The sequence below is a fragment of the Homo sapiens genome, chromosome X (genome assembly GCF_000001405.40).
Source record: "Homo sapiens chromosome X, GRCh38.p14 Primary Assembly".
NCBI lineage: Eukaryota > Metazoa > Chordata > Mammalia > Primates > Hominidae > Homo > Homo sapiens.
The window spans coordinates 7,782,239-8,935,671 of record NC_000023.11 but is presented as its reverse complement, the minus strand read 5'-3'; the positions used below and the strand labels follow the sequence as shown (position 1 = coordinate 8,935,671).

The window sequence follows — 1,153,433 nt, the reverse complement described above, 5'->3', positions numbered from 1 at the left end:
CAAACCTAACAGACATCTACAGAACTCTCCACCCCAAATCAACAGAATATGCATTCTTCTCAGCACCACATCGCACTTATTCTAAAACTGACCACATAATTGGAAGTAAAACACCTCAGCAAATGCAAAAGAACCGAAATCATAACAGTTTCTCAAACCACAGGACGATCAAATTAGAACTCAGGATTAAGAAACTCACTCAAAACCACACGGCTACATGGAAACTGAACAATATGCTCCTGAACGACTACTGGGTAAATAATGAAATTAAGGCAAAATTAAATAAGTTCTTTGAAACCAATGAGAACAAAGACACAATGTACCAGAATCTCTGGGACACAGCTAATGCAGTGTTGAGAGGGAAATTTATAGCACTAAATGCCCACAGGAGAAAGCGGAAAAGATCTAAAATTGACACCCTAACATCACAATTAAGAACTGGAGAAGCAAGAACAAACAAATTCAAAACCTAGCAGAAGACAAGAAATAACTAAGATCAGAGTAGAACTGAAGGGTATAGAGACACGAGAAACCCTTCAAAAAATAAATGAATCTGGGAGCTGGTTTTTTGAAAAGATAAACAAAATAGATAGACTGCTAGCCAGAATAATAAAGGAGAAAAGAGAGAAGAATAAAACAGACACAATAAAAAATGATAAAGGGGCTATCACCACTGATCCCACAGAAATACAAACTACCATAAGAGAATACTATAAACTCCTCTATGCAAATAAACTAGAAAATCTAGAAGAAACGGATAAATTCCTGGACACATACACCCTGCCAAGTCTCAGCCAGGAAGAATTTGAATCCCTGAATAAGCCAATAACAAGTTCTGAAATTGAGGCAGTAATTAATAGCCTACCAACCAAAAAAAGCCCAGGACCAGATGGATTCACAGCCGAATTCTACCAGAGGTATAAAGAGGAGCTGGTACCATTCCTTCTGAAACTATTTCAAACAATAGAAAAAGAGGGACCCCTCCCTAATTCATTTTATGAGGCCAGCATCATCCTGATAACAAAACCTGGTAGAGACACAACAAAAAAAGAAAATTTCAGGCCAATATCCCTGATGAACATTGATGCGAAAATCCTCAATTAAATACTGGCAAACGGAATCCAGCAGCACATCAAAAAGCTTATCCACCATGATCAAGTCAGCTTCATCCCTAGGATGCAAGGCTGATTCAACATATGCAAATCAATAAATGTAATCCATCACATAAACAGAACCAATGACAAAAACCACATGATTATTTCAATAGATGCAGAAAAGGCCTTCGATAAAATTCAACACCCCTTTATGCTAAAAACTCTTAATAAACTAGGTATTGATGGAATGTATCTCAAAATAATAAGAGCTATTTATGACAAACCCACAGCCAATATCATACTGAATGGGCGAAAATGGAAGCATTCCCTTTGAAAACCAGCACAAGACAAGAATGCCCTCTCTCACCACTCCTATTAAACTTAGTATTGGAAATTCTGGCCAGGGCAATCAGGCAAAAGAAAGAAATAAAGGGTATTCAAATAGGAAGAGAGGAAGTCAAATTGTTTCTGCAGATGACATGATTGTATATTTAGAAAACACCATCGTCTCAGCCCAAAATCTCCTTAAGCTGATAAGCAAATTCAGCAAAGTCTCAGGATACAAAATCCATGTGCAAAAATCACAAGCATTCCTATACACCAATAATAGACAAACAGGGAGCCAAATCATGAGTGAAATCCTATTCACAATTCCTACAATGAGAATAAAATACCTAGGGATACAACTTAAATGGGATGTGAAGGACCTCTTCAAGGGGAACTACAAACCACTGCTCAAGGAAATAAGAGAGGACACAAACAAATGGAAAAACATTCCGTGCTCATGGATAGGAAGAATCAATATCATGAAAATGGCCATATTGCCCAAAGTAATTGATAGATTCAACACTATCCTCATCAAGCTACCATTGACTTTCTTCACAGAATTAGAAAAAACTACTTTAAATTTCATATGGAACCAAAAAAGAGCCTGTATAGCTAAGACAATCCTAAGCAAAAAGAGCAAAGCTGGAGGTATCAAGCTACCTGACTTCAAACTATACTACAAGGCTACGGCAATCAAAACAGCGTGATACTGGTACCAAAACAGATATATAGACCAATGGAACAAAACAGAGGCCTCAGAAATAATGCCAAACATCTACAGCCATCAGATCTTTGACAAACGTGACAAAAACAAGCAATGGGGAAAGGATTCCCTATTTAATAAATGGTGTTGGGAAAACTGGCTAGCCACATGCAGAAAACTGAAACTGGACCCCTTCTTCGCACCTTACACAAAAATTAACTCAAGATGTTTTAATGGCTTAAACATAAGACCTAAAACCATAAAAACCCTAGAAGAAAACCTAGGCATTACCATTCAGGACATAGGCATGGGCAAAGACTTCAATACTAAAACACCAAAAGCAATGGCAGCAAAAGCCAAAATTGATAAAATGCGATCTAATTACACTAAAGAGCTTCTGCACAGCAAAAGAAACTATCATGAGAGTGAACAGGCAACCTAGAGAATGGGAGAAAATTTTTGCAATCTACCCATCTGACAAAGGGGTAATATCCAGAATCTACAAGAAACTTAAACAAATTTACAAGAAAAAACAAACAACCCCATCAAAAATGGGCAAAGGATATGAACAGACACTATTCAAAAAAAGACATTTATGTGGCAAACAAACATATGAAAAAAAAGCTCGTCATCACCAGTCATTAGAGAAATGCAAATCAAAACCACAACGAGGTACCATCTCTAGCTAGTTAGAATGGTGATCATTAAAAAGTCAGGAAACAACAGATGCTGGAGAGGATGTGGAGAAATAGGAATGCTTTTACACTGTTGGTGGGAGTGTAAATTAGTTCAACCATTGTGGAAGACAGTCTGGTGATTCCTCAAAGTCTAGAACCAGAAATACCATTTGATCCAGCAATCCCATTACTGGATATATACCCAAAGGATTATAAATCGTTCTACTATAAGGACGCAAGCACACATATGTTTATTGCAGCACTATTTGCAACAGCAAAGACTTGGAACTAACCCAAATGCCCATCAATGATAGACTGGATAAAGAAAATGTGGCACAGATATGCCACAGAATATTATGCAGCCATAAAAAAGGATGGGTTCATATCCTTTGCAGGGACATGGATGAAGCTGGAAACAATCATTCTCAGCAAACTACACAGGAACAGAAAGCCAAACACCGCATGTTGTCACTCGTAAGTAGGAGGTGAACAGTGAGAACACATGGACACAGGGAGGGGAACATCACACACTGGGGCCTGTAGGGGGGTTGGGGGTTAGGGGAGGGATAGCATTAGGAGAAATACCTAATGTAGATGATGGGTTGGTGGGTGCAGCAAACCACCATGGCACGTGTATACCTATGTGACAAACCTGCATGTTTTGCACATGTATCCCAGAACTTAAAGTATAAGAATTAAAAAAAAAATTTTCAACACCCCCACCAAAAATATATGTATATATACAGCATTAAGAACTGCCATTACTTAGAACTAGTTATCATTTGGACAGAAAACAGAAAAACTTCTAAATAGTATGTCCATTTTCTAAAGATAATAATTCAAAAGACTTCCTTGTAGGGCTCAACAGCCCAAATAGTTTAAAAATTACATTGTAATTAAAAACCATATGAATCAGAACTAAAAAAAAGTGAATTTAGAATCACAAAGAAGATTCATTCTCTGCTCTTAAATGGAATTGGAGAAATGGAATTTCAATACAAAAAACAAATACATAGCAAAAGAGAAGTTTATAAATATCATTAGAAGGCCATGTAAAGAATCCTGGGATTCAGGGTATCAGAAAAGCTTGCATGGAGGTCGTGGCTTTAGAGATGGAATTATGGGAGGAGTAAACTCTCAACATGTAGAAATTGTTATGTTCTAGGCCACAGAACAGCACATAGACCTCTGCACAAAGACAAAGACTCGAAGTGCAAATTTGATAGTAGAGATAACAAACATTTAGGGGAGACATTAAAGAGGATGGGAGGAACCAGAGGTAGGGAGACCCCAACTTTACATGATATCATGGACAGAGCCTTGAGCAGGAGAGAAAGCATTCATACATGACTGTGTCCTACAACTTTCCCAGCCTCCTAACTGTGGCCAGACCCAGAAACTCAACTGCAAACTGCTCCATTTCCTAACAAGGCAGTAATCTCATTATGTTAAGGGATTACACAAGGGTTGTATTGTCAACAGGGGCACAGGGAATAGCACATTGACTATGAATTAGTTAACATCAGTGGCATTGGAAGAGAAAAAAGCAATTGACCATGTTCAATACTCATTGCTGTAAAACCCACTCATTGGAAATTTTTAATGCAATCTCTGGCTGGCCTGGGACTTACCTTTCTCCTGCTGATGAGGATGTATATACTCAGCAAATTAATTGTGTTAGCACAGCTCAGCCTTCTCAAGCATCTTAAGCCAGGGTGGCAGAGCTAATATTTGCAGACAAACATTAAGTGGCTTCCAAAGGATTTTGTCTATTAATGAAAATAGGTGCCATTTGGTAATGGCATCTCAACCATTTTTGCTATTATTTTTGTTGAGAGTGACCAGATAGCCAAAAAAGGAAAACTGAACAGGTGAGGCTGTAAATTCCCTGGACTGATGGCATTCACATGTGCACAGAGGATGCTTACAGCATATCCTTCCGAGTAGATAATGACATGCTAGGTTTCAGGGAGAAGCCATAGATTTCAGTCATTTTTCTGAATGCTTCACAGACCCAAGGCTGTAGAAACCTTTGGGCTGCTGTTGCTTCCTCATGGGGTTGCTGCCGAGACCTGGCACCAGTGCACCTGATGCGCTTTTGCTGGTTAACGCAGGTGACCTTTCCTCAGTGTCTCTGCAGGAAGACGGATCACTGTCTGGGCTCAGGGAAGAGGTTCCAATCCACAGTTTTAGGTCTCCAACTTATAGCCTTTTACCTCATCCCCACTTGCCCAATCATTGTCCCCAAGGTGGCTGCTCAGGGGAACCCCTGTGCTTGGCCACTGGCTTTGTCAAATCCAGCTCTTCCCTATCACTCTTTACGTCCTATAATGAGTACAGAACACCAGCCTGGATGAACCGTCCCCTCAAAGGGGCTCTTGGTGTTGTCATCTGCCAACAAGCCATCCTCATTTGATGGGAGGTTCCAAATGCGTTTCACTTAGAAAAGGACTTTTTGTGGTTACCTTTCTGATATTTGGGGCTATTAATAATTTCTGTGTAAATTGGCCAATGGCTCTGATACCAGGGGTAAGTGGAAGGGCTGGTGTTTGTCAAAGGCCTGAGTGGGGGAAGAGAGAAGTTCTGTATCTCCTTCTCCAGGGCCCTGGGTTCAGTTTGCTAAGTTAGAAGGGGTGACTCGGCCAGGCGCGGTGGCTAACGTCTGTAGTCCCAGCACTTTGGGAGGCCAAGGCAGGCAGGCAGATCTCGAGGTCAAGAGATGGAGACCATCCTGGCCAACATAGTGAAACCCTGTCTCTACTAAAAATACAAAAATTGGCAGGGTGCGGTGGCTCACGTCTGTAATCCCAGCAGTTTTGGAGGCCGAGGCGGGTGGATCATGAGGTCAGGAGTTCGAGACTAACCTGGCCAACATGGTGAAACACCGTCTCCACCAAAGATACAAAAAATTAGCTGGGTGTGGTGGTGCTCACCTGTAATCTCAGCTACTCGGGAGGCTGAGGCAGGAGAATCGCTTGAACTTGGGAGGCAGAGGTTGCAGTGAGCTGAGATTGCACCATTGCACTCCAGCCTGGGCAACAAGGCGAGACTCTGTCTCAAAAAAAAAAAAAAAAAAAAAAGAAAGGAAAGAAAAGAAAATTAGCTGAGCGTGGTGGCATGCTCCTGTAGTCCCAGCTGCTCAGGAGACTGAGTCAGGAGAATCACTTGAACCTGGGAGGCGGAGATTGCAGTGCGCCCAGATCGCACCACTGCACTCTGGCCTTGTGACAGAGTGAGACTCCTTCTAAAAAACAGAAACAAAACAAAACAAAAAAACAGAAGGGGTGACTCAAGTTGGACATGGTAGAACACAGGTTTGCAATTTCTGTGTAGGAGAAATTACAATTAGAGAAAGTGTTACTTAACATGGCATTAAAGCTTTTTAGCATTTTCTTATCAGCCAATCCCCTAATCTCCCTTCTCTGTTGATGTTACCATTGTTTCAGTTAGCCTTTTCTCTTTTACATTAAAAACATGTAATAAGATATTTGACCTGGTTCCATATTTTTGCAATTGCAAAGTGTGCTGCTATAAACATCCATGTGCAAGTATCTTTTTCTTTCTTCTTTTTTTTTTTGAGATGGAGTCTCGCTCTGTTGCCGCAAGTATCTTTTTCATATAATGACTTCTTTTCCTCTGGGTAGATAACTAGTAGTGGGATTGCTGGGCCCAAATGCCCATCAATCAACAAGTGGATAAAGAAAATGTGGTGTACATATATACCATGGAATACTACTCAGCCATAAAAAGGAATGAAATAATGACATTTGCAGCAACCTGGATGGAATGAGAGGCTATTACTCTAAGTGAAGTAACCCAGAAATGGAAAACCAAACATTGCACGTTTTCTCTCATAAGTGGGAGCTATGAGAACGCAAAGGCATAAGAGTGACACATTGGACTTTGGGGACTCGGGGTAAATGGTGGGGTGGTGGCAAGGGATTAAAGGCTACACATCGGGTACAGTGTACACTAGTGAGTGATGGGTGCACCCAAATCTCAGAAATCACCACTAAAGAACTTCTTCATGTAACCAAACATCACCTGCTCCCTAAAAACCTATTGAAATTAAAAATAAAATAAAATAAAGATATTTGAAAGCAACTTCTTTTACCTCTACTGCTTAGGGCTTAGAACATTTATACTCACTTTAACACAAATTCATAGTCTTGTGAATTATTTGATAAATTATTGAAAATTTAAGAGAGAAAAGTATCTCTTGCAATTTATTTTGAGAATTTATTGTTTTCCTTGAGATGTACAGATGTGTATATCACCACGACTTTATACTGCACACATCTGAAAAACTAAACATCAATACGTTTGAATCAGAGGAAGAAGAAATGTTTGCTTGGAGTTGATTCCCTGTTTCTTCATTTCTTATTCCACACATCTAATCAGATGCTGGTTATGTAAGCTCTGTCTTGCATGGCGTCCCTCCTCCCTAATGCTTTTTGAAGTGATGGGTGGGTTTTGAAGAGTTTTTCAGTGGTTAATTTGTGAAGACGTGAGAGAGTGGGGTATCTTTCTTCCAGGACTCCTCTCAATTTTTGTATAATGGCCTCCTCATGCGACTGACCTGAGAGCGGTGACCATGCCCCCTGGAGGTCCTGCTTCCTACAACGGCAGTTGGAGGATGCTGGTGCCTGAATGCTGTCATCGGTTCAAAACTTTCTTCAATCGCAGCAGACTACTCATTCCTCCCAGATCTACTGACTTTCTGATTTGAGCAAGTAGGAGAAAAGTTTTCAAATAGTGCTTATATTTTAAATTTGCTTTCCTATAATCGTGTTCAAATGTCTAGTGAGATGAAGTGATGTTTTTCTTAAATGCTGGTAACATTTATAATTTGTTTCAGAGCCAAGTAAGATTCAAAAAGGCTGAGACTTTTCTTTTTTTAAAGCTGGAATTCTCCCTGGATTTGTGCCACTCTCTGTAGAAAAGGAAAGGAGAAAATAAATCACTAACATTAGACCTCTGACGGCTGGCACAGAAGGCTGTGTGGAGTCTCCGCCACCAGGGAGAGCGCTGCGGGGTCTGCAGCGGGAGACAACAGTTGTTGCTCTATATACAGACTTTACATGCAGCCAAAAAAAATTTAAATAAATAAAAGAAAGAGGGAGAGAGAGAGAGGGAGACAGCAGTGGCGGGAGGAGAGAGAGAGGGAGAAAGGAAGAAAGAAAAGAAGGAGGAATGTTTCAGTCAATCAAATGTTTATTGTGAAACATACTATGGAGCTACAAAGTCTCACAGGTATAGTTTTGTATGTAGGTGATAAATGCCCAGGGAGTAGCAAGGCTATTCCGAATGAACAGAAGCCAGTAAACCATTCAACAAATATTTAGTGGGGTTTAATGATGTGCTAAGCACAGTCTGGGCATGGCCAACACTCATATATCCATAAGAGAGACAAAGTTACAGTCCTTAAAAGATTTGCGTTTCGTTATGGGAGACCCTGATCATAAACAAGAAATGATGACACAATACCCTAATGGAGCGTACCACTTGGGTAAATCCCAGGGGTTATAGGAGCAAGTAGAAGAGAAATTAACCCAGTTAAGGGTGATGGAGGGAGGAGGAGGGAGGAGTCTGAGAAAGACAAAGGAGAAGAAATGTCTAATCTGAGATCCCAAAGGGAGGCCCAACTGAAACAGGGAGAGGGGCGTTTCATAGAGAGGAGACAGTACATGGGAAGCCACCAAGTCTAAAGGAAACATGGCACCTTCTGAGAGGCTGATAGTGCTTTGACATGGCTGTAGCCTTGCTTAGAATCAATTTTCCATCTAAAATCTCTCTGTTCTCACTCTTACAACAATGAAAAGCCATTGAGCAGTATCAGCTGGGCATAGATAACATCGAGTTTGCATTTTCAAAGATCCTCCTGGTCAAAATGTGGAGTTAGGAGTGTGGATGATGTCCAAGACATTTGCAGTTTTCCAAGTGTAACAAGATGCAAGCTTGCCAGAGAAAAGGTGAGTGTGGTTGTTATAGCAACCCTAGGGAGCTAATATAGATAGACTTTGGAAATTTCTGATGTAGTTGCCATTTACTGAGAAGGAATGGTTACTGATGTCTTGGGGACACTGTTTTTTTTTCTTATTTATCAATTTATTTATGGTTCTACATCCTTCCCTATTGGGCTTAGATTATATGTTCCATCTCTTCAAATATTTTATCAATATTTTTCACATTTGTTCTTCTGTCCAACCTGCTTGGCAACAGTACTTCAGTCCTGGATGCCCCCATTTAATACAAGCCTGTGTCTTGGGGAGAGGAGCCTTCTGTAGAATGTTATAAAATCATGCATTTGGATTCCATTATAGATTATTGATTTCCACTCTCTGGAGGGCATGCAGAGTTCCATATACACCGTTCCTGTTTCCATGATCACTTTCTCCTAATCTCTATGGGCTTCTGCCTTCTTCCTGTTTCTCATATCTCTCCCCTCTCCCTACCTGGCCCACCATCCAATTTCTACCAGTTTGAAGCAGGTCATCCCACAATCTTCAAAATGGAAGGAAATGCAATCAACTTCCTGCTGCAAAACTATAGATATAAGGATCTACACCTGTTGTTTCCTTCCTATCATACCTTCTAACAGAATAAATTCTTCCACCCACCAGCTCCCTTTCACTTGCAAGACTAACCCTGACCTCGACGCACTGGACTTCATTTCCTCTTCCTTGTCTTCTGTGGATTCATGCTTAAGTGATTTCTCCAACTTCTCCTGTACTTTCTGCTTTTTCTAATCTACTTGCTCCTTTGAAACGAGGTCAAGTTTTCCCTCTCTTTAAAAACAAACCTAGCTGGGCATGGTGGCTCATGCCTGTGGTTCCAGCTACTTGGGAAGCTGAGGTGGGAGGACTGCTTGAGTCCAGGAGTTCGAGGCTGCAGTGACTTATGATTACACTACTGCACTCCAGCCTGGCTGTCAGTGAGAGGCCTTGTCTCTAAAAACTAAAAACAAACAAACAAAAAATCCCACCATCACCACCACCAAAAACCAAACCAGCAAAAATCCATTTGTTGATGCCACGTCGCCTTCCAGCTCCTACGTAATCTCTCTTCTTGCTTATGCAGCCAAAATTCCTGAAAATTTTGGAATGTTTTTGAGCACACGGGACTTCACCTTATACATGGAGATGATGGAAAGTGAAAAATTGAAGATGACACCTGGAATAGGGTCTCAGGCAATCAGGTGAATAGTAGTGCTGTTCCTTCATTCTGGGGGGACCAGGGAGGGGAGCCGGTTTGGAGGCTCTTAGAATCAAGGGTCTGTTTGTTCATTTCAAGTTTGAGCTTTGTAGGCATCCAGAGAAAATAAGAGATGTCTGATGATTAGGCGAGAACTTGAGGCTGAGGACATATCATCATACTACACAGTTGACCCTTGAACAATAAGAATTGGAACTGTGTGAGTCCACTTATACGTGGATTTTCTTCTGCCTCTGCGACTCCTGAGACAGCAAAACCAACCCTTCCTCTTCCTCTTCAGCCTACTCAACATGAAGACAAGGAGGATGAAGAGTTTTGTGATAATCCACTTCCACTTAATGAATAGTAAGTATGTCTTTTCTTCCTTATGATTTTTTCTTTATGACATTTTCTTTTCTCTAGCTTACTTTGTTATAAGAACACAACATATATAATATGTAAAACATACAAAATGTGTGTTAATTGGCTGTTTTTGTTATTGGTAAGGCTTCCACTCAACAGTAGGCTATCAGTAGTCAAGTTTTGGGGGAGTCAAGTTATATTTGGATTTTTCGACTACCCAAGGAGTCGGTGTTCCTAACCCTTGTGTTATTCAAGGGTTAACTGTTTATTGTATATAAAGTTGTGGATAATGGAGGAGGTCACTTAAGAAGTGAATATATATGAAAAAGAATATCTCCAAGGACTCTGAGGTGCCTTGCTGTTATATTTCTGTGACAATTAACATCTGCATTGCCAACTTTGCCTCCATGTATAAAGACATTTTGCTATTATTTTTTCCTCATATTTTCCTTATATTGCTTGCAAAACATTAAAAAATCTAGTGTGTGGTTTCTTGGTTATTACGTGGCTAAGTTAGACAAGGACTCTTGCATTATTGAGTGCTTTAATTTCGATTCTCACTTCCAGCAGTTGGAGTCCATCTTCAAGAAATGTTTACAAAGAGCTTCTTCTGGATGGTGTTTGAATGCACACATGCATGAGAACAAGTTTATTTTGCCACTACATTTGAATGAAACCTTGATTATAAAATTCAAGGTTTATAATATTAACATTTTTTCCCTCCAAAATTTGAATATGTTTACTCTTTATCCTTGGGAATTTACTTTTTGGTGGAAAAGTCTGTAATTAGCTTGGTATTTATTTCTTAGTACACAAACGCATGTATTTGCTTGGATGCCAGTAGATATTTTTTATTCCTATAATTCAGACATGTTGTTAGCACTCCCGCACTTCCTTAATTTTATCTCGACAATGACAGGCTTTTTGACCTCTGAATTCAAGTTGTACATTCTAGTTTGCCATTCATCAATCAGTCTCCAGTTAATGACTGCATTTGCTCCAATTATTCTTGCCCTTGACTTGACTCTGGTGAAGGAAGCGTTTGTAATTCTCATGTTGGGACTCTGTCCTCTTACTCATATTCACCCATTGAGGTTTACCCCCTGTTCTTTGCTTCACATCATGGGAGAGAACCATTTTTCTTCATGTCACCAACTTGATCTTCCACAGTGTCAATTTCTCAGGAAAATGGAACTATCTGACTTCCTCCACTGAGGGCTGGAAATTCTACCCTTGAAATTCTATCAAGCCAGAGATTTTCCTTATTTTTCTCCAGTTCTTTCTTTATATCCATGCCAGCTCTGTGTAGTTCATCACATCATCTTTTAATATCAACTCACATGGCAGATTGCTTTTGTTGAAACTATGATTTTATTATTATAAAAGTTCTTCTGTAGAAAACTTTTTAAAGAATGTTCTTTGAATACATTGGTACAACATTCAAACAAACAGAATAATTCTTTTTTAAAAGTGATTTAAAAAGAAATATAAAAATATAAAAGAGGAACTGTGAGATTTGGGGGCCAGAGTGAGACACTATCACATTACTTTAATAGGAGTTTCATAAAAGATAAGTGGCTAGAGAATGGATGGAGTTGTAAATAAACAACATTTGAAAAGATCATGGCCAATGTATTTTTTCAGAAAAATAATATTCAACATGATTCAGAATTGAAATCTTTGTATCAAAAGTACACTCTATGATTTGAAAAGATAAATATAAATCCACTCCATGGCGTATAATAGTTGGCTGCAAACCATTGAGAATGAAGATAAATTCTTAAGATACCACAGAGAAACACTGGATTACCTACCGGGGGATGACAATTCAACTAATGGTGGGCTTCTCATTTATAGCAATCCAGGTTAGAAGGAAAGCAATTGCCAACCTAACATGCAACAGATAACATAAAATAAGGACATTTTTTCAGACACAGAGTTCATATAAACAGACTATAAAACTACTACTTAAATAAATATTCAAAGGTGTTCTTCATCAAGAAGATAAGGGACAAGGAAAGAGAGAAGAGTTGAGTGGAATTCAAGAAACATTAGTGTACACAGAAGGGGATGAAATAATACCAATCAATTTATCTAAATAGTGAACGTAACAATAGCATTTTTGTATTAAAAATTTTAAATAAAAAAATTTAGGCAACAATAACAAGACAGGAATGCAGTGTTTTTATCAAGAATACAATTTCCAGATAACTTCAGATTTTATTAGGCAAATTAATATTAGTATATATAACAATTAAAGTAACCATTACAAGTATAGAAACATGATACATAGCCAAAATCCAGAGGAAATGAAAAAAATTTAAAAATTACAAATAAAGAGAGAAAAAAATAAAAGGAAGAAAAACAATGGTAATATAGACCACACAAAATAAAATGGTGAAAAAAGTCCCAATATATTAGTAACTACCATCAGTGTGAATGGATTTAGCTACTAAAAATCCACATAAAATGACACAGCTAAAAGAAAGTCAAGCAGAATACTAATAAAAAGAGAGGTTAGTAATACTAATATCCCACAATATAGAATTTAATGCACAAATTATTTTTAGTAAAACAAAGGGTATCTAATATACACAAAACGGCAAGTTTACCAAGAAAATAAAACAATATGAAATTGTACACACCTTGAACTCCAGAAAGGAAAATGAACAGAATTACTAAGAGAAATGGACACGTTCATCATCAGTTTCAAGATTTTAACATCCTTTAATCAGAAATCAGTAGATCAAGATAATAGAGTATTAGAAAGTAGACAGAAGACTTAAGCAATGATATTATGAAGAGTGATACATTATGCATACATAAATTTATACCCCTGATATAGAGAATGATCACAAGGCAATAAACTGGAAACAAACAATAAAAAAAAACTTAATAAAACCCCATGTGTCTGGGAATTTAAAAATGTACTCCTCAACAGCTCATGGGTTATAGGAGAAATAACAATGGCAATTAAAAAATGCTTAGAACCGTAACAACACTAATGGTACTCTAAATCAATTGCAGGCTACCAGTATCTGGGGAAAAAAAACCCTGAAAAATCAATGCTTTTTATTATGCACCCATCCATTCCCTAAGAAATCAAGACCATATCCATTTACACAACCCTGCTACAAAGGGTTTGTTGGAAGCATTTTTACTTGATGGCAGCTATTTGATATTATTGATTCTAATCAAAGTTCTCATTTTGTCAACAAAAGTGTGAATCACTGTTTATCCAAACTTGGAACAAAGGGAATATTTGTGCAGATCATTTTACAAAAAGTGAGTACTGAAATTATAATATCATTTGGAAGCTGTTGTAACCAGCTCCTTGGCAGGGAAAACCGCACCTTCCAGACCCCAGCAAGAGAAAAACCATGGCTTTATGACAAGGTTCATCCTTTAAGGGATATGGGGAAAATCCCCAAGATAGCCCAGCTAGGATAGGAGACTATTCCAAATACCACTTGATAATGTAGCAATGGCAAACATGGCAGTAACTTTACTATGTGTTTGTTTATTCATGGGCTATAACAGAGATACAAAAAGCTTTTTTGTAAAGGGCCAGGTAGCAAATGTTTTAGGCGTTATGAGTCAGATGGTCTCAATTCATGAACTAATGGGCATGGTTGTGTTCCAATAAAACTTTATTTACAAAACAAGTGGTGGGGCAGATTTAGCTCAAGGTTAGTAGTCCTGTGCTGACCCCTTGATCTAAAACAAAAGGCAAGAATGGAAAACCTAAATTGGGAAGCAACTGTTTTATCTTGACTCATTTTTGTGTTATCTAAAGATTGCAAAAGCTTTGCATTCTTGCATACTTATTTTCATTATAAAATATACTTTGTGAAAATACGGTCCAGTATCCATGCAGGATTGGTTCCAGGACCTCTTGTGGATACCAAAGTCTGTGGATGCTTAAGTTCCTGAAATAAAATGGTGTAGTATTCCCATATAATTTATGCACATCCTCCTGTATACTTTAAATCATCTCTAGACTACTTAGAATACCTAACACAATGCAAATGCCATGTACATAATTGTTATACTGCATTGTTTAGGGAATAATAACAAGGAAAAAAGAGGCTGTACATGTTCAGTACAGAAGCAATTTTTTCTGAATATTTTTGATCCATGGTTGATTGAATCCTTGGATGTAGAATCTGCTCATATGGAGGGCTGACTGTACATTACATTTATCTGCATAAAATCTTAAGACATTCAGGTTACTCTTGAGTTTATTATGAGATTATTTTTGTGCTGTATCATATTTGTATTTTTCCTGCTCAGCAGTGCTTATGATATAGTAGAATTCATAAAAAATTTGCATTCAGTTACTATTCTTAGATTTTGATAATGAATTGGCCATTTGATCTCGATAAGATAAAAATGATTATGTATCAAACCACCAAAATATACAATAAACAGATATGGAGGTAAATAAAAACAGTCATTTTTTAATTTTAGACATTTGAATATACACAAACCTAGTGTATTAGTCAGGGTTCTCTAGAGGGACAGAACTAATAGGAGATATATATATATATGTGTGTGTGTGTGTGTGTGTATATATATTATATATATGTATATATATATTTTATATGTATATATATATTTTATATATATATATTATATATATGAATGTATTAAGTTTAACTCACATGATCACAAGGTCCCACAATAGGCCATCTGCAAGCTGAGGAGCAAGGAGAGCCAGTCCAAGTCCCAAAACTGAAAAGCTTGGGGTCCGATGTTCCAGGACAGGAAGCATCCAGCGCAGGGTAGGCTGGGGAGGCTAGGCTAGTCTAGTCTTTTCACGTTTTTCTGCCTGCTTTATATTCTAGCCGTGCTGACAGCTGATTAGATTATGCCCACCAAATTAATGGTGGGTCTGCTTTCCCCAGCCCACTGACTCAAATGTTAATCTCCTTTGGCAACACTCTCACAGACACACCCGGGATCAATACTTTGCATCTTTCAATCCAGTCCAGTTGACATTTAGTTTCAACCAACGCACCTAGTTTTAAGAAAGTAAATTTAATCCTATTTTTATTTTTTCTGTAATGTGTTATTTGAATTGTGTATCATACATACATGTAAAAAATTGCTTTCTCATATGAAAATGTTATTAATGTTAAATCTGAACTCCAAGTATGAGTATAAGCCATATAAGTAATCTCTCAAAATAAAGTAGGAAGTGGTCCTTGAAAGCAATCTTTGAATTTCATAAGCTTTTCTCTTTTTATTCTGCCATCAAGATAATTTGATATCCTGAGCAGTTTGCTTCACTGAATCAATGATTACGTAATAGCAGTACAATAATAGGAATATCCTGTGGGAAATAGCCCGTCGCTAAAGATCATGTATATTGTCCTTGCGTCTGTGAAGAAATGCATTTATTTAAATGTCACAAAAGACATTTAAATAAATGATTAATAAATTGATTAATGTTATTAGTAGCTAAGAATAAGATTCTGTTTACCAAGATAAAAAAAAAAAGTGGAGGCCATGATGTTAAACAGTCTCCAGGAAAAAGAGCATTTAGTTTTTCTTATCATTTAGATATTTATATATGGTAAGTGTCAGAGTCAAGAGAAAAATATTTTTCTGTCCCAATGGGGGAAAATAACAACTCATAAATATATTTCATATCATTGATTGAAACTTATTTCCAAGAATTGATGATCTCATCCATTTATGAAGACTAGAAGTTATAGAAACATTCAGAATATCTTAGTTTTCATAAGGCACCCATATATATTTTTTAAGTTGATGGGATTCCTGTGAAACTGGCCAAGCAGCCTGGGCTGCTGCTTCCTGCCTTCAACAACAACCATGGACTGCAAATGATGGAAGAGGGCAAGATGCTTCATGAAGCTAGGGCCAGGCAGTTGAAGATGCAGTGAGAGAATGGGCAGAAAGAATGAATTTCTCCTCTTACCTCTCCCCTGGTTTGCTCTGGGGGAGTCATTGTCTGCCCCTCTACTATAAGGAATTGATTGCAAGAGCCCAGGACACTGTTCTTTGTGGGGGCTTATCAGATCAGGGCAGCACAGGATCCTCACTGAAGTGAGGAATTTACGAAAAGGTTGTTCCCAGGGGCTGACCTGCCCTCCTTAGACATTTCCTCCTGCCAGCACCCCTTCCAAAACTCAGCCCTGATGAACCTCAGACTCAGGGAGACAAAATGTAGACAGGAGCATTAGGGAAAACTCTGACCAGAGGGTTGCCCTGTGTTGCTGAGGGAAAGGAAGTGTTCAAGGTGGTTCTGTGCTGCTAGGGGCTTTCTCCCTTGGGACTCAGCCTCTCGTCACAGGGAGCAGCTGAGGCTGCTAGCTCAGGGTTTCTCAGCCTCAGCAGTAGTGACATTTGGGGCCAGATAATTCTTTGGTGTGTGTGTGTGTGTGTGTGTGGTGGGGACTGTCCTTTGTGTCACTAGGTGTTGAGCAGCATCCTTGGCCTCCGCACACTAGATGCCAGTAGCATCTCCCTTCACCCAGTTGTGACAACCAAAAGTAACTCCAAGATTGCCAAATGTCCCCTGCAGGGAAGCATTACCCCCAGGTGAGAACCCTGTCCTTACATAGCATACACGCACTGACTAAAATAACTAGACACCCAAAACGCAGAAGCGCTAAGAAAGCAAACTGAAAAACATATACCCATAGAAGCATAATGACAGAAAGAGATGGCCCAAAAATGTAAACATAATGAATAAGCTCAATGAGTGTGGCAATATAAACACAAAATTGTAAGTCATGCAAATGAGCCAAGTAGAAATATGTAGTTATGAATTCATAATACTTCAAATAATGCACACAAGTGTTTGGCTGAGCTGCAGAATGAATCCTGCTGAAGAACGAATGGGTGGGCTGCGAGGTAGGTGCCAAAGTAGCTTGATCCTTACACTTCTCATTTCTTTTACTTTCTTTATAGTAAGGTATAGGACTTCTTGTACTACCTATAAAATGCCACGAAAAACTAAAAAGAAAAGAATTATAATAGAAATGTCAAGGATGTGGGGAATACAAATGTAACTAGCAACAAATAGAGGAGACCCAGAAAGTCTGAGAAAAATTGGAAGGGAGACATTGTTTGAAAAAAAATAATGAAGAAAAGTCTCCATTATTTTAAAAAAAGAAAGAAAAGAAAGGGATCTTAGGTCTTAGATGGAAATGATTCAGAGCTCCCAACATGATAAATAAATAAAAACTTCACACCTAGGCATATTATAGCTGTCTTAGTGCATTTTCTGTTGCTTATAACAGAATATCTGAAACTGGGTAATTTATAAAGAAAAGAGATTTCTCTCTTATAGTTATGGAGGCTGAGAAGTCCAAGGTCAAGAGGCCACATCTGGTGAGAGCCTTCTTCCTGGTGGGGACTCTCTGCAAAGTCCTGAGCTGGCACAGGGCATTGCATGGAGATGGGGCTGAGTATGTGCACTTGCTAGCTCAGGTCTCTCTTTCTATTCTTATGGAGCCACCAGTCCCCATGATAACCCATTAATCCATCAGCCTATTAATCTGATAATCCGTGAACGGATTAACGCATTCGTGAAGGCAGAGCCCTCATGACCCAATCATCTCCTAAACGCCCCACCTCTCAATACTGCCATATTGGGAATTAAGTTTCAACATGAGCTTTGAAGGGGACATTCAAACCATAGAAAGAGTGAAAATCAAAAATGCCAAAACAAAGGGAATTTCAGAAGGTCTAGGGAGAAAGCAGCAGACTTCCAAAAAACAAGAATCAAATGGGTAACATAATTCTCAACATGAATGCTAAGCCAGGGTAATATTTTAAAATCACTTTGAACCTAAAGACTGTGTATCCAGCCAAATCGTCACTTAAATGGGAGAGTGTAATAAAAATATTTTCAGGCTTGACAGTCTTCAAAAGGTTTTCCAGACAAAAATCCACTTTCAAAATAGGCTGGGAAGAAGAGCTCAACTTCAAGAGAAGGTTGTACCAAATATAGAAGAAAGGTAGTAATCTATGTTAGGTACATTAATTATTGTCTAACAAAAACCAGGGTAAGAAAAGAAAGAAACAGGCACAGTGTATCTCAACAAATCAGAACTCAAATTCTAGGCAATACCAAACAGTGGGCAACACAGTGGGGAGATCAAAAAGATATGATAACTTACTCAAATGTGTGTCTTGATAGAAGAAAGATCTAGATTCTAAATAATTTAAGAAATCAAAGTAAATATAGATCTTAATAAAGGATGGCCATGAACAGAAGAAAAATGTATTATATTTAAATCAGCAGGAGGAGGGAAAAACCCCTTCATCTGTCTAATAGAAAGCAGGAAAGAAAAATAAAAACAAACGTAAAGTATAGCAAATGGCAAACATGAAATAAGATGGAAGAAACAAATCAATATGAAAATTTAAATATGCTATAGTCATCAATTAAAAGATGGAGGTTAAGTGACTGAATCACAAAATAAGATTCAACAATGTTTGCTGTTCTGGTAAGAAGTATGTTTATCAAAAGATAGAGAAAGCATGAAAATAGGAGAGTGTCAATTATGAACCAATGAATGCAGGAGTCACAAAATTAAACTCTGACACAATAGAATTCAAGACATAAGTATTAAAAGGCACAAAAATATGATATTATAGAAGGGAAAATACTATAAGAAGACTCAATCATTGTGAGCATATATTCAAGGAGAAATAGATTTATGAACAATAGTTGTTTGAGAAGGTAACATTCCTCTAGGAAATGGTTATATCAAACTGATAAAAAAGCAACATTGTAAAAGTTCTGAATGATATAATGATTAAGCTTGAGACATTATAGTTAGATAGACCTCTATAACCAGCTAACAATATGCGTTGCAAACTCACAGCATATGCCAAAGTAGCTTGATCTTTACACTTCTGATTTCTTTTACTTTCTTTATAGTAAGGTATAGGACTTCTTGTACTACCTAATTTCAGATGAAACAATCTTTTACCCACAAAACCCAACTAAATCAATAGGCAAAATATTATAATGAGAAAGAGTTCAACAAGGTTACTGGAAGCAATGTATGCTTACAAAAAACAGAAACAATTCTGTACACCAGGAATTTGGCTATATAGCGAAACATGGTACCATTCACAGAAGCAACAAAATCTTTCAAGTATCTTTATGTATAATGTCTATGGAGAAACACATAAAGATCTTATTAAGGACATACAAGGTAGATATTTTTTTTTTTCCTGAGGTGGGGCAATTTTAATACAGAGATGTTAATTCTTCTAATCTGTAAATTCAGTATTTCAGTTGGATTTCTTTTAGAAACTTGATGGACCTAATCTAAAATTTGTATTTAAGAATAAATTTCTATGAAAATGACAAAAATATGATTGAAATAGCAAAAAAGAGAAGACTTGCGGCCGGGCGCGGTGGCTCATGCCTGTAATCCCAGCACTTTAGGAGGCCAAGGCGGGTGGATCACGAGGTCAGGAGATCGAGACCATCCTGACTAACACGGTGAAACTCCGTACAAAAACAAAATTCGCTGGGCGTGGTGGCGGGCGCCTGTAGTCCCAGCTGCTCAGGCGGCTGAGGCAGGAGAATGGCGTGAACCCAGGAGGCGGAGGTTGCAGTGAGCGGAGATCGCACCACTGCACTCCAGCCTGGGCCGCAGAGTGAGGCTCTGTCTCAAAAAAAAAAAAAAAAAAAAAAAAAGAGAGAAGACTTGCTCCAATAGATATTAAGACACACAGAAGCCATAGTAATCAAGACAACATAGTTTTGATATAAGCACAGATATCTATGTATTTGTATTTGCATGGGACACCACAGAAAGACCCATATGAGAGCAATGCAAAAATGCATAGTGTTCAATCCAATTAAGTATAAAAATAGCCAATGACCCAAATTTTTACTCTGGGCATATAACCAAATAAATTCTTACAACAGGTCCACTAGGAGACACACATACAAGAGGATTCACCGCGGTGGTGTGTGCTCTGGCTGGGAACTGGAGACATCATTGGGAGTGGGGATGTGCAGAATGCTTGGAAACATTATCCTGCAGTCAGAAGCCACTTGCTATGTGTGTGCACTGTGTGTGCATCATGGATAGATCCAGAAAGTGTAGGGTTGACTGAAAAAGGAGTGAGAAGCAGAATGTAATCTATTACACAGAACAACTTTACCCATTATACAAGAACACATACAACAAAAATATATTATGTAGACGTGCATCTAGAGCTGAAAACCATGATATACATTTTAAATGAACATGTTCAACAAGTATACGTTAGGATGTCTGCTTTAAAGGCTAACAGGAGGCAGAATGTAAACAAAAGAGAACACACATACATGCACGCTTGGAAGCAGTATCCTGCAGTCAGCAGCCACACACTATGTATGCATCATGGATAGATCCAGAAAGCACAGTGTTGAGTGGAAAAAGAGTAAGAAGCCCAACACACACAACTGTGAGTTGCCTTATGCTGATGAGTAATGATAACGTGCCAGTATCTGTGGATTCCAAAATGAAAGAAATTCCAAAAAAGGGATTATCTCAATTGTCCAACATTTAGTTCATTTAAAAAATCTTGTGACGATAAAAACTGGAAAAAAAACTCCAAGGTACCTATTTTGACAAAGCCAGAAAGCTACAGCAAAGGTAACATTCCACCAATGTTTCCCAGGGAAGTCCTTCCTGCAAGAGCATCCGTAGATTTATATAATACAAGAAGAATGACTGGGAAGAGATTTCTAATTTCCCAGAGGAGTTGCAATTTCAGAGGATTTGAAAAGATTGGCAATTTCATTTATTTTCACCGTCTATGCCCTTCCTGGGTGGACAGAACGACTTGCACAAATCTCTGGATCTGGTAAACGCATCCTACTTGTTGAAGAAGAGAGTAGTCTACCTTTCTGTCCTGGGAAATGAGTTTACAGCTTGGACAGCTGGCTCCACTGCGCAAGCCAAAGCACCTCCTAACTTATGCAGTGGACAGCTGCAACAGAGAACCACAGAAACCGACAGCTGGGCAGCAAAAGCAATTCTGTCTGTACTGTAGGAACAAAGATGGAGAGATTAAAAAAGGCCACAGTGTGAGGCAACAGGGAAGACTTGGAGAGAGTTCAAGCTCTCTCTGGCTTCCGAGAACTCCCTCACAATCCCAGGGAGAAACCCGTATATTAGTAACATAGGGGCTTGCCAATGTCCTAAGGTTAAGCTAAAATTTCCAGGGACAATAGTTATAGGGTCAAACACACGAGAATTTAACTTGGGCTTGAAAATTATTTTTCCCTTCCTAGTTTCATAGAAAGGCCAACTCTGGCCATAGAAATTCAAAGGCAGGGAAATGTAAGCACATTTTATGAAGAAAGTTTGGAATTGGCCCGAAGGGAGTACTCAACTGAGAGAATAAAGTCCAGCTCTCTTTGGAAATAGAATCATTTCCCAATATAGGCCTGAAATGAGTCAAAGTTGCAAATAAAGCCAAGGCTAGTATGCTTGCCTGCCAGACTCAGCCTCTGTTTTGTTGCCAAATATCTTAATCCCTTCTTGGAGTTTTTGACTGCCCAGAATCCTGGTCTGTGGTTTCTCAGCATGCCCTGGATGATCTCTGGAGCCCCATTCCCCAGTGTCCAACCAAAATCCTTTTCTCAAGGCTTCTGTGGGGTCCTCCAAGTCATACAACAGAGGGACTTTGGTTTTGAATTGAAATGAACATTGGGATTCTGGATACTATTTTACATGACAAAAATACTCTGCTGTTGAAACAGTCAAGAACATAGATTACCAGAATACTTTATCAGAATACAGAAAAATCTGGTGTGGTGAACTGAGTGTGATTGACTTAAAACACTTGACCTCCAGTTCCTAGAACTCTCAAGTAAGTCGTCTAGCTGCTGTGAGACTCAATGTCTTCACTTTAAAATGCCAGCAGTGATTCCCACCATGTGCAGTGATACCCATCATGTAGCAATGATGTGGCATGCCTGGGTGGGAGCTGCCGATGTGTAGGGCTGGGCGGTAGTGGGAGTGAGCCCCCAGGGCGCAGGCACTAAAGTAGTGCCCGTAGGAGGGAAGATCATAATCAGGCTGGAGCGCCATGAGAAGGAGCTCTGGAGAACTAAACACAATGACGAAACAGACTCAAAGTCCATCTTCTTTATATTATCATCATGCACTGGCAATTCTGTACAATGGCAGTGATATAATATTCCAACTCTCAAGAGTGGACAGCTTCCATGCTATTTCCCCAACCCTCCTCCTGGTCCCTTCGTGCACAGCTGAGAGCAGCCTACCTTTCTGTCCTGGAAAATGAGTTTACAGCTTAAACAGGTGGCTCCACTGTGCACCTCCTGGCTTATACAGCAGACAAGCAGAGGGACTTTGGTTTTATCTGAAATTAACACTGGGATTTGGAATACTCGTACTGCTAAAGTTCAATGCAAAAGAGGGTTCCCCATTATCAGGGACTTTTGAAGAAAGTGGTTAACCCAGTGGAGTGATGAATAGGAGACCTGGTGGGGAGTTTCTGAGATCTCCACATTCTATGTAAGGTCAGCTCACTCCAGTCCTCAAAAGTGATGGCCAAACAGCAGTCACCGGTTGCTCTTTAAAGTACTCCAATTCTTTGTCCACACGAAGTATTTCATCCTAAACAATATGGTATGGTTGCTTACATAGCCATTAACTTTATTAAAATCAAATCATTGCTTTGTAACATGGGTTTGCACATTGATTTTTCCTTGAAAAAACTAATTACTGATGTTTATATATTTTAGCTCTTGGCCATTTTTATTAGCATTGCATCCTTAGTGAGGAAATGAAATATTTTCAATTGAGGAATGGACAACAAAGTCCTAAAAATGCATATAATTTGAAATGTAGTATTTATCAATGTAGGGAAATGTTAACCAATGAAAGACATAGTTATACATTTAAAGGTGCATTTACTTGTAGCAGGAAACAGATTGCGGTCATATTATAGGCACATTGTTTTGGGTATATTCAAATACTTTCTTTGGATGAGAGGACTGAGGAGTTTTGGGTTATAAAAACCTTGTTTATTAAGCACTGATATCCACAACCAAAGATCTTTTTAGAGGTCAATTTTGCATGTGGACATCATTGCCTATGGTAGCCAATGTCGTTGTGTGTTTTCAAAAGCTATATTCTGGCCGGGTGTGGTGGCTCACATCTGTAATCCCAGCACTTTGGGAGGAAGAGGCAGGTGAATCACCTGAGGTCAGGAGTTCGAGACCAGCCTGGGCAGCATGGTGAAACCCCGTCTCTACTAAAAAATACAAAAATTAGCCGGGCATGGTGGTGTGCGCCTGTAATCCCAGCTACTCTACTCGGGATGCTGAGGCAGGAGAATGGCTTGAAACCGGGAGGCGGAGGTTGCAGTGAGCTGAGATCGTGCCACTGCACTCCAGCGTGGGTGACAGAATGAGACTCTGTCTCAAAAAAAAAAAAAAAAAAAAATATATATATATATATGTGTGTGTGTGTGTGTGTGTGTGTGTGTGTGTATTCTGTCTTAAATATATGTCAAAAGGATCCAAAATCATTGAGACTCTGGCTATGCAGATTCTACCGTGGGTTTTGTCTAAATGTGAGCAGAGTACAACACAGTGGAAAATCCTGACAGACTCCTCTTTCTGCTCCATTGCAATGAGAAGAATTATTCTGTAGACACACCACCATCACCGCTATGACACTGGCAGTTGCTCAGCTGGGAGAGCTCACCCTGCAAGGTCCAGTGGATTTTGATAACACGCGCTATCCCAAGTTTAGGAGGAGAACAGACATGGGTTACATAATGGAGAATAATTTGGTAGAGGAAAGATACACTAAGTGCTGTAGTTGCTTTCAGAGTGACTTGAAAGGAAAGATTAAGTAGTTAAGTGTCATTATCTTTAAGTCAAATGGTAGGAGATAGAATTCAAGGATCCTAAATTGCCCCAGTCACTCATGCTGAAGTCATTTAGAACCCAAGAGCAGTGGCCTGGATACCCCGCTATCCTGATGGATGCCATCCTTTCTCTCTTTCTCTTTCTTTCTTTCTTTCTTTCTTTCTTTCTTTCTTTCTTTCTTTCTTTCTTTCTTTTCTTTTCTCCTTCCTTCCTTCCCTCCTTCCTTCCTTCTTTTCTCTCTCTCTCCCTCTTTCTTTCTTTCTTTTTTTGTGGACATGGGGTCTTACTATGTTGCCCAGGCTGGCCTTGAACTCCTAGGCTCAAGCAATCCTCCTTCCTTGGCCCCCTAAAGTGCTGGAATTACAGGCATCAGCCACTGTGCCAGGCTTGTCGTGGGCTGTTGATCAGCACTTCATCTCTAGGACTAGCTTTTCGCCTGAGAATGTTTACATTGCACTCTTTGAGAAGGGAGGGCTGATTTAAAGCACTGCTTTCAACTGACAGGGATGTCCGAGTTCCCAATTGGACAGGCCGGCTGGAAGAATGATGGGTTGGCTGTGGATAGAGATGCTTCAACCATTTCCATTTTCAAGGCAGTGGCACCCAGGATCCAGTCTCATTCCCCTGAGCTATGAGCAAAGAAGGAAAACACAAACATTCCTGGAGAGCTCATGATCTCCTCGAGTATTTGCCTGAGTTTTCTATTCACGATTTGTTCTGTTTTGACCAAGAGTATTTGTAATGTGCTGCTGTAAGCAGCAAATGCATTTCCCAATGCAATCAGGTTCTTAAATGATCTCTAGGTGCCTCATGTGTCCAGAGGTCCACCTCATAAAGCATTGAGTAGCGCCCAGCCAGGGGCAATCAGACTGCAGAAAAAGGCTTCTTAGGTAGCTTGAAAAGATAATCCTTGGAGAAGGGAAAGATGTGTGTGCTTAAATTAGCCATCCCTGGTAATTTATGGTTGTGTGATTGGGGATCCACCCAATGGCAGATGACGTTTCTCCTAGGTGGGCATTGTTCAGGGACCCTACAAGTGATCATCATTCAGGGACTCTACAGGTGATCATTGCTTAGGGACCCTAGAGGTGACCACTGAGGAGGTGCTTCTGAACAGTTCAGGGGAAGATGGCCTTAACCCACAATTGAAACAACCTCAGACAACATAGAAGAGCTTGTCAGTCCAATGAAAATCTGCCCAAATTGAGAGTTTTAGAGCCACATTTGCATATTATTGCATACATGTGCCTTTCCCCAGCAGTCTCCCATGGACACATCTAATTCTATTTCCATGTAAATCTATTCCCTGGACAATTTCTGCAAGACTGTTGTTGCTCAGCGATACTTATTACCCAGCAGTGTGCTTACCTGGCAGACGCCTCCTCACTCACACGCTGTGAAAGTGCTGTGGACATAAATAACCCTCTTGGGAGCTTTCATGCTTTCTGACTTTTGATGATTGAAGTATAAGGGACCAGCACAGCTGGGGATCAACACAAGAGAAAACACAACTCTAATGATGCCTCCCAGCTTCCTTCCCTCCTCCCATTTATTTATTTTATTCTGGTTTTTAAATTTTTTTATTAGTTATGATTTATTGGAAAAAACCTTACATGTACATACTTAAAAAAAAATAGTGGGGCTGGGCATGGTGGCTCACATCTGTAACCCAGCACTTTGGGAGGCTGAGGTGGGAGGACTGCTTGAGACCAGGAATTTGAGATCAGCCTGGGCAACATATAAAGACCTCATAGTCCCAGCTACTCAGGAGGCTGAGGCGGGACGATTGCCTGGGCCCAAGAGTTCGAAGCTGCCCCTATTATCACACCACTGCACTCCGGCCTGGTGCAGTGAGAGCCTGTCTCTAAAATAAATAAATAAACAAATAAAACTAATAGTAAAACAAGACAATCAAAAGTAATCTAGATCCACCCTCCTCAGAAATTGTTAGCAGCTTACGAGTGCTTTCTGGAAATATAAATGTATATTCAAGGAGACATATGTGTATGTGTATCATGCATTGCTCATGTAAATGGGGCATGTTATATGCACTCTTCTGGGAACAACCCCCTTGTGTGAATATTCTGGCTGTATAATGAGGTGATGTGTAGTGTCTCCTTAGTAATAACCTGAGAGAGAGAGAACTGAGTAAGTTGGGCTGAATGTTTGGGTCCCCTCAACATTCGTATGTTGAAGTTCTAACCTCCCCATGCAGATGATGTTAGGTGGAGCCTTTGGGAGGTGATGAGGTCACGAGGGTGGAGCCCCATGAATGGGATTAGTTTCCGTATAAAAGACCACAGAGAGAGAGCACCCTCGTCCCTTCCATCATGTGAAGACACAGCAGGAAGGTGCTGTCTATGAACCAGGAAGCAGGTTCTCACCAGATGCTGAATCTGCCACACCTTGATCTTGGACTCTCAGCCTCCAGAGCTGTAAGAAATAAATGTCTGTTGTTTATAAGTCACCCAGTCTATAGTATTCTGTTAGAGCAGCCTGAAAGGACTGAGACACAGGTGTTTCCTTCCCTTCCATCCTGTCCATCCCTGCACCCACCATGCACACATACACACAAATACATACACAAAGACACACTCCCCAATGAAAACAAGTCAAAAGACTACATGCTGGTACTTTTAATAAAGCCTTGTCAGTCAAAATTAAATTAAATAAGATTTTCTTAGCAACAACAAATTATTCCAATCAACCTAGCTCAAGGAGCATTAAAAACAAAACAAAAATAATTTCAACTGACAAGACCACAAGTTTCTGGACAGTGAGAATTCTATTTCAACTTTATGAAATAAAGTTTTGGAATAGTGTTTATTAAATTCCAGCAAATCATATTATCTATGATATAACTAAACCTTAAATTATTTCTGCACTGGAATATAAAAATATAACTTTAACACATAATCTTTTGTTTGGATTGCAATATTAAAAAATTCTTGAATTGCCTGCCAACCTTTAAAAATAAGAATATTTTACATTAAAAATATGAATTTTCAGCTTCTCCTGAGAAACTGGAAGAATTTGGTAATACTGGTCTTGCATATATATAGACTCCAAATCATCTTGTGGACACTGAGTGAAATACCCAGTACAGTGATCATTCACTTTATGCCTAGGTGTTTTCTTAGATTTGCTCCTGCAGGTAAGCATTTAAATCTGTCACCCTTGATTTATGCACAATAAAGATGGGTGTACCTTATGTAGCATGAATGTGCAAAGGGCACATCGGAGTCCTCATTTTTGCGATTTTGACTTTGAAATGCTCCACTTCTCCAGTTCTCCTTCCCATTATAAATACATAGTCATCATAATGCATCTCCAAATTCATCCTCTTTTTTTTAACAACACTGCAGTTAACGATAGCTCCTTTCCCTCAGTTGTTCAGACAAACCTCATAAAGTCCATCTTGATTGATCTTGTTGATATTTAAGCAAACACTTGAAGGAGGCTGCCCAGAGACCTGCAGGATGTCAGAAAGAAGGAATAGTCATTTGGGCAATGCCCTAAGGCAGGGATACGCAGCATGAGTTTGAGGAATAAAAAGGCATCCAGTGTAGCTGGATTTGAATGAGAAATAACTTCAGAGCCTAGGAGATTTGTTGGCATGGGGTGGGGATGGTGTGTGTGTGTGTGTGTGTGTGTGTGTTTGTTAATGTTCCCTCTACTTTTTTTTTTTGCCATAGATATGTGTGGATTCATGTGAATGTAAATGACTTCCTCTTATCATTCATATTTGTGGAAAAGTTCATTATTTTATGCTGCCTCTTTGGAGAAATACTATGTGGGGAAAAAAAGAGTGGCAATGGGGCAGCTCACCTTTAACGTAGGTTCCTAAGAACATCCCTCACCAGCACTCTTCCCAGAAGCATAGCTTTGTACCCAGAGAAAGCAGAAAGTATTTCCAGCTTGGGAACTCCTATGTCACAGGACAATTGCATGACCATTTCATATGCATTTGTCTTCAGCTGACCAAGGGCTACAGCTGCAGAACTGCTGGACACCCTTCTCCTCTGCCCTACCGTGGCAGCCTACTTCCTGCACATATGGGGTGCTTGCATATTTTCTTGTTCATTTTTACATTGCTTGACGCTCTTTGTTGTCAATCAATCACTCAATAAATGAACAAAAGCCATCCCATACCCCACCTCTATGCTTGGCCTTGCTGCTTTGTCCCGCCAGTTTTTGCCCATTCTTAGAGAACTCTATCCTCTGCCCAAGACTTCCAGGGTTAGAGGTCTCCTCTGGTTGTCTTCTTTGCGATTATAGTTTGGGATTGGCCTACTTCCTGGTTTCATGGGACAATTTTCTGTGAAGCCTCAAAAGAAGAGAGATGCAGCTGGTCTAGAGAACAATTTAAACTCACTGCAAGAGGCTACCTTCCAAATCACCTCTCGCCAGCCTACCTCACTCTGTGTCCTTAGAAGATGTCTGTGTGCGATAACTCTCACTGCACTCCAAATGAGTTTCTTGAGAATGAAGCCTCTTGTGTGAGGCTGAAGAAGCACTATGTGCTCCAACTACTTGGAAGGCCAGTCAGCATCTCCCATCTTGAGTATACAAGGGTCGAAACAAGAACTCTCTCTCTAGCCTTCTCCACCACCCACATAAGCTTGAATGTCATAGTTGGCATGCGCATGCCTGATCGGTTTTGCTGCTCTGGTTACACTTTTAGATGCAGCTGCATCCGGAACTGCATGTTTGGCTGGGAAAGCATAGAGGACAAGACTGGAGGAGGGAATCCAGGCAAGCCTGAAGGGCTGCGTGGAAGACTCACATGTAAAATGTGAAGACTACATATGGTCCATTGTTCTGGGGCTGTGGCTCTGAATTCAAGCATTAGACATGAAACAGAATACGTAACACGTGTGGGAATGTGGTACGTGAAATAGAGTGTGATTAGGCAATCCCTAAACAGAGTCCAAGACTGAGCTGGAGTGAGTGCTCCAATACTGAAGCTGGACAATTGCCGGGCAAGAGGTTGATTCTGAAGAGCTGGGAGGCTGAGATCTAGATGCAGGAGTGAGATGGAGCATTCTGCAGGGGCCAAAGGTGGAGTGGGGATCAGGTGTTAAATTAAAGCAGCACAAGAAGCAGGACCAGAAGAGAGAAACACAAAAGAGGAACCCATCCCTGAGCAGATTCTTCACAGTACCTGTGGAGGACATGTGAGGACTGAGCCTCGAGGTAGGGTGAATAATTATGTCTACCGGCCTTGGAAGCAGAGGGTATCGGCCACTTTGCAATGCCGCTCTACACAGTGGTTCTGGGAGATAGGACGTCCAGATGTCTGTCTAATCTTAGACTTGTGGACAACATCCTACATTTAGGAATGCTGTTTCACTCATATGGAAAGCCAGGTTCCTAAAATTGCTAAGTAAAATCTGGGCTTTGGAGTGTCACAGATCTGTTTCAGAATCCCGCACTTGCCAGCTGTGAACTTAGAGCAAGTTACTGTACTTCTCTGAGCCACGATTTTCTTGTCTTCAAATTGGGGATCAAAAAAATACTGACTTCAAGAGTGATTGTGATAATAGGAAGGCATCTAGTGCTAATTTATAACCTCTTTGTACTTCATAAATGTATAAAAATTGGGCCCTGTTTCTGAAGTCTCACAGAGTGCTCACCTTTGTAATCTTTATAAAGCATATGGAATTAGGAGTTCAAACCACCCTGAGGTTGATGTGCATTTGAAGCAGCCAACAGAATTGAGATTTCTAAACAGCCTTATTCTGTTCTTACAAGTCCTCCTCCTGCTTCAACCTAAAAAAATATTAACAGGAAAAAAAATGAAAAAACAAATGCTTGCCTGCTAAGGATAATGGACAAAATAAAAAACTACTTCTCACATTGAACATGCAATCCTCATCACAAGTTGACCTGGTTTCATGTTTCTTCTTTCTTTCATGTCTCTTCTTCATTCCTCTCTTGGGTGGATGTATCTGCCAACACCTGAGTGAAAATTCTAGAACTTCTCTGTAGGAGAGGCTTGGGTGACAAAGCTATTATGGAAGGTGAAAACAAGAGAGAACGGAGGCACTATTTGGAGGTCGACACAGCAGAAATTTTGAGACATGTACTGTTCCTTAGGACATCTGCTGTTCTAGCAGAGACTGGGATTGGAACAGTTAGAAACATGGTGATTTTTGAAATGACTCACTTTTAATATGACTCTGGTATAAAGGAGAAACATATTAGAAATTATTTCTCCTCTTATGGTTAAATGATAAGAGGGATGCACAAAGAGGGTCCACAAACCCGCAATCGCCACTGAGGTTATTGGTTAAACCTCCTCCAACTGTCGTCATTGTGGTGGCTGCTAATATATAGTAAACTTGACCCTGGGGGATCTCCTCTTTCTCCACAGCGCTGAAAAGCAGTGAGATGCAGAAAGATGGGGAAATGCAAATAGTCTGCAAAGCCCACAGATTTGTAAATAGACTTTGGATCATTGCACATTGCCTCTGTATGTGATGAGGGCTTGAAAGCTGTAAAGAAGTATCAAGATGTAAATTATTATTAGTAGCTGTATAGTTGCTGTTTAAAGTAGGTCATTCTGAAATGTATCCTTGTTTATATAGAGAGGTGACCTGTGTCAAAATGACTGGCAGTAATGTATGCCTGCAGCTCTCAATCAATTATACTTATAAGGTATCCATAGTCAGCAGACAGCTGGTTGGAATTTTCTGGAGCCACTCTGCATAGGATCCTCCTCCTTTTCCTGTCAGCTGAACCCACAGCTTCATCCCCACCTTTCACCTGGTCTATTGTTAGGATCCTTAGTTTAATCCTCACCTGTAGAGTCACTCTTTTTCCAGAAACAGAGAAGGGAAGAATAGGAAGGAAAAATAGAAGGAAAAGAGGAGGAGGTTGGAGCAATTTTCAGGCCAATGATGAGTTGATTTAAAACATTGCTTCTCCATCTTTCCCATAATGTACCCTACAGCAAAGGAAAGTAGACCTCCAAGATTGGGAGCAGAGGTGTGGGTGGCAGGGCCCACTGATGAAAACAACCTAATATCATCAGTCACGTGTTCAAACTGTCAAGATTCTTCAAGTCTGTTCCTAATCTTGAAAATTATTGCATATTTTCTCTTCTGCATCATAATATTTTAACTATGAAATGATATTTCAAGTTATTTTTCACCAGAAAATGTCTTGCCTAGCTCTTGGTTATTGTTAGAAATACTATATAATGCAGTCCATCAGTTTTGGAAAATTGGGCTGATGTGAGGAGTGGCGAGTGGTAACACTGCATATCAGCTGTTACAACAGAGCAATTTCTCCTCTTTGTCTCAGTGTTACAGCAAAAAGAAAAGTCACATAAATATCATATACAAATAAAAATATTAATTCATGCTTTACCACTTGTCAGGATACTCTCTGAGGAAAGCAGTATAAATTTTCAAAAATTCTGAAGCAGACTGTGCAACACTTTTAGGTCACATTGGAGAAGTTTTCGTTGAGGGTATTTGCTGAGAAATCAAGTCATTTGCGCCATATGCCCAAAGGGTCAACTAGTTACTCCCTTTTCTTCAGAGATATACTCTTCAAAGCCCTTTTCAATAGAGAGCAGAGGATGATTACTTCTTACTACTAACAGAATAATTTTTGAAAAATTAAATGTCAAAAGACTCAGTGAATGCTGAAAAATTCATGTCAAACTATCATATTTGTTCAAGTGGTTGAAATGGGAGAGAAACATGAGGAAGTTATTAATTTCTTCTGTATAAATCTCTTTGATTGGCTCCCATAATCCTAGGATTAGTGGTCTTCATTCGAGTTTCAAATTTTGTTGCCATTTCAGTTTCCAGATCTTTTCCTCTCGCTTGTCTAAATCCCCAGATTTGAAGGTCGCATCTTCATGTTATATTAGCAGTATCCCATCACCATTGCTTTCATTTCACAACTCTTGGGTCATTTGTGCTCATTTCTGGATGATTTTAGCTCCTGGCTTTCTGTCCTTTTCTTTAACATCACTTCTGTCTTAATCCTTGGTCATTTAATTAGCTATATCATTGAATTTTCATGTATATAATTACTTTTCCTTAAATACATCTTCAACTGCTAAGTCCTCTACTCTAAGCCACTTACTCCTCTCCTTCTTATTGTTAGTAACTATTCACTTTCAGAGTCACACTTTCATGAGTCTTACTCCCTTATCACCACCTTCCATCTTGCCAACATATGCCTTCTAGTAACACTAGCCAGTATTTATTTGACCTCAGTGGGAGTTCCATCCCATTAATCTTATCTCCTTTCTTTGGCGCTCAACTCTCTAATGACTTCTTTCCCCTCCATACCTGGTTTAAAATCCATATGAATCTTCACCTTTGCATTTATCCTCAACTTTTTTCTATGTGCTTGGCCAAATGACAGTGCTGGTTAAATTAAAGCCTCTGCCTCCTCTAGATTAACAGAGAGCTGAACATACTGCAGCCCTGTGAAATATGGCTGCCTGGAGAAATACTACAGCCTGGTCTCTGTTGAAAACCATGACCTCAAAGAATCACCCTTAATGTTGCCAAGACACCATATTATAATTACCTATGCCAGTTTATGGTTCCACTTCCTACATAGCTATTTCCCACTGTCTATCTCTTCCTTTCAAAACTCCACTTTACAGATTGACAGGAACTGAGATGCATTTACTTGGAGTATGGTCCCAAGTACGAATCAGTCCAGTAATGTCAATAATAATTATAGCTACCATAGCAGGGATCCTTAGTATGTTTTAGATCTTGATTAGTTTGTGTATGTGTGTGTTCTTGAACATTGACCCTTTGTGGTAGACTGTTACTATTTCCAAATCACAGAGGAGAATACTGAAGTCCAAAGACGTTAACCTCTGAGTTGTAAGAAGAGCATCTGGGACTGAAATCTAGGCATGTCTGACTCACAAACCTGTGTCCTCGACCAATATGTTTTTGGGCTTCTGAACATTTCTGTGGCCAGTTTGTTAACATATCAACTGAGTTTTTGGTCCTTTATAGAAGATAGTTTATTGGGTAAATTTCAGGAGTAATTAGGTACTAATAGGAGTAATTAGGTAGTATCTAGCCTCTATCAGTGGTTCCATCCATTGCCGTCCTTGAACCAATGAGAATGTTTTTACCCTAAAGGGTTACATAGTTTCATGATTAAGTAATAAAAACTATAGGGCAATAGTGTGGCCTTCATCTCTCTTATGCCCAAATTTACATTATGGAAATAATTCTAGGTAACCAAATGTGTAGCATAATAAAAAGAAATCTAAATCCACATGTCACCCCTTTTGGTTTTCCCACTACAGTCGTTTCCTAATAATCCATATTTTACCTGCTACCTTCTTTACCACTTGGTGTCAGTTTCTTGGTGAAAATATTCCCTGGTTAGCTTTTCACAAAACTGAAGAATACCATGACAAGACGAGTAAACTCTGAAGATATATGTCATATAACGATATACATATGGTTGCCTGTAAAAACATTTCTTTAGCAAAGTGGTTTCATAGAAGGAAAGAGATAATTGTTTTCCAAGTAAAGAAGAAAAATAGCTCCAATTTTCAATTGATTGTATGATGGATTATTGCTTCTCTTGTTATCTACTCAGTCAATGACTGCTCTCACGATTGTCCTTTCAATACAGAGAGTAGGAAGAATGGCTAACATTAAAAGTTAAAATGTAAATCCATTCCATGTAAATTTAGATGCTATATTTAATTAGTTTCCATGCATTCATTTTCACTCTTAGGACAAACACTTATGCCCTGAAGAACCGTTTCTGAAAGACCCACTATGATAGATAGATATTTGCAATCATTGACTTTGATGTATTATATAAGATTTTTATATTCAACTATTACTAATGATATTTAAATCCTGTGTATTGCTAGATTGCAGATTTTCCTCTCAGTGGGGCTGCCTGCAGAGTTACTGAGTGTTCTGTTCTTATCTCCTGCTGTTCTGTGGATTTCCATGCCATTGCTGAGTGTCGTCCAAAGTCTCATTTTATTTAAAAAACCAGCTTTATAAGGTTGGAGTGGGCACGTGACAGAATCAAAAGGAAGCTAGTAATCAGTAATAGGAGAGATTCCCCACCTTAGAGAATAAAGAACTGAAGCATAAATTGCTTTTAATTCTTAAAGCAACAACAGAGGGGGGAGGAACAACTTATCATGATGGAGGTGTTTGCTTCTTTCATGGAAGGATGGAGAGATGAACTTGGCTGCAGACAATTTCCTATGAGGACCGAAAGGACAGAGCTGTTTGGAAGGTGCTCCAGCTTCTGATGGACCTCAGAGACATTGAGACTTTTCCACTTAGCAGCACAAGGAAACCTCTGTGGCCAGAGCTTGCTTTATGCAATGACAAAAGGTGTGGGGAGAGGCACTGATTGAGAAACTAAATCCTTGAATAACATGAGCTTTGATTTGGAAGAGCAATAGTAAAAACAATTCTTATTCTCTGCTTTCTTGTTGGGCCACATTGCTACTGAATTATCTTTAGAATCACTCCACTATTCCACATTATTTGGCTTTCTAAAATAAATATGCTTTCTTTTCTTTTAAATTCTGAAGTCTTTAATACATCTTGCTATCTCATTTTCTTTCTTCCCCGTACTTTAGAGTAACTCTCAGTTATTTCACAAAGAGATGAAAAAAATCCTCAGAGGACAGTGTCGTGTCCACACCACCCAAAACACCTTCTTGTCTGGTCTTGTTTCTGAAAAGAAATGAGACTGATACCTCCCTATAATCAGGCATCCTAGAAAAGAGAGCCTTTTAAATTGTTCTTTACACAGAATTGTTAGCATTTTCTATCTTAGTGAGTCCATATCAAATTCTTTTTAGGTCAAATTGCCATCCTTTCTCTATTTGTCTTTTTAGCCTTCCCATCAGGTGGTTTAAGAGAGTTGTAGTTTGTCTTGACAGCTCCATTATAACAGTGACTATTGGCTTGGTGACATTTGAGAAGAGGCTGACGTTGTATCCTAGCTCTGGTGTACACAAGCCCTTTCTTCCCTAATTATAAAAACACCAAATTTGTGAGGAAACGTTGCTTACTGATCATGGTAGGCAAGTCGGAAAGAGACAGGCACGTTGCATGAGAACAGGCAGCTCCACACTTCCAATCTGCCTGGTTGGGCTTTGGATGGACTGGTGGTGCCTTTTAGTAGGTAAAGCGTTAGAGCAGGGCTGGCGAAAATTTTCTAAAGGCCCAGTACTATTTCAGGCTTTGTGGCTCAGGCAGTCTCTGTCGCATCTACTCAATGCTGACTTTTTTTGTAAATGATACTGACTTTTTTTTTGCTTTAAAAAGATAGACTTTTAGTATAAAAACAATAATGCAATATTTAAAAGTACAAATAAAAGAAAATCACAGCAAAGCCTACCACCCAGGAATCATTCTGGCCAACACCTGATGATTGTGGTAGACATCTCTCTTCAGATTGAAAGACGCTCCTTGACTTACGTTGGGGTTGTGTCCCGATAAACCTATTGTGAGTTGAAAATATTGTAAGTTGAAAGCACATTTAATACAGCTAACCTATTGAACATCATAGCGTAGCCTAGCCAAACTTAAACATTTAATACAGCTAACCTATCAAACATTTAGCCTACCATTGGGCACAGTTATCTAACACAAAGCCTATTTTAAAGCTTAAGTGCTGAGCCAGGCATAGTGGCACATGCCATAGTCCCAACTATTGTGGAGGCTGAAGTGAGAGGATTGCTTGAGCCTAGGAGTTGGAGGCTGCAGTGAGCTATGACTGTACCATTACACTCTAGCCTGGGTGAGCACAGCAAGACCCTGAAAAAAAGAAAGAAAGAAAGAAAGAGAAAAAGAAAAAAAAAGCCTAAGTGCTAAATATCTCTTGAGCACTATATTGAATACTGCACTGAAGATGGAAAACAGAATGGTTGTGTGGGTACTCAAGTACGGAAGTACGGTTTCTACTGAATGCCTATCATTTTTGCACCATCGTAACCCTGAAAATCCAAAGTCCAATCATTCGAAGTCGAGAACCATCTATAATGATGGTAGCTAAAAAAAAAAAAAATACATTAAAATAGATCAAATTTACATGTTATTTTTAATAACAAGGATCATGTTGAGCTTCACTTTGATCAAAAAAGTAAATTAAAATAAAAGTGAAGAAATTGTTAAATGTTACATGAACGCTTCTTTTTATAAGTTATATCATGTCATAAGAGTTATACACAACTCATAAGTTATGTTGAAGGAGCATAAAACATTAAAAGTTGGAGTCATGCTGTTTTTAGCTACATGTTTCAGTGTTAGCCATTATCTATTCTCTATCTGTTATAAAAATGAGGCTACTTATTACAGTATAATCCTCTTTGCACCTTTCCCAGTGACCCTCAATTATTATTTTAATATTTTTTCTTTGTTTTCAATCATAATTGCATTCCTGGATCTAAAAGGATTTGGTTCTTAACCTCAGTCTTTTTCTCTTTCTCCATTCTTTCTTCATTCCTGAGTTATTTGCTTTGATTTTTCTTTTATTTCCTGGAATCGGTCATCCAGGAATGTTTCAAAGGCATGTCCATGAGTGCAATGTTCTTTCAGTCTTCATGCTGGGGAATGTCTATCCATTCCTCTGCCATGGGTAGAGGAAGCCTAAGCAACCCCATGGAAAGGTCAACGTGTAGATGAACTGAGGCCCCAAGTCAACAGCCCCAGCTAAGCTCCCAGTCAACAGGCAGCACCCACTTGTCTGCCGGTGAGTGGATACTGCAGCCCCCTGTTGAACTTCTCCACCTAATACTACAGGGAAGGAAGATGAGGCATCCCTACCAAGCCCTGTCCCAATACAAGAGTATAATGTTTTGAGACACTTGATGTTTGGGGGTGGTTGTTGTGCAGCAACAAAATAATAGAACACTGCTCAGTAAACATCTCTTGAGTGAGTGACCTGGGAAATCAATATTGTTAAAGGTCTATAATTAGGATAGCAAGAAGGCTTTGAATTATTTGCAGCACTTGGAAAAACACTTAGACAATGAAGAAATAATGGTAAAAATCTAAAAAAAAAAAGGAAGGAAAGAATGACAAGAAAAATATATATTAATAACACTGTTAAAAGGCCAGCAGTTCTGTGATACGTATAAAAAGAGCTTTAGCAAACAGTAATGTGATATTCCTAATTTTCCATTAAGACTTTCCCTGTATCATGGTGACCCACATTAGAGAGACAAGTTCATTAGAATTGAAGTTCCACTTCTGCAGGGATGTTTTGCTACGTTGGTGGCAACTATATTCTGAGAACTTAAAACAGTGCCCAGCACATAGTAGGCATGCAATACATATTGGTTAAATGAATGAGCAAATTGCAATTGGCTGAACCTCAATCCTCGACATCACGTGTACTAATACAAATTATTTGTTTGGCACATTATGTTTAGAAAAGTTAACCTACTGGAAATAGGCCAACCCAGGAGTCCTCAGCATCAGACTCAAGATGTTTCCTATTCGCTCATTAGGAATTTTACACTTTCCAAGGAGAATGCTCCAGGCCCCGAAGCTCACATTGTAAGAAAGTGCTTGGAAATGATCTCTCGAGTACCCAGACTCCAAAACTTCTTCAGAAATATAATGGAGACACTTTCAGTTGGCTTTCTTCATCATTTGTTTCCCTTTGTCACTGTGATGCTAATAACCAACAAAAAGGTGTTGTACATAGATGGAGTGGCAAGTGCATAATTCAGACGGGATAATCAGATGGTGAATTATCAAAAGTAATAATACATGTATTAAAAGCAATAATAGCATATTGTTTTGGTTATGTAATAGGCGTTTTATTTCAATCATCCTAAAAGCAGGAACAGCTGCTGGAGTTGGAACAGAGAAAGATTAATTGGAGACCGTGGAACAGATCCCTCTGTTGATAACACTCCAACTTGTAGGTTTGGATTCAGTGACACCAGAGTCCAGATTGTTCCTTAGCAAACAATAGCAATCTGGGGGTATGACTCAGGAAGCTGACGCATGGTAGACAACCAAATCAGCAAGCACTAACTTTGAAATTGAAACTTTCATTAATATTTACTAAAACATATCTCCTCTACTTGAAAGCTTGGGAATATGCTGATATTTTGTATGTCCAGAAACAAATCAACAGCTCGGATTATAAGAACAGAAATGAATGAGACCAAGATAGACAACACAAATGTTTATAGACCACATAGCTATTAAATGTATACATATAATGTACATAGGTAGTTGCTGCCCATATACAATATAGCTATGGAAATGTGGCCTCCCTATCCTTTTTATGTTACTTGTGTTGGACTAAAATTTAAAGTGGGTTTGTGGCATATTTGATGTGAAACCTATGTCTATTGACATCTCCCATAACCATGTTATTTACTCTCCTATGTCCTGCAGATTTCAAATGTAACTTAAACATTATGTGGGGGATATTTTGTTTGTTTTTGCTTTTACTGAGAAAGAAGCCATAAAATAGAAGTTGGCAGATTTTTTTTTTTTTTTCTGTAAAGGACCAGAGAGTAAATATTTTTGGCTTTGCAGGCCACCAGACTCTGTTGTAGCTACTTAGCATGGCCAACATGGCTGGAAAGCAGCTATAGATAATATGTAAATTGGCTGCCTGACAATAAAACTTTATTTATAAAAACAGGTGCAGGCTGGTCCTGGTAGAGTTAACACATTTACTTAAATTTATTAGCATTGTGGTGTGAAAGACTACAGAGGCATTCCTGAAGGCAAGAGTTGACAAGAGAGGGAGGTAAAATATAAGTGAGGGAGGCGTCCTGAAGTTGCCAAATAAATGCAGGAAGTGGGGGTAGAAATGTTGGCTCTCTAAGAGGGTTAGCCCACTGATTTGACATTATTTACACCATCACTGAAAACCTAAGCACATTGCAGCTATTCTAAACCAATATTCCAGTAACACTAAAAGTAACCATTAGTTTGCTTTAGATTGTCTTGAATGTGTGACAGATATTTAAATATCTTAAAGAGCCATGAAAAAATATAAATAAACTTGCACTAAATGCTGTCTTATTTTTTAAATACTGATTATTTTTCTAGACTTTGAATCTGGAACTATTTGGAGCTCATTGCATATTTCATGAGGAATTTTAATTTAAGAAAAACAAGGAGACTACAGTCACACTCCTCATAATGATGTTTTCATGAGTGAATGACTCCCTATAGCAGGATGATCCCATGAGATTATAATTGGGCTATATAATGGAGTGGGCTATACCATCTAAAATTGTGTACGCACATTCTGTGATGTTTGCACAATGACAAAATTGCCTAATGATGCACTTTTCAGAACGTGTCCCCATCCTTAAGTGATGCATTACTATATTTACTTCAGTAGGTTTGAATGGGTCAAGAATTTCAGCCTGGGGCTTGAGCAATGGCTATTTGTTTACTAACACATGTACACCAGAGAATAGAATAATGCATCTTTTGTGGGTTATTCTTGGAATACTGTAATGAATAGCTTCTAATCTGTAATATGTCAAAGGAACCAGAGCAAGTTTGACAATCATATTAGTTTCTTAGGTCTGCCATAACAAAGCACCACAAACTGTGAGGTGGTGTGGCGTATACCACAGAAATTGATTGTCTCATAGCTCTGGAGGCTAAGAAGCCCAAGATCAAGGTGTTGTCAGCAGGGTTGATTTCTTCTGAGAGCTGTAAGAAGGAATCTATTCTATGCCTCTCTCTTAGGTTCTGATATCCTCAGGCATGCTTTGGTTTGTAGATGACGTTCTTTTTTATTTTATTGTTTATTTTTTTCTTTATTTCTTCTAAAAAATGGGACACATGTGCGGAAAGTGCAGGTTAGTTACATAGGTATATGTGTGTCATGGTGGTTTGCTGCACCTATTGACCCGTCCTCTAAGTTCCCTCCCCTCAACCCCACCCCCCAACAGTCCGTGGTGTGTGTTGCTCCCCTCTCTGTGTCCATGTGTTCTCAATGTTCAACTCCCACTTATGAGTGAGAACATGTGGTGTTTGGTTTTCTGTTCCTGTGTTAGTTTGCTGAGGATGATGGCTTCTTATGTCTTCACATCATTTTCCTTCTCTGGACGTCTGAGTCTTTGTTGAAATTTCCCCTTTTTATAAGGATATTAATCATATTGGATTATTCCCCACCTAATGACCTCATCTTAACTGGACTTGCTGCAAAGACCCCATTTCCAAATAAGTTCATAATCATGATACTGGGCATTAGGACTTCAACATCTTTTGGGGGGACACAATTCAATCTATAACATTTTACGGGGATGCTTCACTTCAGCTCTGAAAAAAATTCAATCTTGCAGGAATGGTTATAAAAGCAAGAGAAAATTTATGGTCAATTATGATTCTGGTGCTAAATCAGCTTCAACATTCATCTTAGCAATTAAAATTACAATTCTAAAGAAGCTGATATTTTTATATTGAATATTTTCCATTTATGTGTTGAATGTTCTTTTGCAAGTAAAAATTATATCCAACTTTCAGAAAAATGTGCATATTTTAGAGTTAGTCCCTTTCTGGATTGTCTCTGTATGGAAAACACCTTAAAACATTTTACGGATTTTTTTGAGGGGAAATAAAGTCAGTTGTTTGCCTCCTGGAGTGGATAATAAATGGTTAAAAATCTGCTAAGAGCCATCAAAGCACCTTCCCTTTATATTTTGATCCTCAAATCAGATCTTGTTGGCTGTCAAGTGATCTGAAATGCTGAATGGAATATTTGAAACTGGGACTGTCCCTGTATGTCAAGAGCGAGTGTCATCTTAATCTTAAGTCTTCAAACTCCTTCCTCAACCACATCTTCCAAATGCAGGCAGTTTTGTAAAACAGGTATTTTACTCATATCTGCAATATCTAGTGATATCAAATTCATACCACCATCATCAATTAACGTCACTGAGATACATATGGCACAGGAAAACATGTTGTCAATGAGCATATTGGGAATTTTCATCAGTTATTATTACAACCCAGTCCAAGAAGAAAATTGGACAGACATGTCACTGTCATTTTAATCGGACCTGTATTATTGACCATTTCATATCTGTAACAAGATGAGTAAAGTCTGTGTAATGGAGTTGAATTAAATTTTCTTTGGAGTCATGTTTGAGGAAATATCTAAGTTCCTGGAAGAAGCTCAGATTAGAATATGTTCTTTCAAAATCTTTGGAAATTCTTAACATATAACTGGGTCCACCAATGTCCAAGAGAGTAGGATGTGCAGTAAGTGTTATGTGTAGATTTAACAGATGTCAGAGCAAAACTTCAAGCATAATTGTAATTCTTCACTGTGTCAGGGCAATAGACACACATGTCCTGGAAGCCTCACACAGCCTGATACTTTTTACTTCAAGCTTTAAACCAAGTACAGCTGTATCAGCTAGTCATTACCACGATATTGCCACATAACAAAATGTCCAAAAGTTTATTTTAATAAATCAACAAACCCTTTTTTTCTTCTCTATCAGGCATCTGTGTATTGGTTGACTCAAGGTCACCTGGGCATGGCTGATTGGGTTTGGCCTGGCTGGAGCTGTAGGTTGGAATCAGGTCTACTTTATGTGCCTCTCATCTTCCTTAGTACAGCAAGCTATCTAGAATGGGTTCTTCTCATGGTAATGACAAAACCATAGGAGAGATGAGTGGAAACATGTGTTGTCTTTTCAGGCCTGGACTTGACTAGCAAACCATAACCTCTGCCTTTGCTTCTCTGACCAAAGCAAGTAACTTTGCTGTGTGGGCAGAATAATGGTCCCCCAGTGATAGATCTGTTTCAATTCCCAGCAGCTGTTAATTAATATGTTACCTTACATGGCAAAAGGGACTTTGCAGATGTGATTAGGTTAAGGACTTGAGATGGGAGATTATTCTGGATTACCTAAATGGGCAGGAGGATCAGAGTGAGAAGGAGATATAATCGTGGAAGCAGAGGTCAGAGTAATGCCAGTGTTGGGGCTGGGGCATGAACCAAGTAATGAGGGCAGCCACTAAAATCTGAACAGCAAGGAACTGATTCTTCCCTAGACACTCCAGGAGGAACAAAACATCCTGACTTTAGCCCTGAAAGAACCATTCGTGGACTTCTAACCTCCAGAACTATAAAATAATAAGTTAGTGTTATTTAAAATCACTAAGTTGTGATAGTTTGTTACAGCAGCAATGAGGAAACTAATACAGTTGCCAAGCCCAGCATCAATGCAGCAGGGAAATTGACTCACTGGTAATGGGAAAAGTCACATGAAAAAGGATGGGGCTGCTAGGGGGGTTGAAAGATCAAGAACAAAATGTAATCAACATGGCAGTTATTGAATTGTATTCCTCAGTTAACGCATTGTAGATCAATGTGGGAGGGTCAGAGTTTTAAAGAAATGTAGGGAGAATCTGGCTGTCTTGTTCTTTGGAGAAGACTGGTGGATAGAAAAGGATTCCAACTCAGTGTCCCATTATGGACCAGTCTGTAGGTCTCAACATGCAATTGTACCTAGAGATTCAGCTGCCCCGCAGAGAGAACTACCACCTTCTTGAGCATGTACTCATCGACTCCAAATCCTAGTGAGCTTTCAGCCTGACAGGATGGTGTTCCAGAATGTGGCTAACCACCCAACATTGCAAAAGTGATTATCATCCTAACCCCACAACTTTTAGATTTGGGTGGACATGAAGATAAAATACCATCTGGGTTCTCAGGGGCAACTGTTCAGAAGAAATGTGAAAGATGGCAAAAAAAAAATTTGAGGTCCACTGACAACTTATCTCCTTAGGCAAGCTGACTTACATAAAGCAAAATGAATGCAATTTCTTTGTTTAGCAAAGGGTTACAGATCACACCATGAGTCTATGAATAGACACTATTTGTGGGTGGTTGTTAAGCTTCTTAATCAGGAAAGAGGTATGTTTTATTTTGAGAAAACTCTCTTTTCCTTCAGACTGTAAGGTCCTTGGAGAGGAGCTGTGACTCAGTTTTTGTTGTACCCCTGGTAATTGACAAATTTGTGAAATATAAAATTTGATTGGTGGAAGAAGTTGTGAATTGGAATTACTGAAGGTTGGTCCCAGATACTGATTTTTACAAGTCTCAGAATATTAGTTTCTTAATGCTGCTGTAATAAATTTTCATAAACTTTGTGTCTTAGAACAACTCAGTATATTATCTCAGAGTTCTAGAGGTCAGGGCACAAAATGGGCCATGGTAGAGTTGAGGGGCTGCATTCCTTCTGGATGCTCCAGAGGAGAATCTGTGTTTTTGCCTTTTCCAGATTTGAAACACCACCTGCATTCCTTGGCTTGTGGCCCCTTCCTCCATATTTAAAGCTTGCAGTGTGACATTGTCAAACTTCTCTTTCTCTCTCTCTGACCCCTGTTTCCATCTTTCTATCTCCTTCTCTGACTCTGACTTTCCTGCCTCTCTCTTATAGGGACCCCTGTGATGACACTGGGCTCACCTAGATAGCCCAGAGTCATCCCCCATCTCAAGATCTTTAACTGAATCACATCTGCAAAGTCCCTTTTGCCATGTAAGGTCACAAGTTCATAGCATTAGGAAGTAGGCATGCTGTTTCTCTTGAGTTCTTTGCAGTGCTACAATTCCAGCATCACTAAACTAACAGTGGAAACCAGAGATAGGTTTTTTTCCCTTGGCAGTTGGACAGTGCTACAGACATTTTGAAAAAGTTAAGTTAATAATGAGAATAATTACAGAAATTGTCTAGAAAAGTCTTTGCTGGAGGGAAGTGAACTTGCTAATATTGAAATAATCATTGTCTCTTCTTGTACCTGTTTCACTGTTTCAGCTACTCTGACATCAGAAGGCTAAATATTTGGATTCAAATCTGCCCAATGTCACAAATAATCCCCCTACTGCCCCAAAATCTTAATGAGGACTGAGAAAGGACAAAGTTAGTAGTAACACTAATTTGCTGTTTAAGTTTCATCAGATTCCTTAGTCTTTCTGGACCTTATTTGCCTTTTGTGTAAAAATGTGATGCTGTGATAAGTGACTAAGGTTTCTTACCATGGTAAGATTTTTGTGTTAGTCATGGTTCTCCAGAGCAACAGAACCAACAGCCTGTGTATGTATATATAGAGAGATTTAGTATAAGAAATTGGCTCATGCCATTATGAAGGCTTACAAAACCCAAGATTTGCAGGGCGAGTCCGCAAGCTGGAGACCCAGGAGAGCTGATGGTTTAGTTCCACTCTGGGTCTGAAAGCCTAAGAAGAAGGAGAGTCAATGGTGTGGTTCCAGTCTGAAAGCTAGCAGGCTTGAGACCCAGGAAGAGCCAGTGCTTCAACATGAACCCTAAGACGGGGAAAAAAGCCAATGTCTCAGTTTGAAGGCACTCAAGTAGGAGGAATTTCCTCCTACTCAGGAGAGGGTCAGCCCTTTTTGTTCTATTCAGGCCTTCAACTGATTAAATGAGGCCCACCCACATTATGTAGGGAAATATGTTTTACTCAGTCTACCAATTTAAATGTTAATCTCATCCAAAACCCATCTCACAAAGAATAATCTTTGACCAAATATCTGGGCACCTCATGGCACAGTCAAGTTGACACATAAAATTAACCATTACAATTTTAAACTGAAGTTTTAGAATAGCCCTTGAACTCAATCCAGTCACGCTGGTGACCCATCCATAAGCCTACTGGCTATATCTCCATAGTAATGGGTCTTTGGTTTGCACAAGAATTTACATGGAAAATACTGACATGATGTTCAGAATTAACCATTGATGGCATGGAAATTCATACCAAGGAAGGAGAATTCTTAGGACTTAAAATTAGAGGCTCCAATCCAATTTGAATATCATACCACTTATTGCTTGAATACTGAATGCATAAAATTAGATCATTGTAGGAATTGGCAGGGGTGGTATTTTTTTCTATCCACTTCCATCCTGGCCTGTGCCTAATTTGCCCTAACTATCTATCTTTTTATGCAGCTGCTCAATCTCTCTTCATTGAAACAGGCACAGCCTTTCTCTGTGTTTGCTGCAACTGGGCTATTCCTCATGATTTAGTCAACTGCTCATGGAATCCCAATTTGCTTCTGGCCTCTTTGGCTCACTCTGTGCATGTCACACAAGTATTTCAGTAACTGTGATAAATTCAAGTCAACACATCAAAAATAGAAAGGAAAAGAGGACTTGAAAGAAAAGAATGAAGCAGGGGGAGGAAGAACTATAAAAAGACAGAGGAATAAAAATACAAGAAAAGCAGCTACCAAATTGCAGAAGATGGGGAAGAGAAAGCATCTAACATCTCAGTAGAAGGGAGAAATAAAATGCAAGCAGGCAGATAAAAGTGGAAAAGTATAAAAAAAAATTTAAAAAGGAACAGAAAGGGAAGATAAGAAGATAAGCCAAAATGAGATGGTTAAAAATAGAATGATCATTGCCTTTTAGAAGATAGTCTAGGGAGTCTAGGAAAACAACCCCTTCTTCTAACTTTCCAGCCTGACAGTGCTCTGTGCAATGTTTCTGCTGGCCTGACCACCCTTTCTACAGTTAAATATGATGAAGAGGATTTGGGGGACACAGAAGATTCTGAAACAACTCATGTGTGGATCTGTAGCTCTGAGGTTAACACATTTCCAATTATTTCAAAACAACAGAGAAAATACAGAGAGATTTCAACATTATCAGCTACATTAATGTGTATTTGATAAACATGATGACCTCAATCAAGTATGCTAAAATAATTTTGTTTTTCAGATTTATGGGTCCATATGTAAACATTTCCAAAATGATCAACCAACTAAAAAAAAAAAAAAGCCTTTCACAAGCTTTTTATTCACCTTCTGGTGTAGGTAAGGACAGTAAGAACACACATACACACAAACACACACACACAACAAGCAGACACCACCACCACCACCAACAAAAACCTAGAAATTCAATTGGAAGTGTATGATGTGACTTTTAGTCTTTGTTTCTTCTTGTCAGTCAGATTTTTTCTCAAAGTAGGAAAACCTATTTAAGAGTCTTCTTAAAGTCTATTTTCTTCCAAAGATTCATCTTACAAGTGGAGACCTGGAGATTCCTAGATCTAATTGTACTGCAGTTTGCCAATCTAACAGAAGGACAAGTACTTGGAATGCCATGCAACAATGTCTCCAGATCACTTGCAAGTGGACACCCAAAACTTCAGAAATGTCAGAGACAGGCTGAGTCACCTCAGGCAACACAGTTGCCTGTGAATGTAGAATTAAATGTGTTTTTTGTTTGTTTGTTTTTTGGGTTTTTTTTTTAGAGGTAGGAAATAGATGCATGATAAAACGTCTTAATTTTGGTCAGAACAAACAAAACTTCCCCATTTCTTCACCTTCAAAAAGTGAGTTCAGAGAAAATCCTCAAGTGAGAGAAGAGTGAATCTAGCATTTTCAAGGCTCTTGGGAGGTCAAGGGCCCTAAAGAGAAGAGGTGAATGGATCTAATATCACAGATGAGAGAACTGAGATTAGGACATTAGTATCATATCCAAGACAAAGCAGCTAGGCAAAAAAGCCAGAGTGCCACATGAGTTTGTCTAACTCCAAGAATGTTACTCCTGTGTACTATTTTCCCAGGGACATCATAGCCCAAGAAGCCTAGGTGTTTCTGGAAATGAGAAGCTGTGACTTAACCATACCAAATCCACTTATGCTTGATGATTTGAAAAAAAAATTGATTTTTAGTTTTACATTAAAATTACCATGCATATTTCATTCAAAAATAGGCCAAAAACCAAAGTTAAAACAGAAGTCTGCCTACTGATGGCCCCAATTCATGTACGAGTTAAGCTATTTCAAACCACATCCTCAGTTCTTCCCAAAAGTTTACATTCATTTTCTCATACCTATTTTTCTCCCTCTAAGCTGTATGTTACCTGAGGGCAAAAATTGAGCTTTCATCTTCACAACTCCTCAAGAATTATGCACCTGTGCACTCAGTAAATACTTGTTAAATTTACTAACAACAAAATATATCACTGAAGTATGTGAGTTTTTAGACTGTTTAATTGCATGTAATTCTTTACCTTCACTGCATACAGGAAGTTACCTCCATCTTGTCAGAAGGCTATCTCTAGGAAAGCAGAGAGCTAATTCTTTCTGTTCAGTTTTCATTCTTCTTTTCTTCATTCTGCAATGTGGCTGTCTCTACATTTCTAGTTGGTTTAGGTTTGTAGACTGCCATCCTTGAGCCATGCAGCTCCCCTAGGTTTGTACCTTACCTTACCATGAGTCGAAGTAAAATGCAGAACTGACATAGCTATGAGATGAGTCCAACTGCCACATCAATAGGATACAGACGAATTATTTTAGCTTTCTTCTTTTGCTAGCTTGTTGAAGTCTCTGCCAATTATACATTTTAACATCCCTTACAGAAAGTTCCATGCAAGGAATTCCACTAGATTTAGTCCCAAGGAAATTGAAGGACAATTTTTCTTGTATTATAAAATAAGAGAGAGCTTTGTTCTGTATTTTGTTTTGACATGGCTACTAGGAAGCCCAAAGGTAACTTCTCTGATCAATGATGGCAACAATAACATCATTGTGTAGCTTTTGTTCTTTTGGCCTAGTTTCAATGATCCAGAGTTTACAACAAATATGTCAGAATAGTAGCTACATTTATACGGAGTTCATTACTTGGTAGGCACTAAATGTTTTGCATTTATTAACCTATTTAATTTCTACAGCAACCAATTAGGAAGTGTTACGATTATTATTATTAACCCCATTATAGAGATGGGGAAACTGATAATGAGAAAGTGTAAAGTTACTTTTCCTAGGCATTTAGGACATGCCAAGGAATTAGCTGTGTAAAATCTTAGCAACCATTCTCATATGTTCAGAGTTTCTACATAGCAATTATCCTCAAACTTCCTGGAAATAGACCCACCCCCACCCAGCACATTAGTAATGGAATTAGGGAACTGAGGCACAGAGGGGCTAAGTAAGTTGACTAAGCTCACAAAGCCACAGAGAGTGGGGCTTGCATTTGGCTCCAAGGACTCTGCCTCCAATAGGCTATTGAAGTTTCCTGATCTAAAATAGGGGATGGTGTTCAGGGTTTTGACCGAGTTCAGGGTTGGTGTTTTTGAGGAAAGAAGTGGAAAAAGAAAGTTTGGTGATGACAGTGGGTTGTACTGCACTTATTAATCAGCTGGAATAAAGGCAGGAGTGTGCAAATGTCCAAAATGTCCTTAGGCAGTTTAATTCCGGAAAACTTTATCGCTGACCCTTGAATGCCAATTGATTTCTTTCTCAGCTTTTTGGACAGAGTTGCTTGTTTTGCTGCCAAAAGAAAGAGGACAAGGCTTTTTAGGGACAATGTATCCTCATTCTCTCCTTCCCCAAGAGTAACATCAGAAGACTTAAAGTGATCTGGTGCCTCTGAGCTACTGTTTCCTGATTGATATTGTGTGCTGTGGGGAACTTCTAATTGGAATTCAGAGGATATCAGAAGGCAGATAAGATAAATCTTTGCATGCTACTTTTTTTATTCCATAGGGATTGTATTTTTCAGTGTGGTGTATTTATAATGCTGCAGCTGCCCTGAAGTAGGAATATTTTTCCAGGCAGTCAGGAAAAACTCGATTGACTCTAAAAGCAATTTTTAAAAGTACCCCTTCTTCTATAAAACACAATGAATGTTGATTTTTTTTTTTTACAAAGATGATAGCTAATTGCATTTTGGTCTATTCTATGACATTTCTCATCACAGCTGGGTCTCCCTTGATTACTTTAATTACGCAGTGGATAAGTAAAGGTCATTTCATTTCAATCACATTTATTAATCACCCACATTTTCTCCTCATTAACATTTTCTCTATTTACATGAAGTGAAGCTCCTAAGTGATTCTATCAGAGCCATTAAGATGTTAATGTCAAGTCTGGCCGCAGTAAAGTACTCAATGAAGGCAATCGAAGGGTTTTTGTTCCCCCGCCTAAACTGTGTTTGTTTTCATTTGGTGAGTATTAATAATTGAGACCAGGAATAATTCTAGGTCTAATGGGCACAGATTACTGGTTACCAGTGGGAAATTCATTTATTTTTTCCTTTTGGAGAGGGTTCCACTGAGAGATGATGCCCTGGTTGGACAAAATGGGGATTTTTCTGGACAATTCTGTAGGTCTTTTGATCAGCACTCATCCTTTGAAGGGTATAAACACTGAATTTACATCTTTGAAATACTAAATATGTTTCCTTAATATGTAGCTAGACCAACAGTTATCAGTTAAAGAGAATTCACATTTTGAATGCTCTACATGCAGGCTTACTATATAGTTACCTTGGAGACACACACACACACACACACACACACACACACACACACTGTGGCAGGCCGCTTCTAAGATGTCCTCCAGGGATCCTCATCTGTTGGTATTGCAAAAAAAAAAATATTGCCCCAGACACTTGCTAGAAACAGCAAGGAAGGCCTTATATAAGACTTTTGCAATATGAGTCAAGACAATTGTAATAGGGGAGATAAACTGAACTCAACTCTGCAGAAACAGGAAGTGGACTCCTTGGCCAGGTGAGATGGCTCATTTCTGTAATCCCAGCAACACGGGAGGCTGAGGTGGGAAGATCATTTGAGGCCAGGAGTTCAAGATCAGCCTGGGCAACAGTGAGACCTTGTCTCTTTTGGTGGTGCACCTGTAGGCCCAGCTACTTGGGAGGTTGAGGCAGGATGATCCAGGAGTGTCAGGACGATCCAGGAGTGTGAGGCTGCAGTGAGCTATGATCACACCACTGCAGTCCAGTCTGGGCAACAGAGTAAGACCCTGCTTCTAAAAAAAAAAAGAAAAAAAAGTGGGAGAGACTTTAAGTGCTAGGAAAAAGTATTGGAGGATATTAGAGGGGTGGTTGCCCAATGTGATGGGACATCCGTGTTTGCTAACTGGTAGGACTCTCCCACAGAAACTGAGAGATAGTTACTCTTCCTCCTTTGATGGTTATATTTCAAAGGTGTGGCTCCTAAGTTCTTGAGAAAGACATTCCTTGGTTGTAAAATCAGCAAGGGGCTGGAACAAGATTTAAATCTCAAAGGGGTAGAGAAAGAATTTGCATTTATGATTTCCTAAAGTAAGTGTCCTGAGAAAGGAAGGGCAAGGAGTTATGATGGTCTGAATATTTGTGTCCCTGCCAAAATCCATGTTGAAGATGAATCTCCAATGCAATATTATTAAGAGGTGGGGTCTCTTGGGAGGTGATTAAGACATGAGGGCAGAGTCCTCCTGAATGGGATTAGTGCCCCTATAAAAGGGGCACAAGGGAGCATGTTTGCCCTTCCACCATGTGACATACAGAAATTGTGAGATAATGTTTGTTGCCTTGGTAACTAAGTTTCATGGTATATGTTATGTAACGGATGACTAACACAGGTACACATAATGCATGCAGACACATGAACACACATCTACATATGAAATCATACAAATACCAAATACTGTATACATTAAATACTGCATGTTAATGTATGTGTATATGTGAGAGAGACATCTAAGAAAAAAACTACATTCCCTAGTGGAAGGTGTAAACTCTTTTCGTGTTTAGCCTCTAACCGCCTCCTACCAGCAGGCTCAAATCATGCTCACCTTTCCTTGTGTCTAGACATGGTGGTTCCTTGGCTTCCTTAAACATCTCACTCTTCCTTGACTCTGCATCTCTGTCACAGCTGTTTTCTGTGTTGGCATGGATTTTTTTACTCTGAGGCCATAATTCATGCAATTCATCTTTTAAAAGATGTCTCAAATGTCAAAATGTATTCACTCATTTATTTCTATTCACTAATTTATTATTTTATTCAGTAATTCAATGTTTACTGAACTAGAGAGCAAAATAATAAGCAGGTCAATGGGAAACCTTTGGGCATTTTAAACAGATACGTGGCACAATCTGGAGTGTCTTATTACATTGCTTTGAATGCTGTATGGAGAGAGTATTTGGGTGGGGAAGAGGGAGAGGAGAAGTAGTGAAGGAATTCGTTGAAATCATCCCAAGTGAGAACGAGAGTGTCTTGGACTAGGATTACGGCAGTTATAGTTTGCAGAGAAAGTGAATATTCTTGTGATGTATTTTAGAGACTGGATGTATAAGAATTTTATATGGATTGAACATGAATATAAGGCTAAATTGAGAAGAGGGCTGAAAACTGAGTCCTCAATCAATCAGCATTTAAGTTTGGTACAGAAAAATAGTAAAAAAAAATAAAGTGAAGAAACCACCTGTGCAGCCAGAGGAGCACCGGGAGGTTGTAGGATATCAGCAGCCAAGAGAAGAAAACATTTCAAAAAAAAAAAAAAAAAGAGAGAGAGAGAGAAATAATCAGCTGTGTGAGATGCTGCAGAGAGTTTCAGCAGCATGGGCTAAGGAGAGTGACCATTTGATTGGGAATATCAATCACTGATGACATTTAAAGGCATATTTTCGGGAATCCATAGAAACAGATGCCACTTTCAAAGGGTTAAAAAATGAGTGGTACATACACAAATTAAAGCAAGATAGTGATAGTCAATAGGTGGGGAAAAGGAGATTTGATAATATTCAAGTCAGAGGTAGGGTAACACTATTTAGCAACTCGTGATAAAAAGGATTTTAAAAATCCAATAAAGACTACCTACCACAAATACTCATCAAGCATTGTAATTTATGAAAATATTTTAGAAGCGGTAATTTGAAAGTAAAAAACAATGCAAAGGCATTCATTGTCACCAATATTATTCAAACATTGTACTGGGAGCTCTAGCTAAAGCAGTAAGACAAGGAAAAAAAATGAAAAATGATGAGGAAAACTTGTCATTATTTGTAGCTGTATAATATCTTCCACAGTAGATCCAGTGGATACTCAGATCAAGTGTCTACATTATTAAGAAATTCAGCAATGTCTCTGGATAAAGATCAACACATAGAAAGCTCTAGTGGTCTGTTACATCATCATTAGACAAATTTGTAAATGTAAAAGGAAAATGGTCTCATTTACTGTAACAACAAAGTATCTCAAGTACCTAGGGATACACCTAATAAGGGAGGTTTAAATTCTGTATAGAGAAAAGCTACAAAATAATATTAAATGATGTAGAAAGACCCAATAAAAGAAATGACATAAATTGTTTGATAGGTAGACTTGCTAATAATGATATTGATTATCCAGAAAACAATGAATATATGCAAAGGGCATCCAGTAAAAGTCCTAACAAGTTTTGCTTTGTTGGTATTTGGAAAACATTTAAATTTATGAATAATAATAATTTTCCCCAAATACAAGAATAATCTTGAAAATTCTGAAAAAAGAACATAAAGGAGGGGTTCTTTCATAACTTAAAATCAGGATGTACTACAAAGTGCTATAATAAAATCATAGAATGAGGAGTCCAGAAGCTGATCCACAAATATATGCCCTTTCATATATTTGAATTCAGTAAAAAATAAATTCCTATCTCATAGCATAGACAGGGATAGATTAAGACCTAAAGACGAAAAACAGACCTTTGAAAACATTTGGATAAAAATGGCTAATATTTTATATTTTCAGGGTAAGAAGTAAATTTTAAAAGTCATATGTAAAAATGAAAGTCATAAACAAAAGATTGATAAATATGTTTGTATCAAAATCTAAAATGTCTTCATGATATGAGTCACCACACATTTAAAAGTTAAAGGTACATATCAGAACAGATGAAGATCTATCTATCTATCTATCTATCTATCTATCTATCTATCTATCTAATCTATATATCATCTGTCATAATCATCTATCTATCTATATCAGACCAATATAGTATTGTTTAAAATATAAAAATCTAATAAGCCAATTGGAAAAAAAGGCAAAGAGATCAAAAGAAAAATGAATAGAGGTTTTGGATGAAAAATTCACCAACATATGTAAATTAGTACTAACAATTATATGGAATAGCAACAACAGTTTGAATTTGGGACATGCATGTATTTGGGAAAATGCAAATTGAAATAAAAATAAGATACACTTTTGTATTCATCCTGCTTGGCAAAATTTCTGAATCTGACCATATCGTATTGGCAAGGACAGTATGTGTGAGTAGTTTGCAAATATTTGGTAAAGTGGCAAATGTACCTTCTCTATGTCCCGGCAGTTTCATGCCTAGGATATGCCCTAGAGAAACTGACGTATACAAAGATTCATCTGAGGAGGAAATATCTGAGAAGTACATTGCATTTCAAAGTAGATGGAGTCCATAATCTTTGCCCTCATCATGTCTGGCTTATGCATCCAATAAAGAATTTATCATGTTCTGCAATTATTTGCTGATAGATATAACAAGAGGGCCATTTCGAAGTTTGGGTCAAAACTCACAGAGGACGGATGTCAGACACCCAAGTCAGGGGTGAAACCCAAGGGCACATTTTCAAAGTAGATGATGAACTCATGCAAAGATTTTGAAATCCTTCTTTAATAAAAAGGTGACATATGAAAGTTTTATGGTTAGAAATGTTTTTTAAAAAATGCTTTGTTTTTGTCTTACTGTATTTAAAATAAAACCTTTAAAGTAAAAGGACTTCCTCACTCAAAGAGATGACTTTATCAGTAGCTATGGGCCTTTCTTTACTGTAGGACAACCTTCCAGTCTCCATGCTTGTGTTATTGCTGTTGTACAAATTCATGCAATTAAAAAATGTTGCCATAATTGGTGGCTAGCCAACTAATAATCTTCCAATGTGTGTCTATGGGGAAGCAAGGTATTATGTAGAAAATAATTTGAAGGTTAACTGCAAAACAGCCTGTTTTACTCACCACTGAATCTTCAGTAAAGTATTTGTGGAATAAAGTTCTCAATTGTCCTCTCTCCAAAGTTGTTTTCTAGCTACCCACCTCCATATGTAACTGATACAACTATGTAAATCAAAAGAGCAAACTTTGTGAGTATAAAGCATAGTCAGTTTCAGCTGACATGATGTGTTAACTACTTAGACCTACAACATGTTAGTTTTATACACAGAGACTGTACGTTTCTTCTTACCTGAGATAGTGCAGGTTTATGTCTAAATTTTCCCTTTTAATAATACAAAAGGCCAGGTCTGAGCAATAAATTTATGGTTATCCTTCAGAAATTAACAACAACACTCGCTAACATTTATTAACTACTTTCTTTTTGCCAAGTACTGTTGCTAAGCAATTAACTCATTTAATCTTTTATAATCCTATTATGAGAACCTTTAGAGATCAAGAATGTGAGACTTGGGCACATAACTTGTTCAAAGTCACAGTTCTATTATGTATGTATAAGGAATGCAATTTTGTAACATATGTCAAAGAATATGTACTTCACACTATTTTCCAAATAACTGTTATCTCTGTTTTAACAGTAATTATTTTAAAAGTTGGTATGGTTTTAAGGTTCCTTTTACTATTCCCGTAAATGCAATTTTGGCGCATCTGAATACAAATATTTTAAATAAATTTAACATACTATTAATTTACATATAAAATACATTTAAGATATTATTAACAAAATGATACAAATATTTAAAATAAATTTAAGATATGCCTGGAAATGAACCACAGTCTTGGATCCTTAATGAATACAAAATAGACACTATAGCTGGAATCACAAGACGTCTTGAATTACAGAGACATCTTACAAGCATGCGTCTGATTTAATTTCCCAGCATTGAATTCAGGAATGTATGTGGACCAGGCTGTGCTTGCCGAGAGAATCAGAGGATGATAAATACAGGCTTTGTGCTTGCTGGAGAAGTAGGTACTCCTATACCCTACCCTGGGATCGGGTTGTATGTCACTTAATCCCAGGACTAATGAAGTGTTGTTAGCTGGGTGAGATGCTACAAAATATGTACTCAGACTGGCCGACATGCAGAATTTCTTGAGCTTCATGTACATGGGGGGGCTCAGGGGACTCTCACTCACTCAGTACCATCATGCACAGCTATGCCCTGGGCAGACTACCCGTTCCTTGCCTATCCCTCCCTTCCCTGTGGATTTAGAAGCACATTACCTGTGCTGATCGCTCTGCTGTATTCTGGCTGCACTGACATCTCTCTGTTCTTTTAAAAGAGTAACCCCAGTTGTATTCTCTTGAATTTATTTCTGTTGAGACATTCCATTCCATCCAAGCCATCTTTAGTCAATACAGTGCTTGTGCAATAAGATTATGCCCTGTAGCCAATGCTGTCAGTGCACCGTTCATATCACTGGAACCTTAACCATTTCATTTTGCCAATAACTTCCAGAACCATGGAAAGCTTATCTGCCTGTGTGCCCTCGGGTAACTGACACCCGCCTGTGCAGTTTTCCGTGGATGAGTGCTGCAAGTTGGTATACAATACCCCAACTTCCTTGTTACTTCAGTGAGATAATTCCAGAATTTGCACCTTGCATTATTCTCTACATTTTGCCTGTGGGGTTCAGCACCAGTTGCTTCCCATGGTAGCTGGCTTAATAGGGCCCCTTCCCGGTTTCACTTCCCCTCTTCCCCACCAGGGGGCCTGCACCTCCAAATACACCACTGAGGTTCAGGATCTCTTTCTGTGAGGGCCCCACTTTAAATAGGTCCATCTCTGATCCCTTCGGGCAGTCTGTTTATTTCTCTAGTAGCACCTAGCTCAATTGTGATGGTGTAGTTATTTGTGTATTTCACATCTGTCTCCTTTGCTATGTGGTAGGTGCCCTGGATGAAGGAACTTGTGTCCTTCTAGTTCACATAAGGCTTGGCAAATATAGATGCACAATAAATATTTATTTTAAAGATTCATCAATGAATTTAGTGAAAGCTGTGTTCACTAAATCCCAGTGGGCACAACCTATAAGCTCAAAGACTAAATGAGTCCTGAGAAAGCAAATCAGAAACAGAAGGTGGCAAACCAAGGTATTAATATTTCCCATTCTTGGGGGAGGGAGAAAATCACAAAAGAAAGTCTTTAGAATGAAGGCTTCAGGAGGAAAGAATAAATGAGAACCATCAGGCTCCTTGCTTCTGAGTCGCATTATTGCATTCTTTTTCCTGACTCTCACCTGAAGATTTGCCCATGAATCTAAGGGGAATGCGCTGAAACCCAAAGTAAACCCACAGCTAGAAAAAGTGCTGCAGTGGTGGCTCACATGGCCAGCTTAAAACCCCGGTGTCATTGCTTTTAGGAGACTTAGGATCCTTCTAGGAAAACTTCAGGAAAAATCCAGAGACTGGGATCCCTTCTTATTAAAGATACCTAGCCCCTGAAAACAAAAGATAGGATTAAGTCTAAAAAATTATCTTAATAGACAAACATTTTATTCAATGTTTGAGAGATTTTAACTAGCTTCCTTTATCGGTGGCTGTTTTCTTAGCTAACTTTTATTATTGCTAATATTATTACTATTAAAACTCGAATTTATTTTCTATATACTTGCCTGTCAAGTGGATTAACCACAATTTGTTCGGTGATACCTTTATTTTCTATGTTTAGATTATTTCTAATTCTTTGCCATCATTAGTAATATTCTGAGATGAGTCTCTGTGCTTAATATTTTTTGTTTTTGGATTATTTTCTTAAGGAAAGATACTAAAAAATATTTGCTCCCTATTAACACAACTTTTACTCTAGTTCTTCTCTAAACTTCAAGACCCAGTCTGACCTTCCAAAGCCATGATCTTCTAGAGAAACCCCATTGCACTTGGGTAATACTTAGGTGAAGATTTCTTCAACTAGCATGCTCTGTGCTGTTTCCCAGCTTGCGGGGCTGGTCAAGGCCTTGGGGATCTTCACCTAGGATGTATCTATGCTTTCAAATCCATGCCTTCATTCCATTTTGCATTCAGTAAATGGACCCAGATTCCAACTCTTGTCTACATTTTGTCTTGATTTTAGCTCATGTACAAGGTTTAGGTTTTTGAACCAAGCCTTCAGCCTGACCTCCTCTGGTGTCCTTATAGTGTTCTTATTGCAGTTGCATCTCCATATTGACAGCTGAGCTCTATACCTGGATACTGGACTCAGATCCAGCACCATGACCCCTTCCTTTCCTCGAAGGCCCAAATCTGAGGTTATACATGTGTCCTCAAGAGAAGGAAGACTTGTTTGCAAAGCACCTAAGAAAATAAATTTTTGAGGGAACACTTTTACACTGCTGGTGGGAAATGTAAATTAGTACAACCACTATGGAAAACAGTATGGAGATTCCTTAGAGAACTAAAAGTAGAACTACCATTCTATCTAGCAATGCCACTACTGGGTGTCTACCCAAAGGAAAAGAAGTCGTCATATGAAAAAGACACTTGCACACGCATGTTTATAGCAGCACAATTCACAGTTGCAAAGATGTGGAACCAACCTAAGTGCCCATCAACAAATGAGTGGATAAAGAAAATGCAGTATATATATATACACATACCATGGAATACTACTCAACCATAAATAGGAATGAAATAATGTATTTTGCAGCAACTTGGATGGAACTGGAGGTCATTATTCTAAGTGAAGTAACTCAGGGATGAAAAACCAAATGCTGTGTGTTCTCACTTATAAGTGGGAGCTAAACTATGAGGATGCAAATGCCTGAGAATAATATAATGGACTTTGGAGACCCAGGGGAGAAGGTTGGGAGGGTGTGAGGGATAAAAGACTGTATATTGGGTACAGTGTACACTGCTTGGGTGACATGTGCACTAAAATCTCAGAAATCACCGCTAAGGACTTATCCATGTAACCACGAACCACCTGTATCCCAAAAGCTATTGAAATAAAAATAAAAATTCAAAACAATAATAAAAATAAATAAAAACAGAAAATAAACTTTTTGTAGGTGAATTTCAATTTTTTTAAAATCGAGTGCTGCCTTAGTCTGTTGGTGCTGCTGGAACAAAATACCTGAAACTGGATAATTTATAAAGAAGAAATGTGCATTTCCTCACAGTTCTGGAGGCTGGGAAGTCAAAGATCAAGGCACTGACAGATTCAGTTTTCTGATGAGGGCGACTCTGTGCTTCCAAGATGGTGCCTTGTCACTGCCTCCTGCAGAGGGCACAAATGCTGTGTTTTTATATGGTGGGAGGTGGAAGGGAAAAAGAAATGAATGCTAATTCCCTCCAGCCCTTTTATAAGGTTGTCTTATGAGGATCCACCCTCGTGGCTCAATCACATCCTAAAGGCCCACTTCTTAACGATATGACATTGACCGTAAATTTTATAGGGCACATTCAGGCCATAGTAGGTACCCAGTGTTTAAAACGTAAATTAAGTGTCCCATTTAATTTTATTGGAATGAATTGGGGAACATAGGTTAATAAAATAGTCAGTGTATATAGTATATATGATATCTGAGAGTCCACATGATCAATTATATTTATGTAAGCAAAATAAGCGTAGAGAAATAATTTTTACCAGGTCTTAGAAATATGAATTATTTATATTTTTTTAGAATTTAAAATTGACATTAACTTGAGTATTATTCTAAGTCTATTTACTCTTACAGTAGAAGGTATAGAGTAATCATGTAGCTGCAGATTTTATTTCCTAAAGTGGTGGTAACATTAATTATTTTATATATATATATATATATATATATATATATATATATATATACACACTCAGAAAATTCAAAATTTGCTTTTTGCTTTTGAACTGAACAGACAATGACCAAAATGGCTCATTGTGAAATCGTTTAATAAGCCAAGATCACTCTACAACTCTTTGTTGAGGTACTGTGTAAACAAAGGCATTGTGTCATGACAGCTGGTTGCCATGGCTACCTGATTTTTAATATGCCTTTAAATAACTTATAGTTCAATATTCTTGGAAAGTTAGACAAGAGACAATTTTCACCTTTAATGAACATCATGACTAATTAGAGCTGGCCAGTAGAATTGGGACCAAAACGAATTTGGGGCATATGTTGTGCTTTAAAATAAATATTTGTTTTTGTTTCATGTCTGTGGAAACAAGGCTGTTTGCTAACGAAGCGTATAGGTGTATAGACGCCAGGTAGGCCACAACACTCATCTTGTCCTTCTTCACCATTACATTATGTGGGTCAGAGGAACCCTGTAACAGTGCTCAGCATGTGTCCCAGGGTGAGCCTGCTCAGGGAGAAAAAGGAACACGGGAAACACTTGGTGTCTTTATTTCTATCTATATCTGTCTATGTCTATACCCACTTCTAGATCTATTTCTAAAACTTTATTTTTCCTTGTCTGTGACTATGACTATAACTTCAACTATACCTACATTTACTCCTGCACCTATACTGTCTTAGTTTGTCCAGGCTGTTATAACAAAATGCCATAGACTAGGTGGCTTATAAGCAACAGACATTTATTGCTTACAATTCTGGAGGCCATGAGTCCAAGATCAAGGCCCCAGCAGATTTGGTGTCTGGTGAGGCCCCACTTATTGGCTCACAGACAGCACCTTCTCCCTGTGTCCTCACATGGTGGAAGGGGTGAGGGAGCTCTCTAGGGTCCCTTTTATAAGGGCACTCATTCCATTCATGGGGCTGTACTCTCATGATCTCATCGCCCTCCAAAGGCGCCCCCTCTCCTAATACCATAGCCTTATGGGTTAGGATTTCAACATTTAAATTTTGGGGAGGTTCACAAACCTTCAGGTCGTAGCATACACCTATACCTACACTTAACATTATATTTTTAAATACATGTATGTTTACACCTACCTCTATACATGCACCTAAACCTATGGCTATGTCAATGCCCACAGCTACAATTGTAACTATTCATACATCTCCATCTACTAACCTATCTATAACTATACCTGCACCTGCACTTGCACCTATATTGTGTACATCTAAGTCTATATTTTGGTATACTCATCCATGTTCTAGATGAACTTCCCTGAGCTGTGAGGCTGGCCTAAGGGAATTACAAACAGTGTATATGTCATGTGTCATGAACCAAGGCTTCCCAAGCCCATCTACTCCACCCTTCTCCCTCCTACTCCCTGACCTGCCACCATTTTCCAGAGCCTCATCTCATGCCACCAGTAGGAATTCAGGATCCCTTTTCAGTCTTCCTTAAAGAGAGCAAAGAGTCCTCCCCTCTCCACTCTCAGCCTCTTAATAGTCTCTCTGGAGCCACACGTTGGTCCACAGCGGCTAAAATTACTCATGTCAATAAGCAAAGTTGCTCAACTCCTTGTTATTCTGCATTTCTCCGTTTGAGAATAGCATTTAGGCTTTCCCTTTACATATCCAAATGGTCCATTCAGATATTTTGTTTCCCTGATATGGAAACTCTATCCTCCAAAAATGAGGTTTGCCTCTCCTGATAGAATAAAGAAAAATGCCAACAGCTGTTTATCTACTTCTAATGATTGAGCTTCCAGGAATATTGGAGTCTGGCCCTAGAAATAAATATATAATATTTTCCATTGCTCCTAGTAAAACATCATCAAAATGTTCTCTAATTTAAATCCACTCTTGGGGTGCATCCTGGATGCTGTCAGTCAGGGCTTTCAGAAATGGAATCATGGGCTGGGTGCAGTGGCTCATGCCTGTAATTCCAGCACTTCGGGAGGCCAAGATAGGTGGATCTCTTGAGATCAGGAGTTTGAGACCAGCCTGGACAACATAGTGAAACGCTCATCTCTACAAAAATTAGCTAGATGTGGTGGTGTATGCCTGTATTCTCAGCACTTTGGGAGGCTGATGCCAGAGGATTGCTTGAGCCCAGGATTCCAAGGCTGCAGTGAGGTAGGATCACACCACTGCACTCCAGCAACAGAACAAGACCCTGCCACTTAAAAATAAAATGAAATAATGGAGCCAGGATCAATTGGAAAAGACAAAGCACCTGCTACAGCCCTACCCACAGCTCCCTCAGGCTGCATGCATAGAGTCGATGAGCTGACTCACTGGCCCTGCTGGACCCAGCGGCCTATCCTCAACCCTGGCCCTCCCAGCCCCTCCACCTACTCAAACACTGTCTTTCTGACCTGGGCTGAACCATCTGTCATCAAACTTTTGATGTCTTTTCTTGCCGCTGCTCTGTGCCAGTCTCTCATCCCTGTGTGTGTGACCTCACCTTCGGTCCTGGCCCCAATTCTGACTGCTGCCAAAAGCAATGTCTCCATCCTATCTTTTCCTGAATGAAATCTTCCAAGCCATTCCTCTTCTTCACAAGCAGATTCCAAACTCTCACGGGACCAGTTCTTGCTCCCAGTCCTCTTAGCATCTTGCACACAGCCTGTTATAAGGGATTGTTGGATGAAATTACAAGGAATTGGAGCTCAAGTGAATTAACCAGGCCTCAACTCCTCAGGGTTCCCAGACTTGGAACCTCTTTCACACACCTTGTGGCCAGCTGGCAGGTCTGTGGGCTGTTTCCTAGCCAGATTCTGCACACGGCCTGCCTTTGCTTTGCCAGGTGTGCCCTTTGCTGGAGCTGGAAGTGTCTCCTTTCTTAGAATCTCTTAAGGGTCATCTGCAACGTCATGATGCCACAATGCCCTGTCTCACTCCCCACTGTCTCACAGTCTCCAGCTGTGAGGGATTCTCCCTGTTCTCCCTGCCTGGAACTGCCTGCTTGTACCTCTCCGATAGAGCTTCCATGCATCATGTTGTGATTTTGATCGTCGGGCTTGCCTTTTGCCTCTCCCACTAGACAGCACCAATATCTCCAGGGAGCATCTTGCAAATGCAGATTGTTAGCCCCACCTCAGACCTACTGTATTAGTCCATTTTCACACTGCTGATAAAGACATGCCAGAGACTGGGTAATTCATAAAGAAAAAGAGGTTTAACGGACTCACAGTTCCACGTGGCTGGGGAGGTCTCACAATCATGGCAGAAATTGAAAGGCATGTCTTACATGGCAGCAGGCAAGATAGAATGAGAACCAAACAAAAGAGGTTTCCCCTTATAAAACCACAAGATCTCATGAGACTTACTCATTACCATGAGAACAGTATGGGGGAAACTGCCCCCATGATTTAATTATCTCCCACCAGGTTCCTCTCACAACATGTGGGAATTAGGGAAGCTTCAATTCAAGATGAGATTTGGGTGGGAACACAGCCAAGCCATATCGCCTATTGAATCACAAACTCTGGGAGTGGCGCCTGATAATCTGTCCATTTAACAAGCTCTCCCTGTGATTCTGTTGCTGAACTCAAGTTTTCAAAGTGCTGACCTCAGCTATAAGCTCCTTAAGGACAAAAACTTTAATTTACTACTGACACAGCAATAATATATGGCAGGTGGTAGTTTTGTAACAGGGACTATACTGTAAAAATATTCCATTTTTTCCTCTTTGGTTCTCTTTTTCATTTTTGAGCAGTCTTTCCTGTAGCTCTCTCAGGGGCATCCTCTGTTTGGGTAGGGATGATGGTGTGAGTGAAGGTTCATTCTCTTATAGAAGAAAGGAAAGGGGTGGTATCAGGGTAATGTTAGGTTTTAGGGGTTCGCAACTAGAAAGTAGCCTTGTGACCCAGACAATAAAAACTCTGAATTCCTTATTTACATATTTAGTATTTCAAGAACTGTGCTTGATGAGCCAGCTCATAGAGCTTTATGCCAGGAAGAAATATCTAAGGAAGAGGGAAAGGAGGAGGGGGCTCATGGTATTTTAGACAGGGGCAAAATAAGGGAGATTGAGAAAAACATCTGTCTTGGCCTCCTGCTGCTGCTATAACGAATTCTCTCACTTGGTGGCTTAAAACAAGACAAACTTATTATCTGACCGTTCTGGAGGTCAGATGTCTGGAATGGGTCTCACTGGGCTACAATCAAGGGCTATGTTCTTTCTAGACATTTAGAGGACAATCCATTCCCTTGTCTTTTCTAATTTCTAGGGGCTGCCTGCATGCCTTACTTCTTGGCTCCCTTGTTCCATTTTCAAGGCCAGTAGCATGGCGTCTTCCCATTTCTCTGTCTCTCTCTGGCCTCTGCTTTCATCCTCACATCTTCATCTCTCATTCTCGCCCTTCTGCCTCTCTTCACAAAGACCCTTGTGATGACATTGGGCTCACCCGGACAACCCAGGGTCATCTTCCCATTATAAGAGCCTTTGCTTAATCACATCTGCAAAGCCCCTTTGTTGTGTAAGGTAACATAGTCTTAGGTTTTGGGGATTAGGATATGAATATCTTGGCAGGGAGGCATTATTCAGCTTACCCAGCACCCCTGCTGCATTCAGCTGCAAGAGGTCTGGTGCAGACGTGACTGTAGAGCACAAAGTGCCTGGGCCCTCGGTCATATGTAATCCTTGAGTTAGAGTAGCATGTCCTCAGATATGCTGCTTATTTTACAGAGAAAGGACTATGCCTATCTGATAGTTTCCTGCTTTATTAAGCATGGCATAGCTGTAGTATAGCAGTCTCTGCATGTTTGTAATGCACTCCTCTCCATTGCTTCTTAATTTTTCAGTTTGTGAAGAAAGCACACCTAGAGCACAGTGTCACTCAAAACTATAATGATAATACAAAACTATGCAGCCATCATTAATCCACATTAGTTCTTCACCAATGTTTCTTAAAACACCAGCTATTGACAAAAGATATTTCTTTCTAAGTGACAGGGAAGACCAGACTGCTAAGTTACCTTTTGTTATGGAGGTGTGATGCTTGGTAAGGGATCTCATTCCAAATGCACCTGCCTGACGCCACTGGACAGCTCAGCCCACTCTGCAACTCTTGGATCTCCCACTGGTGTGTGGGAATGGAAGAGTTAAACTGTGATGCTGCAGACTGGTGGGCAGATGACTTTTAACTCATCTCCTCTAACCATATGAACATTGAAAAGTGGGAGACTGGGAACAGCTCTAGAGGAAATTGCTTTTGAGTATCTTGGGAGCGTCTTTCAGAAAACGCTAACCTCAAAGATATCTTTTCCAGCCTAGAGCCAATGGATTATATAAACTCCCTTCCACCACGGTGCCAACACAGCATTTTCAGAAGTAATTATGTAGCTGAGTTCACAGGCCAAAATAGAATATTTTAAAATATGTTTTTCAGAATTGTCAGACTTTCTTCAGTTCCTGAATCTGCTGTAATTAGGATGGAGGTGTTTGGTGTTGTGCTGGTGAAACTTGTGTATGTGAGGTAGAACTATGAGACTCTGTAAGCAGAATGAGCAACTAGGTCTTTCAAGGAGCGTAGCAGCCCCAGTGACAAAAGTCATTTAGAGCCAGATGGAATATGAGCAAATCAGAGAACCCAACAGAATCAGTAAAGGAGGTTAGGCCAAGCTGGTCATGGTTGTATTTCCATAGCCTGCCAGATGTGCCTCCACCCTTCTCCATCCTCTCTGTACCCTCAGGAAGTGACTCCAGTGGACTACATCTGTGGGCCTTGGCTAGCTGACTTCCTGTTGGCTTCTAGGAGGAGATTGGCAGGAGGCAGGAGACTGCCTTTGGGACACAGGTGCTGCATGGATCTGGTAACCACTTCTATCCATGGCCACTTCACCTCTGGACATAGGAACTGTTTACCAGAGATCCTAGCCCCAGGGAACTTCAACATCCCTCTCCAGTATCTTTGCACATAGTCAGTGCATTAGATTCTCCTTGGCATTGATTTCTTCTGGTGGGACTTTTCTACATTATTTTATTTTCTTCTCTTATCTGCTTTATAAAATCTGCAGAAACTACTCTATAGTGTGAATTCTATTCTTTTCAACTTACTATTTTTTTTAACAAACTCTTCAGATGAAAGATGACAGCTGTGTTACTGAAGCAGAGTGATCCTCCAGGTACTCATAATCAGTAGTCAGGTAAATGACTCCCAAGGATAATGGTCCTGGAGCAGGACCTAATTCCTGAGTGAGAACCGCCTGACTGCTACTCTAGATACAGTAAGGAGCGGGGGTGAAATGTCGCATTTCCTGTGGCAGAGAGAGTTGCTTTCAAAACTTTTCTGGCTTCCTTGCCTGTGCAAAGTTGAGCAATTATAAGAACAGAATTGCTTGTCTATAAAATGGAGACAAAAATTCATTCCTCATAGGGCAGTTGTGAAGATTAAAGAAGATTAGAGATGTCATGATTTTCTTCCTCTTCTCTTTCTCCCCCTCCCTTCTCCCCTCTTCTCTTCCTTTCCTGCTCCTCCTCCACATCCTCCTCCACCTCTTCTTCTTCCTCCTCTCCTCCTTATTCTCCTTTTCCTCCTCCTCATCCTCTCCTGATACTCTAATAAAGCAGTTTGCTGATTTGCTCTTCATTTGAGAAAAATAATATAACCTTATTTTGAATCTGTTTTTAGATCCACATCAAAACAATACCTTTGGAATCAGTGTAATTGCTTGCATTATATACTATAGAGTTGTTATCTTAGATCAATGCATCTCATTATTCCTTTGCTTTTTTTTTCCAGAAAACTTAACCCTCTTATCTAATACAGGAACATCTACCTTGCCAGGATGGCACCATATTTATCTTATCAGAGTCTCTGAAAAATTTTTACAGTATGCCCTTTAGAAATTATGCAAGTCATTCCATTTTTGTAGTCACTTTTGTTAAAACTTTAGACATAGCCAAATTGTTCTGCTTCTGGAGAGCATCCTGGAAAATATTTTTTTCTTCTGGGTGCCTACTAGTGACTCAAACCTGTAGTTCTGGTAGAATTTAAAAATCCTTATAGGCTGAATAACACTCCTTGTCTTGTGCTTGGTTCTTAAGCAAAAATAACTCAGGGTTCAGACTGTGTGTGCAGAGGTGTTCTCAAATGGGGGTAATGGGTTGTAATAATACAAGCAAGCCAATCTCTGTGGTGTCCATCGTTAGCAGGTTGACCAACTCCTCCTGGTTTTAAAACCTTCTCAGTCTGGTGCAAACTGGAGTTGTTGGCCATCCTACCTATTGAAAACACACTAAACACATTTCTGACTTCAAGGTTTATGATGCAACTAAAACAGGAGGCAAGAAAAGGCAAAGTAGGTGAGGTGGGGGTCCTTACTCTATTCCAAGCTTCATTATCTTCAGGGGAGGACATTATTTTTTAAGCATCCAGGGAATGGTGTATTTTTACAATGTATCAAAATAGAGCATATGTGCACATCATTAAATTTCATGAGTAGGCTATTTGCATTTCCCAAATTCTCACTTTGTATCAGGTTGACAGGTATGCAAATGGGAAAAAGACATAAAAACATATTTCAAGTTGTTGATAAGTCTTCTTAGCGTTACACTGGGGTAGACTAATGGTAATTCATGTAGAGGAAATGAGCTGTCTCCATGCCGAATGGCAGCCAGCTGAGCAGATCGCTTGCATTTCAGGTGCTACCATGTTAGGGATCCTTTGTGATTTAAAAAATTTTAAAAAGTTTCCATTTCTCTATGAAGAGTTTCCTTAGGCTACTTATATTAATAATGAGCTGCACAGTGACATCTAGTGTAGGAAGCAGAGAAAAATTAGAGACAACACATAGGTTAGTCACCATCTCATGCAATTTCCAAAAGAACATAATGAATAATACTGAGAAACAACTCTCCTTTTGCTGAACGACCATTCTCTTCCTTTCCTTAATTAGCACTAATGAACAACCTCATGGATATATGCTCAGTTAGGATATCTAACCATAGCAGGGGTTGGAGGTGGAAAATGGGGGCAGCGGGGACAATCTCCATTGATGCTATAAAGTTTAAATCTATCATATAGCTGAGACATTTTCCATCCTGGAGTTCTCTTTCAAAGAACAAATGTCTGATGGGGAACAGAAAGGGAAGATTGTTGCATGAACTCACATGTCTATGGTGTTTCTGACCACCACAGACAGTAGTGATTCACAGCTGAGTGTGTTGGATAGGAGTGGATTAATCTTTGGGGGATGCCACTATCTGTATAGGGCTGGCGGACGTGAGAAGCACAACAGGAAATGCAGGAGTATCTTGCAAGGTATGACGCACGGGGAAATGGGGAGCAGAAAGTGCAGGAGAGGCATTGTCAACACAAACTTTACTCACCTCATAATTTTGATCTAGGGTCAGCATAACTCAGCCTTGTTTAGTATGAGTCATCCCCAGTATTAGTATTATTTTGGTGAACATAACACACCAAAACCATTTAAGAAGTACCTAACTTACATGCAGCCTTGCAAATGCAACCTAATATCCTGTTTTCCAGAGTTTACAAAGTTAATGGGCAACAGTCCATTTTTTTCACAGCTCTCCTCTCTGGCCTCTGCACTCTGACCCGCCAGCCCTTATTCTGCTGCTCAGCACAGCAGTGTGTTCCCATCACAAGGCCTTTGCACTTACTGCTCCCATCACATGGGGTGCTGGCCCTGCTGGTTTCATATGGCTGCACTCAAGTCACCATTATGGTCTTTGCTCAGACTATGCTTCAGAAAAGCCTGTGTGATCAGCACTGGAGGTACAGTAGCCATCCCCTTCACAGGAGCATACATTGTTTATTTTTTAACACTTTACTGAAATACTCTACTTATGTGTCTGCTCATTAAAAATACTAATGATGTGATAGCCCCAAGTCATTGAAATACCTCCTTTCCTGCAAAGCAAAAAGATTGTTGAAAGTGTCTGTTGGTTCATTTTAACTGAGTATGATAGAAGAGTCAAGGTAGAGAAGGAACCAGATACTTTCCAAGTAGAATTTTAAAAGACAGTATAGGGGCCAGGCTTCACTTGGAAAATAAATCTGTTTTTCATCTCCAGTACTATAGTTTAGATATTTGTCCCCCAAACCATATGTTGAGATTTGATCCAATGTTGCTGTTGAAGCCTATTGGGAGTTGTTTGGGTCATAGGATAGATCCCTCATGAATAGATTAGTGCCCTCAGTGGTTGGGGGTGGATGACTTCTCATTCTATTAGTTCCCATGGGAACTGATTGTTACAAACAGCCTGGCACTTCTCTCCTCTCTCTCTCTCTCTCTCTCTCTCTCTCTCTCTCGCTTCCTCTGTTTTTGTGTGATCTCTGCACATGAGTAGAAGCATCCTGAATCCCTCACCAGATGCCCAGTGATCCAGCCAGCAGAATTGTGAGCCAAGTAAATCTCTTTTCTTTATAAATTACCCTATTTCAGGCATTCTTGTATAGCAACACAAAACAAACTAAGACATCCAGCTTCTTCGACTAGTAACAGATTTTCAAAAAAAAAAAAAAGTGGCCTGGCAATAAAAATAAAATCAAGACTGTGTTTCTAGGAAACTTTGTTAAAATCACTGAAAGATTTAATGTGCTGTAGAATAAATAGATTCTTTCAGCTAGACAAAAGAATTTCTAAGAATCTTAAGAACATTGCTATTAACAATTTTACTCTCACAAACATTTGCAATTAGTGTCTTGGTGCAGAAATACCAAAGTTCCTTTTCTGGGGTATGATACCCCATGGAGGGGCGGGAGGTGAAGTGGAATAGCTGGGATGGCTACATTGTAGAGTATACACAAACTCAATTTGCTGGGTAATATCGAATCACTTTCAAAGTCATTTTTACCCCTACCAACAGGCTATGGGAGTTTCTATGACTTCACATCCTCACCCATAGATGATGTTAATAGACTTCTTAACTTTTCATGCTCTACTGGATATAAAAAGATGGCTCATTATAAATTTAAACTGCATTTTGCATTTTGTTTTTCTGTTTACTAATGAAACTTGGCACTTTTTCTTTGGCTTATTGGCCATTTGTGTCTTCTATTTCATGAACTACCTTGTCACCTACTCCACAATTAGGATTTGTTACTTGATCTCCATGTGTATATGCAAATATTTGCCTGTATTTATTGTCATCATCATACTTTGGGCACTGGCCATGCTACCTCTGTGAGGAAAGAAGGGAAAGGAAAGGAAAAATAAGAAAAGAAGAAAACATCCATGTAAGTTTTTAATAAGTATGGCATGCATGACTCAGAAAATCTGTCAAAATTTTTATTGGAATTACATTGAATCTGTAGACCAACTGGGTGAGAATTGACAGATCTATGATATTAAGTTTTCTAATGAAGAACATGTTGTTTTGTCCCTAAATTCTGTTCTTCAGTGTTTTTCACCATCTGTCTGTAATTTTCTAGATAAAGAATATATAGGGTTTCCTCCATAAATCTGTTAATGGAGTAGATTAGAGTAACTGACATTCTAACTTTGAAGCACCTTTGATATTGATGTGTTACCTTTCATTATATATTGCTGATAAGTTTTTAAAATATTGTATTTAAGATTTTTGCACCTATGTTCATGAGCGATTTTGGATAACACTTTTAAAGCAGTTTTATTGAGATATTACCCATATACAACATTAGTCGTCCATTTAAAGTGTACAAGGTAGCCAAGCACAGTGGCTTGCATCTGTAATCCTAGTGCTTTGGGAGCCCATGGCAGGAGATTTGCTTAAGGCCAGGAGTTCAATGTCACAGTAAGTTATCATTCCATCACCACACTCCAACCTGGGGGACAGAATGAGACCCTGTCCCTAAAAAGTAATGATAAAAAATAATAACTTGTAAAAATAAAGTATACAATGCAATAGTTGTTAGTGTATTCACAGTTATTCAGGCCTTACTCTAATCAATTTTAGAGCATTTTCATCACCCCCAAAAGAAGTCTTATACCCATTAGCAGTCACTATCTTCTCAATGCCTGGCAACCATTATTTTGCTATCTCTGTGGATTTATCTATTCTTGATATTTCATATAAATGGGCTCATAGATGCTAATTTTTTCAATATTTTTGTTTGCTTTAGGTACCAAGGTTATCTTAGCCTGATGTAGTTTGTTAGTGTGTTGTCCTTATTTTTCCCTAAAAGGTATTTTATAAGATTGAAATATTTGTTCTTTAAATAGTTAGAGAAAGTCATCTATTAATTGTTGTGACTACCGTTTCTTTGTGGGAAGATTTTTAACCATTAATGGTTATGGGATAATTCTTTTATTCAAGGTAAGAATATCTATCCATTTAATTGGCTTCATTAATAGACTTATGGAGGAAACCCTATATACATCTATCAACAAATGCAGAAAAAATTAATAATGTTAATCTATGATCTTAAAAAACATCCTCTGAAAAAGCTAGGAATAGAGTAGACTATCCTTAAGTTGATAAATAGCTTTAAAAGGTTTGTAGCAAAAGTCAAACTCGAAGAATCTTCCTTTCAAATCACGAGGGGTAAAAAAGAAGCCTGCTACCATGTCTACCACACTATAGTATCTGGTATCTGTCATAGCCAGCAGAAAAATAAAGAGAAAAAAATAAAATCTAAAAGATGGAAAGAAACAAACAACTGTCACTTAATGATAGGGATATGTTCTAAGAAATACATTGCTAGGTGGTGATTTCATCATTGTGGGAACATCACAGAGTGACTGACGCAAATCTAGACAGTATACCCTACTATGCACCTATGCTGGATAGTAGAGCCTATTACTCCTAGGCTGCAAACCTGGACAGCATGTGACTATATTGAATACTGTTGGCAATTGTAACACAGTGATAAGTATTATGTATCTAAACGTGTCTAAAACATAGAGAAGGTATAGTAAATATATAATTTTTAAATCTTATGGAACCACCGCTGTATATGTGGTCCATTGTTGACTGAAACGTCATTATGTGGTGCATGACTGTATTCGTAAATGATAAATTATCTATACAGGAAAAACTAGAGAGTCCAAGAAAATATTAAAATGAATAAGACACTTCAGCAGAGTGTCAAAAAAGAAGAACAATATGTAGAAATTTCATTTCTATGCACCAGCAATAAAGGCTATTTAACCACATATACATAGCACATAATAATTATCAAAAAATGACATGCAATAATTTTCTGCACATACTTTTGTAAGGCAAGTAAAGAATTAAAAACACAGGACACTATTAATTAAAATGTTGGCTTAAGGTTTTATAGGCTTCACCAATAATGTGTCTTCAAATCTGAAAGTGTACAAATGAGAATTTAAGGTTCAGGAATTTTGGGAGACTATTTCCTGCTTTCCCTCACTCCACTAAAGCCAGGTCAGACAAACACACTTATCACCCTCCTCTGCATGTTTTCCTCCCTCAGGTTCCTGTCCTTAGAGGCTCAAGTTTTATGCAGAAGTCTCAAAACCGATTTTCCTCCCAGCTTGGTCACAGCTTTGCCATCATATTCTGGGTACTGAGAACACTGGCTTAAGGCCAGCAGGATGCAGCAGCGGTTCTCAGTGACTCTGGCTCCAGCCTGGCTTACGTTTCCCTGGTGACGCTCTCTTGTTGTTCCTGGCCTCCAGTGGCCCCCCTTAGTTTATTCTCATGCAGAATTTATTCTAATGATATTTAAAAATACATTTATCCAGAATACGTAGATGATTTTTACCAAAAGTGGTCTCTAGAAAAGGAAGTCCCTTATTTTGGTTTAAGTTATACAAATTTGCTTTCTTTATTTGACAATTGAAAATGTCTTTTTTTTTTTTTTTTTTTAAGACAGGGTCTCACTCTGTCACCAGGCTGGAATGACAGACTGATAGGCAGACTCACATAGCCTTCTTGCCTTTCCCTGAGGAGTTGACTCCAATTGTCCTACACATTCCTTCTCTATGATATAGAAGCCCTGGGTCTCAGCGGTAATGGCCTGGGATTCACCATCTCCTCTTGTGGCCACCTGAGACATGGCTTCTGTTCCTAAGCCCCTATTAAATGTTCCTTTCAGAGAAAATGGATATGTCAGCCTCTTTCTTCCGCCTCTCAGCTCCCTCAGACTTGTAGGTAGGTTTTCATGTTCTGCTCACTGCAGAACAAGGGGGACACAGACATTCAGTCTGTAACAACCAATAAAGATGTCTGGATACTTACATGACATTAGCCATGTATATATCCTGGCAACATGATATCCATAAAAGCCTGCCTGACTCCGGTTTTAATGAGGAAGCCTCGTCTAGGTCAGTAGGTATAGTGGAGACTCTTAGGATGGCCCTAGTGATCTCTGCTCCTGGTGCTCACACCCTGTGGAATCCCCTCTCCCAGGAGTGTGGATGGAACCTGTGACTTGTGTCTAACCAATAGAATATGGCAAGGTTGGTGTTTGTCATTGCCATGGTTGCATTACACTGGACTCTGACCTCCACCTTGGGAAGAGATTCTCCCACCTGCTGGCTTTGATAAAGTGAGTAGCCATGCTGGGGGGCTTGGGTGGCCAGAAGCTAGGGGCAGCCCATAGGAGTTGAGAGTGGTTTCTGGCCAACAGCTGACAAGAAAAGGAAGCCCTCAGTACTATACCCACAAGGAACTGAATTCTTCCAACCACCATGTGATCTTGGAAGCAGATCCTTCCCCAGTTGAACATTAGTTGAGACCCTAGCTCTGGCTGACTCCTTAATTGCAGCCTTCTGAGAAAGCTGGAAAAGAGGACCCAGCTAACTGTGCCCAGGCTTATCACTTACAGAAACTGGGAAGTAATGAGTGTGTGTCGTTTTAAGGTGCTAAATTTGTGCTATGTAGATAACTAATACAGGAAGTGAATGGGTTATGGAGAGTGTCCAAACAGAATCCTTTACTGCAAGTGAGGACATTTTTGGGATACAATATTTAGGTAATTGAATCTAAATTACAATACTTTTGAGTGACACCTAACACTGGCAGTTCTACATAAAGCAAAGCTCCTGACCATGGTAACAGCACAGAAACTCCCACCGCAGAAATCTTTATTAGCAGTCCACAGCATCATGGGTCCTGAAAGAGTCCCCCAAAGTTAATCTGTCTTATCTGCAGATTTGAGCCAGATTAATATCTAAACCATTACTCTTTATCACTCCCTTCATGGCTTCTCAGTAATGTCTGATAATGAGTTTCAATCTTTGCAAGGCTAGTGAGGGAAATTAATGGAGGCAATTAGAAAGGGCTGATGAGGAAGGTGAGTTAATCTGGTTAAGACTGAAGACTCGACATGAAACCAGAAAATCACTCAAGTTCCTTTCCCTTCTTCTCTCCTCTTCTCTCTCCTTCTCTCATTTGACAAATGCTTACTGAGGTCCCTCAGTGTGACAGGTATTAGGCACTAAGCTAGAATAAGACCTATGTCTTACATGTCTTATGTAATAAATGACACACAGGTCTTATTTACTGACCCGTGTCCTGAAAGATCTCATTTCCAAGACAGGGGTGGGGGCAGACACATAATCAAATAATTGTTATAATCAGGTAAGTGCTGATGAAATCATGGACAAAGCACTAGAGGTGGCCAGAATTAGGCTGAATATGTCTCCCTATTTTTCTTTCTTTCATACCAAGACTTATAGGGAAGACAGTAGATGGGAAATATCCACAAATACTCCAGTTAGAAAATTTTAATGCACGGTATGGAATTGTGTCTCCCAAAAAGCAATGTTCAGGTCCTAACCCCTGGTGCATGTGTCTTATTTAGAATGAGCCTCTTTGCAGACACCGTCATGCTAAGATGAGGTAATTAAAATGGGCTGTAATCCAATGACTGGTGTATGTAATTGATGAGGGTCATTTAGCCACAGAGACACAAAGGGAGAATGCCATGGACAGTGGAGGTAGAGTGTGAATCAAAGCAGTTTCAAGCCAAGGGATGCCAAATATTGATGGTCACTTCCAGGAGTTGAAAGAGGCAAGGAAGGAGGCTTCCTCAAGGCTTTCAGAGGCAATGTGGTCCCACTGACACCTTAATTTTGGACTCCTAGCCTCCAGAACTACAAGACAATACATTTCTGTTGTTTGAAGCCACCCAATTTGTGGCTCTTTGTTACGGCAGTCCTAAGAAGCTCATCCACATGGTCAAGTCACATTGACCTGGCTCAGGGTGAGGGATTGAGGACATCCTCTATGAAAAAGCAAAACACTTGGAACCCAGGGAATGCAGTTGTGTGCTGTTTTCATTACAAGGCAACAGAGATTGTAGAGTCTGTGGGGGCATTGCTTATGTTCAGCTGGGAGCATTTGCGAAGCACTCGCTGTATGCCATGGGACACAGTTGGAGGCATGTCCGCCAGGCAGCTTCTATCGTGAACTTGATAATTGTGTAAGCCATGGACAACGTAGTTTCTCAGAGAGAGGCACAGGCTAAGTGCCATCAGCAAACTGAACAAACCCCCAAAAAGCAGAAAATGAATGATTAGGATTTATCGTGTATCTTGTGTTTAATACACACACACACACACACACACACACACACACACACACACCCCAAAACTAAACGAAGCTCTTCCTGTATTTTTGACACCTTTGTGATTCTGGAAAGATTGCTTTACTCCACAACAATGAACACTTGGTTCTCCAGCGCTGGCTTGGTTCTGCAACTTCCAGCTCCCTTGAACACTCATCTCTGCCCTGTTGAGAATGCCAACGGCTCTGCTCACAGCGAGTGGCAGCTCCACAGCACAGTTCACACCAGAAACCTGGCGGCATCCGTGGTGAGCATCTTCCTCGTTACTCACATTCCTTCTCCAAGCCCTGCCAACTTCTGAATATTCCTCAAGTACAACCAAGTCTTTCATCTGCGCTCTGATCTCTCTGGGGCAATGTGCAGTTCCTTCCCGCCTGGACAATGAGCAGAAAGCATGAAAACGTTTGGCCCTCCAGTCCCTGTCCCCATATAGCTAGAAAGATCATTTTCAACATGCCAAGTGAGTCATGTTCTACCTCCACTTCCCCACCCTGTCCTTGATAGTCTTACTGTTGGTTCCTATTGCTCTTGGGACAGAGATTAGCTCCCTGTCATTAACTCTAAGCTCCAGCTCTGAGCACCTCTCCTGCCTGGTCTTACGTGGGGCAGGATCTGCGTTTTAGTTAATTCTTGTATCTCTAAGTCAAGAGCAGTTTTTATGGGAAAAAATGCATTCAAAATATACATTTCTTATGCAAATTTTGAACTGTTATTCAAAATAATAATTGAGTTCCCAGTTCATGGACTTTACTTTCTAGCAGGATGGAATTCTTAATTCCTTTGTGATTCTGTATTCTGTGTCTTATCTTTCTCATAGCAAGCTTTAGGATGAAATGATCTCTCCTCCTTTCTCTAGAGGTGCAATGAAATTAAGCAATAAACAATGCATCCTAAAATCTGAATCTTCAGGGTACAAGAAAAGAAAGACACTTGGAAATTCACACTACAGTAAAACCCATCAATATTCATGGCAGGGAAAGTTCAAATAAGAAAATCTTGAATTAACTTTAGATAAATATCAAGTGTGAAATTCATCAAAATAATTGGAAATCGTGAAAACCTATACCATGATGTGATCATGGCTCCCAGTTCCATGGACTGTCTTTGTCAATAAAAGCAAGACTGATTCTAATTACCTCTTATATTTTGTCGTGCTATTTCATTGTCTGTAATGATTCCATTTATTGATAACCATTAATATTTATTGAACTTTTATGATGCTTAATGCTGTATATTTGCTTAGGTGATAATATAATACTGCATGTGTAAATTGATAAAATGTAATGTACAGTGCCATAAGTGAGTAAAATAGTGTTGAAGAGGAACCTGCCTAGAAAAACAATGTGCAGGGCTGTGCTGTTCAATATGGTAACCACCCTTATGGTTATTTAAATTTAAATATAAATTAATTACCATTAAGTTAAATAAAAGATTCAGTCCCTAAGATGCATCATCCACATTTCAAGTGCTCCACAGCCACATATGGCTAGTGGCTACTTCACTGAACAGTGCAGGTAGAGAATTTTCCATTATCATGGGAAGTTCTGTTAAACAATGTGTGGCTAGGAGGTTTTGTGAACTGTAGCCTTAATAGAAAGAAACATTATGCTTCATTGTTTAAAAAAGAAAGTTAAACTGTATTAGCAGGTTGGTAGGCAGAGAACTCATGGTTTCTACTGTACAGATTAGTTAGAGCCTCCTTACTATGAAGGTTGAAGCTGAAGTGGAATAAAGACCTGATGGGCATTTGTGGAGAAGATTTCAGCCCCAGTAGAGACGGATGGTAGAATCTCCCAGGTAGACCTTTCTGGCTTCACAGCTCCACTAATGACCATGATAAAAATCCCTTTCCAAGAAGAATGTACTTCCACTTATACACCTAGCACCTTCAATGAAATAAGTCCATGAATTCCTGAACTATGCATCTCAACTCTCTAAGAATTCTTCCAATTCCCAAATTCTATGAAATAAAAATGTTTTTGATCATACAAAATCTACATCTAAAAAGAATTTGGGACAACAATACATATATAACCAATGTGCACATGGCTTGAAAACATTGTCTTCTCCTAGGGAAGTTAAAACCAAAGATAGGCTGGGCACAGTGGCTCACATCTGTAATCCCAGCACTTTGGGAGGCCGAGGCAGGTGGCTCATCTGAGGTCTGGAGCTCAAGACCAGCCTGGCCAACATGGTGAAACCCCATCTCTACTAAAAATAAAAAATATTAGCTGGGTGTGATGGTGGGTGCCTGTAATCCTAGCTACTCGGGAGGCGGAGGCAGGAGAATCGCTTGAACCAGGGAGGCGGAGGTTGCAGTGAGCCACGATAGCACCATTGCACTCCAGACTGGGCAACAAGAGCGAAACTCCATCTCAAAACAAACAAACAAAAAACAAAGATAGTGTGGACAGTGTTGTGACCTGGGAAAGCTTATTTTCATGGTAACCTCAAAGTAAAATGATTAATTCCTGGAACATAGAATAGATATGAAATAACATTCATGTTTGTAAAGGTGTTTTCTTGAATTATAACCATAATACCTGTTTAGGGTTATCCTAATGACTGACTTCATACTTTAAGTCCTTTATCTCTTTCTAACCACATTCTCAACAAGGTATTATGTTGAATAATAACTTCTTTTTCTTTCGTTGAAAACGTGGTCTGATTTCCTGTCTTTGACTTAAACTCCCATAATGTAAAAAATCCAAATCAGGTACTAAGAAAATGCACAAATGAAAAATGTTTTAATATTGTTATGGGAATTTGTTATACATCCAAATCATATTATATCATCAGAAATCATAATAATACCATTATACTGTGCAATTATGTGCTTCAGTGGCAACTTATCATGTGTTTACTATAATTATACCATTCGACTAATTACAGCAATCATGCCATTTAGTGGCTGAATTCTTAGCTCTGAATTCCATTGATTGGGTGGACTTTATAATTCTATGAGGTTTTGTGCCTTGAATTTGATGAATGTAGAACTCGAATTTTGTGTTGCTAGCTTAAAAAAAATTCCAGCAATAATTTCGAGGTTTGGGGATGAATATGTTTATGATTTATCAAAATGTCCGAAGGAGGGCAAATTGCTGTTTTTCCATCGCAAGCCTGGGCCCTAAAGCGGAGTGGGCTATTAGACTAAGTCCTTGTCTGTAGAGCAGAGACTCATGTCTGCATCACTCAGGAGCCAAAGGGTTAAAGTGAACTGACAGGTTGCTGAACTGAAAAGAGAAGTAGTTTGGTTACTTAGTAAAATTAGTCAATCAGTTTGACTTTTTTCATTCCATTGATCACTTGCTAAACTAAATGGATTAGATGGACAAATTTTATTTGTTAGCACTGTACAGCTAGGAGTCCATAGAAGGACACTCAACAATCGTCAACACATCCTGTAAATAGAGGTTCAGCTACAAAAATTTGTCCACATAACCTGTATTATCAAATGTCTATTTCATGCAATGCACTATGTTACCTTCTGAGAAAGGAACAAAGCCATTTCAGACACAAGTCCCATATTCACCCAGCATAACCTATCAAATAATCTTCTCATGTTTGTGAGGCTGGGAAAAGGTAGCCTTCCAAAGGAAAATTACATAAAGCGCATCTTAAATTTCCTAATCAACTTGAGTGTTACTCTCCATACTTACCTCTGAGAAGGAAGCTAAGAAATCATTTGGGTGGGGTTAGATCTTCTAATCCTTCTGTTGGGTAACAGCTTCAGCAGGGTAGAGTGAAGTGAATCTTGCCAGTGTTTTCGGGCCTGGATCTGCAATTTGAACTGTTAGCCTTTGGAAAACTCACTAAATGTTCAAGTCTCAATTTTCTTATCTCTAATAAGGTAATGAAAGGTAGCTACTCTGTAGGACTTTTGTGAGGTTTAAGGGAGAATACCAACACTTTTTAAAATCTATGTATCCAAATATATAGAACTTTTACCCTCTGGGTTTCAAGAGGAAATACTTTAATAAGAAATTCACGTTCGTCCCCTGAGAAAGATCTTAGATGTGATGCAACTGTTTGCAGGGACATGAATATCTACAACTTTCTAGAGCATTTCCCATTAGATTAATATATTGAAATAAGCAAAAGCTTTGACATTAACGGCTCTGCTGAGTTGTCTCTCTTTTTCAAAATCAGAATAACAGGATTAGATGATCACATAAAACTGCTTGGGGGTGAGTCCCGGATTCTGGTGGGTTCTTCCACTCAGGCTTGGTGAAGCGCTTCCGGGTCTCCACTGGCTGCAGACCCTGGTGCGAGGAGGACACTGAGGCCCAGAGAGGTTAAGTGACTCGGCCAAGGTCAAACAGCTAGTAAGTAGTGGAGCCAGGACTCAAACCCAGTCTAGGAACCATGTCCACTTTGTTTCCCTCACTCTTCCTTTGTGGGACTGAGACACTGTGGTTTAATCTGGATCGACCTTGTATGGGAGAGACAGAGCTGCAGCAGCAGGAACAGCAGCATCAGACCTGGCTCGAAAGCATCACAGAGAAAGACAACAATCTGGTTCCTATTGGCAAGCCAGCCTCAGAGCACTATGATGATGAGGAAGAGGAGGATGATGAAGACAATGAGGATAGTGAAGAGGACTTAGAGGATGATGAGGACATGCAGGACATGGACAAGATGAATGACTACAATGGGTCACCTGATGACGGAGAGGTCAATGAGGTGGACATGAAGGAAACGAACAGGATGTGGACCAGTGAATGATCTAGGTAGATAAGGCAGGGTGCCCTCAGGGAGATTCCAGGCCAGCCCAACCTACCCTGCATCCCAACCCCCAACCCTTGCCCACAGAACAAACTGAAGGCCCCAGTGCCTGAAAGTGCCCTTGGGCACCTCCTCAGCTGCTGCCAGGATCTGGTCTCCTTGGCCTCTCCCAGGCCGTCAGTCTGCACTTGAAATCCACAGAGCCTGAGCCCACTCCACCTTCCTGGCCAGTACCTCACCCCTTGGTTGCCAGGTCTGGTCTCTTTCTAAGTTTCTTTAATAAAGACAAAGGAGTGATTTCCCCCCAACTTCCACACCCCCCCGCAAAAAAAAAAAAACTACTTGGAACTTGAAAGAAGATCTTAGGAAGAATATCAAATATTTACCACTAATCAAAATTTGATAAACAACGTGAGAGCACAAAAGAATGTCATCCCATATCAACTTTAATATCTGGTATTTAGATTTCAATTTTTATTTCCAAGTTGCATTAGATCATTAATTAGTTATAAAGCAATTGAGTCTTATCATAATACCCGGGAAAGAAACAAGTGTAGGAGAATGCAGCACAGACATATCTTTTTAATTTGGTGGTGAAGTATTAATAATGAATAATAATTGACATTAATGGGTACTCATAAAATAGTTATTATTTTAGCATGTTCTGAATAAAACTTATAATGTATTCCATTCGATTATTCTGTATTACTAATTCAAGAGCAGCACAAATTATGAAACTGTGTCCTGCATATTTATTTGTTTCTTTTGGCTACTCTTGTCCTCTTAAAAGCTCATTTTTATTGGGACTAAGCTTTTACTCAGCTGTCATAAGCATCCAAAAACCCTTCAAGGGACAATTCAGAGTGGCTTTAGACAGCTATCTTTAGACTATGATCATGTTTTTCTGCCGAGTTTGTAAAATAATAATTCCCAAATGACAATAATGAATGCAATAGCCCAGCTATTCTTTAAGCCACAGAACTGTGATAAAACAAAAACAATGAAATAGTACTTCCTCCAATATGTCAAGCATGAGCTTGCTTTCACTGCCCAGGAAGTCATTTGAACCTTGTTTATGCAACAATAAAAGACGATTGAATCCTGCTTTGTGCATGTATAGCCCAAGTCAAACATCAGTTGGAGCAGTAAGTTCCTGGAATGTCTTCAGTGAAAGGTACCTGAGCCCTCACCCGCTCACGTATCCCCCACCACTGCCTGGATGGTTTTCTCCTCTTGAGGTGTGATCAACATCTGCCTGCACGCTTCCCTTGAACACTTCCCAAAGATGAGTCCAGCTGGTTGCTTTCTAAGTTTGAAGGCTTATGAAAGTCCTTAAAAATGGCTCCTAGACTGGACCTTATTCTAGATGTGGCTTGACAGGTGTAGAATATCATTGCCTTTCTTTCAACCAAACAATTCATTCTTGTTGGTGTAGCCTGAAAATGCATTCGTGGGTTTTGCTCACCATATTATTGTCTTCTAGGGTGTCTGTAATCATCCCTAAATGTAGAGGACCTTTCCTTGTTTTGCAAAACAGTGACATGTTTGTGCACCTAAATCACTCATCATTACTTTGCTTGGTACACGATGAGGGTCAATCATACTGATCTACAAAGTTGGGTCATTTTTTTTTCCTTCGGTAAAATTTTCACTGTTTGTTTCTTTCATTAGGGGTATGGAATGTCAGGTGTTAAGTTTAGTCAGCCCGGGATTTGATTTCTGGTTTATCTGTTGAGTAGCTAACTATGGGTAATTTACAGGCTTCCCATACTCTTTACATTTTTTACTTAAAAAATGGATAAATTAGTTTGTGTCTCAAAGGATTGTTGCAATCAAGAAAATTGATAATGAATGTAAAGTGCTTACTGCAATACCTAGGGCATAATAGTTACATAATAAAAGCTGTAATTGCTTCTTTTTCAATTATTCTGGTAGCTTCCAGAGAAAATCAATTTCTTTATACCCAATCTCTGTTCCTATCCTGTATTTTTCATGTGTTTTGTTCTTTTTCTCTGAATCCTTAGAGTATCTCGTTATCTATTTCATTGATTTAGCTTTTTCTCTATGCCAGTTTGGATCTTTTGCTATCCAGTGCAGGTTTTAATTCTGCTTTTGTAATTTTGGTTTCCTTGAAAGCGATATGGCCTCTATCTTTGAGTTTATGTTTTCACTTCCACTGGTATTTGCATCTCACTCTGTTATGTTTTCCATTTTCACTTGTTCTCTTCTTGGGGACTTTCTGCCTGTTTGTCCCAGGAGCCTCTTGATTCTAGTAGGAGATGTAATTCTTAAACATTTTGTTCTATTTCTATAGTAAGCACTTTTGCTACTAGAAGTTTCCTTTCTTGAGATTTTAAAAGCTCCATGTTCATTTTCTCTTTTCTTATTTCTGAAGAAGCAATCAATCTATCTTTGGAATTTGTCAACAGAATGAAAAAAGGGAGTCCCTTAGGCTTCACTGACCTGCTATGCAAAGACCTGCACCAGGGATTGGCAAACTTTATCTGTAAAGGGCCAGAGAGGAAATATTTTAGGCTTTGCTGTTGCGGTTATTCAACTCTGCTGATGTAGCATAAAAGCAATCAAAACATGTAAACGAGTGGGCATGGCTCTATCCAGATAAAACTTTATTTGCAAAAACAAGCAGCAGGCCAGACCTGCTGTCGGTTATAGTTCACTGACCCCTGGTCTTGACTGTGAACTCCTTGAAGGCAAGGAGCTTTTCTGTTTCGTTCACTTCTGTGTCTGAAGCACCCAGGACAGTTCCTAGCTCATCTTAGATCTCAGTAAATACTGATTGAGCAGCTGAATTATTATTTTATGATGAGTAGCTGGAAGAGGGAATGTGCACTTCCCCTGGCCCTATTTCCTCCATCATCTTGTGTGGATCTGCTGAAATATCTCAGGGTAGGGTCTGTCTTTCCCCTTGTGGCTGACTTTGGTTTTATTGCAATGGCCAGTTGCATGTGTCAGCTGGGCTTGACCAGCTGTTTGGCCAAACACAAGTCTAGATGTTGCTGTGAAGGTGTTTTTTAGACATGATTACATTTGAAGCATTTGAGTTTAAGTGAATCAGATTACCCTCCAATATGTAACCCTCCAACCTTATTCATTTGCTTGAAGGCCTTAAGAGCAATGACTGAGGTCTCCCAAAGAAAAAGGAATTCTGCTGCAACAGGGAAATTCTGCACAGTTTCTAATTTTCAAACTCATGACTGCAACATCCAATCTTACCTGAATCTCCAGACTGCCAACTTGCCCTGAAGATTTCCAACTTATCATCGCCTCAAACTGGATGAACCAATTCTTTAAAATCAATCAGTATATCTATATCTACCATCTATGTATCTGTCATCTATCTATCTATCATTTATCTATCTATCCATGTATCCTATCTATCTACCTATCATCTGTCCACCTACCTACCTACCTACCTACCTACCTACCTACCTATCTATCTATTATTGGTTCTGTTTCTACAGATAACTTTTATACATATATTGATGGAATACATGAAATAGCGTGTCCCCAGCCTGCACTGTGAAGGGCCTGCTTTTGTCTCTGACACCCCTCTCCTTACTTCCATCAATGAGGCCCACACCAGATGCAGGTCCATACTAGATGTGCATGATCTGTCAGGATTCTTCCTGCCCCATTCATTGCCTTCCCAAAGCTGCAGTCTCCAATGAATGTAGACATAGAGCAATGAGCAACAGATGGGGCAAGGGAGAGGAGGGGAGCCCTTCTGCAGCATGGGACCATATGTGCCAAGGGCGGGCTTGTTCTGTTTTATCTTTTCTTCGCATTCCCTTTTTCTTTCTTCATGGTTCTGTATAAGGGCCAGGCTTTCCTCTATTCCTTGTTCCTAGAAAGAGGAGCAGAAGGGCCTCCTAGAGAAGTGCCCAGAGCTGGGCTTGGAGGAGCATCCCCGTCAGCCCCAGAGCTCCCTCTTCCAGCATATCCAGCCTGCTTGACTGGGCTCTGCAGGTTAGTGGTGCTGGATGGTCCAACTCATATTCAATTCAGCAGAGAGGGCTTGGGGGTCACACTTGGGCAACCATCCTAGGCCATGTCTCCAATCTAGCTTTCACCAGAGAAGCATGAATTCAATAGATTATTAAGCACTGGCTTGGCCACCAAAAAATATATATATTTTTTATTCTCATTTGGAAACCAGTTCTTTTAAGGAATCCTAAAGAGAAGGAGGACCTTCTAACACTTGAGGAAGCCTTCTACAATGTTCTCAGACAAGGAAATTTATCTCCTATGTGAGATCTTCTAATTATCCTGTTTGCTTTTCTGTAATAGTAATGATCACAACTTTTGCACACATACCCTAACTAGAAGGCTCTGTGAGAGAGATAAATATCAAAGCATCCTCTTTTATTTACCATGATCTAATAGGTGCCTATCATAGTCCCTGTCTTTGGTAGTAATTGCTATATGAGTACTTACAGTACTTATATGCTATCTAGGTAATTTCTGAATGAATGGATGCATATTTGGCTACGTGGATGGTTCTACTAGGATCTTTCTTTCTGGTAGCATAGTAATTAAGGACATGATAGTACATTTCCATTATTTATTTAAAATGTAACCAGGAATTAGTGTGATGTAAAAAAGTGGGTAGTTTCTTGAACATAACCTTCTTCATCCCCTTTTGGAAAACTGGGGTGTTTGCCTGAGTCTACAGTTTCACCCCTATCTATCTCTCTCAGTTTTTCTTTCTTTTTTTTTCTTTTGTATTTTCTGTAGTGACAGTCTTGCCATGTTGCCCAGGCTGGTATTGAACTCTTGGGCTCAAGCAATTCTCCTGCCTCGTCCTCCCAAAGTGTTGGGATTACAAGTGTGAGCCGCCATGCCCGGCCTCCCTCTGGTTTCCTGAGGGTGTGTCTATGTTCATGTCTTCAAATCTTCCTGATAAGCTGTGATAGACTCAGTCTGAGCATAGGCGTAATTTCTTTGAAGCAATCTAATACTCCTTTACGTTCACTTCTAGTGGACTTTAGTTTCCTCTGACTCATGTTTTCCTCTATATCCACTCTGAGGATTATTCACCTACACATTCAAGATACAATAATAAAGAACTGTAAAGCTTTCTTTGTGCTTCATTTAACACTATTTCATCAGCCCCAAGCACTGAATCTATCTCTATCTCCTTTGCTCCACTTTTTCTGCTTCGAATATAGCTTTCAAAATAGTTTTGCTCACAGAATTTTTGCCAAACTTGCTAAATGTTTCCTGGGATTTACCATCTGGTATATGCTTTGGAATGAGGAGGAAAAAAAAACAGTGTGGAAATATGCAATAGGATTACGATTTAGGAGGATAAAGCAAAAGTTCCATTTGCCGTTGCGTAGAAGGTCCAGTGAGTGACAAAGACCCCCAAGGTCGTGGAAACGACAGGATTTGGAAGCCAGCATGAATAGCAGTAATCTAGAAAGCCTGGAATATCTCCTTGCTACCTGAGCTGATCTAGCATTCCAAGTGAGCAAGTAGGAATTATGGGAAGGGATTGGAAGGGAAGGTTACTTTAAAGGGAAGCATCTCTTCCAACCACCCATTCTGCTCAGACTACAACTTCTTTTCATTTTAGAAAAGCATTTCTCTTATTCTGTAGCACATGTATGGTTATAAAAAATTAATAACATAGTTTACATTAATTTTGTGCATTTGGTGGTTGCAAACTGAAGTATATGCTTTTTGCAAGATGGTGTATTATTTGCTATTGCTGCATGACAAATGACCACCAACTTAGTGGCTTACAGCAACACCAATTGCTGTCTCACAGTTTCCACGAGTCAGGCATCTGGGAATGGGTTACCTGGGCTCTCTGTTCACTTCTCACCAGGTTGAAACCAAGATGTCAGCTGGACTGTGTCCCTTTCTCGTAATCATGCTCACAGTTTCATTCTCAGCTCACAGCGTTGTTGGCAGAACGCATTTCCCTCTAGCTGTGTGTTTGAGGTTTCTCCTTTCCTGCTGGTCATCTCCCAAGGCCTTATTCAGCTAGTAGCTGCCTGACGCTTCTTGCCACATGGTCCCCATAAGCAGTTTACAACATGGCTGTTTGCTTTCTTTGTTAAGTAGAACAGCTTCTGCTGCTACTTCTTGTCACTTTTAAGGGCTCAGCTGGCTTGATCAGTCCCACCCAGATGATCTTCCTTTTGATTAATTCAGTGCGAGCTGATTAGGGATGGAATCACTGGAGTGGCATCCATCATATTTACTGGTACTGCCTATCCTCAAAGAGAGGGGATTACATAGGGTATATATGCCAGGGGCTGGGAATCTTAGGGTGCATCTTAGAATTCTGCCTGCCTCAGGTAACAAAAAGGGGGAAAATGAGATACAGGTCTGATGGGGAAAGCTGATAGGTTTCATCTTGAAAGCCTGGACATGGCTGCCTGGAGAAGGATCGTGAGACTCTACCAAGGGCTAGAAGGGAAAGTGCAGCAGGGACTGATGGGAGGTGTTGCCTGGCCCACACTTGTCTGTTTTGGTCAATGGTATCAACCTACGGACTGTGCCTCTAGAGGTGTAGCAGAGTTATTGCAAGAAGGATTTGCATGCATATAGGCATCAAAGCAGTTTTTGTAGATTGAATAAATAGTAGATTTTACACACTTGCATAATTTTCAGAGGTATCTTATGGTATATGAGTTTTCTATTGCTGCAGTAACAAATTACCACACACTTAGTGGCTCAAAACAACTCAAATTTCTCACTCTACAATTCTGGGGGTAAGAAGTCTGAAATGGGTCTCAATGAGTTGAAACCTAACTTTGGCAGGGCTGGTTCTTCCTGGAGGCTCCAGGTAAGAATCTGCTTTTCCATGTCTTTCCAACCACTAGGGACTACCCATGTTCCTTGCCCGGCAGCTCCTTCCTCCACCATCAAAGGTGTTAACCTGAAATAAACAAAGGGATCAGAATCCAAATTTAAAGAGTTTATTCAAGAGCAAAGTTCGAATTTGTCCTCTTGGGAAATACAAACTCCAAAGGAGTGGAGTCAGTGCTCAGAGGTGGAGAGGTCAGGGTTTCACACTCATTTAGATAAATACAAAGAAGTTTACCATGATTACAACACTTTCACATAAGACTGGGTTATGAGTTGCAGTAATTTTGATTTGTTACAGCTTATTCCTTTTAAGGAAAGGCATATTTAATAGTCCACATTAAGCCAGACATGGTGGCTTGTGCCTGTAGTCCCAGCTACTCGAGAGGCTGAAGTAGGATTACTTGAGCCTAGGAGTTCAAGGTTGCAGTGAGCTGTGATCACACCCCTGCACTGAGCTACAGAATGAGACTCTGTCTCTAAAAAAAATAATTTTTTAATTTAAAAAAATTCTGTCTTAAGCAATTTGATAGCCACGGGATATTTTGCACCATCTGGTCTGAGTTGTGTGCAAGAAAAGAAAGAAGGCAGTTAATCTATAATAAAAGGTTAGTAATTAAGAGTGAAGGGGTCTTCTCTCTGGTGCCATTTACTCTTTCACAACATTTTACAAAACAAGGAAAACTTAGGAAGAGGGTTAATTTATCATCGGTGAAGCAAAGGTTACAGCTGCTGGCTGCATGACTCAGATCTCACAATCACATTCCTTCAAGCCTCAAAATAATTTAACATTCCAACAGCTTCAATTTGATGAATTTATTTTCACAAAGGGCATCACTTCAATCTCCGCCCCCATCATTATGTCTTCTTTTTCTGACTCTGACCCACTTGCCTCCCTCTAATGAGGACCCCTGTGATTATACTGGTCCATGCAAATAGTCCAGGATCACCTCCCTTACTTAAAGTCAGCTGATTACAGACTTTAACCACAACTACAAAACACCTTTTGCTATACCAAAATAGCAACACCTAGATTGGTGTTTGATTGGATAACTGGGAACTGTAGCCTAACTGCATTGACTTGTAAAACTGAACATCACAGGTGGGATGAACAAAATACAAACTTATTTTTAAAGGTACTGCAGGATTTTTAAGATTATGTACCTTATCAACTGTGACTCATAACTGTGGCCACAGGGGAGTGGCCCTGAATTCTTCCGATGCTGTTCAATTGTATTCATGCTGTAACAGAATGAACAGGGACACTGATCAATGAGAGAAGGAGAGCATTTCCGGGAAAGGTGGAAGCTCCTGAGACCCTAGAATTCGCCATCAAGGCACCAAGGACTCATTCACACACCCCAGAATGGGTAGAAGAGAGGAAGGGAAACAGAGAGATGAGAGGGAGCTGAAGACAAACTTCACCCAACTTGCCATTTTGTAAAGCTTTGTTCCTCCTTCTGTTGCCTTATCCTACTTTATCCTGAATTTTATTTATTTTGGTCTTAGCTCAAAATGCAACATGAGGCTGTCATCAGAAATTTAATGCATTAGCATTCAACGTCTTCTGAAATGTACTGCCTGAAAATCACAAGGAAAATGAGGAGAACAATGATTTTGCCTCCCCTCTACTGAGCAATTAAATGTGAAGAATATGTCATACGCAATGGTGAATGTTGGAATTAATAAGCTGAAATGTCGATGCATGACTATTTGTATACTTGACATCTCATAATTACATCATTTATCATAAAAAATCTGGCAATCTTAAATAGAGAGCATTTATAATTAATTTTCTTGCCCTGGAAAATCCAATTCATTCCACAGTCAAAAAGAGTCAGTGTTAATTTCTTTTCTATCAGCTGCAGGCCACAAGTTAATGTATTAAAATCAGAACATTTACAATAACAGACTAATTAAATTATTTCCTCTACTGTAGCAGAAAAATGCATGGTTCTTATGCTGATAATCAGTCACCACAATAAATGCCATTTAATTCTCCTTGAAAGTCAAATTCTTCCTAATGGCAATTTTAAACTGTCAAGTGGGTTGAGAAATTCAGTTTGTCTGTGTAGTAAAGAATATTGACTTTTGCATATCATTATTGTTAATATTCTTTAAGAGAGACTAATAGGAAACTCATTCAAATAATGTTTGCCAATAAATGAGTTTGAGTCATCAACAAATGAATGAAGCAGACAAAAGTTATCTCAGTTCTACAGAATAATGAGTGCAGATTTTGAAATGTTTGTGCTGATACACTTTCTCTGACAAATATGATCCAGTAAACAAGGTACATATTTCAAAATAGAAACACAGGGCATGACAGCTTTCCAGCTGAGGGCAAGATCTGGGTCACCAGAAGCAAGAGAAGAAATGTGAGTATACTCGTTCTGAATGTTCAAAAATATGGCAAAAGAAAATAAGTTGTCTAGAACAGTTGTTCTGAAAACATAAGCAGGAAAAAATTATGACAAGGATGGTGTCTATGGATCAAAGATATCTAGATGTGTTCTAAAACCATAAGAAAAGAGTGAGTGCGTCAAGAGGCTGATTTTGTGCATAACATGACAAGAATGAGAATGACATAATGACACAAATCTATTTCAGGTCCCCCAAAAGGAAAGAGAATATGTATTTTGGTGGCTGTGGTTTAGGATCCAAAAGCTTTCAGGTTATCTCATCACTCTCTGGTAGAAAACAAATCTACCAGATAATTCTGAGGCTACACTGAAAACATTTTCTTCATAAAAGATGTAAAAGGCTCATCAGAGAAGATGGCTTTTTTTTTTGTTTGTTTTTTGAAACTGAGTTTCACTCTTGTTGCCCAGGCTGGAGTGCAATGGCGCAATCTCGGCTCACCACAACCTCTGCTTCCTGGGTTCAAGCGATTCTCCTTCCTCAGCCTCCCAACTAGCTGGGATTACAGGCATGCACCACCACACCTGGCTAATTTTTGTATTTTTAGTAGAGACGGGGTTTTTCCATGTTGGTCAGGCTGGTCTCGAACTCCCGACCTCAGGTGATCCGCCCATCTTCGCCTCCCAAAGTGCTGGGATTACAGGCGAAGATGGCTTTCTTGATACAGCCAGTACTTGGCAAATTGCCTGGCATATAGCAGGTGTTCCCTATACACTGGTGGCACAAGTGTAATTCCTTCCATGATTCATTATTTATTAATCAATGTCACATGGTAAGCCAGCCAGTTTTCCATATATCTCCCTTACGTTGAAACAGCTCTACAATGTTGGTTGGCATCATTGTTAAAATGTTACAGATGGAGAGGTTGACATTCAGAAATGTTCATGAGAGTCAAACAGGCTGGCACTTGGCAAAGAGGGATCTCAATCCAACCACTTTCCTCCACCTCCAGACTCAACACTTCCCAGTTGCCTGCTATGTGTGACGAATGCAGTCATGTGGGAGATCCGTCTGGCTACACTTAAGGAATTTCCAGACAGGCTGCAACGCAGCTAAGTTTCTCTTAAAGGCTATGGAAAACGTTTGCATGTATCTACAGAAAAAAAGGGGAGAAGGAGCAGGAATAGGAGGAGGCAGAGAAATTGAAGAAGAAAAATTGGAATTAGAAAAAAATTAGAATTACAAGAAGACAAAGATGATGAAGAAGAATTAGAAAAAAAGAAAGAAAAGGAGTAGAAGGAGAAAAATTGGAATGAGTAGAGAAAGAGGAAAGGGAGAAAGAAGGAGAAGGAAGAGGAAGAAGGAAGAGGAAGAGGAGGAGGAGGAGGAAGAGGATAAGTAACATTAACTTATGGCAAGAGAGAGCCAACTAAAACCAAGAAACAGTATCGTATTTCGAGCGATAATAAAAAAGAACTCCTTAAGGCAGGTATGCACTTTTTAGTTCCCTTAAAATCTTTGGTAAGACAGAAGGTATTTAATACACCTTGAAGATTTACTATATGCAGATGACTTTACTGAAGCATCTAATTTAATCCTCTTATAATCTTGTAAGGCAACTATTCTTATTTACATCTTATGGATGAAAACAATTTGCATTCATAGGAGGTAAAGTCATCCTTTTACCAATGGACAGAGCCAAGCTTTGAGGCAGGGAAGACACAGACAGCAGAACTCCAAAGGAATGGCTACGGAACCAATCAGGAGTGACTGGAGTTGAGGCATTAGCTGTGCTGCTGTGTCTCTATCCAGTGGCTGGAGTCATGGATTAGGAGCGTGCCCTAACCCGTTGCAAGGAATGACCATCAGGAACAGACTTTTTGTTTTTAAAGACGGAGTTTCGCTCTTGTTACCCAGGCTGGAGTGCAACGTCGCGATATCAGCTCACTGCAACCTTCGTCTCCTGGGTTCAAGCAATTCTCCTGCCTCAGCCTCCCGGGAGCAGTCTTTAGAGGACAATGCTAGGTCCTCTCACAGGAGCCCCGAAGATTCTCCTCTTGCCAATGTGGCTGCTAAAAACCCGATGCTTGTAGCTCAGAAACACTGCCGTGCCTTGGAACTTAGTTCCTCTCCACCCCCAGGGAGGACCCTTGACCGATGATTCACAGCTGCACGAAGTTGAGAGGGATGGATGGAATCCAGCTCTTTTGCTTTGGGTGGGGCCAACTCTGAAGCCCAACTCACACTCCAGAGTCAGCCTCTGCAGGACTGTATCTGAAACTACACCCTTGCTTGGTTTCCCTCACCTGCTTCACCCACTGCCTTACGGAGTTATCCGCATACTTCTTTGGTGTCTTTTTGTTTTTGTTTTTTGTTTTTGAGACGGGGTCTCGCTCTGTCGCCCGGGCTGGAGTGCAGGGGCGCAATCTCGGCTCACTGCAACCTCTGCCTCCTGGGTTCAAGCGATTCCTCTGTCTCAGCCTCCCGTAGCTGGGATTACATGCGTGTGCCAACACGCCCGGCTAATTTTTGTATTTTTAGTAGAGATGGGGTTTCACCATGTTGGCCAGGCTGGTCTTGGACTTCTGACCTCAAGTCATCCGCCCCCCTCGGCCTCTCAAAGTGCTGGCATTACAGGAGTGAGCCACCACGCCCAGCCAGCATACTTCTTTGTTAAGTAACTTGCACACCAGTTCTCATCTCAAGGCTAGCTTCTGGAAATCTGAACTTTGGACATACCCACATAGCTCATTCTTATTATTATTATCTTTTTTTTTTTTTTTTTGAGATAGAGTTTTGCTCTGTCACCCAGGCTGGAGTGCAGTGGGGCCATCTTGGCTCACCGCAACCTCCACCTCCCGGGTTCAAGCGATTCTCCCGCCTCAGCCTCCTGAGTAGCTGGGATTAGCAGATTAATTTTTAAGAAATAAAATCCACTTTCACAAAGATTATGTACGTCTTGATTTTAAGATTATTATTCATTTAAATTTTATAGTTCCCTTTTTGTATTTTGGAGGCAATACTTTGTTCCAGGATGTAAACATTTTTATAGGTGCTTGAAATGCTTGTGTAAACACTGGGCATCTTGCTCATCAGGCATGACAGAAAAAAACAAGCTTTCTACAAATAGTTGAAATTCTGGATGTCCAATGTGTGAACTACCACAGTCCCCCTGAAGAGTCTAATCTACCCTTTGTAACTCTCCCATTAACTCAGAGCTGGCATTATGGGTGGGCCACACAGATTGCTCTATGTTAAACAAAATCTGAAGCCATGGCAGCACTGAGCTAAGACTTTTAGAGATTTATTTCTTCAGGTATCTTAATCTTAAAGACAGAAGACAGGTTAGAGAGCACATATTGTAATGAGGCTGGTCTGTTAGAGCTAGGACAGCACAGAGTGAAAAAAAGAGAGATTCTTAAAAGGCAGTATGTCAAAAATAAACCACCTGATGTTTCTCTAGGAAGTCTAACTAGACCCATCAGCAGTGGGAGCAAAAACTTTCTGGAGTTCTACCATCTGTACTGTTCCACACTCTATTAAACAACCCAGATTCCACTATTTAATGTAAATGAGGTGGCTTCAGATCAAGCTGACTTCTGAAACCAACAGAAAAGAATATCTATTCCTCTTTTTCTCATTTATTGAAGCAAAAAAGGTCATATTGAAGCAGCATCTGAACTTACATTATTCAGCAGGGGCCCTTGAGAATGTCTTCTTGAAACCATATTGCAAAATCTTAAACCTAACTCAGTTACAATTTTGCTGGCAAGAGAAGATAAAGCCCTTCCTCCATTTTCTTCGCATTTTCCACCATGCAACTTTTGCAGATTCTTGCCAGGCATACAAGGCATACACAGTAAACACACAGATGCAAGCGTGCATGCGTGCACACGCACACACACACACACTCACACACACCGGATTAAAATCATTCATTACCAGCTTATGGTAAGAGTTGACACTTCAAACTCCAATTGTAGAAGGTTTGACTTTGAAGAAGAAGTTGTTCTGGCAACTCTTGCTAAAATGACTAGATGAATTGTCTATTTCATTTCTATGCTAGAACCACAACCAATGCATTTGTCCAATAACAGCTCTCGTGCTAGTCTGACATGGTTACAAGCTATAATTTTGAGAATTACTGCTAATCACAAGAGGGCCATTCCTTTTAATAATCTGGAAATTCTTTAGAATGTGTTAACTCTGTTTTAAGTCACCAGTGTTCTTCCTGTGTGTAAGGAATGTATTATGGAATGAAATGCACAGTAGTAAACCTTGTTGGGCTCTGAACATTTAACGCTAGTGCACACAGAGGGAAGGGAGCCAATATTAACTGTCTTCTAATTATGTCGGCATTTCAGAAAGGGGGAAATTTCGGGGAACAGAATATGAATAGATGTGAGACATATTTTTAAAAGAACTAGGAACACAGATGTTTTGATATAAACTTGGATACTCCCTATATTTGGCCACCATTGGAAACTCCCTATGTTTAGCCACCAATAAATACCATATGTCCTTAAATCAAAGATAAAGACTTTAATTTATCTTATTTTCTGTCTACATTTTATTATTTTAAAAACCAGAATGCATGTTACCTTCAATTTAAGGGAGTGGTATTTCTTCTTCCTAAAAATCTTCATTACTAGGTTTTTGCTATGATTTATGAAGAATAATGTCTCAGAATTAACGGGGTGCAGGGGATGTTGAGAGCTATGCTGAGAATCAGTGGCCTATTGCTGTTATAAATAATTACTACAAATGTAGCACTTGTACATAACACATGTATTATCTCACATATATTGTCTCACAGTTCTGTAAGAGAGGAGTTTGATGTGGATCTCAGTAAAATCAATGTATTGGCTGAGCTAAGCTCTTTTCTAAAGACTCTAGAGAAGAATTCATTTTCAGGCTTGTGCAAGTGGGTAGCAGAATTCAGTTCTTTGATGAGGTCTGAGGCCTCCGTCTCCTTATTGACTATCAGACCCGGTCATTCTCAGCTTCTAGAGGCCACACTCATTCCCTGGCTCATGGTCCCTTCCATCTTCAAAGCCAGCAACGGTAAGGTGTGTCCTTTTCATCTTTCATCTCTCTGACTCTCTTCTGCTGCATCTTTGTGACCCCAGCTAGGAAAGGTTCTCTGCTTTTTAAGGGCTCACGTGATTAATTTGGGCCCATCCAATAATCCAGGATAATCCCCCCATCTCAAGATCCTTAATTTAACCACGTCTGCAAAGTCCCTTTGGTCATGTAACCTAGTGTATTCCTAGGTTCCAGGAATTAGGACCTGGACATATTTGGAGCTATTATTCTGCTGACCACAAACCACAATGCGTCTTGTATGAACTAAAGGCCTCCAAAGCCCCAGTGTGGAGCCAGAACAGCAGGCGGTGAAAGCCACTATACACAACAGTGAAACAGCCAGTGTTTGTGCGGGTTGGCTTTGGAAAGAGGTTTTTGACCTTGTGATAGGGAGAAATACTGTCACTCTTTTAAACACACGGTAGACACACCTGTGCATATGGCCATAAAGAGGATTTCTGCATATTGAAAGAATGCATGCTAATGCTACAAATAAACAAATTTGGACTGCTCTACATCTGGCATTTTATGGGCGCCTGTTAACAGTTGATGGAATTGGCTCTAGTCTGTAGTGAAAATGCCTTACTGGCTTTCTAGTGAAGCCCCTCAGCAAGTTATTCCCTAACTTTCACTTCATTGAACAACAACAAAATACTAATTTTCTGGAGGGAGATTGGGACATATTTCCAGACAATTGAACATTCTTTTATGACCCTTTCATTAAATAATTGGCATAAAAATGTAGCTCCTTGTTGGGTCAGTGGAGTGTAATGAAGTTCTAGAATCTAATAATCTTTTGGAAATACTACCGTTATTCCCATTTTACAGAAAATACCACTGTTTTAATGAGCTGTATCATTTTTTCTTCAATATTGGTGTGGTGGATGGGGCTCCATGGGGTAGCATATTTAGTTTAAAGGCTATTTACTATGACTCCATAAGAACCAAAGAAAATGGAAGAAGAAATATCTGTTTGATAGCGGCAGGAGCTGATTCCTATGAGGAAAACTGGACTGTAAATTTCCACATACCTGGCTTTACGGGCTATGCACTAGAAACATGAAAGCATTTTTTATAACTCAAATTCGCAAATAGCATACATTATTTTACACGAGGTATATTAGTTATATGAATGAGTCAGCTATTACCTCCTTAAGTGAAATACTTTGAATAAATGACTACAACACTTATTGAAAGCCTCCATCTACTTAAACCTGCTTAAATTCACTTTTTCAATCATTTAAGCACATTACAATCGAACACCATTTCAACTGAGTATTTCAAATGGCACTGGCTATTTCAGAAGACAAGCTGTGATTTTCAGCTGAATTGAGCAAGAGGCCAAAAGTAAGAAAATCCTGCCTTTCAACAATTTCCCCAGTCTTCAGAGAGTCATTTTCATTTTCATTGAAAATCCTTCAAAAAATTTTACAGGACCAAAAATAATATTATTTACATTATGCAGCTTAAAAAATGTAACAATAGACTATCCATCCCACCTCATTATAAGAAAATTTAAGCGGGGATTATTGCATTTCTATAGGTACCATGACTTGGTCAAGTGACTAAATTGTTCACCCAACAGAGTGCAGGCATAAAAGTTCTCAGCACCTGCTATTGAGAAATGTGACTACTGAATTCTTCAGATGAAAGATAATCAATACTGACACCTATTTTTATTGCATTTGCATATGTGATGCAAATCTCTCTGATCACGTGCTGGCCAGGCTGCCATGAAATTTAAACCTCTCAGTTCTGTGTGGGTTTCCTCTCTGCTTATGGTTAGAAATGCATTTTCCTTTCAACCCCTGACTTCTCAGGCTGATTGTTTTCTCTCATTTTCCCTACAGGCAGGACTGTCCCTTATAATCATGTACATGTGCATATGTATACATATCTACATATATGAATGTATAAATTCAATATATATTTTTAAAATAGCTGGGCATGGTGGCGCATGCCTGGTCCCAGCTACTTGGGAGGCTACAGTGGCAGAATCACTTGAGACCAGGAGTTGGAGGCTGCAGTGAGCTATGATCATGTCACTGAACTACAGCCTGGGTGACAGAGCCAGACCCCCATCTCAGAAAAAAGTAATGGTACAACAAATACATATAATGTCTTATCAGAAAGAACTCATCTGAGAAATATTCATATTTAAGCAGTCTTCTTTAGGTGCTTGGGATTAAATTATTCATACTTGAATAATGTATGGATCTCATTTGAAGTTTAAAAAAGAATTTCCTCATTGAACTTCAGTCCAGCATTCAATTACTTTTATTGTAGAGAAAAATTAGGTGAACACCTAAGCATTGCCACTAAGCGTCCCTTTCCAAGCAGTGGGATGCAGCCCTGAATCTTTGCATCTCTTATAAATTGCAAGTACAAGTAGGTGTGCAAACTCTGCCTTGGCCAGACAGGTTCTATTGACTTCCCTCTCCACCTTTGGAAAAGCCAGCTTTGCTGCCATTTTGTGATTCAATTATTTTGTTCCAGGTACGTTTGTGCTGTTTTGACTTTTCTGGTGAAAGGGTTCTAACATCTGTCTGGTTCCCTCATTCATTAATGACTCAAATAAAGTCATGAACACATGTTAACTTTTATATATGTACGCAGTCATGATTTTACCCTTTCCGAAAATTATCTTTTAACAGCACTATATTTAAATGTGTATAAATATATAAGTAGGTAGGTATATTTTATGTGTGTGCCATATGTTTCTAACCTATATAAGCCATAAAAGTAAACATCCAAATTAAGCATAAACCAAATTCTAAAGTGCGTAAATTTTTTAAAATTTTATTAACGAGTTTATAATAGTGTGTTAGGCTTAAATTTAAAACAATTTTGTGTATTTAGAGGGTGCATAACCCATAAAATTAAATAAAGCTGACAACATTAATTTCAAGTGATGAAGTTGCCACAATTGGGTTGGGGAGTAAGAAGATGATTTTTCGTGATTACAGTTGTACTGCCATTGACTTGGCTTTGACTTTGAGCATCATGAACCATCATTTGAACGGTAGTCTCTGCCATGATTACATTTTCTTTCTGAACGGTGAATGAACTCAATCATCAATGTAGTATTTGAAGGCATAATCAATGTAAGAGGTCACCGTGAGATAAATTAACAAATTAAAAATCTTAATTTAAGGAAGTGTTTTTCCATGTGCTTTTGAAATGACTACACTTTCTGCCAATGAAGGCTTGCATGAGTAAGGATCAGATCCGGCAGGACTTCTGCTTGCTGCAGGGAGACAGGTGCAGGGTGCTGCCAGGTCGGCATGCCCATATCACTCCATCTGCTGAGATGACTGAAGCCTAGTCTGGCTTGTCCTATTAAAGTTGCTGCAAAGTCTTCATTTGTACATTACATAATGACATCATTAGCCTTCTGTTGGTGCATAGCCATTACTTATGTATTAAATTGGCCTCTGTTCTTTTACATTACAGTGCAAGACAACTGAAGAACTATATTATTACTCTATGGCACTGAACAAACATTTAGAATTTAGAGAATGCCTTTATTATATATATATATTTTTTGTTTTTACATGGTATACCCAGTAAGTATTATATGTAACATAAAAGATTACATAGTTTAGTTACTAGTTATACATGTTCTTCTATGATTTCAATTTCACATTATCATAAAAACTGAAGTTGTCAAATTTCTGCATTTTGCAATTTTTAATAAAATTTTTTAAATAGAAAATTAGTGTGTTTTTAAAATTTCCTTCTACAATTTGGTCTACAATCAGGTGATTTTTTGAAGCATATGTAAGCAATTATTTAAGTAAAGTATAACTGTTTAATACCATATGTTGTCTTAAATATATCTTAAAATAATGTTCCATTGAGTGGGCTGATACAGCCTTTACACTGATTCACCCCTCCTTTCTATTTTCCATAAAATCAGGCTTTGAGCTCTGCTCTGGGCTACTGTCACAGCTGCCTAATTGATTTCATGTTTCCTCCAAGCTCTCTTTCTAAGGAAAATAAATTTTAAAATATCAAAAGGTCTGCATTACGTATTCATGAAATGATCTATATTTTTAAGGCATATTTAGCATATCCTTTCCATATGTCCAGCCAGTTCTATGATCAGCAAAGAACCTTGAATTCAGATTTTTAAGGAACCTTCCTTTTAAGAATAGACATAGGCAACACCCAACAATGCATGATGGATGCCTTGGAGTATGCATGATGTTAAGAGAGCCCCATGATGGCATGGAACCCCATCTAGCTGTGATATCTGGCCTGAGGGTGAGAAGCAAGGAGAGTTACATTGTGGAAGGGGGCAGGCTGGAAAGGTGCTCCAGGCAGAAGGAACAGCACCTGCAAAAACCCAGAGGCAAGCATACACACAGAGTTTTTAGTGAATGGAAGCCACACTTTTAATTCTGGGGCTTAATGATTGTGGAGTGGATGTGGAGCAGAACATCACAAAGAGAAAGCTGGAGGGTGGATCCTGAAGGACACTGTAGGTCACGTCTAAGAACTAGGGCTTTATCCTTAAGGCAAAGGGAAGCTACCGAAAGGTTTCAGTTTCAGGCAGAAGAGAAAACATGGTTAAGATCACCATTTAAAGAGAAGGCTCGTGCTGCTCTGAGGAGAGTGGTTAAAAATGGGGGCGACAAGTGAGGAGTATTTCCAGGAATGCCAGAGGAATGGCCTGGATCAGAGCTCTGCAGAGCAGGTGGTTCAGAATGATCAGGCTTCTGTGCTTTTAGGACGGGGGACTGAGAGAAAGGGTGTTTGGGAATCAACCCTGGAGTAGGTGGGGATAGTTTCTCCTGGGTTATAACACCCAGAGGAGGGGCAAATTGGGAAGAAGATGGAAAATTCAACTGAGCATGTTTGGTTTGAAGGGTCTGTGTCATGTTCACATGAGGTTCCAATGAGCTGTTGGTTCTCCGGGTCTGAAGCACAAGAGACACACATGTAGAAGGCTATTGATGTCCAGAAGCAACTGGGAGATTCTAAACCAGGGCCAGGAAACTTTTCCTCCAAAAGGTCTGATAGAAAATCTTTTAGGGTTTGTGGGCTGTATGGTCTGTGTTGCAGCTACTACTCAGCTCTGCCGTGGTGGCCTGAAAGCAGCCACAGAAATACTTCAGTGTGTGGGGAGAGGGTGGTGGTGTTCCAATACAAGTTGCCTTACAGAAACAGGTGGTGATCTAGATCTGGCCAATGGGTTGTGGATTGCCAATGTCTTTCATAAACGATACATTGAAGACATGGGCAGATCTCTGAGGAATATGAGTCCTTGCAAATATGCTTCTGAGAGGTCAGAGTATAAGAATCTTCTGGGAACTTATTTCATATTCAGAGATTTCCAACCCCTACATCTGCTTCAGTGTAGGAGAACACACAGACCAGCTTGAATTTAGGTGACGGACAGAGAACATGAGCAGAAAGGAAAATTGGAGAGGGGCCTTCCTGGAAGCCAGGTTGAAGGGGTTCAGCTGTATCCAGCACCCTTAAGCTGCCAAGTATGATATGGATGACACCATGCCCACTGGCTATAGCAAGAAGAAAGCTTCGATTAAGCAGTGGGTGCAGAAATAGGCCTACAGTGGGTTATGGAGCACAGGGGAAATGGAGATGGAAAATAGTGACTATAAACAGCTTTTAAATAAGGGGAGAGGAAACATGGTTTTTAATTGGAATAGGAGAGCCAGGAATTTTTGTTTAACGTAGGAGAGACACTGCCATATTTAAGCGCTCATGACCAGAAGCGAGTAGAGGCTGGGTGTGGTGGTGCACACCTGTAATCCCAGTGTTTTGGGAAGCTGAGGCGGGAGGATTGCATGAGGCCAAGGATTCGAGACCAGCCTGGGAAACACACCAAGACCTTGCCTCTACAATTTTTTTTTATTAATTAGCCAGGTCTCATGTCTCACTCCTATACTCCCAGGTACAGAAGAGGCTGAAGTGGGAGGATTGCTTGAGTCCAGGAGATTGAGGCTGTGGTGAGTCATGATTGCTCTACTGCCATGCAGCCTGGGTGACAGAGTGAGACTGTTTCAAAAAATTTTTTTTAAAAAGTCAGTAGAGAGGAGACTTGAGCAATGCAGGAGAGACAGAAGGGATGCTGATAAGGTCACAGTTTGGCTTTCATGGGAAAAAGCATACTTATAAAAAGAGAATAAAAGTAAAGTGTGCAGATGCTGGTAAATTTAGAGGTAAGAAGATAAAGTCATTCCAACTGATGACTTCTATTGTTCCCATAAGCAGGGCTTCTTTTCATCTGCTGAGGGTAAGTGGGGTGGGTCCTGGGCTGGTGGCCCCAAAGAGAATGAAGAGGTTCTGCTGTAGACAGTGGGAGAATAAAGCAAGATGGAAAGAGGAGGGTTTGCGGGCAGGGCTCCACCCCCAGACTCAAGTCTAATTCCTCGGATGAGCCTTTTATTATCCTCTCCTGGGTGGTTTTCGCTTTCATTCATTCAGTATAAAAATATGCGCGGCGTGCTCATTGTGTGCCTGGCTACCACAAGTTGAGGATGCAAAGACCAACTGAATGCCACCCTTGCTCTCAGGGAGACGTGTCATGAAAGAAGAGCGTTGTCACACCTGTAGTAAAAGATAAGCCAGAGTTTTGCCCAGAGAGGCAGGCGAACATGGGGGAGGATGGAAGTCTTTGACACTTTACACGCACACCCTGCACACCCAGCCAGAAGTGGGCAGACATTCCCAGATATACCCTGTTCCTCATGCCCCTCGATGAGTTAAAAGTTGTATCCATCTCAAGAAGCCTAACCCAAACCTTTATGTGTCTTTCTTCTCCCATGAAGCACTTGGTGTGTTGAATCCCAATAAAGCATCCTCTGTACTTTCCGGCCCAACCTTTTATCATGGGGCAAATGAGATTAGAGATGGCAAGAGGATGCTGATTCTAAGGAAAACAGAAACCAATAAAGAAAGTCATCTAAGAAAACTGCTATAAGTCATCATTCCTGCATGACATTTTCTTATTGGAAATGAATGATCCTGAGTCCATTATGATGACAAAAACAGAAACAAGCAACAGAGAAACTAGAAGCTAAATCTATCCTGCATAGAATCACTTAATTCTCATATCCTCCTGTCAAATAACGTTCAACACTTCTACTCACAACAAGGATATCAAATCAATTACATGAATTGATCGTCCCTTTTCAGGACCATACGTTTCATGAATAATAGAGATGTATCTTAAATCAAAAGATCGTTTTCTATTCCCCAGACTCACAAGGTAAAACCATTATACATAATGGATCAAATTAATTGAATTATTACCTGTAACGTTACCAGAAATGGTTTTCACAGAGTGAGCTATAATCATTGTCAGTGGGATTAATTGCATTGATTCTATGTTCATTTTTTAAAGACAGCTACACAACATTAGTTTTTGGGATAATCAGTAAATGCATAGGGAATCAGAACTATCCACTTGGCTGGTTGTTCTAAACTCTGTCCTAAGCAATTATTCAAATATTCACATACAACAGCTGAAGTTTATGTCCTTCACAGGCTGAAATGTCCTAAAGTCCCATTTCACTGCACGAGCTAGCCATTCCTGGAGCCCATCACACCGGCCACAGCCAGTAGTTCAGGAATGGTGTATAAATCCAACCAAGTCCTTCACAAGTCTCTGCCTCCCATTCAAGAGAATAAGAAAAATGCCTGCATCTTCAGGTTCACGGGGCTGGAAGTATTTGATACTATTTCTCCCAGCCAGTAGGGCAGCTTCAATATTACCTCCTACAAGAGCATTCATCACACACACTAAGTAGCCTTTATTCTGCAATCTCAGCAATTATTTTTGTCTTTGTAATGTGCTTTATTTTTATAACACTTAGTAGAAATTATATTGTTATTAATTTTCTTCTTTATTGACCTGATTCTCCCTCTGCAATGTAACCCCTGCAACATCTGGAAACTTGTTCTGTTTTCTTTCTTTCTTCACTTAACCTTAGCACCTAAAACTGTGTGTGGTTCCTAAGAACTTGAGATATTTTTAAGGAAAGAAGGAATTCCTGAGACTATTCTGTGATGTTTTATTTTCCATACTTTATTATTGTAATATTAAAAATAAAATTACTTTAAGATATGGTATTATAGGTAATAGGCAATATAGATTAAGTCTACCCTCATTAATTGCTGCTTGGAATGTGCAGTGATACAATCATTTTGGAGAAGTGTTAGTGTCTAATAAAATTTCCATGTGATCCAGAAATCCTACTTATAGGTACACATTCAAAAGAAAAGAATGTTCACATCTACAAAGAAACGTATGCAAAAAGTTCACGATCACTTTATTCATAATAACTGAAACTGGAAAAGACCCAAATGTTCATTAACAAGATAATTTATAAACACATTTTGGTCTCTTCATGCAATGAAATACTAGTCAGTCATACAAAAAACAAACTGAAGAGAGATTCAACATGGCTGAATCTCAAAATCATTACGTGGAGGACAAGAAGACGGACGCAAGAGTTACGTACTGCATGATTCCATTGATGCAGAATTCAAGAATAGCCAAACGCAGCCATGTTGAGGGATGTCACAGTAGAGATCAGATCAGGGAAGGGGAGAGGAGCAGGAACTGGGGCAGCAAAATGTTTCTATTTGTGTATCTTGGTGGTGTTATGTGGCTATTTACAAATGTAAAAAGACATGATGCACTAAACAGTGAAGGTTGTACTTGAGTGCTTATAAATTCTTCTTCGATATATAAAACACAATGGGGAAAAAAATGGAAGGGCTGGCACATAGGTTCCATCTCCCCATGTGCAAAAATCAGCTTAGACCAGCTTCTTTTGCCAGCTGAGCTCATCAGAGAGAAATCCCAGCCATGGATGCTTCTTTCTGAAGCCTCCCTCACGGGGAAAACTCAGGGTAGTGATGTTAGAATTATTTCTTTGGGGTCTTCCTAGCCCAGTGGAGCCACTATGCCTTCTGAAGCCTCAGAATGTCATCTGGAAAGTAGAACATATTTTGATATCATGTGCCAAGTGGTTTAAATACAGAAACTCTCGTGTTCAGAACATCCCTGAACATTGTGTGATCAGCTCTATTTTCTCAATGGTCACACCCCAAGCAAACCGTTGTCCTGGATCACCTAGCAGAAGGAAAAGAATACCTATACCAGATAAAGTCAGAGTTCACCAGTAAGGACATACCGTTCTATGAAACAGTTTGCAGGAAAGATGCTGCCCTGACGATGCAGCCTGAGAGTGGAGTGTCTGTGATAAAGGTGAGTTACTTTACCCTATGGTCTAGAGCACACATAGTCACAAAGCTGTTTCTGTGAGGTTTTCTTTGTCCCATTTTGGTAGTAAAATATTTACATCCAAATGGGTCCAATGAAAGGAAACATCCAATAGTGGATGCATCCACAGCTCAACCATCATTATTCTTATGTGGATGGAAGTCTACTTCCATTATGACTGGTTGTAGCAACATTTTAAAAAATATTATCATAAAATCATTGCAACAGACAACATGTCATTTATTTAACCTTTTAAGTGTACAATTCAGTGACATTAATGACATTCACACTGTTGTGCAAACATCACCACTGTTTCTAAAGCTCTTTCATCATCCCAAAAGGAAAACTCTGTACCCATTAAGCAATAACTCCCATCCCCCACTTGCCCCAGCCCCTGATAGCCTCTCATCTCCTTTCTGTCTCTGCAAATAGCAACAGTCATTTTTGATGGGGTTTATAGGAGATATCAATTTCTTAGAAGTCAAGGTTCACTTCAGTGCCCTTGGTTGAAGATGCCCAAATTAAGGTCTTTTTGTTCCCCACTCTGTCACCATAGACATTTTGACAAATAACTGAATTACTTTGTCATGAAACACTAACATTTCCAGGAGAGAAAATAACATATTTTCTCATCTTAAGGGGTTGTATTTATTTTCCCAGTACATTGCTCTGTCAATTAATATATGTGTGCATGTGAGTTTGTGTGAGTGTGTGTATGTATGTGTATGTGAGTGTGTGTGAGTGTGTGTGTGTGTGTGTGTGAGGTATACATGGTAGAATGAACTATCTTCTATCAGAGTCTTTGGTATATAAAAATACATTAACAGCAAAATCACTTCTTTGCCAACATCTAACTTTAAAGATAATTATGGACAATGAGACACCCACCAAACCATCAGTACTAAGCTATATATAAGCAATGTTCTCCATTCCAGAGCAAGCCTGCAGCTGGGAGACCTAATTATCCCCATTTGGCACAGCAAGAGAGGCAGGCATCACCCTGTTACCTTCAGCTTCTCCTGTCTTAACAAACTGTATGACATCTCTCAGAGAAGCGGAGATAAGATTCTTTTTTAATATTCACTTCTTGGAAGCCCATAATCCATTTCCAGCATATAAAGGTGCAGCAGTTTAACTGTTTGTACCTGAGATGGAGTCCTGCTGTCAGATGCAAAAGCTAAAGGTAATAATCTCGTGACAAGGGAGAATGGCTTCATCAAAGCAAATCTTGCTCTGCTTTCAAGATTTCATCCTTCGGACAGTTTGTGTTGCATATTAATAATGTCATTTTGTATTTCCTGTTTTCCTCTAGTAACTGACTATATATATTTTTTTCTTTTTATTTTTTTTGAGACAGAGTCTCACTCTGTCGCCCAGGCTGGAGTGCAGTGGCACAATCTCAGCTCACTGCAACCTCCGCCTCCTGGGTCCAAGCGATTCTCCTGCCTCAGCCTCCCGAGTAGGTGGGACTACAGGCGTGTGCCACCACACCCAGCTAATTTTTTATTTTTAGTAGAGACGGAGTTTCACCATGTTGTCCAGGCTGGTCTCGAACTCCTGACCTCAGGTGATCTGCCCACCTCAGCTTCCCAAAGTGCTGGGATTACAGGCGTGAGCCACCACACTCGGCCCTGACTCCATATTTTTATTGTATATTTTGCAATGGTAAAATTGGGCTATGCTGACTTGCACCAGGGAGCAAGGATATTAATCTATAAAAAAGACAGGGAGGAAGAATTGACTCCCCCAAGTTCTCAGAAATTTTCTCCCTGTGATTTCTTCCTCTCATTGCTATCACCATCATTTTAATTTTTTTATCAACATGCCCTTTTCACAAGCATTCTTTTGGCTACAGTAGGCAAGCTGTTGACATCTTATAATCTGTTCATTTGAATAGAAAAATGTCTTTCTAATATTCAAAGGCTCTTTTCACACTCTTGTACCCTTGGCTAATTTAAAACTTTATATTATTGCAATTGAATGTGACTAGTTATTGAAACAAATCCTAATGATTAACTGAATTTAAGTGTCATTCTTTTTCCTCCCCCACGCTTTTTCCTAATAATGCTTCCGGAGGTCACCTGGAATGGGGAACTTAATTTGCTAGGTTTAGTATCTAATCAAAGCAATTGAATGTGAACTTAATTCAGGCCTCTAAAGGGAAGGGTTTATTCATCCTTTGCCAAACAACAGCCTTTCCTTTTAAGGACAAAAGACATATTCAGTACTTCTTGTCCTTTCTGATACAGCGTGCAGGGTTACTATTTGTAGAAATAAGTAGAATGTGAGTGTAGGGATATATAATCCCCAAGTGGAAAACTTTAAATTAGAGAAGTAAATATGTGGCTGTTTTATGGGTCTTGAAAATGAGTATCTTATGGGGTCTGTACTCTTTATGCTTTCAGGGTATGTGTTGATTTTTAAACATGCCTTAAAATTTTCAGGAATGCAGCTGTACCATAAAGAGAGGTGTTCTTGGGGAGGAGAGAATTAGTTTCTGTGGGCACTGGATGTTGCCTGTACAGTACTGTTCTCCAATAATGAAGCATTGTTTTGAGCACCAACTCTCAAGTGAAGATGTCTCTTATTAGCACTAACAGCTGGAATTGACCTGGTGTGGGAAAAATAGTATCCCCTGTAATGAAAATCCTATTTGCCAATTCAGCAAGGACAGCTAAAAGGGATGGTTACAGTCATTCTCAAATAGGGTTTGTGAAACAATGAAACTATGACACTTTCATGAAGGAAAGAGCTTCCCAAAGGGCACCTTCTTTGACAACCTCAGACTTCAGAGCTCAGTGATGTCATAGGCACCCACATGGATGAGACTTTTCTTTATGCTTTTCCAATGGACTGATAATGATTTTAAGGCCTGATGGGAATTAAGAAGGGGGCACTGGGCGGGACACTTCAGCTTCCTAGAGAACCCTAAAGACGGGGTTCCCTCATCCCAACTGCATATGATGTAGAAGTTTTCAATCACCATTAGAGAACCAATTAGGCTGTAATCAGTAGAACAAAGTGACTAGCCAGTTCACAAGATCAGAATCCATCTGTACTCACAAATGAAGATTGAGTTGAGATACGCTGTCTGTCATCATTTAAGCTACCCCATAAGTCATTGTGCAAACATGACATAAGTAAATGCTAATTAAACTCAATACGCATTTATTGACCACTGAGTCACTGGACTGGAAGTTCCTTAAAAGCAAGGACTGTGCTTGTTCACCTTTACATCCCAAATATCTTGCATCAGGGCACCATAACTGGTTCATTATGGGGCTGCTGTTCTTGTTATATATTGGACACTAAAACAAATGAATGGATGCTAATCTCAAGGAATTCACACTGTGAGGCATAACCAGCCTCATAAACAGCTTAGCATCATACCTGTGCTTTATAAATTATAGTTTACAAATTACAAACAGAAATAGAGAAGAGAAAGCCATGAATTCTACCTTGGGGCTTGAGGTGGTCCATGATGCCAAATTAGAACTGAGTTTGAAGGGTGGATGTAAGTTCATCAGTGAGAGAAGGGAGGAAAGGAGGCAGCTTTCCACAGAGCAAATGCATGGAAACCTGAGTGTGAATGGCTTCATCAGGTAACAATGAAGTGTCTGTCATAGCTTAAACCCAAGATTTGAAAATGGGGTGGCTCTACATTAAATGAAATGAAAGGATATGATCTGAGTTTAAATGTTCTTGAGGCTGTGCTTTTAGTTTTATGTAGTGGGAAGCCATTATATACTAAGTGAGAAGAGCCCAGATTTAGCAAGCCAAAGAGAGATTATGGACATAATTCAGGCAAGACACAACTTGTATTTATATAGAGTCTGGCAATAATTTTGGGGACAAATTGCATGGATAAACACAGTAGAAATAGAATTGAGTGGACCTTGTAACCTATGATTGATGGTGTGAAATAGAGGGAGAGGTTGAAGGTGACAGAAGTTTCTCTCTTACTCCAGAATATTGTTGCCCCTGTCTTGCCTCTGTATCTATACTATCCCCGACCTCTGAAACTCAGGTTAAGTAAGAATAGCCCAAGAGATTTTGTCACCAACAGCCAATTGTTCGTATTTCTGCTCAAAGTTTGCTGAGAAAGTACTGTTTATAATTATGCCAAAGTCTTAGCCCAATGCAATAATGTTCCATGAATGAATAGTACTTTTTTGAAGGAAGTAGAGAAGGGATCTTGCATAAAATGGGGCAATAAAGAGTTCACCTTTTGAAATTCCAGAAGCCTTAGATAATTCCTCACAGCCAGGGCATCTTTTCACCTAGAAGATAGATATACTCTTGATGCAGCTTAGAGCATACAATTTATTTAACTCTGAAAAGGAATGAGGTGTCCATTTTCCTAAAAAGCACAGGATTAAATGCACTTCTTGCTAAGAAAGCTAGAAGATGCACAGTCAGATGCAATTTGTGATACATGCTTAGCACAAGACAGGAACACAAAGGCCATGCTTATAAGATATGTGAAAACTCTTAAGAAAATGAAAAACAAAACATTTAACTGGACAAAATCTGGAAAATGATTGATTTATGACAAGATTATGAAGGTATTTCTCATCCTGGAATGGAGGATGGTTGACGTCTTCTAAGGGAGCACATCAGATTTCTTGGAAAAAGAGAGATACATACACAGACACACACACACACACACATATATATACATACACACACACACGTGATATATATATAATTTGTGAATGCACCTCCTAAATTGCAGTTTCTTTATTTGTTTTTATTTTGCAATTTTGAATGACATTAAGTGAGAGCATGCCACCTTTTTGCCTATTCCCATGAGACAGTTCCTTCATATTTCTTTTTTCTTTGCATGGTTGGGGAAATTGGTATAAACTTCTTTGGTTTAATTAGCACTACAAATTAAAATATGGCTTTGTTCTTTTGCAGCATTAATCATCCGTTTAATTAATCAATTAATTAATTAATTTTGAGATGGAGTTTCACTCTTGTCGCCCAGGCTAGAGTGCAATGGCGCAATCTTGGCTCACTGCAGCCTCCCCCTCCCGGGTTCAAGCAATTCTCCTGCCTCAGCCTCCCCAGTAGCTGGGATTACAGGCGCCCACCACCATGCCCGGCTAATTTTTGTATTTTTAGTACAGACGGGGTTTCACCATGTTGGCCAGGCTGGTCTTGAACTCCTGACTTCAGATGATCCGCCCTCCTCAGCGTCCCAAAATACTGAGATTACAGGCGTGAGCCACCGCTCCCAGCCCAGTTTCATTCTTATCAGCCTTACTGGTTACCGAAATCCAAGTGCCAGGAACTATTTTCCATGTAGCGAAATATTTGGCTGCATAGTATTAAGAATTTAGAAATTGATTTTTAAATTTTGTTAGCCTGTGTAATTTAGCTATGAACAAGCAGCCTTATTATTAGTTATCTTAGTCTAATGAAAAATATACATGTCAAAATATTTTGGAAACAGTTAATTACAATGGTATCAGTTTTATCTTGAGCAGATAAAAATCACTGTGTTGATTCAGTACAGTGTAATGTGTGGGTCTTTAAAAATAGCTTCTTAACTAATGCACTTAAAGAGATTAGGACACTTGATAGGACTTCTTTTCAGAAGAATTCTTGAATTTCAGAAAGTGTGAAGATGTGCTACCAATTTAGGGGAGAATAATCATATAACACCATAGCCAAATAAAGTGATCTTAAAATACCAATTTATAAGAACGTGTAAATTTAATTATTTAGAAAAGCAAACATTCATTTATTACCTAATAAAAACAGGAGACAAATGTCGATGAATTCTTATGAAGCATTGTCTATAAAGCCAGGCTCTTGATCTGAACTGGGGAAGAGTCTCCAGGGGGATTTTGAGCCCTTTAAAATATATGCAAATTTTAACATGCATGTTCTAGAAAAAGTTCCACACCTAGATGGATGTTAAAAACTTTATCTAATATGTGTCATCTTTCTGGGTTGCCAGTGCTGAGACCACCTCTGTCTCCCCATCACCCCACCTTGCACCTAGAACATACTAGAATTCAATGCATGTGGAGTGAATGGGTGGAATGTCAAAACTTGGAAATGATGAAAATAGAATCCAAGTTTATAAATGAAGAGAGAGAATTATCTCATTAACTGAAGAAGAAATTTAGCAGCAAGGTGGTCACTAGGGGCTGGAGAATTTGCAGGCAGCCAGGTAAAAATGAAAGCAAGAAGATGTTTAAATAATGCAAATGTAATGGTGCAATTTGATGAATTCTCACTATGGGTAATGTATGTATGCAACCACTATTGAGATAAGCCCGCAGAATATGCTCATCCACACGGGACCCCCACCCCATGCTTACTCCTTGTCACTACCTCCCTCCCTGCAGGTAACCACGAAACTGACTTCTGACACTATAAGTGACTTGAATCTCTTCCGAATTTTATGTGCATGAAATCATAGTGTGTTCTTTTCGTGCCTTCTTTCACTTGGTGGTAAATGTGGAGGTTCTTTCATGAACCTGGATGCAGAAGTAGTTCCTTGATTTTCACTGTTGTTGCAGCAGTCGGTTGTTTTCATTATACCACCATTTATTGGCCCATTCTGCTATTGTAAGATATTTGGATTATTGCCCCTTTTTTCTCTATTACAAATAGTGCTACTCTGAATATGCCTTAAAAACTTTGTTTTGGAAGTGAAATTCACTTAACATGAAAGTATTTATTGTAAAGTGTACAATTTAGTGGCATTTAGTACATTCAAAACTGTTCACCTGTCACCTTTATCCAGGTCCAAAATATTTTCGCCACCCCAAAAGGTTCTGAATATCCTTGTGCATGTTTTTGGTGGATGTATGTATGCATTTCTGTTGTGTATGTACTTGGCAATGCAATTGCTGGGTCATAATTATGGGTATATTTTTAAATAGCTATCATAAAACTGCCATGTAGCTTAGATATTTTATAGGATAACACCTTTTGGGTTTAAAAATAATATTTATTCATTTTAGCCAATTTGGAAAGCATATAAAAACATAAGGTAGAAAACCATAAAGAATAAAAATTGCCCATAATGCTCACATTCAGAGAGAGCCACTATTAAGGTTTCAGGATATTCTAGCCAATTTTTTACATACACATTTTAGTCACTGCATCTAAACCATTTTGCCTTTACTTAATAGTGAATTTTGTTTTATAGCTTTTCCTTTAGAAAATATTTTAATGGTTCAGTAATTATTCCATTATACATATCTACCATGGTTTATTTTCCTATTTTTAGACATTCAGGTCATTTCCAATTTTCTACTGTTTTAGATATCAGTGAGGCGAATTAATGTGCATCTATCTTCGTAGTATATACCTTTGATTGTTTTCTTAGAATTACTTCATAAAGGTGGAATAGCTGGGACTAAGGTTAGCATCAGTCTTGAGGTTTTTGGCATATATTTCCACATTGCTCCTAGAAGGAGATATCAGTTTATGTCTCATATTAAAAGTGTATGAAATGTAATGAATCAATATTTCACTGAAACTTGACTCATGCTGGTGGTCTAGAAAAAGTTCTCTGTCAAGTCGGGTAGCATAGGTTATACTGGGAATTACATGTATTCTAAAATACACCAGCCACATTATCTATACAGAAATACATGATTTTCTAGTGGTAGAGATGAAAAATAGAAACTTTAAACAATAGTAGAATGATTTGAAGGAAATATCATGCTGAGCTACAGGCATTGTAAATACTTATCAGCCTAGTAGTAAATAGAATGTTTTGGAATTGTCCCCGATGACCCCATTCTCATCTAAAGCACTTACCAGTAATTTACTATTGATACAAATATTGATGCTGTTCTTACACCTTTCTAGGTACTATGTTTAAAATATAACACACCATCCCTTCACTCAAAGTGTGCAATTTAGTAGGAAAATCTTACTTTAAGTCCATAAAATGGTTAAACAACATTATAGGAAATAAGCATTCATGACAAGAGTAAAAGCATTTTTACAAGGGATTTGATAACAGTAATCCCATGAGTTCCAAAGATATATGACTGTTATAACAAAGGAGATAGAATTTGAACAGATTTGAAGGGAGGGAAAGGATTGAATTGCTGAAAGTGGGAGAGGTATTCTAGGAGTTTTGAAAAGCATGAACAAAATCTCAAAGGAGAAAAACTCAAGACATTCTAGAAAAGTGCAATTAAACCAATGTTTCCTTGGATCCAAGGATTAATTTATTTTAAAATGTAAATTCTGGGACTAGCTAAGTGGATTAAGAAGAGATGGAACATATTGGAGCTATGTGGTTAAGAGCACTTAGCTCACTGTACATTAGTTTATGATACTGCTCTTCTCCTGTGGGCCGAGATCTCAGGCAAATGGGAGAAGGAGAATTTAAAGGAAAAGAGTGGTGGGATGCATCAGGAAGGAGGGCTTTTGAAGTATAATGTGTGGTTTGGTGATTGCAAGGCTAGATGATTGCGATGGACATAAATGTCACCCTCCAGGAAGTCAAGGGGCCAGGGTTGGGAAGAATAATAACAATGCTGAGACAAAAGTATGCAGGTATCTCTTACCTGTTTAATAATTTTGCCTCTTGCTTGTCATGGTCATCATGATTGCTCCTGAAATGGGTAAAGGTTACCTGGTGAGGAGAATAGAAAGATACTGTGCCAAATGCAAATTTGTCTTGCAAATTTCCATATGCACATCTGTTAAGGAAATTATGGTAGAGCATCAAATACATTTGCTTGTGTACAGCAGCCAAGGGAATGATGGAAATGCATCAAAGAACAGGCACCAGAGAGTTCAAAATGCTACTTCTCCCGCTATCTACCCGTATGCCTCCCCAAAAAACTTTGTCATCTTTGGAAGTTATTTGGGTACCAGCCATTTACTCTGAAAATGAATATTTTTTTTAAAAAAATACACATGTATCCTGACTTTTTTGTTTGGATTTTTCTCCAAGATAACCTGATGGTCAATGGTGGAAGTGTATTTGTTTTAGAAGAATCATACTAATAAGTGAAGAATGAATATTTGAAAGAGAAAATTGCACTTGGGTACTTGCCATGTTATTTTATGGTGTCATTGATATATTGATGATTACATATTATGGTGTCATGATATATTTATTTAGATCAAGGCAATGATCATCAAAATCTGCTAAAATCTTTAGGTGATAGGTTGATAAAGAACTTTGAAATAGTTCCATCAGGGTGACCCCTGCAGAACCACAGGTCTTCTTGGTAATTATTAATCTTCTTCCTGTTGGGATACAATGAGAAGTACCTAGCACTACCAGTAAGTATGAATGCCAAAACAAATTGTCCTGGTATCTAATCAAGTTTCTAGAGGTAATTGGGAATATATAGACAATTTATTCTATAAAAAAGTATGTAAAACATCACCACAAAAATATAACCTGCAAAATTTAAAATGCGGAACATTTTTATAGAAAAAGATGACTCAGATTCTTACAGAAATAAATGACACAGAAAGAAAAAGGCAGGGGGAACTGCTATCGATGAAAATAAATTTAGGTGATGTTTTCACCAAATGAATTTTTATTAAAACAAATTAACTGTAAAAACTGTATTTTTTGCTGAAAGTCAAGAAAAAATGAACACGATTGGCATTAGGTGATGTTAAGAAACAATTGTTAATTTTGTTTGATGTGATATTGGTATTGAGTTTTTTTAATCCTTTATTAATTATAGACAGTGAAAAAAATTAAAGATGAATAATGATATGGGTGGCTGCCATCCCAGAACCAAGGGATTCCTGAGATGTGGGAGTTTCAGTGCTAAGATCAGAATAGTCCTGGACAAATTGGGACAGTGGATCACTTGATTTCTGAGATTTGTTTTAAAATACTCCACTAGGCCTGGGCGCAGTGGCTCACACCTGTAGTCCCAGTACTTTGGGAGGCCGAGGCAGGCAGATCACCTGAGGTCAGGAGTTCGAGACCAGCCTGGTCCACATGGTGAAACCCTGTCTCTGCTAAAAATCCAAAAATTAGCAGGGCATGGCGCTGTGTGCCTGTAATCCCAGCTACTTGGGAGGCTGAAGTGGGAGAATCGCTTGAACCTGGGAAGCAGAGGTTGCATGAAACAGAGATTGTGCCACTGCATGCCAGCCTGGGCGACAGAGCAAGACTCTGTCACAAAAATAAATAAATAAATAAATAAATAAAATGCTCCACTAAAGGAAAACTAGATGGGTAGGACATATGAAAAATGTTGATGCTGAATGCACTGGGCAGAGTACCAGGAGGTTTGTTACCCTGTCCTTTCTATGTGGGGCTAGGTTTGAGAATTTCCGTAACAATACAGTTTCTTTAAAAAATATGTTTCCACTTTTAATAATGGCTTGCACTTGTTTCTGAATTCTAAGATCATGTTTTCTCCATTTTATCATCCTCTGGTGATGAAGGGAAGAGTGGGAATCAAATGTGAGACAAAATAAGAAGGAATCTCCAGGAATTTTTGGGAATGACGCAGACCACACAGTTTGTTATGGTGAGAACTTCTTGCAAAGATGCATGAAAGTGAAGAAACATCCTTCTAGTTGCACTGTATGTTTTCAAACTGGAGACATGATGCCAGTAATTTATTTAAAGGCTAGACAATGGCAAACTCAAGAAAGAGCTTATTTACAGAGAACATTATTTGAATCTGAGACTTGGTATAGGCTCACGTTGGAATTACATGGCCGATACGCTTATACAGCATCTTTTTCCAAGGAATACTATCAACAGCAAATTAATTCTGTGCTGCTAAACCTGAAGTAGGCAGCAAACAGACATTTTCTGAGACACTGAACTGGAACTTTCCAGTTCAAATGGCAGTTTAATGGCACAATTCGGAAGGGAAACAGAGACCCCTGTCACGTAATCTAATATTTGGCAATGTTTAGACAAATGTTTGGGCAACTTTCAGGTCAATGTTTGACAAGTGTTTAGGTGATTCATTCTAAAGGAGGCTGTCAAATGCCAGGTTGCCAGTATCATGCTAACGAAGTCAAATAAAATGGTGTCAGGAGTTACAGTCCGCCCCAAATATTTTTACTCTCTTATTGTATATACATTGACACTGTATTGATTTCGATAAATCCTTTAAGATGTACTTAAATAAAGAGAATGGGAAGCGGCCAAGGGAAAATAGCAAAGGTACCTGAAAGCTACAGAAGTCAAATAGGAAGGAGAGGGAAGTCTGGAGGAGACATCCATTGCCTGCAGCCCAGGGCCAGAGTTTCCTTGCGGTAAGTACATGATGCCTTGTCCAGAATTAGGGTCTCAGAGAGGCCATCAGTTCTCCACTCAGTCCTGCAAGCAGTTCCTGAAGTTCTCAATAGCAGAAGCAGAAAGGACTGGCTGGGCCCTCTGGTCTCTGCAGAACAATCTCATAACTCAGTCATTATAGGCTGTGTGTACTCACGAGCATGTGCTCTATATGTGCTCATCCAAAAATCCACACACTAACTAGGACACCAAAACTATCTCAGGTGCAGGAAACCACAAAACATCACCTAAGAACCAAGTAGCAGCAGAGGGGAGTGATGTGGGCTTTTTATCTGAAGCTCCTAACAGTGCCGTGGGTGAGAAAGTGCTGGGATTCTGGGTCATTGATTGGAAGCAGCCAGCTTGGCTTTATTTGACTGACTCTAGACTCCTTGAGAGTCTGATAAAAGGGATAAAATATGACCCTTTGTCTAGGATGGCATTTGGGTGAGTGCCGCTGAGATCTGCCTTGTGGGAGCTCAGCAAACAAGTCTGCATTTAAAGGAACATACCATGTGTTCCAAAGGCTGGAGGAGTCGGCTCTGCCTGCTGAAGGCCAGTTTTGGGGTTTAAATATCTGCAGCGCCATCACCAGGGCATTCTGAGACATACATGATCTTTGGAGTTAGTGTCAAGAATTGGGAAGAGACTTACATGGAGGGAACACTTAATCTGAGATCCTGATGACGATGATAATGGTGATGGTGATGATGATGATGATGGTGGTAATGATGGTAATGATGGGATGATGACAATGGTGATGGTGATGATGATGATGATGATGATGATGATGGTGATGGTGATGGTGATGATGGTGATGACAAAGACTAGAAGAAATCAGTGCCTGTAAATTCCACGCCAATACTCCATTCTGAACACCCCAAATAAATAGGGAACTCAAAGCCTAACCAACCCATCTGTCCAAATGAATTGAGAATGTGCTCCAGGGACAGTGAAAGGATGCAGGTTTGAAGCCTGAGTAGGATGGAGAAGCCCAGAAAAGGAGAGTGAATGTATTGGATTATGGTCTCATCTTTTCAGGGCCCCTGACTGCTGCAGTGGGGTGTGCCTTCTACAAAACTTCTCTGCTCAGCTGGTATTTGTGTTTCTTCTAACAAGGAAAGATTTGTCCAGGGTAGCCTGGAGCATTACCGAGTGCATGGACCAAGGGAAGAGACAGACCTTTGCTGAAACCCCCAGAATCTACACTTTGCTTGTTCTGGGACCTAAATCACAAAACTTCGTAGTCAAATCCTCTGTTTTTGGATTGTCAGATAAGCACAATGGAATAAAATGTGTATGTTTGCTTTGTACACGAAATGGGATACAACAGGCATCAATATATGTGTGCTAAAAGAATACTTTTTTCTTTTATTTAATAGTAATGTATAAAATCTAATCTTGATGAGACTAATAGTCAGTACAAAATTGGCAAAAAAATAAGGTATAATTGGCTTGATATTCCATCTGACGGAGCAGCAAAGCATAGGAAGAGGGGACTTGGGAGCTAGAAAGTTCCTAATTTCCTTAGGGTTGGGCTTCTTCTTGAATGATTCATACACCACATCCTCATTTTAAGATAATCTTAATTAACAAGCAATAATAACTAATCAATGATTTTTTAATAAGCACCTACTATGCTTCATATGTGCAAGATTAGGCAATTTCATGCTGGCTTCCTCTTTTACTACTGAGAACCAAGTGGGTGAAATTATACCTTTTCTTAGAAAAGAAGCAATTGAATGAGGCACTGAGGGTTTTTTAAAGAGCCTATAAAGTTTCTACAACTTCAAAGTAACAGACCTCACTGGCTTCACAGATACAAACTTTTTCAGATTAATTCTGAAAAGTTAACTAAGTGTATTTTTGCAACGAATTATGGAGTATATATGAAAAGAAAATTTGTTTTCCTTTCTTAAACGTGTATGTACATTTTTCATGTAATATGTATATGACTACATGTCCTTATGTATATATTAGTCATTCATGTAAGTATATTAGGCTCAGGTAAAGCTACATAGTTTTTTATTTAAATAAAGAAAGCCTTTAAATTGAGCCATAATTTGCTGATATTATATGCTAGTTTGGCAATTTCGCCAAATTTTGCTCATTTTTTCTTTTCATTGTTTGTCAATATTTATATGGGTTACCTACCTATGTGTTGCTGCTTCAGTAAATAAGAAAAATAATAATAATTGTGAACTGTTTTTTAAGTGAACTATATGGGAAAAATGAGTCACATATCTCAAGTATAAAGATAAATTTCTGATGTAAATATCTGTGTCTATTGTCAATACTGATTTTAAAGTCTCCCTGCCCGACATTGGTCACTATAGAAACACTGTTTTTTGTCTACTTGTGTATATACATATATATATACAAATATATTATATATATGTATATATATATATACACACACACACACGTGTGTGTGTGTGTGTGTGTGTGTGTGTGTGTGTGTGTGTGATCTAGAACATGGAAATACTGCCATCTGGTGTTATATCTTAAACATTATTCAACTGCCCTTGAGAAAATTTGAAATAAATCTTCAGATTTCTAGCCCTCGGGTTTTGCTAAGCAGGGAAAGCTCTTAGTCTCAGATAAATGTGTTCTTTTGTTTCTCAAAGGAAGAGGATTCTAAATACCGTATATGTTACATTCAATTAATGAATATTTGAATTAAGAATCCAACAAAGCAGTTACAAGATCATTTCTCTTCATACAAAAGGATCCTTCTTTAAGTCTGACACTGCAAAATTTTTTTTGCTTTGATCTCATTGCACGAAAATGTTATTCAGTTAGCCCAACAATTTTGAAATTATTATTTAAAAGCTTTTAATATCATGAATGACTATTTGCATTTGTAAAGTTGGTGTTCAAAATGCTTTTCAGCTACAAGAGACAGAAAAGGGCTTATGGCCTTCAAAAGGGAAGGGATTTATCACCCATGTGTCTGCAGGCCCCTATGGCTAAAGCAGGAACCTGAATTGCCTGAGAGTCCATTTTAAGGGAATTGGATCAACCCTGTACAACCATCATCAGGGCAGTCTGGCACATGCATGGTCTTTGGAGTTAGTGTCAGAAATTGAGAAGAAACTTACAGGGAGGAAACGCTTAATCTGAGATCTTGATGATGATGATGATGATGGTGATGATGATGATGATGACGATGATGGTGATGACAAGGGCTAGAAGAAATCAGTGCCTGTAAATTCCACGCCAATACTCCATTCTGAACACCCCACATAAATAGGGAACTCAAAGCCTAAGCAACCCATCTGTCCAAATGATTTGAAAATATGCTCCAGGGACAGTGAAAAGATGCATGTTTGAAGCCTGAGTAGGATGGAGAAACCCAGAAGAGGAGCGGGAGTGTATTGGATTATGGTCGCTTTTTTTCAGGGCCCCTGACTGCTGTCATGGTGTGTGCCTTCTACAAAACTTCTCTGCTCTGCTGGTGTTTGTGTTTCTTCTAACAAGGAAAGATTTGTCCAGGGTAGCCTGGAGCATTACTGAGTGCATGGACCAAGGGAAGAGACAGACCTTTGCTGAAACCCCCAGAATCTACACTTTATTTGCTCTGGGACCTAAGTCACAAAACTTCCTAGTCGAATCCTCTGTTTTTGGATTGTCAGATGAGCACAGTGGAATAAAATGTATATGTTTGCCTTGTAAACTAAATGGGATACAACAGGCATCAATATATATGTGTTAAAAGAAAACTTTCTTTTAAGTTAATAGTAATGTATTTTTCTTTTAAGTTAATAGTAATGTATAAAATCTAATCTTGATGAGAGTAATAGTGGGTACAAAATTGGCAAAAAAAAAAAAAAAACCCCACGGTGTAATTGGCTTGATATTCCACCTGACGGAGCAGCAAAGCATAGGAAGAGGGGACTTGGGAGCTAGAAAATTCCTAATTTCCTTAGGGTTGGTCTTCTTCTTGAGTGATTCATACACCACATCCTCATTTTAAAGATAATCCTAATTAACAAGCAATAATAACTAATCAATGATTATTGTTTTAATAAACACCTATTATGCTTAATATGTGCTAGATTAGGCAATTTCATGCTGGTTTCCTCTTTTAGTACTGAGAACCAGGTGGGTGAATAATTCCTTTTCTTAGAAAGGAAGCAATTGAATAAGATATTGAGGTTTTTTGTTTTTTTTTTTTAAGAGCCTATAAAGTTTATGCAACTTCAAAGTAACAGATCTCACTGGCTTCACAGATACAAACTTTTTCAGGTTAATTCTGAAAAGTTAACTAATTGTATTTTTGCAACCAACTATGGAATATACGTGAAAAGAAAAATTGTTTTCCTCTCTTTAACGTGTATGTACATTTTTCATGTAATTTGTATATGACTACATCTCCTTATCTATATATTAGTCTTTCATGTAAGTATATTAGGCTCAGGTAAAGCTACACAGTTTGTTGTTTAAAGAAAGAAAACCTTTAAATTAAGCCATAATTTGCTGATATTATATGCTAGCTTGGCAATTTCGGTAATTTTTTCCCTCATTTTTCTTTTCATTGTTTGTCAATATTTATATGGATTACCTACCTATGTGTTGCTGCCTTAGTAAATAAGAAAAAAAATAATAATTATAAACTGTTTTTAAGTGAACTATATGGGAAAAATGAGTCACATATCTCAAGTGTAAAGAGAAATTTCTGATGTAAATATCTGTGCCTATTGTCATACTGATTTTAAAGTCTGCCTGCCCGATATTGGTCACTATAGAAACACCGTTTTTTGTCTACTTGTATATAGATATATATATGTCTCTGTATGTGTGCGTGCGTGTGTGTGTGTGTGTGTGTGTGTGTGTGTGTGTGTATGTGTGTGTGTATGCCCTAGAACATGGAAATACTGCCATCTGGTGTTGTATATCTTATACATTATTCAACTGCCCTTAAGAAAATTTGAAATAAATCTTCAGATTTCTAGCCCTTGGGTTTTGTTAAGTAGGGAAAGCTCTTAGTCTCAGATAAATGACCTCTTTTCTTTCTCAAAGGAAGAGGATTATGAACTGTATATGTTAAATTCACTTAATGAATATTTAAATTAAGAATCCAACAAAGCAGTTATAGGATCATTTCTCTTCGTACAAAAGGATCCTTCTTTGAGTCTGACAATGCAAAAATCTTTTTGCTTTGATATCATTGCATGAAAATGTTATTCAGTTAACCCAATAATTTTGTAATTATTATTTAAAAGCTTTTAATATCATGATGACTATTTGGATTTGTAAAGTTGATGTTCAAAATGCTTTTAGGCTACAAGAGACAGAAAGGGGCTTATGACCTTCAAAAGGGAAGGGATTTATCACCCACTTGTCTGCAGGCCCCTATGGCTAAAGGGGGAACCTTAATTAACTTCCTGAGAGCTCGATTTTAGGGAATTGGATCAGCTCTGTACAACAGTGGTATTCAAACATTTTTACCTGAATACTCTCTAAAAGAATCTTGCCAACCTGTGCATCTCCCGGCACATTTTAGTTACATCTACAATTTGACATCATAATTTTAACTAGATGGAAAGAATGAAATTTCTGGCATATTCCAAATGTAAATATTTAAAGACAGAGCTGCAACATCACGCTTTTAAACTTTTCCGATGTAAGCTAATTATCATAACAGTTTGACACCTGTTATAGTTAATTAAAATCCCTAAAAATGCTCTTCTTTAACAGGGGAGAATTTTCAATCATTTGTTTTTTTCCTTGGGGTTTAATTTCTATTCTGCTCTCCTCAGACAATTTTATCTTAAAGTTATATTATTTGATATTTGAAAATCTTTTATTGATAACTTATTTTACTTACCTAAAACAAAACTGCATCAAATTGTAAATATTTACTTTTCAAAAATTCTTGCAACCACAAGACTCTAAGAGTTTAAAAACTTTCCTGTAGCTTGTGTTATTAATACATTTATTATTATCACATAGTTAATCAAAACAACATAAGATACAGCATTTAAAATATAAGTATATATGATTAAAACATAAACATTGATCATTTTTCAATAAAATTCATTGACATGAATCTCTTAATGGGATCAGTGGAGGTTTCCTCCATTTTTCTGTTATTATTTATTTACATATTCATATATAATGGTCTCTCACCTTTGGCACTATTGACATTGGGGGCTGGATAATTCCTGGAGGGGAGGGAGGACTGTCCTGTGTATTCATTGTAGGATGTTTTGCTGCATTCCTGGCTTCTACCACTAGATGTCAGTAGTATATTCCTAGTTGTGGTGACCAAAAGTACCTCCACACTGCCAAATCTTCCCTGAACAATCCCCCTCCTCATGAGAACCACTATTGACCATTCCTTCAATTTGGAGAACACAAAGATTTGGAAACACTGAATTTCAAAGGGATTTATTACTCATTACTATGAGTATTAATTTTACATGTTAATCTTTCCTATAGAGGGATTTTTTTATTCCAATAAACACAGGGTTGAGAACAATTGTAATATTGTTGAATTATAATAAGCCTTTCCCAAGGTGATATTTTTTAAAATAAAAATCTACTTTATGCATGTTTTTGTCAAAATCTTAGATCTATGTGCAAGGCTTTCCAATATATGGGAAATTTCAAATTAGTCCTCTTTTCAGTTAGCAAATCAGTCCTCTTTTCGAAGTACTCAGGCCAGGCATGGCTCACGCCTTTAATCTTTGTACTTTGGGAGGCCAAGGGGAGAGGAATCCTTGCTGCCAGGAGTTCGAGATCAGCCTGAGCAACACAGTGAGATTCTGTCTCCACACACACAAAAAATTTTAAATTAAGAAGTGAGCCAGACTTGGTGGTGCTGTAGTCCCAGCTTCTCAGGAGGCTGAGGTGGGAGAATTGACTGAGCCTGGGAGGTCAAGGCTGCAGTGAGCTATGATAGCACCACTGCACTCCAACCTGGATGATAGAGTGACAAAACAAAAACAAAAACAAAACAAAGTACTTAACCATATCAGACCTCCTTTTGTCAAAACAGTCAGGCTAAATAGTTCAATTCAAATAAATGAGCTACTATGCCTTTCATAAAACATGATAAGACCTACTGAGAAATAGATTACAATAGACATTTTTATAAGACTGATTAACAAAAGCAATCAACAGCTAATTAAATGAGCCTATCCACTTTTTATTATAGACTACATAAACAAGAATAAATCTGTATGTTGTTCCGCATTTTAAAATTTGCAGTATTGTAGTGTGATGTAAAAAACTACAAGTTCTTATTAAGCAGGGAATATGATAAATGGCATAATATTCTTTTGGTAAATATGGGTGTTGGTGTTAGGCTTTTGGGAATAATTAATTAAGGACCATCTATAATAATTCAGACTTAAATCTACTAATTCTGTTAGGCATTATGATCTTACTTTTCCTGTTTGTTGCATAAAAAAAATAAAGAATACAAAACTAAAAGTTAATCAGCCCAGTAGCCCATATAATTTTATGTGCTATTAATGGGAGAATATTAAACATTTTATAAGATGAAATAACATGGGATCGACTATAATTTAAGTATATATAGTATTATGTGTTTTGGTAAATTAGGTTTCCATTGGTATTGAACAACACATGAAATCTAAAAGAAATCATGTAGAATATTTTTATTCTGCATGTTTTAATCCAAAGTAACATGAAGATCTGGTAGATCCATACATCATCAGTTGCATTTGATCAAATCAGGATTATTAACCCATACTAGTTCAGGCCTTGAAGGTGCTTTGTTTTTATTATTATATGGCTAAAGGTATTCTTCTTCCCAATAAATGACACCATTGGACTGTATGTTGAGACCTGAAAAGAATTATTTACATTGCAATCCTTAAGGAAAATGACTTTTCTAGTTCAACATTTCTTCATATAGCTCTTTTTGCTTTATTACTGGACTCTGGTGAGATGATTGAGGATGACGGAAAAGCTGAGGTTGAGATTGGTGAAGCAAACTCACCATCAGGCTCACTGCTCATATTCTGTAGTGTATCTCAATTCAAAAACTCTCAGTCAGGGCCCAAATTCCTCATTTCTGACTGTACCCCTCCCCCAAAACAGGACAGAGCCTGTGTACAGAGCCCACATTTTAATTATACTTAGTTTCCAAACCAGGTAGTGCTTTTATATACACTTTCCAGTTTCCAAAATTTGCTGAAATTTCCTCTACTCCTGTCTTCCCCATTCTGTTTGTTCCTATGCATTAATACATTGATTTAACGTCATTATCGTGAACTTCGAAAAGGAGAGGAAATCATATATGTGGTTAGTCCACCACATAAGCAGACCTCTTCATCTTTTTGACCCTCACAATTTAGATGTTATTTAAAAATCTAGTTGATTTCATTCATAACTATCTGCCCTTAACTGCTCTTAGAATAGTTTGAATTTTTATAATCTCACCCACCTAAGCCTTTTCAGTTTCCTAGTTATTCTATGACAGAAGATTGACAGCATTTAATAATTCTTACAATTGTTTCTTCCTTTGAGAGAAAAAAAAAAGCTTATCAACAGAGTAAGAAGGTACCAACAAACTCCTTTTAGGTAGGGCTTGCAAACTAGAGCTTGTGGGACAATTCTGGCCCACTTCCTGTTTCTGTAAATAAAGTTTTATTGGGACACTGGCACACACATTCCACTGTGAGTGTCTGTGTCTATGCCTGCTCTCGAGCTACAGTGGCTGAGTTGGGTAGATGTGATAGGCTGTATGTCTGCACAGGTGAAAATATTTGCTATCTTTGTCTTTACAGAAAACGTTTGCTGAACAGTGCCTTAGATTATCATATAATGTATGTTACCCAACTTGCTGCTGTTGGGTTAGTCTGTGCCGACTTGCATTCATTATTTGTGGGAGATTTCAGATACTACAGTTATGGTTTTAGAGGACGTTTCTGAGTCTAATATGCCTCCCATGCTTTATTTTAGCTACGCACATTAACACATGTCTGGCATGTGAGAGTAAGTCTTTTATTTTGCAGCTGATCAAAGGTTTGCTTTGATTAAGGGAATTTTCCACCTACGTGTTTCTTGAGTGAAAATGAGTTGCATTATTGACTTGCATCCCATTTGTATTTTGTTATATTATTCACGAATGTAAACAAATATTAATGCATTCTCATCAAATGCTTGCTCTTTTATGGACATGTACAATGTTCATATATGGTTAGCACTGCCAAACTTTTAGCAAATAAAAATACAGGATGCCTATCGTTACAGCTGAATTTCAGATAAACAACAGATAAATTTTTAGTACAAGTATGTCTAATGGAAAAAAATTCAAATTTAATGGGATGTCTTGTGTTTCATCTGCCAAAACTATTTATGATTTACATTTGTAATGTGTATATTTTCTAGGGTAGCAGAGCTCTAGGGACATATGCCAAAGATGACAGGTAAACTTGAAATGAAGAACTGAAAACCCACTTTTATAAATGCAGGCCATTGTGTTTACTAATACCAACCTTCGAAGCAACAGATTTGTGCAGACAGTAGTTGACAGAGCGGGAGCATCTCCATCTTGAACAAACACCACCATTCTAAGTTCCCCTTGATTAAAAAACCACCTAAATCCAGCCCTAAAACATCAGCCTAATAGCTAATGTCAGCATAACCAGAAACATTCCAACCCTAAGATAAACCCCTCTCCAACCAGAAACATGCCAACCCCGAGACAGCCTCCCCTCCAACCAGAGACATTCCAACCCCGCAATTAAGTTTCCCTCACATAGAAACATTCTAGACCTACGATAAGCCCCTCCTTCCAAAGCCCTTAAATATCCTCAGTCTGTAAGAGAGAAGGCTCCTGACCAAAATTGGCCAGAAGACCCTCTCAAGTTTATTTCTCTAAAATAAACCTGTCCTTGATTACTAAGTCTCATTTCGTGTTTCTTTCCTCTTTCTTTAAAGTAGTTGGCTCCTTATTGGAAAAGAATTATGCTGTAACCTAGATTGATTAAATATTACACACACTGAGGCAAAACAAGGAAAGGACCCATGGTCTAAAGGCAGGAGATTAACATAGAACCTGGCATCGAGTAAGAGCTGAATAAATATTTGTTGAAGGTGTCTGAACAGCAGATACCCATGGAAGGAAAAACAATAGATATAGGTGTGTGCTGAAATTGCCACAAAGTAAAACGAAGAGCTATGTTGCAGCTACACTAGTTCATGCACACTTTTGCTGTATAACTAGCCTCATCTAGCTTTTGTTCTCCCCTTTCTAATCTTTAGTGTTCCTAACCCTGAGTGTCCAACACAGTTTCTTACCAGGCCATTCTCCAAGAAATATTAAGGGGGGGGGGAAACAGATTTTATTATCCAAGTATTTAAGAAAATAGATTTTTTACATTAAAAAATGTAAATTATACTGGGCCAACTGAGGAATGCAGTGTGGGCCAGGCACAGTGGTTCAAGCCTGTAATCCCAGCACTTTGGGAGGCCAACGCAGGTGGATCACTTGAGGTCAGGAGTTCGAGACCAGCCTGAACAACACGCTGAAATCTTGTCTCTACTAAAAATACAAAAATTAGCCGGGCGTGGTAGTGGGCGCCTGTAATCCCAGCTACTCCGGAGGCTGAGGCACGAGAATCTCTTGAAACCGGGAGGCGGAGGTTGCAGTGAGCTGAGATTGCACCACCGCACTCCAGCCTGGGTGACAAAGGGAGAATCTGTCTCAAAAAAAAAAATGCAGTGTGTTGGAGAGGTTAAGTACTTGGATTCCAGAGCTGACCACCTGGACACAAATCCCAGCCCCATTCCTTGTTAGCTGTGGGTCCTTTATCAACCTGTGCCTCCGTTTCCCTTATGTAAATTAGTTTTAATAATAGAGCTTGCAATGTGCAAGATAAATCAATGATTTTGCATACACACATAAACACACAGAAGCAGTCCTTAATTAGTAAGATTCTAATACTCCTGAATTTCAGTTACCCCAGTTTAGTCAAATAACATCAGTCTCCTTACAGCACAGTTCAAGCTTCAGTTACCATGTTATGTTAACTGTGAGGAATTGCATACAATACAAACTTTGCTGCTAGCTCTTCCATCCACACATCACTGCATTAAAAACGATGTGCATCATGATCACATATCCGTTTGTGCAAAGACAGCAAAGAGTGTGGTTGTGTTGCCTCCTTATCTCCCATGAAAAACACACACACAACATTTAACAAAGCAGGTTTTCAACAGAGGGATTTGGCTAACAAAGCAAAGAAATGAAGAGTGGTAAAGCTAGAATCAAACATAAAGGAGTCGTTGAAGAAATAGCTGACTGTGGGAGTATTGCCATCATTTGAGAGACTCTAGGTATGCAGCCACAGAAAAGTGGTGAGGCCAAACCTGTCAACAGAAATGAGGTGGCTGTGGGGAAAAGGATCGAGATGTCCCAGAGGAAGCAATGCTGGCAAAAACTCTCAAGCTAAAGAAACTCTCAAATATATCCTGATATTTCAGCACAAAGGGTAAAATTTCGAAGGCGAATCAAGCAGAAAAGAATGTGACAATCTGGTAAGGCATAGAAAAGATGCTCTCTCTGTAGCAAAAGTTATATAATAAAAAGACGTCAAGCAGAACATTTTCATCACTCCCCAAGGAAACCTTGCACCCATCAAAATACTTGATCATACTTACGCATTTATGTCCTTATGTATTTATAACTTAGAATATGAGAATTTACAATATTTTGGCAAAAATTTTAAAGGCCCACAGATAAATTATAATTTTCCCATTGATTATTAAGCTTGCTTCAGATGGCTTCAACTTGCATGCTTATTTTTGTGACCCTGCATTACTGTACCACTGTGCAAACTGAGTACCTGCATCTGCATCTGCGTGTGTGTGTGTGTGTGTGTGTGTGTGTGTGTGTGTGTGTGTGTGTGTAGCCTGGCCCACAAGAAATACTCAGCAGCAAGTATTGGCTGGTATTCTTAGCTATTATGGGTAAAGTTGCTTTGAGGTCAGTTAGCGGAGAAGGTGATTGAATTTCTGGTCACCTGGCAGGAGTAGGCAGTGTTTCCAGAGTTGTAGCAGCATTTAACACCTGAGAATTTCTGTTCACCTGAAACTCCTTCATTTGAAGGCGCTTTAGCACACAAATCAGGGACCCTCTGCCTAAGCACGTCCAGCCATCTTTAAAAAGGCTTCGGAGGTGGCTCATTGAAGGCTCTCAAAACCTATAAGTAGTGATGAGGTACTGTTCCCATACCCCTAAATGTATCCATAGGGCCCTGGTGTGATTAATTAGATTCCTGGATGCATTTCTTCCCATCTACAGTCCTTGTCAGAGGATAGATAGTTACCTTTACAATACTAAAGAATACATGTGATTAAACAAGTATGATATTTAAAAGCTTATAAGAAGAGTTGACTGAGTGAATATGTGAACATATTATAATATGTAAACTTTCTCAATATAGAGTAGAAGTGGGAGGCCAGACTCTGGAAACAGACAGCCTGGTTCCAAATCTACCCTCTGACCCAAACTAAGATCAACCCTGCTATCTCACTGTGCCTCTATAGCCCTCTCTGTAAAATGGGGATAATGGCAGTACCTACCTAGTAGACTTAAGATGAGGATTTAATAAATTCGTTCATAAAGCACTTGGAGCAGGTCTTGTCATGTGGCTAGCAATCTATACATTTTTACTCAATAAATAGAATGCAAAACTTTGGGCTCCTGTTGATTTCCTCGCTCTGGATACTTCCCCCGGGATATACCAAATTGCTATTCCAGGTGTAAACATTTCCAGAAACATCTCTGATACCTTTTCTACATTAGGAATTTCCACATCAATGGCTTTCAGAGGTCATCCACATAACCCTGGCTTTACACAAGGATATTGCAAGGATTTCACAGGAGCCAATTGTTTGAAAGAAATCAATTTCCAGAGCACCTCTTTCCTAACAAATGCAAACTGTTCTTTTCAGGGGAACTTCAGGGGAACTCTTACTGTGATTCAGTCAATAATAATCAATAATAATTATTGATTATTAATCACAATAATTATAGATTATTGATTATAATATTATTTATTATTGATAATTATTAATACCAAATTAATATCAAATCAATTATAAATTGATTAGTAATAATAATCAATAAAAATAACTTGATAATCAATGCCAGCACAGAGGAAATCCAGCTCATCACATTCTCCAGCCACTTCCAATTCACCAGTCTGGGATTGCTTGAAGCTTCAATGGAGCCTGTTGTCCTTTATAATAACATTAATAGCACCTCTTCACTCTCAAGGACAGCCTGTTAAATTTTAAGCTTAGGAGATTTTAGCAAGCACTCCCTAAGATCATACCCAGTTTTGAGAATGTTTACAGTTGTTTTTCTGGAGAGACATCTAAAACGTTCACGAGATTCTCAAGAGAGTCTATGGGCCCAAGAAGATTGAAGACCACTATTTTAGAGGAACAGTGGACCCTTCTCCACTCCAAGGCCAACTCCTTCATTCTCTCATTTAGACCCTCTCTCCTACATACTCAAACTTTGGTGTTTCCACTCAAGTCCTTCAGCCTACATCTATGCTCAAGTCTGAATCTTCATCTGTAAAATATTTTCCCTTTAGCAACCACCCTACCTTCCTTCTGTTCTTCCTGGCTCTACTTCCTCAAACTCTAAGTACTTTTCTACAAATTATGGTCTGTTTTTTGCCCCTGGCACTCCAGCAAGACCCTGATGATGCTCAGTGTCTAATGCAGTGTACACATTCTAACTCTGATATAAACTCTGTGTGTGTGTGCATGACTTGATATCATTTGGATAGCAATTTATGGCAGAAACATCCTCTGGTCTGACTCTGAGTCTTTTTACAATGGATAACTGAAACTATTACTTGAAGTTCTTCCTTCCTTTGGACTTGATGACATCATTCTTCACTTTTTCTTTTCCTAACTCAGGGTCTTCTTTCTCAACCTGTTCTGTGGCTTCTCCTCTCCACGCAGCAATTCACTTTATAAATATTATTTAAAGAATGAATGGATGGGGATTGGTTTTGGTGAGACACGGTTCCAAGCTTGGCTCTGCCTCTGACTGGCTGCCTGACTTTGAGCGCCTTCCTGGGCCTGTCTGCATTCAGTCTCCTTGCCAATATCATGGGGAGACTGAGATGATAACATATTGACTGTCCAGCACAGAGTAGATGCTCAATAAATTAGTTGATCTTTCTCCCTGCAGGCAAATATTGTTTCTCTTAATGACACCCAGTGTTTTGATGACCATTGTGATGTTGCAAACTCTTAAACACATATCTGTTTGAGGTCTCTTTACAACTGGAGACTTATTTTTCCCTTTGCTTACCAGGCATCTACATCTGAACCTCCCATGGGCACCCCAAAGGTCACAAGTGCGGGTGGCCCTGTACCTGTCCTCTGAGACTTCCTTTTACAGTCTCTCCAGCTACCCACTCTTCCAAACCAGCCACCTCGAAGTCATTCTGTAAACCTTCCATTTGGTGGCTAAACCCTTCTCACATGTAATTGGTAAAAAATTCCTTTTGATTTGACCTTCCTCTTTGCTCTCAGATCTCCACCTCCACAGACACTGCTACAGTCCAGACCTCCACTATTTCCATGTGAGAGTGAATTTTGATCTATATGGTATCCCAGCCTCTAGTCTCCCAGCCTCTAGTCTCATCCTGTTTCATCTGACGGTCCCCACTGCTGCAGAAAGTAGCAGTTGCCAATATCATGGGGGGATTGATACAACACATCGAATATCCAGCACAGAGTAGATGCTCAAGAAGTTAGTTGATCTTTCTCCCTGCAGACGAATATTGTTTGTCTTATTGCCTCCCAGCGTTGTGATGACCATCGTGATGTGGCAAACCTCCTAGAAGATGTCGCATCACCTTCCTAGAAAGTACCCCTTTACTTCTCTCCATGTGTAAAATCTTTCAGTTAATCTCCATTATCTAGAGCAAGGTTGCTCACCCTAGCACTGTCGACATTTGGGACAGAGTCTTTGCTGTAGGGACTTTGTACAGTGTAGGGTGCTTAGTGGATCCCTGGTCTCCACCTGCCAGATGCCAGTAGCCTGCCCCCCTCCCCAGTTGTAACAGCAAAAACTAGACCTGGCCAAATATCCCAGGGAGGGGGCACAAAGTTGCCCCTGATTGAGAACCACTGACGTGCAAAAATAAAACCTATATTATCTCTTGGCTTATACCCCAAGATATTGTGCCCAAATATCTTCAACTTTATCTCCTAAAACTATAACTCACACAGACTCTGGAATCTCTTATAGTTCTACAAAAGATTTACTCTTTCCAAGTATACCCCACCTTTGATGACTCCCAGACTAAAGTGCCCCATTTTTCTACTTTTTGTCCCCATTTTCTACTGGAATACCTTTTTGTCCTTATCCTTCCAAACTAATCTCAGATAATTTCTCCTGTTGTAAAATCTTCCCTGTCAACACTAAAGATAATTTGTCCTTCTTCCTTATGGATCCTACATCACTTACTATCTATTGTAGCACTTGTCACTGTAATTTCTTCTTTTCACAAATGTTTTAACCTGACCACTACTACCACCTACTTACAACTTTTTGAGTTTAGAAAAGAGATTCTATATACTTAGCATGTAGTACAATGCCCAACACATACTAGGAGTCTTGACAGCTATTAGATAGACGAATAAGGGAATGACTGAATGAGTGAATGAATGAATGACGTCACATCCTTCTCTCCCCGGCATGGAAATATGTTGCATGTTCTGCATGCAGAGTGAGTTGCCGGCTTCATGTCAAGAGGGAATCCCCCTTTAAGAAGAGAATCTGAGCTGCTGTTCCTGAAACTTCCTGAAATCCCACCTGTTCCTGAAACTTGCTCTATTGAGACTTGAGTTTCAACTTGATGCTAGAGAAAGTTGTTAAAATTTATTTTTTTAATTCATTGATGGATGCATCTCTAATGTCCCAGTCATAAAAATAATCTTATATTTAACAAATCCCAGTTATAAATATTTTGCGTGGGGCTCTGCTTAGCATCTTGATGTAAAATTTATACCTAAGTCTATTTTGGCAAACATCAAATTAAACTTGTAAGTATAAAGGAAATCAGAGTGTCCTTGACCTCCCAAGGCTTAGATGATCAGCAGTTTTTAAATGACATTCCTTGAAAGCGAACTTTGATTTTTTAAGCACTGGGCCTGAGGCTGTAATCAAAGGCACTGATGATATTTAGATGATTTAGAAGAGCACAAGCTGATCTGCCATCATTCAGCTTGCAGGATACATTTATCTTCTGTAAGCAGTATGAAACACCTTTGTTTTTGTATTGATTCTATTCCTTTAGAAAATTATAGGTTTTGTCTTGTTATGTTGCCTACAGTCAAAAGAAACGATTATGGAATTTACAATTACAGGAAGGAGGTCATTAAAGCGGGCCAGGTTGGTTTTATCGAGGCTCTGCTTTACTTCTATTGGAACAATTTTATGCACGCAACAGCACATCAAATAGAATGCACCAGAGGATGATTTTAGGAACTTAGTTAAAAGCCCTCTCAGGATTTTGCATACATTTTAAATAATACTCAGCTAAACACATAATCACATGTTTCTCATATACTTTCAAAAATCCCATATGGTTAGAAATTGCTGCCAGATTTCCCTGTGTTGATAAACAGAATGACATTTAATTAAACAGTCCTGAAAAATACTTTCTTTCTTGACTTTATACTCAGACAAGTTAATAAAGTCCCCATTTCAGATGACGAAATGACACATTGCCTGCTCCTATTCCAGTTTTCTGCCTCAAATGTCTTCCTGGAGAGACTCCATGTATGCCAGCCTTCTCAAGGATTTAAGAGTATTAAACCAAGGTTAGATGGTAGCTAGTGTTCTTTGATCTCACTGTACACATTGTTATTCATTTTTTTCTTCTTCTTTTCTTTTCTTTTTTTTTAGATATGGCGGTCTCACTATGTTGGCCAGGTTGGTCTTGAACTCCTGGCCTCAAGCAATCCTCCCACCTCAGCCTCCAAAGTGTTAGGATTACAGGTGTGAGTCACCACACCTGGCCTGGTTGGTATTGATTTTTAAAAAGTGATTTGTTACTTGTTGTCCATGAAACTTGGTGTGCTCTAAATAGGTTGTTTGTTTCACTACATGACATTCCATATACTTACCATCAATTCCAATTAATAGGAATTCCAATAGAATGGCTGAAACAAATTGAGTAGAACAATTACTAACTCCTTTAGACATTATTATGTTAGGCTGAACTATTTTCTACACTGGCTCTATCTATGGGTCATTGCATCTGGCTATTTAGATGGCAAGGAAATGTAATTGAACCAAAAATCCTAGTCATTGAGCAACGGGCTGTTTTTGTTTTGCTTTTTACCTGCCAGCTGGTTCCTCATCTTTGAGGTTTGCCCTGACAGCTCTGAAGCTTGGGTAATATACAACAATATAGACAAAGTAAGGAAATAATTAGGTTGTATGATAGTAATACATTCCCATCCTGAAAACCACAGTTTTAAAATATTCCTATTGTTTCCCCTGTCCTCTGCTCATTTGACAGTTACCAGGAGCTTTGGGCAGACGGGGAGAGAAGTGCATATGTTGTCATCTGACGCTCTGCTGCCTCCATAGCCCATGTTAGCAATTAGCATGGTGTAGATTAAGTACAACTACACAATAGTCATCAATTCCCAATGTTATCGATACATTAGAAAGGGGCTCTGATTTCCAATTAAGTACTGAATAATTGAAAGAAAAATGTGTTGTTGCAGGTTGTTGAGAAACACCTCTACCTCCATTTACCCTTTCATTAAGAAACAGGGATAAAAAATATTGCGATATCAGGATATCTAGAATTTGGAAGATGTGGAATCATCCTGATGAGTCCAAGGACAATCCAGAAAATCAGCTGTGATTCAGACTCCGGTGTGCCCCGTGGAGGCCATGGGTCATCCAGGAGCCTTGTATACCTGGAGGATGAGGAGCCACCTGGGGGGAATTCATTCTAAGGTAAAAAAATGTCATCCTGGCATAGTGACTTCGACCCAGTTCAAAAGCCCGCGTTGTTGAAGAGGAGCCGAATTCTAGGCATGGTGTGTTTACAGTGAGTGCTGTGTTTCCCAGATTTTCCATCCACAAGGATCTGAACTTTTTAGGAAGAGAGAGAGAGAGAGAGAGAGAGAGAACTCAGAATAACAGCTGAATGAGCCACTCTTTGAGAGTGCAGTAGTAGGTTAGCTCAGCAGGTCTGTGTTGTCCAAACCCTGCACTTTCCAAAGAAAGGTCTGTTCTTTGACAGCCTTCCAGGGGATAACCTCTAAACCCTTGGAATATCCTGCCTGATCATAACGTGTTTGTTTACCTGGAGCTTTGAGTCATGCTAGACAGTTAATGCTGATGATTTATAGTGGGGGCTTTGGGCCACCTGTATCAGTCTTGACCTCTGGAGGGGCTGGTGACTAATTTCGGTCATGCAGACAGTCGGCCATGCCTACATGCTCCCAAAACCACACTGGATGTCAGGCTTGGGGGAGCTCCCTGGGCAGCAATGTTCTGTGCAGGTTTCCTCACATCACTGCTGGGAGAATTAAACATCATTTGGTTCCATTTCCCAGCTGCTGAAAAACTGTAATGTTGGGAAGAAATTAATAATTCAGCTTAAATCCAAAGGAAGAATGTTGATTGTGTAGATTTTGTAGAATTTTTTTTAAAATGTTGAGGGAAGAAGGGAAGACCAACTATGTAGAAAAGGGAGCCTTTATTATGAACACACAACTCTTTAAAACAAGTGAAGTAATACCCATGTAGAATAAAAGCAAAGAAAAAAGAAACAATTCAGATAATCATCACATAAGAACACTTATATGTTTTATTTTATCTTATTTTATTTATTTTATTTTATTTTGAGACAGAGTCTCCTTGTGTCACCCAGGCTGGAGGGCCATGGTGCGATCTTGGCTCACTGCAACCTCCGCCTCCTGGGTTCAAACGATTCTCGCGCCTCAGCCACCCAAGTATCTGGGATTACAGGCGTGGTGCCACCCAGTTTTTTTTGTAATTTTGGTAGAGACGGGGTTTCACCATGTTGGCCAGGGTGGTCTCGAACTCCTGGCCTCCAGTGATCTGCCCGTCTCAGCCTCCCAAGGTGCTGAGATTACAGGCATGAGCCACTGCACCCAGCCACTTACATGAAACATCTGACTGCATTGCTGAATTCAAAATATCTGAATATGTTATACAGAAAAATGTTTTGGAAATCTAATGAAAATTAATAACGAAATACAATGTTCTACTTACAGTCATTGTTGACTTATCTTAATAATTTGTTTGTTTTGTAATGTGACAAAATAGATCTATATTGTTCATCTTGTCAAAAATATTTATGTGCAGAACTGTATTTTAAAACAAGCAAGTACAAAAGGAAATAAATTAAAGTACACGAATATTTTATTACCTCTCAAAATAGCCTGACTTGAAAAGACCATCACTCCATGGCCAATGGATCTACTTGATCCTGAAATAACCGAGAGTGGGGTGTATCTGTTACTATCAGCAGGTCAACCTTACAGCAACAAGAAGAAAGGCCTTTGACAACCTGATGGTCACTCCTGGGATTTCTATGGCTAACTTAAGTGGCAAGAACTAGCAGGAAACTAGTTGACTTTTTTTGAAGAAAGAAATGACAAAAGTTTCTCAATCAGTACCTTTTAGTCATCATTTCTTGGAAACAACTATACATCATACAGTTGATGCCTTTAAAGACACGACTTTGGGTATGGGCTCAGTGGCTCATGCCTGTAATCCCAGCACTTTGGGAGGCTGAGGCAGGTGGATCACTTTGATGTCAGGACTTCGAGACCAGCCTGGCCAACATGACGAAACCCCGTCTCTACTAAAAATACAAAAATTAGCCGAGAATGGTGGCACGCACCTGTAATCCCAGCTCCTTGGGAGGCTGAGGTGGGAGAATCGCTTGAACCCGAGAGGTGGAGGTTGCAGTGAGCCAAGATCTTGCCACTGCACTCCAGCCTGGGCGACAGAGAGAGACTCCGTCTCCAAAACAAACAAACAAGCAAGCAAAAAACATAAAAGCACAATCCATTGATAAAAAGGGTGCAGCTGGACATGGTGGAAACACACAGGGCATGGGAGGGAGCCTGGGCTCCACCTGCAAGGCGAAGGCCATTCTAGCCAAAGGGGCAGGGGTGGCTGGAAGGAGCTCGGGGGCGAGGTCCTAGGCCCCGTCCACTTGGCTTCCATCCCGAGTCCTTGCATCCCTCCCCAGGAGGAGGCGCTGAAAACTTCTGGGGACAGAGGCCCCAAAGAACCACCACCCACCCCAGTCCACAGCAAATATGGGTGGTCCCTTACGGAAAGAGGGAAGGCGTGTCAGCAGGGGTCGTGGCCCCCAAGGTCCTTCACCCGCATGCGCATGCGCACTTAGCTGACCAATCAGAGAGGAGCGTGGATAGCCAGGGCAGCTGCTCTCGCGAGAACTGAGGACCCATTTTTCTAAGAGAGCGTCGTGGTGCCAGTGCCTGCAGGTTCTGTGAGGAAGCGGCATCAGGGGTCCCTCAGGTGAAGCGCTCGCGGTGGGGAGGCAGGAAGTCGAGCATGCGGCCCTCTCGCAACCAGGGTGTGAAGCGCAGGTGAAGCGCTCGCGGTAGGGAGGCAGGAAGTCGAGCATGCTGCCCTCTCGCAACCAGGGTGTGAAGCGCTGAGCGGCCGGCTGACCTGCACACGGGCAGCCCGAGACCCCTGGCCCCTTCTTGGCTTTGGAGTCCACCATGCACGTGCTAAGAGGCCCCAGGTTTTCAAAGCAGGAAATGGCCCTGGCATCGTTGCCTGGGGCCTGGGTCAGGGCGAGGCCCTGAGGGTGGGCTGGGATGGGCCAGGGCAGGGAGGGAGCTGGAGACACCTGAGTGATCCCCAGGGCCCAGGAGTGTCCCCGGGACTTGTGCATGTGTGCAGTGGGTAGGGGTGGGGCAGGGGAGGGGGGCTTGGGGGAATGGAGGGGGTGGAGAGGGGAGCAAGGGAGGGGTGGTGGCAGAGGGTGGAGGGTCGGGGAAGTGGCAGACAGGCAGGGGCCGGGTGTGGGGCCAGGGATGGGGGCAGGGGAGGGGAGGGGTGTGGGGTTCGTGGGGTGAGGGGATGGGGGAAGGGGAGGAGGAGGGGCGGAGTGTGTGGGGAGGCGACAAGCAGGGGTGTTGTGGGGGACAGTTCGAGTGGGTCCCTCCAGCCCGGCCGCCCGTCAGGACAGGACACTTGGGGTCACGAGGGGTCACCTGGGCATCCAGGCAGGCAAGTGGCAGTGCAGCCCCTGACATTCCCCCAGAGATGGCTGGGGAGGTCCTGTGACACCCGTGGTCCTCCGGGCCACGCAGGTCTCTGGGGCACACAGGGGCAGGGCTGAACTCTGTCCCAGGGACACCGCAAGGATCCTGCAGGGGCCATTCAGGTGTGCGAGGCAGCTGTGAGTTCTGCAGCCAGCCCCAGGGACGGGCTGGACGGGCCACGAAGGATAGGAGGGGACACTGGCATCTTCTCCGACCCCTCCTGCTCCCACAGGATACACGGGGTGGGCCAGCCCCACCCTTTCTTGAATCCGAGATCCCGTTGGCTCTCCTTTCACATATCCTGTTTCCTTAGCTTACTTAGTTTGACTTTGCACTCAACCAGGTTCAGGGATCGCCTCTAACTTCCCAGGACAGCCAACCATGGAGCCCGTGGGCAGGAAGCGCAGCAGGAAGGCTGCCAAAGCTCAGTTGGAAGCTCAAGTTACGGCCGCCCAGGGGGCCACGAAAGAAGGTGCACGCCCAAGGAGATGGTCTGTTTGCTCTCTGCGCGGGGGGCACATGGGCAGCCCGAGACCCCTGGCCCCTTTGTGGCTTTGGAGTCCACCATGCACGTGCTAAGAGGCCCCAGGTTTTCAAAGCAGGAAATGGCCCTGGCATCGTTGCCTGGGGCCTGGGTCAGGGCGAGGCCCTGAGGGTGGGCTGGGATGGGCCAGGGCAGGGAGGGAGCTGGAGACACCTGAGTGATCCCCAGGGCCCGGGATTGTCCCGGGGACTTGTGGATGTGTGCAGTGGGGAGGGGTGGGGCAGGGGAGGGGGGCTTGGGGGAATGGAGGTGGTGGAGAGGGGAGCAAGGGAGGGGTGGTGGCAGAGGGGGGAGGGTCGGGGGAGTGGCAGATAGGCAGGGGCCGGGTGTGGGGCCAGGGATGGGGGCAGGGGAGGGGAGGGGTGTGGGGTTCGTGGGGTGAGGGGATGGGGGAAGGGGAGGAGGAGGGGCGGAGTGTGTGGGGAGGCGACAAGCAGGGGTGTTGTGGGGGACAGTTCGAGTGGGTCCCTCCAGCCCGGCCGCCGGTCAGGACAGGACACCTGGGGTCACGAGGGGTCACCTGGGCATCCAGGCAGGCAAGTGGCAGTGCAGCCCCTGACATTCTCCCAGAGATGGCTGGGGAGGTCCTGTGGCACCCGTGGTCCTCCGGGCCACGCAGGTCTCTGGGGCACACAGGGGCAGGGCTGAGCTCTGTCCCAGGGACACCGCAAGGATCCTGCAGGGGCCATTCAGGTGTGCGAGGCAGCTGTGAGTTCTGCAGCCAGCCCCAGGGAGGGGCTGGACGGGCCAGGAAGGATAGGAGGGGACACTGGCATCTTCTCCATCCCCTCCTGCTCCCACAGGATACACGGGGTGGGCCAGCCCCACCCTTTCTTGAATCCGAGATCCCGTTGGCTCTCCTTTCACATATCCTGTTTCCTTAGCTTACTTAGTTTGACTTTGCACTCAACCAGGTTCAGGGATCGCCTCTAACTTCCCAGGACAGCCAACCATGGAGCCCGTGGGCAGGAAGCGCAGCAGGAAGGCTGCCAAAGCTCAGTTGGAAGCTCAAGTTAGGGCCGCCCCGGCGAAGAAGCACACAGGTAAACACAGCCCAAGGGGCCAGAAAAGAAGGTGCACGCCCAAGAGGACGGTCTGTCTGCTCTTTGCGCGGGAGGCACATGGGCAGCCCGAGACCCCTGGCCCCTTCGTGGCTTTGGAGTCCATTGTGCATGTGCCAAGAGGCCCCAGGTTTTCAAAGCAGGATCGAGGGCCTTAGGCTTCCCGTGGGAGGCTCCCCCTCATAGCAGGGTTACAGATGCTCGCAGAGCAGCTCTTCTCCATGGATGCGGTCCTGACATCCAAGGGGTCTGACTTGTGAGCGTTGTTTACTAGGACTTGAACCGGAAGGGCTTCCAAAAATGCCTCGGTAAAACGGTCCGGAGCCCAGTGATTCCATGCATAGCTCTGCTTTAAAGCTTTAATTGGTAGAGAGCCAAAAAAGTCCACAAATAATAAGTTTCTCTACAAAAGATGTCCACAACAGCGTCTTCCTCTAAAAATGGTTTGTCTTTTACATTTTAATGCAGGAAAGGATCCAGTCCGTGATGAATGTGAGGAAAGAAACCCTTTTACAGAAACAAGGGAGGAAGATGTAACTGATGAGCATGGGGAAAGAGAACCTTTTGCTGAAAAAGATGAACACACGGGGTAAAGTGTTTAAGTCACTTTTGCCTGTCGGATAGGGTCTTTTAGGAAAAGTCAGCTTTGGTTCATGTCATCACTATTCTATTCTATGCGGAACATTTCACATAAGACATATCTTCCCAACAAACATGGCATTTTGTGTAGCATTATGATAAAATTTTGATGTAACTTTTTTTACAGGATTCATACCATGAAGCTAGAACATATTGCAGGTATGTTTTAGGAGCTATTCGTAGTCTTTGAAAATTATTTTCAACCATACAACTGTTATAGTAGGTTATATGAATTAGTGGACGACGAGACTGTCTTAACATGCCTTCTTCTCATATATAGCATTTAACATATGTATTTAATGTAATGCGTTTAATAAATTTTCATACTTACCTTTTGGATTGTTGATGTGGAATGTGAGAATGCTTCTAACAATGGTGAAGTGAGAGGGATGGCTTTTCTTTCATACACATGGAAATTTAATTATTTGGGGGATATTAGAGGACACTGGAGGAGAAACAGCTCTATTGGTTCCTTTTAGTGTACACAGATTAAGTATATATATCAGGTTTTTTTATCTTTTATTTTAGGTTTGAGGGTACATGTGCAGGTTTGTTATATAGATAATTGCGTGTCACAGGGGTTTGGTATACAGATTATTTATCACCCAGGTTATAAGCATAGCACCTGATGGGTGGTTTTCATCCTCACCCTCCTCCTACCCTCCAACCTCAAGTAGGCCCAGGTGTCTTTTGTTCCCCTCTTCCTGTCCGTATGTACTCAAGAGTTTTTAATATGAGTTTTTATGTTCCTAATTTAGCTATTCTATTGTCACAGCTTTCTGATTTTGTTTTCTTTAAAGTACAAGAGAAAATTGAATTATCTAAAATGATGATATTCTATTATTATTCCAGTAATAAACTGTGTACTAGAAAAGGAAAGACAAGTTTTCTACCCAGTGAGAAACATGTAATTGGATCCAAAAACTCATAAATTTTGTATTGCCATGTGAACTGTTAGTTGCACTGACTGTTATAGGACCATATTTTCAAAAAAAAATTGAGAAAATTTCTGTAGAGACGGCGGAGACAATACTCTTATTTTTAAAACGCTCAATTCAGTTTTCAGCTCTTCTCTAGCGATAATTCATACAAGCAGTATATTTGGAAAGCTTTGCTCTGCTTGGTGAGTAAGTGCTGGTTTTGTGAGCTACCTAACTGAGCATTATAGATGGAGAATGTAAAAAATATTTGTATTATGGTGCAGATCTTTTATGATTGCTGAAAACTATTTTTAGCAATTGATGGTAGATCTCTGATGTGAAACCATGTTTAGGAAAGCATTCCTTGCAGTAGGACAGTTTTCTGAAACACAGCACTGTGGATAAAAATGTCATATAAAAAGCTCCAAGAAAATATTTCAAAAGTGTTTTTGAATGTATTTCTTTACTTAAGCCTAAATTTTTATACCCATGGACGATGCTTCTTTTATTAAAATACAGTTAATAGCATCAATCACCAGATTGCTTAAAAAATGCTCTTCTTATTGTGTACTAAGTTATTTCTACCCTTTTGATGGTCTTATTAAATAAGATACTTTTCTGTATGTTTTACATAATGAATTGTGACAGTATTTCATGGAAACATGTCCTTTGAATTACAGGACATTTTATAAATGTAGAAATTAGAGTCTGTGTTTGTAACGCTTTCTGCACATTTAAAAAATCGAAAATTACTTGCTTTTTTTCATCATCCATAAATTAAGTGATTTGCAGTTATACCAATTGGAATTAGAGTACTAATATTAATACGTAAAAGGTTTTACAGAAAACAAGTGAGTAAATCTTGCTTTTTGAAATGATCTTTGTATTTTACAATGTAAATGTCCTTCCGATATTGCTGAACCATCATATCTCACGTTGATTTCAATATATGCGAAGAAACCACTTTTCAACATTAACTTTTAATGCATTTTCATTTACTATCTAGCTGACATTAAAAAGGGCCTTGCTGCAAAAAGAGAAATGATAAAAATAGATAAAGCAGCTTACAGGAAAACCAAGAACACAATTGAACGTGCTTTGAAAAAAAAACAACTAAAAAGGTATGATTGTTGGCTTTTTTGCATAATGATATTTATATCATTTCTTTGTATTTGTTGGTGCAAATAATTTCAAAAACTGTCCTGTACATATTGGCGTCTCTAGGGAGCAACATATTTTACTTGATTGTTCCCTAAGCAGGTAAGTTTCTTTTGTTTTATAACCTCAGTTTAACAGAATTGAGGCATATTATCTAGAAAGCCAATGAAGATGACCTCTTTTTGCCTTCCAGATAAAAATAGTCTTCCTGTAAAATTAATTTTTATCCATTTCTAGAAATATGGCAGCTGCATATAAGATAAATGTCTTCAACGTTTAGTCTGTAGATCCTTAACAATATTAAGTTATGTGGAAAGGGACAACCTTATGTTGTAAATATGTTATCTATTTTAGTTAAATTGTTTTCACTATTCCTTTTAGAAAATCATTGTTGTGCCAAAGTGGAGAAAGAGTTAAGTGAAGTATTTCTTTTGGGAAATCTTACAGGATGAATGGCTATGATATTCTTGAACCTACTTATGAGAACCCATATGTTATTTAGTTTGAGGAAATGAAAAGTAAACTGCTGTTAGAGAAAATTATTGTTTCTGGGAAATTTATAGTGCAGTAAACTCTCCTTTGTTTTCAGCACATAAAGAATGTAAGATAGCTGCTCTAGTAGTCAGTTAGGAAGGGATCCTTTCAGAATGACAGTAACTCATTTCACCTTTTCCCAAAAAGAAGATTTCAGCTGCTATTACTCCCTTGCTACTTTATAGTATAAATTATGTGAAGTCAGTTTTGGTTTGAATAGGATTAATTTTTCATCTCTCTATGACATATGACCGTATTACTTATTATGTGTTACAGGCAGAAACGTGATTATAGACATACTCGGAAGTTGCTGAATGTCCTTAAAGAATACATCGCAGAGAAGCAGAAAGATGATGAAGCAGAAGAAGCAGAAGCCGCAGCAGCAGCAGCAGAAGCCGCAGCAGCAGCAGAAGCCGCAGCAGCAGCAGCAGAAGTAATAGTAGTAGAAGACGAAGAGGAGGAAGAGAAGGAGGAGGAGGAGGAGAAAGAAGAGGAGGAAGAAGAAGGAGAAGAAGAAGGAGGAGGAGAAGAAGGAGAAGAAGGAGGAGGAGGAGGAGAAGGAGAAGAAACAGAAGAAGAGGAAGAGGAAGAAGAAGAAGAGGAAGAGGAAGAACAAATTGTTGGTATCAGGCTTAGCTTTATGATTAACCTATTGTATCAATGTCTCAGGTAGTAATAGTTCATGCAGAAATCCAGCAAAGAAGGAAGAGAGCATGAGCCCAGAGAGGGGGGCCCATAAGTGGACTCATGTACTAGGGGAATATAATTGCCACGCAGCATTAGGGGTCCAACTGAGGTCAGCATCATAGCGATAAAGAAGTTAAAGTGAGCCCGGTTGGCATATTTGTGCAAAAGCAGCTGTAGGGTTGGAATTTCCTGGGTTGGGGTGTAGCTGCGCACGTTGATAGAAGGAGAGTTGGGCAGGGCATAGATGCAGGGATGGGGATATGATGACTGGCTGTGGAATTTCAGCTGGGACTGAGTTACCTGAGCACATGGGGGTGGGCAATGGGCAGTGAAAAGTGTTCCATTCAGTGGGTGTCGGGTCTCAACAGACTCCTGAGCTGTAGTACTGAAGTGAGTGACCTACAGTGGCAGGAAGGTAGTGGCTGTATGTTGGGAAGATGGAGAAACAGCTGAGTGCAGTGGTCAAGGGCTGGGACACTGCAGCCCCACTGCTTGTAATTCAACTCCAGCTTGACGATTGCTAGCTCGGGAACCATGGGCAAATTATTTATCTCTGTGCCGAAATTTCCTTATCTGCAAAAGGAGACACGGTAAGAGAACTTATGTCAGAGTTATTTGGAGGATTGAAAGGTTCCTGTGTAATGGGTTTATTTAAATTTTTCAGGATGTGATCTGACCCATGATTGCTCTTTATCATTGCTATTATTAATATTATGTAGATGTTGCAGTCATTGGGAATGATAAAATCTAGGGGATGACTGTATAAGTGAGTGCCACGTAGAGGAGAGGAGAACACTGTTGTTGGAGATTAGGTCAAGGTGCAGAAAGGCAATCATTATTGGAAGGTTCATCCGTGTGCATACTGAAATGACCAAGATTTATTACCTGTTTAAAATCTTAGTAAGAAAGAATGTTTCTTAGTTAATTTCTGTATATATCTTACCCATCTGTGGTCAACAAATTATAGGAAGGGTCGTCAAATACTCTACATTCAAAATCAAGAATTAAGACATATGTGTTGATTATGTATGTAGAAGAAAGAAAATTCCTTAATCACTGATGAAAAAGGTTATTATATCATTTTAGCATATGGGTGGTGAACACAGTTGTTTAAAATTGGTCATAAACATTGTTTAAAAGAAAGTGTTAAGAAGTATAGATTTAAAGAGTATTCCTATAAAGCTAATGCAGAATTATGTTTTGTAAGTATTAAAAATTACCCAATTTTCATCACTATTTTTTTGTGCTTCTAGAAAGCATTTCAAGAAAAACAGAAGAGGTGGCAACAACCTACAGGTGTTAGGAGCTGGAGGCTGAGAGAGATGAAGCCGCTACTTGAGCAATTACTAAAGGTCTGTTCTATTTGGTAACATAATACATTATAAAATACAACACGTGCATAACAGAAGAAAGTCTGTTTGTTTCCGAATGTATGGAAAGACATTTTGGTTATGCATTTTAAATTACTTACCATTTTCACTTTGAATGTATTGTTCCAAATTTAACATAACTGGTAAATGTATTTTTAGGATTCGTGAATAGTTTTGTGGGAGTTATTTAGAACAGGAAAAGGTAAATTGGAAATTTTACCTGGAAATATACATCTTGTGTATATTGTTAACGCATTGACACATTTATGCCGGAGGCTGCACATTTTTTGTGTGTGAAGAAACAGACCTTGGCTATGTTCTTGAGCGGTAGGAGATACATGATTCCCACAAGCTTAGCGTTCCAATAATGGAACACTAGGCATAAATGGGTTTTAATGAAGATTTTATTTTCAGTTTTCAGGACATCAATGACACATCTATGGTGGAAGGCAGGAAGACCATAAATCCTTTCTGGATGTCTTTTTTACTTGTGTTGTTTCAAGAGTTTTAGTTAAATAGGAAGTAGGCAAGTGTAACTACTGAGTGTCTCTTTTATTTCCTGCTGTAATACAGGAGTGTTTTATGGCATATTCACTTTCAAAATTATCAGCGACTAGTAATGGTTTTACATGACAATTTGTAGTCATAAGAGATGGTTCAGATGTATAACAGAATGGGAAAGCCAGCAAATTATTAACACGTTGTGAATTGTGAATTATCTGCTGTCGTATAGCACATTAGCAAATTGTCATCAATGACCTCTTCTTCATGTAGATGTACATTATTTAGGTAACAATGGAATTCCCTTCTGGGAGGTAAGGTATTCTTTTTAATAACCTTGTGAAAAGACATGTTCATATGTCACTCCTCTACACTAACTGAGATGTGTTAAATAAACTGAGAAAAGAGTTTGAAAATAAAATTTTCAAGCAACTTGAGAATGATCTATACACAAAACAGTTATTTAAATAGAAGTCACAAGTAGAGAAAATGTTGCTATAATGTTCACCAGAAACCATTTATTAATTGGTATGAACATGAGACTAGAAGTTTTCCTGTCAATGTTAATGCTACATGTTACCACTTAGGGTAGGAACTTTGCTATCATCTTGGACTCTTCTAAGTCCCTTATCCTTCCCATGCAGTTATCATGAGGCAAGTTTTACCTCTGTAATGGCCCTTAAATTTCTTTTTTTAAAATTCCCACCGCAGCTGCCCTAGTTCAAGACCTCATTCTTCCTTGCTTGTACTATTAAACTCTTTTCTGAGTTCTCTCTTCTCTTCTGAGCCATCCTTCATTGATCGGCAATATTATCTTCCTAAAACCCTCCCCTTCCTAAAATGCTTCCTAGCCCTTCCCTCTTCCCAGCCTGTCAGTGATGCCCCGTCTCAGTTCTTAGATATTCAGAGACTCTCCCCTTTACATGACCCCCTCTTAGGCTTGCCGCCCTCTGTCTTTGCTCCTGCCTATCCAGGTTGACAGCTTTCCCTGAAGGAATTCACTGTTACTCTTATGCTTTTCTCATGCTCTTCCCTCACAATGCTTTAAAAAAATTTTTTTTTGACTAAGACCAATTTAAACCTTTTGCCAACTAAGTCAACATACGTCTCCATTTTTGGCTACATGTCTGAGTGAGTTGCCCTTCCATAGCAGTTATACAATTTTTGTATTAATTTTTTTTATTTGTGCATTTGCTCATGTCACAGGATTATGGAAGAGATTGTGCTTACATTTTTTACATCTTCCTTAGCATTAACATACACCATTTTCAGGAGTAGGAACTGTTGAACTATTTGTTGAGGGAATAGTATATATTTCAAACATAGTTACATTTTTCTCTAACTTGATGAGGTCATATCACCAACCATTTTATCCCTTCAATGGAAACCACTTTCCGTAGACTATTGCTGATAATACATGGGTCACTACCTGCTGAAAAAATATATTTCATGGTAAGCCTGCCTGACTTTTTCTGTCTTTGCTCCATCTTGACCTTAAGATGCTCATCAACCCATTTTATTCAAGCAAAGTACATGACAATTGGACCTGCTAAAATAATATTTCACTGAAATCTGGCATTAAAAAATTTAAGTGGGTATTTGGAGCTCCATGTATTGGTTACAGTTTTTTTCAAATTGAAATAAATAACCAGCATCCTTTGAATATTAAAAGCTGTTTCCTTTTGACATCTGATTAACCCTGTTTAAAACGTGAGATGTAAAGTGGTGGTTTGTCAGTGAACTAGACTTTTTCTTTTAGGCTGCCAAGGACACTAAAGACAATTATTGCATCATTTCTTCCAGTGAAGAAAGTGAACTTGATAACTAGCCGTGTTTTTAAAAAGAATCGTGTCAGAACTGTAAGTAGTGCATATTTAAGTTTAAAAACTCAGGATTGATGTAAGCACTGGAATATTTTATTTGCAGAAATGTGTATCACAGTTACTTAAATTTTTTTTTGAAACAGCTTTTGGAAGAGTTGGCACTTCATTGTCTCTTCAACCTCTGTTATTCTGATGACTGAAGAAAGAACTTGAACCTATGTTATATGATACGAGCACAACTTGAGCTACAGTAAACTACATGACAGTGTTTTGATAATTGTTGTATAAATCGGTATAGCTCCTCTGTCACTTGTCTGTTAAATGCCAGACCTCGTTTCTATGATCTGTTGAATGAATCCTAGACACTTCTGTGAGAAGGCAGGGATTGCACAGTTATGTACATGGTCAATTAAATTTTAACATTAAAGATAATTTAGATTTCAGTTCACCTCTGTGGATCTGTATCAGTTTCAAAAACGTAGAAAGCACGGGCATAGAAAAGTACATTTTTCTCTAATAAAAGAAGACACCAAGCCTGCCCGGTGCGGTGGCTCATGCCTGTAATTCCAGCACTTTGGGAGGCCGAGGCGGGTGGATCACTTGAGGTCAGGAGTTTGAGACCAGCCTGGCCAACATGGTGAAACCCCATCTTTACTAAAAATACAAAAATTAGCCAGGCATGGTGGCACGCACCTGTAGTCCCAGCTACTCAGGGGGCTGAGGCAGGAGAATCACTTGAACCCGGGAGTCGGAGGTTGCAGTGAGCCAAGATTGTGCCACTGCACTCCAGCCTGGGCGACAAGAGCAAGACTCTGTCTCAGAAAACAAGAAGACAATGACAAAAGCTATCCTATCTATGCATTCTTTTGTATTTACTCATTAGGATAAAGAGGCAATTCCAATGAAAGTAGGACTTCAAAAAATAGATATACTCTATGGCCATATCAAAATTATTAAAAATACCTTAACATCTGTGTTCTTGAAAAAATTAAACTACTATAAATAATTAAGGCAACTGAGCAAGATACATTAATATCAGTGCTGAGCCACTGGTTTGTGGGTATGTCATTTCCACAGACATCAAAATGACATTTAGTTTGTTTTGGTCCATCATTCAATGATACCTCCCCTTAGCATTGATTGAAAATATTTTGTTAACATTTATGTATGCTTACAATTATTTCACATCTGTGGCAAGTTAAATTATGTAGAGTGCTTTGTTTTTCCAGTTTAATATTCACGGATTATGTGGAAGTTTAAGTATACCTGCATCTAAAAACTTGAATGATGAATTCACCTACCTTTCCTTTTTTTAATGTTAATGTTTTCACATGTAACAACATATAACAACATGTAACAACATGTTTAAAAATATATTTTTGCATGTAAAAACATGTTAAAAAGATGTACACGTTTTTACATGTAAAAGGAATTTTACATGTAACAGCATGTAAAAAAATGTTCATTTGGAAACTATTTAGTAAATATGAAATTCAGAATATATTTGGAGTAAGTCAGTTAAATGTATTCTTTTGCTGAGTTTCTGAAATTCCATTCATGAATTGTTCAAAACATAATACTCCCATTGGAGGGAGAGGAGCGACTTCCTCTCATTTTTCCTTGTGCTTTTTATTTTAATTGGCCCCTATATACCACTCTTATTTTTTCTAGGTTTTCCAAGTTTAAGAAAAAAAGCAAGTTCATTCAGATAGTGTTTTTCTGCCTATAATCACTTATACAGGAATAAGTGAGTCCCTGTGGGGAGCATTTCATTCCTAAAGTTTGCATTTTCTTAAAGGATTTTCCTTTTACCCAAAGCGTGTGTTGGTACTAATAAGTACTCCTAAGTACTACTTCAAGTTTCTAAGAAGATCCTTTTTTGAGATCTCTTTCAGTAGTTACAGAGGCAAAAGAAGCACTGCGGAGGTCCATGTGCAAGTTCTGTTGTACATACTGGGCTACCTGACTATTTCTTCTATAGTGGAAGGATGAGAAAGAGGCCAAAATGTACTTAGTGGTGGAACAATTGATATTTATGTCACCCCTTACTATAAAGTGAGCAACTGTGTACTTGAAGTCACATTTTTTTTTTTTCTTTAGAGATATTGTCTCGCTCTGGCCCAGCCAGAGTGCAGTGGTGTGATCATTGCTCACCGCAATCTTGACCTTTTGGGCTCGAGCGATCCTCCCACCTCAGCCTTCAGAGTGTCTGATAACACAGGTGTGCACACCATGCCCAGCTAAAATATATATTCTTTTTAGAAATGAAGTCTCCCTGTGTTGCCCAGGCCGATCTCAAATTCCTGGCTTCAAGTGATACTTCCACCTCAGCCTCCCAAATTGTTGGGATTACAGGCATGAGCCACTGAGCCTGGCTGCATTATCTCACTTCTATATGGAATCTAGAACAGTTGAACTCACAGAAACAGAGAATAGAATGATGGTTACCAGGAGCTGGGGGAGGTGGAAGGCTGGGAAGATGTTGGCCAAAGCGTACAAATTTCAGTTAGACAGGAGAAGTTCAAGAGCTCTATTGTAAAACATGGTGACAACAGATAATGATAGTATTATATTTTTAAGGATTGCTAAGAGGGTAGATTTTAAGAGTTCTCACCACAAAGAAAATTATACTTAGATGAAGTAATGCAAATTTCAACTAGCTCGGTGTAGCTATTTCACGATGTACACATATTTCAAAGCAACCTGGTGTAGACAGTATATACCATTTAAGTTCGTCAATTAAAATAAGTTAGTGAAATTTTTGGAATTAAAAATAAAAACATACACTTATTGCCCTGCAGTTCTATAGTTTCAGTGTAAAGTCTAGAATGAGTGTCTTTGTGTTAAAAATCAAGATGGCAGTGGGGCAGTGTCCCTTCTGGGGGTTGTAGGGGAGGAGCTGTTTTCTTGTGTTTTTCAGACTCTGAAAGCTCCCACCATTCCTTGTCTCATGGCCTCTTTCTCCATCTTAAAAGCCAGCATTTTTGGGGTCGGATCCTTCTCATGTGGCTGTCTTTCTGGTTCCTTTCTCCTGCCTCTTTTACACTTAGAAAGACCCTTGGGATTCCACTGGACTCCCCCAGAGTTAACCCAAGATAATATCCATGTTTCAGGTCAGCTGATTGGTACCTGTCATTAGCACCTTCCAACTCATTTCCTCCCTTGCCTTGTCGTCTCACATGTTCACAGGTTCCAGGGATGAGTTCCTGGACATCTTTGGAGGGTACTTATTTTGCCTACCAAATACACCCTTTCTTTAAATGCACCTCATCTTAAAAATGGCATTGTTTTAGGTGGGCACAGTAGCTCATGCCTGTAATCCCAGCGCTTTGGGAGGCAGGGATGGGAGAATCACTTGAGGCCAGGAGTTTGAGACCACCCTGGCCAGCATAGCAAGATCTCATCTCTACAAAATAATTTTTTAAATGGCACCATTATAAAGAGGGAGGTAGGGTGGATTCCATCCTCTTCTCAGCCCTTGTCCAAAGGTATTGACTTGCATAAACTGAGAAGGCACAGTGACAATAAAAAGCTCATCCTTGCTACCCCCAAGGAGAAACACTGGCTCCCATAAGCAAGTGCCATGAGTGTAAGTCTTTGTGTATGTGTCCGTGTGCTGGGGAAGGGGTTCATTGAGTTAATGGAGGCTTTGAGGTCTGTACTGTCTTCCACCTGGCTGCAAATTGTATGCGATGGCTCAAGGGATCCTCTCACTTCAGGCCTCCCGAGTACCTGGGAATACAGGCGTGTGCCACCATGCTGGCTAATTTTTTTGTGTGTGTTTTGTAGAGACGTGGTCTCAGTGTGTTGCCCAGGCTGGTCTTGAGCTCCTAGCCTCAAGTGATCCTCCTGCCTCAGCCTCCCAAAGTGCTGGGATTGCAGGCATGAGCCACTGTATCCAGCTGACCTATACACTTTGTATTTTATTTTATTTTATTTTATTTTATTTTATTTTATTTTATTTTATTTTATTTTATTTATTTTATTTTATTTTATTTATTTTATTTTATTTTATTTTATTTATTTTATTTTATTTTATTTTGAGACAGGGTCTTGCTCTATCATCCAGGCTGGAGGGCAGTGGTGTAATCATAGATCACTGCAACCTCTGTCTCCTGGCCTCAAGTCATCCTCCCATCTCAGACTCCCAAGGAGCTAGGACCACAGGCACGCATCACCATGCCCAGGTAATTTTTGTATTTTTAGTAGAGAAGCGGTTTTGCCATGTTGAAATAGACTCTCTTTATATAAAACATATGACTCTCTATTCTTGAGTACAGATTAAAAACATCAGTTTTTATTATGTGAATTTGTAGGAGTTTTATGTGTAAATAGAAAAGAAGATGCTTACGATAAAATTAATTTATTGTATTTAAAATGAAAATTATCACATAATTAATATATTAATATATTTGCTTAACAAAATGTTAATATTCTCTTTAAATATCATTACTAACACATAATCCACAAAATCCTGCCTTGGATGTTACTACATAGTTTAGAAGTTTTATTGCATGTCATAATGTTCGTAGTTCCGTAAGTGAATTTTAACATCTCTAAGCACAGGAGAAGATCATATGCATCATTGCCCTTACCTTACACCTAATAAATAGTTGATCATTTCAGAAATCAGGCATTTGAAGCTGTGTGAACATGAGCCATTCATCATTACAGATGGTCCTGATCACATAGATACATGATATCCAGCAATTGCAACTTACAAAGTGTTATCAGTCCAAGATCTGATTGGTTCTGTAAACATAGATGACTCATTTTCCAGTATTTTCAAGTTGCAGCCCGATGTTTTCATACATGTCATTTCATACCTGTCATTTCTGATTTGCCATTAAGCATGATCTGGTAAATTGTTTCTCTCGACTGCTCATGCAGTGTTTGGAACTGGTGCCATAGTAGATTTATCTTCTTCCCTTCAGTATAGACAGATACATGTGCTTATTTCTAAACCTCATCAGCTACCACTAAGGACCAGGAAGCAAAATCTAAATGAGTGACAGCAGTTTCAAGTTATTCTTTGATTCGCTTTTGGAGTGAGTTTGATGCAATCTCCTCGCCTTTTTTAGCCAGGGCCATTTGGTCAAGTTATCTGTCCTCAACCATTCCCCTTTGGGCTGTAATACTGTTTTGGCAAACACAGAAACACTAATGTAGATAGCTCGCACTTACAGTTTCCAGAATTTTTTTTCATACAAAGAAGTTTTAAAATGTACAAATCTCTTTTTTCCTAAATTCACAAACAAGGTTGAATAATATACCACATATACATTTTAATACATATTTAAATATTTGCATATGAATATATGCAATATATAATTAATGTAAACCATTTTATATTTCCTTGCATTTCTTAGAATCAAAGCCAAATCAAAACATTTTAAGTACAATGATATAATTTACTGATAAAATTATTTCCCACTCTTCTATAAATTTACAGAGCCTGGGATTTTTGTCAGATAAGCTTTGGATACCTTAAAGAACTAGCATAGTCCTTTTTTAAAATATATTTTTTAAATTTAGCTATTATTCTTAGTAGAGACAGAGCCTAGGCTGGTTTCCAACTCCTGGCTCAAGTGATTCTCCCACCTCGGCCTCCCAAAGTGCTACGATTACAAGCAATGAGCCACTGTGCCTGGCCTAGCATAGTCCTTTACTAAAAGGAAAAAAAAAAAAAGCCACCATAAATATTTGCTGAGATATTGAGTGAATGGATGGATTAAAAAATGAATTAACCAATGAAGCAGTGTCTGAATTTAGGAGAAATTCTCTTTTTTTTTTTAGGAAAATTAGTTTAAAATGTACTAAACAGCTCCATGCAACTTCTCCAGAATGATGGGCATTCCCCTATGGACATATATGAAAAATGTATATATTTATAGCATATATACAGCTTCCTTGATTAGTGTATTCACTTTATGTTGTACTTTTTTTTCAACAAATGACTATAAAAGCCTGGTTATAATACAATTTCTATAGGCACTAAAACAAACAAATAGCCCCATCCCTATCTGTGTTCAGAATTTGAAAGTTGTTATTTTTGGGTCATTTTAAACCATGTTTGTGTCTCTTTTACTGAATTTGACTTCGTAATGCTTTTTTATTTTTTTAAATTTCTTTTTATTTATTTTAATTTTATTTCCATGGGTTATTGAGGAGCAGGTGGTGTTTGGTCACATGAGTAAGTTCTTTAGTGGTGATTTGTGAGATTCTGGTGCACCCATCACCTGAGCAGTATACACTGAACCAATTTGCAGTCTTTTATCCCTCACCCCCTTCTCACCCTTCCCCCCTGAGTCCCCAAAGTCCATTGCATCATTCTTATGCCTTTGCATCCTCATAGCTTAGCTCCCACTTAGGAGTGAGAACATAACGATATTTGGTTTTCAATTCCTGAGTTACTTCACTTAGAATAATAGTCTCCAGTCTCATCCAGGTCACTAGGAATGCCATTAATTCATTCCTTTTTATGACTGCATAGTTTTTTTATCATATATATATAAGAAACTGATATATATATAAGAAACATATATAAAAGAAACATATATATAAGAAACATATATATATATGTATATCAGTTTATCCACTCGTTGATTGATGGGCATTTGGGTTGGTTCCCTGTTTTTGCAATTGCGAATTGTGTTGCTGCAAACATGCTTGTGCAAGTATCTTTTTCGTATAATGACTTCTTTTCCTTTCTTTTCCTCTGGGTAGATACCCAGTAGTGGGATTGCTGGATCAAATGGTAGTTCTGACATTCTCCCGCCGCCCGCGCACCTCTCCACCCCGCAGTCCCCGCTCTGCGGCTCACCCTCTGCTGCGCTAGGCTCCCGCGGGTGCTCGGCCCGGCGCCCCTCCGCCTCCTCCCTGCCGACCCTAGTCCTAGTCCTCCTGCTGCCCCTGGAGCTGAGCCTGGCAAACGCCCTTGCACCTGGGACCCCTGCTCAGAATCTACCCGAGAATCACATCGACCTCCCAGGCCCAGCGCTGTGGTCGCCTCAGGCCAGCCACCACCGCCAGCGGGGCCCGGGCAAGAAGGAGTGGGGCTCAGGCCTGCCCAGGGAGGCCCAGGATAGGGCTGTGCTCACCGCCACCAGGCAGGCTTACAGGCTGCCAGGGCCTGAGGGGCCGCTGCCTGAGCAGAGTCCTGCAGGCCTGCTGCGGGTCAAGGACCTGCTCCTGGGGCTCGAGTTTCCCTACCCCAAGAAGGAGAATCGGTGTCCAGGGTGGTAGAGAGCCAGGAAACGCAGCAGGGAGTACAAGAGACGCAGGGACAGGCTGAGGCTGCACCGAGGCCGAGCCTTGGTCGGAGGTCCCAGCTCCCTGATGAAGGCGGAGCTCTCCGAAGCCAAGGCGCTGGATGCGACCATGGAGGATTCTTCCGCCAGTCTGGCCCCCACCATGCTCTTCCTCACCACCTTTGAGGCAGCACCTGCCACAGAAGAGTCCCTGATCCTGCTCATCGCCCCCCTGCGGCCCCAGGCACAGCGCAGGCCTGACGGGGAGGTGATACCCACACTGGACGTGGCCTTGTTCGACTGGACCGATTATGAAGACTTAAAACCTGATGGCGGGCCCTCTGCAAAGAAGAAAGAAAAACCAGGGTAAACTCTCCAGTGACAGTAACGAAACATCATCAGCAGAAGGGGAACCGTGCGACCATCACCAAGACTTCCTGGAGGGTTGCGCTGCTATGCCAAATTCCACCAGAACCTCACGTCACACAGAGGAAGGGGCGCTGCCTGGAGCCCGAGACGGCCAAAGGCGACCAGGGATCCTTCATCAACGTCTAGCCGCTCCGCGGGACTGCGGATGAGCCCGGGAGGTTTGCACAAGATTTGTTTATAACTAGCAGTGGGAGATCAAGTGAGGGACCAGATGGCCGAGGCTGCAGGCTCAGGCCCAGGACTCTCGACCCCGGAAGGGGTGCTGCTAAGTAAGCGAGCTGGGTGGGTACCCAGGTGCTGGCCGGGTACCCAGGTGCTGGCCGGCAGCACCGGCGCACTCTCAGTCCGGACCCACACAGCCTGGTGTCGCGCTCTCCGCGATGGCAATACCGAGATTGCCCTCTACTGTCCGACTGCAGCACTACAACAGCTTCAAGTTCAAAACCAAGAGGCCATTTTGAGAGTGGAAAAGAAATTTAAACTTCCCGAAAGAAGGTCCACGGGCTGGAGATAAATATGGAACACCTCCTATGGACCAGGCACTATGCTCAGCGCTGGACTACCTTACCTCATTGAATTATCACAACGACCTTTTCAAGTAGGCATTATCACCACGCGACAGATAAGGACCCTAAGGCACACTGGAGTGATTTGGCTTGCCCAGAATCCCAGGTCAATGTTCTTCAAACCTTAACATGCTAAGAATCGCCTGGCGGTCTAGTTGAAAATGCACATCTGACTCAGTGGGCTCTGCTCTAACAAACTCCCAGGGCATGCGATGCTGCTGGCCCAGGGACCCCACTGAGAGGTCCGGGAAAGTACATGGCAGAGCAAGGACCCGAACCTGGGCCAAGGCTGTCCAGCCCCAAGATCCACGTTCCTGCCTCTCCACGACCAAAAATTTCTTCTAGATTCTCCAAGGCTTTTGGCAAGAGAGGCTTGCACCCTGGCATTCCCTTTCTCTGTGGCTGGAATAACTTCACTGTTCTCTGCCTTCCCTGGACAACGGCGTATCATGTTTAAAAACAAAACAAAATGCAAAAGTAACCAAAAAAAAATGCTAGTTCTACTTTTAGTTCTTCAAGGAATCTCCACACTGTAATGCTTTTTTAAAATATGTGCTTTTTCGCTGAGCCCGAGTTAAGCCATCATATCCCCTGTGACCTGCAGGTACACATCCAGATGGCCGGTTCCTGCCTTAACTGATGACATTCCACCACAAAAGAAGTGAAAATGGCCTGTTCCTGCCTTAACTGATGACATTACTTTATGAAATTCCTTCTCCTGGCTCATCCTGGCTCAAAAGCTCCCCCACTGAGCACCTTGTGACCTCCGCCCCTGCCTGCCAGATAACAACCCCCTTTGACTGTAATTTTCCTTTACCTACCCAAATCCTATAAAACGGCCCCACCCCTATCTCCCTTCACTGACTGTCTTTTCGGACTCAGCCCGCCTGCACCCAGGTGAAATAAACAGCCTTGTTGCTCACAAAAAATAAATAAATAAATAAATAAATAAATAAATAAATAAATAAATAAAAATATGTGCTTTCTATTTCTTGCTTGTATTTTTTTGTATTTTGAAATTGATTTAGGAAGTATATATAATCCATAGAGACCTCAGCCCATTTTTAAAGATTCATGTTACAAACACTCCAATAGCTTCCTGTGGGTTTGGCATGGTAGGAAGTACAGGTGAAAGAAGACAAATAAGACAGAACTGGTATTCAGGAGCTTGAGAAAATGAAGAACCCTGGCAATCATAATGCAGTGTGAGAAGTGTTATGAGACATGCATTTGCGGGACCCCTAGGGGCACGTGTCTGTCTCCTAGTGCAGCCCAGGAGGTATTGTCATGGAAGACATCCCTCTTAAATCATCTCCCAGAGGGTGGCATCTGATGAGGTAGGACGCAAATGCACTGGGTTATTAAAGTATTGCAAATAACTCCTGCACACTTCTGGTACAAGTACAAATTGGTACAATCCCCGAGGAGAAATATTTGGTAATATCCACCAGTAATAAAATGTATTAATGATCAGATATGGGACCCAGCTCTCCCAGCTGTTCCATTTTTGAGAATGTTTCCTGCAGAGACACTTGCCCATGGATGACGTGGCGGATGCACAGTTTTGTTCACGGCAGCCCTAGCCTTCGCACAGAGTTACAAACACCCTAGATGTTCCTCAGGAGAGGAAGGATTCAATAAAACACTGTGTGTCCAAATGGTGGGAATGCCACTACAATCAAATGATAAGGAAGGCTTTCTGAGATATGATGTTAGGTGAAAAAAGTGGGTTGTAAATGGATGTGTATGATATACTATATATTATGTGAACAAGGGAAAATACATATATGCCTTTACTTGTTTCTTATAAATGTATAAAGTCATCTCAACGTGTATGTAAGAAGCTGACAAAAATATTTGTCTCAGTGTGTGGTGTTGTTATATGGGACTAGATACAGGACTCGTTGGGGTGAAGGATGAGAGGGAGATAATGGTCCAAGAAACAGCTACAGGCCTTCTCCAAGCTTCCGCAGTCATCAACTCATGGCCAATTCCATTTCATCCCAACTCCTAGACATTTCTGCCTGCCCCAGAGTAGAATATCTTGTATATATACAGATGCACACACACACACACACACATTCATGTGCTTGGCTTATGGCCCAAATAAGATCCATGCATAAAAATTAAAGGTAAAATTTTTCTTTTAAATATGTACTTTGTCAAACTTGTGCAATAATTATGAAAGCCTTAATTATGAATGGAGTAAATTAAGTTTGTTATTATTATCAAAGTCTCCTAGACACAATTTTATTTTTATTATGACTTTTAACTCACAGAGATCTTTACGTGTCTTTTTACATTTTTAAATATACAGGGCCATTGAAGGCTTTCTTTTGATATTAATTTTTAAATTTTTGTATTAGAGTCAGAAAATTTCAGATTCTTTGAAATTTGAGAAGACATACTTTATGTCAAGTGGGTAACCAAGTTTTAGAAAATTTTCTGGAATGCTTGAAAAGATTGTGTGTTCTCCAATTATTTGGCGTAGTTTTCTATATGTGTCCATTATAAGGAGCTTATTAAACTATTAAATCTTTTATATTTATATTACTTTTGGTCTCTATGCCAGTCATAGACCATTCTCACAGCTGGTGAGAATATGCTGAATTATTCCAATATAATGGTGGATTTGTTCATTTCTATTTTTGTTCTGTTAATTTTTCTTTTATGTACATTATATATATTAATGCCATTTAATTAGATGCATGTAGATTTAAATTGTTATAGCTATCTGAGAACTTAACAGATTTTCTCAAATGGATGACTGTTTTATCCATAAGGATGACTTTAGCATTAATATTTAATTCATCTGATGTTGATACAGTTAAGCCTCTTTTACTTGGGTTAACATATATTTGGTGTTTGGTTTTCCATCATCTTCTTTTCAAACCTTTTGTGTCTTTATCTTTTCATTATAGAGTTTAATCTGTTTGTATCCATTGTGTTTGTGGACTCATTTCTATCATCTTATATTGTACTTTCTGTTAGTATACTTGCTGTTCATATCACTTTTATTCTGTCTACCTTGTTTGTGTTTGTTTTATTTTAGCTTGATTATTACCATTTTATTTTGTCCTTTATTGGGTCAGAAGTCACATCCTCTAATTTCATCCTTTTATTGGATATTATAGAAATGTTATAATATATATTTTTTGAAGTGTGTACACAAATAAAGTGAATGAGTAACCTGACTCTTCTTCAGAAAAATATAAAGACCACACAAAGTGGGCACATAGCTGTGGAGGGACAAAGGTGATGCTGGGCACACAGACTGACCACACAGAGCTGGGTCTCTTCAACAATGTCGTATGTCTACGTGAAGAAGGATGCCAAGGCACACTCTAAGATAATGTGTGTGCGGGGGAGAGGAGGCGTGTGTGTGAATGTGTGCGGCACACCTGATGCATGCTCAGGAGTGTATGTATATCTGTGCACCATTGTTTTTAATTCAAAAAGTGCATAGCTTTCATTTTCACAGGAAGTTATGATGCCTCATACAGCAAGTACCTTTGGTACATTTGGATAGACTTTTTAAGGTAGCATCTCATTTTTGTCACCAATTTAGCAGCTGTCTGCATTCTAAAAAGCTGGATTCAACTTTAAAACTTCCCCAGTCTAGTATAGTATAGTGTAAACAGATCAATCACCATAGAAGAGGAATTAAACAGGCATATTTTGAGCAGGCGAATGGAACATGGAACCACTTTAAGTAGCAGAATTGGACCTGTGTGTTTAAAAGCACAAAAGGAACTGTGAAATATCTAAAATCCAATAGCTAAGAGAAATTTCACATGGAGAGACTGAGAAACTTCTGCAATAATTATGAAAGCCTTAAGTTATGAATGCAAAAAGACAGTGTTGCAGAGATTTCTGTAGTAATCTCCAAAGATGAATCTGTTGCCCACTGAAACTCAGGACAATAAGGAAGCAGAAAGTTATAGCAAGACTGGGCTAATTCTAATTCCATTGGCCATGCCCGGCTAAGCATTTCATTAATTCTTTTTTTTTTTTTTTTTTTACTCTTTTGGTTATTTTATTTTATTTACTTATTTATTTTACTTTAAGATCTGGGATACATGTGCTGAACGTGAAGGTTTGTTACATAGGTATACATGTGCCATGGTGTTTTGCTGCGCCTATCAACCCATCATCTAGGTTTTAAGCCCCGCATGTATTAGCTATTTGTCCTAATGCTCTCACTCCCTTTCCCCCCAACCCCTGACAGGCCCTGGTGTGTGATGTTCCCCTCCCTGTGTCCATGTGTTCTCATTGTTCAACTCCCACTTATAAGTGACAACATGTGGTGTTTGGTTGTCTGTTCCTGTGTTAGTTTGCTGAGGATGATCGTTTCCAGCTTCATCCACGTTCCTGCAAAGGACATAAACTCATTCCTTTTTATGGCTGCATAGTATTCCATGGTGTCTATGTGCCACATTTTCTTTATCCAATCTATCATTGATGGGCATTTGGGTTAGTTCCAAGTCTTTGCTATTGTAAATAGTGCTGCAGTAAACATACGTGTGCATGTGTCTTTATAGTAGAATGATTTGTAATCCTTTGGGTATATACCCAGTAATGGGATGGCTGGATCAAATGGTATTTCTGGTTCCTTGAGGAATCGCCACACTGTCTTCCACAATAGTTGAACTAATTTACGCTCCCACCAACAGTGTAAAAGTGTTCCTATTTCTCTGCATCCTTGCCAGTATCTATTGTTTCCAGACTTTTTAATGATTGCCATTTTAACTGGCGTGAGATGGTATCTCATTGTGGTTTTGATTTATTTGCCTTCCTCTAATGACCAGTGATTATGAGCTTTTTTTCATATGTTTATTGGCAGCATAGATGTCTTCATTTGAGAAGTGTCTGTTTATATACTTTGCCCACTTTTTTCTCCCATTCTGTAGGTTGCCTGTTCACTCTGATGATAGTTTCTTTTGCTGAGCAGAAGCTCTTTAGTTTAGGTAGATCCCATTTGTCAGTTTTGGCTTTTGTTGCCATTGTTTTTGGTGTTTTAGTCATGAAGTCTTTGCCCATGTTTATGTCCTGAATGGTATTACCTAGGTTTTCTTCTGGGTTTTTATAGTTTTAGGTTTTACGTTTCAGTCTTTAATCCATCATGAGCCAAGTTTTGTATAATGCTTAAGGAAAGGGTCCAGTTTCAGTTTTCTGGCTATGGCTAGCCAGTTTTCCCAACACCATTTATTAAACAGGGAATCCTTTCCACATTTCTTGTTTTTGTCAGGTTTGTCAGACACGAGATGGTTATAGATGTGTTGTGTTATTTCTGAGGCCTCTGTTCTGTTCCGTTGATCTATATATCTGTTTTGATACCAGTTCTACACTGTTTTGGTTACTGTAGCCTTGTAGTATAGTTTGAAGTCAGGTAGCATGATGCCTCCAGCTTTGTTCTTTTTGCTTAGGATTGTCTTGGCTATGCGGGCTCTTTTTTGGTTCCATATGAAATTTAAAGTAGTTTTTTCCATTTCTTTGAAGAAAGTCAGTGGTAGCTTGATTGGGAGAGCATTGAATCTATAAGTTACTTTGGGCAGTATGGCCATTTTCACAATATTGATTTTTCCTATCCATGAGCATGGAATATTTTTCCATTTGTTTGTGTCCTCTCTTATTTCCTTGAGCAGTTGATTGTAGTTCTCCCTGAAGAGGACCTTCACATCCCTTGTAAATTGTATTCTTAGGTATTTTATTCTCTTTGTAGCAATTGTGAATGGGAGTTCATTCATGATTTGGCTCTCTGTTATTGGTGTATAGGAATGCTTGTGATTCTTGCACATTGACTTTGTATCCTGAGACTTTGCTGAAGTTGCTTATCAGCTTAAGGAGATTTTGGGCTGAGATCATGTGGTTTTCTAAATATACAATCATGTCATCTGCAAACAGAGAGAACTTGACTTTCTCTTTTCCTAATTGAATACCCTTTATTTCTTTCTCTTGCCTGATTGCCCTGGCCAGAACTTCCAATACTATGTTGAATAGGAGTGGTAAGAGAGGGCATCCTTGCTTCGTTCCGGTTTTCAAAGGGAATGCTTCCAGTTTTTGCCCATTCAGTATGATATTGGCTGTGGGTTTGTCATAAATAGCTCTTATTATTTTGAGATATATTACATCAGTGCCTAGCTTATTGAGAGTTTTTTGCATGAAGGGCTGTTGAATTTTGTCGAAGGCCTTTTCTGCATCTATTGAGATATTCATGTGGTTTTTATCATTGGTTCTGTTTATGTGATGGATTACATTTACTGATTTGCGTATGTTGAACCAGCCTTGCATCCCAGGGATGAAGCCAACTTGATTGTGGTGGATAAGCTTTTTGATGTGCTGCTGGATTCGGTTTGCCAGTATTTTATTGAGGATTTTCACATCAATGTTCATCAGGAATATTGGCCTGAAATTTTCTTTTTTTGTTGTGTCTCTGCCAGGTTTTTGGTATCAGGATGATGCTGTCCTCATAAAATGAGTTAAGGAGAATTCTCTCTTTTTCTATTGTTTGGAATAGCTTCAGAAGGAAGGGTAGCAGCTTCTCTTTGTACCTCTGGTAGAATTCGGTTGTGAATCCGTCTGGTCCTGGACATTTTTTGGATGGTAGGCTATTAATTGCTGCCTCAATTTCAGAACTAGTTATTGGTCTATTCAGGGATTTGACTTTTTCCTGGTTTAGTCTTGGGAGGGTGTATGCGTCCAGGAATTTATCTATTTCTTCTAGATTTTCTAGTTTATTTGCATAGAGGTGTTTATAGTATTCTCTGATGGTAGCTTGCATTTCTGTGGGATCGGTGGTGATATCCCTTTATCATTTTTTATTGCATCTATTTGATTCTTCTCTCTTTTCTTCTTTATTAGTCTGGCTAGTGGTCTATCTATTTGGTTGATCTTTTCAAAAAACAGCTCCTGGATTTATTGATTTTTTGAAGGGTTTTTTTGAGTCTCTATATCCTTCGATTCTGCTCTGATCTTAGTTATTTCTTGTCTTCTGCTAGCTTTTGAATTTGTTTGCTCTTGCTTCTCTAGTTCTTTTCATTGTGATGTTAGGGTGTCAATTTTAGATCTTTCCTGCTTTCTCTTGTGGGCATTTAGTGCTATAAATTTCCCTCTACACACTGCTTTAAATGTGTCCCAGAGATTCTGGGATGTTGTGTCTTTCTTCTTATTGGTTTCAAGGACATCTTTATTTCTGCCTTCATTTCGTGATTTACCCAGTAGTCACTCAGGAGCAGGTTGTTCAGTTTCCATGTAGTTGTGCAGTTTTGAGTGAGTTTGTTAATCCTGAGTCCTAACTTGATTGCACTGTGGTCTGAGAGACTGTTTGTTATAATTTCCATTCTTTTGCATTCGCTGAGCAGTGTTTTACTTCCAATTATGTGGTCAATTTTAAAATAAGTGCGATGTGGTGCTGAGAAGAGTGTATGTTCTGTTAATTTGGGGGATGAGAGTTCTGTAGATGCCTATTAGGTCCACTTGATCCAGAGCCGAGTTCAAGTCCTGGATATCGTTGTTAATTTTCTATCTCGTTGATCTGCCTAATATTGACAGTGGGGTGTTAACGCCTCCCATTATTATTGTGTGGGAGTCTAAGTCTCTTTGTAGGTCTCTAAGAACTTGTTTTATGAATCTCGGTGCTCCTGTATTGGGTGCATTTATATTTAGGATAGTTAGCTCTTCTTGTTGGATTGATGCCTTTACCATTATGTAATGGCCTTCTTTGTCTCTTTTGATCTTTGTTGGTTTAAAGTCTGTTTTATCAGAGACTAAGATTGCAACCTCTGCTTTTTTTTTTTTGCTTTCCATTTCCTTGGTAAATCTTCCTCCATCCCTGTATTTTGAGCCTATGTGTGTCTTTGCTCGTGAGATGGGTCTCCTGAACACAGCACTCTGATGGGTCTTGACTGTCTATCCAATTTGCCAGTCTGTGTCTTTTAATTGGGGCATTTAGCCCATTTACATTTAAGGTTAATATTGTTATGTATGAATTTGATCTTGTCATTATGATGCTAGCTGGTTATTTTGTCCATTAGTTGATGCAGTTTCTTCATAGCGTCAAAGGTCTTTACAGTTTGGTATGTTTTTGCAGTGGCTGATACTGGTTGTTCCTTGCAATGTTTAGTGCTTCCTTCAGGAGCTCTTGTAGGACAAGTCTGTCTGATGGTGACAAAATCTCTCAGCATTTTCTTATCGGTAAAGGATTTTATTTCTCCTTCACTTATGAAGCTTAGTTTGGCTGGATATGAAATTCTGGGTTGAAAATTCTTTTCTTTAAAATGTTGAATATTGGCCCCCACTCTCTTCTGGCTTGTAGGGTTTCTGCCGAGAGATCTGCTGTTAGTCTGATGGGCTTCCCTTTGTGAGTAATCTGACCTTTCTCTGTGGCTGCCCTTAGCATTTTTTTCCTTCATTTCTACTTTGGTGAACCTGACAATTATGTGTCTTAGGGTTGCTCTTCTTCAGGAATATCTTTGTGGTTTTCTCTGTATTTCCTGAATTTGAATGTTGGCCTGTCTTGCTAGGTTAGGAAAGTTCTCCTAGGTAATATCCTGAAGGGTGTTTTCCAGCTTGGTTCCATTCTCCCCGTCACTTTCAGGTACACCAATCAAACATAGATTTGGTCTTTTAACATAGTCCTATATTTCTTGCAGGCTTTGTTTCTTTTCACTCTTTTTTTCTCTAATCTTATCTTCTCGCTTTATTTCGTTGAGTTGATCTTCAATCTCTGATATATTTTCTTCTGCTTGATCGATTCAGCTATTGGTACTTGTGTATGCATCACTAAGTTCTCTTGCTGTGTTTGTCAGCTCCATCAGGTCATTTATGTTCTTCTCTAAACTGGTTATTCTAGTTAGCAGTTCCCGCAACCTTTTATCAAGGTTCTTAGCTACCTTGCATTGGGTTAGAACGTGCTCCTTTAGCTCAGAGAAGTTTGTTAGTACCCACCTTCTGAAGCCTACTGCTGTCAATTCATCAAACACATCCTCCGCCCAGTTTTGTTCCCTTGTTGGCTAGGAGTTGGGATCCTTTGTAGGAGAAGAGGTGTTTTGGTTCTTGGAGTTTTCAGCTTTTTTGCACTGGTTTCTCCCCATGTTCGTGGATTTGTCTACCTTTGGTCTTTGAAGTCGGTGACCTTCGGATGGGGTCTGTGAGTGGACGTCCTTTTTGTTGATGTTGCTACTATTTCTTTCTGTTTGTTAGTTTTCCTTCTAACAGTCAGGCCCCTCTGCTGCAGATCTGCTGGACTTTGCTGGAGGTTCACTCCAGACCCTCTTTGCCTGGGTGTCACCAGCAGAGGCTGCAGAATAGCAAAGATTGCTGCCTCTTCCTTCCTCTGGAAGCTTCGTCCCAGAGGGGCACCCGCCAGATGCCAGCCAGAGCTCTCCTGTATGAGGTGTCTGTTGATCCCTACTGGGAGGTGTCTCCCAGTCAGGATACATGGGGGTCAGGGACCCATTTGAGGAGGCAGCTTGTCCCTTATCAGAGCTCGAATGCAGTGCTGGGAGATCTGCTGCTCTCTTAAGAATGGTCAGGCAGGGACACTTAGGTCTGCTGAAGCTGCGCCCATAGCCATCCCTTCCCCCAGGTGCTCTGTCCCAGGGAGATGGGGGTTTTATCTGTAAGTCCCTGACGGGGGCTGGTGCCTTTTTTTCAGACATGCCCTGCCTAGAGAGGCGGTCGGGCAGCAGTGGCCTTGCTGAGCTGTGGTGGGCTCCACCCTGTTCAAACTTCCTGGCAGCTTTGTTTACCCTGTGAGGGTAAAACCACCTACTCAAGCCTCAGCAATGCCCCTCCCCTCACCAAGCTCAGGAGTCTCAGGTCGACCTCAGACTGCTGTGCTAGCAGTGAGACTTTCAAGCCAGTGGATCTTAGCTTGCTGGGCTCCATGAAGGTGGGACCCACTGAGTCAGGCACCAGAGGGAATCTCCTGGTTTGCTGGTGGCAAAGTCCATGGGAAAAGCGCAGTATCTGGGCCAGAGTGCACTGTTCCTTCCTCCCATGCAGTCTCTCATGGCTTCCAGTGGCTAGGAACAGGAAATCCCCAGACTCCTTGCACTTCCCACGTGAGGCAACACCCACCTTGCTTTGGCTTGCCCTCTGTGGGCTGCACCCACTGTCCAACCAGTCTCAATGAGATTAACTGGGTCCCTCAGTTGGAAATGCAGAAATAGCCTGCCTTCTGCGTTGATCTTGCTGGGAGCTACAGACTGGAGCTGTTCCTATTCGGCCATCTTGCCAGCAATTGGGTGAAAAAGGTTTTATTTTGTTCTCAGTCAACTGAATTATTTTTCTCCATTTTCTTGCCACTCTTAATACACATGAGAGGCCCTAGGATAACATCTGTTAGCCTGGGACTCCTTGGGAACAGAGGAGGTGCTACAGACTCCATTTTAGAAGAAAGCCTCTATTTTCCTTATGAAATCCCAGGAGTTAAAAGTGGATAGATCTCTCTCAAAATCCAGGACTCTGTTTTGTTTTGCATTGTGTTATCTGATGATTTTGAGTTTTGGGGATATCAGAAACTACTTCACATTATGAGAGATACTTGATGTGTAATAACTAGGCAGGAAATATACTTTATGTGATGGCTAATACTGGTTATGGAGGGCTACTTAACTATTTGCACATTTGGAACAGAGAGGCATTCTCTCAGCCACCCAGAAGATATAAAAACATCCCCAATCTGACCTGAGAAATGAGACTCCCACAGATGATGGGCTGATTGCAAAAAGAACTGTTTATCTTTGGGTTGCCTTGCAATGAAATGCATGGTAGAAACACTGTGCTATCTTTTCCCATAGCATTTCCCTCCTTTGGGGGATCCAGGATCCAGTATAAAATGGCACTCTTAATTTTGGGGATCTGGCTTTGCCTTCAGATGTGTCTGATTATCAGACCCTAGGAATGCCTGCTTTCCTGTCCCTGTTCTTCCAAGGCATCCCCCGAAGCCAGTAATCCAATTAAGAAAACGGCAAATGAAAAATCTTTAAAGTGTTGAATCTTCTGTCTGTGTAGCTATACATGTGTTGTGTGTAATGTCTATAAAAAGAGCTCTAATTGTCTTAAGAAATAAGTGCTTAAATTAAATATGTTTTAAAGGAAAAATAAAATCTGTAATGCCTTTTATTTCATGTGATGTTAATCTTTAATAAATAAAAATAGTCCTAAGGATTATTGGTAAAATACAAGTGTTGTCAAAATGCAAATAGGTGGTCTAAATCATACAATTCTCATACTAGGTTTGATAAATGTTTCAAGGTTGTAAACTGCCTGCTTTACAACTTGGTGAGGCCTGGGGACATACAAAATTAACCACACCCCTAATTATACTGAAAAAAGTCAGACTTTCTCTGTGTCTAGTATATAATGAAAACAACTCACCAGGTTTCACATTAAAGTTACAAATTACTAGAAGTTATCATTATGACATGTAATTTAAACTACTAAAAATAGATTTATTTTCAAGGTGTGTAAAGACAGTAACGTATGCTTTTAGTAAATGATTATAAGAAGGCATGGAAATGTAAATTTTGCCTAGGGATAAAGGATTGTTTTAAATTAGATAAACTAAAGCTGAAGATTTAAGCAAGTTATGAAAGATTGCAAAAATTAATCTTGCAAAAAAATCCCATGTATAAACAGTAACTAAATTCAAAATGGTACTACATGGTTTTTTCATAAATTGAGCATTTAAATAAAGGCACAGCAAGATGGTCTTAAGATGCTAGTCTGCCTTTTAGCAAAACGGTTATAAAAGGTTTGCAAACATTTCACCCATGGTCAAATTGGTTAAGATTAGATGTAATTGTCTATGAGATTTCACTAAAAATTGGGATTAACTATAATAAACTAATTCAAGGGTAAAATTTGGCTTTGAACAGGATTTTCATGTAATAGTAAAGGCTAATGAAAGATTTTTGCCTTATGAGTCATCATTTTGGCAAAATAAATAATTTATGGTAATCTGGAATTCTATTTCATAACATCAAGTATTTTAAACCTCTAACTAACCTGCACAATGTGCACATGTACCGTAAAACTTAAAGTATAATAAAAAATTAAAAAAAAAAAAGTTAAACCTCTAACATACTTAAGAGGCTTCTCAAAATCACACCTCAGTTTTAAAATTGTCTTTCCTGACACCTGGCTTTTTGGAGACTTCAGAAGGGCCCTTAAAGTGTCCAGAAAAAAAAAGGTTAACAGGATTATTTAACATGGTTACGTATGTGAGATTGCCAAAATGATGTTTAATCTTCTTCAGGTTATATTTTAGTGAATAATATTAGTGTATGTTTCAAAATTGTGTGGGATTTCTAAAATTCTAATGTTTAAATATATACTATCAATTATAATTAAGGTTGAAGTTATTGTAAACAACAGAAAGAACCAAATCTCTGTCAGTCGTGTTTTTAACTGTAACTACCCTGGAAATTTTGTCTTTCACAGACAATTGCTGTCTTGCTTTGTTCCCTTTCAAAAGATGGTTTATAATCAAGCTATAGGACTTTAACAGTTGTTCTCAAATGCAGGTTTCTAATCGCTTTGAAGATTGTAACATTGGAATAGAGAAAATATACAGGATTCATGAGGAGCTGAAATGTTTCTGAATATCAAACAGTAGTTGAACTGCATGAATTACACTAATAGAAGTCTGAAGTAATCTTTTTTAACTTTTTGCTTGAAACATTGCTAATCTTTGTTTTCTTCTTCAAAGTCAAGGAAACTTTTCCTTTAAGATATCTATTGCTTTTGTCAATTAAGTAAGGTAGGCTTCTTGAACAAAATTTGAAGCATATTTGTTTTTCACTGCCTGGTTTCTCTAAAATTCGGAGACTGTGAGTATTCTTAACTTATGGCAATATGGTTTGGATCAGTGCATTAAGAATACATTTTCTTTATAAAAGCCCCTTGGGGAAAAAAAGAAATAGACTTGCCTCATACAGTCATCTATGCAGTCCCTGTACAGGGTTCCTGACCTGCAGTCAATAAAGAATGTCACTTTATAACAGGTCTAGGAGCTCTGAGTTTATCTTGGGACTTTAAGAGGAAAGGATCACCCAACTCACAGGTATTTGAGGATATAAACCCATGGCTGGACTTGGCTTTAAGAGGTCTTATCTAAGATTCCTTGTGAAACAGAGTTCCGCCAAAGTCAATTTAAAAGCCCGTGGGAAAGATAATTATTCTTGCTGCACTTTATGCACAGAATCAGGTGAAGTATAAAACTAAAGTTTATTCTACAAACAATACGGTTCTATCATAATTTGTTTTTACCAAAAATGAGGATTGGAGAGAGAAAAATTATGCTCCAAAACTTATCATACATTTGTTGTAAAATTTTAGTCTCATTGGTTGTTTCTGAGTGTTTTTGCCTACATTTTAGATGAACCCTGCTTACTCTTGTGAACCAAGTAGTGATCTCCTACAGCTTGGAAGAAACAAAAAGGGATGGGTAAAGTAAAAATCTGGACCAATATGCTAGTTCTGGGCAATTATCCTGAAAATCCTGCCAGGTAATGAAAATAAATAGGGTACCCATAACCTGGAGTTTTCTTTGGGAAAATAAAACCAAAGAACTTCATAGACCCCCAAAAAGGGAAATTCTATATCTTGACAACTTAAATTTTAGATGGAAATAATCTACTATGGCACCTTTGTGGGAATTGCTATACTCACTCTACTATTTGCATTAGAGCTATACATAGTAGCACCTTCTAACTGAAATGTTGGACAGAGAGTTTCCATTGCTGTTGCATTTCGCTTAAGTATTATCCATATAGCAGAAATAATAGCTACTGACAAGCAGTAAACATGAAGGTTTTACTATCTCTGAGTCTGCTGGGACTTTTTATCGGGTTTGGTAATATGTCACACCCTAGCTATGCAAAGTGGGTTGTAATAAAATGGAGGTTTATATAAGAAAGGATCTTGTATGGTAAATTCTTGTCCTAAAGAGAATAACTGGCTGTTAAAAAGAGGGATGTTTAGGACAAGTTAGAAAGTTAAACATGCTGTAGATGGTCTGTGGGAGTCATTAAAGGATTAATAATTGCAGCAAAGATTTAACCAAGGTTAACACTAAAGTTACACTAGCCACCCAAACCTAATGCTATTTATCCTAAAAAGAGTTTTACTTTTATATTAATGTTTCAGCAATATCTGGTGGATGCAAACCAGTATTAAAACCCACTGGAATGGCTGACAGCAATCAAATTCCAAATGGTGCTGCAGACAAAACCATGACACACCTTTCTTCTGAGGACTCTTAGATCAACCCCAGGAGCAGCCCTAGCTTCTGTTGCCCACAAAGCACCCCCTTTCAGCAGAAAGTAGCCAGAAAGAGTCATTGTCCAACACCCCCAACAGCAGTTAGGGTCCCCACTCCTTAGGGGGAAATAGTATAGGAATTAAAAAGAAATTATTTAGGCAGATAGTCAGGGTAAGGAAGTCCTCAGTAAGGTTTCCCTTTTAATAAAAAGCAGTCCCCAAATCCTTTCTTTTCTAATAAAGACCAGCCTCTAAGATCGAGCTGCAGACATAGATAAGAAAGCTGAAAGCTTGCATAATGGCAGCTGTGCCAATAGGAAAAGGCTATCTGGGGGCTAGGCATATCCAACATGGTGGCCCCATCTTTCCTTTTCCTTGCAAATCGCGTGTGCAGAAGGGAGCAGACAACATGGAGCCACCAAGTAGCAAACACATTTGCACAATAAAAAAGATTAGGGTGGGGCGGCAAGGTTCTTTGTGTGCTATGAAAACATCACACCTGGTCCAACCAATCTTTGGGCTCTATGTAAATCAGACATTGCCTCCTCAAGTTAGTCTATAGAACCCTATGCACTCCACCACAAAACTGGAAGACCCACTCAGGTGCCCCTCTCTTTCTGCAGGAGGGAGGGCTATTCTGTTTTCTCTTCCTTTTTCCTATTAAACTTCCACTCTTAAACTCACTCCTTGTGTCGGTTCATGTCCTTGATTTCCTTGGCATGAGGCAACAAACCTTGGATATTGCCTCATATGAGCCATGTCGCTTGAATATCACAGGCCATTTTATCCCTTCAATGGAAACCATGTTAAATGGACTATTTATGATTATAAATGGGTGACTACCAGATGAACAAATGTGGTATTTCATAATATCGGACTGCTAGCTTTTTTCTGCCTTTGCTCCATTTTGACCTTAAGATGTTCATCAACCCATTTTTTTCCAAGCAAAGTACTTGACCTTTGGACCTGCTATAATATTTCACTGAAATCTGGCATTAAAAAATTTAGGTGGGTATTTGGAGCTCCATGTATTGATTACAGTTTTTAAACTTGTAATAAATAACTAGCATCCTTTGAACACCAAAAATTGTTTCCTTTTGACATTTAATTTACTCTGTTTAAAATGAGAGATGTAAAGTGGTGGTTTGTCAGTGACCTAGCCATTTTGTTTTAGAGTATCAAGAACTTGGAAAAGTATGATGAAAGAACTCTTTTTGGTGAAGGAAGTCAACTTAAAAAAGAAATCACTGTTTTCCAAAGTAAAACTGTGTCAGAGACTGTAAGTAATGCATATTTAATCTTAGTAACTCAGGATTGATGTAAGCACTGGAATATTTTATTTGCAAAAATGTTATCACAATTACTTAAATTTCTTTTTTTTTTTGAAACAGCTGCAGCAAGAGTTGGCACTTATGCAGTTGTCTCTTCAATCTCTGTTATTCTGATGATTGAAGAAAAAACCTTAACCTATGTTATATGATACAAGCATAACTTCAGTTACACAAAACCACACGTTAGACCTTGTTTCTGCAATCTGTTGAATGAACCCTAGACAGTTCTAAGAGAAAGCAGCAATTGCACAGTTATATACATGGTCAATTAAATTTCAACATTAAAAATAATTTAGTTTTAGGTTTGGCCACTGTGGATCTGTATCAGTTCCAAAACTGTAGAAAGCATGGGCATGGAAAAGTACATTTGTCTCTAATAAAAGAAGACAAAACCTATTTTATCTGTGCATTCTTCTTTATTTATCAGTAGGTTTAAGAAGCAATTCCAATGAAAGTATTGTTGGGAGCAGGACCCCCAAAATCTGGCCATAAACTGGCCCCAAAACTGACCATAAACAAAATCTCTGCAGCACTGTAACATGTTCATAATGGCCCTAACACCCAAGCTGGAAGGTTGTGGGTTTACGGGAATGAGGGCAAGGAATACCTGGTCTGCCCAGGGCAGAAAACCACTTAAAGGCATTCTTAAGCCACAAACAATAGCATGAGCAATCTGTGCCTTAAGGACATGCTCCTGCTGCAGTTAACTAGCCCAACCTATTCCTTTAATTTGGCCCATCTCTTCGTTTCCCATAAGGGATACTTTTAGTTAATTTAACATCTATAGAAATGATGCTAATGACTGGTTTGCTGTTAATAAATACATGGGTAAATCTCTGTTCAGGACTCTCAAGTCTGAAGACTCTGAGACCCCTGGTTTCCCACTTCACACCTCTATATTTCTGTGTGTGTGTGTCTTTAATTCCTCTAGCGCCACTGGGTTAGGGTCTCCCCAACTGATCTGGTCTTGGCAAAGTATGACTTCAAAAAATAGGTATACTCTATGGCCTTATCAAAATTTTTACTAGCACCTTAACATCTGTGTTTTTGAAAAAGTTAAACTAATAAATGATTAAGACAACTGTGCAAGATATATTAATATCAGTGTTGAGCCACTGGCTTGTAGGTATGTTATTTCCACAAAGACATCAAATTGCCATGTAGTTTGTTTTGGTCCACCATTCAATGATATCTCCCCTTAGCACTGATTGAAAGTATTTCGTTAACATTTATATACGCTTACAATTATTTCACATCTATAGCAAGGTAAATTATGTAGAGTGCTTTGTTTTTCAAGTTTAATATTTGTGGAGTATGTGGAAGTTTAAGTATACATGCATCTAAAAACTTAAGTGATGAATTCTCCTACCTTTCCTTTTGTAATGTGCAGTTTTTATATGTAACAGCATACAAAATATTCATTTCCAAATGCTTTATTTAGTAAATATATAATTCAGAATATATTTGGAGTAAGTCAGTTAAATGTATTTTTTTGCTGAGTTTCTGAAATTCCATTCATGAATCATTCAAAACACAATACTCCCATTGGGGGAGTAGAAGAGGGACTTCCTCTCATTTTTCCTTGTGCTTTTCATTTTAATTGGTCCCTATATACCATTCTTACCTTTTCAAGATTTTCCAAGCTTAAGAAAAAAAACAAGTTCATTCAGATTCTGTTTTTCTGCCTGCAATCACTTATACAGGAATAAGTGGGTCCTTATAGGGAGCATTTAATTCCTAAAGTTGCATTTTCATAAAGGATTTTCCTTTTACCCAACACATGTGTTGGTATATAAGCCTAAGTACTGTTTCAAGTTTCTAAGAAGATTCATATTTGAGACTTCTTTCAGTAGTTACAGAGGCAAAATAAGCACTGCAGCAGTCCATGTGAGAGTTCCATTACACATACTGGCCTATCTAACTATATAGTGGAAGGACGATAATTAGGTCACAATGTACTTAGTGTGGAACAGTTGATATTTATGCCACCCCTTACTACCTCGAATAAGTAACTGTGTACTTGAAGTCCCTTTGGCAGATATTCTGAAGGGAAGAAAGTCTTTGCCCTTAAAAGTTATTAGGGGTGTGTATATATGCATGTGTGTGTATAAATGTGTGTATATATATATGTGTGTGTCTCTGTGTGTATATATGTGTATATATGCATACACATGTATGCATACTTATATATGTATATCTACATGTACATATATATGTATATCTACGTGTACATATATACATATATGTGTAGATAGATGCACAAACACATATATATGACTTTTGTTTTTAGAATTGTTTTTAGTTCACAACAAATTGATCTGAAGGTCTAGAGATTTCTCATTTACCACCTGTTCTCCTGCCATACCGTTCTCTGCTATTCATATCCCCCACCAGAGTGGTGCCTTTCTTACACTCCATGAACTTACATCAACAGATCATTATCACCCCAATTCCATAGATTATTTCAGGGTGCACTCTTGGTTACTATTTTTTTAGTGACTATTTTTCTCACATCACCTGTGCTATAGCCCCTATTTTACTTTTCATAAAGAGAACATTTAATTTATTCTTTTTTTGTGACCATTAAATTTTAGGTTCGAATACCAGAAATCAATCACACTAAAACAAGTGTAAAGATTCACTTTTCTCCTGAAAATGGTAAGACAAATAACTTTTATTTACATACATATGCTTGAAAAATTGTAGTTAGTGCTTTTAAATTCTAGATTGAAGCATATATTTTCTTTTGTTCCATAATAAACACCTGCTTCGAAGAATGGCTGATATCAAGAGCATCATGTCTCTTAATATTGTCTCACTCGACAGCTGAATGTTGAAATGTACAGTCACAAAGCACTAAATATATCCTTAGAGCAATAACGCATTGAACAAAATTTAGAGGTCTCCCAAGGAAGTTTGCCTACAAACCAGTGGCAAGTCCTTTCCTTTAGCAACTGAAACCCAGGAGAAACAGAGTCTCTTGTCTCTGCCTCTTGGAGAGGAGTTCTCCTGACACCGGAGGGAAATGGCCATCTCATCTGCCTGATGTTAGTTAAAATTTCATTTTGGATTGATAGGTTCATATCTTCGTGAAGATATCTAAATTAAGGTGATCAAGTCAAATCACAAAATACTCTACTCACTCCTTAGGAGGAACTTAACTCTTCCCTGATCTCTGTGCACACACCTGATTTATTGCACTCACAGTACATAAGCTCTGAGATATGAAATTGAACCAGAACCAGACAGTGCATTGCATTCTTATCCAGGCAAATCAAGGCTCGCTCAGCACTGCTCATCCAAAGCACACTGAAATCAATTCTTATTTATTTGTAAAACAGACAGTGATGATGGTATCTGTGTCAGAGGGTTACTGTGAGTGTCAGAGGAAACAATGATGGTGAGAAGGTTAGACACATGGTACATGTTGAATTAATGTTAGCTATTAGTTACCAATACCTTCATGATTTTCACTGATATGTATTAGTTGCAAATGTGTATGGGATAAATGTGATATTTTGATACATGAATATGGAAGGATCAAATCAGGATAGTTAGGATATTATCACCTCAAATTTTATCTTTTTTTGTGTGTGTTGAGAACATTGCAAATCTCTTCTAGGTATTTTGAAATACAGGATAACTAGAGTTACTCATCTGTGCTATTTAATACTGGAACTTATTTCTTCTCTTTAAATGTATGTTTGTGCCCACTGTCCAGCATTGCTTTTTCCGGGTCATCCCTGCTACTGTTTCCAGCCCCTGGTAGCTACCATTCTACTCATTACCTCCCTGAGATCAATTGTGTCCAGGAATAAATAGCCATTAAGTGATAAAAATTGACTAGTTGATAGTTAATAATCATGACTGGTCTATTCTTTGTCTGCTACACTTTCTTTCATCTATGTATGGCAAGTGCCTACTTAATCTTTTAAGCTTTGTGTCAAAGATCACCTTATTCTTCACCTCTTCTGGAATCTGTTTGTTCTCAAACAAAATTCTGTCCCTTTTCCTCTCTTTTAGTGGTTCTGTACCTTTCAAACCCCATATTGTGGCTGTTATTTACTTAACTCTTACCCCTGAGAGTAAAAATCTTATCATAGTCCTAGTTATATTTTTGGAGCCTGGTGTGTTCCCAGCAATACAGAAGGTGCACAATACATGTGTACTAAATAATTGAAATAATAAATGCTGGCCTGGCACGGTGGCTCACACCTGTAATCCCTGCACTTTGGGAGGCCGAGGTGGGTGCATCACGAGGTCAGGAGTTCGAGACCATCCTGGCCAATATGGTGAAACCCCATCTCTACTAAAAATACAAAAATCAGCCAGGCATGGTAGCAGGTGCCTGTAGTCCCAGCTACTCAGGAGGCTGAGGCAGGAGAATCGCTGGAAACTGGAAGGCGGAGGTTGCAGTGAGCTGAGATTGCACCATTGCACTCCAGCCTGGGCAACAAGAGTGAAACTCCATCTCAAAAAAAAAAGAAAAGAAAAAAGAAAAAGAAATAATAAATGCTGAATAGACAGCAATTCTCCAAACTCTGTGTTTATGAAAACACAAGAATTAACTTTATTTGCCTAATTCAAACAGTATCTTGAAATATATTCTAACTTCCCATTTTCCATGAATTAACCAGACATCGTTTGTTGCCAGATTTTCACTAATTAAGCAGTTAAATATCTTTTGCTATATATCATTTTAAAAGAGCACATGGAAAAAAATCAGACAGCTTAGGTAGTTCACGTCTCTTGAGCTCACTATTTTAAGGAGTGAAGTTCACCCCGCCACTTGCCTACCTGTCTCAGTACTCACACAACACTTGCATCGATGTCCTGCTAATATACGTTAAATCAAATATTCATACCTGCTTTTAAGTGTGCCCTAGTCAACAAACAGGTCACTTGGTTATCATTATCTTCCATCCAGGATCAAGATAAAATAAGTGCCAGAGAAAGATGCCTTATAGAGATTCTCACAATGTACTAGTTACCATAAACAAATTAATTACTGGAGCAGACATTCCTACCTTTCAGAAAGTGAAGACTTGTTCATAGGAGCTGAGAGTGAAGAAAATCAATTCTTGTTGAACTGATAAATGTCCCTTCTAGATAATTGACATTGCCATTAAAGCATAAATTTGACATTTTTCTTTATCTGCCAGCTACTTATTTCCTGCATGAGCTATTCTGACTTTTTAAATTCTATCTTTTGGTCATTTGCCAAGTGCTTGGCCTCTGGGTACACACGGAATAAATTATGCAGTAAAAAACATCTCAGATCCTTGCACCTACTTTTGATCAGGTACACCTGTAAATCTTAAAAAGCCTATAAAGAAATACCTAACTAGTACGTTGGACCCAAGACACAAAAAATCTCACATACTACAATAGTAACTGAAGTACTAAATGTTTACTCAACTTAGAAAATTGCAATCGTTAGGGGGAAAATCCTTTAACAAAAGCTTAAAATTCCACTAGGTGGTAACCACTGTTAACACACACATGCATTTCCCTCTTCATATTTGGGAAACTGATGGTCGTGTTTCCTTTTTAGGGTGGAAGAAGGAATTCTCCATTAAGAGAAGGGAAGGAAAATATAGGAAAAAGAACCGCTCTTTGAAGGCTTCTATTGTCCAAATCATGAGGAAGAGCTTGTAGTTCTGAGTTGCACAAACATGCTTTAGTTGTTTTTCTGTAGGATCCTGGGCAGGGTCACCTGTTTCACGATAGCTGTGTCCTCAGACCCAGTGTAGAAGAGAGGTAAAAGATGTTGATTGGATAAATGTGTTACATTGCTAGTTCATACCTCTCTGAGCCTCTCTTGAAGCCACTGCAGGGAAAATTCCTCCATCTTTTCTTCGTTCTGTCACTTGCATATTGGGAGCCTTTCCTACTGCCCTTCTTATGTTGCTTTGGTTTGTTTCACAGCATGAATTTTTTCCATTACATATGTCTGTATTTCCAGGGTCTAGCACATGACTGTGCTCAATAAATATCAAATGAATGAATGAATGAATGAGTGAACACGAGTTTCAGATGTCCTTTACAGCCTTTTCTCATTGAAGAAATGCTTGTTCTTTGCCTCTTCAAAAGAGGTGCAACTCATTGAGAATAGGGTTGCCAAATGTTGCAAAACTAAGCATAGTCTTACAAAACTAAATATAGATGTGCCATATGATCTAACAATTGCACTCTTTGGTAATTACCCAAATGATTTGAAAATTTATTTCCACACAAAAACTTGTATGCAAATGTTTAAGCAGCTTTATCTATCATTACCAAAATTTGGAAGCAACTAAGATGTCCTTCAATGGGCGAGTGCCTAAACAAATTGTGGCACATTCATACAATGGAATACCATTCAGCAATTGTAAGAAATGATCTAGCAAGCCATGAAATGATCAGAAGGAACCTGAAATTCATATTGCTAAAAGAAAAAAGCCAATCTGAAAAGGCTGCATGGTGTATGATTCCTGCTATATAGATGACATTATGGAAAAGGCAAAAGTATGGTGACAGTAAGATGATTAATGTTTACAGGGGTTGGGGACAGGAAAGGATTAATTGGTGGCATGCAGACGATTTTCAGGGCAGCCCAAATTCTGTGTGTGATACTACGATGGTGGATACTCGTCATTATACATTTGTCATTGTGAACCCTAATGTAAACTATGGACTTCAGGTTATAATGGTGTATCAGTATTGGCTCATCAATGGTAAGAAATGTACCAGTCTGATATGGAATATTGAAAGTATGCATGGGGATTTGTTGAGGAAGGGGGTACCTGAGAACCTTACGTACTTACTGCTCAACTTTGCTGTGAATCCAAACCCATACTAAAAAATAAAGTCAACCCAAAAAGTACGAGGTACTCAAATAAACGTGAATTTCAGATACACAACAAATACTTCTTTAGTATAAGCGTGTCCCATGCAGTCTCTGGGACACAATTATACAAAAAAAGTTTCACTGTTTACCTGAAATTCACATTAAACTGAGAGTTCTATATTTTATCTGGCAGCCCTACTTGAGAGAAGACATCTGATCTTATAGCTTCTTGGTGTTCACCACAATGTCAGGGGAGCTGTTGGGGACTTGGGTTTTGCTTCTTGAAGAGCTGCATCAGATGACTTCAGGAGTACTTCTTGCAGCTCAAGACACCACACTACTGAAAAAACCTGGATGAACTGGACACACTTTGAGGAGAGTGATGAGAAATATGATTCAACACCAAGTTGCAGGGTGTGTGGTTGATGACACTGAGGTTATTTAATCTGGAGAAGAGATGATCCAGGAGTAATAGGAATGTTGTTCCTAAGGAGCCTTTTTCGTAAAGATTCATAAAGTCATTTTCTCAAGCTCTAAGTTTATAACATCAGTGCCAATGAGTGAAAGCCACAGCAAAGCCTATTTCAGCTGGCCAGTGGAATTGTTTTCTAACAACGAGAGTCATTCGAAGATGGAAGGGGCTGCTTTGAAAGGTGGTGCCTTGCTCTCTCCTGGGGGTATTTGTAAAAAGTTGGACAATCCCATGGCAAGGGTGCTGATGTGAGCATTACCATATGAATGCGTAGACTGGCTGGTGACACGTTTGTGTGCACACATGCACACAAAAGAAATTTGACATAGTACTGACTTTTTAATTCATTTTTATTGAGATATTGCACGTAGTCCAAAATTCACCACTTTAAAGTATAACTATTCACTAGTTTTTAGTATATTCACAAGGGTGTACAAGTATCACCATCACCACTATCTAATTCCAGAACATCTCCATCACCTCGAAAAGAAAGCCCATTAGTAATCACCCTCCAATCTTCCCTTCTCCCAGCCCCTGGCAACCACTAATCTTTGGATTCTGTCTCTATGGATTTAGGACTGGTTAATATTAAAGTCTCCATGAACTTGGGGAATCTCTGTTTCTATAAAGTGGCCCTTGGATTCTCCCACCCGAACACAAGCAGGTCATTCCCAAAGACAAAGGAATCTCAGCACACTGGAATCAATGTTAAACTCAGGCCCTCAAGAAGTTAGAATGCACCATCGTTAAATCCCACATTCTTATGGCGGCACTGTCTGTTCAAATAATAGTTTTTTTTTTTTTCGTTCCATATAAACATGCACTGGTGAGCCTGAGACTTAAAGGAAATGCCATGAAGTCAAAATAGTGAAAACTACATTTTACTTTGTCAACCTAAATAACAGAGAGTCTCTCCAAAAGAAAAGATGTTTATTTGTGAACAGGGCATTGCAATAGAAACACACATGCCATAGTAAACTATACGCCTATTCAGGGAGGTAAAAGAAGACAAAGGTTTTTAAACAGAAAAATGATGAGAATGATATAATTGTTTTGAAATAATTATCTTTGGCTATAAAAATCAGTAACAAAGGTGACACCAGTCCGAGTTTGGTCAGGGAGTTGTTTGGCAGATGTCCTTATAGAAGTACTTTTTCTGCAAGGTTGCGATGACATTTGTGCAAGGTTGTGGTTTTTGCAGCCTTTTGTGATAGTTTTTGTTATCAGACCTACAAGCATGTGAACCGTCTCCATGGTTTTCCCTGGCTCTGTTTGCCAGGATTTTCTTAACACTAGTCACCCCCACTTCATTCTCACAACTTTCACAGATTGCAGCCTCGTTCGTGTGTACAATAAACCTTCATTTTTTTTCTTTCCAAGTATTCTGCAGTTACAGATGGGGTAAAGTTGCTCCCTAGGGTTTTAAAATTTTCATTTCTTTTTTTCCTTAGTAACTTGTGATCCTGAAGAGAGGAACTAGGAAATTACAACCTTGTTTGCAATAAACTCAACATAGCGTGATTAGAAAAACTGTCCTTTGGCAAAATAGTGATGAAGACATGAATGGGTTCTCTCTTGTTCCATCAGGACAGCTGGTAAACTCCCACACCTTTGCTTCTAGGCTTTCTTTTGGTGGGGCACAAAAAGCTCAGCTACAATAAATCATCATCTAGCCTCAGACATTTATGAACAGATATGTTTTATGAGAGGAGCATATTCAGGCTCTGAAGAAAACATCTGCTTTTTATTCTCAATGTATCACATCTGGGTTATACTTTGCAAAAGTATAGAAATGTTATCATTAAAGATGAATTTGAGTTCAATTGTGGCAAAAGCCACAGCTGAAAACATATGACAGAGTGACAGTTGGCTAAGAAAGCTAGGGCTTTTATTTATTTATTTTAAAGCTATAGCTAGGAAAGGGCTTACAGGGCCACAGGAAAATACTCTACTGAGAGATCTGAATACCTTCCTTAACCGTGTTCCTGCTTCTGGGTTTGCTCAGAGGACTTTATGGGTATTTTGAGTCAGGGGGAAGTTCACATGCTGTCAATGTGTAAGGAAGGCTCTCTTTGATGAAATACAGTGTGGTGTTGACTTGATGAGCCCACTGTTTTTTCTTAAGGAAATACCTTTGTATTGACTGCATTTGAGGACAAGTAGTGACTCATAAACCTGGAGCAATATGAGGATCTAATAAAATCAACCCCTTTACCTCATACATTCCTAGTGGATGCTCCACAAGAGTTCTGGGGCTACTCAGGGCAGGAAGCCATCCTCACAGGGTTCCCAAGAATTCCGGACAGAAAGAGAGTCATCATTCAGCAATCCTCAGGCTGCACTTGCACCCACTTCCTTGTAACCACGAGCCCCATAGCACTAGATCCTGACCATTTGCATCTCCGTTGTTCCTATCGAAAGGATCTCTGATGTTAGAATCAGAGGCTTCTGTTTAAGAATTGCTTCAGCAGATCCTGAATTCCAGTGAAACAGCTGAGGCCAACCAGTTTGAAGATCCCCACAGAGGAACCCAATCAGCGTGAGAACACAGCTTCTTCATCGCCCTGTCCCATGACTTCACCCTGCACTCTTCTACCAATCAGTGATCTCCATGCTTCGGCCCACTCCAAAATCCTTAAAGCCCCTAGCCCCAAACTCCTTGGAGAGATGGATTGAAGGTTTCCTCTCATCTCCTCATTTGGCAGCCCCATGATTAAACCTCTTTCTCTGCTGCAACCTGGTGTCTCGGGGCAGTGACTTGCCACATGCATGGGGCAATGGACTTATTACGGTTACAGGAGAACCCTGACCTACAGAAATGTGGAAAAAGTTTACAAACCATTTAGGAACAGCAAAAGGGACTTGTGGCTACATCACTGGGAGGAGGTTCTGTACAACCGTGTCCTCCCAAGTTGGCCTGGCAACAGAGCATCCTTGCAGGCACTGGGGTCAGTTAACACAGCAGGATGCAGAAGCATAGGTGAAACCAAGCCAAGTGGCCATACAACCCCTAAGCAGCAGTGTGGCAGCCCCTGCTAGCTTTGCTTGCCACTGTCTAATGGATTTGGTCAATAAGGAGGTGATGAGCCAAGATGGATTCTGAGAGTGTATGACTTACACAGACAGCAAAAGTATAGTCAGTATGGTGCCAGCTCCCCAAGGCTCAAGTCCCACCTGACAACACAAAACCAGGGGGGCCAGGTGACAGATACTGTGAGCTAGGGGTAGCCCCTCTGCTGAGGTCCTACCTCTAACCTACAGCCAGGCTGCTTTATAGAGACACACAGAAGCCTGAAGCTGTATCCTAAAGGGGCAAGATGTAGAAGGGCCTGTATTCCCCTCAAAGTAGAGAGATAGATGGAAGAGAAGTGGCCAAGAGCCTGTCTTCCCAAGGTGGGGTTGGGGAAATGTCTTTTAGCTGCTCCTTAAAAGGTTATCTCCTCTGGCTCCAGAAGAAATTGCAGGGTATCCCACCATGACATGGGCCAGAATGTGGTCAACCTTTGCCTGTGTGGCCCATTTGGTGCTGGGCATGGTGGCGCCTTTTGGCCTACAAACAGTTGATCAGTGCCGGAGGAGGGAATCTGTGCCTCAAAAACCCATGCTACACAGCATGGGTCCTCTTTGATCCAGCAGAAGCTCTTGCAATGGTAGCCCAACAAGCAACTTATGATGCCAGTCTTTGGAATGGGCAGGTTTAAGATCACATGGAGTTGTATGCTAATGAAATTATGGAGCACAGGTCATTATTGAATGTTGGCTCTCTTGGCTACTCATTCAAGCCTGTTGATTATATCCTGGGCAATAGGATAGAATCATCCAAGTTTGTCTTCTGTGTCCTCCGTCTTCTGTTCTGTAGTCCTGTGTGCAAGATGGCACAATAATCCAAGTTTGTCTCTGTTCCTGCTCTGTCGTCTTGCATCTGTTTCACTGTTTGTCCATTAAACACCAGGGCCTTTAAGAAGTAGGCCCAAAACCTCATGGGAATGACCTTCCCCACAGAGGTCTGAGTTCTGAGTGCTTCTTTGTCTCTCTTGAACATCAATCACCATTGCCTGTTCCAAGACACTGTTGAGAAGCCAATACTAAGAGATGTGGTTACAGCAGGTTTTCCTGCCCAGGTATCCTGAGAACTCCCTGGAAATTCCCCCATCTTATGATTCACAGCATGTCTGTCTGCACACCTTCATCCTTAGCATTTTTGTGTTGCAAACCAGGGATATCTTTCTTCATTCATGTGCTCATGGGTTGCCAGGATTCTTGTACTATCTTATATTGTAATGTGTAACACATAGCCATCCTGTGTATAATGTTTTAATACTTTCAGTCCATTCCTTTCATCATTAAATAAGCATTTATCGGGTAACTGTTAAATTCCAGGCATCGAACTGAATGATAAGGACACAGAGATAAATGTAATGTGCCTCTTTGTATCATTAAAAGCTTATGATAAATTACTTTGCCATATACAACTGCTATTATGCTGTACATCAGATTATAGCTCTTGTCCACACGAGGTGATTGATGATGCAGCTAGCTCTCTTCTAATAATGAAGAAAACCTATAAAATGAGAATACTTCTGCTGAACTTATTGAGCTGCAAAATTATTTGGTTTTATTATGTGGTGGGACAAGAACTTAATGCCCATTGCGTTGATTTGCTATCTCTGACCTGACTTTCCAGACAACTTAAAAACCAGAAGAAATATAAAAATCTTTCAAGATCTACCAGGAAAACTATTCTGAGTATTTAAAAGAGGAAACGCAATTCAGGAAGTGATGAAAGATCAAACTCCGGAAGCTACTAAGACCCCTAGAGGTAGGATCCTAGGTGGCAGGAAGTTACTAGCAAGCCCAAGGTGGCACCACCTGGTGGAAGCTGAAACTCAAACAGGCATATCCAGAGATGCTGGAAATACACAAAGGATACGGACACCCGGAGACACCTGCCACTGCCTCCCATTAGCCCAACCAGCTGGATGCCTGCTTGGAAGAGAGCCTGAGGCCAGAGCTTGAAGGCATAGCCCAGGGAAAGTGAGGGCAGATACAAGGAAAGTAGCATATGGACAGAGATGTGTGCTCTCACAGGGACATAATAAACAATAAGCATTAAATATTACTTATAATAATATCTTACGCTATTTTTGTATTTTACATAATGATACTTTCATTCTACATTTGTTGTTGTTGTTGTTGAGTCCCATGGCAGGAAGGAAAAGTAAAGCCAGAGCAAGAAGAGCCAGTGTGTCCAGGATGAGGGTCAGTTTCCAGGTTGAAAGATTTAGGTCGGGGGAGGCTTTAGAAGGTGTCACTGGAGCAAGTTTTCAACAGCTGTAAGGTGTTAGTTGTGCAAAATTACCCCCCGGTGTTTTTCAGGCAGAGGAAACAACAAGAACGCAGATCCTAAAGGGAAGCAGACTAGAAATGTTCCAAAATCTGCAACAAAACAGAAAGAAAAGCATGCAAACTGAGAGCAGAATCACTTAAAGTCAGAAAGGAGAGGATGCCCCGGATTCCCCACCAAGGAGAGAAGCAGGCAGCTGAAAAGTAGAATCTTCCTTCAGTCGGGCCCTAAGCGGGCAAATCACATCAAAGCAACAACAAGATGCATTTATTATAAAATAGTATTTGATCTGTAAACATGAATAATTCATTCATTATTCAGTAAAGACTTATTGAATGTTTGTTATGTGTCAATAGTGGCAAATTTGGTAGACAAAGCCCTGCCTCCATGGAGCTTATGTTCTAGTTGGAGAGATACAGAACACGCAAGTAAATAAAATAAGCAAGTGAATGTAAAAATAAATAACACAACTTGAGGGAGAGGGAAGCGTTAGGAAGAAAAATGAAGGGGAATAAGGGTTTAGTGAGTGATGCGGTAGAGGGTATATGTAGATGGAGAAATCAGAGGGTCTTCACATAAACACCTTTCTCAGCTTATGATAATCCATTTTATTTTTAAAATTATTTTCATCAATATATAATAGGTGTACATATATGTGATAATGTAATGTATCCACTTATATATTTTATTTCTATACAATGGCTATTATATAACTTTTATACGTGATCTATTTTTGGTTTTAGTTACATAGGGCTATAAATAAAAATCTACTTAAATACTGTATTTTAAGTATTGTTTAATCCCATTTGACATGCACATCGATACTCATAAAGGCTATGTCTATTTCTGTTAGATGTTGTAGAAGTGTTTTCCTCTTGGTGAAGAATGAGACGGTGATGTTTGAGCAGAGACTAGAGGACCTAGGAAGACTGGTGTGAAAATGTCTTTGGCATAGGGAAGAGCATTTGCTAATCTTCTGAAGAAAGCATAAGCTTCAGTGCAGTAAGAAATTCCACTGGGGCTGGAGTGGGCAGAGGAGTGGGTGAGACAAGACCCAAGAAGGGCAGTGCAGATGAGAAGGGGTTGAGCAGGCCAGGCAGAAGAGGTTGGTTCTCATCTCTGAAGGAAGGGAAATCACGAGGGGGTGGAGGACAAGGCAGGCCGTCGTGTGTTTTGCACTTTACAAGCTCACTCCCAGCAGAGCATGGTGGCCTGCACCTGCAGTGCCAGTATTTTGGGAGGCTGAGGCGGGAGGATGACTTGAGCCCAGGAGTTCAACTCCATCCTGGATGATGTAGCGAGATCCCATCTCTAAAAATAAAACATAAAAAATTTAAAAAGCTGCCGCTGGCCAACATGGGCAAATAGTGTAGAGGGCAAGTGTGGAAGGAAAGGGTGCCTTAAATGACGATGAAAGGACAAATGGAAAACAAATAAAGCACATAAAATATGAGCATATATTTACAAGAGATAATGCAATGTTTAGTTATTCTTAAAAAATACAACATACAGAAAAAAAAAACACACACCTGTTTGTTAAAATATCCTATCAATTTATGGCAGCAAAAATAGTGAATAGCGTTGTAAGAGCAGTTTGTTAATGTAGCAACATTGGTCATGGTCAAAAAACTAAACATGTTCTAAGCCATCACTTCATAAATACTATAAAGACAGATCTCACATTTTGCAGTTATAAGCTGCACATTATAGTAATCTTATAAAAAGCACCACGCATTTTATCTTATTCATTCCTAGTGGGTCATGTTAATGTGCGTGCTAGTCTTAGAAACCCAGCTAGTAATAATCTACCAACATCTTTATGTCACCGGTTTTATGACTTTATTAGGAACCAAAAATCTCTTTTTTACTGACATTTCATGTTTACTAGACTAGTCATTTAGCATGAAAAATAAAAATCAATACAGTTAGTCAATGTAATTTTAAAATCTGAGATGATTGCTCTAGAATTGCTTTTAATATATCTCCTAGAAATCCCGTAATACTGGAAATAAATATTGGTCACACACATTTAGAACGTAGAAAGAAAACCCAGCCTGGTTGTAATTCGGTATGGCGGGAGTCGTGATCTTGACTGGATACAGCAGAGTTGAGGAGCATTTTAGCACCTTAGTAGAAATCATAGACTCAGTTTAAGGATCTTGAAGGCATTTGACCATTTAATTCATTTTCTTAGCTTTACTCTACAGAGCTATTTGTTCCATTCTTCATCCAAAATGCGGTTTTAACATTACATGAGAAAAATGTGGGTTCTTTTCTCTAATGTTCTCTTTTGTCTTCATGGAAAGAACGAGTATAGGCAAATTAGCTGGCCCGTAGAACAAAGCAAACCACGTACCAGTTTAAAAGAGACCTACGCTGAGTGCATGTTACCATGTCCCTCGTTTATGCACACAGAATAAGGATTGGGGTGTTTCACCCTCATAACCAAGCTGTGAGATGTGAGCTAGAGCTGCCTATTTCACAAGACCTATTTTTATTTATTTATTTATTTTTTATTTATTTATTGTGAGACAGGGTCTCTGTTGCTCAGGCTGAAGTGCAGTGGTGTGATCACAGCTCACTGTAGCCTCAACCTCCTGTGCTGACATGATCTTCTCACATCAGTTTTGTGAGTATGTGAGACCACAGGCACCTGCCACCATGCCCGGCCAATCTTTCTATTTTTTTTTTTTTTTTTTGTAGAGACTTCGTTGCCCAGGCTGGTCTCAAACTCCTGGGCTCAAGTGATCCTCCCTCCTCAGCTTCTGAAAACACTGGCATTACAGGCCTGAGCCACCGTGACTGGCTGAAACACCTACCGTTTACATATATTAACATCACTGAAATTGAAGTGTATCTCACAGCATAATCAACAGTGTCTTATAGTCACTCTTGGCCAGAGAGCAAGCAGGAAGGTCATCTCTACCTGCACATGCATGTGCTGGGCCTGGCCATAGTCTCTTCAAATGAGTTTTGTGAGCTGTTGTTGCTACAAGTGGGAATTCTATATGCCCAGCAGATGCCATTGACAGCAGGAGGAATTGTCACCTCTCTGAAAATCAAAGAAATCTGTTTCAAACTATGGGAGGCTATTGTAGCTGACCCAAGCATCTCCCAGAGCTGTCGTGAAGGCCTCAGACTACAATTTGTAAGAAACGTCAGGCTGATTTCTAATACACATTTCTTAACTTCCAGGGGTAGCTGATTGAATTGACGAGGAAAACAAAAACAAAACAAAACAAAAAATACTACGTGTTTAATCACACAAGCAAGCCTCTGCAGATCACTTGAAAGCAGAAATAAAAGTGCTGAGCAGATGCACTCTCTCCCCCCACATTTCCCTCCCTCCCTCAACCTCCAGCCAACCTCAGCTGCTTTAGAGGGGAAGGCTAGGGCTAAGGTCTCTCTGCCGCCAGGCTGAATTGAGTACCATGTGGATCTCTGCAATTGTGCTGGGAACTTTGTGCGGAGAAGTGATTCAAATTATTACGGCTTTGTTGAATACAGGCTTCCAAGTCACCATCCCACGGGGTTCCATGTGGTGAGTGAACATCCAAGTTCAGCTCATTTGGGCGAATAAGGTTCCCTATGGCATGTTGAATGCCCTTGTGTGGGTGGGGCCTTTCGGAGGCAATTCAGCATACTGTTTATGTTGCTTTTACTTGTGAATAAGTATTATAAATTGATGCATTGTAGTCTGTTTCTTGTCCTGTGATTGTTTGGGGCAGGGGCAGGGACTTCCAATCATGGAGAACCATAGGTGCAAAATTGTTAGTGTTTTGAGGGACCCACAACACTAACGTCCCTTTTGAGCTATAATCTCTATGACTGACGATTTGCCAAGTGGAGCCTCTGGCAGAAGAAGGCAGCCTCCACCCAGGGGCCTCCTGGGGTCGTGGATTCATGCCTCCCCTAATGTACCTGTCAAGTACAGCCCTTTGCAAGGCAGCACTTAGCTTGCTACAGGGCTCTTGTCAAAGCTGAACACCTGAGCTGTGGAGGTCTCCTTGTTCTCCAGCCTGCTATTACTGTTTTGGGGTGCATCAATGGTGACTCAATGACTAACGAGACAGGAAAGGGCCCAATAAGCCTCAGTTGTCCAGTGGAAATAGAATTATCAAGAAGGCTGCTTACCTGGCACCAGGGCATCTCCGCTTTGCATTTTGGCAGTAATTTCTTTTTGGGAAACTTTATTTGCTCCACTCCCACTGGTTGAATGGGGCCTTTGGTTCCCCAAGTTTCCCCTAAGTGCCAGGGCCTAGTTCACCGATGGTTTGCCTAAGATGAAACCCAATGGTATCCACTGTGTTGCCATGGATGTTCAGCTTCAGCAATGTCCACGCAAAACCTGGAGTGGGGAGAACTCAAGGCTGTTTTCACAGCTCTGCACAAGACTCTGTTGATGAAACTTGTTTTATTTTATGGACTCGCAGGGGCTTCTTAGTTGGAAAATTCATACATCACAGCAGCTGACTGAGCCATGTGACATGCCACTGCAGATAGCCCCATTCAAGGGCTCTATTCTGATGAGGCAACCTGGAATAAAGCTGCATCCCTCAGATTACCCACTGCTGATGGGACCAATGATGACCTCGGACCTGAGGTCCCATTTGGGGGCTACTGGAGGTGCCCTCTCCTTGTTCAACATTCATTATTTTAGAACTTATTCAACACAGTGCCAGGAATGTTTGTCAAATCACTCAAAATGGCATGCTGGTTACATATGATCCCAGCAGAGCAAGAAGAGGACTGCAAGTTCAACATTGAAAAGCAATCTTAACATTTTTAGTCACAAACATTCATAAGTTTGTTAAAAACAAGAGCTCATGCAATAGAAAATGCAAACTGCATAGTCAGAAATAAAGTGTGGAGTGATGGAGATAACTCTGGCTGTTAATAAGTAACCTTCAAGAGGGTGGAGACTTTATGTAGCCTGCTATTATATCACCCTGTCTAGACCAGGACTTGAAACATAGAAGGAGGCTCAGAGAGTTACTGAGTGAATAAATAATGTTGAACTTGCTGCCAGAGAGGTGAAACACAAAATTACTGGGAGAGGGGAGATCAAATTAGAAACAAAGCTATTTAAGCTTACTTTTCTTCCACCATCAAGAGAAAAAGGAGAATAAGAGCAAACAAATGAAGCAAAATAAATGCTTCTCATTGTTCTTCCTGTGGACACCTTTGATACCTGATAGACGATAAACTGTCAGTAAATTGCAGTTTATTGGGAGGGAGCTCTTGCAGGTGCTATTTCCAGCCTTTCTCTAGTTAGAGAAAGGAAGATAGAAAGGTTTTCATCTCTATAAGAAGTTCCATTGAGACTATTTGAATAGGAACTGCAAGAAGGCAGGGTTTGGGTGGGGCATGGAGTAGTGGAACAGTAGAAGAAATGGAAAACATCCACATTGGTTAATTTTTCCTTCGAAACATCACCCAAAATGTTTTGAATGAAACATTCTGTGCTGTGGGTTGTTTAACATCTTTTTTAAAATATTGTGTCCTGTGTTGTGTGTGTGTATCTGTGTGCATACGTGTGTGTTACGTGTTCGTGTCTGTGTGTGTGTCTCTGTGTGTGTGTTGTTATATAATGCTGTTTTAGTTGAAGGATGTGTTTATTTATTTGGTTGGTTTTCCTAGAACTAATGGATGATTTGAAAAACATGGGATTGGTTATGTCAGTGCTTCTCAATTGGGGAGCGGGGCGATTTTGCCCCACCGGGGTCCCTTTGGCAATGTCGGAGACACAGTTGGTGTTGTAAGTGGTAAGAGGTTCTACTACCATCTAGTGGTGAAAGGCCAGGGTTGTTGCTAAAAATCCCACACAGAAGACAGTCTCCAAGACGAAGAGGGATCCTGTCTAAAACGTCAATGGGGTTGATGTTGAGAAACCATGAGTTTCCCATTATTTTAATCCAATTACCAGGACTTTTCTGAAATCTACTATTTGAATTTAGGGAAAAGTATTCTTCTTGTTGATTCTCTAACCTGGAGGCATTCAAATCACCAAGGTGCTTTAAACAATACTGACACCAAAGCCACCCCAGACCAATTAAATGTGGATGTCTCGCAGTAGGGCCTAGGCCTCTGCATTTTAAAATTCCTAATAGTTTTTAGCATTGAGCAGCACCCATTTAAATGATATAATGTAGGCCGGGCGCGGTGGCTCGCGCCTGAAATCCTAGCACTTTGGGAGGCCGAGGTGGGCAGATCACGAGGTCAGGAGATCGAGACCATCCTGGCTAACACAGTGAAACCCCGTCTCTACTAAAAATACAAAAAATTAGCCCGGCGGGCTAATTAGTGTGGCGGGCACCTATAGTCCCAGCTACTCGGGAGGCTGAGGCAGGAGAATGGCGTGAACCCGGGAGACGGAGCTTGCAGTGAGCCGAGATCGCACCACTGCACTCCAGCCTGGGCAACAGAGCAAGACTTCGTCTCAAAATAAATAAATAAATAAAATAATGCAGGAACTCAAAACCACCCACAGTTGATTTATCTTATCCACACTAAAAGTATCCACAAATAAAATGACACAATTCTCCAACTTAAACCAGAATTTAACAGCTGTCATTACTCCATAAGTTCCTATGTACTTGTTTATATTTTATAAAAGAAGATTTTCTTTCACTTAAAGAAAAATCCACATTAAAAAACAGAAAAGAAAGTTTTGGAATATAATAAAAGTATTTCCTTCTTTGTTTTGACAACTTTGTGGCAACCTTCAAGTTCTAAGTCCATTTCTTTATAGTGAATATTTCAGTGACTCATCAGAGAGGCAAGCTAATAATAATAATAATAATAATAGTTCACCTTATGTAGTATTTCATGCTGTTAGTGTGTGAGATTGCAAGTCTAAATCAAAGCCATTATAATTTATCTGTAATTAGAAACCAGCACTTGCCGAGCAAGGTGCTTGTAATCTCAGCACTTTAGGAGGCTGAGGCAGGCGAATCACTTGAGGCTGGGAGTTCAAGACCAGCCTAGCCAACATGGAAAAATCCCATCTCTACCAAAAAATACAAAAATCAGCCAGATGTGGTAGCACCTGCCTGTAATCTCAGCTGCTCAGGAGGCTGAGGCAGGAGAATCGCTTGAACCCAGGAGGCGGAGGCTGCAGTGAGCTGAGATCACGCCACTGCGCTCCAGCCTGGATGACAGAGCGAGACTGCATCTCAAAAAACAAACAAACAAAGAACAACAACAACAACAACAATAAAACTCAGCACATAAAAATGCCTGTGGATTGAGAATTTTAAAATCGCTTTTAGAATAATTAGCGGTGGGGGGAGGGGGGAGGGATAGCATTGGGAGATATACCTAATGCTAGATGACGAGTTAGTGGGTGCAGCTCACCAGCATGGCACATGTATACATATGTAACTAACCTGCACAATGTGCACATGTACCCTAAAACTTAAAGTATAATAAAAAAAAAAGAAGAATAATTAGCTGTGGTTTGAACTTAAACAGTCTGCTTTTTTACTTGGATTCTTATTCACTTCCCTTCACTTTAATTACAGTGGTGCAAGTATTATCTCTCTCTCTCTCTCCACCCCCGTCTCTTTCTCTCTTTCTCTCTCTCTCTGTCTCTCTCCGTCTCTCTCCGTCTCTCCCCACCATGTGCTCAGAACTTTCCCGGAATTAGTTACGAAGTTAGAAATAAACAGAAGTTGACTTATCATATTACTGAATAGTCTCCCAATAGCATTTAAAAAGCACATTTAACAGGAGTCTCTCCTGAAACTCACCCAAGTAATTGGAAAGTAAATGAGTCTTAACAGAGATAAAAGAATACAATTCAATAAAAGTAGCAGAAAACCTCAAATGACTGACACAGAGAGATTTCCCACATATTACTTCCCAATATTGCATTACTTAAAATTTGCCCAAATTACCCGTCTGCACATTCCAGAGCTCACCAACCTGTAGATATAAGGAAAGACATATTATTGTAGTAACTATTTTTCTAGCTTGTGGTGCCTTTTAAAATCCTCTGAAATCTCCTTATAGCTGTTTTATACCCACACTTACTCCTATGTGATCTCATTTGGCCCATTTTATTTTGAACATTATGCATATAATGCTGATCCTGAAATCCGTGTCTCCCAGGAGAGTGAAAAACTATAAAGAAAGGCATTCCCTCCCTGCAGACAGGCACAGTGAGCTCCACAGAAGGCCAGCCTCATTCTTATGCCTTTGCGTCCTCATAGCTTAGCTCCCACATATCAGTGAGAACACACAATGTTTGGTTTTCCATTCCTGAGTTACTTCACTTAGAATAATAGTCTCCAATCTCATCCAGGGCACTGCAAATGCTGTTAATTCATTGCTTTTTATGGCTGCATAGTATTCCATCATATATATATCACAGTTTCTTTATCTACTTGTTGATTGATTTGGGTTGGTTCCACAATTTTGCAATTGTGAATGGTGCTGCTATAAACATGTGTGTGCAAACATCTTTTTCGAATAATGACTTCTTTTCCTCTGGGTAGATATCCAGTAGCAGGATTGCTGGATCAAATGGTAGTTCTACTTTTAGTTTTTTAAGGAATCTCCACACTGTTTTCCATAGCGACTGTATTAGTTTACATTCCCACCAGCAGTGTAGAAGTGTTCCCTGTTCATCGCACCCATGCCAAAGATTGGAGACTTGGGGAGAAGAGCGGGAGGGGGACGAGAGACAAAAAAACTACAAATATGGTGCAGTGTACACTGCTCAGGTGATGGGTGCACCAAAATCCCACTAATCACCACTGAAGAACTTACTCATGTAACCAAATACAACCTGTACCCCAATAACTTATGGAAAAATAAAAATAATAATAAAAAAAGAAGACCAGTGTCATTGCAAGCATGGGTTGTTTAAACCACGGAGTTCTCATCTTCTCCTCATGTGTCAGTTCCCTGTCTTGGACTCTTTACCTTCTCATTTTTTCTGACAGTGACATATTGTTTCACTAGGTACTTGAGACAGCTCTACAAAAGTCTAGGGCTATTTTATCCCCAAGGCTAACACTTTTCAGTCATCTGAACACTATCTTTTGGTTCCTTATTATTCCTAAGAAAAACACTCAATTACTAAGCCTTATTCTTCTCTGACTTTCCATCCAGAAAGAATACAAAACAAACAAACAAACAAACCATTGCTTTCTGACCCATTCTTTTAACAAATGATGCATTTAATATTGCAACAGAAGCTTAGGACCCTGTGTTGCTGCTTAAGTGACCATGCAGTGTCTGGCACTGTTATTTTGACTTCATTATATTTTTAATTTTCAGGTACACTGAGTTAGATAAATTGTAACTCCTGGTCCGTGACATTTGCAACATTGTTCCAGGTATAGCCCATTTTACTTATTTAGCTAACTATTTAATTAGGTATTGTTAATAGCGTAATGGACACCAGAAAATCCCACTGCCACTAACAAAAGCTAGGCCTTATACAATCAACAAATCCTCCTGTTTTACCCACTATTATCTTATAATCTATGTCTACGATGATCGCTTCTTCCCCTTTTATATAAATTTATTGCATATACTTGTGTTTTTTTTTTTTTTTTGAGACAGAGTCTCCCTCTGTCACCCAGCCTGGGGTGCAGTGGCACGATCTCTGCTCACTGCAACCTTTGCCTCCTGGGTTTAAGCTATTCTCCTGCCTCAGCCTCCTGAGTAGTTGGTACTACAGTGCATGCCACCATGCCCGGCTAATTTTTCTATTTTTGTAGACAGGGTTTTGCCATGTTGGCCAGGCTGGTCTCGAACTCCTGACCTCAAGTGATCCACCCACCTTGGCCTCCCAAAGTGCTGGGATTACAGGCATGAGCCATGGCGCCTGCCCTATTGCATATATTTGCTACTAATAAGTATTTTTTTTATTCTAGTTACCTTTAACTTTATAAAGAGATAGTATATCTTACCATGTGTAGTCTGTTGGCATTTTTTTCACATACTGTTAAGGTTTTTGTTTAACATATGCATTTCTGTAGTTAATTTTAACAGCTGTACAATATTTCAGTATGTGAATGTGCAAGAGTTTATGCAGCTGTTGTCCTATCGATGGACACTTTATTGGTTTCAGGATTTTGATAACGTGAGCTGTGCTGCTGTAAAGTTGCTTGGTCAAGACTTTGATAATATATATGCGGTAGCTTCAGTTGGGTTGCACCAGGAGTGAAAATGAGGGATCGTCATCTATGCGGGTGGTTGGTTTTTTGGTGGTGATGTCCGACTCTTTTCCAGAGTCATTGCATTAATCGATACTCGCACCAGCAAAGTATCAAAGATGCTTTGAAGCCAGGTGCAGCGGTTCATGCCTGTAGTCCCAGCTACTCAGAAGGCTGAGACAGGAAGATCGCTTGAATCCAGGAGTTTGAGACCAGCACGGGCAATAGTAATACCCCATCTCTAATATCTTAAAAATAAAAGATGCTGTAGAGCCATACACTTTCAAAGAAGTTAGCATGGTCAGACTTCTAAATTGCAGCTGAATTAGCATGGTCAGACTTTTATTAAATTGTTGCCAAAGTAAAAAATAACAGAGAGTGTGGGCTTATTTTATATTTTTTCCAATCACCAATGATGCTAAACATGTCTTTTAGAAACACGTTTCTTCCTCTGTCCATGCCTGTTTATAAGATTTTCTCTTTTTTTTTTTTGTTCTGTTTGTGCTCTTTTCTTTTCATGTGTAGGAATTAATTCCATATTCTTTATTCCAACACTTTGTCTGGTGTGTATTGTGAAGGCATTTTCTACCACATTGTAATTAGTCTCTTTTCTTTCTTTAAGATGTCTTTGGTAAACAATATGCCTTAATTTTAACATGACCAAGTGGATTGAAATTTTCTCTCTCTCTGTTTTTTGTTTGTTTGTTTGTTTTGTTTTGTTTTGTTTTTTTGATGGAGTCTTGCTCTGTCACCAGGCTGGAGTGCAGTGGCATGATCTCGGCTCACTACAACCTCCACCTCCCTGGTTCAAGCAATTCCCCTGCCTCAGCTTCCTGGATAGCTGGGATTACAGGCACACGCCACCATGCCCGGCTAATTTTTTTTTTTTTTTTTTTTTTTTTTTTTTTTTTGTATTTTTAGTAGAGACGGGGTTTCACCATGTTCGCCAGACTGGTCTCGAACTCCTGACCTCAGGCAATCCTCCCGCCTCGGCCTCCCAAAGTGCTGAGATTACAGATGTGAGCCACTGCGCCCGGCCTCTCTATCTTTTTTTAGTTAATGCATTTTGTGCTTTACTTAAGAAGTATCTCTCTAATACTAAATTCATCTTTGATCTGACACCTGATTTGTCTCTCAGGTAATGGTTTGAGGATTTCCTTCCTTGCTTCGCTGGTCCTCTTCAGGCTTTGCTGGAGGATAATTCATTATTGCCATCTTAAGCTTTGTCTTCGAAGGTGTCTTGTCTATGAGGGAACTTCAGGCTCCAGTGTCAACTCTGACTTTGGAAGCAAGTTCTGGGGCTTTCTCCCAGGGTAGCCCTTTGGTGCCCCCTGCTGGCAAGTGTAACCAGGACAGCCAGCATTAAATCAGCCAAACTACTAATACATTCTGGGAAGCAGAGAGAATGTGGTCTGATGAATTTTGGGTTTAGGCCTCCATAATTTCAGATAACGTTTATGCTATTCGTAAATTCTTATATCATACTTCTGAACACCTAGAGTAAAAATTACATATTGAATACAACAATTAAGAAGTTGTAAGAAAAAAAGAGGCCGCAAATTGAGGAGTGTCGAGTATTTCCAGTTCCAGGCAAATAATTTGTTGAGCGCCTATCAGAAATAGCCATCAGCCATAAGAAGTGGAGATGGACATGGACATGTAAACAAAGACTTGATAAGGCGTGGCGAACATAATAAAAATGAACAGCATGAAGAAAATACTCAGGAGGTGTCATCTGAGAATGTTAGAAAAGGCTGCCCATAGGACAATACAGTTACCTAAGGTGGGGACAATAATACATTTCTCAGTGCACCAGGGTTGGCAGGCCAAGAGGAGAGACGACCATTTCAGGGGAGAGAGCAACATCCACCACTGGCATGGGCATGGAGTGACAGCGTGAAGGCGCCAGCTGTTTAGTTCTTCCGTAGCGTGGCTGACACTGATGGGTCTGGGGAAAGATGAACTTTGAGGAGGGAAGACATTATAAAGCAACTCTTACTGCATGATAAACAACTGTCACATCAGCAGGGGGGATCCAGCCATGATTTTTAAAGAGGGCAACAATAATAGCATATCCTAATTTTAGAAAGACGTGATAAGAGCTAACACTTCCGGTGGTGTTCACCGATATTAACTCAGTGAATACTTATGACACCACAAAGTTGGTATGTTTTTCCCATTTTCCATTTGAGAACACTGAGCTACAGAGAACATATATAATATCCCCAAGTCCACACTTCTAAAAGCTTCCACAGGGTCGACTGGGGTTCATACCCAGGCAGTCTTTTGCAGGCTCTATGCTTTCAGCAGCTTTTATTTAATTGACCGTCTTGGGTACTTTTGCAATAGGCCAGGCACGCTTCCTGCACTGGGCAATGGGGGCTGGGTTCCTGAGGCAGGATTGTGCGTGTGTCTCGCCCTTGGAAACGCCCAACAGGGAGTTGGTCTTACGTAGCGTAGTGAAAGCTCAGGGCAGAGGTGGTTGAGAGAGACACATGCAAATCTTACAGCTCTGCAGAGCAACTAGGGAAAGGCCCCCAAGGAGCCACTCGTAGACACCGCCTCTTTGCATAGCTGCTTGACCCAAAGCAGAGTCTTCATCTCTGGGAAGGAAACTCAGGGTCTGTGGTGGGCCCCGGTCAAAAATAAATGACCCACACCTGGGCCAGAGCCCCTCACCCAAGTGGACACCAAGTCAGGACTGGCAAACGAGATTCTGGTTTTCACAGCATAGAGAGAAGACAGAGCCCCAGTACTGACTGGGCTCTGTAAGGTAGAGCAACAGTGTCCTCAATTCCTGCCACATGGACTTCTTTCCCATGCAAAGCCTCCTTGTCCAACTTGCCCTTCGATTCTATCACATGGAACAGATTATTTCAAGAACAGTGACGAATCCAGAAGGATGTAAAAAGAGGCTCCAGGGAAAAAAACTGAGGAAGAGACATGGGAAATCTAGGGATATGTGCTGTTTAGGAACAGGAGTTTCAAAGGAAGGGGTCTTGGGAATAAGTCAGTTCCATAAGCTCAACAAGGTAAGAGCAAAGCAGATGGGGAGATTTTTGTATCCTCAGCAAGAAGTAATTCCCTTGTCTGCTGAGTGGCTTGAAGACCACTGAGTGGGAAATCTTCTGGTCCAAAATGACAGAAAAGACCCGTGTTCTACTTTGAAAAAATGAACAACGATAATGAGGACAGGATATAACTGCTAATCTAGAATTCTGTTGTAGAAAGAGTATTCTCCAAAAATAAAAATGAAACAAAGACATGGCAATGCATCCCCTCAAAAAGAAATCTGAGGCCGGGCATGGTGGCTCACGCCTGTAATCCCAGCACTTTGGGAGGCCGAGGCGGGCAAATCACCTGAAGTCGGGAGTTCAAGACCAGCCTGGCCAACATGGAGAAACCCTTTCTCTACTAAAAAACACAAAATTAGCCGGACGTGGTGGCGCATGCCTGTAATCCCAGCTACTTGGGAGGCTGAGGCAGAAGAATCACTTGAACCCAGGAGGCGGAGGTTGCGGTGAGCCGAGATCGCACCATTGCACTCCAGCCTGGGCAAAAAGAGCGAAACTCCATCTCAAAAAAAAAAAAAAAAAAAAGGAAATCTGAGAAAATCTGTTTCCAATAGAACCATACTAATATATATATACAGTTGCATATATTTAACTTCTTCCAGCAGAAGGAATGATCCCAGATGGAAACATGGAAATATAAGAAAGAAGAAGCAATGTAAAGGATAAATAAATATTAAATCATAATGAATATTGAGTGTATAAAACAAAAATAATAAGGCTTGTAAAATTTAAATTATATAATTAGAATTAAAATGTACAAACTGACAAAGAAAAATAGAGTCTACAAATAGTCCTTGTACTTATGGAAATTTTGTGTATATATACATACAAAATTGTATCTATCTAAATTATCTATCTATCTATCTATCTATCTATCTATCTATCTATCTATCTATCTATGATGTCTTATAATCCCTTAATGTCTGAGTAGGCAGTTATGATAGTCATAACTTTAAAGTTTTTGCAGACAATGATAAAAAGTCTTTTGATTTTAAATAAACAATGAACATGTGCACCTAATCTTCTGAAAACAGAAAAGGGTTTAGATCTCTTTTCATTTCTTTCTTTGTGCATAATGCCAGGAAGCAGTAATTCACTGGGCGACATCCTACTAATATAAATGAGCTGACCATTTCTCCAATCACGCCACTGGTCTTCACTGGCTTCCTCTGTATCAGTAATTCAGGAGCATTTCTGCCTGTATGAATGCTCTCAACTGAATGCTTTTCCTAGCACCGTCCTCCTCCATATATGAAAAGCATTATGAACATTGAGATGCTGGAAATAAATTCCTCAGGGATAAATACCACCTGAACTCTCATCAATTCAGAATGGTAGCTACTAATTATTTGCAGGAGAGGAAAAAGAAAAGTGTTGAATACATATGGACACCTCCCCTTCAGTTTCTTTTTGAGCACAGAAGTTGTTACCATGTTGCTAACTACCTTAGCTATCTCAGGCAATGTCCAGAAAGACCAGGAAGAAACATTCCCATTAGGAATCGCCATTTAAACATCAAGTGAATCCCATTCACCATCTTTTTTTCTTTTCTGTTTTCTTATTATTTTAGAAAACAGGGTCTCACTTTGTTACCCAGCATGGAGTGCAGTGGTGCAATCACAGCTCACTGCAGCCTCAACCTCCCAGGCTCAGGCGATCTTACTTCAGCCTCTCTGGGACTAGGGGTGTGTGCCACTTGCCCTGATTATTTTATTTTATTTATTTATTTATTTATTTGGCAGAGACAAGGTCTTGTTATGTTGCCCAGGCTCCATTTACCATGTTTGATATTCAACTGTTGTCCATCTGTGTCCCAGTGAAACACAGATTGCTAAGAAAACAAAAGGCGAAGTGAACTCCTGGCCTTGGCACTCCATGGAACTCAAAGTCGACCTTTGATGTGCTACATAGTGCCTGAGGAGGGCTGGGCATTCAGAGTCCCAGAAACAATGAGGAGAAGAGACCAGAAGGGAGTCAGCTTTGCTCTCTGACTCTGAAACACCCAAAATTCAATCTCAGAGCGGAATATTCTCCAGTTGGTTCATGCTAGCCACTACAGAAAATCCTGGAAATAAAATATGTCTCTTTGTTTTGTTTTATTTGTGGTCCTAGGGGATGCTTTTTATTAGCTCCAGTGGATACAGAAGAGGAAACAGTTAGTTCATGCCTTAGTTACATTCAGAGGCCCTGCCCGCTTGGTCTTGGAGCAATGCAGGGCTTCCCCCAGGTTTCCAAACATGTTTATGTTCATCTCTTGGCTGTTGTCTCATCTTGTGCAGAGCGGCTGGCGAGTGTTGAAAGGTAGTTTCTGGGTCTTCTTCATGTTCTCTAAGGCAGCAGATAAAGCCTGTCAACTTTTTTTGCCCTTCTTTTCCCTGGCGTCAAATTTTATTCATATGTTCTCACATTTTACAAAATCTTAAAAAGCAAGCCATGTAGGAGCTGCAAAAAAAGTGGTTCCAAACAGATGCTTCCATAGATGTAATTCACAGTCCACCTTTGTCAGTTAATTTTGTAGGGAATATTTGGAAAGTGTTTAAAAGTTAGGAAAAAATTGTTTGAAACTGCTATACTAATCTCCCTAATTTAGGTCAGTGTGACTGTAGAGATGCAGGAACGCCTTGCAATATTGAAATCCACACTGGAAGTAATTAAGTTAGTGCTAAGTGAAAATGTGGCATGATTACCCCAGTCAGATATATGCTGTAGAGTGGACAGCTTTGTCCTAAAATTAGGTTATCTCACAGAGACGGTTCTGTGCTTTCCTTCCCGTTTTATTTAAATGGCCAGCGTGTGGCGCTGTCTCCTGTTAAAAAGCTGCTTTTGTAATTTCCAGCGGCTTCTCTCCAAATCGCTTGGTATTTATGTGGCTCAATGTCAATTTCAAAAGGCTTGAAAACATCAGAGAACAAAAACCCACTTAATACTTTCAACAGAATAGAGTTTCAGTAATTCTGAAGAGCACTTGTAGATTTATTTTCATGTTTAAACATGAAATTCAGAATAAACATGATCATTTATTTGAGCTTTGTTTAAAAAAACTGCTTCAAAAAAGTCTCATTTTACAAAATTTTAAGTACAAATTTTACTGAAAAGAACATTATGCTCTTCACATGAAAAATAGGCCACTCGAAAGTGAGAAATGTCATTTTTAATTAAAGTTATATCATTTAAGACTTCACTAAATTCATGCTTCTATTAATTTGTTTATGCTTCTCCAAATATTTTAGGGGCAAGCCAGTAACATTTTTGTCATACATTTTTGAAATACAATAGTTATTGTTTATATTTTTAATAGCCTCCCACATTTGACTTTAAGTATTTCTAACTATTTGTATGTTTTTCAATATCTACGGCTTGTACGGAGAATTTGACATGAGAGCCCTAAGTATTTATGGTTGCTTATAATAGTGTTGGTAATGTTAGAAGTAGGGTAAAATTAGCTAACTGCCTTGTCACTGGGGCAAGCGTTCATTTTACGGGCGTCAAGCAGCCTGTGAAACCACTGGGTTTCAAAAACCCACCCTCCTTGCTGGGTGCAGCATCTGTTCTGCTGTGTAAGACACCAGAATCAACAGAGGCCATCACATGTGCTAGAGAGACCGATTCATGGTGGGGCTCCGGGAGGGAAAGTGCACCCACAGCCGAACATCACCATTGCACATCACCATTCCCATCGCCAGACAATTGCTCTTGACACATGAAAATACGTCCTCTGACATACTTTATTTATTTATTTTTATTTTATTTTATTTTGAGACGGAGTCTCGATCTGTCACCAGGCTGGAGTGCAGTGGCGCGATCTCGGCTCACTGCAGTCTTCGCCTCCCAGGTTCAAGTGATTCCCCTGCCTCAGCCTCCCGAGGCTGGCTAATTTTTCTTTTTTTTTTAGTAGAGACGGGGTTTCACCACGTTGCCCAGGATCGTCTCGATCTCCTGACCTCGTGATCCGCCCGCCTCGGCCTCCCGAAGTGCTGGGATTACAGGCATGAGCCACCGCACCCGGCCTATTTTTTACTAATTATTTTAACTTTAGTAACGATTGCAGCCAGGAAAAATACCTTAGCAATTTCTTAGTCCAGACTCTCAGCACAAGTGTAAACAGGCAGCAAACAAATTTAACACTGATTGATGATGACATGACAATATGAAAGGGCAAAGAGACAAATTATTGAGAAGTGGTGGTAGTTAGAAATCATAGTATTTGACAATTTTTCGTATATTTTGCAAAGGAAGTTTAAATGTCATTAAAATAGTCTTTAGTGCACAAAAGTAATAGGAAACACAATTCTGAAACTTTGTAAAATCTTAGGAAACATCAAGATGACTAATAAAAGTGATCGCTTTAAACTGTATGGACTGCAACTAAATTTTTATAATCTCGTTGAAGGTGAAAAATGTGTTATATGCTAAAGTTATCCCCAAATAGGGTATCTAGCCTTGCAAGGTGATAAAAGAAAGCAGAAGACTGTAAATGGATGCGGTGGTCTTTTGTGTAAACTAGAGTGTATATTCAAAGACCCTATGCCAAAAGCAATCATTGTTATTTGTAAAATCATTAAATTGGCCATCGGGAACAGATGGGTACAGTACCATAAAGGTACACCTCATTCCTGCCTGAAACCATATTGCGAAAGATGAAAATCTGACATTTATCCATTCAGTTATTAATTGTATCCTGTGCTGTGCAGAAGAGAAATTAAGTCTGGAGGAGAAGGAAAGCGGTTAAAGAAGAGCTTTAGCGGAACTGAGCTAGCAAAGCCTGAGAACATTGCCTGAGAGGGTGGAAGTATGGGTCATGGCCAGTGAGCTTGCAGGGCACACTCCTTCATCTTGCCACTGTTGCTTTTCCTGAAGTGAACTGCAGTTTCTAAGGGAAGATGCACACTCTTGCATCATCAAATGGAGGCAACTAGAAAGGAAACTAGACCTCATCTGTGACTTTCTTCCCCTCACTTTACTTTCCCCTGAGAACCAAAACCAGGGACGATGTCGTTTTGTTCATGACTCCTAAATGCTGTCATATTTAAGTATTTGTTCTCCAAGTTTTGAGTGAGTTCTCATTTTGCTTTTCCAAGAGAGGCATGTCAGATAAAGATTATATTTGCTACCTTCAAACTTTATCCTTATCCAGTGTAGCTGAAAGCCCTTTAAAAAGGCAAGTTGCTTTCTGAAAAAAACAATGAGTCTAAGAGAGTCTTAGCTAAATGTACTGGAAAAATATGTCCATTTGATTGTTAAGAAATAGACTAGTATGTCCAATCCATATAAACACACATCTAAAAAAAGATACTTTAAACAACAGTAAATCATAGATGCTATTTAAATAAAATTTTTTGTACCATTTTTAATGGTTATGTACTTTTTTTTATTTGTTTGTTTTGTTTTTTGTTTTGAGACAGGGTCTGGCCCTGTCACTGAGGCTGGAACTCAACGGCATGATCTGGGTGCACTGCAGCCTCGACCTCCTGGGCTCAAGCAGTCCTCCCACCTAGGTTTCCTGAGTAGCTGGGACCACAGATGTTTACCACCTACCACCATTCCTGGCTAATTTTTGTACTTTTTGTAGAGATGGGGTTTCACCGTGTTGCCCGGGCTGGTCTCAAACTCCTGAGCTCAAGTGATCCTCCTGCCTTGGCCTCCCAAAGTGCTGGGATCATAGGCATGAGCCACCGAGTCGGGCTTCAGATGTACTTTTAAAATCAATTATCCCTCAAAGTGTAGTCCCTGGTTGAATTTGTATAGAATCACTTGGGGTATTATTTAAAAGCTGACATTTCAACCCTCCACCCCGGATATACTGACTCAGAATCTCTCAATTTAGGGCCCTGGAGTCTATGTTTAGTAAAGATTTCAGGTGTTTCTCATTCTCTGCAGAAAAACAGGAAAAAAAAAAAGAAAGAAAAGAAAAACCAATAATTAAAATACAAGGAAAATAATAATTTTTGGAAACTGTGAAAGAGGGCTTTATTTTGTGTGATTTCTCCAGAACCTGACCAAGACAACCACACATTTTGGTCTATCTTTGTTCATGTAGATATAAATAAGAGATAATTAAGGTGCTTTTCTACTCTCTTTGTTAAATGTGTGTTTGTCTATTTAAGTCAAACCAAAGTCAATGTGAAGTTAAATTCTTCTCTAGACAAATTCGGATCATGGGGGTCAAGGAGATTTGGAGAAAGACATACTAAGTACCGTCTTACTAGCTGCACCCGAGGGTCCTACCCCTTTATCCATCATTTCCTCAGCATACTCTTAGGGTTCTCCTCCCCTGTGGTTGGCTTTCATGAACTTAGATTGTGGCTTACCTGGTAATGTCAAAAGTCAGAGAACTTCCATGTTTCAGTTTGCAAGGTGAGCTGCATAATAAGTTGGGCATACATGGGCAGAATGAAAACAAAACAAAACAAAAAAACACCGAAATTTGACTGTTATTCTGACTTTACTAGAATGCTTTCCTTTTAAAAGTTACTTTAAGCTGCAATTAAAGTAAATAATATGAGAAAGGCCTGCGTAATCACAGAGGATGTCTGTGATTATTCTAAAGGAAGAAAGCAATATAACTGCAAATATTATTTTAACATATTTATAATAAGGTGGCTCTATATGTTTAAAACCAAGTTTTCTGTTAAACTGACTGTTCTCCTTTGTGGTTTATTACAAAACGCATTTATTCATAGAAATGAATATGCTATGGAACCCATATAAGTAGCACACACACTGCTTTTTAAAAAAAAAAAAAAACGGCAACCCCTGTGAACATCCAAAGGCTGTTTTTAAAAGCTCAGCATGCTTGTCCTTGTGATTTCACTTTCTGGAATATGCATTTCATGATATGACATGCAAAATTATAAATCAAAGTTACCTAAGAAAATGTCGGTGTACATAATATCTTTGCCTTCACCAAGACCACATATTTGCTTAACTTTAAAATTCCAAACAGGCCAGGCACGGTGGCCCACGCCTGTAATCCCAGCACTTTGGGAGGCTGAGGCAGGCAGATCACGAGGTCAGGAGATCGAGACCATCCTGGCTAACACGGTGAAACCCCGTCTCCACTAAAAATACAAAAAATTAGTTGGGCGTGGTGGCGGGCGCCTGTAGTCCCAGCAACTCGGGAGGCTGAGGCAGGAGAATGGCGTGAACCCGGGAGGCGGAGGTTGCAGTGAGCCGAGATTGCACCACTGCACTCCAGTCTGGGTGACAGTGAGACTCCGTCTCAAAACAAAACAAAACAACTCCAAACAAACACTAGGAAAGGATCCCCTACAGCTTTTGGAAATGTTTTTAGTAATTCACAAATGAAAGTGACAACATTTAGAAGACAATCTCGGTATTCAGACATCATTATTTATTGACACTTGGCTTTATACACATGCCTGCTTGGGGTCATTATAGTTAGCTTCTTTACTCTTCGTTAATATTATGTTTAACATACTTAAAAAATATTTCCATTTGCAATTCTGAGCAATTTTAAAACAAATCATTGAAGTCGTGTAAGCTTATGCCAAAATTACTAGGTTTCCAGCCCAAGTAAAGAGTGGCCCCAACCTTTTTGGCACCAGGGACTGGTTTCATGGAAGACAATTTTTCCATGGACCTGGGGGTAGCAAGTGATGGCTTGGGGATGAAACTGCTCCATCTCAGATCGACATTAGATTCTCATAAGGAGTGCGCTACCTAGACATCTCGCATGCATAGTTCACTATAGGACTGAAGCTCCTATCAGAATCTAATGCTGCCACTGATTTCTCACCTGAGGCACAGCTCAGGCAGTAATGTTCCCTGGCCTGCCGCGGCCCAGTTCCTAACAGGCCACTGTCATTGTGAAGAGTTTCAGGATGGTGATGGCAGAACAGGCCTTCTAAGAGTGCGACTGTACCATTGTACAGCTTGCATGTCCATGAAACTGGCTTTGCCTATAGAACCTTTTGAACAAGATGACCCTGATTTTCTAATTCGCTGAGAAACACACCAAGGCCAATTAATTTGACTGGCCTTTCTGATTTAAGCTATGTGAAGAAATACACATGTAAGATGATGTATTTGAAAAGCACTCATAATAGGATAGCTGCAGATGGCTGTCATTGCAATTTGTTAACAGGCAGATCTCAAAATTGCAGAGTGGAACCTGTGTATAAGAATAGGGAAAAGGGTGGGAAATTGCAAAACAACTATATAGGCTTTGTGCAAAGAGGATTCCAGCCTTCTGATGTAGCTTTGAGTAGAGCGAGTGCATCTAGATACCCTGACTGTGCTTAGCTGGGTGCTTATAGAGATCCCGTTTTCGAAGGTGAAAGTGCAATTGGGTAGGAGAGGGTGGAGATGTCAGAGCAAAGGAACAGCAGTCAGTTGTTGTCCATTCGAATAGGAGTGTGCCTGGGTCTTTTTTCTCTGGGCTCTCCTACCTGCAAGGGGACTGTCACTTCCTGATGGGGCTCAGGGGAGTGTAGAGCTTTGTTACAAGTTGTGTCTTATCAATGCCTCCTGTCTTTCTGTGGCAGGATCCTGGCTGGGGAGGGAGAATTTGTGTGCTGAGAGAACACTAGACAAAAACGACAGGAGAGGACGGAGCAGCCATTCCAAAGCTAAAAAGCCTGAGTCAAGAGGCTCGGGCAAATCGTGGGGAAAGAAAGAGATTAAGACGCAAGTCTATTTAGAATAAATCACTCACTTTGGGGCGTGCAAGGCTTACTAGAAAAACAGACACCTGAGGAAACAAGGCGTGTGGACCTAAAGGTGGTTAGCTATGCACTGAGACTGTCTCCAGGGAAAACAGTGCGGGAGGGAGGGAGGGAGGGATGCGGGAAGGACGGAAGAAATGCAAGAGGGAGAGAAGGAGGAATTTGTCTCCGGGACACTGTAGGGCAAATGTCCACGCTCCCCTCCCCGTCTGTCTTACTGCCATTTGTTTTCTTCACTTCTTTCCACTACCTGGGCAAAGGAAATTCGAATATGTGAAAGCGTGGGAAAAGCCTGGACCCAGGGGAGGTCGGGGAGAAAGCAAGCCACTTAGGGGCGCGGGGTCAATCCCCAGGCAGGTGGGACGCCCCTGGGGGTCCTGAGGCCTCTTCCCTCCTGCTGAAGGGAGCACCCCTCCTGGCAGGCCTGGACCTGCTCACACCGACGTTTACCTGGACGGAGGGGGAAGGTGGGAGGGGCAGGAAGCGGTTGGTGCGAACGGGAGAGGCGCCTGCGTGGGAGCTGGGCCCCTCGAGACCTGCGCGGCGTGGAAAGCCGCTCGGCGTCGCCCTCCCCCGGAGCGCCCGGGCTCGCAGCTGACGAGACCGGCCCATGGGCCCTGCGCCCGGCCCCCCTGTCACTCACACGCCTTCCAGCCAATGGTGCGGCCTCCTGTCCCCCTCACCCCACCCCTCGAGGGCGAGCTGGGAGGGAGGTCGGCGAGGAGGGTCCGGCCGGAGTTGAAGGATTGAACTTTCCGGCTCAGTCGCGGCGTCTGCCTGGTCCTCAGCAGTGCAGCCCCGGCGCGGAGCAGGGAGCCTCGGCCCGCGCCCGGCGCCCTCGCCCTCGCCCTCGACCCGCAGCCATGGTGCCCGGGGTGCCCGGCGCGGTCCTGACCCTCTGCCTCTGGCTGGCGGCCTCCAGCGGCTGCCTGGCGGCCGGCCCCGGCGCGGCTGCTGCGCGGCGGCTGGACGAGTCGCTGTCTGCCGGGAGCGTCCAGCGCGCTCGCTGCGCCTCCAGGTGCCTGAGCCTGCAGATCACTCGCATCTCCGCCTTCTTCCAGCACTTCCAGGTACGGGGAGGCCCCCGCCCGGGTTCTTTCTGGGGCTGCGGCCGCGGCGTGGGCGCACCGGGGCGCGCGCCTCCCAGCCTGGGCTCGCAAAGTTCTCGGCCAGCGCCGCCGGCTGATCCTGGCTTCCCCTGGGCGTGGATCTTACAGTCGGGGTGCTGGAACTCTCCTTTCCAGCCTCTTCCCGGCTCCTGAAAAGAAAAAGAAGCCCGAGACATCTTGCCCCAACTCCCTCCTTCCCAGCAGGAAACCAAAGGCGATTTCCCTGGGGAGGGAGAGTCGTGGATGCTGGGAGTGGGTGTGTGGATGTGGCGGTTTCCCGGGAATTGGAGTGCGCGAGACTCCGGGCGGGCGGCGACTCCCGCAAAGTCCCAGGCGCTCCGGGGCACTGGGAGGGAGTCTGGGAGGCGCGTCCGGCTGCGCCTGGGGACCTCACCTCGAGCCCCAGCCCCGCAGGTGCCCGCGGGCCGACACTTTGTCTCTTTTGAAAGATGGTTTTCACTCTCTGAGGGCTCAGAGCTCGCTGCCCACCCTTGGAGCCCCAGCCAGGGTACTTGTGCCAAGTCGTGTTCCAGGGTGCGTGTATGCGCGTGTTGGGGGTGCGAGTGGCTGTGCGCGCCTCAATTCGGAACCCCAAAGATTCAAGGTCTTGCCCTGGACTAGCGTAGAGCGTCAGGGAAGAAGTGCCGGGGACAGGGGATTTGGCGGGGCCGTATTCGGATACTCCTCAACGAGTCCCGGGGGAACCGTCCCCCAAACCCCGAACGTAGGTTCTTTCAGCCTGAGGGTGGGGAGTATGTGTGTGTGCGCGCGCGCTTGTGTGGGAGGCTCCGGGAGCCGCGCGCTTGGCTCCAGCGGGTTGCCGGGACTCTGCCCTGTGGCGCGGACCCCCGCGGGACTTGCGCGAGGCTCCGGGTGCGGGTGGGCGCACGAGAGCAGGTTCCGGACTCAGCGCGAGCGAGTGCAGCTGCTGCCTGTACCAGCCCTGTCGAGCGTGCGAGCTCTGAAATCCTCCGCTTATTTTTCTCTTCTCTCATCCTTCTCTCCTTCTTCTTCTCGCCTCTATCCCTAGGTGCCCACCTGTTCCAAGTTCCCAATTTCTCGCTTCAGGGAAACTCTGGAGGGACCAAAAGGAGAAATGGGGGCTGGGGGGAGGGGTTCCCCTGGCTGGGCGGGAACTGGAAGCCAAACCCTTGGCTCTTAAACTGGGCGCCCCTCCTGCCAGAGCTGGGTCAAGGGGTGGGGGGGGGGGTCCCCCTAGAGGCCCTGGGAATTAAGCTGCCAGAGGAGGCCATATTAATAAGGGTGGAATGTGGAAGTGATTCCCCTTACCCTCGGGGATGATCTTGAACCGGCTGGTGAAGCTGGCGCGTTCGCGAGTGTGCAGTTGAGTTTGTTCTAAGTCGTAGAAGCAGCGTCTCGTGGGTGTCAGAGAAATGGGCACGCTCTGTAGTCCTTCTGCGTCTTCAGGGAATGGAAGACCCAGTGCTCACCTCCTGTGGTGAAATTACCCAGACATCCTGGACAGAGCCAGGAGAGGGCCGATCCCCAGGCACCTGGTTTCCAGCCCTCCGAGTCCTACCCTGAAAGTCACTCTCCTAAGATGCCACACTATTGTTTGAAACAACAGAAAACAAAACAAAACGGAGCAGCCTATTCCCAGGGAGAAAGAGTACCTTTTTTTTTTCTTTTTCTTGAATTGTCAGTGCTGTAATTTATTTGTTTTACAGTTTCAGTGGCTAAAGCACCAGCTTAGATGAAGCCAGTTCCCGTGAAAGGCTTTTCTTGTGGTCTCCTTGGCATGATTTCTCTTTGGAAGAAAAACTGCTGACAGAATGCACATTGCTAGACAATCCTGATTACATTTTAATTAGCTGGGGGTGAAATAAGCTGCAAATTACTCAGTTAAGACTTAATAAGTGCTGTGTTTGTAATCAATTGCAAAGCCATTCTGGGAGCCTTAACCCTAACCTGGTAATGCCTATCTGATTTATCTAAATTGCAGGGATTAAGTGTTTTTAAGATCTGAAAAGCCAGCAACACATTCTCCTTATAAAACCCCAAGCTTCCCTGTTCCCCACCGCTTGCCTTCCTTTTTTTTTTTTTTTTTTTTTTTTTTTAATAATTAGAAGGAAGATGGGCCGGGCGCAGTGGCTCATGCCTCTAATCCCTGCACTTTGGGAGGCCAAGGCGGGCAGATCATTTGAGGTCAGGAGTTTGAGACCAGCCTGGCCAACTTGAAATCCCGTCTCTACAAAAAATACAAAAATTAGCCTGGTGTAGTGGTGCATGCTGTAGTCCCAGCTACTCAGGAGGCTGAGGGAGGAGAATCCTTGAACCCGGGAGGCAGCGGTTGCAGTGAGCCGAGATCACACCACTGCACTCCAGCCTGGGTGACAGAGCAAGACTGTCTCAAAAAAAAAAAAAAAAAAAAAAAAAAAGGAAGGAAGGTGGAGCAATCAGTCTGCAGACAACTCATGACTGGGCTACGGGAAGTCTTAAGAAGATTGCTTTCCTACAGGGTCACCCCCGCCCCCAACTCCTGCAAATGAGCCCACCCATAAAGCTGTCTCTGGAGCAGGTGCCTGTTTCCATCTTCTCTTGCACGGTTTCAGGCCATGTTTAAGGATGGGAGAAGCTTGCCTGGCCTCCAGCCTGGATGCCCGCCAGGTATGTGGACTCTCAATTATGAAAGCTGTCAGGCCTTGCCTCAGGAGAGCGCAACCTATGCACTCATGGTGTAGGCAGTGACACAGATTCCCTGGGGCAGTGACCTGCTGTCGTCGGCCTGCAGAGGAAGCTGTCGTCTCATAGTCTGTGCCCCAGTTGTCCCCACTGTCCTCCACTGCCCAGCCCTTCAGCAACAAGACAGAAAAGCAGTGGGTAGATGTGCACACCTGACACCTCCAGGTCTGCAGGCTGTTTCTGCCCCACCTGCACAAAGTGGCTGTCAACCACGCCCAAAAACACAAGGGACTCAGTACTGAGGCATGGGGGTGGGAATGCAGACCAGGGATACCTGAGTAATCCAACACTGCTCTGACCTGGAAAGGAAGAAAGGAAGATGGGATGGAAACCCCATCATTTCACTACTGAATGCTGCCCTTCATTCACGAAAAGAAACAGTGCATGTTAGCACCTCCTGAAATATTAGTATCTGGCTCCAGGATGCTTTGTCCAGGTCATTTGGCATGGAGCTATTTCAGGCTCACAAGTAGAATACATATGTGCGGTTAGCAGAGTGAAGAGGAGCTGTGGGTCTGTGAGGTATGGAACAGGGAAGTGGGCTTTGGGGCTGTGCAGACCTGCTCTACACCCAGGCTCTGTAGCGTCGCGAATGGGTAGCTTGGGTGCATCACATCACCTTCCTGAATGTTAACCCTTCATATGCCCAGTGGGGGAGAGAAGCACCTGCCCTGCAAGATGCAATCAGGATGCAAAACATGTTGGGGTGATGCAGGTGATGGTAATACAGCAGCTAGCACTACCCGGAAGATTACTAAGGAGCAGCCACTCTTCTGGGTATTTTACAAGTACTACTCTTTTAATCCCCACAACACTCCTAGGAGGCAGCTACTAAATTAGGGAAGAACTCAGAGGTCTTGAAAAGTTGGCTCATCACACAGTTCATTGACGATTTAGCCGGGTTAATAGTGAGGATGGCTTCTAGCTTTTGGTTTTGTTTCTATTTTTAAGATTTTGTTGGTTAGCTGGATAATTTACTTCAGGACTGACTACCTAATTTTCAGGCCCTGGTGCAAAATAAAAACGTGGGGCCTCTTAGCAAGAAAAAAAGTGTTTGTTAAAGGAAATAAGATATAAAACGTTTTCCTTTCTTCTGCCACTTGCTTCTGTTAACTTGTCATGGTGTTTTAAATTTCCTATCCATGTTGTTCTCAGTGAAGAAAATTTTAAAGTTTAATTTTAGCATGACGCTAACTCTTCTTCTTTATATTGTGCAATGCCAGCTTTACATGTAAATATCAGAGCACTTAATTCCTGGAGGGAGCCCTGAAATGGCCAGAGGGTCCAACAGGCCAGACTCGGGAATGGTGGAAGGAGGAAGAGAAGGCTCCCCCAAGGCTTTGGGGTGTGCCCAGGGAACACTCATGTCTCACAGGCACCTAGGGCCTTGGGCTCAGACACATGTGCTCAGGCATGATGCTGGCCAGGTCCCCTCTTTTGCCTGCTGCTGCACCCGGGGATTGTACTCTTGCCTGGCACAGGTCCTCTGGAAATTGAGCCAGGTGCCTCCCCTTCATAGGCCAGCTGCTCCTGCCCCCAGCAGATGGGCAGCTCCCAGGTTTATTGCATCCTCCTCAGTGGATGTGCCATTCCAGTGTCTCAGAATCGTGCTGGCCACCCACCAAACACACCATCATGCTACTAGCATGGAATGGGGACAGACACAACCATACCATGGGACACTGTATGACATGCATATGGCCAACCCTGATCTTCCCTACACCCATGCCCGGTCCCTGCAGGGACCATAGTGGGCAGGGATCATGTGATGGGAGGTGGGGAGCAGAAGGCCAGTGGGGCCTGAGGTGCCAGGTGATGGGGGAATGGGCGGTGAGAACCTGTCCTGGAGAGGTGAGGGTGCGGTGGGAGTCAGGATTGGTTCTGAGCTGACATGTCCACTCTCCAGTGAGTACTGCAGTGTGCTATTGACTCTTACATACAAAACTCAAACTCAAAGAATTTCAGCATGGCCATTGCAGAGCATACCCCAAGCCTAGGTCCTCTTGTGAGCATATAGTGGACTGCACTGTTCATACGTCTGTGAAACTGACCTAATTTGCTTTGTTTGTATGTCAAAGATTCAGCCATCTGGGAAAGTTTAAACCTACTTTGGAGTGGCGGTTCCTCATAGGGTCACCTGTAATGTTAAAGGGTACGATGCTGACATATGCTCACTTAGGGAGAAACATCTCTCCTCTTATGTTCTCAACTTCTCTAGAAGATTAAAGAAGAAGGAAAGGAGGGAGGTGGTGCCTGAGATAAGCCCTGTCTCTTTATAGGTGACTCTTGATGCATTTGAGAGTGACTTCATGCCCTATGCTTCATCTTGGACACTCCTGCTCCTCTGACCTCCTCTGGGTCTGCCCATGATGGCACAGGTGTAGCTGAGTCTTAAGCTCTAAACATAATCAGTTCCCTAAGCATGGGCAGGCTTGGGACCTGCCATTGGCAATCTCAGCATTGGCAGGCCTGGGACCTGCTCTTTGTCTGCCTGTGTTTTCTCAATGGAGGCTCAAAACAGTAGGGTTTGAGGAAAAGTAGTAGTCCGTGGGCAAGTGAGGCGGGATGTGTGTGTATGTGTGTCTGTGTCTTTGCCAGATTTCAGAATGCCCAGGGAGAAAGTGGATGGGATCCTGCTGGAAGACTAATAGCAGGTTGCTGGCAGCTTGGCCCTAGGGTTCCAGAATTGTACTGATGTTAAGAGATTCTTCCTTAATGGGACGTTATTCGCCCTATAAAGTACCACCGATAGGCTCCCTTTGGTAGCTGATTAGAGATCAGAGGCTCTTCCTAGCAGTAATTGGAAGCTGTTTGTTTTGGCAAAAAGGAGAATGAAGCTGGTGATGAGATCATTCCACTTAGAGGGCCAGCCTCTCCTCCAAGGCAAAGTAAACAAACAATTAGCGCATCAAAACCCCAGCAGCTACAAATCAGCCCCAGGCTCACAGATTTCAGAGGAATGGATTTTGTGGTGCTCATACCCAGCCTACGATGTGTCCCTTTGCTCTGTGCTGAGTTTTCAGTTATATTGCAGGATGGCCAGGCATTTAGAGAGCCGCTGGGAGAACCACGACTCGATGCAGTTTGGTCTTGGTGTTTCCTGGTCTGAGTTATTGGCTCTCTGGCTGCGTTTCTAACACGTTCTGAATTTGACCCAAAAGAAACCTTATACTATTCATTGCAATTTTTTGTGTTTTTAATATGGTATTTCTCTTTGAACATGATTTAAAACTCTACCTTATTGTGACTGTAATAGAACATTTAAAAAACAATAGAAAATACACTTACTAACTTGTTTATTTCTTTATGCAGTATATCAAATATATATATCTGTATATATATATATCTGTATATATATATCTGTATATATATATATCTGTATATATATATCTGTATATATATATATCTGTATATATATATCTGTATATATATATATCTGTATATATATCTGTATATATATATCTGTATATATATATATCTGTATATATATATCTGTATATATATATCTGTATATATGTATATCTGTATATATATATCTGTATATATATATCTGTATATATATATATATCTGTATATAATATTATTTATCCACATGTGTGTATTTGGACACCTAAATTAAAAAGGTAATATTGTTGGTGCAAGTGTTCCCACTTTTAAAAATGTAATCATAAATTTGGAGGTTATCATATTTATTCAAAATAAATTCACCACCTTTCATGTTCTCACCTACCAGGTATGTTTCAGTGAATGAGTATAAAATGTTGGGGTTAAGGTAGAGAGACTTATGAAAGTGTTAGGGGGTACTGCTTGTATTAAGTCAGAAATGGAGAAGTTCCAATGGATTACTTGGTATTGCTGTCCAGAAACCTGACTCTCATACCATTTTGGGGGGAAGAGAGGTTTGGGACAGCAATTAATGAAGCATATCCATATTATCAAAAGGCATTTTTATTTATGAAATAGGAATAGAAATAACTGAAAATGTCTCTTTGCAGTGCCTTGTGTAAAGTATAGAATAACATAATTTCTGGGCATCATCTAAGCTCACAGAGCCTTAGGGTTCTGAAGTCAGCTACCTTTCAACTTTTCCATTTAACTTACCCTGGCCTCCATATTTTGAAAGCAGGTTGTCTATCAACATATGGCGTTTATTAAGTATGACCTAGTTTTTCCTCTTTACATTAATCAAAGATAGCCATAACTCTTTCAAGCTTTAGATTAGCATTAGGTTGCCCCCATGACCAGAGCTGATTGATAAAATGAATAGTTATGACATTTTAGTTCTCTTTGCACCATCATCTTAGGAAAATGTGTCATTTTGGGGAGTTTTCTGAAATATTTTAAAAGAGGTGATATACACCAATTCCTTCTCCAGTCGATGCAGTTGTTGACCTCTTGCCTCTTACCCCACCATCCCCCGGCTCCTGTATCAGCTGCTAATAGCTTACAGCTGCTTCCTTTTAAGGGAATAACCTTTGGCCGATGGGCACCATCTTGCTTGCAAGGTCATGCATCCTCCTCCCTTGATGTGCGCAGACCATGGCGATTGGCTCTCTGCTCAGGGGATATAGGAGGTCAGCCCCCTGCTGGAATCAGCTCTGTAATGCAATTCATGCCCAAAAGCATCGCATGGGATCAGGCTTATGCAGGGCTCTGGCTGAGAGCCCATCCCCACACAGGTCTTATCTCTGCCTTCTCCTGCTTCCTCTCTTCCCTCTTCTACTGAGAGCTTTTCTCTCCGCCCCAATATTACCTCATGTCCGAGAAACCCCATTTCAACCTCTGCTTCTAGGAAACCCAGTCTAAGACACCTCCCTTCAGAAACACGTGGTTCCATTCAACACTTTTGTTTTTTCTGATCAGACAACTCGGTTCTTATAGAAATGACCTGTTCAAGCTAGTAGGTAGAATAAGTAAAAATATAAGTTAGCTTTTACACTCTCAGCTAAGACTTCATTTACTATCCTTCAAAAAATTGAGAGGGTATACAAAGTTTAAACATCATTTTAAATAAAGAAACAGATTCAGAAGATTTTCTGTTACTTGAATTTAGTTTCTAGCTCCTGATGACTTCAGTAAAAAGATTTCAATTCTTGGACCTAGTAGGTAAGCACATCATGCTCCCTCATTGTTGAGAATTCAATGAAATGTGAAAATATGCACTGTTCAGGCAAGCTTGAAATAGCTGTAGGGTAAGTGGGCAGTAGCTGGAGTGAGAGGACATCATTAACGACAGTACTACATGGCAGGTCTAGGAAGAAGGCAAGGGAGCCCCAATAGTTCAGGTATCAGCCAACATTGGATTTACTCAGCATGCAACTAGTGGAGCTACACCCCAAAAAAGCTACATCCTCCAGGACCTGCAATCCTTTGTATATTTTAAAAATGTAATTTGTGTATGGTTTCAAAGAGGTGAGGGGAGACATTTTCCCTGATGGTAAAGAGGGTTGGATAAAAATAGTTATACTTATTAGCCAATATGTAAAAAATGCCCAGAAAGGAACAAATGTAGCATTTGTAGATTGTTTTCATGTAAATCACTGTCTGCATAGGTGCTGAATCTGTTTCTTTCTTTAAAAAGTACTGATTTATTTGCATTTCCCTGATCACTAGTGATGTTGAGCATGTTTTTCATACGTTTGTTGGCCAGTTGTATATCTTCTTTTGAGAATTGTTTATTTATGTCCTTAGCCTACTTTTTGATGGGATTGCTTGTTTTTTCTTCTTGCTGATTTGTTTGAGTTCCTTGTAGATTCTGGATATTAGTTATTTGTCAGATGTATAGGTTGTGAAGATTTTCTCCCACTTTGTGGGTTGTCTGTTTACTCTGCTGACTGTTCTTTTTGCCGCGCAAAAGCTCTTCAGTTTAATTAAGTCCCACCTATTTATCTTTGTTTTTGTTGTGTTTGGTTTTGGGTATTTGGTCATGAAATCTTTGCCTAAGCCAGTGTCTCAAAGGGTTATTCCAATGTTATCTTCTAGAATTTTTATAGTTTCAGGTCTTAGATTTAAGTCCTTGATCCATCTTGAGTTGATTTTTATATAAATGAGAGACGAGGATCCAGTTTCATTCTCCTACATGTGGCTTGCCAATTATCCCAGCACCGTTTGTTGAATAGGGTGTCCTTTCCACACTTTATGTTTTTGCTTGCTTTGTCGAACCACGATGTGGTACCACCTTACTCCCGCAAGAATGGCCATTATCAAAAAATCAAAAAATAATAGATGTTGACATGGATGCAGTGAAAAGGGAACACTTCTACACCACTGGTGGGAATGTAAACTAGTAAAACAGTGTGGAGGTTCCTTAAAGAACTAAAAGTAGAACTACCATTTGATCCAGCAATCCCACTACTGGATATCTACCCAGAGAAAAATAAGTCATTATATGAAAAAAGATACTTGCACACGCAATTGCAAAAATGTGGAACCAGCCCAAATTCCCATCAATCAATGAGTGGATAAAGAAACTGTGGTGTGTATGTGTGTGTGTGTGTGTGTGTGTGTGTGTGTACACACATAATGGAGTACCACTCAGACATAAAAAGGAATGAACTGATGGTATTCGCAGCAACCTGGATGGGATTGGAGACCATTATTGTAAGTGAAGTAACTCAGGAATGGAAAACCAAACATTGTATGTTCTCACTTGTAAGTGGGAACTAAGCTATGAGGATGCAAAGTCCTAAGAGTGATACAATGGACTTTGGGGACTCCGGGGGAAAGGGTGGGAAGGGGGTGAGTGATAAAAGACTACACACTGGGTTCAGTGTATACTGCTTGGGTGATGGGTGCACCAAAATCTCACAAGTCACCACTAAAGAACTTACTTGTGTAACCAAATACCACCTGCTCCCCAAAAACCTATAGAAATGTATTTTTTTAAAAAGTACTGATTTAATAAGTTGCATTTATTTCAGCTAATATCAGTGGATTGTTACAATTCCAAAGATGAGCTAAAACCTCTGTACATGAGGAACTTAGGGTCTATTCTAGGCTAAGACTTGTTTGTAAACAGACAAGTTCAGCCCAATAGATGGAGTTTTTTGTATGAGATCTCAGAGGAGGGAGGGTGTTTATCTTTTTAGGGAAAGTCTCATAACTGCTAGCTGAGTTATTCCAGCTTGGAACAGCATGTGTATAAATACAGAGTCTTGCAACAGTGTGGTCTGTTGTTGGGGACCATAACCTAAATGGCCATGATATAGCATCAGCCTCCCAGCTAGCAGCCAGACTTTGGGAACTTGTTAGAGAAGGAATAAATAGCCACAAAGCTCAAGTGCTTTGTTCTGCAAGGCAGGTTAAGAGCATGCCCATTGTAACATGATGCCACATTCAAGCCACAACACTTAGGGATGTGTGTCTTGCTGGTTCTTGCTAATCTGGTTGAATTTCAACTCTTAATGCTTTTCAGTTGATCTCTATGGAGATCCTTGGCCACACCTCTAAGAAAGAGCCTAAGAAAGAAGAAGGGAGGAAAAGGAGGCTATCTCTTGGCTTGCGGTTGGACACAGCTTCTGAATTAGTGGAAATTAGAAGCTCTCCGGAATTCCTGAGCCACAGGACAGAAGGCATTTAGCATTGCATTTTACAGTGTTTTGGAGCTGACACAGTTGTTTCACATAAAATATCTATTTGACCATCACAACTACTCTGTGAGGTCAGGAATGTTATTTTTCTTTACAGATAAGAAAACTGAAGGCCTGAAAATGAGATAACCAAGGATCCATAGCAGAAACTCAAGCCCTCATTGTCACATTCCTAGATATTTGTACTGAATGACTCCACTTCTTAGTATGTTAACAGCGAGAGAAGACAGAGGGGAAACAGCACCTATATTATGATCCAGAGACACTCAGTTGTAAGGGAACTAGGACGGGATTTCTCACTGGCTTCTGGAGGCAGTTTTGCACCACAGTTGCACAGATGAGGACAATTGAAAGGTTGCTGGTGTGATAGAAAATGGCTTGAAAAATATCAGTCCATCAACACCATCCCGACTGGTGGTGCACGTACCCACCCAATTCATTCTTCTAACCAATAAGAATCTGCAAAACACAACCGTCTTTCAGGTATCTTAGATTGTGAGGCCCCAGCATATGTGAGATGTGCTTCTTGCCTCCAAAACAATTACTTTCTTTACAAATTTTTTGTTTGTTGTTTACACAAGGTCTCCCTCTGTCACCTAGACTAGAGTGTAGTGCCATGATCATATCTCACTGTAGCTTTGCACTCCTAGGCTCAAGAAATCCTCCCTCAACCTCCTGAGTAACTGGGACTACAGGTGTGTTACACCCCCGTACCTGGCTACTTTTTTTTTAAGTTTTTTGTTTTTGTTTTTGTTTTTCCCCAGAGATGGGGTCTTGCTATGTTGATCAGGCTAGTTTCAAACTCCTGGCCTCCAGTGATTCTGTTGCATCAGCCTCCCAAAGTACTGAGATCACAGGTGTGAGCCACCATACCTGGCCAAGAGAATTATTTTCTACTGGAGAGAAGGACAAACATTTAATAAAATTGCTGCAAGTTGTTGACGTGAAGAAAGAAACTATTAAAACCATGAATCGTCTTTTAAATCCTTACATATAGTAATTTAACTCATGATCATGGATATTGATATTTTTCAGATGAAGAATGTCTTTTTTTGTTTTTGTCAATTGCTTTTTTTTAGGCCTATCCAATTTTCCATGCATGTAATGAAATAGCAGAGTTTTATCGAGATTCTTGGGGAAGCGTTCCAAGCAGCTGGAGTCCTCGACATCACAGGGGATGTTTGCTGCCTGCAACAAAAGTTGCGGTGTCCTCATTCTTGGCTGTGTTGCTGTTGTGTATGTTGGTGGGACATGTGTGGAGTCATTGTGCATGGTAATTGTAGCTTGCATGTATGTGACAGCCATTTCCACGAGCTCAGTGTGCCTGACATGCTTGCTTCATTGCCTTTTGTTTGGGTTTTGGTTATGTGTGTGTGTGTTTACACTTTATAATTCTTTCCGGCATCTCTGCAAAATATAAAAGTTAGGCAATGAGGAAATCTTTCAAAAAAAGAATTTTGAAAATTCTCAAGGCTGCACATGAGAACAAGATGGTAAAGATGTGAAGTTTTGGGGTTCTTTAATCCCCGAAGCTTTAAAACCTCTCCTCAGGGGAGTCTGAGAAACAATACCCATCAAAAGGCTTGAAAAGAATCCGGCAACTAATCAAGGCTCTTAATTCACATTCTGTTTACCCTTTTGTTTTGAATTATAACTTTTTTATTTTCATAAGGTTTTTTTTTTGCTTTTCAAGTTGTTAATACTTCAGAAAATATTTTCTTAGTGAGCTCAAAAATATATAATTTTGTGTTTCACATTACCCTGATTCTTATAAAGATAACGCAGATATGTTGTTACCATTTAAAAAGTCACATAATGGGCCAGGTGCGGTGGCTCTCGCTTGTAATCCCAGCATTTTGGGAGGCCAAGGTGGGCAGATCGCCTGAGTTTAGGAGTTTGAGACCAGCCTGGCCAACATGGCAAAACCCCATCTCTACTAAAAATACAAAAATTAGCCAGGCATGGTGGTGCGCACCTGTAGTCCCAGCTACTAGGGAGGCTGAGGCAGAAGAATCCCTGGAACTTGGGAGGTGGAGGTTGCAGTAAGCCGAGATTGTGCCACTGTACTCCAGCCTGGGTGACAAAGAACCTGTTGAGTTCTTTGAAGGGTTCATTCAAGGAAAGTTGATTAACTCTTGTTTAAATCTCTAATAGGGCATTATTGCAAGAGACAGTCCATCTAGACTTACACAAATATCCCAGTCCTTGTCTTTAAATGCCTACACTGTTGGAAGTAATGACACTCTTCTGAAATGTAGACTCCTTGTTATACTGTGTATACCAGAAAGAAAGTTGACCAAAACCTGTAAGCCTAAAATACGGGAGAGAGATTTTTAACAGAATACACAGCTTATATTGACATGTGTCACCCCATCAACTGGACAGGTCCAGAGTGTTGTTATAACAAATCCAGTATGCCAAGGAGGATTGCATTTCAGGGTCATTAGTTTGCTTTCCAACTGATAGGACTCCCGCAGAATGCAAATTGCAAGATCCTTTACAATCATAACGAATAGTGATAATAGAATCATCCCCACAATTGGAAGTATACGAATATTTTCTGAGAACTCTGCACCAACAATTTCTGATGCAGCGCTGAGATTTCCACTTTTTCTTCTTCATGGCCAGATACTTTTGTCTCTGCCAACTGCTGTTTTATCCCTCGCTTGATGGTCATTTCTGCCCAGTGGACAGAGTTCTGCTCACCTAGAGGCGTAATTGTGCCTAAAACAAGGAGCAGAGAACCACGTAGCTGTAAGGAGATGCTATGGCAACCAGACATCAGAGGTTACCTATTCCTGCCCAACAGTCCTGCCATATGAATGACCCACATAAAGGCAGAATTACAAACCACACCACAGCATTGGCGCCTGGCCCCTAGAGTTGAAACCAATCCTGTTGATGCCATGAATGCCAAGTTCATGCAGAAGTTACTGACTCCTTTCAGATAGAATGAGAAGAAAATGGGAGGCCAGTTGTTGTGAACATGTTTTGACAACTGTGCTTCTTTTAAATTTCATCTGTGGCAAGAAGGGACAAAGACGTCACCTAGGGTGGTGTCCACCATTAATTGTTTGAAGGTGGGCACTTTGTTCCCCATTTTCTTTTCCATGTTTTGGGCTACTAAAGCTATTTGGGGCCAGGCATGGTAGCTCACGCCTGTATTCCCAGTGCTTTGGGAGGCTGAGGTGGGAGAATCGCTTGAGTCCAGGAGTTCAAGGCTGCAATGAGCTCCAGTGGCACCACTGCACTCCAGTTGGGTGACAAGAGTGAGACTGTGTCCTCAAAACAGAAAAGTCATTTGGAACTAGAACTTTGCCTTTAAAATCTAAAATATGTGTCCCATATATCCTTGATGGATAGTGCCATCATATCTTTTGCTTAATCATTTATTTTTTAAATTTTGAATTTTTATTTATTTTATTTATTTACGTTTTGAGACAGGGTCTCACTCTGTCACCCAGGCTGGAGTGCAGTGGTGCAATCATGGCTCACTGCAGCCTCAAACTCCCTGGCTCAAGGATCCCTCCACCTCAGCCTTTCAAGTAGCTGGTATACAGGCCTGTACCACCACGCTTGGCTAATTTTTTAACAGTTTGTAGAGACAAGTTCTCACTATATTGCCTAGGCTTGAGTTTTTATTTTTTGAAAACAGAGACAGGGTCTCACTATGTTGCCCAGGCTGGTCTTGAACTTCTGGCCACAAGAGATCCTCCCATCTGGGCTTCCCAAAGTGCTGGGATTACAGGTGTGAGCCACTGTGCCAGGTCAGCCCATCATATCTTTGAGTAGAAATGCATTGTCTCTCTCTTCTCGCTCTCTCCTGATCTCTCTTTTCTTTCCCCCTCTTCCCTCTCCCTTTCTATTTTGACATTTGGCTGTACCATTTTGAAAGCAGTACAGCCAAACCTAGTGGTCATCATTCCAGAAATGGCCTACATCTGGGAAGTATTTTTTTTTTTCCCATTGGGCCAGAATTTAAAAGAAAGTAGAGAACATCTTTTGGTTGTTTTTGTTGTTTCCACATTTTTGTATCCGGAGTTATGAGCTAATGCCTTCACAGCTGCAAAGAAATTTTTTAAAAAAAATCTGGATAGAATATATTCTCTGGTTATGTATCACAATCACCAGAAAAACAAATATAGACTAGTCGACCATCTGTAATTTTCATTTTTCTATTATCCAGGAGCCATAGATTTTTGCAATGTTTTAAACCTGTTTTTAATAGGGCAAGATTTGCATACTCTAGTTCACTTTATTACTCCACAATTTTGAAAAGAAGATGGAGGTTGCTTTTTTACATAACCTCATGAAATTAGGGCTAGAATTTAATTTCCATATATTCGTCTGTGTGTATATTATGCATGCGTTTCTAGTTCAGGGTTTGTCAACTATGACACTGTGGACGTTTTGGAGCAGATTCTTCTTTGTTGAGTGGAGGGGCTGTCTGGTGCATTTTAATGGTTCCACAGCATCCCTGGCCTCTCCCTACTCAATGCCAGTACCATGCCTCCCACCTTCAGTCATGACAAAACTGATGTCTCCAAACATAGCAGTATGTGAATATTTGTATCGGGATATCCATATCTATTCCATCTGTCTCTGTCTCTGGGTCTCTATCTCTGTGTCTGTCTCTATCTGTATATGTTTTGCTTCCACTCTATGGCAAACATCCTGGCAGTCATGACATGGCTTAGCTTCTTGTTCTCAGGAAACACTAAGGGTCTGTGCTGTGTCAGGCTCTTTGCTAGGCGCTGGTGTTGCCAAGATGACCAAGGCACGTGCCTTCATTCCCAAAGGACTGTGTCAGGGAACTGGGGTGCACAGACACAAATGAGGTGTCAGGTGTCACTAGCTCAGAGATGGGAGGCCACAAGAGGAGGGGTTACAGGGTGATCCAGAGTGCACTGTGGATCCAGATCGCTGGTGCCCTACCCTGGTTCTGTCCCTTCCTATGCTTACATCTCTGCTGTAAGTAATTCTGGAATCAAAACTGATGCTGTGAACTCTCTCGCTTATGAGGAGACATGGACATCCCCATTCACAGTCAGAGGAGAAGGTTTGGGCCCTGAGATGACCACAAAAGGACAGGGTTAGCCTGACAAGTTTTCATCTTCTGAATAAATGAGACCTTGTAGCATTCTGTTAAGTTTCTCTCTCCTAAACGAAAACCTCACTTTCCTTGCGTCTTTGGCAACCCTGATTGTGAAGATGTGTCGTGGCATGTGAGCATGATCATATAAGTAGATGGATGGTTTTATCTATGAGCAGACTCATGCAAACTTAGTTATGCTGCATCTTCTTCTTTAAATTCACATTATCATTATTTCTGTTGGTGAGCTGGTCCTAAGGTCTTCTGTTTTTGGGACTTCTTTGCAAGTAAACTTCTTTTCCTTTCTGAAGACTGTTGTCTCTGCCCTCTCTCTCAGACCGTCGACTGCCCTTTGCCTCCATTTTGACGGTGGTGCTGCTTCATTGAGTTTTCTGGGATGCCATGCATTTTACTCAGAACAGAGCCTCTTACTTGGCTCTACAGACGCGCTGGCTGTCATCAGGTTGAGTTAGGCCCAGAGGGAGTGCCTGGTGCTGATGATCCTGGGATTCAAAAATAGTGTGGTGCATGCCTGTAGCCCCAGCCGCTTGAGAGACTGAGGAGGGACGATCACAGCCTAGGAGTTCTAGTCTAGCCTGGGCAACACGGTGAGACCCTATCGCTAAAATAAAATGAATAGTATGTAACCCTGGATCCCCAGTGCTCTACAGTCTGGTCTGAGAGACCCCTCCACTTCCAAAAGAGATTTAAAAACTTAATTTTTTAATTTAAGAGACTCTTTCCAGTTTGTTTTGAAGTATCTAGTTCAATCAGTAGAGCATGACATGCAGATCTCTCGTGTGTGCTTTTGTTACTTAAAGATTTCCCATTCTGGGTGGCCATGGTGGGCCTGTCATCCCAGTGCTTTGGGAGGCTGAGATGGGAGGATCACTTGAGTTCGGGAATTTGAGACCAGCCTGGGCATCAGAGTGAGACCCCATCTCTACCAAAAAAAAAAAAAAGAAAAAGAAAAAATTAGCCAGGCTTGGTGGTGCATACCTCTTGTCCTTGCTACTTGGGAGTCTGAGGCAGAAGGATTGCTTGAGCCCAGGATGTTGAGGCTACAGTGAGCTATGATTGAGCCACTGCACTCCAGCCTAGGTGACAGAGAGACCCTGTCTCTGAAAAAAGAGAAATATTTCACCTTTCCGTATGATGCATAGGATAAGATTAAGTAGATTTTTAAATTGAAATTTGAAATCCTGGATAAATATTGTGTAAGGAAAAAAAGTCATTTAATTCCAAGTCATCTATTCTACTGGGAAAACATACCTGACTTTTCAGACATCCTTCTAATTCTGCAATGAACACATTTTTCTTGGAATGAGTTTTATTTTTTTGCAAAGCAGTTTTTTCTTGGGGTTATTGCTCTTTGCGCTTGCATCACATTTAATTAATCATGTTTTCTCAAGTGATCCCTCATTAAAACACACTGTCTTTTGAAGTTTATATTAAAATAACCCAGAATCATGATGAATGGGTTAGAATATAAGTCAGGGCATAATAGACTATGAGGTACTCTATTTTAGTTTGATGAATTATTCTGCACTCTTTAATGAATAACATAAATTAGCATAATGAAAAAGCATATATCACAAGAAAACAATGTGACAAAAATCTGACACTTAGTAAAGTCAATTAGAAGGGGAAAACATGTATTTTTAGTCATTTTTTTTCCCCTTCTTGGGTGTTCCCTACTACAAATGAAGCTCAACTACTAAGTCCTGCATCTCCTAGTTTACATGTGTATAGCAAGATGGGGGTTTTGCTTTACCATTAAAACAACAACTTCTAGGACTTACCAGGCATATTCCAAAATGTGTTGCTAAAATATTCAGTAGGGAAGCACATGGAAATAATAGTTTTTATCTCTGGGGCACGGTACGTTTTTTCAATTAGATTTTTTTTTAATGGTTATAGTGATAATAGCAATAGTTCCCAGCTCATGTTATCCGGAAGCATATCCTCTCCACCTACTCTTAATGCATGTGAGTAATTAGCTTGATAACTTAACATTAATCCTTAACCTCTGCTGGTCAACATGCCAGATTCCAGGCAGTAATGTGCCTTGTGGGAATGACTTGTTATGTATAACATATTGCACCTGTCAAGCTTTGCAGCTGCCAAGCATCTATTTTGAAAAATAATAGGGTGATTTGAGAGTGCCTTTAAAGTCTGCTTTGTGCTTTTGCCACACAGTCATCCCCAGCAAGAAATTACATGTTTCTACAGTTGTTCTGTATGAAAATGGCCAGAGACTGAGATGAGGCCAAGACAGCAGAGGCCAGAGAGGTCTAGACCGCCCTGAATGTTGTTACCTTGAGTCTTGGTCTTGGAGAAAAAGAAACCAGCACATGCAAAGATCAACTTACTGCTTTACAAAGAGGGTTGTTCTTTCTCAATGACAAGAATCCAATAAGATACCTGTAAGAGCTGAATAAGGGTCTCAGTCATTTATTTGGGACACTTGGAAGGGAGAGAAGAGAGACATTTGGGCCGGACACGGTGGCTCATGCCTGTAATCCCAGCACTTTGGGAGGCCGAGGCAGGTGGATCACCTGAGGTCAGGAGTTCAAGACCAGCCTGGCCAATCTGGTGAAACCCCGTCTCTACTAAAAATACAAAAATTAGCCAGGCGTGGTGGTGGGCGCCTGTAATCCCAGCTCCTTGGGAGGCTGAGGCAGGAGAATCACTTGAACCCGGGAGGCGGAGGTTGCAGTGAGCTGAGATCGCGTCGTTGCACTCCAGCCTGGGTGACAGAGTGAGACTCCATCTCAAAAAAAAAAGAAAGAAAGAAAAAAAAAAGAAAGAAAGGAGACATTTGGAGTGTATTTCGTGAAGTCACATAAAGCAAAGGAAGAGTAAGCATCTCAGGCTTTCGTGGGGATCAGCCATATTTGGACAACTTGTAAAACAGCTGACTGCTCTCCAGCCCCAGGAGTTTTGATTCTACGAGTGTAAGGTATATCACCAGAATTTGCAAAAGCTTCCAGGTGAGGCTGATATCACTGGTTCCAGTACCACACTTTGAAAGTCACTGCTTCAGTCAGTCATGCTGTCGGGCTTCTCTCTGGTACCTTTCTTTGCTTGATAAGAGGTGCCAAGTTCTAGCTTTGGAACTGTCCATTCTCCATCCCCCAGCTTGGACATTCTTCTGGGCAGCCCTTTTTGATTCAGGTTATGTACAATTGATTAAGTGTGAGCTTACTAAGTAGAAGTCAGTGGTGGTGTCCTCAGCAGAAACATCATTATAGGCTCACTTAGAATCAGTAGACTCATTTGTCAAATGAGAGGGCTGGAGTCACTGTCTGGCTGCCATGTCTTTTGAAACATGAGTTTTGATTCCACCTTGTTGACAGATGAAGAGGCCATTGTCAATTCCTCTGAACATATGTGTTCAGGGAGAGAGAGTGGGTCTCCTGGGAGAGAATGGGTCATTAGTAATCAAGGTCCAGGTATGGAACAAAGATCAGGAACATAAAGCTGAAGGTCTCACCAGAGGGTGCAACATTTTAAAAGTAGATTGGTTACACCTGGGGAGAATTGTGTGCTTGGCCAAATCACCTCATTATGACGGTGTGGTTCTTCCATGTTTATTCAAGCAATCAATTTTCACCAAAACTGGACTACTTGATTCTAAACAGTTTACATTATGGATTACAAATGCCTTCTTATGATACACCCACTTGCTGTCAGATTGAAGTACTTTATGAAAGGAAAAACCATTGTCAGTGAGATGGACAGATGGGTTGTTACAAAACACCATGTTCTGACATTTGCTGGGAGATGGCAAGGAGGCCAAAGTGAAGAAATAAACATTGATAGTGAGTTGAAGCAAATTGAAAAAATAATACGTGAACATATTAACACATAGATTATTAACTGAGGTGCAGGTTGAAGTGTGGCTGAAACAATGTAGTATTTGTCCCATGGCTTTAATTTATTTTAGTCGCTTCCGGATTGAATAATGCACCTCTAACTCCATATGTTGATGTCCTAACCCCCAGTTCCTCAGAAAGTGACAAAGTGGCCTTATTTGGAAATAACGTCGTTAGAGATGTGATTAATTGAGATGAGTCATTCTGGAGGAGGGTAGGCCCCTAATCCAATATGACTGGTGTCCTTACTGAAAGGAGAAATTTTAACACAGACATGCAGAGATGTGAGGACACGGATGTGAAGGTTGGAATGCTGCCACAAGCCAAGGAACTACCAGAAGCTCAAAGAAAGTCATGGAGCCAATCTTCCCCTATGGCCTTTCTGAGAGAGCATGGTCTTGCGATAACTTGGTCTCACACTTCCAGCCTCCAGAACCGAGAGACAATAAATTTCTGCTCTTTCAGCCCCCTGGGTTGTGGTACTTTGTCATGGCAGCCGTAGGAAACAAAGTCATATATTTCAATGTGAATTTGAAATTATACTAAGAATAGCACTTGACAGTATTGCATTTTCATGTTCTCCCAAGTGGGGTTTTGATATGTGAATCTAATTTAGTGTGACCTTGCATTAAACAACTGTATAGATTCTATTCTTTACATGGATATTATGCCTTTGCAAAGACTTGAAACAACCATACAATGTAGAAATTAATTAGGCTGCTCTTATTTATAAGGCACTGGAAACCATTTTCTTTACTGTTGTATCAAAACTTACTGAGGGATTTTAGAATTCTGACTTCTCCATGGCTAATCGCATGATTAATTGGGATTAATCAACCTCCAGGTGGGGCCCCAGAGCTCTCTGAGACCTTCTACGTTATTGAAAGTCACTCCTTGTGTGCAAAGTGGTCATATCACTGAACTTGGCATCTTGCCAGCTAGACTACAGCCTTGACCTTGGATGGTCACAGGTGGTTTTCATAGACATCTCTGTGATTATCTTGTAAAGACATTATTCATCTCATTTGAGAAAAGAAGACATTAATTTTTCTGAGAGCTTACCACCCATGGTGGATGAGTAGTAGCCTGGCATGTGAAATAAAGCCTTTGACTTTAAGTAAGGTGTGCTTACTATTAAAATATTCTTTGTGTTTGAATCAGTAATAGTTCATACATTTTTTAGCCTTCCTGAGCCCCAATTGACTCATCTACAAAGGGAGACTGTTGAACTTGAATTGCTATTAACTTGCCATTCTCAGGATGTAGAATTTTCCTCTGACTCTTGTGTTGCCACTGTTGCCAGTGGCTTTCACATGTTATTCTGATGTGTGACAATGACTAACCTGATGATTTGGGACAGTCTTAGGCATGGTAATTTTGAGGTTTAGAGCTATCATTGGACACTTAGATTCCTCTTCAGCATGGTAATTTTGAGGTTTATTGGACACTTAGATTTCTCCTCCAACCCCATTCTTTGCTTTTCCTTTCTCCTCAGACATTAGTGGAAATTCTAAGTTCCCCACTATATGCTCATTTCCATGATGTGGTTTGTGTCATCGTCTTGGTCCTGCCCTTGAGTATTATGGAATTCAGTAATATGTGTGTGATCTTCCTTCTTCACACTCAGGCAGGATGGTCCCTGCATTGTGTTTTTCTCTTCTGGTTTTGATGTTTTCCTTTGGCATGGTAAATGTTTTGGAGAGAGTTACTAGATGAATTAGTTAATCAGAGAATAAAATATTAGCAGGCAGAAAATCTGAAAGTTGATCACTTGCAACTCCTCACCCCTTTTCCCTTGAATGGCTTTGAGAGATTTCGCTAGGAATTCAGGATGGAAAAGTCAGCATAGCGGAGTAACATGTTACAGGGACACTGTAACCTCTTTTCCTTGGAAAGTTCCCTGTATTATGAGACAATGACATGTCATTAACGAGTTACATTTGTCTTGTTTTCACCAAGAAGATGGATTGAATGGCCCTCAAAGATCTTCTCTGAGTTGTAATGATATGGTATCATCTGAGTCAGAATGCTACCATTTACAAACATTTTGAGTGGGTATTTGGAATCACTTGTTGGGTCCTTTTTCTTATCCTGGTTGTGTTTAGAGAACAGGCTTGGTCAGATTCAAATAGATCTTACACTTTGACAGAGACCGGAATGCCCATTGATGAAAATACTTTGCACAGAAGGACTGCTGGTGAGGTAGAAGTTCTCAGAGAGCTCTGGACTCCTATGTGGCTCATGTGGTTAACTATAAAATCGGAATTTCAAAAGCCCTCATAAATTTATAAGATAACACGGCCGGGCGTGGTGGCTCACGCTTGTAATCCCAGCACTTTGGGAGGCCGAGGCAGGTGGATCACGAGGTCAGGAGATCGAGACCATCCTGGCTAGCACGGTGAAACCCCGTCTCTACTAAAAATACAAAAAATTAGCCAGGCGTGGTGGCGGGCACCTGCAGTCCCAGCTACTTGGGAAGCTGAGGAAGGAGAATGGCGTGAACCCAGGAGACGGAGCTTGCAGTGAGTGGAGATTGCACTGCTGCACTCCAGCCTGGGCAACAGAGCGAGACTCCATCTCAAAAAAATAAAAAAAAATTATAAGATAACACAAATAATGGTTTTCAATCATTTGTGCATAAGAGCAGCTATTGCACACTACCTTTCCCAGGGTGGACAAGGTTGAATCCTGATGTAGCTAAGAAATGTCGCAAGTCATAGTTTTAGTCTATGCAACTTTAGTTTCTGCTAAAATTTTTCTTGATGAATTTTTAGTTATATTTATTTATAAAACATCCTATATTAAGAACACAACACCTACAACAGTTAAGGAAATACAAGACCTAAGAAGGCTTCAAAACACTTCTAGTTATTACGTATCACCTAAAGTACACTATAGCCAGATAAATATTCGCATCATGTCATACTCTTTGCAGATAACCATGGTGAAGAATGTCCCTGGAGGCGAAGGTTGCAGTGAGCTGTGATCTCACCACTGCACTCCAGCCTGGGTGACAGAGTGAGACCCTGTCTCAAGAAAGAAAAGAAAAGAAAACAATGTAATTCAAAGTCATGTAAAGTTATTTAATATTGTTTTCTCTCTGTGTTGGTCTTGCATAATTTTCTCCTTTGATGATTTTCATTATTCACAAGAACTTTGAAATGAAATTGACATTTGTTTTCTTAAAGACATTTCTTTTTTTATGGTTGAATAATACTCCACTGTGTATATGTACTGCTTTTTCTTTCTTTTTTTTTTTTTAATTACACTTTAAGTTCTGGGATACCTGTGCAGAACTTTCAGGTTTGTTACATAGGTTTACACATGCCATGGCAGTTTGCTGCACCCATCAACCCATCATCTATCTATATTAGGTATTTCTCCTAATGCTATCCCTCCCCTCACCCCCCACCCCCTGACAGGCTCTGGTGTGTAATGTTCCCTTCCCTATGTCCATGTGTTCTCATTGTTCAACTCCCACTTATGAGTGAGAACTTGCGGTGTTTGGTTTTCTGTTCCTGTGTTAGTTTGCTGAGAATGATTGTTTCCAGCTTCATCCATGTCCCTGCAGAGGACATGAACTCATCCTTTTTTATGGCTGCATAGTATTCCATGGTGTATATGTGCCACATTTTCTTTATCCAGTCTATCACTGATGGGCATTTGGGTTGGTTCCAAGTCTTTGCTATTGTGAATAGTGCCACAATAAACATATGTGTGAATGTGTCTTTATAGTAGAATGATTTATATTCCTTTGGGTATATACCCAGTAATGGGATTGCTGGGTCAAATGGTATTTCTGGTTCTAGATCCTTGAGGAATTGCCACACTGTCTTCCACAATGGTTGAACTAATTTACACTCCCACCAACAGTGTAAAAGGATTCCTATTTCTCCACATCCTCTCCAGCATCTATTGTTTCCTGACTTTTTAATGATCACCATTCTAACTGGTGTGAGATGGTATCTCACTGTGGTTTTGATTTGCATTTCTCTAATGACCAGTGATGATGAGCTTTTTTCATATGTTTGTTGGCCACATAAATGTCTTCTTTTGAGAAGTGCTGTTCATATCCTTCACCCACTTTTTGATGGGGTTGTTTGATTTTTTTCTAGTAAATTTGTTTAAGTTCCTTGTAGATTCTGGATACTAACCCTTTGTCAGATGGATAGATTGCAAAATTTTTCTCCCATTCTGTAGGTTGCCTGTTCACTCTGATGATAGTTTCTTAGGCATTTCTATTGTTCCTTTAAACTGTCTGGCACTCAGCTTCCCCCTAAAGTTTTTTGTTTTTGTTTTTGTTTTGAGGCATAGTCTCGCTCTGCCACCCAGGCTGCAATGCAGTGGTGTGATCTCAGCTCACTGCAACCTCCGCCTCCTGGATTCAAGCAATTCTCCTGCCACAGCCTCCCGAGTAGCTGGGATTACAGGCATGTGCTGGCATGCCCAGATTATTTTTGTATTTTTAGTAGAGATGGGGTCTCACCATGTTGGCCAGGCTGGTCTTGAAATACTGACCTCGTGGTCCACCCGCCTCAGCCTCCCAAAGTGCTGGGATTACAGGCGTGTGCCACCATGCCTGGCCAGTTGGTTTTAAAAGTACAGGTGGAAAATAACTGCTGGTTACATTGAAACAACAGTATGTTCTTCTTGGATGAATATACTTGAAGAACACAATTCTATTAGTTTCAGGAAAAGTATATCAAAGTTATAATGCACCCTAAGGGTTTCAGGATCTGCCTCCCCTCCCCACCCCGGCAGACACCTACATCTGAAGATGCTCAAGTTATTGAAGTAAAATGGTGTGGTATTTGTATATAACCTGCAAATATCCTCCTATATATTTAAAATCATCTGTACATTACTTATAATACCTAATACTGTGTAAGTGCTATGTAAATAGCTGTTACACTGTATTGTTTAGGGAATGATGAGAAGAAGAAAAGTCTGGCATTTGCTGTTCTATATATTTTCTTTAGGTACTGTATCTACACCCTATAAAAAGATAATTAGTATTTTTATTTATTAAATAACGTATATTTGATCCCAAATGCAAGTCTTTGTTCAGTTTTCGGTGTCATCATGCCAAATCTCTTGGACATTTACATCATAGGAAACAAAATAATGAGCCTACTTCTTAAAAGCTCCATCCAGAGAAGATGAAACATTTCATCAGCTCAGTCTATTTATATCATTCTTTCTAGCTCCTCAGGACCTAATAACTAAAGCTTAAATTCCTTTGTATGACCTCCTACTCCATTCATTTATTTCTTCAATCAGTACCATTTGTGAAGACCATTTACTCTGTGTCAGGCACGCTGCTATGTGCCAGAGAGCCAATGGCAAACATGTGCTAGGGATAGACACTACCGCCAAAGCTTTTCCAGGCTGGGGGGCATATGATCATTAAATTAAAACAACACACATAATTTGCACTTGTCCACTGTGTGATAGAGTGCCTGGGGGGAGAAGTGCAGAACGTTATAGAGCAAGCAACAGAGAGAGAGAGCTGTGGAAGTCAGGGCGTGGGGGTCAGGGAAGGCTTCCTGGTTGAAGTCGCATTTTCTTTGAAGAAAGGACAGTATGGGAAGGCTGGGTGTCTGGAGGCAGGTGTATTTCTTTCTATATGGTCAAATATTTGTTTCCTGTAGAATTCCATTAAATGTGAAATATTTGTAGAATACAGAGAGACTTTTTTCTTGGTTAATGAAAAGACTGCTGAGGATATTCCATAACATTTGAAAGAAATCTTACTTATGAACAACAAATATATAAAGAAAGCCCTCCTCCTGAACCTTTTCAATAGACTTTTTATTTTGTAGAGCAGTTTTAGGTTCACAGCAATTGAGCAGAAGGTACAGAGAATATCCACATGCTCTCTGCCCCCACCATGCACAGCCTCTCCCATTACCAACATCCCCCACCAGAGTGGGACATTTGTGACAAGGGATGAACCTACGTTGGCACATCATCATCATCAGGGTCCATAGTTTACATACGCTTCACTTTTGGTGTTGTATGGTCTATGGGTTTGGACAAATATATAATGACTTGTATCTATAGTTTCATCTATTGCTTTAAAATAACTTACACCAAGCAGGACACAAAATTGTCCATTCAGGGTCACAGCTAATTATTTGCAGTGTCAAAGCATTGATTGGTAAAGTTAAGGTCTATGGTGGGTTTCCTGACTGATTTCTATTTCAAATGTTCAGTTCCATTGTTAGACACTAGTTTGGTATGTATTTTGGAAATTGTAGACTGACTAGTTCCTTAGCTGTTCCATGCCGACACCTGGCTATGTTGAAGGAAATGAGTGAGATCTGTTCCTGTTTTCTCTTTTCATATGGTGGGATCTAGAGAACTAGTTTCCATTTATCTTTATTCTTCCCGTGTGTGTTGTCTTTGCATGAATGATGTGTTTTCTTTACTTGAAGCTTTTGAAGAGTTATCTTTCTTTAAGGAAAAATCAAAAGGCTAGAAATGAAAAGACTTGGAAAATGTCATTGAAATAACGGCTGGGTGCAGTTGATTGAACTTATATAAACTCTTTGAAAGCCAGATTGACTAGCATTCATGTTTGATCTAGTTAAACCAATAAAATACAGGATGTAATCTTTATATAATTACAAAAGTCCCACTGTCTAATCCTACCTGGAGGTTACAATGATGGTTCTAGAGGCAAATGTGTTTCTAGCCTAATGTACTTTGACTCTTTATCTTTGTTGGCTTTAAGCCAGAACAAGACTTTATTGCAAATACTGTTATTTTATCTTTGTTGTCAAATGGCTTAACTGGTGAAGGCTATTGTAATCTGACGAAGGACTTCTGCTGGGGCAGGGTATTGAAATATACTGGATTCTTGTATTTTTTTATTGCTCTTCTGCTCAAAGAGTACTATATGTAAGCAACATAGGTGGATCGTGATGGGGTAGCATCTGGCCTAAACAAAGTGGCCAGCATTAATCGGGGGTTTATTGGCATCCCTGATGCTAGTGGGCAGGGTTCTTAGAAGTTCTTAGTAGAGATAAATAGCACAGCACATGATGACTGATACAGGTAAAAGCACAGAACGGCTGCAAAACCTTGGCATGGGGGCAATTATTTTAAGAAAAACAGGAAACCCAGAATCCAAAAAGGAACTATGGATGCATTTTGAGGGCAAATATATATGTGAATGCATGGATGCGTGCATCTGTGTGTGTGCATGCATATAAAATTTCCTTGTGGAAAAACCTCACAAATAAATGCAAAAGATGAATGAGGGGCTTGAGAATTTTTGCAATAGACAAATGATCATTGAACCTAAGTGATACTAATAGTTGCTAAAATTGATTTTAAAAATGGTGAACAATCCGCAATTAGATAAGGTAAAAGAGACAGACTATCCACGGTAAAGGAAAATAAATGGCCAGTCAGGAAATTAAAGTAAAAATACCAATACCATTGCCCACTCATCCTGTTGGCAAATGTTGAAAAATTGCTTCCACCCAAGGAAAAAACAGAATGGAAAGGCATCCTTTTACTGCAAGTTTTATTTGTATTTTAGTATTGCTAAAATACTGTATCTTAGTATTTTCAATACTAAATACTTTTGAGTCTCACTATAATAAGACTGAATCAGTTAGTCTAGGGTGAGTATTATCCGTTGTGAGCTGGGAGATATTAAGTCTAGGATTACTCCCAAACTGCTAAAGACAATATAATGGCAAATGACAACAAAATCACATCAATAATAACAAAGGATTTTTTAAAAATCCTGAGCCAAACATTTTGATAAATACTTTACAAGGATTATCTTTTTAATCATCCCAAGCAGCCTATGACATGCTGTCCTCACTAATTTTAAAAAATCATTCTAATCATAATAATTGTTTATGCATGCTTGCCATTGCCCCAAATATTTCTTTGTAATGACAGAGTTTTTCATTTTGTGATTAGTAGAAAATTTTGCTTGAAATGAAAATGCCTTGCTCAACGCAATGTATTGATATTAATTCCCAATTCAAAATAGGCTCTGTGGCTATTGGCTTTCTTCTCATTTTGATGGGTGTGTATAAGCCAATGGTATGGGGAGCATTGAATTGCAGGAAAGAAGGAGAGTTGGTGTGGGGCAGGGCAGGAGGGTTTACACTTGGGAAGGGGAGGTTGGGCAGCTGAAGACAATCTCTGCTGCATCCTTTGTGCTTTTGTTGTTGAAGTTTGGCCATTCAACATACACAGTAGAAGGGAACAAAAGAAAGCTAATCAAGGTGTGTATTAGTCTGTTCTCATGCTGCTAATAACGACATACCTGAGACTGGGTAATTTACAAAGAAAAAGAGATTTAATGGACTCACAGTTCCACATGGCTGGGGAGGCCTCACAATCATGGTGGAAGACAAAGGAGGAGCAAAGCCATGTCTTAAATGGTGGCAGGCAAGAGAGCATGTGCGGGGGAACTGCCCTTTATAAACCCATCAGATCTTGTGAGACTTACTATCACGAGAATAACATGGGAAAAACCCGCCCCCATGATTCAATTACCTCTCCTAGGGTCCCTCTCACATCACATGGGAATTGTGGGAGCTACAATTCAAGATGAGATTTGGGTGGGAACACAACCAAACCATATCAAGGTGTGTCCTGCACAGGGCTTCTCAGGACTCTAATCCTTTATTTTTGTTTTAATTAACTCTCTGATATTTGCTAAATTAAAAATATTATTTCCAGAGATAAAATCTTGTGTAATGAAAATCCTGCAATCTACTTTCTATTTACCTGATCTCCCCTCCTATTCTCTGCTCCACCCCATCCATCTGAACTGCTGCTACCTCAACATATGGTATTTAGGACTGTTGGACCAATCTTCATCTCTCCTTTTAAGGTTATAAATCTGGAAATTCCTTCAAAATCGAGTGTGCATCTTGTTCCTTTCTTCACCTGTGGCTTTTCCTGTTGTGTTGTTTACCATTGAGGTTAATCACTGGCTTTGTCACTCTGCATATTTTACTTGGTTTCCCTGACTACAGGTTTCTTAACTGTAAAATGAATAAATGAAGCTTATGTCATTTTGTGGGATGATTACATGGGGTGAGTATTAAAACATCAAGGCACATTTCTGCCACATAGATTTGGCCACTATAATAATAATAATAGTCAAAGGTGTATTGCCGCGTTAGTGATATTTTTGTCAACCTGTTGACAACAGTTTCTGTGCCTACTTTTGGAACCCCAGGCAACAGTTGCCATGCCCACTTTTGGAACCCCAGTCACTCTTGCATGGCCTCAGAAATGTGCCTTCTCTGTGAGGACCAAGAGCTGCCCTCCCTTGCTAATGTCTTACAGACAGGTAAAGAGGAAACATGGAATCCTGTCCCCAGGGAAAAATCTAGTTGAGCAACCAAGACACAGACAAAATAAAGCATATCATTCAGCAGGAGAGGGTGTGATAAAACTCCAAAGAGGAATCCAGCAAGTGCAGAAATAGCTGAGGGTCCCCTGATCTCATCCAGAGATAAGGTCCTGCCCATCTGCCTAGGAAAAGAAACATCCAGAAGGGAAGGAGGTCTCACCTGTGCCCATGTCAAGGATTCTAGTCCAAGGAGCAGAACCCCACTGACCTGACTCAAGAAGACTCAAAACCTTCCAACCAAGATGGTGCTGAAAAAGACCTTCAGGAACTGGCTTTGACCTAGTCTCCAAGGTCTGAGGCTGTCCACTTCAGCCCTGAGTCTCTTTAGAAGGTGCCTCATTGCTTCCCATCACTGGTTGGGGAGGAGCTTGGAACACTCAAGTTGAATCCAGGATGTGCTCAGACAGGTGTCGTCCTTGGAAGTCCTGGCAGGAGCCAACTCTGCACAGGGGAAGCAGGGGAAGCTTTAACTATGAAACCCCTCTAGCATATAGCCCTAATATTTACTTCTTCTCAGCCTTAACTCCCAATAATTCCTTCACATACCTAGGATTTTAGCCAATCCTGTATGAATCTACACACCGTGCAACATGCTGAGGCTGGCTGTCATGTAGGAAGTTCTTCAAAGCTGCCCTGCCCCAGCCCCCAGCTTCTGCATGCTCAATGCCTGGCCCCTGCTTTTTGCAGTTGTCACACTGTTTATGACCATCCCCTAGTCAGCCTGGCCCCTCTGAACTTTTAGCTTATAACCAAGCCAATGGCTCCCTTTATAAAATTTCAGTTTTATAAAAGGGTATGTTATGCCCTCTTACATGCTTTCTCCTAACATCTCATTTTCCGGTAATTCAACCACGCCCATCATTTGTCTGGCATTGGCCTCTGCCCAATCTAATTATTTATCTGATGTAATCCCTGCCAAAAATCATAACGAACTTCACCCTAAGCTGTTCGTATGCGTCTCCAGCTTCAGACCTTACTGTCTCTATGGGGGACATAGATGTGGGGGGAGAGATGAGGGCCCAGATGTGGACGTACGGAACTCAGTAGGTGGTAGGTAGGTTCATAGGAGATTGGCTCAAATCCTAAGAATGTGTAGGAATTATTGGGAGTTAAGGCTGGCTAAAATCCTAAGAATGTGTAGGAATTATTAGGAGTTAAGGCTGAGAAGAAGTAAAAAGTAGGGCTATATGCTAGAGAGGTTTCATAGTTAAAGCATTCATATGGGACCGAGATCTTTTAAGCCAATAATCTTCACATTGAAGAAGAAGATTGCCAATCCTATACAGCTGAGATTTATTTAGTGGTTTGGGGGGGATCCTATAATTAAGCTATTACTGGGAAGGGACATATTCAGATATGTTATTGGCAGTGGATGGGCAAAATGTGGTATATCCATGTAGCTGAAACTGACAGTCAAAAAGATGAAGTACCAATATATACTACAATGTACATGAAGCAAGATTGCTGTAGCATTTAGCATCAAGAAGCCAGACACATATTGTATGATTCCATTTATATAAAATGTCCAGAATAGGCAAATAGATAAAGACAGAAGCAGATTTAGTGTTTGCCAGGGTAAGGCAAGTAGTGGGGAAGACAGAATGGGAGTGATTACAAATAGGTACAGGTTTCTTTTTGGGCTGGTGAAAATGTTCTACAATTAAATAGTGGTGTTGGTTGCATAGCTTTCTGAATATACTCAAGTTGTACAATTTAAATGAGTGAATTTTGTGAATTATATCTCAATAAACTTGTTATAAAAGTATTTTCTAAAAGATATTTTTTGGTTCAATTTTCTTTTCTCATAACTGCAAACATATATCATCTTGCTCTGTCAATACTGGTATCCTTCATATTAAAAGTTTAGACGTTCAAACATAGGAAATGGGAGATTTTGTTTCATCTCCACCTTGAACTTCAGAGAACTAGAGGTCATGACATTTTAGCTATTGGGTGATGGTTTCTGCTAGCTTTGCTACCTATTCCGGCCTAGCATAACCTGACTTAAAAGATCCCAACCAGAGAAAAAAAAAAATCACCAAAATCTTAGTTATGTGGAATACAGCAATTCTAATGTTCAGGATAATAAATCATAGTACAATTTTATTTATTTATTTATTTTTTTGAGATGGAGTTTTCCTCTTGTTGCCCAGGCTGGAGTGCAATGGTGTGATTTCAGCTCACTGCAACCTCCTCCTCCTAGGTTCAAGCAATTCTCCTGCCTTAGCCTCCCCAGTAGCTGGGATTACAGGCGTGTGCCACCACACCCAGCTAATTTTATATTTTTTAGTAGAGACAGGGTTTCACCATGTTGGCCAGGCTGGTCTCGAACTCCTGACCTCAGGCGATCCACCCGTCTTGGCCTCCCAAAGTGCTGGGATTACAGGCATGAGCCACCACGCCCGGCCCCAAATATTTGTTATATATTGAGTGTATCTATTGTTTCATTTAGTTACCCCAGTGGCCTGATGCATGAGATATTGCTGTTAGGCTTGCTTTACTGATGGATAAACTGAGGCATGGGGATGTTAAGTCTCTTGTCTGTAATCATATGTTTTGTGAAAGAGTAAGAGAAGGCTTTTCACGTGGGATCTGATGTAGTTTGGATTTGTGTGCCTGCCCAAATCTTATGTCAAATTGGAAGGACAGGCCTGGTGAGAGGTAATTGGATCATAGAGGTGGATTTCCTCCTGGCTGTTCTCATGACAGGGAGTGAGTTCTCACAAGATCTGATGGCTTAAAAGTGTGTGGCACTTCCCTTTTTGCTCTCTCTCTCTCTCTCCTGCTCTGCCATGGTAAGATGTGCTTGCTTCCCCTTTGCCTTCCGCCATGATTGTAAGTTTCCTGAGCCTCCCCAGCCATACTTCCTGTTAAGCCTGCAGAACTGTGAGTCAATGAAACCTCTTTTCTTCATAAATTACCCAGTTTCAGGTAGTTCTTTATAGAAGTGTAAGAACAGACTAATACAAGATCTTTCTCCCAATCCCAAACTCTTATTTCTGTAAATTGGTTGAGATCAAAAGCATCCACAATGCTTAAGTTGTAAATTTCTCAAAACTGCTGACTATTGGCGGAACGTCTAGTGTTCATTTACCTGCTTCACTGCTCAACACACCATCAAAGTTGCCTCAGACCCTTTTTCATTTCAGACAGCTTAGAATCTTTAGTATTTTATATGTCTTTGTTTACATCATGAAATCGACAACAAAATGAAACTTACAAACACATTTTCTATCATTGGAAGGGAAGGACAGCAGGTTTTGCAAGATTGGGTATTTGTTAAAATGCAAATATTCAAAAATTATATGCATAAATTATAATTTTAAATTAGAAATCTGTGTATGTGTAGCTTTCTAATGGATCAATATTTTTCCTTTTTCTTTTTGCAGAACAATGGTTCCCTGGTTTGGTGCCAGAATCACAAGCAATGTTCTAAGGTACGTTTCCTATACCTGTATGAATGGTGCAAAAAACTTTTAATTTTGGAATAATTATAGATTCACAGTAAGTTGCAAAGACAGCACAGAGAAATCATATATGCCCAGTTTCCACCAATGGTTACACTTTAAGTAATTGTAAACAATATCAAAAGCACAAAATTGATATGCATGCAATGTATGTATATGATTTTGTGACATTTATCATGTGTAAGATTGGATTTACGTAGCTACCACTGCCATCAAGATGCAGGTATCAATGGTTCTATATACTACTGTATTTTATTGTTGTTTGTAATTTTCTGTTAAAAAACATTAAGAAGAAAATGCCCTCTGGTTAGACCAGAGAAGATTTAATGTATTCTATTTATACTTATGTTATTTTGCATGTATTTTGGTTTCTTTGTAGGAATTGCTGGTTAAATAATTTGATTTTTTCATTAAAGAGTCTCTCTTCCATTTTTGAGTATTCTTTGCTGCACACTAAAGTACTATAAACTTTATTATGTTACTTATTTATATGTTTGATATAATACAATTCTTACCTCAATCCCAATACACCAAAATCTTTGTTTTTTAAATATATATATGATGGTACTCTAGCTCCAGTCTGAAGTAGGTTTCGTAATCAGGTTATGTAAATGAGTAAAGTTTACAAAGTTTGCTAAAAACATTGGAGCAAAACTTTGGGATCATAATAGTGTTTCATAAAATTCATTTCATGGATATTACTTTTAGTCCTAAAATAGAAGTACACCTTATTTTATAAACAACAAGTAATCTAAGGAATATATAATAATCTTGAAATAGCATATTTATGAAAAGGATTATTTTGTGAAAGGTCTTTCAAATACATACAATAAATTATTATAGAATAATATTCCTAAACCAAAAACTTTGTTCTAATGATGCATTTCCACAATCATGCTCACTGAATACACATGAGTGTTACTTTAAAATAGAACAGAGTTCCTACGTGAATGTTAAATAATTTGATGAAGATAAGCTTTGCTTATCTCTGACTGTCTAGATACTAGGCAGGAATGAAATGCCTGGTTACGGTCCACTTACTCTTTTTATGTAATGTCCTAAGCATTTGTTCTGTCCAGACATTTTCTGGTATTGATTATATTAATTGGTCTTCAACTGGAATTTTAGATAACTTTTTCATGCCATCATTCCAGATAAAGCACATAATGCTATGAGGCTGATTAAATTTCATAAGTATTCTTTTTGTGCAGTGTCGTATTAATCGTGTATTATAGGAATGATAATTTGTTACATTGGTAATACTTCTTATTTAAGCACTCATTTTTTCCATATTCCATCAAGAAATTATCTTTTGCAGACTTATAAGGAATTTGATTAGAACAGGCTTATTTGAATTACTTTAAAATTATTGCAGTGAAAGAAATTTGTACACTAGGGATCATAGATGGTTAAACCATATTTTGCAAATGATTAATCAAGGCTGCCATGAGGGACTTTGAATTTCACAAGGAAAGAAAGCAATCCTTTTTGTCAGAAAGCAAAAATCAATCAATAAGTCACAATTAAGCCCAACTGAAACTCTGGAATATATTACAAAGCTGACAGAAATTGAAGGGTTGTCTTTAACTTGGGATCCTTGGGAATCTTTGGGAATGAATCTTGCTTATTAATCAGAGTTTGACTCCTTTGGATGTTAGCATGACTGGATACCTGTGCAGATAATTACAATTTGCATTTCTTTTGGGATTCATGAAGTACTAGGTGGGCTTTTTCTCTTAATGCGTAGGTTAATAAGGTTACTGGTAATCCGTAGTCACATAGTCATCAGTTTTACAAATGGGAAAATTCAGGCATGTGCATATTGATGATGGTTCTGTAATCACTCAACAAACCAGTAGAGACATATACATCCCTGTCTTCTACACTGTGTTTCTTACAGGCCAACAACTCTAGAAACCAGTTTGTACAAATATAGGGAGAGAAAAGTCAGAAAACTCAGAAAAGTCAGAAGCAGTGTTAATGCTACAATTTTCCGATGATGTATTTTAAAAGATTAGGTTTGCATAATGTTTTCTAGAAACCACACACTTTTTAATCACTTCTGGTGACCATCTGCAAAGCCTGTCAGCTCCTCCTTCAGAGCCCCTGTGGAATAGATCTCATCTAACCACTCTTCCCACCTCCAACCTGCCATTCTCTCTGTCTGGGATGAATCCAAGAGCAACCCGATGGGTCTCCTAGCTTCCACTCTGACCCCAAACAATCACATTTCCTCATGGCTGCTGGAAAGACCCTTCAAACATATAAGTGGCATCACACTGCTGTCTACCTTAAACCTAATGATTCATTTCCGTCTCACTCAGACTAAAATCCAAAGCCCTATTCTGATTCTCACTGGCTGTCTCTTGACTGCCTGTGCTCTGTCCCCAACTTTGATGTTGTTTTTGTTGTTTGTTGGTTTTTCGAGATGGAGTCTTGTTCTGTCACCCAGGGTGGAGTTCAGTGGTGCAATCTTGGGTCACTGCAACCTCTGCCTCCCGGATTCAAGCAATTCTCCTGCCTCAGCCTCCCGAGTAGCTGGGATTACAGGCGCCTGCCACCATGCCCGGCTAATTTTTGTATTTTTTAGTAGAGATGGAGTTTCTCCATGTTGGCCAGGCTGGAAGAAAACATTTTAACTGTAGAGATTCGTCTCTGTGCTTCATCTGACTTCGGGTATGCTGGGTTCCACATAATGGAATCAGCACTATGAGCTCAAGGGTCTTTAGCCCCTGCACCACTCAACCCTAGAGAATATAGAAGAGTGCCTATTGTCCAGCACAGGTCTAGGCCAGTGGTTCTCAACCAAGGGCAATTTCCTCCCCCAGGAACAATTGCCAATGGCTGGAAATATTTTTGATTGTCACAGTTGGGAGTGAGGAGTTACTGGCATCTAGTGGGTCAAGGCCAGGGATGCTAATAAAGAACCTATACTGCACAGAAAAGCCCTCCCACAGCAAGGATTATCTGGCTCCAAATATTAGTAATGCTGAGATTGACAAACTCTGGTCTACACATTTGTGAAGTTATAAAAGAAATTAAGAGCATAGTCCTCAGCAGTTTTACTTTATTTATGAAAGAAAATAAATGTGTAGTTTACTGAGTACAAGGTATGTGCCAAGCACCTTTTTAGGGGCTCATTATGTCTAGGAATTCTGATTGTCATCATGTACTCTGTAACACTGGTGAGAGAGATTGCTCTTTGCCTGCTAATCTGGTTTCTCCTCTTCTCTGCTAATCGAAAGCTCATTCCTCACCTGAGCACATTGTCACCTTGTGTTAAACATCTATATTTCCCCAAGCTCCATTGCTTCTAAATATGGCCAGTAACTAATTTCTTGCCCAAGTGGAATCATTGTGAAGAAATTTCAAAATGCCTCTTTTAAAGGGAACTGATTTAGCTAGAAAATGCACTCATTTGTTCTCTTCCCCTTGTCTTTCCCTGCTTCTTAGAGGGCATACCAATGGCAGGGGCCCCAGCAGCTCTCTTGGGCCATGAGGTACTTTTGAGGATGGAGTCCAGGCTGAGAATAACTGACAAGAAAGATAGAAGGAACCTGGCTCTTTGATACTGTGGGGCCCCATACCAGCCTTGCACATGAAGAGGAAATACCTTTCTATCTTGCTTAAGTTACTGTTATTTCACATTTCTTTTGTTCTATGAAGATGGAATTGTGTGTGAGTGAAATTAATCTCGGCTTCATCTTGGAATGACCACCTTCATGTCATAGATGCTCAGAAAAGGTGGGTGACTTTCTTACAAAGTCACTTTACTAATAAGTACCAGTAAATCCCCTACACAGGATTTGAACTGAGTTCCGGTGGAATTAAAAGCCAGTGATTTTCTCATTGTATACCTCACACATATGAAGTCTTATAGAATAACTTTTTAAAAGTTATGAAAGATCTCCTGCTCAATTTAGTGGTTGATTGTCTTGATGCACTAGGTTTTTTTTTTTTTTTTTTTTCCACCCTTATAGCTACTGTGAATAGTGTAACTTCCTGGCAAAACTGTGACCCAATTCTAGCAAATGAGCCATATTTTCTCTTTCTTGCTTTTATGTTCCTGTTGTCTGGTGGGAAGTCAGAAAGATACAGCCTAAAGATGGCCTACTCTTCTGATTCAGCTTCATTTAGGGATACATAGTAGATTCCCGGAGAAATAGATTCCTTAGATATTCCTCCGTTAAGGTGATTTTTCTTTTCTTTTCTTTATTTTTTATGTTGAGAGAACATTTAACCCATAAGAATGTGGTATGCCCTTGGCCACTCCAGAATAAACTGTTCGCAAAACTGACATCTAAACACAGTTTCAGTCTCGGATGATTCAGGGCAAACCATTTATTTATTAATTTAGAGACGGAATCTCGCTCTGTGTGCCAAGCTGGAGTGCAGTGGCATGATCTCTGCTCACTGCAACCTCCGCCTCCTGGGGTCAAGCAGTTCTTGTGCCTCAGCCTCCCCAGTAGCTGGGATTACAGGCACCTGCCACCATGCCCAGCTAATTTTTGTATTTTTAGTAGAGATGGGGTTTTGACATGTTGGCCAGGCTGGTCTCAAACTCCTGGCCTCAAGTGATCTGCCCCCCTCAGCCTCCCAAAATGCTGGGATTACAGGCGTGAGTCACCATGCCTGGCCAAGCCTTTTAAAATATATCAAATCTATCCTAAAAAGATGCCTTTACAATCACTTATTTTTAGTAGTTCAATTTTAGTAGTAAGTAAGTAATAAGATCACCTATTTCTAATCAAGAAAGTAAATATACACCTTTGGCATAAAAAATAATGTATTTTAAAAATTCTATCTAAATATGTTTTGCAAACAATTTTTATCTTAATTTCCTTTTTTTCAGTCCAAGCCACACTAAATACTTTTTGGAATGAAATATTACTATAGTAATGTAAAACATACTGATAAAACGTGATATATTTCCATTCTAATAATATTTTTAAGTTGGTCCAATCTTAACAATGTACATTACTTTTATTTTATTTTATTTGAGATGGAATTTCGCTCTTGTTGCCCAGGCTGTAGTGCAGTGGCACAGCCTTGGCTCACTGCAACTCTGCCTTCCAGGCTCAAGTGATTCTCCAGCCTCAGCCTCCTGAGTAACTGGGATTACAGGTACCCCCCACCATGCCTGGCTAATTTTTGTATTTTTAGTAGAGACAGGGTTTCTCCATGTTGGCCAGGCTGGCATCAAACTCCTGGCCTCAAGTGATTCGCCTACCTTGGCCTCCCAAAGTGCTGGGATTACAGGCGTGAGCCACCATGCCCGACCTATTACTTTAAGAACCTATTTTCATTAACCTTTCTCTTAAATAACAAATTACTCCATGCCAAATATAATGTAAATCAGATCCTATTTTTTCCCATATATTATAATGTTGTGGCTGTTCAGCCCTTTTATTTATGTTTCTAGTTTAACATTTTCTTTAAATGCATTTCATTTGCTCGTTCCAATAGAGTCTGATTAATCCCATTTCAGTAGATACTCACTGAGCATCTACTATGCCCTAGGCCCTAGTGATAAAGTGATATGAAGGGTGAACTTGGTCTTTGCATTAATTTTTTACTTTTTTGCTCACTGAGAAAATTCCCAGATATTGTTACTTCATCCATTCTTAAAAATTCATGCAATATTCCAGCCTGGGGCGGTGGCCCACGCCTGTAATCCCAGCACTTTGGGAGGCTGAGGTGGGCAGATGACAAGGGCAGGAGATGGAGACCATCCTGGCCAACATGGTAAAACCCCATCTCTACTAAAAATACAAAAATTATCTGGGCATGGTGGTGCACACCTGTAGTCCCAGCTACTTGGGAGGCTGCGAAAGGAGAGTCGCTTGAACCCTGGAGGTGAAGTTTGCAGGGAGCTGAGATCCAGCCTGGCGACAGAGTGAGACTCTGTCTAAAAAAAAAAAAAAAAAAAAAAAATTCATGCAATATTCCTTATGAGTCCCCATTACTGTACCAATGGGGACATAACCACCTTCTCCCCCTTACTTTGCCCATTAGAGCATTTGTGTACCTTTAGAATCCATTTCTGCTTTTTCTCTTTGCTAATCTCACAATTCTAACTCTTTTCCATCATTCTGAAGTTCCTCTGTACTCACCCATTAACGGTTAATATGTGAATTACCCAGTTTCTGTTAGGCTCTGCTCATGGTCTTAAGGCTCAATTCTCATGTTCGTAACTTATTTGGTACTCTGGGATGGAAATATTTGATGAAGAAAGAGAAAACTATTTGAGTGAGCCACAGACACATGGATCCTAGGACTGACTATGTTAAGAGTTAGATGGCTCCTCTCAGTAAGGGAACATAGGTGATACAGACCACTGAGATCATTGTTTGCATGAAGGATGGAGAGAAGAATTCTAAAGCTAGAGAGAATATTTAGGAATATCCAGTGCAATTCTTTCATTGTGCGCTTCAGGAACCTGAGGCCTGAAGCAATGATATATCCAGCCAAAGACAGCCTCCAGCTCAGAGGAAATGCTTATTCTTACATTCTATTTTTCATTGTATGTAATTTCCCTAAAAGCCCACTTAGGAATGATTTGGAGCATTTGACAGGAAATTCAAATTCATGGGCAAGATGCCCTGGTGTTTAGTCATAGCACAGAGTCAAAATATTGTAATGAGCCATGTTAACATCTATGTTTCCCAGTGGCTTTTTCTGGTAGAGGAGGACAAATATCCTTCTCTCTACCCATCCTATGTTCATGACTTAGGTCCTTTTAACACAAGATAGACTAAGAAGAGAAAAACTTGCAAATTTATTTAGTAAGATTTACATGCTGTGGGAGTCTTCCTAAATAAATGAAGACTCCAGTAAATGGTTAATTCTGTGTATTTTTATAGTAGCTTTGATGAAGAGTGAATACTGATGGAGAGATATGATAGGACAAAAAGGGTGTGATCTAGTGTAGATAAACTGGGGAATTTAGCAAGGCCTGTTTGTTCAGGTTCCTCTCTGTGACCCTTCATCTTCAGAGATGAGCATGTTCCTTTCTTCCAGGGATCGGGAGGCCCTCACATGAGTGTCTTCTGACCTGCTTCTTGGGAATGTTGGAAAAGCTTTCCTAAGCTGTATGCCCTGCATCGGGGAGAAGCATATGTGTGGGTGAGGAGGGGAGGTCAGAGAGACTTTCCTGCTTCTGTTTTTTTAATATGCCAAGGTGCCGTATTTTGAGTAGTGTGTCCTGAATCCCATCATCCTTTTCAATGTAACTTTTCATTAAATGCAGTGTTCTAGGATAAGGGTTAGCAAATGACTTCTAAAAAAACACCAGATAGTAACCATCTTTGTCTTTGCAGCCCATAAAGTATCTGTTGCAACTACTCAACTCTGTTGTTGCAGCACAAAAGCAATAGTAGAAAATACATAGACCAAGAAGAGTGGCTATGTTCCAATAAAACATTTTTTGTAGATAGTAAAATTTCAATTTCCTGTAATTTTTACATTATAATATTTTACTTATTTTTTTTCCAACCATTGAAAATGAAAGAACCATTCTTAGCTTACTGGTTCTACAAAAACAGATGGCAACCTGGATTTGGCCTGCTGCTGTAGTTTGTCAACCCCTCTTCTATGACATTACATTCACACAGACAAAACTAAACCCAAACAAAACAATAAAAATGCATTCTTCTGACAATACAAAGACATATCTTAAAATATTTAAAGTCAAACAAAAATGGACAGTTTCTGACATAGCTTATAGAACATTGTTTGTCAAACTGCAGGGATTTGAAATAATGAATAGTAAACAATAGTGAAAAAAAAACTTCAAATAAATCACAGCTAATTTTTGAAAATCCAGTGTTAAAATGTGATGATCAGAGTCAAGAAAAATTGTGAAAGATTTGAAAATTGGCAAAAGTAAAGATTATTTTTCTCTGTATTGCACTTCTCCAAGTTCTGTCCAGTGTTCAGTGCTTTGAACTATTTTCCCACTCTGCAAATGGTAGAAAATTGATAATGAAAATAACTCTTGTCCATGAAAATGCAAATACATTTTGTCTAGTGGAATGCACTTGATGCTTCATCCAGGAATACAACATTTTGCATATATTTGTAAATCCATTTCAGCACCAGCATTCCTTATTGACCCTATTCATCCATCCATCCATCCGTCCATCCATCCATCCATCCATCCATCCATCTTAATCTGTCTATCATTTATCTGTCTATTGTCTATTTATCTATGGGATTTTTCCTTTGAATCAAATGTAACATATGACTATTTCTTGAGTTAAATAAAATCTTTGGTACATTTCCATCTGATATTTGCATGAGTCTTGTCTTCACTTTATAAAATATTTCTCCACTTTGGGAGTCCAAGGCAGGTGGATCACGAGGTCAAGAGTTCAAGACCAGCCTGGCCAACATGGTGAAACCCCGTCTCTACTAAAAATACAAAAATTAGCCGGGTGTGGTGGTGCACGCCTGTAATCCCAGCTACTCAGGAGGCTGAGGTAGGAGAATCACTTGAACCCAGGAGGTGGAGGTTACAGTGAGCTGAGATCGCTCCACTGCACTCCAGCCTGGGCAACAGATTGAGACTCTGTCTCAAAAAAAAAAAAAAAAGATTTCTCCTTTAACTTTCAGCTCAGAGTTATGTTTCAAAACCTTGCATCTAACAAACAATGGCATGCCACTTAGTAACAACCACCTATCTGTGGGGAGCCTGCATGCTTATCTTTCTGCCTTTGAGTGCCAGAACTCACTGGCTTGACTTTTGTTCCCCATTTGGTTTGGAGTGTATGTGTTGAAAAGTGGTAATTTAGGGCCCAGTCTTGGTGCCTTGGCTTACAGCTTTAATCTCAGTGGGAGTTCAGTTCTTATAAGGGTACAACTCCTAACTGTTAGTGATTTTCCAGCTTTATTCAGAACCACGTTTAGAGGTGAGGAAGATTGGTTTTGCTTGTGTAAAAATCTGGACAGCTTCATTTGCCATCTGTGAAATTTATCGAGTGAGGGCCAAACCTCTGAAACACATCTGAATATGACTGTGGAAATTTTTGTTTTGTATGAGATGCTTTCTGTGATTTATGTGGTAATGACTGTAAATCCATAGAGCCCAAGGAAGACATTTCTTAGGAGCAAAATGAAAACTCAGACATACATGAAAATGCACCATGCCCCAGTACCCAAGAACCAAAGGTGAACGTTTTTTATCTGATTGCAATTCTAATATGTAGTGGATCAAAATTTTAAATGTTTAGATACTTTAGACCTGTTGCAATACTTACTGATGCTTATACAATATCTCTTGACTTTATATATGATACATTTCAAGAATAATGTTGCTGTTCACCAAGCATCTGTTGTCCAACTTATTGATCTCCTTTGGAGCAAACAATGACTTCACAGCCAAATCACGTTTGACAATGATTTCAGGAGAAGTGCAGGCTTGTGTAATTCAAAGAGAGAGATTTGTGCAGAAAATGTCTCAAGTCGGGTATAATTAATTCCCCTTCATTTTGGATATTAATGTTATTATTTCCACAAGTACATGTCTTTACTTACATGAGATCATGTCTTTATTTTTCAGGAGAAAATAAATATGATGTGAGAATAAACATTAGAAGAGATAAGAGAAATATTCTATTATTTCCTTAAACCAACATTTTGGTCTTAACATTTGTGTAGAATGCATGCGAAAAGAAATTGTTAGTGTGTGTGAGGTTTCAACTAGTGTTCTTTTGAAAAAGCCATCTTATGTACAATATTATATTAGCATGATTAATATAAACCACTGGATGTAAATTTCTCCAACTGTCCTATAGCATGATGCCACAAGATAATTATAAGTAGCCTTGGCGTTTTGTGCTTAGTAAGACATGAAGTCTCTCTCTCTTTCTCTCTCTCTCTCTTTTTTTTTTTTGTTTTTTTTTTAAAGCTTTATTGCTCACACAGAACCTGTTTGGTAGTTTCTTCACACGGATGTGTGTGACAACAGGGTCTTGCTCTGTTGCCCAGGCTGAAGTGCAGTGGCACCATCTCGGCTCACTGGATCCTTGACTTCACAGGCTCAAGTAATCCTCTTGCCTTAGCCTCCTGAGTGGCTGGGACTACAGGCATGTGCCACCATGCCTGGGTAATTTATTATTATTATTATTATTATTTGTAGAGACAAGATCTCACTATGTTGTCCAGGCTGGTTTGAACTCCTGAGCTCAAGCCACTTGTACACCTCGGCCTTTCCAAAGTGCTGGGATTACAAGCATGAGCCACGGAGACCGGCCTGAAGTCTGTCTTAAGGGAGTTGATGGAATTGAAAATTAAGTTAGGGCTGGACGTGTGGCATGATTTATAAGTAATTCATCCATTGTTGCTCTAGAAGGACATTAAAGTGGCTATCATCTCTGATGCAAAGGCAGAAATGGAAAGAAAAAAGAAGAGAAAAAAATGAGAGCCTGGGAAAAAGATAAAAAAAGAACTCACAAATAGCTACATAAACAACTAGTTTCAAAACACCATTTCTTAAATGGCCAGGAAATAGTCCTGAGATTTTTGAGAAACCACTGAAGGCTTCCAGCAGGGTCCCTTCTAGTGATAATGCAGGTGGATGGATGAGTTAATGATTTAAACAATTAGAGATTTGCTGCAAACTTCCATCTGTCACTGCCCCCTGGAATGCAGACTCACAGTTCTAATTGGAGCCTCCAGCATTGAAGGCGGCATGAGTTGGTGTCACTGATTTGCTTCCCCTGACCACTGTCATTCTCATGGTAAGCGTTTTCTGCCCTCACGCTGAGAACTTTTATCAAACATATTAGTGTGCATTTGGGTGATCATTAGCCTGTGGTAGCTGAAACATTCCAGGTTATTTTAGCCTAGAAACTAGCCTGTCTGCTGAAAGAACATGCAAAGCTTCCTGCTAAGCTGGTACACAATCAATATATAAGGGAAAGAACGGGTTCCTATTTAGATTTAAATCCAATATGTGACAAGTTAATAGCTCAGTGTGTTTCTGCTTTTCCATGTCAATTTTACGGGTGTGAAAGACTCTTCCACCTGCTATAAACTTCAAAGGAAAAACATGCGGAAGGGGAAATGCACCTCCGTGTAAGTCTTTCCCTAATCTCTTACGATTAATTTCTTCTTCCATCTGATGAAAGAAAATGCAAACGAAATCTCTTATTTGGTTCACAGTTGAAGACGAGTTCCATAAAGCTGCCTTTAGAAAGGGAATCTGTTTTGAACATATGAAAACCATCTGAGTCAAGATGCATTACATGGTGATTACAGTCTGACAGATGTTTTGAAGTTGTAATGTGTTCATCAGAAAGCACGCAGAGCAGGGATGAGCACCGCTTGTTTGAAGATGTTGAGGTTTATTCTGGCAACTGGAAAAATGCACCAATGCTGATTGAAGTTTGGGGACCCTTATATTTGAGAAAGGAGACAGAATTGGATTTCAGTCTCTGGTAGATCAGCATTTGTGGGCATTGAACATGAGATTGTATCATGTTGCTTTATCTCTGCCGTGACAGTCACTGTCAAAATATTCTCTACTGGGGTAGAAAACTCTCACTTGAATTTAAGGGGGGTCCACATTTGCTTTTCTATGTTCATAATTTTGACTCCACCTTATACGTAATCGTTGGAATGAGGTTCAAGTCTACTTGTCTCCCGAATCACACATAGGAGTTCCTCTTAGAAAACCTAATTTGTGTTTGTGCGTAGTCTACTTTGGAAACTTTTCATTTCTCTGTGTTTCTGAAAGAGCAGTCATTGTAGGAAAATAAATGGAGGTTTTAATTTAAACTCGATTTTTACCAACTGGGTGAACATAGAAACTCTTGCTGTCTCACTTGCCTGAAAAAGAGAATATAGACTAATTGTTTGAAACTAAAACAATTTGCCTTTCTCAAGAGATCTTTTATCTATTCAATGGGGAAGAACCTGCCTTGCCCCATAAATAATGACATTCAACCACCTTGGCATATTTATTTTCCAACTAATTTAGGTCTAAGAATATCCTTGTAAGATTCACTACTCAAAACATGATGTTCTTTGGGTAATCAGTGTGTGTGTGTGTGTGTGTGTGTGTGTGTGTGTGTTTACTGGATTACACCTTCTGTTTTCTTCTGGGTTGGAAAATGAAATCACGTTTTCTGAGGAGGATTTTTGTCAGATACTCCCTTCTCCCTATTTGATGCATATCTATGCAGGAAGTGGGTTGCTTTTTTTTTTAATATTTATGTATTTATTTATTTATTTATTTATTTTAGACAAATGTCTGTTAGGACCTTTAATTTCACAGTGAATGTCAGAGCTAATGAAAGTTTTGCTAGCTATGAAGTGACAATGAAGTATAAGCAAAGCCACCAGGCATCTGGAACTTTCCAAGTAGTAGAATATGAAACTCATCGTATCCTGGTGGTACCAAAAGCCACTGGAGAGAGACAGTATTTATACCTGCCTGATGGATGTATCACTTCCAGGTGCTCTAGAATCTATGCCTTGATTACACGGCTAAGCTATGTCTTTGCCATTTCAAATCTTCCTTTAACAAATGGCTTTTGCTGAATGGTAAGTTGCTGCAATGCAATATGGATGATAACCTCAGAAATTGTCCTACAAACCTAGTCGTTGGGGCTGCTCTAAGAAAGTTGTTGAGGACATTGGTCTCTTATGTCATGCCATTTTGGGGAGGAAACTTGGAGAGATATTAATTAATTAATTATTTAATTTTTTTTTGAGACGAAGTCTGGCTCTGTCTCCCAGGGTGGAATGCAGTGGCGCGATGTTGGCTCACTGCAACCTCCACTTCCTGGGTTCAAGCAATTCCCCTGCCTCAGCCTTCTGAGTAGTTGGGATTACAGATGCTTGCCACCACACCCGGCTAATTTTTGTATTTTTTTAGTAGAGTGGGGGTTTCGCTATGTTGGCCAGGCTGGTCTGGAACTCCTGACCTGAGGTGATCTGCCCACCTTGGCCCCCAAAGCGTTGGGATTACAGGCCTGAGCCACCATGCCTGGCCTAGAGACATTCATTCTGATTGCATTATCAGTACTAATTGTGCCTCCTTGAGAAATGGGTAGATACTTTTGGCCTATGGATACTGTGGATTTTGCAGTTAATAGTGTTTTCCTCTTACAATTGGTCTTTAGAAAGCTAAAACTTAAATCAAACAGCCTGTCTTTAACAAGTGTGCTGAAATTGATCATATGTATTTAGGAAACTTGCTTTATCCTTGACAGTATTTATTTTCTCCCCATTTTAATTTCCCTTTATCTCATTTTTTTTTCACTCACTTAAGATGTGCTTTCCAGCTGTAATCATATGTAGCTTTGTAAATTGTCTTGAATTATTTTAAGAGTGAGAAAGGCCATAGATAAATGCACACATCCATAAAATAATAAATCGGTAGAAGGATATCATACTGTGGCTGCGCATGTTGCCAGATGAGTTGTTTAGTCTCTTGAACCCTTTTATCCAGAATTTCATGGTTAAACAAAATGAAGTGACAAGACATCTATATTCATACCAAAGTTCTTTCAGCTGAGAAGTGATGATTATGGGAAAAGATTTACTGGAAAAGAGCAATGGGAGCCTCTTGTAAATTAGGTAATGGCTGTAACTGAGCAAGAAAAATTTAAGAGAACACAACTTAAATTATGAAAACAGGGAGTGCGGTAGAAACTTGTCCTGATGGGAAATGTGGTAGTGGAACAAAGGTGGGGCGCTTTTGTTTGTGTGGGCCATGGGAGCCAGAGGGGTTTGGCCCTGCCTTCACAGATCTCAAGTCATAAATAGCAGAGGTCAAAGAATCGTCTTTAAAACTACACAATAAAGAAAGGACTTCTCTCAACTGGGTCTTTTCAGAGCATAGCTACCAATGTGGGTAAGTTCATTTTCCATTTGTGTGGGGGAAAATGACTTAAAGTGTGCACTTTGTAAATCTTGCTCGTGCACTCTTTCTTTCTCTTCTTCCCTCCTGCCTTTCTTTTTCCTTCCTTCCTTCCCTTCCTCCCTCCTTCCTTCCTTTCTTTTTCTTTCTTTCTTTCTTTCTTTCTTTCTTTCTTTCTTTCTTTCTTTCTTTCTTTCTTTCTTCCTTTCTTTCTCTTTCTTTCCTTCCTTCCTTCCTTCCTTCTTTCTTTCTTCCCCTTCTCCTCTCTTTCTCTCTCTTTCTCTTTCTTTCTCTTTCTCTTCTCTTCTCTTCTTTTCTTTTTTCTGTTCAATTGTTCCCTCCCTCCCTCTCTGTCCCTTTTTCTCTCTATTCTTATGGGTGGCAAATGTTTATGTTGGTTTCCATGAAAGACTTTCTCTCTGCCTTAAGTTATAGGAGCCCCAGCTGAAAATTTTAAGCACAGAGAGGTATAATGAATGGCTTCTGGCTTATTTAACGATAATGGAATGGCCACTCTGTCGATACTGTGTTCATTATATTAATAGCAATAGCTCAGTTGGTGTCAATGTGTATATTCCTGTGTGATGACAGGTTGAAGAAAACGCAGGGTTTAAATAGGAAAATGTTGCTGTTGGTTAGAAAATTGGGCTTATGCGAAACTGTCTAATTAAATCATACTCATTTTAACTCATTGCAAGTGACTAATTCTGTGTCAAATTCCACATAAGGAGCACTGTTTGCAGGGAGAACTGTGAGAGCCGCAGGGGCCAGGACAACCCCTGAACTGTGCAAGCAGAGATCATTTAAGAGTTGAGCTGCCTGCAGATGCACCCAGATTCAGCCTTCTGCAGACTTCTCTTGTGGGGCTGGAACGGATCCTTGTGGAGAGGAGAAGCGAGTTCCCGAGATCTTCCTTGGGGACGCAGCTCCTCTGGCTTCCGCTTGCTGAGGAAGGTGGGTCTTTTGATGGCTGCAAGTCTCCGAGTTCTCACAGCTGAATGGTTGAACTTGGTCAGTCGCAGATGAATGAACAGTGTTTCCCAAGAGAAACTTCACAATGGCTTCGGGACTATTAAGCTGTGAAGATTCATGCTTTCGTGTTTGGGAGTGTGTGTTCAGCAACTTTTCCTCGGGGAAGGCGGGGGGTGGGGGGCAGGCATTCGAGGTTGGCTTTTTACATCCAACTGTATGCACATTTTCCCTTTTTGTATGAGGAAATAATGCCTGCACTAAGGATAACCCTCCCCTCCTCCTAAATCCTTCCACAAAAAGATACTTATTAAGGCTGGCATTCTGAAGAACTAAATGCTTCTTTAACTTTACTTCATCTGCTTCAGTGAGCACAGTGTACCGACTCTGGGGAATTCACATTACGGCCGGCAAGCAGCCTTCTCTATTCTCTAGGGGCTCTTTGGGCACAGAAATAATCCCTTCCTAGAATCTTTTGAAAAAGCAACTGAACTATGCAGGCTAATCAACTGTAAATCTTAGCCCTCTTGGATGAAGCAGCACCAAAAAGTCCCCTGATGACCGGGAAGCCCTGTTGTGAAGGCCCTTCAAAGATAGCAGTTCCAAGACCCAAGGCAAATTTGCCACAAGTGCAATTGTCTGCTGTGTTTTCACGTTTCTGAATGTTGCCCTATTCCCCACATGCATCCTGTGCATCCTCTGCCTGTCTCCCTAGTTTGTTTTGAGGCAGAAAGGCAATAACCTTCCTTAGAACTTTTGTTTTCTGGTTGGTAATGGCCATGTTATAAGCAGACATGAGCTCAGATAGAATAAGTACATGGGGAGGATTTTCTATATTTCTTCTGAATCATTTTCTGCGCAGTCCTAGCATAGTATTTGTCAGGAAAAAGTAGCATAGATCAGAAGGGTGACATCTCCCAGCCTTTGCGTGCACCGTGCTGAAACCTCCAGTGTTATAACATTAGCTGTCACTCTGCTGAGAGGTTACCTCCTGATCCGGACAAAGGCAACACTAGTTTGCCTGCATTCTGTTTGGACTTGCAGGATAATGTCAGTCATGCATTCGCAGCAGCAGCATAAATCAAGCCCTAAGATGATTTAAAGAATAGAATTGAAGCCTCTCTTTCACAATCACCATAATCTAAAGGAAATGGGGGCAATGGCGTTGCTCTCTGATATTTGGGAGGCAGAGCAAGAATTCTATTTTTGGCCAAGGAAATACCTCTTCTTTACTTGCCTTGTTTCTGTAACACATGTAGACCGTTGCAGTATTCCTGTCCTTCTAGATTCAACTTTTTACTGGCTATTTCTGATTTAAGATCCTATCTAAATCCTTGACATTGATGTGTCCTGATTTAAATGGACATCTTCTGCCGTTTGAGTGAGAGGCACAATAGAGTTTGGTCTTTGGGCACCAGTGTTAAAGGCTGAAGGGATTCACTAGCTCCATCACCTGGGCCGAGTTACTTACTAGTGCTCCCCAAACCTGTATATCTCTCTGGAATTATTAATATTAATTAAAAGATTAATATATCTTAAGCACCCAAGCTAAAAAACTCAAAATCCTCCTTCATCGCTCCTCGTCCTTTACTTTTCTATCTAGCTGCCTGCAAAGTCCTTCTGATAAATCTCTCAAACTGTTTTGCTATCCCCTCTGATATCACTGAAGCATTTACTATCCCTAAAATGTGGTAATCCCATAGCCCCAATTTTTCTCTCCATTTTTGCTCTTCACAGATCCCAAGGTCTTAAAGTTTGTGCTTCTCAAACTTTAGCATGCTCAAGAATCCCGTGGCGGGCTTGCTCAAATGCAGATTCCCGGGCCCCACCTCCATAGATTCTGATGTGGTGTGTCTGGGCTGGGGCCTGAGAGTCTGCATTTCTAAGAGGATTCCAGTAGATGATGGTCCGTGGTAGCCCTAACCTACAGGATCACATCAAATTTTTGGCACATTTTTCAGCATCCTTTATATTGAGTCTCCATCTAACTTTCCAGATGACTCTGCTTTTTTTTGTGTGTGTGTATTTTCTCAGGGTTCATTTTTTTCTTTCTCATTAGACAATTTTCCCAGACTCCTCAGCATGCCACATTCTTTCATACCTCTTTGCTTTTGCTTGTAGTACTTTGGAGAGGTAATACAGCGTGGGGATGAAGAGCAAGTGGCAAGCCTGTGACTACTAAAATTCAGTTCAGGAATTAATCAGCACATTATGGCCTCTCTACTTAGGGGCTATGTGATCTTGAGCAAGTGATTTTGTTTTGTGTACCTCGATTTTGTCATCTGAAGAAAAATGGGGCAGATAATAGTAGGGGCCACTGTATAGATTCTTGTGATGATTAAACGGCTTAATGCATCCCACGGGTCTTGAACAGCCATATAGCATGTGTTAAATCTCTTTGTTGTTCTCTTTACACTTATTACATTACCTGTTGCTCCAGTCCCTTTTGTGTATGTGTGTGTGTGTGTGTGTGTGTGGTGAAATTCTCGTTTTCCGAAAAAAGCCAGATCTTACTTTTTTTTTTTTTCTTCTCTGTAGCTTTCTCTGACATTTATCTTCCTTTAGTCCCAGGACCAATTGATTAATCCTTCCTGCCTGTTAGCCATGACTTGTAGTTTTTTGCTTACATATTTTTTGCAGGTAGAGCCTGAAATTATTGAGTCTTGGAAACTCATTACCCCCATTCCTCCTTCTTAGCTCACTTTTCATTTGTTAAGTTTTAAATATATGCCATCCATGTGCCTGACCCCGTGCTTGCGAAGGGTTCGTTTGGGTGATGGAGTGCTGTGTGGGGAGTGGATTGGATATAAATTCAGTCATCTGAATCAGAAATCTTAAATTCTGTGCTCTCAGAAGTGTACCCCCAATCAGTGTGATTCTTTCACTTCCTTATCTTACATTAGGAGTAATTTGACATTTTTATTACTTCTGGATTTCTCCCCAAATATGTTGATAGTAACTTTGGCTTGATCTTTGGTCATTATCTTAATATCTTACATTTGGTTAGGATTTACAGTTTGCAAAGAATTGTCACATAAATGAATACCATTTGCTTTTAAAGCATCTTTCTGAGATGGGAATGGAAAGTATTCACTTTCCTTGATTATTATGCAAAATGCTGGACAGAGTGACCCTCTCAAAGTCCTGTGGCTAATAAGATGTGGGGACCATAGAATGGGCCTTGATGTCCTTGGAGACTTTGAAAGAGGAGTCTTAGGAAAGCCTGGAAGACAGGGGGCAGACTGCATGTTACTTGAGGAAAGTGTGGAAAGGGAGAAATTTCATTCCGGGTATGGTTCTCCTTTCTTTTGGTAGTGTGGCCATGAGGAAGAGAAAAAAGAGGGAAGTCAGGTTTTGAGAGGCTGGGCAATCTCTCAAACGAGATGTAACTATATTCTCTTGAAAGCACGTAAATATTCATCTTCACATTTTACTGGTTTGTATTGATACTAGTTTTCTTTGTCATATATAAAATATCTAGGTAAATACACTAGTATAGCAATGGAAAAGCTTTCCTTTTACCCTTGCAGGGTTCTGTTATTGGGGCCTATAAATTTAATGCACAAAAGACATTAACAGGAAAACAAGGCAAACAAAGCTTATTTGATGATAATAATTTCACATGCACAGGGACTTCACAGAAAAGAAATAAAAACTCAAAGAAGTGGTTAGACCTAGAAGTTTATATACCATTTTAATGAAGGGCAATACATTGTGGAGAGGAGAATAGACAAAGAAAAGGGGGTTTTGGGCTCCGGGCAGTAAATTGTGGGAAAGTGACCTAGAAATGTATGGTAGATAAGGCTTGTTTACTAAGGCTTGTTATGCGGATAATATGAGTTATTTTTCTCTTCCTGGTATGGAAGAAGGGAACCTTTTTACAAATGGAAACTTACATTGCCTTTACAAAGGGGAAATTTATGTCTGCTTTTAAGCAGAAATGGGGAAGGCAGAGAGTTCTTCCTGCATCTACTGCTTCTCAATTGCTCTCAGCTCAAAATAATCCTTATGCCAAAGTAGCATATTTTGGGATGGCATATTCTGATACTCTTAACTAGGGAATCTGTACCATACATAACCTGATCACATATTATGAGAGTTGATTAGTGCTCAGTGCTAGAGTGAGAGAATGACGGGAAGAAGGAGATTACTGGACATGAGCTGAGAGCAGTGTTCTCAGTGTGGAAGGTGAAATGAGCAGGTGCCTCCATGTCACTTAAGTTGTATAAAATAGGAGAAATAAGCACAGTTGATTAGATTGCCTTATGTCTTCCTGGGATATCATCTGATCGACAACTCTAAAACTTTTCCTCACCAACAAAAACACCCTGGTTCAAAATTTTTATTACAGTTGTCTGTTTGGAAATTTAATTTGAAGAAATATCATTGAAATATGTTGAAGAAAGTTAGTGTTTTATGACTATTACTTCTTTCTAATAAACAGCTTTTCTTTTATTATAAAAGTAACATTTTTATTTTTTATTGTGGTAAAAAAATCACACCATACACACACACACAAAACATAAAATTTACCACTGAGAGCTATGATCACATCATTGCAGCCCAGCCTGGGTGACAGAGTGAGACCCTGTCTCTAAGAATAAATAAATAAATAATTTAAAAATTAAAAATTTACCATGAAAGCCTTTTTTTTTTTTTTTTTTTTTTTGATGGAGTCTCATTCTGTCACCCAGGCTGGAGTGCAGTGGTGCGATCTTGGCTCACTGCAACCTCTGCCTCCTGGGTTCAAGCAATTCTTTCTCCTGCCTCAGCCTCCCGAGTAGTTGGGATTACAGGCACACACCACCATGCCAGGCTAATTTTTGTATTTTTAGTAGAGATGGGGTTTCACCACATTGGCCAGGCTGGTCTCAAACTCCTGACCTCAAGTGATCCACTCACCTGGGCCTCCCAAAGTGCTGGGATTACTGAGCTTCAGTATTCACAATTTAGTTGGTTAGACTCTTGCTACTCAAAGTGTGGTTTATGGACCCTGCAGCCTCAGATCACCTGAGACGTTGTTGGAAATGCAACTGGTGAGCCACCGCGCCCAGCGTGAGAGCTATTTTTGAGTGTATAGTTAAGTAGTGTTAAGTATATTCACATTGTTGTGCAACAGATCTCCGGAACTTTTTCATCTTACCAAACTAAAACTCCATACTCATGAAATAACAACTTCTCATTTCCCCCTCCCTCAGCCCCCGGCAACCACCAGTCTACTTTCGGTTTTTATGAATTTGACTGTAGAAATAACCTTTTTGCAGGATAAGACTTTTTTTTTTTTTTGCAAGAAATCCCTAAAGGTGGATATTATAAGCATAAATAATTTAAAAGTGTGAAACATTTGACTCTGTGTCTCTAGAGGCCTAAGGATCTCAATATGCCTACTTATAGGGACTCTTGTAAAGAAAATCAATGTAATTATTAATTGATTCCCCCCATTCCACAACCATCATTCTAATTTCCTTCTCTATGAATTCGAGTACTCTGAGAACCTCATACAAATGGAATCATAGGATATTTATCCTGTTGTGTCTGCCTTATTTCTCTTAGCATGCTTTACCTCTTAAAGCCGATTTTTAATTTTATTATTATTATTTTCACTCTGAGTTGTTGAACTGAAGGTTGGCAGGATGGTATCATCCTCAGTCTCTTGGTCTCTTGAGTTGGATAACTACATATATGAACCCATGATTTTATAACTGTTTATCCATTGGAAAGGCCCCTTGAACCTAACAGATGCCTGACAGTTTCTGTTTTGTAATTAAAGTTGTTTACTTTGCTCTCTTTGGGTGGTTGTTCACTTAGGGGAACATTTTCTCTGTAGATTATATGAGCCGTGGAGTTTGGGTGCTCTCACAGTAAGTGGTGTGTGTTTCCATGATGGACTTCTTTCATCTGCTCCAGTGTTTGGGTAACTTGTTTATGTGTCTGTCTCCCCAGATCGTTTGGCATCTCCTTGGGAAAAGAGGCTGTGGATTACAACTGTTGGGGCTCACGTGAACTCCTTAAAAGGCAGAGCAAGCTTTTATTCTTTTCTGTGCCTTTGAGCACTAAGATTGGCCATGCTCAGTAAAGGGAATTGAAGTTTAGAGAATGTGAAATGGGCGACATACACAGGTTGGTCTAGGGGCCCTTTCAAGTTCTCCCAATAACCCAAGGAAGTAGCTGTCATTTTCCTCATTGTACAATGTAGACAACTGAGGGTCAGAAGGAATAATGGACAAGGTTCCCAAAATTTGTCATTTGGGGACTACATTGCAGGACTTTTTGTTTTTAAAGCCCATGTTCTTTCTTCATACTTTAAATTTCTGTTCTTGGCATCAGAAACTGAGTAGATTCTCTCTCCAAGTATTTGGAAAGGAAATATAAAATTTAATTTTTTCATCATACTGAATATTGCTTCTTTCAGATCATCTCCCTACATGTAGAACCAGAAATGAAGACATTGGAATCTCTAGGCACTTGGGGTTCAATCTCCTTTGAAATTCTCAGGGATATTGTTTGTTTTACACAATATTCCCTTTGAACTTGGATTCACTTTGGGACTTTAAGTAACGTATAGGATTCCCTAACCTAACACAGTTGTCCCATTATGATAGGAAATTGTTTTCACTCCTCAAATGAAAGTGATAGTTACTAAACTGTTCAATGTGTAGGATGAACCCTTGCAAACACTTTTTTAAAAGTTTCTTTGCCTTGGCTCAGTGTCTAATGAGGGAAGTGAGAAACCATCAGCGCAGGTCTGTGGAGAGCTTGCGGGTCAGGTCATTCCTGCTGCTTGTGAACAATCCAGACCTTGCCTGGGTGGGGCAAGCATGGCGAGCCCAGCAGGAACAGCTTGGGGTGGTTATGGCTGTTAATTTTTTAATTTAGTTCTGGACCCTACAACCCATCGATATCTGTTCATCTCATTATTCCCTCCCTGGGTGGCAGGAATGGATATAAAACCACTGTGGTAGTTTCCCCCTCCTCCATTTTATTATTACTTTTGTACCTTTTTATGCCTTGCTAGGTTATGAGCTCTCTTACTGCTCTGAGTTAAAGGCAGCACATAAATAATTATGTGTAAATAAAATGAAAGCTTACATTGTTTAACATATGCTTAGCCCTTTCAGAGGAAAAAAATATATATATATGTATGTAATCTAAACTTTCCAACATATTTCTTAACTGTTGTATCTGTTTTCGAAAAATAATCTCAGTAAATTTTCTTTTTAAATTTTAATTTCCTTAACTTTGTGTGGGTACATAGTAGGTGTATATATTTATGGGGTACATGAGATGTTCTGATACAGTCATGCAATGTGAAATAAATACATCATGAAGAAGGGGGTATCCATCCGTCCAACATTTATCTTTTGAATCTCAGTAAATTTTAAAGCAATTCCGTTCAGTATGGTAGACATCAGCCACATTTACTATTTAAGTTTACATTTACTTAAATTGAATACAATGAAAATTCTCCATCTCTGTAGCCTAGTGGTTTTCAACCAGAGGTGATTTTGTCCTCAAGGGGATATCTGGCAATGTCGAGAGACATTTTTAGTTGTCACTACCAGGGAAGAGGTGCTACTGGTATCTAGTGGGGGCGGTCAGGGATGCAGCTCAACACGCTGCGTGGTAGTGTTACCATGCACAGAACAGCCACCATCGCAAGGAACCATCGGCCCAATATGTCAACAGTGGCGAGAGTGAGAAACTGCACTAGTCACATTTCACGTGCTGAGTGTCCTAGGTAGCTAGAAACTGCAATATTGGACAGCACCAACTTAGAGTATTCCCCACTGTCACTGCTGACATTTGGTTCTATCAGGCAGTGTGGTCTCAGGCGAGAGGGAAAAGTTAAGGAGGACTGGGAGCAGGGAAGTGATATTCTCATGAAAATACATTTCTTTGAATGAGACACCACAGATTCTAGATTTCTTTGCCATAGACAGGCTCTGTCTTAAGTTTCTGAGGTTATGATTGTCACTGAAGTCATATTATTAGCAACAGTACTCAGCTGTTTGTGGAGTACTCCATGATCGACAAATGGTTTGTCATAAATTGTCTCATTTAATTTTGTAACACTGTAAAACAGAGAAGCTCTCTGTTTATTACAGGTGAGAAAAGTGAAGTGATTTATTTGTCTGTTATAACAATGTGTAGGATGAACCCTTGCAATAAAAAATGAATATATTTAAAAAAGAAAACTGGCTAGACCATGACCGTGTTACATGGGTGGAGTCCAGGTCTTTATGTGACAGTTAGGGATCCTTACAAATTCACAAATCATATTTTTATGGGGACATCTCATTAAAGAAAAGCAGAACTTCACTCCCTTCCCCTCACACTTCAACAGGACTTATTGACAGATGATGTGCCCTTTTTTGACATGTATCAAGTCATTTTATTTTTCATATTTGGGAAGACCATTTTACTCTGATTAGCTTATACAAATAAAGATAACATAATGCATGTGTCTTAGTTTTCCTTTAGCTTCCACTTTAAAAAGAAAACTCAGGGATGTGCTTAAGTAGTTGCACATTAGTTATGTTATCTTGGCCAAATGAGGTAATTTGGAGAGAAAATCAAAGTATATAATATTAAATGAGACATATAGGAACCCAATACTAAAATTTAGTTTTTTGCTGGCCCTACAAATAAAGGTGGCTAGTTGGCCATTTGGGTTAGATAAAAGAGAAACAGTCAAAATGACATTTTGCTTACAGAAGTAAAAAATATATGATACACCGGATAAAGAAAATGTACATGTATATCATAGAATACTATGCAGCCATAAAAATGAAAAAATCATGTCCTTTGCAGGGACATGAATGGAGCTGGAAGCCATTATCCTCAGTAAACTAATGCAGGAACAGAAAACCAAACACCTCATATTCTCAGTCATAAGTGGGAGCTGAACGATGAGAACACATGGACACAGGGAAGGGAATAACACACACTGGGGCCTGTCGGGGGGTGGGGTGGGGGGAGGGAGAGCATCCAAACAAATAGCTAATGCATGCTGGGCTTAATACCTAGGTGATGGGTCGATACGTTCAGCAAATCACCATGGTACACATTTACCTATGTAACAAACCTGCACATCCTGCACATGTACCCTGGAACTTAGAATAAAAATAAAAACTAAAAAAAAAAAAGAAATATAAATTAAGGCACCCAGAGAGAGACCCCTCTTAACAATTTCTACACTGGATTGTTGAGATAGTAGCATTAAGCTTTAGAGACGCATGAAATGGTCTTCTTATATTTAAATATCTTAATGATTGCATTGTATCAGTGGTTAAGACCCACCGCTTTTTTCAGCTCCACTTGCAATAGAGGCTGCTGTTGTCATTATTTCCTGAGGCTTTATTATGCATCTGGGTGGACTGTCTTTGCACACTGCCACGGAGGGAATGATTTCTGATGAAATGGTTTCCATGCCTTTCTTAGAGTAAAGGATTTGAGGAAATCCTTTGAGATGCTGCCTTTCTCTGCTGAGCGTGGCAGGCAGCATATGATCAGTTTATGTATTACCATATGTTTTGGCCTAAAAATGATGCCTATGGAAATGTGGAATACATTATGTTACAAAATACTTTGGAGTCTCTTTTTCTCTTTCTCTTCCTAATGTTTGAAAGGAAATTTGTGCTAGTTGAGAGGTGCCAAATTCACAGCTTTGGGATTTTGCAAAGTTCATTTCTTGTATAGGATGTACAGGAGCCCAGACGAACTAGACCCTATTTCTGGATTTCCTTCACTGGCTCACATAATGCATTTTCGATCATATTTGGGAAAAATGACTCTTCCACCAAAAGTGGGCTGTGGAAATGAGGATTTGCTGTTACATTACATGAGGTTGATTGTGTGGAAAGAAGACAGGGCAGAAGGCAGGGCAGAGAAGACCTGGTTAGGAGGTAAAATATATATTTATATATTACAGTTTGCTTGAGAAAATCCATTTGGAGCTTCTCTGTGGTTCCTGGGGTCCCCCACATTTTAGGGGTGAGTCAGGAAGTTACATGTGTGAATTACGAATTTCACATGAATGGGACATGTGCATTTTCTTATGAAGTCTTCAGTTCCATGCTTATCATTTTAACCTTCTGTTTCCCTAAGATCTTAAAGCAAGCGTGTCCAACCCATGGCCCTTGGGCCGCATGAGGCCCAGGACGGCTTTGAATGCGGCCCAACACAAATTTGTAAACTTTCTTAAAACATTGTGAGTTTTTTTGCAATTTTTTTTAAGCTCATCAGCTATGATTAGTGTTAGTCTATTTTATGTGTGGCCAAAGACAATTCTTCTTCTTCCAGTGTGGCCCGGGAAAGCCAAAAGATTGGACATCCCTGCCTTAAAGAGACGATAAAGCAATCACATCACTCAACGGGTAACATTTGTTATTTTAAGGAGTGATTCTTATTCTGTTTGTGAAACTTGTTGATTTTATAAGTCTGACGTCACTGGATCACAGAATCGCTAACATAAACAGCAAAACAGACTAAGTAGGCATTTTTTTACCCATTTCTAAAAAACATGAATTTATCAAGCATAGTTTTTTGGGGAAAAGTTAGTTGAGACTTTGAGGAAGTGCTTTCTGCACTCTTTATAGCAGATTTGTATGTTGATTCTGCGTCTTATCTTTCTATCACATAAAAGTGAAAGGAGTCCCAGATTATTTCTATGTCAAAAAGAAAAAAAATAATCCAGCTAATGAGTTTCTCATTGTAAAGAAAGAAGCCAAAAGGTTGTTACACTTGGTTTATAAGGCCCTTCTTGGGAGCTGGGGAAGTTTCCTTTACTAGTGCCATTTGCAACATGATGACAGAGTGAGTGTTTGACACCTTGGGTAGAGAGAGACAGTAAAGCAAATCTGGGATAAAGAGCTTAGTGTGGGTGGTAAATTACTTCTTGCTGAAGTCGCCCTGCCTGTAAAGGTGTGAAGACAATACAGCCTCCTTCACTGTCTCTGTCCCTTCTCTGTTGTTCCTGTTCTCTAAGCATCTGTACCTATGGTGGTTCGATCCCACTCACATGTTAACTACAACTCAACCTGGAAAATGAATCAAGCATTGTCTCTGTTCTAATGAGGGGATACTTACCTAACGTGACCACTTAAAAATATGAGTTGAGTTAACGTTTCGAGGCATAACAGGATGCACAATTCATTTCTCAAAACTCTCAAAATCCAGACCAGTGAGCACAGATAGAAATCAGGAGCTGTGTGTGCTGCAGGGGAGTTCTTCAGAACTGCACTGCTGCCCATGTCATGCTAAATCTAGAAGGCTGACGTCCCACCAGGCTGTTCTGGCTCTCTTGTTCAAGCCAGGGTACATTTTTTTGAGGGCATTTGGAAAAACTCTCCAGTTCTGTCTGACTGAGTCCTTCCTTTTCCATAAAGGTTGTAGTTGGGGCGAGCAGACACTGGTAAACCTGCCAAGTTCCATAGTTCTGGATGCTTTGGAAGCAGCGTCATGTTGCATAAAATTGCTTGTAAGTCTGTGGAAAAGAACAACAAAAGCGTCATTCTAGATGACATCAGTAAGCAAAGAAAATAGCTAAATTTTAGTATGGCCTGCCAATTTAAAAGCTACATTAAATTAGTTGTTTGCCGTGCATGGAACATTCAGTGCTGTTTACCAAAATAATGCCAAAAGGTAAATTTATGGTGACACATTAACAATGTTAAAATACAGGTTTCATCTTAATATCCTGTTATATCACCTTCATATGTTTATATTTAAAAACATCTGATATAACAAATGATTTCAATGTAAAACTTAGTTGTCTTTTTTTACAGTTCTCTTTTATACTATGATGTGCGGACATAAAGTTGAAAGTACATTGATGATGCCCAATATTAGATGGCATTTATTTAGTTATATGCTCCTTGGATAAAGTTTTAATTTCCTTATTGCTTTTGTTATTTTCCTGGGTTTTATTTTCTCTGGAGAAATTAAGAAAATGCTTTCTTAATTGTTAATGCTTTCTTTCACTCTTGTTTTTTGCTCCCTGAAACAATACAAGTAACAGTTATGGTCTCCTGCCCTGTTAGATCAGACATCCTCTAATTGATGAGATTTCCTGTTACAATCAGGATATCACTAGTGTTCAGGTCGAACACCCTAGTTGATAAATTAACAGATTCGTGAGTCCCTTCATTGGTCAGTGAGGAGCAGAGTGCGGAGGGTGTCTCTTTCTCAGTACCTCATCCAGGAGACAGGAGATAAGCCTCCCTGCTCTCCTATCCCAGGGGCTCTCTCAAATGCAGTGGAGCTTGTTAGCAATGAAAGACTCATATGCTGGGAACCAGTGCACCCCTGGCCACTGACAGAGATAATAACACTGACCTCCGGTCACTTGACAAGGAAACTCTCTTGTGTGGTTCGACTTCCCACTGCTTCAAGCCAATTCAGGGGGAACTGGACAGGCAGATTAGGGATTTCTATGCACAGTTCTCTGCATTACCAGCAGGGTGTCCTCAGCATCAGACCATGGAGGCAGTTCACATGCAGGGGCCACTGAAGGCCTGATGCTCCCTGCCATAAAGGTGGGTTTGCAAGCTCCCATTGCATGCAGAGTGGGCTCCAGTGTTAACTCAATCTGACCTCAGAGGAGTGGTGTGGTGTAAACATGACTGGGGTGTGTTTGTGTCTGTGTGTGTGTGTGTGTGTGTGTGTATGTGCATGTGTGTATATGTAAAGCCAGTCATCAGTCTACTACTGTGATTTCTTCCAGGAAGAGATTTTTTAATGAAATTTAAGAAAATTGGGAAGGAGGTAGTTTGGGGACATGTTGGTCAAATGATACAAAATTTCAGTTAGGAGGAGTAAGGTCAAGAAATCTATTGTACAACATGGTGGCTATAGTTAATAATGTATTGTATTCCGGAAAATCACTGAAAGAGTAGATCTTGAGTGTTCTCACCACAAAAAAATTAATATGTGAAGTAATGCATACGTTAACTACCTTAACTATTCCACAATGTGTACATATTTTAAAGCATGTTCTGCACAATAATTATATATAGTTTTTATTTGCCAATTAAATAATAATTTTTTTGAAAGTTAAAAAAGAAAGCAAATTAATTCCTGTCGTTGGAATTTTTTCACTTATGGTCTTGTATACTTGTATACTGGTCTTATATATATACTATACTATTGTATACTATGTATATGGTACATATATATACTATACAGCATATACTATATATATAGTATATATATAATGTATACAAGACCATATATATATATATATACTCATACACATAATATGCAGCATTATCATGTAAATTATGTATAGATGTTGTTTTATTTGACAAAAGATTGCAAGGTACTACTCATACAGATATAGACCGTGCCTTCATGGAGCAGAATTAGTACACTAAACACAGAAGGTCTTAAGAAAGTAAGGAAGTCAGTGTTTGCTCAGTTAATACACATGGTATTACATGATTTTGAGAAAATAGGGTACTATGCTAAGAAAGATAGGAGATATGAATTATTGCAAAAGTTCTCTGAGGATATGAACTTCTGAAGAGTCGGGTTTTCTAGTTAAAGAGAAGAGCACGTACAATGGCACTGAGGTGGAAAATTATTTGGTACCTATAGAGAAGTTTAAGAAGCTGCTGTATCATGACAGGACACCTGGCGACAGGGCCTTAGAGGATCAAGTCTTTTATATTCTGTATAAAGTGCAGTGATGGAAGCCAGAGAGGCTGTAAGGAGGGGAATGATTTGACACAAGATATTTTGGGGAATGATGAAGAAGGCTGAGAATGGAAAGCGGGAGTCTGGTTCCAAAACAAACACACTAATTTAGACAGAAGAGGTGGGTAGCTCACTCAGGTGAGGCTGCAGTGAAGGCAGGGTGAGGCGGATGGATTTCGGGAGATGGGAGGCAAAATTGGCCAGGGTTGGATACAAGAAGCGAGGGAGATGGAAACATCCGTTCTGATGCCAGTTTCTTAGGAAAGTGGGGAGAAAGGCCAGTTACTTAGGTGAAGGCGACTGGAAGAGGAGCAGCCGGGCTTTTCCTTGTGTGAAAAAGGGAAGCCCTGTTAAAATTCATTTTGGGCATAATAAGTTTAAGCCTGTGAGATTATATCAAGGGGAGCTACTAAACAGGCAGGTGGACATCTGAAGTCTCTGGCCCAGAAACAGTCAGGACTAGAGATGTAAATTTGAGTTGTCCAGAATTTCATGGTATTTATGGCCATCTAGGAAAATTCTTGGGTAAGTTCAATATTTCTGTGTGTTGCTGGGATTCTTCCAGGGTTTGGCCCTAGGAGTATTTGTAGTTGCTTCCCTCAATGGTAATTAAACAAGCGTGGTTGGAGAGATGAGGACTGGCATTTTCTGAAATGTTGGCCTCGGTGAGAAGGCGACATGATGGATGTTAGGTGGTACAGCCAATTGGAATCAGAGGCTGAGGAATGAGCCAACGCCAATTCCAATCCCAACTCTCGGCTGCATCCATCACCATTATCTCCCTGCCCTTTTCTTCTCCAAAATAATGATTAGAAAAATAAAACTTTACCTTGCAGGTCCATGAGGCTTCAAAAACAAAAGGAAATCATGATTTCTGTAAATGTTCTGGTACATCTTAGGCACTATGCTGATAGATACTTTATAAACTCAGGGAAAGAAGGAAATGATGAGCCCAGATTCTGATGATGGGGAACCACTCCTGAATTTTTTTTTTTTTTACTCCACAGATTTACAGACAGAACGAGCATACTTTTAATAGAATTAATCACATAGTTCCAACACATTTTGTGGGGGAGGGTTAGAATTTATGAATAAAAAAGATAGTAAATGTTTTCTCTACTTTTCTCTCATCGTTTATCTATTGGGCAAGCTACCTTCATGTCAGCTGTACTTGGATGAAAGTTACTTAAGAGTATATGCAAACTGGTGTGTTTACCCTATCCAAATGATGGTAAGATAATTAAAGCAATCGGTTCTGTGTGTCTGTTTTTCAGAAAACTTCTATATAGGATTCTAAATTGTGCTTTCTTTCTGATCTACCACATCATCTCAACCCATCCACCTTCTTTGAAGGACTGTTAATCTCAACACAGCCTTTGTAATTAAGTGATAAATTCTTACAGGTATCATCGTTAGTTAAATATTATGCATGAGATTACCTATATTATGATGTACATACATAATAGTACACATTATTAATCATGTATATAAGAATATTAAGCAATCTGAGATTTAGAAAATAATAGGCTATTTTTTTTTTTAGCAGTTTTGGGCCTGATAAGGCATTCCATTTCAGACCCTGTGAGGTCTATTGGATGCTGAATATCATCAGCCATATGATGATTTGGAGTGGAAAATGAAGAGTTCCCATGCCCTCCCTTCCTCCTCCCTGGTATTTCCCCTACTGTTATCTTGCATTAGTGTGATACATTTGTTACAACTGATGGATTACTATCGATACATTACTATTAACTATAATCCATAGTTTACATTGGGGTTTACTCTTGCTGTTGTATATGCTGTGGTGTTTGACAAATGCATAAAGTCATGCATCCACCTTTACATTATCTTATACCATGATTTCCTAGTCCTAGAAATACCCTGTGCTGTGCCTGGTCATCCTTCTCCCATTCCACACCCCTGGTCTTCTTGTTGTCTTCATAAGAGACGATATTTTCCCTTTCTCTTTTGGCTATTTCCGCTTAGCCACAATGAAAGGACTTGCTGTGACGCTTTGAGGGAGGAAGGCACCACCAAGTGTCCCTTCAACTTCCCACACACAGAGCCAGACATCTCCAATTACTGAGAGACAGCTTTGCCTTCTCTGACCTCCTGGGCAAAAGGCCGTCAGGCGGCAGAGAGCAGCTGCAGATAAGCAAGGAGGAAGTTAAAAAGGAGAGTGACTCAGAACTCCTACCAGGCTCTGGAGACTTGATCGTTTTGATACTGTGACTCCCCTTTCTCATCCCAAACCTTTTGACTCAAAGTCGATCAGTCAAACGATGTGTTTGTGGCTAGAACAGTGGAAGGTTAATGGCTCCCACAGGTTGATTTGCCTCTCTTGGGTCAGTGGTATTCTGGAAGCTGGCACCCTGCACCTTTGTTGATAATCCCAATTCTGGTACTATAGACGTGGAGGTTTTCATTGCTATTGTTTTAACTTAGTAGACCTTATGTGTGCCTCAATTCACAATTGTAAAAATGTGGAATCAACCCAAATGATCATCAGTCAATGAGTGGATAAAGAAATTGTGATATATATATGGTATATATAATATAGTATTCCATCATATATATATATGGTATTCCATCATATATATATATATATATGGACTATCATATATATATGATGGAATACCATATATATATATGGACTATCATATATGTATATGATGGAATACCATATATATATATGTATGTGTGTGTATATATATATATATATATATATATATATATATATATGATGGAATACTATTCAGCCATAAAAAGGAATGAATTAATGGCATTTGCAGCAACCTGGATGAGATTAGAAACTATTATTCTAAGTGAAGTAACTCAGGAATGGAAAACTAAACATCATATATTCTCACTCCTAAGTGGGAGCTAAGCTATGAGGATGCAAAAGCATAATAATGACATAATGGACTTTGTGGATTCGGGGAAAGGGTGAGAAGGGGGTGAGGGATAAAAGGCTACAAATTGGGTTCAGTGTATACTGCTCGGGTGATGGGTGCACCAAAATCTCACAAATCACCACTAAAGAACTTACTCATGTAACCAAATACCACCTGTTCCCCAATAACCTATGGAAATAAAAAAAAAATTTAAAAATACCTTAAATACGCCTGACACTTGACACTCGTCAGCATTTTGCAGTCACTCAGACCTCATTGCACTTCTACAAAATAGTTATTCCTCTTTTCTCATTATGCATATGGGGAAGGCAAGAGTGACAAGATTCTAATCCAGTCCATCTGGCTCTACAATTCATGCTCTCAGCTCCCCCACTCTCCTAATCCTCCACAGCCATACTCTTACCCTTCTCGGCCAGGCAGGATTTGGGAGAATGTCTTCTAAAAACACACTACTCCTTTCTGGTATTGGGCCACTAAATCCCTTACCTTACTCTACCTTACCTTACTCCTTCTAAGAAGCAACCCCCATACGGCTGATGATATTTTATCTCCAGTAGACCTCACAGGGTCTGAAATGAACAAAGGGTGTGTGACCCACATTACAGTCAACACTTCGTCTCTTGCCCACTGTGCAAGCCCCGGCCCACAGTGGTTTTCATTCTCTGGAACTCTGCTTTTCTATTTAAAATGTGGAGTGATTTGATGAGATGGTTTCCTCTGTTTTTGTCTAAAATTAAGGATGAAGTTCTAAAACTTGAATGAAGCTCGCACAGTGGTGCACACCTTTAATTCCGGGTACTCTGGAGGCTGAAGCAGGAGGGTTGCTTAAGCCCAGGAGTTTGAGTCCATGCTGGCCAACATAGCAAGGCTCTGTCTCAAGAAAACAACCAACTCCCCACCCCCATCCCCCCGCAAAAAACAAACAAACAAACAAACAAAAGCTTTATGGAAATTAGAGAAGAGTTTCATTTGTCCAGTACGGGAAGGCTTGAATATCCAGTCAAACCAATGTAAACTCAATTCCTCCACTTTTTAGACTTGAATGTTGTGGTGCTAGAATTTTAAGGAGAAATTTCAGCAGCTCTGAGCACCTGATGGGACAGCCTTGGGTGAAAGCATCAGGAGGACAGAGTTTATAATTTCTAACACCTATGGAGTTCTATACTATTCAGCCCAAGCCATGGGTAATGGCTGGCCTAAAAATGAAACTTTTTCATAGTCAAATTAGCCTAGAGCAGGGTATATTTTCTCCCTGGCTATTCCTACTGCTGATACTTGGTGTATTTGTTTGGGGCAGTTTCCCCTCATGGGGTGATGTTGTCTGGGCCCCCCTCAACCTCATCCTGGGGCATACAAGGTGAAGTGAGTTGTGTGAGAGTCAAAATTTCCAGTTATGAAGAAGCCTGGAGACGAGGAGGAAATGCAAAGTTGAAGGGGACTTATCAGCGCCGATGTCAATGTCCACATTTTGGATGGACGCCACAGTTTCATTTAGTACAAAAACAGTCTGTCCATTTTTGCTTCTTGGGCATGTGGGGAATGTGGAGCATTTTTCCTCTGAAGGTCATCCCTGTGTCTGAGATACCATTTCATGACTTTGGGGATATATCAATTTAGCTTTTTCAGTGTTCATTGTAACCAACTAAGAAGATGCTTCAACACATTGAAAGTTACAACGGGAAAACTTACAATGTTGCAGATTTTATGACTCCATTGTGTGTGTATATGTATTTATTTTCTCTCAGGCTCCAGGAACCTTATTTCATTTTTTATTATGACATTTATGATATAGGGAAAATAATCTAATACTGGTTGGGGAGTTGTTGAATTGATAATAGTGAAAATGTAAACATTCTTAACCTCTTTCTATTTCCTTTATTTTCCCTATAACCGTGTTATTCTTTAGAATTTGTTAAATACAACAAAGGGGACTCTTCATACTGGTAAATATACATCAAAGATTATATAATAAGGTTAAAATTTGGGATTTTTTTCTTTTCTTTTATTAGTATCATATTTGTTTTTAGAGACAGGTTGTTGCTCTGTCACCTGGGCTAGAGTCCAGTGGCGTGATTGTAGCTCACTGCAGCCTTGAACTCCTGGCCTCAAGCGATCCTCCTGCCTCAGCCTTGGGACTACAGGTGCATACCACCATGTCCAGCTAATTAATTTTTTTTTTCTTTGAAGAGACAAGATCTTGCTATGTCTCCCAGGCTGGTCTTGAACCCCTGGGGTCAAGCAATCCTCCTGCCTCAGCCTCCCAAAGCTCAAGCATCATAGGTGTTGGCCACCAAGTCTGGTCTTTCTCTTCCCTTTCTTTTTAAAAAATGGGGCATGGAGGACTTGGAGTAAAGAAATGCCAACGTTTTAAATGTTAAAGAATATCATCCAAAGTAATTTGCTTTGCTAAAATAATCATGGTGGATATTGCCACCATTATCTCTTAAGTTATTGAAGGTCAACTTAACTGATTGTTTTATTTTCCAATACTAGTAACTTATATAAAAGGAGAATTTAAAAAATGTTTAAGTGAATTGGGTCCCCAACATCTCAGCACCTGCAATATTTACATCCATACTGAGTAGTCTTAATAATGAAATATTTTGATGTTTTAGAGTTCAACAATTGTCTTTATGAGCATGAGAAAAGCAGTACACACCCATTCAAAATACGTAAAGAATGGAAATAGTTGGAGGGAAAAAATGTTACCCATATATCTACCACCTAGCTATTAGCATTGGACAGTATTACCTTCCACTATTTTTTTCCAAGATTAGAAAAGTCTTTTGTATTAACAAGACCTTTTGACTAGTGATTGAGTTAGGGAGTGCAATATCTCACCTCTGAAGTACAACTCTGTGACAGATCAGCCTGGGCACTGCCAGGCACTTCTTTCTTTATGCAGTTAGTAATTTACTTTCTGTTTTAAGGCAGAGCTTTATCTTCTTATTTGTGTGTTGTCACTATGGACTCATGGGTTCTGAAGTATTGAAATGGGTTGGAATCCATTCCCACCATTATTTGTTTTGATATCCAGTTTGTCAAGGTTTGACTTGTGGGGAATTTTGAAGCACACTGCTGCGTCCGTTGGATGAGTGCCTGTCATTCTGGGAGCACGTCCCGCCTTTGCAGCATGACGGGATGCTTCAGGCTTGTCTTGTCGTTCTCTTGCTCATGCCTGAGATCAACTCTATCTCAGAGGGGTCCTGGGGACGCTTTGTTCATCATTTTGTGTGCCTGCTTATACAGTGTTCACAAGAGAGCCCTGGGGGAGACGATATGCATAAAAACATCTGCTTATGCGGACCTGTGAAATTGTGCCCCAAAAGCCATAATCACTGAGTTCTTCAAAAAGAGAAATGGTGCTAGAGAAAGAATGCAGAAGAGCCTGTGATGGAGGCAGAGACACCACCGTGGCTGCTCTTCTTTCTTGCCCTCTGTGCCTGTTGAGATTTTACCAGGAGGAGAAACCTATCTGCAGAGACCGTGGGGTACCCTTGTGTCAGCAGGCTCTCCTCTTAACTTACACCTTATTTGGTTTTAGCCTTGCAAATCAAGTTCATCAAGGGAGGGTGAATTTGTTTATGGAAAAGGCTCAACTGAAAGGGTAAAGGGGTGTGTGTGTATGTGTGTGTGTGCATGCACGCATACATTTATTTTGTAGTGGCTGGAATTTCTGTATTGCTGTTCCAGAGGCTACAAAGTACCATATTAAAAAAAAAAATCCCTGGCCGGGGGCGGTGGCTCACACCTGTAATCCCAGCACTTTGGGAGGCCAAGGTGGGCGGATCACGAGGTCAGGAGATTGAGACCATCCTGGCTAACATGGTGAAACCCCGTCTCTACTAAAAAAATACAAAAAAATTAGCCGGGCGTGGTGGCGCACTCCTGTAGTCCCAGCTACTCGGGAGGCTGAGGCAGGAGAATGGCGTGAACCCGGGAGGCAGAGCTTGCAGTGAGCCAAGATCGCGCCACTGCACTCCGGCCTGGGCGACAGAGTGAGACTCCATCTCAGAAAACAAACAAACAAAGTTTATTTTATGTTCTGGGATACATGTGCAGGACGTGCAGATTTGTTACGTAGGTAAACATGTGCCATGATGGTTTGTCGCACCTATCAACCCATCACCTATGCATTAGCTATTTATCCTGATGTTCTCCCTTCCCCCACCCCTTTGACAGGCCCCAGTGTGTGTTCCCCTCCCTGTGTCCATGTGTTCTCATTGTTCAGCTCTCACTTATAAGTGAGAACATGCAGGGTTTGGTTTTCTGCTCCTGTGTTAGTTTGCTGAGGCTCCCAGCTCCACCCACGTCCCTGCAAAGGACATGATCTCTTTTTATGGCTACATAGTATTCTATGGTGCATATGTACTACATTTTCTTTATCCAGTTTATCATTGATGGGCATTGGATTGATTCCATGTAATGTAATAATTTTATTAGAAAAGGTGGATCCTGGGATTAGTGGTTGATTGGTGGAAGGAAAGGGAAGGTATGGAAAGTCCTTGGGCAGGCATAGTTACCTCTTCACAGTACTTCATGGATCACATTCAGAGGGAGTTAGTAGGAAACACAAGATAGAAATTCAGGCCATGATGTCAGCAAGCTTTGTTCTGGGCAGGCTCCAGTTGGATCTATTGGTTCCAACTGATTTCAGCCAGTTTTGTTATCTTACAAGCATAGGGAGTTTCAGCATTTCAGCAGGTTGTTTCTTTTCTTATCTACCATCCTGCAAACTCAAGAATTTCTGTTAGTCATTGGTTTCTTTAACTCCTCGGGGCACAGTTTCAATAGGAGTCAGCAAACTACTGCCTGCAGCCCAAATCTGCCCTGCTACCTATTTTTGTATGGCTCATGAGCTAAGAATGGGTTTTGCATTTTTAAATGATGAAAAAAAAATCCAAAGAAACAGAATGTTTTTTGACACATGAAAATTATATGCAATTTAAATTTCCGTATCTCTTATCAGTTTGCTCAGGCTGCTGTGATAAAGTATCACAAACAGCTTTGCTTAAACAACAGAAATTTATTGTCTCACAATTTTGGAGACTGGAAGTGTGAACCAAGGTGTCAGTGGGGTTGGTTCCTTCTGAGAGGGCTATGAGGGAGGGATGAGTTCCAGGCTTCTCTCCTTGGCTTGTAGATGTTCTTCCTATGTCTCCACATCTTTATTTTATTTTATTTTATTTTATTTATTTATTTATTTTGAGACAGAGTTTCACTCTTTTTGCCCAGGCTAGCACGATCTTGGCTCATCGCAACCTCCGCCTCCCGGGTTCAAGCGATTCTCCTGCCTCACCCTCCTGAGGAGCTGAAATTACAGGTGCCTGCCACCATGCCTGGCTAATTTTTGTATTTTTTTAGTAGAGACGGGGTTTCACCATGTTGGCCAGACTGATCTCGAACTCCTGACCTCAGATGATCCGCCTGCCTCGGCCTCCCAAAGTGCTGGGATTACAGGCGTGAGCCACGGCACCTGGCCTTCTCCACATCTTTTTCCCTCTATGTGTATCTCTGTCTATGTACAAATTTTTCCTTGTTATAAGGAGACCAGTCATTGGGTGAGGGCCCACCCTAAACACCTCATCTTAAGCAATTACATTTGCAAAGACTCTATTTCTAAATAAGGTCACATTCCAGGGTACTGGGGGCCCAACATATCAATTTTGGGGGGAACACAGTCCAATCTATGACAGCATCCCACATGAAATGTTATTGGAGCACAGCCACACTTATTCATTTTCTTATGGTCTGTAGCTGATTTTGCACTACACCGGCAGAGTCAAATAATTTCAGTGGAAACTGCATGGCCCGCGAAGATGAAAACCAGGACCTGTGGTGTTATACGCAGAACCCGGTGAAAAATGAGAATGCAAGGCCCCTTTGAAAAATTAAGAATCTGAAGACAGTGATGGCAAAGCATTAAACCAAGGTTGGGCCCCTTCTAAATGTGGGGCCCTGCGTGACTGTAATTTGCTCACCCTTGAAGCCATCCCTGCCTAAAATATCCACTATCTGGTCATTTACAGAAGAAAGCAAAAATTGTGGGTCCTGCATTAAGAGCAGAGCTGGGAGTGAGATCTTGGGCTTCAGGGGCATCAGCCTGATGCAGGACTACAGATGCCTCAGGCCTGAGTGTAATCAAAAGATACCAAGAAACGAGGTTCATGTAATTTACCAAGGACTAGTGTTGGTTTAGTTCCTCTTTCTTCTTTCATCTTTGTTGAGTTTTCTGTGCTCAGCGTGTCCTTAATGGTCATTGCAGCTTGCTCCATTTCATTGGAGTGTTTTAAACCCTCTTTCTTGCAGTTTCCCCGAGAGGATGTGCTCCTGTTTGATGTCCGTCCCTTACAGTATGTTATTGTAGCACATGCACTCTGGCAGAAGGGCTAGTTGAAACGCGATGCTGTTGTTTTTAAGCTCCTAGAAGTAACAGTGCTAATTGGGATTGTGATCAACTGTGCTTGCCCAGGACCATCAGGGGGCAAGGACCACATGGGGGTCATGGGGAAGGTGGTTCTTTATTACCTTTGTTATGGCTGCAACCCTTCTAGGCTAGCTATAGTGTTTGGACTTGTAGTCAAATATAATCCTGCATTAAAATCAAACAGGCAGTAGCATTCCAAAAAGTCTACTGTTACGGGCTGTATTCTGTCTTCCCTGCAAATTCAGATGTTGAAGTCCTAACCCCCAGTTGCTCAGAATGTGACTGTATTTGGAGTTAGGGTCTTTAAAGGGGTAATTAAGGTAAAATGAGGTCATTAGGGAGGGCCCTGATCCTATAGGACCGGTTGTCCTTGTAAGAAGATGAGGACACAGACATGTACAGAGGGATGACCTGGTGAGGACACAGGGAGAAGACAACATCTACAAGCCCAGGAGAGGGGCCTCAGGAGGCACCAACCCTGCCCACACCTTGATCTTGGACTTTCAGCCTTCAGGACTGTGGGAGAGTAAATGTCTGTTGTTTATAAACTGCCCGGTCTATGGTATTCTGTGATAGCAGCCTGAAATGAATAAGACATCTCATAAGAAGAGGAGATGAGGACATAGACACACACAGAGGGTCGACCACATGAGGACACAGGGAGAAGACAGCATCTACAAGCCAAGGAGAGAGGCTTCTGGAGGAACCAGCCCTGCCCACACCTTGATTTTCAACTTCCAGCCTCCAGGGGTGTGGGAAAATAAATAGTCTGTTGTTTAGGCTGCCCAGTCTATGGGACTTTATTGTGGCATTTCTAGAAAACTGACCCATCCACCTAGATCCTCATAATTTCTCACCTGGCTGCTCTGTGTACTGCTGTAATGTGTAGTGTGTTACTTAAAAATGTCTTCTACTTTGCACTGCTGTGGTTCTCTTGTCCTCCTGTTTGCTGTTCAGCTTCTAGGCCTGCCCCGGCTTGTAGCACTCTCTGGGCCATTAAAGTTTTATTTATTATGATAAATATATATCAAAGACATGCTACTTACAGGATACTCTATACATTCTTTAGGGCATGTATGCATAGGAAGCATGAAGCAGAGTTTGTATTCTCAACAAGATTATATCATAGTTTTGGGTTAAAGTCTATATGCATTTCTCTTTTTTAAAAATTTTCTTTTTAAAATTATAGACAGGGTCTCACTATGTTGCCCAGGCTGGTCTCGAACTCCTGGGCTCAAGCAATCCTCCCACCTTGGCCTCCTAGAGGGCTGGGATGACAGATATGAGCCCCCGTCCCTGGCCATATCTCTTGGTCATAAAATGAGGTGGGTTTTAGAGCCAGTCTGGCAAGCTGGCTGACCTTGGGCATGTCATTAAAGTTCATGGTGCAAGCAAAGGTTAGTATTAATAACTCATCAGGGAGAAGTATGTGCAAGGGCCAAACTTGAGTCTGATGCCTAGTCAGGAGAAGGCAGAGGAATGGGGAGAACACAAACAAACCTAAGCCAGTCTCCCAAAGACAATGTCCACATGTCCACCTGAGACCTTTTTGTGTGTGTGGAACAAGAAACAAGTTTTTGTGTGTATGGAACAAGACAGCGTTGCCCAGAGAGCTGCCTCGGAAGTCATTATCAGGGATGGGTTTCATGTTATATGCAGGAAGGTAGCCCCTTCTCCTCTATGCTGGCTCCCCTGTGTTCAGTGGGTGTCAAGCTGATGTCTGCTCTTGTTCATGTTTTCCATGATGTTCTAGTGCATTTCTGCCTACATCTGCCTGAGAACTTGGCCAAAGTGTGAAAGTGTCCCTCCTCCAACCTGCCATCTACTCTCTTTTTTGCTTTTTGTTTTTGTTTTTCTCTAAAAACAAGCTGGGCGCAGTGGCTCATGCCTATAATCCCAGCACTTTGGGAGACTGAGGTGGGTGGATCACTTGAGGCCAGGAGTTTGAAACCAGCCTGGCCAACATGGCAAAATCCCATCTCTACTAAAAGTACAAAAATCAGCTGGGTGTGGTGACGCACACTTGTAGTCCCAGCTACTCGGGAGGCTGAGGCAGGAAAATCACTTGAGCCTGGGAGGTGGAGGTTGCAGTGAGCCAAGATTGCACCACTGTACTCCAGCCTGGGTGACAGAGTGAGACCCTGAAAAAAGAGAAAAGAAAGAAGGAAGGAAGGAAGGAAGGAAGGAAGGAAGGAAGGAAGGAAGGAAGGCAAGCAAGCAAGCAGGGAGGAAGGAAGGAAGGAAGGAAGGAAGGAAAGAGAAAGAAAGAAAGAAAAGCAAGCAAGCAGGGAGGGAGAGAAGGAAGGAAGGAAGAGAGCAAGCAAGGAAGGAGGGAGGGAGGGAGGAAAGGAAGGAAGAAAGAAAGAAAAAGAAAGAGAGAGAGAGAGAAAGAGTCTCACTCTGTCGCTCAGGCTGGAGTGCAGTGGCACAATTATAGCTCACTGTAGCTTCTACTTCCTGGTCACATTCAATCCTCCTGACTTAGCCTCCAGAGTAGCTGAGACTACAGGCACACATCACCACACCCTACTAATATATACATAGATGTGTATTTTTTTTTTTTTTATTGAGACAGAGTCTCATTCTCTTGCCCAGGCTGGAGTGCAATGGCACGATCTTGGCTCACTGCAACCTCCGCCTCCCGGGTTCACGCGATTCTCCTGCCTCATCCTCCTGAGTAGCTGGGATTACAGGCACACACCACCACACCCGGATAATTTTTTGTGTATTTTTAGTAGAGACAGTGTTTCACTATGTTGGCCAGACTGGTCTCAAACTCCTGACGTGATCCGCCCGCCTCGGCCTCCCAAAGGGCTGGGATTACAGACGTGAGCCACCGTGCCTGGCCTCCCTGCTAATTTTTTATTTCTGTAGAGACAAAGTCTTTCTATGTTGCCCAAGCTGGTCACAAACTCCTGGCCTCAAGCAATCCTCCCACTTCAGCCTCCCAAAGTGCTGGGATTACAGGTGTGAGCCACTGTGCCCAGCCTGCCATCCACTCTTGATCATGTTTCCACAGCATTCTGGTGCATGCCTCTTTACCTGCAAAGTGAGAGCAGAAGAGGTAGTCCTCTAATCTAGGTGGTGTAATCTGAGGGCTTGTGAAGATATTTTCCAGCATATCTTCATCAAGGAGGTTGTTCCATGGCTACAATTATTCCATTCGAATTTTTGTGACCCCCTCTAAGGTGAGACTGCTCCTGAGAGCAAGTATTAAATTCATTCATACATTCAGTCCCAGAATGAATTCATCCATCCAACAGATAGATATTCATTGAACAATTCGTAAGTATCTTTGGCATGGAGGTTAAAAAACAGATGAGTCCAACCTTTAAGCAGTACATAGTCTTAGGAGGGAAAACAAGCAATAAAGAGGAAATTTTAACAGCTTGAAAATGCTATAAGTGAACTGGCAGGGAAAATAGGAGAAGGACCCATAACCCTGGGACAAATTAAAGCTGACCTCTGAGGAAGAGCTAGCTAATTGGAAGCGTGGGAGGTGGAGGGGTTTGGCCGTGTCCAACAGGGAGGTTGGACAGCATGTTACAAGAAAGCAAGAGGCACCAGGGCATATCTGAGGCATTAGAAATAGCTGAGCTCATGCAGTAGGGCATTAACCATGTCCCTTCCATGGTGCTTGCCAATACATTGAGCACCCACAGCTCTTTCTGCTGCATCTGCCACTCTCTATCTGAGAACTTGCTCATAGTGTGGAAACTTCCCTATTCTGACTGAGAAGCAGGCTAGAGGTACTGGGAGTTAATGCCCTCGGGAACTGCCCTCAAGTGCCAATAGACAGGAGGTAGTAGATGAGAAATACCATGGCTTCCCTGTCACTTGAGAAGGAGAACAGACTCCCAGTGGTTCCCAGTGCAGGTGACCCCCAGGTACTCAGAGCATAAAGCATTACCTTAGTGTACCCTGGACTCCCTTCTGTCCCCTGCCTCACTCCCCTTCTTCCTTATTCTCCATCTTAGGATCATGTAAAACCAGACTGTGCCAACCTCTGAGGTTAAGAGCATAGTCCTGGCTGGGTGCGGTGGCTCATGCCTGTAATCCCAGCACTTTGGGAGGCTGAGGCAGGCGGATCACAAGGTCAGGAGATCAAGACCAGCCTGACCAACATGGTAAAACCCCATCTCTACTAAAAATACAAAAATCTGTTTGGCGTGGTGGCACGTGCCTGTAATCCCAGCTACTCAGGAGGCTGAGGCAGGAGAGTCGCTTGAACCCGGGAGGCAGAGGTTGCAGTGAGCTGGTATCGTGCCACTGCACTCCAGCCTGGGCGACAGAGCAAGACTCCGTAAAAAAAAAAAAAAAAAAAAAAGCAAGCACAGTCCTCCAAATTGCCAAGTATGTTCAAGATGTCTGCCCAACCACAAGTTCAGCATTTCTCAAAACCACCCTCAGGTTTCACAATTTGCTAAAAATACCCCCAGGATTCACTGCAGGCTATTATGCTAAGGCTCACGTCTATTACAGGGATATGATCTGAATCTGAACCAGCCAAAAGAGGAGTTCACAGGGTAGAGTCTAGGGGAATTCCCAATGCGAAGCTTCCATTGTTTTCAGGATGCATTTCCACACATGGTAGGATGCACGAAATATCACCCACGTGGGAAGTCACCTGAGCTCAAGTGTCCAGAGTTTTTACTGAGGCTTCATGCCGTAGGCATGATTGATCGAGCCATGACCCGTGTGGTTAAAATCAATCTCTGCCTGCCCCCTTCCCACTTCTCTGGAGATTGGGCTCATACCAATTGGCCTGGAGGGGCTCTACCAGGTGCCTCCTAACTAGCAAAAACTAACAGGCATGGTCCTAGGGGCACCATGAATAACAAAGACACCTACCACTCAGGACATCCCAAGTTTAGAGATTGCCTCCCAGGGGTAGGGACAACAGATCTCTCTTTGAGTGAGATCAGATTTCTTACTGCACAGACTCCCTCAGCATGTGTCTGGGGAACCTGAGGTACTGGCTCATTGGGGGAACATATGGTCATCTGAGGGTGAACGCCAAGAGCCTCACATCGGGAGTTGAGCTTTTCAAGTCATGTATGGCGTTGAGAACTGTGTTCCAAAGAGCCTGGACTTTGCAGAACAGGGATCCATGCCATGCAGAAAGGTACTGGCTTCCATGGGAAGAACCAATTTGTAGAGACTCAGGAGGCAGGGAGATGGGTAAGAAGATATTTGCAATGATTGCAATAACTTCAGTAGAAAAGCTTAGCAACTTAGACGAGGATGAATGAGTGGCTCAGGGCATAAAGGAAAATGGAAAGTCTGCCCCAAAGGATGAGGGCAGTAAAGGTTCCAAGCAGCTGGATGGACAGGGTATGGCTGACTCGTATCATGAAAGGTAGGTGCCTTAAATATTGTTGGGCAAGACTCACAGGTATGTTTTTGTCCCCATGGTATTGACAAGAAAACTGAGGCAGAGAAAGGCTACACAATTTGCCAGGCTCCTAGGACATTTCACAACAAGGCATTCTAATGCATCAGCCTGTGCTTTTAACTATCACTGCTGGATCAAAGGTAGAGAGGCAACAGGTTTAGCCCTGCTTTGATATGAGGAAGGATTTTCTCCCAATTTGACACATTTGCGGGAATGCAGAAAGATGTCTTATGAAGTGGAGATGTGCAGGTAGTGGCTGGGTCAGATATTGTAGGCATAAAAATTGGGGCCTCTTTCAATTTTCTGATTCCTTAGCTCCATTCCTGATATTTACTGGCTGCTACCCTTGGCAAGGCCTAATGCTCGTGTGTGTGATAATGGTGTTGGGTATTGATTCTAGGATTCCTGGAATCAAAGAAACAATTCCACAGTTCTGCTTACTCCACTGATGTTTTGAGGGACTTGGACTGAATGACATACCATCAGATAAAATTACCTTCTCCAGTTTTTCCTAGCTGGGGAACTTTCTATGAGAGATGAGTTTGCTTTGTAATTGCTAGAGCCTTTGCTAATTGTATTAGAAGTGCTTTATAAGATAACAAAATAATAATTTGGGGGATCTCAGATTATTTCCAGAGGTCAGAGTTTTGCTGACAATTTCAGTTCATTTTAATAAACACTGATGAACATCAGCTATGTTCTAGGTCCTTGCTGCACTGTGGGGAGGAGGAGATAAATTAGACCAGGGGCTGGAAAATTATTTCTCTAAAGGGCCAGATGACAAGTGTCTTGGGCTTCCTGGGACAGAGTTGTCTCTGTTGCAACCACTCAGTGTGACGATGTAGCATGATTGTGGTGATGTGTCTCAAGTGTCCCCAATCCTAGGGCCTCGGACCCCTAATGGTCCATGGCCTGTTAGGAACCAGGCTACACAGCAGGAGGTGAGTGCTGGGTGAGCAAGCAAAGCTTATTCTGTATTTACAGCTACTCACCATGGCTCACATCACCACCTGAGCTCCGCCTCCTGTCAGATCAGTGGCAACATTAGGTTCTCATAGGAGTGCAAACAAACCCTGTTGTGAACTGCACATGTGAGGGATCTAGGTTGCAGGCTCCTTATGAGAATCTAATGCCTGATGATCTGTCACTGTCTCCCATCACCCCCAGATGGGACCGTCTAGTTTCAGGAAAACAAGCTCAGGGCTCACACTGATTCTACATCATGGTGAGTTTTATAATTATTTCATTATATATTACAATGTAATAATAATAGAAATAAAGTGCACAGTAAATGTAATGCTCTTGAATCATCCAGAAACCATTCTCCTCCTCCTCACCCAGTCCATGGAAAAAAAAAATATATTCCACAAAACCAGATCCTGGTGCTAAAAAGGTTGGGGACTGCTAATGTAGCTGACATAGCGTGAAAGCAGCCATAGATAATCTGGCAATGAATGGGCATGGCTACATCCCATTGAAACTTCGTGTTTGGACACTGATGTTTGATTTTCATATAATTATCAGGTGTTACAAAATATTATTTTTTTTCAACCATTTGAAAATTAAATATCACCATGGGGCTGTACAAAAGCAAATGTCAGAGTGGATTCATTTCCCAATGGGCTTAGCTTGCCAAACTTTGAATGAGACACCCGGCCCCTGATTTTAAGGAGCTGATAGACTATTCTAGAGCAGTGAACAGATGAGAAATCATGTCAACACACCGTACTGAGAGCCGTAGTCATGGGACAGGGAATCACAGGGTGGGCTCTTCATGAACTTTGCTTCTTGGAGACGTTAAAGGCTCTTTATGTTAAATTCTTTAGAAAGTGTACTGCTTCTACACTTGGTGAATAAAACGGAGATGAAAGCAAGAATCGAGGTTTGTAAAATCTGTGCTTGTAAAAAGACTTTTGTTTTATTTTAGTTCCCATGGTGGTGAATTTTTAGCAGTAGGTCAAAAACATATTTGGTTACTGAGATAAATATCTGTACAGGTGAATGGAATAGAGATAGACCTTCAAGAAAACCACAGCTTTCTTTTTTTCTTTTATGGAATTCTATTCCTTTGGAGCAGAGCACAGATTGTCTTTGCTGGGGAACATTCGTACTTAATTTTATTGGTTGCTTTTTGGTTACACATGTGGTTTGTTTATACTGAAGTATTGTGCCAGAATCATCTGCCCTCCTGATACAGACCTATGGGAGACATAAGACCAAATTTGGCTTCAAGAACCAGGGGAACAGGTTTAACGAAGGCAGTGTCAGCTCTAGCCCTGGGGCTGGATGGCTTGGAGTTGAGAGTAAAGACAGAGAAGGATCTGAGGCTCAAGCTGATATTCACAGCCATGAATTTTGTGTCTTTTAGGATCAGTGCCAAGGGATTTAGCTGGCTGGAGGGCTATAGCCATTTCAGTTCTGGTCACTACTGAATCCCTCAAATGTGGCATCATGCTTGCTACTCAATACAATTTAACATGAAAACAAAGTCATTGGCTTCTTTTCTGCAACCCCATGTCATGCTGTCTCCTTCTTCACTCATGCACTGGATATTTATTGAATACCTACTGTGTGCTGAAAGCTTTTATGGACTCTGGACCATAGGGTGAAAAGACAGACACATACCATGCCCACATGAAACTCCCTTCTAGCGTGAGACAGACAAAAAACGCAGTGAGCCAATTCAAGTACTGTGGTTAGTAAGGAGAACCAGGGAGAAAAATTGAGCCAGATAAGGGGAACTAGGGTTTGAGGAGGGTGTTTATTTTCCGACAAGTAAGGTAAAAAGGTCATGTGTATTTGTACACTTGAGCAGAAATCTGGAGGAAGTAAGGCAGAGATTGTAGGTATGTGGGGAAGTACTTTCAAGGTGGAGCCTACAGGATCTGCTGAAGGATTGAAATTGGGAGGAGAGAGGTCCAGGATGACTCCAAGGATGGAGGCACCACTTCACTTACTGGAGTAGATAACAAGAATCCACTATCTGGTTACTAGGCTCTCAGTCCAGGAACATTCAATCTAGGAGAGCATCCAAGCAAAATGACAGTGGGTTCATGTAGACCTGTTCCAATAGCTACAGGTTGAGCCCTATTTCTTCTTTCACCCCGAGATGACCAAATCTAAAGCAACTGCAATGAAGAGGTGAGCAGATGATAAAAGCAAGAACAAAAGAAACAGATCTTAGTGTGAGTGAGTGTGAGTATAATAATACTGAATTATACTCAGTATTCTAAGTAAGCATGATGGCTGGGCACAGTGGCTCATGCCTATAATACCAGCATTTTGGGAGGTTGAGGCGGGTGGATCACTTGAGACCAGGAGTTTGAGACCAGCCTGTCCAACGTGGTGAAACTCTGTCTCTACTAAAAATACAAAAATTAGCCGAGTGTGGTGCTGCATGCCTGTAGTCTCAGCTACTCGGGAGGCTGAGGCAGGAGGATTGCTTGAACCCGGGAGACAGAGGTTGCAGTGAGCAGAGATCGTGCCTCTGCTCTACAACCTGGGTGACAGAGCAAGACTCTGTCTCAAAAATAAAAATAAATAAATAAATAAATTTAATTAAATAAGTAAGCACAAAGACTGGTTTGGTCCAGGTGGACAGAGGACTGGTTATGCTCATGCAATTTGTTGGACCCTGTAGAATTGATGATACTGACTTTGCTTTGGTGAGATGCTATCCTTGTGTGAGGCATGCCATGAAGAAGAGCTCTATGAAACTCCTCAACCTTGCCATGGTGAGGATGCTTGAGTACCTTCTATTGTTAGAACGTGATATTTCTTAACTTCAGAAGAAAATTATTTTTAGATTTTGTATTGGGGATAATTGTTCTTCCAGGTTCCTTTCATGCTTTTAACTTATGTGAATACTTGCATTGTAGGAATTGATCAAGTTCTTCTTTTCCTGTTGGGAATTAGGAAGCTGAAATCCAAATTTGTGGCCTACATTCAGTGGGTGTTGAGGACTCAGTAGAGTGTAGTTTGGTATCACACTCTTTACAGATTCCACTTGATGTCCTCATTCCCTCTTATTTCTTCTTGCTAACTTCCATTTTAGGTTATTTTGCTATTTCTTATGAATATGTGTATCATGTTGAATCATTCCTAAAAACAAAAATCAGAAACTAAATGTACATGGGAGGCCAGGTGCAGTGGCTCACACCTGTAATCTCAGCGCTTTGGGAGCCAGAGGTGGGAGGATCGCCTGAAGCCAGGTGTTAGTGACCAACCTGGGCAACATAGCAAGACCCTACCTCTACAAAAATCTTTCAAAAATTAGTGAGGAAAAAAAATTAGCCAGGCATGGTGGTGCATGCTTGTAGTCCCAGCTACTCGGGAGGCTGAGGTGGAGGATTGCTTGAGCCCAGGAGATGTAGGTGTCACTGAGCTGTGATTGTACCACTACACTGTAGCCTGGGTGACACCGTGAGGCTCTGTCAAAAAACAGAAACAAAACCAAACAAAAAACCAAGTAAATAAAAAATAAATGCACATCAGGCCAGTGCCAACGACTTCCTTGTTTTCTTTACCTGCTGTCTAAAATGAATGTTCCCTGGGAGTACACCCTAGGGAGACAGGACCCCAGATGTCTTTGATCACTAATTGTGGCTGAAACTTTAGGAAAGTAAATGAAATGTCAGCTAAACTACTAGGCAGACAGGAGTTTATTCCACGTGGGTAGGAAGGCGGCAATGTGCCTAGTTTTGTACGAGCAATTTCCCACTTCAAAATGTTTTATTATTGAGTGACCTTGTGGAAGCCAGTGGAGAGATCTCAACTTGGGAAATCGTTTCTTGATTTCACATAATTTTAAATTTTAAATGAGGTCTATCTCTCAGACAAACTCCTGTTATAAATCAGGTAAGACTACGAAATTGAAGACACTTGGCTACCCATTGGTGAGAACATAGCTTTGAAAAAGGATTTCTCTTTAATTTTCCCCAAGTAGTCTTTTTTTTCCCCCATCGATGAGGTAACAGTTTTGTTACTTTGCCAATATCTAGTTAATTTTATTTAACATTTTTCTCCCCAATTCTTCAAGACCTTAACGTATTCAGTTCTCCTTTCAGTGAGTATGGGAGTATTGAACAGTTCTGGGAGGCGATTTGCATTGGTGTTAAGGACGAGGGCATGGGAAGGCCATCTGCTTTTGATCAGGGTGTGTTTTGTGGTTTGGGAGGTAAAGGGCCACAGTGGAGCCATCTCTGAGGTCCTAGCATGGGCTAGGCTGGAGCCCTGCTTTCTGTGGCTTGGCCGCCCTCAGCGGCTCCAGAGTTCCCAGGGTATTAGGGGATCATACAGGGGGCTGTGTACCCACACATGCCATTGCCTCCCAGGCATCGCTCCCGTCCGGAGACACTGTGTGCTTTCTTTCAGGTGTCAGTGCAGATCAAAGCCATCCAAAGAACATTTGCATGAGAATCTGTAGAATGATTAATTAGCAATGGGCATTAGTAATTTTTCTTTCAAGGCTTTGAAATGTCTTTCATTGATAAACTAGTTCTGTTGAGCCCCGACTCCTTTTCAAAATGTTTTTCACCCAGTACTCCCTCTGTGACTACAAATTGGATTTTGTTTCCCCCTGTCTACACCTCTCCTTTGACTTTGATTCAGCAGTGTGGTCAAAAGGACAGCCTCCTGTGGGCGATAATTCATTCTCATCAGCCCCTGTATCTTTTTTTGAAATGGAGTCTCACTCACTCTGTTGCCTGGACTGGAGTGCAGTGGCGCTATCTCAGCTCACTGCCACCACCGTCTCCCGGGCTCAAAAGATTCTCCTGCCTCAGCTTCCTGAGTAGCTGGGATTACAGACGTCCGCCACCATTCCCAGCTCATTTTTGTATTTCTAGTAGAGACGACGTTTCACCATGTTGGTCAGGCTAGTCTTGAACTCCTGACTTCAAGTGATCCGCCCACCTTGGCCTAGCCTGTTTATCTTTTTCAGATGATATTTTATAGTAGGATATCTTCAACCCTCTCTTTTTTTGCTATCCTCTTGAAACGCCTACTGTTGTTCTATTTAACCCATCTTCTAGCTCTGATTTCTGACCATGCTGTTCTCATTTACAAATACATGTGATTTGACATGTTCAGATTCTCCTCCTGATTATCCAAGAAGGCTTCAGGATCTCCTCAGAAACAGAAAATGGGAAATGCACCAGCAGATGTGTTTATCAGCACATTCCAAAGCAATGGTTTAGCAAAGCTCAGGGACACTGCAGTGTTCTGCAGTTGCCTGGAAATGCCAGGAGGGACCCAGGAGAACTGGAACCTCCAGAAAAAGTTGCAAGTCTCAAGAGGATTACACTACTTATGGGTCCCCCAGGAAACTATCATAAGCAGTAGACACAAGTAACACTGGGCAAGTCATTGTCAAATATAAAGCCTGTCACTTCTACAGGATTTAGGCATGTGAGATGCAAGCTTATGTAGTTTAACAAAAAGAAAATAGGTTAATTTTGCAAATTTTATAATTTGCATGTGAACACATTTCCTGGGTCTCTTCCAGTGCCATGGAAGGGGCTCCTACAAGTGAGGGGCCACCTTGAACTTGATTGGCTTCCTGGGAAATCCACTGCAACCCCCAGATTGGGGCTCAGCAGGCTGTTGCACCCAGAAGATGTAGCTGAGAAGTGGATGGGACTTGTTGGAGCACCATTTTATGCAGGCAAAATTTGAGATGATTGTTACCATTGTTGAGAAATTTTAAATTGGGGAACTTGGACATGTTAAGACTCAGGTTGATGCAATTTTATTGTTGTATTCGTTCACTGAATACCTATTGCTTATGCAAAGTGTTCTTGGGGATACTGATATGGACAAAGACAAAAGTCTTGTCCTCATTGATATAAGAGGATAATAAGGCGTATGGCAACAAATAAAGCAGAGGAGGAGATGGGAATGGTAATGGTAGGTCCCACCTCTGTGGACCATGTTGATAAGATGGCTCATTGGTGAATCCCTGGGGATGATGGTGGGCTGGCCATGATGAGACATATCTTCAAGTTCTAGCTTTGTCACTATCAAGATATATTGCCCTAGACATAGTCACGTATGTCAACTCCCTGGGTCATAAAATCCTCAGCAGTAAAAATGGGACTCTTCTCGCTCTTACTTGGGGTTAATAAACCCTGACATTTTGTTTTCCCTCAATGCTTCCATCCATACCTGCCTCTCACCATCAGAGATGTAGACAATAGATTTGACTTTATAATTTATGAAACATCTTGGAGGTCAGGACCGGCCCTTTTGTGAATACTCTGGGCACTAAAGGAATTTGGGTATCGTTCCTGGGGGAGCTGTAGACGAGGGTAGTGAAGCGTATGTCTAGTGGATTTTCACTTCTTAACACCTTTCTGTATTGGAACCATTTTAATGGAGGCTGATAAAGGAGATGCTGCCTGGGGAGACTGTCCGTTTATTGGTCCTTTATATCAAAGAAAAGGTGTCTAAGTGGCTATTCTCTCTTGGATTCAATTTTTCTTTACTAAACACCTAGAGTGCACCTGATGCTGGTAGTGTTCTTTAACATCCCACAGGACTAATCTTTGCATTTACTGAACAAAGACATCAACGGAATTATAGAAAGATAGAAAGTATATATGTCAAAACTGGCTATTTAATAGCATATGTGGACCTTTTGGAGATTCATGAAAGCATTGTTAAAATAATATTGCTATTTGATAATAAGTGTAATTTCTATGATATTACTTTTATGAACAATAGTCCAAATATAAAGAATTAAAAATTAACACAAACAATTTTTAACTCCTCAACTTAGATACAGCAATTTTTAAATGATTGTCATTATTTTAGACTAGATTTATGGCAAATAGTTATTTGAGTGTTTATTGCATTTTTGTGGCATTTACTTCATCCAGTTAAATTTGTTTCCTCAGTTACACAATAATTTCCATGTAATTGTTCTTTTTTTTTTTTTTTTTTGACGGAATTTTGCCTTGTCCCCCAGGCTGGAGTACAGTGGCACGATTTCAGCTGACTGCAACCTCGGCCTCCCAGGTTTAAGCAATTTTCCTGCCTCAGCCTCCCAAGTAGCTGGGATTACAAGCACCCACCACCATGCCCGGCTAATTTTTGTACTTTTAGTACAGACTGGGTTTCACCATGTTGGCCAGGCTTGTCTGGAACTCCTGACTTCAGGTGATCCACCTGCCTTGGCCTCCCAAAGTGCTGGGATTACAGGCATGAGCAACTACGCCTGGCCAATTGTTCTATTTTAATATATCATATTGGTTCACTTTGGAGGCATATAAATTGTTTTCCACTACGAAGATTAGTTCATCCTGGAAGCATTATTTTAATTGTTTTGTCTATCAATTTATAATATTTGTACAGTTTATCAATTTATAACATTTATACAGTTTATAAATTTATAACATTTATCAATTTATAACACTATGCCATTTAATAAACTCACTGGATTTCAAATGCTTTGTGGAGATGGGAAGTTCTGATGATATTATTTGTCCCTAATGAGATGCCCAAGCTGCATAGAGCATGTCAGGGTGTTGAAATGAGAAATTATTAAAAGGTATAGGTTTAAGATGCTTTTTTGGCTCAAACGATTCATTTTCTCCTCTGTCACTCACCCTAATGAAGTCCCAGGTCTTTTCTTAAGGAGATTGAACATACGAAGTGCACTTGCTTACTGCTTGTAGCTAAGAGGAAAAATGTCTCTAAAATAGTTTCTAAGCTGGCAATACACTCAACTCACTCAAAAGCTAAGAGTTCACTTTTTTTTTACATAAAGATTCCAGAATTATCATAGAAATATGCTTCAAAGCAGTTTGGATTTGTGGGAATTGTTTGAAAGCTCTCAAGTTATTTTCAAGTGTTAGTGCGACTTGCTATATATTTTGCTTGCTCTTTTCTATCATCCTTTGAATTGCGGTGACAGTGAATTGCTTCTCTCCTAGCCTACGTGAGTTAGCCCTTTCTTAGAATTTCCATCTGGACTGTGTGATTGGGAAATCAATATTGTGGAGATGAGGGTTCTGAGTCATAACCAGAAAGACTTGTTCTGAATGCCTTTCCCTATGGTGGTGATGGTTTCGTGCTTATTTATTTATAAGCATGTACCCTATATCACTGGTTCTCAACCCGGGGGCAGTTCTTGTCCCTGGGGGGCATTTGGCAATGTTTTGAGACATTTCGGGCTTTCACACCTGAGGATGGAAGTGCTACTAGCATCGAAGTTGCTAATATCCTCCAATGCACAGAACTGCCCCCCACAACAAAGGCTTATGGATAAGCCCTGCATGTCAGTAGCGTGGAGGCTGAGACACCCTGCCTATACAAGATGAATAGTACATTTCTGCCTTTGATGGTAGAACAAAGCGTTCTATGCTCACGACAAATTGTACCCTAGACAAGGATCGGACCCTCCACCTCGATCTCATTGGTAGCATGCAAGTGCCCTGTGAAATCTTCTTTTTTTTTTTTTTTTTTTTGAGACAGGTTCGCACTCTGTAGCCCAGGGTGGAGTGCAGTGGTGCAATGTCGACTCACTATAACCTCCACCTCCTGGGTTCAAGTAATCCTCCTGCCTTAGCCTCCCAAGTAGCTGGGATTACAGGCGTGCACCACCACGCCAAGCTAATTTTTGTATTTTTAGTAGAGGTAGGGTTTCATGATGTTGGCCAAGCTCGTCTTGAACTCCTGACCTCAAAGCAATCCACCCGCTGCAGCCTCCCAAAGTGCTGGGGTTACAGATGTGAGCCACCACGCCGGTCCAGAAATCTTCTTTTGAAACAGGATTTTATTCTCAAGCCTTCCCCCTTTTGGCAGGGAAGGGGATTAGCCTTTACTTATAATTGTAATCTACAAAATACATGAAGCTTTCTATTGCAGCCATGAAAAGATGGAAAATGAGTGTTAGCGTTCACATTTATTTTCATGCTGAGAAATACAGTATCACTTCAATGTAGCAATTCTCAAAGGACTTTAAAGGCCTAGCTATGGTTTCCAAAATCACTAGGCCCACAAAATCCTACTTTATCTGCCTACTACAGGTGGCGGCTACTACAGGTGATGGCATGCCTATTACAGGTGATGGCACGCACCGATAGTCCCAGCTACTCAGGAAGCTGAGATGGGAGAATCGCTTGAGCCTGGCGGGTCAAGGCTGCAGTGAGCTGAGGTCGCGCCACTGAACTCCAGCCTGGGTGACAGGAGTAAAACCATGTCTCAAAAAAAGATGTCTTCCTTGACTGTCCTATGTTTATTGCCTTGTTGCTAGACTCACCATCTTTCCTTTCGCTCTTTATTATTAACCTAAAAGAATAAAATTGTCCCAGCACGGTGGCTCACGCCTGTAATCCCAGCACTTTGGGAGGCTGAGGGGGGAGGGGGTGGATCACCTGAGGTCAGGAGTTCAAGACCAGCCTGGCCAACATTGTGAAACCCCATCTCTACAAAAATACAAAAATTACCCAGACACAGCCAGGAGTGGTGGCTCACGCCTGTAATCCCAGCACTTTGGGAGGCCGAGGCGGGCGGATCACGAGGTCAGGAGATCGAGACCACGTTGAAACCCTGTCTCTACTAAAAACACAAAAAAATTAGCTGGGCGCGGTGGCAGGCGCCTTAGTTTGACAATATGAATCTATTCATATTTTCCTATAGTCCCAGTTCCTGAGAAGGCTGAGGTGGGAGAATCGCTTGAGCCTGGGAAGTTGAGGCTGCAGTGAACCAAGATTGCACCACTGAACTCCAGCATGGGCAACAGGAGTGAAACCCTGTCTCAAAACAAAACTAAACTAAACTGAAACTAAAAATAAAAATAAATGGAAACAACAGCAACAACAACAAAGCTTAAAGAGAACACATTCAGAAGAAGAGTGGAGAAATATGAAGAGGGGAAGTAATAGTAAAAACAAAAGTCCAGACAGGTAAATCTACTGCTATGTTAGGGTAGGATATTTGCTGAAATCAGGTTGACTGAAAGGTGTGTGTGTTTTGAGCCTGGGGTCTGAGGGGCCACACGAGAAGTATTTCTTCAGAAAGGTGAAGTTGAGAATCTTTGTCAATTCACATTCTGCCGACACCTGCAGAAAGCTCTTTGGTTCCTCTTTCTGCTGAGACATGGCCATTTCCCCTCCTGCTGGACAACAGGATGCCTGGACTCCCTTCGTCGATGTTGCACTCAGCTCCTAGCTTCACCTCTGCCTCAGTGCTTCTCCCTGGAGGAACTTTGAGCTGCCTATTGAGGGGCATGTGTTTGCAGCTGAGTTCTTTTACAGTGAAAGCATTGCATTTTGAAATTACACATGGGAAACCCATCTAATATAATGTTAAGGTTTGTAAACCAATAAGTATTGGAGACAGGTCTCAATCAATGTAGAGGTTTATTCTGCCAAAGTTAAGGACCGTGGCCTATGATAGGGCCTCAGAAGGTCCTGAGAACATGTGCCCAAGGTAGCTGGGTTGCAGCTTCTCAGTACATTTTAGGGAAAAAGAAGTTACAAGCAAAGATGTAAATGAATACATGGAAGATATACATTGGTTCAGCCTGAAAGGGCAGGACATTTCAAAGCAGAGGGCTTCCAGGTCATAGGTGGGTTCAAAGATTTCCTGATTGGCGATTGGTTGAAAGAGTTAAGCTCTGCCTGAAATGTTGAAGTCAGCAGAAAGAAATGCTTGAGTTAAGATAAGGACAGTGGGGTTGAAGAAGCCAAGGTTCTTGTCATGTAGGTGAAGCCTCCAGGTAGCAGGCTTCAGAGAGAATAGATGGTAAATACCTCTTATTGGACCTTAAAAGGTGTCAGATTCTCTGGAAAAGAACTAATAAGGGAAGGCGATTCTCTACAGAATGCAAATTTTCCCCACAAGAGATGGCTTTGCAAGGCTATCTCAGAATATGTCAAAGAAATATATTTTGAGGTAAAATACTTTTTTTTTTTTCAGGGCCTGCTATCTGTCATGTGATGCTATACTACGGTCAGGTTGGAGTTGGGTATCTTATTGCTACAAAGAGTCTGTTTTGTCAGTCTTAAGATCCCTATGCTAATGTGAATGCTGGTCAGTTGTGCCTAAACTCCAAAGGAAGGAGGCATGTCTGTCCCTTCTTTCCTGTCATGGCTTGAACTAATTTTTCAGGTTTATTTGGGACCCCTTGGCTAAGATGGGGTCCATTGAGTGGAGGCTTAGAACTTTATTACTTTATTTTTACTTTACAGGCTGAATGGTCCTCTGCATAACGGTATTTTCGTCAAGCTAAATCTTAAACACAAGTATGTCGACGAAAAGAGTCAAACTCTGTAGAATATTTGAAGAGATTTATTCTGAGTCAAATATGAGTGACCATGGCCCATGACGCAGCCCTCAGAAGGTCCTTAGAATATGTGTCCAAGGTGGTCGGGGCACAGCTTGGTTTTATACATTTTAGGGAGGCATGAGATATCAATCAAATACATTTAAGAAAGACATTGGTTTGGTTCAGAAAGGCGGAACAACTCAAAGTGGAGGCGGGGTTGGGGGGGTGGCACTTCTAGGTTATAGGTAAATTTAAACATTTTCTGATGGACAGTTGGCTGAGTTTTTGTCTAAAGACCTGGGATCAATGGAAAGGAAATGTTCAGGTTAAGATAAAAGATTGAGGAGACCAAAGTTCTTTTGAAGTCTCACAGTGGCTGCTGTTAGAAACAATAGATGACAAATGTTTCCTATTCAGACCCTTTAAAAGGTGGTAGACTGGAAGGAAAAGGTCTAGCTATGTTAATAGGGATTCTTTACAGATGTGCATTTTTCCTCACAAAGGATGGCTTGCAGGACCATTTCAAAATGTAACAAAAAACATATTTTGGGGGTAAAATATTTTGATTTTCTTCCTTGTCTCGTAATGTTATGCCAGAGTCACGTTGCAAAATAAGTCATGATATATAGAGTTAAATAAAGCCCATCTAATGAGAACTTATGGTTTGTAGGGCATGACTCCCTAGACCCCTTAGATAGGAATTTGGACAACATGAAAGAATCAGAGCTTAGTCCTCAAGTAGAATGGAACAACAGCATAACACAAAATGAAAGGGCCCAACTTATTAATGCAACACATGATTTATACTGAAAATTTTAGTCACCAGATCTTTAAATGATACATTATTTTGTTAAATTGACATTTAAAAAGAGTAGATGATTCTGAGTTGCAAACACTTCTATTTTATTCAATAAAGACCTTCTATATGCATTATTAGGAGTTCACTGAGTGCCAATTCTTTCATTGATATGTCTCTAAGTTTTTAATTTTTCAAGTGGTCATTTTCCTCTAGGTCATCAACACCTAGAAAAAAATGTGTTTCAATTGACTCATAAACCTTAAGTTAATGTAATTGCTGTCTAACAGTTTCTAGAATTATTGCTTTTGAATGGTTATGTTGCATGAAAAATTATTATTCAAAAACTAACACGAAAGAGGAGGCATTGAAAGTTCTTTATAAAGTTTTCCATTTTTATGTGTTGATGATCTATTCTCAGACTTCATGTAATTTGAAGTAATTGCTGCTATATGGCTCATGACTCTCAAATTCAGCCTGCATCAAGATCACCTGGGGTGCCCATGGATGCATTTTTCTGGCTGCAACTTCAAACCTACTCAATCCTAATCTTGGTGGAGTGTGGGAGAGGGGAGGACCAAACCCACACTTTAAGAGATACCGATCCATGTGCTTAGTCCATTGAATGGAATAGACATGTTTGACAATATGAATCTATTCAAAATGGGATAGTTGAAGATCACTGAATTTTTAACTTACAATCTATTTGACAGGGAAAGTCAGTACATTTTTAATTATTGTTCAATATAAATTACATATATATACTGGTGAATTTAGAAACTTTTTTTTTTTGCCTAATAACATTCTTGAAATATAATTCACATGCTGTACAATTTACTTGTTTAAATAGTTCATTGGTTTTTCATGTATTTATAGTCTTGCAATTATCAGCAGAATTATAGAATATTTTTATCACTACCCCCAAAAAAATCCCATAGCCATTGGCAGTCGCTTCCCTTTCCCTCCAATTCCTTCAGTCCTACATATCCACTAATCTATTTTCTTTCCCTACATAGATTGACTCATTCTAGACATTTCATATAAATGATGGAATCATACAGCATGTAATCTTTTTATCTGGCTTTTTATTTTACTTAGCATAATATTATAAAGGCCCATTGATGCTGTAGCATGCTTTAGTATTCCATTTCTTTTCATTGCTAAACAATATTTCCATGTATTCTTTTTTCATTTTATTTATTCATTCATTCGTCAGTAATTATATATGAAATTTGCTTCCACTTTTTGGCTATTATGAATAATGCTGTAAGGAGCATTTGTGTACAAGTCTTAATGGTATGGATAGAATTATAAATATGTTGTATTTATTTTATTCTGAGATTTTATACATAAAACTTTACTAATTTACTCTAGAATTACATTACAATATTAAAATAAACTCTGTGTCTCTTCCTTTGCCCCTATTGCAAACCCCTGACCTAATAAAATAAAATCCCAGACAACAGGGGGAAAAAAACCCGGCAGAATGGATGCCTATCTAGAACTCTAAGCATTAATCTTAAATCAGTTTTCGGGGAATTTTGATGAATACTTTTTAGAAAAGATGAGCAGACTACCTAAACACCACACAATTTTAAATCATTACCTTGGAATGACTTTACTTTCATGTGCCAAACTGACTATGGTGTGTATTTAATATTTGACATAATATTCCCATGCGCTTTAAGAAATCCATGAAGACTTCCAATAAGATAGCCTTTGTATTTGTGTGTGTATGCACACCAGTGTAATTTGCATTTCCATCTCCTGATGTGCAGGTCTTGAATTTTTGTGTGTGTGATAGTGTAATGGAGCAATGGTGACAATTGCTAAAGAAGCTGATTCTCCAGTGGATACTGTTTTTCTTTTTAAAATATTGATGGAATAATATCATCCACTTTGCTGAAGAAAAAAGGGATCACAGAAATAAATAATGGTTTAATGAGAAGATGAATGTGAGGAATGCTGTTTTATATCATGTGATACCTCCTTTTCCCTCTTTCTGCACATCTGATTATTCCCTCCTTTACCAAGGGTGAGCTAGATAGTTGGCAATTTATGCTTTAGTTTCTTTGTGCTGTGTGTATGTGCATGCATGTGTGTGTCTGTCTGCATCTGATGATTTTTACAATGATTCTTCAGATTCATGAAGTATGTTATTTTTTATTGCTTTCGAATCCCCTGTGATATTCCTTACTCTTCCGGATACTCCATACATCTGACTGACCTACTTATTTCTCATTTATCATTTCCTACTAATTTTCTCATCATTTTAAAAGGCTTATTCTTCTTGCATATAGGCTGACATGAGGAAGTAAGTATCTATTCTTAGAGAATGACACAGGGAACGAAGTATAATTCTGTTTTCTGAGAAAACATTGATATGTGGGTTTTAATTATATTAGAAAACCAACTCTACTTTTGAACTATTGACTTTGGTCATATTCAGTGGTTTGAGTTTTTAGGGAACAATCCCTACCCACTGGTTTCTTTCCAGAGTAGAAATTGTATCTATGACTTGTAGAAATAATTAATATTAATCATGTCTTGTAAAGCTTTTCTACATAAAGGCTTTCTTTAAATAGAATGAGCTCTTTATTTGCCTTGAGTAGCAATGTCTCCCAATTATAGCAACAGGGTTTCTGTATTGAGAAGAATTAATTTTAAAATTCTATGATTATATTACAAGAGAAAAAAAAAACAAGAAATGCGACCTTTCCAACAGTTTTTTTTTTTTTTTTGTACAGGTTCATTTTCTTTATAAAAAGTCTGAGCAAGAAAGGGTCTTGCTTTGTTTTTTCTCTTTAGAGCAACAAGTGAGGCCTCAGCCTATAAGAAAGGAAAAGCTCCCTGTCTCACGGCTCAATCGAATTGATTCGGTGGGGCCATCAGTGTGGTAGGCATTGGATTTACATTGGCCTCATAGTCTGTCAAGCCGCTGAAGGGAATTTGCTTGCCACTGTGAAGGTGGTTTTCTGAAACTGTCTCTCCTCTTCCCGCTTCCCTTCCTCTCCCTCCCCCTTGTTAGGAAGATCATGGCGTGAAGACAAACAGATGCCTGCTGCCAAAATGTGCTACTTAACCTGACCCTCAACTAGGCCCACAAAGGAGGGCTTTGAGATCCCCAGAGAGGCAGCCCCTGCATTTCATCATGCCGTGAAATTTGGAGTGAAAGCCCCATGCCTCTGGCTGCTTAGCCATGAGGGATATGGTGATGATGGTGCCCGGAGGGGACTGGGAAGCCAGCGAGAAAAAACACAAAGTAACAGCAGGGACAAAGACGGCCTCCCCCTACTGCCCTGCTTTGATTGTTAGGTGGTCTATAAACTCCGAGAAATAGAGGGCCTAGGGCACAAGAGCATTTTGTTGTCACTGGTTCATTTAGTCCTCTGGGTGGGGATGCGGTGGAGGCAGTGATCAGGAGTCTTTTCTGAGCTAGAGGGGTCACTGATTTTGCTCATTAACAAAGAGCAACAGCAAGTACATTTCCCAAAGAAAGAGAGAGAAGCTTATCACTTCATGGGAAGGACTTGCCTTATATCTGACAGATGTGTAACCTCCAAAAATATTTAGTATCCTCTATTTCCAACAGAAGATGCCATTCTGATATTTTTGCCTTGTATTCTCTTTGTAATATATTCTTTGCATGTTAGTCTATCACATTTCCTCTTTAAAATGAGTAAGTTGGATATGAGTTTCTTGTTTTTCTATAAACATGAATACATTTCTATTATAGTAAAGAAGCAGAAGAGAAGCATTCTGTAAATTATAAACGTACATTCAGTGACATTAGAAATAAAGCAAATCTGTTTCCTCTTGGTGAAGTGAGGGTACATTATCAGCAGCATCTTGGTGAAACAGTTTTCTGAGGATACAGGGTATTTAAGTTACTCTTATGAATTGATATATGTATAACAATCTGAATGAGTTGGAAAGAAACTAATAAAACATGGAAAATAATTACTCTTCCTTCTGTGTGTTCTTGTCCAGTTAAACTGTTACATGTAGTGGCATTAAATTACATTAAGCTGCCTATTTAAATTTGTGGGATTTGTACACTTTATTTTAAATCTCCAAAATGATTTCATGTGTGAGTGAGATTCTTTTTAAGCTCCCCCCAAGTGGAAGAAAGCAGGCATGAATGGCATCATCTATATTGTAAATATCACATGTCTGTTATAAAAATGATGTTCTTATATAAGTTATTTTCAGGTGCATTAGAATTTCACTTAGGGAATCTTATCATTTGATAAAGCAGACCTTCGAGTGCTGTCTTTTTGAAGTAATTAGATTACTCGTTTTACCAGTGGTATGCATGCTTTGGGGAAAGGAAAGCTAGGTCCTTTCTCTCTGATAAAGGAAACGTACATGTCTTCAATAAGAATCATTTTCTTTTCTTTGTTCTACTGGTCTACATAAAGCCTGCTATACTTCTAAAAACATATCCAGCAGTCGCTCTAAGCATTGCTAAGATCCAAGCTCCCACTTGTCCCAAAGCTAAAGTTGACTCTAAATAGCCTGTGAATTATAGATCATTTGTCTTCATCTCAGAACACAGCAGAAACCTCTGGAGTGCCTCTATGTTGCTAAAATTTACAGTTTTATTTTCATGCTTAAAAAGATCAAATCTATCTGGAACATACTCTTCTCTCATCCCACCTGCTTTTGCCTGGTTAATCCTACTCATTATTTTGTTTTCTGCCTAGACATATCCCTTTGCCCAGGGAATTTTGCATAGTTGTCACTTGGGTTAGGTTCTCCCCATCTGTACTTCTGTACGCCTTTGTCTCACGGCTTTGATCCCACTGTATTGTAATGGCTTAATTTTGTTCTCCATCATATTCTAAGGTCAAAGCATGCAGACTGTGTGTTTGATGCATCCACGTGCTCCTAATATCTCTTGGATTGCCCAATGCATAGATGTGAATCAATAAATACATACGCAGAGAAGGTAGAGAGGGAGGTTACAAAGTAAAGGGAGACTCTTGTAAGATTAGAAATGATATTGGTGACACAATAGATAATCAGAAAAGTTATGGCTACATTCTTTGCATTTTTGATGTCACAAGGGTTAAAAAATTTCAGTTCACATGTATCATCTTAGTTGCTTTCATCAGGTAGTGTCAGTGAAGAAAACAAACTACTCTAGGTACATAAACTAGAAGGAACTTAATACAAGGGATTAGATGCTTCTAAAATGATTAGAGGTGTTGAAGGAATGGACTCTAGGCTCAGCCTCCAGAAGTGACTCTAAAACAGAGAGCTGACTCTCCTGCTTGCTCTGAGCCCTCTCTGGAGTAACAATGTGAGAGTCAAGGGCCATCCCCTGATGAAGCCTCTACAGATACCCAGGAAGCTGGAGAATGAAGACTTGAAGACTGCAGCAGAAAACCCTCACATTTTCACAAGGGTTCTAAACCACAGAAATAGTGAACAAGGCACAAGCAAGAAAATATCTTCTGTTTTCTTTTTGCCTTCAAATGCTGCGTAAATATATTGATGAGCATAACCTAATTGAATTCAGAATTTCAGTGGCATGATCATCTGGGAAATGCAGCTTCTACTTCCTCTTCCACTGGAAGGTGGGTGTGATGGATGTTGAATGCATACTTTTGTACTTTCCTTTTAACTTTTTCAGTTTCTTCTCTCCAATATGGTAGCTACCAGCCATATAGCTTTATAGATTTAAATTTATTAAAATTGAATATTTCATCTTTCAGCCTCATTGGCCACATTTCAAGTGCTCAGTAGCCCCATGTGGCTGCTGGCTGCCATATTGGATGGTGTACATGTAGAACAATTCCATTCTTGCATTATGTTGGACACCACTGGTCTAGGTAATGTGAGCTACTCCTTTTTTCTTTTTTCTGCATTTTTTTGGTTCAGCAGAGCAGCTGATGAATGAATGGGTAAAGGGGTAATGAAGGTAAGCTTAGAGTTAATCAAAACAGTGTTCAGTTAGCTAAGTTGTAAAATGCAAAACAACAAGAGGAAGAGACATCTTTGGTTGAGTCCTTAAATGTGTATTTCAGTCAAGGGGATAACAAGGGAAAACAAGCACAAGAAACTGACATTTGCATTGCCCACAGTATGAAGGAGGCTCTTCTAAACCCTGTGCAAAATCTCTTGAAAGACTGCAGTAGTTAAACAAACCTTCATGATCCAAACTTACTGAGTTAGTGCTTGCTGCTCGTTTTGGTTGAGTTCACAAATAGCTTTCATTGTTACTGTATTATGATGGAATTCCATTGGCCACAAGAACTTCAACATCACTCTTTTTGTGGTGAAGAGAGAATAAAATTAAATATTCAAGTGAGGTTGTACAAATTTCAAGTTTGGGTTAAAGGCCAAACAGGTTCTATTATAAACGGAGTTTTCCATCCATAACTAACATACATTCTCCACCATGGTGTTTCCTTTTAAGCATCTGAAAAGTTATGAATATGATGTCTAACTCATTAATCTGGAGCAGACCTACCACATAATGCCAAATTGAATGAGTTTGCTCAGGGATGCACTAATGTCTTAGAGGAGCTTTCATGTTGACAAAGCTGGGGTGATTTGATCTGGCAAGGGAGACAGGAAACATGAAAGTCCCCATGAGATTTGGCTCCCTGGTCTTTTCAAGAGCACACCATGCCTTCCTTGAGTTTGACATATCAGACAACCAAGCCACACAGATAGATATTAAGCTGTCAGTGTTACAAGCTCCTTCTATCAGAAGAGGATTAGTGTTGACACTGTTGCTGATTGGTCTCACTGCACAGACATGCTTCATTTTAGGTTCTCTCTTAGAACCTACTATAATCACTCACCTCTCAGACAAAGAGATGCATTTATTGGAAACAATAAGCCAACAGCATATAGTTACCCATGGCATTCTTATATATTACTGATATAAACAATCTTGTTAAGCAAGAAGCAGATATTATAAATAAGACAGGCTTATAAGTAGCTCTGTGAGATTTAACACAGGGACAAAGAGCAAAATCCCATTCCTCCTGTGATGTATGCCGCATTTTGTAAGGTCATTAGCACAGGAAGAAAGGACACCAGGCCACCCAACTTGGGAATAAGATTGACATGGTTCTCCAGGACTACCAATCAAATGTTTTCTTAGGAGATGTGTGTTGTCAAGAAAATGTGTAGGAAAAAAATATATATGGAGATAAGGATCAGAGCTAGATGAGCATAAGCTTTTAAACATAGCACCAAGTGAGGGAAATCCTAATCTCCATTCAACTTGTCACAGTTTTTTTTTTAACCTTGCAGCACAGTGATGTCAGAATCATGCTGTGCAGATTCAATTCTGACCTTCACTGGGGAGACGGGCCTGGCTGTTTAAGTTCTTCGAATGCTGTGACTGGTGATTCCAGTTGAGTTACGCAAAATCTGATCTAATGAACACTTGAGATTCTGGACGCACAACATGGATCCCGTTAATTCAGCCTGTAAAACCTGGCTAATGGCTCTGCCAGGATTCTTGAGTTATTTTGATTACCTGGGGGTCAGTATTGGAGAAAGCTGAGCGATGGATTTGATAGTCTGCCGAAGGATATACAGATGTCCTATAATCAGATTATAATTTTAAAAAATTGTGTGTCTGTGTGTGTGTTACACTTTCTGGGTTGGAAATTACATGTACAGATAATAGTTTCTAGCCCTTACTGATTTTTTAGCACTTTGATTAAATATGCATTTTTATTTTCCCAGAGAAAAGGCTGTCTTGTTATGTATATCATTTTATTAAGCTGTCTGTGCGCCAGTAAACTTCCCACTGAGGGTGAGTTTTTTTGTGTCTTTAGGAAAATGTTCATGTGAGGATGTAAGCTTCCTCCTGTGAGGAAAGGACACCTACCCCTCCTTTACTGCTCTGTCTTGGCAAAACACCAACATCAGTTTTCCTTCATTGGACTTTTAATAAACACAGACTGATTCTGCTGATTTTAGAATTCATGTATGAATGTAGCCAGGGAGTGAACATACTACTGAAAACTAATACTTATCTAGGACATGCCATGCAGTAGTTTGCAACTGCAAAAGAAGTAGGTTCTATCCATCTCCTATCTTCGTTGTGAGGAACATCGTGCTTGGATGTTGTAAGAAGGACTTATCTAGTATAAAGGAGGGAGGGACACAGAGGGTCCAAGAGGCAAATTGGACCACAGTGCTGAGTGACCTCGTTTCCTGTGTTTTGTAATTAGAAGTGATGGCAGAGAGGAAGGACAATTGGGATCCTTACAGAGTCACCCTGGAGCTTACCTGGGACTTCCAAGATGACTGAGGCTATGCTGGGTCCTCTACTTTAGGGTTTCTGAGGCTGTGGTTAAACCACCAGTTTATACAGCCTATTGAAACTGACTTTACAGAGCCTAAAAGATTCTAGGTTTTGTCTCTTTCTTCTTGAACAGTTGCTTGGGAAGACATATCATCTATTTGGTATGAGGTTTCAGATCTGAAGCATTTGTCTTTAAATCTGTTTATTCCTATAAGCCCATTGATAGGAACTTAAATTTTTTAATGCTCTCTGCCCATAGATTTATATCCATAATAGCTTTTTAATAATGCCAGCTAGAGAAAACTTGTGATTTGAGATTTTAAATAATTTTAAGATTATTTTATGAATTTATTTTTTATTTTAACTTTAAAAAACACACTTAAGTTATGAGAACACTGCAAAGAACTTCCATATACTTTTCATCTAAATCAGGGTATTGCAAGCTCTCTGTCAAAGATTTATAAATATTCTTTGCTGGCTTGGTCATCTGTTGCAACTACTCAACTCTGCTGCTGTAGTGCAAAAGCAGCCACAGGCAATATGTAAATGAACAGACATGGCTCTGTTCCAATAAAACTTTATTTACAAAAACAAGAGGTGGGCCACATTTGGTCCCTGGTTTCTAGTTGCTTGACCCAATCTAGACTTACCAGTCGTTACCTTTCCTTTTTTTCCTTTTCTTTTTCTTTTTTTTGGCTATATTTGCTTCATCATATTCTCTCTCTCTGCATATACATATATGTATATATACACAAATGTATAACGTATACATATATACTATGTGTATATATACACACACATACACTTATAATCATTTTTTTCCAATCATTTGAAAAGAAGATGCAGGCATCATGATTCTTTACCTCCAAGTAATTAAGCATGCATTTCTTAAGAACAAGTGCATTCTCTTAGTAACTACTAAGAGAATCTACTAAGAGAATGGAATTATCAAATGTAAGTGATAACACTGATATAATACCAACATCATTTGATAAAATTATCAAGTGTAGGTGATTTAACATTGATGTAACGCCAACATCTAATCTACGGTTTATATTTAAACTTCACTGATTGTCCCGATAATGTTCTTTATAGCCTTATTTTGTCTGATTCAGGATCCAATTCTTCATTATGTGTGGCATTTGTTGTCATGTATCTTTAGTCTCCTTTGGTCTGGAACCATTCCTCAGTCTTTCTTTGTCTTTCAGGACATTGATATTTTTGAAGACTAGAGGCTAATTGCTTTGTAGATTGTTTGGTATTTCCTCTTGGTTAGATTCAGGTTCTCTATAATGGGCAGGAATCCTGCCTCTGTGAGATGCTGAGTCCTTGCTAGTGCATCCTTTCAGGAGACACCTGAGTTTCGTTTTGCTTTTTTCCCCCATTCTTGGAGGCAATATCTTTGATCCTTTTGTTAAGGTGCGCTCTGCTAGGTTTCTACACTGGAAAGTTAGCACTTTCTCTTCATAATTAATATCTTTTAAATTTGAGCAGTGACCATGGGAATACTATTTGAAGCTTCAATACTGTACCAAAAATGCCATATTAGAAGATTGCGGTTGAAAAATAGGAATGCAAAGAAGGTATGCTTTGTCTTCCAGGTAAGAGAATTCCATGACTTTGTCTACTTCAAGAAACTTAATTAAGTGGAAAAGAATTACACTGAGAGTATGGTTTTCTGATTGCTTTCCTCTCATTTACTTATGTAGTTTCTAAACACTTCCCCCGAAACTCCAAGGACTCCCTTTGTTGTGAAAAAGTAGTTGTGATAAAATGAGGCCCGTGTTTCCTGATAAGTTTCGCAGTGAGAGAGTCATTGCCCTTCGGACGTTTCAGAGCAAGTTGATTTGTGATGCGAACGTCTCAGGCCTGATGCTGTTGTGGTTGTGCTAGGCTGGCATGCTAATCCTCTGTGATTGAGGCTGCAATGATTGTTCAACTGCACTTCAGAGGGCTGTCTGCCAAAAGATTTCATTATTTTGGCAAGACACAGTGCACTTTTCGACACACAGGATTGTAACAATTTCTATACAGTACCAATTTAGAGCTGGAGGGAGGCCATGAATACTTCTAAAGGCAGTAGGGTGCACATATTTTAGGAAATATATTTGGGAGAAAAAAACAGCTTTCATCTAAAAAGCAGGTCCACAGCTTTTTAGAGAAACTTGCTGCCATTAATTCAGAAAACAGAAATGGTCTTTGCAAACTTTTGTAGATAGCATTGTTATATGATATGAATGTATACCCATATAAAATAAAAAGTTGGAGGTTTTTTTTTTTTAAGAACCCCAAGGCTTATTCTTTATATCCAGGCAATACTCCAGACAAAATTAAGTATAAGGCATTATTTGATTTTTTAATTATTCAACAGAAAATACTTTTGTGAAAGAAAAGGTACTGGGCTATGGTCTCAGGATATCCCTTCTCATTCCATGTTCTGGCCACACACAGAATATTACCACACCATTCAATCTTAGCTTTTGGAAATGTGGGCAAGAAATGTGGCACTTTAAAAACAATTATTAGAACATGCTTGAGAGACTGGAATTAAGAGAAATTTGAATTTCTTTTCCAATTAAAAGGGAAAATGTAGGTAGGCATTAGGGAAATATGAAAGAACTATAAAATAAAGTCTCCTTATTGGTCCCCTAGAAATGGAAGAGAACTAGATTCACTAAGTACCTACTATGTGTAGACACCTTAAAAGGTGGTCTTTATAAATTTCATTTGAAAAAAGTCCACCTGAGCAAATATTTTTTCACTGTTTTATGTATCAGAAACGTATAGTTGAGAGAGGTTAAAATAAAACTTGAATGGGAAAAAATCATTTAGCTTGAGGTAGATGAGGGATTCTCCTCTGGGTCAGTCCAAATCTAAAACTCAGTGCTCTTTTGGTTGCCTTCAGACTTGGCTAGAATCATGAGTTTCAGAGTCCCTCACCTGGGAAGTGGCCTGACTTATCTATCCATTCAAGACTACTAAAGCCCAGCCACCAGAATTGCATCCACGAAGGCACACACATCTAAACATCAGTGCCTTCCCACCATATTGGAAACCTGTGGCTTATTCACACAGGTTATCAACATGCCACATGATCATTGTCACATTTCCCTACATCCAAATGCTTACATCCTCTAAGCTGGAGTGAAACTGTACGTTCATGTCCAGTCCTAGGCAGAGCCATGGATCTAAACCCTACCACTTGGCCGTTGCCTCTGTGAAAATGTTTCAGTTTTCAAATCTGGAAGCTGTATAGGGTTGGGTTCAATGATAGGAGTGATACGTTGCCTCTCTAAAATTCATTGTTTTCATATTGTAACCCCTACAACAGTCTCTGGGACCTTGATCAATTGATAATTTCCTACTTCTTCTACATCTTCAATCATCCTGATCTTCAGTCAGACTTCCTCCGTTTGATCCTTTGTTTTCTGCCTATTAACGTGTTCCAGTCACCTCATTTTGAAGCACAAACACGTAAAGAGAGAACAAAACAGATTAAAGAAAAAAAAACTTTACTAAACCATGAAATCTCATACAGGTTGCCATTCTAGTTTTCGCATAGCCCAACTCCTAAAATTTTTGACACTCCAATTTAATTTTGTCTGTACCTCTTTATCTGTATCTTTGACGTTTGCTTGTAAATGTACATGCTATGATCTTTGTAGAGACTTAAGGTCCTTGAAGGCAGTCCCTTGTGTAGTTCATAGATTTAGCCATAGGCCCATCACTTAGCATGATACTGTGGTTATAGTTAGAACTCAGGAAATGGTTGTAAAAGGAATAAATTAATGATGAGAGAGAAAGACAAAAGAAACTTATAAATGCCATCATTAGCTTTAACCTTTATCCTAAACTGCATATCCACAATTTCAATAGCTTGTTGGACAACACTCCTTGTACGTACCCTGGACACCTCTAACTCGCTGTGTTAAGCACTCAGTTCCGTATCTTTCCCCATGCTTGTTTCTCCTTCTTCCTTCGTCTTGGTGACACCATCAGTTCCCTTGAGATCTAGATTGGAAACTTTGGTGCCTTTCCCCATTTGATTTCTCTCATCCCCACTTCTCAAAACAAATTGGTAACCATGTTGATGAGATTGCACTTCCATATTCCCTTTCATAGGTTAACATCCTTTTCCTCCTTTCACCCAATGTCCTCTGACACCCTGGTGGCATACTGACACTAGAAATGGCAGACAGAAGATTGGAAGACGTTGTAAAGACTTTTGCTCTGGTTTACTTTACTGCAATGTCTCACCTCTCTAATCCATCTTCTGTTCCAACACCCAAGTCTTCATAAACACAAGTTGGAACAAACAATTAGTTCTGAGTGTGTCAGTGGCTCCTCATTGAATCCAAGGGCTATCCTTCCAGCCTTGTTTTCTGCTATGTGTTTTCTCCTACTAGCAATCAGACACCATACTCCCCACTCCATACATTCAATATTATCCTTATCCCAAATTTACTTACAGCTGGTCAAGTTCTAGTCACAGTCACCCTTCTAAGCTGATTTATGGGTCCCTAGTTCTGTGAAGTTCTTTTCAATGATCCTCTATGAAAATACATATCCTTTTTTTCATTTCTTATGACTTTTTTTTGGTTTTGTTTGTTTATTTATTTATTTATGAGATGGAGGCTTACTCTGTCACCCAGGCTGTAGTGCAGTGGCACAATTTCAGCTCACGCAACTTCCAGCTCCCAGGTTCAAGCAATTCTCCCACCTCAGCCTCCCAAGTAGCTGGGATTACAGGCGCTTGCCACCACACCTGCCTAATTTTTGTATTTTTTGGTAGAGACAGGGTTTCATCATGTTGGTCAGGCTGGTCTCGAGCTCTTGACCTCAAGTGATCTGCCCACCTCACCCTCCCAAAGTGTTGGGATTACAGGCATGAGCCACCACGCCTGGCCGGCATGTCGTTCTTAACTCGTTTATTTTATGATTCACTGATGCGGACTTATTTATCTACATACTTTTCTCCCATAAGAGATTCCATGCTCCCTCAGGGCAGAATGAATCATGCCACATTTCCCCCTGTCTTGGTGACTAGATAAGTACTTTGCACATTAGAAATATTAATCCATATTGTTGATTTAGCTAATTTGTTGCTAATTCGAACAGATTGAAATCTATGGACCTGCTGCTTCTTTGTTTTAGCATGGGTTCTATTCATTTAGCATAATCTGATCACGAGTTCCACTTGTTGATTATTGGATAATGTAAAATTTTGAATTTCGTGTGAACCTTTTTTGCTTTAGAATTTATTGTGATGGCTGTTTTGGTAAGAACATTTCTTCTGCTGTCCTTTTATGAAAGTGTTTGGTTAAATGTAAAGTATGGAATTTGGTGCCAAACTGGCCAGGTGGTGATTCACAAAGTAGTATCCACAATTTCCTTGTTGATCAGTACTTCCACTCATGAGTTGGAGGTCTCTCTCTGTGACATGAAATAGTCTTATTGGTTGTGCTTATATGAAGGTCTTGGAATGCGTAACACCTAGGGCATTCTGGAACTGAATCCCAGAGAGATCTGGGAGCACCATAGTTTACTAATCCCATGGATTTGCAAAGTACTTTTCAGTGTACAGATATCTTTTATATACATTGTCTCATGAATCCCCTGTAGCAAGTGGCATAAAGTGCTTTATCATGGAAAATACCCTTTATTTGAGTGTGCTAAAGCATGGGTTCAATCCCAATTGCCCCAATCTCTCCCAGAGTCACTAGCTTTGTTTCCTTAACCTCTCTTAACTTCAGTGTTTCCTCTCTAAAATGTAAGAATAATTGTGCCCTTTTTAAAATTTTTTTTTCTTTTTTGAGACAGAGTCTTACTCTGTTACCCAGGCTGCAGAGTGCAGTGGTGCATTCTGCAGTCTCAAACTTCCGGGCTTAAGTGATCCTCCCACCTCAACCTCCTGAATAGCTGGGACTACAGGTGCACACTACTATGCCCAGCTAGTTTTTTAATTTTTAGTGGAGACAAAGTCTCACTATGTTGCTCAGTCTATTCTTGAACTTCTGGGCTCAAGAGATCATCTCATCTCAGCCTCCCAAAGTGCTGGGGTTACAGACATGAGCCACCATTCCCAGCCAATAGTGCATAATTTTACATACTTCTATAGATGTGTTGTGATGAGGCTCCACTAGACAAATAGTTTTAAAAGTGGTCTGTAATCTGTAAAGTTTCTATGTTAAGTAGAAACATACTTAGTATCTACCTGCCAAACGATGACATATGCGATTAGCTCTCTCAATCTACATATTTTTCTTTGAAATTTAAAGTGTTTCTTCATTGGAATTGAAGCAGTAGCCTCGGAAGAAATGATTTTAGTCTATCATCCTAAAACTTGAAAGCCTAAAACCTTTGCTAAAAATATAAACTTTGGTTACTGTTTTGGATAGTTTTAGGCAGTACATGATCATGGCGCCTATAGGAGTTTATGTAATACATTCTAAAGCAATTGTCTCCTGGTAGTAGTATTTCTCTCATAATCACTCCTCTCGTGGAAGAGAGATGTGGGGTTGTCACAAGGTAAACCCCAAAATTGGAGTTCAGTCTGGGAGGCCACATGGGTTCTTGGCTTCATGCAGGAAGGAATTCAAGAGCAAGGCTACAGAGTAAAGTGAAAGCAAGTTTATTAAGAAAGTAAAGGAATAAAAGGGTGGCTGTGCCATAGGCAGAGCAATGGCATGGGCTGCTTGATTGAGTAAACTTATCATTATTTCTAGATTATATGCTAAATAAGGGGTAGATTATTTATGAGTTTTCTGGGAAAAGGGTGGGGAGTTCTGGAACTGAGGTTTCCTCCCCCTTTTAGACCATATAGGGTAGCTTCTGGACATTGCCATGGCACTTGTAAACTGTCATGGCACTGGTGGGAGTGTCTTTTAGCATGCTAATGCCTTATAATTAGTGCATAATGAGCACATGGACAACCAGAGGTTGCTTTCATTTGCCATCTTGGTTTTGGTGGGTTTTGACTGACTTCTTTACTGCATCCTGTTTCATCACTGGGGTCTTTGTGACCTGTATCTTGTGCAACTAGTCCTGCCAACCTCTTATCTCATCCTGTGACTAAGAATGCCTAACCTCCTGATAATGCAGCCTAGCAGTTCTTGGCCTCATTTTACCCAGCCCCTGTTCAAGATAGAGTCCTTTGGGTTCTAACACCTCTGGCAGGGCTGCAGTCTTTTGACATACCTTTTTTTTTTTTTAAATTGCTTGCAGAAATAGGAAGTTTTTTGTTCTACATGAAGTATGAGAGAAAGTGTGTCATTGTCGTTTTCTCCCGCAACACTTTAGCTTTTGTTGAAATCTTTTTTTTTTTAACTGGCCAGAGTATTATAAAGAAATAGACTTTTGGCAAACTTATCCTGCAAACATTTACTCAGATGATTGTATATAGGTTGTGCTTGTCAGAGAGATTTCATGGAGGATTATTAAAAGAAAATGTTGGCTGTCATTAATAACATTTTGAAAAATGTCTTTAGATACTGCTGATTACTAGTTACTGGATCTGAAGCAGGAATGCAATTAAAATAGAGCTTTAAATGAATGACATATACTGATGCTAGACTTGGCAGAGCTTCTGGATTAATAGCAAAACAAGTGTGTTGTGTATTGCTTTGATTAGCATTCCAGAAATATGCCTGTTTTTGTAAATAGTATTTGTTTTGTATAAGGTATTTGACAATTCCACAAGCTCTCAGGACCATGGTTATGTGGGATTATGGAGATTTCAAAGGCTTGAGACTTTTTGTGCACCGATATCTATAGTTGTGAAAATGCAACTGTGTACACATGTAGCAGCATATTTTTATAATTTATATTTTTAGCAATAAGAGAAAACAAAAATCACATGCTTATTTTCAGACGTTGTTAGCCACATAGCATTTAACAGTGTCTTTATGGAATAAATGTTTGTTGGGTGTTTCTTGAGTGAAATGATAAAGACTTACCTTGCAGTGGCAAGAGTGTCATGTATTCATTTCAAATGGTCTTGAGGAAGAATTAGGTCTTAGCATACTTTTAAATAACTACTAAACATTTTTGCCTTGAAGCAAATGTCTAGAAAAAATAAGTAACAAGAGCTTTGAGGACAAAGCATTGATGTAGCCATAGGAAACAAAAAACTAGTTCTTTAAGGAAATCATAAGTAAGTTGGATAAGTTTTTTTCTTTTCTTTTTTTTTTTTTTTGAGACGGAGTATCACTCTGTCGCCCAGGCTGGAGTGCAGTGGTGTGATCTCGGCTCACTGCAAGCTCCGCCTCTCGGGTTCACGCCATTCTCCTGCCTCAGCCTCCCGAGAAGCTAGGACTACAGGCGCCCGCCACCACGCCTGGATAATTTTTTTTGTATTTTTAGTAGAGACAGGGTTTCACTGTGTTAGCCAGAATGGTCTCGATCTCCTGACCTTGTGATCCGCCTGCCTCGGCCTTCCAAAGTGCTGGGATTACAGGCGTGAGCCACCGCGCCCGGCCTTTAGATAAGTTTTTAAACAATGTTTCATTACTATTAAAATTGTTTTTCTTTTAGAATTGCTATATTGATGAAAAATTTGTTTTTGAACATTCTTGAGAGAAGTAAGCACTGTAACTTGGGGCAGGCTCATATATGTCTTAGAAAAGAATTATTAAAGAGCTCAAGTTTTTTTAAAAAAATGAAAATAATTTAAAATGTTCATATGCAACATTACTATGACATCTAAAAATTTTTTTATGAGAAATATATGTTCTTAATGGCACTTATATGAAGCAAGAAAGAGACATTACTCCAAAGAGTAATGGTCTAGGGATTGTTCACGGGCAGAGATTCAGCTACTTGCAAGGTAAGTCTTTGTCATTTCACTCAAGAAACATCCAACAAGCATTTATTCCATAAAGACACTGTTAAATGCAAACATCAAATTTGGTGGCAGTTCTTTTTTTTTTTTTTTTTTTTTTTTTTGAGACAGAGTCTTGCTCTGTCATCCAGGCTGGAGTGCAGTGGCATGATCTCAGCTCACTGCAACCTCTGCCTCCTGAGTTCAAGCAATTTTCCTGCCTTGGCTTCCCAAGTAGCTGGGACTACAGGCGCCCACCACCACACCCAGCTAATTTTTTGTATTTTTAGTAGAGACAGGTTTTCACCATGTTAGCCAGGATGGTCTCGATCTCCTGACCTCATGATCTGCCCGCCTCGGCCTCCCAAAGTGCTGGGACTACAGGTGTGAGCCACCGTGCCCGGCCAATGGCAGTTCTTTTTAAAGTTTACTAAGCATCAGAATTTTCAGTAGAACTTGTTAAAATAGATTCCTGGACCCTGGTCCCAGAGATTCAGACTGTAGGTTGAGAATGAGGCCCATGAATTTTCATTTCACACAAACTCCAAAGGATGCCCATAATATCAGTAATTGATCACACTTTGAGCATTATTGTTATAAAGAATTGACAGTTGGCACAGGGGCAGTTGATTTCATACATATAATTGATAAAAAGATGGCAACAAATATTGAAAATTAAGTTTCTTCAGAGTTTTCCAGTGTATCTTCTAACTGTATCTGTATTTTAAAACATGGAAGAGATTACTAGAAAACAGAGTGCAAAAGTAGTATTGCTTCACCATATATCCGGAATTCTACATTATACATATCTGAAATTTAACTGAGAATTTCTACTGTCATTTGAAAACTCATCAATAATGAAATAGAAATAATATAGATAAAATAACCATGAATGTATGAGAGCTAGGGCTATGCTTATATTTAGATGACTGACATCTGACTATATGACTATTAATGTTTAAAATTACAACTTGCATTAAATATAATTTTGAGGATCAAGTTTCCATGCATATGAATGTAACATTTTTTTTTTCAACCATGAGGCCTGGCTACTAACAATCAGGCACACACAGACATCCCGTATGTACACACTATATATGCTTTATTTTTATTTTTATTTTTATTTTTGAGACAGAGTTTTGCTCTGTCACCCAGGCTGGAGTGCAGTGGCCCGATCTCGGCTCACTGCAACCTCTACCTCCTGGGTTCAAGTGATTCTCCTGCCTCAGTCTTCCGAGTAGCTGGAACTACAGGTGGGCGCCACAATGCCAGGCTAATTTTTGTATTTTTTGGTAGAGACGGGGTTTCACTTTGTCGGCCAGGCTGGTCTCAAACTCTTGGCCTCAAGTGATTTGCACACCTCAGCCTCCCAAAGTGCTGGCATTACAGGCTTGAGCCACCACACCTGGCCTCAGAGTATATATATTTTATATATCATGTGTGTATATATAATATATATAGTGTATATTAGTAATAAACTATATTATATGTGCATATAATTTGTTTATCCAACAATCTTACTATTTATTATTACAAACGTTCTTGAACAATGGAGTCTGGCTAGTGTCTTTGATTTATTAGAATGTATATAGTAATAAGTTATATGCATGTATGTTTAAGCAAACCTTATTTTCTGTTATGAGACTCTCATGTCATAATCTAACAGATTTATTCAATGTATTTTAATGGAGTGATTAAACTCGATGTATCTGAGTGCTGTTGGATTCATTGAGATAAGGACACAAGTTAACAATAATACATATGTGTACATACATACAGACATAAATTTAATACAATGCATTTTCACTTGTAGAAGAGTGTACAAAAAATAGCCCTATGCTGCCAATTTAAAAGAAATGTAATATTAACTTTTATGAGGAAAAAAATCCCATGAAACAACAACCTTTAGAAAGTATTTCTTGGCTGGGCGCAGTGGCTCACGCCTGTAATCCCAACAGTTTGGGAGGCTGAGACGGGTGGATCACCTGAGGTCATGAGTTCGAGACCAGCCTGGCCAACATGGTGAAACCCCATCTCTACTAAAAATACAAAAATTAGCCCGGTGTGGTGGCAGGCGCCTGTAATCCCAGCTACTCGGGAGGCTGAGGTAGAAGAATCACTTGAACCTGGGAGGTGGAGGTTGCAGTGAGCCGAGATCGCCCCATCACACTCCAGCCTAGGGACAAGAATGAGACTTTGTCTCAAAAAAAAAAAAAAAAAAAAAAGAAAAGAAAAGAAAATATTTCTTACTGAATAGAAAATATGTCTTACCCCAATTCCTCCAGCTGATGGTGACGATCATTACTTTTCCTGTAAGTCACTGCCGGGCGCTGTAACTTTTCCTTTCCAATTGTGTTGAAATACATTTTTTGGTCCGCGTTCTGTAATGATGCTTTTGCTCAGATTCGTGTTATACCCAGTTAAAAAGAGCAGCTGATTCTTTGGTTTTCTAAACTAACTAGAATAAACAGGCATTGAAAAAGCAACAATCACAGGTGAATTCTTTTTTCCTCTCAGCTTTGTTTGTTTCCATGTTTTATTTATTTTTATTGTTCCTCTCTTCCAGTGCCTGGAGCCCTGCAAGGAATCAGGGGACCTGAGGAAACACCAGTGCCAAAGCTTTTGTGAGGTAGGAGAACGTCAGTGGTACTTAAAACACTTGACCCAAATCTGACTATGCTTACGTGGGGTCATGGGAATGAATGGGCCTTCTTATTCTTCTGCAGCTTGGGGAGATCATTAACTGCAGGTGTGTGTGGATATACGTAAATTCATGTAAAAAATATAGAGCCTTCTTAAAACCTGGCTACCCACTGCTTGCATTATTGGCTAACCAGACCAAAAAAAAAAATATGATGTGTAGATGGAAGACTACAGGCTTTCTAAAGGTATAGATTGTCACCACCCTCCCACCTTACATCATAGCTATTCTGAGTAGTTTTTACATGCTTTTGAAGTATTCATGCCATTTGGGAGAAGAGACTCATATTATTGCTAATGGTGTTTCTCAAATATTTTCATCTCTTTGTTCCCCTCGGGGTTCCTCCTCATATCCTGGGCAGAATGCTTGCCCGCTTTTAACTGTACAGGAGGCATCTTACTTCAGCTAACTATTAGTTAGATTAGTATCTATCTGTTCATCTATCCAGCCAGCCAGCCAGCAAGCCATCCATCCATCCATCCATCCATCCATCCATCCATCCATCATCCATCCATCCATCCAGCTATCCATCCATCCGGCTATCCATCTATCTATTATCTATCTATATCTATTTGTCTATCTATCCATCCATTCATCCATCCAGCCATCCACCCTTGTATCTACCCATTCATCTCTCTATCATCCTTATTGGGAGAATGTGTAATATTGTCCTAGAGGACCACTGTCTAAAATCACCAATAGTGCAAAAAAGGAGATCTGCTTTACTGGACTGTCTTCCCTATGGAATACAGGGGGCACAGGCCCTGTACCAGCCTGGATTCTGCTGAGAAGTAACCAGACACAAGGCCAAGCAGACTGCCTGGTTCCAAGGATTCCAAGGACAGTGGACTTGAGAAGTAGGAGAATCTGAAGGTTTGGGGAGAATAGTAGAGAATGAGTCAAAAGAGTCCATTTTGGCAGTCAGGAGAGCTCAGTTGAGGGTCTTGGCCAGAAGAGGTGCCCCCGACATCAGAATGAAATGATGTTATGGATTATCTTTGAACAGAACTGGGGGGTGAAAGGGAACTCTTCCAAGGATCCAGAGACATTGGTCTGGTCTTCATCCACTATAGCAAATAAATGCTAGTGTAATCCCATTGCCTATGTTTCACTCTGGATCTTATTCTGAGAAAATGAATGCAGAATTAGGACAATAATGGCTTCATCAATATGTATTGTGTGTAAAATATCTTCATAATCTTACTTGACCTTTCCCATACTCCTGTAGTTAAGCAAGGCAGATAGTAAGTCCCCAAGAGTTACGTGTGGAAGCCAGGAAGGACTGGGAAGTTGAGGCTCCTCAGACGAATGGCTTGTCAACGGTCAACCCTCCAGGTAGAAAGACTGGGTCTAAAACTCCTTGATTTTGATCCCTCTTTTGATCCCTCACTGATTATCTGAGTGTTGTTCCTGGTCAACTCCGCTTGGCCAATCACCAGGGGTCATAGTGGGTTTGGGCCCCTTGAGATGTAGAAAAAACATAGCAGAAATAAACAAAACTGGTGATTTGCTGCAAGGATAAGGAGAGTGAGGCCATCCCATGTCTTTGTTTGTGTTCTGCTTTTACCTTTTCTGTGTTCCTACTTTAACTATTTTAAAAATATCTATTCATTCATTTATTCAACATGAACTTTTTGAATACCTATAATGTGCCCTGCAGTTTGGTAGAGATGTGGCAGTAAAAAAATCACGCAAAAATTCCAGCTTTTGTGGGGCTTATTTTCTCCTGGATGAAAGATCTCAGCTGTGAATGATGGTAACTTGATTCTAATCCTAACTGCAAAACCAACTTACTCTATGAATTCAGTTAAATCAATTAACCTGTGTCTTCAACCTCATTTTTCAAATGAGGGATTTATCCTATTGATCTTACACGGTGTTTATTAAAATAGATAATGAATGTAAGTGCATGGTACAGAGCTTATCAAGCTGTACAAAAGTAACACAATGATATTTACTTTGTATTATGTGTTATAGGCTTGTGGGTCACAGCTCTGTGAGGTATCTGAATCAACTATTTATTCTGAATTTTTACCCGCATTGGTAATCCTTGTCAACACAATTAGAGCACACTGTCTAGTGGAGTGACTGTTGTGCTCTTAACTTTAATTTTCTACCCTATTCCATACACAAACTATACATCTATAGGCACAAAAATAAATATTTATAGAATCTTTTTTTTTTTTCGGTTTCCCATGCTGGAGTGCAGTGGCGTGATCTCGGCTCACTGCACCCTCCACCTCCTGGGTTCAAGTGATTCTCGTGCCTCAGCCTCCCAGATAGGTGGAATTACAGGCGTGCACCACCATGCTCAGTTGATTTTTACATTTTTAGTAGAGACAGGAGTTTTGCGTGTTAGCCAGGCAGCTCTCAAACTCTTGGCCTCAAGTGATCCGCCTGCCTTGGCCTCCCAAATTGCTGGTATTATAGGCATGAGCCACTGCTCCTGACCTGTTTATAGAATCTTGAGGAACAAGGTGTTTGTTTTATAAATTTATTATCCCTAAATATCAGTGACTCTGGGCTGATATTTTTACATCTGATCGCTGAGAAGGAAGATATAATTGAAGGTCATTTGAAACCTTTCTTCCTGTAAATTTCAAATTCAAGAGCAGGTTTCTGTAATTGCCATTCTCTGAGGTAACTGTGAGGTGTTCTGAACCAAATCCAGTTTATTAAAATGGGACTCAGGTGTTTGAATGTGATCCCTTCTGGCATGAAAGGTTAATTGAAACTTGAAAGGTGGGGAAAACAGATGCCATTTAATGTGAGGAGCTTTGATGAATTGCTTCAGCCCAACGGTTAAATAACTCAAGACTTGATGTTCCATTTTAGTGGCTTTGATTGTTTTTAGGTCCCTGTGTGTTTTTTGCATCTGTTTTATTTTGCAGTAAGTATCTGACTATTGTGTTGAAGTAGGCTGAACCTTGAAAACACTGATGGCTGTTTCAGCATTTTTAAGCCTAGTCACTTATGGAGACAGGCCTAAAACAATCCCGTTCATCCTCCCCATTCTCACATTATTTGTTAAGAATGCACAGAATTCCATATTGTCATGACTCTAAGCTTTCCCTTTGTAAAAGTTCAGACCCAGAAGGGACTCTAGATTACATTATTCTTCAACGGAAACAATTACACTGTTAGACATGTTCGGCCCGGTATGTTTACCTGCAGGGCAGTCTGAGCTTATTTGTCTTCTAAGGCATAGGTTTGCAAACCATGACTCGCAAGGCAAACTGGTCTGCCTCTTGTTTTATAAATAAAACTTTATTGAAACACAGCCACACTGGTTTGTTTACATATTGTCCATGGCTGCTTTTGTGCTACAACAACAGAATTGAGTACTTGTAACATTATATGGCCCTTATAGCTGAAAATATCTAATATCTGGCCCTTTATAGAAAAAGTTTTTTAATTCCTGCTCCAAGAAAAAGAACAGGCTGGGCACAGTGGCTAATGCCTGTAATATCAGCACTTTGGGAAGCTGAGGCAGGAGGATTGCTTGAGGCCAGGAGTTCAAGGTTGCAATGAGCTATGATCATGCCATTGCAGTCCAGACTGGGCAAAAGAGTAAGAGCCTGTGTCAAAACAAAAAACAATAAAACAAAGAACAGTCATAATTATATTACAAAACTCATCTTACCATTTAGAGTACTGTTACTTCTTAATCTGTATTATCAGCACCCATTTCTAAACATAAAACATTGTTCTTGGTAATTTTAATCACAAATAAGTTTTCCTACATGGAGGAGACTTTTGGAGGCATGTTAATAACAACATACCTAGAATTGGTTCATTTCATTCTCATATCGTGATCTCTCTCACTTCTCATTTGATTACCGATTTTGTTATAATTTGCACGGTAACTTTTGCTACTTTTAGGCTAATGTCAGAGGTAATAATGTCTTCTTCTTTTTCTTTTTTTTCTTTTTTGAGACGGAGTCTTGCTCTGTTGCCAGGCTGGAGTGCAGTGGCGCAATCTCAGCTTACTGCAACCTCTGCCTCCCAGGTTCCAGCAATTCTCCTGCCTCAGCCTCCTGAGTAGCTGGGACTACAAGCATGCATCACCACGCCCGGCTAATTTTTGTATTTTTAGTAGAGACGGGGTTTCACCATGTTGGCCAGGATGGTCTCCATCTCCTGACCTTGTGATCCGCCCGCCTTGGCCTCCCAAAGTGCTGGGATTACAGGCGTGAGCCACCTTGCCCGGCCAATAAATGTCATTTTTTAAATGAAGAAGTTAAATGTTTGTATCAAAACAGGAAAAAAATTGAGATATTTCAGCAGTCCTCTGGATTATATGAGATTTTATTTTCATGTATCAAGTTTTTGGAACATGGCACGTAATCATAGATACATAGATAGGCAAATAGATTCTGTTTTGTAGGTTCAGTTTATTAACTAACCATTATCACTGTTCTTTTCTTTTCTTTCTTTTTTTTTTTTTTTTTTTTTTTTTTTTTTTGAGAGAGGTTTGCTCTGTCGCCCAGGCTGGAGTGCAGTGTCATGATCTCGGCTCACTGCAACCTCTGCCTCCCGGGTTTGAGCGATTCTCCTGCCTCAGCCTCTTGAGTAGCTGGGATTACAGACATGCATCACCACTCCCAGCTTATTTTTTGTATTTTTAGTAGAGATGGGGTTTCCCCCTCTTGTCCAGGCTGGTCTCGAACTCCTGACCTCAGGTGATCCGCCCACCTCAGCCTTCCAAAATGCTGGGATTACAGGCGTGAGCCACCGTACCCGGCCTGTTCTCTTATTTTCAAAAATCTTAAAAACCATGACAAACTTTTTTTAACCAAATACAAAATATACATTTTCCTAGGTTGAAACATTCCTTTCTCACAATCAATGGAATCTTAAATTTTAAATGGCATTATTTATTTCTCATTCTTAATGATCTTAGTTTTGGTGAAACTTGATATATCATTGTTTATGACTTGCCTCCTTGCTGAATGAAACAGCTCCCATCTTTGATTTTGACGTTTCTGATGCATGGCATCTCAACCCTAAGTAAGAACTCAGTGGATGTCAGCATTGGATAAAACAGCTGGTAAAACAGCTGCCATCTTTGACTTTGACGTTTCTGATTCATGAAATCTCAACACTAAGTAAGAACTCAGTGGATGTCAACATTGGAAGTATGCAGTACCTGTTAACGTCATAGAAAGCTGAAACCTTATTGGCTTCAGGGATCAATCAAGGGTAAAAATACAAGTTGTTTGGGATGAATATGCATCCTGAGATAAGTAGTCTTTCTCAGCCTGGAAATGGGAAGGAAAAGGAGGTTTTCACTTTACTACATATATAATTATCAAGTAATTTCTTTGCGATTTTGCATTTTGAAATGTCTTTCAGGCTTATAGATTTGATTCCCATAACAGTCCTTAGAAGAAGTTAGATGTGAATTTCATTAGGTAAGCTTGATGGACAAGGAAACTCATACACAAGGAGAAGAGATTTATTTGTCCAAGATCACATGGTTGGTTAGTGGAGTATAAGATCTAAAATCCAGGTGGTGTAGCTTCTAGTTACATTTCTTTCCTGCTGTATTGTAGGGTTTCCCTTCTAAACCTATTCTGTGTCACAGCACACAGAGCAGAGGAGGAGGTTTTACTTCCCTCATCAGGGAATAAAAGATGAGCCTGTGTCGAATGTAAGGTTCTTGGCCCAGTCATCCCTGCTTGGACAGGCTTATCCTTAAATGAGAAGGAAGTTTTAGTGGTTTAAAATCATAGTTAATTTTTTTTTTCTTTTTGAGACAGAGTCTGACTCTGTCACCTAGGCTGGAGTGCAGTGGCTCGGTCTCAGCTCACTGCAACGTCTGTCTCCCAGGTTTAAGCGATTCTCCTGACTCAGCCTCCCAAGTAGCTGGGATTACAGGCACCTGCCACCATGCCCAGCTAATTTTTGTATTTTTAGTAGAGACGGGGTTTCACCATGTTGGCCAGGCTGGTCTTGAACTGCTAACTTCAGGTGATCCACCCATCTCGACCTCCCAAAGTGCTGGGATTACAGGCGTGAGCCACTGCGCCTGGCCAAATCATAGTTAATTAATGGCACCTCAAGGAGAGAAGGAAGACAGGGCTCCTTGCCCCTTCACGTGGCTCTGAAAGAAATATTCCAACACTACTGAAAAGAGACCTCAGAAAGTAAAAGGGTTAACATGCCTCTCCTGTGGGGATTTCTTGCACTCAAAACTTTTTATCTCTTCGCTGCTCTATAACTGGTTTTATGTCTTAAAATTTAAAGTGATAATTAAATGCATACCTGTAGGGATTGGAACAGAACCTGTACCTGTCTGGATATGTCTGTAAAATAGTTAAAGGTCTTGAAAGAAGCTGATGAGAGCTAAACGTGAAAGTGATATAATATTCCCCAAATGTGTGTTGGCTGGAAAAGGAGAAGCACATAGAATTTGTACCATTTAGCAATGTTTTGCTTTAACATATCAGAACAATAGCTTCCCCAATTAGAATATACTTGTGAAAGGGAAATAAAGATTAACTTTGTTGCTATTCTTTTTAAACAGATATATGTCCAAACTGAAAGACAGACTCAATTTTTATTACAAAGATTTTCCACTTGGAAATATTTTCCTAAGAGCATTAAAATATGGCTCCTGAGTACTTCCTTTTAAGGAAGTTGTCAATTCTTTAGAGACACTAGAATGGGACCTGCAGTAGTGTGTCTAGTGGGTGAGACACTCAGGCTTTTTCTTTTACTTGGTACAATCTAATCCACTGAGCAAATGAGAGATAGTGGTGGCTCAGTCTAGAGTGGTCATGGTGAGAGATTCAATATGAGGAACGGGAGAAAGAGTTGAGTCAGTGGTGTTGCCAGGGCTTTTGTCCTTAAAAACTAGGGTAAGAAAGCTGGAATGTACGAGATGTGGGATATGTGTCAGGCACAGATAGTTTTGGGGGTGGGGTGGGGAGAAAGAATAGACCAGAAGTTTGGTGTTGAGCATGGCATGTTTCAGATGTAAATGGAAATCCGTATGAGATGTGCTGTAGGGAAACAGGCATAGGAGTTTGGAATTTAGGTGAGAGTTCTAGGCTGAAAGAACAAATGCCATGCATGAAGGTACTGTTTAAAGTAATGAAGCTCAATGAGGTGACAGAAAGAAAACAGGTCTATGAGTTAAACTGAATCACAGCAACATAAGAGGAATAGGGAGATGAAGAAGGAGATTTAAGAGAGGCCAATAAATTGGGAGAAAACACAGGGGAGTGTGGTGTTCCGATAGCCAAACGATGAAAGCTTTTCAACAAGGAAGAGGTAATCAGTTGCGTCAAGTGCTGCAAGAGCATGGAGACTTCAAATTTATTAATCGGATTCTGCGACAGGGAGCTCACTGTGGACTTTGACAAGAGCAGTGTTATTGGGTGGCAGAAGAAAATGCCTAATTGGCATGAATTTCAGATAAATGGTTGGAGGAAACAGAGAGGGAGTATAGAAACATTTCAGTGAGCATTACTGTAAAAAAAAAAAGTGATCAGGGGCGCAAATGAGATTGTGGGAAGAGGTGTGAACAAGGTAATCAAACATTTAATTGTTTTTAGAGTAGAGAAATAATTATATTTTACAAGCAGATGAAAATTATTCAGAAGAGAGGGGTTATTTGATGTTAGAGGAGAAAGGGGGGAATTGCTGAAGCACATGACCTTAAATGGCAATGTCTACCATTGTGTGTGTATGGAGGCAGGTTTGAAATGGGAGCAAGCTTCTACGTCCTGGGACAGGAGATGCATGAGAATTCATGGATACATGAGAATCCATGGATGCATGAGATTTTAATGCACCAGATGCAGCTGCATTGGTGGGTGTGAAAATGGCGTCTATGGAACTTCTCTTTTGAATGCTTTACTTTTCTCAGTGCAACAGGAATCAGGGTGACCAGCTGAGAGTAAGGACCAGACAAAGGGATGGAGGCTGGAGTGACTGACACATAGACAATTTTCTTTTCTTTTCTTTTCTTTTTTTTTTTTTTTTTGAGACAGGGTCTTGCTCTGTCGCCCAGGCTGGAGTGCAATGGCACGATCTCGGCTCAGTGCAACCTCCGCCCCCCAGGTTCAAGCGATTCTCCTGCCTCAGCCTCCTGAGTAGCTGGGATTACAGGCACCTGCCACCACACCTGGCTAATTTTTGTATTTTTAGTAGAGACAGGGTTTCACCATCTTGGCCAGGCTGGTCTTGAACTCCTGACCTCGTGATCCACCCGCCTCAGCCTCCCAAAGTGTTGGAATTACAGGCGTGAGCCACCGCACTCAGCCACATAGACAATTTTCAAAAAGTTTTTAGTATGATAAATAATAGGCTTTTATTTTTAAAAATGATTAACATTGGTATTTTACATTTTTGTAACACATAAAAGTGTTACTTGTATTTCTAGATGGTGTTACTTGGGCACCAATGAAGAGATGCAGAATTCATCTAAGTCTTCTTTTCGACTTAGGGGACGTAGTAGTAGTAAAGTGGAAATGTTTTGAAGAATGCTTATGAATTTTTATAATTATTATGAGATATTCTTTGCCAACCACCATATGATGGGTACAGTCTGCATTGTATCAAATTTTATAGATCTGGAACATAAACTTTTTTTCCTTTTTAAGCACTGAGACTCAATTTTTATATTTTTTATAAAATATAAAAATTTTTTTATATTTTTCTTATATTACTCGGGGGAGTATCAAATTATTCTAGACTCAGTTGTAGGAGAATTGATGAGTTTTGAAAATTTATGGGACCAAGACTGGAGATTATTCAGAATGATTTAAAGACCTAAGCCTGAAAAGAAGGGCTAGGCAAATAGGCACATAAGGAGTTAGGGGAGTATCATGAAAATTGCAAAAGCACTAAATTTAAGTAAAAAAATTTTTTTTGAATGCATATAAAGCACTTAATCAGTATCTGAAGATAACACACATTACATATATATTAGCTACTTTTATTATAAAAGAGGAAGACAAGGAGACAAGGTCAACACTTTTTAATTCTATTGGAGGTCAGTGAGATGCGAACTAAAAGGGCTCACTGAGTTTTGTAGTTAGGAAGTCACTGGAAATCTGTGTGGGAGACTTTCTGTGGATCAATAGTAGGTAACAGATACAACTCTGCGTTATAGAATAAAATGTAAGGAGGAAATTCAGACCAAATACATGCAACTTTTTCTATAAGTTTAAAGTCTTTCCCTAACACTGTCTCTAGAGCATAGAGGAGAGAGAAGAGGCTGTGTTTAGGGGGAATTCACAGTTGAGAAAGTGATTTTTGTGTTTTACCTTGGAAAGACTGGAATACATTTATATGTCAGGGGAAATGAATGCTGTCAGGAGTGTGAGGTCAGAGATACATGGAGCACAAATTGGATAACTTGATCTCTGGAGTAAGGAACTAGGGGTGAAGGAAATGTAAATATGGAGAGGGAGAAACTCATGCATCTGAAGATGCCAACTCCAGTGTCCAGCATGATCCAGAACTGGCCTTCTCAGACTTGGTCACGCACATGAATCATCTAGGAATCTGCTTTAATGCAGATTCTGATTAAGTAGGTATATGGTGTTCAGTAGGCATATGGTATTCAGTAGGTATATGGTGTGGCCAGGAGAGTCTGCATTTCCAGCAAGCTCCCAAGTGATGCTAATGCTACTGAACCAAGGCCTAGCCTTTGAGTAGCAAGTGTGTGGTTGTACTTCTTGGATACTGGGGCTCCCTGTTTTAGGGATAGCCATGTTTATGCCTGTGGTGGCACATGCCTGTGGTCCCAGCTACACAGGAGGCTGGGGCAGGAGGATTGCTTGAGCCCAGGAGGTCGAGACTGCAGTGAGCCATGTTTGTGCCACTGCACTCTAGCCAGGGTGACAGAGTGAGACCCTGTTTTAAAAAACAAACAACAAAAAAGCACTCACTTGAAGTTTTCTACCAATTCTGTGAAACCTTCTGTGATTTGTGCAGTGATAGTCTATGGGGAGAAAATGTGCAATTGCTTAAAATGATTGAAAACCAGCAGATGAGGCTAGGCTCAGTGGCTCACACCTGTAATACCAGCATTTTGGGAGGCCAAGACGGGAGGATCACTTGAGCCCAGGAGTTTAAGACCAGCCTGGACAACAAAGTCAGACCCCATCTCCTCGAAAAATAAAAAATAAAAAAAATCAGCCAAACATGGTGTCACATGCTTGTGGTCACCTGTGGTCCCAGCTAGACAGGAAGCTGAGGCAGGAGGATTTCTTGAGCCCAGGAGGTTGAGGCTGTAGCGAGCCATGTTCGTGCCACTGCACTCCAGCCTGGGTGACAGAATGAGACCCTGTTTCAAAAAAAAAAAGAAGGAACAAGAAAAAGAAAAAATCAGCAGATGAAAATGGTTCTTTATAAATAAAAACAAAAAACACTATTTTATTATTCAAGATACAGAATTATAATCGTTGATTTATCTTTATTCCCCAATGCATTGTAAACATGATAGCAGGAATAAAGTTTAGCCTTCTCATCTCATGTAACTAGCAGAATGATGTACTCAGGTTAAATGAATCAATGAATGAAGAGAGTCTCCTTTTATGTGAGTTGGTAGAGCTTTCATGGAGGAATTTAGAAAGAATTCTGATATTTATCTTCTCTAAGAAGTAGAAGCTCCTGTATGAGCTTAAAGTTTATTTATTTACTTATTGAGACTTTTATATGTTATTTCCATTTTTTAGTAGACATAAGACTATTCACGTTGTCTATTTCTTCTTTAGTAGCATTTATAACCTATGTCTTTGTAGGAAGTGAACTATTTCATCCAAGTTATCACATTGATAAAAATAGCATAGGTCATATTATCGCCTAATTCACCTTTATCGTTAGCATTTTGATGTCTGTTAGGTTTGTAGTGATGAACCCTTTTTGCAATACTGACATTGGTAAGTTATGTATTCTCTACTTTTTCTTGATTCATCCCAATAGAATTTTGTCAATTTTAGTGCTTCTTTAAAAAAAAAAAAAAAAACTTCTTGTTTTATTGTTTTTCTTTATTTTTTTGTCATTTCCTATGCTATTGATTTCTGTCCTTTATTATTTCCTTACTTTTGCTTAATTTTGATTAGTTTGACTCTCTTTATATAATTTCTTATTGTAGGAGCTTAGATAATTAATTTGAGACCTTATTTTCCTTTCATATATAAGAGCTTTATGCTATAAATTTTGCCCTATGCACTATTTTAGCTAAAACCCACATTTTGTGTTATAGCATGTTTTTATTTTTACACAGGTATTTTCTGATTACTTCTGTGATTCCATTTTTGAATTTCATATGAGTGTATGGTTTATTTTGTAAATTTTTGAGAATTTTACATATATCTTCCTACTGATTTCTAGTTAAGACAAAACTTAGGATTTCTATCCTTTTAAATTTTTTGAGAATTGCTTTTTGGAACACAGTATGTTTCATCTTGAATGACTTCATGTATAATATGAAAATGTCATAACAATATACTTTCATTGTTTACTCCCTTCATTTGTATTCTTAGTGTCCTAAATCATACTTCTACATTTGTTGCAAGCTCCACATCACATTTTTATGGTTTTTGCTTTAAACTTATCTTCTTCCAGAGATATAAAAATAAGAAAAATCATCTTTTAAATATAATCATGTATTTATTATTTCTAGAATTCTTCATTCTTTGTGTAGACCCCAAGGTTCATCTGTTATCATTTTCCTTTTGCTTTTAACATTTCTTATAATGCTAGGTTGCTGGCTATGAGTTCACCTTTTGTATACCTGTGGTAGTCTTTAAGGCATCTTCACTTTTCAAAGATATTTCATGGGTATAAAATTCTAAGTTGATTTTTTTTTTAAATAGCATTTTAAAGATATTGCTTTATTTTCTTCCGACATGCATATTTTCTGAAAAACCTTTGAGATTCTTATCCTTGTTTTACTATATATAAAGTATCTTTTAATTTTTCTATCTGCTTTGAAGATTTTCCTTCAGTATCTGGCATATGAAGCAATACGGTTAAGTATACTTTGAGTTAATTATCTTTGTTTCTTCTGCTTAGGGGTAATTGAGATTCCTCTAACTTTGGACATACAATTTTAATCAAATTTTTAATTTATTGTTCAATATTATTTATTGATTTCTCCCATCTTCTCTCTTCTCTTGTTCTGAGACTCTAATTACACACATTAGACCAGCTTATTTTGTCTCATGGGTCAATGAGTCTATGATCTTTTTTTTTTCCTTTTGGTCATTTCCCACCCTCTGCTTCATTTTAATAGTTTATTTATTTATTTATTTATTTTAAATCATTGTGTCTTTGCTTTCCTTTTAAGTAATCTTATCTTCTATGGTGTCTAACATTTTAAAAATCCTATTTGACATATTTTTCATTTCTTCCTTTTTACTTCTGGAATTTCTATGCAGCTCTGTTCTGTAGCTTTCATTCCTGTCCTCCCTATGTCCATGTTTTCCTCTACATTCCTGGGCATATGGAGCATATTTATATTAGTTCTTAAATGTCCTTTGCTGTTAATGCTATCATTTCTATAATTTCTGGTCCTGCTTCTGTAGATCCCTTTTTTCCCATTTTATGTGCCGCAATTTCCTGCTTCTTTGCACACTGGATTATTTTTGATTGGATGTCAAATTTTTGTGTTTTGAATTTTGCTGTATCTTTCCAGAAAGTGTTAGACTTTGTTCTGGCATGTAGTTAAGTTCCTTTTGAGATTCATTTTCTTATTTTTAAAAGTTTCTTTTAAGCTTTCTTGGGGGCGGGTTCAGAGTAGTAGCCTTTAGACTAGGCCCAATTTATCCCATTACTAGGTGATATCCTTCTGAGGACTCTAGCCAATGCTTCATGAATTGTGCATTCTCTGCACTCTGACTGGTTGAAATGTGAGTTTTTGCTAGAATGGTTTCCTTTATTGCTGTCTGATTATTCTTTCCCCAGACTTATGCAGTTTGAAGCCATGCACATTCAAGTCAGTATTCAGCCAGAAATCAAAGGGTCCCTCTGAATCCCTGTAGGTTTCTCTCTTCATGCAGTTTCATCCTGCTTTACAGTCTGCCCACAAGATCTGGCCATCTCAGCCTCAAGCTTTAATCTCTTTATCCACAACTTGGAAAAATTGCAGAGCTATCTTGGGATTAGCCTTCCTTGCACTGTGGATTTGAAACTACGTCAAATCATTTTTTTGGCAAAATTGTAGCTCATCTCATTTGTGTCCTTATAGGTTTTCTTGTCTTGTGCTACCTATTGTCCAATGTCTGAATAACGTGGTTACATACACAAGAGGACTTCAGAAAGTTCATGGAAAAATGGAATCAAAAGCCAAAAATAAAACATATAAGCTTTGTTTCCCAACATAAGCTCCATCAAGCTTAAGACACTTTTATAAGTGATGTTATCAGCCACTTAGTCCATCCCTAAAGAATTGAGGGTCCTGGGAATTTAACCATGTCAATGTAGGTTTTGAAAAATATTATTCACTGAAGAAAAATGGGTGCTCTTTAAAGGTTGTTGTTTTTTTTTTTTTTTTTTTTTTTTTTTTTGAGATGGAGTCTTGCTCTGTCGCCCAGGCTGGAGTGCAGTGGTACAATCTGGGCTCACTGCAAGCTCCGCCTCCCGGGTTCACACCATTCTCCTGTCTCAGCCTCCCGAGTAGCTGGGACTACAGGCGCCCACCACCACGCCCAGCTAATTTTTTGTATTTTTAGTAGAGATGGGGTTTCACCGTGTTAGCCAGGATGGTCTCGATCTCCTGACCTCGTGATCCGCCTGCCTTGGCCTCCCAAAGTGCTGGGATTACAGGCATGAGCCACCATGCCCGACCTAAAGATTCTTATAAGAACAGGAAACAAGAACAAGTCAGGAGACAAATCAGGACTGTAAGGTGGATGCCTAATGATTTCCCATTGAAACTCTGGCAAAATTACTGTTATTTGATGAGAGGAATGAGCAGGGCCATTGTTATGGTGGAGAAAGGCTCTCTGATGAAGCTTTCTCAGACATTTTTCTGCTAAATCTTTGGTTAACTTTCTTAAAATACCCTCGTAATAACATAACATTCAATGTTCACTTTGGGGCAGGGTTTTAGCATTAAGATGAGGTGGAATTTGGCTCTTTACATCGAAAAGTGAACTACAGGACACAGAATTTGTGCACAGCCTCTATAATCTAGCTGAAACTGGCTTGTGGTCTGCAGTTGCTTATCAGAAAATAATCTTTATAAGGCCAGTCTTCTGTCCAATCAGAGTTGTAGAGGTCTGGGTTGTAAATCAGAGTTGATAGCTCCTATTGTTAACAAGTTTAGCTATAGGAATTTAGAAATGTGCCATGCCAACCAAGAACCTTAGCATACCCCTTAGTTGATAAAGGGGCATCCATTTTGGTCTCTCAGATCATACCCACTAGATGCCAATAGCACCTTCCAGTTGTGAGGAACAAAAATATCTCCAGATATTACCTAATGTCCCCTGGGAACCAGTCCCTTAACTTATGGAATTTGTACTTTCTCTTACTTGTTCATAACGAGGAAACTATGTTCTATGTACATTAGTGTATTGGTCTGTTTTCATACTGCTATAAAGAACTGCCAGAGACTGGGTAATTTATAAAGGAAAGAGGTTTAATTGACTCACTTTTCAGCATGGCTGGAGAGACCTCAGGAAACTTACAATCATGGTAGAAGGTGAAGGGGAAGCAAGGCATCTTCACAAGGCAGCAGGAAGGAGAAGTGCCTAGTGAAGGGGGAAGAGTCCCTTATAAAACCATCAGATCTCGTGAGAACTCACTCACTATCACAAGAACAGCATGGGGGAAACTGCCCCCATGATTCAATTACTCCCACCTGGTCTCTTCTTTGACACATGGAGATTATGGGGACTACAATTCAAGATGAGATTTGGTTGGGGACACAAAGCCTAATCATATCAGTTAGTTTCTATTTCATTTTGTGATGATCTAACCAGTCCAGAAGTGGTATAATATAGTAGTGTATAAACAAAGAAATAAGAAATTTCAAGGAAGATCTCTAAGAGGTAAAATATGAGATTTTTTTTTCTTGTATCTTGGATGGATGTGATGAGTTTGTAGAATTTGACAGTGTTTGCAAAATGAGATGAGCAAAGAAACTGAACAATATAAATCAAAGAGTAAACAACTGTATTTGACAACTTTCTAATTTGTTCCTCTTTAAAAGAAATTATTTACATGAGGATTTTAGGCCATCTATAATTAATGTATATGGATTCCTATTGTTTCTTGTAAAATTTCTAGAACTGCGTTAAAGAATTCTGATGCTAATAAAGGTGGCTAGCACTGATTGCACCTTTATTATGTGCTAGGATCCATGCTAAGTGTTTTGGAAGCTTTATTTAAGGCTTAGGGTAATATTTTATCTTCCTTTAATATTTTGAAGAAAGTGACACTTGCCAAATTAATTTTGCCCCCCAAATTGTACAGCAGTTATCTTGCTTGTGTATTTGTCAAGCTCTGAAGGGGACAGGCTGTATTTGTTTCTGTTCCCTCTCTCTTTTTCTTCTGTTTTCCACATCACTTTTACTTGCCTAAATCATCAGTATTGATGACTGGTCTTTAAAGTTTTGTCCTTGTCTAATTATTTGTTGATCTCGTCCTTATATCTGTAACTTCCTGTGTCTACCTTTATTATAATGCAAACTAAACTGTTTAATGATTTTTACCTGTTTGTTAGTAAACATGTAAACTAAGCATAGTGGGTCATCATTTTCACAATTTCACCTGTTCACCATTAAATTCCTAGTACCTAGAATGCCGGTTTGGTCTATAAATCAGTATATAAATGGTTTAGTGGGCTGAACATTGCATTGGCATTCTTGGTATTCACTACTAACAAATGCAGAAGTAGGAGAGGGAAATAAATCATAGTTTAAATGTGGTACCTGAACTATCCCTAATTCTCTAGGGATTTGTGAACTTCTCGAGCTATTTATGTGCCTCATGATCTTCCAGAAATATTGCAGCAAGATTCTGAGGTGTTGCTGACTCATACAAGGTGACACATTTGTTTTCAAAATAAATAGAAGAGCCAGGCCAGGAAGAAGGAAGCCAAGATAAACATAAGTAAAGATTACTGTAATTGAAAGAAGAGGGTATGTACTTGTAGAAAAGTGACTTCTCTAATATGCGTGTTTCTGCTTTTCTCCTAATTTTATATTTTCCATGGCCAATGTCTATAATTTGCCTGGGAATCCAATTAATTGCAATCACATCTAAGAAATTAGTATTTATAATTGGGCTTCCAAGCAAATTATAATAATACTTCCAAGCATAAATTAGTAACATTTGAACGGAGAGTTATTTTTCTTATTTCATGCCTAGTGTTTAGATGTCTTCTTTGAAAGACACACTTGGCAGTTTTGCCTCATTTTTTAAAAGTACACCCTATTTTCTTTTTTGAGTTGGAATCTCACTCACTCTGTTGCCCAGGCCGGAGTGCAATTGTGCAATCTTGGCTCACTGCAACCTCCGTCTCCTAGTTTGAAGATTCTCCTGCCTCAGTTGTCCAAGTAGCTGGGATTACAGTTGTGTGCCACCACACCTGGCTGATTTTTTGGATTTTTAGTAGAGGTGAGGCTTTGCCATGTTGGCCAGGCTGGTCTCAAACTCATGACCTCAAGTGATCTGTCTGCCTTGGCCTCCCAAAGTGCTGGGATTACAGGCGTGAGCCACCACACCCAGCCAAGTATACTATTTATTTTTAATAGAAACTATACATGCCCATTAAAAATTAATAAACCGCACAGAAAAGTAAAACCAAACCATCATTCCAGATTTACCATGTAGAAACAGCCATGGTTTACTGTGCAGAAACGTGTTAACACAGCAAGGCCAAGACTGCTCTCCCAATGCCTACTTAAATGGCTGGCCAAGAGGCCAGCACCTGGAAGCTCTGTGCACACTAGTTTCAAATAAATGCTTAAAGTTTAATATTACTTGAAGGCAAGAGAAGACAAAGACACCCCAAAATATTATAAAGAAAAGATTATAAAAGATATTATGTGGTTGGAATTGTTACTCTTTCAATTCCATATTTGTTTTATTATTTACTGATGTTCTAATATTAAGTTCAAGATAAGTCACACTCATAGGTTTTCTCCACCACTCCTCCCACCTACCAGTTTTTCTAACATATTATTATTTGAAAATTCTTAGTTTTATCACAGCAAATTCTCCCTCCTATCATTCTTATTTTATTTAATTTTAGTTTCATACTTAGGTACATAGAAAAATGATTAATTTTACTGATTCTTTTTTCCACTGTATGCTTAATTTTGTAAATTTAATTCATATCTTTGTTTTTAAACAGGGGTCTATGGATGGTGTTTTCTTTAAGTTTATGCATGATAAATTTTACCTACAGTTATATCTAAAGTACACTTGGATTGGACAACTTTTTTTTCTTCTATAAGTATTACTTTATTTTATCTGGGTACCGAATATTGTACTAGCCCATTTGTTCTTGTTTTCTGTTTATGATAGGATGGCTAGGTTTTGCCATTGCATGGCACATCATGCCCCCTGCCCCCAACACAACCCCCCCACAAGGCACATACACTCACAGAGTTTATTTTCCTTAGAATTATATAGACATTGCTTTGTTAGCTTCACATACTAAATTTAGTAGAGAGACATTTGGTAGCAATTATATTTTCTTCCTCATAATCAGCTTGCCTTTTTTACCTGAATGCCTGAAAAATTAAAGTTTTCCCTTTGGTGTTCAGAAGCAGAAGCTATATTCCAGTGTTGCTTGCTCTTTTCAGTTATTCTTGGAACATAACCTGCCCTTTGATTTATAATTTTTTTCTATTAATTCCTTGATCTATCTTTCTTTCTTTTCTTTTCTTTCTTTTCCTTTTTTTTTTTTTTTTTTGAGATGGAGTCTCCTTCTGTCGCCCAGTCTAGAGTGCAGTGGTTCAATCTCGGCTCACTGCAACCTCCGCCTCCCAGGTTCAAGGGATTCTCCCATCTGAGCCTCCCGAGTAGCTGCCACCACACCCGGCTAATTTTTGTATTTTTAGGAGAGACGGGGTTTCTCCATGTTGGCCAGGCTGGTCTCAAACTCCTGACCTCAGATGATCTTGATATTTCTAGTTTATTTCTTAACTTTATGTTTTTGTCTTATTTCACATTTTATATTTTTGTTTAACTCTTTTCTAACCCTTTTCATCTCATTTCATTGTCTCACTACCTTGTCTTCATGCTCTTGTATTGAATTCATGTTCTGTTCATCTCGCTGTGTTTTTTGGGAGTGAAGTTTTCAGAAATTTGGAATCAGACCCTTTGGCCAGGTTAGGGAGGGGGCAATGCTGAGATGGGGGCAGCAGCGGCAGAAGTCAAACTTTAATGATTTTAACATTTTCAAAGTGCCCAGGACATGTGTACAAAGACACATTTAATGGAAATTGTGTAGGTTGCTTTTTTGTTTAATCTTAACATTTAATCTTAACATTTTCTGATTTAAAAATTGTAAAATCTTGTTTAACAAAAACTTTTATGTATTAACATACTATTTTCCTTTCATTACAGAATTGTTTATAAAAGTTCCTTTGTTAAAAAATAAGGATCCTTTTTAACACCACAGCATTTGTACTGTTGCTTTTTAATATAGTGAAAATACAAAAGGAAGAGCATGTGCTATTTTTTTGATGTCACTGACTTCAGAGACACTGTGTTCAAAGAATTACCAACATACTTTAATTCAGTGATTGCTTGGTGTTTAGAATGTCAGTGCTTTAATTTTGAGCATCCTGAAATATATCTTTTGTACATACAGAGACGGATGTATCAGAATCAGATTTTCAGTAACCCCTGGATTATAGTTTGGAGTACTTTAATTTAGTTACCCTCAGTGGTCTCTAGGAGTTTATGTACACTTAGATTTTCTGTTTATAAATGCATTTAGCTTTTCTGTATCTGGGTAGATGGAGCTATTCAACTACTCAGCATAGAATTAAGATTAAAAATTTGTTTGCTAAAGAAAAGGAATAAAAAAAGAAAGAAATTTGAAATCACCCCACTATCTCTTCCCAGGAAGTGTAAGATTGCATTTTTGAATATTCAGGTTATTTCTAAACATGTAGAATCAGGAAGTCTAATAACTGAACACAAATTAGAGAGCTATTCATCCAGCAGATTTCTAGTCTTGGCCAGACATTGGGACCATCTGCGGTTCTTTCCAAAGTGCAGTTTCCAGGGTCCATGCCTGGAATGCTGAAGAAACGGGTCAGAAGTTCACCCAAGACATCAGTTTTAGAAGCTCCCTGGGAAATTCTAATAGGGAAGCAAGCTGAGAGCCACTGGGTGAGCCCAGTCCTCTTATTTTACCGTGAGATATGGTGGGGCCCTCAGAAAACACTAGCTCTCATCGTTGCCCAGACTCTTACGTGTTTTGTGATTTGGGCTATGTTATGATCTCCCTGAGCTGTTGTTTCCCCATTTTTAAAATGGAAATAATAACAGTTGTGGGGACTGGGGAAGAATAGGTGAAATGAGAAAGTAAAGCAGCTGGGGTAGAGTGAGGGATGTGATAGACATCAGCATCTCTTGGTGACCAACTGCCACTGCTAATGATGATGGTAATGATGGTGATGGTGGTGGTTATGACAGTGGTGATAATGATGGAGCACTCACTTTAGGAAATTGTATATTTGAGGTTTCATTGTATTCAGCAATCCCAGTTGTTGGCTAGGAGCAGGAAGCGAAGCCCCCCATTCCCTGACTCTTTGCAAAGGCAATTATAATCCTAGAGAATTGACGTATGGTACAAGTCTGTTGAATTGAACCAAATAGCCAAATGCAATGTTCTCCTCATAGCTGAAGCCTTGTATTTATGTGATTTTAAACACATTAAGATAATTTACTGAATTGGATGTCTTTATCATTCCATGATTGCTGAACAGATTATTTTACTGTACAATACCTTGCATTTTATACCAAACTAAACAAAGATAGTACTGTCTCTCTTTCTGAAAGCATTCAAGAAATGTTGCCTACTTTTGTTAGTATTTAATTTTATTTTTAGCTACTTGCCACAGGTGGATAAATTAATGTTTTATTCATTTTCTTCTTAGTGGAGCTTAGCATATTACCCAGGTAAGTCACTAAAAACCACATTTTAGTTTTTAGCTCTTAGGAGATGACATGTAGAAGGGATATATGAGAATTCATTAATACTGCATATTAATATATAGTATGACATATATCTATTCGTTAACATATGAAGGATTTTTTACTTAATCCAATGCACCTCAAAGATATTTTTCTTTAACACTTTGCTTTATCTCTTCTTTGGAGGCATAATGACATCCATTAGATACTATTAATCACTAATCTAGAAAAAATACATAATCTTTGCAGACTAATTCTTTCTTAGTTTTGGGGACAGTAAGGGCAAAATAAACAAAATTAATGGGCATAGTGACCATATTCTTTTCAAATTTTAAATTGGAGCCAATGACCTGGCAAAAGAATGACATTTGGCTGGGTGCGGTGGCTCACGCCTGTAATCCCAGCACTTTGGGAGGCCAAGGCAGGCAGATCACTTGAGGTCAGGAGATCAAGACCATCCTGGCCAACATGATGAAACCCCATCTCTACTAAAAATACAAAAATTAGCTGGACATGGTGGCGCATGCCTGTAATCCCAGCTACTTGGGAGGCCGAGGCAGGGGAATCGCTTGAGCCAGGGAGTTGGAGGTTGCAGTGAGCCGAGATCATGCAAGTGTACTCTAGCCTGGCGACAGAGTGAGACTCTCTCAAAATAATAATAATAATAATAATAATAATTTGAGAGTGACATTTGTGTGATTCGTGAAATTAATCATATGAATAGTTTTATAAAAATGAATTGTAGTTATAAAAACTAAATTTACAGTTAACAATTTGCCTTCATTACCTGCATATAATTTTAGAAACAGGAAATAGAACATAGAATCTATGTTGTCACACGTGTTTATTGACCATAAAATTGATGGGTATTACATGCATACTGATTTGAATAAGTCTTTTTCTATTATTTTCTCATTCCTTTTAACAAATCTCTGAGTAATTTGTATTATCACATGAAATTTTACATGCTTAATGGTCAGAAATTATTATACTTTTGTGACACTCAAATTACCTTTGTTCACAGGATTTCCTACTGGAGACCAATTTGCACATTTTGTTTATATCTAGAGTATTAATATTCACACAGCATTTTCTCTGACCTGTACACATTTTTCTCCTTATTCCATTCAATCAATAAATTCTCATTAAACTATTATTAATGACCTGGAGAGAGACCTTATGTACACATACCATATGTTCTCTAATTTATATTCAAACAAATAATATTTTTTCAACCCAATCCAAGAGAATTATGAAAGAAAATTAATAGACAGCATCAAAACCTCCCTTTGATAAATCTGCCTTTAATAGAACAGTTAAATAAAGCTCCTCTGTAAGACTGTTGCACCAAATCCACACTGCTCTAAGATGAACTTCATTTAAGTACAGGGTACAATTCCTGAGATGCAGATTTCAGTGCTTAATCTGGAAGTAGTGGGTTGGAATCTAGTGGCTGGACACACTGTAGAAGAATACAGACTTCCTTCTGTCTTTGGATCTTACAAAATTTTCATGAGCACACCAGAAGAATTTTGAAATGTTAAAGAGTAAACTTGTAGCAGTGATAAAAGAAAAAAAGACACAAATTACTTAATTCTTATTGAGTATGTATTGTGGGCCAACTATGCACAATAGTGCTTAATTCTTTGTGTGTGTTACCTCATGTAATATTCATAATGTTACCTGTATTATTTCAAGATTATAAACCAGTCTAGAAACCATGGGTGCAAAGATGAACATATGTGTTTCTATGTCCTTACCAAAAAGGAAAACATTGAATATCCATACAGAATAACTCTCATATCAACTGAAAGATCTAAATTGTTGGGCTAATTATGATCATTCCCCTTTTATAGTCATTGGGAACACATGCTTCATAACTGTTCTAGGTTACTGTCTTTGTTTATTTGTTTTTATGTCTGCCCCAATAGTTCAGTAAATAATGAAGATAAGGAGACATAGCCTCTGTTTTCCTGTCCCTCACAGTTCAAATGTGTGGCAGTTGGCATATAGATAATTAGAATAATATACGAATACAGGATCCAAACTTTATCTGATTCTTGACTCATACTCTGTTTTCATAGATGAAGAGTATGAACTGAGTTGATTTCATTATATCATGATGCAAACTAAGTCACTGTGATTTCCAAGTTACCAAGCAGGAAACACTTGCCAGATTTAATACAAGTATTTCTTTTTTTTTTTTTTTTTTTTTGAGACAAAGTCTCGCTTTGGTTGCCCAGGCTGGAGTGCAGTGGTGCGATCTCGGCTCACTGCAAGCTCCGCCTCCCAGGTTCATGCCATTCTCCTGCCTCAGCCTCCCAAGTAGCTGGGACTACAGGCACCTGCCACCATGCCCGGCTAATTTTTTGTATTTTTTTAAGTAGAGACAGGGTTTCACTGTGTTAGCCAGGATGGTCTCGATCTCCTGACCTCGTGATCCACCTGCCTCGGCCTCCCAAAGTGCTGGGATTACAGGCGTGAGCCACCACGCCCGGCCTAATACAAGTATTTCTACTTGGAAATCTCAGCCCATGAGGCACTGGCCAATGATTTTGGTAACTAAGTATTTTCTTTCAGTGTGTGTAATGTATATGAATTGTTGAAAGAAGAAAGTTGGCAAATACTACATAATTGTTACAGATCTGTTAGCATACTTCTTTGATTATTAACTTAGGTTTGAAACTAAACTTAGAGCTTCAAAACTCAATGAAGTAAAACACATCTAACAGCTAACAGAAAAATGGACTGTGAAATAGAGTAAGAGATAAAAGCCTTGAGAGTTAATAATGCTTTAAATACTTATAAAGTTTCTTTTTAATTAAATTAGCTGTAAATTTGTCATAATTCAATATTGACACCATGGCCCTTCTAAGTTTTACCTTAAAGTTCTTAAATTGAGAAATAATTTTAGTTCAGTCAACTCATGTTATTTTCACGTTTTATGTATGATTAATTACTAACAAACAATTTTATATGACATCTACAATTCTAATTCAAACCTTGAAATTATAGTTTTTCTAGCTAGTGTTTCCACTGTTTTCCTTTTGTTAATTAAGAAAAGAACAGGCATTTAATTGTATTTAACTTGTAATGAAGTACTAATGCTTTGTCATCCACTAAATTTACAATATCAGAAAGATTATTGTCACTATGAAACAATAACAATTTGGTGCTGCACACATTCTCATGGTATAAAAATTTTCTGTCTCTTTCACAGTGTTTTTTTAAAATTGTGGTAAAATGCACATAATATAACATTTGCCGTCAACTCTTACGCATATTTTAATTGAACATTGTTTGGGGAAAAGAAGCAGGTGAGACAGTGGAGAATCATTTACGTTGAAATTGTAGTTTATTCTAGGATTACTAAGATATTCCTTGCTGAAGTTATGTTTTGAGTCTTCAGTGGAATTTCCAGTCATCATCAATCTGAGAATCATAGGCTAAAATTAATGAACTAACTGCCGGAAAAGAGAGACATTCCTCCCACCAACCTTCCACCTCCCACTAGAGACTTTGATAATGGTGGTTTTGTTTGTTTGTTTGTTTGTTTTATAACATACCTCCACTATTGGTGAAATACTCTCTGGTTAATAGCCCAAACCATTCAGTCTCCTGCCTAGATAACCTCCTATCTCCAGGGTATCTAGGTGCTACCAGACACCTATCTGACTAAAGGGTCATGGTTGTTTAACAGTGAGGAGTAGCCAGCAGCATGCTGGCAGGTTTGGCAGGTGTTACCTCGTGGTAGGGAGCCATATTCAATCACTATTGAGAAGCAACAGCAACACATGAGCTGGTCTTACCAGGTGTTGCCCAGGCATTACCAGGCAATGGTAGGGATGACCCGGTGTTACCCAGGTGTCACGATGGTGCAGAGCCATATTTAGTCATCAGGGAGGAGCAGCAGGCAGCACACAGGCGAGTGTTCCCAGGTATCGTCCAGGTGTAACCCAGGTGTTTCCAGATGTTACCAGTAATGAGCCCTGGTTAGGGATCACTGTGGAGCATCAAGCAGCATGCTGGCACTGAGCTGCTTGATGTTCCTATTCTCCCCCTAGACTTCTGTTCACCAAAGCTACCACATTTATTTCTTATATTCCTAACCCTGTTGTGACATCAAATAAACAGAAAGTGTCCTCCTTGTTCATCTTCCACTTCCAACGTTGAGGAACCATGGCAGCCCTTCACTGGATGGCCTTTGCATTGGTTCAGGTACCCTGAATGGTTGTAGCAAACGGAGCTTGACATGTACAAGAGTTCAAACACGTGTGTACTTGCTTTATACCCATGAAGCAGTTCAAGGCAGCTGTTCCCGGCAGGGTGCTGTCCTTCTCCATATGGGCAGACAGCATTCTGGCGTCTCTCCTCCTGTGGCCCCACCATTCCCTCATTCCCTACAGCTGTGGTGCCACCCATATCCAGCTAATAAAGAAGAACACGGGGGCACCATCCCCCACCATCTGCAAGCCTCGGTCCACAGTGGCACAGAACTTTGCTGATTACGTTCCATTCACAACAACGTAGCCACCCCCAGGTAAAAGAGACAGTGAAATTTAACCTGGCTATGCACAGGCATTCCAGGTGAAAATGCATTTTGATAAAAGAAAATGTCACTTTGATAGGAGAAAAGAAAACAAATACATCTATTTTGTTAAACATTCAAGCAGACTTCATGTGTCTTTAATGGAATAGTAGTTATCATGGAAACCATCTCCCATAAGGATAAAAGGAGGCTTGGTATAAAAGTTAGGGTTATGGTGATCATCTTTTCAGCCATCTTCTATAAAGCAAAAAGAGGGTTAGGGATAGGGCTGGGTGGAGGGCTGGGGCTGGTGGGGCTGTCTTGGCCATTCTCTTCCATAGGAAAAAGGAGAGCAAGAGCACAGAGAGCATCCTTCCCTTTCTTTCCCTGGATGGGACAGCTTTTAGAAATCTCAGCAACTCCTCTGTTCAGTGGCAGAAAAGAGCCATTATCTTCCAATTGCAGCTCCTGTCTTAGGGATGACCGAGTGCTGTCCTGAACCATTTTTTCCTAAGGAAAAATAGGCATTTGATAAATGGCTCTTTCACATTACTCAGGCTTTTTCAATAATGCATTCCTCTAATAAGTCCAGGGCTTCCTATTCTCACTAATGGTTGATTGATTCTGGGCTCAACCAAAATGTCCTCAGCAAGATGCTGTTCAGACCCCAACTGTGTCACAGATAACATAGGTGTGGGCTGATTTTTAAAGAAGATTCACATTCTTCTACTGCAGAACTCATTGACAATTCCATATTAATAATAAAGGCTGGAAATTATTGAAATATGTTCAATTAGAACGCTTAGACAACTGTGCTATACAATACCAATAAATATGTTACCATTGTGAGAATTGTAAAGTTTTATAGAGCTCCTGCTATTTTGATGAGTATTTATGATATATGAGAAAATAGCCAGGTGCAATGGCTCATGCCTGCAATCCCAGTGCTTTGGGAGGCTTAGAGTGGGAGATTTGCTGGAGGCCAGGACTTAATACCACCCTGGACAACATAGCAAGACCTCATTTCTACAAAAAATAAAAATTAGCCAGGGATGGTGGTGTGTGTCTGTAGTTCTAGTTACTTGGGAGGCTGAGGCAGGAGGATTGCCTGAGGTTGGGAGTTCAAGGCTTCAGTGAACTGTGATTGCACCACTGCACTCCAGCCTGGGGTGACAAAGTGAGACCTTAACTGTAAAAAAAAAAAAAAAAAAAAAAAAAAAAAGGGAGAAAGAAAAAATTAAAGAGAGTGATGTGTTATAAGTGTAATGTATATAATCCAAAAAGGGCCCTCAAATTGTACTGAACAGGTTTTGTGACTATAATCAGTTTTTTTGGAAAACATCTTTGACCAAGATAGAATATATGATCTGTGAACGTGGGCGCATATACATGGTGTTTGTCTGTTGCATGCAATATAAAATCATCACTTATGGATTATGTTCCTTTGAGAAATCAGCACAAAATGTCACTTGGATAGGAGAAAAGAAAACAAATACATGCATTTTGTCAAATATTCAAACAAAGGTTTGGTGGGGAAAAATGTTGAACTTCCTTTCAGATGTCTTGGAAATCAGACTTCATGTGTCTTTAATGGAATATTTTTTAAAATTCTTCTTTGACTTAGCCTCTCTTCCCCAAGAAGAGCTACGAATGCTTGACCAGCTGTGAGTTCCTCAAATACATCCTGTTGGTGAAGCAGGGGGACTGTCCGGCTCCTGAGAAAGCCAGTGGATTTGCGGCCGCCTGTGTTGAAAGCTGCGAAGTTGACAATGAGTGCTCTGGGGTGAAGAAATGTTGTTCGAATGGGTGTGGACACACCTGTCAAGTACCCAAGACTCTGTACAAAGGTAAGGGGCAGCACTGGGGGTGTGAAGACACATGCAGTGTCACATATATCTGTGTGTGCCTAGGGAAGGGTGTCCATCATAGGTGTGAAAAGTCTAAAAAACATAAAATCTTTAGAAAATTTATTTTATACCACATACAGACATCTTAACATAATCACAGACCCATAAAGATTAGCCATATTAACTCGACATGGGGCAGAGCAAGTCATTCATATTAATTCTTTTTAATTTGACATATGTGATGGACAGCAACAATTCAGGAACATTTTTGTCTTTTTCTTCAGTCAGACTGATTCAAGTAAGCTCTACTAGGTACACTGGAATAAATCGATTTAAATCCTTAGAAAATAGGCTGGGAGATGAAGCACACTTGAAAAATGCATAACAAATATACTGGTATTGTGCTTTTTCTGCCGATATGACCCAAGAACATTAGTGTCGTTGTACAGATCTTAAATATTTTCATTAGTACCTTGAGATTCTAGACAAAGGATTTCCCTTCCTCAAAACATGGAGGTTCAGTTTATCAAACGGTTTAGCAAATGCAATAGTTTATATTCAAAAGCCGTTTCTAGAGCACTTAGCTCCTTAATATCGAGTGCTGCTGATCATTTTCTGTAAATGGGACTAAGCTCTTTTAAAGCCAAGATGAATCCATTGTATTAGGTATAGTTTGGGATACCATCAAAATACACCGTGACATATAACATTTTGTTAATTTTGGGGGTCTCATTGAAGAGTTATATAGAGCAGCAGTCCCCAACCTTTTTGGCAACAGGGACTGGTTTCATGGAAGATAATTTTTCCATGTTGGGGGAGGGGGCAGGGGATGGTTTTGGGATGATTCAAGCACATTACATTTATTGTGCACTTTATTTCTATTATTATAACATTGTAATATGTAATGAAATAATTATACAACTCACCGTCACGTAGAATCGGTAGGAACCCTGGGCTTGTTTTCCTGCAACTGGATGGTCCCATCTGGGGGTGATGGGAGACAGTGACAGATCATCAGGCATTGGATTCTCATAAAGAGCATGCAACCTAGATCCCTCACGTGTAATTCACAATAGGGTTCATGCTCCTATGAGAATCTAAAGCTGCTGATGATCTGACAGGAGGTTCAGGTGGTAATGTGAGTGATGAGGAGTGGCTGTAAATACAGTTGAAGCTTTGTCCACTCACCCACCACTTACCTCCTGCTGTGTGACCCAGTTCCTAACAGGCCACAGACTGCTACCAGTCAGTGGCCCGGGAGCTGGGGACCCCTAATATAGAGTCAGTCAGTAGGCAGTATTCATTAAAGTACAGAGAGAGTAACAGATGTCTTTCTCTCTCTATGTCTTTCACATACACATGCCAAATCCATATTATTTCTAAATACTGGTACTTAAAAAAAATGTGTATAAAGAAGTATTCACCATCAATGCCAGTTTTGATTTATGTGCTGGCTGCCTATTTTTGGAAGTCCATGTTACTCTAACACTTACAACAATTCACATCTCCCAGAAGTTAAGTATCTGTCCCATCTTCCTTTAGCTCCCACTTGGGAATACTTTCCTCTGAAATCTATGTAATTCAACCGGTTTTTTTTTCTTTATCGTTGGAAACACACCATAAGTCCTATGTCTTACATTCAAAATAATCAATGCTTTTCTCTTCTTACCAAGTGATGTTTCTTTAATAGTTTTAAAGTTTTATTGTGGTCATGCCTCTTATTTTAAATTACAGCAAGTCACTTTTGCGAAATTTAAAACCATCTAACTTTTAAAGCATCTGTTATTATGAAATCTTATCTGTCATTAAAGATAATATGCTATGTATGAGTAGCATTCACCATAAAAATAGGATGCTTTGGGAATCGTCTTTTTAAACCCTTTTGTAAAACCTATAGTGTTTTAAAGAGATAATATAAATTAAAATATGCACTTTTATAAAAGGACTGAAGAGTTAATATGAATTTCAAATATGCCTGTTTCACTTGAGAATAAGGGGAATATTGTAGAACGGGCCAGAATAAATGATTAAGTATACAAAGACACTTTCAATGTAAAACTACGTTTAACGAAACCAGGTGAACTTTTGTTAAAGTACTGAAGTCACTCTTCTACTACAAATTAGCTCTTAACTTAGATTTTTGTGGAGAGAGAGAGAATCAATGGGAATCAACTACAAATAGAATAAACAGACTCTGTTAACCTGACAGTGACTTTTGTGTAATGAAGACAGTCAAGTTAATAGATTGTTATTTTGCAAAAAAAAAATATATATATATATATGTATATATATATACACATATATATGTAGATATATATATGTGTATATATATGTGTATATATATATATATATATATATATATATATATATATATACACATATATATATATGTAGATTTTTTTTCTTGCTTTCTTCAGTAGTCCCTCCAGGAAGGCTGGTTTTCATGTCCTGGGAGCTTTGACAGTGCCTCTTAATATGTTAGTGTGTGTAAAAGGAGGGCAAATAGAGCCTACAGCAACTCCTTCATCATCTTAGCTAATGAGGCATTTGAAGTCCCTTTTGGCATTCCCAACCTGGAGTCCAGCTGCTTCTTCACTCTCAAAAGAGGAGAGGGGGACTGATGTACACAAGCCCCAGGGAAAGTGTCCGTTCTAACCCATCCCTTGGCTTTGCAAGGAGAAAACCATGTGCCCAGTCAGCGCACAAACCAACCTGCAATCTTAGGATACTCGTGATCACTGTCTTTCCTACCTCCAAGATGCCTTCTTATTGCCCCAAACTAATGTGAAATAAGATTGCCTCCCTCTCTCTGTCTCTGCTAGGTCTGTGTAGTTTTTTTCTTTAATAAGAGTGGGAGTCATGGTGGGTTGAGATTATCTAGTCCTGCTCTCTGTTCACAGCTGCTGAAACAGAGGTTGCAGGCTATGCCTAAGTGATTTGGTAGTAGGTAGCAGAAATAGATCTAACATCTGCTCCCATCTGGGCTAGCTCTCCTGTCATTTTTATTTTGAATGTATGGATCTCTAATGGAAACACTCACTGGGCATGGTTGTGTTATGATATAATAGGCTAACTAAGGTCTGACACAGTGGCTCACCCCTTTAATCCCAGCACTTTGGGAGGCTGAGGCAGGAGTTCAAGAGTAGCCTGGGCAAGATGGCAAGATATCCCTATCTCTACAAACATAATAAAATTAGCTAGGCATGGTGGCATGTGCCTGTAGTCATAGCTACTTGGGAGGCTGAGGTGGGAGGATCATTTGAGCACAGGAATTCGAGGTTACAATGAGCCATGATCATGCCACTGCACTCCAGTCTGGGCAACAGAGTGAGACCCTGTCCCAAAATGTATCTAAATCTGTTATCCACCTGTCTATCTAATAGGCCAACTAAAAGATTTGTCAATATAGAATATTTTTAATCCAACAAAATCACTACTTTATGAATCATTTTAGGCTAATGAATAACATGGGATTGTTTTACATTGTAGAGTTGAAGCGTATAAAACTAGATACAGAGTGTGCTATATGGAGAACCACATTCTATGGGATAAATATTGAAAACCTGAAGTTCCTCATTCATTCATTTTTTATGTATTAAAGTGTTGCATAGTGCTGTTTGGAAATCCGAAATAACATTTTCTTAACATTTCCCCGGTTTACCTTTACAAGGGGCTGCTGTCACTTGGATGGAGAAGTATTGACACATTTCAGTTGAATACACATTTACGGAGTGCCTACTATTTGCTGTCATCTATAATGGGCATTGGGGTGCAAGGATCCATGTGACACTAACCCCCCACATGGTCCAGTAGTTTATTACTGAGATTGTCATGCTCACAATACTCTTTAAGTGGGCAAATTGTTTTTCTAACCTTTAAATAAATGGACATTTACCAACCTCTGTATATATTTCATTTTATTACTTAATGAATTAATTTTTAAAAATATTTTTAAATTATAAAAACTCATACATACTTTCTGTTTGGTCTGCTGTGTTTGTGGAAGGGAAGATAGAAAGTACTGGTTTTATAGCTTCAAGAGCTTTTTATACTGGTCACTTGAGTTTTTAAAAGCGATGGGTGTCTTGAAAATATGATTTTGGGCTATGCTGTAAGAACTGCACTTAACTGATGCCTGGAAGTAAGTTAACCTTCATAGACTATAGTTTAAAACAAACAGCAGAGATCCTTTCTTTTACTTTTTAAATAAAATTATTAGCATCAAAATGAAGGCTTGGAAATATTAACATGATTGGAGATGCCTGCTGGTACTAGTTCTATGAAATGCAAAACTTCATATAGTTGTAGAAAGTCTACAGGTAGAATACAAATGAGTGCATTTGGGGGCACTCACTTCCTTTTTCCTTTCTATTTCTATTTCCTCTCTAAGTCTATTTTATGGCTTGGTGAGACAATCTTTCCTCCAGAGGGTGATATATTTTACTATTTTGTTGCCAAATCCCACTGCCTCTCTTGGCTTCCAACTGTAGCAAAAATGGTTTGGGCAGGGAGAAAGAAAAGTTAAAAAATTTTACAAACGTAAAGATTCAGACTAATTTGTGACCTATAGTTTCCTTTTGCCATGGATAAACCAAGAATTAATTGTACTTCAGTCTGTTTCTTTTCAAAAAGACCCGATCATAGAGTTAATTTAATATTTCCACAAATAATTAATATATCAAATAGTGAAACTTCAGACCTCTGGAAATAGATTTATACAACTTCTCACAAATAAATTTTCAACATTTTGCATCCAGTAGCCCAATGCCTTAATGTGATGTAAATACAAATTCTAGAGTTCTAATTACCTTTATGAGAGATATCAAGTAGTGATTAAATCACTAGAACAATACATCTTGCTACATTTTTATATCATTTAGATTCATGATAAAAATTAATAGTAATAAAATCTCACAATGAGTATGCAACTGTAGATTGCTTATCCTAATTGATTTTTCTATCCATATATTTTCAACATTTTTAAAAAGCATTGGGTTTCTGTTCCTTTGATTTCAGCAGAATGTTTCTTGCATTTCAAAGAAAAAAACTGGACGTCACATATTGCAGTTTGCCATACGATAACGTTTGTAAATTTTTCAACAGAATCATTTAGATTTCAGATGACTAATTTGTTCAAAAGTAATTTTAAAGAGAAAAATGCTAATCATTTACATAATAAAAAACACATTGAGAAGAGATCCAGTCTATACATCTGGTTATGCAGTTGGGATGCTGGTTCAGCCAGTGAGGACTGTGCGCCCCGGCAGTGAGGGCTGGAGGTCTTGAGGGGGGTTGAGCCCCATCTGCACACAATTACAGTAGAGCGCTGGAGTTACTTCCAATCAAAGGAGCCAACTGACTTTAATGGAAAGCAGATGGACCATTTCTTAACATGCAAATTGCAGGGTCATGCTTCATCATAATTAAAGAGATTTTTAAATGAAGAAATTTGAACTGACATCGCCCTGATGCTCATTACATTTGATTAAGGCTGTTGGTCCTTGAATGCTATTCAAGATTAAAACCTTACAGCGAGGGCACTGGGCTGCTTGGATTGGCTTCTGGTGAGTTCAGGTCACTTCGGAGGCTATTTACTGTAGCTATATTTACTCTAGAAGATTATACATTGGAAAGCCAAAGAGAAAGGTAGATTCAGAAGTCTCGGAGAATGTGCTCTATGAGTTTGAAGAATTGGTCATCATTTTTTTTTACTATGCACCAAGGAATCAAGTAAATCATGAAATGTTCTCTGCGGCTACTCTCCCTCGCCTTATCCCCTTCGGTAGAACTATTTGTCTGGCATATGCAGGCCACCCTTCAATGCAAGAATGATACTAAATGATCACCTTGTTGAGATTGGTTTTTCATCACTCTGAACAAATTTTGGTGGCTTTTTTCTTGACACAAAACATACAGAGCTGCTTCTATTAAAATCAATTAACTTTGGGTTTTCTCTCCGATCAGGAATTGGTCTTTTTTTTCTTTTTAATGGGAAAGTCCTATGGTCAGTGTAATAAAAACGTTCTATCTTGTAAACATTTTGGCATTGCTTTATTTTCTGGTATTTATCTTTTTAAAAAACAGAGTGAATGTACATGTGAGTAATAAGACCATGCTGGAAAAGAGATCTGAGTTGCTTGAAACAATATATGATAAAGATGGCAGTACAGAATACTTATGATAAATCTTCACCCTTCCCTAGGTGACTTTCAAACAGAGTAGGGATTACCATTGTTGCAGTGGTTTGCATAAATGTTGCACTAGTCTCTTATTTCCACAGACATATTCTTGAGTGAAGAATAAGAAAGTGGGTTTGGCTATTAGTTCAGCAAACATTGACTGTTCATTGAACATTTGCTATTGCAGAATGTTCTCTTCTGGGACATTGTGAGGTGCGGGAATGAAGGAGACATGGTTTTTGACCTCTGGGGGCTGTGGCTTAATGGAAAGACAGGCATCATTAAATGAATTTGCTGCAGCAAGAGGCAGTTAAATGCATGTCTTGACAGTTACAGGCTCAACATTGAAGGGGGGCAAAAGAATAAAGCCTTTATTTCCAATTGAGAAGTTTAGGGGAAGTGTCACAGAGGGGTGGCATTTGGTCCGAGCCTGGAAATATTCAAGGGCCTACAGTTAGAAAGCAGAAGGCAAGACATTTCAGAATGAAAACAAACAAACAAACAAACAAAAAAACCATAAACAGGCCATGGTATTATTAAGGACCTGGCAGTGTATTTGTAGGAAAGCTGGGTTTAAAGATAATATCTGTGACAAAAAATTAAAGATGTACCAGGAGATAGATTGACAAATAAATGGTAGCCAATTATGAAGAAGGATGCCTTGAAGGGGATGCCAAGAAGTTTCCCTTCATTCTATAGAGAATGGGATGCAATTAAAGAGTTTGGGAAACTGAAGGAGAGAACCTCGCTTCTACGTTAGAAAAATAACCCCAAAGTACCAATAAGGGGACAGTAGAAAAAGAGATTGAGATGCAGGGAAATAGGTTGGGAACAAGGAAGGGAGTAAAGTCAGGTGGCCATCATGGAGACAAAATGATTTGATAATTCTTGAAAATGTACTATGCAGTAAGACAACTAAATGTTGTTAGCTGCAAGAACATATCAAAAAGGTTCTAAGATCCCTTAGACATCCTAAAGAATAAAGTTGTCATAAAGATAGATATCCCAGGAGAAGGGGCATATCTGGGACAGAGAAATTCAGCAGGCAGGTGGAAAAGATGGTCTGCAGCTTAGCCAGGGATTAGAGATAGACTGGAAAAACATTTGCTTAGCAGCAGTATGCTAATCATCCAAGTCTAGGTACCCCCATTGCTATGGTTATGCACTGAGATGAAAAGTTTACAATACAAGCTTGAAATAAATGCATGTCATGGCAGAACAGGAGTCAAAGACTGACTTGGTGAAGTTCCAGATCCACCAGGAAAGCTGAGGATCTTAGAATAAGAATGTCCAAGGGATTTGCATATCTATCAAAACCATCTCTTTTCTCTATCTCTCTATGTGGCCTTTTCTAATATGAAATGTAGAAAGCAGCAGATAATTCAGAGAGAAACCTGAGATCAGATTGTAGTCCCAGGCAACTAATTTAATATTCCTTAGATTCAGTTATCTCCTATTCAACATGTAGATAATTAACCCTTTACCCACTTCACAAACTCACAGTGAGGATCAGATGAGACAAATTTATTGTAAACTAAAGGTCACTACTCAGCCATGACCCATCAGTAATAAAGGAGACTGCAATAGGTATGGTAAACATTTTCTCCAGAAAATAGCTTTTTTTAGATTAATGACTTTTGACCATATATAAATATGCTTTAAAAAAATTATTCAATTCCATCCATCCAAATATTTGATGACTTTAAAATTTTCGTAAACAAGACTTACCATGAATTAAGATCAAAATGAAATAGGAGTTGAAATTCAACCATGTCAACATGCATCAAACCTTATTTGCATTTGGTGTTTGCACATTTTCCAGTTTCTTCTGTGTTTAAACTTACAAAATGGAAGAAGAAATAGAGCATTCTTAACTAGCTTTTGAAATGAGTTTTCAATGCTTTCAGCAAACGACCATTGTGTACAGAAAATGCTATTAATGGTAATTGGTGTTCTTGGTGTTGATGGCATTCACCATCATGGAGCCATAGATTCTATTTCATTCAGTTAGTTTTGCATATTCTATTAGTATTACAAATTTCTTTACAAATTCCCTTTCTGAAATGCCTGCTATTTTGAACTGTGGTTCTTCAATGTATCAGTTGCCAGACAACTTGCATGTACAGAAGGCGATAAAGAAATCAGAATGATTAACTACTTTAAAATGAAACACCTGTGAGAAACTTTTGAAGCAGCACACTCACTCATGCCAAAACCAAACATTATAAATTCATTATTTTCCAATGTTAAGCCATTAAGACTATATATAGGGGAATGCTTGAGCAATTGATTGCGGAATCCAAAAGACTTGAACTTTGGAAATCACTCTTAGGAGATTTCACATGAAGAGATTTTGCTTTGCAGTGTTTTCCTTAAATGAAAAACTCCCTGAGAAAGAAGGAAGATCAAATCTGGAAACCATGTTATAATGACCTTAGGATATATCAATAGACACAGAGCATGATAAAAAATGGGAAAATGACTTGAAACTCTTTATAATGATCTCCTAGTGTGAATTCCATGTTAACCTCAAATGAAACAACCTTGTAACATGATTTATTGAAAAGAATGCACATGAAATGATTGCTCTAGAGATTACTAGGGAATAAGCCACTTGTTACAGAATCAGGAACCAATTTAGACTGTCTTATTAAAAAAAAGAAAAAAAAGACAAGTTAAAAGAAAAAGGAGCAAATAGCTGAACTGAGTGTCAGAAGACTTCAGATGTGAAACCCTGTATGGAGAGGCCACTTTTATGAAAGGAAATCTCAGTTGTCATCAGATCAGATTCATCTCTTCCATATTTGTTCTTCCTCAACTTTTACTTCAATTTGAGTCACACGCAGATTGTTTTAATTGATACGGTCCTGTTTCAGGTGTCCCCCTGAAGCCCAGAAAAGAGTTACGATTTACAGAACTGCAGTCTGGACAGCTGGAGGTTAAGTGGTCCTCGAAATTCAATATTTCTATTGAGCCTGTGATCTATGTGGTACAAAGAAGATGGAATTATGGAATCCATCCTAGCGAAGATGACGCCACTCACTGGCAGACAGTGGCCCAGGTAAGAACCTCATATAGACTTTGATTTTCATCCTGGAGGTAGTGTCTGCTACATAGCTACGCACAAAAAATTAACTTGCTATGCCTCAAAATAGCTTGACTACAGAAATAAATTACTCAGATATGAAATGAACATCATGGGGTCTTCTAAAGAGAGGATGAGGTTCATAGATACAAACGAATGTGCTCGGAAACTCGACCATTGGCTTAATTTGTTCAAATACACATGGAAGGGAGATAATTTTATAACCTGATTATTCACATGTATTTTCTCCAAGAACCACATTTTCCTCAGCTAAACTCAAAGCCAACTAGAGGAAGGGAAATGCAACATTATAAGGACTAATTTGACATTTAATAATCTAAATGCCTTCTCTTCTGTTTCTCCTGCATTTACACCTTTATTCCACCCACAGACTTTAGGAGCATGGCATAAGATTTGTATCACAAAATTACTTAGTGGGACATAGCCAGCAGCCCATAAATCTTCACTAAGTACTTTCTTCTTTGTCTTAGTCAACTTAAAAACTGATATACCACCTGCATGGCAACACTCCCAGAGAGTGCTTCCTCCTCTTCTGTCTTGTTGATGAGAAAAGCAAAATATTTTCTTTCTTTTTAAGAGCTGTTAAATCCAGTACCAGCTGCTAACCACCCCCCCACACACACACACAAACCCTACATGGATATAAAAAGTAACAGATTCTGAATGTGAAACTGTTTCATGCCTTTAGACAACTAAAATGCCTTCTCCACATCTATGTCTATAGGAAAAAAAATCTCACCTTATGTTGATTAGATCATTTTTTCCAAGGACTAGATTCCTATTTTTTTTTTTTTCAGTAAATGTAAAATAAATGTCAATATTTAGGTGTTTGGAAGAAGAATATCTTCTAAATAGCAGTATCTCAAAGGGGTTAAGCACTAAAATAAAACAATGTAAAGACCCCAAAATAAATAAGAAGTTTGATGTAAAAACACAACATTAAATTAGAAAAAAAAAAAACCTGGTCAAATAAATTTAGTAATTCTATTCTATACCTATATTTTATATAAAAAAAATTTGCTTCAGTAAAACATAAAGCTAATCAGAATACAGCCTGAAATTCCATTTGATTTACACGGCATGCTTTCATAAATCGTGGTACAGATTCATTTGTAATTTTTCCAAATTACTTAAAGAATTATGAAAGTAACCAGCAATAAGACCATCTCTTTTATCTCCAAAAGATTTTTGGAAAGTGAAAAGCTCTTTTATTATTGTTGCTGGTATTATTTTTTACTGTTAGTGCTACATGTAGTACTTCCTTCTCTGCTAAACGCTGTGGATACCATGCTGACTTTAAGCTTTTTAAATTCGCAGCTGAAACTCTAAATGATGAAGTTGAAAGTGTTTTCTCAAAGTCTGCCAAATCAGGTAGAAAGCCACATGTAAGAGTTCATATTCTTCCTTTGATCTCAGAAATGTTCAGCTTCTTTTAGATATTGATGTAAACGTGACAGTCATTTTCACATTAAGTTATTTTAAGCTGAGGTTATTATAATCTGAAGTTTGGGAGTGTTCAAATCCAATCCTGTTTCCTTAGTTTCATCCACAGATCCAAGTTGAGTTCGGCACCTGGTGTAGATGAGGGCATAGACTGTAGATGGTTATTTCTTGGAATTCAAGGCAAAGGTTTTCAGATCTACCAATGGAAACAAAACACAGAACATTGTTGAAAGCAGGTATATAGTATGAAGACTGTTAAAGTTATTTGATATCTTAAAATTGTAGCACTAGAGACAGCAAAACCTTCTGATCTTCCCCAGTGTCTATTTTTTTCCTTTTGGGCATTTTATTGAGCAAATATATGCTAACACATCTCACCCTTTTAGATCAGGACTGGTTCTTCATAGATGTTATGTGACTTACTCAAGAGATTTTTAAACAGTGGCTTGGGTTATACTTTACTTCCAGAAATTGCTAGTGGGTTGCATGTGGGTTGTTATACCTATTTTACAGTTATATTTGGCATGTGAGTTAAAAAGACATTTTCTTTCTATAATCTGAAGATGATTTCATCTTCTTGCTGTAATGTAACAATTACTATACATAAATATTCTCTATTGATTGAATATCTCAAATGCTGTAATTAGTCACCAGATTTAAAAATAGCCCAAGCTCTTGTCATAAGGTTTTGACTTCAAGAGATGTTTAATTCTTTGGGGTGAAATATCAGTGGTTCTTTGTTCCCTGACAGCTCTCTTCATAACTGGGCATGATAAGCCCCTCTTATCAGGGGGAAGACAGACTGAGTTGCATTGGCTGATGGGTTAGTGTATTTTTCTAAACAGATCCAACTAACATGTCGGAATAAAAAGTGACATGTTCCCTGTGCTCTGTGACATGTCCCCTCAGACCACAGACGAGCGAGTTCAACTGACTGACATAAGACCCAGCCGATGGTACCAGTTTCGAGTGGCTGCTGTGAATGTGCATGGAACTCGAGGCTTCACTGCCCCCAGCAAACACTTCCGTTCTTCCAAAGGTCAGTCTTCCTTTTCTTCCCAGACACAGAATACTATCCTTGCTACCAGGCACACATGGAATGCAGATTCACTGTCTCTATGTTCATATTTATAGTTAGTCAACAGGTGGCTTTGCTGTTTTAGAGAATGGGACCAGATGTGTTTGAAGGTACCATGTACATTTATGGCTAAGGACAAAATTGGAATTTTACCTGCAGTATATCATAGAAGATAACATAAGGGAGTTTTTTTAAACTTTGAAGTGGCGGGGGGGTTTTCATTATCAACATCTGTTGAGTTTTTGCTTTAAGATATTCTGTATCAAACACCATTCAATTGATTTTCAAAGAGAAAGACTGAATTTTAGCTATTCTAGACAAAATAGCCTTTCTTGAAATGATTGTTAAATTGAAAGTGAATTTGACTCCTACGTTTGCTTCATAACATCTAGAATTTAAACCCCTCCTGAGTCATTTAATCATTGCTATAATTTTGTTCAGTTCTGACTGCCTTGATATTTTAAAACCTCTGTGTAATCAGATCAACAGTGTGTTACATTTGTGGTTAATCTGTGACGGTTGAAGGACATAATTTGACCAGCTATTAATAATATCTTCAAGTTTATTTTTCTAGTTGCATCCATATGGCTGTGTACCTTCCAAATTAATTAGACATCTGCTTGACTAATTATAAGGATCTGGTTTCATAAATACAGATTAGTTACATTAGTCTCTTACTAATAACAAGTCATCTTCTTACACAGAAGCTAATTTAAATTTATTTTATTTTAAGTAAATTTATTTATTGGGACATTAACAAATACTGTAACCTTACATTTAAAAGCCTCTTTTTTTTAAAAACAAACAAACAAACAAACAAAACACTTTTTTTTTCTCCTCAGGGAGGCAAATTCATGAACTAAGCAAACTTTAAAGTGAAATTGTAAATAAAGACATCAAACCTTGTCTTAAGACTCTGTCTCCAAGTGATTTGAAAATTTAGAGAGGCAAGTGAAATAAATAATTAATTGTGGGTTAGGAGGTAGTTATCAATAAAAAGCCTCAGAATGCTTCACCTTGAGTTTCATGGTTCAAATGCGATCCAGAGATGTTCTGGTCAAAATATATTACCATCTGTTCAGTTGCCTGCAGGATTTGGGCTGGTGCTCTGTGAATAAGACTGCAAAATCAGACCTCAGACAGAAGTGGTTCTCAGCCTCTAGAGACAGATGCTGAATTAATTTCCTGTAAGAGTTGCAGTGGCACCTCCTGCCTAGTGGAGGTGACCAAGGTGGTTTTGCTCTCATGATTTGTTACAGAGCCTTACTATCACAAGATCCTCAGGATCTGGGCAGAAATCCTGTGACAGCCCCAGGGTCATGAGGGTGCTAACTGAAAGTAGGAAGGCCAAGCTGTCCTGACACTTCCTAGTATATCGGAGCAACTTATAATCTAGAATGGAAGCTGCATCTCCCAAATTTAAGTGGACTTTTATTGAATGAAAATGCAACTATTGCAGTTTTCATTAAAATGTTGTTCTGTCACTGTTACAAATATACCCAAAATTCACATTGCATATGTCTCATTGTGAGGAGCATCCCAAACTTTAGTTCTTGCAATTTTACAAACCAAAAATGTCTGTACAGAATTCATGGAAGATTCCATTATATTTTCAGTGAAGATGAGTCCTAGAATGACGGGAGTTTAACATATCAGCCAAAGGGTGGTAGACATTCCCTCTATGATATCTTTAAAGCAGATTTAATCACTAACAAGGTGGGACAACATCCTTCCACACTTTTCTCATTCTCACCAAACGTTGAAAACAGCCTCACTGGGAAAAATGTTTTAAAGAACTTTATTGAAATATAATTTCTATACCATAAAAATCACTTATTTTAAGTGTACAGTTGAGTGATTTTTAGTATTTACTGACTTGTGCAACCATCACCATCATCTAGTTTTAGAATGAGTGCATCACCCCGATAAGATCCTTCATGGCTTACCAGGAAAATTTAAAGGTAGAAATAAAGTTAATTCTGTGTCTTTTGCCTCTTTTATTACCCATGTATCTGAACTGCAGTCCTATAGCGTGGGAGTATCCTGTAGCTTGGTACTTGATCTATTCCTTAGAAAAAAGCCTATTTGGGAAAAAAAAAAAAAAAGGCCAAAAGCATAGCAGTCACAGTGATCGACAAATGATTACTCTCTTTCTGGAAATACGAGCATCCCCAAGGAAATTAAGGACTTTTCCCTTAAGCACTCTTTCTCTCAATAGCCTCCATTTGAGTAATCGGCAATGCTGCTCTTGCAGCAGTTTGTGGCAAAAGAGGCCTGCAGTCATTCTCCACTCTAAACATTTTCTGCAAGCCACCGCAAATCCTCAGATCTGCCTTGATTCACCTTTCCCTGTGTTTCCCCTAATCCGCTCAGTTCTGTCTTTAACTGGGAATTGTATTAGCTTCCTAATCACATCCCCACTTCTGCCTCCTGGCTTCTGCCTTAAGGCTTCTGGATTCCTGTTTCCTGATCCTGGCCCCTCATTCCTGCTTTCGGATCCCCACTTCCGGATCCTGGGTTTCAGACCCAGGCCTCTCATCCCTGCTTCCGGATTTCCACTTCTGGATCCCCTCCTTTTTAGTCCTCTCTCAACGCAGCCACCTGAGTGATCCTTCTAAAATCTGAGCCACTTCCCGACAGTTTTTTGCTCAAAGTGTCCCAGCAGCTTCCCCCATCTGATTCAGAGTAGAAGCCATGTTCTTTACAATGGATTTTAAGACCCAGTTGACCCCCCCTTTCTCCTTCCTCTTAGACTTCATCACTACCCTCCCTGTTTTCCTGCTCAACATGCTAGGCTCCTCTGTGTTCTCTGAATACTATAATCTTTCCCTTGCTTCAGGATATTGGCATTTACCTGGTCCTGGACCGGGGATATGCTCTTCCTTCAGATTGTTGAAAGGCTGGCTGGCTCACCTTCTTTATACAAATATCTCTATTCCAGCAAAACCATCTTTAGCCATGCTACTTATATGTGTAAGCAAACAAGCAAACAAATCCACGTTGCCCGTGTTGTATTTTTGTTCTTATTTTCTGTTATGACTGTCTACCCTGCCTTAGTATTTTGCTTGTTAATCTTGTGCACTGTTTCTCCTTGCACTCAATTAGGATGAATGTGTGTGTCTGTTTCTGTGTTTCATAAGACCAGATGTGTTTTCTTTTTTACTTCTTATTCCCACTGCCTAGAACAGTACCTGACACATAGTAGCTGCCCAACAAATCCTTGTTCAATATATGAGGAAATGAAACAAGAGTAATAAAAAGAGAAGGTAAAGACAGAAAATGTTGTGTTGTTGTTTCTACCTTTAAATTTTCTCAGTAAGGGATGAAGGATCAATCTTTTTGGGTTGATGGACTCATTCTAGAACCCAGTGATGGTGATAGTTACACAACACAGTAAATATAAGAATGTCAGTGAGCACTTAAGATGAGACAATTTTATGGTATGGAAGTTACATATTTCAAAAAAGTTGTTAAAGACATTTTTTCGCAGTGAGGCTCTTTTCTACATTTGATGAGCTTGAGAAAGGTAGGGAAAGATGTGGCAGCATCTTGTTAGTGTACTGGTTAAGTCTCCTTTAGACATATCCTGGAGGGAGTGTCTTCCACCGTTTTACTGATTTGTTAAACTCCCATAATTCTGTGATGCATCTTTACGGAAAACATAATGGAATCTACTATGAATTCAGTGCTTACATTTTTGGTTTGTAAGACTGCAAGAACTAACATCTGGGATGCACCTCAAATTGAGACATATGGAAATGTAAATTTTGGGTGTTGTATTAGTCTGTTTTCATGCTGCTGATAAAGACATACCCAAAACTGGGAACAAAAAAGGCTTAATTGGACTTAGAGTTCCACATGGCTGGGGAGGCCTCAGAATCATGGTGGGAGGCAAAAGACTCTTCTTACATGGTGGCAGCAAGAGAAAATGAGGAAGAAGCAAAAGCAGAAACCCCTGATAAACCCATCAGATCTCATGAGACTTATTCACTATCACGAGAATAGCACGAGAAAGACCTGCCCCCATGATTCAATTACCTCCCCCTGGGTCCCTCCCACAACATGTGGGAATTCTGGGAGATACAATTCAAGTTGAGATTTCGGTGGGGACACAGCCAAACCATATCAGGTGTATTTGTCAACGTGAGAGATAGAACAACATTTTCATAATAACTGCAATGACCGTGGTGTTTCAAAAAATGGTGCATTTTCATTCAATAAATGCCCATTTATCCCTGTTTGCTCCAGAATTGAAACTGTGCCAGTCTTCCAGTGGTTTAAAATTACTTTTAAAAAACAGTCACCACTTCCAAGGTAGTAGTCTGTGCAAGGAGTAAGCAATTATCTAGTGTATTTGGTTTGGGTAGAGAGACAGTGTTGATAACTTAAGGCTGGGTCAAGGAAAGCAGGAAGGGTTTTTATTTTTATTTTTTTCATCTACCATGAATATCTCAGCAAATAAAAGTAAAATTAAACAGCAAAAATAGGTAAAATGAGTTCCAGTTAGTTTAGGCTCACTGCATAGGATTCATGGACTATAAAACTGATTTTCATGGAAAAGCCAAACTTCTTGTCCTTATCTTCTTTATAGTTATTTTAAAACACAAAATTAGTCCGTGTTTGGCAAAATGGATTGACTACTATTTAATTTCTTCTTAACTCATTTATTTTCCCATAACTTAGACCTAACTCAACATTAACTATTTTTATAGAAAATTCTAAGTTATTCATAGATTAGTAAATTAGTTTCATGCTTTTCCTTTTCCTGGGGAATACCATTTCTGAGTATTTTTATTGCTAACTCTTACCCCTCCCAGAAAAAATGCATAAATATAGGATGGGCAAAATCATTAATTTTTTAAGAGTTTTGGATAATTTTTATATTTGCCTACTTAAATACTGTATTTCTTCCTGGTACTTGAGATGGGAAATTGGCTTTGAAATTAAAGATGCATAATAGTTTAATAGATTAATGCCTAGTGCTCATTTCTACTTTTTGTCTCTTTATTTAGAATGTGGGACTGCATCTTTGCACATAGTAAGTTACCTTCACAGGTCATTCCTGGGGGTCTACCTAAAGTTTTCTATCCCATTCCATTTGGAACAAACAACATGAAACCTCTGAGCACGAGATGTTGATATGTCTGCATATTGCTACATAAGTTGATATTTGCTGCTTTGAAACACAGATTTCAACAAATAGAGATTGCCCATCAAAGATCAGACACCTTCAGAACCTGATCCAAGTGAAGGCTTTGAGTGTGAGCAGTTTACTTAGGAAGTGATCCAAGAATGTGGTAGGTAGGAAGGGAAGTAGGACAGGGTGTAGAAGGAATACAGTAAAGGGTGAATTATTTACCATAGGCAACCTAAGCTTCCTCTCCACGGGGCACTCAGGGAGCTAGCGTGAAGCACACACACCTCAGAACTCCTCGCTGGAGGGGGGTTAAGGGTGTTCAAGTCAGTCTTTGTCTGCAGCTGTTCCTAGCGTATCTGGTCTGCATGCTGGCGGAGCTTGCTCTGAGCCCAGACACAGCCTTAGGTGAGGAGGTGTGGGAGGGCATTCAGAAGTTGAGCTGGTGTGCCCTGAAACAGCCTAGCACAAGAAAGTCAGGGTGGGACCCTGAAAACATCTGTTGTTTACCTCTTGTTTAACTCAACATCAGCGTGATTCCTGTTACAGAGTGGATCTAATACATTTTGAATTACGGTTTAAAATAAATATATTAATAGTTTCATGAATAAAATGTGATGAAATCATGAAAGGAATTCCCACATTACTAAATATTCCTAATCTTCTTCCTCTATGGTACAAAGTTAATAATCAGACACAGGCATCCCTTTCTAGTTTCTTTTATTTTCACCTCTCTCATTTCCCAAAATCTGACGAGCTTTACATTATTGTTCACTTCTTGGAATGAGAAGACCACTAATGTCTAACCAACAGAGAGCCCAGATTTTGGGAATGACCAATTTGGAGTCAGGGTTACAAATATAAAAACACCTTTGGGTTCCATGTTGCAGTTGCTTATCTTTTTCAGTAAGTTGGTGTTTAACCTTTCCTTGATATTGCTGATATTTATCAAATGAGTAAAAATAGTTATTTTACAAATAAACATTCGTATTTTTACAAATAAAGTAAATACAAAATTACAAAATACAAAAATACAGAATATTGCATGCTTAGGATTGGAAATATATATTGCTAAGTAGCTACTACCTATTACAAAATAGTATTTACCAGTTTGCTGAATTTGGGAAATAATGTGTTTGTTTCTGGCTACTGTGACTACATCTATGTGTCAATATGGGTAGTAAAAGAAGGAAGAGTTCTGATTTTGTGGATTGTATAAGGCAAAATCCAAATTCATTTTTTTTGATATGTTGCCAAAAGCGGGCAAGCATGTTTGTTCATTTGAAATTAGTCAATATCAATTTGACATCACAAAATAACACACTTTTAAGGGATCTTATGAAGAAACATAAAAATCCAACTTAAATTATCCTTAACCTAGCATATTATCTTTTAGTAATTATATTCATTTCCCTCTAAATTCCAAGTTCTTCATCCATCTTTTTCTCCTTATTTCTCCATGTGCATAGGATACATTACAAAGGAAAAGGAAGCAGACAGCATTGTTTTCACAGCATATAAGTATCACACTGGATGTTATTCCATGCATGCATTACAGAGTGTCAGTAAAACTAGAGCAGACATCACTGATGGTAATAAAGTTCCCTGTTGCCCCGTGGGGACCCATGACTTTTTACTCTGTTCCACAGCTGCTCGGGATGTGCCATTTCCAATGGGCAAAAGGCTTGGCTGTACATATGTCTTGAAACTATTTAATAGTTGGAAATTTGCCTGCAGTGTAGCTTCAGCAGCTTTGCTAAGTTTTTTTTTTTTTTTAAGGGAGAAGGAACACTACCCCAACTGCCAAGTCTGGAAAGAAAAAAAAAGGTTTAAATATTATTAGAAGCAAACTTCTATTTAGTTGAAAACTTTGTGACACAGTTATATTATTGTTTTTAAAATATAACTGCACTTGACCAAAGTTACATCAAGTATATACCATAAGTATACCTTATGAGGTGTTCTTATGATGCGTTTCAGTGCGAAGTTTAATCTATAGACATTATTGGTAGAAATGAAATAAGTAAAATCAACATTCATTTTCTTGAAATAGGTATTGTTCTCCATGTGCACATGTGCATGTTTCTTTATGATGATCTATAATCGTTGCTCTCTTTATGGCCTCATGGGTTTCTGTATTTAACAAATAGTGTTGTCTTAAACCTAGAGGAGCCTGCCTCAGAAAAAGTGATGGCATTTCTGCTGGGACAAGCAGAAGTGGTCTTTTCCCATGAGATTCATGTCAGTGCAATAATAGGCCTGCATTTCTCCAAGGGTGATAAGTGATTTTATTGTCACTTTACCCAACATAGGCTCAAAGTCTTTCCATTGTGTCAAACCTTCGTGCTTGTTACTTTGCCTGTTTGTGGCATGAAACACAAGAGGTTAAGTGATGAAACCTGAAATTTATCTTTCTGAAATCCAAATGTTCCATCTTTCTCTCCTGAAAGCACCACATGTGATCATCAATAAAAGGAACTATTTTTCCCCAAGGCTGAAATTGGGTATACATGCTAAATATTTAGCATATTTTACGTTGGTAATCACACTAATTGTATAGCGTAGAAGGAGCTAATACAGCCTTCCTATTTCAGTTATCTCTGAAAATGTGCTTGCTCTCTGCAGTGTGTTTCTGCAGATAATTGTGAAGATCATAAGGAGGGAGTTGGCATCAAACAGAAAGAGAAGTGAGCTGGGGGAAAATGCCCAGATTTGAGACTCAGAGGAAGGGTTAGGAGAGCACTGGTCTTGTGGTGTGCCTCCCATCCTCTCACTTGAAGAGGTAGTAAATCAAACTCTGCTCTTGAAGTAGTGAATCAAACTGTGATCCTCAATTTCCCCATCTCTAAAATAAGAACAATAATGTTAACATTTAATAGACAAAATGCAGCTGTATGTTTGTAAAATTAGGGATAAACAGTGCTCATGTCGAGTTTCCTAAACCTAATGGTTTCACACTTTTTGAAATTCTCCCAACTAGGGGAGAGCAGTCTGTGGCCCAGGGTCCAAATTTGGCCTGCAACCTGGTTTTGCAAATAAAGTTTTATTGGAACATAGCCACACTCATTTGTTTACATATTGTCTGTGGCTGCTTTTGAGCTATGAGGGCAGAGTTGAGTGATTGTAACGGAGACCATATGGTCCGCAAAGCCTAAAATCTTTACTATCTGGCCCTTTCCAGAAAAGGCCTATCAATGCCTGCACTAGCCTATTGTAACAGACACTTTTCCCATTAAAAGGCTTTGAATTTTTACATTCTGTAGGGATATTGTCCCTTATTTTGATGGTGGAATATATATGTAGAGTGTGGCATGTAGAGGTGTGTATTGTTAGACCTTCAACCCCGTTTTTCTCCTTTCCTTTTTGTTCTCACGCTCCTTGTTCTGCCATCAATGATGTGAATGACCTTGGACATATATCTTTACCTCTCTGACCCCTAAAACCCTCCCCAGTTAAAAAAAGGTGAAATAAGTTGTAAAATTCCTTAGGGCTTTATAATAACGTATAGAGTTTCCCTCTCTGACTCTCTGGCTCTCATCAGCCACTGTCTATTTATGCATATGTACATCTATATATGTGTGTGTGTGTGTGTGTGTGTGTGTATGTGTGTGTGTGTGTGTGTGTGTATATATATATATAAATTTCACATGGAAATCTCCAACTACATTTCAAAATTCTAAAACAATTAAAATATCATGCATAATGAAAGAAAACATTCTGTATAATTCAGCCGAATGAATACACCTTGCTTCATAACGTAGGGAACCAATTCTCAAGGCAGAGAATGACTTAGATATAGAAACTTGTTAGGACTGAGTAAAATGCTTCAGATTAGAGAAACTGGATTGACCCTGTCTCACCTGAACCCCATAGTGAATAAATGGATAAATGAATGGCTGGTTTACAGAGGAGAATCACGGCAACAAACAGGTGATCGCTGCCACTCTCTTTTGGTTTTGTTTTCTTTTTGTTCTTGTTTTTTTAAGAGCCAGAATCTCACTCTGTCATCCAGGCTGGAATGCAGTGGTGCAGTCGTACCTCACTGTAGCCTTGAACTCCCAGACTAAAGCAGTTCTCCTGCCTCAGCCTCCTGAGTAGCTAGGACAACAGGCACACAACACCATGCCCCAGCTAATTTAAAATTTTTTTTTCTGTAGAGACAGGGTCTTTCTCTATTGCCTAGGCTGGTCTTGAGCTCCTGGCCTCAAACAATCCTCCTGCCTCAGCTTCCCAAAGCACTAAGATTACAGACGTGGGTCACCATGTCTGACCTGGTTTTACAGTTTTATGGTGATTATTTTGGGGGAGAAAGAGATGGGAGTACCTTATCTTGGTAATGGAAGTTTGCCATTTTGGTATTGTAAATTCAAAATGGGCCTTCCTTTTGAGAAAAATGTAAAGAAAATATTATTAATTCATATCTTTTAATGCATTGTTTTCTCAAATGTTGTTTTCATAAATTGTGTTGTTTCATGTTTCATAATGTTTCATAAAATAGATGATGTTATTCTAGATTATTATGATAACATCTAAGAAAAATTTTCCAGGGCAGGAAATGATGTAATGAATAACATAAACTAAAGAAGATGATCAAATTCAGTGACCTTCTTAAATGTTAGAGTTTCTTTAGAAGAGGAGATTATTTTGAGCTTTTCCTTCTGAGCCTAGAATATCTGCAATATTCATGTGACTACTTATTTTCAGCATATAGACATTCAGGTGCATTGCCGAGAACACGAACGGCTGTTATTTTCACACATTTTAATTCTTCTCTTGCCTTGAAGTGACGATTCAGTTGTAAACTAGGTTCCCTCCCAGAAAGGTTGGTAACTACCTTTTGTAGGTTAAGGATTGATTCCTACACCAGAGGAAGAGGTGTTGCTTTAATTATTTTATTTCAAACTGGGAAGAACACTCCTTTGATTTTGCAATTCACTTTAGGATCTTGTGATCTAGCAATTCTGATTGACAGAGTTTGAACCTGAAACTGAAATATCACATTACAAATCAAAGCTAACGTTTAGAAGCCTGTCCTTCATTTATTCATTCAGCAATTGCTTACTGAGCACATACTGTGTGCTAGGTGCTCTTCTGGACTCTGGAGATACAGATGTGAAAAAACAAGCAAACATTCCTCCTCTCAGGGAGCTTTCATTATCGTGAGTAGAAGCAGACAGCAAACAAGGTACCTAATAAGTCAGTTTGTGTATTAGTCACGGTTCTCTAGAGGGACAGAACTAATAGGATAGATGTATATATAAAGGGGAGTTTACTAAGGAGTATTGACTCACACAATCCCAAGATGAGTTCCCACAATAGGCCATCTGCAAGCTAAGGAGCAAGGAAGCCAGTCCAAGTCCCCAAAACTCCAAAGTAGGGAAGCCGACAGTGCAGCCCTTCGGTCTGTGTTCAAAGGTCTGAGTCCCAAAGCTGAAGAACTTGGAGTCTGATGTTCGAGGGCAGGAAGCATCCAGCACAGGAGGAAGATGTAGGCCAGAAGACTAAACCAGTCTAAAATTTCCACATTCTTCTCCCTGCTTTTATTCTGGCTGCACTGGCAGCTGATTGGAATGGTGCCCACCCAGATTGAGGGAGGGTCTGCCTTTTCCAGTCCAGTGACTCAAATGTTAATCTCCATGGCAGCACCCTCACAGACATACCCAAGATCAACACTTTGCATCCTTCAATCCAATCAAGTTGACACTCAATATTTACCATAACAGTTAGTAATAAGGGCTTGGAGAATAATAAAGCAAGGCATAATCATGGTGACTTTTTTTTTTTTTTTTTGGTAAATGGAGCAAAGCATATGTAGCTATTTTAAATAGGGTCACCACCTGCAGCAGGAAAGGAGCCAGCCGTGGAGACATCAGGGAAAGCGTTTAGGCAAAGGGAGAGGAAAAGCCTCAGTAGCATCGCGGTTTTCCTCTCCAAGAAACAGCATGGGAACCAGTGTGGCTGGGCTGAGGGGTGGAGGTGATAAAATGAAAGGTGCTCTGGGAGGTAACTGAGGCACGGGTTGCAAGGCATTCAGGAGACTCCTGGGTTTTTACCCTAAGTAAGGAGATTCTGTGCACAGGAGTGACATGGTCTGGCAGTATAGAATCATCAGACTGCTGTATTCAGAAAAACCTCTAGGGAGGCAGTGGAGAGCCCTTGGCACTTGGCCCAGGGCATTGGAAGTGGTAAAAGGCAGTTAAATTCCTGTTACACTTTGAAGGTAGTGCTAACACAATTTGCTCAAGAGATATGAGTGGAAAATAAATGTATGACTTCAAGGGTTGGGGCCAGAGCAACTGGAAAGAGCAATTCCCATGTACTGAGATGGGGGTGTCAGTGGTGGGCTGTGTGTGGTAGGATATGTGTTGGTGGTGGGCTGTGCATAGGGATCATGATTTTTCTTTGGGACACATTAGTTTTGAAATGCCTCTGAGACCTCCAAGTGGAGCTACTGGAAGGTATTTTTTGAGTATTGATATTTGAATGATTGGATCTGCATTCAGGAGCATAGTCTATGTTAAAGATATCAATTTGAAAGTTATCAGCACAAAGATTTTTTTAAAACTGTGACACCTGATGAGATCCCTAGAGAGTGAGTGTAGATGAGAAGAGAGAGGCCCCTGAATTCAGATGCAGAACACTCTCCTGTCTAGAGATTATGAGATGTTAAGGATCATGGAGCATGGGGCTGAAAAATAGCTTCTGTTGAAACTGAATGAAAATCCAGTAGAGACCAGGCGTGGTGGCTCACATCTGTAATCCCAGCACTTTGGGAGGCCAAGGCGAGTGGATCACCTGATGTCAGGAGTTCAAGACCAGCCTGGCAAACATGGTGAAACCCCATCTCTACAAAAATACAAAAATTAGCCAGGCATGATGGCAGGTGCCTGTAATGCCAGCTACTTGGGAGGCCAAGGTGGGAGAATCTCTTAAACTAGGCAGGCGGGCAGAGGTTGCAGCGAGCCAAGATCACACCATTGCACTCCAGCCTGGGTGACAGGGTGAGACTCTGTCTCAAAAAAAAAAAAAAAAAAAAATCCAGTAGAGTAGTGTCCTGAACACCAAATGAAGCCTGCATTTCTTAGAGAAGGAAGTGATCAGCAGTGTTGTGAATATTGATGACTGGGGGAGTCCTCACATGGCTCTGCCAGACCTCCATATTGGGGTGCTTCCCATTCCAATAACGACAGGAAAAATACATTTCCTCCTTACATATGTGATGTTCAGACCTCATAGGAGCCACCTGATGCAGTACTTTTGACCTGCAGGTCATCTACCTCATATTACCTGTGTGTTTCATATAAGATATACATAATCCTGGGTCCCACCTGCACTCAGGGAATCAGCATATCCCAGTATAAGTCTTGGACATTCCAGAGATTCCTGATGTTGATTGAGAATGACTTGACTCAGAAATACCATTTGATCCAGCAATCTCATTACTGGTTATATACCCAAAGGAATATAAATCATTCTATTATAAAGATGCATGCACACTTGTGTACATTGCAGCACTATTCACAATAGCAAAGACATGGAATGAACCCAAATGCCCATCAACAGTAGACTGGATAAAGAAAATGTGGAACATATCCACCATGGAATACTATGCAGCCATGAAAAGGAACAAGATCATGTCCTTTGCAGGGACATGGATGGAGCTGGAAGCCATTATCCTCAGCAAACTAATGCAGGAACAGAAAACGAAAGACTGCATGCTCTCAGTTCTAAGTGGGAGCCGAAGGATGAGAACACATGGACACATGGAGGGGAGCAACACACACCAGGGCCTGCTTGGGGGAGGTGGGGAGGTAGAGCATCAGGAAGAACAGCTAAATGGTTGCTGGGCTTAATACCTAGGTGATGGGTTGATTTGTGCAGCAAACCACCATGGCACATATTTACCTCTGTAACAAGCCTGCACATGTACCCTGGAACTGAAAATAAAAGTTAATTTAAAAAAAAAATGACTTGACTAGCAGTATCACATAATATGCTTTCAATTAGCCTCTTACCTAAAAAATACTATGAAGCTTTCTTATTTTAGAAAATAAAGGAACTAACCTAACTAAATGTCCAGACATGATATATCATAGAGGAAAGCAAGAAATTTCAAAAAATAAGTTATGTTTCCATCATTCCAAAACCACAAATGACTGAGAATAAAAACAAGGATTTTTTTTCTCCAGTCTTCTTCATGTATATCAAGTTAGATATTACTTTTTTGAGCCTCCAACACAGATGGTGCTATAATTAGAATTATTGACAGCATCTTCCCGTGATGGCATCTTGAAATGAAACCCTCTGTAAATCACTGGTGGTGAGCAGCATCTCCACTTGCTCAATTTGTAATAGAAAATGAAGTAAAGACCCTCCAGCTTTGGTATATTTAATCTTCTTCATATATGTATTTTCAGTGGAGATTTGTGAGGTGGTAATTCCAGCACCTCATCTTTCTCTTGACAGCTGAGAAGGTTTTTGTTAATAAGACAAACCAGAAATGGTACAATCACAAAAATGAATGCTATCCATAAGTCATCCAGTGTGCAATGTGGATAAAAAATGGTGCAGGTTTTTATATTTTTTTTCTTTTCTGATTTCCCTTTATTGTTCTTAACTGATGCAAGAATTGCTAGCTACAGGGCACGAAGATGAAAACAATTGCTTTTATGAGCTGAATTTCTTTTTCTTTTCAGAGTGTTAAAAGGTGATTCTTTGTTGCTTACCTATTTAATGTCAATTCACCCACATTGAATTGTACTATATTTTACTAAAATATGTCAATTTCAGCACAGTAAAAATTTGGCTGGGTTGCCGTGGTATGGAAATGCCTAAAACGATCCTTCTGTATTACAAATTTGGACCAAACAAATTTATCTTACTGTTTAATACTCTATCTTTTAATTTGAGGCTTAACAAGGAGATCTTACTTAACTGCTTGTTTTCAGCTTTGCCTTTCTTTTACTTTTTTTTTTTTTTTTTGAGACAGTGTCTCATTCTCTTGCGCAGGCTGGTATGCAGTGGTGCTAATCGCGGCTCACTGCAGCCTTGACCTCCCGGGTTCAAGCGCTCCTTCCGCCTCAGCTTCCTGAGTAGCTGGGACCACAGGCATGCACCACCCTGCCCAGCTAATTTTTTAAATTTTGTAGAGACAGGGTTTCACTATGTTGCCCAGGCTGTCCTCAAACTCCTGAGCTCAAGATATCTGCCAGCCTCAGCCTTGCAAAGTGCTGGGATTGCAGACATGAGCCACCATGCCCCTCCACCCCCGTTTTCAGCTTTTCTATCTATAAAAAGCAATGCTTCACGTGTTGACCATGTAGTCATTACATGTCCAAAGATGTTAGTTTTGTGGAGTCATATGATGTGTCTTTGTACTGGGATTTCAGATCCATCTGCCCCACCAGCACCGGCTAACCTCCGGCTGGCCAACTCCACCGTCAACAGTGATGGGAGTGTGACCGTCACTATAGTTTGGGATCTCCCCGAGGAGCCGGACATCCCTGTGCATCATTACAAGGTCTTTTGGAGCTGGATGGTCAGCAGTAAGTCTCTTGTCCCAACAAAGAAGAAGCGGAGAAAGACTACGGATGGGGTGAGTGGGAACTGGAGGAAGGATTGTTATTCCCACAGAGGGTATTTCAACTCAAGGCAACTGGCCTGAAAAGAGGCCTCTGCTAAACTGAGAGATGCCATGGATGCAGGAAAGCTTCCCTCCCATTCATTTCTACCGAGGAAGTTCACAGAATGCAGGGGCATGCCGGCTGTTTTGCCTTTTATATTTTAGGCAGAAGCATTTGCATTTAGACCATTGACCTACTCCTATCTAAATGTCAGTCAGAACTCTGGAAATCAAAGGAACAGTTTAAATGATCCCCATCTTACCTGTCTGGCCATAGAAAATGATATTATGCAAAATGTACTTTACTTTTAAGTTTTTTTTTTTTTTTTTTGAGAGAGAGAGATCCTTGTAAATGGAAGAGTGGATGTTCATGGCTTTTCTGTTGCGAAGTGTTTCCGTCTGTAATCTAATCACTGAGCAGTAACAGCTTAGGAAGGCCACGTCTCACAATATGTTCTTCTCATTGATTAAAAGGATCTGGAGTGGTTTATCCGTCAGATGCCAAGAAATAAAATCTTCATTGAACCATTTTCTGCAATGAGATTCTTATGATAACAAGCATCTTGTATTATTTGAAATGCTTACTGCATAAAAATAGTTATTTGGATTCCTTTTAGTATACATTCCTTTATCTTGTCATAAAATTTACATAAATACCTTTTCCTATCACTTATAAAGTTGAATTCCATAAATAAATGTTTAGAAATGAAAAGATAGCAAGGCTAAAGATTTCAATATCTGTGCTCTTCAGAATTATAAAACATGCCTCAAAAAGTTGGTATCATTGATATTTAGCCATTATACTATTTTAACTTTATTTATTTATTTTTGAGAGGGAGTCTCGCTCTGTCTCTCAGACTGGAGTGCAGTGGAGCAATCTCGGCTCACTGCAAGCTCCGCCTCCCGGGTTCACGCCATTCTCCTGCCTCAGCCTCCCGAGTAGCTGGGACTACAGGCGCCCGCCACCACACCCAGCTAATTTTTTGTATTTTTAGTAGAGACAGGGTTTCACCATGTTAGCCAGGATGATCTCTATCTCCTGACCTCGTGATCCGCCCACCTTGGCCTCCCAAAGTGCTGGGATTACAGGCGTGAGCCACCACGCCCAGCCCCACTTTATTTTTATGAAATTTTATGACAGTTCCATTTTTTATATTGAAGGATTTTGCTACAAATGATAATGGTAGTGCACACTTATTGCATGAGCTGGAAGAGCTGAAATTGGGGAATCACTTAGGAATCTAGAGCAAAAAGTGACATGATGAAATGCTGACAGGTCCCACCCTCCAGCCCCCTGCCCAATACATTATGACAGAAAATAATGAAGCACCTTGAAGCATTTTGTCAAGTTAATTTTTCTTTTGTATAGCTTTTGGTGGAAATTTGCTCCTAGAAAATTTAGAACAGATATCAAAGAATTGCAATTAGTGCCAATTCATAATTTTTCCATGTATGTGGCAACATAGATCTCTGTTACTTTATTATAAACAGCTCCCTTTCCTTCGAGAGGTGGTGTCTCAGAGTGGCGAGGGCTCAGAATGATTTATTTCCATGGTATCTGAGACCAATAATTGGTTTAGAAACAGTATTTCAAAATACATTTGGCCTTTCTATGAAGTTTATTTTTATTTTTTATTTCATTATATTTTTTGAGACAGGGTCTCACTCTGTTGCCCAGGCTGGAGTGCAGTGGTGCGATCACAGCTCACTGCAGCCACAACCTCCTGGGTTCAATCTTCTCACCTCAGCCTCCTGAGTAGCTGGAACTACAAGTGCACACCACCATGCCCAATTAATTTTTTTTGTAGAGACAGTCTTGCTATGTTGCCCAGGTAGTCTCAAACTCCTGGGCTCAAGCGATCCTCCCACCTCGGGCTCCCAAAGTGCTGGGATTGCAGTCAGGAGCCACCGCACCTGGCCTGAAGTTTATTTTGATCAGTAGTAAAACTGAATTTTCAGATCCCAAAGATATAGAAAAGTTGGTAAAAGAAATCAGAAGTTGGCATGCTTCATAATGACACACGAGATTTTGCAATGAAGATGAGAGACGTGGAAGGTTTGTAACGCATTTTGGGTATATTCTCTTAATTTCTAGTTTCAAAATTCTGTGATCCTGGAGAAACTCCAGCCAGACTGTGACTATGTTGTGGAATTGCAAGCCATAACGTACTGGGGACAGACACGGCTGAAGAGTGCAAAGGTGTCCCTTCACTTCACATCGACACATGCAACCAACAACAGTAAGTGACTGTGTCATGTTTTTCAAGATGATTGTGACATGATGGGCGCCATATCACAACAAGGCACAATGGAGGGAGAGTGAGTTTTTGATTTGGAATAATTATATGGCAAATCTTCTTACCCACATGCATGTGACTAAAGTATTTAAACTACGACATACGAAACAGTTTGACTTTTGAATTCTTTCTTATGGTTTTTATCTATTGTAGGTGCAATTTTGGTGTTGTAATGGAAATTTAAGAAAACTTATTGTGTCTCATTTTAACAGATTGACTGTTTTTATGTTTACATGACGTGCACATATGCATTCTGCATACTTGTTTTTCAGGAGATTACGTACAGTTAAACTGTTATAACTTGATGTTATTTCTGCTTCCACTGTTTCTGTAATTGTTGTTGTTGTTGTTTTGTTTTGTTTTGTTTTGTTTGGTATTTTTGAGACAGAGTCTAGCTCTGTCACCCAGGCTGGAGTGCAATGGCGTGATCTCAGCTCACTGCAACCTTTGCCTCCCGGGTTCAAGCGGTTCTCCTGCCTCAGTCTCCTGAGTAGCTGGGATTACAGGCGTGCACCACCATGCCTGGCTAATTTCTGTATTTTTAGTAGAGACAGGGTTTCACCATGTTGGCCAGGCTGGCCTCGAGCTCCTGACCTCAGGTGGTCCACCTGCCTCGGCCTCCCAAAGTGCTGGGATTACAGTGTTTCTCTAGTTCTGTATACAATACACTTATTTTTGTGCAATTGTTTTACATATTTATCTCCCAAATCAAAGTTGGGCACTTTTGAAGGCAGAGACCAAAATAAATCATAGTACTGAGAATAATGTGTTTGTATGTACGCGAGTGGATAGGGGGCACAAAAAGTGGTGTGGCATGCCTGTTTTTCCTAGTACTACACAGTGGTCATAATTACTGCTTGAAAGGTTACTTAATACTCCATTGAGTGAAGTTACTAAATCATTCTCATATTGCTTTTCCTTGTTTCTTTTTTTCTTACCTAGTATGTTAGTATGTTTGCTGGGAACTGAGCAAAACAATAGAAGAGTCTTTCTTATATGACACTCATATCTTAGAGAATAAGTTACTTGATGTTTCTGGCTTTGTTCAAACGTCGATACCGGTTAGAACTGCCATGCAGGGGCTCCTAGCAAGGTTTCAGGAAACTGGGACAAATTAAATGAGAGTAGGAGGGAGGAGGCGTTTGTCGCAGGGGCTCCTCCGATGTTGATTTTTTAGGCTAGCAGGACCCCGTCATCATAGCTGCCTTTGATCAGGACAGTGGGCCTTGTTCAGAAGGAGAAGAAGAATGTGTTAAACATTTGTCTGAATTTAGGAAAGGCAATGCTGGTCCTGCAGAGTGAGACACAGGGGTTGCTCATAATTACCTTCCACCCCTGGGAAAACGTAGGATCCAAATGGGCAGGTTTGTTTGAAATAATGCTTCAAAAAATGGTCCAGAAACAGAGATTTCTATCTGTTTGAGAAATAGTCTCTTTGGAGATTAAATGGACTTGAAATGGTCAATTTTTATGTGAGTCTCGGTACAATATAAATTTTACCTAAAAGTTCTCATGGAAATATGTTTAGTAACCTCATTCATTTTTAATCCATTCATCCATCTACCCATCGCATTGAAATTGTGTGCCTATGAATTATGACATCACTGTGTCTAATGCCAGGAATACTATATTATATATACACTATATACTGTAATACACTATATACACTATATATACGTACTGTATAGCAATATGTTCCATAATTTTCTATAAATAGTATGCACATAGGTATATATGTACACATATGCATACATATACACATGTGTCTACAAATATACACAAACACGCACATAACTATACACACATACATACTCATACACACACACACACACACATATATACACACACATACATTATTCCTAGCACGATGATGTATTTTGGTTTCTGCCTTAAAAGTGCCTAATTTTGAATTTGGGAGATAAATATGTAAAATAATAACAAAGATCTGTGTGTTGCATACAGACAGAACTACAGGAAACAGTGGAAGCAGAAATGACCAACATGGAGTTGGGGAATGAGAGTCACATCATCCCTCATGAAGTCCTGAAGAGTGAGCGATCTGCAGGCCCACAAGGAATGGACATCATTCCACACAAACGCAGCAGCGTGGATGAGTGTAGAGAGTTAGAGAAGCGCATTGCATGGGCAGAGAACTCAGCGTGAGGAAAGAATGAAGGTGGATGGGCCACTGGTCTCTCCCCTGGAGGTCTCATTGAGTTGCAAGGATTTAACCACCATCTGTGTGCTAATGACTCCCTGCCCTCCCACCCTGACCACTCTTTGAACTCCAGAGTCCTGCATTCAGCCACCCACTTAGCACCTCCCCTTGGATGGCTTGCAGATATTTCAAATAAAACGTTCAAACACAAGCTCTGGATTTTCGCCCATACCTGTTCCTCTCCTGGGCTCGCCTATCTCAGTAAATGGCACCAACATTCACCCTTTTGCTCAAGCCAAACATGCAGAAGTCATTCTTCATTTTTCTCTGTTTTTTCTCTCCAGAAATTCAATTCTTCAGAAAGTCCTTTTGTCTCTAATTTTAAATTCCATATGGAATCTGTCCAGTTCTTTCGCTTGTTCACGCTATTGTCTTTTCTTTCCTATAAATTGAAATAGTCTCCTAATTAGTATTATGTTTCTGCTCTTTCTTAAATATCTATTCTTTGTAAAGAGCAGTCAAAGTTTTCTTTAGAAAATATCAGCGTAGTTACAGATCTCTCTCTTTTTGGAGTTCCACTCTCAAGACAGCTACCTAGTTATCTTCAATTCTCTCTTTCCCCAAAACTTCATCCTTCACTATATTCTTCTATATTCCTTACCAACCCCCTTCTCAGGCCAAAATCCTTTAAACTTCAGCTTCATGCAAGAGCTGTCTTTCTCTACTGGTGGTGGAGATTTCATCTATTGTATAAAATAAGCATGTCTTTTAGTCTCCTGGTTCTTCCAATAAACAACATTCTTTCCCCATTAGAAACTGGTATGGGATTGCAAATTCCCATAATTTAATATCTGTTAATTTCCAGAACCAAAAGCAAGGAGAAAAAAAGTCCGACTTCAACTTGTCCTTGTTGAGGTTACATTATCTAGAGCCTTGTCATGGTCCAGCCCACAGACAAAACTTTTATGGAACCCTGGATCTCTGTAGCATATCCACAGCTTCTTCACCCTTCCTGGGGCATCCCCACACAACCCTGTAACTCAGGGAGATATTCTTTAATTAGCTTCTTCTGCTACCCTCTCAAGTATGATTATAAACCTTTTTCTCTCCTTTGAGCCACATTGCACATGGAGTGCACAGTCCCTAAATCCCTTCCTCTCAGTAAGCCATGCGGTTCCCCATAAATATAAACATATCTATTACATGGAGTACACAGTCTAGTCTAAATCCCTTCCTCTCAGTAAGCCATGCGGTTCCCCATAAATATAAACATATCTATTCTTATGTCCATGTTTATCTTCTCCTGTCTTCTGTATTCTAAGGTGGAGGCACCCTTCCTTCTGCATGTGGTGGACTTCACCATGCAGTTTCTAGACCCATTCCTCCCCAACTCAGATACCTGCATCCACTGAAGTCAAATCTCATCTACATCAGAGACCATGGATTATCTACATATGTGGTCACAGTATCCGTCATAATCCCTGGCATATAAACACGGCAACAAAAATATTTTTGAAACCAAGTTAATTAGTTATTCCCTCATTTGCCTACAACCTCAGCCTATTCCTCTCCACTGGCTTGATCTGCTCAGCTTCCAGTTCTAAAGCAAACCTTTCATTGATGCTGGTTTCATTCTAGCTACCATCTTATCTTTCTCCTTTCCACATTTTTTCTCAAGTTTCTGCAATCTATTTTTCAATCTCACTTTTCCACCAAATCTGCCCCTGCTAATTTCTAAGTCTGATGGATGTTTTCCATTGTAATTTTATTGACCATTTCTGATGAGTTTGTCCTTGTTTAACTACACTTTCCCCATTGTTACATCTTGACCCTTGTATGTTTGACTCCCAGATGTCTTAATTTTTCTCATACCTCAGTTTCCTTGTAGGATCTCCTGCCTCCATCCGGCTCTTGGACATTGGAGCTCTCCAGGGTTCTACCTTATCTGCTCTGACAACTTAGTCACTACCTACTCATGGTCCATTCTCAATGACTCAGCTCCAGCCTTGATTTCTCCACTAATACCAGATGTCTGTAGCCTGTCATTCCCTGTATCTGAATGTCACACAGGCATCTCAACCTCAACATACTCCACATTGAACTCACTCCCTCCACTTACAAAGCTCGATGTTCTCATGTATCTCTGGTCTCCATTGAGGTTACTACTGACCAGAAACTTGGGAGACTTCCTTTTACCACTTTCTGTTCACTTCAGTTTGTTTCTAGGTCCTGCAATTATTTCAGGACCCACAGGTTTCTTGAATTTTCCAGGAACATAGTAAGAGCTCAGTAAATTGACTGCAACTCAGCTGAATGCAACTGTCTTTCCATTCAACCAGCTCTGTGCCACACTCTAACACGACAGCTTTCTTAAGCTTTCATCTGCTACGGTCATAAATACTAAAGGGGAAGAGAGAAAGAAATGGCTTTTGGTGTCATCTTGGAACAACCAAGGTTGGACATCTTTTACAAGCCATTTGCATATTTTAACTGTGTCCTCCAAGAGTTTGTGTTTTCACTTGGTTGACTATTCCAAAGGAATTATCTTTACCAGTGAGAGTTTTTAGCCAGGTGGGGAGACACTAGAATTATGGCAGTTAAATGAACAAAACAGGCAGTTAAATGAAAGAAATCTATTTGACCGGTTGATTCCCTGTGTTAAGGTCCTTTGCTAATTATCTTTTAAAACTAGGTAATACTTTAGCTGACCAATTAAAAGATAGGGTAGTTAATTAAGAGATATGGTAGTTAACCTATCAAAGACCACTTTATTCTCAGGACTGATTCCTCTTACATAGATTAGAAAAGGAATAAAAGAAAAGTAAGAAAAAAGAAGTCATAGTGCAAAGTACCTATAGTAACACACATTGTTTGGGTCTCAGGTGATTCCACAGAAGAGATTGACTTTTCAACGGATTATGTAGGATACAGTTGAATGTTTGTCAGGATTTTATATCCCAGTGTTGATATATAATCTCATAAACACTAGTCTGTGACTTTTATAAGAACATTATATATTTCATCATGAACCAACTAGAAGTAAAGAATAATTACAACGTTACAGTATAAGCAAGGGAAATTACATTTTATAGGAAGGAGAGTAGTAAATGTCACTATATAAATTACTTTTTGAATTATATTTTTCCAGGTCTGCAGGCTGCTAGGTGTTTTAATGATAAACATTTCTATTCAAGTGAAGGCTGAATGTTCATGCAGTTTTATGAAACAATCCCTTGAAGGAAGTATGATATAACATTGTCTTTAATGGAAAGGTAGCTTGCTTCTTTGAAGGCAGGAGGAATATTTTCAAGTTTGACAGGTTCCAAATGTTTTATAGTTGCCTCATGGAACTGGAATTATTTTCTGGCTCTCCAGAACAAGAATAGATGGGAGAGAAAATACTCTGAATCTCTTGATGATCTATAAAATTAATCAAAACTTGGATCTTTGAAAAATAGTGTACATATTTTATTTTCTTAATTTCTATGACTATCGAGTGTAAATCAGACATCATAACTTTTTCAGAATATTGTAGATATGATATTCCATTTTTGCTTATTACTGAAAGTGGAGGAGACATTCTTATAAAGTCAGGGTCATACTGCTAGCATTGTAGTATGCACCTTATCTGTTTTTTACCCATGGCGTGTGTCAGCAACACTAATTGTTGGTGGATTTCTCTTCTTGAATCATTTTAATAAAGCAACAATGGTTCAATCTTAAGATATATAAAAATATGTTTTTACATCTATAATTAAATACTAAAGTTTGCCTAGGGCTGGGCGCGGTAGCTCACGCCTGTAATCCCAGCACTTTGGGAGGCCAAGATGGGCAGATCACTTGAGGTCAGGAGTTCAAGACCAGCCTGGCCAACATGGTAAAACCCCATCTCTACTAAAAATACAAAAATTAGCCGGCCATGGTGATGCGTGCCTGTAGTCCCAGCTACTCAGGAGGCTGAGGCACGAGAATGGCTTGAACCCGGGAGGCGGAGGTTGCAGTGAGCCGAGATCATGCCAGTGCACTCCACTACAGCTTGGGCGACAGAGTGAGACTCTGTTTAAAAAACAAAAAAAAGAAAGAAAGAAAGAAAAAGTTTGCCTAGGATATAAAGCAAGTAGGAAGACAAGATTGACATTGAGCTTAAACCTAGTATCTAAACACAGTATCTATCTAAACTGATTATCTGTCCTAGTTATCTGCTGGTGAGTTCTCAATATTATCACAGATTATTAGAAACATAAATGGGTTTGTGAAACTCTTAGATCCTGGCTGGGCACAGTAGCTCATGCCTATAATCCCAGCAATTTGGGAGGTCAAGGTGGGAGGATTGCTTGAGGCCAGGAGTTGGAAACCAGCCTGGGCAACATAGTGAGACTGTGTCTCTTAAAAAAAATTAGCCGGCTGGGCGCGGTGGCTCACGCCTGTAATCCCAGCACTTTGGGAGGCCGAGTCGGGTGGATCACAAGGTCAGGAGATCGAGACCATCCTGGCTAACATGGTGAAACCCCATCTCTACTAAAAATACAAAAAAAAAAAAAAAAAAAAAATTAGCCGGGCATGGTGGTGAGCGCCTGTAGTCCCAGCTACTCTGGAGGCTGAGGCAGGAGAATGGCATGAACTCGGGAGGCAGAGCTTGCAGTGAGCCGAGATCGCACCACTGCACTCGAGCCTGGGTGACAAAGCGAGACTCCGTCTCAAAAAAAATTAAAATAAAATAAAATAAAATAAATGATTCTCAGTTATCCACACATTGATTTGAACTCTTTAAGCTAAAATAGCCTAAATGCGAATCTAACAAATGTGCGTTTTTATTTTCCTTTCATCTGGTCCGTTGGATAGACAATTCATTGGGCATGCCAGTGTCAGGAAAAATTGAGTTGATGTAGATTATCTTCTGGGGTCCACAGCTTTCCTTGACTGATCTTGTCTTACCGCAGGTTGGGCATGTTCTCTCCATCTCATCTTTCTGTCTTCCTCTCACCTGCCCAAGAATGCAAACCTCACTGCTTTTATTAGAAGAGTTTCGATAACACATTGTTTATAGGCATAAAATCAACACAGCTTACCCTTTTATCTCTCAGAGGGCTATTTGAAATTCAGAAAGCAGAAAAGTCTTGCATCAAAGGGCAGAATTTCTATGTATGCAACCTCTAAATTCAGTGAGTGGATGAGGGAGAAATTTGGGGCCTAAGGAAATTTTTGGTGTCTTAATTATTAAACCATATAAATGGGTGCTCTGTAAGACTCAGTACATGGTGATGGAAACAGAAGTTTGGCATGGGATGGCCCTGGGATTAAATTTCACCTTCACTCTTTGAATTATGTGAAACTGGATACAATTCTTAGTATTTTTGAGCGCTGGTTTTTTCGTCTTCAGTGTATACCAATTCCTCTTTCTCAGGGGTCTGCAAACTATGGCCCACAGGCCAAATCCAGCCCCCTCCTGGTTTTGTAAATAAGACTTTATTGGCACAGGGTCACATTTGCTTACATGTCATTTATATATCATGTCCGGCTGTTTGGGGGGTACAACAGTAATTGAGTAGTTGGGAGAGAGACCAGTCTGCAAAACCAAAATCATTTACCATATGATGCACAGAACCAAAAATATTTACTATCTGGCCATTTAAGAAAAGTTTAGTTTACTGACCCCTGCTTAATTTCATAGGATGGCTCTATGAATATAAATTAGTGTCAAAATTCACCACCCCAACCAAGCCCCCCAGGAACACACCTGGAGTCAAAAGTGAGGTTTAGTGGCATGTACCTATACTGCTAACTACTTAGGGGGCTCAGGTGGGAGGATCACTTGAGCCAGAAGTTTGAGACCAATCTGGGCAATGGTGGGAAACCCTGTTTCCAAAGAAAAACAAATATTAGGTTTATTGCCCTTTCTGCAACATGTTTGAATCTCATGTTAAAGGATTACTGTATTGACGTAAATAAAACACCCCGAATAGCCCCAGGCAAATGAGCATTTGGTAATATATTTGGTATAAACAGCCATCAATTCATAATTTTATTTATTTCATTTCATCCAATACATATTAGGCAGCTACCATGTGCGTGTTTCTGAGCTAGGCAGTTGCCATCCAAGGAAGATTAGGATGAGCTCTGTTTTGTAGAGGACTTCTGGGTTGAGTTTGAGGAACAAATTAAAGAAGAAAAAAATTACTTAAAACTGAAAAAATACAGGAACACAAAAGAGTGGTGTGTTTTGATTCACTCTGGAAAATCTTCACCAGGGAGAGCCTCTGAGAAGTTTTCATGGGCAAAGAAGGTTGACAGAAACAAGTAGTGCTGGTCCATTCTGAGCTAAAGCAATCAGAATTATAGATACAAAGAAAACCAGCAGGTTTGGGGAATTAGGAATGGCACAAGAGAGAAAGATACAGCTAAATTAAAACAAAATAATAAAAAGCAAACTAAAACTGGAGTCAGATCATGACTCTACACAACAACACAGTAAGAAATGACCTAGGCTAAGAATGAAATCTTGAACTACCTGATTCAAAGATATATTTAATGGTGTTTTGATTTATAGTAGCATATCTCTATCTTCCACTGGATATGGGATACGTAGGGCTTGGAATCCTTCTTGTTCAGTTTTGTGGTGTCCTACGTTGCAACGAATATGTGTTGAATACACTTTTAATGGACAATAGGGAAAAAAAAGTTCATGCTTTTAATAATGAACATGTGAACATACTCTCGCCTCATCTTTCATGAAGTGTCCTGGTTTCTTCACAAAATACCACGTCACATGGCACCAGTTATATTCCCATGGCTCCATTCCTCAGAAAACTTGTGGCCACTTTTTCGAAGAACAGAAACAGTGGCTGGTCAGACTGATGCTCTTCTACTGGGCAGATGCCTTTGGTCAAGCTCACTGCCGGTGCACCATCATTAGAGCAGATTTGCCTGGTGGTATTTCAGGAGTCCCTCAGGTACAAAAACTTTATCTCTGCAACTCCTAGCTCAATGCCTGGCTCTTGGGAAGTGCTCAGAATTGCTGACAGAAAGAGCTAATTACTGCCAGAAAGAGCTAATTACTGAATGGGTTCTTGTATTCCATTACCCAACCTGATGTACTGTTGCCTTTGCATTTCATTTCATTTACTGGATATTTTAAAGTTTCATTTCAATGTCTGTCAGAATTTGGATGTCTGTCACTAATCTGAATGGCACACAGATTGGTTGCTGAGTGATGAAGCTGAAGTTGGCATTGTCAACTGAGTAGGTGCAATTTGCTCCTTACTATTTATTTGACAAAGCTGAACCGTATTTCCGTTTAGAGCCCTGCACCAAGTATTGATGTATAATGCTCATACTTCCACATTACGTATAGGTTTTCCACGAAAACCTATCTACTTTTTTCACGAAATGGTATTGTAATATTATTTTATTTTCCTCATAACTATAAAAAATCTATAATGAGAAATATTATTCATACTTATTATTTACATTGGAGCATCTTTCAAGCCTGGTGAATATATGTTACTTACCAAATTAAATACTGGGGATTATATGTAATATACTTTTAGTATTCCAGTGGATTTTGAAGGGGGGGTTCATTAACTTGAACATGAAAGAACATGCGGTTACACCACCTTTTACTTAAAAAAAAAACAGACAGTTAATATGACTAAATAACAGGATGAAATGAAGTACACTGGGACTAATATCAGGTTATATAATAATGAAGTTGTGGGATACATGTGCAGAACATGCAGGTTTGTTAACATAGGTATACATGTGCCATGGTGGTGTGCTGCACCCATCAACTCGTCATCTACATTAGGTATTTCTCCTAACACTGTCCCTCCCCTTGCCCCCCACCCCCAACAGGCCCTGGTGTGTGATGTTCCCCTCCCTGTGCTCATGTGTTCTCATTGTTCAACTCCCACTTATGAGTGAGAACATTCGGTGTTTAGTTTTCTGTTCCTGCGTTAGTTTGCTGAGAATTGTGGTTTCCAGCTTCATCCATGTCCCTGCAAAAGACATGAACTCATTCCTTTATATGGCTACATAGTATTCCATGGTGTGTATGCCACATTTTCTTTATCCAGTCTATCATTGATGGGAATTTGGGTTGGCACCAAGTCTTTGCTATTGTGAATAGTGCTGCAATAAACATATGTGTGCATGTGTTTTATAGTAGAATGATTTAAAATCCTTTGGGTATACATCCAATAATGAGATTGCTGGGTCAAATGGTATTTCTAGTTCTAGATCCTTGAGGAATTGCCACACTGTCTTCCACAATGGTTGAACTAATTTACACTCCCACCAACAGTGCAAAAGCCTTCCTATTTCTCCATATCCTCTCCAGCATCTGTTGTTTCCTGACTTTTGAATGATCGCCATTCTAACTGGCATGAGATGGTATCTAATTGTGGTTTTGATTTGCATTTCTCTAATGACCAGTGATGGTGAGCTTTTTTTCATACGTTTATTGGCCGCATAAATGTCTTCTTTTGAGAAGTGTCTGTTCATATCCTTTGCCCACTTTTTGATGGAGTTGTTTGTTTTTTTCTTGTAAATTTATTTGTTTCCTGTAGATTCTGGATATTATTAGCCCTTTGACAGATGGATAGATTGCAAAAATTTTCTCCCATTCTGTAGTTGCCTGTTCACTCTGATGCTAGTTTCTTTTGCTGTGCAGAAGCTCTTTAGTTTAATTAGATCCCATTTGTCAACTTTGGCTTTTGTTGCAATTGCTTTTGGTGTTTTAGTCATGAAGTCTTTGCCCATGCCTATGTCCTGAATGGTATTGCCTAGGTTTTCTTCTAGTGTTTTTATGGTTTTAGGTCTAACATTTAAATCTTTAATCCATCTTGAGTTAAGTTTTGTATAAGGTGAAAGGAAGGGACCCAGTTTCAGTTTTCTGCATATGGCTAGTCAGTTTTCCCAGCACCGTTTATTAAATAGGGAATCCTTTCCTTATTGCTTTTGTCAGGTTTGTCAAAGATCAGATGGTTGTAGATGTGTGGTGTTATTTCTGAGGCCTCTGTTCTGTTCCATTGGTCTATATATCTGTTTTGTTACCAGTACCATGCTGTGTTGGTTACTGTAGCCTTGTAGTGTAGTTTGAAATCAGGTAGCATGATGCCTCCAGCTTTGTTCTTTTTGCTTAGGATTGTCTTGGCTATATGGACTCTTTTTTGGTTCCATATAAAATTTAAAGTAGTTTTTTCTAATTCTGTAAAGAAAGTCAATGGTAGCTTGATGGGAATAGCATTGAATCTATAAATTACTTTGGGTAGTATGTCCATTTTCACGATATTGATTCTTCCTATCCATGTGCATGGAATGTTTTTCCATTTGTTTGTGTCCTCTCTTATTTCCTTGAGCAGTGGTTTGTAGTTCTCCTTGAAGAGGTCCTTCACAGCCCTTGTAAGTTGGATTCCTAGGTATTTTATTGTCTTTGTAGCAACTGTGAATGGGAGTTCACTCATGATTTGGCTCTCTGTCTGTTATTGGTGTATAGGAATGCTTGTGATTTTTGCACATTGATTTTGTATCCTGAGACTTTGCTGAAGTTGCTTATCAGCTTAAGGAGATTTTGGGCTGAGATGATAGGGTTTTCTAAATATACAATCATGTCATCTGCAAACAGAGACAATTTGACTTCCTCTCTTCCTATTTGAATACCTTTATTTCTTTCTCTTGCCTGATTGCCCTGGCCAGAACTTCCAATACTATGTTGAATAGGAGTGGTGAGAGAGGGCATCCTTGTCTTGTGCCAGTTTTCAAAGGGAATGCTTCTGGCTTTTCCCCATTCAGTATGATATTGGCTGTGGGTTTGTCATCAATAGCTCTTATTATTTTGAGATACGTTCCATCAATACCTAGTTTATTGAGAGTTTTTAGGCATGAAGCGGTGCTGAATTTTATTGAAGGCCTTTTCTGCATCTATTGAGATAATCATGTGTTTTTTGTCATTGGTTCTGTTTATGTGATGGATTGTGTATGTTGAACCAGCCTTGCATCCCAGGGATGAAGCCAACTTGATCGTGATGGATAAACTTTCTGATGTGCTGCTGGATTCGGTTTGCCAGTATTTTATTGAGGATTTTCACATCAATGTTCATCAGGGATATCGGCCTGAAATTTTCTTTTTTTGTTGTATCTCTGCCAGGTTTTGGTATCAGCATGATGCTGACCTCATAAAATGAGTTAGGGAGGAGTCCCTCTTTTTCTATTGTTTGGAATAGTTTTAGAAGGAATGATACCAGCTCCTGTTTGTATCTCTGGTACAATTCAGCTGTGAATCTGTCTGGTCCTGGGCTTTTTTTGGTTGGTAGGCTATTATTCAGAGATTCAACTTCTTCCTGGTTTAGTCTTGGGAGGGTGTATGTGTCCAGGAGTTTATCCATTTCTTCTAGATTTTCTAGTTTATTTGCATAGAGGTGTTTGTAGTATTCTCTGATGGTAGTTTGTACTTCTGTGGGATCATTAGTGATATCCCCTTTATCATTTAATATTGTGTCTATTTGATTCTTCTCTCTTTTCTTCTTTATTAGTCTGGCTAGTAGTCTATCTGTTTTGTTAATGTTTTCAAAAAACCAGCTTCTGGATTCATTGATTTTTGGAAGGGTTTTTTGTGTCTCTATCTCCTTCAGTTCTCCTCTGATCTTAGTTATTTCTTGTCTTCTGCTGGCTTTTGAATTTGTTTGCTCTTGCTTCTCCAGTTCTTTTAATTGTGATGTTAGGGTGTCGATTTTAGATCTTCCCCGCTTTCTCCTGTGGGCATTTCGTGCTATAAATTTCCCTCTAAACGCTGCTTTAGCTGTGTCCCAGTGATTCTGGTACATTGTGTCTTTGTTCTCATTGGTTTCAAAAAACTTATTTATTTCTGCCTGAATTTCATTATTTACCCAGTAGTCATTCAGGAGCATATTGTTCAGTTTCCATGTAGTTGTATGGTTTTGAGTGGCTTTCTTAATCCTGAGTTCTAATTTGATTGCACTGTGGTCTGAGAGACTGTTTGTTATGATTTCCATTCTTTTGCATTTGCTGAGGAATATTTTACTTCCAATTACATGGTCAATTTTAGAATAAGTGCTATATGGTGCTGAGAAGAATGTATATTCTGTTGATTTGTGGTGGAGAGTTCTGTAGATGTCTATTAGGTGCACTTGGTCCAGAGCTGAGTTCAAGTCCTGAATGTTCTTGTTAATTTTCTGTCTCATTGATCTGTCTAATATTGACAATGGAGTGTTAAAACCTCCCACTATTATTGTGTGGGAGTCTAAGTGTCTTTGTAGGTCTCTAAGAACACGCTTTATGAATCGGGATGCTCCTGTATTGGTGGCATATATATTTATTTTAGCTCTTCTTGTTGCATTGAACCCTTTACCATTATATATTCCCCTTCTTTGTCTCTTTTGATCTTTGTTGGGCGACAGAGCGAGACTCCATCTAAAACAACAACAACAACAAAAAAAAAAAAAAAAAAAAAAAAAAAACTCCTGTAGCCAGCTCTGTGTCTGCCCAAATGGCCTCCCAGTTTTGCACTTGAAACTCAGGGGCCTGGCGGTGTAGGCACCCGAGGGAATCTCCTGGTCTGCCAATTGCGAAGACAGTGGGAAAAGCGTAGTTATCTGTGCTGGATAGCACTGTCCCTCACTCACGGCTTCCCTTGGCTAGGGGAGGGAGTTCTCCAACCACTTGTGCTTCCTGGGTGAGGCAACGCCCCACCCTGCTTCTGCTCGCCCTCCATGGGCTGCACCCACTGTCTAACCAGTCCTAATGAGATGAGCCGGTACCTCCGTTGGAAATAGAGAAATCACCCGCCTTCTGTGTTGTTCTCGCTGGAAGCTGCATAATGGAGCTGTTCCTATTTGGCCATCTTGCCCAGGAATCTATAATTACTTTTAACAAGTAACTTAGAATGTTGTACTTTGTTGTAGAAGAACAGCTTGTGAAAACTAGAAAAGGTGGAATTCAAACACAACTCCCTTTTCAAAGACGACGACCCACTCGCCCGCTGGAAGTCGGAGCTCCCTTCTATCAGGATGGCCAACTGCAAGTTAAAGTCTACTGGAAGAAGACAGAAGGTACATAAACATTACTTACTTATTTCTTACTTGCTTTAAACAGCACAGTAATATAGAGATAGTTTTGAAGAAGTAAATGTCAAGCCACAGTATCAATACTAAGGCAAACGGTTGTTGAACACAAGTCTGAATGAGTTGACGGTTATCTCACATCTTGAAATCTACAACAGTCAATTGCTTAAATATTTTCCTTTCAGGGATATTAGCTTGTCTTCATTTCTTTCCCAGAGGGCTGATTGGCTGATGTTATATCCAAAACACTCAAAATATTCATTATTTTGAGCTGTAATTTTTGTTATAAATTATTAATTATTATTTTTTAAAGATCCATAATACAAATAATTTAGAAAGTAGGGGGGGAAAGTCACCTATTATCTCAATATCATTTCCTGAAACAGCACTTTGGTGGGTTTCCTTTCAGAAATTTTCTATGCATCTGTCTTTCACTCAGTTAGGGTGTGTGTGTGTGAGTGTGTTTTTAAAACATACACACATATTTCTGTGTAACATTGTTTGAGCTGCTATATTGTCATGCATTTTTCATAACATTCTATAAATGCTACTTTGTATGGGTATATCTTAATATCATAATACATGTCATTATTCCAGTACAATGAAACATTTCAGTTCTTTAGAATTTCTGTTTTCTAATTAAGGCTGCAATACATTTATCCTTAGGATAGATTCATTTCATTTGTTTGAACATTTATCTTTAGCATAAATTCTTTTTGTTTATTTTTTTTTTTAGTCTTAGAATATTTGTTTTTCTGTTATCAAGGTGGTACTTTTAGAATTTATTCAACATACAGTCTTTTATCTTTATCACTCTTATGCCTCTTAAAAACATAAGCAGAATAGATTGTTTCAAGAGTTAGGTTTTTAAAATTCTCCTCACTCCTCTGAAATTCACTTTTACTCAAGGTATTGATGGGCCATGTGCCATAAGCAATATTGGTGTTGGAGTGGTTCCTATTCCAGGATTTTCTTTCAAGCTGCTGAAATCCATTCTGCAAGTAAAATAATATTATTATTAATATTAACATATTTTATTTCTATAATGTTAATTAAAGTTTATTCAACATTTATTGCATTAAGATTATATTATGTCTATATTACAGTTAATAATTTTATAAATATTAAATAAGAAAAGTATTTGATCTATTATATTGATTAATTAAAATATCAACATATTCATATTTAAAAAATAACATTTTATTAATATTAAAATTTTAAACATAATGTAATAAAATGAAAATGTAAACATCTACTATTGAAAAAGTAAATATCTCAAGCATACAAGAGTAACCACCACCATCCTGACTTTTAAAACTCAATATTTGTTTTGCCTGTATTTGAAATTTATCAGAATGGAATCACTCAATTTCTATTTGTATTTGGCTTCTTGCCATGAGCATTTTATGAGAAACCAATGCATTCTGTTGCATGAAACAATTCATTCATTTATATTGCTGCCTGGATGTCCTTAGTATACATCAATCTGTGTATCCTTTCAGCTGTGGATGGAGATTTACTTATTCAGATGTGGAGCTATTAAGAATAGTACCAGTGTGAATGCCCCACGAACACATGTTGTTTGACGCATATTCTTCCATAGAGGTGGGATTCTTAGGCCGTAGAGTATGTCAAGCTTTAGAAAACATTAATAGTTTTCCAAAATGGTTGTACCAATTTACATTCTCACCAGTAGGGCATGATTATGGTTCCAGGTGCTCCACATTCTCTCTGTCATGTGGTATTTTCCATCTTTGTAAGTTTACCCTTTCTGGTATGTTCATAGTGATACCTCATTGTTATTTGAATTCGCATTTTTCTGATGTCCAAGAAGTTGAGCACCTTTTTGTAATTTTACTGACAATTGGATTTCTCTTTTTTGAAGGACTCTTTCAACTCTTTAGCTACTCTGTCCTGCATGAGTGCTTTTAATATAGTATATACAAGTCATTTGGTGTTTGTTTGTTGAGACACAGTCTTGATCTGTCGCCCAGTCTGGGGTGCAGTGGCACGATCTCAGCTCACTGCAACCTCCGCCTCCCAGGTTCAAGCGATTCTCCCGCCTCAGCCTCCTGAATAGCTGGGATTATAGGCGTGTGCCACCATGCCCAGCTAATTTTTGTATTTTTAGTAGATATGGGGTTTCACCATGTTGGCCAGGCTGGTCTTGAACTCCTGATCTCAAGTGATCTGCCTGCCTTGGCCTCCCAAAGTGCTAGGATTATAGGCGTGAGCCACTGTATCCAGCCATCATTTGTTTTCATGTAAGTATTTTCTTCCACTCTGATCCACTCTTGCATTTTTAACTTTCTTCTTAGTGGGTTTTTTTTTTTTTGATGGAGTTTCACTCTTGTTGCCCAGGCTGGTCCGCATCCTGGGTTCAAGCGATTCTCCTATCTTAGCCTCCAGAGTAGCTGCGATTAAAGGTGGCTGCCGCCATGCCCGGCTAATTTTTTGTATTTTCAGTAGAGACAGGGTTTCACCATGTTGACCAGGCTGGTCTTGAACTCCTGACCTCAGGTGATCTCCCTGCCTCAGCCTCCCAAAATGCTGGGATTACAGGCGCACTGCTCCCAGCCCTTAGTGGTTCTTAATTTTAGAGATAAGCAATTCATCATTTTGTTTCCTTTAGGTTTAGTATTCTCTATGTCCTGGTTAGGAAATCCTTTTTCATACAAAGGTCACAAAGATATTCTCCTTTCTTGTCTTCTTGTCCACTGTTTCATCTTTTGTATTAGTCCACTTTCATACTGCTATGAATACCTGAGACTGGGTAATTTATAAGGAAAAAGAGGTTTAATGGACACACAGTTCCACATGGCTGGGGAGACCTCACAATCATTGCGGAAGGTGAAGGAGGAGCAAAGGCATACCTTACGTGGTGGTAGGCAAAAGAGCATGTCCAGGAGAACTGCAATTTATAAAACCATCAGATCTCATGAGACTTACTCACTATCATGAGAACAACATGGGAAAACCTCGTCCCCATGATTCAGTTACCTCCCACCAGGTTCCTCCCATGACATGTGGGGATTATGGGAGCTACAATTCAAGATGAGATTTGGGTGGGGACATAGCCAAATCATATCACCTTTTATTCTTAAGCTCTTTTACCCAGAATTGATTTTTGTTGTAGAGGGTCAGTGTTCTTTTTTTTTTTTCCTTCTGATCTCCTTCTCTGATACATCATGATATATTTTTTAAATGACTATTTTCCCCAAAGCTCTACAGTGCCTCATTTGCCCTAAATAATGCATATATGTGCAAGTTAATTTTTGGACTTTCTATAGAGTCTTTGACATATTTTTGCAATGTTGTGACAATACCTTACTGTCTTAACTACTATAGATTTATAAATATTTCTAATGATAGTCCTCTAGTTTTTATTTCTTTATCAAATTGTCTCAACTATTCCTGGCCTTTTGCATTTTTATATACATATTTGAATTAATTTTTCGATTTCCACAAAAACTTCCTGAGATATTTATGGAGATTGAATTCATCCACGTGTCAATGATTTTGAAGAATTCGCATCTTAAAAATACTGAGTGTTCCAATCTACAAACATGGTATGCCACTGTATTCAGGTTTAAAATTTTTGTCTCAACAATGTTTTATAATATATTGGATAGAAAGTATGATACTTTTTAATATGATTTTTCCAAGGTATTTGTGTTTATTTTTATCCTATTATAGATGGCATACTTTTTCCTCAATTATACTTTCTGATTTTTGTTGTTGGTATATTATAAATATATTTTATATTCATATATTGACTGTGAATCCAGCAATATTGTTTTAGCACTTTGTTAATTATAACATTTTCTCTGATGATTTGTTTGCATTTTTTCTACAAAAACCATCATCTAGTTTGTAAATAATGAGAATTTTATATTTTCCTTTCCATATCTTTGATGTTTTAGTTTTCCCTTGCCTTAAAACTGGCTGAGAGTTTCAGTACAATGGTGACTAAAAGTGATACTATTAGGCATGATGTTTAAGTGTAAGGTTTTTGAAGACATCCCTGGTCAGATTAATACAATCCCCTACTCTTCTTACTTGCAAAGTTTTTGTTGTTAATGGATACTGGTTTTTATCAAATATTCTTACTTCATCTAGTGAAATGATCATACATTTTTCTTCTTTGTTCTATTAACATGATGAACTAGAGGAAACATTATAGATCACCTCCTAGGTCTGTTGTGTGGAATAAATGAGATTACACATCCAGATTGGTTGGACCGGTGCCTGGCACAAAGGAGACACCTTAGGTGTTTCAGTGTGAGGATTCTTACGGCACTGCTTATAGTGCAGAGAGAGGACAGGATGTCAGGACAGACGTAAAGAGCCTCTGAGCCCAGCCTTTTAAGGCTTGGTGTTGCTTTAGGACTGACTCTCAATGTTTTCTCCTTTGTGAACAACAAAGAGCAGTGCTTTAAGACATGATTTAATTGTCCAATTTGCAATACAAGTGCTACAAAACTTAGGCATCTTATTAAATTTGGCAGAAGAAAAGAGATTCACCTTCACTGCACTGTATCAGCAAGCAGTAATATGACCAATATTCCCATACAATAATGATTTCAGTGCATGACAAATAGGAAACATGGTTGTTGGCATAGATATGTACACATATACACACATGTACACATATATACACACGTATTACTTTGAATAACTCAAAGTTAGAAATAAATGTGAAGAATATCAGTGGTTTTCTCAAATACTGAAATCTTTAAAGAAACCATAAGCAGAGAATTGTCTCAATATTTATTAATCAATATTAGAGTCCATAGTATTATCCAGTTTACGATGCATGAAATTGTGGACTTGATGATAAAGGGACAAGATCCAAAGGCAAGGAGTGACCTTGATTTGGGTTCCAAAAGTGATGCTGACTTGATTGATGTTTAGTGACTTGGACCCTGGGCCACAAAGGAGAAGCTGGGAGTGATGAGCTCATGTGACGGAGGTAAACTAGCCTCTATTTGTCAGTAATGATTTGTTTCACTAATGGAAATGCCTCGCAGTCAGTTAGTGTTCAAACTGTTTTCTTCATACCCATTTCCAGCCTCTGAAATGAGTTAACCTCCAGGAATGCTACCTACTACAGACCAACATTAAGCCATCATCTAATAAGTACATATCCATGCTGGCCAGAGAACACTCTTTGTGGCTGGCCAAAACCTTGATTCCAAAGATATAACTGATTTCAAATATATTTCTAAAAGAGAATGTTCTGTGCAGTGGCCTTCAACAGTTGACAGTGTAGCCTCCAGTCAAAACTATTGTGGTTACAGTGTTACTGCTTACTCAAGAGACAGAGATTCATTCTACATCTTTAGTGACATGTCAGGATTTGTTCTGTGGATTTTTTTGTAGACCATGCATCTGCTCCTTGCCATTTCAACTCATGCCCTCTCTATATATTCACGCTAAAACTTTCTTTGAAGTGACAGGAAGTTCTTGAAAACACTTGGTATGGATTCCCTTCAAAAGAATGGCAAAAATATGGAATTTGGCATTTTGCTTTTACCTTGTTTAGGAAGATCCTCCCAAACAGTTTGGAATCTAAAAAGAACATTGTGTAAAAATATCTAGACAGAATACTTATGACTCTACTGAGTACGCTAAGCCCTTTACCAAAATAATAGGGTGTAAAAACAAATAGAGCTTAATTTTCCTACACAAATCCTGTGTCTGACAGCTGGTGGCAGAATCTTTTCATTTTCAATTAAAGTGACAAAGGAAATATAGAAAAAAAAGAACGGGAAGAAAGGTCTGGTTGTTCTTTTAAGTTAATCCTTTAGATATATAGTAAACATTGCAAACAGTAATAAGAGTCTTTAGATGAGTATTTTAATACATCCAAAAATGGTATGTTCAACTTTCATTTGAAAATGTGAAGTTTTAAAACTTTGAATTGGCCAGGCGCGGTGGCTCACGCCTGTAATCCCAGCACTTTGGGAGGCCAAGGCGGGCGGATCATGAGGTTAGGAATTTGAGACCAGTCTGGCCAATATGGTGAAACCCCGTCTCTACTAAAAATACAAAAATTAGCCGGGCATGGGGGTGCATGCCTGTAGTCCCAGCTACTTGGGAGACCGAGGCAGGAGATTCGCTTGAACCCGGGAGGCAGAGGTTGCAGTGAGCCGAGACCGCGCCACTGACTCCAGCCTGGGTGACAGAGCGAGACACCGTCAAAAAAAAACACCTTTGAATTAACTTAGATATCAATGAATGCATTTCCATTCACTTTTTGTCTTCTTTTGCAAATGGACACAAATTACCGACTTTATGCCAGGCTGTGTGCCACGTGATGGGAATACAATAACGGATAAGAGAGATTTCCTACCTTTAAGGAACCTGCAGTTCTGAGGCTTAGGCAGTTAGGCAGTTGCCACATAATAAGACATTATTCTTCATAGCAGTCTGGATAAACAGCTGAAGTAGTTGAGAGCAGAGAGATTTTGACGTTGTGTGCAGAGGAATTTTCACAGAGGAGGTAAAGTTTAAGGTACATTTTAAAGGCTGGATTACTTTTTTTGGCCAGGGAAGATGAACACTTCTGGCCCAGGACATGAAGAGGTGCAGCTGGGAGAAAGATCGGGAATGTCAAGTATTGGTGAGATTGAGGAAGTGACTGTGTGAGGCTGGAGAGACAGATCAATGTCAAGTGATGGAGAAGCTTATATGGTATGCCAGGAAGCTTGGATTTTGTTCTACATGGAGGAGAGGGATGTGAAGTAGCAGGGGAAATTCTGAGCAGGACTTAGAGATGTTAGCAAAAGCAAGTGTGCAAGGAATATGGATTGGAAAAGTTCAGAGAGAGCACGTCGGTTAATTTCAGTAGCCAAGACAAGAAATAATCAGATCATGAATTAGAGACAGCAGTAGGAGGAGGAAGGTTGGCGAGTTATGTAAGAGTATTACACAAGTGACCACATAATTTATTGTCTGAACTGGGATTTATTTGAGAATAAAAGGAGGCATTTGTAAACATTATTCCCCACCAACAGACATAGACTGTAACTCTCCCAGGAAAGCCAGGATGTATGGCCACTTGGATATTAAGACCTGCCTGAAGAGAAAAAGAGAAATGGATCTAAATGGAGTGTTTATCTTCTAGCTTGAATGACTAACAGTACTTCGACTAACAAAGATTGTGAGCAGTAGAATTATGATATGTTTCATGGGATATGTCTCCATGATATGGAGAATTTGGTTTTGGTGTGTCGAATTTGAGATAACTACATGATTGCCAGAAAATGTCATAGGCAGTCAGAAATACATACTTGTAGCTCAGGAGGCAGCTCTGTGATAGCATCGTGGATTTGACTGGAGCTATGGTCAATCCACTGACTATACTGTCAGGGGATCTGCAAATGTTAGTTGATTTCCACTGGATCACACACACACTTACTATTAGGAGCTGAGAACAGCTCATGCTCTAATTAGAGTTTCGTATTTTCCAAAAAGTCCTTTTTCTTAAATTTTATCCATTCCCACTTCCCTTGTTATTTTAAATCTGAAAGCCAAATGAACATATAAATTGTAGCAGAGCTCATGATGTTGAACACATGATAGAAGGGAGTGGTAGAAAGCTTTGGGAAGTCCAAAGAACAATGAAGAGGAAAGTATGTGTTTCAAACTTATTCCACATTTTTCCTCCTTACAGAAACCTTTTATGTACTCACCACATGATCTACAGAATCCCAAACCAAAGTTTCCCCAGACATTCATAAAACATGCTCTTATTCATAATTATCACACATGTAGGAAAGGAGACCTTTGAAATGGACTCAGTATTACTAGCATAGGAGCACTGTACGGAATGTGAATATCAGCACAGTTTCTGTCATGGGAAAGGACACTTTGGCTGGATTTTCTGGATTTTTTTGACTTTGTAAAATGAGAAATTATCTCCTCTGTATGAAACTCAATAGACCCATCTAAAGTGGTTTCAAACTCCTTGACAAGTAGCTGAATATTTTTGAATGATAATTTATTTCCAATTGTGGACACACTGAGTTGAAAACCTAAAAAGACTTAATGCTTTTGGCAAATAAGGGAAGAAAAGAATCTTGCTCATTAATCAAAACTCAATCATAAACAGAAATGGGTTCTTATGTCACATTTCCTAAAAGTGATGGTGGGCAAAATATTGCTTTTGGACTTGGAGTTAGGGACCTAAAAGCCCAAATCTATTCATTTCACTCAAAATTTTTCAGAGACAGTTTCAGTTATTAGGATGTAGCATGTAGTTTCATAGATAAATGAATTAAACGTCAAATATTAGCTTTCTTTACTTAATACACATAGTAGTTGGGTTATAATAGTGAATGCTCTGGGAGAAAATAAATATTTTCAACATTGCATTTGTAGAACAAACATTATTTTAAAACAATTCCACTTAGCTAATTTTGTTAGTAATTTTATTACTCCATTGATATTAGTTCATTTTTACTGTGTAATAATAGAATAAACAATTGTTTTAAGCTTTCTGGCCTGCCTGCCTGCCTGCCTGCCTTCCTTCCTTCCTTCCTTCCTTCCTTCCCTTTCCTTTCCTTTCTTCCTCCCTCCCTCCCTCTCTCTTTCTTCTCCTCTCCTCTTTTCCTTTCCTTTCCCTTCCTTTCCTTTCCTTTCTCTCTCTCTCTTTCTTTCTTTCTTTTTTTTTTTTTGTCATAGAGACAGGGTCTTGCTCTGTCACCCAGGCTGGAGTGCAGTGGCATGATCATGGCTCACTGCAACTTCAAACTCCTGGCCTCAAGCAATCCTCCTGCCTCAGCCTCACAAGAAGCTGGAACTACAGACATGCACCACCATGCCCAGCTAATTTTCTTTTCTCTTCTTTTCTTTTTTTTTTTTTTTTTTTTTTGGAGTTTCTCTCTTGTTGCCCAGGCTGGAGTGCAATGTCGCAATCTCGGCTCACCACAACCTCTGCCTTCCGGGTTTGAGTGATTCTCCTGTCTCAGCCTCCCAGGTAGCTGGGATTACAGGCAGGCACCACCACGCTTGGCTAATTTTGTATTTTTAGTAGAGACGGGGTTTCTCCATGTTGGTCAGGCCGGTCTCGAACTCCCAACCTCAGGAGATCCACCCACCTCAGCCTCCCAAAGTGCTGGGATTACAGGCGTGACCCACAGTGCCTGGCCGCCCAGCTAATTTTTTAAAAAATATATTTTTTGTAGAGATGCGGTCTTGCTATGTTGCCCAGGATGGTCTCAAACTCCTGGCCTCAGGTGATCCTTCAGCCTCAGACTCCCAAAACGCTGGGGTTGAAGGCATGAGCCACTGCATCTTGATGGTTTTCTGGCTCTAGACTTTGTGTCTCTACAACGTAAATGTGAAAAGTTAGCTCAGACATAGAGGAAACATTCATGCTTCTATTTTAAGTAGAAATGCCTATGTGATACTCAAAAATTCTTATTTTAGTTGTACATCAGAAAGTTCTGTTTCACCAGATCATGTTTACAGATAGAGTATGAGGCATTGATCCATGAGAGGACTTCATTCAACTAACCTTTACTGAGCACCTACTGTATGCAATGCACCATTTCCGATGCTAAAACACTGCAAAGAGGCAGACAGAAATCCCTACCCTGATGGAATTGGCATTCTGTGACACCTCTCTAAGTGTGTGCCCCCTTCCCTAGTGCTGTGACTTACAATTCTTTTTAAAGCAATTATTATTCTGGAGAACCCAAGGATTGCCTCTTTCTCAGAGCTCTAATGTCAATAACCCTATCATTCTTTGTCATTAGACTTTTGCGAACTGAGGAATTCACATTTAATGAAAAATTTTAGAGCCCTTTGTTTATGCCAGACACTGTGAGTTACATCTATTTGAAAAGAAAATTAGACCCATCTAATTTTTGAACCATAGTTGAAGCATATTACAGGTAAATTTTTTATCACTTAAAAATACTTTTCAGGTACTTTCTTTGTAATGTCATTTATTTGTGGAAGGAATTAAGCTAAGGAACCAGATCAACTGGGTATTTAGCACAGAATTTTCAGATACAGCCTTTCAGGAAGTGTTTGGCTATTTATTTTATTTTATTATTATTTTTTTAAGACAGAGTTTTACTGTTGTTGCCCAGGCTGGAGTGCAATGGCATGATCTCAGCTCACCGCAACATCCACTTCCCGGGTTCAAGCGATTCTCCTGCCTCAGCCTCCCGAGTAGCTGGGATTACAAGCATGTGCCACCATACCTGGCTAATTTTTGTATTTTTAGTAGAGACAGGGTTTCACCATGCTGGCCAGGCTGCTCTTGAGCTCCTGACCTCAGACAATCCACCCACCTCAGCCTCCCAAAGTGCTGGGATTACAGGCATGAGCCACCACGCCCGGCCTGAACTATGCTATTTTTAATATTCTAGTTACAGATTGAGACCTGCAGTCATAACCTAAAATACAAGCTCTTAGGATTTTAGTAATTAGCAAGATAAAGCTAAGGACATGATGTTTGTATAAATGACTTCCATCAAAGCAAATATCTATGAATTGATCTGTTAAAATTGAGCTCAACTCACATAAATGAGTGTGGGCATTGTTAGTCCCCATACTGGTCATTTGGGGGTGCCATTTACAATACTTTCAGGGCATTTTTAATCTAAGTTTAATTTATATTTTACTTTCTCAGATTGCTTTTAATTACCTTATGTAATATCATGTCTTTTCACACTTTCTTCCGTGTCTTAGATTATAAGGAATTATTTTCACTGTTGCCAGAATGAGTAGAGAAATAAAAGTGAATTTGAACTGGTATACCTTTGTTCACTTATTTATTCATTAAATGTTTACTGTCTGTTTATCACCTGCCAGGCACCATGCTCATCTTTGTTTATGCAACAGTGACAGCAAATAGGCATTATCTTTATAGTTATGGAGCTCTAACCAAATGGGGTTGACAGGGATTCATGAAGTAACCACAGAATCAAACAAAACATTGGGAACGAGAGGAGTGTCTGCATGAGATGAATATGTAGAGGCAGTGGAGACCTGGAAGCCAGGCTGAGTATTAGTGTCTTTATTCAGAGGGCAGAGAAAAGCCATTCAATGACTCAAAGCCAACCTTGAGATGGGGATATTACCCTTAATTATTTGGGTGGAAACGAATACAATCACAAAAGTCCTTAAAAGTAGAATAGGGAAGCAGAGTGCAAGAATCAGAGAGATGGCATGGTGCGAAGGACTCAGCCCAGTGTTGTTGACTTTGAAGCTGGTGGAAGGGCACCACCAGCCAAAGAATTCCAGAAGCCTCTAGAAACCTGAAAAGTCATGAAAATACATTCTTCCCTGGAGCCTCCAGAAAGGAGTACAGGCCTGCCTTGATTTTAGACCAGTGACACCCATTTCAGACCTCCAGAAGAGAAGACATTTATATTGTTTTAAGCATCTACACTCAAGGTAATTTGTCACAGCAGCTGTAGAAAACCAGTACATGAACTGATTTAAAACACACCAAACCTATTGCATTGGCTGAATTAGTATCCTTATTCTCAGATACAGGGAATGAGGCTCACTGAGGCTGTTGGAGTTGCTTGCTGAAGCCCACCTTCCTCGAAGGTTATGTGTGGGGTCAAAATTCTGCATCCTACAGCCAGAAAGAAAAGTGTGAATGCAAGGAGCAGTTGAGGTGCAGAAATCAACATGGTAGCTACAGCAAAGTTGAGTTTGGAAAGCCTCCACATGGGAGAGGAAGGAGGGAGCATCAGCTCTTCAAGGGACTAGCTCAGGTGAAAGTAGACATTTGGGAGCTGTCAGCAGAAAAATTTTTCAAACCATGGGAATCAATGAAGTGATTCATGGAGGTGACACAGAGAGAAGATGAAAGTGCAGTGAACTCAGACATGGCGAGATTTAGGGCTAACAAAAGGGAGGGAACCCAAAAGGAGTGCCCCATGTGTCACTCTTGATGCTGCCTCCTATGAAAATATAATTGCATTGTAAAATATGTAAAGGATTTTTAGGATATGGAGGATCCCCAGGGCAGCCAAGCCTCCTTGTATTGCTGTAATGTAGCCACCCCAAGTCCCCTGACTGCTCTTCACCAAAGACCTTCAGTCATCCGTCATGCTCCGTTCTCATGTCAGCACTTTGGCACGTGCTGTGTATTCCCTGCTGGTAGAGCATTTAAGCTGCCCAATATTGTAACCATGGCCATCTTCAGCTGTTTAAATTTAAATTAATTAAAATGAAACAGAATAAAGAATTAAATTCCTCTGTTAAACAGAGGACATGTGAAATGCTTTATAGGCACAGGTGACTAGTGTTTACCACAGACAGAACATTTCCATCACACCCGCCAGTTCTGTTGGACAGGACTGGCTGAGAACACCCTCCCACAGGTCTCTGCAGTGCCACTACCCACTGCTACACCTTCTTCAAGTCCTGACTCAGAATTGAACACACGCCAGCCGCCTTATATAAAATCAGCACTTTTTGTCAATCCACCCTACTGCCCTTACCTTCTGGTTTTTTTTTTGTTTTATTTTTTTGTTTTTTTGTTTTTGGGGGGGGGGTGGTGGGAGACGGAGTTTTGCTCTTGTTGCCCAGGCTGGAGTGCAGTGGCGTGATCTCGGCTCACTGAAACATCCGCCTTCCGGTTTCAAGAGATTCTCTGGCCTCAGCCTCCCGAGTAGCTGGGATTACAGGCGCCTGCCACCACGCCTGGCTAATTTTTGTATTGTTAGTAGAGAGGGGGTTTCACCATGTTGGCCAGGCTGGTCTCAAACTCCTGACCTAGTGATCTGCCTGCCTCGGCCTCCCAAAGTGCTGGGATTACAGGCGTGAACCACCGTGCCCAGCCACCTTCTGTATTTATATGTGGACTTACTACGTTCTAACATAATATCTATCTTATCTATGTATTGTATTTATTCTCTGTTATTATTGGCCCCATTACTATGTAAAATTCAGGAGGGCAGCAGCCACTCCTGTGTGATTATTTCATTGCTGTTGAATGGAAGAACATGAACACACTCAGTGATTGACTTCAGCGTTGTGCATAGCCTATAATTCTTTTTTTAAAAAATAAACTCTTGATGTCTGCTATGTAAAAATTAAAACCTCTAGTACATGATTTCTCTTTTAGCTAAATGCCCGGAGTGCCCACTTTTATATCTGTTTGCTTTCTCGGATTTAAAGTTCTTCTTTTCTGGTTCCAAAGTGCTCAAAGCGAAGTTCCCACTAGATCAACCCAATTTCATCAAAGAGTTTTCTCCTCTGAAAACTCCCATCAAACACTTGGCATGATGTTGGGGGACAAGATGTTAAATCACCTGCAAAATGGTGCCATTTGGTGCCATTTCACACTCCTCGGACACACTGGGGTGATTAATAAACCCGAGACTGTCAAGGTCTGCTTTCCCACACTCATTGAGTTGCTTGCCGCTATTTTATCTTTTTTCCCCCCACTTTATTGTCCAAAGTAAAGAAATGTACAGAAAATATTCCTCTTGCCCTGGGAATAAACGTGTTCAAAGGGTCAGTCTTCTGGCCTGTGTTTGAGAACACCAAGTCATATTTCAGTAGGGATCAGCCATACAGAAATGCCACGATGCGCTTGGTTAAGGGAGAGTGGGAAGCATACGTCCCTATCCTTTGGACAAAAGAACTTCTTTATGGCAATACATAACAGGAAATAAACGTGGATAGCCAATTCTGCAAGTGTGAAGGGAATGTTTTTGTTCTTGTGTGGATTCAATAGTATCTCATCTTTATCAAAAAAAAAGGTAGGATTGAGAAACTTCTGATGATTCTCTTTTGCAACAGGAATTACGAGAGCTGTTGCTAGGTGTTGCCTTTCATTGTAGGGCTTTGCTTACTGTAAAAACCATGGCTAGGTTATTCTCAAGACATCTTTGGAATCATTTTGCTATGAATTTACTAATTTTTTTTTCTACTTAGTGCTTGCACTTCAACACAGGTTTTCCCTTGGCAGTATATTACTTTTTTCCCTTACTTTGTTCTTAATGATTAAGTATTCAGAATTACTAATTATTATAATTATTAAGTAATCAGAATCTCACCTCCTTTGGCTCACTGTGCATTTATTGGTCACCTGTAGAGTTTCATTTCCTCTCCTTTTCTCCTCTCAAGTTCAAGAACCCCAGGCTACCTGGAATGTAACATCCAGCCTATTATTTTTGTTTGCGTGTTTTGGCATTATAGATCCCACTGTCAACCGATATCATGTGCGGTGGTTTCCTGAAGCGTGTGCCCACAACAGAACAACCGGATCAGAGGCATCATCTGGCATGACCCACGTAAGGACATGATCTCTAGGCCAACTTGATCTGTGAACATAATTAGACAGGAGGATGTACAAACTAGACAGGTCAAACAGATAACTCATTCCCACAAATCAGCTATGGAGTAATGACTTGATGGAAGTGGAAAGCAGAATGGTCATTATATTCACTCATTCTTTTATCCATTCACACCATTGCACTGGGAGCTTACTCTGTTATCCACATGGAGCAAAACCTAAAGTGCAGAGACTAAAGACACAGTTCTTAAAGAACTCCCATATTTCAGGGGGAAATATGTCTGAGTATGTGTGTGCTTCATCTTAACTGGACAAAAGCTTTGAATTATTTTCTGAATTTTGACATGTCACCGTGATCTAAAGGTGTAATGGTACAAGTGGATTTCTATGTGACTCTATCATTGAGCACCATGTCCCTAACTGCCATCAGCTCAGTTAGTGAAATAATCTCCCTGTCCTGTATAGCATGCACCAATATTTTGACTTTCAACTTTAAGAGAACATTAAACTCTCTGAGGATAGCAACTCTGTCAATATTGCCCAAAATGTTATTCCAAATATTTTGGGGTTCATTCATGAATTATAGATTAGAATCAACAAACTAACACAAAATATTTAAGAGGTCATTTTATTATACAGTGTATAATACACTTTGATGGCAGTTTATATGTGATACCTCAGGACAGTTTAAAAAATCCAAAAACATGGCCCCAAACATAGAATGTTTTGGTTTGTGATATGTAACTAGAATATTTTTGTTTTGAACATTTTCTAAAGCAAGCACGATATTTTAAGAACCATACCTGCTGGCATAATTTTAAGAGAGTGAGATAAAACAAGTCACTGGATTTTCAGAAATACACAGATTCTTTTTCTTTTTTACTGGACTTAATTTGTCTCATGTTCAGCAATGTTTCTCCTTGTATTTATCCTTAAATTAGCTCCAATGTTTGTGACCTTCAGTAAAATAATTAAACAGACATTCTAAATAAGGAAGTCGATTTGAAAAGCAGAGAAAGCAATAAACAGAAGCTGGAATTATTAATATTTTTGTGGGCAGAGGGGTGAGGTTTTTGTTTTACTTATATGTGTGTGCCTCAGAACCTTACAGAACTGGGCTTATGTCAATGCAATTCCCCAATCCTAGGCTTATCATCTTTAGGAACTCTGAAAGTGGTAACAACTATTTGCTGAGCAGATGTAATGTATCTGGTAGAAATAAAAATCAAACTCCTGAAAAATTATCCTTCTAGGGGTTTAGAACTTATCTGTATTTAGTTTTAAACCTTTAGATCCAATTATTATAATTTGTTTTTATGCTACAATGGAGCATCCACTAATTCACTTACTGCTGCAGATGTCTGTCTCCTATGCAATATGAAAACAATCTTGAAATATCTGTGAAACAGGATCCTTAATAGCTAACCTTGGATTCCAGTATAGTCCCATGTAAAGAGCAGATTTATTTCCAAAGAAAAGCAATTCAGACTCCCAAAGAAACATGGTGGCCTTGGCTTGGGCTTGGGTTGGGCTTGGGTTGGTCTTGCGTTGTCCAGATTGATTTGTTTCCTATTCACTGTTTGTGCTAACTGGCTGCAGAGTTGGGTGCACCCCATCTCCTGTCACCATCTGGATGAAGGGCCAGCACACCTGGAGGTCACTCCCGGTCTCTTTTGAACATTCAGTGCTCTGTCACCTGCAGCCACTTCCACTCCTCACTTAAGTAAATCACTCAAGCCTCAGTTTTGATTTTAATTCTTGTCTCATGTTTTTCCCGTCAACGCTGCTGCTTTCTAGCAAGATCCCCTACCCATCATCCAATGAGTGCCAGAGATATTCCATCTGTACTTTTTTTCCTCTCTTAAAAAATAATTAAACACACACACACACACACACACACACACACACACACGTAAAAACCATGGAGTCTCACTATGTTGACCAAGCTGGTCACAAACTCCTGAGTTCAAGCGATCCTCCCACCTCAGCCTCTCGAGTAGCTAGGACTATGACACGAGTCACCATGCCCAGCTATCCATCTGCACTTTTATACATATACATTAAGAATTGGTAAATACAAAACAGAATGGATAAGTGCCATTTAGCCAAATATGAAAGAAACAGAGATACACACCTGTTATCACAGGAAATGTCATCTTTTGACATTATCATAAAGTTATATTCTTAGCCCGTGACTCCTTACCATTTAGCCTCTTTCTTTTATTTATATTTAATCACAACATTATGGCAGAAAACAGTAACAGCACTCCAAAAAAGGGAAAAATTATATTGCTAAAGAATATCATCATTTTTTAACAGAAAAACTTACATATAAACTAATTCTATGTCTCAGAGAAGCCTGCGTTAGTTTTTTTTAACTGAAAAAAGTTAGATTTGTATTTACAGCTTTACACCACTACCTGCACTGCTACCAACTCAAAAATGCTGATTGCGACCTTAGAAGTAGCCTGCTTTGATGAGGAATTATTATGATACTGTTTAATTCTAGAAGGCATATCCCGCAGCCATGGGAGTGTTTCACAATTGTCATTAATCAAAATGTGGACAGTATGTGCTTTGTACTTTTTATAAAAGCCATATTGCACACACTATATAGGAAAACATCCTTGTTGGATGGAATATGATTTCAATTCTTGCCAGTGTTTTTTAATCCCTAATGAGATTTATTGCTAGCATAATTCTCTTTCTCTTGCTCTAGGAAAATTACATAATTCTTCAAGATCTGTCATTTTCCTGCAAGTATAAGGTGACTGTCCAACCAATACGGCCAAAAAGTCACTCCAAGGCAGAAGCTGTTTTCTTCACTACTCCACCATGCTCTGCTCTTAAGGGGAAGAGCCACAAGCCTGTTGGCTGCCTGGGCGAAGCAGGTACGTTTTCACCTGAAGGACTTCTACATCTAGGTCTACGGTGTCAGCAGCGCTTTGCAAACCTTGTCAAACTGCGTTTCACAAGACCGTGAAAACCAAAAGTGCCTCTCTTTCTAAGTTGTGTTATGATGGCCCAATGTGGAGGGAAGAGATGTAGGAATGAATGTGTTATTTTAAAGCCTAACAGGCTTGGAAAGATGTCCTTTGATAGTAATGTTATCCCTTTGGAAATGAAGGCAAACATTTAGATACCGCTTGTGTTTTGGGAAAGTTTGATATAATTATTTCATTATTTTCCCACCCCTTTGCTGCGTGGGTTATACTCACACACTTTCCATGCCAACCTGGCAAACCTCACATCTGTACCTTCCATCCCATCTCCTTGCCAATGTCCCTGTCTTGCAGTGGGAAAAAGTCTTTTAAATGCCCTGGATTTGGCCAGGCATGGCGGCTCATGCCTGAAATCCCAGTACTTTGAGAGGCTGAGATGAGAGAATCACTTGAGCCCTGGAGTTCCAGACCAACATGGGCAACATAGCAAGATCTCACCTTTTAAAAAAAAAAAAAAAAAAAAAAAAAAAAGCTTCGGATTTAATAACTCTTCTAACAGCTTTAATATTTACCTTCTCACTGCAGTCAATGCTATTCTTTAAGAAATAGTTAAGTCTTGCCAGGGTCTAAACTGCTCTCCTGCCTCCATCTTCAAAAGAGCATTCTAAAAATGATCCCCAAAAGACTGGAAGAAGCATTTAGTACAAAGTTGGAGTGAGGAGATTCCTACTCAACCTATCCCCATATGTCAAAGGGGTGATTGTCTGAACCCATGTTTAAAGAACAAGGTCACATTGCTTCTATTAATATCATCCCATAGACTGGCCGCTGAAAATTCCTACAATGGATCCCTTGGGCACACCTTCTCCAGTCGCCTAATCCTGGTTTTCCTTCTTGCATTGCTGCAGGTCATGTTCTTTCTAAGGTGCTAGCTAAGCCTGAGAACCTTTCTGCTTCATTCATCGTCCAGGATGTGAACATCACCGGTCACTTTTCTTGGAAGATGGCCAAGGCCAATCTCTATCAGCCCATGACTGGGTTTCAAGTGACTTGGGCTGAGGTCACTACGGAAAGCAGACAGAACAGCCTACCCAACAGCATTATTTCACAGTCCCAGATCCTGCCTTCCGTAGGTCCCACCTCTTGTACTATGTCTGTGTCATTGGTATCTACTGCTCCTTTTTACTGACCTTCAGAGGTGGCTACCTCTGTCATTCTGTGTGCTGCACTATTGAGTCTTATTTTTGCATTTTCTTCTTCTGAGTGTATCTTTTGCAAGCATTAACACATCACAAATGTGACTGCATAGCTAAGAAGTAGCATAAGCTGCCATCTAGATAAAGTTTGATGGCTAGAGCCAACTCATGAAAAGACCTTACCCTATCTTGTATATAAGTGATTGAGCCATTTTCTTCTATCTTTGTTAACCTCATGTCTCTCTGGTCCAAGTGAACATGCCCTGTTTGAAGTGTTGAATTGGGGAGGGCAGGAATAGCTAAAAGAAGCTTGTTGTTTGTCCGTCTTCCCCGCAACTTCAAATTTGGCTCGAGGCTGTAATGAGTTGGCCTGTCTTCCAGGCCACTTAATTCCTTGGCTTCAAAAAAAAAAAAAAAAAATCATGTGTGGGATTTTACCCTCTCTGAAAATGCCCTTAGAATAGCCAACTACCGTTACAAAATCCAAAAAGAGGGGCAGAGAGGGAAAGAAACACAACTTAAATCTCAGAAGGAAAAATTCCATGGAATTAGAGAGTAGTTATTCTATAAATGTACTAGGTTTTATTGAGTTTTGAGAAGAATATGTTGGCATAAAAATAAACATTTTCAGTTATGGGCATTGACAGATACTGTGTTTTAAGAAAAACAGTTGGCTCATTCACTGAAATTTGGACTATCAAGAGTTCACATCACAAGATGTGCAGCTGAAGACTTTAAACCATGGGAAAGTTTTACGTTAAGGAATTAAAAAAATAAATAAAATCCCAGGAGTGAGCCCTGAGAACTGGCACCTCAGCATATTTTAACTCTGCCAAGTGTCTTAGGCTGCCAAGAATTGAGTGAGGTGCTAAGAAACCATATGGCAGAGAACCCCCACAAATGAGAAATAGTCTATAAATTAAACTATGCCTTTACAAAGCAACCAAACTTGCCTGTGTATGATATTCTCCAGTGGGGGAAAAACTGTTCTAGGCTCTCTGTGCATTGCATGTTGTCTCTGAAAGGTTGTCGGTGAGCATGCTCTTTTATGTTGTCCCCTTAGGATCATTATGTCCTAACAGTGCCCAATCTGAGACCATCTACTCTTTACCGACTGGAAGTGCAAGTGCTGACCCCAGGAGGGGAGGGGCCGGCCACCATCAAGACGTTCCGGACGCCGGAGCTCCCACCCTCTTCAGCACACAGTGAGTGGGGTGCCAGGGCATTAAGCCATCCTGTCAGGTCTTGTGGACATAGAGAAAAATCTTGCTGGAAAATGAAAACAAATAAATACACTAGTACAGGTTTCTATGAGATAGGGAAATTGTCATCATCTGAAATTCTTTCTCCCTGTTTGTACCGACTTACTAGATTCTATTCCAGGCACCTGTAGTATACATTGCATAGTTGATGCTTAATTGTTCTTTTTCTCCCTCCCTCCCTCTTCCCCGCTTTTCTCCCTTTCTTTGCTCCTTCCTTGTTTCCTTTCTCCATCCTCTCTCCCTCCCTCCTTCATTCTTCCCTCTCTTCTTTTCTCCTTTCCTCTATCCTTCCTTTGTTTTTTTTTTCCTTCCTTGCATTTTCCCCTATGTAATGCATGCTTTTTTCCTTGTCTTTTAAACCATAAATACATATGGGAAAAAAATCTGTAGTCTCATATCTGAAATATTTTTAAATCAAGATTTTCATATATCACAATATAGGAAATAATATTTTGCTAAGGAACTTATGTTCTTGTTACATAGATATTACTGTAATAAATATTATGAATTTTCTTCATGATATGACCCAAGTCCACCTACTTCATTTATTGCTAAATCAAGTAAAATTTAAAAAGAAAATTGTCACCTAGATTTTCAAAACAGCCTCTTGCTGATTTTTAAATTATGTACTTCGTTTACTTTATTTTCTAGCTTAAATTTTTTAAAAAAGTGTCTGATGACTAGTGTGTGGACAAAACATTGAGAATTAGTCATAGTTTTAACTCTGATTTTTTTAAATGATAGATTGGTATGCTTATAATTGATAACTTGGTATGCTTATAATTTGAAGAAAAACAAAAACTATCACAATGGGAGAGCTTGATAGCCTCTAAAATTTTTGTCAGATAAATGCTTTTCTGATATTCCTTCATAGAAATTCCTTTTAACAGAAGTATTTGATAATTTTTAAACTTCTTTGAGCAAATAAAAAAGGATTATGGTTTGATTGGATAAGTGTGAGCTTAAGGAAAGGAGCTTGTCTTCTTTTTCTTGTTATTTTATAGTTTGGGAAGACATCAAAGAGGAAGAGAAAAACAGGAAAAGGAGAGAAAGAGTGTGGTTGTACATTCAGATTCAGAATAGGAAAGACATGGTCATAGGAAGGAACATTTGCCAGGGTCTCGTGCTTTTTCTACAAATAAAGGTAATTCTATCATTTATTTGATACATACAAATGGATGTGACTGACATATTTTGTCACTTTTTAGGATCTCATCTTAAGCATCGTCATCCACATCATTACAAGCCTTCTCCAGAAAGATACTAAACTGTTCAAAAAGATTTTGTGAAATTGCACAGATGTGTAAGCTTGTTGAACTTCGGCCACGAGACATGCACACTTCCAGAGGCAGTGGGAACTGCTCAGAGGCCCGGACTCTCCTATGTGACTTTAGTGCAGGAAGAACTTCTGTCAATCATGGACGCATCTGGAGACAAGTGAGAAACAGTAGATTGGTGAAGACAGACACCAGTTCCCTACAAGCATGGAGAAAATGAAGAATAGGCCTGTTTAATGCTAAATTTTGTTTTCATGTATGGTGTCGCTCATTTCTATTGAATTACAACAGAACTCAGTTTTCCCTGAATTTGGAGCACCAAACTCCGCCCCAAAAAGGAGAGTAACAAATACACAATTCACACATAACACTAAGCGTAAATCTAATCAATAAAATATATTTTTGACTAAATTATTGATTCGATATGAAAAATCAACTAAGATTACACAGCTTTGTTTTTTTGAATCTTTCCTAAGATCATTTTTATCCTAGGTGATTTTTAAATGAAAATGTGTAATCTAAAATATACCAGCGAATTTAAATCTAAAAATGCTCCTACTTTAAGTACCTTGTGCTGCTCTTTATGCAAAGGTAAATCAAAGTTCCCTCTATAAATTATGATTTACAAAAGACACCCAAGCCAGAGGAACTCAATGAAATAAGCTGCTAATCAGATTTTACCTTGGAGAAATGAAAATTATTTCTTGGGGATGCCTTTTAATATTTGATCCTATTATGTGAGAGATTTTCCTGATATGTTATCTTATTTATATTTTCCCTTATTTTCCTCAATGCAGATAATAGCTTTTGGTGCACTTTTGTTTCACCATCTGAAAATTCACAAAACTTCTTGCTTCAAATGAAAAAATCCCAACTATTGAGCATGTTTAAATCTTTGCAGAGATTTGCCTTTTCTTAATCAAAGAAAGGTCTTTGTGTGCTAGAATATTATTGGTAATGTTTTAAAAATTCCTTTGATTGATAGAGAAGGACAGTTATTTGCATTTAATTCACCCATATGCTTTCAAATCTAGTATATCTTACTTTTTGGAAATGTTTTATGCTACAAATTAGTGCCTTGTAGCATGAACTTAAGTCAAAACGTGTTATCAATATAGAGTGTTGCAGTGTATATTGTAACAACCTAAAACGCAGAGAAGTTTAATTTAATACTGTTTTTTTTCTTGAAGGAATACTCACATACATGGTTTGAAATGTGCATAGATATGCATGTCTATATAATTATAAATGCATGTGTATATATATGCAAATATATGTACATATACATGTATATACACACAGACACATGCATATACATGAATATACCTTGAGCATGAATCCCTGGAGAAATCGTTTTCGTAGCTCACCAATGGTGAGTAAAGATACAGCTCTTTTAAAGGTCATAAGGATAATATATTTTCCCCATCAATGCTGATTCTGAGAAAAGAGCAATTTATCAAAATTAAACACTGTAAAAGAAAGGTGTCCATATGTCTTTACCTACCTAAGTAAAACAGGAAGAAAATCAGTAACATTATCCTTAGGTTTTGACAATGGTACTTGCTTCTTGTTGTTTTATTGTTTCCTGAATTCATGCAGATGCCTGGCCATTCCTGGGAAGAGTGGATAACTCAGAAGTCACTGTACTCCACAGAGCCTCACTGCAGTGTCTAAAGGTAGATGCAAATTAAAATGCAGGGAAAATAACTTTTCTGATGTTGATGCATGTCTTTGGGAAACACATTTATAAACATGGATACCTGATAATAGATATTGAAACCCATTTCCTGTGTGTTAAAATATTTAAAAAGTGGATATTCCAGGAATGTTTTGCAGCTTTGTACAAGTAACATAAATTGGACACCTCAGAATGAAAGTTCATGTTGGTTCTGAATGGTTCACTGCAGCTCCTGTCACAAGCTGGGATGGATTTATCACATTGAGTTATGAAATTACCTGGTTCTAAGAATTTTTGAGTGGCAAAAATAGAAAACAATCTTCATTTGAAAACATCCCTAAGCTTGAATAAATGGATACCATAGATAGCTTCTCTTTTTTATTCTGGTGTCATTACCAGCATCTGAATTTCAAGTTCTTAAAATTTCAAAAATTAAAATTTTTCATTATTAGCTATCCATTTATCTTTTACATGAACTTGTCATGAACAAATTCAAATGTTTATGCCAGCAAATTTTTGTACTGTTGCATAGTTAAAAATGCTGGGAGTCTCTGCATAGATACAAAATATTATTAAATTATTACATAAATTTAATTTTATAAAATTTAATCATGCTTCTTTTGTCTGGGTAATAGACATTGGACAGATATTTTTAGTTCAGATGGTGATTCTGAAGCTTACATCTCCCTTAAAAAAATCTAAAGCAGCTCTTATGGGCTTCTAATTTTAATATAAATAAATAATTTAAATTTTATTGGTGTTATTGGAAGAAAAATGCTATTAATGGGCTAATAAAAAACATGTGTTTCTCTTATGGATTTTAATAAGCTCCAGTATTATTCAAATGATCAAAAATATAGTTATAATTTTTTGAATTTTAAAAATGTGATTGCTCTAATAAAGAATAAAATCTATGCTTTTTAACAAACATAGTTTTGGTGCCTAATTCTGTAATATGTTTTATTGAAATTAGATTCATTTCTCTAATGTGAGAAAAATATATCCAGTAATAGTATTGACTGTTTAAAAAATTGAGCTCATCAAAAATATTGTCATCAAATACAGGTGGTTAATCTGACATACATTGCAGTTACATGCATTATTTTTATTTACAACATTTGCTCCTTAATGATGAATTTATCTGTGTTACCCTGTTTTTCTACCTGGAACTCCATAGAATGATGTTTGCAAACCAACATGTGCTCTTTTCAGTCATTCACTGTTTTAATATGACATGGTAGAGAAGATAAGGTTTATGGCAGGTAATTTTTTGTAATGTGTATTAAACGAAGTTCAAAGATTAGAAATACATCTGTGTCCTGAAAACCTTAGATACATAGCCGACTGTATACAGAGGTTCATCTCAACCTCAACACTATTGACTTTTGGGGCTGGATAGTTCTCTGTTGTGGGGGTTTGTCTTGTGCACTGTAGGTTTTTAGTAGCATCCACACTTTCTCCTCACCAGATGCCAGTTGCACCCTCCCCCAAGTTGAGACAACCAAAAATGTCTCCAGATATTGCCAGCTACCCCTTGAGGGATGGTACCTCTGGTTGAGAACCATTGCTAGAGAATGATCTTTACTGAATTTGCCCTTTATAAGAAACCCAGTGAATTTCTAGAGCAAGTCCCAAAAACTAAGGGACAGCTAAGAAGTTATTATGGTTGACTTCAAAGGCCTAAACTGTGTTTTTTATGTCCACTAAACAACTTGATTAAAAGACGGAATTTTGACTCGTGTCTGTATCATACAAGTACAAATACTAATTTTGCCCTATGTATCCGTAAATGTCATTTGTGATTTTGACTTATTTATTTAATGCCCTTTCTTATGCCGTGGGTTTTCAAGTTTACTCATTTCTATGGTTGCAAATAACTCTAAAACTTATTATATAAACTTTCATATTATAGGCAGAACACAATGGCTAAATATCTGTTGCATGTACTTTAAAGTTTATTATAAAATATAAACAGATATATAAAGATGTTGACTCTTACCTGTGATTTTGCATGGTCAGACTCGGTGTCAGGTACGGAGAGGATTCTCATGACTGTCTTACCTCTACTGAATATTCTAGTGAGTTATATGATTTACGGAGTGATTAACAGAGGTCTATATAAAGTTACTTTTCCCCTTTACTTAATTATATTGTAGTGTGCAGATAACAAAACTGCTACCTTCTCATCCAAGTGGTCTGTAGAATTCATGTCCCTTACAGTGGTCATTTAAAGTCAATATTTATTTATGTATGTAATAAAAAAAGTTGGATTTTTGTGTATGTCTGTCACATTATTTAGAGAGAAGTAATCTTGTAAAAATGTTTTGTAAAAAACAAAAAAGTATTGTAAATAGTCTTGATATTCTGTGACTCATTATTTTCATGTTAGAGTTTGTACATACTGGTTCAATAATAAAGTATCCTTAAACCAGACCAAGGAGTCGACTCATTTATTTCTTAAAGAAACATTTTTGCTGGGCACAGTGGCATGCACCTGTAGTCTCAGCTACTCGGGAGGCTGAATCTGAAGGATCACTTGAGTCCTGAATGTTTGAGACCAGCCTGGGCAACATAGCAAGGCCCTGTCTCCAAACTTAAAAAAAAGAAAAGAAACTTTATTGAATTTAAGAGGAAAAATGGACAGTTCCTGCTGCCAAGGAGATTCAAAAAGTCTCTTTCCATGTCAGTGTTAATGGAATTTGAGGTCTGGTAAATGTTAACAAGACAGCACTTCATCCTAATGAAAGTATCTTGGAGTTTGACAACCAACACTTCAGATTTCTATCATCATGTTTACAATTGTAACTCCTGATGGTTTTAGTGGTATATTAAGTCAAGGATATACAATTTTAAGCTGTTTTTCTTTTGCCACCAATATTTACTCCTAAAATTGTAGATATATGCAATGCCAATAAGCATTCACCTGTATTTCAATACTACTCAATTGTTTTTCAATACTACGTACTATACTATAAGCCTTTAAATCTCCATTATCTAAGTAGAGTTTTGAGAGGCTTGTACATCCCCACTTTGACATGCAATTGACCCATAATTGCTGATGAATTGGAAAAAATGCCTAAGAAAAAAAAGCATAAGAAATAAAGGCTTTTAGGGCATTCACCAAAATAATATATATTGTACCCATTAAGTAATTTCTCTTTACTCCCACTCTCCCACCCTCTGACCCTCCCACCTTTCCAAGTGTTTATTGTCAATTATTCTACATTCTATGTACATGTGTACACATTATTTAGTTCCCAATTATAAATGAGAATATGTGGCATTTGTCTTTTTGTGTCAGCGTCATTTCAATTAAGATAATGGCCTCCATTCCATCCATGTTGCTGCAAAAGACATGATTGCATTCTTGTTTATGGCTGAATAATACTCCATTATGTACATAGGGACCACTTATATGCTGTTGGTCATAATGTAAATTAACATGACCTCTATGTAAAACAGTATGGAGATTTCTCAAAGCACTAAAAATAGAACTACCATTTGACCTAGCAGTCCCACTACTGGGTATCTACCCAGAGAAAAAGTAATCATTATATGAAAAAGATACATGTTTATCACAGCACTATTCACAATAGTAGAGGTATGGAAACAGCCTATCAAGGCTATCAGTGGAGGATTGCTTGACGCTTTTATGCCATCTTGAAGTTACAGAAAGAATGGGGGCTCGGATCTTGGCAACACAATTTATGGGAGGGAGAGAAGAGAAGTCCTGACTAGCAAAGGTGGTCTTGTTACGCAGATGAAACCTCCCAGGTCGCAGCCTTTAGAGAGAATAGATGGTGACTGTTTCTTTCAGACCTTAAAGGTGTTAGGCTTTTAGTTAATTTTTCCTAGATCCAGACACGGGGGCAGGGAGTGGGTGTCAGAGAAAGCCTGGCTGCAGCAATGCATCAATGCAGATTTTCTCTACATCTACAGATGCCAATTTCCCCCACAAAAGACAGCTTTGTAGGGCTGTTATTTTCAGGCCCTCTGAACAGCCATCTCTAAATATGTCAAAGAAGGGTTATTTGGGGGTGAAATATTTTGATTTCTTTCAATGGCTGCTGCCGCCACCCTACAGCATGAGCACCCATGCCAGTGGCCCCAGGCTTGACCCTCCCCAGTCCCTGAGGCCTGAATTTCCTGGGAGTTTTCCTGGGAGTTCTTATCCACTCATTCTCTGAGGCTTCACCCAGCCAATCAGCTGCACAGCTTGGGCACCTCACACTGGTCTCCAACCTCCATTCTTCATCAAAGATCAGAGAGGCTGGGGCTACTGACCCAGAGATCGGGCTTGAAGGCTGCAATAAGAATCCAACTTCCTTCACATTCTTTTACTTCTTGAGCTACACCACAGGGTAAGCAGGTTCTTAGGGCCAGTGGAGTGTCTTGGCAGGGACCGAAAACCCAAGAAATATTTTTAGTATTGTTTCCATTGGGGAGGTATTTTTTTACACAAATGAGTCCTGAGAATACAGCTTTGTTGTAAATTGGAGACAACTTCTACATATACCACCCATTGATGGAGCATGGTATCAAAGGAGAAAAAGCTGTAGGGGATACAAGAAAAAAAAAATTTTTTTTTTTTTTTTTTGAGACGGAGTCTCGCTCTGTCGCCCAGGCTGGAGTGCAGTGGCGCGATCTCGGTTCACTGCAAGCTCCGCCTACCAGGTTCACGCCATTCTCCTGCCTCAGCCTCCTGAGTAGCTGGGGCTACAGGTGCCTGCCACCACGTCCGGCTAATGTTTTGTATTTTTAGTAGAGACGGGGTTTCACCGTGTTAGCCAGGATGGTCTCGATCTCCCGGCCTCCCAAAGTGCTGGGATTACAGGCGTGAGCCACCACGCCCGGCCAAGAAAAATTTTTGAAAAGAGTAAGAGGCCAGGCATGATGGCTCACACCTGCAATCCCAGCACTTTGGAAGGCTGAGGCGGGAGGATCACTTGGTCCCCGCCTGGGCAACATAAAAAGACTCCATGTCTGCAAAAAAAAAATGGAAAATTAGCTGGACATGGTAGTGCACACCTGTAGTCCCAGCGACTTGGGTGGCTGAGGCAGGAGAATCGCTTGAACTCACCAGGTATTGGCTGCAGTGAGCTATGATCACATGATTGAGCTCCAGCCTGGATGACAGAATGAGAACCTGTCTAAAAAAAAATAAAAATAAAAATTGTGCCCTCTCTTGTGCAGAAACACAGAGAGTGTGCCTGCCTATCCTTTCTCTGCCTTGGTATTCCCACCCAAAGTAAGGATTTTGCCACTCACTTCATGGTTACTGTGAAGATGGTCATGTAACAGTGCTTGGAAAAATCCACGTGTGTGTGTGTGTGTGTGTGTGTGTGTGTGTGTCTAAAAATGTCAGATTGAAGACACCAAAAGCAATCATAACAAAAGCAAAAATTGGCAAATAGGATCTAATTAAACTTAAGAGCTTCTTCATAGCAAAAGAAACTGTCAACAGAGTAAATAGACAAACTAGAGAATGGGAGAAAATATTTGCAACTTATGCATGTAACAAAGGTCTTACATCCAGCATCCAGCACCGATAAGGAACTTAAACACATATACAAGAAAAAAATATCATTAAAATTTGGGCAAAGGACATGAACAGACACTTTTCAAAAGAAGACATACATGTGGCCAACAAGCATATAAAACAAAGCCCAATATCACTGATCATTAGAGAAATGCGAATCAAAACCACAATGAAATATCATCTCACACCAGGCAGAATGGGTATTTCATTAAAAAGAAAAAAATAGCAGGTACTGGCAAGATTGCAGACAAAAGGGAATACTTATACACTGTTGGTGGGGGTGTAAATTAGTTCAACCATTGTGAACAGCAGTGTGGCAATTCCTCAAAGAGCTGAAAGCAGAAATACCATTTGACCCAGCAATCTCATTACTGGATATATACCCAAAGAAATATACATCATTCTACCAAAAAGACACATGCATGCAAATGTTCATTGCAGCACTATTCACAATCACAAAAAACATAGAATCAACCTAAATGCTCATCACTGGTAGACTGTATAAAGAAAATATGGTACATACACACCATGGAATACTATACAGCCACAAAAAAGGAAAAAGATAATCTCCTTTGCGGGAACATAGATGGAGCTGGAAGCCATCATCCTTAGGAAACCAACACAGGAACAGAAAAGCCAATACCACATGTTCTCACTTATAAGTGGGAGCTAAATGATGAGAACACATGAACACAAAGAAGGGAACAACAGATACTGGGACCTACTTGAGGGTGGAAGGTGGGAGGAGGGAGAGGATCAGGAAAAAATAACTAATGAGTACTAGGCTTAGTACCTGGGTGATGGAATAATCTGTACAACAAACCTCTATGACAAGAGTTTACCCATATAACAAACTTGCAATTGTACCCCTGAGCCTAAAATAAAAGTTAAAAGAAGAAAAAGAAAATTGAATTAATCATATAAAAAAATTAAAATGCCAAATCACTAAGGTGGGGGTGGGGGTGGAAGGTTTGTAATCCCTAAAACAATTTAGAGCAACTAATAGAAAATTGAGTTGGTTGTATTTGTACCAACACTTCTTGATATTCAATCCCTGGCAGTGACAGAATGAAATTTAGAATAAGATGAGGAAAGTGAGCAGTTTATGTAAGATCTGTGTAATAGAAGGTTCTAATCTACACAGAACACAGTAAGAAGAATTTGGAAAAGCAAAATCTAAGAATGGAAACAAAATAGAATTAAGAGGGCATTTAGAAAGTAAGGCAAAGAAAGACTAAGATAAGGGTGGGGAGAGAAGGAGAGACCGTGAAACCAAAGACATAAGTACTGAAGACTACAGTTCTTTTGCATCATGACTAAGGGCCAGAGGTCTGATTTAGGTGCCACAGCAAATTTTGAAATGGGAACACTGTAGAGTAAATGTTACTGAGTAAATTTTACATATATTCTATGTATGAAATTGAAGTAGTTGGGAGAACTAGAACTGATAAGGAACAATGTGGAGTCCAGGGCTCCCTGTGTTTTGTGAAATTTAAATTCAAATCCAAGCCCTATGTCATTTGCCAATCTTCTTTAAAGGAGTCTCTCCCTCTCTCTCTCTCTCTCTCTTTTTTTTTTTTTTACTTTGTATTTTGAGAAAATTGTAGATTCACATGCAATTGTAGGAAATAATAGAGATTATGAACTATCCTGAACCCTTCATTTAGTTTCCCACAATGGCGACATCTTTCAAAACTACAGTATAGTATCACAACCAGGAAATTGACATTGATACAAACCATATCCTTTATTCAGATCTCATAGATTTGATATACACACAGTTCTGTGTGTGTGGGTGTTTGTATGTACTTGGTTCTATTCAATTTTACACACAAATTATTTGCAATCTGTTTACACAAATGAGTCATTGTGTTTTAAGTAGATAAACATCTAAGGGACACACAATGACTTAAATAAATTAGTTTTAAGGAGGTATGGCAGATTTTTGCACATTTCCCTAGGGCTGAGTGCAATGTACTTTGTGCTGATTTTAACTTTAACATTCTAGGAATGATCGACTCAATATGCATGTGATGCCATCTTCAATTTCTGTCAGTGAATTGTTTTCATAAAGTGGCCGAGCACATAACAAGTCTGTTTAGAAAAATCCATCTTGTCCAAGGAAACAAAATGTTTGAGTACGTAAAAATCTATAGATTTGAAAAATCATTTCACTGAGAGAAATCCTGGTGCACATTTATAGTCTAGACGTGGATTTGAGAAAAGAAAAAGAAGAGTGAAATCCTTTATTGGCTAGAAAACTAAAGATTGCCCAAAGTAGGAAGAATAATCGAGTTTCAGATTAAGGTAATACTTAAAGATTGAGTTTTGCACAATTGACTCTGATTATTAGCATGATTCTGACCCTGGGTCAGAGGCTTTCAAAACTGGCTGCCTATTAGAACTCCCAGGGGAGCTTTTAAGAAGTCCAGTGTCCTCTGGCACCTAAAGATCAGGAGAGAAGTATGGACATTGCACATTAGTGCTAGTTTAAAGGGTCCCCAGGTGATTCTAATATGTGCCCAGTGCCGCAAACCACTCTTCCAGACCCTGAGAAGCTATTGAATGATAAATGTTAGAAACATTCCTGCTTGCAGAGCTGAAGAAGCAAAAAGTCATATTGAAGCATCACATTTTTATCTCAGTGCATCAGAATATACTGAAGTTTTTCTCCTCAAATTCCCTGGATTAAGTTACATATAAAGATGTAGATGCAGACATGAAAATGCATGCAAATACATACACATGTAGATAAATATAGGTAGAGCTATCACAGGCGTCTTCCTTTCGATCTTCTTTTGAGTATAATTTGGAATTTATCCTGAGAAATACTGATAAAATATAGGGCTAGGCAAATGTAATTTGGGATGCTGTCGAGTGTTATTAGTGGAAACGACTTCTCTTTTCTGAGCCTTGTGAAATAGCTTCCAAGGGGCAGCTGGTAGTGATTTAAGGGCAGTCACAGAGACAGCCAATTAGCATTGATCAGTCATTATACTTATAGCACCAGACTATCATGCAATACAAAACTGATGCCGACTTGACCTTTTCATCCCCTATATTTCCTTCCCCATCTCAAACAGCAGCCAATCATATGCAATGGGCTTCATTATGAATAATAGGAAGCATCTTACATTCCTTCGTAGGGTGGTCCACCTCGGTATGGCACAGGATGCTTCACAAGGCCCTGCCTGTAGCTTTTTGTAGTTTACTTGAGAGACCACTAATGGAATTAACCTCTACAGCTAACATTTACTGAGGAACCACTAATTGTAAGGTACACTAAGTGCATTATTGACATTCCTTCATTCATTTCTACAGCCACCCTATGGCTGGCCATATTTTAAAGCTGAGGACAGTGAGGCAAAGATCATTTAAACCAGTAGCCCAGGCTGGGCGCAGTGGCTCATGCCTGTAATCCCAGCCCTTTGGAAGGCTGAGGCAGGCGGATCACCTGAGGTCAGGAGTTCGAGACCAGCCTGGCCAACATGGTGAAACCCCCTCTCTACTAAAAATACAAAAATTAGCTGGGCATAGTGGCATGGCCTGTAATCCCAGCTACTAGGGAAACTGAGGCAGGAGAACCTCTTGAACCCAGGAGGCGGAGGTTGCAGTGAGCCAAGATTGCACCACTGCAGACTGGGTGACAGAGCGAGACTCCATAAGAAAAAAAAAAAAAAAAAAAAAAGCCCAAAGTCATATAGCTACCGAGTGGCAGAGCCTGAAAATAATCCCAGGCCATTGAGTTCCAGTGTCCTTGTAGTTAACCACTAATCTTTTCTGCCTGTCAGACTGTCCTCCAATAAGGGCAAGTTGCAAAAGATACTACATAGCTTGTTAAATCTATGGGTAAATATGCATATGTGTATGAAATACTCTGTATATATGCATAGACTATATATGTGTGAAATACGCTGTACTACTGCATGAAATACCATTTATATGCAGAGTACTATGTATTATATATATGCATGAGATACTATATATATTAGAATATTATATATCATAAAATATGTTGTATGTATGTATAAATACTGTGTATATATGTATGGTATACTATGCATATAAGTATGAAATTTGATATACATATGGAATGTATATGATAGTAAATGTATAGGATACTAAATATATTATCTATGTAGAGGTGGAGAGCAAGTTAAATGTCAATGTGACTTGATATGTTCGAGGTGTTTTTTTGTTCTGTTTTGTTTTTGTTTTTTGAGCTACACTTTACTGATTCCATCAGAATCTGAACAGCGGGATGTTCTGAAAGATTTTGAATTGATTCTAATATGCGGCTGGAGAGACAATCACTACCGTGTGTAGTTGTCCAGACTCTCTGTGCAGAACTGAAGACTTGCGATTTGGCTGTGCCTAACTTTCTTGCAAGACTCCTTAGGTTTGACCACTGATGTATATTAATGAATATAGCTAACCCCGAAGTTCTTTTACAAAAGCTATTCCTTTTTCTCTCCTCTCTTCCTTCTCTAGGTAATGGGATAATTTATAATCATTTTCATTTTACAAAGGACATTAACCCTACTTTTTAATTTCAGAGTACATTTTGAAAACATCAGGAGACACACTTTTCAGGACTTTGTCAAAGACTTGACAACAATTATTCTATATAGTCATCAGTTTTGTTTGCAGTGATTCACCACCCTGGGGTTTGCAAATATTGGCATTTTTCCCATGTGTGATAACTTCCAGGCAAATAGCCAATCGAATGATGAATTTGTAATGCTAAATGTTTTAAGAAGATAATTAAAAAGAAACCCCTTTTACAGGTTTGCTATGATGAAATATTCCAGGTTTTGATAAAATAAAAGTGGTGAGGTTAGATTTGGCTCAATCCCACGCTTTTGAGTGCAAAATGTCTGCCAAGTCAAATTAGGCTATAAATTGAAGAGGCATGTTGTGGGTATTATTCATGGGCAAATGTTTCCCAATATTCTTACCACATTTTGTATAGAAATAAGTGATTATCGAATGAACTATCTCAAATGTGAAATATATATATATATAATTACTCTCAACATAAGAAATGTTTATTGACTGAGTAGTTTGAAGACATGCTATTATTGTTTTTCCACATGAAGATAATTTTCTGTTTCCCCAAATTAATCACATGGCATGATTTAACACAATAATTATTTACTACTAAAGTATTCCCAAAGGTAGTCGGGTTAGAGGTAAGAGTTGATAAAAGGCACCCCAGTATTCCCATACCAGCCATGCAAAGCATTTTGATGCCTTCCTTATTATCAAATCCACTTACCACACTTCCTTCAACCAAAACATCTGGTTTTGCGACTCTGGTTCCAAGCTTGAGAGAAGATGCCAATGAGTTGTCATGCCCCACCCCACATTATCAAAGAGACTTTCCCCTAGCATTCTAACAGAAGTGTTACCACACCCAAGTCAAAGCCCAATTCTGTGCACATGCCAGGATTTGCAAATCCAAGCCCTACAGCTGTCTCCAAAGTGCAGGTGTGGGTGCTTCACCACTGTACAGATAGCGACGTCTTTGTACCTTCATCTCTGTTCCTTTACAGGTGCTGTATTGTCATTTGGACAGATGTCAGCTTTCTCTAGCAAGGCCCAAAGCCAAAACATCAGCTTCATTCAGTTGCTGACAACCACAGCACCTATGCCAAGTGAAGAAGACACCGAGGAGTCGCATAGGGAGTGGATTCTGAGTCCTGCCAAGGTGCTTGGCATCTCACAGAGGCCAAAAGCAACCCCACTGTGTAACATGAGAACAGCTTAAATCAACATACATTTTACAGTACCAAAAACACAATGGAGAACTTGAAATGCGTATTTTAGGGAGATGGATGACGTCCTGGAAATCTCTGTTGAGTCTGTACAGAGTCTTTCGCATGAGTTTTTTACTGGCTTAAGAAATCATTTGCTAGGCTTGTTTTTTGTTGTAGGGTTATTGTCTTTTCTCCCCCCCAACCCCCAATAGGACATTTAGGACTCGGCTCCAAGGGAGCTCTCTTGATGTGTGTCCAGGATCCTTGGGCTGGGAGGCTTTAGTCACAGGAAACAAAGCCTGAGCTTTGGGGCTGGGAGAGGACCTTCCTCTCACTTCTGCCATAAGGGAGGAGACTTATCTGAGCCCATAAGCAAAGCTTTGCCAACCTAGGGATGCACTTAGGGCCGACCACTGTTGATGAAAAGAGTCCAGCTCTGTAAAATATTTGAAGAAATTTAATCTGAACCAAATATGAGTGACCAAGGTCTATGACACAGCCCTCCGGAGACCCTGAGAACACGTGCCCAAGGTGGTCAGGCCACAACTATACAACTAGGTTTTATGCATTTTAGGGGGACATAAGACATAAATCAATCCATGTAAGATGTACATTGTTTCCATTTGGAAAGGTGGGACAACCGGAAGTGGAGGGCTAGGGGTGGGTCCAGGTTATAGGCAGATGCAAAGATTTTCTGACTGGCAATTGGTTAAAAGAGTTTGTCTAAAGACCTGGAATCAATAGAAAGGAAATGTCTGGGTTAAGATAAGAGGCTGCAGTGAGCTATGATTGCACCACTGCACTCTAGCCTGAGCAACAGACTGAGAACCTTTGTCAAAAAAAAAAAAAAAGAGAGAGAGAGAGAGAAGGGGTTTTGGAGACCAAGGTTCCTACTATGCAGATGAAGCCTCCAGGTAGCAGGCATCAGAGAGAGTAGATTGTAAATGTTAGTAAATGTTTCTTATCAGACTTAGAAAGGTGTCAACTTCTTAGTTGATTCTCTCCTGGATCAGAAGAAAGACCTTGAAAAGGGAAAGGGATTCTCTATAGAATGTAGATCTTCCCCAGGAGACAACTTCGCATGGCTATTTCAAGATATGGCAAATAAACACATTTGGGGTTAAAATACTTGGATTTCCTTTCTTATCTGTCATGCGATGCTATGTCAGAGTCAGGCTGGAAAGCAGGCCATGTTATATAGGATTAAACAAAACCCCTCTGATGAGACGTTATGGTTTGTAGGGTGGACTCTTTAGGCCCCTTAGATAGGAATTTGGGCAAAAGACGAAAAAAGGTCAAAGTTCAGTCCTCACCACCATGCTTATTGATGAGTGGTTGACTGGCCGGGTATCGTAGGTGGAATGACTAATGCATATTTATCCTGAAGGCCTAGCTTACTAAAAATTCAGCTGGCACTCAGGGCCATGGGGGTAAATCTGGAAATAGAGCTTGGCATCCAATCCTATAATAATTCCCCAAGTGACACTTTTAGGAAGTCAGAGTCCATGTGTCTCCATTAGTGTCTAATGTATCACTCCATTTATAATTTGTATGGACTCCCTCTTAACTTTCTTAAGAATGAATGTTCTCAACAATTTTGCTACAGGTAGTTATCCAGGCATGAGTGTGGCGGGAGAGTGCTTCCCATCAGGAATGTCAGGCAACCATCAGGTGATGGTTGGGCAGTGATCACAATGCCTCTCTTAAAATGATAATTGGCAGCCAGCGCCCCGCCATGGAGAGACCATTTCCTGATAATTCACAGTTGTCACACTAAAGTGATAATTGATCGCAGGCCCCAGGGATAGGCAATTTACCAAACAGTTGAGATTGGTAATCTGCAGCTTCCAATAAAATCTCAGGAGTTGGGAGTGAGTTTGGGCATTCTCCTTAGGAGACAAAATGGCAGAATATGACCTTCTGGGGGCATTCCACTGGAAAAGGGAAGAAAGCCTCAGGTGGGCATGCCCACAACTTCCTAAACACACTGCACATGCTCACCTCCCAAGGCAAGTATGTGCGTGGCTCACCCTTAAGGAAGAATGAGGGAAAAGGGGTGCAAGATGCCAGAAACAGGCCAGCAAATAAAGTCCTAGAGTCAAGGTTAAATGGGGCACTTGTCCTTCAGGTCACCCACTTGGATCTCTTCTAAGTGTGCTTTTCTTTCTTTCCTGCTCTAAAGCTTTTTAATAAACTTCCACTCCTTCTCTGAAACTTGCCTCAGTCTCTTTTTCTGCCTTATGCCCCTCAGTTGAATTTCTTCTTTCTTTTGAGGAGGCAAGAATTGAGGTTGCCACTGTTAAAGCAAACTAAATATGACCTGAGAAGGACTTGGTACTTCTATATTTCAGTCCTTGTGGATGAACTGCAACCTAACTTAGTAGGTCGACAAGATTGAAAACCTAACTTAGGAGTACCGACCTGTAACAATAAGTGAGTCTTGGCCAATCCCAGTGGCCATACTTCAACCACTTACAGACTGTTAAGTGCTCAAACTGTGTTCAAATAAGGCAAACACCGAGCTGTAACCAATCCAGTTATTTTTGTATCTCACTTCTGATTTCTGTACGTTGCTTCCCTTTTTTGCCTATAAATTGGTTCTGACCACAAGGCATCTCTGAAGACTCGTTCATTGCTCAATTAAACTCCTTTAAATTTAATTTGGCTGAAGTTTTTATTTTAACACATCAGACCCATCAATAGTTTGGATATTCGCCACCCCCTAACATCTTCATGCTCTTCTAGATTTTTCTATGCCAAGAATGGCATTGTAGAGGATTTTTGCAGCTACTTCTCCCTTTCTCTTTTCATTTTTCTGGACTGCAGCAAAATATTTGGTAGTTGACATGCTATACACTTTATTCAAGGACAACCAATGCCCTTGATTCAATAAGCCCAGAAAGCCTGAGGAATTTGAGGCCAGTGCTGGGGAACCCAGGTCTGTGAGATTTTCCCGGGATTTGACAAGGATCTGAGCAGATTCTCTGAACCCGTTTCAGCCACATTAATGTTGGTCATTGAAAACTTTCCTTCACTTCATTTTGCTCACTAATAGTGTTATCCAGAATTGAGTAGTAAGTCAATTCCAGAAAAGGCTGTGGATAGCAGAGAAATATGATTTAGAATAGTAGAATTGCAGGGTCATGGGTAGAATATCAATGCAGGAAGAAAAAGCTAGCTCAAAAAAGGAGAGAGCACACAAAAGTTTTTAAAAAGGGAGACATAAAATTGTGTTCATATTTGATACTTAAATTATTTTATTTTTTTAAATTTTTAATTGTTATGGGAACATCATAGGTGAATATGTTTATGGGGTACATGTGATGTTTTGATATGAGCATGCAATGTGTAACAATCAAACCAGGGTAATCTGGGCACCCATCGCCTCAAGCATTAATCCTTTCTTTGTGTTAGGAATATTGCAATTCCTCTCTCTTAGTTATTTAAAAATATACAAGGAATTATTGTTGACATAGTCACCCTGTTGTGGTATCAAATACTAGCTCTTATTCCTTCTATCTTATTCCTTCTGTCTTTTGCACCCATTAATCATTCCAAATTATCCCCACCCTCCACACCCACTCCCCTTCCCAGCCTTTGCTAACCATCCTTCTACTCCCTATCTTTAGGAGTTCCATTGTTTTAATTTTTAGCTTCTACATGTGAGTGAGAACATGCAAAATTTGTCTTTCTGTGCCTGGCTTATTTCACTTAATGTAAATGTCCTCAAGTTCCATCCATGTTGTTGTAAATGATAGGATCTCATTCTTTTTTGTTAATTTTTAATTTTTGTGGGTACATCATAGGTGTATATATTTATGGGGTACATAAGAGGTTTTGATACAGGCATGCAATGTGTAATAATCATATTATGTAAAACGGGGCATTCATCCTCTCAAGCATTTATCCCTTGTGTTACAAACAATCCAATTATACTCTTTTAGTTATTTTAAAATGTACAATTAAATTATTATTGACTATAGTCACCCTGTTGTGCTATTAAATACTAGATGTTATTCATTCTTTTAAACTATTTTTTGTACCTATTGAACATCCTCACTCCCCTCACACCCCCCAACTACCCTTCCTAGCTTCTGGTAACGATCCTTCTACTCTCTATCTCCATGAGTTCAATTGTCTTAATTTTTAGCTCCAACAAATAAGTCAGAACATGAGAAGCTTGTCTTTCTGTGCCTGGCTTATTTCACTTAATATAGTGACCTTCAGTTTCATCCACATTGTTGCAAATGACAGGATCTCACTCTTTTTAAAGGCTGAATAGTACTCCATTGTGTATAGGTATCACTTTTTTTTTTTAGATGGAGTCTCGCTATGTCACCCAGTCTGGAGTGCAGTGGCGCGATCTCGGCTCACTGCAAGCTCCGCCTCCCGGGTTCATGCCATTCTCCTGCCTCAGCTTCCCTAGTAGCTGAGACTACAGGCACCGGCCACCATGCCCGGCTAATTTTTTTTGTATTTTTAGTGACCTCATGATCCACCTGCCTTGGCCTGCCAAAGTGCTGGGATTACAGGCATGAGCCACCACGCCCGGCCTATAGGTATCACATTTTCTTTATCCATTCATCTACTGATGCACACTTAGGCTGCTTCCTTATCTTGGCTATCATGAGTAGTGTTGCAATAAACTTCAGAGTGCAAACATCTCCTCAACATACTGATTTCCTTTCTTTTGCATATATTCACAACAGTGGGATTGCTGGATCATATGGTAGTTGTATTTTTAGTTTTTTGAAGAACCTCCATACTGTTCTTCATAGTGGCCGTTCAATACTTTTAATAAATGGTGGGGTGAGATACTGTCTGAAAAGATATAGTCCTTGACTTACCAAGACTGGATATGGGGCTCGTAGGTGATACATACAAATAGCTATGACAAAACCCAGGAGTAGTGTGTACTGTCTGATGGGTGAGAACTTTAAAGGAGGGAGCCCAAGGTGATCTACGTCATTTGCAGCTTCATTACCACATGCAGCAAAGACAATGATTTTAATTACATCACGAGTGCTAATATCTGTTCCCTAACACTGCAGTAACAAATGACCACTAACAGTGAGTTAATACAACACAATTTTATGATCTTACATTTCTGAACACAGTCTGACAAACTCACCCGGCAGGGCTGCTCTCCCTTTGGAGGCTTAAGGGGAAATTCCATTTCTTTGATTTTCCCAGCCTGTAGAGGCGACCTGCTCTCCTTGGCTCAAGGAGCCTCCTCCATCTTCCAAGCCAACTTGACAGGTTGAGTCCTTCTTATACTGAATCATTCTGATCTTCCCTCCTGCCTCCCTCTTCCACTTTTAAGGCATTTTGTGATTACAATGGGCCCACCCAAATACTCTGGAATAATTTCCCTACTGTAAAGTCAGCTCATTAGCAACTTGAATTCCATTTGCAACCTTAACTCACTATTATCATAAGTCTGCACTTGTACATTGGTTTCATCCTAAATAATGGATAGCTTTCTTTAACTCATACTGACTCCTCCTGCACAGAACAAAAAAGTATCTAGGTGCCAGAAGACCCATGCTTATGTCTAATTCCCCAAAGTTGCTCTGGGAAATGCCTTCTTTCAAACAACAAATTCTAATTAATAGTGTCTCTGTGTGTATCCAATGTTCTTGTTGATACCTTACAGGATCATAATATTAATGACAGCAATCCTAACACAAACAAGAGCTAATATTCCTTATTGGGGAACCTGCCCCAATAGTCACATAGGTTCTTTTCTGTTTTCCCTAAGCATCGGCCGGTTTGAGAAATAAAGGGACAGAGTACAAAAGAGAGAAATTTTAAAGCTGGGCGTCCGGGGGAGACATCACATGTTGGTAGGTTCTGTGATGCCCCACAAGCCGTAAAACCAGCAAGGTTTTATTAGGGACTTTCAAAAGGGGAGGGACTGTGCGAATAGGTGTGGGTCACAGAGATTACGTACTTCACAAGGTAATAGAATATCACAAGGCAAATGGAGGCAGGGCGAGATCACAGGACCACAGGACGGGGCGAAATTAAAATTGCTAATGAAGTTTTGGGCACCATTGTCATTGATAACATCTTATCAGGAGACAGGGTTTTGAGAGCAACCGGTCTGACCAAAATTTATTAGGTGGGAATTTTTTCTTCCTAATAAGCCTGGGAGTGCTATGGGAGACTGGGATCTATTTTACCCCTACAGTCTACAGACCATAAAAGATGACCACGCCCAGAGAGCCGTCTATAGACCTACCCCCAGGCACATATTCTCTTTCCCAGGGATGTTCCTTGCTGAGAAAAAGAATTCAGTGATATTTCTCCCATTTGCTTTTGAAAGAAGAGAAATATGGCTCTGTTCCGCCCGGCTCACTGGCGGTCAGTGTTTAAGGTTATCTCTCTTATTCCCTGAACAATTGCTGTTATCCTGTTCTTTTTTCAAGGTGCCCAGATTTCATATTGTTTAAACACACATGCTCTACAATTTGTGCAGTTAACGCAATTATCACATGGTCCTGAGGCCACATACATCCTCCTCGGCTTATGAGATGACAGGATTAAGAGATTAAAGTAAAGACAGGCCTAGGAAATCACAAGGGTATTGACTGGGGAAGTGATAAGTGTCCATGAAATCTTCACAATTTATGTTTAGAGATTGCAGTAAAGACAGGCATGAGAAATTATAAAAGTATTAATTTGGGGAACTAATAAATGTCCATGAAATCTTCACCATCCATGTTCTTCTGCCATGGCTTCAGCTGGTCCCTCCGTTTGGGGTCCCTGACTTCCTGCAACAATTCCTTGTGGTTTTTAATGTGGCGGACATTGGGCTAAAGTGATTCTTTTAAATGCATCATCATTTAATCCCCGTAACACTGCATGTAGTAAGTCTTAGCATCATTCTTGTTTTACAGACAAGCAAGAGGCATGGAGAGGCTGAGTGCTTCTCTGAGCTCCTCCAGCCGACAAGTGACAAAGCTGCACGGTGACTTCAGAGTGTGGTCTTTAACATAAAGCCAAGTTGCCTCTGGGTGTGAGTATCAAAGTTGGCAATTGTCAATCTGGAGCGCAGGTGTTTCTCCAGGATGAAAAACATTCTTTATTGAAACATGCAACATGTTGTAGACATCATTCTTCATCTACTTTTCTACTTCACTTATCAAAATTACTCTTCTTGTATTTCACAAAAGTCAGACACATCCCTCAGACATACCAAATATGGCTGTGCTGCATTATCACCCCCAGTGGAAAACATTCCAATGTGCAGAAAAAAAAAAAAAAGAAAAAGAAAAAGAAAACAACAACAATTTGACAATGGAAGCAAGAGTAAAGGTTTCGTTTGTTTTTGTTTTAAAATAAAACCTTGAAAACAACTTGCAGAGTTTTATGTCTTTCCTTGTCTCATGCATATTTTTGTAACAGACCAATCATGGTGTTAGATACAAGACATTTTGTTCATGTGATCTTTTAATTAGATATTGTTTAGAAAATATTACATGAGGTGTGGGTGGTGAGATGCCCATGTCTATTAACCAACAAAACAATCCAAGTTTGTTTAATCAACAGAATAACCTATTATTAGCCAGTAATGATGATTTTGTTTTGATTTGCAACTGAAAAACAGTGCATTGAAGTATTATGATTGAGCTATTGAATTACTAATGTAAGTGATTATTGTACACTTTCAAATGATAGCTCACCAGTGTCTGTCTATAGGTCTGCCAGTTACAATTCTCTGTACCGCATCCTTATAAATAGTGGTTAGGAGACCGGCTGGCCCATAAGAGGGGAGCGCTGGAGAGCCTGGGAAATGGAATTCCCAGCAGTATAACCCTTGGTGTCATCTTTGTTTTGGGCGCTTCCATAGTTGTTAGAAAACCTCACAGGTTTTCCATGGGGAGCTTCAGGCCCATCTCTCCTCACTGGTGCAAGACTGAACACAACTGAAGCCTCACAGTTCTTCATTGCTTTCCAATTTCCAACCCCAATGCAATGTCCTCTTGAAGTTTCCCAAAGATTCTTATTTTTAAAAAGGGATAGTGAGACTATGGGGAGAGGCTTTCTGCTTTTATTACTTAGGTCCTGTAGCAAAGACCAAGGTGCATAAAAAGAGATGCTGGTCATTGGTCATTGCTTTTTTTTTTTTTTTTTTGACAGAGTCTCACTCTGTCGCCCAGGCTGGAGTGCAGTGGCATGATCTCGGCTCACTGCAACTTCCACCTCCCAGGTTAAAGTGATTCTTCTGCCTCAGCCTCCTGAGTAGCTGGGATTACAGGCATGCACCACCGTGCCCGACTACTTTTTTTTTTTTTTTTTTTTTGTATTTTTAGTAGAGATGGGGTTTCACCATATTGGCCAGGCTGGTCTCAAACTCCTAACCTCATGATCCGCCTGCCTTGGCTTCCCAAAGTGCTGGGATTATAGGCGTGAGCCACCGCACCCGGCTGTTCATTGCTTTTTGCTTCAAGAATGGATGCATTCTGATTCCCAGGCATTGGAATGAGTGTAAAGGTCAAATTTAGGTGGCTCTGTATGGGGCAGATGTGTGTATTATGTAATGGAATTGGGATTGCTGCAGTGGGAACAGAGGGAGAGATCTAAGATTGGACAAAGGGAGTTCCTGTTTCTATTTCTATTTTCGGTTGAATAATTTAATTAAATACCTGAAAAATAGAGATTGTCTTTCTAACCATTTTTTCAGCACCTTCCCATTTTCAAATGAGGCCGGATAGATGTGGGTGAAGGTTCTTAAGGTATCTAAAGCCTAATTTTATTACAAGAGGATGCAACATTATGCTCAGATTAGTTTTCCTGTCTAATAGGATGCATTCCTAGCATTGGTAACACTTATGACACCATTAGAGGGAATTATTTTGGGGATTTTGGAAAATCTTGGTACAGGATGTTAATAATTATTTTGGTTCATCTGCGGGAATTTCTTGGCTTCTACATTCCTTTACAGAAAAACCAAAAAGAGCTCTCTTGAAGCAAACTACAGTAGCTTCACAGAGCAGGACTGGCGGAGCGCAATGTTGCCTGCAACACTAAGGGAGGTGGCCTTCTCTGCCCAGACTGTTTCCCAGCAAGCAGATCCTTGGACTCCAAAGTTTTTGTTCATTTACTCCCATCAGTAGAAATGTTTAAGGCATTCATTCTCAATTGGTTGGCATTTCTTACTTTACAAAGTATAGGTATGCATTACTGTACTCACATATAATTTACACTGTAAAACCAACACAGAAGTAGAAAAAAAGATGAGGTTAAGAGATGAAATTATAATGTGGAAATATTACTTCATATATTTTTATTTACAAATGGTACATATTCCCTTTTGTTTTCATTAAAAATATATATTAGCATTGATATTGTCCAGGAGGGCTGACTTCTAATTGTCTTGCTAATTATGATGGCTTAATAATACAGTTTGAGATGATCTCGAGGGATAAGGTTCATGGCTAACAATCATTGATGCAAATTTCCATTTCAAATAATGCTCTTGATAACTTCAGATTCCGCAGGCAATTGCTCGGCCCATCTTATTACATGGGTGCTGTGTTCACCTCATACTATGGATAGTGAAAATCTCCTATTAGAATTAAATCCAAGAATCAACTGAGCTATTATCTTTCTCTCTTGGACTTGAAATATGGACAAATATTTTGAATCCATAGTTCTTTCCCAGGAAAATTGTAAGCTACATATTCATTTTGTGTGGGCAAGATCAGTTAAACCTAGATGAAATAATGCACAAATCTGCCTAACTATGCATATGTCACAGGACACTGAAAGTTGAGGGCTAAGCAAATTAAAAGCCCAGTCAAGGCTGCTCTGTGGTTCACAGACTACAAGTGTGCCCTTAGGGTGCTTCGAATTTCAAGAAAATTATGCATCGTGACTGTCATAGTACCAAGTGGGCAGTCAACGTCAAGCCAACTGTTACAAATCAGCATAGCATGTCTTAATCACTCCCTTAACTATTTAGGTAGAAATAAATATGAGTGGAAGTTCCAGAACTATCTTCTTACATCTAATTTGTTTTCTTATAAACCTCACTCTACATTGAAGACCATCAAATGAGACAACAATCACTAGAGTACAGCCAGGTTAGTACTGCCTATGGAATTACCTCCAGGAGGTGATAAAAACAACTCTTGAGCATTTTCCAGCTCACTTTGTGGATAGGTGAGGCCTGTGTGAGGAGATACTTCTTTAGGAAGGGAAATATCTCTCAGTAGCATTTCCATTTCCACGGGGTATCCAAACTCCAGTATACAGAGCTGAGAATTATCTAGGGCAGTGTATCTGTTTTTTATGCAATTCTCCAGCCTTTTCTCCAAGGAAATAAGCATTTCAGAAATGTCAGATTCATGAACTAACGAATAAATAAATGTTGAATGACTCAATGATTTATAAGGAGATAAAATAATTTTGCCTGAAATCTTACTTAATCCAGATGGGGTGTTCCGACCTTCAGGATGGCAGACACCAGACCTGCCCTAAGGAATGGAACCAGGTTTGGGCTGAGGTTGGTCCTGCTGTAACATTTAGCTGTCTCCTGGACACTGCATGGCAGCAAAAACTAATGTCCTGTTCAGAAAGCTTTGGATCCTCACTCATCTTTTCCTCCTTTTCTTTTCTTTTCTTTTTTTTAAACTCTTCTATTCTGCACTATTATGGAGTGCCTGCTAAAGAGATAGATTTCTTAGTGACTATTGCAGGGGACCTAAAAAATAATTCCAAATGAGAGAGACCACTGGCCTTTCCTGCAGTTCTCACTATGCCTCCTGATGGAATCAGGGCCACAGGCATTAATCCATACTGAAGATGCTGATTCTCACTGTGGCCCAGGAAAGCCAGAAGAGGAGGAAAAACAGAGAGCAAGAATTACACCAATGTGAAGATGGTCATGCAGGAAGGCTTATGAAATGCAGTGAAAGAACAAGAGATACGCTACTGGAGAATATAATGAGAGCTTATTTTGAATGACAAGTATTGATTTCTCTCTCCCTATTTTTTTTAACTGTCCATATAGTAACTGGTATATATGCACGGGCAGTCTCTAAAAACCACCACCACCAACAAAACAACTGTATTTGCTAGTGGACTGTTTTGAACAACATCAGATGGAAATGAAGAGGGCAAGACGTTGGTCCTGGGAAAAAGTCATCTTTTCTCCATTAATGGCACATTTATTTAAGTGTTATCTGTATATTACAGCAAACTATTTTTTGCATTCATTGTTTAACACAACCAACAACAGTAAACAATCTTAATTACCTGTTTGATTGAAAAAGTCAACATTTTTCATTTGTCATTGCAAAATTAAAGACAGATTTATAACTTCTTTAGGTATGGTTGTTACTGGGAACAATTTTTATTTAGTAGAAATAAATCAGTTTTTCCTTGAAAGTGCCTTATTGTTTAAACATGTTACTTTTTATTTTGGAAATAACCATAGATGTAGACAAGAGATATCCAACAAACACAGAGGTTGAAATTGAATGCAAAGTGAATTTGTAGCATGAAAAAGAAAAAAAACAAACAAAAAAAAGACTTTTCACCATCTTTTGTGGAAGAAGGTCGCTGAACATTGGCTCTGTTCTCCTCCTGAAGTTTGGTGGAGTTTCTTACAACAGCATTACTGCCCGGGCCATTATGCAGAACCCACTTTCATCTCATCCCTCAATTCCTGGGAGTCTCTGCATTACAACAACCTTTATGGAGCTTTGCAGCTAGCAGTATTAGCTTGCACTGTGACCACAGGGGAAGGGTAAACAATGCTCACCAGGACGGATGCCTGAAGGGTTATCATCTGAGATGGACTGGACATCCTGCCTTGCAAAAGGTTATCATCTGAGATGGATTGGATGTCCCTGCCTTGGAAGACACTCAGCTTGTTTCAATGGCTCTACATCAAGCAATCTTTCTCAGTCCAACTGATCTTATTTAAGCTCCACCAAAAGGGCATTTGCAACACCAAGCGATCAAGACAATGTTCAGGGGCTGTGTGGTTGGAAGTCCCTTGAAGTTTGATGGCTTGCCTTTTCATGACTTTAATAAATTTCATCTCATCTTGAAATCATTGGCCAACCATAAATCACTGATTAACCAAGTTAATGAATGAAATAGAACTAATAAAATGCAAACTCTGCACATATTAGCAAAGTGAGATGTCTTTCTTCAGGATCTTTTTAATCCTGATTTTGGCAGGCATAACTTTTGGGATGGTTTTTTTTTATTTTCAGAACATAAAACTTATTAACATATAAGCTCCGAGGCAATACAGCTTTCTTTTTCTTTTCTTTTCCTTTCTTTCTTTCTTTCTTTTTCTTTCTTTGTTTCTTTCTTTCTTTCTTTTTCTTTATTCTTTCATTATTTTCTTTCTTCTTCTTTCTTTTTTTTTTTTTTGACAGGGTCTCGCTGTCTTGCCCTGATTGGAGTGAAGTGATATAATCATAGATCACTGCAGCCTCAAACTTCTGGGCTCAAGCAATCCTCCCACCTTAGCTTCCCAAGTAGCTGGGGCTACAGGTACGTGCCACTGTGCTTGCCTAATTTTCGAATATTTTTGTAGAGACGGAAGTCTCACCATGTTGCCCAGGCTGGTCTTGACCCCTGGCCTCAAGTGATCCTCCTGCCTCAGCATCCCAAAGTGCTGGGATTAAAGGAATGAGCCAGCATACCTGGCTACAATATAGTGTAAACCAAAAATAAAAATTTAAGCCCCTCAACCATCTGAATGGACCCCAGTTCATGGCCCAGGAAATTCCAAAATTTACCTGGAAAACTAGTTCAAGCAATGATAAGAAGGGGGAGTTGGACATGCTTCATTATTCCCTCTTCCCTTCTACAATTCAGACACAGCTGACCTTAAGACTGATAGAACAGACTCTTTTAAGTCTGTTGTGAAACATTTACAATCTATTCTCTCTGAAGCCTGCTACCTGGAGGCTTCAACTGCATGATAAAACATCAGTCTCCGTAGCCCGTAGCCCGTTATCTTAACTCAGACATTCCTTTCTATTGATTCCAGGTCTTTAGTTAGTAACTCTTTCAACCAATTGCCAATCAGTGCATTTTTGAATCTGCCTATGACCTGGAAGCCCCCCAACATTCTAGTTGTCTTGCCTTTCCAGACTGAGCCAATGTACCAATATACATATAAGATGTATATATCTTATGTTATGTTATGTTATGATTAATGTCTTATGTCTCCCTAAAATGTACAAAACCAAGTTGTAGCCTTGTTGTACAAAACCAAGTTGACCACCTTGGGCACATGTTCTCAGGACCTCCTGAGGGCTGTGTCATGGGACACTGATTGCTCATATTTGGCTCAGGATAAATCTCTTCAAATATTTTACAGAGTTTGACTTTTTTTTTTCAACAATTGCTTTATGAAGTATCCTGATGTTGTTATAGCAAGTTCACATGAATACTAGAATTGCTAGATGTCAGCTGAAACTGGCTGGTATCAAGGAAGCATTCTTAGACTCTAAGAACATGTCTGTTATACAGATCTTGTGGTTTCCATTCAAACATGAAAAAATATTTAATCAAATGAAGATCTTTTAGTACATTTGCTGTGTGAAAAGTGTGGATGCATTTTCTAAGCATGGTTATTTTCCCTTTTTTTAAGGAATCAAAGTATAACTGTGATCCTTTGTGCAAATATATAGTTTATTTGAAATCTTTTGGACAACTAGGTTTTAATACAAAACAAAGGCATTTTCAAATTTTGCATTATGGATGGGCATGGAGACTCACACCTCTAATCCCAGGACTTGGGGAGGCCAAGGTGGGCAGATCACTTCAGGTCAGGAGTTCAAGACAAGCCTGGCCAACATGGCAAAACCTCATCTCTGATAATACAAAAATTAGCCATGCATGGTGTGTCACGTGCCTGTAGTCCCAGTTACTTGGGAGGCTTAGGCAAGAGAATCTCTTCAGCCTGGGAGATGGAGGTTGCAGTGAGCCTCGATTGCACCACTGTGCTCCAGCATGGGCGACAGAGTGAAGCTGTGTCTCAAAAATACAATAAAAATAAAAATAAAATAAAATTTCGCAGTATTAGGGAGTTTTTTATTTACACTTGTATTCTTTTTCATCTCAAACTGTATTAATCATTTATGTCAAAGCAGAATTATGTAAGTCAGAAAAGGCATATGGAATTGTATGGAGTAGATTTGAGGGAGAACAAATATTACAATGAGTTATAAAAAGATGTCTAAAATTTCTGAGATATTTTAATTAGCAGCTAGAGAAACAGTGATGGGGAAGAGTGAAGTCAGAATCTTCCACTCCCATCGCTAATCAGCTGTTGCTATTGTACACAATACAGTTGAACATTAATAAAACCTCCATTCGTGTTTCAGCAGATGCCACGTGACATCTGTCAGAGCTGGTATTTGCTTTGCAGTGTTTCTTGCAGTCTTTTTGGCTTCTGTTTCTTGCAGTCTTTTTAGCTTCATGGGTATACCTTTAAAACATTGTATTAAAAAAGTATATTTTCAATGAGTACTTCATGCAGGTATTTAACTGTCTGGCAAAGATAACTGTGATCTTTTTATTAAAAATCTAATTTCCCTTATGTGAAACAATCAAGTATTGAGAAGTTCTCCACAGCCATGCAAAGGGCAACTGGGTTTCCTAGGGTTACATTATGTCTATGGAATATTTCAGGAAGAAGGAATTATTGTGTGGCTATTAAAAATAGTAACTTAAAAATATGGACATTGGTTAAAGTTTCATATGGGTTAGAGTTTTCAAAATAATTGATCAGAAATTTATATGTCTGTGTGCATTTTTGATATATCACACTAACAGGCTGGAAACAACAGGCTTTGCTGATGTACAAAATCCAGAATAATATCTTAAGAAAGCCCTTTTGTCACAGAAAATGTAACAGATCAGGGATTTAATTTAAAGTTATCTCCAGTAAGAGAGGAGTATTTTTCACCTCCTTGGGATGCATGAAATTGCAAAGAATTGAGAGAAACTGCAGTTCAGAGTGAGAAGGATAGAGTTTGCAATTCCAGAGGGAAAATTTATTATCAAGGTTTCCCGAATCACATCATCTCATGGTCAATGCCAAATAATAAGTAGATGCAATAAATATTTCCTTAAAAAACAATAATCATGTTGACAAAAATGAATATTAATGAAACATAAATTACAATTTCTAAATCAGCTCTAACGACAAAAGAAAAGTGCAACTTTTCATGAGGATTAAGGAAAGACAATGAAAAAGGGTTGCAGTCTGACTAACCTCCACATAACCCCGGGGAATGATGTCTGGAGTTTCATGGACTGACTCAACCATCAGTTATGTGTGCAACTTTCTGCTTTCCTCTAGCAACTGGACAAGAGAAGTAGAAATTCGCCTGCCCATTGACGTTGCAGCTATAAACACAGAAGAGTAGTGTATAAAAGCAGCAACAAGAGTGAGAGCATCTTAATAATGCCTCGCAGAAGTTTATGGGGCTGCCCTCTTTGAGACACATGGTCAGTTGCCTTAGTTTTCTCGACATTCCATGCTTATCTATCAACTTCCCAGAAGTATAATATTTTAAGTAGAAATAGTTCAGTCCTGGTGAGCTATTCTGGGAGAAAGAGGACAAGCTGCTTGTTCTCAGTGCAATGCACCCTCTTGCTTCTCTGTCGTGGCCCCATGGTCGTCTAGGTGTGGGAACGAGGGAAATAAGAAAGGGTTACATTTTGCTTACTGAACACCAGCAAGGTAAGCACTTTTCCATTTTCTAGCTATGTTAACATTGACCTGGGAAGTGAGACAGAGTATTCATGTTGCTCTCTTTCATTACATTCTTTGTATCAAAAGATTTTGCTTGGAATTGTATTAAATTAATAGGTTACATGACTGTTTCTCATCCCCCCCAACAAGGAATATTTTATATTTCTTCATTCATTCAGGATGTGGCTTTGTCCTTCACTGTGAGCACAAAGTTCCTGGAAATATATGTTTATACACACACAAACACGATTGACTAAGAAAAGAAAAAACATATATAGGTGTGTATATAATCTATGTATATTAAAATCTATTTTATTAGTTATTCTGTAGTTTTAGCTGCTATTATGAATAAAAATATAATCTAATTTTAAAATTTATTCTATTGGCATAAAATGCAAGACAATTTTGACATATACAGCTTTTATCATTCATTTTACTACTCTGCCTCACTAATTCTTAAGTACCTTTAATTGTTTTTTCAATTTTCTAGATATTTAGTGTCAACATCTGCAAACTAAACATTGTTGTAGCTTTAAAATATATGTTAATAATTTAACAATTGCTTTAGCTTTCTGGTTTATCAAGAATCTTCAAAGCCATGTTAAGTAAGAGTGGTACTGGTGTTCATTCTGTATTTTTCCCTTGATTTTTAAAAGAAATATATAATTGCTTTTTTCTTTCCAATGATATTTGCTGTTAAGTAATGGTCATGTTCTTCTACTCTTATCTTACCTAGAGATTTTTTAGGAATAGCCTCACATTTTTAGGCAATTTACCAAATGCCTTTCCATCATCACCTCCCATGAATATAAACAGATGGTTTTCTCCTTTAATTTAATAAAATAAATGATCTTAAGCCATTCATTCATGCTTTCATCCAATATTAAAAATATTGGTCATTATCTTGAATATAGTAGAATCTATCGAGTTGTAATTTAGAATGTTTGCACCTAATCATGCACAATAAGCATATAGAATTATCCTACAATTTTTTCCACTATTTTCCACTCATCTTAGCAAGTTATAGCTTAAAAGTTACACTAACATCATGAAATCGGGCAATTTTCCAGCTTTTTCTTTAGCCTAGAAAAGTTTATGTTACATAGAAATGATTTGTTCTTTAAAGCTCAAGTAGAACACAACTGTGAAACCATCTGGGTCTGATGTATATTATTTTTTAACCTGGCGTCTCTTTAATTACCTTTTCAACACCTTCCTTTATTTGTAGATTCAGTTTTCTGCCTCTTTGGGAAGCCAGTTAGAATATTTTTGCAAGAAACTAGCCACTCGCTTCAGAATTCTCATATTTATTGCCATAGAAGTACATAGACTATGCACTTATAATCTTTCTTTTTTTTTTTTTTTTTTTTTTAGTATTTATTGATCATTCTTGGGTGTTTCTCGGAGAGGGTGATGTGGCAGGGTCATAGGATAATAGTGGAGAGAAGGTCAGCAGATAAACAAGTGAACAAAGGTCTCTGGTTTTCCTAGGCAGAGGACCCTGGGGCCTTCCGCAGTGTTTGTGTCCCTGGGTACTTGAGATTAGGGAGTGGTGATGACTCTTAAGGAGCATGCTGCCTTCAAGCATCTGTTTAACAAAGCACATCTTGCACTGCCCTTAATCCATTTAACCCTGAGTGGACACAGCACATGTTTCAGAGAGCACGGGGTTGGGGGTAAGGTTATAGATTAACAGCATCCCAAGGCAGAAGAATTTTTCTTAGTACAGAACAAAATGGAGTCTCCTATGTCTACTTCTTTCTATATAGACACAGTAACAATCTGTTCTCTCTTTCTTTTCCCCACATTTCCCCCTTTTCTTTTCGACAAAACCGCCATCGTCATCATGGCCCATTCTCGATGGTCGCTGTCTCTTCGGAGCTGTTGGGTACACCTCCCAGACGGGGCGGCGGGGCAGAGGTGCTCCTCACTTCCCAGACGGGGCGGCCGGGCAGAGGCACTCACTTCCTAGACGGGGTGGCCGGGCAGAGGCGCTCCCCACCTCCCAGACGGGGCGGCCAGGCAGAGGCGCTCCTTACCTCCCAGACGGGGTGTCGGCCGGCACTTATAATGTTTCTTTTAATCTCTTAAATCTGTGATTTTATTGCCTTTTTATTCATAATCTCATTCATTTCTTTGTGCCATCTTATTTTTTCTCAATCTAATATGCTAGTACTTTTTCTGTTTTATAGTTATTTTCAGAGAAATGATGTTTGGATATATTTCTGTTGGCTACTATTTATACTATTTTAGTAATTTCCGTTTTTATCTTTATTCTCTTTTATTTTACTATTTTAATTGTTTTTTCTAGTTTCTTATATTGAATAATTATTTCATTTATGTTCAGCCTTTTTTCATTTTAATAATGAAAGCTTGTGAATATAAACAGGTTTATCATAGATTTTGGCATACAGAATTAGCCTTTTCATTACTTCCTAGATAACTGACATATCTGTTATGATGTTCCCTTTGATCTGAATATTGTTTAATACCATGTTTTTATTAAATTTACAAGTAGATCACTCAATTTACAAATGATTGGGTTTTTGAGGTCATTTTGTATTGTTGATACCAAGCTTTCATTGTTTATGAAAGTGTTTTGTAAAATCTGGACATTTTACTTTATAGGATTTTGTTTTGGTTAAGTCACAGCCAGCATGTGTATAAATACATGCACACAAACATGTATCCATAAATACAAATGCAGGTCGGGCACAGTGGCTCATGCCTGTAATCCTAGCACTTTGGGAGGCTGAGGCAGGAGGATCATTTGAGGTCAGGAGTTTGAGACCAGCCTGGCCAACATGGTGAAACTCCCACTCTACTAAAAAGATACATAAATTAGCTGGGCGTGGTGGCATGCGCCTGTAGTCCCAGCTACTCGGGAGGTTGAGGCAGGAGAATTTCTTGAACCTGAGAAGTAGAGGCAGGAGTGAATTGATTGTGCCACTCCACTGCAGCCTGGGCAACACAGCAACACTCCATCTAAAAAATAAATAAATAAATACAAATGCATAGTTAGAAATATAGACATAGATATAGATACAATTATAGTTGTAGAGGTAGATGATATAGATGTATAGATATCCTGCCCATATCTTCTTGATTTGTATAATTTTCATGGACACTGCTCTGGTCTTCCAGTTTTCCACCTCCCAGCACCTGTGTCTTCTTGCCCAAGGGCCTTTCCTGGCTACCAGGTTCAGCTCCGGCAAAGCACAAAGCATACAGGACATGCCAGGAGACAATGCCTCCTACATTGGCCTCCAGCAATGGCTGAAGGGTGTTGGTGACCAGCAGCTCCAGCTCCCTCTTGTTTTGGGAATGAGAATGCTGAGGTGTGTGCTCTGCTCTACCTCTCAGAGACACTCCTCAGAATGAAGCTACAACTGCCCGCAGCAATCACTTGTATTATAGGACAGCACACCCTTTCCGAGCTCCTTCTTTTGTCTTCTCTTCTCCCTCTGATGTTTCCTAGGCTCACATCCCTTCCTAAAAGTGATCACATTAAAATCTTGGTCTCAATATCTGCTCCTAAGAAACATAAACTAACTTTCTCTCTCCCTCTCTCATACTGAAAAACAAAACACATTTTTCTCTCCTGCTATTCTAATGGATAGAGGCAGGTAATTCTATTATATAATTTGGCCAGAATAGAAAAATCTGTACTGTTCTTGTAACAGTCTTTGGCGAATATTGCCTATATTACAGAACTTAAAATCTGTATTCTGATTCAGGTTGCAACACATTATCTTGAACAAAGTGACACAACATCCAGCTCAGCTTGCTGTGGGCAAAGAGGCTTTGCCCCGCCTGTGAAGTACGCGGCTGCAAATGGCATTATTCAGCTCTTATTTTTGTCCAACAATGTTTCTCAAGGCTATAGCTGACAGGTGTTAGGGATCCTCACCTCCAAGTTGAGTCTTATTCAGACCCAGCTAGAGACTGATGTTATCTCAGGTCAGTATCTTCTTCAATAACAATAACAGAAATCCAACCTGGGACAATCTAAATTAGAACCTAAGACATTTCTATTTTGAGAGAAAGAAAAGAACCTGAGAAGTTTGACCCACCTCATGACAGGTGGTATGACTTGGTCTGAATCTACACGTATTTTCGGATTTGAAAAAAATCCAACCAAAACAAAGCAAGGAAAGATACTATGTGCTGCTGAATTACAGTCTGTAGTAGTTTTAGACTGGATGCAGCTGAGGTTGGAAAGCCTAAGTGGTTCATATCTCTGTAGCATTCAAGCCGATGGAAATTGGGGGATTCCTGGAATGTAATCCTTTTTAAAGTTCTTAAATAAGGGTTTAGGGCCCCTGCTGTAATATGCCAAGGCAGTTTAATGAAAGATGGGTAAATTATCCCTCTGCCTCCTCCACATGATCTACTTACACAGATACTAAGTCCTGTAATGCATGAATTGCCATCAGAGATTAAATGCTTAGAAAGGAAATAGATATGAATTTAGATGAAACCCACATTATACTATCTGGTTTTTTCTCAAACGGTATTTAGAAGAATAACGAGAGCATTTCTATTTAAAATGACCAAAGCCTCTTTCCGGCTTATCTAGTCATCTAGTAGAGATGAGTTTTTTTCAGGATTTCTTAATCAAGAATGATTTCAGAGGTTGCGTTCACTTGAGTGTCAAAGTGTGTACCAAGACAAATTCATTCAGTGAATTCTTTTGATTTAATAAAAAACTACTCAAAATAATTAATGTCACATTTTGGGATCATGGGGATACAATATTTAAATATTTAAAGTATTTTGCATTTTCAACTGAACACCTCTCTATTCAGTTGGTGGTGTAGATAATCTGAAAGACAACCACTTATCTTGGTTTTAAATGCTGGGTAGTCATGATAATGCTACGTTTTTTGTTACCAAAATGTTGGTGAAGAAACACACTGGATACACATATATGTAAGCAATTATAATTACTTATCTCTATGAAGTGGGTTAACAATGTTTTGATTTTTCCCCAATGAAATTTAGTTTAACTCAAGACTTTCTCTTTCTTTCTTCTTTTTCTTTCCTTCTTTCTTTCTTTCTTTCTTTCTTTTTTCTTTCTTTCTTCTTTCTTTTCTTTCTTTCTTTTCTTTCTCTCTCTCTCTTTCTTTCCTTCTTTTCTCTCTTTCTTCATTTTTCCTTTCCTTCCCTCTCTCCCTCCCCCCTCTCGCTTTCCTTTCTCTTTCTTTCTTTCCTTCTTCTTCCTTTTTTCTTTCTTCATTTCTTCCTCTACTCTCTTTCCTTTCTTTCCTTTCTTTCTTTTCTCTTTCTCTCTCTCTCTTTCTCTGTTTCTTTCCTTCTTTTCTCTCTTCATTTTTCCTTTCCTTCCCTCTCTCCCTCCCCCCTCTCTCTTTCTTTTCTCTTTCTTTCTTTCTTCTTCCTTTTTTTCTTTCTTCATTTCTTCCTCTACTCTCCTTTCTTTTCTCTTTCTTTCTTTCCTTCCCCCCTTTCTTCCTTTGTCCCTCCCCTCCCCAAATCTCCCCTCCCCACTCTCCCCTCCCCCTCTTTCCTTTCCTTTTCTTTTTTTGTTATGCTCTTAATATACCTGGGGAGAATAAACCAATGAATAAACATATCCCTGAAGTTCTAGAGCAGGGGTGTCCAATCTTTTGGCTTCCCTGGGCCACATTAGAAGAAAAATAATTGTTTTGGGCCACACATAAAATACACAAACACTAGCAATAGCAGATGAGCAAAAAAAAAAAAAAAAAAAGAAAAAAAAAAAGAAAAAATCTGGTAATAATTTAAGAAAGTTTACAAATTCATGTTGCGCAGCATGGAAGGCTGTGCTGGGCTGCATGCAGGCAATAGGTTGGACAAGTTTGGTCTAGAGGCTTATGGAGAACAGAGCTAAGTCATCATTATGGGAAGGCTGAATTACTGTTCTCAATTCTTCCAGCCTTCCTGCTCCAAGAATGATGCACCCATGCAGGATAGTGGCTCTGCAATGCTGTCCACTGCAGCAGGGAGCCGCCTTTGCTTCCTGCCATGGTGGTACTGGGCTTGGTGAGAGGATTTGGATTGGCCAGTGGGAATTGAGTGATGGCGTAAGGATCCGGCCTGGGGCCAAAGTCTCAGGAAGCCTCATGTTTCCCCTCCCACTGCGGTATTCCTGCGATCTGCTGTCAGGACAGCATGTCCACAGAGCCATCAATAAAAAAAGGATGGAATGGCACATGAACCTTAAATGAATACCAACTGCCGCTTGAAGCAGAGTGGCCCCAGCTCCCCTGCAGAGCCATGAATGTTCAAGTGTTTTCTGTTATGAATGGCTGGGTTTTTGGATGATCCCTTTTGCTCAGCATTATTGTAGCAATTGTGGCACAGTAGATGACTTAACTATGGTCTGTCCATATAATGAAAACTGGCCTGAAAGTCATTTGACTAAAAGGAAAACAGTTCAAACAAAATAAGGGTTTTGCAAAATTCCAGGAGTCTGCACACCACCACATCCCATTTTGGGGAAAGCGCCATCACCCACAGTTCCCCACTGAGAGAAAAGATCTAGGTGGCTTCTTACACATAAATTTCTTATCAATATTTTGAAAACCTTCAACAAAAGGAGAGACGCAGCTGGGCGAGGTGGCTCACGCCTGTAATCCCAGCAATTTGGGAGGCCGAGGCGGGTGGATCACCTGAGTTCGGGAGTTCAAGACCAGCCTGACCAACATGGAGAAACCCCGTCTCTACTAAAGATACAAAATTAGCCAGGCGTGGTGGTGCATGCCTGTAATCCCAGCTACTCGGAAGGCTGAGACAGAATTGCTTGAACCTGGGAGGCAGAGGTTGTGCTGAGCTGAGATCGTGCCATTGCACTCCAGCCTGGGCAACAAGAGTAAAACTCCCTCAAAAATAAATAAATAAATAAATAAATTTAAAAAACAATAAAGAAAAAGAGGGAAACACTTCCCTGGTGGTAGAAACAGAAGAGAAAATGTAACAGAGAGGAGGAAGTAGTAGTGAAAAATACTAAAGTTCTGAGAATAGGAGAGCAACAAAGTGATGATAGGTGATCAAAGTTGTCATTCAAGCTTTCTTCTCTCCATTATTCTGCCTATACTTGGGTTCGTGTTCTTGCAGGGAGGGCGTCTTAGTGATTCCAGCTGCCTATCTCTTCCGCAAGGTGGCATCTTGATGGTGATTTCCCTGGTTTCTTATTTTCACATGTATCCTCATTGTTTGAGGTAAATGGAATGATTTTCTGGCTTTGAAACTGGGAAAATCCAATACACATGTTTGTCAAGAGGAGGCTGAATTATTTCCTTTGTCAAGGTGCTGCTGGCTTTCCCTGTATTAATGCTTATATTAGAAAATATCTACACTGCCAGTCCAAAACACCACTCCAGACGCTTTAGAGATCTGGGCGTCGTGTGTGCTCTTATTTTTATGGTTGGTGATGGTTTTATGGTGTTCGAACATCTGGTTGATGCCAGACATTATGTTATGTACTAGAGAAGAAAAATGCTGAATCTCTTCCCCTAGGAATCCAGTTGGGCATATAGATATATACAAAGATAGTTTCAATGCAGTCTATTAGATGTTTATAGTGGGTGCTATGGAACCACAGAGGATAGGCACAGCAACTGCTTCCTGAAATTCACATGAGCTTTAAATAACCGCCTTGAAATGCCCGTTTATGAATGAAAGGAAAAAAGAAGAGTGCCCAGGTTTCCTCATTTACTCACTTGTTTACTATAGTGCATTTATGTGTGCATTCTTAGAGTGAATGTCCACAAGTTCAAAATCCCTAAAAGGAGCTCACAGCAACTCTTCCTATGAAAGACCCTTCTGTCCATTTCAGAGATGAGGATATCTTGATAAGAAAGATAAATAGGAAGAGCATTGCAGAAAGGGATAGACCAGTAGGATGGAAAATGTCTGCTTGTCTTGAGTCCAGTCTTTACAGCTCCGTTTCAGAACTATTTCAATTGTTGTGAACTTCTCCCATGTTAGGGATGCATACTCAAATCCCCAAACACGTTCAGGTTAGATATAAATTCATTTTCATTATCTTGCTTTCAGGATAATCCATGCCACTAGAGTATGCTTTCCGAACAGTGAAAACATAAAAGTTAAGAGGATTCAAATTGAAGTTGGAAAGTTTTCCCTCTAGAAATTAGAAAGACAACATTAGTATTAATAGTGTTTAAACTATTGAGTTAAATATTAACATTTTCCATTTAAAATGAAATTTAATAATGTATAGAAGAGCAACGCATACATTAGTATTTCAGAAGTACAAATGATGAAAGATAATGAGGCTCTTGTCTTCGTAATGCGACTAAAAATCAGAATATTCTAAAGTTTTATAAGCCTTGATCCTGTCATCATTAGTGTATAGTGTCTAGGCCGATCTCACAGAAAACCTCAAGGGAATATATTTTAACACTTTCCAGTCTAATAGTGTCATTCAAGAAAAAGGATGTCTTTATGTGGTTGAAAACAAGGTTTAAATTGCATAATCCTGTTAAGAAAGAAAACTAGGCTCTTTTTCATATTCTATTCTGTATAAACACATGCACACTTTTTTCCCCTTACTTACATTTAGAGCTTTCAGAGCTGAAGGCCAAGATTTAGTGCCAGCTCTTTCACACTTTTGATATCTCAAGAGTGCCAGCCAAGAAAACATACACAATGCTCACTTAATTTGCATAATATCCAGGGCTCAAAAGAGGTTATAATAAATGCTACAAAAAAAATCTTGTAAGGAATATGCTTGCCTGATATTTAAAGCTATTGATATGATTCTGCTTAGAAAGTGACTTTTGATGTTCCCAATTTGGGTGTCAGCTGGAGTTATTATGCCTGAAAAAAATTCACTTAACTCTTTCATATATGGTGAACTGTGATTGTCCTGTTGCAGATAAACACTTCCAAGGCCTCGCTTCTGTTATTTGTTGCTGTCAGCAGCCTTCTGAGATGGCACACCATGATACCTGCTCCCTCATCTTCACGCCTTGCTTAATCACATCCTGTTGAGAGTGGGCTGGAAAGAGCAAGTGGCTTCTGAGGAATGGAGCACTGCCAAGTGTTGGGATGACGCTACTGAGACTAAGCCACAAAGACTCTAACTTTATGGTCTTCTTTCTCTTTCTGGGCCTCCTCACCTGTTTTCATGAAGGAAGTTGTGAGCTGCCCCATGGAGAGGCCTATATGACAGAGAACTGGTCAACAGCCAACAAAGAATGGAGGGCCTCCGTGCAGCAGCCCATGAGGATCTGAATCCCACCAATCACCTTGCAAGGGAGCTTGGAAAAGGATCCACCTAGGCTTGACACGACTGATGTCCCGGCTGACTACAGGCTCATAAGAGGGCTCAGCTAAGCAATGCCAAAATTCCTCACCCACAGAAACTGTGAGGTAATACATATAATGTTTCTCACCATTATATTTTGAGATGTTTTGTTACATGGCAATAGGCACCTACAGTAGTCCCCCTCTTGTCCGTGAGAGAGATGTTCCAAGATCCGGAGTGGATGCCTGAAACCAAGGATAGTACTGAACCCTATATACACTGCTTTTTCTTATACCTACATACATTACATATGTATGATAAAGTTTAATTTATAAATAAGGCACAGTAAGAGATGAACAACAATAACTAATACTAAAATTAAACAATTATAATAGTATCTTGTGAAGTTAAGTGATATCGCCTTCTTTCTCTCAAAATATCTTATTGTACTGTACTCACCTGATATGGTTAGGCTTTGTGTCCCCACCCAAATCTCATCTTGAATTGTAATCCCCATAATCCCCACGTGTCAAGGGAGAGACCAGGTGGAGGTAATTGAATCATGGGGGTGGTTTCCCTCATGCTGTTCTCGTGATAGTGAGTTCTCACGAGATCAGACGGTTTTATAAGGGACTATTCCCACTTCACTCAGCACTTCTCCTTCCTGCAGCCTTGTGAAGAAGGTGCCTTGCTTCCCTTTCACCTTCCACCATGATTGTAAGTTTCCTGAGGCCTCCCCAGCCATGTGAAACTGTGAGTCAATTAAACCTCTTTCCTTTATAAATTACCCAGTCTTGGCAGTTCTTTATAGCAGTATGAAAATGGACTAATACATCACCCTTCTTCTTGTGATGGTGTGAGATGATAATATGCCTGCCTCATGAGATGAAACGAGGTGAATGACATAGGCATTGTGGCACAGGCGTTGTGATGTAGTAGTGTTAGTCTACTATTGACCTTCTGACAAAGCATCAGAAGGAGGGTCATCTGCTTTGGGTGATCCCAGATCTTTGAGCTATGATGATGTCTAATGGGTGAATGTCAGGAGCAGATGATGTCCATGACTCTTGGGTGGGTAGCGAGTTATGTGCCCAGCTTTGGTGGGTAGCGAGTTATGTGCCCAGCGTGGAGATGCTGGACAAAGGGATAATTTACATCTCAGGCAGGATGGAGCAGGACAGTGTGAGATTTCATCATGTTATGAAGAATGGCACACAATTGAAAACTGAAAATTGTTTATTTTTGGAACTTTCCATGCAATATTTTCCAGCTGCAGTTGTCTGCAGGTAACTGAAACTGCAGACAGAGAAACTGTGGATAAGGCGACTGCTGTAATGCATTCACTATACTTCATCTCTGAATGTGAGCAACTCCAGAAAACTACTTGGCCAGGTAATTTCTCAGTAAATAGAAAGTATTGTGTTCTACCTTTTGGTACCTGGAAATAGCTAACCAGGTATTTACTAAATATTGGCTGAAATTACCTTAATTATAGATTAAGCACCATCAGTTCCTGAGAATACTAAGATTAATACACATGATCTATGGTGATGGTTGAAATGTCTCCGATAGTAATTTTTGGCAGAGTTGGTTTAAAGCCCAAAATTGACCACTTGATCAATTTGACCAACAAATTGATTTGTTGTGTGATCTTGAGGGGGTTAATTGGCCTCTTTGAGCCTATTGTCTGATTAACTAAATTGGAAATAATAAAACCTATCTTGGCCGGGCACGGTGGCTCACGCCTGTAATCCCAGCACTTTGGGAGGCCCAGGTGGGCGGATCACAAGGTCAGGAGACCGAGATCATCCTGTCTAACACGGCGAAACCCCGTCTCTACTAAAAATACAAAAAAATTAGCCGGTCTTGGTGGCGGGCGCCTGTAGTCCCAGCTACTCGGGAGGCTGAGGCAGGAGAATGGCGTGAACCCGGGAGGCGGAGCTTGAAGTGAGCCAAGATCGCGCCACTGCACTCCAGCCTGGGTGACAGAGCAAGAGCCCGTCTCAAAAAGAAACAAACAAACACCTATCTTGCAGCACTTTTGTGAGAATAAAATAATGTCTGTGGAAGAGCTGACATTTAGAGGGATCTTAATCCACCACAAATATTTTTTTGTCACCAGTCACCAAGGAGCTCTTAATTTAAGAAGGAAGGCAGAAATGATTGTGGCAAATATGGAGTATGTGGAAACAGAGGTGAATTCAGTGTGCAGCAGGGAGACACACTAAAAAGCATCACTTATTTCTCTAAATGTTAACATTTTCAGTTAGTTGCCTCTTAACAGAGGAAAATAAAAATGAACAGGACGATAGTGATTTTTCCCCTTAGCAAGTCTTCACTAGCTAGTTTTGAAAGCATGGCCAGCCTTATCAATTACTTACGGGTCTTCTTAAGTCATGTTGGAAGGAAGAGAACATGCAGACTTGATCTGTAATTCAACTACATGCAATGCAAAGAGTTTATTTAAAAAAACATATGTGTATATACACACACCTTACCTAATGAATGGCTGGCTTTACTTCATTGTACAGTGCGCAGTCTCTGATAATAAATGCCAGGTCTGCATAATACAGAAAGGTTCGTTAAACATTTCTTTGGTCTTACTTTCAAGAAATGAGAATTTATATGAGGCATAAATAGCTCATGAAAATGTCTTATTGCAAACAGCTTTGTTTTAATGTTCAATTACCTTTTTTTTAAGCTGCATTTCTACAACCACACTGAGTAGTTTGAGTTTCTCATCTTCTGGTGTTTTCTCTCTCTCTTTCTCTCTCTCTCTCTCTCCACACACACACACACACACACACACACACATATTCGCACATGTATATTCCAGCGAAATCCCTTGCACATATACAGTGGAACATTTACCTTTGTGTTTTTTGTTTTCTTGTCTACTGCTGTACTGCAATCTTAAATAAATGCTAAGCTACTTCAGTGCATGGAGTAGAATCAAATGCAGCCTTTAAACCACTCATTTACAGCCAGTAGCTTTTTGCAAGAGAATAACTGGGCCTCACACTCTGAGTTTTCCAAAAGAAGGGCTGTAGCAACCACCTCCTTGGTGTAAAGCAGCATTATAAGGCCTTCCGGATACTTAGTAAGGCACGTTTTGTCATACCTTTGACCTGATGTGTTGAAAAAAAGTGTTTTGATATGTGGAAACCAAAGCAATTTTTTTCCCTTTGGCAATGTCTACCTCTATTTTACAGTTTGCCAAAACTTTTCTCTTTTCAAAAGTTATCATTTTAGACTGCAGGACTGCTATGGATATCACTTATTGTACTTTCTGAAAAATTTTAAAAGACTTCATAACATCTGTCACATCTGTCTTTAGTCAAAAGAATCCCCTGAAAGATCTTTTCCATTAGGTTTTGCATAGCCTTATGGTTTACTATTTCATCCCTAAAAATTGCTATTATTCACACAATAGGATGGACAAGCACATTGTAAATGAAAAGTAAATATAAATATAGTTTAGGATAGCAAAACATTGTGAAAAAATGTTAGTGCAGTATAACTGCTTCATATTTTTAGTTAGGTGAACATAGGTGAAGATTAAATACAGATATACAACTTTTCTCTTGAAAACTTCGATGTAACTCATGTTTTGAAACATTAAAAAGAATTTTTATATAAACAAAAGTGAAATAAGTTCTCACACATTCTGCAGTTCTGTATGAAAATTTTGCTAAAGGTAAATGGCAAGATGACATTTATTTATTTAGTGTCATCTCATTATATATTTTTTTCTTAATTTGTCCAACCAAGAGACTTTCCAAGCCTTCTAGCAATAATAAGATTATATAATAAACCATGATCCCAAAAGCATGTTACAGGAAAAACAAAAATCTTGACATTTTAGTTGACTACAAATTTGTTCTGAGCTAATAATATGATAAATTCTAACTGATTTTAGAAATCAGCATATTAGAATAATTTCTTATAAAATGTCACATGTGTGCTACCCAGGCTAGACCACATCTAACTATTATATCTAAGCCATTGTCTTAATTTACAATATAGGATATCAAATAAACACCACTGTCTACTACAAGGTCTTTTTTTTTTTTTTTTTTTTTTTTTTTTTTTTTTGAGATAGGGTCTTGCTCTGTCATCCAGGCTGGAATGCAGGGACATAATCATGTCTCACTGCAGCCTCCACTTCATGGATGCAAGAGATCCTCCTGCCTTAGCCTCCTGAATACCTGGGACTCCAGGCATGCATCACCACCTCTGGCTAATTTTTGTAATTTTTCTTTTTGTAGAAATGGGGTTCCACTATGTTGCCCAAGCTTTGAACTCCCAGACTGAAGAGATCCTCCTACCTTCGCCTCCCAAAATGCTGGGATTAAGGGCACAAGCCACTGTGCCCTGCCTCCTACAATATTTTGACAGACATCAAATAGCTGCACTCTTTCTGAACAAGCCTGAATGTAACCTCTTATTTTCTTCTCAACTATGGTAGTTCAGGTCACTATACTAATTAATCAGCATTGTTACCATTTGTGACAGACTCAACAGTATCCAGAGTAGAGCAAATTATCATTGAAAGCACTTTTGAAAAATGGAATTGGGAACTGGTAGTATTTAGCAAAGAATGACAGTATCCAACAGAACACGGGAGCTCTCTTCAAATATTTAAAGGAGTGGTGTATGGAAGAGGAAGTAGATTCACTATTTGTTACAGCTCTTGAAGTCAAAACAAAGAAGAAGGCAGAGAATTGCAGGATCTCTGCTTATAATAGAAAATGTCAATTAGTGAAATAAGTGCTCTTAAAATGCTATAGTTACTCTCAACCCCTAGAACTATGCAAAAGTGGCTGAGGTATTAATCATTGAGAAGACTTTGGTAACAGTGAAATAGGTGACCAATAAATTAGTACCCAGAGGCTAAATTATGACATTAAAACACCCTCGGATTTTCATAAAAATAATTATTTTGCCACCATTTGTACCAGATTATGTCTGATTGTATTCAAATATTTTATGCAAATATTTCAGCACAGCATAATTACTGAGTTTGATTTGTAGACATGATTTATATATTCAAAGAAGACTGTGGACATCTCTCTTGTTGAAAGCTCTTTGGGCAAAAACTAAAGTGGCCTTAGACTCAACGTGCTCTGCAATATTATCTGCATTAATTTTGAATGTCACAAACAATTAGAAGCATTGTTAGAGATAAAAGTATTTATCATCATGTATGTCAATGTATTCTCTTAATAAGTTAATAGATGGAGATCATCATTCTAGATTTACTTTTATCTTCATTTTGACATCTGAGGAATTATGGTAATGTTATGTCAGAAAGTATGAATAAATGCTTGGAAAGTGTCAAAATTACACAGGTGCCATTTTGAAAGGGGTAACTTCAGAAAAGTGCACTTGTAATATCCAGGAATTCATACGGATAGTGAATAGAATGATAGAAGACAATGCAAAGCACTTCCTCACAGATAGCCAAGTGAGAAACACATAAAGAATGATGGAGTTGGGAAATCTTTGTATTGTAACCACCATATTGGCATCAAGGCCAACTAGATGACAAAATTAATTTGATGAACAAGATATGATATATACATAGTCTGAAATAGCCCATTGATTTCTTATCAATACCACATGTCTTATAAATTGCAAAGGTAAAATTAATAACTTTGTACGGGGATATCCAAGAGACACCATTTTAACCAAGTGATGAAGTTTATCATCACCAATAATGAGACAGAGGCATCATGTGCATCTAGACATAAGGTACTAGAGAAAACACACCTCATTTTGATGGTACTCCTGCCAAAAATAAATAAATTGAATCCAGTTATCAGGAATCATTAAACCAGCTCATATCGAAGGATGTTCAACAAAATAACTGGCCTGTCTTCAGATATATCAGCTTCATGAACAAACAAGAAACAGAGAATGTTCCAGACTGAAGGAAAGTAAAGTTACCAGACAATGTGATGTCATTCATGATTGTGAATTGGATACTGGACCAGAAAAAAATATAGCTAAAAAAGACAGTATAGCAATAATGAAGAAATTTTCAGTATCACTGTGAATTAGATAGTACTGCGCCAATGTTATCAATGATACCAATACTATCAATGAATTAGATAGTATTGTACCAATGTTAAATGTCTTGATTTTGTTAATTGTATCAGGTTCGTGCAGTTTTTATCTTTGGGAAATTCATACCAAAATATTTGGTGTTAGGTGAATATGATATCTACAACTTAATTTCAAGTAGTTCAGAAAAGTATATGCATATATAGATATACATATATAGATATATAGAATTGTGTGTGTTATGTGTGTATTTGTGTGCATGAAAACACTTAGGGGAGAGAAGACAGATAGATGATAGGTAGATAGGTAGCTAGAGAGAGAGAGAGACAGACAGATAGACAGACAGAAAGACAGACAGGTCCCTTAGACAGATAGATGGACAGACAGACAGACGGGCAGACGGATGGACAGACAGACAGAAAAATAGACGGACAGAAAGAAAGACAGATAGACAGATAGATGGACGGAGGACGAAAAGACATACAGACAGACAGACAGATGGACAGATAGAAAAACAGACAGAAAGATAGACAGAAAGGTAGACAGACTGAAAGGTAGACAGGCAGATAGAAAGACAGGTAGGTAGGTAGGTAGGTAGATAGATAGATAGATAGATAGATGATAGATAGATAGATAGATAGATAGATAGCCAGCCAGCCAGTCAGACAAATAGACAGATAGGCAGACAGATAGACAGATAGATAGACAGATAGACAGAAAGATAGTTAGACAGACAGATCCACAGATAGATAGACAAACGATAGCCAGCCAGCAAGCCAGCCAGACAGACAAATAGAGAGACAGACAGATAGATAGACAGAGAGACAGATAGACAGATATAGATAGATAGATAGATACAAATAGATGGATAGGTAGATGATAGATAGATAGATAGATAGATAGATAGATAGATAGATAGATAGACAGTCAGATAGAGCAAAGCAGTTGGGCGCAATGGTTCACACCTATAATCCCAGCACTTTGGGAGGCTGAGGCGGGCGGACCTGAGGTCGGGAGTTCAAGACCAGTCTGGCCAACATGGCGAAACCCCGTCTCTACTAGAAATATAAAAATTAGCCAGGTGTGGTGGCGGGTGCCTGTAATCCCAGCTACTTGGGAGGCTGAGGCAGGGAGAACTGCTTGAACCAGGGAGGCAGAGGTTGCAGTGAGCCAAGACTGTGCCACTGCACTCCAGCCTGAGTGAGACTCTGTCAAAAAACAAAACAAAACAAAACAAAAAACCACAATAACATAGATAGAGCAAAGCCACTGTGGGAAATTTTTAACATGTCCTAAATCTGGTTGAATGTTTACAGCAAATTTTATACTGTACTTTGATATTTTCTGTGTGCTTGAAAATATATAAAATAAAAATTTATAAAAATAAAAAGAGAACCAGAAACGAAAGTTGGAATAATCAAAAATAAATCTAAACAATGATGCATCTCTGGGTAATCAGTTGTTTTTTTTAGCTCATTCTGATGAAATTTTTGGCTGAATTGACTTCAGCAGTGGATCTCACTTTCTGAAAGATTTGTGCTGTCCTGTTAGGCTATCTGATACACAGGACTCAGTTTGTGGGAAACAGAAATGAAGTACAGTAACTTATGGTAAATATTTAACAAGAATACAGCTCAGTACCCTGCAGCATGAACTGCAGGGAAACTTACCTTAAGCAGAACCATACCTAACAATATTTAGGTTTCTTAAGCTGTTTGGGATTACACCACTTGTGCCTGCATAATGTCTAGGATGCCTTCTTAACAGCAATTGCAATTTTTTTTGCAAAGCCCAATACCAAAATGTAAAAGCTGGAAACTATTATGCTTTTCTCGATTCAAACTTTAATAATATACATTTGACAATGAGCTTATTTATATATGGTGAACTGTAATATAATGTGATGCAAACCTCATCCTGTGGTTATTCCAAATTTTCCACAAAATGTTCACAGAAGTAGCATTATCAAATAAATGAAATGTGAAAAAAATAATACATTCAATCTTGGCTTTCAGTAACAGAATTCAAGTTTAATTGCATGGACATGAGTTGTTCATGTTATTCATCAAGTTCAATGTCATTATCGATTTTTCAGGAATAGTATCGGCATGACTTACATTTTGAGGAATTTAGGCCAGAAATCCTAGGTGCCAATAATCTTTCTCTATATGGGAAAAATGCATCCTTTAGTCCCCCTGTCTGAAGGGAAACCACAGAGGCAGTGGAACCGTTAGAAGCAGGAAATAGGTTTGAATAATATAAATGGCCAATGAGTTCCTTTCTTTCTTTCTTTCTTTCTTTCTTTCTTTCTTTCTTTCTTTCTTTCTTTCTTCTTTCTTTCTCTCTCTCTCTCTCTCTCTTTCTTTCTTTCCTTCTTCTTTCTTTCTCTTTCTTTCTTCTTTTTATTTTTTTTTTGAGATGAAGTCTCGCTTTGTCGCCCAGGTTGGAGTGCAGTAGCGCGATTTCGGCTCACTGCAACCTCCATCTCCCCGGTTCAAGCCGTTCTCCTGCCTCAGCCTCCCAAGTAGCTGGGACTACAGGTGCCCGCCACCATGCGCAGCTAATTTTTTTTGTATTTTTAGTAGAGATGGGGTTTCACCGTCTTAGCCAGGCTGGTCTTGAACTCCTGACCTTGTGATCCGCCTGCCTTGGCCTCCCAAAGTGTTGGGATTACAGGCGTGAGCCATGGCACCCGGCCAATTTTCTTATTTGTATTTTCAGATGAGGTTTGAGAACATTATATGCAGTTTTATCTACTTAATGAAAAGATGTCAAAATATTTAGCAGTCAATGAATATAATACCTGTAACGTAGTCTCAAATGATTTCTTCTCCTTCTGTCCTAAAAGAAGTGTAGGGTCTTGTCTACACTAACCCCTGAATGATACACTCAGGGACTTAGTAAATGGGCAGAAAGTGGTTAGCCAAGATAATTAAAACTGAAGTATTATATTAGTGCTTTACTCTTCTTAAGAGTTTTGAAATCCCACTATGGTAGAGCCTCTTCAAGGCTGAAAAGAACATCATGAAAGAGCTTTGCTGGTGGCAGCTCTCACATGAATCACCACCACCAGGAATGGCTAGGCAGATAACTTTTGCATATGTTTCAACATTTTACTTTCGGTAGCTAAAGCAGAGGAGATGCTTCTTCTTTCAACTAGCAAGCTCCTGATGCCTCTCGAACCCAGATGCATCATGTTAGAATGAAAACCTTGTTCTTAGAAAATGAACTCAGTACAGTGTGTGGCCCTCACAGAGATGACACAAATGGCTTCTTCAATGGGAAGCTCATCGCCATCATCCCCTGCTCCATCCATTATTTGTTACTGACAGCTGCCCATGTGTCAATCTTATGTCAAGTACAGTGGAAGCCAGCTTCAACACAAATCCGCTTTTCATGTGACACCTGATCCCAGGTCACTGCCCCACACTCCTGCTCCGTTCTGTGAATGAGGGCCAAATTTTAAAAGTAATACATCATGGAACAGTTTTTTTTTTAAGTTATGTACCTTAATTGCCCATGAAGGCCTTACCTCATGTATGCTGTCCACTCTCCAACTAAATTCATTATATCCCAAATCGAAGCCATTTAAAATGAACATGAGAAGTATCTTGAACATAAATGATACATCCCCACTTGATCTTGATTCTATACTACTTACGTTTCCCATGAGATCAATTAGTGACACAGATAGCTTACTTTGTATGATGTTCACTGGAAACCTCATATACTATCCATGACGTTATTTGCATCTTGCCTGTTTCTAAATTACTATGAATTTTTTTCACCTAAAATAAGAATAATGCTAAGATGGAGAAATGGAGTTGTGCATATTTAAGTCATCATGTAACTGTATATATTTTGGTAAAATAGAAGAGCTGAGAATGTTTTATTCTTCAGAAAAAAATCCCAGAGGAGATGAGAAGACATACATCATTGAATAACACCACAGTGTGGCTCCATTAGAAAAGCAGTATACATTTCCTGACGTAGAAACGACCAAATTAAAACATTCCAAGTGGAATTATTATTTTCCTAAGCCTGTAAGTTTATTTGTTGTCCCTGTTTCCTTGTGTGCGTTAGTTAGAAGCATCCCTAGGAGACAGTGGAGAATGGAGATTGCTAAGCGATTTTCCATACTTCCTCAAATGCAAGGGTGAGCACTTTAAAATTCAAGACCCAGCACCCTTCAGTGCCTGTATACACTGCAGAGATGGATTGCTTGGTATTGTCTTACATAAGTAACTAGAGTCATAAGATTTGTATTTCTGTCTCTGAATTCATGAGCCATAAATCTTGAGCATGTTAAAAATGCTAGTGCGGGGACTTCATGAGAAGCCAGTGTCCTGCTGGTCAGCTTTCTCCATCAGGCGTGCATATGCAATAGCTCACAGAGGCATTCTAGGAGTGCCACAAGTCACACGATACCACTTTCCTACCATGATAACTCAGTGCGACACCAGCAGGCTCCTGTCCCCAGCTTCGTGTTAAACACTCTGCAAACACTTCAGTGTGAATCCAAGCACGTGTATGATTTACCTACCCATTTTAGCAAAATATCTGCTTTCAATCACTCATAACTTTGGTGAAAAACAAAACCAAACCATATGCTCTTGTGGAAAAAGAATACATTATGGTTGTCAATGTTTATACTATTAATATAAATTATATCAGTTTGCCTGGCTTGGAATTATAAGAATATCTCGAAAATGCTTTAGGTTTTTTAAAATGGAAATTTTCCTTCAGCAGCAATTTAAAATGACAAGAAAAAAAGATTCATCCTAGACTTGGGAGGCAATATCTAGATAATAAATGCTTCTTCATTAAAGAGAATAGGAAACAAAAACAAAACAAATGGAAAACAAATTTGGATTTATTATATTAACACTTCCAAATTGTTTCAAGAGTCTCATTCATGACTTCTATAAAACCTTGGTGATATTTTACCTCAAATAAATCACTTCTCTTTTGGACTTCAAATAAAGTTATAGAAGCATATATATATATATATATTTATATATATATATATTTATATATATATTTATATATATTTATATATATATTTATATATATTTATATATATATATATTTATATATATTTATATATATTTATACTTATATATTTATATATATTTATATATATTTATATATTTATATATATTTATATATATATTTATATATATATTTATATATATATTTATATATATATTTATATATATTTATATATATTTATATATATTTATATATATATTTATATATATATTTATATATATATATTTATATATATTTATATATATTTATATATATTTATATATATATTTATATATATATTTATATATATATATATCCTAATATATATATCCATATATGTATATATATATCTCCTACAAATTTGGATTCTGGCCAGGCATGGTGACTCATGCCTGTAATTCCAGCACTTTGGGAGGCAGAGGCAGGTAGGTCACTTGAGTTCAGGAGTTCGTGACCAGCCTGGGCAATATGGTGAAACCCCATCTCTACTAAAAATACAAAGATTAGCCAGTGTGATGGTGCGCACCTGTAGTCTGTAGTTCCAGCTACTCAGGGGGCTGAGGTGGGAGGATGGCGTGAGCCCAGGAGGTCGAGGTTGCAGTGAGCCTTGACTGTGCCACTGCACTCCAGTCTGGGCGACAGAGTAAGACCCTGTCAAAAAATAAATTAATTAAATAAACAAATCAGATTGTTGATTCAACCTCTAAAGCTGCAACTGAACATGTGAAGAAAAAAACAAAACCTGTCAGTTGCTTAATTATTTTTGGAATGACCACTGTCCGAAACCATCTTGTTCAGATTTGCACTCTTATTTCTAATCCCATGAATGTGCCCTATGGTACAATTTTTTTTTGAAATATATCTGACGCTTTTTTTTCTTCTTTATTTTCTGCAAATCCTCACCATTAAAATCAACATTTGGGCAGAAGGGTATTGCCCCAGAAATGGACAGGCTCAACAGAACCTAGCAAGATCAGAGTCAAATCTGTGGCTTTGAGTAGCAAAGTAGGACTTCTCTTTCAGCTCATAGCAGAAATATTCTTTTTATTCCAAATTCTGCATTTAAATATCAAGAGGCAAAGCCCAGAGAGCTCAAAACATTAAGGTTATGTCTTTAACTCTCAAGTGAGAGAAATGCACAATGAAATGAACACCTCCCAAGCAAAGGAGATGGGAGTTGCAACAGAAAGGAGCAGTGGGGAAGGGATGTCACTGCACTGTCTGTGTTGGTGGGGTAGGAAAGTGCGTTCTTTCCCAGGAGGCAGATGGAGCAATAAAATACCATTTAGGCTTTTTTTTCTCATCTGAAATTCTTAGAATAGGCAGTCTTGTCCTTCAGAAGGAAACATAGACGTGTATGAAATGGCTATGGGAGAGTAAAAAATGGCAATCAGAGAAAGGGATTGGAGTTGGGCAGAGTGGCTCATGTCTGTAATCCCAAAACTTCGGGAGGCTGAGGCAGGAGGATTACTTGGGGCCAGGAGTTGGACACCAGCCTGGGCAATATAGCCAGATATCATGTCTAAAAACATAAAAAAACAATTAATTGGATATGGTGTCATGCTCCTGTAGTCCCAGATACTCCAGAGGCTGAGACAGGAGGATCACTTGAGCCCAGGAGGTCCAGGCTGCAGTGACCTATGATTGCACCACTGCACTCCAGCCTGGGCTACAAAGCAAGACCCCAACTCCAAAAAAATACAATTAAAAAAAGGAAAAGAAAAAGGGATGCAGACAGTGTCCTGATTCCTCTGGGACCCCAGAAAAGTATTGGGGAGCTTTAGGTGGGTCTCAACCCTAGGCTTCCATGCCCAAGACATCCCTGGCAACTCAGCTGCAATGACCAACAGATAACCTCATGAAAAATTGGACTTCCCCTAGGGAAAGGAAAGGAGAAGGTGAAAATGAGTAGACATATCTGCCTCCAAGATGCGATAGCAATAGCTTTCCTTCTATTGGCAAAATAAAGGGTACAGTCAAATGACAGCTTGAGAGCTAAGCTATAGTCAGAGACATTTTGTTTTTAACTTGCTGTAAGTGGTAGAAAAAAATAAATGCATTAACCTCTCAGAAGTGGGTTTCCATGCAGCAAAATAGTGAAATAATGCCTAAATTTTATACAGAAAATAGCACATAGCAAGCCTTCAATAAGTTGTAGATAATATTATTATTGCAGAAATTATAATTGTTAGGAAAAATAAAACTATGATGCAGCTTATTCACTTTAATGGTTAAGTGTTACAATTTAATTAGATGAGATGAGAATCACATGTGTCCAGCATCTTTCCTGATTAGCCTACAACCATTATTACACTAAAACAAAAAGAAACAAACAGCAAATGGTTCTAATTTATCCTCAGGAGTAGTGTTAATTTTAGACTCATCATTTTGTAATGGCAGTCATAGAGACCACAACAATGCATGGTAAACCATTTCAATTTGCCCAAGATTTCTCAAATTAGGAAATCTCTTTAAAGAAACCTGTGCAAGGGAATAAGTGAAAGCCAGTTTGATTTTGTGGATCTCCTGACAGGCATGACAACTAATTGCCTTGTAAATTGAAAGGGTATAGGGAAGTCCCCAGGATTGAATATTGTAGTTAAGTGATCAGGACCACTTTCAGTGATGATTTAAACAAAATGGGTCAGATGTAGTGGACTGATTTATCTGCTCCAGGTGTGGTTCATGGACCAGCATCACCTGGGAGCTTGGGAGAAACACAGCATCTCAGGCCCACCCCATCCCTGCTGAATCAGCATCTGCATTTTAGCAGGATCCTCAGGTGTTTATGGGCACTGGAAAGTTTCAGAAGTGCAGGCCTAGGCTGATTTCCATGCTAAAATTCTAGCATTTGCATAACACAAAGCAGGAGACAAGGTTATTTTTATGTAATAGATAAAGAATAGATAATTTTGAATGGTTAAGCTTATTTTTATGTAATATATCATGAACAGATAATTTTCATAATAACATACAGTTGCATAGAGGAAAAATTTTATAAATAGAGAAATGAGCCAATAAAATCTTGTGAAGAATCGTGTGACTGTCACATCAAAGTGAAATTTCTATGCCATAAATATTTGGTTTTGTTTGAAATTATGACATTGCTTTCAGAAATTGGTAAAATTAAGGCCACTGTTCTGAGAATAGAGTATCTATACTCTTTTCTGATGCATTGTCTTTTTGCCTATTTATATATTTGCCACAACCCTTTTTCACTAAGCCTAGACACTTTTGAGTTACGACCTTTTCTGGAAGACCACAGGTACAACTTTCAGTTTAAGATAATGAAGATGGTTTGCAAATAAATGATTCCAGCATGCAAGATATAAATTATTTTTAACTTATCTATTGATAACTACTTATTCTGTTATAATCAAGGTAATCTACCTATAGGTAATGATTATTCTAATACATCATCTGCTAAGATGTTTAGAAAATGATTCTCAGAGAGCATATCAGTGGTTGTATTGAACTAGAATTATTGTATGTTTCCATCTGATTCCTTCACCAGAAAGGGAACTTGCCTTCCTTATCTTTATTTGTTTATAGCATTACTCATTACCTGGCTTATACTGGAAGTTCAATTAGTGTTCTTAAATCAATAATGAATGATTGCTGTAAATTGTATATACTTTTGTTTCTTTGTGACATTTTTGGTAATAGCCTGTAATGGTTAGTAGGTCACTTCATATCAGGTGTTTAAAAAGATGAAGTTTCCCAAGTAAATTCACTTGTGATGCTATGCTTTCATTTTTATTATTTTTTATGTGTGGTTTGATGAATTTAGTTAAATAAGATAATGGGCATTGCAAGAATTAGAATTTCAGGAATTCTAATATCTAAGGTACCTACTGGCAAACAGGTTTGCGACAGCTATAAGCTGAAACCAGGCCATTTACAAATAATTACAAACCAGTAATATCCTTCTGACCTACTCTTCAAATTCATTGCACTCAATTTGGAACAAACCATGTTCTATTCTGTATTCACGGTAACATGTTGTTGGGCAATTAGACATTGTAAGTAGTATTTTGGGTAGTAATAGGTATTTTTCAAGATCATTTTCTTTTTCTGAAAGGAATACACAATTTCTGTATATCTAAGGACCTTGTCATTGCTTCATAATCAACCAGACTTTACTTCTTAATAGTTTTTGGTTTATTTTTCCATCCCATATTTTTTGTTTTAGTTTTTTATATTTTTATCTTTCACCCTTGATCATTTGGGAGCTCTTGACAATGACAACAGAAGAAAAACCAAAGCAAGTAATTTCAGTTTAATCTATAATTCATTTGTGAGCATTTCAAAACATTTCACATATTACCTGAAATATCAGTGTTCTCTTTAAAAGAAAAGCTAAGAGACAGAACCATTTTACTTAAAAAAAAAATGATCCAAGCTGGTAGAATAAATGCACATTTTCCTCTCTAGGCACAACTCAAAGTCAACACTCCCCAACTCTTTCTTGTCCAATGGGGACAGAAGGAAGACTTAGAGGTGTGCCTCTATTGTCCCTACTGAACAATGTTCCCAGATGTTAAAATTGTCATGAAAATGTGAAACTCTTTGCTACAAATTTTGGCAACAACAACAACAATAAAACATCTATTCAATGTAACACAATTTTTAAGAGTGTGTATACAGAATGCTAAAAAATAAATTGGCTGATTGTAGTCAAATTAATTGTTTACCCAGTTAAATAAAGAAAAAATAATAATAAAATCAATCACTCCTGATAAGTGTTTAAAAAAAAAAAAACTGTTTCCAATTTAGAGTTCTTAGTAATGTCGCATTGGTGCCTCTTCCCTATAGAAAAAGGTGTAGTGTTTTTATTCTTCTTCCATTCCTGGGCACTGTCAAGTCCCTGCCCAACTTTTGGCCTCAGACGAAAAGCATTCTTTGGTCTGGTCTTTCCTAGCCATGGGCATGGACTGAACAGCATCTCTCCGGAAGCACAGTTGATCTTCAGATGACAATAGTAAAAGAAAGAGGAGGTATTGTGAAGAAAACTGGTTTGGTGTTATCTGTCAACATTTCTTTTAGTTCCTACTGTATACTCGTGTACAGAGGTGCATAAAAAAGGGATTCGTGGCCCGGCGCGGTGGCTCACGCCTGTAATGTCAGCATTCTGGGACTTTGGGAGGCTGAGGCGGGCGGATCACGAGGTCAGGAGATCGAGACAATCCTGGCTAACACGGTGAAACCCCGTCTCTACTAAAAATACAAAAAATTAGCCAGGCGTGGCGGCGGGCGCCTGTAGTCCCAGCTACTCGGGAGGCTGAGGCAGGAGAATCGCTTGAACCTGGGAGACTGGAGGTTGCAGTGAGCGGAGATTGCGCCACTGCACTCCAGCCTGGGTGACAGAGCGAGACTCCATCTAAAAAAAAAGGGGGTAACTCGCTGCCCAGAATTATTTAGGCTACGATTAGTTGCTTATAGTCAAGAGTCAGGAAACTTGTTAGTTCCACACATTCAGCTATGAAGTAAATAAATTAGGAAGTTAAAATTTTGACTAGAAGAAACACCCTCTATTCACTCCTTCCATAGTTGTGGTTTCCAGGAGCATTCAGACAATGGCATATCAATGCCAATAAGTGTAGCATAAACTTAAAGAAGCAGTGTGGACACCTACATTTTGGAAACCCTTTGGTTACTGTGAGGAATTAGTCAATTAAACTTAAACATTTTCTTTCCTCAAAATTGGATGAGTTTACTGTAGGTACTTTGTTATCTATCACCCCAATAAATATACCCAGGTGAATAATGGAGATATATCTTGGTGAGGCAAACTTGTGTAGGAATTAGCAGACCTAGATTCCACTTGAGCAGAATAGATAAATCAATTTTAGTCAATCTGTTAACTGCTATGTAGCCTTCTCTTTCTGTGAATTAAGACACACATGCTCTTACATCCACAGGAACTGCGCTAGCCAGAAGGTAATGGAATGGCCCCCACAAAGTGTGAAAAAGGGGGAAAAACAACTGTTAGTTTACAGTTCTATATACACTGAAGATATCATTTTTAAATGAGGGGGAAATTAAGGCTTTTTAAGATGCACAAAAGCTGAGGGCATTTTTCTCCATCAGACCTGCACTTCAAGAAATGCTAAAGAAAGCTCTTCAGGTAGGATGGGAGTGGTACCAGATGGAACACTGAATCCATCCAAACCGTGACAGACACAGTGTGAAATATGTGAGAGGGTATAAAAGACTTATTTGCTCACTTTAAAGTTTCTTGAAAAGATAATTAACAATTTAAAGCAAAGTTTAATAATTACGAGTTTACCACACACATCAAAGTGAAAAATGTGTTTTAAAAATAGCACAATGGTCAGGGAGGGTAGGGATATGGCTGTGAGTGTCTTACATCACACATGACATGGTATATTATTATTTGAAGATGTTAAAGATTTATTATAAACACTGTAATTTTTTTTTTGAGACGGAGTTTCGCTCCTGTTGCCCAGGCTGGAGTGCAGTGGCACAATCTCAGCTCACCGCAACCTCTGCCTCCCAGGTTCAAGCAATTCTCCTGCCTCAGCCTCCTGAGTAGCTGGGATTACAGGCATGTGCCACCACGCCCAGCTAATTTTGTATTTTTGGTAGAGACGGGGTTTCTCCACGTTGGTCAGGATGGTCTCAAACTCCTGATTTCAGGTGATCTGCCCGCCTTGGCCTCCCAAAGTGCTGGGATTACAGGCGTGAGCCACTGCACCTGGCCATAAACACTATATTTTTTTTAATTAAAAGAAGGTATATCAAATAATTCTATGGTGGAGATAAATGGGATTCCACAAAATTAATTTTTATTTTGTATATATACACACAAACTTTTACCTTTATTTCTCTGAAATTACTATTTTAGTTCTAATATTAGGTTGGTGCAAAAGTCATTGCGGTTTTGGCCATCATTTTCAATGGCAAAGACCGCAATTACTTTTGCTCCACTCTAATACAAAATATGATGATGAATTTAATAAGTGACTTTGACCGGGCTAAGGGATGCCCAGATAGTTGGAAAAACATTTATTTCTGGCTGTCTCTGTAATGGTATTTCCAGAGGGATTAGCATTTGGATCAGAGGGGTTTTTTTGGGAGTGGGGGTGAGGGGTCCTGATTTGCATAAGTCCACAGCAACCACCAAAAATGTGAATGCTGCTTCCTTTCCATAGTGACTGCTTGAGTTACCTCTCACATAGAAAACCAAGGGTGTCCTGCTTCCAGGCGGTGGGATGGATTCAGAGATAATACCATTAACACCAATGCCTCTACACAATGCGTGAACATTCCTAGACAGAGATTTAAGTGGTGTGGTAGACAAGGGATCAAGAAGGATGCCAGAATGAAGGGAAGAAATTTGGAAAAACCAAGAGAATTGCAGAAAACCAGATCCAGGGCTCTAATAATCTATGAGAGCCTATGTAGACTTTTCTCTAGGATGAGTCAATGACTTACCATTTAAGAGCACAGAGATGGCAGGGCGCGGTGGCTCACGCCTGTAATCCCAGCACTTTGGGAGGCTGAGGCGGGTAGATCACGAGGTCAGGAGTTTGAGACCAGCCTTACCAACATGGTGAAACTTTTAGCTGGGCATGGTGGTGCACGCCTGTAATCCCAGCTACTAAGGAGGCTGAGGCAGGAGAATTGCTTGAACCCGGGAGGCCGAGGTTGCAGTGAGCTGAGGTTGTGCCACAGCACTCCAGCCTGGGCAACAGAGCGAGACTCTGTCTCAAAAAAAAAAAAAGGAAAAAAAAAGCACAGAGAGTGGGCCCTCTGTTACTTTTGATGTCCAGCCTGCAATATTAATGCTCCAGAATAATACAAGTTTTGAAAGGGATATCCTGATAAAAACCAGGAACCAAGTTATTTCAAAAGTAAGTAAATGAATCAAAAATCAACAATGAAACATTGATCCTGAAAATGTGACCAAATTTTGGTGCTTGGTGAAATGGAAATTCCGAGGGAAGAAAAAAGTGTAGTCTTTGCTCTTAACTTATTTAAAAAACAAACTAGTAGAAGATATACAAATTATTATTATATATGAGGAGCACAGTAGTGACATATATAAGCTTCATTTGTTATTGTCCATTCCAATTTTTTTTTTTTTTCTGTTGCCCAGGCTGCAGTGAAGTGGTGCAATCTCGGCTCATGGCAAGCTCCGCCTCCCAGGTTCAAGCGATTCTCCCGCTACAGGCACGAGCCACCACACCCAGCTAATTTTTGTATTTCTAGTGGAGACAGGGTTTCACCGTGTTGGCCAGGCTGGTCTCGAACTCCTGACCTCAAGTGATCCACCCGCATCGGCCTCCCAAAGTGCTGGGATTACAGGCGTGAGCCACCGTGCCTGGCCTATCCATTCCAATTTAAATGATAAAAAATGAGATCTCTACTGTAGGGAGTGTGAGTCCAGAAATTTTCTTGGAGAAAGTGGGTCTTCAGTTGGACTTAAGATGATGGAGTTTAGCAGAAAATGAGGAGAGGGAAGAACATCATGCTGGCAATTATGTGGAAAGCATATAGAGCTAGGTATGCACAGGACATATTTCTAAGAGAGAGAGAAGCCTGGCATTTTGGGGCAGAGAAACCTATTTGAATCATTTTACTACTTTAACCACATATTTTAAAAAATGGATCTCTTCCCCTCATGCCTTCATTTGTTTTTACGTTTGCATTGAAATATCATGCACCTCACCTCATTTTCACCTTGTATTTCAAATGAACATAGTCATAAATGAAATATTTTAGTAGGTGAGGAAATCTTCACACAAAAAATACAATTCACTGCTAATTGTAAATTTCAGCAATAAAAATTAGTTTATACGCACCTACCCTAAATAAGCCATAGATACTGAGACATAAGGTACGGTCCTCACCCTTGAATAGGCTACTATCCCCCTAAGAAGTGTAAAAATCCACATGTATGTGTGATTATATCAGGAGCCACTGTCTGGTAATAGTGGTAAGATAGCTTAAAGAAGGAGAGACCACTTCATGCTGTGGGGATTATCACAGAGTAGCAATGGGATAGATAAATTTTGGAAGCTGGGTAGAGTTGCTGCAGATGGCTGTGGTGGGGTGGGGGATATCAGTGAAAAGAGTCAGAAAGAAATAAAAATAAGAAGGTGAAAACACACACTTATCTTTCTCTTCATAACCTGTTTGTTATTAAGCCTTTTTCAGAGTGTTGGTAAGGCCAATAGTTACAAAGATCATGACACAAACTAGTGAAGGTGACTCAAGGTGAAAGGCTTTACTTTCCTGATATGTATTAGGGAGCACCTGAAGATAGGGTAGCCTCTAAACCAAAGCAAGATTGGAGTTAAACGGGGCCAGGAGAAGAGAAAACTCCACGAACCTGTGTCCTGGCCCAGGTAGCAGTGCGGTAAAACTTGTCATTGGAATGATTGGTGATTGTTACTGTTTTTCATGCCCTTTAATTGGAATCGCTGAGGGGATCTTGTTCTGAAAACTGTCGGAAGCATTCTTCTGAGAATAGTTTTTGTGAACCTTGCAAGTTCAGAAGAGGGCAAGATAGTAGAAACAAAGAAAAAGGTAAAAAGAGAACGGAAAAAAAGGGAAAATATTCAAGGGTTAAAACGAAAGAAACTGGATTCACTTTTAATCCATTTACATGATCTTGTGATGTCTCCACGGACTTGCTTCATGCTTTTAGCTATTTTCTACCAATTACATTGGGAGACATGACTGTGTGCAAGTACAGGGAAGACTATTTTCTGATCATTTCTCATTAAAGTAGAAAAGTGCTTTTATTTTGCAAAGAAACTTAAGGTTTGTCAGGTTTTTCTGATCTTGTGATTGAAGCTGACCCTTCTTTTTAAAAAACGTCTTTTGGTCTCATCTGCAATTACTCTAAAGGTCTTTAGAGACACATAGAAGTGCAGGTTACAGATTTTATTCCCACATCTTTGCTCTTTGATGTGGCTCTAAATGGATAATTGGGATGAGAGAGAACTCCTCTAAGAAGAAAAAGAAAATAGAGGTCTTGGTAGACACAGAGATTCTTTTTGTTCCATTTACCAAATTGGAAGAGGGGGTGTTGCTGCTAGAGGTCTTGCTCTGGCTCAGATGCAAACATTCTTCTCCTACTAATAAGCACTGCTTGATATCAACTTCACTGCATCCTATTACTCACTGTAGCCATGTAGCATGATAATTACGCCCGACACCCCTCTCTCTGCTTCTGGCCCCAAACGTCATGACTTACATGGGATACAAGACATAAATTAATCCTTATTCTTAATACAGTCTCCTGCACTTCATTCACATAGCCAGAGTATTGTCTCAATCCTGCCCCGTGTCATACTATAGGACTTGATGTAAATCATAGCATTAGATTTGGAAAAAAAACATTTCCCCTGAAGCGTTTAAGGTCTTAAGCTGAGCCCTTGAGTCAGCAAATAAGTAGTGCTACAAAAATGCCTACAAACAGAGGGGAAAAAACACCACAAACACAGCTGTGTCAAGGACAATGCTAGTTTAGGGAAAGCAGGTGATGACAAAAAACCCCAGGAGAGTTTGACTGGCATCTCAATGGGTGGATATCACCTCCATGCTGCAGATAAACTAATACTTTTGAGTATGTGCTTTGAGCTAGGGTCTTTCCAAGCCTCATTTACTTTTCTGAGTTAACTAGTAAGGCAGAAACAATTACTCCCGTATGATGTACGGGAGGCAGCATAGCATAATGTCATGAGCTGGCATTTTGTAAGTCTCAGGAATAGCTGTCATCTATGTGTGATGTTGGGCATTTAGTAAAACAGAATTAGCAACTGCACCTACCCTCTCAGGAGCCTATGAAGATCAAATGTAACCCCACATGTAAGGCATTGAACCTCTAGCTCCTTTCAAATGCTCAAAATATGCTAATTGTTATTGTACAAAAATCAGTCATGAGGCTTAAAGAAGTATATTTGGTCCAATTTCGCATAACTAACAAGTTCCATGACTACTCTTGACTATAAGTAACTAATCATAGACTAAATAATTCTGAGCAAAAAATCCCTTTCTTATGCACCTCTGCACACCAGTACAGAGGAACTAAAAGAATTGTTGGCAGATTACACCAAACCAGTTTTCTCCACAACGCCTCCTCTTTTTTTTTTTTTTTTTTTTTTTTTTTTTTTTAGTATTTTCATCTGAAGATCAATTGTGCTTCCTGAGAGATGCTGTTCAGTCTATGCCCATGGCTAGGAAAGACCAGACCAAAGAATGCTTTTCATCTGAGGCCAAAAGTTGGGCGGGCAACTAGAATCTGCTCTTGCTAAAGACCCAGATAAGCACCCCTGTGATCTTAGGTCCAGCAACCACAGAGAAAAGATAGTTCATCACCAGCATCATAGATCTTTACAGCTGGTTCATCCATGCCTTTTACTGTAAATGTAGCAGGATTATAAAATTCAATTTGTAATTCCTGCTGCTCTAGAGGAAGCCTTTGTGTCCATCCTCAAGGCATGGTGACTTGATAGTGCCCAGGAATGGAAAAAGAATAAAAACACTACACCTTTTTCTATCGGGAAGAGACACCAACCCGAGATGTTATTAAGAGTTCTAAATAGGAAACAGTTTATTTTTTTACATTTCTATTTTATTTTAGATTCAGGGAGCACATGTACAGATTTGTTATAAGGATATTTTGCCTATTGCTGAAGTCTGGGCTTGTACTGATCCCATCACCCAGATAGTCAATACAGTACCCGAAAGGAAGGTTTTTCAGCCCATAGCCCACTCCTTCTCTCCCCTGTTTTGAAGTCCTCAGGGTCTATTGTTACCATCTTTATGTCCATGTGGATCCAGGGTTTAGCTCCCACTTGTAAATGAGAAAATGTGATATTTGATTTTCTGTTCTGTGCTAATTTCTTTAGGACAATGGCCAGCTGCATCCATGTTGCTGCAAAGGACAGGATTTCTTTTTTTTTTTATGGCTGCACAGTATTCTATGGTGTATATGGATTTCTTTCTTTTTTTGTTGCTGCACAGTACCTCATGGTGTATATGCACCACATTTGAAAAAAATCCAATCCACCACTGATGGACACCTGGGTTGATTCTGAGTCATAATGTTTGGGACCAGAAGTAGGAAGAGGGGTAGGGGGTAATTGTCATGCTACATGCCTACAATGAGTAATAGGATGCAGTGAAGTTGACATCAAGCAGTGCTTATTAGTAGGAGAAGAATTTATGCATCTGGGCAGAGCAAGACCTCTAGCAGCACTGCTCCTTGCCGCCCACCAATTTTGTAAATGGAACGAAAAGAACCTCTGTGTCTACCAATACCTCTATTTTATTTTCCTTCCTAGAGGAGTTCTCTCTCATTCCAATTATCCATTTAGAGCCACATCAAAGAGCAAAACTAGAACTAAGAACGAAAACTAGAACTCCCATTTGACCCAGAAATCCCATTAATGGGTAGACACCCAAAGGAAACAATTTCTAAGGGCAAGAGTTTCTATGTGACAATTCCTTTATGATGAGACTTTTTATTGGAGTACAAAAAAAAATACCCCCTGCCCTCCCCCCTCCACAAAAAAATAATGATTTCCAATCAAGATAGCCCAACATGTTGAACCCCTTCCATTTTAAACAGGTATCAATGCAGGTAAATGCTATGGAGAAAATTTAGATACAGATAGGACAAAGCCAGGGGTCTGATAACAGGTCTCAACATTCACCAAGAGTTTTCTTCTGAAATAACTAAGACTTCATCTTCCTTACCTAGGTGGGAGAATTGGAATTAGATTTACCCAAATAAATCCAGAGGAAAGCAAGCTGAGAGAGGCAGGTTTCTTATGCTGCTTGGTGTTTAGCTTATTTTAAGCGTGTAGGCTTAGGGTTGAGACACATAACCAGGAACTAAAATATCTGCCTCCCTGGCTTAGTGAGAAGAGGATCAGCCATCCTACTCTCATCATGGGCAGGGAATACTGAGCCTTGATACCTGATGTCCCTTTGGACTGAGGACTCTGGAACGTGGCAAAGGGAGTTAAGGAAACTAAAGACTGGAAGACTAAATGTGTGAAAGTATATTTCCTTCTTTAAGTGAAGCTGAAAATACAAATTCACAAGCATGTAGAGAAATACAAGAATATGAAGGACAACCAATAAAACCAGTGATTGCAGGATAAATATAGTCCACAGGAAACTAAAAACAACTAGAAATGCAACTAAGATTTAAAAATACGTACAAGGTGCTTTCAAATTTTCCCACTAACTGTCTTTGACAGCTGGGAATCTCAAGATCACCTGTTGTTCATGACTGTTGTCAAGGGGATCCTCCCTTTAGGGACACAGGAAGATTTGCCTAAAAACGTCAGGAAACTTTGATATCTATTATTTTATTATAAAATTCAACTACAGCTTTGCTGCTATATTACTTCGGGTCTTTACTCATTCCACTGTTTATTTTAAGCCTCAGCTTGTGGATAGTTGGAGAAGGAGGGAAAATATGTAACACTCTTATTAACTAATTTAACTATGTATATAACATGTAGAATAATGAAAGACTTAAAAGAAGATGTAGTATTTGTGAATGCTCCAACAAATTAAAAGATTATTTAAATTATTGATTTCTGATTAAACCACTTATTGTCTATAATGAATTAAAACAGTTTGTGAAAATAAATTCAGTGACATTTTTGCATCTATAATTTCAAAATCATAGTAACTTTCCAAAGCCAAAAATTCCTGAAACACAAGTCTGCCAATCATCACAATAAAACATGAAGCCCCAGTGAAATAGCTAGTCAGGATGGGTTCCCAACAAATAGCAGTTGAAGCTCCTACTGCCATGAAATGATGAAATAAACCCATGGATAATTTTTTCAATGCCAAAAGAATCAACACAGACTGTTTTGGGTTGCAGAGCTTGAATGGAAATACGGCATTAAAATAAGGTGCACAAAATGAATTCTTGAGTATAATTTTAAAATACACTGCAACGTTGCTCCGTAATATTCATCAAACCCAAAAGTGACCACTGACAAGATTCAGTTTATTTTAGTTTTATGCTGTCATTATGGAAAAAACTATAGCAGGAAGTTCACCAATTTCCCTTTGGAAAGATATATACAACCACAGCCAATAGGCTTTCCTAAAAGACAGCAGCTTTTCATTCGGACTTGTTTCCCATCCATAACACACATGTATTTATTGTTCAGGGTCAATACAGCCTTGCAAATAAACAGGCTTTGAGTTATACCAAGCATGCTCATCCTTATATGGTATTTCCATACAAGAAATACAAAAGAAATATACCACAAAATGATGGTGCTCAGGACATGGGGCAACGCCCTGTTTCTGTGGTATAGCGTCCTAGGTTTCGTAGGATTCCATAGGAGGCAGCTACAAGATCAACATGCAAAGCTCTGAAATCCCTTCCTAAGCTAATGAAGTGAAGCCCTGACTGCACCAAGGAAAGGATGAAACAGAACCCATTTATTGTTTCTCAAATGATGCTACCATCTCTTCAAAGCCACCATTAATTTTAACGTCTTTAAAGCTATAAGAACAATCTATGTAACAAGTGAAAACTGCCTATAAAATTAGTGCTTTACATCACAAACACTTATTATATGGAAATTCATATTTTCAGAATCACATAAAAGTTTAACGTGCTATTCTTTGTAGGATTAAAGGACATGAGTTATTCTGTCCATGTAATTACTAACAACTGGAAATTAAATCGTGATAATTTTGTACTTTATTCTTCTTAAAATAATTTCCTTTCTCCTTTTTCCTGAGAAGCATGCTTCAACAATACTAACAGCTTACCTTCTAAAATAAATGATCACATATAGGATATTTTATATATAATATATATTTATATTTATACATTATATATTTATGTATTATATAGAAATATAAAAATGCTTATATATTTTACAGATGTCTAAATATTTATATAGAATATAAATATTTATATATATAAAATCTATATAGAATATAAATATTTATATATATAAAATCTATATAGAATATAAATATTTATATATATAAAATCTATATAGAATATAAATATTTATATATAACATCTATATAGAATATAAATATTTATATATATAACATCTATATAGAATATAAATATTTATATATATAAAATCTATATAGAATATAAATATTTATATATATAAAATCTATATAGAATATAAATATTTATATATATAACATCTATATAGAATATAAATATTTATATATATAAAATCTATATAGAATATAAATATTTATATATATAAAATCTATATAGAATATATTTATATATATAAAATCTATATAGAATATAAATATTTATATATATAAAATCTTTATATGAAACCTATCTATATGAATACATAAAATAGATAAATAAATACATAAATATACAAATATATAGATTATATGTATATAATACATAGACAAATATGAATTATATATACATATACACATTAGAAACACACCGATCTTTTCTGTATAAAGACCTGTGTGTTTATATAAAAACCTGTGCATTTATATAAATATTTATAAATACAGATTTTATATATATATATAAATATACACACACATTAGGAATACAGTAGTAAATTCTACCATATATAGAAAAGACCTGTGCATTTATATAATTATATATAAATGTAGATTACATATATACACATTAGAAATACACAGGTCTTTTCTATAAATAAAAAGTTCTACTATATTATACTCTCATTGCAATTATTGACAGCTGGGTATTGAATCGTGATAATTTTGTACTTTATTCTTCTGAAAGTGATAATTTCCTTTCTCTTTTTGCCTGTGAACCATGCTTCAACAAGCATAAACCCTTACCTTCTAAAATAAATGATTATAATATATACATATAAATGTTTTCTATAGGTATTTATATATAAATATTTCTATATACAATCTATATATATAAAAATATAAAAATACATGTTAATATATAAATATATATGGTAGGTTCTAGTATATATAGAAAAGACCTGTGTATTTCTAACGTGTTTGTATACAGCAAATACAGTTGTATATTACATTTTATTTACATATATTTATGTATATTTCTATATAGTAAATTCTACTATATTCAGAAAAGACCTGTGTATTTCTAATGAATGGAAATATGAAATATACTTTTTGTCTCCTCAGTCGCAAAAATAAAAAGACTCTTTTCAAGTAGACAGATTTTGCTCTACTTTGAATTTTTCTTCTTAATTATATTAGAGTGTAGGGAGGGGACGCTGAAAGGAAAGAGATGGAAACGATTCTTCCATCGGTTTCTATAACCGCAAACGTATTTTAACAATGAAACCTAAGTAGGTAGAATCCAGTGCTTGGTACTTGGTGTATGTGCTAGCAAGATTGCATGAAGAAACAAACCTTACAGGAAGCGGAGTCATCCTGTGAAGGGGAAATTTGTCTCCAGTGTTCAGCCATGACGCAATCCTTATCCTCCTGTCTGGCTAACTGTGACCTGTCCCTGTGACCTCAACCCCACGGGACCCCACTTCCCTCCCTCCCCACACACCACCTATTCCTTCCTTCTTTCCTTTCTCCCTCCCCACACACCACCTCTTCCTCCCTCCCTCCCCACACACCTCCTCTTCCCCCCTCCCTCCCTCCCTCCCCACACACCTCCTCTTCCTCCCTCCCTCCCCACACACCACCTCTTCCTCCCTCCCTCCCCACACACCACCTCTTCCTCCCTCCCTCCCCACACACCTCTTCCTCCCTCCCTCCCCACACACACACCACCTCTTCCTCCCTCCCTCCCCACACACCACCTCTTCCTCCCTCCCTCCCCACACACCACCTCTTCCTCCCTCCCTCCCCACACACCTCCTCTTCCTCCCTCCCTCCCTCCCCACACACCTCCTCTTCCTCCCTCCCTCCCCACACACCACCTCTTCCTCCCTCCCTCCCTCCCCACACACCACCTCTCCCTCCCTCCCTCCCTCCCCACACACCACCGCTTCCTCCCTCCCTCCCTCCCCACACACCTCTTCCTCCCTCCCTCCCTCCCCACACACCTCTTCCTCCCTCCCTCCCTCCCCACACACCTCCTCTTCCTCCCTCCCTCCCTCCCCACACACCACCTCTTCCTCCCTCCCTCCCCACACACCTCCTCTTCCTCCCTCCCTCCCCACACACCTCCTCTTCCTCCCTCCCTCCCCACACACCTCCTCTTCCTCCCTCCCTCCCCACACACCTCTTCCTCCCTCCCTCCCCACACACCACCTCTTCCTCCCTCCCTCCCCACACACCACCTCTTCCTCCCTCCCTCCCTCCCTCCCCACACACCTCCTCTTCCTCCCTCCCTCCCCACACACCTCCTCTTCCTCCCTCCCTCCCCACACACCACCTCTTCCCCCCTCCCTCCCTCCCTCCCCACCATCAGAGAACACAGAGTCACTCAGATCAATTTGCAACACATTCATTTTATTATCATCAGAATGGCAAGCACCCCGCTGGTGAGATCTCTGAGGTCTGGCGGCTGGGCCTGAACTTAGTCGCTGCTCTCGGAGATAGGGGAGTACTTGGCCGTCTACACACTCGGTAGTTCTTCCATCTCGCTCTCCTGACTCAGTGGTTCTTCCATCTCGCTCTCCTGACTCAGTGGTTCCTCCACCTGGCTCTCCTGACTCAGTGGTTCTTCCATCTCGCTCTCCTGACTCAGTGGTTCCTCCACCTGGCTCTCCTGACTCAGTGGTTCTTCCACCTCGCTCTCCTGACTCAGTGGTTCCTCCACCTGGCTCTCCTGACTCAGTGGTTCTTCCACCTCGCTCTCCTGACTCAGTGGTTCCTCCACCTCGCTCTCCTGACTCAGTGGTTCCTCCACCTGGCTCTCCTGACTCAGTGGTTCTTCCACCTCGCTCTCCTGACTCAGTGGTTCCTCCACCTGGCTCTCCTGACTCAGTGGTTCTTCCACCTCGCTCTCCTGACTCAGTGGTTCCTCCAGCTCGCTCTCCTGACTCAGGGGGTCGTGCTGGGTCCCCTCGCTCACTGGCTCCTCCGGCGGCAGCTCGTGCTGAGGGAGCTCCTGGCTGGGCTGGTCGCTGGGGCCGGGTGCCGCTGGCCCGCTCTCCGCCTCAGGTGCCGTCACGGCCGCCATCTTTGTCGCAGCCCCTTTCTTCCCGCGTCTCCCTCTACGAACTGCTTTTCCCTTCTTGGCCACCTTGGTAGTCTGGAAGGACAACAGGGAGATCACAGAAGGGCTCCGGTTTAGGGACGAGGATGGAGGAGGCTGGGAACAGGGACGTGTCCTCAGAAGCGGTGGGGGCCGGGTTGGGGGGTTGTGCCAAGTGACGACAGGAGAGGCTTCTTGTGAGGAAGGAGGCGAGGGGAAGACGAGGAGGAGCTTGGGAGGGTCACTCACCTTCTTCTTCGGGTCACTGGGGCTCGGCTGAGAGGAGGACTTCCTCTTTCCTGCCTCCTTGGCCTTGGCCGGAGGTCCCGAGGCTCTCGGCTTTGGACTCATCTTCCGCAGCTCAACGTCTCGCAACGGTCGACTAACTCCAGGCTGCCTGGCCTCCCTGTATATACACCTCTCGCGATCCCAGGACGAGACAATCACGCCCCTGAGCTGTGATTGGTCAACACTCCACTACCCAGCCAATGGTAGCCCTGGGCGGGAAGGAAGGCCTTATACGTCACAAAGCACCATCAGGACATGGCGGATGAAGTCGGGGGCGGGGGGGGGTGACATCTAATGAGGAAGGCAGGGTGCTCTAATTGGAGAAAGGGAGATTTGGGTTAGCACCCCTAAAGATAGTTCCCAAACTGACATGTCACCCCTCCTAAACTCCCCATGTTCAATTTTGGCAGATCACGTGGCACGGGAGGATATTTCCGCCACATGTTTCCCCCGGACCTCCCATTCAGTGGTACATTCTGTTCCTCCACACCTGCCATCATTACCCGGTTTCTGTATGACCTACCTAAAATCCCTCCATGCTAACTGGGATGGATGGAGGGCTACACGAAGATGTCAATCATCCCTCTCTCCTACAAATTCCTCTGCTACACCTTGAGGATCATTCACTTCTTGGATGCCATGAAACAACTTTTCCATCTCACATACTTCTCCCAGCATCCACATAGTGCCTCACAATTTTTCATTCTCATGGTTTAAAGCACTGGCTTCCAGAGGTCAAGATCAGCAAACACACTCGCTCAGCTGGGTATCCGTATCAGGCTGGGTTCCTCAGAGAAGGAGAAACTAAACCAACAGGATATTTGTGTGTGTGTGTGAGACAGAGAGAGAGTGTCTGTAATATTATATATCATAAACATCTGTTTACTATACTATAGTATTTATTTATCAATAATATTATATATATGATACGGTTTACTCTAAGTAATTGGCTCACACCTTCACACAATGTGGGGGTCTAGGAAGCTGAAATATATAGGGCAAGGGAGCAGGCTGGAAACTAAAAGCTTCTGCACAGCCAACAATCAACAAAATGAAAAGGCTACGGTTTGGGAGAAACTATTTGCGAACCATATATCTAATAATGAGTTAATATCCAAAATATATAAAGAACTCACACAGCTCAATAGCAAATAAATAAATAGTCTGGTTAACAAATAGGCAAAGGACTTGAATAGGCATTTCTAGAAAGAAAACACACAACTGGCCAACAGGTATATGAAAATGTGCTCAACATCGTTAATAATCAGAGAATGCAAATGAAAACCACAATGAACTATCACCTCACACCTGTTAGGATGGCTATTATAAAAAAGTCAAGAGATAAAAGATAATGATGGCAAAGGTGTGGAGAAAGTGAAACCCTTTTACGGTGTGCAGAAAACGGGACCTTTAAACGCTGTTGACAGACGTGTAATTGGTACAGCCGTTATGAAAAACAGTGTAATGGTTCCTTGGAAAATCAAAATAGATCTACCATGTGACCCAGCAGTTCATCTGTTGAGTAGGTACCCCACTCCCACAATGAAATCCACATCTTACACAGATATCTCCAGTACTAACTAAGTGTAACTCATTAATCACACAGGAAATTAGAGTTTCTATTTGAAAAGAATGTTTTTTTTTCACCATTCTGGTATCAAATATCTATTCTAGCCATCTCTTCTTATTTCTTGCTTTGTAATAATCTAGGTACTACTACCCACTGACAGAACTGACTCATTATTCCAACAAGAAATGAGAAATGTTGAGAAGAATGCAATGTTATGCTTCTTGTCTTCAATCAGTTATTTTAGTTTTATGGAGGATTCTGTATTTAACTCTTACCCAGGTAACTCTAGTTACCATATCCACAGTACGTAGTAAACAATCGTAAAAATGTAAGAACACAGAATTGACTAGAATGGTTACTAAACTTTCTATATTCAACCAGTTTTCCTAGTAATTGCTAGTTGTTTATTCAGCTGTTTGCCTAGGTACCACTAAATGTTTAGTTTTATGTCACAGAGACATAAGAAGTAGTACTGTGAAGAATTTATTTATTACAAGTACTGGCTTCATGTAGCTATCTCTAGTTAATTACTCACTTGGATAAAGTAGATATCTATTGTATGAGGTAATATTTCTAACATGAGGTTGGAATTTTGCATTGAGGAAAATGGTTATTGAACTCCCTGGCATAGGCCAGTTATCTTCAGCTTCCTGGGATCAATTACTTGGTCTGGCGAATTCTAGCTATCTTTAGGTTGCTAATTACATGTTTACCACCAGATGTCTGTGGTAATTTATTATTTCAACAAAAAATAGTGGAATGATAAGGAAGGATTTTCCTTTTTCTTGGCATCACATAGATGATTCAAGTTATCTCCAGTTATTCTTTGTAACTTTTTTTCCTGGGTAATATTCAGCACCTACCCTTGTAAGTTCTTATCTCAATTAAAACCGATAATTGAGAGTTGCAAAGAACATGATTTTCAGAATCAGGTTCATTTGGTATTGTAATGACTGTAGGCTCTTTCTATGTAACGAGTTTCATGGGAAAGCCCAGTTAAGTAAAACTTATATATTAACTCAACACCAACAAAATTTTATCTGACCAGACTAGATTCCCTATGTTCTACATTCCACTGAACTATTCTTGTTGTCTCTATTTTACTACTTACTTAGGTACATGACTTACCTGTAGTACTAACTCATTATTCCAGCAATAATTCAGCAGTAAGTGGTGAGAAGAAAGTGATTTTATTTTTAATATTTATTTTTATTGAAGTAAAATATACATATATAATGTACCCTCTTTACCACTTGTAAGTGTGCAGTTCAGTGGTAATAAATACATTTATACTCTTTTATTTCCCCTTCACCCCCCCCCCTTCCCCTTCACCCCCCCTTCCCCTTCTGGCCTCTGGTAACCATCACTATAGTTGCTGTTTTCATTAGAATCACTTTTTTAGCTCCCATGTATGAGTGAAAACATGCAATATTTGTTTTTCTGTGCCTGGCTTATTTTATTTAACATAATGGCCTCCAGTTCCATCCATATTGCTGCAAATGACAGTATGTCATTCTTCTTATGGCTGGATAATATTCCATTGTGTACATATACCACATTTTCCTTATCCATTTGTCTATTGATGGGCACTTAGGCTAAATCCATATTTTGGCTATTGTGACTTGTGCTGCAATACACGTGAGCAAGTATTCCAGCAGTGGAATACTCAGATCATATAGTAGTTCTATTTTTAGGATTCTGAGGAACTCCATACTCTTCTCCATAGTGGCTACAGTAATATCTATTCCCACCAACAGTGTACAAAGTGGGTTCCCCTTTCTCCACCTCCTTGCTAGCAACCTTTCATGCCTGTCCTTTTGATCAAAGCCATTTTAACTGGGGTGAGATGATATGGCATTGTGGTTTTGATTTGTATTTCTTTGATGATTCGTGATGAGTATATTTTCATATGCCCGATGGCCATTTTTGTGTCTTCTTTTGAGAAACGCCTATTCAGATTATTTGTCCATTTTTAAGTCAGATTGTTTGTTATTAAGTTTTTCGAGCTCCTTATGTATTCTGGTTATGAATCACTTATCAGATGTATAGTTTGCAAATATTTTCTGCCATTCTGTGGGTTGTCTCTTCACTTGGTTGATAATTTCCTTTGCTATGCAGAAGCTTTTTAACTTGATGTAATCCCAGTGGTTTACTTTTGCTTTGGTTCTTGTGCTTTTGAAGTCTTACTCAAGAAATCCTTGCCCAGACTGATGTCCTGGAGCATTTCCCCAATGTTTTCTTCTGGTCGTTTCTGTTTCAAGTCATAGTTTTGAGTCTTTTTTTTTTTGTTTTTGTTTTTTGTTGAGGCAGAGTCTCATTCTGTCGCCCAGGCCCAGGCTGGAGTGCAATGGCACAACCTCGGTTCACTGTAACCCCTACCTCCTGGGTTCAAGCAATTCTCATGCTTCAGCCTCCTGAGTAGCTGGGATTACAGGTATGCACCACCATGCTTGGCTAATTGTTGTATTTTTAGTAGAGACGGGGCTTTACCATGTTGACCAGGCTGGTCTCAAACCCCTGACCTCAAGTGGTCCATCCGCCTCAGCCTCCCAAAATGCTGGGATTACAGGCTTGAGTCACCATGCCCAACCAGAGTCAAGTCTTTAATCCATTTTTTATTTGCTTTTTATGTGTGGTGAGAGATAGAAATCTAATTTCATTCTTCTGCATATACTTATACAGCTTTCCTACCACTGTTTATTGAAATATCTGTCTTTTCAGCATCATATGTTCTTCGTGTCTTTGTTGAAGTTGAGTTGGTTTTAAGCATGTGGCTTTATATCTGGGTTCTGTATTCTGTTCCATTTGTCTCTGTTTCTGTTTTTATGCCAGTACCATGCTGCTTGGTTTACTATAGCTTTGTAGTAAATATTGAAGTCAGGTAGTGTGATGCCTCCAGCTTTCTGCTTTTTGTTCAGGATTGCTTTGGCTATTTGAGGTCTTTTATGGTTTCATATGAATATTATAAGTATTTTCCTATTTCTGTGAAGTATGTCATTGGTACTTTGATAGGGATTGCATTGAATCTGCAAATTGCTTTGGGGAGTATTGTCAATTTAACGATATTAATCCTGTCAATCTATGAGCATGGACTATCTTTCCATTTTTTTGTGTCTTGAGAAGACAGTGTTTTAAAAATTTTTGTGTTTAGTTTTTCTAGCTATTATTACTTATTCATAGTAAACTAATTACCTGGGTACTGGCAGGTACAGGTCGACCTTGTTTTATTGTGATGCACTTTATTGCATTTATAGATATTGTGTTTTTTTAATATACATAAATTGAAGGTTTCTGGCAACTGTCTGTTGAGCATGTCAGTGTCATTTTTCCAACAGCAGGTGCCCACTTCATGTCCCTGTGTCACATTTTGGTAATTCTCACAATATTTCAAACTTTCCCATCATTATTATATCTGTTATGATGATTTCTGATCAGTGATCTTTGATGTTATTATTATAATTGCTTTAGGACTCTACAAACCGGGCCCATATAAGAACACACCAAGAGGCATCACACTACCTGACTTCAAAATATACTACAAAGGTGTATTTCAAAATATACTACAGATCTACAGTAGGAGCAAGATGGCAGAATAGAAGGCTTCACCGATTATTCCCCTGGCCCTCTTGCAAAGACACTAATTTAACAAATATTTACACAGAAAAAAACACCTTCATGAGAACCAGAAATCTAGTGAACACCCATAGTACCTGGTTTTAACTTCACATAGCTTGATATGGTTTGGCTGTGTCCCCACTGAAATCTCAACTTGAATTGTATTTCTCAGAATTCCTGTGTTGTGGGAAGGAACTAGGGGGAGGTAATTGAATCATGGGGGCTAGTTTTTCCTGTGCTATTCTCGTGATAGTGAATTAAGTCTCACGAGATCTGAAGGGTTTATCAGGGGTCTCTGCTTTTGCTTCTTCCTCATTTTTTCTTGCTGCCACCATGTTAAGAAGTACCTTTTGCCACCTGCCATGATTCTGAGGCCTCCCCAGCCATGTGGAACTGTGAGTCCAATGAAACCTCTTTTTCTTCCCAGTCTCGGGTATGTCTTTATCAGCAGCATGAAAATGGACTAATACAGTAAATTGGTACCAGTAGAGTGAGGCGTTTCTGAAAAGATGCCCGAAAATGTGGAAATGACTTTAGAACTGGGTAACAGGCAGAGGTTGGAACAGTTTGAAGGGCTCAGAAGAAGATAGGAAAATGTGGAAATGTTTGGAACTTCTGGACACTTGTTGAATGGTTTTGTCCAAAATGCTGATAGCGATATGGACAATAAAATTCAGGCTGAGGTGAGCTTAGATGGAGATGAGGAACTTGTTGAGATCTGGAGCAAAGGTGACTCTTGTTATGTTTTAGCAAAGAGACTGGTGGCTTTTTGCCCCTGCCCTACAGATTTGTTGAACTTTGAATTTGAGAGAGATGATGTAGGGTATCTGGCAGAAGAAATTTCTAAGCAGCAAAGCATTCAAGAGGTGACTTGGGTGCTGTTAAATGCATTTAGTTTCATAAGGGAAGCAGAGCATAAAAGCTAGGAAAATATGCAGCCTGATTATGTGATAGAAAAGAAAAACCCATTTTCTGGGGAGAAATTCAAGCTCACTGCAGACATTTGCAGAAGCAGCAAGGAGCCTAATGTTAATCCCTAAGGCCATGGGGAAAATGTCTCCAGGTCATGTTAGAGACCTTCACAGCAGCCTCTCCCTTCACAGGCCTGGAGGCCCCGAAGGAAAATGTGGTTTCATGGGCCAGGCCCAGGGTCCCCGTGCTGTGTGTAGCCTAGGAACCTGTTTCCCTGTGTCCCAGCCGCTCTAGTCGTGGCTGAAAGGGGCCAATGTACAGCTTGGGCTGTGGCTTCAGAGGGCAGAAGCCCCAAGCCTTGGCAGCTTCTGCATGGTGTTAAGCCTTCAGGTGCACAAAAGTCAAGAATTGAGGTTTGGCAACCTCTGCCTATATTTCAGAAGATATATGGAAATTCCTAGATGCCCAGGCAAAAGTTTGCTGCAGGGGTGGAGCCCTCATGGAGAACCTCTGCTAGGGTAGTGTGCAAGGGAAATGTGGGGTCAGAGCCCTACTGGGGTACTGCCAGGTAGAGCTGTGACAAGAGGGCCACAGACCTTCAGACACCAGAATGGTAGATCAACTGACAGCTTGCACTGTGTACCTGGAAAAGCTGCAGACACTCAATGCCAGCCCATGAAAGCAGCTAGGAGGGAGGCTGTACCCTGCAATGCCACAGGGGCAGAGCTGCCTAAGACCATGGGAACCCACCTCTTGCATCAGCATGACCTGGATGTGAGACCTGGAGTCAAAGAAGATCATTTTGGAGCTTTAAAATTTGATGGCACTGCTGCATTTTGGACTTGCATGGGCCCTGCAACCCCTTTGTTTTGGCCAATTTCTCCCATTTGGAACAGCTGTATTTACCCAATACTTGTACCCTCATTGCATCTAGGAAGTTACTAGCTTGCTTTTGATTTTACAGTCTCATAGATAGAAGGGGCTTGCCTTGTCTCAGATGAGACTTTGGACTGTGGACTTTTCGGTTAATGCTGAAATGAGTTTAGACTTTGGGGTACTGTTGGGAAGGCATGATTGGTTTGAAATGTGAAGTTTTGGAGGGGCTAGGGGTGGAATGATATGGTTTGGCTGTGTTCCCACCCAAATCTCAACTTGCATTGTATCTCCCAGAATTCCCACATGTGAGAGGGACCCAGTGGGAGGTAATTGAATCATGGGGGCCTGTCTTTCCCATGCTATCGTCATGATAGTGAATAAGTCTCACAAGATCTGATGGGTTTATCAGGGGTTTCGGTATTTGCTTCTTTCTCATTTTCTCTTGCCACTGCCAGGTAAGAAGTACCTTTCACCTCCTGCCATGATTCTGAGGCCTCCCTCGCCATGTGGAACTGTAAGTCCAATTAAACCTCTTTTTCTTCCCAGTCTCAGATATGTCTTTATCAGCAGCATGAAAATGGACAAACACAGGGACACTATTTCCTTTTGCACAATGGAAAGCATCATAAATAAGGTAAAAATTAAGATACAGAACAGAAGAGCACATGTGTAACTTCAATTTATTGACTTGGATAGTTTCTAGATGATATACACATATTTATACCCAACAAATTAGTAATTTAAAAAATCCTCAAGACATTTAAAGATGGGCAAATTATATGGAATAAAATGTATTGAAGACAAAACCCAAATGGATAGTAATCACAAAAAGTCTGGTGTCACTGAGAGTCAAGGGATTACAAAATATCACAAAGGAATGCACTTCCATTTGCAAACAGTGGTAATGCCGTGTGTTGATAGAAATATGTAATCGATCTTTTCTTTGGTGGGCAATTAGCAATATTGAGGAAAGTTAAAGATGTATGTATCCCTACCACTTGAAACACCTGGAAATGCCATTACCATGCTTATATTCTAGAACAGAAGTTCTCTGCCATGACTGTACATGAGAATCACTGCTCTAGAATATGGCACAATACACATTCATGCGCATTATTCCTTGTCCAGCAAATGCAAGAGTTTCTCTAGAGGAGGGGCTTATCTCAATCCTAGGCTCCTGTTAGAATCTCTTCAGGGGTTCTTTCACAAAAGTAATACCTAAACATCCCCCTCCAAATCTGATTAAGTTGGCCTGGATGGAGTCTGACTGAGGAAGCCTGGATGCCCATTAAGTTCTTCCAGGGAACTATTGAAAATCTTGACACCCACGTTGCAATCCAATATCTCTGGATTTGAGCCCCAAGCTTTGTGTAAACAAATTACAACCTTGTGTGTAATAGCAAAAATCTGGAAGCCACTTAGATGTTCATTGAGAGGAGAATGCATAAATACATTGTAGAATATACCTATAATAAAATATATCCTGCTCTTAAAATGAAACAAATTTTGCCCTCATCTATCAGCATGACTGAAACTTAAACATGACATTTTGTGCAAAAAAAGGCAAGCTAAAAGAATATATGGACATAAGTTCTTTATGCCACCCTTATGTCCATATATTCTTTGTAGTATAGATGTAAATATGTAGAATATATATTTATAAAATATGATCTAGACACAAATATATAGAATATATATTTATAAAATATGATCTGTCGACATAAATATATAGAATAGAATATATAGAAATAAATAATTTCTATCTATATAACCTTTATGGTATAGGATGTCATCTAAATAACATAAGCATATTGAATATCCTATTTATTATTTACAGATACATTTGTGTACTAAAGGTATGAAAGTTCAAAGGCTGGGTGCGGTGGCTCATGCCTGTAATCCCAGCACTTTGGGAAGCCGAGGTGGGTGGATCACAAGATCAGGAGTTCAAGACCAGCCTGGCCAATATGGTGAAACCCCGTCTCTACTAAAAATACCAAAATTAGCCGGGCATGGTGGCAGGCACCTGTAGTCCCAGCTTCTCGGGAGGCTGAGGCAGGAGAATCACTTGAACCTGGGAGGCAGAGGTTGCCATGAGCCGAGATCGGGCCACTGCACTCCAGCCTGGGAGACAGGGCACGACTCCATCTAAAAAAAAAAAAAAAAGTATGAAAGTTCATATAGAGGTAATATAAGTCAAGTAAGGGTTAGTAGTTACACCTGGAGAGGGAAGGACGGAAGGAAGACAGGGGCAATAATAAGGTCTGATGTCACTGCAAAAACAGAACATTTCAGCTCAGTGTTGGAGTCTCACTGATTTGTCATTGCTTCCAGACCCTGCACCCAAGCATGTTGTAGTGTGAACTGAGGACACCTTTAGCAAGATTTAACAGCTGTGGTCATTCAATATTTTCAATGAAAGAGCTCACAGAGCAGTTTCTCAGCTTACCAATAGACTTAGGAAACATCAGTCTTCACCATAAAATGGAAATTTTCTTTTCCTTGAATTTAACATATTATTTGAATAATTTATAAAAAGTTTGCCTTGTTTTCTTTTCTCGTTTGGAAATGTTGCTCTGTAGCTGTCAAAACTCCTTCTCACTTCACCACTGAGAAGTCTAAGGCAGTGGAGAAAGAGTTCTGGCACTGAAAATGTATCCAAAACAGTTGCTCCTTTTCTAAACTGAAGAACAGCAGTTACCTTAGACTGGAACAGCATGTCAGGATGACATGAGGCTCCATGGGAACATGTTTGTATCATCTGTGGCCACCTAGAGTCCATCAGCAGTAACCACAGTGGAATCAGAGTTGGAAAGAATTGCACTGGGCATAACTCACAAGTTTCCTTCTGCAATGACGAGGGTGGCAGTCTATCTATCCGCAATCTGTGCATGCACATTCCAAATCCTACCGAGAAAGGTTCGGGGATGCATCAGGGGATTCCATGAAAGGGAGAGAAATGTGCATTTTAATGCATGTAATGTGCCAACCATGAGGCTACTAGAGTTACATAGATTGTTTTATTTAATTGCCACATGGTTTGAAATAGACATCCTTAGCCCCTGCCCCCCCCCCTTTTTTTTTCCATAGGGGGAATGTGAAGTTAGAGTGGTTAATTTTCTCACATTTACATAGCTTGTTTGTGACAGACCCTATATTGACACAGCCTGTATCATTCCAATCCATGCCTCCCCTCTTCAGTGCTTCTATGCCACAGTCTGTGCATCCCCATTTTCCTTAGCCAGTTATTTCGGAGTTTATGCTTCTCCACGCTCCCAGCTGCTCCTTCTCCTCTTCATTTCATGCCTCTCCTAATTTGAAAACTCGTCAATTTTCTGAGTCTTACCTAAACTCAATTTCCTCTCCTGTGTCCTACGTTTTTGCACCAAACCTGCACTGGGTGGGAGGATGCCGTGAGTGGAAATTGTGGGATTTTCAGTTGGACACAGAGGAAATTGAATTCAAACCTGTTATATGCAGCTGTGTGATATTGGACAGTGACCTAATGATGGAGAGCTTGAGTTTCTTCATGTATAGTAATAAATACTTCTCATGGAAGATTGCTGTGAGAATAGAACAGGATTGCATTTGTGCAGTGGCTGCGTTCCAGTGCTCACCTGGTGAACATTTGCTCCCCTTCCCTTCTAACTGTCTCATAAGGTTTCCAGTGGGAATTGCATCTTCTTGGCCTTGCTTTGAACTTGCTAACGAGATTCAGAACTGGATCTGTAACAGATTTTCAGTTAATACATTTTGAATATAAAATGTTTACATTTCCAGTCTCTTTTAGGGGTTCTGTTTCCTTTGCATCAACTTTTAATTTTTGAATAATTTTAGATATAGAGAAAAGCTGGAAAGACAGTGCAGAGAGATAACACGAACCCCTCGCCCATATTCCCCTAATGTTAACATATTATGGAACCACAGAGTATCTGTCAAAATGAAGATATTAACATTGGTAAGTTACTATGAGCTAAACTCCAGACCTCATTGGGATTTCCTCTGTGTTTCCATGGGCTCCCTTTCTCTGTTCCAAGATTCAATTCAGAATCCCATGTTGAGATCATGTCATTACAGTTCACTGGCTTCCTCCCATATGTGGCAATTAATTAGTCTTTCCTTGTCTTCATGACCTTGACAATTTTGAGGAGTACTCCTCAGATATTTTGTAGAATGTCCCTTGATTGGACTGGGTTTACCAGATGCTTTTGTGAACATTATACTGTGGTTCTGGGTTACCGGGCAGAATATCACAGAGGTGAAGAGCTCTTCTCCTCACACCGTTCCAGTGGTACAGGATGAGGGTGCCCGTTTTAGGAGACTCAAAGCAATAATTTGCTAATACTGAGTGACTTGTTTAGAAAGAGTCAGTGAAGCTTCTAGAAATAGCTACCCTTTTTTTGGAATGCCTTGGCTCTGATGTCTTATCACACATAACATTCTTGGCTGCATTAGGATGTCATACACTCCCAGTGAGATGCTTGAGCAGAAAAGGAGCTTGTAAGAATTGAGCTATTAGGCAAACATGCAAGCAAACAAACAAAAAACCAGGTGGGCAATGTACACTTTGGAAAATACTGCCTTGCTCTGTTGGCTGCCATCGTGAACCTGTTTTTCTAACATCTGTTATAAACAGCGGTACCCTTCTGCAAACAGTGCCACCTCATGCACAGAGAGAATAAATTTTCCTGGGCATTTGTGGCTCTGTGTGTGGCCCGGGAGGCAGCTCAGCCTGGGATTTGGGCCTGCAAAAATAGAATCATTCTTTCCACTAGCAGAGGAAATTAGTCCTTGTGAAACTTCAGCTTTGTTGAAAGGACACACACAATGCACAGATTTCCTGTCTACAAAATTCATCCCACAGATACTATGAGGAGATATTTTTAAATGTACCCATGCTAATGGCTGGATTTTGAGATTTTTACAAAGCAGAAATAGATGTAATGATCTCTCCTTCTTCCTTCTCTTTTTTTTTTTTTTTTTGCACTCTACTTTTCTCTCTCTCACAAACTGAAGTTTAACTCAAAATCAGTGGTCCTCGATTAAGTTGACTGCATCCCCAAGGGGACAGTTGGCAGAGTCTGGAGAAATTTTGCATTGTCCGTATTAGAGGAGGGGTGGATTGGCATCTAGTGGGCAGAGGCCAGGGGTGCTGCTAAGTAAGCATCTTACAATGTACAAGACACGCCCCACCACAGAGAATCATCCAGCCCCAAATGTCAACTGTGTCAAGGCTGAACAATCTTCTCCTTGCACTGCTTCCCCTCTCCACTGCTAGTGGAGCCTGTGACTGCGGCAGTCCTGCAATTCTCCCCCCTCCCCCCACTTTTTTTAAAGATGAAGTCTTGATTTGTCACCCAGGCTGGAACAACCTCCGCCTCCCGGGTTCAAGTGATTCCCCTGCCTCAGCCTCCCAGAGTAGCTGGGATTAAAGGTACTCACCACCACATTTGGCTAATTTTTGTATTTTTGGTGGAGACAGGGTTGAGAGGTGACAGCGTGCTGGCAGTCCTCACAGCCCTCGCTTACTCTCGGCGCCTCCTCTGCCTGGGCTGCCACTTTGGCAGCACTTGAGGAGCCCTTCGGCCCGCCGCTGCACTGTGGGAGCCCTTTTCTGGGCTGGCCAAGGCTGGAGCCCACTCCCTCAGCTTGCAGGGAGGTGTGGAGGGAGAGGCGTGAGCGGGAACCGGGGCTGCGTGCGGCGCTTGCGGGCCAGCTGGAGTTCCGGGTGGGCGTGGGCTTGGCAGGCCCCGCACTCGGAGCAGCCGGCCAGCCCTGCTGGCCCCGGGCAATGAGGGACTTAGCACCCGGGCCACTGGCTGCGGAGGGTGTACTGGGTCCCCCAGCAGTGCCAGCCCACCAGTGCTGCGCTCGATTTCTCACCGACCCTTAGCTGCCTTCCTGCGGGGCAGGGCTCGGGACCTGCAGCCCGACTTGCCTGAGCCTCCCACCCACTCCATGGGCTCCTGTGCGGCCCGAGCCTCCCCAACGAGCACCACCCCCTGCTCCACGGCGCCCAGTCCCATCGACCACCCAAGCGCTGAGGAATGGGAACGCACGGCGCGGGACTGGCAGGCAGCTCCACCTGCAGCCCCGGTGCGGGATCCACTGGGTGAAGCTAGCTGGGCTCCTGAGTCTGGTGGGGAGGTGGAGAGTCTTTATGTCTAGCTCAGGAATTGTAAATACACCAATCAGCACCCTGTGTTTAGCTCAAGGTTTGTGAGTGCACCAATCGACACTCTGTATCTAGCTGCTCTGGTGGGGCCTTGGAGAACCTGTGTGTCGAAACTCTGTATCTAACTAATCTGATGGGGACGCGGAGAACCTCTGTATCTAGCTCAGGGATTGTAAACGCACCAATCAGCGCCCTGACAAAACAGGCCACTCGGCTCTACCAATCAGCAGGATGTGGGCGGGGCCAGATAAGAGAATAAAAGCAGGCTGCCTGAGCCAGCATTGGCAACCCGCTCGGGTCCCCTTCCACACTGTGGAACTGTGGAAGCTTTGTTCTTTCACTCTTTGCAATAAGTCTTGCTACTGCTCACTCTTTGGGTCCACGCTGCTTTTATGAGCTATAACACTCACCACGAAGATCTGCAGCTTCACTCCTGAGCCAGCGAGACCACGAACCCCCCAGAAGGAAGAAACTCCGAACACATCTGAACATCAGAAGGGACAGACTCCAGACGCGCCACCTTAAGAGCTGTAACACTCACCGCCAGGGTCCGTGGCTTCATTCTTGAAGTCAGTGAGACCCAGAACCCGCCAATTCCGGACACAGGGTTTCTCCATATTGGCCATGCTGGTCTCAAACTCCTGACCTCAAGTGATTCGGCAGCCTTGGCCTCCCAAAGTGCTGGGATTGCAGGCATGAGCCATTGTGCCTGACCTGTGATCCTCTTGGAACTCCATTCTTTGCCTCCCCAAGACTGCCCTCAGCTCTTTCCTCCAAACCTCCCTTTACGTTCTTGCTGGAGTTCAGTGAGTTCCTTCTCCCTATGACTCCAGCTCAGAGTTCCAACATGTATTTCTCCCCACGTTTGTCTTAGGTTACATTGTTTTGTTTAATTGCATCTGACATCCCTTTAAAATTACTTATCAAGTCATTACATCTACCTGCACTTGGATGTCCTCTCCTTTCCTAAGTCAACATGTCCCAAACTGAATCCTTCCTCCTCTTGCCTCGATTTTCCCTGGCATGACTTCATTTCTGCAAATGACACTGCAATTTCCCCAGGCAGCCAGGCTCAAACCTTCATCTTTCAGTGATTCCCTATCAAATTCATCATCCATTCTCCAGTACAAAATTTACCAGTTCTTTCTACCAAACTCCTTCTGTAGTTATTTCTTTCCTGCCTCTTCAGCTTTGCACAGGGTTCTCCTTCATAACCTTTTAGTCTTTGGTTCACCAACCTCCTAACTACCCCCTCATCCTTGAATCAGCTCACCGTCAACAATGGGTCGTCTTCCTACTGTGACAGCACAAACCCCAATTCCTGCCTTTCATTCCTCATTTCCCTGCCTCCTCCCCTGGCAATGATTCCCTCTAGTTTAAAAAATATATATATTATTTAATTTATTAATACATATTTAATATATATTAATATAAACATATGTGTATATATACATATTTAATATATACATATATGTATATATACATATTTAATATATATACATATATGTATATGTATTTAATATATATGTGTGTATATATACGTGTGTGTATATATATACATATATACATATATATACATATATATACACATATATATATACATATATATATACACATATATATATGTATATATATATATATAGAACAGTTTCAGGATTACAAAAAAGATGCAAAGATAGTCCAGAGAGTTCCATCTACTGCTCACTCATCTACCGTTAGTGTTAAAGTTTTCTATCACTGTGGTTCCTTTGTCACAACTAATGAATCCATGTTGGTACATTAGTCTTAACTAAACACAAGGTTTTATTTGGGTTTTGCTAGTTTTCCTTTCAAAGCCCATGTTCTCTTCTCGGACTCAGTCCTGGATTTATCATTGCATATAGCCATTTCTCCATAGTCAAGGCCGGGTGTGAAAATTTCTCAGACTGTCTTGTTGTTGTTGTTGTTGTTGTTGTTTTTGATGACTTTGACAGATTCGAGGAGCCCTGGTCAGGCATTTTGCAGAATGCCCTGAATTTGAATTTACCTGCTGTTTTTCTCATGATTAGACTGGGATGACTGAGCTGATGAGACTGTGGTGTTTCTTCTCTCTTAGAGAAGGAGACCTCAGAGGTGAGGTGTCCTTTTCCTGATATTTAATCACAAGTGCATGCTATGAACATGAAGTCACTGGCTAAGGTAATGCTTGCCTGGCTTCTCTACCTTGAAGCTACCATCTCCCCCTTCCCATATGCTAATTTTTGGAAGCTAGTCATTAAGTCCAGCCCACACTGAAATGTGAGGGAAGGAAGACATTCGATATACTTAGGCAAGTTTGCTTCTAATTCTGTTTTTCAGTGTCTATTTTTAATTGAAAATTAATAAATTATAGTTGTATATATTTATGGGGTACCAAGTGATGTTATGATTTATGAATACAATATGGAATAATTAAACTGAGCTAATTCACATATCCATCACCTCAAATACTTACCATTTTTTTGGTAGTGAGAACATCTGAAATTTACACTCTTAGCAATTTTAAAATGCTTCCAATTCTTTGTTTTAAATTCCACCCAGAGCACATTTATGCTTTCTTTAACTCAAATTCTATCTGAAGGGCTCAAAAGCTACTTTGTCTGTAGGGCACTCTTTGATTTCTCTTTGATGAAATTCTCTTATTATTTATCAAAAACACTCAGAAACTAAATTCTACCTGTACCCAGAATATTTCAGAGATGTGTGCTTCCCTTCATCTCAGACCACATCTCTAATTTATGTATTCATTTTGCCCTGCATTTCACATCAGTGTTTTGTGTTACTCTGATCATTCCTTGCTGGCTCCTGGATTGCTTGCTGAATTAGTTCTGTCTAGTCCAAAACCGTGACAAGACACACTCAAATGATACTTGCCAAGGGAATGAAGGAGCCATTCATTGACAGCTGATGTTTATATCCTCACACATAATATCATATTTCTTGCACCAAAGCAAGGCTAATGTGGGCTTAATTAAAACAATGTTGAAATACTTCTGGTTGCAAAGCTGGGCGCATTCAAGGACTCCCAAATGCAGCACAGTTCTGAATGCTTGGCAGATGCACAATATATAGGTGTGTATTCCTTTTTGAAAAATTCACACCAAGAAAATGAATGCCTGTTTTAGGAGAGCAGCGAAGAGCAGTTTACATATACAAACAGGAGTTAGCAAACACTGAAGGCGGCATGGCAAAAACTCAGCAATGCATCTGCAGAGCCGGGTACGGCCTGGGATCTTCCAGAAAGGCTTTCCTCACTATTCCAGTTGGAAATCAATCTCTTCTTCCATAGAAATCTTTCCTTTTTTTTTTTTTTTAGACAGTGTCTCGCTCTGTCGGCCAGACTGGAGTGCAGTGGCACGATCTCAGCTCACTGCAACCTCCACCTCCTGGGCTCAAGCAATTCTCCTGCCTCAGCCTCCCGAGTAGCTGGGATTACAGGCATGTGCCACCACGCCTGGCTAATTTTTGTATTTTTAGTAGAGACGGGGTTTCATCATGTTGGCCAGGCTGGTCTCGAACTCCTGACCTCAGGTAATCCGCCCGCCTCGGCCTCCCAAAGTGCTGGGATTACAGGTGGGAGCCACCACGCCCAGCCCTTCCATAGAAATCTTATAGAATCTGTTCCTGTGTTCCCCCTTTGACTGTTGCTTCATTGACTACTGCTATTTAGCATTGCACATTTACACAGTGACTATTTTTGCTTGTCACTTATAAATGGGATGCCTCATATAATTCACACTGTTCCTATGCTTCCTGTCTCTGGGTATGAATGACATCAACAGGTGATGACTCTATATCAATATATTTTGTGAGTGCTTACAGCCACATGTCTTCACTTTGCTTACAGCACAAGATGCTAGTCTTGAGTTTTCACATAGAAATACCAACAGTTACTCTTCTTTTAGGTAAGAGGACCTGAAAAACACACATTGGCCCTTTGCTTAAGCACAGTAAGCTACTTTTTCAAAATGAAACCCACACAGAGTCCTTATTATAAAATGCTTCTTCTCCTAAAACATGTTATCCTGGCTACAAAACACAACTTTTATAAAATAAGTTTAGGATACAGTCTTAACTCCAAGTCTGTCTCTCAGTACATATTTGCTGTCTGACTAGTCAATTTCTCCATGGTCTTTGCACTCACAGTGGTACCCCATGGAAAATATCAATTTGTTTATTGTTCTTTTGCGGCTTTGAGAGTTTTCAAGAGAAATGGCAAGGTTTAATAGAAACCTGCTTTCTGGGAAACCTTCTCTCCCTCCTGTCTTCCCACTGGTGCATTTCTTGCAATAGCTCCATTAACTATTAAAATTACCAGAGACATTCCCAATTTTGTTTCTCGTAATCAAACATAGAAAATATACAAACAACATTTTGAGCATTCTTCAACTATTTTCTTCATGCCTGAACTAGACATTGGGCCCTCTGGAAGTAGAAGTCGTGATCATGTTTATTCTAAATGTGATCATTCACACTTAATGATTAAATAATGAATTTCATTATTTAAAGGATTATACATGTTAAATATTCATTCTATTTTGAGTGACTCTTCCACTTTTCTCCCAGTGCTTTTCCTGGCTTCATCTCCTATAAATCCTCAATTCATATGTGTCATTTTGTATCATACAGACACGTCTAAAATAAGATAGCAGCTAAATTCATGTTGTTTGCTTTGGGAGAAGAATTCTGTCACTCAAAAGGCAAAATGATGCCTGACCTTAGGAGCCATCACACAACTTCCTGTCAGATGGACATATCCTGTGGTTTAATAGTCTTTTAGTTCTGAGCTGAGCCAACGTGATGTCCCATGTGTGAATGCCTTGTCTAAACGCATCCATCACAAGAGACATCTTATAGCAGAAGGCTCCGATTTTAACTGTTGTTGAAATCTGTGCATTGCTCACATTTGGCTATCTATAAACGATAAAGTGGAGAATTGAGACAAATATTCAGTTAATTTTTTAAAATCTTAATTTTATCATGATCTTTGTAGTCCTTAAGGTGAAGATCTTAAAGTAAAAAGAGATTTGAGTCTTTCAAATAGGTAGAAATAAGGGGTAACTTAGACTATTAAAATACAATTGATTTCCATGTAACTCAAATGCTAATGTTAAATTTTAATATTATAAAGACAACAAAACCAAGACATAATATTTGGATAGCAAAAATTCTCTCTCTCTGTCTCTCTCTCTCTGTCTCTCTCTCTCTCTCTCTCTCTCTCTCTCTCTCTCTATATATATATATATATATATATATATCCCGATATGTATCTGAGGGCAGTATTTTACTGTGTAAATAAAATTTGCATGCACAAAAAATATTGAGGGAACTTAAAGGATCAAAACCAAGTACTGAATTTTCAGAAATGGATTCCTTTCGGGGATATTACATATTTTATTAATTTAAGTACATTACTAACCCTCTAAACCACTGACAAATGATCTTTCTAATAATGTTCCACATATAAATTGAGTAGAAACTAATACTTGAAAAATACACATAGTCAAAATAAATCAGGAAATGAGTAGCTTGTTTCCTTTAGTGGTCAGAAAACATTTTCCCCCACTTTAGGATATGTGTGTCATGTATTTCCAATAAATAATTGCTGAGCTTAATACTTAGGTGATAGGTTGATAGGTGAAGTAAACCACCATGGCACATATTTACCTATGTAACATACCTGCACATCCTGCACATGTACCCCAGAACTAAAAATAAAAAAAAAAAAGAATTGAGGTGGACAAACACATTTATTGAGGGCTTGCTTGCATGATGGTGGTTACTACATGTTTCAAAATAGTATGCCTAACCTCCCTAACCTTTTATCTGTTTGACAAATGATTGAATGTTTTCATCATCCATATCAAAATCAAATAATTTTAAAGCTAAAGGGATATGTAGACATCTACCCATTGATCTTTCCGTATTTGACATGTTCTTGGAATTTTTTTAATAGCATCATTTTTCTGCCACATCAAAAGAATATCGACTGATAGTGAAATACTTAACATTTTTCACATGGAAGAAACTCTCTCTCCCATATTGTGAAACCCAAAACAGAGTCATATTCAAGCAAGGGAGACATGCTATTTTGATTCCCTAGAGACTTGCTGTATCCATGAATTCCACTCCTTATTAATTCTTTAATTTACAGTTCTTATATTGAACTCAGGAAAGGTGTGTGTAGTTGGTCCTGTGCTATGTGTTGGGAGGCTGACCTCCCTTCTAGATTGTACAAACAACACAGTGGGCTCATGGCATTCCCGGACTCGAGTCCTCCTTTTGGTCTATTCACAAGTGACCTTCAAATTCCACATCAAGGAATGAGTATGAATTTTGCCAAGGCATTGATTCAAATTCTGGGCAAGTATGTTCTGCAGAAACACATTTCATAGCTTCATGGTGATGTGAGCAGTAACTCTGGACTTCCGTGGTTTGGAAGTCTATAGGTTTTTTGTTGTTCTCTACTCATCATGGCAAAGGCTGTTTTTCCATCCTCACTTTATCTTTGCTGTCTAGATACTGACAAAAGATACTGATAGCCATCTCCACCATCTGTATGGGTTAGAGTATGCACTCTGCTGGATCCCATTAATTTTGAAATTTGCAAAGATTTAAAAACATATCCCTTGCAAAAATCAAGGCTCCATTTTAAGCACACACTTACAGAACTCTGTGGGTTTATCAGGTATTTCCACTTAAATGGTCTTTTTTAAACCATCATGGACAACAACATACGTTGTTCTGCTGTAGGGCTTTATTTCTCATCAACTAGGACACATTACACTCTCCAGATTAATAATAATTAATTTGTGTGTGTGCATGTATGTGCTCATATGCAAACCTGCAGGTCTGAAAAGAATGACATTTAATTTTAAAATAGAAAAATTTGCATTTTGAAATATAGTTGAGAAATAACAATGACATGGTTACATCAAGCCTTTGAGAAACAGTAGAGCCCATGAGTCAATTTAGGGAGACAGCCATTATTGTAAATCAGAAGTGATGCTCAAATGATTTCAGGTTAATTAAAGCATGGCTTGACCTTATTGCCCCATCAACCTCAGTGGGCTGGCATGACCTGGGTCAGAAATTCCCCAAAGAGGCCTGCCTTATCAATAAATAAGCCATGAGTGCTGATATCATTATTTTCGAAACTACAGCAGGTGACAGACACTTCTGTGCTTTAGAAATCAATGTCAAATTAATGAGTTCAGAGTCAAACGAAAAGTGTACACCTGCATCATCTAAGCCAAATTACATTACTGAAGCCCAATAAAATATTAAATAATATCTCAATTTCAGGAGTGCTGTCTTTCAGGCCATGTTTTTCTACTTCACAAGAGAATTTTAAAAATAGAAAGAAACAAAAGAAAAATGCATATGATCAGTTATTAGATGAAATCAAATTACCTGTCCCTTGAAGAAATATTAAATATTTATTTCTGGATGACTCTTTTGAAAAGGTGTTCATGTTGATGGGTGCACATCCATTTTCATTTTTAAACTACACATTAGTGAATTACTAATACAGGCATTAAACAGTATAATGCTTCAACTTATAAAGCAAGATGGAACATAATTTACGTTTTTTGGTATGTAGAGCCTGTAAAACCCATACAGAAAGTGAGGTTATACAAGTGAAATCCAGTAAAAAAAAAAAAAAGTCACTGATTATTAATATTTTAAAATTCATGTACTTATTTCCCCTCCAAAGAGGGGAAAAACAGCTTGAAGATGCACACATGGCTTTCTGCAAGAGTTAAATTGGTAAAATTGCCTCAAACACAAGAAGGAAGGAGGCAGCTGAATAAAGGGATGGAGTATCCCTTGCTGGAAAGATGAATATGACTGCTGCTTGTGTGAGAACCTGAATTGTAGCTCATATTTTTTGTTGCCCGTGGACAGAAAATCTGTAAATAGGAAAGAGCACAATAAGTAGGAATATATGAATGCATGAGTGAATGCATTTGTCCAAAAAAGAACTCAAATATATGACTTGACTTTATAAATGTAAGGTTAGAAAAGTTGGCTGATATTTTAACAACAGTTACACAACGGCACACCATCATCATAGTGTTTTCAACCACGGGTCTGTTCCTTTTTTTTTTTTTTTTTTTGCACGAAAAAGATCCTTAAAAACAAACTGTGTATCTCCTCAAGCAATATCTAATATTCCTTATCCAAATGAACATGTATAACAGGTGAAAACTGCATTGAACGGAATCAAACTTGAGTGTTCTGAATGAGCTTTACAAGGGACCTCGGAGTGAAAGAAAGAAAACCTTCTTTTTGGTTGTGCCTGCCAGTATTTCAGTGATCTTATAAGAGACAGGTCATTTATCCAATCAGATGCTTAGATTTCTTCATTTCTGAAGTGAACTAATCAACAGATTTCTAAAGCATTTCCACGTAATGCATAGATGTTCATTAGCACTACCTGCCTAGATAAGTTGGGGTGGAACCAGCAATATTTCCATAGATGACTTCATTGCAGAATTTAGCTTCAGCCATGAGAATTCTGTTGGTATAAATGAAGTGCAAGGGAAATTTATTCAATCAGGGCTCTGCAGATGGTTTAAACAGGTGCACTGTTTGGGGGGTGGGTTTCGGTTGTCTTGCTGTGGGTTGCACAGGGGTCAGAGGTTATGCTTCAACAGCAAGGTCTTGGATGCCTGGCAAACCTCGGCAGCGCTTTCTGGGGAAGAGAAAAATAGAATGTATTCTTTATGAAATTTATGGGCTGCAAAAGACAACTGCACCTGCATCTGGTTTCTCTTACTGAAAACACATGAAAGCTGTCACCAGGAATGGAAAGCTCAGCTCCCTAGTTCCTGAAAGTCAACAATGCAGGAACCTCGAGGAGATCTGGGATGTATCAGACATGTACAAAATAATCAGCTGATTGCCACAAAACTGCCACTGGGACCAGCACTACCTAGACATATACTTCAGGGACACCTGAGCTTTTGACCAGGAAATTCTATGAGAACAAAAAAGTTCAACTTTGAGTGGGACCTACACTTAATCTACATGACATGTACAAAAAGGATTCCAAATGTTTTGGGTCTGCCTATGAATCTCCAAATTTCTCTCTTCTTGTATTTGATCAAAGGTAATTTTCCTGATTGGAAGTTATATAATGTTGAATAGAAGTGTTTTTTTCAGTACAATTCATGTTGCTATACGAGAATTTGTTGGGATGTAAAATCAGTCCTGACATTTCAAATACTCCAGCTGTATTTGCAGATTTAAGCCCACGCTGCCCAATATGGCTGGTACCCACCTCCCTCAGTTTCTACTTTTGAAGAAGAAAAATGATTATGGCAACTCATCCTGATAGTTTATTAACAACTCATGAAATTGTTAGGCAGTTTTTTAACTACAGTTTTGAGAACTTTTCATGAGTTGGGTACTTTGCCTGACATTTGAAACTCAAAGATATATAAACTATACATCCCTCAGGATTGATGGTTAGGGTATTTCATTTTAGTTCATTACTGTGCATATCCATTTCTTTACTATGGAAATAACCTCCACGTTTCCATGAAAGACTGAATTGAGAGACTGCAGATTTTACTTTCACTTGACAACAATGACTTACTTAGTTTGGGCCTTTGTATTAGGTTGGTGTAAAAGTAATTGCGGTTTTTACTTCAATGGCAAAATCGCAATTACTTTTGCACCAACCTAATAAATGCATTCCACTCCTTGAACTCCAGTTCCTTCATCTAAAGTGAGGAACTAGAGCTATAGATTGTTTCTATGGTTCTTTTCAATTCTCACTATCAAGAATTTTGTAATTATAGGTGGCCTCCTAACACTCAGACATTATCCTGGGAGTTTAGCTTTGCTAACTAGGTAATACAATGGTTAATGTGTACCAAAGATTTCTCCTGATGACATGTAAAACCCCTATTTTGTGATACTGAAAACTTATATTTGCTGGGTGATAATTCTCACCATATTTCCCTACTGGAATGGTCTCCAGATAACTTATGGCAGTTTTCAGATTCTGAACCCATCTTTATAAGAATGTTTATTTATAAAATGTTTATTGTAATAAATGTGTCTTGATTTTCGATGAAAATTCTAAGACAAGACCCAAGAGACATTGTGGGTCATCTAAGTATCACAGAAATAATTGCATAACTTAAACTAAACACTCTACCATCCACTGCTCCAATCCAATTAATTGGCATTTTCTTGTATGTACAATGCACCCTTATGTCTTATTAGCTTAGCATTTATTACACTGGGGGACAATAATGTAGTAATGTTTGATTGTCATATATTTCCATATTCTTAAGCAACAATATTTGGCAAAATGTCTAGCTGAGAGTAGCAAATACATTGTTTGTCTTCAGACAACTATGGAGAAAATAACTGGTTCTATTTGTTCAAATAAATCTGTCACAGAAAGTGAGAAGTAGATGTGGTTAAAAATGTATGGGAAAATATTCAACCTCACTATCAAAAGAAACACACCTTGTAAAAAATATTACCAGGCTTTCAATTTGTTAAATTCATAAAACATTTGAGAAGATTGCCTATGGTTTGTGAGAGTGTGTGCAGTGGATGCAAATTGTCATTTGGTGAGCTTTTTGACAACATGTATCAAATATCTAAAATATATGTATACTCTTTATTTGGCAATTTCATATCTGAAAATTTATCCTAAATATATTGAACATAAGCAGCTATCAAAGAATCAAATATTAACGAATGTCAACAAAATTGAAACAATATTTGTCAAATCTTAGTCAAAATAGCCAAAACCAGCGACAGAAAAGTGTGTAAGTAAAAAATAAGATGGCATAGCATGCAATTGTTAAAATGTTTGAGATGGGTATGAAAACATAAAATGAAAAATGGGCTAACACATTTTAATAAATACAGGACAAATAGAAAGCAATACCATTGGTAAATATGGACTCATACAAGATAATTACGGGAAGGCCATACACTAGATAATAATTGCCAATAGCTAGAGGACTATACATCTATTTTTAAATTGCTTATAAGTAATAGGTATTGATTTTATAACATAATAAAATTAAATTCATTTTGTTTAAAAACAGGCATTACAAAACCATATTTGTCTTTCCAACATTCATTTAGGTTTTTAGCATGGCTGAGAACTTGTTCTCAAATCTGCTCTCAAAACTAATGCTATCCACAGTTCAAGCTAACATACGTATACACTAGCTTTGAGCCAAACCCTAGATCTTTACTAAATTTGTTTCTATCAGTTCATTTTTAAAGGAGATATATGAATTCGCCTTAAGAAGCCAGCATGAGGACACAAAAGTCACCCAGAATAAGCAGTCAAAAGTAATGTAAGTGGACAAAGTTTTGGCAAATTACTTTAAAATCACCTGTTAACCAGGTGGACTTAGGTCAATTCACCCAATGGATTGACCAATCCTACACACTTTTAAAAGAGTCTAGTTCATGGGATGGAGTGAACCCAGGCAATATTTGTGGATGACTCCCTTTGGTATTGGTGATAGAACTGTGGTTGTTGGGTTGTGCAGTACCACACCAGTAAGAGACTCTCCAATTGTAATCTGTTCCCATGGGTAATATCAGATGAAGACTGCTTAAAGCCCAAATAATGAGACCACTAATAGGGAAACATGCTATTGACTCCTGTGGCAAAGGAAGGGGAGTAAAAATAGGAAGATGATAGGTTACTGTTGATTGACACGTACCTAATAGGCACAATCTTACGCCAAAATAAATATGCATTTTTGTGAGCACTTTAGTTCTAGTCTTTAAAATCATGTCCCTAAGATGTTTCTTCAAAATATTTTGAGCAGCAACGACATCTGTAACAGGCTATTTTTGAAGCTTGTTAGCATTATTATAAGTAGATAGTAACAAGAATTAATACCTAAAGTCATATGGAGTGAAATTTGTATTGCATCTTAGAAATCAAAAAATCATTGCCCAATTATGTTATCTAATTTTTTTCCCAATAATGTACTGAGTTTGGACTGTATTTATCATATTTTCATAGGTTAGAGGAGGGCTGAAGAGTTAAATAAAAGGTTTGTACAATTTTGTGTTCTTCATAAAATATTGAAAATAACATATTTTTATTAATCCACAAGTTCAATGAATATGAAATAGAGAATAAAGGGAAAATAGCTCTTCCTACCCTATCCTTCTATCCCTCTACTCTCCTGATGGTAACCAATGTGTACAGCCTCATACATATTATTTTTGGTACATGTCAAAATACACATGGTACATATGTCAAAATACAAATGACTGCATTAAGTACACACATTTTCTGTACTACTCACTTTTTTCATTTAAAAACATGTATTAAAAAACTCGATAAAACAATGGAGATACATACCCTTCTTAGTTCTTGTTGACATTTCTTTATGCTGATATATGATTTCCTTAACCAGTGCTATACTGTTCGTTGTTTAGGAAGATTATAGATTACACTCTCAATGATTTGAAGAATTATCTTGTGCATTTATCTTGTAGGATTGTGATACAATTTCTGAAAAAATATGACGGAATTTTTTGGTTCCAGTTATGAAAATGTTAAATTCATATTCTCTCAAATTGTACTTTGCACTCTCACTACTGGTTGTACAAAAATACAAGTTTCTTCACACTATTTCCGATATTTTATATTACCTTTGCTAATTTATCTGTAGTCTGATAGAGTCAAATGGTATCTTTTTATATATTAAGTATTTCTTCTACAAGCATTCTACACGCAATTTATAATTCTCAGAATTGTCTGTTGTATTCCTTATTCCTTTTTCCTGCTGGGTTTGTGGCTTTCCTATGGATCTATGAGGTTTTTACATAATTGTATAAGTAAGAATAATTATAAATTTTATATTTAATTTTATAATCTACATTGCTTGTCCCTTGTGTCCACATCATTGTTAGGAGTGGAGAAAAGTGTTGAATTTTTACGTATTTTTACCTGAAATACAACAAATTTATAGAATGATGAAAGAAAATTTCAGAGACTCCAGTTAAGATATGGTTCTCAAATCTCACATAGGAGACCTGCAGGTAAACGGAGGATAAGCATTGTCTAGTGTCCTGTCTCACCTATGGGTAACTGTCAACTCATATGAAATATAAATTTCTTAACTAATGAAAACAAACAGGCTATTTTTAGTGCAGACAGAACTACTGTCCTACCTTTTCCCACATTCTAAACTAACACTGGTGGTATCATAAGAAGTAGGTGCAGTTGAGGATACATTTTTTAAAAATAAAACTGACCAAACAATATATAGGTGATAGAGTTTGGATTTGTGTCTCTGCCCAAATCTTATGTCCAATTGGAGGAGGGGCCAGGTGGGAGGTGATTGGATCATGGAGGCAGATTTCCCCCTTGCTGTTCTCGTGATAGTGAGTGAGTTCTCATGAGATCTGATGGTTTAAAAGTGTGTGGCACCTCCCCCCTTGCTCTCGCTCTCTCTGTCTCTCCTGCCATCATATGAAGAAGGTGCTTGCTTCCCCTTCGCTTTCTGCCATGATGGCAAATTTCCTGAGGCCTCCCAGTCAAGCTTCTTGTTAAGCTTGTGGAACTGTGAGTCAATTAAATCTCTTTTCTTCATAAATTACCCAGTCTCACGTAGTTCTTTATAGCAGTGTGAAAACAAACGAATACAGTAGGTAATGAAATTAATACTTCCAATATGCATACTGACATTAGTAACACCTAACCTGAGCATAACATACTTTGCAGAATGCCTTAATACTTCCTCTGCCTGACATCTAAAGAAATCTGACTTGCTGTCATCCTCTTATATTTAGCAAGAGGAGATGTTTTCTATGTCAAGAAGTGTTTTTATGTCATCTGTCATTGCTGTGGGCCCTCCCTTAGTTTATCTACCATTGGAAAGCAACTTGTAAGTATCATTTTCAAGGAACAAGAAAAGAATATATTTTTGCTGTGACAGAAGTCACTTCTTGTAACCCTGCCTGTTACATTCCTTGCATAATGTCAGGTCCATATTCCCAGACATCTGTTTGAACACAATGTAGGGGCATCTAGCCATTCCCAAAAGTGAGAAACCTACAAGAACACCCAACATTGTTTTGGGGTTTGATCTGATTGATCCACATTGAATTGAGTTGAAGAGGAAAAAAACAAAACAAAACAAAAATGAGAAAGGTTTTCCATTTTTCCGGTTTCCTGTAACTGTACAACAGAAAACTCCAAACGCATTTAGAGTGGTGATTCAATGCATAGTAGTAATCCATGCTTTGCAATATCCCATCATGCATAACATAATAAAACAAATCAAGCTGGGGTTATAGAGGTGGACTTTTAATCACTGGCTTGTTCTGAATTTCCCTGCATAAATACTTTTGCGTAGAATCAGTCATTCTTTGAAAAATATTCTCAACCGTTAAAAATCACAAAACAGATTGAATGTTATTTAGCCACAAACAATAGAACCTACATCCTTCAGCTGCCATGCAGCTACCATTTCCTTCTGTAGCATTACAAGTTGCTTGCAATGCTTTATTTGCTCCCACCGTGCCTAGAATATATATTTGGTACATAATAAAATTGACCCACAGCCAAGTGAATGGTTTGATTTTTGCCTGACTCATTTACTGAGATTTGTTATCCATCTGTCCTAGAATGGAATATTTCTGCCTTGCTGTAGACATGTGAAAATGAATGGTGAGAATTCTTTTGGTTTCAAGGAATGGAAGCCACATCAATCTAGCTCTCAATTTCATGGGAATCTGGGAGAAACTGAGTAACCAGTACTTAGGAAATGTAGGCACCTAACTGTTACAGTAGATAGTAGGGCAGAGATGAGCAGGATGGGAGACGGCCCTCTCACCTCCCAAGGAATGTCAGAGGACTATCAGGTGATGTTCAGGAGGTTGTTAAACTGTCTCTCTAAAATAGTAATTGGTCACAGCCAAATCCAGGGAAAGGTCAGTCTCCTAATAGGTAGAATCTGGTGATTAGCAGTTTCCTGATAAGATCTCAGGAGTTGGGTGATTGGGCTCAAGGATGTGCAGTGCAAGGCAAAATGGTGGAGTTTAACTGGTCTATGACCTTCCTCTAGGAATGCTCGACTGGTAAGGGGAAAAGCACCTCAAGTGAGCATGTGCACAACTTCAGTAAACACACTGCGCATGCAGCCCCTCCCAAGTGCTAGCAATGCCACTGCACATGCAGACAGCCCACCCCAAGGGAAGAATCAGAGAAGAGACGCAAGACCCCTGAACCATGCCATTGTAAAACCCCAAGTCAAAGGTCAACTGTACACTTGAATCTCTCAAGTTGCCCGCTTGACCCTCTTCCAAGTGTAATTTACTTCTTTTCATTCCTGCTGTAAAACTTTTTAATAAACTTTCACTACTGGTTTCAAGCTTGCCTCAGTCTCTCATGTGCTTTATGCCCCCTCGGTTGAATTCTTTCTTCCGAAGAAGCAAGAATTGAGGTTGCTGCAGACCTGTATGGATTTGCCGCTGCTAACATAATAAAATATGTAGTCACTCATCTGCTGTTATCTTTCAAACCTCAACTCTGAGATCGGTGATATTTCTTCCAGATTGGCAGCTTTCACAAAGTTGATTTACAAGCACAATGTCCTCAAGCAAACGTTACTCAGCCATACCACGGGCCAACTTTTAAGTCAGAAGCGAGATCTTAGAGACTTGGTTTCACACCATCGAAAAATTATGACAGTTCTTAAAGACATTCCCCAGACATGCCATTGTTTTTATGGCAAGAATATGAATATAAAACAGCATTTATTCAGAAAAAAGATGTCAACTCCTTATCCCATAATGAAATTAATTAAGCCTTGATGGGTGTGAATACCCCTTCTCTTGATTTGAATTGGGGAAAGGGTGTGGCCTAGTGGGTCGTACTGATAGCTTTTCTCCAGATGCACAAGCATGGGCATCTTAACACATTTGGAGAGATGGAGTTGTAAGCACCTAAGCCATTGAGCTTGACTCTCCCTCTGTGAAGGAGGCATCTCACATTTGACCTAGAGAGATCATGTAAAATGCTTGAAATTTGAACGCAAAATGCTTAGTCTCAGTATTAATTGTCCATTTTGCTCAGATATATCCTACCTCCAAAACCATACTTCTATAATAGATGATTTTTTTTGTTATTAAGTTGCTTTGGTTTAACTGCACACTTTATAATAACTGAGCCACAGGACGTGTTGGAGATATCTATCTGGAAACACTGGATCTTATTATACAATCGCCTAGCAATATATTATTACCCTCTTTCCTAACATTTTCATTTTTATAGCAATACTTCAAAGTGCTATTCTTTTGTAAAATAATGTAAGCTAAGTTATTTAATCATTTTATATTCGATGAGCAATTATGTTTTCATTTTACACTATATGAAAATGAACACTTGGATTTGTGTATCTATATGTTTATATCTACTCATTCTTTTTTGTTTGTTTGTTTGTTTTTTGAGACAGGGTCTCACTTTGTCACCCAGGCTGGAGTGCAGTGGCATGATCATGTCTCACTGTAGCCTAGACCTCCTGGGCTCAGGTGATCCTCCCACCTCAGCCTCCCGAGTAGCTGGGACTACAGGTGTGCACCACCACACTGGCTAATTTTTGTATTTTTCTGGTAATTTTGCCAATGTTTTGCCATGGGATTTTGCCATGTTTCCCAGGCTGGTCTTGAACTCTTGTGCTCAAGTGGTCCACCTGCCTCGGCCTCCCAAAGTTCTGGGATTACAGACTTGAACCACCTTGCTTGGCCTCTATTCATATTTTCTAAATAGCCATATCTTTGTACATTACCTCCAACATTTTTCATAGACTAGTTTATTTGAAAATTACATTGACAAGAGATATATACTCTTTAAAATTATATTTATAGAGTGAATAAGTATATTGTGAAAATTTGTATAAATTTACACATTTATAACACCACTAAGATTATATATAGGTTTCCATTTCAGCCCCTTTAAATAAACATGAATTATCACTTTGTCAAATATATGCCAAAATCATAGGGAAAAAACAAGAACCTCCCTGGATCTTTTTTGTGCATGTGTGTGGAAGGGATAGTAGTGAGGTTGAAACATTTTTATGTTTACTAACTATTTTTCTCTCTTCTGGAAATTGCCTGTTTATAACTTTACCCACTATTGTTTTAACCATAAAGGCTATTTTGAGGGTAAGGAACAGATGATGTTAACTTCTTGCTTACGGACATAGTATGACCATTTGTTTCCAGAAAATAGTGTCATTTTGGCTTGTATATAGTGCATTTTCCATAGAAAATGAGTGACAGGTCAGGATTTTTCTTCACAGTTTTATTATTATCATACCTAAAAATGCCTTTCAGAACCGGAATATTACAAAAAAGTCACTCTTTTTTTGTACAGTTATAGTCTTGTTTACTACACATGAATTTCTTATGTGTACCTAAATTATAGTTTGCTGTGCTGGGTGAGGTAGGAGTCCGATTTTCACTGGAATAATTCATCTTTTCACAACTGGTTTAGCATACTAGCTTTATGAGCTACTGCAGTCTATCTATCTGATACAGTTTCCTGACTTTTGAGTTCTCGGTTTATTCCAAATTCTGTGTATTCTGCCTTTTGTTACAATTTTTAAAACCCTACATGTTCCAGTGCCCCTCCCCCCATGATTTCCCATTTCATTATTTTTCTGGCTATGTTTTTCACTACAGGTGAATTTTAAAAGTCAACAGAGGAGTTTGTTTGGAGTCATTTTGAGTTTTTATTAATTAATTTAGGCAGCTTCAACATTTCTACAATGTGTCATCTCACTTACTGACAATTTATGTTTCAATTTTCTGAAGCACTTTTTCTTAAGCTTTATGCTTTTCTTCACATTTTTCATTCCTGCTACTTACTAAATTGGCTCCCGAGAATGTAATTATTTTGTTTGCTACTAAGAATGTGATTTTTCTCACATAATATTTTCTGAGTGTCATTTGGATGTAGAAACCTGTTTATGTAAGTATCTTTCTGAATTCTTCTGAATTCATGTGTTTTGTCAAATTCTTTTCAAACTCTTCTATAAGGTTTTTTTTAAAAAAAACCCTTCATGAGATTATTTAATCATTTTTATGATAGCAGAACATATTTATTTATTCTGATTGTGCTTAAAAAGATTTTCACTGCTTCAGTGCTTAGCATGAAGATGGTATTTGTCTTATGTCATCTTTCAGATCAAGAAAGTAGTAAACTGTTCTGAATTTTGTCAGATTTGGCATTTTAAAAATCTTTTGAAAGTTGGAATTTTCAGCCTTTTTGCCAAAACAAAACTGTCCATTAAGATCTTTGGCACCAGAGTATCCAAGAGAACCCCTTTAACCTCTTTTTCATTGTTTATGTAGAACTATATTGGGGTTTTCACAGTGCTCTTGCTTTTCTAGGTGTGGCTGTTTTATGGGCTCTTGTGACACCTGTGCATACTTCCTGCAGCACAATAATGTACGTACATACATATACATACACACACTCCATATATATATATACACATATACATACATACACACACAGTTGGTTCTTGTTATTTATGATAGTAATGCTCTATAAAGCCACTGTGAATGCTGAATTATCATAATACCATTGCTCTTAGGAGAAACACAGGCTTAGGGAGTCTATGAAGTCTCTGGTCACAACATTTTCATCAATTGGTCAATACATGACCTTGGTTTGTGTATCTCTGTTTAAAGACACTGTATTTAATATACATAGTTGATTCATTAATGCTGAATGCACAGCCAACAGCACTATGACTCATGCCTGAGAAAAGCTAATTGAACACACCCATCTTCTCCGTTGGACACATCAGAGCTTTTTTGTGCTTAGCAACATTAGACAGCACTTCAGCACCAGGCTTGGGTGCCATTTGAGAGTGACATCACCAACAAAAAGCACAAAAATGTGAGCAATGTGGGTCTCAGTTATTGAAAATTGTCACCACTCTGTGCATGTCTCTGGATGACTACGGAAGTGCTAGATTACAAATCAATTTTAGTATGTAAGCAAACTTGCAAATATGGAAGTCAACAAATGATGAGGATGTGAGTGTGTCACCTGAAATAGACTGTGAGCTTCTCAGTGTAGGACACAGACATTTCTCATCCTTGTTCCAGTGGAAACAGCATCATGCCTAGCACTGGGTAATCTATAGACTAAGCTGTTCTTACACTTTTTAAAATTATAGAGTTTTTTTTTAAACTTGAAATGCAAATAAAATAGATAAATTCAAATAAAATAGATAATAGTAGATTTCCTCTGCTTGATATTTTGTCATTCACCTTGTCCTTTGGGCAGGTAAAGTGAATTGCAAGAGATTATATTACAAGCAGGTAATTACAAGCCTCTAGAAATGATGCTTTTCGGATTCTAGGATCCTAGTTGAGTGCATTTTTCTTTACTCCAAGCTGTCTCACTTCCCAGGCACTCTTATGATAAACTCAATGATGTTGCCTCTCCTAGAAAACATCACTCATAATTCTTAGTTTCATGTAACTCCTGAGCTCTTTGCAGTGTGAACATGTCTAATATATAACAGCTGGTTTTGAAATGACGATTTCACCACAAATTGTAAATTGTCCAGTCAGGATCTTAAATGCCCTTTTCCCATCAGGAATCATTTGGTAACATAGTCTCCTGGAAGTAATAATCTCTGCTATATATGGAGCCTCATTAGGGAGGAGTGAGCCCCCATAATCAGTTCAGATGCGTGATTTAAGGAGACCTACACCAAACTCTGCCACTAACGTAATTATCCATGTAGGAGGTCTTTGGGAGGGCTTTCCACACATTTTTATCTTATAACTCACCCCTGTGTGGAGTTACAAGAGGACTGTGTTTAAATGCTTGAGGTTTGATAATGTAAAATGAAGCAAAATTAGACCTTAATCTGTGTCAACACCAACTAAATGAAGTTTTCAACATATTTAGTCCCTGGTCCTGGCAGAGAATCAGGGTGATGTAGCCAAGAGTTCACATATGTCTGCCAGCTCAGCTTTTCTTTGCTATAAGGGCTGCATGAGAAAGGGTTCCCATAGACCCAGTGGCCCCAGAAGCTGCCTGGAGCACACCATCCCCTTTCACAAATCTAATGTTCTGGGAGAAATGCCGACCTAAACAATGTGACTCCATGAGAGAGGATCACTGAATTCTTTCATCTGCTCATCTCCTGTAAACCCACAATGAAAAGTGCTCTGCGTAAACTTCAGGAACCTTTTTCTCATGTTTATGGTAAATATCAGGAAACAAGAACGTGTTTCCTATCTTGTAGTTCTGTTACCTACAACCAGGATTCCAACATTATATAAAGCACTGAGCTTCTCCTTGGCTTCCCTTCTCTGGATAAGCATATATTTTAGAGAGATTCTATTTTCACATGAAGAGTTGGCTAAAGTCTCATTAACTTAGACCACATTTCACATAGAAATGGTTGTGTTTCTCTGGTGCTACAGCCTCTGTCCACAAAGAGTGGAGATAAGCTAAACTACTTGCTGTAAAGAAATGCATCATGCTGTTCAATGGAAGGGATGTGACCTAAAATTTGAGGGTTCAACCTGCAGCAAGGAATCCAGGATTACAGAAAAGTTAAGCTTTGCACATGTTCTGATGCCAGGAAACAACTTATCTTTCATCAAGTTATGGGAGATGAAAATATACTTGGCTTTTAATAATCATTGATCTTTTCTTTTGTCTATCTATCTTGCTTGTTACCAGAAATAAAATGTATCTATCTATCTATCTATCTATCTATCTATCTATCTATCTATCTATCTAATCTCTATGTGTATCTATCTATCTATCTATCTATCTATCTATCTATCTATCTATCTATCTATCTATTCATCCATGTATGGATGTATCTATCTATCATCTATCATCCATTTCTACTTATCTCTCTCACTACCTACATATCTATCATATCTATCTAATCTCTGTGTCTATCATCTATCATCTATTTATATCTATCTAATCTCTATATCTATCTATCCATCTATCATCTATATCCATCCATCTATGTATCTATCTATCCATCATTAATCTCTATCTATGTATCTATGTATGTATGTATCTATCATCTATATATCTACCTAGCTATCCATCTATCATATGTTTTTATGTAGGTATCCATCTATCTATCTTCTATCATTGATCTCTATCCATCCATCATCTATGTATGTATGTATGCATCATGTATGTATGTATCTATCTATCTACCTGTCATCTATTTCTATCTATCCATCTCTGTATGTATCTATCTATCTTTATCTGCCTGCTTATAGCACACATCTATCTTTTGATGGTCTGCATTATTCATGCAAGAAATGTGAACACGGTGCAAATCTTTTTTCTTGTTTACTTGGGTTTTGCTTGCAATATTTTGAAGAAACAAAACCCATTTGAATGAAACCATGATGTGTGCAGTCCCCAGGAATGCAGTAAAACTCCCCAGCAACTCACTTGCCCCAGTGTGTATGTCCCTGGGAATGCGGTGAAGCTCCCCAGCAATTCACTTGCCCTACTCTAAGAGAGAGATTTTTTTCATGGTATAAGTATGTAAGTGTTTAGTGTTCGTTGTATTCATAACTAATACAATTTTAGGCACTCAATACAAATCTATGCAATAATATATTCTGTTTAATAAGAATATTTACTCAAGCCCGTAGTTAACTTTATGTGAGTCATCTTGTGAAGTGGCAGAAAATCCAAGATAACATAATGTTTGTGAACCTGTATTTACTTACCTTATAGTACCACTTATATCTAAATGCCTGGGAAAATAATCATTTAAATTGAAACATTAAAATACTACATCTTTAGGTCTCAGTGCTACAGTAGACTCAAATGTTAGCTATTTAGGATCTGCTAAGGTCATATATAGTTTTCAAATATTCTATGAAAGGAGAAAAATTCAGCTTATTTCCTGAAACCATGGGGTTTGTAAGGAAAGTTGTATTATCTGATAAGAACAGACGTTTTGTATTCCAAAGCAGATAACATTTAGGCTTTTTTACTGTTCACAAATAAGTCGTGTATCCATAAACTGGGAAAAACAATAAAGGAAATATCATTCCATCCCTTTAATTTTAAGGACCTGAGACTCCTTGAGTTTATTCGTGTTCCAATAAAAGGATGTAAAACCTATATGCAAAAGCTTTTAAATCATCTTAGATACATGCTATTGCTAATATGCCTTTGAAGCTATGCCTTTGAAGCGTCCATGGGTTGCAAATTTACAAAGCCCTCCACACTCACTGTATTCAAACTATTCTTTGACATACTTCTGATTTTCACAGGCATCTCAGGAACTTAAAGCATGTTGCAAACACTAATTACATGTAAGTATGTGAAGCATGTAAGAGAGCAAACTTGAGGAAGATAAATATTAGCCCCACTTGATCGTGATGTCAAGTAAGATGTAGAGGCTGCCCATACTTATGCCACATCTCTGGAACTGGGCGGTGGCGCCTACATGCCTTTATCAACTGGATTCACAATGTTGCTGGCTTTCCTCATTAGCTTGCGAAAATAATTATGGCAAAGCTCTATTTCAGTACTGTACAAAGTGCTAGGTAACTGTAAAAAGTTACTTAGAATTGAGAAGTCAAATAACTATTAAGATTAAGTTCAACTTACTTAGAATTGAGTTGTCAAATAACTATTAAGATTAAGTTCAACTTACTTAGAATTGAGTTGTCAAATAACTATTAAGATTACAGATCGACTTTCAGTAAAATTCTGCCTGAGTCTGTCTTCAGAAATTGATAACAAGGAGCCACATACTCATGTGTTCAGATGTTGTTTGTGAAAATTAATACAGATGCAGAGTCCAACTCTCTTAATTTCCTGGAGTAGGGGGCCCATCACAAGCAAACTATGAAACCTAAACAAATACAGTAAAACGAATACAACTGATCCTTGAACAACATGAGCTTGAACTGTGAAGCTCCACTTATATGAGGATTTTCTTCCACCTCTGTCACCCTTGAGACAGCAAGACCAACCCCTCCTCTTCCTCCTGCTCCTCAACCTCCTCAACATGAAGACAAGGATGAAGACCTTTATGATGATCCACTTCTACTTAATGAATACTAAATATATTTTCTCTTCCTCATAGTTTTCTTAATAACATTTTCTTTTCTCTAGCTTACTTTACTGTAAGAATACAGCATATAATATATATATAGCATACAAAATATGTGTCAGTTGGCTATTTATGTTACCAGTAAGGCTTCCAGTCAACAGTAGGCTATTAGTAGTTAAGTTTTTAGGGAATCAAAAGTTGTACATAGATTTTTTTAAGTGCATGAGGTCTGACACCCCTAACTCCTGTGTTGTTCAAAAGTCAACTGTACATCTGAATATGTATGGGAACAAGGCCTATCTTTGTTAGGCATTATGGATGATAAAGAATTAACCATGACTCTTGCCTTTAGGAGTTTGCCTCTAAATAGAAAGAATGGACCTCATTTTTTTTTTTTTTTTTTTTTGAGACAGAATCGCTCTGTCGCCCAGGCTGGAGTGCAGTGATGAGATCTTGGCTCACTGCAACCTCCACCTCCCAGGTTCAAGCGATTCTCCTGCCTCAGCCTCCTGAGTAGCTGGAACTACAGGTGTGCACTACCACTTCCAGCTAATTTTTGTATTTTTAGTAGAGACAGGGTTTTGCCATGTTGGCCATGCTGGTCTCGAACTCCCGACCTCAAATGGTCCACCTGCCTCGTGGCTGGGATTACAGGTGTGAGCCATCACACCCAACCAGAATGGACCTCACATTGACCACATAGGCTTTAAATAACAAGCTGGGAATTGATACAACAGACAGCCTTGAGTTCAATCTCTTGAGGCTTGCGGCATGGAGCAAGAAATGTAGAGCGTCTAAATCGTCCCTTTCTGAAGATTAAGTTAGTCCTAATCCGGGAAGAAACTTGCATAGCTGGTAATGATTTTTTAAGGTAGCAACTCAATGACAGTTCATTGTCAAGAACATGTTAAAGTCACCAAGAGGAGTGCCCTTCAATCTCAATTCTCTAAAGCTAAAAGTAGAGGGAAATCCTCTGCTCACCTGAGCCAAAGGCTCCTCCTCTGCCTCCCAATCTCTGCTCCTGAATCTACACCTCTCATGGGCAGTTGGAAATGGGAGTTGCCCCTCTCCTTAGGAGAAATGCCTCTTGCTACACACCAGTGGGTCACCTTTGCTTCTGGTTCCTACAGAATAATCTCATCACAACATCACAGTTTCCTCATCTATTGATTCACATCCATTCATTTATTTGAGCATTTACTAAATATTTGAGTGGAAAAGCTCAATTCCAACACTGGGTTTTGCAAGTACAGTGCTGAACTAGACAGGTCTGGTTCCTGACCTCAGGTATTTTGCACATCACTACTCATTCCAAGGTGTAAAGTTGGGCTCATCCAGGCTTAAATAGGTGCATATATTCTGGGCCAAAACTTTAGGGCCCTGTACATCCATCTTAGGTCTTCATCTTTCAAAATACCTGCTCACACACACAAGGATAAACACGACTGAAGTAAGACAACCAAGTATTTTTTAATTGCCATATATACATATACATACATATGAGTGTATATATATATTTTATATATATATTATATATATTTTTATATATATTTTATATTTTATATATATTTTAAATTTTATATATTATGTGTATTTTATATATTATATATACATTTTATATATTATATATATTTTATATATATAATATATTATATATTATATATTATATATAATATATATAATATATTATATATTATATATATAATATATATATATTATATCTTATATATTATATATTTATATCTATATTATACATATTATATATATATTATATACATATTTTATATATATAATATATTATATATATATATTTTATATATATATAATATATTATATATATATATTTGGAGACAGGATCTTGCTCTGTCACCAATGTTGGAGTGCAGTGGTGTAATCATAGTTCACTGCAGCCTTGAACCCATGGTCTCAAGAAATTCTCCTGCCTCAGCCTCCCAAGTAGCTGGGACTACAGGTGCACACCATGACACCTGGCTTATTTTTACATTTTTTGTTGTTGTTGTAGAGACAGAGTCTTGCTATGTTGTCCAGGCTAGTCTGGAACTCCTGGCATCAAGCAGTCCTCTAAAAGTGCTGGGATTACAGGTGTGAGCCCCTGTTCCTGCACTGTATTTTATATTCATGTTGAGAAAAGCAACATCCTCATGAAAAAAAAAAACACACACATTTCAGGGAGACATAGCTGTGACTCAACCAATTCCTGCCATGTATTCTGCAGGATCAAATTCTATCTTCTCAGGCTTCTCCTCCTCAAGGACTGAGGGTTAGCTGAGTAGTATTCTTAGCTTTGTAGAAGAGGCAGGATTGTCAAGCGGGGATGCAGCTGTGAAATGCTCCAATGTGCTGCCTTCAAGTTGCTACTTTGAAAAATCATTAGGAGCCATGCAAGTCCCTTCCTCTATTGGAACTAACTGAATCTTCAGAAAGGTAAGACTTAGACACTCCACATTTTTTTGCCCCTTCCCTTCCGCCACCAAAAAAAACCCATGGTGATTAAAGATACTTGGTTGTCTTAGTTTACTAATATGAGATGGGGTGACCCAGGACTCAAAGAAGAAGCCCTTATGATGTATGATGAGAAGTCCATAGGCTTCTGTGTGTCATAGGGCTGGAGAAGGACATGCTTGGGAAGTGGAATAGGGTGACCATGACCTTGGAGTTCAGAAAGGCTGCTCCAGGGAATCAACACCAGAAAAGTGAGTTCCTGGTGAAGGGTAGTGGGAGGAGAGAGTGGATAACTGGTTTAGCCCACCTGTGTAAGTGTTGAGAGTTAGACTCTATCTACTCCCCTCTCCCACATCAGTTTTGGAAGCCTTGACTTCCAACTTGAGGTTGGCGAGTTTCTTCTGGGGATACCGGGGAGACATAAATGACAACTCAGAAGTGGTCAGAGCATCAGCATAGGCGGAATGCACCTGTGCGGTTTGTCACCTGTGGGGTTTCCAGGAAGGACACTTACAAGCCACATCCTCTTATCTCTCCAAATGCTTGGGTCCCACGCTCTTCCATATAAGCTGCATCCTCTTACCCCTCCACTGCCTGGGTCCCAAGCTCTTACTCTTTCCCTGCCACATTTCCTATTGGCACTCAACAAGTCAGGAGTGTCAATCTGAGGCCATTTCCTAAGCTTTTGAAAGGAATCCTCAGTAATATCTTTCAGACCGAGGACATTCTGCCAGCTGATTTACCAGAGGGGTGTTTTTTACCCAGGTAATACCTGAGGAAAATGAATGTCTGGTTGGTATTGGTATCCAGTCGTAAAGCAGAAAAAAATCACAGTGAGAAATTGTGTACACACAATAAGAAATACAGTATTCACAGGTTATTTTCTTTTATTATTTATTTGACATTATGTTTTAGAAGAATTTTGTAGCTTTCTGTAGTAAACCCTACTTTCATCTTTCTGCCCAAGGAAGCAATAGTTATGACTCAAGGGAAGTGTGAGGAAATCCAAAAGAGAGCATCTCCCCCTAAACCTGATCAAATTCCGTGGAGAGTTTGGTGTTAATTGAAGGAAGTGGCAGCCTTTCTGTAGTTGAATATGTATCAAAGTGAGGGACAAGTTGTTTTCCCTAAAAGAGTGTATGCGTATTTGAGAGTGAATATTTGCACACAGACATATATTTATAAAGATCTATAACAAGACAGTGTGGTTACATTGTGTTTGAATCAACATGTTTTGGATTAAGTCTCACTTCATCAGAAGCTCCCATTAAGACAAAAAGTGTCTCTCTACTACTCTGTTTTCCTACATCATTACATAAAACTCCACCACCCCTGGTGGGGGAGGAAAACTAAGAAATCTATTTTAGATATTCAAGGAAAATATGTGCAGGAAGTGTTATTACATTCTATTAGCTACACCAACTGCCACATAGAAAAAAGTCAGTTCCAAACTAACCAATATCCAGTCCTTGAAGTCTTCCGGGTGAGATTTTGCAGTGAGGGTCTCTAGAAAAGAAAGAATTGTTTACTTACTACCTTGAAGTGCTGGAGCTTAGGTGTGTCAAACTGAGGATGGCTTTCCCATCTGTGTTTTAAAAACCATATCAAGTCTGTGCATGTTCAGGACCTGTTCATGGGTGAGTGTGTGGGGCAGAAGCAGAAACTGGCACTCTCTATCTGTTCTAAAACAAAAACAAGGCTTTTGAATTACAAATTTGGAGGCAGAGTTCTGACTCATGAGAGTGTTAAGGGAAATTATTTGCAAGCTTGGACATAAAAATATGCAGCAAAGTCTAGATCTGTTTTATTTACTTTCTTTTTTGCTGCTGCAAAAGTCTTTTTTAAAATCTTTCTTTCTCTCTTCAGGTTAAAAGAAATGGACTGAGCTGGCATATTCATCAAAGCAATTTACTGAGAATGCACTTTGACAGACTGCATTAAGAATGTTGACTTGTGAAAACAAAGGGTTGCTTTATAATGCACATAAATTATATGCTTTAAAAAAGTGAAGGGTCTGAATTTTTTAATGATCCTCTAGCTAGAGCAGAATGGAGTTTTGCCTATTTTTCATTTTAGCACTTCAAAAGGTCTTCTCAGGATCCCATGGCTGACATAACTCAAGCAGAAAAGATAGCACGACTGTATTATGCTTTTCTACTTGGATCTATTAAAATTAGATTTAAGTCAACATATATTTATTAAGTATCAACCATGAACCAAAGACTGTGCTGAATGCTTTTAAGGATACAAAGATAAACCAAACAATGTCAGAAGAAGGTTGAAGGGAAATATCTCCTCAAATAGTAGCCTACCAGGGTATACTAAAAAAATGTACCCTCAAAAGAACAATATGGTTTCAAAGAATCAATTGATTGTGTTTGGTTGAGGGCTAGTAAATTATCTTATTTAAAACCCAATTTTGACTTCCATGTTTCTTGAGGGATGGATACTAGAAGAGACAGGAATCAAGGGAGAAGCGGGAGTCCAGAGGCACTAAGCAGCCTAAGCAAAGGTAATGTTTAAGGTCTGTTAAGGTGGCTGGTTTGACTTGGTGTCCAAAGTACACATAGAGGAAGAGGAAGAGGAAGACGCAGGGCTGGAAAGAGTGCAGCTTTGACACATAATTGATGGAAAATATGAGGAAGAGATGAAGATCTGGTAAGAAAATGCTATGCTGAAGGTGATATTTAATAATGGTTAATCCTGAAATGGTGTATGGTTGAATTGGTGAGGGATATGACTGAAGTTCCATCATGGGAGTATGGTAAAAAATTGCTGAGAAACAGTTGCATCTGAAATGCATGGGAAAACATGTGAGAACGGAAAAGAAGATGGATGTAGAATGTTATCTATATACGTTGGTGTTTGTGGAGTGAGGAAAGAGTTTAAAAATTACTTCTGCTATTATTGGCTTGACCAAGGATTGGGGTCAAATAGTTCTTTCATAATTTAGTAAAACCTGACAATGATACAAGGAACAATGAGTTAGAAATTTAAATGTAAGGGAACAAATAAATAAATGAATTCACATGTACACATAAATCGATCTAGTTAATTATGTGACACTTCTACACAGGAAACAACAACAAAAATGCTCAGAGAAATTAAAGGCCTACATACGGAAATATATCATGTTTATAGTCTGGAGGACCCAATATTTTTAAGATACCCATTTTTCCAAGCTTGTGCAATCCCTATCAATATTTTACCAAAGATTTTGTGGAAATTGTGAAACTGACTTGTAAAATTTATATCCAAAGCCGAAGTACCTAAAAAGCAGCTAAGGTAGCCTTGAAGAAAAACAAAGGCCAAATACTTAATTTACCAGATATCAAGAATTACAACGAAGCTATGGTAATCAAGATAGTAGCACAAGAATACACTAAAAGATACATAGAAAACAGAGTCTAGAATCTAGAGTACATCCCATATATGCAGTCGACATATTTATGAAAAAGTGTTACAGCAATTCATTGGCGGGAAAGAATGGTTGCTTAAATAGGTGTTGTTGGTTCCATTGGATTTCAATATTTTAAAAATAAAGTTTTACCTCTACTTCAAATAAATTAATATGAAATAGGTCACAGATGATCTGTAAAATACGAATTATAAAACTTATAGAAAAAAACAAGAAGAATATGTTTATGAGCTTGGGATATACAACAATTTTTAAAGAGAACACAAAAATTACTAGGCATAAAAAACTGATAAATTGGTTATCATTAAAATTAAAAAACTTTGCTCATCACTAGACATCACTAAGAGAGTTAAAGGATATGATAACGAATGAGACATTATAGTCTCCAGAGGACTGATATTTAGAATATATTAAGAAATCCTATAAATTAGTACAAAAAAGACAACTCGATTAAACATTTTCAGAAGATTTAGACAGACCATTTCCAAATAAAGATTTCTGACTGGCCCATAAGCATATGGAAAGTTACTCAACAGCATTCCTTATCAGGAAAATATAAGTTAAAGCCATAACGACATGCTACTGCCCAGCTACCAGAATGAATGAAATTGTGAAACGATTGACAATCCCATGTATTTGCACATGTCTGTGGAGTGACTGAAATTCTCACATATGGCTACTGGGAGAGTGAATTTGATGCAGGACAGGCGAGTCCCAAAGTGGGGCTTAGCCTTTCAGGATTTTTGGCTTTGCCAAGGATTCAAAGGTAAGCCAGTGGTAGGGTAGAAGAAAACAGCTTTATTGAAGCAGCAATAAAACGAATTTTACTTAAAAGATTTGTACAGTATATGCATGCTATGTCTAAAACATGATGATAATTTTGAAAACTTACTTTATCCCTTATGTAGAATGTTGTAAAATGTTCCATTTTAGCAACAACAAAACAATTGTAAAGGCATTTTTAAGAAAGGAGGCAAAAATCTATTATGTTTATTTTTTTCCCAGAATCTTACTGACCTACATATTTCCACATATTATGCATTTCAGTAAAACAATGGAGAAGAAATACATTTTCTTCACTTTAGAAAGAAAAAAATAACCCCAAGCCTATTAAGAAGCATAGCAATGATTGGAAGCATAAAAATGAAACTATCTTCGTTAATAAAAATGATTGCCCTGATCATATTATATACTCGTGTTTCAAAAGAAATGTTACCCAATAGAATTATACTGTACCTGACCGCTCACAACTCTCATTTTATTTCTGATCTATCTTATAGTTATCTCTGGAAAGAAAATGGCCCTCTGGTAATATATGTGACATCATGTGCTGAATTTGCCAAGAGGGGTAATTTTGATGAGAATAAATTCATAATAACATAATACATTTCCAGTATATAGGCCAATACTCACTCTAATGTCTATATCTTTTCACCAGTCTAGCATCTGATAGCATTTATGGAAAGCTTCACTGGCTGATCAAAATGTTCATATACTAAAGTGATTCAAGTTTAACTCATTTAAAGCATATAAGTCATGATGTGAGATGCAATTGTGTATTTGGAATATCTCCATTGGTCAGTAGTTTTTAGTACAAAATGAATGAGCCTTCTGGGTCCTGTAAATATTTTGTATTTTGAATAAATATATTACACAAATATCTTGCCATACATAAACACCACCTCCTAATGTCTAAACAAATATAATTTGATATTCAAAGAAGCACATGGTAATGGGGTGCTTCCCATGTGCAAGCACTTCAGACGTAGTGAGTTTGGGTCAGAATTTGCATTAGAAGCAGAGCCAAGATTCAAACACATCTCTTTCTGGGTCTAAAACCTATGATCTTCCCCTATTTCCAAATAATATCAGAGGGCAAAATGGCATGGCCACCAAGATCCCAGACTATGGAATTGAAGGAAAACGGGTTTCCTTCACAGTTCTGCCACTCACTCACTCTGGGGACCTTGAGCAGACTCAAATTAGTTGGTCAACGGTTGGTTGGCCAACATCAATGCCAACCTCACTCAGTTATCACAAAAATCAGACATCATGATATGTGACAAGTCCAGGGTGCAGTGCCCTGCCAATGGTGAGAGTCTCAATCCCTATCTGCGGCTATAACCAAACATCTTAGATGGTATAATTTATACATAATATAAATTTATTTCTCACAATTCTGGAGGCTGAGAAATCCAAGATCAAGGCACAGACAGATTTGGTATATGGTGAAGTCTGCTCTCTGCTTTGTAGATGGTGCCTCTCATTGTGTCCTCACCTGGATAAAGGGTGAAAGGGCCAAAGAGATCCTCTCAATTTCTTTCATAAGGGTACTCATCCCATTCAGGAGGCTGGAGCTCTCATGACCTAATCATCCCTCAAATCCTCCTAATACTATTGCATTGGAGATTAAGTATCAACCATAAATTTTGGAGGGACACTAACATTCAAATCACAGCAGTGAGGGCTCTATAAAAGTAAGTCATATTTATTACCCAACCACGTTTGCAATGAGGGGTTGTGGGGCAGATTTGACTGTCATAACAATTCCGGTTTTCTCTAAACTTGGGCACATCCTGTAGTTGAGTTGTTATAAGCTCATGCGACCAGGATGAATGGCTGGGGAGACACTGGAGATGTAAGCTGCCTCTTTATCTGTCTGTAGATCATCTTAACAGTTTATCATTAGATTTTTACTTTTGAGATGGAGTCTTATTCCATCACCTAGGCTGGATTAAAGTGGTGCAGTCATAGCTCACTATAGCCTTGACCTCCCGGGCTGAAGCAATCTTTCCGCTTCTATTTCCGAGTAGCTGGAACTACAGGCACAAACAACCATGCCTGGCTAATTCTCAATTTGTTTTGTACAGATGGGGTCTCACTATGTTGCCCAGGCTGGTCTTGAATTCCTGGAATCAAGCAATCCTCTCACCTCAGCCTCCCAAAGTGCTGGGATTACAGGCATGAGCCACGGTGCCTGACCTATTCTTAGATGTTGAGAGAAGCACACTGAATGCTTTTGCTAATGCTGAATAATAAAATCTTAACCACCAGTTACATGGCAAATACTTCCTGAGCATTTCACAGATATGATATTACGAAATCAGTAAGAAAATGTGGGGAGGTAAATAATAGTGTCCTCATATTACCAATAAATTAAATGAGTTTGTGCTGTGCTGTTCTGAAGAGATTCAACTTGTACTTTATTACAATGATATAGTCCAACACTCGGAGATGATAGTTCAAGTATTTTGTAAAAGTATCACAAAGAAAGATGCAATAGGGAGGGAACACACACACACCCCACAGAGATAGTGAAGAAAACCAAGGAGAAAAATTGCAACAGGTAAGAGAACAGCAACTTTTGTAGAGAAGAGGACAGTCTCCTTAACAGGGTGCAGCCAGGAAAGCCCTTCTGATCAAATGACATTTGAGCCTAGACCTGGAAGAAGTTGAGGATATATTGAAGATACATTTTCAAAGTAGAGCTGAATCTCTCAGGAGTTGAGAGAACGTCTACGTCAGATCATGGGATGATACTGCCATCGCTCCTCAGGCAGCAGGTGGCTATGGCTTCCTTGTGACTTCAGACCACGGTGGAGGCACCAACCTAATGGGTGCTCATTGGAGCCTGTAAGTGTCTGGAGGAGAAGGACTGTATGATCTTTCTGATATTGAAGAGCATGTAGAGGAAATCAAGCCTTTACCTGAAGCCACCATCATATTTTCTTCCTGTCATCTCTGTAGATTTCCTTGTTTTGACCAGACAAGTTAAAACTTTTGGATCTGCCAACAACCTTCATACCACGCCATTTTCCAATATGTATTCTGAATGTGACGGCTAATCACTTCATCATGGTAGGCAAATGTAGAAAGCCTGCCATTTTCGCAACCCAATGTATGATTTATCTGTAATTTGCAAAATAAAACCTAAATCAGCAAGCCATAAATTGTTACTGCTGTGTGCTGTTTACAAGAGATTTGAATGATAGGATGGCATTATTGGAAACCTGATAAATGTCAATTTAAGAGTTTTTTCCCAAAGTGCAAGACAGATTGACACCATACCAGATACTTTATAGAGAGCTGTAGTTTACTCAGATAAATAGTGTTTTCCACGAAAGTTACTGGATGGTTTTGTTATTGAGTCATTATTCTTTTCATACAGTGGTTTGGTAGCCAATTCATACAGAACCACAATTCTTTAGGTTTGCTTTGACCATACTATTCAACCTAGTGGAGATTAGGCTCAATTGTTTTGAGCAGCAGGAATACAAAATCTTGAAGAAGAGATACTAAATCAAGGTTCAACATAGCCACCACACACACACACACACACGCACACACACACACACACACACACACACACACACACACAGTGCAGCATAATGCAATTCTCTTGCAAGAATTTTCTACAGAATTCATTTGAGAGAAAAAATATCATCTTTTTAATTACAGTTCCCAGATTTGCTCTGCTGTTGCTGACACAGTGTATTAGCCACCCTGATTATGTTTTAGAGACTCATGAAAATTTCGGGTTTCATTGTGTTTGCAAAATGTTTCTCCGAGTGCACACTGTATGCTGACATGGCAGACTGTTGAACTAATATAATGTTACTCTGATTAAGCTGATTAAAAGCTGTGTGTTTTGACACATATTGGAAAAGGCTAAGCTGTTGGAATAGGGGACAATAATGAAATAAAGCTTAAACTTGTTCCATGTCACACAATACCATGGTTCCTCCTAACAAGATTACGATGACATTAAGATTCCTTTCTCATCTAAATCTGGATTTTGTGAGACAATGTACAGACACATTTTAAGAGATATCACCCGTAGTAAAGTGTTTAAGAAGACAGTTCACAGATCCAACTTTTAATAAAATATAGGCTGTGACATTAACTCATATTTCATAGGCTTAGGGTTTTAAAGATCACCCTTTAAGGAACTGGTTCTTTCCCTAGAACTTGTCTTTAATAATTTCCGTAGCTGTCATTGGAGGAGCAACAGCACTGGCCATGGGTTTCTTTGACCTCCTCAGGTTGTTCCTGGAAATTTCGCACCAGGGTTAGCTAATCATGTGCTTCCTACAAAAATTATTTTTTATTAAGATGACAGGATAAAATTTACCTAAACCCTGTATTTGCTGGGCATATGCAAAGTGAGGAAAAAACACATTTATGTACCTACATACAGGGAAAATTAGCCCAAATTCAAATTTTTATAACTCATTCTTAACTTTATTCTGGTTTTCTTTTCTTCTTCTGATTAACCATTAACTTATATCATAGGTGGTACCCACCCATGTTTTCTAGGGCTTTCCCTATAAAGGAGAGCAATTTATTTGTATTTAGTAACTATTTTTTTTGCTCTTTTTTGCCTATACTTTATTTATTCACTTATTTGAGACACGATCTCACTCTGTCCCTCAGGCTAAAGTGCAGTGGCGCGACCATAGCTTACTGCAGCCTGAAACTCCTGGCCTCAAGCAATCCTCCCACCTCAGCCTCCAAGTAGCTGGGCCTATGGGCATGCACCACCATGCCTCGCTACATTTTAGATTTTTTTGTAGAGACAACGTCTCACTATGTTGTCCAGGCTGGTCTCACACTCTTGGGCTCAAGAGATCCTCCCACCTTGGCCTCCCCAAATGCTGGGGTTACAGGCATGAACCACCATGTCTGGCCCGCCTTTCCTTAAAAAAATTATGGAACAATGAAAACACCAATACCTTTGCAAATCTGTAACATATGGTTCTCATGCCCTCCATGGATTCTTTCCACAGTGGACAAGCATTTCTTAGCACTCACTCTGTTCATTGCTCTTTCAAATGATATGGATAAACAACAGATTTTCATAAAGCACTTCAGAGCCCTTGAAGCACTTTGACAATGGTTGTCCTACTTTATCCTTGAAATGACCCCTTAAAGAAGGAAAAACAGATGTTATTATCTCCGTATTTGAAAACAAAATATAATCAGACAGATTATACAGTTAGGCAAAGTTCTTATAGCCATGAGTGGGGTGGTTTGGTCCTTGGACTTCTAGTTTGACAACTTTTCTGAAACTACATATTCAAATCTTAGATTCATTTCTTTACTAAGCTTCACAGTTTTCAAATCTGTGGTTTTCAATCTTTGGATGTGCACTCTTGCACCCAACAACCTAAATGGATATAAACACTGCTATGGACCGAATTGTGTCCCTCAAAATTAATAATTTGGAACCCTAACCCCCAATATGACTGTGTCTGAAGACAGGGCCTTTGAGGAAATACTAAAATGAAGTCATAAGAGTGGGCCCTCACTCAATAGATCTGGTGCTCTTATAAGAAGGGGAAGAGACACCAGCACTCTCTCTCTACCATGTTAGAATGTGGCTGCCTGAAGCCAGCAAGAGAGCCTTTACCAGAATCTCCACGTTGCTAGACCTTGATCCTAAACTTCCCATCCTCCAGTACTGTGAGAAACGGAATTCTGTTGCTTAAGCCATGTAGTTTGTAGTGTTTTGTTAAGATAGCCTGAACAGATTCGTATAAACACAATAGTACTATTACAAGAATTATCAACTAAGTTTTCTCACATGTGAAAATTATACATTCACAGGCGTATATATGTATTAGTTTATTTTCATGCTGCTGATAGAGACACACCCGAGCCTGGGCAATTTACAAAAGAAAGAGGTTTAATGGACTCACAGTTCCACATGGCTGGGAAGGCCTCACAATCATGATATAAGGTGAAAGGCACATCTCACATGGTGACAGACAAGAGAAGAGAACGTGTGCAGGGAAACTACCCTTTGTAAAACCATCAGATCTCATGAGACTTATTCACTACCACAAGAACAGCACAGGAAAGACCTGCCCCCATGATCCAATTACCTCCCACCCTGTCCTTCCCAAAAGTGGGAATTGTGGGAGGTACAATTCAAGATGAGATTTGAGTGGGGACACAACCAAATCAAATCAATATGCATAAGTGTTTTCAGCTATGCTGAGTGAATAATGAATGGCTTTCCAAATATGTCCATGTCCTTAATCACCAGAGCCCATACCTGTGTCACCTTATATGGCAAAAGGGACTTTGCAGTTGTGATTAAGTTAAGGACTTTGAGAAGGGGAGATGATCTTGGATTATCTGCCTGTGTTCAAAATAATCATTAATGTCCTTTAAGAGAGAGGCAGGAGAATCAGAATCAGAGAAGGAGATGGGACAAGGGAAGCAGAGGTTGGAGTGATGGAGGAGGAAGCCACAAGCTAAGGAAGGCAGGTGGCCTCTAGAAGTTGGAAAAGGCAAGAAAATGAATTCTCCCCAGGAGCCTTCAGAGGAGACACAACGTTGTCAAAATATCAGTTTTAGCCTTCCGAGACTGATTTTGGACTCCCAACGTGCAGAAATAAAAAATAATGTTTGCATTGTTTTAAGAAACTAAATTTGTGATTAATGGCAAAGGAACAGTAGGAAAGGAATACCTCATCCTAAAAGGGAATTCTAGGATTAGAATGATTAAACTATGAAAAATTAAACTCATTTCAGAACCAACTTTTAAGGTTTGGGGATCAGTTGACGAAAAACCTCACCCACAAAGAATTAGGCATCTAAAAGTTTTCAGTTATAATTTAAGAAAAAGAATTTTAAAACCCTGCTGAATGCATGTTCATATGTCTATTTATAAGTAACAATTTTAAGATTTTAATGGCCACTTTAGCTAGCAAGAGAAGGAAATATTGCCATGTGTATTACATATTTTGAAGCAAAAAGCTTAATACTTGGAGAGGAATCAGAAGGATTCTGAGTCCTACACTATTCACTGGCATAAACAAAATATCTACTTTCTGCCTCTTCAGTCACAAAAAAAGGGCCTATCTCTTGCCGCTTCATGCAATTAAAGAAAGAAAGATGCGCCTGGGTATTTATTTCGGATATTCAGCACAATGGGAGCTTGTAATTAATATGAATCTTTTCCTTTGTGGCTATTTTAAAGTCAGCAGGAAGTCATATGAAAGGAAAGGCTGTATTTTTAAAACTTCAGGTAATGTTCCCAAGCTTGGGAGGTTCACGCTAATAAAGAAAATGTCTTTTGAAAAAGAATATAGAGCTAGTTATATTTTTTATATGTTATGAAAGAAAAACAGTCCTTGGAGGACAAAGATCTCTAACCAAGCCTTAGCCTCAGAGCTGTGGGGAAGCACCAGGTCAGAGACTTTCAATTCTAAACTTTAAAGTCTGCATCTCTCCTTGTTTGGGCTACACCAGATCCTGACTGCACATGTTCGCCATTCCTCCACCATTCCTCCGTTATCAGTCATGAGTTCTCCACAGTCTCCCAGCACTTTGCATGTATTTCAGTCATGACACTGAGCATGTCTCATGGTGTTCTATTATTTCCATCTTTATGTCCATGTGTACCCATTGTTTAACTCCCACTTATCAGTGAGAACACGAAATATTTGATTTTCTGTTTCTGCTTGAATTTGCTTAGGATTATGGCCTCCAGCTCCATTTATGTTGCTTCAAAGGACACGGTTTCATTCTTTTTTATGGCTGTGTAGTATTCCATAGATTATATGTATCACATTTTCTTTATCCAATCAACCCTTGATGAGCAGTTAGATTTGTTCCCTGACTTTGCTACTGTGAATTGTGCTGCAATGAACATCCTAGTGCAAATGTATTTTTTTATATAATGATTTGTTTTCCTTTGAGTAGATACCCAGTAGTGGGATTGTTGGGTTGGATGGTAGTTCTATTTTTAGTTCTTTGGGAAATCTCCATACTGATTTCTATCGAGGTTGAACTAATTTATATTCCCACCAATAGTGTATAACAGTGTAGTCACTTGTTCTGAGTGCATTTCCCCCTGTTGGTCTCTTAAACAATCAGCAATTAAGAAACAAGGTCTGGGTCTGATCATTGACATGTTCCTTCCCCACTTTCTCATTTTTCTCTATTGCAAGTCTATCTACAGTGTTTGGTATGCAATAGGCATTCAATAGTGTTGGTCAATGTCTCCTCGTTCTTGCTCCATGCAGGTCTGTGTGGACCCCTGGCAATATTCATGGCACAGGGAGCTTATTCTCCCAATCCTCCTCTGGGGACCTGGACACTCAAGCATGTATGACATGCTGTCTTTCTTCTGCACCAAGACCAAGGCTCTTACCGGGCACTCCATCCTGGCCCTGGGACTGCATTGGCCTCTCAGAACAATTTTATGACATCTACCTACATTCTGTTGCTTAAAATTCTTCTCACTCTTGTGCCTTCCAATGAAGTCACTTCACTAAACGTGAAAACAAGACAAGACAAAACATAACAAAAAAAAAGTGTTTTGGATAATACACACACATTCAGAGAAGACTGAGGAAGCAGGAAACATCTTTTCTTTTTCAATGTGCTTTTTTTTTGTTGTTTTTTTTTTTTTGGAGATGGAGTCTTACTCTGCCACCCAGGCTGGAGTGCAGTGGTGCGATTTCGGCTCACTGCAACCTCCACCGTCTGGGTTCAAGCGATTCTTCTGCCTCAGCCTCCCTACTAGCTGGGAAAACAGGCACCCACCACCATGCCTGGCTAATTTTTTTGTGTGTTTTTAGTAGAGACGGGGTTTTACCATGTTGGCCAGGCTGATCTCGAACTCCTGACCTCAGGTGATCCGCCTGCCTCAGCCTCCAAAAGTGCTGGGATTAAAGGCATGAGTCACTTGGCTCAGGCCAAAGTGCATATTTTTAAAGTATACATTGTGGATTTCAATTTAAGTCAGAGTCTAAGGTGAGGTTTTGGGAAGCTGGAGGAGGGACATGTGGCAAGTCTCATCATTCCTCATTGCCTTAGCAGATGTTTTTTTTTTACCTCAGGCCTGGCCTGTAGAGAGCGATACAATGGAATGCCAAGATTTAGCTGAGGGTAGGCTAGGGATGTGGCCCAGATGAAATGTGGGTGTGCTTGTGCTACTGAACTTTGCCTAGCAAGAATACTCGGGGCTGAGAAGAAATATGCCAGCAATTTTATGAGTTCAAATTTAGGAATTTAAAATCAAGCTTTACAAACATGTACCCCACTTAGAAGGGCACTTGTCATGAATCCTGGAATGGCTGGGCCTTTCCAGGTGTTGAGAGAACCCACCACTTGCACAGTTACTTATTTCTTGAGGAACAAAGATTCTTCGGGTTGATTTTTAGTGTTGGTGCCCCCACCACCTTTGCGATTTTCCACATTGGCAGTTGTACACGCCCAGTAATAAACATCTCCTTCACATCATCAATGTGCAGGTAGCAGGATGTTTCAAGTTTTAAACTTTTGAAAGAAGAGTCCATTTCTAATATTTAATACATTTTATTTTCTGGAGCAGTCTTACATAGCTTCAGGAGGCATGATGCTTATCAGTTGACTATTTACTCTTTTGCCTTTTAGGGCTTGGCAAATTCATGTTTCATTTATTAAACTTTATGAATGCATTTTAAAATACTTAAAAGTTACTAATTTGAAAGCACATCTTCTTCATTTTAAAACTTGATAGAAGAAAGTCATTATTTTATATTTTTTGAGACAGGGTTTTGCTCTGTCGCCCAGGCTGGAGTGCAGTGGTGTGATCATGGCTTACTGCAGCCTCTACCTCCCTGGGCTCAGGTGATCCTCCCACCACAGCCTCCTGAGTAGCTGAGACTACAGACATATACCACCATGCCTGGCAATTTTTGTAGTTTTTGTAGAGACAGGGTTTTGGCTTATTGCCCAAGCAGTCTGCCTGCCTTGGCCTCCCAAAGTGTTGGGGTTACAGGCATGAGCCACCATGACCAGCAATCCATTATCTTTTTTTTTTTTTTTGGAGATGGAGTCTCGCTCTGTTGCCCAGGCTGGAGTGCAGTGGCGCCATCTCCACTCACTGCAAGCTCGCCTCCCGGGTTCACGCCATTCTCCTGCCTCACCTCCCGAGTAGCTGGGACTACAGTCACCCGCCACCACGCCCGGATAATTTTTTTTTGTATTTTTAGTAGAGACGGGCTTTCACCATGTTAGCCAGGATGGTCGCGATCTCCTGACGTCGTGATCCGCCCACCTCGGCCTCCTAAAGTGCTGGGATTACAGGTGTGAGCCACCGTGCCCGGCCCTTTATCTTTAGAATGGAAATTTTTATTGCAATCCAAGAGATACCATATTCATTGGTAATTATAATATAGATTAATCAATAGAAAGTCTTCTTTCACTAATTATAGTTCCTCACTAACCTGACTACTGTCTTTCTTTGAAGACCTTTAAAAATATAATAAGCACTTAAGTTCTTTTGACTTTCTCTATGGCTTAATTTCAAAGATTGTAGTCCCTTTCCATCAGCCCAGTATTATTTAAATGATGGTTAAACATGCACATGTTTGCCCCTTCCTAAAAAAGACCTAATACAGCAGAATCACTAAAGAGAGGAGCCCCAAATCTGCACATAAAACAATATCTCTGTGAAACAAAATTCTTCTGAACAACGTTTTATAAGTAAGGGGGGGAGCAATTTTATTAAGTAACAGATGATTGCCAAGAGTGTAAGGTGCATTATACACATTATCTTATTACGTTTCTGACAATACTCCAAGGGCAACATACTGTCTGCTTTTTACAGATGAGTACACAGGACCAGGGAGAACATGATTTGTGCAATAGCGCCCAGCACACCTTTATGCACACAAGATTCTTGTCGTTACTTGTTATTTCTGACTCCCTTGACCTTTTCCACCTTTTTCGAATTCTGTGATGATCTTTTGGACATGCCAGCTTTGCTAAGCTATGGTGTCCCGTTATTTAAACGAACGTAGGCATTGTCATAAAGATATGTAATTAAAGCCCATAATCAGTTGACTTTAAGTAAGGCAGATTATCCCGTTAACCTTGTGGTCCTTGTTTATTCTGGGGAAAGGCTTTCAAAGCAGGGTCGATGCTTAAAAACATGTAGAGAAGAAGAAACTCTGCCTCTGGGGAGCAGCCTCAGTCTATGTGGTGAGTTTCAGGCTGTACTTCCTGCTAGCTTGCCCTGTGGGATTTGGACCTGTTTCTCTCTCTCTCTCTCTCTCTCTCTCAAATAAATAGAGAGCTACCTGAAATAGTTCTAGATAGATGGATAGATGAATAGATGTATGGATGAATAGATGGATAGATAGATGATAGGTAGAATAGATCTAGATAGATAGATGGATAGATGAATAGATGTATGGAATGTATAGGTGAACAGAAAGATAGATAGCTGGAATAGATATAAATGGATGGATAGATGAATAGACAGATGAATAGATGGATAGATAGACGATAGGTGGAATAGATCTAGATAGATGGATAGATGAATATATGTATGGATGGACAGAAAGATAGATAGCTGGAATAGATATAGATAGATGAATAGACAGATAGAATAGGTCTAGGTAGATAGATGAATAGATGAATAGGTAGATGGATGGACAGAAAGATAGCTGGAAGAGATATAGATGAATGGATGAATGAGTGGAGAGATGGATAGATAAATGGACGGAATAGATCTAGATAGATAGATAGTGATATGGTTAGGCTTTGTGTCCCCACCCAAATCTCATCTTGAATTGTAATCACCATAATTCCCACATGTCAAGGGAGAGACTAGGTGGAGGTAATTGCATCACTGGGTTGGTTTCCCCCATGCTGTTCTCATGATAGTGAATTCTCATGAGATCTAATGGTTTTATAAGGGCCTCTTCCCCCTTCCCTGGGTATTTCTCCTTCCTGCCGCCTTGTAAAGAAGGTGCCTTGCTTCCCTTTCACCTTCCGCCATGATTATAAGTTTCCTGAAGCCTCCCCAGCCATGTGGAACTGTGAGTCAATTAAACCTCATATATATATATATATATATATATATATATATATATATATATATATATATCCCAGTCTCAGGCAGTTCTTTTTAGCAGTGTGAAAATGGACTAATGCACATGGATAGATGAATACGTGGATGGATGGATGGATGGATGGATGGATGGATGGATGGAATAAACACATATACAGATAGATGATAGCTCTCTAGCTTTTTCTCTCTTGCTTCCTCTAGAAAGATAAATAGATTTCATATATTTTTATCAATCATACATGTATAAAGAGGATATATATGTGTATATCTATCTGTATCCATATCTGCATTTATATCTATAGCTTTAGCTATCTTTGTAGTTCTGCTTCCCTGCCTGAGTCATGTTTTACACAGATATGATATTGTGTGGGAAATCTGGGCAACACTGACACTGTTAATGTTCATAAAATGACTCCAGGGGCCAGGTGTGGTGGCTCACGCCTGTAACCCCAGCACTTTGGGAGGCTGAGGCGAGTGGATCACTTGAGGCCGGGAGTTTGAGACCAGATTGGCCAGTATGGTGAAACCACGTCTCTACAGAAAATACAAAAATTAGCCAGGAGTGGGGGCACGTGCCTGTAATCCCAGCTACTGGGGAGGCTGAGGCAGAAGATTCACTTGAACCCAGGAGGCAGAAGTTGCAGTGAGCCGAGATCACGCCACTGCACTCCAGCCTGGGCGACAGTGAGACTCTGTCTCTAAAACAAACAAACAAAAAAATATGACAGCAGAAAAGTGATGATTTCACTACAGAATCATTGAGAACTCACTCTAAACAACCAGCACGTCATCTTAAGGAGATGACTCATTAAATTTCCTCTTGGTATGTAACTGCAGCTGGTTGGTACCCATGAAGTCAGGTGTTGGCAGCTACCTTTTGGCTTTGATTTACGGAAAGAAAATGTGATTGCTTTCTTGGGGTCTTTTACAAACAAATACAGAGAAAAGCTGCTCCATGTGCAGGGAAACCAGCCTCTTGATTCTGTGTGAAGTGCGTAATCCTGAAAAGGAAAATGAATGAGCCTTGGAGATGCTCTTCAAGAGACATGAGGGAAAATAGAGAACTAAAGGGAGATGTGAAACTACTAATTTAGGAAATAAGAGAACTTCAAATACCTTGTAGGTTAGTGAAGGTGAGACAATCTTACAGTCACGCAATCAAATGCTATTATTTTATAGTCAAAAGTGCTACGAGAAGGGTTTAAGTGGATTCAGCACTCCTGTAGCAGTACTACAGTAAAAATCTAGGCGTTATGATATCCATTCCAATGGCATGTCTACTAAACTGCATTGCTTCTAGTAATTTGTTTGCTATTTGGTGTCCATGGTATCAGTGTTTTGGAAGGTGAGGTGAGGAATCTGATCTTTAAGGCCCAATACTGTAGAATGGGCTATAATTCAAATAGAGAAACTTGGAGTCAGCGCATTTTAATCGTCTTTAACTCAGACACTTGCATTGCTGAAGTTAAGTGCCCTTGATATCAGGAATATTGATGTTTTTATAGAATCAGAGAGCTGTGAACTAAGGGAGGCAGAAATGAAGTTATGTAGAATTTGAACTAAGGCTGCAGAATGCAAAATGCCTCCTAACACTAAAATTGCCTTTTGGACCTATGCTTCAAAATTTTTGGCTCATCCTCCTGGAATTCCTACCCCTCACTTCCCAAAGATGCTCTCTTCTTTCCTTGCTACCTGCATGTATCCTCATGTTTTTCTATCATACACAGTCATGTGTTGCTTAGCAATAGTGAGAGGTTCTGAGAAATGTGTCCTTAGATGATTTTGTCATCATGTGAACATCACAGAGTGGACTTACACAAACTTAGATGGTATAGCCTGCTATATACCTGGACTATATGGTATAACCTATTGCTCCTAGGCTACAAACCTGAACAGCCTGATCCTGTACTACATACTGTAGGTAATTGTAACCCAATGATAAGAAGTTGGGTATCTAAATATGGAAAAGGCACAGTACAGTAAAAATACAGTATTATAATCTCATGGGAGCACTGTTGTATATGCGGTCTGTTGTTGACATGTTGTTAGAGCAAGACTATATATATATATATATATACACACACACACATACATTATATATATGTATAAAGCTGCTGTGAACATATTTGTACAACTCTTTTGTGTATATATGCACTCATTTCTCTTAGGTCTATATCTAGGAGTTGAATTTCAATGTAAATATCCATTCAAAGGAAAATGGATGAACACAGTATGGCATGCTCATAGAATGGAGTGTACACATGTTGGTACCAACAAACAAAAAGCACATATGACAGACAGAAGCACAAATATGACTGAATCTCCAAAACGTCATGTTGAGAAAAAGAGCCCGTTCTTGTAGCCCATGAGGGTAAAGAGCCCTGGGTGGAAAGTACGTCTAGAGGGCAGATGGAAGTGCTCCAGCACTCCAGCCTTGCCTGCAGAAGAAAGATCTTTAGGAAAAAGAGACGAAAGATGTCAGATTCCCTATGGAAGGGCAAAATAGTGACGCCAGGCTGTGAAATATGATGGAACATAAATTGGTCAGCTTGTCTGTGGTGACTGTGTCTCTTTTCCCCCTGCTCTTCATGATTTAAAATGAAGCCTAGTTAGCATTTTAACCTAAGGGTTGGTTTTTCCGAAGGAGGAGCAAACCACAATTTTTCAATTTAGTTTTGATAAGTCTAGAAGCCAGATTTCAGCTTTCACAGTTATAAAGGAAAGCAACAAAGGAGAGTTATGATTCCATTTTGATGGTTTATCTGGTAGCTGAGACAACTGTTGGTGGCTTCTACTCAATCCAGGCACAACATTCTATGTCTGGGTGTTTGCATCAAGAAAGGAAAACCCGGCCGGGCGCGGTGGCTCACGCCTGTAATCCCAGCACTTTGGGAGGCCGAGGCGGGCGGATCACGAGGTCAGGAGATCGAGACCATCCCGGCTAAAAACGGTGAAACCCCGTCTCTACTAAAAATACAAAAATTAGCCGGGCGTAGTGGCGGGCGCCTGTAGTCCCAGCTACTTGGGAGGCTGAGGCAGGAGAATGGCGTGAACCCGGGAGGCGGAGCTTGCAGTGAGCCGAGATCCCGCCACTGCACTCCAGCCTGGGCGACAGAGCGAGACTCCGTCTCAAAAAAAAAAAAAAAAAAAAAAAAAGAAAGGAAAACCCTGGAGATATGACTTTTCCTTGGTAGGATCACGTACTTTGTATTCAATTTCTCTCTGCAGGAATGCATAGACTTTTTCCTAAAGATTATACCTGTCCTCTCTGCCTGCCTTCCCTCCTTGGAATATTACAAATGCTTTCTTCCTGCCATTTTTCTGCCTTTCTTCATATGGTTTCTTTAAGTAATTAAAAAAATTTTTTGAGATAATTTTAGTTTTACATGTAGGTGTAAGAAATAATACAGAGAGATCTCAAGTATCCTTCATCCAGTTTTCCCCAAGAGTAACCTCTTGAAGAAAGAACTACAGTACAATGTCACAACCAGGAAGCTGACATCCGCCAACCTCACCAACCTCATTCACATTTCCCTGGTTTTTCATGCCCTCATTTGTGTGTTAGTGTATATGTTTGTGTGTACTTCAGTGCAATTTTATCATACTCATAACCTCTTCTCTGTAAAATTTTGATTCAAGTTTATATTGACACAACTTTCTAAAAATTCACTACTTTGAATTAGAGGTAAGTTTTTTAACACTCACCTTTTAGGTCCCTAAAAATTCAATGTGTCAAAATTTGCCTAAGCTCCCCGGGAGCCTAATTACTGTTGGCACTCAGCTCAGACCATTTTTAGGACAGGTGTGTCTTTTAAGATGCTGAAATTCCCTTCAATTAACCAGCAGTCAATATCTCGTTGAGAGGGATTCTCTGCAAAGGTGCACAGTTACCGGAATTTGGAGTCATAGGACTCACTATGACTCCTCACACCTAAATGTCTCAAGCATCTCCCATTATGATCTATACTTTTCTATTTTTTAATTATTTAATTATGTCACAGTCCAATTTTGGACCTTGAAATAACAAAATATAAAGGCCAATAAATTTTTTAACTGGGGGCAAATGTGAATGAGAAGGTGGTGAAGAGTATTTCACACTATTTGATTTCATTTTGTTTCAAAACTCCAAATCAGAATGGGGACCATTCAAGCAACAAAAAATATTTAAAGAGACAGTATCAGATTGCATCAGATTGCATTCAGAGTGCAGAATAAATTCTATTACCCAAAAGGAATGCATGCACGCACACACACACACATACGAACACACATAAGTACACACACACATACACACACATAAATATCCACACATGACTATACACACATACACACATGCACACACATATGTAAGATTCTATTTGCCTGCTCAGCAGGAAATTTCCTGAAAATGACATAGGAATAAAAAAGAATGACCTAAGAAACATCCCCCACGTTAAGGCAGTCTTCGGTTGTAATAAATTGCATGAAAAAGGTGGACAGACATTTGTGGGGCGTAGGTGATGGCTTCCTCTCTAGTTGAGAGACTAATGTTCTCCTGCAGACAAAGGGTGGCTCTATAGTAATTTTCCTTCCTAATGAGAGGTGAGAAGCAAAATCACAGCCACATACTTTGGAGCCTGGAAACAGAACCACATCCTACCGGGGTCTCGTGCCCAGAGGAAGTTATACATAATGTTGAGTATTAGCAACACTTCTCTGGTGGTTTCATGTTTAAGACAAGCCATGTTAACCACTTCCTGGTGAAATAGTGTGAATTGCATTCTGAGGGAGCTCAAGGTCGAGCCAAAAGATTCTGGCAGGCTGTTCCTGCCTACCTCCACCCTACGTAGATTCCTAAATCAACATGGTATGCTCATGTCCAGGTAAACAAAGCGATCGTGTCTTCTGTGTTGTAGATGAGAAAGGTGGGAGGTAGGTTGGCTTGCTGTCCAATAAACAGAATAAAGGAAGAGCAGATACTCTCTTTACAGAAAAGTTTCACAGTCATAATTATTAAAGCAAGTATAGAAACTATACAAGCCAGGCTTATGCTTTAATGGTTTAAATGGAACTATAGCGACCAAGGAGTCCATATTTCTAGGAGAAACTCCTCTAGTGAAGAAAAATAAAGTGTTGACAGAACAGAATCAATAATAACCTTTAGGCTTTAATACACCATGTATTGGACTTATTCCAACTATGTCCCCTGGGCTCCCCCATCTACCCTGTGAATCAATCCTCCTTGTTTGATCAAGATTCCAGCTCCCTTGCTCAGGCTGTTTAGAGAAATAACAGTTCAGATATTCCGTACCTCAGCTTTAACCAAGGGGAAAGATCATTCTGCACTGCCCTTTCTTCCAGCAGCCAAACTAGCATTTCACAACCTTTTCTTAGCACACTCAAGAAGCAGAAAACTTCCTGCCAAATAAAAGGCTTGGATTTGCTTGGCTAATTACATTTTGAGCTGGAAGGTAGATGATCTTTATTCTGAAGCTCTCAATCGCAGGCACAAACCTCCTTTTCTCTGAGTCTGGCTTTCCTCCTCTGGAAGCAGGGATATATTTTCTACCTACCTCACAGGTGAACTGTGAGTTTTGAGTGAGATTTTTGGGAGCCAAAATGTCAACCTAGAAAGCTCTATCCAAACAGAACAGGAAAATTCTTATTTTCTTTGGCGTGACCCTTGGAACTTGCAAAAGGTGATTAATAAAAACGTATAAAGCTGTGGCCTGTAATTTAAGAATGTCAACAACCGCCAGCAATTTTTGTTATTGTGATCCAAATGGCAGGCAGCAACAATGAGCAAGTTTTCCTTCTGTGTCAGAGCTTGCAGTCTCAGTTTACGTGCACAGCACTGCCAGCTCCAAGCCTGTGTTATCAGGAGACTCAGGAAACTTGGGCACATTCTTCGGTGTCTTCTTGGCACAGAGCTTGGAATAGTTTCACCTCTTAATCTGGATTCCCTTTCAGTTCAGCAAACACAGCCAGCAGCTTCAATAGAGACTTTGCCTGGTTCTAAGACTCTGCAGATTACGTGGGGCTGCACAAATCACTGGGTGGAGATCAAGTTAAATCAAGATACACATTGTTGTACACTGTAGGCTGGCAGACTGAAAATGAGAGTTTTCAAACAAGAACCTGGGTCTTTTCTTTCCTAAATAATATTTGTTTCAGAGGCTACCTTTTAGGTTATGTTTAAGAAAGGTGTTTCTGAATAGGAAAACCCTCATCTTGAAAATTTCCCAGGAGGGACTCGACCATGAGTCTGTGATCTTGAGAGAAATGCCTCGGAGTATGTTTCCTCTCATCTTGGGACTTTTCTGGCCAAATGCCAGCCACCTCCTTTCTTAGAGAATGCCTCTTTTGGGGCCATAGAAAGAGAGAGGGTAGTAGGTGGTTTTGCTATTAAGCCAGGGGATTAAAAGGGAGGTGTTTTAAGGATAACGTTAGCTAATAGTTTATTTCAAAGGTTTAAGGGAAGAAGTGTTTGCGGTGCTGAAAGCAAATCCTCTTTACACCTTGACAAACGTAGACAGTTTCCTATTCCCAGAAGATGGCTTAGAAAATGGAAATATTCACTGGTATGAATAAAAGCTTGTCTGTGTAAAATTAAAGGAAAAAAAAAAGAGAAAGAAAACCAAGTCCTGGATAGGTTAGCTTTCTGCAAATAAATTCAATGTTTAGAACAGAAACACATTATGAATGGAGGACACATCTTCTTTCCCTTCCCCTGGGACACAATCTCTTCTTGAATGCCAACCTCAGGACAGATGAGGGTCTATTTGGGGTCTTCTGACTTCATTCAATCCTTGAACATTCCTGAGAAGACAGGCTAAATCATTACAAGCTGTAGTGGAGGCCAAGAAGGCTATCTAGGCAATAAAGGGTATGACTGTCACAAAGCCCCTGAGACTTACACTGTGCATGCAGGCTAAAAAAATTCTAACTATTTTGAAAGCAATGGAATGTTTTTCAGTGCGAACAGTAGTCTCAGTTTGGGATATTTTTAAGTAATTTATTTTTCCTTTATTTTTCTCAGCTACCATCTTGAAAGGTAGCTTTGCTTGTATTTGTTCAGCTCAGACTTTTAGGTTAAGAGCTTTGTTCATACTCTGGTGCAGGGCTTGGAAGAAAAAAAAAATTTTTTTTGTAAAGTTGTAGATAGTAAATAGTTTAGGCTTTGCAGGCCTCAGGGTCTCTTACGTGAGTACTCAACTCTTTCTTTGTAGTGTGGAAACAGACATAGACAACATAAAAACTAATGTGGCTGTGTTCCAATAAAACTTTATTTATAAAAACAGGTACTAGGCCAGATTGACCCACAGACTAATTTTTTTTGCTGTCAGTTTTTTGACCCCTCTAGAAGCTGATGTAGTCCAGATGTGCAGAGCCAGTGGTCAGTAGCTTTGGGGTAATAGCTTAAAGCAGGGGTTAGCAAACTACAGATGGTGGGCCATATCTGTCCTGCTGACCAAGTCTTAGCAGTTTATCCAGTGAAACGTTACACAACAAGCACAGTAAATGAACTACAGTGAACTATATCAACACCTAACAATATGTTAGAAACTTGACACTAACTGAAAAAATAAAGCTACTACAATATCACTTTTCATAAAGCATGGAAGCAAATAAAATTGACGTGCTTTGGTGTTACCATACATTAGTCTTGCCTGTTGTAATTAAAAAGAAATGAAATCATGTAGTTTTTTCTCTTTTTCATCTGGTTTCTTTTCCTTAAAGTCATAATTTTGAGATGTATCCACACTGTTGCATGTAATAATAGTTTCATTTTTATTGCTGAGTATTAGTCTATCAATACACCACAATTTGTTAATCTATTCTCCTGTTGTTCGACATTGTTGTTGCTTCTAGTTTGGGACTTTCATTAATAAAGTTGCTAGGAACTTTTGTGCAAACATTGCTTTATGGACATAAGTTATCATTTCTTTGGGGTAAATCCTATAAGCGAAATTGCTGTGTAGTACTCCAGGTGGTACATTTGACTTTTAAAAAGAAAATGCTAAATTGTTTTGCAAAGTGGTTGTGCCATTTTCATCCCTCCACAGCTATGTGAGCATCCCAGTTGCTCCATATCTTCACCAACACTTGGTATGATCAGTCTTTTCCATTTTCATCATTTTGCTCAGTGTGTATTGATGTTTTGCTGTGGTTTTAATTTGCATTTTTCTGATGATTAATAATAATGAGAATTCTCTGTCAATAGTTGCCTTGAGATATAGAGGAATGGCAGCCATTAAGTCTAAAGGGGGATTAAATAACATTTTAGGGTGATGAAAATATTCTCCATCTTATGATGGTGATTGTTATATGAGTATAAAATCAAGAAAAATAGATGCCCATAACTGTTCATAAAATAACCTCAACAAAACAAGTATAAATATGCTAAGTTGATTTGAAAACCCCACCAAACAAAACATATTTAGGGACAAATATGCATGTAATAAAATGATATATATAATAAAAAGATATTTATTTACTTAAAATCAAGAGAATGAAGAGCACAAATTTCAGAGTAGTGGTTGTTTCTGGAAAGAGAAAAAGTGATAAGATAAAAGAAGGTAGGAGAGAAAAGATTTCTTATCCATCACAGGGTTTATGATGGAAACACCTATCATAAAAGAGAGACTAACAAGAGAAAAGCACACTAATTTATTTAATATAAGCTTATTTATTTATTTATTTTTTATTATACTTTAAGTTTTAGGGTACATGTGCACAACGTGCAGGCTTGTTACACATGCATACCTGTGCCATGTTGGCGTGCTGCACCCATTAACTCGTCATTTAACATTAGGTATATCTCCTAATGCTATCCCTCCCCCCTCCCCCCACCCCACAACAGGCCCCAGTGTGTGATGCTCTCCTTCCTGTGTCCATGTGTTCTCATTGTTCAATTCCCACCTATGAGTGAGAACATGTGGTGTTTTGGTTTTTTGTCCTTGCGATAGTTTGCTGAGAATGATGGTTTCCAGCTCCATCCATGTCCCTACAAAGGACATGAACTCATCATTTTTTATGGCTGCATAGTATTCCATGGTGTATATGTGCCACATTTTCTTAATCCAGTCTATCATTGTTGGACATTTGGGTTGGTTCCAAGTCTTTGCTATTGGGAATAGTGCCACAATAAACATTTGTGTGCATGTGTCTTTATAGCAGCATGATTTATAATCCTTTGGGTATATACCCAGTAATGGGATTACTGGGTCAATTGGTATTTCTAGTTCTAGATCCCTGAGGAATCACCACACTGACTTCCACAATGGTTGAACTAGTTTACAGTTCAATATAAGCTTTATGTGACATGAGGGCCTTCATAAATGAAGGCTCAAAGAAACAGGAACACTGTATTTTTATGGGAAGTCATAGAAGAGTATAATTGGAGGATACAAAGGCTTGGGCTAATGGTGATAAACTGGGGGCAACTCAGCAAGTCCTATTTATTCAGACTCTTGGCCTCTCTGTGTCTTGAAGGATACAGATGTTCCTTTTCCCCAGATATAGGGAGGATATCTCTGAAATGAAGGTCTCATGATCTATGTCAGAGAAAGGTCAGAGACTTCTTTTATGAGCTGCATCAGGGGAGAAGGGTGAAGGGAAGGTGACCTTCCTGCTTCCTGCTTCTGCTGTTTCCTCAAATGCCCAGGTGCCTATATTGGGGTAGCATGCCCTAAACCCCGTTACAAAGGAGTATAGAGATATATTTAGTTTCATAGGTATTTGGAGGGTCCATGGGGTTAATTTTATTATGTTTCATAATTTATGCAAACATACGTTATTTGGATGCATAAAACAGTACATAATAAATTCTACTTATAAAAACATGCTCTTAGTGCTTGGGTTAGAATCTCATACATGGGCAAATTCCAAGTCACTTAAAAAAAATCCCACATCTTTTCAACGTGGGATACATTGTGGTGGTCTGTAATCGCAGGGTCTGGTCTGATAGGACAAGACTGTTCAGAGAAAACGTTATATGATTTTGAGGACATACTAAGGACATACTAAGAAGTTTTCAGGGGAAGTCAATAATTTATTTAAAATGGAAGGTGGTGGTCACATAATCTGATTTATGTTTTAAAAGATCATAGGGCTGCTAAACAGTGACTGAGTGAAGTACAATCAGAAACTTTTAGGGATCTACTGTAGTTTGCACTTGGGGTGAATGGTAGAGAGGAAGTTGAATAGAAGGAGGTGGATTTGAGAAGATATTCTAGAATTAAAGTTGATGGAATTTGCTGAGGCTAGGATATAATTTTAAAATACCTCTCATGCAATATGCCTTATCTTCCCCTATCAAGCTTTACAAAATGCTTAACTTCCTTTAAAACCTATTGGCTAGGCTTCTAGGTCATTCTATGAATTCATAACAGTCATTTCTGTCTTATGTTGTTATGAGATTTAGGTTCAGATTTGACAGCTAAACGACAAAAATAATGACCAGGAACCAGATAATATTTTATTTTGGACATTAATTTTATATTTATCTTAGAACAGTAGCAGGGAACATATGCCATTTTGGAAAACCCATTCATTTAGGGCGTCCTTTTGCCTTCTTCTCTGAAGGAATGTGAGTGATGAGAAACTTCTATCAGTTGAAAATAATCCATTCAGAACTTTCTCTATAAAGACCACAATGCTTGGCTCAAAAGGAGGAGAATAATACTAAAATATGAGCTTTGCATACTGTAGAATTCCATCTAGTTATAAAAAATGTATTTTTTCCCAAAAACTTTATTTGCCTAACAAAGTGGTTTTGAATCAAGGGTCAAATTATTACAAGAAGAAGAAGTTTCTCAAAGTCCACACCCTGCCATAACATTTTCATTTTTCCTTCCAAAGTCAATCATACCGTCAGGAATTTCCATCCACAGATTTTGGGAGAATGCACATTTTGGTCTCCACCTAAGACTGTCATTTATTGAGTTCTATTACTCCAGTCATCTCTTCCAGATGTTCAAGTGAATCTTCCAAACTTGAACTTTCAGTTCCCCAATCTTTAGTCCATTCTATTCTCTCCGACCTTGGCTTAGTGACCTATGTCTGAGGACTTTTTGGATGAAATCTGGAACTTTCTAAGGAAGTTGGCACTTTTTATTTTGTAAATGAGGACCTTACAATTTTTTTTTTCTTACCAGACCCCTTCAGTTTTAAAGAAGGCACTGTGCCAAGGGAGTGAACACAGCGCAAATGTCTATGCTTAAGCTGAGTATGAAGTTACGACCCAGTGACTCTTCTTACACCATGAGTAAAGAGAAGGCAAGTGTGTAAATTGGAATAAATCCCACTTCCTGTCCTCCTAAGTACATGCATTTATGGTCATGGTTACTAGTTATAAAGCTCACTGGGAATTTGAAAGTAGCCAATTTGATAACAAACTAAGTGAATAGGGATAAAGTTTTACTGATTGTAGTTTTGTGAAATGCAATGGTAGTATATGATTCTGTTTGGATTTTTTGTTCATCAGTTGCTAATGCTGAATGGAAGTGTGTTAAGAAATGTACATTTCAACCCCAGTATATTATAAGAAGCAAAAAGAGGACGGGCAAAGTGCAATTTTCTTTATTCATGCTTGCGTTTAACATGCTGGTGGTTAATTGAAAAAGCACACAGTGAAGAAAAACATTTCACAAAATTACAAATATTCTAGGAAGCATCAGGAGGGATTGGGAGAGGTCAGTTGGCTCAATCTCTGCCTTACAACAAATATCAAGAATGCAATGATCCTGAATCTTAAGATTCGTTAAGAATTCTACCTTTCTCTCAGTAACTTCTGCTCTTTGCAGGAAAGATATTCCAAATGCCATGAAATCAAACAATTCTTACAATGTGAAATGATTTATTCAACTTTTTATTATATTTCCTTGGAAGGTTGTTTCAAACTGGGGATTTAGGAGATATATAGGATATCCATCTATCCAACTATCCATCCGTCCGTCTTTCTATCTATCCTCCTCTCTCTGTGTATCTACCTATCTACATACCTGTTTATTGATATTGGCTAAAACTGCCTAATGTCAAAGTTGTAACAGACTAAAAATTCACAGACATATTCAATCTTCTTGACAAAATTTAGATCCGAAAAATATTGACAAAGGAAATTGAACCCAGTAGAAACAGTTGACACAAATGAACATCCAAAAAATTAGAATTAATAATTGATCAGAGGATACAAAGTAGCAAAATATGGCATGAATATGTCTACAATTTAATGTACAACATTAGATTCTATAACTATGGGTAAAAAATTGTGCTGTATTTAGGATTCATGCTAAATGAACAGATTTTAGCTGCTCTTGCCATGGGGTAGTTGGGGAATGGGTATTTGCGTGAGATGATGAATGTGTTAATTTGTTTCACTATAGTAACCTTTTTACTATCTCATAACATTGTTCTGTATACCTTAGTATACACAATAATATTTGCTTAAAAAGTAAAAATAATAATTAGGAAAATTTGATATGTCTTAAATAATCATTGAAATAAAAATGAAAAGTAGGAGGGGGGAGGGATAGCATCAGGAGATATACCTAATGCTGAGTGACGAGTTAATGGGTGCAGCACACCAGCATGGCACATGTATACATATGTAACTAACCTGCACGTTGTGCACATGTACCCTAAAACTTAAAGTACAATAATAATAAAATAAAATTTAAAAAAAGAAATAAAAATGAAAAGTAAACAATGGAACCAGTTTAATCATATTGCATAGAAAATTGATCAAGGGATTCCATTGCATGTTGGATATGCACCAGAAAAGAGTCTAAGAATTGTAGTACAGTTTCTCTGTACAGCTTTTCTAAAAAATGCTTTGTTGGTAAAAAGCCATAAATATTAGTATAGTTCTGATTAAAATGACATAAATTGAAGTTGTCCTTGAGGGAACAGTGATATCCTCAAAACAAAAGTGTAAAAACACCCTCAACTAGATAGGTCTGATATGCAGTGGTCAAAATAGGTCCTATGATATTGTGTTCCTCTCGACTCTGGAGCTGTGGAAGCTGGGTACAGTCAGCAGACAAACGAACTCACCCTTCCTTGTATTTGTGAATAAGCTAGATGTCAAGGAGGCAGCAGAGAGAAGTGTTTCAAATGATGTTAAAAAAAAAAAAAAAAAAAAAAAAAAAAAAAGACTGGCTGGACACAGTAACTCAGACTTGTAATCCCAGTGCTTTGGGAAGCGAAGGTGGGAAGAACTTGAGCCCAGGAGTTCAAGGCTGTAGTGAGCTATGATCTTACCACTGCACTCCAGCCTGGGTGACAAAGTGAGACACTGAATAAAAAGAAAAGACTGATTTATGAAAGTAAATATATACTTAAAATGTGTATTTGCATGAATAAAACTGAAAAATGAAAACCCAAACCTTAAAAATATATTTCCAACATGTCAGATGGGAAATAGCCAGTGAAAGGACATTCAATATCCACTTTTCCAGAGCTTTACTGTGTTTTCAGGAGAAATTTTTCTGCCTAGAGTTCAACAGATGTTAAGAATAGTGACATTATAAAGTTCGACTTGATGGCCGAAAATCGGCAATTCAGGATAATGTTGTCTAAAGAGCAACATAAATTATTTCCTTATTATTTGGTTGGTGGGTATCATTTTCAGCAGGATAGGTTTTAAAATCCACAATGGGAACTTTGTGTAAAAATGATGCCAATACATATTAGTTAAATTACCTTGTATGCATATTTTATACTGATGGGATATAAGCTATTTGCTTGATGATGAAAATAAAGCACCTGAATATGTAAAGTTGAGTAGATTTCGCCTGCTGGGAAATATATTCTTAGTGTTAAAAATGCAGCATCACACGGAGCTAGAAAGTCTTCTCGTATCCCATAGGGTAATAAAATTGAATAGGAGAGAGTTTCAATTATTCCTCTAATAAGCAAATAAAGCAGCCACTTAGAAGTTAGTGTGTTTGCAGTACTGAGACTTAGTTCTGTGTTCAATTCTGCCTTCCAGTCTCTGAAAATGTATGTAACCTTTTACTATCTTAAATGAGATTTTCTTTAATGTAAGTTTTATGATGAGCAAGTTGGGTGAATGTAATTTTCCATGGTAAAAGTGAAAAACACAAATTTCATTAATGAATAGCATCAACAAAATGCCCTTCCAAATGAGGAAACAAAAAACAACAGATGCTTGCCAAAGAGCTAACAGAAACAAAGGCAAACAGAGAAAACTTTGGATATAAAATTAAAGAGGGGCAAGTGTTCACGGTCCTTCCTTGAAGTGGTGGGGGTATGCATAGTTCTGAGGAAACCCTGTCTGGCAAAAACCATAATTTTGAGTATTACAGTTGTGTCTACATGACCACATAAACTTTCCCAGTGGCTACCTTATAAATGGTGCCAAAGATTAATCTGACTTCAAAGGTGCAGAACAACTATGTGATGTGTTTGAAGTCAAGAAGACAATGAATATATTCATTTCTACAAAGTAGTCATTTAAGTTAAGCTGTTACTTTTTCTTCTTGCTGCCATCCAGTGATTTCAAAATGTTCAACCGCCTAGCAAGAATGTGATCCCAATTCCAATGCTGTGGATTAGGATTGTATATTATGTTTATGCAAAGTTATGGCCAATGAAAGATTTCCTTGAAAGGTTGTTTGAAACGGGGGATTTAGGAGATTTAGGAGATATAGGAGATATACAGGGAATATTTATAGGCAGAAGCGTAACCTTTTATTTTTTATTTTATTTTATTTTTTTGAGACAGAGTCTCAGTCTGTCGCCCAGGGTGGAGTGCAGTGGCATGATCTCGGCTCACTGCAACCTCTGCCTTTCAGGTTCAAGCAATTCTCATGCCTCAGCCTCCCGAGTAGCTGGGATTACAGGTGCCCGCCACCACGCCCAGCTAATTTTTGTATTTTTCGTAGAGATGGGGTTTCACTATGTTGGTCAGGCTGGTCTCGAACTCCTGGCTTCAGGTGATCCGCCCATCTCGGCCTCCCAAAATTCTGAGATTACAGGCTTGAGCCACTGTGTCCGGCCAGATACATCTTTTACATCTTCCCCAGTTTCATAAACGTAAAATACAAAAGGGAGTATCCCTTTTGAGAGACAGTATTTTCTAATATTTGTAAAACAGAAGCAAAAGATATCGATGGATTGAGATTTTTTTGTTTGTTTTCTGTTTTGTTTTGTTTTTTGAGACAGGGTCTCACTCTGTTGCCTGGGTTGGAATGCAGTGGTAAGACCATCGCTCACTGCAGCCTTGACCTGTGCTCAAGCTATCCTCCTGCCTCAGCCTCCTGAGTAGCTGAGAGGACAGACATGTGCCACCACACCTGGCTAATTTTTTAACTTTTTGTAGAGATGGGGTCTCACCATATTGCCTAGGCTGGTCTCAACCTCCTGGGCTCAAGCTATCCTCCCACCTCGGCCTCCCAATGTGTGAATTTTTAAAATATTGAAACTTCACAAAGTCCACACAAGAATAAGACTGCCAAACTGATATATTATTTATTTATTTAAAAAAACTATGGTTTCTCTTTGTATTGCTTTGTCTATATGTACACACCAGTTTAAAAAATGTAAAAGAACTTGATACTTTGAGGTGGTTGATCTGGAAACACTTGTCCCTCTTGTCTGGAAACAAGCCACTCTCTAATAGAGAAACATGGAAGCGGACACATACTGTCATTAGTTTTGGTGACACAGACCATTCTGTGGTGCCCTGAGAGAGGGAACTACACAACAGTGTGACTAACAGGAGGCCAGGTTCACTGGGGATGTCTTGAAGACAAGCTACCCCAGTTTATAAACATATCTTAACAGATCACCTACATGTAAAACCTATTTATTCTCACACATATCCAAATTTTTATTTTTTTCTTCTAACATAAAGATACAACATTTCTGGATAAAACAAGGCATGGTTTTAAGGCTTGTGGAAACAAGAAGTGTTTTAAGCTCAACTGAAAGTTCAAACTGTCTTTGAAATATGTTTGATTCAGCCAACTCTGAGGTACATTGTGCCAAGGTCAAAATACCTTTTACTTTAAAATCTAGAGAACGTTTACAAATTTAAGTCAAATGGCATTGCTCATTGTTTTATTCAACTCATTAAATATTTTCTTTTATAAGCTACTTAATGTCCAAAAGTTGTTCCTGCCTCATTTCTTAGGGACAGGAAGCCATGTTTACCAGGAGTATATTAAGTTACATGTCTGCAGTTTGGAGTATGGTTTACATTTTCTACCTGCTTGGAAAATATGATGTTGGTTCAACATTTTAAAAAATTAATTCTGCTTCCTTTGAAGACTCTTCCTAAATACCTAGATGTCTGTTCATTAGTTATAACATAAGTAAAACACAATCAAAATAAAAACATAAAAAGAATACGCAAATCAATCTAGAAACATAAATTCCTATAAAAATAAATGTAAGGAATAAAAAATGAATCAGTATTTTTTAGGACCTCAATGTTGGGCAATGTTTCCATTATCTATTTTCATCTTTAGAATGAGGAATTTTTACTTAAAATTGAAAGTCTACAATACCACTGAACCCTTTTCGGTTCTCCATAATTTTAACCCACTTTTAAATTATCTGCTTCTTACCCTAAGTAGGAGAAGCATAGGAATTATATTAGAAAGAGGTCCCTATTGTCAGAGTGCACAAAAAAGGAAACTGAGACCTGAGAGGAACACGTCCTAGTTCATGGGATTGGAGCTCCAGAAAGCTGGGGAAATAACTCAGGGCATCGGACTCAAAGTCCCACCAGCAACGATGTCCTTAGGAGAGAGAGCCTTGAAGCTAGACCTCCATTTAAACCACCAATCTTTTGTGGCCTCTGTAACATAAATTAATGCCTTAGAATACTGTTTTCCATATTGATGAATATAATAATAGTAATAGCTCACACTTCCATTGCACTTATTAAGCGTCATGAATTGTTCCATCAACTTTTATTTTATTGGTGTGTAATTTTCACATCAATCTCACATGTAGGGTAATGTTGTCACCCCCATCTTACAAATGAGAAACAGATGCATGGAAAGGTTAAGAAACTTGCCTGAGGTCACACAGCAAATGAGATGTGAGTCTTATCCCACAATCTGTGCTCTGACCTGCTGCACTGTTGCCTCTCCTTTAAATCTAGAGCAGAGTTGCTGGAGAGCTAACATAGGGAAGGAAGTTTGAGTGTTAAATACAATAAACTATGTGGACAGTGGACAGTTTCTTCCTTTCTTAAAGGCGAAACAGTCAAATATGAATTTTTTATATATAACAATGTCTATGTGTATGTCTATATGCCTACACCTAGACCTAAACCTATACGTGTGTCCAAATTTTGTACCTACATCTCTTCTTGTTAAACAGCATCACACGTGCCAGAATGCCATACAAATGTAAAAGAGAAAGTGTAATAGCCTGTTACTTTTTAAAAAAATTTTATTTTATTTTTAGTTCTGGGATACATGTACAGGACCTGCAGGTTTGTTTCATTGGTAAACATGTGCCATGGTGGTTTGCTGCACCTATCATCCCATCACCTAGGTATTAAGCCCCACATGCATTAGCTATTTTTCCTGATGCTCTCCCTCCACCTTCCCCCGATTGGCCCTGGTGTGTGTTGTTCCCCTCTCTGTGTCCATGTGTTCTCATTGTTCATTTCCCACTTGTGAGTGAGAACATGCAGTGTTTGGCTTTCTGTTCGTGGGTTAGTTTGCTGAGGATAACAGCTTCCAACTCCATCCATGTCTCTGCAAAGGACATGATCTCATTCCTTTTTATGGCTGCATAGTATTCCCTGGTGTATATGTACCACATTTTCTTTATCCAGTCTATCATTGATGGATATTTGGGTTGATTGCATGTCTTTGCTATTGTGAATAGTGCTGCAGTGAACATATGCATGCACGTATTTTATAACGGAATAATTTATATTCCTTTGGGTATATACTTGGTAATGGGATTGCTGGGTCAAGTGCTATTTCTGGTTCTAGGTCTCTGAGGAATCGCCACACCATCTTCCACAATGGTTGAACTAATTTACACTCCTGCCAATAGTGTAAAAGTGTTCCCATTTCTCTACAACCTCATTAGCATCTGTTGTTTCTTGACTTTTTAATAATCACCATTCTGACTGGCATGACATGGTATCTCATTGTGGTTTTGATTTGCATTTCTCTAATGATTAGTGATGTTGAGCTTTTTTTCATGTTTGTTGGCTGCATAAATTTTTGCAATCTATCCACCTGACAAAGGTCAAATATCCAGAATCTACAAGGAACTTAAACAAATTTACAAGAAAGCAAAAAACAACCCCATTGAAAAGTGGTCAAAGGGCACGAACAGACACTTCTTTGTTACTTTAGGTAACAGAAGTTCAGAATGTTTTGTGAAAGTTGCCTTTTCTTAAAGAGGGAGTCAAACTTCCAAAACAAATGAACAAACAAACAAATAAACAAGCGTTTTCAATTAAAGAAAGTCAAAGATTAGACAGACCAATGCAATTAGAGCAGTGCAAATAAAAATATGTTCTGCCTTTTGTAGATAAGTGCTGTGGAGATTATACAGTGTTTTATAAATTTTGAATGACACCTTTACATAAGAACTAATTATTCTGATGTAACATTTCACACTAATAATGCTAGAGGTTACATGTGAGTCTAATCAAGTGAAAAACAACATACTGTCTCTCCAGCCTAAATTATCTACACGTTTGTGGTTTACCCATTTGGTAGCTAAAATTTTTTTTCTGAGTAATACAAGAAATAATGGCATATATTTCATAAGGAAGAATATTCTACGTTAAAGCTTGAAAATATTATCCTTTAATTTTTTCCTTGTGTTTTTCATAACTTTATGATAGTTTTATTATCATTTTTTCCCCTGAGGATTACTTTCTGCAAAGTAAGGACAATTCTGGGCTTTCTATGAAGTCCTCTTGATGGCCCTTAATCCACACTGCACCAGGAATAACAGAAGTGACATTTAATTGAATGTTACTACTTTAGGGCAAAGCTCTGTTTTAGAGGTAAACAAAGAGATTAACATTAGTGTCCCTGTTAAGTTCTTGATGGTGTTTCTCAATGTCTAGCATTCAGCCTCAAACCAAAAAAAAAAAAAAAGTTGAGGTAAGAGCATATGTTTTTTAAAATGTCAATCTGTGTTGAAACCAGCAGCAATGAAAAATGGCAGCCTTGAGCTGAAACGTTGCTTTTCCTGAAGAGATGGGGAAACAGTTGACGCTTGAGGTCAGGGTCTGCAGAACACAATGGCAAATGTTGCAACTCTCTGCATCCTGTTTAAATGGAGGTCTATGTGTGTCCATCCCACCTTTGATGAATTGTTGTGAATGAGGTTTTATTAAATTGGACCCTGGGGTGATTTAATTGTTCCCTCCCTCTGAAAGCACTGAACGCTGAAAGAATGCTTCCTCCAGAGGAGTGAACCCAACATCTGTTGAGATCAACCAGCAGAAGGAAAAGAGCTTGAATATAATTGAGAGCTAATAAGTAAACTAAATAAATAGCCCTGACCATCTCAGTATGAAGCCTGATTTTTTTGGTGATTGTTGCCAGCAAAATCTAGAGACTTGGACCACTCTAACAGTCATAAACATAATAATAATAAATAATTTTTAAAAATCTGCTCCTTTCACCCCTGAGTATATACTATTACTTTATACATGGAGTCTGGATTCAACTTCCAGACCATGACATCAGCATCAATATATCATCCTAATTTGCCAACAAAATACCGATATGTGTTGCAAAAGAGAAAATATGTTCATGATGAAAGTCGACTTCATGGTGCAGATTTGCAATTGTTATTATGATTGTAAGAATTTAGTAAGCTGTCAGGAAAGCAGTATTCATTGACTGCCCACGAGGTCGCTGCATACAAAAATTCAATAGTTACCTATATGCTTATGTTGGAGGCAAAACAATAGTCAAATTCATGACTTTCCTTTATTTCTTTTAACTTCATATCACTAGTCTTTTTCTATCAGGTGCCAAATGTCTATCTTTTACATATTTAATGTCAGAGAGTGGTAAATATAAATGGCCATGTCTGTTCAGGTAGTGTAAAATCAGAGAGTGGCAACCTGATTCTCTCAATCACAGTAGTGTCCTGTTTCTTAAATGCCCCTACAAATTCACATCCTATACCACTGTTCTTCCAGGAGAAAGCCCCAAATCCTAAATCCATGCCCTCCTTAATCAGGCTTTACCTAAATTAAAATATGTCTAGGGTAGGTTGGATATTCCTGTGATTGGCCAAGTCTTGGAGTTTAGGGAATGGCAGGGCCAGCATCCTTCAGACTAGTGAATGGCTGAGATGAATGCGTGTTGGAAGGAAATTAGAGAGAGAACAAGAAAGAACATTCAAGTAATGGAGCTGATGCTATGGGTTTAGTGTCTGTCTGCCAGTTTCCGGTTGAGTGAAGCCAAAACTAAACCCATAGCCACCTGGTTATTTACTTTCCCTGTTTACATATCTCCTCTATTCACTAGAGGCTGTTTTAAAACTGTTCTACGCTCTTTAAACTTTCTATTATTATGTTTAAACTTTCTCAGTCTGAGTTGAGAGAGAGAATGAGCAAACGTTTATTGAGTTCTTACGAAATGTTAAGAGCCAGTCTAAGCACTTTTAATAAATTTACTTATTCAATTATCACAGTAATTGTATGAATTGATTACTCTGGTGGTTTGTTGTTGTTGTTTGTTTGTTTGTTTTTTGAGATAGGAACATTTGATAGGAAGAAACATTCAAACTATACCTGGGAGTAAAAACACCCCTGACTGAGTTCCACTGTTTACACACTCTTCATCCCTTTAATTAGTGTCTACACTACAATCCATAACTAAGCATTTTCATGTTTATAACGTCAACCTAAGCCTGAGTCTCACTCTGTCACCCAAGCTGGAGGGCAATGGTGTGATCATGGCTCGTTGCAGCCTTAACCTCCCAGGCTCAGGTGATCCTCCCACTTCAGCCTCCCGAGTAGCTGGGACTACAGGCACACACCACCGTGCTTGGCTAATTTTTTAATGATGATAGTGATTATTATTTGTCGCGGTAGCATTTCACTACATTGCCCAGGCAGATCTCAAACTCCTGGGCACAAACAATCCTCCCACCCTGCTTCCCATGCTGGGATCATAGGATTAAGCCACTGCGCCAGGCCCCTCTTATTTTTTCATTTCATAGCTAAAGGAAGCGAGGCTGACAGAGGTTAAGCCCCCTGCTCCAGGGTAGGCATCTTGAAATGGGTGGAGCTGGAACTTGAAACCCTGGGTGTTTCCTTAACTTAAAGCTGTCAGTGCATTCTCTTTGTAACTTCCCTCCTTCTCCAACAGAGAAGACACATCACGTCTTTTAGAAGACAGCTCTCCCACCAGGGCTCATGACTCTAACCTGTTTAACCCACTTTAGGACTTTAGGGACCAGGTTGCTTTTCCTGTATCTTCAACCTCTCCCCTCTTCTGTTCTCTTTCCATGAGCATCCACATGTCAAGTATTTTCTGCAAAGTCTTCCCTCAACTCTGTCTCTCCTTGGATCAACCAATTAATGCCTCACCTTCCTTTCAGGGTCACATTTCTGTTTATTTTCTCTCTCTCTCTTTTTTTTTTTTTTTTTTTTTGTTATGAGGTCACACCATGTTGCCCAGGCTGGTTTCCAACTCCTGGGCTCAGGCAATCCTCCCCCCTCTGCCTCCCAAAGTGCTGGGATTACAGGCGTGAGCTACCATGCCCAGCTCAGGGTCACATTTCTTAAAAGACGTGTCCTCATTTTCCATCTCTCCTTTCTCACATCCTGTTCAGTAGTAAACCAACTGCAGCACGACACTGTCACCATGACATTGATACAGTTGTTCCTGCTAAAGTCCCCTTGACCTTGCACTTGTGTGACCCAGCGAATGCTTTCTTGGTCTTTTTGTACTTGATATCTCTGTGACATTTTCCCCTGTTGTCTATGTCTCTTTCTTTAGCTTCTCTGACACCTCAATGTCTTGATTTTCTATGTCTCTGGTTGTTTCTCCACAGACAGTTTTGTGGGCTCCTTTCCTAATACTTTTCCTTTCAATGCTGGCACATAACAAGATGTTGTTCTTGAAACTCAGTCCTCTCCTCTGATTGCTCTGTATCATGGTTTCTCAACCTTAATATTATTGACCTTTTCAAACTGTGTAATTCTTTAATTCTTTGTTGTGGAGTTGTGCTGGGTGCATTGTAGGATGTTTAGCAGCATCCCCGACCTGCACTCACTACATGCTAGCAACATCCTTCCCTCTGACTGTAAGACTAACAATGTCCCCTGGCATTGCCAAGTGTGTCAGGATTTTTTGCATTGCTATAAAGAAATATAACCTGAGACTGGGTACTTTTAAAGAAAAGAGGTTTAATTGGCTTGGGGTTCTGCAGGCTATACAGGAAGCATAGTGCTGGCATCTGCTTCTGGTGGGGCTTCAGGAAGCTTCCAATCATGGTGGAAGGTGACAGGGAGCCAGCATGTCACATGGTGAGACCGGAAGCAAGAGAGAGTGAAGGGAGGTGTCGTACTCTTTTAAACAGCCAGATCTCAAGATAATTGACTCACTATCACCAACACCAAGCCATTCATGAGGGATCCACCCCCTGGTACCCAATCACCTCCCACCAGGCCCCACCTCTGACATTGGGGATCATACTTCAACATGAGATTTGGCAAGAACAAACATCCCAACTATATCACCAAGTGTCCCCTGGGAGGAAAAACACCCCTGATTGAGTTCCACTGTTTACACACTCTCTATCCCTTTCATTAGTATCAACACTACAATCCATAACTAAGCATTTTCATGTTTATATCATCAGCCTAGGCCTTTCTCCTCCATACCGGATTCTTCAATCCTGTTTGATAATTCCATGGAGCTGTCCTAAAAGCACAGGAAAATAAGTTTACCATTCCCCACATTGAAACTTGTCTTCTACTGCTAACTTGTCTGTTTGTTTTCTGAGATTTCTGACCTCAAGAAATAGCACCATCTTCCGTGATATTTCTCAAGGTAGGACATGGGTGCCTCCCTTACCCCACATCTACTCCGGCATCAAGTCTCTTAGATTCCATTTCCTTAACACAGAGCTTTTTCTCTCTTTCTCCACACCTCTACCATTTTTCTCTAGCATCCTCTGTGCATTCTATAAGCGCAACAGCTTCCTAAAGTATATCTTGCCTTGCAAACATTTGCTTTAAACATTCATTAGTCCAAATGCAACCAGAGTGATTACATTAAAGTTCAAGCTGTCCAATGCCATGCAAATACCTTCAGATCTCAACATCTTTCAATGTCCTTAGGATAAAGTGCACAATCTAAAGCATGGCTTGCAAAGCACTCTATGACATGGCCGCTGCTTGATTCTCATCTTTAATGGTTGACCTCATCTAGGTTTCTTTCATAAAATCTCATCATCTATGGGATGGATCTATTTACAGTTGCCAAAAAAGCACCGTCTCTCTCCCCCACACACAAGGCTCTGCACTGGTTGTTCCTTCTGCCTATATGCCTTCCTCTCTCTATCCCTCCACCCCTTTCTTTTGCCAACTTTCTCCATCTTCAAACCTCCGCTTATATAGGAAGCTGTCACCAACCCACATAAACCTAGTGAATGGCTTCTCCTTTTATGCCATCTGTGTAATGTTCATCGTATTCCACCCACTCTACAGCCACAGCCTGCTGACCGATGGAGTTCTCTGCCTAGGTTGTGAGGTCCAGAAGATCATGATACTCACTTGAATGCTGTTCTATTTTTAAATCCCATTATAGAGGTGCTCTAGGAGGTAGTCAATAAATAAATTTAATAAATATCTAACATGTTACAAATGGGATTTTGCTGCCAAGTCAGCACTTCAGATATCCTCTGAACCTGGAATCCTCTACAAAAAAATTAACACCCCATGCGTTCGTACTTAAGCCAGTCCTTGTGATCTACGCACACTGCAGCACTTTTAAGGCTTGGAAAACAACTTGCATCAACTACTTCCGTAGCCCAGCACTTCCATTGCTCTCCCTCTCCCTTTCCCCTTTATGAGGGACACAGAAGTAAAGAGAATTGGGGGCAGCAAGGAATTAGCATTTACTGAGTGTCCAATCTGTCAATCTCTTTAGGCATCATTTCATTGAGTGTTCACAACAACCCTCAGAGTTAAGCATCAGTGTAGAGACCAGGTTACTGAGGCTCACAGAGTGTAATGACACATCCTTCAAGATGTTGGCTGGGATGCAGTCTTTTCTGGAGCTTGAAGTCCTTTTCTAGGCTCACTTGGGCTGTTGGCAGCACCCAGGTCCTTGTGGTTATGGGACTGGGGTCTCCCTTTGCTTGCTGGCTGTTGGCCAGGGATTGCTGTCAGCTCCTGGAGTCTGTCCTTAGGGCCTAGCCACAGGGTCCTCTCTCAACATGATGACTGACTTACTCAAAGCCAGTAGGAGGACCTTTCTTCTGACAGCTACAATACAGGTATATAGAATATAATGGAATCATGTCCACCCCATTACCTTTGTCATACAAAGTAACCTAATGGAGGAAGTGTCATTCCATCATAATCATAGGTCCCAAACAACTCAGGAGAAAGGACTCTTATGGGGCATGTGTGGCAGCAGTGGGGATTCTGACTACCACAACAGTAACCTGGAAAGACATAGAATTTCCTGTCCAGGGAGCGAGGTTCCAATCCCAAATCCATAGGTGAATTATTCAAACAACTGTGAGTCTCAGCAATTTTTAGAAATTTGTGGTAACTCATTATATAGCAATAGGTTTCCAATAAACTATGCTGCATGCTTGTACAAAAGTACTAGAGAGTAGTGTCTGCAGAAGGCAGAAAGAAATTCCTTATCTTGCCCTAGATCCTCAACATTCATGACACATTGGAAAGGACTGTCAATCATCCTTATTAAAAAACAAAAAACTCAAATCTGGTCTGCTAGGAAAGCCCATTTTTCCAGCAACAATGCCCTTCTGTATAAAAATTATATAGTAATACCAGATCCCATTGCATTTCTACACACCTAAATATTTTTCCATCTTTTGGAGTGATTTTACAAGTGGTCAATGACTGAGAACAAAAGAACTGAGTGAAAACACAACTGTACAACACAGTGTCTGGCCAGGCATGCCCGTGCAGAAGGCAGCTCTGCTCAGGTGGGCTTCCTGGCACAGATTTCTGGGGCTAAACTGGTGTGACATCAGACACTAGTTACAGTGGAGCATTCCGGCGGGGCATTTCATGCTGTGGTTCAGCTGAAAAGCAGGTAGGGCTGGGTTCACACAGATCTCTTTCCTGGGAAGACTGAAGCATTGAGTCCCAGCTGGAAGGACGCCTTGCCAACAAAAATTCCAAAGTTTCATAAGGTCAAAAACCAGCCTACCTCTGGTCCAGCCTTTCACAGCCTCTACCCACAGATGCCAGTGGGAACTCCCTACCAAAACCAAAAAGGCCTCCCTACATTGCCAAACATGCACTAGGAGAAAAAAAGAAAGAAAAAGTCTAATAAATCCTGATTTCTAAACAAAAGGAAAAACATAATTGCCCACTCTCTTTCATTAAGCTATAGGTTCAACTCCAATATTGTATCAACCTACCCTGGGTTTAATAGCAATTTCTATTAAAATAAAAACCATATCTCTAGGATTCATATTCTCCTTGTTTTAAGTAGAGATTTAAGAACATAATTACATATTTTAATACACCTTAACATACATGGGATTTATGTTTATTGATGTGGAAATGAAATTAAAAAGAAATGTGCTCATTTTAAGAATACACCTATCAAGGAGTAAAAAACATATTCCCACCACCCAAGAAGATAAATTGGAAATTAGAACAGTTTTACCTGAAACAACTCATTCCAAGGGGGAAAAAAAAAACCTAATTTCTATGTTGCTTTCGTTCCTTGCTTTGAAAAATTTTGATTATAACTCAAGATCAACCAAACTGCCTCACCTTCTTTAAAAATAAGATAAAAGACGTTCACAGGAATAGTTTTAAAATAATGAGAAACATTTCTCAAACTAGCAAGGGAAATGTAAATATTTTTCTGATGATGTAGACTTTGAAAGTGATCAAATATGATCCTGGTGATCCAGGGACCAAGACTAATCTCCTAACAATCTACCTTTTATCAAGTTGTGTGCTTCTTAGGAAAACAGAGCACAGAGAAAACTGAGCTCAAGCTGCCAGGTTAGTAGCTGACTATATGATTCAGAAGAATCATCCTCTTTACAAAGAATACAGTCCACTATTCTTTAAACATGAGATTACTTTAACTTTCTTAAGAATAAAAATGAATTCCCCTGAAGGATGTTCCAGAGAAATGTCTATTTTGACTAGTCTGCCCATTCTTAATGCTGGCAGGCTCTTCCCTATCTAATCCACAAATGAGTTGTTCCTTTAAAATCTGAGCACTTTGGCTGGGTGCGGTGGCTCACGCCTGTAATCCCAGGATTTTGGGAGGCTGAGGCGGGTGGATCACCTGAGGTCAGGAGTTCGAGACCAGCCTGGTCAACATGGTGAAACCCCGTCTCTACTAAAAATCAAAACAAAAAAAAAAATTAGCTGGGCATGCTGGTGTGCACCTGTAATCCCAGCTACTCAGGAGGTTGAGGCAGGAGAATTGCTTGAACCTGGGAGGTGGAGGTTGCAGTAAGCCAACATCCAGCCACTGCCACTGCACTCCAGCCTGGGCAACAGAACCAGACTTTGAAAAAAAAAAAAAAAATCCAAGCTCTCTAAGAAGGCAAATGGTATAGGCACAATCAACTTGTTTATTTTATTCTCTGGCTTTTTTTTTTTTTTTTTTTGAGGTTAGGTAACTAATCTAAAAGGCATCTTGAGAAATGGTGGATGTTGGACACCCTTGTGTTTTGGAATTCCAGCAACATATCTTAGATCTTTACCTTTATTAGCACAGACGATCCCATACATGCTAGGCCATTTGGCTGCAACTGGGCACGGAGAAGAGAATTAATTTCTTTGCTTAAACAGTCGCTTGCAACCCTGCCTCCTCCTCCTCCACCCACAGCAATGCATGCATTCAGGGGCAATTGGACCTATACAGGTTTTCTAAATGAACATAATTGATTTCATAATTAGTTTTTCAATATCACTGAAGCCATTTGGCAAATTAACTGGTATAATTATAAAACAACAGTATTTGAAGGGCTAAGTAGCCACCTCTGGACTGTGGATTCCCAGTGGGGGTCTTCCATTGGAAATCATCCCTGAATTGGGAATTCCTCATAAAAATCCTTTCAATGCTAATTCACCACCCCTGAGGTGTAGAGTGGGGTTGACTTGCACACACACATGTACATAGCATGATTGTATTTTTTTTTAACAGAAAATCTCAGATAATAAGATTTCCGGATTCCATAATATACACATAGTTCTAAAATCGTTGGTGTGAGTAGATCTAGAAACTACTGTGTATTCAGGTGGACATTCTCTGTTTCTACAATGTGTGATTTAAAACTTAGCAATCAAAATTTAAATGTGTTAAACACTTGGAACACACTCTCCCACCTCTTTACATCTATTTTACAGGACTTCCCACCTGAGTGTATTCTGATATTTCCATTACTGGTTGTCATAGCTGAACACTGGTAATAACATAAATGCCATGGTTAAGTACATTAGGACATATTCATAAAATGGTATGATTTTTAGCTGCAAAACAGAAGGAATAACTAAATATAGAGTGAAAGAAAGAGGATGACCAAAATCTATTAAGAGACAAAAATCTCAGAATAGTACATATTTTAAGGGAGTACCTTTTTGAACTTTTTTACAATGTATGTGTTACAATGTTTTTAACTTTCTTTTTTTCTATTAATATATAATACACTACATACCACTGGTTTTTCTTCTGTGCAGAATTGGGGCAGATTATAAAAAAGTAAAATGGAGATTTTTTTTCCTCCAGACATTTACATTTTTGCTGGGTGCAAGTAGTAAAAGTGAAATCACCTTTACAAAAATTATGAGAGTGAGAAAAATCTGACAAGAAAACTGTGGCAGTGAAAGAGATCTGAACTAACTGACTCTGTTTTGCTTTTAACCTCCAATCTGCCCTTTTTCATTCCTTGGCATAGGGAAATCTAACTTTAGGAGGAATTTAGTTTATACTTTAACTTTGGAACAAAGATGATAACAACCCCTTCCTGAAACAAACCCCCTCCTTGACTGAGGATCAGACCTCCTTAGTAAAACTAAAGAGTTAGCCACAAGAGTAGAAATTTTGGCTCAGGAATCATGCAGCCAGAGGCCACAAGATTCCTAACCTCCTCAATTGCTCCTAGGGATAACATCACTATTGTAAAACCTATAATTGGTGTTCAGGGTATTTTTCAGACCCTGTATCCTGATGAACCAGCTGGCGCCACTAACACCAGTAAACTGGCCCACCTAGTTCTGCAACCCCACCCAGGAACAGAAGGCACACAGAAGAACCCCCTTCCACCTCCACCCACCATGATTTAATCCCCAACCCAACTAATCAGCACTCCTCACTCCCTAGCTCTTTGCCCACCAAATTTTCCTTAAAAACCCTCCCAGCCTTCAGCGAGACTGATTTGAGTAATGACTCCGTCTCCTGCGTGGCCAGCCTCCAGTCAATTAAAGTCTTTCTTTACTGCAATACCACGATCTCAGTGAATTGATTTTGTCTGTGCAGTGGGCAGGACAAACCCATGGGATGATTACAAATTAACTTAAAATGGTGTTTAAGACTAACTGTTGTATAAGGACGTAAAGAGAAGAGAAGAAAGTTGGGGGGTGGAGAGAGAGATTCACATGAGTTCAGAGAAAAATCATTTTTAGAGAAGTTGAGATTCAGAGTTGAGGATTATGTATGGGTGGAAATTTAGTAAACAGGAGGAAATTAGATGGATGTTCCAGTGGAAAAATTTAATTAACATGTGAAAATATCTATGAAAAAAATATTTTTTTTCTATGCATCTCTCAGAAAAGGGACAAATAACTACTTTTCTATCAGGATTAAAATTGGTTGACAGAGTTTTATCAATATCCCCTAATTGTACTAGTTGAACTGACCAAAATGCCCTATTATCTCATTTGAAATAAATCACCCACATGTAAATACATATATACATGCCCATTCACCAAATATCATTGTTCGTGCAATCAATCCAAGGACACAAGAAACCAGCTTGTCTTTAATACATACAAAGTGGACATCAAATAGCAGTGAGAGGACTACAGATCTGCTCTCTCAAAGATTCAGACAGAAAGTTCTGAGGTAGATGAACCCAACCGCAGCTGTTCAATCAGGTACAAATAAAATTGCTTAAATAGCAGTAAATACTTAGAAATTAGAAAATAGCAACAGAAAAACAAATACAAAACAAATCAGTTCATGAGGCAGTTTAAATTAAAATGATTCTCTAATAATTTGATCTCAAGTGGCCGCCAGGGGCATGTGAAATTATGAAAAATAATGAATACAAGATAAATGTGTCCCCAGTGTCAGTCGGATGTGTACCTTCTCTGTTATTTTCCAGTTTCTAAACTGTTAGCAAATTAGGAAACATTTCCATCTCCGTCAGTGGAGGATTCACTCTGCTTCCAAAGTAAACACATTCGTGAAGAAGTGCGTCTATAGCGAGAGGCTCTTTAACATAGAACAGAGGCATTTAAATCGCTTTCAATTTGGCTAATATCCTGAGGAATCTTAAAGCTATATCTTTACTAAAGAGCATCAAATACTTCCAAAGCAATTGGGATTTTCCCTCTCATTTCTGGAGGCAGATAAATACCCTTGAACGAAGCAGCGCTCGGTTACTTCATTACTTCTCATATGTTTGCTGTGAGATATTAGTAAACCACAGCCATGAAAACAGACATTCCTTCCACTTCTGCCCAAGAAGGAAAGTTCATAATTTAGAGATTTCTGCACATCTTGAGCCTTCAGTGTGCAACTTGTGTCAAAATACGTGTTCCCTTCAAGTTCGATGCCCACGGTGGTATTGAGTGGATTGGCTTACTGGAAGTCAGGTGCATTCTTTATCTGATGTTCCCATCTCCCTTTGACCTTCCTCTTATTTTTTTTTTCCTTGCACATTTTAGGAAATGCAGACAACAAAATAAATGAAAAAATACACTTTCGATGGCAATACTAATTTTCTGTATTTGATTGAATTTAGTTTTTCTTTCAATAACTACCAACGTTGATGCACAGTGATGGGAATAAAACAGATTGCTCTAGATTAATGAATGGTTCTCAAAATGTGGTTTCCAGACGAGTAGCATCAGCGTCCCCTGGGGATCTCTTAAAAATAAATTATTTGGTTCCTGTAAGGTGGGCACACAGTTTTAGACGATTAGCAAGGCGATTCTAATGTGTGATTGTAATGTGTGATGATGTTTATGAGCCACTATTCCAGATGTTAATCAGAAATGCCAGCATACTTCAAAAAAGAACACTCCTATGTAATATATTTCCAGCGTAGCACAGTGCTATGCCTATATTTATATTTCATGGTTAAGCCCTTTTACTGTTAAAAAAACACTTGATATTTTTAAAAATATTATGCTCATTGATTAATGCATATTTACAAATAGTAATATGCTTTAGGTTATCTGATAATATCAATGTATGATGACCTATACAACTTTCTCTTCTTTGAAGGCTTAAATAACCCAAAAAATGAGGAAACAATGAAAAAGAATGGCACTACCTTGGAAAAACAGCATGAGTGATGCAATTTAATGGACGCACATTTGATTTATGGCATGCTAAATGCTAAGTATGGGTTATTTCATTTAAACCTCACAACAAACCTATGTGAGGGATACTCATAACATCTGCACTTGACCTAGAAGAAAACTGAATTTCAAAGTGATTGAATATCTTACTGAAGGGGCCATGGTTAGGGAAGCAGCATTTAATATCCCAGAACCACAAAGCCCATACTTTTCCCCGTCTGTGGCTGCCTCATTCATTAAAATAACTCCACTTGTGTTCTTTTTAATTAGAGTTGAAAATTCTTTTTTGCAAGAAATCAGCTTTACTGTCCATGCTCTGATGTAAGGGCATGTAGATAAACCACCATGAGTGAAATTACAATGAAGCTTCTTATCAGTTGTTTAGAGTAGGACTGTGTGTGGGGAGAAGAGAGCTAGGTGAGGATGGAAAGTGTGGCCTCCCTCCAGTGTGACGGAGACAATATTTTTACACCAATCTCGCTTTAACCATGCTCATCTAAGCCCAGGAGCTAGGAATATGACTCTGGGTGGAATGGTATCTCTTATAAGATGTCATTTCTCTCTGTCTCTTTTTTTTTTTTTTTTTTTTTTTTTTTTTTGAGATGTCGTTTCACTCAATCTCCCAGGCTGGAGTGCAGTGGTGCGATCTCGGCTCACTGCAACCTCCGCCTCCTGGGTTTGAGTGCTTCTTGTGCCTCAGCCTCCTGAGGAGCTGGGACTACAGGCACGTGACACCATGCCCGACTAATTTTTGTATTTTTTGTAGAGACGAGGTTTCGCCATGTTGGCCAGGCTGGTCTCAAACTCCTGGCCTCAAGCGATCCACCTGCCTCTGCCTCTCAAAGTGTTGGAGTTACAGGCATGAGCCACTGTGCAGGGCCTAAGACGTCACTTCTCATAAGCAGTCTGCTAGCACCTTAATCTCAGCATCTACTCAACAAAAGTTTATTCTGGAAGCCAAAAGAGCCACACACAGGATGTATAATAGTTAATAAAGAGTTAAATGAATTCAAATGATGGAACTCAAGACATTTGTAGGCATGTTGGTTTTCATAGCTTAGGTTAAAACTATTGATAGTTTAAATTATATAGAAACATAGGTTATGTTTAACCTATGTGTGTGTGTATGTGTCTCTTATATAAGAAGAGATACAGCAGAAATGTAAATCATTAGAATTTTTAACCTTCTGTCTTAATATCTCAAGCCTGCTCAAGGAACGTTGATCTCCTGCTTTCAAGTTAACCTGGATTGTCAATTTTCTGGTTTTTAACAGAAATTCCTACACCACTGGAAGGGTTGCCTGGCAAGATGAGTCCACGCTGGCCAAATCATTCACCTGGTCTAAGGCAACAGGCTCTTAACTCTCCTCCCATTCTCGCCCCTTTCAACTTATCCCCACCCCGAAGTCAGAGTAAACTTATTAAAATACAAGTCAAATCTTATTCCTTCCCTGTTCAAAACCTCCCAGTGACTTCTCAACCAATTCAGTGTAAAAGCCGAAGCCCCTAATATGGCCCCTGCCCCTACACAATCTGTACCTCTATATTCTCTGATGGGTTCTTCTTTTCTTTTCCCTGGCACCCCTGTATCCTGGCTTACCTCCTTGCCATTCCTGGAAAACCTTAGATTTCCCCATCCTCATGTCCCTACCTCCATCATTCTCAAGCCAGCCTATTTTGACTTGTGTAGTTTGTGTTGTTACAAGATGTATGTATTTCTTCTTTGTCACCCCTTCACTCTCTAGGGCTAAGGACTAACTCTGAGCTCCTACAATAGTTCCATGCACATCATGGGCACCCAGTAAATGTTTGTTTCATGAATGAATATATGGTGAGACCATCTAGGGCAGCTCAATACAAATACAACACAAATCCCACCAAAATATTCAGCACAGAGTCAAGAATTGTCACTCAGGAATGGTAGGCCATAACTCTGTGTTTTACATATCATTTGAGATGGCCCCAATTTAAAGCAGATTGAATGTCTCCCATTTTTCTCATTGATGGTAAACTGGACACAGCATGTTTTCATTAGTCTTGTTGCATCTGGCCTGTGCTTTATATATAACAAGCTCAACTGAGACTTTAAGTCATTGGCACTGGTTCTGGTTTTCCACAGTTTGCCTCAGCCTCGTCTCTCTTGGTCCTCAGAACACTATCATTACCACCTCAATGACTGGAAAGAAAGTAACAAAATGTGTACCTTCCTAGGATCTTCTACTTCATTTTCTGGGAAAATCTTTTCATATCTCCTCCCAACCTGGCCTCTGGTTTTTCTTTCTGTTGTCCTGCACTTGCTGAAAAGAGGTAGGACTCTGAATTTGGGGGAGAAACTAGAAAGAATTATATTATTTTCCATATGTTTTCTTTAGCTTGAATTACAACAGTGATTCAAGCATTGTTTCTTTTTGCAATCATATGAATCATACAATTTTACAATTTGTCTGGCAAATTGGTTAAAGCAATTTCAATGCAAAGATGATTTAAGAATAAGAATGTAGGAATGTTACTGCCTAGTTGAACTATCTTGGATGCTCTCCCTCACTTCCGTGTATTTCAGCTGCTTCATCTATAAGAGGAACCATTTGGACTAGATTTCCTTCCAATCTTGTGCAGGTCTACTTTCAGTTTATTGTGTGCCAATAAAATCTTTCTATTTAACTTCAAGTAGCACCACATCTGTGCTAATTTAATACAAGTTTCAAGATGTCTACTGTGACCATGGGACAGTCTTTTATGCTGCTATACAGTTATTAGTAATTCCATTATAATAGTCAGGAGAATAAAAAATAAAAACCTCATTAAGTAAACAAACAAAAATAGCTATAGGTCCATGATGTCAAAAGCTAAATATACATGGAAAAAAGAGGTTAAGAAAACTATACTTTATCCACAGGATATTAAACGTTTTTGGATTTTTGACTCTAGCATTAAAAAATAAATAAAATAGACATGTCTTCATCCTGTGCAATTCCTGCCTAGATTACCGAAAGTCACTGTGGCCACTGAATCATCACTACAGCTGCCCACAGATACTCTACTGAGCTTTAGGACCCATCATCTTCCTAGCTGGTCATTGAGTCTGTCCAAAGTTGGCATGTATTTATGTTTTTCAAGTGAGGAAGAAATGCTTTGTCTTTTCTAAAGCAGGAATTTAACTTCAAGTCATAGAGCCATGTGTTACTTAATGACAGGAACACTTGTGAGAAATGCTTCATCAGGTGACTTTGTTGTTATACAAACATAATAGAGTGGACTTTCACAAACCTAGGTGGTACAGCCTACTCCACACCTAGGCAAGATGGTGTAGCCTAGTGCTCCTGGGCTACAAACCTGTGCAGCATGTGATTGTACTGAATATTGTAGGAGATTGTAACATAATGATAAGTATTTGTATAATCTAAATATAGCTAAACATAGAAAAGGTAATGCATTGCACTGTGACACTATTGACAGCTACAGTGTCACTAAGTGATAAGAATTTTTCAGCTACATTATAATTTTAAGGGACTACCATTGTATGTGCAGTCAACCATTATGTGTCATGTGACTGTGTTGAGAATTTCTTTTTGCTAGTATAAGATCATCCGTAAATTCCAGTCATTGTTATTCACAATGGACTATATCACTCACTGGAATTGCCTTCTTTTTTACTTTCAGAGTTGGGCCCTGTCATCCAGGCTGGAATGCAGTGGTGCAATCGCAGCTTCCTGCAGCCTTGAACTCCTTAGCTGAAGCTAACCTCCTGCCTCAGCTTCCTGAGTAGCTGGGACTACAGGTGCACCACCAAACCGCATAGCCTGCTTTATTAGAAAACTTATCACCACCCCTTGATTTATGACACTTAATTTTTTGGTTAACATTACACAAACTAGTTATTAATATGACTTTTCTAACTAATAACTAAAAATAAGAATCCTCTTGGTTGAAACTTATCTTAAGGCTATCCATATGAGGTAAAGTTATGATACCTAAATGTAAGGTATGCTTGAGATAATCTCTTCTAAAACACACACACACACACACACACACAAATGCACATTTCCATTCCTGGTCTCCTAAAGTGATGGCTCTCATCCAGGGGGAGATTATGAGTTAGGTCTCCTCCCTCATTTCTATAACATGTCTAGAAGCAATTTCAGTTGCCACCATTGGGGAATAAGGGTGCTGCTGGCATCCAGTGGATAGAGAGTGGGGATGCTGCAAAACCCCATACAATGTACACGGCAGGCCCTCATACAAAACAGTCATCTGGCCCCCCAAATTCTGTAGTGACAAAGATGAGAAACTCCACCCAAAACAAAGAAAAAACACCACACACACACAAAATAATCCTTACCTTTCAAAAAAAAAAGGCTTTTAAACTATTTTACCAATAGTTTTTGTTTTTTTAAAGCATCTTGGATATTTTGCATTATTTCTTATTTTGCGTTGTTACAGGACCAATAGGTCCATATGCCTACTGCCTAGTAACAGACCAACCCACCAAGACAACAGGGTTTGCAGCAGAGAAAGAGTTCAATTATTACGGGGCAGCTGAGTAAGGATGACAAATGATGAGAGGGACCCTCAATTCCACCTCCCTGGGGACTTCTTGACTGGAGTTTTAAGGGGCTCTTGGAGGGTAAGGGGCTGGAAAATTGGGATTGTTGATTGGTCAAGGGAAGAGGAATTAAATCATGAGGGTGTGGAAGCTGCATTCCTTGGTGAGTCGGCTCCTCATGGGGTTCTTTAGACTAGCTGATGTCAGTGGTTTCATTGGTACTCAAGACCTGAAAGAGTATCTCAAATGCAAAATGTAACACTTCACAATACTTAAGATGTTACCTATAGAGCAGTCAAGGGGAGCTATAATGCCTTAAAGGGTGTATGTGATCCGGGGGCCATAGGCAGCAAACACCTATGAGGAAGGGTGTTGGAGAACAGGCTGACCTAGTCATTAATGCTGAGTGAGCTGCAAGCTTGGTTTACTTTCATTTCTCCTCTTCCCTCCTTCCCTGATTAATTTTATAAGATTTATAGGGTTGGCATCAGTATTTTCAGTTTTTTTCCCCATTCAATTTGTTCTGGACAATTACCCTAGTCCTAGAAATGCTATGCATGCTTTGCTGATGATCTCAGCACAGTTCTCAGTGAAGACAACAGACGAACACATTGACACCAAGGTGAGCCCAGTGCAGATGACTAAAGCTCTACTTCTAGAAAAGTTAACATATTTTACTGCAATCCTTTTAGAAACTTTACCCTCCTGTCTGAAAAAATTAGTATTTATTGCACTTTCTTATGAATGAGTAGCTAATCACACATAAATGGGGCAACATAAGTATATTTTTTAAGTGTTTTATTTTCTGATATCTGTAATAATTCATGTGGCTTGAACTCAAGCCCATTTTTTTGAAGTTGCTTGCTAGTTTTTCTGAAGATACAAAGGTACGACAAGATTATTTTTATTTGTTGAATGCAGGATGCGGCAATGCTTCATCAGATTGCACTCACAGGTTATTTTCTTCTCCTCTGTTATTTGAATCAGCTCAAAATTCCTGAGAGAGTGTAGGAAGATGAGTCATGATAATGCTCTTTCATTGAACACATGCTGCACTTTCTTTTTTCCTTTTTTCTTTGAGACGGAGTCTCGCTCCTTCACCCAGGCTGGAGTGCACTGGCATGATCTCCGCTCACTGCAACCTCTGCCTCCGGGGTTCAAGCAATTCTTCTGCCTCAGCCTCCTGAGTATCTGAGACTACAGGTGTGCACCACCACACCCAGCTAATTCTTGTATTTTTAGTAGAGATGGGGTTTCGCCATATTGGCCGGACTGATCTCGATCTCCTGACCTCAGGCAATCTGCCCACCTTGGCCTCCCAAAGTGTTGAGATTACAGGCGTGAGCCACCACGCCCAGCCCATGCTGTACTTTCTAAGAGTTAGGGAACTTTGCCACAAGTTTCTTCACGCTATGGCAACTACTACTGCTCCCTGATCATATAAAACCCTGTCGGGGCGGCTGGATCCAACACCAGGCCGTGGGGGCTATGAAGTCCAGCAGAGTCAAAGGAATGAGAAAAAACAAGTTTAAGAGTGCACAAAGTGGGTTCAGGGGGCCAACAGTAGTATGGAAGCTGCGAAGGCCCTGAGCTCTGGGAGCCCACACTATTTATTGGTAATCAAACAAAGAAGCAGGTGGTAAGGATGTGGGGGTTGAAAGGAAGTGGTGCATCAAGCACATGATCTATAGCTGTGATGGTTTAGCATTTCCTTTGAAGCATATGGAACATGTTCTGCTACTTGAGATAATGGGGAACATGCTCTAGTTTAAGATACAATCGTTTTATGAGCCTGGGAGTGCTAGAAGCAAGGAGCCAGCAAGTCTAGACACATTCCAGAGGCCATTAGGGGTTTTATGCCCTGAGCCCTGGATTCCATCCAAGCCATGAGGGGTTTTATGCCCTGGGCTTAGATTATGGTGCAGCAGGGCAGCCTTCCACCCTTTGGCACAGAGCCTGGTGTTCCAAAGGCCACGAGGGGTTTTCGGCCTTGGACCCCGGACATCTTCCAAGACTCTTTTACATTATGTCTGACATGCAAGCCCTGCATCAGCTTTTCTCCCAACAAATCTAACCTAATAATAAGAGATATACCAGAAAATCACATTTATTTTCATGATGAAAATGTTCTTCAAAGGAAGCAATCTGTTTTCTTGCTTTATACCACTTTAACTTCCATCCAACAAAAATTTTCTCAATTATTTTAATGCATGGGGTAAAAGGATAGATTTTAGTCAAATGCCTAGACATACAATGGTGACCCTAAATAAACAGGTGTTGTTTTGATCCTTATCTTAGAGTGACTCCGGTGGAAATATTTACAGATGAAACAATGTGATGTCTGAGAATCTCTTCCACCTACTGTGATGGGGATAGGATGAGGCTGTGGCAGGACTGACAGTCTGAGGTGAAGTGATGGGAGCAAAGACTCCCATTATACTATTTGGTCTATTTTAGATGTGCCCCAAATTCATCTCATCATGATATTTGTAAAAGTGGCCTTTAAGGATATATATGTGTCACATTTATATAAATGACACTCATCATTTATAAGTGAGGGAGCTAGACACAGCATTTTGTGGGCTATTCAGATAACTGGAGGGTTCTGGATGTTAAGGTGCACCTTTGCAATAAGGTGTCATATTGCAAAGCCAGCTGTTGTCTTGTCCTGATGTGGTGCTGAATGTCCTGCAAACTACTAGTGTCTGTCTTGATTCCTTTCTTAGTTCTTCAATTCCACCTTCACATAGTTACTGTTTCCTGCCAAGAACAGAGTTCAAAAAATGTTGCTTATTTCCCTTAAAATCTTTCATTTTTCCCATTTGATATGGTTTGACTGTGTCCCCACCCAAATCTCATCTTGAATTGCAGTTCTCATAATCCCCACGTGTCATGGGAGGGACCCAGTGGAAAGTGATTGGATTATGGGGGTGGTTCCCCCATGCTGTTCTCGTGATACTGAGTTCTCACAAGATCTGATGGTTTTATAAGTGTCTTGCATTTCCCCTGCTAGCACTTCTCTCCTGCCACCATATTAAGAAGGATGTGTTTTCTTCCCCTTCTGCCATGATTATAAGTTTTCTGAGGCCTTCCCAGCCACGCAAAACTGTGAGTCAATTAAACCTCTTTCCTTTATAAATTACCCAGTTTCAAGCAGTTCTTTATAGCAGCGTGAGAACGAATTAGTACACCATTGTTCACAGTAATAGGTTTTCAACTTGATTAATGAGATATCTATATGTTTATTTTTCTAGTTGCTGTGCAGTCAGCATTTACCAAAAGTATAGTTTCATATTTTTTATCTACCTCATTGCTCAGCAAACTACAGTGTCCACCACTTCAGGCCAAATTGAGGCCCACTGGTTAGTTTTTGTAAGTAAAGTTTTATTGGAACACAGTCATGCTCATTTGTTTATGTACTGTCTATGGCTACTTTTGTGTTAAAAGGGCAGAGTAGCTGTGACAAAGAACATACAGTATGCAAAGCCTAAAACATTACTTTTGACCATTAAGAAAAAATAAATTGCTTAACCCTTATCTACTCTATAGTTTCAAGAATCTGTGTTGAGTATTTTTTCTTTTCAATTTGATATATATTTATGGTGTTTGATTTTATTATACATTAATATGCGTACAACTCAAAAGAGTTCCATTATATTTTGACAAAATATCCTAATTGCCAAGAAAATGAAAATTTGGCCCTTGTACAGAGGAAGAAAAATATCTTAATTTCTTTTTATACTTGAGGCCTTTAGTTTCACTTTATTCTACTTCAAAATATTTCCAATGCCATTGCTCAATTTTATATAACCAAAATATTTTCTTCTAAAAGTATCTTTGTAACTGAACAAATGTCTAAACTCCCTGGAATCCTGCTCTGACTAGAGGTGAACAGTAAAGTCTTATAAGGCTTGCTTAGTTTAAGAATGTAATTTGGCATAAAATAAAGAAGGTGAGTAAATGCAAAGTTTTAGCAAGTTTAATGTCTATTTGAGCAAAAGGTGGGTCAGTAATTTGAAAATGCATGGGAATGGGTTGGTTCCTTAAGCACTGGTAGAGGTAGAGGCTTGGCATGGAAACAAAAGAAGAGCTTAAAAAAATTGGCAATGCTTTCTTAGGGGGTTATGCTCCACTTAGGAAACAATTTCTCTTTTTGACCATGATTTAGGTTGCATTAGCTTGTTGTTAATCTTTGAAAGGATGCACGTGTTTGTGTGTGTGTATGTGTGTGTGTGTGCGTGTGTGTGTATGTGTGTGTGTGTGTGTGTGTGTGCACTTGATATTAAGTTTTCTAATAATTATCTGGTTAAAGACCAAAAAGATTGAGGAGATAAAACTTCCCCTCAGAGTGACAAGGCGACCTGGAAGGGACTTAACCATAGAGTATTTATTTATTTCAACTGGAGTTCTTCTGCTCAATACATACGGTAGCCACTCACTGCATGCAGCAGCTTAAATTCAAACTAGTTAGAAATCAATAAAATGAGAAATTCAGTTCCTCTGTCTCAGCACATTTCAAGTGCTCATATCCATGTGAGGCTAGGACTACCACATTGGAAAGCACAGGGTCATGGAGCTTTGCCATCATGGCAGAAAGATGATGAATGTCGTGTTTCTGAACTGTTCTCAAGAGTTGGGTTACGAAGCCCCTTCTGCTAACACCTGAATGACCATAACTCAGATTTTAGAAAAGGCAAAGTTTCAAAACCTTGTATTATATGAATTTCACTCCTAGAGAAATAATGGTCAATTTGGAGGTGGAAGCAAGTTTGGCAAGTTGGAGGTAATGTTGTCTCGACTTTGAGTTGATGGTTGGGTTGGTAGAGGGCTGAGAACTGTTATTCTGTCTCTTTATCTTTCTCTCACTGGTTTCCAGCTTTTGTTTTTACATTAACTCTACCTTTGTCTATCTCTGCCCCCAATTCAAAGAGAAAATGAGTAGTCTTCAGGATCACTGCACATGGCTAGAACTGGAATATATTAAGTGCTGATGCCATGTGAATTTTTTTTTTCATTTCCCCTGGACAGTAATATTTGACATTCAGTTGTGGGGAAGGTTTATTTTTTGCTCACTAAAATTAGCTCTAGATATTCTTCAACTTCCACTAAAGTTTGCTTCACAATACTGTATTGTAGGGAAATGAAGGAAAGGAAGTGTCATGTTATTCACATCGCCATTCCACAGGCCCACATGCCAATGGTGATATTTAGTGATTGCAATAACAGAGTCAACTGAGAATACTGGTATTTCAGTATTTAACTGCAGAAGACATGTTTAAAACATTATATTTTGAGGGGAAATGGAAGTCCAACTTTTTATTGTAACAAAATTATAAATTTTATTTCAAAAACAAAAATCGTGGCTCACCTTTTTCTTTCTTTTTCAAAATGTTTTATCATTTATTTATTCTTAGACTGTCCCAAGGAACAAACAGCTTTATCTTCTTCAGTTTCATTATGTATAGATGGATATACTGAAGAAGAATTACCTGTGTTAATTTCAAATTTTCATATACGTATTTCACTTATTTGGAAAACTTCTAAGGAGTTACTTTGGGGATAGGATTCTCACCTTGTCTTTTTCATTGCTATTCTTCTTCTTAAGAATTTTGAAATTCACTTCTTGGCATACATCACTATGTACCCAATGAATATGTGCAATTATTATTTGTCTATTTTTTTAAAAAGAGAAGAAAAGAAAAAAATTTTTTAAAATGTGGAGCTAAGTACCAAAAGAAATACTTAAAAAATTGTTTTCAGTATAAAAAATTTCTAACATTTCTATTCCAGGATACACTTTTCTTGGTAAAGAAGAGTCTTATTCACCAAATATTTTCATAATAAATTATTAGTTATGAATAAATATTGAATTCATCAATAAATATGAGTGAACATGGGTGACTCACCGGAATTAATAAGTTGTGGATCCCAGTTTCAGGTTACCGTTACTGATCTTGATTTCAGGGCTATAATATAACCTGCATATCCTGGTAATCATGTATCATACGATTCATATCAACTTTTTGTAGTTGTTTGTTTTAATGCCATAAACAGCCCTTCAGGAATGGCCCCAGGCTGGTTCATTCTTTTTTAATTTTTATTTTATAATTATTAATATTTTTTGAGATGGAGTCTCACCCTGTCACCCAGGCTGGAGTGCAGTGGTACGATCTCGGCTCACTGCAACCTCCACCTCTGGGGTTCAAGCGATTCTCGTGCCTCAGCCTCCCAAATAGCTGGTATTACAGGCGTCTCCCACCACATCCAGCTAATTTTTGTATTTTTACTGGAGACGGGGTTTCACCATGTTGGCCAGGCTGGTCTTGAACTCCTGACCTCAAGTGATCCACCCTCCTTGGCCTTCCAAAGTGCTGGGATTACAGGCATGAGCCACCGTGCTCGGCCTGTCATTTATTCTTTATCTGGTTCAGGAGTTGAACTAGGAGCTTATTTATGTATTTATTTATTTATAGAGATGAGGTTTCACCATATTGCCCAGGCTGGTCTCAAACTCCTGGCCTCAAGTGATCTGCCTGCCTCAGCCTCCCAAAGTTCTGGAATTACAAGTGTGAGCCACTGCTCCCAGCCTGGTTCATTCTTAGGCTTTGGACGTTTCCCTCTTTGGATGGCAGGCAGCCAGTCATTCAGTTTCTGTTCACTTTTTCTAACTGGGAAAATTAGCCTTAGTATTGTACGATTCCTCTAGTCTAGGAGGTATAGTTTGAGGATGCCCTAATTTCTCCTCTTTCCCAGCCAATTTTTGGGGGTGAGGGAAGGACAAGTTAGGTTGAGATGGCTTGAGAGCATAACAAATGAGAACATCAAAAGTGTCAGAAGTGCAGATAGAAAGACAACAGAGTTTCTATTTTAATCCAGGAACAGACTGCATTTTATCAGCTACTCTTGGTTTTTACCAAATAGCATAGTTAAAATGCTATATATGTAAAGTGAATTTGCAACACATTACTTATGCAGTTGACCCTATCTCACTTTTTAAGGATTCATGTCCTACTGTATTCCTAGACACCCCAGCCTCAAATATTTGAAGATCAGCAATCCCTTTGGTATCACTTCTGGTTTTTTTTCTAAAGCAAAATTTAAGAAAAATACATTTACTGGTTCTTACTTTAAACACATGGTCCTTAAAACATTTCTATCTGAATCTCTGTCTATCTGCATATCCTGGTATCCATATATCAAAAGTCTGCAATCATGTCCTCTAGACTGGTTACATTTGAGGTGAACTTTGGGTATGTCATTTCAATGCCTTTTCCCCCAAGTACTTTAAATTTTGTAGAATTGAATAATTTTTCTATACACAATAAAGTCATTTCTATAATTTAGTTAATGAGTTCTATGATGTTAGATATTTTGCTTGGCTTACTTTTTTTAGTTACAAATTTTTATGTAGGTAATATCTGCATTTAAATCTTGGCTTTTTTTTTTTATTGTGTAGGGCCAAATTCTCTGAAATAGAATTGCTAAGTCCAAACCAAATATTTGTTTGCACTTGAGGCATATCTTCATGCTGTCTTCCAGAAATGTGCAGCCTCCGAGAATGCCTTCTTCACTGCTGTTCTGTTGGTGTCATTTTAGAGCTGTTGATCTAGACCTCTCTCCTAAAATAATAATGCTGTTGGAATCAAAAGACAAAATATAGAAATTATAGGTCTCTTTCATTTTCTGTTTATACAAAGATGGGTTGATGACATCATTTGGCAATGGAGATCTGGGGAAAAAAAACCAGATAAATAGGTGCAAGCATGATGCTTTTAGATACTCTTCAGTGAGTATCTATAAAAGTTCTTCCCTGAATGGAAATTTGTCTCCAAAATAGGGTTCCTGTGTCTCTTCCTCTATCACGTTGCAACCTTTCCAAGGACTATTTTTGCTTAAACAATATATTCAAACATCGGAGACCATACTGTTAGAATCATAATTATTTAAAATGTACATATACTGGACTAACCAGTTATATATGCACTGTCTTTTTTATGTGTCATAAAACCAAAGTCCCATACATTCATAAAGTAGTGTACCCTATGCTGAAGCCCCTGTATTGTTAAATATACATATTGAAGCCCAAAAGGCTCAAAGAATTGACATCATACTTTAATATCACAGACTAACGTGGCTCTTCATGGAACCGGAGATATCAGTGGATTGAGTAGTTTCCACCACCACAAAACCTCATATGTCTTCATATCTGGACTTGGTGTCTGATACTTAAACCAGCTAAAAATTCTGCAAGATTTAACAAACAGCTTCCAAAGTGTTTTTTTTTTAATCCGTGATGTTTGCTAACTCATTCTAATCACCTTGAAGGTATGTACTTTACTCAGTGGAATCTCAAATGAGGTGCTAGGAGGTGGCTTGTGATCTGAACACTTTAGGAAGAGCTAACTTAATCACGAAAGTTTCTAAGTTTTTCTTTTTCAGCCCAACTTTTCTTTCATCCTGTCTTGTTTAAAAGATTTCACTTTCTTTAGACTGATGAGGATGGTGATTCAAGCCAAGAAAGTGTGGGTGGGAATTCAAAGCCTTGCTTTGTAACTAGAATGCAAATGCTATTCTAACATAATTTGAACCTGATTGAGCTGCCCAAATTTCAACCATCCTGGAGCAAAACACAGGAAATCTGTACCACAGCCAGAAAGATTCCCTGAATTCCAAACGGAAACAGAGCATTTCTCCATTTCTTGGAGTTGTACTGGGCCCAAATGTGTAGCCTAGAAAATAATGGTTAAATGTTGTTTTTGGACCAACTGTTGAGTTAGTTTTAAAGTTTCTACCAGAAAAAAAATAAAGAGAAAATTACCTACACATAAAAAGTTCCAAAATCAAATTGTCTTTTTGGCTTAACATTTTCTTCACATTATTTTACTGAAGTTTGTATTAACTTTTTCTTGAAATGAAATGTTCTATGGCTTTTGTTCCAAAAACTGTGAGTTTCCTTTCATTTACCCTGCTGTCACAGCATCCAAGAAAGAACATGTTACCATGATTGCAGCCCAGAAAGAACTGGTCCCTTAACTTTTGATAAGAACAAGAACAAAATAATAGACATCACTTTCCTATTTCTTCTTGAGTACTGGACACAATTCTGATTTTTTTTTTTTTAACTCAACCTTCATTTTTGGCTTCAATAACTTGAATTTGTAGTATAAAATATACTAGAATGGCTATAATCATAAAAGATAGAACATAATAAGTGTTGATGTGGATGTAGACAAATTGGAACCTTCACACATTGCTAATGGGAAGGACAAATGGTGCAGCCACTTTGGAAAATAGTTTGGCAGTTTCTTACAAAGTTAAAGACAAATGTACCAAGTGCTCCAGCAATTCAACTCCTACGTAGCTACCCTGGAGAAATAAAACATATGACTTGCACATAAATGTTCATAGCAGCATTATTGCTAAGAGCCAAACAAATGGAAACAACCCAAATGACCATCAGTTGACGCATGGATGAACAATATGTGGTATACCTATACAATGAAATACTGTGGAAGTTTGAGTCCAGGCAAAAGACAAACCATGCAGTGGGATTAAATAGGGAGAGTTTAATGTGAAGAATTATGAAGAGTTATAAAAGAGTAACTATAAGACATGCATGCATAGACTCGCCGGGCGTGGTGGCTCACGCCTGTAATCCCAGCACTTTGGGAGGCCGAGGCGGGCGGATCACGAGGTCAGGAGAGCGAGACCATCCTGGCTAACACAGTGAAACCCCACCTCTACTGAAAAATACAAAAAATTAGCAGGGCATGGTGGCGGACGCCTGTAGTCCCAGCTACTCGGGAGGCTGAGGCAGGAGAATGGGATGAACCCGGGAGGTGGAGTGGAGACTGCGCCACTGCACTCCAGCCTGGGCGACAGAGCGAGACTCCGTCTCAAACAAACAAAAAAAAAGAGTGGAGATGTTTGGAGATTTGGCCAGGCCAGAGTTGGTCTTGAGTTGCTGGGCAGACTGTGGGCCACATTCTAGAGTGCAGGTGAGAGGGCAGGTGATCGGCAACCACTGTGTTAGGGAGTCTGTGCATTGGAGTGGACAGAAGGTTCAAAGGGACACAGCCATGTGGGAAGTTTGAAGAAGGACAACAGCTTGATGTGTCAGACTCGGAAGGGAACTCTGGTTTCTCAGCTGAGAAAGCTGGGGAAATAATATTGCCAGGCTTAGGTGTCAGAGTTGCTGAAAGGCTGCAACCTGGGCCTATGGCTGGAAGAGGTGCCACCAGATGTCATAACCGCACTTCCGATCTCGCCCCCTGAGCCGAAAATTGCAGCCTTTCTTTTGCACTATCTCTCCAGCACCCTCTGCTGGGGAAGCTTAACGTGGTGCTCACGTTAAAGGAGCAGAGCTTCAATGGATCCCCTTGTTTATCTGAAAATATATTAAGGGGTGCATGGGGAGCTGATATCAATGTGTTATCAACACATTGATAACAGAAAAATTCTATCCAGCAATTTATAAAAAAGGAAAAAAGTATTGGCACCTCCTACAACATGGATGAAACCAAAGCATGATCCTGAGCAAAAGAAGCCGGTCACATAAAACCACATCCTGTAGGATCCGATTTATGCAAAATGTCCAGAATAAGCAAATGCATGAAGGCAGAGAGGAGACGAGTGTTTGCCAGGGGCTGGAGGGGAAAGAATATGGTGTGAGTAATAAAGGGTGCAGGGTTTCTTTTTGGCGTGATGAAAACACTTCAAAAGTAGATTACGGTGAAGGTTGCACAACTCTGTACATACACTGAAAAAACATTGAAATGTACTCTTCAAAGGGGTAAATTTGATGGTATATAAATTACATCTTGATAAAGCTACTGGACGAATTCACTATGTAAAAGTTTTTATTTTTAAATATTTATTTTTAGTTTTGCAGATTTGAGGGTACAAGTGCAATTTTGTTACATTGATATATTGTGTGGTGGTAAAGTCTGGGCTTTTACTGTAACCATCATCCAAATAGTGTACATTGTACCAAATAGGTAGAATTTCATCCTTTAACCCTTTTCCTACCCTCCCTTTGGAGTCTCCAACGTCTATTATTTCATTTTGTATGTCCGTGTGCACCATTATTTAGCTCCCACTTGTGAGAACGTGCAGCATTTGACTTTTTTGAGTCATTTCACTTGGGAAAATGGCCTCCAATTCCATCCCTGTTGCTGCAAAATATATAATTCCATTCATTTTTATGGCTGAGCAGTATTCCATGGTGTCTGTGTACTACATTTTCTTTATCCAATCATCTGTTAAAGGGCAGGTAGGTTGATTCTGTGACTTTGCTATTGTGAATAGTGCTGCAATAAACATATGAGTGCAGATGTCTTTTTATATAATGATTTATTTTGGGTAGATACCCAGTAGTGGGATTGCTGGGTCAAATGGTAGTTTTATTGTTAGCTCTTTGAGAAATCTCCATACTATTTTCCATACAGGTTGTATTAATTTACATTCCCACCACTAGTGTATAAGTGTTCCCTTTTCTCTGCACCCACACCAACATCTGCTGTTTCTTTACTTTTTAATAATAGCCATTCTGACTGGTGTAAGATGGTATTTCATTGTAGTTTTAATTTGCACTTCTCTGATGATTAGTGATGCTGAGCCTTTTGAAAAAAAAAAAAACTTTTTATGAGACGCCACTGTGTTTGAATTGACCATGTTGTGTTGCTCTTAACCCAAAGAAGAGAGGAGTTGGTAGCATCGAGAAAAATCATTTAGTTAGTGTTCAGAATTTTGTGTCAGCTAGACTTGGATAATTATAATAGTTTTAGAAGTCATGATGACTCTACATTTATTTGCTTGCAATGTGACTAAATTCTAATTTTATTTCTGTTCTTTTTTTTTTTTTTTTTTTTTTTTTGCTGTTACCTCTTTTTAATAGTTAGATATTTATATGGTACAAATCTCCGGACTCAACATATTAATTTCCATTAAGTCATCTTTCCTATTCTGGATCTTTTCTCCCTAGCTTAATAGTACACACTGAAAATAGGAGAAATCTAAATCTGTAACTCGTTTTGAGAGTGTTCCTGAAGTAAAAGGGTTGGCACGTGGAGTGACAACAGTAAAAGGCCAGTCTCCTGCCTTTTATCCATCCTTTTTCACTTAGGTGTGAGCTTAATCTTTCCAACATATCCTATTTACAGGCAGAAGAAAGGCTTTACATTGACTGACAACTGCAAAGGGCCATGTTAGACTAGGAGAAGGGAGGTTCGCTGTAATTAATAAAAACTGACCCACAGGAGTGACTGTTTGGTCCAATTCCATCCTGCAACAAACCCAAATCCAATCAGATGCACATGTTCTGGTGTGTGCAGTCTAAATTTTGCAGCAGTGTGACCTGATATGCAGATAAAGAGGACAGGGACAGATAGACCATGCATCACACCTGCTATATATTATTGGATTCTTATATTTATCAATATTAAACCTCTGTTTTGCCACACAAAATTGAATGTGATGTGTTTCTAATTCCCATAATAGATTTCTTCATTTCCATTTTGCAGGAGTAGCTTATTAAGGCTGGCTAGGCTGCCCGTAACCATGTGAAGTACTTCTGTTTGGTCTTTTAATCACTGCAGACATGGGATGCTGATTTTGTGAATAAAGAGCACAAAATGAATGGGGGTAAGATGTTAATGGGTCAAAAATCCATTTCCCTATTATGAACCAAGGTGAGAGGAGAATTACTAGCATGGCACTTCATTTAGAAGGCCATCTGCTGTGCATTGTGCCTGGGAAAGAAGGATGTTGCTGAAGTCACCAGGTCTGTCCTGGGTCAGAACTCATGTCCAGAGGTCACCTCTTGGAGCACAGTAGACTCATTTTATTTCCACTCTCTCCTCTGCCTCTGCAGCCAGCAAAACATCTTATTCTTTGAAATTCGCCAAGAGAAGGGAGAAAATAAAGAGACTTGGATCCATAGTCATCCTTCCATTTCTAAGCTGAAGAAGAATAGGGAGGGTTTTGTCTATGTCTTGGGCAATTAGATTAGCAACCTTGGAATGTGAGCATGGAATCTTTGTTCAGAGGGCTAAAATTCAGACATAGAGTAAGAAAAACTGAGATTTGAGAAAGACTTGTAGAAAGATTGTCCTGATGCAAAGAAGATGATATGAGAAGATACCTGGAAACTCAGATACACAGGGTGCAAAGCTTATGACTCAAGTAAAAGACAAATACCCTGCTGGCCTGACTAGGCTTTAGAAAAACAGAGGGATGCTCATTATCGATTAAGAACAAACCCAGAGTAGACTGAGAAGGAAGCAGACATATAACTTACCTGTTATTTTAGCACCAGAAAATCAGGACTCATGAAAAGTGGAGAGGTCTTTCCCTTTTCTTTTCTTTCCAAGTCTACCTAAATAGACTATGCAAACGCTGCTCTCTCAGTGCCTCTTGCCCATCCAGTAAACACTTCATGTGGATGTAGTGCTGGGCCCTTTTTGGTTACTGTGACATCTACTCCACATATATATTTGTTATTTAACACAGGCCTTCTAAAGATACAACTTCTTTACCCAGTTGCTTGACTTGGGGTGGAAACATCATGTACAAGACGGACCGTGGAAAAGATATTTTGAAGCAGATGGACCTCTTTAAAAGACTAATTTTAGATAGATTCAGAAAAATGCAAATATGTCATTTCATTTGACCATAGTATTAGCATCATATTTAACATTTCAGTCTGGACCATCTGGGGCTGATTCTTATCTTTAGAAATTTTATGGGAGCTATTTTGGCTCTGCTTGGGAAAGTTTTGGTTGAGTTACTAGCAGTATGAGAATCTAGTCCTGTTGCTGAAATAGAAAGATGATTTTTTTAAATCTCTTTTAGACAAAAGTTGCTTTAGGAAGAAGAATTTGGGAACTTAGAATATATTTAAGAGATGAAGAACATTTCAGCTACCAATTTAAAGCTCAAATAACAATCACTTGTATACGAGTAAGACCTCCTATTTCCTTTGGATTAGAAGACCCTCAATTCTCCCACACGGTTGATGTTGGTGTGCTATTCCTTGCTGCAGACATCTTTGGATGAATTTACTCTGTTTCTGGAGAAAGTTCTGGGTAAGGATTCACGTGATATGGTAAGACAGTGGAGGAAAACAGTCTTTCTCCTCCCTATGTCTGTGTAAACACCTTCCTTTTCAGTCTCAAATGCTCTGTGCAGGCTGCTAAAAGATGTTGTGCGTCATTCATTTTAGAAACACAATTTATTTTAGAATGTGCACAAATGCTGTTATACATCCACATAAGCCTTCTCAGGAAAAAATAACACCCCAAATGTTTCAACCTTAGCATCTTCCTTCTTTAATTTTTTTAAAATGTCCCTTCTTTGTTCTTGCCCATATGAGTACATATTTTTTTTAAATGGTTCAATTATAGTAAAACTTGTAGTACAAACTATTTTGAGGACGGAATTATTTTACTTGATTTGCCCTTGTACAGGACTGAAAATTTTACTCAAATAATTTTGTTAGATCTATCAAATCTAATAATATTCATTTAATACTCCCTAAAAAGATTATTTAACTCAAACATCAGGAAAAAAAACGAATTTGTATTCTGTCTTAAAAACAGAAACCGTTTTAAGGTTATAGTAAGCATTTCAAATTTAATACAAAAGTCTGAGTAATGCTTTCGTGGACGAATATACATTATACATTCCATTTAAAATTATTTTCTTGTCACATAGTAGTGTGTCCATTTTCAATTATTCCATTAATTCAAGGTGCTACTGCTGTCTGTAGAAATTCAAGTTGGCCACTGGCACAGCATTAGTGAATTACAAGTGGGTCACAGATGATTGAAACTACAAATAATTGGATGAACCCCAGCCATGGGTTATGTAGGTGGTCCTAGCTACAGATCCAGAGCTAGTCATGGCCTCTGATTTGCCTCTCCTTTTGTGGTTGGGAAATCAAAGATGGAATTCAAGACATCTGCCTATATACTTCATTATGGACAAATGGGTTGTGGACATGTGTTTGCTTTTGTCTGTTTTCATCTGCTCCCCACTTCATCTCTTGCTAAAAGTACCCTGATTTTCCTTTGTGCAATTAATTACTCTCCCTTGCTTAAGAATATGGTATGAGAATCTTGAGCCCACTACTGTATTCTAGGAGATTTTAATTGCCTTGTATGATCAAGAGATCTTGTGATACTAAGCACAATGACCAGTCTTGGAATGGTCAGGTTACCCAATTCAGGACGCTGGGAGAATATGAACACCACAGTGCATCTACCAGCCATTAGCTACAAGAGATGCTCATTTCTTCCATGACCAGGATGAGGACTTGAGGCTGGGACTAGACATTAACTATTCAGTGAATACAATGTAGAGCCCCATCTACTGAGAAGCTGCCTGTTGGAGCCTGTGGTTTGAGTCAGGCCTGGAGAAGACAGCAGTGAGACAGCAATGGGTCCTTGGTTACTTGATTTGAGCAAGTTTCTTGATCAGGTCTAGCCCAGTGGATTTTTTTCCCAATGAACCCAGTAAATTACCTTTGTTATCCAGTACAGTAGCCACTAATCTCATGTGCATATTGGACATTTGAAATATGACTCCTCCAACTGAGATGTGCCATAAATATAAAATATGCACTGGATTTCAAACTTAGTACAACAAACATTTTTATATTGACCTCATGTTGAAATTGTAATGTTGAATTTAGACACAGCGGGTGTATTGGTCAATTTGCATTCTTATAATAAAATATTGAGACTGGGTAGTTTACAAAGAACAGAAATGAATTTTTTTACAGTTCTGGTGGCTGGGAAGTTCAAGATCAAGGCATCACAGGTTTGCTTATCTGGTGAGGGCTACTCTCTGCTTCCAAGTTGACATCTTTTGCTGCAACCCCAGGAGGGGAGGAACACTGTATCTTCACAGGGCAGAAGGTGGAAGAGCAAGTTAGCTGAGTGCTGGGTGAAGCTTTTTATATAACTCTACCTCCTAGCACTATCACATTGGTCATTTAGTTTCAACACTTGAATTTCCAAGGGGACACATTCAAGCCATAGCACTGGGTCAATAATTATGCTATTAAAATTACTTTCACCCATTTCTCCAAGAAAACATGAAATTACATGATCAGCTTGTATCTGTGGCCCTGGATGTAGTTCTATTAGAAAACACTGGCTTAATCCATTTTGAATTTTCTTGATGACATGTAATGTAAAGATTTTAAAAGTTACACAATAACTTACTTTTCAAATCCTAGTTGGATAACACCAAGTTTGACTGTCATACTTTGAAAAGCCAGTTCTAAGTTAGAAATGATATGTATATAAGCATCCGAGCTAGCAAAGTCCAAAGTCAAGTTAATGCTGCATGTGGTTTTTTATTGGTGACATTCTCCAAAGTTCTTTGGCCGATATGCTTTATGTGTGAAGACTCTGAATGGCATAGGCTTTATTGTCTTTCAAAATATACAATTGCTTTGTGTACTTATTTTCAAAGTCACTGCAATAGCCTAAAAGTGAGCTGAAATCCTTTCCCCCTTGGCTATAATATCAGTATGGTATCTAGCCTCCAAGATGGCCCCTAAAGACTGGGCTGACTTGTATAAGCAATAGGATACTGAGGTAATGATGGCATATGACTTTGAAGCGTAGGCCATAAGAGACATTTGAGTTTCCTTCTTGCATTCGTTTGGCTAACTCACTTGGGAGAAAGCCAGCACCATGTTGTAAGGATACTCAAGCAGCCCTGTGGAGAGACCCATGTGATGAGTAACTGAGAAGGCAGGCCAGTAGCCATGTGGCTGAGCCATCTTGCCAGCAGATCCTCCAGTCACATAGAACCTTTCGAGACTAAAGCCCTGATGGACAACCTGACTTCAAGCTCATGAGGGACTTTGAGCCTGAACCTCCCAACTAAGCCACTCCAAAATCCCAGACTCATGAAAAAATGGTATATCTTCATTGCTTTAAACTGTGAAGTAGTAGGATCATTTGTTACATATTAATAGATAACTATTGCAGTCACACTTTATATGGTAAGAATCATCCTATAAATTATTTTTATTTTTCAAGAAAAACAACCCTCAAACTTGTTCCCTGTTGCTAAGTCACTTACTTACTTTCTCCTGTTGATTTTTCCACTGAAATACTTGCTATCCTATTTATGTGGTTCCATCTAAGATGTCTGAGATATGCTATCCATTTTCTCTTTAAGCTCAAGAGGAGTTTAGGCTGTAAAAGGTGACTGGTTGGTTCTCAAGAGGCAGATGTCTGTTTTTAATGCTTCGCATTACTTGAATCATAGACAATTTCAGGCTTAAAAGGTCTTTTGGAGGTAAATGAGCCCAGTGCCTCCTCCAGATGCTTGGAAATTCTCTCCACCATTCCTTCCATGGGTCACTCAGCCTATACTTAAATATGGTGCTAGAGGACATCTACCTCTGACACTAGCTCCATGGATAATGTGAGACTGCTCTAAATTTTAGAACAGGGTTGTTTATCCCGGGGCCATTGGATTCTGCTGAAATATATAAATAAACTACAGGTGTCCCTGAGCCCCCTGAGATGAAATTCATGCATGAGACTGCACTCCTGTGATTTTTTTTTACATGGAAAATTATTATGACTTTACTACTCAATGAGGTTAGTAGGTATTTTTAGAACCAATATATAAGAAAATAGCTTATATTGAGTCAAAATAGAGGTCTGCAATTTGTCCACTTCAGTTTTGGATCTTTACAGAGGCACATACAATAAGAAAAACCCCTGTGCCCTTGTCTGGTTCCTACATTCTACTTCCATGCTCTTATTGGAAATCTTGACGTCTAGCTGCAGGCCCAGCTGTCCTAGTGTCTAGCACTAATGTAGACCTCAGATCTAAGGGGTTTAAGGAGCACCTGTTCAGTGCTCCGAGGTCTCTACCAAGTTGCTTAGTTGCTGCATTGGCCCTGACAGCCACCTGACACCATAGTCTGTTTAGTATTGCTGATCAATTTGCTCTGCTCAGTCACCATACAGGGCCTGGCGTGCCAGCTATGAGTCTACCACAGAAAATTGAACCCTGCATCCTGCTAAAATGTTTCACTGGGGTTAACTTCAGCCTAGCTTACAACTGTCTGTTGCCCATTTCTTGGCTTTAGCTTTGCTTTACTGGTTTCATGATGCCTCACTTTTTTTCAGGCAATAACCTCTGAAGGTAATCATCTACTACCTATTATTTTCCTACGGAAATATGAGGCCCTGTTGTCCCTGAAGAACTAGACTAGATTTCCTTCCCTATCATTAAAGCGGTTTAACTTAATTGCAAAATCTTGTCCCTCCCATCATCATGGAAGTTAAACTTTATTTATTATCTATCTATCTATCTATCTATCATCTATCTATCTATCTATCTATCTATCTATCTATCTATCTATCTTCTATTTGAGGCAGGGTCTCATGCTGTTGCGCAGGCCACGGTGCAGTGGTGCAAACATAGTTCACTGCAACCTTGACCTCATGGGCTCAAGTGATCCTCCCACCTCAGCCTCCTGAGTAGCTGGGACTACAGGCGTGTACCACCACAAATGGATAATTTTTTAATTTTCTTGTGGAGATGGGATGTCACTATGTTGTTCAGGCTGGTCTCAAACTCCTGGCTTCAATGATTCTCCTGCCTCGGCCTCCAAAAGTGTTGGGATTACAGGTGTGAGCCACTGCACCCAGCCAAGTTAAACTTTAGAATCCTCACCAGCTATGGTATAATCTTTGTCAACAGTGTCAGGCCTCTAAGCTCAAGCCAAGTCATCATATCCCCTGTGATCTGCACGTATACATCCAGATGGCCTGAAGCAAGTGAAGAATCACAAAAGAAGTGAAAATGGCCGGTTCCTGCCTTAACTGATGACATTCCACCATTGTGATTTGCTCCTGCCCCACCTTAACTGAACGATTAACCTTGTGAAATTCCTTCTCCTGGCTCAGAAGCTCCCCCACTGAGCACCTTGTGACCCCCGCCCCTGCCTGCAAGAGAAAAACCCCCTTTGACTGTAATTTTCCACTACCCACCCAAATCCTATAAAACGGCCCCACCCCATCTCCCTTCGCTGACTTTCTTTTCGGACTCAGCCCGCCTGCACCCAGGTGAAATAAACAGCCTTGTTGCTCACACAAAGTCTGTTTGGTGGTCTCTTCATACAGACGCACATGACAAACAGGACAGTTTGTCAACCATTTGAATATAACTATTATGTATGAATTTAATAAAACCATTTTCATCTAATCCTGTCATCCATAGAAAAAGTGTTCTAAATGATTTTTGAGATTTCTTAAGCTCTAAATGTCTGGATTCTTCCTAAATATTTCAACTATTATCCTACAACACCACCAACTTTGTTTCCACCCTACCTTTTCAGTGTCCCACTCATTAGCCCAAACTAAATGACTATTTTCAAGTCACTTTTCACAGTTTTGAGTCCAGAGTCAGTGTTTTGTTGATTTTTGTAACCCAAATCTAACACAGTAGTACCTAAAACATCAACATCTATTACATGTTTATTGAAGAAAAGCATGTTGAGTTAATTAATATTCAAGAGCCATTATGAGTATCTTTGAAAACAATGTAATATTCTTCTTTCTAGAAATCCAACCCCCCCTTTATTATTAATTATAAGAAAAAAACTTTCTCCAAAATTTGTTAATGTCAAAAGAAATATAAAGTCTTTATTTCCTAAAGGGTTGTTTACCTGGAGATTTCTTTACATTTTAAGAAAATAGGACTAGGTCAGCCTTGGGAGAATTGTTTGCAATTTCAAAAGTGAATAACGACTTGGGAAGCTTGTTTGCTTGTTTGTTTCCCCTTTTCAAAGCCCTTCTGGTGGTCTATTTGCATAAGTATTTGAGTGCACTTTAATGCTTATGCAAATAATGATCAGACCCACAGAACTTGGATTTATTATAAATATGAAACATGTATAAAGATAAAATCTTAAGTAGAAACTGATTATCCTGAAATCCCAACTAAAATCATAATAAAAGGCTTTTTAAAAGTGAATTTTGCCTAAAGACTGCCTTTATCCAATTCCAGCACTATATTGACCCACAAAAGTGGGCCCATACAGACAGCAGGTGTGGGGGAAAAAAAAACAAACAGTCCATTGACTTAGACAATTACACTGAACTCTACAGGGAGATGGAACGTAAATTTAAATTGAATTAGTCAAGACTCAAATGTATGCGATCATTAAACAAATAAGCAAACACCTGTTGACAAATTTGGGTCATTCAGGGACTTAGAATATGTCAACTATAAAAAATAGAATAAAACCAAATGCATGCACAAAGAAATAGAACTAAAATGTATTGAGTGACCCACATCACCACACACTGAGCTAAAAGCTTTACACAATTGATGGGTTTCCAGCCTGTGGCATATTAATGCATTGGCCTCATGGGTAGGGTTATAATTTAAAGCTCCCCATCAGGCTTCAAAACCACTAAAAGGTTATCTCTTCTAATGTTCCAACCATCCTAAAACATAGGCCATTGATTGGAAGTGTGGTCTCTCTACAAGCAACCTTATCATTGCCTGGATACTCAGTAGAAAGGCAAACCTTGAACTTCAGCCGAGGTTTACAGAGCAGTGTGGAGTCCAGGAATTCTGTGTTTCACAAGCCCTTAGTGCACACTTAAGATCTAGAACCACTGGTCGTCTGATTTCACGACCATTCTACAGATAAGAACTTTGAATTCAAGAGATGCTAAAAAATATCCTGAAAGTCAGCCAGGCACAGTGGTTCATGCCTGGAATCCCAGAACTTTGGGAGGCCAAGGTGGGAGGATCACTTGAGCTCAGGAGTTTGAGATCAGCCTGGGCAACATAGTGAGACCCCATCTCTACAAAAAAAATTTAAAATAAATTAGCCAGTTGTGGTGGTGCACACCCATAGTCCCAGCTACTCAGGAGGCTGAGCTGGGAGGATCACTTGAATTCAGGAGTTTGAGGATGTAGTAAGTCAGGATTGCACCACTAAACTCCAGCCAGGGGAATAGAGTGAGACTCTGTCTCAAAAAAAAACAAAACAAAGAAACAAAAAAACAAAAAAATCCCAAAGTTAAGCAAATTAGTAAGAGATGTGGGTAGGTCATGAAGCTGGATTTGATTTGGCCAGAAAATGTGAGCTCTTCTGATTTCACCACAAGGTCAACCAAAAAGAACTTAGGGTCTGTTTAAGAAACAATTCCTGCTTAGTAAGCATGAAATTATGATTTTAATAATTTGATTAATGATTTTTAATCATTATACTTATAGGCCAGGAATAAATTCAAACAGCACAAAGTAGGGCATAAGAATAAATTATAGTGCTAAGTAGTTTCTGTGTCATTTCAGAATGCAGTCTCTTCACTCTAGCTAGCTTGCTTGCTAATTACTTAGTGTAATGCTCTATCTTCACAATGCATGTGCTTATCATATATTCTTAGTTATTACTTCACTGGAAGGGAAATTACCACTCATTTCATGTCAGTTTTGTATGAATCTTGTATACTCCAACTACAATAAAAATGAGAGATGAATAATTATATTAAATCTGAGTGACGGGCTGGCTAGACAGTATTTAAATGTATCTCTGAGACAACATTTTGTTAACAGTATACTAAGCAAGATTCACATCTTGAATCTTAAAAGCACACACCAGAATAATTATACTCTTTGTTCCCAAAGGACTATCATTATGTAACTACCATTAATGATGTAAGTATATAGTTAACAGACTTATAATGATATACGTATATATGCTTGTATAGAGTTATAAAATATAAGTGTGTGACTAGTGTAAGTATATAATTATTGCTTGCATGGCCTTCTTTTATGTTATCTATTTCATTATTTATTTTATTAGAGTAAGGAACATCTTGTTATTTTAATCATGCATTATTTAGGTTAAATATGGGAGATATTTAGGAGAAGGAAGCCAATATTGAGCACCATAAACAGAAAGCAAACAGAAGTGAAAACCAGCAGAATGAGTGCTGATAAACAAAAATATGAACACACATTCCAAAACTTCAGACAGCTGCAAAAAGGGAAAGTGTTAAGCCCTAATAGTTTTGCATTGGTAAAGGTCCTGGGAATTTTACCAGCTTGTAGAGGATTGTACAGAAAGAGTAAGTAGGTGAATTAAATTAAAAAAATCATTAAAAAAACAATGAAGAGTGGCGGAGGTTACCTGTCTGTCTCTGAAGCATAAGCAATAACAATTATTAGGGCTTGCCACCTTTCAGGACTTGCTAAATCAAGATAATGGACTTTTGGAGACCGAGGTGGATGGATTGCTTGAGTCCAGGAGTTCGAGGCCAGCCTGGGCAACATGGAGAAACCCTGTCTTTACAAAAAATACAAAAATTAGCCAGGCGTGGTGACATGCACCTGTAATCCCAGCTACTTGGGAGGCTGAGGCAGGAGAATCACCTGAGCCCAGGAGGCAGGGTGCAGTGAGCTGTGATTGCACCACTTTGCTCCAGCCTGGGCAACTGAGTGACACCCTGTCTCAAAAAAAAAAAAAAAAAAAATCAAGAGAATGATGCTCTGAAATCAGAAGTTATCTCCTCTATAACAGGAGATGACAGTCTTCATGTTTGGACAGATGGATGAATCTAGTATGGGCTTTTAAGAAAATCTCAGAGGAGAGAGTAAATCCCAGATTCTTTAAAAAAAAAAAAAAAAAAGTCACATATTGACCCGAAGGAGTCTCCCTCCTGCCACAACCCCTCCCCGAGCAACACACACACAGGATTGGATAAAGCCAGAAAATACTACGTCCAGCTTTCAAACCGCTTCAACAGAGGACAAGTTTAAGCTGCACTGCGTGTGTGCATGTGTCTTTGTTTGTGTGTATTCTCATCCTAAGGACTGAGTCTAAGAATCAATAGTGTTCTTTCGTGATTTTTGGTTTTTGTTTTAGAGACACGTCTCACTATGTTGCCTGAGCTGGTCTCGAACTCCTGGGCTAAAACCATGCTCTTGCCTCAGCCTCTGGAGCAGGTGGGACTACAGGTGCACACCACTACCCCTGGCAAGAATCAACAGTGCTCTTAATGAAAGATGAGAGCAATGGGAATGAAAGAAAATATGAATACTGTAATTTAAAAAAATTCCTGTGCTTAAACATGAAAAGTATATAATTAGTAGGTCCATTGAATTCTTGACAAAATTAACAAAATTAACAAAAAAATTAACAAAAATGCACATCCTCTATGAATCTTTTCAAAAATTGAAGTATAAAGAAAGGCAATGCCTCAAATATCAAGTAAAATAAACAGGTTTATGACACTATGAAATGAAGCTGGCTTCTCCCTGTAATCCATAAACAGGAAAAATATCAGAAGAAAAAAAATCAATGTACAGGACTTTGATGAAAGAACTTTGCAGAGCCAAGGTACATGTGAATGCAATAGAGACATACTAATTCAGAGAATAAAAGGATTAAATCCAGTTCATTCACCAGGAACCATTTATTTTTCCCTTTAAAAACATATTGATTTGAGCATTAATTACAGATAAAACACTTTGCTGAAGAATAAAGCTACAACAGGGAGACATTGGTTGTTACACAGCCATGTGGCAATAGATACTTGATACAAGAAGTGAATCATGCCATGACTGAATGTAAGGGGGAAGCAACTTAAAATGGATATTAGCAATGGCCACACCAAGGAGAGAGGTAGAGCGAGGTTGGGCACACACAGAAGAGGAGAAAGGTAATGGAATGCCAGAGGCAGATATTGAAGTCATGTGGCACAAGCCAAGGAATTCCATCAGCCACCAGACTCTGGAATAGGCAAGGAACAGACTCTCCCCCTACAGCCTTAGAGGGGAGGGTGGCCCTGCCAGCAGCTTGATTTCAGCTCAGTGATGCTGATTTTGTACTTGTAAACTTCAGAACTGGAGGGAATAAATGTGTCTTGTTTTAAGCCACTGAATTTGTGGTAATATGTAACAGCAGCCACCATCATACAAGATTATTAAATTTATGCTGAATATATTATCTCAATGCATGTAAGAAAGTTGAAGCGTACCACCACTTCATTCTCCTTGGTTTTTTTTTTTTTTTTTTTTTTTTTTTGAGATGGGTTCTTGCTCTGTTGTCCAAGCTTGAGTGCAGTAGTACGATCATAGCTCACTGCAGCCTCAAGTTCTTGGGCTCGGGTGATTCTCCAGCCTAAGTAGTCAGGATGATAGGTGCATCCACCACACCCAGCTAATTAAAAATATATTTTTAAAAGATATGGTCTAGCTGTGTTGTCCAGTCTGGTCTTGAACTCCTGGCTCAAACAAGCCTCTCAAGCAGCTGGAACTACGGGCATGTGCCACCATGCTTAGCCCACTTTGTTCTTGATAAAGCTAAACAGAAAAATCTAAGTGAGGAGTTGTTTGTGAGCTTTAGTAAAATCTTTGTGGACACTAATGGGCATTGCAGGTGATGGGAAGACCGTTGTTAGGCAAAGTGGCCTCTGTGCTCTTGGAAACAGGCAAGGGCAGTGTCATCATGGACATTGGCATCAGTGGTGATGGTATCATCATTGGGAAGTACTGAGGATCTTTGGGGAGGTATCGGTTACAGAGAAGGAACCTCAGTATTTTCAGCATTAGGAAACCTCACCACAGCTAACTCAAGGAGGAGGATCAAAGTGGATGTGCTCTACAAGGCAGCAGGACGAGCTTACCAATCACACAGGAACACTTTACTCAGGATGACAAGAATTATTGGGTGATAGGCAACAGGAATTAGATTTCCTACAGTGTGGGAGGGGGAGGAGCAGAGAAATAGGATGTTGTAACTCTAACTGTGTTCCTAAGTTTATTTCCAGTTTGTTCTGTTCTAGTATCAGTTACCTATTGCCATGCTGCTGCTGCACAACAACCAACCACATGGCTCAGGGGAAGACAAGAGTGTGTATTACTTACCTATCTGGAGCCAGCAGGGAGTCAGCAAGGTGGTTCTGTGGAGGTCAGCTGAGCTTACTCATAACCATAGAGAGGTTTCCCTGTTGACTGGCTTTGCAATGCTGCAGGTTCCTCTAATCCTTGAGTAGACCAGTATTGGGACTCAGAAAATGATACCCCAAAACAAAGGCCTCAGAGGCAGCCTCAAAAGCAAAAGTTTCTCTCTGACCTCCTCTTGCCCTCCTATCTCTCAGTTCCATCCTCCTGACAGGCGTCATAAAAACTAGAATTTCTCTTCCACAAGGCAGGTCCTAGAAACCAGAACCCTCTTTCCCAACAGCCAGCCACAAAACCTAAAAATAGGACTCTACTTTTGTTTCACCTGTTTGTGTAGAAACAGGTCACAAATAATGATCTGACCTACTGGGTTTGACTGCAGGTCCTAAGACCCCCATTCCAGAGAGGGTCCCACCCCATACCCAGAAGGAAGAAGTGTTGCTCAGAGAGGCCAACAAGAATTCAGACAGACAGGTCTTGCTGGGTTTCCCCACTCAGCTGATTAGCATTAGGTTAGACCCTTTTGGTCCAGTCCTATTTCTACATGGCTGTCCATACTTTGTTGAACCTAAGCATAAAAATGGTCAACTTCCCCTGTATCTTTGGGTCTTCATTCTAAAGGCTCCTGGGTACACATTAATAAATTTGTATGTTTTTTTTTTCTATTAGTCTGCCCCTTGTCAGTGATTTTTTTCAGTAAAGCTTCAGAGGGCAAAGGGAAAATATTTTCTTAGCCCTTTGTTACAGTTTGGCTGTGTTCCCACCCAAACTTTATCTTGAATTGTAACTTCCACAATCCCCACATGTCACAGGAGGGACCTGGTGGGAAGTAATTGAATTATGGGGGCAGGTTTTTCCCATGCTGTTCTCATGATAGTGAATAAGTCTCATGAGAGCTGATGGTTTTATAAAGGGCAGTTCCCCTGTACATGCTCTCTTGCCTGCCACCATGTAAGATGAGCCTTTGCTCCTCCTTCACCTTCTGCCATGATTGTAAGGGACCATATGGAACCATGAGTCCATTAAACCTCTTTTTCTTTATAAATTACCCAGTCTTGGATATTTCTTCATGGCAGTATGAAAATGCACTAATACATCTTTCACTAGGTTGGACATAGTCTTATACCATTTGCAGAGATACAAAAGAGAACTCCAGCCTGATCAGGCAAGAACTTCCCAATGTTCCACTTGCATAGAGGCTGGTAACATCTCATTTGCCAAAGTAAGTCACGTGGCAGAGACCAGAGACCAGGGTTAGAAAGAACACCATGACCACAGAGTACAGCCACATAGATACATGATAAAGACAAGGACATAGGGAAGGGTGAGAAGTTGGGGATAAGGAAGCAACCTACTACCTGTGGGTTAAATATTAAATATTACACTGGATTGGATGGTTAGTTTCCCTGAATTTAATAGTTGCTTATATTACCTAATGTAACAAATTACATTATTTGTTATTAAATATATTTATTACGTTATTTAATACATTCATTTACAGCCATCTTTCTGTTTTAACATGAAAGTTATTTCTTGATGTTTGTTTTATCTCTATTGCTATGGTCTAAACGTCTATGTCCCTCCCACCAAAATGCTTATATTGAAATCCTAACCCCCAAAGTGATGGCATTAGGAGTTGGTCCTTTGGGAGGTGATGAGATCATGAGGGTAGAGCCTCATGAATGGGATTAGTGCCCTTATAAAAGAGACCCCAGAGAGCTCCCTCACCCCTTCCACCATGTGAAGACACAGAGAAAAGGCGCTATGAACCAGGAAGCGGGTCTTCACCAGACATTAAATCTGCCACACTTCAATCTGGGACTTCCAGCATCCAGAACTGTGAGAAATGTCTGTTGTTTATAAGCCACCCAAGCTATGGTATTTTGTTATAGCAGCCTGAACAGACTAAGACATCTACCTTCACTCTTTGTATGTCTAAATTGACTGAATTTCCTGAAGAAACAGGTATATATTATTAGTGTCTTCAGTTTTGCCAGTAAACAATGTCATAGGTCACCTAAGAAGCCACCAAAACATTTTATGAGCTAATTCACTCTGTATGATTTATTTGCAGAAATCCCCCAATCCCCCTTAAGTAAGGTTGACTCTTGTAGGAGCTCGAAGCCACAGTTTAACTTCCCTAAGGGTGCTTGCCCCCTTTTTTCTCACTGGAGTAACTCATCCATTAATGCTGTCCTTTTATAAGCTTTTCCTAATGGTTTTCCAGGTTGGTTAAAACAAGCTATGTCCTGATTTCTCATTGCTCAGTGTACTTTTCTCCCCCATTATCTGTTTCCTTTATATATTTCACATATTCAGTCCTCTGCCTTGTATGTACAGTGAAAACACAAATGTTCAGATTTATAGAACATCTAATCTGGACTGGCTACTATGTTGAATGCTGACACCTGGATAAGGTTGCCAGATTAAATACAAGATGCCATATTAAATTAGAACTTCAGAGAAACAATGAACATATTTAAAATATAAGTATGTTTCAAAAACCGTATGGGGTATACCTATAATAAAAAATAAAATCATTGTTTCCCGAAATTCAAATTTAACTCAATCCTATACTTCTATTTGCCAAATCTGACAATGCTAGATTTGTAACAAGAAGCTGGCATAATCTCTGCCTTCCCAGACTTCATCATATTATAGATTTAACGGGAACACAAAAAGATAATAACAAGATTTTTTTAAGTGGAAAAAAGGGTGAAGTAAAAAATGTGTTTTGGGATATTTAACAGGGAACCATAACCATCTTGCAGTTTCGGGACAGGCTTCCTCTCCTCCATACCTACTTGTTAAAATAGTTAGCACGTTATGCTAGAATTGTTATACTACACTAGAATTGCATTTACTGTAGGCAAGCAAGGTATTTCTGAGAAACAGGGATGTTATGAGGAAGTAGGTTTTTCTGCATACAAGTTATAAAAACACGCAGCCTCAGGCAGCATCATTAAAGTGCAGTGCTGCATCAGTATGGGCAACCCTCCCATCTGCCAGGTAAACCTGTCTTCGCTGTGTGAGAAGGATTCATTTGGGGTGTCTGCTGTAAGGTGGACAATGTGGGCACCTTTGCAAATGGCTAAGAAGTCTGTTAAGCTACTTGGAAGAAAACAGTTACTCCTCCCAGCCTCCCCTGTTCTGGCATGTGTATACATGGACACACCCATTTGCACACAGAGGCACGTGCACACTCCTCCCCCATACAGTTAGTCTCATCCAAGTTAAGTAGGAGGGAGAGCTGGACTGAGAAGTTTATGCAAGTTGATCCCAAAGTAACTGTAATCATAAAAATTGGTTGCAACAAATTGATCGTAATCACAAAAATTGGTGGTAAGCTAGGCAATGACTCTCCCCTAATGAACCAATGGAGTGATCTAAGGTAGTGTTTCCCAAACTCAAATCACTTGGTGTTCTTCAGAGAAACAGAGCTAATAGGATCTATGTATCTATATCTACATATTTTAGATGCCTAACGTGTGTGTGTGTGTGTGTGTGCGCGCACGTGCATGCATGTGTGTACATATATTTAGAATACACACACACATAAAGAGAGTTATTATAAGATATTGGCTCATGCAATTATGGAGGCTGAGAAGGCCCACAGTCTGCCTTCTGCAGCCTGGAGACCCAGGAAAGCTGGTGATGTAGTTCGAAGGTCTGAGAACCCAAGAGCCAATGGTGTAGATTCCAGTCTGGGTCTGAAAGCCTGAGAACCAGGAGCACCCAGGGCTCAAAGATTCGAAGACTGATGTCCCAGCTCAAGCAGCCAGGGAAAGAGAAGGAGAATCCAACCATTCTCTGCCTTTCTGTTCTAGAGGCCATCAGTGGATTGGATGGTGCCCACCCTGATATTGGGGAGGGTGTGTGTTCTTTATCAGCCTACCATGTCAAATGCTAATGTACTGTGGAAATACCCTCACAGACACACCCAGAAATAATGTTTAACCATTTATGCAGGCATAAAGTGGCCCAGTCAGGTTGACACATGAAGTTACCACTGTGGTATGAAAAGGGGCATGCTGATTGAGCAGGTCTGAGTGAAGTCTGAGTCAGTGTATTTCTAGCATGCTTCCGGGAGATGCTGATGCAGTGGGTCTGGGGACCTCACTTAGTAGCAGGGTCCTAACCTGAGGTTTTTGGCCCAGCCATTTCTATACCATCCTTCTGCACCAATAAAGATCTATAAATGCAGATGGTGGAGTGGAATGTTGAGGTGACTCTCCATGGGAAACAGCTAGACCTTTATTGGGAGAAACATGTTGAGATGCTGGGAGGTCTGGTCTGGCCCTAGATTTAGCTTACTGAGTTGTCAGATCCTGGTCTACCGACTTCCGCCTCACATCCCAAATGGCAGAGGCTGTGTGGGGTGACGGAGAAGCCCTTAATCCTGAAACAGGAACCGAGTGTGTTGGTGTATGGACTGGCCAGCTTGTCTTCAGTTAAAATCCATCAATTCAGTACCTTTTAGGTGCCCGTGGGTGCTGAGCATGAAGAGGTGGACACTGCTTAACCATTGCAGGCTAAGCTATGCATCAAGTCATGCAGAGGAGATCAAAGGGTCTCACCAGATGACTCATTTCACTGATGGTGCATCTGAGTTCCAGGTGAGTCATGGGGCTTTCTTAGGATCACACAGTTGGCTCCGGCCAGGACTGGGACCCTGATTTCTCAATGGAGAATCCAGTGCTCCTTGCTTCTCCTCCAGGAGCCAATAAAAACCACAGACAGCACAGTGGAGAGCCTTTAATTGGAGTCTGGCCCCGAATTAAACTTTCCCAGCTGGTATTTTCATACCAGCCCTCAGGATCTAGTTCATTTTCTCGATTGTGTTCACATTCCCATTACACAGTATTAATCACAGAAATATTTCCTGCCATGAAAGACTCTAATTAATTTCCCGTGCGTCTTTGGTCTGTTAAACTTAAGCCATTGCATACCTTGGGGTCCACCAACATCTTTAAAATATCGTCCAAGTTGGAAGCTTAGATGTGGAAGGTACAAATAAACCAACAGCAGCCCGGATTAGCCTGAAGGATGATTTTGGTTCACAGAAAAATAAACCGTGATTTAACAACCTTGTCTGATCTTGCGTGAGCGAGTCACAGTGCTCGAATATGCCTGGGCAGGAGGCCGCCTTATAATGATGAATTATGGATGAAAAACCTACACATTTTCTGCTGAATCTGGGGAGCATGAATGCCCCCTTCAGAAGGCTGGGAATTTCCCTTATGTGCCTCCATTTTGAGGAATAAAATGAATCACTAAAATGCATGAATAATTCGACCAACATGAAATTAGTACTATTCGCCATACATCACAAAGTTTGGGTGAAGTACTCGGCAGAGAGGCAAATTGTATGAGGAGGGGTAAAGAATTACAGCTTTCAAAATGCTTAGTTGTCTAAAGGCCAAAGATATTTTTTTAAAAAAACTTTATTCCTGAATGTCATCTCATGCATAGAGAAGAGTATAACATCAAATTTGATGATAAGCCTCAAGTATCTTGGAAGATGAATTGGATAGCTGGAAAAATTGGAACAAAATTCCATCCCTTGGGGGACATATTTCTAACTTCCTGGGGACCTTAATTTATGGTGAATTTACACATTATACAATTTTACCATTTCAACAAACCAGAGCATGCCAAATCAGATAGACTTATTCATGCATAGGGAAATAAGAGATAAGAATGAACTATCTGCCTTACCCAAAATTTTGCATGCAGAGCCCACCAAACTATCCATCTATCTATTATCTATCATCTGTGTATTATCTATTAATCTATCTAATATCTATCTATCTACCTACCTATCTTGAAACGAATTACTTGTGTGTTAAACAAGCACACCTGAGCTTGTCCTGATTTGGTTTTGTTTTCTTTTGTTTGAGACAGAGTCTCACTCTGTCTCCCAGGGTGGAGCACAGCGGTGTGATCTTGGCACACTGCAACCTCTACTTCCTGGGCTCAAGCGATTCTCCTGCCTCAGCCTCCCAAGTAGCTGGGATTACAGGTGCCTGCCAACACGCCCGGCTAATTTTTGTATTTTTAGTAGAGATGGGGTTTCGCCATGTTGGGCAGACTGATCTCAAACTCCTGACCTCAAGTGATCCGCCCGCCTCGGCCTCCCAGAGTGCTGGGATTATAGGCGCGAGCCACTGTGCCCAGCCTTGCCCTGATTTTGAATGAACAATTTCTGTGGCTAGTTTGATAAATCCCATGTAAATCACTGATTTCTATGCCCGATATACAGAAGGTTTACAATAGTATTAGTTCTCTTTCCTTTTCTATTGAGACAGGAGTCTTTGTATTATATAACTTTATGGATGGAAGGAATATTGAAAATTAGTTGTTCAACTATCTCGTGAAAAAACAAAACAAAACAGTTTAGGTGCAGTGGCTCACTCCTGTAATTCCAGCACCTTGGAAGGCCAAGGAGGGAGGATAGCTTGAGCCCAGGAGTTTGAGACCAACCCGGCAACATGGTGATACCCAATCTTTACAAAGAATTCAAGAATTACCTGGGTGTGGTAGCACATGCTTATAGTCCCAGCTACTTGCGAGGCTGAGGCAAGAGGATGGCTTTGAGCCTAGGTGTTTGAGGCTGCAGTGAGTTATGATCACATCACTGCATTCCAGCCTGGGGAATAGAGGGAGAACTTGTCTCAAAATAAGTAAGTAAATAAATAAATTAAAATAAAACCAAAGTAAGACACAGGAAAAAAAACCTTCAGAGCAGATATGTTTGTTATAATCAATTACTTTAAGGGTATGTCAACATAGATAACCTCAAATTAAAATATGAATGGTCACTGAATGAGTCTGAGAAAATAAGTAATTTATGGAATTCAAGGTGGTCCCCTTCCCCAACCTATTGTCTCTCAACCCAGCCACCATATTTTCCTTTGCTTCAAATAAAATATATAAAATGACTCTCTTACCACAGGGCCCTTGCATATGCTTTTAACCTCTACCTGAAATGCTCTCTCTCTGTATCTTAGCATGGCTCATTCCTTGTCCTTCAATTATTAGCTTTATCCCATTTTGTACTTGTGTATTTGTTTAAATAGTTTTTTTATACAGTTTTCTTTTTCTTTCTTTCTTTTTTTCTTTTTTTGAAACAGGGTCTTCCTCTATCACCCAGGTTGAAGTGCAGTGGCAGTGGCATGATCACTGCTCACTGCAGCCTCGACCTCCTGAGCCCATGATCCTCCCACTTTAGCCCCCCAAGTAGCAGAGACCAAAGAAAGGCAGGTATCATCACAGCTTGCTATTTTTAATTACTTTGTATAGCCCGGGATCTCATTATGTTGCCCCAGCTGGTCTTGAACTCTTGGGCTCAAGTGATCCTCCCACCTTGGCCTCCCACAGTGCTGTGATTACAGGCATAAACCACTGTGCCCAGCCTGTTTAAATAGTCACATTTTGACTCCCGGTAAGTTATAAGCACAAGGAAAGAAGAAATAGCAAATCTCAGGGTTATTGCAGTATACCTAGTACAGGGCCTGCTGCCTGGCAAATAGTAGGCACTTGCTAGACATTGATTGTATAAATAAATGAACTGCTTTGGATCTTTATTTACCTTCCTAGGTTCCATCAAATAGAGTCATTCTATGTATTCAGTCCAAGGCACGGCATGGGTTAAGATATCCCCAGAAATACATTCTCTGTTTAGAATCTGGTCCCCAGTGCTGCTGGGGCAGCCCAGACAAACCAGGACATGTACCATACTCTTGCTGCAGTAGCATCAGAGCTTCCACTGGAGCCTACACATCTCAGGTGACTAAATAACAATCATAATATGCTGGAGCCTATTCCAGCCTTGGGTGGGTGTAACCCCGGGGGAAACTCTGGAGAGGGTAGGAGGATTAGCTAACTACAGGATAATTTGCTTGGGTAATGTGTACCGAGGACACACTTACGTAGGTGGAAAAGGGAAGTCTGATGAGTCACAAAGACCTGGCACAGATCGTGAAAGCACAGGGAGAAAACCTAAACTCCATCCAGGGTGGCATGGAAGCCATCTTGGGACATTAATTAGAAAGCCTGAAAGCAGACAGGAAATCAGGAAATGGAGGAATTGAAGAAATCACAGAGGTGGAGGTAGTGCTGGTGGCAAGAGATTCAAGAAATTAAAAGAAAAAGAGGAGGAAGAGAAAGAGGAGGAGGAGAAGCAGGAGGAGGGAGGCAATGATTCAAGGCAACGTGCTTGCAAGCAGCTATTCAAGTCAGACAACACAATTTGGCATCCTGTGGGTGCAGAGCAGTGATACCCCCCTCTCCTGGGTTATTTATGGTTTCCCGAAATGAAGAAGACGAGAAGTCCCATGGCTGAATGTATGCAGCATGCTGAGTTGTTAGAAACATTTCCAGCTTAGATATTTATTTCTATGCAGAGTTACCAACACTCTTGTCCAATTTGGAAATAACAAAAGAACAAGCAAGACTTAGAACTTCTTCTCTGCACTCATAATCTTGGCATGTAAGGATGATGCAGAGTCAAAATTGTGGGCTTCATTTATTTAGTCATTTATTAGTAGATTTATTCAACAAATGGTTATATAAATCACATTCTACATCCTTGATACTGTTAGGCACTGGGGGTGAAAGAAAGAAGGAAAGAAAGGAAAGAAAGAAAAAAGAAAGAAAGAAAGAAAGAAAGAAAGAAAGAAAGAAAGAAAGAAAGAGAAAGAAAGAAAGAGAAAGAAAGACAGTTCCTGCCCTTTAGAAGTCTTCAAAGAACCACACAAAAAATTATACCATGTTGTGCTCTAGTTATAGAGAGACTTATAGACATAGGAACCCATCTGGGGTATCAGGGACAGCTCCCAATAGAGTTGCTGTCACAATGGCTTTGCTAAACTTTCCGAAGTCATTTTTGACCACATATGCATTCATTTCACAAATGTCCCTTGAGATCCCAATAGATGACACTGACTTGCAAAAATGAACAGGAAATTGTTCCTGCCCATAGTTGGATGTAAATAGTGATCTTTGAAAAGAGCATCTCTCTCAGATGTCCAGTGTTAGAGGATCCAGTTTTCAAAAACTTCACACTGTGTATACGTCTCACCCCAAGATGTGCCCCAGTCGTTTTGTTACTGTGTATTTTGCCTGAAAAGTTCTATATTTTGATTAAGGTCACTTAAAAAAAGTAGGTATCATTCAAGGGTGTAGCATCAACTCAAATTAGTTCTTGTTTACAATGTTACCTCATTGGATTCAGAAGGACCTGGGCTTCTAGCAGAGCTAATAGAATGGAATCAGGAAGTTAGCAAGACTTCTAAGGCCAGTCACCAGTGGCTCACACCTGTAGTCCCAGCACTTTGGGAGGCCGAGGTGGGCAAATCACCTGAGGTCAGGGGTTTGAGACCAGCCTGCCCAACATGGGGAAACCCCCATCTCTCCTAAAAATACAAAAATTAGCCAGCTGTGATGGCACATGCCTGTAATCCCAGCTACTTGGGAGGCTGAGGCAGGAGAATCACTTGAACTAGGGAAGTGGAAGTTGCAGTGAGCCAAGATCACGCCACTGCACTCCAGCATGGGCGACAAAGCAAGACTTTGTCTCAAAAAAAGACATTAGTAAGACTTCTAGAGAAAGTAACTTATTGGTATGGTTTGGATCTGTGTCCCCCCACCCAAATTTGATGTCCCTTTGTAATCCCCAATATTGGAGGTGGGGCCTGGTGGGAGGGGACTGGGTCATGGGGGCGAATTTCCCCCTTGGTGCTGTTCTTGTGATAAAGAGTGAATTCTCAGGAGATCTGGTTTTTTAAGAGTGTGTGGCAATGTCCCGCAACTTGCTCCTGCTCCAGCCAGGTAAGACGCTCCTTTTTCCCCTTCGCCTTCTGCCATGATCGTAAGTACCCTGAGGCCTCCCCAGAAGCTCAGCAGAAGCTGCTATGCTTCCTGTACAGCTTGCGGAACCATGAGCCAATTAAAGCCCTTTCTTTATAAATTACCCAGTCTCTGGTATTTCTTTATAGCAGTGCAAGAAAACACACTTATCATCTTGACAGTGCCTGGATGTGGCATTTAATTAAGCAACAGCGCATTACGCTCCATGGATGCCCGGAAGACAGGGCACTGTGAACGATGACAGAATAGTCCAGATCCCTTGCTTCTTACATTTGATGTCCCTGTTAGAGGCACAGGAATGAAAATTTCTTTTGTATTTGTATTCGTTTCCAGTGGCTGCTGTAATACATTATCACAAATGGGGTGACTTAAAGCAAACTAAATGTGTTATCTCACATTTCTGGAGGCTACAAGTCTAAAATCAAGGGGTCAGCAGAGCTGTGCTCTCTCTGAAGGCTTTTAGGACAATCCTTCCTTGCCTCTTCTAAATCTTTGTGGTTGCTAGAAGTCCTTGACATTCATTGGTTTGTAGATGTATCACTTCAATCTCTGTGTCTATTATTATAAGGCATGTTCCTCCGTCTGTATCTCTGTGTCCATATTTCCCTCTTCTTTCTTTTTCTTCTTTTTTTTTTTTTTTGACAGGCTCTTGCTCAAATTTTGCCCAGGCTGGAGTGCAGTGAACATGACTCACTGTAGCTTTCAACTCCTGGGATCAGGTGATCCTCCTGCCTCAGCCTCTCTTGTAGCTGGGACCAAAGGCACATGCCACCATGCCTGGCTAATTTTTTAAAAATTATTTATTGTAGAGATGGGGTTTCATCATGCTGCTCCAGATGGTCTCCAGCTCCTGGGTTTAAGCCATCCTCCCGCCTTGGCCTCCCAATGTGCTGGCATTACAGGCATGAGCCACTGCACCTGACCATATTTCCCACTTCTTATAAGGACATCAGTCATTGCATTTAGGTCCCACCCTACATTAGCATGACCTCAATCTGCCTTGATTACATTAGTAAACACCTATTTCCAAATAAGGTCCCATTCACAGGTTCTGGGTAGACACAAATTTTGGGTGGCATTATTCAATCCAGTACAGTGCAGAGTTTTTTTTAAAAAATGCTAAATACAGGTTTACCTGCTTTATGTTAGCTTTCTAATTAGCCTCATACTTTATACAAGTGTTACAAGAAAATTACACTACCTCCCTTCAAAAATCTGCTTTGGGCTTAAGGGTGACTAGCTCAATTTTGTCCTGGGTTTCAGGAAACCCCTCAATCCCAGGCTAGCTGGGGTGGTTGCTCACCAAATAAACTCCTTCCAGCCCTTGGCTGCCACCAATTTCTGTCACAGAACAAGCTATTTGTTCTTCTTCCAGTTTAAGTCAGGATTATTTCTTCATGGATAATCTGCTGAGCATTTTCCCAGAGGCGGACACTGGGGTCTGTGGTCTGCCCTATGTCTCAGGATCCACTAGTGACTGGACATCTGAGCATGGCGGCAGGGGCTGGACCAGTGAGGACAGAGCAGCACCTTGGTCTCTGGGACTTCTGGCTCCTCCATGGACCACTGGGCTCATGGTCCTCGTGGGGAGAAATGCAGATGCAGGTCATTTGGTTTTCATTGTTCCTCAATCTCATTGGTAAACTTGAGACTTGTAAACATAGTCTTGTACTTTGGGGTGCTCTTATCTTCTCCCCAAATTCACTTGCCCTCACACTGCCCACTCCCTGCCTAGCCTTCATTCGGAGACCCATACGTGGGCTTCCATGTTCCATATCTACCCATTTTCCTGCTCTAATCCAATTTTGTTTAGTCAGGAGATGGGGAAATCAAATTAACTTGGCAAACAGAATAGAAGGCTATTGACAGTTAACCATGAGTGAACCTGTTAACTCTTCCCTGGCATTCAATTGTCACATCTCAATACTTTAAGGTAAATGGTAAAGAAAAGCCAGAATTGTCTAGGAAAATCTTATGAATGACCAAACGGTGACGTTTTCTTCAGTTGTGCATTCCTCCCTTATTCTGCTTTTCGTCCCATCTTAGACAGCCATCTGAGTCCATGTTTGCTCATCTGTGGGGACTATAGACAGAGCTGGGTCATTTTTTTTTCCTTCTTACTGGAGACTGAAACTAATACGAAAGATGCAAATCATCTCTGTCTCAACTGAAATGATGGAAAAGAGAGCGCCAAAAGATATCCTTGAAATCTGCATACGTTAATTATTTACTGAATAGCTGTTGTGCACCAAGTTCCCTCAAAACATTGTCTATTTATTCCTCACAGTTACTCAGTAGGGGAAGTCTGAGATGTTTTACAAATGTTCAGAGAGTGAATGGCTCTATTAAATCATCTCAAAGAAATTCAGCTCAACAGATACTTGTTGAAGTTTGACTGTGTATGAAACAATATTGTAGATCCTGGTTATTTACAGAACAAGGCAATAATTCCTAACCTTTTATCAATATTGCATTACTGGCTGGGCACAGTTGGTCACACCTATAATCCCAGCACTTTGAGATGTCACGGGAGGAAGATCACTTGAGGTCAGGAGTTCAAGACCAGCCTGGGCAACATAGGGAGACCCTGTCTCTACAATAATAAAAATAAAAAGTAGCTGGGTGTGGTGGCACTTGCCTGTAGTACCAGCTACTTAGGAGGCTGAAGCAGGAGGATCTCTTGAGCCCAGGAGTTCGAGGCTGCTGTAAGCTATGATGGCACCACTGTACTCCAGCCTGCATCCCTGCAGACACATTGTGTGTGTCAATAAAAAATGATTTCAGAGGGTGATAAATGCTGTGGAAACAATAAGACAGGGTCATGCAACAGTGGGTGTGAACCTCTTAAGATGGGATGCTCAGGGAAACCCTCCCTGAGGAGAGGACATTGGAATTTAAACTTAGTGATAAAGGAGCCAGGTATTATAGGTGAAGGTCTGGAGGAAGAGCTTCCCTGAAGGAAGGAACAGCAGATGCAACGTTCCTGAGGCATGAGAGCACTTGGCAGTTCATGTTGGAGGAGCAGAGTGAAGATCATGTGCTTCATACGCAAAGGAGAGCACGGTACACAATGAGGTCAGAGACCAGGAAAGCTGTGTGATGATGTACTGACCTTATTCTGCACACAGTAGATGCCTGTAAAGGGGCTTAAACAGGGAATGCCATGATCATATTTATGCTTTAAAAAGCATGCTGAAAGGCATGAGGAAGATGATTTGCAGTGCTGCAAGAGAAGAAGAGTCATTTGTGAAGAAGCTGTTGGAATCGTCAAGGCAAATGAGGATAATGACTTTTGTGGGGCAGAAGTGGATGAAGAGATGTGGATGGATTCATGCGTATTTTGGCAGATCTCAAAACAGTACTTACGGAGCATTCTATCAAACCAACCAAACACAGCAGCCACCACTGAGAAGGTAAAGAACATGAATGCGCTTTCTTGTTATAAGAGGTTTTTTTTCCTTTTAAATGGAAAGTCAAAGAACCATCCTTCCTTCTATCTGTTTATTGCTTTGCTGGTTACCCCTGTGCCAGATGCATCAACTGTTACCACATGAGTGGGAAAATGAGAAAAACGTTCATCAATCCATTTTTTAAAAAATAATCAGACTGTAGAAAATCCATAAAAGCTTCAGAAGTATTATTAGATGTGGTTAGCATAAAACAAAGCATTCAGATTAAAAGCTTCCTGTATTGAGGCAATCTCTTCAGTACTCAGAATTACAAGGAAGGTTAAAATATTTTATCAGTTTAATAAATGCTCTCTTGATGGAGAAAGCTTTTTTTTTTTTCTTCTGCCACAGGGACAGTGGTAACCAGAGAAAAGGAAAACATTTGAGTTAATACTTTTAATTTATATATGTATATGTGGGTAAGGTAAAAAATAACCAACTGTTTCTCTTACTATAGTCCCAATACAACACACTTCTGGTCACCAAAATGTGAAGCAATTCTGCAACATCAGCAGGGCATCCTACAATGTAACTCAATTCTGACACTACCTGGAAATAGTATCAGTCTCAGAGGTTAAGGGCTCAGTCCCACAAAACTGCTCCCTCCACCCCCACTTTAAACACTAATTACAGGCCAATGGTTGTTCCTCTGTGCTTCTGAATAACCACCTATAAATCAGAATTCCCATGACCCTCTACTCAGGTTCAATACATTTGCAAGAATGACTCACAGAACTCAGGGAAACATTTATGTTTACCAGTTTAATATATTAATAAAGGATACGATGAAGGATACACGTGAAGAGCCAGAAAAAGAGAGACATAGGGTGAGGGTCCCCAGCACAGATGCTTCTGTCCCTGTGCAGCTGAGATGAGCCACCCTCCTGGCACATGGATCTGTTCGTCACGGTGAAAGAAACTTAACCCCATACTTTTCATATTTTTATGGAGAATTTATCACATAGGGATGGTCAATTATCAGGGAGTTTCTGTGCCTGTACTGAGAAGACTGTCTTATCCTCTGCAGCTATAATGCTGAGATGGCCAAAGAGCAAAGGGCTTGACCTCCTAGGTCACAAAATGGCAATCTTAGTTGAATAACCATGTTGATTGAATGGGTAGCTTAACCGGTTTTCTTATAAGAAAGTAAGGCTCCAGATAGAGGAAAATGAGGGGCCCTCAGAATTTAAATCAAGGCCTATGAGGAGGTTTGGGAAGTTGAGAGTACACTAAGCTGCAGCCTCTCCTTGGAGCCAAGGCAGCCACTTATTTCCACTTTGGGGAGAGAGTCTGTAGGGACCATGCCTGTTGGAGTGGATTGATCATAAGCAACTGCCACCTACCCTGTAATTATCTTTCCTGAGATGACCAGTAGGGTAGGTTCCTTTTGTAAGTTGTCGAGGAAAGTGGCATCATCCATGAATAGTTCTGTAACGACTTGTTTTATGCAGAATGGAGAGGCTGGTGGGAGAGCTGGAAACAGGGCCCCTGCTTTTAAGGGAATAAGTATCTTAGACATCCACAGCAAGATAACCTGGTTGTCAGAGTAGCAGCAGAGCAGGCATGAGAATTAGAAAGAGTCTGCCCCACAGGATACGTGGAGGTGGCAAATGATTGAAAAATCCCTACCAGCAAAGAAGATGCATAGTGCCCCAAACTCTTCATTGCTTTGTATAAAGAAATAAACAAAAAATCCCAAACTGGCAAAGAGAGTCCTCATGTGAACTGACATAAGAGTTCTCATCCTTCACGAATTTCAAGACCCGTGTCAGTCCTTAGATTCAGAGCCCCTGGACTGAATGGGGGGGCTGAAAGTCCTCGAAAAGATGTCCTTCAATAATATCTCAAATATGTATGTACTATGATCTCCCTCCTGGAAAGAGTTATTGTGCACCAAGGAAATGGATAGACCTGAGTTGTTTAAGGTTTAGTAGATGCTACATCTGAGAAGCAGCACTGTCAGAGCGTGACATTATGGGGTTAGTTGATACTAGAGGTCTGACATGAGTCTACTTTACAAGAAGTCAGATATGACCAGTATTGCGTCCCGTGTCTATTTCTCCATTTCTTAACTGTATATCTGGAATAGATCATTTTAACCTGGGGGTGCAAGCCCCACATGGGCTTCCTGATGCTAAAAGTCCAATGAGCCCCTGTCACTCTCTCTTACCACCCAAATGGTAAATTCACACTACCCACTATATCTCTGGTGTCCTTTTAAGAGATGTATGCCATCACCAGGTTTAGCCTTCTCTTCAGGTATAACAGCAATACACTTTCACCATCTATGATCTTGTGCCATACTTTGGTCTACAAGGTCCTTCGTTACTTCTATCTCTATCTTCCATCCTTGAGCAAGGATCAACCCATGATCCACTATTAATGATATCATACTGATAGGACCTGGAAAGCAGGGTGTAGTAAACACTATACATACTTTGGTAAAGCCCATGCTGACACAGCGTTCTGCCATCCTGTTAAGATTTCCTCAGACCTACTGAACTGGTTTAAGGTAGGACAGCCATGCCACAGGAGAGGAATGTTGCCCCATCATAAAGTAGGCACATTGCCTTGTAGGTATCCTTGGACTTTGTAGTCAGTACTACATGAGATTGTTCCAGGCTCACCCGTTGACTCAGCAACTTCAATGATGCCAGATTCCAGTGATGCCTTTAGCAAGATAAGGTTGACCAGATGACTCTCCCATTTATTATTTTTTCAGTTTCTAAAGATAGCAAGAATATTATAATCCATCATATCCCTCCCAGTCTTTGTTGTTATTAAGAGTAGCTTGCTACCCATTTCTATCCTGAAGACTTTCTGGGCCACCCAGGAAAGAACTAGCTGTCTGATTTTTGCACTATATGCACTATCTGTACATGACTACTTTCTCAAATCTCACCTAAATCATGAAGTGTTTCCTCTTGGTACACTCTTCCTTAATGGAAGTGGCTTTTCCATGAGTTCGACTGGGCAAATTATCACTAATCTTCTGTACTAAGAAGAATATTTTATCATCTATAGCTAAAGAGCTGAGATGGCCAAAATAGCAAAACGCTTGACGTCCTAGGTCCCTAACTGGTAATCCCACTTGAACCACAATGTTGACTGAATGGGTAGCCTAACTGGTTCTCTTATGTAAGTGAGTTCTCTTCCATCTTCTAGACAGAAGCCATATAATTGCTCTAATATTTGAAGTTCTCTAAGGAATTCTCCCTGAATTTTAATAGAAGCAGCTAGTATTTATTGAGTACTTATTACATGCTAGGAACTTAAGTCATATATCCTTATAACACCATGGGGCAAGTGCTAACATTATTTCCCTTTTCCAGATGGACAGTCTTAGGCACAGAACACTCCATTAATTTGCTCAAAGTCATGCAGTTCTCAAGGGACAAAGCCAGGATATGAACCAATGCATTCAGGCATCAGAACCACAATCTTAGTACTAAAAATATAGTTATCCTACATTTTAAAGGACATCTTTAGAATCACCTAGGAGAGTCCTGTGAATGAGTAAATGTTTAACTCAAAATTTGGACAATGATTTAAACACAACAATTTTTTTGCTTGTTTTTAAAAACACCTAAAAATACCTAAGCAATTAACAAAGGCAGACAAGAAAACACAAACAAAAGGAAAGAGACAAACAAAACAAAACACCCACTGAGAAGTATTTTTCTTTTTAGAAATGATGTCTCTATATTATAGTGCTTCAATACAAAGGATTCTGTATTCTTACTTGTGTTTTTATGGAAGTAGAAAACTGCCCTGTTTCCAAGGCAAAAGCTTTCTTCTTAAGATGCCTCAGACCAAACACATCCCTGGCTACCCAGAGTGGCAAAAGAAAAGGGCAAGAGGAAATCTGAGAACCAGTCAAAAAAATACATTTCAGAGAGGAAGATGAGTTTGCTTTTCCCTTTGAAAAACCAAAAAGAGTCATGTGGCAGGAAACCGAGGGAAGATTTCACCAAGTTCCCACTTCCATCGAAAGTTTATGTAGGAAAAAAAATTAACCAGATTCCAATGAAGGAGCCAACTAAATGCCAACCTAAAAAAAAATCTGTGTTATGGATAAGGACAGTTAGACCATCTCTATGAAAATACGTTACTTGGTTTACAGGGAACATATTATGAGAGAATCAATAATCAAATACTGTAACTAAGCTGCATATGATAAGATGTTCTGAAATCAATTTAGATGGGAAATCCCCAAGCCTTGTAAACAGAAACAGATGTATGGTCAGCAATGATTAATTATGAACTGTCACACAAATGTTTGCAATTCTGTTCACTTATTGAATCTAGAAGGCCCTTTAGTATTTGGTATGTAACAGTTTGGGTACTGGAGAAAGATTCCCTGATTTCAAACTTCAACCTTTTTGGCTGGCTATTCTGGAGTAGATGATTTAAACCATGGAAGCCGCAGTTTCCTTCTCTGTAAAGTTGGAAAAATAAAGCTTGATATTTCCCTGATAGTGTTGATAGGATTAGATGAAATCACCCTTGCATATCATCTAGTCTGGTACATAATAAATGCTTAATGAATACTGGGTACTATTAATTTTAGAGTCTTTCCAAAATGCTAATTTGTAAGCTTTGCTCTTGTTTAAAAATAAAACAGACTTCCAGATACCCTTAACATATTTTTGTTATATAAATGATACTATCAAAATAAAAATTCTTCAGAATAAACGCACTTACATAGTTCCCCCAAATATTGCCCCATTACAAAATAATACAATAATTTTTCTGATCTTTGGGAAGACATGTAAATCATATGGATTGCAGAAAATAAAATTCATCCAGTGGCAAACTTGAGAAAAAAAAGGCTCCCATCCTATTTTATCTCTAAGTTGATTTCCTGAATACAGTATGCAAAATGAGCTTGATGATTTTCAAGATGAACTCTAGCTCTAAAATGTCTCCTGGGAATGACACATCCCTTGAGTTTTTTCAGAAAGTCTTACTGTGGGAAATAGCACCATTCCAGAGTTTACCTCCTAGGGAAGCTTCTATGATTTTATACAGCTACTACTTCTTCCTCTTCTTCCTCTCTCTCTCTCTCTCTCTCACTGTCATTCACTCTGTCATTTTTATTTGTATTCCTGATCCAATGCTCAGTCCTTATCCATCCCTCTTGTCTCCTAACAATTTTTTCTCTGTCCTTTGCCTTTGTCCGCTCACAGTTTTTCTGCATTCAGTCTTAGCTAATGTGTTTTTAATTATTAGTTTAATTGTTGCTATTTTGCATCATTTGTTGCCACTAAGTGCAACAGCGTCCCATAAATTATTAAATTAGATTTCATGCATTCAGTCACAAAACTTGTATTAAGGGCCTGCTTTTTGCCAGTCTGAGGTCTAGGAGCCAAGGAGATGTGGTCAATGAATGGCAATTCCCTGTGTCAAGAATCCACTGCTGTAAACTTTTTCTAAACTGGAATCCACAGCCCTCCAGACCCTTAAGTCCTCATGCGTCTTTGCCAATCTAAGAAGTCTCTATTCAAGCAAACTGGTTTCCGCTCCCTGACTTCCACAATCCTCCAACGATTCCTCACAATGTGCTCTCTCATGTGCTCCATATTTTTATTCCAGTTGTGCTCCTGCTTTATAAAGAATCCTCCCAACGTTAGACCACTCACCCAGATTCAAACATAACCTCCCTTTCAGGGATAGTTCTGTCTTGGTGAAGCATTCTCAACCACTCTGGCCTGCAATGACCTTCCTGACCTCCAGTAGAGTTTCCTTCTAACACCCCTTCTCTGTGAGATCAGGTGGTCTATCTAGGCATGCTGTTGGGAATGTGCTCACTCAGCCTCCCTCCTTGTGCTATGTCTTTTTTGTACCTCTGCAAGAACCTGATCCGTTGTGGAGAGATTCACTAAAAAGCCCCTGGGGTTGAATGCACCAAGTATGTGTAATGCACAGCCAGGCATTTCCTTTTGCTGTGATTGTGTATGTGATCCAGAGGAAAATTAAAGAAAGGTCTCCCCTCCTTCTAAATCCAGTGATCAGGCCAAATTATTCAAGTGTTCTGTTGTTCATTGGAGGAAAATGTTGTTCAGTGACTAATATATTATATATATACACACATATGTATATTTATATCATACATATATTATTACTTTACATATGTTATGTGTGAATGTATACATGTAATCAAAATACATGATTCTTGATTGCAGCATTGAAAATTCAAGTATTAAAATCTGTCTTTTCCAAACCAGGTTTTGTTTCAAAATTATAGGTGGAATGCAGTAAAGTCTCAGTCATGTCACACACATCTTGAGACAGAACCCCACAGGTTTTGATGAGTTAGTAAATGTTTCCTCTTTGAGTCTACTGAGTGCCCAAGTTTCAAAAAGCAGTCATTTAAAACATGAGAGTTTGAGGACAGATGAAAACTATAAAATATAAGATACCACTGATTAGTTTAATAGTTGAATTCAATAGCTATGGCTCAATGAAGCTCAGAAATCTATACATTCAATTTATGATGAAAAGAAAGATTCACCATGAAGGGACTGTGGGCTGTGCTCAAAGTGAGATGTTGTAAGGAATCTAAGGATGAAAACACCACTACGTTATGAGCAGACTTTATAGCAATTCTTGTCTGTAAAATCATTACATTTTCTCCATCGGTCTTCAAGGAACTTTGATTTAAATCAAGGCCTTTAAGTCATGAATCTCACAACAAATTAATGGTGTAAATTCACGAATTTCATAAAGCAGGCATAGGCAGTTATACTATCAGCCCCACTTAAGCTGCATTCATGTCTCTTTCTACTCACTCCTCTAGAACATTTGACATAAGCCTTGTTGAGTTAACGGAATTATGCCAGAACACAGTGCATGCTATGAATTCATTATCTGAAATTAGTGAAACTGTATTTCTGCAGTACAGTGCATCATACACGGCTACAGTGGAACATACTATATTGGTCACATCTTTTCCCACTCAGAAAGGTCTTTGCAAAGCTATAACTTAACAATGCGCCATGACTTTTAGTGAGATATCTTCGTTTGGATTCCTTCAAAGGAAATCGTGAGTGAAGGATTTAAAGGCAGGCTGTTTATTTGGGAAGGCATCCTAGAAAGAACCACTGAGGAAATATAAAGTTTCTAAAAAGAAATGAAGAAAATCTAGAATAGATTCTCACCGTGAGTATATAGAGCTTCTTCCAACTGAAGACTCTGAGAATCCTCAGAATTGTCCAACCAAATAATGCAGAAGTGGAGGCATTGATCTATTGGGGAGTGTTTGCCTCTGAGGGTTGCTTTAGGGGAGCTATCTACTCTGTATTTCCTGGTCATGACTGCCCAGGCTGGACCAAGCTCCAATGAAGCTAGCTTCTGTGAATACAAGAGCTACTCAAGCCTGAGCAAACTATACATCAGCATTCCAGAACCTGAGCTATGCAGTTGAAGTCATGTGGCATTAAAAGATCTGTTATCAGACAATAGAAGTCAATATGATCCTGCTTTTTGGAAAACCATAATTACAATATTGTCTTTATTTTATTTTATTATTTTTTTGAGACACAGCCTTGCTCTGTTGCCCAGGCTAGAGTGCAGTAGCACAGTCTCGGCTCACTGCAACCTCCGCCTTCCAGTTCAAGAGATTCTCTTGCCTCAGCCTCCCGAGTAGCTGGGATTACAGGCATGCACCACCACACCTGGCTAATTTTTGCATTTTTGGTAAAGACAGGGTTTCACCACGTTGGCCAGGCTGGTCTCAAACTCCTGACCTCAGGTGATCCACCTGCCTTGGCCTCCCAAAGTGCTGGGAGACAATATTGTCTTTGTACAGTTTAATATAAAAGTATGTGCCATAAACACCTTGCAGACTCAGGAACACAGCAGTCTCCTCTAAGGACAGAGCAGTCATCATCTCATTAGAAAACAAGCACCTTCAACTCATTGTGTTTCTCTCCTTGCTAGGGCTCCTAGGAACTCAAGTTTTCAGCTGCCCTTCAATAACTTACCTTCCCTTTGCATTTCTTTTGTAATTATTTCATCACCATAGTAATGTCAAGATTTTATCCTGAATTTTCTAGATTTTTCATCCCTTCAAGTGTCTTAGATATTGTCTCAAATCCATTTCAGAACTAAAAGAAAAGGGCCTGGATTACAAATAACAAATAAAAGGCCAACCCACGGAAAGGAATAATTCATTATGATATTTAGTAGGAGCCAAGGGAATTGAGTCAGAGATAATACTTGTGTTGAGTCTGTGCTTTTTTCAAGGTGTGATATATTTATTTTGAACCCCACATGTCTTCGTTGTGCAGATAAGGAACTCAAGTTTCCAGGGAACCAAATGTCCTGCCTAAAGTCAATCATCTAGTGAATGGAAGAGCCAAGACCTGCAGGCAAGTCTGGTTCCATCTGTTGTGTTCTTTATGCTATGGCCTTTGGGTACTGAAAACACAGTGACTCATAGTAGATCATTTGTAACAATGGAGAGATGCAATATATATCTGTAATCATATATTACATATTGTTATTTCTGCTTTCCTTTAACTTTGAAACTTTTCCAAAATCATAGCGATAATGGAGAACGCAAGATTTAGCCTCAAGTCAACATTTCCTCTTCTTTTGAAATATTTCTAGAGCTGGTTGGTAATTTACAAAAGAGCTAGATTATGAATCATTTTAATCTGATATTATTTATTTTGAAAAGCAGATTAATGATGGGTACACATTTCAACTGAAGTTTGCTTGTGTTTTGGGAGCCTTGGTGCTTCCACAGGGATGGTGCAGGGAGAAACAGTACTTACAAACTGCTGGTTCCCACTGACCTGGCCCATTTGCTTTGGACAAAGCTCATGCCGAACAGCCTTCTTTCTAAATAACTGCGGCTTTCCAAATCCCATCATGTCACAGTGTGTACTTAGTCATGGGTATGAATAAATTTTTATTTCATAAGCCAATTTTATGGCAGTCACCAAGTCAAACTATTTGTATGATAAACTTCCTTGATTTGTTTAAAATAACCATCCTGATGGTAAATAGTGGGCACCTCAGAGGAGTTAGCCAATTCCAAGACTTTTCCATCTCAAGGTACTTGTTCGGCCAAACGATTATTTATTCTGGACTCAGAGGACACACCTGGCTTAGTTCAGAAAGTTTAGTTAGTTCACAAAAATGGGTGCTAGTAGGCAAGGGTGATTTCAAATATTGAATAGTGGCATAAAGGTATGCAGTGATCAGAATGGAACTGCCTAGTTCAGAATGACATTTTCTACAAGCAGATATACACAGACTGGTGCATTCAGGTGGGATAGTCCTGGAATTAAATATATCCAGGGATTCTTTATCTGATAGCAAATTTCACAAAATCCAAGGCAGTGGGGTTCAAATTAGTAGTTTATGACTTCAACAGAAAATGTGGACCATAGATGTTTCCTGTTTCCAAATTGGATTGAGATGAATTTAAATGTGTTAATTTGCTTCAGTAGATTCACATCTAAAAATAACAGTGAGAGAAATGTATATACTATCAACAAAATTCAGTTTGCTTGGGAACCAAAACAGCCTTTCACATTGCACATCCTCAGTGATTTCTAAACAGCTGGCAAGGGCTTAAAAATCATCAAAGGTATTTATTAATAACAAACTCAGCATCAAACTTTTGAGACATTAGCATAGCTTTATTTGTATTTTCATTTTGTGACCATTTCTCTAGTGGGAGGAGACTTGACACACGCAGACAATCTGTAGTGAGTTCAGCAATGATACTCATGAATTGAACAAATGCTCACACATACATGCAAAACAGAAAGTTACTCTAGGTAGAGAAATGGATCTCTTATATTCAACTAGAGACAAAGGAAAAGAGATGGCATCATTTTTCTTACCAGCTGTCATCAATGCTTGATATGTCATATAGCTAGATGTAGGTGATTTTTGAAATTCGTAAATGATTGGAAACAATTCAAGTATCCCTTAACAGAGATTGCTAAATAAACTATGGTGAACTACACGATAAAACATTATACATCTGCACCAAAACAAAACAAAACAAAAAAGTGTAAGATTGTTATTAATCAGTTTGGAGAGAAAGTAGTGTTTAATGGTTTATATTAGCATAAAGAAACTAATAAAAGTAGTTATTTATAGTGGGTAGGGTTGGGCTGAATGGAGAAAAGAGTAGAGGATGGGAGTGAGGTCCTCCATACTTTTTTATGTTAAATGAGTTTGTTTTTCTTTCTGCAAAGTTTTCAGGACTTTGCAGCCTTTGTCTCTTACATCCAGACATTGCTTCAGGGGTTTATTATCCTCTCAAGAAAACCTTCCTTGAATGTTCGGCTGGACATAATTTCCCAATTAAATGCCCTATTATACATTAGTAGTAGTAGTATTTTGAGATAGGGTCCTGCTTTGTCACCCAAGCTGGAGTGCAGTGGTGTGATCACCATAACCTCCTCTGCCTCTCGGGCTCAATCGATTCTCCCACCTCAGACTCCCAAGTAGCTAGGACTACAGGCATGCACCTCTACGCTGGGCTGATTTTTGTATTTTTTGTAGAGATGGGGTTTTGCCATGTTGCCTAGGCTGGTCTTGAACTCCTGGGGTCAAGTGATCCACCCACTTGGGCCTCCCAATGTGCTGGGATTACAGGTGTGAGTCACCACGCCCAGCCTATAAGATGTTCTTAGAGCCCTGTACTTTTTCTTCTTTGTGGTTGTCTTTATTGCAATTGTGTATGTGTGTATATATATATTTGTTTACTTATATTTGTTTACTTATTTGATGTTTCTCCTCAAACGCTAGCCTGGGGTCCCTCAAGAACAGGGTCTCAGTTTCTGACTAACTAATTGCTGAATCTCCAATACCTGACATTTCTCAGCTCAGGTTGGCTTCCAAGACCCGTTTCTTGATTGAATAAATGACAGTGCATCCACATCACCCAGCTAATATAAACAAACTTTCATTTTCTGTCTGCATCTGCTTTTTAAATCCACTTTATTTGGGCAATATAGATGGCATTGAGACCCACAGGAAAAATTTTTCAGAAACACATTTATCATTATCCTTTCATACAATAAATTCTATAAAAATACTTTTGCTTATTAACTTTGTATTTGGAAAACATTCTGATGGCAAATAGTGGGCATGAAAAGATGGTGAAACATGAAAGGCGGTGCTCATTTTCTATGTCCAAAATTCTGCAATTACTAAAATTTGTGTGCAAAACTGAGCGAAATACCTGTTTATCGGGCAATTTGGCCATGAGGGAGAAGTGAAATATCTGCAATGCATTTGCTCTTGTCCCCCTTTCCTGTACCGTATTACTGCGACGCTTTCATTTCACTTATTATGACACAATCTCTATCTCAAAAAAAAAAAAAAAAAAAAGGCCACAGGCTTCTTTTTCATTACTTTCAGCATGAGCTTTTTTTCTTTTATAAAAATTATTTGCGAAATGCTTACTCCACTTTTTTCTTCATCCTTTCTTCTGGCAGTCTTACATATTTCAAAGTTTTGGAAATTAAATATTTGCATAAATATCCCAATAGATAATGCATCTTTTACTTTTATTTCAGAACACAAGTAAACTCTTCATTTGGGTACAGTATTTCATTTTTTCAAGCTTTCCAAGATAAAATACTATTTTTCCTCTCAAACTAATAAGTAATAAACAATGCAAGACCAAGTAGTAACACTTAAAAAAAAATTTTAGAAAAGTTTATTATTCTTTTACTTTTGCTTCACATATTTTTACTTTTAATAACTGTTATAAATTTTCTATTTCAATTTGTAACCATGTTTATGGTTATGCTTTAAAATTTAATTTAATGTTTAGCTTTCAAAAAAATATTTTCAAGTGACAAATAATTTTGCATAGCTATGGGGTACAATGTGATGTTTTGATCTATGTATATATTGTAGAAAGATTCAATCAAGCTGATTAACATATCCAAAATACTTTTAATCATTACTTGAGATGAATTTGTGGGTTAAATTGGCAGAAATGTAAGAGTGATTAAAATTTATTTTGTGCTGTGAACTGATCTAAACATCTGGTGATACTGGACCACTAAATAGTGCTGTCCATGACACCAGACCATTGAACTTTAGTTATTGGTCTGCTCCTCCAGCTGCTGTAACATATGTTAATTTCTCACAACTGTACCTCTCTCTCTACTAAATTGCCAGTGACCTTCAGACAAGGCTCCAGTGGGTCTTCCAGAGCACCCATGGGATCTAGCTGACCCATTCTCCAGCTGAGACTACATCCTTGTCTTAGGCTGCTCTCCTCATCCCTCTTGTTCCAAAACGCATGCACTGTCAATCACCTGCAGCAACATCCTTATCTCAGGCTCTGCTCCCAGGGAGGCTGACTTATGACTGTGTTTGAAAATATCATAGAATTATGGGAAAGTGATCAGTACTTTATGATATGCTTGTATCCAAAACTTTAGTTTTTGTATAATGTTTTGAGAGATGACTGCCAACAATGTGGCAAGTAAAATTATTGTTTGACACGTATTTTATTTAACCCCCTAGTGTTTTTTTTTCTTATCTGTAAAATAACAATAAGCACATCTAACTAATGAGTTTATTGGGTCAGTTAAATAATTTAGCATAAGGAGAAAGGGCTGCTGTGCCTGTACTAGGTACAAGGAAATTAGGATTAGTTTTTCTTTAATTACTGGATAGGTTATGAATAAATGTAGCAGAACATTGACTGGAATAATCAGTTGAGAAATTCTGGTACTTTTTTTCCTAGTAATATCTGGTGAATTTTCTAATTCAAGATTTTATGTAGAAAAGAAGTAGGTTCAAGTGAAAATATATAAACTATATCATGTTTCCCAAATGGACTTGACTATACAATTAACTTATATTCTTGACCATGGTATTTTAGTACGCATTTCAAATCCTTCTACAGTGATGTTTGGAAACGCTTAATGTTAATGACTCAGCATCTCTGTGACTTTCATCCTTAGCAGGAGGCAAATACCCATTGGAGACTATTATAACACAGTTGACCCTTGAACAACATGGGTATGATCTGTGCAGGTCTACTTAAACAGGGATTTTTCTCATGACTCTGCCACTCCTGATGATGCAGGATTTTTCTCGGCCTCTTGGCTAGACTTGCGGAAGGAGCACCCCATCTACTCAGCTCACCATGCTCAACCCCTTGCAGGAGAGAGCACGTGAGTGAGCAAGTGCAGGATCCAGCCAGCCACTCTGGGCACCGACACAGGAGCAAGCTCTGTGCAGGGCCCGTGGCTAGACCAGGTATATCACCTTGAGGTGAATGTGGCAGCACCCAGGTGAGGGTGCCCATGAACCCTAAGCCCCAGACAGGGTGTTACAGTGCTCTCTTAGTTCTGTCATCCGTGGACAGCAATGTTAGCAGCTCAGTTGGTCCCTGGTGATGGTGCCCTCTGCTGGTGAGGGCAAAGGGTCAGTATGACAGCCTTTCTGGGTACCTGCAGTCAATAGGTCCCAAGCTCTTGTCTGGTGTCCAAGAAGAATGAAGTTGCACAGACAATTGAAGGATGGTGAAGGCAGAGAATTTTATTGAGCTATGAAAATGGGAGGGGAGCTAAAGAGGGGACGGGAAGGGAAGGTCATCTTCCCCAAAGTCAGATGAGTCTGGGTTCTTTACAGGCACAGGATGGGGAGTGCACACTGACTGGTTTGTGAGTATGCAAAAAAGGTTAAAATGAAGACACCACTCAAAAATGGGCATGACAGCATAGAAAACCAATTAAGGAAGGGTAGGTATATGTAAAATAGGTGAAGGGTGGGGATCAATCAGAGGAAAGAGTGCCAAACAGGAAGATGAGTTCTCAATCCACTCCAGGGATTTAACTTGTAGCTTGGCTTTCAGACTTTAAACTGTGTTGAGCTTGGAGGTGGGGTTTCACTGGGGACCTGCCCCTATCTGCCTAGGCATTTGGCTGCCTCCTGTCACTATCACCAAGACAGCAAGACCAACCCCTCTTCTTCCTCCTCCTCCTCAGCCTCAATGTGAAGACGATGAGGATGAAGACCTTTATGTGGATCCACTCCACTCAATGAATAGTAAATATATTTTCTCTTCCTTATGACTTTCTTTTTTTGAGATGGAGTCTCGCTCTGTCACCCAGGCTGGAGTGCAGTGGTGCGATCTCGGCTCACTGCAAGCTCTGCCTCATGGGTTCAGGCCGTTCTCCTGCCTCAGCCTCCTGAGTAGCTGGGACTACAGGCACCGGCCACCACACCCAGCTAATTTTTTTGTATTTTTAGTAGAGATGGGGTTTCACCATGTTAGCCAGGATGGTCTCCATCTCCTGACCTCGTGATCCGCCTGCCTCGGCCTCCCAAGTGCTGGGATTACAGGCATGAGCCACTGCGCCCAGCCCCCTTATGACTTTCTCAATAACATTTTCTTTGTTCTGGCTTACTTTATTTTATGAATACAGTATGTAGAACATATAAAACATGTGTTAGTCTGCTGTTTATGTTATTGGTAAGGCTTCCTGTCAACAGCAGGGTATTAGTAGTTAAGTTTTTGGGGAGTCAAAAATTATAAATGGATTTGACTGCAGAAGGTCAGTGCCCCTAACTCCCATATTGGTCAACTTTATTTTTTTCATTTACATGTATTGCTATTTTTATGTTTTAGTTTTTACCCTTTAGAAAACATTTTACTCTATTTTTTGGATAGAGATTTGACAATCATAATAAAAAGAATGTCCCAGACATATCTTTAGTACAAAAAGCTGATAGTGCACCTTTGTACTACTCAACAAAAGCAAAAAAAAAAAAAAATCACTCCAAAAAGTTGCAAGAAAAGTATCTTCCCTTTCTGCATCCTCCTCTACCTTCCCCAGCCCCTGGTAACCACCATCTACTTTCTACTTCTAGAAGTTCAACTGTTTTATTTGACTTAACAAAATGTCCTCCAGGCTCATCCATCTTGTCACAAATGACAGTATTTCCTGTTTTTTTTTTTTTTTTTGAGTTGAATAGTATTCCATTGTGTATATGTACTACATTTTAAAATCCACTCTTCTTTGATGAACATTTAGGTTGTTTCCACATCTTGGCTGTCATGAATAATGCTGCAATAAACATGGGAGTGCAGACATCCCTTTAGCATACTGATTTGATTTCCTTTGGTAGATACAGAAAAGTGGGATTGCTGGATCATATGGTATCAGATAAGCAGAATAAGTTCTGGTGTTCTGTTGCACAGCAAGCTTGCTAAGGTTAATAATAATGTATTATATATTTCAAAATACATAAAACAGGATTTTAAATGTTCTTACCATGAAGAAATGATAAATATTTGAGGTTATGGGTATGCTACTCTTTCTAATTTGGTCATTCCACAATGTGTACAAGTATCAAAATACCACTTTGTACTATAAGTATATACAATTATTGTCAGTTAAAAATAAAACACAGCTTAAAAAAGAACGGCAAGAAAACCTTACAAACTATTTGAAAAGATAAATAATTTGCATATTTGCATTTCTCTCTCTCTTTTTTTAATGCAGACGTCTATGATCGTGAATCACTTCTTTTACTTACAGAAGACAGAAGCATTAGCTTGTGCTTTTGGAAATAATCCACAAGGATTTCAGGAAGAAATCAGATTTAGAAAATATCTCCAAGTCTGTAAGAATCAACTTCATGATTCAAGCGAGGGCTTCTCTTTTAAGTTTTTTTTTTTTTAAGTTTCTTATCACTATGCCAAGATGAGCATAATAGATTTTCCAAGAGAAGATTCTGACTTTCTACCCCCAAGACAATTTGAAATGTTCTATGTCAGAAATTCAGGACAAAACTTCATTGTCTTTGACAGAACTTCAAATTGTTTCCTCTATCATGATGGCTCATCACCTGCTTTTGTGTTTTGAGAGTTGAAGTGTTTTACCATCAGATTGTTCTGCTTAAATTCCTCTTCTAGCCTAAAATTCCCTAAACATAAAATTCATGTAGCATAACATTATGCTTCGTTGAACCCATTGTATGTTTTTTTTTTTCTGAGTCAGGTAAAAGAAAAATAGTGTAGAAATAAACTTTAATGATCACACTTTTTTATAGAGAATCAGACTTAAATGCTCACATATTTTTAAAAGAGGTCTTTCATTCTTACAGGTGTCTTCAATATATTCATCTGAATAGCTAAAGGAACATTAATGTTTCAGAATCTCTTCTGATTTACTGCTTAATAATATTTAATATGATCCTTGATGCTGAATATGTGTTTTAAAATGTCTACTACAGGAATTAAGAAAATAGCAATGCATGAGGTGCTGAGTCATTAATGGCATAGCTAGAGCATGCTACTTGATTTTTCTGGAATGATCTTTACTTGCAAGTAAGAGTTCCAGGCAGTGACTTCTGAGGTTTCTGATGGGTCTAAATTGTAAAATTTAAACGAGTCCCATTTCTGCAAAATGCCAGAGTCTCAACTGGTTATAAAATGTAAGTCATTGTGGATTATGGTCAAGGTAAGAGTGACTTCAGGTGTTGGGGCTATCCTCCAAGGAAGTTTAAATAAGATATATGTTCATCTGCATAGCACCCAAATCTGGGGGTAATTCTGATTTGGGGCTGTTGGAATAATCAGAGAAAGAATGTCCAAGTATGTGATGGGGATGGCTGTACTCTGTCGAGGGGTGGGAGGGGCTCCAGCTTTTATTATTGGTGATGTAGTGATGGGAGGAAAAACTCAGAAAAGGGAGACAATGAATGAAGGCAGCCCATGTCATCTTGGGCTGGTGTCAGGGAGTCTGCAGGATGCAGACAATTTGTTTTTCTATCCCAAGTGCTGAATGGATGTCTTACATTTGCAAAAGAACTTTCAGGAAAATTTCAGCATTTTGAGGTTCTGATTGGTCCGATTGGCTCAGATTGGGTTAGATTCTACCCTAATATTTTTGTTTTGCTTTGACTTTTGGAACACATTAAGAAATTGATTAAAATTAGTACAAGGGATTGTTCCAGTAATCACTTTTCAATATTTTAATAACTCTATCTTATAAATAGAAAAATAAATCAAGTGAATGACAGAGGATATTTTTTCCCCTGTGATCCCCAATTGGCCATGCTCAAATTTGCTCATAATTCCAAATAAAAGCATCCTTAATATGTGAAGAAAAATAACTAGCCCCAAATGGAGACAGCTGTCTAGACCCGAATATGTTAACTTATATTGACCTGCATTTCAGACGCCAGTATAGACAGTTGTTATTGTTCCTGGTGAAAGATGAGTGCCCCTCTTCCCCGCCCAGCATGGAGAAGAATAAACAGGCTGGCAACACAGGTTTATGGGGATTTTGTGAGCCTCTGATCTCAGCCCTTAGACACCTTCTACAGGAGCATTGATCCCAGGCTGGGGTTGCGCAGTCAGCAGAGCAGCAGTAGCCCTTCCCCGACCGGCAGGCACAGAGCAGGTAGGTTCCACGGCAGCATCTCCTTCCTGGTCTCTTGGGGCAACAGGCAGTAGCAGCAAGTGGGCTGAGATAGTGCTTCTCAGGCAATCTAAAGTTTAAAAAGCCTTTTCCCAGGAGCACCACTTCTCGTCTTTATTATGATAATGGTGATTATCATAATAGTGTTGTGGCATCCGTAATTTCAAAGCCTTTTTGGCATTCTATTTGAGGGCATTGTTAAAATTCATCTAGGTAAGTGTTGACAATGTGTAGTTATGGATAATGGGAGGGGTGAAATGGACATCATAGTTGGAAAAAAAAATAGTCCTTTGTCTTCTCTAAATCACTGATGACAAGAAGGCAAGCAAGAAGTCTGTATTCATAAATCTCCAGGCCAGGGATGGGAGGAAATTCAGGGCCCTCAGAAACTATTAAAATGTATTTTCTGGAATGCTACCCTAACTTATAAAAGATGAGAGAGGTTTTAGAATGTGAGTAGAATGATTTTCTTCTCCAAGGCCATGGTCATAATGTGGAGATAGTGTGTGTGTGCATGTGTATGTGTGTGTGTGTGCGTGCAAGTGCAACATATATGTGTATGTTGAAGACGGTGGTGTTACAGAGCCTGTCTGAGCTTCCGCAGGGCCAAAACAAGAAGCCAGAAAAATCAAGAACAATTGTGACATCAGACAAAGAAGGTGCGCAAACGGTAGAGACAAGAATCACAACAGGAAATTTAGATTTCCCCAATAAAAGCAGTCTTTCCTTCCTTGTTAAAAACACTATTTTTCCCCTCTAGACTTTTTGATCATCCTTGAGATTTTAGAGAAAGAATAAAAATATCGATTATTTTTAGGTTCGTTTGTATGTATGATCAAAAAGAAAATGTTTTCTTTCATAAAATGTTTAACACATGCATTAATAATTTAAATCCATTTTTAGGCTATGCTTCATTTAGAAATTAATTGAGAAAAAAGAGATCTCAAAAGGGAATTCTCTATGAGCTCTGATAGACTTTACATGTAAAAATGATTTTTTTTTTTTACCTTGCTGGAAGCATACACAGCTCTAAACTAAGTGTCTCTGGCATTTATTCCACTGTGTACATTGAACTACAAAAAAGCAACAACATTACATTGACATCATTGAAGACTGGCTGACTCCTTGAGGGAGTAAAACATGTTGTACTTTTAAGATAACACAAAACAATGGGAATTTCAGCACTGAAATGGCGGCTTACACATTATGTTGGAAAATGTATGATTTTGATACATATTTTAATTCTTTCAAGTGGTTACAGATACAATGATAGGAATTGCACAGACAAAAATTATCAGCATTTCATAGAGCTTCATGCATCTATGGAATGAAGTATTTAACTTGGTTAAACTTGGAATTCATTGAATTGTTTACGTACTGATTTTGACAGACTGAAGAAGTTAATGGCCTTTAATCTAACAGAATCTGCTGCATCAGGAACCAGGATATCTCTAAAAAAATCACTTTGTAAAGTGGGCTTGCTCATGCTCTCTATCTCCCATTACAGATGCCACTCCAACAAACAAATATTGTTAAAAGTGAGTATTTTTAGTTAAGCTGGGATTCCGTATCCCTAATTCCAAATATGTTTATATTGCCATGTGTTGATCCATGAGCTTGAGATACAGGCTATTAACTTCCAGCTTTCCTAGCTGCCTGACATCATTCCCTCTTTCCTCCAAAAATCCTCACAATTTAGCTACATCAATAATTTTAGTAACTCTTTGGTTATTGGTAGAGCTTTAAATTTTGGCCAGTACCCAAATCCATATAGAGATCTGAAGTGGGGGCTTCTGACTCTCCCTTTTCAGAAGACATGGATATTAATGCCCCTACTCTATGCTCCCTTTCCCTGACCTCCTCTCAATCCCACTTAAAAACTGTATTGTCTCTCTGTTGACTTGAATACTGTCAATAGTGATATAGTATTTATGTGTATTTCTGGAACTATAACTAGATTTTCTCTGCTTAATATATATAGGTTAATTCTATATATTTTTAAAAATCTGTAATCTTGTTTAACATTAGCATTATAAATACTACTTACTTCTGCATCAGACAATATATTTGACTGTGTGTGTGTGTGTGTGTGTGTGTGTGTGTAGAATGTATTTTATATTCCTGGGTTCATACATGTTTTCCTTTACTTCTTGGTTTTCTTGTTTTGTTTTGTTTCTGGCATGTGCCTCTAGATATGATTGGTTTCCTTGTATGTCAATATCCTTCCATGCCTTCTCATTATATGCTAAGGGATAAGGAGTTATTTTTTAAAATAAACAAAAGCTCTTCCTCCTGGAGACCACTGCTTTCTGCTCCAATCAGAACTGCTTGGCAGTGATTTAGCATCCCAGAATTTTCCTCCACTACTCAAATATGTTTAAGTTATCTTAGATTATGGGGCTTCCTTTTTCCCAGTGTACTCATTTTACTGAAGCATGTATTTGAAAAGGATTCATGGAAAGTGTTTTAGCTTCCTATCATTGCATAACAAGCGACCTGCACATTTTAGCTGCTTAAAACAACATGCATTTATCTCACACAGCTTCAGAGGGTTGGGAATATGGGAGTAGCCTAGCTGGGTAGTTGTGGCACAGGATGTCTGATGGGGTTGCCCTGAAGCTGGCGGCCAGGGCTGCAGTTATCTGAAGGACTGACTGGGGATAGACGGTCCATTTCTGAGAGGGCTCACTCATGGGTAAGATAACTAGAGACCTCAGTCCCTGGTTGGCTGGCCGCAGAAGGCTTTAGTTATTCGCTATGAGGGCCCTCCACATGGCTGCCTCATGTCCTGGCATTTGGTGTCCCTCTAAGCAAGGGCTCCAAGACAATCAAAAAGTCCAAGATGGAAGATGCAGTTCCTCCACATGACCTATATTCAGAATTCACACACCATTGCCTCTGCCTTGACTCATTATGAGTAGCTAAGTCCATCACATACTAAAGGTAAGGGGAACTAGGGTCTACTTTTTGAAGAAAGAAGTATCAGTGAGGTTGGGAATGGTGGCTTATGCTTGTAATCAGAACGCTTTGGGAGACCGAGATGAGAGAATAGCTTGTGGCCATGAGTTTGAGACCAGCCTTGGCAACACAGTGAGACCCTGTAGTCCCAGCTACTCAAGAGGCTTAGACAGGAGGATCACTAGAGCCCAGGAGTTTGAGGCTGCAGTGAGCTATGATTACACCACTGCACTCTAGCCTGGGCAATAGAGAGAGACCTTGTTTCCATTAAAAATAAATAAATAAATAAATAAATAAATAAATAAAGAAGTCTCAGGGAATTCGTGAACATAATTTTAAAGCCACCACAGAATTCATTATTCTTTCCTTGTTCTTAATAAGGAGCTTCAGTGGGTATCACATTATAATTCCAATACCATTTTTCATTTAGAACATTTTAGGTATTAATCCATTTTGTTTTGTGATAAAGTCTTGCCTGTGAAAAGCTCAGCTTTTGTTTTCTGTTGGAAGAAGCAAGGATTTTTGTTTTCTTTTGTTTTGTTCTCTTCTTGTCTAGATTTAAAACATATACATACATACACACAAAAATACACACTCATACACACGACACACACACATATAAAATTCTCTCTACATATATCTTTTACGTGTGTGTGTATATACATATATGTGAAATTTCTGAGCACTAAGGATGAAGAAAGCATACATTTATCTTCATTATTCATGACTAAGCACCTAAGTTAAGTGTTTTATTCCTTGTGCTCAAAACTCAATGGGTTTTCAGGTTGAAGATGTATCTCTGCAGTGTGTGCATATATATATGTATACACACACACATATATATACACACATATATATAGGCAATTCTCATTATTCACATAAGTCATGTTCTATTGTACACTCTCATATATATCACATATTATATATATATATATATATATATATATATATAGAGAGAGAGAGAGAGAGAGAGAGAGAGAGAGAGAGAGGCAAATCTCATTATTCACAGTAGTCATGTTCTATTAAAGTCTCTGCAAACACTGAATTTGCAAATACTAAACTGCACCTGCAAGGGAAAATGCAGGGTTAGGTTCCCGCCAGCCTCTGGTCACGATACATTCATCAACAAATCAATGCATAATTTTGTTTTATGTGTAGTTCTATATAAAGACATCTTAGTTAATATAAACTGCTGATCCATTAACATTGAACTCATGGCCAACAGCACTATAACTCATGCCTCAACAAAGCCCATAGAATGTTTGTATTTCTTTCATAGGAGCATCACTGCCTTCTGGCACTTAGGGACCCTAGACAGCACTTCAACAATGCACTTGAGAGTGAAATCACTGAAATTAAGGACAAAAATTTAAAAATGTGACAGAAAATAAACTGCAAAAAAAGAACAGTTGTTTACAGTCTGAAAGCTGAAACGAGGCAGCTGATCACCCTGTTCAACCTCAGCTGGAATTGTGTGTGCTGGTGGCTCAAACTTTTTACCACTGTGCGCATGTCCACAAACGATCTTGAAAGTACTCCAAGGATTGATTTTCATGTTTACTGACAAACAGGTGAGTCTGCAAATAAGAAAGTCTTGAATAATGTAGACAAATGTATGCTTTCTTCATTCTTAGTGCTCAGAAACTTCACAACAGTGCACCTTAGTTAAGTGTTTTATTCCTCGTGCTCAACACTCAATGGGTTTTCAGGTTGATGTATCTCTGCAGTTCTCAGACGATTCTCTGCATCATTTCTTTGCTATTTCCACCTCTTTGCCTCCTCTGATCACTCTTTTGGGAGCATATATTAGTCACGTTTTAGCCAGTTAAGAGAGAGTAGTAGTAAAGGGAAGAGGAAAATGTTTATGAAAGATTTAGAATCAGGAGGAAATAGCAAAGATGCTACATGAAGGACACGGTAATAGGAGAATTTTAAATCAAGAAATAGGTAATCACCCTATCATTTATTAAAAATAACTTTTGGGAGACAGGAGAATGGCATGAACCCAGGAGGCGGAGCTTGCAGTGAGCCGAGATCGCACCACTGCACTCCAGCCTGGGCGACAGAGTGAGACTCCGTCTCAAAAAAAAAAACAAAACAAAAAAACAAACAAACAAAAAAAACTTTTGGATTTGGAAGCAACCTAAGTGTCTATCAACAGATGAATAGATAAAGAAAATGTAGTACTTGCACACAATGGAGTATTATTCAGCCATAAAAGGAATATCACACATATACACACAACACACACACACACAGCAGCCTCTGGTCACAATATGTTCATCAACACACGTGTGTGTTTTTCACCCATTTTCCCAAATGTCTTCCCGTCTTGAGGTCATGGTTGGAGGATAATGTTCTACCATCATGGGTACGAGGGTTGTGGTGCCTGGGAACTTACTGCAAGTAGAAAATGAAAACTATGAACATCTACTTGAAGAATGTATTTATCACCAAAGCGGGATTCCTGACAGAGTTTGCTTTTACTTCCTCTGGCTTCCCCCGGCTTCCCCCTATATAATGGAAGGAGCAGAGAGCCTTAGTCAACATAACAAATGCATAAACATATTTGGTTTCCATGACTTTAATATGTGAGGATAATTAAGCCCAGACAGAGAATTGAATTTCAGAGTATGGAATTCCTGATAGTAAGTTCCTCTCATAATTAGCTGACACATATTCATTTTCCTTTACTTTCAGTTTATAAGGAAATCGTTTCTCTTATTTTTCATTGTTTTATTTTTATGGCTTCATTTTTTATAAATTAAGCTTTATCATAAGGAAATTGTTTTTCTATGCCTTTTTCTGCCCAGACGAACAGCAGAGAAATCATGATTGCAACAGCCTGGAGGAAAACAGTACCACTAATATGGAAGAAAGTAAATACTCAGCTGTGAGAAGCGGTAAGCTTGTCTGGCTGTGTTGAAGAGTAAAATGAAGGTAAACTCATTAGTATTTTTTTAATGAAAATTCCTAGGGTCTGCACACTTCCATATAATAATCATTTTGGACATGAAAATCATTCTATTCTAACAGACTCATCTGTTGGGAGAATTATTTTTTGTCTGTTTATTTTTACTTTAATCAATTTTTGGAGGAAAATAAATTGATTAATAGTTTAAAAGACATCCATTTCCCCCATTATGGGTCTCTGGCACAGAAGATTGAGTTAATGATACCCCACACTGCTGCAATTATGGTACAACATCACAGTTGGTCCATGTGATGGGCCCATTTTCCATCCAGACTCCCCTTCCTGCCTCATTGGAAACTATGTAATACACTTATTATGAGATATTTGCTTATCTGACCTTATGAAATGTGTATTGTTTTATGTGTGTATTTCATGTTTAACTAAATAATATTGGCATATGTCCCATTATGTGTTCATATTTTCACTCCAAACTATGCTTTTGATTTTTAATCCGTGTTTAATTTTTAATCCACTAAAGAAAATGTGTATTGGTTATCTATTACCACCAATTTGTGGAGTCACAAATTGCCACCAATTGAGTGGCTTAAAATGATGATCCCAACCTCTGCCCTATAGTTGTCCAGCCAAGAATGGTGATTTCTTCCTGAAATTACAATCTCTTTGTTACTTTGGTGTTTTTGTTTTGCTCTTTTTCAGTTCTTTCATGATGTTGATAGCTGCAAGAAACTGGATCCTACTAACAATTCAAGGGAGCTTGGAAGTGGGTCCTTCCCTGGCCAAGCCTTCAGATGAGAAACAGTCCTGCCTGACTCCTTTAATGCTAGCCTTGTGAGACTGTGCAGAGGGTCCAGCCAAGCCATATCCTGACTTCTGACCCATGAAAGCTTTGAGATGATACATGCATTTTATGCAGCTAAATTTGTGGCAATTTGTTACACAGCAATAGGTAGCCAATATCACCCCCAGTAATGGCTTTGTCACTGCACAAAGCCCACCCTTTATTCCCAAGACAAAGAAGCTCATTGCTTCTCTTGTCCTTGGCTGCTCTCTGATCCCTTGACTTCTGAAATATAGGCTCAGTATCTCTTTGCGGTTGGTGTTAAGCTTTACAGCTCTGGGTTCAGGATGTTAAACTGTCTTGATTAATCCTGGATTCAAATCAGTGACCTTGGGCAACTTGCTGCTATTGTTTCTTCTTGCATAGAATGAGGATTATATACTACCCATCCCATATTTATATAAAAAAAGGATTAAATAAGTTAATTCATGGACATGTTCAGAGTATCACCCAGGACTTAAGTGCTCACAGAATATTACTATTAAGTTACTGCTGCTTAGCTACATTTTATAAAAGGAATTTCTGTGCTATAGAGAGCATATGTTCTTAGCAGATGAATATAAAAGCTAACAAGAATAAGTTAAAAGAAACAGCAGCAGTATTTCATACCAATTAGGAGATCAACTGAAGGAAACTAAAGGAACATAAAAGCTATTCCATTTTTGGACACAAAGGATGATCGTATTTTGTTTCCACCCGATTTCTTTATTTTTATTTATTTATTCTTCTTAACTTTTATTTTAGGTTCTTGGAGTACATGTTTGGGTTTTTTATATAGGTAAATTGCATGAGATGGGGTTTGGTGCAAAAATTATTTTGTCACCCAGACAATAAGCATAGTATCTGACAGGTGGTTTTCCAGTCCTCACCCTCCTCCCACCCTCCATCCTCAAGCAGGCACTGGCGTCTCTTGTTCCTTTCTTTGTGTCCATGTGTACTCAGTGTTTAGCTCTGACTTATAAGTGAGAACATGTGATATTTGATTTTCTGTTCTTGATATCAAATCTATTTGAATATTAGGTTTCTTCATGTTTAATATTAGGTCTCTGTAGCATCAAGTTTCATCAAGCAGAATATTCTCCTAGCACTGGGGACAGAACAGAGATATACAGCCATTCACCAGTCAATGATGGACTACATATACGATGGTGGTCCTGTAATATTATAATAAAGCTAAAAAACTCGTATCGCCTAGTAACATTGTAGCTGTCATAATATCATAGGACAATTATTTTACTTTTTAAGAATCTTAGTGTAGCATAAGTGTACAGTGTTTATAAGTGCTACAGTTGCACAGTAATGTCCTAGGCCTTCACATTCACTCACCACTCATTCACTGACTCCACCCAGACAACTTTCAATCCTACAAGCGCCATTCATGGTAAATGCCCTATACAGGCATACCATATTTTTGTATTACTGTACCTTTCTATGTTTGTATTAGTTGGTTTTTATGCTGCTGATAAAGACATACCTGAGATTGGATAATTTGTAAAGAAAAAGAGGTTTAATGGACTCATGGTTCCACATGGCTGGGGAGGCCTCACAATCCTGGCGGAAGACCAAGGAATATCTTACATGGCTGCAGGCAAGAGAGAATTTGTGCAGGGAAACTCTCCCTTATAAAACCATCAGATCTCATGAGACTTATTCACTATCAGGAGAACAGCACAGGAAAGACCTGCCCCCATGATTCAGTTACCTCCCACCAAGTCCCTCCCACAACACATGGGAATTGTGGGAGCTACAATTCAAGATGAGATTTGGGTGGGAACACAATCAAACTATATTAACGTTTATATATGTTTAGATACACAAATACTTACCATTGTGTTATAATTGCCTACAGTACTCAGTACAGTAAGATGTTGTGCAGGTTTGTAGCCTAGGAGCCCTAGGCTCTGCCTTACAGCCTAATTGTGTAGTAGGCTGCACCATCTAGGTTTCCTCAAGTGTACTCTAAGATGTTCACCCGATAACAAAATCATCATCTAATGATGCATTTCCCACAGTAAATCTCTGTCGTTAAGGGACACATGACTGTACAGACAAAAATTTCAAGTTCAACCTTTTTGGTCACTTCAAGTTACTTTAGTAGAGAACGTTTATTTTATTGCAAAAGCTTAAAACTACCTCGCAATGCAAAACTTGTAAGCAGTGGAATATGGCCAATTGGAATTCCTCCCTGAATTATGTGGATTTACAAAATTGTGTTTATTCAAATAAAAAATAGCTGCATATGCAGCACATTTCACTTAGTGACTGGGGACAAGAAAGATCATCTTTCCTCTTTCTCAACTCCTGGCGCCATGAAAACTTCTTCATCTTTATCTTTCAGAAACTTTGCTCAAACGGTAGCCACCTTCCATTACTCTGACTTTTGGGTATGATGAGCTCACACTGTACTTCCAATAAACACACTTTTTCATGAGTTTTCCAGTTCTCTAATCTCTCCAGGAATCATGCCTCAAGGCCTTCTTCCCCACATAAACACACAACACATTCTGTCTAACAGGCAATTTTGAACAGGATTAAAACTTTCTGACATAACAAGACTAACCTTGTAATGAAGTAGGATGACAGCAGAAACTTATGAAGGTGGTTTCCTATTTTGGAATTTATGAGGAACAGCATGGGAGGGAAGAGTCATAGCATGGCATATGGCAAAGATGCAAAATGTGGATCTATCAGGGGTGGGGGGAATGTTTGTTGTTTTAAGGAGAAATAATGGTATAATTCAGGGACAGATAACCGTGGCCCTTGGACCAAATATGACCCACCACCTAGTTTTGTAAATAAAGTTTATTGGAGCATAAGCACACCTATTCATTTACTTTTTTTTTTTTTTTTTTTTGAGATGGAGTCTCCCTCTGTCGCCCAGGCTGGAGTGCAGTGGTGCGATCTTGGCTCACTGCAACCTCTGCCTCCTGGGTTCAAGCGATTCTCCTGCCTCAGCCTCCCTGAGTAGCTTGGACTACAGGCACGTGCCACCAGGCCCAGCTAATTTTTTTTTGTATTTTTAGTAGTGACGTGGTTTCACCACGTTGTCCCGGCTGGTCTCGAACTCTTGATCTCAGGTGATCCACCCGCCTCGGCCTACAAAAGTGCTGGGATTACAGGCGTGAGCCACCATGCCTGGCCTATTTATTTACATATTACATATCACATCACCAACTGATTTCCTCCTACAACAGCTGAGTTGAGCAGTTGAAATGGAGATCCTACGGTTCACAAAGCCAAATATACTTACGATCTGGCCCTTTACCAAAAAAGCACACTGACCCCTGCACAGCAGGTAGAGAACACTGATTTTGGAACCAATGAAAGATCCAAATTCCAGGTAGTAATTGCAACCTGTACTTTTGATGTTGTTGATTGGATTCATATTGGTAGAGCAAGATTTAGCCCATGGCATCAATGTTGTCCATCAAATGACAATTATTTTCTCATTCCTTATGTAAACAATTTGTTAAAGAAGCAAAACATTTTGTTTTCACATCTCCCATTTTTAATGAGTGTTATGTCAGAGAAAAGTGCACAGCAAAATCTGTTACCAGTCAGTGCATTTCTGTGTGGCTCAACTACATATTTTTAATGTAATATTCACCAAGTAAAGGCTCTGCTGAACATTTCCCAACTATGATTTTGTTTCATATTTTATGCCACCAGGAGACATATACATTTTGTGATAATTTTTGGAGAAGAAAGTTTATTCCAAATTAGATCACCAAAATAGATAAAGATATGATGGAAAACAAACTTGGATAACCTACTATTAATATCTTCAGGTGAATGGGATGCAGAGAATAATGCCGTGGTTAGCGTATCCTGTGAATTTTATCTTTGAAGTTATATAATAAAGTAAAATTTAAATAGAATAAAGGTGGCACTGTTTCTTGGAACAAAGGGAAATTACAAAGAGAAAATTACCAAATCACCACAAAATAAATTGGCAAGGAAAAACAAACATGAAATAAATATGTGTTAAGTATTGAATTTTACTTTTATTTTATACTACCCCAGGCAACAGAAACTGAAGAACCACGTTCTTTTTTAAACAAATTTTTTTGGGTACATAATAGGTGTATACATTTATGGGGTACATGAGATTTTTGATACAGGCATTGATATGGCTTGGCTGTGACCCCACCCAAATCTCATCTTGAATTGTAGCTCCCATAAGTCCCACATGTTGTGGGAAGGGCCCAGTGGGAGATAAATGAATCATGGTGGCAGTTCCCCCTACTGTTCTTATGGTAATGAGTAAGTCTCATGAGATCTGATGATTTTATAAGGGGAAACCCCTTTTGCTTGGTTCTCATTCTCTCTCTTGCCTGATGCCATGTAAGACGTGCCTTTCGCCTTCCACCATGTTTGTGAGGCCTCCCCAACCAGGTAGAACTGTGAGTCCATTAAACCTCTTTTTCCTTATAAGTTACCCAGTCTCGGGTATGTCTTTATCAGCAGCATGAAAATGGACTAATACAGGTGTGCAACATGAAATAAGCGCATCAGGAAAAATGGGGTATCCATCCCCCCAAGCATTTATCCCTTGAGTTACAAACAATCCAATTACACTCTTTTGGTTATTTTAAAACATAAAATTATTATTGACTGTAGTCAACCTGCTTTGCTATCAAATAGCAGGTCTTATTCATTCTTTCTAACTATTTTTATGTACCCATTAACCATCCCCACCTCCCCCTCCCCCAGGCCTACACTACCCTTTCCAACTTCTGGTAACCATCCTTCTACTCTCTATGTCTATCAGTTCAACTGTTTTGATTTATAGTTACCACAAATAAGTGAGAACATGAAATGTTTGTCTTTCTGTGCCTGGCTTATTTCACTTAGTGTGATGACCTCCAGTTCCATCCATGTTGTTGTAAATCACTGGATCTCATTCTTTTTTATGGCTGACTAGTATTTCATTGTGTGTATGTAGCACATTTTCTTTATCCATTCATCTGTTGATGGACACTGAGGTTGCTTCCAAATGTTAGCTATTGTAAACAGTGCTGCAACAAACATGGGAGTGCAGATATGTCTTCTATATACTGACTTCTCTTTTGAGGGGTATATTCCCAGCAGAGGGACTGCTGGATTGTATGCTAGTTCAATTTTTAGCTTTTTGATGAACCTCCAAACCGTTCTCCATAGTGGTTGTACTAATTTACATTCCCATCAACAGTGTAGGAGGGTTCCCTTTTTTCCACATCCTCACCAGTATCTGTTATCGCCTGTCTTTTGGCTTATAACTACCTGTTCTTTTAAAAGTGTTCTTGGGGCATCTCAGGTTGCTGATCCAGGCAAGTGGGTGCTCTAAGTACTTGAAGATCTGCCTGGGCATGGAGCAGAGAGGGCCAAATGAGATATATTATGTCGTTTTGTGCTTCGCGAGTATTATTTGTGTACATGTGAACTTTAGTATTTGTGAAATATGCATGACTGTATAGTACAGTTAATTAATTATCTGCAAAAACAAAAAAAAAAAAAGCAGTCTTGCATAAACTCAATAAAAAAACATCTGTGATTTTGGATTTCTGGATTTGCCCTTTGTGATTTCTCTTGGGCTCCTGTGTCTGCACATCCCCACCCAGAAGATGGCCCCGTCTTTGGTACATCTCTAGCACACTTCACAAAGTCACCTCTAGCCTTATGGATGGAACCCAACTGTTTCTCCTAGCTCACTCTTCTTCGGTTCTCATCTGTCACATTTAATGTTGTTTCTGGTTCCACCTGTACACCTTTAATGATATTCATTTGTGTAAGCTTCATCTTTGCGGCCAATGAAAGGGGGCATTTCTCCAGCACTGCTATGCAAAAATCTCAAAGAATGAATGCTGTGAAGAATTGCCAGCACCAAGGACATAGAGTTTATTCTCAGTATCTAGCCAGTAAAAGTGTGGAGTTCTAGAGTTTCCTTTCCAATGGGATGCCAGTCTGAAGTTGCCTCCTGGGCAGTCTGGGAGTCACTGTGAGGGATTTTCTCAAGCTTGGCTGGATCCCTGCCCCGACAGAGAGCCAACATGACCACCCGTGCAGGTGACGCCATCTCTGGCCCATTGGGAAACCTCTAGTTGGGCCAAATAAATGTCATTCTACTAAAAATCCATTTGGATGACTGAATTGCAACAAAGGGATGGCCATGAGAGCCAGAGCAGATGTATTGATCAGGAACATGTTCTCATCTTAATGATCTCAGAGTTTGAACGTAACCAGAATGTATTTGAGTGAGCATGTCTGGATGAAGAGATTAATCTTGGCTTCAGTCTTGCATATGTAAAATTGCTCTCAGGATGAATAGGCTAGGCTGTTTGTGTGCCAGACTCTTCAACTGGGATGAAGATACAAAAGATCATTGTTGGATGAGGAAAGGAGGTTCCCAGAATTTTAACTTTCCAAAGTAAGGGAGAAAAAAGGATACTTTTATTGATGCCAGAATACCTGAATAATAGGAAAATGAAAAAGACTTAGTAGCAGTTTACATCTATGTATTTTTAGGTCAATAACCAACACTAGTGGAAAAGCCTTTTCCTGCAAATGGAAATTTACCTCTTTCAATAGTTACTTGGAAGAAGAGCTCTCAAATTAGCAGAGAATCTGCTGATGGAAACTATTTGCAATTTGGAGGCAACACCCTTGGCCATAAACATTTAAGAGATTAAAAAATAAAATAACAGTAAGAACACACGCGCGAGCATGCGTAGACACACACACACACACACCCCACCATGCAGGTGACTCCATCTCTGGCCCATTGGGAGACCTCTAGTTGGGTCAAATAAATAAACTAGCAGGCTTGTTTTAGGAATATAGAAGAGTGGACCTTTTCTCACGGAGATCCAGATTCACAAACAGAGCCTATGTATCCATATGTTCCTGCTTTTTCACAATTTATTATTTCATATTAAGCTCAAGGAAAAAAGCGGCTAAAAAAAAGTCTAATTTTAAGGAGCTATAAATGAGTTGTTTGCTCATTAAAAAAAGCAAAACTATAATAAAACTTACATTGATCCCATCAACAGTTAGACTTGGCAGGTTGCTCATTAGGACAATTTAAAGCAGCTTCTGTCTAATTCGACTTTTACGTTTAGACGTACGGTCAAGCTGCAGTGATTCAGTTCTATAAAACACACTTTCAATTAGGTCTGTTTGAGCTTGGCCTCTCCCATGCCACGATCTCAGACAGACCTGGTTTGATTTATGAGGACTCTGAAGACAGCATACTCAGGGTCCGCCAAGTGCTCCCTTCTGTTGTGCCTCGCGCAGATCTTGTTGCTGTGTGGCGGCCTCCCTGGCCTCACTCTCAGTCCTGGGAGGCATTCTCCAAGGATGAGGTGGGTGACAGTGGTTTGGCTCTTCTGTCTGCATTTCTTGTTTTTCTCTTTTTCATCACACACAAAAAAGAAACCACTTTTTACTTGAAAGTAAAATATCTTTTCCTCTAAAGAAAATGTCTGTTTTAAATCGTTATAGATTGGCCCATCTACAACAACTCGTTTGTATCTCCTTAAAATTAGACATTTTTGTAGCCTTTTTATTTTCTTACGAGATGGAATAACACAGAGTTTAATATGAAATAACAAATTGTGTAAAACAGGAACACATGCAAATCCTCTTCCTCTGATTCATCGTACTCTATCAGACCTCCTCAAATAAGAGTCATAGACCTGCTTTCAGTATCTGGATCTCCATGAGAAAAGATCCATGCTTCCATATTCCCAAAATAATCCTGTGAATTCAAGAACTGATTCCCCATAATGAAGCTTTGTGGTAGATTCCAAATGGAATAAGCTTATGAAACACCTCAGATGGCATACAACATGTTGCAACAGAGATCAAGAAACAGAAATAAGGGCAAATGATTTCTCCTCTTGTTATTGGAATGAATGATGCAATGGGTGAGAGTCTCCTACTCAGTGTGCAACAACTCTGCGGCAGCTACACGAATTCCCGCACACCATAAATCAGAGCAAAAGAATGTCTGCTTCCTGGATCTTGGATAACCTGCTGTGTTTACAGAGGAGAAAAAGAACACATATCTAAGAGAACCAGTTTCATTTCAGAGAACCGTACCTAGGATGAAAGCCCTGCCTGAAGTCATGATGTCTTCATTTAGCTGCATCCTTAAACTCATCTCTCCTTTATGCTACAGCTGGGAAAGCTGAGCAGTGAACCAAACTCAACCCATTACTTTCTCTGGGGTTTTTCAGGCTACCAAAAGCATAAGCTTATTTCTTTCAAAATAAACAAGTAATCTTATGCACAGAAGAAAATTGCACCCTGCTGCATAATCAATAAACTCAATAATTAGATCAAGAAACAGAACAAAGCAAAACATTTCAGGAACACAGAGAAAGGAAAAGGAGCTTCTTGGAGGAGATGTGCTCAGAGAAAGACTCAGGGTTTCACTCTTTGATGCAATTTGAAGATCCCTGAAGAAAGTGCTCCCCAAATATCCCCCGGTAGGATGCCTGAAATTTCATGCTCAGATATCCTTCCTTCCATTGGGATGAGGGTCTCTCAGATGCAGTTCTGCAGATATTGGAACATACAGGGTTTTGGAAGAAGCAATGCAATAAACAGTAATAACCTCTGTGCAGAAGTTTAAAGGATGTTTTGCAAATGACAGATAAATGGTGGTTCTGAGAGGACAAGTCCTATTTAGGATAGTTTTGTTTGAAGTATTTGGGGAATGAAGCTGGGTACTGCCTGCCCGAGGTAGCTGACTTGATTAGAGAACCTAGCTGAAAGGCACTGGGTTCTTGAGCAGATGCTGGCTAGAAGAAAAAAAAAAATGTATGGATCCGGAGTTCTAGGATCAGGAAAGCCAGACTTTACGGTCTTATTTATGCCCTGTAGCGGCAGTACCGGCCATTTCAGGATGGAAACCTAAGCTGTTTTGCTTGATGAACAGAACACTTCTATTTTCACTCAAAAAGACTCAGTGATATGTTAGATTCAACAATTTAAAAGAGAAGTTTACTTAGCTGTGGCATACTTGAGCTATTTTATTACACCAATTTATAATTTCTTGGCCCTGTGGGCTTAAATGTTTCCAGGTGGCATAATGAACATTTTTAAAAACTAAATTTGAAAATTTATACTGAAGTCATTTGGCCTAAATAATTACATGGAAGAGAGTGAAAAAGTTTATACATCAAAGTGGTATTTTTTTTCCTCATAGCTAATATTTTATATAATGCAGAGTTAAGTACGTTTTGCTAAACCTCAGAGTGAAACACAGACCTTGGCAACATATAGTACCATGAGGTTAAATAGGGGCTGAAGACAGTAGTCTCTAACTATTCCTATATTCATAAAAAGAATTTCTGGACACATTATTTTATTACTTAGAATAAAGATGGCACATCATGTCCTGTGACAACCTACCAATCACCTACCTGTGGCCCATAAAGAAGGGTACAAATTCAAGAGAATTTTATCAAAAATAGTGAATGTGTGCTTATAATAGGTTATCATCCAAATAGAAGACTTATGCCATTAAGGGTGAAAGTGAGGGCTCCCTGTATTTCATGATAGGGAAGGGGCAGTTCAAAAGAGCCATTCCAAGGGATCAAGCATGACAGATAGGCATGTTACTTAACAGAATGCTTACTGATTTGCAGAACTTGACTTACTTTCCTGCCTTTTGGGTGTGGCCATATGTTTTGGAATGTTCTTGGAGGGCCTTGCATATGTCCCTGAGACTTTGAGGGTCTACATGAAGAAGGTGAGTGGTATCTACTGACGAACTGCAAAATCCTCCAGCTGGGGGCAGTGGCTCACGCCTGTAATCCCAGCACGTTGGAAGGCTGAGATAGGCAGATCGCTTAAGCCCAGGAGTTCAAGACCAGCCTGGGCAATGTGGTGAAACCACATATCTACAAAAAATAGAAAAATTAGCCAGGCATGGTGTCTTGCACCTGTAGTCCCAGCTACTCAGGAGGCTGAGGAAGGAGGATCACTTGAGCCTGGGAGGTGGAGGTTGCAGTGAGCTGTGATTGCGCCACTGCACTCCAGCCTGGGCTACGGTGAGACCCCATCTCAAAGAAAAAGAAAAAAAATCCCGAGGGCCCGAGAAGCTTGGAATAGCCAAAAGCAAGGAGAGGGTGCATGGTGTGCGGTGAGGGAGGGGAGTGTCTATATCCCTTCACCCTCCACTTGATGTGATAAGAACATGTTTTTCTTTTTTCTTTCTTTCTTCCTCTTTCTTTCTTTCTTTCTTTCTTTCTTTCTTTCTTTCTTTCTTTCTTTCTTTCTTTTCTTTCTTTCTTCCTTCTTTCTCTTTCTCTCTCTCTCTCTCTTTCTCTCTTTCTTTCTTTCTTTTCTTTCTTTCTTTTTTTTTTTTTTTGATGGAGGAGTCTCGCTCTGTCACCCAGGTTGGAGTGCAGTGGCACAATCTCGGCTCACTGCAACCTCGCCTCCCTGGTTCAAGAGATTTTCCTGCCTCAGCCTTCTGAGTAGCTGGGACTACAGGCGCCCACCACCATGCCTGGCTAATTTTTTTTATTTTTTGTAGAGATGGGGTTTTGCCACATTGGCCAGGTTGGTCTTAAACTCCTGACGTCAAGTGATCGCCTGCTTCGGCCTCCCAAACTGCTGGGGTTACAGGCGTCGGCCATCCACCATGCCCTTCCAGAGTATGTTTTTCCTTAGTTACATGGACAATGGAAAAGGGCACCAGGCTGAGGTCTATCTTAAAGTTAGTATGTTCAAGTTAGTATGTAAAAGTGGTACAGCCCTGGAGAACTTCAGCCGTAGGAGCCTGGGTCTGTAACCCTTGGGGAAGGAGGTTGGAAGGTCAGAGGGAGGCAATCTAGAGAACACTGCCGTAGCAGGCAGCTGTGCAATGCTCAGCACCCCGTGGGCCTCCCAAAGAGCTCCTGGGCCAACCCATGGAAAGACCAATGTTCTACCCTCATACACATGCCATAGCGTCCACACTGATCACCAACCAGCCTTAGCCAAGAGAATCCTGAAATATTAATAACAAGACTAGTTCAGAGAACGAACTCCCCTTTCTTTTTCTTGCCCCAAATCTGGAAGAGGCAAAGTGGGAAAAGGAGGCGGAGGAAAGAGTGGAACCATCTCTGTTCTTCTACATGTCCCTAAGCCTCAGCTTGGGGTAAAAAGAGAAGCTCAGTATTGGATCCAAATTTGAAATCAAAATTTAAACTGGAAAGCACATTTTAATACAAGAAAATAAGACTTAATTACAACAAGGAGACTTTCCCGCACCGTTGGAAATGTCTGGAAAGCTATGGGAATGGTCAAGACGTCTTTGGGAGTTGGAAAAAAGGTCCCTAGGATGCAGTATGTTTGAGGGCAGTGTTAAAGAAAAATAAAGCCTTCTCCTCTGTGTTGGTCACTTAGTTCAGATTAGATCCATTTTTATTCGAGTAGATCCTCGGGTACATTTCTTCTCTCTGGTATCTCCATTAGTCCAACTTCTCCAAGCAGCCAGAGTTCTCATTTCACTTCCCCTTCTGTGCAATTTCAAGCCTTACAACATCCGCTAAGATGTAGAAGAAAGAATCTCTTTGTTTTTTTTTCGTTATCGCCTTCCAAGGAGGCTTCTGAGACCATTTTTTCCTAATCAAGCCGACATAAAGTTTTAATATCACAGAAATACATCTGTTTATGTACTGTACTGTATCTTACTTGATATATAAGTATAGTACGATTTTTTTTGCCACTTCCCACCGAGAGCATTTTTTGAGAATGCATGCCTTTGGTAATTCACTTACTCCAACTGCCTCAGGTAAAATAACGAAGTGAGTCGAGTCAATGGTTTTCCATACTAAATATGGAGGAACTCTTATGGCACAGAGAGTTGATCCCATGAACACCCAAGGGGTAAGGGTGAGAAGGGGGTGGGCACCAGTGCGAGTGCCATATTGCTCTCACCCAGAAGGGCCACCATCCACACTGGGTTCTACAAGAATACCGTGGAGTAGCCCTTCTAATGCAGCCTGAACAGCTGTTTTAATATATCTCTGTGTTAGGGTTCTGTGCAATATGACAGTTCATAAAAATGGTTTAGTGAAAAAAGGGGAAAAATTTTCTTGTATCCATACACCTGAATGTCCCCCACATTTTCAAATTCTAGCTTTGTGGTTAATAATGCCATAATGAATACTGGAATTTTAACAGAAAGGTGACTATGTACTCAGGAAAACTCAAATATTTGTGGAATTCCAGCAAAGGGGGAAAATGTATTTTTATGGGATTTTCCTCTGTGTCTTTCAAATCAACCCACTGACAGTTTGCTGATAAAATCTACTCCATGAGTTCATGGGACAGTCCTTCCAGTGATATATGTTTATAGCTTTATATTTTTTAGGAAAAAAACGAAACCTATAATATAGTTGGTAGATATTTTGTACCTCATGACATTTTATTCAATGCATTATAAGAGGGCTCATTGAAATTAAAATACTACCACTGTAAAATCTGATTATGATATATTTGGGTCTCATTTCATGGTGAGAAAAATGTTATACAAGAGGTCAATAATGTATTAACTTTTATCACTTTTTCAGTTTGTATGGTTTGCAGCATGATAATCCAATCAATCACACCATTAGGTTTGATGCAAAACCAACAGAACTGTACATATAGATACATGCTATAAGCCCAACTTAAATTCTTGCCCTGTTGTGAGGAGGTGTTAAATAGGGAGAGATCTATTCCCTCATTAATGTATGAAATATTACGGGGAAACAGGAAAGAGTGGTTAATTCAGTCTAAGAGGTTCTAGTGACAGGATCAGGTGACTTTTGAGCTGGGTTTTGTAGATTCTTGGAAAGAAGGGAATGGAATAATATTCCAGATGCAGGAAATAACTCAAATAAAATGTCCCAGGAGTCTTATAGTGTATGGTATTTCCATCTAGTTCTTGGATTCTTTGGGAAAACTGATACGATGCATGGTAAGAAAGAGGGGGAGATGAAAGCAGGCTCATAGAGACAAGAAACCACTACTAGGTTTCTTATTAGTGGTTTCTTATACGACTTCTTATATGATGCTGTGTTTTAGATTTACCGTGTATATGATGGTGAGGCCCTGGGAGTTTTAAGCAGAAAAGAGAGGTGTTGTTCCCTACAAAGCACAGAGTGTATAAACAGTAGAAAAGTCAGTAATCTGATGGAACCAACGCTAGGTTTGGCTAGTCTTATGTCCCAGAATCAGTATTATTCAGAAGTTCTTGCTACAGAATTGAATTAGCCAATGTCCATGTAAAACAATATGATTTAGTTCTGCTCATAATAAAGCCACTTGAAATTGTTCAGATATTTATTTTTTGGAGCACTGATACATACATATAGATGTAATTATAAATCAATATATGGATGATATCTATATCTCTACCTATGATTGAAAAGTAATGATATTATGCTATTTTTATTTATGGATAATTGTCTTTGGGTGAGAGATTTCAAGTTCGGAATTAACCTATATAATATTTTAATCCCAAACAAGAACAGTGAAATGTAAAAATATCACAGCATAGAATCTTCAGAAGAATAGCTTCAGATACAGTCCTGAAGAGATTTCAAAATGGCAGAATGGAAAATAAAATGAAATAAAAAAGATCAAGCAAGCTACACATCTCAGGTCAGACAGCTGTCAAGTGTATTCTCTGTTGAACCAAGTTCTGAACTGAATCCACGTGAACGCAATGAATGAATGAGCTGTAAACTTATTTTATGATGAGACAGAGAGAAAGAGAGGTTTTGCTCAAGAGTTTGTGCCAGAGTTTTGATTTTAATAAACAAAGTGTGGCATATGAGCTCTGCTACACCCATGTCAGGACATTGCCTTTAATACATACTGTCCCAAAAACACATATCTCATTATTTTTGTAAATCTGATTTCAACATGAATACTGTACTCTGTGTTGAAAAGTTCCTAGCATTTGTGCTATCATTGCTGATAACTATGTATTTATTTCATACTTTCATAATAATGCCATATTAAAGTATCCATGTGCACATTTTCAAATTGCAGGCATGATCCGGGCCTGGCGGGGTCAGGCTGGGAGTGAATGCCTCTTGGGTAGGGAATCCTATAAGCTCTATTACTTGGATGATTACCAAAACCCAACAACTTAGTTATCTTTAAAATTATACTCTCTTTGCTGAAATAGAGAATTTTTTATTTCTTTGAGATATATAGCAAGCCAAAACTTATAGTTCTTCCAATATGAAAAATGGTTCTTTGAGATTATTAAAATCAGACTGATTATTGAAGTGGCACTTCTTCAAGAAAATAATATGCAGGAGAACAAAAGCAAAGTTTACACATAAAAATATTGATACTTCAGATAATGAATTTTTGTTATATGGAAAGATTCACAGCAGGATTACTTGAAATGCTGAGCCCTCCCAGTTGCCCACACAAAAGGAAAGAGTTAAAATTCAAGATTTGGGAATCATCCATTATCAAGCAAATAACGTCAATACATCAACTCATTTACGTTTAAACTCTGATGCCTCCAGTGTTTCTCCTTGTTAGGGTTTGTCCACATTGACTGAGAGGGAGTATTAGAAGACATCGCCCATAGCTGCCTGTGGCCCTCTGAAGGCCACTCTAGTGAATCTGTTTCAAAGACACTCAGCACAGGCTGAATGAATGTTTTGATGAAATAGCTTGTAGAGTAGAAGCAGTTCCAAATGGAACGTCTCTTCTATACCTCACCTTTCCCAGAGGTTACTGGCTAGAGTTTGGACATGGATTTATGCTGGATGATTTCATGCACTGGAGTTGCCTGCCCTATCATTTTTAAGCAGGAGTGACAAATCTCTAGAGATGATTAAGCCAGGAATGTATGCTCATAGTATAAGACTGGATACTATTCCTCGCTGGACTTATAGACATAACATTTAACGTAGGGAAATGCCAAGGATGATCTAATTTGAGCTGGACTTGGCTGATGTTCCATGCATATAATAGCTATAGTAAGCAGTTCATGACTGGAAGAAAAATCAAATAAAAAAGGTATCTCCTGGATATTGCTAAATGAAAAAACAAGCAGCAAGTCATAGTGTTATTGTTATGAAAATAAGACTAGGAAATCTAGAAAAGTATTTACGTAGCTCACTAATGATAGAGAGCAGATTATCAGAATGAGGTAGGGTAGAGAATGTACTTTATATTATCGTGCTTTATTTGTGTCTTTTCTTAAAAAAAAAAAAAACAGGCACACACTATATTTGTAATCTAATTTATACGTTAAAGAGGCTCTATCATGTACTTTCTGTTCCTGACCTTACTCAAATTTTCCTGTTACAACCACCATGTCATCTTTCCTCAAATACAGGGAAACTTGGTCTTTCATCACTAAAGGAAAAATTATTGATTAGAAATGATCTGCTTTTACTGATTCAGATAAACTTGTCTTTAATACACAAATGTTTCTTTAGAATGACTTTTTAGCATTCATTTTTTTAAATCATGTTTAATGCAGATGATAGATAAGACAGATAAGACATAGAAAGTGTAAGAGAGAGAAGGAAGGAAAGGGAAGGAAGGGAAGGGGAAGAGGAAAAGAAAAGGAAAAGGAAAGGGAAAAGAAAAGGGGGAGAGAGGGAGGAAGGAAAGAAAGGAAGGGAGGGAGGGAGGAAGGAAGGGGGAGCGGGAGGGAGGGAGGAAGGAAGGAAAGAAGGGAGGAAGGAAGGAAAGAAGGAAGGAAGGAAGTTAGTTAGTTAGTTATCTTATTCTGGGCCTCTCCCAGAAGCAAAGCCTCAAACAAGAACTTTGTGTACGTGGTTTATTCCATTGCTGATCTCAGAAATCAAGGGTAAGGAATGGAAGAGTTTGGGCACACGAGTTCAGTGCTCCCCTTTCTGCTTAGGAGTATACGAAAAGACTTTGCAATTTCACCATAGAGAGAAGCCTTTATCCAACAGCACCCATCGCCTGTGGACTGATAGTTGCCTCAGGAGGATTAATTTAATTAATTCCTCAGCTATGAAGCACGCCCAGGGGTCATCTCAGAGTTCTACAAAGCACATGTTGGAGAAGGTCCAGGATAGAATGCATAAGATGCATAGTGTGCCCCTAAAGAGTGATATTGTCAAGGAAAAGTGGGTGAAACTTGAAAGGAGCTGTTCACTGCTGCAGCATCTGGGCTCACAGGTAGGGCCGACAGATGTGTGGCTGCCCAAGGGAAAGGCTGGATAGAAAGAACGGGGAAAATTACATTTCTTGCTTTCCGAAAGATATTTTTCCTGTTGTCAATCGTTTTGGCATGAAGCCTGTGTGCTGAAGATCGTTTCTTTACAATCATCATTCACGGGAAGTGATTCCCCGCTCGACTTGCAGAGGGCAAAGACCAGGGAGACTTTGGGGATGTTTGCTGTGCCATTACTGCTAAGCCGTGACCATCAGCACTGAGAAAAATAACATGAAAAATATGATTTTATTGTCATTAAAAACATATAGAAATTCTCACAGTATAATTGGTCTGCATCATAAATGTATTTATCTCATCAGTGACAATCTATGTCCTTTTCTGACTTTTTTATTGTGTCATTTTTAATAGTATAAAAAGAACAGTAAAAATCATTGGCCTATTCTTCAAATTTAGGATTCAAACAGCAATGCAAATATGTAGTGTTTATTCAAGACTCTACCAAAAACCAGGAGCATTGACATAACTTTGTATATGGCCTAAAAATAGGAGGAATAATGCTATTTTCCAAAGGTCAAGAATCATTATTAGGCATCTTTGTGTTTTTATCAATGTTCTGTCTCTACAGGGTTCCAGGTACCATGCATTAGTCAAGAGATTATGAAAAATGTGTAGCAGTTAAAACATTAATAAGAAATAGAGTGCTGGTATGTTTCATCTGTATTTTAAAAGAGTGAGATGACATAAAAATTACCTTGTATACTTATATACATTTATCATAAAATTTGAGCATCTGTTTACTGAAATTCAAAAGCAAAATTACAATGCTGTTGAAAGCTTTTAGCCTGTGAATCTTCAAGAATTGGAGGGATATCCATTTGTCTTGTAAGAGATGAATACAAAGAGATGAATACTTCTGCCTTGCAGCAAAGAAATACATAGAATAACCTTTTGAGATCCCACTTAGTTTCTGAATTCTATAAATAATACTGAAAATTATTTCAGAAGCCCACGTAATGATTACTTTTTCTATTTGTAATAAATAGATTATAAAAGTAATATTTTAATTATAGCTTCTGGGTCATTAAATCAATCAATGAGGTTTTGGCATTTATTTGGTTTGATAGTTCCGTAAGTGGGTTGGCTGGTACTATGTTTTATTCTTGAAATGCCTGAATTAAGATTGAGTTCCCTGAGTCACTACTTTTAGGGACAGATGTGTTTCCACATTTAGTTAACATGCAAAGCAGTTCTACACAACACAATCTGTTAGCGTACACTTACTTCCTAAGCACAACCAAGTGCTTTTCCTTTTTTTTTAATTCTGCCAAATTATTCTGCTGTCACATATTCCAAAGCATCAGTGTCTAACAGATGACTACTTAAGTCCTGAGATTTTTCTTAAATTATTTTATAGTATGATAGAGTGTTGCAGGTACCCAAAGATACAAAGGAACAAGTCCCTCTGGTTTCAGAGGCAATGACATGAGATCTAAATAATATATGTAATTCGATGTCATTATTATCCCCATATTTTAACACTGTTTGCCAGTTCCTATGGATTAGAAAAATGTATAGTGATTGTGTTAGTCGGGTGTTTTCCCAAAGCAGATCTTGAAATGAAGATTTGAGTGCAAGTAGAAAGCATGAGAAACATGATGAAGAAATGAGGTAAGACAGGAAAACAGTTGGGTTAGTAGTTGATATGTTGATGCACAGGAAATTGCTGTGGGCTACAGAAACTCAGTCCCACTACAAAACCTCTGCAAGATTGTGGAACACACTTCAGAGTTGTCTTCCACTAGGGACTAACAAATCTCATCTCTCTTTAATTACAACCAGATCGGGATTCAGCCAGGGGATTCACTTGCCAGCATTTCCAGCATCCAGAGAAAATTTTTGAGTGCAGAGACACAGGAGTGTGAGGCTTGAATCTGTGGTCCTGTGCAGAAATTGTCCACCCAGATGTATGTGATCTCCAAGGTGGTTGGAAAGCCTATTCATGGTAGTCTCAGTCTATACTACAGAGTCATTGATTGAGCATTCTCAATCAACTCTAGTAATTGGTTGACTATTTAATTAATTACTATCAGGCATTTACCAGAGGGCAGACCCTAGGCTAGGTGCAAGGCATAAGGAAAAAACCAACTTAACTCTTTTCTTCTTCTCCTGGAAACAATGCCTCAAATAAACAGCCCCTCCCTCTGTTTAGTCTTTCCCTATTATTCAAATTAAGGGTACTCTATTTTCTGGACCCTATGGCATTTTTGCCGTATTTCCATTTCAATACCTACTGTGCTACATAATTAAATGAGTCGGTATCGTGTCTCATTTCTCTGACACTCAAAACATTGAGTTTGTAGATTGCATCTGGCGGTATGGTAATTTTCACAGTGTTGATTCTACCCATCCATGAGCATGGGATGTGTTTGCATTTGTTTGTGTTGTCTATGATTTCTTTCAGCAGTGTTTTGTAGTTTTCCTTGTAGAGATCTTACAAGTTTTCCTTGTAGAGATCTTTCACATCCTTGGCTAGGTATATTCCTAAATATTTTCGTTTTTATTTTTCCTCTTTACCAATTTGGATGCCCTTTATTTCTTTCTCTTGTCTGTTGCTCTGGCTAGGACTTCCAGTACTATGTTGAATAGAAGTAGTGAGAGTGGGCGTCCTTGTCTTGTTCTAGTTCTCAGGGGGAATGCTTTCAACATTTCCCTGTTCAGTATAATGTTGGCTGTGGGTTTGTTGTAGATGACTTTTTTTTTAAGTATGTCCCTTCGATGCCGATTTTTCTGAGGGTTTTAATCATAAAGGGATGCTGGATTTTGTAAAATGCTTTTTCTGTGTCTATTGAGATAATTGTGTGACTTTTAATTGTGTTTCTGTGGTGTATCACATTTATTGACTTATGTATGTTAAATCATTCCTGCATCCCTCTTATGAAACCCATTTGATCATGGTGGATTATCTTTCTGATATGCTGTTGGATTCAGTTTGCTAGTACTTTGTTGAGGATTTTTGCATCTATGTTTATCAGGGATATTGATCTGTAATTTTCTTTTTTTGTTATATCCTCTCCTGGTTTTGGTATTAGGGTGACAATGGCTTTAGAGAATGATCGACTTAGAGAGGATTCCCTGTTTCTCTATCTTTTGGAATAGTGTTAATAGGATTGGTACCAATTCTTCTTTGAATGTCTGATAGAATTCAGCTGTGAATCCATCTGGTCCTGGACTTTTGTTTTTGGTAATTTTTTTTATTGCCATTTCAATCTCATTGCTTGTTATTGGTCTGTTCGGAGACTCTATATCTTTCTGGTTTAATCTAGGAGGGTTATATACTTCCAGGAATTTATCCATCTCCTCTAGGTTTTCTAGATTATGCCTGCAAAGGTGTTCATAGTAGCCTTGAATAATCTTTTGTATTTCTGTGGTATCAGTTGTAATATCTCCCATTTTGTTTCTAATTGAGCTTATTTGGATCCTCTCTCTTTTCTTGGTTAATCTTCTCTCTTTTCTTGGTTAATGGTTAATGGGCTATCAATTTTATTTATCTTTTCAAAGAACCAGTTTTTTGTTTTATTTCAATTTTTTTTTCAATTTCATTTAGTTCTGCTCTGATCTTCATTATTCATTTTCTTCTGCTGGATTTGGCTTTCAATTGTTCTTGTTTCTCCAGTCCCATTAGAAGTGACCTTGGATTGTCTATTTGTGCTGTTTCAGATTTTTTGATGTAGGGCTTTCCTCACTAAAGGAAAAATTATTGATTAGAAATGATCTGCTTTTACTGATTCCGATAAACTTGCCTTTAATACATAAATGCTATGAACTTTCCTCTTAGCACTGCCTTTGCTGTATCCCAGAGGTTTTGATAGGTTGTGTCACTATTATTGTTCAGTTCAAAGAATTTCTTAATTTCCATCTTGACTTCAGTGTTGACTCAATGATCATTCAGGAGTAGATTATTTAATTTCCATGTATTTCCATGGATTGGAGGGTTCCTTTTGGAGTTGATTTCCAATTTTATTCCACTGTGGCCTCAGAGAGTACTTGATATAATTTCAATTTTCTTAAATTTACTGAGACTTGTTTTGTGGCTCATCATATGGTCTATCTTGGAGAATTTTCTATGTCCTGATGAATAGAATGTATATTCTGCAGTTATTGGGTAGAATGTTCTGTAAATATCTGTTAAGTCCATTTGTTGTAGGGTATAGTTTAAGTCCATTGTTTCTTCGTTGACTTTCTGTCTTGATGACCTGTCTAGTGCTGTCATTGGAGTATTAATATCCCCCACGACTATCTTGTTGCCATCTATCTCATTTCTTAGGTCTAGTAGTAATTATTTTACAAATTTGGGAGGTCCAGTGTTGGGTGCATATATGTTTCGAATTGTGATATTTTCCTGTTGGACTAGATGTTTTAACATTATATAATGTCCCTCTTTGTCTTTTTTAACTGCTGTTGCTTTAAAGTTTGTTTTGTCTGATATAAGAATAGCTACTCCCACTCACTTTTGGTGTCCATTTGCATAGAATATCTTTTTCCATCCTTTTACCTTAAGTTTATATGAGTTCTTATGTGTTAGTTGAGTCTCCTGAAGGCAACAGATAGTTGGTTGGTGAATTCTTATCCATTCTGCAATTCTGTATCTTTTAAGTGGAGCATTTAGGCCATTTACATTCAACATTAGTATTGAGATGTGAGGTACTATTCCATTCATCATGCTATTTGTTGCCTGTATACCTTGGCTTTTTAAATTGTATTTTTGTTTTATAGGTCCTGTGAGATTTATGCTTTAAAGAGGTTCTGTTTTGATGTATTTCCAGGATTTGTTTCAAGATTTAGAGCTCTTTTTAGCAGTTCTTATAGTGATGGCTTGGTAGTAGCAAATTCTCTCGGCATTTGTTTGTCTGAAAAAGACTGTATCTTTCCTTTATGAAGGAAATTCACTGGATTCAAAATTCTTGGCTGATAATTGTTTTTTTGTTTTTTGTTTTTTTTTTTTGAGACAGAGTCTCACTCTGTCACCAGGCTGGAGTACAGTGGTGTGATCTTGTCTCACTGCAACCTCTGCTTCCTGGGTTCAAGTGATTCTCCTGCCTCAGCCTCCCGAGTAGCTGGGAGTACAGGCATGCACCACCACACCCAGCTAATTTTTTGTATTTTTAGTAGAGACAGGGTTTCACCATGTTGGTCAGGATGGTCTCAATCTCCTGACCTCGTGATCCACCCACCTTGGCCTCCCAAAGTGCTGGGATTACAGGTGTGAGCCACTGCGCCTGGCCAATTGTTTTGTTTAAACAGGCTGAAGATAGGGGCCCAGATCCTTCTTGCTTGTAGGGTTTCTGCTGAGAAATCTGCTGTTAATCTGATAGGTTTTCTTTTACAGGTTATCTGGTGCTTTTGCCTCACAGCTCTTAAGATTGTTTCCTTCACCTTGACTTTAGATAACATAATGACAATGTGCCTGGGTGATGATCTTTTTGCAATGAATTTCCCAGGTGTGCTTTGAGCTTCTTTTATTTGGATATCCAGGCCTCTAGCAAGGCCAGGGAAGAGTTCCTTGATTATTCCCCCAAATATGTTTTCCAACCTTTTAGATTTCTCTTCTTCCTCAGGAATGCCAATTATTCTTAGGTTTGGTTGTTTAACATAATCCCAAAATTCTTGGAGGCCTTGATTATTCATTTATTTCTTACTCTTTTTTGGATTGAGTTAATTTGAAAACCTTGTTTTCGAGCTCTGAAGTTCTTTCTTCTGCTTGTTCAATTCTATTGCTGAGACTTTCCAAAACACTTGGCATTTTCTAAGTGTGTCTTTTATTTCCTGAAGTTGTGATTGTTTTCACTTATGCTATGCATTTCACTGAAGATTTATCCTCTCATTTCTTGTATTATTATTACTTTTTTGATTTCCTTAAATTGGACTTCACCTTTCTCTGATGCCTCCTTGATTAGCTTAACAATCTACCTTCTCAATTCTTTTTCTAGCAACTCAGAGGTTTCATCTTGGTTCAGTTCCATTGCTGGTGAGCTGGTATAATCTTTTGGGGGTGTTAAAGAATCTCATCTTGTCATATTACTAAAATTGTTGTTCTGGTTCTTTCTCATTTGAGTAGACTATGTCAGAGGAGAAATCTGGGATTCAAGGGCTGCTGTTCAAATTCTTTCGTTTCATGGGGTGCTCCCTTGAAGTGGTGTTCTTCCCCTTCCCCTAGGAATGGGGCTTCCTGAGAGCCAAACTGTAGTGACTGTTTTTGCTCTTCTGGGTCTCGCCACCCAGCAGAACTACCAAGCTCCAGGCTGGTACTGGGGAGTGTCTGCAAAAAGTCCCATGATGTGATCCATTTACAGATCTTGCAGCCATGAATACCAGTACCTGCTCCAGTGGAGTTAACAGGGTAGTGAGGTGGATTCTGTGAGGGTTTTTGGTTGTGTTTTTGTTTAGTGTGTTGGTTTTGTGTTGGTTGGCCTCCAGCCAGGAGATGGTGCTTTCAAGAATGCATCAGCTGCAGTCCTATAGGGAGGATTCAAACCTGCCCTAGGGACACCTGGTTAAGTATTCAGGTTTCTCAGGTGGTAGCCAGGGCCATAGAGCTCCCAAGAGATGATGACCATTGTCTTCTGCTAGCAGGGTGGGTAGAGAAAGACCACCAGGTTGGGGCAAAGATAAGCATGTCTGAGCTCAGCTTCTCCTTGGGTGGGGCTTGCTGTGGCTGCTGTGGGGGATGGGGATGTGGGTCCCAGTCCAATGGAGTTATATTCCCAGGGGGATTATGGTTGCCTCTGCTGAGTAATACAGATTACCAGGGAAGTGGGGGAAAGCTGGCCCAGACCACAAGCCTCCTCATTGAGAAAGCAAGCTGACTCACAGTTTTTCAGGATTTCAGGGAGCCTGCAGTAGTGATCCAGTTCCTTCAGAGGGTCTGTGGATTCTCTTAGCATTCCTGTTATATTCCTGCGGTAGTTCTTGCAGCAAAAGTTCACAACATGAATCTCCACATGCTGCTATCTGTGGGAGCAGGAGCTGCAAGCTAGTCCTGCCACCTATCTGCCATCTTAATCCCCTGCTCAATGAACTTTGAAGTTTAGTGCCTTGTTAGTGGTGAGTAGCCACTTCATGGGTAACAAATTTTATTTGAAGACAAGCTTCCTGGTGCTTGCCCTAAACTCCTAGTTACAGCTCTGGGAAAGAGAATGCAAGTCAGAGAGGACTGCAAGGGGAAAGGTGGTTGTAAAGACACGCTGTCTTCTGTCTTGGTACTGAGTTTATGTTGATGTAGGGTCTTCCCCGATCTGAGTTGACATAATAGGATGGGACCAGATTATCAAGAACTGTTTGAATGCCTGTGACATTTGTATGGTGACGAGGTAGCAAATGTGCACCATGGTTTACCCCATAATATGCCTGTGTCAGATTCTGCATTTCTGCTAGCCATCAGCTTAGCCTCATTTTCCTTTCCTTCTTTTTCTTCCCAGTCATAATGTCATTTGGGATGTTTTAGGCAACAAAGAACAATCCAACGTGATGACATTTTTATAGTATAGTTATAGATAGCTCTGTCAACAGCATAAAGGTGAATGGGTAAAAATGAGTTCTGTAATGATGTTGACAAAGCTAATTTAAAAGTGGGCTCTTGCTCTTTGAAAAGTTGTTTTCGAATTCCCATTAAGGTCTTGGGGGATGAGAAACTTATTTTCAATATCTTTAAGAATAATAATCATTTTTGAGTCTCACTTATTTTTTCTCTCAACTATTTATGGGATGATTACTGTCCACATATACCTGCAATGGTGAGTCATAGAGTTTCCCAGAAGGCTGATCATGTCTGTGGAGGACAGGATGAGAATGACTAGTCTTCTTTATAATGAAATACTTCAAAGATGCATGTCATCATTTAAGTTCCTGGTGGCAGGGGAAGTGATCATATATCAAAGTGACTGAAAGGACCTGATGGGACTATTACCTTGTTTGTTATGTCTTTGTCTGTCATCACCAAGGAGCAGACATAGTCTATACTTTCAAAGGAATGAGCAGAGAGATAAGGCTTTCTGAATATTCCCTGGCTTTACCTCACCATATGAAGATTTGATACACTGGTGTCCTCCATATTTGCAGGATTCATTAAAAGAAGGGCCATCTCTAATGAGTGATGACAAAGCCCACCTTCTCATTACTCACTCAGAAGATGGTGGTTGTTGGAAACCCAACAGCTCACTTAGTTTTGTTCCTTCCCTTTCTTTTACAATTTATGCAACCAAGATGATAGGGGATGTCTTTAGTCTGGAATAATCACTCATGAACAAAGCTTTGCCTTTCATTTTATAGTGCATTTGCTAATATCAAATGAGGAAGACAAAAGTCTGAATACTTTTTTTAAAAAAAGAACAAAAAGTTGTGCCAGCCTTCAGTTACTTAATTATTTGTTCAACAACTATATTAGTAAGGGTTCTCCAGAGAAACAGAATGAATAGGATATCTATCTACTTACCTATCTATCATCCATTTATCTATCAATCAATCAATCAATCACCTATCTACTATCTATCTAGATATTCTATCATAGTCTATCTAGATAGATAGATATTGGGATATTGATAGATAGATGCCTATATACATTATATATACATATATATAATAAGGTATTGAGTCATGTGATTATGGAACTTGGGATTTGCCAGTCTCAACACCCATAGTTGGCAAGCTAGAGACCCAGGAGAGCCATTGGTAGTCTGAGTTCAATGGCCTGAGGACCAGGAGAGCCAACAATATAGTTCAAGTCTAAAGGCAGGCAGAGTTGAGACCCAGGAAGAGCCTGTATTTCAGTTAGGGTCTGAGGGCAGGAAAATACTGATGCCCCAGTTCAAAGCCAGTCAGGCAGACTAAATTCTCTCTTACTTGACCTTTTCTTGTATTCAAGCCTTCAAATGCTTTTTTGTTCTATTCTTTGTGCGTTGGATGAGGCCCACCCACATTGGGGAGGACACTCTTCTTTACTCAGTCTATAGATTCAAATGTTACTCTCATCTAGAAACACCCTCACAGTCACCAGAATAATGTTTAAGCAAAGGGCACCCTGTGGCCCAGTCAAGTTGACACATAGAATTAACCATCGCAGCAACTATTTACAAAATAGTTAACAGTATGCATTGCTAGATTATGCAATGTGAGGATGACAGAGATGGATGACTTCCATCCCCTACCCTTATAAGTTACAAGCTTTAGGAGACGTAGTGTTTTTGCAGGTGTGTGTGTGTGTGTGTGTGTGTGTGCGTGTGTGTGTAAGAGAAGTTAAGTGCCAAATAAATAAAACTCAAATATATGTACACATGCACATATACATACATACATACGTATATATACACACACACATCTAAATATGTATATATACACGGAGAATCTATATCTATCTATCTATGAAAAGCTCATTTATAATTGGTGTTAGCAAGCAAGAATTAAAGAAAGTCTAGCACTGGATCCAAGCCATAGGTAACAATTCAGAGTTCAGCAGAGCCAAGGAGAGGAAAAGCATTCAAAGATGCAGAAAGATATAGCAGAGAACTCTAGCTGTTACTCATACCCTGAGCGAGTCCTCTTGCAGGGTGGTATGTCTTCACAATCAAGTATGTGAGTGGAAGTAGTAACTACTCCCAGGCATGGCTCATAAAATTCCCTATTGCCTATTCCTCCAAGCTCTTTTTGTTTTCTGTGTAGCTGGCTGGAGACAACTTCCAGGGCCACCTTAGAAGCCACATGTCAAAGACGGCACCCTCTCTGCTAGCCAGGGTCTTTAAGCACCTACCCAGGGTCTATGAGAATTGCTGTGTTGGTCTGTTCATCTGGTCAACACCATGATATGATCCACAAGTGAACTGCTATTGTGTTTGAGCCATTATACACTTTGGGATCTCTTTGTCACAACAGTTAACATTACTCAAACAAATATAAGATGGATGGATGGGGAAGAGTATGACTATACAGGCACGATGCATTTGTCCAGTGTGAAGGAAACATAGAATATACGTGAAGGATTTAGCAGAGAAGACAGTCCAATGACGTCAATCAGAGAATACAGAATTTGGACTCCATAAATTGGGGATGGGGAGTCACTGAAGCTACTGAAGCAGGTAGGAAACTACTGAAACAGTGTGGAGAAACATGTAATGTTCCAGCAGGGAATGGATTATGAAGAAGACAGCATCTAGATCTTCTTCTAGAGCACAGGAAGGATACCCAAAAAGTACTGTCCAACACAACATAACAGGGACAGAATTTTAGAAGGATGGGTGAGATGGCAAGAAAGAAATAACAGAAATAACAGAAAGTGAACAGAAATGGATTTTGATAGCACAAGGAGAGTGAGAGTCATCAAAGTTAGAGCACTAACACTTTCAGCTTTGTGGATAAAAATGTTTATTAATGAGACAATCTCTGTATATTTTGTGTTTCAACTGTTTGTTATATTTAAGAGACTAGGATGACTTTACAGTCTGGGAAATTAGCCTTGTGATTCCAAATTAAAATGTAACTATATTTTGAAATATGTAATAGAATTTTATTAAATAGATCAACAGTATGAGATTTTGCTAGACTGATACATTTGCTACTGTCCTGTGTGTAACTAAATAAGTTTTCAAAGGTGATGCAAAAATTTGGGAAAGGTTTTTTGCTTGTTAGGGTATTATATTTTCTGGCATAGGCAATTGATGTAACTCACACAAATACTGAATATTTAAAATTGATGAATGTCTTTTAAGATGTTTATGTATTTGTAAATGGAATTGATTACTTAAAGATATTTATTCTGTAAAAATGAATAATTATTGTAAGACTGTTGCAAATATATAGTTAACATTGTTAAAGCGTTAGTATGTTCAAGGCATTGTAAGGAGAGATGTTTAAATTCATTAATTCTCAGGTTTTCATTCAGTCCTAGAAAGTTCAAGATTCCATTTTTTGGGCAAAGTATCATCATCATCAACAACAAAACCCCCAAAACAGAAATCATTACATTGTTTTATCTTCTCACAGGAAGGGAAAGGAAGCACAGCGTTTGACTCCCTGGTTTTCATCCTTTTCCTTTTGTCTTTTCTTCCTTTATGCTATTTTGGTGAAGGAACAATGTGCAAAATAATTCCTTACTGGTAGTTCATACTTCAGTATTTAATAAAAAGCCTCTGAACATTCGTCAGATGATTTCTTACTTCCCCTTCCTTTGTTCTGGTCTAGTTGGTTAAAAAGAAAGAGCAGAGACCCAGCAGATCTGGGATTTGTTTAACTGTGACACTCTGTAATGATGGGGTCGTGCTCTCAGGAGTTCCTACGAATCCAACTTGGGGAAGAGGGGAGGAAAGAGATGGCAGTAATATTACCAAAGGACTCTGGTTTATTTATATGCAGGCTATTATGCCATATCTTCCTCATCCTGTCCCCACAGAATCATGTGGAAGGTCTTATTAATGCATCAACAGGCTCTTATCATGAATATTAAAGAAAAAATAACCAGACACAGAGTTCATGACTGGATACCCCCCGCTCCACACACATACATACCCTTAAGGCAAAGGTGTGAGACTGAGTGTTATAGTTTTTGTTCTGCACTGTGTGATAAGATTGCTATTATAAATTTAAAAATATAATGGGGCATATACTGCAGCCTGACTACTAAATATCAAACACTTTTAATAATATAACATTAGAAAATATGAGTATGCATTAGAATCAAATTTTAGACATCAAATATTTTATAAAGGAATTATAAATAATGATATGAAAGTTAGCATTTTTAGCATAAATATTTAATCCAAAACATAGCAATTAAAATGACTGCTATTTATGCAAAAGTGCCTTCCATGTGTATTCAAAATTATTTGATGTTTATTATTTACTATTCACATGTGACACCTCTGCAAGCCAGTTTCCCATTGTATAGATGAGAAAATAGAGGCTCAGAGAAATTAAGAAACTTACAATCACACAACAATCAACTTTGACAGCTGGTATTCAGAAGAACCCAAAGAGAGTAAGTCAGCTAATTTTATGTTAATGGAAGCTAATGATGATAAATAACTATGAATCATAATAAGAATTATTTTCTTTTCTAGAAAATAGACTATTTTTTTAGTTCAATATGATTTTATTTAAAAATGTGTACAGCTGAAGGAGGGATCTGATCTTTTGTTAAAAGAACCCAATTTTCACAGTGTATATTTGGCCATTTTAGCTTTGTAGTTAATAATAACAGAAAAGGAAGTTTCTGTTCAAGATCCTCACTCCAGCACACTCAGTCAGGTGCTTGGCAAGATGACACATTTCCTGGTCTGAAGCTCATAGCCAATCCTCTCACCCAAGTGGAACACCAGTTCTCCTCCAGGCACACACACACACACACACACACGAAGTCTTATTTTCACTGCTCTACACGGGGCCCTGAGAATCCTTAATTTTAAAGTTGGGAAAAAGGTGAAAGGATTCCTTAACTCATTGTCTGCAACAAATCCAACTACCTTTTAACTCTTAACAATTGCAAGTATAAAATACTTGAAATTTATGAGATGCTCCATACACTATTTTTTAAAGCAGTATTAGGTTATCTAATAATGCAAAATTGAGTAGAAAATATGGAGAGTTGCCATATACCCCTGCTTCTACACACAACCTCACCCACTGTCAATAACCTGCATCACAGTGGTCCATTTGTTACAATCAATGAACCAACATTGACACATCATCATCACCTAATGATGTCTGTATCTATATTAAGATTCTCTTTTGGTGTTGTACATTCTATGGGTTTGGATAAATGTATAATGACATGTTCCCACCATTAAAATATCAAACAGAATAGTTTTCCTGCCCTAAAAGTCCTCACTACCCTGCCTATTCAAAGTTATTCCATTTTGAATATTATCTCCTACATTATTTGTTAAAACCTTGTTAGATCTCAGTTTCCTCAATTATAAAATGAGAGGTCAAATTAAATTATCCCTTTGCTTCCTGCAAAGATATTATGAATGTATTTGCAAATGGAAAAATCTCTCTGATCTACAGAATTTTGAAAATAATATGGATTAGGTTTCTGAAGTCTCCTGTAAGTTATTCGTTATTAGCTCTAATTCGGTGAAATTCAAAGGAACCCTTGTGACACGCTGTCTGCAATTCAGGGTTATAGGCCTCACTCTTCCATAGCAGTCGCCAGAGGAAGCCGACCCCACCTCTAGAAGGTGTGGTCAGTCAATTCAATCAAATTTAATGATGGCAAATTTTAAAGACACCATATTCCCTCAAGGCCTTAAACTATATATCACTCTCAAGATGGATTTGACTTAAAGACAGAATTAGTTACATGAAAATAATTTCACTTCAAGCATGGAGTTAATAACAGGGTTGGATTAAACTGTAGCTAATTGGTTATGCATAGCCAGCTCAACTAAAATTCACTAAGTGAACTGTATGTAAGAAACATGGAAAATAGGAAAATGAGAAAATTGGAACTTGTAGCTGAGTACAGTCCTTGCTCTTAGAGATCAAAGACAACACATAAGTAAATACGTATTTCATTAAAGTATGCCAAACTTTAAATAAAATATGCTAACCGTTGAAATAAGAACTATTTTTCCCTTAGTAGGTGGTACTCAGCAAGACTTGAAACTTTGGTGCCTCCAATTAACAGGACTAATGCCAGCTACTAAACTAATTTAATAAAACTATAAGTATAATCACGAAATGGGTCTTGGAACTATCACCCCCATGAAATCATAAATCCTCTCCCATCTTTCTGGCCCATGGTTGTCCAGTGTGTGCATTCCCTTTTACTGGTCATGTCTTTCAGGCAAAGCAGTTAAGTTTTTGGCAGGATTAACTCATTAGACAATTATTAATCATGAAAACCAGTGCAGTGCTAAACTGTTTATTCCATTATCCAGACGAAGAAAATTATTAAAGACAATTTTTTTTTTTGAGACAGAGTCTTGTCCCGTCACCCAAGCTGGAGTGCAGTGGTGTGATCTTGGCTCACTGCAACCTCTGCCTCCCGGGCTCAAGCAATTCTCGTATCTCAGCCTCTCGAGTAGCTAGAACTACAGGATGCACCACCATGCCCAGCTAATTTCTGTATTTTTAGTAGAGACGGGATTTCACCATGCTAGCCAGGCTGGTCTCAAACTCCTGACCTCAAGTGATCCACCCACCTCGGCCTCCCAAAGTGCTGGGATTAAAGGCGTGAGCCACCATGCCCGGCCTAAAGACAATTTTATCTAGAACAATCATGGTGGCTACCCTTGATTAGCTCATGTATATCATTTTGAATGAACCTTTAGATTCTAGGTAGAGAGTGCCTAACTTGGTATTTTTCGGCCTTCTTTTTTTTTTCATTATCATTCACCTAAGGAGGATTTTAGGCATTATTTTTCTGAATTGCCATTTCCAATGAAATTTTAATACCTCAGACATTTTGTATATCTCTGCATTTTATGGTATATCTGTGTTTTATAAATGACAAGTGTGAATTTGGTTAAAATCAACAAAAACTGTAAAAGCCAATTTCCATCCCCTTAGAGGCAATATTCCTTCTGTTGAGAATGCATGGCGTAGATAAACTAATTAGTAGCCAAAAAGAAAGCATACAATATCTAGACACTTCTCTACTATAGCACTGTGTGCACTCACTCATAATATGAATCACAAAACCACTGAGGGCCTACTTTTGGCCAGGTATGGTATTATACAATACTTATTTAAATATTATATATCTTATATCAAAACAAGCATTTTTTAAGGCAAGCAGCACTTCATCTTTATTTTTGTAATTTTCATCAAAGATAGAAAAGTGCATTGAATAATTTAGGTTTTGCTGAATGGATGAATGAAAAAGTGAAGGGATGAGTGAATGATTATTATGTAATAGGACACAGAAAACAGTTTTGCTGCCCTAAAAGTTCTCTCTGCCCTGTCTATTCAGAGTTTTTTCTTTTGAATAGGCAGGGCAAAGTTACTGACTAACTATTGAGGAGTGAAGAAGTTATATCGTCCATCTGTATCAAAAACTATCTTATCTTACACAGAATTTTATATTCGAGTACTTAGTAACAACTAATTTCAGAAGCAGAGTGTGCACATCAACTGTACCTGATAGGCAATCAAAATCATATTGAAGTCAGCTGGGGTTATATGATGCAAACTTGTTCTCCTTATAGTGTATATTTACTAATAAGCAAATACCAAGTATCCACTCTGCCTTTACTCCCTGACATATTTAATAGAGGCAACTCACTTTTGAAAAAAAGAAGTTAATTATTCTTGTACTTCTTAAAGATTGTAACACTTCAAATGTTTGCCTCCCATTTGTGGGAAAGAAAAATTATAATCTGCACAGGATTATCGATGAGTGAAACACTGGAGTGACTGTTTCTGGCATATTCACATTTGCTGGCTGATTCTGCAGCTAAATGCCAAAGAGGAATTTGTCAAAGAAAGAGACTTGCATATATTGAATCCAAAGCATTTTCAAAATCAATACATTTCTTACACGAAATAAGCAAAATATCTATGTACAGAGGCTTTGAATAATTCACAAAATGATGGTGTTTTCCCCTAAATGGCCTTTAAATCTCAATCACAGGCTAAGATTTGTCTACTTAATAAATTATTATTTCATTGCCATGGGACATGAAGCTCTCCTTTTGTCTTTATTTGTAAAATGGAGAGAATTCTCTATTGTGCTATATATATATGTGTTCTCTCTCTCTCTCGATATATATATACATCTGTGTATATATATATAATCTGTATATATATATATACATCTGTGTATATATATACATCTGTATATATATACATCTGTATATATATACATCTGTGTATATATATACATCTGTATATATATACATCTGTGTATATATACATCTGTATATATATACATCTGTGTATATATACATCTGTATATATATACATCTGTGTATATATATACACATCTGTATATACATCTGTGTATATATATACAGATGTGTATATATATACAGATGTGTATATATATACAGATGTGTATATATATACAGATGTGTATATATATATGCTATATCTTTAAGGTAGTCTATGGACTATGAACTAGGAAATCAAGGAATGCTATTACTTGGTTGTTTCAGAAGAGTTTTGAGGGCCCTTACCAAACTTGTAACCTTAGTGTCAAACACATACACATGCCCACATACATCACACAACACACACACACATAGACTTGCATACTACATATCAATTTACATTTCCCACTCGAGTCACCAGATTATTACTAAGTGTACTTTTTTCCCTTTTTTTGGAAAGTAAATGTAAGCATGTTAAATTAATAGGATTCCTTTTTCATAGAGTGTACATTTGAACTGCAATAATGTATAAAGGTAAAGTAGATTAAGATGCAAAAATTAAGCTGATGATTATATTGCAGGACCTAGTATTTCTAGAGTAAAGTTTGGCTATGAACCTTACAGTCAATTATTATGCGAGACAAAGTTTCCCACAATAAAATTTTGATTGTTGTTGAAATCAGGGCACTTGATATTCACAATGCTGTAATTAATTTTTACTTAAAACATTGGTATGCTGTTTTTCAAATCCAGGAATCACAGGGTCAATTTTACTTTCCTTAGCATAGGAGATTAGAGGAAGCTTATCTTTTCTCATCAGTAGGGTCAAAAATGCATTCCCTTACAAATTTTGGAAACTGCAATCAATCAGTGGGATAATTTTTAAATGTGAAGACCGGTTCTCACACCCATTGATCCAAAAATTAAATTTATTTTGGAATATTCATGGCTTTCCATGACCTTCCTGAAATAGCTGTAAAGTACATTTTATGCACATTTTTCTCAAATGTATGAAAATCAATGAGTCACATATCTTCATAAGGAACTCTTATAGAATATCATTAGTAATAAAAAAAACAGCACATTATGGCTTTGGTTTAATCTTAAAACTCCCTGAAATTAAGTATGTATAACTTAAAATGGAACATAAAATAATTGCGTCTGGAAAGCACAATTTAGCATTTAATGAAGAAAACATATAAAATTAGATTGAAGAAGTCATCCCATATGGTGTTCTTTGATGTAAATAGAAACCTTTGTTTTCTTTTTGTTACTCATTACCTACCCACTCTCCCTGGCAACGCAAGTGCAACTTTCAATTTTACTGTTTTTGGAATCATGTTAATGGTTTCAATGATATTTGCTGGTATTAAAGCTTTTTTAAGAAGACAACAAAATTAGGAAAAATAATATGAAAGTAAAAATTTCCAGAGAAAACATTTTAGGAGAAAAAAAAGTATAGTACTTTCATAATCAGTTACTATTTATAAATGTTCAATTGAATAAATTATGTAAACTGAAAATTGAGAGTGACCTTTTCCAGCTCCTTCACATTACAAATGTGAACCAATGAAAAATTTTAAAAACTAACTTTAAAATAAAATATAATTTTCCCATGGAGAAAAAATTAGGAAAATATAATAAATGGTCCTAATTATCTGCAAAAGATTTTATGTTTTTTTTTCCTCTAATTTCCTATTATTTTTCTTCTCATTATTTTGGGAGGTCACAAGTTGTTTTATCCAATGAAATACGACTTCTGAAATGCAATCAATGATGTTTTTTGGGGGGAACTTTTTGTGACACTAAATGGGATAAGACAGTGAGGCACCCATGTTTCCAATGCAGGCAGAGACCAATTTCTGTATCTTGGGTTTGATATTGTGTCCTGCTGAGTAGAACTGACAGGAGTAGGAACAATCAATTACCCCTTAGTACACTGAATGGAAGATGGGGAAAACAGAAAGTTTATAGAGAGAACCTTAACAAACCAGAGAAAATGGAGTTTACCGATGATAGTGCCTATTGTGTAATACCTACCACACCCGTCCTCAACAAACTCCTCTCCTCACCACTACGTTCCTGAACCTCCACTTAATCATTGATTTTCCTCTGGTATGCAGAATTAGCCAAATCCTCTTAAACAATGGATGAAAGAACTCCAACTTTGGTGCTGACAAAACAGGAAGTAAATCCCAACTCTACCACTTAGGATCTGTGTAACCCAGTCCAAACCAGCCCTCAGTGATTTTGTAGATTAAAGAAATAATCATTTTGGAAAGTACCTGAAGTGTCTTTTGTAAAATGTAGATTGAATCCTTTGCAGCACTGGACTAAACCCCTGTTCAGTGAAGGCACATTCAGTACTCAGGGCAGAGTTTTGTTACAAGAAATTGTAAATTATCACACCTACATGATTTCTTGGGCACTCAGAGGAAGTTTGAGATCTCAAACTAAATTTCAGTCTGAAAGGGTTTCTAGTTGAGTGAATGTAGGGAAAACTAAAAATGTAAAGAACAAAACCTGATGGGAAAGATTCTAATCCCCAGCTCTAAAAAAAAAAAAAAAGAAAAAGAAAAAGAAAGAAAAGAATTCTCAGGACCAGCAGGGGCAAAGCTGCTACTTTTTCCTGGATAGGGCATGTATATGGCAAATTGTACCTTCCTCTTCAGAAGCCAGAACATAATGCAACCCTGGCTGAGGAGTCCACAAGTGTTGTTTTAGGAGAGTTTCTCTGACCTCAAGGTAGTTCTGTTCTACACCTGACATTGGGAAATGATCCTGAATGTTATGCCAAAATGTTGTATAACTGTACTTGATAGTAAAATGGTCCTAAAGCAATCCTAGAACACATGAGGAAACTGTGCAGTCAACCACCATCAAGAATGAAAAGTACACATGTATCCTAGGTTTCAAGTTCCAACACCAAAACCCATAGATAGAAAAGTGCTACACTGTTCATCACCACAGCTTTCTTCCTGCCTAACTTTTGGAAGCAGACTTAAGTTAGGAGAATTTCTAAGGATATATATATAGAGAGAGCGAGCCCTGAAAATCCAGAAAAAGAATTATTACTGTATTTCATAGATTGCTCTTCTGAAACAAATCTTCCTGTCCATGACATATCTTCACCATGGAGAAATTCTAAGAAAGCACTAGAAACTTAGTAGTTTAAGGTAGCTCTTAGTCAGTGACACCCAGTCAGTTGATTAATTTTAGATGCATACAGCTATGATTTTATGTAGCCCTCTTATCAGCCCTCAAATCATCACAAACTTAGCAGCTTAAAACACCCATGCATTAACTCATAGTTTTTCTGTAAGTCAAAAATCAGGGCATGGAATGAGTAGGTCTTCTGACTAGCATTTCATTGCGCTGAAATAAAAATGCTGGCCAGGGCTGTGTCCTCATCAGATGTCTAAAGTGGGGAAGGCTGTAATCTCAAGCTCTCTCAACTTGTTGGCATAATATTTTTTCCTCATAATTGTAGGAACCATGTTTTATTTTATTTTCGTTTAAATTTTTTTATTTGTGCATGTTTATGGGGAACATGAGAAATTTTGTTACATCTACATACTACATAGTGGTCAAATCATGGTATCTATAGTCCCCATCACCTGAGCACAATAAATTTTTGTCTAGTCATCCTACTCTGCTATCAAACATTGAATTGATTCCTTCTATCTTACTGTATGTTTGTACCTGTTATCCCATTTATCTTCATCCTCCCACTTCTCTCTCTTCCCAGTGTCTGTTATCTATTTAGGAAATATGTTTATGTTGTCTTGAAGCTCATCACCTTGGGGCCACTCTCAGCCTCCAGGGCCTACTCTCAGGTTCTTCCCATGTGGCCGTCTCCATTGGGCCTCTCACACTTACAATTTTTCTCACCAGGAAGACTTACATTCTTGTTTAGGGCACATCTGTTTGGGTCAGACCCACCCACACTATTTCCCTGGCGTAAAATCAACTAATTTGGGACATCAATTATGTCTGCAAAGTCCCTTCACGACAGCACCTAGATTGAATAACTAGGAGAGGAGAAGATTTGTGTGCAACAGAGGGCAGGAATCTTGGAGATGATCCTAGAATTCTGCCTGACACATTGTTGCTAATGTTTTTAGAATATATGAATGTATTCAGTTATGCTATATGCCCAATAATTATGAAAATAAATACATTCATGGCTGAAGATTAACTACTTCATCTTCCACAGTGGAAAGAAAGAAGTAAATCATAAATGATTTAAGGCAGCATTTTTTTCCCCAAACCCTTCTATCTAGGGATAATAAGAGAACAAAAGCGTTTTGCAGTTTGTTTCTCTCTTTTAAATTTTTTAAAAGTAATTTTTAGTCACTGATAAAAATAAATATTTTTTTCACCTTTCACATTTTTTTTTTTCAAATTGCTGATTGGGGAGGAAACAAAAAAAATTTTAATCACTTGTCATTTTACATGCATGTGAAATTTGGATCTTACATGCATGTGAAATTTGGATTAAAAATTGTAATACAAGTGCTATCACTGGATAAAGTTTGAATCCCACAAAATATTTCCATATATTAAGCTATTTGAGGGAATAATATTTCTGAAAAGTGAGTGCTAAGCTTTGTTTAAAGTGGTATTCATGATTCAAAATAAATCTGAAACAACATAAGTAATCTTAAGGGATTTGAAAGCATCAAAGATAAATGGCTGTTAGTTTCTTGTTTTTGTCAAGGTATTCAGTTGGCCTCCTTTCAATTGTTCCATTGGTTTGGATTTAAAGGCTCAAAATATGACATTCTTCCAAACTGATGAACTATACCAGAGCATATAACTTACTTTATCTTAGTTGAAAATGTTGTACATCTGTACAAAATTTATATTTGGATTTTCTTTTTTATATGCTTAGAATAGCTTTAGTTTTATGATTATGCTATGTAAGGCTAGGGAAACTTGATAGTTTAGTCTCAGTATGACCCAAATAAAGGAGATTATTTTAACCTTGTTTTTGGTTTTGTTTTGTTTTTCCCTCAGAATAGAATAGAATTAGGTGGGTTAAAAAAAACACCAATGATGGATATCTCCATCAGTGTCATTTTTTGGCGACAACCTCGAAATATTCTCAGTTAGTAGATTTAGAACTGTTACAGATTGCAAAATGGCCACACAGCTTTGCAGCTCCTTTATCATAGACGGAGCCTATTTTCCCAGCCCTTGCAACTTCCTCTCACACCAGGAACTCATCTGCCACTATGTGAACAGACACCAGCTTCCTGGGGTTTGAGAGACCACATGGAGCAAGTCTCCAGCCATCCCATATGGCTCCTGTCCCAGCTGTCTCAGCAGAGGCCCAAACACATGTGAGCCTAGCAGCCTAACAGCACTATGTGGGGCCATCCACAGAACCACAGCAGGTGAGCACAGTCCTAATTGTTGATCCAAATAATTATAAGAAAACACATGGTGGTTGTCTAAGTGACTACGTTTTCATTAAAAGTTCAAAGATACAAAACCAATACATTTTGTCTATTTTCTTTTATTACAGTCACTAGAGGTTTTAACATCTAACTTCCATTGTTTCACATGTACCTTTTACAAGCCCACCTTTTTAACCTTCTCTTTCACTTTGTATAAAAGGTAAATGTCATCCTCCACCATTTCTGTTCTCTCACACCCATTCCCCAGATAATTCTATTATAGCTTAAATCTACCCTCCTCTCCATTTTCAACCTACTAGGCACAGCCCTAGTTTGCACTTCCATTGTCTTCTACTTGCATTAATGTAACAGCCTCCTAAACACACTTCTTAAATACAACACTTTCTCTCTCATTTGCATCGTGTTGACATGTTTTGCCTATAGAACCATCTTTCTGAAATATCAAACTGCACATCTTGCTCTCTTGCCTGTATCCTTCAATGGTTCCCATTGCCTGTGAGTAAGTCCCAGGCTCAGAATAACATACGGACCCTAGATATCTTTTAGTTGTCATTTCCTACATCCACATCTGACATTCTATATAGTCCAGACATAAAGAATTACTCCAAACTAAGAATGATCAGTAAATTGTTCATGTAGAATCTGGACTATAATGTTCCCATCATTCTCCTTCTGTATAAATTCTGTTCATCCTCAAAATTCATAATCCCTAGAAAGACTTCCCTGATTATAAACTCACTCCATTTTCTGCTCTCAGTATAACTATTAAATAAGTTATATCTGGTTATGCAAAATATAATGATTGAAGTATATGAGGCATAGTCTTTTTGACTCTTAAAGCCGTGAAAATCTTCATCCTTTAAGGCAATCTTTAATTTACAAAAGAGTCATAGCTAATTTGGCATCAATCAGGTCAGTAAAAAAAGAAATTAAAAAATTTATTGACAAATGAAATTGTACAAGTTTGTGGTGTATGACATGATGTTTGGAAATATGTATCCATTGTGAAATGGCTAGATGAAGTCAATTCCATGTGCATTACCTCACATACTTATCATGTGTTTGTGGTGAAAATGCTTAAAATCTACTTTTATCAATTTTAAGTATATGGTACATTGTATTACTTATAGCCACCATATATTGTACAACAGGTCTCTTGAACTTATTCCTTATGTCGAACTGAATTTTGTATCCTTTGGCCAACATCTCACTGATCTTACCTCCCTCCCTCCAGCCCCTGGCAACCACCTTTCCACTCTTGGCTTCTATGAGTTTGATGTTTTTAGATTCCACGTGTAAGTGAGTCCATTTGGTATTGAAGAAAATGATTTTACCTGGTGAATTTGCCAACAGAAAAGGAATAACTGAAATATTGCTATTTGAATTTTTGGACAATTTATTTAAAGTCTCAGGACCCATTTTCTTCATTCATAGAAAACAAAAATAATATTTACTTTGTCTGGTATATTCTATGTGAAAGTATTTCGGTGGTGTCTGGGACATATTTTTCCAGTGAATATCAGTCATCTTTTCCTTGATGTGACTCATAAACTAGTTCTGATATCACTTAAAACAAACAAACAAAAACGGTTTTGACACTCGTTGGGGCTGTGATAACATTTTTGAAATACCCGTGTCGCCACTCACAGGGACCAGTTTGAAGGAAAATACTCATTTGCATGTGTAAGTTCTCACCTTATTTTTTCAATAGTTGTCATGTGAGGTAGATTGCATTCCAGATACCTTGTCTGTAGATATGGGGCTGACTAGGGATTGGTATTTATGACATTCAAAGGGAAGTCTGTGAGAGGTCAGTCCCTTCTGCTGGTTCTAATTGTTACTCACCTGAAATAGTTTAGGAATGAGAAGGTTTAAGGACCTACCAAAATTAGGAATGCCTTCCCTTCCTAGACAGGCTGCAATGTTTTGAGACTGAGGTATCTGGATACCCACAGTGAGAAAACAATCCAAAGCTTTTTATGTTTGGGAATTAAGAACTGGTACCTGTGCCACTTCCACATCCCTGTTGAAGGTGGGAGGCTGCTATTGATGTATTCCTGGACCCAAGTCAGGAATGTTTTATGCAGCGTTCATCAACAGGTATTCATATGCTCTCCATGGGCAAGACTGGAAACCTACTTCGAATTCCTCTAAGCAGCTAGAATCCTTCTAACACTGAAGAACTAAAATTTATATTCTCCAATAGAATCAGTGAACATCAACTACCCATGCTCTTTTGACAAGAAGACACGTCCCAGAGAAATTCTGCAACACACATTCTTCCCTTGTTGTGCAATTCTCTTTCTTTATTACTCTATTTTGTAGAATGCATATAAATCGTAGGAGTTCCCTGCTCAGGCATTTCCATGTATTACATAAAGGAGAGGAAAACAGATATGCCTAGGGGACTCCTCAAGGCTCTCTCGAGAGACAGGATTTGTAGAAGATTGTTGAGAGCATGGGAGGCTTGGCAGCCTGAGTTCACTAATGGGTTGTTAAGATTTAAATGTTCATATGTGAAATGGCTCGACTGTTTTTATGTGAGATGGTTCTATAATTCATATGTAACATTTTGTCACTTTGATTATTTTCCCAGAAGAAGTTATATACATAGAGATTATCTTTTCATTAACACTGGACATGCAGTTGCTTGGAAGAGAGTTCCTTATTCAGCCTTTGTTTCTTTTATTGTTATAGATTTATTCGGGGATTTAACTTCTTGAATCAACTTTGACACTACTTTTATTTCATCAATCTCTTTCCTTGTTTTTCATAGCGTTTTGAGCTTGGTTTTGCTTCAGCTGATATTGATTCTTTTGGGTTTTTTTGTTTTGTTTTGTTTTTGTTTTTGTTTGTTTTTTTGTCTTTGCCTGATACAATCTGGTCCATGCCCCTCTATTTAGCCTTTCTTTGTCATTTGGTGTTACATGTGATAGTTTTGGTAGAAAAAACATTGCTGGACTTAGTACATTAAGCTAGTTAATTGCCTTTGCCTTTGAAAATTTCATTCTGTTTACTTTTAGAATGATAGCTGATATGTTTCCTTGTATTTCTTTCATCTTATTTTATATTTATTGTGTGCATTGTTATTGAGGTACTATTTCCAAAAGGCAAAACACAAATTTTGAGTATGATGTTCAGCAATTTTTTTTTTTACATAGGAGCATATGCAGGCAACTATCACCCAGATCAAGATATATAGGACATTTCCATTATCAAAAAAGGTTTCTCATGCTCCTACCCAGTCGACAATCCCTTCCCTAAGATAATCACTATTCTTTTTTTTTTAAATTATACTTTAAGTTCTAGGGTACATGCGCACAACGTGCAGGTTTGTTATATATGTATACATGTGCCATGTTAGTGTGCTGCACCCATTAACTCGTCATTTACATTAGGCATATCTCCTAATGCTATCCCTCCCCCCTACCCCCACCCCACGACAGGCCCTGGTGTGTGATGTTCCCCTTCCTGTGTCCAAGTGTTCTCATTGTTCAATTCCCACCTATGAGTGAGAACATGCGGTGTTTGGTTTTTTGTTCTTGCGATAGTTTGCTGAGAATGATGGTTTCCAGCTTCATCCATGTTCCTACAAAGGACATGAACTCATCCTTTTTTATGGCTGCATAGTATTCCATGGTGTATATGTGCCACATTTTCTTAATCCAGTCTATCATTGATGGACATTTGGGTTGGTTCCAAGTCTTTGCTATTGTGAATAGTGCCACAATAAACATATGTGTGCATGTGTCTTTATAGCAGCATGATTTATAATACTTTGGGTATATACCCAGTAATGGGATGGCTGGGTCAAATGGTATTTCCAGTTCTAGATCCTTGAGGAATCGCCACACTGTCTTCCACAATGGTTGAACTAGTTTACAGTCCCACCAACAGTGTAAAAGTGTTCCTATTTCTTTGCATCCTCTCCAGCACCTGTTGTTTCCTGACTTTTTAATGATCGCCATTCTAACTGGTATGAGATGGTATCTCATTGTGGTTTTGATTTGCATTTCTCTGATGGCCAGTGATGATGAGCATTTTTTCATGTGTTTGTTGGCTGCATAAATGTCTTCTTTTGAGAAGTGTCTGTTCATGTCCTTCGCCCACTTTTTGATGGGGTTGTTTATTTTTTTCTTGTAAATTTGTTTGAGTTCTTTGTAGATTCTGGATGTTAGCCCTTTGTGAGATGAGTAGATTGCAAACATTTTCTCTCATTCTTTAGGTTGCCTGTTCACTCTGATGATGGTAGTTTCTTTTGCTGTGCAGAAGCTCTTTAGTTTAATTAGATCCCATTTGTCAATTTTGGCTTTTGTTGCCATTGCTTTTGGTGTTTTAGACATGAAGTCCTTGCCCATGCCTATGTCCTGAATGGTGTTGCCTAGGTTTACTTCTAGGGTTTTTATGATAACTACTATTCTTAATTTTGTCACCATAAATTAGTTTTGCCTGTTGTAGTTTCTGATGTAAATGTCTATCATCAGTATGTAGTGTTCTGTGTCTGTCTTCTTTTACTCAATATAAGATTTTTGGTATTTATGAGTGTTGTCACATGTATTGCTTGTTTGTTCCTCTTTATTTCTAGGTGGTATTTAGTTGTATGTATGGCTATACGAAAGTTTTTAAATTCATTGCCCAGGTAATGGATATTTCAATAGTTTTTGTTTCTTCCTATTACCCATTAAGTTTCTCTCTATACATTTTTTGTCAACTCTTTCTAAAGAAAAGTACTCATTTATTTTGGGTATACATTTAGGAGTGGAATTGCTGGATCAATTTAGTAGGCATATGCTTCATCATATCAGAGACCATCAAATAATTTTTCAACAAGTATCATTTTATATTCTCATCAGCAAAATATGAGTTTCAGTTATCCAGTCACCTTGCTATCACCTTATATTGTCAGTTTTTAAAAATTTACCTATTCTGCTACATAGGTTCTGATATCTCATTGTGATTTGAATTTATATTTCTGTTGAATATCTTTTCCTATGTTACTGGAAATTTGGTTATCTTCTCATATTAATTGCCTAATGAAAACTTTTATCCATTTTTTTAAGAAATTAGCCCATCTAAAAACAGGGTTGTTTGTCTTTTTCTTGATTTGTAAGTTTATTATAAATGTCGATTAAAGTTCTTTTGTTTGATATATGAATTGCACATATTTTCTCACCATATGAGAATTATAAAACTTTCTTAATTGTGTATTTTTTGAGGGCATGTTTTTCATTTCCATGTAGTCCAATTTACTCTTTTTATTACTTATTAAATAGTGCAATTTTCATCCTGACCAAGAAATTATCACTAATGCTGAGATTAACTACATACATTCCTATATCCTTCCAGAAGCTTTATAGTGTTAGCTCTTGCATTTTGCTCTCGGTTACATCTCAAATCAATTATTGTGAATTTTGGTCAGAGTATACTCTTTCCATATAGGTATCCAGTTTTTATAGTATAATTGGTGAAAAGACCTTGCAATCCCCACTGAATTTTGGTAGTGCCTTTGAAAAAAAACTAGTTATCATTTATGAATAGTTGTATTTCTGGACTCTACTCTGTTGCTTTGATTTATTTTTTGGTCCTTAGGTTAACGCCACACTATGTCTATTACTGTAGCTTCACAGTAAGTCCTGAAATTAGATAATATAAATATTCCGATTTTATTCCTTATCTTCCATCCTTGTCTTGGTTGAAATAATTCCTTTGCATTTCTATATACATTTGAGCAACAACTTGTTAATTTTAGTAAAATTTTTGGAATTTGTATTGGAATTGGATTGAATTTTTGTATCAACTGAAAGAGAAATTGCATTATAAAATGATGAGTATTCTAATATGTCTCCATTTATTTCAATCTTCTCTAAGCCCTAAAACATTTTATATTTTTTGGTGTAAAAATCCTGCCATCTTCCATTGAAATTGCATCCTTAATACTCAATGTTTTCTAATGCTATGGTGAATGGTATTCTTTATGAATACCATTTTAGAGCCATTTTCCAACAGTTTGTGGCTGTCCTATAGGCAAGCAATTGATATTTTCTATTGATCATGTATCCTGTGACCTTGCAAATTATTTCGAATAGTTTTAAAAATAGATTTCATAGGATTTTATGGGTATAATGGCATGCCTGTGAGTAATGACAGTTAAGACTATCTCTCAGACCACAGTGCAATCAAACTAGAACTCAGCATTAAGAAACTCACTCAAAACCGCTCAACTACATGGAAACTGAACAACCTGCTCCTGAATGACTACTGGGTACATAACGAAATGAAGGCAGAAATAAAGTTGTTCTTTGAAACCAACGAGAACAAAGACACAACATACCAGAATCTCTGGGACGCATTCAAAGCAGTGTGTAGAAGGAAATTTATAGCACTAAATGCCCACAAGAGAAAGCAGGAAAGATCCAAAATTGACACCCTAACATCACAATTAAAAGAACTAGAAAAGCAAGAGCAAACACATTCAAAAGCTAGCAGAAGGCAAGAAATAACTAAAATCAGAGCAGAACTGAAGGAAATAGAGACACAAAAAACCCTTCAAAAAATTAATGAATCCAGGAGCTGGTTTTTTGAAAGGATCAACAAAATTGATAGACCGCTAGCAAGACTAACAAAGAAAAAAAGAGAGAAGAATCAAATAGACGCAATAAAAAATGATCTGTCTTCATTTCTAATAGCCTGTAATTGCATGCCTATTTTTGTGAACTGACTCAACTTATTTAAGCATTTTATAGTCATCCATTCTATATTCTCCATCTGAAGGTTCCAAAAATCCATACACAATGTGCTCTTTGCTGTGTCTCTGGATGCCCACGATAGTGGCTTTCCGTCATAGGTGCCCAATAATCTCTGACTGTGCACTCAGTGTTGATCATAATCATTAGGACTCACAGGCATAATGTGGAAGTGCTTGTTTCTCCTGTAGTCAGGGAGTAATGCACCCTTGGCCAGCTTCCCTCTTCTCTCTACTTGTTTGCCGAAGCATGGAGCTCACAGGTTACGCTTCTTCACCTCTCCTTCAGCCTCAGGTTTATTACCTGCTATCACATGGACCCTCAGGAAATCAGGTTTATTATCTGCTATCATGTGGACTCTTAGGAAAACCTTATCTCTTCCAGCACCTTCTGGAGTCTTTAACCCTGTACTTCTGGCTATAGATCAGGCTTGTTTTCTTTTGCATGGAAGTATTACATCACCACTCGTGAGACCAGGTATATTTTTCCAATTCTCTTTCTACCACTGAATATTCCAATTGTAAAGTGTTCTCTCTGTCCATCCATCTATCTACCTATCTAGAAAGACAGATAGATACCTAGTAGACAGATTATGCATATTAGTAGCTATGTTCAATTTGAAACATTTTAAATTTTACTCCGTCTTGCATCACTTCTCATGAACTCATTAGGATTTTCTTAGAGTCCAAGCCACTCAATTTCATTCTGCAATTCACAGAAAGAAGCATAATTCTATAATATTTCAATGAAACATGTGTGTTATAAAAATGTTTGAATTTGTCATTATTTTTAATTGAAAAATGTATACCATATGAACAGCTTACAAACATTCAAAAGGTATGGGCATTCAACTTTTTACCCATTCTATTAGGACAATCCTCATTGACAGGTGGATTGGAGGGATTGAAAAATAAAATTATATGTTGGCATAAAAATTTTAAAAAAGGTGACATTTTAATCTTTTCCTTTATGGTTTTTACAGAGTGGTTTGAATTTATACTTAACTGGGATGACTTATAGAGGGACATTTACTGATTTAAGCTGGGAGTTTTAATTATCAAAGTTCAAGTAGATATGACAGTTCCTTTGCCCTGTGTCACATTCAGTTAACTACAATAACCTGAAAAGATAAATACTACGCATGACTTTGGAATGCTTCAAAATTTTAATATTTTCAAAAGTGCATCTGGGTGCAGTGTTTTGTGTCTGTAGTTCTAGGTACTAGGGAGGCTGAGGCGTGGAGGATCGATTGAGCCCAGGAATTCCTAGTTGCAGTGAGCCATGATCGTGCTACTGCACTCCAGCCTGGGTGACACAGTGACACCCTATCTCAAAACAAATAAATAAATAATTTAAATTAAAATGAAACTTACATAAACGTTGTTATAAAAACATAGCTACCAGAATATGACTACTAATGAATAATTCTTATTGCATCATGCCCATTTTTTATCATAAAGATATTTTAATTATTTTTGTTATCAACAATATTTCATTGACCTTAGGATTTTTGTGAAAATATATTTTCCAGATAATATAAATTTGTACAAGTCATCATTCAAGAATGTTTTTGCATTATTTTTGATAGAAAGTGAAAATGATAAAAAATATGAAAGAAAGTCAGATGGGGGCTTTCTAAATTCACACCTTTATAACATTGTTTACCTTTTTTTTATCCAAGTGCTAGACTCAGCTTTCTGATGAAAACAGTGCTTTGACATTATCTAAGGGAGTGGAACAACTGCATGAAATTAAGCAGCTTCATAAATCTTAAAGTTATTTGAATTCAATATTTGGCATTTATTTGTAGGCAAAAGTAAGACTCTAAAGATTTTTCACAAAAATAAAACAGTAATAAGTTGTGACAATATAGTCTTTTATCAATTATGATTTCCTTCTTTAAAATTTCAACTCCATTTGTTCTTGAGGCAAATACTGCAATGCTTTATAATTCAGTTTCAGGTGATGACACAGCGAATATGCAATTTATTGTGCAGCTTCTGCTGACATGTGCTTTTCAGCTGGCTTAACTGCTCATCCACTCAATTTCTTCATGATAATGATATTTTGATATTTTGAGATCATCCCTTTCATTTACAGAGAGATTTCATGAGATTTCCAAGGTGTATCTGCTTCTCTCCTATTATCTTAAACTTGCTTGTGCATACTGAGCAAACATATTGAGGCCATGGCTTTAAATGCTGGTGTCTTTGGAGAGGTATACACACTGATTAATTCACCAAAATGTCAGCTTTATCTTGTGGCCTGGCCATTGTGAGCATAAATAAATAAATAAATAAATAAATAAATAAATAAAATAAAATAAAGAACATTTACACATAGCTTTTCAAAATGTTTCTTCACATTTGTGAAAACATCATAAGATTATGTAAGATTATGGATTTCCCAGGGTGAACCTCAACATCTTTCCTCTGACATATTTCTGACAACCTATCCTATTATCCCCAGTGTCACAAAGTGGTACATAAGCCAGAACCTCCCTGCTCCCTATCCCCTCACTGCACAGGAACAATTAAACTCACTGTGGTGGTTCCAATTAAAGCCAAAGCATCAGTAAAGCCCCACAAAGAGCTTCATCTTTTTCAAACTAACACGTATTCTCATTCTTCACCCCTACATTACTAAAAACTGTATATACAGTCCAGGGCCCTCCTGCACTCCCTTCCACCTCCCATCCCAAGCTGATTTCAAGTTCCATGCCTAGGCCAATACAGGTCTTCTCAAAGTCATCTGTATCTTTCACTTCACTGAATTTAAAGAACATTTCCCAGTTATTTTGTGTATTTTCTCAGCAGGATTCATCTCTGCTGACCACTATTACCTTCTTGAAAAATCCTCTCTCCTGTCTCCATGTTTTGGGGTGAAATCTTCATGAATAATTTGGAAATATTAAGGTTTGTTGTGGGTGTGTTCAGAATGCCCTTAACCTCTTCACTGTTGAGTTGAATGAAGGCTGACGAACATGTTCTTGTTCCCCATAAGGATGACCTTTAATGAATAATTCAATCATCGTCTCTACAAGTAGTGTGACATCACCTTCCACTTCAGAATGTAATGTCAAGTCAAACCTTAAGTGATTAATCCTCCATTCATCTAAGTATTTAAGTATTTAGATCTAAAATATTTACATTACTAAGTATTTACTGAATGCCTACCTTTCTAATTTTTATGTTTCTTAACCAATCCTACTTGGTAAAAGACAGTGTGTTACAAGACAGTATGTTACCGGGAGTCGAGATAAATCAGACATGAATATTGAACTCATAAAGCATATTGTTTTATAAAGGAAATAAAATATATATGCCAATAAAGGGTTCATTGTCACACACACACACACACACACACACACACACACTTATAAAGATATATAGCACCTACTACACGGCAGATACAGTTCTAAAAAATCAGACATGGACCACCCCCCTTGTAGATCCTACAGTGTAATAGAGAAAGCAGGCATTAATAAGACCATCTTACAAATATGAAGTTACAGTCATGATGAATTTCCTGTAGTGGGAGGTCCAAGGTACTTTGGTAGAATGTAATGGAAGGATATGCCCTGGTCAGGGCTGTGTGAGGAGCATCCACTTAGAGAGCGACACTCATTTTAGACCTACTGTGAGACTGGGAATTGAATATGGGCAGAAAGGAGAGAAGGACAAGGGTAAATGATAGGGCTTGGCTGTGTCCCCATCCAAATCTCACCTTGAATTGTAATAATCCCCATGTGTCAAGAGTGGAGCCAGGTGGAGATAATTGAATCATGGGTTGAATCATGGGGGTGGTTTCTCCCATACTGTTCTTGTGGTAGTAAATAAGTCTCATAAGATCTGATGGTTTCATAAATAGGTGTTCCCCTGCACAAGCTCTCTTGTCTGCCACCATGTAAGACGTGCCTCTGCTTCCTCTTTGTCTTCCACCATGATTGTGAGACCTCCTTAGCCATGTGGAACTGTGAGTCTATTAAACCTTTTTCCTTTACAAATTACAGTACAGTCTCAGGTACATTTTTATTAACCAGCATTTCCCAGAGAAACAGAATGAACAGGGTGTGTGTGTGTGTGTGTGTGTGTGTGTGTGTGTGTCTGTGTGTGTGTGTGTCTGTGTGTGTGTACAGATGAACAGCAGTATATATAGCATGTTTGAAATCAGCAAGACAGACTGGCAGGCTGGAGACCCAGAGAAGAATTTGTGCTACCGTCTGAAGTCCAGTGGCTGTGAGGAAGCAGAATTCCTTGTTCCTTGGAGAGCCTCAGTGTTTTCTTATAAGGCCTTCAACTGATTAGATGAGACTCACCCACATTATGGAGGGTAATCAACTTTCTTCAAATTCTACTGATTTAAATGTTAAAAATATCTAAAAAATAAATTCAAGGCAACATCTAGACTGGTGTCTAACCAAAAACTGTGCCTACAGCAGCTGACATATAAAATTAAACATCACAAGGTGTTAGTTGCCAGCTTACAAGGCAAGGATGGAAGAAGCAAGCTGATGGAAATGAATTAGTGAGTGTATTGAATCTTAACAGATGGCTGGCATTTGCACAGTCTGCTCTTGGAATGTGGGCAAAGGTGTAGGCAAAGGTATGCCAGGTAAAGGGCACAAGCTAAACATGCAAAGGCAGGTAATTGCTGGGTGTGTGCGAGGCACATTGATTAATCTGAACTGAAAGTATATTAAGTCAATCTTGGAAAATGAGGATGCAAAAACACGACAGGATCAGAATTTGGGTAAGGAGTTTGATTTCATTTTATAGGCAATGGATTTTTTTTTCCTTTTTGAGTAGGGAAGTGACGTTATCACAGCTAGAAAGTGACAGTGCTTATATAACATAAGATGTACTTAGGTAAAATGGGGTGCATGAAAAATGTAATCAATTAATAGAATATGTACTATAACATATAATATAATTAATACACTTCAGAATAGGCAAAGAAAACCACAATGCTAGTCAGTAAGAGTTCTCTGTATTACTAGTTATCAATTCAAAGTTACATTTTAAAATGCTTTTATTATGTTGTAATCCATAAAGTGAATATATTTCAAAACCAAGGAATTTTTAAGGCGAAACATGATGACTTTATTTGCCTTAAATCCATAAAGGTTTCATTGCATATAAGCATAAGGTTTCACCTCCTTATTAAAAAATTCAATAACGAGTTAAATATGTACTCAATTTTTCTGCCCAGTTAAGTACTAGACATCCAAGTCAAGAAAAGGAACAACTGATTATGCCATAAAAGCATTGTGGATTGAAGGTTGTGTGTGTGTATGTGAAGTCATTTTGTGCAGCAAATCTTTTCAGCTCAGAATTAAAATATAATTTATTTATTTTGATAAAACAGAAAACAGTAGTAGGCAAATACCAGTGAGGCCAGATTGTTCTTTTCACTATGTTATGACAAGCCCCTCCCGTAGTGCAACAGGTAATCATCAAGACTAACTGCCACATGAGTACAAGCAGGTTGTCACACGAAACTCTATTCTAAACTGCTGTCTTCAGCCCTGAGACATTTCATATAACCAAACCTGCACCTTGAACATGTAATCTTTTTTCTTTTATCCTTTGAATCAAATCCGCTTGATATTACACCTGGTGCATCAATCAATTGAGCTTTATTACCATTATACCATAGCATGTACCATAGAAAGTGTATGAATTCTACACACTAAACATTGCTCACCATTAAATAATTATTCCTGTTTTTTTATTTATTTTTTATTTATTTATTTATTTATTTTTTTTTTGGAGACGGAGTCTTGCTCTGTCACCCAGGCTGGAGTGCAGTGGCGCAATCTCAGCTCACTGCAAGCTCCGCCTCCCAGGTTCACGCCATTCTCCTGCCTCAGCCTCCCGAGTAGCCTGGGACTACAGGCGCCTGCCACCACGCCCGGCTAATTTTTTGTATTTTTAGTAGAGACGGGGTTTCACCGTGTTAGCCAGGATGGTCTCGATCTCTTGACCTCGTGATCTGCCCGCCTCGGCCTCCCAAAGTGCTGGGATTACAGGCGTGAGCCACCGCGCCCGGCCACCTGTTTTTTTATAATAAAAAGTATTAAATGTATATTTTCAAGAAAGAAACATATTTAGTAAACAAATATACACTGTATTAAAGTTTATTATAATACAGGCCCCACCTATAACGTTTATAACTGTGGCATGTTTACAATTTTCAGTTACTTGAAATTTTTAAAGTTTTATGCTAAATATTTAAATAATTTTTCATTTCACTATGCTTTTTTATCTACGTTAACAACTGATCTGAGTCTTGAACGCATGAGCACACACTCAAACATGCACACACAGACATGTGTGTGTTTGCAAACACAGAAGCAAAAATGGAATGATATAGAAAATAAAATAATCATTTTATTCCTGTTCCTTAGGAGTAGTGATTAAACTGATTTTTCAAAAATTTTTACTCACAGTTCTTATATTTTAAAAAATTATTTTGCAATAAATGCATGCATTACTAACATATTTTATTTAGCTCTGTGTGTTTTCAAAATTTGTATAAATGGGATCATATTAAATATATGCTTCTGACTTGGTTTTCATTCATTTTGATGTTTCTGAGGTTCGTCCATGTTGATCTGTATAGCTGTATAATATCCATTTTATGGAAACACCACAATTCATCCACTCTCTTTGCCAGTGGCTATCTGGGTTTTTCCTGTTTATCTATTACAAATAATGCTACAAAATGTGTACAAATGCCTTTCATGCACATATACAGTGATTATGTAAGTAGTAGAATAAAACTTTGTTGTACACCATGTGCTATTCAAATTTACTAGGTAACTCAGATGTTTTCCAAAATACTATTAATAATTTACTCCCCCAAAAGTGATGACCCATCATTCCACATCCTCTTTTACACTCATCAAACACTTAGAGTTTGGCCAATCACAGGAGTGTAAAATGGTATCTCATGATAGTTTTAATTTGTATTTCTTCCACTGATAATGAGAATGGGCATCTTTTCATATATTTATTGGCAATTTGTGTCTCCTCTATGAAATACTTTCTCATGTATTTTCCCTGTTTTCCTCTTGGTTTGTTTCAATTTTCTGTTTTGATTTGTAGATGTTATTTACCCATTTTTGAAGAATAATCCTTTTGTTGGCAATATAGATAGCAAATATTTCCTCAGCTTGTGGCTTGCTTTTTTGTGTGTATCATTTGTTAATTGAGTCATATATCACATACAATAAAATTTACACATCTGAATGAAATGCAAAGCTCAAAGAATTTTGACAAATACATACAACCATGTAGCCATTTATACTTAATGTGATTATTGCTATGTTGAGGTATAAGGCTACCATCTTGCTATTTGGTGTCTACTTGTTCTATCCATTCTTTGTTCCCTTTTCCTCATTTTCTACTTCATTTTGGCTTAATTATCATTATTACTATTATCATTATTTTAGATTCAGGGACACATGTGCAGGCTTGTCACATGGTGGATATATTGCTTCATGGTAAGGTTTGGGTTTCTAGTATACTCTTCACTCAAATAGTGAACATTGTACCCAGCAGCTAATTTTTCAATCTTCATCCCCGCCACATCCTTCCCACTTCTAGAGTCCACTGTGTCTATTATTTCCATGTGTTCCCAGCTCCCACTTGCAAATGAGAACATGTAGTATTTAGTTTTCTGTTTCTGAGTTGTTTAAGATTATGGCCTCCAGTTCCATCCATGTTGCTTCAAAGGACATGATTTCACTCTGTGCTATGGCCTTATAGTATTCCATGGTGTATATCACATTTTCTTTACGCAATCAATTGTTAGACACTTAGGTTGACTCCATAACTCTGCTATTGTGAATAGTGCTGCGATGGACATACAAATGCAGGTGTCTTTTTAATAAAATGATCTGTTCTCCTTTGGATAGACACCCAGTAGTGAGACTGCTGGATCGAAGGATAGTTCTCTTTTTAGTTCTTGGAGAAATCTCCATAATGTTTTTCATAGAGGTTGTACTAATTTACATTCCCACCAACAAGGTATAAGCATTCCCTTTCCTCTGCATCACTGCCAACATCTGTTGTTTTTTGACTTTTTTAATAATAGCATTTTGGCTTAATTATTTTTATAGTTCCATTTTACCTCCTTTTGGTGTATTAGCTATAATTTTTTTATTGCAGTGATTGCTTTAGTATTCATATTATGCATCATTAACTTATCATAGTCTAGTTTTGATGATATGAGACCACTTCACATTTAGTGTAAGAACCTTGCAGTGGTTAACTTCCATTTCCTATCCTGGAATTATGCTGTTGTTGTCATACATTTCCCTTTTACAATAATTGAAATCCTCACAATACATCCTTATTATTTTGGTTAAAACAGTCAGCTGTAAGAACAATATTACATATTTACTTGCATGGTTACTATTTCCAGAGTTTTTCATTTCTTTGTGTAGATCCATACATTTAGTTTGATAATTAATATCAATTATCAATATATTATTTATCAATGGGCTTAAAACTATATTATTGTTTGCGACATTTTTCTGCTTTTTTATTGCCTCTGTGATATTTACTTATATTATATTTATATTATTTTAGTGGTTATTTTAGGAGAATTATCTTGCATGTTTATTTTAATAAAGCCTGGAACTATTCATTATCTTCACTCTCCTGAAACCTGAATTGTTCTAATCTCATACACTTTTATCTTTTAAGATAGTTAAAATTTAATAGCCTAATTAGTATAGTAGAAAGAAGATTGCTATGAAATCAGACTATCTTGATTTTAATCCCAGCTGCATCTTTTCTTGGCTATAAAGTTTGGTAAACAGCATACCTTCCACGAGCCTGGATCTTCTGATGTGTAAAATTGGGACACAATATTTAATTGCATAAATGAAAGAATAGGATTGAAAGGCACACAGTAGGGGCTCAATAAATATTAGTGACTTTTCCCTTCCTACAAGATTTAATCAGGCAGATTTTAATAAGGGAATCATATCCACCCAATTAGGAATACTCAAGATAATATGGAAGGACATTCCCACAAACTGTTCATATTATGTCTAATGTGAAACCACATTTAAAAAGAGAAGGAGATATAAAAACACTGCCTCAATGAATTAAAAAAAAAGTGAATGTACTATATCTTAGCATGGAAATGACATAATATGCACGAGTCAACTGCTATACTTCAAAACTAGACACAGATTCGAATCCCATCTTGATTGTTGAATTATAACATTTGACAAGTCCCTTTAGTTCAATGGGTCTCACTCAACATTTCTAAAATGCAGATATTGGATTATAATGTCTTTAATATAATGTGGATTTCTACATTTTTTGGATTTTCTGATTTGCTAAGTTGAGAAAGTAAATTATATATTTCTTTGTTCATGAATGAAAGTACAGCAGGTATAGCATTTTGTCTTGTAATATAATCACACAGATAATTTTAGAAATGAGGCCAGGCACAGTGGCTCATGCCTGTAAGTCCCAACACTTTGGGAGGCCGAGGTGGGTGGATCACGAGGTCAGGAGTTCAAGACCAGCCTGGCCAAGATGGTGAAACCCCGTCTCAACTAAAAATACAAAAATTACCCGGGCATGGTGGCGGGCGCCTGTAATCCCAGCTGCTTGGGAGGCTGGGGCAGAGAATTGCTTGAACCCCGGAGGCAGAGGTTGCAGTGAGCCGAGATCACTCCACTGTACTCTAGCCTGGGCGACAGAGCGAGACTCTGTCAAAAAAAAAAAAAAAAAAAAGCAGTTACCATGGAGGGAATATTTTAGATGAATAAAATTATTCCATGTGCTATAAAGTGGGATGTTTTGACAGAAATTGGTAGCTTCCTACTTAGAAACAATAAGGACCATACTTATTTTCCTCTGATTTTTTATAGAAATGTGTTTTGCTGATGCAAGTTCCTGTACTGTGAAGTTGTTCTTTCTAAATCATAAAATATTTACTTTGATGCATTTTTATTTTTCCTTCTCAGAATGCTGATACATATAGCACTCTTCTCTCTGAGAGTGCACCAGGCTGTGTTGTTACTAATTGCTTTTTTCCATGTTAGGTTTACATGGTGTAGGAAGTTATTGATTTTCTTTATAATGAGGGATTGAATCTCATTGTCCTAAGTCACAATTATTTCTGCAAACTAATAACAATGAACCAAAATATGCTATTATCATTTGACGGAATGACTTAAGAATGACAGATTTTGTAGCAACAAAATAAAATCAATTTCTTTACTGCTTTTTCAAAAAATGAAACATTGAACATCTTTTTCTGATTCAAAGACACTGCCTCAATTTCATTTTTTTAAATTAAATGTTTGCATTCCATCTTTTTCTCTTCAAGGAAAAATAATATTATGAAATAACATTCTCATATCAATAATGCCTCTTTTTTCTTCCTCATACTTCTTTCAGCTTCTTGCAATACAGATTCAAACTCTATTATTGAATTGAAACTCTTTCTGTCATTTTCTTCACCATGTGATCTTCTTTAATGTTTGTAACCTGCTTAGCTTTGCAGCATTTGAAACCACAGACTACTCTTCTTTCAGATTTCTGTTATTCTTTACCTCCCTGGCTCTCTATCTCTCTCTGTGATTGCACTTTCTAAATCTTTCCAGCTGGATGTTCCCTCTTCTTCCTCCACCTGCCCCTTTATGGTGACATTTATTCAGGTTTCATAATCAGTCATCATCTTTTATTTCTAAACTGTTGGCAGGATCATCTACTTCCATGGCTTCAACTACATCTCCAGGCCAGTGTCTTCTCTTATAAATCTCTTACTTTTTTTTCCAGACTTCTCTTTCGTTGCAAGTGCCTGCTGGGCATTTCCATATTGATGTCCCATAGAGAAGTGAAATGCATTTTATTGAAGAGAAAATTCCGTCTTTGTCTGTCCAAACATATTATTCCTTCTGGTGCACGCCTTGGTTGCAAGCACCACTGAATACTCCTCATAAAAGATAAAAGCTTGGATCAGTTTTACTTGTCTCCTTCAACTTCTAACTAGCCTGACTAGCTAGTTAAATTACGCAAGTTATTAGTACTTGGTTAAAATACTCCATTTGGAGTTGTATCTATTCTTTTATTTATTATTATTATTTTTTGAAATGGAGTCTCGCTTTGTCGCCCAGGCTGGAGTGCAGTGGTGCAATCTCAGCTCACTACTACCTCCGCCTTCTCAGTTCAAGCGATTCTCCTGTCTCAGCCTCTCGACTAGCTGGGACTACAGGTGTGCACCACCACGCCTGGCTAATTTTTGTATTTTTAGTAGAGACAGGGTTTCACCAGGCTAGTCTCGAACTCCTGACCTCGGGTGATCCACCAGCCTCGGCCTCCCAAAGTGTTGGGATTACAGGCGTGAGCCACTGTGCCCGGCTAGGTTGTATCTATTCTAACAGCGCCTGTTCAGGATCTATCTCGATGCTGTTGGACTATTCCTTATTTACATACTTATTCACTGTCAACTATTAATTGGGAGCTTAGCATATGCCCAGTATTAGTGAGGGTTCTAATATAGGAGAGCTTTAGGATACATGAGAAAGGAGGAGAAACAGGTCAGTAAATAAATATGCCTGTATATTACAAAATAAGTCAATTATAAAGCATTATTGTAAATGCTTGGTGGAGATATGTGCATGACGATACGGGTGCAAGTATGACTATCTAGATACCTGAGAAAGTTAACAACAGGAGGTGAGATTTAAGAGGAAATTTGAGAATTACCATAGACAGACTGAGGGAACTGCAGGTCATTACAATGGCCAGAGCACAGGGCTACAGAGAATAGTGGGGAGAGGTGGGAGTTTAGAGGTTGGCAGAGACCAGAGGATAAAAATCTCTTCTCTACTGGGCTGAAGAAGTTAGATTTTGTCTTAAAGTTAATAAAGAGCCATTGAAAGAACCTAACAGATGGGATTTATGTCATTAATTTCTCTTCGTGTTGTTCACTCCAACAGTTGTCTGGAGTATCACTTGGTGTGGAGGCAGTTTAAGAGTATAGGAAGAAATATTTTGGATTTTGTCTTAATAAAAAAAAAAGCCAGAAGCTGGTGGAACAAAGGTATGTCTTTGAGAGATAATAAGCAAGTTGAATATTCAGAACTTGACATAGGATTAAATGTCAATTTATTAAATGCAAGGGGTAGGATGGAAGGTATAGGCAAGATTTGAGGCTGAACCCATTATGTGGATGAATGGTGGTGCCTTCCATTGAGGAAGGGAAAATGGAAGAAGGTGAAGATTAGAAAGAAAAAATAAATTGAATTTTGAGCATCTTTATTTCAAGAAGTTTTGCTTATGACCAGAGAAAAAGTCTAACTGTTTCTGGGCTATCAGGATGAAGAAATTAGAAGGCTCCGTGATGGAGTTAGAAATTCAAGAGCTATCGGGCATTGGTGTGTATATGCTATTGGGAGCTACGAGAACAGGCAATAGCTTACAGCATCTTCACAATTTTTTTGTGTGTGAATTAAAAATAAAATAATCTATCCCAATATTCCCAACCATTCTCTGCCCCAATTCAGTCTAAACAATTTGGGTTCTCATAAAAAGTATGGGGTCTGTCTTTTATTCCGTCATGCTATTCAGCGAGATTGTTCCCATAAGGTTGTGGGGATGGGTGAAATTTGAATCCCGGACCTCAATATTCAAAGCTCCTCATTACTGGGCCCCAACCAATTCTCATGTCTTCCAAAAAGCAATCATGAATCTCCTTAGTTTGAATCCATCTCTTCCTTTCTTCTCTTCTTCGTCACTGCCAGTGGGACCCTGTCATTGCAATAGCAATTTTATAATCCACATTATACTGGGGCGTATTTATTTGTGTTTCTCTGTGTCCCACTGGACTCTGAAAGGTTTGCTTTTGCACTTCATAAATACATTTATTTTGGATAATTATTGTGACTTTTATTGTCTTAACGGCAATTGTTCTAAGAATTCAATTCCCTCTCTCATTTAGAATTGTAGAAATTTTAAGAGTCAAAGGATCTTGGAGCTTCTTGAGTTCCAAAAGCTCATTTTGCAGACAAAACCAAGGTCAAAAGTTATTTGCGTAAAGTCACAAAGCAATCAGTGGCAAAGCAGACATAAACACTAGTTCTTGATGTGGTACAAAGTAGAAGTGAAAATTATTTCAATTCATGTGATTAATGTGAATTTAGTGGAATCCACACTGAAAGTTCTCAGATAAATAAAATGTCACAAATGACAGTGTTTACGGAAGTGCCTCAACCAGAAATTTGCTGACATGTTTATTCTACAAAATAAATTGTTATACATATAAAATTTATTATGATTAACATGCACGTCATACCTTACTGCTTAGGAAAATATGTTTTCTATTTTTTTTAAGAGTAGGGTTTCATAATTGTATTTACAAGGTTCCTGGTTACACTTGCATCTTCAAAACATATTCCTTTAGAATGGAGAACCAAACAGTGTGCGTTCTCACCCATAAGTGGGAACTAATCTTTGAGGAGGCAAGAGCATAAGAACCATACAATGGACTTTGGGGACTCGGGGGAAAGGGTGGGGGGTGGGTGAGAGATAAAAGACTACACAATGTGTACAGTGTACACTGCTCGGGTGATGGGTGCACCAAAATCTCAGAAACCACCACCAAAGAACTTATTCATGTAACTAAACACCACCTGTTCCCCCAAAACCTATTGAAATTTAAAAAACCCTTTAAACGACATGATTTTGGGTGCTCAAGTAATTTTGACAAAGTCAACCAAGTCTGCCCAAGATAGATGAAGAAATTAACCCCAAAACCAGATAATTTGCTTTCAAAAATAGCTATTTCTACTAATGTGGGAAAATATTTATTGTTGAATTAAACTGATTTTATTTTTAAATATCACCATCCCTTGGAAAAGATCACCATAGCTTGAAAAAACATATTTACTTATTATTCACACTTTTGATCCTTAAAGAAATGACATTTATAACTCCAGTACGTGGTATGCATCTTTCTGAGTCAGTAGTTTTATCTCGGATGCCCTTTAAAGCAACATTCCTGAATGTTAACATGATGAATGACTTCTCATTAAACTTACCAGCCAATTTGGTGATGCATATATTGAAAGCAATGCTTTCCTTTCTTAACAAGAAATTGCTAGTTTCAATTTACATGTTTAGAAATGTTATAAGCTTGAAGTTTTAAATCATGTGGTTTTAAAATTTAAGCTAGTGAATTAGACACCATCTTCTGAGGTACAAAAATGTCATATTTTAATGTAACTTTAACTTCATGGACCCCACTGTCAACTTTTTAAATTTTGCAAAAACAGCAAATAAGTTCCTGTTTTTCATTTACCCTTAGGCAGTCTTTTGCTTGCACTAACAATCTCTGCACATAAATCTTCGTGGAGGTGGCCCGAGGTCTATTAGTTCTGGAGTCCAGCATCTACACTTGACCGCCGGTTAGAACAGAAAAGAAGGTAATTATCTAGTTATCGGGAAAAATAAAATTCAACCCAAATTATCAAAGTGATTGCTTTGTTTGAAAGAGAAGTCCTGACTGGTATGTAAATGAGATTGAGAGATAAGTTATAAAAAGAGCTCGAATGACAGGGCCACGCTGAATCTCCTGTCTGCTGCCGATTAGGCAGGTCAATTCTAACACTGTGCTAACAAGGTCAAGGTCAAGGTTAAGTCCCCGAAGTGGGTGGTTAACTTGGCTTTGATCCAAGGCCATAGAATTCACTTTTATTTTCAGCTGTTTCTGAATATCCTTATTAGGGATAACAATTCTTAAAATGAAAACAATTCTAATAATTATTTACATATATGTATACATGTAATTGGGAAAATAATTTATAATATGAATTGAAGTAATTGAGAAATAAATTATAAAATTATTCAATTGCAAGTGACAATTTCTCCGACGTGACTACCATCTGATGATCCTTAGACATTTATTTAAAGTTGTATGTTTTTATAACTAGGCTCATAAATTTTCTTTAGGATATGCCAATGTGGCCTTCTGTGTCAAAGTTAGGCAAGCCATACAGATTGGGATTCTTTTGACCAACTTAAATGATAAACTGTTAGCATAAAATACTCCAAACTATTTTTTCATGAGTAGCTAACATTATGCTTTCTGCTGTCTAATTCTCACCAAAACTAGATGGTGAATATTAATATTCATGAAGGATTTATGGAAGTCTATGCAAACTATCTGTCTCTGAGGGTTATCCTTGGTTCTTGCTTTTAGAAAGGGAATCCGACAGCATGGCTTTTGTGATAACATGCATTTAGCTCATTCGTGGGCTTATTATCCTAACCTTACTTGCCTTTGCTCTAATTACATCTATTTCCCCTAGACTATTGTAAATGTTTCTGCAAGTTACCACTAATTGTTTTAGAGTGAGGTAAGCTGACTAAACCTAATTAAATAAAAGAGTTAAAGCAAGTAAGAAAAGTAACTGCAGACTCGGTGCCTTTTGGGAACTGCATAAGATTTGTTTAACCATCCTTTTCTTTCCTTCTTCTCAACTGTGAAAGTACATGAAAAATGTGAATACTTACTATGTAAAATGTATTGCAAAATGCCTTGGAAAGAGCCTTTCAAATACGTTGAAATTGAGGGTGGAAACAGTAGGCAAGAAGCAATGTTGCTTTTCTCATTTTCAGCTTTGCCAGTCTCAATACTAGGAATCAGATCCATTCGTCCCATTATTACTGGTATACATTTTTGCAACAATTAATATTATTTTGTACAGTTCATAGTGAATGTTTACCTTGGTGATAAAACATTTAGAACAAAGTGCTATTTTGTTTTGTTTTATTTTCCTGTCAGCTAATAATAATTTATAGATCTCTAATAATCATGGAGATAATCATGGAATAATCATGGACATATTACTTATGATTTTACCAAACATTATAAAATAAATTGCAAGAAATTCACAAATGAATACGTTTGTGCTGGGACATGGGAATTTGAAAATAAAATATGCATTATGTCCGAAATAAGCTTTGCAAGTAATGAAAAACAATTAACTGAAGAATTCTACATACTTTTTGGTTAAACTGTTAGAAAGACTAAAGGCCATCATAATACTTACATCCTGGCCTATGGAGACAATAACCCTCCCATTGTTGTTATAAATGTTATTAATGGCAGTGACAGCAACCAACCATAATTTCATAATTTCATTGAAGCCTGTCCTCTCCTGCTGTCTTTAAGCTCATTGCTGTGGATCAATCCTATATCAGACTCTGCCTGGACTTTCTGACACCCACAGCCTCTGCTCTATCCTTTAAAAGACATCGTCCCAGTTCTCCTACCAAGGTTCACATCAAGCCATCATCCTGTCTGTTAAAAAACAAAAAACAACAACAACAAAAAAAAACCCCAAAAAAACAGCAGCAGAGACAACAAAAATTTCTCTATTTTACTTCAAGAATAAAATATAAACTCTTTAGCTTAATATTCAATATCCTACAACTCACTTATTTGTTTATTCATTCATTAACTCATTCAAATAAAATGTCTGAGTGGCTACAGGCACAATCACTACCATCATAGAATAATGATAATCAGGTCAGATGCTAAGGAAAAGAATAAATAAAATACCATAAAAAAGCACCCATAGATTCTGTTAAATAGTAGAAAGGAAACTAAAAAGTACTGACAAAAAGCCTGTAGCCTAGTGGCTAAATCTAGGAGTCGAGGAAGTATTTTTATGGGAACCTGACCTTAAAACTTAGACCAGATGGACGGATACAGCTAAACTTGGAGAAGAAGAAAGGGGAGATTTCAGAAGAAGGAATAGTGCTTACAAAGAGATTTGTCCAGAGGAAGCATGATGTGCTCAGGAAACTGAAAATGTCAGCGTTGTTGCTCAGACAGAAAGATGAGGAAATCAGTTCCAGGTGAGCCTAGGAAAGTAGCCTAGAGCTAGATCTTTGAGATGATGGAGGAGAACGGTGGGGCATAGTCACTTCTGAAAGGATGACTATTTCTGAAGTAATGAGAAGGGATTCATTTTCTGTGACCAGAGTAGCCTCCTCCCAGAAAAGAGTTGACAGCAACTGGGCATTCAGTGTTTGCAATGTGTACAGTCCATGGGTCTGAGACATAGGAGGGAAAATTGACGGGACTAGGCAAGAGATGTAATGTGACTGGCAGAAGGGGGATGAGCTGGAAGAGACTTATTTAAGGGGAATTATCAGTTCATTCAGTTCTGTTTAAGTTCCAAGTACCATTGAGATGTTCACTGAGATATTCAAGTAGAGATGGCAAATACGATTCTGAGGGTCAAGAGACAGGTTAGGAAAGGAGATAATGCCTTTGGGGGATATTGATGTTTAGATGGCAGTTGGAGCCCCTGGGGCATGGTAGACATTGCCCTGAAGAGAATGCAGGATGAAGAGAGCCCTGGCCCTGGGCTTTGCTTTCAGGAGGTCAAAATGGCATCTGGGGGCTACATATGCCTCACAGACGTGTTCTCTTTGTTCAGCAGGGCATTATAAAAATGGAGGATTTGGGTCAGTTTTGGATGGGCCATGCTGTCTCCAGTTTACCAGAATCTCCATAATTTCCAGGCTTATCCCCAAGTCGACTAGTTCCTCTCTTTTTGTTATCTCCTTGGTCCCTATAGGCACTTGAATTTCAACCTTTGCTTTCAATCTTCATAGCCCAGTTGTTCCAAGGTATGGCATCCAACATTGTTTTTTGTTTCAACTCCCGTTGCTGTATGCTAGAATTCATATCTTCCTGAATGCAGGGAGAATCAGATACCCTCCTCTGGTCATAGTTGGATATTTCCATTCTAATTCTTCCTTTATGGACATCTTCTTTTTTCTTCAAGGATCAGCTCAACCCATTTTCTCACAATATTGACCTAATTCCCATGCTTGTCAATACTTCCTTCATCCTCTGTTCCCACAGCAGTTTGTTTTAATTTCACATTTAATTGTGAATAAATTCATATTTATTTAATTTAATTATTTGATTGATTTAATTTCATACTTATTTTCTTATACATTTTTGCATACATGCCTGTTCCATTTGCTGTTATGTAGAGTTGTTAGGGCCATGCCTTTATTGCTTTTATATCCTTTATAGCAGTTAGCACAATGTTATTCTCAGAATAGGTGATCACATGTTTGCTCAGTGAATTCTGCTGGAAGAACTGGAAACATTAGGATTCCAACACCCTGTCTTGTGCTTTGTGAAAAACAATGTCAGTGATCTTGAACAAGGCATGGACCCTGTATAGCTTCAGTTTCCTAATCTGTAAAGGAAGAATTCGGAATCACATTAGTGGCACCTAAATTTATCGGTATGCCAAGGTTCCATGAGGGCAGAGGTGTGATTTTTTCCTTAAAATATAGATTCCTAGGCTCTATCTCAGACTGTCTGAATTGGAATACTCAGGGTTATGGCTTAGGAATCTGTATTTTCAAATAGCCCTCTGTTAGATTCTAAGGTGAGTGACTGGTGATATCTTTGTTCATTACTTTTAGTTTTATTTTTTGCATTATTTAGAAATTATCCATCTACTCATACTCTATCTTTTTTATATTTTAATATGTGATTTCTTTCTCAAGACAGACATGAGTAATGTGAGACAAATAACTTTATCTATTTCTCCTTTGATAAATAAATGCTATATATTTATCTTGGTATGTATAACCAACCAAGTCATGCTAAGGTTTTTAAACTTACTAGACTTTTTTCTCTTCCCAAGTGAGATTTGAAAAGAGACCATCTTCTCCTAATTAGTGAGGCAGCAACATTTGCATACATGGCCCTGAAAAAAAAAAAGCCCTACAAAGATAAAGACTTAAAAATAATTCCAATTTCAAGTAATACAATGTGGAAATTGTGGGCTAATTTAACATTAAACAGTGATGTGAATTTTGTTTCTTTAATTTAAAAAGTGTACAAGTCAAAGTTTGGTCTTATTTCTGGCTATTTGTTATATTGAGCCAACTCGAGCTAGTACAAGAGAGATGGGAAAATAATCTTTTAGCCGAAGGTCAATCAGTGTGTACATATACATTATAGCGTGTTTTTCCAATTAAGAATATCTGAGACTTCCCAAAAATTCTGGACAATTTGGAGCAGAATCATTCTGGGCCACCCCTTCTGGTTTGTGCGGTTGTGCTGGGATTTTGATGTTTTTTCTCAGGTTTCCAAGGAGTCTCCAGTGAGTTGGATAGAGTTTTGTTTCTGCGTTCCCATGGCGGAGGCCAAATTTGATTGACAAGTATTTGCAGAGAGGCTGCCATATGCCCCGGAATTTGGCACACCAAGAAATAACAGACAGCCTCTATCCACAAAGAGATTTATGTGTTCATGCAACAACTACAGTGCAAGGCCACTCATGACTAAAACTGTCTAAGGCTACTGTGTCCTAGTTGAATTACTGAGTCCAAGGCACATGAAAATGATGAGGACAAGGCCCAAAGTAATGCCTCCTTGCAGATGTGGCTCGGAGTCCTCCCCGGTCTCTGTCTGATGACATTGCTTCATGAAGAACCTTACCTCTAAGAAATGGTTTTCTCCTGGACCTCACCACTTCTTTTATTTCCAAAATTAAAATGTTAGGAACAAAAATAATAATAATAATTCAAAGGCAAGGCAGGTAAAACACTAATTTTAAAATTAGAATAATAAAAATCAAGTTGAGAGTTATAAAAATAAGCTGAAAGTTGATATAAATCCCCCAAAAGACAAGAGTTCTCTCCAAAAAACGTGAGATTCTGGTTGCTTTCAACGTTTCTTGAGATGTCATCAGGCCTGACTTTTCTTTTCATTACTGAAAAAGGCGGTGCATTTGCAGTGGATGCTTGCAGGACAAATGCCATTGAGGCGTCTTATCACAACTTTCTCTTTGTCCCCAACTCCTTTTACATATGCATTTATTGGACTATGATTCCCCTCACTTTAGAGTTACATATTTATATGACTTGCCTGCTCCTAAATCTGAGGTTATCCAAAACGGGAATCATACCTTCTTTCCTTGGTTGTTTGCTTCATGGGATCTTAGTTTCTAATCCCATGTACAAAAAGTCCAAATTTCCACCAGTGGCCAAAAGGACTCTTTGTGGCCTGGCTGCCTCTTCTCTCTCCATTCTCATCTGTTATGGATCCCTTTCACACTAGCCACTTTCCATTCCAAAAAGCCAGGGAAGGCAATCACTCTTCTTTCTTGCTGGACCCACCTCTCTGCACGCGTGTCACCAGGAAGGCATCTACTGATCCTTCGTGCCTCATGTCAGTCTTTCCCATCACCAGTGGGCTGTGTCCCCCTTTGTGTTCACCTGATCTGTGTACTTGTGTACCTCTCCCTTTCAGCGTTTATCACCATGTGCCACTATACACAGAATTGAATAACAATTCATGTCTCTCTCCCCAAACTGACTGTTAGCTCTACATAAGTAGATACAGTTCTTCTCCATGTTTTTATTTTGAGTCCTCAGTCACTGATGTGTAGTAGGTGTTCATTTTTATCTAATTGGATATTGATGTGTATAATATCAATTTATATAATTAATTGTATAAAATAAATTTACGGCAACTCCACTCCTTCACACTGAGTGAAATTCAGTCTTGAATTTACATGTCCCTTGGAACAAGTTAAAATTGAACTTACAATTCTTATGGAATGGGACCAGTAAAAATACATTCAATTTGTTGGTTTTCTGCACTCCCTAGGTAATATCAACAATAAGAAGTGAAAACATGCCTCCTCAAAGTGACTGGCAGCATCTCTTAGAATTTTACAATCTTTAATAAATTGCTAAATTATCAAAGATTTCAGGAGATCCTTGTTGCATTCATGTTTTATTGAGATTAATAATTATAATTATATCAGACTGTGATAAGGCACTCTCCACTGTTTTATGTGGCAAAGCAGACCATAGTTTTAAAAATAATCTTATTTGTATAAATAAAAATGAAAAGTCATATAAACAAAACTGTTTTGACATTGTCCTTTCCATCACAGGTTGTTCCTAAACACACTGGGATAAACTGGCACTTTTCAATAACGGCTACATGTTAGAATCGCAGGGGAACTTGCCCAAGACACACCCTCGACGAAAATAACAAAAACCCTCAGGGGATATAACCCGGGCATCTCTACTTTTAAAGCTTCTCAGATAAGTCCAATGTGCAGCCAAGGCTGAGAACCTTGGGTTCTTCTTGAAAGATCACTGTCTCTCAAACTTTAAGGTGCACACAAGTAATCTGGGCAACTTGTTAAACTGTGGATTGTTATTCTGGAGTAGAACCTGCAATTCTGTATCTTCACAGGCTCCTTGGTAAACCACGGAGCACGTGCTGAGTTGTGCAGAGTCAAATGACCTTAAAGGGGGAGAGAAGTCCTGATTCAGGGACATGTAAGGGTATTTAGAATTGAGTGCTCTCATTTGTTTTGGGCATTTATTATCTATGCCCAACCTAATTTAAGAAAGTATTCCACTTGCTTACATGACAAAAAATGTCTACTGTAAAACCATAACATGAAATGCAAGGGGGCATAATAGAAATGTGGCTGGCCAACAGGTAGATGACCTCTGAATATTCTCATCTTCTGATATTCATGCCCTTGAGTGTGGGTTTGGCCTGGTGACTTGATTCGAATGAATAAGATGTGGCAATGGTGATCGGATATGATTTCTGTGGTCAGGCTGTGAGACATTGTCACTTCCACCTTGCCAGCAGATGCTCTCTATTACATTCTAGGGCTTCAGCCGGTGATAAACTGGACTGCCATTCTGGAGGGCCCCACATGACTGCAGGCAGTGATAGAGGGGGCTGCCATGCTGGAGGGCCTCACGTGGCAAGGCACTGATGGCAACCTTCAGCCAACATTAGCATGGAAGTGAAGCTGATATCCCAACACCCTGGTAGAAATTGAATCCTACCAACAACCATATGTGCCTGGACACAGATCCTCCCCAGTCACGCCTTGACATGACTGTAGCTCTGGCAAACACCTTGATGGCTACCTGTGGGAGACCTTGAAACAAAGGACCCAATTACACCACACCCAGAATCCTGACCTGCAGAAAATGTGAGATAAAAATTAGGTGTTGTTTTAAGTCACTAAGTTGTGGGGTGATTTTTTATGCAGTCATTGATAACTAATACTATGAGTAATACAGGCAAGTAAATGAGATATTACAGCACAGGAATAAAGAATAAGAAGAGCTACAGTGGTCTCTTCTGAGCTTGGATAATGTTGATAGGCTAAACACACTCATCAACCCACTCTGCCAAAATAAAACAACAAAAAAGTTGAGCAGTTATTTTTTTTTTAAGAAAAAGCACTATCAGCTTTGAAAAAAACAGAGAGGTATCAAGAGATTAGACATTTTGAAAGATTAACGAAAGGTAAGAAAAATATTGAATCAAATATATGGAGAAATAAAGTGGGGAAAATAGTATAAAACACATGTTGCTTATGTCAGAGCTACCCAGGAGAATTATAAGGCCAGAAGCACATTCAAGAACCAAGAAGAGAGCCAACATCTACGCAATTTATCCTCGGTTTAATTTTGAGTCCATAAAAGGTGGTGGCATTACATAATCTGTGGTATATGTTACTAAATATTCAGGTTATAAAGTATCCTTCAAAGATTGTATTTAAAATTCATGTTATCTCTCTTAAAATGCATGAAACTTCAATATTATTTATGAGACACTGGTCACATCCAATTGTTCATTCTTGAATAGACAACACTTTGAAATTTTTAGCACCAAACTGAGACATCACACACAAAAATATTTCAGTAATCTACAATCATTGAGGGTGAAAATGATTTTAAGCCCACACACACGGTGTAGAATTATTCCTGTAATTTACTTGTGTATCGAGGTTAGGACCATGCCTCCAAATTATAAGTGGGTGATTTCTATTTACATAGCATACCTGTTGGGTTATGTTGTGCCTGTGTTTCCTGTATGTCTGAGTCTCTCTTGTTGACATCTTAGATGCCATCATTATTTCAGGATCTAAGCAAATCCTGGGCTCTGTCCAGCATCTGTGGTGCTGATCCTCCATGAGACAACCACCCCTTCTCATGCCTCTTGGATTTCAAGTGCTGTCTGTCCTCTTTGCTAGGAGGTTAGATGTGGGCTCATCTCTCCACAGTAAAAGCATAATTTCATTCTCATCTCTACCAAGACTGTGATGGTTAATACTGAGTGTCAACTTGATTGGATTGAAAGATGCAAAGTATCGATCCTGGGTGTGTCTGTGAGGGTGCTGCCAAAGGAGTTTAACATTTGAGCCAGTGGGCTGGGAAAGGCAGATCCACCCTTACTCTGGGTGGGTACCATCTAATCAGCTGCCAGCTCGGTCAGAATATAAAGCAGGCAGAAAAACATGAAAAGGCTAGACTGGCTTAGCCTCCCAACCTGCATCTTTCTCCCGTGCTGGATGTTTCCTGCTCTCAAACATTGGACTCCAAGTTCTTCAGCCTTGGGACTTAGACTGGCTTCGTTGCTTCTCAGCTTGCAGACAGCCTACTGTGGGACCTTGTGATCATGTGAGTTAATACTACTTAATAAACTCCCGTATGTATACATATCATATACATCTCAGATATATATATCTGAGATGTATCTCAGAGATATCTGATATATATGGGAGTTTATTATATATTAGTTCTGATATTAGTATATATATATTAGTTCTGATATATATATCCCTATATGGGATATATGCTATATATCTGATATATATATCATATATGATATATATATCCTATGTGTATATATCCCATATAGGGATATACATATATCAGAACTAATAGGATATATATAATCCCATATGGGATATATATATATTATTAGTTCTGTCCCTCTAGAGAACCTTGAATAATACAAAGACAAATGTCATGTCATTTGAATAAAAAAAAATTGTCTCTGGAATTGGAGAATGGTGCATAGCCCTTTGATGTTCTGTGGAGTGTGGAGACAAAAGAGATTCCATTTTTCTCTGTGGTAAAATCACTTCTCAGACAAAATGTTAACTTTTAATTGGTCATCCCACACTGGTTGTTCTATGGTCTGCAATTTTCCCTTCTCCGTTCTCACTTTCATGTTCCGTCAACCGACCACAGGCATCTAAGCATGGATTCCAGGGCATTCCCAAGCTGTTGAGCCAGCCCATCTCTGGGCATGAAGAAATCCTTCTCGATTTCACAATTTATCTGTGCTTTAGTTCTAGAAAACTGACACGGCCACTAGCTGGAGGCTACATTTGTGGTCTTAAAATTTACTTTGAAAAAATGTAGGCAAATACCCTTGCACACATCTTCCCCATTCGCACAAGTACAAAACTGTACTTCAATGTCATTTTCCCTTGGGCCAAGAAGAAAATGTGGAAGAAAGCATGGAAATTATTTCAACTTTGATGCTGGAATTTTATTCTAAAACCAAATTCATGATAACTAAGAAATACTGTGTAGTAGAATGTTTATAGTATCTAAAAATATCACTTTTATGCCATCATCTATGAATTACTTAGGGATTATAGGGAAAGTATTTATATTTAAATAATTTTCTTCTGGACCCATTCAATAAAATATTTAATGCATAAAAGGTAATTTAAGATGAGAAAAAACAATGTTACTTAATTTTAAAGTGTCATAATTCTGTCAATTGTACCATATTCTCATATTAAAAAGTGTGGAACATAAAGCTATATTTTATTTAAAAAATTTCCTAACTCCATTGTCTATATCTGCAAGGTTTATTTTCCCATAAGGAAAAATTCACACATCTAAGAAGTGTCTTGGGTTAACATAACTCTCTCTGTCTTGAAAGATTTTTATTTTCTAGTAAATTAAGTTTAAGTGCGTAAATAATGGTACTGTCATGATGAACAGGCATATTATTAATATCATATTAATAATTATTATCATATTAATTATTATTAATATCATAATAATTAATATAATTATTAATATGATATTATTAATAGCATACCTGAAATTTTATAACGTTTTGGGCTGATTTGAAACCAGGTAGTTGTATTGTTGCATCACAGTTGAAATTATTATAACCAGTAGTCACGTAAGCCGTAGCTTGCTATGAAATTCAGGGCCCCAGAAGAAATATATTGAGACTAAAGCTAGCCACGCTGTTCAAAAGAAGAACTATAGGATATTTCATATAACTCTGTAACAAAGAAAAGAACTGAAGCTTCTGTGAGGTTTTTTGAAAATTACAAGAAAATATAAACAATTAAATGATAAAATGTAGTCCTGCAATAGCAGAACATGGAGGGAGAGGAAGTGAGAAAGAGAAGCAGAGAGAGAATAAGAGTGAATTATAAACAAGGAATATCTGCTTTCTGATTTCACCCACGTCATTGGGGAGTCCCACTTGACTGTCCTGTAAGCTGCTTGCCAGATAGCATCTTTACGGTGTTGGCTCTAACATCATGCCTCACCTTTGCAATGTGGTGTTATACTATTAAAGAAACAACAATAGTGGCATGGAACAAATCCCACTAGAAATTCCATTTCCATTCAATATGAATTCCAGTTTTGACTCTCCAATTCCTTTTGCTTTTCTAAATATGGAGTCAAGTTGATTCTCCATCATAGAATTCAGTTCAACAATTTTTCTTAATGTAAGCAGCAAGAAAGTAAAAGTGACAAAATGAGGATTCAATGAAATGCAATGATTCTGCAGCACAATCAGCACAAACCCAGGCAGATGGAAGTAGGAAGTCTATGGATTTTAATCGAGCTCAAGGAGAGGGAGGATTCAATGATAACCAAAAAAGAGTTACAGTTTTACCCTTGCTACTTTTGTAAATTTGAAATGACTGTCTTTTTCATCTTGTAGCCATAAAGCAAACTCCGTAACTCTCAAGTTGTAGATCTAGCCAATTTTAAAATCTGCTACCGCATTTATAATTCTCTATTTTTATCATGTTATTGCCACTAAATTCACACACACGCGTTGCTGATGTGGTCTGAAGTTTTTGTTGGCATGACTTGAGTGCTGACAGATTCCTTCATATTTGAATATCTTCCAAGCCCCAAACAATCTCCACTCTGCACCACCTCACAGCATATGTGCTTATCCCACATTTTTCAAAGACAGAATTATTTTAAGACACTGATTTGCCGTCACCGCATCCCTTTTATTTATCTCCTCACCTGTGCATTTTCTTTGCCTTTGTTTCTTGAATTAAAATGTAAAAGGCAACCAACTACCAACTGAGTAGATGATGTGAAGGAGGAAGTGTCAGAAATGTTAGGTTACTCCTGAATTAGAGTAATTCCTTAAGAGATGCTGTGATAAGCAGAATCTGGAAAGTCCAACCCCACAATTCCTTGCCCTGATGTTCGGAAATATGAATATAAGATTTCACACCGTACTTATTTCCTCCTGTGATGGTGAATATTGAGTGTCAACTTGATTGGACTGAAGGATGCAAAGTATTGTTCCTGGGTGTGTCTGTGAGGATGTTGCGAAAGGAGATTAACATTTGAGTCGGTGGACTGGGAAAGGCAGATCCACCCTCAATCTGGGTGGGCACCAACTAATCAGCTGCCAGCACGGCCAGAATAAAAGCAGGCAGAAGAACGTGGAAATACTAGACTGGTTTAGTCTTCTGGCCTACATCTTTCTCCTGTGTGGGATGCTTCCTGCCCTTGAACATCAGACTCCAAGTTCTTCAGCTTTGGGACCCGGACTGGCTTCCTTGATCCTCAGCTTGCAGACGGCCTACTGAGGGGCCTCACCTTGTGATCTGTGAGTCAATACTCCTTAATAAATTCCCCTTTATATATACATCTATCCTATTAGTTCTGCCCCTCTAAAGAACCCTGACTAATACACTTTCCAGGGCAAAAGGGTTAATCTGAAGATGTAAATAAGGTTACCATTCATTTGATTTTGAGTTAGTAAAAAGGAAGATTATCCTAGTGGGTCTAAACCTGTTGCACGAGACCTTTAAAAACACGATGTTTTCTCTGGCTGATAAGAGAAGGGGAAGTCAGAAATATTAGAAGCAGGAGAAGGAGTCCATGCATCCTTGATGGCTTTGGAGATAGAGAGGTGGTAAGCAAGGACAAATGAGAGATCTGAGACTGGCCCCTGGTCAAACAGCAATAAAACAAAGACCTCCACCCTACAATTGCAAGAAACTAAAATCTTCCAACCACAGATTCTTCTCCAGAGTCCTGAAAAGAGCCTGGTTGTCTGTCATCCTGACTTTGGCCACATGAGACCTTAAGCAGAGAATTCAGCAATGTCTTACTGGATTTCTGTCCTACAGAAGTGTTTTAAGTCTTCACGTGTATGCTAATTTGTTACACAGAAATAGAAAAGTAATACTGATGCCTTCTACGACAACTTAGGATCTGCTATTTTGAGATTATTTGGGGCTATAAATGTCCATTTAGGGACTGATTCACTATACTTTCTCTCAGGGTAGCAAGTCAAACTGCTTCTGCCCGCTAAATACTTTTGAAATCCACCCCTCTCCTATTTTCAGCCTAGTGACTTTCATTTGAACTTCTGTTTAAGAGTCCTCATCTCCTTCTCCTGATCTCCAACCTCCCCACCCTTCCACATATTCTTTGAGCTCTTTCTTCCACTGTACGGCTAGATTCATCCCCCAAAAACACAGCTGAGACCATGTTATTCTGCTAACCAAAAGCTACAAATGACTCACCAGTATCTACTTCATGAAGTAAAAACCTTCCTGTTGGAATTCAAGTTCTCTAAGGCTTTCTCCAGTCTCTCCCTCTAGCGTTACTTCCCTTCTCTTGACATCACACACTGTTTTTTCCGTCAAACTGATTGCATTTGCCCTTTTTACAGCATGTTCTCACCTGTGCCTCTGCACGGGTATGTTTCTGGTATACATGCCAAGATGTGAGTCAATCTTCACAGCTTAGTTAGATGTTACCGACCATCTGAGGCCCTCTTGCACGGTATGAGTGTCTTTTTCTACTTTAAATTTCAATGGTGCAAGGATATGGCCCTTGGAAGTCTGTGTCTCCTGATTGAGCTAGTAAAACACATCTTTTGTAGCCCTTATGAGCTTCTACAAGATTACATCTGATTTATATTCATCATTGTATTCCTTAAAGCACTTGTTTCAATGTTTTATGCTTTGTGGATTTCCAAAAATGATGAATTTGTTCAAGCAGTAAAGAATAGCTAATGATACATATGTTCCTCAAAATACATAAACCATGTACATTTAAGTAAAAACATGCTAGATAACAAAAAAACGCACAAGATGATCTGAGTTGTTGTTGTTATGGTTGTTGTTTGTTCATTTGCTCATTTTTAGAAGAAAGGAGAAAAGAATAAAGGAAGATTGGACCCATGTGGTATAGAAATATCAAATACTAAATATGGATACTTCCTGTTAGTGGGAAGACACAAAATATAAAATACAGTCCACCCTTGAACAACACAAGTTTGAACTTCACAGGTCCACTCATACATGGATTTTCTTCTGCCTCTGCTACCCCTGAGACAGCAAGACCAAGCCCTGCTCTTCCTCCTCCTCCTCAGCCTCAACAGGAAGATGATGAGGATGAAGACCTTTCTGATGATCCACTTCCACTGAATGAATAGTAAATACATGTTCTCTTCCTTATAATTTTCTTAATGATATTTTTTCTCTACCTTATTTTATTGAAAAAATAAGTATATAATACATATAACATACAAAACATTGACTATGGTATTCATAAGGCTTCAAGTTAACAACAGGCTATTAGTAGTTAATTCTTTGGGGAGTCAAAAGTTACATGCAGATTTTTGACTATGTGGAGAGTTGGTACCTCTAATTCTCATGTTGTTCAAGGGTTAACTGTATCTTATTTTTATGTTGCACATATTTCATAATTAAGTCTTTCTTCTTATTTTACATATTAAGCCTATTTCTTTTAGCAATCCTAAGACTAATTTAATGACCTCTAAGTCAAAATGACTGGCTGACATTTTCTCTGCTGTTATTCTCAAACTTCCAAAAATGTGTTGTTCATTGCCACAGGCATCCTTTGCTCTTTAATTTCCAATCCAGTTTAGGCAAACAGTAGGGGTCAGATGTGAAACAAAGTTGATGAACATAGAGTGAATTCAAACTCCAAACTGTAAGAATCTTTGTTTGGAAAGGGCTTTCTTTGCTTCTGCTTAAAAAGAGATATTATATAATTCCATGGTCTTGAATTTATTAGGCAGGATCTAACCTTCCGTGTAGATAATTACAGAAGACAGTAAAAACAATTGGCATTTAAAATAAAACTGTTGAGGCCAGGCATTGGTGGCTCACACCAGTAATCCCAGCACTTTGGGAGGCCGAGGCAGGCGGATCACCTGAGGTCAGGAGTTCGAGATCAGTCTGGCCAAGGTGGTGAAACCCCATCTCCACTAAAAATACAAAAACTAGTCGGGCGTGGTGGCACGTGCCTGTAATCCCAGCTACTTGAGAGGTCGAGGCAGGAGAATCGCTTGAACCCGGGAGGTGCAGGTTGCAGTGAGCCGAGATTGTGTCACTGTACTTCAGCCTGGGCAACAGAGCGAGACCCGTCTCAAAAAGAAAATAATAAATAAATAAATAAATAAATAAATAAATAAATAAATAAATAAAATAAAACTTGAAAAAGTAGTTGTTTGAGATGTGGTTTCACATTCATAAAATCAAAATATTTTTCTTAATGTCTATAAAAATATTTACTCTGTCCTTTCAGAAGCATTTTATATCTTTTATTTTTAAACTTATTTTCAACAAAATAAAGTCATAATATAAGTAACTAGTAAAAATGGTATGTAAAAATGGAAAAATTTCATAGGAATGGGCTAATTATACTTTATTATTTGTGAATAAAATTATAAAAATGACATGTATTTTATTGAATGTTTAAACTGTTTCCTTGTATTATAATATAGTAGAGTGGGAGGATACCAAATACTATAATAGAAGAAACATTACTAATCATTTATCCAATCTCTTCATTTTACAGAAGAATAAACAAAATTCAGTGAAATATGGGGTTATTGTGCAAATTGTGTTCTCTGCATCTTAGATTTGAATCACCAAACTCTGTTACATATATGCAAATATGCTGATGGAATCACAACACATTTAAGTTAAATGATTTACAATTATTCAAATTAAATAATTATTTTAATTCTTTAAACAATTATTTATTGTCTGGTTTAATATTGTAGATTAAAAAAATAAACCTTTCCTCCCTTCCAGATGCCCATTTAAAAAATTAAATAAATAGAAAGGAACTGTCATGGTAAGGAAATGTAGAAGGTCAACTCTCAACAACAGATTTTAATAAGTTTCTGGAAGGGATATTAATGTAAGAAACTGAACAATGCAAACCACCTTCCAGGATGTGTGTCCATTATCCAGTCATCACTCAGACTAACACCACGAGAGAAAGAAGGACAGTGGGTGGGTGAAAGGAGCTGGGTGATTATTAGATTTCCAGTTTAGCTTCTCTACCTGCCTTGTTCATGCCTGCAAAGAAAACAAAATAAAACAAAGAGACAAAAACAGAGGGCTTTTCTCCCTAAAAGCCATACAACAATCTAGAGAAAACTGGTAAGCGGACAAGTTTTGTTGTCCCAAAATAAAGGATACCTTTAATCCAACATTTGGGAAATACGAAGTGACCTAAACAGTGGCATGATAACTGAAGGAGACTAGAAAGCCACCAGGGGGACTTTAACTCTGATAAGGCTCTCTTTCTGGGCATGCTGCATTAGAACCATGGAGGATGTACTCTGAAGCATGAAGCTTTGTAGGTCTCTGTAGCTATGGTGGTATGAATGGCAGAGCTGATGGTCGGCACAGTGTTTGAAGCCTGCAGGACGCTCAGGGGCCCGTGAAAATGCGTGGATTTATTTAAAATCAGAAGAAAAAACCCACAACTTTAGAGTCAATAAAATGTTCTAATTGTTTTTTTCACATCAGTAAATACGACATTTTTAGGATGAATGAAATACATGATGGTGGGAGGCACTCAGCAGGGCAAGGGGCCGGGGTCCCAGCTAAGTCAGGCCATGCTCTGAGGAACGGTGCTCTTTTCCTTCTGCTTTTCCACATTTCAGAATCAAGTCATAGAAAAAGATTTAATGATATTTCCAGAAACAAATTTAAGTTTCATAAACAATGCAATATATATGATACATAATTATATAATACATATCTATATAATAGATAATAGATATATTATCTGTTACAATCATATATTATATATTGTATATTATCTATTACACAATTGTATATTATATATTAAAACTGACTATATGTTATATAATAAAATACATAACATATATGATTACATATGTTTATATATAATTATTGTAATGCATAGCTATGGTATGATTATATAATAATTGATATCATGAATATATTATATAGGATTATTATATATTATATTAATATGGATTATATTATTTATATGTGTGACAGATTATATATAATATTTACATATATATTCATTATATATAATTATGAAATATGATAGATAATATTTATCATATATTCAAGGGAGAAAAGATCAAAGGGAAAAAGTGATGTGAGGAAGGAAGCATATAATATTTATCATACATTATATTACATCTGATATATTATGTTATATATCATAATTATATATAATGAAATGCATAATATATACTATAATGTAACATAATTATATATCATATAATATATATTTATCATGTTATATATGATTATATATTGTATATTATATTGTTCTATAATATATAATATACAAATTATATACTGTATATTATATAATCATATAATGTATATAATATATGACATATATAATATACACAATATATATCATATATAAAATATGACAAATATTGTTATACTATCTATGAAGCAATATATATTACAATATATATCATGTATAATATTATATATTATATTATATCATAATCACATGTAATTAATATATATAATTAATATTTTATATTATATATTAATTATAATATATAAGCATATAATGTATACAATATAATTATATATATAAAATATATAATACTATAATTCTATTAAATATGTTAATGTAATGAACACATTCAATATAAATATATATATGGTGAAGAGGTTGAAGGTGAGATAAGATCTGGCAAAATCATAAGGGTGCTAAAATTCACCTTAGTGGACAATCAAAAAATTTTTCAAATGTAAACATATATTATTTTGAGTTCAAAAGTTAATCAGTAAAGCTTAATAAGTACCTTTAGAATACTGCAATAGACAAAACAATCCCCCTCTAAATATGTCCTTGTTCGAATCCCCCCAACATTGTGACTATATTAGCTTACATGGCAAAAGGGACTTTGAAGGTGTCTTAAGTCAAGGATTTTGAGGTGGAACTATCATCCCATGGGTCCCTATGAGAGAGAGAGGAGGTTTAGGGGGAAAAAGTGACATAAGGAAGGAAGCTTAGTTTGCAGTGGTGCATTTTGAAGGTAGAGGAAGGGGCCAGGAACAAAGGAATGCAGTTGTCATCTAGAAGCTGAAAAAGGGACGGAAAGAGACTTTCCTTTAGAACCTTCAGAAGGAATGCAGCTTTGACAACTGCATTTAGCCCAGTGAGATTCATTCCAAACTTCAGAACAGTAGAACAATAAGATAATACATTTGTGTTGATTTAAGCCACTAAGTATATGGTTATTTGTTATAGCAGGAATGGAAAACTAATAAAAATATATGCATGAATTAATGAATGGCTGAATAAATGAATGTGTGGATGCATACATAGAGCTGATTATGAAGGGTGTGTCCATAAACAAGGACTAGTACCACCAAGTTGCCAGGTTTCTGTAATGATGTGTTTTATACATCTATTGTTTTGTTCAATTGATAACTTGCTTCTTGCCCTCTTTTTCTGCATGTTAATGTACTTTAATCATCACCGTGTATAAGTGTACCTCACCTTATTATGCTTTGCTTTACTGTGCTTCACAGACACTGCCTTTTATCTATATTGAAGGATTGTGGCAACCCTGCATCCAGCAAGTCTATAGGTACCATTTTTCCAACAGCATGGGCTCACTTTGTGTCTCTGTGTCATATTTAGGTAATTCCTGCAATATTTCAAACTTTTTCATTATTATTCTATCTACTATGGTGATCTGTGATAAATGATCTTTTATGTTACTATTATAATTGTTTTGGGGCACCATGAACCATGTTCATATATGATGGCAAACTTAATCAATAAATGTTGTGTGTGTTCTGACTGATCCACCTACCAGCTGTTACCCTATCTCTCTTTCTCCTCAGTCTTCCCTATTCCCTGAGACACAACAATGTTGAAGCCAGGCCAGTTAATAACCCTGTAATGGCCTCTGAGTGTTCAAGTGAAAAAGAAGAGTCTCATGTTTCTCACTTTAAAAAAAAAGCTAGACATGATTAAGCTTAGTGACTAAGGCACATTGAAAGCCAAGATAGGCCAAAAGCTAGGCCTCTTGAGAAACACAGTTATCCAAGTTGTTAATGCAAATAAAAAGTTATTGAAGGAATTTAAAAGTGTGACTCCAGTGAACACATGAATGATAAGAAAGTGAAACAGCCTTATTGCTGAAATGAAAATAGTTCAAGAGGTAAGGATAGAAGATCAAACCCATACAACATTCCCTTAAACCAAGCCTAGTCCAGGGCAAAGTTCTAATTTTCTCCAATTCCATGAAGGCTGAGAGAGGTGAGGAAACTGCAGAAGAAAAGTTTGAAGCTAGAATATGTGGGTTCATGAGGTTTAAAAAAAGAAGCTGTCTCTACAACATAAACGTGCAAAGTGCAGCAGCAGGTGCTGATGAGAAGCTGCAGCACATTAGCCAGAAGACCTAGCTAAAATCACTCATGAAGGTGGCTACACTAAACAAAAGATTTTCAGTGTAGGAGAAACAGCCTTCTATTGGAAGAAGATGCACCTAGGACTTTTGCAGCTACAGAGAAGTCAATGTGTGGCTTCAAAGTTTCAAAGGACAGGCTGACTCTCTTGATAGGCAGCTGGTGACTTTAAGTTGAAGCCAATGCTCATTTACCATTCTGAAAATCTTGGGGTCCTTCAGAATTATGCTAAATCCACTCTACCTGTGCTCTGTAAATGGAAGAACAAAGCCTGGACAACAGTACATCTGTTTACAGCATGGTTTACTGAATATTTTAAGCCCTCTGTTGAGACACACCAATCAGAAAAAAAGAGATTTATTTCAAAATACTTCTGCTCATTGACAATTCACTTGGTAACCCCAGAGCTCTGATGGAGACGTACAAGATTTATGTTGTTTTCATGCCTACTAACACAACATCAATTCTGCAGTAATTACTTATGGAGTAATTTTGGCTTTTAATTCATATTATTTAAGAAATATATCTTATAAGGCTATAGCTACCATAGACAGTGATTCATCTGTTGGATCTGGTCAAAGTAAATTGAACACCTTCTGGAAGAGATTTACCATTCTAGATGCTATTAAGAACATTTGTGATTCATGGGAGGAGGTCAGCCTACCAACATCAACAGAAGTTTGGAAAAAATTGATTCCAACCCTCATGGGTGATTTTGGGGGGTTCAAAGCTTCAGTGGAGGAAGTAACAGTAGATGTGGCAGAAATAGCAAGAGAACTAGAATTAGAAGTGGAGCCTGAAGATGGGACTGAATTGCTGCAATCTCATATCAAACCTGAATGAAACAGGAGTTGCTTCTTATGGATGAGCAAAGAAAGTGATCTCTTCAGATGGTGAACATGCTGTGAACATTGTTGAAACAACAATAAAGGATTTAGAATATGACATGAATTTAGTTGATAAAGCAGAGGCAGAATTTGAGAGAACTGACTCCAATTGTGAAAGAAGTTCTACTGTGGGTAAAATAATATTAAGCAACAGAGAAATCTTTCCGGCAAAAAGATTACATGACTTGCTGAAGGCTCAGATAATCAGCATTTTAGGCAATAAAGTATTTTTAATTAAGGTGTGTACATTGTTATTTAGACCTAATGCTATTGTACAATAGGCTATGGTACATAAATTTTATATGTACCGAGAAACCAAAAAATTCATGTGACTTGCTTTAATTGCAATAGTCACTGTATTGTTGTGGTCTGGAACTGAACCTGCAATCTCTCCAAGGTATGCCTGAATACCTTGGTATACATGGTATACATTCACTTAAACTAGCTGAAGGCAACAAAGAGATGATTCTCCTCTTGGTACTTGTTTTAAAACATTTTATTAGATGATTTTTTGGATTTTGAGTATACATTCCTGGCCCGTTACATAGCAGGAGAATGTTTTCTTAATATTACCAGAATTTCCCCTAATCAGAGCTCCAAACCACATATTGGCCACTTTACAAGAAACAAGAGCCAGCCAGTTGACATCTCTAGCTGAAAGCCAATACCAGTTTTTTGGGCAGTTCCACAGCCACCTTTTATTAATTTAAAATGGGGGTGACCGAAACATTTTAAGACCATGACTGTGGGTCAATTCCCTGGGAAGATGCTCATTTAGAATGTACCAGATATGCTGTGATGTTAAACTTCAATATTCAAAGAAGTTTTTCAAGTATATTGTATAGTAGTTGCAGATTCTACCTTATAAACTGGGTGTTGCTAGTCTCATAAAAACTGAAATAGAAAAAGACACAAGTATCAAATACAGTTCTAGTTATGACCCACGATGGTAGTTTTAGCTGTAGATTCATACTGAAATCAACTGGGGAAGCTTTAAGAAATGGAGCCATCATCTTTCCCAAACTCTTCCACCCTCTGCCTGCATTGAATTAGAATCTCTGGGGATGGTGCTCCACCAATAGCATTTCTAAAAACAACTCCTTTCAGTTGATTCCAGTGGGGAACCCAGCTAAAGAAAAATTGTCCTCAGGCAGCTCAGCTATTGAGATCCTACACATGTGACATGTTATTCAATGAATACTGGACTATCTGGGCAAATGGTTCATGATATCTGAAATACTGTTGACGTTTGACTCACTCCAGTCAGCTGAGAACTGTCCCTTATTCTTAATATTTTGCCTTTAACTTGACACATGCTCCATCAGTGTTGTTATAGATATGACTAAATCCTACTCTAAAATTTACCCTTGGAAGTGATTCATAATCACATAATGAATATCTCTGGGCCTGTTTAAAATTGTTAAGATTGGACCACCCTAAAACCACAGCAAAGCTAAAATCAGGCATACACGTCAATGTTGTTAAAATTTCTTTGTAGTGCAAGGGTTTTCAAATATTCTGTTCAGTTAAAAACTCATGAAACTATCTGGATTCCTTTTAAATTTCATTTTCCAAATCAATTGGGCCTTCTCTTGAATCAATAGAATTGAACAAGTATTACAGAGAAGTAAAGTTTATTTTCAATGATAGGGACTTGTAAAAATGTGTTTCAACCTAATGTTTCCCCATTTTCATCTATCTTCTCCGAATAGGTAATTACTTTCTGGATTTTGGAATATTTTTCTCCATGATAAAATCATCTTGACAGTGCTGTATTTTGCAGACATTTCAGTGTGGGTTTCTTATTTAATTGGGTGACTTTCTCATGTCTTCCTAATCTCTCTCAGCACTGGCATAATTTCAGATTATTTAAATTCTAAAAAACTATTTATCCTTTAATTATTTATCCTTTAATTAAATACTACTTTATTACAAAAAAGTAATATTTACCATTACTTTTAATGGCAAAAACCACAATTGCTTTTGCACCAACCAAATAAAACTTGTTTGTATTGCATACAACATATTTTGAAACATGTATACATTATGGAATGGTTCAATTGGGGTAATTAACATATGTATTATTATGAATATATATTTTATTATATGAAATATAACTTATTCTTTGTTGCCAGAATATTTAAAATCTACTCTCTTAACAACTTTCAAGAACGCAATACCCTGTTATTAACTATAGTCACCCTGTTTTCCAATAGATCTCTTGAACTTATTCCTTCTAACTGAAGTTTCATATATTCTGACTTAACGGTACTATAACTAAACTGCACCTATAAGAATTGGGAACAAGAGCTAATCATATGTTTGAAAATTTTCAAGACCTAATTAGATGTTTTCAGAAAATTTCCAAACATTTGAACATGTAGATCTTGATCCTGGTTCTTATAGGTGCAGTTTGAATCATAGTTCCATTAAAGTGAGCATTCCACATTACTGGAAAAGATCAAAGGAGTCTTTTTTACGTGTATTTATTTTCTCCCCTCCATCCTTCTTTCTGGAAAGTATTAGCAAAGTATTACTTTTTTTTTTTGTAGCATCTAGTTAAACATTTTTAAGTTAGGGACAGATTTAATGGCAATATGTCCCATTTCGGTATTGTTATTTAAGGCTCTCTAGGGTTGATTCTTCTGAACTGTACCACCCAAAGTTACTTCAAATAATCCTAGATGGCTGGGTCCACTGTTATGCTATTCCCAAGGAGGGACTAAAGAAGGTAGAGATCACAAGGTTTAGCAACATTGTTCATCATAATCTGGTTCCAAATCTTCATTTGAAATTTATATGGCATTTTCTTCCTCTTCACTGGGTTTCCACTTTATATTTAATTCTTTCAGGAGATGACAGTAATGTGCTTCCACTCCAAAGCCATTGCCAAAAAGTAAAAAATGATTGTTTTCATGAGCATCATGAGGCAGAGTCTTTTATTTTCCTTATTTCGAATGAAAAGCATATATCTTCATGTATTTTGCATGCTTACATCCCAGGGAAAGAATATGTAATTATTTCTCCAATTGCTGCCTTAATTTTTCTACTTTTGTTTACTACAATATACTGAAGTCTGTGTATCTTTTTAAAATAAAATAAATCTGTGAAACGGCGACATTGCGTTAAATATATTAAAGTACAAAACACTCTCAGTAGACCAAGGGAAGGATTACAAATGACACTCAGATATCTGAAGAGTAGAATCAGCAACTATGTATGTGTCTTACTGCTGTATACACATCTCCAACTAAATATAGAGACACATTTTGCCTTATATTCTTATAAGAAAATATATAAAAAATAACAAAAAATAAACCAATTACAATACTTGGCATTGTATTCTCTCCACATCAGACATTATTTGCCTCAATGGTGGTTCCTGTAAATGCCCATCTTTTGCTGATCCAAGAAGTACAAATATCTATGATCACACAATGTAGAACAGGAGCCCATTTGGTAAAACCTATGCATATTTTAAAATAGAAGAGAAAGACATCTAAATGTTCACAAACCTTAATTATGGCAAGGCATGGATGATTTGCTGATTCCTCTCCTTATCTTTATTTAACTATCAGGGGTAACTTTTATTTTTGATTTTTTGAGGCAGTCTTGCTCTGTCACCCAGGCTGGAGAACAGCGACGTGATCTCGGCTCACTGCAACCTCTGCCTGCTGCGTTCAAGTGATTCTCTCACCTCAGCCTCCCGAGTAGCTGGGATTACAGGCACCTGCCACCACACCCGGCTAATTTTTGTATTTTTAGTAGAGATGGGGTTTCACGATGTTGGCCAGGCTGGTCTCGAACTCCCAAACTCAGGTGATCTGCCTGCCTCACTCAGCCTCCCAAAGTGCAGGAATTACACGTGTGAGCCACTGTGCCTGGCCAACAGTCATTTTTAATGAAATGAAATATTTTTGTAGAAAGCACCAGGAATGATGGCTATGTGTTTAAGTAGCATATGCTCAGCATGTGAGACATCAGCTTCATCTACTGCTCTTATAATTACCAGAATTGTCTAGTTCACAAAATTGAGCCATGACTTTTGAAATTGCCATTATACATAGGTGATCTAAATATCCCCACATGGATACAGTACACTATTGACCCATTATTTGATAGTATCTATAACTTTTTCCAAATGCAAGGGGAGAAAGTTCTATGATGTCTTCAGATTCTCTGGGTTTTTCAATTCCGGTTTTTGTTTTTCTTTTGTTTTTCTGAATTCCAAATGTCTAGGATCCAATATTATATGCGTATACTTCATATTACAGAAATATCAGCTAGAGATTATAATGGACCATTTAAGTTTCATAAATAAGAATAAAAATATTATTCTGGTGTTTTGATTAATTAATAGAATGGTCAATCTTCTTATGCATTACATTTTTAAAAAATAACATCACAGCTGGTCAATTTACTTTAAAAAGAATTCAAACAAAATTAGAGAAATCAAAAATCAAAGCAAACTGAAAGTATCATTTTAGATCCAATAAATGGTCCAAATATTTTAAAAAGAGATATATTTCAGGGGGATAGTGGGAGAGGAAAATGCCATAACAGTTTTGGAAAGAAATATTTTAAGAACCATAAAGAAAACATTGAACATAATCAATTGGGCACTTACCATATATTGACACTAAACCAAATATTTTATTTATAAACTGTCCTAATAACATTCCTATTAGAGAGTTGTGTCTGCACCCACTTTAATAAGAAGAACACTGAAGTTGAAAAAGCTAAATAATTAGTTGAGGTCACACGTTGGTGGAGAGACGAGATGAAGCTGAAAGGAGGGCCTTTCCTTATTGATGGGCTCCTCTGCCCTAAACCATGCTGTTCTAGCCATGGTTTTCAAACATTAATCACAGAAATCTCCTTTCTAAGCCTTTCTCAAAAAGAAATCATTTCAACTAACCAGAAGATATGTGTATGAATATATTTGTGACAGTAAAAATTACGAAGTGCATACAAAAGAGATGCATAGAAAAGGTTCTGGAAGGTTGATCAAAATACAAGGATTAATTATAATTTAACATTCTGAAGCCTATTTGTCATTATGGAAAATGATGCCAACATAGTGTTAAATAAAGATGCAGGCAAAAATATTTCATAAAGAATATAATTTCTAGTAGATAAAACATAATTCCAAGTTAATATTTAAAAAACATTAAAAAGTTATCTTAGGTTGTAAGAACAATGTTTTTAAATTTAAATATTCTGTAACTTTGACATTGAACTTACTACCGTTAATTGTGTGCAGTTTGAACTTAACGAAAATCTTCAAAGACTTTAATTTAGATGTGATTTAAAAACAACAGAGATCCATTCAGTCTGCAATCATATAATGGAAAAAATATAACGTCATTCATATACGATTTTTCCATTTGACATGGCCTAGAGAAAATGTGAGCTATCTTCTGCTATAAACAACCTTTACATTCTTGGAGCTGTCAGGGTAATATCTCTGAACGTAAGTTTCCTTACCTGAAAAATGATGAGTTTGGAGGACACAATCTCTTAACTTGTCTTCATAATAGTCCATGAATTTGTAAGTGCTAGGAAGAAAATAGAAAATAAGAAGCAAATTCATTGGCATGGCACTATGGGTGATAATACGAGGATAGTTTCAGAATGATAACTGACATCATCAAAAAAACATCAAAATTGGAAAATTTCAGCTATGGATAAATTAAGTATCTCTCTATAGATCTATATAGTAAAATGAAGTAGCCAAGCTATCAATTTTGTGATATATGCAGCATTTTAAACAGGTGATTATTAGGACTAAATTTTCAGCCCATTAGTGATGGATTAATGGCATAGCTTGCTTCCAAGGGGAACTCTTATGGACCCTATGAACTCTCACCTCCACAAAAAAGAGATGGGGCTTGCAGGTGGCCTGGTATGTGTGGAAAAGGTGATGTGCAGATAACTCCCATGAAGCACTGCTAACCTCTCCTCAATATGTGGCCAAATAAATTAAGAATGCTCTCGGCCGGGCGCGGTGGCTCACGCCTGTAATCCCAGCACTTTGGGAGGCCGAGGCGGGCGGATCACGAGGTCAGGAGATCGAGACCATCCTGGCTAACACGGTGAAACCCCGTCTCTACTAAAAATACAAAAAAATTAGCCGGGCGTGATGGTGGGCGCCTGTAGTCCCAGCTACTCGGGAGGCTGAGGCAGGAGAATGGCGTGAACCCGGGAGGCGGAGCTTGCAGTGAGCCGAGATTGCACCACTGCACTCCAGCCTGGGCCACAGAGCGAGATTCCGTCTCAAAAAAAAAAAAAAAAGAATGCTCTCAGTGGTCATCTTTTCAGCTCTCTTTCAATGCCTCCTTCTATTGCCCTTCACTTCCCCATCTCTCCCCTCCCTTCCATAGGATACACTCTTATTATAACATCCCATCCAGGACTCTAGGTGCTCAAGTTTTTCCTTTACCCACATAAGTTTTGCCCTACATAAGTTAGTCCTCAGAACGTATTTGGTCAGGAGATGCCTGCTGTCTGATTGAAACATATAAACCCTTTCTTCATGTTTCAAGTGACCTCTTGCTGAGGAGGTTTATCTTGAGTCAGGGTGCTTGACCTAAGTTATTATGAAGACAGAGAGAGAGAGAGAGAGGAAGAGGAAGAGGAAGAGAAGGAAGGAAGGAAGGAAGGAAGGAAGGAAGGAAGGAAGGAAGGGAAAGGAAGGAAGGAAGGAAAGGCGAGCAGGGGAAGGGAGAGATGAATGAAGGAGAGGAGGGAGGAAGGGGCAGAAGGAAAGAAGAGAGGAAGTAAAGAAAGTAGCATTGAAAAAAGATGCTTGCACAAGAATGTTTTTAGTAGCACAATTTGCAATTGCAAAAACGTGGAACCAGCCCAGAGCCCATCAATCAATGAATGGATAAATAAATTGTGATATATATATATATATATGTGTGTGTGTGTGTGTGTGTGTGTGTGTATGTGTATATATATGTGTGTGTGTGTGTGTGTGTGTGTGTATAATCAAATACTACTCAGCCATAAAAAGGAATGGATTAATGGCATTCACAGCAACCTGGATGGGATTGGATAGTATTATTCTAAGCGAAGTAACTCAGAAATGGAAAACCAAACATCGTATGTTCTCATAAGTGGGAGCTAAGTTTTGAAGATGCAAACGCAAAAGAATGATACAATGGACTTTGGGGATTCAGGGGGAAATGGTGGGAAGGGGGTGAGGGATAAAGGACTACTAATTGGGTTCAGTGTATACTGCTCGGATGATGGCTGCACCAAAATCTCACAGATCACCACTAAAGAACTTATTCATGTAACCAAATACCACCTGTTCTCCAAAAACCTATGGAAATTAAAAAAAAAAAAAAAGAAAAAAAGAAAAGAAAATCCTGCTTGGTTTCCAAGGAAAGGAAAAACAAATAAAACAAGCCAACAGAGGTATAAAAATAGCATTTGTAATTCCTAAAAATTGTTAATAGTCATTTTATAATTTTTATGAATTAATTGATAAGAGACCTTTCTATAAAGGTCAAATATTTACCTTGAAGATATCATAAAGGCATTAGTTAGGTCTTATAGGAAAGTCATTTCAGGTATTTATCCAGTTCTTTTTTTTTTTCTACTTAAAGCTCATGGTTAACCATTATTCACACATCCCTACCAAGCACCATTCCTTATTTCTACTCTTTTTCAGAAAATAATTGCTAGATTCTACTTTAAAATTTAACCAAATCTTCACTTACTTACTTAGCAGTATTTGATACTGTTGATTCTGTTCAAATTGTCTTATAGTTCCATTATAACTACAGTTTATACAGTAAATTATTGGAAAGTAATAAAATTTTTCAGAAAATTAAAAAGTTGTGTGGACTCACTATTTCCATTCTTTTCTTCCCACTCTTTTTTAAAACTATTTTTTTTCAGGCTTTCCACCAAATACTCCATCAAAACTGTCTTTTTCCAGGTCACTGACAACTTCCACATCATTAATTTTTTTGGTCACTTCTCAATCTTCACTTACTTACTTAGCAGTATTTGATACTGTTGATTCTGTTCAAATTGTCTTATAGTTCCATTATAACTACAGTAATAATTCAGCTGAAATTATAAGCATGTAAAATTACTTAGCTCCCCATTTAAAATGACAATCACAAAACTCTTTATATTCCAGAAGACAAATATCTTTAAGCACTATAAATTCCTATAAATATGAAAATTTCCTAATGGACATGTCAATTGCATGTCCACAATGAACTTCCACAGCTATTACAAAATCATCTTAATCTACGTCAATAGAAACTTTTACCAGTAGGTAGGTTCCCTGGCCCTTTGCAACTTAAAATCAGGCACTGAAAAGAATAGATGATAATGAGTTTTTGGTGCCCCGGGGGGTGAATTTTGTACATAGATTATACAGAAGTTACTTTGATTTTAAATATTAATATTCAATTTATTATGGTTATAAATTCAAAATACCGGTTTGCCTTAAGCACCCTTATGCTTTTAATTTGTATCACAAATATTATTTTAAATAGAAATCTAGGAAATTGTATAATTACCTTTAAAGGAGATTTTCAATTATGTCTACATTAACAAGTGTAATTATTTAGCATGCATTAAATGTTTTAAGCCTCACTTAATATGTTGTTTCCTTCAACTTTTGATTACTAAACATACTTTCTCAGACACTTAAACTATTCTTGCAAATTTAATAAATGCAATATATAGATGTATGCACATGCACACACAGTGACCAGAAAAGTGTGGTATGACATTACGGATGGAGATGTATCATCCAGGATGAATTTTTCCAAACCCCCTTTGCTGTGTTAAATCCCTTTTTTGTAGTCAGTTGTTATATATGCAAACACTAAAAAGGGAACAGTCCATAGCCTATGCACCTGTGTTCAAGTTGCACATTAAATAAATATGCAAGTCAAGTTCATGATATTCATGCCAAGCAGAAACACCAAGTGATAGATTTAACTTATCTATAAGCAGCATAATTCTCTTCTGAATACTTTTTTTAATGTTCATCCGTTACAACCACAGCTTATATAGATACTTAAGACATCTAATATGATTCTGTGTGGCCAAAGGGCGTGCCTGATGTTAACATCACAGCTTCTAAGGGTACCATTTTAGTGGCCACAATCCACATGTATCCTGCTGAATTAATCAACTCTTTTTGGTATTGGATGAGAGTTAAATTTTCCCTTCTTACCTTGATGGTTTACAAACTGTGCAGGCTAAGTTGGTGCCCATACCTCTCAGTGTAATATTGAGAGGTTCTAAATAATAGTAAAAAATAATTCTAATATCTTGCCCTACATGAAGGAATTACCTTGACACATTTTCAACAGAAGCCAAGAATAAGTGTTTTCAGCATTCTGAAAAGTAATTTCAGAATTCTGAGTTTGTGTAGTGGCCTAGATGTAAATTTATTTTTAAATGATTGAATTTCATCTTGTCTGAAGACTAAAATAAGAGGAAATAACTAAGAGGCTGAGAAATACATTTATAACAGGGTAACTTACATAAGTTTCACATTAACAGTTTGAAGAGCATGGTATGATTTTTAATATCCTCAATTATATTTGAAAACTAAATAGGTCTTCTATATTAGTAGCCTCAAGCTGTCTGACAGCAGATACCTTCAATTGCAAACTCTTACCTCAATTTGCCTTCTTAGGGACACTGATTATATTGCATGTAGGTCTTCTAACAAAGACCACTTTTAAAATATCAAACCATGACACTCAACCCTTTCGTTTCAGTTCAATATTTATTATATTATCTTCATTTTATCTACCTTGAGGTTGCCACCATGTAAATATCCATTTCATTCAATGTTTCAATAAATATTCTCTGAGTGTATAGTATGTGTCAGTCTCTGAGCTAAAATAAGTGTATTATGGTGGTGACATAGGCATAACATATTATTAAAATAACTGTAAAGATTTAATTTATTCTCAAGTTTTCAGACAAGAACATGCTTAAAGTATATGCATTCAAGACTTCCAAATCGTCCCTTATGGCCATCCCTAATAGCCTTCTATTACATAGTTTTATGCAAGAATTTATGTCCCATTCTCTTTGTAACTGATGGCCTCATGACTTTATCTTTGATATAACTTTAGTTTTTCTTATTTTCATCTTTAGAGACAGTATTCTGAGTGCAGTTTTCAACTGACTAGTCTACAAAGGATTTATTGTCCAAGTTATCAATCATTACACTGCTGGAGTATGAGTGGTTTCTTGAACTTTTTCAAATATCATGAAAATTTCACTATTAGTGTTGGATTAATACTGACTATCTTATTGTAGCCATTATGAATTTCAAATAAATGATTATGAAAACATAATTTGTGCTAATTTATATAAAGTTTGTGTAATTTATTTTCTGACATATTTGTCTCTGAAAACTGTGAGACAAGATGCTGGTTTTCCACTACCAGTTATATGTTGAAAAGTAATTCTATTCTTTAGCCACTTAAAGTTATAACTTTCCAGGAATTTGAAGGTCCTCATTCCTGGAACTGTTCAAAGTTGGATACATATATAACAGGGATATAACAGAAAATTTCCAAACAAGGGCATTGATTTAGTTTAGAAAATTTTTAACTTTTCTTCAAGTGTTCATATGTTCTAAAGTTCTGTGAGTCTAAGAATTTGTGTTTTTGCTTGATTTACGTTGTGAGTCTTCCTTGAGAACAAAAGTTCTCCCCTTTATCTTTAGGGATCCAATAAATACAAAACTGAGGACTTAGAGATTTTACTGATATTTTACTGATAGAATTACCTTCTGCAGAGTTAGTACACATCTATACAAACAGATTTATTTAAAAGGCTGATAATTTTCCACTTAATTATTTGTTTGTTTTTAACAATGATCCTGCTTATATGGAAAATGAAGGAATTTTGTTTTTACAAAGAGGCCAAAGGCAAGCAGATGATATTTAGTACCTCTCTTTGTAATTTCTCAAGATTTGTTACTGAAATATCTCAATGTTATGTAGTAGAGTAACTTTGTTAGTTCTTATAAATTTTTCTTATGAATTTCTTAAGAATAACTTTATCTCTTATGCAATACATTGCAGCTAGCCAGGGTGCAAGTCGAGGATAACAAATTAGTAGTCAGTACTCTGTCTTCAGAGCATGTAAGTTAAGAAAATGTATGGTTTCTCATATTCCAGAAAATCCAAACATCTTTGGAGAAACAAGTGAGTTTCAATGGTCAAAAATATATAGGAAGTGTAAATAAATAAACAAAAAATAGCAAGTTTCAAAGGAATCACAATTTAGACCTAAAATACTGGCCCCTTAGTAATATGGTAAAAACAGTTACCTATCGTATCTCTCTGATTGTCAAGATGAAAGAGGGTGTGGAGGGGGAGAAGTAGTAAGATGGAGAGAGAAGGAGAGAAACAGAGAAAGGGAATGAGAGATGAAAAGGAAAGATGGAGAGAGAGACACACAGAGACAGAGGGGCACACACACATACACAGACTGATTTTATCAGGGATCGAAACACCATAGGGAGAATGTTTTAAAGTTACCCTGTACGTAATAACACACATTTGATGGGAAGTGATTCTGTATGTCACTGTAAGATTTATTCAGATCACAGAAATGAACCAGCACCTCCTCAATGATGAATCATTAATTACTTAATTTAGTAACTTAAATCATTAATGACTTAATTTAATTTTAAATGTTTTATCCCCAAAAATAACGAAAATGGATGTTAAAAACTTAACTGACTTTAACAACTAAATTAAATGTTAAAGCTGGTTATACATCCGTGTCAAGTTCCTCACTGATTCCCACCTCCATTCATAGGCACCTCAAATGGATGTGAAACATATTTAATGAATGGGTAGCATACATTTAAACTATTTGTAACATATATTTGATAGCAAGTGATTCTATAATACAGGTTGCATGTTTCTTGTTACAAAATAAATCCACATGAAGGCTCTGAAAAATTCTAAAAACAAAGTTTGTTTATTTAATCACCAAAGGTTGTTGAGCAGTGGGGATAAAAAAGTTAAAAATGAGCACATCCGGACCTATAAACAGATCACTGCATTCTCAACAGAAAGATCTACTACTGATCCATCTTTCTCTATATCTCTATCATCTATCTATCTGTCTCTATCTATCTATCTAATCTATCATCTATATATCCTATCTATCCATCTAATCTATCCTATCATCTATCTATAACTCTATGTATTATGTATCCATCCATCTTTATCTATAAATCTATCATCTATCCATCCATTTTATCTATCAATCCATCCATCCATATCTATCTACCTATCCACCTACCTATCTGTCTAGCTACCTATATATATCAAGATTGTAAAGTCACAGAGGGGAGTCAGGTTAGGCTTCAGCATGCTAGTGACAAGCAGGCTTTTTCCATGCAGATAAAGATGGAAGTCGGCCGGGCGTGGTGGCTCATGCCTGTAATCCCAGCACTTTGGAAGGCCAAGACAGGCGGATCACGAGGTCAGGAGATCGAGATTATCCTGGCTAACACACGGTGAAACCCCATCTCTACTAAAAATACAAAAAAATTAGCTGAGCGTGGTGGCGTGTGCCTGTAGTCCCAGCTACTCGGGAGGCTGAGGCAGGAGAATGGCGTGAACCCAGGAGGCGGAGCTTGCAGTGAGCCGAGATCGCGCCACTGCACTCCAGCCTGGGCGACAGAGTGAGACTCCGTCTCAGAACCAAACCAAACCAAACAAACAAACAAACAAAACAAAAAAAAAACGATGGAAGTATATTTCCAGCAGAAGAAACAGCACCTGCAAAGCTACTTAGATACTGTCTTGCTTGAGGTTAGGCATGCATAATTTGGTAGTGAAGACAACCAAGATAAGTTTTGCTTGCTAACTGTGGTGTTGCAACTCAGCCCAACACTTGGTGTTTATTATTTTCTAAGTTTCTTCCTTCTTTTTTAAAAATTATTTTTTTCTAACTGACAAATAAAAATTGCATATATTTGTGGTGTACAACATGTTGCTTTGAAATGTGTGTACATTGTGGGATGGCTAAATTACATATGTGTTATCTCACATACCTATCAAATTCTTGTGGTGAAAACATTTAAGATCTACTCTCTTAGCATTTTTTAATGATATGATACATTTTTATTAACTATAGTGGCATTCTATTAAAACAATAATTTTATTATTTCATGATTTTATGGGTTAACTGAGCTTAACTAGGCAGTTCATGTATGGTATTGGCTAAAGCGGCAGCTAGTGGTAGGGGCTAGATTGGATTAAATTTGCTAGGACAGAAAATCAAAACATAATTGACTCCGGAGGTAAATTTTTAAATATAGGTTTTCTCATTAGTTCTTTATTTTGTGAGCTCAAAAACAATATACTCTCTTTTTCATATATAAAATTTATATAAAATACACTTCATATATAAAATGTATAAAATAAAATTTCTGGTTCCATCTACCCAATGTTCAGACTGTTTTGCTTGATTAAGCAGTACAGGAAAGGTAGGCATGGTGACTCATGCCTGTAATCCCAGCACTTTGGGAGGCCGAGGCAGGTGGATCACTTGAGGTCAGGAGTTTGAGACCAGCCTGGCCAACATGGTGAAACCCCATGTCTACTAAAAATATAAAAATTAGCTGGGCATGGTGATGCGCACCTGTAGTCCCAGGTACCTGGGAGGCTGAGGCAGGAGAATCACTTGAGCCCAAGAGGGGGAGGTTACAGTGAGCTCAGATGGTGCCACTGCACTCCAGCCTGGGAGACAGACTCTCTCAAAAACAAAACAAAACAAAACAAAACAACAACAACAATAACAACAAAACAAAGCATAGAGGGCTACTGTGCTTTAATGTGCTTTTTAAAAAGGAGTGGAATAAAACTAGGAAAAGAAATAATTTTCATTAAGAGAACTATTATACATAATCGTTAAATATAGGTTTACGTAATTGGGATAAAAATTACTTGAAAAAATATCAGTTGGCTGAAACCACTAAAACATTCAGGCTCAACCCATGTAGAATTATACCTCGAGAATATTAGGAAAATGGGTTGATAGAAGGAACCAGGAGTTCTGAGCACTGCAACTGGACTTTGATGTTGAGTGTCTCAAAGTTCTACGACCTAGGAGTGTGCTTGTTTTCACCTGCCAGATGAAATGGGTCGCTCTTTCTCCTGTCATCTGAGTAGAAGATTGCTTTCATTACAGTCTGAGTTGAGTGAAGATCAGAAGAGCCCAGGGATAGGTCAGAGACACCACAAGTCAATAAGTCTAGAAACGCGAGGCAGCGTGTGGAGACGGCCCTGCATGGCTGCTCTGGTCTAAATGTCTGAGTTTCCCACCAAATCCAAACGTGGAAATCCTAACCTCCAAGGTGATGGTATTAGAAGGTGGGGCCTTTGGGAGGTGATGAGGTCATCAGGGTGGAGTCCCATGAAAGGGATGAGTGCCTTAAAAAGTAATATGAAATGGTTTGCTTTCTGCTTTCTACTCTCTGCCACATGAGAACGCAGTAAGAAGAGCACAATGTGCAAACAAAGTGGGTCTTCACCAGGCACTGCATCTGGTGGGGCCTTGATCTTGGACTTTCCAGCTCCAGAACTGCGAGAAATAAATGTCTAGCATTTGAGCCACCCAGTCCATGGCAGTTTGTTACAGCAGCGTGTACTGACTACATCAATGGCACACATAAATTTCTCTGAAGATGATTTTCAATGGAAAAGGGAAAACAGGCCTTGCCTGTTCTCCTTCATTAACTTCTCTTCATGAGGGCCCAGGCTTTCTTTGTATTTAGTGAAGGCAGGTAGGCCTGTCCAAGCCAGCACTGTAGAACCGTCACATGTCAGGAGCCAGTGAAACTCATTCATGTGTGGAGCACATCAGCAGATTCCCATGGCCAAGAATATCAGTATGAGGAACATCATGGGCAAAGCTAAAAAGGCTTTACCAAGCCAGCGGCTATCCCTGCCAAGAATGGCCAAATAAGCAACATGCCTACCTTTGTGTTATGTACTATGGTTCTATTATATATTGATGCTTTGGAAACCATGGAATAAGATTCACCAGTAGGAAAACAAAAGCATCACCAAAAGTCCTTTTGTAATGTGGTGAAGGGTAAGGTGATGGATACTAAAGCCCCTACAAGAATCTTGTATCTCAGGAAAGGAGGTTTTGATGGCCGATGTGATGCCTTGGTTCTTCTTAGTTTGAAAGAATTTAAACAAGAGACACTCAACAAAGGAGGTGTAGCATAGAGTAATTTATTGTAAAAGAAAAATAATATGTTGAAAGTTAGGTGCAGAATGGACAGTGCACCCTGAGAGAGAGAGGATTCAGGGTGGGCTGCTCGAAGGATGAGACAGCAAAGACTGGGACTGGGGCGACTCGCTGTAAGGGAGTCTTCCATGATTACTCATCAGGAGTTGGGAGAGGTGTTACGAATAAGCATGTTCTGGATAGTCCTCTGGGTCCACATGCGCAGTAACTGTGCGTGCTTGTTCATACATTGCATGTCTCATTAGCATCTTATATCTCCACCCAGGGGTATGCTTTTTACTATTAAAATGAACAAAGGATCAGTTTGAGGACAGGTAAAGTCAAAATGCACATGCTCTCTAGAAGGGAAAGTCCCTATTGAAGATGGCTTAGCTTGAATGAACTCAATGACAATGAGAATACTGAAGTTTATTGTGTTGATTGTATGGTCACCACAGTCACTGTGTCCCGAGAACATGGACACTTCCTTGACTACCTATCCTGTCTCAGAAGCCTGGTACTTAACAATGGATGATCACATAAGCATCCTTGCTGTCGGTAGCACCATTCTGAGCTAGCCTGACTGTCAGCTAACACTTGGGTGGGAAGTCATGTGCAGCGTGCAGGGCGCCTTCTATTTGGCCGTCCTGGTGGTCTGCTTCTCTCCACGCAGCTCTTCACAAACACAAGCTTTCATTCTGCCCTTTGGTTCTCCAAGGAACACTTGGACAGTTATTTAATTTAATCTTTCTTGTTGGTCTGCATTCGACTGGGCCAGCTTATCAACAGAGCTCCTTTAAGAGAGTCAATACCTCCTGTTTGTTCCAAAAAAGAGTCTTCTTTACACAATTCAGTGTAGAGAAATAAATGGATGCATTTGACACTAAGAAGGCACGTTTATCTGACTGTTAATGTATCTGCTACATCAATAGAAACAGTGCTATTTTATTTGATGAATTATAATAGTAGGGTGGCAATTCTTTGAAAAGTAAGAAGTGAATTGTTGCTTTCGTTTGAGATAATAAGGATCAATACAATGGATGGATTTCACCCTCCTATCCACGAAGCACAGTTGCTTCTTCCTGCAGCTCTTTGGATGTATTGGTCTGTGTGACTCGCTCACAGCCTTATTTGACTTAGAAATCTTTGTGAGTAGCTAAGGAGTGTGGCCATGTGCTAGGAACAGTGGCTCACACCTGTAATCCCAGCACTCTGGGAGGATAAATCAGGAAGATTGAGTCCAGGAAATTCTAGACAAACTGGGGAAACATAGTGAGACCTCCTCTCTATGAAATATAAACAAAAATTAGCTAGGTGTGGTGGCACACACTTATAGTCCCAGGTACTCAGGGGGCTGGTACAGGAGAATTGCTTGAGCCCCAGAGGTTGAGGCTGCAGTGAGCTACGACTGCACCAGTGTACTCCAGCCTGGGAGACAGCAAGACCCTGTCTCAAGAAAAAATAAAATATAAAAAAGTAAAAAAGTAAAGAAAAGCCAATGTCATCATAAAAATGAATTTCTTTTTTGGACGAGAATGGGAAATGGTGGGGGTCAAAGGGACAGAATCACGAAACTACACCAGATGTCATTCTGGGTTCTTTCTGTTCTGTTTTCTTGGAATAATCTTGGTGGAAGCCAAACTGCTCATCAATCCTGTGGTGATCGGGGAGCTCAAAGGATCCCATTCATGCAAACAGAGTCTTAAGTTGGGCTAAGAATTAAAGGTTGGTTTTGTAAAGGACGTTTCCAGGTTACAGCACACTTGCACAAATACATCTACATAGTAGGCAGCCACTAATTGTGATGATAATCGTATTGATGTAAGAAGAAGAAAGTGGATGCTGAGGGGAGGAGGAGGAGGTGATGGTGAAGATGTAGGACTTGCTCAGGAGAAGAGAGAGAGCAGTGTAATTGTGGACATCTACGGACTGTTTCTTACTCATGATTAGGTTAAAGGTGAACAATAATCATTGCAGCAGGCATTGCTCGCCATCCCCTAAGAGTGTCAAGCTATTTTTATACCCTATAAGAGAATCCTGCTTGATCACAGGTTTGCCCAGTTAGTTTCAAGAATGAACTGATGCTCAGAAACACAAATACTTAAAATTCAGACAACGTATCACAGTTCACTAAATTGCAGGTCATTGGATCTCCTCAAGTGAAAATGACTGCTTTACATCAACCTCATTCAGGCTTTGGCCTGCTTTCTGCACCTATGGATGAGACAACATTTTGTTATCAGGCAAAACTATGAAACCACATCCCTGCCAGACGGGGAGGTCAGGATGTCAGCATCACTCCGAATCCTGGTTATCAAAGGCCATGTCAATCTGCACTTTTCTTTCTCTCTCTTTCTCCAAGCCCTTAGAAGAAAAAAGGAATCCTTTATCCTGGAGGGAGATGGCACTACACTAAGATGACAGATTTGGTTTTGCTTTACCTTTGAGACTCTAAATAAGAAACCACTTAATTAACTTTGGTTCCAGGGATCTTTCAATAATTTTAAGATGGGAGCTAATGGATGGAGCTGTTGTTCTCTCCAGCAAGTTATGTCTTCCTGCATGAAGCTATATCTTCATGCATATTTACAGAATCATATTTTCGTATATGGAGATGTATATGCATATATGTTGATGGATGAATATAAATCTGTGTGTTTATTTATGGAGGCATATCTCAATGTGCAGTGATATAACTATAATGTATCTCTATTTATGGAGACGTATTTTCATGTATGGAGATAAATTTCCTTGTGTCTTGATAAACTTAAATATGCTTTCATGTGTAGCTATATATCCTCACATAGGTAAATGTGTTTCCATGTATCTTTACGTATGGAGAGTCTACATTGCAGCAAATAAAATCCCAACCAATTAGTCACTGTCTGATGAATAATCACTTCACTTAGATGACAACTTTAATCATTTTAATAAATGCACAGATACAACAAACCCTTTACTTAATAACTCATTGTGTCTAACACTAAATTTTATATTTTCAAATAAAGCTCTTTTTCATTTTCATCTGTAGAATTAATATGTAAATTATTTCTTTTTTTTTTTTTTTTGAGATGGAGTCTCACTGTCACCCAGGCTGGAGTGTAGTGGCACAATCTCAGCTCACTGAAACCTCCACCTCCCGAGTTGAAGCGATTCTCCTGCCTCAGCCTCCCAAGTAGCTGGGATTACAGGCACCCACCACCATGCCTGGCTAATTTTTTGTATCTTTAGTAGAGATAGGGTTTTGCCATGTTGGCCAGGCTGGTCTTGAACTCCTGACCTCGGGTGATCTGCCCACCTTGGCCTCCCAAAGTGCTGGGATTACAGGCGTCAGCTGTTGTGCCTGACCCCTTTTTTCTAATTTATTTAATATTAAACATTCATACTGGTTTCTAATTATATGCAGAGTTCAAGATTGAGAGTTAATTTAATTAGATTTGTTTTACTTTTGCTGAATGTGTCTAACATCATAACATATTTTATCTCATCAATTTATTTTTATAAAATGTAATCAACTTAGAAGTATATGTAGGGGCTTTACAAAAGATTTCTCGTTTGTTTCTACATGTTTTGTAACAAAATTAGAAAACACAGATATGCAAAACCAAAAGTGAAAACGTAAAGGGCCACAGTTTCTTCTTTGAGAGTAAACCACTTCTTAAGATTTTACACATTTTTCTGTGAATCCAAACTATTGCCTGGGTAGTTACATATCTATAAACATGTACAACTCAAAAACTGGATCATAGTTACATGTACTAATGGATAAACTTCCTTTTTACTACTTAGTATGATATTAGAAACATATATTCATGACAATAATAATGCATCGAGATCACTGTAATGACTACAGAGTAGTTTGTATATCTAGTCTTTAAATTCGAAAGTTCTGGTCCTCAACTTTGAGGCAATAAAGGATTTTTTTTTTTCTAAAATGTTATGTCAGATATTTTTCCTTTAATCTACCTAGTTGTCTGAAATGTTTCAATAGAAGATCCTAGAATTAGAATTTCTTGTACATTAGTTATACTCTTTAATGATGAAGTGGCATCATTTGTCTGGGGTAATACCCGAGTTTTGTTGCCTCACACCAAGGAAATTGAGGATGTGGGCACACAAGGAGTGAGTTTAAGAGTGGGAGTTTAATAGAAAAGCTCTTTTGTGCAGAGGGAATGGGTTCCGGATGGATCTCCCCTCTTGCAGCCAGACGTTGGTTTTATAGATAAGCTTGAGGAGGCAGTATCTGATTTACATAGGGCACAGAGGATTGGTTGGACCAGGTGTGCCATTTACGTAGTGTGAGAAGAAGCTGGCCATCCCACCCTAATCTTTTATTATGCAAATTGGGTCTCTACCTGGTCGAAGCCATGTTGTCTGCTTCTTTTACAGCACACGTGGCACACAAAGAAAAGGGAAGAGGGAACGTCTATGTTGAGTATACCTGGCTTCCAGGTATCCCTTTTCTATTGGCACAGCTGCTGGCATTCATCTATGCAAGCTTCCAGCTTGCTTATCTATGCTTGCAGCTTGATTCTTCAGGCTGCTGTTTTTTTGGAAAAGCAATGATTTGGGGCTGCTTTTTATTAAAAGGAAAATCTTACCAAGGGCTCTGTTACCCTCACTATCTGCCTCATAATTTCTTTTTAGCTCCTATATCAATAATAACTTGAATTTACTTTTTGAGATGCAAAAGCACAATGAAGAAAATAAAAAAAGATTTTTAATATCCCCATCCAGATAACATTGATACTTAAAAAAATAGACATATGTTTACAAAATTCATAAAGCATTAGAAAATACAAAATGACAAATTATAACTGTCTTGTTTTCTGTTTCACAAACTACACAGATTGAAGAGTTGGCCATATTGTAGCAGGACGAGCCGCAGACAAGAACTCCTCAGACACCGAATTGCAGAAGGAAAGGGCTTTATTCAGCTGGGAGCATCGGCAGACTCACGTCTCCAAAAACTGAGCTCCCTGAGTGAGCAATTCCTGTCCCTTTTAAGGGCTTACAACTCTAAGGGTGTCCGTGTGACAGGGTTGTGATCTATTGAGCAAGCAGGGGGTACGTGTGACTGGGGGCTGCATGCACCTGCACTGGTAATTAGAACGGAACAGAACAGGACAGGGATTTTCACAGTGCTTTTCCATACAATGTCTGTAATTTATAGATAACATAACCGATTAGGTCAGGGGTCGATCTTTAACTACTAGACCCAGGGTGTGGCGCCAGGCTGTCTGCCTGTGGGTTTCATTTCTGCCTTTTAGTTTTTACTTCTTTTTTTCTTTGGAGGTAGAAATTGGGCATAAGACAACATGAAGGGTGGTCTCCTCCATTAATATGAGCCTATGAAAATTCAACTCATTACTCAGATGACTGTGAATACTGCAAGCACCACTCTAGGGGTGGGAGCTATCCCTAGATTAAGTCAGTTTCCTGGGAGTGACTTCCCAGTCTATTGTTCTTGAAGGGTCTTGGCTCCACTTTCCAAGCTATCATCTCTTTCCACCATTCTCTTTAGCTGCTCAATAAGAAGAAAACACGCCCTTCAAACAGATTTCTCAGTCTGCTTCTTGTCCACACTTAATTGGAAACTCAAGATAATCACATTTCCAGTTTGAACTAACACTTCTGTCATATAACTGTCTCAAAATTACCAAGGGTCTTCTATGAATTTAATTCTGTGTTAGTCTTAGAATCAAATTATTAATAGCACTTCTTTTTGAGACACACCTTCATCTGTAGACTTGGTCACTGCTTCTTTGGGTGTGTAAGGTGTGCTAGAATAATGCCTTAGCATTCAGCAGAGAAGTTCTACCAGGCTCTATCTTTTTTTTTTTTTTTTTTTTTTTGAGACGGAGTCTCGCTCTGTCGCCCAGGCTGGAGTGCAGTGGCGGGATCTCGGCTCACTGCAAGCTCCGCCTCCCGGGTTCACGCCATTCTCCTGCCTCAGCCTCCCAAGTAGCTGGGACTACAGGCGCCCGCCACTACGCCCGCAGGCTCTATCTTAACTATTTCAGAAGTCTTAATATAAGGCATTACTGCAACCCCCTTGCTTTGATCTTTACCCATATACTTCTGGTAGTGAACTAGATCTGATCTTTTCCCCAAGATTTTAACTTATTTTGCAAATCATCTTTAAAGAGCCTGGGGTTAAGATACATGCTCGTTTTCCAAACCTCCCATTCTCAGAATTTCTATGTTTCTTCTAAGTTCAGTCTGCAAATTGACTGACCCTTCCTGCATTCACTCCTTTTATTGCAGTGCCTTCTCTCTCTCTCTCTCTTTTTTTTTTTTTTTTGTTCTTGTTTTGAGACAGAATCTCGCCCTGTATCCCAGGCTGGAGTGCAGTAGTGCGATGCTGGCTTGCTGCAACCTCTGCCTCCCACGTTCCAGGGACTCTTCTGCCTCAGCCTCCCGAATAGCTAGGACTACAGGCGCCTGCCACCACGCCTGGCTAATTTTTGTAGTTGTACTGGACATGAGGTTTCACCATGTTGGCCAGGCTGGTCTCGGACTCCTGACCTCAAGTGATCCTTCCACCTCGGCCTCCCAAAGTGCTGGGATTACAGGCGTGAACCCCACGCCCGGCCTTATTGCAGCACCTTCTCATGTACATGTGTCATGGGTGGGACAACGCCTGAAGTATTTTACATGAATATCTCTTTGTCCTAGTGCAGCAATTTGTTAGGTACCTTTTCTATTTTCCAAAGTTATCACAGGCCACAGTTTTACCAAGTATGTTGTGACTACATAACATGGGTCACAAATTTTCTTTCACCCTCACAGAAGTTTCCTTAATACTCCTTTATGTAGCCTCCTACATTTTCACAGATTCCAGGTTTACTGTTCTATCTATGGTGCAGTAAAAGTAAAACCTCCAGAGAGCCTTGTCCGGAGATTTCACTTTCACTGATATGACATATACAAATTTTTCTAGACATCTTTCCCCTTGGACTTGCTACGGATGTGGCTGAAACACTAAATTTTCTTGAGCTTTTGGATTTTAGAAAGGCTGGTTTGTGCTCTCCAGAGCACGTCATTTTGGAGGGTAGCAGAATTCTGCTCTTTCCCCTTTTCCGTAGATGTTTTCTACCCCACAGCAATGCTTCTCTTGGGCATCTGGTTGTTCTCAGAATTCAGATGAAAACCTTAGCAGCTTTACTTGCATCACAGAGCCAGCTTGGTTTTTTTGGGAGACTCAATTGCTTCACCTAAGCCATTTCCACACACTTAAGCAGAAAACGAAAAGGCACGTAATAATTGCTATCTGGTCCCAGCTTTAAGTTTCCAAGGATGGGGAAGTGGGCCCTCGTGAAAGATCTTGAAGGATTTGATTTCTCTTTAGTCTTTCTTTTCTCTAAATTCACGATATTTAGAAAAGGAAGGAAAATGAAAGAAATGTAGTTACATTCCTCTCCCATTTTCTCCTCTTCCTGTGTACTCTTCTGGCCTTTTTTCATGGCTTCCATATCACCTGGATCTTCAGAAAGGGGCTTGTCTTCTTGGAAAATTTTCCTCACTCCATCCTGGGCCAAATCCATTGTCTATCCTAAGGCCACTCTTAAACGTTGCAGGTAACTGCTGATCATTGAGAATATTTATATTTACTAATATCTCCCATAGAGATTCCAAAAAGAAAGGAATAACAAGCTAGAAGAAACTGCATCAAGCTAAGCTCTGCAGACACTTGGAAATGTCAGGATAAATAACATGCTGATCATAAGTCTCTTTCTTTGTTTGAATGCTGCTGGTGTTCAGGAGTCAGACGGTTAGTGTTTGGTTTGTGTGTCTTATAATTTCAGTCTTACATGTTCTATTCCCTTTTCCAATTACAATGTATCTGTTGAAGAACCTGTGTTGTTTAAATTGTAGTGTTTCCCACAGTCTGCATATTACTTATTGCACATTTATATTGTGGTTAAATAGGTTGCTGTGTTTTCTGCATTTCCTGATAATCAGCAGCTGAATTCATTGGCCTGATCAAAATCAGATATGATTCATTTGGCATGACCACAGCTGGAGTTGAAATTTCTCATCAAAAGACACATATTTTCTGGCTTTCACTCTCACTCTTGTTTATGTCATCAGTCTCTGGTGCTCAATGACTGTATTTTTTAATTTATTGAGGGCTGCAAAATGGTAATGTTCTAATTTGATCATTTTGTTTATTCATTTATTTAAGTTTAATAACTTTATAACTCTCATCTAGTATTCTGTGGCTTATACAGAAAAATGAAGTGTAAGTTCTCAAGGTAATAAATTGATTATCTCTCATCTTCACAACGGAAACAATTCGTGTTACTTCAAAATATCTTTGCAATTCATAGATCTTAACATATTTGATAGTTTAAATCCATTTCAAATCTTATCCATACTGAAGCTCAAGCTGGCACAGCTTTGACCAGTGTGAATTCCTTCAAGCTGGCTCCATGACTCTAGAAGCCTTTGATATTTTTCTTCTTTCAATTTGTCCGGTTGTATTAGTCTCATCTTGTACATCCCTGCTCCTGACCAAGAATCAGTCATTTTTCCAAGAAACCTTGTTTTTTTAAAGTAGAAAATGTGTATCAAGATCAAAATCTGGGAGCTAGGAATGTCATTTCTACTGCATTGGTCATTATTTCAACAGCTTTTGGTGTAGTTGAAAACAACATATAAAACGTTGAGGGTTCATATTAATGTTTCCAATGCAAATTTAGGAGTGCAAGGTTTTTACTTAACCTCTTGAATCACATCCTTGCTCCACACTGAAAATCTACATTAAAAGTCAAGGATACAGGGGATGAGAGAATTTAAATGTCTCATAATTACTCACATACTTTATCCTATATTACAAACAAAACAGTATCAGTAAGACAGTATTAAGACCAACTACCATAGCAAAAAAAAAGTTAACTTTTTTGGCATAAGCTATTGCCATTCTCTCACACTTTAATCATTATACTACATCTATAGTGTAAGATTATATGACAATTACATCTATTCTCTCCCTTTTAAACCCATATTTTGTCTTAGTTCTACCAGTCACTTGGTACTTAATGTATTAATAGCATTATTCTTAAGCTGACATATTTTGTAATTTGTGTTCTTTAAAGGTTGTTTGTTAGTACATTGGTTAGGAAAGACTAATGGGAACAATGTTGCTTGAGTTCTTGAATGTTGCTAACAGTTTGTGCTATTATAAATGAAATTTTTAATTCTGTTATAAATTCAATGTGGTTTGACTATTGGAGAAATACATGTGTATGCTGATTTTGTAACTGGCTACTTTAGTAAACATTTCCATGTTTTCTACTAGTTTATTGTTATTACTAATTCTTTTGGCTTTACCATCTTACAAAATGTTAATTTTGCCTTTCAAAGTTTGAGTCACTTCAAAATTTTAATAATTGTATTAAATAGCACTTCCACATTGATGTTTGTAAGAAAAAATGATAGCAGGCACCCCTTTCTTCTTATTGATGCCATCAGAACTTCTCTTGATGGCATCATTCTCAAGACATATTTGGCCATTTGGCTGAAATTATTTTAATTACTTTTGTTTCTTTGTTACTTCGAAGTTTTATCAGAAATAATGGCTGAATTTTATAAAATTCTTTTTTGGCACTTATTGAAATAATAAAGTTGTTTCTTTTTCATTTAACCTAATCATTTCACAAATTACATTAATATATTTCCTAGTATTGAATCATTCTGATATTCCTGAAATAGATACCATTTCATCATGGGGTATTAGTTTTTAATATACTTTTGGTTTAAATGTTCACTTAAATAAAGACCTTGCATCAATATTTATATAGTTGAGATGACACCTATGTATGCATATAACTTTTTTACTTCCTGATCTCTCTCAGATTTTAATATCAAAGTTAATCTACCTTTATAATATGTAATACAAGTATCTCTTTTTTTATATTACCTTCATCAGTTTAATACCACTGGGATTAATAGTTCCTTTAAAGTTAAATAGCATAGAAATTTCACTTTGCTTATATGATGGAAAAAATCACCTAAGAAATAACCTTCATCTTTCACTTTGTGGATAGTCAGGGAGTGGGGAGGGTCTTTTGCAAGTTTTTGTTTGTTTGTTTGTTTGTTTTGAGACAGAGTTTTGCTCTTGTTGCCCAGGCTGGAGTGCAATGGCACGATCTTGGCTCACTGCAACCTCTGCCTCCTGGGTTTAAACAATTCTCCTGACTCAGCCTCCTAAGTAGCTGGGATTACCGGCGCCCGCTACCACGCTCAGCTAACTTTTTGTGTTTTTAGTAGAGACAGGGTTTCACCATGTTGGCCAAGCTGGTCTCGAACTCCTGACTTCAGGTGATCCGCCCGCCTCGGCCTCCCAAAGTGCTGGGATTACAGGCGTGAGCCAACGTGCCCAGTTGGCAATTTTTTTTAAATTGAGAAGATGACTATCAGTCTATTTATAGTTTCTTAAAATTTTACCAAGAAAAAGATGCACCTCATACTCACTTATCAACATTCTGTTGTTTTTCCTATCTACAGCAATTCTATATTTCCACTTATGCTTATCAAATATAAATTTATTGTCTCTGTCTCCCTCCCTCCCTTCTCCCATGTTCTCCCATTCCCCCTGTCATTTCCCCTTGCTTAGACTAGTGTGCACAGAACTTTCTCTAAGTTCTGTGGTAAGCACCCTGGCTAAGGAAATAAGAGCCTCAGAGTAAGCACTAAGTTTGTTTCCAGTTCTAAAACAGCCAAAATAAATCTTGTCCTCATTCGAAACTGCCTGCTATGCTTGGTTTATTGTAAATTTATTGGAACCAATGTGAAGCAATCACTAAATCTAATGCGGCAACTTCATCATGGAATAAGCCAGGGAGAAGCAACTTCTCACACCTAATGGCAAGAACCAAGAAAACAAACAAGCAAACACGGAGCTCTTTGCAGAACGAAGCCTCCTGCAATGCTTTTTGGCTTGTTTAGATGATTATTTGAGACCTGACTGCTCTCAGAATTTCCATGAATATGGGTCTGAAGTTAGTGCCCAGCTACAGCCCAAGAGAAAACATCACATCTGCACCCATCGTCAGGCACACCCATGCCAAACAGAACCCCAGGATCAGGAGGGTGCCCAGCACTGGGTTTAAGAGTGAGAGGTTAGGATTCAGGTCCATTTGCTCCTCCTCTTTTCTGTGTACCTATTTACATTTACAGTCATGAGATAGTGAGATTAAATTGTGCCATCTTGTGTGTTGTGAGTTATTGTTTCATTTTGTAGAGTTTGGTGTATGTCTGTGTTTTTCCTTCTGATTTTTGTTTCCTTAGTAATAAGGAGAAAATTCAGTAAGTTTTCTTAACAGTGTAAATTCAGGACAGTTCTTTGACTCTCGGGGCATGCTATTTTCTGACTTGTAAATTGGTCTAATCATATCTACCCAATAGAGTTGATGGGAGGCTACATCTTTATAATATCTGATTTTCATACAGTCTTTCACCCAGAGATATAGAGTGTGAATAGGTGAAATCTCATTATCTTGTTATTCTCCTTGTCAAGTTAGTGATATTTTCTGTCTCATCATGGGGATGTCCTTCCCAAATAAGATAAGCCCTGCTTTTGTGATAGAATTAAGGTAAAGAAAAAGTGGACAAGGTCAGTCTTGGTCTTTAGTGATGAGCTTTCCTTTCACCAGCAGAGCTTCCTCTTCTGCCACTGTCCCCAGAAAAGACAATTGTTGATGATCCTACTGTTGCTAAAAAGTGTCTCATCACAGATGTGATGGAAAAATAAATGCCTTATAAAAGATTACATTATGCCTTTTACATTTCCGTGCTTCCCCCATGAATAACTTGTTTTACTCTGCATCTCATTACCACAATTTGATAACCCATATGGGTTGCATTAGACGTCAAGGCCACAGACTGAGTTTCAATGCACATGGCAATATATTTTCAATTTGCTGTTTATTACCTTTGTAAGAATCTATTACAGTTAAAATTGTTTCTGTAAAAACAGGAATGTAATCTAAAATTTAGTTCAATTTAATCTAAACTTTTTCTAAGAGCTAGAAATAAATAATTGAAAACAGAAGAGGGAAAAGCAAATCAATGAATAAAAAAACAAATAATCTACTACTTCTATCCATTTTATTATATATATAAAAAACATATATATTTTACTTTGTGATATATATATATTTCCTACTTTGTGAGATATATATATATCTCTCTCACATATGTTTATTGAAATATCTGTATCTACATTTATATTACATATTTAATCATCACCCTTCTCTTGTTAGCTTTATTCACTAATTGATTGTTGAGACCTTACAATGTAAAAAGCAAAAAAGCACTTTACAAGTTCCTCAGACCCAAAAACCTAACCTCAAGTTACTCACAGTAGAGGAGCAAAACAAAAACAAAAACAAAAACAAAATATATACCCAAAAAACCCCTTCAAAATATACCAACTACATTATGATTAGTCAGGATAGAATAGACTGACATGGCTACCAATACGCTTACACATTTCAATGACTTTACCTAAGAAAGATTAATTTCTCACCTATACCAGAGTCAGGGTGTCCTCCTGTATCCACCAGCTGTGGGGTGTAGAACAGGTTGACCTCCCACGTCATCCAGCAGGGGATAAGAGACCTAATGCATTCTGTGGGACAAGGTTATGGGGCAGGCCTGGAAGCAGCTATATCCTTCTTTCTATTCCATGGATCAGAATGTAGTCATGTGCTCCGATGTAACAGCAAAGGGAGGATGGGGAATCTGTGCCCTGGAGTCAGAACTGGTGTGGTGGACACTGTGCACAGCCTTTTCCAAACTACACATGGGTGCTCCATGCCAAGGTGGAAGTGAGCACAGGGGCCCACCCATGGGTACTATATTGGAGGATGGGAAGGGAAGGCTGCTGAGTGCAATACTGACATTGTTATGTACTTAAAAATCTAACATACAAGGAAAGGCTAATTCTCATGATACACGATATGCATTGCACACACACACACACACACACACACATACACACACACAAACATATACACTCTCCTGAATCACTGAAAAAAATAAAACGCTTCCCACTCTGGGCCAGCATTTTGTGTTCCATCATGATGACCTCATGGCCACACTTAATAGGTGCAGGGGGTGGTAAGTGACCCAAGTAGAGTGGATCACACTGCTTCTCCAGATAATATCAGACTGACCTGGAGGAACACCAAGCCTGAAAGGTGCCCTGGTTGCATGAATGCCTCTCCTGGCACTCTCTGGCTGCACCACTCCTCCTCTTCTGTAGAATGTATTCCATCCTACTCTGCAATTCAGTAGATAAGGATGCAGAATGAAGCTTCTGGAGAAGCCCAGTGGTGTTCCAGAGCCAACTCATGCCCTCTTCTGCCTAAAGTTTTCCATTTGAGAACCACTCCCTGGCTCACTACAGCAAGCGAGCATGAAACGCAAACGGTTCATCATGAACTGTGTGCCATCTGACTCCCATATGTTAACTGTGCCTTTAATTCTGTATCGTGAGGCCTTGACATCTGGGGCCTTACTGATTTTTGTTGGACTGCCCCTCCCAAGATTAGCAAATTCCTGGATATATCATATGGCTCCCCAGGGAGCATGTCTTTCATAGGCAAACTCACCAGTTGGGCTCTTACACTCTGCACCATTATTCCCCCACCATCCCCCACCCCCTGCTCCCCACTAATCACCTCAGAGTCAGGAATCAGAAAACTATGGGGAGTCTATATTCCCCAGGGCTCGCTGAAATTATTCAAACTAGTCCATTGTAAACCTGCCTAGCCTGCTTTCCCTGTCTTGTCCATTCCTTCCAAGGAAAACCATAGTAAAGGCTCTTATCCACATTTTCCTGTGGCTCCCTCTGCCTCCTGACTGGCCCCAGTGCTTCCTTGTGTGGCTCTGCATGGCCGGGCTTGCTCTGCCCTCTGGGAACTGTGAGTAACAAGCTATCTTTTCAATGGAAATAATCTCCTGAGACTTGTTAGCCTCACCATACCTGAATAATGATCAAACCTGTATTTTAAAACACCCCATCCCACAAATCTTGACATTGGACATGCATAGCAGGCTTTCCCTATGAAATGGGAATAGTGAAATAGGAAGGTGAAGAGAAACTTCCAAGTGAGCAGGACTTGAAGCAATACATTCAGTTATCCCTTTTTCTTTGAAGGAAAGATGGCCTGAGGCATGGACCAGAAGTGGCCCATGGGAAGTGCCTGCTGGTTTGACTAGCTGCTCACTGTCTTCAAAAGAACAAGATTGGAAGATTGTGATAAGGATGTCTGGGGAAGAAGATGACTTCACTCCCAACGAGCCAACTGTGAGACTTAGTCACCCGTCTTCAGCCCATACCTATGGCCTCCGGAAAGGCAAGAGTATATAAATATTTACCTTTTAAATTTTTATTTTTAAATTATTTATTTATTTTTCTTCTTTGAGACAGAGGCTCGCTCTTTCACCCAGACTGGAGTGCAATGGTGTGATCATAGCTCACTGCAGCTTTGACCTCCTGGGCTCAAGTGATCCTACCACCTCAGCCAGCCGAATAGCTGGGACTACACAGGCATACACAACCATGCTCAGATAATTTTTAAAATTTTCTGCAGAAATGGGGGTCTCACTATGTTTCCCAGGCTGGTCTCAAACACCTGGGCTCAGGTGTTTGGTACGCTCCCACCTCAGCATACCAAAGTGTTGAGATTACAGGTGTCAGCCACCATACCTGGCCAATATTTACTTTTAAAAGTAATGATACATTTTGTGAGTCAATTGTAAGTGCCCGAATATAATTTTTTTAAAAATTTCAGGTAGATTAGAATTGTGTGTTTTACACTTATATGACAGTTTATACAGATAATTCAAATCATACTTCATCGAAGTGCTTTGGAATATATTTCTTTAAATTTAAATCACAACCCTATAACATATATTTTATTTCTAGAATACTCGTTACATATTTCTTTTCATTTTGTCCAGGGATATTTAATAATTTTTGTTATTAATACAAAAGCAAAGAAGTCCATTAACATTTGATGAAATTGAATTTTTTTAAAAAAAACTATGTAAAATATGACAATATTTGAATCTAAAACTACTGCCACAATCTCTTGGCATTGGCCAATTTCAGGAGAAAAATAGAGATTTGAAAAAAGAAGATATTCAGAGGCAAAATGTACAGTAGTCCCTCGGCATAAGTAGGGGGTTGGTTTCGGGTCCCCTGCCTATACCCAAATCCATGTGGATTCATCCCTCCATGTGCCAGGTTTCACATCTGCAAATACTGTATTTTCATCCTGAATTTGGTTGAAAAAAACACAGATCAAACCCATGCTGTTCAAGGGCCAATTGTATAATATTTAAAAATTTAAAAAGCATAGCGACACTAAAAATCAGTGGTCTCCAGAGATTGGGGAAAGATGAGGAGGGATGAATAGACGGATCTCAGAGGATTTCTAGAGCAGTGAAACTATTCTGTAAGACATTGTAATAATTAATTCAAGATATTATGTACTTAAAAATACTCTTAGAAAATGACAATAAAAAAGTGAATCTTCATATAAACTGTAAACTTTAGTTAATAATAATGCATCAAAATTGGTTCATCAATTGTGACAAATGGACAATACTTCCGCAAGATGTTAATAATAGTGGAAACTGGTGTTGGGAAGAGGTAGTGGGGATGGAGAGTATATGGGAACTCTGTACTTCCTGTTCCATTTTTCTGTAAACTGAAAACCTCTCTAAGAAATAAAGTCTACTAATTTAAAATATTCAATCTGTAGAATTCAGAAAATGAAATGTTCATGATGTTAGAAAAATGTAATTTATGCCTTATTCAACAGATTGCTGAGCTATTCTACATTAGTGACAGAGTATTTCATGGTGTGTAAAATATAACTTTGAGTTGAACAATCAGAAGGTTCAAAAGCATGTAGTTTTTTTAAAATGTGAAGACAAAGTGGGTGTTATACATGCTCTGCATAAACACCTCCCAGAAGTGCTTTTAAGATATTTGGAAGGGCACCTTGTCCTCAATTTTGCTGTCTGGGTTCCCCCTTAAGCTTCAAATCCCTTGTGTAAAGAAGGCATCATCCTCATAATCTACTCTTGATTTGCAAAGAGCACGTGACTTGCAAATAACTTAGACTTAGTAAATTTATTGGCATGTGTTTGGTCTGTGGTAAGGGGGAAAACCTGGCCAGTATGACCCCAGTTTGAGGGCAGTACAAAGCCCCAGCCACACAATCCCTGATGTTATTTTCATGTCCAATCTGTGCATCTTACAGGGGAGTGTTCAGAATAGTCTGTATGAAGATGCATGGAGTTTTCCCCATTTCACAGCTGCCAGAGCTGTCTGCAAGGCTCCTGAGTCAGCCCCGAGCATCGTAATTACACCGGGAGCTGCTGATAACTGGGCAGGCTGGGCTCGGCTCCCAGGCCTTCAAATAGGCTCCGAAATGCTCCTTCAAGCCCATTAACTTTGAATGTGGTCTCCACCAACAAGGCTTCCTATTGTTAGCCACAGCTGAATTCCGTGAAATGCTGGTTTTGAATGTTTTGAGTAAAAATTCTTCCCAAGCTGTAAAGATTTAGCAAAAGCCTGATTAATGGGACTGGCGCTGAAACAATGCACTGTGGGGCCAAGTAGTCAGGGAAGGCTGGAAAACGAAGAAGAGCTTGAAATGCAGGCATTAGCCAAGGCCAGTGACTCCAACCAAACCAAAGAAAATAGTGCTATCATCCAGGCAAATAAATGCACAAAGCTGCAAAGCACTCTGGGTTGGTTTAACGATAAAAGTATGCAGCCATGTCTTCAAATAAAAACCAAATAGGAAAAAGAAAAGAAAAACAACTTAGAGTTATCTTTCTCCTGGGCCGAAATCCATTCACAGAATTGGAACAGTTGTCTCATTGGTTTTACCGAAATAGGAACAGGTTTCCTGGCTCTCCTTGAGTTAAGCCTGTAGCTACTTGCGGATCTCTCTACAATTCCTCAAACATGCATATTTCCTGAAGGGATTTAGTGGATATCCCTCGGACTTTTCTTTTCCAGTTGCCCCAATCTGTTTTGTCCCTGTATCCTATCCCTTTCTGAGACTCTTGGAATCCTTTTGAATGATTTGTCTTTAACACTCCTTAAAACCTATTTTCAAATGAAGTCCTCGCCTCTTACTTCAGTTGGAACATATGAAGCCACCAGCCTGGGGCTCCTTCCTGTTCCTACTATAAGCATCATTAACATGATCTGTATCCAGACGCAATCCTGAATACTCTATTTGTAACCCTAAAGGTACCTGCTGGATTTGAGCCTGAGCTCTCCATTTTCGCTCACACATATCATGGTTCTCCTCACTTCTAGAACATTTCCCCAAGATTACAAACAAACTCCTTTATCTCCCGTATTAAGTCACCACACACACACACACACACACACACACACACACACACAACCTGAACCCACATCACCCCACATCCCCCTCAAACTTCCCCAGCATCTCCCTAACCAATTCATAGTAATCCTTCTCAAAAGAGTTATCAACTTATTCCTGAATTGTTCTCCCATGCAATTTGGCCCTAAACACTATCACAAAGTACTTTCATTACGGAAAAGTCCAGGAAAATAATAGAATAAACGCCTACGCTGGTCACTTCCAAGGAGATAGCATCTCATGCCAGTCAGAATGGTGATTATTTATAAGTCAAAAAACAACAGATGCTGGCAAGGTTGTGGAAAAAAAGAACGCTTTTACACTGTTGGTGGGAGTGTAAACTAGGTTAACCATTGTGTAAGACAGTGTGGCAATTCCTCAATGATCTAGAGGCAGAAATACCATTTGACCCAGCAATCCTATTACTGGGTATATACCCAAAGGAATATAAATCATTCTATTATAAAGATACATGCACACATATGTTCATTGTAGCACTATGCACAATAGCAAAGACATGGAATCAACCCAAATGCCCATCAATGACAGACTGGATAAAGAAAATGTGGTACATATAAACCATGGAATACTCTGCAGCTACAAAAGGGAATTAGACCATGTCCTTTGCAGAGACATGGATGGAGCTGGAAGCTGTCATCCTCAGCAAACTAATGCAGGAACAGAAAACCAGACACTACATGTTCTCACTTAGAAGTGAGAGGTGAATGATGAGAACACATGGACACATAGTGGGGAACAATGCACACTGGGGTCTTCGGTGTAATGGGGGGAGGGAGAGCATCAGGAAGAATAGCTAATGCATGCTGGGCTTAATACCTAGGTGATGGGTTGATAGGTGATGCAAACCACCATGGCACACGTTTACCTACTTAACAAACCTGCACATCTTGTACACATACCCCAGAACTTAAAAGTTGAAGAAAAAAATAAAAAAGAAATGTAGCTAGTTCAATTTAAAGACTTAGTAATAAAAAAGTAAAATAACCCATTTAATGTTATTATATCCACATTCATTACACACTGAAATAATATATTTTCATGTTTTGAATGAAAGAAAATATATTATTTAATTTTTTTAAAAATGCTGTCCATTTCGATATTCTTAGAATTGTGTCCCTTTGATAAGTTTCCAGTGTAAGACGCATAGGTGTAAAATCCAATTCAAATAGGAAAAAAAAAAAACCAACAAAACTAGAGTATATAAAACTTCACAATCACAACATTCCAATGTCCCCTGTCCCTAGTGTTAACAAAAAATTAAATATATGCTGTAATATGTCTTGCGTATTTTATTAGTTTTTAAAGATGTGTCTCAAGGGAGCCCACTATTTGTTTTATTGGGTAGGTTAAAGAAAAAATTGGCCAGGTGCAGTGGCTTCAGACCTGTAATCCCAGCACTTTGGGAGGCCAAGGCAGGAGGATTGCTTGAGCCTAGGAGTTTGAGACCAGCCTGGGTAACATACTGAGACCCCATCTCTACAAAAAATCAAAACATTAGCTGGGCATGGTGGTGCACACCTGAAGTCTCAGCTACCAGAAGGCTGAGGTGGGAGGATAGCTTGAGCCTGGGAGGTCAAGGAAGCTGCATTGAGCTATAACTGTGCCACTGAACTCCACTCCAGCCTGGGTGACAGAGCCAGACCCTATTTCTAAAAAAAAAAAAAAAAACCCCACAAAGCAAAAACACAAACCTTAACTGACAAATTAGTCTTGAATTTCAATAACACGAGGCCTTCCCTGCCATCTCCATGGACACTTTTATTGGGCTCTGCCAAGCTTTCCTTGCTCAGTTCTCACTCTGTCCCTGTTGTTCTTCCAGCAGGCACTGCCAGTTTAGGACCCACTTCCTAACAGTGGGTGTTTCCTTGCTAGTGACCAGAATGTGTTCCGGTTCTTCCCATCTCCAGGTCCTGGTTCAAAACTTAATCACCAAGAAAGCTTTTCCTGAGCCTCCTGAACTGGGGCAGGCCTTCTCCTCTTCCAAATAAAATCTATTTTCTCAACAAGTCTTCAAACACATAACTTCCCATCTTGCTCTCTTATGCTTCATGGGAGAGCTAGAACAATAAGAAATGTACCTGTCCATAGTCAACTGTAGTTTTCTCTGAGAGGCACTGTTTGGGAAAAGAAAGGCACAAAGACATGAGGACTATAACCCTTCCTTCATCTGGACTGCAGAAAATGATATGCAAATGGCTAATAATGTAATAGCTTGGGAAGAGTAGTTTCCGTGTGGTTATTAGGAATCCCTTTAGTATGATGGTCCAAGCATTTGGAGAATTTTAGACTGGGGAAAATTAAGTAGCGTGTCAGTAGACTTGAGAATTTGGAAATTTATAACAATCTACACTTTCCTGAGTGCTATTTTCTTATTCGTTACAGCGGCCCAATCTCTTTCCTATCATAAAATGTCTCTATCATTTTACATATAATGATGAAAAATTCTATTGTTACATTAGGTTATTAAATAAATGCTTTATGCTAGCATAAAAAAGAAACAAAAAACAAGTATTAATATATGTGCAAACTGCTTGCTAATGTTTCTACAATGCCTCATATTTTTTCTGCTTCCTTAGCTGTTGCTGAATCACTGCCATTTTATTGATCCAGGAGTGTGACCTATCTTTTCCCAGGACTATTAATAAGGAAAACTCCTTCACCTAACTATGTGACAAGATACTCTATAGAGATGTTAAAGTGTGAGCCCTCTCTATTTCCTGCCCGCCTCCTGCCATTCTCAGGAGGTTGCTGGGTCTTTTTTGACTCAAAGATTTTGCAGAGGAGAAACCAGGTGTTGCTTGAGGTGGGAGTGCTCTGTATGTCCAGTGTCAAAGTGTGAGCTCCAAGAGAAGACAATCTGAATTGCTCCAAATTGTAGGAAGAGAGGAGTGTTGAGTGTGTCAAGAGGACCCTGAAGGTCACCCCACGATGAGGAATGGACAGGTAAAAGATCAGAGAACCCCAGTGTAGGGGAACAGGGGACCCCTCCGTGGCCACCAGTGTGACTCATGGCATCAAGAGCCACCCCTATGTGCTGATGCTGGGTAAAGCCATTGGACCCTGGCACAGTCCTGGAGATGATAGTGTCCCAGTTATGACTAAATAGGATCTTTTATTTCTATGGGGGGGGTGAAGGTTGAGTCAATGGTGGTGGGAAGGAAGTGAGTATCTCAGAGACAGAGTTCAATAATCATTTTTTTTTTTTTTGAGACGAGCCTCGCCCTGTTGCCCAGGCTGGAGTGCAACAGTGCAATCTTGGCTCACTGCAACCTCCACTTCCCGGGTTCAAGCGATTCTCCTGCCTCAGCCTCCCGAGTAGCCAAGATTACAGGCACACGCCACCACGCCCAGCTAATTTTTTGTATCTTTAGTAGAGACAGAGTTTCACCATGTTGGCCAAGCTGGTCTCAAACTCCTGACCTCATGATCTGCCCACCTCGGCCTCCCAAAGTGCTGGGATTACAGGCATGAGCCACCGCGCCCGGCCCAGAGTTCAATAATCTTAAAGAAACTTGCAATGCAGAATTCCGCACGCACAGATATTTCTATGCAGAGATTAATACCTGTTGTGTCCATATTAGTGAACAACAGGCTATATAATTTATATGTCCTACAGTATCCACTGTCCCTTCAAAAATTCTGGCTATTTTTCTGGTATGCTATGCAACTTCTGGGTGGTAACAGACACATGGAATCAGAGAATATACCACCTTAGTCTGCTGCTACCTGTTTATTCAACCTCTTTCTCACAGCAAGCCTGGGAAGCCTCTTATGCATACATCTTGACTAATTTGGGTGGGCAGTACAAGTCCCCAAGATGGGAATCCTACACAGCCTACATGTTGTCACCCCAGAATCCCCGAACTCTGCTGGGAGAAACATACTCCATCATCCCTCTGGTAGAGGATTCTACATCCGTATTGACAGAGACCCACAGCCTCCCATGGAGTTACCACACAGGCTCAAGAACTCACATCACAAAGCTACCGCCAGGATCGATATTGTCATGATGAGGCCTGATATGTTATCATTTCAGTTCTATTATATTATTAAACATGAGCCTGGTAAAAGGAAGAGTTTACAGGCTGAGCTCACAAAAGGATCTCTGTTTATCATAAAGCAAGCAGAAAGACATTTCAGCCCACAGATGTCTGGCTGATGGAGTGTAAGGCCGGCCACCCGCCGAGGATGCTGTGATATGATTGACAAATGGCCAGTGCTCTCTGCCACGGGGTCCTAGGATGTCAGCATGTGAGAGCCAGTGAGTGCTACCCCGCTGGAGCCAACATTTGTAAAATGTGTCAAAGACTTGGGACCAAGGAGTAAATGAATATATTTGGACTTCAACAAGCCGCAAGTCTGACTCCATAGGAGGCCTCGTGTAATAGATACAATGTGCTTTAAACCCATTTATAAAGGAATGGCATAATTTTTTTTGGTCTACATGGAATTTTTGAATTTTGCTACTACCGAGGAAAACAAAATCAAGAATGGTCAATGGTTTAGTGCTGATGACATTCATAGTTCCCCTTTACTTGGGGACATAACATTTTACATAAGCAAGAATTTAAAAATACAGGCAAGAGATACAAAACAAAATTCTAAATGTTGCAAATTTTGAGATATGTTTAATATTTTTGGCCATCTTTCTGCTTCCACACTCAGTGCTAGGACATTTTATTTGGTTTATTTTATTTAATTCTGATGACAAAGTTGTAAGGTAGATGTGGTAGGTAGATTCTAAAGCTGGCCCCCAAAAGCTTTCACCCAAATCTCTGGAGCCCGTGAATGTGATGTGATACCACTCCCATGATTGCGTTGTGTTATATGGCACAGCTGATTCTGAAATAGGGAGATTACCTGGGTGGGCTGACCTAATCACATGAGCCCTTGTTAGAAGACAACTTTCTCTGGCAAGTGACGTAAGAAGTCATGGAGATTTGTGGGCCGGGCAAAGTGGCTCACTCTTGTAATCCCAGCACTTTGGGAGGCTGAGGAAGGCGGATCCAAGGTCAGGAGTTTGAGACCAGCTTGACCAACATGGTGAAACCCCGTCTCTACTAAAAATACAAAAATTAGCTGGGCATGGTGGCACGTGCCTGTAATCCCAGCTACTCAGGAGGCTGAGGCCGGAGAATTGCTTTAACCGGGGAGGTGGAGTTTGCAGTGAGCCGAGATCGTGCCACTACATTCCAGCCTGGGTGACAGAGAAAGACTCCATCCCCACTTCAACCAAAAAAAAAAAAAAAAAAAAGAAGTCATGGAAATTTGTAGCCTGAGAAGGATTCAACTCTCTGTTGGTAGCTTGAACACGTAAGAAACCACATGAGAAGTAATGTAGCAACCTTAATGTGTTGAGAAATGCCCTGGAATGACAGCCAGCAAAGAAACAAGGACCTGGGCCCTGCAACTACAAGGAAATGGAGTCTACCAACAACCTGAATGAGCCTAGAAGCGGATTTTTTTCCCGGAGCCTTCAGCTAAGAGGCCAGCCAGCTAGCACCTTGATTTCACCCTTGAGACCCTACCTAGAACAACTAGGTGAGCCCACCTGATTTCTGACCTACTGAACTATGTGACCTATTAGACAGGTATTGTTTCAAACTGCAAACTTTGTAGTATCCGTGAAGCAGCAACAAAAAATGAATACCATAGAAATCAGGTGATATAGTTTGGATGTTGTCCCCTCTAAATCTGGTGTTGAAATGTAATCTCCAATGTTGGAGATGGGGCCTGGGGGGAGGTGTTTGGGTCAAGGGGGCGGATACCTCATGAATGCCTTGGTGCTGTCCTGATAATGAGTGAGTTCTTGCTCTGAGTTCATGCAAGATCTGGTGGTTTAAGAGTGTGGCACCTCCCACCCCTCCCACTCCCGTTCTTGCCATGTGACATTGCCTGCTCTCCTTTGCCTTCCGCCATAACTGTAAGTGTCCTGAGGCCTCACCAGCAGCAAAAGCTGGAGCCATGCTTGTACAGCCTGCAGCACCCTGACCCAATTAATCCTCTTTTCTTAATAAATTATCCAGCCTCAGGTACTTATTTATAGTGACACAGAATGGACTGACACATCACGAAAATGAGATGTGGGCAATAATTGTCTTTTTCTCTTTCAATTTATTTTTCAATCTGTCATTTTTTTTCTTTCTTTCCCTATTTGAACCAGAAAGACGTATTCTTTTTTAGCATTCTTGTCTCTATATCAGAGGTTGGCTTATGGATCCACTGCCTGTTTTTGTAAATAAAGTTTTATTAGAACACACCCACACCCACTCATTTGCATATTGCCCAGGCTGCTTTCACACTACATCTGTAGAGTTGAGTGGCTGACACAGAGGCGATGTGGTTCACAAAGCTCAAAATGTTTACTCCATGGCCTTTTACAGAAAAACTTCACTGAGCCTGCTCTATCTTAGAGTGGAGTGGCTTCCCCAGAAGACATCACTCTGGGGATGTAGAGTGGACCAAACTGAGTTTTTACCTCTCACCAGGGGAAGCACAGAGCTAAGACACTCCATAAACACGTTCCAATGATGCATGATTATAGAAAGGTGAGGTTTCTGATCTTCCTCTCCCCAATACTTTTTTTATATTTACTTTTGTACTCTTAGATTTCTTTATTATAAATTTTGTTAACCATATATTCTGCCTTACCATCTTTCTTTTCTCCTTTACCTATTTCATTAACTCAGAGGGTAAGTGCCTGTGGCATTGAGAAGAGGTGCCTCAGGCTATTTAGTGAGTCAGTATCAATGGTGTGTGTACAAACAGTAGATGTCAGCATTATCATTGGTTGGGATGCCAATCACACGGGACACTGAAGGGAAAGTGAAAATGCCATTCTTCCGGTGACAGGTTTGTTTTTTAGAAACAGCTTGGAACAAACTCATGCTTGAAACATAATAAACCTCCCTGGACATCAGCTAGGGTGACAGCCATCACTTATGCATGGGAAGAAAATGGTTGAGAAATTCCTGGAAGCATCACCAAAAAGTTTAACTTAACTGCCATGTTTTGAGATAATCTTTCCACTATTATGACTAAAAATATTTGAAGAAAAAGACCACACAGGAGGAAAAACTTTGTTTTTATGTGGTGATATTTATGTCGGTTTTCCATTAGAGAAAATTGATGAGTTGCTGCTAAACAATTAAAAAGAGAGTCACATTTTAAAAATGGCACTTCACATCTGGGGTCTTCCTCCCTAAAACTCATAACCCCACCCTAGTCATGAGAAAAACATCAACTCTTTAAAATACCCATGCAGTACTTCTCAAAACTGTCAAGGTCATCCAAAATAAGGAAAATCTCGGAAACAATCACAAGTCTAGAGAATCCTAAGAAGACATGATGCTTACATCTAATGTGTTATCCTGGACCAGATAAAATACATTAGAAAAAAAGTAGGAAAATCTAAAACAAATTTGGACTTCAGTAAATAAGAACGTATGCATATTGGTTTATTATTGGTGGAAAATATACTATATTAATGTAAGATATTAAGAATAGTGAAATTCAAAATAGCAAAGACAGAGATTCAACCTAAATGCCCGATAGAATGGATAAAGAAAATGTGGTACATACACACCATGGAATACTATGCAGCCATAAAAAAGAACAATATCATGTCCTTTGTAGGGACATGGATGGAGCTGGAGGCCATTATCCTTAGCAAACGAATGCAGGAACAGGAAACCAAATGCTGCATATTCTCACTTCTTAGTGGGAGCTAAATGATGAGAACAGTTGGACATATAGAGGAGAACAACACACACTGGAACCTACTACAGGGTGCAGGGTGGGAGTAGGGAGAAGATCAGGAAAAATAGCTAATGGGTACTGGGCTTAATACCTAGGAGGCAAAATAATCTGTACAACAACCCCCCATGACACAAGTTTACCTATGTAACAAACCTGCACACACACCCCTGAACCTAAAATAAAAGTTAAAACAAAAAGAATAGTGGAAATGGGGTAGGAAATAGGTGGCAATTCTCTGTGTTATCTTCACATCTGCCTTGTAAATCTAAAACTCTCCTAATATAAAATACTTATTTAAAATAAGTGTTATGTGTGTATGAATTTAAGAAAAACATCATAGGTTATATATCAAACTGGGAATGTTTGCCTTTGGAAAGGGAAACAGGACTTGGGCCAGGAAGGATGGCGGGTGAGAGGAAATTCATCCATTTCACTCTGTATGTTTCTGCAGTATTTGGATATTTTAGACGGACAAAGTGATCATATATGAATTCTGTACCTGACAAAACAGCACGAGTACATGTAGTTTGGTCCTATCCAAAATTTGTAATCAACCTGTTTATAGGCATGAAGTGAAAAGTCTGAATTTTGGAATGTCTCATACAAATCTAAGGAGATCTGAAAAGATGGAGGAAAGCATGATAGTGGTAAACTTTGAAGTCCTTACTTTATTTATGCATTTTGCCTCATCTTATCACAATGAATATTTCTAATGATGAGAAGACCTTGTTTTATTTAAAAATGTTTTTTTCAAAGTCCTAGGTGACTTGAGTACATTTCCCAAACCTCGGTTTTTTTCATCTATAAGAAGACGAGGATTTGTTACATAATATATTAGGTCCCTGCCAACTCTATTTGCAAGGAGGCTGGCACCAAAGTTTGGATTAAAAGCTTCCTTGTGGTTTGTCCTTAGCTGACCTGAAGTCATGCTGAAGAAGACTGACTTCAAGTCAACTCATCCTAAACCACAGCCTTTGTCTTTGAGGTTAAATTCATTCAGTGTACACATTTGTTTATTGAAAACTTTGACTTCCCAAGTAGTTCTGAGAAATGATCAAGGTGACTGGGGATTTGGGGTGAAGATCTTGTGGTCTCTAGTTAAGGTTAGTTTAGGTAAGTACCTGCTATTCCAGACCAGCACTATATCTGTGGTATAAAATCCTAAGATTTTAGAGAGAATCAAATCTATTAATGGTGATATTCGGTGGATGCGGAGGCCCAGGAAATCTCATTCTGTCAACGTTGCTTAACCACACCAACTGTAAGTAGAGCTACACTGTCTGTATACAGTAGCCAGTAGCCACATGTGGCTATTCAAATTTGAAGTGTGGCACTTCCAAATGTGCTGCAAATGTAAAATGCACACTGATCTCAAAGACTCAACATTTAAAAAGTGGAATGTAAAGTATCTCATTAGTATTTCTGTATTGACTGCATGTTGAAATTATAATATTGGGGATATATTGGGTTCAATAAAATATACTATAAAAATAATTTCATTAGTTTCTTTTTCCTATTTCAATGTGGCTACTAGACATTTTAAAATTATACAGATACATCCAATTTTGACTTATGTTGTAATTCTATTACACGAAGATGACTTAGAAGAACCATAGAAAATTTTCAAGCACCATTTCAAGTACTGGTTCTAATTTTCACAGAAAACTTTCAGATACAATTCAGGAAATTTTTTAGGATTCTGGGTATGCCTATATAAACATTAGGATACTTTAGCTAATCTTTACGTATTTCTTCTAAATATCCCAGCATGTTAATGGAGGAGGAGGGGGCGACAAGCAAAACCACTTCTCATTTAAAAGGAAGGTAGCATTTGAAAGAAAGACAAATTTGTTTGAATTCCAGTTTTTCTAGGAGTCTCCAGTTTTACAGCTGGCTGTAAAAAAATACACATGCATTCTCTTTCAAGGGAGTGTCTGGTCTTTATATTCAAATGAGTATCGGTCTGCCTTGCAGAGTACTAGACTTTCCTGACCAATAACCTAAAACCCAGGGTAGTAGCCCCCAGGGCTTCCCAGGGATCATAGCATAGGTCCCAGAAGCTAAGAGCACGCATGGACTTGAGGTGTGGCCCAGACAGGGCATTCTAGCTTTCTTGCCGGCAAGGAGAGTGAGTTTCCGCGCAGTCTCGCAAACATTCCAGGATCCTGTACAAAACTGTCCTGCCATTGGATGAGTATTTCTACTGCACCCTTGCCCCCGCCCTGCAGTCGTACCACCTGTTTGCTCTGTGACTCACCTCCCTCAGGCATTCCCTGCTCTTCAGCCTCCCCATGCTCCAGTGCCTGCAATGAACTCAGAAGTCTACGAGAGATAAAAACACCTAACAGCCCTCTGCTCACAAACATGTGGCCTCCATGGCAAAAATGGCAGAGCTATGACAAATATGAGACATGTTATAATATTAGCAGCAGTAGTGGTATTTTTTGCCTAAAGGTTACTCCAGTGTTCTATTTCTTAACTTCAGCGCATGATGTAGAGCTTTCAACCTAGCTCCTAATTGGAAGACTTATTAGTTATGGCACTTGCCCATTTAACCAATTTTAAATAAGTGAGTTATTCCTGGCTTCAGTATTTATTTATCCCAGCAAATAATGAGAAAAATGCTGCTATGATGAAGCAATTGGCTTTTGCAGAAGTTATGACTTGTCTGTCTTCTGTATGCTTTTACAACATGTTCTCATTTCTATAATGGTTCAAATTATCTGGTAAGTGCCAAGGTCACACTGAGTTCATAGTTTGGAAATACCTGTAAAAATTCAGTCTCGTGAAATGGCCTTCTTTTCCCTTGCGGGGATGAGGAACTGTGGGCAGATTGCGGCTGATTCATGCCTCAGTGCACCATTTTATCAAATGAACTAGAGTGTCCGCTTCAACTGACTGACCTCAAGCTATGCCTCAGAATCTTAATTGAGAAGATAGATGAAGACCTGATAAAAGATGGGTTAAAAGATTACTTTTATAAATACCAAAAATTCACAATGCAAAAAACCTCATTCTGAATATGGCCCCCAGATCCTATTAGCATACTCTGTAGACAAAGGGCATATTTCATTGTTGGTCTTAGGTGTCCCTGTAACGAGTCCTATTTTCCTTCGGTTCTTGCCATTTTAATCAGTAGTACTAAGGCACGCCCTGTTGCACGAAGCAGCTCCATAAACCAAAGTCTTATTATCACTTACTGGGTCAAATGGTCAACTACTGAGTCTCAACATTTCCGAAATCCCAATACTCTTTTTTTTTATTGGTAATTTGAGTAAGCATCTTCATCTGAAAATCTATTACAAATATATTTAAAACCAATTCAATTTTGTTCATAATTAGTCTCCTCCCCCTCTAGCCTTTGAGTTGTCTGGAAGCCCAGAGATATTATCAGTTTAGGAAACTATTCTCACAGGGAAAGATTCCACAGAGCTACTTGTTGCAGTGTGCAAAGGTGAACTAATATGCAAAAGACCATTTTTCCAAGGGTAGGGAATACCACTTAAAATACCTGTCAAACCCTTGCTTTATACCTTTATTTATTTAGAAGTCAGGGTAGAAAACCTACTTTGGTAAAACGTTAGTTTAATTATCATGGAAACCACTCATAAAAAGAAAAGGTATTGACGACTTTCTCTTCTCCAATTTCTATCTCAAAATAAAATATCATTAAATTCTCCTCCCAGGCCATGACTCACTAATTCCTCCACCTGCCTTGGGGTCCTTTGAGTTCTCACTTTCCCTTCAGCTCCCAGGAAGTCTTAATTACCCCCTCCAACTTGTGCCTGCTTGCTCTGAATTACATGATACTTCGGGCACCCCCCATCTGTCAAGTATTACATGCAACCTGATATCGCCACCTCATTTTCATATGAATATTCTGTCTCTGTTCTCACTTGCATTCTCCTTAAGAGCACAGAATGTGTTTTATTCATATTTTATCACCCATGCCCAGGACTATGTACACGAATGTGCCCAATTCAACTCAAAAGGAAAAATAATTCGAATCCTTTATTATAAGATGCATGCTTAGAGGTTACTGAGAAGACTGTGCCATTAAAGTCATTTGAAACACTCATGGAGGAACACTTGAACTCCCCCGGCTAATACCTCATGGGATTTTCAACATCTTGTGTTGTAACTACATTCTTTGCTGTAAAGGACACTGGTTATGTTTGTGCAGTTGTTTATGATGTGTGCCAATTTTTCACATTAATGGGGCTGCTTAGTTATGCCTGAGACATGCATTGCAGTGTAGACACCTGATGGATTAACCTTAATATTTTATGGCTTATACTTCATAAAGTGATGTCTGGAGGAGCAACTGTCCACCTCAACTTCAATTATCCCATTGCCTATTTCTGACTTTCTAGCTGTAAGACAAATAGAAATATGCCTTTTCACCCAGAATGGTCATCTCAGAAAAATATATGGGGAATTTTCGGGGAACATGAGGTAAGCATTAAAACTTTATTCTCAAGATAACTAAACATAAGCAGAGTAGTCATGCTTTGAGAATGATTAGAAAATACATCTAGTGACATTTTACCTTTAAGTTCAACTTTTTTCCCCTAAGTAGCTGTAAGATTAAATCTAGAACAAATAACTCTCTAAGCACACGAGTAGCCATTTTTACTAGATTTCAAGAGTTTGAAGTAAGGCAATTTTGGTCCCTGCTGATTAAAGTAGGGGCACTGAAGTTCATCTCAAACCTTTTTGTGTTTCTAGAAAATGATCTGTTTATAACATGTGCTGATATAATCCAGTATCCAGGTAGAACAATTATGTTGTTATCTACTGTTGCATAAGAAAACATTCAGTATGTTTTAATACACATGTTAATGATGATATTACTTAAGAACATTGGGGTATTATGTTTCCTTATAAACTAAGAAGAATTCTGTTACATTTCAGGCAGAGTTAGGTATCAGGCTCCCTAAAGAAGTAAAACATTCTCAATTCCAAGACATTGTGGTCACCAGGCACTTTCATAGTAGGACAATAATGCATTTGAACAAAGTAGAAATCCTCAAATGTTTTGCAGTCGTAAATGACTCAAATAACTGAAAGTGTCTTACAGGATAGCAACTCACAAGCACTATCCTTTCCAATATGTCTTTAAATATTAAATGTCCTATGGTTTATAGATAATGTTAGTGAATGTTTGTCAACCAAATTCCCAAAGATAGCAGCACTTTCACTCGCCATCTTCCTACTCCTTCTCCTTCCTCACTCCCTTCTTTATAGATGCCAGCCACATTATGTACAAAATGATGTTGTTTTAGCTGGATGCATTTTAGTAAGATATAGACAGTAGCTAATATTGCAAAGGAAATTATATTTGCATAATTATATTTTGTGTGAAAAAAGATAATATTTGGACTGTGGGAGAAAAAAGAAATCAGGGAGTCCCTAAGGAAAACCATTTAATGGATACTCTGTCACCTACCCTTCACTTCCCTGCTGTTCTCCCACTGACCCCATTTCTTCTGTGTGTTCAGTGATATCTACCCTTGCTCCATTCAGCCCTGGACTTCAGGGGAAGTGCATGAGATCCTGGGCTTACCCATGAGTCTAATCAGAAAAAGGACTGGTGCGGGCCAGGATTTCAGCTGGGAGGGGCAATGGGTAGCCAGATGCTCCGGGTTTTTTGGCTAGAGGTTGGGAACTATCTCTGGAGATTGCCACAGTGGGCCACACAGATGTCATTCTCCACATGCACTAGACATCTAAAAAGTCTTAAAAGCAACTGAAGAAGTCTGGGTCTACTGCCTTTGAAAGCAATTGGTTCCAGAATGTCATGAGACCCATTCAGGCTAACGAGAATAAGACGTTGCATGATGTATTCTAAGGAAAGTGTCTTAGCTGCTTAAGCAGAACCACACAATGAGACAGCCTTTCTTTTTTCTGACACAGTGTGTGCATTAAGTCTTGAAATGTTCCTGTTATCTCTCTAGCAGGCAATGCAACCGACGACTATATTCTCAGAATTTCATCAACAAAAGTCAACATTTTAAAAAAGTTTCCAAAGGAAAAAATAATAATCTTTTTTTCTGAGTACCACAAAGCACCAAGACTAAATGAGTGGAAATAGCAAAATTATATTTTCATTTAAAGTACACTGAAACATTCCGAGTGTTCCTTTTTCTTAATATGCTTCTGGGAGAAGGAGCTGTTATATAACTAACTGAAGCTCTAAGATTAATATAGAACTGAATTCACAATTTGTTCCTGTCAAAGCTCTTCCATTAGCTTAAACACATATCCCAAATATAAACCCCATATATCAGAGTTCAGTTCCCATTTGTGATAGAATTAAATTAGAATTAGAAATGGATGGGTTGTTCTTTGTTTGTAGTGTTCTCTGTTTGGGAGATATTTAAATTTTTGTTGATATAGCAAAGTAGTTTTGGCAAAAAATTCTCATTCTCATTTGATCTATAAGAGCTTAATTCCTTTTATTTTTTTCACCTGGAAATCAAATGCCAACCTAACCCAAACACGTCTCAAACTGCAATTGGATACTTTTGGGTTTTCATCCACAAACCACGTTGCCGGGTTTTTGTTGTTGCATGTTTGTTTGTTTTACCATCTTCAAGTGGCCTTTGTCAGTTCCTTCTCTATTTTGGGTAACTGTGATGAGAATAGGAATTGTTGTATTATTCCACCATAGCATTGAGGCCATTTAATCTAATTTAAGGCACACTTTTTTTTTCAACTCTGTTTTCTCTAGACCTTGGGCTTCATTAAGGTGCCTCAAAGCCAATAAAGAGTGGAATTTGGAGACAAAAGGAGTCAAATCCATCTCTGGATCCATTAGCCATCACTTTCACTCTCATCTCAAAGACTATTAATAATAGTTCAGTTCACTGCTATGAGCATAATTTTGAAAGACTTCACTTAGCTATTAAGAATTTCTTGATCTGATCCAATTTTCCTTGAAAAGTACTTCTGTTTTTTTCTGTTCTTGTCTACAGTATTTCAAGGAAGATATTTCCTCTCATTTACAGTAATGACTTCTGTTTGTGCATGTGTTTTCTCACCTTGACTGTTTTGCCCAACACCTAAATCAATTATAGCTGCACGAATCTCCGAGCACGAAATGAGTCTTTGGAGTTGCTTTTCTCTCAGCCACCAAAAGAAATCCACCCTCAAAAATGAGCTGCCACTGAGCAAAGCGTTTTAAAAGGTTGAAGGTATTTGATAAACACTACACGAGAACATTCAATTAAAATCGGTCAAGTGACTGTAACAGACAGGAAAACAGAAACTGGGGATTTGTTAAATTAGATTAGACCTTAGACTCTTGGTCCATAATACCCTTTAGGGTATCCTTGACAATGTTCTAAACATCCAGTTTCATAATGAGGCAGAAATTTTCTGATAATTAACCTGATAGTGTATTGGAAATGGAAATAGGAGAAAGTTCTGGACCTCAATGGACCAAAATCTTATATTATTTAACATGTTTTACAAGCTTTTTTCTTTTCATGCTACATCCTTATATAGCTGTATCTTCTGTCTAATACAGTAATCAGTAGCAGCAACCTAAGGTGTTTATATTTATATTTAAATACGTTAAAATTAGATAAAATTAAAATTAATTTCTCAGTCTCACTGGCCCCATGTGAAGTGGTCAGTAATCCCATTTGGCCACCATATTGGACAGTACAGATACGCAGATTCTTGATCATCACAGAAAGTTCTGTTGGGCAGTGCTGCTACATAGGATGGAATCACACCTGAGGATAAGTCTCAAAACTTGGTTTCTGCTGTGTGGGGTGAGCCTTTGATCACCTTCTACCAAGTTAGTAACAATCTCTGTAATGTGTATGCAAACATATTTCTGCAATGCATTGCAACATTCTTCTTCAGTTCTAACCATTCAGCAGCTCCCCTGACCCACTGAATACCTGAACATTCCTCCAACTGGCATTGTGAGTCTTCCTCAGATGTTTGCAATCCCCAGCATTAGTCTTCCATCCTCATTCTGCATTCACCCTTGCTCTAGTCACATGGGATTGTTCACTCTTTTCCAGACATGGCCCATGTCTGGCTTTTAGTCCTTGCTCCTACTAGGCCAATAGAAATTTTGCTTCCTTTCCTATCTTCTTCAGCTTTCTCTTCTTAACAGAGTATTTACCTGTTTCTTTAGAGTCAAGTGTGATTTTCCCAATTTCAACCCCTGAATCATTGAATGAATTCATTTAAGTGCATGTGGCTTATTCTCCTTTGCATTTCAATGATTAGTAAACCTGCCTTATAGGTCCAATTACCTTAGTTTCATAGATCCCCCTGGGTCTTACACTTCAGCATCTCTCTGTGCCTTGCACATTTCAGGCATTCAATCAACACATTTGGAATTACATTTCATTTAAGCACCAAAATAACTCCTTGAAACTCGCTTTAATTTTAAATTAATAAAATAACAAAAAACTATTAACTTTATGCACTCTTACAATTGCTATAGGATAATACCACAGAAGAAAAATTAAAAATTAAAAATTACTGCTATTATAATTTTATAATCAGATGCCACTCACTGTTTATATGATGGATAGTATCACTGTAGGACTTTCAACTTTTTAATATCTCCCAATGAAGACTTGAGTGTTGGGATTAAGAATATTTTGGTGCATGGCTGACATAAACCCCTTCTTTTTGTCTCTGTCTCTATTTCTCTCTCTCCTTACACACACATACACAAGCGTATCTTTTTCTTTCTCTGCCTTTGCATGTGTGCATAGCTGCATCTTCTCTCTCTGTCTGCTTCTCCCTCACTTTCTCTTGCACTGTTTCCTTGTTATTTTTTTTTACTGTTTTACTCTCCTCAGCAAATCCTTGTAATTCTCATCACAGTTCTTCACTGAAGCTGTCTGCTCTGTATGCTTCACTGTCTCCCTATTTTTTTTTCTCTAATTCCCTTCTACGTGGTTGAATGCCTGGACTCTGAAGGTCTGTCCTGGTCTGCTCTCTCCCAGTAAAGCAGTACACCCTCACAGCATGGCCCCATACAGCCCAGGTTCTCCTGGCCATCCAGGGGTAGTTTGGCCCTCCCTGAGGTCTGCTTCCAGGCCTTGCCTGGGCTAGGCAGACTGAGCCCTTCCCAGCTGGGTTCCAGAACAAAGACTCAAGGTACACCCAAATATGAATTCAGGATCAGCCAGAGCCTTCCAGGATAAAATTCTGGGAAATTTGGGAAAGACAACAGGTAAACCTCACAGGACTAAAACACGTCAATTGGCATGGCTGCTTAGTACAGCACTTCAAAATTCCAGGCTCACTGCAAACTACAGCTCTCCAGGCTTTAAGCTGTGCCTTGATCATTGTCAAGTGCATTTCAATAAATTTTATTTCATTCTTTAAAATACTTGACGATGATGATATAAAAGGAAAGCTGACAGTTCTAAAACATGCATTTTATAAATGTATATGTATAGTGATAAACGGCCTGTCACACAGATGATCCTCATTTCTCTACACATACCCTCTGCAGAATCGATTTAGGTGTAATCTAAACAACTTTGCACTTCTGGTTTTCAAAGGGATATGCAGCAGAAGTAATAGTCAGTCACTAGTGTGACCCTCCCTGATAAAGATCATCCTTCCTACTGTGCCAATGGGTTTTTATTTCAATTCACGGAGACACTGTTGTAAAGAAATACATGAATTAATTTGTCATTAGAATTTATTTCTGGGTGTAAAATGCCTTAGCTCTGCTTCAACAGAAACAAACCCTGAGAACAGACACTAGAATGGTCTGCCTTTTGAAATAGTGCAATTGCCCCTGTGGTGTTATGACCTAAGAAAGGAGAGACATTCTTGGGATCTTTACTTTTGATTCATTGTGTAGCAATGAAATATAGAATAGGAGTCTGTAGAAACCATCTGATGAGGTTACTTCTCAGTTGGAAGCCCCAAACACATTTACAATAACTCAGTGGAGTGAAAGTCTTTCACTCCTCAGTGGATGACTTCATTGTGGCTGGACACTTAGAATTCCAAAAGAAGAAAATAATTGGTATATTTGCTTGCAAGACCACGAGTGAGATACACATATCCCATAACATTCTTCTGTAAACCTCAAATATACATAATAAATTTTTAAAGGCCACTAGGCAGGGACAATAGTTTTTAGCACATGGATACAAGATTTTACCTAAAGACATTTCTTGAAAACAAACTTTATGTGACAAATTGCATAGTAAGGCTATAATTATTTTGGGAGAAAAATACACAACCAGGAAATTGGATAAGTAAAAATAATATATTTATAAATTGGTGTTGGCCTTCATACCCACCCACCCTGCTGGTGAGGGTAAATGAGATGTGAACTCTGCCACAGTCATTAAAGTAATGACTTTTCTTTTTTTGTCAGGGGGGAGGGGGTTGCGGAATTTCACTCCTGTTGCCCAGGCTGGAGTGCAATGGCGTGATCTCGGCTCACTGCAACCTCTGTCTCCTGGGTTCAAGTGATTCTCCTGCCTCAACCTCCCAAGTAGCTGGGATGATAGGCATGTGCAACCATACCCGGCTGATTTTATACTTTTAGTAGAGATGGGGTTTCACTAAGTTGGTCAGGCTGGTCTCGAACTCTTGACTTCAGGTTATCCACCCACCTTGGCCTCCCAAAGTACTGGGATTACAGGCATGAGCCACCACACCCAGCCTTATCTTTCAATAACTGATGATTCCACATGTATTCTAGGTTTGTACATAGTCTATATTTAGCCTGAGTTTGTTCCTATTAGAGAGATAATTATTTCAATTCAAGGTTCAATGAAATGCCCTTGCTGAACTCAAATAATTCAGAAGACCTTTCAATGACTTGAGAGGTCCTCAGTATCAGGTTGTATATTTTGTTCTTTCCAGGAAGAAAATCATATTGTCTATTTGGATCATATTGGACAGCTGAACCCATCAAACGTTACCAGAATGGTGGAGTCCAGGAAGAAAATAGAAGACGACAAGAAAACTACACGTGTAAGTCCATTTCCAAGCAGATATGTGTGTGCAGGAGTAATGTTCTACAATGAAGGGAGAGGAGTAGGAGTGCTAAGTAAACCCAATACTAAACCTTTGCTATATGAGCTTTTATGTGCTGGAATTTCTCAAAGGTCCTTCCTTGACCTCCTGTCTTCTCACTGTATACTCTACCTAAGCAATTTAATTATACCCATGACATCAATAACTCAATTGTCATCTGTATTAGTCAGTGTTCTCCAGAGAAACAGAACCAACTTGAGTATTAGAATACATATATATATACACATATTATATATATACATATTATATATATACACATATTATATATACATATTATATATATACACATATTATATATACATATTATATATATACACATATTATATATATACATATTATATATATTATATATATACATATTATATATACATATTATATATATACATATTATATATACATATTATATATATACATATTATATATACATATTATATATATACATATTATATATACATATTATATATACATATTATATATACATATTATATATACATATTATATATATACATATTATATATACATATTATATATATACATATTATATATATATACACACACACACATCTCTCATTTTATCTGTTTTTCTCCATCTTCACCAACACCACCGTTACGCAAGCTATCATCGTCTCTACTCTGGGTAACTGTGACAGTCTTCTAACTGCTCTTATGCTCTCCAGTGTGAGCTCTCAAGGAATGGCCAAGGTTCTCAGTGTATCTTTAAAAAATCGTGCAAGATAGCCCTTCCTTCCTTTTCTCTCCTGATGCATCATGTGTTATGTCTCTATCCTGCAATGCCCAGAACCCCACCCTCATCCTTTAAGTTCTAACTGCAGTAACATTCTCTCAGTCCCTCAACCATCCATGCACCTTCCACTCAAGAGTGCTACCTGGACAACTGACGTCATCCTCGCCCCAAGCCCCATTCCCATTGGCCTGATTGCCAAACATCAATCCAGCAGAGAAACCTTTTCTGAACCCCAACACCTAGCAGGTCGTCTCACAGAATGTGATGTGTTTTAAAGGCATATTTTTGTGATAGTTTGATTATTACTGGAGTCCCCCACTAGCTTGCAGGCTCACTAAGGACAGGGTCTTTGTTGTTCAGTTTCATTAAAACAGCAAGTACTTAAAAAATATTTAATGAGTTTTAAACATATTTTTATTTGTTTTAATCTCATTTTTAAAAAATTCCATTGCAAGTTCTTACCAGGCAGAGTATCTTTTGATTCTGACATTGTTCATTTACTCTTTTGTCACCATCTCTGTGAATAAAATTGAACATGGATTTGATATAACTGGGCACTTCCTCTGTTTTTATAATTTAAATGAAAAATCCTTTCATTCAAATAAACACAGGCCTTCAATTAACTAATAGTTTTTGCTAACCCCTGCTGCTGCATTTTTCTCAGTAATTCTTAAGTGAGAATCATGGTAACTTCACCAATCCCTTTATGTTAAAAGCAAGGATGTTCTTATGACTAGTAAGAGGTTGGTGCAAAAGTAATTGAGGTCTGAAAGTAATGGCAAAAACCACAATTATTTTTGCACCAGTTTAATAAAAAGCAATTTATTAAATGGCCATAACAATATATGCCAAAATTGTCATTTAAAGATGTAGTGTTATATATTGAAACATAACTTGGATATTTTCCAGATTCAGTTTCAAAAACAACAAAAATAAAATATAACTGTCCCATGAACCCATTTTCATCTTTCCAACTCTTGCCCTCTACAGATTCAATCACATGGCTTAAATATTGACCTCTAAACTAGTCAGCCACTTTATCAGATTCACCTTTACAACTTAGGCAATAACTAGTCTTCAAAATAAATATAAAGAAAAGAAAATAAAAGAAAGTTTCCAATGATGTTCTTAGAGCAACTAAGTCTTCTCATTCTGTCTGCACAGGTCTTTTCTCCAAGTTCAGCAGCATTTGTGTTGTAGAACAGGCACAACTGTTTTGAATTGCCACAACCACTCACTTCCATCGAACTTGGCAGAGTGGAGCATATTCATAGAGAAAAAACATAGGTATCTGGTTCTGATTAGTGGTGCAGTTTTAGAATACATCTGCCATCATATATGCACACACAAGGCATGGGTAAAAGCAGTTGGACACTAAGACACAATAATTATATCTAGGGCTAACTTCTCTACAATGGAAATTCTGTATAACCAAGAGTTCTTCCAAAAATGTACGCAGGCACACACATCAATACACTGTACAAATTCTTCAGATTTAACCTGGATACAATAAAACTTGAAGATGACCGACAGAATTGTGTATTCCTTTGTTATTTAAATATCTGAACATCTAATATTTCTTGGTCAGTTTCAGGTAAAAAGCTACACTAATAATGTGGTTTAAATATGACATAATAATCTGAGAAAAAACTGTGGCATATTTTAATAAAACTTTCTATTGACAATGCTAATCCGTGTAACACTGAAGTGTTCCTCCCCAAAAATTCAGGATCTTTTATTGCTGAAGAGTTAATCATTACAGGGGAAAATCATGACACCCAGTGGCCAAAGACTTTCAATGCTGCATAAATTCTTGTGTCCTCTGTTCTTTATCACACTCATAAATTAATTTATTGATAAACTAAATCATTTATGTATTAAAATATGTATTACTAAAATAGGTAATGTGTTCATGAATGCTTTTGCATTTTTACATGTAGGCATGAAAATTATTTCTGAAATTGGAAAACTGCAGATGCTAATGTGGTTTGTGTGGATATGTGGCATCTGCCTCAACATAACCATATGAATATATTTCTTAAACACATATACTCATTTACAAAGAATCTCCTATTCTGGCCGGGTGCAATGGCTCATGCCTGTAATCCCAGCACTTTGGGAGGCCGAGGCGGGCGGACCACGAGGTCAGGAGATTGAGACCATCCTGGCTAACATGGTGAAACCCTGTCTCTACTAAAAATACAAAAATATTAGCCGGGCGTGGTGGCGGGCGCCTGTAGTCCCAGGTACTCAGGCAGCTGAGGCAGGAGAATGGTGTGAACCTGGGAGGCAGAGCTTGCAGTGAGCCGAGATCGCGCCACTGCACTCCAGCCTGGGCGACAGAGCGAGATGCCGTCTCAAAAAAACTAAAACAAAGAATCTCCGATTCTATACTCATGATTAGAACACATTCTGTGCTAGCCCACTTTTTTTCCTTTTGAAAAAACCCTCAAAGGAAAATAAAATGAATCATTTTACTTGTTGAGCTAATAATGGACATGGATCTTATTTATGTCTACATATTAAGCAGGACATTGCATGATAAGAAGGAGGTCTTTATGACGGGTAAGTTTATTTATACCTGTGCTGCTTCCCTTTCATTGGCCAATTTTACTTATTTCCCTCCTCGATTTAATTACTATTATAAACCTGGGAAGCTATACAGTAGTAGTGGTGAAAGATAAGTTCAGATTCCAACCTTGTCACATAATTAATTTGTAACTTTCAGCAAGTTCTTTCAGCTCCTGAAATTCAAGTATCTTTATGTGAAATGAGATTATTCTTTATTTGAAATAAAAAAAATTCCTACCTACTCCCTTTGTTGTGAAGATTATCTACCCTATGCATATACATTTATATATCCGTAAAGTGGCTAGCACAGGGCTTGAAGGTTTTTGTTTGTTTGTTTGTTTTGACACAAGGTCTCACTCTGCCATCCAGGCTGGAGTGCAGTAGCATGGTCATAGCTCACTGCAGCTTCTACTTCCTGGGCCCAAGCGACATTCCTGCCTTAGCCTGCCAAGAAGCTGGGACCAAAGGTGTGTGCATCCACCCGCAGCTTATAATACTTTTTTTGTAGTGAAGGGGTCTCACTAGGTTGTCCAGGCTGGTCTCAAACTCCTAGCTTCAAGCAGTCCTTCAATATGTTGATAACCGCTTATTTGCAATCCAACCAAAAATGCCTCAGACCTAAATACTATTACAACTCTTTGGACATTGGCTCCTTGTGGTTATAAAGTGTCTCCTTCCAAAGCTCAAATCTTCTCTCAGGAGGTTTGATTCTTGAGACTAACATTCATCCCAGGGCCCAAGGATCTCTCAGACCACCGCAAAAATCTTATGCTAAACGTGGACATTCCATCCACTAAACATCAGTTGTAGTCCTTTCTTCGAATGGTAGGTTTCTGTCACATTTGGGCAACCCGGTTAGGACTTATAGCAAAACCTCTTTATGGGGCACTGCAAGGATCGGGGGGGAGCTCTTAAATTGGAGCCTTGAAATGGACAGTGTTCTAAAAACCCTCAAACGAGCCCGCGCCCTGGCCTTGCCAGATCTTACAAAGCATCTTTACTTGTTCATAGTTGAGAGAAGGGATACAGCCCTTGGAGTCCTCACTCAGCCACTGGGACCCTCCCAGTGGCCAGCTAGTTACTTGTCAAAAAAAAGGCATGGGGATGGCTGCCATGCCTCTGAGTGCTAGTGTGTGTGGCTCTCCTGGCTGTGGAGGCCTCCGAGCTAACTCTGGGCCAAGGAATAACTGTCTACACCCCACATCAAGTAATGAATGTCCTAAACTCAAAGGCCTTTCACTGGATCTCACAGAGCCATATAAGCAAATTTCCAACACTCTTTCTACAGGTACCAGAATTGAGTATTAGGCTCTGCCAACCCTTAATCCTGGCATGCTGTTACCAAACCCAAATGTGGAGGGACCACTTAAACATTCTTGCTTGGAAACCATAGATCTAACCTGTAATGTTAGACCAGACCTCCAGGATACTCCCCTTATAGATTCAGAGGCCACACGGTACACAGATGGCAGTAGCTTTATGATAGGTGGAACCCAACTGTCAGGGTATGCTACTGTTAACCTAACTGAAATCACGGAATCTGGACCTCTGCCCCTTAGCCCAAAAGGCTGAGCTCATTGCTCTTACCTGTGCCTTACAATTAGGGGCAGGCATGAGGCTTAATATTTACACAGACTCAGCCTATGTCTTTCATGCAGTGCATGCCCATGCAGCCATTTGGCAGGAAAGAGGACTTTTAATGGCCTGAAATACTTCAATTAAACGTGTTCCTGAAATCATGGCCCTGTTGGAGGCAGTTATGCTTCCTCCACAGGTCACTATCATTCACTGCAAAGCCCATCAGAGAAGCAATGATGAAATCTCTATCAGGAACACCTGGGATGACAAATAAGTAAAAGTGGCTGCCAGGTCACCCTTTCAAGCTGTCTTCGTTCCTAGCGTAACTTCCCTGTCTCCACACTATACACAGGGGGAAGCCCAAAAAGCTCTAGAAAGAGATTTCTCCCATACCTCAAAGGGTTGGCTAAAAAGTCCTAATGGCAAACTCTTGCTCCCAGGAGCCTCACAAAGGAAGTTTCTAAATAGCGTGCACCAATCGACTCATCTGGGGGCTAAGGCCATCCAAGATCTAATAAAGTCACTGTTCACCAGCACGGGGATAGCCCAAGCTCTATGGGCCATCTCACAGGCATGTCCCACCTGCTGCCAAATAAACCCAGAGGGAGCACACAAACCTCCCCAAATCCTTCAACCCATTCTAAGATGAGGAACCCTACCAGGAGAAGACTGGCAAATATATTTTACACACATGCATCATGCAATGTGTGTATTTGTTAGTCAGGTATCTGTTAGTCTTTGCAGACACCTTCACTGGATGGATAAAGGCCCTTCCCACTAAAACTGAACGGGCCTCAGAAGTCACCTCAGCCCTTTTAGACCACATTCTTCCTTGTTTTAGACTCCCTCATGCCCTACAGTCAGACAATGGCCCCACTTTCATTTCTTAAATAATGCAGAGAATCAGTGAAGCTCTCCATTATTTAAGAAATGAAATGCAGTGAAGACACATGTGTCTTGGCGTCCACAATCTTCTAGGAAGGTGGAGAGAGCCAACCAAACCAGAAAAAGCACTTCACAAAGTTAATACATGAAACCCAACAGTTATGGTCAACTTTGCTCCCCATTGTACTCTTAAGAGCCTGTATCACCCCAAAATCTGAAACCCATCTAGCCCTTTTGAGATTCTCTGCGGAAGATCTTTCTTCCAAACAGACCTTTTGTTAGACCCAAAGAGACATTATCTCATGCAATATGTTATGTCCCTGGGACAAACCATCAAGGCCATCAATCATTATCAAAGTCTTCATAGTCCAACACCTGGCCCCTCTTTTTCAGGAAACACTCACCCTAACCTTATGCTTGAAGACTAGGTATATCTTAAAACTCTCCCACAGGACCAAAAGCCACTGGAGCCAGTTTGGACTGGACCACACCAAATTCTCCTTATGACCCCGACAGCTGTTCAACTCAAAAGCCTCTCCATGTGGATTTACTGCTCCAGGGTAAAGGTGGCACCAGCACTCGACAAAGAACGCACCGCCTACACCTGCGAACCAGTTGGAGACGTTTGTCTATTGTTCAGGAGGGACTCAAACTCAGGCAATATCCACCTTAATACTTAGAAGCAGCAAAAGCAGAAACCCCTGATAAACCCATCAGATCTCGTGAGACTTATTCACTATCATGAGATTAGCACAGGAAAGACCGGCCCCCATGATTCAATTACCTCCCCCTAGGTCCCTCCCATAACATGTCGGAATTCTGGGAGATACAAGTCAAGTTGAGATTTCGGTGGGGACACAGCCAAACCATATCAAGCTATATGAAGTTAAAACCAGGTACTATGGGTGTTCACTTGATTTTTGGTTCTCATGAAGATGTTTTTCTCTGTGTAGATAGTTGTTAAATTGGTGTCCTTAGTGGGGGGTCAGGGGGACAATCAGTGAAGCATTCTATTCTGCCATCTTTCTCCTCCTGTAGATCTGTAGTATATTTTGAAATATACCTTTGTAGTATATTTTGAAGTCAGGTAGTGCGATGCCTCCTTGTGTGTTCTTATATGGGCCCAGTTTCTGGAGTCCTAAAGCAATTACAATAATAACATCAAAGATCACTGATCAGAAATCATCATAACAGATATAATAATGATGGAAAAGTTGGAAATATTGTGAGAATTACCAAAATGTGACACAGGGACATGAAGTGGGCACATGCTGTTGGAAAAATGACACTGACATGCTTGACAGTTGCCAGAAACCTTCAGTTTATAAAAAACACACAATATCTATAAACACAATAACGTACATCACAATAAAACGAGGTCGACCTGTACCTGCCAGTACCCAGGTAATTAGTTTACTAGGAATAAGTAATAATAGCTAAAAAAACTAAATACAGAAATTTAAAAAACACTGTCTTCTCAGGACACAAAAACATGGAAAGATAGTCCAGGCTCATAGATTGACAGGATTAATATTGTATAAATCACAATACTCACCAAAGCGATTAACAGATTAAATGCAAGTCCTATCAAAATACCAATGACATTCTTCACAGAAATAGGAAAAAACTTATAATATTCATAGGAAACCATAAAATACCTCAAATAGCCAAAGCAATCCTGAGCAAAAAGTGAAAAGCTGGAAGCATCACACTACCTGACTTCAAAATTTACTACAAAGCTATAGTAAACCAAGCAGCATGGTACTGGCTTAAAAACAGACACAGAGACAAATGGAGCAGAATAGAGAACCCATATATAAAGCCACATGCTTACAACCAACTCAACTGAAACAAAGACAAAAAGAACATATGATGCTGAAAAGACCGACATGTCAATAAATAGTACTAGAAAGCTGGATAAGTATATGCAGAAGAATGAAACTAGATTCCTATCTTTCACCACACACAAAAAGCAAATCAAAAATGGGTTAAAGACTTGAATCTGGCTGGGAGTGGTGGCTCACGCCTGTAATCCTAGCACTTTGGGAGGTCGAGGTGAGTGGGTCACTTGAGGTCAGGGGTTTGAGACCAGCCTGGCCAGTATGGTGAAACCCCGTCTCTACAAAAACTACAAAACTTAGCCAGGTGTGGTGGTGCACACCTGTAATCCCAGCTACTCTGGAGGCTGGGGCACGAGAATCACTTGAACCGAGGAGGTGGATGTTATAGTGAACTGAGATGGTGACACTGCACTCCAGCCTAGGCCTGAACAACAGAGTGAGATGAGACTCTGTTGAAAAAAAAAAAGAAAAAAAGACTTGAATTTATGACCTGTAACTGAAACCACCAAGAAACATTGGGGAAATGCTCCAGGACATTGGTCTGGGCAAAGACTTCTTGAGTACGACCTCAAAAGCACAAGAACCAAAGCAAAAATAAACTACTGGGATTACATCAAGTTAAAAAGCTTCTGCATAGCAAAGGAAATTATCAACCAAGTGAAGAGACAACCCACAGAATGGCAGAAAATATTTGCAAAGTATCCATCTGATAAGGGATTCATAATCAGAATACATAAGGAGCTCAAAAAATTTAATAACAAACAATCTGACTTAAAAATGGACAAATAATCTGAATAGATATTTCTCAAAAGAAGACACAAAAATGACCAGCAGGCATATGAAAATATGCTTATTATGAATCATCAGAGAAATACAAATCAAAACAATGCAATATCATCTCACCCCAGTTAAAATGGCTTTTATCAAAAGACAGGCATGAACAGATGCTAGCAAGGAGGTGGAGAAAGGGGAACCTGTGTACACTGTTGGTGGGAATGTAATTTACTACAGCCCCTATGGAGAACAGTATGGGGTTCCTCAAAATCCTAAAAATAGAACTAGTATATGATCCAAGTATTCCACTGCTGGGGAAAGAGAGAGAGAGAGAGAGAGATGGATAGATAGATAAATAAATTTATCTGTACATCAAAGAGATATATCTGCATACTCATGTGTATTGCAAGTCACGATAGCCAAAATATGGATTTAGCCTAAGTGCCCATCGACGGATGAATGGATTAGGCAAATGTGGCATATGTACACAATGGAATATTATCCAGGCATAAAAAGAATGACTGGATATTATGTTAAAGGAAATAAGCCAGGCACAGAAAAACAAAGATTGCATGTTTTCACTCATATATGGGAGCTAAAAAAGTGGTTCTCATGAAGATGGTGACTATAGTGATGGTTACCAGAGGCCAGAAGGGGAAGCGGGGGATGAAGGGGAAATAAAAGAATATAAATACAAGAATATAAATATTACCACTGAACTGCACACTTACAAGTGGTAAAGAGGGTGCATTACATGTGTATATTTTACCTCAGTAAAAATAAATTTTAAAAATAAAATCACGTTCTTCTCACCACTTACTGCTGAGTTATTGTTGGAATAATGAATTACTACTACAGATGAGTCATATACCTAAGTAAGTAGTAAAATAGAGACAACAACAATAGTTCAGTGGAATGTAGAACATAGGGAATCTAGTCAGGTCAGATAAAATTTTGTTGGTGTTGAGTTAATATATGAGTTCTACTTAACTGGGCTTTCCCATAAAACACGTTACATAGAAAGAGCTAACAGTCATTGCAATACTAAGTGAACCTGATCCTGAAAATCGTGTTCTTTGCAAGTCTCAATTATTCATTTTAGTTGGTATAAGAACTTATAAGGATAGGTGCTGAGTGCTACCCAGGAAAAAAAGGTCCAAAGGATAACAGGAGATAATTTGAATATCTATGTGATGCCTGGAAAAAGCAAAATCCTTCCTAATCATTCTACTATTTTTTGTTGGAATAATAAATTACCACAGACATCTGGTGGTAAACATGTAATTAGCAACCTAAAGATAGCTAGAATTAGCCAGACCAGGTAATTGATTGCAGGAAGCTGAAGATAACTGGCCTATGCCAGGGAGTTCAATAACCATTTTCCTCAATGCAAAATTCCAACCTCATGTTAGAAATATTACCTAATATAGTAGATATCTACTTTATCCAAGTGAGTAATTAACTAGAGATAACTACATGAAGCCAGTACCTGGAATAAACAAATTCTTCTCAGTACTAGTTGAACAAACAACTAGCAATTACTAGGAAAACTGGTTGAACATAGAAAGTTTAGTAACCATTCGAGTCAATTCTGTATTCTTACTTTTTTAGGATTGTTGACTAGGTACTATGGATTTGGTAACTAGAGTTACCTGAGTAAGAGTTAAATACAGAATCCTCCATAAAACTGGAATAACTGGTTGAAGACAGAAGTATCACATTGCATTCTCCTCAGTATTTCTCATTTCTTGTTGGAATAATAAGTTGGTTCTGTCAATGGGTAGTGAGTACCTAGGTTATTACAAAGCAAGAAATAAGAAGAGATGACTAGAATAAATATTTGATACCAGAATGGTGAAAAAAACATTCTTTTCAAATAGAAACTCTAATTTCCTGTGTAATTAATGAGTTACAATTAGTTAGTACTGGAGATATCTATATGAGATGTGGACTTCATTTTTGGGGGGTGGTACATACTTAACAGATGAACTGCTGGGTCACATGGTAGATCTATTTTGATTTTCCAAGGAACCATTACACTGTTTTTTATAACGGCTGTACCAATTACACGTCTGTCAACAGCGTGTAACAGTGAGGTGATAGTTCATTGTGGTTTTCATTTGCATTCTCTGATTATTAACGATGTTGAGCACATTTTCATATACCTGTTGGCCAGTTGTGTGTTTTCCTTCTAGAAATGCCTATTCAAGTCCTTTGCCTATTTGTTAACCAGACTATTTATTTATTTGCTATTGAGCTGTGTGAGTTCTTTATATATTTTGGATATTAACTCATTATTAGATACATGGTTCGCAAATAGCTTCTCCCAAACCATAGCCTGCCTTTTCATTTTGTTGACTGTTGGCTGTGCAGAAGCTTTTAGTTTCCAGCCTGCTCACTTGCCCTATATATTTCAGCTTCCTAGACCCCCACATTGAGTCAATGTGTGAGCCAATTACTTAGAATAAACTGTATCATATATATAATTCATAAATACTACATGATAGTAAATATATATTTATGATATATAATATTACACACACACACACACACACACAATATCCTGTTGGTTTAGTTTCTCCTTCTCTGAGGAACCCAGCCTGATACCGAAACCCAGCCTGATACCGATACCCAGCTGAGCGAGTGTGTTTGCTGATCTTGACCTCTGGAAGCCAGTGCTTTAAACCATGAGAATGAAAAATTGTGAGGCACTATGTGGATGCTGGGAGAAGTATGTGAGATGGAAAAGTTGTTTCATGGCATCCAAGAAGTGAATGATCCTCAAGGTGTAGCAGAGGAATTTGTAGGAGAGAGGGATGATTGACGTCTTCGTATAGCCCTCCATCCATCCCAGTTAGCATGGAGGGATTTTAGATAGGTCATACAGAAACTGGGTAATGATGGCAGGTGTGGAGGAACAGAATGTACCACTGAATGGGAGGTCCGGGGGAAACATGTGGCGGAAATATCCTCCCGTGCCACGTGATCTGCCAAAATTGAACATGGGGAGTTTAGGAGGGGTGACATGTCAGTTTGGGAACTATCTTTAGGGGTGCTAACCCAAATCTCCCTTTCTCCAATTAGAGCACCCTGCCTTCCTCATTAGATGTCACCCCCCCCCCCCGCCCCCGACTTCATCCGCCATGTCCTGATGGTGCTTTGTGACGTATAAGGCCTTCCTTCCCGCCCAGGGCTACCATTGGCTGGGTAGTGGAGTGTTGACCAATCACAGCTCAGGGGCGTGATTGTCTCGTCCTGGGATCGCGAGAGGGGTATATACAGGGAGGCCAGGCAGCCTGGAGTTAGTCGACCGTTGCGAGACGTTGAGCTGCGGAAGATGAGTCCAAAGCCGAGAGCCTCGGGACCTCCGGCCAAGGCCACGGAGGCAGGAAAGAGGAAGTCCTCCTCTCAGCCGAGCCCCAGTGACCCGAAGAAGAAGGTGAGTGACCCTCCCAAGCTCCTCCTCGTCTTCCCCTCGCCTCCTTCCTCACAAGAAGCCTCTCCTGTCGTCACTTGGCAGAACCCCCCAACCCGGCCCCCACCGCTTCTGAGGACACGTCCCTGTTCCCAGCCTCCTCCATCCTCGTCCCTAAACCAGAGCCCTTCTGTGATCTCCCTGTTGTCCTTCCAGACTACCAAGGTGGCCAAGAAGGGAAAAGCAGTTCGTAGAGGGAGACGCGGGAAGAAAGGGGCTGCGACAAAGATGGCGGCCGTGACGGCACCTGAGGCGGAGAGCGCGCCAGCGGCACCCGGCCCCAGCGACCAGCCCAGCCAGGAGCTCCCTCAGCACGAGCTGCCGCCGGAGGAGCCAGTGAGCGAGGGGACCCAGCACGACCCCCTGAGTCAGGAGAGCGAGGTGGAAGAACCACTGAGTCAGGAGAGCGAGGTGGAAGAACCACTGACTGTGTGGATGGCCAGCTTTTCCCCTGTCTCCGAGAGCACCGACTAAGTTCAGGCCCAGCCGCCAGACCTCAGAGATCTCACCAGCGGGGTGCTTGCCATTCTGAAGATAATAAAATGAATGTGTTGCAAATTGATCTGAGTGACTCCGTGTTCTCTGATGGTGGGGAGGGAGGGAGGGAGGGGGGAAGAGGTGGTGTGTGGTGAGGGAGGGAGGGAGGAAGAGGTGGTGTGTGGGGAGGGAGGGAGGGAGGGAGGAAGAGGTGGTGTGTGGGGAGGGAGGGAGGGAGGAAGAGGTGGTGTGTGGGGAGGGAGGGAGGGAGGAAGAGGTGGTGTGTGGGGAGGGAGGGAGGGAGGGAGGAAGAGGTGGTGTGTGGGGAGGGAGGGAGGGAGGAAGAGGTGGTGTGTGGGGAGGGAGGGAGGAAGAGGTGGTGTGTGGGGAGGGAGGGAGGGAGGAAGAGGTGGTGTGTGGGGAGGGAGGGAGGAAGAGGTGGTGTGTGGGGAGGGAGGGAGGGAGGAAGAGGTGGTGTGTGGGGAGGGAGGGAGGGAGGAAGAGGTGGTGTGTGGGGAGGGAGGGAGGGAGGAAGAGGTGGTGTGTGGGGAGGGAGGGAGGAAGAGGTGGTGTGTGGGGAGGGAGGGAGGGAGGAAGAGGTGGTGTGTGGGGAGGGAGGGAGGGAGGAAGAGGTGGTGTGTGGGGAGGGAGGGAGGGAGGAAGAGGTGGTGTGTGGGGAGGGAGGGAGGGAGGAAGAGGTGGTGTGTGGGGAGGGAGGGAGGGAGGAAGAGGTGGTGTGTGGGGAGGGAGGGAGGGAGGAAGAGGTGGTGTGTGGGGAGGGAGGGAGGGAGGAAGAGGTGGTGTGTGGGGAGGGAGGGAGGGGGGAAGAGGAGGTGTGTGGGGAGGGAGGGAGGGAGGAAGAGGAGGTGTGTGGGGAGGGAGGGAGGAAGAGGTGGTGTGTGGGGAGGGAGAAAGGAAAGAAGGAAGGAATAGGTGGTGTGTGGGGAGGGAGGGAAGTGGGGTCCCGTGGGGTTAAGGTCACAGGGACAGGTCACAGTTAGCCAGACAGGAGGATAAGGATTGCGTCATGGCTGAACACTGGAGACAAATTTCCCCTTCACAGGATGACTCCGCTTCTTACACGGTTTGTTTCTTCATGCAATCTTGCTAGCACATACACCAAGTACCAAGAACTGGATTCTACCTACTTAGGTTTCATTGTTAAAATACCTTTTCGGTTATAGAAACCGATGAAAGAATCGTTTCCATCTCTTTCCTTTCAGCGTCCCCTCCCTACAACCTAATATATTTAAGAAGAAAAATTCAAAGTAGAGAAAAATCTATCTACTTGAAAAAAGCCTTTTTATATTCGCAACTGAGGAGACAAAAAGTACATTTCATATTTCCATGCGTTAGAAATACACAGGTCCTTTCTATATATAGAATTTACTGTATACAAATATATAGAAGCATATGTAAATAAAATGTAATATACAACTATATTTACTATATACAAACCTATATAGATTATATACATTTATATATAAAATATATAAATACAAATATAGAAATATGGATTATATATTTATATATAATATAAATATAAATATATAGATATAGATTATATATATATCTTAGAAATACACAGGTCTTTTCTAGATATACTAGAACCTACTATATATGTATAAATTAATATATGTATTTTTATATAATTCGTAGATTATATATAGAAATATTTACAAATATATTTTATGTATAAATACACATATAAAACATATTTATATATTATATATAATCATTTATTTTAGAGGGTAAGACGTTAATATTGTTCAAGCATGGGTCTCAGGCAAAAGGAGAAAGGAAATTATTTTAAGAAGAAAAGAGTACAAAATTATCACGATTTAATTTTCAATTGTTAATAATTACACAGGCAGAATAACTCATGCCCTTTAATCTTATAATGAATAGCACGTTAAACTTTTATGTGATTCTGAAAATATGAATTTCCATATAATAAGGGTTTGAGATGTAAAGCAGTAATTTTATAGGCAGTTTTCACTTGTTACATAGATTGTTCTTATAGCTTTAAAGACGTTAAAATTAATGGTGGCTTTGAAGAGATGGTAGCATCATTTGAGAAACAATAAATGGGTTCTGTTTCATCCTTTCCTTGGTGCAGTCAGGGCTTCACTTCATTAGCTTAGGAAGAGATTTCAGAGCTTTGCAAGTTGAACTTGTAGCTGCCTCCTATGGAATCCTACGAAACCTAGGACGCTATACCACAGAAACAGGGCGTTGCCCTATGTCCTGAACACCATCATTTTGTGGTATATTTCTTTTGTATTTCTTATATGGAAATACCATATAAGAATGAGCATGCTTGGTATAACTCAAAGCCTGTTTATTTGCAAGGCTGTATTGACCCTGGACAATAAATATTTGTATGTTATGGATGGGAAACAAGTCCGCATGAAAAGCTCCTGCTGTCTTTTAGGAAAGCCTATTGGCTGTGGTTGTATATCTCTTTCCAAAGGGAAATTGGTGAACTTTCTGCTATAGTGTTTTCCATAATGACAGCATAAAAACTGAAATAAACTCATCTTGTCAGTGGTCACTTTTGGGTTTGGTGTATATTAGGGAGCAATTTTGCAATGTGTTTAAAAATTACATTCAAGAATTAATTTTGTGCACCTTATTTTAATGCCATATTTCCATTCAAGCTCTGCATGTCACAACAGTCTGTGATGATTCTTTTGGCATTGAAATAATTATCCATGGCACTTAAACCGTGTTTCTTTCATCATTTCATGGCAGTAAGAGCTTCAACTGCTATTTGTTGGGAACCCATCCTGACTAGCTCGTTCACTAGGGCTTCATGTTTTATTGTGATGATTGGCAGTCTTGTGTTTCAGGCATTTTCAGATTTGGAAAGTTACTATGATTCTCAAATTATAAATGCAAAAGTATCAATGAATTTATTTTCACAAACTATTTTAATTCATTATGGACAATAAGTCGTTTAATTAGAAATCAATAATTTAAATAATATTTTATTTGTTGGAGCATTCATAAATACTACATCTTCAAGTCTTGCTTTATTCTACATGTTACATACACAGTAAAATATTTAATAACAGTGTTACATATTTTCCCTCCTTCTCCAACTATCCACAAGCTGAGGCTTAAAATAAACAGTGGAATGAGTAAAGACCCAAAGTAATATAGCAGCAAAGCTGTAGTTGATTTTTATAATAAAATAATAGATATCAAAGCTTCCTGACGTTTTTAGGCAAATCTTCCTGTGTCCCTAAAAGGAGGATCCCCTTGACAGCAGTCATGAACAACAGGTGATCTGAAATTCTCAGCTGTCAAAGACGGTGGGAGAATTTGAAAACACCTTGTACATATTAAAGAGCTAAGCATGAGCTGATGCATACATACATATGTCTCTGTCTCATTAGACCGCAGGAAATGGGACACACGGCAGGAAGGCTCACGTCGATTCCCCTTGACCATGCAGCTTCCTCTGCTCCTGACTCCTAAGAACTTTCTGACCTATTGGTCATTCCCAGCTTCAGATCCCCACGCATACCGATTGTTTTTGGCCCCACGTCAGTGATACACACGACACAGAATTGCTCTCAAAAAACACTCTGGAATTGAAAAATGACAGGAGAAGCTCAACGCGATGGCTGGGTACCAGAGGGAAGGCCTTCCGCTATTTTGAACATTGATGCTAAGCTCTAGAATAACTGTAGCTGCAGCCTGTTGGACCTGGGCATGTGTCAGGCAGGGTGTGAAATGCTCTCCATGCATGACCTCATTTCTCCCTCACATTACCCCTATGGATTAATCGGGGCTCTAGAGAGACGCTACCAACAGGTTATCAGCAAAGACAGATGAGAGGGGATTTATTAGGGGAATTAGAGGCTGAAAAGTCTCAGGGCAGACTGTTTGCAAGGTGGAGCCCCAGGGATGCCAGGAGTGTGACTCAGGTCACAACCAAAAACCTCAGAACCAGGGAAGTGGATAGTATAACTCTTAGTATAAAAAGAGCCTGAAGTTCTGATGTCCAAGGGCAGGAAAAGAAGAGTCTCAGCTCCAGGAGAGAAAGGGAGGAAAGTGCCTTTCCTCTGCCCTGTTTCTTCTATCTGGGCGCTCAGAGAATTGGATGGGGCCTGTTTCTATTGAAGACATCTTCCCCACTCCGTCCAGCAGCTCACACCAATCTTCATGGGAGTATCTGCACAGGCTCACCTAGAAACAATGCTTTATCAACTCCTGACGTATTCCTTAAGGCAGTCACGTTGACACCTGAAATTAACCATCACACCCTGTAAAATGAGGAGTGTCCCCACTGGACAAATGAGACAGACAGTTTGAGTAACTTTCTTATACTGCTTATAGGTTATAGAGTCAGGATTAAAACTCAGGTCTGCAAAGAACAAACTCTAAACCCCACCCTCTTAAGGACTGCTGCTCAACACTGTGGAAGCAGTACTGCATTAGACACTGTACAAGGATTGAAGAGGCATTCGAGACACATCCCCTGCTGTAGGGACCACATCCTAGCTTGCATTCATGACAGGAGTCATGTTTCTGTGACTCTACTATAGACCCCGGAACCAAGTGTGAATTGGTACGCTTTAGGTGTGCATACGCTCTGCAGAAATCCTAAGAAAGAGCCAGATAATTATAGGCTCGATTCATATAGGGAAGTTTTTATGAAAACAGCTTTTAGCCAATTCCTGAAAGAAAATATTTTTACTGGCAGAAAAATGTTCTGCTAGAGAATAACTAGTTGAAGGGCTTTGGGGGAAGGGGCACTGGACACATGTCCACGGAAGTGGGGGAAAAAGACACACAGAATAGAAACAGAATTGGGGACCCTTCAGGGAGAGAAGTAAGGAAAAGTGCTAGCCCAGCAAGCCGATAAAAATATATCTGCCCTGTATTTAAAGTTAATTCCATCTCTTGATGTTTTTTTCATATTATTCATATTATTATATTTGTTAGTATAGTATTATTCACCTTATTGTCCCATATATTATGGCATTTCCCCCTATATGTGAATATATTACCACATAGAAGGAAATGACCTCATTTTCCTAATACATAATTAGACACATGAGTTTATTCGTTTACAAGCAAAAATGTGTCTCCTCCATTAAGTATTAAAACAAAGAAAACCATAAAATATTCCAGAGTTGAATCTTGGAGCTCAATACTCAGAAATGTTGCTAATTTGCACATTTTATATGGTACTGAAGACTCCCACATTAAGGAGTGCTTTTGTGTCTGTTTGGTTGGAGACCTCAATGTTTTGATGAAAGTTCATTCTTAGGAGGCCACTGTCATCAAATCAACTTTGCATAAGAAAACTTATGAAAACACAAACCATTCTGTCCTCACAACTTTAGTCCACAACACTGGCAAATGGAGTCAAAACTGCATGCTCATAGTTTATCACCACAAACTATGAAGCTACTAGAAGAAAACTATGGGGAAATGCTTGAGGACACTGGTCTGGACAAAGACTTTTTGAGTAAGATGTCCAAAGCACAGGCAGTAAAAGCAAAGCAGACAAATGGAATAACATGAAGCTCAAAAGCTTCTGCATGGTATAATAAACTTTCAATGAAGAGACAACCTAAAGAATGGAAGAAAATAATTGCAAACTATACATTTAATGAGAGATTAATAACCAGAATATATATATGTTTGTGTGTGTGTGTATATATATATATATATAGAGAGAGAGAGAGAGAGAGAGCTCAAGCAACTCAGAATAATAATAATAATCATCATTATTATTATTATTATTATTGTGTGTAGACAAATGAATCAGGCTCTGTGGCTCCGGGGAACTGGAAATCTTCACACAAAGGCAGAGAAAGCCCTTCCAGAATATTTCTACACTATTTCCTACACTAATCACTCAAGAACCATTTCCAAAAGCAATAAAGTATATCTGGCCAACCCATGATCAGCACCAAAACTTGCAGAATTTTGACTTTGCCTTTTTGGTACTGGCCTTTCATTTTTAAAAATAATTGTTTTGTCCTTTTGCTTCAGAAATGTATAAAACAAACAGAAAACATTATTTAGGAATGACTGACACTATATTACTGAATCAATTATTAAATTTTGCTGAATGATTGATCTTGGCAAATAGAGATGTAACTACTTCTTGATGCCAACTGTAATTCAAATCTCTTCTCAGTAAAGAATTAATGAAATGCTTAGCCGGGCATGGCCAATGGAATTAGAATTAGCCCAGTCTTGCCGTAACTTTCTGCTTCCTTACTGTCCTGAGTTTCGGTGGGCAATAGATTCATTTTTGTAGATTTCTACAGAAACATCTGCAACACTGTGTTTTTGCATTCATAACTTAAGGCTTTCATAATTATTGCAGAAGTTTCTCAGTCTCTCCATGTGAAATTTCTCTTAGCTATTGGATTTTAGATATTTCACAGTTCCTTTTGTGCCTCTAAACACAACAGGCCCAATTCTGCTACTTAAAGTGGTTTCATGTTCCAGTTGCCTGCTCAGAATATGTCTGTTTAATCCCCCTTCTATGGTGATTGATCTGTTTACACTATACTCTCCTAGACTGGGGAAGTTTCAAAGTTGAATCTAGCTTTTTAGAATGTAGACAGCTGCCAAATTCATGGCAAAAATGACATGCTACCTTAAAATGTCTATTCAGGCTGGGCACGGTGGCTCACGCCTGCAATCCCAGCACTTTGGGAGGCCGAGGCAGGTGGATCACCTGAGGTCAGGAGTTCAAGACCAGGCTGGCCAACATGGCAAAACCCCATCTCTACTAATACAAAAATTAGCTGGGCATGGTGGTGCGTGCCTGTAGTCCCAGCTACTTGGGAGGCTGAGGCAGGAGAATCCCTTGAACCCGGCAGGCAGAGGTTATAGTGAGCCAAGATCGCACCACTGTACTCCAGCCTGGTGACAGAGCGAGACTCTGTCTCAAAAAAAAAAAAAAAAAAAGTCTATCCAAAGGTACCAAAGGTACTTGCTGTATGAGGCATCATAACTTCCTGTGAAAATGAAAGCTATGCACTTTTTGAATTAAAAACAATGGTGCACAGATATACATACACTCCTGAGCATGCATCAGGTGTGCCGCACACATTCACACACACGCCTCCTCCCCCCCAACACACATTATCTTAGAGTGTGCCTTGGCATCCTTCTTCACGTAGACATACGACATTGTTGAAGAGACCCAGCTCTGTGTGGTCAGTCTGTGTGCCCAGCATCACCTTTGTCCCTCCACAGCTATGTGCCCACTTTGTGTGGTCTTTATATTTTTCTGAAGAAGACTCAGGTTACTCATTCACTTTATTTGTGTACACACTTCAAAAAATATATATTATAACATTTCTATAATATCCAATAAAAGGATGAAATTAGAGGATGTGACTTCTGACCCAATAAAGGACAAAATAAAATGGTAATAAGCTAAAATAAAACAAACACAAACAAGGTAGACAGAATAAAAGTGATATGAACAGCAAGTATACTAACAGAAAGTACAATATAAGATGACAGAAATGAGTCCACAAACACAATGGATACAAACAGATTAAACTCTATAATGAAAAGATAAAGACACAAAAGGTTTGAAAAGAAGATGATGGAAAACCAAAGACCAAATATATGTTAACCCAAGGAAAAGAGGCTTAACTGTATCAACATCAGATGAATTAAATATTAATGCTAAAGTCATCCTTATGGATAAAACAGTCATCCATTTGAGAAAATCTGTTAAGTTCTCAGATAGCTATAAGAATTTAAATCTATATGCATCTAATTAAATGGCATTTATATATAATATACATAAAAGAAAAATTAACAGAATGAAAATAGAAATGAACAAATCCGCCATTATACTGGGATAATTCAGCATATTCTCACCAGCTGTGAGAATGGTCTATGACTGGCATAGAGATCAAACTAATATAAATATAAAAGATTTAATAGTTTAATAAGCTCCTTGTAATGGACATATATAGAAAACTACATGAAATAATTGGAGAACACGTTCTTTTCAAGCGTTCCAGAAAATTTTCTAAAACTTGGTTACCCACTTGACATAAAGTATGTCTTCTCAAATTTCAAAGAATCTGAAATTTTCTAACTATAATACAAAAATTAAAAAGTTAATGCCTAAAGAAAACCTTCAATGGCCCTGTATATTTAAAAATGTAAAAAGACACACAAAGATCACCATGAGTTAAAAGAAAAATCATAATAAAAATAAAACTGTGTCTAGGAGAGTTTGATACTAATAACAAACTCCCTTTACTCTATTCATAATTTAAGGCTTTTATAATTATTGCAGAAGTTTGACAAAGTACATATTTAAAATAAAAATTTTACCTTTAATTTTTATGCATGGATCTTATTTGGGCCATAAGCCAAGCACATGAATGTGTGTGTGTGTGTGTGTGTGTGTGTGTGTGTGTGTGTGTGTGTGCGCGCACATCTGTATATATACAAGATATTCTACTCTGGGGCAGGCAGAAATGTCTAGGAGTTGGGATGAAATGGAATTGGCCATGAGTTGATGACTGCGGAAGCTTGGAGAAGGTCTGTAGCTGTTTCTTGGACCATTCTCTCCCTCTCATTCTTCACCCCAACGAGTCCTGTATCTAGTCCCATATAACAACACCACACACTGAGACAAATATTTTTGTCAGCTTCTTACCTACACGTTGAGATGACTTTATACATTTACAAGAAACAAGTAAAGGCATATATGTATTTTCCCTTGTTCACATAATATATAGTATATCATACACATCCATTTACAAACCACTTTTTTCACCTAACATCATATCTCAGAAAGCCTTCCTTATCATTTGATTGTAGTGGCATTCCCACCATTTGGACACACAGTGTTTTATTGAATCCTTCCTCTCCTGAGGAACATCTAGGGTGTTTGTAACTCTGTGCGAAGGCTAGGGCTGCCGTGAACAAAACTGTGCATCCGCCACGTCATCCATGGGCAAGTGTCTCTGCAGGAAACATTCTCAAAAATGGAACAGCTGGGAGAGCTGGGTCCCATATCTGATCATTAATACATTTTATTACTGGTAGATGTTACCAAATATTTCTCCTCGGGGATTGTACCAATTTGTACTTGTACCAGAAGTGTGCAGGAGTTATTTGCAATACTTTAATAACCCAGTGCCTTTGCCTCCTTTGCCTGGAATATGCATCCTACCCTCATCAGATGCCATCCTCTGGGAGATGATTTAAGAGGGATGCCTTCCAAGACAATACCTCCTGGGCTGCACTAGGAGACAGACACGTGCCCCTAGGGGTCCTGCAAATGCATGTCTCATAACACTTCTCACACTGCATTGTGATTGCCAGGGTTCTTCATTTTCTCAAGCTCCAGAATACCAGTTCTGTCTTATTTGCCTTATTTCACCTGTACTTCCTACCACGCCAAACCCACAGGAAGCTATTGGAGTGTTAGTAACATGAATCTTTAAAAATGGGCTGAGGTCTCTATGGATTATATATACTTCCTAAATCAATTTCAAAATACAAAAAAATACAAGCAAGAAATAAAAAGCACATATTTTAAAAGAACATTACAGTGTGGAGATTCCTTGAAGAACTAAAAGTAGAACTATCATTTGATCGAGCAATCCCACTACTGGGTATCTACCCAGAGGAAAAGAAATCATTATACGAAAAAGATACTTGCATACGCATGTTTATAGCAGCACAATTCGCAATTGCAAAAACATGGAACCAACCCTAATGCCCATCAATCAACGAGTAGATAAAGAAACTGTGGTATATATACACAATGGAAAACTACTCAGCTATAAAAAGGAATGAATTAATGGCATTTGCAACAACCTGGATGAGACTGCAGACTATTATTCTGAGTGAAGTAACTCAGGAATGGAAAACCAAACATCACATGTTCCCACTCGTAAGTGGGAGCTAAGCTATGAGGATGCATAAGCATAAGAATGACAAAATGGACTTTGGGGACTCGGGGAAAGAGTGAAAAGGGGGTGAGAGATAAAAGACTACAAATTGGGTTCAGTGTATACTTCTTGGGTGATGAGTGCACCAAAATTTCACAAATCACCACTAAAGAACTTTCTTGTGTAACCAAATACCATGTGACTAAATGCCACCTGCTCCCCAATAACCTATAGAAATAAAAAAATTAAAATAAATTAAAATAAATTAAAAAATAAGAAAGCATTACAAAGTCAAATTTAGAAAAAGAGATATGAACATGGTTAAAAATGACCCAAAAATAACAACTTTCAAATTCTGACCACAAATAGCAATGGGGCTATTTGTTTGTTTTAGTGCCTATAGAAATTGTATTATAACCAAACAGGCTTTTAAAGTCATTCATAGAAAAAAATAAAAGTACAACTTAAGTGAATACACTAATCAAGAAAGTTACATGTATGTTATAATAAATATATGCATCAACATCACTAATGATCAGGAACATGTAAATCAAAACCACAATGCGATAAGGAGTAAGGTGGTAACCTTACTCCTGCAAGAATGGCCATAATCAAAAAAATCAAACAGTAGATGTTGACCTGGATGCAGTGATCAGGGAACACTTCTGCACTGCTGGTGGGAATGTAAGTAGTACAGCCATTATGGAAAACAGTGTGGAGATTCCTTAAATAATTAAAAGTAGAACTACTATTTGATCCAGCAATCCCACTACTGGGCATCTACTCAGAGGAAAAGAAGTCATTATACAAAAAAGATACTTGCACAGGCATGTTTATAGTGGCATGATTTGCAATTGTAAGAATGTGGAACCAACTCAAATACCCACCAATCAACGAGTGGATAAAGAAACTGTGAGATATATATATATATATATATTTGAGGAAATACTACTCAGCCATAAAAAGGAATGAATTAATGGCATTTGCAAGAACCTGGATGAAACTGCAGACTATTATTCTAAGTGAAGTAATCCAGGAATGGAAAACCAAACATCGTATTTTCTCACTCGTAAGTGGGAGCTAAGCTACACAGATGCAAAGGCATAAGAATGATGCAATGAACTTAGGGGACTTGGGGAAAGGGTCAGAAGGGGGTGAGGGATAAAAGACTACAAGTTGAGTGATGTATATACTGCTCGGTGATGGGTGCCCCAAAATCTCACAAATCACCACTAAAGAACTTACTCATGTAACCAAACACCACCTGTTCCCCAATAACCTATGGAAATAAAAAAAAAATTAAAAATAAATTAAAAAATAAAAAAGTATTACAAAGTCAAATTCAGAAAAAGAGATATCAACGTGGTTAAAAATGACCCAAAAATAACACCTTTCAAATATTCAACACTAATAGGGATGGGACTATTAGTTTGTTTGTTTTAGTGCTTATAGAAATTGTATCATAACCAAACAGGCTTTTACAGTCATCTGTAGAAAAAAACATACAACATAAAGTGAATACACTAATCAAGGAAGCTATATATATATGCTATAAATAAATATATACATTTTTCATGTATGTCCATAGGGCAATGTCCATCATTCTGGAGAAGTTGCATGGAGCTGTTAAATACATTTTAAATAATGTTCCTGAAAAAAAAAAAGAATTTCTCCTAAATTCAGAAATTCAGACACTGCTTCATTAGTTAATTCATTTGTTAGTCCATCCATTCACTCAGTATCTCAGCAAATATTTATAGTGGCTTTTTTTTTTTTTTTAGTAAAGGGCTATGCTAGGCCAGCACGGTGGCTCATTGCTTGTAATCCCAGCACTTTGGGAGGCCGAGGTGGGAGAATCACTTGAGCCCAGGGAGTTGGAAACTAGCCTGGCCAACATAGTAAGACTCTGTCTCTACTGAAAATAAAAGCTAAATTTAAAAAATATATTTAAAAAAACGTACTACGCAAGTGCTAGAAGGTATCCAAGATTTATTTGATAAAAATCTCAGGCTCTGTGAAGTTTATAGAAGAGTGGGAAAAAATTTTCTTTGATCAGTAAATTATATGATTGTACTTAAAATGTTTTTCATTGGCTTTAAGAAATACAAGGAAATATAAAATGGTTTACGTTTACTATATATTGTGCATATGCATATGCAAATATTTACAAAATGTATTACAATGTATATGTGTTATATTATTAAATCTTGTTTGTAGATTTAGAAAAAAAGAGATTTACACATTTTAAGAAAACTTCCTTGTATGAAAAAAATTTCTGAAACCGTAAGTGTGAGCTATCTACATTAGTGTTTCTGTGTTTGGCAAAACAGTATTACAGCCGAAAGGTTGAGAACAGATAACTTGGCCAAATCGCCTTGGCTAGAAAAGTGAGGAGATTGCATCAAACTCACTCCAAAAGCCAATCAAAGAATAACTTGAAAAGACTTTCAGTCACTTAGGTTTTGCTTCCTGGTCCTCAGTGTCAAGTGATGAGGTTTAGAAATAAGCACATGTATGTGTCTATACTGAAGGGAAGAAAATAAATCTACTATGGCACCAGTTCAAAACACTGCATGAGCAGTCGAGAGAAACAATTTACCAGAACATCCTTAATGGTAAATCAGAAATGACATGTATGAGAACATTGGGCTACAACTTGAAAATATTAGAAAACGAGTCATCTAAATTTGCAGAACCAATCAGATCTTGGACTGATAACACTTTCTAAGTTGCAATTGCTGGATACCATGTATCTATGTGATCAGGATCATCTGTAATGATGAATGGTTCATGTTCACACAGCTTCAACTGCCCGAATTCTGAAATGAACAACTATTTATTAGCTGTAAGGTAAGGGTGATGACATATATGATCTCCTGTGCTTAGAGGAAATGTTAAAATTTGTTTATTATACTACAAAGATTATGACATGCAATAAAAGTTCTAAACTATGTAATAAAATCCAAGGTAAGATTTTGTTGATTATGTGTTAGTAATGATATTTAAAGAGAATATTAACATTTTGTTATGTGAATCTTAATATATTATGTGATAATTTTAATTTTAATTATGATTAACTTTATCATAAGCATCTCCTTTTCTATTTACCCATGAAACTTACAAATTCAGATAATTAAAAATGATGTTTTTAATGTGTACTCAGGAATAGACAGACATACGTTTTATATAAAGAGAATCTATTTTTAAAAATAACATACATAGATGAATGCTTTCAATCCACTCATATAAAACAAGCCCCACTGGTCTAAAATTAGTAAGAAGTATTTTAGAGTAGGGGTCAGCAAATTATGTCTCATTGACCAAATCCAGCTGCTTTTTTCATAAAGTTTTGCTGGAACACAGCCAAACCCAATTAACTTACGTCCTGTCTATAGCTGTTTTCAGGCTAAAACAGCAGAGTTGAGTAGTTGAGGTGAAGACCATACTGCCTGCAAAGCCGACAGTATTTACCATCTAGCCTTTTACAGAAAAAGTTTGCTGACCTCTGGATTAGAGTCATGAATCTCAAACTTGACTATGCATCATCAGTCTTGGAGGTTTGTCCATGCAGATAGCTGGACTCCACCAGTAGAGTTTCTATTCAATAGGTCTTGGGTGGGGCCTAAGAATTTGCAGTTCTAGGCCAGGCGTGGTGGCTCATGCCTATAATCCCAGCACTTCGGGAGGCCAAGGCAGGCGGATCACAAGGTCAGGAGATCGAGACCATCCTGGCTAACATGGTGAAACCCTGTCTCTACTAAAAATACAAAAAATTAGCCGGGCATGGTGGCGGGCATCTGTAGTCCCAGCTACTCTGGAGGCTGAGGCAGGAGAATGGCGTGAACCCGGAAGGCGGAGGTTGCAGTGAGCAGAGATCGCACCACTGCACTCCAGCCTGGGCGACAGAGCAAGACTTGTCTCAAAAAAAAAAAAAAAAAAAAAGAATTTGCAGTTCTATCCAGTTTCCAAGAGATGCTGATGTTGCTGGTTCAAACACCACACTTTGAGAATCCCTAGTTTAGACTATCACGGATGTGGTACAAGTAGAAACATTATTCACCTTAGGTATATCGATTTTCTCTGCCTAATGATACCATAAAACGGCTTATATGTTGCTGAATTAGCAATTTCCATTGCATCTTTACTAAGCATTATCTATCACAATTCATCTTTTTATATTTTTTTTTTTTTGAGACGGAGTCTCGCTTTGTCACCCAGGCTGGAGTGCAGTGGCGTGATCTTGGCTCACAGCAACCTCCACTTCCTGTGTTCAAGCAATTCTTCTGCCTCAGGCTCCCAAGTAGCTGGGATTACAAGTGTCCACCACCACGCCCGGCTAATTTTCGTATTTTTAGTAGAGACAGGGTTTCACCATGTTGGCCAGGCTGGTCTAGAACTCCTGGCCGCAAGTGATCTGCCTGCCTCAGCCTCCCAAAGTGCTGGGATTACAGGTGTGAGCCACCACACCTGGCCACAAATTATGCTTATAGTTAGCTCTGAAGTTTAGGTAATCATTACCCACCTCCTTTTCTTTGCCAGTGAGGAGAGTATTCATAATAGAGGCTAAATGCCTAGTTCTGGAATAGACTGGAGTCAAAAGTAGGAGATGATTGAAAGCCCAGATTTCTTCAGCAACTACTGGGGTCTCCAGGTCAACTGTTTTCATAGAAATTCCAGAATCATTGATGGAAAACGAATTGAGGTTAACTTGATTCTAACCAGTTGCCTGGGCACTAAGCACCTGGCACATGTAGAATAAGTATCTCCCAGACACTCCAGGGCTCTGTCTTCCATTCTTTGACTTAGGAAGAAACAGAGGCTTTTTATGCACGCTTGCAAAGTTGGAGCTCTCGGCAAAATCTAGATGTTATTTGCTTACAATTTTAAGAGTATTCGGTAAGTGTCACATGACCTTGAAAAATAAACTATCTCTCTAGCACTAAAGTAGGGATTCTGTTTTCTGTTACTATATTCCATCATTTGGAAAAGGATTTTCTTTTTTATCTTTTTTGAGACAGAGTCTTGCTCTGTCGCCCAGGCTGGAGTGCAGTGGCGCGATCTCGGCTCACTACAAGCTCTGCCTCCCGGGTTCATGTCATTCTCCTGCCTCAGCCTCCCCAGTAGCTGGGACTACAGGAGCCCACCACCACACCCAGCTAATTTTTGTTGTATTTTTTAGTAGAGACAGGGTTTCACCATGTTAGCCAGGCTCAATCTCCTGACCTCGTGATCCGCCCGCCTTGGCCTCCCAAAGTGCTGGGACTACAGGCGTGAGCCACTGCGCCCAGCCGGAAAAGGATTTTCAATTCCAGTGTTATAAAGATTATTCTATTAGTAGGAAGGGGTTACATTTTCAAATAACTGATCTTGAATCAATTACAGTCATATGCTGCATAGCAAAATTTTGGTTAATGGCAGACTGCATATATGGAGGTGTATTGAGGGATCTGGCCAGCAGCCCGCAATGCAATGGGGCTCTCTTTGTTCCCAGGTGGATCGGCAGGTTGAGAAATAATAGACACACACAAGACAGTGAAAGCTGGGTCCAGGTGGGTCACTGCCTTCTGGTCCCGCGGTGCCAACAATGCACTGGATATACCAGCATTTATTATTACGTTTAGTGAGGGTGGGGGTAGGTTAGTGAGGGATTTAGGGTCATTTGATTATGAGGTGAGATGGTCACATGGGGATGAAGTAATTCTTTAACATAACATTTGTATGTAGAAGTACAGTACATTTGTATGTAGAAGTACAGTATACAGAGATAAGAATTTACAATATAGTGTGTGCATCAGTAATTTCTAACAGAGCCTTAAAACAGAAACACAATCTTTCCGTAACCTATGATTAGCAAGATATTAATCAGCAGTAACGATTGCAACAAAAGCTAGTTACAAACAATCCATGGAAACAGGATGTGAAGCTAGACAACCAGTTAGACCAGAAATTCTCAGAAGGGAGTATGCCTTAACCCTAAAGAGGGCTAGAAGAGCCGTGGCAAGATGAGGGCGTTTATAGCCCTATCTTATCCATATGGACAAGTGCCCCCCGTGCATCCGTTTATAGGCTTTCCACAAGGGTCGCATTCCATTCCCAGAGCTATGAACATCTGCTTTTCTGGGATAGGAATCTTGGTGATGTGAAACCTCCCTGACTGCATGTCCATTCATAGGCTCTCTGCAGGGGGAAGCACATCACGTGCTGTTGGCTCGTTCTGGCAGTCCAACCTGGCATTGTCTTTACACAATCCTGCATGCAATTTTGTATTTACAATAATCAGGAGCATTTCATCTTTTATTCCATAGCCATAGTTTCAGGGGGTCTCCCTACAGAGGTGGTCCCATAAGATTATAATGGAGCTGAAAAATGACTGTTGCCTAATGATATCATAGCCTTTGTAATGTGACAGCACAAGGCATTACTAATATATTTATGGTGATGGGGGTGTAAAAAAGTCGACTGCAACCGGACGTAGAGGCTCATGCCTGTAATCTCAGCACTTTGGGAGGCCAAGGCGGGCGGATCACTTGAGCGCAGGAGTTCGAGACCAGCCTGACCAACATGGGGAAACCCTGCCTTTACTAAAAACACAAAAATTATCCAGGCATGGTGACACGTGCCCATAATCCCAGCTACTCGGGAGGCTGAGGCAGGAGAATCACTTGAACCTGGGAGGTGGAGGTTGCAGTGAGCCGAGATCGTGCCAGTGCACTCCAGCCTGGTGAAAGAGTGAGACTCCATCTCAAAAAATAAAATAAAATAAAATTGACTGTGCTGCCAGTGTTAGAAAACAATGCATACAATTATGTGTAGCACATAATACTTGATAATAAACAACCACATTACTAGTTTATATATTTATGATACTATATATTTTACTAATATTTTAGTGTTTTGCTTCTACATATATACATATATATATACATATGTGTGTGTGTGTGTGTGTGTGTATACACACTATATATATGTATATAACTGTAAAACAGCGGCAGGCAGGTCCTTCAGAAGGTGTTGTAGAAAAAGGCAATGTTATTGGAGGTCACACCTCCATGCATGTTATTGTCCCTGAAGACCTTCCAGTGGGACCATATGTGAAGGTGGAAGGCAGTGATATTGATGATCCTGACTCTAGTGTAGGCCTAGGCTACTGAGTATATTTGTGTCTTCATTTTTTCACAAAAAATTTTAAAAAGTAAAAAAATAAATTTAAAAGTAGAAAAAAACTTGGATGATAGACTAGGGATATAAAGAAAAAAACATTTTTGTACAACCATACCATGTATGCTTTAAGCTAAGTGCTATTACAAGAGTCAAAAAGTTTTCAAAAATCTAAAAGCTTATAAAGTAAAAAAAGTTACAGTAAGCTGAGGTTAATTTATTAAATAAATACATTTAAAAATAAATTTAGTGGGGCCTAAGTGTACAGTGTTTATAAAGCCTGCAGTAGTGTACAGTAATGGCCTTCACATTCACTCACCACTCACTCACTAACTCACCCAGAGCAACTCCCACGTCTGCAAGCTCCATTCATGGTTTCATGGTCAGTGCCCTATACAAGTATACCATTTTTTATCTTTTATACTGTATTTTTATTGTACCATTTCCCTGTTTAAATTTACTTAGATATATAAATACTTATGTTGAGTTAGTATTCAGTACTTCCTATAGTATTCAGTACAATATCATGCTGTAGAAGTTTACAGCTTTGTTACAACAGGCTATATACCATGTAGCCTAGATGTGTGGTAGGTTATACCATCTAGATTTGTTTACCTACAACCTATGATATTTGAATAACAATGCAACCACCTAAGGAAATATTTCTCAGAACTTATCCCATCATTAAGTGACACATGACTGTATACTGTGTAATGGCTTTGGAACTGTAACAAGTTATAAGATCTTTTCCTGAAAGTCACATCCAGCAAAAATACATGCTGGATTTTAATTCCAGTGCCATCCAAATTACTTACTGTAGCATCCTTCAAAACTCTTGACATATATGTCCCTTAAAAGACAAGCACATTTGGTTGCTGTCTTTAAAAAAAAAAAAAGAAAGGAGTTAAAGGAAAAATAGTAGTTCTAGGGTCAAGTTCAGTTAGCTAAAAGTAAAAACTGAAAATACAACGAAATATTTAAAATGTCATATGACCTGTGCATGTTGAAGCCATCACTTAACAAAGAATTCAGATTTTATCACATCAACACAAAATGGTACAACTCAAGTTACAGGAGAAAGAATCACAATTCAATTAAAATCACTTTGCTTTAGCAACTACATCATGTCTCTATAACACATGCTCTTATTCCGAGGGTTGGCATTTTCCCCGATGGAAATGCAGTGCAGCTGAGAAAGAACCTTCTGAATTACAATAACATTCCAATGTATGCATCCAAGGGGAAATGAGCACACTGACCTTCAGATGCAGTACGCCAGTTTCCAGAAATCACAATTATCGTTCGCATTACTTGTCAGCCAAAATGTATCTGACAAACATATGATCCACACAATGATACGTTATCCCTTAATACCCATAAGTAGATTTATGTTTTACTTCAATAAGAATCTGGAACCAAACCAGTTCAGAAAAAGTATTTCGTTTGATATGGTGCTATATTAAGTAAATTTCATTTATTTTCAACACTATTGAAATACAATAATGCCATATTGATTATACTTCTCATATCTAATTGGTATCACTTCTCCTCTCCAGCCACCAGCTGACCTCTTGCCCTTCCTTAACCTCCCCTGTTTGTTCATCAGTTCCTGGCCCTCGGTCATGCTCCTCTTTCCATCTTCCCACTTCTTCTAACATTTTCCTTTACATAATAAATAACCTATGATGACTTTATTGCTTTGACCATTGGCATCTCCAAACATTGACTGCTCCACACATTTCCTACCTTCGTTTTTGTCATCACTTGGGATGCCTTCATCTCACACACCATCTTAACATCAAATGTTCCTGTCTCTGGCCATGAGTGCTCCTTTTGCTCTAGTTCATGTCCTCATGCACCATCTTCATCTTTTTTTGTTTGTTTGTTTTTGAAACATTGTCTCACTCTTTTGCCCAGACTGGAGTGCAATGGCACAATCACGGCTCACTGCAGCCTTGACCTCCCCTGGCTGAGGTGATTCTCCCATCTCAGCCTTCCCAGTAGCTGGGACTACGGGTATGCACCACCACAGCTAGTCTCCAGCTCCTTAACCCCATATCTTCTGCCTTACATATCATCTATCTCCTATCTCCATTTCTTCAGGTATCCAGCTAATGTGTTCAAATAGTGAGGTCCAGTGTTTACCATACCAACTTCCCATTGAAAGTCCATTCCTGGGTCATACTTAATAAAATTTTTATTATAAATAGTTCTGGATTTACAAAAAAAGTTGCAAGAACATTACAGAAAGTCCTATACCACATAACCAGACTTCCCTATTGTTAACATCTTACATTAGTCTGGTACATTTGCCACAAATAATGAACTGATAGTGATACATTATCATTAACTAAAGGCTATCATTTACTTGAATTTACATACTTTTTTCCTAATATCCCTTGATTGAGGATTTCATCCAGGATATCACATTACATTCATTTTTTTCATCTTTTGTTTTCAATGTTCTGCTGAACATTATATTTGACAGTCATGTTTTCTAAGTCTCCTTTAGACCATGACGGTTTCTCAGACCTTCTGTTTTTGATGACCTCAAGGGCTTTGAGGAATACTGGTCGGTAGACTGTCCTTCCATTTGGGTTTTTCCAGTGTTTTCCTCATGACTAGACTGGGGTTATGGCTATTTGGGAAGAAGACCACAGAGGTGGTGTTTCCTTCTCATCACATCATGCCATGGGTACATACTGTCAATATGACTTGTCACTTTTGATGTTGACCTGATCATCTGGTTGATCGAGTGTTTGTCAAGTTTCTCTACTATAAACATTACTCTTTTTCTTTTATTTTTGAAGGACATTTTTTAACAGTAAGTAAGTATTGATTTTAGGTTATCTGAATAACCTGTGAAATTTTCTACATCTACACATGTGTTGTATGAGTTCTCATTTGGGCAAATGAGGGAGCACACCTTCAAGTTTATATTGGGATTGTGTAGAACAGTGAGAGGATAAACACAGAGAAATCAAGCATTCCCAAGGAGGAGGAACTTGGAATGACCAAGAAAATAGAAGCATCTATTTTGGGATTGAAGAAGTATCCTGAGCTCAATGTGGAATAGTGCATTAAGTGGACAGAGAGTTACACGCTGTATTAGTTGGGAAACATGTTAAGCTGCTGTAACAAAAAGACCTTAAAATATAATGGTTCAAATAGGAGAGAAGTTTTCTTCTCTTTCGTGCAACAGATGGAAGTAGATGGCCAAGGATGGAAAGGATAGCCTTGTTATCTTTAATACATGGCTTAAGACCACTGGGTTTAAGTCAATTGTTCCACTTAGCCAACATGAAGGAAGAAATAATGGAATGCATTTGCCTTTATTTCTCAAGGATGAGAGACAGAACTTGTTCATGTCATCACCATTGGTCATGATTACTTTGCAGCTGTATGTGGTCATGTGACCAAGTCCTCTGGCCTGGACTTGGTCACATGACCACGTACAGCTACAAAGTAGTCAGGGAAGTGCAGGGACTAACCGGATGTCCATATGCTTGCTAAAACCTGGCACAGCTTATGTGAATAAAAGTATCTAGAAGAGAGTGGATACTGGGAGAATAAATACTGGTCAAAATCGACCAAACCTTTAACTGAATGTCTGGTGGTAGGCTGTGTGTTATTCATTCCAATAAAAAGATGGCATCTGAACCAAAGCTGCAAAGAGATCCAGCATCTTGTTGAGTTTACTAAACTACATCATTCTTCAAGTGTCTTCTATCAACTACACATCTCGAACGGGGAAGTCCAGTGGAGTTGTGATGGAAAACAACACACTTGAAATTTTCAAGTTTTAATGGTAACACTGATCTCTGCAATTCTCCCCAGGAATGCAATATTAAATTTGTTCAAGTATCTTAGTAGGGAAGCCAGGTCTTTAGACTTCTACTTAATTATTTCTATTATAAAAATCTTTACTGCATGGGTGATAGGGTCAAATGGGTAGGATATTCCCAGTTGCTGACTGTATCAGCTATGTTCCAACTGTGCCCTCAGGTCTTTGGAAAATAACGACAGGGTGCGTTTTCAGATATGCCCAATGGACTGACCCCTAAACTCCATTTTTTAATCTGATTCTTAGAATCCATGACTGACTGCATTCTGGGGCCCAATAGTTAGAATCGACCCAGAAGGAACTGAAAATTCAGTATATTCTCCTCTTGTAGTTCTCAGACACCCAGGTCAGTACTGCCAGCCCTTTGGTGTAAAGCTAGGAGGAGGATTTGTAATTCAGGCATGCAATGTCATTTCAGATACCTGGTTTGGGTCACCTGGTTTCCCCTTCATGCAAAGGGTGTTGGAGATGTGAACAGGCTTAGGTCTTTAGATAAACAGAGAGAGTAAGGCTACATTTGTGCTGACCCAGATCTTTTATTCATGATACCTAATTTGCTTCATGGGCACAGAACAAGTAGGCTAGTCATAAGATTTCCAAACTCTTCAACACAAAGTAAAAAGAGGGAGAAATGGCAGGTAAGTGATGAGTTGATCTAATGTGGTGCCTAACACCAATTAGAAACACAGAAAATCAATAGATCTTTCCTTTACACAATGCTTAAGTTTGCACCATTTTTAGCTAACCATGTAGATTCTTTGTACTCAGCAAAGGCAATCCTTTGAAATTGTGCTGACATGATTGAATTCAAGAGTCTACTGTTGATGTTAGCCTTAAAAATATGCCATTGATAAATCATAGTTATTCCTGAGTCTGCTGCATTCAATATGAACAGAAGACACTGTTTCATGAAGAAGAATACTCATTAAGAATTCTGAATTCTCTGAAAATTATGAAATGTTTTATTAAAGGGATTAGAGATAAATTACATAAATTCAGTGTGTTTTTATCATTTGCTCATCCAATGACAAATATGGAAGTATATACAGGAAAACATATACGTAATTTTCTGAGATCAGGACAAAATGCAACTAATGATAAACACTTCCATTTTCCAAATTGACTTCTGAATTTCAAAACTAAACTGACAGTTAAACTGAATTTTATAGAATAATAAATTAAAATTGTCTTAACTTTTAAAAAGTCTGAAATAAATATATGGATCTTGACAATTTGCTCACTTTATTAAAATAGTGTTTTGGATATGTTGAATACATTTCACCTTATATTTAGTCTAATTAGAAATAAACAACTTGATTGGGAAAAAAATAGGGAGGGCTTTTTTCTGTTATATAAGAAAAATTAACTCTTATTTAACAAACATCAAAATCATGTTTCCTGTATCTATGTGTAGCAAAATATTTAAATGCAAGCAGTGCTTCTCACAACCTAAGTGCCATGAGGCCAGATTCAATTTAGTTTTAAGATTCTCTGCAGCATTAACAGCATGCTAAGCATTTCATTGCTATAGGTTTGCACCATTTTAATGTTTCTATTTTTTCTCGCTAATAATTAAGTTCCAATAAAATTGCTAGCCAAGTAAATGCCATGTGAGTGTTGCAAGGCTGATGAATGACATTAAGTAATTCTGGCTAACGAGGCACTAAAGGATGACCAACCACAAAGGAATTGGGGGTCATTAGTTTGGAAGGGCTTATCCTTTCTCAGGGGGATAAACGCAGGGCAAAGCGTTCAGGAATAAATAGTGTAAACAGCACTGTGTAAACAGCAAGGGCTTTAACATATGAAGCCAACATGGCTGACTTAAAAGCTGGAGAGGAAACCTTTCCTTAGGACATCCTGAGGATTCCTGCTGCCACCTGTGCCTCTCCCAACCATGGAAATCAAGGGCTTCCTTTTCTTTCTTCCATGACTGGAGTTGGGTTCACTCACCTGAAACAACCTTTCCTATCTTATTACTATGGTGTTTAATTAGCCCTCTACAGAGAGCATGTTTTCTTTTATGGTTAAATGTTTGTTATCTATAAAAACTGACCTGGGCGAGAAGAAATCTTTTTCTCCCTATATTGGTATAATCAGGGAGTGTTATGCCTGAATTTAATTGTGGTTAAGATCATGCAACTGACAGCTTTGGTACCTGCTGATATAAAACTCCAGAATGGTTTTAATTATTAATCCTAAGGTTTTTATCTCTTGCAGAAATATACATGCAAGCAGTAAGTCAACACATATAATTTTTCTGTTTAAATCTCAACTAGGAAAAATGTTCCAATGTATTATTTTACAAACATGAACCATAAGACTTCTTTTAACTTCTTGGTTTGCTTTATTTTCATATCAAGTTGTATGTAATTGTCCCTGTGTCTATATAAGACTCATATAAAGGCCATTTGAGAAATTAGTAGATATCGCCTTTTTAATTGAACTTCTCATAAAGTTTAAATCTATAGCCTGAGGATAGCATCGAAAATAGTAGGAAAAATCACTGACTTTGTTATTACCGTCTAAATAAGCATTCCTCCAGGTGCAAGTGTCAGTGGTGCTGTATCTCATTCCACCACATAGACAATTCTGTCCACTGGGCGCCTATTTGATACCCTCAACATTAAATTTTCCTGTCTTCTCAAATCTATTGATTAAATAAATTCTGTATAACTTTATTTTTCTTTCACTTAAGTTATTCTGTCAGAGTCTGCATTTTAAATTATTCAATTTTAATAGCATTGGAAACTAAAACGCAAAGATTTTCCTTGTAACGTTTTGCAAAGTTGTAAGTTTGCAAAGTTAGATAAATGATGTTTTGCAAAGTTAAAAATAATGAATCGAATTACACATGCTCACAATTTCTATTTGGAATTTTATCAATTACCATTCATCCTGTGGCTTAGAGAAATAATTATCCTCTGCCCACCTTGTTAAAACATTACTTGAGCATAACCCTCCAAGGGTTTCAAGGGCATACTGATCAGTAGTTCAACCTTGCCACATCCTATTTGCTTTTGTCAAGAGACTTGATAGATAGTCCCCACTGGAAAAGGCGCTCACTAGCATTGCTGGGAGAATTATGGGAACCATGGCTTTTCTTTACCAGAATATCTGCTGTTCTCTATTGTCTTTGTCTGTTGTACATCCAAACTAAAACAGCCTTTGTCTTTTACTGAGTATGGTAGGCAGAATAAAGACCCCTAAATATGTCCCCAGTTTAATCCCTACATCCTGCAAATATGTTTTCTTACATGACAAAAGGGAGTATGCAGATGTGATTAAGTTAAGGATCCTGAAATAGGAGATGATCTTATATTAGCTCATTGTGCCAATGTAATCACAAGGTCCTTGTAAGTGAATGAAGGAGGCAGGAAAGGGTGAAAGTCAGAGACAGATATGAAGATGCTACTCTGCTTACTTTGATAGAGGAAGGAGCCACAAGCCAGGGGATGCGAATGGCTATAGAAGCTGGAAAAAGCAAGGAAACGAAATCTCCCTTTGAGCCTCCAGAAGAAATTATACCCAGCAGACACCTTGATTTTAGCACAGTGAGAGTTTTCACCTCCAGCAACATAAGATAGTGACTTTGTGTTATTTTAAGCCACTAAGCTTGTGATATTTTGTTACAGCAGTGATGATGAGAGGCGACAGCGTGCTGGCAGCCCTCACAGCCTTCCCTGGCTCTCAGCGCCTCCTCTGCCTGGGCTCCCACTTTGGTGGCACTTGAGGAGCCCTTCAGCCCACCGCTGCACTGTGGGAGCCCCTTTCTGGGCTGGCCAAGGCTGAAGCTGGCTCCCTCAGCTTGCAGGGAGGTGTGGAGGGAGAGGCGCCGGTGGGAACTGGGGCTGCGCGCGGTGTTTGCTGGGACCAGCGCGAATTCCAGGTGGCCGTGGGTTCAGCCGGCCCCGCCAGCCCGGGGCAGTGAGGGGCTTAACACCTGGGTCAACAGCTGCTGTGCTCAATTTTTCGCCGGGCCTTAGCTGCCTTCCCGTGGGGCAGGGCTCGGGACCTGCAGCCCGCAATGCCTGATCCTCCCCCCACCCTCAGTGGGCTCCTGTGTGGCCCAAGCCTCCCGGATGAGCATCGACCCCCTGCTCCACGGCACTGAGTCCCATTGACCACCCAAGGGCTGAGGAGTGCCGGCGCACCGCGTGGGACTGGCAGGCAGCTCCACCTGCGGCCCCAGTGCAGGATCCACCGGGTGAAGCCAGCTGGGCTCCTGACTCTGGTGGGGGACTTGGAGAACCTTTATGTCTAGCTAAGGGATTGTAAATACACCAATCGGCACCCTGTCAAAACAGACCACTCGGCTCTCTGTAAAATGGACCAATCAGCAGGATGTGGGCGGGGTCAGATAAGAGAATAAAAGCAGGCTGCCAGAGCCAGCACTGGCAACCCACTCGGGTCCCCTTCCACACTGTGGAAGCTTTGTTCTTTCACTGTTTGCAATAAATCTTGCTGCTGCTCACTCTTTGGGTCCACACTGCCTTTATGAGCTGTAACACTCACTGCGAAGGTCTGCAGCTTCACTCCTGAAGCCAGCAAGACCACGAACCCACCAGGAGGAATGAACAACTCCAGATGCGCCACCTTAAGAGCTGTAACACTCGCCGCAAAGGTCCGCAGCTTCACTCCTGAGCCAGCGAGACCACGAACCCCACCAGAAGGAAGAAACTCCAAACACATCCGAACATCAGAAGGAACAAACTCCGGACACGCCGTCTTTAAGAACTGTAACACTCACCGCGAGGGTCCGCGGCTTCATTCTTGAAGTCAGTGAGACCAAGAACCCACCAATTCCGGACACAGTGAGACACTGATACACTGGGCGCTGCCAGCTATAGAGTTGAACATGTTGCTTTTCCTATAAATTTCCTTAGACTTGCAATTGATGAATTGATTGATTTAATTAGTTTTTGTCTAAGTTCTCATTAAAAATGAAATTTCTCTGAACAAGAAGGCACATACAATTTGAGAAGAGATACATGAGATCCACTAATATAAACTCTATAATACAGATTTTAGAGTCAGATCCAAAAGTTTTTTTTAACTCAACCAATTCTCAAGTGCAAAACTCACCACCATTTCTGCTTTTATTTTAGTAATTACCTCCATATTACCAAATGATACCTTTCTACTGATACTTTTTAAAATTTCATCAACTCCATATAATGATCTGCTGTTATGATACATGAAAGTACTCACAGTACCTCCCTCTCTTCTTATCCCATTTTTTAAAATAATTATATCACTATTTAGACTTTCACTATTGGTTGCTGTTATGAGTTAAACTGTGCACATCAAAAATCCATATGTTGGAGTCCTAATTCCTATCAGCTCAGAATGTAACCTTATTTGGAGACAGGGTCATGACAGAGGCAATCAGGTTAAAAAGAGGTCATTAGGGTGAGCCCTAATCCACCGGGACTGATGTCCTTCTAAGAGGGGGAGATCTCGTCACTGAGACAGACATGCATGAGGCAAGAGGATGTGAAGGGATAGGAAGAACGCCATGTGCAGATGAAGACAGACATGCATGAGGCAAGAGGATGTGAAGGGATAGGAAGAACGCCATGTGCAGATGAAGACAGACATGAAGTTGATGCATGTACCAGCCAAGGAATGTCAAACGTTGCAAGCAAACCATGAGATGCTAGGAGAGAGTCGGGAAACATATTCATTCTCATCCCCCTCAGAAGGAACCAGCCCCCGCTAACACTGGAGATTTCAAGCCTCAAGAACTGTGAGACAATACATTTCTGTTGTGTTACTTGGTTAAGGCAGCCCTAGTAAATGAATACAGTAACCTTTATAACTCAGAATAACCTACATTACAAGACCAGCTTTCTTGTTTTGTTGTATCAGAGCAAAAAGGACACAGGAGTCTGGGAAGAGAAGAGGAGTTTGGATTTATCATCCTATCCATTGTCTGCTCATTTAGTCTGGAACATGGAGAGGACACCATTTGGCTGACACAGACACCTACGAGGGCTCCCCTCTGCCCCACAGGCCTTTACTCACCTCATTCAACTGGGAGAAAAGACAAGAAAAAAACAAGCCAGGAGCAGAAAGAGAAGAGCAAAGGCTGAGGGCACCCTTGCCTTCCAGCTCCCCCCTACCCCTGCCATAGCCTTGCCTGTGACCCCGTCCTATCCAGGTCCTCCATCCTAGGGAAGGAGTCAGGGAGCTGGCAGAGGGGACAGAAGAGTCCACCTTGGAGCATCTATTAAGAGGTCAATATACAGCTCTCCTTTGACTCCTGCCCTACTATTCTGAATGTCTTAACACTCTTACAATTTAAAATACATTCCCTTACGGAGAACACATTATTTTTATAACCCTAGTTTCTAACACAGATACACAAATGGTGAAGCACAAAGCAGGTCCTTAATCAGCATTTCCTAAATTAATGGAACATGTTTCCGTTACTAACTCTAATCACTTGAATAAATACTGGTAGCATGTTAAAACAGTTAAACATATAGTATCTATTGCAGTTGTCTGTTTTTACTATTCTCACTTCTCCATCTGTTGAAAATGGTAGCATCTCTGAATTTCTTAGTCCTTTGATTATAAATTCCTTCTGGAATATTGATAGAGAAATACATTGGGGGTTCCTGTGAATGTCCTTAACCCTTACTCATAATTTCCTTATGGCCCTTCAGAAATCATTTTTATTTTTTATTTTTATTTTTTATTTGCCTGGATAATTTTTGAATTTTTAGTAGAGACAGGGTTTCACCATGTTGGCCAGGCTGGTCTCAAACTCCTGGCCTCAAGTGATCTGCCGGCCTCAGGCTCCCAAAGTGCTGGGATTACAAGTGTGAGCCACTGCACTCGGCCAGAAATCATTTTTATTTGTCATTCAGATCAAATACATTGCAAATTTAGAGTGGGAGAGTTGCCATGCTAAATATTTCATGCACATGATTTAGTAAGGCCCACAGGGTAACAACAGTCACTGTCCCCATTTACATGTGCCCTCTAGAGCAGAGATGCTAAAGCACAGAGCCTTGGAGGGGAGGCCTGAGGATTCCCACCCAGTCAGCCTCCAGACCCTATAATCCTAACCACCACTCTATGCTGTGCCTCCACCCTTGTGCATGAATAAATGCCATTAGTTTTAGGTGGTTATTACTATCCCTGTTGTACAGCGAGCACACTGAAATCCTGTGAGGTCAAGCGAGTTGGGATAGATCCCTCTAAGCAGAAACTGACACCATCAGGATTCAGATTCTGCTTGCATAGGGAGCCCATGACCTCCAATTGACGACTCACAATTCCCACCTATGTCTCTCCTGCATTTGTTTGTGCAGGTCTTTTCCTCCTCTTGAAGGTAACCTCTTGCAGGCTAAGCAGTGTGGAAAAGTTGATGGACCTGAGACAGGAATGATACAGGGTGGTGGCAGGAGAAAAGGAAATTTCAGGCAGCAGTCCCACATGATTAGCAAAAGGAAACCGCTGAAATAGCTGCATAAGCTAGGGGCTGATAAGAACCTACAAAATAGGATGTGGACCAAGCTGGCTAAAACCAACTAGGCCCAACATGATGCTGGATTTGACCTCGTTTCACATAAGGCCTCATTATACACTCATTAACATACTACATCATACACCCACAAGCACCATGACAGATCTGGGAACACCCATATTTGGTGTAAAACTGGGTGGCACCACAGTTCCGAGAAATCTCACCTTTTTCCAGAAATCTTCGTTAATATTCCACCTCTTGGTTTAAGAAAACCATAAAGGTAGCAGCCCCAAACTCTGTTGTGCGTGACTCATTTTCTTGAGTACACCTGCACTCACCTTTCTTCGGTGTGTACTTTTGGTATGCAATAAATGTCCACACTTAACACTATTTTTTTGACTCTTCCTTGAATTTCTTCTCCTGATGGTATCAAGAGCCTGGACACCGGCCAGGATTGAGGTCCCACCTGGTTTTGGGGACCTCCCATAGCCTACGGGTATCAGACTCAGCACCCAGGCATTTTCTTCCAGTTCATCAACTTGCAAAAAGTGCAGCCACATGATACTATGGTTGTGAAGGAAATCAAAATATTTCACCGAAAAATAGGGCTCCCTGATATAATGAGTATTTTGAACGAAAAGCCCTTAGAGATCAACAAGTGCTGCAAAAAACTTTTTTCCTATCTACATAAGGCTAGGACTCACCCACCAAGGAGAACAATTGTTCTTGTTCCTCTCCTATTATCTCCTTACCCATTGCTGGAAAGATGACCAACATATTACCACACCTGAACAGACCCTTTTTCCAGATGACTGTCTCTAAGAATCAGTTAAATTCCAAAGAAAACTATTTACAAGTTAATCCCTGTTTCCCATGTATTCATTCTCCCTAGTAATCACTTACTGCCCCACAATAGAATTCTTCTTCTCCCCCTCCAGTCACCTATTTCACAAGGCTCCAAGGCCCCCACTCTTTCTGTAACCTCAGGATAGTGCATAAGCTTCAAACCTCATTGAGAGGTTGAGTCTTCATTGTGAAGACTCTTGTCTGTACACATTAAATATATTTGTATGCCTTTTCTCCTACTAATCAATTTGCCTCATGGTAGTGATTTTTCAGCAGACCTCTGGGGTCAAGGATCTTGGCCTTCACAGTTCAAAGGCATGAGATTGCTTTGCCAAATGCCTTCTGGGGAGGTTGTATTGTCATGGATAATACTGTCGTGGAAAGTGAACCTCATTGCTCTCTGATAACTGGGCAACTTGGCCCAAAAACACCTGGAAAAAAATCTTTTTAAAAAGGCCTATTCTGTCCTAATCTTTTGCCCGACATGATGTTTTCACCCAGAACGGGAGCAGCATTTATTTGTATACTTGACTAAAGCACTTCAGACATGACTTGAATACTGTCTAAAACATACATTTTCACTCTCATCCCCAACTGGGTTTTTAGGAAAGACTAACACCTTTGAAAAGTATCAGTGATAGCTATTTGCAAGTAGGAGATGCATCAGATGAAACATTTTTTGATGAATTTTTTTTTCTTCTTAACATCTGAGATGCTAATACCTCAGAGAGCTCTCCTAAGCATTTGGTTTTGAACATATGATTTGCTTTGCCCGGAAGATTTCATTTGATGTTTGGTACTCATTGGTAAAGCACTTTAAACTTCAAAAGCACTTCAAAATCGGTTGACTTGAGTCTGAAATCTTTTGCATTTACACAGTATGACTCACGGCACCCGGAGGAGTTGGTTGGAATCTTTCTCAATCCCTTTCACAAGGAAAGTTTGTGCAGCAACTCTCCTTAAGTCCTTGAGAATTTTTGCTGAAGTTTTAAAAATGGCTTTTAAACAAATGTCATTCAGCCTTCCATTAACTTTAACTTTTAAAAATTATTATTTTCTTAGCTTATCTATGGTTGAGCCAAACTTCAAACATAATTACAGTGTTATATGTCACTCTAATTTGTCTGAAACAGAAGTCAAGAAAATGGTTTTGTATTTTTAGAGACAACTACAGTTACTGAAATCCAATGGACTTTAGGATTCATTCCTGCTTTTCTAAATACAATTTTAAAATTATGAATATTTGACTGATATTTAAAATCCCATCAAGTACTTTTAAGGAGAAATATCTGGGAATGCCAACTGTCCTATGGGATTATAAGAGTTTATGAATAAAAATGTGGTGGTAACTTGGGAGTGTAGAACAGAGGTAGAATGCATTAAATTTTGCATTCTGGGGCTCCCCTGTTTAATTAACGGCTAATGCCCTTGTCTCTTTGCCAGGTTTAATTGGTTGGCGTGAAATGAAATGCATTAGGAATAAAGAACTGTTTTTCTTGGATAAAGCTAAATCTTTGATCACAATTTCAACTTGCATTAAAATTAATTTAAAACAAATACCAGGCAGTGGCACCACAACCCTCTTTTTGGATCTTTCAATCAACCAGAAAACCAAACAATTACGATCACTTTTTTTAAAATGAAAAACGAATTTCATTTTTTTTACTATCAGTAAGAGGAAAGGTCTCCCTGTATCACCAGGCCCAATGCATTCTTTGTTTAATCATATGACTAAAAAGCTAATTGTAGAGTCCTGCCTGTTTTCACTGCCTTAAAGACAGACTTGAAAAATGGGGAAACCAGTCTAGCATAAATTGTTCTGTTACAGCCTATGGAATTAGTCAGTATTTACAAATGATGGTGTCCTCATTCTTAAGTTCACTTTGTTAACAACTTGAAAAAAATCTAAGAAATACAAAAACATTACAGCCGGGTGTGGTGGTTCATGTCTTTAGTCCCAGCTACTCAGGAGGCTGAGGCAGGAGAATCACTTGAACCCGGGAGGCAGAGGTTGCAGTAAGCCTAGATGGTGCCACTGCACTACAGCCTGGGCAACAGAGCAAGACTCTGTCTCAAAAACAACAACAACAACAACAACGAAATATATTTCAAACACCAACACTACTCAGTAAATCTTCACTGTAGTGTTTTCTGTCCCTTACAATATAAATCACTTCCTATTTTTTCCCTTTTGACCATAAATAATTTGAGAACATATCCACTTGGTTTTCAGAATATTGTGAAAAGAAAGACCTAAGAGGTTTCAGTTTATAAACACGTGTTTATGGAACTGAAAATATTATCCTGGGTCACAGTGTTACGAAACAGTGACTTTGTATTGCCACGGTAGTAGGCGTAGGTCAGAGGCTTTGAGGTATCTGTCTTAGTCGGCTAGGGCTGCTATAAAAAAAAACCAAACTAACAAAAAAAAGAACAACTAAAACAACAACAACAACAATAACAAATCTACTATAGACTGGGTGGCATAAACAACAGACATTTGAAAGTCCAAAATCAAGATTTCAGCTAAATCAGTTCCCAGTGAGTGCTCTCTTCCCAGTTTGCAGACAGCCACTTCTCTATGTGTTCTCAAATGGTTAGTGTGGGGTGGGGAAAGAGACAGACAGAGAGAGAGAGAGAGAGAGAGAGAAATCTTCTTCCTCTTCTTATCAGCCACTAATCCCATCATGAAGCTTGGGCCCTGTGATGGTTAATATTGAGTGTCAACTTGATTGTCTTGAAGGATGCAAAGTATTGATCCTGGGTGTGTCTGTGAGGGTGTTGCCAAAGGAGATTAACATTTGAGTCAGTGGGCTGGGGAAGGCAGACCCACCCTTAATCTAGTGGGCACAATCTAATCAGCTGCCAGCACGGCTAGAATATAAAGCAGGCCAAAAAAAAAAAAAAAAAAAACACCATGAAAAGACTACACTGGCCTAGCCTCCCAGCCTACAACTTTCTCCCATGCTGAATGCTTCCTGCCATCGAATATCAGACTCCAAGTTCTTCAGTTTTGAGACTGGACTGGCTCTCCTTGCTCTTCAGCTTGCAGACGGCCTGTTGTGGAACCTTGTGATCATGTGAGTTAATACTTAATGAACTGCCATATATATATATATATATATCTCCTATTAGTTCTGTTCCTCTAGGGAACCCCAAGTAATACAGATTTTGGTACCAGAAGTGGTTCTAGAGGAATAGAATATTAAGGATGGAGTTCTTTAGTTAGTTTTGGGGTTTCTGGAGTTGGTTGCTTAACATGATTAGACCCCAAAATGTTAAGGACTTTATTTCTAATAGTATGGAGAACACTGATAGTCTTTGGTGTGAAATGTTTAGAGAGTTATGCAAAATAAATGCATTTGACACTCCTGATTCACTACTTGTGAAAGGCAAGGAGTTTAGTGACTCTATAGATAATACCTTTGACCATATGTGGAGAACCAAGGAACATAATGAAGTTGGTTGGTTGCTCCTAAGTTCAGTGGACAAAGTGATGAAAGAAAATGATGAACTCAGGGATTGTCTCCCAGCTTCAGAAGCAGATACTGAGCCTCAAATTTGCTAAGACTGCCCTGAGTGAAAGTCTTATCAGATAAATTCTAAATGTAAATTAAGTTTAGTTTTTAAATTGGTTACACTGTAGGCCCAGTTTGCTGTTTAAAGGTCTCTTTGACCCATGGCCTTGCCTAGAGGAATATCACTTATCTTTAAAATCTGATTGAATTGTAAACTCAGTTTAGAAACCTTTTAATCTTATATTTATATTTGGATAATATTTTCATGATAGAAAGTATCTAAATAGAAATATGCCTGTACCCATAGCATATGTATTTTTAAAAAATTTTTTTCCTTCAATTTTCAATTTTTAAAAATGTATTAACATTAGCTCCTTTATGAGGCTACTTATACAACTCTGTGCTGGGAATACTTCCTGAGAAATGCATCTTTAGGTTGTTTGGTCCTTGTGCAATCATCTTAGAGTGAACACACTCAAACCCAGAAGGCACAGCCCACACTGCTCACCTGGGCTGTATATTGTAGCCCATTGCTCCTGGGCTACACACCTGTGCACCCTGAAACCACACTGAATAATGTAGACAACTGTAACACATGTTACACATGGTATTTGTGTACCTAAACCTATCCACACTTAGGTAAAGTATGCTACAAATACGGTGTAATCTCATGGGACCACCATCAAATATGTGGTCTGTCACTGACTGAAATATTCTTATGTGGTGCAGGTGTATATTTCTCATGACTTTTTAATTGCATTTTTTGCCCAGCAAATTTTTAGAAAATTACATATTCAAATGTTATATATATTTGATTGCATTTGATTTTGAGTGATACTTAGCCCTTTCCCCACACTGAGATTATAGAAGAATTAATTCATTTTTCTTCTAGCACTTACATGGCTGTATTATGTAGGTATGCATACATCTAAGCATGTGTATGTGCATGTATGTTTAGATACTGGATTCATTTGGAGTTTACTCCTGTGTACAAATGAAGTATGGATCTAAATTTATCATTTTCCAGCTTGTCCCAACATTTGCTTAAAAATCCATTATTCTTGACACTGTGGTGCACACCTGTAGTCCTAGCTACTCAGGAGGCTGTGGCAGAAGAATGGCTTGACCCCAGGAGTTCAAGACCCATCTAAGCAACATATTGAGACCCTGTCTCTAAATTAAGAATAAACATAATACAGTAGCCAGGCATGGTGGTGCAAGCCCATAGTCCCAGATACTTGGGAGGCTGAGCCAGGACGATTGTTTGAGCCTGGAGGCTGAGGCTGCAGTGAGCCTTCATTGAGCCACTGCACTCCAGCCTGGGCAACAGCGTGTGACCCTGTCTCAAGAAAAAAATTTATTATTGCCCAGTGGTTTGAGATACCATCCTTATTAAATACGAAACTGCCTTCTTCTGTACTTCTACCGGTTTCTAGATGTTCTCTTCTATTCCTCTAGTCTTTCTGTCTTCTCATGTACCTGTAACAAATTATTTTCATTAAAGATGCTTAATAATGTGTTGAAATTCTGAAAGGGCTTGACCCTACTAAGGGTTTTTCTGGCTATTCTTGCCTGCTGGTTATTCCACATGAACTTCCGTGTCAACTAATCTTACTCCATAAGACAATTCGTAGTTTTCAAAAATTGTGACATTAATTTTATAAATTCACCCATTTAGAATTGACTTCATTATGTTTTTGAGCCATCTTGTTCAAGGATGTTTGGCCTTTTGTTTAATCTACGTTTTTTTCTTTCAGATTTTAAAGGTTTTTTAAATTATACACTTGGCACATTTCTTTTTGTCTTTATTTCTAAGGGGTATGTCATCTTGCTGTAATTGTACATAGAGTTTTCTCTAATACTGAATACTCTATAAATTTTTGTTTTGGGTGTATACTAATGACTTCTGTATGTTATTTTTATTGCTAATTTACTGAATTATTGTACTTTGTGAATTAGTTTGATCATTAATTATCTAAAGCTTTCCAGGTATCATCTAAAAAATAATAGGAATTAGTATTTTTCCTAGTCCTTATGCCTCTAACTGGTTTACTTATTTTTCTTGTTTAGAAAAACACCTTTAGCATCATATTCAATAGCAGTGGAGATACTCTGCATTCTTTTTTTAACTTTTAAGTTTAGAGGTACATGTACAGGTGTGTTACATATGCAAACTTTTGTCATGGGGCTTTGTTGTACAGGTTGTTTCATCACCCAGGTACTAAGCCTAGTACCCATTAGTTATTTTTCCTGATCCCCTTCCTCCTCCAACACTCCACCCTCTGAGAAGCCCCAGCGTCTGTTGTTCCCCTCTTTGTGTCCATATGTTCTCATCATTTAGCTCCCACTTACAAGTGAGAGCATGTGGAATTTGTTTTCTGTTCCTGCATTAGTTTGCTAAGGGTAATGGCCTCCAGCTCCGTCCATGTTACTGCAAAGGACATGATCTTGTTCTTTTTTATGGCTGCATAATATTCCATCATGTACATGTACCACATTTTCATTATCCAGTCTATCATTGATGGGCATTTAGGTTGATTCTACATCTTTGTTATTGTGAATAGTGCTGCAATGCACATACATGTGCATGTGTCTTTATAACAGAACAATTTATATTCCTTTGCATATATACCCAGTAATGGGATTCCTGGGGCAAATGGTATTTCTGTCTTTGTCTTTGAGGAGTCACCACACTGTCTTCCACAACGATTGAAGTAACTTACACTGCCATTGTGATGGTTAATACTGAGTGTCAACTGGACTGGATTGAAGGATGCAAAGTATTGATCCTGGGTGTGTTTGTGAGGGTGTTGCCAAAGGAGAATAACATTTGAGTCAGTGGGCTGGGAGAGGCAGACCCATCCTTAATCTGAGTGGGCACCATTTAACCAGCTGCCACCATGTCTAGAATATAAAGCAGGCAGAAAAACATGAAAAGACTACACTGACCTAGCCTCCCAGCCTACATCTTTCTCCCATGATGGATGCTTCCTGCCCTCAAGCATCGGACTACAAGTTCTTTAGTTTTGGGATTTGGATTGGCTTTCCTTTCTCCTCGGCTTGCAGATGGCCTCGCAATCATGTAAGGGACCTTGTGATTGTGTAAGTTAATATGTAATGTAATGAACTCCCCTTTATGTATATATCTATCCTATTAGTTCTGTTCCTCTAGAGAACCCTAACTAATACAGGTCCTCATGAACTCATCTAACCCTTATCACCTCTCAATGGCCCATCTCCAATACCATCATATTGGAGGTTAGGGCTTCAACATATGGACTTTTTGGTGGTGGGGGTGGCACAATTCAGTCCTCAGCTTTCCTGGTGTCTGGTTGGAAATCAGGGAATTGTGCCTGGATAAGGAAGGCAGTCCTTATTCAGGACCCCTGATAATTCCGTAAACAAAACTTCAGATGGTCCTTCACCTTGGAGAGAAGAGTCCCAGTGACAGGGGAGGGAGACAGAGCTGCCATTTTCAGCTGAGCACCCGCCAATGGGAAGGAACTGGAATCAAGTATGCCCAATGTGGTCACCTAGACGTGGAAAGTGGAGAAAGTGTAAAGGAATAAAAAACCTTCCTGGGGGGATAACAAACAATTTGATGTAAAGTATAATATGGAGAAAGGGCTTCCATGGAGTTAGCACACACAGAGGACAGAGAGAGGAATCTTCAGCAGGACATGCAAAGCAGAAAGAGACATGTAGAAGAAAAATCACATTCTGGAGAAAAAGTAGGATAAAAAGAAAGGAAATTGTAGGAATGAAAAGGGGCTGGGGTCAAAAGGCAAGCAAATACAAGAAACCAGAAGGATGTGGCTTTGAAAATGCAGGCTGAAAAAATAAAATGGTTATGAAGAGAAAGAAAATGGGGAAGTGGTCAGTCAAGAATCAAGTGTGAGCATGGCGGTGGGGAAGGGACAATGAATGGAAAGATGGAATAAAGGGCATTAATTGTTGAGAAAACATTCTAAAATGTTTCAGATTCAAGAAAGTCAACACTAGATTTAAACACCTGAGAAATAATTTATATTATCAATGATGTTATCAGCACTTGGAGATAACTGATATTCTGAAGTCACAGGAATTGAATACCTGGTGTTCTCTATAACCTCTTGGTCTTATTGATCAGCCAATGGCATCGAAAAAATGATTTTAGTTTACTGAAAACTGCATAAGCAATGCCAAATGTATGGCATCATCAAACTCAACCCACTTTCATGTTCAAGGTCTTTCATTCCTCATTTACTTGTCTTTCTCCTTGACTGCCTCTTTGTTCTCCTGATTTAAGAGGCACTACATGCTCATTATATGAAGCAGCTCTCAAGAGCACCTTGGGTTCTTTAGAGAAAAGGAACCAGTAAAGCTAATGAATATAAACCAATATGCTTTTTGGAGTCTGAAATGAAGCAAATGCATCAGCCACACCCACCCAGGTGGAACACTGAAGATGAGGTTAAGTTCTTTCTACATCTATAAAATGTATAACACTCTTAATAGAAGGATTCTATTGAGACAGAAAATGAGGTTATTGTTTTAATGATTTGAGTAAGAACAAGCTAACTTAGGATAGCAATGTGCATTATAGTTTCTGCTGCATTCTTGCAAACATCAGCTCTCCTGCCTGCTGGTTCACTGACAGATACTTCATGCTCCCCCAGAGTCTTTGGTGGAATGTTTTCTAATTGCCTTACATGTGATCCTTGATGTTTTCAATGTCTCACACTTCTAATCATTCAAAAAAGAGAAAATACTGTCAAAAGCTTTTGGATTAGAGTTTTTAAATATTTTCTGTCCCTAGCACAGTCTATTTATGTTAAGTTCACCCTTCACATGTATTATTTTTATTTTTGAGACAGGGCCTTGTTCTGTCACCCAGGCTGGAGTGCAGTGGCATGATCAAGGCTCATTCCCTGCAGCCTTGGCCAACCAGGCTCAAGTAATCCTCCCACCTCAGCCTCCCAAGTAGCTGGGATGACAAGCATGTGCCCCCACATCCAGCTAAATTTTGTGTTTTTTGTAAAAATGAGGTTTCGCCACGTTGCTCATGCTGGTCTTGAACTTCTGAGATTAAGCGATCCGCCCACTTCGGCCTCCAAAAGTGCTGCGATTACAGGCATGAGCCACCATGCCCAGCCCCTTCACATGTACGTACTGAGATCTGTACCAGTTTAGAAGTTAAATCATTTCAGAGAAACATATTAATGATACAGAACTTTCAGGAAACAATGGTTCCACAGTGGCCTGACGCTATGAACTCTATTGCAGCCATACCACCAAACATAAAGACAACCCAATACTAAAAAGGACTCTGACCTATTTTATCTTGGAAATAACTTTACCAAGAAGAAGAGCCTTTTTGTTCCTGTTCTTTAATTTTTGCATCATTCCCTTAATTGCTAGACCTCTAGCTACATTAAATCAGTTGAACATTTATCAATTTTAGGGAAGAATAGGAAACTTGAAGTTTTGACTCACTGTTTAGCCTGGCTGGGGAGGCCTCAGGAAACTTACAATCAGGGCAGTAGGTGAAGGGGAAGCAGACACCTTCTTCACAAGGCTGCAGGAAGGAGAAGTGCCAAGTGAAGGGTAAAGAGCCCCTTATAAAATCATGAGATCTCCTGAGAACTCACTCACCATCACGAGAATAGCATGAGGAAAACTGCCCCCATGATCTGATTACCCCCACATGGTCTCTCCCTTGACACATGGAGATTATGGGGATTACAATTAAAAATGAGATTTGGGTGGGGACACAAAGCCTAATTATATCAGGCATGAACCTCTCCAGATTTTAATAATTATTTTAATATATATGAGTTCTTACAAGCATAACATGAATTCATTTGGTCAAGAAACAATGTATAACAATGTATAGTATAGCATAAGACTTCTTTTTTCCCCCAGTAATGGATAAAGTATTCATGGATCTGATTTATTCAAGGAGTGCAGTGGAGCCATCACAGCTCACTATAGCCTCAACCTTCCAGGCTCAACTGATCCTCCTGCCTCCGCCTCCCAAGTAGCTGGGACTACAAGTGCATGCCACCACGCCCCGTTAATTTTTTGATGATCCATACAGGTGGAGTCTTCCTATGTTGCCCAGGCTGGTCTTGAACTCATGGACTCAAGCAATTCTCCCTCCTCAACCTCCCAAAGTGCTAGGATTACAGGCATGAGCCACTGCACTTGGCCTAATTTATTCTTAAAAGGCAGAACATCTATAAGAGGCCATCAGAGGGCAGATGGGTGAGACAAAATGCTTAAATTGGCACATTCTTTACATAAAGATTGAGTTTCCTCTCAAATTGTTAAAATGCACAAGGCACTAAGAGGGACAATTATGATTCTTCTCTATGGAAGTGGGGATGTGGCCTGTCTGTCATAACTTCATTGACGTTTGACATGTTAAAAGATAAAATATTTGTGCAGTAGACAGGCAAGCAAAAGATAGTCAAAATATTCAGCTAGGAAACTAACAGGTTAATAGAAAACATTTTCTATTTATTTTACATTAAGTTGTAATTTTCAGAAAACATGTGAGATTATTTTTTCCCCTAAATCAACCCCAACACCTTAATACAAGGTTTATTTTTGAAAAAAAAAATGTAACTGGAAAAAAATAAACAGAAAGTAGCTCACAGCAGCTTGGCTGTGAGATGAGTCTGGAAGGATGTTCTACAATATAAATATTTTACCTCCAACTTGGTCAGAATGGATGTACAAATAAAGACATGTGTAGACTTTTAGGTAGTAAGTCAGGAATTTTTTAAAAATGCACATTTCTAGATATGTATCTCAGTTAAAAGATACACTTAGATATATCCTCTCATGCTGTTCATAGATCCATCTGCTCAAAACAAATTTCTGAGCATGTCAGTTTCCCACTCCATGCTTTCTCACTTCATAAAGATAAAATGCTGACTCCCTTTCTGTTGCATTCAGCGTTGTTCCAAGTTGGACTTTAGTCTTTGTTGCAGCTTCATAACTCACTCCCTGTTCCAAACCTACACCCCTTCCTTCCAACAACTCATCCCTGTTCATGGAGCTTATGGCTTTAATCATACCTGTTCTCTCTCTCTAAAATGCCCTTCCATCTTCTCCTCTGTCAACATCACCCTTCTCCTTCAAGGCTTAGCTCAAATATTATCTCTTTTATTAAGCCTACCTCAAATCCTTCCTCACAGTCAGAATTAATGAGCTCTGCCTCTGTGGTTGAAAGAAGAGCAATTTTACTTCTATTATGTGTAGTGTCCCACTTTGTGGTATGTCCCTTCTTGGAACCTAAGTCTTCAACGCAATTATGACCTCTGAGGACAGAAATAGTTTTTGAGATTATTATTGAGACCATGTCTTAGTCCCTGTTCTGTTGCTGATAACAGAATACTGGAAACTAGGTAATTTATAAAGAAAATGAACTTATTTCTTACACTTATGGAGGTTGAGAAGTCCAAGGCCAACAGGCTGTATCTGGTGAGGGCCTTCTTGCTAGTTGGGGGTTGCAGGAGACCTCTCTGCAGCCTGCAGCATTCTCAGGAGGCACAGAGCATCGCATGGTGAGGAAGCTGAGTGTGTTAGCTCAGGTCTCTCTTGCTCTTCATATAAAGCCATCAGTCCCACTCTTGTTACAACCCATCAATACATTAATTCATAAACTGATTAATCCATTAATTAATAAGTGGATAATCCATTCTTGACAGCAGAGTCTTTATGACCCAGGCTCCGCTTAAAGGCCCCACCTCTCAACATCAGGGATTAAGTTTCAACATGAATTTTGGAAGGGACAAACACTCAAATCATAGCAGACCATGATTGCACAACAGTGTAATATCAGTATGGTAGGCTAGAGTTAGGTCAGATTTGACTTACACCAGCGCTGACAGTCTTTTATAAGTTATGGGGCCTTTTATATGAATAGTAATATCTATTCTGAAAGGAAAATAAAAACTTGGGGCCCCAACTCACTATGCCAGAAGAAAACAAACTAAGCTGAAAATTGAGTCGTGCAAGAAACTGCCTTTCCTCTTGTTCCTCTACAGACAGCTAAGATAAAAGGTTAAATGTCTCCATAGGTAGCTACTCTGTGTTCACCTTATCTTATGTAAAGTGCTGATTTATGGAGCAAGAGATAAATATATTATTGACTATTCCCCAACCTGCTTCCTTTCACTTGCAGCATGTGGATTCAGTAATGTGACCATACCCTCCCTTTTTCCCCTCCAGACAGCTATTCCTCTTCAAATGCTGAAGTCCTCAACATTATCTTTGGAGAAAGGCACAAACCTCCTTCACGATTATTTCCTTCTCAGTGGCAAAATAAACTTCTAAATTGATTGAGACCTGTCTCAGATACCTTTTGGTTTATACTATCTTGCAGAACTCTTAAGGCAAATGGAAATAGCGTATGTAAAATCCTTTGCAGAATTCCTGACATATAACAGGAACTTAATAAATACTAAATATTGGTAGATATTGGTATGCTTTTTCTAACGTCAAAGAAGGTTTATAGCAGCTATAACTAAATAAAGAAGATTGAAGGCAGCCTTAGCTCTAAAATAAAGTCCCTCTCCCAAGGGAATTTAGGGTCTCTCAGGAGAGATTAGATAAGGACATTCATGAAAACAATCCAGAGCCGTATGGATATGATTGGAATAAAGGGCTTGAAGAAAGAGTTGTATGTAATCTTAGGATGCAGACTTCACTTCTGGCTGGTGCAATCAATGAATGAATGCTTTGTGGAGGATGGAGCATTTGAGCAGGGCCATGAAGAAAGGTTGCTATAGACAGAGGTATCAGGTACTTGCAACTAGAAGGAAAAGAACCAGTACCAGAAAGTGGAAACTATAATGTATTTAAAAAACAATGCAAGACAGTGACTGGTTGGGGATTCCAGTTGATGTAAGGCCATGTCTGGGAAAGAATGCACAGGACAGTATTGTGTCCTCAAAGACCAGCTAAGGGCCGGGCACAGTGGCTAACACCTGTAATCCCAGCACTTTGGGAGGCCGAGGCAGAAAGATCACTTGAGATCAGGAGTTTGAGACCAGCCTGGCCAACATGGTGAAATCCTGTCTCTACTAAAAATACAAAAATTAGTTGGGCATGGTGGCACACACCTATAGTCCTGTGGTCCCAGCTACTCGAGAGGCTGAGGCAGAAGATCACTTGAACCCGGGAGGCGGAGGTTGCAGTGAGCCGAGATTGTGCCACTGCACTCCAGAATGGGCAACAGAGCGAGATCCTTTCTTAAAAAAAAAAAAAAGGAAAAAAAATTGGCTAAGAATTTAGGACTTTCTTAAGGAGATAAAGGGAAGATATTTAAGACTCTCATAGAACACAATTTAGACGGCTAAAAAGCTAAAGATGAATGCAATGTATCATAGCATCATCTTACATGAGTAGGTCTTGGGGCTTGGTTTGGTTTGTTTTGCATTTCACAGTCCTTTACCAGAGAGTTGCAGGTTGTTATCAACATTTTCTGCAGACTTTTGGAGATAAACTGTTTTATCTTAGAGTGATTCCTCCTGATACAATATAATGAGAGGAATACAAACCCCTTTATAGAAAAGGCACACATTTCAGCATACAGCCTAGGTAAAAAGTAAGGGTTAACTGGCTTAGTTGAGATTAATTATATAGATGTTTATTTCCCAGTTGTTATGTGTCTGTAACATAAAAGTGGTTATTGACTAAAAGTAGATGTGCTTCATTAATATCAGTGTGAGGAGAAGAGCAACAGGGAAATGCAGGCACCCATGCCGTGTGGGCTGGAATCTGGAAGACGTGGCCCCTGGCCAGGTATGCGCTGATGACAGGTGACATTCACCTTGCAATCTGCCATAAAATGGGAATCATAATACCTGCTCAGTCCTCCAGATGAAATATTGACTGGAAGTCATATATAAAATCGTCAAGCAAAATGCACAATAAAATTAAAATTGCTACTTTTCAAGACATAGGAAGTGTATTAATTGTTTTTTCCTGCTTCTTTTCTGTCAGGATCAACGTTGAATAAAGTTTTGTCAAACACATCTCACTTGATGCATCTCATATCACTTAAAAAATAACATTGGGAAAGTCTTTCCTTTCACTTTATTCATCCTGACTCTTCTTTGCTAAATATTCTGTATACAAATTTCCACATAACATTATGTTTAGAGTTGTACTATCCACACAAAATGGTTCATATATGGATCTCTTGAAGGTTGCATGTCAGAAACACATTAAACTGTCATTGCCTTTTAGGATACACTTTCCTTTTGCATTTTTATTTGAACAAAAGTCAAGCTTATCCTAAAAAGCAGTGATAGATTTCTGTAGATCTAGGGAATTGTTAATACATTTTGTTATCTGTATCATACATTTGTACACAGCTGCTGAGTAATTCAACTGTTTAGAGTTGAACTAATGTTTTTGAACAATAAGTCAAATTCCACGATTTAATCTACATCACAAGAATTTCACTTCCATGGCATTATGGAAAAATGCGCAATCTGTTGTCAAGGTTGAATTTCATTTCTGCTTTCACAAATAAATTATGCCTGTCATTTCCATTAGACACAGTCCTTACCTAGATCGTTACAAAACATCTTTGAGAAGCTTAGGGCATCTCCTATGTTCCACTTCAGATAGAGATATAATTTACTGAGGGGTTAGAAAGAATGGTCAATAAAGCTGACAAAATATTTTAGCATTTGGAAAAAAATTTAAATGCCTTAGTGCAATAATTCCTGGGGAAACTATGGTCGCTAAAATGACTATAATTCTTATTCATGTTCATTCCCGGTTTAGGGGCCTTCCTTAAAGAAACTAATTTCAGAATTTATTTAAGTCATAATAAAGGGTCTTAAAACCACCTGATTTCCTGAAGTTTTCTTTACCACTCTGATTTCCTGGTGCCTTCCTCTCTTCCCTGTGTCTAGGTGGAGAGTGGGAGGTGCACATATGAGGTAATGATGTGTGTGATGATGTAATGACGTGTCTGATTATGCAATGATGTGTTTGGTGATGAAATGATGAATGTAATGATGCATGAGAGGCTCTTGTTGATTGCAGATGATAAGAATAAAAGACTTAGCTCACTACTTCTGGCAGGGTCTGGTAAGAAGGCATTACCACCCTATGCATTCCAACAGAAGGAATCTATTGAAAATGAATCATTTAGAAAGGGGCAGGAGATCCAGAAGAAGGTAGAAAGGGAAGGTAAGATGGCCAAGAGATTAAGAACTGCAGAAAGCTCCTACCACTTCTGTGCTGAAGGAGTGAAAGAGAAAATGGTTTCACCAAGAGCCCGTAATCCCCCACCACTGAGGCTCTGAGAGTATTCATGGCAGCCTTAGAACCAAGACCACCACCTTGCAGGAATGCAGGAGCCCAGGGCCCTGATGCTGTCTCAGGACTCTGGGAGCCTGAAGCTGCCAGCCCGTCACCACCATGGCTTGAGCCAGAGCCTGCACCTGCCGTGCCCCACAGGCTGCTGCATTTGTGCTCGACACTGCTGCCTCACTGCGACCACACTGCCTGGGGACCACGTGGGAGCCAGTCTTTCCCTTATGGAGGCTCTGGACAAAGGGAGGGAACCCAAAAGCCTTCCAGTTCCTGTCTGTGCTTCCCATTGGAAGAGCCCCATATTCCAATCTCACACAGTTCACCCCCACCCCGACCCTTTCAAAACTCATGCAAGTTCTTCTCTTTGGTAATCACTAATCCAACACCCATACTCAGAGGCTCCAGACTGAGAAATGTATTTGTAGGATCCCAGCACCCCGCGACACAGGGGATAGCAGCAGAGAGTAGGAAGGAAGCTGGAAGCAAGAAGATAAATGACTGGTGCTCTTGGCAATCAGTCACAATGCTCCTGGGATAGGGCTGCCTGACTTAGTAAAATGACAGGTTACCCAGTTAAATTTGAATGCCAAATAAATAACAAATCACTTTTAGTTTAAGCATATCCCAAATATTGCATGGGACATGCTTATACTTAAAAAAAAAAACACATTTATTGCTTTTCTGAAATACAAATTCAATGGGTTAACATGTATCCTATCAGGCAACTTGTCCCAGGGGCTATCTGACTTACTCCTTACAGCACTGTTAGACTAAATGGGGCTAAGTTTGCCAGCCACCTCTGCAACTTTAGTCCAGTAAGGTAGACAAAGGGCATACATGTAAACCAACAAATAAATGTATACCATTGTGCATTTGAGGGTGAGGGTGGTTACTAAAGAATTTGAGAACTAAGAATGCTATTTAGGGAGGGGTTTTGCTCTTCTGTTTGTCTTTCTGAGGGAGAAGGTTCATGAGCTTTGAGGCCACAGTTTGGCTGACTGTGACTGAGTTAACCGTCAGAGCTTTGTGAGCATGTGGATGAATCTGGGTTCAAACCAGAAAGGAAAATCACTAAAAGTGTGGCAGCATTTGGGGTTTCATCACAACCATGACGTGGAAGATGGGGTAGAGCTCTTTGAAATAGCTGCTTCCAGTAGCCTGGGCCTCTGGAAAATAACGGCTTCCACTTCATTCCACGTCCCACATCCCACGCAAACCTTCTCATTTTTCTCAAAACCCATTCTCAGAAGGGATTATGCACATTGGGAAAGGACATTAATTGCCAGTTTTCCCAATAGTAAAATGGCAGCAGGAATAATAACAGCAGTGGTTAGCACTAATGAGTTATCTTTCAGCCTGAAGGATGTTATAGTTCTAATATTCCTCATCGTGTGTTGTACTTGAGAATATGAGGTGGGGCACAACTTCTCATACATCACAGAGAAAGAGGGAAACATTCTGAACGATATGATGAAACAAACGCTGGAAATGCTACAGTGAAAATTAAGATGCTGGCCAGGCACGGTGGCTCATGCCTGTAATCCCAGCACTTTGGGAGGCCAAGGTGGGCGGATTGCTTGAGCCCAGGAGTTCAAGACCAGCCCGGGCGACATGGGAAAATCCCGTCTCTATAAAAAATACAAAAATTAGCTGGGCATGGTGGTACACACCTGTCATCCCAGCTACTGGGGAGGCTGAGGTGGGAGAATTGCTGGATCCTGGGAGACAGAGGCTGCAGTGAGCCGTGATTGTGCCACTGCACTCCAGCCTGGGCAACAGAGTGAGACCTTGTCTCAAAAAAAAAAAAAAAAAAAAAAAAAGAAAAGAAAGAAAGAAAAAGAAAGTTAAGATGAGAAAAATACATACATACACACACACATACACACACACTTTTTTTTGGATAAGAGGCATTTGTTTTTGTGTGTTTTGCAGAAGCCTCAGTATCACCCAGGAGATGGTGGCAATGGGGTTTTTGATGAGTATTGAGAAGAAGGGTGGTGGGGATTTGGGTAGGTCACAAGTCTGATTTCTGCTTGTACACAACAGGATGGTATGCTAGCCACACCGACAGTGTCCTTAGTAAAAATTTCTGCAAATCCTGGCCAAGGAATTGGGGCAGAAAGAGGCACTAAGCTAAAATGAATACAGTATCACTCTTTGGTCTTTAACATACCAGTCAGCACACACAAGAATGTTATAACAACATTCAATATCTTAATTGTACCTTTTCAAATAAACTGTGATTGTTATTTGGATGATTCACAGCCGTTTAAATGTTCTGAATGTTTTGAAGAAAAAAAATCCTTGTTTTTTTAAAAATGCTGAAGCCCTTAAAGATGTTGAAGTGAGAACTACACACACATGCCAGATAAGACCCAGACAAATGGTTAGGGGACTGGCTGGGAGTGGACAGAGGCCGAGGAATGCCTCAGAAGAGAGACTTTGAAGATATATCTGAACTAGAAATGCATTCATGGAAAACACTGGGGTCTTCGGTTCAAATTTTAGCCACGGATGCCAGGTTAAAACCATTGACCTACACATATGGAACATGGCTCTGTCACACTGATTGAACTGGACAGTGTGAAAGCATTTCTGGTTTTCAACGTGTCTGATATCCTGGCCACTTAGCACACAGGCAGCTTCATGAGCAAAGAGCTCCCAGTCTGGAAAATCTGGTGGAATCTAAAACCAAACCAATCAATTTAGATCTGTCTGCTTGAATCATTGTTGGTTGAGAGTTTGTTTCCAAATGAAGGACGTGTTTGAAAATTGGTGACTTTTATAATGCTTTTTGTTCTCTTTCTTTGTCAAACTTGGATTTTATTTTTCACCCTGAATTTAAAACAGATGAATTCAAATCAAACTAAAGTACATGCTTAAAGCCCTTATTTACACACACACACACACACACACACACACACACACACTTCTCCTCCTACCAACACACACATACACACAAAATACACTGGGATGCTTTAAATGAAAATTATGTTTCTTAAGAACAGGGATAGGATGCATAAGTGGTTTTATGGCAGTCACCAAAAAATAAAGTTAATCAAATTCAAATGTAAAATATACTTAAGATTAGTGAGTAATCTTAGTCTTCTCTTCTATGGTAATCTTAGCTAAATGATTCATATTTTCTTGAAACTACCCAAATGCATAAAAGGGAGGGCAGTCATAAACATGAGGCTGTTTATGGATTCAACAAAGACTCACTGACCTTCCAATATTGGAGATTAAGGGTGTGTCCGGAATTGGTGGGTTCTTGGTCTCACTGACTTCAAGAATGAAGCCGCCCACCCTCTTACAATTCTTAAAGGTGGCGTGTCCAGAGTTTGTTCCTTCTGATGTTCAGATGTGTTCGGAGTTTCTTCCTTCTGTTAGATTCGTGGTCTCGCTGGCTCAGGAGTGAAGCTGCAGACCTTCGCAGTGAGTGTTACAGCTCATAAAGGCAGTGCAGACCCAAAGAGTGAGCAGCAGCAAGATTTATTGCAAAGAGTGAAAGAACAAAGCTTCCACAGCGTGGAAAGGGAGCTGAGGGTGTTGCCACTGCTGACCAGGGCAGCCTGCTTTTATTCTCTTATCTGGCCCCACCTACATCCTGCTGATTGGTCCATTTTACAGAGAGCCGATTGTCTTGACAGGGTGCTGATTGGTGCATTTACAATCCCTGAGCTAGACACAAAAGTTCTCCATGTCCCCACTAGATTAGCTAGATACAGAGTGAGGACTGGTGCACTCACAAACCCTGAGCTAGACACAGGGTGCTGATTGGTGTGTTTACAAACCTTGAGCTAGATACAGAGTGCTGATTGGTGTATTTACAATCCCTTAGCTAGACATAAAGGTTCTCCAAGTCCCCACCAGACTCAGGAGCCCAGCTGGCTTCACCCAGTGGATCTGGCACTGGGCCGCAGGTGGAGCTGCCTGCCAGTCCCGTGCCCTGTGCCCACACTCCTCAGCCCTTGGGCGGTTGATGGGACTGGGCGTTGTGGAGCAGGGAGCAGCGCTCATCGTCGTTTGGGAGGCTCCAGCTGTGCAGGAGCCGATGGCTGAGGGGGATGGGGGAGGGGGGAGGGGATGGGGGAGGGGGAGGGGGGAGGGGAGGCGGGTGTGGGGGAGGCCCAGGCATGGCGGGCTGCAGGTCCTGAGCCCTGCCCTGTGGGGAGGCAGCTAAGGCCCAGTGAGAAATCGAGCACGGCAGCTGCTGGCCCAGGTGCTAAGCCCCTCACTGCCAGGGGCTTGCGGGCCGGCCAGCCTCTCCGAGTGCGGGGCCCGCTGACCCCACGCCCACCCGGAACTCGCGCTGGCCTGCAAGCCCTGCGTGCAGCCCCGGTTTCTGCCGGCGCCTCTCCCTCCACACCTCCCCGCAAGCTGAGGGAGCCGGCTCCGGCCTTGGCCAGCCCAGAAAGGGGCTCCCACAGTGCAGCAGTGGGCTGAAGAGCTCCTCAGGTGCGGCCAGAGTGGGCACCAAGGCCAAGGAGGCACCGAAAGCGAGCGAGGGCTGCCAGCACGCTGTCACCTCTCAAGGGAACCTATTAACATCAGCTTTCCCTTACCTGAATTTGGAAACAATCGAGAGATAGGGAGAGAAGTCAAGCAGCTGGAAATCAAAATTTACAATTTGTGCCTGGCAAATTGGGATTGAAAGATACAGATTCAATGTGCAGAAAAATGGACATCCTCATAGCCCCCCACCCCCATGAGACCTCTGCTTCCAGCTTCTCTGGGTGGGGAACGCCTCCCGATACGATGGTGAGGAAGAGGAGTCCACAATGCCTGCTCTCTTGGAAAAAGGCTGCATCCAAAAATGGAGGAAAGGAAAACTCTAAACAGACCCAATTTTCTACTTCAAAGTAATCAGCATGCACATTACTCTTCTTCTCAGACTCCGTGCCACAACAACTGTGTGACCACTCATCAGATACGGATGCTGTATCACAGCAGGGACAAGGAGATGTCAGAGAGAAGTGGCAGGGAAGAGACAATATGTCTGGCCTCCTCAGAGATCCCAAGGAGGCTGAGAGACTATTGTCTCTTTCCCATGATCAGTATGCCTAATAGTGACAGCATCAAGAGTTTAATTTGGGGTGAGGGTGGTGGCTCACACCAGTAATCTCAAAGCTTTGGGAGGCTGAGGCAGGAGGATGCTTTGAGCTTGGGAGGTCGAAGCTGCAGTGAGCTATGATCACACCACTGCACTGCAGCCTGGGTGACAGAGCGAGAACCAATGTCTAAAAAAACAAACAACAAAAAATGTTTAACTTGGCCCTTAAGGATGTGCCACATGTGCTATGTATGAGTGGGTGTTTCATAAGATCCAGGAATCCAAACATGGGTGCAGGAACACACACTGATGTACAAATGCAAGAATCTCTAATCATATTCAAAATCTTGATGTGCTTTTTCTCTCAAGGGTACATATCTTAGGAGATCTGTTTTCTAAAACTTGCAAATTGATGGAGATGTCAAGGCAGGTATGAGGCCCTTCCATGTGAACACGTTCACTACCTTTCCATTTTCACTTTGCCCTCTGAGCCCTGTGTTTCTGGAACGACATGGCTGCCTTTGGGATGGGTTCTGTATTGTGATGGGACCCCGCGTTGTGTGGCGAGTCCACCAGTTGAATCTTTTGTTGTTGCCTCTCACTATGCCGAGGCCTCAAAACCTGCCTGTTATGGACAGATTCTGCTTTCTTCCCATATTTCTTCAACTGGTGCACAGGCAGATTTATGGTACAGCTAAGCAAACCTGAAGCTCTGGTTTCACTTCTATAGTTGGGGCAAAACTGAACTAAAGGAGGCACTTGTTTGAGCACAAAATTTAAGAGCATGCCCAAAAGGAAAGTAACCTGAATAAGTATTATTTTAATGCATTATTTTAACAATCTGGCTGGGCACAGTGGCTCACGCCTGTAATCCCAGCACTTTGGGAGGCCGAGGTGGGCATATCTGAGGTCAGGAGTTCGAGACCAGCCTGGCCAACATGGTGAAACCCCGTCTCTACTAGAAATACAAAAATTAACTGGGCATGGTGGTGGGCACCTGTAATCCCAGCTACTCGGGAGGCTGAGGCAAGAAAATCTCTTGAACCCTGGAGATGGAGGTTGCAGTGAGCCAAGATCGTGCCACTGCACTCCAGCAGGGGCAACAGCCAGACTCTGTCTCAGAAAAAAATAAAAATAAAATAAAATAAAATCTAAATTAATGCAAGAAAGTCCCACAATGAACAAAATATTAAAATGTTAGGTAAGGACAGGAACCTTGCACTTGAGTGAATCACTTCACATGCCTAACTGGAATCCTGGCCAGGAGCGCTAATAATTGGTCCAGTTCACCTGGCCAATATTACTGCAATAATTACAAAAGTAAGAGACTTTCACTGCAATCAATTAAGACCTCTATGTGTCTTTGCTGTCAAAATCTCTCCCATTGTATTACCCTTCAAATTAGGTTGGGGAGGACTATCCAAGTACATTTTGAGAATCATGTTAAGAGTTGAATGAGTTGGGATAATATTTAATTTCCATTTAGTAGAACGTTTTTCTTGGATCTCAACATTTTTTCTATACTTAAGGTAATGCTAGTCAGCTATATAAGTTTCCTATTAAGGCTTGATATGGTTTGGCTCTGTATCCCCACCCAAATCTCATGTTGAATTGTAATCCCCAGTGTTGGAGGTGGGGCCTGGTGGGAGCTATTTGGATTGTGGGGGTGGTTTCTAATGGTTTAGCTCCATCCCCCCAGTGCTGTCTCATGAGTGAGTTCTCACGAGATCTGCTTGTTTAAAAGTATATAGCACCTCTCCTTTACTCTCTCTCTTCCTGCTTCCACCATGTAAGACATGTTGGCTTCCCCTTCACCTTCTGCCATGATTGAAAGTTTCCTGAGGACTCCCAGTCACGCTCCCTATACAACCTGTGGAACTGTGAGCCAATTAAACCTCTTTTCCTCATAAATTACCCGGTCTCAGGTAGTTATTTATAGCAACATGAGAACGAACTAATACACTGCTGTAACAAATGAACACAAATGTAGTGACTCCAAATAACACAAATTTCTTATCTTACAGTTCTGGATGTCAGAAGTCCAAATTGGGTTATCAAGGCTGACCTTCCTTCTAGAGGCTCTAGGGGAGAATCTGTTTCCTTGCCTTTTTCACCATCTAGTGACTTCCTGCATTCCTTGGCTTGTGCACCCATATCATTGCAATCTCATCTTTCACCCTTATGTCTCCTTCTCTGACCCTCTTATAAGGACCTTATGATTATATTGGACCCACCTGGATAATCCAGACTAGCCTCCCCATTTCAAGATTCCTAATCACATCTGCAAAGGCCCTTTTGCTGTGGAAGTTAGCATATTTGCAGGTTCTGAGGCCTAGGACAGGTGAACATATGGGGGGATGAACACTATTCTATCCACAGCAACATTCTAGAATAGGAGAGGCTTCCAGGAATCCTCTTGTCACCCACTGTGCTGACTTTCTTGGGGACATGACATGAAAGTGTGCTGCATCAACTCTACATGAAAATGTTCTATGGTTTCCAGCAAGTAGGTTTGAAATACAAAAGAAACAAGACTTGAAATGGATAAAACAAGAACCTAATCTGTGGAAGTTTCTTCTACTCTTATAGCACAGTTGAAAAAGAAATTTGCAACATGTTTTCCTAAATTTGACACAATCTCTGAAATTTAAATAACTTTACTCATAATGACTTTTGAAGATAAAATAAACTATTTAAAGCTATAAATAATTTTTTTTGGGGGGGGACAGAGTCTCACTCCGACACCCAGGCTGGAGTGCAATGGCGTGATCTTGGCTCACTGCAACCTCTGCCTCCTGTGTTCAAGCAATTCTCCTGCCTCAGCCTCCTGAGTAGCTGGGATTATAGGCACGCACCACCATACCCAACTTTTTTTTTTTTTTTTTTTTGTATTTTTAGTAGAGATGAGATTTTGCCATGTTGGCCAGCCTGGTCTCAAACTCCTGACGTCAGGTGATCCACCAGCCTCAGTCTCCCAAAGTGCTGGGATTACAGGCGTGAGCCACCACACCCAGCCATAAATTATTAAATGCTAGCAGCAAGAATTTTTGTTCAAGTCTCTTTATGAACAGTGGTACTATAAATGTTATTCTGTCATATGAAGAAGCAATAAAATGAAAAAGTATTACACAAGGAAGTTTAGCAGTTAATTAAGACATTATTGTCTCTTTTTTTCTGGATATTTGATGTTTCTGATATTTGTCAGATTTCTAAAATTTGCATTTTGTTGTGATTTCTTTTCCGAGTCTACATAGCTGTGCAATTTTCTTACTTCATTTTCTATATTTAAATTTGTAATATTTTCTGGCCGGGCGCAGTGGCTTATGCCTGTAATCCTAGCACTTTGGGAGGTTGAGGCAGGTGGATCACTTGAGATCAGGACTTAGAAACCAGGCTGGCCAACATGGTGAAACCCCGTATCTAGTAAAAATACAAAAATTAGCTGGGAGTGGTGGCGCATGCCTGTAATCCCAGTTACTAGGGAGGCTGACGCAGCAGAATCACTTGAATCCAGGAGGTGGAGGCTTCAGTGAGCCGAGATCCTGCCACTGCATTCCAGCCTGGGTGACACAGCGAGACTCCGTCTCAAAAAAAAAAAAAAATTAAAAATAAATTTGTAATAATTACATATTGTGGGCTCCAAAAGTTTTAGAGTTCAGCCCACCCAAACCTGGACTCAGGTTTCTTGTACTGCATACTGGAGAATCACCCTCAGCAGAAATCTAAATAAGCTCCAGTGATAATCATTTTTGAGCTATTTTGCTAGCAGTCTGTGGACAACTGCATCCTCTGTCTTGTTCTACTCATAACTGACTTTTTTCTGCATTTGAATGTTCTAAACCATGAGTAGCAATTCTTTGGGCTTTACCTTTTTCTCCATTAGTGGGATGAGATTCTAATGTTTTATTCTCCTCTACTCTTTCTATGTCCTTTCTGAAAAGTTGGCTGAGTTTTTAAAAGCTCAGCTTGCATGGAAATCAATCTTCCTTCAAGAAGGAACTATTATTAAGTGCTGAACTGGAGTTCCTTTATTCTCTTGTGCTTTCTGACCCAGCTTCCACCTGTCTAAGGTGTTCTAGAATGTATTTTTGAGGAGTTTTCCAGAGTTTCCACAGAAGCATGCATTCTGGAACTCTCCAGTTACTCCCTGGTTTCCTGAGCAAATCTGATTCCCAGAGAACTGTTCAGACAAAGACCTTTAATTTGCCTTATTCTGGTTTGCAATGACCAAGTTGACTAATTTCTCTTATTTCCTTCAATCAAGATGATAACATAGTCATTTTATAGAAATGACATGTCATTTCATTTCAATTCATGCATTCACTTATTAAAATCTACCACTCTGCCACAGGTCATGCTACAATTGGGTTTTGACACCTAGAGACATTTTATAAGCTGAAATAATATTCAAACCTAAAACTAACTTAGTCCATATGGTGCTGAGAGGCTTTTAATAACCTGAAGAAATAATTCAAGAGACTTTCCCTCCATACTTTACTTGGGTAACTGCAGTTAACAACTTCAAATGCAGTAGAGTTGATCAGCTATTTTTTATTCTTCTGCTAATGACCGCTTGTTATTAATAGTTTCTAAAAATAGCCAGGAGGAGGACATTGAATGTTCCCAACGCAACAAAAATGATAAATGTTTGAGATGATGGATATGCTAATTACTCCGATCTGATCACTATACATATGTACATAACATATATATCACTACGTACCCCATAAATATGTACAATTATCATATATCAATTAAAAAAATTAAGAAATCAAGACAAAAAAATAAATTTCAGGAAACCTTAAAGTTCACATATTTACGTGGTTCCAAACACAGACAGTCCCACAATTGAACTCAATGCAATTTCAAGTCCTGACAGGAGATCCTGACTATAAAACACCTTATTTTTTTAAAGAAAAAAAGGCAAAAGAGGCCAGATACAGGGGCTCACACCTATAATCCCAGTATTTTGGGAGGTCAAGGTGGGAAAATTGCTTGACACCAGCCTTGGCAACATAGGGAAACTCCATCTGTACAAGAAAAAAAAAAATCACTGAGCATGGCGGTGTGCATCTGTAGTCCCAGCTACTCAGGAAGCTGAGGCAGGAGGATCACTTGAGCCTGGGTGGTTGAGGTTGCAGTGGGCCTTGATCATGCCACTGCACTCCAGCCTGGGTAACAGAGCAAGATCCTGCCTCAATAAAAACAAACAAACAAGATTGCCAATTTTCACCCCGTAAGATCTGAGAATTCAGCATATTAAAAATATATATAATTTATTGGAATCAAGTCCTTTCTTCATATATGATGTCTTAGAAGTCTTCAAGCCTCCCAGTAGCTGTGGAGACATTTGTATGTTTAAGGCCTGTGTGATCCAATGTGAAGCTGCCTCCTCCTGCAACCCAAGACTCGCATCTTTGCTGAATCCCATACATGCATGCTCAGGCTAGTCTCTTTCTTCTTTTTCTCTGGAAGGTCTGCCTAAGGTAACCTGTCACTGTGAAAACATTTGTCTACGATCAGTATGACCAAAACTGGAGTGGCCCACCAAAGGGAAAAAAGTTCAACTCTAGCCAAGCCACTTGGTCATCCCAAGGCCTGAAGCCATGAGCCCAACCCCTACTCAAAACCTCCCTCAATTCTTCATGGTGTGGTCTCAAATTCCAATCCATGTCTATTCCTCAAGGCTCACAGATAAAGTGCTAGAATTTAGTATTTGAGCCTTCTCAAATCACACTTCTTTGTCTTCTGCAAAGCAGTTGGGGAAATGACTAAGAAACTATATATCTAAACTATATCTTCTAATCTAGCCTTCATCGGCAATAAAGGTTAACTATCACCTTTATGGCCGATGAAGGCTAGATTAGAAGATATGCATGGGATGCTTATCAATGATGGGCTAAAACCAAATCTGAGAAGGAGATTTCATTTCCCCACCCAAATAAGGGCAGTGCTATGTGATCCCACCCACCCCACATTATATGGGGATATGACCGTGTAAAACATAGATCACAGAGGATCAGATGAGAACACATGCTCTTGCTGGGTAGCCTGCATCCCGGAAGTGAAGGTTAAGAGGGAAGAAAGAGCTATGTACTCCAAACTGCTTGTCCCAAGCTCACAGTAGGTACGAGGAGTCTGTCCACCTGGGGGGCTAGTGAGTGCAAAGCAGAGTGACCAGGAGTTTTGTGCTAATAGGTGTTCTTGTGGAAATGCAAAGAGAGTGCACAGGAGACTCCATATTCCCACCAATGTCTCCTTGGTGCCTGGAATTATTCTTGGTGGTCACAAATGGGTTATATTTTCTACTGTTTACACATGTAAATTATTAAAATCCATCTCCAAATGTCAAGACAGGATGGGAAATTTCCAAAACCAAAATGCACAGTTAAAAATAAGTTTGAATTACCATTGTTAAAAAAAACTGTCCAAAACCATATAAATAAGTCATAAATTCACATCATAGAATCAAATTCACATCATAGACTCAACTGGGAATATACAAGAAACAAGAGATGCCAAATTGGCTAGACAACCACCATAATGACCTTTGAAATAAATACTACAGTCAACTTCTGAGACTTTTAGACACCAAAGAAGAAAAAATAAATCAGCCTAATATCAAAATTTAAAAACAAGAAAAGCAGTATCTTTGCTTATTGTATAAATAAATTATTCCCATTGGGCAAAATGAATGGATGCATTTTTCATTTAGCTAATGTTTGCTTGTTGTTAGATCACGCCAGTTACCAGAAAGTAACAAAATTCCTTTTATGACTCATCTTTAAAATTATTTGAAATTCACATTGGAAATCGTATGCCCATGATTACTTTCTATTTCAACAACCAGAAGTAAACAATGTACACAGCATCTCCACTAAAGAAAGTTTAACAAATCTGAAACTTATGCAGGGAGAAGCCCTCTTCCCACACCCTTTTACAGAAGAAGAAACTCAAAAAAATTACCCGTTTTCCCCAAAGGAACCTAAGGATCTCAGTAGATTTCAGTGGGAACTAGTTATTTCTACATAGACATTTTATTGCTATTGTGTCTTATCAATGACAGAATAAATCCAAATCCCAGAAGAATTTATTTTCCCACCCAATCAAGAGCGATGTTAAACCATCCCAGTCCCCGCATATTAAGTGGGAATGTGACCCTGTAAAACTTAGAGCATAGAGGGTCAGACTAGAACACATGCTCTCGCTAGGCACGCTGCCTCCAATAAGTGAAAGGAAAGAGGAAAAAAAAAAACCGGAGCATTGTACCCCCAATTCCTTGTGCCTGAAAAAATTGTGCCTCTGCCTCATACCTCAATTAAACCATTCCTCAGAGCAAGAACATGACACTCTGGCCATCATTCTACAACTTTGGTAGCGCTGTTGCCGAGCATTTGGAATTAACTCTTAGGCCTTTCATTCTGTTTCTGCTACACTAGTGGTTTCTGATTCTTTGGCCAAATGTATTGGCCTCCTTCAGCAAACTTTCAGCTATGCTGGCAGGATATGATTTCAAATCTAAAGTGAACCAGCTATTTGCTAAAGGTCAACAGTATTTGGTGGAATCAGCAGGATTTTCCCAACTTTTCCCAACAATTAGTCCAGTATTTTACAATAACTTTCTCAAAAATGTGTAGATTTCATGGTGTTGATTGAAATCACAGCATGCAACTCTGTAAGAAGTTAGTAAAACCAAGAGAAAGCATCATCATCTTCAAAAAATAAATATGGGTTATCATTATGGCATTTCATGCTGCTGTACACACTAAAATATTCCATTGCAAAGGTGTGATACTGGTCTTCCCAACACCATAGCGGACACCTCTGACTCAGGCACTACCATGCAGCATGTTCAAGTGAGCACTTGCACCACACGCTGAGGCTTCGAAATGGGGTGCCTAGCTTCACTCTGCCCTGAAATGGAACGAGGATCCTTGTTCTTTCCATACTAGACCCCACTGCGTACCAAGCCTGCCTAAAGGGTCTGAAAGCCAATGGGAATCTGGCTTAGAGTCATATAGGAAACCACCAAATGCCACACACACAAAATAAAACATGCCACACAAAATGCTAGGCTTTGCTTTACTTTGCTGCTGTTTTGTTTAGACTTGTATTCTTTCTCTTCCATAGAAACAAGTTCATGGGCCAGGCACAATGGCTCATGCCTGTAATCTCAGCACTTTGGGAGGCCAAGGCAAAAGGATCACTTGAGGCTAGAAGCTCGAGACCAGCCTGGCTGGCATAGTTTCTACAAAAAAAATTTAAAAATTATCCAGGCATGGTGGTGCACACAGGTAGTCTCAGCTACTTGGGAGGCTGAGGTGGGAGGATTGCTAGAGCTCTGAAGTTAGAGGCTGCAGTGAGCTATAGGGGCCCCATTGCACTCCAGGCTGGGCAACAAGTGAGACCCAACCTCTAAAAAAAATAAGAAAAGAAATAATTAAAATTAAAAGTAAAAATCAAAGAAATAAGTCCAAGTTCCCTGGATTGGAGACAGATTTGAATCAGGAAACATTAATTTACTGAGGACTACCCTCTCTTGAAAGACTATGGCTTTGAATTGGTCCCAATTTCTTTCTGATTTTTCCATTCTCTGAGGTTCCTATAGATCAGTCCATCATGCAACCTTGTTCCTGGAAAAGACCCCACTGCGTACCAAGCCTGCCTAAAGGGTCTGAAAGCCAATGGGAATCTGGCTTAGAGTCATATAGGAAACCACCAAATGCCACACACACAAAATAAAACACGCCACACAAAATACGAAAAGCTTTTTCAGCTGATGCATGCCGTAATTCGCTTGCACTTCTCCATTTTCCACTAGATATACATGGAAAATTTATGATCTCCAACAAACCTACTGGTTCTCAAAAACGTATGATGCATTCAGGTAAAATAGCTGTTACAAATTTAGAAAGGAATGCTCACCATTCAAGGACTTCCATCAGTGTGTGTCTTCTAATTATGACTGCTGAGCATTTTCCGTAATGGCATGCATTGATATTATACAGGCAACTATAAGAGATAATAAACTGGGTAGAAAGGAGAACTAAGCAGGGAGGTCAGAAAAATGGGCAGTGTTGAAAACTGAGAAGTGATGTTCTGCCAGTTAAAAAACAGAGGGAAAAAAAAATAAAACTCAGCCATCTCATTGCCATTTTGTGTGGGAACAAAAAGAAATTCGCCTCCTTATGACTCTGAATGTAAGCCTGTAATGGTATAGCTATCTGTCTGCCTATACGAAGACACACAGCAGAAGGGAAGAGCTGAAGTTCACAACATTGGCAGTCAAGCAAAGGGCTCCATAATAATCATTATACCCTGAAGGAGGGGATATACATCACTCTTGTTAAAAGATTTCCCATGACAACCAGTCTAACAGCTCATTTATTTGATCAATGAAAAAGTTACACTGGAGTTTAAGTTACCTGGAGAATTCAGTTGTGTGCCATCTCCTTACTCCTTGATGGAATGTAATAAATGCAATGCACTGAAAAACACCAATCTCAATCGATCATCCTGTCTAACTAAATACGAACTCATAATTCAAATTAATAAGAAATGCTGGAGTAGAAAACATGAACCCTGAAAGGTTTCTAAGTAGCATATTGGTAATCACTATTAGTCACTGCATATACCTCCCACTGTGCAGGTTAGTGTGATATGGAGGTCAGAGTATGCACTTGGAGATTACACAGAAATCTGCTGTAATGCAATCTCTGCCATTAACTAGTTGTGTGATTTTCTTGACATGTTAATAAGGCTTTACTGGGGCATAATTTGAATCCAACAAAATACAGGACTCTTACAGTAGAACTCAATCAATTCTGGCAAATGCTTCTACCAGGGCAGCCAACACTCAGATACAAATATTGGACATTTCAATTCCTTAAGATATTCCTTTACGCCCCTATCTATCCCATTCCTATACGTGAAGACATTTATTATGAGGAATTAGCTCATGGAATTATGGAGGCTAGAAGTTCCAAGATCTGCAGTCAGCAAGCTTGAGGCTCAGGAGAGCCCAGTTCAAGTTCAAGTCCAGGGAATTGAGAAAGCCAATGGTGTAATTTCTAGTCCACAAGGTGACAGGTTCAAGACCCCAAACAGCCAATATTTCACTGTGAGTCTGAACTCCAGAAACCAATGTTCCAGATCCACGTTCCAGCTCAGGTAGTGAGTCAGAAGGAGTTCCCTCTTACTCAGCCCTTGTGTTCTACTCAGGTCTTCAACTGACCAGATGAGGCCATACCTATAGCAAGGAGGACAATCTGCTTTACTCACTCTGTGGATCCAAATGAGAATCTCATCCAGAAACACCCTCACAGACATATGCAGAATCATGTTAGGCCAAATGTCTGGATGCCCTGTGGCTCAGTCAAGTTGACACATAAAATTAACCATCACAGTTACTTAACTTTGCTAAGTCACCATTTTTCCTTTTGTCTTTCATATCTGGAGCAGATTAAATAACAGGTCACATCTAAAATGGTGCATAATTGATGCTCCTTACACCATATGTAGAAATAAGAAAAATTAAAATTATTTGTTAGGATGTGTACTCTGTTCCTGTTTAGCTTAAATTTTTATACATTATGGCCTCAGTGCCCCAGTGAGTTCAATGTTTAAAGTTACCTTATGTCAGAGAAATAATGCACTTCACATTATTTACACCCCCCTCACCTGACTTCCAGAGAGCTCCTTGGAAATCACCCCTTAAAAATTAGGCAAATAAGAAGCAGAAACACAAATTTCATCTTTGGTAAAACGAAGGGAAAAATGTGTAACATCAAAATGCAATGTGTAATGAAAGGCTATCAGAGTAACTGTCAATAGGTGGTAGGAAGGTGCCTAGAGAAGGTATCTGCATCTGCAGGTCTCAGCTAAGTCAGCACAGGTCAGCTCCCCAAAACTGAAGGTCCTCCATGAAGGGCTAAAACAATGAGCTCTTGTTGAAATCAGTGCAGGCAGGATATGTCAAGTTGGATGCAAAAGTCTCCCTGGATGGGGACAAGCACCAACAAATACTAGGTGAGATGAGGCTGAATGAGAAATAAAATACCCACTCTGCAGCAGGCAGCCTATTGGTGAGGAAGAGAACAAGCCAAAAAACCCTATCTCTCGATGGCTTCCTAGAACAAAGCCTAACTATATACAGAGTTGGGGCTGAATTGGGTCAGAAAGAAATAAATTCTTATCTTGTTTGCACTACCATGTTTTTGGATCTCAGTTTTACAGCAATTTAGCTTATGTCCTAACCTCTATGGAAAATGATAACAGAAGTATGGTGCTAAATAACAATAACAATTACAACAAAAATGTGGCATTGCTTATATTAGGAGCAGGCAGCAAAGACACTGATATTTTAGGCTAGATACCTGATGACCTTAAAAACATTTGGTAAATTTGTCACATGTAGTAGACAAAAAATGTGGAGTATGTAATTTTTGCCATACATGAGCAGAAAAAGCCTGAAGGTTCTTGTGTTTACAAGTGGGCTGTAGACAGAATTGTTGCATGAAACTTCTGGGAGGCTGCTTTTACCAAGGCATTGCAAGAAATAGAATCCATGAATTCTCTACAGAAAGGACATTTCATTTGCAAATGGAAAGATAAAAAGGCAGCAGCCATGAAGCCATGTGAAGAGGTTTAGAGAAGCGTTTGCCAGAAGAGGGAACACTGTCTACAAAGGATGCTGAGCAGTGAGAGGCTTAGTGTATTCAGATACAAAGGAAGATAGTGTTGTTGGTGCATAGAGAATGAGGGGTAAGATTGAAAAGGAAGGAAAGGAGGAAGGAGGGAGGCAGGGAGGACTGCTTCACACAGAGCTTTGAGGTTCTATGAATCAGCAGACAATATATGTACATAAGATGACAGTTTGGCTATGAGAGGTTTGAAGTAGAAAAATCACGTAAGTGTGTTCTCGTGGCAAGTAACAGAAATTCTCATAATGGCCACATTTTATAGGGCCTTAAATATTACCTGTTACAATATCTGACCAACAGAAGTTTTGAGCAGAGTTGAATCTAGGAAGATAACCCCATTCGTTGTATAATGAGGGGGGTGAAGGTGGAACACAATATGAGCTAGGAAGCTACTGCCAAAGTCTAATGAAAAGATTAGCCTATGGGTAAGGAGAAGGAAAAGAGTGATCACTACAAGATGCACTTAGCGGGAAGACTCTTTTGGACTTGGTGAATAAGTGGAGAAGAGAGGTCAAGGAGAAAAATGGTCAGAAGTTACTCCAAAATATTATATGTGCATCAATGGGAAATAAATGATGGGTCTCACAGTGCTCAAAGCAAAATCAGCTTAGAGCAGAAAAAAAAAATTGCAACGAAGAAGAGACTTTTTATTCCCCCTAATATGGTTTGGCTGTGTCCCCACCTACATCTCAACTTGAATTGTAACTCCCACAGTTCCCATGTGTTGTGGGAGGAACTTGGTGGGAGGTAATTGAATCATGGGGACAGGTCTTTCCCATGCTGTACTCATGATAGTGAGTAAGTGTCATGAGATCTGATGGTTTTAAAAATGGGAGTTTCCCTGCACAAGCTCTCTCTTTTTGCCTGCTGCCATCCATGTAAGACATGATTTGCTCCTCCTTGCCTTCCACCATGATTGTGAGGCTTCCCAGCCATGTGGAACTGTAAGTCCATTAAACCTTTTTCCTATATAAATTACCCAGTCTTAGGTATGTCTTTATTAGCAGCATGAAAACAGACTAATACACCCCCTTCTTAATTAAGGTTTATAGAAGTAATAACAGCTTATGCAAGGTCCATCATGATCAATCAGTACCTGGCCATTACCAGTGTTTACAATGGCCCTGACACCAAGTAGTTTCTTTCAATTGTCTCAAGGCAACCAGAAAAGAAGAGAGGCAATCCGAGTATATAGGTGCTGTGTTTATACTGGTGAACAATACATGACCCAATCACATGTTGTTTGAATGAACTCTAATAGTCTAAAAAGAGGAAACCATGCTTCTGTGGCTGGAGGAATCAATCCACATGTATTATTTCTTCTAGAAAATATCAACCACTATTGTAGGCACCACCATCATTATTATCATATGTAATAAAAGGTCAGCAGAAATGAGAGTCTAGAACATTATGGGACATCGTGCCCTGGAAGCATTCACCACTGTCTCTCAGCAGGACAGCCCTGGCAGCACATCACACCAAGATTCTATAAGGAGCCCAGGCTACAACACAAGGGAGCCTGCTCATTTTTGGCAGCTGGAGTAGACAGTCTGCCTGCAACTGAGCTTCCAGAGCCAAACCCAACTAAAGGCTTATAGAACAAAGAGACACATGACACAAATATGAAATCTGACCTGATAGCCCACCCTGAGAGGGGCTAAATTTCAGCAGCCCCACCTCTCCTGCTAAATTAAGTAAAAACAGCAAGGCAGGGCTACTTCAGTTGATGTGTCCCCACAAATTGCTAGGCTATGGAAATACTCCCACTATTTACAGCCAGCGTGATCTGCAATCCACCTCCTCAGGCAGTCACACATTCCTGTGCATGTGTGACAAAAGTTAACTTAGAAGAGCCAGGTGTAAATGCTTTATAGGAGACCACAGACTTTCTCAAACATGTGCATTGCTTTGATGTCCTGCAAAGGGAAAGGCATGCTAAGAAAAATAAACCTGTCAGAAAAGGACAAATGCTGTACTTGTATGATTCCACTCATATTAGGTACTTCAAGACATTAAATTCACAGAGTCAGAAAGCAGAATGATATTTGCCAGGGCTGGAGAGAGGGGAGAATCAGAAGGTAGTATTTAATGGGTATAGAGTTTCAATTTGGGAAGATGAAAAAAGTTCTAGAGATGGATGCTAGTGATAGTTGCACAGTAATATGAATGTACTTAATACCACTGAACTGTACACTTAAAAATAGTTATAATGGTAGATTTTATGTCATGTATATGTTCTACAATTTTGTAAAATAAATCAAACATCAAAAAATGATAAAAGAAACAGTCTCCTTGACTTCTAGTGTTGACTTAAATTACCTTCTTGATATGTACATATGTATAAATATATATATCTACATCTATCTATATATAATGTGTATATATTTGTATCTCTATATAATGTATATATATTTGTATTTCTATATAATGTATATGTAGATACATTTATATACATAATGTATATATGTAGATGCATTTACATACATAATGTATATATGTAGATACATTTATATACATAATATATATAGATACAAATACAAATGATTAACTCATAGATCTTTAGCTTTTATAAGACAATGAAATCAAAGCAATTTTGTCAGTTAAAAGCAAACAAAACTACAGAGCAATAAAATCTAAATTAGCAGTAATTGAACGTGATGGAAGCTGCTGCTTTGCTGAGACTAAATGGTTGCTCAGAACATAATTGTGGAAGCAGCTACCGCATGCAAGTGTTCTGATTCTGGCATAGCCAACAGCAGAGTGATGCACAAAACCATCAGGGCCACCTCTGCTCATCATACACGCAGTGAAGTTCACCCAAGCAACCTGGGTTGAGGCCATTTGGTGTTCACAAAAATAAATGCATCATTTATGTACCTGGACAGGGTAGGGGAGAAAATAATACCTTCTTTCTCTACTCATCTTAGGAACTCTGGGTGGGGCCCTGTAAAATGAACTGGCAAAAGACAGATTAACAAGAGAAAAACAAAAGTTCATTACCACATGCCTTGTGCATGCGTTAACAGAAAAAGAAAACACTAATATGTTTTAAAGATGTTTATTCTGCACCAATGAGTGAATTCAGTCCAAGGAAACACAGTCTCAAGGAATCCTGAGAAAAACCCGGGAGGCAGGGTAACAGTTTGGTTTTATATTAGGTTGATGCAAAAGTAATCATGATTTTTGCAGTTACCTTCAATGGCGAAAAGTACAATTACTTTTGCACCAACCTAACACTTCAGGGAGACATAAATTAAAGGGAAAAATATAAATCAGTACATAGAAGGTATACATTGTTCCAGCCCCAAAAGGTGAGATAGCTTACAGAGGGGGCTTACAGATCATAGGTGGATTCAGAGATTCTTTAATTTGTAATTGGTTAAAGAGCAAGGCTCTGTCTCAAACTTGGAGTCAGCAGAAAGGCATCTTTAAGATAAGGATGCTGTGTAGCAAGGTTGATGCCCTACAGGCATGACTTAACCATTGTCTGGCCTGGCCATAGGTCTTATTTATAATTTGGTATCTTACTGCCACAATGAGTCTGCTTTGTCAGTCTTATGATGTCTATTTTAATATCAGTCCTGGTCAGTTGCTGTGCCTAAACTCCAAAATGGAGGGGTTATGATGAGGTGTGTTGACTCCCCTTCCTGTCATGGCCAGTAATTCAGTTTTTAAGGTTTTGCTGGGGTCCTCTTGGCCAAAAGGGGTTCATTCAATTGGTGGCGCATTTAGGATTGTATTTCTAGTTTACACATGTATACATGGGAGCAGACAAGGATGATTAACTCTAAGGTGTGGTCGGATTTGGGCTGATATAACATCTTAGGCTAAACAAAACAAACAGGACTTTGGGTTTCCCAGTGGGGGAGGCAAGTTGTGGAAAGATGACCAGGTAAAGTGTAGTAAGCAAGGGTTGATTAGTAAGGCTTCTCATGCAGATTTAAATCATTTAAATAACAGTTGTTTAGAATTATTCTCTTGCTGGCCGGGAGCAGCGGCTCATACCTGTAATCCCAGCACTCTGGGAGACTGAGGCTGGGCAGATCGCGAGGTTAAAAGATCGAGACCATCCTGACCAACATGGTGGAACCCTATCTCTACTAAAAATACAAAAATTAGCTGGGCATGGTGGCACGCGCCTGTACTCCCAGCTACTCAGGAGACTGAGGCAGGAGAATAGCTTGAACCTGAGAGGCAGAAGTTGCATTGAGCCAAGATCGTGCGACACTGCACTCCAGCCTGGCTACGGAGTGAGACTCCATCTCAAAAAAAAAAAAGAATTATTCTCTTGCTGATAGTTGGAGAAGGAGATATCTTTGACAAATGGATATTTTCTTTACCCATGTAAATTTACATATGAAACAAAATCTTGTGCCCTGTTTCTAAAGGTTTTCCTGTGTCTGCTGATTCTCAATGATCTTTAGCTCAAAATAATCCATATATCAAAGAGGCATATTTTGAGGTGGCATATTCTGGCACCCCTCATCCATGGTTCTTTTTTTTACTACCTTCAACAATTAAAGGGCATTATTTGGCACCAAACAATTGGAAACACAGACAAAGGTAGCAGACCTCATAATGGGTCACATGGAAAGTTAGCCATCTTGATGATGCAGGGCATGCTTCATTATTTATTAGATTACCACCAAATGAAGAAGAAAAATAACAAGGAAAAATATAGTAGGCAATCAGTCAAATACCAAAAAATTGCCTGTAGACCCTCAGGTTGGGTTCAATGACACTGGGTCCAATATTGAACTACTTTCATATTTCTTTCAAGAATATGTTCAGGCGGGTTCAGAGGTAAAGTGATATTCAATCACGGTATGGTCATTAGAAAAAATCTTAATTTCTATAGTATGATTTTCCCTCTTGAAAAAAGAATCCAATTATGTCTAAGATCCATTCTATCTTTAAAACTCTATTTTTAGTAGAGTAGGTTTTTTGGCTGGCACAACCATCCATTAAGTATAATAGAATTATAATTGCAATAAAATGATTTTTATAAAACAACTTTAGCACCACACACTGTTACAGCATAAATTAAACCATTGTGAAACGGACATTGATATGTATTGCATAAAAATGTTTTACTTTGAGTCTTCTTCACAGCCAACCATAAATATACTTTTTGTACTTTCTTTAGCACAACTTAAAACAAAGCTACAGTATCCCTGTTAGGGCAGTCCTGAACTTAACAAACCAGCTGTACTTCTGCTACACATTTCCTGTGGGTGCTGAAGGTTTTCTAAAAATTATAAATGCCAGGGATCTGTAAATATTTTCCGTAAAGAGTCAGATAGTAAACGTATTTGGCTTTGCAAGCCACGTGGTCACGGTCGGAGCTACTCAACTTGCCACTAGCACAAAAGCAGCCACAGATGATACACAAATCAATAACCTGGGATATGATCCAATAAAACTTTATTTACAAAAACAGGAATCAAACTGAATTTGGCAACGGGCTGCCAATTGCTGACATCTGGCATATTCAAAAGACTGAACATGATAGCATAAATATGAGAGTGAATAATTACTGTATTGTTATTTCAACATGAGAACAAATTCAAAATGTGTAGACAAAGAGATGAAACTGACAATTTTTTTCTCCAATGGAGCAAGTGTCTTTTGCATTTCCATTTCTCTTACCAGTGGACTCTTGTAAGATGCAGTGATTTTGTGTGAATCTATCTTTTTTTTTTTTTGTCACATCCTTTGCAATAAGAAACTACTGTAGGGGCAAAAGGAATTTTCCCTTCCCTCTAAAGTGCTAAACAACTGACAATATACAGATTAATAAGAGAAAAGGCATACACATGTATTAATGTATATAAGCATGGGAGCCATATAAAATATAAGACTCAAAGAAGGGCCAGATGGTTGAGGCTTAAATATCCTATTTATGAGGAGACAGAAATGGGAGGTGTAGGCAATTTTGAGGAGTAGTAAATAATAATTTTGGGGAATTGAATGAGCCCAAAGAGCAGAAAATAGTTTGTAAATGATTGTCTTTGGAAGCTAAATGGGACCTATAAGTTATGACAGAAGGTGTGGGGTAGAAATCCACTGTGAACAAAGATTGTTTTATTATGCAGATAAAGTTTCTTAGGTAATCTCTACGAGCTGCCCTCTGAAAAACAGAGGAAAAGTCTGTCTGGGCATGGTGACTACATTTAGTTTTTTCTCTTCTCCAGTATTAAACTTTCCCAGTTAGTTGATGAGATTCCTAGGGAAGGCATCTTAAGACAACTGCATTTCTTTCAGAAGAAGTTTTCCTCAGTCAGAGGAAGGAACTTCCAGAGAGAACCCCTCCCTGCGCTTGAGGATGTGGGGAGAAACAAGGGAGGGTTAGAAAGTCCTTGGTTCTAAGGCAGCTTCTAAGGCCTTCCAATTTCCTTTATTTCAAAAATGTTCAGCATGCCAAAGCACCTCATACTTTGGGGTATTATTCTCTGCACCCCAACACTACCTTTGACTTATGAAGCAATTAGCTCAGTAATTATCAAGGAAATTGTGTTGAATCTCTAGATCAATTTTGGAAGAACTGACATTGAGTCATTCTATCCATGAATATGGAATATCATTCCATTTATTTAGACTTTTTATTTTCATTAGAGTTTTGTATTTTTCTTGTGTAGCTCTTATACATATTTTGTTAGGTTTTTTTCCTAAATATTTCACTTTTGTGGTGCTAATTAGGTTTTTAATTCCAAATTTCAATAATTCCAATAATTATTGTTGGCCTATAGGAAACTGACTGGCTTTTGCATTTTAACCTTGTAGTCTGTGGCCTTGCCGTAACTTATTAGTTACAAGATTACATTGATTTTGAGATTTTATACATAAATAATCATATCATTTGTGAAGAAAGACAGTTTTATTTCTTCCCCCTTAATCTGTACATGTTATATTTCCTCTCCTTGTATTATTGCATTAACTAGAACTTCCATTACATTGTTGAATAGAAGAGGAGGCATCTTGCTTGCTTCTTGATCTTAAGAGTAAATATATTTTCTCGCCATTAAGCATGATGTTAGCTAAAGGTTTTTCTTTAAGATACCCTTTATCAACTTGAGAAAGTTCCCTTCTATTCCTAGTTTGCTGAGGATATTTATCCCAAATGGGTTTTGGATTTTGTCAATTTTTGTGCATATATTGATATAATCATATGATATTTTTCTTTTCATTAATGAATTTTTAAATGTTGAGCCACTCTTGTATACCTGGAATAAGTTCCATTTGGTAATCACGATGTATAATTCTGTTAATACATTATTGGATTCAATTTCCTAATACTGGATTCAATTTTCTAATATTTTGTTTAGAAATTTCTGTATCTATGTCTTTGAAAAATATAGGCATCTGTTTTTCTTTTCTTGTAATGTCTTTACTTGGTTTTGGTGTCAGGATAATGGTGGCCTCAGAGAATGAGTTAAGAAGATTTCTTCTGTTTGCCTTTTTTTAAACAGACTGTAGAAAATTGAAATATTTCTTCTTTAAATGTTGAGTAGAATTCAACTGTGAACACTTGGAAACCAGTAATTTTGGGGAAGTTATTATTGATTCAACTACTTTTATATATATATAAGCCTATTCAAATTATCTATTTCTCTTTGTACAGGTTTTGGTAGATTTTGCCTTTCAAGGAGTTGGCCTATTTTATCCAAATTACCAAATTTGTGGGCATAGAGTTGTTCATAATATTCCTTCATTATCCTTTTAATGTCTGTGGAGTTAGTAGTAATTCTTTCCTTTCATTTCTGACATTGATAATTTGTGTCTTCTTTGTGTTTTCGTTGGTTAGACTAGCTAGAAGCTTATCAATTGTATTGATCCATTCAAAGAACCAGCTTTTGCCTTCATTTGGTTTTCTCTATTTTTCTTAAATTTTAATTTCATTGTGTTCTGCTCTCATTTTTTATGATCTTTTTTCTTCTGCTTTTTTTTTAAGTTTCGTAAAATAGAGCTTCAGCTACTCGAGTCTTTCTTCTTTTCTAATATATGTTTTTTTTTTGTTTTTTTTTTTTTTTTGAGACAGAGTCTTGCTCTGTCGCCCAGGCTGGAGTGCAGTGGCGCGATCGCGGCTCACCGCAACCTCCACCTCCAGGGTTCAAGTGATTCTCCTGCCTCAGCCTCCCGAGTAGCTGGGATTATAGGCACGCACCACTGTGCCCAGCTAATTTTTGTATTTTTAGTAGAGACGAGGTTTCACCATATTGACCAGGCTGGTCTCAAACTCCTGGCCTTGTGATCTGTCTGCTTCAGCCTCCCAAAGCGCTGGGATTACAGGCATGAGTCACCACGCCTGGTCTAATATATGTATTTCAATGCTATGATTTTTCCCTATAAATAGTGCTTTTGCTATATATCAAAAATTTTGATGTTTTACTTTCACTTTCGTATACTTAAAAGTATTTTTAAATTTCTCTTCAGACTTCTTTTTTGAGCCATGTGTTATTTACCAGTGTGGTGTTTAATCTGCAAATATTTTGATATTTTTCAGCTTTCAGATTTTGTCTCATGTATTGTGAGTCAGGTCCACATACATTAAACATGTTATGCCTCCTTGACGAATTGGCCACTTTATCTTAATGTAACATTCTTCTTCATCACTGATAATTTTTCTTTCTCTGAAATCTGTTCTGTCTGTAATTAATGTATAGCTAGCTACTCCTGCTTTCTTTTGATTAGTATTAGCATATCATTCTCTGTCCCTTTATTTTCAATCTGTCTCTATATTTAAAATGGGTTTTGTAGACACCATATGGTTGGATCTTCTTTTTTTAAAACCCATTCTGACAGTGTCTGAATTTAATTGCTGTATCTAGACCATTTGCATTTAAAACAACTAAGGATATAGTGAGATTAAAATCTACCAAGTTCGTAACTGTTTTGCATCTGTAGTACTTGTTTTTTGTTGTTGTTTCTAATCCTCCCTCATTTTCTCTCTTCTCTGGTTTAAACTGAGCATTTTATATATGTCCATTTTTCTCTCCTCTCTGAACATATCAATTTTTCTTTTTCTTTTTTCTTTTTTTTTTTTTTGAGAGGGAGTTTTGCTCTTGTTGTCCAGGCTGGAGAGCAATGGTGTGATCTCGGCTCACCACAACCTCTGCCTGCCGGGTTCAAGGGATTCTATTGACTCAGCCTCCTGAGTAGCTGGGATTACAGGCATGTGCCCCCACGCCCGGCTAATTTTGTATTTTCAGTAGAGACAGGGTTTCCCCATGTTGGTCAGGCTGGTCTTGATCTCCCGACCTCAGGTGATCCACCTGCCTTGGCCTTCCAAAGTGCTGGGATTACAGGCGTGAGCCACTGCACCCAGCCCAATTATTCTTCTTTTTAAACAACTGCAGTGGTTGACCATGAATTTATACCAGAGTTACACTAATCTAAATATACCTGAAAATCATATTATCCCATTTCATGGGTAGTTCAGAAGAGGATTTGCAATTCCTTCCTCCCTTCCTTTATAATATTGCTATCATTTGTTTCACTTACCCATAAGCTATGATAATCTAATATACTGTTGATATTATTATTTTGAACAGTTATCTATTGAATCAATTAAGAGTAATTTCAAAGTTAATTTTACCTTCAATTATTTCTCCTCTAATGTTCTTTCTTTTTATATTAATAGATCCATAATTTCAGTTGTATATTAAATTATATTAGGTGTATATTGTAACCTTTTAGGTGTATATTACACGCATATATAAGCAAACACAGAAAAATAAAACACATATGTGAAACTTCAAAATCCATTCCAACAATCTATATTTTTCTATATAAAGAACATATTTCATTATATATGTATTTATTCCTGGGAATGAGTAAAATTGCACTATAATGCAGTCAGAATTTTAAAAATCAAGTATACGAATTGGGTGTGGTAGGAGCATGTTATTCAGAGCTTAAATGAGGTAAGCTCATTTGTCCCAGGCAAGCATGAGTGAACTAGACTTCGGTAAAAGCATCTATGACTTCAACTCCTGTGAGTTGCAATTACCAGATGGTACTTATCTACTGCAGATTAATTAACAGTGCTGGAATTTCTGGATCAAGTGACTGGCTGACATAGTAGCATTGATTCCAGGAGGCACACAATAGATTGGTCCCCAATTGATTAGTAAAACAATAGATGATTGGACCATGAGAATATTGGGTATTTAGAGGCCTATGCAGTTTCCTGTTATTTTCCTGTCCCCAATTTTCCACCATAAAAATGTATGTCTCAGGACATATTTATTATGTATATAGTTATGTTTTTACTAAGTATAATTTAAAAATATATAATTCTAAATAAGTCACAGGAAAACGTTAACATATAAGAACATGTTGTTTTAGGAATTAGAAAAAATTTAATTTTCGGTTTATATCCATATATGATTTCAGAGGGATATTGATATCATAAAAACATTTTCAAAATATTTATTATATTAAAATGAACATTCTTCGACAAAAGTAAAAGGAAATATTAATTCAAGAAGGAAAGAATAATAATGTCAAATGGCCAAATGCTAAAGGAGACTTTGGTCATCTACATGGATAACAGTTTCAAGTTACTATCATATGAAGGTATAATTGAATACATCTATAGGCGTATGAAATAATTTAGATGCCAACTAAAAAGTATGCCAGTGAATAATAAAATAATTTTTCAGACCAATATCAGCTATAAATATTGGTGATTAAATACTAAATAAAATACTATCAAACGTAATCCAACGCCACATTAAGAAAATAATATGCCATGGCCAAGTAGGATTCATTCCATAAATGCAAGCATGGATGCAAAATATCTCCACTGCTATTTAATCTTAAACTAGAAGTGTTTGCTATTGAAAGCAGAACAAATAAGCCAACTATAGGTATAAAAATTAAAAAGAGAAATAACATTTCCATTATTTTGTAGAAGAAATCTGAAAAACCTTAGAGAAACAATAATCCTTAGCAAATAACACAATTACTTAAAACAATAAAATAATTCAATAAAGGAGCTGGAAGAAATTAACATACAATTGGCCAGGCACAGTGGCTCACGCCTGTAATCCCAGCACTTTGGGAGGCCGAGGCAGGCAGATCACTTGAGGTCAGGAGTTCGAGACCAGCCTGGCCAACATGACGAAACCCCGTCTCTATTAAAAATACAAAAATAAAATAAAATAAAATAAAATAAAATAAAATAACATACAGAACATACAGAAATCAAGAGCCTTAATATATCCTTAAAGAAATAATTTAGTGTATATAATGTTAGAAAAAGTGCCACATACAATAACACCAAAGAAGATAACATACTTAAGAATAAATGTAACAAGAAATGTGCAAAACCTAGAATGGGTCTACTTAAAAATCCTCCTGAAAGACACAAACACAGATTTAAGAAATGAAAAAGTATCCCCTTTCTTGAGTAGGATGGCTCAACAAAACCTTTTTTTTTTTTTTTTTTTTTGAGACGGAGTCTTGCTCTGTCGCCCAGACTGGAGTGCAGTGGCATGATCTCTCGGCTCACTGCAACCTCTGCCTCCTGGGTTCAAGCAATTCTTTGGCTTCAGCCTCCTGAGTAGCTGGAACTATAGGCACATGCCACCATGCCTGGCTAATTTTTGTATTTTTAGTAGAGACGGGGTTTTACCATATTGGCCAGGCTGGTCTCGAACTCCTGACTCTGCCCACCTTGGCCTCCCAAAGTGCCAGGATTGCAGGTGTGAGCCGCTGCAGCCGGCTAACAGAATATTTTAGGGAGTTAGTTTAGCTGACTGAAGTTCATATGGAGTAATCAATGTTCAAGAAGAGCAATAAAAACCCCTGGCAGAAAGTGTGTGGACAGCTAGAAGGGGCTGTGAAGGAAGAAATCAACCTCATCCTCAGACAGTTCTGGCTCCTGGGACATAAACTCTAAACACTTGGAATTTCTCAAGTGATAAGAGTGTCTTTGTTTTTAATAGTGGACCCTTCATATCATGTGTAATCGGCCTGATCTCTAAGGTGAGGAGAAGGGGAAACTGAGTTCAACCAGTTGGCCAATTAATCAATAAGCTCCAGTACAAACTTTGGACATCCAGGAACTTGATACTAGCCTGTACATCATGGCAAAACCCAATCTCAACAAAAAAGCAAAAATTAGCTGAGTGGTGGCAAGCACCTGTAATCCCAGCTACTCAGGAGGCTGAGGTTGAAGGACTGATGGAGCCTGGGAGGTCGAGATGGCGGTGAGCTGTGATTGCACCACTGCCCTGAAGTTTGGGTGACAGATAAGACCCTGTCTCAAAAAAAAATATATATACACACACACACACACACACACACACACACACACACACACACACACACACCTGGACTGCGAAGTTCCTGTGGGCTTCCCTGGATGGCAGTATTCTATATGTGTTGTCACACATTGTGGCCAAGAGGAGATAACAAGGTGGATGATTCCACAGGGAAAGGATTACCAGGATCTCTGTTTGCATACCTCAGACTTTGCCCCACATGTCTCTTCCTTTGGCTGGCTCTAATTTGTATCCTTAACATGCTACATGTAACCATGATTATAAAAGGTCTCAGAGAATTCTGTGACTTTTTCTAGCAAACATCAAACCTGAGGATGATTTCAGGAAACCCTCACACTCGCAGCTGGTGTCAGAAATATTGGGAAGACTTGGCATTCTCAAGGTCTGTGCCCTTAACCTCAGAGTTTGGGTAACTCAGGTAGGGGTCAAGCTGTTTTAGATTTTAAATACACAGTAAAGCATTGATGAAGAACCTAATGCATTATGGGTGCATGAAAACACAGTAAAACTAGTGAAATAGAATTGAACATCTAGAAATAGATTCAAACACATAAGAAAATTTAGTATATGATAAAAGTGACAACTGAAATCGTTGGATGTTTTAATGAATGGTGTAAATGGGTAGCTATCTGGAAAAATGATGAATTTAGATCCATACTTCAAACCATACATGAGAATAAACCCCAAATGAATCAGATATATAAACATATATTCACATATACATAAACACATATCTATATGCATACAATCATACTAAAAAGGAAATTAATTCTTCTCTAAACTTGGTGTGGGGAAATGGTTTCTAAGTATGACTCAATATACAAATGCAATGAAAAGTCAATAAACTTGACAGTACATTTTTTGATAAGAAATATTTTTCAGGGTAAAAGAATATCCGTAAGTAAAGTCAAGAAAAAACAGACTGAGTGAAATTATTTGCAACATGAAAGATAAAGGGTTAATATTCTTCACATGTTAAAAAAAAACTCTATAGGGGAAAGAACACTGAAAACAGAGAAAACAAGTTGCAAATAAATGAATTTTTGAAATGAGCAAAATACATGAACTGCATTTAGACACCATTTCTTATCTATCATATTGGCAAAAATCTTTAGAAGTTTAGCAACACGTATACTTAACTGGTACACTCTCACACTGTCCTGGTTGGACCTCAAACTGGTAGAACTCCTGGGAATGAATTTGGGCTATCTATGAATATAAATGTGAGCACACACACACACACACACACACACACACACACACACACATTTCTAGCAACCCTGTTTCTAAGAATTGAGATGCTGAGAAAGCACACAGAGACACTCTGTGTGTTATTTATCAGAGTGGCTCTCTCATAAATATTTTAGCACTAAATAATTATAAATGGTCCCGACTTATGATGATTGAACTTACGAATTTTTGACTTTACAATGTGACACAAAATCAGTAGAAACCCTTTGCATACTCATATGACCATTCTGTTTTTCACTTTCAGTATTCAGTAAATTACATGAGATTTTCAATATTCAACACTTTAATAAAATAGGCACTGTGTCAGATGACTTCGCCCAACCGTAACCGTAGGCTACTGTAAGTGTTCTGAGCATGTTTAAGGAAGGCTAGACAAAGCTATGATGTTCTGTAGGTGAAGTGTATTATATATTCTTTCAGCTTAAGACATTATCAACTTATAATGAGTTTATTGGGACATAACCTCATCTTAAGTCAAGGAGCATCTGTAATTTAAAGTACAAATACACGAGAAATACTTCTAGACTTTATGTTATAGTGAGTAAAAATACCCCCAACTGTGACTTTTTTAATTTGGAAAAAATAATTTGGCTGTCTGGAGAACTGGCCTGCCTCCTCTTAACCCCTCCAGCACTTTGGAAACTCTTTTAAGCCTAAACTTGAAGCTAATACCATTTTTCTTAGCAAAACTGAGATCACGAAATAAATTTTTATTTTAATTTTACATTTCTTGTCAATATATTTCCCCCAAAAATTATAAAAAATGCTTTCAAGCATTTGTTGTTGCTCCTTTGTAGCACTATAAAACTTACATATGACAGACTTTGGGCTCAGATTTATGTTAGAAATGACAACCGACCATAGTCTGTCTTATCAAATGTTGACTACCATCCACCAATTATTCAGATATACTGACAGCAGCATTCAAATATCTCTAAACCAATAAAATACAGTAATACTATATATATCAACTTTTAAAATTATTTATTTTACTACTAAAAATGTTCAACACTGTGTATCAATGAGATATCTACCTGATAATAATGTCTAGATTAAATGTAAAACAAAAAATGCACCTGACCAACATGGAGAAACCCCATCTCTACTAAAAATACAAAATTAGCCGGGTGTGGTGGCGCATGCCTGTAATCCCAGCTACTCCGGAGGCTGAGGCAGGAGAATGGCTTAAACCCAGGAGGCGGAGGTTGCTGTGAGCTGAAATCGCGCCATTGCACTCCAGCCTGGGCAACAAGAGCGAAACTCCGTCTCAAAAAAAAAAAAAAAATGCAATCTTAATGTTTCCAACAATTTCATAAAATTCTGCATTTTAATTTCTGTAGATATTTTCTCCAAAAATACATGTTGTTTATTCCTAATGCTTTTTAGCTAAATGCAGATAAAAGTAAACAACTTCATCAACTCTTCTTTTCCCACATTTTACAAGTTAGTTTAGGGTTTCTAAATATATATTTACAATTTTAGAACAGGAAAAAAATTAAGGATTTACTAATTCACTTTGCTCATTCATGTATTGACCACAACAATCCATTGACCCTCATTAACTCCTAAGTCTACTGTAATCTGATATCACTGTCACAAATATATAGGCTTTCATGTCTCTCCATGCATTGCTGTATCTGACCCAGAGCCCTCCTTGTACAAGTCCTCCCCGGCACTTGCCTGGCTGTGGCGGTCACTGCTTAACTGCATCGTGTCTGTGCAGCTTCAACCTTTCACTGTACTCCCACACTCAACTTTCAATGGCATCTCTCATTGTGAAACCTCCTAAGGTGTCCTCCTGAGGGACTAAGTTCATGCTCCTCAGCAAAGGATTTAAGGAATGTTCTGGTGTAGACCTGTAAGCATACCTGGATCTGTCCACCCTACATCACATCATACTGTAGAATCAATGAACGCCGCACCACAGCAAACTGCAGGCTCCTCTCTGAAGGTGAAATGCTTTTCAACAATCCCTTCCTGTCCAAGTGGAGTCCTGTTAGCTTAACCAGTTTTCCTCCTAGTGTGATCTCTGTACCCTCACCCAACCTTTGTGACATCTCCAAGCAGATTCAGGCATCCTGCCTTGAGTTCTGATTTTTATGATAGGAGGTAAGGTTCCTGAGCAATTAAAAACATGACTTGTAAATCAGACAGGCCTGGATTTGAATTCCGGCATTTCTGTTGTTTTGCTGTGTGAGTATAAAAGCAAGTTCTCTCTTTTATGAAACGTGATAAAAACTGAAAGCAATCAGACCTATTGTGTAGGGCTGTTTTAAGGATAAAAACATTCAGCACGTAAAGAATGACACACAGTGCCTGGAACAGAATCAGTGCCCTGTCTTTCTCTTTCTCTCCCTTTTTTTTCCTCCCTTTTTCTCTTTTGTATCTGTCAGCTAATATTATATCTATCCTAATCCTCACCAAGATGTATCACTTTTGTGCTTTTGTTTATATGTGTCTTAATTTCTCATAAACAGTGAGTTTTTTGAGGGCATGGAAGATATTACTATGTCTTTTTGTCTTTATATCAATCATAGTCACTGGCAGGCACTAGATGCATAGTAATTGATTGTTAATTATGTGATGTAAAAAAGGAGAGGGAAACAGACAACAAAAGAAAGAAATGCACTGCTTCTTTGCATCGTGAGGTGCCAGGCATTCATGGGAGCATCCTGGTGGCCAATTTATCTGTTATCATAACCTCTTTGGAAATCTGCTTCCGCTGTCCAACATAAATAAAAACATAGCAGTAAAATTCCAGAAATCGGTAGCTCTACCTTTAGCAGTGAGATGTGGCAGTGTGATAGCAAGAAACGCTCTAAAATGAATCCTTAATTTGAGCATGCTATGAGAAATAGAATTACAAAACTACTGCATTACCAGATGGTCTCTATAAGTAAATTTAGTTTCTCCCAGTTTTTATATAACAAAACATTTTGTAAATGAATTATTAGCAAATGTGTAGGGTGTACACATGATCTTCGTTGGACGATGTAGGCCAATGTGGGGTGACTGTGGGTGGTGTGGGAAACCTAAATACTGATGGCAAAACCTAAACGACAGTCTTGACGAGCGTAGGAGAAATTCTCATCTGAGATCTTTTAGAATGTAGGCAAAGAGGAAATATAGCAGATGAACAGCTAAACCTAGGTTAAATCAAAAGCCCTATGCAGGCTGGGTAGAGCCTGGCTACCCCATTTTGGTTACAAAATTACTACCATCAGCACATTTGAGAGTTGCCAAGAAATGTAGCAGACTGCTGGAATCAGAGTCTACATTTGAAGATGTCTACATGATCTTAATACACATAAAGATGGAGATGAGCAACATGAGCACTGACGTGCCCTGTGACTAAGACTGTGGCAGGGAAATCAGTGCTTAAAGCCACAAGGAGAGATGTCCCACGTGTGGGCTTTGCTTAAAAAACCACTTCACACAAATGTATGCTTCTGTATCATGCTTAGGAGAATGGCCCCAGCTGCTGTATATCAATAACATGCAGTGCAACTAGGCATGCTGGTGAGGCCACCAAGCCTTATAGACAGTCAAAGCTTCAAAAATCTTGGTGTGCCCATTGACAATTCAAAGTCCAAATGTACATAGGTTTGAGGAGCTTTGGCTACATGATCTCCAATTTCTATTTATTTGACTGCCCTCTTTTTTCTTGCCTTTATTCATGGTACTTTCAACTCCAAAGGATGCACACAAATTTGGTAATCCAAGGTGCTGATGATTAGATAAAGTCTTCAATCTGGATTCAGTCCTTAACCCTCAGCAGTTGATTTTCTCCCAAAACTCTCTTTGATACTCACAAGCAACTAAAAATATACGGTGATGTCAAAAAAAAAAAAAAAAAAAAGTTGGTATGCACCCGGCTCCTTTCAGATAATCTGGTTCCACGTTTTCTGGTTTGCTTTACTTTGGCTCTCACTCCATCTGAGAAGTAGTGGGATTTATCTCACTTCTAAAAGGCAGGGATAAACCACACCCTGAGACTTCCAGAGGCTTAATTCTTTCTGACCTTTTCCTAAAGTTGGAAGACAATTTCCTTAGATAAATTCCAAAATAGCTGTAGGAATTAGGCATGAAAAGATCTCATCCACATAGTTTTGTCTAACGAATTCCCAAACGGTGCAGCGTTCATGAGTTGTAATTACCCTACCACCCACAGTCACCGCACATTAACCTACATGATCCAATGAAGATCATCTATCGTTTCTCTAAAACTAATGAACACAGGAGTGATGGCGCTCAGCCGAAACTTTTATTTTTTTTTAAGTATAATATATCTAGAAGAACAGTGACAGCAAAACCACAACCTGAACAGTAGACTGCCTTACTTTGTTGGTAGGTCAGGTTAACACTGTTGTGTGTGTGTATGTGTGTGTGTGTGTGTGTTTGTGTGTATTTATATATATGGGTATATAACACAGGGAAAACATTAGTCAAGTTTAGGCTAGTTCACAAAAATCAGCAACAGAAAGGAAATGTAAAGCCACCTCCTCGATAAATATGTATCTGCATACCTATTGTATTAGTCTGTTCTCACGCTGCTAATAAAGACATACCCAATACTGGGTAATTTATAAAAGAAAGACGTTTAATTGACTCACAGTTCCACAGGCTGGGGAGGCCTCATAAGCATGCTAGAAGGCAAAGGAGGAACAAAGTCACATCCTACATGGCCACAGGAAAGAGAGCTTGTGTAAGGGAACTCCCCTTTATATAACCATTAGATCTCATGAGACTTATTCACTATCATGAGAACAGCACAGGAAAGACCCACCCCCATGATTCAATTACCTCCACTGGGTGCCTCCTACAACATGTGGGAATTATGGGAGCTACAATTCAGGATGAGATTTGGGTGGGGACACAGCCAAACCTTATCACCTATATATGCCTCTATCTACAGAATTCCACTTTGCCGCATATAAAGCAATGCACTGAGCTAACCAGTGGTATTCTCATCACTTATGAGTCAATGCCATGGAAATGTTTCAACTTGTTAATTACTCATGTCTTGGGTAACGATATTAGCTATAAGACTGGCTAATGGCTGAAATTATTCTACGGATTTAACAGAGGTTTAGTAGTCAAAGAGAAGAAACCATGAAAAGTCCAGAAGCATCAATTTATACCAATGGAGGCCTAAATAATTAAATCATGGACTAAGTCCTCTACTCACAAGTAGTACTTTAATACTCCTGACAGTGACTGCTCTAAGCAAGAACTGGGTTCTGCCTAAATCTGTACTTGGAATTTACAAATCACAAAGTAGTTGCGTTTTGTTTAGCTCTCATAGAAAAGAAATCCCAAATCAAACACTCTAGCCCATTTATTTGAATGGGTGACCCTTGTAAGGCATGCCTCTGTTTCCAGGAGAACTACTGGTTAGATGTTCCTGGTTCACATATATATATATATATATATATATATACACACACACACATACATCTTGGATCAACTGGGATAAGTCACCTACATGCTGTTTGAATAATAACTGATTCTCCATCCATCCCCTGGTACGTGTGAACCTGTTCATTCTCCAAGCCCATTCATTCTCAATCACTTGCACCAGATAAATAGATCGAAGCTGCTGAACTCCATTTCTGAAAGCAAAACAATTACTTCAAATTAACCTGTTGGTTTAGGGATTTATACTGAACACTACATTCCAAGGTGATAGCGACCATGTTTTTTTGGTTGTTGTTGTTTTTTGCTTATTTTAGTGGTGTTATTGCTGAACTCCCCTCAACCTTTGTAAGCTAACTCACAATCCTCAAATACATATGTTCATCAAAGAGAAAAACTATGAGGATGACAATATTTCTGCACAGGTTTAATTTTAATGTACAACACAAATGAAAAAGAAATGAAATCTATTTTGCTTATAAATCTAGAGAATAAATGGAGAATACAAGTTGTATTTCAGTGTTTAAAGGCGAGCTAATTGGAACATTGATATAAAGCTTATATTATCTACATTCACCACCAGACATAAAAATGCATTACACAAAGAAAGTCCTACTAAACAATCATTTTATAAAATATGGAGCAGGCTTGGGCAACTCACAATAAAATATTTTGTTGGAAATAAACATTGAACATAATCTGCTAAATACTAAATACGTTTTTAATTTACAATTTAGTCTGTATCAGGGTTCCCCCCATTGGTAGTACTGGTATTTTGCACCAAATAATTCTTTGTTGGGAGTGTCCTGTGCATTGCAAAATGTTTAGCAGCATCCTTGGCCTCTACACAGAAGATGACAGTAGCGTGCCTCCTCCCAGACATGACAGCCCAAAACGTTTCCAGATATTGCCAAATATCTCTAGGGGGGGTGCAAAATCGCCTCCAGCTGAAAACTACTGGCCTATTTGAATAAACAAACAACTGGAAGATCAAAGTTGGAAATCTATCAGCTAGGCAAATAATTAGTTAGTAGTTCATTAATTTATTCAACTTTTCCTGAGCCCATTTCATGGGCCAGGCACTGTGCAAAGAACAGATGGTATAAAAGTGAACAAGACATTTTCCCTCCCCTGCCCATAAAAGGCATACAGTTTACTGGAATAGGAAAGACAGCAAATGTTGCACACCCAGGCTTCCACTGCAGAAGGGCCAGGCTGGCATTTGGAGATTTGGATGTCTTTGGGGTTCTCATGGGAAGCTGCTGAGGGCTCTTAAACTGGGGATCTTATGATCTGTCTAACCTGTATTTCAGAAAGCCTTGCCTGTCTCTGCTTCTGAATGAATGGGAAGAGGATAAGTCCGTAGTCATAGCCTGGTTATCAGGCTGTAATTATATCCCAGGGAACGAGTAAAGGAATAAAGAGATGGGACTAGATCCCTGAGAAATTACTGTGGGACAATGAAGGATAATTAATGGGTGTGTGTTGGGAAAGGCTGAAGGGGAAGAAAGAACCAGGCAAGAATGCATCTTCCTGTCCTGGCTTTGGCAAGATGCAGATGGTGACCTCGGATAACCTTCAAAAGAAAAAGGGTCTGGATGGGGATTGTTGATGTGAATCTGAGGACTCAGGGGCCAGCTTTCTCTGAACCAAAAAAAAAAAACAAAAACCTCCAAAATATTTTCAACATTTACAAAATTAATATTTGAATCATTCAAATTACTGATATCCTTACGAACAAAAAACTCTTAAAAGTTAAACGTCTTAATAAATTAAATAGAATTTATAAACCTATGAAGTGTCAGGTTTGCCCTCATTACAATTTTTTTAATGAACTTGGTAAAATACTTTTATATCTTTCATGTTAAATCCATTACCCAGTTGTATTAGGTTGGTGCAAAAGTCATTTTGCCATTAATGACAAAAACCACAATGACTTTTGCACCAACCTAATACAATTAATACAACCTAATACAACATTAGAAGTAATCGCAAAAACTGCAATTACTTTTGCATCAACCTAATACAACTAATACAACCTAATGCAACATTAAGTAATGGCAAAAACTGCAATTACTTTTGCAGCAACCTAATATATTTTACATTGGAATGACAGAGCCAATGTGCTAAGCTTTTAATCATGCATCATTCTCTTAAACATTGCTTGATTAGCAAAATTAACACAATCAATCTGAGTACCATGGGTTCTTATAATTCATCATCTATATTCTTGATATTCAGCTTTGCTGGGTAAGGGACACCCACTGTAAAAGGAATCATGCTTACTCAAACAATGGACTGATCTTCCTAAGCAAGTCAGTGTAGCTTCTCGGCAAGCAGGTGTTTTATCTGAGACCTGGTGTACAGATATACAAAGCAATTATTCTCTTTTTAATCCTTCCTGGAATTAAAGACCAAGTACATATTCTCCACATCTTGGGATCACACAGTCTGCAAATTACTTTATCCGAGTTACAAATTAGCAAATCTCCCAACTCTGACTTGAATTTACGGCTCCCCTTTCTGGTTGATTCACTAGGATAATCTGACTCATGGATTTACTGTTTAATTTTATTCTCAAATCTTTGCAGATAGTTTCTGTTAGAGAAACTACCACTCTTAGAACCAAATAAATGACCTTGGATTGGACTCTATGTATCTCTCAAGGCTGTGTTTCAACCTATTTCATAACCCAAACAACAGGCAAGGCCATACAGAATTAAGTATTTTACAGGTAAATATGAAGTACCTAAGTAATTTAAAATGGTACTCTTTGAAGGACATTGCCCATAAATTGCTCTGCATTCATTCTGTTTTACATATCATATGTGGATATAAATAAGATATATAGGTAGAAGTAGGTATAGATACAAATATGGATATAGATATGAAAGATAAATAGGTAGATACATGATAGATGATTCATAGACAGGTAGGTAGATAGGTAGATACATAGGTAGGTACGTAGATAGATAATTGATAGATACATGGGCAAATAGATGAATTTCTTTTTCCCTAGAAACTTGAAAGTGCACGTTCAGAAATGACAGAATATTCTTGGTTAAATTATTCCACTAATACTTGTGTAAATTGAGTCCAATGTTCAACAGTCATTATTCATTCATTTGCTCTTTTATTCAACAATTATTTCTTGAGTGCCCACTGTGTACAAGTCACTATGATTGTAAAGGGGGCATAGCAAAGGGACAAAACAAAGAACCTCATGAATTGGACTTAGTCTTGTGAGGGAAATCTACAACCACACAGCGACAAATGCTCTGAAGAAGAAAAATATAAAACAAGGTAAGGCAAGATGGGTTGCTATACTGAAGTGTATCAGACAGGCAGGTGCTGAGGGGTAGATGCTGTAAATGAAATGTTGGGTGGACTAAACTGAGACTGTTGACAACCCCTTCTGATATGATTAGGCTTTGTGTCCCCACCCAAATCTCATCTTGAATTGTAATCCCCATACTACCCATAATTCCCATGTGTCAAGGGAGAGACTAGGTAGAGGTAATTGAATCACGAGGGTGGTTCCCCCATGCTGTTTTCCTGATAGTGAGTTCTCATGAGATCTGATAGTTTTACAAGAGGCTCTTCCCCCTTCTCTTGGCACTTCTCTCTCTCCTGCTGCCATGTGAGCAGGTCCAAGTTTGCTTCTCCTTCACCTTCCGCCATGATTATAAGTTTCCCGAGGCCTCCTCAGCCATGTGGAACTGTGAGTCAATTAAACCTCTTTCCTTTATAAATTACCCAGTCTCAGGTAGTACCTTTATAGCAGTATGAAAATGGACTAATACACCTTCTCATAAGGGTTTCTGAAAATGAAAGCTTACATGGAGGCAAGATTGTTTCTTGGCACAATCACATAGAAAATGTCTGTCCTCAGGGGTCTTCACATTTCCTTTCCTTATCCTTGGATGATATTATCATCCGTCCTCCCTCTTCTAAACTCCATGCCTTCCACAACTTGTACTTGAGAGAATACAGGACAAAGGCATTCTTTGGAAGAATTCTACCTTTGATGTCAAAGCACAGCATATTTTTACATCACCTCATTTAATTCTTGGAGCAACCCTTGGAAAAAATGCCTCAGTTCCCAAAGTGCTGTTCCCACAGAGTGTTTGAATTGCTACAGCTCCAACTGCAGCAGCAACATCACAAGCAAAAATAAAGTAGTAATTAGCAACACAATAATAATGATACTGTCTTTTTATTAAGGCTAAATGCTTTACATGTATTTTTTTCACTGAACCCTCACAGAAGCCTCTGAGAAGAGGTATCATTATTATATACAGCTCATTCACAGATGAGCTGAAGGGTTAGAGCAATCTTATATGTTGCTCAAGGTCACATAGCAAACACATGTCAAAACCAAATTGTGAATGTAGGTCAGAATCAGAATTCAAATCCTTAACTACTATAGCATCAAAAATGAAACCAGACAGGATACGCTCAGAATTGTTGAACTTCAAACCCCACTGAAGAAGTAGAGAAAGCTATTTGAGCAAACTTATTTACAACATCTTGGAATTATACAGCACATATACAGGTGTAGATGATAATACCAAAAAGTCTAAGGCACTAGTGAAATTGCAAGGTTGAGCTGAGTCTTCAAGTTGACACTTTCTTGCTATTTTGAATCACCTTCAAGGTTGCCTAATTTATCAATAGTAATATTTCTCACTGTAGATATTGTGCATGATCTTCAGTAAAGGTCCAATATTTACCAGTAAAATATTTTAAAATAATATTGTTATTTTGCATGAGTCCTGAGAATAACTCAAAAGGTAGATGAAATAATTCCTTCCCTTTCACCAATAATAAATGCTAAGATATTTCAGAAGACACTTGGTTAAATAGAAATAAAATGCAGTATTTTTCAATGCTATGCTGAAATTAACTGTGCAGAAATTATAATCTTCAAATTCATATTTCCTAATATTTCCTAGAGGTATATTATGTACACACACACAGACACACAGAAGAAGTACTGTTCACCCTCTCCCAAATGAACTTGGTTCTCTAGTTTCTAGCAAAATAGTGTTATACAATTCTGGGCTAAAGACAGCTTATTAAAGTTTTCCCAGTGTAGGGATTCTTAAGAGATTTTAATATACTAAGTTGAATTTGGAATCATCAAGGACAGAATAAAGTATACACGGTTTCCCAACCTTATATGATGTTTTTTTTTTTCTCCCAAACATTACATCGTACTGTTTTCTGGCATGTTGGGCAGTTGATAGGCTGTGCTATCATTCAACTTCCTTTGTTTTTATTGACCAAAAAGCTTCATATACGTATAAATATGCAACACTTCCAGAGTTACCAGATTTCACAAGTAAAAACAGAGAATGTCACAGTAATTTAAAATTCAGGTAAATGACAGATCTCTCTTTGGTAAATGTGTGTCCAGTTTATCTGGAGTTCAAATTTCACTGGGCATCCTGCATTGTATGTGGTAATCCTAAACATTTTCGAAGAAAAGATGAAAGAGCCATGTCATTCAGTGCATGATAATAGAAACTTAACATCTTGAGTTGGTGTAGACAGATCCCCACACATCAGCAACATTTTGAAAATTTACCTACCTATTCTTAGCCCCTAGTTTAATTCCACTGTGCCCTTTATGTACACATTACTTTAAAATATATAATTTTGCCAGTTTTTAAATTCTTTTTATTGATTTCCCTGAGTTGTATCCCTACATGATAAGGAATCAACCATAAAGGTATTTACTGGCTAACAGTGAACTAGGCACTAGGTACTCAAGAAAGCTTTTTTTTTTTTTTTTTTTTTTTTGTCCACTGTAAAATTGTTCCTTAGAGGAACAAGCAATAACTGATAAAGGCCAAAAAAATTCGTCACTGGATATTCTCAGATGCATATGATGGTTTCCACTGTAGGCATTATTAACATTTTCTCAGAGTTTTCTTTTTCTCACAGTGACTAACACATCATTATTTTTCTTAAGTAACGAAAAGCTGGGAACCCTGCCAAAAGTTATCTTAACAGATGCTATATTATCATTTCAGTGAATTCTATCATTTTTCACATCCTGGTAATTATATTTCAGAGGTGGAATGCATGCTGAGTATGGCGGGCTGCTGTTACAAAAATAGACCCGAGAAACACATTAACCTGGTAACTCCTCCCATCCTGGGGATGTGGGATGCTGCTGTGTGCCTTGCCTGTGGTGGGATTTTCTGGGAATCCACTGTTTTCTATTTTGTGCTTCATTTCAACTCACCTTTTCACTCATGCCCCATGCCGAATTACCTGTAAGGAATCATTAAACTTTTGGTTTCCTGTAGGGAAGATTAACTAATTGCAAATATTCGGGAACTGGGGCGGGGGTTGGGGTGCGGAGAACTACAGGGTCTCATTAGTTGCTCCTTCCTGAATTGAACCATTATAGCATTCCCAAAGAACCCCAACAGCCTAAAGGGGCACACTTATTTTTAAACGTTTGCTGAAAAAAACAACAATACTGTAGTTGATACTTGTCTAATCTTTCTTCAAATAAATTGAGACCTGAATCCAACCCTCCTGGATATATGATGTCTTTAGTTCTATTACTTTGTTTCTTTGACATACCAGAAAATTTCCAACAAAAGGAAAATCTTGGCTTTTCATAGTTCAGTGCTCATGAGTCCAAATGAATTATCTTTCTCAATAGCAGGGGATTAATAAAATATGCAAAGCATCCCAAATTGGCCTAGACACTGGGAATAATGTTATTTATCCTACACCCACGTTCCTTCCAGTGAGGAAGGCGGAACGATGAATAATGTACACTTTCCCAGCTGCTTGTCACTGTCTTTAGGAGTAGACTAAGAAGAACATCATTTCTCAGAAAAAGCCTCCAAGTGTGCAGAGTTGGAGGTGACAGCTATTTTTCATTCTGAGTTTTGTTCATAACAAAGGGCAGTTATTCTTCTACTGTAAAAGGAAGCTCACTCTAGGTAAAGTCACCTTTGATAGAAGCTTTTATTTTCCAGTCCTTGCCAGATCAAAGTCCGTACTGTGAAGACCCACCCTACGGGCAGACAGCAAAGAAACCCTGTGTGTGGTGGGCATTGAATCTCTACAAGAGTGGGGGAGGGGGGGGGGGAACAGAAACAAAAGTCCAACTGGGAAAGTCTGAATGGCCCAGAGATACAGGCGCAGTTGGAACTATTCAATTAGAACATTGACAGGGTATTCATTTGCTTTCTTTATTTGTTCTGAAAATTACTAGGATGTTTTCATTAGCTGTCCTGTAAAATTGGTGACAAGAGCCCATTTGAGAGAATTCTAATCTGAGAAGCCCCTCTTAAGTGTGAGTTATATTGGAGACTTATGGCCTGAAAAATAAAGAGTCCTCTTTTCTTTCTACATAATTATGTTTGCAAAATGTGAAGCACAGGGGCAGAGTGTGTAGATTTTCAAAGCACATAGATGAGCTTCTAGAACATGCAGGTAGAGAGAAACGTCTACCAGAATCTTTGAATTAGAAAATGTTATATATGAGAATGGGGTGCAGGTCATAAGAACAGCTATTAAATCCCTTATGAAACTGGAGAGGAAGGAAGCAGCATTTCTTTGCTTAAAGAGCTGACAAGACTGGTGAAGCTGAAGCTCATGTTTTTGGAGAAGTGTATGGGTTTTTGATCCTTGAGAAGCAGAAAGAATTTACTCAGGTTAACAAATTACCAATCTTTGATGTGTCTGCAATGTTATTTTTTCCTATAAACTTGGAATTTAAAAGGTCTTTTTTTCCTGACTCTGAAGTCCAAGAATTTGGAGTCTATATTAAAAGACATAATCATTATTTTGCATTAATATTAATTTGATTGCATTCAATAAATATTCACCAGCAAATCTGATCCTTCATATGATCTGAAATAAAATATGTACAAGTTACGGCAATCTTTTTTTTTTTTTTTTTTTGAGACACAGTTTTGCTCTTGTTGCCCAGGCTGGAGTGCAATGGCGCGATCTTGGCTCAACACAACCTCCACCTCCTGGGTTCGAGCAATTCTCCTGACTCAGCCTCCTGAGTAGCTGGGATTATAGGCAGGTGCCACCACATCTGGCTAATTTTGTACTTCTAGTAGAGACAGGGTTTCTCCATGTAGGTCAGGCTGGTCTCAAACTCCCGACCTCAGGTGATCTGCCCGCCTCGGCCTCCCAAAGTGCTGGGATTACAGGCATGAGCCACTGTGCCCAGCTGGTAATCTTTAATACTAAAAGAAACTTAAGTCTGTTTTGGCCTGACCATACTAGTTCCAAACTAAATTTTATATGTAAAAATGAGAGATTGACATCTATACAAAATATATTAAAATATGTTCTATCAGTTATAGCTACACATATATAATGGTTACATATTATGGTTACATATGTATAAATATTGACATATGCTGATACATATACATATAAAACGTATCTATGTCTCTAGCTAGCTAGCTACGGTTAAGCTGTAAGTACAACAATATCAACAGCAAACTGTCTCATGCATCCTTTCCAAGACTAAATACTTCATTACAAAAATGATTGAGATGGGCCAATATTTGGCTTATGTTTATTTCATTTTGAGCATTTGGTTCTTCTCAGATTTATAAACTTGTGTCCTAAAAATAATTTGGACAAATAATTTTATGGGGTTTAAGTATATAAATATATGGATACTGTTTTAGAATCCAAAATCCCTCCTTCTGGGGTAAAACTATGCCAGTAGGTTCAATCAGAAGGTTTATTGCAGCAAAAATACTAGAGAAAAGCTGCAAGTAATCCCAAAAGGAAAGCAATTGTAGCGTAGGGAACTTTTGCCTTTACCTTATAACTTGCATAGCAGTGTGGAATCCTTAAATTATGCTTACACCATTTGCCCCATGCTCATCTTTGAGATCATCAGAAAACCAGAGATAGGTTATATGAAAAGAATCTTTAAAAATCATCATATGGGGGTGTCGCATCACTAATTATTATTCCCTTTTGACTATGAAGTACAAAGTGCTAATGCTATCTCTCCCCAAATATTTACATTTTAACAATGACCCCAAGTACCTCAACACAGGAGGATGTATTTCAGGCAGCTCCCTACAACATAAGAGATCTTCCTGATATTAAAAGGGGCTGCACCTGGAAGCAGAAGGTAGGTTGCTCCCTGTGTCAGTTCTCAAGGTTTTGTCTTTCAATTCCAAATGCACCCTTCTGTGCTCTGCTTCCCCATGCTCAGAGCTGAAACCTTTAAACATTTCTCCTTTGGCATCAGGCACATGTCAAGTTTTGTCAGCAGACAGTATGAGAGGGCTTTCCCAGGAAGAAAGGGGCTTCCTCTCCTGGTTCTGGTTCTTCCTTTGTTCCTGTGACATGACTTCAAGGGGGGTGTGCGTGGGACACCCAGTAGTCCCCCTCCAGCAGCTTTTGTTTTTTGGATCTCTGTGTACCAGCCTCAACCCACTAACTGTGGACCAGCTCTCCTCTCGGACATCCCAGTAAACCTAACCCCTTCCCCTCATTCCACCCATTTCCTTGGCAGACTGCAACCTCAGCCTCTCCAATAAGGTCTAAATCCCATCCCTGGGGCAGGGCCACCATTCCAAGTTTATTTCCTCCTTCAGTATTTTTCCCCAGTTCTACGGTATTCTTTAGAGACCTCTTTGATCTCTTCTTAGTAGTAGTCTTTGTCAGTAGTTAGTAATTCTGTTTGTTTAATTTCCCCTCTTCAAATTTCTGGATTACTGGTTTGATACTTGCCTCCCACTGGGAGTTTGTTGGATAACATTCCCAAAATCCATTCCATTGCGCTCATTCAAAAGTCCACATTACAAAAAAAAAAAAAAAAAAAAATCCGTATTTTAAAGAAAGAGAAACTATTCCCAAATGGAATTTTTCAAAATACTAGAGCTCCCTTAAGGAATTCCATTAAGGCAAATTCATCATTTCATAGGATTCTCTCAAATAAAATCAACAATATGGAGTTTACTGAGTTTCATAGGGAGATGAGGAAAGTTACACTACACAGAAATTTCTTCTTTTATCCTAGTATATTAGTCTGTTTTCACGCTGCTATGAATAACTTCCTGGCACTGGGTAATTTATAAAGGAAAGAGGTTTAATTGACTCACAGTTCCACATGACTGGGTAGGCCTCAAGAAACTTGCAATCATGGTGGAAGGCAAAGCAGGCACGTCTTACATGGTGGGAGGGGAGAGGGAGAGTGAGCAAAAGCAGGAAAAACTGCCTCATAAAACTATCAGATCTCGTGAGAACTCACTCACTATAACGGGAACAGCATGGGGGAAACTTCCCCGAGGATCCAATCACCTCCTACCTGCTCTCTCCCCTGATACATGGGGATTACTATCTGAGATGACATTTGGGTAAGAACACAGAGCCAAACCATATCACCTAGATTGACATATTTCCAGATCTCCTTCTTGAAGAGCTCCTCCTTATAGACAGCTTCTCAATAAACCTTATCATTTACCCACATGTCAGTTCTAACTTTCAGCCAGTGTATCTTATTTGGCAAAACCAGTTAGGTGGTTGCTCAGGGAGGGGCCACCTGCAGCTTCCACCTGAGCCTCGGTTTTTGCTGTGACTGAAGCCTGCCTTGATTTTGACTTGATTAAGAACACTTAAGTATTTTCAGCTATTGTGCTTTTCTTTTTTGAAGAATCTTATCCCTTATGTAAATCCTTAGGCAAAAGACAGATAACCTTCATCTTTACATTTCTAATATATTTCCTAAATTATCAAAATGTATTTCTCAGAGTTTCATACCGTGTTATTTTTCCCTCATGGAAATGTTTAGAAAGATTCCATGCTTTTCTAAAGCTCATTAACTACTTTGCCAGTGTCATAGTCTAAAAAAATACATCAGATCTCACATGGTGCATCTAGGAGCCATCTTCTCCTTTTTCACAAAAACAAGTCATGTTGAACGCTATTTCCCAGAAAGAGGTACAACATTAGAAAAGACAAGGTCCTTGTGCTCATAGTATACCTGCCAATGAGAGAAATCTACAATAAATACAAAAATAAGTTACTTGAGTAGTGCAGCTCAAGATGGGTTTGAATGTCTCAGCAGGCACTGGAATTTGCAGTCCTGCAAGCCAGGTTAAACTGCCTTAATTTATTCCAAGGGCCAAAGAAAGTCCTCAAAGGCTTTAAAATAGGTGAGCTTTTTATCCAATGTAGTTATTTATTTATTTTAGGGACTGCTTTGCCTGCTGGTTGGAAAATGAATTGTAGGGAAGCAGGAGGAAATTGGGGGGCAGGTTAGGAAGTTGTCACTGGGTCTAGGCAATAAATGATGGAGGTGTGAATTAGATATGGTAAAGATTATAAAAACTGTGTTGGCCAGGCGCAGTGGCTCACACCTGTAATCCCAGCACTTTGGGAGGCTGAGGCGGGCAAATCACGAGGTCAGGAGTTCGAGACCATCCTGGCCAACATGGTGAAATCCTGTCTCTACTAAAAATACAAAAATTAGCTGGGCGTGGTGACACGTTCCTGTAATCCTAGCTACTTGGGAGGCTGAGGCAGGAGAATTGCTTGAACCGGGACCAGGGAGGAGGAAGTTGCAGTGAGCTGAGATAGCGCCACTGTACTCCAACCTAGGCTACAGAGAGAGACTCCGTCTCAAACAAACAAACAAATAACAACAACAACAACAAAACTGTGTCTACTGGGATACACTTGAGAGATGGGAGCAAACAGCACTTGGGGGTTGAAGGAAGAAGATGACAGGATGACTCTGAAATGCTTGGCTTGAGAACCTGGGTGGAAAGCGGTACCATTTGTTAAGATCTGGAAAACTGTGAAAAGAGTTGTTTTTGTTTTAGGTAAAATTAAATGATCAGTTTGTGACACAAATTTGGGACACATCTAAGCGAAAATGTCAAAAAAGATAGATATGAGCTCAAAGGAGATACCTATTCTAACAATAAACACAGACATGATTAAGTCATAATTGTCACTTAATGTGAGGAGAATGAATGAGCTAGCTTACAAAAAGATAGCAGGAACAAAGAGAACACTGGCTCAGACAGGCAAACCACACACAAAAGCTGGAAGGAAGACGTTATGGCTACAGTATAACCTCCTTCTACATTTTGAGTGTTAAATCCAGTTAGATGGAATTCCTTTCATCTCTTACCACTTAATGAGCATTTCCCTCCTGCAGTGCTTCTCAATTCTGGCTGCATATGAGATTCATCTAGGTACTTTGAAATAATTCTGCTACCTGGGTCTCTCATCTCCAGTTATTTTGCTTTAATTGGTCTACCCAGGTGATTCTAATGTTCCCCAAGGGTTGAGAACCATTGTTGGAAGCTGTGAACTTCAAGAAGAGACGCTTCTTAGATGAAGTCAACTGCTATCTGGCCAAAAGCATATATATTGCTCTGCTATTATTCCAATACATTAATGCTCTTAAAGTGCCCCCTAACCTCTCAAAATGTCAGAAAGTTTTATTAGCAAATGAATTTAGTTTAATGATTCCAAATTCTGATCCACAAAGGCAGCACCTTTTTCACTTTCTCAGAATAGTTTTAATTTGAAATGGCAAATGTGATGAGAGGACACACAAAGGGTGCCACCAGAATTCAAATAAGGGATACTAGCTCAGAGTGGTAGAGTTAAGAGCATTTCCCTGAGGATAATAGTGCCTGGGCTACTTGAAGGATCATGGGGATTATCCAGTTGAGGAAGGATGAGAAGGGAATTTCAAAGAAAATGGAACCATTTGGGAAACTGAATGGAGACTTCAAATAGCCTATTCTATGAGGAGAATTAAAAACTGGTTTTCTTCGAAACATGGAGACAGCCATGGAGAACGTCAAGAAGGATAAAAGGGAAGACAGGTGGAGCTCTGTGCATCACTAAACACCTCAGATGCAAGCTAGGGGCCTGCTCTTTATTCTCTAGTTGATGAGAACCAACACAAGAGTTTCATATTTCTGATTGGGACAGGTTACTAATCACTATATATAGCATGGTTTTAAGGCAGTTAAAAGTATATTCAATGAAGCCCGCTAGTCTATTAAGTCCCTCCAGATGAAAGATGATAATGACTTATACTAAAGCAGGGCGAGAGGCGCTATGAGTCAGATCAGATCTGGGAAACAGTTAAGAGGTAAAAAGCACCACAATGGATGGCTGATTGGATGTGGAGGTCCAGGGAAGAAAGAACAACTGTGTTTTCTAGATCAGACACAAAGGCAACAGAGTGCCTTTAATTTAGGTAATGGAAGAATTCACTGGATGCCTGAAATGCAACAGATACCTGTGTCCATCAGAGAGCTGACATCTGTACTAGGTTCTGATGGCAGCTGCAGCAAATCATCACAAAGTTAGTGTCTTAGCACAACACAAAGGTCTAGAAATGAAAAGTCCAAATGGGCCTCATGGGGCCAGGATGGTGGTGCCAGCAGGGCTGTGTTCCTTTAGGGATGCTCTAAGGGAGAATTCATTTCCTTGCCTTTCCAGCTTCTTAAGGCTGTCTACCTTCCCTGGCTCACGATCCCTTCTTCTCTCTTCAACAGCGGCAATGGCTTGTCAATTTCGTCTTATACTGCATCACTCTGAGACCCTTTCTGACCCTCTCGTCCACATTTAAAGATCTTTATAATTACATTGTGTCCATTTTAATGATCCAGAATAAGCTCCTTATTTTGCAGTTGGCTGATTTACAGTCTCAATGCCACTGGTAACCTTCCTTCCCCTTTGCTATCTAAAGTAACATCTTCACAGATTCCAGGAATTAGCAGGTGGACATCTCTGGGGAGGACGTCATTATTCTGCCTACCACAGTATCTGAAACATGGGGTAGCTATGAGGGCTCGGACATCAAATTTGAAACTCCACAGCATATTATGCATAACAAAAATGATGCAGAAACCAAGACTGCCCAGAAGAATGAGGGGAATACAGACAGTGTTTTTGGATGAATGTTTTGGGTGCAGGAGGAAGAGGAGTCTATGAAGAAAGTGAGAAAGAGTGATTGGTGGAGAAAAAGGAGCCAGAAGCAAGTAGCAGAAGTAAGATGTGGTGTAACATCAAAGATGTGAGTCCTGGTTTTAAGTTGGGGAAAAATCTGTTCCTGAAAAATTCCCAATATGTTGAAAATAGTGTTCAAAGAGCCCTGGAGGTAATGTCTCTTAATTTTGAGTTATAGCTAAGACACATACAACATTCCTATCTCTTTTTTATGTGTATATTGTAAAAAACATGTTATCTTCCCATGGCAAACATATATACATCACTTCACATTTCTCATCAGGTCCAAATCACATCTAAAACCTTGTGCCCATAAATGGAGTGTCTGACTGAGAAGAACTATTCCACATAAGAACTTTCCATGGGTTTGTTATGGCTAGATGCAGTCAACTTAAAACCAAAAACCTCCTTTGTGTTTTCATTTAGATTAATGCAGCTCATTCCTGTGAAATGTCTGGATTTCAAGATGAATAATCAATTCTGCTCAACTCTCACAAATGTTTTTGTCATATAAGGAAATTATCAGTAGTAGTTTGAATTACTAACTCTTTTTTGGGAGGGGGGTTATCATTTTTGTTTTATTCTGTAAGTTTTCTTTTGTCTTGTTAAGTCATTAAACATCTAGGTAATTTGACAATGCTCTTGTAATATGCAGTCCATACACAAAAATGCAGGGTTGATGTGGGGCTCGCTCATGGAATGAAAAGCCAAAGATGAAACTGACTATGAGAATAAATTTGATTTCAACAGATTTGGCCAGGGAAACATTTACTGTGCTGAAAAACTCAAGGAAGAGGCAAGGTTTTTATTAGATGTATTTTTTATCACTTTTTTAAGATAGGGTAATACACATTACACAGAGGTATAGGTAATAGATATAGGAAACAGGTAAAGGAAATATGTTAAAAAACTCAAGGAAGAATCTAGGTTTTTATTAGATTTTAAAAGAGGATGATACAGATTATATATAAGTATAAGAAGTTCAGATTATATATATATATAAAGTACAGATTATATATATATATAATCTTATACACACACACACATACACACAGTTGACCCTTGAACAACATGGGTGTTTGGGGACACTGACCCCTTGTACAGTTGAAAGTGTGCATATAACTTTTGATTCCCCCAAAAACTTAACTACTAACAGCCTACTGTTGACAGGAAGCCTTACTGATAACATGAATGATAAATTAACACATATTTGTATGTTATATGTATTATACATATTATTATTCCTCCAATAAAGTAAGCTAGAGAAAAGAAAATGTTATTAAGAAAATCATGTGGAAGAGAAAGTATATTTGCTATTCATTAAGTGGGAGTGGATCATCAAAAAGATGATGTATCATAAAGATCTTCATCATAAAGGTCCTCATCCTCATTGAGGAGGCTGAGGAGGAGGAGGAAGAGAAAGGTTTGGTCTTGCTTTCTTAGGGGTTCTTAGAGGTGGAAGAAACTCTGTGTATAAGTGGACCCTCATGCAGTTCAAACCCATGTGTTAAATGGTCAGTTGTATATATATGGAAAAAGACACAGAGAGAGAGAGAGAGAGACCTTTCTTAATAATATACTTGGCCTAGGCAGAATTCTAAGATGGCCCCCATGGTGTAAGGACTTGTGCATTCCTCTCCCCTTGAGTGTGGGCAGGATCTCTGACTTGCTTTTAACCCAAAGAATAAGTCAAAGATGATGGAATACCACTCTGTTGATTACACTATGTAAGACTTAGCTGAGTGACTGAGACTGCTTAGAGTCTCGGAGGCAGCAAACTTACATGGTGTGAACTGCAGATGGAGAGAGGCATGTCCCAGAGGGCTGCAGGCAGCCACTAGGTTCTGAAGGTGGCCTCCAGCCAAAAGCCAGTGGAAAGCCAGGGCCCTCGTTCACTCAGCCCCAAGAAGATGAGTTCTGCCAACAACCTAAACTTGATTCCTCCAGTCAAGCCTCGAAGGTGAGAATAGAGCCCAGGTGACACCTTGATTACAGCAAGTAAAAGTGTGCAGTGGACCCTAAGCCACGCCCATATTCTCAGATCACAAGAGCTATGAGATGACACACATGTGCTGTTTTCAACCAGTAAGTTTGTGACAATCTGTTATGTGGTATAGAAAACTAATACAAGATAATTTTAGAATAAATTTCCCTTACATTTTTGTTACAAAGAAAAAAATATGTTTGGTAAAACAGTTATCTAAAATTAACCACTTTTTTTCTCTCTGAATTATATGAATAAAAATTTGATAAACTAATACTTTTTTTCTAATACATTTTTTGTCTAAGTTTGGAGATGGGAAATTGTGCAGAGTTTAAATGCTGTCCCCAAATCTACTCTTGATAATTAAATCTTTGGACCTAGAATCTCAATGTAGTGACCAATCCCTTATCTTGAATTTCTGCAGTTGAGTTTCTTAAACATAAAGCAACCACTAATTATAGGGTATTGGATTACTGAATCATGATAAAGGTATTTATCAAGGCAGATGTAATTTAAATATTTTATTTTATTTCATATATATGGGGAATATTTTCTACCAACATCAATATTTTAAACATTTTTATTCAATTATGTATTTACCATCTTAAACAAATACAGTTGCCAGGAAGAGTCAGGAGGCAGGAGATAAGAAGAGAAAGGTACTCCTGACACTAAGTTACTTTATCAAAGGTACACATGCCACTAAGTTACTTTACCAAGGTACTCGTGCCACTAAGTTACTTTGTCAAGGTACTCATGCCACTAAGTAGTTATACTTTATCTCTCATGAGGTTGTAATTCATTGATGATTGTCTTCTCACTCAGAGGTTGAATTCATTTTTTATTATTCTTTTTTTTTCTCCGATTCTACATAGTTGACACTTATAAGATAGACCCTATCAAAATCTCTCTCTCTCTCCAACTCCCAGATGGGTAAGTAGCTTACTGTCTCCAGAGTATCAGTTGAAGAGGAACGCAAGTTCTCTATTAGTAGTATAGAGCGAGCAACAATAACATGTGACCCCCTAAAATTGCATGGCTCAAATACAGTTGTTTATTTCCTCCTCATGGAAAAGCCCCAGGCAGGAAATCAAGTTGGCAGGCGTATTTCTTTCCTATTGATAGTATGACGAATCACAACAAACACAGTGGCTAAAAACAAGACACAAGACCAGAAGGTCTAAATAAAGTTCACCCAAATAAAGTTAAGGTGCTAGAAAATCTAGTTTCTCTGGAGCCTCTGCAGGGAGAATCCGTTTCCTTGGGTTTTTCAGATTCTCATGGCTTCCAACATTCCTCCGTTTCTGGCCCCTTCCTCCACCTTCAAAGCACATCCTTTCAATCTCTGCTTCCATTGTCTGATGGCCTTCTCTGCCCTCTGAACCCCCAGCCTCCTTCTTTTCATTATAAATACCCTTGTGATTACATTGGACTCACCTAAATAATCCAGGATAATGTCCCAATCTCAAAATCCTTAGTTTATGACATCTGCCAAATCCCTTTATGCTGTATAAGGTAATGTATTCACTGGTTGGGGGACCTTATTCAGACACAGTGGAAAACTGTGTTCAGTTAGGGTCCCACACTAATGACTGTCCTCCTGTGTAGATTACTCATTCTCTGGGATCTCACGGTTCTCTCTTTTATGAACAGAAAATAAATGAACAAGAAAGAGGAAATGGGCCGGGCGCGGTGGCTCACGCCTGTAACCCCAACACTTTGGGAGGCCAACATTGGCAGATCACCTGAGGTCAGGAGTTTGAGACCAGCCTAACCAACATGGTGAAACCCTGTCTCTACTAAAAATACAAAAAATTAGCCGGGCATAGTGGTGCACGCCTGTAATCCCAGCTACTTGGGAGGCTGAGGCAAAAGAATCACTTGAACCCAGGAGGCAGAGGTTGCAGCGAGCCGAGATCGTGCTACTTCCAGCCTGGGTGACAGAGTGAGATTCCGTCTCAAAAAAAAAAAAAAAGAGAAAGAGAAAATGTAGGTCTATGAGCTGGGGCTAAAGGTAGTGTGTATCTATATACACATATACACTCCATCACACATTCCATTAGAGAGAACAAAGTTCTCGGTGGCTACATATCACAGCAAGGAGGCCATAGACATATAACCTAGAATGAGAGAAAGGACTTGGTGGAAAGTGTCCTCAGGGCCACTATACATCTTCCCTGCAACTTTCCTATCAAAGCAATGGGACACCACTTCTCAAACTCTAATAAAAATACCCCTTGGTGTGAGAGACAGTGAAGAAAGAAGCCCAAGGAGCCACAGTATTCACAGGAGCCACAGCTATAAGAGGTGTATTTTTCTTTATTCAATGTTAAAAACATTTTATCATTATTTTGACATTGAAACAAACAGGAAAGATGAATCATGATGTCTAATTCCAACGTGTCCTTTTAGTGTTAAACGCAATTTCAAAGAACAGTTCCAATTTACGGTGGGTTCTTGTGGGGTCAAGTTCAGGGAAAGAAAGTGAATCACACGTCTGCAGGCTTGGGAAGCGCTCAGGATCTCTTCTAAAAGAGGCTTCCTGGAAATTGCACATCCATGTGCTCATGACAAGGAGGAAAAAGTGTTAACCCATCTCTAGGATACTGACTTGTAAATAGTCTTCAGTTTGCTGCCATTTAGTAAAATGTTGAAATTTTGGCTTCAGAGGATATGGGCTGATATAGTTTGGCTCTGTGTCCCCGCCCGAATCTCATCTAGAATTGTAATCCTCATAATCCCCACGTCAAGGGAGGGACCTGGTAGGAGGTGATTGGATCACGAAGGCAGTTTCCTCCAAGCTGTTCTCATGACAGTGAATGAGTTCTCATGAAATCTGATGGTTTTATAAGTGTTTGACATTTCCTCCTACACACACTCCCTCTCTCACCTGCTGCCATGTAAGATGGGCCTGCTTTCCCTTCCAACATGATTATAAGTTTCCCGAGGCCTCTCCAGCCATGTGGAATTGTGAGTCAATTAAACCCCTTTCCTTTATAAATTACCTGGTCTCAGGTGGTATCTTTATAGTAGTGTGAAAATGAACTAATACATGGGCTTTCTACAAAAGGTGCTATAAGAAAGCTCAAAGTAGGTGATAGGTTTTAGTGCATTTGGAAGACTTTTTAAATTTTTATTTTTATTAATATTAAGGCAGGCACAGGAAGACAATTACTGCATGATCTCATATGTGGAAGCTATAAAAGTTGAACTCATAGAAAGGGAGAGTAGAATTGTGGGTACCAGATGATGGTGTGGGGGGATAAGCAGAGAGGGAATGGGGAGTTGTTAGTCAAAGGGTACAATGTTTCAGAAAGACATGAGGAATACATCTTGAGATCTAAGGCATCACAGGGTGACTATAGTCAGTACTAATGTATTATATATTCCAAATAACTAAGGGAGTAAATTTTAAATGTCTCACCTCAAAAAGCATTAAAAGAGGTGATAGATATGTTAAGTAGCTTGATTTAACCATTTCACATTGCTTACATATGTCAAAACGTCACATTGTACCTTACTGGGAAGACTTTTAAAACCAAGGGAAAATCTGTGGTCCCTGGGTTCATGAAAACAGGGCATTACTGATTATGAAGATTCGTAAATTAACTTGTCAAAGACCAGCCTCGTCAAAGACTAAGACTGGTCTTTGATCCCAAAGATTAACTGGGATTATGTCAGTCAAAAATTGATTAATCAAGAAGAACCCACTGTGTATTCAAAACTGTGCTTAAGATCTGTGCGAGTTTTAGATATGCCTCTCCTTGGGTATACCTGGGTCAGAGAAGTGACCAATATATACATTTTTTCAGAGCATGAAGCAAAGAGAATGAAAAGTGGAAAACTGTCAGTCACTCATGGCTATCCCGACCTATGGAAACCACCTACGTGATGTGGCTTGGTGGTTTCAAAAAGTATCCCAGACCGCAAATTTCTCATCATCACCCAGTCTCAGTGCCTGATATTTTCACTGGCAACTTATTGAATTAATTTAGTAAAAATACCAACTAGAATGGAACTAACCCATTTGAGAGAGAATATACAAATTCATTATCAGATGTTGAGTTTAGAATGAATGGTTTCTCTGAGTGGCTAGTCCCAAATTAAACCAGTCATTAGTTAAAGCCACAATACCATCAGACAGAACAGAGACATATGGCATTTTGTTTTCTGGGATAAACCTCAGCCACTGGATCAAAAAGAAACAGCATATTTTTATTGAGCAGCTCATTTGTGCAAGGCATTTTGTTAGATACCAGGTAGACTGCAATGATGAATAATACAGCACGCACACTTTACAGAGTAGCCCTCTGCAGATGTGGGTGAACACATAATCGGACAGGGTACAGGGAAGATTTTGATGATGCTGTAATTCAGTTAAAGGCAAAAGGTGGCCAGGTGTGGTAGCTCACACCTGTAATGCCAGCACTTTGGGAGGCCGAAGCGGGCAGATCACTTGAGGTCAGGAGTTCGAGACCAGCCTGGTCAACATGGTGAAACCCTATCTCTACTAAAAATACAAAAATTAGCCAGGCGTGGTGGTGGGTGCCTGTAAACCCAGCTACTTGAGAGGCTGAGGCAGGAGGATCACTTGAACCCACGAGGCGGAGATTGCAGTGAACTGGGATAGTGCCACAGCACTCCAGCCTGGGCGACAGAGTGAGACTCCATCTGAGAAAAAAAAAAAAAAAGCAAAAAGTGAGGAAGAGCTGTGATTGACTGATGACTGTACATAGAAATGGGGCTTGAGCAGGCCCTGAAAAGATGTTGCCCTACTGGAAGGAAGTCTCCTAAGTAGGAACCTGTTAGGTATAATTGGAGAGTGGACAGATTTCTGTAGGGCTGGTATGCTGGGGATGGGACAGGAGGATGCAGAATGAGGCTAAAGTACAGACTAAGGCTGGTCTGCAGAATCAATGCCAACTTGAACTTTTGAGTCTTGCTCTCCAGGCAATGAGAAACAATGAAAGGGCTGAGCTCTCTGAAGGTCACTCTTTGGGTTCTATTCAAGGTGGATTAGAGTGGGGAAAGACTGCAGTGGAGACAACAGCCAGAAAACTGACGTGACTACTCTAGAGAGAAGTTATAAAGTGTGCACAGTATACTAGGGTTCTCCAGAGGGACAGGACCAATAGTATCTCTGTATATATAAAAGGGAGTTCATTAGGGATAGTTGGCTCCCATGATCACAAGGCAAAGTCCCACGATAGGCCATCTGCAAGATGGGGAAGAAAGAAGCCAACAGTGTCTCAGTCCAAGTCCAACAGCCTCAAAAGTAGGGAAGCCAAGAGTGCAGCCTTCAGTCTGTGGCTGAAGGCCCCAGAACCCCCTGGAAACCACTGGTACAAGTCCCAGAGTCGAAAGGCAGAAGAACCTGGAGTCTGGTGTCCAAGGGCAGGAGGAGTGGAAGCAAGGGTCCAGTGTGGGAGGAAGAAAGAGAGCCAGAAGACTCAGCAAGCAAGGTTATCCCACCTTCTCCAGCCTGCTTTCTTCTAGCCATGCAGGCAGCAAATTAGATTGTGCTCATCCACATTGAGGGTGGGTCTTCCTTTCCCAGTCCACCAACTCAAATGTCAATCTCCTCTGGCAACACTCTCACAGACACACCCAGAAACAATACTTTACCAGCCATCTAGGCATCCTTCAATCCAATTAAGTTGACACCTAATATTAACCATCACGGGCAGCGACTTGGAAAAGTGGAAGCAAGGTTATCTCTTTAGATACCTTACATGTATCTAAGAGATATAATTAGCAGGATTTTGCCACTGGAAGGCATTGGGAGTAAGAGAGAGGAGAACTGAGAGAATTCTGAGGTTCTGAGAGGGGCAAGTAGCAAAGTAACTACTTCAAACTCGAAAAAGAAAAAGTAGACAACATGGGGAGACACTGACCAGCCAGTGGCCATTTAAAGCTCGTGCAGTGTGGAGACAGAAATAGAGATAAGGCAGGTTTGGAACAGCGAGTAGCTGTCCAAAATGTCAGTGGTAATGGGAGCTACACATCTTTCTAATGTATAGAAGACTTAGCTTTGATCTGGCCAAGCCCCAAAAGTTAGTTTAGCTTATCCAATCTGACAATTAGATCCAGGGGAATGCATTGAACATGATATATTTTTAAAACATTGTTTAAATAGAACGTGTAGGGATTTCATTCGCTCAGCACCAAATATGTTTTTAGATGAAGCTCAAGACACCTCAAAATTACAGTGAAAAGTGTTTATATTTTAATCTGAGGCAATATATTGTCAGGAGATGCCAAGTATGACTCACCCCTATAAATCACCTTGCTTCAGACCAGCAAATGTAAATATGTCATCCGATGTGAGCATAAGTGCGGCTGGCTTAGCTGAAATGGTGGCTTGACTAATCTCTTTCTATACTGCTTTATGATGTAAGTCTTAAAGTATTTTTGTTTGCTTCAGCTTTACTTAAAACTTTCTTCATGAAGTATTATCCGTGCTGGTGCAGTAATTAGCCACTGTATATCCAGTGTTTCAGCTCTTTTTTTTTGTAATAAATAAACCTTTCTCCCTAATGTTATGCTACTATTTTAAGTTATTTTTAATATTTATGTTTATTCCTTTAAAACTATGCTATGAAAACATTAATGTATTTTTCCTCTTCAAATTTAGCTATTAACAAACCCTGGATTCCTTGTTAAAAACAAAGAAAGATATTTTAACAGTTATGAAAACCATAAGAAAGGACTGATAATCTGCTCTATTCTCTATATTTGTGTCTACCTTCTCTTGCATAAGCACACTTAAAGACCTAATGCATAACTGTGTGACTGGCAAATAGCCAATCAATAAAGAGTTCTACTCTTCATTTTCCTCCATGTCTCTTCTCCTTCTAATTTTTAGAGATAATCTTCTGTGTTGGACAATTCAAAGACTGTTCTTGTCATGGCCAGGTGGTAATGTAGTTGTTTGAGCTTGAAAGGGCATAAATGAGACATCCTTTGGTCTCACTGTCATCATCTTCAGACTAAGGAGTTGCATCTTGAAGGTCTACATCAGCTCCATAGTCAGTGACTTTTTACCCATCCTATCATTTGGTTATTTCATGGTCACTTTGTTTCTTCTCCATTTTATTGGTCCTGTTCATGAATAAAATCTCCACTCTTTACTGTGTGACTGTATCTTTAAACCAGGTTTCTAATGGCCATTATTTATTGGAAGAAATAAAGCCATTCATTCATTTACTATTTGTTAAATACCTACTAAATAACAGGCGGAGTTTCAGAAGCTGGAAAAATACCAACGAACACAATGGAAAAAGCCTCTGCCCTCATGGAACTTACACGCTAAAGTGGAGAGACAAAAAACTACCAAAGAGATAAATATATATAATATGGCAGGTGATAATGAGAGCTAGGAAGAAAAGCATGCCATGTTTAAGAATAAAGAGTGATGAGGTGGTTGGGATTTTGAATAGAGCAATCAGAAGAAAACAAAAATCTCTCTGGTTGTGGGAGTAAAAAAGTGAGCCCTGAAAATATCTGGTGGTAGAATATTCCATGCAGGAGAAACAGGAAGTGGAAACCCCCTCCAGCACAGTCATACTTGGAGGACAGCATGGCTGGCTCTCTCTCTTAACAACAGGTAAAGAGATGGGAAAAGACACCTGGAAGAGAGCGGGAGCAAGATCATGTAGTAGATGCTGACATGGACTGGATTTCATTCGGATTGAGAAGGAAAGCAATGCAGGGCCCTGTCGTGACTTACACTTTAATAGAACCACTGTGGCTGCTATATGGGGAGACTAGGGTAGGAACAGGTAGACCAGTTAGACTTCATAGCCCACACAATGCATTATGATGTGTGTTTGCTAACTTGATATGGGGGGGGTAAACGTAGAGGTGTTAAATAGTGGCTTCCTGTGGATATAGTTGAAAGACAGAGCCTAGAAAATATGTTCAGGAGTTATACAGTGTAAGGGACACAGAGAGCTAAAAAAAGATCCAAGCTATCTGGTTTGAACAACTGGAAAAAAAATGGCATTTGATCAAATGCAGAAGGATGTGGGAGGGTCGAGATTCTTTTTGGGGGCTAGGGATGGGGAAGGAATGGAAATAAAATATTCTCATAGATGAACAGTTGCTCTCTATAAAGAAAGAAAAATAAAAATATATACCCAAATGTCTGTTTTATCTAAGCATCAGGATTCAGGGCTTTTGAGGCTTTCTTGGTAATTTGATTTAGTTCATACTCAACATGCCTAGAAGCAGTTTCTAAACTCCTCTCTCTGCAGGCACTGTTAATATTAGGACATAGAAAAGAAAGTCTTCCTGAAGTTCACTCAACTAATACCTCCTGGGCACCCGTGATATCCCAGACATTGTTCTGTGATCTGCCTGCATGGAGTTGACACTGGAGTGGGAGGGGGGCGGTGTTGAACTCGTGATTGTCTAAGAGAACTGCACTTTATAGCCCAACTGTCAGAAGCTGCAGGGACTAAGGTGTTCTCAGAATCCCTCTTCCTTCACTGTATCATAAAGGGCCATCAGGACAAGTGCTCTCAGGCACCAGCAGGAGTGCGCCTGCCAGGTCACGTCTTTACTTACATCATTTATACCTTTATACCACTCGTACATACCATTAACCTGCCTCCATTCCCCTCCCCTGTTCTCCCTTCTAAAACCCTTCAGGGATTTTTTGCTCCGGCTTCCTTTGTGTCCTCAGCAAACTCCTCTGCCCCCTGAAACCTTCTCTGAACATTCTCTTCACTTTCTCCCCCAGACACAAACCTAGCTTTTCCCTGATGACGCGGCTTCCTCTGTAGGCCTCCCTTGTCTTCCAGAGCTGACCTACAGCAAGGCCTGGGCAGGGGGCAGGGGCCTCTTTGTTCTCTCCTATTTCTTCCCAAAGGTTTCTCTTCCTTTTTATCCCCTGCTCACAAACACGTTTTTCTTTTTGGAGCCCCCATCTCCATTAGAGTGTTTTCCAATAGCACAACTTAACAGAGTAGAACATTTTCATTTAGTCGCTCTCCCTCTTTCTTTCTCCTCCACATCTTTTTTTTTTTTTAATTTTAAATGATGGTAAAAATCTTGTCTGCCCCTAGAAAACTATTAATTTTCTTTTGGTGCATAACCAATTACTACAACTTGAGCAAATTTCTCTCCTCAGAATCTCACAAGGCCAAAATGAAGGTGCTGGCAGGTTTGGGGAAAAATCTTGCTCAAATTCACTGGGATTGCTGGCAGAATCCAGTTTTTTGTGGTTATAGGATTGAAGTCCCACCAATTTTTTGGGGGCGGGGGGATGGCATCTTGCTCTGTCACCCTATCTGGAGTGCGATGGTGCGATCTCGGCTCACTGCAACCTCCGCCTCCCGGGTTCAAGCCATTCTCATGCCTCAGCCTCCTGAGTACCTGGGATTACAGGCATGCATTACATGCCTGGCTACTTTTTGTATTTTTAGTAGAGACGGGGTTTCACCATGTTGGCCAGGCTGGTCTCGAACTCCTGACCTCAAATGATCCGCCCACTTCAACCCCCTTAAGTGCTGGGATTATAGGTGAGAGCCACCGTGCCCGGCAGAGGCCCTCAAATCCTTTCTGGCTATTGGCTGGGGTCACTCTCAGCTCCCAGTGGCTGCTCTTGGGTCCGTCCACATCCTTTAGTGTCAGAAAGCCTCCCTCCCATCCAAAGCTTCTCATGCTTCAGATCTTTCTGACTTCTGCTTCTGGCGCCAGCTGGAGAAAACACTGCTTTTATATGGCTCACATGGTTGGATTAGTTCCAGCCTGATAATCTCCCTATTTTAAGGTTGACTCAGTAGTAACCTGAACTGCATCTGCAAAAATCCCTTTTGCCTTGTACATAAATGTAACATAGTTCTGAAAGTAATACTGGGGAGAGAAAGTCACAGGAACCATCTATTAATAGAAGTCGACCTGCCATGCCTCCCAACAGAAATTTCCAAGGTGCTCTACTCTCTTTTGAGTGAGAGTGTGAATTATGGGCCTAACACAGAAATAGGAAAGAAAAAGTGGTGTATACTAAAAAAGAGATTTGTGATTAATGAAACTCACTCCTAGATAGTATTTTCATCTCAACATGAGTGTGAATGATTATTCAAAGTTGTCACTACTTTCAGGCAATACAATTAAATCATGGAATGAACAAGAATTGTTGGATGAAATGGATAAGGGGGAAAATGAGTAGAAAAAACTGTGCATCTGTAAATACTTCATTTATTCAATGATTGTGAGAAAAGAGGGACTGCCAAACATTTGAGATGTATGTTTTTAACTCTGCTCAACACACTTACTCTAAGGAACAGGGCCAGACGTTTAAAGACATCATTAAATTATGTTGAGTTGAATGAATTATACCATTTGCCATGCCAACATGGTGAGGAGATCCACAGTGTGTGCTGGTATACTCAAAGTAATACACTATTCTTATAAAACATATATTTTATTCACACGTGGATGTTTGAAAAGCAATAAATTATACAGAGACTAGGTGACTGTTTCTTTAGTCCTTTTAAAGTAACATTATAAAGTTATTTTTAAAAAAAGAAAAAGAAGAGGCAGTGTGGTACAGAATGTTCAGTAGAATCTGGAAAAAAATTATTTCTAGTCCTTGTTTCATTAACTAACAACATAACCTTGGACACACATTATTTTCTCCCTAAAGCATTGTTCTCCTCTATTTCTAATAAGGATATGTGACTTATCAACATCTTTGATCACTTTCACTTTAAAATCATAGTCTAAGAATGCATCTTTGACTTAGTAAAATATTACAGATACGTTCACTAATTTTTACTGTTTTGAAGAATTTTCCAAAAGCTCTGAGGATTTTTTCATGTCACCCCATCTCCTCTCATGAACCATAAACAATTGGCTTGACTCCAAGACCCCCCAGCATCCCAAACTTCCATTTCTGACTGAAGAAGGTCCACTGGTTGTGTCTGGCCTGAATCCTCTCTCTACTTTTCATTCTACTACACCCATACGTAGACAGCTAATTGAGCTATTTTATCGCCTTAATTTCTATCACGAGAGTGCTGTTTTATAGGACCGCAATATAACTGATTAAGCACCCTACACGATCCCATGGTGTTTAGTAACTTTTACATCACCAATCCAACACACTCTGTAATTGAGGCCAAATCCAGAAGGAAGAAGACTAATTTTATGACTTTCCATTAAAGAGGTGAATACTAACAATTTCCTGGGTTTTACTCATTCTTGCTAAGGAATTAAAATGAATTCCAACCATCTGTTGCTTTATTAAACACAAAATTCATCACAGTCTTCCACTGTATTAGCCATTGTCTTACTAGTTCTTACTCAAAAAGAAAAAAAAAATCTAGGCACAGGCCACTGTGATTACAGAGCAAGCTCTTAGAATGTACATAGCACAGAAGAATGAAAATGTTGCCTATTGGGGTATAGAGCAGTGGTCCCCAACCTTCTTGGCACCAGGGACTAGTTTTGTGAAAGACAATTTTTCCGTGGACAAGGGGGTGTGGGGGTGGTTTTGGGATGATTCAAGCACATTACATTTATTGTGTACTTTATTTGTATTATTATTCCATTGTAATATATAATAAAATAATTATACAACTCACCATCATGTAGAATCAGTGGGAGCCCTGAGCTTGTTTTCCTGCAACTGGACAGTCTCATCTGGGGGTGATGGGAGAAAGTGACAGATCAGGCATTAGATTCTCATAAGGAGCATGCAACCTAGATCCCTCACATGCGCAGTTCACAATAGGGTTTGTGCTCCTATGAGAATCTAATGTGGCTGCTCATCTGACAGGAGGCGGAGCTCAGGCTGTAATTAGAGGGATGGGGAGTGGTTGTAAATACAGATGAAGCTTCATTCGCTTGCCCGCTGCTCACCTCCTGGTGTGTGGGCTGGTTCCTAACAGGCCACAGATGGATTGAGGGTTGGGGACCTCTGGGTTGGGGACCTCTGGTATAGAGGATTTTTACCATATTTTGCATATAAGCTGGACTTTGCTTTCATTGCTTTCTTTTTTGGTGGGTATTTGTACAGAGATAGTGACAGAAAATATTTGACTGTGTTTTAAAAATTCCCATAACAAAATTCCATATTAACATGTTTTCCTTTTTTTAATACTAATATCTGACAAGGCTGGTATTTTTCCTTTTCCATGAGTGTTCCTGGAATAAATGTCCCTAGACTCTTTGTATCTCTTTGTGTATCTCTGTGTGTGTGTGTGTGTGTGTGTGTGTGTGTGTGTGTGTGTGTGTATACGTATATATACATACATATATACATACATATATACGTATATATACATATATACGTATATATGTGTATACGTATATACGTATATATAAATATATTTATTTACGTGTATATATACGTTTACATATATACGTATATATGTGTGTATATGTATATACGTATATACGTATAAATATATATGTGTATATACACACACACACATATATATATCTGTATCTATATATGAATGTGTGGTCTATAAATTCCTGAAATACATATATGAAATATATAGATATATATATAAATGTCTACAGACATATAGAGAGATCTGAATATATAAATATAAAACCTTTCGAGCTAAATCATACATTGATGTGATAAACTCAATGCACCATGATGGGAATTGAAAGAAACTCAAAATACTTCGCAGTTATATGTTCCCAAAAGTTAAGTGAGTGTGTCATCTAGAAGTATTTTTACTAAGCATCTACTAAATATCTGTTTCTTGAAGTGAGGCAGAAATGATGAAATAATAGAAAAATAAAAGTTCTTTCTTTCTTTTTTTTGAGATGGAGTCTTGCTCTGTTGCCCAGGCTGGAATGCAGTGGGACGGCCTTGGCTCACTGCAACCTCTACCTCCTGGGCTCAAGCGATTCTCCTGACTCAGCCTCCCAAGTATCTGGGATTACAGGTGTGTGCCACCACGCCCAGATAATTTTTGTATTTTTAATAGAGACAGGGTTTCACCATGTTGGCCAGGCCGGTCTCAAACTCCTGACCTGAGGTGATCCACCTGCCTCAGCCTCCCAAAATGCTGGGATTATAGGCATGAGCCACCACGCCTGCAAGCTAAGTCTGGTGTCATTAAGAAAGTTATCTCCAGAAGGGAAGAAGCCTTTCAAGGGAATACAGAGTAAGCAATGCACTTCGTGTTCTGCTAATTAATGCAAATATACTGCTTTCCTCTGATCAACCTTTCCACTCAAGGTATACTTTTCAAGAGCCATCTTTGCTGTCTGTTGACCATGTTATGCTGTGCCCTTCTCAAATAAAGGCTCAAAAGCCCTAGTGTGCTCTCCAAAGTCACACATTCACATGACTCTTAACAAAGCATTCCTACATTCTAGAGATAAATACTGAAATATTTACAGAAAACATAAGGTGAGCTCCACAGCTGGTATCAAAATAATCCAAAGGGGGAAAAGGAGTCAGTCTGCTTGGTGTGTTGTAACAAAAATACCATCACCTGGGTGGCTTATGAACAACAGACAATTATTGCTCATAATTCCGGAGGCTGGAAGTCCAAAATCAAGGCATGGCAGATTCAGTGGCTGGTGAGGATCTGCTTACTGCTTCATAGGCAGAACCTTCTCTCTGTGTCCTCATGTGGTGGAAGAGGCAAGGGAGCTCTCTGGTGTCCCTTTTGTAAGGGCACTAATCCTATCCAGGAGGGTTCTACCCTCATGAGCTCATCACCTCCCCAAAGCTCCGCCCCCTAATACCATCCCATTGAGATTAGGTTACAGAATGAATTTTGGAAGGAACACAATCATTTAAACTGTAGCAGGAGGAAAGGTATAGATGAAATAAAATTGGCCATTAGTAACTTTCTGTTTTGAAGCCTGGCGATAGAAAGTTTATTACACTATTTTCTTACTTTTGTATGTCTTTAAATATTTTCACCATAATAATAACCTTTTCAAATATCAAGCACATCCTTTTTACTAACCTTTTGTATCTCCTGTACCTAAATTCAGTCATGCTTTTATGTCTTGAGTCAACAAGTTGAACTTTTCCTGGTTGATGTTGCCCATTTCCACTGTCAAGTTTTGTATATGACACTAATTGTGTTGTTCCAGCATGTTAGAATTTCACACTGATTATCTGTCATGGGTTTGTCACTGTCCTAAGTGCTGTGGATAGAATAAGCAATACAACATGACTCCTGTCCCCAAGCAGATAATGGCTGCACAGGTACACACAGGCCTGCACACAAGCGCATATTCCAGCAGATGCGTGTGACTAAGTATGAAGTTTCCTTTCTCATAGTCAATGGTAGGACTCAGTGGTCCATTGTAACTGGGGGTGGAGTAGGGCACCTGAACTCAGCAGAGAGGAGATGACTCTTGAGTAAATAGACAACATGTGGTTAAATCGCTCTAGGCAGATGGAGGTTCAGGAGCAAGACCCCAAGGAATGAAATAGCCTTATGCATTAAATGTCAACTGCAATGAAATAAATGTGTAAATGACTAAAGGAGTGTACTTTATTTTGTACATTATATGTTGCTGGTGATCATTCTTCCTAATAAAAAGAGAACTAAGAAAATCAAGGGATTATCCTGGACACAATATCATCATCATATGACAATTTGCAATATCTCAAAACAAAGCTAATTTAAACTTTTTTTTCAGTTGAAATTTTTCTTTTTCTTTCTTTCTTTCTTTCTTTTTTTTTTTTTTTTTGGAGACAAGGTCTGGCTCTGTTGCCCAGGCCGGAGTGCAATGGTGCAATCTCAGCTTACTGGAACCTCCTCCTCCTGGGGTCAAGCAATCTTCCCACTTCAGCCTCTCAACTAGCTGCAATTACAGGCATGCACCACCATGTCTGGCTAATTTTTGTATTTTTTGCAGAGACAAGGTTTCATCATGTTGCCCAGGCTGGCCTCAAACTGATGAGCTAAAGTGATCCACCCACCTTGGCCTACCAAAGTCCTGGGATTATAGGCGTGAGCCATAGTGCCTGGCCCAGTTTAAGTTTTTCATGATACTAATGTTGTTAAAGTTCTACTCCTTTCTTAATATTCAAGTCCTATTGCTCTGAAGAGATATTTTATATTAGAATAACACTGCCTACTTTTTGGTGAAAATTCTGAGTGATTATTCGTTGTAAAGAGGGATGGAGAATTGTATTCCCAGGTGCCCATTCCTTTCTGACTGCATGCACATCACGGCAGGCCATAGGAACAAAGCGCATTGAGCAGATGCCTGCGACTCTGCGAATGCTGCTAGAGCCTGCTAGTCTGGAACCACACTCAGGGTCCCATGCTGCTAATCTATATGCCGGAAAATTTCTGATGGTTCAATTCCTTTACAGCAAAAAAAGTCACCTGTACAATTCAATTAGTTGTGCTTTGATTATATTTACATGGTATGGGAATGAGAAGATATATATTCTCTCTAGATTATTAAAAATAAAGTCTAGGCTGGGCGTGGTGGCTCATGCCTGTAATCCCAGCACTTTGGGAGGCCGAGGCAGGCGGATCACGAGGTCAGGAGATTGAGGCCATCCTGGCTAACACGGTGAAACCCTGTCTCTACTAAAAATACAAAAAATTAGCCGGGCGTGGTGGTGGGCGCCTGTAGTCCCAGCTACTCGGGAGGCTGAGGCAGGAGAATGGCATGAACCTAGGAGGCAGAGCTTGCAGTGAGCCGAGATCACACCACTGCGCTCCAGCCTGGGCGACAGAGCGAGACTCCATCTCGAAAGAAAGAAGAAAGAAAGAAAGAAAAGAATGAAAGAAAGAAAAGGAAGGAAGGAAGGAAGGAAGGAAGGAAGGAAGGAAGGAAGGAAGGAAGGAAGGAAGGAAGGAAGGAAAGAAAGTCAATCAGTCAGTCTAGGCTGGGCGCAGTAACTTGCGCCTGTAATCCCAGCACTTTGGGAGGCCACAGCAGGCAGCTCACTTGAGTCCATGAGTTCAAGGCCAGCCTGGGCAACATGGTGAAACCCATCTCTCCAAAAAATACAAAAATTAGCCAAGCATGGTGGTGCATGCCTACAGTCTCAGCTATTTGAGAGGCTGAGGTAGGAGGATTGCTTCAGCTGGGGAGGTGGAGGTTGCAGTGAGCTGTGATTGGCAACACTGCACTTCAGCCTGGGCAACAGAGCAAGGCCCTGTGAAGAAAAGAAAAGAAAGAAAAGAAAAGGAGGGAGAGAGAGAGAGAGAGAGACAGACAGACAGAGAGAAAGAAAGACAGACAGAGAGAAAGAAAGAAAGAGAAAGAAAGCCAAATTGTCTAAACAAATTGAAACGATTTTCTCTCATAGAACAATGGGGCTGTTCCTCTAAATAACATTATCTTCTGGAGGTTATTTATTTTTTTCTAATTTCCTTTTTTTTAGAGATGGGGGTCCTGCTATATTGCCCAGCCTGGTCTTGAACTCATGGCCTCAAGCAATCCTCCCGCCTCAGCCTCCTGAGTTGCTGGGATTACAGGTATTAGCCACAACACCCAGCTCTCATTTTTGTATTTATAGACATTTACAAAATAAGGCAAAAAAATAAACAGAAATGCATTAATTGAAATCTAAGTTAATTCTACCTTTTATTTTATTTAATTTATTTTTGAGACAGGATCTCGTTCTGTCACCCAAGCTGGAGTACAGTCGTGTGATTATAGCTGACTGCAGCCTTGACCTCCTGGGCTCACCAAGTTCTCCCACCTCAGCCTCCCAAGTAGCTGGTACTACAGATGCACTGGTAGCCACTGCACCTAGCTCTAGGAGTCTATTCTAAATTTATTGTTCATCTGCTTTATGATTTTTAAATAAAAGAAAACATAAAAGTATAAAACACATTAAGACAAAAGTTCATGTACATGTTACCCCAAAATAACAACAGCACAGTCACGTTTGTTTTGGATATTTTAAAACACCATTAAACATGTAAAGATGAAGTCATTTGTGATAACATCTCATGTCTCATTACTACTTCTCTTTCTCCAGTTGTGACTACTATCAAACGTGTAATATATAACCAATCACTTCTTTGAAGTAATGTTTTCTTAAATAATAATTGCCAGGAACACTATAATGCTCTCTGCAGTTTTGAATATACCTCATAACCGGTAGACAGCAGATACTGTCTTGCAACTTGCATTTTATCCCTCTACGTGATGCTCTTCAGGTCTTTCCTCATTTCAACTGTTATACTGGTTTTTTGTTTGTTTTTTAGTTTAATTTTAAGTTCAGGGGTACATGTGCAGGTCTGTTACATAGGTAAACGTGTGTCATGAGGATTTGTTGTATAGATTATTTCATCACCCAGGTATTAAGCCTGGTGTCTATTAGTTATTTTTCCTGATACTCTCCCTCCTCCCACCCTCCACCCTCTGAAAGGTCCTAGTGTGTGTGTTGTTCCCCTTTATGTGTCCATGTGTTCTCATCATTCAGCTCCCACTTATAAGTGAGAACATGTGGTACTTGGCTTTCTGCTCCTCTGTTAGTTTGCTAAGGATAATGGCCTCTAGCTCCATTCACGTCCCTGCAAAGAACATGATCTCATTCTTTTTTATGGCTGCATAGTATCCCATGGTGTATGTATGCCACATTTTTTTAATTCAATCTTCCACTGATGGGCATTTAAGTTGATTCCATGTCTTTGCTGTTGTGCATAGTGCTGCAATGAACATATGTGTGCATGTGTGTTTATAAGAGAACAATTTATATTCCTTTGGGTATATACCCAGTTAATGAGATTGCTGGGTCAAATGGTATTCTGTTTTTGGGTTTTGAGGAATTACCACACTGCTTTTCACAATGGTTGAATTAAATAATTTACACTCCCATCAGAAGTGTATACGTGTTCCTTTTTCTCCACAATCTTGCCAGCATCTGCTATTTTTTTACTTTTTAACAATAGCCATTCTGACTAGTGTGAGATGGTATCTCATTGTGGTTTTGATTTGTATTTCTCTAATGATTAGTAATGTTGAGCTTTTTTTCATATGCTTTCGACTGCTATATTGTAACAATGAACACACGTCAAGTTTACCACTTATCCATTAATAGGAATTTGAGGTTTTTTTCTGTTTATTTTTTTCCCCTTCACAAAAAAAGTGAAAAAAATAAACATTGAACTTTGGTGCATATGTCTCTTTGAGTTCATGTTATATCAAAGACAGTGTAAGACTGTGTGTGTGTATGTGTGTGTGTGTGAGAGAGAGACAGAGAGAGCATGCGAGAGAGGTGGGGTGATCTGATTGTTTTTACACATGTGTGTTCAAACTATTTATGTCATTTGTTTACTCTTGATTTTTTAATCAGTTTTTGATGCTATATTATTTGGTACACGCAAAAGACAAATTTGGGTATTTTCTCATGCATTTTTACATAAGAATTTTAGCATGCTTAATTATTCTGTTAATAAACCGTTTTGTCTTTCCTCTTCTATGTCATTAACTTTTTAATATCTCTTTGAAACACAAGGTTAAATAGCTTGATCAACCTAGTTTACTAAATTATTTAGTTACTGAGGATGAGCAAGTTATGGATTAACACATGTCAAAGTTGGGTGATAACAAAATGTTTCTGCTGGGAGGAAAGAAGATGTTTAATGGGTTCCAATGTCATAAATTAATCCCTTTGCTGTCTACCCCAGTACATAGTACAAAAGCTTCATCTAATATGCTATTGAATTTTATTTTCTTTTTAATATATTCTTCCCCATTCTGTCATCTCCACAGACAACTGCCATGTCTTTTAATGATAACAGTCATAATCACTGACATAAAAATCATGCCAATATTCACATAAACACTGGGAGACATTATCATGTCTTGCGTACTTATTATAACACCACGAAAGCATTTTTGCAAATTATTCTATTTTGATATCGCCACATTATGATAACGTAGGAATCATTTCTTTATTTTTACAGAAGAGGGAAATGAGACTCCAAGGGTTACCCCAAGTTACTCTGCCACTAAGTGACAGGAGTGACAATGAGCAGAAGAAACTCCAGCTCTGGCCCCAAGCTGCTTTCCCTGGAGTCTGTGTGCCCACAGTGCCTGAGTCTGGGACACAGCAATCACACAGGATTTTGAACAAATAAACATCATGCTTTGCCTGGAAAGCAACTGACAAGCAGGCCCCAAGGGGGAGTGGCCAGAAAACTCTCCGAATGGCCACAGAAGCATCAAGAAGAAATTGTGTTGAAAGGGGTGTCAACTCTGAAATGTTCCAAGGTATCTGCAGCAAACATAACTGTCCCTGGGGGAAATTGGCCCAATCCAAGCCTCCTAGTAATTCCAGAGAGATAGATCCAAATGGAAAACAAAATACCATGAAAAAGTTACAAAACGCACGACTTCTACCTGCCATGTGTGATAGTCATTAGAAATGAACAAAGCTATCATGCACTAGAATCATCAGATACAGAATATAAAATAAGTATTATTAAATGTCTAAACAACGATAGAGGGAATTTGAGACATGAGTAAGAAGCAATATACCAAAAAAATGACCAGGCAAATTTTCGAAAGAGTACCAGCATGAACTTTTAAAATGGAAAAAAAAAGATAATTGATATGTAAAAATCAATGGAATGTTTAAAGGTAGATTAAGATAGCCTTAGAGGATATTAGTGGTTTATAATATAGATATGTAGAAATAACACTGAATAACTATAGAGCAACAAAAATGTAGAAAAATTAGAGAAACGTTTGATATTTAATCTATTGAATGAGAAAGTGCAAAATATATTTGAATGAAATATAAGGAGATTTTTAAAAAGAGAATGCACAACACACAATATTCAAAGATAAAATGGTTGAGAATTTTCCAGGTTTATGAAACTGATAAATTGATAGAATCAGAGAGATCAACCTATTTCAAGCTGGATAATTAAAAGAAAGCCACATTACATGCTAGTTAAGCTGATAATATCAAAGAAAAAGAAGCAGAAATTTCAGTCTAAAATGCATATATTAGGGAAAAATCATTAAAGATTTTTGTGCTATGAATTCAAACCAACCAGTTAAAGAAATAGAATAAACTCAAGGAAATGACTCAAAGAGAGAACAAAGAAATAAAATAGAGCAGAAGAGAACTAAACACTGATTATTTTCAAAGAGAGATAAAATTGATAAGCATCAGAAAAGGGGATTCAGCAATAAAGAAAAAACAGAGCTCACATAATTGACACTAGAAATAAACTGGGGAACGTGACTACATTACGTCAAAAATTTCAAAATTTAAATTATACACATTTCTTTAAAAACATTAAGACAAATTCAAAAAATAGAAATCTTAAATAATCTGATACACATTGAATAAAAATGGTATAATTGTGTTTCTGTACATTGTGTAGTGTGTGTGTATTTTATTTCACAATAAAACATTTAGAAAACAAATAATCACGATGTGATCAGAGACTGCCAGACTTCTTTGTTCCTTGGTTTGTGGTGCAACCAAAGCACAATTTCATTAACTCAATATGGTTGCCACTAACCACATGTACCTATTTACATTTAAATTATTTAAAACTAAATAGAATTTTAAAACTCCATTCTTTAGTAATGTTAGCCACATTTCAAGGACTCCATAGCCACATGAGGCTAATAAAAGGTATTTTGGGAAAGAGATACCAGGCGGGATTCTGCCAAGAAGGAACTCAACAGAAGAGACAACTCAATCGGGATCCTGGCTAGTATGAAGGTCCTTCAGATGTCAGCAAACTTTTCTATAAAGAACTCGGTAATAAATGCTTCAGGCTTTGTGGACCAGAGTCTCTCTCACTATTACTTAACTCTGCGGTTGTGATCCAAAAGAGGTTCTAGACAGCTTGTCTATGAATGGCCATGGCTGGGTTCCAATAAAGCTTTATTCACATAAACAGGCGGCATGCTAGATGTGGCCCACAGGCCATCGTTTCCCGAGCCCAGGTGCAGAAGGAGGGGCATATACAGAGAACAAACTGTTGCACATTTCCTCAGAATGCTTTCTGTTAATAGGAGATAATTACTGTATTGCAGTAAGTTAATATTTGATCCCTTCATGGTACTTTCTGGAACACAACTTATTCAATGAAATAAACATCTCACCAGGCCAATTTTCAAAATTAAATTAAAAAAATTTTTTTTGCACTCTCCTGAAAGTAGTCATGCCAGCCCTGAATTTGAGTAAAGCCAGCTGTGATTTTTATCATCTTTTCTCCCAGGTTATGCTTCACTGAACTCCATTAAAGAACGCACAATGATCTCACGGATCAAACTGTCTTGAATTATAAGCTACCTGGGGAATGTCAAGTCCCTTTAATACAAAAGTTCTTTTTAAAATAAAAAATCTAAAAGGCATTCCTAAAAGGCTGAGCAGCTCTGATTGGACTTTGGCATTGATGGACCCCTGTTGGAAACGTGGCAGTCACCTTGTTAGGGAGACCCAGCTGACCCTCACCTCACAGCAGCTTGTAACAAGCCTCCTCGGGTCTCTCCCTTCGCTCTCTACTCCAGTGAGGAATCAAAGCTACACTCCCTCTTGACTGTCACAAAGAAGCTGTTTGGAAGTCCTTAACTCAGAGTTCAGGGCATGCAGATTAAAAAGGCATGCTCACTTTCCCAAAGCAACCTTTAAGAGATTAATTTAGCTGAAACCTTTGCCCCTCTGGAGACAGAAACACTTAGAGTTATGTTGTTCTCTTGGATGTCTTTACACACAGCAGGAGTATCATGCCACGTGGGGAAAAATACAGCATGCTGCTCAACACAGGTGAAATAGAACACTAACACAAAACAAACAAACATATTCAGTGAGAAAAAAATCCTGACTCTGTCTTTATTGAAAACCATAGTGATTTGACTCACGTTTGAGACTGATTAGGGCATGGATTTTCCTCCAAAACAATGATACCATCTTTTATGTAACACTTATACTTGCCTTAATTCAGTCTAGTTTGTTCAATTGTTCATTAAAAAAGAAACTACATTTATGTAAAAAAAAAAAAACAAAACAAGGAAAAACAATGACAAAATCTGGGTTGCTTTCTGGATGCATAACTTTAGGAAATGTGTGCACTGTAATTCTTTGATAATTGGGGGTAATATTTGGTAACCTCTGCTATGAGCTTTGTTCAAATAGATACTCCTTAAATAGTTGTGGAATTCAAGGATAACTTCCAGCTGACATTAAAATATGACTGTGCGGGGTCAGGGGGAAGCGGGGATGGATAATGGGTACAAAAGAATAGAAAAATGAATAAGACCTACTATTTGATAGCACAACAGGTTGACTGTAGTCAATAATAACTGAACTGTACATTTAAAATAAGTAAAAGAATATAACTGGATTGTTCATCACACAAAGGACAAATGCTTGAGGGGATGATACTACATTCTCCATGATGTGAGTATTACACATTGCATGCCTATATCAAAACATCTCACGTACCCCATAAATATATATACTGAGTATGCACCCTCAAAAATTAAAAATTAAAAAATTAAAAATTAAATAAAATATGACACTGCCTCTGTTTTGAGGGTTGGTTTTAACAACATATTGTATCTTCAGAAATGCCACAAAGAGTCATGCATCACTTAATGACGGGGATACATTCTGAGAAATATGTCCCTAGGCAATTTTGTCCTTGTGTGAAAATTACAGAGTGTACTTACACAAACCCAGATGGTACAGTGTAATATATACTACTTTTAAACTTTTTAATTAAAAATGAAGACACAAACACACACTTTAGGCTAGCTCTACATGGGGCTGGGATCACCAATATCACTGTCTTCCAACTTCACATCTTATTCCACTGGAAGGTCTTCTGGGGCAATAATCACGCATGGAACTGCCATCCCCTATGATAATAATGCCTTCTTCTGGATACTTCCTGAAGGACCCGCCAGAGGCTGTTTTACAGTTAACTTTCAGAAAAGTGTATGGAATATTCTATCAAATAAAGATTAAAAGCAGAGTATAATGAATACAAAACCAATAACATAGTATTATCAAATATTATGGCCTGTACATAATAATATGTTCTATACTTTTACATGACTGGCAATGCAGTAGGTTTGTTTATACCATTCAGTTTGTTTACATGCAATAGGTTTGTTTGCATCACTACAAACACATGAAGAATACACTGTGCTACAGCACTAAGACAGCCACAATGTCACCAAGCAATGGACATTGAAAATGGAATTTTTCAGCTTCATTATAACCTTATGGGACCACTATCAAATATGTGGTCCATCATTGACCAAAATCTGGTTATGTGGCTCATTACAGTATAAGTAGCTAGATAGGTAGGTAGGTAGGTAGGTAGATAGATAGATAGGAATAGAGATAGATAAGGTAAATGAGTGTTTATTGAACATTGTTAAGTCTCAACGCTTTTGTATATATTCTATTTTTCCCAGGTCTGTTAGACTCACATATGCATATTCTTTCTTGTTTCCTACAACACTGGGTTTACAAGCTATCATGTTCTTTTAGAATATATTTAGTAGAAATAGTTTAGAACTGTGGGTTCCTTCTATTTTTTATGATGTCTCAATAAATTGATAAGAGACATCAACAAACAATTTTCAATTAATAAAACAAGCCTCTGACATTTATAATTAACAAAAAGTTGCTATCATGATGTATGTTGAATTTTATCTTATGCTTTTTAAATATACACCAAGATAACCATGTGGTTTTTCTCCTTCTTTTCCTTCTATATTAACATTGCTACCATTATACACACACATACACACATGCACACACACGTGTGTGTGTAGATATATAGAGATATATTTTGGAAAGACTTCACTGCCACATAAAGTTGGTGTCTGATGTTCTCAAAATTCAAGAATAATCAGGATTTAAAAGAGTCTATTACATGGACTAGCACAGAGAAAGCCTTCTTCCAAAATATTAAGAGTAGGCCTTAGAATGGCATTTTAGATATTTTTAAAAATAAATATACATTTATCTTGAATTTTTATTTTTTTTCAAGACAGGCTCAAAAGAAGCCCTCATGGGTAAACGCTATACAGGAAAGGAAAATAAAGTGTGTGGTTTGGAGTTCTGCGTTATAGGGCATTTGTCCTACTCTGTTCCTGATGGATATAAATTAGGTGAGTCCCAGATTGGGAGGAGCTTCCTGGCACCAGCACAGTATCCATCGGTTAGCACCCATCAGGAGCATGGCCCCCCCTCCAGCTCTCCTGTATATCACAAGGCCCCCAACAGGGTACATGTTGGAGGTGACTTTTTCTGATATTTTCCCAAGCAATCACCTATCTGTGCCAAGACAGGAATAGTCTTTGGCCACATTCCCAGACTTTTTAAGGAGTTGGCAGTACTTCTGAATGTGTGTATGGTGGTCAACAGCTGCAGTCAAAATAAACACAGCGTACCCCTGTCTTAGCTGTAGGTTCTTAAGTTTTACCCGTCCCTACCTGTCTGTGTGCATTGCTCTGATCCACCAGCTTCAGCTGCTACCTTAAAAAATATCTAATTTGTCCTTCCGGTCAGGCTTATATTTGCAGAGATCTGCACACCACAGGCATTTGCACTTAGCCCTAAATTTCATGTCAATTTCCAGTACAAGAGAAAGCAATTGCTTCACGAAAGGGTGACTCTCATAAGATATTCTAAGCCTTGCTATGGTTATTTGTATTTTTATTTTCTCCCAACCCCAAAGAAATTTATATTCTTCATGGACGCAGCAGAGGTCATCCTGTAGGGTAGACTGCCTTGGTTACATTAAACTGATTAGGCTTTTTTTGACAAGCTACCTGTCCATCATTACTGGAGACTTGCGAAGCTAAGGAGGAAATGAACCACATGGCACCTATTATCTTGTTTAAGAAATACATCTTTTTTTTCTTCTCCCCATGATAAAAAAAAAACTTGTCATGTTTAAAAGCACATAAGACATATATTATTCTGATAAGGTCTTTGCCTCCATTCTTCAGTGCATTTGAATGTTAAAAGCTCTAATATCTATTAAGAATGCAAACCATGCATCATCTGAGCACTGAAAATCCACTCCCTACATTTTTTCTTCAAAAATAACAACAAAGGTGTCCCTGGTTGCTGCTCATAAAACCCACTGGGGTTGAAAAGAGAGGACAATTTGCAATGGGATGACATCACAAACAACGCTGTAACATATATATTTTTTAAATATGATGAGGAAATGCTTTTTCAGGAGGCATTCAACCTCTATGTTGCTTCTTCCCATTGAACAGGAAGGGTGCTCTATAAATCCTTCATCTCCCTAATCTCAGCCTCTGCTTCCACCTTCTAACAGAGCACAGAGAGAAGAAGCTACTCCCTTGCTGCAGCAGGTAGCTGGAGTTTCTGATTCTGCACACATGGATGGTCACCCCTGTTTACGTTCTGCATTGCATATTTTTGTGCAGGTGCTAATCAGAATACAACAGAGCCATGGATATGCAATGAGGGAAGAGTCTGGACTGTAGGGCCTGAACAGCAATGGAGATGGATACTTCTCAGAAATTATTACATCTGCCTGAAATAACAAAGGGAGAAATGGAATGGTCATGGTGGGACGTGGACATGTATAGGTCCCAGAAAAGGGGTTGGCTATATAGAGGACTAGACACATGAAAGTGGTATTCTTTCTCTCTTCCCCTTTCCCTTTTATTGATACTTACCACAGGTCTAATGTGCTAGACACATGGTTAAGAACTGAAATATCACAGTGAAAAAAATAGTCACCATAGAATTCAGAGTGTGGTGTACAACAAGCAGAATATTCTGCAAATCAAACCTGGCTGAGCCATTTGTAAATTCCTTAAAAATGTGCAAGAGACTTTTGCTCAACATAAGCTGCATGTGGACATAAACACATATGCTTCAGCTAGTTACCAGAACATTATAGCTATTTTCCTTTGTTAACCTCATGCCTATTTTAAAGTGTCCCAAGTATAACTTCAGAGATTGCTAAGGAGAAATCCTCTCCCAGGAGGCTCCAGCTGCCCACTGCTGCTGAGATACAAACAGCAAGAACACAACAACCAGGTTAAGAAGAGCACTCACATCAAGTTGCCAAACAGGCCTCATTTCTATTTGAAGGAGCAAACGTGGTATTGGTCTCTCCTGACCCGGGAACAAGATACATCTTCATGTAAAATGACAGCACGGTCACCCCTTAACTTTCCTTTTTCTGAATTTACACAAACATGCCTTGCTATTAGGTAAGTTTCTTTCATAAGTTTATACTATCAAACAACATGGCCTTTCATTACAGAAGGCAATGTCAATATATTTGAATTGTGAGTGAATTAAACATTTAGATATATCTAGTTTGAGTTTTTAGGACTATGACCAAATCGAAGCAATTTATAGGCTCAATGGGATCAAATGTAACTGCTCATTAAGATAGCTGGAAAATGGGCAGAGATTTTGATTCCCAAATGTTCTGTGTCCAGTCAGCTGTGTGATGGTTCTAAGTTGAAACCAGAAATAATGTTCTAGTTGCTTACATATATGAACTTGTTTCACAGAGATCAAGGCTGCAGATCTACCAGTTAATATTCTCATCCATCAGACTGACATCTTTCTCTTATGTCTACACAGCTTGCCAAAGGCAGCATTCAACAAGTGATGGCTTTATTTTCATAGCATCACATAATTCTAGGGCTGCTTCGAAGTGATTTTATAGATCATCTCCTCCAGCTCATTATTTTACAGATAAAAAGCACTAAGGGTCCCCAGAAGATACATGAAATCCTAAAATCTAAATTCCTTTAGTGATGAAGCAGAAACTCAAATGTATGTTTCAGGTCCTGATTCTTTTTTCTGATGAAGTTTAGATCCTCTTCAGCTTTTATTTGTTTTCATTTGAATTACAGTCTTGGAGCTTGGGATTTGTTGTTGTTGCTTGTTTGTTTGTTTGTTTGTTTGTTCTAGTCTAGACCTCTATACATCTTATATTCTCATCTAGGTTTGATGCCACTTCACAGTCAAGTTTATGTGTTACAGTTCTGTGAAATAAAAATGCTGCTTGCAAAGTCAACATGAAGGATGCTTCAACAACAAAAAAAATCCAGAAGTATGATTTGGCCCCAATTAAACAGAACAATTAAGTGATTCAGTTATTCTTTTCCATTTAATTGGTAATGGTGAACCACAGTATACATGCTTAAGAGCTAAAAATATTTAAAAACATGAATATTTGGGTACATCTAATATGGGAGGGGGCAGGGAAGTGCTGGGTAGAGAAGGCAGTGTCCCTGGTGATGGCTCCATCCTCAGGTCTGTGCCCTCAGGCCTAAGTGGGAACAGGTACTCCAGTTTTCACGCCCAAATGTGGCATTTTCCAAGACCGCTCTGGCCCGCCATGTCCCCCATCCTATACCCATATAAACCCAAGAGACCTTAGCAGGCACATACACAAGCAGCTGGACATCGAGAGGAGCAGAAAAACACACTAGCAGACACTGGTAGGCCAGGGATGGTGGAAGGACATGGATGCCAAGGGGAAATCAGCTGGGGGCAGTCAGGGGAGAGTCCAGCTAATGGGCAGCTCGACTCCAGGGGAAGACCACCTTCCCACTCCATCCCCTTTCTGGCTCCCCATCCATCTTGCTGAGAGCCACATCCACCACTCAATAACACCTTGCACTCATCCTCCAAGCCCACCAGTGATCCAATTTTTTTCGGTACACTAGGGCAAAAATCCAGGACAGAGAAAGCCCTCTGCCCTTGCAATAAGGCAGGGGGTCTAATTGAGTTGATTAACACAAGCCGCCTGCAGATGGCAATGTTGAAAGAGCACACTGTAACACACACCCACTTGGGCTTCAGAAGTTGTAAACACTCACCCCTAGATGCTGCCATGGGGTCGGAGCCCAAAAATGCTCCCCATGACCTCTGGACCTGCCTGTCTGCATGCTCTCCCAAGGGGTTTGAGAGTCGGGGCACTGAAGAAGCAAGCTACACCTCTGTCCCACGCCCTGCAAAGGGGATAAGGTAACTTCTCCCATTTCACATGTTCCCTTTCCCTTCACAATGCTTCTGAAAATGAGCCTGAGCAACATGGTAAAGCCCCATTTCTACAAAAAATACAAAAAGTTAGCTGGGCATGGTGGCATGCACCTGCAGTCCCAGCTACTCAGGAGGCTGAGGTGGGAGAGTCACCTGAGCCTAGGAAGTTGAGGCTACAATGAACTGTGATCACACCACTACACTCTACCCTGGCCAACAGAGCAAGACCCTGTCTCAATAAAACTAATAAGCAAAAATAAAGCTTCTGAAAATGATAAAGTACTTGCTTCGTTCTCTGTATGTAGAAACACTTCACACAAATACACCCTGCTGGACATGCTTGTGCTGCTAAACACCCTCAAATACTGCCCATTCCTGACCTGCCTCCATGGCATTAGACAGTATCTATGAAGAATTGCATTTCTCAGTGGGAAAACTAATTGCACTATGATACTCATGCATGCAACTGGGGGTAAAAAGGAATGGGCATGCTCACAGTGAGTTTTGCCTCGCTTAAATACGTATTCATGAATTGCTCACATTTTTAAATGATGCCATATTTCTAGTTTACAAGGTATTACTCCTAATTTATGCACACAGGAAAAACCATGAAAATCTTCAGTAAGAATTTTTTTAATATCAAAAACATATTTCTGAAAAATATATAGTGTCCTGTCTTTAGGGGGAAAATCATCTTTACTTTTTAAAAAAGTGCAGTAAGAACTGTCTGCTCCATAGGGCTGGCACTATAATTCATACATGCAAAACATCACCCATCTGCCTGGCTGGTAGGAAATGTGGAGAAATTGTACATTTCTCTAAATGTCTATTCAGTTTCTCTGTGCAGGTCTTTTTGTCTGTCTTCAGGTGTGTTCAGATCACCTTTGCCTTAAGGGAAAAGCAAAACAAAAAGAACTGCCGCCTTACCACTTCTCCCAGCTGGGCTGCACGTTTTCTGTTTTCTTGTCCTGAGCCTGTTACCTCTCCTTCCCTCCCACACCTCCCTCTTCAGACGCCTGCAGCATGGCTCCATCTCTTACCCACTGGCACCAGTTCCCCAGGGCTGAGGATAAGCTCCATGCTCAGATCTAGCAGCCTGTTCCTGCCATTTCCTCTTCATTCTCTTTCAGCTCTGTTGGCCGCCCACCCTGTGCTTTCGCTTTCTTGGCATCTGATACGGTTTGGCTGTGTCCCCATCCAAATCTTATCTTGAATTGTAACTCCCACAGTTCCCACATGTAATGGGAGGGACCCAGTGGAATGTAATTGAATCATGGAGGCGGGTTTTTCGCATTCTGTTCTCATGATAGTGAATAAGTCTCACAAGAGCTGATGGTTTTATAAAGGGGAGTTCCCCGGCACATGCTCTCTCTTGCCTGCCACCATGTAAGACATGCCTTTCACCTTCTGCCATGATTGTGAAGCCTCCCCAGCCCCCAGCCACATGGAACTGTGAGTCCATTAAACCTCGTTTTCTTTATAAATTACCCAGTCTTGGGTATGTCTTTATCAGCAATGTGAAAACAGACGAAGACAGCACCTCTGGTAGCACATTCTTGCTGTGTGTTGCTGACCTGGCATCATGGCTCTCTCTCCTCACTACCTTATTCCTTAATGCTGAGTGTCTATGAGGCTCTGTTTCTGGTTTTCTCTATGGTTCTCCATCTTCATCCCTTTACAAATAAATCCAGTCCCTTCTGCGACAGCAACCTCCATAGCAGGGTAAGTATAGGTAACAATAATCTACTGTGTGTGTCAAAATAGCTAGAAGAGCAGATCTGAAATGTTTGCAGCATTAAAAAATGACAAATTTCCAAGGTGACGAATATCCTAAATACCCTGATTTGATTATTACACATTCTATGCATGTATCAAAATAACACATACACCCCATAAATATGTACATTATGTATCACAAATAAACAAATAAAAATGTCTAGGTAATCAGAAAACAACCTACAATGATAATAATAGTAATAAATCCCATCCAAATACCTGCAGACCTCAGGCCTCCCCTGTGTGCTGCTCCTAGATCCTCAGTTCCTAGGCTGCTTGACTCTGTCTACTTGAGTGCATCGCAAATGGAACCATCCTCTTTCCTAAAAATGTGCTGCTTCTTTCCAACATTCTTGGCCACACTACAATTCTGCTGGGCTGCTAGGAAACGTAGAATGTGTGACTATCTTTGATAGTTCTATTTCCTTTTTCTTCCGTGAGCACAAACTTGCTCTATTATCTAGTAAGGTGCAAGATATTCTAATATCCCTTTGATTGATTCTTTCCAATTTTTCTGAACAGACTATTCATTTTTCCTGTGTCTAGAGATGCTGCCGCCTTACCCCACCTACTCATGCCGGAAGCTTGAATGAGAACTTATTTCATTTCCTCTTCTCTCCAGCCCTGAACCTCTGCTTGTCTTTCAAGGGCTCTTATAATTTCCCTGTGATTCCCTTAATGTACCTTCCATTCCAGTGACAGCTTTCTCCTCATTATAATGCCAATCCTTCCTTTTTATACTGGGAAGACAGGTTGCCTCATGCCTTTGGTATAAGGCAATTTCCTGTCTCTCACGTTAGTCCCCATTACATCTGCTCTGAAAAATCGTTTTGTTTCCAGAAGCTCTAAACATATTTCAAAGCCCTTTAAGTTCCACCTCCATGAGGGTGTCATTTCTGATTAGGTGAACACTCTCCTGTCCTCCTATTGAAATCCTATGGCACTACCCTCTATAGTACTTGAATGCACTTGAATTTAGTATGCCACCCAACAGCCACCCTCCCCTTCCTCCTTATTTCACAACCATGACGTTGAGGATGACAATGTATCCAATTAAAATATGCAGCTTCCCAGATTTCCTTGCAGCTGGGGGTAGCCATAGGAAGATGAAGGCAGACCTGCAGATGTGTGTCTTTTTTCTTGAGACCCAGTTTCTACCTGCCTACATCTTATACCTAAGCTCGGAGGTACAGGAGTCATCATGCAAGAATTCCCAGTGGCAGAGTAGGAAAGTTCTAAGGCCCTAAGTCATGATCAGCAAAGCAGCCTCAGGCTACCTACATCCCGAGTTCTTGTTATGTGAGAAGAAAAATAATCTAAGAAAAATAATCTATCAAAGCCCTACTCCTTGAAGCAGCTCTGGCTTCATACTGCTGTTACAGCTGGTATGCTACAATATTTTGGTGCTGTACAACAACTGTGTATTGTTACCAATGTCATGTGTTTTTAATTTTCCATCCTCAACTATGAGAACTTATGAAAATCAAAAGTAAAAAGAAACTAAATGAATATAGCCTTTCTAGACTATTTTCTTCAGGTTCACTTTCATCCATCAACTCAATATCTTGTTTTGCAAATTGTGTTCTCCAACATCTAAGAGTTCAGAAGCTAATAAATGACACCTCTGAATAGTGACAGTCATTAAGTTAACCATCTCACTTAGCTTCACTATAGGAATTGCACATTTTGCCACAATATGTGGACAAAACTGCCAGATTAACCATATATCATTATCAAACGCAGAAGCTTAAGTGGTCCAGATTGTTTTTGGCAATCTAGTTAGACTTATTCATTTTAACCTGTGTATTACATTCTTTTCACCTTATGACTTGGCCCTGCGCCCTTTCTGATTCTGCTCTTTCTAGTTTGGGATAAGGGACTGTACTCACTGTGTACCAAATTAGAGCAGGTATCATATTATGTGCAGGGCTCAATCTAGTTGTCTGTGGATGGGTTTATTGTTCCTTCAATGGGCTGTGAACTAACCCTTTTCCACTTTTCCTCTCCTCAATGCAGCCTCCTAAGGAGAACATGGGTACTGCAAGTGAGTCAGCAGTGGAAACTTAGAAGGTCTCATCAGTAAAGGCAGGACAGGACAGAAGGAGGCCTTGGGGCCCTTTGCTCTTTCATGATTTTCAATGGTTTCCTCTCAATAGTCAAGAACTGCTGAATGTGTCAGGAGAGAATGCTTGGGAGGGATGAAAGACATCCCTATAGGCCTTCATTCCCCTGAAATGCAATCCTTTTGTCACCTTCGCAAGAAGAGCTCTTTGTAGAAGAGGGCAGGTGTCATCGGTCCTCTCCCAATGGAGCCTTTAATGCTGCCCAGCTCAGCCACGGGATCTGCCTGTTTACTGATCCCTCTCTGATAAGGGCTGTCGATAAAGGGGCACTGTCCTTGCAGGACCTAATGAGGAAGCCTGCTCAACCACACACCTGTCACCCCGTATTCTGAGCCAGAGTGGTGCCTGCTGAGCAGGCAACCGGCTCAATGGGTGCAGTGGCCCATGACTGGCGCTCAGTGAATGGCTTCACAACCACCCTGGAGACTTCTTAGGTTTGACAGGAGAAAGCAGACAAAGGAGAGAATGGGCTCATGCATTTGCAGCATGGATCCATATATTGGACTGCAAACTCAAGAGAAACTCAGAAACATACACACAAACACACACACACATAGACCAAACACACTCAACAACAATGGGATGCGTGCTGACCTCTGCACTGAAATACCATCAACTTAGTCATAAATGAAATCATTAGAATTATCACAAACCACAGCCTATACAATTTAAGTATCTTCCATTGCATTGTGTACATATGTGTGTGTGTGTGTGTGTGTATTTCAAATAATACTTGATTTAATCAAGTTAAGCTTGATTAAGACAGGATAATAATGTGAAAACTGAAGAAAGATATCTGTGTTCAAATCATCAGGTTTTATTTGCAGAAAGGGGGTAGAAAATTAAAACCCAAGTTATTACTCATAACTATACACTTTTAACAAAGAATAATTAAAATGTATGGTTCTGAATTAATCCCAGATTAACTGACTGGCATCAGTAATAAATTAGCTATTACTAATTACCCTGCCACATATGTAAGTGGCCCCACAATTCCCCAGCACAACAATGGGCTTTAACAAATCTTATGGCATACTGGTGTGCCGTGCACTACATAGCAGCATTTCACATAGAAGCAGGGGAATTCCTTAATTTCCTCTCATGGGGAGTTCTCACTCGGGAATAGCTTAGCCATAGTTTCACTTGTTTACTCGCACTCTGATTAGCTGACATCCCTTCCTGTCTTCATAAAGCATCCAACTTGGTCTTTGAAAGTGTCTAAACTTGTCTGAGACTCAGATTTTTACTTTTAACAAGGGACTATTTAGGGTGTTTAAGGGGCTAACATCCAAAAGCTGTCTTCATAGTAGACATTTAAATATTAAATAACAAACTCCCATTATTCACATACTATGTATAGAGTTTAGGTCATTTTATAAAAAATTAAGTCTATTTACAAAATTCACAGATAAATTTGGTGTCTAAGCAGTAGAGTAAAATTCTATGTTTCTTTGAACACATTAGCTATGTTAATCCACCTTATTTAACTCCAATTCGGTTTCCAGTGATTCTAGTGTTATGTAGTAAGTATTTTCTGACAACTGCCACACTTGGGTAATCAACAGCCTTAGTTAAATGGATGTCTTTTGCAAATGTTAGTGAAAGCTATGCCTTGATACTGAGGGAAGACAGGAAAACCTGAGAGTTTGATAGAAGACGTCCTATTCTGGCCTTTGGACTGTTGAGTTTTCTATAGAAAGCAAAATAAAAAGAAATCCCAAACGTCAGAAGACAAACCCATCAGACTTTATAAGTATTTCAGCATTTGGGAAGCCTTTGTCTTTAAGAGGCTCTGCTTGAGGTGCTATAACTTAGAGAAGGAAAAAAGGATGAAAGAGATAAAGAGAGGAAAAATACTATTTATCTCATCTTCCTCATAATTGCCTTAGAGTTAATTCATTTATGAAATACAGAAATTGCAGAACATATTTCCAGAATGTTATCTCTAGGTTTCCTTTTCCTATAGTCAATTTAATTCAATAAACATCATTTCCAAAGCTTCATGTACATTTTGAAAACTTTTATGTGATTCCCCATAATCATTAAAGCTCCCTCAATTTAGTCTTAATTTTGTAAATGATTCTTTAAGACATTTTACTGTTTCTCAATCCATTATTTTGCCTCAAACACAAATTATTTTTATTTTTTAATTTTTTAAAAAACCTGATAACATATGTACCTTGAATTCACCTTTTCTTCTGTATGAAAATTTTAAAAGATTAGAAATCCCTTTTTTTTTCTTTCAAACACATATTTTTATAAAACAACACTTAACCTGGACAATTTAGGGACTTTTAGAAATAGTTATTACAAGGTATTTTTGAGGTCTCAAATTCTAAGACACAGTCCTTAATCTGAGAAGTATTTAAGTATTGATGTGAAGAATTGATCTTACCTTACTATTCTACTGAGCTACTAAGATTTGACACGAGGCTGGGCATGGTGGCTCAGGCCTGTAATCCTAGCACTTTGAGAGGCCAAGGCGGGCGGATCACCTGAGGTCAGGCATTAGAGACCAGCCTGGCAAACATAGCAAAACTCCATCTCTACTAAAAATACAAAAATTAGTCAGGCATGGTGGCACACATGCCTGTAATCCCAGCTACTCAGGAGGTGGAGGCAGGAGAATCGCTTGAACCCGGGAGGCGGAGCTTGTAGTGAGCTGATATCTCGCCACTGCACTCCAGCCTGGGTGACAGAGTGAGACCCTGTCCCCCCCCACAAAAAAAAAAAAAAGGAAAGATCTGACATTGGAGAGAAGATGGAAATATTATTGCAAAGATATATCTTAATTCACAAACACAAGGGTGTAGGTAATTGAATCACCATTATTTTACATAATTTAATTTCATATTTATTCCTATATTTCATGGAGGTGATAGAATGGGTTAGCTTCAATTTTTTGTGTGCAGGAGGGTAGTGGGGGTACATTCATCCTATTTTCCCAAGGTTCTCTTAAGTTTCTAGAGCTTACATTCTGGGACTTACATAGTAACAAAAAAAGTGGGTGTCAGATAGCTGTTAGAGGGAGAGTTTATCAGTCAGGGTTCCACCATAGAAACATACCACTACAATATCAATACTGAATATACAGTATTGATACCTATATCTATATTTAAATCTAGATCTACAGGAGATATAGATAGATGGATAGATAGATATGATTATATATATGCTATTTATATCAATAGTATACTGATTGAGTATATATATCATGTAAATATATCTACATATCTACAGGTATATAGATATATAGATTCACAGAAATATATGATATATAGATATCAGTATTTTATATATCTCATATATATAAGACATATCAATCTATCTATATGTCTTCTATATAGTCTATATCTACATCACATACACACACACATATGAACACACACAGACACAAGCATATATATTTTCTTATCCAATATAGTACACATAAATATATGCATATATGCCTAGAGGTAGACAAATTGATTAATCAATATCAGATATACATCTACCTATTTATATCTATTCACAGTTATTAGATACTTATACATACAGTTAGAGGTCTTTATGACAGAGCTCTGATTTGCACACTTGTGGAGCTGGTTGAGCAGTCTCTGTAAGGCTTTGATGTTGTTTTTGTGTTTGATGCTGAAGCTAGACATCCAGAGGGCAGAAATTCAGGAAGGGAAGAGGAACATGACATGGGAGAGATCAGGGGCTGGAGCCTGCAAGGACAGACTGAAACCCATATCAATTCTTGGTGCCTCCGCCCTTCACGAAAGCCATTACAGAGACCCACATGGCAAAGGCTTCTAGTAATTTTGCCCTAAATTTTAGTAACGGAATCCCTATATGCACATAATATTTCATAGCCTCCCTTGCAAACAGAGTGGCTGTCTGATTAAGTTCTGGTCAATGGGTGAAAGCAAGTGTTACTTCTGGATAGTAGCGTGAGAGGGTTAGGAGGGATGGCCTCCTCCTGCTTTTTCTCTTTCTATTCTGCTTTGCTGAGTGTGTATGTGAAGGTTAGTGCTACAACAGCCCCTCTTAGCACATGGGATACAGTGGAGTGGAGACCCGGAAGAAGCCCGGCTCCTTGATGAGTTAATGAGGCCACCGTATCTTCCCTATACTGCCTCCTCCAGACTTTATGAGTTCAGATGAACTTTTACTTGTTCAAGCTGCTGCTATCTGTGTCTTCCTGTTGCATAATGCTAATTGACTCAGTAGCCTTGGGATTCAGACTTGGGTCCACCCAGGGGTATTTAGAAAAGCAAGTCATGTCCTCATGACCCTTCAAACTTGGAGGAATCACTCCTCCTGGTGTTCACAGCTTGGAGAACACAGGAACCCTCTGCCTTCTCCGTGCCAGCACAGGAACCTTGGTGAGACCCTCTCACGTCCCAATTCTGACTGTTACTTTGGGATTTATTGAGGAAGCAAGGTTTCTACCTTTTAAACCAAAGATTTCCTAAAAATGGGTGTGGTGACGTTCCCAGATACGCTGCAAGATTCCCGATTAAATTCAATATCAGTTACATAGTGAAACAAACAATGTTGGCAACTCACAGGGGCTTGCAGCTTCCATCAGCTGCAAGAACATAGCAGTCTCAAGACTGAAAGTGAAACAGGAAACAGGAAAACCATAAAATAAAACCAGTAATCAACAAACAAGGTATTTGAGGACCATTAATACAAAGGCAAATAGTCGTATGCAGCCCAGTCTACCTTGAGGATGACCTCTGTATTATAGGCTTAAATAGAATTGACCAACATGCAAATAAAGTTTACAGGTTCTACTGCAGGGGCAAGGAGATGGGTTATATATTGTATACATATTTTTTCTGCCAAAATGGATGAATACACTTTAATAACTACACATTTTAAAATTCACACATGTGGGAAGCCTCAGTTACTTTTCCTATGATGCTGAATAAACTGGGATGAACAAAGATGCTTGCTTCCCTCCCCCCTTTTTTATTGCAGTGTAAATAGTCTTCTAATGACCAAAAATATTAATGTGCCTCCTCAGGTGCCTAATTTAATACAAGAAAAAGAAAAATACTGTATTTAACATTTATATGTCTCCATTTGTACATTGTAGGAATGTTTTCTGAGCTGACACTTTTAAAACTTGATGAAATTTTATCTGAAAAAGATGTAGCCATTTAGGTCAGTGAAATGAAACAAAACTGGATTTAAACTGTGGCTCACAAACAAGAGGAATGCCCATGCTAGTTCTAAATCACACTGTACTAATCATCAGTCCACAGATGGTTAACCACTCTCCTATCTGTTTGCTTGCCCCAAGAATAGAATCCACTTAACGTTTTTAGAGCCAGCAGTAGGCTTATGTTATCCAAGTATTTAAACAGCAATGGTTTTCATTTGTAGACACTTCGTTATTCGACTCCAAAGTCAGAAGCAACAGCATTTTGTTCACACTTCCATAGCCACTAGCATAGCGATTCTGAGGTGTGCTTCTCATTGTAGGGGATAAAATCCTCATGGTTTCACTGGATTAAAACAGTGTCCTATTTTTTCAATTAAGGAAAATGAGTAAAGCCTTATAATGTAGGCGTCTGTTGTTCTGGTTGTTGGAGGTAAAACCAAAACACCTGAAAGTGCAATGATAGGCAATGCTCAATTGTCAGAAACAAAAAGACGGTCGGTTAAGAATATAAATAACATTTCCCCCCTGAAGTGCCACTGGCATCAAATGGATGCTTTTAAAGTGAGTGGCCTCTTGACTGTGATTGTTATAACCTAATTAATGTAATTCTTCCTAAATCATTGAAAACCAAATACAAATTTAAAGACAAAGAAAGGAGGAACATCTGTAAAAGACACTTGCGATAACCTACAAAAGCTTGTGCCAAACCAACATCGATCATGTGCTAAATTCTCTCCTAGAAACATTTTCTGGCAGAATCTCTCTTGTGAGTATTCATAAAAATGTATAGTAACAGTTCTCAAGATTCTTAAATCTCAGAAACACCTTTTATTGAGTGTGACTATGCTGCATTATTAGATAGAAGCTGGCTTATGTTACAGATGCTTGGGGCCTTTGGTACTGAAGTTCTATTCATGGAACCCAATTATATGTACTTGTCCATGGGAAGAAGTTGCATTCTTTATAACTTTCCACCAAACTGGTTCACTTCAGCACTATGTAGCAAATTACCTGTGTTCTGGTACCTTTGATAAAGTCTTACAGTTTTACAAAGTTATATTCTGAAATGACTGTTTATGCCCAAAGTCCATCTCTAAAGTACGCTGAAAGAATTGTTTTTTCCAAATCTGCTTGGTTCCTGGGGTCAGATACTCAGTTTTTATTTAAGCAAGGGAAAATATATTTGAAAATACTCTCCAAATAATCCTATCTCAAAACTTCTGTTTCATGAGTTTAGATAGCAAGTATTCAGTTAATAAGAGCTTGGGTAGTGAGGGACATTTTATATGTGCTGTTTATATATATCTGTTATACTTACTGCAATGTCTCCAAATGTTTTCCATTAAACTTTGCATGTGTGGTGATAATGAATAGATTAAGATAGGTGTGCGAATGCAGTGCTACAGTGTGAAGGAGAAACAACAGCTCATTCCTTTTCAACAAACCATTCAATTCTAGTTGTTTATACTGAGTCCCTGCAGCATTCTTTTATTCAGTAGTTTAAACAGATATTTTTATATAAAATATATGTATTTATATTTGATATTTGTATCTTTGTATCTTACATATACATGTATATTTTATGTATGTATAATTTATATCAATATACAAATATAGGCCAGGTGTGATGGCTCACACCTGTAATCCCAGTACTTCGGGAGGCCAAGGTGGGAGGATTGCTTAAGGCCTGGGTCCGACACCAGCCTGGGCAACATAGAGAGGCTCCATTCCTACAAAAAATTTTAAAAACTAGGCAGGTGTGGTGGCACATACCCGTAGTCCTAGCTGCATGAGAGGCTGAGGTGGGAGGATCACTTGAGACCAGGAGGTCGAAGCTTCAGTGACCTACAATCGCACCAATGCACTCCAGCCTGGGCGACAGAGAAAGACCCTGTCTCTAAAAATGAAATAAAATAAAATAAATAAAAATTAACTAACTATAAGTAAGCATTTACATGTAAACTTACGTATATGAACACATGTAAAATATACATGTTTACATATACGTAAGTTTATATGTAAACTTATGTATACTAGAACTTCTGCATAACAAAATTGAAATCTTTCCTTCCTGATATATATTTAAATCTTTTCTTTCTGATATGTATAGAGAGATAGGCATATAGATATATATAATCCTATATCTCCAAATAATCCTATCTCAAATATTCTGTTTCATGAGCTGAAATAGCAAGTATTCAATTAACAAGAGTTTGGGTAGTGAAGGACATTTTGCATATGCTATTAGCTCATATATATCTGTTATACTTATTGCCTCCAAATGTCTCCAAATGTTTCCCATTAAACTTTGCATGTGTGGTGATAATGAATAGATTAAGATAGATGTGGGAATGTAGTGCTACAGTGTGAAGGAGAAAGCATAGCTCATTCCTTTTCAACAAACCATTCAACTCTGGTTGTTTATACTGAGTCCATGCAGTATCCCCCAATGTGACAATGTTCACTTAGATAATATATATACATACACATATATAATTATATATTTATATTAATCATGTATTAATTTATATATTAATACACTGTATTAACTTATATTAATATATACATATATAAATATAATTATATATTTATTATAGTAATACAATTATATATTTATTATATTAATACGTTAATATATATATAAAATCTAAGTCCCCAAAGTGACAATGTTCACTTAGAATATATATATATATATCTTAAATCTTTTCTGATATATATATCTATATATATTAGAAAGGAAAGATTTAAATGTTGTTATGGAGAAGTTCTAGTTAACTCCCCATACAAAACCATTCAAATGGAATCGTAAGGATTGAAGCCCAAGTTTGGAGAATGCGGGACACTATGAATGGCAAGCAAAGAGGGTTGTGATGGGAGGTTCTGTAGGATGGGTCTTCACAGGAGGGGTCCATAGGGATTTGTTAAAGCTGAAAAGAACAACTGGCGTCAGAGCTTGTGCTGGGCTGGGTACAGACCTGAGCTTCATGATTATTCGAGCTCTGATGCTGCGGTGGAGTCCAGAGCAAACAGCTGCAATGTCCCCACCACCAGGTTGTTGATGCAGTTCTCGCTGGTTTTCATTCAGAGAAGCTGCGTCCAGCCCACGCTGCCTGCTCTTCTGGTCCTGACCCCTTGCTGTCTTACAGTGTCTCAAACTCCCCAGGCTCAACATTCCCTTCATTCTCATTTCCACTAACCCCAGGATGTGTCCAAGGACATACTGTGAAGTAGGGAAACTGAAATGGAAAGGAGGCAGGGAGAGCAGCAGAATCAGAGAGGAGGAGGGAAGGTTTTCCAACACATGAGAAGTGTTGGGTGTGCTGTGCTGTGTGTGTGTGTGTGTGTGTGTCTGTGTCTGTGTGTGGGTGTGGGTGTGTGTGTGTGTGATGGGAAAGAGAATGAATTCAAAATTTAAAAGCAAAGAAGACGCGAAATGCTCACCATCCAGGGGCAGAGAAACTCATGTCAAGTTCCCTAGCACATCAAAATTACCAGATTAAGAAACAAAACAAAATGTGTGCATGCACAAGATTCAGACCCTGGACTCACAGACATTTTCAGAAGTTTTCTTGGAATCCAATTCAAATCCCCAAGATGCAGAACTTTCCAGAAACGTCTTTGGAATTTAATTCATGCCCTAACCCCAAGCTTCAGAATTTTCCAGAAATTTCTAGAGGATCCACAGGGGAAAGGAAACTTAGACCTCACATATAAACATATTTCAAAAGGTCATTACATTTGGAAAGAGATATAAATAAACATGGGAAAGGAGGTCAAGCTGTGAGAACCCATTCATTCCTTCTCAGCTTCACCGAACAGCCAGCACTGAATTTCTCTGCTTGTTGCTAGTTCCGTGTCAGCGCCCGTAACACCTGAGTGGACCTGCTGAGGAATGAGTGTACCCAGAAGAGCTCTCAGCTGGTGACTGATGCAAGCTGAGTCTGCAGAAATGCTCCATCCCCTGTGCCCTCAGGTAGACTAATTCTGGGGTATCTTCCACTCTGCCTTCCAGAATTCCCAGGGAAGATTCCCCTCTAGTTACCCAGAAGGATAACTTGCTGAATACCAAACACTCTCCTGGGCACCCTCTTTAGTGTCTCAGTTCCCACTCCCCCACCACTCTTCCCCAGGAACCCATCCCAAATAAACTACTTGTACTGGAATTCTTGTCTCAGGTTACTAATTCACACGGAGAGAACACACAGAAGTCAGGTGAAGTAGACCATCATTAAGTTTTATCCCAGAAGAAGCTCTGCTAGACACATGAGTCCCACTGGCCACAGGTGGGAGGTAGCTGAAGTCACTCCTGGCAGTAGATGGGTTATATTTGCAGAGAACACCTGGTGTGAGAATGGGAACCTCAGAGAAGCAAAAACCTGCAGGTGCCGACTGAGGAAAAACAGAAGGGAAAAGACAACGCAGGGAGAGCCTGAAACAGGGGAAATCAGGTGAAGACTAACAAGAATATGAAATCAGGAGCTCCCTGGAATATTGGCAGCTAGAATAGGCATTGCAATAAGCCGAGGACTTCAAGGCTTCAAGGCTTACTGTGAGGGCATAACTATTATATCAACATTAAGAGACCCAAAAATAACAACAAAAGGATAAAGAAGCCTATCCCCATCCTCCAACACCATACTATTTTATTTATTTATTTGTTTATTTTTTTGAGACAGAGTTTCACTCTGTCACCCAGGCTGGAGTGCAGTGGCGCAATCTCCGCTCACTGCATCCTCCGCCTCCAGGGTTTAAGCAATTATCTGCCTCAGCCTCCCGAGTAGCTGGGATTACAGGCGCCCACCACCACGCCCAGCTAATTTTTTTGTATTTTTAGTAGAGACGGGGTTTCACCATCTTGGCCAGGCTGATCTTGAACTCCTGACCTCGTGATCCACCCGCCTCAGCTTCCCAAAGTGCTAGGATTACAGGCATGAGCCGTGCCCGGCCAACACCATACTATTTTTTATGCTATTTGTTTCTCCTTTTTTTTTTTTTTTGAGAGTCAGGGTCTTGCTCTGTCACCCAGGCTGAAGTGTGGCAGAATCACAGCTCACTACAGCCTTGAACTCCCAGGATCAAGCAATCAATCCTCCTGCCTCAGCCTCCAGCATAGCTGGCACTATAGGCATGCACCACCACACCTGGCTATGTTTTAAAAAATTTATTTTAGAGATGGGATCTATGTTGCCCTGGCTGGTCTAGAACTCCTGGCCTCAAGTGATCCTCCCACTCAGCATCCCAAAGTGCTCAGATTACAGGTGTGAGCCACCAAGTCTGGCTATTTTTTTTTTTACCAGATTTTTATAAACATGGTATTTTCCATAGATATTTTTAACATAATAGCAAAATATATAAAGTCTTAAATTTATGGTTTAAAAAAATCCATAAATCCTAGATATGGGGTAGTGGTATATAAAATTACCTGAAAAGACACATCACTGTAAGTTCAATATAATTCAACAGTAGAATGATTGTCTCAAAAGCTACTGCAATTCTGACTTCCTTATGGAACTATGAACATCAAGGGAAAAAAGTACGCCCAATCCACTCTACATCTTTAGACTTCTCCTAGGGTGCTGGATCCAGTTCTGGGCCTCTTGGCATGAGTATTGGCAAGCGGGGTAGGTGTTCCAAAAGATAAACCTAATTGTGAGAGAATGGGAAGCACTCTACTCAGAGAGGAATTTGGAAAAATGGAGGAAAAACCTAGAGTGGAGGCACAATGATAAACCCAAAACATCAGAAGCTGTTTCATTCAGAAACCTTTTAAAAATATTCAGTATTGCTGGAAAGGTCAGCACAAGAAACAGAGAAGAAGAATTCCAGAGAGGCATCTTATTTCAGAACAAACAGGAACGTTAAAACTGTTAAAAAATGGAAGTGGCCATCTCAGAAGGTAGTGAGTTCCTGTATTCTTGAATGAAGGACTCTGTTGGTGAGAGTGTCTGTGAATGGGGCAGATGGCTGAATTGGAAAAATTACATCGTTTCTAAGTATGATAGTCTGCAATCTTTGCTTCTATGAGATCCAAATTTCCAAAGATTAAAAATTAAATTTTTGTGTTGTTCTCTTTCCGTCTTTTCACCACCTCTCTCCCACTTTAGTCTGTGCACAGTGAATATCTTAGCCCCACTTTAGTCTGTGCACAGTGAATACCCTGGCTGAATGGACCAGGAGAATCCATGGCTTTTCTACTTACAGAATTCCATAATCTGTTATTACAGCTCTTTGAAAGTGTAGAAACCAGAGTATGTAAGTAACTCCACTTTTATAATGAAAACATTTCCCTCTCTTTGAATGCACATGAAAAATGTTGAACACTTAGCCAAGTGATGAAAAGGAGATGTATTAAAGGTCATTAGAATTTTGTTTCAAATGTTGGCAAAATACAAGACTATTTCCCAAATAAATGAAGGAGAAAGCGTTTGGCAAATCCAATAGTTTCTGATTTTTATTTAAAACTTACTTTTCTATTCTGCTTGGCTCTGCTGTAGCATATGGAAGCCAAAAACAATTAGAACACAAAGAAGGGTTTGAAAATATTTGCACGTAATTCACAAAGGTAAAGGTAAGTGAGTCTTGTAGAGTTGGAAGCCAAGGAATGAGTAAGAAGTAAAATATATACCATAAAATGATTCCCTTGAAACTTCCTACTGTAATGACGACCATAAAAATTCCAAATACCAAGAAACCAAATGCAATACTAAACACCTGGCTGCAAGGCACCATATTAAACAACCATAATCTTTATTTGTATAATGCTGAGGTAGGGAATGTCAGCATCCGATGGTTAGAACATTCCATAATTAGTTTAGTTCGGTAACATTTAAATGGACATTTCTCCAGTCTGGCAAATGTTTGCATTTTTTTCTTTAAGCACTGATTGTAGGTTTTCTCCCAGCTGATAATGGCGTAGGACTGGGGAAGATGTTCCCCAATTGATAATGGCATGAAAGTGCATGGTGCTGTTCAAGGTAGTTTGGTGAGCACCTTAGGAATGGGAAAGGCTGAGATTAGAATCTTGGCAAATGGGCAGTGAGGGTGTTGCCTCTTAAAAGCTGTTGTTTATGTCCCTAGCATGACATCAAAACAACCCAAGACATTAAATCATTTACAATATGTGTCTCTAAGGAAAGAGGCAGATCATTTTTTTTGGCAAACACGCTGAATCTTACACATTGAGTACCGTCACAGCCATCCAAGTAGTCATCTTTAACGTTTTACTTATTTAATAACGCTGCCCCTACTTCCATCATTTTTGCATTCTCTCCTCCTTCAGTGTCCTTACATCTGAAGGACATTTTAAAAACTATGATCAATGGTGTCCCTTTAATCTTTTACGGTGGATTTAACTTTCTGATGCAACTAAATATCATTCTGGACAAAGAAAGTCTAGTAGATATGGTGAACTAACCAGTTAATTTAATTTTCTTTTTTTTTTTTTTTTTTTTTTTTTTGAGACGGAGTCTCGCTCTGTCGCCCAGGCTGGAGTGCAATGGTGAGATGTCAGCTCACTGCAACCTCTGCCTCCGGGGTTCAAGTGATTCTCCTGCCTCAGCCTCCAGAGTATCTGGGATTGCAGGCACCCGTCACCATGCCCGGCTATTTTTTATTTTTTTATTTTTTAGTAGAGATAGGGTTTCACCATGTTGGCCAGGCTGGTCTAGAACTCCTGACCTCACGTGATCTGCCCACCTAGGCCTCCCAAAGTGCTGGGATTACAGGCATGAGCCACCGCACCTGGCCTAATTTAATTTTCAATATAAAAAAAATCTAAAATTAAAACTGCTATTCTATCCAGAAATCCCACTACTGGATATCTACCCAAAGGGAAACAAATCATTATATCAAAAAGACATCTGTACTCTTAAGTTTATCGCAGCACTATTCACAATAGCAAAGTCATAGAATCAACTTAAGTGTCCATCAATGGATAAAGAAAATATCCATTGATGGATAAAGAAAATGATACACACACACACACACACACACACACCCGGAAAAGTACTTGGCCATAAAAAAGAATGAGGTCATATCTTTTGCAGCAACATGGATGGAACTGGAGGTCATTACCTTAAACGAAAAACTCAGAAACAGAAAGTACAATACTGCATGTTCTCACTTATAAGTGGGAGCTGAACAATGAGTATACATAGACAGAGAACAGAATAATAAACACTGGAGACTCAGAAGGGTAGGAGGATGGGAGGGGGGTGAGGGATGAGAAATTACCTTTTGGGTACAATGTACTCTATTCAGGTGATGGTTACACTAACAGCTCAGACTTCACCACTAATCAATATATCCATGGAACAAAGCTATACTTCTACCCCTTAAATCTATTTTTTAAAAATCATGAAATGTTTCCTTAAAACATTTGAGAGCAATCAAAAGAGAGTTTCCAATAAGACGAGTTGAATAAGTTTATAAACTCACCCCAGCAGCCCTAAAAATACCTATGGAAATCAGTCAACAGTATTTCCCAACCACCCATGTGAGAACCGACACTGCTGAGCAAGAAGATTTTACAAATCCGTAAAAAGTTTACTCTGAAAACTGAATTTTCTAAAAGTTATCATCTTATTTAGTCCTTATATTAGGACATATTTGCTGTCACATTTGGAAGATACAGGGCGTCTTGTATCTTTCTTGAAAGTTGTAAAAGGAACAGAAATATAGACATAGATGTCTCATCTTAAAAGGATAAATGAGCCTGGGTAACATAGCAGGACCCTATCACTATAAAATATAAAAATTAAAACAAAATAGCTGGGCATGGTGGTGTGTACCTATAGTCCCAGCTACTTGGAAGGCTGAGGTGGGTCAATTACTTGAACCTAGCAGTTTGAAGCTGCAGCAAGCTGTGATTGCACCACTGCACTCCAATCTGGGCAACAGAGCAAGACTCCATCTCTAAAAATAAATAAATAAAAGGGCAAATACCAGTACACATTCAAATCTGTTAATTTAATGAACTATCAATTTAATGAATTTTCATCATTTTCCCAAAAGCCACCACTCACTTCAAATATTAAATTATCTTTGTTCTCCATAAAATTTCTGCAGCTCTCATCTTCTTTAATTCATATTTCACTGGCTTTGGATTCCAACTTCTGTTTTACAGAAGCACAGCTCCTAAAGAATGGGATCCAGTGCCTCTCCTTCCACTTACCCAGAAGAGGGCTGCCAGTCCCTTTCAAATGCTAAACACCTCATTACTCGTGTCACATGTTTGGCTTAGGGAGCCCCAAACCTCAAGCTTGGCCTTTTATATGGGTCTCCTATTTGGCAGCTATGGACTGTTAACACATCATTCCAACAGTTACTTAGGAGCCTCTGGCTTCACTGGGTCAGATGCCTCTGACCAGGGGTGAAAATTGTTAGAGTAGGACATAAAAAGGCTCATTTTATGCCTTTTGCAGTTACCATCTTCAGTTACACTCTTAAACGAGTGAGTGGATTAACCCTTGCAATCCAGATACTTTAGGAAGATTTAGTAAATGCCTCTGTGGAATTACATGGCAAGTCTCAAAAATTCTACTGAGGAACTCTTTATGCTATATACAGAAACTCCTCTGAAAGCCCACCTGTAGAACAATTGATCCAAAAAAGCATCTTTCCTATTTCCAGAAACTAACACAATTCCTGACACTCTGTTATAATATCTGCTCTTGGCCGAGAATTTTCATTCACTAATGAAAGAATGGATGGATGGATGGACGGACGGACGGATGGACGGATGGATGGATGGATGGACGAGTGGGTGGGTAGATGGGTGGAAGGAAGGAAGGATGAGTGGGCTGGTGGATAAATGGATGGACGGATGGATGGATGAGTGGGTGGGTGGGTGGAGGCATGGATGCATGGATGGAAGGATGAGTGGGTGGGTGGACAGATGGATGGATGGATGAGTGGGTGGATGAATGGATAGATGGAAGAATGGGTGGGCGAATGGATGGATAAATGGAGAGACGAATGGATGAGTAGATGGATGGATGCATGGATGAGTTGATAGATGAAAGGATGAATGAGTGAATAGATGGATGGATGGATGGATGAGTGGGTGGGTGGGTGGATAGAAGGATAAGTGGGTTGGTGGATGGATGGGTGGAAGGATGAGTAGGTGGATGGTTGGAAGGATGAGTGAGTGGGTAGATGGAAAGATGAGTGGGTGGGTGGATAGATAGATGGATGGATGGATAGATGGGTGGGTAGATGCATGGATGGTGGAAGGAAGGATGAGTGGGTGGGTGAACAGATGGATGGATGGATGAGTGGGTGGATGGAGGGATAGAAGGATAAGTGGCTGGGTGGATGGATGGGTGGAAGGATGAGTGGGTGGGTGGGTGGATGAATGGAAGGATGAGTGAGTGGGTAGATGGAAAGATGAGTAGGTGGGTGGATGGATGGATGGATGGATGGATGGATGGAGGAATGAGTGGGTTGGTACATGGATGGAAGGACAACTGGATAGACGGATAAATGAATGAATGTATGGATGGATAAACCAATCAATGAATGGACACCTAATTGTATGCAACTTTGACTTTATCTCTGGCCAGGAAACTCCCTTTTATGTAATTTTTCATATTTGTTTTGGGACTTGACTTAAAAAAAATGAAGAACCTGGGCCAGGCACAGTGACTCATGCCTGTAATCCCAGCACTTTGGGAGGCCAAGGCGGGCAGATCACCTGAGGTCAGGAGTTCGAGACCAGCCTGGCCAACATGGTGAAACCCCGTCTCTATTAAAAATACAAAAATTAGCTGGGCGTGGTGGTGGGTGCCTGTAATCCCAGCTATTTGGGAGGCTGATGCAGGAGAATCCTTTGAACCTGGGAGACGGAGGTTGCAGTGGGCTGAGACCCTGCCATTGCACTCCAGCCTGGGCAACAAGAGGGAAACTCTGTCTCAAAAAAAAGAAAAAAGAAAGAAAGAAAGAAGAAGAAATAAATAAAATGCATTTTATTTCCAAGTTACTTTTTCAGAGTCACTTATTTAAAAAAAAAAAAAAGTATTTTTTTTTTTTACCAAAAAAATGTTTACTGTGAGTGTAACTAGATCAGTAAGGTTATCAAAAATTAATTATCTCTCAGGTTAGTAGGCAACTGCACCTCCTATAGCAAATGTGTTTCAAAATCTTAGTAAACAAAAATAGCTTTCTAAAGCAAATATTCTAAAAGATGTCATTGCCAATAACAAGCATATTCTAGAATCAAGGTTATGACTTAATGATCTTTGGAAATGCTGAAAAATATCTTTCAATGTTACCTTGGCTCTTTTAGTCAGACTTACAACTTTGTGATGATGAAATTCAGAGTAAAGATAGGCTTATCTTTAATGTGTTATAACATTGTGTAACTACTGACCTCTGCCATGTCAACATGATAAAATGTAAGTCACTGGCTGAGTGCTTACCATCTCCAAGCACAAGTGTACACATGTGTCCTTTTATTTTTGGGGTTTTCTTGCAACTGTTGTTTGAAGCCTATAGTTATTGCTTTAATTACACATCTAAACTAAGGATGAACACAAATTTGGTTTTAATTTGAAACTAAATTAAAAAAATAAGAGAATAATGTGAAATTTTATCATGTTCTCAGATGACTTCTAGCCCTAATAATCCATGGGTTTGGCCACAGCTTTCTTTAAGGCAGGTGTTCCTATGTGATCGAGTTTTGAATCTTCCACAGTGCCCAGCACTCTCCTGTTCATATGTTAGGAGCTCAAAAGCACCTGATGAATCAATACAGAAGTGAATCTTGCTACTACTCCTGTTTCAGATGGGACCACAAATAAATTATCCCCCTAGATCTGCACTTAGATCAGCTCCACCTTCACTAGTACTTGGCAAATACTATATATGCAGGGGACTGGGGAAGAGAGTGATAACAGAATTGCAATACCTCATCTCTGACTTCACAGCTGATATGGTTTGGCTATGTCCCCAACCCAAATCCTCAACTTGAATTGTAGCTCCCATAATTCCCACATGTTGTGGGAGGGACCCTGTGGGAGATACTTGAATCATGGCAGCGGGTCTTTCCTGTGCTATTCTTGTGATAGTGAATAAGTCTCATGAGATCTGATGGTTTTATAAGGGAGGGGGGTCCCTGCACAAGCTCTCTTCTCATCTGCTGCCATGTAAGACATGCCTTTCACCTTCTGTCATGATTGTGAGGACTCTCCAGCCATGTGGAACTGTGAGTCTATTAAAATTCTTTCTTTTGTAAATTGCCCAGTCTCAGGTATGTATTTATCAGCAGTGTGAAAATGGACTAATACAATAGGTGTTTGAAAAAAGGCAAAAGCTTTTTAAAAAAGAATAGCATAATAACGTATATGATAAATACTAAGAAGCTATGCAGATTATGAGTGTTATAGGACTAAAGAATGCAGAGCCATGGGTATAAAGTTAGAAATGGACAAACCAACCCAAGGAGGCCCAGACCGAAAAGAGAGGTGTAAGAAATAATCCAGTAAATTCACACTAGCAGAAGTGAACCCATGGGAAGTCATGCAACATCAGGCAGGTCAGCCAGTGGTCTAAACCATGACCACTTGCAAGCTGAGAGGAACCTGGCTTTAGGACAGTGTGGAATAGACTTTATGGAATAACTGGGTACACTTATGGAGCCAGAAGCAAGATTGAGATAAGGCAAGCCCTTACTCCCTCAGGAAGTAAGATATCACTAGGACAGAGACATGAATGCAGAAAGTAGTAACTTTGTGGCTAGCGGGAAGCCACAGCCCACTTCTAGATCAGAAGGAAGAAAACCAAAGCAGTTCTGGAATCAAGGTCGGTCTTTCCACCATATTCTTTTCTATCTTTCAGCCGTTTCCTTTTCTAAACTGTATTGAATTTACTTAGCTGGAAAGCAGGAATTTTAGTTCCAGGTACTACTTTATCCCAAGATGTTCCCTGATAGCGTGAGAGTCTGGGCTCTAAATAGTAAACTCAATTCCCTTTGTGTACTCCTGCAATCCTGTCCAGTCCAACACTCTATCCTTGGTGCCTTCTTAATTCCTCCATAATAAGGTTTTAGAATCTCAGTATGGTTCCATCAATATGAAGAGCTGGAAGTTTCTATGTGCTGTGCAAATTTTGTGTTCAACTACCCATGAGATCTACCCGAAGAAATGTCCTGGAAAACCCAAAACTGAGGTATGACACTAAAACTATTAACTTCCTCCATGTGACATCCTTCTCCTCCTCTTTTCCCAGTGACTCAAATCACAATCTTGGCCATTTCTCTTCCTATACTGGTCAGGGTTCTCCACAGAACCAGAACCAATAGGATGGATGGATAGACAGACAGACAGACAGACAGACAGATAGATAGATAGATAGATAGACGATAGATAGATGGAGATAGGTAGATAGATGATAGATAGATAGATAGATAGATAGATAGATAGATAGATAGATAGATAGATAGATGAGACTGATTATAGGAATTGACTCATGTGATTACAGAAGTTGAGAAGTGCCACAATATGCCATCTGCAAGCTGGAGGACCAGGAAAGCCTGAGGTGTAATTCAGTCTTGAGTCCAAATGCCTGAGAAACAGAACCAAGGGAGTCCATGGTGTAATTCTCAGTATGAGGCTGAAAGCCTGAGAACTGGGTAGGAGGGGCGGGGCAGTAGGGTGTGGAACCCTGGTGTAAGTCCAAAGGCCTGAGGAGCAGGGGCTCCAATGTCCAAGGACAAGAGAGGGATGTCCCAGCTCAAGAAGAGAGAGAGAGAACTTTTCCTTCCTCTCCCTTTTTGCAGGCAGTCAATGGATTGGAGGATGCCCACTCACATGGGGAGGGCAGTTTTTTACTCAGTCCACTGATTCAAACGTTAGTCTCTTACATAGAAACCCTCATAGACACATCCAGAAACAATGTTTTCCCAGCAATATGGACATTCCTTAATCTAATCAAGTTGACACATACAATAAACCATCACACTTTCTTTTCCTTAAACCTCACCTCCAATTAACAAATGGGTTCCACTGACTTTCCTTAACATGTGCCTCCATCATCTCTTTAATCCAATCCTAGGGTTACCATGTTTGTTCAGCTTCTCAAAATCTCCTTGTCTACCATCCCCTAAATATTATCTCTCAACCACACTACATTGCCAATAGAGGTTTTCCAAAATTTAGCACTGTCCATGTGTCTCCTGAAGTCAAATTCTTCAATGGCTCCCAAGTGTCTACTTGACAAAGAACAAAACACGGTTTTCACAGCCTTCTACTGTTTTTCCCCACCAGCTTTCACCACCTCCTCCCTTTGCGATGCATCATTATTCACTAGTGCATGTGACATACGGACAATTTCCATTTGCCAAAATTCACAATTATTTCATGCATCCATGTCTGTGTTCACACTGCAACTTGTACCAAAATTACTTTTTTCCTTGCTGCCTAGAATACCCTTATCTATCTGTTAAGACACAGTTCAAATATCATTTCTGCTGTGAAGGTTTTCCTAAACATCATCTCAAGCACCATGTAGAAGTGACTTCTTCACTGCAACTCCTTGAGGTCAAGGGCCATGTCTAGCTTGTCTCTAAGGTCCGAGGGCCTCATGTAGTGTCAGGTCTATAGTAGGCACTCAAGGGAGGTCTAATAGATAATATAAATAAAATTTTGAGTAACTGTGAATCAAATGATAAGATTCTCATTTGCTCTTCCATAATTAACTCCTTCAGTAAGACCTAAGTGAATATGTTGCACTTTAAATACAAAGCCCATGAGCAGAACTCCCAAAAATAACATAAATGGGAGTTCCCAATAAAGCTGTATTATCTGTATTATCTGACATATTTCATATACCAGGACAGAGCATTGTAATCCTGGGAGCTTTAGATGAACAATAAATATTTTTAATTTCACTAAGAATAACTGCTCCACAGCCAGGTGATATTGTTAGGTAAACAGTTTAGTGAAGAACAAGAAAGCCTAATTTATAAACCCAATAAAAAATTGCATTGTGTGGCTCACACCTGTAATCCCAGCACTTTGGGAGGCTGAGGCAGGTGGATCACTTGAGCTCAGGAACTCAAGACCAGCCTGGGCAACGTGGCGAAACCCCATCTCTACAAAAAAATTAGCCGGTTGTGGTGGTGTGCACCTGTAGTCCAAGCAACCCAGGAGGCTGAGGCGGGAGGATGACATGAACCTGTCCAAGAGGTGGAAGTCGCAGTGAGCTGTGATGGTGCCACTGCACTCCAGCCTGGGCAACAGAGAGAGATCCAGTCTCAAAACAAACAAACAAACAAAAAACAAACTGCATTGTCTTTCTATATCTTTATCAAAACTGTTTGAATTAAAGCTTCGTTCTACTCAGTGAAATGTAAGATCCAGGACACTTAGAAAAGAAAATGATCCTACACAGTATCTACTCAAACTTCCTCCCCGAGATTGTTTTTCCAAAAATAAGTAAAGTGTGTGCCAAAAAGTTAAGAGAATTTCAGGGTCACAATGTTGTTAACAACAGAATTGGGATTTAAATCTCTTTTGAAACCTAGTTAATATATCTTGCCTACCTGTCTATGTCATAAGCAAAAACAACCATTATTAAAACAACAACAATACAATGTTTCTTACTTCCAAGCACTAATATGTATCCATTCAAAAAATAGTTATTAAGTATGCCCTACATGTTAGGCAACATTCTGGAAAAGGCCACTTCCAACTACTGGATTTAATATGGCTGCACCCTATTTTATCCATGTTTAAAATTATAACTGTAATGCACTGTGGTTATTTGAAGAAGCCAATGAGGTGGTACAGCATATTTTATAAAATGTAAAGCAATGTATGCAAATACAAAGAACTGTTTACGTATTTGGAAAACTAAGCATTAACGGGCACCATGTTCTTTCATAGTCTATGACTGGAACCTCAAACATCTTCAAATATCAGCCAGGACCCTGGCATGAGATTTGTTGAGCTGCTCAAGATTGACAAGGTCAGATGTAATTGACAAATATTTCACACTGATTTTTGTTCTAAATGTCTGCAGGAAGGAATTCAAGATCAAGTTATGGCAAGTGTTTAAACAAGAACAGGAGAGTAAGTTGTTGGTGGGGTACGGTGGCTCACGCCTGTAATCCCAGCATTTTGGGAGGCCAAGGCAGGTGAATCACTTGAGGTCAGGAATTCGAGACCAGCCTGGCCAACATGGTGAAACCCCATCTCTACTAAAAATTCAAAAAAAAATTAGCCAGGCATGGTGACAGGTGCCTATAATCCCAGCTGCTCAGGAGGCTGAGGTAGGAAAATCACTGGAACCCTGGAGGCAGTGGTTGCAGTGAGCCGAGATCACGCCATTGCATTCCAGCCTGGGTGACAAGAGTGAGACTCTGTCTCAAAAAAAAAAAAAGAACAGAAGAGCAGGTTGCTGAAGCTAATAGTTCAGGGGGGGACCTCTGCTGCCTGTGGATAAGATACACATTATTAATTGGTGCACAGTGGGAAGCCAAAAAACAGGAAATCACCATTCTGTAATAATACGCTCTATTAATCAGCTCAAACTCATGGATTTTACAACTGTGCTAAGGTCTCAATGTGCTTCTATTCCTAATCAGCTTCTTTATTTCTCGAATTTAGGTGCCTGTGTTTATTTTTAATAGTTCCTGAGATCCTATAATTAGCAACCGCCATATGAATATTTTTGAAACCAGCCCAGCCCACATGATGGGTGAAACCATACCCGAAAGCATAAATGTTTTCACAATTGAGTAGAAGATAATCAAGTACGAATATCCTCTTGGAATAACAAAATAAGTCATAAAGTGCATTTCCAGCAAGATACATCTCTCCACATAATGCCCTGCTATGACTTGTAAAATATAATGAGCAGCATAAAATATTCCATCATAGGGCATTCTTACCTAGTTTTGATGTAGCTATTTTTTTCTTTAAGGTACAGTTGCTCTTCATACTTCATTATGAAGTTCATCTGTCCACAAAGTGTAGAATACTGAATGCTAAAAATATCAACTTCTAGTTGTACTTTAAAAAGTGAAAGAAAATGGCCTCTGAGGCACATCAACTGCATAATATTTACACATTCCAAAACAATTAAATAAAATAAATCCAGCTAGTGTCAATACAAGAGCTGTTTCTACAACTTAAGCTGATAATAATTAGGCTCAGGCCTCTATCATAGTAGTCTGTGACCCAACGTAAGTTTTTAACTTTGTCAAAATCGTGAATGTCAAAGAAGAGAAAATAAACAATGAAATAGAGAAGGCTGAATTACCATGGAACAATTTGAATCTTGAAAGCATCATAAGTAATCAATTAAGAAGGTCAGTTTTTCAAAAGTTTTAGGAAACATGAAAAGTACTATAAAATGTAGAAAGGCTCCAGGTACTGCTAAATGCCCCCTGGAAGGGCAAAATCACCTCTGGTTTAGAACCACTAATAGATAAGCAATCCAGTGGCTGTGAAAATACCGCTCATGTGAAACAAAATATTAAAAAGTCAGTTTATCATTAGCATTTATACTTATAAATGTCTATATTTGCATTCTTTTTCTTCTTTTTTTTTTTTGTTTTTTGTTTTTTGTTTAGAGACAGATCGTGCTCTGTCACCCAGGCTGGAGTGCAGTGGTGCAATCATGACCCACTGCAGCCTTGAATTTGTGGGTTCAAGCAATCCTCCCACCTTGGCCTCTTGAGAAGTAGCTGAGACGTGCCACCATACCTGGCCTTCTTTTTTTTAAGAGATGAGGTCTCACTATGTTGCCCACACTGATCTTGAACTCCTGATCTCAAGTGATCCTCCAACCTCAGCCTCTCAAGGCACTGGGATTATAGGCATGAGCGACCTCGCCCAGGCTGCTTTAGTTGTTTGTTGAGCCATTGCTGCAAAAGATAGTTATCAACAGCGCTTTGGTGAATAATAACTAAATAATGACAACACAGGTGAACCTACTGGCAGAAACTCCATCCCTTGTTCTTATGCCCCCTGCATCATTAAGCTGCAGAAGGCTGGTGAAATAATAGGCTTCATGGAAGTATCAAGAAGGAGAGAAAACAGGCCCCGCTCTTCATTCTTTCTATATTCTGTTGAAAGCTCATACGTCACCTTTAAGCCACTTGGATTTCACCCTCCTGGCCCTACTCCTGCCCTACTCCCGCCCTACTCTTCCTGGCTTCCACGGAAATGGTGCCTTTGGTTAAAACCTTACATAATCATGCTACCTTGGGCAAGTCCCTTTGTCTTTCTAAAAATAAATTTATTTCCCTATTGGTTCCATATTTCATAACTTTATAACTCTTGGTTTATGTGGCTCAAATAAATGTACCCTTCACCTAGACGTGCCTCATTCGCTGTGGGGTGGATAATAGCAGTGATGCAAAGGTTATATTTTGCAAACTCTACTAATGTGCTTTCCATTTTTGCCTTTCTGTGAACATATCCTTCTCGCTAGGCATCCTGAAGCATTCTGAGGGATCCAGGGGCCTAAGGCAGAGAGGGGGGCTTTTGAACTATTGCTGCAAAATGCAAAATGTTGAGCTACCGAGCAAAGTGCAAAGGGATATAAAGAGGCCATGTTGAGCTACTGACAAGCACAGGGGATTTTTCTTTCTTTCAAGGCAATAGCTGTACAGAGCATACTTCGTTGAGGGGGACAAAAGGATTCTTTAAGTCAAAATTTCCCAAAATGAAATAGTTACCATTTAACATATTACGAGGCTACCCTTGCAGTTTCTATCTCTTTCTCTACATGCACATACACAGACACACACATACACAAGATATAACAGATTTTAATTTTATGCCAAGAGTAGAGAGAACTCAGGATACAAGATAACGTTTTGTAATCCTGGTTGCACATTAGAAACGATTTGCAAAACACTCTTACATGCAGGACATATCCAGATCAGTGACTGAGAATCTGCAGGCCCCAATCATCAGCATTTTTTAAAAGCTTTCTTGGTACAGTAAAGTTTAAGAACCACTGATGTAGGACAAAAAATAAGCTGTTCCTTCCAACCCAAGGACATGCAGGGAGAAGATGTGGATGTGAGTAAAGCTGACAGTAGGAACATATACTTTGATCTCCCTCCTCGGGGTACAGCCAAGGTGAGCTTACATGGGCTGAGAGTCATGCTGACCGAAGACAGAGTTTAGTGCTTCTTGCTCTTTTGGACGGCAGGAGGAGACAGGTGTCCCACAGCAACCAGGGTGGCCACCTGTGGAGGCAGCATGTATGTCTGAGTTAGCAGAAGATTCCACTCCCTGGATCCCTGGGGAGGAGTACAGATGGAAGGCAGTACAGGCTGGCGGACTTCCCACGGGGTTGCTGCAGGCTGAGGTGCCCGCTAGCAACAGGAGGCAGAGCAGAATGCTGGGGCTAGGAATGGAAGAGGAGTCCCCACCAGACATCTAGTAGCAGCAAGAGCTGAGGTGGGGCAAAGTCCATAGGAAAGACCAGCAGGCCTCCAACAAGCTGGAAGAGACCAGACCAGGAAATATTCCAGGGGCAAAACTGCATATCAAATGGTGGAGATTTTGTGGCTGGATCTAGACAAACTCCACCCAGTGGAAGTGAGCCATGCACATGCAGGGACCAGCAAGAGCCCAGGGTCGCCATCCCATTGTACAAAGTAATGCCCTCATGAACTTATCCACCATCTTGGGGAAGAAGAAGGTGAGTAAGGCTCTCATCAGCTGAGCATCTACCCAAAGGGTCTGAGGTGCCCATAAGTGATTGTTTAAAACGGGTGTAATAAGCAATTCCACTTTACTACACCAGATACCTAAACTGAAAGGCACTTGCTTAGCAAGAGACTGAAATATTTTAAATTGGAAATCAGGTTTCCTAGCTATTGTGTGCTGTTTACAGAGAAGATTTGATTCTCGGCAGAAAACTAAAAAGTCATATTTTTAAAACCAGTCTACGAATACAATGCAAGTTAAGTGAATACAACAGTGTAGCAGGGAGGATGATGAGCTATTACTGGTACACAAGTGTGAATTCCTCTGCTACAAAGAGAGGCAGGGGGATAGATAAATAAATTAGTTACTCTTCTCTTTTGCACATTTGGAAATAATGTGAATAAATGTCCAACTCTGTTACCGTAACTGTTTTCATGAAACTTAGCAGCACTTTTATTCAAAAGCTTGTCATCAAAAAAAAAGTTTAATCATAGATATAGCAGCTGCATGGGAATGTATTTGCTTTAGATAATCCTCCAACCATTTAAAGAAAAACACAGAGAATTTAAGCACACCTCTAGGTTAAAAGAAGGGCAGCTATCACCCGTTTATCTTTGCGTTAACAGCATGACAATTAACGCAGTCCAAGGTTGGCCTGGCTGGGGTGATTTCTCAGAACACTGGATGCCTCTTGGCAGTGACCATTGTGTTGCTTAAGTGGCAGAAAAAATCAGAATATGGCAAGGTGAGAACTTTCGTGTGATATGATTCCTTCATGTCTTGGAACTTTTGTGACACGCTGAAGCTGGGGTGGCCAGGTCATGAAACAGCTCTGAAGGCAGCACCACATTGCTCAGAAGAACCCAGGGGGAGCATGGGTCATTTATTCACCCACTGAATAAAGGAAGGCTCACAGAATTAGAAGAGATGCACTGCATTAATCTTGCAAGGTACACAAGTTTAAAATCTAGAAAAGACAAGTGAAGGCCAAAAAGTGACAGGAAAAATCTAAGAGAGGCACTGCCTAAAAAAAGAGTGAATGCCTGAAATGATGGATGAATACATTGTTGGATGGATTCAGCAGGAAATAAGCATCAAATAAAAATAATGACAGAAATAGATTATAATCTGTTTAATAAAAAATGAATCTGAGTCCAGGTTAAGATAAATGGAGATACGATAAAGCTCTTCTTTACTGTATACTGTCAATTGATAGAATGTAGAAGAAATGGTGGAATTAGAATATTACTATTTCATAATGATAACTGTAATAATTCATCCAAGAAATATTAATGCCCAGCACTTTTGGAGGCTGAGGCGGGAGAATTGCTTGAAGCGAGGAGTTCAAGATGAGCCTGAGAAACACAGCAAGACCTGGTCTCTGCAAAAACAGTTTAAAATTAGCTGGGCATGATGGCTGTGCCTGTAGCCCCAGCTACTTGGGATGCTGAGGTAGGAGGATCACTTGATCCTAGGAGTTGGAGGCTGCAATAAGCTATGACTGCACCACTATACTTCAGCCTGGGCAAGAGAGCAAGTTCCTGTCTTTAAAAAAAAAGAAAAGAAAAGAAAGAAAAAGAAATATCAATGAATGCTTAAAACAGTGGGTACAAATTTGATGAGGAATGGGATATTTACATAGTACCAAAGTACCTCTGTACAAAAGTCTTATTGATTACAACAGAGAAACTTGGAATACTCTGCCTTAACCAAGTGATCAAGGTTAACAAGCCAGGAGAAAAATCGACCACCGGATGGGATGCAGGGAGAAAAACACAGAGTCACATTTGTAGTGTTCCTACTACAAATGCATAATCCAAATGTAATCATGAGCAAACATAAGACAAAACCAATAGGCAAACTAACTGGCATGAAACCTTCAAAAACATCAAGGTCCAAAAACAATAGTCCAAGAAAGGCTGAGGGATGATTTCAGATTGAAAGAGACCGCCCCCTCCCCGACAAAAAAAAAAAAAAAACCACACACATGAAACTAAACACAATGCATGATTCTGTATTGAATCTTTCCACTGTGAGGGACATTATGAGGACAACTGGCAAACTTTGAAGGGGATATGTGGCAGCTACATGCCAAGCTGCAGTTCCTGATTTTGGTGGCTGTACTCTGATTATATAAGAGAATGTACTTCTTTGTAGAAAATACACACACAAGTATTTCAACAACTGTCTTCAAATAGCTTAGGAAAAATAAAAGTTCTTGGATTTTTTTGAAATTATTCTTAAGATTAAGAATATTTCAAAATTTTAAAAAATGTATTATACAGGGATTAATCAGTTTTGAATAATTAGAAATATTTTGTTAATAAATTGGTGAAAATACACATTCACAGTCACTAGGAATAACTTAGGAAATAAGTAAACCTTTATGTCTGCAGAAAAAAAAATACTCGCTATTTAAAGAAATTGAATTTGTTAAGGAGTGTGAATGAAGAAATATTTTCTTACAGGAAAAACTACTCTTGTTTTCTTTACATTATTTTTAAAAAGGCAAGGATAAATAGCTATATTGCACGGACAATTATCTTCTTTAAAATATTTTTTCGGAGTGAGATTGTTTAATCTGATTAAGGAGATTTTAAAATATTGACATGCATGTGTATGGAACACATATTATTCAAGTCCAAATAGCTTTACATCAATGATCAGTACACGAGTTGGTTTGATCATAACATCTTGAGGCACATTAATTTTGAGTGCCTAATCAGGTAGAGTTCAAACAGCCTAGATACGTATCTGTAGCAACCCCTGGAGGAATTTTTAACTGGGCAATAAAAGTTATGTTAGAGTGATTGTTCTATGCACAGGTTCAACACACTGTTGTGATATAATTTGCCAAGTCTCCCACACTGAAGAGTTAGTGCAAGCTTTGATATGAGGAGGGTATTAATCCAGCTCAGTGGTTCCCACCCAGGGGTGACACTGTCCCCCAGGGTACATTAGGCAATGTCTGGAGGCATTTTTAGTTGTCACCACTGAGGGTGATGTTCCTGGCATCAAGTGGGTGGAGGCCAGGATGCTGCGAAACATCCACAAGGCACAGGGCAACCCCACCACAGAGGATGGATCCAGCTCCAAATGTCAGTAGTGCTGCAGCTGAGGGCAACTGACCTTGGTCCTTGTGCAAACCACCCACTTTGGGGTAGGGTTAGCATGGGCAGGTCCCACTGTGCTGGATCCTATGGTCCAAGTGACTGGATTAGAAGTAGATTCCAAGTGACTCAAAGGAGAATAAAGAATTCCGTTAAAAAATCAGAATACTACAGAAGTATTCTAAAAGGATATTATTTTTGATATACTTTCAAAAACCACAGAATTATAATGACGGAAAGTTAATTTTCTGGACTGCGCACAGTGACTGACAACATGATCTTTGGGATTTTGGCTGCCAGAGCCACCACAACTGCACAATCTACAATCTATGAACAGAGTGATGCTGATCTCCAGGTCTCTCAGGCTGAGAAAACGCCATACATTTCATGAACCAGAAGTCATTTCGAGGCAGGGAGAGAACATTTGAAAAGAAGGCAGTAAAATAAGGCATAAAACAATGATGGAATTTTCCAAGACACTTTGGTAGTGTAAACCTGTGACAACCAATCCTGAGGACGAGAGACTTTGCTACTTCCATCTGCAAATCAGCTGAGATTTCTGGGTAAATGATAATTTCTTGGATATTATTATTGCAAGGTGGTTCTGTTTTGATAGGTTTGGGAAAGGCACTTGGGTTGTAAATTCTAATTTAGGGACAATTTATAAATACAATTAGTTCATTGTTTATTTCTCAATAAATAGTAAGGATTTTATTATAATGTGTTAATTTTCCCATCTTCAGGCAACCCCAACTGTTTTTACTTGATATGAACTAATAAATTGTATTGCCATTATTTAATTTCTATCTTAAACATGTACAAAATAATAGCTTTTGGATGCACAGCCACTTTAAAAATTCACATATTTGGCCGGGCATGGTGGCTCACACCTGTACTCCCAGCACTTGGGAGGCCGACACAGGCAGATCAGCTGAGGTCAGAAGTTCGAGACCAGCCTGGCCAACATGGCAAAATCCCTTCTCTACTAAAAATACAAAAATTAGCCAGGCCCGGTGGTGTGCACCTGTAATCTCAGCTACTCAGGAGGCTGAGGCAGGAGAATCACTTGAAGCTTGGAGGTGGAGACTGCAGTGAATCGAGATTGTGCCACTGCACTCTAGCATGGGCAAAAGAGCAAAACTCCATCTCGGAAGAGGAAAAAAAAACACATATTGCTTACAAGACTATAATTCTGCACTAAATATCATAGCTTATCTGCCAAAATTTACAGTATCTAACTCAGAAATACTGTTCCCTCGAGACAAATTGGATCTCAAATATTTCTGCTGAATGATTTATTGTATTTCAGATCATGGAGAACAACCAGGATTAAGCTAAGGCCAGGACCTTCATGGAAAATAAAGGTTAGAATACAGACTCTAACGTAAAAATTCCAAACCTGAAGACCCAATGCAGGTTCAAGGCAGGGAACTTTGGATCAGAAAGTTTAACCCCTGAGAAGGGGTTAAAGGAAGAGAATTGGTGGAGAGGAGGAATCATCTAGGGTAACTGATGACAACAAGACAGCACATTTGAAATTCACCTGTATAGGCAAGAAGTTGCAAGGCACATAAAAAAGTTGGATTGGCCAGAAGGAAGTAGACAGTTCTGATCCATCCATGCCTTGCCATGTGTTATCTGTGTTTGTTTATGAAGGTATCCACTCATTTATCCATTTATCATTCATTTAATAGTAACTTATTGAAGTCATCTGTGAGAGAATTCTTGCAGAAGAGAACATCTGGCTTTTAGTATCCAATATACTTTTGGATACTAACTTTGTATTCAACTTTCCCCTACTTTGTAAATACCAATAGCTCCTACTATTCACTGAGTGGTTACAAATGCTAGAAACTGTGCTAATAACCATGTAATGTAGATATCACTATTTCCTATTTACATATGTGGAAACAAGTTTGAGAAAGCAATGTGCCCAAAATTACAGAGCTACTAAAGAATGTAGCCAGGCTTGGAAATGATTCCAGCAATTTCTTATCTCCTACCAAAATGTCTCTGAAAAATAAGAAAGACAAAATCTCACACCACCACTAAAACCTCTTTCATAAAAGCTTTTTGATTTGACCACTCCAATTCTCAGGGCAGGCAAGAAGAATTTCAACTCGCAATAAGGATGATGGAGGTTTTAAAAAGAAAAAACAAAAAACAGTGCAATCAACCTAAAGCCAAGTGAAATCATGTGGCTATCATGGTAATCTAATAATTTGGTGTACCTTCGAAATATGTTATCTAAATATCTGTCCACTATTTATTAAATGGAAGCAGAGAAAATACTTTTTAGGCAAATAGCATAAATCTATTATTCTGTGTTCAATATAAAAAATGTATTTCAGGCAGGCAACATAATATTCTAACTTACTTGGTAGGATCATACTAGGTTAATCACTGATTCTCATTAAGAATAAAGTTTAGGCTCTGTGAAACTGGAAGTATACATTAAATATAACTCAGTGTAGGAGGTGGGGATTAATTAAACTACCCTAGTCGAGAGAGAAAGAATTTTGCAATAGACGTTACCAGGAAACTTGGTTAAAATTTTGGGTAAAATAAACAGATTTAGAGTTTTATATCATATCAAACACAAATTTTAAGCCCAAAATTGTTTAGAGAATTTAATTAAAACTATGACCCATAGGAGAAAAAAATAGATAAGTATCTGATCTTCTTGAGGTGAATGATTTTTAAGCATTTAAATAGGAGAAAAAGATTCATTTTCTGTCATAATTATATACTTATATATAATTATCCCATATATTTATATGTAATTATAAATATATGTAAACTTTTCCAGACATTTATAAAGGTTATCTTAATCTTTTGAGAATTAGAAACTTAACCATCAATCCCACTAGTGGATGTATATTGAAAGGAGGTAAAATCAGTATGTCAAAGAAATATCTGCCCTCCCATGTTCATTTCCACGTTTTTCACAATAGCCAAGATATAGAATCAACTTATGTGTCTATCAGTAAATGAACATATAAGGAAAATGTGGTATACATACACAATGGATGTGATGTGATTTTTCTCAATGGAGTATTGTGTATATATACAATATGTTGTGCATATATTGTGTATATATATACAATATGTTGTGTATATATTGTGTATATATCTACAATATGTTGTGTATATATTGTGTATATATACACAATGGGGTAATTCTGTAATGAAATTCTGATTCAGCCTTAAAAAAAGAGGAAATGTCTGTAATGTGCAACAATATGGATGAATCTGGAGGGCATTTTGCTAAGTGAAATTAGCCAAGCACAAAAGGACAAATACTGAATGGTTTCACTTATGTATGGAATCTTTAAAAAGTTGAACTCATAGAAGTAGAGAGTAGAGTGGTCATTATTAGTGGTTAAGGGGAAGATAGGGTTTGGGTTGGGGAGATGTTGGTCAAAGGATTCAAAATTTCAGTTAGGCAGGAGGAATAAGAGACCTACTGTACATCATGCTCACTATATAACAATGTACTGCATACTTGAAAATCACTGAGAGAATAGATTTTAAGTGTTCTTACCACAAAAAAATAAGTATGTGAGATCATACATATCTTAATTAGCTTGAGTTAGCCATTCCACATTGTATACATATTTCAAAACAACATGTTGTACATGATAACATACATACAATTTTTATTTGTCAATTTAAACATGGATTTTTTAAAAATATTTAAAAAAACAGAATGAGAACCTCTAGCAACACTCTCAGGCATGTTTTTCACAAAAGTGAATTGCACTCTTAACCTTGGGAACCAGTTGTCTTTTCCTGTGTCATGTTTGTGTAGTTCACTCACACTAGGATATACACCCTTCTTGGAGGGATCTGTCTTGGTCATCTTTGGATCTGAGGCAAAAAAACAGCTTGGTACGTCATAGGTGATTTTTATTAGGTTGGTGCAAAAGTAATTGCGGTTCAGGTTTAGAAAAAGTCCTTATCTCTTTTGTTTGTTTCAAATTTATCTTAACATTTTGCTAACAGTCCCTCTCAGAGAAGCCCCATTCCTATGCTTTCCTGGAGCCTGCTTCTTTCTCTCAGGCCTTGGTTAGTAGGCCCTCCTCTCCACACCAGCATGTGAATCTTTTAAGAAGCCTAAGCGCCAATGCTTTTTCTAGAGCTCCGCTAATGATCTGACTTTTCCACTCCCTGCAGTTCCTCCCAAGTCCTGTAGGCCTTTTTATCAGTGGCTCTTTTACTCCTTACCAAAAATATTTCCTCATTCCTTTTTAACTCTTGAAATGGAATCGAGAGGGAGCATAGATGACCTACACGTATTATTATAAACATTACAGGAAATAAGGCCCATTGCAATATAAAGCAGAAATAAAGACAATATGATTTATGTTACATTTTAAAATATGTAAATGTTAGGGCACAATGGCACTCGAATGCAGAATAAGGTTGTTATATGCTTGCTCCTATTAATAAGAACAATCTCTTCAAATGAATAATATGTTTTTTTTTAAAATGGATATTTTGAAAACAAAAGTGTATTTGTGCATAGTTGTAAATGTGCCATAAATACATAAACTTCACCTGCAGCCTGACGTATGAATATAGACCAACAATTCAAACAACAAGAGGCACTGTCAAAAGTGATATGATTTTCTCAAGCAGAAAAACACTCTTAATGACATACTGAATAAAATAAAGTGAAATATATTTCCTCAAGGCCAGGTGCAGTGGTTCATGTCTGTAATCCTAGCACTTCGGGAGGACAAGATGGGAGAATCACTTGACACCAGGAGTTCAATACTAGACTGAGCAACACAGTGAGACCCCATCTCTATAAAAAATAAAAAAATATTAGCCAGGCATGATGATGTGTGCCTGTAGTCCTAGCTACTTGGGAGGCTGAGATTGGGGGATCACTTGAGCCTAGGAGTCAAAGGATGCAATAAGCTATGATTGTGCACCCAGCCTAGGCAATAGAGCAAGACCCCATCTCAAAAACCAACAAAATAGGCTGGGGATGATGGCTCACACCTGCAATCCCAGCACTTTGAGAGGCCAAGGTGGGGGGGATCACTTGAGACCAGGAGTTCAAGACCAGCCTGAGCAACATACTGAGAGCCCATCTGTATAAATTTTTTTTTAGAAACATTAGCCAGGCCTGGTGGCACATGCCTGCCTGTAGTCCCAGCTACTACTTGGTAGGCTAAGGTGGGAGGATCACTTTAGCTTAAGAGTTCGAGGCTGCAGCAATCTATGATTGTGCCAGTGCACTCCAGCCTGGGTCACAGAGCAGGAGTGCACAAGCAATCAAACAAATTTCTTCAGGCTACTTGCTCGTTGCACTGCTAGAATATGCAGTATATTTTAAAACAATATATAGAATGCCTGGGGTTTCTATGTAAACTGAAGTTTGTTTTTAGTGTTGGAGAATGACACACAACTATTTCCTGGGGGTCATTCAAAACTTATGTGTGACATGGATACTTCTCTGTAGAACAGAACCCTCCCATCCATTGCCTGTGCAATCCCCCTCTAATTGTGACAACCAAGCATGCCCCCACCCCAATATAAATACCACTTAGGGAGCCCTGAAGCCCCGTTTGAGAACCACTGGTTCTCCTTTGACTCCTTCCCAGGTCCTTGAACACTATTTTAGAATGTTGCTATTTCTTTTGATCTTTCTTTCTCCTTTATTTGTACCATCTGAAACACAACCTGTTCACACTCTCAGCTTTTATTTCCTCCCATATAAATCCTTCATCTACACCTGTGTTTACCTTTGTATGGGTCAATATTTACAAACGAACTCCATTTTCATCTACACACACATAGCTACATTTTCTTAAGAAATATCATGACATTTTTATTAGCCAAGTTAACACGCATTTAGTTTGATGGATTTGGTGAGAATTAAAGGAAATTTAGCTGGTGAAAGTGTAAAGAAATGTGAAATGTTAGGCTCAGATATATTGTTTATTGAATGTGAAATGGTAAAGATAACAATGACATTTTAAAATAATCTTGTGTCATAATACATTATTTAATAATTCCAGATACCAGAAATTGCCAGAATATTCAATCATCATATGAGAAAAGTTAAACTTAAAGCATTAGCTTTTTGTGTTCCACGGACATAAAGCACTGAGCTATTCATATGAATGAACTTCTCATTCATCTAAGAAACAGGTGACTATTGCATTACTTGCTTGAGGTGATAGTATTGCCAGGATGGAAATTCTGTAATAAAATTCTGATTGTATCAGTCCTGTATTGCATAGCTCCTTCTTAACCTGGGGTTTCAAATGCTATTAGAAAGCAACGGCCATTTATTATTGCTGGGCCCATGTATAACATTTCAGGGTAGAAAGGACCCATCTGTGTCCCTCCTCATGTGGTGTTGACAAGACTTCTCAACTTCTCCCAACCTATGAATAAGTCCTAATAGAAGGCTTGGAATGAAGACAAATCCCTCAAGAATTTAAACTTTATTAGATATACTAATCTCCATGATGACAGATGCCACCCATTCTCTCAGAGCCTGAATTTTAGCTATACCATGAGCTTCATGGAGAGCAATTTAATCTCAGCTTCGTTTCATTTCAATCATTATCATTTTAGCACTATCTATCCCTGTGCATACTGCACAAAGGCTCTGGAAACACAAAAATGGATGTGAAATGATCATGCACATTGCTATTCATGAGGAGTCATCAAAGTATTTTCACTCATCAGGCAGAAAAAAAGGAGAGATCTTTCAAAGGTAAGCTGAGGGTACTTCTGCTGAGTTGCATAAGAAAGAAGAGAAGAAATCACTTCTTTGTATTCATGATCATGGCCACATTTGATTGGTACCTTCCCCTAGGCTTGTCATAATACTTCTGAAAAACACAAGGCACTGACAATGACTGTAAAATAAAATAATTCTATGAGCCACAGAAGAGGCAGGTTGATCAACAGAATAAAGGAACAAAAGGAGCAAAGAAGAGCTTTCTCCTGTATTCCTGGAAAATCATGTTTTATGGTCCAATGAAAAGCTGGATTAATTACTCACATCAGCTGAAAGATTCAGAACCTTGTTCCAGCATGTGGCTTTTCACACAGCATCTGTATCCTACCAATGTTGTCTTTAGCTCGGGGCAGTGGTTATGTGATTGGAAACAAGAAGGAGCTTGAACCAAGGTCAACATCCAATTGATGCTAATGAGGAACATTAGGTTCTCAAACATCATGTGACCTAACCATCCCAGTCATATTACTTTTCCTACAATGAACAGAACGTGACTTCAGGTCACCTCTTCTCTCTCCTGCAGCTCTCCCTTAAACACAGCCATGCATTTGTGATCCTGGTCAAAGGAAAAAGAACTAACAAAATGGCAATTGACCAGGAAAAGGGTTAAAAAATAATCCTGGACACAGGTGAGAAGCTAATTACATCCAGCCAAGTGAGGGCTGTAAACAAGGTCAAAAGTATAAGAAGGCCCTGAAACCAAGACATCCAGCTGGATCAGAAGAGAACAGAGATGAACGCAGGTTTAGAGACATCCAGAGAAGAGCAGGGAAATTAAAAGGAAAACAGCAAAATGGGGGGAAACAGATTGTTCTTTCAAAGGATGGAGGGAAGGGCAGCACAACCAATCTTGCTTTGGAAACAAAAGTTTACTAATTATATTTATGTCTCTCCAGGTCATAAGATGGAAGCTTCTCAAAGTGGAAGTTTTGTTAATTTTCTGAGTAAAGCTAATAAAATATATAGGTATTAAGACCCATACTTGTATATAACCTGGGTTTCCTTGTCAGACTCCACAAATTGATGCCGAGATGCTGTGGGTAGAAGGTGATTTTTTTGTGTGTGTGTGTCAACTGCATGAGCAATAAAGATTATTAACAAAATAAAACTTTGTATTTTTCCCCACATCTCTACAATATGTCTCTAGATGGAATATGTCTTTTTCTCCTGGCCTTTGCTGTACTGAGTTTTGTCACTCCATATGTGTTGATTTACGTAGCAGCAGAAACAAGAAATCCAACCCCAAATGGAAAACCCTCCCAGTCTTTGTCACTCAGAATTCATCACGCTGTTTTCCTTGTCCTTCAGGGACTACCAACACTTATATCTTGCTCATGGGTTTCAATTCACTACCCCTTACCTCCTGGCTTTTATGCTCAGCTTGCCATATATTGATAGATAGCAATTGCTAAATTTTCTTTTCTCTAGACATGCCATAGAATCTATTAAGTTGATTTTTTTCTTGTCTGTAAGACAAATTCTCCTTTATTCATAAATCCGGTTTAGCAGAAACTTAGATTCATGCCTAACCATGACCTACATCACACTCTTAGCTTCTGACTTTTCATGATAGCTTCTGACAGTAAGGTCGGCCAGAGGAAAAAAAAATGCAGAAAACAGAAACCTAGAACAAAGGGAAATTCCATATTCCCTTGAAGCTCCTTCTGCTGCTAATTTCCTTTAGTCTCTGTCTGTGGTTGTCACCCAATTTTCACCTTCAAGTTTTTTGTTTTCTTTTTATTCTTTTTTTTTTTTTTTTAAATTCTTAACCCTCTGCCAGGACCTGTCTCCTTCCTGTGTCAAACAGATTGGCTTATTCTAACTCCTTCAGATATTTATTTGATTCCTGAACCATTTTAACACTCACATAACACCACAGATTTGTTCTCAGAGGAAATAAAAGAACCATCAGGTACCTCCCAAACATTTTTCCCCTTGATTAAGCAAACAATTGAATAATAGCAACCTTAGAAGCCAAGTAAATGTTTCCAAAATAAATGTTTGCTTTGCCAGAAAATATTTCTAAAAGCATTTCAATAGCAGTAATAAAACAAATACCTGCAAAATGGACAAAAAAACACATCAAATATGTTTTTTTGCAATCCTTTCTAAGCACCTGGTGTTGCTTATGCTGAATTTTTGACCTAACCAAGAACCCAGTAGATATTGTGTGAAATTGTTTCCCAATTCTCCCTACCACCTACAGAAAATTTAGTAAAAATATTTTGTTTGCCAGAAGGAGGATATTTGTAGTTAATATAAACCCATATCAAATTATTTGCAGTTACTTACAATTCAATATGCACAGTGGCAATCTAATAGAAAAGGATTGAAAAAAATATATGAACTTGGCACATTAAAATATAGCTGTAGCAGGTCTTGATTTGACTGTAAACTGGCTAGAGTAAAAAAATATATATATTCCCACAAAAAAATCCTTATCAGGAATGAGTGCTTTTTTGACCAGTTATAACAACTGCAATCTTGATGACTGCTGTTCCAGGATTCATTCTTTCATTTGACAAGAAATCCTATCAAAATCTATTCATAGATAAGTCAACTTGCTTAACTGACATGAAAAAGGACTACATTTTGTCCAAACTATGATTGAATTTAACAATAACACTTAGTCCTATATCATCTATTTTAATATATATTATGCTGTAAAAACACACCTTCAGAAATATTTAAAATGTAACCCTATCTGGTCTTTTCTTTGAAATTTATAACAACTCAAACTTCTAATAATGTAAATGTTGACAATTCTACTCCACTAGAAATCTGTTATAATCTATAATTACTTCTATAGTTACTAAATTGGAAGTCTTTAAAATTACATAAATATTCTAAAATTTGCTTCAGTTGTTCTCAACCAGTGGCAATTTTACACACACACACCCCACCCACATAACCCAGAAGGGGACATTTGACAATGTTTGGAGATATTTTTGTTTGTCAGGATTGAGGGTGGGGGTGAGACTGGCATTTAGTGGGTAGATGCCAGAGATTCTGCTAAACATCCTGTGATGCAGAGGACAGCCCTCTCGCAACAAAAACAATCCAACACACATTTCAGTAGCGCTGAGGTTGAAAACACACAATTTACTCTGAGCATGTATCTTCTGTTGATAAAACAAGTTTAAAACATCAGAAAATACCTTGTGAAACATATTCTTTAAAATTAAATATTACTTATTCTGAAATATTCTACATAAATATGAATAAAGGAATAACTAGAAAACTAGTAAACTTTGAACACAGTAGGATTCATGAATGTGAAGGTATACTATTTATATATTGAATTAGAGTTTTTGAGAAAGTAATGTTGTTTATATCTTTTTACAGAATGTGGCTTTCTATTTTCCAAAAGACACAATCAAGAAGTTCTTACAAAGGCATTTCAGTTTGATGAGTTTTCAGGAAAGAAAAGATTCAAGAGGTAAGCAAAATTTAATCAGAAACATTTGAGTTTTATTCAATTTCCTATAAAATGCCGTATGGATTTCAAAATTAATAGTGGAATCTACATGACAGACGAATAAGTGGTCATTCTACATTCTAGACATTAGGAGTACTTGTCATATGTTAAAAGAGGAACTGATGTTTCTCATGTCTAAAATTTTGACAGAATTATTTTATTATAGAATCTAGTCTTAGCTGCTAATTGAGCTAGCATCAAGTAAAGATTTCATATGGTTTAAGAGTGTTAAAATTGGGGAACATTTTAATCAAATCCTCATCAATAATAGGACAAATTGAAAATCATTTGCTTAGAATGTGGCAGAATGTGAAGAAAAGAACAGGGCCTCACTTTTGCACTAATTCTGGAAAATATGTGCAGTCCAGATACAATCAGGAGGAAATAGCAGACAAACTCAAATGGAGGGACATTCTGTGAAATAACTGGCTGCTACATTTTAATTGTGCTACTGAGAGGTGACAGCGTGCTGGCAGCCCTCGCAGCCCTCGCTCACTCTCGGTGCCTCCTCGGCCTCGGTGCCCATTCTCTGGTCTGGCCAAGGCCAGAGCCGCCTCCCTTGGCTTGTGAGGAGGTGTGGAGGGAGAGGCACAGGTGGGAACTGGGGCTGCGAGTGGCGCTTGCGGGCCAGCTAGAGTTCTGGGTGGGCGTGGGCTTGGCGGGCCCCGCTCTCGGAGCGGCCGGCCCTGCCAGCCCCAGGCAGCGAGGGGCTTAGCACCTGGGACAGCAGCTGCGGAGGATGTGCAGGGTCCCCCAGCAGTGCTGGCCCACCGGCGCTCGATTTCTCACCAGGCCTTAGCTGCCTCCCCACAGGTCAGGGCTCAGGACCTGCAGCCCGCCATGACTGAGTCTCCCCGACGAGCACTGCCCCCTGCTCCACGGTGCCCAGTCCCATCAACCGCCCAAGGGCTAAGGAGTGTGGGCGCACGGCATGGGACTGGCAGGCAGCCCCATGTGCGGCCCCAGTGTGGGATCCACTAGGTGAAGCCAGCTGGGCTCCTGAGTCTGGTGGGGACTTGGAGAATCTTTATGTCAGCACCCTGTATCTAGCTCAAGGTTTGTAAACACACCAATCAGCACCCTGTGTCTAGCTCAGGGTTTGTAAATACACCAATCGACACTCTGTATCTAGTTAATCTGGTGGGGACTTGGAGAACCTTTATGTCTAGCTAAGGGATTGTAAATACACCAATCAGCACTCTGTATCTAGCTTAAGGTTTGTAAACACACCAATCAGCACCCTGTGTCTAGCTCAGGGTTTGTGAATGCACCAATTGGCACTCTGTAGCTAGTTAATCTAGTGGGGACGTGGAGAACTTTTTTGTCTAGCTCAGGGATTGTAAATGCATCAGTCAGCACCCTGTCAAAATGGACCAATCAGCTCTCTGTAAAACAGACCAATTGGCGCTCTGTAAAATGGACCAACCAGCAGGATGTGGGTGGGGCCAGATAAGAGAATAAAAGCAGGCTGCCTGACCCAGCAGCGGCAACCCGCTCAGGTCCCCTACCGCACTGTGGAAGCTTTGTTCTTTCGCTCTTTGCAATAAATCTTGCTGCTGCTCACTTTTTGGGTCCACACTGCCTTTATGAGCTATAACACTCACCATGAAGGTCTGCAGTTTCTCTCTTGAGGCCAGCAAGACCACGAACCCACCGGGAGGAATGAACAACTTCGGACAGGAGGAATGAACAACTCCAGATGCACCGCCTTAAGAGCTATAACACTCACTGTGAAGGTCTGCAGCTTCACTTCTGAGCTAGCGAGACCACGAACCCATCAGAAGGAAGAAACTCCGAACACATCCGAACATCAGAAGGAACAAACTCCGGCCACGCTGCCCTTAAGAACTGTGAGACTCACTGCGAGGGTCCACGGCTTCATTCTTGAAGTCAGTGAGACCAAGAACCCACCAATTCCGGACACACTACGACCAGGAAAGTCAAAGAAAGATGAGAAATCAGACTGAAGGAGACTAAGAGACGTGAAAACTCATGGCAATGCATAATTCTAACTGGCTCCTCCTGCCTCAAAGCATTTAAAGGCAGTCTGACCATTAGAAGGTAGAAATACATCAGTGCCCATTTCCTGATTTTTAGGTCTTGACTGTGTCTGTGTATAATAATCCTCTTCTAGGGAAATGCATGCTAAAATATTCAGGATATGAAGCATCAGAGTGGAAACTTACCCTCAGATGTTTTAGGAAAAAAGAAAGCTCTTTGTATTCTATACTCAAATTTTTTGTAAGTTGGTGACTGCTTCAAAATAATGTATGAATAGTATGACATTTCAAAATTACATATGTATACCTATAAATTATTGTTTCAAAGTTATGCATATATATTTTTAAGGGGGTACCAAGTCAACCCCAATAAAACCGCATGACTCAAGAAAAAATGATGTTCAATTTACCCACACTATAGAGTTTAGAAAGTAATAGAAAATATTTTCATTTAAAATTATTACAATAAAAATATCTTACCACTGAATAAGGGAGGTACTTCATAACAGCTAATGATTGAAAACAACCCAAATGCCCATTAACAAAATGTCATGTAACTACATAATCATCACTTTTCAGCCACAAAAGAATGAACTACTGATAGATGCTATAACATGGATGGACCTAAAACCATTTTCCTGACTAATAGAAGCAAGGCATAAAAATGCCACATAGTATATTATTACATTCATATGAAATATCTTGAATAGAGAAACCAATAGAAACAAAGTAAATTAGTGGTTGCCAGGGGCTGGGAGAAGGCTAGGATCACTGAGGATGATGGCTAAAAGAGATGAGATTTCTTTCTGACATGATAAAAATATTCTACAGTTGACCGTGGTAATATTCACAATGTCTGTGAATATACCTGATATGGTTAGGCTTTGTGTCCCCACCCAAATCTCATCTTGAATTATAAATCCCAGGTGTTGAGGGGGGAACATAGTGGGAGGTGATTGGATCACGGTGATGGTTTCCCCCATGCTGGTCTCATGATAGTGAGTTATCACAAGATCTGATGGTTTTATAAGTGTTTGGCAAGTTCCTCCTTCACTCACTCTTTTCTCTCCTGCTGCCATGTGAAGAAGGTACTCAGTTCCCCTTCATCTTCTGCCATAATTGTAAGTTTCCTAAGGGCTTCCCAGTCATGCAGAACTGTGAGTCAATTAAACCTCTTTCCTTTATAAATTACCCAGTCTTGGATATTTCTTTATAGCAGTGTGAAAACAGACTAACACAATACCAAAAACTACAGAATTGTGCAATTTAAATGAGTGAATTAAGTGGCATACACACTCTATCACAATAAAACCATTTGAAGAAAAGAGAGATGGGTACTCCTTTTCTTCCCCCTTATTCCTTCAATTTTTGTAAACTACATAATGTACACTGTTAATCATTTGTTCATTTACTGAGCAAATATCTTACCACTGAATGTCACTGAACTTAAATACAAGTAGGAACAGACATGGTAAGTGGCTATTAAATAACTCTTCCTATGTCATTATCCAGGTGTGGCTTGTTTGTGGTTTTTTTTTTTTTTTTTGGAGATGGAGTCTTGCTCTGTCACCCAGGCTGGGAGTGCAATGGTACAATCTCGGCTCACTGCAACCTCTGCCTCCCAGGTTCAAGAGATTATCCTGCCTCAGCTTCCTGAGTAGCTGGGTTTACAGGTGTCTGCCACCATGCCTGGCTAATTTTTGTATCATTATCCATGTTTTTAAAAGTTATGCATCTCAAGGTTCATTAAATATGAGTGAATAAATGGAAAAGGAATTATGTACATGGATTACATAACTCTGACATTTACATTTGTATTTAGATCTTTATTGAAGAGGGGAAATGTAGTGTACTCTGTTAAATAACTTGTGCCTTTATATTGCAGTTTTATAGCACTTACACATTCCCGATGTATGAAATATTTGGAAATCTACTAAATACTGCTTTGTTCTTGGTTTATGCCACATGTACAAAACTTTCAGTTGTAGTGATCATGGTATCATATTGTCACATTCTCCCAAAAAAATGTTTACTGTGCCATTCTATCTTTGTCTCTTTTCCCCCATTTTCCAGATATATTGGTAAGGAAGCCAGAAGTATGTTGCTTCAGAATATGTATTTTCATTTTTTTCTTCTCTTATGTTAGGAATGTAGACACCAGAAAAAATTCTTAGCTTCCTCAAAGGTTACTGTGACTACATTAGCACTGTTTTTCTCTTAGAGTCTAAGACTTAGGCTAGTGGTTATCTAAATTTAGTTCCCAGGATCAGCAGTAAAAGCATCACCCCAAAGCTTGGATAAAATGCAAATTACAGAACTCCACCCCAGATCAACGGAATCAGAAACTCTGAGTCTGGGCCCCAGCAATCTGTTTCACAAGCCTTTCAAAGGTCATCTAATGGTTTGAGAAACAATGTCTTGGATCACTAGTTTTCAAAGTCATTTTGTGGTAGAACTCACCTGAGAACCTGTTTAAAAATTCAGGCTCATCCTGATTCAATAGGTTGTGCCTGAGCATTAGAAATTTGTGCTTTTAGAAGAGCTCTGGTTGCTTCTAACTTAGGTAACTGGGGCAGGATGAGTGACTGCATGGTCAGTCTCTCTGCTGCATCAGCATTTACAAGAAATCCAACAATGACACAGCATGGGTGAAGGGATAGCTTTCATTGGAGACTGGGGTACATTCAAAAGCCAAGGTCAATGAGAGAAGAGAAACCACTGTTTCTGTCCATCCTCATCCTTCAGAGAGGTGTGCAGAGGACAGCATGGCTGGACACACCATGAGGGTCTAGGCTGGACACCCGGCCACCTGATTGCTCTCCTTTGTGTATAGGACAAGCATGTGGGCAACCTTATCAGTGAAATGACACACAAACTTCTTGGCTGTCTGGTCACCTGGAACTGGTCAGCAGCCATTTATAGCTGCTGGGCACCTAGAGACTCTGGAACCCAAGGGGTTGTTACAGGCCCTCCTGTCATGGGCAGCTGAGTTTGCATGCAGCTCCCTGCTAGAGGGTAGCGGAAGAAGTCCCCTGGTTCCAGGTGGCCCAGGGTCAATGCAATCTAGAGAGGGCAGTCAGAGTCATGTTAAAAACTTAGCTCACTGCACCTCAGCCATATGCAGACCATGCTTTCAGAAGTGTCTTCACAGACTATTACATAATCTCTAATCTTTTGGATTTCTTTGATAGGCTTTTTTTTTTCCATCTGCTGTCCTGGAAAAAAAAAATTATGGAAGGTCCTATTTTAGTCAGTAGGTCTGCTATAAGAAAATACTGTAGCCTGGGTGGCTTGTAAACAAAAGACATTTATTGCTCACAGTTCTGGAGGCTGGAAGTCCAAGATCGAGACTTGGCAGATTCAGTGTTTGGTGAGTACCTACTTCCTGGTTCATTGACAGCACCTTCTTGCTGTGTCCTCACATGGTGGAAGGGGCAAGGGAACTCTCTGGGATCTCTTATATGAGGGCACTAATCCCATTCATGAGGGCCCCACCCTTATACCTAATCAACCCTCAAAGGCCTCACCTCTTGAAACCATCATACTGGGAATAAGGATTTCAACACAGAAATTTTAGAAGACATAAACATTCAGACTATAACAGTGCTTTATTTCTGAGACTCTATTTCCTTTCTAATCCTTAACCCATGCCCCACTTCCCACTTCATGCTACATGGTTCTAGAAGTTCACATTATTAGAGTCTGAAATGAAGCACTCACATATGGCTATTAGTTTGATTTTTTTTTTCCATTTCTGGGTCAATGAAGGCCTTTTTGTGGGTCCATAAAGATATAGTCAAGAAGGTATATGAGGTACACTTCCTTCTTGCATGTTATAAATGAGGGTGGGTTGATCCCTTCCAAAGCCTCTACATGGAAATGATTTAGAAAATGACAGGCGTGGCTGTTGAGTATTTGCCTTTATAAGCCAGAGGGCACTGAATGCAAATTGAAAAAGCATAAATTGATTAAAGTAGAGCTAGTATTTCTAGAGGAATTTTAAAGGTGTTTCCCTACGAGGTCTTCATGCAGTGCAAATAGGTGCTCCAATGTTTGCTCCCAACCAATATTAATTCACAACCAAACAGGAAGCAGTGCAAGCACAAACTTTTGTTGCTTGGCAGGATTTGTCTCCATCTCAACAGTAAGTGGAACCTGGAGTCTTATTTCAAGTTGTTGTATACCTTATAGAATCTGTTGCATATCTAGAAAATATTGATACAAGTGTCTGAATATTCATTTGGCAAGCTATTGAGTTTTATTATAGAGTGTGGGCTTCATTATCCTCAACATTTTGTTGTATTTGTAAAGCTAGATTTTATAGAATGCTCTTTAAATTATTATAGAGAGAGGTACCTGAAAAGATGAACCTTCTCAATAATGGGGGGCAAGATTCTAATGCTCAGAAGAGTCAAACCAAGTCACAAGTACCCTTAAAAGACTGAGTTTTAAATGAGGTTCAGGAGGCATGCTATACATTAAATTCATCGAGTCTGTATCTTGAAATAAATTGCAGAAGAGGATTGGGAGGGTAAGTTAAACACTTTAAAAGTGGCCTCGACACATGAAGTATTTTTGTGATGTATGTTGAGTGAGGAAAGAACAAGCTACCCAGCACAAAGGCTTGGGTGCTCAGAATGAAGGCTGGAGTCAGGAAAGAAGAAGCCACCCAGCACAAAGGCTTGGGTGCTCAGAATGAAGGCTGGAGGGCATAGAGGAAGCCTTGTGTTGACACAGTTGTAAAAAGGCAACAGAGCACTAGCACCAGGCCATTAGATGCCTGCTTCTCAGGCTGCTTTTTGTTGAAAGTGCACATTACACACCCTTGCATGGATCCAGTGAATTAAGACATTGAGAAACAATTGAAAAGAGTCAATAAAATGAAGGCTTTCCCTGAGTTTATGGAATCTCTCAACTCTTAAGAACTCATTCTCCCTACTTTAATTGAACAGGAAAAGTCATTTTTGAATACGAATGTCAACAGAGGAGACAGAAAGTAACAAGCATTATTTTTCTGTTTGAAGTGAATAGTCTATTTGGCAACAATATTTCCACCTTGGTTCTTCCAAGAGGACAGGGGCCAAGGTATCAGGCATAGAGTTAAGCTCCTAAATCCTGTGAGGTGCTACAAAGTGAACCATTTGCCAAGGAATTTCCTCTTATCTAACTCAAGAAAAGCCCCAGTGCCTGTCCAAAGAGAAGGACTGGGGTGCTTCTGACACACCCACAGGGTGACCAAGTATGTGTGGTCAGGTATCACTCAAGGGTCTTTACCTAGAAAGGAAGAATTTAGCTGCATTCAGGATGATTCAGGATTTTTTGGTTTGGTGAAAATTAATAATAATGATAAATATATAAACTCCAGAAATCTAAGATATTATTTCACTAACTGAATACCTTTAAAAAATACTAAAAATAACAATCTAATGTTCAATAGTAAAAGTTAAATATCCATATTTGAATAAAGGACAAGAACAGTTGTTAATAGATATTACCACAAACAAAAAAGTTCATTTTTATACTATAGAAAATGTATGTTTAAACATTAGGTCAAGAAGGCTAGTATTGAATTTTTAACAGGGCAGTTCATAGATTGGTCTTTTTTATTGTCGGACAGTGCCACCTGCAGGAACAACTCAGGTTCTTCACTTCAGAGTGAAGGTTTTCAGCAATCTAATTTTCTTGTGTTCAGTTTGGTTATTTTTTAAGGTAATAGGCAGGTGAGAAGTCTGTTAGGCTATTTCATGTTGAAATCATATTACATTTGCAACACTTATTCAGGTGACACGTAATGTGCAAAAATAAATCTTTAGTTTCTTCTTAAGAAAATACTAAACCACATTATTAAAAATTCCTCCAAGGAAACTGTGACATTAGTGCAAAACTTACAATTATATGTATATACAAAACTTACAATGATATGTATATATAACACTTATATGTATATATAATCCATTTTACCTGGTTTTGGGTCTCATAAGAATAATAAATAATTTCTATTTCAGGAACTCTACAATGAATATGTAGACCGATTTATTGATTCATTTGTTTCTATTTTATTGTTAAATTGATTTAATCTTATCACAAATGAACATACCATTTTTACCCTCTTAACCATCTTTAAGTATACAGTTCAGGCCAGATGTGGTGGCTCACGCCTGTAATCCCAGCCTTTGGGAGGTGGAGGCGGGCAGATCACAAGGTCAGGAAATTGAGACCATCCTGGCCAACACTGTGAAACCCCGCCTCTACCAAAAATACAAAAAATTAGCGAGACTCTGTCTCAAAAAAAAAAAGTATACAGTTCAGTATTTAGCATATTCATATTGTTGTAAATCCAATTTCTACAACTTTTTCATCTTGCAAAAATGAAACTGTGTACCCGTTAAACAATTCCAAATTTCCCCTGCCCCACACCCTAGTAGCCCCCTAGGGTGCCACTTTCTGTTTCTAGGAGTTTGCCCACTCGAGATACCACATATAAATAAAATTATACAGTGTATGCCTTTTAAAAAATTGACAATATAAACTTTGAAAATCACTCAAGGTATTTATTCTTGCAGATACTGAAATGGATCCTGGAGGAAGGTATTTATTATGGATCAACACATGTGAAAAGGAGGAGATGGAAATAGGATGAGGTACAGGGAAAAGATGAGCTGCAATGCAGCCTTGAACCACAGGAGCTAGGGAGCAAATGTCTGTTAGTGTTGTCCTATGCTGGATTCAAATGACTGGGCTTTACATCCCTACATGATGCCTTCTTTGGAAGTGGGTCACCCAGGGAAACACGTGTCTCTCTGCAGCCAAAGGAACCCGAAAGGATCTGCCGCCTAACCATATACCTGCGGCTGGCCAGCAAGACCATCTTTTTTTGTGACGGAGTCTTGCTCTGTCACCCAGGCTGGAGTGCAGTGGTGCGATCTCGGCTAACTGCAACCTCTGCCTCCCAGGTTCAAGCGATTCTCCTGCCTCAGCCTCCTATGTAGCTGGGATTACAGGCATGCACCACCACGCCTGGTTAATTTTTGTATTTTTAGAAGAGACGGGGTTTCACCATGTTGGTCAGGCTAGTCTCAAACTCCTAACCTCGTGATCCACCTGCCTGGGCCTCCCAAAGTGCTGGGATTACAGGCGTAAGCCACAGCGTCCGGCCTAGACCATCCTTGAAGGATGATCTGGGTGGCATGTCATGAGTCCGCCACACTCCATCCGAGGCACCCATCTCTGTTTGGGGAACACTTCTCTTCAGGATCCCAGCAGGCTTCTCCTTCTAGGGGAAAGCTCAGTACAAACAGGTTAAGAGAAAAACCTGAAGCCCCAGTGCAACATCTCATCTCAGGATCACAACAGACATTCATCTCCTGTCTCCTCTCAAAATGCTTCTAGATCCCATACCCTTGGCTACCATTTCTGCTGGTCGTGACTTGAAGCAACAGAAGTCCTCACTCCTGGGGGTCACTGAGCTCAGGCACTATGTTCTTTGAAATCCAGGGTCGTTGTCCCTGTTCATTTTGGTCACAGTAAATCCTGAGGTGACACCCTTCTTCCTCCCTGCTCCATTGTGTAACAGCATCATGATCTCTTCTAATAATGAAGGTCAAGATGGCAACACTTCTACTTGCGTATTGGAAACAATGAGCCTGAAGTGCCCAAGCAGCCTCTGTTGCTTATAAAATTAACAGGGTTCTTTCCTATCCCCTGGCAAATATATGCTGCCTTTGGGGGACTAGTAGTACCTCTAATTCTGCAGAACTAAGAGTTGCAAGGACAGGAAGCACAAGGTCCCTCAGTGGGTCACTGGGAACAATGGTGAGTGGGGACCTTTCTACTTTTATCTCTTCGCTTCATGACCCATGTAATCTTCTCACTGGAGACGTGGTGCCATATTCAATCTTTGAATGTATAGACCACACACTGAAGGAGAGCATCCTACCTTCACAGGCAGCCTGACAACTGTCTAGTCAGTCATTCATTTATCTTGTCCTTTGACACTTGTGTATTGTCCAGTCTTTATCTGATACGTAGCCAGTGTTTAGCTTCTTATTCCTGAGCTCGCCTGCTCTCAGATTCCTGCCCTGATATTGTTTTCCATTTTTGCTCACAGAGTCAGGGTCACTGTGTGAAGTTGTGCAATTGTGCACTGCCCAATACCAGGGGTGTGCTTTGTGCAGGATTCCTCTGTATGAACAGTTCCTCTAGGAGTGACGCCATTCTTACTGGTTGCAGTATGATGACGCCATCCCCAGTGAACAATATTTCTAAGTCAATAACAGTAGTTCAGAGATGCCTTTTCATATTGAGAAGCTGGTGTTTGGAGAGAGACAAATGAATCTTATTAGTGATTTTTATCAGGACAAATCATTATCTAATATTTGGCTACTGGAAATGCAACACAACTTATATATTATATTTGCATATAACTAAAGAAACTCTATCACCTTTCATTATCACTACCCCTATTGCCATCAATAAAGAAATCAATATGCCACTAGTGTAAAACAGAGATTTTTTCTGAGGGTACATTCTGTGGGAGTGATAAGCATGTATTCTAACAGAAAAGATGGAAAGCTGCCTCTTTTAAGTTTTATAGTTTTCATTTCCTATGCTTTTTATCTCTGATGGTCTGTAAACGTCATAAAACCTTTTAAGAAATTTGAAATATCAAGGTGTGTTCCCTGAGAAAGATGTAATTATGGATGTGCACATATAGTTTCCGAGTGTTTACAGCCTCCCTAATGTCTATCCATAGGTTCTGGGAGATTCCATGGGTCCTGGAATTTGGTAGCCAGGGTGATATATAACAGACACCGAATTTGGAGTCAGAAGGCTTGGTGATAATCTTGTTCTACAATTTACTAACTGCATGACCTTCTGCAAGGCAATTCTGTGTACCATTGCCAGTTGTAGTGTGACTATAATTATTTTTATAATGATATCTTACACAGTGTTTTTGAGCATCAGATGGGAAGACAAACTGGAAAACCTCTGGCCAAAGCTGGATACATTTTTTTTTAAGTGGGATTAATAAACATGTTGTTCACCTGGTACTTATCAGTATGGGTTTCTACAAATGGTTGCCTTTCTGTAATCCCTTCTATGCTTATTGGTCAGCCCAATCAATCTTCAAAACAGTTACACCTTTCACAGAAAATGAGTAAAGTGTTTTCCATTAGGATATTTCCCCATTACATCTGGATAATAAAATCTCAATAATATCCACATGATATTTAGGCAGCTGTGTGCTTAAACACACAACCAGTTTGATTATGTCTTGGTGAGTAGTTTCAGGGGTTGTGCATGTCCAAAGGCATGCAGTGTGAGCTGTAAGCATGCCAAAGTAGCAAGAGAAAACCCAAAAAGATCTCCACAATGCCGATATTTGAAATGATGAGGTTTCCTCTTGTGTTCATTGCTTAGTTGTGCTAATTCAAGGAACCAATTAATAATCTTCAAACATCTACTAGATTCAAAGTATCATAACAGATATGCCATGAGGATGCACCAAAGTATGAGACACACACACCTGACTCTCAAATATTTTACAATGAGCTTCCTTCTGGACTTGCCCCATGCAAATGAAATCTCAACTCAAAAGACATTGGATGAGGGTGATTTGTGCTAAGGGAAGAGAGAAGCAGTCAGAGCCCGCACACCCTGGCATGTGCAGGGAAAGCAACAAGTAGTGGTTGGGACAGAGGACAGAGCTGGAACCAGGAAGGCTAGCTGGGAGAGCTCAGATCATTTCCCATACGGCTAATGGAATAAGGGAGGGAGAAATAATGGCAGGAAGGTGGGCTCTAGGGAGGGCTCTCCAGGCAATTGTCTATTTGCTGCTTAATAATTACCGATGGAGCCCTAAATGTATGGCAAAAAAAAAAAGTTACGTTTTTTACGGTAAGGAAGGCTGTATCATTCTGCAGAGGATTGAGGTGAATCAGTCCAGCGTGCCTTCAATCATTCTATCACTAATTTACTACTACTTCTACTACTACTACACACACGCACACACACACACACACACACAGAGAGAGAGAGAGAGAGAGAGAGAGAGAGAATGCATATATCACAATATATTGACTACAATATAACTCTGAATCCTTTCTGGACCTTCTTCCTCCAATCTCTACTGTAATAAGATGCCTTTGCATGCCTACTCCATTGGACTGATGGAAAAAGGATTAATGATAGAGTCTTTGGATGAGTTTAGAAAGCACTGCAAAAACATATGCAGTGAAAGAGAGAGGGAGAGAGAAATATGTTTCATGTTAATGTCTCAGATCTGAGAATACTTTGGACACCAGACTCGGGAGTAAGCATTTCAATGGTGATTGAATCTTCAGTGGTGAACCCAATGCCCAAAGCTTGCTCTACTGGCATGAGTTTAATCTGTACTCTAGTCCCCAAGCTGCATTTGGTGTGATTTGAGTTATGATTTTAGAATCTAGGCTCAGCACCATGTCCTAAAGTTATTTTTCTGATGCACATATGAGATTTCTATCACAATTAGAAAAGTGACATGAATTGTGCAGAAGACTTCCCAGTTCCAGATGACTATTCCTATGGGTCACACATCACTGTCAGCCACATGCTTTTCATGAGAGTCACAAGGGAAGGTCAGGGAGAGCAGGCCATCCTTGCCCCAAAATTCTCTAAGGCACCAGAACTTTGACAGGGTGTAGTGAAGACAGTGTCCTATTACAGCAAATAAGAAGACAGGCCAGAGGTTTTAGAGGTGTTGATTTTTAAGCCTTAAGCAAAACTGGCTTAACCATAAGAAAAGAAGTTAAGAAGAATATGAAAAAAAAGATTTTATCTATTACATCTGTGCCACAATAAATGTCACAGATTTAATTAGCTCATTTCACTGTATTATATGAGTCTATTTTTTTACATCATCAATTGAGCATCCACATTCACTACATTGCAAAAGACATTTTCCAGAAGTCCCCAAATTTATCCACGTCTTAAGATGGTTTCAATGAATGGTCCATACATTGCAATCCCGAAAAATGGAGGCAAATGTGCTTCATTTCTTCTTGCTCATGAGCAGGTGGTTTTCACTAGCTCATATCTTTGATACCTCTAAAATGGTTTTTGAAAAGTACAAATGTGTCACTTACAGGGAAGACACCAGCAATAGCTTCAATATCCATAAAAAATGTGTCAGTAAAAGGGAGTGAAAAATGGAACACAAGTTTCCTTTTCCCTTGCTATAAACAATGAGCAAGCCCAGAATATTTTCTATAAAAACACACATTTTGTTTAAGAGCCAGTATCATGAACCCTGTGTTCGTTCCTATAAAATATTGCTTCCAATAACAGTTTGGGGGAGGAAAATATATTTAATAATTCTCAGTCAACTTAGTCCAGTGCACTAAAGCTTAAATAAAATGTAATTTAGAAAACAACATCCTAGACAAAACAAGATGACAATGGTGAGGTTTTAAAAAAATCTCTATAAATCTTTTCACAAAACTACACAAAGCAACTGAAAAGAAAATGGACACTGTGTTGGTTTCCCATTCCTGCTATACCAAATGACCACAAACTCAGTGGCTGAAAACGAATCAGATTAATTATCTTCTAGTTCTGAAGGTCAAAAGTCCAAAAACAATCTTCACGGGACTGAAATCAAAGTGTTGGTGGGGCTGCATTCCTTTCTGGAGGCTTTAGGGGAGGATTTTTGTTTGTTTCTTTAAAATCTTATAATATTGCCACAGCATATCTCAGTGTTTATTGTTTGGGATTAAGGTTGATGTTCATAGCTACTCACTGTGCCTTTTCACTGTGGAGATTCAAATCATCTTTTGATGCTCTCTTTATCTCTTGAAGACATGGTAACAGAATGGAGCAATATAAAAATTATTAAAATAATGTGCTAAAAGAAAATGATTAATAAATAGCTAATAGCAATAATAAAGCATCTACAAGTATCTAAGTAAGGATAAAATCCAAGCAGACTCTTCTGCGATGATTTGGTGAACCCTCAGGGGTCAAGCACGAGGAAGCCCTAGGGGTCTGATGTTTTACGGTGGAAGTTCAAGAGAGGACACCCTTGGGTTTGACCTCCATCTCATGCACACAGATGCAATTTGCATCTTAAGCATGTATACATCATTATTGTAGGGCATACTCAACATATTTTATCACTATGACTGACACAGAAGTTAAGGCAGGAGCTTCCCAATTATAAAAAAAAAAAAACCCAACCCACTAAGCTGAGCCAGAGAAAACTAATAAAAACAATTAGAGCAGTTTTGATGCAGGTCTTGCTGGAGAGTCATCCATCTCCAGGTGAGTCCATGAGCTCAACCAGATGTTCAGCTGCAATAAGACCTTCTATCTTATTCTTCAGCTGGCTAAGCCAGATGGTGGGGAGATGTTATCTCTTCATCCCTCTTTCTCACTCACTTGTCAAGTTTAAGTCTTTTTCACCTTGGTCCCCAAGTAACTGAGAGCTGCCAAGTGCCTAGGTGTTGACAACAATGCAATCACTCCCTCTCAAAAGAGAGAAAGGGATGGTTTGTCTGTGGCAAATAACTGGCAGCGTGGGTAGGGGGGAATGTCTTAATCTGTTTGTGATACTATCACAGAATAGCTGAGAGTGGTAATTTATAAACAACAGACAATTATTTCTCACAGTTCTGGAGGCTGGAAAGTCCAAGATTGAGGCACTGGCAGAGTCAGTATCTAGTAAGAACTGCTCTCTGCTTCCAAAATGACAACTTGTGACTGGGTCCTCAACATGGCAGAAGCCAAAAGGGACGAGTTAGTCCCCAGAGCCCTTTTATAAGGGCACTAATCGCCTGCTAATGGCCCCATCTCTTAATACATTCCCTTTGGGGACTACGTTCCAGCGTATGAGCTTTGGAAGACACATGTATGTGTAAGTCCTACACTGTCAGAATCTATCTTGGCTCATCATCTCCTTACTAGCCAAATCCATGGGACAACGGCAAACCAAGCTATCAGGGGCCGCCACAGTGCTGCTTAGGGGTGGTGCAGCCACTTGGCTTGGTTTCACCTTTGCTTCCACATCCTCCACTGTTAACCGACCCCAGTGCCTGTATATTGGGGTATGGATGTTCTGTTGTCAGGCCAACTTGGGAGGATATGATTGTATAGGACGTCCTCCCAGTGATGTAGCCACAAGTCCCTTTTGATGTTCCTAAATGGTTTGTAAACTTTTTCCACATTTCTGTACGTCAAGGTTCTCCTGTAACCTAATAAGTCCATTGCCCCGTGCATGTGGCAAGTCACTGCCCCGAGACACCGGGTTGCAGCAGAGAAAGAGGTTTAATCATGGGGCTGCCAAATGAGGAGATGAGAGGAAACCTTCAATCCATCTCTCCAAGGAGTTTGGGGCTAGGGGCTTTAAGGGTTTTGGAGTGGGCCGAAGCGTGGAGATCACTGATTGGTAGAAGAGTGCAGGGTGAAGTCATGGGACAGGGCAATGAAGAAGCTGTGTTCTCACGCTGATTGGGTTCCTCTGTGGGGGGTCTTCAAACTGGTTGGCCTCAGCTGTTTCACTGGAATTCAGGATCTGCTGAAGCAATTCTTAAACAGAAGCCTCTGATTCTAACATCAGAGATCCTTTCGATAGGAACAACAGAGATGCAAATGGTCAGGATCTAGTGCTATGGGGCTCGTGGTTACAAGGAAGTGGGTGCAAGTGCAGCCTGAGGAATGCTGAATGATGACTCTATTTCTGTCCGGAATTCTTGGGAACCCTGTGAGGATGGCTTCCTGCCCTGAGTAGCCCCAGAACTCTTGTGGAGCATCCACTAGGAATGTATGAGGTAAAGGGGTTGATTTTATTAGATCCTCATATTGCTCCAGGTTTATGAGTCACTACTTGTCCTCAAATGCAGTCAATACAAAGGTATTTCCTTAAGAAAAAACAGTGGGCTCATCAAGTCAACACCACACTGTATTTCATCAAAGAGAGCCTTCCTTACACATTGACAGCATGTGAACTTCCCCCTGACTCAAAATACCTATAAAGTGCCCTGAGCAGACCCGGGAGCAGGATCACAGTTAAGTAAAGTGTTCAAGTCTCACTGTAGAGTATTTTCCTTTGGTCCCTAAGCCCTCTCCTAGCCATAGCTTTAAAATAAATAAATAAAAGCCCTAGCTTTCTCAGGCAACTGTCAACCCGTCATTGTTTTCAGCTGTGGCTCTTGCCACAATTGAACCCAAATTCATTTTTAATGATAACATTTCTACACTTTTGCAAAGTAGTTAACCCAGATGTGACACACTGAGAATAAAAAGCAGATGTCTTCATCAGATCCTGAATGTGCTACTCTCATAAAACATATCTATTCATAAATGTCTTAGGCTAGACGATGATTTATTGTAGCTGAGCTTTTCATGCCCCGCCAAAAGAAAGGCTAGAAGCACAAGTGTGGGAGTTTACCAGCTGTCCTGATGAAACAAGAGAGAACCCACTCATGTCTTCATCACAATTGTGCCCAAGGACAGTTTTTCTAATCATGCTATGTCAAGTTTTAGCACAAACAATGTTGTAATTTCCTACTTCCTCTTTTCAGAATCACAAGTTACTAATGAAGAAAAGAAATAAAAGAAAAAACCCTAGAGAGCAACTGTACCCCATCTGTAAAATATTCAAAAAAGAATAGAAATGAAGGCTTATTGCACACACAAACGAGGCTGCAATTTGTGAAAGTTGTGAGAATGAAGTGGGGGTGACTAGTGTTAAGAAAATCCTGGCAAACAGAGCCAGGGAAAACCATGGAGATGGTTCACATGCTTGTAGGTCTGATAACAAAAACTATCACAAAAGGCTGCAAAAACCACAACCTTGCACAAATGTCATCGCAACCTTACAGAAAAAATACTTCTATAAGGACATCTGCCAAACAACTCCCTGACCAAACTCGGACTGGTGTCACCTTTGTTATTGATTTTTGTAGTCAAAGATAATGATTTCAAAACAGTTACATCATCCTCCTCATTTTTCCCTTTAAAAACTTTTGTCTTCCTTTACCTCCCTGAATAGGCGTATAGTTTACTATGGCATGTGTGTTTCTATTGCAATGCCCTGTTCACAAATAAACATCTTTTCTTTTGGAGAGACTCTCTGTTATTTAGGTTGACAAAGTAAAATGTAGTTTTCACTATTTTGACTTCATGGCATTTCCTTTAAGTCTCAGGCTCACCAGTGCATGTTTATATGGAACGAAAAAAAAAAAAAACTATTATTTGAACAGACAGTGCCGCCATAAGAATGTGGGATTTATAAGTACCACGCGCTAACCGATTGCGCCACTGGAGAGTAAACTATCGCAAGAACAAAGAACCAAACACCGCATATTCTCACTCATAGATGGGAACTGAACAATGAGAACACATGGACACAGGAAGGTGAACATCACACTCTGGGGACTGTTGTGGGGTGGGAGGAGGGGGGAGGGATAGCATTAGGAGATATACCTAATGCTAAATGACGAGTTAATGGGTGCAGCACACCAGCATGGCACATGTATACATATGTAACTAACCTGCACATTGTGCACATGTAACCTAAAACTTAAAGTATAATAATAATAAAATAAACCAATCCAAATGAAGATTTAAAAAAAAAATTTAAAAAAAAGAATGTGGGATTTAAAGACGGTGCATTCTAACTTCTTGAGGGTCTGAGTTTAACACTGATTCCAGTGTGCTGAGATTCCTTTGTCCTTGGGAATGACCTCCTTGTGTTTGGGTGGTGGATCCCAAGGGCCTCCTTACAGAGACAAGAGAATCTCCAAGTTCAAGGGGACCTTACCTTAAATATTAACCAGTCCCAAATCCATAGAGACAGAAAGATTAGTGGTTGCCAGGGGCTGGGATAAGGGAAGATTGGAGGGTGATTACTAATGGCTTTCTTTTTGAGATGACAGAAATGTTCTGGAATTAGATAGTGGAGATGGTGATACCTGTACACCCTTGTGAATATACTAAAAACTAGTGAATAGTTATACTTTAAAGTGGTAAATTTTGTACTATGTGCAATATCTCAATAAAAATGAATGAAAAGGTCAGTACTATGTTAAAGTTCTTTTGTGTGCATGAGCCCACACACACGTGTCACCAGTCAGTCTACACATTCATATGGTAATGCTCACATCAGCACCCTTGCCATGGGATCACCCAGCTTATGTACAAATACACCCAGGATAGAGCAAGGCACCACCTTTCAAAGAAGCCCCTTCCATTGTTGAATGACTCTTGCTATTAGAAAAGAATCCCACCAGCCAGCTGAAATAGGCTTTGCTGTGGCCTTCACTCACTGGCACTGCTGTTACCCCTTGCAGCTTTAGAAAATGACTTTATTAATCTTTATGAAAAAGATGCCTTAGCAACAACTTTCCCATTACTCCTGGATCATCCCTTCTCCAGATTATATAACCTCAGTGTCATCAACCACACATCCTGAAACTTGGTTTTGAGTCATCTTTCTCATTATTCTCCTCAAAGTGTGTTCAGTTTATCCAGGTTTTTTCAGTAGTGTGGTTTCTTGAGCTGGAAGAAGTACTGCTGAAGTCATCTCATGCAGCTCTCCAAGAAGCAAAGCCCAAGTCCCCAACATCTCCCCTGACATTGTGGTGAACACCAAGAAGCTATAAGATCAGATGTCTTCTCTCAAGTAGGGCTGCCAGATAAAATACAGGACTGTTTAACATGAATTTCAGGTAAACAATGAAATATTTTTTGTATAATCATGTCCTAAAGACTGCCTGGGACACACTTATACTAAAAAAGTATTCGTTGTGTATCTGAAATTTGCATTTATTTGAGTACCTCGTACTTTTTGGGTTGACTTTATTTTTTAGTATGGGTTTAGATTCACAACAAAATTGAGCAGTAAGTACGTAAGGTTCCCATGTACCTCCTTCCCCAACAAACCTACATGCACACTTTCAATATCCCACCTCAGACTGATAGGTTTGTTATCACTGACGAGCCAATAATGATACATCGTTATAACCTAAAGTTCATAGTTTCCATTAGGGTTCACTCTTTATATTGACAAATGCATCATGACAAGTATCCATCATTTTAGTATGATGCGCAGTATTTGGGCTGCCCTAAAAAATTCTCTGTGCGCCACCAATTGATCCTTCCCTGTCCCCAGCCCCTGTAAACATTAAACATCTTACTGTCTCCATACTTTTGCCTTTTCCATAATGTCATCTATATAGCAGGAATCATACAGCATGCAGCCTTTTCAGATTGGCTTTTTTCTTTTGGCAATATGCATTTCAGGTTCCTTCTGATCATTTCATGGCTTGCTAGATCATTTCTTACAATTGCTGAATGGTATTGCATTGTATGAATGTGCCACAATTTGTTTAGGCACTCGCCCATTGAAGGACATCTTAGTTGCTTCCAAATTTTGGTAATGATAGATAAAGCTGCTAAACATTTGCATACAAGTTTTTGTGTGGACATAAGTTTTCATTTGGGTAATTACCAGGGAGTGTAATTTCTACATCGTATGGCATGTCTATGTTTAGTTTTGTTAAGACTACGCTTAGTTTTGCAACATTTGGCAACCCTATTTTCATTGAGTTGTACCCCTTTTTAAGAGGCAAAGAACAAGCATATACTTCAATGAGAAAAGGCTGTAAAGGACATCTGAAACTCATGTGTTCAGTCATTCATGCATTCATTTGATATTTATTGAGCACAGTTATGTGCGAGATCCTGGAAGTACAAACATATGTAATGGAAAAGATTCACGCACAAACCAAAGCAACATAACAAGGGCAGTAGGAAAGGCTCCCAATATGCAAGTGACAGAATGAAGAAAAGATGGAGGAATTTTACCTGCAGCAGCTTCAAGAGATGCTCAGAGAGGTATGAACTAGCAATGTCACACATTTATCCAATCAACATTTTTTTACCCTTTTCCTACACTGGGTCTGAGGACACAGCTATGGTGAAACAGGTGACCTCGCCAAGTATCCTACAGAAAAACAACTAAAGCACATTTGTGCAACTCAGAACTACAAGCTCTTCCTCATGATTTGGACAACAGATGCCTTCAAAGAGTGGTTCTTTTTCCTATATTTTCCTTCCCTTAAGGGAGAATTCCTTCTTCCACCCTAAAAAGAAAACACAACCATCAATTTCCCAAATATGAAGAGGGAAATGCATGTGTGTGTTAACAGTGGTTACCACCTAGTGGAATTTTAAGCTTTAAGGATTTTTCTCCCTAATGCCTGCAATTTCCTAAGTTGAGTCAACATTCAGAACTTCAGCTACTATTTTCCTACGTGAGATTTTTGTTTCTTGTATCCAATGTGCTAGTTAGGTATTTCTTTATAGGCTTTTTAAGATTTACAGGTGTACCTGATCAAAAATAGCTGGAAAGTTCTGAGATTCTTTTACTGGCTAATCCATGTGTACCCAACTGCCAAGCACTTGGCAAATGACCAAAAGATATGATTTGAAAAGCCAGAATAGCTTGTGCAATAAGTAGCTGACAGATAAAGAAAAATGGCAACTTTATGCTTTAATGGCAATGTAAACTATCTAGAAGGAACATTTATCAGTTCAACAAGAATTGATTTTCTTCACTCTCAACTCCTATGAACAAGTCTTCACTTTCTAAAAGGTAGGAATGTCTGCTCCAGTAATTAATTTATGTGTAACTAGTACATTGTGAGAATCTCTATAAGGCATCTTTCTCTGGCACATATTTTATCTTGATCCTGGATGGAAGATAATACTAACCAAGTGAACTGTTTGTTGACGGGAGCACACTTAAAAGCAGGTATGAATATTTGATTTGATGTACATTAGCAGGACATCGATGCAAGTGTTGTGTGAGTACTGAGACAGATAGGCAAGTGGCAGGGTGAACTTCGCTCCTTAAAATAGTGAGCTCAAGAGATGTAAACTACCTAAGCTGTTTGATTTTGTTCCACATGCTCTTTTAAAATGATACAAGGCAAAAGAGATTTAACTGATTAGTGAAAATCTAGTAACAACGGATGTCTGCTTAATTCATGGAAAATGGGAAGTTTGAATAAATTTCAATATAATATTTGAATTAGGCAAAGTTAATTCTTGTGTTTGCATAAACACAGAGATTGGAGAATTGCTGTGTATTCAACACTTATTCTTTCAAATGACCAATCATTCATTTACTTAGTACATGTATATTGTGCACCTCCTGTATGTCTAGAAATGTGCAAGGTTCCAAAAACAAAACTATGATAAAAGTTTTACTCTCAAGGGTAACGTTTAAGTCACAGCCACGATACGGGGTTTGAGAGGTACAGAACCACTAAAAGAGAAGAAAACGGGCACAATTTTGTTTGAGAACTAACAGATTCCAGAAAAGGTGAAGAATTCGGTGGTCTTTGACACAAGCCTTAAAAGAGTAAGTAGGCACTTGCCACACATAGAGGAAAGAAAGTGTAGCAGACAAAGAATAGACCAGTCATGGTTATTAACTATCAACTAGTCCATCTTTACCACTTATTTGCTTTTCATTCCTGGACACAATTGATCTCAGGGAGGTAGTGAGTAGAATGGTGGTTACCAGAGGCTGGAAACGGTAGGAGGGATGTCAGGGAAAAAGAAATGCTGGACAATGGGTATAAACATACAGTTAGAGGGAAGAAATAAGTTCTAGTGTTCAATAGCACACTCGAGTAACTACAGTTATCCTGTATCTCAAAATACCTAGATGAGATTTGCAATGTTCTCGACACAAAAAATGATAAAACTTTGAGATAATGAATATTCCAACTACCCTGATCTGATATTTACATATTCACAAATCAAAATATCACATTTACCCTTTTATATTTACAACTATTACATACCAATAAAAATCATGAAGGTATTGGTAACTAATAGCTAACATTAATTCAACATGTACCATGTGTCTAACCTTCTCACCATCATCGTTTCCTCTGACACTCACAGTAACCCTCTGACACAGACACCATCATCACTGTCTGTTTTACAAATAAATAAGAAGAATTGATTTCAATGTGCTTTGGATGAGTAGCACTGAGAAAGCCTTGATTCACTTGGATAAGAATGCAATGTGCTGCCTGGTTCAATTTTACATCTCAGAGCTTTTGTACTCTGAGTGCAATAAATGAGGTGTGTACACAGAAATCATGGCAGAGTTAAGCTCCTCCTAAGGAGTGAGCCGAGTATTTAGTGATTTGGCTGGATCACCTTAATTTAGATATCTTCACAAAGATATGAACCTATCAATCCAAGATGAAATTTTAACTAACATCAGGGAGATGAGATCGCCATTTCCCTCCGGTGTCAGGAGAACCCCTCTCCAAGAAGCAGAGGCAAGAGACTCTGTTTCTCCTGGGTTTCAGTTGCTGAAGGAAAGGACTTGCCACTTGCAAACTTCCTTGGGAGCTGTCTTTGCATATGACCTCTGAATTTTGTTCAGTACATCATTGTTCTAAGGATATATTTAGTGCTTTGTGGCTGTACATTTCAACATTCAGCTGTTGAGTGAGACCATATTAGGAGACATGATGCTCTTGATATCAGCCATTCTTTAAAGGGAATATTTATTATGGAACAAAAGAAAATATGTGCTTCGGTCTAGAATTTAAAGGGACTAACTGCAATGTTTCAAGCATATGTATGTAAATAAAACTTATCTGTCTTGCCATTTTCAGAAGAAAAGTGAATCTTTACATTTGTTTTAGTGTGACTTGTTTCTGATATTCTGACCTAACATTTCCCGGTCACAAAAAAGTATAAATAAAATGTTCTCTTTATGAAAAATAAAACAGGGACTACTAGCACAGGTGACATGAGAAAAATAGTCACTAAAAAAAAAAAAAGGAACCAAGAGTGAACCCTGAAATAATCTATGGACTTGGGGTGATAATGATGTGTCAATGTAAGTTCATGGGGTATAAGAAGGGCACCATTCTGGTGGGGGATATGGATAGTGGGAAATGCCATGGTGGAAGAACAGGTGGTAAATCAGAAAGCTCTAGACCTTCAGATCAATTTGTTGTGAACTAAAAACAATTCTAAAAAATAAAGTCATATATATATGTATGTGTGTGCATATATTCACATTACATATATGCATAGAGTATACATATATGCATGTTATATGTATACACACATACATGTATATGCACATATACACATACATACACACTCACATTTATACATATACACACATTTAAACACATACATACACACACCCCTAATAACTTTTAAGGGCAAAAACTTTCTTCCCTTCAGAATATCTGCCAAAGTGACTTCAAGTACACAGTTACTCACTTGAGGTAAGGGGTGGCATAAATATCAACTGTTCCATCACTAAGTACATTATGGCCTCTTTCTTGTCCTTCCACTATAGAACAAATAGTCATATAGCCCAGTATGTATAATAGAACTCTCACATGGACCTCTGCAGTGCTTATTTTGCCCCTGTAACTACTGAAAGAGATCTCAATTAAGGATCTTCTTAGAAACTTGAAGTAGTACTTAAGACTTACACATCAACACATGCTTTGGGTAAAAGGAAAATCCTTTAGAAAAATGCAAACTTTAGGAATTAAATGCTCCCCATAAGGACTCACTTATTCCTGTATAAGTGATTGCAGGCAGAAAAACAGAATCTGAATGAATTTGCTTTTTTTCTTAAATGTGGAAAACCTTGAAAAGATAAGAGTGGTATATAGGAGCCAATTAAAATGAAAAGAACAAGGAAAAATGAGAGGCAGTCACTCCTCTCCTCCCAATGGGAGTATGGTGTTTTGAACCATCCATAAATGGAATTTCAGAAACTCAGCAAAAGAATATATTTAACTGACTTTAAATATATTCTGAATTTCATACTCTAAATATACTCTGAATTTCATACTTACTAAAGTGTTTCCAAATGAACATTTTGTATGTTGTTACATGCAAAAACTGCATATTACAAAAGGAAAGGTAGGAGAATTCATCATTCAAGTTTTTATATGCATGTATACTTAAACTTCCACATACTTTACAAATATTAAACTTAAAAAACAAAGCACTCTACATAATTTGCCTTGACAAAGATGTGAAATAATTGTAAGCATAAATAAATGTTAATAAAATACTTTCATTCAATGCTAAAGGGAGGTATTATTGAATGGTGGACCAAAACAAACTAAATGGCATTTTGATGTCTTTGTGGAAATGACATACCCACAAACCAGTGGCTCAGCACTGATATTAATATATCCTGCTCAGTTGTTGTATTAGTCAGGGTTCTCTTAGAGTGACAGAACTAATATATATATATATACACACACACATATATATATATGTACGTATATATGTGTGTGTGTATACACACACACACACACACACACACACACACACAAAGGGGAGCTTATTAAGCATTAACTTACATTATCACGAGGCCATAATAGGCCATCTGCAAGCTGAGGAGCAAGGAGAGCCAGTCCGAGTCCCAAAACTGAAGAACTTGGAGTCCAATGTTCAAGAGCAAGAAGCATCCAGCACGGGAGAAAGATGTAGGCTGGGAGGCTAGGCCTGTCTTGCCTTTTCGCGTTTTTCTGCCTGCTTTATATTCACTAGAAGCTGATTAGATTGTGCCCACCAGATTAAGGATGGATCTACTTTCCCCAGCCCACTGACTCTAATGTTAATCTCTTTTGGCAACACCCACACAGACACACCCAAGATCAATACTTTGTATCCTTCACTCCAATCAAGGTGACACTCAGTATTAATCATCACAAGTCCACCCCTTGTCAACTTGAACCCATACACATCTCCTGAGATCATACATAATCTTCAAATAAAGACAATAATGAGGTCATAATTATGCCTACCATAATACAACTATTCTTTCTACAACCGGAAACACACCAATCCCCAACCCAAATACTATTACATAAAGTTAACAATACTTAAATGCTGATATAATGTCAATAAATCTTATGCCACATGATAAAGAAAAGGGAAAAAATGAAGATATTTTCTTAGAACAAGTGTACACATGCATACAAACATGTTTTTAACAAAAAAAGGAGGAAATACTCACGACAATTACAGTCCTTGTTTCTGCAGCTGGTTACGTGGTAGTAGCTGATACTGATGACTATCTTCTTTTACTACCCATTCCGTATTCCCTTTGCCTTCAGCAAGTACCTCAGCAGGTCATAGTTTTTTTCCTGGTGGAGTGACCCAAACCTTCATTCCTGAAGGGCCTGGGTCATCTGTAGTCCTGTCTGGATTGGGCTGTTGTCGTTTCCCATTGACCTTAATCAGAGGGCATGGTAATACTAAGAGATGCCCTAATGGATCTCCTGTAGTCCATGCATACTCTTCCTGACCTCCGTTGTGGAGTAGTAGACTGATTTCATCTTAATAGTCAGGGTCAATCACCCCAGCCAACACTGTAACTCCCTTCTTAGCCTGTTGACTTAAAGGTAGAAGGAGCCCAAAGTGTCCTGGCAATCTGAACTTCCAGTTTAATGGGATCGTTGTTGTGTCTCCTGGTGGCAGCATTCCTCTCTCTGGAACTAAGACCTCTAGGCCAGCAGAACATAATGTCGCAGGAAGAGGAAGCAACAATTTTGCTAGTGGATCACTAGGGGTGATTGTGAGTGGTGTCACCTCCACTTCCACTCCTTGATTCCTGGACCCATGAATCCTGGCTATGGGAGAAACAGTACCATATATTGGATGCTGATTCAGAGTATACACGGCCTTCTGGAGAACTTTGCCCCAGCCCTGCAGTATTGTCACCTAGTTGGCATTGTAATTGAGACTCCAAAAGGCCATTCCACCACTCTATCAATCCAGCTGCTTCAGGATGAAGGGGAACATGGTAAGACCAGTGAATTCCATGAGCATGATCCCAATGCTGCACTTCTTTAGCCACAAAGTGAGTGCCTTGGTCAAAGGCAATGCTGTGTGAAACACCATGATGGTGGATAAAGCATTCCATGAGTCCACAGATGGTAGCCTTGGCAGAAGCATTGCATGCAGGATAGGCAAACCCATATCTGGAGTAAGTGTCTATTCCAGTGAGGACAAACTTCTGCCCTTTCCATGATGGAAGAGGTACAATATAATCAATCTAACACCAGGTGGCTAGCTGGTCACCCCGAGGAATGGTGCCACATCGAGGGCTCAGTGATGGTCTCTGTTGCTGGCAAATTGGGCACTCAGCAGTGGCCGTAGCCAGGTCAGCCTTGGTGAGTGGAAGCTCATGTTGCTGAGCCCATGGGTAACCTCCATCCCTGCCACCATGGCCATTATGGTCATAGTCCCATTGGGCAATGACAGGGATGGCTCGGGAAAGAGGCTGAGTGGTGTCCACAGAATGGGTCATCCTACCTACTTGACAACTGAACTCCTCCTCTGCTGACTTCACCTGTTGGTGAGCACTCACATGGGATACAAATATCTTGTTTTTTACCACTCAGAGAGGACGATCCACATACCTCTTCCCCAAATTTTTTAGTCACCAATTTTCCAATCATGCTTCTTCCAAAGTCCCTGACCATCCAGCCAAACCACTGGCTACAGCCCATGAATCAGTATATAATCGCACATCTGGCCATTTCTCTGTCCATGCAAAGTGCACAACCAGGTGCACTGCTCAAAGTTCTGCCCACTGGGAAGATTTCCCTTCACCACTGTCCTTCAGGGATGTCCTAGAAAGGGGCTGTAGTGCTTGAGCTGTCTACTTTCGGGTGGTGCCTGCATATTGTGCAGAACCATCTGTGAACCGGGCCCTAGTCTTTTCTTCCTCTGTCAACTGATCATAGGGAACTCCCCATGAGGCCATCGGTGCAGGCTGGGGGAGAGAAGGCAGGGTGGCAGGAGTGGAGACAATGGGCATTTGAGCCACTTCCTCAGGTAACTTACTTGTGCCTTCAGGACCTGCTTGAGCCCGATCTTGTATATACCACTTCCATTTGATGATGGAATGCTGCTGTGCACGACGCACTTTATGGCTAGGTGGGTCAGAAAGCACCCAGTTTATGAAAGGCAGTTCAGGCTGTATGGTGACTTGATGACCCATAGGTAAAGGTTAAGTTTCCACCAAAGCCCAGTAACAGGCCAAGAGCTGTCTCTCAAAAGGAGAGTAGTTATCTGCAGAAGATGGCAGGGACTTGCTCCAAAATCCTAGAGGCCTCCACTGTGATTCACCTATGGGGGCCTGCCAAAGGCTCCAAACAGCATCCCTATCTGCCACTGACACCCCAAGCACCATTGGATCTGCTGGTCATATGGCCCAAGTGGCAGAGCAGCTTGCACAGCAGCCTGGACCTGTTGCAGAGCCTTCTCCTGTTCTGGACCCCACTCAAAACTGGCAGCCTTTCAGGTCACTCAATAAATGAACCACAATAATACACCCAAATGAAAAATGTGTTTCCTCCAAAATCCAAATAGGCCCACTAGGCGTTGTGCCTCTTTCTTGGTTGTAGAATGGGCCAAATGCAGCAACTTATCCTTTACCTTAGAAGAAATATCTTGACAGGCCCCAAACGACTGGACCTCTAAAAATTTTACTGAGGTAGAAGGTCCATTAATTTTCGCTGGATTTATTTCCCATCCTCTGGCACGCAAATGTCTCACCAATAAGTCCAGTGTGTTTGCTACTTCTTTTCACTGGATCCAATCAGCATAATATCATCAATGCAATGGACCAGTGTGATGTCTTGTGGAAGCAAAAAGCAATCAAGGTCTCTCCAAACGAGATTATGACACAAAGCTGGAGAAGTGATATACCCCTAAGGTAGGAGAGTAAAGGTATATTGCTGCTAAAGGCAAATTGCTTCTAGTGGGCCTTATGGACAGGAATGGAAAAAAAGGCATTTGCCAAGTCAATGGCTGCATACCAATTACCAGAAGATGTGTTAATTTGCTCAAGCAATGAAACCACATCTGGTACAGCAGCTGCAACTGAAATCACCACTTGGTTAAGCTTACGATAATCCACTGTCATTCTCCAAGATCCATCTGTCTTCTGCACAGGCCAAATAAGAGAGCTGAATGGGGATGTGGTGGGAATCACCATCCCTGCATCTTTCAAGGTGCATTGATGGTGACACTAATCTCCACAATCCCTCCAGGGATGGGATACTGTTTTTATTCACTATTTTTCTAGGTAGGAGCAGCTCTAATGGCTTCCATTTGGCCTTTACCACCATCTTTGAATCTATATTTCAGCTAACCAAGCAAATAAACTATTAGAACCTTTTTTTAACTCCCCAGCTGCAAAATTAAAAGCAGAGTCCCTACTTAGTGGGCCCAAATCAATAAATTCAGCCTGATCCAACTCTATGTTCTTTCCACCATTATCCCATACCCTTAATATCTATTCCCATGCCTGTTCTCCAAAATTTCTGTTTATATCAATTATAGAACTCAAATGGTTCTTTTCGAGTGTAGCGCACCTCCTCATGGGTCACATTCTCAACCTCACCTCTAGGGGCCTGCTGGGACTTTAGTGATAGATCTAGAAGCAAACAGGGGTGTTAGGGGTGGCTCCTGAGGAGAATCAACATTATTTTGTCTGGCAACTGCCTCAGGGGAGGCCATCACTGTTGCCTCAGGCAGCACAGGGTTTATCTCCTCAGACAAAGGTGGAAAGGCTGATGGCAGCCATGGGTCAGGGAAAGGATGTTGCCATTACAGGGGATGGGGAAGCTGTTCCTTCTGGCAAAAAAAGGTTCATTGGAGTTTACAAACTCAGTGTCCCCAGCTTCATCAGGGTCCTCCCTCACCGTCCCCATTCCAAGTTGCAGGGTCCCATTCTTTTCCAGTCAATGCCCTCACTTTAACAGTAGACATCTGGCGAGGCTGTGCATGCATCTTTCATTGAAGGTCAGCCCCTCACGTGATAAGAGCTTGTGTCTGTTTTTCCACAATTTCAGCTCTTTCACATATATGTGTGTGTGTGTGAATATATATACATACACACACACACACACACACACACACACACAAAGGGGACTTTATTAAGCATTAACTTACAAAATCACAAGGTCCCATAATAGGCTGTCTCCAAGCTGAGGAGCAAGGAGAGCCAGTCCGAGTCTCAAAACTGAGAAACTTGGAGTCCAATGTTCGAGGGCAGGAAGCATCCAGCACAGGAGAAAGATGTAGGCTGGGAGGCCAGGCCTGTCTCGCCTTTTCACATTTTTCTGCCTGCTTTACATTCGATGGAAGCTGATTAGATTGTGCCCACCAGATTAAAAGTGGATGTGCCTTCCCCAGCCCACTGACTCAAATGTTAATCTCTTTTGGCAACACCCACACAGACACACACAGGACTAATACTTTGTATCCCTCAATCCAATCAAGTTGACACTCAGTATTAACCATCACAGTTAATCATTTATTGTTTATTTTTTGTCAAGAACACAGATGTTAAGGTGCTTTTAATAATTTTATTAAGGCCATAGATTATATATAATTTTTTGAAGTCATACTTTCTTTGGAATTGCCTCTTTAACCTAATGAATAAATACAAAAGAATGCACAGATAAAATAGGTTTTGTATTTTTTTATTACAGAAAAATGTACTTTACCATGCCCGTGCTTTCTACATTTTTGGAACTGATACAGATCCACAGAGGCCAAATCTAAAACTAAATTATCTTTAATGTTAAAATTTAATTCACCAGGTGTATAATTCTGCAATTGCTGCTTTCTCACAGAACTACCTTGGTTTCATTCAAAAGATGACAGAAACAAGGTCTGGCATTTAACAAACAGACTAATGAGAGAAGAGATATACTGATTTATACAAGATTATCAAAGCACTGTCATGTGGTTCAGTGTAGCTCAAATTATGCTTATATCACATAACATAGGTTCAAGTTTTTCCTTCAGTCATCAGAATAACAGAGGTTAAAGAGACAACTGAATAACTGCCACTCTTGCTGCAGCTGTTTTAAAAAACGAAATTTAGTAAGTGTGATACACATTTCTTCAAATAAAATATTCCAGTAATTACATCAATCTTGAGTTATTAAGATTAAATACGCACTACTTACAGTCTCTGACACAATTTTATTTTGGAACACAGCGATTTATTTTTCAAGTTGACACTCTTCACCAACCAAAAAGAATTCTTTCATGATACTCTTCCAAGTCCTGGATACTCTACAACAAAAATTCTAGTTCACTGACTAACCACCGCTTTACATCTCACGTTTTAAACAGGGTAAATTAAATGTCAAAAGGAAACAGCTTTTCATATTCAAAGGATGCTGGTTATTTATTTCAAATTTAAAAACTGTAATCAATGCATGGACCTCCAAATACCCACTTAAATTTTGTAATGCCAGATTTCAGTGAAATATTATTATTATGGCAGTTCCATCAGTCATGTACTTTGCTTGAAAAAAATGAGTTGATGAACATCTTAAGGTCAAGATGGAGCAAAGACAGAAAAAAACTGGCAGTCTGATATTATAAAATAACATATTTTTTCACCAGGTAGTAACCCATTTATTATTGCTAATAGTCCACATAACACAGTTTCCATTGAAGGGATAAACTTCTCTGTGATACTGAAATGGCATCCTTCACTGGGTAATACCAGAGGTTCATTGCCTCATGCCAGGGAAATAAAGGACATGGACAACCCGAGGAGTAAGTTTAAGAGTGGAGGTTTAATAGGCGAAAGAAAAACAGAATAACTCTCTTTCCTGCAGAGAGAGAGGGGTGCTACCCAAGTGGGTCTTCGATTTTGTGGTGAAGTGCATGGGGTTTTACGACTGACTTGAGGAGGCGGTGTCTAACTTACATAGGACTCAAAGATTGGTTGGACCAGGTGTGATGTTTATATAGCACGCAAAGAACCTGGCTGCCCCATGCTAATCTTTTTATTATGCAAATGGGTTTTCTAGTGGGCTAGTGAGTGCCATGTTGTCTGCTCCCTACTGCACATGTGGTTGGCAAGGAAAGGGGAAGATGGAGCCACCATGTTGGACATGCCTAGCTTCCAGGTAGCCTTTTCCTATTAGCACAGCTGCCGGCATTCACCCGTGTAAGCTTCCAGCTTGGTTATCTATGTCTGCAGCTCAATTTTACAGGCTGCTCTCTGTTAGAAAAGAAATTATTTGGGGGCTTCTTTTCATTAAAAGGGAAACCTTACCAAGGCTGGTATCAAACCATGGGCAGAAGTAGCCATAAGGGCAATCTCAGATGAGCACCCAAATTTGTAATCTCCCAATAGGTTCACCTTGCCTGCTACCCAGACAAAGTCGATCTCTCAAGATGGGAACTGCAATAGAGAAAGAGAAATTCACACAGAGCCAGCTGTGCAGGAGATCAGAGTTTTATTATTACTCCAGGAGCAGAGTCTTTAAGGAGAACTTGGTGGGTGGGGTGAAGCCAGTGAGCCAGGAGCTCTAATTGGTGAGGGATGACATCATAGGGAGTTGAAGCCGTCCTCTTGTACTGAGTCAGTTACTGGGTCAGGGGCACAGGATCAGATGACCCAGTTTACTGATCTGGGAGGTGCCAGCTGATCTGTCACATGCAGGGTCTGCAAAATATCTCAGGCACTGATCTTAGGAGCAGTTTAGGGAGGCTCAGAATCTTGTAGCCTCCAGCTGCATGACTCCTAAGAAACAATTTCTAATCTTGTGGCTAATGTTAGTCCTACAAAGGCAATCTAGACCCCAGGCAAGAAGGAGACCTCCTTTGGGAAAGGGTTGTTATCATCCTTAGTTTAAACTATAAACTGAGTTTCTCCCAAAGTTGGTTCACCCTGAGCCCAGGAATGAACAAGGACAGCTTGGAGTTTGGAAGCAAGATGGAGTCGATTAAGTTAGATCTCTTTCACTGTCTCAGTGATAATTTTGCAAAGGTGGTTTCAGGGGCAGAATTGGAATGGGGACAAAACAAAACAAAACAAAAATTCCAATTAATTATACCCTGTATTATACAAACAGTGAAAAAGAAAAATAAGGACAATGAATGTAGAGTTCAGGAAAAGATTTAGTGCATTTTTACACCCTTTTCCTATTGCATTTTCTTCATTTGGTTTATATTTTGCTCTTTCCAAGTTAGATGCTTGCTTATTTTAGTTGCTCTACATAATACCTGCTTAGTAAGCAGTCAATAAATATCATTGAAATTGACATTCCAAAAGACCCAAGTCCTAACAAGAAATCTCAAAAGAAAGGAAAATAAGTCCACAAACTGTCATGATAATCATGTGATATAATAAAATATAAAACCGTAGCAAGTACAGTTTGCCATAATTTATAGAATGGGTATGTTCCCAAGCTGTCGAAAGCTAACACAGTATTTTGAAATCATAGAACAAGACTTCACAAAATTCCCTGATAAAAGTAAGTGTGGATTTGAAACTGCTTTTGCAAAAATTATAACTGAGGAAATTATGACAGTGAAAGAAATCAGACCTAACTGGCCCCATCCTGCTTCTAACCTTTAAGCTGTCCTTGTTCATTCCTGGACATAGGCCGAACTAACCTTGGGAAGAAATTTAGTTTCTCATTTAACTCTGAAACAAAATTGATAATGGCCCTTACCCAAATAGACCCCTTCTTGTCTGGGGACCAGTCTGCCTTTGTAGGACTAACAAAGTAGCTTTAAGATTATAAATTACTGTTTAGGAGTCATGCAACCTCTTGCTTCAAGTGTCTGAACCTCCCCAAATTGCTCCTGGAGATAACACCACTATTGTAAAACCTAAGATCAATTCTTGAGATATTTTGCAGACCCTGCCCTTGATGGATCAGCTAGGTCCAATAATGCAGGAATAATTAAGGGAAAGGTAAGATGGGGAGTGGATGAGCTCAGATCTCTTTCACTGTCATAATTTTCTCATTGATATAATTTTTGTAAAGTCAGTTTCACAATTTGTGGAATGGTCACTGTGCAACACATTATGCCAAGTATCCTTGGCTGCATTCCAAGATAAAAGGGTAGAAAGAATGGAAAGAACAGTTACAACTTCAGAAAGCTTCAGTGTTCATCAATGGGCAAGAATCCCTGTGATAAGAAAATGCTGTTACATTCTTTAAGTGATGGTCCTAGATCATGATTTATGTGAATTATGCCCTTTCAGTGCTTTCTTCAGCTTTTACCTAGAGATTCTGTACTTTCTAGTTTATAGTGGTTTTAGTAATCTCTGTTTAAATGGAGTCACACAAAACCATTGAAGAAAGCTTCACTGAGATGTTTGTTTCCAACATTTTTATTTCCATATATTTTAGGTTTAAACAATCTGATGCATTTTATCAGTATAGCTAGCTCTTTAGTAACCTCCATCACAACCATTCTTTAACATGTGCGATCTCTGTCTTTCGATCTGTCCCTAACTTCACTTGTATAACAAATCTTTAGGATCGCAACACCGAGAGAAGTTGTACAGTGCTATTCTAATTTGGGCTTATTGACTTACAATGCAATTTCATTCTATTTAACACATGCTTTCTTTGATTGGGCTGGTTGTCACCGGGAAAAACTCAGATTTACGTATTTTTAAAGTGAACCTGACAAGTAATTCTAATCATGGAAGAATTACCAACTTTCTCCTGAAGGTAACTTGTACAAGATTAAGCAATGTTCTCATGCTGACAGGTCACCTGATGATGCAATGATTAAGTTTACGCTTTTAACCCCTTTAGGACATTAATTATATTCCTTTGAACTTAGCCCCTTCTCCTTTTAATTTCTGTCATGTGCCCAGAAAAGACAGTTCTATTTTGCTGTGTACTGCAAAATCAAAAAAGGTTTGAGTCCAGAAATTTCATAGTACACAGGAAGTACAGAACTCACGTCTCCAAAATCCAGGTATATTCTCCTTAAAGGCCTCCTAATCTCATATGCCAAACCATCAATTGAAAAGTTCATATAAATACAAATATGGCTAAAATCATATAAATGCATCACATACATGCTCTGTGCATTTATGCCGCATGCTGTATTTTGCTTCCATTATTTATTTTCATTTCAATAGCTTTGGGGGTACAAGTGGTTTCTGGTTACATGAATGAATTGTACAGTGGTGAGGTCCAGGCTTTTAGTGCATCCATCACCCAAATAGCATACATTGTACCTAACAGGTAATTTTTCATTACCTCCTACCATTCTCTCCTCTTCTGAGTCTCCAATGTCTATTGTACTACTCTGTATGTTTTTGCATAGTCACAGCTTAGCCCCCACTTGTAAGTGAGAACATGTGGTATTTGCTTTTCCATTCCCGAGTTACTTCACTTAGGATAATAGCTTGCAATTCCATCCAAGTTGCTGCAAAGGGTATTATTTCATTCTTTTTTCATGGCTGAGTAGTATTCCATGGTGTGTGTGTGTGTATGTGTATAAAACACACTTTCTTTAGCCACACATCAGTTGGTGGGCACTTAGGTTGATTACATATCTTTATAATTGTGCACTGTGCTACGATAAACATATGTATGTGGGTTCTTTATTATATAACGACCTCTTTTCCTTTGTATAGATACCTAGTAGTGGGATCACTGGATCAAATAGTAGATCTACATTTAATTCTCTGAGAAATCTCTATATTGTTTTCCATAGAGGCTATACTGATTTACACTGCTACCACCAGCATATAAGTGTTTCATTTCCACCACATTCATGCCAACAGCTATTGTTTTTTGATTTTTTAATAACGGCCATTCTGGCTGGGGTAAGGTGGTATGTCATTGTAGTTTTAATTTTCATTTCCTTGGTGATTAGTGATGTTGAGCATTTTTTCCTATGTTTCTTGGCCATTTGTATATCTTCTTTTGAGAAATGTCTGTTCATGTAGTTTGTCCAATTTAATGGGATTATTTGCTTTTTTGCTTGCGGATTTGAGTTCCCTATAAACTCTAGGTATTAGTTCTAATATGGTTTGGCTGTGTCCCCACCCAAATCTCATCTTGAATTCCAACATGTTGTGGGTAGAACCCAGTGGGAGGTAACTGAATCACGGGGGCAGGTCTTTCCCATGCTGTTCTCGTGATAGTGAATAAGTCTCATGAGATCTGGTGGTTTTAAAAAGGGGAGTTTCCCTACACAAGCTCTCTTCTCTTGTCTGCAGCCATGTGAGATGTGCCTTTCACCTTCTGCCATGATTGTGAGGCCTCCCCAGCCATTTTGTAAACTGCCCAGTCTTGGGTATGTCTTTATCAGCAGTATGAAAATGGACTAATACAAGTTCCTTATCAGAGGTATAGCTTGCAGCTATTTTCTCCCATTCTGTTGGTCTTCTGTTTACTGTGTGAATTTTTAGCTTATAATGTTTATTTATCTATTTCTTCCTCTATACTAACAATGGGAGCACAGTTTCTACATTCTGAATAAGATCATGGAAAATCTACAATGGGAAGAAGATTAAAGGATTGGTGCAGTTGTCAGAGTTGAATTCCAAAACCTACCGACTGGCTGTGGAGCTGTTTAGATGTTCAACGCATCATCTTAGTTTCCTTACTTGTTCTGCATGCACTTCAGATGCTATTTCTAAAATTATATTTGAAACGAGATTAGTTGTTAGATTTTGCTATAGCATTAGTGGGGGCAGTGAGTTATACTTCTATAAAACATGTTACATTCTTATAATTAGAAGGCTCTTGTTATTTTGTATAGCTTAACCTAGCCCACTATGAAAATGTACCGATGTGTTTGCTCTTGCTTCTCTAGTTCTTTTAATTGTGATGTTAGGGTGTCAATTTTAGATCTTTCCTGCTTTTTCTTGTGGGCATTTAGTGCTATAAATTTCCCTCTACACACTGCTTTAAATGTGTCCCAGAGATTCTGGTATGTTGTGTCTTTGTTCTCATTGGTTTCAAAGAACGTCTTTATTTCTGCCTTCATTTCATTATGTACCCAGTAGTCATTCAGGAGCAGGTTGTTCAGTTTCCATGTAGTTGAGTGGTTTTGAGTGGGTTTCTTAATCCTGAGTTCTAGGTTGATTGCACTGTGGTCTGAGAGACAGTTTGTTATAATTTCTGTTCTTTTACATTTGCTGAGGAGTGTTTTACTTCCAACTATGTGGTCAATTTTGGAATAAGTGTGATGTGGTGCTGAGAAGAATGTATATTCTGTTGATTTGGGGTGAAGAGTTCTGTAGATGTCTATTAGGTCCGCTTGGTGCAGAGCCGAGTTCAATTCCTGGATATCCTTTTTAATTTTCTGTCTCGTTGATCTGTCTAACGTTGACAGTGGGGTGTTAAAGTCTCCCATTATTATTGTGTGGGAGTCAATGTCTCTTTGTAGGTCTCTAAGGACTTGCTTCAGCAAAGTCTCAGGGTACAAAATCAATGTGCAAAAATCACAAGCATTCTTATACACCAATAACAGACAAACAGCCAAATCATGAGTGAACTCCCATTCACAATTGCTTCAAAGAGAATAAAATACCTAGGAATCCAACTTACAAGGGATGTGAAGGACCTCTTCAAGGAGAACTACAAACCACTACTCAACGAAATAAAAGAGGACACAAACAAATGGAAGAACACTCTATGCTCATGGATAGGAAGAATCAATATCGTGAAAATGGCCATACTGCCCAAGGTAATTTATAGATTCAATGCCATCCCCATCAAGCTACCAATGACTTTCTTCTCAGAATTGGAAAAAACTACTTCAAAGTTCATATGGAACCAAAAAAGAGCCCACATTGCCAAGACAATCCTAAGCAAAAAGAACAAAGCTGGAGGCATCACGCTATCTGACTTCAAACTATACTACAAGGCTACAGTAACCAAAACAGAATGGTACTGGTACCAAAACAAAGATATAGACCGATGGAACAGAACAGAGCCCTCAGAAATAATACCACACATCTACAACCATCTGATCTTTGATAAACCTGACAAAAACAAGAAATGGGGAAAGGATTCCCGATTTAATAAGTGGTGCTGGGAAAACTGGCTAGCCATATGTAGAAAGCTGAAACTGGATCCCTTCCTTATACCTTATACAAAAATTAATTCAAGATGGATTAAAGATTTAAATGTTAGACCTAAAACCATAAAAACCCTAGAAGAAAACCTAGGCAATACCATTCAGGACATAGGCATGGGCAAGGACTTCATGTCTAAAACACCAAAAGCAATGGCAACAAAAGCCAAAATTGACAAATCGGATCTAATTAAACTAAAGAGCTTCTGCACAGCAAAAGAAACTACCCATCAGAGTGAACAGGCAACCTACAGAATGGGAGAAAATTTTTGCAATCTACTCATCTCACAAAGGGCTAATATCCAGAATCTACAAAGAACTCAAACAAATTTACAAGAAAAAAAACAAACAAACCCATCAAAAAGTGGGCGAAGGATATGAACAGACACTTCTCAAAAGAAGACATTTATGCAGACAAAAGACACATGAAAAAATGCTCATCACCACTGGCCATCAGAGAAATGCAAATCAAAACCACAATGAGATACCATCTCACACCAGTTAGAATGGCAATCATTACAAAGTCAGGAAACAACAGGTGCTGGAGAGGATGCAAAGAAATAGGAACACTTTTACACTGTTGGTGGGACTGTAAACTAGTTCAACCATTGTGGAAGACAGTGTGGTGATTCTTCAAGGATCTAGAACTAGAAATACCATTTGACCCAGCCATCCCATTACTGGGTATATACCCAAAGGATTATAAATCATGCTGCTATAAAGACTCATGCACATGTATGTTCATTGTGGCACTATTCACAATAGCAAAGACTTGGAACCAACCCAAATGTCCATCAATGATAGACTGGATTAAGAAAATGTGGCACATATACACCATGGAATACTATGCAGCCATAAAAAAGGATGAGTTCATGTCCTTCGTAGGGACATGGATGAAGCTGGAAACCATCATTCTCAGCAAACTATCGCAAGGACAAAAAATCAAACACCGCATGTTCTCACTCATAGGTGGGAATTGAACAATGAGAACACATGGACACAGGAAGGGGAACATCACACACCGGGGCCTGTCATGGGGTGGGGGGAGGCGGGAGGGATAGCATTAGGAGATATACCTAATGTAAATGACGAGTTGATGGGTGCAGTACACCAACATGGCGAATGTATACATATGTAACAAACCTGCACGTTGTGCACATGTACCCTAGAACTGAAAGTATAATTAAATAAACAAATAAATAAAAAAGAAAATGTACCAATGGACATTCATCTTGGCTTTTTTGAGGACAGTAGATTACATTTTTCTAATCGTATCCTCCTATCTATCTTCGTTCACAAATATATGTGCACCATTTTGTGTTGATACTTTTTTTGGAAGTTTATATTAATTAACCACCTCTAACAAGTTATTACTCTACTTGTAAAGTAAGGGAGAGAGAAGTACAAGAGGAACGAACAAGACGGATTTCATTTTGTGTCTCCTCTCTGCCTAACCCTGCTAGGTATTTCACATATATTATCTTTCATTAGCTCACATTTATGGTTTAACACTCAAGAGTTACAAAAAAATAAAACGCATAAATTCTGCATAATTAAATGTGACTCCTGAGCAGAACATGCTTTCTCTGCTGAGACTGGCAGCTGAGCTTTGTTTCACCAATGGATCCAGTTGTGACTTGTAGGCTTCCTGATTTCTGGCTGATGGACAGGCTTGCAAGTCAGCCGAGTGACAAATCTGAAAACAAATCAAGAGTGGGCATGTGCCAGTGACTTCCTGGAAGACAAACATCACAGCCCTGAGCTTAATTCTGACACCCTGGGCGTAAGAAAAAGTTCTGCCGAAGCTAGGTTCAAGCAGAGAATCGCAGCACTGGATGGAAACTGGAGGGAATCATTCCCAGGGCATGCAAATTCTAAGATGGCCCAGGATGCTCGGCAACGTTTTATCTTGTGTTTGAGACAGTCTTTATTTTTCACGTGATGCATGTGCATGAGCTCCTGGCCTGCAGAATGAGTATTATGTTACAGTAATCCAGTCCTGTCTTCTCCTAGGATTCTTAAATCTCTTCCATGCCTCTGAGCATGTGCCAGCAATGCGGCATGCTTTCCCTAGCCATCCTTCCAAGAAAATCCTTTGAGAATATTAAATTCATTCAGAAGAACATTCTCATCCCAGTAAGATTTCTCTGTTTTTCCTTTGAGCTTTTTGGTAAAAGATGCCACATTTACTCATTGATTTATGGCTTCCCAGGAATCTGGAGTCTCACCTTTCATGCAATGGATTCTCTCTGCATATGTATTATTAATTATCTAAGGTTTGTGATAGGACAAACTATCCTCAGGCAACCAATATTGCTTACCTTTAAAATGGGAACATGAGACAGAATCAAGGAATAGGGGCTGACCAAAGGAAAGGCAAAGAGAAGCAATGCCATGATTCCTATCTCCTCTATCCCCCAATCTTTCCTTCAATACAGAAAGCAGTGGAAATGATTCAAGCAATGCTAAATGATCCTGGTCATTTTTCCCTGGGTCTTCTAATATCTGACTCTTCCTCCAGAAGAGGGATTTTTATCATCCAGCACGATTTCCACTGTATATCAAGAAATCTTAACTCCAAACCGCTTTCAAAGTCAGGAAAATTACAATTTTGTAGAACAGGAAATGCCTGGGAAAGGCTGTAGCAACTGCAGCGGCCCAGAGACGTCCTCATCTTTCATGGCGTAAGAGAATCAACCACAATTCTACACACCACAGGCAGACTGGCTATCACCTAGGAGAGAAGGAACAATTGCTTCCTACTGGCTGTTAGCACCAGAAATAGCTGTTTTATCTCTTACTCCCTGAGTTCTTCTAAAAGCCAGGATAGTGGGTAAACCTGTGTTTCCCTTAAAAAACTCCTACAGTGTTGCTGAGTTCTTCCTTCTTGTAGGATGAGTGTGTCTTCAGGGGATACACCTCCCACTGTGGGGATTTGGCTCTTGAAGGTATCTTCTCCCTCCTTGACTCCTGCCCTGAAAGCCACCACACACGTGTCTATGTATTGCAATTGTTGGCCCTAACTGAGGCTTCCTGTCCTGCCCCCAGTGTCCCTAGGTCCTTAGATAAATCAGCTGATTCAAATTAATTGAAGGTGGGTGGGGAGGTCAACGCATTATCTAGTGTTGAAAATTCTCTATTATTCTCATTTTCAGCCACATCAGACCTCCTGTCATATAGCATTATCTAGATATTCTGCACACCAGATGTACTCATTCAATGCTGCTTACCATTTATCTTTCTAAAATGAAAATTCTTTCCTAAATATCATTTGTGAATTTCAAAAGAGGTGGCAAATATTCAATGATTCTCTAGGAAATAGCTTAGAAAGTTGGAATAAGACAAGCAAACTGAATAGTGATTTGACTGCAGTGTCTTTCTATTCTAGGACAAATTTGATCATTTTTAAAAAGAGCTCTAATCTCCACTATCCATTAAACCTAGGAAAGTCTTAAACATTATTGTCTTGATATCAAACGGCGTATTACAGGAAAAGTGCATTCAGTTTTACTATTCAAGGAGTTAGAATTACTACTCATGGAGTACTTAATTTCTCATGAATAAAGTTTTAAAAGAAAAATGTATATATATTGCTATTTAAGGCAATGACTATATACTTTTATGACATCTGTAAATTTGCACTGAGCTCTGCAGCTGACTACATTCTTTCACACACATTAGCTATCTGCAAGGCTCAACAGAAGGGTTTATATTAGCAGTTCCTCTTTACAGATGATTTAGCTGAAGGTCCTACATGAAAATGAACTTTCTGTGAATGAGAGTTAAATGGTAGACCCAGAATACAAACACAAGACTTCTAATTCAAAATTTTATGCCCTTTCACAAAGCATTTAAAAATTAACTTACAAAAAATTTCTCTTGTGGAAAATGCATGAGACAAATTATCTCCATCATTGTACCCGTTTTTCTACCATTTTTAAAATTCATAAAATGTTTATTGGAATTAACTTCAAAAATGATGGCTAGTTCACTTATATTTGAATGCTAAAAGCATAAGGACTTGATGTAATGATTTTGTACTTGATTATATTTGCAATCTACTTTATAACCAGTTACCAATTTTTTCATCTTCACCTACAGAGACTTTAGAAATTTAGGCTATTTACCACGCTTGCCTAACTAAAGATATTATAAACATAATGCAAGACGGAGAAGGCTGAGGTGAATGAGTTGTCAGGGTAGTGTTGTGTGTAATCTGAGCATAAAACACCCAACAAACGAGCACTGTTATTTCAGGATCTACCCCTTTTCTACATTGCCCCACAGAACCGGGGGATGACTCTCTCAATGCGCCTTGTATAACAGACCAGGTTGAATTAAGAAGTTCCTTTGAAATCCTGTCGTAAAAGGTACAGTTAGGATTTAAAAATAGAAGAGTTGAAATGGAGGACCTTCTTTCAAATTCCCTTCTAGCATCATGCTTGATGTTAGAGATTATAATCTGTCATAGTGTAACAGAATTTATATTTAGTGACTCAAAAATCCCCGCATGCCAAAGGTGAAAATGACTTAGGTACTTTTCTTATATCATTCCCTTACAGAAGCCATCTGTTACTTCCAAGAGCTGCTTGGAAACACCATGCAGAATGTATCTTAATGTTGTACTTAAGCACATTGATCTTTTCCTCTTGACATTTTCTGACTCTCTTATAATAGCTTTCAACTCTAGCATCTTTCTTGGACTGGACTGTGGATGTAACGTCAGCTTTCCCTGATGAACTGGAATTACCAACCTGAGACTTTTGAACACTGCTCTAAGAATGCTGAACCCAAGAAAGATGGCAAAGGAATCTGAAAAGCTGTGAAAATATAGATCTCATTAACCAGGTCATTATTTTGACATTGTGCCTTGATTTTTGATCATAAGGAGTAGGTAGAAATGAAATAAATGATGGTACCTGTATGAACAATAGGAATATATTATGGGCCACCTTCCTTGAAGCCATTTCCAAAATGAAGTCAGTTCCTTAGCCTGCCACAGCCTATTCCCATGTCTTCTCCATTCCCCTGAATGTCCAACACTGAGGCCTATGATTGCCTCCCAGCCAAATCCATGTGAGAACTGTCAGCTTCCACTCATTTTGGTCAATGGGACACAGAACTTCATTTCTCGCAATGTCTGTCCTTCTTCACCCAACAGCTCTCATCAGGTGCCACGTTACCTGCATTCTACTTCCTGAGAGCTCTCAAATCCTTCTCTTCTCTTCATGTCCACCTTCACCTTTCTAGTTCAGGTGCTCTTAACTCTCCCTGACCCAAACTACCAGCTAACTTGTCAGCTCCCTGTACTTTTGCTTCACACAATCCTTGACACCTCCACACACAATTAACATTTTACCAGTTCAGCTCTCCTCATCCCCACCTTCCTCATGCATGTGACATGTCTCCTGCTGCTCACAAGCCCAGTCCAAACACTTTAGCTGATGTTGCGCTGGTCCCCTGGTCTGAGTCCATCCGCATCCTGTAGCTCTCCCTCAATGGTACACAACCCTGATTTTCTGACATGGCACATCTATAAATTACCCCAAAGAGAAAATGTCCACTTGTCTCTAATAAATGAAAAAATAAAACTTGAATGTAAATCTTGATAATTACTTGAGTGTTATTTTCCATTTCATTATCTGTTTAGAAATGTGTTTTTCTCAGTGAACATGCATTGCCTTGATAGCAAGAAAGTTCAGAAACTGCTGAGCTATGGGCCACTTACAATTGGGTCCTCCTGCCGTGCTCTGCCTTAATTTCTGCTTTCCAACTTAGTTCCTTATTGGAAATAGGAAATAAGCCCAAATTTCAGGCTAGATGGCTCTGGCAACGAAACCATGGGGACTCATCCTGCTAGCATTCTTCCCACCTCCCAGAGGGACTTGATTTCTATTCTACTGCCTAAACCTTGATAGAAATCTCTAAACTTCAATGGCAACTTCTATCCACTGTGGCTACCAAAAAGCCCTTTTACCCACTGCCCCACACCCTAGGTTCATGCTCGGTCCTGCCCTCAAATTAGCCAAAAACTGGGATGATAGAGGCTTCTTCACTTTTCTGCTCTTCTGTTCCTCTTCGCTTCTGCACAGATCCTACTGTCAACTAAATTAGTCAAGTTGCAGCCAAACCATGCATTACCATCCTACATATATGTTTGTATATACACAGACACATTCATCTGTGGATATGTGTGTGCATATGTGCATGTATATGTATATGTGCATGCATGTGCATGTGTGTGTATTTCCCATCTCCTAGCTGAAAAGCAAATACTTTTTCAAAGTTGCCCACTTTATTGACTGCCCTTAGGGAAGAATGAGGTGCACGGACAAAGTTTGAAGTCAGAGAAAAACAGGGCATCAGCAAAGTGGTAAAATTTAGAACCACTACTCTTTGTAGCTGAGTATCTGCAATAGCTAAAATCCTCATATTTTCACAATATCTCTGCTTTATTTCCCAACTAAATATCTTTGAAAATCTGTAGATTTTGTTTTCAAAACAAATGCTGTAGAAGACCTAAACGTAGGGAACTGACTCACGAGGGTACATGTCACATCCAATAGACGAGACAATCTTTTTAAGGAGAAAAATAAAAATATATTATGCTATGCATGATTGTTTTTTATGAGTTTTTGTAAACATTTAGGGAAAAAAATTGAAAAGCAGTGTTGTTGAAGTGTCAACCAACCTTATCAATATCAGACATTCCACAGAATTCCCAAGTGGATACACACATTTGTGATGCAAGTAACAGATTTAGAAAATTCATGTAGTGATTCTGCTCAGTGTGACATGAATCATGGTTTATGAAGTGCCATGAAAAAACAATGAGGTGCATGTGAAAATATATAGGACACGACTGTCTCAGAGAAATTAAACAGAAGGGAAAAAAGCCATCTGCAGGAAAAACAAAGTCATAAACATATGGCAAAGCAATGTTCTCAAACAAAGAACAGAACTGTAAATAAATTACAAAGCAACAGCAAGGTAAAGTAATAGAAAAAAGGCCCCAAAGAAAACAGCATTTCCTTGTAAAGAATTATCTTCAAGGAAATTAAATATTTTACTTTAGAAGAATATTTCACATGAAAATAGTCAAAATAAAACAAAGATATTAGAAATGAAAGAACACAAAATAGTAGACCCACTGTCAGTAATACTTTTCTCAGTAGGAATTTTCTTTTAACTAAATACTAAGCTTATCAGGGGTGGCAACATGGAGAGCCAGAACAAATTACTGGGACCCAATATTATACAGCAGAGCCAGGGGTGCGTCTAGGACATATATTGGTATAGATCCCAAGTACAGATGTTAGAAGTGCAGACTGAGTTCTGTCTTATTTTGTTTTCTTTAACTAGGACCCCCAAACTACTCTCTGAGTACCTCTCTATGGTTAAGTGTATCAAAGGCATGTATTAAAGTCTTTTGCACAGGCTATTGGTTTTACAGGCATAGGGGAAACCCTGTCCCATCACTGGCTGGTTATATAACTTCCTATAAAAGGAAACTGGTTGTGTCTACCGTAAGGACTATTGACAGAATCGAATGAATCACTGTGGAAAGCAGCAGGAACAGTGTCTGGGACGTACAGTTGCCCCATCAATACTGTTTGCCTTCTATCTTTTGTTTTTCCTTTCTAGAGAAAAATGTATTCAAACAAAAATTCCTGAAGTTCTTCACTGCAGGGAGCATCCTACTGAGCTGTCGAACAAAAACCTCCTATCCAAGGGAGCACAGGTCAATAGAAGGCATCACCTTAAATGACAAGAGGAGGAGGAAGAGGAGGAGGAGAAGGAAAAGGAGAAAAAAAAGAAGATGGAGAAGAGAAGTAGGAAGAAGAGGAAAGAAAGAAAAAGAAATAAGAGAAGGACAAGGAGAAGAAGGAGGAAGAGAGAAAGAAGAAGGAGAAGAGGAAGAGAAAAAAGGGAAGAGGAGGAGGTGGTGAAAAGAAATAGGAAGAAGAAACAAAAATAAGATCACAATAATAATAAGAAGAGGTATATATATATATATATAGGAAAATACAGTGAAATAAATTTAAGTAACTCAATATTATTAAACTCTTATGTTTCTTTGTTTTGTTTTGAGACGGAGTCTTGCTCTGTTGCCCAGGCTGCAGTGCAGTGGCATGATCTTGGCTCACTGCAACCTCCGCCTCCCAATATTAAACCCTTATGTTTCTATTCTGCTTTATGCTTAAGCATTTTCAAATTATTTCTTGTAAAATTCTGGCATAAGATAGTATATTATACAAACGAGGGAACTATACATTCAAGGGACATGACCAGGTTATACATCAGGTTAAAGACAAAACTGAGATTCCAACTTCAGTTGCCCCAAAACTAGCCTAATCTGATTCCACTAAACCATGGCCCTCTGAAACTCCTCAGAACAGGACCCTCCACAGCACTCCACATTCATAATACTTGCTTTTGAAAGAGCAGTATAACTCCATCCTAATGAAATGCTTTCAAAGCACACCTAAAGAAAATTAGCAGTGCTCTCATGATAGTCTGGATGAGAGCCACTAGCTTGTTTACAAGATATGACAAGCTTATAAAAATAGGATGTATTTTAAAAATAATCAACTCAATTATTAAAATAAAAATTATTGATACTAATGTCTGTGCTTATTGTTCATGAAGGAAAGTCCCCTTCTTTTGAATCAAAGGAAGCCCAAGGCTGAATACATAGTCAAGTCCCTGAAGTCTGCCTGCAGTGGAAGTGCTTTCAGTCATTATTTTGTGGTTAGGATGTACCAGGTACACTGCATACTATTAAGACACAAGGAGGAACAAGATAAAATCCAAAATCTGGGCAGGTTCATGTATGTAAATCAGCAGTGACTTACATAAATATCATGTATATGAAAATAACCAGTAATGAACCAATTGATAAGCATTATAATAGAGTATCAAGAAGACTTCTATTTCTCCCTTATGTAGGAAGGACATAAGTTGAAATGCCAACTCAAATAAAGAGAAATTTCGCTGGTCCAAAGGACCAGTAGGGAGATTCCAGGCAAACAAACAACACAGGGGAGAAGGGAGAGTGATATGCTTTGACTGGATCCCCATCCAAATCACATCTTGAATTGTAGCTCCGATAATTCCCACATGTTGTAGGAGGGACCCAGTGGGAGATAACTGAATCATGGGGGCAGTTTCCTCCATACTGTTCTCGTGGTAGTGAATAAGTCTCATCAGATCTGATGGTTTTATAAGGGGTTTCTCTTTCACTTGGGTCTTATTCTCTCTTGCCTGCCACCATGTAAGACATGCCTTTCACCTTCCATCATGATTGTGAGGCCTCCCCAGCCACATGGAACTGTGTGTGAGTCAATTAAATGTCTTTTTCTTTATAAATTACCAGTCTCAGGTATGTCTTTATCAGAAATGTGAGAACAGACTAATATGAGGGCATACTCAGTGAGGTGAAGAGTTTGTGCAAAGGCAGAGAGGCACAAGAAAACTTATGATCCTTGCAAATTGAGAATATAGGTTGATTAGGCACTTGACATATGGGAGGGTGGCAGGTGAAGAGAGATAGTGCTATGTTGGGAGCAAGACCCCCAAAATCTGGCCATAAACTGGCCCCAAAACTGGCCATAAACAAAATCTCTGCAGCACCATAACATGTTCATAATGGCCCTAACACCCAAGCTGGAAGGTTGTGGGTTTACAGGAATGAGGGCAAGGAACACCTGGTCCACCCAGGGTGGGGAAAACTGCTTAAAGGCATTCTTAAGCCACAAACAATAGCATGAGCAATCTGTGCCTTAAGGACATGTTCCTGCTGCAGTTAACTAGCCCAACCTATTCCTTTAATTCGGTCCATCCCTTCGTTTCCCATAAGGGATACTTTTAGTTAATTTAACATCTATAGAAACGATGCTAATGACTGGTTTGCTGTTAATAAGTGGGTAAATCTCTGTTCGGGGCTCTCAGCTCTGAAGGCTGTGAGACCTCTGATTTCCCACTTCACACCTCTATATTTCTGTGTGTGTGTCTTTAATTCCTCTAGTGCCGCTGGGTTAGGGTCTCCCCAGCCGAGCTGGTCTCAGCAGTGCTAGAGTCAGGGAGGGGCATAAAAAAGGAGCTCTTCTCACAAGTGCTCAGCAATGCCTCCTGCTCCTCCTCCTCCTCATTTCTCTTAACTTGAAGGTGTAAGATCAACATTTAAAATGAAAAATGAAGAAACAGAGAAGAATGAATGGGGGAAGAGAGATAAAGAGACAGAAGGGGAGACAGAGATATACAGAGATGAAGAGAAAGAGACTCAGAGATGGAGAGAAGGAGAGAGGATGAATTATAGAGATCTGACAATAACTCATCAGGTGCTGAATACACAGTTATTGGGACTTATTGAGGAGTGGCATGGGGAATATAATTATTCCTCATAAAGACTTCCACCAAGAGGTGAAAAACACACAGGTGTTTCTGTTCTTAAAGCTCCTGTATCCCTCTGGGAAAGCAGAAAGTCAAGTATAATAAGGCCTTACATCCATGCAAGTAAACTAACCATGCAGTCATAAGCATCACTGAGAACCATTCAAGGGAAGCACAAGGCAAACATGAGGTCAAGGTAGACATGGATGTAAAAGTAGGACATGTGGAATTTGATGGAGGTGGGTGAAGCAGGAGGACAAGAGTTTCTAGACAAGGAAAATCAGATGAACAAGAGTTTGAGGTCAGATTGTTCACAACATGCCCACACCCCACGCCAGAAGGGATGAGATGTTGATGGGTCCATTTTAAGAGAGTGGAGAAGATATAGTGGAAGCATGCTCCCAGCTGGTAAGATCCTGTGGTAATGTGACTAAAAATCAGAGTCAGAACAGGGCTGTAGGAGCAAAGTGGCAGGAAATGTTAATTCAAATGAAATAAGTAAGTATATATTCCATCATTATTATGGTCTTACCACTGTATGAGATCTTGAGAACACAAAGATGATTAAAACCTGATACTGTTTTTAAGGAATTCATAGTAGAACAGAGAGATACACACCCGAAGTCACCACAATTCAATATATGGAGGGATGCCACAGAGCTTAGAATGATGAAGCCAGGAGGGAAGTCAAGAAAGTCATAGACAGTACGTAATGCTTAAGTGGGTGATGCAGGTGAGGAGGAGTTAGCAAAATGGTCAGGGCAGAGGGAAACTGGCAGAAAAACACAGGGAGCTGTGTGTGCATATAAGGAATGCATGAAAGAACACAACCCTGACTGAAACGTAGGACACTCAGAGAGAGAGGCACTGGGTGCTGCTGCTGAAAATGTGGCCGGGTGCCCCAGCCAATCAGACCTCATTAGACCTGGTAGAAAGTAAGTGATGGAAGCAAAGCTCTTAACCAGGAGACATCGTGGATGTGAAGGGTATTGACTTTGGAATCATACAGATCTTTGATTCTGGTTGGTCGAATCACTAGCTATGTCACCTTAAGAAATTAATTTAACTTCAGTAAACTTTAAGTGTCTGATCTTAAAATGGGGATCAAATGACTGCCCATCTTTCACTCAGGCTCTTGGGTAGATTAAATGATAAAATGCTGTCTAGTGTGTATACCTGCCACATAGTGGGTACTTAGAAAATTATTAAAACTCCACACATTTGGATAAAAAGAGAGAAATATGGGTTCTAGTGGATTCTGGAGTATCAGTTCAAATAAGTGCCTGCAAGGTAGGGCATCTTGTAGATAACTGCCCTATGCCAGCATACAGAAAGGGGTCTGGACCTAGGATACAGAGTGGCTTCACAAAATAACACATTAAATAAGGGCTTTGAGTCAGAATTTCTGCAAAGGAACTATGCAATAAACCAAGATAGAGAACACAGGATATTTGAACAAGAAGAGAATTAAGTTGCATTTAGATGCAATCAAGTAAGGCCCTAATCTCTTGAAATCATCAGTCATGTTACATTGGAATGTAATTGCTAGTTTTAACTGATGGAGATTCCTTGCAGCTTAACATAAATATCTGGATATATTTGAGAGATAAGAAGCTGTGTTTGCAGTTACAGAATTTTGCTCTCCTTAGGATGTTGGGCTTCATGAGATTTCAGAGCAGATAGATCACCTGCCCAGACAAGGGTGGCAATCCAGTCAGACTCCACCTCAGACAGGAACTGCCATCACCTGCATGGAGTATGGGCAGAAACACTCTGATCTGAAGAGGCACTGATGGTTTCCTGACAGTTTGGACAAGGACAAGCCAGTAGCCCCAGTGAGTCACCAAATACTGCAAAAAGTTTTATTAGGCACTGTCTGAAAACTTAAACTAAGCAGAGCAGGCAGGTCTATAAAATACAAAAGGATATTCATGATTATTGCAAGAAAGAGCATGAAGCAGACACAGACACAAGTATTCTGGGTCATTTACAGTTAGTTCTCTAGGACTGAGAAGCTGCATCTCTCTACTACAACTGTATTAAAAGGCTGAAAATATAAATGGATTTCTGGGTCTTGCATTCACCCTAGATCTCTTATCGAGCTATTTTAAAAATGGAAGCTAACCTCCACTGCAGAAAGAGTTCACACAGTTAGAATTAATACAGTGGCAGAAAGTTCTAATAGTAACACCTTTAGAAATTAATTGAGTATGCTGATTTCCTCATCATTTTGAAAACTGGAATTAATACTATCACGACTATAGGGTGCAGATTTTATGGAAAAAAGGTTTTATTCCTGGGAAAAGTAATTCAATTGCTTATGAAAAAGACAAAAATATTATTTTTTTCATAATCTTCAGAAATGTCTGTCCTGAAAATTAGAACTACTGTCTCCTAGTTCTAAAATACCTGATTTCATTAGATTAAAAAAATGAAGAACTGACACATAGAAATGAGACAAACAATATTCATATGAACATATGAGGTAATTATTCTTTCACTGCAGCTTATGTATAATATATTCCTGTTAAAAGTAATACTGCTGTCCAAGGTTATTATAATTTAACATCTCTCCTGTGTTTTTAGAAAAACAGAAACATAATCACTTTTATCCAAGTCACATGAAATAGTTTCTGTCATCAGTAAATTGTGAAGTTAATTATTTTGCAGGATTTCTTTAAGGCAGATAGTGGTTAGCAGTAAACATCAACTACCCTTCCCAAGCAAACAGGCAAACAAAGGACACTCGAAGAAAGGAGAGATGAATTAGTCAACTCTGCCACCTCTGCTAGGGCTAATTTCAGGGAAATTTTTCTCTAAATCTGTTTTCTGGACAGCAATACAGTTCCAAATCCCTGTTATTTTGTAATGTTGGTGGGTCGGGGATTAGAGACTGTGAGGGGGCTTCCAGTAGTCTGAGGTTGCCCAGCAGCTCCTTACATATGCTGGTTTGGCATCCAGAAGGAAGAGTTCCCATCATCCTGCAAACTGGCAAAAGCACAGAGCAAAATACCTCAGTGATGTATAGATGGTAACGAGATTAAAGGGATTGATTTATACTTGGAGAAAAATTCCCAAAGCAGCCTGTAAACATTACAAATTGTGAAGGTGTAGAAACTGGTTCGGTTATAAAACTCCCCTACTCCCACGAGAATTGCATAACTTTATCAACCTACACATTATACTGGTATATACATGACATCGCTTTTGATTAGTAAGCAAAACTGGTGTCTCGGGGCCATCTGGCATTTTATGGATAGGCACAACTGAACTCAGCCAGCTGGTTTATACTCTTGAATACACGCTTGGAAATCAGTAACTGCTTGACATTACAAAAAGCAGCTTTCTGTTCAGGAATCCAACTCTCTATACTTTTTTAAATTTTTTCTTTACCATGTAGGGGATGCAGTGGCTCAAAGGTGGCACCTTTATGTAAGAAAAACACATGGAAAGTCTAACAGACTCAGAGCTCTTACATTTTGGAGTTGACAGCTGAACCACCTCTTTAGAAAGGGCTGTCACTGATGAGGCAGGTGATAGTAGGATTAGTAACTCACTTTTGTTTCTTTTTTTGAGACAGAGACCGGTCTCACTCCGTCAGGATAGACTGCAGTGGTGTCGTCTTCGGTCACTGCAACCTCTGCCTCCCCTCCCGGGTTCAAGCAATCCTCCCACCTCACCCTCCTGAGTAGCTGGGACTACAGGCTCGTGCCACCACAGCCTGGCCAATGTTTGTATTTTTTTCTTGGTAGAGACAGGCTTTCATCATGTTGCTCAAGCTGGTCTCAAACTCCTGGGCTCAAGCAATCCGCCTGCCTCAGCTTCCAAGTGTTGGGATTATAGGTGCGAGCCACTGTGTCCAGCCTTGTTTCTGATATGTGCAGTGATTTTCACTCACATAGTGAGTCAGAATTTTCTAGGCTTTCTTAAAATCTTCCCATTAGGTCATCCTCGGTTGATCTCATAATAACATTGTTCTAGAAAGGGTATCAATGAAGCTTTGGGCATTTCCAGGTTGAAAGACATTCCACACAGATTGGATTAACTCAAAATGAATTTTGATGGGCATGACTGTTTCAGCATCCTCAGAAGAGTTATTAAATTAAATTGTTCCATTTGAGCAAAAACAGATTTTGGTAAGCCTTTCTTACTTCCCTTGCTCTTCCAAGCAGGTATAGTAAGATGGTGATTCTCTCTAGACATTGAGTGAGTTTAACTGTCTCATTCATAGGAAATTTCATTTTACCATTTTGGCTTCAGCTTAAATATTATAGCTCCCTGAGTGTGTGTGGAAGGACTCCGAGGTCACACGGCTTGACTGGATACTCAAGGTGCTCTTCATTTTGTGGGCAGTTATTAATTCACTCAAAGTTTTTGAATATCCATTGTGTTCCAATTTTGTTGCTAAGTGCGGGGGATGCAAATACGTCTGACCTGATTTCTGCTCTCCAGTCTAGTAATAGAGAAAGACTCACAAACAAATAATTACAGTACAATGTGCTATGAATCACGATAAAGGGATGTGCATACTGCACTAGGAATACAGAGAAGAAGCACTCAACAAGGCTTGAATGAACCAGGAAAAACACTTTCAAGTGTCCCATTTCCTCTGTGTCTAGGGAAATCTGTTGATCTTTCTTTTTTAAATTAGGTAATTATAAGAATATAGATTTCCCAGACTCTAAATCTCAATGTTAGAAAATACACTTGGCAAATAACAAGAGTTTGTTGAGGGGCCACATATGCACAGCTATAACACAGTTCCCAACATTCACAGTGAGGCTATGGAACTGTTTACATCAAAGGAAGTCCCAGCGTAGTTTGCAAAGGCTTTCTTGAGACTTTGTAATAGAAAGAATCTCTGCTACTCAATCAGTTTCTGACTTTCACCCACAATCGTCGATGAGCAAGACGGGTGAATACTCTAGTCTCCACCAGGGTGATGCACATTGGATCCTTGGAATATCATACAATCCCTGGATTCCCCAAGTAGGTGAAGTCATTAATGCTGGATGAAAAGAACTTATTCTGTCCTTAGTTTCATTCTGATGGGTTTCAATGGCAACACCTCTGGAGGCAAACCTTCACTTTTCAAGATCTACATTTCTGATTGGGTCAAACTGGAACAATATGCCCAATGATGAAAAGAAACACTTAACTATTACTCTAGAAATGTGCCCATATCAATAGATTTTGATGCGAACAGAATACAAACTTCCTTTATACTAGCTTAAAAGTATCTTCATTATTCTGAGAAATGCACATAATGGATTATGATGACCTAAATGCTAAAATTAAATTTGACATTGGCTGCAAAATCTCAACCAAGAAGACTGCATCACCACGTCCAAATTGCGTGTTCAAGTCTTTTGATTAGAGGTTTCATTAAATGTCATCATTAGACATGTCACATACAGCAGGATCCACATTGCTATGCATGATGATATTCAGAAAACCAGTGTCAAGGCAGTTGATAAAGCTCTTGATTTGTTTTCTAAACAGAATTTCCTAAAGAACAATTGATGGCATGCATGAGAAGATTTTTCCAGCAACTGTAAGCAATAATCAAATGTCCTCATAAAGGAATTGGGTCAGATAACAGACCTCAGTATTGCATTACTTAGTTGAGTGACAGGGAAACACAGCATATTTCTATTTTTAACAGTTTTATTGTCACAGAAAAATTAAGAAGTTCTCTCACTTTAAGAATACCAAGAAGCAGCCTGCATACCCACATGGTGTTCAACATGACTCCAAGGGAGTCTCTGAAAGCCCAGGTCAGACACTATATTTAGTTCCTTTTTAGAAGGGAAACAGCTTCTCTAAGTCTCAGTTCCTTATCAGCAGAGGGACTACACAATTTATCATCCAAACTGTGACACCTGAGAGTGAAAGAGGGCAGGACCATCAGATGGGACACTGAGCAACAAGTGTCAACTGTAACTGCCCTAGGTAAATATACAGTTATCGTAATTATCAGAAAGAAGTGTGTTGGTCCAATTCAGTCATTTTTGTCCCCCGACTATACATTAGAATCATCTTGGGAGAATACATGCACACACACACACACACACACTGAACTGGATCATCTCTAAAACCTTTTCTGGCTTTCAAATTCAGGGATCATAATTTCTGAGCATAAATTTATGGCACTTGCTATTGGCAAAGTTGTGTAACTGCAAACTATTCTCATATCTAGAACACATAACTACTGAATACCAGTAAGATAATAACCAATATTCATTTAGGAAGAGTTTGCAGTTTACTGCAAAAGTGGCTTGCAGTTTACTGCAAAAGTGGCTTGCAGTTTACTGCAAAAGTGGTTTGCAGTTTGCAAAAACACTTTCTCAGTGTCATCCTTTTTTTTTTTTTAAGTTCTAACCTTAACCCTGTGAGAAAGTCAGGTTGGTTTATTATTATCAATTTTTTGTAGGAGAGGAAATCATTGCTTACAAAGTGTAAATATACAGATTTAAGTTATACAAAGAGCAAATGGAATAATCAAGCCCATGTCTTGATTCTAAATGGTGGCAGATAAGAGAAGGTGCCTGGCCCTCTTCCTGTATGGGTTTGAATTCTACTTCTGTCTCTTTATTAGCTCAATAGATTGGTTCAAGTCATTTAACCTAAACATTATCTCTAAAGTCACAATAATATTAATCCTTGCTTCACAGTGATGCCAGTATTTCATGAGGTATTACATGAAATGTCTTTGTACTATGTCCAATAAATATTAGCAATCACTGCTATTAGTGCTATTACTACTCTTCCTCCACTCTTTCTCCTTCCTTTTACCACTGTAATTACCATACTACTATCATTACTACTACTATTAGAACTCATAATATAATCCCTGTTTGCTATGGTCTGAATGTTTGTGTCCCTACTCCTTCTAAATTCCTATGTTGAAATCCTCACTACCAAGGTGATGGGGTCTTTGGGAGGTGATGAGGTAATGAGGATTGGGCCTCACAAATGGCATGAATGTCCTTATAAAAGGGACCTCAGAGAGCTCTCTTGCCCCATCTACCATGTGAGGACACAGCAAGAAAGTGCTGTCTCGGAACCAAGCAACAGGCCCTCACCAGACACCAAATCTGTTGGCTCCTTAATCTTGGACTTCCAGCCTCCAAAGCTCCAAAAAAAAAAAAAAAAATACATTTCTGTTGTTTATAAGCTACCTAGTTTATGGTATTTTGTTATAGCAGTTTGAACAGACTAAGACAGTATTATAGGCAGAATAAGTGTATTAGTCCATTTTCACACTGCTATAAGTACCTGATGCCTGAAATCCCAGCACTTCGGGAGGCCAAGGTGGGCAGATCACCTGAGTCCAGGAGTTCGAGACCAGCCTGACCAACATGGCAAAACCCCATCTCTACTAAAAATACAAAAATTAGCCAGGCATGGTGGCATACACCTGTAGTCCCAGTTACTTGAGAGGCTGAGGCATGAGAATTGCTTGAACCCAGGAGGCGGAGGTTACAGTGAGCCGAGATCACACCACTGCATTCCAGCCTGGGTAACAGAGCAAGACTCTGTCTCCAAAAAAAAAAAGAAAAGAAAAAGAAAAGAAAAAGGAAAAAAAAGAAATACTCAAGACTGGGTAATTTAAAAAGAAAAGGTTTAATTGACTCACGGCTCTGCATGGCTGGGGAGGCCTCAGGAAACTTACAATCACAGCAAAAGGAGAAGGAGAAGCAAGTACCTTCTTCACAAGGTGGTGGGAAAGAGAAAGAGGGTGAAGCGGGAAAAGCCCCTTATAAAACCATCAGATCTCTTAAGAACTCACTCACTATCATGAGAACAGCATGCAGGGAACCACCCCCATGATCCAATCACCTCCCACCAGGTCCCTCCCTTAATACCTGGGGATTACAATTTGACATGAGATTTGCATGGGGACACAAAGCCAAACAATATCAATAAGTGTCCCTTCAACTAAACAAGCTTAATTACAATGAAGCCCTTTGTGCTTGTCTTTACCCCCCCTCCCACACACTCTTAAATAAAACAAACCACACATGAACAGTCTTCAAGTAAGACAATGTAGAGAAACAAACACCCAGAAATGTAGCAATACCGAACTCTGGCAATCCTTGGCATTTATAGCACAGGAACAGACTCTATACAGATACTCGAATGGATTTAGAAACATAGGTGACTGGCAGCCTTGGAGATGTGCCACCAGAAGCTCCCTTTGGAAAAGAGGTCATTTACTAGCTTCAGGGACTACAGCTGGCTGGTAGCCTCCAGCTGCAATGCCTCAAGATCAGCTGCTGTGTTTATGTGGAAGTCACACTCTTCTTGTGGGAGCTCCTAGCCAAGGTGGAGTATGGTGACCAAACAGTAGGGTATGCCCATTTCTGTCTTCTGTGTTGCTACCCTATGAATGATTTTCGCACTGGAGACCCCTGGGCTGGCTGAACCTTCCTCGGAGACACAATGACACCTGAGGATCTTCCTATCCAATCTTCCTCCACTCCCACTTCCCTTTACAGGTTTCAGACTGCACCGTGGTCAAAAGCCCCCCAGGTGCAAAATAACAGCCTCAAACATCTCCACACATCTTAAACAACCCTATCCAAGGTTGTACTCTGCTTATTTGAGAAATAATGAAAAAAAATTCTAGGGAAACACTTTGTTCCAAAATTCTGTTATTTTCCTGGTTTTCTAATAGCTTATTTATTTTGACAGTTCTATGGAGTTATAAGGTTGACTAGCTTGTCTTTTTAATGGCGTGCCTACCACATATGGCTTAGGAAAAAAGTGATTATGGATCATGCTCTTTTCATGTCATCTTTGTTTTGCAAATTAAATTTGTTAAGCCACATTAGCTCAAAGATATGAATATTTTAATAATGTTAGATCTATAAATTATAGGAAAGTGAATTAGAATTTCAAAATGTATTTAGTTCCAAGGAATTGGATTACTTGAAGATACATTTTTCATCTGGGGAGAGAAAAGGTGTTCTAAATTACTGCTCATGTTAACCATTGAATTTCATTCTTGTTTTAGTAATTTTTATTTTTCAACATATTTAAAACATTAAAGATAATCAAAAAGCTTCATGCTAAATAAAAATAGTAAAGTATTTCAAAATATTAGTTTGATCTGGTAATCTAAATGTTTTTAATATAAATATTTTTAAGGTTAACAAAATAGTTGCTGTGTGACAAACAGTAGTCTATACTCTTTGCATATATTAACTCATTTAGCCTTAGATACATTTTAAAGTTTAAGTATAATCATTATCCTCTTAACACACATTTTATTGATTACTCTGATCTACTAAGTTAAATGTTTTTAATGTTAATCTTGTCATGATTTAGGATAACAATACAATAGTTCAACTGTTCTGAACACTTGACAAATAGTATCCCGTGCTCCTTACGTATATTAGGTCATTTAGCCTCATAAACATTCTATAATTTAGGCATAATCATTATCCACAGTCCATAGATTAAGAAACTGAGGGAGGCACGTCGCGGGTGCAATAGGCTGGGGCCAGTGTTGCGTGAGGTAAAGGAATTTACCAAGACAGCTGTAGGTAAAGAAAGGCAGATTTATTAGAGAAAGTATGAAAATACATTACAAGGGTGCAACAGGCAGCACAGCAGAAAAGGGGCTGTCTGCCAAGAGGCAGGGGGTGGAGGGAAGTCTTACAGGGTTGTGCTGGAGGGGGCTACCAGTGGAATGAGGTCATGCTGTTGGGGTTATGTGCGCAGGGAGGTAGTTGTGTCAGTGGGTTGTTTGTGATTGGCTGTCTCTCAATACAAATTCATTGCTCACTCTCACTAGGGGCCCTCCCCAATCTGGGAACCTCCCCGACCTGGAGCCCCTTCCTTGTTGTTGCTTACTTATCAGGACTCCACAAGGTAGAACAAGAGGGCAGAACAGAAAGCTCTACAGATTGTCCCCCAGCAAGGACACCAAGTTAACAAATATTTACACAGAAAAAAACACCTTCATAAGAACTAAATATCAGATGAGCACTCATAGGGCCTGGTTTTAACTTCATATCACTGAAAGAGGCACTAAAGAGAGAAAAAAACAGTCCTGAATCACCAATGCCACTCACCCCACGCCCCACAGCAGTAGCACTTAACTCAGTGCTGTTCTATTAGAGCAGAAAAGAAAATCAGACCACTGTCACAACCGTTAATTCAACATAATACTGGAAGTCCTAGCTAGAGCAATCAGACAAGAGAAAGATACAATGGGCATCCAAATTGGAAAGGAAGATGTCAAATTATCCTTATTTGCAGATGATATAAACTTATATTTAGAAAAACCTAAAGACTGTACAAAAGAACTATTAGAACTGATAAACAAATTCAGTAAAGTTGCAGGATACAAAATCAACCTACAAAACTCAGTAGCATTTCTATATGCCAACAGTGAACAAGGCGAAAAAGAAATTTAAGAAGTAATCCAATTTAAAATAGCCACACATAAAATATAATACCTAGGAATTAATGAAAGAAGTGAAAGATCTCTGTAATAAAAACTATAAAACACTGATGAAAGAAACTGAACAGGACACGAAAAAATGGAAAAATATTCCATGTATACGGGTTGGAAGAATCAATATTGTTAAGAAGTCCATACTACCCAAAGCAACCTACAGATTCAGTGCAATTCCTACCAATATGCCAATGACATTCTTCTCAAAAATAGAAAAAACAATCCTACAATTTATATGGAACCACAAAAGACCCAGCATAGCCAAAGCTATAGTAAGCAAAAAGAACAAAGCTGGAGGAATCACATTACTTGACTTCAAATTATACTACACAGCTATGGTAACCCAAACAGCATGGTACTGGCATAAAAGCAGACACACAGACCAGTGGAACAGAATAGAGAACCCAGAAACAAATCCATACACCTAGAGTGAACTCATTTTTGACAAAGGTGCCAAGCATATACACTGGGGAAAAGACAGTCTCTTCAATAAATGTTGCTGGGAAAACTGGATATCCATATTTAGAAGAATAAAACTAGATCCCTATCTCTCACCATATATAAAAATCAAATCAAAATGGATTAAACACTTAAACCTAAGACCTCAAATCGTGAAACTACTACAAGAAAACGTTGAGGAATTGTCTCCAGGACAATGGTCTGGGCAAAAATTTTTTGAGCAATACCCCACAAGCACAGGCAAAAAAGCAAAAATGAACAAATGGGACCACATCAAGTTTAAAACCTTCTGCATAGCAAAGGATACAATCAACAAAGTGAAGAGACAACCCACAGAATGGGAGAAAATACCTGCAAACTATCCATCTGACAATAGATTAATAACCAGAATAGATAAGGAGCTCAAATAACTCTCTAGAAAAAAAATCTAATAATCCAATCAAAAGGTGGGCAAAAAATTCAAATAGACATTTCCCAAAAGAAGATATACAAATGGCAAACAGGCATATGAAAAGGTGCTCAACATCACTGATCATCAGAGAAATGCAAATTAAAACTACAATTAGATATCATCTCACACCAATTAAAATAGCTTATATCCAAAAAACAGGCAATAAGAAATGCTGGTGAGGATGTGGAGAAAAGGGAACGCTTGTACACTATCGGCAGGAATGTAAATTAGCACCACCACTATGAGGAACAGTTCGGAGGTTTCTAAAAAAACTAAAATTTGGGCTACTGCATGATCCAGCAATCCCACTACTGGGTATATACCCAAAAGAAAGGAAATCAGTATATCAAAAACATATCTGCACTCCCATGTATGTTGCAGCACTATTTACAATACCTAACATTTGGAAGTACCTAAGTGTCCACCAACACCAACCGATGAATGGATAAAGAAAATGTGGTACATATACACAATGGAGTACTGTTCAGCCATAAAAAAGAATGAGATCCAGTTATATGCAACAACATGGATGGAAATGGAGATAATTATATTAAGTGAAATAAGTCAGGCACAGAAACATCACATGTTCTCACTTATTTGTGGATCTAAAAATCAAAGCAATTGAATTCATGGAGATAGAGAGTAGAAGGACGGTTACCAGAGGCTGGGAAGATTAGCGGGGGTGGGGTGGGAGATAGGTGGGGGTAGTTAATGGGTACAAAACAAGATAATGAATAAGACCTAATATTTGATGGCACAAGAGGGTGACTACAGTCAATAATAACCATACGTTTTAAAATAAAGAGTGTAATTGGATTGTTTGCAACTCAATGGATAAGTGCTTGAGGGGATGGATACCCCATTTTTCCTGGTGTACTTATTACACATTACATGCCTGTATGAAAACATCTCAGGTACCCCATAAATATATATGCCTACTATGTACCCACAAAAATTGAAAATAAAAAAAATTTTGAAAAGAAAGAAACTGAGGCACAGAGAGGTTAAGTAACCTTCCCAAGGTAACATAGCCATAGACGGTAGAGTCTGGATTTGAACCAGGTAATCTGCATGAATCAAGAAAAGCAAATGCTGACTTAAGTCACATCAATTAAACCTGCAGTCTGTGAATGTGTGTACATATGTAAAGGTATCAACACACTTGCAAACTGAGTAATTTTAAAGTGAACAATATATATATATATATATATATATATATATATATATTTACATACACATATATTTACATACATATATTTGCATACATATATTTACATATATTTACATACATATATTTACACACATGTTTACATACATATATTTACATACATATATTTACATACAGGTATATTTAATTGTTTGATTTAAAGTGTATCAGAACGTTAAAATCCAAATGCTTATAGCCCTCGTCGAAGTACTCAACTTGAATAGTCAAGGCATATTCAGGCTGCCAATACTCGGATTGGCAACCTGCCCTAACTTGTTCAAATGAGTCTCTTACTGCAGGAGAGTTCCTGGAAGCAATATAATCAACTAGCAAGCTATACAAGCAAATCTGTCTCAGCACTCACATCTATCTGGTTTTAGACTAGAATTTTCCAGTTGTGCTTCAATCATTTTGTTAGCTGTCTTGTAGTCAGTTATTGATAAGCATCCATTGAGCATCTACTGCATGCCTGTCCCTCTGTTAAAACCCTGGAGCTATTAAAAGGTCAGTGTGACTAATACTACACTGACCTAGCAGCCGGTATTACGTTAGACTTTAGCTTAGAGAAAAAGAATACAAATTACATCAAATGTTATCATTTACTTCCCTATAGGCTATTCAACAAAATACCCTAAACCTTTGAAGGCAATTCCAAAACAGCTCTCTCCTTTTTCTGGGACTATGATACAATCCTGATTAAGGTACCTTCTCAACTGTTTAGCCATGCCCTGGAATTCCAATGGCCAAGACTGAGCATAGGAATCATGTTGTTTTCACATGTGACCCGACCCCTGGGACTGGAGTGGGTAAGATCCCACATTGTCTTGTACCACCTTCCACTTACAGCTTAGTTCCTGTATTGCAAAGGCTATCATCTGCCCCCATCCTTAGACTGCGGACTACCTGTGTCATTCATTATTATGTCCACAGTGCCTATGAAAATGCCAAGACACAGAGTACTCTCAGTTGATATTGATGAATAAATAGATTCATGGAAACACATTCATCAATTATGGAAACAGTTGGTAAGCTCTTAACCTATGTTGACGAAAACACTTGCTTGAAAGTATGAGTACTGACAGATGTGTTAAAAAATATATCCTATTACTTTATAGACATCCTCGCCATTCATGCATTTAATGTTTCTAGTATTGAGGCCCCTGGCATGTCATAATTTATAAATTTATTAGGACACAAATTCCACCAGCAAGGTTGTTAAAAACAGTGGGTGAGAAGTCATTTCAGTGGTGACAAAGCCTAGTAAATAATCAAACACCAACATCTAATACAATCTTTAGTCTCCTATCCATAACTATTATGTGCAAAAATGATATTCATGAGTCTAGGTTATTGATGTCTGGAAACAAAATATGTAAAAAGGAGTCGTGTATATTTCATAATATTAGGTAACTTACTATGTAAGAACTTAAATTACTGGCAGCTCTTTTATTAGGTTATAACATATTGGTAGTTTTGATATAATGTTTTGTGTTAAAATTTGACATAGAAATTTCTACAAAGTAAATTACAAAATGCTTTTACCTATATGTGTGTGAATATATCATACATATAATTTTATATAGGTAGTCTTTTAATTCCTGTTTGTATTCTTTAAATTTTCTATGGTGAACATGCATTTCTTTGGAAATCAGAAAAAAAATTTTTTTTAAAACTAAATTCCAACAAGAATAGAAATAACATATATTTGGTTTGTGAAATGAATAGTCCCCATTGAGTGTGTGTGTATCAACACACAAACATAATTCTAAAGCCTAGCTTCATATCCTAAAGGTTACATTAGCAGTAGCTTTAATTTTAAGATCTAATGAATAATTATGCTACTTAATGTAGAAATTGTCTTATGTTCACTTTTAACCTTTAGTTTGCTTCACCAAAAAAATAAAATGAATCCATAAGTGGGCTTAATAAAGTAATTACTATTTGGCAATATAGTGAACATTTTAAATAAAAATAAAAATTAAAAACAGTCTGAACAAGTAGCTATACTCTATGACTGTTTGATTTTTTAATTCTGGACAAAATCAAATTCATCTATGTTCAAAATCAGTAAGAGCTCCGCAGAGTCAAGGTAAAGGATGCATGAAACAAGAGACACAAAGATGATGAACACTAATCTAAGTTATTCTCTTTTCAATCTTTATCAATTTAATTTTGCACTGACATTTCAGTCATGACTCAGATAAGTAACATAAAGCAGCCTTTTGCCATGCAGCACAGGTAAATGCAAGCAGAGGATAACATTGATCTGAAAACTTCCTGATGCCTTCCTGGAGTTGGTTTGGGAAAGGGTAAAATACAGGTAGTGGGAGAGTCAGTTGGTTTCTGAATGGACTAAGGCCTTATGAGATTGAGACCTCCTTGGCTCTTTCAACCCAGGGAATTGTGGCTTCTCTCTGGCATTTACTTGCCTGGGTCTGTGATTTGCAATATCCAATTCTCATGAGCCAGCAGAGGGCAGACTGGAAACGGCTATAGAAAAACATCTTGAAAACACAAGAAATCTACTTTCACACGCAGGTCAGGCCCACCTGGCATCAATTTTTGTGGGATTATGCATGTAATCTTGGAGGACACACTAGCACTATTCTGAAAGTCACTCATTAACTAAGGGCAAACATTTCTGACAATCTGCTGTGCTTAATTGCTACTATCTTTTTAATTGAGTTCCTTGAAAAAAATCAAGCATCAGAAGTTGTCTGAACTCTGACAGCAGTCAATGAATAACCAGGGAGAAAGTGAGGGCTATAATGATAATGATGATAGTTTCTCAAAAGAGTACATAATCAAGCCAGCTCGTGTTTGTTATTTTCTAGTAAAAAGAGTACAGGCTCAGCACTGATTTGAATCTGGATTTCTTTCCTGGCTCTGCTTCCTTCCTGTCCAGGCCCCTGGGAAAGTGCCTTGGCATTTTGGGGTGAGTGACTTTACCCAGCTCCAGGGTGCTTATTGTGGACACTGACACAATGAATACAACGCGATGAGCAAAGATACTGGCACACAGCGTGGGCTCTGCAACTGCTCCCAGATTATTTTTATTATCTTTTATTTATAAAATGTTGTGCTCATCTTCTGTATTGATCCAGTTACCAAAAAAAGAAATGTAAACAATAGTAAGAGAAAAAGCAGATATCTAGATCTAGATGTATGATTTATCTATTATAAAGTTAACTTATGACCAGGACATTTAACCAAGTACGAAGGGTGCAGTAGAAAACTTCAGGAATGTTGTCCATCCCATGAGCTTCCAAGTCCTGGCCCCCCAGCCCTCACCATTCATCACTGCTAGGACCAGGGACATCTGTCCAATCACATTCTCTCTGCCAGAAATATGGACTAGGAAAAATGAGACTCTACACTGTCTGTGCTGTTTGCCTGAGCTGAGGTTGTATAAACTCCAGAGCTGAAGGCTGCCACGTTTGGTTATGGTGTGCACACTGAGAATCAGAGAAAGTGGATCTCCTGGAATGGAAGCAAGAGATGCTAAGTGAGAATCCACAAGACCCTGGAAATCCAAAGAGGACACATGGTTTCCGGTGGCTTTCCACTTCCTAGTGCCAATCCCCTAGACATCCCCCCTTCCCTGGGTTCTGTATTATTTTTTTAATTGACAAAGAAAAATTTTATATAACTATCACGTATAATATGCTTTGAAATATGTTTACATTGTGGAATGCCACATCAACTTAATTAACATGCCTTATCTCTATATTTATCATTTTTTTGTGACGAGAACACTTGAAATCTACTTTTTTAGCAAGTATATTCTAACAGTAATCTTCTTTATCCACATATAATTTCTGCTTTTTCTCTCAGCAACCAAAGCAGTCTTAACTAAGGCAATGAATCTCAGGAATAGAAATTTTAAACAAACAGCCAAGAGTAAATTATTTTGTTCTTTCATGTTATCACTAGTATCTAATAATCACAACAGTCTCATTTCATGCAGAGCAAAAAGTTTCTTCTCTCCCCATTTTCTGTGAGATGTTAACTGGGAATACTGGAAAGCATCCCTGAGCAGGACCAGATTCATGGGGAGGTAGCTGGCACAGTCAAACAGGGCCCCATGCTCAGAAAGGACCCCATGCTCAGAAGGACCCCATACTTGGATTAATGCTCTGCTGTGGCCATCTTGAAATCTGTAGTAATTTTATGTTTGAACTTGTGTTTTCTAAGGGACATCTGATGGGACACTGATGTATAAACATGAGCAGAGGAGATACTGGCAATGTGCACGTCTGCTGTTCCCAGCTGCCTGCTTCGTACACATAGGGTCTATGATGCTTCATGAGCACAGAAGAACAATAGACCCACAATGCGTGGGAGATCACAGTCTCAAAGCAAGTACCAAGGGACAGTGTTATACTCATGGCTGAGTTAGGAGAAATGCTGCCAGCCTCAGATGCCACATTTTCCCATTTGAACCAGAATTTTCTTCGAAAGCAGAGAGAAAGCAAATGTATACTAAAGAAACACATGTGACCAAGGAAGCCTGTTATAACCTTTCCTACCTATCCATGTCATCTCCTGGATTGGCCAGCCACTTAAGCTCAAAATGATGACACAGAGGAAAGCAAAAGATAGAGGAGCCCACAATTCTTTTCCTTTCAGGCCTTCCTCACTCAGCAGGTGGAGAGTGTTGGTTCAATGTGTGCATATCAAGAAGTGGAATCAGAAGAGTTGGGCTACTCTTGCACGGCATCCTCACTATTCAGGCCAGAATGAAACGCATGTGCATGTGTAGGCTACAAAACATGGGTTGTGTGATTGTGATAGTCCCACATCCTACTTAAATGCTCTGATATTTGTCTGTAAAACTGGCATCATGCAATATAAACATGAATGATGAAGTTTCATGCTAATTATTTACCATTTTTTCTTTACTTAGACATCAAATAGCAAATTTAAAACTCTTTAACAAATTGAGGGAGATAGGCCACAGAAATAAGGAAAAAGCTAGTAATGGCAATTTTTTTTTTCCTGCTCTTTGTGCACAGGTTCTTCATTTCCCTTTTGCACTGGACCCTGCAAATTGTGTATCCAGCACTGTTCCTAGGACTTTGTGAACGGGGAAGAAATGGGAGGTGTGATCAAGTACCAGAAGGCTCTGTGCTGTCTCTGCTGGTCTGGGTGGTTCCTGGACTGGCGTTCCCTGAGGTTGCACCTGGCACGTGTGGCACCAGCTATGTTCCTGATGCTGGACTCCATGGTCCTGGTCCTTGCCTCTGTTCTCTATACCCCCAGGACTGCATCCCCATCTCAGGCCGGCCTGGATTTGCTCAGCTATTCTGTCACTCCTCATTGGGGTAGGCAGAATCTTCCAGATCCCTTGATCACCAGGCTGACGCTTATGTTAGCTCAGGATCCAGGCATATCCTTCTCCCAAACCTGCATTATAGTCCTGGTGTCATGTTGACCAACCAGAGAACTTCTCTAAGAATAGTGGTTCTCAACCCCAGCTACACATTAGATTCACCTGAGAGGTCCCCTCAACTCCCCCCGCCACCCCTACCCCGCCGACTCCCCACCACCAAAATAATATTGATGCCTGGGCTCCATCCTAAACTCATCAAAAGCAGCAGAATTGAGAACCACTGTACTAGAGTATTATAGCTCCCCAAGGCCATGTGTGGGAAAACAGGCATGCCCTTTACCTTCCTGTGTGCGTCTACAAGAGCACTCCCAACATAGAACCATGAAGGTGGGGGAAGTAGCACATTAATTTTCTGCCTCGGTAGCCCTTTTTCCTTCTCCCACACCTCGACTGTGCTAGTGGGCAGGATGGGCTTTCCCCCTTCACCTAGGCAGGGGCTTTCCCTGAGTTATATCCTGAGTTGGCCCCTATGCACAGGTAGGCAGTCCAAATTAGGAGTCCTCGTGTTACCACACTACCTGATGTGGAGGCCGGAGGCTGAGAGACCACACCAAAGCTTTGGGCAGGAATGGTGTCCCCTAGTTGGCACAAGGAAATGGACCCCAAGTCTAAGTCTTGATAACTCGACATTTAATAGCTTGGTAGAGGAGGATGAGCCTCTCAAGATCCTGCTGGGGTACAGCTGGACAGCCTCATTTCTCAATTCACTTATCAATGTCTCTACGAAAATGCCTGCCATAAACAACCTGTGAACATGGGTCTACTTTGCTACTTTTGACTTTGGCATTGGGGAGGCACCATGGCAAAATGGTAAAGAAATGAATCCTGGCTCTGCTACTGATCAAATGTGTGATCTTGAGAAAGTTACTTAGTCTCTTTGTAGACCATTTAGCCACTCTTAAAATGTTAGTGCCAGCGCAGTACATACCTCACAGCGTTATTAAGATGATTAAATGCATTGATATCTGTAAGGTGGTTAGAAGACACACACAGTAAACACCATGCAAGTGTGTGTTAATTAAAAAAACATAAACTTAACACTCTTTCCTCTAACAACATAAAATATAAGGTAAATTAAAAGTACATACAGAGAGGTTTTGTGTTGCATACAGTATCATAGTAATTTGCCATTCTAGTATACAAAGTAAAAAACAAAATGAGTATAGAAAGTAAAAAAAGAAAAGATATTTGAAAACATCTAAGTGATGGAAAATGGCCTGCAATTTCAACAATCACATCAACAGTTAATGAAAATTTAGTTTGGGTGGATGTTAAGTGTAAGTAAAATTGGGGTCATTGAACCAATGTGTTTGTCCGCATTAACAGAAGGTACTTCTCTTTTAACAATTAAGCAAAAATGTCATTTCAGTTTCTTTTCCAACAGAAGTGAATGTAACTTTTGCCTAGGTTCACAGAATGGTGAAATGAAGCTCAGTTCTCTTTAAAATATTATCTTGTAAATGTTTCTATACCCTACAGAATCTGAATTATTTTCTCTGATAAAACTAGAAAAATGTCCTCATCTTTGGTGCTCAGTGAATTTTCTAAATTTTGGTGTAGATATACATGAAGATACAGGAAAACTAAATTCCAGAATGATAATGAGCCTTTTGAAGAACCTTAACCTTATGGTATATTTATGGTGTGTTCTGCTTTCTACAGTTGCTTTTTGATTTTGTCTTGTTTTGTTTTGTTTTTGAGATGGAGTCTCACTCCATCACTTGGGCTGAAGTGCAGTGGAGCGATCTCAGCTTACTGCAACCTCTGCCTCCCAGGTTCAAGCGATTCTCCTGCCTCAGCCTCCTGAGTAGCTGGGATTACAGGCACCTGCCACTACGCCCAGCTAATTTTTTTGTGTTTTTAGTAGAGATGGGGTTTCGCCATGATGGCCAGGCTGGTCTTGAACTCCTGACCTCAAGTGATCTGCCCGCCTCAGCCTTCCAAAGTGCTGGGATTACAGGCGTGAGTCACCATGCCTGGCTTCTACAGTTGCTTTTTAAGTGAGATGTGAAGGTGCTATATGGCTACTCAAATGTTTATATTATGAAAGGTTTACTGTCTTAATATGACATTTCTAGTGCATCTTAAGAGTGGGATCATGCTCCCTCAAGATGAGGTGAGAGAATAAAATATAGGAAAGAAAGCTTGGTGCTTAAAAGGACAATATAGATAGGGCTCTCCAGCTTCCACCTGGGAATTTTAAAAATGCAAAACACATCTTAGGCAGGTATACCTGGGGATAGGCTTTCCCATGTAATTAATGCTGTTGGAATGACTTTGAACTTGCCATCTCTTTCGTTCACAGAGGGTGAATTCTGTGTTTTCATTATTTTACATTTAGCTGCTTACAGGAATCAATGACAGTTCATTAGAGCTTGGGAATTTTTTCACCAGGAATAATAGAATCAATCCATACAATTCAACAAATATTGTCCCACATATTATTGGGTTCTATTAGCCCCCTACTTCTCTGCTGGTTTTCTGAGAATTCAAGTCATAATAAGAGAGCCTGAAACTACAGCCACCTTCTACATGTCAGCCAGGGCCCTTTTGGAATTTCACTGTGACTTCCAACTCACATGCCTGGCCCACTTTTACCTATTCTTTTTGTAGTTTTCCAAATGGGGAATGCATCTGTATAGGTTGGGGTATTATGTTACTTTTGTTAGAAATTTAGTGAAGTTGTTGTAAAGAACATTTTTGAAAGTTTATGTCAATAGTATATTTATTTATGGCTTTAACACAAAATATGATACCTTAAAGGATGTCCACTAAATGGTGACTATTCTCTTTTTCAAAATGCCTTATGATGCTATGTTCTAAAGTAAGAGATGATGGAGAGAACCTTGGGATCTCCTCCTACTCCTTAAAAATTTTTGGCAGAAAAGCATTATCATTATTGTCACTGATGTCAAAAACAAACATTTACTTAGCATCTACTTTCATCCCATGTGTAAGATAAGATTCTTGCCACCACTCTAAGTAGCACAGCTCCCTATGGGGAAATTTATCACAGTGAAAAATCATTCATTTACACTGACTTGGTGAGCAAGTCTTATGCCCCCTCTCACATCCAAAATAGCCCATGAAATTCAAAGAAGCCAAGTAACCCTATAGTTAATTCAATGCTGGACAACACTGATGCCAAGTAACACACTGTTAATTTGAACATATCTAATATTGCAACTAACTTTTGGTTGTACTAAACATCATACTTGTGTTCCTATTCGCTTAGGCGGAATGTGTGCCAATTAGATATGTACTATATAGTTTTATGTATCAAAAGGAGTAAAGCAAATTGTCCCATTTTATACAGAGATTACAGCCGCCCTTTTGCTTTCATTGAATTCAACAAATATTTATCAAATACTGCAGTGGACAGGTGGATTGAGTCTGCCAGGCCTCTTCCTAGGAGGGCTTTCCCACCCAACTGTCTCTGGACCCGCAGTGCATCCATTCATATTTACCCACTGTCTGCACAGCCCATGCTCATCTCATCATGGGCTCAAACCATCATGTATCATAATTTGCTGTTCACATTGATTATTGCAAGGACATGCATGTAATAAAAACAGAACCAACAGGAATCTTTTTCTAAATTTGGGAGGGAGATAGTGATAAAAGCACTTTTCCACTGATAAGCTAAGAAGATGAGGGGCTGCCTGCAGAATGAGACTAAGAAGAGAAACATATAGAGGAAGTGGCAAAATGGTGATCTGATATGGTTTGGCTCTGTGTTCCCACTCAAATCTTATCTCAAATTATAATTCCCACCTGTTGAGGGAGGGACCCATAATCTCCATGTGTCAAGGAAGGGAGGTGATTGGATCATAGGGGGCAGTTTCCCCCATGCTGTCCTCACGATAATAAGTGAGTTCCCATGAGATCTGATGGTTTTATAAGGGGCTCTTCCCCCTTCGCTCACTCCTCTCTCTCCTGCTGCCTTGTGAAGAAGATGTCTGCTTCCCCTTCTGCCATGATTAGAAGTTCTCTGAGGCCTTCCCAGCCATGTGGAAGTGTGAGTCAGTTAAACCTCTTTCCTTTATAAATTACCCAGTCTCAGGTATTTCTTTATAGCAGTGTGAGAACAGACTAATACATGGCCCTAACAGCATTCACTGAGTGCCTGACCGAGCCATATCTGCAGTTAGCACTACCTCTAGCACCTTGATTATTTAAAGTAGCATATTTTCCTCTGCTAAAGCTAGCTAGATATCTGAAACATGTAGTTTAAAGATTTTTTTTTTTTTTTTTTTTTTGAGATGGAGTCTCACTCCATCACCCAGGCTGGAATGCAATGGCGCAATCTCGGCTCACTGCAACCTCCACCTCCCGGATTCAAGCAATTCTCCTGCCTCAGCCTCCTGAGAAGCTGGGATGATAGGCACCTACCACCAGACCTGGCTAATTTGTGTATTTTAAGTAGAGATGGGGTTTCACCATGTTGTCCAGGCTGGTCTTGAACTCCTGACCTCAGGTGATCTGCCCACCTTGGCCTCCTGAAGTGCTGGGATTACAGGCGTGTACCCAGCCCAGTTTAAAGATTCTTATTATAAACATTTACTCATTTCCTATGCTTTAGCTAACTTCTATGTGCTGGAGAAAGCCAAAAAGTACAAGTCATAGTCCCTGCTCCAAATGAACTCTGAACCTAGAGAGTGGTGGCGAGCATATCCCTAACTGAAATAAAAGGTCAGAGATGCTACAGCAATAATGTACACATAGTAACAAAGATGAGGGTGTGGCTAAGATTAACAGAGGTGGTTGAATGTATTCCACAAGTAGAGTTTGATTTAGGCCTTGAAGAAAAAGTAGGGCTTAATGGGACACAGAAGTATGAAAGGACATTTGAACAAGAAAATACAGTGAGCTAAAGGAACAGTTTACCTTAAGATTCTTTTAAAATTTATTTGTAATGCCTAGCCCAGCTCTTTTCATATATTGGACAAAAAGTTTATCTAATGAGAGCAAAGGCGTGAAGACAAATGAATAGATACATAATTTATTTGTAGTTAAGACCTTAGCCAATAACATAATCCCCTTTTATAACATTGCTCCTAATGGAAATTATGTTTGTTTTACAATCACCTACTTTATGACATAGCTTCCAGGAAAAGGAGACATAAAAAAGAGTTACTGCTGCAAATGATCAATAGAGAAGGGTAGTTTTAATTAATTGCTAGGCTTGCTTTATTTTTCTTTTCAAGACGCGAACAAGTTCTTTAAATGCTATAAACTCATATATAACATCTATTAAGACTTTTACCATTTTTAAATTATAAACATCCAGATATGAAACCAATCACAAATTCTAACCTGAGAAAGAATTACAGGAAGAAAGATTCTGAGACTCAGAGTAGCCAAATAACACAAAGCTTGGCACATCATAAAAGCTTAGTATTTTACTAATTTGTGCACAGGCTTTAGAGCAGGGCAACCTGGCCTTATAATCTCAGCACAGATATGGAAAGGCTACCTTAAACTTTCATCTATTATATATTTCTCTTTTTATTTGAGTCATCTATTATATATTATTATATATTTCTGTTTTTTTTTTTTTTTTTTGAGACAGAGTTTCACTCTTGTTGCCCAGGCTAGAGTGCAATGGCGCCATCTCAGCTCACCGCAAGCTCCACCTCCCGGGTTCAAGTGATTCTCCTGCCTCAGCCTCCTGAGTAGCTGGGATTATAGACACGCGCTACCACGCCCAACTAATTTTGTATTTTTAGTAGAGACGGGGTTTCTCCATGTTGGTCAGGCTGGTCTCGAACTCCCAACCTCAGGTGATCTACCTGCCTCGGCCTCCCAAAGTGCTGGGATTATAGCTGTAAGCCACCACGCCCGGCCCATATATTTCTATCTTTTAACATTGTACAAGTGATATGAGACAATGTATATAAAGGACTGGCATGGAGTGGGCAGACAATAAGTGTAGTAAATATTAATAATAAGATTCTAATAATAGGAGTGGGTGCTCAGGAAAGCAAGGCATTTTACTAACAAAGAATAGACCAAAATCTTTATTTTGTCTCTTTGAAATGAGGTGATTAGATAATTAAATGTTTTAGTAGTTACGGTGTTCATTTTGATAACAGCACTGGTAATGTCTAGATCTTGTACTCCAAATTAAAATACAGTATTTTGGTGAATTTGATGGAGCATAAGGCACTGAAGCTGTCCACCTGTCACCCAACAATATTACTTACTTGATATTGATATTATTTCCTCAGTAATCGGCTCCATGATAAGAAAAATATTTGAAGGCTAGAAAGGACTATTTATGTCTGAACAATTGGTGGACCCCTAGCAGCCATGTCCACTGTACAGTTGCTTTGCGATGAAGTACACAGAGCAGAGAATACCAGTTTTCTTTGACTGGGATTTTAAAAAATATTTAGGATTATGTGTACATTTGGTACCACATACTCACCACCTGGCTATCAAGGATCTGAACCCGTTTTCTATAAAATATATCGTTTAAGTATAAGAACTCTGAAAGCTTGCCTACTTTACTATCTCTGTTTTTCAGCTCAATGCATAATATTACATTTGGAACCCTTCACATATTAAATTAAAATGAAGTTTATAAAATAAATGTCACATTTTTAAAATGTTTCTCTTTAATAGAAATAGTCTGATATTTAGTTTCAACACCATGTTAAAAGATCTAAAGATTATCATATATTATCAGATATACTGAGTCATAAATAAATTATATTTCCAAAGGATGGCTATTTTGAATTATGTTTTCAGATTGCTATGGTCTGAATGTTTGTGTCCCATCCCAAAAATGTATTTGTTGAATCCTATCCCCCACAGTGATGGTGTTAGGATGTGCGGTCTTTGGGAGGGGAGGAGGTCCTGAAGGTGGAGCCTCATGAATGGGTTTAGTGCCCTTATCAAAGTGGCCCCAGAGAGCTCCCTTGCCCCTTCCACCATGTGAGGACAGGGCAAAAAGGTGCCATCTATGAATCAGGAAATAGGACCTCAACACACACCATCTGCTAGTGACTTATCTTGGAATGTTCATCTTCTAGATCTGTGAGAAACACATTTCTATTGTTCATAAGCCACCCGGTTTTGGGTATTTTGTTATAGCAGTCTGAACAGACTAAAACACAGATGCTATCAAAGAAAAGTCTTATTTTGTTTTATATAAATATGTAAACATATATATAACAGAAATATGTAATAATGTAATATATATAATATGGTATATATATAAAATTCATATTTTTTGAAAGTATATTACATTTAGAAAGAATTTACCCAGTGTTCCTTTAAGTAGTCAGTTTTTGTAGCATATTTCTAATGGAAAACAGCCATGCGCAATGTAAAAAGCACTTACATTAGTAAGAACGGTTTGGTTTGCAAGCTTTAGAAACTCAATGCTAACTAACTTAACAAATAGAAAAGGGTAGGTGTAGTGGGGAAAGCGAGTCAGGAATATAAAATATATTGTTTATGCATGAAACCTTTGAAAGCTTACCGGCTCTACCTTATCTAGAACACCAGTTACAAGCACTGTAATTAAGGAATTCTAATACGATAACAGAAATACTCAGGAAATCCTTACCATCTCTATTTTTCAGTTCAATGTATAATATTACATTTGCATCCACAGGCTCAAGAGGGGCAACCACACCTAGGTGCCTGTCTGTGTCTGTCTGTCTGTCTGTCTGTCTCTCTCTCTCTACCTCATTCTCAGCTCTGGATCCCTCTAAGCTGCCTCTGTTTTCAGGCTGGCTCCCTCCACATAGTGGCATTCACACATGACCTTCTTCATCTATTCCCTCACTGTGTTCCTAGAGATGGTGATCTATAGGAAGGAAGTAGCCCCTCTTTCTATGGTTTCGGATGGGCAGTTCTACTCCAAGATTGCAAAAGTTCCTTTCTCTGAACTCCATGGTGGTCTCAAGACAAGATATTGCTTAAACTAGGCACAGAGGGCATGTTATCATGAGTATCACTTTGAAGCCCCCATGGAAAGGGCAGTGCTCCAGCAGTGTTGCCACACTCCCCTGAAATTAAAGTGCATGTATCTAAGCTCCACAGCTCATCGGGATCAGTTTGCAAGATTTGGGGAGGAAGTGACAAAGAAGAGCAGTTATCAAGCAGGAGGCAGAATAAGCAAAGCATATTGAATACACGACAAGAGATTTGTTTTTTTAAAAAACCAAAGCACTTGTAACGTTGACCGACAAGAGGTGTTAAGATGCCTGCCGGGCACAGTGGCTCACGCCTGTAATTCCAACACTTTGGGAGGCCGAGGCGGGCAGATCACCTGAGGTCAGAAGTTCGAGACCAGCCTGACCAACATGGAGAAACCCCGTCTCTATTAAAAATACAAAATTAGCAGGGCGTGGTGGCACATGCCTGTAATCCCAGCTACTCGGGAGGCTGAGGCAGGAGAATCGCTTAAACCCGGGAGGCGGAGGTTGCGGTGAGCTGAGATGGCGCCATTGCACTCTAGCCTGGGCAACAAGAGCAAAACTCTGTCTCAAAAAAAAAAAAAAAATGCCAAGACTGGAAAATGAAATAACACCACAAGGAGAGTAGACTGAAAGAACTGATTAGACTCAAAGATTCTGAGATATGGTCCTTTCCCTGGAGCAGAGGTGTGGACAAGCAACACTTACCCATGTCCATTTCTCCTCCCTTATGGGATACAGGATAAAATCTCCTGAGAGGAAGCACTGGAGAGGAAAAGGAGCCATCAAGCTGGGGCATTTTGTTTCTGTGCTGGGTGCTACTGTAGGCACCTCCCGAAGCTAAAGGTTTCCTACTCCGTAGCTGGTGTGCACAACCAGGGCATCTGTGCATGGCTTTGCAATACCACATCATCACGCCTCTGTAATTACACATCAGATGTCTCCCTATCCACTGGACTCTGCATCCCTGATAAGGGCTGAATTCTTTCAACTGTGTATGCCCTGTACCAACGTAACACTTGCTATACAACAGATGATTAATAATTACGTAAATGGCTAAATAAACAAACCCGTTTGAAACTAAATTACTAAGGAAAATAGACGAGCAAAAATAAGCAAATTAATTACAGAAAAAAAAGTTTCAAAGAGCAATTAAATTACTATATATTCAGATCACAATGGTAATTTACATAAATCCAACATCCAAAACAAATATTTATTGATCATATACTATGGGCCAAGTGCTAAGCTTGGCGATGAGATGACAAAGACAAATGTGAATGAATATATCCTTCCTTACATTAGAAAGCTGAACTTTTTTTGTTTTTTGTTTTTTCTTTAGAGATGAGGTCTCACTACATTGCTCTGGCTGAAGATGAACTCCTAGGTTCAAGCAATCCTCCCACCTCAGCTTCCTGAGTGGCTGAGACTACAGGCACATGCCACCTCACCCAGCTGAGAGCTGAACTTTTAACTAGTTACATGGAGATATGATACGGGATTGAAGGGAGTAAGGAGGAAATAAATTTAAAATTTTAAGAGTTAAATTATGGAGCATTTTGCTGCTCCAAAGAGACTTACCTTTGGTGAGCTCTCACTCTGCCAGCCAGGTGTAGAAATAGTGGATGCCCTTATCTTTCCTTTAAGTGAAAGATATCAAAGTTGTGGTGTTCATCCAGGCTGCCCGGTGATAAAGTTTTCACCTGTCTCCTGAATCGACCTGCTGACAGTGTCCAAATGCAGGAAATAACTTGCTCTGTAAACAGCATCCCAGATTCTGGTTCTGTAAATCCAGTCTCTCCTTAAACTTCTGATGCCACCACATCACTTTAAACCAGACCACCTGTCTTAATCCATTCAGGCTGCTATAATAAAGTAGCATTGACTGAGTGTTTATAAAAGAAATTTATTTCTCACAGTTCTGGAAGATGGAAGTCTGAGATCAAGGTGCCAAGATGGTCAGGTTCTGAGGAGGGCCCTTTTCCAGTTTGCAGATTGCCATCTTCTCCGTGTACTTTTATCCTTACATGGTGGAAAGAGACCTCTCTGGGGTCCCTTTTCTAAGAGTACTAATCCCATTCATGAGGGCTTCACCCTCATGACTTAATTACCTCCCAAAGGCCCCACCTCCTAATACTATCACCTTGGGGGTTAGTATTTCAATATGTGAATTTTGGAGGTATACATGCAAACAATAACACCACCAAAGGAGTTAGACCACTGCTTCAGGATTCTGTTAAAACGCAGATGCCGACTCAGATCAGAGATGGGACCTGGGATCCTTCCTTTCTCATGAGCTTCCTGGAAGATGCAGTTCTGGGGAGGATCACACTCGACCTTAAAGAGCTAGAAGATTGTGGAAGGTTTAAGGACTGGAGTGTGTCCTGTATTTTCCTAATGTACGTTGTGCCTTCCCTTCACTAAATTCCGGTAGAGGTAAAGAATTCTGAGTAATGCAGTCATTCTACGATAAGGCAATAAGGTGTTTCAGGATCAATTTTCTCTAAAGAATAGTTATGTGAATTAAAAACATCTTCCCTAATCGTCACATCAAGGACTCACAGGTGTTGTTGGCCAGAGACGATACACCAAAACAGAAAGAAAAAGCCCAAACCAGAGGCAATTTGGAGAGCTCCACCCCTCCTCCCTGTTTTGTCTAAGGTAGAGACATTCTCGCAGACGCTCCTTTGTAGCCTCAGAGAAAGTAAATCTCTGCCCTTAAACTAGGGGACCTGGAGAGCCTTCAATCACGAAGTCAGGGATTCCTCCAGGCTTGGTTATTAGGATTAGATAAGGAAAACACCGTTTGGGGAGAGAAAGAATTATCAGAGTCCTTTAAATCTTGGTGGGCATGGCAGGCATCTTGGCGGTCGTTGAAGCTGCTTAAGTCTGAGCCAAAGGTGCCAGAGGACAAAACAGCCACCTGCTCACGGCCCCCTATGTGGAAAAAGCTTTCCAATTTAGCTCTCTCATTTTAGCATCTCAATCTGCACATAAGGCACGCGGGAAACTCAGAGAGGTTATGCTACCTGCTCAAGGTCACACAGCCTAAGGTCAACTGAGGATATGAAAGTTCCCCAGAGTCATAGTCCAGCTTTTCCTTTAGATAGCACTTCTTAAAAAAACCAAAGGCACGCCTTGAAAAGCTGCGGGATGTCCAGCCCCAAAATAGCCGCTGGAGTTGGCCCCTAGGGGCAGCTGGACCGCCCAGGCGGGCGAAAGGGTGGAGAGGGAGAAGAACCACTTCCGGGAAACAGACGCGAAGAGGGTAAGGCACTTCCGGGGCACAGAAAATGAGGATTATTAAAGGTCAGTTGCTCGCAGGTAAGGGCCAAGTAGCGTTAAAAGACACGTAAGGATTACAACGCCTCTCTAGGGTGTGGGTTAAAATGTCTCTCTAGGTACTCGAAGATAACATGACTCTAAACGAGGAATCCTTGCCTGCGCTGGAGGACGCTCCGGTCTAGCGGCCAGGTTGAGTCCAGAAGTTTAAATAGAGCAGGCGGGGCCTAGCGGGCGCCTTCGTCGGCGCGATGACGTCACATACCTGCGCGGGAGGCGGTACCAACCCCTGCCGCAGGACTTTCCTGGGCCGGCTCGCGGAGAGCGTAGCGCGGCCTTGGTGGCGGAATGGCGTTGAGTGACGGCCCGGCCCCGCCATCTGGTTAAAGGGACTCGTTCAACACGGAAGTGTCCCGGGGCTGCATTGGTACGGAGCCCTGGGGCCCAGCAAGGGTGTGCTCCTGCGGGACTGATGCGGGGACCACCCCGGCCCTGCCGGCCTCCAAGCCGCGGGAGGGCACTGAGCCTGTGCTGGCTGGGCCTGGCCGCCTGGTTGCTACACACCCAACCCCCTTCCCGTCCCCATTTGCAGAAGTGGAATCAAAACTGGGGCTTGACCCCGGATCGATGACTGGGACTCAGCCTACGCGGACGCCAGCGCAGCCTGCGGCGGCCGAGCCACCTGCCCTCACAGGGCCTGGCCGGGTGCATCAGGAACAGGCGGTCTTAGGTCCCTAAATTCGAGGCCCTGTAATGTGCCTCATCTTGGGGTCCCTGAATGGGGCCCTTGGGCCCCCAAGGAAACCCTGAGACCTTCAGAATGGACAGCCTTGTGGAGGCACAATTTCATTCACTTGGGCAAATTGTGCGCACTGAGGCATAGGAAAACATGTAATTTTGTATTTAGATGTGTTCCAAGTATAAAGTGGCGTGGCTGACATTTCATAGAGCCTTAAATTGCCTTCACCAGGCATGACCTCAGTTTGTGTTGAGATACTTGGCAAAGAAATGTATTGCATTGTTGAGTGATTGCTTATTGCGTTACTGAGTAATTGTATTGGCGTTCATAAAAGCATGGGTGCTCACAATAGAAATTGGGAAGGGGAGTAGGGAACTGTATTTGAAATCTTCTGATACACTTACCAAGAACAAATGTATTGTTCATTTGGAATTTGATACGGTCTCTAATAATTTTCTGTTTCATAATGGTAGTGCCGCCCCCACCCGCAAAACGTTTCAAAGGGTCAAGAGAAAAGACCAAATGCCCTTGTCAACTGGAATTTATACGTCTGTTTCCTGCCAAGTAATTAAATCGTAGATTCATAATCTATGTACCGAATAAATGTGGAATGTTTTTGTTTTGTTTTGTTTTAATGTATAAGACTTGGGTCAAGGTGAGGAGGGAAAGAAAGGGTTTCCTTGAAAGATTCTTGTGTTTAATTAGAATTAATTGAAACCACTGTGCTTAAAACAGAGAATGATGTTAGAAGAAAGCCTTGGAACGATGATCAACATAAGACTACACAGTATGTGGGATAAACTATTCCAACTTACAGCATTTTTGTTTTTTGTATTGCCAGTGCTACAGCTAGAATGAAGCACATCAACCTATCATTTGCAGCGTGTGGATTTCTGGGCATTTACCACTTGGGGGCAGCATCTGCACTTTGCAGACATGGCAAAAAACTTGTGAAGGATGTCAAAGCCTTCGCTGGGGCGTCTGCGGGATCGTTGGTTGCTTCTGTTCTGCTAACAGCACCAGAAAAAATAGAGGTAATTAAGTAGTAACTTAGGCTGTGTTCCTCATCAAGAAATTAAGACCCAAAGGCAAACACCAGCATTGACTCTACTAAGTTAACACTGCAGAGAAATAATCGTTTGCTTGGAAACAGAAAGGATTAGGACTTTTCTCTTAAGATGTAATTATTAGGGATCTGTGCTCTGGTTGTGGAAAAGATTATTTTGGGTGATAGTGAAATAAGGAAATAAAATGACTTATATTACTCTTGAGTTTTTATTTATCCTTAAGATTCCAGCTCTGTTCCTTTCAAGCAAAGGATATTTCTTCTTTCTATGATCATGAGAAGAGCATGGGGCCTGTTTTCAAGGCCTTGAACATGTGGGCAACAAGTCTTACCTCACTGCTACTTAGAAATAGATACATAAATTAAAATGTGGGCATGCAGTTTCTATTAAGTGGAATGGTATAGGAATTTAATTCTTTTTTAATTCTCACAGTAAGAGGAAGCTCTGAGTTCCAAGCAATTTATCCAGAAGTAATACAAATAATTATTCATTAAGTACTTTATTTAATGCAATCTATGTTTTAAAATCTGTTTTCTGCTATCCAGACAGTGATCAATCATTTGCTGACTGTGAGAGCTGGATTCCGTAGTTGGAGAATATTATATTTGTTAATCATTACGTACTCTAGCAGCTTTGAACAATAATGAAATAACAATTTAACACCCTCATACCCAAGAATGAATTTCAGTCACATTTAAAATTCCAAAACTATGCAATGTTAAACATCAGAATCTCATTTCAGATCTTTTGTGAGCTGCTTATCAAAGGGAAGCTAGATTTGAGGCCAATCATTCAGAAATCCACCTATCTTCCTGTCTTTATATGGTTGATTTACAGGGAACTAGAAAAGTGATTTAAAAACTGCAGAGATTAAACAGGACCAGAACCTTAAGCCATGCAAGGTATAAATGAGGTCGGAAAATTCCCCCTAAACTAGCAGATTCATAAGCTTTGAATTACAAGCTACCTCCTTCCCATAACTGTGTTTCGTTTTTGAAGCAGAGGGCTTTCAGGGTGTCACTTCTTCCTTTTTACTGCAGTCTTTTCTTGAGCTGTGGCAAATCCTAAGCTTTGGAGTTATGTAGACTTGGTTTCCAATTATCAGCAAATTAAAAAATGTATTGTATGATTTAGAATTAACCTGATTTGGAAATACTGCACTAGTACAGCCATTTATACTTAACTAAAATTCTGCCATGTTAAGACATTGAATAATTTACCTGAATTGGAGACTTGATGTCATCATATTCTCAGATCAGTTTACCTGTTGTTATTTATTTTTTGCACTAAATGAGAGACTGGGTTGTGTTGTCTGATGGTGCTGGTATGATGAAAAGGTGTGTGTCTTTATCTGGTGCTCCCATGGGAAGGTAGAAAATAATTTTCTTAGTTTCCTTAGGGCATCCTCATTTGTTCTTCTTCAAAATAATTTTTCAGCCAAAGTAACCCTTTGACTTAAGGTTATTTTAGTTCCTTTATTTTTAGCATCTGAAATAATCCACTTGTAGGATAGCCTTGAGTTTTTTTTAGCAAATGTTTCTACCTACTCAGATTCGTGTTCGCTCGGTTCTCGCTGATGATATAAGTTCCTCAAGCTTTTTACTGTTGTGACAAATACGTGTGTAATTAATCTTCTGAGCTTATGCATGAATAATTAAGAGGAGCACCTGATACTGGGCATATTTTAAGTGGTAGGCAAATTTAGACATTGATGTGGAAGAGCTCAATGCTGCAAGACTTTCCTCAGCCCTCACAATTTGCGAGGAAGCCATGGTGCTAGACTCAGTGGGGAACTCAAAGATGAATAAGTCCATCTTTAATAAGTTTACAGTCTGGTCCGGGCTATGGAGAGTATTGAATATAACTAATATTAGTACAAAGAAATAGGCTAGATGGGCAGTCTAGCTCAGTAGAATGAACATACATTTGGTGGGGCTACCCCCATTTCTCACCCAGGAGCTTCCCACAGCCTATATCAATTCAAGCTCCCTACAATCCACCTACCTCATAGCGCTTAGAGTGATGTCACCCAAAGGCACATCTGATCACCTCATTACCCCCGGGGCAGGGGCTGTCTGTGGACTTAGGACAATGTGACCCAGGTTTCTCAGCATGTATCACAAGGCCCCATGTGACTTAGCCCTACTTGTGGCTCGCCATAGGGACACATTTCAGCTCTGTGCCCCTCTCAGAATTGTTCTTGCTGTTGTTTTTACTATCCTCTGCTTTCACCTTCGTCCTCTGCCCAACTCCTGTTTATATTTAAGTCCCAGCCTGGGTGTCAAATTGGAGGGAAACCTTTGGCAACCCATGAGGTTGGAGGTTGACACACACTGTATTCATTTCCCGTTGCTGATTTGACAAAGGACCTTCAGCGTAGTGGCTTAAAACAGCATGTGTTTATCATCTTCCAGCTCTGGCGGTCTTAAGTCTAAAAGGGTCTCACTGAGCTAAAATCAAAATGTCCATGCTCACTCTCTCCAGAGGCTCCAGGGGAGAATCCATTTCCTTACCTTTTCCAGTTTCTGGAGGGTGCCCAGACTCCTTGGCTCCTGACCCCTTCCTTGATTTCTAAAGCCATAAGCACAGCATCTTCAAATCTCTCCAACTCTGCCTCTCCTACCTCCCTCCTTCCCTTACAAGAAACCTTGTGATGATATTGGGCCTACCCAGGTCATCCAGGATTATCTCCTCATCTCAAGGTCCTTAACTGGATCTACAAAGTCCCTTTTAACATAGAAGGTCTCCTAGTCACAGGTTCCAGGGACTAGAATGTGGACATCTTTGTGGGGAGAGGAGAGACTGCTGCAATAATATAGCCACTTAACTGAAATTCTGCAATGTTAAGACATTGAATGATTTACCTGAATTTGAGACTTGATGTCCTCATATTCTCAAAACAGTTTACCTGTTGTTATTTATTTTTTGCACTAAATGAGAGCCAAACACACCCTTGTGGGGGCTCTTATAGCCCTCTATGACCTGCTCTTGGAGGCACTTATGACTCTCATGAGCACAGGGTCTTTGTATCTTGTCCTCTCCAAGTCCCAGTGCCTAGCCAAGTACCTGGTGCCCAGTTGGTTGCCAAATTAATTCATTATTTAATACAAAATAGACTTAGATGTAAATTCTGGCTCTGAGACTCATTTTTAATGAGATATTGGGATAGACACTTGAACTCTCCAATCCTCCGTTTTCTTGTCTGTCAAGTGGGATGGTTATACCCACCCTGCAGGGTGATGTGAAGATGAACTGACAGTGTCACCTCTGTGGATCCCAGTCCAGGGTAGACATGAGCATCCCTGAAAGACTTTATAAAATACCAGTGCCCAAGATGAATCTCCGAAGACTCTGATTCAGTCTGTGCAAACCATAGACGTCACTACTCCTATTTCTGTCACTGGTGCTGTCATTTGTAATCAGCTTTGTTGCACGGTTGTAATCAAACTGCTGCTGAGACCACAAAATAGGGGTGGGAGAGAAGGTTAATTGCGCTGAGGAAACCTTTTGAAGAATGTGCTCAATTAAAATTCAGATTGAGCCTTCAAGGATTTTTCAGATGGGGCAAAGGCCATTTAAGGTGCTTTACAAAGGAAAAAACAAAAAAAGATTAGGATTCTTGAGAGTGTATACCTTGCAAAGGGCCTGAGAGTGGTGGGTGAGGCCCCGGCCAGGTGGGGAATTTGCACACCTTTAATAACATGACACCCTACATTTGCTGTTGGGTCTATAGAATCCCAAGTTTTAGAAGTGGAATGATTGTTTTCTTTACAACACCTAGGGTCACTTCTTAATTTTCTTTTTTTAGGAATGTAACCAATTTACCTACAAGTTTGCCGAAGAAATCAGAAGGCAGTCTTTCGGGGCAGTAACGCCCGGTTATGACTTCATGGCCCGACTAAGGTATACAGAGTACATTTTGCCCAAAAGTACATGAAGACAGAATGTTGACGACTCTCTGTACAAACTTTGGCAAGCTCAGCATTCTCTCTTGTAAAATATTTACAGGGAGTTCAATAATTAAAGGTGAGTAATTCAGATTGCTTTTTCTTCTTTAGAAGTGGGATGGAGTCGATTCTTCCTCCCAGCGCTCACGAGCTGGCCCAGAACCGACTGCACGTATCCATCACCAACGCCAAAACCAGAGAAAATCACTTAGTCTCCACTTTTTCCTCCAGGGAGGACCTCATTAAGGTAACAAAGCCATGTTTCCTATTTGAAGAAATCAGCAAGTGCTGATTTCAATACTTCATATAAAGTAATGAGCATTACCACGTTCTTTAGATCCTGTGTCTCTTACCAGGCCCGATAGATGGTTGAGTGCTCAGTAAATTACTTGTTTGATGAAAGTATTCGCCAGGATCCCTCCTGAGGCCGCCTTATGATGCACTGTGATCCAAATGCTCCCTGTACTTGTTCAGTGTTTTCCTGCAATGTTCAGATCTCACGTTGATTATGTGAAGCAAGTCGCTGATGCAGTTTAGTAGCAATAATAATTCCTGAAATTTATGTGGCTAATACTTTGGAGTGTATGTAGGGTTTTTAACATGTACTCTCTTATTCAGTCCTTCAAGTCCTTCTGTAAATCAAGTAGGGTAGGTGTTATTGTGACCCTTTTATGTTTTTGTTTTTGTTTTGAGATGGAGTCTCGCTCGTTTGCCTAGGCTGGAGTGCAGTGGTGCAATCTTGGCTCATTGCAACCTCTGCCTCCTAGATTCAAGCAATTCTCCTGCCTCAGCCTCCTGAGTAGCTAGGATTACAGGCACGTACCACCATGTCCACCTAATTTTTGTATTTTTAGTAGAGACAGGGTTTCACTGTGTTGGCCAGGCCAGTCTTGAACTACTGACCTCAAATGATCTGCCCACCTCAGCCCCCCAAAGTGCTGGAATTACAGGCATGAACCACCACACCTGATCCCTTTTATGTTTTTAACAGAGAAGTGAATGGAAAGATTTTATGTGATGTACGTACCTATGTACCCAAGATTATCCTGCGTGGCAGTGGGAGCTAATTCTGGTACCCAGGTCTCCTAACTTTTCAATCTAATGTTCCATTTTGTTTCTTCCATTTTGTTCTGATGTCTTTCTATCCAAACACATTTGAAAGTTGGTTGGTTGAGAATTCATCATCTCTGGGAAATACTTCAGCTGGTTGATTTCCAAATACCAATGTGCCTGCTGTGGTAATGCACTGAATATTTGTAGGGTGGAAAGGGTGTACTTCTCTTGGAATTTTTTCTTGTTTTTCCCTCTAGTGCAAATCATAACAAGCTTCAGGTAATATGGAGAATGTATGTTTTCGAAAGCAGAAGGTAATGGGTTGAGAGTAAGTGGTAAGATTCCATATATTCGGATGCTGTCATTTGAAATACTTAATGAAATGTTGAATTGACAAGTAAAATTACTTTGCCACTTAATAGATTAGAATATTTTCCCTCGATATCCCTATTACGTCATTCTCTCACTTACAAGAGTCTATCTTATAAAAAGACATTATTCTATAATCTTATTACAATATTATGTAGACTTGACAGTGTCAAGGGAAGAGCTGGGCAACCCATGCTAAGTGGTCCTAAGCCATCAATGTCCAATACAGACAGATAAGGCTTGCGGTGGGCAGACATGCATCCTCTTGTTTACCTAGGAACAGACTGTGTGCTCTTGTGACATAAAATGAGGGGGATTCTGCCCCAGATCTCTCTCACGGGGTCCATCCCTGGTTTTTCTGTCTACAATGACAGAACTCTCAGCCCCTGATCTCCCCACATCCCTCCTGATTTACATATCACTCTTTAGCATGCTACCTCTTTTACTGCTGTCCTGTTCAGCTTTCATTGTCCATCCTCCTTCACCAGAATGTAAGCTCCAAGAGGCAGGGGTTTCTCTGGTTTGCTCACTGCCGCAGCCCAGTACCTGCCACACTGCCAGCCATTGTGTAGGCACTCCGTAATATGCGTGAAACGAATGGATATGAACCAAGGTTGCATCTGTTACACTGGCTCGATTTAAAATAAAAGAAAAGAAAGAAGCTGGGCCCTCCATACTGTATGACCTGGGCAAAATCACATAGCTGGCTGGGGCCCAGCTGTGACTGTGGTTCATGTGTCTAGCATTCTTCCCTAACTATATATACCCCACACTGGATAAAATGCTCATCCTCCCTATCCATCCCTTTTATGTGGCAGAGAGAAGAATGACACCCAAAACTGTCCTTACCCTAATCCCCAGAACCTGTCCAGATATAACCTTACCTGGCAAAAGGGATTCTGTAGATGTGATTAAATTAAAGGTCTGAGATAGGAGGATGATCCCATATTATCCAAGTGGACCCAAACTAAGTACATGAATCTTGAAAAGTGGACACCTTTTCTGGATTCTGTGTCATGGCTGGTTTGGAGATGTAGCAACCACATGCCAGGGAAGCACAGAGGCTTCTCGGAAAGCAGGTCCCCACTGACAGCCAGCAAAGAAAAGGGGGCATCTGCCCTTTAACCTATGGAACTGGATTCTCCTAACACCTGACTGAGCAAGGAGACACATTCTCCCCCAGAGCCTCCAGAAAGAGATGCAGCCCTGCCGACACCTGGATTTTCCCCAGTGGGACCCATACCAGACTTTGGACCCTCAGACTGTGTGACAATACATGTGTCTTGTTTGAAGGGGTTAAATTTGTAGTAATTTGTTATAACGGCAATAGCAAACTATTGCTGTTAAGAAAACATGACGTTTTTCTAGTTCCTTTGTTTTGGATAATAACTATTCAGAGAATTTGTGTAATTACTTGAGTTCATTGAACAGAAGAGAAATTGTTGACACAAATGTGTAATACTTTGTAAGGAGAATATGGAATAATTGACATTTATTCTAGGTTCTACAAGAAACATTCCACGTGTTTAGGAGGATGTTTTAACATTTTTCAGAACTAAAAAGGAAGGATGAATAGTTCCTTGATAGCAGATGGTGATTATCAAACTGTGAAACCTATGCCTGGAATACTCATGAAGCATTTAGGGGAAAAGAGTGAGAGTGCGGGAAGACTAGGGATGATGTAGCAAAGGAAGAAGTGTGAAGAGGAAGTAAAGTAAACCCCCTGCCAGGTAGGGACATGATCAAGTATATATGTTCCGGTGAAAGAAGTGGCTGGTGGGAGAATGTTGTCTGAGGTGGTGCCATGGGAGGATGGTGCTTCCGACCTTTTTGGTTGGGACTGGGGAGGCTGCCTGAAGGTCACCCCACTCCCCTTAGGTGGAGACAGGAGGCTCTGAAGCCATGCATTGAAGCAGCTCGATGATGGGTAGCTGTGGGTCTCCCAGGGCTTGGCACACCTCGCTCTGAACATACAGCCTGGGGTCTTGATATGGTTTGCCTGTGTCCCCACCCAAATCTCACCTTGAATTGTAGTTCCCATAATTCCCATGTATTGTGGGAGGGACCCAGTGGGAGATAATTGAATTATGGGGATGGTTTTCCCCATCCCATTCTGTTCTCCTGGTAGTGAATAAGTCTCACAACATCTGATGGTTTTATAAGGGGTTTCTGCTTTTGCTTCTCTCTCATTCTCTCTCTTGCCTGCTGCCATGTAAAACGTGCCTTTCACCTTCCACCACGATTGTGAGGCCTCCCCAGCCACATGGAATTGTGAGGCCATTAAACCTCTTTTTCTTTATAATTTACCCAGTCTCGGGTATGTCTTTATCAGCAGTGTGAAAATGAACTAATACAGGTCTACTTCCCAGTATCTGGATATTCTGTAGATGGGAGGGGATGGGAGACAGAGAGAAAGAGAGAGGTTGATTAAAACTCAAGTTAGAGTAAAAGAGCATGGGAGAGCATGAAATACTAAACACTGGTGATTTTCACCTTCTTTAAACTTTGCTCCATGTTGTATTTTCTGTTTTTATCATTAACTCATTTATTCTGCTACTTAATAGTTGAATTTTTTAAAAAATGCCTAGTTTTTCATTATCCACTAGCTGACTGATGCTGTTTGTTACAGAGTGCCTATGTACCTGAAAATCCAACTAGAAACCTGTAGCTTAGAATATGTGAGAGTGTGTGCTTGTGTGTTTGTGTCTGTGTGTGTATTTTGACGTGTTTTTGAATCTCCTCAAGAATGATTACTTGTTTTATGAGTGTCCCGGTGATCATGTCTAGGCCTGTCGTTTCCTGACGTTGTCCTCTTGGACTGATTACTTTTGAGTCTCAGTTTTCTCATCTCTGAAATGGAGTAATTCACACAGTAATACTAATGAGTGTTACTGTACAGAATAAATAAGATAAAGCATGTGAAAGTGTGTTTTAAATGATAAAGCCCTTTATGCATGCTGAATGGAGCTAATATTTCATAAATAATGAACGAATAACATAATAACCCACACACACCCCTGCTCAGCACCCTTGTATGAATCTGTCATGAAATTTTAAAGCCATATTAAATCACAACTTTCTTTTCTTCAGGCTGAATAGGATTACTTTTTCTTATCAGTGTTATTCTTTAACCCCTTGCTTATTACCTGTCTTCATGAACAATGTGCTAACCGATATCTGTAATACTTCAGGAAATGGTTGCTACTGAGTTCTTGCTACCTTTAGGCATCTGATTTTACAGCTCATCATTATAAGCCTTCTTTTTTAAAATAAATAATTTTGTGTGATGATTCATACTTAATTTATCTTAATGAGCTTCACCTTTAGTAGCATGGAAAAATCACTCATTTGATAGCTGCAATGCTAGTTGATTGTTTTCTTGAAACCCTTGTGGACTGTGTGGTCCAACTATTCATTTTATTTGGGGTTGAATTTCCACAGAATTTTGAATCTTACGTTCATGAGGATTTAACTCAGTCTTTTCTACTTTATAAACTGTTATAAGACAGGTGCAGGCCTTAAGGCATTCCTTTGTTCAGAATTTATTGGTGCCAACCATTCCCCTCCTCCTTTATAGTAACTGTACTGACAAAGGGAAACACAGATGATGTCTGCTCAACTACTTGAAGGCAGCCTGCAGAGGGGAGACCCCTTTATAGAGTTAACCAGAGCCCCAGGAGGCCCCCCTCCAAAATCATGTCTTTATTTCCCGTCTGAGAGATTTATTTCCAGGTGCCACACCCAGAAAAATGTTACCCCCAAGGATGACCCTTTATGTCTGTGGGTCGCCAGCAGATCAACACCAAGCTGAGATCAGTTCCTGCAAATGCAGATAATTTAGGGAATTGAAAAGAGTCATGGAGGGGTGGTACACATCCACCTAACCCTGTTGTTGGTGGGCTCTGGGACCCTTGGCGAGTCTCAACTTCTTGGAGCCTTGGTTTCTTCATCTTTAAGATGGAGACCTTCAGAACAAGGTCAAATGAAGTATGTATGAAAGTATTTCATCAGCTCTTAAGTACACACCAGATGTGCATGGTCACCTTCAAGTGCCTCCACTCTCCAGACATCCATCCCTTCATACTGTTCATTATTTAGCATGATTCCTTCCTGATTCCTCTCCTGGTGTGCCGCTCTACACAGTATCCCCCGAGTGTCAAGTGTGTGCATTTTGCATACCAACTCATTCATTTCGAGTTCCAGATTTTATTGTGGGCTCTTTTTCTTTAGAAGCATGCATGCAACTAGGAAATCCAAACACATTTTAATGTTAGCCTTCAGCAAAGCCTAACTAGGGAGGTGAGCCCCTAGGTTAAAAGAAAGTCATATGCAACTTCCAAGGCTGAGCTGAAATGATGCATAAATTAACAGTGCAATGGCGTCGTAGAGTTCCACTACTTCCCTGAATTGGTACAAATCATTGAATTCTTCATGTTTAAGACTGATGCACAAGTGTTTTCCGAAAGGGTCTTTTGACACGTGTGAATGCTCTAGGGTAGAGGTACCCAGGAAGCCTTTCCTGCACCATAGTGTCCCTGGCCGTCTTGAGAAAATTCTGCCCTGTCTCTGTTGCAGTGATGTCCTGAATTTCTTTGCATGTGTGAGAATGCTCTTAACAAGATCCTCTCACATTTAGCCTTGTGAAGGTGAAATAAAAACTGAATTTAAGATTGGTCATTATCTTGGAAAAACTGAGGAAGATAAATTTGAATCTGTCTTTGAATTTGAACTACAGCAGCAAGTTCTGTATAAACAGTTAATTCTCATTAAAGTCCACAGTAAACTTTAGGCATAAATGAAACTTGCTGAGAATTTAATCCCTAAGGAAGCTAGGCCACATAATTTTCTAAATACCTCTTTTCTGTAAAATGCAAAATGAAGAGAGTCAATCAGAACGTGTCGGGAATGCGCACCTGGCGATGTTTTATACAGTTGCTACAGGAAGACACTAGCTCTCATTTTTATCATTGTGTGTTTAGTAAGAACACAAATCAGTGGTTTCACATATGTCCAACATTTAAAGTGCTGTACCAAGTGATAGGGTGTGAAAAGTATACCCCTGCTTTCCACATCAGCGTTCTCAACCACAAACACTGCACTCCTGGCAGTAAGGGCCCAGATTATTACCCAGATAGTTATGTATTGTGACAGCTGTCTGTCCTTTGTAGGAATTTGAGCAGCATCCCTGGTCTGTGTTCAGTAGATGCTAGCAGGACACACCCCCCCCCCCACCCTCCACCCCAGGTTATGACAGACACATTGCTAAATGTCCCTAGCGGGTAAAATCACCTCCAGTTGAGAACAAGTGCTGTAGACGTGTTGAGGTTCATTGGCGAGGTGAATTTCACTGGGAATATTGTGAGGTGAGATACACTAAAAGCACATGTTTAGGCATAATATTTTATTACATGACCTTAGAATGTCAGTCTTTATCTCCTTTCTTAGGAAATTCTATTTGCCTGCAATAAAATGGCAGTAAGCTGACTACAAATAAGAAAAGCTGCTTAGCTCTTAACTATCTAAAGCTAATTTCCCAACTAAACTTGGTTTGATATACAAATCATCAGTCCATATAAAGGGAGAGTCAGCTATGACAAAAACAAATACATTGATTTGGAGAAGTGACAAGTATTTTCCAGTTCATTGCACTTTTCATATCATTTAGGAGGATTCTTACTGTTATTATCTGTAGGAAAGTAATTGGATAGCATTTTTCATCCAAATATCTCAAAATAGTTGCAAGCATTAACTTGTGAACTCTACATTATACTTTGACACGGGGGAAAAGAAAAAAAAAACATAATTCTAAGGTTAGTGATTTTTTTGCAGTCCACATGTCTCTCTGCAGAATAGTGAAATAAATCATTATATTTATGTATTGTCTTTGGTTCTTTAAAGACCTCTAAGTACTGTAATTTCACAATATGTACGCTATCTACAAATTGCTCTAGTTATTGCTTTGCAGTGTTGCATTTGCTGAATAACTTCATTAAATAGCTACATTGTGCTTGCGAAACATACCTAGGGTCTGTGATTATTTTTTTAAAAGCATAGCCAATTGATGATAAGGTCAGGTTTAGTTAGGGTGAATGCAGTTACCTTAACCGTAAACAACCTTTCTCTGAAGCCAATGATGTCATTGCTACCGGTGGACTGAGAGGGTTGGAGTTGAAGATGCCTGCTTTCTGTCCTCTCTCTCCTATTGATTTATTAAGCGATCTTCACCAAATCACCCAAGGTGCTACTCACTCCTGCTTTGCCTCTTTGTGAAAGAGACATGATTGCTCTAATGTCACAGTATTGCATTATGCGGGCCATTTAAAGTTGAGATTTTGAGAAGAATGTCACAGTGCGGGCATGTCCACATTGACATTTTGTAGAAGGTTGGCAGACCTTGCGTGAGGTTATTATTATGCCTTGTAATAAATAAATAAACAAGCACATAAAAAATAAATAGAAGTGCATGCTTTCCTTTGGGAAACAGTGCTGCAAATTAGCATGCTTTCAATATTTCAATAAACAAGCGATTGAGATAGATGTGCATGAAATTGACCAAAAGATGAAAAAAAGACCCATTGTGAGAAATCTGACGTGTATGTTGGCTCTGGTAAAAATATACATTTTATATTAAATTGATTCTGGGGACAGTCTCAACCACGTATTAGCAGAGAGACCTTTGAGCAACTTTATCTTTTTGAGACAGGGTCGAGAAATAATTAAATGAGACACTATATTTGAGGCAAGGTCTACTTCATGAATGTATGACCTGTGCATTTGCACGTGGCTCCACTATCCAAAGGGCCTCACCATTGGTTTAATGCTCTGCTGTCAACATCTTAATATTCTCCATACTTTCTGAACAGGGGGCCCTGCATTTATCTTATTTTGGACAGGACCCAGAAATTATATAACTGATTCTGGCACCTAGCACCAGCATGGTGCAATAGAACCCTTTCACACTTGGCTATTTCTTACCTTCTTTCCTGCTGGAGTCCTTGTGTTGTGCTGTTACCCTTGAATTTGCCACTGCTGAAACCTGAGGCCCCAGAAGCTTCTGTGGGCACTCGTCAGGAGCCTGTTGCTATAGGAGCTGTTACAACCAGGCCTGTGCCTTTGCAACCAACATGCCACCAACAGCACTGGGCAACCTTCTTTAGTGCCACTATTGAGGTAGGTGGAGGAGTGTTGGGTCCATTCCCATCACAGAGAAGGGAGAGAGATACCCAACAGATGTTTGTTGAGTACTAACTCTGCCAAGGGCTGGACATACCAGGAGAGACACAAGTCCCTCTCCTTTCAGTGGGTTTTTTGGTAATGAGGAAACAGGAGACATGTCCAAGGAAGAACCACTGCATAAGAAAGCTATGGAAGTTCCCTGTACCTGGTGCAGAAATAAACATGGCAAGAGTGGATTCCAGCTGTGTCGGGTCACAGCTCAAAAGAGGATTTTCCTATGGAAATTGTTATGCTGGTGACTGAGTCTGTAATTTAGTTGCAGTTCAGAATAAATAGGCTTTTGAGAGCTGACCCAAAAACCATACCTATAACATTGATTTTTGGAGGAAATGCCTTCTGAGTTCTAAATAATTGTAAGTGGATGATCTGCAAGTCAGCATTTGAGCCATAATCCATTTCTGAATAATGTATGATGAAAAAAAACTCATGAAATCTTTGACAACAAACAGCCAGAGTCTTTCACTTATCAGTTGAAAGATTATAGCTTAAAAAATATTCAGTATCTAATGCTGTATGTTTTCAAATAGAACACTAGTGATTTGGAAACTACACGGCAAAATAAAACATTTACATTTCAGAAAAGCTATCAGAGCCCAACTTCCCATGATGTATGGAATGGTAATTTCCTAAATGACAATCTTTTTCAACTGTTTAAATGGGAGATAAAGCATAATTGATGTCACTGCTTGCCAGGGTTCCATTACATATCCTGACCACGTCATTGGAACATAAAATATGCCATTCCCTTTGCAAATCCTGGTGACATAAATGAGAACATCTCTGAGCTGCGGACTAATCTCTCCTGTCATAATCGGAGGGCTTTGTTCCTCCAGAAAGCAGGAGTGCAACTGTAACATGATTTTTACAGTATATGATGGAACATTACATATAATTTATCTGTAACCTTTACATACTCAGGAACTTAGACTTACCTTAAATTTCATTTTGTAGTAACTTGTGTGTCTACTATTAAAATGCTGATTTTTACCTAGGTGAAGTTGATTGATTCAGAGTATGTCAACTTGTACCTATCTGTTTAGAGTCTTTTCCGATATAAAGTGTTATCTTTTATGTAATTACGTGCAGTGCTGCACTTGAAGTCTGTGGGGCTTATTTATTGAGATTTTGCTAGTCAATACTACATCAACTGTATTGTCTGAATGTTCATGCCTGTAATCATGAGCTGCTTCTTTATTTTATCCATCTAGGTCCTCCTAGCCAGCAGTTTTGTGCCCATTTATGCAGGACTGAAGCTAGTGGAATACAAAGGGCAGGTAAGCTTGTTATAACTGAGGAATTACCCTCCTCCCTATATTAATATGTTTCTTTTGAAACATCCAATTTTATAATTATTCTAGTGGCTTCAAATCAGTTTATGTTTTTTTCCTCCTAAATAGCTTTGTTTCTCTTTAAGAGGGAAAGAATATACAGGGCTAGTGATAACTTATCATCAAGATCTTGTGAATGGGAATGATTGACTGTGATGCTCTTATTTTCATCATATATATATATTCTGTTGTTGTTAGCAGTGAACGATTTTTTTTCCACCTAGTAAAGTCCATACTCACAGCCCCTTCTAAGCAGAGTTGTACCACCGTCAGGGTGAGAAAAGGCTTTAGGGCTCCACACCTTGTCCTCCCCCAGACAATGCGGCATAGGTTCCTTCCAGCCTGTCCTCAGCCCCTCTGCTAGGGGACGACCCACTCCCCTCCAAGGCTCTCTACTTACCCAGACACGTTGATCACTGCAAGGCCAAAACCCATTTTGTTTGAGGAGAGTGCTCCTCACTTGGAGCTGGCACTTAAGACAGGATGCCAGTTCTTTTAGGGAAATTTAGACATGGGCTTCCACCTGAAGTCTGCGCTGACTGTGACCCAGCTTCCTTCTGTGATCTACACAGAGTTTGTTTTGAGTATTCACCATTCGACCCAAGGCAGCTCCTCCATTGCATGGACACAGGTTCAACATGAGCATTTTATTCTCAAATATAGTGTCTATTTCACATATGTCACAGATACGTATTTTATAACCAAATATAGTATTTGGTTTAATGTGTTTATTTAACGTATACTGGAAACATGCATTTTATAATTAATACAGTAGCTATTTTACAGACACCAGAGATATGTATTTTATAATCAAATAGAGTATCTGTTTAGCACATACCAGAGATATGCATTTTGTAATTAAATGCAGTATCTATTTAACACATACCAGAAATACGCATCTTATAATCAAATGGAATAGCTATTTAACACATAGCAGAGATATATATTTTGTAATCAAATAGAGTATCTGTTTAGCACATACACCAGAGATATGTATTTTATAATCAGTTATCTAACAATTACTAGAGATATGTATCTTTTAATCAAATATTATACCTATTTAACACATTCCAGAGATATATATTTTATAATTAAATAGAGTAGATATCTAACTACTAGATATCTAAATAGAGTAGATATCTATTTATAATTAAATAGAGTAGGTATCTAACACATACCAGAGATATGTATTTTATAATCAAATAGGGTATCTGTTTAGCACATACCAGAGATATGTATTTTATAATCAGAGTATCTGCTTAACACGTACCAGAGATATGTATTTTTTAATCAAATATAGTACCTATTTAACACATGCCAGAGATATGTTTTATAATCAAATAGAGTAGATATTTCATACATATCAGAGATATATATTTTATAATAAAAGTATTTAGCATATATCTAATAAAGTATCTATTTAGCATATATCAGAGATCAAGCATATATTCAGGATGAATAAATTACATTTATTTTATATATATGTAATATATATTTATTTATTAATAAAAGAGTACATACAAAGTGCTTTAACCATCTTTCATTCATTCATTCACCCACTCACCTTGAGGGCCCAGCACCAGGCCTGTGCTCAAGGAATTGATGGTCTCTCAACAAAAGAACTGAGTTTTACAAACCCTTTGGCTAATAGGATCGAGGCAGTGTCTCTGTTCTGATCTCATCGGTCCTCATCAGTGTCTTTCCTTGAGCTTTGCTGAGCTTTGGAATTTTTTCTTTTCTCTCTAGTGCAAATCATAATAGGCTTCAGGTAATATGGAGAATGTATGTTTTGATAGAGCAGAAGGTAATGGGTTGAGAGTGAGTGGTAAAATTCCACATATTCAGATGCTGTCATTTGAAATACTTAATGTTGAATTGACAAGTAAAATTACTTTGCCACTTAGGAGATTAGAATATTTTTCCTCTATGTCCCTATTACGCCAGTCTCTCACTTACAAATTAAGAGTGTTTCTATCTTAGAAGGAGAGGCAGGTGGTAGAGGCTCCAGGTTCTCTTCCAATATACACTTTCTTCTTCTTTCTTAGTAACAGAATCCCAATTTTTATCTGAACCTGTGGCTGTGCAGCTAGGTTATACATCCCAGCTTCCCTTGCAGTTAGGTGTGGCCATTTATTTCATTGTTGGGCAATGACATGTGAGCCGAATAACTGTGGGACTTACAGTACAAGGAAAGTTGTATATCTTTCCATTTTTCCTGTTGCCCAGAACTTAGATGTGATTACTGGAGCTCCAGCAGCTCTTGTTCATCATGAGGTCAAGGATCACACCCTGAAGATGGCCAAATAGTGAGCTGGAAATACCCAGGTCCTAAATGATTTGAGGAGTCTACCTTACCAGCCTGCCCTCGATATTCCTGTTACCAGAAAAAAGAAGTAAAACTTTTTTTTTTTTTTTGAGATGGAGTCTCACTCTGTCACCCAGGCTGGAGTGCAGTGGCACGATCTCAGCTCACTGCAAGCTCCACCTCCCGGGTTCACGCCATTCTCCTGCCTCAGCCTCCTGAGTAGCTGGGACTACAGGTGCATGCCACCAAGCCCGGCTAATTTTTTGTGTTTTTAGTAGAGATGGGGTTTCACCGTGTTAGCCGGGATGGTCTCTATCTCCTGACCTCGTGATCCACCCGCCTTGGCTTCCGAAAGTGCTGGGATTACAGGCGTGAGCCACCGTGCCCAGCCTAAAACTTTTGTTATTATTGTATACACCAGAATCCAGTGCTATCTGCTGTAGGGATTCTTACTTCCAATTTTACATGTGAGGAAATTGAGATGTAAAGACATCAGTCTACTTCACTGAAGTCACTGAGCTTGGAAGGGGTCAACTTCCCCAAGATAGTCCTTAATGTTTCTATCTTTGCTATGCCTCTTACTCTGCTTTGCCCTTTAGTTCTTTTCAAACAATGCGTTCCTTGTTTTCTTCCTGTCCAGCCGCAGCGCCATGTTGTGGGTGTGTGACAGGAAGACTAGCAATGTTTAAAAGGGCATGAATGAGGAATCAGTTTCTAGTGAACTTTCCATGATGTGATTAAGTACTTTGGACATGGACATAGAGTGACAGCCACAATTAAACAGCAGGGAACGCACAGGCCCAGAACTGTGAGGAAGATGGAAAGCGACCCACCCAAGCCCCTTGACCCTGGACAATGTCCCAGGACAGTGTCTTGCTGATCATGTGGTGTCTGTGCATAGGAGGCACACCAATAATTACTTGTAGAGTTGAACCTTATGTCTCCTGAAAGCATTCAGTTTTCCTCTGTTGTTTAATGGAGTCCACAATAAGGGGGCCTCATGCACATGATTGACAGAGAGCCACAGCGGCCTTGCATTGTTTATAACACCAGAAAGGGACAATTTAGAAGTGCCATTCTCTGCTTAACACTAACTCTCTTTAAGCCTGATCACCTCCCACATTCTAATAGGGCTTCCATGCCGAGTTGTTTTCTAGAATCTTTCCTTTCCATTTTCAGGGAAGCGTGAATGTTGCTTTAAATGCAGTGTTTTAATGTGGGTATAAGCTTTTTATGTGACTTAAATTACATAAACATTTCAGTTGTGCTGAATACACCTCTTATTTTCTAGATTTTCATGTTTTCATACAGCTCAGGTTTTGATGTATTTGTTGTCTTTAGTTGTTTTTCTGAAGTGACGAAAGTGGAGGTGGCAGAAGGGGAAAAAGGGACTTAGCGTTACTTATATTTGTGGCACTGAGTCAGGAAAGGCAGAGAAAGTGGGACTCAGCCAACAGGGGCAGAGTCTAGTCTCTCCACTTGTGACTTTTGTTAAATACACAGACCTCCTCATTTCTACATTGCGGGTATTACTGGATTTTATTAAGATATATTTGTGGATCCAATATGTGCATTAAAAAATGTTTTTATTAATCGCTTAGAAGAATCATACCTTAATAAGACTTAAGATTAATTTCAACCACAGCAAATACCAGTATGAGTCCTTTCAAAACCCTCTACCAGTGATTTAAAGTGGAATGATGTCTTTGAAAATTGCTTTTTCTTTTTAACTTGGGAAACATGGCAAAACCCTGTCTCTACAAAAAAAAAAAAACAAAAATTAGCCAGGCATAGTGGCATGTGCCTATAGTCCCAGCTACTTTGGAGGCCGAGGTGGGAGGATCACCTGAGCCTGGGGAGGTTGAGGCTACAGTGAGCTATGATCACACCACCGTACTCCAGCCTGGGCAACAGAGTGAAACCCTGTTTAAAAAAAAAAAAGAAAGAAAGAAAACTGCTTTTTAAAAAATATTATTTTAAAAAGTTCTGTAGCTTTCTCTGGCTTCATCTTATGACTATTTTGATACCTTATAGTACATACTCATTAATAGATTTGTCAGTGAATGAATGGAAATAAATTGAAGTTTAGTCCTATATTTTTGACTAATGATTTTTCTTTACTACATATGAACTCTTTCCAGTGGTAGAATAAATCCACAGGAATGTTCACACATTTAGGCCATGTTTTCACAGATTCTTGTCAATTTGGAATAAGAATGAAAATTTTCAAGAGGAATTCTTAACTCATTTGTTTTAAGAGATAGAATTAGCATTGGCAGGTGACTAAAATATCAGAATAAAATCATCTCCAGAACTGGCACATGCAGATCAGAAGAAAAGCTGTAGGGTTGGCTGGGCACAGTGGCTCACGCCTGTAATTCTAGCACTTTGGGAGGCTGAGGCGGGCGGATCACCTGAGATCAGGAGTTCGAGACCAGCCTGGCTAACGTGGTGAAACCCTGTTTCTACTAAAAATACAAAAAATTAGCCGGGCATGGTGGCGCATGCCTGTAATTCCAGCTACTCGGGAGGCTGAAGCAGGAGAATTGCTTGAACCCAGGAGGCAGAGGTTGCAGTGAGCAGAGATCATGCCATGGCACTCCAGCTTGGGCAACAAGAGTGAAACTCTGTCTGAAAAAAAAAAGAAAAGAAAAGCTGTAGGATTTTGCATTGTTTCTTTCATCTGAGTTGGAATTCAAGTAATATTTTGACTGTGTAGTATTACAAGATCGCTTCTTGGCCTTTTGGTTAAGATTAAGTATATACTATTACAGGAACGTGAAAATGCACTGTTGTATTACCCTAGTCCATGCGGATATGGGTCATTTTTCCTTTCATTATTGACACTTGTGTGGGAAAGAGAATTGTGGAATACTCCATGTAACTGTGCTTTTATATGAGGTTGATACTGTGGTCCTTAGGCTTCTATTTCCTCGTGGCTTAGACTTTTTACATGGAAATGCAGCTCTGTCACTGTCATAGCAAACAGTGGTAGCTGGCCTTGCCACCAGCTAGATTTGGCTGGATGGAAACCTGGATATCAATTTCTAGTTATTCTGAAATAGACGCTCTTATTCTTCAGTCACTTTTTAGATTTTTTTGCACTGTCTGTTTAATTTTTGAAACAACATGTTAGTCCTCTAGGAAAAATTTTCTGTATGGTGTTTATAGATGGTCAACTGTTAACCCTTTAGAGCCTTCTCAAAAGTAGATATCTGGAGTCATCATTTTTAATCATCCTTCACACATGCAAAAACCAAGAAAGCAATGCACCAAGAATCAATGCTTAGTAGAGGTTAGTATGGCAGGTTTCTCAACCTCTCTTTTAGAATTGTATTTTTACTTGTCTTTCTTTGATTAAAAAATCTCATCTGTCTCTTCTTCCCACCGTAATTGGAAGATTCTCACCTGTGTCTAAGGAAGTGGATATCTCTTTGTCTCTTTCCCTCTCCCTTCTATTTTAGGAATTGCTAATCAAGAGCATTGTTGGGCATTGCTGTCTGTAGGCTATCTCATGAAAGCAATGCAGATATGTTTGCAAATAAGAAATTATTGTTCAAAGCACATTTACTTCTTTCTCACCCCTCAGAAATCAGTTCTAATTTGCCCTGCCCCATCGAGCATCCCTGAATTTTACAGTGTGCGAGAAAAAAAACCTGAAGTGAAAAGACAACTATCCCTTCTTGCCTGTATATTCTATAGCAATAGATGTTTTATTCTCTGTAAAGTATCAGATAGCAAATGCTTTCAACATTGTCTCTGTCAACACACCTACTCAACTGTGCTGTAGTAGAGGGAAGCAGCCGCAGGCAATATCTCAACAAAAGGTCCTGGTCATGTGCCAATAAAATTTTATTTACTGAAGCAGATGGTGGGTCGTAGTTTACCACCCCGTGAACTATAGCAAGGAAACCTGCAAGCCTCAGTTTCCTCTTCTGTAACATGAGGGAACTGAATATACAAGCATGACCTTTCTGCCTTACAGGGTTCGCATATTAAATTATACATGTGAAATCACTTTTAAACTACTAGGCCCTCTGCCATGGTATTTATAATAATTATAGATAGCAACATTCATTCTTCCAGCAAAGTATTTTTTATTCACTTGTTTTTTGAGCAAAATATACCTTAAGAAAATGGAGCCCTTCATGGAAGTTCTATCAAAAACATATCCCCAGCATCTACCATACATCCAGACACACACTAGATGCTCAGGGATCACTTGCTGAATGAATAAACTGGCCCTTTCAGTACAGGTTAACTCATCAGGTCCTTTCTTAAGTTTTCCACTTGCGTTATGTAATAGCAGTTACTTGAATTCATAAGGCATGTTCTCAATAGCTACCCATAACACATGAATGTCTAAAGCGAAGTTTAACAAGTACTGCCAGATGAATATTCTAGCCTGTTTAGGTGTAATGGGTAGCCTTATCTCTTTAGAAGTGATTCTATTAATTCCAGTTTTCAGTGCTATAACTTTCAGAGAACAATCACAGTAGATGTCTGCCCCACAATTGGGCATGAGTTTTTTTGTTTTGTTTTTGGTTTTTCTATTGAGCAGTTGCTTATTTCTATGTCTTAGGACTCAGGCATTGACTTGAATGTGGAACACATTTAGAATATGGCCAAAGATTAGAGAAAAGAGTAGTAGGTCTAGCAGTGGGACTGAGAGGTGGTCACTGTACAGCCTGTAACGAGTATGATTTTGAAACTATTTTGCCTTGGAATTTTTATGTACTTGCTCTCCCTTTTCCTTTGAGGATGATGGTGATATGTGATGAAAACTGACAAACACACAGGAAAACTCTAACGGGGTAGACCAGCAGCTATTTTTCTTAAGGACAATTTTGGAGTCACAGAAGCTCATGGAAGTAGCTACCAGCATGTAAAATGCTGCCCATGAAGCAAGAAGGTGGGAATGACTCACAGCCATATGTTGTGAACAGCCAGAGAATTCATGGGCAGAAGTGTTTACTATGCAAGATTTTAAACTATCAGTAGAGCACAAGATATAAAATGTTTCTACTTTTAATTTGGAGGTTGAAGAATATTTGTTGTTGTGACGGTTGTTTCCAGAAACTGCTGGAATCTGTATGCCCGAATGAATGTGTGATTGTCCTAAGTGATACAGCTCGTGAGAGCATAAATCAGGAGTAAGAGGTACCACATTTAGCATATCTGAGCAGTGGGGCTATAGCATCAAGGGTTGTGAAGGAGCCGGTATCATTGCAAGTTTAATCAAGTGATTTGATAAGCTGCTATACATTTTCCCTTGTCATTTATCTAATCAGAATAAGCTAACAAGAGTGAACAAAATTTGGAAAAAGGATTTTCGATTCCCTAAAACAGCAGTCATTAACCCCACAGTAAATTAGAACACTTTTTAATTTACTGAGCCAGATTGCCCTTCTTTTCATTAAGTTGAATAAATCAGAAGAGCTGTTACTTAAAGTTGCATATCTTTAATTTTTCTTGATGAAACCTGTATGAATTTTTACATCGTTGATGACAGCTTCTGTTGACAATATGAAATAATTTTGGAAGCTGTCTTTCTTTTCCCTTCTGGGTATTATCCTATTCCAGAATTTGATATTTACACCTAAAGCAATCAGGGAAAAAAAGCAGGTTCTGGGACAGAATCAGATATTTTGGAGCCTTTTTTTTTGCAAACCTCCCTTTTAGATCATACAGTTACATAACCAGCTATATTTTATGTATACATATGGGTACATATATAAACACACATACACAAACACATGTGTACATGCATATACACATACACATATAAATAAGTATGTGTAATACACATAACACATAATATATCATAATCTTTATATCTTTTAAAAATAATGACAATATGCAAATTATGCAGGTCAGTTTTATTTTAATCCAATCTACTTATACTCTCTCCTCCACCAAAATGCAATTCTCTCAAAAGGAATTTTCAACCCATTTTTATCTTTTATTTATTTACTTTTATTTCCTTTGGAGGAGTTTGTGGCTGTCCAGAGCCTTTGTAAATAATGTAATACCACTCATTTTGTCATCAGCTTTAGAAATAAACACAATTGGCCAGGCGCAGTGACTCATGCCTGTAATCCCAGCACTTTGGGAGGCCGAGGCGGGCAGATCACGAGGTCAGGAGATTGAGACCATCCTGGCTAACCCGGTGAAACCCCGTCTCTACTAAAAATACAAAAAATTAGCCGGGCATGGTGGCGGGCGCCTGTAGTCCCAGCTACTCGGGAGGCTGAGGCAGGAGAATGGCGTGAACCTGGGAGGCGGAGCTTGCAGTGAGCTGAGATCACACCACTGCACTCCAGCCTGGGCGACAGAGCGAGACTCTGTCTCAAATAAATAAATAAATAAATAAATAAATAAATAAATAAATAAACACAAGAAGGACATGAAAAAGACACATTGGAAGAAATAAATGCATGGTTTTAAGTGAGTTGAGAACATTTTATTTTGGCCTGTTTCTCCCTCCTCTTGCCACCTTTATGTTGAATAACAAAGGTTTGTTTTATCTGCATTGCATTTTACACATTGAAGCAAAACTCAGTTTACAAACTTCACTAAAGATTCCTGCATACAGGACTTTCAACTGTTACCAGACTTTTTGTTTTTTTGTATATTATCTGAAGGCTATTTTTAATAACAGATAAACTTAGACAATTTGGGTGTTATTTCCATGTGTGTTGTGTTTATTGAGTGCTATAGCTGATCATGTGAATACATCAGATCATGGCTGCATTGAGACTGTTTGGCCTTGGAATAGACAGCAGAAGGAATATTGTCTGTGTGGTTCTTCAGTCACCATTTCTCATTGTGCGCTTCTGTAGAGCTAGGGGCTGAGGCTGCACACACCTTGAGCACCTCATTGTCCGTCCTCATTGCCCCAAGACTCTTTCATTTTCTTCCTTGGGAGGCTTCTGTCCTCCGCCTTCTCCATCACTCACTCCCCTTTGCGGTGGGCTTGAGAGCACTGAGTGCCTACTGAGGAATGTGTGCTTTGATGCAGCACTCCCATTCCTTATGGCTTCAGGACATGCCCCTTGCTTCAAGAGCACAGGAACCACTTTGGAATTAGAAGCATTTCTAGTTGCTGTATTTACTTTTTAAGTTTGCCACAGAAAATGCCAGTTTCCAATTCATATAATAAAAATGGAACCTCCTCTGCTGGTGGATGTTTTGTTCAGCATCCACAGTAAATTTGACTTTTTAGTTTGATTAAATAATGAACCCCAATCTAATTACACATGGCTTCTTAAGCATGCACTGTAGTCAGTAAGAATTCAAGTCTTACAGACAATAATCTAGTTAAATTCTGTCCAGAGTTGTTCTTATATTGGTAAGTGATATGTGTACCAAGATTTGTTTTACCCCCAGAACAGATCCCCAATGGGATTAGTCCTCAAAAATAGCAATTTAAAAGCATATCCAAGGCACACATATTATTAGAAGCTGCTTTTCTTTGTGCAGGATGTGTTGTTGACGTGTGCTGACGTGAGATGTTTCTTTCCACAGAAGTGGGTGGACGGAGGCCTCACCAACGCTCTTCCCATCCTGCCCGTCGGCCGGACAGTAACCATCTCCCCCTTCAGTGGACGACTGGACATCTCCCCGCAGGACAAAGGGCAGCTAGATCTGTATGTTAATATCGCCAAGCAGGATATCATGGTGAGTAATTATGTTCAGTGATATTTGAAGAGTTCTGATCTACTAAAAATTCCCACAGAATTCAACGTGTTTCCCAAGCACTGGAAGTTCATTGATAATTGTAGGTAGGAGTTGCATCTTCTCCTTAGTGTGTTGTTTAATACTTTATAACATGTATCAGCCATAGGAACGGGGCTAATTTTTTTATCTTTTGTAGAGACAGGGTTTCACTAGGTTGCCCAGGCTGGTCTCAAACTCCCTGGCTCAAGTGATTCTTCCACCTTGGCCTCCCAAAGCACTAGGATTACAGACATGCACCACGCCCACCCATTTTTGCTGCTTATTAACTGTCACTGCTTTTTCTTCACTTCTTTTTTACATCAATAAACTTGGTAGGATATCAGAGCAATTTTTTTCTTCTTTGAGAGAGGGTGTTGCTCTGTCCCCTAGGCTGGAGTGCAGCGGCAAGATCATGTCTCACTGCAGCCTTGACCGCCCAGGCTCAGGTAATCCTGCCACCTCAGCCTCCCAAGTACCTGGGACTGCAGGCGCGTGCCACCACACCCAACTACTTTTTTAAAAAAATTATTTGCAGAGACAAAGTCTCACTGTGTTGCCTAGGCTGGTCCTGAGCTCCTGGGCTCAAGTGATCCACCTGCCTCGGCCTCTCAAAGTGCTGGGATTACAGGCCTCAGCCACCACGCCTGGCCCAGAGCAATTTTAAATAAAATCATTTATTTGCTTAGAAAGATGGAGGTAATGAAATATATAAAAATAGTGGAGAAAAACTTAGGGACCCAAATGAATAATTGACATAAAAATACTGATTCCCTTAATCTAGTCTAATAGTTTTCCACATGGGATGATATTGTACTAGACATTTTTGGTTATCATGTCCCAGTGGTGCTACTGGCATCTGGTGGGTAGAGGCCAGGAATGGTGTTAAACGTCCTGCAGTGCACATGACTGTCCCACAGTTAAGACGTCGTGGCCCCAAATGTCAGCAGTACCAAGGCTGAGAAACTCTCCTTTAGTGTATCAGTGGAGGTAACTTCTGAAGTTTAAATTTTTCCTACTGATTTTTTGTTACTGCTAATTGTATCTGTGATAAGAAAACCTAGATTATAAAAATAGTGTATATTTACCTGTACTGCAATATCCTACAGCTTAAATTTTGGTCTTTTTATTCTAGTTGTCCCTGGCAAACCTGGTGAGACTCAACCAAGCCCTTTTTCCCCCAAGCAAGAGGAAAATGGAATCTTTGTATCAGTGTGGTTTTGATGACACTGTTAAGTTTTTACTTAAAGAAAATTGGTTTGAATAAAATGCATAAAAGTTTATAATGCAAAACACGTTTTAGATAGTTTTTGATGGAAGTTTCTAATCAAATCCTTTTTAGAAAATCTATCATGACTCAATTGTATTACTCCTTGTAATATTTGTGTTTATTTTTAATATTTGAATTATTACTTAGCACATGGATATAAGAGGCACTTTATTAGAATTTGACAACGTCATTAAGAAGGATACACTTAGGTGATAAGGAATCATTTTTGGTGAACTGTTGTGTCCTTTAAAAAATGGAGGAGGATAGGTTCTTTGGGTAAATTGAGGAACATGGAAAATGGAGGGCCACCACTTAGGTTCCATGGAGAATATGTGGCATGATCTTGACGTGAAGCATGGGTGTTTCCGTGACTTAGCTGTGTCCCTGTAGCTCTGGAACTGAAGGAACTAGGTAGGAGAGGAAGGATTTGAGAAATAGGCAACTCATGGTTAAAGACCTTTGATCAGGACTGGAGGAACAAAGGTTTGTGTATTAGTCCATTTTCACACTGCTGAGAAAGACATACCCAAGACTGGGCAATTTACAAAAGAAAGGTTTAATGGGCTCACAGTTCCACATGACTGAGGAGGCCTCACAATTGTGGTGGAAGGTGAAAGGCATGTCTCACATGGCAGCAGACAAGAGAAGAAAACTTGTGCAGGGAAACTCCCCTTTATAAAACCATCGGATCTCTTGAGACTCGTTCACTATCATGAGAATAGCATGGGAAAGACCTGCCTCCATGATTCAGTTACCTCCCACTGGGTCCCTCCCACAACGTGTGGCAATTGTGGGAGCTACATACACTTCAAGATGAGATTTGGGTGGGGACACAGCCAAACCATAACAGTTTGCTTTCCACAGGTGTGTGCAGTTGCTCCCAGTGCAGTTAGGGGCAGATATCCAGAAGCCTAGGAGATTTTGAAGAGGCTTATCCCCTCTCATCTTCCTCCCCTAAACCCCACCCCAGTTTAGGAGATTATCAAGCTGGTTGTCATTCATTCTCTCTCTCTCTCTCTCTCTCTCTCTCTCTCTCTCTCTCTCTCTCTCTCTCTCGCCATACCTCTCTGAGTATTTAGCTATTGTTCTATATACTGGATACATCTATTATGGGAACTTAAATAGATAAAATACTACTAAACACAAAGAACCAAGTAGCCTAGTAAATAAGAATTAAATCCAGAATAATCATTCACTTCTCATTTTTAAATCACGTTGTACTGATCCCAGGTTTTTTACTTTCTGAGTAGTTGTCCATCACTTTGAGGACTTGTGTATGGGCTTGTACCAATTTACTGACACTGTCTTAAATCCTAAATCTGTTTTTATGAGGTTTTGCCAAGCAAGAACTCTTGATTACTAAGAGGCAGTTAGAGACAAACCAATTTAATTCCATGTCTTCAATTGTCACGCATTTCTTCTTTTACTCTTTGAAACTATTCTTTGAGTCAATTTTATGGTTCTCAGAAGCCAAAATACACAACTTTTAGCACATAAACACCAACGATGGCCTCTTTTTGAGGAGTTATGCATAGACCCACTCTAGAGTAATGATGGTCCCTGTGGTATATACTTTCTCCTACTCTAGCAAACATGTAGTTTAATCTTAATGTGTTGTTTCCATAAGTGACATGAAGTGGATAGATTCTCAATTGTTATGTCCACTTATTCACTAGGTAAATTTTCAGTTTTAATACTTTTCTCCTTACCCCTTCCTTTGATCATTTCATGTGAATATTCTATTTGTATGATACACTGTATTTCAATAAATTCCTTGTTGATGTACCCTTAAATTGAAGAAATTTAAGCTGCAAAACCAAATCTCATTGTATAAGACTTTTTTGAAGTATCTTGTATCGACTACATATGTATTTGACCCTGTGGGAGGATGGTACTTTTCTTTTTAACTTTTATTTTAAGTTCAGGGGTACGTGTACAGGTTTGTTATAGGTAAACTTGTGTCACGGGGGTTTGTTGTAAAGATTAATTTATCACCCAGGTGTTGGTACTTTTCTTTAAAAATACTGTAAGATCATTGACGTATCAGTCTGCAGCAACTTTCCTACATGAGGGGAATACAGCGGTGTAATGAAACACATACTTGGTGCACACTAGGCGCTCTCCGGGGCTGGTGCACCAAATTCTCCTGTGAGCATGCTACCAAGCATGCTCTGCTTACCTTTGCTGGAGTGTGTGCTCATGCAGCCATACTAATTGAAAACAGGCATTCACAACAGGATCTGCCTCACTTGTGGGATCAAAATTTTGAGGCATTGTAGAACTGGCATATAGAAAATCTGAAAGGAGTTTCTGACCCAGATACTGATATGTTTGCAGGGTAATTACTGTGATTGGCAGCTTGATAAATTCCCAATTCCCTGTGGGGGCAATTTCCTTATATATTTGAATCTGTCATTAAAAATGTCATTAGTCTTCCTTTTCTTCTTTTCAATAAGACACTTTACTATGTAACTATGGTAACCCAGTGCTTCCATTGACAATTAGAGAAAATAGGTTTGGTTTTGAAGTTCAATAGTGCTCTAAAGGAACAAGCCATATATTAAAAAGTAAGAAAGAAAAAAAAACTGTTAATTCTGGGTTCTTAATATCAGGTGCAGGGTGTGTATACTAGAAGCTTGCAAAGATACAGTCTCACCACTCTGGGCATTGAATTTTGATTCTAAACAAGCATGAGCACTCAAAATACACAGATATTAGTGATTATGCTTTTAATTTTTTGGAAGATTAAAAAAGATAAATACAATTACATAAAAACATGTTTATAAATATTAGTCGTAGAAAGTTTTTGGATCCAGTCTATTACTTTTACAATTGAGGAGCCTAACTATGGAAGATCAGTGTTTTGGGATTTTTCTTGCCTAAATTTTGTCTACGTGATAGCAAAATAAAATCAGAAGTTGAAGTAATTATCTAAATAAAGTAGGAAGGAAGGCAGTTATTGCAGTTCATGTAAAGTGGACAGATTTTTAGACAGCTATCATGATTCTGATTTGCAAATTGACAGTTTCTTTGGGCAGAATTCACCATTTATTTGCTTAGTTCTGCACTTCAATTTTTTTCTAACTGCACAACTCAAAGCTCTGCTTACTTAATGCTAACACACATGTTTATTTTTCCTCACACATATCCCCTAACTCAGTATAATTTCCCCATTTTGACTGACTTAGAGGGGAGAAATATGATTTAACTTTATTCATACTTTAGAATGCATGTCTGAGTACACAGTCATGTACAAGTCATAATATCACATCCAACTTAATCTTGAAATAAGATAATTTGTGAAAAACATGAATATGAACAAACATACTTGCACATATATATGTATGTACATATACACATACCTAAAACATGTCACAGCAGCTGCATTTTAACTGTGCCGAGATGAAGCAGCATTTATGTAATGCCCGATTTCACTGAGTTTATAAGTGCTCTTTAACCTTTATATAGTCAGATTCACTTTTGTGGACAGACCTAGTAAAGTGCATATGCGTACTCTACTCTTGGAAAGCCCCACAGTTCCAGCCAGTCCAAGAATATCAGCCCTCCCTTGATGGGCTCAATGGCTTTGCAACATGACCTTCCAGCTATGGCCAAGCTCATGGCCCTGCAGGTGGGTCCCTGATTCATAAACTGTCCCTTGCAAGATTGGACTTGGGCCGTGCAAAAGTCTACTGGGCACTTTTGTGGATCCCTCCCTTCACGGAGCTCACCTGAGCAACTAAGAAAACAATCATGTGAGATAATTCAGGCCACACAAGCAATGTGAAAGGGCCAGGAAGCTTGAGGAAGATTTACGGTGGCTGCTTCTCCTTTTGTCCAACAGCGAGATGTGCTGGTGTCTGTTGCTAGCCAAGACAGGGACTTCACTATTACCCCTCACCCACCACTCACCTGGACACCCACCACTCACAAGAGGACCCCCTGGAGGAAAGGCTCAGGATGACACATGTTCAAATCCTGAAGTTACTCCAGGAAGAAGGTAAAATGGTCGAAGGGGTGATCACTGGGCTTATTGACACTGTGGACACATCAACCCCAAAACTTGGTTCCTGGCAAGGTCATGGAACTAGGCAATTTAGCTCTACTGATCAACCTCAGTCAGAACTATCTCTTGACAATTTCAAATCCAAGGGGGTTACTAGCGCCAATCACTCCCAGTGAGGGAAATGATCTGTTCTATTTTGCCATTTCTGGTTCCTCCTCCTACTGGCTGAACAGAATCATGGTAATGGATGATCTTATTGTACTTGTCAAGGGGAGATGGATTTGCTGCCATATGATGGGGATAGGGAGGAATGAGCATGAAATTGGGGTAACCCCTCCGGTTATCCAGTCTACAACCAGCACTAGTGGAATAGTTAGTGGGAAGCCATTGCAACCTTATATGGCAGAAGCAAGGGTACACATCCCTGAGGACCTAAGGTTTGAGTCATGTCACTGGAAAATGGACTCTGATCACCTGACCTGTGCCTGAAAAGGAAGCCACCTGGAATAGAGAATGATTGAGGAAAGTCAATGTCACCTCAGAAACAGTGGCAGCCACAGTGACCTAGGATGGCCAACCTGATGCCAAGTAGCTGAGTTTTAGAAGCCTGTTCTCCTACCAGCTGCCAATAGTAGGAACTGTTCATATCATATCCTTCCAGTACCTGCTCTGTGTGACTTAACACAGCCAGGGTCTATTACTTGCTGCTAAAGGACCCCACTTAGAGTCAATGTACACTTGACCCTTGGAGAAAATGGGTTTGAACTATGAGGGTCCATGTGGATTTTTTCAGTAAAAATTACACCAAGTGTGCCTGCCTCCCCTTCCACTTCCTCTACGTCTTCTGCCTCTGCCACCCCTGAGACAGCAAGACCAACCCCTCCTCTTCCTCCACCTCCTCAGCCCAGTCAATGTGAAGACGAGGACAAAAACCCTTATGATCCACTTTCGCTAAGTAAACAGTGAGTATATTTTATCTTCCTTATGATTTTCTTAATATTTTCTTTAGCTTACTTGATTGTGAGAATACAGTGTATAATTCATATAACATACAAGGTATGTCTTAATTGACTGTTTATGTTATTGGTAAAGCTTCCAGTCAGTAGTAAGCTCTTAGTAGTTACATTTTGGGAGAGTCAAAAATTACATGTGAATTTTTGACCACAGGAGTGGTGGACAGGGAAGTCAGCACCCCTAACCCCCATATTGTTCAAAGATGAACTGTATATAAATACCTGCCCAACAACTGGTGAAAAAGCAGATGAGAACTTAACAATTATTTCTTTATTAATTTCTTATGTTAAAAAATTCCTGTGTAGGGCAGCACAGTTGTGCTTGTTTTAGGGTACCTAGGTCTTTCCTCCTAAAGTAAGCATTGAAAGTTAGGAAACATAAAGGGGCTTTGATTAGGTTGTCATTTACAAATATGCAGCTTTGACATGTGTCTTTAAAACAGGAGAGGTTGTCATCTGTCTCCCAACTAGGAACCTGGTGCTTAACTAGAACTTACGTGTGGGGTAAAAGAGTAGGAGTGTCCGCCTTCAAATACAACATCCTTAACACTCAGAAACTGAGAGGAGGAGCTGAAGGAGATCAAATGGCTTATCACATTATCATTCCTTACATTTCACCATGAAGTTGTTTTTAGCTGACAGTCTTTGCAAAATCCTCCTCACACACTAAGAACTGAATACATTTTGGTTGCATATTATAGCCACCTATGTATTCTAATGTTTGGTACAACATTTTCTTCAATGACTTCCAATCTTTCTTGAATATGACCTGTTTTATAAGGTAATCCAATACATATATGCACATATTTTACACATATATTTCCATATGCATATAGGTGTACATATGCAAATATAAATTTGAGTAAAACTATTTACTCATATAAATAAAAATAATTTTTATGAAACACTTTTATTATGTGTAATATTTTTTGAGGTTTTTATTCCATTTTGATTTGTAAAAATTGTCATGCTACACTTAAATAATTTCACAATCACTAATGGATCACAATCTGCAGTTTGAAAACATTCTAATGCAAACTTAGAACAACACAGACACTGAAATTCTCAACTTGTGTTTAAAAGACTTTACAAAAAATATGGCATCCAAAAATAATTACTACTTTATTTAAAATAATTTCCTATTCTTTCTCCTCTTAAGTCTTAGATATGTTTTATTTAACTTTATGGCTACAGAATATCTCAGAAATTATTTCTGCTCAAAAGCATGATTATTTTCTATGGGTGCTATGGATAAAAATTCCTTAGTTTATGTATTTCATCTATATAAAGCTACTTAAATGGTGATAGTCATTCCATGATGAAATTCTTTAATCAATTAATTATATAAACCAAAAAGTATTCTTATTTTTTAGCCACATTGTGGACATTAAGATAAAGTAAATATACCTGTAAGTATGCAAATACTTTATATCTAACATAGGTCATTGTCACCTTGCAACAATAAACATAAAATCAGTTGGCTAGATTGTCCTTGAACAATTTAGTACACCAGGCCACTAGCATGAAAAAGTGCAATTGATTTCATTTTCATTTGTTGTTATTTTATATAACAACAGTATATAATATATTTTTAATTGTGTTTTACAATACCTTCACTATCTCTGTCAGTGAAATAATTAACTTACTGTTAAAAAAAGAATGCATATGGAGTTAGAATATGCAATCAACATTGTAAAATACTTTGCTTAAAGATCTTTCTACAATTCATGTTCTATATTGATCTATCACATTTACTTAGTGGCTACAATTTACTGGTTAGCCTGCATGTCATCTTAAATGGTGTAATTAAATTATTGTCTATAACTGGGAAGATTGAGAGGGTACCAATGTAGTTTTAATGTACATTTCAAAATATCAGTGATTTGCAAAGTACTTCTATGGATTAGAAGGGTCAGAAAGAAGGTATTTAATCATTGCTTTCTGGTCTATTCCATAAATATTTATTGAGAATTTACTATGTGCCAGAATTTGTGCTACATACTTGATATGTAGATGAAAACAAATAAAGCAGGTTCCTGACTTAAGGGAATATTTGTTTTACTGGGTGAGAAAGCAGTAACAAGTAAATGAGTCAATAAACAAGGTTAAAAATGGGGATTTTATTAAATTACAAAAATAAATAGAATAAAATAGTCTATGGTGCTATAGACTAAGGGGGAAGATGGCCCCACAAAAAGCATAGCAGGATCAGTGCCATCCTCACTCCCAATAGTATCCTTGCATTAATTCAAAAAATGACTTTATTTCCTCAAGAGGTTTATTGCCGTTTGCTGGGAAGTTATTGTATTTTTGCTATTGTAATGCACATCTTCAATGACTTTGATACGAATGATGCCTGCTCAATCATAATCAGCTGCCTTTTTTCTTATTTTTTTTTAAGTTTTAGAAATAGGGTCTTGCTCTATCACTGAGGCTGGAGTGCAGTGACACTATGCAGTGAATGCATAACTCACTGTAACCTTGAACTCCTGAGCTCAAGCGATTCTCCTGCCTCAGCCTTCTGAGTAGCTGGGATTATAGGTGCATGCCACTACAGCCAGCTAATTAACGTAGAGATGGGGTGTTGCTGTTTCCCAGGTTGGCCTTGAACTCCTGGAGGGATTCAAGGGGTCGTCCCACCTTGGCCTCCCGAAGTACTGGGATTACAGGATTGTGCCATGATGGCCCAGCTGCTGTTTTGAAGACGTTGTTAGAGATATTAGCTCACAGTAGTTTTGTTTTGTCTGATGGTGCTAGTGCTATTGGGACTGATCTTTAGCTTTTCCTTTTGGATTAGTTTAATATGCTTTTGGCACAAATAATGTAAAATCATAGATAATAATAAAAATAATAATAAATTTTAAAAGTCTTTTTTGATGTTGTTGTGAGGGTTGTGTGTAATGCTCCAGGTGCTGTATCAGAGAGATTGGCATCATCCCCATACAGTTCTTTTGTAGACACAACACTGCCCTTTTCTGACTTTATTCAGTCAAAGCAGACCATCCTTTTGAAAATGCTCTTCTTTCACTGGGCATGATAGATTAATAAAATAGCTATACTCAAGAATAAAAAAGAAGTTTCAGTAAAATACCATTTAAAAACTCACAATCAAATGGCAAGCCTCATTCTGGGTCATGAAGCATGGGAGCATTCCCATTAAATCAGGGATAAGGCTTGTGTGCCTGACATCTCTGCTATTCCACACACTGTTCTGCAAGACTTGGAAAATGCAGCAACAAAGAAAAAGAAAAACCAATAAAATGAAAAAAAAGATACTGGAATCATTACTGTTGGTCCAAACTGCATCATTTTGTAAGCTCCCCGCTATTTTGCAAACCTTGAAAGAATGTGAGTCCAAACTGCACCTTTATGTAAGCTCCCCGCTATTGTGCTGACCTTGGTCAAAGTGAAACATTTCACGGGGGTTCGGGCCGTGAGAAACATCCTGCCTAACCACCTGATCACAAGGCAGACAAAGCCCCAACTAAAGAAACGTCCCTATCATATCTTGCTGGGCAAAGATCCAAGGAACACCATGATGACATCCCGCCAGAACAAGGACCAGAACCACCTTATCGTGGGAACATCTTATCAACATCCCGCCAGGCAGCAAGCCATACTGCCCAAACCCAAGTACCCCCAGCCTGTAAGCAGCGGTGGGCTCTGGCATTAAGCTGGTCCCCCACTTCTTTAGGTTTTATGCTGGACACAAAGCCTGCATTTGCTGTTGAGCCACCCTCTTTCTGTGTGTGTGTCTTTTTTTAACCCTCACCTTCCCTTCAAAACCTAACAATTATATTTGTAAATTGTCTCTAGTATCATGCACATCCTCAATAATTGTGGAATAAATAAGTAACTGAATGCCTAAATATTTCAGTATAATCAACTGAAAAAGTAATATGAGAAGTTAAAGAATTCACTCAAATGTCTATAAGAATATATTGAAATTAATAATACTTTATATCACCAGAAATTTTAAAAGTAGAAAAATGAAATCACAATAGCAAAAAAAAATGGCAACACACAGAAAATGTGCAAGATACATTCAAAAACTCTGCACATTAAATCTGCTTATGTGATACTAGACATATTATGTTGCTGAATGGGAAAATTACGTTGTATATTGGTGTTGAGTACCCATATATTAAACCACAAATTTTACAAATGGCAATCGCACTCAGAACCTTGGTTTTCAAAATGTGACAAGTAGATGTTAAAGTTCATCTGCCAGACCAGGCGCGCTGGCTCATGCCTGTAATCCCAGAACTTTGGGAGGCCAAGGTGGGAGGATTGCCTGAGCCAGGAGTTCAAGACCAACCTGGCAACATGGCAGAACCCCAGCTTTTCTAAAAATACAAAAAATTAGCTGGGTGTGGTGGTATGGGCCTGTAGTCCCAGTTACCTGGGAGGCTGAGGTGGGAGGATCACCTGAGCCTGGGAGGCAGAGGCTGCAGCAAGCCCTGATCACACCACTGCACTCCAGCCTGGGAAACAGAGTGAGACCCTATCTCAAAAAAAAAAAAAAAAAAAAAAAAAAAAAAAAAAAAAAAAAAAAATTCAATTGGCAGAATAAATGCTCAGTAATAGCCAAAAAAGATTAACTATTTTTTAAATCTATTTAAAAATTTTTTTTGAACTTTTATTTTAGATTCTGGGGGTACATGTACAGGTTTTTACCTGGGTATATTGTGTGATACTGAGGTTTGTGGTACAAGTGATCCCAGAACCTAGGTGCTGAGCATAGTACCCAACAGTTTTTCAACCCTTTCCCCTCTCCTCCCTCCCCCTTCTAGTAATCCCCAGTGTCTACTGTCCCCATCTTTATGTCAATGAGTACCCAGTATTTAGCTCCCACTTGTAAGTGAGAAAATGCAGTATTTGGTTTTCTATTCCTGTGTTAATTCACTTAGGATAATGGCCTCCAGCTGCATCCATATTGCTGCAATGAACATAATTTCCTTCTTTTTAATGGCTATATAGTATTCCATGCTGTATATGTAATTTCTTAATATTCACTTTCTTAAATTCTTCAGTGAATTTTCTCTCACTGTCTTTTGCCTATTTTTCTAAAGAGGTATTAGAGGTTTTTTGTTTTTTGTTTTTTCTTTTTTCTTTTGAGTCAGGGTTTCACTCTGTCACCCAGCCTGGAGTTCAGTGGCTCAATTACAGCTCACTGCAGCCTCTACCTCCCAGGCTCAAGTGATCCTCCCACCTCAGCCTCAGAAGTAGCTGGGACCAAAGGTGTGCGCCACCACACCCTGCTAATTTTTATTTTTATTTATTTATTTATTTATTTATTTTTTTTTTTTTTTTTTTTTTTTTTTTTTTGAGACGGAGTCTCGCTCTGTCGCCCAGGCCGGACTGCGGACTGCAGTGGCGCAATCTCGGCTCACTGCAAGCTCCGCTTATTTATTTTTTTTGTAGAGATGGGGTTTCCACATGTTGCCCAGGCTGATCTTGAATTCCTGGGCTCAAGTGATCCACCTGCTTCAGCTTCCCAAAGTGCTGGGATTACAGGCATGAGCCACTGCTCCTGGCTGGAGATATTTTTATTTTAGGAAAACAGAGTAAAGAGAAATATCTTTTTCTTTTTATTTTCATTTTTACTTTCGTTTATTTTAGCCATTTGAAAATATTCCAGGAAGAGCAATACAATGCTGAATTTTTCCAATGTGTTAATTCTTAATATATATGTAGGGTACTAAGTAACATTTTAGACATTGAAAACATAGCTGGCCAGGCCTGGTGACTCAGGCTTATAATCCTAGTGACTCAGCCAAAGCAGGAGGATTGCTTGGGGCCAGGAGTTTCAGACCAGCCTGAGCAACATAGTGAAATCCTATTTTTACAAAAAATATGTTTTTTTTTAAATTAGCTGAGTGTGGTGACGTGCACCTGTAGTCCTAGCTACTCAGGAGTCTAAGGTGGGTGGACTGCTTGAGCCAAGGAGTTCTAGGCTGCAGTGAGCTATGATTGCACCCCTGCACTCCAGCCTTTATGATAGAATGAGATCCTGTCTCAAACAAACAGAAGAAAACCCCATAAAAACATAGCTAACTTATTATTTTCCCAATTGTTAAATTGGTAATTTATAAAACTTAAAAACAGTTACTAAGATTGTTTATATCCAAATTTTTCTATCTATTGTAGACGTGTCATTTTCTCAGCTATTTTTTTCTCATAAAAATCTATAGATAAGAGATTATTTATGAGGGATTATTGTCAAAACTTTTTGTTGCATGTGAAGGAAGCCCAACACAAATTACCACAAGCCACAGAGAGATCAAAGAAAGAGAAAGGAATTTACAAGTACATATAGCTGTACAGTCTAGGGCTATCTCCTGGCCACCTGGGCATAGCAGCTGAAATGAAGGCATTCAAATGCCATCTGTTTTCACAACAGATCTACAGATGGTGGGTGAGATGGCTGTTCTCAGAGCAAAACTCACATTCTATCATATTTTAACAGCCACAGAGTATAAGCTTTCTTTTGTTTTTGTTTTTTTTTAATAGGCCCGAAAGAAAGTGTAAGAGAGAATTCTGATTGGGCATGATTAAGTCATGTATCATCCCTGACCTGCTGTGGGCATAGGGGCTGGATATCCTGACAGTTCGGTTTTAAATCATGTGTTCAGTTTGTTGGCCTGTGGCTCAAGCAACATGGAAAGAGGTAAATATTTAAACCTTTTTATGACTTGGTTTTTTCGAAAGCACAACATAAATGTTACCCAGTAATGCTATAAGGGGAATCTCTTCCTCCATAGAAGCCACAGTTGTACCGTTTCATTGTATGAGTAGTCTGTGTTGAATTCAGCAGAGGCAGCCAATGAGATGATGAAGAAAAATCTATTGGATGTGACACCGCAGAGATGACTGAAGAGAATGGATTGTATGGAGAGACGCACTTGGAAGACAAGTAGCAATGACTTAAAGAGGGAAAAGATAAAAATAGATAGACACTATTTTAGGTTTAATCTTCAAATGACAGCCTGTAAAAAAAAAAATAACAAGACTTTGGGTGATGATCCACTGGCTCTTTGCATTTCAAATTCTGGTCTGTGAACCAATCCTGGGGCATCCCTTGGGAGCTTATCAGACATGAAGACTCTCAGGCTCCATCTCCCAGCTACTAAACAAAAACCACATTTTTAACTACAATCCCATGTGATTTGTATGCGCATTAAGTTTTGAGAAGCAAAGCTAAGATGGTGGTTTCTATGGTGATGGGAATACAAATTTATTTTTAAGTGTGTAATTAGTGACAGATTATACAGACAACATTGCTGTATTTTATAAACTAACTTTTCCCAAGTTGTGTGATATTAAAAACATGGAGAGAGGGCTGTAAAATTGAAAGTTAGGTGTGTGAATAGAAATTAGTTTGGGTTGTGGACAGTAGGATGATGGGAAAAAAAGAAGAATGGGGCATATTTGTCAGCAAATAAAGAAGGGCCAGAGAATGGAAGACAGGAAGAGAATACCCAGGCAGTCCATTTGTTGAGCGAGTTTCTGGTGAAAGTTGGCATAGGGCAGATCAAAAACACTGATGGAGGACTGAGACAGAACTCTTCGAGAGAAGCATAATCTTAGGAAGAGAGAGAAGCTGGCTATGACAAAGGGATTTGGGAACAGAGAAGAGAAACATGAGCAGGTCTGTTGTCTTTCAGAATAAAAGGCAAATCATCTAAGTTTGGAACAGCTATGAAAAAGTGGGGGTCTACCAGAGAAAATGCAAGAGACTAGCTGAGATTATGTATTTTGACAATTAGTGAAAACAGTACCATGTTTTTATAGCATCCTACCACACTTAAATAGTCTGCAACCGCAAGCAGAGAACTAGGACGATGGTAGTGGGAGCCGGACAGGTGGGAGCCTGGAAGGTTGTGGAGTGAAGAAGCCTAGGATGGCAACAATGCCTGCTGGTGTCATGGCTGCCTGGGTTAGGTTTGGTTAGGTAGGTTGATGAAAATGGAAGAAATGAGGGATGGGAGTTTGGAAGAGAAACCAGAAAATATCCCAATCAAAAGTTTTATTTCTGATATGAAATTTTATGAAACATTCTGTACATAGAACGGTAGTGTTGGTGAGCAAGTTTCTGAACTCATTAGAGAACATTGCTTTACTATTGCCATTAATAGAAAATGAATATACAAATTCCACTACCATTCCAGGAAAAATACTATTAATAACTAATAGAGCATTTGGTAGTAACCTTTTTAAAAGATAAGTAATGATAGTATTTGTCTTTCTACCTCAGATGATAGAATCACTTTAGGGGTTTGTTAATAATTTGAGGGTTAAGGCTTTATAAAATAATTTATAGGTTATATTTTTATTATATCCACATTTTGCAAAAATCTTAGTTTTCAAATTCTATTAAATTAATTTTAACACTTAAAAAGAGCCAGTAACCAGTGCTTCCTAGTAAATTCATCTTTCACTTTCCCCACTGGGATAACGGTTTTGTTCTTCCTCTCTTCTCCTTATCTATCATGGTGCCTCCATTCTTTTCAGAGTCAGCATATTACCTCATCTTCCACACCATGGAGGAAATGAAACACATCTAATGGGGAGTCCATCACCTTCTCACGGTCAATATATCCAACTTCCCCTTTTTCCCTTTTACAAAATGGAGAAAATGTCTCTCCCTCTCTCAAAGCCCGAAATGTGTGTTGACTTTGTAGCCCAACACATCTTACCTTTTCTGGGAGCTCTTTCCACCATGTATAGACCCTCTCCGGCATCATCAACCTCTCCCTTTCTCCTTCATACTCTCCGCCACTAACAGGCTTCAATATCCCCCATGTGAAAAATAAAAGCCTCCCAGGGCCCCACTTTCCTCTTAAGGCACCACCGTATCTCTCTACTCACCTTCAGAACCAAACTTCTCAGTAGTCGTACCACTGCCACCTCCGTTTACTCATTTCCTAGGAACATTTCTTCCATCGTGGTGTAGGGTATGCCCCCAACATGCCATCAAGATTGCTCTTGCTGTGATACCAAAGAGGTATTTGAGTTGACAAATGCAGGGGACATTTTTCATTCTTGACCTTACTTCATGTCCTGGCAGTATTTAGCATGCTGTCTCCAAACACTTGCACCCTCCTGCCATTTTCCTCCTAAGTCCTTGGGCACTCTTTTAGGTGTCTAATGTCACCTTCTTTGCTTCTGCACAACCTCTCAAGGTCAGAGCTCTTCAGATGATCTTGTGAACCCTCTGCTTTTCCCACTCACTCTTCTAAGCTGAGTAATGCAGGCATCAAGTGCAATCCATCAGTCGATGACTCCCAACTTCTAGCTCTGGTCCAGACTTACCATCATATGGCCCCAGACTGGTTTATCTAACTGCTCACAAAATACCTCAAGTTGGGTGTCTCAGAAACATCTTCAAACTTGACATATCTGTAACCAAACACTGATCTCATCCTCACCATCTCTTAAACCCTCAAAATGTTGTTTTTTTTCTCAAGTGGCCCCATACCCCATCTAGATGTATGATAAAGTATATATAATATATTTGCCAATTTTACATTTTGTCATTTGATTTTTAATTCTTTCAACTTATTCCTTTAATTGCTGAATTATATTGCAAGTTTTCCTTGCAGTGTCAAAATCTCTCTTAAGAATGAATTCTACTAATAGCTATAAATACTTCCATGGAGTGATCTTCTTTGCTTCCTATCACTCGATTTAAATATGTTAAAACCACAATATTTTCAACTAGTGATTATATCCTTCAGATTTATATAATGTATTTACCGTATTCCAGAGGTCATTGCATCTTTAGTTTCATCCTTCCTTTACCAGTATTTCCAGAGTTTAATTTGTACAAGCTATAAACAATGTGAAATACTGAGGCATCTGCCCTTTTTAGTGTTGAGAAATTACTTAATATCCCAAAAGTTTATGCACATTAAGATCACCACCATTTTTACTTTTTGATCTGGTTTATTTTTATTTATGTAGCATTCTTTTAAATATCCATATTTATTTATGTAGCCAATAAAGCAAAAGCGAATCAATTTAACAAATTAGATTCCCATAGACATTTAAACATTGAGTACACACCTAATCAAATAATTTTAATCATTTCATTAAAATCACAGTCTGATAGATCTGATTTTCTTCATGCTTTAAGCGCCATACAAAGCAGACAAAACAAGCACAGGTAATGTTACAATTGTTATAATTAGATTGGTTCACTCAGGCTAAGGAGGTCAAAAGTGCTAATACCTGTAACTTCATGATGTCTCTTCATTATCTATATTCTTATTCTCTCTCATTCATTTTTAGAGCTCTCTTTCTTGTACATTTTTATCAGTTTTACTAATTGTACATGTGTGGAGTGTTTCAGTAAACTCACGCAGCCTGGAGACAAAGAAGAAGCATTTTAGATTGCCCAAGGTTGAAAGATCTGGTTTACCAACAAATTTATGGTGTGGGTCATCAGAATTTTTTTCACCTTCCAGGGTGATTTTACCCAAGTTGATTACACAACAGGTGAAGTCTTACTTTTAGAGTTAACTTTGCCCTTTACATAAGGAATTGTCCATATCACTGTCTCCAACAGTTTGTCAATATCTTTTTTTTTTGGTAGCCCTACCTTTGATCCCAAAACATCTATTGGTCTGGACATCTCATCCTAGTACAAATCAATCTAAACTTACCTGTTTCATGCCTACCTTCATTTTCAGACTGGAGGGAGTGTTCTCTGCCATTGCTTGTTCTGAAGGAGACCTGGCCAAAGCTAGTTACATCTAACTGTTTAGTTCATATGGCTCTTGGAAATCATTGCTCATCCACCATTTAGTCCTAAGTATTGACGCTATTGCCATTATTCTTATGAGATTAGGAATCCTAGTGTTTGATCTCTTCCATTGTCACATGCCTATGATTATTCCTCACATGTAGTCCTGTACTGTTCATGTTGAAGTATTCCCAGTTCTAGTTCTGTGAGTTTGTCCAAATTTCTTGATGGGGATAAAAAATAAAATTACAAAGTTTCTTTTGATAGCCATCTGTCCTGCTTGAGAAATAGTATCTGAACACCCTCTCAGACTATCACCAGCTGTGACTTTAGAACTATATTTGTCCCTTGGAAATAAAAGCAGGTGTTTTACATACCATAAATATAGTTAGACAGATGGAATGTTTAGAATAAAGAAAAACACTCGAAAACAAGACTCCATTATCTTGTTCTTCCTGAATAATCTACGACTATCAGTAGAAGGTGATTTATGGGAAAACAGGCATGGAGAAGTGAAAGAAACAAACTTTTATTTATGGTGTATAACAAAATGTTGAAAATAAATGAATACATAATGATACAAAGAGGAGTTAATGCAAAGACTTGAATTACTCTACATAGGCATTAAATTTTTATATTATACTTAGTTTTTGTACTTCCTAATGTTTTTTGATTATGGTGACATTTTTAGAATTGACCTATCTCCCCACACTTGATGAATACTCTTATTAAAAGCTCTGTTTGCATTTGGCAGATTTGTCAGATAAGCAGCCTTATTATTATATCATTCATGACACCAGATAATCTGCAGTAACATTCATAGAAATATTATATTCCTGAAATTTTATAGAGAAAAAGTCACTTAGTTTTACAATTGTTTTCTACATGCAAAGCATTTCCAAACTGTGATTTGAGCTGAAGTATTTTCTTTTCAGGGTTATTTTAGAATGAATAAGCTTTTGAGCCTGACAACATGGGGCAGATTGGTTTTAGATGGGTTTACTTCTTCTAAGCAAGACAGGAGTCAGGTATATGTATGTCTATATATGGCTGTCAAGCCACCCATTGAGATTTGGGTTTTCAATGGGCGGCAGGCAAATACCCAACTATTTTCTACTACATGGATTCTGAGTGTTTTTAGAAACTTCACATCTGGCAGCACATTTAAAAAATTCTGTGTATGTCTTAATGCCAAATGGTGATGCATATTGAAAATCAAAGTGTATATGTGCTTAAAAAACAACAAAAAAAGCACCTTCCAATCAGTCCATCATATTCACATGTTAGGAGTATTAACTGTTCTTCTTTGGTGTGTATTCCTTTGTATGTAGGTACACAGATGCAAAAGTGTATCTTTTTTTCTTTCTAGTACAAAAATAGATTTGGTTCATACTTTCTATAAGGTATGTACTCATCTGCAACTTTCTCTTGTGTTTTTTCCTACTACTAGGTAGTACACCACAGGAACCATTGGTTTTAACAGATTGCCCATGTCTGAGTACACTAAAACTCATATGATCATTTCCTACATGTGGTCACTTAGATTCTCTTTGATCTTTGTGCATCTGTCTTTGCACACTACAAATATTTCCACGGGATATTCCTCTACAGGTAGCATCACTGGCTCAAAGGCATACGCAATTAAAATTCTGAGACATTCTAGGCAATTGCCCTTCAAATAAGGCTGTACCAAGATATACTCTCTCAACATTTTTTGAGAACATTTTCCTCCACACCTTCAATAACTGTGGATAGTGTTAATATTTTCAAATTTTGAGGATCAGGTTGGCAGAAATACACAAACAGAAATATACCGTGTTTAATTTAGAAAACATATTAATCTTAAGTTGGGTTGGTTTTTATCATTTTAAGGATCGATTTCATCCATATTTGGAAACTCATGTCTTAAGCTATATCCATTAGTTGGAGTCCTTATTCACATGTTTCTTTGATAGTGGCGGCAGAATTATGTCTTATTATTCCTCTTCTTATTTCCTGTCAAGAGAAGAAAAACTCTTCTCCATGGTTAAGGAGTTATGAGCATTGGGAAAATACTCCCTCTACATCTTTCTGCTTCCTTCATTCATGTCTATGCAAGAGAGAAGGCGGGCGTTTTCTCAGTGGTGTTCTCTAGGTAGATGGCAATGCGCGAGATGGCCCTGGACCTGGACTTGGTTCTTTCTTTCTCTTGGAATCTCATTTTGCGTTCAAACAGAGGCTTCAAAATTCTTGCACAGAAGGCTTACCTCCTTTCAGTTTTCTTTTCTATTCATGAAATATGAAAGGAAGGCTGTAGTTTTTCATGCATCCAGCTTGGTAACTGGGGTTAAAACTTGCTTTGCTGGTGCCATTTCCCCCAAGATGGACTCTAGGGCCTAAATGGAGGAGAAGGGAAGTTGCAAGGGTAGAAGACCTTTTAAGCCCAATTTATTCTCAAACACATAACACATCCTACGGTTTGTAGGTAGAGAGTTGACGCAAATCTTTACATGAGTTCTTACATCTGAGCGTAAGTAACTAAGAGAGGAAGAGAAATATGCTGAAGTAGCACTCCAAGTCTTCAAACTATTTGTGTTGAGAAAAAGAGTTGGTGTGTTCGTGTAAAATTAATTTGACTTGGTAAATTTTACTGTATGGAATTTCTTTGCTTCTCCGAAGGATATCAGACTGGGGGGAAGTGTGCAGCACTGCTTCACAGATCATGTATATAATCTAAAATTATAAGCACAATGTGATATTTGAATTATCGTTTCCAATTTGAACTGTAGTTCTAAGATGAAGAGGATAAGGAATAAGTTTTATATGACAAGGAACAGAAAAGTTGTCAAAGTTTCCAAAGCTTTTGTAAAATCTGAAGACAAACATTGGATAAGAATGCTAAACTTCCATGTACACAGATGTTTCTCACAGAATGGGCTAATCTTACAGTAAATTTGCTACACTCTCTGCATAATACTAAAACACACAACTCAGAATAAAGGCAAAGTCCATATGCCAGATGTACACACACAAATAAACTTTATCAATATGGATTTAAATATTAGTCAACATTATAAATAATCAGCCTAATAATTTGATATTTGTTTAGGGTTTTTCTAAAATGAACAACTCATGGAGAAAATTATGAACAAAATTGAAAAGCAATGCTGTATCTGAGAAGATAAGAATCCCAGTTTCACTTCTAATTTAAGCATCATTCTAAGTGAAGGTAGTATCTGAAGAGGCAGAAAGGCAAACAAGAAATTCATATAATATTCCACTAATCATTCATTCATTCATTCACTCACTTGCTATACGTGAATGAAAGGCCAACACAAGAGTGCATTCCAACTGCAATTAATAACCATGTAGAGGACGTTTTGGGTGCAAATTTTTAAGATCTGATGGGAAAACAGAGTGATCAAGGCCACACACAAATTTAGAAAATCTTAGATAATTATACTCTTTTCATTAAAATACAACAAATAAGCTTTCTTCCTTCAGAGCATGTTAATGATACTAAATTAGAAATTAAGAAAATTCTATAATCAATGATGATTGCCTTCTCTTGCTCACTAGATCTATTTACAAATTTTCTTTCCCTACAGCTTTAAGTCAATGGTTAGAAGTTAGTGTCTTTCATGGGTGTATTAGTCTATTTTCACACTGCTATGAAGAAATATCTGAGACTGGGACATTTATAAAGAAAAAGAGATTTAATAGACTTACAGTCCCACATGGCTGGGGAGGCCTCACCATCATGGTGGAAGGCAAATGAGGAGCAAAGGCACATCTTTCATGGTGGCAGGCACGAGAGCATGTGCAGGGGAACTACCCTTTATAAAGCCATCGGACCTCATGAAACTTATTCACTATCATGAGAACAGCATGGGAAAAACCCACGCCCATGATTCATTTACCTCCCACCAGGTACCTCCCACAACATGTGGGGATTATGGGAGCTACAATTCAAGATGAGATTTGGGTGGGGACACAGCCAAACCTTATCAATGGGGAATGATGCTCTTCTGTGGAACACGTTTTTGTTTGTTTGTTTTTGTTTTCCCCTGAGCCAAATGTTCCTTGTCTTTCTGATTTTATGACTTGCAGTTGTTAATTATGGTCTGCTGATTCCTACTATTGTCCTAGAAGAGTTCTGTGGATGCTTAAAATGGATGAACAAGCAGAAACTTTATTTAACCTACTCAGTCTGCAATCCTAAACTGTGTTCTAGGCTTAGCACTGCCAATTTAGCACTGAACACATATACTCTCAGTCTCTCTTATTTGGGTCTGAGCTCTTTCCCTTCTCCCAGGCATAGAAAGATAGTTCTAAAACCTGGATTTACTTTACCTTATCATGTGATACCTATTCCAAGTTTTATTCTAAAAGTCCACTTCTGTTCAGGCTTTTCTTTTATTCTTTACCTACCCCTCTTATGATTCAACACCTGACTTGGTTACTTCTTTTTCCAGTTGACTTGGGTAAGAGTGACACCAACTGTATTGAAATTTTCTTCATTGCTAAAAAGTCATGTGTACATTTAAAAAAGATAAATCTTCAGGGTAAGGATGGATTACACTACATGTCATATGCACTACATCAGGTGTAATTGGGTGAGATGAGGGTACCCTAATAGTGATATACCAGTACTCAAAATGATGAGCTATATTAAACACAGTCCTGGAATACAAAGTGGTAATACAAGTATCGTTGAAGGCAAAAGAGTCTTGAGACAAGGGAATAGGAGAGCTTCTTTGCATGGGCGGCCGGGTAAGCACTATGTGCAATAAGATGCCTTGTAAAGAAGCTGAGAAGATCACTCTGTGCTGAAGAAAGGGGGTGTATGCACAAACATATTTAGAAACAGAAGGTTTGCTAATGTGGAATTCATTTATTTGAAGCATCTTTTAAATGCACAGTAGTGAAAAGTGGAAGATTAGATGAGGGCATGTCCTGGAAACAAACTTGCATTCCTGTGACAAAGGAATTTGTAATGACTCTTTGGCGACGGAACAACATTGACCATTTCTGAGTGTGGAAGGAGGAAGGTGTTAGAACTGTATTGGAGGAAGGTGTCATAACTGTATTTCAGGAAGATGAATATGAATTCACTGAGTGGGAACAAGAAATGACTTAAGAAATCATATTTAGAGATGATTTTATCATTCTCTGATGGGATTAGAAGGTTCTGAATTGAAGTAATGGTGGAGAAAAGAGAAATCGTTGAATTTCCAGGAATGCTAGCTGGGTCATTCAAAACAATTTCCTTTCTGACTGAAAGTAATTTTTAAAAATCTGAATAAAATATGATTTTAAAGTATCTTTAAAAGATTCAAGAGTTTGCAAAGACTCTAAAGAATTGCCAGACCAGTAGTTTTGGAGAAAAGCCTAAAGCAAGAGGAATTAGGTAAATATTGGGACTTTCAAACTGCTTTGACTCAGAGAGGATTGGCTAACACCACAAATATGGGTTTGGATTTGGGTGGAGCTCTTGCCCTGTGAAGGGGACAGATGTCTGGGTGCAAGAGCTCCCCAGTATCGCGGTCTTATGGGAGACACTATAACTTTAAGTATAGGCATCACATGAATGTAAACCAGAATTAAACGTCTCCATTCTACCCCCAGCTCCAACCTCAGCACTGTGGAGTGGGCTGCTTTGACCCTATTTGCAGAAGATACGAGGAAGAAAATGATTAACAACAACAAGTCCTTGAGACAGTGTGGCCTAGAGAAGATGGATTTGCTTTTATGTATATTAAATGTGGGAATTGTAGACATTTCATTGAAAATAATCCAATTGGGAGCTTTGGAGAAAGGTTAGCATTGAGGATGGCAATTTGGTATGTGTTGTCCTGGAGGTGATAGAGCTATGACAGTGCAAGAGGTTTCCAGTGGAGTGGTGGTGGTGGTGGTCATGGAAGAAGGGAGTGGTTCAGGAGGAAATAAATAGACCTAAAGATGTGACAGTGAATGCAAAGCTAGAGTCTAATGATGTGATAATGGGTGGAATGATGGGGTCTAAGAAGACAGGGTGTCTGTCTCAGGTTCTTGCAGAACTCCCCCCAGCCCAGGGATTCAAGTTCAAGGAATATAACAGGGAAGCTTTCTCAGGCAAAATCATGAAGAGGCAAGCAGGGAAGGAAATGAGACAAGCAACTGCCAGATGAGGGGATTGATCAGGAGGAGCCTGCAGCAATGGAATCACAGAAATACAGTCAGGGCTCATGGGACACAAAGAGACCAATGGTGTCAGGTAAATAATAAGGGAAGTAGCAGGAAAATCGAGTGGGCTCATTTGATGCCAAACGGGAGGGAACAGAATGGTCAATTCCTTGGAGATACCAAAGATGTGAGAATGATGTAACCAGCATAAATTCATAAGATGCCTCAGAGAAAGCAGCTTCAGGAGAGCACTGGGAGAAGAAAGTGACTTTAAAAGGGGGGCAAATGAAATGGCAAGAATTCTTAAATAGATACAGCAAGGCAGAGCTCTCAATTGGACTGTTTAGCATGAAGTGGAGTGGCACAAAGGTTCTGTCTTGACGGGAGATTTGGGGAAGAATTGTTCTCCACAAAGGACACCTGAGTATGTTTGTATATTAGTCCATTCTCACACTGCTAATAAAAACATACCCGAGACTGGGTAATTAAAGAAAAAGAGATTTAATGGACTCATAGTTCCACATGGCTGGGGAAGCCTCACAATCATGGTGGAAGGCAAAAGAGGAGCAAAGGCACATCTTACATGGTGGCAGTCAAGACAGCATGTGAAGGGGAACTGCCCTTTATAAAACCATCAGATCTCATGAGACTCATTCACTATTATGAGAAAAGCACGGGAAAGTCTCGCCCCCATGATTCTATTACCTCCCACCAGGTCCCTCCCATGACATGCGGTTGTGGGAGCTACAATTCAAGGTAAGTTTTGTGTGGGGACACAGCTAAACCATATCAGTTTGTCATCAAAGAAGACTGGCAATAGCTTACATGCATAGAAAAGTTCCCAAAATTTCACACTTTTAGACTGGAAATCATTCTTATTAAACAGCATTCTGTAAGAGCTACAGCTTCTCACATTTTGTCTGTTCCAGGAACTAGAGTATTGATTGCAACAGGAGGAGGGGGCATGCTTTGTTCTAGGGAAGTCTGTCTGAAAAATTGTGGGAAGATCTCAAAACATGATGACATCCACAGAACAATTACAGGAAAGGACTCTGCACACACTCTGGATTTACAGCTTTGTAAAGTATACTTTTAACTTAAGCATATTGTGTAAAATCCATGAATGATGTAATATCTTTACATAACTACCCATCATATTCTCCCACCCACCCTCCTTTCTTCTCTCCCTCTCTGCTTACCTCCTTCTCTCCCTACCTTGCTTCCTGTACAACAGGACCAAGTTTCCTGTTAGTCAATAGCAACAGATGGCACATGCCTCCTCTAACCCCACAATGAGATGGACAGGGTATGGTCCAGCCTGAGGTGCTGGAGCATGCCTGCTAGCAACTGTAGCCCAAAACATTTCTCATGTGATGGCTCTACTAGAAGCCCAGTTGAGGGAGTCTTCCAAGGAAATAAGTCCCTCATACTGGGACCAAAAAGACTAGGAGCACATTACCACCAGCCCCTTCTAGTTCTCTAAGTCTGCTGGACTCTTAGCTCCCATATCTGGATGCTGGTTTAAGCTCTGGCATCCAAGCAAGCTGAATTCCTGCTACCCCTATGTCTGTTCTCCAGTGATAGAGTTTCTCTGTACCGGACTCCTGCTTTCTCTGACCTTTGTCACTAGTTGCCTGGTGTTTTTATCTCTGCCAGTCCCTGGATCCACACTTTCTTGAATAACACATTAGATTTCAGGTGTTGCTGAGATTTTTGCTTCTGTGCTGAGTCTGGCCCATGTCTAGCTTCAGATCAAGCTTAGAACTCACATCCTCACACGCTCTAGCACCTCCCTTAATAAAAGCAGATACCTCATTTTGCTTCATTCTTGTTTTCCAGTATAGCCTGCCCTGAAACTGCCTAAATTAATTTGCATTCTTTTGAAGTCTATGAGCTTGTCCACCATTAATTTTTCCCCACAAGTACGAACACATCATTTCCGTTATTGGAACATCCCATTGAAAAGTAATCAAAGCCAAACAACCAGTTTATGTGAATTGTGTTTTTCCTTTTCAATTGACAAGGGATGTTGACATTCTGTAGTTTTTCCCAGTTTATAAACCACAAAGCAGTCACAGTATATAATAATATGTTTCTTACTTATTTCTCCACAACCTTGCCTACAATGGCTATTAGTTGAATTTGTAACCCAATAAGCAGAGGGGAGATAGGGCAAGTGTGAACAATTGATATTATTTGTAAAGTTCACTTATCCAAAGTAAATAAAATTCCATTTAATACACAGCTGAAGAAGAACTCACAAAGATTTACATATATTATTAATCTAATCACATCCTTTATCCAGTCAAATAGAGCATGAGCAGATTTATTTTGATTATATTTGTATTCACGTATTCAAGAAGTATTGAAGTTGCTAGGATCTGCGTGTGTTAAACAAGATGAACAAGGTTCTCATGGAGCTTACATTTTCTGAGAGGTGAGGGTAGGAAGATTTCAGAGGATAAAAAATATGAGAAAAGGGGAAAAAAATATTCCTAATGGCAGAATTACAAGAAAAAATTCTAACATAGTGGTTCTCAACTGGGACAGTGTCACTCCCTGGGGGATATTTGACAATGTCTGGAGTCATTTTTGGTTGTTATACCTGGAAGCGGACTACCACTGGCTTCCAGTGGGTAGTAGAGACCAGGGATCCTTCTCAACATCCTCCAATGCACGGGTTAGCCCCCACCACAAAGAATTATCCAGAGACAAATGTCAGTAGTGCTGAGTGGGAGAAACTCTGCTTTCACACTTGACTTATGTAAATGATCTTTCTCTCTTTTTTTAATTTTTATTTTTATTTTAAGTTCTGGGGTACATATACATGATGTGCAGGTTTGTTACACAGGTAATCATGTGCCATGGTGGTTTGCGGCACCTATCAACCCATCATGTAGGTATTAAGCCCCTCTCACACATATAACATAGATAGTATCACTGCTTTGTTATTTACACTATTCAATTTGAATTTAACAAATATTGTTCAAATGATCCCTTGAAAAGAATCGTTCTTATTTTATAGATTTTCTAGATTTATAAATAAAAACAATATTTATAAGTTTAATTTAAAGGGGCTAAAAGAAGCCACATTTTGGCTGGGCGCGGTGGCTCATGCCTGTAATCCCAGCACTTTGGGAGGCTGAGGCGGACAGATTGCCTGCGCTCAGGAGTTTGAGACCAGCCTGGACAACACGGTGAAACCCCGTGTCTACTAGCATACAAAAAATTAGCCAGGTGTGGCAGCGTGCGCCTTTAGTCCCAGCTACTTGGGAGGCTGAGGCAGGAGAATCGCTTGAACCCGGGAGGAGGAGATTGCAGAGAGCCGAGATCGTGCCATTGCACTCCAGCCCGGGCGACAGAGCGAGACTCCCTCTCAAAATAAATAACATAAATTAATTAATTAATTAAAAAAAGAAGCCACATTTTAAAATTTGTAATTTAATACAGTCAACATTAAGTTCAAATCAGTAGTGTTTGTAAGATTTAAAATTGCATGTTTCTTTTTTCTCAAAAGAAAGGGAGTCTATCTTTAAGATTTTTTTTTTCTTTTACAATATACAATGATCCTGGTTTCCTTTCACAAAATGCCTTCTTGAAGAAGAGATGTGACTTTCAAAACTTCATAGGGATGATCACCACCATCATTTAATTGAAGATGGACCAATTCCAAGGTGCTATTTTTTTCAGAAACACTCTTAAGAATCTGTCTTTGTGACATTTGAAAGTGGGAGAAAGTCTTAGAAGCTTGCAGGGTCTCTGCTGTGTTGGAATCTTGTATAACTGGCTTTCCAGGTCAGTTGCAGTGTCATTTGTATAGTTAAATGAGCAAATTATCAGAGCAGATGCATCAAGGGAAATGTTACTTTCTGGAGTGTACTGCCAAACATAAATTTCAGATTCATTACTCTCTGCAAAATAGAACTGAATATACTAAGTCTTGATGATGTAGACTGCGATTGAATTATATTAAATTGCCAATAAAATTGTGAAAGTTCCCTAGCACTCTAGACAATATTTGATCACTTGGAGGATCTTCTCGAAGGCTATCCTAACTGTTTTTCCTTCCTCAATGGCAGCCACCTGCCAAGCTCTGCATTTAAATTGTCTTTGTCTTCAGAAGCAGCCTTCTCTCTTTTTTCCTTTTTAATGGACAAGTCTGAAACTAGTGCTGTGTCTCAAAAAGAAGCAACTAATTATAGTGCTGTATATTCATAACTTTTTTATGTTCTGTTCTATCCTTTTTATATCTTTAATTACATTTAAGTGTTTTAGGAATCTGTTCTGTATCATAATCAAACATCATCTCGCCTTGTGTGTCTATTCCTCTTTTACATCCAGATTTCTAAAATGTCTATGCTATTTTTATGTCTTTATCTCCATCCTCTCTAGTTTTCCTATATGAAGAGATATGTTTCAATGGTTTGTCTGCCAGTTGCTACAAACAGGCCGGTCATATGGGTTACCCAATTAATCATATTTATTCTCCCACAGAAAATAAGAGAGGGAGCAGTCACAAGAGCCCAGACAAACCAAATCCTAATCTCAGCCACTTACAAGTCACTTAACCTCCTGAACTCAAATGTATTTATCAGCCAAATGAGTACAAAATTTACTTGAAGTTGCTAAGAGGATTGCCTACACAGGGAGTGATGGCGGCATAGGAAATGTCGGTTTCCTTTCCTACAAAAATACTGGATTCAGGCTCTTCCCCCAAGCAGATGCACCAACCACAACAGACCTGGTTTCCTTTATCCATGACCCATAATCCTATCAGTGCCTTTGTAGATTTGTCAAGGAAAATGCCATGTGGACATGTGGGGACCAAAACACCAATCAATCTCTATTTCAGAACTTGATTAGCCATGTAGATATTACTCTTGAAGTCACCTTGGCATAAGAACCACAGGAGAAGAACTGAACTGAAAAATAGGTTTAAAATTCTTTCAAATATAACATGATTCATAACAGCGGAGGTTTTTGTGAGCCTGCAGAACTCTAAAGCTTTTGTTTGTTTGAAAAAATATATGTAGGCTGGGCACGGTGGCTCACGCCTGTAATCCCAGCACTTTGGGAGGCCGAAGCGAGCAGATCATGAGGTCAGGAGATTGAGACCATCCTGGCTAACACGGTGAAACCCTGTCAAAAAATTAGCTGGGCGTGGTGGCGGGCGCCTGTAGTCCCAGCTGCTCGGGAGGCTGAGGCAGGAGAATGGCATGAACCCGAAAGGCAGAGCTTGCAGTGAGGGGAGATTGAGCCACTGCACTTCAGCCTGGGACACAGAGCGAGACTCTGTCTCAAAAAAAAAAATATATATATATGTATATATATGTATGCATTTACAAGTGGTATCAAGTGGTATGAGGGATGAGGGATTATCACAGAGAGAAAGCATACCTTTGTATATAAGCATATATTCTTATAAAAGCAAGAAACATCTTCAAATGTTGCTTCAGGAGGTAGATGGAGCTGCTGGCAAACTAGTCAAACTCACTCAGCATAAATACAAGAAACATTTCAAGAAGTAAAAGAGCAACTTTACTTAGGTGAAAAGTTTCTGACAAAAGTCAGAGAAACTAAAAGCACATTTCCCCTTAAATTTTTAAAAAATTTTACAAGTGGAGATTTCACATAATCCGTTAATGTCTTGTATTACCTTTAGGTGGGTATTAGCAATATACATGGGGGAAATGTCCCTGCTTAATCTTGATTTTTGCTTTTGTCCTCCAGCCCTGTAGAATTGTACCAATTTGCATACTATCCTACACCATGTGTCAAAAGAGGCGAAGAAAATGCCACGGCTTGTATTACCTGACAAGGCCACTGTTTTGAAGCTCAGCGGCGTTGCTACCAACAGGGACTTTTCCTATAATGTAACGGAATGAATCAATAGATTTGTTTGCGTCATTTGTCAAAACTTCAGGTCTAAATAATAATATTCCATAATATAATAAAGACAGCATGCCAATAAGAAGTAAACATGGGGATTTATAATATTTAAAAATTACATAAATAGTTTTGACAGGAATTAATGTTTTAAAACCACAGACTGGTTGTGTATCCATGTATATGTAAACCCACAGAAGGGAATGCTTTGCAAAGCACTGCATAAAATAATAAAATTATTGATTAAATGAAAAAACTCAATGATGCCTAAAGAAAGTCATTACCAAGGAGTCTTTCTGTGAACTTCAGACATGTGTTTCATTTCATTACCACTAACAAAAGAAAATAATGAAATATGATGCAAAATAATTAAGCTTTTTACCTTTTATTTCTATCTAGATGGGAAATAAATTTAAGCCAGCAATGACAATAAGCAATGAGTAGAACTCAAAGCTTTTCAAATTATTCTAAAATCTTGAGCTTGCAAAATTGGTATAGTAAATTTCTTTTTAAAAATTGGACTATCTCAGCTGTGTGCTGTGGGTTTCAAAGAAGTTCCAATACAGCTGCATTGTACAAATGGTGATTCCACCCTGAAAGAATTATTCTTTTTACTTGACCACACCCATTACTGCGTTGCTGTGTGGATTCTAAAAATATGCATATTAACACGTACCAATGTGCCAAGTGAAATACATAAATGGATACAACCAAACAAGACACGTCATGATACAATGATCTCTAAGGTTGAAGCGCATGAGATAGTAAAATGGAAACCATGATTTGATCAGACACTGAAAGCACTTTGAATATAAAGTAAATATCAGTATTTCAACCAAGGAATGTGCATGCCAATATGTTTTCTCTTTGTCTAGTTTTCTCTTTTTAAAAGTCGAACTGGATTATCTCATCAACTTGCTGTCAAAATTAATATACATCGAATGATAACAACTGCATTTAGTGTTTTGGTTGATATTTGAATTGTTTAAATCACCCTAGGAAAGGTTACTAAGAAGTCTTTATATTTTGTTTTCACAATCTGAAATTGGTTTTAAGTAATTTGACTTAGTTTCATCTTTATAGAAATCATATAAAAATGAATGTTTCAAGTCTTTGCCTAATTCATATGACTAAAGAAAGTTAAAAATAAGACAAAACAAAACAAAAACCTCTAAAATGGAACAAAGTTTGATTTGCTCAAACATTTGATACTAAAATATGTCAAGGACAAAATTTGAAAGCACTCTTCAATTAAGATAAAATGTCAATGGAGCTATTCCCATCATGAATATTTATGAGGTGAATGATAAAGCATCCATGTGTATCTGAAATGCACTCACAACATGTTTTTTGAAGTACAAAGATACTAAATTGTTTGACATACTTTTTCTGTCATTGACAGAACAAGTCAGCAGAAATTGACAGAACAAGTCAGCAGAAATACATAAAAATGTGGAGAATTTGAGCAATATGACCAATAATGTTGGTTAATAGATGCAAATTAATTAAAGTGCTCTTTCCGTTTTAGCAAGTATATACATGTTGCTTCCCCAAAAGGATCATGTTAGGCAATAAATAATTTATACTAAGCTTTAAAATAATAATAATAATTTTGAAAATATTCTTTCACCTAAACACATGGAAATACACACATACGCAAAATTTGATAACATTTGGTAGCAATGATATTACTGTCCCCACAAGAGCAGCAGCAAACTCTGACAACTGGGAAATTAGCTTCACTTACCCAAATAAGAGGATGTTAATTACCCTCAGAGAGGAAGCCCAGAGCCTATTAAAATTTGCCCCCTCCCCTTCTTTCCTATCATACTATACTAACCTCAGCCATTTCCTTCAAAAACTCTTATCTGAAGTATCTTTTTAAATTGTTTAGAATAGTTTTAGGTTCACAGCAAAGTTGTACAGAAAATAGAGTTCCCTATACCTCCTGCCCTGACACATGCCCAGCCACCCCAACATTGACATATTATTATCATCCAAAGCCCACACTTTAGGGTTCACTCTCGGTGTTGTACATTCTATGAGTCTTGACGAATGCATTATGTTGAAAGACTATCTTTTCTCCATTGCATTGCCTTTGCTACTTTGTCAAAGAACATTTGGCTGTGTCTATGGGGCTCAATTCCTAAGCTCTCTATGCTGTTTCCTTCATCGATTTGTCTGTTCTTTTGCTAATATCACACTGTCTTAATTGTAAAGCATCTTTTTATTCATGCATTTATTTAGATTTTGACTATTTCCCCAATCTTATCTACTGTATCTTGTTCAGTGCATCAACAAATAAATATTTTTAAATAAATAAATAGGGTTAAAGAGGAAAAGGAAATAGCAACTATGTCCATTTAGAAGCATGCTGAAACTGGAGCGTGTTGGGCAAACAGGACAGTGGCACTTGGTGGCATTGATGATCAGAAATTACTAAATATTGAAGTGCACAGAATATGGTTAATGTGTATGCAGAGGCAAGTTCATACTCACAAAAGTTTTCTACGTTAAACAAAGAAACAAAAATACATTCACTATTCTTTCAACTTACTTGGCTACAAATAGGAAAAGAAAACTGGACAAAACTCAAAAGCACAGTGAACTAATATAAATAAATGTGTGAATTAATGAGTTAGGAGAAAACCTGAATCTTTGAAAGGAAACCATAAATGGCAAATTAAAATAAATGTGACAGCTGAAGATATAACCTATTTCTCTGCTCCTGACACAAGAAAGCAAAAAATAAACAAGGAAAATGTAAGAAAATCATAAAGATCACTATATATTATACTGTGTGGCATAAACTCTACTTATTGGATAACTGACTTTTCACAATTTGGTTCATCTAATGCAAAATTCTCCTAAGGCAAATTATTGCTTTTGCATATGCCCAGTTTGCCAAATTTGCCAAAAACATGTTTAAGGAAAATTCATCTTAAATATAGTGAATGAAGTTGAATTAATTTTTCTCATTTAGTCTTTCTTAATGAAGGGTCTTTACCTCAACCATACAATATAAAAATAATTTTAATAATGTTTTTTAGAACTAGTAGTGGCAGATGCAGAGAAGAAAAGTCATTGCTGGAGGGATTAATTCTCTCCAAGAATCTGCTTTGAAAGGAGCTACATGGACTTATCCACGTTTCATGGGTATATTCTTCTTCCATATCATTGAAGAATAAATATTTAACCCTAAAGGGTTTAAGTAAATTCACATTAAAACAATAGAATTTTTCATCTATGCAAAAATGACATTTGAATATTGAGTATTGTTTATCATGTTGGCTATTATATTTTAGGAGTGTTATTTATTTAAATCCTTTTCAATCCTTTAATCCACCGAAAGTACTTCTGAAACATGTAAAAAATATGATATAAATACACAAAATGCATACTGAGGGACTGAAAAACAATTTGCTTACAATAATAAAGATCAAAACATGGCCATTGACACTGGTGTAAATTTCTTGAGGTGGTAAGTACTTGCAATCACAATACTCTCATCATCCTTGTGAGGTAGGTGTGATCATCTCTGCTTTCTACAGAAAATATGTGGGAAGAAAGATCATCAGAGTGGATAAAAAATACTCTACATTTAATCTCACAAAGCAGTAGCAGAGTGAGCATTTGAATCCCAGTCTCCGTAACTCCATCCCCACCTTGATTACTCTCTATACTGTCAAACTAAGAATAAGTCAAGGATATAATCAAGACTGTCATATGAGACCATTTTAAATACAAATAGGCAGGCAGAGTCTGTACATAAATGCATAGAAGCATCTTTACAGAGAGCTATTGAATATGCATAGACTAACTGTCCACCAATAGATGTAAGGATAAAGAAAATGTGGGATTTATTCACAATGGAGTACTATTTGGCCATAAAAAAGAATCAGCTCTTTTCATTTGCAACAACATTGATGGAACTGGAGGTCATTATGTTATGTGAAATAAGCCAGGCACAGAAAGATAACTATCACATGTTCTTATTTATTTGTGGGATCTGAAAATTAAAACAATTGAACTCATGAAGATAGAGAGTAGAAGGAGGGTTACCACAGGCTGGGAAGGGTAGTTGGGGGGTAGGGGAAAATGGGGATGGTTAGTGAGTACCAAAAAATAGTTAGAAAAGATGAATAATCCCAGCACTATGGGAGGCCGAGGCGGGCGGATCACGAGGTCAGGAGATCGAGACATCCTGGCTATCATGGTGGAACCCCGTCTCTACTAAAAATACAAAAAATTAGCTGGGCGCGGTGGCGGGTGCCTGTAGTCCCAGCTACTCGGGAGGCTGAGGCGGGAGAATGGCATGAACCCGGGAGGCGGAGCTTGCAGTGAGCCCAGATTGTGCCACTGCACTCCAGCCCGGGAGACAGAGCAAGACTCTGTTCCAAAAAAAAAAAAAAGAAAAAAAAAGAAAAAATGAATAAGACCTAATATTTGACAGCACAACAGAGTGACTATAGTCAATAATTTAATTATGCATTTTAAAATAACTAAAATAATCTTGCTTGTAACACAAAGGATAAATGCTTGAGGGGATGGATACCTAATTTTCCATAATGTGATTATGATGCATTGCATGCCTATACCAAAATATCTCATGTACCTATGAATATATACACCTACTGTATATCTACAAAAACTTAAAACAAATTTTGAAAAAGAAAATAATAAATATAATTAACATTTTAAAATATGCCTAGGTTGTCTCTGATGACTAGTTTTGCCTTTTCCTACAGATCAGTCTAATTTGTCTATAATAAATGTTAGTCTTATGTATGTTTATATTTCATAAAAAGAGAAAACTGAAATACATAAGACCAGAAAATTAGTCTTTAAATCAATGAGCAAGATAGACAAAACTCTATAAAATACAACAAAAAGGCAAAAAAAGAGAAAATTTAAAAATTAGACCTGACAAATTGAATAGGACAGAGAAAAGATATTAAATGATTCTAAGGCAACACTACGTACAAATCCCTAAGACAAATTGGAAAATTTTAGAGAAATATCATTAGAAAATACAAATTATCAAAATTAAATGAAGAATTAAAGAAAAGTTGGAAATGTGTATAAATCAACAAAGGAAGAAATGGAAAGGCAAAACAAAAAAAAGGAAATGATATTCAAGACTCTGGGGTCACACAGATTTACTAATGAGTATATTCTAGCTTAAATAAAAAAAAATCAATCTTATGCCTTGCATGTGCACACACTCATACACAGCGGGAGCCCATTGTATTGTCAGACACTTGATCTGATGAATACAGAGGGGAAAGGCATCATACATTTCAGTGCATTTAACTCTTGCACACTTGCTTTTAACTCTTTTTCAGAAAGCTAAAATGTAGAACAGATACAAAGGGAGCTGTTCTAGTTGGAAAGGAGAATTGTGGGTGGGAGAGAAGGCGGGACAGCAAGTGGAACATCATCTGCTGTTCTCAGTTGCTTGGCAGAATCTCAGCCTTCATTAAATCCACTTCATTGCCTCTTCCACACCTGCACCTGAACAGCCATATATAGCTGGAGAAAAATTCACAGCCTAGAAGACTGGTATCTTTAAAGAAGGATCATTATCCTCAAGGGGGCTATCCCGAGTTTATTTACTTGCTTAAATACCCAGAGCATTCGGTCATCAAAATTGATTTCATGTTAACATCACCTAGGTAGTTTTAAAAACTACTGATGCTGGGGTCTCAATCCCCAGAATATTGTTATGAAATTGGTCTTGGGTGTGACCTGGGCATGCAGATTTTTAGAATAGTCTTGATTCATTCCAGTGTGCAAATTTGAGAAAAGCTGGCTTTGAAATCACTTGGAGATCTTAATAAAGTGCAGATTCTGGTTTGTTTGTTTTGGGGCGATTCTTCATTTCTAACAAGCTCCCAAGTCAGGCTGATGCTGGTGGTCTATAGACCACATTCTGAATAGCACAGACCTAAAGTCTTATTTCTCACCTGTTCCTGTCTCCTCAGAAATGTCCAATACTGTGATACGTTCTCTCTCCTATCCTCACTTTCCATGCATGACCTTGCTTCCCATTTTACTAGGAAAATCCAAACCATCAGTAGGGAGATTACACAAGCTCTGACCTCCACTCTACCCACCTACATGCCATCATGCCCACACATTCTTTCCTTCACTCTTGTGATTTCAAACCATCTTTGCTCCCATCTAATGAAAGCACCCCACGTTCACACCAGAGTGGACCTCTCTATCCCTTTGACAAGTCTCCCTCTCTCTGTCATTATCAGCTTGTCACCAAGGACTAGATCACTACATTTGGAAGCAAGCCAGAACTCTACAATACTAACAGGAAGAAAGACAGTCAGGCAGGCAGGCAGGCAGGAAGGAAGGAAGAGAGGAAGGTAGGAAGGGAGGAAAGAAGGAAGGGAGAGAGGAAGGGGGCAGGAGGGGAGGAGGGAGGGAGAGGAGGAAGGAGGGAGAGAGAGAGAGGGAGGGAGGGAAGGAAGGAAAGGAAAGGAAAGGAAAGGAAAAGGAAAGGAAAGGAAAGGAAAAGAAGAAGGAAGGAAGGAAGGAAGCAAATAAATCTCTTTCTTATCCCAATTTCTTCTTCTAAACCAGGTTTTCTTCACAACTGACCAGTGAATATGCTGTTTTTCTCAATCACCAATGATCTTCACATTGCTCCATGCAATGCCAACCTCAAACCTCAGCTGACTGGACCTACAGCATCATTTATTTGACAGTCATCATCTCTCTTCTTACCTTAGGAAGTTTTCTTGGTGTGGATGCCTCACACTCCTGTTCTTTTCCTTCTACCTCCCCTGTTGTTTCTTCCCAGACTCCTTTATTGATTTATCCTTATCTACGCAACCTTTAAATGTTATTGTGGTCCAGCCTTACCCTTTGAATGTTTCCATTTTCATATCTATACACAGTCCCATCCTGGTCTTATCTAGACTAATGACTTGAAATCCTATTTGTCTGCTGGTAACAAAATTTTTATCTCCAATTTGTACCTCTCACCTGAACTCTAATTTTGTGCATCCAACTCTTCCTTAATAGTTCTACACAGTTGCTAATATTCACCTCAATCTAACATGTCAAAACCAGAAGTCATCACCACAACCAAAAATTAAAACAAAACAAAACAAAACAAAAATGGAAAAAGAAGAAAGTAAAAATCCCTTCTTCCCTTGCAGTGTTTTCCATGTTAATTAATGTCAATGACTCAATTGAAGACTCAGGAATTATTTTTGAGCTCTTTCTGTCCTTCCCAACCTACATCTGATCTTTCAGGAAATCTTATAGAGTCTGTCTTCCAAGTACAAGCAGAATCTGACCACTTCTTCCCACTTTCTCTCCTACCTTCTCTAAGCCATCTCCATTGTACCCTGGAGGCACAGCATTCACATTTTAGCTGGATTCCTGATTCCAATGTTTCCCCTTGTAGACTACTATTAACACATAGGCAGAGAGACACTGTTCTATGATAGAATGTATCATGCCAGCCTCTGTCTGCTCCAGCTTTCCAGGAATTCCCCATTTCCCTGGCAGTAAACATCAATGTCCTTACAAAGATCTGCAAGGCCCCACATGACTTCCCTCCCACCACTTTATTACTCTTTCTCCCTTTATCATTCTAATCCGGCCAAAATAAGCTTCTTGCTGATCCTTGAACACTCCAATTGCCCTTCTAAGGCATGGGCAATACCTGCTTCCACTTCCTCTCCCCAGAATACCCTCCCCCCAGGCAACCAAATGGCTGGGTGTTTCACCATCATCAAGGTTGTATGAAAAATGAACTTCTCAATGGCTCAGTCAAGTAGGCAGTAATACCCTTCCCCAAGTATTTCTCAATACTTGGGATTTACATTAAGAAAAGAAAAAGTTAATGGCAATATCAGGTACTTTTTTTAAAAATGGAGAGATTCATTTTACGAGTTATTACAGCAAACTCTTTTAAAATAGTACTTCTCAAACTGAATTTTGCATCTAAAACACCAGGGGATCTTGTTAAAATGCAGATTCATATTCAGTAGACCTGGAGAGCCGACTGAGGATTTGTGTTCCTAACAGGTGCCCAGGTGATATCCATGATGCAGCTGGTCTTTTTGCCACAATTTGAGTAGAGGGTCCTCAGAGGATTTTTAAGAACTTTTAGTAATATACAGAAATACAAAAAGTAAAAAGAAGAAAAAGAAATCATCTGTGTTTTACCTATTCATAATTTGTTAGTATGTCTTGGTCAGTACAGGCTGCTATAACAAGTCACAGACAGAGTGGCTTAAATAACAAATAATTTTTCCTCACAGTTCTGGAGACTGGGAAGTCCAAGATTGAGATGCCAGCACACTCAAGATCTGATGAAAAGAACCCACTTCCTGGTTTGTAGACGGCTGTCCTCTCTATTTGTCCTCACATGTTGGAAAGAAGGAAAAGAAGAAGGAAGCTACTTTGTGTCTCTTCTTATAAGGGCACTAACGCCATCCTGAGGGCACCACCCTTATGATCTCATCACCTCCCAAAGGCCCCCACCTCCAAATATCAGCCACTGGGGGTTAGAGATTTAACATATGATTTTATGGGGATATAAAATACAGTTTATAACAACTAATAACATGTTTAATATCACTGGGTTTTCTTCATCTGTAGAGATTGCACATTCCTTTAGTGCATTTATTCATTAAAATAAGTATCAAGGATATACCATGCAACACACAAGTAGTGTATTGGATGCTGAGTATCTAAAAATAAGGGGAGGATTGGTGCAGTATCTCATGTCTGTAATCCCAGAGCTTTGGGAGGCTGAGGCAGGAGGATCACTTAAGGCCCAGAGTGTGAGATCAGCATGGGAAACATGGTGAGACCCTCATCTCTACAAAAATTTTAAAATATTACCTGGGTGTGGTGGCATACACCTGTAGTTCCAGCTACTTGGGAGGGTGAGGTGGGAGGATTGCTTGAATCCAAGAGTTCAAGGCTGCGTTGAACTATAATCACACTACTGCACTCCAGCCTGGGTGACAGAGCAACACCTTGTCTCTAAAAAAATAAAAAATAAAATAAGTGAAGAATCGGCACTTCTGGTCAGAGATTTCACAGAAATATTGGACTCTCTGTCCTTTCTTTCCATTCATCTTTTCTGAAGACAGAAGGGTAACAATTCAGCATTGAGTGATAGGTGAAGAGAAGCCAAAATTCCATGTAAACATGTGGACACTGTTTAGAAAATACTGCAACTTAGCATTCCCTTCTGGACATTAACAGTCAGAAGTTTAAAAATAGCTCACGATTAACTCAAAGAACTTTGCACATAATTTCTCTGTAAAATTCAGAAACAACTTCTATTATTGATATTTCATCTGAATAATATGTAACGAGACGGCATAGACAAATTAAGTGTGAGATATAAATGATATTTCAAGAGAAGTATTTCAGAAAGTTCATTCCGAGTGAACAAACACACATCTTATAATATTTTGTTTGATTTCCTTTCTAGCAACAATTTTATTCTGCTGAGAGACAGTTCCTGTGAAACTATCTCATTATAATGATATTATATTTGTACATAAAATTGAATGTTTTGCAAATTGATAAAGGAGCTAATTCACTTCTGTGGTTCATAAAAATTTAGTATTCGAACAATGGTTTGGATTGTTGTAGGTTAGTTTTTGATATTTGTTTTGGGACGCTGCATTCAGTCGCTCCTGGCAGATTTTACATGCAGAAGAGGAAGAATGACTTACACTTACACTGCACCTTTGCTGGTCATCCCCCCACTAACTTACTCACAATGTGTTCATTGCCTGCATTTCTGCTGGGAGCCAGCTAGTGTGCTAGTCCAGCCCAAAGGATGTAAAGAGGAATAAGACACGGTCTCTACCTTTGAACATCTTGGTTCAGAAAGAGTGTCATGTGAATAAATAACTATTCTTTCTCAGGAGAAAGGAGAAAGAATGGAAATAAAGTATTGTGGGCAGAGGAAGGTAATAGGGGAATTGACTGCCTCATCTGAAAGGAGCCTTAGTTTTAATTGGTCTTGAAGAATTAAAAACTTAGAAAAAAACTTATTCCAAGTTTTTTATTCTACTGGGGGCAGGTGAAGGAATTTGATATTAAAAGGTGCAGAGCATAAAAAATATTGGGGACGGTTTCATCATGGCCAAGGTGAAGGAAATGGGAGAAGAGGGTTGAATGAAATCTGAGAAAGAATGGGCCAGATTTTGACAGATTTTCTCCACAAAGGAGAAGTTTATCTAGAATGAAAGGACACAGCCTTGCCCAATAATACCAAAACTTAGAGGTTGAAAAATGTTTAAAGATTATGCAAATTAAACTGACATTTGCATGTAACAATGCGTGTATTCCTTTAGCAATATAGGGGAAAAAATCTCAGGGCAGTCACAACCTTTAATTTTGTAAAAATGCTTAATTTCAACATAAATGAAATTATATATATATGTAATATTATTTATGTATGCATATTTTAATGAAATTGTCCTAATTGGACTACAATAAAAACCAGTAGTTCTTTCCATCACTCTTCTCCATTTCTGGCATTGCAAATGCACGCATTTTTAACTATTTTAGTTGTTTTCTCAAGATATTTACTTCCTTTTTTTGAATAGCAAGCTTATGGTTTTTTTTTTGGATTTAGATATTATCCACCTATTACTTATTGATTTATCTCTCTTATCACTTCCGCTACCATTTTGCTTCTTTCACTCCCTCTCCACCGATAATGAACACAGGAATTGGCTAAATCAAGTATACTTTGCTTATGTTATTAAGGCTATATTTCAATTATTCACGGTCAAACCATATGATGAACAATGATTGCATTCCCTTCTAGTACATCTCTTTGGTTTTCCTTGGAGTTAGTAATTGCCTTTTGTTTACTTGTCTAATTTTTATATAGCTCTTCTTGAATTGTCTCTGCCTCTCCCACAGAAATATACATCTGTTTTCAAAATAACCAAAAACATCTGTATGTTCTTGAACCACTGAACTCACTGCCTCTGGACATGCTGCATAGCTTTGATATTGGAATTTCTTATCACCATTGCTCCTGTAGTTTCTTTAGTTTCTCTCTTGTGTTGGCACTATGACTTCTTTACTCTCAGTCCTTTTCTGTTTTGGTAAAGCATACCCTTTAGTAATTTCCTCAGAAAAGATGATACATTTTTCGGACTTTAAATATGTGAAGATATTTGTATTGTATGCTCAGATTTGATTGGTAACTTTACCTGGCATTGTGTAATGTTCTAGGTGGAGAATAACTTTCTCATAGTTTTTTGAAGGAATTGCTTTATTGGCTGCCACCCTCAAGCATTTTTAGTGCAAAATTCCATATCAACATGATTATTGATTTTTTTTTCAAAGTAAACATTCTTAACCTTGCAAGTCTGAATTAGGTTAAATTCTTTATACACAATCATTAATTGATTTTTTTCCTCTGTTCACCAACTGCTAACAGCCAGAATTCCTCTCTCAAGAAATTGACCAACCCAAAGGAAAAAAATTTAGATGCTGAGAGTGATGGTCATCTTGTGAAATAGCAAGGTTTCTAGTGAGTTATTGTACCATAAAGGTCACCATTAGAAAACAGGAGCTACCAACTGACATTTTAGTGTGTCTCTCTCAACATGGAATGAGCAGTCCAGGAAGACCAAATAGTTGACATAGGTTTTAACATGATGTATAGACTGAGGCAAACAAAATAGAGATTAAAAAACAAGAGACTCAGAAGAAAGAGGAAAACTATCCTTAAAGGAGCATATCTCTACTATTTCTTCTTTTTTTTCTTCTGATGTTAGATGCTTAGTACATTGATTTTGAGCCTTCCATCTTTACAAACGAATATGTCAAAGATAGTGAATGCTATGGCATAAAATATTAAAATATAAAATAAATAGGGACAAAAGTAAGGAACATCTTCTAAAATAAAATCAGCATAGAGCTTAGACATATTGGACTACTAAATGAGCCTCACTCTGAAATCTTGCCCAGTGGCAAATGCTACTAATAATTTCACACAGCCAAAACAAAGTTTGGGACCATCCACACTCCTCCTTGAATCCTTTCTTCTTTCATTAGGACACGTTCTGACTCTGGGTTCCAACTATGAGTTCTCTAAGTAGTGCTTGTGAGAGCACCTTTCATGCAGAAGGGAGTTGCTTCTTTCATGAGACATTTCCAATTAGACTCAGTTACATAGTTTATGTAACATTTTTCAGAAATCCATGTCCCTAAGTCTATAAACAATACTAACCAGGCCAGTTACAACAGTCTGCTAAAAGTGGATCATAAAAACTTGGTAATGGTATCTCCCACTAAGAGATAAAATTATAGTGTTTTCCAAGGGGTCTGACATTTGCAAGCTTACAGGTAAATTGCCCAAGTCATCTTTCTTTCTTTCCCTTGGCGTCCCCAGTAAAACAAGAAAAAGAATTCCTAAACTGCTCTTAGCCCTTTCTTTACCAAAGGTTTTAAGATTTTGGCACTAAGGTATTGTTTTCTCTAAACTATATTTATTTTATTTTTTTTAGTTAAACTTTAAAAAACATAAAATATGAGTAGAGATTTTGAGTGTTCATATAATTTTAGGAAGTTAGGTGAGCTAATATCAATATTTAAGATATGCACACAAGAAAACAATAATAAAAGTGTGCTGCGAACTGCTTAGCAAGAAGTAGGCACTTGTCTAATAGAAAAATTACTTAGAGACTGGGTGGTAGTTCTGAATTAATCGTGTGTCTTTGTTTATCATTATTGTTGAAAAGTCTGGAGATATGGTCCATATTGCCTTTAAATTTCTTCACATTGGTAATAGCATAATTTCTGACTTAGGGTAAATGTTTTCACTTTAATAATTGTTTCAATTTATTTTGAACTATTACCCTATTCTTAGACAATATTCCCAAAATAGTCCTCCTATGTTTCAGATTGTTACACCTGCAGAGAGTCCTTTTGTGGCTAAACCAGATGAACCCCCCTGTAACAGTTGTATGCATTGGGAAATGGTATTCTCAACAAATAGAAACTTTCCCTGCAGTTAAATTGAGTATTGGGCCAATGAATCACTACCCTTCTGACCGAGGAAGAGTTGTATAAATCAATGGTACTCTCCAAATAATATATGAGAGTGAATACTCAATCTGTTTCACATTGAGTTTGCGGGGGAGTAGGTTTGGGTTAGGCAGAGTAGAGATTAATGAGACCATGTGTATTTCCTGCTCTGTAGGTAAATAGCTCAATATTCACCAGGGAAGTCAGTGAAGGAAAGCAGTGGACCCTGCATGTAAGTGTTAGATATTTTGAAACCATGCTTAATAGAAATTAATTAAGTACTCCAATGTCCATGATTAAATAAGTCTTTTGGGGGAAACTAGAAAACTCACTGAAAAGGAAATGGAAGAAAAATGAAATGAATTCTAAGCAGCAATGGCAGAAACAACTATAGACTATGTTGTGACCAGGGCTTGTGCCAAGTGTGGCCAAAACGCCTCTGTGTCCTTTATATATAATACTTCTCACTTTCTTGTGCCATCCAATCAGTATTTGTCAGGGCTTGTACCTATAAAGAATGATACTTGAGTCCTCAAATAGGAGAGTAAATTAGTCAAGAGAAAGTCCAAGGCTGGTGGGACTGGGGTCTTGGAAGTGAGAATAGTGAGAACTAACTGGAGAGGAGGGTAGAATTATGGGAATATGATGGTGAGCAACGGCAAAGCCATCCCTGTCTTTATTGGGATGCAGGCATATGGGGAGAAACAGACACATTTGCAAAAGCTTCTACAACGTCATATGATGAATGTCTGAAGACGTAAGTACATGTGAGTTCACCTGAAAGGTCGCTGATATGGTTTGGCTCTGTATTCCTGCCCAAATCTCATGTCGAATTGTAATTCCCAATGTGGGGACAGGGACCCTGTGGAAGGTGATTGGATCATGAGAGTGGATTTCCCCTTGCTGTTCTCATGATAGTGATGAGTTCTCACAAGATCTGGTTGTTTAAAACTGTGTAGCACTTCCACCTTCACTCTGTCTCTCTCTCTCTCCTCCTCTGCCATGGTAAGACGTGCTTGCTTCCCCTTCACCCTCTGCCATGATTGTAAGTTTTCTGAGGGCTCCCAGCCGTGCTTCCTTTACAGCCTGTGGAACTGTGAGTCAATTAAACCTTTCTTCTTCATAAATTACCAAGTCTAGGTAGTTCTTCATAGCAGTGTGAGAATGGACTAATACAGTCCCTAAATCAGTTACAGGTGCAAGTCAAACTTCATGAAGAAAGTGGCATCTATCAGGAACCAGCAATTTGAAATGGAGCAGATGAAATGTGGCAGAAAATTTTTTTTAAAAAGCTTCCATCTTGGAAAAGATGTGTTGTTTCCTTGAAATAGGAGTTGGCATTACGTATGTGATAATCCAGAGAGGAGAATAGGGAGGAAATGGATGAATGCAGAATAGCAGAACATCCAGACAAAGGAAGAGCACATTCAAAGGCCTTTGCCCTTTAGAGTAAAGACTAGCTTTAATTAAATACGACACTTGGGGTCTCCATAAAATAGACCCTGCAAGACTGTCAGCATCATCTTTTATCACCCACTGCAACAGACTGAATGTTTATGTCACCAAAATTCCTTTCTTGAAATCCTAACCTCTGGCTAGGTGCAGTGGCTCATGTCTGTAATCCTAACAGTTTGGGAGGCCAAGGCGGGTGGATCGCTTGAACTCTGGAGTTCAAGACCATCCTGGGAAACATGGTGAAACTCTGTCTCTACTAAAAATACAAAAATTACCCAGGTGAGGAGGCGCGTGCCTGCAGTCCAAGCTACTTGGGGGAGCTGAGGCAGGAAGATCACTTGAGCATGGGAGGTTGAGGCTGCAGTGAGCCATGATCTTGGCACTGCACTCCAACCTGGGCAACCAAGAGACTCTGTCTCAAAGAAACTACAACAACAAAAAAAAACAAAAAGAAAAGAAAAAGAAATCCTAACTCCCACCAGATAGTATTAGGAGTTGGGGGCTTTGAGAGTTGATTAGGTCATGAAGGTAATGTCTTCATGAATGCGATTAGTGCCCTTATAAAAGGGACCCCAGAGAACTCCCTTGCCCCTTCCACCCTGTGAGGGTATAACAAGAAGGCACCATCTCTGTGAACCAGGAATTTAGTCCAGCAGACACAGAATCTGCCATGCCTTGATCTTGGAGTTCCAGCCTCCAAAACTGTGAGAAATAAATGTCTGCTGTTTATAAGCGACCCAGTTTATGATATTTCATTATAGCAGCCTTAACTGACTAATATACCACCTTGCCACCTGGGCATTCAAAGCCATACAGCCACTTTTGACTTTATTCCAGATCAAATAGCAACAGCTTAACAGCTGGTTGGATATGGGCAGTGGGGTAGAGAATTCAGTGGAATTATCAAATGGTAATGGAAGGTTGTAAATTGCTACAAGCATTTCGAGGGGCAACTCACCTTATGGTCTGCTAAGTGCCTTACAAATATTTTTTCAAGGTATTGTTGTCTCCATCCTGCATAAGATGGAGCCACAGCTCAGAATGGTATGGTGATCAATTTGAAGTCACATGTCAGAGCTTGGTTTAGAACTCACATTTGCCTGGTTTCGATGCCCTTGTTCCTTCCATTGTATCTAACTCTCAGCAAAGCCAAGATACAAACATAAATTATGCAAAGTTATGGTGCTCGTTTTGCTTATGTAAAAATGAGATCTTTTTATTATGCAAAGACAAGTCACCAGAAACTCATATCCATGATAGAAATGGCTATTTAATATGAACATTGTTTGTATTCATCTAAGAAATGACATTGTGATGGGAAAATGGATTTAGTCATGGTATTTTGATTCCATTGTAATAATGCTTTATGTTTTTAAATGTGTTTGTATTTGTGATGGATCAGGACTCAAGTAACCTGTGAGGAAGTTTAGACCAACACTGGGCTTCGTATATGTTCCAAATGGGTTTATTTTCTATCCACTTCTAAACCCATATTGCATAAGAAAAACACAAATTCTAAAAAATGAAGCCCAATTGATTAGTTCTCCCAATATAAAGACCATGATAAATGTATTTGTACTTTTGTAGGATTTACTCCTTCGTCCAGGTAAATTAGTAAGACCAAATCAAAAGACATACAAAAAATGACACAAAGGAGGAGCCCAATGAAAACACAATTGGAAACACAAGAAGAGAATGAATTTAGCCACAAGTTGTCAATTTCTATAGTTAGAATCTGATTAGACAGTGAAAGTAAAATGCCAAATTAAATATAATTAACACACTTTACGTAAACCGGGGCAATAAATTAACCACACCACACATCACATACAACTCAGATTAAATATGTTGTGTCCGTAGACTGGGGAAAGAGTCTTAAAAAAACACAACAAAGTAACAAAGTTTATGATAGCGCTATCTCCAAACCATAGAAGGTTAACTCTAAGAATTTTTATTTTGATAGTAAAGTCCACTAGAAAGGCACATTATTAGATTCAATTTTTATGCCACAATATTTGAAGTTGTGTCTTAAGATACAAGATATTATTATTCAAAATTGTTTTCAATATATTCATTTCTCTTATTGAATAAGCATATTTGTCTACTGTAAGGAATTGGAAAATAGTTTGTTTATATAGGGAGTCAATAGTGAGGCAATATTAGATTTGCACACAATAAAAAAACCAATAAAACAATTATAGAACATCATCTTCATGTTAATTATTTTTAAACCTTATAGATGGCACAACAATATGAGTATTGTAGCAGTATCATAACTGCACTGAATAAATTAAAAGTAGAAATGTATATTAGCTATCATTTTAACATTCATACTTGCTGGTAAATCCACCTGAAAGATATTCACCTTCAGCTTAATTATATATTTATGTGGATTCAAAATTCTTATGAGCATTAATGGGAACTTTGACGCTTTAATAAATGAAAGAGTAGGAAGTTAGGATGAGATATTGGATGATATATTCAATTTATTCCTAAAATATATAATACTGCTTGCTGTGACGCTTCCAACTGGAGTAATTGGTTACAATTAAAATAATGAGATATTCCAAACAGTGATATAGGCATTACAAATGTAGAGTGATATATAATTTGTAATTCCTATATCATTTTTATGCTGATATATTTCTTTCTAATTATAATAATCTTTTGAGCTAATAGGAATATGTTTTGTCACATGGATTATATTCTCAGATAATTTTTTTTATGATAGCTAATTTGAAAATCTTTTGACTATACCTAAAATATAGTATAAATGTGTATTTTGGAAAAAGAACTTTGGGAAACTGTTCAGAAGTATCTACAAGCTGAATACATGCATGCTCTACGACCCAGTATTTTCATTCCTAGGTAAATATCCAACCTAAGTGGGTACATGTGTTTACCAAAGACACATGCAAGAACGGTTATAGTGTCATTGTGTAGTAATTTTAGCTATACACTTTTAGGGCTTTTGCCATCTGACCTGCTTGAGTGTGAAGGCAGCAATGGTGATTTGAAAATTGGATACGGGCACTTCATGGCAGAATTAATACTTATCGTCTGCAATTTAAAACAAGTTAGTTCATATCCTGAATAATATGATAGTTAATACTAGTCCACCAACATTTACTGACTGCTGTGTGGAAGAATAAATTGATTGCTTCTGTGAATATTTACTCTCAGCACTTGATGTGTATTAACTCCTTTAATACTCAAATCAACTTTATGAAATATGCTCTTTTTAAAGTCAGAGAATATGAAATGTAAAAAGATGACTTATTCAAAGTCAAGTAAATAGTAAGTAATAAGTGACACGAAAAAAATATGTCAGGTAAATGTTAGGAAGACTGACTGGTAGATGGCTTCATTTTGTAGTGTCAGGGCTGGCTTCTTTCTTTTTTTTTTTGGAGTAGATATATAAATTGCAATCTAAAAGACGAGAAGAACTCAGACATATGAAGATACTGGGGAAGATTATTCCAGGCAGAGGGAGCAGCTTCTAAAACAGGCTGTAGGCCTGAGTGTTTAGCCTGAGTGTTCAGGCCTGAATGTTAGCTTTGAGTGTTTAAGGAACTAAAACATTGAGCTAACAGAACTGAAGGAATCATGACTGAGAGGAGAGTGAGAGGGAATGAGGTTGCAGAAGGGCATAAGCCCGAGTCACATAAGAACTTCTCGGCTAGGTAAGAGTTTCGCTTCCATTTTAAAGTATGTTTGGAAGTGCTGGAGAATTTTGATCCAAGGAATAATATTTTATAACCCAAAGTATGGGAATTTTCAGCTAATGGTGTCTGGAAGACCATTTAGGAAACTCTTGCAAGAACGAAGATGAAAGATGATGGCTGCATGGAATAAGGTGACACTAGTGGAAATGAAGAAAATTGAACAGATGTGGAATATAATATAAAACCAGAGCTGACAAGAGTTATTAATACAGCCTGTTAATGGATGTGAGATGAGGGAAAGACAGGAATCACGTGTATATGCCTGGGTGCACATGCTGTTCACTGAGACACAGAAACTGAAGAAGAGAGCTGGAGTTTGTGTAGGATCTAGAACCAATAGCTTTATTTTGGACGTGCTGATTTTGAGTTGCCTTGTAGGCATCCAAATGTAGATACGAATTAGGCAGTTAGATTTAGGATTTAGGACTTTAGAGGAGAAGTCAGAACAGGAGATAAGAATTTGGGGTCATCGTGATATAAACGCTATACACAACCATGGGAATGGATAACATTGTCTGCAGAGGCAGAAGAGCTGGAGGAAAAACAGGTGTCAGGAATGGGGTCTTGGGAGAGTTCAACATTTGGAAGAGGAGAAGATGACCAAGAAGATAAGAAACATTGACTAAGTGTGTGCTATCTTTGGAGATAAGAAAATGTGTTTACAACAGAAATTGTTTAATAACAGTATTAAAACAAAAATAACAGCTAAATAATTTAAAATGCTTTTTGAAAAATTTCCAAGATTTAACATAATAGGAATCAAAAGTATAAAATTAAAATATATACAAGTATATGCTTTGTATACTTGTTTGTGTGTGTGTGTGTGTGTGTGTCAAAGAAAGGAATCTCAGCTATCTGAAATATGTCTGAAAAAAATCTTTGTCATGCTGCATGAAGAGTTTAACTATCCTCCTGATAGCTAGCGTAAAAAGAGATCTAACAAGAAATATGCTTATTTTCTTGTGCCAACAAAACTAGATAAAGGACAAGGTCTTTTTCAAGTAACACTACTACAGGCTCCACACCTTTCAAGCTCATCTTTTTTTGGTTCAAACCCAAAGTGGCTACCTGGTAAAGGATGGTGCATGATTACCTGATTCAGGGATGCTATGTTAATTTCGGTTTCCCAGGTGACCATCTCAAATGAATGCCAATGGCACCTCAACCAGCTGTCAGACCACACAGAGCCGTCAGAACAGCATCTGCCTGGCACTCATGCCTTTGCTGAAGTACAATCAAGATCATCTAAGTTTCCTACTAACACACTACCTTGGAGTAAGAATGCTCTGTTTTCAAAAGTCGTATTCATTCGTGTTCATTTGTGTAAAAGCACAGTTCTTCGGGTGGGTGCCAAAGGTAAGGATTTAACAATTTAACAATTATTTTCTTCATACTTGTCCTAAGTGAATAGTGCCGTTCTCCCCAACTGATATACAGGACCACAGTAATTTGTGGGGAAAAGGTAGCAAAACAACATGTCTTCTGTCAGTAGGACAATCACTTTTAGACTAATGCTTACTTGCTTTGAGTGCACTACGCTTCCTGGTCTAAATTTAGTCTGAGTGGTATTACACTATAGGTAACTTACAGTTTGACACTTCCATGCCTTGAAACTAAATAAAGGGATCTTGCTGGGGATGCAGTGAGCCCACAGAATTGCTTAAAAGGAAACCTCTTTATCCTTAACCTTGATTCTTTGATGCAGACATTTTCTTGTCCCCTATTACTGAAAGTAAGGGTAGAGCCTCAAGCCTGATCCTCACATTCTCCTGTGTTGTGTTCATCAGAAAACAACCAACATTAACCTCATGTAATGCTTGGGGCCCTGTCCCTATTTTTTTTTTTCCTAATAGCAGCTTTTGACTCCTATGCATCTTGCTTTTCACAAAATTTGGGGTTTCAGCTTTGTTACACTCTCTTAATTTTATAAAGTACCAGTTACGACAATAGTTAATGATATTTTGGAAATCTTGAAAATAAAAAACAGTAAAAGTTACTATAATGTTGTCACTTAGAGATAGTCATTTGTTAATGTCTCTTAAGATTCTATTTTTCCTCCTCCTTGTCATCTTCATCTTATCCTCCTTCCTCTTCCACTCTTCCTTTTCTTCTTCCTTCTCCTCCTCCTTCTCTTTCTTCTTCTCCCTTCTCATCCCTCTTTTCTTCTTATTTTTCTCCTCTCCTCCTTCATCTTCTTCCTCCTCCAGCAAGGTATTTTGTTATACCACCCTGAATGGACTAAGACAAGTGATCAACTCAACCTTCAGTTGCTCTCCCCTTCCTAGAGGGAGCTCTAACCCTCTAATGACATGGTTGGTTTCCCTGGCAATCTGCTTCCATCGTGAGGCTGTTCAGGAGCCCACCAGGAGAACAAAAGATGCTCCTATCACCCAAAACATTCCTAGGGACTTAAAGGCTCTGTGTCAGGAACTGAGGGTCAAATACAAAATATTAGAACAAAAGATTCTCCTAGCACCTCTACCTAGAGGTTGTTAGGCATTCCTGGCAAGTTCCGGTGCAAGGAACTGAGGGCCAGAGACTAAACATGTATTTCTTATGTTATATATATAATACCTGATATGGTTTGGCTGTGTCCCCATCCAAATCTCAACTTGAATTGTATCTCCCAGAATTCCCACCTGTTGTTGGAGGGACTCAGAGGGAGGTAATTGAATCATGGGGGCCAGTTTTTCCCGTGCTATTCTCATGATAGTGAATAAGTCTCATGAGATTTGATGGTTTTATTAGGGGTTTCCGCTTTTGCATCTTCCTCATTTTCTCTTGCTGCTGCCATGTAAGAAGTGCCTTTCACCTCCTGCCATGATTCTGAGGCCTCCCCGGCCATGTGGAACTGTAAATCCAATTAAATCTCTGTTTCTTCCCAGTCTCGGGTATGTCTTTATCAGCAGCATGAAAATGGACTAATATGGTAAATTGGTACCAATAGAGTGGGGAGTTGCTGAATAGTTACCTGAAAAATGTGGAAGCGACATTGGAACTGGGTAACAGGCAGAGGTTGGAACAGCATCTTCAGCTTCAGTTCCATGATGAAATCATTGTCTGGCTATACTGTTAAGTGAACAGCGTTAGAGAGCAACGTAAGCTCACAACATTGTGAGGTCAACATTAGCACATGGACAGGGTGGGAAAGAGCTTTACAGTGGCATATATCACATAGCTAATATAGATCCTCACTGAGGATCTATAAAATGTAACATCTATAAAATGTTACTCTCTGTGTGCTTCTGTAAGGCTTGAATAATTGTTACTCAATCTTGGATTACTGTTGTCACCAGGAAAAAATTAAAAAATCAAAACCATCTGACTTGAGGCAAATTCTTAAACACGCCCAAGTCAGTTTACTTAAAAAGTAATCTAGGACTTGCTTTAAAATAACTGAGTTGGGCAGGGGATAGGTCAGGTTTGGAGAGGGTAACAGGTGAAATGGAATTAGCTGACTTTTGTAGTGGTTGGAGCTGCATGATGAAAACATGGTGATCACTATAGTAGTCTCTCCACCTTTGTGCATGTCTCACAAGTTTCAAAACCCTCTCACTTTGTAGGATGTCAGAAACCACTCCTACAGGACAGATGGACCTGAGGACATCATGCTTAAGTGAAACAAGCCAGTCACAGAAGGACAAATGCTGCCCAATTCTACTTTTATGAAATATCTAAAATAGTTAAACTCACAGAAAGTAGAATGGTCATTGCTAGGGGCTGGGGGAGGGGAAAATGGGGAATTGAGGTGCAATGGGCATGGAGTTTCAGTCATACAAGACGAGAAAGTGTATTAGTGTTCTCTAGAGGGACAGAACTAATAGGATAGATGCATATATGAAGGGAGTTTACTAAGGAGTATTGACTCACATGATCGCAAGGTGAAGTCCCATAATAGCCCGTCTATAAGCTGAGGAGCCAGGAAGCCAGTCCAAGTCCTAAAACCTCAAAAGTAGGGAAGCCCACAGCGCAGCCTTCAGTCTGTCTGTGGCCAAAGGCCAGAGAGCCCCTGGCGAAACACTGGTGTAAGTCCAAGAGTCCAAAAGCTGAAGAACTTGGAGTCTGATGTTCGAGGAAGCTTCTGGCACAGGAGAAACATGGAGGCCAGAAGACTCAGCAAGTCGGCTTCTCCCACCTCCTGCCTGCTTTATTCTAGCCACGCTGGCAGCTGACTGGATGGTGCCCACCCAGACTGAGGGTTGGTCTGCCTCTCCCAGTGCACTGACTCAAATGTTAATCTCCTTTGTCAACACCCTCACAGACACACCAGGGAACAATACTTTACATCCTTCAACCCAACCAAGTTGACAATATTAACCATCCCAGAAAGTTGTAAGGATCCACTGTAGGACAATGGGCATATAGTTAACAATACCGTACCATGCACCTCAACATTTGTTAAGAGTGTATATGTCGTGTCGTGTGTGTTTTACCACAAGTTTAAAAATACTCCTGAGTATCTTATTCCATATACTCAACACCTTAGCAAACCTTAGTACTTCACTGCCCTTTTCTGGCTGCATGGCGTATCAGAGAACGTGTGGGCTTTGGAGTCAGACAAGCTTCGGTTCAAGTACTAGGTGATCTGGAAAAGGTTATTTAGCCTGGCTGGTCCTCAGGGTCATCTCTTGTAAACTCAGGATGGAATAAGACAGCCCCATCTATCTTCCAGCACCAGTCTAAGGATGACTCACAGGCATTGCTCAGTCCTGGCAGCGATTATTATTTTTTGATTAGCATGTAGCCCTCTACCTGGACCATGGAAGGTGCCCAATAAATGTTTGTTGAATGAATAATTTAATTCATTATTAATGAATTTTTATTTTAATTTACCCTGCTCTGCGCCATTTTTTTTTAGTGCAATTACTCTTTTCTAGTTTTGAGTTGTATCCAAATTCTCAATCTAGTTAAGATTCAAAATTACATATCGGCTTACTGGGCTAGCACTTTTCCTTACTTCTCTTCCTGAAGGGTCCCCAATTCTGTTTCTATTCTGTGTGTCTTTTTTCCCCACTTCCGTGGACATGTGTCCAGAGCCCCTTCCCCCAAAGCCCTTCAACTAGTTATTCTCTAGCAGAACATTTTTCTGCCAGTAAAAATATTTTCTTTCAGGAATTGGCTAAAAGCTGTTTTCATAAAAACTTCCCTATATGAATCGAGCCTATAATTATCTGGCTCTTTCTTAGGATTTCTGCAGAGCGTATGCACACCTAAAGCGTACCAATTCACACTTGGTTCCGGGGTCTATAGTAGAGTCACAGAAACATGACTCCTGTCATGAATGCAAGCTAAGATGTGGTCCCTAAAGCAGGGGATGTGTCTCGAATGCCTCTTCAATCCTCGTACAGTGTCTAATGCAGTACTGCTTCCACAGTGTTGAGCAGCAGTCCTTAAGAGGGTGGAGTTTAGAATTTGGTCTTTGCAGACCTGAGTTTTAATCCTGGCTCTATAACCTATAAGCAGTATAAGAAAGGTACCCAAACTGTCTGTCTCATTTGTCCAGTGGGGACACTACCCATTTTACAGGGTGTGATGGTTAATTTCAGGTGTCAACGTGACTGCCTTAAGGAATACGTCAGGAATTAGTAAAGCATTGTTTCTAGGTGAGCCTGCACAGGTATTCTTGGGAAGATTGGCGTGAGCTGGTGGACAGAGTGGGGAAGATGTCTTCAATAGAGACAGGCCCCATCCAATTCTCTGAGGGCCCAGATAGAAGAAACAGGGCAAAGGAAAGGCACTTTCCTCCCTTTCTCTCTTGGAGCTGGGATTCTTCTTTTCCTGCCCTTGAACACCAGAACTTCAGGCTCCTTTTATACTGAGAATTACACCATCCACTTCCCTAGTTCTGAGGTTTTTGGTTGTGACCTGAGTCACGCTCCTGGCATCCCAGGGGCTCCAGCTTGCAGACAGCCTGTCCTGAGACTTTTCACCCTCTAATTCCCCTAATAAATCCCCTCTCATCTATCTTTGCTGATAACCTGTTGGTGGTGTCTCTCTAGAGCCCCGATTAATCCACAGGGGTAACGTGAGGGAGAAATGAGGTCGTGCTTGGGGAGCATTTCACACCCTGCCTGACACATGCCCAGGTCCAACAGGCTGCAGCTACAGTTATTCTAGAGCTTAGCATCAGTGTTCAAAACAGCGGAAGGCCTTCCCTCTGGCACCCAGCCATCGCGTTGAGCTTCCCCTGTCATTTTTCAATTCCAGAGTGTTTTTTGAGAGCAATTCTGTGTCGTGTGTATCACTGACGTGGGGCCAAAAACAATCGGTATGCGTGGGGATCTGAAGCTGGGAATGACCAATAGGTCAGAAAGTTCTTAGGAGTCAGGAGCAGAGGAAGCTGCATGGTCAAGGGGAATCGACGTGAGCCTTCCTGCCATGTGTCCTGTTTCCTGTGGTCTAATGAGACAGAGACATATGTATGTATGCATCAGCTCATGCTTAGCTCTTTAATATGTACAAGGTGTTTTCAAATTCTCCCACCGTCTTTGACAGCTGAGAATTTCAGATCACCTGTTGTTCATGACTGCTGTCAAGGGGATCCTCCTTTTAGGGACACAGGAAGATTTGCCTAAAAACGTCAGGAAGCTTTGATATTTATCATTTGATTACAAAAGTCAACTGCACCTTTGCTGTTATATTATTTTGGGTCTTTACGCATTCCACTGTTTATTTTAAGCCTGAGATTGTGGGTAGTTGGAGAAGGAGGGAAAGTATTTAACACTCTTATTAACTAATTTAACTGTGTGTATAACATGTAGAATAAAGAGAGACTTAAATGAAGATGTAGTATTTGTGAATGCTCCAACAAATTAAAAGATTACTTAAATTATTTATTTATTTTTTTTTTTTTTGAGATGGAGTCTTGCTCTGTCAGCCAGGCTGGAGTGCAGTGGGTGCAGTCTTGCAATCTCTGCTCACTGCAACCTCCACCTCCAGGGCTCAAGCAATTCTCTTGCCTCAGCCTCCCAAGTAACTGGGATTACAGGTGCACACCACCACGCCTGGCTAATTCTTGTATTTTTAGTAAAGACAGTGTTTCACCATGTTAGGCAGGCTGGTTTCAAGCTCCTGACCTCAAGTGATCTGCCTGCGTTGGCCTCCCAAAGTGCTGGGATTACAGGCGTGACCCACCGCACCTGGCCTGATTTCTGATTAAACCTCTTATTGTCTATAATGAATTAAAAGTTTGTGAAAGTAAATTCAATGACATTTTTGCATCTATAATTTCAAAATCATAGTAACTTTCCAAATCTGAAAATGTCTGAAACACAAGTCTGCCAATCATCACAATAAAACATGAAGCCCTAGTGAAAGAGCTAGTCAGGATGGGTTCCCAACAAATAGCAGTTGAAGCTCCTACTGCCATGAAATGATGAAAGAAACACGGTTTAAGTGCCATGGATAATTATTTCAATGCCAAAAGAATCATCACAGACTGTTTTGACATGCAGAGCTTGAATGGAAATATGGCATTAAAATAAGGTGCATGAAATTAATCCTTGAATGTAATTTTGAAACACATTGCAAAAGTGCTCCCTAATATACACCAACCCCAAAAGTGGCCACTGACAAGATAAGTTTATTTCAGTTTTTATGCTGTCATTATGGAAAAAACTATAGCAGAGAGTTCACCAATTTCCCTTTGGAAAGAGATATACAACCACAGCCAATACGCTTTCCTAAAAGACAGCAGGAGCTTTTCATGCAGACTTGTTTCTCATCCGTAACATACAAATATTTATTGTCCAGGGTCAATACAGCCTTGCAAATAAACAGGCTTTGAGTTATACCAAGCATGCTCATTCTTATATGGTATTTCCATATAAGAAATAATACAAAAGAAATATACCACAAAATGATGGTGTTCAGGACATGGGGCAAGGCCCTGTTTCTGTGGTATAGCGTCCTAGGTTTCGTAGGATTCCACAGGAGGCAACTACAAGATCAACATGCAAAGCTCTGAAATCCCTTCCTAAGCTAATGAAGTGAAGCCCTGACTGCACCAAGGAAAGGATGAAACAGAACCCATTTATTGTTTCTCAAATGATGCTACCATCTCTTCAAAGCCACCATTAATTTTAACATCTTTAAAGCTCTAAGAACAATCTATGTAACAAGTGAAAACTGCCTATAAAGTTAGTGCTTTACATCTCAAACCCTTATTATATGGAAATTCATATTTTCAGAATCACATAAAAGTTTAACGTGCTATTCATTGTAAGATTAAAGGACATGAGTTATTCTGTCTGTGTAATTATTAACAACTGGAAATTAAATTGTGATAATTTTGTACTTTATTCTTCTTAAAATGATAATTTCCTTTCTCCTTTTGCCTGAGAAGCATGCTTCAACAATACTAACAGCTTACCTTCTAAAATAAATGATCACATATAGAATATATATTTTATATATTGTATATTTATCTTTATGCATTACATATTTATATATTATTTATATATTATACATAAATATAAATATATTTACATATTTATATATGTATTTATATATTTACATAGAATATATTTATATAATCTATATGTGAAATAGATCTCTATCTAAATGTAAATACATAGAAATAGATATATAAATATATAGAGATTATATATTTATCTATAAATATACATATAAATACAAACTATATATATATCCATTAGAAATATACAGGTCTTTTCTAAATATAAATATAGAAATACACAGGTCTTTTCTAAATGTATCATAAATTCTACTATACAAAATTCTACTATACATAGAAAAGACCTGTGTGTTTATATGTTTATATAAATACCTGTGTATTTATATAAATATGTATAAAACCTGTGTATTTATATAAATATATATAAATATAGGTTTAATATATATAACACATTAGAAATACAGCAGTGCATTATACTATATATAGAAAAGATCTGTGCATTTATATAATTATATATATAAATGTACATTACATATATACACATTAGAAATACTATATACATAATATATATATTAGAAATATATATAGAAATACTTTCTATATATAGCAAGTTCTATATTATTCTCTCATTGTAATTATTGACAACTGGGAATTTTGTACTTTATTTATTTTTTATTTTTATTTTATTTTTCTTAAAATGATAATTTCCTTTCTTTTTTTAATCTGTGAAGGATGCTTCAACAATCACAACACCTTACCTTCTAAAATAAATGATCACATATAGAATATATATTTTATATATATTTATATATATCTATTTTCATGTATTTATATTTATAGATAGGTTTCATATATAGATTTGATGTCTATATTGATATATTATTTATAAATATAAATATATGTTTAATGTTTTATATATAATATATAGAATATAAATATTTATATATGTAATCTAAATATAAAAACATAAGATATATTAATATATAAATATACATAATAGGTTCTACTATGTACAAAAAAGAGTTGTGTATTTCTAATGTGTATAATCTATATTTACATTTATTTATACTTATATATTTTATATATAAATATATATTCCATATTTTGTCTATATGTATATATTTTATATGTAAACATATAATCTGTTTGTCTATAGTAAATATAGTTGTATATTTTATTTATATAAAAATTTACATATATTTGTATATAGTAAATTCTACTAGATGTAGAAAAGACCTGTGTATTTCTAATGTATGGAAATATGAATTGTACTTTCTGTCTCCTGAGTTGCAAAAATAAAAAGGCTTTTTTCAAGTAGATAGATTTTTCTCTACTTTGAATTTTTCTTCTTAATTATATTAGATTGTAGGGAGGGGACGCTGAAAGGAAAGAGATGGAAACGATTCTTCCATAGGTTTCTATAACCGAAAAGGTATTTTGACAGTGAAACCTAAGTAGGTAGAATCCAGTTCTTGGTACTTGGTGTATGTGCTAGCAAGATTGCATGAAGAAACAAACCGTGTAAGAAGCGGAGTCATCCTGTGAAGGGGAAATTTGTCTCCAGTGCTCAGCCATGACGCAATCCTTATCCTCCTGTCTGGCTAACTGTGACCTGTCCCCCTGACCTCAACCCCACGGGACCCCACTTCCCTCCCTCCCCACATACCACTTGTTCCTTCCTTCTTTCCTTTCTCCCTCCCCACACACCACCTCTTCCTCCTCCCTCCTCACACACCTCTTCCTCCCTCCCTCCCCACACACCTCCTCTCCCTCCCTCCCTCCCTCCCCACACACCTCTTCCTCCCTCCCTCCCTCCCCACACACCACCTCTTCCTCCCTCCCTCCCTCCCCACACACCTCTTCCTCCCTCCCTCCCTCCCCACACACCACCTCTTCCTCCCTCCCTCCCTCCCCACACACCACCTCTTCCTCCCTCCCTCCCCACACACCACCTCTTCCTCCCTCCCTCCCTCCCCACACACCTCCTCTTCCTCCCTCCCTCCCCACACACCACCTCTTCCTCCCTCCCTCCCTCCCCACACACCACCTCTTCCTCCCTCCCTCCCTCCCTCCCCACCATCAGAGAACACAGAGTCACTCAGATCAATTTGCAACACATTCATTTTATTATCTTCAGAATGGCAAGCACCCCGCTGGTGAGATCTCTGAGGTCTGGCGGCTGGGCCTGAACTTAGTCGCTGCTCTCGGAGATAGGGGAGTACTTGGCCGTCTACACACTCGGTAGTTCTTCCATCTCGCTCTCCTGACTCGGTGGTTCCTCCACCTGGCTCTCCTGACTCAGTGGTTCTTCCATCTCGCTCTCCTGACTCAGTGGTTCCTCCACCTGGCTCTCCTGACTCAGTGGTTCCTCCACCTCGCTCTCCTGACTCAGTGGTTCCTCCACCTGGCTCTCCTGACTCAGTGGTTCTTCCACCTCGCTCTCCTGACTCAGTGGTTCCTCCACCTGGCTCTCCTGACTCAGTGGTTCTTCCACCTCGCTCTCCTGACTCAGTGGTTCCTCCAGCTCGGCCTCCTGACTCAGGGGGTCGTGCTGGGTCCCCTCGCTCACTGGCTCCTCCGGCGGCAGCTCGTGCTGAGGGAGCTCCTGGCTGGGCTGGTCGCTGGGGCCGGGTGCCGCTGGCGCGCTCTCCGCCTCAGGTGCCGTCACGGCCGCCATCTTTGTCGCAGCCCCTTTCTTCCCGCGTCTCCCTCTACGAACTGCTTTTCCCTTCTTGGCCACCTTGGTAGTCTGGAAGGACAACAGGGAGATCACAGAAGGGCTCCGGTTTAGGGACGAGGATGGAGGAGGCTGGGAACAGGGACGTGTCCTCAGAAGCGGTGGGGGCCGGGTTGGGGGGTTGTGCCAAGTGAGGACAGGAGAGGCTTCTTGTGAGGAAGGAGGCGAGGGGAAGACGAGGAGGAGCTTGGGAGGGTCACTCACCTTCTTCTTCGGGTCACTGGGGCTCGGCTGAGAGGAGGACTTCCTCTTTCCTGCCTCCGTGGCCTTGGCCGGAGGTCCCGAGGCTCTCGGCTTTGGACTCATCTTCCGCAGCTCAACGTCTCGCAACGGTCGGCTAACTCCAGGCTGCCTGGCCTCCCTGTATATACCCCTCTCGCGATCCCAGGACGAGACAATCACGCCCCTGAGCTGTGATTGGTCAACACTCCACTACCCAGCCAATGGTCGCCCTGGGCGGGAAGGAAGGCCTTATACGTCACAAAGCACCATCAGGACATGGCGGATGAAGTCGGGGGCGGGGGGGGGGGTGACATCTAATGAGGAAGGCAGGGTGCTCTAATTGGAGAAAGGGAGATTTGGGTTAGCACCCCTAAAGATAGTTCCCAAACTGACATGTCACCCCTCCTAAACTCCCCGTGTTCAATTTTGGCAGATCACGTGGCACGGGAGGATATTTCCGCCACATGTTTCCCCCGGACCTCCCATTCAGTGGTACATTCTGTTCCTCCACACCTGCCATCATTACCCGGTTTCTGTATGACCTACCTAAAATCCCTCCATGCTAACTGGGATAGACGGAGGGCTATATGAAGACGTCAGTTGACCAGGCACAGTGGCTCACGCTTGTAATCCCAGCACTTTGGGAGACCAAGGTGGCTGGATCACCTGAGGTCGGCAGTTTGAGACCAGCCTGACCTACATGGAGAAAACCCATCTCTACGAAAAATACAAAATTAGTCAGGCATGGTGGCGCATGCCCATAATCCCAGCTACTCAGGAGGCTGAGGCAGGAGAATCGCTGGAACCCGGGAGGCAGAGGTTGCAGTGAGCCAATATAGCGCCATTGCACTCAAGCCTGGGCAACAAGAGCAAAACTCTGCCTCAAAAAAAAAAAAAAAAAAAAAAAGCCGTCAATCAATCATCCCTCTCTCCTACAAATTCCTCTGCTGCACCTTGAGGACCATTCACTTCTTGGATGCAATCAAAGAACTTTTCCATCTCACTTCCTTCTCCCAGTGTCCACATAGTGCCCCTCAATGTTTCATTCTCATGGTTTAAAGCACTGGCTTCAGGCGGTGAAGATCAGCAAAGACACTCGCTCAGCTGGGTATTTGTATCAGGCTGGGTTCCTCAGAGAAGGAGAAACTAAGCCAACAGGATATTTGTGTGAGTGTGTGTGTGTGTGTGTGTGTGTGTGTGTGTGTAATATATGTCATAAACATCTATTTACTATTGTATGGTATTTATTTATGAATAATATTATATACGATATGCTTTACTCTAAGCAATTGGCTCACACATTCACACATTGTGGGGGTCTAGGAAGCTGAAATATGTAGGGCAAGTGAGCAGCCTGGAAACTAAAAGCTTCTGCACAGTCAACAATCAACAAAATGAAAAGGCAGGGTATGGTTTGGGAGAAACTATTTGTGAACCATATATCTAATAACGAGTTAATATCCAAAGTATATAAAGAACTCATACAGCTCAATAGCAAAAAAAAAAAAAAAAATAGTCTGGTTTACGAATAGGTAAAGGACTTTAATAGACATTTCTCGAAAGAAAACCCACAACTGGCTGACAGGTTTATGAAAATGTGCTCAACATCATTAATAATCAGAGAATGCAAATGAACCACAATGAACTATCACCTCACACCTGTTAGGACGGGTATTAGCAAAAAGTCAAGAGATAAAAAGTAATGATGGCAAAGGTGTGGAGAGAGTGAAACCCTTTTAGGTTGTGCAGAAAAGGGGACCCTTACAGGGCAGAAATGTTATTGGTACATTATGAAAAACAGTATAATGGTTCCTTGGAAAATCAAAATAGAACTACCATATGACCCAAAATTTCATCTGTTGAGTATGTACCACCCCCCAAAATGAAATCCACATCTCATAGAGATAGCTCCAGTACTAATTCTAACTCATTAATCACACAGGAAATAAGAGTTTCTATTTGAAAACACTGGTTTTTTTTTTTTCACCATCTGGTGTCAAATACTTATCCTAGTCTAGTCATCTCTTCCTAGTTCTTGATTTGTAGTAACCTAGGTACTACTACACATTAACAGAACTAACTCATTATTCCAACAAGAAATGAGAAATGTTGAGAAGAATGAAATTTTATACTTGTCTTTAACCAGTTATTCTAGTTTTATGGAGGATTCTGTATTTAACTCTTACCCAGGTAACTCTAGTTACTGTATCCATAGTACCTAGTCAACAATCCAAAAAAAATAAGAACACAGAGTTGACTAGAATGGTTACTAAACTTTCTATGTTCAACCAGTTTTCCTGCTAATTGCTAGTTGTTTATTCAACTGTTTGCCTAAGTACCACTAAATGTCTAGTTTTATGTCACTAAGACATAAGAAAAAATATGACAAAGAATATGTTTATTCCAGGTACTGGCTTCATCTAGTTATCTCTAGCCCAGGAGGAAAACGTGTATTTTATGGGCCAGGCCCAGGGTCCCTGTGTTGTGTGCAGCCTAGGGAGTTGGTGCCCTGTGTCCCAGCCACTCCAGCTCTGGCTGAAAGGAGCCAACGTACAGCTTGGGCTGTGGCTTCAGAGGGCGGAAGCTCCAAGCCTTGGCAGCTTCCACGTGGTGTTGTGCCTGCAGGTGCACGGAAGTCAAGAATTGAGGTTTTGAAAGCTTCACTAGATTTCAAAAGATGTATGGAAATGCCTGGATGCCCAGGTAAATGTTTGCTGCAGGGGTGGGACCCTCATGGAGAACCTCTGCTAGGGTAGTGTGGAAGGGAAATGTCAGGTTGGAGCCCCCACACAGAGTTCCTACTAGGGCACTGCCTAGTGGAGCTGTAAGAAGAGGGCCATCATCCTCCAGACCCCATCATGGTAGATCCACTGACAGTTTGCACCGTGGGCCTGGAAAAGCTGCAGACACTCAACGCCAGCCCATGAAAGCCAGGAGGGAGGCTGTACCCTGCAAAGTCACAGGGACGGAGCCACCCAAGACCATGGGAACCCACCTCTTGCATCAGCGTGACCTGGATGTGAGACCTGGAGTCAAAGGAGATCATTTTGGAGCTTTAAAATTTGACTGCCCCACTGGATTTTGGACTTGCATGGGCACTGTAACCCCTTTGTTTTGGCCAATTGCTCCCATTTGGAATGGCTGTATTTACCCAATACCTGTACCCCCATTGTATCTAGGAAGTAACTAGCTCACTTTTGATTTTACACGCTTATAGGCAGAAGGGACTTGCCTTGTCTCAGATGAGACTTTGGACTGTGGACTTTTTGGTTAATGCTGAAATGAGTTAAGACTTTGTGGGGCTGTTGGGAAGGCATGATTTGTTTTGAAATGTGAGGTTTTGGAGGGGCTAGGGGTGGAATGATATGGTTTGGCTGTGTCCCCACCTAAACCTCAACTTGAATTGCATCTCCCAGAATTCTCACATGTTGTGGGAGGAACCCAGGGGGAGGTAATAGAATCATGGGGGCCGGTCTTTCCCTTGCTATTCTTATGATAGTGAATAAGTCTCATGAGATCTGACGTGAGATCCAGGGTTTCTGCTTTTGCTTCTCCTCATTTTTCTCTTGCCATTGCCATGTAAGAAGTGCCTTTCACTTCTCACCAAGATTCTGAGGCTTCCCCAGCCTTGTGGAACTATAAGTCCAATTAAACCTCTTTTTCTTCCTAGTCTCAGGCATATCTTTATCAGCAGCATGAAAGCAAACTAATATAATACCACAGGCACTTTATGGGAGTATTGAATGGAACTGGACAAATATGTCCAGGGTCCTCCAAGCTAACTGCTAGGTCATTACTAGAGTGAAGGTCTTTCCTCATTCAAACACAAACACAGGCCAGCAGCATCACACTGACTGACTCGAGAGAGAGAATAGACAGAGACATCCCTGCTCTTTTACTCAGGTCCCAGAACAATCAATTCCACCACTGGGAAAAATTAAAGTGGGTGTTTGTTTTCTGTAGGTGCTGGTGCTTTTTTTTTTGCATTGCACTGCAGCTTTTTAAAAATTATCACCTCTTTCCCCCTTCTCCTTCTCTTCCTCTCCCGTACCTCCTCTTCCCTCACCTTCTTCTTCACCTTCTCTCTGTGTCTCTCTTTCTATGTATGGTGGCAGATAAACAAGAGAGAGTATAATGAGGGGCATATATAGATCTATCTATCTATCTATCTGTCTGTCTATCTATCAATCTATCCTTAAAGATATATATATCTCTAAAAACTTAATTAATATATAGATGGTACCAATAGCCTTTATGTGTCAATATTGTATTTTTGATCATTTACTCATGAACTGAAATGGGTTAAAAACATGACTCTTAAAATCTGTAGAATACTCTCTTTCATGCAGGGTCCATGATGTACCTACCTATTTGATATGGTTTGGCTCTGTGTCCCCACCCAAATTTCATCTTGAATTGTACTCCCATAATTCCCACATGTTGTGGGAGGGACCCGGTGGGAGATAATTTGAATCACGGGGGCGGTTTCCCCCATATTGTTCTTGTGGTAGTGAATAAGTCTCATAAGATCTGATGGTTTTATCAGGGGTTTCTGCTTTTACATCTTCCTCATTTTCTCCTGCTACTGCCATGTAAGAACTGCCTTTTGCCTCCCACTATGATTCTGAGGCCTCCCCAGCCATTTGGAACTGTAAGTCCAATTAAACCTCTTTTACTTCCCAGTCTCGAGTATGTCTTTATCAGCAGCATGAAAACAGACTAATACACTATTCTTCTACATGGAGTATATTGATCTTTTCCATTTTCTAAAATTAAGACACAATTGGGTTTAGGATGCTTCTTTGACCTGACTGTGACCCTGCATGCTGGTTAGCCAGAGCCCGTGGTATGTGACTGTGAAAGAAAAGCTCTTAGTTTCATGTAGCAAGAGCAAGAATTGACTTAATATCAGCTACTCAGAAAAATAAATGCATCAAATAACCATCCAACTGTGCATATGGAAGATGTCCAGAAAATCCATAAAATAATAATATTATCATTGTCACTGTGACCAAGGTGGAAGAAATAAGACTGTTTTGTACCCAAATCAGACAGGTTATATAGTCTCACTTCAGTCCAAGTATGTTTTTTCCACATGATCGTTTTTCAATGCTGCATGACCATTTTTAAAGCAGCATTTACTCTGAATAAATTTGAAGACCTCTCATCATTTTAACCAGTTTTATATATGTTGACAACCTGGGTGAGAGTTGTCTATGATCAGGAGAAAGATTTGGTGGTTAAGAAAATCGCGAGGCATGTTTAGAAGGTGGAGAGGAGAAATTCAGATTCTGTGACCTGTTAGGTCTGTTTTTAATCTATTTCTGAGTCATCTACAATTTTGATGATCTTTTGGTTGTTCCCCCAAATTCATCAAGTGAGCTCACCTTTTAATTATTGTTATCCACTGAACCAAATCATTCAGAATATAGTTTTTGCATTTATTTATGTTTTTCCTTTTGTGTCCTTTTTCTTCATAGGTCTAATGAGTCATTGAGCCCTATGATACTGCAATGTATGGATGGCTCTATTTTCGCTGTATTATCTAGAAATGAAATACAATCCATGGCAGGAAGCCCAAAGAGGAGTTTGGCAGTTAGGCCTCCTTATGTCTCAGAATTGTGTCCTGAGAAACATAACTGAGAAAATGGCTTCTGGACACCCCAGGACACTTGAGACTCTCAAAGAGACCAGGCATAAACAGCCCCAACAAAAGACTTTCCTTCTCACTAATTTGATGTTTGTGTCAGCTGAAAACCAAAAGACTGTGAGGCAACGCTCAAATGAAGACAAGGCACAACATAAAACATAAAGAATAAATGAAGACAAAGTCCATCAGAAAACCCTGAAGAATTTGGTACTCCTGAGCGCTCATATTGAGTAGTTTGGGAAGCTTGAGTTGTAAATTTAGGTCAACATTTGTTGATGGCTATATATATATATATATATGTATATATCCTTTACCTATGAACTCTTATGGGTTGAAAACATGACTCGGCTAGGAGTGGTGGCTCACGCCTGTAATCCTAGCAGTTTGGGAAGCAGAGGCGGGCGGATTGCCTGAGCTCAGGAGTTTGAGACCAGCCTGGGCAACATGGTGAAACCTTGTCTCTACTAAAATACAAAATATTAGCCAGGTGTGTTGGCACGTGCCTGTAATCCCAGGTACTCGGAAGACTGAGGCAGGAGAATAGCTTGAATCCAGGAGCGGAGGTTGCAGTGTGCCGAGATTGTGCCACTGCACTTCAGCCTGGGTAACGGAGTGAGACTCTGTTCAAAGCCAACAACAACAACAACAACAACAAAAACATAACTCTTAAAAGGTGTATAATTCTGTCTTCATTATTTACCTACATAGATATACTTTTTGCTGATAAGAGAAAACATACACATTTATTCCTAGGGGTGAATCTCTTCCTTCCCCTGATCCCCTGCTACTTCTCGAATTAAAATTCAAGGAATATTGTGTGGGCTTTTATGAGTGACAGTAGATGCAATGTGCAATAATTCATTTGCAAAATTATAAAAACACTACCCAAATCGACATCTGTGTGATAACGTTCTCTAGAGAAGACAAAGATATAACATCAAATTGCCTCTCAATGAGTGTATTCGCGAAGGCCCAAGAAGTGTGTATCTGTAATGCCCTGATAAACTGTTGACTTCAAAAGGACTGTGTGCAGTTTGCTCTCAAGCATCAACTATCTGAAGTAAAGCACTTGGCCTTTTTCAGAGTCTCCAGATATTTATATCGATCCAAGAACCACATTTACTTTGCAACAATAGTCCTGAATCTTGCTGCTGTTTGGGACCTTTCCCTATCTGGTATTTGGGAAAGCAGTTTGCCAGGGAGGAAGGAGAATGACGGAGTAGACATTGAGTACCTCTCTCTGTTTTCATATCCCCTATCGAGAGGCTCAATATAAAGAGTTAGAGGGGTGACTTATTCCTGACAACTGCATATGATTGCAGGAGGACCTTCCTTCCTTCCTCTGAGGCTACCCTACCTTATTCCATTTGATAGTCTCTGTCAGTGCTAGAAGATTAATGACAGTCACCCAAAAGCTTCCCCTGTCTCTGAACGCAGAACATAATTAGTACATTATCATCATCATCATCATCATCATCATCTTCATCACCATCATCAGATAAGAGTTTCTGGTACCATCAGCAGCATAGCAATACATCCTTGTCCTTTTCTGATACACTGAAAAAATCAAAATGAAATGATTCATACCTCACACTCCATTTCAGCATGGCCACTGGAGCCCACATAGCATTAACCTCAAGAACAATGACAGAAATGTCCTTATGCAAAGCACATCTCACTCTCTGTAACAGTTCAAACTCCATAAATGTCAGCAAACTGCCTTCTGGGAAGAATGGATAAAAAAGGCTAAATTGCTACAAATCTATGCCCCCAAAAGAGGCAATAGGAAATCATTTTACAATAGCCGAGTGCACAAAATATAATACTGTAAAATACGGAGCTGGAAATCACAAATTGGAAATAAAAATGGGGACCTCAACCCCTGCAGAAAGAGAGATAATCAACTACTATATAATGACTAAGAAAAAAGGGGAGAAGAACTACAATTTACAATAATAATAACCATTATTCTGAAGTGAAGTTGGAAAGATAATCTTTACAATATGGAGAGAAAGATGGAATTAAACCGATGTTACAAAATGATTTGTTCGTATCTGAAGAGGCAGTGTGAGTGAATCATGTTCACACAAACACGTTATTTTCCCATGTCAATAGAGCTATTGCATATGAATTTTCAATTTCATTCATTTGTTCAAAACATGATTTCATAATTTTAAACAAAGAGGCAATTTTAGCAAAGCAGGATATGAAACATGCCTAGGATAAGGACCCTTTTTGAGAAAGACCTCACGCTTTGTCCTATTCAATAATGATGTTTTAGACTCATGGTCTCTCATGAATGACTCTTTGTAGGGGGTAGGGAGATGGATGATCATTCAGGTTAGAATTGTTAGCTCTGATACTGGCAATAATTTCGGGTTGGGTTTTGTAATACGTTCCATCATTTATATCGTTTACTTCTTTTGGAAGAGCATTTTCCTCGATAATCGACTCACACCCTGCATCTCATCCAGCAGCAAGTTTTCTTCTGTGTCTTACAAATGTGCTATGAATCTGATGGCTTTGGCCCATGTCTGCTTTCACCTCTTGTCTGAGCTCCCAGGTCGTTCTGCTTTTCTCACGTTACCCCTTCACACCACCTTCCACTTGGTAACCAGAATGGTCCTATAAAATTGTAAATCAGGCCTTCTTACTGAGAGGCTACTAACCTGTCCATCGCTCTCCATCCAAATATAATTAAACCCATCTTTTCCCCATGGCACATCACTTTTATCTCTTTGAGTTTTCCTCTTACAACTCTCTCTCCTCCTGTTCATTATGCCGTGAACACACCACACCTTTCTAGAGCCTTTATCTCAGCACCTTGCCAGTTCTTAGTTGCACTGCCAGAAATACATACTCCTCACATTTATTTTTCATGGTAGGTTCCTTCTCGCCACTCAATTTTCAGCTCACTTGTTGCATCCACCAACTTATGCCGCCGTACCTGCCCCCAACTTACCCGTTGGCCTGTTACTCTCTCCTTTTCTTCATAGAGGCTCATCTCATCCAATGTCATCTTCTGTTCCATTATCTTCTTTCATTTTCTTCATTGTTCCTAATTTTAACCGATAACAGCTGTTTTTTTGTGTTATGTACCATCTGTCTCACATCAATTTAAGTATCAGCTCCAGAAGACAAAAAGCCTTGTGGTTTTGTTTATTATTCTCTTTTTAGCACCTAAAACCACTCAGAACCCAGAATGCAATCTTTAAGTGTTTGCTGAGTTAATGAATGACTCCATTCCTTGGTGTTTTCAGGAAACAGGACAATAGACAGGCAGCCAAGCTAGGATCTGGGAGTTGATGCCCTGAAGTTGCTCCAGTGTTATCTGTCCCTTCCTGGCATTGCTATTAGAGGCTTCTCTGAAGTGGCTACTGCGGCCAGCAGCACACTCCCCAGGCCCTTCAGGCTGGCCCCAGCTAACTTGCTAGCAGTTCCCATTAGCCATCCTGAGCCAGCACCAACATTTACTCACTCACCACTCAGAACCTGTGAGTGGTCATTTATTTGCGTTGTTTTTTTTTTTTTTTTTACCCAGTCCTCTGTGAAGCAATGACTATGGCCATGTGGATGAGATAACAACAGCAAAGGTGATGCCTCCATGAAGACACATCAAATACCGCATTGCCCAAGTGTGGCTATCAAGAAATAGTTCTGGCGAGCTGCAAGGCCTCTCTTCTTTCTTTTCGATGTTGCCAGGAGGATGGCGTCCTTGGTGGTGGTAGGTATGACTCTTGGTACATGGTGGTATGTGTGAGTGAAGGTGTGTGTGAGTGTGTGTATGACCCTGTCTGTGTATGCATGTGAGTGAATTTGTGTGAGTACGTGCATGACTCTGTGTGTGTGGGTGGGAGGAGGGCTTTGCTGCTGATGGAAGAGAGCCTGAGAGCACACGGGACAGGTAGGTGAACTGCGCTTTCATTCCTGCTTGCCACTCAAGCATTGCTCTCCTTCATATGGGAGCTAACAGGACACTTTGTTACTGATCGGAGATGGTTCACAAGTGAAAAATTGGTTTCCGCCCAAAAAATGTTTATAGTCATGCACTGATTAATGATGAGGATACATTCTGAGAAATGTGAGACTGGGCAATTTTGTCATTGTACAAACATTACAGAGTGTGCTTGCACAAACCTAGATGGTACAGTCGATCACTCACCTAGGCTATATGGTATAGGCTATTGCTCCTAGGCTACAAACCTGAACAGCATGGTACTGTACTGAATACTGAAGGCAATTATCACACAATGGTATTTTCATATCTAAACATAGAAAAAGTAATGTGTTGTGCTACAATATTTGTAGATGATAGAATATTTTCAGCTCCCTTATAATCTTATAGGACTACCATTTTATATGTGGTCCATCATTGATCAAAATGCCATTATGCTGTGCATGACTATACTTTTGTTTTTCGTTTCATTCATAACAATACAACACCAACAATTATAATGATAAATATCTATTTTCTGCTTACTTTTGCCAAGCACTTTTCTAGGAAGGTTACACATGTTAATTTACTTAATTCTCGTAGCACCCATGGATTAGATATTTTTCTCATCGTTAGTGTTTTGTCGATGGAACAATGGAAGAACAAAAGTAATTTTGCAATGTGTACATTGGCAAAATTGATATGCGTGGAAATATGACTTGCAGGACTGATTTTATAGCACACACTTTGGGATAAACCTTTGTCTTCCCACAGTTATAGAGAAAGAAGAAGAGCACTTGATATGAGTTCAATGGCATAAATGGCCGTTGACCTAGCTGACAAAAAAGAACAACTCTTGCCCCTTATTAGGGTATCACTTTCAGCCTCTCTAACGCTCAATTTTCTCACTATAAAATGAGATTAGCACCTGCCTCACATTGAGGAAATTAAATGGGCAAATGTATGTGGGAAGACATTTTAAACTGCAAGCACTATATTAACATGATATATTTAAGGCACACCGTCAACCAACAATTGCCTGGGTCCTTTAGCTATTTCCATGTAATTCACCAGTGTAGGTTTGTAGAGGAATATGACAATTGAAGAGCACCTTAACTCCAGGCCACTGTAATGACATTAATCAAGAAGCTACCTAATGTGCTATTTTAGGTCATAAAAACTACACTATATTGTATCACAGGGTGTTCCAGAATTCTCTGATCGTCATCTCTAAAGATACACTCATGCAACTACACGTAATGGAAACGTTTACTTCCACTCCTGTCCCTTCAATTATGATAATGTCCTCTGTAAACTTCTCCTGCATATATTAGCTAATATATTTTCTAATATCCATTTCAGCCCCTTGGAGAAACTCCTCTTAGGATCCTTTCAAGCATCCTAAGCCTCCGAGACTTCTTGGCTTCTTGTATTTCATTTGATGCATTGTTCCTCCTTTATAATTTTTAATTTTCTTCGCCTAGACACTGCCTTCACATAATCATCTTTCATGTTTCTGAATACTCCTTCCATTCTGATGGTTCTTCTTTCTCTTACCTCAGTAACTATGGACCTCCTTAACACTTTGACCTAAGGAGCTCACTTATCCACTCTTGCATGTCTCTTTTCAGAGATCTAATTAGTTTTTACGATGTGCTGTGGGTGGTTCTAGGCAAAATTACATCAGTGACATTTTACATCTTCTCCCTCACCTCTCTGCCTTTCCTCAGTGTTGCCCAATTGCCTGTTTCTCTGATGCTCTTGTAAAGTTCCAAGTGTCTCAGGGCCCCCTTCCTGTACAACATGCAGGATTTTCTGGTAATTTTTGGTCAAATTCCATCATCAAATCTTAGCAGTTCTGAGCTTACTGCATTGTCAGGGGGTAACAACAAAACTAACGAAATCAAGGTTTTACAACATTTTTATTTTGACCAAGCTTGCTCCTGCCTACTTTTAAAGAAGTAGATAAATTCTGAACAAGAGAAGAAAGAGAGTGAGAAGAAGGAGCGGAAGGAGAATAAAGAGAAGGAGAAGGAGAAGGAAGAGGCAGAACTAAGTAGAAATCTGGGAGGGTTTTGGTAGCTTCGGGTTGCATCACAGGGATAGATGCTCAATCACTTAGAGCACTTAAGAGATTGCCTTGAATGTTTATAACAGGGTAGAAAGTTCTTGTCCAGGAGGAGATCCAAAGTCTCACCAGGCATAAGACCTGGTACCAGAGGTTTTGTCTAATCTAATCTTTCTTTGAAAGGACTACTCTGATTTATTTGTATGTTTTAATAACTTCAAAAAAATGTAATGAGCATTTCTTTTTCATTTTATGCCTCGCCCCTACTTTTTTCTTTCTTTCTTTCATTTTTTTTTTTTTTTTGAGACAGAGTATTGCTCTGTTGCCAAGGCTAGAGTTCAGTGGCACGATCATAGCTCACTGCAGCCTTGGACTCCTGGGCTCAAGTGATCCTTCCACCTCAGCCTCCTGAGTATGTGGGACCACAGGTGTGCATCACCATGCCTGATTAACTTTTTAAGTTTTTTTGGAGAGATGGGTTCTCCCTATGTGGCCCAGGCTCATCTCAAACTCCTGGGCTCAAGCAATTTGCCCACCTCAGCCTCCCAAAGTGCTGGGATTACAGTCATGAGCCACCATGCCCAGCCTTCTTCCCTCTTTTGCACACTATGAACCATTTATTAATCCATCCATCTATCCATCCATCCATCCATCCATCCATCCATCATTCTATATATTCACTTAACCTCATTCATTTGTTTAATAAATATTAATCGAGTACTTTTTCAGGCCAGATACTGTGCCATGTTGCAGGAGCAGACCCAGTCCTTACTTACTGTTTAGCAGGAGAGAAAGGCATCGCATTCAGACGTTCCAATAAACCCAGAGGTATTCACATAGAACCCGAATAACACTTTATAACCTCTACTCCCCTGTTCACTTCACCTCTGCACACAAAACAAAGTTCTCAGTAACAATCCATTGCCCTTTCATCCAGCATTGCTCTCTCTCTCACTAAGAAAGTTGTCACAATAGTAAAGTGAAGTCGTGGGCACGGGAAAGGAAACAGATAATTCATTTATTGTCAATCATAAATAGAGCCTGGCAAAGTGGTCTCCTTGCTGAACAGGCTTTAAAGGCAACATCGACCCCCATTTTCACCTAAAACCATGTAAAAAGCTGCAGTCCTACCCTGACCCCTGAACCAACTCTGGCAGGGTCCAAACTAATATCCCAATGTCTAGGACACCCTTGGGGACTCAAGCCTCATGTCCACAGCAGCCTTCAATCTGCAACTTTGCATTTAGCAATTGACTTGGTTTGCCCACAGACATCCTGATGTCCATACCAAAAATATTAGGCTGATGGTTTGTATGCTTTATTTACAAACCACCCCGTGTTCCTTCAGCCAAGGCACACTGACCTCCTGGCAGTCCCATCCACCAGAAAACACCCTCAGTTTTGTGTTTTCCCTGTTCCTTCTGCAGTACATATATATAGCCCATAAACTGACATTGGAATTCCTAGTCTACTTTGCATGTAAATTCTTGAACATCCAAAGCGGCTTTTTCATTTTATATGCAATGAATCAGTAATAAAAGCCAACTTCATTAATTCATTCACTGTATTCCTCCAGAGGGAAATGCAAGTAATAAAAATCATGTTAGGACAAGCATATTATGTGTACTTCTCTGCTCTGAGGTACTATGCTTTTATTTGATTTATGATGAGCCTCAGACTATACAAATAGATAAATAGTTCATAGGAATTAATTCTCTTGTTGGTAAAATATTATTTTATTAAGTTTTATTGGATTTTAAACATTGTGCAGTTAACCAAAGGTGTATTAGACTTTCCCAAGTGGATGTTTTCTGTTTGATAAGTGAATTAAAGTTCAAAATATTAGATAACTTTAAAATACTTTTGAGTGCAAAAGTATTGAGTGCAAAATTTTATTGATTTAAATGGCAAGTTTTTAAATGACTTATTATGTAGAAGGTATTGCTCATTGAAATATCACCATCTAGCCATAAAAATTCTAGTTTTAAATGTTAAAAGAGAAGGTGGACTGTAGTATAAATTAATTTAATCCTTTAGAGTCCATACAAATATTGGAAATAGCCTCCTGGTGGAACACAAATCTTTTAAAAAAATCACACACACACAGATATATATTTGTACTATATGTATGATTGTATGTACCGCATATATGTGTATACACATACTACTGAAAAAATCATATGTATGTATATATATTTGTACTATAGATATGATTTTTAGTTATATATGTACACACACGTTTGCATGCACACATAAATACATGTACATATGTAAACACAGATACGCCCACACCTACATATGGAAGCATTTGAACCACTGAACCTTGTACTATATACAGAATGCTATGTCACATTATTTATTTATTTTTGAGACAGAGGCTGGCTCTGTCACCCAGTCTGGAGCGCATTGGTGTGATCTTGGCTCAGTGCAACTTCTGCCTCCCAGGCTCAAGCGATTCTCCTGCCTCAGCCTCCCGAGTCGCTGGGATTACAGGCACATGCTACCACGCCAGGCTAAATTTTGCATATTTGCTAGAGATGAGGATTTTGCCATGTTGCCCAGGCTGGTCTCGAACTCCTCGACTCAAGCGATCTGCCCACCTTGGCCTCCCAGAATGCTGGGATTACAGGTGTGAGCCACCATGCCTGGCCCTATGTCACATATATTTAAATATAATTTTATACAAATTGACAAATATTCAATATAAGCATATTAAATATGTTAATCCTCAAAATAGGTATTAGAATGAATTAATGAAAATATGGCCAGATGCCTTACTCTGGGGCAAAGAACAAATGTTCTAATGAGAAGAAGACAGGAGATAGGTCAATAGGGGGAGCTGTAACAATGCCTGGTCATGCACATCTGACAACGCTTGGTCATGCACATCTAACAGTATACGATTAAGAACCATGGATTATCTTTGGCTTGGTGTTTTCAACACAAGTCTTGAGTAGGAAAACAAATTGGGAAATGGTGTGCTATATTTTCTTCCCTAGATTTCCAAAATAAAGCTGTTTATTCACATGCACTTTTTTTCCATTGCTTATGTTTCCATGGGTTAAAAAAAATGTTTTCATCGAACACTACTTGAGATATGATTAGGTAAAAAATTGCCTAGCAGTTTTTAGATAATCAGGAATAAAAAATAAACTCTTGAAACAAGTATTTGGATTCTTGTTCATTTTAAGCCTGCTGCCATTGATAAGCCACCATCTCAATTATGAAATGCATTTTTGGAACTCAGCAATGCTATCATAATATTAGAACATGTTATTAGACAGCACGTGGAAGGGTGGTGGATCATTAAAAAAAGCCAAATTAAAGTCTTTCTTGATTGACGCATACAAGGAGCGCATGAAATACTCTTAATTTAAAAAGAAAGGAATTTAGAATAAAATAATCAAATAATGCTTCTAGAGTTAACCTGAACTTGTGGCAAAAGCAAGGTTTGGATTTGCATTTCTATTCTCCTGCTTCAACCAATTATTTCTTCCTATAGGATGTAGAAAGCAATACTGTCCCTAAACTGTCATGGAGAAGATTTCAGCAATTTTAATTGAGATAATATTTTTAAAGGTGTTAATACACAGTAGAAACTCAATCACTTTCTATTCTTTTCTTGCATGAAAACTGTGAATATCAACATTAGGTTTAGTATGCATATGATCTTCAAAGCCTCATTGGAGAGGGGCAATAGGGTTGTGCATATATATACTACCACTTTGATCTTCTTCTCCAAGGTGCAAACTGAGTCTGTGAGATTTTAAGAGATTTTTCTTGCATCCTCAGTGCTCCAACTTGGCCAGAACTCCTGGCCCCAAGATCTAATACTCACATCTCAGTGTTCTCCAGGAAAGACTAGAGCTTGGTAGTCCAGGCAGCCTAAGAAGTTCCTGCATAAAGTTAAGAAGTCCCCCATGGCTCAGTATCACAAAGATAAGATCCTGCCTGGTGTACTCAGAATCAAATATACCCTCCTCAATCTTATGTCAGCACTTTTAAAGTTGCAACTGACAGCCAATGGTATTCAAACTTTAAGATACCAAATAATCAGCCCAAGTGCTTGTTAATAATAAGATTGCCAGAAGTAGTCACTGGAAGCTTCCCTTTAAATAAGGTTGCCAGGTGATGCTGATGCCTATATCCTAAGGGCACCATCTTGAAAACCACAGAGAGGTAGCTGTCTATGGAGGATATCTGCCAACACCCAGAAGTACTTTTGGTTTAAAATTGATGTCTCTCACCGTTTGGATTCAACGAAGTCTTCTTTCTCTATTAAACAATTCTTTTGGTTAAAAAAGAGACCTATATATTGGTTAAAGAAAAATGATTTATGCCTACATATTTAGAGGCAGAGATTATATAGAAATATGCCATCAGTATAGAATATGTCCATTAATTGCATTAATTTCTGTAAATAACATTATTCCAGGTTTGCTTCCCTAATCACCTTATACAAAGTTGCCCACATTCTCCTTTTACTCTCTTTCAATCTGAAATACATAACTTTTTCTTCATAGAGTTTAACCCCATTTAAAGAAATAATCTTTTGAAATATAATTTTGCTTGATAATTCTCTGCCCCTCACTGCAATCGAATGTAAGTTATATAGTATTTATCGACTTTAGAGCAGTCTTTTAAAAATCAGAAAGGTTCAATGAATATTGAATAAATTTGAGGAAGGAAGGAGGGAGGGAAAGAAAGAAGGAAAGAAGAGAGAGAGAAAGAAAAGAAGAGAAAGAAAGAAAGAAAGAAAGAAAGAAAGAAAGAAAGAAAGAAAGAAAGAAAGAAGAAAGAAAGAAAGGAGAAATAGCTGAGTTATATGGTCACTATGCTTAACTTTATGACAAATTTCCAGGACTTTTCCCAAGTTAGACTCCCACAAGTGGTGAGTAAGCATTCATATTTTTGACAACACTTGAAATTGTCAGAATTTTCCACTTAAACCAGACTAGTGGGTACAGAGTGGAGTTGCATTGTGATATAATTGACATTTCCCTGATAACTAATGATGTTGAGCAACATTCCGTGTCATTATTGGCCATTTACATTTCTTCTTACGTAATGTGTCTTTTGCTATCTTTAATTGGCTTTTTTGATCTGTATTGTTGAGTTATCAGAGTTCTTTATATATATTGAATTCCATTACATTATTAGATTAGATTGCTAATGTTTTCTTCCATCCTGTGTCTGACATTTTTTTGTGTATTTGTGTATTCCAGAGAAAAGTTTTAACATGGATGAAGTCTAGTTTATCAATTCTTTACTTTTATAGTTTATAGTTTTATGTCTTATCCCTATGGTTGCTGATTTTTCTCTTATGATTTATTCCAGAAATGTTACTGTGTTAGCTTTTGTGTATAGGCCAATGAATTTATTTTGTGTTAATGTATTTGTAGTGAGATAAGGATTGAGTTCCCAATACACACACACAAAACAAACATGTCCTTTAAAAATACTACAAGAAATAACTCTACTTTGCTCATAAATTTTCTAAGCTTTATGTTCCCGTGCTGTGTGAGTATATAACTTCCACTTAAATACATGTGTATATGTGATAAATAAATTTGAAATGCACGAGTTCATCCTTTCAAGGAACAGTTCAAATGCTGCCCTCTTCATGTGGGTTCCTTTTTTATTGATGCAACCCTTCCCTGCCTGTCCACGTAGCATCCACACATGGCAGTGCCTCTCCATTTCTCCTGTCCAACATCCAGATCACTCCCAAACCCTGCCAGTTGACCAAGCTCAACCACTTCTCACCAATTCTACAACCTTTGTCTTCCACCTGGACTACTGGGATACGGTTAATTCTGCTTATTGGAGGTAGTTGTGCTCTAAGAGGTCATCACAAACACTGAATATGGAACCATTTCTTCTTGGAAAATTCAGGGTTAGGTTCCCGTGAGCTCCAGTTTCATTTTCATCAACCAACCAATATATAACTTTGTTTTGGGTGTGTTTTCGTACAAACATACTTTACTGGATATATATTGTTGATTCACTAACATTGAACTGACACCCAACTGCACTGTCATGCATGCATAAATGAAGCATATCTAAGACATGTATTTTCTCTGTAAGGCAGGCACATCACAACTGCCTTGTGTTTGGGAACACTAGGCAGCACTTCAGCACTGCATTTTTGGGCCATTGTAAACAGCAAAAGCACCAACAAAAAGCACAAAAATACAAACAATATAGCCCTAGATAGACCACGAAAAGAATAGTTATTTACAGTATGAGAACTGAAACAAGAAGGCAGAGTGTCTCCTTACTCAACCTCAGCTGGGAATGTACTAGAATATTTCACCACTCTGCACATGTCCACAAAAGCACAGGGAGTATTCACTTGGGGGTTACAAATAAACGTAGCAACTAGATGGATTTACAAATACAGAATCTGCAGATAATGAAGATCAACTGCAGTGTTCTAACTGGGTCTCCCTGTTCCGATTCTCACCCAAGCACCACTCAGCAGTCAAAGTGATTTATACTCAATCCACATGAATGATTACTAGACTCTTCTGCTTGACACCTGCCAGTAGCTTCCCGTAGCAATCAGGGTAATAAAATTGAAGGCCCTTTTACTACATCTGAATAAATGGTTTCAGACTCTGGCACACATGTGTCCCACAAAGACTCACCTGGGATATTTCTCCAAAAGATCTCCCTCTCATTACTTCCCCCTTGTTGGTCACGTTCTGACTTTCTGTTTCTCCAAGTCCCTCAAATGTCTTTGCATTTGCTCTTTCCCCATTCTCTCCTCATGTATTGCCATGGCCAACCACCTTTCTCCATAAGATCTCAGCTTAAATGCCATCTTATTAAAGAAAAATTCGGCCATAGTCTATTATCAGGGAAGAAATATACTTTTTCTCATCCTCCATAAGCTCAGTTGGGATGAACTCCTGTAACAAAAGGCAAGTCAACAGAAGGAAAAAGGAAGCTGATTCGCCTGTGCTGTTCACATCATACAGGAGAAATCTCAGTGAAAGGTAGCTCAAGGCAGTGGATTAGAAATCTGGCTTACAGGATATATTCCACCAAGAACAATGCATGTGTAGAGAAATGGTAAGACAAAGGAAAGTGGTTTCAGCTACCAAGGGACAGCAATGGTGGGAAGGTAAATATATTGTAAGAAACTTAATGGAGTAAGTTTTGTTTGCAGATCTCTCTGATGCCATCTCTGGGCTGATAAGAGTTTAGAGTCATCTCCAGTAAAGGAGAATCTATATTTTGCCTTTAGGCAGAAAAGCAGGAGGACAGGGCCAGCATTTCCTTCATTTTATGCTTTCTAATTACTTTTGGCTCATAAATAATTTCTATGTTAAAGAGGCATCTTTTGTGGGACAGATCCTGGTTTCCCTCACTGTCTATGGTCACAATTCCTCTCAACTCTGTGCCCTGGCTGTGTTCTGCACTTTTCTTGATCTGAAAGGGTCTTGTGTGTTTGCTTGTCTACTGGTTATTGATGTGCACAGGGATATAGAATTTCTGACAGCAGGATCCTTGTCTACTTTCATCCCTGCTGCATTTATAGCATGAAGAGCAATGTTCCTGGGACTCAGTAGCATGCCTTACACATGCATTGAATGAATAACTTGCAGAGTACTCCTGTGTACTATTTTTATGGTACTAATTTATGTATTTGTCCCCATTTTCTCCCATTATAATGTAAGCTCCTGAATAGCAGCAGTGACTTAGGCTCTGGCTTCACAAGAAGATATTTCTTAATAAATATCCCCTCCTTACTGTGTAATGTGGGGACGGCAGGATATGGGTAGCAATGAAGCCACACATTTGAATAGCTTTGGTATGTTATAAGCTAAAAATAAGTTTATCAAATAAATGGTTTCAGATTCTGGCACACAAGTGTTTTAGTTGTGTTTTGCTTCATAACAAATGATACTTAGTGGCTGAAATCAACAGCAGTCTTTTTTTTTTCCCTACAAATCTGCAATTTGGGCAGGTCTCTGTGGGCACAGCTTGTCTCTGTTCCATGCGACAGCTGGCTTGCTGGAAGGATAGCTGGGGGCTCCATCATCGCGAGTCTGACGACTCACATGTCTGGGGATTTTGTTGCCTGTCCCTGAGACTTCAGCTGAGGCTGCTGGCAGGGGACTTGATGTGGGACCTATCTATATGGCTGCTTGGCTTCTCCAAAGCATGGTGCCTGCATCCCTAGGGGAGAATGCCACAAACACTGGGAAGAAGCCGTATGATCTTTGAGTACCTCGTGTTGGGAGACTTTCAGCATCACCTCCTTCTTAGACACATTGTAGGTACACCCAGAATCCAGGGAAGGAAGCATTAACCCTACCTACTCATGGGAGGGCCATCAAAGACATTACACCTCCATGTATAGCAAGACAGTTCGTGTCCATCTATCACATTCGAATGGATCGAATCTGGGGCAAAATGGTGTTACATGAATGCCTTTATTCTTTCATTTGCTCCTCCATAGTACGCATGTGAGCATGTGTATGCATGTATGTGTGTGCATATGTGCGTGTGTTTCACTCATGGAAGCAGCAGGGAGCAGAGAAAATAATTTTTTTTTAAAAATTGAATTCCCTTGGACCAATGAGTTTTTTAGAGCAAAGCGGAGGAGTAAAATGTAATTAATTGCAGAATCGAATCTCAAAATAGAATAGAGCCCCAATAAGTAATAAATTTTCCCCAAGTCAGTTTTCTAGAAAAGTATACCAAAACATTGGTCATTGTAAGCAGTTCCCAGTGATTATTTTTGATATTCAAATCTGTAATTACAAGCCAAATACTGCCAGTTCCAGCAACAACCTTGCCCTTTTGCTATTATGTCTGCAGTGGAACAGAATGCCAATGGGATTGCATCCTTTTGCTCCCATCTCAATAGGAGACATTGATCTATTTTAGTAAACTTTTTGTGTGTGTGTGTGTGTGTGTGTGTGTGTGTAGCTCATAATACTCACCCTTTGATGTCTATCTCTTCCCCATCTGTATTGCAAATTGCCTTAGGCATTCTTTCAATGAATACTTTTGAGCTACTCTGTGTCAGGAACTATATCAGGGTTTGGAGATACTGAGATATTAGCCATGGTATCTACCCTCAAGTGCTTTCCAGTGCAGTAGATAAGAGAGACAACTGACTCCAAATCTTATAGTCCATTTTGAAAGGAAGATAACATTTTGTAAAACTCCCAAGGAGTTTAACTAACTTAATAGTGTCAGTTCCTTCACGGGGTCTGCATACATGCTATGAAACCTCAGAAGCTCACTCAGACTTAAAATAGCCCAGTCAGTGTGAAACTTTTAAGGCAGATTATTCCCTCTCAAAGTGGAATCATTACAATTCATATGTGGATATACAAATAGGTATTTATAGTGCATATATAAATGCCAATGTAGAATAATCAAAACTCAACAAATATACATTGATATACATTTATGTATATATAATAAAACACGTGAAGAAATTGGTAGAATTGGCCAATGTCTATTCTCCTAACACTCTCTTCTTGTCAGAGAAGAATGTATTACATCTGCAGGTGAATGTTTCCATGAAAATTTAGGTGGATGGATATTTGGCTAAAGTTTAGGAGCTCTTATGCTGTTATGCTTTGATAAACCACCACCAAACTTCTAAATGAGCAGCCACCTTACTCACTAATTGAATATTTTAACTTTTTTTCCTGTAGAGCTAGTGTTTCATTATATTTTCCATTTTCTGTCTTGCTTTTCATGCATTTAAAGTGCTGGAGCAGCTGTTTATTTGGAAAGGTTCCATTATGGCCATAATAATCTCCAACTAATTGCACATCAAATATTTATTTCTTGCACATTAAATTAATGAAGCAGTTTCAACAAGAGAAAAATTGGATCAGGATGGCAAACAGTGCCTATAAATTCATGAAAGATTCCCAGTTCTTTTTTGGCAGGATTCCTTTAATACAGATTAACAGTTTTTAAATGGAATATTTTTTTGCTATCTAGTTGTGACTTTGAACATATCCAAGCTTTACTGTGTAAAGTGCTTTTCTCGATTTGCTCTGGATATATCGTATTATAATTTTCAGAAATAAAAGCTAAATCAAACTATCAATTTTTAAATAAATTATTTGCATCTTTTTTTGCCTTAGATTTTATATAAATTTTTCCTGATTTCACTTTTTTTTTTTTTTTTTGGAGACAGAGTCTCACTCTGTTGCTCAGGCACGAGTGCAATGGCATGATCTCGGCTCACTGCGACCTCCGCCTCCTGGGTTCAAGGGATTCTTATGCCTCAGCCTCCTGAGTAGCTAGAACTACAGGCACATGGCACCACACCTGGCTAATTTTTGTATTTTTAGTAGAGATGTGGTTTCGCCACGTTGGTCAGGCTGCCCCCGGACTCCTGGCCTCAAGTGATCCTCCCACCTTGGCCTCCCTAAGTGCTGGGATTACAGGCATGAGCCACCATGCCTGGCATAATTCTATGTTTTATACTATAATTTTTTCAGTGGGTGGACTTTAACTTATTTTCTATTTTATTTTAGTTTTTATTTTTTAACAGCTTTATTGAAGTATAATTGATATACACATAATTTCACGTATTTAATCTGTATAATCTGATGAGTTTGGACATTTGCAAATAACTGTGATACAGTCACCACAATCAAGGTAATAAACTGATATGGTTTGGCTGTGTCCCCACCCAAATCTCATCTTGAATTGTAGCTCCCATAATTCCCACGTGTTGTGGGAGGGACCTGGTGAGAGATAATTGAATCATGGGGGAGGTTTCCCCATACTGTTCTCGTGGTAGTGAATAAGTCTCATGAGTCTGATGGTTTTATAAAGGGAAACCCCTTTCCCTTGGTTCTCATTCTCACTTGCATGCCACCATGTAAGACATGCCTTTCACCTTCCAACGTGATTATGAGGCCTCTCCAGCCATGTGGAACTGAGTCCATTAAACCTCTTTTTCTTTATAAATTACCCAGTCTCAGGTATGTCTTTTTCAGCAGCATGAAAACGGACTAATACATAGACAAATTGAACATGTTCCAAAGTTTCCTTCTGTTGATTGACAGATTGATTAATTTTGTGGTAAGAGCACTTAACATGAGATCTCCCCTCTAAACGAATTTTGAAGTGTAGAATACCACATTGTTAACTATAGGCATCATTGATGTGCAGATCTCTAGACCTTATTATCTAGCATAACTGAAACTTTATACCCATTGAACATGTTTCCCACTCCAGCTCCTAGCAACCCCTGAGTAGCTTCCATCAGTGTCACTATTTTAGATGCCTCATCTAAGTGGAATCATGAATTATTTGTCCTTCTGTGACAGGCTTATTTCACTTCCAAAGCAGATATACAAATGGCCAACAGGCACATTAAAATATGCTCCACATCACTAATCCTTAGACAAATGCAAATCAAACTATAAAGAGATATCACCTCACACTTGTTAGGTTGGCTATTATAAAAAAAATGATAGCAAGTGTTGGTGAGGATATGAAAAAACTGAAACCCTTGTGCACTGTTGGTGGGAATGTAAGATGGTATGGCCATTATGGAAAACCATATGGAGGTTCCTCAAAAAATCAAAAATGGAACTAACATATGATCTAGGAATCCCACTTCTGAGTATATATCTAAAATAACTGAAACCAGGATCTTGAAGAGCTATCTGCAGTCCCATCTTCATAGCAGTATTATTCATAATAGCCACAATGTAAAAACAGCCCAAGTGTCCAACAATGGATAAAGGGATTTAAAAAATGTAATCTATACACCCAATGGAATATTATTCTGCTACGAAAATCCTGCCACTTGTGACAATATGGATGAACCTGGAGGACATTATGCTAAGTCAATGAGTGAGCTTTTAAAGCTTTGCTAATTAAAAGTAGCAGGTGGCTAATGATTTATTCTGAACATTTATTCTGAAAACTAATTTGTACTTTCAACTTACATTTTTTTCTGTTGATACGGTCTCTGAAAGATCTCTGATACTATTTTCTCTTAGTCCTATTGCTGGTGTGTGTAAAATAACTAATTGTTTTAGGAAACAGTTTCAGAAAAGAATTTCTCTAGGCAGTTGGTCTGTCAATGTTAAGGATAATGTCTATGGGTTTCTTTCATTGGAATAAATTATGTTACAATTTTACAACAGGGAAAACTTGCACGGTTGTCACCAACAATTCTTGAATACTTACAATTCTTGGTAAAGAATACAGTTCCTACACAAGGCTAATGGTCGACCACTGAGTTGGTATGAGCCAATAATTATCCTTTTTTGTATAACCCTTTTGAGTAGGGTTTTGGCTTCAGTTACTTATGAATGCAACATAACTTACATTTGTTTGCAGAAAAGTCCTTTTGAGGTCGTTGTGATCTCCCTGTGTCGTTTCCTTAAAACAGCAAGTTACCAGTAACTTGTCCTCTAGGTGGGGCAGGATGGGTTTGTCTTTCCTCACTTCCACCCATTACCCTTTATTGCACATGGTCTTTAATAGAGGAAAATAAGATGCGTCACATATATGCTCTGAAAAGCACTCAATACAGCAATATTTATTTTCTATATATTTTACTCAAAATAATCTGATGTGTCTAAATTTCTTTTAGAGACTCACAGATTCGGATTCTACCCCTTTCTCTTCAATGCATGGCTAGGACCAAGGGCAGGAGAGGCACAAGGGGCTATGCTAACCTGCAGAAGCGCTTTGTTTGGTCAGCCTAGACCTCATGTTTACTGTCTCCTCCACCTTCTCTTCTTCCTCCTCCTCTTTGGTTTTCTTCTCCTCCTCCTCATCCTCTTCCTCTTCCTTCTCCCCCTACTCCTTCCCCTTCTCCTTTCCTTCTTTCCCCTTCTCCTTTTCCTTCTTTTTCTCCTTCTCCTTTTCCTTCTCTTTTCCCTTCTCCCTCTCCTCCTCACTCTTCCTCTTTCCTCCCTCCCCTTCCTCCTCTTCCCTCCCTCCTACTCCTTCTCTCCTCTTCCCTCCCCTCCTCCTCTTCCCTCCCTCCCCCTCCTCTTCCCTCCCTCCCTTCCTTTTCTCCTCCTCCTTCTTCTTCTTCTCCTCCTTTTCCTCCTCTTCCCCCTCCCCGCCCTCCTTCTCCTCCTTCTTGCAGTGGGCAAGCACTCTCCAATTGCAGACATCCCTAGTTCCCCGCTGTTCACACTCAGCCTGAATCATGCCCATGTGATAGCTGCCTGTCTCCTGCAGGCATTTGAATTTTCATCTCTGACTTAAATGATCGTATGTGGCTCTCGTAAGATACAACTAAGAGGAGAAAGCAAAAATAATGTTGGTGATATGACAGCAACTGAGACGTGACACTGGGTACAACACTTATATGTATTTACTGAAGATATCATAGTGCAATACCACTGTTTTGTTATGTACTTACGATTTTGTTATATGCCACTGTCTCTATTTTACACTATATTTTGAAATTTGCATAAGTTATCTTTTTTAAGTCTCATAATGGTGACATGAGTTATGTATTATAACCCAAACACGTAGAGAAAAAAACAGAATTAAACAGAATTAGTTATGTATTATAACCCAAACACATAGAGAAAAAAACATCATGTATCCAAGCTGACACAGAAATTTTGTAAGGAGTAGATTCAGGATTGCGGCATGCTTGAAAATGGGAACAGCACGTTTTTCCTCTCCAAAGCACGATACTGAATATAATTTTGATGCTACCCAAAATGTATCAGTTGAAGAAAACAATATAGGTTTGTGGTCAAAGTTGAAAGATTATAAAGAAAATGGGGACAAATATAAATTTTCTTTCAAAATACCAACAGACTGGTTGTAAGGTCTTTTGGTCAAACTTGAAAGGAATAAAATTAAATGAAGAATAGAAATATAGTGAAAATGAATATGTATGCATGCATACATGTACACATACATGCACGCACACATGGATAGACAGTCATTTTGATTTAGGGAAAAATAAATGTTTAGGAAATATGTCATTAATCTTATCATACACTCTCTACCTGGAGGAATCCATGCCTTTTTCCCAAATTTTTATCAGTATCTCAGGAGATGCCAATAGTCAATCTCCATGCTTCCCAGTGATGACAGCCAAAAATGTCTCCAAATATTACCAAATGTCTACTGGGGATACAATTGCCCCAGGTGTGCACCACTGCCCTAGCTCAATCCCATTTCATTGCAATGTCCCCTCGAAACTCTTCCATATTTCCTACCAGTGTATTAAGAGCTGTGCAACAATCTTGATCTAATTGTCAAAACGAAAAACCCAGCAATTACCGTTGATTATTCCCTATGAGTAGTGACAGATTTAAACTTCTTTCTGCTCCTCTCACACCATTTCCAAGTCTTTGTAGAAGAGATCGGATATTATTGTTTAAATTCATGGTTCTTAACTTTGTATGCACCTTAGAATCATCCAAGGTTTTGTTTAAAACTCCAAACACCAGGTGGCACCCCAGAAAATCAATTCAGAATCTCAGAGGTGGGGGGCCACACAGGCATGACTGTCTTTGCAGTTCCTCAGCTGATTCTAAAGCATAGAAACATTTGCAAACTGCTGGTCTGGATTTTGGCCAAATCTGCGGATGAGCCATGATATTGGAAATAGGATGCCTCTGTTGCATCCCTCAGAAAATTTTCACATCATCTTGGGTATATGACTTCATCCAACTCTGTTTTTCTCTATGAGTTCGGGCTATAAGGCTTAACTCATGAGACTTAAATAGATGATGTGAATTTCAAAATACAGTGAATGGCATCTATAACAAAATGGTGGTTACTAAAATAGCTATAATTTTTAGTATTATTCCTTTTCAATAATTATGTTGAGCTCATTCTTTCCATTACAATCAAGTTTTCAATAATTGTCTAGTAAGTTGATTAAATAAATAATTCAATCAGGGGATTTTAAGCAGGGTCATTATTTTAATCTACATGTTGGTAAACTGGAATATATATCCAAGTAATTTTTTTCAGAAAAGCTATTTGTGTGGTATATATCGTAAACCATAGCATACCTTAGTGTCTCTTTCTCTTGCCATTACACTTGAGGAAAATCTTTTTTGGGGTTGAATTCTTGGGCCCTGAATCCTAACCCGTCAACACTCTGTAGATATTACTTGATCTTTCATTGTTTGGTATTACAGAGAAGTTGGACCCAGCCCAGGAATACTTCCATCCCATGCCACATACTTTGTTTGCCAGGGTGATTATAGTTGATATTTCACTTTTATTTAAACTATGATGATACAACACATTTTGGTTTGGTTCTATTTTTATTAAGTTTTCCTCAAACCAAAGTGAACCCAATTAATCTGCAACTCTGCTTTTTTTTTCTGTAGAAAAGTTTTCTTTTGTTACAACCTTGAATATTATTTCTGCTCCATTTGCTTGTGAATCATCTTCAAGAACACTAATTATAAGTTGATTCTTTTGTTTGTCATTTGTATTTTTAATTTCTTTTTAAATTTATTCTATTTGTCCTATTTGTCTGCATTCTGGGAATGTGCCCCATGTTTTACATGCCAGAAAATTTTTAGTGTCAGTTACATTCTTTACAAATTCCAATGCGAATTTAAATTTGGTCATTGAACTTTGAATTCTTTTTAAAGTCATGTCCATGTTCATTTTATCCTGTTCTCTTCTTATACTGCATGGTTGCCTTTGTATTTGCAATACTGGGAGAATAAAATAAATCTGAATATTCTGAAATCCAAATGTTTAAAATATTTAAAATCCAATTTTTAAAATAACCCCAAATGCTTAGAAGCCTTATTATGTACAGGAAGATCTAGAACATTTTCTAAAATGACTCTTTAGGAAAAACAGCTCTTACCTTTTAAAAGTTTCTCTTTTTCAAAGTTAAGGTACAGACACATCTAGAGATTTCTGTATCTTACATGTACTTCTCTGAAAAGCAATCTCTTGCTGTGAACCATTTACACTTCTATAGATAACCCATACCAAATTAGAAAAAAAAAAATTGAAGGCCTATATTTGTCCCTGCCTTGAAATAGGTTTGTATCTCATACCAGATTAACCCATGCTGTGAGGAACACAGACAGTGAGGCACTAAGTTAGAGACTGAAATCTCACCTAACAAATTCTGAGAAAGGCAACATTTTTCTTCAAGTGCAAGTCTCCACTCCCATTTGTGAAGATTTTGTCTCTTTTCCTTCCTGTGATCTGTCTCTATGGCATTCTTTCCTGTTATAAAATAAACTATTTTCCAACGAAAGTTAGGACCTCGTGACAGGGGCCACATGACTTTTAGACAGGAAGTAGCTATAAGGAAGTGGGCTGTTGGACAAGCTGGTTAATGCTTAGCTTTGCTTCTGCTCAAAGCTTAGGCTTTTGCTTAAAAACTAACCAATTCAGTTGCATTAATTTCATGATGATGGCTTCACAGGCACTGTTTTAAGTGCTCACACTGCATGAATTCTTTCCATCTGTATGACAACCATGTGATGTAGGTACTCATAATATCTCCATCTATAGATGAAGGAATAGAAGTACAGGGAAGTTAAGTATTTTTCAGATATACAGATGGGATGGTCAAAGCCAAGTCTGTTCATCAACTGTTCATAGTTGATTTTATAACAGGAAAGAATGGAAAAGACTCAATGGAAAAGACTCTGTAAACTTATCCACATGAAGAGTTACATTTGGCATATTGATCAAACAGCAATTATTGATTGAATGCTTGCCATATGTAAGGAAAATACAGGCTCTGGGAGGCATTGAGCAACCTCTGCAAGCAGCTTACAGGTTTTGAGGTAGAAAATGATTAAGAATAAGGCTTGCCTGAGGAAAGATGGAGCCTCCTGGCTGAAGAACACGGCTTTGCACTTCACTCCAGGTAATAGTAATGTGATTATCTAAGTGAGTATAAAGAGCACAAAACTTATATAGTGAAAGGAATGAATCACAGGGGACACAGACTAAAGGCAAGAACCCTGAGTCCCAGGAATAAGACTATTTCAGGGAAAAAGATAATTTCCATTTTGTGGTTGCCTTCTTGCACCTGTCATTGGGTGGGATACTTTACAAGCATTGTTTTGTTTCATTGTCTGAACATGTTTATGCAGATATAGGGATGGAGAAAGCATGTAGAGTCTAGTCCAGACTTGGCTTTGACCATCCCAACTGTATATCTGAAAAATTACTTACCTTCCCTGTACCTCCACTTCTTCATCTGTAGATGGAGACATTATGAGCACCTACATCACATGGTTGTCATACAGATGGAAAGAATTAATGCAGGGTGAGCACTTAATACAGTGCCTGTGAAGCCATCACCATTAAATTAATGCAACTGAATTGGTAGTTTTTAAGTAAAAGCCTAAGCTTTGAGCAGAAGCAAAGCTAAGCATTAACCAGCTTGCCCAACAGCCCACTTCCTTATAGCTGCTTACTGTCAAAAAGTCACGTGGCTCCTGTCACAAGGTCCTAACTTTCCCTAATTGTTTCTATAGATAACATCTTAACATTAAGAAACTTCAAGTTCTCCATTGGAGATATTTTCCAGATTCTGCATTCCAATGGGTCCAGTGATGCCAGTCTGTCTTAAGATCCCCTCCAAGGAACTGACTCAATGAAAAAATGCAGTTTCTATATCTTTATGGTTTCATCCCTAATCACACCCTATAAACAACCCCCAGCTCCTCAGCCCCCTACCCACCAAAATTCCCTTAAAAACTCCAGTCCAAAACTCCTCAGAAAGGTGGGTTTGAGGTTCTCTCCCATCTCCTCATTTAGTTGCCCTATGATGATTAAACTCTTTCTCTACTGCAACTCCTGCTGTTTTGATGCATTGGTGCATTGGTGCCTGTTATCATGCAACAGGCAATCAAACCTTGTTGTTGTATAACACCTGACAGTCAGAAAGGACCATGGATGTTTGTTGAATAAAGCTATTCCTCCTGCATAGATTAGGAAATTTCATCCTGATGGAGTCAAAGTTTGAAAATCAAACACATAGAAGAACCACAAAACGTTCTGGATCCTGACTTAGGGAATGGAAATGGGAAAAAAAAAGTTTACAAGAAAAGAAATAGCTAGACTTAGGGAACAGTCATCTGCAGTCACTCAAAGAGTCATCTGGCTAATATTCCTTTCAATAAGTACAATTTCTCTTCCACTGTCTCTTTCTTTTATGCTCCACTGGAAAACTCCTGGAAGAGCCTGACTTTCACTTTAATCACTGAAGAGGAAATAGGATAGTGAATTACATGTTGACTAAACAGAGTCCACATTACACCACCTTTAACAGACCTCACAAGGTTGTTTAAATCTGGAAACCATAAGGTTTAGCGAGAATGATAAGGCTGACCACCTGTTTTCCATCTCTAACAAGAAACACAGTTTAATTTTGCTTCCTTTAAGAAAATTAGCACGCTTATACTGGTCACACTTAAGACACCATATGGGGCCACAGGTGCTAATGAAACCATCATGATGTCTCCTGGTCATTAGATGCACAAGAATAAAATCACCTTGTGACAAAGGGCTAGAAAACCAGACAATGAAAAGTGACACATTCTTTTCAAGTTCCTCTGCCACAGGTGTTTCAAATGCTCAAAGTAATACCTGATTCCTCTCATATTTTTGTAAGATTTTGAACCAAAATAAGCAGCTAATGCACCAGCCTTTAAAAGATCTTATATAATCAGAACTGTTTGTTCTCCTTGTATCTCCCATGAAGGCATGGACATTATCAAGCCTTCCCTGACACACATGAACAAGATAAGTCAATGCCCCCCTCCCAGACTCAAGATAATCTGGAATCAGTACTGTGTTGCAAAGCATATAGCTATGGCACTGACTCTACATTTTATGCGCAGAGGAGCTTGGAGACATAACATTGTTTTAAACCAGATGTACTTTCTTTTCATGGTACTTCAAAGTCTCCCACTGACACTAGCACCAAAGTCTGAATGTCAAGAATTGCCCATATAGATAGACAATTGTCGGTCTAGTGCAGGAAAACACTGAAGACCCTCATGCACAGAGACCTAGTTCATCCAAGCAGGGAGCCACCCTTGCTTCTCATATCTATACAGATTCATGCTTTCTGCTTTTTCTTCCCCATTCTACAGGTACAATTCCCTTGCAGGAAGATTTTCCACTGAAGAAAAGCTTTTGGGATGAAGGGGGCGAGAGGCTGATCACTGTCTATCTATATGGGCAATTCATGAAATTGAGACTTTGGTGCTAGTAGCAGTGGGAGACTTTGAAGTACCATGAAAAGAAAGTACATCCTATGGTTCAAAACCATGTTATGTCTCTGATCTCCTCTGCGCATAAAATGCAGAGTCAGTGCCATAGCTATATGCTTTGCAACAAAGTACTGATTCCAGATTATGTTGAGTTTGGGGTGGGATTGACCTACCTTGTTCATGTGTGTCAGGGAAGGCTTGATAATGTCCAGGCCTTCATGGGAGATACAAGGAGAAAAAAAAGTTCTGGTTACATAAAGACCTTTTAAAGGCTAGACATTCTGCTTTGCTGTTTATGTGTATCCTCAGGTGAATCTCCACACCTTCCCTGTGAGCTAGATACCAATACATCCATTTTAGAAAGGAGAAAATTGTCAATGTTGACCAAGAATAAAATCAGGTCTGTCCAATGTGGAAAATTACACACTGGTCTTCCAAATGTCACTGGCCTCAGTAAGCGGGAAAGGAAAGGGATGAGAGGGTCTGAGGTATGGTCTAGCTCCCATTTTCTTTGCTCTTTTAGGATCGTAACATGCTGTGCTACAGGTGTGCATTGCTGTATAGAGTGGTGTATACCACTGGGCTAGTAGGAGTAAGAATAAACTTCTAATCTCATGTTAGGACCATGAGCTGCTAGAATAGGCACCCTTTGTTTCTTCTAGAAATGGGCATTGCTATGAATTTCAAAGCAAAATAGAAACATTTTTAGGCAGTGCCATTCTTTATATAACTGTGAATAAGTAAAACACTGGTTAGTATGTTTTCTGTTTTATGATGAATTCTTTTAACTACTAGGTTGGTGCAAAGGTAATTATGGGTTTTGCCATTACTTTCAATGGCAAAAACTGCAATTACTGTTGCACCACCTAATACGTATGGTGCTTCAAATAAAGTAGCATGTGACAATAACATTTATTTGAAGGACTAAGGGAGGTCACTGGATTAATAATTATACATGTCATTCTATAAGAGTACCCAAGATTCAGTAGCATCTCTTCAACTCCAAGTTTAAGGGAATCCAGACTGAAAGGTAATATCAGAGGACTGTCAGTGAATGGACGTGCCAGATTTTGGGCATGAGCTAATGGCTTTTAATGCTAACTCCCATCTCTATGCATTTGGAACATATTCTGGCAACCTCGCACAGCTTTGCTGGTGCCAAAGCATTTGGGCATTCTCCACTCTAAGTTATTTTGACTAAGTGACTCCTTCCAAGTCATAAAAAGAGCATGGGTGGATTTGCATCTTTGGAAGGCAAGGTTCATATCCTATGATATTATTTTGCTCATTTTCCCTCTTGCGTATCATGAATTATAAATTTGTGTATTATTCAGCCAGGCTAACAGCTAGAAGCAGCTCTCAAAATGCAGGGTATGCATGAATTTTGCTAAGAAAGACCCTTGTAATATACATATTTTAAAATGCATATCATCCTTGTCTCTTGTGACTACGCACATTCAGTGAACATATTTGTATGTCTGAAAAGAGGGTATGCTGGAAAAATAATAAAAAAGCGATCACTGTTTTTGAGCTTCGGGATCGGAGACTCAAACCCACTTCATCCCTTTCCACTCTTCCTCAATAGCCTCTCTATGGCCCAGTTGTTTTATTTATTAACTGAATGTGTGAGGTGGCATTTTCTGTGAAAAATTAGAATCAGATATCTCTAAGCATTTTAACCTCAACAATAGAGTACTTGGTTATAAGAAGTAATATTCAGTTCAAGAGCAAGTGTACAGGGAAACATAAAAGAATAAGATGCATCCGGGTGAGAGGCATGGTGCAAAAGATGAAGTGGCCTGAACCGCCGCTCCTGATCGCCACACAGATGCTCTGCGGACAGACACTCCATGCACTGCCACTGGGAAACAGATAACCATGCCTGCCACTGGAAGGGGAGGTCACAGAAAGAAATTGCTGTCAGACATCACAGAATGGGTTATAAAACAAAAATATCTATATCAGTGAAGACCTTTTAAATCCAATACAAAAAGAAGGGCTTTCTTTGTCCTTCCCTTTGTCATGCCTGCATTATCAAGGATAGCTGCTAGCTGTATACTTGTCTGAAAACAGCAGTAAGAGCTGGAGAAAAGGCCCATTAGATTTCCTTCCTAGTAAAGGAAGACTATTATTGTAGGAAATCACACTCTAATTCTGTTTATGTAGACAACTTCTCTTTAAGGGAAAAAGAGTATTGAATATTTAATGCCATTTACATTTTTCCTGCAACTTCTTATGTTGAGCAAAAGCCATGTAGAAAAAGGCAAAAACACATTGGTACACAGACAAGTACCATAAAACATTAAGGGAGAGGGTGAACTTCCAAAAGGGCTGGAAGTAGACATATTCAACAGGAAACAGAGACTACTGTTTGCATGGTAAGAAAATAATTGGACAAGGAAATCAGAAAGCTGGAATCCAGCCTCAACCCTGTTGTGAACAAGATTTATGTCCTTGGGTAACAGGCTTAACCTTCCTGGGATTGAATTTGGTTGTGTCTTACATGAAAGGTCAGGTGACTTAGGCTGCCCAGAGACAGATATCAATCAATCAAGGAGGAACGTGGAAAAACCAAGATCCCCTGTTTAAAGTCTTCCAGTTACCCAGCTGCAACAGATCACCATGAGTGTGTTCATACACAAGATCTGAGGACTTCAGTGGTAGGTTCTTTTAAGAATAATGTTAGGCCAGGCACAGTGGCTCATGCCTGGAATCCCAGCACTCTGGGAGGCCGAGGCGGGTGGATCACCTGAAGTCAGGAGTTCTAGACCAGCCTGGGCAACATGGTGAAACTCCATCTCTACTAAAAATACAAAAACTAGCCGGGCATGGTGGCACGTTCCTGTAGTTCCAGCTACTCAGGAGGCTGAGGCAGGAGAATTGACTGAACCCAGGAGGTGGAGGTTGCAGTGAGCCGAGATAGCACCACTGCACTCCAGCCTGGGTGACAGAGCGAGACTCCATCTCAAAACAAAACAAAACAAAACAAAACAACAGAATAATGTTAAATAGCACTTGATTAATTACTGAGATGCATAGAAAATGTCAAGTATCAAGGAATATTTGAGGATTTTTCTGCTCAAAATTACTCAGAAGGACTAGTGGGACTAGTGACTTGGGTTAACCTATCGTCCAGGGGTCTGCAAGCTAGGGCCCATGAAATACATCTTCTCTGCCACCTGTTTTTGCAGAAGAAGTTTTATTGGAACAAAGCCACACACATCCCTCTATTTACATAATGTCTATAGCTGCCTTCCTGCTACAATGTAATGAAGGCAGAGTGGAATAGTGGTGATAGAGACCATCTGGCCTCAAAGCTGAAAATATTTACTATCTTGTCCTTTGCAGAAAAAAAGATTGCCATCTCCTGCTTTTGACCTAGAGGAGGTTATAAGGCCGCCTTATTAGAGATGAAAATGGAAAAGTGTGGTATAGGTCGTAGGTGACATCTGGTTCCTCATGATAGTTTTTGTTGTACTTAATGCATTGTCTAAACACTTAAGGTAAATGCTGAAGGAAAGTTTCCTTATTTTAGAAATAGCTGGAGAGAAGTGGTGTTATTCATGCATCTCCCCAGTCAATATGCACCCTTTAGACCTGCACCACCTGGGGGCTTGTTAGAAATGCATACTCTCAGGCCCTGCTACAGCCCTACTGAACCAGAATCTGCATTTAACTGGCTTCCTGGGGGATTTATACCCACATTTAGTTTAACTAGCACAGCTCTAGACGTTAGAGGAAGTCAGTTTTTACAGACACAACAGAATCTGGGTGCTTTTGCTTTTAACTGGATTCCTGGGGGATTTATATCCACATTTACTTTAAGTAGCACAGCCCTAGACGTTAGAGGAAGTCAGTTTTTACAGACACAACAGAATCTGGGTGCTTTTGCCAAATTTTCACAGCTATGGACTACAGAGTTGACATACAAATCTGCTGTTAAAAGCATTTTAGGCAGAGGGAACTATAAATTCAGAATATTGTATGTTTACAATTTCAATACACTTACGTTTTCAATAAAGTATAAGTTTTAGTTATTTAAAATTTAGCATGTTTATGATATTTGAAAACCACATCCCATAACCATCCTCCTTCTAGAATTGGGTTTACCTGAAATAATAATTGCAATCTTTATCATTTGGTCTTAGTGGATGGCTCACGAAATTTATCAATGTTTAACAGTATCTGAAATCCCCATTATTTTCTGCCCAATTGTTTCCCTTTATTCCTCTGAAGAACTGTCCTGTTTCCCCTTTATTCTTGCTGAAGAACTGTCCTTGTTAATTTGTTCATTAAGGATATATGGGTGGTAAATTCCTAGTCTTTGTATATCTGAAAGTGGTTTCCATAGCTTCATCTTGATCTGAGGCTACCTGGATATTGGATTTTCAATTGACGATTATTTTTCAATACTTAGGCTACTTCTCCAAGACGCTTTCACTTCTCCTGAGGTTTATGTGAATCTCCTAACAGACTAACAGTTTTTCTATGCAATCTGCTTTTTATTAATATCTTGGGAAGGTACTTAACTTTATCTTCATTCTCAATATTCTTTAGTTTTACATCAACCTGTGGATTTACTGATCATTTTATTTGGTACTCAAGTGATGTATTTCAATGTGAGAGCTCATATGTTTCTTTAATTTAGGAATATTTCCATCCTTTATCTACCCAATCATTGTTGCCGTGGTTTACTCTCATCTCCTTTTACTAACCCATGTCCATAAACATATCTCCTAACAGCTCTTTACGTATTCATATTATTTTTTATTTCTTTGTGCATCCTCTGTACTATGTTTCAGTGTCCTCTTTGATTGTAGAGTCTACACTTTACAGTATTATATTTTATTTCCATTACTATATTAGTCTGTTCTCATGCTGCTAATAAAGACATAGCCGAGACTGAGTAATTTATAAAAGAAAGAGGTTTAATGGACTCACAGTTCCACATGGCTGGGAAGGCCTCACAATCATGGCAGAAGATGAAGAGCAAAGGGATGTCTTACATGGTGGCAGGCAAGAGAGTGTGCGCAGGGGAACTGCCATTTACAAAGCCATCAGATCTCATGAGACTTATTCACTACCATGAGAACAGCATGGGAAAAACCCATCCCGCATGATTCAATTACCTCCCACCAGGTTCCTCCCACAACACGTTGGGATTATTACAATTCAAGGTGAGATTTGGGTGCGGACACACAGCCAAACCATATTATTTACTGTATCTTTTTTGTTTCTGTAGTTGTGATTTTGCAATTTCTATACCCACTTGCTTTTATCTGGTGCCTGCCTGTCTCTGTTTCATGATTTTTTTGCTCTTTTCATGATTGCTGTTTTTTCTTGCATGTGCCTTCCTTTGTTTCTCCCTTGTGGTCTCCAGAGGCATTAGAGGTACCGTTCCCTGGAGGCATTATAGGTCCTGTGCTGAAGGCAACTGCTCCTCTAGAGAATGCTTGCCCCATTCTAAAGAATTTCACTTAATGTCTATTTTAAAATCTAAACTTGTGGTTAATTTGGAAGACTGCATTTTCCACTTCTTGATTCTTTTTGCATGTGTTTTGGGATTTGGATCTTCAGGTGAGTAAGATGCGTCTCTCTCACTCTGTCTCTGTCTCTCTTTCTTCTTTGCACACACATCTGTCTTCATGTGTCTATTTCCTTATCCCCTTACCCTTCTCTATGGTCTTATCCTCAGTGGTTGGAGCTCCCACCCAGAGACGTGAGTGGCATAGTCATGAGTCCATTCACTGAATCTGTAGCCTGCTCAGTTGGTTCTTGGTGGTGACGTTTTGTCAGCTCCCTTTCTCCTCCCTAGGATATCAATTTCATAGAAATGCCAGCTCTGAGTAATGGTCAGTAGCTGTCTTCAAACTCTCTTATTTCTGGAAAGAAAGGGCTCTGTCTCCCAGACTCCTGGGGCACCTTTCATAATTTCCCAGGAATTACACTCCGGGTGTCTCCTGGCTCTTGGGCCTAGAGTCCAGCAGTTCCTGGCCACTACTGTGTTGAGTTCCCATCTGGTTTCTATTCCTAAGAAGACAATTTCCTCATTTGGAAATCTGACTATCACTGTTCCATTTTTATGTATTATGTTTCAACTCTCGGTCCTATATGTTAGAAACAAAGAAGAGACCTCAAGTATGAGCTTATAATTTTGTCTACAATAAGGTACAACAAGAGACATGACCCCCTCTATTAAACAGGCCAGGGGAGTGTACCTGAGTGAGTCAATTTAAGCTGGAGACCAGTGTAAATGTATGTTGTGTGTGGACATGTTGGTATATATAATAATAATATGTAAATGCAGTTGAAATATTTTGGATACTGGATATTTTCTTAAATACATTACCAGAATCAGATTTCTAACCTGAACCATTTCTTGACTATTTATTTATTTATTTATTTATTTATTTTGAGTCAGAATCTCACTCTGTCACTTAGGCTGGAGTGCAGTGGTGCTATCTCGGCTCACCGCAACCTCTGCCTCCCGGGTTCAAGTGATTCTCGAGCCTCAGCCTCCCAAGTAGCTGGGATTACAGGCATGTGCCACCACACCAGGCTAATTTTTGTATTTTTAATAGAGATGGGGTTTCGCCATGTTGGCCAGGCTGGTCCCAAACTCCTGACCTCAAGTGATCCACCTGCCTTGGCCTCCCAATGTGCTAGGATAATAAGCATGAGCCACCGTACCCAGCCTTGTCTTGACGGAGTTCTGATATCTTCAAATTGAGATGAATACGCAATAAGGATAACATTTTCTAATGTGCTACCACATTAGAAGCTTAGGGACAGGACAAGCTGTAAATAAATAAATGAATTAGATGGAAAATAGATGGATATGTAGCTAAAAATACAGCATGTTTATTATTAGTGAGTGACTCAAGCCTGCTAGAAAAATGGAAACCTTTTCAAGGACAAAGCTAAACCTTTCCATTAATTACATTCCAAATACAGGAACTATATGAAAAAATAAAGCCACTGAAAATTGCTAAAAGTATTAAACAGCTACTTTTATATCACAGACAAGACTCATCTTTTATATGTGAGACAATATCACCTATTTAAATCTGAAGCTATTTTTGCATTTGCCTTGAATGTGCAGGTACTATATTTAAGGCAGACGGGTGATGAAGGAAATAACGCCTACTCCAGTGGATTAATTTAGTGGATTCACTTGAAAAATAGCCTTACCTTCCTCTAAATTAAGAAATATTTACTCTTACTCTGCAGATGTCAAATGAAAAAGAAATGATAGGGCCCTTGGTTTCAAGAGAGACGTCTCTATAGTGTTATAAATTGTGCTTTGCAAATTAACCTTGTACAAGCAAAAGTTTCCCTTCATTCTGGGAAAATAGGCCTTGTTAATACAGTGCTTTTCCTCCGCAACTTTAGAGTTTCTGCATAAACTTAAAAGAAGTTAAAAATAGACAAATATGATTTATTTAGCCAAAAAAAGAAAACAGGGTAAATCATTCAACTTACTAAGAGAAATCTAACTATTCAAGCTGCTGAAAAGACCACAAATACTTGTTTTTGCAGAGACGCTCTTATTTTTCAGTCTATTTATTTTACATAGTGGCCTCAAATACAAATTTTAGATAAACATAAGTTATGAGCACACATTTTTTTCTGCTTTAAGTATTATATTCCACCAGATGGATAAAACTTAACAGTTTTATTAAACTGCAAATTTAAAAACCGCATTTTAAAAAAGTCAATGTCCACACAAATAATTCAAAACACCAATGTATTTTTAAATTCAGATCTATGTATCTGGGGATGAAAATCTTAAACCAGCCTTCCAGCCTTTCACCTTGGGGTAGAGGGAGCAAACGTTAGCACTGTGGTTGGGGAGAGAGGAAACTGTATTGATTGATTGAGACAGGGTCTTGCTCTGTCACCCAGGCCAGAGTGCAGAGTGGCACGATCACAGCCCACTGTAGCCTCTATCTCCTGGTCTCAAGCAATCCTCTCACATCAGCCTCTCAAGTAGCTGGGACCACAGACATGCGCCACCAAGCCTGGCTAATTGTTAATTTTTTTTTTTTTTTTTTTTTTTTTTGTAGCAATTGGGTCACCCTATGTTGCCCAGGGTGGCGTCAAACTCCTGGACTCAAGCGATCCTCCCGCCTCCGCCTCCAAAAATGTTGGGATTATAGGCGTGAGCCACTACATCCAGCTGGTTTTAAAACAGAATGTTTCAGTAAAAACAATGACTTCTATGGCAAGAGGTTTTAAAACCTGGCCATGGAAGAATCATTGTTTCTACTGAAAATGATAAGGTAATGTGACACCTCACTGCTGCCATCATGTAGCTTATATCAATAAGGGCATGTCAGCAACTCACTCTCCAAGGCAGAATAAAATGCATAATAGAAGCTAAGAAAAAAAGTTGTGATACCTCTAAATAAGAAAGAATCCTTTCCGAAAGAGTGGGGCATGAGGACGGGGTGCATGGCAGCAGGTGGTATGAGGGAGATGGCCTTGAAACCAAACCTTGGAAGAGGAAGACATATTCAAGTTGTAAAGAAAACAGCCTGAAATTACACTAAAAATTAAATCAATGTTTATGCTACATGCTTTTATTTCAATTTGAAAAATAAACAATCTTTTTTTACGTTAACTGTTTCAGGCATCTTAATTTGTTACGGGTTTGCCTGATAGAAGCATTACAATGCAAAAAATAAAAGAGGAAAAGGAGGGAGATGTAATTCTGGAAAAAAAAAATGTACACTGGAGGTAGGGAGCTCAGGGATGGCAGCTCAGATCCGGAACAATTACAATTCAATACTTGGGCATCAGCACTCTAAATCCCGAGGAGCTAGCCAGGAGTGAAGTGAGGAAAGAGCAAATCAATTTAAACATTGCTAAATACCAAAGACAAGCTAGCTATTTCTTACTTTGCATGAGGCTTGCCCACGTCCTTTCTTGTAAATTGTCTGGACCATCTCTGGTCATTTGGTGGCATCAGCAGGACAGAGATATAGTGAGATGCAGAGAGCCATCGAAGTTGTCTGACTTGGTGGAAACAAATGTGACTTGGCTTGGAGTGTCAAAGCAAGAATGAGTGCGTGCATCAGATGAAAGTTGTCCATGGGGTCTTGCAGACATGCATCGTTGCAAATGCAGTCTAGTGAAAAAGCAGAATTCAGATGCAAAACACCATTTTCAAAACTCCTCTTTCAAAACCCAAATGCAAAGTGTATTTCCCCATATAGAATATACTAAATAATGCATGACCAGCAGATCCATGCTCACAGTACATCACGGAAGCATTCCCAATGCCTTTCTTCAACCAGTTATTTTAAACTCAATATTATTTATCAAAAACAGAAAACCTTTTTACCTTTATTGCTTAAAATTCCTTGAGAGGCTTGGGCATTGTATAGATAGAAAAAAAATGCTTTCAGGATGAAAATAAATAATTAATGACCTGTAGATCTGAAGCATGGAAGCAAAAACCAAATCGGTTTTGCATTTTCACCCTCACTCAAATATATTTATAGTCCAAAGCTTCTTCTCTGAAAGTAGACATGGTTTTAAAAGAAAGCTTACCATGTACTTTTTGCAAGGTACTTGAACACATGATTTTTATTTCATGAGGAAATAGGGGATGGAAGTGAAATAATAGAATACAAAATAGACCCTCCCAATTAGAGGGTGCTAAGGCAACTAAAAGAGGGGAAAATCACACTTGCTTAATTATTAAAGATTGGAAAAGAAATATCCATTTCTTGTAGAGGAATGACATTGCACAGCAACTGCAAAGGCAGGTGAATAAATAGGTTGCAGAGAATCTTATTGAATGCTTGCTTCAGTTTACAAATTAAAGAGAAATCGAATGCATTTTAATGAATATAACAGTGCCCAGGCAGAGAGAAAGCATATTATTTGTGGCTTGCACACACTGCTAGAGATATGCAATTTCATAGGAGTAAAATCTATAATTTGGAATTGGTTTAACAGTTATCATGACTAGCATGCTGCTGATTCTTAATGAATGTGTGTTAACGTCAAGTGTTAATTTAGAGTTTAAAAATCAGGGCTCCCTGTTTACTTCCATGAATGTTTATTGATACCGACATGTGATAGGCACAGTGTAAGTCACACAAAGATAGAACCATTGTAATGCTTGCTAACTGTGTATACTTCGAGTTAAATATCCACCTCACTACCTGTCTCCAAGTAGCTGGGACTGGCAGGCAGACAGCAAAAGTATAATATGTAGGAAGAAAGTGTATTCCCTTCATTTTTTTAAAGTTTCTCTTTTTCAATACTTCCTATGCCAATCTCAAAACCCTTTTTGTTCTCTAAAGTCCATGCAGGGTTTTAACTTTTCCCTCATAGATGCTTCCTCAGACTCTGGATCTCCTTCACCCATTACCTCATCTCTATTAATTTCTTCCTCCCAATTCTTGCCTCCGGAGAGTCCACCCACAAGTCCCAAGCACACCTGCACAGCACTCCGATAACCCAATTTTGTGCTCAGCCTAAGCCAGTGCTTCTCAACCTTGGCTGCACATTAGAATAACCTGGGCAGCTTCCAAAAATTTCAACAGATTCTGGCAACAATGTTTTCTAAAGCTCCTATGAGGCCTCCTGTGATTCTAGTGTGCAGCCAATGAATCCTGGGCTGAGGGGAGGCCATTGGCTTATTCTATGAGTCATTTTGGGGTATTTGTACATTAATCAGGGCATACTAAAAAAAAATCTTAACATAACAGTCCCTTAGATAAACACTTTTGAGATTTATTAATAGGTATTGGGTGCATCAAAAAAAATTTGGAGTTCTACAGTCTGATAAATTTGTCAATGCATGTATATCATGTCACCCTCTCAGAGACAGGAGTGAATACACCAGATACTCTATGAACACATGGCTTTAAAAAAAACAAACAAAAAACCCCAAATAACAAAAAATAAAACTCATTTCAGTTTTATTTAGTCCAGGACTCTCAAATTTATTTGACCACCAAATAGGATTTTTTTTTTTTTCAGAGCATCAAAATTAGCATCCCATGAAAATGAGACTCAATTTTCCCTTGGGAAAAGGCTGTTTCAACACCATAAGATTTGTCTTTAGAGGTGGAACTTGGTCCTCAGTGCAAACTCATGGGGAAGAAATCAAGGAGAGATTGTGGGGAATTTTCTCAGACTTTCTTCACTTCTTCTATAGAAGGTCAGTGGATTCTACAATCTGTGAAGTCAGCTTAGAATGCAAACTTTTCTTCAACCAAGCTAAGCTATTCGCCACTTCTGTAGTGGAGATTCATGTTACTTTATTTCCATGACAAAATTTAAATTTTGAACATCAGAGCTGGAAAAATTCTAAGACATTATCTGGAATGAAGAACTAATTTTTCCACTGTGGGTCCAGTACCTAACTCAAAGAAACCTCAGCTCAATCATCTATAAAATGGGGATGATGAAAAAAACACTGTCCTTGTCATGTATCTGTGACAATTAGATAAAACGCACTTTCCAAGAACCCAATGAAATGACTGATCCAGAGAACACACTCAACACATGAATGCAGTCATTATTGCCATTTTCAAGAAGCCAGATTTTATGGGAACACCAGGTACAGCGTTTACAGGAAAGGACATGTCAGTAAGACACACACATAGACCTTTGACCTTCCCACACAGGAACTGGAAGAAATGTGTGGTTTGTCTTTAGCAGGTCTCAAATTCTAAATGACAAATATAGAAACAGGAAGGAAAGGAGCAAGAGGAGACATCTGCAAAAAGGTTTGAGGAGATTCCCTGGTAATTTGTTTGAGAAGACCTAGGGATAAACGAAGTGGGATGTAATATACAAAACTATGAGGAAACATAGAGAGTTGAATGTTGATACTTAAAAATAATGGATGATCAAAAGGAAAGAGTGGTACAAATAATTTAGGCTGGATTGAATTGGTGGGAGATTTCCAAAATTAAATGTCATTTAGGGCTGGGTGTGGTGGCTCATGCCTGTAATCCTAGCATGGAGGCTGAGGTGAGTGGATCGCTTGAGGCAATGAGTTTGAGATCAACTTGAGCAACGTAGTGAGAACCTGTTTGTACAAAAGAAAAAAAAAAGAAAAAAAAGAAAAAATTAGCCAGGCAGGGTGCCACGCACCGGTAGTTTCAGTTACTCGGGAGGCTGAGGTAGGGGGATCACTTGAGCCCAGTAGTTTGAGCCTTCAGTGAGCTATGATCGCTCCACTGCACTCCAGCCTGGGTGATAGAGGAAGACCCTGTCGCTAAAAAACAAAACAAAACAAAAAGTCACGCAGTAATGGAGATAGGTTGTGAATTTTGAGGAGGAAAATGAGGTGGTCACAAGAACAGAGTTTATTGCTGTTAAAAATTTTTGTTTTAAGTATTGCCTTAGAAAATGGGCATAAGTTATGGCCTCAGGAGTTTACATCAGATCCTTATAATTTTTATCTATCATACTGGAAAGTTTTCTGAGAATCAAATATGATGTAGGCAAAATCAGCTGTTAATCCAGGTTCTACACCTGATGAAAAGCCACTTCTGAAAATACCAGATTAAGCTACATTCATTAGGATATTCCTCTCCTACAATAAAATGTCATTATTGCTGCTCTAGCTAACTGAGAATTCATGATGATTTAGACATCACTTAGTAAAATGTTACTCATGTAAAGCAAAGCTCTTCTTTACATATTGTGCAAGTTCTTAAAGTAATAAATATGTATATACCTGCAAATTGTAACATAATTCAGACTACTTTTTCCACTAATGTAAAGCAGTCAGGTTTATAGATTTTCTCTTTAAATGTGCACTTCTGAGTTTTCAAACTAGAATATATGTTTCATCCACTGCATACTGTTTATTCTCACATTTACTTCCAACTACTCATTTTGTACATATGAGCATAGTATGTAAAATATTCTATATACCTAATTCTTTTTTTTTTTTTTTTTTTTTTTTTTTTTTTTTGAGACGGAGTCTCGCTCTGTCGCCCAGGCCGGACTGCGGACTGCAGTGGCGCAATCTCGGCTCACTGCAAGCTCTGCTTCCCGGGTTCACGCCATTCTCCTGCCTCAGCCTCCCGAGTAGCTGGGACTACAGGCGCCCGCCACCGCGCCCGGCTATATATACCTAATTCTTATAGGTAGAGATGTTTCTTTCTTTTTTCTTAAAATGGGAAAGGTCTAATTTCGAGGGTTCATGAATCCATATAAAATCAGAACCATTACCTGTGTTGTTCATTGCTATGGCTACATACTCATGGGATCTGTAGACACGACATAATTCAGGTATCTGCAAAGCAATATCATTGCAAAGAAATCAAGAAAATTTAAACAGCACAAGAAACCAAGAAAAATAATTTATAAAAAGGATACTCTTGGAGATAATAAAATTTCTTACTTTATTTTGTAATATATTTTCAACTTTTATTATTAAATATTAACATCTTTTTATATGTATTCTGTCTCGCCTAAGAATCTAATTCTTCCATTTAATACTTAAAATGTATTCACTAACTGGATAGGAAAAAAGTAGAGAAGATTTTCTTAGCTATGGCATATTGCATAAAATAATGTAAGACAGTGGTAGCGATTAAAAGTTTATTGTTTGCTATTTTAAATAAATATTGCTTTTAACTTGTAACTTGTAGAGGGTATGTTTGTGTAAAGAGATTTCTTTTTCTGGCATCAAATATATTAAATTTACTGAATGACCTTTGATAAAATAAAAGAGCTATGCTGCTTTTCTAAACAATAATCTAAATTAGCAGGTGGGTTGATAATCTGGAAATACAAATAAAAATTTAGAATAACACAATGATTAGGTGTTCCTATTATAAATAAGACAAGCCTGATAGTATTCATGCATGGCTAGATGGTTGAGAGACAGGTGGTAAGCCAAAAAACATACAAATGCATTCAGATATTAATTGCGTAATAATTCGTTTCACTGGATTGTACATGTTTTCACATGAATTCATTGTAGCCAAAACAAGTGTTCACCTCCTGAATCACAGGAAATAATGCTTCTTGATTGATATATTAAAGTGACTGGTAAGTAGTGATTTTTATAAGAATGTTATATTTCTGACCATGTATTTCCTTAATCAAAAGTTAAAATTCTAGGAACTATATAAATTTGGATAAGCCTGATAAAATACTTAAAAGAACATGAAAGTGCCAATGAAACATTAGGAAAGTGTATTATTCTGTCCTCATGCTGCTAATAAAGACATACTAGAGACTACATAATTTATAAAGTTCCACAGTTCCACATGGCTGGGGCGGCCTCACAATCATGGCGGAAGGTGAATGAGGAGCAAAGTCACATCTTACATGGCAGCAGGCAAGAGAGCATGTGGAGGGGAACTCCCCTTTATAAAACCATCAGATCTCGTAAGACTTATTCACTATCACCAGAACAGCATGGGAAAGACCTGCCCCCACGATTCAATTACCCCCCACTGGGTCTCTCCAACAACATGTGGGAATTATGGGAGTTACAATTCAAGATAAGAATTGGGTGGGGACACAGCCAAACCATATCAGGGAGAAAGAAAACCCACCAGGAGACAAAAAGAAATCTACGTTGATGAAGATGAAAAACACTGAAAAAAGAGAAGAGCGACTGAAGATAAAGGAAACACTGTGAACAAATCCAGATAGAAGCCCTGGGTGTGAGTAATCAAGTAACAGTCAATGTGAAAGAAAGCTGGTTTCATAAATATAAGTTTTACCTGTGAGTTATCAGTCATATTGATCTGTCCCTTCACACTGACTGCATTGGTCAGAGTTTTCCAGAGAAACAAAACCAATAGGATAGATAGATAATGAGGTAGACAGATAGATATATAGATGATTGAAAGATAGATGACAGATAGATAGATAGATAGATAGGGCTAAGTAGATGATAAATAGCTAAAGAGAGATGACAAATGATTGACAGATAGGCAGATGATAGGTATATTATAGAGAGATCAATAGATAGACAGACATGGATAGGTAGATGATAAATAGCAAGAGATAGATAACAAATGATTGACAGGTAGATGATAAGTAGATGATAGATAGATAGATAGATAGACATGGATAGGTAGATGATAAATAGCAAGTGATAGATGACAAACAATTGACACGTAAATGATAGGTAGATTATAGATAGATCAATAGATAGATGATAGATAGATAGATAGATAGACATGGATAAGTAGATATAAATAGCAAGAGATAGATGAGAAATGATTGACAGATAAGTAGATGATAGATAGATAGATAGATAGATAGACATGGATAAGTAGATATAAATAGCAAGAGATAGATGAGAAATGATTGACAGGTAGATGATAGATAGATAGATAGATAGATAGACAAATACACATGCAGATGTACGTTTTTGTCTTTCTATATGTATCCATCGATGACATTTACTTGTAAGGAATTGGTTCACCTGATGATGAGGACTGGCAAGTCTAAAATAAGTAGAGGAAGCAGTATGCCGGAAACTCAGGATTTCTATGTTACTGTCTTGAATTTCCTGAGGCTGAATTTCTTTACTCTAGGAAATCTGTTTCAGCTCTTAAGGTCTTCAAGGGATTGGATGTAGGCCACCATGTATTGAGGGTCAACTCCTTGATGTCAAGTGATAGGGAATGTTAATCCCATCTACAACATACTTTTGCAGCAATATCTAAATTGGTGTTTGGCCATGATTGACTTGTAAAATTTAATCATCACACCAACCTGACTTCTCTCTGCTCCAGACATCCCTCTCACATTGAAGAGAACAGAGTTCTCTTGTTTAGTCTTTTCAGTCATCATGGAGTGGATAAGTTTGTGTTGTGTTCAGAGTAAGTTGCACCATTGAGTAATCTCTGGAATCTTTAAGAGCTTTGTCTGATCATAAGAAGGTTAATTGTATCTACAATGAAATATGTAAGTGAGAGGGAACCGGAGAGACAAAGGAGAACACTTGGGCCCAACCTCTACATTCATGGACTTTATGGCTACAACAAGATTGGTTGATATGTTCAAATATCCCTGCACGTTTTGACATTCTTTTGTGTGAGGCTCAGTCAGGGGTGGTGTATAGCATGGTGACTTCTGTCATCAGGCTACTCAGGGTCTGATATTAGCCTTGTCACAGATTAGTTGAGTGGCTTTCAGGAAATTTTTTAACCTCTGTAGACCTCAGTTTCTTCGCTTGTAGGACAGGTACAACAATGGTACCCAACTGGATTGCTGTGAAGTTGTAATGGCATAATTTGTGTAAATTAAACAAGACAGGGTCTAGCGTGTAGCAAACATTCAGTAAATGCGAGCTACAATTCTTAGCTTCTCCCCTGTCATCTCTGACTCAGATCATGGGAGCCTGCGGTGTCTACTAAAGATGGGGTGGCATATATATGTGACTCTCCATAAAGCTTGCTTTACTCCAAGAGTAAGTTGGCCTGTAGCAATAGGTAAGGCTGATGTTCAAGTCTTTCCCATGAAAACATCACTTATGTGATTGAATGACTTGCTGTAGCTATTATTCTTTCCTTCACAGATAAACTTATTAACAGGGTTGTCTATTACTTGTCCTTGAGCTATTACTGCTCAATTCTCCACAACCTGGCTTCTGCACCAAGTATGCTACTGAAATGAATTGAAAATACTGTCATCTTCTCAGTAATTTCTCCTGCCTGCCACCAAGCTCATACCTATTTCCTAAATCTTAACAGTAGTCATGTTTGCCTTATAAGTCACATTGTAGCATCGCAGACAAAAACTAATGGTGATACAATGTATTGGTGTCACACATTAGCTAAATAAACTTGTGGACCTTATTAATATTTTATAGGTCCTTTAAAAAGGGCACTTTCTGATGGCTGGGGATACCAGAGTGATAATTAATCATCCTCCACACTGTCACCTTGCCGGGCATTTTGCAAGTCAGGAGGATGGGTTGTGGTGGGGCTTCCTAGATTCTTACCTGTATACATCTCCACAATTTTTTCTTTCTCCTTCTGTTATTTATGTTTTTAATCTGTGAGGCAGCAGAAAGTGGTACAGTCAGTTGATGACTTCATAGTTTGTTGTAATCAAATAAATATACCCCTTTCCCCATCTCTATGGGTCTCCTTCTTATTTAATCTTGAGTATTTGATTTGAATAGAATAAAATGATATAAATCCAAATTTTCTACAAATAGAGCAATATGGTTTCTTATGGTGAAACTGAGTGGTAGAGAGAAATGATATGGAAAAAAGGCTTACTTTTCAATCCATGTATGCCCTTTCGTACCTTTGAATTTTCTGCCATGTGCATGTATTACTTATTGAAATATGTTAAATAAGTAAATTAAATGAACAACCATATGAACAAATTTAACTGCAGAATATCAAAACCCGTAGTTTTTGTGATATATACATACATATATATTCAAGAATAAATGTTTCTATAGATCTTCCTTTATGATTTCCTTCTTCCAGATTTAGCTTTTCAATAAATAGAAACTGTGTCACAAAAGGAACCATGTGAGGATTTAAGACATGGACTTCAGAAATCAAGATGCCAGTCATGTTCTCTTTGAGGCAATTCAGAAAGAAATGTTGCAGATTGCCTTCCTAATAATGCCTGATGAATGACACCTTCCTGTGTCCACCATAAAGACACAGAGTCTATTTCCATGCCCTTGATCTGAGAATAGGCTTGTTATGTACTTTGACACACAGAATGTGGCAGAGTAAATGCTGTGCGAAGTCTGGGAATTCAATCTTAAGAGACCTTGCAGCTTTCACTCTTGTCCCCTGGTAAAGGAACTCTGAGGCCACCATACACTGAGGAAGACAAGTGTAGACTCTTGGAGAGAGGTCATATACAATGCAAACCAAGGCACCCCAGCCAGCAGGAAGCAGCAACTCTGGGCAGGTGAGTGAGGTTATGTTTTTCTACTTCTCAGTTCCTTCATCTTACACCCTGTGATCTCCGATCAGTGTAAAATGGGATTTCTCTTTTTGATGTTTTCTCCTGACATTTCTACTTTTGAACCGTGAAATGCACCTATAACTTTCTAGAATGACGTGAAATGAACCTATGCAATAATAAGAATTCCATATTAGATATCAGAACTGCCTTTCAAGTTTCTTCTCACCTTAGAAAGCTATACTTGATCCAAGCGACTCGAAAGGGCTGAGTTTCTCAAATAAAGACGAGCAGATGCTTCTAAAAAGCTCTCCTCTGGGCTCATTCTCAGTGTACAGCTGCCGTGATGCATCCCTTCCCATAGCCTTAACTTCTGGTGTTGAGCAAAGAATAGAAAACCAGGGTTGCAGCTCATTGGCATCACAGAGGCAAACAGCATTTAACTGTCTCCATGCATCACTCTGATTTGACTTTGAGACTAAAGTATCTCCTTTTCCTCTTTGCATCAAGAAGAGAGGGGAGCACCAGATTAAATGGGCAGATCTTAGGCCATGCCATGCCTGTCTTCACATCAGCCTGACACTTCTATCACCACCTTCCACAGGTAGCAATCACTGAACTTTGCAATAGCTCAGCTTCTGCCCACACACGTCTTTCACCAGTGGAGACAATGGAGGCATCATTGCACCAAGAGTGCTGGCTAAATGTTTGATGAATGCAGTCCAGAGCACATCTGCCTTTAAAACTGTTTCACATTCAAACTAAGGTAGAGTCACTGGGAGAGATTTGGAAGATGAGCACTTCTCTCACATCACATCATCCCACTGTTCCTTTAGAACATATGGATCGCTTTCGAAAACATCGTCATGTTTTCAGTAATCTACTCCTCTTTTGTTTTACTCCAAATGATTTTCCCAACCTTCCACAACCTTTATAGGGACACACATTTTCTCCTAAAGATTTTTTTGCATCATACCAAACATAGTTGATTCTCTACAAAAATCTGCCATTAATAGGAATATTTAAAGAAAATGCCTTAGGCATTTAAAAATGTTTTAAGTAGTGCCAACATCATTGGATTAAGCACGTAGCCTTAGAAGTTGACCACTTTGATAGACAATGTTCATTTGGATAGAGGACAACTGGTATCATTTTTTTTAGATAATTAAAACATAACCACTGCAATCCAACCATAAACATAAACCACAATAAAAAGCAAAACAACATACAGGTATTTATTTATTCTCACACTGTGCATCATTTGCCCATTTGAAGATCTAGCATTATTTTAATCTCACAATCTAACATTTTGGTCTCCTGGCCTTACTTCGCTTTTCCTCTGATATATGATGCTTTACAACTAATATCAATTCCAGAAGGCATCTTATTTTCCCCATATCCTAAATTATTAATAAATACGTCAAGGGAAGAAAACTAGCATCAACCCTTTTAGCAGCTTGACTATTCCTTAAGTCAATACAAATACGTATTATTGACCTTCCAGTCATTTCCCCACAGGGTGTACTCTTTTGGTGGGAGCTAATTTGCTCCTATTTGTAGGGAAGCAGAATGGTGCAGTGCATAAAACAATTGTGTGAGAGCAAAGGGGATAAGTTTGTATTCCTAATACTGCCAGACGTCATCATCAAACCTTTCCTGATCTCAGTCTCTTTCTCTGTACAAGCAAAGGAAGATCTGGGGTTGGAACTTCCAAGGCCCTTTCCATCTCAGGATTCCGTGCCAATTCTCCCTTTAATGTTGGAGGGGCAGGTAACCTTGGAATGAGAAATCTAGACAGAGCTTTTCCACCCTAGGTGTGCACAGCTCCAGAGCAGCCTCCTCACCACTTTTGATGGCTGCACTATACAAGCTGCTGGAAGAACGAATGACATGACCATGAAACCAGAGCTCTGATTACTTCCACCTATTAATCCTCCTGGCATCATTCTTGAAGGAGAGAAAGAGAACAGACAGAGTAATATGTCAAACACACTTACATTAGTTTCAATGTGAAGTCCCTACTCCAGTCAGGTATAAGAGAACCAATAAAAAGAGCAAATATAATTTCCTGGGTGTCTCCTCTGAGCTCTTTGATTATAAAATCCCATTCCATTTTTGCTGGACACTATGGCTCAAGTCTTCAATCCCAGCACGTTTGGAGGCTGAGGCAGAAGGACTGTGTTAGCCCAGGAATTTGAGACTAGACTGAGCAATATAGCAAGACCCCTGTCTCTACAAAAAAAAAAAAAAAGAAAAAAAAATTAAAAGCAGCCAGGTGTGGTGGTACATGTCTGTAGTCCCAGCTCCTTGGGAGGCTGAGATGGGAGGATCACTTCAGCCCAGGAGTTTAATGCTGTAGTGAGCTGTGATTGCACTACTGAACCCCACTCTGGGTGACAGAGCAAGACCCTGTCTCTAAAAAATAAATAAATAAAAGTAAAATGAAATAAAATCCAATTCCAGGTAAGCATTATTACTCTCTTACAACTGATAAAACAAACTAGGCTTAAAAGAGTAAAATAGCTTGTCTAGGGTCCCTTGGTCCCCTGCTCCTCCCTGGAGTGAGGAGAAGTGTGGTTCCCAGATGGCCTGCCTCCAGTGGCTGCACTGAGGGGTGGCTTGAAAAGGATTTAGACCACACAAAAATCTCCATCACATCCCTCTGAGTCACCCAAACAAATACACAATCTCAGTGATATGGTTTGGCTGTGTCCCCACCCAAATCTCACCTTGAATTATAATAATCCCCAGGTGTCAAGGGTGGGGCCATGTGGAGATAATTGAATCATGGGGGTGGTTCCCCTCATACTGTTCTCATGGTAGTGAATAAGTCTCACAAGTTCTGATGGGTTTATAAATGGGAGTTCCCCTGCACATGCTCTCTTGCCTGCCACCATGTAAGATGTGCCTTTCTTCTCCTTTGCCTTCTGCCAGGCCTGTGAGTTCTCCCCAGTCATGTGGAACTGTGAGTCCATTTAGCCTCTTTTTCTTTATAAATTACCCAGTCTCAGGTATGTCTTTATTAGCAGTGTGAGAACAGACAAATACACTGAGCCATCAGAAACCAGGTGCTTGCTGTGTAAACACAGCTTCTAAGCAGCATCCTTGCCCTCCCTTCCATCACATTGATGATCCCAACCTCCTTCATATAGAGATTCTGGGGTCTCCACTACCTAAATCAGATCACAGAGGGTTCCACTTTAGAAACACAACAAAAAAAGTATGTTCCCAAGCTTCATCTCAGAATTGGACCACAGTGCAGTGGGGACCCAGAATCTGCACTTTTAACTGGAAAGCCAGGTAATTCTTGATAGTTTCAAACAGCAATGCTTGAAAACTACTGCCCTGGAACACTCTAAGTTGTACTAGGTTGAGGTGAGGGGAATGGAACAAGAGAAGATGTCAGGGGGTAGAAATATAAGGAGTCTGTACTAAACCTGCTCCCTGGTTTCCCCCATGACATAGTGCTGCCCACCCTGGGCATCATGTGGTCCATGAACCAATAGCACCAACATCACCCAGGAGCTTGTTAAAATCACAGAGTTTGGGGCCCATCTCCAAATCAACCAAATCATAATCTGTATTTTAATGCGATCCCCAGATATTTCATGTACACATTGGAGTTTTAGAACGGGTGAGGGAATAAATATGATGATTTACCAGGAATCTCACCTTCCCCAACTCAGGGGAAAAGAAAACAAATATTCACATAACATCTGCCAGGCACACTTTATAAACAATGTTAATTATTTCTTTCATGATTCACTAAAGTGTAGTGCACTTGGTTTCTCGAGTCAGCTGCTTGGCCCTCTTCCAAGTGTACTTCCCTTCCTTTCTTTTCTTTCCTTCCTTTCCTTACTGTTCTAAAGCTTTTTAATAACCTTCCACTCCTGCTCTGAAACATTCCTCCATCTTTTTCCTGCCTTATGCCCCCCGTTGAATTCTTTCTTCCGAGAAGGCAAGAATTGAGGTTGCTGCAGATCCATATGGATTTGCCGCCAGTAACTTGGATAACTTCCACCAGTGACATATTTGGTGCCACATGATTCAGATACCTTCCTTAGTGGTAAGAGATCTCTATGCCTCACCTTCTTTGGCTGGAGGCATCTGGCCCCCGTGCGTGGTTTTTTTTCTCCTCTCTCTCTCTAATTAAAAATAAAGATTCACCAAAGTAAAGTATCTTATTTCAAATTCATAGAGCAAGGACAGAGCAAGGATTTTTAAATCAAAATGAATCTCTCTCCAGTTCCCCTGGCTTTTGCACAAAGAACCAGACAAAAGAAGGCTACAGGCAGTCCAGGCGCAGTGGCTCAAGCTGGTAATCCCAGCACTTTGGGAGGCTGAGGTGAGCAGATAGCCTGAGGTCAGGAGTTGGAGACCAGCCTCACCAACATGGCGAAAACCATCTCTACTAAAAATACAAAAATTAGCTGGGTGTGGTGGTGCACACCTGTAATCCCAGCTACTTGGGAGGCTGAGGTAGGAGAATCGCTTGAACCTGGGAGGCTGAGGTTGCAGTGAGTCGAGACTGTGCCACTGAACTCCAGCCTGGGAGACAGAGCGAGACTCCATCTCAAACAGAAACAAAAAACAAAACAAACAAAAAAAAGTGGCTGCAGGCAAGAGGAGCCAGTTTTCACAACACCCCCACCATGGACTCACCACCCTTGTCCCCTATACAGGAAAGACTTAACACAGCAGGCCTGGGTTGCTCAAACCCTGCACATTCCCAAGAAAGTCCCACTTTAGTGATGGGCCTTGGTTAGTTTCCTGTGATTTAAGCGCTTAGAATGTTCCCATTGATTAGAGGGCTTTTCATGCTTTGAGTGGGAGGAGTGTCTTGAACCATACAAACAAGATTGTGTATATAGTGCATGCAAGCGGTGTGCATTGTGGTAAACACTTTTTGTTTCCTTCTAAGAGTCTAGAGATTCAAAAATCATGTTTGATTATGTGCCTTTGTGTCTGCCCTCCAATAAAAACTCTGTACTCCAAGGTTTGAGTGAACTTTCCCAATTGACAATACTTTGGATATATTATTACAACTCATTGCCAGAGGTATTAAGTGCACCCACTGGGAGGACACACTTGGAAGTGTGCCTGGTTTCCCTTGCACATTGGAAGCTTGTGTCTACTTTCCCTTGCACCTTTGCACTTTGCCCATCCATCTTTTTCCCTGTGCTGATTTTGTTTGTGTCCTTTCACTATCACAAACCGTAAGTATGAGTAGTATAACAACTTCTGAGTCCTGTGAGTCTTACCAAATCATTGAATGTGGGCATGGTCTTGGGGACCACTGACACATCCGTCTTCCTTCTAAGAGGCTGCCCTGTTATCTCAAAGCCTAGTGGGGAAGATCTTTTCCACCTCATCAAGCCATCTGTCTTAGTCCATTTTGTGTTGCTATGAAGTATCTGAGGCTGGGTAATATATAAAGAAAAATGTTTATTTGGCTCACAATTCTGATGTCTGGAATAGTTCGAGTTTTGGCATCTGCATCTGGCAAGGGCCATGGACTGCTTATACTCATGGTAGAAGGTAAAAGGGAGCTGGTGTGTGCAGGCATCACATGGTGGGAGAGGAAGCAAGAGAGCAAGAGAGGCAAGAGGTGCCAGGCTTTTTTAACAACCAGCTCTTCTGGAAACAAAGAGAGTGAGACCTCACTTATCTCTTCCCTCAACTAGGGTATTAATCTATTCATGAAGGATCTGTTCCCATGTTCTAAATACCTCCCATGAGGCCCCACCTCCAACACTGGGGATCAAATTTTAACATGAGGATTGGAGGAGTCAAATATCCAAATCATAGCACCATCTAACTTTTTTTCTACATGGTTGATCTTCAGATACAAAATCACATCTCCTACAGGCTTCTCTATATTTTCCCCAGTCTTTTTTCTCCAAGATCAAAATTCTCAGATGCTTTGATATCATCATATTCAGCTACTTCAACACACTATGGTCATCCTCTCTTAAATGTGTTCAAGTATGCCTGGGCTCTTGTCCAAGTGATTAATTCCAATACTCCCAGATGCGTTCCAACCTGCACAGAATGGAACTTGGTCAACACCAACCTCTAGGAATGAAGCCTGAAATCTTATCTCAGCTATTTTTTTAGATACTTTTAATTTTCCATTTATTAAATAATAACATACTTGAGCTGTTTTTTATTTTTCCTTATTCTGTGCTAAAGATTCACAATCTGTTTTTTTCAAAGTTATTTTCAAGCCACCTGAGCAAAGCCTGCAACTTTCATACAATCATCATTCTTCTTGGGAGAGTGGATTCATAATTCCCATCTGTCGATATCTTTTGGATCCTGACGAGTTGATATGAGACAAGATTGTAAATGTTCAAACAGAGTTTTTATCAGACAACTAAGGGTAAACATGAAATTCTCCCCAAAGAGCGAGAAAGAAAAAAAAATTTACAGAGTAGCAGTGGTTGTTTCTGATCCTAACTTCAACTGACATTGAGCTAAAATATACTTTGGTCGGTGATATTTGTGAGCATCTAGGCCCCGGGTGCTTTTGCTTTGCCTCTAAACAAAGACATAACCCTTCTTTTCTGAGATGAACTCAGATTGCCACTGCTTATGTTTGTTCAAGCTTTACCCCTTCCAGCCTGGCTTGCTGTCCTCCCGGCAACTGGAGGACAATCCCTGCACAGCATTTCCTGCTTGGCTTCTGGTATTCAGTCCCTAAGGTCCCAGAGGTCAAAAGATACTTCTCATTGCACTGCAAAGTTTTCTTTCCTGGTTTCAGGCTATCTTGTATTTGGTTTTGGATATGTCTTCAATCCTTTCCTAGTGGACCTTATGACTTTGTCGTTATTCTAGCTGTCAGGAAGCTATTTAAAACCTACCTCATTCTGCTGAGATGCTTGTGATCTAAGTCTCAGATGACATGAAAGCTCCTGATATCTCATGTCCTTGCACGCAACTCATTGATAATCATGTCAGGGCAAAAGAGCCTGAAATCTAAAACTTCCAGCACTAGTGTGTTGGTCCATTCTGGACATCCTTTAGACCAATCGTTTAGAGAGCTGTTAGTTTGCTTAATTTAGCCCATCTTTTCTCACCTTACCTTGTATAATTCATAATTTCAAAGCAGGAGAAGATCAGTAAAGCCAGGGAAACCTATTTTAAGCTTTAGACGGGAAAACAGCGACCCAATAAGAGTAAAACTAAGCCAAAAATGTTCCAGTATGACTTCAATAAAAATGTGTGTTCTGCTTCAGTAGATGTGTGAGCTGGGAAGAGAGAATAGCATTTAAATGCTATGGGAGACAGAAGGGATGATTGGGAGGCATGGTGAAAGAAAGGTCTCAGAATATGGGATGAGACAAAGAAATAAAAGTGTTCCGAAACACCACAAATTGAATTATTTTAAATATTCTTAGAGAGACACAGTTAAAGAATAGAAGTCGTTTTTAGTAAGTTTTTGTGATTGGATTGTACTTCTTTAAATAAGACACTACTATGGCACAAACCAAGTAAGTCACATACTCAATGAACTTGTTATATTATAGGACATGCATGCATGAAATCCACAATGGAAACCATTATAGCAATGTGCACAGAATTTAATGTGGGGATTCACAGAATCTTGACTAACTTGGCCAGTTGATTCAGCTCTATGGCCTCGTCTTCCCCAGTGAGAAAACAAAGGGTGTGCAGAAGAAATCTAAAATCAATTCTGCCACCATTCTATGTTCTTATCAGATGGTGTATTTTATCTGCTACAGATAACATTGTATGTATAGGTAAAAGGAAGAGACTTTTGGAGAAATGTATTTATATTTTCTTTGAATCCTTTTGTTTAGTCACACTGAAGGGTAAAAGTGTACATATGGAGTGGGGATAGTGTGATGATGATAGTGACAGGAGACAGACAAATTCCTAGGCAGACAAGGAGAGGTGAGACCCGACCTTCAAGCCAAAGATGGTTTAAACCTGAAAACTGAGCTTATCTGGTTCCGGATAGAGTCCACGACTGGAGCGAGAACTTCTATCCCCATGTTACCCTCTCTCTCTCAATTGTTTCCTTCTGGATAATGCCTTTTTACCAATTGAATGGTGCTTTTGCCAAGCCCACCGATGGATCAATCAGCACACTCTCCCCCATTCTAGGTCCATAAAAACCCCAGACTGAGCCTCACAGATGGCAACCTGCTTTCAGGTTCTCCTCTCACAGGTGAAAGCTTTCCTTCTGTCACTTGATAAAATTCTTCTCTGCCTTATTCACTCGCTAGTGTCCATGTACCTTATTCCTCTCAGTCACGGGACAAGAACCTGAAACTCACTGAGAAGCAGGTGGTGGGAATGAAAGAGCTGTGATGCTCCTGGCCAGCTCACCGAGCTGCGAGCAATGGGAATAAAAGAGCTGTAACACGCTCCTGCTTGCCAGACGACAGGAGAAAGAGAGCTGTAGCATGCTCTTGCTTGCCAGGCTACAGGGGTGAAGAGCTGCCACATTTCTTCAGGGCTTGGACCTCGGGGCTCCCTGAGCAAGAGCTATAACACCTCTAGGGGCTCCGTGATTGCTGGCATCTCTGAGTTTTCAGGTGCCACTGTGTTTGCCTCATCTAGATGCTGGTACTAACATGGAAGCCATTCGTGGCATGCCTGGGAGTCATGTAAAGACAGCAATGGGAAAACTCATGTTGCCCAGTTATCTACCAAATATGGATTTCAGGGCAATTGAAGATTCAAAGTATTGGAAGGGACAGTTCATCAGTGAAATACAGCATTTACAGTGTTGGAAATACCTTTCTCTTCTCAGAGAGGAAAATATCTCAAAGAGTATAATGATCCAAGGAGACATTTAAAAAGACAATCATACACAGATTGATTTCAAAAAGTTTGCAAATTACCTCATCATCCTGATTTTAACCTATTTTGCGCAATATGTATAAAATAATGCATGGTTCCTCAGATCAAGTGTCTCTTGCACGCCCATACCCTTTTATTTGAATCTGTTGGCTCAATAGAAATGATAATTGAGTGTAATTAAAACTTTATGGGTCTCCTTCAGCAGTGTTATTATGGGATCACTGCCTTATGTTTTGAATGAATTTGTAATTGATTATTTAATTAAGATTATGTTTAAAAGTGATATGGTTTGGCTGTGTCCCCACTCAAATCTCACCTTGAATTGTAATAATCCCTATGTGTCAAGGGTGGGGCAAAGTGGAGATAATTGAATTATGAGAGTAGTTTCTCCCATACTGTTCTTGGGGTAGTCTCACAATATCTGGTGGTTTTATAAATGGGAGTTCTCCTGCAGAAGCTCTTGCCTGCCACCATGTAAGACGTGCCTTTCTCCTGCTTTGCCTTCTGACATAATTTTGAGGCCTCCCCAACCATATGGAACTGAGTCCACGAAACCTCTTTTTCTTTATAAATTACCCAGTCTCTGTTATGTCTTTATTAGTAGCATGAGAACAGACTAATACAAAAAGCCATATGTTAACTTCATCAGCAAATAACCTTCCCTTCTTTGGAGTAGCTTGGTTGAGAACTCCAATCATATCCAAAACTGCTTTGGTAGAAAACTCTTTCATGCTTTTTGACTTCATATCCTCTACCTTATTTTTTTATTGTAGTAAAATGCACATAACATAACCATCTTAAGCATTTTTAAGTGAGTTCAGTGGCACTAAGGATATTCGCATTATTGTGCAAGCATCACCACCATCCTTTTCCAGAACTTTTCTCATCTTGCAAAACTGAAACTCTGTATCTGTTAAACAATAACTCTTCATTCCTCTCTCCCCCAAGTCCCTGGCAATGGCCATCCACTTTCTGTCTCTATGGATTTGACTACTCTAGGTGCCTCATATAAGTGAAATCATACAAAGATGCAGTTACTTTGTAACTGCTGGTTACAAAGTACCTCAGCATTTGCTTGTCTGTAAAGGATTTTATTTCTCCTTCATGTATGAAGCTTAGTTTGGCTGGATATGAAATTCTGGGTTGAAAATTCATTTCTTTAAGAAAAGAAAATAATTTTCTTAATTACTTCTTGTCTTCTGCTAGCTTTTGGATTAATTTGCTCTTGCCTCTCAAGCCCTTTTAATTGTGGTGTTAGGTTAGGGTGTCAATTTCAGATCTTTCCCACTTTCTAATGTGGGCATTTAGTGCTATAAATTTTCTGCTTAATACTACTTCAGCTACGTCCCAGAGATTCTGGTATGTTGTCTCCTTGTTCTCATTGCTTTCAAATAACTTCTTGATTTTTGCCTTAATTTCATTATTTTCATTATTACGTAGGAGTCATTCAGGAGCAGGTTGTTCAATTTCCATGAAATTGTGTGGTTTTGAGTGAGTTTCTTAATCCTGAGTTCTAATTTGATTGTACTGTAGTCTGAGAGACTATTTGTTATGACTTCAGATCTTTTGCATTTGCTAAGGAGTGTTTTACTTCCAATTACGTGGTCGATTTTAGAATAAGTGCCATGTGGCACTGAGAAGATGTATATTCTGTTGATTTGGGGTGGATAGTTCTGTAAACATCTACTAGGTCCACTTGATGCAGAGCTAAGTTCAGGTCCTGAATATCCTTGTTAATTTTCTGTCTCATTGACCTGTCTAATACTGAAAGTGGGGTGTTAAAATCACCCACTATTATTGCGTGGGAGTCTAAGTCTCTTTGTAGGTCTCTAAGAACTCATTTTATGAATCTGGGTGCTCCTGTATTGGATGCATATATATTTAGAATAGTTAGCTCTTCTTGTTGCATTGTTCCCTTTACCATTATGTAATTCCCGAATGAAGGCACAATTCTTAAGAAAATGAAACCTGCAAATTCGATATCCCATGTTTTCCTAGAATCATTCATTTCCAGGATGTTTTTGTAGATTTGACAGTGCCTGGGAGGGATAGGGGGAAATGGCTCACTCTCCTTAAATTATTAATTCAACTTATTCTGAGGAAGCTAATGTTCTTGACAAAAATTTAAGATCAAATTATTGGGAACTGGATACAGCCCTTATTTCAATATGGTGGAGTGGAAGCACAGGGGCTTGGTAGGTTGGCAGGAATTGATTTGAAGACAATATCCATCCTCACCACATGAATAATCACATGTGACCTTCAGCAAATTACATTTCTTAGGGTCTACATGAAGGACTGACTTGGGTCCTTCATCTAGAACACACATATATCTGTATTATAGCACCTGGGCTTTTATGGAAATTAAATGAAATAATGAAGATTAATTGCTCTGTCCACCATTGAGATATTCAAATACGATACTGGATGGAAAGCTTTTGCCCAAGGGTGTACAGACTAAGACTTGTGAGCCAAATCACTCATAATACCTGTTTTAACAAAATGTGGGCATATTTACAAATAACAATTATGTGGGGGACACAACTACACCCATTTGGCTTTTGTACCATTTATAGTGTCTTCCTGCCATAATAGTACAGAAAATGTATGGCCCAAAGAGGCATCAGAAGGTATTTTAAATTGGGGGGAAAACACTGAAATACTTGATGTCTGTCAGATATCAGCAAACACCATGATAGAGATTGTTCTGAGATGCAACATTAAATCATGCTCCATCCTTTTCAGTAGTGCCACATCTTTGCAAAACTGAGTTTTGGCCTCTTGGTGGGATAAAAAAAATCACATACTGTTTTAACAAATCAGTGGGTAATAGGGAATGAGGATGGGTGATATGATTTGGCTGTGTCCCCACCCAAATCTCATCTTGAATTGTAGTTCCCACAATCCCCATGTGTCATGGGAGGGACGTGTGGTGGAGGGGAGGTAATTGAATCATGGGGACAATTACCTCCATTCTGTTCTCATGATAGTGAGTAAGTTCTCATGAGATCTGACAGTTTTAAAAGGGGCTTTTCCCTTACTTTGCTCTGCACTTCTTGCTGCTGCCATGTGAAGAAGGGCATGTTTCCTTCCCCTTCTGCGAGGATTGTAAGTTTCCTGAGGCCTCCCCAGCTCTGCGAAACTGTGAGTCAACTAAACCTCTTTCCTTCATAAATTACCCAGTCTCAGGTATGACTTTATTAGCAGCATGAGAACAAACTAATACAGCAGGTGAGTCTAATCTAATTTCAAGTTTTGTGAAATTGTATGGTACCAACAGGCATGCACATCCCATTCATTTGTCAATAGTTATGGCTATTCAAGAATGAAATATAAATATACTTCTTTGCTTTCAAATTAATAGACATGATTTTAAAATTGTTCTACTAAAATATTAGCACATAAATTTCTTGTAACTTATTTGGGCTAATAAACAGAAATTTTAGGTCTTTCTTTTGGCCTAGGGGAAGTAGGAAA

At 39.2% G+C, this 1,153,433-nt stretch overlaps 6 protein-coding genes, 4 long non-coding RNA genes, 1 other non-coding gene and 2 pseudogenes across 22 annotated transcripts, besides 56 other annotated features; 8 read left to right on the top strand and 5 right to left on the bottom strand.

Moving 5' to 3' along the window:
- The first annotated feature begins 8,460 nt into the window (after positions 1–8,460).
- Positions 8,461–11,979, top strand: LINC03114 (long intergenic non-protein coding RNA 3114). 2 transcript variants are annotated; one of them, XR_950506.3, is made up of 4 exons: positions 8,461–8,773; positions 9,882–9,999; positions 10,297–10,361; positions 10,926–11,979. It is a non-coding gene; the product is annotated as a long intergenic non-protein coding RNA 3114 (long non-coding RNA). The 2 variants fall into 2 exon arrangements; XR_950505.3 differs by having other exon boundaries at positions 10,095–10,361.
- ANAPC15P1 (ANAPC15 pseudogene 1) lies at positions 78,507–79,305 on the top strand (annotated as a pseudogene).
- FAM9A (family with sequence similarity 9 member A) lies at positions 134,289–144,877 on the top strand. Of its 2 annotated transcripts, none has more exons than NM_174951.3 (10): positions 134,289–134,361; positions 135,463–135,591; positions 136,578–136,706; positions 137,193–137,313; positions 137,491–137,522; positions 139,290–139,404; positions 140,252–140,594; positions 141,916–142,014; positions 144,293–144,392; positions 144,500–144,877. In NM_174951.3, exons 2-9 carry the CDS (start codon positions 135,501–135,503, stop codon positions 144,359–144,361), a joined length of 999 nt encoding a protein of 332 aa, NP_777611.1. In that variant the 5' UTR covers positions 134,289–134,361; positions 135,463–135,500; the 3' UTR covers positions 144,362–144,392; positions 144,500–144,877. The 2 variants fall into 2 exon arrangements, with proteins under 2 accessions (NP_777611.1, NP_001164657.1); NM_001171186.1 differs by having other exon boundaries at positions 134,335–134,432.
- On the top strand, positions 151,123–152,338 carry DRAXINP1 (dorsal inhibitory axon guidance protein pseudogene 1; annotated as a pseudogene).
- Positions 177,235–178,434: an enhancer, noted in NCBI's record as "CDK7 strongly-dependent group 2 enhancer chrX:8725279-8726478 (GRCh37/hg19 assembly coordinates)". NCBI's record gives its function as "activates an origin of replication core promoter dependent on BRD2, BRD4, P300/CBP, MED14 and CDK7 cofactors, with strong dependence on CDK7, by STARR-seq in HCT116 cells {active_cell/tissue: HCT116}" and the evidence as "EXISTENCE:reporter gene assay evidence [ECO:0000049][PMID:35650434]".
- On the top strand, positions 203,535–406,798 carry ANOS1 (anosmin 1). Of its 2 annotated transcripts, NM_000216.4 has the most exons (14): positions 203,535–203,842; positions 235,927–235,974; positions 312,002–312,064; positions 338,416–338,638; positions 347,694–347,878; positions 350,276–350,405; positions 364,968–365,173; positions 367,296–367,440; positions 381,574–381,720; positions 395,914–396,008; positions 398,730–398,901; positions 399,861–400,081; positions 401,212–401,353; positions 402,619–406,798. In NM_000216.4, exons 1-14 carry the CDS (start codon positions 203,636–203,638, stop codon positions 402,675–402,677), a joined length of 2,043 nt encoding a protein of 680 aa, NP_000207.2. In that variant the 5' UTR covers positions 203,535–203,635; the 3' UTR covers positions 402,678–406,798. The 2 variants fall into 2 exon arrangements, with proteins under 2 accessions (NP_000207.2, NP_001427704.1); NM_001440775.1 differs by lacking the exons at positions 381,574–381,720; positions 395,914–396,008; positions 398,730–398,901; ... (1 more) ...; positions 401,212–401,353; positions 402,619–406,798 and adding an exon at positions 369,460–369,866.
- Positions 206,629–207,129: an enhancer, noted in NCBI's record as "H3K4me1 hESC enhancer chrX:8696584-8697084 (GRCh37/hg19 assembly coordinates)". NCBI's record gives its function as "activates a minimal SCP1, AML or CMV promoter by ChIP-STARR-seq in naive H9 embryonic stem cells {active_cell/tissue: H9 hESC(naive)}" and the evidence as "EXISTENCE:reporter gene assay evidence [ECO:0000049][PMID:30033119]".
- Positions 208,679–209,671: an enhancer, noted in NCBI's record as "NANOG-H3K27ac-H3K4me1 hESC enhancer chrX:8694042-8695034 (GRCh37/hg19 assembly coordinates)". NCBI's record gives its function as "activates a minimal SCP1, AML or CMV promoter by ChIP-STARR-seq in naive H9 embryonic stem cells {active_cell/tissue: H9 hESC(naive)}" and the evidence as "EXISTENCE:reporter gene assay evidence [ECO:0000049][PMID:30033119]".
- Positions 209,350–209,644: a silencer, noted in NCBI's record as "tiled region #1436; K562 Repressive non-DNase unmatched - State 24:Quies". NCBI's record gives its function as "represses a minimal TATA promoter and a strong SV40 promoter by Sharpr-MPRA in K562 cells {active_cell/tissue: K562}" and the evidence as "EXISTENCE:reporter gene assay evidence [ECO:0000049][PMID:27701403]".
- Positions 213,645–214,192: an enhancer, noted in NCBI's record as "OCT4-NANOG hESC enhancer chrX:8689521-8690068 (GRCh37/hg19 assembly coordinates)". NCBI's record gives its function as "activates a minimal SCP1, AML or CMV promoter by ChIP-STARR-seq in naive H9 embryonic stem cells {active_cell/tissue: H9 hESC(naive)}" and the evidence as "EXISTENCE:reporter gene assay evidence [ECO:0000049][PMID:30033119]".
- Positions 231,055–231,772: an enhancer, noted in NCBI's record as "NANOG hESC enhancer chrX:8671941-8672658 (GRCh37/hg19 assembly coordinates)". NCBI's record gives its function as "activates a minimal SCP1, AML or CMV promoter by ChIP-STARR-seq in naive H9 embryonic stem cells {active_cell/tissue: H9 hESC(naive)}" and the evidence as "EXISTENCE:reporter gene assay evidence [ECO:0000049][PMID:30033119]".
- Positions 235,361–235,861: an enhancer, noted in NCBI's record as "H3K4me1 hESC enhancer chrX:8667852-8668352 (GRCh37/hg19 assembly coordinates)". NCBI's record gives its function as "activates a minimal SCP1, AML or CMV promoter by ChIP-STARR-seq in naive H9 embryonic stem cells {active_cell/tissue: H9 hESC(naive)}" and the evidence as "EXISTENCE:reporter gene assay evidence [ECO:0000049][PMID:30033119]".
- Positions 245,544–246,516: an enhancer, noted in NCBI's record as "OCT4-NANOG-H3K27ac hESC enhancer chrX:8657197-8658169 (GRCh37/hg19 assembly coordinates)". NCBI's record gives its function as "activates a minimal SCP1, AML or CMV promoter by ChIP-STARR-seq in naive H9 embryonic stem cells {active_cell/tissue: H9 hESC(naive)}" and the evidence as "EXISTENCE:reporter gene assay evidence [ECO:0000049][PMID:30033119]".
- Positions 246,517–247,489: an enhancer, noted in NCBI's record as "OCT4-NANOG-H3K27ac hESC enhancer chrX:8656224-8657196 (GRCh37/hg19 assembly coordinates)". NCBI's record gives its function as "activates a minimal SCP1, AML or CMV promoter by ChIP-STARR-seq in naive and primed H9 embryonic stem cells {active_cell/tissue: H9 hESC(naive and primed)}" and the evidence as "EXISTENCE:reporter gene assay evidence [ECO:0000049][PMID:30033119]".
- Positions 284,538–285,062: an enhancer, noted in NCBI's record as "NANOG-H3K27ac-H3K4me1 hESC enhancer chrX:8618651-8619175 (GRCh37/hg19 assembly coordinates)". NCBI's record gives its function as "activates a minimal SCP1, AML or CMV promoter by ChIP-STARR-seq in naive H9 embryonic stem cells {active_cell/tissue: H9 hESC(naive)}" and the evidence as "EXISTENCE:reporter gene assay evidence [ECO:0000049][PMID:30033119]".
- Positions 291,541–292,352: an enhancer, noted in NCBI's record as "OCT4-NANOG hESC enhancer chrX:8611361-8612172 (GRCh37/hg19 assembly coordinates)". NCBI's record gives its function as "activates a minimal SCP1, AML or CMV promoter by ChIP-STARR-seq in naive H9 embryonic stem cells {active_cell/tissue: H9 hESC(naive)}" and the evidence as "EXISTENCE:reporter gene assay evidence [ECO:0000049][PMID:30033119]".
- Positions 302,209–302,717: an enhancer, noted in NCBI's record as "NANOG hESC enhancer chrX:8600996-8601504 (GRCh37/hg19 assembly coordinates)". NCBI's record gives its function as "activates a minimal SCP1, AML or CMV promoter by ChIP-STARR-seq in naive H9 embryonic stem cells {active_cell/tissue: H9 hESC(naive)}" and the evidence as "EXISTENCE:reporter gene assay evidence [ECO:0000049][PMID:30033119]".
- Positions 427,059–427,560: an enhancer, noted in NCBI's record as "NANOG hESC enhancer chrX:8476153-8476654 (GRCh37/hg19 assembly coordinates)". NCBI's record gives its function as "activates a minimal SCP1, AML or CMV promoter by ChIP-STARR-seq in primed H9 embryonic stem cells {active_cell/tissue: H9 hESC(primed)}" and the evidence as "EXISTENCE:reporter gene assay evidence [ECO:0000049][PMID:30033119]".
- On the top strand, positions 431,108–445,998 carry LINC03113 (long intergenic non-protein coding RNA 3113). 2 transcript variants are annotated; one of them, XR_001755793.2, is made up of 5 exons: positions 431,108–431,390; positions 440,542–440,780; positions 441,326–441,408; positions 441,926–442,047; positions 444,924–445,998. It is a non-coding gene; the product is annotated as a long intergenic non-protein coding RNA 3113 (long non-coding RNA). The 2 variants fall into 2 exon arrangements; XR_001755792.2 differs by having other exon boundaries at positions 440,284–440,780.
- Positions 440,006–441,205: an enhancer, noted in NCBI's record as "P300/CBP strongly-dependent group 1 enhancer chrX:8462508-8463707 (GRCh37/hg19 assembly coordinates)". NCBI's record gives its function as "activates an origin of replication core promoter dependent on BRD2, BRD4, P300/CBP, MED14 and CDK7 cofactors, with strong dependence on P300/CBP, by STARR-seq in HCT116 cells {active_cell/tissue: HCT116}" and the evidence as "EXISTENCE:reporter gene assay evidence [ECO:0000049][PMID:35650434]".
- Positions 445,999–469,161: 23,163 nt separating the features above from the next.
- VCX3B (variable charge X-linked 3B) lies at positions 469,162–470,842 on the bottom strand. Its single transcript, NM_001001888.4, has 3 exons — positions 470,682–470,842; positions 470,120–470,367; positions 469,162–469,927 (listed from the first exon to the last, which is right to left on the bottom strand). Exons 2-3 carry the CDS (start codon positions 470,219–470,221, stop codon positions 469,289–469,291), a joined length of 741 nt encoding a protein of 246 aa, NP_001001888.3. The 5' UTR covers positions 470,222–470,367; positions 470,682–470,842; the 3' UTR covers positions 469,162–469,288.
- An 8,445-nt stretch (positions 470,843–479,287) lies between these two features.
- Positions 479,288–1,008,172, bottom strand: LOC107985675 (uncharacterized). Of its 4 annotated transcripts, none has more exons than XR_001755783.2 (5): positions 1,006,259–1,008,172; positions 707,267–707,337; positions 510,346–514,585; positions 495,692–495,844; positions 479,288–480,857 (listed from the first exon to the last, which is right to left on the bottom strand). It is a non-coding gene; the product is annotated as an uncharacterized LOC107985675 (long non-coding RNA). The 4 variants fall into 4 exon arrangements; XR_001755784.2 differs by lacking the exon at positions 510,346–514,585 and having other exon boundaries at positions 479,288–480,038; positions 480,749–480,857; XR_001755782.2 differs by lacking the exon at positions 510,346–514,585.
- Positions 589,333–590,532: an enhancer, noted in NCBI's record as "P300/CBP strongly-dependent group 1 enhancer chrX:8313181-8314380 (GRCh37/hg19 assembly coordinates)". NCBI's record gives its function as "activates an origin of replication core promoter dependent on BRD2, BRD4, P300/CBP, MED14 and CDK7 cofactors, with strong dependence on P300/CBP, by STARR-seq in HCT116 cells {active_cell/tissue: HCT116}" and the evidence as "EXISTENCE:reporter gene assay evidence [ECO:0000049][PMID:35650434]".
- On the bottom strand, positions 754,434–763,852 carry LOC107985676 (uncharacterized). The gene is made up of 3 exons (XR_001755791.3): positions 763,344–763,852; positions 760,140–760,214; positions 754,434–754,559 (listed from the first exon to the last, which is right to left on the bottom strand). It is a non-coding gene; the product is annotated as an uncharacterized LOC107985676 (long non-coding RNA).
- Positions 761,960–768,404: a meiotic recombination region, noted in NCBI's record as "meiotic double-strand break mapped by DNA meiotic recombinase 1 chromatin immunoprecipitation followed by single-stranded DNA enrichment and sequencing in the germ cells of some male individuals with PRDM9 A/A, PRDM9 A/B, and PRDM9 A/C genotypes". NCBI's record gives the evidence for it as "EXISTENCE:chromatin immunoprecipitation-seq evidence [ECO:0000229][PMID:25395542]".
- VCX2 (variable charge X-linked 2) lies at positions 764,405–765,728 on the top strand. Its single transcript, NM_016378.3, has 3 exons — positions 764,405–764,565; positions 764,883–765,130; positions 765,323–765,728. The coding sequence occupies exons 2-3, from the start codon at positions 765,029–765,031 to the stop codon at positions 765,638–765,640; spliced, it is 420 nt and encodes a 139-aa protein (NP_057462.2). The 5' UTR covers positions 764,405–764,565; positions 764,883–765,028; the 3' UTR covers positions 765,641–765,728.
- Positions 765,062–765,077: a nucleotide motif, noted in NCBI's record as "nucleotide motif; similarity, but not exact identity to the predicted 16-mer PRDM9 C-type binding motif, CCNCNNTNNNCNTNNC".
- Positions 765,266–765,281: a nucleotide motif, noted in NCBI's record as "nucleotide motif; similarity, but not exact identity to the predicted 16-mer PRDM9 C-type binding motif, CCNCNNTNNNCNTNNC".
- Positions 765,530–765,589: a tandem repeat, noted in NCBI's record as "variable number tandem repeat (VNTR); RU1 (repeating unit 1) with a 30 nt repeat motif, and 2 repeats units in the GRCh38 reference assembly". NCBI's record gives the evidence for it as "EXISTENCE:nucleotide sequencing assay evidence [ECO:0000219][PMID:1549475]".
- Positions 765,614–766,547: a tandem repeat, noted in NCBI's record as "variable number tandem repeat (VNTR); RU2 (repeating unit 2) with a variable number of a tetranucleotide repeat (GGGA, TCCC on the complementary strand) within the repeat". NCBI's record gives the evidence for it as "EXISTENCE:nucleotide sequencing assay evidence [ECO:0000219][PMID:1549475]".
- Positions 765,635–766,882: a non allelic homologous recombination region, noted in NCBI's record as "sub-region a', recombines with sub-region a within the S232-VCX2 recombination region". NCBI's record gives the evidence for it as "EXISTENCE:nucleotide sequencing assay evidence [ECO:0000219][PMID:15888481]".
- Positions 765,755–765,767: a nucleotide motif, noted in NCBI's record as "nucleotide motif; similarity to the predicted 13-mer PRDM9 A binding motif (LD hotspot motif), CCNCCNTNNCCNC".
- Positions 765,792–765,804: a nucleotide motif, noted in NCBI's record as "nucleotide motif; similarity to the predicted 13-mer PRDM9 A binding motif (LD hotspot motif), CCNCCNTNNCCNC".
- Positions 765,825–765,837: a nucleotide motif, noted in NCBI's record as "nucleotide motif; similarity to the predicted 13-mer PRDM9 A binding motif (LD hotspot motif), CCNCCNTNNCCNC".
- Positions 765,862–765,874: a nucleotide motif, noted in NCBI's record as "nucleotide motif; similarity to the predicted 13-mer PRDM9 A binding motif (LD hotspot motif), CCNCCNTNNCCNC".
- Positions 765,895–765,907: a nucleotide motif, noted in NCBI's record as "nucleotide motif; similarity to the predicted 13-mer PRDM9 A binding motif (LD hotspot motif), CCNCCNTNNCCNC".
- Positions 765,928–765,940: a nucleotide motif, noted in NCBI's record as "nucleotide motif; similarity to the predicted 13-mer PRDM9 A binding motif (LD hotspot motif), CCNCCNTNNCCNC".
- Positions 765,965–765,977: a nucleotide motif, noted in NCBI's record as "nucleotide motif; similarity to the predicted 13-mer PRDM9 A binding motif (LD hotspot motif), CCNCCNTNNCCNC".
- Positions 765,998–766,010: a nucleotide motif, noted in NCBI's record as "nucleotide motif; similarity to the predicted 13-mer PRDM9 A binding motif (LD hotspot motif), CCNCCNTNNCCNC".
- Positions 766,027–766,039: a nucleotide motif, noted in NCBI's record as "nucleotide motif; similarity to the predicted 13-mer PRDM9 A binding motif (LD hotspot motif), CCNCCNTNNCCNC".
- Positions 766,060–766,072: a nucleotide motif, noted in NCBI's record as "nucleotide motif; similarity to the predicted 13-mer PRDM9 A binding motif (LD hotspot motif), CCNCCNTNNCCNC".
- Positions 766,089–766,101: a nucleotide motif, noted in NCBI's record as "nucleotide motif; similarity to the predicted 13-mer PRDM9 A binding motif (LD hotspot motif), CCNCCNTNNCCNC".
- Positions 766,122–766,134: a nucleotide motif, noted in NCBI's record as "nucleotide motif; similarity to the predicted 13-mer PRDM9 A binding motif (LD hotspot motif), CCNCCNTNNCCNC".
- Positions 766,155–766,167: a nucleotide motif, noted in NCBI's record as "nucleotide motif; similarity to the predicted 13-mer PRDM9 A binding motif (LD hotspot motif), CCNCCNTNNCCNC".
- Positions 766,188–766,200: a nucleotide motif, noted in NCBI's record as "nucleotide motif; similarity to the predicted 13-mer PRDM9 A binding motif (LD hotspot motif), CCNCCNTNNCCNC".
- Positions 766,217–766,229: a nucleotide motif, noted in NCBI's record as "nucleotide motif; similarity to the predicted 13-mer PRDM9 A binding motif (LD hotspot motif), CCNCCNTNNCCNC".
- Positions 766,250–766,262: a nucleotide motif, noted in NCBI's record as "nucleotide motif; similarity to the predicted 13-mer PRDM9 A binding motif (LD hotspot motif), CCNCCNTNNCCNC".
- Positions 766,283–766,295: a nucleotide motif, noted in NCBI's record as "nucleotide motif; similarity to the predicted 13-mer PRDM9 A binding motif (LD hotspot motif), CCNCCNTNNCCNC".
- Positions 766,316–766,328: a nucleotide motif, noted in NCBI's record as "nucleotide motif; similarity to the predicted 13-mer PRDM9 A binding motif (LD hotspot motif), CCNCCNTNNCCNC".
- Positions 766,349–766,361: a nucleotide motif, noted in NCBI's record as "nucleotide motif; similarity to the predicted 13-mer PRDM9 A binding motif (LD hotspot motif), CCNCCNTNNCCNC".
- Positions 766,382–766,394: a nucleotide motif, noted in NCBI's record as "nucleotide motif; similarity to the predicted 13-mer PRDM9 A binding motif (LD hotspot motif), CCNCCNTNNCCNC".
- Positions 766,415–766,427: a nucleotide motif, noted in NCBI's record as "nucleotide motif; similarity to the predicted 13-mer PRDM9 A binding motif (LD hotspot motif), CCNCCNTNNCCNC".
- Positions 766,448–766,460: a nucleotide motif, noted in NCBI's record as "nucleotide motif; similarity to the predicted 13-mer PRDM9 A binding motif (LD hotspot motif), CCNCCNTNNCCNC".
- Positions 766,481–766,493: a nucleotide motif, noted in NCBI's record as "nucleotide motif; similarity to the predicted 13-mer PRDM9 A binding motif (LD hotspot motif), CCNCCNTNNCCNC".
- Positions 766,514–766,526: a nucleotide motif, noted in NCBI's record as "nucleotide motif; similarity to the predicted 13-mer PRDM9 A binding motif (LD hotspot motif), CCNCCNTNNCCNC".
- Positions 766,584–766,596: a nucleotide motif, noted in NCBI's record as "nucleotide motif; similarity to the predicted 13-mer PRDM9 A binding motif (LD hotspot motif), CCNCCNTNNCCNC".
- Positions 808,611–808,707, bottom strand: MIR651 (microRNA 651). The gene has a single exon (NR_030380.1). It is a non-coding gene; the product is annotated as a microRNA 651 (primary transcript).
- Positions 830,086–830,693: an enhancer, noted in NCBI's record as "OCT4-NANOG hESC enhancer chrX:8073020-8073627 (GRCh37/hg19 assembly coordinates)". NCBI's record gives its function as "activates a minimal SCP1, AML or CMV promoter by ChIP-STARR-seq in primed H9 embryonic stem cells {active_cell/tissue: H9 hESC(primed)}" and the evidence as "EXISTENCE:reporter gene assay evidence [ECO:0000049][PMID:30033119]".
- Positions 948,210–948,504: an enhancer, noted in NCBI's record as "tiled region #2843; HepG2 Activating DNase matched - State 6:EnhF, and K562 Activating DNase unmatched - State 9:DNaseU". NCBI's record gives its function as "activates a minimal TATA promoter and a strong SV40 promoter by Sharpr-MPRA in HepG2 and K562 cells {active_cell/tissue: HepG2 | K562}" and the evidence as "EXISTENCE:reporter gene assay evidence [ECO:0000049][PMID:27701403]".
- Positions 1,007,652–1,007,731: an enhancer, noted in NCBI's record as "active region_29396". NCBI's record gives its function as "activates an Ori minimal core promoter by ATAC-STARR-seq in GM12878 lymphoblastoid cells {active_cell/tissue: GM12878}" and the evidence as "EXISTENCE:reporter gene assay evidence [ECO:0000049][PMID:35858748]".
- PNPLA4 (patatin like domain 4, phospholipase and triacylglycerol lipase) lies at positions 1,007,948–1,037,425 on the top strand. Of its 3 annotated transcripts, none has more exons than NM_001142389.2 (7): positions 1,007,948–1,007,986; positions 1,009,540–1,009,732; positions 1,013,574–1,013,668; positions 1,013,824–1,013,959; positions 1,023,579–1,023,644; positions 1,033,531–1,033,683; positions 1,034,855–1,037,425. In NM_001142389.2, exons 2-7 carry the CDS (start codon positions 1,009,553–1,009,555, stop codon positions 1,034,984–1,034,986), a joined length of 762 nt encoding a protein of 253 aa, NP_001135861.1. In that variant the 5' UTR covers positions 1,007,948–1,007,986; positions 1,009,540–1,009,552; the 3' UTR covers positions 1,034,987–1,037,425. The 3 variants fall into 3 exon arrangements, with proteins under 3 accessions (NP_001135861.1, NP_001166143.1, NP_004641.1); NM_004650.3 differs by lacking the exon at positions 1,007,948–1,007,986 and adding an exon at positions 1,008,259–1,008,386; NM_001172672.2 differs by lacking the exon at positions 1,009,540–1,009,732.
- Positions 1,008,072–1,008,121: an enhancer, noted in NCBI's record as "active region_29395". NCBI's record gives its function as "activates an Ori minimal core promoter by ATAC-STARR-seq in GM12878 lymphoblastoid cells {active_cell/tissue: GM12878}" and the evidence as "EXISTENCE:reporter gene assay evidence [ECO:0000049][PMID:35858748]".
- Positions 1,008,142–1,008,381: an enhancer, noted in NCBI's record as "active region_29394". NCBI's record gives its function as "activates an Ori minimal core promoter by ATAC-STARR-seq in GM12878 lymphoblastoid cells {active_cell/tissue: GM12878}" and the evidence as "EXISTENCE:reporter gene assay evidence [ECO:0000049][PMID:35858748]".
- Positions 1,008,612–1,008,841: an enhancer, noted in NCBI's record as "active region_29393". NCBI's record gives its function as "activates an Ori minimal core promoter by ATAC-STARR-seq in GM12878 lymphoblastoid cells {active_cell/tissue: GM12878}" and the evidence as "EXISTENCE:reporter gene assay evidence [ECO:0000049][PMID:35858748]".
- Positions 1,009,504–1,009,553: an enhancer, noted in NCBI's record as "active region_29392". NCBI's record gives its function as "activates an Ori minimal core promoter by ATAC-STARR-seq in GM12878 lymphoblastoid cells {active_cell/tissue: GM12878}" and the evidence as "EXISTENCE:reporter gene assay evidence [ECO:0000049][PMID:35858748]".
- Positions 1,009,504–1,009,824: a biological region, named in NCBI's record as "Sharpr-MPRA regulatory region 9499".
- Positions 1,009,530–1,009,824: a silencer, noted in NCBI's record as "tiled region #9499; K562 Repressive non-DNase unmatched - State 12:CtcfO". NCBI's record gives its function as "represses a minimal TATA promoter and a strong SV40 promoter by Sharpr-MPRA in K562 cells {active_cell/tissue: K562}" and the evidence as "EXISTENCE:reporter gene assay evidence [ECO:0000049][PMID:27701403]".
- Positions 1,012,974–1,014,173: an enhancer, noted in NCBI's record as "BRD4-independent group 4 enhancer chrX:7889540-7890739 (GRCh37/hg19 assembly coordinates)". NCBI's record gives its function as "activates an origin of replication core promoter dependent on BRD2, P300/CBP, MED14 and CDK7 cofactors, and independent of BRD4, by STARR-seq in HCT116 cells {active_cell/tissue: HCT116}" and the evidence as "EXISTENCE:reporter gene assay evidence [ECO:0000049][PMID:35650434]".
- VCX (variable charge X-linked) lies at positions 1,091,529–1,093,410 on the bottom strand. 3 transcript variants are annotated; one of them, NM_013452.3, is made up of 3 exons: positions 1,093,338–1,093,410; positions 1,092,367–1,092,614; positions 1,091,529–1,092,174 (listed from the first exon to the last, which is right to left on the bottom strand). In NM_013452.3, the coding sequence occupies exons 2-3, from the start codon at positions 1,092,466–1,092,468 to the stop codon at positions 1,091,656–1,091,658; spliced, it is 621 nt and encodes a 206-aa protein (NP_038480.2). In that variant the 5' UTR covers positions 1,092,469–1,092,614; positions 1,093,338–1,093,410; the 3' UTR covers positions 1,091,529–1,091,655. The 3 variants fall into 3 exon arrangements, with proteins under 3 accessions (NP_038480.2, XP_011543792.1, NP_001380591.1); XM_011545490.4 differs by lacking the exon at positions 1,093,338–1,093,410 and having other exon boundaries at positions 1,091,529–1,091,679; positions 1,091,740–1,092,174; NM_001393662.1 differs by lacking the exon at positions 1,093,338–1,093,410 and having other exon boundaries at positions 1,092,367–1,092,501.
- Positions 1,093,411–1,153,433: the final 60,023 nt, after the last annotated feature.

Excerpts from the sequence above, each read along its gene's own strand:
- FAM9A (NM_174951.3), top strand. The coding sequence starts at position 135,501 with ATGGAGCCCGTGGGCAGGAAGCGCAGCAGGAAGGCTGCCAAAGCTCAG. Across the intron at positions 135,592-136,577 it reads CCAGGGGGCCACGAAAGAAG|GTTCAGGGATCGCCTCTAAC; the intron begins GTGCACGCCCAA and ends GCACTCAACCAG. Across the intron at positions 137,523-139,289 it reads GAAGCTAGAACATATTGCAG|CTGACATTAAAAAGGGCCTT; the intron begins GTATGTTTTAGG and ends TTTACTATCTAG.
- ANOS1 (NM_000216.4), top strand. The coding sequence starts at position 203,636 with ATGGTGCCCGGGGTGCCCGGCGCGGTCCTGACCCTCTGCCTCTGGCTG. Across the intron at positions 203,843-235,926 it reads CCTTCTTCCAGCACTTCCAG|AACAATGGTTCCCTGGTTTG; the intron begins GTACGGGGAGGC and ends TTCTTTTTGCAG. Across the intron at positions 401,354-402,618 it reads CCCACCCTCTTCAGCACACA|GATCTCATCTTAAGCATCGT; the intron begins GTGAGTGGGGTG and ends GTCACTTTTTAG.
- VCX3B (NM_001001888.4), bottom strand. The coding sequence starts at position 470,221 with ATGAGTCCAAAGCCGAGAGCCTCGGGACCTCCGGCCAAGGCCAAGGAG. Across the intron at positions 469,928-470,119 it reads CCAGTGACCCGAAGAAGAAG|ACTACCAAGGTGGCCAAGAA; the intron begins GTGAGTGACCCT and ends TTGTCCTTCCAG.
- VCX2 (NM_016378.3), top strand. The coding sequence starts at position 765,029 with ATGAGTCCAAAGCCGAGAGCCTCGGGACCTCCGGCCAAGGCCACGGAG. Across the intron at positions 765,131-765,322 it reads CCAGTGACCCGAAGAAGAAG|ACTACCAAGGTGGCCAAGAA; the intron begins GTGAGTGACCCT and ends TTGTCCTTCCAG.
- PNPLA4 (NM_001142389.2), top strand. The coding sequence starts at position 1,009,553 with ATGAAGCACATCAACCTATCATTTGCAGCGTGTGGATTTCTGGGCATT. Across the intron at positions 1,013,669-1,013,823 it reads GACTTCATGGCCCGACTAAG|AAGTGGGATGGAGTCGATTC; the intron begins GTATACAGAGTA and ends TTTCTTCTTTAG. Across the intron at positions 1,033,684-1,034,854 it reads TCGCCAAGCAGGATATCATG|TTGTCCCTGGCAAACCTGGT; the intron begins GTGAGTAATTAT and ends TTTTTATTCTAG.
- VCX (NM_013452.3), bottom strand. The coding sequence starts at position 1,092,468 with ATGAGTCCAAAGCCGAGAGCCTCGGGACCTCCGGCCAAGGCCACGGAG. Across the intron at positions 1,092,175-1,092,366 it reads CCAGTGACCCGAAGAAGAAG|ACTACCAAGGTGGCCAAGAA; the intron begins GTGAGTGACCCT and ends TTGTCCTTCCAG.